The sequence below is a fragment of the Hypanus sabinus genome, chromosome 10, assembly GCF_030144855.1.
Source record: "Hypanus sabinus isolate sHypSab1 chromosome 10, sHypSab1.hap1, whole genome shotgun sequence".
Classification (NCBI taxonomy): Eukaryota; Metazoa; Chordata; class Chondrichthyes; order Myliobatiformes; family Dasyatidae; genus Hypanus; species Hypanus sabinus.
In genome coordinates, this window is record NC_082715.1 from 88,184,997 (window position 1) to 89,173,902 (window position 988,906).

At 40.6% G+C, this 988,906-nt stretch overlaps 1 protein-coding gene across 1 annotated transcript; it reads left to right on the plus strand.

The window, feature by feature from the left end:
* Positions 1 to 145,972: 145,972 nt before the first annotated feature.
* On the plus strand, positions 145,973 to 917,715 carry adgrb3 (adhesion G protein-coupled receptor B3). Its single transcript, XM_059982287.1, has 32 exons — positions 145,973 to 146,154; positions 148,837 to 149,617; positions 464,064 to 464,174; positions 472,149 to 472,310; positions 476,696 to 476,860; positions 487,702 to 487,866; positions 490,773 to 490,937; positions 494,385 to 494,486; positions 494,916 to 495,022; positions 500,070 to 500,264; positions 503,079 to 503,147; positions 512,958 to 513,066; positions 572,781 to 572,927; positions 573,984 to 574,059; positions 629,887 to 629,989; positions 640,492 to 640,535; positions 718,997 to 719,123; positions 741,571 to 741,674; positions 742,447 to 742,549; positions 814,587 to 814,737; positions 814,966 to 815,035; positions 821,027 to 821,093; positions 823,602 to 823,687; positions 823,991 to 824,089; positions 824,450 to 824,621; positions 833,176 to 833,271; positions 843,682 to 843,721; positions 872,166 to 872,779; positions 897,188 to 897,223; positions 897,984 to 898,088; positions 898,211 to 898,264; positions 916,942 to 917,715. Exons 2-32 carry the CDS (start codon positions 148,852 to 148,854, stop codon positions 917,128 to 917,130), a joined length of 4,599 nt encoding a protein of 1,532 aa, XP_059838270.1. The 5' UTR covers positions 145,973 to 146,154; positions 148,837 to 148,851; the 3' UTR covers positions 917,131 to 917,715.
* Positions 917,716 to 988,906: the final 71,191 nt, after the last annotated feature.

Sequence of the window (988,906 nt, forward strand, 5' to 3'; positions counted from 1 at the left end):
CACAGCATTGTCCTTTTTACATTCCTCTCTACCTCCCATTCTAACATGTAGCCCACACCCTGGCTACTGTTCGGATGCTTGTATATAAACCCCCTCAGGGTGTTTTAACCCTTTCAATTTCTTAATTCTACTCACAAGGTTTCAATATCTTCCAATCCTATGTCACCTCTTTCTGAGGATTTGATTTAATTTTTTATAACAGAGCCACTCTAGCCCCTCTTCCTACCTGCCTGTCCTTTCAATACAATGTGTATGCTTAGACATTAATAGACAATAGACAATAGGTGCAGAAGTAGACCATTCGGCCCTTCGAGCCTGCTCTGCCATTTTGAGATCATGGCTGATCAATTACTATCAATACCCGGTTCCTGCCTTGTCCCCATATCCCTTGATTCCCCTATCCATAAGATACCTATCTAGCTCCCATATATCTTTTAACCACAGCTCAGTGATGCCCCCAACATCATTCCTGCCAATCTCTATCTGCACTACATGATCATCTACCTTATTCCTTATACCGTGCATTCAAGTATAACACCTTCATCCTGTATTCATCACCTTTTTTTGATTTAGGCCCCCTGTTACATTTTAACTCATCCCACTGACTGCAATTTTGCCCTATCATCTGCCTGTCCTTCCTGACTGTCTCACTACACATTGCATCCAATTGTATAGCAATTGCCTCATCTTCAGCCCTATCACTTCCAAATGAGTTTAAACCCTTCCCCATACCTCGCACAAACCTGCTGGCAAGGATATTGGTCCCCTTCAGGTTCAGGTTCCGACCTGTATTTTTGCATAGCTTACACCTTCCCCAGAGGCAATTGCAATGATCCAGAAATCTGAAACTCTGCCCCCTGCACTCATCTGCCAAATTATCCTATTCTTAACCTCACTGGCTCCTGTCACAGGCAGCAATCCAGAGATTCCTACCCTGGATGTCCTGTTTTTCGGACTTCTACCTAAATCCCTAGACTTTCTGATCAGGGCCTCTTCCTTTTTTCTACCTATGTCATTGTTGCCAATATGTACCACAGCTTCTGGCTGCTCATCCTCCTCTTTTAGAAGGTTGTGGACCTGGTCCCAGACATCTTTGAACTTGGCACCTGGGAGGCAACATACCATTAAGGTGTCCCTTTCACGTATACAGAATCTGCTTCCTGATCCTTTAATTATGGAATCCACTCTCACTGCTGCATTCCTCTCCCCCCCCCCACTTTTCTTTCTGAGCCACAGAGCCAGACTCAGTGCCTGAGACCTGGTTCCCGTGGCCTCCCCCGGTGGATTGACCCCGCAACAGTATCTAAAGTTGTACATGTTATGGAGGGCAACAGCCATAGGGGTAATCTGAATTGGCTGTCCATTCTTTTTCCCTCTCCTGACAGACAACCAGGCACCTGCCTCCTGCAACATAAGGATAGCTACCTCCCTGTAGCTCCTATCTATCACATCCTCATTTTCCTGTATGAGCCAAAGGTCATCCAGATGCAACTCCAGTTCCTTAACATGGTCTCTAAGGAGATGTAGTTCAATGTACTCCATGGAGATTTCCCAGCGTTCCCATATCTCACACAAACAACATACCACTAACTCTGGTCCCGATGTCAGCACAGTAGCTATGTTCTAACAAAAAAAAACTTACCAGAGACTTACTTACTTAGAGCCTCCAACTGTGTTTGCCCAAGCCTGTTCTTGCCTTAGCCTGGTAAACCAAAGCCAGACCACTCTAACACTGCCCCATTCCAACAATGGTTAACTTCCCTTTGGAACAACAATGGCACTTCGCTTATACCTCTCTTGTTTTTATTGGCCCCAAGCTGACTGCAGCCCACCAAATGAGCCTAAAGCACCGGAGCTCTTTTTAAACCTCACACTGCATCACCAATGATTGCAGCAGGCCGAATTTTGAAGAGGTTATCTCTTTGTCCATGCAGTATAGGCCCAGTCTACTTAATATGTCCTTGAAGGATGGTTTTCATATCCTTTAATAAATTTGGTTTTCTTTTTGTGAGGTTAATAAATGACAGGGAATAACGATGGCTATAAATAAGACAAACAAACTATATGCAGCTTACTCCCATAGATTCTTTGTTGTCAATGTTACTATTGCAAAGTTGGTACATGATATCACTCCCTTATTTAATAAGCATGCCCATATGCTTATATGCAGCATACCGGTGAAATGATATTGAAATTAAAATTGGGAATCAGTCTACTATTATCATATGTACCGAAGTACAATGAAAAGCTTGTCTTGCATAGTGTTCATGCAGATCAGTATTGCATTGATACAATACGTGCTAAAGCAATAACAGAATGCAGAATTGAATGTAACAGCTACAGAGACAGTGCAGTGCAGGTAGACAGAAAGGTGCACCTTCTTAAAAGCAAGTAAATCCTTATTTATCTTTCATTATGATATAGACAGAATCCATTTTGTTACATAGAGCCTTTGTTGGCTAACAGAAAAATTCTGTTCCTCCAACTAATTTTTCCTGTAATCAATTATTTCTATATTCCATCCACTCCCCCAGGGTATAGAGAACAAATCTGATTACATTTCTACAGTTCTCATCAAAGCTTCCTCATTCCTATGTTCTAATATTTTTCATGAAAGCCTTTTCAATCTTATCTTTCTTTTGCTCTCTTTCCATGCTTCTTAGAAGCTAATTTTATATTGACTTTAGCCTCGCTACATTTATTGAAGAAGTATGGAATGGCAAATAAGCCAGCACAGGAATGGGCGTTCGGCCCATGATGCCTGTGCTGGTTCTTTGAAAGAATTATGAATTAAAGCTGCTTTCCTGATCTTTCCTGGCAGACTAGTGGATTTTTCTCTCTGTATTTTGCCATCACCTTTATAAAGTTAACCACTCAATGTATTTACATTATCCTTTCAAATTGGGCAATCCAGAATTACCAAAATTTGTCTTAATAATTACTGACCCTTCTCTAGAAATAGCTTCATATCATTTTTTCCTAGGCAATACTTACTGTGATGTACAGACTGAGAATAATTGTTTTTTTGTATTCAAAGCTACTTGTTATTGCAAAGATACCATATGTATATTAAAAATCATCAACACCACTGTTTTCATTGTTGTGTGGACATGCTTGCTCAAGCCCCTTTGTTCCTGCAATCCCTTTAAAATATCCTCTCCTCTTTCTTGCAACCAAAATAAATAAAATAACTCTCCCTTAGATTAAATTTGCCCTGATATTCATCTGCCAGATTCCTGCTTTCTCTGGTTTCTTAAAGAGTCATGCTATCCCTCTCATTGTTCATTGTCAGAGGTTCTCATTTTCTGCACTGTCTTTGGTAATGCCCAGAAAACATAAATCTAGTTTATTAAATACATCAAAAGAAGCAGTGATTATAATGATGAGAACAGCTGCGTAATTCTCAACTTGCTAAATAGCTGCTCATCAATTTTGTTTCTGCCCATTTAATATCCATGGCTTCAATGTTTCTTACATACGTAAGTGGAATTTATGCAATGCCTTTTGTTATGTCCCCATGCACATCATGTACTGTGCATACTTCATCAGCCCCCTTGTCACTTCATCAAAGTTCTTCTGATGTTTTGTATTCCTTCAATCTCTCTGGTTATTTAGAAACACCTTTGTTTTTCAGCAGATTAAGTCCACCATTGCTCTGCTGCCCTTCCAGTTGCAGCAAGCTGCAGAGACAAAACCATGGTGGAATAGCGGCTACTTTAACACTATTTCATTGCCAGTGATCAGGGTTTAATGCAAAGACAAAACCATGGTGGAATAGCGGTTACTTTAACACTATTTCAATGCCAGTGATCAGGATTTAATGCAAAGACAAAACCATGGTGGAATAGCGGTTACTTTAACACTATTTCATTGCCAGTGATCAGGGTTTAATGCAAAGACAAAACCATGGTGGAATAGCGGTTACTTTAACACTATTTCATTGCCAGTGATTCCACCAGTCACTGTGAGGAATTTGTATCTTCTCGCCAACTGTGTGAGCGTTCCAGTTTCCTCCGACATTCCAAAATATTTTCAGTTTAGGGTTAATAAGTTGTGAGCATGCTATGTTGTCACTGGAAGCATGGCAGCAACTGTGGGCTGCCCCCAGCACATCCTTGGGCTGTGTTAGTCTTTGATACAAATGATGTATTTCACAGTATGATTCAGATGTTTGGATATACACATGACAATGGAAGATTGTCTTTAATCTTGGACAGTCAAAAGTACACATTCAAGTCTAACAAGAACTCAAAACTTTATCTGGGGGAGTACAAATCGTACAAACATCCCCCCCCCCGCTCCTGAAATAATGCTTCAAGTTGATCAGAATCAGGAAAATTTAGAAATAAGTGCAACTTAACATGCAAAGAGAAAAGGGAAATCTCGAAAGAGCAAAACAAAAGATACACGACAAGATGGAAGATAGGAGAAATTAAGTAACAAAGGGTTGTTGAAACATGTTAACAAAAGCCTGGAGGAAGTGAAAATGCATTGTAATAATCTGAAATTACTGAATAATGTAGAAGGAATACTGGAAACCTGAAATAAAACTCCTGGACGCCCTCGTTATCTGAAATTGCTGAAGTTAATGTTGAGCCTAGAGGGCTGTAATATGCCTGTTCAGATGAGATGCTGTTTCCTGGGTTTACATTGAGCTTTATTTGAACAGTGTAAGAGGCCAAGGACAGAAAGGTCAGAGAGTCAAATGAATAATTGAAGTGACAAATAACTTGAAGCTCATGGTCATGCTTGGAGACTGAACAGTTACCATTAAATTGGTACCCAATCTGTGCTCAGTTTCCTTGCTGCAAGGGAGACCACATGTGCAGAACACTAATTTGGAAAGACTTCCAACCAAATGGCTGTATCATATGGAAAGAGTGTTTAGGATAGATGGTGCATGGATGGTGCAGAGGAAAATGGTAAGAGTCAGATGTCATATCCACTGAAGTTGTATGGGAAGGTGCCCTACGAAAAAGACTAGGTATAGATGGAGGTGGAGGAATGAACTACACTGTTACAGTGGGAACAATTCTTTTGAAATGTTGAAAAGGGGAGCAGAGAAGATTGTATATCTGTATTGAGAAGCATAAACTGCTGAAGGTGGAGGGTTGATCTGTGTGGACAAGGGGAATCCATTCTTGGTTCTGTGAGTCAGGAGAAGCAGATGTGCAGGATATGACTCACCCTGATGTACTTGAGGAAAACATACCTTAAAATCATATGGTCAACCTTAGAGGGTAAAACTAGAAATGACTCAATCTTGTTTATGCAAAGGTGGGGAGATCAAAGTGACCTACCCTGATTGTGCGGAGACTTTAGTCACCTATCCTTATGTTTATCGGAATTACAGTATACAGACCCCAGTGGACTATCCATTTAGGAATAAGAACACAGAACCGTAGAAAAGTCAAATTCAGCTGCCACATTCCTTCTTTTCAAGTATATATATTTGCATTCAAATTCTTGCTCTGAAGGAATTATGTCTGTAGTTTTCACTATTGAAAATGACCTCTGCCTTTTGTGTAAACACAATAGATTTTTCGGATGCTGGAAATCCAGAGTAACACACAGAATGCTTAAGGAACTTAGCAGATCTGGCAGTATCTATGGAAAGAAATTAAGAGTTAATGTTTTGGGCCAAGACCCTTCATAAGCATTCTGTGTACTGAGAAATTCTGATGAGGTAGAAGGAAATACTAAGTTGTCTTTGTTAATAGAATTAATCAGAGCACCTTGGCGCATGCCTAAGTGGTTGAGGCATTGGTCTAGTGATCTGAAGGTCAGTAGTTCGAGCCTCAGCTGAAGCAGCGTGTTGTTTCCTCGAGCAAAACATTTAACCACATATTGATCTACAACAATACTGGTGCAAAGCTGTATTGGCCTAGTGCCCTTCCCTTGGATATCATTGGAGACTTGCAGCATGGGCGACTGCCAGTCTTCCAGACAACCTTGCCCAGGCCTCAGTCAACAACAAAATCGATGGACAGTCAAAGAAGAAGAATCAGAGCAAATATTTTGTCATGTCTTTACTCCTTATGATACTGTTGTTGTATTTCCTTTCAGAACAGCACCTCTACAATTAAGATGTCTGTTCCTGAACATTACTTATTATAAAATAGTGACATCTTCCTCTCCTCATCCTATTTCTCCCACGGTACACTTTCCTTTCCTATCAGATTCCTTCTTCTCCAGCCCTTTACCTTTTCCAACTAACACCTTCCAGTTTCTCAATTCACATCCCCTTCCCCACCTCCTGGTCTCACCTATCACCTACCAGCATACTCCTTCCCTTCCCCCCATCTTCTCCCTTCCTTTCCATGCCTTACAAAGGGTTTCAGCCAGAAACGTTGACTGTTTATTCCTCTCCATAGATGCTGCCTGACCCGCTGGGTTCCTCCAGTATTTTGTGTGCGATACTCTTGATTTCCAGCTTCTGCAGAATCTCTTGTGTTCCTATTTATATATATTTTATAATTTTTCAACCTGGAGGCCAGTTGAAGCTAAATGGAGATAAATAGCCTCAGTCAAGAGGTGACAGAAACTCTAAAAGAGCCAAGAAGCAGATTAATGAAGAGCAAACAGTTAATCTTGCAAATAGATCCTCCAGCTACAAAGCAAAAGCAAATTTCTTTCAAAATTAATCATGTTTGATTTTCCCTTTAGTTTCAAATACGCTAAATTGCAGGAATGAATTTTATCTGAGTTAAGGCCAGAGCTAAACACAAATGTCCCCAGCAGTGTTAAGCCACATAGCACCAAAGTGACCCAATTAGAGATCAGTTTCCATTCTAGCCAGGCAGTGGGGTTGATTATCTAGTATATATAATGAAGTGCTTACTGTGTTTGCTGCTTTTTATAATGCTGGGGAGTTAACATTCTTAAATTGAAAATAACAGGTATTTTCATGTTTAGTGGTTAAAACAAATGTTACAGAAATCATGGGATGAAATAACAACTTATTACACAGTCTACATGATGCAATTCAGGTAAACGGCATCACCTTCATCATCAAAAGTGATGGCGTTGGTGACATGAAAATTATTGTGGGATAGAAACTTCAAAGGAGCTAAATTTTCCAGAAGATGTCAAAACTCAGAACAGATAACAACGACACATCAAAGGTTTCATGCAGCATACAAGTCTAGGCGAAGTAACACACACTAATCATTGCTGGCAGAAAAACAGCAATGACACTGAGGATGTGGGAATCACAAGCAGAGCTGTATACCCTGCCCATTCCCATGACCCTTGTGAAGACAGATTCTGAGCCATTCTCTTTGAATAGCTAATGTGAACATACTCCCACATGTATAAGGAAGGGTGTTTAGGATTTTTACCATATTACATAGGAGAGACTATGGCTATTTTGCCCATCAAGTCTGCTCCACCATCTGATCATGGCTGATTTATTTTCCCTCTTAACCCCACTCTCCTGCCTTCTTTCTGTAACCTTTGAAACCCTTACTAATCAAGAACTAATCAACTTGTGCTTTAAATATACCCAGTGAATTGGTCTGTATGGCCATCTGTGGCAATGCTTTCCACAGATTCACCATCCTCTGGCAAAAGAAATTCCACCTCATCTCTGTCCTAAAAGGACATCCTTGCATTAAAAGCTGTGCCTTCTGATGCAACACTGATGAAGGAATAACAAGTTATTTCCAAGACCCTCTGCCATTTGACAGGAATTGAGGTAGTCCCACATGCTTGGTGCCCTTGATTCTTATTAGTGATAGCTTGAGAATTGCATTAAAGAAACCTTGCTGAGTTGTGGCAATGCACCTTGTGGATGGCCAACCTTGTCACTGCTATGCATTGGTGGTTTACAGACTGAATTTTAAATTAGAAGATGGGCTGTTGGTCCAGCAGACTATTTTGTCCCAGAAGGCATTAAGCCCTTTCAGTGTTGTTAATACCATAATCATACAGACATATCAATTAGAAAGATACAACACGAAATACTAGTCAGTAATGATGTCATCAGTTAATAGCATTAAAGTACATCCTCAAAGCACTACAAAGCGCTCTTTGTTATTCTGCTATATTTTCACAGATGGTTAGGTTAGATTAATAACAGATAGTAATACTCCATTTTCATAATGTTCATTTGCCCTTTTGTTTTGTTCTCTGGCAGATGCCAATGCCGGCAAGTCCTCCGAACTACTTTTCACTTTTCTACCTCTTTCCTGTCCTTCTCTGATTGGGCACTTTTCTAACATAGAGGTTGCTGTACTACTGAGCACATTGTTCACGGAGGGCCAGGGCCAAGGAACCAAAATATCCAAACAAACCCTGATTCATTTACATATTGGGTACAATGAGAAATATCTAATGCTGGGATTAAAGAGGGGCTGAAGAAATTCTGGATTTTTTTTTGGTGTGTCCTTCTTTCACTTCAAACTTCACGTGCATTCCAACTTTAACACAGACATCATGGCACTGTAGGAGCCTGCAAAGCTTCTTGGGAAGTTTCAAGGACGTGATGAAGGAGAATCAAATTATCATTTAATGTTATAGCTTGTAGTGTTCATATATTTACATTTATCTGGAAGGAAGGTGATTTGGTTTGCAGACCAGAAGAGTCTAATATATCAAACTAATGCAGTAACTGTGAACAATTTGTCCTTCATGCTGTGACTGGACACTGTCAGCTGAGGTTTATCACCTTTCTCCATTGAGAAATAAGGGAGGATTAGTGAGATGTCAGGCACTTTTTTACTCCTTGTGATATGCCGTGTCAGAAATCAACCTACATTTATTAGAGTATTATTGATTACAGCCAGGGAAATTACACAGAGCAAGATAACCTTTCGAAAAGCAGACAGATCAGCACATGAAAGTCTCCAGGTGGAGATGCAGCGAATTGGAACCTGAAAGCACCCAGAGGCAGTGAGCATGACTCTCCTGAGAATATCGCAGGGAAAAATGCCTACACTGTCATTACCCATGACATCGCTAGTTTCCCTGGATGTTGAAAATATATGAATCTGTCGGTGTACTAGATTTCAAAGTCAAAAATACTGAAAAGACTTCTAAGTTGGGAAGAAAAACGAGGAAGGAAAAAGTGAAAGATTTTAATTGAATTAGTTATATTATTCCATTTCCTAGTTGGTATTATGTATGCTGTCAAAATTCTAATGTGCTTTTTAATATTTACATCAGGCAGATCATTTATAATCACAATAGAGCAGTGTATAATATTATATATCGTGCTATGTACACAAAACACACAGATAAGTGGGGTAGGTTGAAGTGCATTTTTTTGCAACATAGAGTCTTAGGTGAAAACAAATGGCATTGCAACGAAGACCCTATTCATCTGAAGAGGCTATATTTTATTTATTGGTTTCAGTGATATTTATACTTCAACTTTCTCACATCTGTATCAAAGTCTGTTTCATCGAGCTTGTCTGTTTAAAGTGGTGCAAATAGGTTTTTAAATGGGAGTCAGGCAGTAAAATTATTTAATTTACTGATCTATTATGAGACAAAGGGAATGAGGGGATAATGCAGAAGTGAGAACTGGTACAATGGAAACCCAGCAGGGAATCATAACATTCAAAAATAATATTTCTAATCAAATGAGGGTTATTATCATAAGCAATAGATATTCACCCTTGATTTAGTTCAGTGCTCAGTCTATATAATGGAATGGTGACACTAAAAGCAGAGGTTTAGCCTTTTATAGTTTCCGACATTCAATCATTCCAATTAAGCATAATTCCTGGCTCTAAGTGACTAAGGTTTCTGTCTTAACTTGATTATTTGCCAAAGATAAATTAGAGAGATTTTCTAACCCAGTTCTTTGCCACAAAATCAGATTACTTTGGCAAAGATAGGTATGGTACCAATGCAATTCACCATATGGTATGAATAAAACTCTTTTCAGTTCAAGTTCAAGTTTATTATCATATGACTGTACATACATACAATCAAACAAAACAATACTCCTCCAGACCACAGTTCACCCCCAAAATACCGATCACACACAGCACATAAAACAAAATATTACCATAAATAAGTTAATAAAAAAATCATTCAAAATGCATGTACTGTGTGACACGGGTAAACAGGAGGCAATACAGTCCAGCACTTTTCTTATTTCATTTTACTCATCTGTCATTTTCTTCAGTTTTCTCCCACTCTATTTTGCCCATGTCAAAACTGCAGCACAACATTATTGGAAAACAAAAATAGTGTCTTAAAGTAGTTATTAGTCTTGAACATTACTGGCTAGGAAAATGCCCAAAGGATGCCATAGGGAACCTTTTTACTTTAACTAGACAATGCATCCAACTGTTTTTTTTGTGCCAAATGCCATGTCCAATAAATGTTAAAGAGACTACTGTTGTCTGTAATAGAGGATAGAGTGAGGGAATGCTCAGCTCTTTGATGAATGAATAATTCCATACCTGAAGCATATACACCTACATACACTCTTTATTTATTTCAAGTCATTTTTCATTATGCTTCTGCTCCCTATATACTTTTAGAGCACTGATTTAAATAAAATGCAAATAATTGGCTGAGGTTCATGAATGGATTAAAACCCTGAATAGAAGTGAAACAACAAAAAAAGGTGTAATGAGAAATTGGCTATTGTTTGGGCAAAGGAGATGTGATGAGTGAGTGTGATTGAAGTGTGATAGCATTCATGTTCTCAGTTCTCCTGAAGAAGTATTACCTTTTATTTGATTTTACATCTTTGGCTAGTCAGTCATAAATATGTGTATAATAATAATTTTGGATGGTCTTTTGGAAATATATAATGTCAAGCCACAATAGGTATAAATCTGGAGGCTCTTGAAAGAACCATATTTCATGTGAGAAGTCACTGAAGAATCACTTTGTCCTTTCAAATATATTACCACCAAGAATGCATTGTATATAATTTATACCTACCAGCAATAGTGAAGTTCTTCCAATAACATATGTTCCTATTCCTGTGTGAATATGTTTCATTGTTTCATTTGGTTCTGTTCTGTATGTAACTGACACAGAAGTCACTTTCAGTTACCTGGGGTCATTTTCATTCATTGGTATTTTACAGATCTGTCATTCTAAACTACCTAGGGTATGTGTCCAGTCATCTCTACATTACACATAATAGCTTCAATTGTTTTACTCTTGGCCATAGTTCTGGGACGGGAGATGTGAAAGTCTGCAGAGCCTATGAATATAATATTTCATTCCAACCTTGGAAAAGTCGACTGAATACTTTTTTTTTGCTGACAAGAAGTATGTATATAAATAGAGCCTTGATAAAACTTGGCGCAGTTTTTCAAAAATGTGACAATCTTTGAGAGGATTGTAATGCAGTGTGGTTGTGAGAAGCCTGTTCAGATTTCCAGCACCCTGATAATCTTTCTTTTGCAGAATACTTACATAATTTGAACCAAAGATTAACTCTGATATCTGCATCTTACTTTACAAAAGTGTTACTCACCTACCCACCACAAACTTAATGGGTACTCCAGTTTCTTGTCCAGCAAAGCATTTGTTTTTAATATTCTCACCTATGTTTCCAAATCCCTACATGACCTCACCACTCTAATGTTCTCCAGCACTGTCAGTGTCATTACAAGGAAGGGCCAACAACTCCTCTATTGTCTGTGCAGATTTGGCATGTCATCTAAAAATTTGACTAACTTCAAATTTGCAGAGTATCCTGACAGGCTGCATCACAGCTCAGTATGGAAATGCTAATGCCCATGAATGGAAAAGCCTACAAAACGTGATGACATAGCCCAGTACAAGTAAAGCCCTCCCACTACTAGGCACATCTACAAGGATAGCTGCCATAAAAAAACAGCAGACATCAACAAGGACCTCCAACATCCAGGCCATGCTTTCTTCTTGCAGTTACCATCAGTAAGGAAGTATAGGAGCCTTAGGTCCAACACGAGGTTCAGAAACAGATATTAACCTTCAACCATCAGGCTCCTGAACCAATGCAGATAACTTCACTCAACTCAATTATGTACCCACTTTCAAGCATGTTAATAACTTGCTTTTTATAAAAATTTGCACAGTTTGCCTTTTTTTTGCACATTGGTTGTTTGTCAGTCTTTCTGTGACATTTGCTGGAAGTATTGTAGATGAAGAGCCCAAAGCATTGTTGAGGATCTCTACTACCTATCCCATAAAAACTTTGACACCACTACCAACAGGAAGGAGGTACAGGAACATCAGCACTAGGAGAGGCAGACAGGGTAACAACATCTTGCCAGACTGTGAAACTCTACCACCTCTGAGGTCTCATCACTAGGACTTCACTCTCTATTGTTTACTGTTTACCTATGCAGCACACTGTGCATATTTTATTCACTCATTCTTCAGTGGTCTGGGGGAACATTGGTTGTTTGGTTGCATACATGACCGTCAGATCACAATAAACTTGCACTTGAACTGAACTTATGCTGTGAATTCCTGCAGGAAAACAAATATCAAGATAGTATATGATGACAAATACATACTTAAATCTGCTATAATAAATTTACTTTGAACTTTGAACCTTACAGCATTTTGTAACTCACCTGTAAAAGTACAGCGTATCTTATCTCCTCTGTTCAGCTTCACACATATCCTGGATTTTCACTTCTCTGTCAGTGGTATTCTACTGATAACTTTTAAAACCCAAAACTCTAGAATCCTCCAACTAAATTAACACCTATCTCTCTCTAAACCTTCCTGTTTTTTCTCTCTTTCTTAAATCTCCTGGAGCAAACATTTGATCAAACATTTGGTGTTTGCTCTGGGATCAGCTTAACATGGCCTTATACTTTGTGTCAAACTTTATCTCAAAGTGTTCCTTGACACATTTTACCAAAAACAAAAACATCATCAAGGATCCCCTCCATGCCATCTTCTGACACCTGCAACTGGGCAGCAAGTACAGATACATTGAACTCCCACACCCCAAGGCTCATGAACAGCTATTACCTTTCAGCTATTTGGTTCCTGAGCCAACTTGCAAAATCCTAATCACAAGAGAATCTGCAGTTTCTGGAAATCCAGAGTAGCTCACACAAAATGCTGGAGGAACTCAGCAGGTCAGGCAGCATCTACGGAGAGGAATAAAGATTTGTTGTTTTGGGCCAAGACTTTTCATCAGGACTGGTGATAAAACACAGTCTTAATCACAACCTCAATATACAGTATCAACACAATGACCATTTTGACCACTTTGCACTACAATTGACTTCTTCTCATGAAATTATGCTCTTTCTTGTATAACTTTGTATAATTTATGTTTAGTTTAAGTGTACCTTATTAATGTTGAGCCTCTTATGCTATTATTGGTTCCTTTCGGTTGTTATAGCTGGTGGTGGTAGTTGGGGTAAGCTCCCATTACCTAATAAATGCTCCCAAGGATGAGTATCTCAAATAGCCTCTGACAACCAAGTCCAGCACTTGGCTTTCATCTATTGCTTAGCTACAAAGCCCAGTAGAAGCATTTCTACTGACAGGAGAAGGGACAAAGCTGGGTTACTGCCACCTTAAAACCAATTGCTTTGGGCAGATGGGGCTCGTCAACCATGGTTGGCAGCTCACCTAGGAGAAGAAGATTCTGTTCTCAAAACCCTGCTGCCTTGCGGTTATACCCCCTCATGGAGTAAACTCCCAAGGAAGGTTCCAGAGCTGGAGTCTCTACGGCAGTCCTACATTGAGGTTAACTCTGATTGGCAACTCCAGCAATGCCACTGGAGCCAAACTGTATCAGTCTCTGCTGTTCTTTTAGATTCATCAGCTGTTTTCTACATAGGCTTCTTCTGCCGTGGCTTGCATATTGACTTGTGTATTGTGTAGAGAGCTGGGATGCAACATCCTTGGTCTATTCTGACCAACAGAGGGCCTCAAAATGTTATGTTCCTGCGATATACTGCAAGTAAGCTTTTCATTGCACCTAAGCATACATGTATATACTCATATGACAATAAACCTGACTCTATATAATTGAGGCATGGCTAAAACAACAGGCTTGAGCTGATATTATTGTGAAGTATGCCAGCTTTCTTTGGAGTATTTCAGATGAGAATGGGCATTATCTAAATGTTTAAATAATACACAAATAATGTAGAAATACGTAACATATTTATTCTAGATTTTGAGTTGGAGCAGTATTTATACAAACCACAAGAAGCAGCAAGGTAGAGCAGGGTCTGGAATAAGTGGATAAACAACAAAATGCTGCACGTTATTGGATTCAGAAGACGGCCACATCCAATCGTGTTTACTCGGATTCAGATTCATTTATTTATCACATGTACATCAAAACCTACAGAGAAATATGTTGCTTGCATCAACAACTTAAGGATGTGCTTGGGGGAAAGACACAAATGTCGCCATTTGGTACCAACATAGCATGTCCACACTGATCAGCAGGACAACCATGGCCGAAACAAGCCCCTTTCCTCCCTTCCGTCCACTCACAAACACGGTCCTCTGACACCAGCTTCCACTGGACTCACAGATTCACAGACTACAACTACCCCAGTATGCTTGCAGATTTGCAGATGCCAGGTTCTGACCACAGGGCCTCAACCTCCAGACTTGTAATTGATGTTCAGGCATCAGTCTTTAGTGTTGACCTTAGGACTTGAGAATAATGAAACTGTGAACACCAGACCTCAACCACAAATGCCAATTTCCACGTATCTAAAACCATCCAATCCAGCTCTCCTGAACTCATCTGCTTCTGGACTCTGAAATACCCTATCTAATTTTCAACCCATGTTCCCTTGTCCTGGATGCTCCAATCTACAAAAACAGTTCCTTTCTATTGACCCTATCGTTTTCCTTTACATTCTAAAAAAACTAAAGTCTCCTAATCTTCTATATTCCCAGGAAAACAGCCCTCATTTGCGCAAATATACCCTCATAATTTGACTTTTATGAGTTTTGTTATCAGTGCATCTTAACAAGGGTTTAAGGGATTAGAGGGTGATTGAAGTAAATTTTGGTTTTTGCAGATCTCTAATGGTAATGGAATGATTCAAAGTGCTTTGCAAATACATTGTTATAAATCTGACTTCAAACATTTCACAGTCTTCTCCTGGATTCAGAACAGATTGTTTTGTATTTCACCTAAGTATTAGAAAACTGCAGTTTCCCCACATTTCAGGCTTCTCGTTAAAAAGGCGTTGCTATCTTGTATTCATTGTTTAGAGAATTCTTGATAACTCCATCCTGGGGAATATTTTTTCAACAAAAAAGAAATTGCTGCTGCATTCCTTACTGGTCTCAGAATATTTGGCAAGCAATGAAACACTACAGGAGAAGTTGATGATGATCGCGAACACCCAGTGGATGTCTTGGTAATACTATTGCTTCAAAGAGAGACCCAGATCAAGTTTCACTTATAACCTGCCATCTTGTAATCTTTCCCCTCTCCTTCTTATTCTGGCTTCTCTCCCCTTCCTTTCCAGTCCTGATGAAGGGCCTCATGCTGAAATGCTAACTGTTTATTCCTCTCCATGGGTGCTGCCTGACTTGTAGAGTTCCTCCAGCATTTTGTTACTTAACAAAGTACTCAGTGAGTGTTCCTTAACAAGTTCAATCTCTTGATTCAGCAAAATTTGGCGAATATTGTACAATCCTGGTTGTTGTGTTAGGTACAGTGGAAAAGGCAAAACAAAGGTTAGATTTTAGGAAGGTATGATATGGAAACAGGCCCTTTGGCCCATTGAATCAGCACCAATCAGCAAGCACACATTTTTACACTAATCCTACCCTAAACCATTTCATATCTCCTCAAATTCTACCATTCATCTACACATGAGGGACAATTTATAATGCCTTTATCAACCTACTAACCTGCACATTTTTGGAATGTGGGATGAAATTGGAGCACACGGAGGCACAGGAAGAGCATCTAAACTCCGCACTGATTACACAAGAGTTTGGGATTGAACCCAGGTCACATGAGCTATGTGTCACAAATTGTGTCACTAGATTGTATCAATCTTTCCTCATAGTCTAACCCCCATATCTTTGGAATCAACCTGGTGAACCTCCTCAGCACCTCCTCCAAATCCATAATGCTCCACTGTAACAGGCCTTGGAAGGCTTGTAAAAGTAGAGAGTAAAATGAATGCAGCAAAATACAGGGAAATACTGATGCAGTCTGCAAGAGAATTGCAACTTAGGGGAAGATTTGTTTTCCAGCAAGACAATGACCCGAAGCATAAAGCCAAAGCTACACAGGAATGGCTTAAAAACAGTGAAGTTAATGTCATGGAGTAACCCTGTCAGAGTCCAGAACTGAATCCAATTAAGTATTTGTGGCTGAACTTGAAAAGGGCTATTCACTCACAATCCCCATACAATCTGACAGAGCTTCAGCAGTTCTGTAAAGAAGAATGTGGAAAAATTGCAGCGTCCAGATGTGCAAAGCTGATAGAAACCGATCCACACAAATTTAAGGCTGTAGTTGCTGCCAAAGGTGTATCTACTATATACTGACTTAAGGGGGGTGAAAACTTATGCAATCAATTATTTTTAGTTTTATATTTGTAATTAATTTAGATCACTTTGTAGAGATCTGTTTTCACTTCAACATGAAAGGGTCTTCTTCTGTTGATCAGTGTCAAAAAAGACAAATCAAATCCACTGTGATTTAATGTTTTAAAACAATAAAACATGAAAACTTCCAAGGGGGGACTGAATACTTTTTATAGGCACTGTACATGCTGATATTTATGTGCCAACACATCACTGCAAATTTCTAACATATATATATGATGAACAAAGTTGATTCTTGATCCTTGATGAGATTCACCAGATGTTGCCTGGCACTGAGGGCAATAGTTATAAGGAGAGATTGGATTGTTGGATTATTGGTTGGCTTTATTCTCACTGGATTGTAGGAAACTGAGGGTTGACCTTATAGAGGTTTATAAAAATATGAGGAGTACAGATGTCGTAGACAGTCAGTTTCTTTCCCTTAGAGCTGTACTATACAACTCATAGGAATCTAAAACCAGAGGGGAACAATTTAAATTAAGGGAAGAAATTGAAAGCAGATTCAGAGGCAAGTTTTTTTCACACAGAGGATGATAGTTATATGAAATGGGCTGCCATAGGAATGGTGGAGGCAGATACAATTACCACAGTTAAAAGGTATTTGTTTAGAAAAGGAGTAGAGGGATACAGACCTGATGCAGGCAGACAGGGATATCTTAGATAGTAATCAAATTTGCATGGACAATTTAGGCCCGTGTTCATTTCTGTACTATACAACTCTATGAATCAGCAAAGCCTCTACCATAGATTTTAAACTTGCCTCAAGCACCCAACCTGTGTGCAGAGACATCTGTCCTTCAGACTGCAACCTCTGCAATCTGTTTTATTGAAGAACACATGGAAAATCTCCGAGAAATCACCAACAACGTGAGGCCTTACATGACAGTGCAGCTCAGAGAAGCTAGTGCTAAAAAACAATTAGCATTGGAGAGATTAACAAATCGGAAAATGCAGAGCTTACTAACCTGCATCTCAAGATTTTGAATGAGCAAGTGATGGAAATAAAGGTTACACGAATCATCATTTTATGGCTCTGTATTCCATTGATCCTAGAATAATTACCTCATTCTGCAAGGGTAGTGGTTACTAGAAGCTAGGGAAGTCAGCTTGGCGCTATCAAAGATGGAAAATGTCATACACTTCCTTTAACATGCATCGAGCCTGCATTTGGTAGTAGAGGAGACCACGGACAGACATGTCAATGTGGGAGTGGGAAGAAAGGGCAATATTATACAAATTGCTATCTTGCAGTCTATCAACTCCATGACCTCTTTGATCACTTTACACTAAAATGGACTTGGATTTTTTGTTCTAATTGTTATCTCTCTTCTAAAAATTGGGCTTTTTTCTTGTGAATGTTCCTTATATGATGCTATGTGTCTGTGATACTAAGTATTCATTGCACTGGTGCATGCGTATCCTCATTCATATGACAGTAAAATTGAATTTGACTTTGATATAAAAAAATCATATTGATGGAAGGAAGAAAGCATGAATGAAAGAAGGAAAAGACATAGGAGGGAAAAATAAGAGGAGGAAAAGAAGAAAGGAAAGATGCACTGTTTTTCATGATGTAAGGGTGCCCCAAAGTGATTTACCAATTTAGCCAGTGTATTTGAAATGGAGTTAATGGTGTATCATAGTCATTGCAGCATTTTGTTGGTGCAATGGAAGCTTCCACAAACAGCTTTGTGGAAATAGTTAAATGTAGGACATTCAAGCAACAGGACTAATGAAGGGTCTCACCCAAAACATCAACCATACTCTTTTCCATCGATCCTGCCTGGCCTGTTGAGTTCCTCAAGCACTTTGTGTGTGTTGCTTGGATTTTCAGCAGACTTTCTCTTGTTTGTAATTGTTGGACATTGTCTTCTTGTAGGACATTGCTGAAGGGCAAATATTGTCCGACCCAGCAACAAGGGTCCTAGTCAAGAGAATAAAATTTTTATGAGGCTTGGCAAAATGGTAAATACAAGCAAATTAAGGAAGTGAAAGATGGAACAAGTTAGCGTTGAATGGTTTTTCATACTTCTATTAGACTGATGTAATCATATGGCTTGAAGGCACTATTTGTATACTTACAGAGATGTGAACTGAGTATTTGAAATATGCAGTTAAAAATTTAGCAATTTGTATTGAGTTACTGAACTAAAAACTTATAGCATCTCTGTAATTTAACTATGGAACTCTATGCCATAGAGTTAGCCAGGCACATTTAAAATTGCTGCTTTATTATCACTCAAAGAGCACTGAAGAGAGCAGCCTGCAGGCTACTCATCACTGGAGAGACATTAGACACAGCTCACACAATCTAACAAAAATCAGATGGCCTGAAAAGAGACCAGTGAACCTTCCTGTCCCCAATTTTCCACAGATCATGGCTAATCTTTTCTGTCGTGTAGACCACCCCATCAATCTGAGTCCTTGTGGTAGTGTTGTCAGGTTTCTATTCGCAGTCTATCAGCAAGGTGACTTAATGCCTTGTATGTTTTTATTTAGCTGCGTCTTTAAGAAGGAACATAGGCTCAGTAGTAACCAGTTTGCCCATCAAACTTGCTCCGCCAAATCTGAGACATGATTGGAGGTGTTTTCTCTGAAATATGGCTTAGCAGAAGGACAAAGACACCATAAAGTAGCAAAATGAACCACAATGCTTCACAGAAGCATTTACAACCTGGACAATGTTCCAGAACTGTGGGACCACAGGTTTAAAATAAGGAGCAGTTCATTAGGATCAGAAATAAGAAGAATGTCTTTTTTTAAAATGGTGGTAATCCTTTGGAAGTCTTTTCCCTGGAGTACTGTCAACAGTCAGTCATTGACACTATTCAGTGCTCATCATATTCAACATTAGAGGAACTGAGGGATATAGGCTAGGGCAGAAAAACTATCCTGAGTTAAACCAGGCATGAACCTATTATAGGGCACAGAAGTTTCAAAAGTTCAGATAGCTGACCCCTGTCCTATTTCTCATGTTATTATGCTGTTACCTTGTATGTATTTCAACAATTCCTCTCATTTTCAATGTTACTATCCCAGAATATACTGTATATTTTAATTACAAATAAATACTCCTACAATTCTGTGACATCTTTTCCCCACTATTAACTACTTTAATACACTTCCAGAAATGCAGTTTTCTATTGTTTCTTAATTACTAACAAATAAATTTCACAATATCAATCCCTTCTATGCCATAATAGGTTCTTTTGCCAATGTTGTCACATATGGGATTTTGCCCTTTATTAATAGCTAGTAGTCTGAAATATTATCCCAGTCTTCGGCTATATTTTACAATGATGGCAAATGCTGCCAAATCAAGAATCAAACAGGGTAGAATCATGCAGGTTCATTATTTTTGGGACCTTTCTGTGCTTAATTGACTGTGTTAAAGGGCACTACAGCAGAACACATTTCCTGTAGAGAAAGAGATGTATTTGCATAATACCTCTCCCATCTGCAGGATGTCCAATGTTGATTTGTAGTTAATAGAATATTTATTGCACTATTATGGTAAAAAAATATGTGGCAAATGACTGGTCACAAGAAGATACCATAAACAACAGTTTGGCAGTTATTGGATGATTGAATGGTTGAGAAACAAGTGTTAACCAGGATACCAGGGAAAACTGAGCGGTCTTTCTCAAACATTGAAATGCAAAGTTTAACATTGACTCTATAGGGCAGGCCGATGCTTGTGTTGGGATCTCCTGAACTGTTGCCCTGGAGTGTCAGCCTGAAAGATGTGCTCACATAACTGAATGGGTCTTGAGCTTAGAATCTAGTGATGGGGAAGGATATTGTCCCATTTATCATTAATTATTAATCCTGTTCAGCCCTAATATTGATTCTTTGCCTCACAATCTACCTTGTTATGATCCTCACAGTCACAAAGCACAGAAACAGGCTCTTCAGCCCAAATGGTCCATGCCAGCCAAGATGCCCCATCCAAGTTAGTTCCGTTAACCAACTTTTGGTAAATCTTTCCTATCCATGTACCTGAGCTACTTATCTTCTAAATGTTGTTATTGTACCTGCTTCAACCACACTTCCTAGCAGTTCATTCCACATAGGTATCACCCTTTATGAAAAAAGTTGTCCCTTGCATTCCTCTTAAATCTCTTACCTCTCACATTAAACCTTTGCCCACTATTTTTATTTAGGGATGCAGCATGATAAAAGGCCCTTCTGGACCAACAATCCTGTGCCACCCAGAAGACCTGGCACATTATCATTTACATGCACTACACTTTTTCAGTAGTTTTTACACTTTATTCTACATTGTTACTGTTTTCACCTTACTCTAGCTCAATGCCCTGTGTAATGATTTGATCTGTATAAACATTTTCACTGTATCTCAAAATATGTGTCAATAACAAACCAATATCAGCACCAATGTTGATTTTTACAAATTGTTGCTCTGGTTAAAGATGCTGCTGGTGAAGCACAGCAACAACTTGCTGGTAGAAAACTAAACTATTAACTACTTTACTAATCACACTGTTTCTCAAAAACAATCACTGCAACCAATAGTCTATAATTCCCCTTTGGAGATAAACATCCGCATCACCTGGACAAACTGGCATTTCTGCGATGTAAAATGAAGTGTCGAAGCTGCAGGGGAGTTGCAGCGTGGTGTGTACGGAGTGAATTGAGGCAGCAGGGCCTGGGCCTGAGAGTGGCCATTGTGGAGGTGAAGTGGAGGTGATTTGAAGTGGCAGAACCAACACAAGGCAAGCTGAGCCGTGGCAGAGTTGAAGCAGTGGGGTCCAGACCCAAGAACGAAGGACAAGCCAATGTTTTACCAATTTAAGTGCCAGGCCAGATTGGGCCACACCAGGTGTTTGACAGTCTTCTTTTGTTACTGGGTTCTATTGGGTTTCTTTGTTTTGTAACTCTCTATAACAAGGTGAATCTCAAGGCCTGACAGCAAGGAACAAGCCAATATTTTACCAATTTAAGCATCGGGGAAGATTGGAAAGGTTGAATATGGGCCGACTCAAGGCAATGGGTCCCAGGCCTAAGAGCGTATCAAAGCGGAAGGGCCCAGGTTTGAGAGCGAGGAATAACCTGCTGTTTGGCTGATTTAATCACTGGGCTAGATTGAATAGGTCAGGGTGTCAGGGCCGGAGGAAAGGGACAGGCCAGAGTTCAGTTTGCTGATCATAAGGTTCAGTCATCACTGCACTGAATTGAAGCTGTGGCCTGCAACTAACAGTCTCCTGAATCAGCTGTGACTGGCTTCGTGGCTATGGACTCACTTTCATGAACTTCAGTTCTGAATGTTATTTGTTTACTTTTATTGTCTGCACAATTTGTTTTTGTCTGCACATTGGGTAATTAACAGTCTTCTTTTGTTAATAGGTCCGATTGGGTTTCTTTGTTTTGTGCCTGTGTGAAAGCAGAAGAATCTCAAGGTTGTATATTGTATATATACTTTGAACTTTGTGCAGGGGATGACATGCACATTTCACTCCACTATTTCTTTTGGTAAGGGAGCTATTACCTTCATGCTTGGATGTTAAGAATCGGTTGGAACAGTGAACTGACTGGAAAGTCCAGCAGAATCCTACACCTTTTTCAGAATCTATAGGAGTTTACATGAAAACAAAGTGCCACTTTTATGAACTGCATTCAATTCTCAGACTGGCCGTATAAGTAATGGTACAATATTTGATGATTTCTATTGTTTCAATCACAGCTGATGCAGAAACCTACCATATAAACCTCCCAGAATAATACAGGATGAAAAGGGTTAAATGACAAAGTCAAGTTGCAGAGACTAGGTTCTCATTATCTTGCAGACAGATGATTTTGGAGACTTTTAATTGGAATCTAGAAGGTGATTAAAAGATTTGATAGGGTATATAAAGTGAAACACGTTTAATACCAGAACTCAAAGACAAATTCTTCTGCCACTCTTCGTTTTGGTGGAAGTTTTGAGATGTAAAAAGAGAAGTGCCCTAAAATTACAGTTTGGCTACTCACTGGCAACTTCAACATGTGTCACACAAGGGTAGTAGAAACGAGGGACATTCCTGCCACCCAAAACCCATAAAGAGTGGGGGCAATAAATTGAGAATTTCCAAAACAAAGGCTGTTATTTTTTCTTGTTCCAGAACAAACTGGCAGCCAGTATTATATATACAAAATGCTGGAGAAACTGAGCAAGTCAGGCAATATCCATGGAGGAGAATAAACAGTCAACATTTCAGGCCAAGGCCCTTCATCGGGAGTGGGGAAAAAAGGGAATAGAAGCCAGATTTTAAAAAGTGGCGAGGGGTAAGAGTACAAGTTGCTGGATGATAGGTGAGAGGGAGGGTGGAGGAGGGAGGATGATATAAGAAGCGAGGAGATGATAGGCAGAAGAGCTGTAGAAGAAATTTGATAGGAGAGGTCAGTGGACCATAGAAGAAAGGGAGGGAGAGGAACCAAAGCAGGTGAGAAGAGTTGGTTCCAGTCCAGTTTATTATTGGAGAAAGCTTAATGGGTTGACCATCTTGCACCTCTGTTTCTGTTTCAATAGATGATAAGACTGAATATACAATTTCACAATCCTCTTCTAAAGACAGAACATTTCACTTAGAATTCCTGCAAGAAATCTAGTCATCATGCCATTTATAGAGGAGGAATTACACAATTGTCATGGGCTCAAGGATGCTTAGGGAATGATTGTCTTTGGGCTATCTTGTGAAATGGGTTGATATTGATTTCAATGTGGAATAGATTAAAGAGAAGTCCATCATTTGTTTACATTGCACAATTATCCAAAATCAAGACCAGGGCTGTTGCAATGGTGTCAGTGCTCCCTGTGAGCAGTTTCCACATTCTCTCTATAACTCCATTGGTTTCCTTCAGGATCATTGGTTTTCTTTCACAAAAACATTCATATTTTTGGAGAATTTGGAGAAGGAATGTTAGGATGGGAAACAACTTCTTCGCCCAGGCTGTGAGATCTCTGAATCTACCACCCAGGTCTCAATACATATAAAGCACTGGTAGCCTATACTGTATACCTTTTGACTTGTTACATAACTGCAACATATTATTTGTTAATTTATTTAGGTAATATTACCCTTTTGTTGTGTGTGAGTTCTATGTACTCTGTTGTGCACCTAGGTCTGGAAGAGTATTGCTCTGTTTATCAGTATACATTATACAGTTGAATGGAAATAAACTTAAACTTCACATGATTTGATGTAATTGGCCACTCTGAAAGTACCCCTAGTATAGGAGGGCAGGGACAATAATGATTAGTACAGAATTTAGTGTAAAAATGGGTTCATGATGGTCAGTGTGGACCCAATGGGACAAAAGTCTGAGTGCCATGTATGATTATAACTAAGAATCATGGCCATAGAGTACTACTGAATCATGGTCATACACAAGAGCTACACCTGCTCATTCACCTCCTCCCTCACCTCCATTCAGAGCCCCAAACAGTCCTTCCTAGTGAAGCAACACTTCAACTGAAAATCTGTTGGGGTCATCTATTGTGTCCAGTGCTCCCGATGTGGTTTCCTCTACATTGGTGAGACCCGTTGTAAATTGGGAAATCACTTCATCGAGTTCTGCAGATCCATCCACCAAAAGCAGAACTTCCTTGTGGCCAAACATTTTAATACTAATTCCCATTCCTGTTCCGACATATCAGTCCACGGCCTCCTCTTGTGCAAGAAAAGGCCACCCTCAGGGTGGAGGAGTGAGTAGCCTCCAACTTGATGGCCTGAATATCAATTTCTCCTTCCAGTAAAAAAATATTCCCCTTCCCCTCCCCTCTTCTTCTATTTCCCACTCTGGCCTCTTACCACTTATCACCCACCTGTTACTTTCCTTTGGGTCCCTCCTCCTCTTTCTCCCATGGTCTTCTCTCTTCTATCCAATTCCTTCCTCTCCAGCCCTCTACTTTTCCTACCTTCTTGGTTTCACCGTTCACCTGCTGGCTATTGTCCTTCCCCTCCCCCCTCCTTTTTATTCTGACATCTTCCCCCTTCCTTTCCAATCATGAAGAAGAGTATCGGCCCAAAACGTCAACTATTTATTCATTCCATAAAGGCTGCCTGGCCTGCTGAGTTCCTCCAGCATTTTGTGTGTGTTGCTTTGGATTTCCAGCATCTTAAGAATAACTGTGTTTAAGAATCTTATAGCCTGCATGGAGACAATTCTGCCCATCGTGACTTTCTGTACCAGTTCTTCAAGAGAATTCTGAATGAAGTGGATGTTGCCCTCAAAAAATTGTATCTTTAATAAATAATGCCTTTAATATCTAGATTAGCAGCAGTGTTGCAAAAATCAAATGGCACTGATTTTTCAACATAAACTTATCAACAGTCTAAAGATCAGAGCATTTCTCCATCCCCCTTAATCCAATGCAGGATTTGCTGATTTCTTCAATAAAGTATTAATGATGACCAATAGTCTGGAAAGTAGCAACCAGCAAATTCTATTAAGTATAAAATATAATTTTAAAATGATGAGGTTAATTGTACACTAAATTATTCAAGAATACTTGTCATAAAATCATTGGAAGCATTAAGTGAAATATGGCTGAAATTAATCAATGTTAACTGAATGCTTTGAAGAAAAATTCCAGTTCTCATCTCCTTCCTGATTGTTTTCTGCCAGGGACAGCAATGAAGACCGTAAAGGACTTCCGATGGGTGGCCAAATCAATAACAGTCAAATTACACAATCACCCAAAGTTTAAATTATGCCTGGTATTATTTTAATAAAATATAACATCAAGAGAGTTTTCCTGCTGAGTTAGGCAGGTTCTCCAGCATTAAATGGGCTGGCCAGCATGAAGAAATGGGCTGGGACCAGCCTCCTGCATTTTGCTCATTTTGTAGACGTCAAATACACTAGGTGCCATAATTTCCAGGCCATTCAGGAAAGGGGGAGGGTTTCTAAAGATGGAGTGCCCACCTCCCCATTACAGTTATGCTTTACAAAGCAATGCTCTGGGTGGCGCTAAATTCTAAATTCAAATGATGGTATCTAGTGATGGTATTTAGCTCAACAGTTTTTAAAAGTGACAGCAGCAAAGGGGATTGTGAGTGGAATCTAAATGGAGATAGATGGGTTTCTGCCATGGCTTATGCCCAGTGCCCTGCTGATGTGCTACAGATGCTACCTCATGGCTGCTTCCACCCTTGGAAATAGGTGGGGTTGAGAGACTGGGCACCAGTCACAAAGCAATGTGGATGATGCCAAAATTGCCATCATGGAGCTCAGCTCTCTAGCTAAAGCTCTTCCTTAATCTTGCTGAGGAAAACAGGCACTTTGTATTGAGAAAGCAATGTATTTATGCTCAGGGGATTCACATCTCATTAAGCGAGAACATTTTTTAGATTGTCCCATTGATGAAGACAGTACCCAACACACACACAGACCAAGGAGGCCAGCAAGTACCCTCACAAATGGTCTTGAAACCTATGATGTGCATATACTTCTCTAACCAGCTAAACAAGTTCAGAATCAGTGAGGCAAAACAGTTCTATCATTTAAATTTAGCTGGGAAACCACCAAATCAATTGCTAGTGGTTTATTAGTGAAAGTAACAAAGTGAGAACTAGGCAACTGCATCAGTTAACCTTCCAAACAGAGATGCCTTATATAGCAATGACAGCTCTGACCTAATACCACTGTTTCTATGATTAGTAATGCCAAGATACGGAGTTGTCTGTCAGTAAATTCAACCTGAGCCAGGTCTCAAAAAACACAGGTACTGAACGTGAATCCTCATCGATATTTAACTTATCCAGGTCAAAGCACAATCTCTATGGTCATCCTAGTTCTACCCATTCCTGCAGAGACAGAATTGCAAGTTTTCAGTAGCTCTTTGTTTGATGCTTAGTGAGTCTTTCTCAGCTAAGATGGTCAGAATCATAGTCATTCAGCCCACCTGGCCCACGCCAACCAAGACTCGCATCCACTTGTCCACATTTATCCCAAATTCCTCAAACCCTTTCCTATCCTTATAAATATTGGCAATGTTATAGTACCTTATACAATGTTGGTTGTAGTACCTTATAAATGTTGGCAATGTACCTGCTTCAAACAGTTTCTCTGACAGTTCATTCCACATATAAACCTTCTTTGGATGAAAAATAGTATTCATATTAAATTCCTCCCTTTCACTTTTGACCTATGTCTGCTTGTTCACAGAATCCAGTCTCTGCTCCAGAGTTTCTGTCTATACTTCTTGCTGCCTTGGTAAAGCAACCAACATGAACAAATACCCTACCCACCCCAGATCTTCTCCCCAGGTACAATACACAAAAGCCTGAAAGCATGTACCACCTGGGGCAAAGATAGCATCTATCCTGCTGTTATCAGACTTGAATGGACATCATGTTTATTAAAATAGATTCTTTCCCTCACAATTAATTTTCTATGATCTTGCACATAGTTGTTTACTTGTACTGCACTTTCTCTGTATCTTCTGTGCTTTATTTGGTATTATTATTGGTTTACCCTGCACTACCTCAATGCACTGTGTATTGATTTGATCTGCATGAACAATACAAGACAAGTTCTTCACTCTATCGTGATACATATGACAATAATAGACTAATATCAATAGCTAATCCTAATCTAAACACCATTATAAAATCACTCTCTTATTCTCTAGTGCACCAATTTTAAAAAATCCCAAACCATCTCCATAACTCAAATCCTGGCAATGTTCTTGTAAACCTCCTTTGCACTCTTTCCAGCTTAGTGGCATCTTTGCCAGAGCAAGGTGATCAAAACTGAACAGATTTCCCAAATGTGGCCTCATCAATATCTTGTACAACTGCAGCATAACACCCTAACTTCTCTTCTCTTCTCAATTCCCTGAATGCCAAAACCCTTCTTCATCACTCTGTTTGTAGTGATTTCACTTTCACATATGCCTCTGTCCCTCAGCACCCTAGAAGGCCCTGCCATTCATTTTGCAAGTCTGACCTTCATCTATCTTGCCAAAATGCAACACCTCACACTTAAACAAACTAAACTTCATTTGCCATTTCTCAGTCCACTTGCCCATCTGATTAAGATCCCTCTGTCAATCCTGATAACTATCTTCACTGTCTACATCACCACCTATTTTAGCGTTACCTGCAAACTTACCTACCATGCATTGTATATTCTCATCCATGTCATTGATATAACTGACAAATAGCAATGGGCCTAGCTCTGAGCCATGGGGAACACCACTAGTTATAGGCCTCCAAACTGAAAAACAGCCTTCTTCCATCATCCTCTGGTTCCTGTCATCAAGTCAATTATGTAACCAATTAACCAGCTTTCACTGGATCCCTTGTTATCTAATTGTCCATAGTAACTGAACAAGCAGAATTTTATCAAAGGCCTTACCAAACTCTTTTACTTCAAAACCTGCCCTGATTGATCTTCTCGGTTACTTCTTCAAAACACTCAGTCAAATTCATGAAACATAATCTCTCACACATAAAGCCAAGCTGACTATCTCTAATCAATCCTGTTCTTTTCAAATGTTTGTATATCTTATCCCTCAGAATGCTCTACAGTACCTTACCTACTACAAATGTTAGATTTACTGGTCTATAGCTCTCAGGTTTCTTTTGTAGCCCATCTTATATAAACACACAACATTAGCCATCACCCTCAGTCTTCCATCATTTCATGCATGGTTAACAATGAGGCAAGAATTTCAGCCAAGGCTCCCACAATGTCTTCTTTTACCTTCCATGGTGTCCCTGGATTATCTGAACAGACCCTGAAGATTTATCTACTTTCATATGTTTTACAACATCTTATACCTCCTCTGCTGTAATGCAGACTATCCCCAAGACCTCCCCATTAATTATGTCAAGGTGCCATCTTCCATTGTAAAAACAGGAGAAGTACTCACTCAGAACATTGCCTGTCCCCTGAGACTCCACACAATGATGCCCACTTTGGTCTTTGTTGGGCCCTATTCAGTCTCCTTTTTCCCTTATATACTTTGGATTTTCTTTCATTGCCCCGCCAAAGAAAACTCATGCCCATTTTCTGCCACTTCTGATTTTCTCCTTGAATATACTTCTGTAATCCCAATACCCTTCTGGGATTCACTTGAACCCAGCTGTCTGTACTTGACTTGTGTCCTTTTTTTGGACCCTTGTTTCTATGATCAATCCCCTGGACTTGGCCTGGAGTCTCAGCAGATAGCTAAATTGTGGAGAAGTAGGATCATACAGTTGCTTTCATTCTCATCTGATTCACACTAAAACCATTGGTTCAGATTCCAGCAATTTTACAAACTTCTCACTGAAGTGTGTAACATGATGATGAGCCAATCAATCAAGGGCAAGTTTTCCAGATCGACAAATTAATCTGCATCGAGGTGAAACAATTGCCAAGTACAACTCTCAGTGGTGAACGGCATTCTAGAAAATGGCAAGTGCCGCACCCACACCTTAATCCTCCTGCACTTGAAAGTCATCATGTTCAAGAAAGACATGGTTGTTCGCACTTGCTCAAAATCATTCCTACCACTTAAAGAGATTGTCAGCTACATGAAAGCGAATCCTTGACTGAATTCTGTTGGCTGCTCTTACCAGGCTTTCTGCTTATTGGAGTGCATTCAAATTGTTACAGGCATTGGTTGGTGTGCCTGGTGCCAAATGACAATCTGAATTTCAAAACCCAGCACAAACTAATTGCACTTAGACATGGATGCATAAGTTTGCATTGCTCTAGGAACACTTTATGTCTGGGAGAAAGTGCGCAGAGTGGGGCAAACTATTGGAAGGAATGAAAGGAGAAGGAGGAAATGGTTTCAGCAAAGATTTATGACATTTGGAAAGCTCGGGTGTTTCTTTTGGCTACTAAATCCATAGAGACAGCATTACCATCCCATTAGACTACAGGGAATTAACATTCACTCCAGTGTCGCTTTTCAGGTTTAATTCATTCATTAAACCAAATATATCACAGAGGGATGCAAAAGATCCCATGGCACATTTTGTTTTAAAAGCAAATTTGACATATTGTATGCCATCGCATTTTAAATTTCCAATCCATTTATTAGTCAGTGTAAACTTAATTAGTATTATTGGATCCTCAGACAGAAGAAGTCAGTACAGCTGATTGTTATCCATTAACTAACATCAAGGAAACAGATTACCACTTTGTAGTGTATTGGAGCTTGCTGTGCCTCCGAGACTGCAGTGACAACTGCACATCAAATCTGCTTCATCAGCTTCAAAACACTTTTGCAAGTATGTTGCTTATCAATTCTTTTCATTTTAATTCCTCCAGCAGATTCTTTGTAACAGATATTAATTTCACACATATCCTAAAGAAGAACTTTCCAGTTTGGCAATCCCATTGCATGTTAGAGACTTGAGCAGATAATTGCTCATCCTTCTGTGATCTTGGGGGTGGGATTAAATAGGGATGCAAGAAGAAAAATAGGATTAGCAAAGATGGGTGCTTGAAGGTCAGTGCAGACATAGTGAGTGGAGCTGTATGAGTAATAGATGGAACATTATGGGCTGAGATTGTGTGAAAGCCCAGAGAATATCAAACTGGAATATTTTCTATTATATCCCAGCACATTTGATAGGGTGAGGATCAGTGGTGGTAATGGAAAGAGGTAAATTATATAAGATCTGGTAGGTTAAGAAAATTTTTCTTGTCCCACTGTGAACTCTGAACTCTATTTAGACAATGGTTCCTTAACCCCAGGACTAATTTAAATTAACTTGTTTGCTTGAATAGGTACATTGGAAGTTGGATCAAGTGATTCCTTAATTAAGAAAACCAGCTCAATCACAACGGGCCAAAACATATCTCTCTGTTGTAAAGCTCTTTCAGACACCATTTAATCAGATGGATTGGTGGTCATAGCCAGGCAGAAAAACCCACTGATTCTGTAAAGGACAGAGGATCCTCCTCTTCCAGTTTCCTTCTATACAATATCTCAACTGAGTTTGAAGTACCGATTTGAAAAAACACACACATACACTACTTTCCTTTTGGATTATAAATAACCTTACAAAGGTAATTAATCTCTGCCTCACAAAGAGATAAATGCAGTGCAACAAACAAGATGCCAGAGGAACTTAGCTGGTCAGGAAGTAACTATGGAAGGAAATAGACAGTTGTCATTATGGAGCATTCTGCAGTCCTATAGTCTTATATTCCTTGCTGTACATTGTAGATATTTTATGTCACTTTTTGGATTTGCAGGGCTTGAGGAGGTAATACTGTTAAGTTATCAATTATTTTGTCTATTAACTCTATACTGATGTCATGATAGAAGATCACTCTGCCTTTTTCCATTATTCTTAATGTTAATATTATTCCCTTACCAAACCCCAGAAATGCCATTTTACACCCTTTATAGCTAATTACCTTTTCACTTCTGGCATGGAAGTACTTTAGTAGCAGTTCCAAAATGTAGTCAATAATGGCAGGAACGCATGAACCACATTCCACTCTAACCCGCAAAGAAGGATCTTCTTCCAAAACTAACCTCCAGCCAAAACATCCTTCATTTTGAAAGCTTCAAGATTCATGGAAATAGCAGAATGCATTTGTCAGTTCCCATTATTCAGTTTTCCAATATGGGTTCAATTTACAACAGGATCATTTGAGATAGGTGTTGCACAGAATACAAACATACTATTGACATCCGATTTTCTGGGGCTAGTTTATTAACATAATTTGGTGCAGTATGTAGCAGAGCTAATGAGTTTAAAATAGCATGTAGGTGAAATATAAAGGTTACAGATCACTGAAGGGATTGGCTCAGTTGCAACTACCCTTTACAGAAGATTTTTGAAGATAATTTGTTGCAATGACTTTCTTGCTAAAGCCAAAGGGAAAAAAGTAGTCAACAAAAAAAAAATCAAAGAGTAGACACCTGCCTAACTAAGTCATGCCAAAGTTGCATTCTTTCATGCCTCCTCACATCCTAAATCATCTAGCTGCATTGATAGAACTTCCTCTCTATGTTTATCCAGATTATCTTGTTACGCCTGTGCCCCAACTCTGAGGGGCCGAAGGGTACAAAGTAGCCCCCTCCTTTTTGAGAATCGCAAGATCGCTATTAATTCGGGTCAGGAGACCCAGAAAATGAGAGAAAGACATGCAGAATCCACAAGGGGTTTGGAATGTCCTGGCCCCTCAGCGATACAAAGCCACGGGAAACGGCCATTGTCTCTTGGAGATGGAATTGTGTATTGAGCACTGTGCTATTCATCGAAGCCCTCAAGGAATGATCAGAGGGGTTGGTTGAGGGATTGCATCATCCCAACCTGATTGACATCTGACACCCCGTGAGTCAGGATAAAAGAGGGTCTGGGGAACAACCCCTCTAAACGAACCAGGAGAAACGCTAGAAATCCCATGACAGCGTTTAATAGCAACAGCCAGTGGAGGGCCCACGTGTGTCCTTTCCCGTTGCCCGGGATTGAGGCCTTACCACGGAAGATGGCTTAGCTAAAGAAGAGATCACCACCGATGACATTTCGAAGGATCGACATCATAAAAAGGAAAACGGGCAAGTTCTAAAAACATTGTCTCTCTGTCCAACCAAAGGCTGCAGTCTGAATGAACTAAAGTGACTTCTATATTTCCATCGAACAATACATTACCCCTAGACAACAATAGAGCTATTTTTTATTGATTATTATTATACCCGCACTTTTAGACTTAGTATTGACGACGTATATTATCTGTATGTTTGCATTGATATTATTTTTGTGTATTTTTATTAATAAATACTGTTAAAAATAGTACCATCAGACTTCAACGGACCTCTCTATCTTTGCAGGTAAGTGACCCAGTTACGGGGTTCGTAACAATCTTAATAAAGTCAAGGATAGAAAAGGAAACTTGAAATGGGAAAGGTGCATAACAGGTAGATGTTGAGATGTTTTCATCAGTGGAAGAGTCACTAGCAATGGGTTATAGCTACAAAATAAGATCAGTGTTATTTGTCACATGTACATCCATCCATACAGTGAAATGCATTGCCTGTGTCAAATCAAAGAGCAAGGACGGTGCTGTGAAGCTCAGATGTGTCACCATGCTTCCGACACCAACATAGCACAACTTACTAACCCTAAACCTAACTGAGCATCTCTGGAATGTGGGAGGAAACCAGGGCCAATTATATAAAATTGAATAATGTAGAATGTGTTCTTTCAAAGGGTAATGAATCTCAGGAATTCTCTGCTCCTGTGGCCAGATCATTCGGTATATTTAAGGTGGTGATACGTATTTGAAAGAGTAAGTAACTGAGGGTTATGGGGAACATTGCATAGAAGAGTTGAAATCAGCTCTGATCATACTGAATTACTGGGCAGGCCTGCAGGGCACTGCTGCAGTACTCCTACTTCTACCATTTTGTATTCTTTGGACTATATCCACCTTCTGACTTGAATAGCAGAATCAAATTTATGTTATTTTTCAATTACCTTACCTTCAAAGGGTATAGCTTCATCGAGAACAGAAGCCCATAGTCTAATAAAATGTATATCAGTGATCTGAAATATCATCCCATTAATCCTACTGCTATGTACTTTCCACCTAATGATGCCAATTTTCTCTCTTTAAATAATTAATCAATTTCCTTTAAAAGATGCCTTCTGAACGTTCCTCCATCACCTTGTTAGACGTGTTTCAGACTAGTATTAACTATTAGTGCAGAGGCCAGGTTAATAATCTAGAGATCTGAATTCAAATCCAACAGCACAAATGTGGTGTTTATACTCAGCTCATTATCTGGAAATTGTAAAAAGAGGAAAATATCCATTTGTCTTTGTAATGATGACCAGTAGATTGTTGTGAAGTCCCATCTGGTTCACTAATGTCCTTCAGTGGAGAAAGTCTATCATCTTTATTTCTGTGAGTCTGTTCGTGACTTCAGACCTAGCCCATGTGGTCGTCTCATTAATACTCTTAGAAATGACCCAGTATGCCATTTAATTGAATGTCTATTAGGAATGGGCAATATCACTCATCTTGTCAGCAACCACACAATGCAAGAATAATGAATAACATATAGACAAAATAAATCCTTAAACAAGAAATTACCCTCTTTTGACTGCATCTAAAACTGCTTCTTAGTTCACAAAGACAGAATCTGCAGATGCTGGAAATTCAGAGTAACTCACAAAATGCTGGAGGAACTCAACAAGCCTATGAAGAGGAACAAAAAGTCAACACTTCAGGCTGAGATTCTTCATCAGGACTGGAAATTCACACATCACTTCTTAGATCACACTGTCCCAGGCAACCATCACTCTTGAGTTGTGGGCATACACTGGCTCCTCAGGTCAAGTCAAGTCACTTTTTATTGTCATTTCAACCATAACTGCTGGTACAGTACATAGTAAAAATGAGACAATACCCAGGACTGCATAAAGTGCACAAAACAGTGCAGGCATTACAATAAATAATAAACAGGACAATAGGGCAAAGTGTCAGTCCAGGCTCTGGGTATTGAGGGGTCTGATAGCTTGGGGGAAGAAACTGTTACATAGTCTGGTCGTGAGAGCCCGAATGCTTCGGTGCCTTTTCCCAGAAGGCAGGAGGGAGAAGAGTTTGTAGGAGGGGTGCGCGGGGTCCTTCATAATGCTGTTTGCTTTGCCGGTGCAGGTGTAGAGTAAGTGTCCGTAATGGTGGGAAGAGAGATTCCGATGATCTTCTCAGCTGACCTCACTATCCACTGCAGAGTCTTGCAATCTGAGATGGTGCAATTTCGGAACCAGGCAGTGATGCAGCTGCTCAGGATGCTCTCAATACAACCCCTGTAGCATGTGATGAGGATGGGGGGTGGGAGATGGACTCTCCTCAGCCTTCACAGAAAGTAGAGACTGCTGGGCTTTCTTTGCTATGGAGCTGGTGTTGAGGGACCAGGTGAGATTCTCCACCAGGTGAATACCAAGAAATTTTGTGCTCCTAACGATCTCTACAGAGGAGCTGTCAATGTTCAGCGGGGAGTGGTCACTCCGTGCCCTCCTGAAATCAACAACCATCTCTTTTGTTTTGTTTACATTCAGAGACAGGTTGTTGGCTCTGTACCAGTCCGTTAGCCACTGCACCTCCTCTCTGTAAGCTGACTCGTCGTTCTTGCTAATGAAACCCACCACGGTCGTGTCATCGGCGAACTTGATGACGTGGTTTGAGCTGTGTGTTGCAGCACAGTCGTGGGTCAGCAGAGTGAATAGCAGTGGACTGAGCACACAGCCCTGGGGGCCCCGTGTTCACTGTGATGGTGTTGGAGATGCTGCTCTTGATCCAGACTGACTGAGGTCTCCCAGTCAGGAAGCCTAGGATCCAGTTGCAGAGGGAGGTGTTCAGGCCCAATAGGCTCAGCTTTCCAATCAGTTTCTGAGGGATGATTAATCCCTGAATAATCTATGAGGGTTGTGCCCTCCTTAATTCTGTAGATACCCCACAAACTTGCGGCTCTTTAAGTTGCCATCAACTCTCCAGTCCAGGTCTCTTGCGCACCTCTACTTTCTACTGTTCACTTCTGCCCCTGATTACTTCAGTTTCCTGAGTGCCATGTTCTAGAGATCCCTGATTTTCTTTACTCCACAGTTGACAGTTCTGCTTTAAATTCTGGACTTTCAATTCTGAAACTCTGCTGGCACTCTACTTCTCTCTCATCCTTTAAGATTCTCCTTAAAGCCCATAACTTCAAGCAAGGTTTCAATCATCTGCTCTAATAGTTCCTTTCATGGGTGAGTGTCAAATATTGTTTGTGAACAATGCTATGACATGCCTTGGAGAATTTTACTGTATTAACGTTGCTGGATAGATGCAAGTTGTCCTTGTTACATCAACACACAAAGTATTCTTTCTGCCCTTCACTGTTTAACTAACTCGGTCACTATCCCCACCACAGCCTCCAGTACTGTTAGACTCTTGCTTTTTTCTCTTTGAAGCAAAAGGGCTTTAAACAATGAATGGGAAAAATAAAAAGGCTGGAACCATAAAGGCAATGTAGGATGAATTAATTTGCAAAAAGGTAATAAAATAATCCTGCATCATCCTTATTGTGGGAAATATATACAAATATGCAGAGGGGAATCATACAACCAAAGGAAAAAATAATCCCTTCTGCCAGCTTTGAGTAAAAGAATAAATTACAACTGACTTTACATCCATTAGAAAACAAAAATCCACCTCCTAATTCTCCCTTGTTAAGTTGATTTTGGTCCCAGCTATCATTTTTGTAACAAATTGTTTGCTATGGTTTTGAATACAAACGCACAGGATGCAGAAACTAGCCTATGGAGGTAGCACAGCCTTATTATTCAACATGTGCTCTCCTGTCCAACCTCACACAGATGTAGCTACATTGAAAAGGTTAATAATTCAGTTAGTTCTGGCATCATCTTACAGAAGACACTCCTAACTGGGTCTTACACAATGATGCGAATTAGGTTACAATTTATAAGGCTCATTTGATTCAGGAAGACTGATTAAATTTCTTCTTTTCTAAAGGGCTGTAGAAAGAGTTTAAGGGCATGTATTTTCTAACCAGATTCCTTTGAAATATTGCAGTATATATTATAATATTTTATTCTAATATTACAATAGAGAATATTATAGAAGGTTATTTAAATATCAACAATCTAGCTATTTTAAAGCATATCTTAACAATTTTCAAATTAGTTTGAAAATTAGTTCACTCCCTGTGAACCTCATTTGATCATTTTGGTGTGTTTTTCGCACTAAACAATACGGAAAATTGCAGAAATACATTTTATATAAGGGAAAGCATACAGCGTTATAGAAATTGAGAATTAAAGGCTTGAACTGCTAGAATATAATGAATTTTGTTAATTCATATAACACGTGGAGATATTGTGGGTTTAATGAGCAGAATTGATAATGTGTCTATTTGACTCAGGCATTAGTTGTAACGGAAATCTCAGCTATCCTGGCAAGCAATATCTGTGTGAAGTGAGGTTGTGAGAACTTGCATCAATCAAATGGGGACTTGTAGAAACCACTCATAACAGTGTTATGTTAAGTCTATGTTTCCTTTCCTTCTTATCATTAAGTTTATTTCAGTATGTCCCTCTAAAACAAGGTTTCCAAACCTTGGGTCCATGGACCTCTTGCTTAATGATATTGGCCCATGACATAAAAAAGGTTGGGAACCCCTGTTCTAAAAGGAGAGGCTATTGTTTGCTCACAACCAATGTTCTGAGCTATTTCAGTATAAACACTAAACAGTTGGAACATAAGTAGGAGTGGGCTACTCCTAGAGTCATAGATAAATACAGCATTGAAACAGCCCCTTTGGCCCATCCAGTCCATACCAACACCATTTAACCTGCCTACTCTTATCAACCTGCACCAGGAACATAGCCCTGCATACCTCTACCATCCATGTATTTATCCAAACTTCTCTCAAATGTTCAAATCGAGCTGGCATGCACCACTTGTGCTGGCAGCTCATTCCACACTCTCACAACCCTCTGAATAAAAAAATTTCCCCTCATGTTCCCCTTAAATGTCAACATAACATCCCACCTCCTTTTGTCAATACATTGGTTTATGAAGGCCATTATGCCAAAAGCTTTCTTTGTGACCCTATCTACCTGTGAAGCCACTTTCAATGAATTATGGACCTGTATTCCCAGATTCCGTTATTCTACTGCATTCCTCAGTGCCATACCATTCACTGTGTAAGATCCACAGAAAAGCAAAACCTCCCACTTGTCTGCATTAAATTCCATCTGCCATTTTTCCAGCTGATGCAGATCCATCTGCAAGTCCTGACAGCCTTCTTCACTGTCCACTACACCCCCAATCTTGGTGTCATCCACAAATTTGCTGATCCAGTTGAGCCCTTGGATCTTGTCAGTCATTCAGTAAAGTCTTGGTTGTTTCTCTGGCTCAGTGCTACTTCCCTGCATTCCCTGCAGATGCACATGGTTTGTATGTTTGCCCCATGACAGCATAAGTTTCCTCCCACATTCCAAAGACATGCAGGTTAGGGTTACTAAATTGTGAGCATGCTGTCTTAGTGTTTGAAGGATGATCTTCCGATTCCATCTTAGCCTGTGTTGCCTGTTGATGCAAAACTACGTATTCCACTGTAAATTTCCATGTACATGTGACAAATAAATCCTATCTCTATCTGTAATTCCACAATCCCTGATCCACTAAATACTCATTGACCTATTCCTCCTTAAACTTCACTCTGCTTTGTTGAGAGAAAACACCCTTAACAGTTGTACATATTTAAATAATTGAAAAATGAAAACCAAAGTCCTTGTGCCTTGTATCGGGGCAAGACTTTGCTGATACTGTTTTGGCAGAGCAATGCAAGAGGCCATTCACTGCAGTTTCTGGAGCTCTGTAACCAACTCCCTTAAATCCCTTGTGCAGAGAGATACAAAGCTTCACATATTCAAGAGCTGGGCTTGGGAGAGGCAGTCATCAATACTGAATGCAACCGCGTGATATCAAATGGCCGATGTGCCTTGCAACCTCACAGCCACATTCTCTCCCACTACTTCTTTCACTCATGTAACTAATTTAATTCTCTGAAAATGTAAGAAGTTCATGCAATTGAAGTCATATCTGAGGAAATTAAATGGCTGATTAGCTCTGTAACCAGGGCTGTAGGTATCAATGGTGATGGGGTAAAGGCATTAAATGGAGCTGTATAACATACACAAAATGTTGAAGGAACTCAGCAAGTCAGGCAGCTTTTATGGAGTGGAATAAATTGTTGAAATTTTGGGCTGAGACCCTTTATCAGGACTGGAGAGGAAGGGGAAAGAATCCAGAATAAGAAGTTGGGGGAGGAGGGAAGAATTACAAGCTAGAAAAAGATATGTGAAGCCAGGCAAGAGAAAAATTGGATGGGTGGAAAAAGGGGATGAAATGAGAAGTTGGAAGGTGTGAGGCGGAATCCCTCCCTCCTCTCTTTTTCCATTCCCCATTCTGATTACCTTCTTTCCTCTTCTCATCTCCTCATCTGGTGTCCATTCTCTTTCCCTTTCTCCCGTGCTCAACTCTTCTCTCCTATCAGATTCCTTCTTCTCATTTAAGCACCCCCTCCCTAGTGCAGCTACTTTTCCCCTCATCTCGCTTCACCTATCAGCTCCAGCTTGTATTCCTTTCCCACACCCCTACTGCCAGCTTCTTATTTTGACTTCTTCCCCTCTCCTTTCTGGTCCTGATTATTCCCCTCCATAGATGCTGTCAGACCTGCTGAGTTCCACCAGCATTTTGTGTCTGAGGCTCTAGATTCCCACCATCTGCAGAATCAAAGTTCAAAAGTTCAAAGTAAATTACATATATGTCACCATATACAATCCTGAGATTCATTTTTTGTGGGCATTCACAGTAAATACAAAAAACACAATAGGATCAATGAAATACTGCCCCCAACAGGACAGAGAAGCAATCAATGTGCAAAAAACAAACAACTGTGGAAATACATAAAGAAAGCCAAGGCTCCTGTATCTCATTCCTGATGGCAGCAGTGAGAAGAGAGCATGGGCTGAATGGTGGGGGTACTCAAAGATGGATACTTCTTTCCTGTGACAGTGTTTCATGTAGATAAGCTCAGTGGTGGGGATGGCTTTACCCATGATGGACTGGACTGGATCCATTGCTTCTTGTAGGCCTTTCCATTCAAGAGCATTGGTGCTTCCATACCAGTCCATGATACAACCGGTTGATATACTCTCAACTGCGTATCTATAGATATTTGACAAAGCTTTAGATGACATGCTGAATCTTCATAAACGTCTAAAGAAGTAGGTGCTCTGCCTTGCTTTCTTCATAATGATATTTGTGTGCTGGGCCCAGGACAAATCCTCTGAAATGACAACACTGAGAACTTTAAAGTTGCTGGCCCTCTTGACTTCTGATCCTCCAATAAGGACTGGCTCATGGAACACTAGATTCCTTCTCCTAAAGTTAATAATCAACTCTTGGGTCTTGCTGACATTGAATGAAAGATTGTGTGTGGCTCCACGGAGCCAGATTTTCAATCTCCCCCACTTATGCTAATTCATCACCAGCTTTGATTCAACCAACAACTGTGGTGTCATCAACAAACTTAAATTTGCATTGGAGCTGTGTTTAGATCTCATTCCTAAGTATAAAGTAAACATTACATCAAACTTTACAGTGCTTCCCTAGGAGTGTCAGACACCCTGAGCCAATAGGCTGGTCCTGGACTTATTTCCACTGGGCATGATTAACATTATTATTTAATTATTTAGGGTTTTATATTGCTATATTTCTTCACTGTTCTTGGTTGGTGCGGCTGTAACAAAACCCATTTTCCCTCGGGATCAATAAAGTATGTCTGTCTGTAAGCAGAGCAGAAGGCTGAGCACACAGCCCATGGTGCATTTGTGTTGATGGTGATTGCAGAGGAGATGTTTTTACCAATCTGAATCCCTTGGGTAAATGGAGCTGAGGTATAGCTTAGACAGGTATGAACTGAACTGTGAAGTTAGTCAATGATTGAATTGCTCAGTCCTGTTCCCATCTTATATATCTTTTCCTTCAGGCAGAGCCAGCTGTCTTGACCTGAGGACCCACGTTGCATGTAGCTGTTAAAGGTACTTCAGTCAAGCCCAATGTCACCCATTATTCATTTGTGCTCATAAAGTACTCTGCAGATGCTGGGGTCAAAGCAACACGTACAACAAGCTGGAGGAACTCAGCAGGTCGGGCAGCATCCATGGAAACGAGCAGTCAACGTTTTGGGCTGAGACCCTTCATCAGGATCTGCTGAGTTCCTCCAGCTTGTTGTACATTCTCATTTGTGCTCCCTTTCTGAGAAGTAACAGGAGACCAACGTGCACCTGGATGTTGGTTCTTTGCCCCTTTCAATGAAGGCCATTTAGCACTGACACAGTCACAATGGGGTAAAAGCTTCCATTTCTGCTGTTGACCTCCAATGCAGTGTAATGGTGTCATGGAAAGGAAAGGCTTTATAGTACTTGAATCCTAAAGGTTTGCTGGAATGCTTTTCATAGTTTGTCAGTGAGAATCAAAAGTAATTCTTCAACTGCTTAAAACGGAAAATAGGTCAGGTTCCACATCTATCCAGCCCTGATTCCGATTACCAACTGCATTTAGCAGATCACCTGGCACTCAAGCACACAAATGAAGACCAACCACAAACACATGAGAGTAAGCAATTTTTCATCTACTGCCATGATGAATATGCAAACGGACAAAAGCAACAGTTCTTCCAAGTTGTGGTTGAGCTACCTTGTTCAAATTAAACCAAAAGGTTTGAAGCACCACAAGGATAACACCATACACACAAAGAACAATCAGTTATTTAAAGATACAGCACAGTAACAAGCCCTCCCGGCCCAATGATCCCATGCTGCCCAGCTGCACCCACATGACCAATTGACCTACTAACAATCTTCCTAGGCAAACTGCTTTCAATCTGCCTTACATCTTATTGTCTACTTGCACTCTACTTTCTCAATTTATTTTGCACTTTGTTATCATTTTGCCTTGTTCTACATCATTGCCCTGTGTGATGATTTGATCGGTATGAACAGTATGCAAGTCAAGCATTCATTGTATTTGAGTACACATGACATAATAAATCAATTCCAGTTCCAATAATTGGTAATAAATTCTTCTTTTGCTTGCATCAACCTCTTTTTGTGTTTAAGATACTTCCCAAGGCACTTCTCAACATGTTATTAAACAAAAAGATATGTATGTGGAAATAACCAGACACATGACAAAAAAATTTGCTCGAAGAGGGAGAATCTAACAGCCTGTTTATATTTATATCACCTGCTAATTTGTACTGCTCTCTTTCCCCTCACTTTATTATTCTGGCTTTAACCCCCACCCCCTCCATCCTGTACTGATCACAGGTCCCGGCCCAAAATTTCTGCTTATTTCTCTCCATTTGCACTGTCTAACCTGCTGAGTTCCTAAAGCACTCTGTGTGTATTGCTCTGGATTTCCAGCACCTGCTGAATCTCATGTGCTTACAATTTTGTAACATTGCCCATTTAAACTAACCACTTCTTTTACTTGAACAAATACTTTTTTCTTTGTTTAATGAGCATGATAATATTTTGGGATATTTACATTTTCATGAAAGGACTTACATCCCAGCACGAATTAACATTGGCAGCTTTATAGTGCAGATCTGTGAATAAATATTGGCTTTCAATGCAGCATATCACTGAGAATTGTATCTATTTTTATTTATACCATGAAATTGCCCATGCCTTGAGCCTACTTGGAGTTTTGATACGATAACTTGCTGGGTCATTAAAAGCAACATTCATGGCTCTTAATGAACTGTTTCCAATTCTTCCAGAAAGTGAAAAGATGCTCAATATTGAAAAAAAACTAATTTTGTCTGCCATTAGCTAATGAATCTCAAACTCAGACCAAGTATCTCAAGTTCTTCTTAAGTGTGTATCTGGAACTGGATGTTATTCAGTTTAATTTCAGCGAGCTTCCCATTTTAAGTGTGAAAGTCCCTCAGCCTACCATGCAAGTCATCTGCTTTGCATTATTCATACACTAATAGCCTTCAGGCAACATAAGAATTGAAAGGAAAGAAAAGAGCGAGTAAGGTAGATAATTAAGGTAACATCCCCTGAAGCACCGAACACGTCAAGAAATGAGGCTCTCCCTCTCCTTAGTTCACAAATGACCGATTAAGAATCCACATTCTCACAGTAAAATGAATAGTTGACTATTTTTCAGTGTCGCCTTTCCTGCTCTAAGTTGGCCATTTCCTGAATGAGGAAAGATATATTCTCAACATCAATACTTCCAAATGAGGAGCGAGAATATGTTTACTGTAATTGTGGTTAAAAAACAAAGGATGGCCTGCCCGTTGCCAATTGATCGATCGCCTTCTAAGGATTAATATCAATCTCTTACTCAATTTAAAGGAATTAGAGCTGCTGCCATTTCAATTCACTCCTGTGGCAATGGATAATATTAAGTGAGACATAATTACGTCATTTTTTTTAAATAGAGTGTGCTGATGCAGATCCTATACAATTCCTAAGTCTAAATTATTAAAGAAAATCTGTACATACAGATATTGCAGGAACTATGTCTGTACTAATATGTATCCAGTGTCCTTTGTACAGACTGTCATTCTGGTGCATTATTCTCTTACAGGCCAGGTATCATGCTGTAATTGATAATTACACAGAGCCTCTGACACTGCACAATGTCCAACACTGTGTAACATCACATGTTTATTACAGAACCTGCATTACTCACGAGCCTGTCTCTACAGACCCCTATTTAATAAGTACTGGTGTCACTGTGTAACCTGTCCCCTTGCAACTGGATCCTTGATTTCCTGACAAACATCAGTAATTAGTAAGGACAGGCAGTGCAACCTCCGCCATGATTATTCTCAACACAACGCTGCATCCTCACTCCCTACTCTACTCCCTATAAGCTCACAATTGCATGGCTGGATTATGCTCTAACTAGATTTACAAGTTTACAGTTAATACCACTGTAGTGGGCTGTGATGGTGCTAATGATGATTTGGAGTACAGAAGGGAGATAAAGAGCCTTGTGACATGACATCTTGACAACAATCTTTCCTCAAAGTTAACAAAAAAAAAGAGCTGGTCATTGACTTCATGAAGTGGGGTTGGTGTATGTGCTCCTGTCTACATCAACGATGCTGAGGTAGAGAGAGGGTTGAGAGTTTCAGGTTGCTAGGAATGAGTCTTCCCTGGCCACGGCTAAGGAAGCTCACCAGTGTCTCTACTTTCTCAGGAGGCTAAATAAATTTGCCATGTCCCCCTTGACCTCATCAATTTTTATCAACGTACCAGAGAAAGGATCCAACCAGGATGGATCACAGCTCGGTATGGTAACTGCTCTGCCCATGACCGCAATAAACTGCAGAGAACAGCAGCTCCTGACATCACAGACACCAGCCTTCCCTCCATGGGCTCTTGTTTACTCTTCTTGTTGCCTCAGGGAAGCCGTCAGCATAATCAAAGACACCACCCACACCACGCATCTTTCTCCTCCCCGCCTCCTTTTGGGCAATAGATACAAAAGCTTGAAAGTACATACCATCAGGCTCAATGAAGCTTTTATTCCATTGTTATAAGATTATTGAATTGTCCCTAATACAACAATATAGACTTTTCACCTCACAGTCAGTCTCAATGTGTCCTTACACCTTATTGTCTGCCTTGACTGAACTTTCCCTGTAATTGTGACATTTTATTCAGCATTTTGTTACTATTTTACCTTGTACTCCCTGGATGCACTGTTTTAATGAATTGATCTGCTTGAATGATGATACAAGACAAGTTTTTCACATGTGATAAACCAAGTACATGTGATAATTATAAACCAATTTACAAATTTACATTACCTGCACACTGCATAGCCTTATATAATAGACTCTGCTTTATTACAGAATGTAACCTATCATTACAGAATTTGTGTCTCAATAGGACATGTTTGTCTTCTTAACAAAACCTACAGGTGCATGACCTTCACCTGTTCCGGCAGCAGATATAGTGAAGGGCCGCAGATGTGGAGAAACTAGCTTGTTTGCATTCAAGTCACGCACGTTCTTAACTAGTCCTTCATTGTCATGGTTTTAAATCCTGGAAACTCCTCCCCAACCACACTGTAGGAGCACCTGCACCTGAAGTACTGCATCAGTTCCAAAAATAGCTTAAGGGCACCGAGAAGATATCCAAGCTCCATTACTGGGCAGCAATGGCTCTGGATTTTGTTCTCAGCTGGTTTGACATGACTTCACAATGGCATCATTGTTGTCCTCCGCACTGCTCTTATGATAAGATGACATTTTAATCACTGTGCTCCGTTCAATATGCTTATCACAGGCTCTGCTGGTCAGAGGAAGTGTTTTTTGTAGCTTATAGTTTAACATATCAACTGGCCTGATCTGGGAAGGTAGAAATTGGTAAAGCACAGCACCCTACATCTAAAGTGCAGCTCTTCCCTGATTCCACCCACATTAATCAAACACACGAGTTTGATTTCCGTCAGGGATACATTAAAATCAGGACCACTGCATGAGTGCAGTTATTTCTATTTCATATTAAATATGGGTGCTCAGGCAACGAGGAGCAATCACAACAAATGCCTCAATATTTCTTATTTTAGGAAAGGTGTCAGTCTAGGCCCTTGCTAACGTATAGTGGTTTACGTAAGCATTACACCAGGCTGAGACGAACATCATATAGGAAAATTGAATCAGAAAGGAGCAAAATCTGTCTGACTGAAATAACTGCAGCGCTTGATAAAATAGGTGGCCAACATAGCCAAGGACTGACAAGCAGAATGTAATCAGAAAGGAAAGTAAAACAAGAATAAACTAGACTGCAGCAGCAATAGGGTAGCATGCAGAATGATAGACCTCAAAGCAAGTTCTGTCACAGCATATTTGGACGGTAGTTTGTTTCATGACGTGAGTATTTGATACACATTGAACAGTGCAGAACCAATTACAGAATCCTGGTGCATGACATTTTTAATGATGAGAAATCTGTACTTAATTCTTTTGTTAAACCTTTCAGATGCCTCTTCAATGATTTAATCAACTTTCAATGGGAAACTGAGACAAAAGAATCATAATGAACCACATTTTGAATGCACAGGGAATCTTACAATGTGCCCTTTTTAATTACATTTGTACTTGAACAGTTCAGTTCATTCTTTCAGATAGGCTGCAAGATAGTACTGGGGTAAGCACAATTGCTTTACAGCACCAGCGAATACTGATCAGGGTTCGATTCCGGCCACTGTCTGAAAATACTTTGTACGTTCTCCCTGTGATTGCATGGATTTCCTTCAGGGACTCCAGTTTCTTTTCACATTCCAAAGACGCAAGGTTATGGTTAGTGAGTTGTTGGTTTGCTATGTTAACACTGGTAGTGTGACAACATTGTGGGCTACCGCCCCCCCCAGCACAATCCTCGCTCATTTAATTAGATGCAAACAACCCACTTCACTGTATGTTTCCATGTACAGGTGACAAATAAAGCTAGATTTTTTCTCGATTTTAGAGATACAGCACATTAACAGGCCCTTCCAGCCCAATAAGCCCATACCTCCCAATTACACCCATGTGATCAATTAATCTACTAACTCATATGTCTTTGGAATGTGGGAGGTAACCAGAGCACCCGGAGGAAAGCCACACATTCACAGGAAAATGTAACATTTCAAACTGCTTACAGACTGTGATGGGAAATAAACCCATCTGGCACTGGCACTGTCATAACATTGCATTAACTTCTACAGTAGTTTGCCACTAGTCTTTACTTATCTGTACCTTAGTTGAAATTATTTAAGTGTACCTGGTGGTTAAGAGTATGGTACGGGAAACAGAACATCCTTAAACATCAGGAATAAAAACTTATGTCCTTAAACAATGAGATTTGAGAAATTAACTGATCAAAGTTCAACAAGGGTTGATTAGAGTAAGCACATTCAACAGCAAAACAGATACAGAGAGCAAAATAGAGAGCAGGAAAGAAAGATTCGACAATGAGAGAAAAAGAAAGGGAAAAGGGAAACTTCTCTCAATATATAAAGTTATCGGGAATACTCAAAAAGCTGAATTGATATCACGTTTAATTGTTCACTTTCTTGATGGGAGATATATTGTAACAATCATTAATAATTGTTACAATATTAAAATGAATGCACTGTTAGCATTCATTTCCTAAGGACTCAAATATACATACAAGGATGTAATGCTGAGGATTTGTATATATGTTACATTAAATTTTGTAAAATATTGGATGAATGTCTGAACAGTTCAAAATGGCAGTTTAACTCTTTCTAAGCTTGCAGCATGTAGAGTGATTGTACAAGGTAAATATTGTAGGTCTGTTAATGTCTAATGTTTGTTGAGAGCAACTGCATTCTTTCTTAGTATCATGCACCATTAACATGACGATGTCTCCTCCTGGCAAAATGTCTTTTGGTTGATGGAATCTTTCTTAGTGTCCAGTAAATTGGCTTGATGGATTTTGTTTGGATTCAAGCTTATCACTTATATGTGTATTATAAGTGTTACACACTTTTGTGTATCTTTTCTTTTGAAAGTAAAGGAATGGTGTGTCCAAAACATTGGTGGGCTGATGGATAAGGAGTAGGCATTAAAGTGTATAAATAATTTGTTAAGGAATGCAGAACACTGTGTTAATGAACATATGTGTTGCTTCAATGAAAGAAACCAGACTGAGTTAATGGCATGAGAACAACAGATCATACAGTTTGCTATTTCTATGTGCCTTTCTATGATTGTGAAAACTCATATTTATTGGGGTACTATCCCTGGGTGTGTTGGACTTCGTTCAGACCAGAAATTGCGATTGGTGCCTTGCACCTAGGAGTGGTTTCACAAGTGAGTTGGAATTCACAGATCTCCCAACAACTGTGACAATCAAATGGTGACTGAATTGTGAGCCCTGATCGTTTTATGACTAACTATGTAGCATTTTGTATGGTTTATTTGTGCCTTCTATTTTTATGGTATACACTAGGCTTAAGTTAATTTCTTGTACTTGTACCCCTATTATCATACCTCCTGGACTCTCCTCCTGCTTGGGTCCTATCACCTTAGCCCATTACATTTTAGTGCACTGAGCAGGGTCTAGGAAAATGTGGAGGTGGACAAGCAAGTCAAGCAATACTGTACCCAAGATTATCATGTCCTTGGATGAATGGATAACTCTGAGGGTTTTGGATCACATACTAGTGTTCTGAGTAAATAGGGTCCTCCCAGATGTTGGGAGAAGATATTTGATGAGTAGCCTGACATTGAGCTTCTCTCTGTAGTATCACAATGCCATCTTTTGAGGAGGTTTGGGGAAGTAGAGAGACTACAGAAGAACTTGGACAGTTTAGGAGAATGGGCAAAGAAGTGGCAGATGGAATATAGTGTCAGGAAGTATCTAGTCATGCACTTTGCTAGAAAAGAAAAAAGGGTAGACTATTTTTTAAATGGAGAGAGAATTTTAAAATGTGAGGGGCAAAGGGAGTTGGGAGTCCTTCTGCAAGATTCCCTGAAGGTTAACTTGCAGGTTGAGTCTGTGATGAGGAAGGCAAATGTGATGTTAGCATTCATTTCAAGAGGACTAGAATATAAAAGCAAGTGTGTAACGCTGAGGCTTTATAAAGCACCAATAAGGCCTCACCTGGAGTATGTGAGCAGGTTTGGGCCCCTTATCTTAGGAAGGATGTGATAACTCTGGAGAGGGTCCAAAGGAGATTCACAAAAATGATTTCAGGATTGAACGGCTTGTCATATGAGCAGTATTTGATGGCTCTGGGCCTCTACTCACTAGAATTCAGAAGAATGAGGAGTGACCTCTTTGAAACATATTGAATAGTAAAAGGTTTTGATAGAGTGGATGTGGAGATGATGTTTCCTCTGGTGGGAGAGTCTAGGATCAGAGGACAAAATCTCAGAATAGAGGGGTGACCTTTTAGAATGGAGATGAGGAGGTTGAGGATGAAAGAGAATCCCAAGGGCTGCTACAGATATGTTAAGAGCAAAAGGATTGAAAAGGACAAAATTGGTTCTCTGTAAGATCAGAATGGTAACCTACCTATGGAGCCAAAAAGATTGTGGAGTCTTAAATGAATTTCTTGCATTGGTAATTACTCGGGAGACATACAGGGAGTCTATGGAAGTGAGGCAAAGCAGCAGTGAAGTCATGGACCCCATACATGACCTATAGGAGGAGCTGTTTGCTGTCCTGAGGCAAAATAGGGAGGACAAATCCCCAGGGTCTGACAAGGTGTTCCCTCAGACCCTGTGGGAGGCAAGGGCAGAAGCTGCGGAGGCCCTAGCAGAGATAATTAAATATCCTTAGCAACAGGTGAGGTACTGGAGGATTGGAGGATAATTAATGTCGTTCTGCTGTTTAAGAAAGGCTCTAAGAGTAAACCAGGAAATTATAGGCCAATGAGCCTGATATCAGTAGTGCAAAGATATAGGAAGGTGTTTTAAGGGGCCAGATATATGAGTATTTGGATAGACAGTGACTGATTAAGGAGAGACAGCATGGCTTTGTCGAGTCTAACCAATCACATTGACTTTTTTTTTGAGGACGTTACCAGGGAAGTTGATGAAGGCAAGGCAGTGGATGGTGTCTAAATGGATTGCAGTAAAGCATTTGACAAGGTCCCGCATGGGAGGTTGGTCAAGAATGTTCAGTCACTTGGCACTCGAGATGAGATAGTAAATTGGATCAGACATTGGCTTTGCAGAAATAGCCAGAGGCTGGTAGTGTAGATGGTTGCCCGTCTGACTGGACTAGTGGATGGCCGCAGGGATCAATACTGAGTCCATTGCTGTTTGTCATCTACATCAGTGATTTGGATGATAATGTGCTAAACTAGATCAGCAAATTTAAGGATGACACCAAGATTGGGGGTTTAGTGAACAGCAAGGAAGACTACCAAAACCTGAAGCAGGATTTAGACCAGCTGGAAAATGGGCTGAAAAATGGCAGACAGAATTTAATGCAGACAAGTGTGGGGTGTTGCACTTTGGGAGAACCAACAGGCTCGGCCTTACACAGTGAGCAGCAGGGCAAAGGGATCTGGGTATACAGGTACATAATTCACCAAAAGTTGTGTCACAAATAAATAGTCGTAAAGAAAGCTTTTGGCAGATTGGCACATATAGATCAAAGTATTGAACACAGTAGTTGGGATGTTATGCTGAAGTTGTATAAGACTTGGTGAGGACTTATTTGGAGTATTGTGTGCAATTTTCTCACCTACCTATAGGAACGATGTAAGTAAGACTGAAAGAGGACAGAGAAAATAAACAAGGGTGTCGCCAGGACTAGAAGACCTGTGTTATGGTAGTAGACCTCCGTTACTCTCGATAGACAATTGATTTGCACATTGGGAAGTTTCCAGGGCGCAAGCCTGGGCAAGGTTTTCTTTAAGGAAGACCAGCAGTTGCCTAAGCTGCAAGTCTCCCCTCTCCACGCCACCGATGTTGTCCAAGGGAGGGGCATTAGCCCTGTGTTATAGGGAAAGACTGAATAGGTTAGAAAGGCATTCTCTAGAACGTAGAAGATTGAGGGGAGAGTTGATAGAGGTATACAAAATTATGAGTAGAGATAGGGTAAATGTAAGCAGGCTTTTTCCATTGAGGTTGGGTGAGACCATGGATTAAGGGTGAAAAGTGAAACGTTTAAGGGGAACATGAGGGGAAACTTCTTCACTCAGAAGGTGGTGAAAATGTGGATCAAGCTGCCATGACAAGTGGTAGATGTGATTTTGATTTCAATGCTAAGGGGAAGATTGGATTGGTACATAGATTGTCCGGGTGTAAGTCGACATGACTAGGCAGTTTATATGGTTTAGCACAAACCAAGTAGGCTGAAGGACCTGTTTCTATGTTGTAGTTTTCTATGACTCCATGACTCTAACTTCTATGCACCAGTCCAAATATGTTTGAAGCATTCTAATTCTACTTACCTCTACTACTTCCTCGGGCAGCTTGTTCCATATACCCAACCACACTCAAAGTGACAAATACAACCCTCAGGTACCATTTAAACCTTTCAGGTCTCACAAATCGATGCCATATCATATTAGAATACCCACCCCCTCCCCATCCTCCTACAGTGGAGAAATGACTGTAACCATCCATCTTGTCTATGTTCTGCATGATTTTATAAACCTCTATAATGTCACCACACAAGCTCCTTTGCTCCAAGAAAGGCAGTTCAAGCCTTTCAAGTTTCTCCTTATAATTCAAGCACTCCAATCCTGAAAATATTCCTTGATCTTGTGCATTTTCTGCACCTTCTCCAGCTTAATAAAATTCTTCCAATACAGTGGTGACTAGAATTGTACACCACATTCCAAATGAAGGCTCATGAACTTCTTGTACAGCTGTAACATGACATCCCACCTCTTTTACTCAGTACCCCAACTGATGAAGCCAAGTGTGTCAGATGTTCTCTTCATCAACTTGTCTACTTGTGTTGCTACTGTTAATTAACATTGCACTGTATCCCCAGGACACTCTGTTTAACAACACTCTCTAGAAACCTACCATTCAGTATGTATGTACTGATTTAACTTCTCAAGATTTATCACTTCACCATTCTCAGTTAAATTTCATCTGCCATTCCTTAAGTCACTTTCCCAGTTGACCTAGATTTAGTTAATTTATTGATTTATTAAGAGATACAGCATGGAACAGGCCCTTCCAGTCCAATGAGCTGTGCTGCCCAGCAACCCACCCTTTTAAAATTAACCTAATCATGGGACAATTTACAATGACCAAGTGACATGGTAACTGGGACATCTTTGCACTGTGGGAGGAGAAGGGCGCACCAAGAGGAACCCCAAGTGGTCAAGGGGAGAACATACACACTCCTTGCAGACGGCACCAGAATCTCTCAACTCCAATGCCCCAAACACTATGCTACTGTGGCAGCCCAGACGTAAGCTTAAACAAACTTTGCCGTCCACTACAACACTATGATCTACAAACTCACATCATGCCACCAACATTCGCATTAAATCATCAATATATATTATAAACAACAGAAAATGCTGCACTGATCCCTGCAGCACACCACTGGTCACAGGCCTCCAGTTTGAAAAACAACCTTCCACTGCTACCCGTTCCCTCATTCCTGAGCTGAGCCTTCATTTTGGAATCCCAAGTATTCACCCAGTTTCATAGATAAAAGATGGAGTTCCAAGCAGAGTTTCCATTTGTTACTCAGAGCACCTGGGGCAAACAGAAGATGTACTAAGAAGCAGCAAGATGAGGTGAATATCATTAGAAATGGTGTGGGCCAGATAAGTGGCAAAAGTGACAAGTACACTGTGCTTCATCTGCTGCATTAATTTACAAATGGAAATATGTCACATTTTTCGTTGTGACACATTCAGATTGTGCTAGTTTTTAAATCTATGTGGGTTTTACAATATCTCTATCCTCAAAATACCTTCAAGAAAACTTTATGAATCAGGAAAGATTTTTAAATTATTAGCTTTTTCATACAGTATGCACATTGAAATGTTGAAGCCTTCCATTGTTTACTTGGTACTTCTGTGCTCTCCCGATGCACATCCTCATAGTTTCCAATACCATTCCAAATACTCCCACTCCATATTCTTCAAGGAGGCATTGAGCAGATCCTGCATCTTTTTCTCTGTCCCACCTGGAAGTCTTCCGTAACTGTAAAAATCATTCTGTAACTATTATTTCATTTTCCTAAACACTTGTGTACTGACAAATGGCCATTGAATCTTGAATTTTGAACAGAGCTTGGAACTGAGTATCTATTTCAGGAGGCTGGTGTTAGACATGTAAGCAATGCGGCCTGCCCATTGTAGCTGACAGAGAATAATCCTTAGAGCTAGGGATGTTTGCCTGGTAGTGGACATTGATGTTTGACTGCAGGGAAGGATGAATCATCACCATCTTCTAATATTTCGGACAGGCATGCCAGCAGACCCAAAATGAGAAAGATTCTGTTCCAGGTGGAGCCCTAGTTGTGAAATTTGTTGCCTCTGCTGTCACAGCGCCAAGTTACTTTCTCACTCATTTCAGTATACATTCTACTGCAAGGGAAAGAAAGCCAAATGCTGTTGTTAGCAGCATTCTCACTGCAAACTGAGAGGAACATTAACAGGACCAGCAAGTCCAGCACAAGAGTCAGTGTTGTAAAGGCAAACAGTCAATACCTGTAGGGAGCAAACTGCCAAAGCTTGAAAAATACAAGAAAAATCAACAGCACTACAGAAGTTAGTCAGTTTTGAGACACAAATAGTCTGCACTTTGAAAACAGGTGCTGAACTATTTGGCTGCGTTGTGCTGATGGTTTTGGAGCTACAAGTGTTGTATTTGCTCGTGGCTTTGTGAAACGTGAGTGCTCCTTCTTGGCATTACTCACCTAGTTCGGCAAATTGAGTAGTGTGGAGCCCTAAGCTTCACATGCAGACTATAAGTTTGCAAAATAGGCTCTTGATGACATCAGTTCTTACCATTTTAGTTGTCAGCATGAAGGTCAAACCACAATTTTAATAGATATAAAATCTACTCCTGTCATGGATAGCACCATGCCAAGAAGATTTTCCAGTTTATGGACTCAAAATGCAAATCAACATTTCTGTCCAGGAGAAACCCTCAACAAATCAACTGGACTATATTGTACAGGTGAAAACTCAAAAAAGGCCAATCAAAAGAGAGTTGGAAAAAGCTCATCAGGTGAAGTTCCAAAGAGCTATCACAGGTGTCTCTTTGGTTGAGAATCTAGACAAAAGGAATCAGAGGCTGAAGTGTGCAAGGCTCAAGCACAACAAGCAATCGAAGCTGCCAAGGGGGCTAAGAAGGCCAACACTGCAATGAAGGAAGACAGCAGGCATACAGCCAAGGCTGCTCGGAAAACGGCACCAACACAGAAATTTGTCAAGCAATTGACATCTCAGGCTCTGTATCAGTGGAAAATGCTAAACAAAATTCTATAGTTTCATGTTGAAAAATAGAGCCTGAAGAACATCTTAAAAATAAACTGACTTAAGAGCCACCACTATAAAATGGTCAAATAGGCCAATAGCAATCTAGCTAATGAGGTATCAAGCATACTGTAAATGGGACCTTAACAACTAGACATGAAAGATCAGAATCAAAAAAGAAAGAATCAGGTTTATTATCACTGGCATGTAACATGAAATTTGTTAACTTAACAGCAGCAGTTTAATGCAATGCATAATATAGAAGAAAACAAATGAAATAAAATAATAATAATAATAATAATCATCATCATCATATCAATTACTGGATACATATATTGAATAGTTTAAAAATTATGCAAAAACAGAAATACTATATATTAAAAAAGTGAGGTAGTGTCCAAGGGTTTACTGGCCATTTAGGAATTGGATGGCAGAGGGGAAGAAGCTGTTCCTGAATTGCTGAATGTGTGCCTTCAGGCTTCTGTACCTCCTACCTGATGGTAACAGTGAGAATAGGACATTCCCTGGGTGCTGGAGGTCCTTAATAATGAATGCTGCCTTTGTGAGAAATAATGAGCGCTCCCTAAAGATGTCCTGAGTATTTTGTAGGCTAGAACCCAAGATGGAACTGATTAAATTTACATTCCTCTGCAGCTTCTTTCAGTCCTGTGCAGTAGCCTGTCAGAATGCTCTCCACAGTATATCCATAGAAGCTTTTGAGTGTACTTGTTGTCATACCAAATCTCTTCAAACTCCTAATGAAGTATACCCGCTGTCTTGCCTTCTTTATAACTGCATCAATATGTTGGGATCAGGTTAGATCCTTAGAGATCTTGACACCCAGGAACTTGAAACTGCTCACTCTCTCCTCTTCTGATCCCTCTATGAGAATTGGTGTGTATTATTTTGTCTTACCTTTCTGGAAGCCCACAATCAGCTTTTTCGTCTTACTGACGTTGAGTGCCAGGTTGTTGCTACGACACCACTCCACTAGTTGGCTTATCTCACTCCTGTACGCCATCTCATCACCACCCGAGATTCTACCAACAATCGTTTTATCATCAGCAAATTTATAGATGGTATTTGAGCTATGCCTAGCCACACAAACGTGTATATAGAGAGTAGAGCAATGAGCTAAGCACACACCCCTGAGGTGCACCAGTGTTGATTGTCAGCGAGGAGGAGATGTTATCACCAACCTGCACAGACTGTGGTCTTCCAGTTAGGAAGTCATGGATCCAATGCAGAGGGAGTGACGGAGGCCCAGATTAAAGCAGGAAGAGGTGACAGAAGCCTGTTTGGTTTTGCAGACAGCTCCTTTCCATTCAACCAGGAAGCTTGGCATCAATGTGAGTCTGATCTGCATGTGACAAATGCTAAACAACGTTCTGTCATTTTCCTCTGCAAGACAGAGTCCATGATTTCCCCACTGACATTCAGTATTACTACCACCAACACATTGCATATCATCAACAGCTTGGCCAGAAACTTATCAGGGACATATATATTTGAAATTCTTCCCTAAGTGTCATCAGATTCAGAGCTACAGGGTGATCCCACAGAGTCTAACCACTCTGCAGTGCATGATTCAGCACCTACCTCGCTAAAGCCTTTTACCATTGCCACGAGAGCAATGGAATATTTCACATTTGCTTGAATAAGTGCAACTGTAAAATTACTGATAGAACTTGACAAAATTCAGGATGAAACACAGAATATTAACCCTTTCACTGCTGGCACATTGGGCGTGAAGGTATAGTCTATACAAAACACCCAGTAACAACTTGCTGAAGTTTGCTCAAAAGCACCTGAAAGGTCTATAGTGCTACAGGAGAGATTATCACTAGACGATATGGCATTAAATCATATCAAGTTCAAGTTTAATTATCTTTCAACCATACATGAATATAACCAAATGAAACAGCATTCCTCCAGGGCCAAGGTGAAAAGCACATTATGAACAGCATAAAAACACAGTACATAGCACATATGGTAATGATAGCAGAAAGTCATACAGTCACACAAATAAAATAGCCCAAGTCCCTGAGTGGCATGGCCTGTAGAGTGGCAGTGCCTGGGTTGTTATCCTCATCTAGCTTGTTCTTCCAGCGAATGAACACTGGAGGGCAGCACTAGGCAAGCACTGGATGGAAGCAATGATGGGCGGGACCTGTGCCCAACCCAGCACAGACTCAAGCATGCCCACAGAGGCCACTGCTCTTTCCACACAAAACCTCAACACCTCCCCCCCCCCCGGACGGCTGCAACAGTCATCCCTGTGGCTTGAGGGCCTGCTCCACAACACAACTCAGGCAATGCAGCTTCCCTGTCATTGGTCTCACCAGTGAACCAGTGAACTGGACTTGCAGTTTTGTACATTACCAATATCCACCAGGGCCTTGCAATCACAAGAAAAACATTCCAAAGCTACTATTCGCACTGTTTGTTGGACCACACGCCACTAATATGTCCAGGCGACAGCACAACAATATGTCCAGCTTTATCGTCACTAAGCATCTCGCTGATGGGGTAGTCCTGCAGTACCTGATATTCTTGATAACCAGCAACGCCTTGCAGGGTAAACAAAAAACATGAAGGATGAACAATTACATCTTTGGTTGGGCCTAGAGAGGCCACTGCATCCGAGCGCACCGCCATCTTAGCAGATGATTTGACAGTTTACTGTCATTGCTTTCCACTGTTTCTGTGTCGCCATCTGATGCTGTGAACCTGGTTTTATCTTCACCACCATGCTGCAGCACACAGAACGGTAGCTCTTCAGCTTTCTATCAATGATGCCAGAATCAGCGACAAACACTTTATTCCGCAAATTGCTTGAACAAATTTTGTGAATGCAGGCCTAAACCAAGTCCCATACCCACTTATACAATTGCAACAGAACAAAGGCAAACCTTGCCATCTGCATCACGTTCCCCAATTGATTGCAACCAACCTGGATGAAAGCTGTCCACAAAGTGACTGACCTAATGCATAAACATCCAAACATCAGTGACAAACAAATGGGCCAAAGCTACTGATTCCCCACGACGTATCTCTGAAAAACTGTATAACTCTATAACTTTCAGGAATTCTTCAGGGATTTATTGAATTTGAGTCTTATTCACTGTAACATTAACTGTGTGGATACATTCATTATGCTTACCCTGGCATTTTCCCCTTACAAATATGTATAACAGGGATTGCCTTCTCCCCAAATGATGTGAGAGAATGAACTGAAAGGTTATTATAGCTCACTCTCCTAGTCTGGAGGTGATTAAATCTGTTCATATATTGGACCGAGTACATGCATTTGCAATGGCAACCACAAGTTTAGAAGCATTACTTGCTACTGCTTTCTGCTCTTAAATTTGTTTTGATGGTGTATTTCTTCTTATAACCTCGGTAACCATGCTGTGAGAATCAAGAGTCAACTTGCTTTTCAAGACCTTCAACGCTTCTCTACAGCTTCCATTTGCAAGAAATCTTCCTGTCTATAGTCAATTCTGAATTTTATTGCCAGCAAGATACTTCTCAATCATCAACTCTGTCATTTCACCAGTCTTTCACCTGACCTTTCCCCTTTGCTCCTTCATGGTTCCCAGTTTGTTATTATATTCCATTTTGTCATTCCTGGGTCCCATGTCTAATGACCATTACCTCACATTTCCAAAAGTAACTTCTTGTGTTACATTCCTTGTTGTATTTCTGCATTTAACCTGAGCTAATATTCTAATGCAAGAATGAGGGAATAGTAAACATGAGAAATTCTGCAGATGCTGGAAATACAAAGCAAAACACACAAAATGGTGGAGAAACTCAGCAGGTCAGGCAGCATCAAAGGAAATGAATAAACAGTTGACATATCTGACTGAGACCTTCTTCAGGGCTAGAAAGGAATAGAGGAAGATGGAATGCAGCATATTACATTTAACTTTTCTTCAGATGTTAAATCAAAATTCATGCCTAGATACTTTAGCTACAATAGACAATTCTGAAAGAAATTCAAAGAGTTAACTTACCAGCCAGAATGCTTTGCATTCTTCAGCTATGTTTTCTAAGTTGTCGAAACCTTATTTACTGCTGCAGTGAAACTCCCAGGACTACTGAAGTTCTTTTAGAGCTGATTCTCTCTCGACAGAGTACTGCTTCTGTTATTTTGTAATCAGACATTCCCAGTACGCATAGCACCTGAATGGTGCTTCAAGCTCTAACACCTGTTATCACACCATGTTATGTAAAATATTCACACACTCAGCTTCGTTAACAAACTGCTGGACAATGAAAAAAATTAAGTAGTTTATTGGCTGCATGTAAAGCATTAATGGATTATTACAGGTGGACTATGATTGACTAGATGGCTTTAGATCCAACTGATGTACCTCAGAAATCGCAGCTAAAAATTGGATCACATACTGCATATTTAACAGACAAAGGCAATGCATGGAATAAGAATGTGCTGCATTTCTATAACAACTAGCTATTGTAAAGTTTGCAGGATGCTTCTGCTCTGGAGAGTTAACAATCAAGGCTTGCATTTAGGACTTTAAGTTTGTAATTAGTTTTTCAAATATCTTGCATTAAATTTATATAATAATTCCTCCTGTTAAGCACCATGGTGTGATTTATTATGTTTAGGATGCTACAAAAACGGGTAGATTGGATTGTAAAGACAGTTTTTGGCACAGTTTTTTTCATAAATCAAAGTATGGAGAACAGGAGTTGGGATGTTATGTTGAAGTTCTATAAGAAGTTGGTGAGGCCTATTTGGAGTACTATGTGCAGTTTTTTTTTTATCACTTTATTGAGATACAGTGTGGAATAGGCCCTTTCAGCCCTTCAAACCATGCTGCCCAGCAATTCCCCGATTTAATTGCTAGCCTAATCACTACTCAATTTACAGTGACCGATTAACTTACCAATTGGTACATCATGTGGGAAATTGGAGCACCCAGAGAAAACCCACAGCGTCACAGGGAAAACACAAAAACTCCTTACAAGTAGCAGCAGGAATTGAACCTGTGTCATCTGTACTGTAAAGCGTTGTGTTAACCACTGTTAACCACTGTACTACCCCAGTTCTAGTCACCTATCTGCAGTAAATATATCAATAGGATTGAAAGAGTACAGAGAAAATTTATAAGGATGTTGCTGTAACTTGAAGATCTGCTTTATAGGGAATAATTCAATAGGGAATAATTTTATTCACTGGAGCATAGAAGAATGAGGGGAGATTTGATAGAGGGATACAAAATGATGAAGAGTATACATAGCGTAAATGCAAACAGGCATTTTTCACAGAGGTTGAATGAACTCTACCTAGAGGTTATAAGTTAAGGGTGAAAGGTGAAATATTTAAGAAGAACCTGAGGGAAATCTCTTTACTTAGAGGGTGGTGAGAGTGTGGAAAGAGCTGCCAGAAGAAGCGGTGGATGTGGGTTCGATTCCAATATTTAAGAGAAGTTTGGATAAGTATATGGAATGGAGGGGTATGGAGGGCTATGCTCTGTGGGAAGTCGATGGAACTAGGCAGAATCATAGTTTGGCATGGACTGATGGACCAAATACACTTTTTCTGTGCTGCAGGGCTCTTTGTCGCTAAAGATGTTGCATGCCATCTTGGACAGTGACTCCCATCCACTCCATAATGTACTGGTTAGGCACAGGAGTTCATTCAGCAAAAGACTCATTCCACCGAGATGTAACACTGAGCATCATAGGAAGTCATTCCTGCCTGTGGCCATTAAACTTCACAACTTCTCCCAATAGGCTGGTCCTGGACTTATTTCCACTTGGCATGTTTAACTTACCATTATTTAATTATTTATGGTTTTATATTGCTATATTTCTTCACTATTCTTGGTTGGTGTGGCTGTAACAAAACCCAATTTCCCTCAGGATCAATAAAGTATGTCTGTCTGTCTGTACTGTGCAATTCAGTTTTTTGGAAGCTGGGCCAACATCCCTTACCAGAATTGCTCAACAACATTGCAAGGTCATTACAGTTCAATTCATCATCTGTTTTTAAACCTTACTCTAAAATAGTAACTATTTCACATAAGAATGGGGGAAGGCATTCTTGTCAAAAGGTCAGAAGGCAAAATTTCACCTGAAGGATAACTCTGATTTGCCACTGGTGCAGTTGGCGAAACAGGTTATACAAAGGCTTTTTTGTATGATACTCAGATATAAGAACTGGAAACATTCAATAACTGAGAGAATGCACAGTAGGTCAGCACAATTCTTTAACAAATCTGAATACTATTTCAATTTAACAACCATTGATATAAACATTCCTCATAATAAATATTGAAGATATGTCATGGCTAGCATCCAAATGTGATTTTCAGTGATACCTCACTTTCTCAATATGTGAGTTGTGATTAATATTATCAGCGACGGCACTCACAGTATTAATCATGGATTTGTCCCCAAAAGCAGGACAAATCCAATCCCACTAATTACTGTCCCATCAGTCTACTTTCAATCACCAGCAAAATGATAGAATGCAAGAGAAAGTGTCAAGAGGCAGCTATTCATCAGCAAGTTGCTGGCTGGTTCTTAATCTGAGTTTCTTAAAGACCACTTGGCTCCAGGCCTCACAACTAAGCCTCAACACAGAAAAAGGGACTGAATTCTAAAGCTGAATTGAGACTCTCTATCTTTGAAAGACTTGTATCTGTGCCATTCATTTCCATAGGGCTGTGAAGGCCATGTCATTGGGTTGACAGGTTCTTGATCAGTATGTGTGTCAAAGGTTATGGGGAGAAGACAGGAGAATGAGGTTGAGAGGGAAAATAAATCAGCCATGATTGAATGATGATGCAGACTCAATGAGTTGAATGGCCTCATTCTGTTCCTGTGAATTATGGTCTTGATATCAAGGCAGCATTTGGCTAAGTGTGGTATCAAAAAGCCCAAGCAAAGTCAAAGTCAATGTGTATCACTGAGAGAACACTCTGGTGATTAATATCATACCTTAAACAAAGGTACGCAACCAGGTAATTTTGTGGTCTTTTGCTGCTGTTGCCATTCAGTTCAAGGTTCAACATGTTGTGTTCAGAGGTGGTCTTCTACACATCATTTGTTGCAGCACATGATTATTTGAGTTACAGTTGCCTTCCTCCCTGTCAGATGGACCAGCCTGCCCTCTCTCATTAACAAAATATTTTTGCCAACAGAACTGCCGCTCACCGATATTTTTGTTTCTGGCACCATTCTCTGTAAAGTCTAGAGTCTGTTGTGCATTAAAGTCCTAGGAAAACAGCAGTTTCTGAAATAATCAAGTCACCCCATCTGGTACCATTAATTATTCCACAGTCAGTTACTTAGATCGTATTTCTTCCAATTATGATATTTAGTTTGAACAACAACAGAACCTTTTGACCATGTCTGCCTGCTTTTATGCATTGAGTTGCTGCCACATGATTGGTTGATTAGATGTTTGCTTTAACAAACAGGTGTAAAGGTGTACACTATAAAGTAGCCCCTGAGTGTTGAGTTCCTCCAAGAGGACCATGAACCTTTCATAGGGTTTGGAGGCTTGAGTGCCCCAATGATCTATGAGAACCAGAGAACTATGTTGGCTGGAGTCAGGGCCTTGTGCATTGACCCTTGGTAGGGTCACCCATGCCAAATAAATCAAAAGGTAGAGGCCAGACTATAAATAGTCCACCTATCCTCCAGGCTGGAGGTTTCAACTCAGTCTGTAAAACAAAGTTGTTACGGAAACAGCAATGAAGAATTCTTCCTTATCTGTGTGCGGCAGTATTCCATCGGGGCTTGGATGGCTGACAGTAGTGAAAACTGAGAGGAAGCAACTGACAGGATGAAGGAAGCCCTGAACATTGCCAAGACCAAGACCAAAATTGACTTTGATGGCCAAGGACAGACCGAGATGGAAGACCTTCATAGCTGCCTTAAACATCAGCAGCATAAAGGGCAGTAAGGTGAGTGCATATGTAGCATTCAAGCTCCAGGTCAGTGTTGAAGTTCCTTTTTAGCTACTTCATCAATGACCACCCAATTATTCACTGTAATTTAGTGTTAAAGTTCATTTGCAACACTTCTGCTAACAAACAGTCCATGCCTTAGTGCAACAAATCCTGGGAACCATCCAGTCATAGGCTCACAAGCAGCAAATAGCATTCATGCCACATAAGTACCAGGAAATGTTGATGCCAATCAAACAGAATCTAACTAATTCTCCCGATGCTTTGAGGTAGACACTTGACAAGCATTTATTTACCATTAAATCATCACTGCAATGTGTAACATACTTGAGAAATTCACCCAGTCTTCTTTAGCAGCACTGCCCAAACCCATGATCTTTGTGTAATCATCACTGAGTCAAATTTCTGCAAGTTCCTTCCATTTTTTTGTATTTTTTGAAACTTCTGGTTTAAGGTCCCACTGGTGAACCACAGTAACTTCTCGCTGGTGGCCAGTGAAACAAGGAAGACAACTAAATACTTTGTTAATCACTCTTTTTTCTGGCAAACGATCATCACAAGCAATAGCCTGTAATTTCCTTTTATACTTGGAGGCAATTCGATGTGGCAGAACCCAGGTGAGGTGAGGCAGCGGGCCCATCACAAAGAGCAAGGAAGACCCGAGGTTCAATTAATTTAAGTGGGGGACAAATCAGAAAGATCGGGCAGGCGCAGGCTGAATGGAGGAGGCAGGGTCCAGGCCCAGCACATGTTGAAGCAACCGAACACAATGTGTGGAAAATGATTTAATCGCTGGGCCGAATCAGAAAGGTCGGGTCCAAGTCGTATCAAGTCACCGGGGTCAGGACCCAGTGCATATTGAAGTGACTTATCCCAATATTTAGATAACAATTTAGGCACCAGGCAAGATTGAAAATGTCAGGGTGTCAGGGCCTGAGGTGAGCGACGGTTCCACTCTGCGCTGAACTCAGCGTCTGGGGATGAACTCTCTGTGGCCTTCCATTCAGAACACTATTTACTTGCATTTACTGTTTGCATGATTTGTTTTTATTCTCTGTACATAGGCTGTTTGATGATCCTTTTTCATGGGTTCTTTTGGGTTTCTTTGTTTCGTGGCTGTCTGTTGGGAGACAAATCTCAAGGTTATTTAATGTATATGCAATGCCTTGATTAGGATTTTTACTGATAGTGCTGTAGGATATTTCATTTAGTAGTTTTCTGTAAAAACAGTGTGTCCTGCTGGTGGAATGTTTGGATTAAAGATACGAGGCTCTGATGTTCAATTTAGGAATGTAGTGTCAGCCAGTCAGGATGGTGGAATGGGAAGAAGGTTCCAGAGGGAATTAAGTGGAGAGAAATTTGTCGCAGACACTGGTGGGGTTCATGGTCTTTTTGGTGGGAGCTGTGGAGAGGACAGGAGGGAGGATAGCAGGAATACCGTGGGAAGGAGCGTCTCTGGTGCACAGAGTGGTCTGTGCAGGTGAATGGCTCCAAGAAGGAAAGGCCAATAAACCTGAGAGAGAGAGCCCGTTGGTTCGAGCAAGTGTGCTTTCACACAGACTGGATCCAGCATGTGAGTAGAAAGGACAACTTCAAATTGACCTCTAAATTTATGTGCACATTTTGCTGGGTTAACTGAAATGGGCCCTTTTATTTTTTTTTCTATTTTTCTTCTTCCTGCTAACCGTTCCATAAAACTGAAATTAGCAAATATACTTCCTTTATAATTTTTCGTGGTGTACAATCTGTTATTCTGTGCTGACTGATAATTGTGTATGGGCAGTGTTTGCTGGAATCGAGGTTTCTTTAATCGGAACATCACGATGATCCTGTTTGGCTGATCCCCAAATCATACTGATGCTAGATGCTTATTGTTTATGAAAGGTAGCCTTCTCACCACTGAGCCCGTGGCTGTTAGTAGAGCCAGCTAATGAGTCAAATTTGCATACAAGCCCGGTGAGGGGGTTACATATATGTAATTTGATGGTAAATGTACTTAGCTCTTTGAATGTAAACATTACTCAGAAGGTCAGAATTTATTGCCATCCCTGAATTGAAATGAATGGTTTTGAGTAGATCTGGAGTTATATATAGTCCACTCTAGATGAGGATGGCAGATTTCCACTGACAGAAAAGTGTAAGTAAAGCAAATGGACATTTTTGCATTCTAGTAGTTTTGACATCTCAATTACTAATGATGAGTTTTTCTTTAATCTGGATTATTAATCTGAATGTAATTTCCATAGTTGACATAACAATATATTATTTTCTGGATTGTTTGTCAAAGCTCCATATACCTAATCCTATAATATAATCACCGCATCATGATCACAGCTTTCCTTCAAAGCAGCTGTTTAGGAGATTTATCATAAAAACAAGATTCTGCAGATGCTGGAAAATCACACACACACACACAAAATGCTGGGGGAATTCAGCAGGTTAGACAGCATCTATGGAGAGAAATAAACAGTTGCCACTTCATAGAAATAAAGAAAATCTCCAGGCCCTTCAGCCCACATTGCTGTGCCGAGCATTTCCTTACTCTAGAAACTACCTAGCGTTACCCCAGCCCTCTATTTTACTAAGCTCCATGTACCTTTCCAGGAGTCTCTTAAAAGACCCTTTCATATCCACATCCACCATCATTGCTGGCAGCCCATTCCATACACTTACAACTCTCTGCGTAAAAAAACTACCCCGACATCTCCTCTGTACCTACTTCCAAACACCTTAAAACTGTGCCCTCTTGTGATAGCCATTTCAGCCCTGGTATAAAGCCTCTGACTATCCACACAATCAATGCCTCTCATCATCTTTTACACCTCTATCAGATCACCTTTCATCCTCCATTGCTCCAAGGAGAAAAGGCTAAGTTCTCTCAACCTATTCTCACAAGGCATGCTCCCCAATCCAGGCAACATTCTTGTAAGTCTCCTCTGTGCCCTTTCTATGGTTTCCACATCCTTCCTGTAGTGAGGTGACCAGAACTGAGCACAGTACTCGAAGTGGGGTCTGACCAGGGTCCTATATAGCTGCAACATTACCTCTCAGCTCTTAAATTCAATTCTACGGTTGATGAAGGCCATTGCAGCGTATGCCTCTTAATCACAGAATCAATCTGTATAGCAGCTTTGAGTGTCCTATGGACCCGGACCCCAAGATCCCTCTGATCCTCCACACTGCCCAGAGTCTTACCATTAATACTATATCCAGCCATCATATTTGACCTACCAAAATGAACCACCTCACACTTATCTGAGTTGAACTTCATCTGCCACTTCTCAGCCTTGTTTTGCATCCTATCAATGTCCTGCTGTAACTTCTGACAATACTCCACACTATCCACAACACCCCCAATCTTTGTGTCATCAGCAAATTTACTAACTTATCCTTGCACTTCCTCATCTAGGTCATTTATAAAAATCATGAAGACAGGGGGTACCAGAACAAATCCCTGAGGCACACCACTGGTCACCAGCCTCCATGCAAAATATGACCTGTCTACAACCACTCTTTGCCTTCTGTGGGCAAGCCAATTCTGGATCCACAGAGCAAGGACCTCTTGGATCCCATGCCTCCTTACTTTCTAAATAAGCCTTGCATAGGGTACCCTATCAAATGCCTTGCTGGAATCCATATACACTACATCTACTGCTGTACCTTCATCAATGTATTCAGTCACATCCTCAAAAAATTCACTCAGGCTCGTAAGGCACGACCTGACTTTGGAAAACGCCATGCTGATTATTCCAGGCCAAGACCATTCATTAGAACTCAAGTGTGGAGATTCTTCACCACACTTCTCTATAAGATTCACTATCGTCTTCCTGAGAACAAATATGGACTGATAATAAATGCAAATCTAACTGCGATACCCCACAAATTAATTTTGAAAATAAGGTGACCATGGATTGACTGAAGGAACCAGTTGTTGACAGGTGTAAGCAAACAATAGCTGCAACCAGAGACAATAAAGACTACTATATTATCACAAGGAAGTGACCTCCTTGGTAACTAAAAGCTGAGTCCAATTTGGAACTGTTCTGACTTTTGGTCAGAAATTGACAACTTGAAAAGTAAACTTTGCTGCCAGACCAGTAGAGTATCTTAGTTTTTGTTTCAGATTTTCAGCATCTACTGTATTTTATTCCTCACTCAGATTAAGGTTGTTCAATAAGTTGGTTATTGATGACTAAATGGCAATTAAGATATAGCTGATTGTATTTCAATAATTAACATGAATTATAGAGTGTATCGTTGGACAAGTCATCTCAATATTCATATTCAGATTACAGCTATTCATGAACTTTCTGTGTGATTATTAGTAAAGCAGTAAAATGAAAGGTGCTACTTGATCTTTTTCAAAGACCTTGCTCCTTGGTTATGTAAAGGTGAAGCAACTTGTCAACAAAATATGGACACACGTAATGGGAGAAAAACTGTAAGACATTTTTTTTACAAGATTTAATGCACCAGGCTAAAACAGTTCTGCTTTGATCACATTTGTTTGCAAGTTAACAACTTCTATCAATCATTCCTGTCCTCAAATTCAGGTCAATGAAACTAACTTTAAGGAGGGACCAACAGTAGATTGTTCCAACAACAAGAGGATATTGACACTGTTCTGATTGTCACTTTGAATAAGGTGCTTACATTTCTCATCATAAATTGAAAGTTGGTTTACTCATGGAAGATTGCTTTCTTTGTCTACTTTTCTAATGAATAGGACTTCCTTTGGCAAAGATTGAGTTGGGACATTTGCATTCTATGGTTGTAATAAGTATCATCAACAAAATATTTAAATTGTTTGATGAAGACCAACAGGTCTGGAAGCTCCTTCCATTCACAGATTTTGTTCTCAGTCTTCTTGGGTGGTGTATGTTCAGTTCTTTAATGTGGTGATAATAGTTTAAATGGTCGCCAAGATCATAGGAGTAACGAGCACTTTGGAGTAGGGAAGAAGGGTGACCTTTGAGATGGATTAAAACAACCATCAAGGGACAAGGAAAACAGAAAGTGAGGTGAGGGGTGGAGGTGAGTTAGAGATGGCAGCAACGTTTCATCGCAACCTTTGGGAAACAAAAGACAGCAAGAGTGGCCTCAGGGAAAAAACACACACACACAAGAAGAACTGCTAATTGGGCACATTGCACTGTGGCATGGTCTTTAGGGATTTAGCAGCATATTACAAGCCACCATTCTCAAGGACAACTGCAAGACACCATTTGGAGAGAGTGCAGTGTTGCCCTGACAACCACCTCAAAGTGCGTTATTGTTGCTGTAGAATATAAAAGCTATTTAGCATTCAGAGTATGAAATAGTGCAGGAAAAGTTTTGACATATCCATCGATTCATTGCTCAAACAGATTTCTCTCAGCTATTACAGACATTGTCTCGGATTTTGCTTCTGGATTCTTGAATTTTTTGCTTAAGTCATTATTTTCCACCATGGTTCAGCGACTTCCAAATATGCCCATGAAACATAAGCAGTTAAAATTGCTGCACTCCCTTTCGCAGCCAAAAGCCTCGCCAAGTCTGTGCCAAGAGCTTAAAAATTATCACTTTACTCCAGTCTGACACGTGTACAAAAGAAAAGCTTACTCTTCCAAATTTCTAAGCCAGGCATTTTTGAAAACTGTCTGCTGTGAATGCACCTGCTATTTGCCACAATGAAACATCTGCTATACAACTGTGCAGACACTTAGTGTGCGCACATGCGGCGGCACTCACAAGACACTGGCTCATAATTCCAGAGTTCTTATTTCCATGGTAAAATTGTTATTCAGGAGCTGGAAGTTTGAAATTCTAACAGGGAATGCTGGAAATATTCAGCTAGTCAGGTAGTGCTGGTGGAGAGAGAAATAGAATCAAAGCTTCAGATCAATGACTTACATAAAATAAAGCAAAGAGGTAATATTTATGTTAGGATGGAAGGCAGGAAAGATTAAATGAGCACAGGGAAGGTGGAACAAGGCCTAAGTTCAAAGTTTAAAGAAAACTTAATATCAAAGTACATACAGTATATGTCACAATATACTACCCTGAGATTCATTTTCTTGAAGACATTCACAGCAAATACAAAGAAACATAATAGAATCAAAGTTAATTTCAAGTCAAGTCAAGTCACTTTTTATTCTCATTTTGACCATAACTGCTGGTACAGTACATAGTAAAAATGAGACAACGTTTTTCAGGACCATGGTGTTACATGACACAGTACAAAAACTAGACTGAACTATGTAAAAAACAACACAGGAGAAAACTACACTAGACTACAGACCTACCCAGGACTGCATAAAGTGCACAAAAACAGTGCAGGCATTACAGTAAATAATAAACAAGACAATAGGGCAAGGTGTCAGTCTAGGCTCTGGGTATTGAGGAGTCTGATAGCTTCGGGGAAGAAACTGTTACAATGTCTGGTCGTGAGAGCCCGAATACTTTGGTGCCTTTTCCCAGAAGATTTTGTATGAGGGGTGTGTGGGGTCCTTCATAATGCTGTTTGCTTTGCAGATGCAGCGTGTAGAGTAAATGTCCGTAATGGTGGGAAGAGAGACCCCGATGATCTTCTCAGCTGACCTCACTATCCGCTGCAGGGTCTTGCGATCTGAGATGGTGCAATTCCCAAAAATACAACCCCTGTAGAATGTGATGAGGATGGGGAGGGGGATGGGAGATGGACTCTCCTCAGGCTTCACAGAAAGTAAAGACATTGCTGGGCTTTCTTTGCTATGGAGCTGGTGTTGAGGGACCAGGTGAGATTCTCTGCCAAGTGAACACCAAGAAATTTGGTGCTCTTAACAACCTCTACCGAGGAGCCGTCGATGTTCAGTGGGGAATCCGTGCCCTCCTGAAGTCAATCACCATCTCTTTTGTTTTGTTCACATTCAGAGACAGGTTGTTGGCTCTGCACCAGTCCATTAGCTGCTGCACCTCCTCTCTGTATGCTGACTCGTCATTCTTGCTGAAGAGACCCACCACAGTTGTGTCATCAGTAAAATTGATGATATGGTTCGAGCTGTGTGTTGCAGCACAGTCATGGGTCAGCAGAGTGAACAGCAGTGGACTGAGCACACAGCCCTGGGGAGCCCCCATACTCAGTGTGATGGTGTTGGAGATGCTGCTCCCAATCCGGACTGACTGAGGTCTCCCAGTCAGGAAGTCTAGAATCTAGTTGCAGAGGGAGGTGTTCAGGCCCAGTAGGCTCAGCTTTCCAATCAGTTTCTGAGGGATGATTGTGTTGAATGCTGAACTGAAGTCTATGACAGCATTCAAATGTACGTGTCTTTTTTGTCCAGGTGGGTTAGGGCCAGGTGGAGGGTGGTGGCAATGGCATCATCTGTTGAGTGGTTGGGACAGTATGCAAACTGCAGGGGGTCCAGTGAGGGGGGCCGTAGGGTCTTGATGTGCCTCATGAAGAACCTCTCGAAACACTTCATGATGATGGAGTGCCCTTGCTCCTGTTGTGTATTTAATATTTCATTTGAATAATATTGTAAATAATCGTTTGATTATGAATTCTTTGTTGCTTACAAAATGCATTATGAGTTATATGTACTGTACGAAGTACGTGAATGGCATACCTCATTACACTGTCCTCTTATCACTACAGTAAAAACAAAACTAAAGTACACTTTGATCCCAGTCTTCTCTGTTTTTCTTTCATTTAGTTTCATATTTTGGAGTTACAAAATCATAAGAGCAGTGACGAGGCATTTTTAAATGAAACAGACATGCAGTGAGGCACTGGAGTTAAAAACACAGCACGTGTTTCTTCGGGAAAGGACAGAAACAGTTGTTATTCTTCTCTTTGCCGTGTGGCACATTGGGTGGCAACTTTGCCATTTCCTTCGCATATTTTGTCTGTATTTTATGAGGCTGAGTTGCTAGTTCAACACAGCCCAGTACAGATGCCAAGTGTGCAACAGCTGTCCAGATTTGAACCCAAGACCACTCACCACGAAGTCCGATGCTGATGCCTCTGTACCACCAGCCAGCTGCGGAGACAGTCGAGTTTTAAAAAAGGCAGAGAATGCATGAAATTAACAGGTGCATAAACTGAGTGGCAGGTGATAATAAATCATAAGTAAAAAAAGAGCAAAAATGGCAGTGTATATTGGAAAAATAGACATGTTCAATTGCACACAGATAATTGGCTGATATATACTGAGGGAAATAAGCAGTATTTTGAAGCAAATGAAACACTCAATGAGAAAAGAGTGCCAGTTTTGTTGAGTGTAATAGACCATAAGAAACATAAGACATAGGAACAGAAGGAGGCCATTTGGCCCATCAAGCCTGCTCTGCCATTTCATCATGGCTGATCCATTTCCCCGTCAACCCCATTCTCCTCCCCATAACCTTTCACACCATGACTAATTAAGAAGCTATCAACCTCTGCTAATGACCTGGTCTCTACAGCCACATGTGGCAATTGATTCCAGAGGTTCACCACATTCAGGCAAAAATACCACCTCATCCCTCTATTCCAGATGAATGCCCCTGAGTTCTGAAGTTGTACCCTCTGGTCCTAGACTCCCCCACTATAGGAAACATCCTCTCCATATCCACTCTATCAAGGCCTTTCAACACTTGATTGGTTTCAATGAGCTCCTAAAATGTTGACCCGTTCATTCCTGGGATTGTTTTTGTGAACATCCTTTGAACCCTCTCCAATGTCAGGACATCCTTTCTTAGATAAGGCGCCCAAAGATGCTCCCAATACTCCAGTGAGGTCTCACCAGTGCCTTAAAGAATCTCAGCATTACACCATTGTTTTTATATTCTATATTTTATGTTTTATATTGAAATGAATGCTAACATTGCATTTGCCTTTCTAACCACTGACTCAACCTGCAAAGTAACCTTCAGGGAAACCTGCATTAGGACTCCCAAGTCCCTTTGTCCCTAGGATTTTTCAATTGTCTCCCTGTTTAGAAAATAGTCTATGCATATATTCCTTCTACCAAATTCCACGACCATGCAGTTCCAAACACTGTATTCCATTTGCCACATCTTTATCTATTTTCCTAATCTGTTTAAAACTGTCTGCAGCCTCCCTGCTTCCTCAACAGTACCTGCCCCTCCATCCACCTTTGGATCGTCCACAAATTTTGGCCACAAAACCATCAACTCCATCATCCAAATCATTGACATGCAATGTAAAAAGAAGTAGTCCCAAAACCCAACCCCTGCAGGACACCGCTAGTCACCAGCAGCCAATCAAATAAGGCTGCCTTTATTCTCACTCTTCCTACCAATCAGCCAATGCTATATCAATGCTAGTAGTTTTGTGTAATACCATGGGCTCTTTTCTTGCTAAGCAGCCTCATATGTGGCACCTTGTAAAAGGCCTTCTGCAAATCCAAGTACAGAACATCCACCGATCTCCTTTGTCTATCTTGCTTGTCATTTCATCAAAGGATTCAACAGATTTGTTAGGCAAGATTTTCCTTTAAGGAAACCATGCTGACTATGGCCTATTTTATCATGTGCCTCCAAGTACCCCAAAACCTCATCATTAACAATCAACTCCAAAACCTTCCCAACCATTCAGGCTAACTGGCCTATAATTTCCTTTTTTCTGCCTTCTTCCTTTCTTGAAGAGTGGAGTGACATTTGCAATTTTACAATCCTCTGGAACCTTTCCAGAATCTATTAATTCATGAAGGATCAATACTAATGCCTCCATAATCTCTTCAGCCACCCAGATTTCAGAAATCTGGAGTATAATCAACCTGATCCAGGTGACATATCTACCTTCAGACCTTTCTACCTTTAAGCACCTTTCCCGAGTAATAGCAACTGTATTTACTTCTGCCTGTTGATGCTCTTGAATTTCTGGACTATTGCTTGTGTCTTCTACAGTGAAGACTGATGCAAAGTACTTCTTCAGTTTATTCGCCACTTCCTTCTCTCCTATTACTACCTCTCCAGTGCATTTCTCAGTGGTCCAATATCTATTCTCACCTCTCTTTTACTCTTTATATATGTGAAGAAAATTATGATAACCTCTTTAATATGATTGGCCAGCTTACCTCCGTATTCCATCCCTGCCTTCTTTGACTTGCTTAGTTGTCTTCTGTTTGTTTTTTAAATCTTCACAATCATTTTTGCTTTATTATGTGCCCTTGTTTTTGCTTTCATGTTAGATTTAACTTCACTTGTTAGTCAATCTCTGTCATCCTGCCTAGAAAATACTTTCTCTTTGGAATGTATCTATCCTATACTTTCTGAATTTCTTCCAGAAAAAACAGCCACAACTGCTCTGCCATCATCTCTGCTAGTGACCCTTTCCAATCAATTTCAACCAGTTCCCCTCTCATCCCTCTATAATTTCTGTTACTTCACTCTAATACTGATACTTCGACTTCCGCTTCTCCCTCTCAAATTGCAGGGTGAATTCCATTATATTATGACCACTGTCTCCAAATGGTTCCTTTACCTTAAGCTCCCTAATCAAATCTGGTTTATTACACAACACCAAATCCAGAATAGCAGATCTCCTAGTGGACCCAACCACAAGTTGCTTAAAAAGCGATCTTTTAGGCATTCTACAAATTCTCTCTCTTGGGATCCAGCACCAACCTCATTTCCTAATCTAAATGCATATTTAGATCTCCCAAGTCTATCATTGTCCTTTTAACACACTATGTTTCAGTGTAATTTGCAGCCCACTTCTTGGCCACTGTTCAGAGGCCTTATATAACTTCCATCAGAGTATTTTTACACTTGCAGTTCCTTAACTCTACTCACAAGGATTCTATATCTTCACCATTGTCACCACTTTCTAAGGATTTAATTTCATTTTTTTACTAACAGACTCAAACCACTCCCTCTGCCGAACTGCCTGTCCTATTGATACAATGTGTATCCTTTGATGTTAAGCTCCCAACTATAATCTTCTTCAGACATGGCTCAGTGATGTCCATAAATTCATACCTGCCAATTTCTTACTGCGCTACAAAGTGTATCCTGTAACCTTATCCCATGTACTGCATACATTCAAATATAACACCTTCAGTCCCTTTTTGTTTTTTTCCCCCTATCAGAACGCAACTCATCCCACTGACAGTAATTTTGCCCTGTCATCTGCCTGACCTTCCTTACAGTCTCACTGCCCATAGCCTCTGCTTGTATACCAAATGCCCCAGCCTCATCAGCCCTATCATTCAGGTTCCAAGACCCCTACTAAATAAGTTTAAACAATCCCCAACAATATTAGGAAATCTGCCGACAAGGATATTGATCCACCTCGGGTCCAGCTGTAACCTGTCCCTATTGTACAGGTTATATCTTTCCCAGAAGATATCCCAAAGCTCCAGAAATCCAAACACCTATGCACCACACCCTGTAATAGAAGGAAAAGCATACAGTTTGCTCAGAAGTTTAACTGCTCCAACAAAGTCAGCCAAAATGAATTTTTGCTGATAACATCAAACTAATTTAGGAACATTTAGAACCAAAACCATTGTTGATTGCAGAATGCTTTAGATATTATAAATGAAATCAAAAGGAAGGTGAGTCCATTTCATGAGTTGTCATGTGATCATGAGTTGCTGAGACAACTACAAAATAATTGGAGATTAATCCACTGTTTGCACATCACATCACTGCAAAAGTGTCAGCTGAAAGCAAATTATGAAAGGAAATGGATAATACCTTTCATCCAGTGCTAAAAGAAAAGATTACATGGAGTTAGGAAGGGATTGAGAAGCAGGACCTCAAAAGTAGTAATCACATGATTGCTGCCTGTGCCAAGCAACAGCGTGGATAGGAATAGAATGAGGTGGTAGATAAGTGTGTGGCTGAAGAATTGGAGCAGGGTTGAGGGATCCATATTTCCAGATAATTGGGACCTCTTCTGGGGCAGGTGGGACCTGAACAAAAGTGATGGGTAACACTTGAATCCAAGGGGACCAATATTCATGTGGGTAGGTTTACTAGAGCTGTTGAGAGTTTGTTAAACTCATACAGCAGGGGGATGGGAACCAGGATGACAGAGCTGAGGATGAGCCAGAAGGTTTTCAAGTAGAAGATGGATGTAGCATGAATGTAAGGAAGGTGAAGCCAATGACTGGGTACAAATGCAGACAGAACAAAGAGTTAAATTGTACCACAGAGGTAACATTCAAAAAGGCAAAGAATGTAGGACTGAAGGTGCTGTATTTAAATGCGCAGAGCATCTGGAATAAGTTGGACGAACTCATGGACAATAACCAATTCATCATTATGATGTTGTGGGCATCACTTGTGACTGAATGTAGGGCATAGTTGGGAGCATAACATCAAAAGGTATATATACTTTGTATCAAAAGGACAGGCAGGAAGACATAGGTGGTAGCATGGCTCTGTTGGTAAGAGATGGAATTATATCTTCAGAAAGAGGTGACCTAGGGTTGAATCTTTGTGTGTGGAGTGAAGTAAAACATTATGGTAGTCATATATAGGTCTCCAAACAGTAGCCAAGATGTGGGATTAAGATTGAAAAGGGAGTTGGAAAAGGCCTGTAATAAGGGTAATGACACATTTGTAATGGGGGACTTCAATACGCAAAGGGATTGGGAAAATCAGTTTGGTGTCGGATCGCAAGTGAGGGAATTTGTTGAATGCCTATGAGATGGCTTTTTAGAGCAGCTTGTGCTTGAGCTTACTCAACGAAAAGGCTATCTTAGATTGGGTGTTGTGTAATAACCACAGCTCTTTACGATTTATTTCAATGATTTAGATGAGGGCATTGAAAACTATATCAGCAAGTTTGCTGACGATACTAAACTGGGTGGCAGTGTGACATGCGAAGAGGACATTAGGAGAATACAGGGAGACTTGGATAGGCTGAGTGAGTGGGCAGATACTTGGCAGATGTCATTCAATGTGAATAAATCCACTTTGGAAGCAGGAACAAGAGGGCAGAGTATTGTCTAAATGATGTAGAGTTAGGTAAGGAAGAAATGCAAAGAGACCTAGGAGTCCTAGTTCATCAGTCAATGAAGGTGAATGAGCAAGTGCAACAGGCAGTGAAGAGGGCAAATGGAATGTTGGCCTTTATTACAAGGGGAATTGAGTACAAGAGCAAGGATGTCCTTTTGCATTTGTACAGGGCCCTGGTGAGACCACACCTGGAATATTGTGTACAGTTTTGGTCTCCAGGTTTAAGGAAGGACATTCTGGCAATTGAGGAAGTGCAGCGTAGATTCACTAGGTTGATTCCTGGGATGGCAGGGCTGTCTTACACAGAGAGATTGGAGAGATTGGAGAGTTTGGAGAGATTGTACATGCTGGAATTGAGGAGATTGAGAGGGGATCTGATTGAAACGTTTAAGATAATTAAAGGATTTGATAGGATTGAGGCAGGAAATATGTCCCAGATGTTGGGAGAGTCCAGTACCAGAGGGCATGGATTGAGAATAAGAGGTCAGTTATTTAAAACAGAGATGAGGAAGAGCTTCTTCTCCCAAAGAGTTGTGGAGGTGTGGAATGCACTGCCTCGGAAGATGGTGGAGGCCAATTCTCTGGATGCTTTCAAGAAGGAGCTAGATAGATATCTGATGGATAGGGGAATCAAGGGATATGGGGACAAGGCAGGGACTGGGTATTGATAGTGAATGATCAGCCATGATCTCAGAATGGCGGTGCAGACTCGAGGGGCCGAATGGTCTACTTCTGCACCTATTGTCTATTGTCTATTGTCTATAACCCAGATCCTATTAGGGAGCTTAACGTCAAAGAACCCTTAGGAGCCAGTGATCATAATATGATTGTACTCATACTGCAATTTGAGAGGGAGAAGCAAAAGTTATATGTTTCAATATTGCAATGGAATGAAGGGAATTACAGAGACATGAGAGAGGAGCTTGGCCAGGTGGATTGAAGGAGTATACTGGCAAGGATGATGGCAGAGTAGAGAAGGATGAAGTTTCTGGGAATAGTTCACATGGTGCAGGATAGATATGACCCACTGAAGAAGTTTTCTCAAATGGCAGAGGCAGGTAACTGTGGCTGACAAGGCAAGTTAAGGACTGCATAAAAGTCAAGAAAAGGGCATATAAGGTAAGACAAGTGAGTGGGAAGTTGGATGACTGTAAAGCTTGTGATCCAACAAAAGACAACTTTTGAGAGAGAAAAACTGGGAAATTATAGACCAGTTAGCCTGACGTTGGTGGTGGGGAAAATGCTAGAATCTGTTATCAAAGATGTGATAACAGCACATTTGGAAAGCAGTGAAACCATCGGACAAAGTCAGCATGGATTTGTGAAAGGAAAATCATGTCTGACGAATCTTATAGAATTTTTTGAAGATGTAACTAGTAGAGTGGATAGGGAAGAGCCAGTGGATATGGTATATTTGGATTTTCAAAAGGCTTTTGACAAGGTCCCACACAGGAGATTAGTGTGCAAACTTAAAGCACACAGTATTGGGGGTATGGTATTGATGTGGATAGAGAATTGGTTGGCAGACAGGAAGCAAAGAGTGGGAGTAAACAGGACCTTTTCAGAATGACAGGCAGTGACTAGTGGGGTACTGCAAGGTTCAGTGCTGGGACCCCAGCTGTTTACTATATATATTAATAATTTAGACGAGGGAATTAAATGCAGCTTCTCCAAGTTTGCGGATGACACGAAGCTGGGTGGCGGAGTTAGCTGTGAGGAAGATGCTAAGAGGATGCAGTGCGACTTGGATAGGTTAGGTGAGTGGGCAAATTCATGGCCGATGCAATTTAATGTGGATAAATGTGAGGTTATCCACTTTGGTTGCAAGAACAAGAAAACAGATTATTATCTGAACGGTGGCCAATTAGGAAAAGGGGAGGTGCAACGAGACCTAGGTGTCATTGCACACCAGTCATTGAAAGTGGGCATGCCAGTACAGCAGGCGGGGAAAAAGGCAAACGGTATGTTGGCATTCATAGCAAAAGGATTTGAGTATTGGAACAGGAGGTTCTACTGCAATTGTACAAAGACTTGGTGAGACCACACCTAGAGTATTGTGTGCAGTTTTGGTCCCCTAATCTGAGGAAAGACATTCTTGCCATAGAAGGAGTACAAAAGAGGTTCAGATTGATTCCTGGGATGGCAGGACTTTCATATGAAGAAAGACTGGATCGATTAGGCTTATACTCGCTGGAATTTAGAAGATTGAGGGGGATCTTATTGAAACATATACAATTCTAAAGGGATTGGACAGGCTAGATGCAGGAGGATTGTTTCCAATGTTGGGGAAGTCCAGAACGAGGGGTCACAGTTTAAGGATAAAGGGGAAGCCTTTTAGGACCGAGATGAGGAAAAACTTCTTCACAGAGAGAGTGATGAATCTGTGGAATTCTCTGCCACAGGAAACAGTTGAGGCCGGTTCATTGGCTATATTTAAGAGGAAGTTAGATATGGCCCTTGTGGCTAAAGGGATCGGGGGTATGGAGAGAAAGCAGGTACAGGGTTTTGAGTTGGATGATCAGCAATGATCATACTGAATGATGGTGCAGGCTCAAGGGGCTGAATGGCCTACTCCTGCACCTATTTTCTATGTTTCTATGTTAACTAAAAAAAAAACTATAAGAAGGGGAAAGATGAAACATGAGAGCAAACTCACCAATAATATAAAGCAGGATGTTAAAAGCTTTTTTCAGTTACATAAAGAGTAAAAAGGTGATAGTTGATATTGGCCCACTGGAAAATGATGCTGGTGAGGTAGTAACGGGGGACAAAGAAATGACAGATGAACTTAATGGGTACTTTGCATCAGTTTTCACTGCAAAAGACACTAGCAGTGTGACAGAGGTCCATGAATGTCAGGGAGCAGGAGAGAGTGCCATTGTTATTGCAAAGGGAAAAGAGCTGGGCAAATTCAAAGGTCTTAAGTGGATAAGTCACCTGGACCAGATGGACTACATCCCAGAGTCCTGAGAGAGGTTGCTGAAGGGATATCGGATATATTGGTCATGAGCTTTCAAGAATCACTTGATTCTGGCAAGGTGCTGGATGACTGGAAGACTGCAGATGTCATTTCACTCTTTAAGAAGGGAGGAAGGCAAAAGAAAAGAAACTATAGGCCAGTTAGCCTAACCTCAATGGCTGGGAAATTGTTGGTGTCTATTACTGTATTAAGGATGAGGGTTCAGGGTTCTTGGAAACTAATGATAAGTAAGTCTAAGTCAACATGGTTTCTGTCAAGGGAAACCTTGCCTGACAATTCTGTTAGAGTTCTTAGAGGAAGTAACAAGCAGGGTGGACTAAGGAGAGGCAATGGATGCCATAGCCATAGATTAGTGAATCCATGAAATGCTCTGCCACAGACTATGGTGGAGGTCAAGTCCATGGGTATATTTAAGGTGGAAGTTGATACTATCCTGATCGGTAAGGGCATCAAAGGATATGGGAAGAAGGCCAGTGTATGGGGTTGAGTGGGATACAGGATCAGCCATGATGATATAGCATAGCAGATTTGATTGGCTGAATGGCCTAATTGAGCAGCTATGTCTTATGGTATTATGGATACACAATAGTATCAAAGGATGGCATTGGAAAACTGAAATATATCAAGGGTAAAATAGTGTTAAATGAAAATACCACACCCAAGCTTTATAAAGTCCATTTGGTTTCTTATACAATCAGTGACAGGTGTAAGATATTACCCTCAGGAATTTACCCTCATTACTTATCATCAACCTCTAGTGTCCATTTTCATTCCACAGAAGTGTGTTCCACTAAGAAAAGTAGCACGAATGCAAAGATGGGCTCTGTTTCTTGGAAGACGTACATGCAAGATCAAATTCAAGGGGACAACTAATCATGGAAATGCTGATAGAATATTCTATTTACCCTTGGAAAAGGAAATACTGAAAAAAATTACAAGATGGCACTCGTCCTGAGGTATTCTCCCTAATGAAAATAAGAAGTCTCCCTATTACAACAGAGATTATCTAAAGAGAAACTAGAAAAGACACCATATTGTTTCAGGTCTACATGGCCACACAACTTATCCAGAATGTGCAGCATAAACTCCAGTTTTTATTAGTGCTGGGATAACTTGTCCTTGATAGTGGTTGCCTTACGTAGGAATTGAAAATTATTGTACCATCCAAGCTGAGTGCTAAAGTATTGGGGGAGCTACATGTTGATCATCTCAGTATGGTCAAAATGAAAGTGTTGGCTAAAAGCTTTGGCTGGTGCCCTGGATATATCCGTAGATCGAGCAGCTCGCCATGCACTGTTTGGGATGCCAACAAGTCCAGAAGATACCAAGCTCATCGCCTTTCCATTCCTGGGAATGGCCTGCATTGCTCTGGCAGAGGAATCATGTGGATTTTGCCGAACCACTCATTGGCAAAGATTTCTTGGTAGTAGTAGATACGGCCACAAAGTTGCCAGAAATTTATTCAGCAGCCTCCACTATGGCCTTGCATAGTGTTGATGTGTTGATGTGCAGAAGACTTAATCATTGACAACTGACAACAGTTTGCTGTGGAACAGTTTCAGGTATTCCTGAAAATTAACAGAAAAAGACATAATACATCTGCACCATATCACCCATCCAGCTATGAATGGCTTGACGGAAAGGTTTGTCCAGAATCTAAAGAACACACTACACGCAATGTCAGCAGAACACACTACACCAACACTGAATCAGAACTCACCAATTTCCTTCCTGCATATCATCATGCAGTAGACTCCACAACCAATAACTCACCAGCTATGCTGTTCCTCCATCGTCCCTTGTGATCACACTTGGATCTCCTCAATCTCAGAAGGTGTTTGAGGTAAAAAAAATTGAGATAAATTGAAAGGTCCTCAAGCAAGGAGGGTCAACGTTTCATTCCTGGATAAACAATCCTCGCAAGAGACTACAGAGGTGATCAAAAGTGGGTACATGGAATGATTAAGAACAGGACTGGACCACTCTCCGACATCCTAAAGATAACACTTCCATCAGTTGAGAAGAGCAAAATCAATTGTTCAAGAATATGAGGTTGTTTCACAGCCACAAGTCTCACAGTCCTCCCAGGTGAGGTGACACTTCATTTATGAATTTTCTAGGATCATGTATTGTATCTAGTGCTGTCGGTGTGGCCTCCTCTACATTGGTGTGACCAACACAAAAATCCAGGATTTAATTCTTTCTCTGATCATAGCCACGTTGGTACATCTGAGTGACTAGTGGAGCCATTTAAGAGGGTGTATGGAAGTCAATCACACTGGTGGGTCAGGGTCCAATTACAGACCAGCTGAGATAAAAGAGGTATATTTCCTCCTCAAAAGACATCAATAAAGTAGATGAGATTTTCTCAACAATCTAGTGGTTTTCCATTATGAGAATCAGGACTAGATTCATTGTTTTCACAGTTTTTAGAATATTAAATTTACTTAAATTCCATACCTACTATGATAGGATTTGAAGTCAGTCTTTAAATTGTTAATCCAGGCATGCAGATTACTGAACCAGTTGATTATTTGTAACATCATCACAGAAGAAATTGATAATATATTCATATTAGAAAAAGCAGAGTTAGCAGCTAAGCATGACTACAACTAAGAATGTTCCACATATTCATCTGCCCCTAAATCCAACCATCAAAGTCATGAACCTTTCCACTGCTGGCCAAGAATAGGTCCATGCAATGAATGGTGATTGCTTCAAAGGCTGCATCTGAAGTTTAACATCATTTCAAACAGAACCTTGCAATTCTCAGTGGGAGCAAGTTCTGTGCTTCAATGTTATTGAAGGTTCAACACAAAAGCACATCAATGACTATTTAATGTTTTAGGACACCCTGAAGTTATGAAAGTCAATGCAACCTCCAATGTATTTCTTACACCCCACAGAAGTAAATATAAATACTTAGTGTTCATTCAGTAATTAAAGACCATTAGTCAATTCCCTTAATTGTTGCCAAGTTGTCCATTTATGATCTATGGATCACAATATCCTTGGATGGAATCAATAATTTGTTGATCTAATCTGACAGTTGGCCAGATATACAGCTGGTCTTCACTCCCCTAGGTTTGGGAGAATAAAGATGAGGGAGTAATTGCCAAGCACTCTTCCAAGATAGATGATGAATGATGAAAGTGGTTTGGGTTCAGTTGTAGCACAGCCAGTGCAGGGATCTGCCTGAGTGAACAGTTATGCACCTCACACCTATAATAGCTTATTGGATGGCTTATCAGGTGCTAATGAGTGGAACAGTACCACAGTAAAATCTAACAACGTTGAGGAAGTGACAAGAGGATAATAACAAGATAGGAGTGAGGAATTAAATGATTTAAATCCACGGACGCCGTAAGAATGAATCTGATTTACATTCGGTAAATCTGCATCCTTCTGGCAATGTGCAACCATGGGCTCACAAACTGTAACCATGGTATTGCCCTGGTGAATTAGCAAATTAAACAATTCAGAAGAATATCAATTGCAAGTCTATGTACATTAGAATTAGTACTAAAGATTGACTGGAAGGGAGCATTGAGCTATTCCTTGACCCCAAAATCCATGTTAAAAGAAAATGCAAGATGAAGAGGCAGAAAAAAAACTTTAAATTGAGTTGGACAGGTAGAACCAGAAAATGTGCTCAAATTCGTAAAGTAAAAATTTCAACCAATAATGGGAAATTTATATTTATATCAACATGGTGAGTGTATTGATGAAATTATCGGATGAAATAATGAAGCTAACATTTCTAGAATTGTTTTAAAAATATTTAGATTAAATTATCAACAGGAACATTGGACCTATAGGAATGATTTAAGATGGTCCAAATAACTTTTCTCATCTTTAAGTATTATTTTCAACTTATTTTGCTTTGCCTCTTTTCCCTCAAATTTGCATGGTCCTACATGATTAGGTTTGCTCTTTAAGCAATTATTTGCTCTAACTAGGTGGAGAATTACTGTTCCTTCTTACTATCCAGTGCCCCCTGGTGGGAAATGAATGTATGCATGTGGGCAGGTGAGAAGGCAATGTTTTGGTATTGATGCTTCCTTGAATGCATGACTAGTCTGCTTACACAAAGAATAATTTCTTAGCTAATGTACTAAGTTAGAATCCATGGAACTGGACAGCAACAACCAGATAAATGAGCACAAAACAGAAACGAATGCACCAGAACAGAGAGAGCTATTGTTGTGTAATAATTAAATGGACTGTCCAAGTTCAAGTTCAAGTTTATTGTCATTTGACTGTACATATATACAAACAAGCGAAACTACGTTCCTCAGGATGACACTGCACCCATAAAACACATATCACACACAGCAGATAACACAAAATATTAGCATAAATAAATTAATAAAATATAATTCAAAATGCAAGTAGTGTGCGAGAGGTAAAGAGTAAACCTCTCACTGGCCCAGTGGTGAGACATTGGAGGGGATAGGGTTTTCATTAGTCTCACAGCCTGAGGAAAGCAGCTGACACCAGTCTGGCAGTTCTTGTCCAGATGCTTCCGAACCTCCTTCCTGACGGTAGTGGGTCAGAGATTGTGGAATGGGTGGAAGGGATCTTTGACAATAATCATCTACAACGCTCCCAGGAAATGTCACAAATTGGGGGTGGAGGGGAAGGAAATCCTGATGATCTTTTCAGCGGTTTTTACTGTCCTCTGTAGAATCTTGCAGCTTCTGTACCCACAATGATGTAGCCAGATTGAACTCAGTTGATGGTGCTTCTGTAGAATTTAGTAGAATGGGGGCAAGGAGCCTCAATCTCCTCAAAAAGTATAGATGCTGTTGCGCCTTCTTGACTAATGAGGTATTCTGGGTCCAGGTTAGGTAATTCATAATGTGCTCTTCACTCTCCCAATGGAAGATCAATTGATATGCAATGGAGAGTGGTCGACCTGTGCCTTCCTGAAGTCCACAATCATCTCTTTTATATTGTCAATGTTGAGGCTTAAGCAGTTGTTCTCGCAGCATTTGACAACCCTCTCTACCTCCTCTGTATGCTGACTCATCATTGTTGCTGAAAAAGCCAACCACTGTTGTATCCTCAGAGAATTTGATGTTGGGGTTTGAGCTGAATCAGGCAGCACAGTTGTGAGTCAGCAGCATGAACAGCAGCAGGCTGAGCACACAGTCCTGGATGCACTGGTGCTCAGTGCGATGGAGCTTGAGATGTTACTGCCAACTCGGACTGACTGGGGTCTTTCTATCAAAAAGTCCTAGTTACAGAGAGGGGTGTTGAGTCCCAATGAGGACACTTTACCCAACAGATGATAGTGTTAAGCACCAAGCAGAAGTCATTGAACACCATCCTGGCATATGAGGCATCGTTTTTCAGATGGGACAGGATAGAGTGGAGGGCCGAAGCTATGGCATCATTTGTGGACTGGTTTGAGTAGAAGGCAAACTGGAAGGGTCCAATGTAGCTGGAGGATGGCATTTTACAAAATCCATTACCAGCCACTCAAAGCACTTTGTAATTGTTAAAGTCAGTGACACTGGATTGTGATCATTTAGGCAAGTTGCTGTTGCTCTCTTAGACACAGGAATGATGGTGGCTGCCTTGAAGCCTGCAGGGATGGAGGACTGTTTCAAAGAGATATTAAAAATGTCCATTAAGACCTCTGTTAGCTGGGCTACACAATCTCTCATCATCTGCTCAGAAATATTGTCTGGCCCTGCAGCTTTGCATGGGTTTACTTTGCTATGATCCTCTTCACCTAGGCTGCAGCCAGACTGGGTGCCTTTCCTCGATGTCACATCATTCATTGCACCAAAACATGCATAGAAGGCATTCATCCTATCAGGAAGGGAGGCATCACTGATGTTGACACACAGGGTGAACTTGTAATCTGTTATGGTATGAATACCTTGCCACTGGTTTCGCATGTCCTTGATGTCACAAAGATATCTGTGAGTACTCACACTTTGTATTCCTGATGGTATGGGAGAGCACAGCTCTTGCTGCTAAAAGTTGCATTGAAGCAATTCCTTCATTGATCATGCTAATTAACTATTTTGTACTATCTTATTTAAAAATAACTTTATTTTGTTTTCAATAAAAAAATTGCAGCACCTGAAGAGTTAACACATAGTGAGGGATATCTTGGGATCTATGCAAAGTGTTCTTCAAAAGCACTTGATTTTTAGCCTATGTGCTCATTTGCTGTACTCTTATTTATCATTTTGCTTTTAGTATCATCGCCCTTGAAAATGGATCCATAGCAGTGCTATTAATTACCTACAACAATAAATGACTCAGTGCAATTCCGGCACTGAGTGCATTCTTTAAGATTTGGGTAACCTGGAGTCAAACTAATAATGTGGCAAAAAAATCGGACATGGCAGGAAGGAATAAAATGCATTGTAAACAAATTGCTGGATTAGCATTATCTCCAGCTGAAAGTGTTGAAATTGCAGCCCACATCTTTCCCAATATTGCTATCAGTGTGTAGGAGCAAATGCAATTGTTAATGCCTTGGCCCTTTCTGATTGAAGAACCATCCATTCTCCTTGAAGTATTTTTCATAAGAATAAATCAATGAATGACACAAGCAAAATACCGCAGATGTCAGTCATCCAAAATAGAAGTCTAAACTGCTGGAAGTATTGTGCAGTTCAGGCAGAATTGAGAGACATAAAAATAGTTGCTGCTTTCGGTCAATAACCTTATTCAGAACTGGAGGGGATGTAATGGCTCTTCACCAAGTATAGAGCAAGTGAGGAAGAAAGCCATTTTCTGTTTCTTGCTTTGTCTTATTGCCACCTTTTCTGCCGTGTATTGTCATTCCTTTTGTTAATTAACCTCTCCCCTTTTCTCTCTTTCAGACTTCCCATTTCACTCTTTCAACTCCTCAGTTCTTCTATCTATAAGCTTTGTTTAATCATGTCAAGTTTCTAACTTTTTCAAAATCTGGTGAAAAAAATTGCTTTTAAATGTTGATTTAATTTCTATCTTAACATTGAACATTGAAGATAGAACAGAAAAGCACTGGCCAGACCATTCAGCTCAAGATGCTGTACCAATCTTGATGTCTCTTCCTCTCATGTATTGTCTATATCCCTCCATTCTCTTCATATTCATGTGTCTAGCTAACAGCTTCTTAAACTCCACTGAACTGCCTGATTCCACTCAGTATCTGTGAAAGTAAGTACAGTCAACGTTTCAGGCCAAAACCCTTTGGCAGGGCTGCAGAAAAGAAAGCTGATTAGTAGATTTGCAAGTTGGGGGAGGGGAGAGAGAAAAACCAAGTGATAGGTGAAAATTGGAGGGGGAGGGATGAAGCAAAGACCTAGGAAGTTGATTGGTGAAACAGACAGAAGGCTATGGAAGAGAGAAGAAAAGGGGGGAGGGGAAGGAGCACCAGAAGGAGTGGATGGGTGGGCAAGGAGATAACATGAGAGAGGGACAAGGGGATGGGAAATGGTGAAGGGGGGTAGGTGGAGGTATTACTGGAAGTTTGAGAAATCAATGTTCATGCCTTCAGGTTGAAGGCTACACAAATGGAATATAAAGTGCTGTTCCTCACACCTAAGTGTTGCCTTATCCCAGCAGTGGAGGAGACCATGGATGGACGCATCACAACGGGAATGGAAAGTGGAATTAAAAGGGTGGCCACTGGGAGAACCTGCTTGTTCTGGTGGATAGAGCATAGATGCTCGGTGAAGCGGTCTCCCAATCTACATTAGGTCTCGTTGATATCTCCCTCTGGCTATCTATTTCAATTCCACTTCCCATTCGCATTCCAATATGTCCATCCAAATGGATAACACCTTATATTCCATTTGGGTAGTCTCCAATCTGATGGCATGAACATCAATTCTCAAGCTTCCAATAATGCCTCCATCCCAAGCCCCACTTCATTTCCCATCCCTTTATCCCTCTCTCATTTTATCTCCTTGCCCACACATCAACTCCCTATGGTGCCCCCCCCCCCCCACCACTTCTTCTTTCTTCTATGGCCTTCTGTCTCCTTCACTAATTAACTTCCTGGCTGGAAGGAGGAAGGGCCAGTATTCCTGAGAGAACCAGTCCATTCAAGGTGGTCTTTAGGAGAGTTCAGAATGAGGAGGGTGTTTTCACACAGACTGTGGGTCTAGCACATGGCTAAAAAGACACACCCCCAATTACTTCAGTATGAGCTCCAACATTATGTGCATGTTGGACTGGTTTAACTGTATTGGGCCCTTTTCTTTTTCTTTTTCTGCAAGTGTTTGTTAAAGTTGAAAATTTTGTTCATTCTTGCTGTGACTCCATGGGTTTCCTCTGGGTGCTCCAGTGTGGTCTCTGTGGGCCAGGAGGGCCTGTTACCATGCTGTATCACTAACTAAGTAAATAAATAATATGCCACCAGGTCCTGGGGACTTAACCACTTTAAAGATTTTTAAAACACCAAGTATTACCTCCTCATTAATTTCAAAATGCCCTAGTACATTAGCGTGCTCCACATTGACTTTATTATCCTCCAAATACTTCTCTCCAGTTAATACTAGCAGAAAGTACTCATGTAGTACCTCAGCAACTTGCTCTGACTCCAAGCACAAAGTCCCTTTTTATCCTTCAGTGGGCTTAACCTCTCCTTACTTAACCTCTATTTTTCAATTTAAGTATAAAATGCCTAGGGATTCTCGTTGATCCTGCTTGCTAAGTACATTTCATAGGCCCTTTTGCCTTTGTCACAGCCTGCCTGGGCACTTGCTTGCTATCTTTATGTTCTATGAGGATCCAGTTTGATTTCATCTTCCGATGCATGCTTCCTTTTCCTTCCTGATTAAATTTAGGGCATTTTGGATCATCCAATATTCCCTTGTTTTATTATCCTTGTCTCTACTCCTTACATGTCAATCCTGAACTCTGATCAGCTGCTCTTTAAACAACTTCCACATGTCAGCCATCGACTTGTCCAAAGCAGCTGCTCCCAATCAACACCCCTTATTTCCTGTCTTATCCTCTGATAATTTGCCCTCCCCCAAGACTTGATTTAATCCTTACTCTTAAAAACATGATGAGTTATGGTTACTATTCCCAAAATGTTCACTGACTATCAGGATTGACTTCTGTCCTGGCTCATTTCTCAATACCAGGTCCAGTATGTTTTTGCCTCTAGTTGAACTCTCCACATACTGTTTCAAGAACCCCTCTTAGAAGCAGTAAAGAAATACTGTCCAATCTAAGTCTCTGGTATTAAGGAAGTTACTAAAGAACAGATGCTGCCTGATGCACATGCTCAATATTTGTATCATGGATGGGTTTATTAATAGATGCCTTCCATTACATTACAACAGGATCCATATTTCCTTATTTCCTAAGAACAACGAGGTGACCATTTGGCCCACTGATCCTATGCTCTCTCACAGAGCAATCTCAGCACTCCCTCCCCCAATTAATCTCCATTCCCCACATTCTCAACAGCTCCCCCAGATTCTACCACCCACCTATACTAGGGGCAACTTATAGTGGCCATTTACTCTACCCACCCACACGTCTTTGTTAAGTAGGAGGGAACAGGAGCACCTGGAGGAAACACACGTGGTCATGAAAAGATCATACAAATTCCATATAGACAGCATACAAAGTCAGGATTAGATGTGGATTATTGGCAGTGTGAATCAACAGTTCCATTAGCCACAACATGGCCAAATATACAAATAACCCTATGCCAAACAGGTTCCATTTAGCCAGACAGAAACAAGAGAAAATCTGCAGATGCTGGAAATCCAAGCAAGATACACAAAATGCTGGAGGAACTCAGCAGGCCAGGCAGCATCTATGGAAAGGAGTACAGTCGACGTTTTGGGCTGAGACCCTTCAGCAGAACTGCAGAAAAAAAGTTGAGGGGTAGAGTTAAAAGCTGTGGGGAGGGGAGGGAGAAACACAAGGAGCTACATCTGTCACGACACCTCCTCCCTCACTACCATTCAGGGCCCCAAACAGTCCTTCCTGGTAAGGCAACAATTCATCTGCAAGTCTGATGGTGTCATAAAGTGTGGCCAGTGCTCCCAGTGTGGACTCTTGTATATCGGTGAGACCCGATGTAGATTGGGAGTTCGTTTTGCCAAGCACCTGCACTCCATCCACCAGAAAAAGCAGGATCTCCCAGTGGCCATCCATTTTAATTCCACTTCCTATCCTGACATGACTATCCATGGCCTCCTTTACTGTTGTGATGAGGCCACTCTCCGATTGGAGGAACAACACCTTGTATTCCATCTGGCTAGCCTCCAACTTGATGGCATGAACACTGATTTCTCAAACTTCCAATAAATTCCTTCCCCCCCCCACCACCATTCCACATCTCCTTTTCCCTCTTTCACATTAGCTCCTTGCCTGCCCATCGCCTCCCTCTGGTGTTCCTCTCCCCTTTTCTTTCTTCAATGGACTTCTGTCCTCTCCTATTAGACTCTCTGTTCTCCAGCCCTGTATCTCTTTCACCAATCAACCTCCCAGCTCTTCACTTCATCCCTCCCCCTTCTGGTTTCACCTATCACCTTGTGTTTCTCCCTTTCATCCTCCACATTTTAACTCTATGGAACATCTATTTTTCTCCAGTCCTGATGAAGAGTCTCAGCCCGAATTGTCAACTGTACTTGTTTCCATTGATGTTGTCTGGCCTGCTGAGTTCCTCCAGCATTTTGTGTGTGTTGTTTCCATTTAGCTAGAATAGGTATGAGAGGAAAAAAATTCAATGTTTTGGAAGAGAAATATCCAATGGGGTTTGATGTCCCAATATAATGAAATTTTAATGTACAGTAATAGAGCTAAGTCACTTCTATCTTTGTTTGAGATGTTTCATAATAATCACTCAATCCAGTCTCCATAACAATGCCATCATTAGCTAGAACTCCTTATAATAAGTAAATGCAATAGATGAAAAGGTGAGAAAGGAGAACATAATAATATGAATGTAGACACAATTTGTGATCTGGAAACTATCACAGTTCTTTTCATCTTTGTATGACCTATTTTTCAACATGCCTTGTAACCTGGGTATTCTTATCCTGCAAAATTTAAAAATTGTTACGTACCCATGGGTATTTTGTACTTGTCATGTGACAGTGGTGTTGAAGCTATACTGGACTTAAGGTAGTGGTCTTGTGATGGTGGAGTGACATCATTTTCCCACCAGTAGAGGTCAAGTGACAGGTTTTTTTTTTACAGGGTATAAAAGGAGGACCCCTCCCTGTGAGGAGGGGCAGTTCGTGGCTGGATTTGCCATTTTGACTCCATGCCACTGTGTGGTCCAATATTATGATGCAGTTTGGTTGAAAGATGGAGTTTTATTTAATGCCTAAAGTTTAAAAGGTCATTGCCAGCAGTTTCTTTATACTACTGCCAGTTAAAAATCAGTGGAGAGCGAAGATTGGAGTTCGGGAGCTAAAAGATCAAGGAAAGTCAATTTCGACTGTGAAACAGGTTCGACCTTGTTTGATCCTCATTCGGAAGGAATTCGTTTGACTGTGCTCGTGTTAATTCCTGTGAATAGCAGAAAGGATTGGGTACAGTTTTGTAAAGGAAATGTCAGTGCCTTTAAGCCGTTTCATTTTCACCTTTGTAAGTTCTCCAGGGAAAGGTATAGTTCGACTGGGATCCGCAACAACACAACGTGATAGAGAATTTAAATCATCTAAAAAGTCTCTCTTTTAATGGACTGTAAGCATTTTGAACTTTTGCAGTACTACTTTGAAGAACTTTTTTTTTGCAACATCGCTTTAAGAACTATTTTCGCTTTATTCCTTTAAGAACTGCACAGCAGCTGATTTCCGGTTACGTTAGTGATTTGTTTACTTTTGGGGGTTTGTTTTTCAGTGTTTAATAAATGTTTTATTTGTTATAAAAACCCCTGCCTCACTTATATATTTATTGTTGCTGAATCCATAACAAAGTAAAGAATATGAAAGAAAGGAAGTTCAAAGAAATCATGGGCTGAAATGATACCCTAGAGTTGACTTGTGCCAATTGTTTGCAATATCACACAGAAGAAGGTTGAATGCATTGGTCATGCTCAAAAACAAAGCAATGATCACAAGCCTCCAACCTAATGACACCTCATATTCCATCTGTGTAGCCTCCAACTTAATGGCATAACCATTGATTTCTCATCCCTCTTCCCTTATTTCTTCCCCTCTTTTCCCCACCTTATAATTCTGCTTCTGCCCACTTTTTCACCATTCCTGATGAAGGGTCTCAGTCAAAAATACTGACTGTTTATTCTCCAACATAGATGCTGCCTGACTTGTCGTTTCTCCAGCATTTTGTGTGAGATGATCCAGCATCTGCAGCATTTCTTTTGTTTATTATATTCATCTTTTCTTTCACATTAGTGTAAAATATTGGAAGTCCTATCAGAAATAGAACAAGAAACAAAAATAAAATCAAGAAATGCTCAGCAGTATTTTCAGGAATCCTGAAATTTTATGCTGATTGAAGTGCTAACTTCAACTCTTAAAAGAGATTTGGCTGTCTCAACATAATACCATTGGTCTGGGGTGTGGGGCATAATAAACTAAAGGGCCAGAAAAGCAAATAGACACTGTTTCTCACTATGTCCTACAGCGGAGAGTCCCAGGGAAGTGGTGCACAGCACAAAAGGCAACTGGCAGAAAGGAAATGCTGCAGAAGAGTGACCTGAAATAAGAGAGATCCCGTAGAAGAGAGCTTTTGTAAATGGAAAGGAACTCAGCAGGTTAAGTATCATCTATTGTGCCTGGGAGCTATCTCTCCAGCACCTTGTGTGTGTTGCTCAAGATTTCCAGCAGCTGCAGAATCTCTTGTACATTTGAAAGTGGAGAGAAGTTCTGCTCTACACCCATCAAGAAAAGAGTTTCTGCATAGAGAGGTCCGAGTGCAGAGAGAGAGTAGAGGAGTGATGTGTGTGTGTGTGTGTGTGTGTGTGTGTGTATGAGCGACAGAGGGTGGGAAGAGAGAGGGGGGAGAGAGTTGAAGAAAGGTCATTAGAAGATAGTGTTGAAGAAAAGAAAGACTGTAAAAGAGAAATTATACAGAAGAGGGGTCCTATAATCAAGGATCGTTTCAGGTGCTTTGGAAGAGATATCCTAGAGAAGGATGTCTCTTCCACAGTAATGTGCTTCTTTGCAAGAGGGTTTTAGAAACATAGAAAACCTACAGCACAATATAGGCCCTTTGGCCCACAATGCTGTGCCAAACATGTACTTACTTTAGAAATTACCTAGGGTTACCCATAGCCCTCTATTTTTCTAAGCTCCAAATACCTACCCAAGAGTCTCTTAAAAGACCCTATTGTATCCGCCTCCAACAATGTCACTGGCAGCCCATTCCACGCACTTACCACTCTCTATGTAAAAAAACTTACCCCTGACATCTCCTCTGTATCTATTTACAAGAACCTTAAAACTGTGCCCTCTTGTTTTAGTCATTTCAGTCCTGGGAAAAACCGTTTGACTATCCGCACAATCAACGCCTCTCAACATCTTATATACCTCTATCAGGTCACCTCCCACCTTCCATCACTCCAAGAAGAAAAGGCCAGAAAAAATATCACACAAAAAGGTAGATGTCCTGTAGAACATGGGTGCTATTGAAAAGGTGTTATACAGTAAAAATATCCCACACAAAAGATGTTCAATAGGACAGCTGTGAAGAGGCCATACGGAAGGTAGATTGCTTAGAGGACAATCCTGCAGGTCAGTGTATGAAAGGGCGATCATGCAAATAGGAGATTCTGCAGACTAGGGGCACTGGATAAGAGGTCCTGTGGAAGAGAATAACTAAAGAACTGAAGGACAGAAGTCCTCGTAACTTGCGGCTATGTAGAAAAATATTTGGATGAAAGAGAGACCCCATAGTTTCTGCAAAAGGAATATGCTGCAGACGTCCAGAAGAACTGAGGTGCTCCAGAAGAAAGGTACTGCACAAGTGACGTCCAGCAAAAGAATGATCTTGTAGAAGAAAGTTTCCAATGAAGAGAGATCATATAAAAAGGAGATCTGCAGAACGGTTTGTTTATTTAGTGATTCGATCTGGAACAGTCCATTCTGACCCAATGAGCCACACTACCCAACATCACACCTATTTAACACTAGCCTAACCACTGAACAATTGACAATGACCAATTAACCTACTAATCAGTATGTCTTTGCACTTTGGGAGAACACTAGAACACCTGGAGGAAAATGTACGCAGTCACGGTGAGAACATGCTGACTCCTTACAGTCGGTGCCGGAATTGAACTCAGAATTCAGGAATGCCCGGAGCTGTAAAAGTGCCGTGCTAACCACTGCACTACTGTGGCACCCTTACAGAATAGATCCTTAGAAACGGCATTTCAAAGGGATATCATGGCAGTAGAGAGGTTATGTAGATAAAAGGTCTTTTTCGAAAGAGGTCAGATTTCACAGAAAAGTATTCCTATGGAATTAAACCAGTCCTGCTGATGATTGATTCTGACAGGACAGCTCTGAATTAGAATCAGAATCAGTGACATATGTCATGAAATTTGTTGTTTTGTGCTGATAGTGCAATGCAACACAGAAAAAAATACCATAAGTTACAATAATATATATATATTTTTTAAAAACAAATATGTTGTGCAAGAAGAGAGGTAAATAGTGAGGTAGTGTTCATGAGTCTTCTGGCTCCTAAAGCTCCTCGCCAATGAGTTTTGATGAGTCATAACTCTTCATGAAGAATCATCTGTTACTGCAGATGGTATTGCTTTTGGAGAAGTTCAAAACAATCAAGAAGCTAGCACCTACCGATCTATTCCTCACTTTTAGATCCCACTTCTCCCTATCCCACCATTTCTTCTGAGTTAAACAAAGTTTATCTATGCAAGTTATACAAATAACTTAAACCTAAACACACTCAAAATGCTGGAGGAACTGAGCATACCAGGCAGCAGCTTTTGTGGGAAGTAAACAGTTGATGAATCTGAAGTATGTTTGCCCTCAACTCCTTGGATCATGGCTGGACACTTATACCTTTCTTGTGTCAATTCGCCAGAATTCTCAGCTGCCGAGGCACTGACTGATCTGTTTTAAGATTTAGTGGAAGACAGTGTCAGGTCACTCCATCTGGCCATTTCTTTTGTTTTCTGACTCGACCTGTAGCAGCTGCTGACATGACCAACAGCGTGACAGCTACCCAGGCACAAAGATGAACAAGGGACCTGTATTTCTCTTTATTCAAACACCCATGAGTGGATGCTGCTGGGATGTGAGTCTTTAAGCTTTGTCCCAAGTTTCCATTGAGAATGATGGCCTAAAGAATCACAATCTTGGGCAGCACCCACATCTATGGAGGGGAATAAAGAGCTGATGTTACAGGCTAAAACCCTTATCAGGACTGTAATGAAAGTGGGTAGAAGGCAGAATAAGAAGTTGGGGGGAAGGGGAAGGTGTACAGGCTGGCAGGTGATCGGTGAGACCAGGTGAGAGGGAAGGCAGACAGATTTAAAGTAAGAAGGAATAGGTGGAAGAGGTAAAGGGCTAAAGAAGAAGGAATCTAATAGGAGAGGACAATAGACCATGGAAGAAAGGGAAGGAGGAGAGGCACCAGAGGGAGTTGATGGCCAAGTGAGGAGACAAGAAGGGGTGAAGGGGTGGAAATTATCAGAAGTGGGAGAAATCAATTATCTTTGCTCGTGCCAGAGTGGCTGTGAGCACAGTATTCAATCATCTGACACCCTCTCGTGAGGAGTTTAGAGTCCTGGCAAGAGGGACGTACCAACAATGGCTGTAAAACCACCTTCCTAAACTGTAGCAGCACTTGTGGTGAAGGAGATTACAGGGTTATGAGAAAAGCATTAGTCTTATTTTGTGGAAGAGAAACCACAGAAAAACAATGACCCATCCCCATTGTAGAATAGTCTCTGTCTTGGAAGCCAGAATCTGGCAGGAACTTGAAAACCCATGAGATTATTCTTCGTTATAGGCATTTCCATATAATGCCTTTGAAGCCTTGGTGGGTTGCTGACATCTGTTTTGTAAATGATACAGAACACTTAATTGGGTCGATGGCAGGGAACAATAAATCCAACGGCAGCTGGAATGGACAACCATGGGTCGTTCTTCATCTGATTGAATCGAAGTTTCATCAGTGCATTTATAGAGGCAAATATAACCATTATTATGTTGTACCTGTAGCATTCTCTTATCATGATCTCATTTGTGCCTTGAAGAAGGGTAAAAGTCAAGGGTAGGGAAACACTTACTTGTCAGCAAATTTATCAGATCTTGTGCTTGGAAATCCTGTCACTAAATTCATGCATTCTATCACTCCCTAAACCTTTAAGGAGGTGACAAACTGGCACATCCAGATTGGCAGTTACTGTTCTCTATTTAAGGAAATGAAGATGAATCTCCTTTCTTGAGCAGAACATCTCCATGAAGTTGTGAGTGCAGTAATGAGCTGCACATTGTGACAATGGAAATAGATCACTGTCTCCAGAAATAACTGGAGGCTAAGTTCAGGAGAACAACAAACTTCTCCTCTGCAGGAAATGTGGACTAGAAACCAGGCAGAATTGTAATTCTGTGCTTCTACCCGCAGAAGCTGGCAGATCTGTGACCATGAACTTTGAAAAGCATAGCCTTGGATACATGGCCTGGCAGTTAGGCAGTGCTCCTGGAAGATTCTCGGACTCTCCTGGTTCACCATTCCAGAGTTCTTCTCCCTACTCTGCAAGGGAGCTTTGTCTTTGGGAAAGCTGCAACTAAAGCCCCCATTCACTCACAACATAATAAATGTCTGCAGCAGAGTAATTAGCAGCAATCCCCTCAATTCCAAAGTGTAGGCCCATTATCCTCCAAACCCCAAAGACATTGTTGCTTGCACGGCATCTTAGGATCTTCAACCTACAATTCAAACTCAGTTTCCTGAGCAGTTATATGTATGTTTCTCATATATATTCATCCCTCCTTCCTGAAGTTAACCTTATATTTAATGTATATCATGGAAACAAGCAATTTGATTTCACCAGTAGCGCAAAATACAAATCACATGCCGGAGGTCACCTCAAAATACATGTAAACTGATGTGCACAACAGAAGAAACGTGTCTGTCCAAAGAATTTCTACATTTTTGGAATTCTAATTTCAAAGAAGGAAGATTATAAATATTGTCCCTGTATCAATTTTTGAAAGAACTCTGCAATCCTTCTCTTTCCTGCCCTGGCATTTTGCCAATTGTCTTAAGTCAGTGTCCTCTGGTTATCGACCCTACTGCCAGAGGAAACACTTCCTCTATTAATATGCCTCATAATTTTGAATAGCCATAGTAAATCTCCCCTTAACCTTCTTGACTCCAAGGAGAACAATCACAGCATCTCTGTTCTCCCAGTGCAGCTGAATTCCTGCATCCCCCTAACACATTCAACTAAATATTTTCTAAGCTATCCCAATGATGGTTTTGCACCTAGTATCACTAGCTTTTTATTACTAATATTTCTATGTTTTGTGAGGATATTGCATTGTTTCCCTGTTTTTGTTTGGCAATACATCTATATCACTGTGTCAGCATGGATTTAGCACAGAGAGGCCCCTTGATATAAGAAGGCGGGCTTACATGAGAGATGGTCTCAAGAGATACCACTGAAAATGTTGACGAGTCTGAGTTAGTGCAGGTGCATGGGATATGGAGGACAGCACTCAATCCTTCTTAATGGTATTTAAGTTGTTAGGAGTGAAGATAGAGCCGTTATCCATTTTGAGTCTTATTTCCAATTTGTGTTTAACCTTGGCTGTGTGTTGTGATGGTACTGCTTTGCCAGTGACCACAAGAAACTGCAGAGTAGGGGACACAGTTCAGCACTTCCTGGAAAGCAGCCTCCCTCCTGGGACTCTATCCACACATCTTGCTGAGCAGCCAAAATAAATAAAGACCCCCTCCAACCCCAGACCTTCTCTCTTCTCCCCTGTCATTGGGAAAAGGATACAAATCCTGGCTCAAGAACAGCTCCTGTCCCAATGTTATCAGATCGGTCCCCCTATTAAAATTAGTTGGACTCTCGACTTCACCACCCTACTGTGATTTTGTACCTTACTGTCTACCTGCACTGCACTTTCTCCATTGTAACACTATATACTGCACTCTGTTTTGCCTTGTACTACCTCAATGCACACATTTGTGTAATGAATTGACATGTATAGATAGTTTACAAGCCAAATTTTTCATTGTACCTCCGTACATGTGAAAATAATTAACCAATTTACCAATTAAATTTGGGCAATGAATTAATTGTTGCCCACCACTTTCTATTTCTGGTCTCATAAAACTAACATAACTTTTAATTATTATTATTGTCATCATCATCACTATTATTATTAACAATGGCAGCCAGCACCATGAAATAAGCAGCATTTCCTTCTTTCCCCAATGGAAAGGGTTGGACCCAAATTTTATAGAAGGGATAATTACTCTAAACAGTCAATTCTCCCTACTCCGACATGACTTTGGATTTACTGGCACAAAAAGGGTATTTATGGTGTCCAACTATTGGAAGGACTATGGTTTTCGAGTGTTTCTTGCTCTTATAGTTCATTGTGTCAGCCAATCAAGCAGACTATCCTATATGCTTTCTTACCCAGTTTGCCTATCTACCTTGAGACATACTGGATTGGCATTTATCATTGGCATAGTCACAGTCAAGTTGATGGAGGAGCCCTCACACAGGTCCAGAAGATTTTTTAATAAGAGCTTTCATGGGATTTCAGCTTTTTTGACAGTGGAGTCATGAATCATTAACAAGTGCAAACAAAAATAAGGCAGGGACAGGCAGAACCATTGTTGGAGGGGACCAGGGTTAAAGAGGGGAGGCTCCGGCTCACCAGGCTTTTGTGAAGTAAGTATCTGGTGCATCTCTTCTTCTCTATTCTACTTCATTCTTCATCTGTTACTGCATTGTTAGAACAATGACAATGACTCCAGGGGCTGCATTATTTTCTTTGTGTGAGATACGGTAATTCCAGGAGACTTCCAGCCTCTGGATAACCACATCTGCACCAGGTGTAGCTCCTCAGAGAATGTTAAGGAACTGAAGCTGCAGCTCAATGACCTTTGGCTCATAGCCCAGAGCTGTCAATCTCTCCTTATTTAAGAAAGGATGTGCTGACATTGGAGAGGGTTCTGAGGAGGTTCATGAGAATGATTCTGGGAATGAATGGCTTATCATTATGAGGAGAGATTGATGGCTCTGTGTCTGTACTAGTGGGAATTTAGAAGAAGGAGGGGGGACTCTCCTTGGAACCTATTGAATGTTAAAAGGCCCAGATACAGTGGATATGGAGAAGATATTTCTTATGCTTTGCTACAGGTGACTTTGAAGGCCAGGTGATTAGCCAGGTGTATTTAAGGAAGAGATTGATAGGTTCTTGATTATTCAGGGTGTGTAAGGTTATGGGGAGAAGCCAGGAGAACTGGGTTGAGAAGGGAATGGATCAGCCATGATGAAATGGCAGAGCAGACACAATGGGCCAAAAGGCCTAATTCTGCTCCTATGTCATACGTTCTTATGGTCTTCAATGACAGGTGCTCATGCCCTAAAAAATCCCTCTGTTCATCTGTACTGAAGTAAGAACTGAGATGCATCAGCATTTGATTAAGAGCAATGCTAACATATTGTAAGCAATAGAAACATAGAAAACCTACAGCACAATACAGGCCCTTCAGCCCACAAAGCTGTGCCAAACATGTACTTACTTTAGAAATTACCTGGGGTTCTCCATAGCCCTCTATTTTTCTAAGCTCCATGTACCTACCTAAGAACCATTTAAAAGACTCTATTGTAACCACCTCCACTGCCGCCGCTGGCAGCCTATTCCACGCACTCACCACTCTCTATGTAAAACACTTATCTCTGACATCTCCTCTGTACCTATTTCCAAGCACCTTAAAACTGTGCCCTCTCATGTTAGCCATTTCAGCCCTGGGAAAAAGCCTCTGATTATCCACATGATCGATACCTCTCACCATCTTATACACCTCTATCAGGTCACCTCTCATCCTCCATTGCTCCAAGGAGAAAAGGCCAAGTTCACTCAACATAATCTCATAAGGCATGCTCCCCAATCCAGGCAACATCCTTGTAGATCTCCTCTGCACCCCTTCTATAGTTTACACATCCTTCCTGTAGTGAGGTGACCAGAACTGAGCACAGTACTCCAAGTGGGGTCTGACCAGGGTCCTATATAGCTGCAACATTACCTCTTGGCTCTTGAACTCAGTTCCATGGTTGATGAAGACCAATGCACTGTACACCGTCTTAACCACAGCGCCAACCTGCGCAGCTGCTTTGAGTATCCTATTTACTTGGACCTCAAGATCCCTCTGATCCTCCACACTGCCAAGAGTCTTACCATAAATACTATATTCTGCCATCATATTTGACATACCAAAATGAACCACCTCACACTTCTCTGGGTTGAACTCCATCTGCCACTTCTTAGCCCAGTTGTGCATCCTATTGATGTCCCTCTGACAGACCTCCACACTGTCCACAACACCCCCAACCTTTGTGTTGTCAGCAGTTTACTAACCCATCCCTCCATTTCTTCATCCAGGTCATTTATAAAAATCATGAAGAGGTCCCAGAACAGATCGCTGAGGCACATCGACCTCCATACAGAATATCACCTGTCTAACTGTCTACAACCACTCTTTGTCTTCTGTGAGCAAGCCAATCTTCCAATTTTTTTTAAAAAAAGAAAAATCAAAAAATATTTTAAGGTTCTATAATGATAGAGAAACTCCACACTTGTAAAATCTGTGTTTTAGCACCAGAGAGACTCTTTAGCTCTCTTTAATGATAGTAATATCTTATCCAAAGAACATAATATTTTCTGTTCTTTGCAACTGGCATCACACTTTAAAGTTCCAGTTCCATGTCCTATGTTGCATTTATTTCTCCTACAAAGACTGAAACTGCACATTCTGTATTAGAGGGGATACCATTTATTGCAATTTTTCGCTTTTGCATTTAACTGTAAATCTACAAAGGTTACTGCCATTTTTTAAGCACCGATGCCCACAATATAATAGCTGAAACTCAATGATGAAATGAAAGTCATAACAAAGACCAGGAAGGACCCAGTATACTACTACAGTACTAGAAAAATACACTCAGTGCCCACTTTTTTAGGTACATCTGCTTGTTAATGGAAACATCTAAACAGCCAATCATGCGACAGCAACTCAATGCATAAAAGCATAGAGACATAGTCAAGAGGTTCATTTGTTGTTCAGATCAAACATCGGAATGGAGAACCAATGTAATCCAAGTGACTTTGACCATGGAATGATTGCTGGTGTTAGACTGGGTTGTTTAAGTCTCTTGGAAACTGCTGAACTCTTGGGATTTTGATGAACAGCGGTCTTTAGAGTTTACAGAGAATGTTGCGAAAAACAAAAAAAAAAATCCATTGAGTGGCAGTTCTGTGAGTAAAAATCTCCTTATTAATGAGAGAGGTCAGAGGAGAATGACTAGGTTGGTTCAAGCTGATGAGAAGGTGACAATAACTCAAATAACCACATGTTGTAACAGTGGTGAAAAGAAAAGCATCTCTGAACGTACAACATGTCAAACCTTAAAGTGGGTGGGCTACAGCCACAGAAGATCATGAACTATATATAGGGGTACCTAATAAAGTGGCCACTGAGTGTATATTACTTTAGCTATCTAATCAGATATATTCTTGTGCATTTGATTATATCAAGGATATTGTCTCTGCAAGGGGATGTTGAATCAAGAGAGATATCTGCTCACATTTGTGTTCAGTCTTTATAAAGAATTTTTCATTCCTTTCAAAGCGGAGTGAGATAATTTCACCCTGCCATTTAGCTTCTGACAGAAGGTAGATCCTGAGAGAAAGGGACACTGTATTACTGATTCACAACGACAAACCAACAGCCATCCGACTGAACTCATTACAACATTACAGCCCTTTGATTCTGATGTAGGTTCATATACAATAAGGTAATCTATTTTCTTTAATTTTTACAGGATAAGAAACATTTTATTAGGCCAGAAAAGAGTCATCACATGGTGTTGTAAAAAGAATGACTTGTGTCTTCATTAACATGGTGAGAATTTTAAATCCTCCAGCTCCCATTGCTCACTGTGACAGATAATTGGTGTCTCATTCCTCATAACATATGTACTTGAGAGGTATAATAAATATTATAAGGGAACATTTAATATTATTCTGTATATGGCCTTCACATAGTGAATTTCCAATTACTAAAGGATGTTTAATGGAATAAATGCAGCAAGGAAGGGACATCATAAAATTAAACATTTATAATGTTCCTGTACTTCAGAACTACACATTTCTGGCCACCTGACCCATTGTTGCTCCAGCAACTCAGAATTAATCGGGAAAATTCAATTGCATTGCATTTAATACACTCTCACTAATAAGAATCACTCTTTGCACAGACAGCCTTCATCTTTCTCCCTGAAAAGTAGGCACTAACAGTCACAGATGCAAGGGATGTTACAGTGAAACTATTGATTGTTTCTGTTCTGGAGAAGTTACTCCAACTAAAAGATATTTTTCAGGGATGCATGTAAGAATGCCTTGGTTAAACAAGCACAGGTCTAAATATAATGTTTTAATGATCTCTTGCCTGAAAATAATGATATAATGATTTAATGACTGAAAACTTGAGTTTCTCATATCTCTGAAAGTTACGTTAAATTTACCACTTTCAGTATTCACCCTAGCCTGATGTTAAGCCAGGCACTTTACTTCCTTATGTAAATGAGTGTTCCTCTTAATCAAGAAGATCACAGGGTTTCACAGACATCACTTTCTAGATGTAGAACACAACAAATCATCTCCCCAACAAATCACCTGCCAGTTTTCATTTAAGCCTGGTAATTTATAATTTCTGTAATTAAAACAAAACTTTAAAATGTTTCCAAAGGTTGCAGATGGCTGCAAAAAGCATTACTTATCATCAGACTCAACTGCCAACTATTGTTAGCTAATAGTGCTGCCAATTTTTCATTGTCAGACCTGAAATCTCCTTCTAATGAGATGGCTACATCATCATTGCTGGTGCTGATCACATGTTCCCATTCTTATCACTTACATGTGTGTTATTGCCTGAACATTAAAAACTAAACATAGGCACCATGGAAGAAAGCCAATCAAAGTAAAAGTGCAAGGTAACTTCTAAGATCCAACGTGTTATTAAGCAAACAGCTGTGATAATGGGGGCAATGTCCAAGGTTGGAGACATCTATAGTTGGTTTATGTACTGTCATTCTACATTTCTGATGGTTAAATCCAGACCTCTGCTCCTCTGAAGGTCATACTTACTTCTAAAGATCAACCTTACTCCTTTCTCATGGAAATAGAAAGCTTCTCTCACATTAAATAGTCCGTGGCTGTTATCCCCAGTGTACAGGCCATCACTCATCATAAGCTGCTGAACAGCATCTTACCTTGCAACTAGACACATTACAAACTTCAAAGACTCAATAATGAATTCAGCTATTTCAGATATTCTGCGTATCCAGATTGCGGCAGAATTGGCCAGCTCTGTTGAAAGACCATCTACTTATAAGATTTGATGAAAGTTCTATGAACTGGAATATTAACCTCTGTACCCTGACCTCTGTACTTCCAGCTTTTTCTGTTTTTAGTTCAGATTTCCATCATCTGTAGTTATTTGTATATTTTCACTTAGCTAAAAGTTTGTTTTTCTCTATCCATAGCGGCCATCAGACCTGATCCAACTTTTAAAGGTTAGCTTTGCTTATCACATATACTGTATATTGTAACATCAAAATATACAGTGAAATGCATCATTTGCATCAATAACCTCCACAGCTGGGAACATCCTTGTAAATTTTCTCTGTACTCTTCCAACCTTATCTAAGTTTTCCTGTAGTAGGTGACCAATCCTGCACCCAATTCTCCAAATTTGGCCTCACGAAAACTAAAACTTAACATCCGACCTCCTATACTTCATACTTTGATTTATGAAAGCCTATGGGACAAAAGCTTTTTTTTTATGACCCTATCCACCTGTGATGCTACTTTCAATGAATTACGGACCTTTATTCCCAGATCCCTTTGTTCCACCACACTCCTCAGTGCCCTACCATCCACTGTGTAAAACCTACCCTCGTTGGTCCTACAATTTGCAAAATCTCAAACTTGTCTGCATTAAATTCCTTCCTTAATTTTTCAGCTCATTTTTCCAGCAGGTCCAGATCCCACTTCAAGTCATACTAATCTTCCTTGCTGTCCACTACACCCCCAATCTAGGTGTCATCTGCAAACTTGTTGATCCAATTAACCATATTATCATCAAGATTGTTGATACAGATGACAAATAACAATGGAATCAACACCAATCCATGCAGCTTTCCTTTAGTCTCAGGCCTCCAGTCAGAGAGGCAACCATCTACTACCACTGTCTGGATTCTCCCACAAAGCCAATGTCTAATCCAATTTACAACCTCATTTTGAATGCCAAGTGACTGAGACTCCTTGACCAACCTCCCATGTGGAACATTATCAAATGCCTTGCTAAAGTCCATGTAGACTACATTCACTGCCTTGTCTTCATCAATTTTCCAGGTAACTTCCTTGAAAAAATCTTTAAGATTGGTTAGACATGACGTACCATGCACAAAGTCATGCTGACTATCATCCATGTCTATCCAAATACTAATAGATATGGTCTCTTCCAGTAATTTTCCCACTATTAACATCAGGCTTACCAGCTTATAATATCCTGCTTTATTTTTAGAGCCTTTCTTAAACGGTGGTACAACATTAGCTATTCTCCAGTCCTCTGGTATATCTCTTCTAGGGCCACAGCAGTTTCTGCACTTGTCTTCTGCAGGGTCCAACTGAGTACCTTGTCAGGCACTGGGGATTTATCTACCCAAATTTGCTTCAAGACAGCAAACACCTCCTCCTCTTTAATTTGTTTGGGATCCATGAAGTTGATACTGCTTTGCCTCACTTCTATAGACTCTGCATCTGTCTCCTAAGTAAATACAGATGCAAAAAAAAAATTTAGATGACCCCCATCTCATTTGGCTTCATACATGGATTACCATTCTGATCTTCAAGAGGACCATTTTTGACCCATGTATTCTTTTTGCTCTTAACTTATCTGTAGAATCCTTTAGAATTCTCCTTCACCTTGTCTGATAGGGTAACCTAATGTCTCCTGTAAGCCCTCCTTTCTTAAGTGTTCTTTTGCATTTGTTATACTCGATGAGCACGTTATTTGTTCCTACTTGCCTATACCTGCCAATGTTCCCTACAACTGTTACCTTTAAATTTCATTCTGACAGGCACCTACAACCTTTGTACTCTCAAAATTTCGCTTTTGAAGACCGCCCACTTACCAAGTACACATTTGCCAGAATGGAGCATGCCCCAATCCACACTTGCAAGATCCTTTCTGATACCATCAAAATTGGCCTTTCTCCAAATTAGAAGCTTGACCTGCAAGCTAGACCTTTTTTCCGTATTTACTTTGAAATTAATGGCATTGTGGTCACTGGATGCAAGGTGTTCCCTTACATAAACTTCTGTCACCTGCCCTGTCTCATTTCCTAATACCCAATCAAGTATTGCACACTCTCCCATTGGGACATCTAGTCTTTCTACAGTATTGGAGTCCCAGTCAATATGTAGAAAGTTAAAACACCTACTATCGTCAACACTCACACATTCAATGAGTTTAGTTAAGTTTGAAATACTGCTGCTGATATTTTTTATATTTCTTTTCATAACTTATCAACTTAACTAAACAGATTGGCCGTGATTTTATACCCTTTGTCCTTTTAGCCAATAGGAAGAAGAGAAATGGAAGGGAGTTGGTTCTGGAATCAAGGTATGATCTCAAACAATGCAGTTTCATCTTCACATTGTTATGGAAATAAATGAAAAAAAATTGATTTTCATTCTAAGCTCCTTTTGAGGCTTCCATTGAATTCCTGATGTGGAACAGACATATGTCAAGACCAGGAATCGTTACTGCGCTTAAGTATTATATAAACTTAGTATAGAGTCTCTGAAGTTAAAAAAGGAACAAGTATTGAAAATTTGAAATAGATTGGAGCATGCTGGAAAAAGACAGTGAATCAAGTTACATCCATGGAAGGACTAGGGTCACTGACCTGGAATAGTGACTCAGCATTTCAGATTCCAATTCAGTTTATTGTCATTTAGAAACCACAAATGCAATGCAGTTAAAAAATGAGACAACGTTCCTCCAGAATGATATCACAAAAGCATATGACAAAACAGAATACACCAGAAAATCCACATAATGTTTGGCAATCCCCAATCCAGAGTCCGGAGAGGCTGCTGCGTAGTAATATCGCGCTACCGTCTTAGTGCGTTCCCTGGAAAGCAGCTCCAAATCCACCAGACAAACAAGACCAAAATCTAAAGCTACACGACCTGCACAAAACCATATAGTTACAACATATAGTTACAACAGTGCAAACAATAGCATAATTGATAAAAAACAGACTATGGGCACAGTAAAAATAGTCCAAAGATGTTAAAGGACTTTAAGTTCAAAAGAAATCACCACACAGTTTCCACAAGTCCCCAGGGTCCTGACAGACTCGCCATCCCACACCGGCAGCAGAAGGGAATACCCTCACTATGGACTTTGATGGCGCTGCCCGACTCAGCCTCGCAGACTCAGCACACAATGAAAGCTCCGTCGAACCCAGCCTCGCAGACGCAGCACACACCGAAAGCGACCTGACCGCAGCAGACTCCGAGTCCGTCGAACCTCCGAGCTGATGACCATCCCCTCCAGCACAGCTTCTCCAAGCACTATCCTCTGCCAAGTGTAGTAAGTGGCCCCGCCAATGGCCATCAGTAACGCAACCCCGAGGACTGGGGGCCTGTTCTTCCCAGCAGAGTCCCGGACCTCACAGCAGCAGCAGCAACGAAGAAGGTCTTCCTGGAGATTTCCCGATGTTCTTCTATGCTCCCATCTCCGTTTTCAATCAATTATGATTGCGCATGGCACCCCACTTCACAAATAACAGATAATCAGTTCCAGAGTGGCCGCTGCAAGCTACATCGCGCCGCCATCTTGGAAAAAAAACACAGATGCTGCATGACTTGCTGAGTGTTGCTGTCATTTACTGTGATGTTAGGCCCAGTGGAAGCTGATACTTCACAGTTCCAGTACTTGGGGTTTGATGCTGACTTGTGGTTCAAAAGTTCAGATGTTCAAAAGTTCAAAAGTTCATTTATTATCAAGGTATGTATACAATACACAACTCAGAAATTCTTCTTCTCCAGATAGCCATGAAACAAAGAAAACCATGGAAGTAAGTTCAAACCTTGCCCCCCCCCACACAGAAAAAGAATGGCAACACGATCATCCCTGCACAAAAAAAACGAACAAAAGCAACAAGAACTTCAACCCCAAAGCCCCCTGTTCTCGCACATAAGCCCAAGAACATTGACCCCAAATCCCCCTCCCCCACACAAGAAAGCTAACAAAAGTACAAGAACATCAACCCCAAAAACACATCCTCCCCCCCCCCACAAAAAACAACAATGAGAAAGAATGGGCAACAACGCAGAATTTAAAAACCATAAGACTGAAAAAGTGGATGGCCCATAGTCCAAATCCATAAACACAGAGCTTCAGTAACATCATGGAAGCAGAGAGACATGGCTCAAGCACAGAGGCCTGCCCTCCAAGAACAAAAATAGGCCACACAAGCTCCTTCTCAAGCATCAGAGCCAGCAGTGAACCTTCGCTTGCCTTTCACATCCACCTCGATGTTTCAAGCTTCCTCATTGCTTTAATTGGCAAAATGGAGTCAATCATCACCTCATGCCCCATCTCAAAGTTTCTTCACCTCGAGGCCTTGAGGGATCGAGTTCAAGCTCAAACTCACTTCCCAGGATCTTCTCAGCGACAGCAAAGTGCTGGATCACTCAATCAATCTCCGAATGGTAGATTGTCTGTGTGGAGTTTGTGTATTCTCCTCGTGGCCATGTGGTTTTCCCCAGTTGTTCTAATTTCTTCTCACATTGCAAAGACTCAGTGGTCTAATGGCCTGATTCTGTGCTAGGTAACTACATGATTCTATAACTTAACTTTGTGGAATTCATTGCCACAGATGTCTGCAGAAACCAAGTCATTGGGGTCTATTTAAAGCAGAGGCTGATACGTTCTTGATTAGTAAGGATGTCAATGGTTATGGTGAGAAGGCTTGAGAATGGGGTTGAGAACGATAATAAATAAACTATGATGGAATAGCAGAGCAGACTTGATGAGCCATATGGCGTAAACCTCCTTGTCTGATGTTTCTTTCCTGTCTGCAACTGATGGAAAAAGTCTGTGGCACATCATAAGCAGTTCTGTATGTAAAAGAGCACAGAAACAACAGTGAGCATTTCAGCGTCTGGAACCTGTTGTTTTAGTCAATTAAAGCATCACTGATCTGCATCTCAGTTCCAACTCCCTGTCTAGCCTTCAAATCCTTCATGTCTGAAATACTTAATGAACTCCCAGCAACTGCTTTGAAACAGCTCATGTTACAGACTTCTACTATTCTTTAAGGCCTGGGTCTAATTTTGTGGTTATTGTCCCACCTCAACCCCACACTCTGGACCTGACCATTACAGGAAGCAGCTTCCTAACATCTGGAATAGAATTGGGCCAAGCATCTTATATCTAGAAAATTTTATCTGCAGTCTCCATAAAGCTGTTAATTCACCAAACAACACCAAAATCAGATAAAGGAAAAACAATCAAAATCAAATATACAAAGGAGGAGATTTTTCCTTAGATTGGTAGCACTGTATGTATAAAGTGTGTACATATGTGGAATGCAGCAATTAAAAGATGAAAAGTGACCAGTGCAAGATGAGAGTGTCTGTGAGTAGCGGAGTGGGGTATGAGGTGTGGGGGCTGGGGGGGGGGGACAGCAGGGCATTCATACATGTGTGCTGGGTGGCAGCAGGGTGTTAGGAAGCCTAACAGCCCGGGGAAGAAGCTGTCACTGTGCCTGACAGTTTTGGGTCTTATACAGTGGTAACTTCTGCCTGGCAGCAGGAGGTCACTGTCATTGTAGGAAAGATGGGAGGAGGTCTTTGACAATTCTGGAGGCACTGTCTATCTGGTGCTTCTGATACATGACCTGAATGGAGGGGGAAGACCCCAATGCTGTTATTGTTCCTCCTCCAAAGCAGAGGCTAAAATACCATGGCTAGCAGAAATGCTCTGAGGACATATTTCTCGAAAGGCCTATGCTAATCAGTGTTGAGAGTGCAGGGACTCCAACAGCTCAGGCCACACATTTTTGTCTGTATTATTTTATTATAATTTTATAATTGTATTATAGAGATCAGCTTCTGTATAGTATAAAGCAAGTAGTTGATTGCTCATGTTTTTATTACTCTAAGACTAATTGTGTCTCAGTAGACTTCCAATAAATTATGTGAAAAGCAAAACAAAGAAATATTTTAAACATTAATACAATCACAAATGTTTACAAATTAATTGTTTCACAGACTGAAGGGAAAGAGCAGAGGCATGGTAGCATAACAGTCAGCACAATGCTTTATAGGGCCAGCTGTAGGATCGGGGTTCGGCTCCCACCACAGTCTGTGAGGAGCTTTAAGCTTCTGGGTGCTCTGGGTTTCTCCCACGTTCCAAACATGTCTAGTTAACAAGTTGTGGGCATGCTACATTGACACTGGAAGCAGAATGACACTAACACAATCCATGGGGATTTGATTTGACACAATTTACACATTTCACTGTATGTTTCAATGTACATGTGACAAGTAAAGCTAATCTTGAGGAGTGGATTACTTGTATAGATATTTGAAAGGGCAGGCACTTGTGCAGTGGGCTCTGGTATTGCTGCATTCTGTGAATGCTCTATTAAATGCTAGGCCTGGGTAATTCATGAAGAATAACAGTATAACAGTGGTATTACTGATGAGGGGGGGAAGAATGGAAAGAATCAGTGAGACTTAAACCAGTGTCAATGAATATGAACAACACAGAGATTTTACAGTTTTGCTACAGCAACACTCATGTACACTGATAGTTTGAGTGATATAAATAAATACACTGAAATAAAGCATCTGATTAACATGGTAGTACCAATTTACAGAAAAATCCACCAGATTGGGGATTGCCAGCACTTCCATATCCTTTTCAATCAGTGGTTGCATTCAATACAGAACAGCTGTAAAATTGGGCCAATTAATTTTGCTCATGTCCATTGGATCCTACCAGCAGGGAATGAGCAAGTGCAGGGCCAATACTGTGCATAACATCATTTAGGTTCTCAGCTCAGGCCAGTCCCTAAAGTGACATGATTTAAGAGAAACAAGGTTGGTGGTATGATAGATTGGCAGTTAACATCACAATTTACAATGCTAGTGATTGGGGTTCAATTTCCACTGCTTTCTGTAAGGAGTTAGTACATCCTCCTGGTCAATGTGTGTGTTTCCTTTGGGTAGTCCTTCCCAGATGACCCCTGGGAAGCACCTGCCACCCAACAAGCCCAACCTCAATATCTCTATGCAATGACCTGAGTTAGGATCTACTTATCAAATGGATTGAAACATCTTGTCCTATGAGAAACTCCATACAGGTTAGGGTTGGGGTTAGTTAGTGGTGGGCATGCTATGTTGGCACCTGAAGCATGGTGACACTTGTGAGCTGACCCCAGCATGTCTGCAGATGGTGTTGGTCATTGACGTAAATGATGCATTTCACTAATGTTTCAACATTTTGATATGCGTGTGACAAGAAAGACATGTAAGCTTTTTAAATCTTACTTCTGAATAATAGATTCACCTGTATAATGGAATCAGCCATCATATAGACTCTGAACTCATGGATCACTAAGGATTGAGCCTTCATATTTGTTTTCATGGCAATGCCATCTGTTCTTTTAAAATATTAAACTCGTGCGTAATTCACTGAAAGGTTCAAAGTCCAAGGTAATTTTATTATCAAAGCATGCAACTGTCACCATCTACCACCATGGGATTCATTTTCTTACAGGCATTCACAGTAGAACAAAGAAGTACAATAGAATCAATGAAAAACTGCATACAAAGACCAGCAAACAACTAGTGTGAAAAAGAGGGCAAATTATGCAATTTTTTAAAATAAATAAATAAATAAATGGATAAATATTGCTGAGAATATGAGTTGTCAAGTCTTCAAAAGTGTGTCCATAGTTTGTGGAATCAGTTCAGAGTTGAGGGGAGAGAAGTTATTCATGCTGGTTCAGGAGCCTGATGGTTGAAGGGTAATAACTACTCTTGAAGCTGATGGTGTGGGACACGAGGCTTCTATACCTCTTTCCTGATGGTAGCAGTGAGATGAGAAGAGAAGGGTTTAGAGGGTTATAGGCCAAACATGGGTAACACAGGATAGGTACATCCCAAAGAGAAAGAAATATTCTAAAGGCAGGGTAACACACCATGGCTGACAAGAGAAGACAAAGCCAGCATAAAAGCCAAAGAGAGGGCATATAACAGAGCAAAAATTAGTGGGAAATTAGAGAATTGGAAAGCTTTTAAAAAGCAACAGAAAGCAACAAAAAAAGTCAAGAAGTAGGAAAAGATGGAATACAATGGTAAGCTAAGTAGATATATAAAGTGTAAAAGAGAGGCAAGAGCAGATATCATCATAATGGGGGACAAGAAAATGGTGAACAAACTGAATAAGTACTTTGCATTAATCTTCACAGTGAAAGACACAAGCAGTTTGCTGAAAGTTCAAGAGTATTGGGGCAGAAGTGTTGGAAGTTGCTATTACTAGCAAGAAGGTGCTTGTGATATTGTTATGTCTGAAGGGAGGTAAGTCACTTGGACTAGATGGTATATACCCTAGAGTTCTGAAAGAAGTGGCTGAAGAGATTGTAGAGGCATTAGTCATGATCTTTAAAGAATCAGTTGATTCTGCCATGGTTCTGGAGGAATGGAAAATTGCAAATGCCTCTCCACTCTTCAAGAAGGGAGAGAGGTGAAAAAAAGGAAATTATAGGTCAGTTAGTCTGACCTCAGTGGTTGGGAAGATGTTGGAGTAAATTATTAAGAATGTGGTTTCGGGGTACTTGAAGGCACAGGATAAAATAGACCATAGTCAATATGGTTTTCTTAAGAGAAAATCTTGCCTGACAAATCTGCTGGAATTCTTTAAAGAAATAAAAAGAAGGATAGACAAAGGATAATTGGTGGATGGTGTGCACTTGGATTTTGACAAGGTGCCAGATGTGAATCTTAACAAGTTAAGAGCCGATGGTGTTGAAGGGGAATGCTAGCATGGATAGAGCATTAGCTGATTGGCAGGAGCCGAAGGGTGAGAAGAAAGGGAGCATTTTTTTAGTTAGCTGCCAGTGACTAGCAGTGTTCCACAGGAGAATGTGTTGGGACCACTTCTTCTTATTTTGATTATCAATGACTTGGATGATGGAATTGATGGCTTTGTTGCAAAGTCTTGAGGATGATATGAAGATAGGTGAAGGGGCAGGTAGTTTTGAGGAAGCAGAGAGGCTACAGACAGACTTGGACAGATTAGGAAAATAAGCAAAGAAGTGGCAGATGAAATACAGTGTTCGGAAGTTTATGGTCATGCACTTTGGTAGAAGAAATAAAAACATAGACTATTTTCTAAATGCAGAGAAAATTCAAAGTTCGGAGGAGCAAAGTGACTTGAGAGTCCTCGTGCAAGATTCCCTAAGAGTTAATTTGCAGGTTGAGTCTGTGGTGAAGAAGGCAAATGTGATGTTAGCAATTAGTTCGACAGAACTAGAAAAGAAAGCAAGAATGTGATGTTGAGGCTTTATGAAGCACTGGTGAGGCCTCACTTTGAGTATTTTGAGCAATCTTGGGCCCTTTATCTAAGAAAGAATGTGCTGACATTAGGGAGGTTCACAAAAATGATTCCAGGATTGAAAGGCTGTTGTATGAGGAGCATTTGATGGCTCCTGGCCTCTATTCACTGGAATTCAGAAGAATGAGAGGTGACCTCAATGAAATCTATCAAAGGCTGAAAGGATGTGGAGACGATGTTTGCTGTGATGGGGAAGTCTAAGGCAAGAGGACACAGCCTCAGAATAGAGGGAATTTCTTTATTCAGAGAGTGAATTTGCTGCCACAGGCAGCTGCGGAGGCCAAGTCATTGGGTACATTTAAGGCAGAGTTTGGTAGATTATTGATAAATCAGGGCATGAGGGGATACGGGGAGAAGGCAGGAGATAAGTGCTGAGACAAAAAATGGATCAACTATGATGAGATGATGCAGCAGACTCAAAGGGCCAAATGGCCAAATTCTGCTCCTACATCTTATGGCATAAATGTGAGAAAATGGGATAAGATAAAATGAGCATCTTGATTGGCATGGACTAGTGTATGTTTCTGTGCTATTCGACTCCATGACTCAATTAACACAAAGCTGACTGGATGACACAGTGACAGAGATTGTAGAGTTGATATCCTACAGCAACACTGGCCTGGACCTAACATCTAACCTCTGCTGTTATCTGCTTGGACTTTGCATCTTCTCCCAATGACACTGTGATTTTCCCCTGAGTGCTCTAGTTTCCTCCCATGTGTGAAGTTGTGAAGATTCATAGGTTAATGTGCCACTGTCAATTGCCCCTAAGGTATAAATAAGTGGTCAGATCTGCAAGAGTAGATGGAATTGTGAGGGAAATATGCTACAGGAAAGATTAGCTGGAGAATGAGCTGCAACAGAATCCATGGACTGAATGGCATCCTTCTTTGTCATTTGAAAGTAAGGATTAATATTGCAAATCTACAAAATAAACAACTCAACTTAAATGCATATTTCTCTTCAATATCATTGACCTGTCTGCTCAGTATTTTCAGCATTGACTTCAGATTTTCTGCATTCCTTTTTTTTATGACTATAAATGTAAAATCAACCCTGCACAAAATGAAAATCCACACTATAAAATTAAACTCAGTTTTCTGCAGCCAAATTTACTTTCAGTTTTTTCACTGCAGGCCATATTGCCATGAATTCAGACTGATTATCTTAGCTGTAGATGTAGTTCACTGGAACTCCTGTGTTTCATCAGAATCAGAATCAGGTTTAATATCACTGGCATTGTAGCAGAGTGGATTGATCTCACCCAATTATTCGAGCATCCAGAAGATGTGGTAACAAGTGTACAAACACAACAAGTAACTGAAGCCTTATTTATTATCATAAACAGGATAGTACAAAATACTGCACAGCAAGTCACAAGAATTTCCAGTCACCACTCAGTTGTTGTTGGGGGCACTCTGATTCCAATTGTGGAACCACCCCTTGGTCCCAGGTACTGATGATGATTCTATTTCAGGTGAAACTCCATCAAAGACTCGAAAAGCACCTCCATAAATATAAGTTTCACAAGCACCAGGTCATGAAGAGACAAAAAAATCCTCCATGCTTGCTCTGGTACCAGTCTGTTTATTCTTCATTCAAAGAACACATTAAATTGAATTGAGTTTATTTTATTTCTTACATCCTTCACATACACAAGGAGTAAAGATCTTTGTGTAACATCTCCATCTAAATATGCAATGTGCAACCATAGTAATTTATAATAAATAGAACAGTCAATGCAACATAGAAATACACTCAAATTAGTGTGAGTTAATCATTCTGATGGCCTGGTGGAAGAAGCTGTGCTGAAACTGTTGGTCCTGGTTTTTATGCTGCGGTACCGTTTCCTGGATGATAGTAGCTGGAACAGATTGTGGTTGGGGTAGTTCGGGTGACTTGGGTCCCCAATGATCCTACAGGCCCTTTATTCACACCTGTCTTTGTAAATGTCCTGAATTACAGAAGTGCACAACTGCAGATGCGCTGGACTGTCAGCACCACTCTGCAGAGTCCTGCAATCGAGGGAGGTACAATTCCCATACCAGGCAGTGATGCAGCCAGTCAGGGTGCTCTCAATTGTGCCCCTGTAGAAAATTCTTGGGATTTGGGAGCCCATACTAAACTTCCTCAACTGTCTGAGGTGAAAGAGGTGCTGTTGTGCCTTTTTCACCACATAGCTGGTGGGTACAGACCACATGAGGTCCTCGGTGATGTGGATGCCAAGGAACTTAAAGGTGTTGACCCTCTCAACCCCAGATCCACTGATATCGATATGGGTTAGCCTATCTCCGTTCCATCTGTAATCCACAACCAGTACCTTTGTTTTTGCGACATTGAGGGAGAGGTTGTTTTCTTAACTCCACTGTGTTAGAGAGATGATCCCTCCCCTGTAGGCCACCTCATTATTGTTTGAGATTAGGCTAATCAATGCAGTGTCATTGACAAATTTAATTATCAGATTGCACCTGTGGGTGGGGACACAGTCATGGGTATGCAGGAAGTAAAGGAGGGGACTCAGTACACAGCCCTGAGGGGCTCCTGTGTTGAGAGTCAGAAGGGTGAAGGTGAGGGAGCCCACTGTTACCACCTGCCAGTGATCTTACAGGAAGTCCAGGATCCAGCTGCATGAGGTAAAGTCAAGGACGAGGTCTCTGAGCTTCCTGTCGAGCCTGGATGGAATTACAGGATTGAATGCTGAACTGTAGTCCAAGAACAGCATTCTCACATAAGACAATCTCACATGTGTCTATTAACCAGTAATCGGTGTACCCTCATAACTGAATTAGACATTTTCATGACTACTCCTTGTTATCTCATCCAGTAATTGAATACTATCCATAGCACAACGTTCCTCGGGTTTCCACAGTACATTAAAGGTCACATATAAGCAATAAACTCAAATTCAAACAGAATCCAGCTATCAATCCAACCTGACAAGTCATTCATTCAATCAGTTTTTTTACAAATTCCATATTCTATAAGCATTACTTACTGCTAATTATGCAGCTGGCATTTAGGGTCCTCCATCTCTGGCAATGTTCTGGCTTCCTTCATCATGAACTGCTGTTCAGTTTCCACTATTGTCTGTCATGCAAGTGTGGGTCATTGAGGCACGCAAGCCGCCAAAACACGACAAGGTTGTAGTCTTCTTGGAGGATGCTACAAGCATATGTAGCGAAATTTGTTGTTTTTGCAGTTGCAGTACATTGCAATAAAATAGTAGAAAACTATGAATTGCAATTGGAAATATATATTAAAATTAAATTAAACAATTAGTGCAAAAAGAGGGAGAAAAATAATGAGGTAATGTTCATGGATTCATTGCCAATTGAGCAATCTGATAGAGGAGGGAAAGAAGCTGTTCCTGAAACATTGAGTATGTACCTTCAGGCTCCTGTGCATCCTTCTTGAAGCTAGCAATGAAAAGAAGGCATGTTCTGGGAGATTGGACCTGCCATTTTAAGGAATCCCCTTTTGAAGTTTCAAAGTTCAAAGTTCAAAATACCTATATGTCGCCATAGACAACCCTGAGATCCATTTTCCTGTCTTTATACTCAATAAATCTATAGAATATTTATAGATAACAGAATCAAAGTCTACCCAACTAGAGTATACAGAGTGCAGCAAACAACAAACTTTGCAGATGCAGAAAGAAGAACTAATAATAATATATAAATAACCAATAGACATTGAGAACATGAGAGGAAGAGTCCTTGAAAGTGAGTCTATTGGTTGTGCACCATTTCAATGAATGCTGGGAAGGCTAGTGTCCATGATGGAGCTGGCTGAGTTTACTACTCCGTGCAGCTTTTTCTGATCCTATGCCGTGGCCCCTCCATACCAGCTGGTGATGCAATCCATTAGAATGCTATCTATGGAACATACATGTGTAGGGATTTATTTTGAAGTTGCATGATTCCTTAGTAAGGCCTAATTTGGAGTAATGTGTGCAGTTTTCGTCACCTTCCTACAGGAAAGACGTAAATAAGTTTGTAAGAATACAGAGAAAATTTACAAGGATATTGGCGGGATGGAAAGATTAAATAGGTTAGAATTTTATTTGCAAGAAGGTAGAAGATTGAGAGGAGATTTGATAGAGTATACAAAATTATGAGGGGTAAATGCAAGCAGGCTTTTTCCAGGGATGTTAGGTAAGACTACGGCTAGAGGTCATAGGTTAAGTGTGAAAGGTGAGATGTTTAAGGGGAACATGAGGGGAAACACCTTAACTCAAAGGGTGGTGGGAGTGTGAAATGAGCTTGCCTGCACTAGTAGTGGATGTGGTTTTGATTTCAACATCAAAAGTTTGGGTAGGTACATGGATGAGACAAGTACGGAGTGCTATAATCTGGGGGCAGGTCAATGGGTCTATGCAATTTAATTGGTTCAGCATGAACTAGATGGGATGAAGGGCCTGCTTCTATGCTGCAGTTTTCTAAGACTCTATGACTTATGAATTCTCCTAAAAATCCTAATGAAAAATCACCATTGTTATGTCTTCTTTGTAATTGCATCAGTATGCTGGATTTACACCTCATTGTCAGTTTATTCACAAGAATGAAACTGCTCAGTTTAGTTTTCTAATGGAACATAACAGGCTGAGGAGGGGATTTCCTTCCTGAGCTATGTTCTATGACATAGTAAACCATTCCTATATGAATACGGCTTCTCTGTGGTTTCACTTTAAAGAAGGCATTTTGGGGATGAATAAATTAAAGGAGGAAGCTGTTATAGATATCTCACAAAACAATTTCAATACAATTGCACCTTTGACTGTAAATCTTTTTTTTAATTTATAATACATTCTTTTTAGTAGTATGCAATATAATCCTCAGTCAATAATGTGTTTAACAGAATTTAATCCATACTTTTGAACCTAATTTGCTGGTGAGAAAACTCAGGTTCAATACAAAATCTTTGAAAAAGGCAGGAGAATCTAATAATGTACAAGACATCCTAATCTTTATAAATTAAGGCTAAGGAACTTTGCCCAAAAGTGAAAAACAAGTGTTAAGTATATGCATTGCTATTAAAACTAATTTGTTCAACAGCTCAGACCAAGCATGCAATATTGGGACTAATTGATAATTATTACCATGAGGGAGAAATTCATCTTTGGTTGCAATAGCTGGATATCTGGAAGGGTAAAAATTCACTGGACACACTCATGCCCTATTTTCAGTTCTAATGATTTTAATGAACTTTTTACAGGTGACTCACACTGCAGCAACTTGACAGAGATTCTTCAGTCGCACTTCCTAAACCAGCAGCCTCTAACACTGGTAGCAGGTACACAGACAAATGACCTGAGTGTTAATGGCAGTCAAGTTGACAATCAAGTTGGCTGTCTTGCCTCAAAGGCCATTCAACTTTGTAAGGATTGTTGGTGCAAGTGGAAAGGACACCCAGTGGGCATGTTATTAGATACCTTCTGTACCTACTAATGTGCCCACTGAGTGCGTGTTTGTAGTCTTCTGCTGCTGTAGCCCATCCACTTCAGAATTCAATGTGTTGCTCTTCTGCACACCATTGTTGCAACATGAGGTTACAGGAGTTACTGTCACCTTCTTGTCAGCTTGAATCTGTCTGACCATTCTCCTCTGACTTATCTAATTAACAAGGCATTTTTGTCCACTGGATGCTTTTTGTTTTTTTTACACTTTCTGTAAGATCTAGAGACTGCTGTGTGTGACAGTCCCAGAACATCAGAGGTTTCTGAGATATTCAAACCACTTTGGCACCAACAATGATTCATTCCAAGGCAAAGCCACTTTGATCACATTCCTTCACCACTCTGATGTTTGGTCTGAACAACAATTGAACCTCTTGACCATGTCTGCATGTGGTGTTTCTGCCACACAATTGGTTAATTAGATAGTTGGTTCAACGAGTGGGTGTACAGGTGTACCTAATAAAGTGGACACTGCATGTATTTGATCACAGTCTGCACTTCTGCATTGAAGTTGCTTGAAAAGCTTTTTGAGATTTTAGTCATTCTGCAGGTGATCCAGCCCCTTGCAGCCATTGTATTTTTGAGGGTGATCATAATACGGTAAGTACCTAATTAGCAGTGATTATTTCAAGAATGTTGGTGGTGAGTGGCTGAGTAATCGTAATGCCAAAGAGAAACTGTCAGACTGTCTCTTCTTGGGGATGATTATTGCTGAACACTTGTGTGTCATGAACACTGCCTGCCACTAATCTGCCAATGTTGTCAAAAAAGTGTTCCATGTTGGCATTGACTGCCTTATTGCACCATCATCAGTGAACATTGCCACTTCTGACTTGATGAAGAGGAAGATAATTGCTGAAGCATATGAAGGTGATATTGCCCGGAGGGACTCAATGCTGAGTGATTGGCCTCCAGCAATCAGAACCACCTTCCTCTGTGTGGGGTTGTACCTCACACTGCAGCCAGTGGAGAAATCACCTTTCAAAGATAAGCTGAAGACCCATTTTCCTATAAGTATGGATTAAAATAATTTCAGCAGTTTTGCTATAAATTACTTTCAGGACAAGGGTAATGCTGACAAGGCCTGTTTGTTGTTTTAGCTCATTGTCCTAGAGATGCAGGTCAGTCTTCCACTTAAGTTGCTGCAGACCTTCTGGTGATCGTACTCTCACAGAAGAAGAATTCAGCAAGTACATATTCATCAATGGACTATTTCAGAATAAATATTTGACTTATTTTTTCTTTACAGAGGTGATAACTCTCTTCAAAGTTCAATGTAAATTTTATTATTGAAGTACATTATTTTATGTCACCGTATACAACCTATTTTCTTGAAGGTATACTCAACAAATCTATAGAATAGAAACTATAACAAAATTAATGAAAGACCACCCATCTAGGATGTTCAACCAGTGTGCAGAAAACAACAGTGTGCAAATGCAAAAAGAAGAAAAAATAATATTGTAAAGTATGGATCTATTGATTTTAGAGCTATGACACCCCCTCCATAGCACTATGTATTGATCTGTTGTCTGTGCATGTGCTGTTGTCTACACTTGTGTATTGTTCTCTCTCTCTGCAATGTGAATACACCAGTTAAAGCCATCTCCTGTGTCCGTGCTTTTACTTAATTGATATGTGGTTGTGCACAGACACAACAAGTTGGCAACGAATACAGACGTGAATGTCGGAAAATATCATGAACGGCAACGATAGTTACCACATGAAACAGAGTTAAACAGTACAGAGAAGGTCATCATGGACACTAACAAATGCATGAGTAACAGTGAAAGATGCACTGAATTTGAAGTGAAAATAACATGGCAATGCGAAAGTAGATGAATTTGATAGCACTAATGAAGGCTGGGGCTTGTATATCAAGAGAGTTGAACTGTATTGTAACACGAACAAAGTGGAGGAACAAATGAAATCCCCTACACTTCTTAGCTTAATGGGCCCAAGAACATACACTCTCTTACTCAACTTAGTAACCCCTGAAAAGTGAGCAAGCATGAAGTTCAAAGAAATTGTTACAATTTTACAAAATCATTTGAGCCCTAAACTGCTGCTAATAGCTGGAAGATACAGATTTTACAAAAGGAACCAGTCAAAAGATGAAAGCATTTCTGAATACATTGCAGAACTGTGTAAACTTTTCCAGTACTGTGACTTTAGAGATGGACTTTCTGATGGATTCAGGGAGAGGCTTGTATCTGGCATGTATAGTCAAAGCACTCAAATGAGCCTACTGTCTGAAAGAGACCTAACCTTAGAACAGGCATTGACCATTGTAATATCATTAGAGACTGCAGCAAAGGATGCAGCAGAACTACAGAAAAGGAAGTTAAAATGTGAAATGCACAAAATGTCCCTGAATGGTGCAAAAAACCAAAGATGTTATTGATATGGCAAACCCTCCCATGATGCAAATGACTGTTGGTACAAGTAAGAGGTGTTCAGAAAGTGTCACAGACAAGGTCACATCGAAAGGGTGCATGTCAAACAAAAAGCACAACTAAAGAGAAAAACCACACCAAATGAAGTTTCACACACAAAACTAAGCAAATGCATAAAGTGACTGAAAGGTAAAACAGAATCAGGCAATATAGAGTCTGACAACAGTGAACTGTCGTGCCTAGAACTGCACAGTATAACTGAAGCAGATCGCAAAATCATCTGGATCACAATGGACGTGTCCGATGTAAAACTGAAAATGGAGCTGGATTCCTGAGTACAACGGACCGTTTTCTATGATAGCATTAGACAAGACCTTAGTGATTCTGAAGACTTGCACGGGCAATAAAGTGTCTCCCAAAGGCAAACTGAAAGTGAAAATGATGTATGGAGGCCAACCACAACAATTAGAGCTTTACGTATTGAAAAGTAGAGGGCCAGATGTGAATGGTTGAGGAAAATCCAACTAGACTGGCACTCAATCAAAGCTCTCAGTGTGACAGCAACAGACAATGGCAACTCAAATGGTAACACTAACTGGAGACTAGCACAGCTGCTTAATGCTAATGAGGAGGTATTTGAAAAGCGAATAGATAAATAGATTGAAGACTTAGGCAAAAGCTGTTCATGATAACAAGACAAGAAGTAGACACCCGGTAGATAGCTACAAGAACTGGACCACTGATGTACACTGTGGTTGCTGGAGATCAGACATGGTGATGCCTTGTGGACCAGATGACACACCTGAGTCAATTGCAGCCAACAAGATGAACACATTATAATCATTGGACTTGCCTCTCAGTGATGATGTCACTGACAGCAATGTGACTATCCTGAGAGAACATTGTCATAGACAAGACATCTACCAAATCTGATGCCACTCCACAGGCCCAGAGAAACAGAGCACCATCCAAAAGACTGAATCTTCAGAACTGTGAGGTTACTTAAGGATGTCAATGCAAAAGCATGCTTATTTAGAATGTGGATTATGAAAAGGAAATTGAATGTTTTGTATATCTGCATACTTGTGGAGATCTGTGATATATATGATTATATGATATATATGTACAATGTCTGAAATATATCTTATGGAAATGTTTGTTTGATGATGAACTTCAATAGAAAATAAATTACAAAAGAAGAAGAATTCACACCCCATCCCCGGGATGTTTTCATGCTTTATTGTTTTACAACACTGAATCACAGTGGATTTGGTTTGTTTTTCTTTACACTGATCAACAGATAAAGACTTATGTCAAAGTGAAAATAGATTTCTACTCGGTGAACTAAATTAATTACAAATATAAAACCCAAAATAATTGATTGTGTAAGTATTCACCACCCTTAATATGGCACAAACTATCACTGGTTCACCCAATTGATTTTAGAAGTCACATAATTAATTGAATGGAGATCACCTGTGTGCAGTCAAGGCCTTTCAATTGATTGAAGTAAAAATGCACCTGTATCTGGAAGGTCCAACTGCTGGTGAGTCAGTATCCTGGCAAAAACTACACCATGAAGACAAAAGAACTATGCAAGCAACTCACCAAAAAGGTTATTGAAAAGTAGAATTCAGGAGATAGATACAAGAAAATTTCCAAGTCACTGAATATTCCTTGGTGTACAGTTAAGTCAGTCATTAAGAAATGGAAAGAATATGGCACAGCTGTAAATCTGCCTGGAGAAGGCTGCCAAAAAGGGAGGCCAGTGAGGAAGGCCACCTACAGACCTATGAGAACTCTGGAGGAGCTACAAGCTTCAGTGGCCAAGATAGGAGAGACTGCACATGTAACAACTGTTGCTTGGGTGCTTCACCAGTTGCATTTATGGAAGAACAGCAAAGAGAAAGCCACTGTTGAAAAAAACTCACATGAAATCTCAGCTAGAGTTTGCCAGACTCTGAAGTCAGCTGGAAGAAGGTTCTATGATCTGATGAAACCAAAATTGAGCTTTTAGGCCACAGACTAAATGCTATGTTTGAAGTAAGCCAAACACCGCACATCATCAAAAACACACCTTCTCTACCATGAAGCATGGTGGTGGCTGCATCATGCTGTGGGGATGCTTCACTGCAGCAGGCCCTGTTGAAACTTGTGAAGGTGGAGGGTAAAATGAATGCAGCAAAATACAGAGAACTCCTGAAGTAAAAGCTGGTGCAGTCTGCAACAGAACTGTGACTTGGGAGAAGATTGGTTTTCCAGCAAGACAATTACCTCAAGCATAAAGCCAAAGTTACATAGGAATGGCTTAAAAACAACAGGGTTAGTGTCCTGGAGTGGCCAGGTCAGAGTACAGACCTCAATCCAATTGAGAATTTGTAGATGGACTTGAAAGGGGTTTTCCCCTAGTGATCACCATGCAATCTGTCAGAGCTTAAGCAGTTTTGGAAAGAAGAATAGGGAAAAATTGCAGTGTCCAGATGTGCAAAGCTGATAGAGACCTGTCCACACAGACTCAAGGCTGTAATTGCTGCCAAAGGTGCATTACTAAATACTGACTTGAAGGGGTGAATATCTTTAAAACACAAAACAATTGATTACATTTGTTATTAATCTAGATTACTTTGTAGCGATCTCTTTTCACTTTGATATGAAAGTCTTTGTCGATCAGTGTCAAAAAAGCCAAATTAAATCTACTGTGATTCAATGTTGTAAAACAATAAAACATGAAAACTTCCAAGGGGTCTGTATAATTTTTATAGGCAGTGCATTTACAGTGTTATGTTGCATTAATCTAAAGGGGGGGGGGAAGTGTAATGTATGGATCCATTTCTTTTAAAGAACTGATACACCCCACCCTTAACTCTACTTACTGATCTGTTGTCTGCACATGTGCATTGTTCTCTCTCGCTCTTGTTGCAATGTGAATATACCAGTGGAAGTCATCTCCTGCATTTGTGCTTTTATTTAATTGATTAAATAGCTGTACACAGATAAAACAAATATAAATATTGAGAACTTGAGATGAGGACTCTTTGAAAGTGAGTCCATTGGTTGTGGGAAAATTTCAATGATGGGGCAAGTAAAGTTGAGTAATGTTATCCCCTTTGTTCAAGTGACTGATGATTGAGGGGTAATAAGTGTTCCTATTCTTGGTGGTTCGAGTCCTAAGGTTCTTGTACCTCCTTCCTGATTGCAGCAGTGAGAAGAGAGCATGACCTGGGTGCTGAGGGTCCCTGATGATGGATGTTGCTTTTGTGTGACAACATCCATGTAGATATGTTCAGTGGTTGGGGGGTTTTACCCATGATAGACTGGACTGTTCCACTACCTCTTGTAGAATTTTACAATCAAGGGCATTAGTGTTCCCATACTAAGCTGTGATGCAGCCAGTCAGTCAGTATACGGCAGTGCCTCTACTTTCTTAGGAGTTTGGGGAGATGTCATGCCATATCTCTGCAAACTCCTAAAGAAGTAGAGTCACTGCTGAGCTTTCTTCATATTTGTACTTAGATGCTGGGCCCAGGACAGGTCCTTTGAAATAATAACACCTAAAATTTTAAAGTTGCTATTCCACTCCACCTCTGACCCTCCAGCAAGGACTGGTTCATTGACTTCTGGATTCCTTCTCCTTAATTCTATATCAGTTCCTTGGTCTTGCTAACATTGAGTGCAAGGTTGTTGTTATGACGCCACTCAGCCAGCTTTTCTATCTCCCTCCTATAAGCAGATTTTTCACCACCTTTGATTTGGTCCACAACTTGAAAATGGATTGAAGCTGTGCTTAGCCACACAGTCATGAGTATAAAGCAAGTAGAGCAGGGGGCTAAGCACACAGTCTTGTGGTGCACCTATGCTGATGGAGATCGTGGGTAAGACATTATTGCCAATTGAACTGACTGGGGTCTACAAGTCAGGAAAACTGGGATCCAATACCCAAGGAAGTATTGTGGCCAAGGTCTTGGAGCTTATTGATTAGTTTTGAGGAGATAATGATATTGAATTCTGTGCTGTAGTATATAAAGAGAATCCTAATGTATGCAGCTTTGCTATCCAGATGTTGCAGGAATGAGTGAAGAGCCAATGAGAAGGCATTTGCTGAGGTCCTGTTGCTCCAGTTGTCAAATTGCAATAGAAATAAATCACTTCTCGTGCTAGAGTTGATATCTTTCATCACCAACCTCTCAAAACATTTCATAACTGTGGATATAAGTGCTGCTGGCCAATAATCATTGGGGTAGGTCACCACAATGTTCTTGGGAACCGGTATTATTGAAGCCAGCTTGATGCAGGTGGGTACCATACACTGCCAAACCATGAGGTTAAAGATCTTTGCAAACTCACTGGCAAGTTGATCAGCACAGGTCTTTAGAACATGGCCAGGTACCCCATCCGGGGTACAAGGAACAAGGAACATTGCTGGATGTGGGAATTTGTAATGGTTCCTCCATGTTTTGATGATCGAAGCAAGCATGAAAGGCATTGAGCTCATCTGGAAGTAAAGCCCTGCTGTCTCCCATGTCGCTTGATTTAACTTTATAAGAGGTGACAGCGTTCAAGCCCTGCCAGAACTGTTGAGCATTGTTCACTGATTCAAGTTTGGTTCAGAATTTCCACTTCACAGGTAAGATGGCTTTCCAGAGATCAAAAGACCATTACATTCTATTTCTTATGCAGTACCTCGCTCCTTTCCCTGTCATGTACATGTAGGTCCAAACAAGTACATACTGAGGATAGCCTCCCCCACTCTTCTTCATAATATAGCTGAATGATCTTTTCCATCAAACCGAGAGAGTAGTTAAGGCTTCAATTTGTCAGTTCATTTAAAAAAACATCAATGACAGTGCAGCACTCCCTCCCTCCAACACTTCAGTGGACGATCAGCCAAGATCTTTGAATTTCATTCTCTGAAAATCATCTACACTTTTATTAGACTTGACTCATAAATTAGCTTATTTGGGGTGGTACGATAGTGTAGTGTTGTGGTAGTTAATAGTGTTATTCCTGTGCCACTCAGTTAGCCACTGCCACATGGGAGGAGTTCACATACTCTACAAGCAGCATTATCAATAAAGTTCAGTTGAATATCCTTCAAGGGTTGGCATGTTGTTGTCCTCTGCACTATCCCTTTTGTCAATTCTGACACCATGTTGTGGGTACTGTGGACTGCTTGCATGGTGTTTGAACTCATAGTCCCGAGCAAAGACTTTGAATTCTGAGCAGCTGAATCGTAGATTGTTGTCTGATACAAATGTCCCTGGTATTCCATGGTAAGTGAATACGGCTTTCAGGTGCTGTATAACTGCCTCTGAGGACTTAGAGGACAGCTTGGACACCTCAACATTTCATGAGTAGTAATCCACAGTGAGAAGCTATTGTCTCTTTTCAGCTTGAAAATGTCTGTGCTTGCAATTTGCCATGGAAAGTCTGGGAATTCTGAGAGTCAAAGGTTCAGCGTGACTTTTGTGCAGTTTTCATATTGCTTTACATAAACTCCCAACTGTGTGTTGAGACCAGGCCGCCACACAGATTGCTTTCCTCTTGGGCGACAGTTTTCAATGCCTTGATGTTCTTTGTACACATCATCTCTCACAGTCCGCTGGTTTAGAGAGATCAAATGTCCTGGGGAGCTTTATTAGATAAGTAGATGTAGTTACTGCAGGTATTTGCTCCATTTTCCTGTTTGTTAGTTTGTTTGTTTATTTCTTATTTTATTTATTTGGACTACAAAAATCTTCTTTTCTCTTCCTGAGAGTTTGACTGACTTCTCTATTATGCCTGTGTCTCAGTGCACTTCCCTAGGCTAGTGGCCCACATATTATTACACTTTTGATACGATATATCCACTTTTGGGTGTAGCTCTCAAGCATTGCCTGTCAACCCAGATCAGGTCTCAGCTCAGCCTGATGGTACAATTAGCAATTAGCCTAGGCAGTTAAGGTTGAAAAATTTCTGGGTATTTTTCATAGCTATATGTGAACAAGAACAGATTTACTGTAATTTTTTTTTTCTAGTTGGGATTCTCACCTGGTCTGTAGTACCAGTTCATCGATGATCAACCAATTCTGACACCATGTTGCACCAGGCAAATGGAGAAGCAGAACGAGCTGTGCAAACTGTTAAGAGTTTCCTACTGAAGTCAAAAGACCCCTACAATGCATGCTAGCTTATCGCTTCATGCTTCTTGTGAATGGCTACAGTCAATCAGAGCCATCAGTGGGCTGGAGAATGAGAACAAGCTTGCCCATTCTTCCTTTCCTTCTCCATTCTCACTTACTGGACTTAGACAAAATGAGAAATTTTGAGACAACACAGCAAGAGAAAATGAAGAGCATGCATAATCTCAGACACCTTTGTCACTGCTCAGGAGTGGTGAGGCTGTCTGGGTTTCAAACTAATTCACCAAAGGAAAATACTCTGGGAGCATGCACTATGATCATTTGTGATCAGAACATCATGAAGGAAATCAGGCAGAAAAGGCATGTACTCATGTGCCTTCCAAGTCCATGAAAGGTAGATAAGGAAAAAGAGTGGCCTGATCCGTATGATGAGGACCACTTACCTGAGGTGGACACACCTGCTGAGGAATCCGTATCTGCTGCAACACTTCCAGAAATCTAGAACAGATCAGGTTGTTCATCTGTCCCACCACAGAGATATATTCCATAGCCTAATAGCTTAGGGCAAGAGAGTAAAGATTAAAGAATAATCCTCTCACTTTGCCGGGGTCCACAGGTAGCCTACCCTGACCTTCATTAGATTTAGTGTTTTATTAAAAAGTTCTAATGTTGAAAGTATTTCACAAAATGAGACTGTCCTTAACAAAAACGGAATTGGTGAAAAATAAAGCAAAGAGAATGAAAGACTATTAAAATCAAAGAAAAAGACAGTAAAATGTTGGCAATTCTTGTTTATGTTTATGTAAGGTGCTTCAGTTGCATGCTATGGGTAAAATGAACTGAATCACTCAATTTCAGTGACTATAATTTCAATGCAGTTCTACGGACAAGAAGTACATACGTAGTTGTTCTTTTTTTCAATAATGGGAGATGCTGTGGTAGTTACTAGTGTTATTCCTATGCCATTCAGTTAGTCTCTCCCACATGGGAGGAGTTCGCATTCTATACAAGCAACATTATCACTGAAGTTCAGTGGGATATCCTGCAAGGGTTGGCATGCTGGTGTGCTCTGCACTATCTCTCAATATCAAACGCAACATGTAGCAGTTAGCACAATGTTGTAAGACTGGGATTCAAATCCCCCCCATTATCTGTAAGGAGTTTGTATGTTCTCCCTAAGACCGCTTGGATTTCCTTTGGGTGCTCTGGTTTCCGCCCACATTCTAAAGATGTACTGTTAGGGTCAGCAAGCAATGTTAGTGCCAAAGGTGTGGCGACACTTGCAGCTACACAGCACAATCCCCACTGATTTGATTTGACACAAACATTTCACTGTATGTTTTGATGTACATGCGACAAATAAAGCTAATTTCATTAAAGAAATAGATACAATATGTTATTTTATCTTGGAGTTAGTCTGTGCAGTAATTTATTGGACTGTTTGATGCAGAGTATCTAGTTGCTGGCTGCAGCTAAGTTTGTGGTGCTACTGTAAGACAGAAACATTGTTGGACCCTGACAGAGTTCAGTAAGCAGCAAGCCATGCCACATAGAGTATTTAATTCTAAAACTTGGCACTAATAAACAGCCATCCTTCAATGTTAAGGGCTCTTAGGCCCTTAGCATTATTAATAACCCCTCCCATCTGTCCCACAATCTCTTTGACCCCCTACCATCAGCAAGGAGGTACCATAGTATTAGGTCATGGACAGTTAGGAAGGGATATAGTTTCTTCCCTGGACTGTGAGACTACCGAACTCCCTGCTACCATCCAGATCTCATTACGCATGAAGCACAAGTAACATTATACTGTTTATGTTTTAACATGTTATAAATGCACCTTGTTATGTATTAATTTATTAGTGGTAATATCACCTTATGTGTTGTGTGAATTACATGTACTGCATTGTGCTCCTTAGTCCAAGGGAACATCGTTTCATTTGTCAGTGTACATGGGTATGTTTCAATGATAATAAACTTGAACTTATTTTTCCTTTAAAATATTGGTATGTTATTTCCATTATACTTGGAAATAAGGTACCAAGAAACCAAAGAAGAAGGAAATTATTATTTGCACCTATCATTCTGGAGAACACACTTGTAAATATCTGGGTTCTGGTGCCAGGCAAAGGGGTTTTTACTGCATTAATATGATAATAGGTTACAAATGCATCCTTCTGCAACAGATTGGGTTGAAAAGACTGCATAATCAGTGAAAAACAAACATGAATAAAATAGCCAGTGTACTTTCTGGGTTAAATTCCGTAAATAAAATACAAAGAATATAATAGAATAGCCTGCAAAATTCACTGATGCAGCTAGAGTGGTGCAACTTTGAAGAATATACCATACACATTTAAATGTCATATCCATGTAAACATGAATATACATATGGATGCAAAATATCAGTACACATTTTAAATATCTGCATACATCTATCTATAACTATAATCAAGTTGTTCTTTGCAGAGTTTTTAAGGGTCTGTAGTGAAGCAGACCAAATGGACATTTTATGTTATTTACCTTTGTTTTACTAATAATGCAATCTCATAACTTGGGTAGACGTTTCAAAATCTGATCATGCCACCTATTATACGGAGAATTAACATGCCTACGTTCTCCAATGTAGCATGTAGAATAACATGTATAGGTCAGTAAAAAAAACCTGACCCTGTTGTGTTACTGATAGTGCATTTGATCCTCTGATGTTAAACAACTCTGAGTAACACAATGAATGTCCTATTTGTAGAGCTGTTTACTTGCAAAGGTTCTCTATTTAGGTTAAGCAACTAGCCAGTTGAGTATCATGTTAGGTCCATATACATATCTTTCAGCTCAACATGTATTCACAAGTTATATTTCACATTTTAAGTACCTAACATTAAAAAAAAGTTGATTGCACATTTACTTACATCTGTTCAGATTTTAATAATCTCAATTCTGCCTTTAGAATCACTATTCCCTATTATAAGACGCATTAAAGATAAGAAATTGGGATACTTATATTTTCACATTTGGATGGTTATAGAGCTTTTGCAATCATATTTGACTCTTACATTTTATCAACCTGGCTACCCCTTATAGCGGATAGTTCCTTTAAATCCTATGCCAGTTTCATTAGCGTCTGGAAGTTGTTATTGCTGGCTTTATGCCTTATTATTGAAATCATATGGCTTTGATCCATATTTATAAGTATGAACTTGATATCAGTAAAATCAGCATGATGCCAGAAGCACTTAAACATTGACCACACAGATTATGACAGGTACAAAAACACATTCTGTAGCACTACATTAATAATGAGAGTGCCAGGAAAAGAGGAAAGACTGGAAATGTACTACAAATCAGTTGTTGTCTGGTTAATGGATTAACCCAAACCATTCAGTCTGTGGGCACTGTGAATACTTTGTTACATGATTTTTGTATGGTTTATTATCACTTGTATATTTAACTGCGCATAAATGCATGACACAAATGCATACTTTTTTTTGTTGAAGTAGGTCACTTAATTAAACCAAAATAAATCCTGAAGTTTAATGTTGTCCAGGGACAGTTTTCAAAGGGAATTGCATTTCTTTTTGCAAAGAATGCACTTCCTGCCCCCTGCAACTTCGCTAGAGACCCACAGGAAAATCCCAACCATAGGATTGAGAGAAGTAGTAGTTAAGGATACACAGTTTCAACTCGGCAGTTGTTGCAAGCATTGGATTGAAACGATTGGTCAATTGTTTTCATGCAGTGGTATAAAATACATGATTAGAAATTAAAGGGAATGAAATAGTGAGAACTTTAAGACAGGCTGCCATCATACACAACTGCTCATGGGGAATTTACTTAACCAGTTGCTAAAGTGCACAGCATATGTGGCGTGGGAGTTGATGCCTCATAGCTTCAGTGATACAAAATCAATCCTGACCTCCAGAGCTGTCTGTGTGGGGTCTGTACATTCTTCCTGTGACCATGTGGGATTCCCTGGAGTGCTTTGGTTCCATCAAAGGTTTGTGTTATTAAGTTAATTGGTTATTGTAAAGTATCCATTCTGGAACTGGGAGGTAGGGAATCAGGATGGAATTATTGTACATGTGAGAAACAGTAGTTTACAGGGAAGTAAGAGGAGGAATATAATTGAGCCACAAAGAGCTGGCAGAATAAGTTCCTTCCCTCTCATAAGAACATATGAAATAGGTCAGCCAATACCAAGTAGCAGGATAACATGTGTGAACTGCTGGGCCCATAATGTTAAAAAATCATTTCTGGAAAGCATGTGCTTTACTGTGACACCCATTTTAGTCCTGAAAGTGTGTCCTAAGAGAAGGTGCTAGGTGGCACCACTGACTACAAAGCACTGTATTGATTCTTAAGATATGAAAAGGACTGCATGAATGCAAATTGTTTCTTTCCATTATGATAGGCTCCAACTTCTGCTTTTTAAAGCTACATTAAAAAAGGTATAATGTACCCACATTAAAATGATTCAAGGGTCATTCACAATTGTCTAGTTGAATGGGTAGATACAATTCCTGATGGACCACATTGCATAAAGAGAATTTCACGCTGCATGCTTGTTTCAGCTGGGGTGTCATTATTTCCAATAGTACAGCGGACATAATGGAACAATGAGTGCCTATAATTACATATGTGAATATATTAAATATTATTGCTCATATTGATTAGGAGTGAACAAACAGATAATCTTAAAAAAAGTTTTTTTAATTACCACATTTTATTGAAATCATCATTCCTTATACTGAATTAATTCTCTATGAGTAATAAGTAATACTAAAGGAATTACCTCTGATGTAATACATACAAAATGCTGTAGGAACTCAGCTGGTCAGGCAGTATCTATGAAGAACAGTAAAGAGTTGATGTTTTGGATCAAAAACCCTTCTCATTCCCCTCCCTCCACCTTCTTAATTTGGCTTCTGTCCCTTTCCTTTCCAGTCCTGATGAAGAGTCTCAGCCTGAATATACATAAATGATCTGGATGATGGGGTGGTAAATTGGATTAGTAAGTATGTCGATGATACTAAGGTAGGAGGTGTTGTGGATAATGAGGTGGGTTTTCAAAGCTTGCAGGGAGATTTATGCCGGTTAGAAGAATGGGCTGAATGTTGGCAGATGGAGTTTAATGCTGAGAAGTGTGAGGTTTTACATTTTGGCAGGAATAATCCAAATAGAACATACAGGGTAAATGGTAGGGCATTGAGGAATGCAGAGGAACAGAGAGATCTAGGAATAACAGTGCATAGTTCCCTGAAGGTGGAGTCTCATAGGGTGGTGAAGAAGGCTCTTGGAACGCTGGCCTTTATAAATCAAAGCATTGAGTACAGAAGTTGGAATGTAATGTTAAAATTGTACAAGGCATTGGTAAGGCCAAATTTAGAATATTGTGTGCAGTTCTGGTCACCGAATTATAGGAAAGATATCAATAAATTAGAGAGAGTGCAGAGACGATTTACTAGGATATTACCTGGGTTTCAGCACTTAAGTTACAGAGAAAGGTTGAACAAGTTAGGTCTCTATTCATTGGAGCGTAGAAGGTTGAGGGGGAATTTGATTGAGGTATTTAAAATTTTGAGAGGGATAGATAGAGTTGACGTGAATAGGCTGTTTCCATTGAGAGTAGGGGAGATTCAAACGAGAGGACATGATTTGAGAGTTAGGGGGCAGAAGTTTAAGGGAAACACGAGGGGGTATTTCTTTACTCAGAGAGTGATAGCTGTGTGGAATGAGCTTCCTGTAGAAGTAGTAGAGGCCAGTTCAGTTGTGTCATTTAAGGTAAAATTGGATAGGTATATGGACAGGAAAGGAGTGGAGGGTTATGGGCTGAGTGCGGGTAGGTGGGACTAGGTGAGATTAAGGGTTCGGCACGGACTAGGAGGGCAGAGATGGCCTGTTTCCGTGCTGTGATTGTTATATGTTGTTATATGTTATTCATCTCCATAGATGCTGCCTGACCTGCTGAGTTCCTCTAGCATTGTTGATGTGTCACTCTAGATTTCCAGCATCTGCAGAATCTCTTGTGTTTACCTCTGATGTAAAATTGGGGAAAAAATGTCCCTTTTGGAGTATTTTTCACATCTATACAATGACTCTAAGAAAGATCAGTTACACCATCTGACAATGTCATCAGATACAATGAAGCCATTCAGCCCATCATGCAGTGTCCTTGTGACCCTGCACATTAACATTTTACAGATACTTACCTAGTTCACCATTGAGAGCTAATGCTTAACCTACTTTGTTCACACAAGCAAGTAAATAATAATAAAGATCAGTTGTCAAGTCAGCCCCTTGAGCATATTCTACCATTCACTTGGATCATCCCAATCTATAACCTAACTCTTAATGTTTCAGTTCTACAACTCCCAATACCATGACTAACAAAAAGCCGTTGATCTTAGTTTTGAAATGACCCCAGTTTAACAGTTTATAGGGGACAGAATTCCATATTTGCTGTAATATGACAAGGAGTGCTTCCTGTCACTTCCTTAACTCTAACTGTAAGGCGACTCCTCCTTCTCTGAGACTTCATCACCAAATGAAGGAAATTGTATCTACCCTATTAACTCCCTTAATCTTCATATATGCTTTAATCGAGTACTTTCTCTTAAATACAAGAAAATTACAGCATTAATCTTTGCAACCTAGCTTCATATTTTAATCCTTCTGGCCCTAGTATCATCCGAACACCACACCTCCACCAAGATTAAATCTTCTTCTGTCCAAAGTTAATTGCATTTGCCCGTCTTCTTTTACCATCCACTTCAACAATTTAATTTTGGAAATAAACAACATGGTGCAGTTGATGTTAAACACCATTTTACTTACACTATTGATTTAATAGCTTCATCCGAGGTATTGCCTGCTCAAAGATGCATATCAGCTTGACGTGCAGACACGGACAGCGAGAAAATGAGTTCCAGATGACTGAATGTTTACTGCTTCACTACAACTAACAATCATCCATATCTATATGAAAATGTTTACTTGTCTGATAATAATAGCTCTAAATGGCATAGTAAAATAAAAATCGACTTATAATCTCTGTTGTTAAAAAGAATGTTGCTGGTGATGAAAACATGACATTACTGATCAGAGGTTTGCAATTATGTCTGCAGTGTGGAGTATTAATGTTCACAGGATCACATCAGGAAGTCTGCAAGTTTCTCACCTAGCTGATTCTGAGAAAAGGCAGCTATTTTGTTTGTGCTTGTTAGAGTATTTTCCCTTTTGCAATGATTGGAGGCTGTCAGTTTGAATTTTTAGGTATTAGAGTTTACAATCAGTGTGGCATCACAAATGCATACTAATAAATATATGCATATGCTATTTAAAAGGATGATCGAAGGCTGATCTGACAGCCACAGACTGAGTCATGCTCTGATCCCAAATAAGGATATGATCCCTTTAAGAAACTCCTGTTTAAAAGCAATAGCTCCAGAGATAACTGGTAACCATAGCCTTTCTCCAGCAAAGTGTTCACGGGAAAATAGGAGACTGAAAGAGGCTTGATGAATAGAAAAGGTGAAGAGAGGTGTGGAGAAATATCTTGAGATTGGACAGCTTACAGACCTTTGCACAAAAAGGAAAGTAGCTTCAGAATGCCTGTAACTTTGTAACATCAGTTAATATGCACACCTTCATTAATGGACAATTTCCAAAATGGTTCACCTGTTTTTTTTTTTATCCACTATAAATCATTTTGTAACTCAGTAGTTCAAAGTGACATTTCACCTCCACACAAGACATTTGGTCCTGATTAGATCCATTCATTATTTAACAAGCTCTGCTCAGCAGAAACCATGCATTCAATTACTATGGTAGCAACGGAGTTCAGTGAATTGTGTGCAACATTGGGGCAGATTATAATCACAATTTCTTTTGCTGAATGCTTGAAGGTTGGACACAACTTGTAAAATTAGCAAAGATCTATAGTGTTTAGCATTTATCAAATAACTGTACAGATCTGTATTTTACATGGAAGGCTAGTGTGACTTGTTGGAAGCTTCATATGCATTAATTGGCTGTTGTATTTTAACACGCACACACACATGCACACACTGTTGAGATTCTTTGTCAGCCATCTAATTATTCTCATGCCCTTGCTTGTTCTGCTCTTTCCCATTTCAAATACCATACTTCACCTTTCCCTTTAGTAGATTATTGTTAAATCTACTTCCACTAACTTTTCAGACAGTGCATTTCCTATCACAACAACCCTCTATATATAAAATCTCCACATATCCCCTCCATTTCTGCTATCATTTTCTCATTACAACATACCTAGGCTATCTGGTTACCAAGTTCCCTCAGTCCTCTGTCATTCTATTGAAGCACTTCATGAGTTTTGAACACATTTATTAAATCTCTCCTTAACATTTTCTATTCTAATGAAAATAACCCAAATCTTTTGACTTAAATGAAGATTTTCAGTATAGTCCTCTCTATAGATCTCCTCTGCACCCATTCTGAAAACTTAAACCCAAAATATTCTGCAAGTGAGGGCAATCCAAAGCAATGCACACAAAGTGCTGGGGGAACTCAGCAGGTCAGGCAACAACTATGGAGAGGAATAAATAGTCGATGTTTTGGGCTAAAACCTTTCAACAGGACTAAAACCTGTATAGTCTTCCAAATGATGATGCCTATAATCTATCTGACAAATGTTCAAATGGATCTTAAACAGTGTTTCATAAAGATCCAGCTTAATTCAAGGCATTTTCACTCCTTGATAGTCAAGAAACCCATACTTGTTTTTAAGAGCATTTTTCAACTTGTCTTTCAGCTTCAGACACTTATACCAAAATGCACCATAGCCCCTACTGTTCCTCAATCTCCTTTCTCCCTTGAGAAGCCCTTCATTGGCTGAGGTTGATCATGAATATTGCATCCTAGCCATCTACATAGTATACAAGGCAGAGCAATATGATATGGAGAGCTAGCTGTTATCCATCTAGCAGGCTCCCCCTCTACATGCAGCTGATGAATCAAATAAAACGGCAGAGACCAATACAAGTTGGCACCAGCTGCACAGGAGTTGCCAGTCAGCATTGAACTCAATACAAGATTGCCTTGGAGATGAACTCCCGTTCTGGATTTTTCCTCGGAGTTTAATACTGAAGCCTTCCCCATGAATGGGTGTAGCCACAAGGCAGCTGAGGTTTGAGATCAGAGTTTTCTCTCTCCTAGCTGAACTGTCAGCCACAGTTGATTATCCCAATCTGCCTGAAGAAATTGTTTCTAAGGCATCAGTAACCCATCTTTCTCCCTTCTTCTGCCAGTAGAAACAATTCCACTGGGCTGGGTAGCTAATCCACACATGAAGGCCAGGAGGAGGACTTGGTTGTCACAGGCTATTTGAAAAGCATGATTGGGAGCATTTTATATTTAGCATGAGCTTATCCCCACCACCACTCCAGGCTATAACAACCTTAATAAGTTTATCCCTTAGAACAATCCCAAGGTTATTGCAAGGATAATAGTAACAAGATGGTGCCAACGACCAATGATGACATCTTGCAGACATCTCATTAAACTACTTCCACTTCTCTTTCTTTCGAATATGTTTCTTCTCCTGAACTGTAATTAATTGCAGTCAGTAACTTCTATTTTGATGATGTATTTTTGGGCCAACTGTTCAATCTAGCACTTTTACTATCTCCTGGGGAATTTGGTGTGGGAGGTTGACAGTGAAGTGCGTGGCCATCATTTCCTAATGGCAAAATGTGAACCAATGGTCGGCTCCATTACTCCTCACCAATCAAATCGTTGAGCAAGACTAAAATCGATGAGGGTGAGAGTGGAAGACAAGCAGGTTTCAAGTGCCCTCTGCCTGTGTTTGGCCCATTTCCCTTTACCCATTGGCTGAGGAAGGTACTGGTTCAATCACCTCGGCAAGGGTCGAGACTGTAGGGCTCTGCAGATTGGTGCTTAATGTTCTCAGTGCTGAACACATTTTTGGAGGACTCTGTGGTTCATTTATCATGTGTTTCTGGTTGCTCTTTATTTTGCTATTTGAAAGATTTGATCGAGGTGCTTCAGTGTGGCGCTGCCTTTGTGGCTGAAGAATCAGAGTCAGAATCGGGTTTAATATCACCGGCATGTGTCATGAAATTTGTCGACTTTGCGGCAACAAGGACAAAGCATGACCTGGATGATGGACCCTTAAAAATGGATGCTGCTTTTTTGAGGAATTGTTCCTTCAACAGGTCCTGGATACTATGGAGGCTAGTGATCATGATTGAGCTGACTGTGCTTACTTCAATCATCTGCAGTCCCCCTCCCCCCATACTAGACAGTGATGCAGCCAGTTAGAATGGTTTCCATGGTATAACTGTAGAAATTTAAGAGTATTTTAGCTGACATTCCAAACTTTCTCACACTCCTAATGAAATATGCTGCTGTTGTGCCTTCTTTGCTGCTATATCGATATGTTGGGTCCAGGTTATATCCTAAGAGATATTGACACTCAGGATCTTGAAACTGCCCACTCTTTCCACTTCTGATACTTCGATGAGGACTGATGTGTGTTCCTTCATCTTATCCTTTCTGAAGTCCACAATCAGTTCTTAGGTCTTACTGACATTGAGTGCAAAGTTGTTGCTGTGACACCACTAAAATAGCTGATATATGTTGCTCCTGTATGGCCTTTTGTCACCATCTGAAATACTGCCAAAAATGGTAGTATTGTAAGCAAATTTATAGTTGGCATTTGAGCTGTACCTAGCCACACAGTCATGGGCATACAGAAAGTAGAGCACTGGGCTAAGCACACATCTCTGGGTATGATAGTGTTGATTGTCAGTGTGGTGGAGATGTTATTTCCGATTGTCTCAGATTGTGATATTCCGGTTAGGAAGTCGAGGATCCAGTTGCAGAGGAAGGTACAGAGGCCCAGGTTCTAGAGCTTTCCAATCAGAACTGTGGTGTTAAATGCTGGGTTGTATTCAACATACAGCTTCCTGACATAGGTTTTAGTATAGTCAAGGTGGTCCAAGGCTGTTTAAAAAGCCAATATGTCATGGTCCAGTCCGTGAAGTCCGCGTTCTGGTTCATGGTCCGGTCTGTGGACTCCGTACTCTGGGTCTTCTGGCTGTCCCTTGTTTCAGTTGGGCTTAAACATAGGCACCTGATTCTCATCTTAGGCTGGGAATTTAAGTGGTCCTGGGTTTGAGTATGGCTGCTGGTTCATCTTTTTAGTATCCTGTCCTTGCCTCTGTGGGGTAAGTCAGGCCACCTTTGCTGTTACCATGAGGCTGGACTGTCTCCTTCCCCTCCCCTTCTTTCTGTAGCCCTTGCCTGGAGCCTCACCCGCTACCTTTCGCCTGGAGTCTTGCCTGCGTCCTTGCCTATTCTCACTGTCAAGTTCTACCACTGGAACAAGATGGAAGCCTTGCTGTGCCTAGATAAGAAATTGTCTATTGTTATTTTTACTGTCTCTGTGGCCATGCCTTTGCTAGGTAGGTCCAGCAATTTGCTGCTACCTAGTGTTGAGAACTGTCTCACCATGTTCAGCTTTCTGTGAATGAGTCCTGGCCCTATGTCCTGTTCCCAAGGACCAAGGCTCAGTGTTCCGCACTCCTGGTTCCCAAGACCAAGGCTCTGTGTTCCAGTCTCCCAAGTCTGAGTCTGAGCTTCATGTCCTCATCCAGCCCAGGAGTCCCATGTCCTGCCCCCACATCCAGTCCTGTTGCCTTGCATATCTTGTCCTCACATGGATCTGGAGTCTGAGCCCATCAAGACCTAGGTTTTGGATCCCTGTCCAGTCTCTGGCTTGGAGTCCTTGTCCAGGTTGCGAGTCCCTAGTTTTAAGTTCCTAGTTCCTCATCCAGGTCCCGCTTTCCTTGTCTAGTCCTAGCCCAGACTCTGTATCCGAGACTCGTCCAGGACCTGTGTCTTGTCCAGTGATGTGTCTTCCCCTCTTCCCTCACTTTCTTGACACACCTAGTCCTGTCCCTAGTACTTCAGTGTCTGTGCCTTACATTTGGGTCTGCTCTCAACGCCCACCTTATGACAGAACAAACCAGCCATATGTGGACCCAGCAACGCAGACACTGGCGTCTAACTCTCGTCATCCTGTGTTCCCTCCTGATTGAATACTGACCCAGGTTGTCCTTAGTCCTTGAGAGCCTGTTAGGTCGCCCAGAGGCTCCCATGGGGGGATGGGCGGGATGTACTGTCATGGTCTGGTCCATGAAGTCTGCATTCCAGTTTATGGTCCGGTTCATGGACTCTGCACTCCGGGTCTTCCAGCTGTCCCTTGTTTCAGTTGGGCTTAATCATAGGCACCTGATGCTTGTCTTTGGACTGGAAATATAAGTGGCCCTAGGTTTGAGTGTAGGCGCTGGTTCGTCTTCTTAGTATCCTGCCCTCGCCTCTGTGGGGTAAGTCAGGCTGTCTTTGCCATTACCCTGCGATTGGATCTGTCTCTTCCTGTCCTTGGTCCGTTGGGTAAGCCAGGCCATCTTTGCCATTACCCCGAGGCTGGACTGTTCCCTTCCCCTTCTTTTTGTAGCCCTCGCCTGCATCCTCACCTATCCTTGCCATCAAGTTCCACCGCCAGAGCAAGACCGGAGCCTTGCTGTGTCTGGATAAGGAACTGTCTTTTGTTGTTTGGAACTGTCCCTTTGTGTCCTCACCTTCACTAGGTAGGTCCAGCCATTTGCCACTACCTTGGGTTGGAACTGTCTCTGTGTCCACACCTTTGTGAGGTAGGTGTGGCCATTTGCTGCTTTTCCCTTGCTTTCTTGACACACCTAGTCCTGTCCCTAGTACTTCAGTGTCTGTGTCTTGCACTTGGGTCTGCTCTCAATGCCAACCTGATGACACAATGAGGTCGTGTCTGTTGTAGACCAATTGTGCCGATAGGCAAATTGCGGCTGGCCCAGGTCCTTGCTGAGACAGAAGTTAATACTAAACATAACCAACCTCTCAAAGCACCTCATCACATTAGATGTAAGTGCTACTGGACAGTAGTCATAAGGCAGCTCACCCTGCTTGACTTTGGCACTGGTATAATTGTTGCTCTTTTGAAGCTGGTGGGAACTTCTGACTGTAGCAATGAAAATTTTTGAAAATGTCTTTGAACATCCCTGCCAGTTGATTGACACTGGTTTTCAGAGCCCTATCAGGTACTCCATCAGGACCTGTCACTTACGAGGGTTCACCCTCTTGAAAGACAGCCTGATGTCAGATCACAGGATCACCAGGTGCTGTGGGTGTCCTCATAGCTCATGTGGGAGTGAAGCATCTTTGCCATTCATAATGCTAGGCTTCAATTTGTAGGCAGTAATAGCCTGAAAACACTGCCAGAGTTGCCATGCATCTGATTTAGCCTTCAACCTTATTGGGAATTGTTCCTTAGTTCCTGAAATAGCCCTCCACAAGTCATACCTAGTTTTCTTGTACAGACCTGGGTCACCAGGTTTGAATGCCACAAATCTAGTCCTCGGCAGACTATGAACCTCCTGGTTCAGCCATGACTTTTTGATTTGGGTAAGTACTGTAAGTTCTTGTAGGTACAGTAGTTTTAATGAAGTTGGTGACAGCTGTAGCGTACTCATTCAAACTCGAAGATGAATTCCTGAGCACAGTCCAGTTCACCAATTCAAAGTAGTCCTGTAAGCGTTCCTGTGTCTCCCTAGTCCATACCTTCTTAGTCCTCACTGCTGGTGCTACAGTCTTCAGGCTCTGCCTTTACTCAAGAAGTTGAAGTACAACGAGATGATCAGACATTTTGAAATGTGGGCATGGAATAGCATGGGAAACACTCTTGATGGTGGTGTAACAGTGGTCCAATGTGTAGGTTCCTCTGTTAGTACAAGTGATCTGTTGGTAGAGCATTAGACCATAAGCCATAGGAGCAGAATTAGGCCATTCAGCCCTTTGCGTCTGCTCTGCCATTCCATCATGGCTGATCCCGGATCCCACTCAATCCCATACAGTTGCCTTCTTGCCATATCCTTTGCCCTGATCAAAAGGAAACCATCCACTTCCACCTTAACCCACGGATTTGGCCTCCAATGCAGCCTGTAGCAGAGCGTTCCACAGATTTACTACCCTCTGGCTAGAAAATTCCTCCTTACCTCTGCTCTAAAGGGTCATCCCCAATCTTGAGGCTGTGTCTTTCTAGTTCTGGATAGCCCCACCACAGGAAACATCCACTGTATCTAGTCTTTTCAACATTCAGTAGGTTTCAGTGAAATCTCTCCGCATTCTTCTAAATTCCAGTGAGTACAGGCCCAAAGCTGCCAAACACTCCTCATATGTTAACCCCTTCATTCCCAGAACCATTCTTGAGAACCTCCTCTGGACTCTCTCCAATGACAACACATGATTTCTGAGTTACGAGGCCCAAAACTGTTAACAATACTCCAAGTGTGGCCTGACTAGTGTTTTATAAAGGCTCAGCATTATCTCCTTGCTTTTATACTCTATTGCCCTTGAAATAAATGTCAACATTCTTTACCTGCCTTCTTTACCACCGACTCAACCTGTAAATTAACCTTCTGGGAGTCTTGTACCTCCAATGTTTGAAATTGCTCCCCACTTGGGTAATAATCCACACTATTCTTCCTTTCACCAAAATGCATTATCATACATTTCCTAACACAGTATTCCATCTGACACTTTTTTGCCCATTCTTCCAATTTGTCTAAGTCCTGTTGCAATCACATCACATTGCAATCCTCAGTACTACCTACCCCTCCACCTATCTTCATATCATCAGCAATCTTTGCCACTAAGCCATCAATTCCATTATGTAAGTCATTGACAAACAATGTGAAAAGCAGTGGTCCCAATACTGACCCCTGAGGACACCACTAGTCACAGGCAGCCAACCAGAAAAGATCTTATTCTCACTCACTGCCTCATGTCTGTCAGCCATTCCTCTATCCGTGCCATATCTTCCAGTAATGCCATAGGATTTTAACTTGGTAAGCAGGCACATGTGTGTCTCCTTAACAAACAACTTCTGAAAATGCAAGTAAATGGCAACCACTCTCTGTCCTTTATCCACACTGCTTATTACTTCCTCAAAGAACTCTGGCAGATTTTTTTTTAGACAAGATTTCCCTTGACAGAAACCTTACTGTCTTTGAATAATTTTATCACTGGTCTCCAACTACCTCAAAACCTCATCTTTAATAATAGACTCCAACAATCTCCCAGCCACTGAGGTTAGTCTAACTGGCCCGTAATTTCCTTTCTTTTGCCTTCCTCCCTTCTTAAATGGTGGAGTAACAGTTGCAATATTCCAGTCCTCCGGGACCATGCTGGAATCAAGTGTTTCTGGAAAGATCATGGCCAATGCATCTGTTAACTCTTCAGCAACCTCTGAAATGTAGTCCTTCTGGCTCAGTTGACATATCTACCTTAAGACCTTTGAGTTTGCCCAGCACTTTTTCCTTTGTAATAACAATGGCACTCACTCCTGCTCCCTGGCACTCATGGACCTCTGGCACACTGCTAGTGTCTTCCACAGTGAAGACAGATGCAAAGTGCCTATTAAGTTCATCTGCCATTTCTTTGTCCCCCGTTACTATGTCACCAGCATCATTTTTCAGCTGTCCAGTATCAACTCTCACCTTTTATAAAACTGAAAAATACTTTTGGTATCCTGCTTTATATTTGGGGTGATTCTGACTTCATATTTAATCTTTTCCCCTCTTATAGCTTTTTTTAGTTGCCTTTTATTGGATTTTAAAAGCTTCACAATTATCCAACTTTCCACTTTCTTTTGCCACCTTATATGCCCTTTGCTTAGCTTGTATGCAGTCCTTAACTTCCTTTGTCAGCCACTGTTGCCTACCTCTGCCATTTGAGAAATTCTTCCTCTGTGGGACATGTCTATCCGGCACCTTGTGAACTATTCCCAGAAACTTCAGCCATCTCTACCAATCCAGCTGGGCAAGCTCCACTCTCATGCCTCTGTAATTCCCTTTATTCCACTGATACTGATAGATGGGAGTTATTTTTCTCCCTCTCAAATTACAATATGAATTCAATCATACAATGATCACCTTCTCCTCAGGGTTCCTTTATGTCAAGCTCCCTAATAAGATCTGGGTTATTACACAATACCCGATCTAAGATAGCCTTTCCCCAAGTAGGCTCAAACACAAACTGCTCTAAAAAGCCATGTCAGCATTCAACAAATTCCCTCTCTTGTGTTCTGACACCAAACTGATTTTCCCAATCCACTTGCATATTGAAGTTCCCCATTACAATTGTGTCATTACCATTATTACATGCCTTTTTCTAGCTGTCTTTGCAATCTTAATCCCAGATTTTAACTACTATTTGGAATCCTATATATGATTCCCATAATAATTTTCTTTTACATTTGCAATCTCTTAACTCCATCTAAAAAGACTCAAAATTCTCTGAACCTATTCACCTCTTTCCACAAATGTAATTCCATCTCTCACCAACAGAGCCACAACACTGCCTATCCCTTCCTGTCTTTGATACGAAGTATATTCTTTGATGTTAAGCTCCCAACTATGGCCTTCTTTCAGCCATGACTCAGTGAAGTCCACAATATCATATTGACCAGTCTCTAATTGTGCCATGAGTTTGTCCACCTTATTCTGAATGCTGTGCACATGTAAATGGAACACCTTCAGTCCTACATACTTTGCCCTTCTGAATTTTGCCTCTGTGGTACAATTTAACTACTTACTCTGTCTGCATTCGTACCCAATCATTGGTTTGTCCTTCCTTACATTCATATTACACCCATCTGCTACTTGTAAACCTGCTGGCTCGTACTCGGCTCTATCATCCTGGTTACCAGCCCCCCGCCATATTAGTTTAAACCACTCCCAAAAGCTCTAGTAAATCTTCCCACAAGAATATTGGATTTAAATGCAATCTGTTCCTTTTGTGCAGGTCCCACCTGCCCCAGAAGAGGTCCCAATAATCCAGAAATCTAACTCTCTGCCCCCTGTTCCAATTCTTAAGCCATGCATTTATCTGCCTCCTCATTCTATTCCTATCTTCACGGTCACGTGACACAGGCAGTAATCCTGAGATTACTACCCTTGAGGTCCTGCTTCTCAGCTTCTTTCCTAACTCACTAAATTCTCACAACTTCTGGCTGTTTGTGATCCCTTTTCAGGATATTGTGGACATATCCAGAAACATTTTGGACCCTGGCACCTGGAAGGCAAACTACCATCTATGTTTCCTTTTTGCATCCATAGAATCGTGTATCTGTCCCCCTGACTATAAAGTTCCCTATAACTGCTGCCATCCTCTTTAGTTCCCTAGCCTTCTAAGCCACAGGGCCAGACTCAATGCCAGAGGCCTGGCAGCTCATTCCCCTCAACGGTACTCTAAATGGAGTACTTATTGTTAAGGGGACAGCCACAGGGGTGCTCTCCACTATTTGCTAATAAATAGTTAGAGACTTTTCAAACTCTAACTTTTCAAGACTTTTCAAGCTGGCCTGATTAAAATCCCCCAAAATGATGGGATAGGCATCAGGATGTGGTGTTTATTGATAACATTGCTCAGTTTGTCTAGAGCTTGTTTTACACAGCCTGAGGCGGGATGTACACTGCTGCCAAGATCATGGCTGAAATCTCCCACGCAGATAAAATGTACAGCACTTGATTACAAGGTGTTCCAGGTCAAGAGAACAGACTGCGACAGACACAGTGCTAAATATACCGTCTGGATAGTCTCCAGCCCCTTGGTATGAACATTGAATTCTCCAACTTCTGGTAATTCCCTCCCTCTCCCTTCCCCATCCCACTCTCACTCTGCCTCCTCTTCTAGCTGCCTATCACCTCTCTCATGATTCTGCCTTCTTCTACTACCCATAGTGCTTTCCCCTTACATTCCTTCCTCACCTCTCCTGCCTATCCCCTGCCTGCTTCCCCTCCCCCACCCCTTGGTCTTTCCTCTGATCGGTTTTTCACCTGGCACCTTCCACCCTCCCACCTTCTTTATAGGGCCCCTGTCCCCTCCTCCTTCAGTCCTGAAGAAGAGTCTTTGCCCAAAACGTTGACTGTTCATTTCCATGGATGCTGCCCAACCTGCTGAGTTCATCCAGCTTGTTTGTACAGTGCTAAAATAAACTGATTTGGCAGCTGTGGCTCCTGGACCATTTTAGGGCCTCTGCAGTTGTTGGTTTGTTTGTTTGTTTATTGCGATTCAGCATGGAATAGGCCCTTCCAGCCCTTCAAGCCATGCCACCCAGCAATCCCCTGATTTATTCTGAGCCTAATCATGGCACAATTTACAATGATCAATGAACCAACCAACTGGTATGTCTTTGAACTCTGGGAGAAAAGCAGAGTACCTGGAGGAAACAGATGCGGTCACAAGGAGAACTTATAAGCTCATCACAGGCAGTGACGGGAACTGAATCTGGGTCGCCTGTACTGTAAAGCATTGTGCTAAACAATACGCTACTGTGCTTCCCTCTGTGTTATTTGTTTGCTTTTTGCTGTTTGTGTGATTTGTTCTTTTTCTCATGTTGGGTGTTTGATGTTTACTTTAAATGGTTTCCATTCTGTTTCTTTGTTTCATGGCTGCCTATGTATCTCAGGGTTATATACTGAACACATACTTTCATAATAAATGCACTTTGAAACTTGGTAATTGACCTTCAGGCTTGATGTTGCCTATATTGGTTTCAGACCTTGATCCTCCTAGATGACTCTCTATAAATAGTTTCAAGTTGCAACATGTATATCAGTATGGATCTCCACAGAAAGAATATTCTGCTTCACAGATAACAGAAGTGAATGTAATGCACTGCCAATTAAACTTGATTTTTTTAAAATAACTACTTAACAGTTTTGCATAAACACTATTAATGAGCATTGCAGTTTTTGCAACAGAGAAATGGCTTGTCAGCTTCCAGGAAAGTGTTAGATGGTTGTTATCGGGGGCCAGGACTGATGGCTTGCTTTTCTTCTCGCCCCTTTTAACAGCATAATATCGAACAAAGGCCTCACCCCAAATCACCATTCATAAAGAAATTGTGGGCACCTGATACCTTGTTTCAGAATTATAAAAAATGAAATATTAAACACAATTTTTACTAGAATTGAGGCAAATATGATCATAATTGCCTAACAATGATAAATATGATCTCAAAGAGAGGTGAAGAATGAAGCTGGACACTACGGTTGATACTGCAGCATTTATGCCAGTCCCACCACAATATTGACAAAGAACAAAATTTCAAACTCAAAATTTGTTCAGTCGTCATGAATATGATTTGACTGACAGGGACAGGAATTTATTTATCTTTGCTCCAGCATCCTCTGAACATTCAGAAATATAACGATTATAACTTCCATCTCTGATTTTCCTCTGTTGGTGATATTTTAAGTCCTGAGGGATCAAAGCAGGGTGAGACTACAGTGATTCATGGTGATCAACCATGTACCCTGATACCAGCCTGGTGGGAGTAGGCAGTGAATGAATTGTTTACCTCGGGCTTGATAAACTGAATAGAGTTAGAATGACTCCAAAACTTCAGATGAGCCAGAAATGAAGAAGGAACAAATGTAAAGAGTTGAACTGGGCAATCACTCTCCTGAAAGATTAAACACATTGGGGTTAAGGGTGACTGCTAAAGGATCTGAAACTGGGATAGGATGGAGTTAGAGGTAGAAAGTCTAAAGGTTAGGGACAGATAAAGAGATAATGTAATGCAAGAAAAAAATAATTTGCACTTAGAACTAATGGCTGAGATACCTTCATGGGGATAAGACAAAATTCAAATCACATGCAGATGATGGAAATCTGAAATAAAAGCAAAAAAAAAAATGCCAAGAAGATTTAGCAAGTTAGGCAACATTCATGGACATAGAAACAGAACTCAATGTTTCAGGTACCAGATAGTGATAAAGGGTTTTCTGGATAAAACTTTCACATTCTTTCTCTTTCTACAGATGCTCCCTGTCTGCTGAACGTTTCTATAATTTCCGTCTGGATGTGATGAACCTGGACGGTAAGAGTACAACGGGAACATAAATCTGTGAGGTGAATGCTAGACATGTCCTCGCAATATAGGCAGAGCTAATTACTAACTATTAATCCACATAGAGAATTGGAATTATTATTCTACTGACATGTATAAATCCTCTTGCCCACTAAGTCCACGTAAGCGATGACGTTTGAAGCCTCATAAAGTAGGGATATGGATGGTAATATATGCTGAAGAAACTAGGGGGTGGGGAGAGAAGTTTAACGTAAAAACACTCACCATGAGGAGATTTTCGTTAACCGGAGGGTCTGGTGTGTGACACACTGGGTATGAGCATAACCTACGCTACCGTTCTGTGTGTGTGTGTGTGAACGGACTTTGGAGATGCTTTCTCAAAGCGTGTCTTTTCTGAATAATTTTAAGACTTCACAGGTCTGACGCTGCTGATCAGATCAGAATTAAAACAAAACTGACAAGGTGCTGGGGAGGAAGGAGAAAAGCAAGAGACGGCTTGTGTAGTTCTGAACTTGGTTCAGAAGCCAAGGGAAGGTTGGAGACCAGAGTGACTGTGGCTTAACAGTTGACTTTACCAGGATTACTGTCAAGGCTCGTACCCTGTGACGTCTGGGAACTGATTCCAGTCGCTGCTGCTGCCGCTTAATTTGCGAAAAGACTGGAAGCTTTGCCCTGGCGACTAAAAGCGGCAGCTCTCCAGTGGGCAAAGTACTTTACGTGGTCCCCGCGAACAGAACAGACCAGATAAAACAGTCCTTTCCACCTCCTCCCCGACCCCCAGCAACCCCACACCGCTCCGTGACCACGTTCACATTAATCCGATGCCCCGTGAGCCGATCGAAGATTCGCGTCAGTTCCCGAGGCCGCCGACCCGCTGCCGGGCACACACACACACACACACACACACACACACACACACACACACACACACACACACACACACACACACACACACACACACACACACACTTACGTTCGACGGACTTTAACTGTCGACTCCAAAGGAAATACCTGACGTGTCTGAGGACCGTGGACGGGGTATCTTAGCACAAGCAGGGGCAAAGCTGTCCCTCTTCCTTATCTCTGTGTTCTCTGCGCTAATATTTGTGTCACCCTGTCTCTGAGAACAATCCGCGTGCCGGCCGCATTTGGAAGGAACGGAGTGAGTCTCCGGACCCAGCCCTGTTCGGCCGCCTGCCCAACAGCACTGAACACACCGGCACGGTGGCTGGACGCCGGCCGTATCGTTCTGCCACTTTTTCAGAATGGTTGTTGTCGAACCCATCAACGCAGATGGTACGATTATCTGAAGCTCCAACACCCCCCCCCCCCAATATTTATCAACATTTCTCCCGTGACTTCCGCTCCTTTCGTGATCAAAGGGTCCATTCTCGCCCACCCTCTGTGCCACCGCTGAACCTTGCTCAGCCTCGCCGATCCGGCGGGCCCGCTTTCACTGAACACTCTGCCTTTAACCCCGCTCCCCTTGTCGCCCTCGTATCATGTTAGTGACAACAGCCAGGCACGTCTGACCGGCTCCCTGAAAGTTGTGGGCTAGCACTACTCACCATTACGTCCCCGTCCCCCCCCCCCCCCGCCACCTCCGCCACCCCCAGCCCGTCCCCGAGGACCCGGCCACAGAAGATTTGCCGCTGCGCCGACCTACAGGACCTGCAACTGAAAAAAATCTCAACGAATTTCTGGAGGAATTGACACATGGTGGAGGAGAGGGGACATTGATTTTGTGTGTCACCACCCCTACCCCTCCCCGAACCTGCTGGCTCAGGGCCCGCAACTGTCTGCGGGCTCCGAAAGCGGTGCGGAAAGCTCTCAGAGACACGCTCGCACACGTTAATACGGCTCTGATCCGACCGAGTGTGACGTGCGAACGCAGCCGCGTCCCGGGTCCAGCTCTCCTCTCCTCTCTTTCTCTCTCTGTACTGTACCAGCCTCCGCCACTCTTAACATATTTCCACCCGCCACTCCCCCGCCCCCTCCTCTTCACCAGCCAAGGATTTTTTTCCACCATGTCATCTCGGGAGAGTCCGCCAGTGATCTGAATCTATTTCCGCAGCGAGCGAAGATCTCAGCCGCCTCCTCTCGTTTCCTTTTTATTATTATTATTATTATTATTATTATTATTATTATTATTATTTCGCAATCTTGTGTTTCTCCCCCAACATAATCCGCTTCTCAAATCAGAGAGAGAAAAAAAATCCTGCTACTCCATCGGACTGGGCTTTTAACGGTTGTACTTGCGGGAGAGCGAGAGGGAGAAAAAATCCCCGTACAGATGCATTCCGGAGTTTAATGGCTTTGAGAAGAACCGGTTCCAATTGTTGATTGTTCTCTTTTAGGGGTAAAATGGGAAGAGTTAGATTCGAGGAATGGAAATCTTCCCACTCTACACTGGGCATATGTGCTAGCATTGTGAAGAAGTAGGCAGAGTTTTCGGATTGTAAGGTAAGCAGCAAGCCGCTTCTTCTTTCTCGCTCTTCAGATCTCACCACGGGTCCTGTGCGTGCATATGCGTTTATATCGCCGATATCAGCTTCAGTGGGCGACAGCTTTATACCTTGGCCAATTAGCCGGGCTGTCCTCGGTACCTGTCCCTTTCATACATTCTCTTTAGAAGTAAAAGCCCGCAGAGAACTGATCCAGGCAGATTTAAACAATTACGTTGTCCTGAGCGGGATGGCGGGTGGGAAAGGTTGGGATGAGAAACGTGTTTGTGGAGGAAGTTGAGATGGAAGTGAGCCAATGCGAGAGTCTCAGCATCCAGAACAACTTGTGCAGACAGCGGGGCTCTGGCGCCGACTATGTCTTACACGGCTGCTGCTATTAAAATATAAACTTGTGGGAACGGCTTCATTGGGCACTTGAGCTTCTGTTTTCAAATAATAACCCAAATACAGAAATCTCTCTGAGGCTTTAATTGGCTGTACCTAGACAATGTGTGGACGTTCACCGAACGCGTTACAGGACCAAGTTTCCTCTGTGTGTATGGGGTTGTGGGGGGAGGATAAAAGGATTGTTTTTAGTTGGACTGTGACCACTAGGTGAAAATTGCGGATGGTTCCCCGTTTCGCTCCCGCTTGGCACCCTATAGTGAGCTCCGTTGGATAATGCAGAGTGTCGAGGCGGTTGCGAAGCTGCTCTGTTCAGCCCGGCGGTGACTCATGGGGAGGCTGCAGTTCTGCATCACTCTGGTTAGAATTTGGGCGCTAAACCACGAACCCTGCAAAACGGCGTTCAACGAGGTGTCCCATTGCTCGAAGCCAAGGACGCATTACTCGAGGGTTCCTGAGGCAAACCCACAATTTCTTTAAAACAGAAGTGACATTTTAATTAGATGCATTTGAACTTTTGTCAGCTAATGCAGAGCTAAAATTAACAAAGGAGGACAAACCGGAGAGTGAGGATTTGTATCAGTATATTAAGCTCTGTGGAAAAAAAAACAGCAGTATGTTATTGAATTTCTCGCTGTAAGCCTTTAAACTCCAGCACCACTGACCCGTACTGTGTCCCCATAGTCGGTTTTTCTCACCTGCTTTAAGTCAAGACTGCATTCACATCATTGAGATTCAATCGATGCTAACAGGTTTAATACACGAACTGTTAATTTAGACGGATAGGGAGGAATATTGCGATCATCTTGGAGTTTTTAAAGCATTCCTGAATCAGAATGCCATTCCCATTACAAGACAAACGGGTTTTTTTGTTTGTAATGCCCACTTTAACCCCGGAACACGTCTTCAATTCAATCCTCAGTTCAGGTAGGATGCTTTGGGCCTCCCGTCTCATTTCATATTCAGGAAGATGCGCATTGTTTACACATTATGGGTCCCACTGGATGACGTGAATCAGAATATAAAGACTTATCACTGAAAGAATATAAAGTTCATCCTGACGCATTGCAAAGCACCTCACAGAACCGAAAGCCATGTGGTTAACTTTAAAGGAAGAATTGCGTGGGAAATACACGCAGCAAGACGGGCTGTGAAAGATTCAAAACTGCCTGAGAGGGTATCTTAACCACAAGCCTTCGTGCTAAGCGTTACATTTAACATGCTGACTAATTTGTCCAACTTTTAGGTGTCTAACCTGGTTCATACATTGAAAACACGAGCTTTGATACCCATTTTAAAAGTAAGAACCCCGCACAGGTAGCGCAGGAATAGCCAGCACAATGTCTTTATGAGATTGTGGACGTGCAGGGAATAATTTACATAATGGACACGCGGAAAATCGTGAATGTACCGTGTTTTAAAACATTTAAAAAGTATATTACTAGTACTTGAGGAAATGTGACTAAAAATTCAATTATAAAATACATAAAACAAAAAAGGTGCATCTGTTTCAAACCAGCACAACCTTACAGTTGGAGCCATCTTCTTGAGAATTTTTTGGATCCGGGATGCCTTTCTAAAGCAACCCGCGCATCAATGCTTGCATGTTGATTCTTATGCATTGCGTTTTCGGAGTTCAATGCAGTGGGAAAGTCCTGCCACCGGTAACCGACGGCAAAGCCGATCTGTGCAACGCTGAGGAGATTTAATATTCCCTTTAAGTTGCAGAAATGAAAGTTTATATATTTAGTAGGGCTGTCGTATCAATCGTAGTGCCGGGCAGACTAGGTGACAAGGGTTTAATTGCAGAAATATGAAATAATCTCATCTCCAGCCTTAAATGAATGTTCGGCCATTTAATCAACGATGTGTCTTAAATCTAGTCTGTATGATAGGTAAGTGGGAAAGAAACACTTCATTAAATGTGATTATTGATCGGCGAGGGATAATAATAATATTTCAAGCATTATTTTATAATAATATGTGCTTAACATTCTGAGTTGTTATTCTAATTCGCGTCGTTTTGTAAACAACAAACTTGAAGTGTCTCCGGTGCTGTGCAATTCCTGACTTCCACTCAGCACAGACACTAAGATAACATCCGCGTGGCGGCGATGTTTTCACAGCCATCAAACAAAAAACCCTCAGTGTAAAATTTTAGCCATTGTATCAATGATAGCCCAACTCATAATGGTGAAATGATCACGCAGGATCGTTGATCACCCGCCGACGGCAACGAGCCTACGGTGGCTTTCCCGAGCTGTTACTTGCATTCTAATCTTCTTCCCTTCCCCAGGCCAAATGACATAGGATGAGGGCCTTTGGTGACCTGATGACTTATGTGTTTGCAACCCATCTCCTGGTTATGGTTGGATTTAACGCTGCCGAGGACTTGTGCTCCGCCTTCGTGAAAGGAGTAATTTACGGATCGTATTCGCTCAACGAATTATTTCCTCAAAACTCCACCAACTGCACTTGGACTTTGGAAAACCCAGATCCGACCAAATATACCATCTACCTGAAATTTTCTAAGCGGGATCACGGTTGCTCTAGCTTTTCCCTATGGGCCTATCAGTTCGACCACTATTCCCCTGAGAAGATTCGGGACCTATTGAGAAACGCCAAATCAGTTGTTCACCTGTGCCAGGCAAGGAGTATGTTTGTATTTTTGGAGTTTGACAAGAACTTCGTCCAGTTACGCCGCCTGGTCCAGCCTGACGCCTCGGCGGGACACCCCCACGGGAAAGGGCAGACTGACCGGCCAGCTTTCGAGCTTCTGCTCTTGAACAAGGTGAGCCCCAGCGAGTTCGGCTGCCAGGTAATCTGCGGCTGGTTGGAGAGTTGCATAAGAGTCGGGGGCCACAACGGAGGAGGAGGGGACGGCAAGAAGGAGTCGGAGGCGGGCTCATGCGGGGTGATGGACGCCAAGTGCAATTGTCAGCAAGATGTGATGACGGGGGTGGTCGGGCTCGACATGGTACTACCTCTCAATGCAGATACTGAGGGCTGTCTCTCCGCCCGCCTCCACACCTCTCACACATGCAACCTGACCGAGGGCAAGCGTGCGCCTAGAAAAGGTAGGCCTCCTTATTTCACCCTGTTGTATTGGAACTTCCTGCCCACAAACACTGGACGTACCAGCTATTACACCAGTGAAATAATTTGTATTCTAATTGTTATGAATTTTGTGCATAATTATTACTGTTACAAATATTGCTGAAATATTGAAAATTGTGACCTATTTATGCGTTTAGCAGATTTAGAATCTCAAGCAATAAACTTGAGAAAAGGTTAAACATAGTTTTTAGATTTCTGAAATGAAAAAGACAAGTTTTATTTCCTAAATGTAAGTTCTTTTTAAAAGAGAATGCGTTTTATTCCCGGGTATCTTCAAATTCATTTTTTTTCTCTCATGGAGTGTGAAAGCTGATTTATTTTACGTGTCCCGAACGAAACCAGAATTCCCAGCAGTTCCTTGTGGGCTTCTCAGGACGTGTAAGAGAAAACCGGCAAATAACGAAACACGGTGCTCATGTAATTGGTGGCAGGTAGGAGAAGCACAGAGACTGGGGAGATGGTGTATGCTACCAATGGGGTGGTGAGAATTTGAATCTGTGAACGTGTCTGTTAATGAGAGCAGACGACTATCCAAAAAATTCATGTTCTCTCACAACTTGGGGTGCCACGAATACTGTTGTATGTTGTCCTTATGGAGAGAATGGTTGTCATATAAAACCATTTATATATGGACAAATATAAAATTATGACTTTTAAAGATATATTATGAGTAATTGACAATTTAAATACTATTCCCCTCCCTTACTTGTTCTAATGAAATTTCGCTAGATCAGGTGCCAATGTGAAGTCCATTACCCAGAATATCCTAAATTGGGTACAACATTTCTAACCCTCTGCAGCTCAGCACAGACTGCCTTGTCAGTTCAGTGAAGAGGTTGTAACACGACGGGGGGCCAGGTATACACACAACACATTAATTAACTGAAAATATAAAATAACTTCATATGTTTCTTCTTGGATTTGTTAATGCAAAAGTTAGGAATAACCCACTCTTTGCTGTTGGGAAACAGCTACTGCTGAATTAATCATCTGTGTTTTGTCAGGGAGCTTGTTCCCATGTTTGCTGTTAGTTGCTGGTATGCTGTTAGCTCATATATTATCACAGAGGAATCCCGATCAACCCTATTGAAAACTGACCATTTTTTCTTCTAGAGCGATTAATTATAACATAGCCTTGGTAGCTGCGTGGGGAATGAGTCTAAAAAAAACTTATTTTCCGATGTCGTAAAACCGACGGATGAACCTGTGTGAAAGATCAATAAAGGGCAGGGCTGGAGCTTAACCTGTTCGTGATGGTGTTTGTTGTCCACGGGACCATCCTTGAGTCATCATTCTTGGCTTGCTAAATACCATTTTATCCAGCCGCCCTTTCCTACACGAAGTAAAGAGGTGTGGGGCGATGTGGTTAAATGATAAAGTTGCTCTTTCGGCATATGATAGAAAAGAAGGGGAATGCAAAATGATCCCTTGCATTTCTAGAAGTAGGAGTTGAATAGCTGAATGGCTGACACAACTTGTGCTGCAGAGAAGATTGGGGTGCAGCCCACGCGAAGACAGCCCAGAGCCTGCTGATGGTTTCTTGAGTCATGGTGTATAACATTACCGTATTACTGTTAACAAGTCGCGGTAGTGATCGAGAGTGGTGGGCGCTCCTTTGCATCCTGAACGTGAGCGAATCTTTGTAAGATTCGCTGTCCGCCGTGACACAAAAGGCTGCATTCTCCTCACCATCTCGACGGAAATGTGAAGGCTCTTTTCGGATCTTTTATTTTGTTGTTGATCTTTTGCTGTCTTAGTAACGCCACAAGTGGAGCATATGCCACCTGAGATTAAATAAATGAGCTGGCTACCGTGGGTCCCTTACAGGTGATAAACCTCTCTTCAAGGGGAGCAGTACTGTGATAACGAGCAGGGAATCAGGATTTCCCTTTCAGTTCCGTTAGATTCTGACCTCATCAAAGTGTTCGACGAGGCAAGAATGAGGGACATGGCAGAGTAAATAACACGGCCTCCCTCCCGTTTGGAATGTCACCGCCGCTGATTTGTGCAGCTGTGCACGGTTTTAGATGTAGCGTACTTGTGCAGCGAGGGAACCGCCTTTTACTCCCAAAAGGAAGGGGGTTCGAACTACCTGTAAATATTACAGTCGTGGGGAAACGGGGTTATTTGTGATCCTAACTCCTCTCTCAGAAGAGAAAGAGAAATAAGATCCTCAAGTAATTTTCACAAGGAAATGTGATAAATTGTTCTCGAATAGACGCCGAGAGCCTTGGAGAAAGTGCAGAGTGTCACTAATTGGGCAAAGCAGCTCAGCTGCCGGGTGGTGTTCGCCTGTGTCCACAGCAATCAAGCCTCCGTCCCACACACCGCGGAGGGACGCATTCGTGTGACATTTGCGCCCTCTGCAGCACGTCCGCAGAACAAGCCTCCCTCCCTCGGACCCCCGGCCAGAACACGGCGATGCTCCGCACTCGTGCACCCTTTCCCTGACCCGAAACCATTCCTGCAACGGATCTCGATTAGAGCGGAACGCTCCCGTCCCCAAAGCCAGGATCGTCCAGCGTAAAATGGATGAAGTGTGGCGATGGATCGAGCGAAATTAACCCGCCCAGATCGGCTTTGGCATTTTATGTTGCTATTGCATTTACCGATTATATTATAAGCTCTACTGGCAACACTTTACAATCCACACACAGTTGCGCTGAGATATAACAGAAAAAGAGCAATTTTATCCTATGTTCAAGATGTTTATTTTTTGACGTTTCGGCTTAACAGCTCAGTGGAGGTATGTGTGTCGGTAATATAAATAGCGGTGAACATAAGTTACACTTAATACCGCCACACTGTTCCATTTACTCTCGCCTCTAAAGGTAGGAACTGAAACACTTAACCATTCACTTTACAATGTGCCTCACAATGAAAAATAAACTCTGCGCTTACCCCTGCCGATCTTCACTCTCAAGGTCGTGTGCGTGAGTGTACACTGCGTGTACGAGACCAGAGTTCTTCTCCAAGGACTCCCATATGTGTTTGATATGTGCGCTCAGCATAGAACTCTACTCCCAAGGATGTAAACAGTTAATGTATTGATAATCCGCGCCGCAGCACTTGGAAACCGTTTTGAAATTACACTGCTCAATACGTTTAATCTACGGGATGCGATATGGCTGCTATCTGATTTCCAGTGCTTGTAATGGCCAAATTGTGGCATGGCTGACTGTTGGCTCTGCTACACTGATTCGAATCGGAACATAGTTGCCCAAAACCAAAGTACAATGGAACGTAGATACAATTAAGCCAAAGGAAAACATATCCAAATTAATTTGCTAATTATGTAAAAATGGCTAATTGATTTCACCTATACTACATCCAAATACTAATCTTCTATCACTTAGATACTGAGCAGAAAAGGAACATCTCTATTGAGCAGGATAATACATTACACCGCATTGTTTAATCTTGGTACAGCAGGTGAAAGTGACAGCAGTACATCAGGTGTCTCAATGTTCTGCTGCTGTTCCTCATCCTAGCCAGTGATGTCACTTTTGAAAGTACTTGGTGAGTAAGCATTATCTGGTGAGGTTAGCAGCCTGACTGAGTACTATCCCCTCTCCACACACACAAACTACTCAAGGCCAGTCACCTGTAATACTAGAAATGTTTTTTGATTTGTTGCATCGAATAGTGTAATCTGAAGTTTGCAATGCACCAAACACTTCTCTCCACTCCATGACAAATAGACAACCCTGCCCAGAAGGGTTATTTGAGCCAAATGCACCTATTCAACATGGTCAACAATTTCCCACCTCATCACGAGCTATCACGAAGAAAGATGTGAAACCGGCTTCAGGAGGCATTGATTGAAGGAAAAACTAAGAGAATTATATTTCGTTAAATTTGCTCTAATTAGAGACAATCACAAGAACACTAGAAATAGGAGTGTGAGTTGGATGTTTGGACATTCTAGTATGTTGTCCAGTGGACAAAATCATGGCTAATTGATTATGCTACACAATACTTCCCAGATCTCTTGATTCCTCTAACTGTCCTGAAATCCATCCATCTATCTCTGTTTTAAATACACAAGATATCTACACCCTATTTAAGATAGGGAATTCCAAAAATTCACCACCCTCTAAATGAAGAAGATTCTCTTCAAGTCAGCTCCCCATTTCAAGACTGTACTCCTGCTTCTCAACTCCTCAAACGGATGAAACATCCTTCCCTTAGCGACCCTGTCAAGCTCTCTAAAAATGTGGCATGATTCAATGAGAGGGCTCAATTTCATAGTACAAATCGACACTGCCAATTCACCCAAAACTTTTTTTCTGTCCCACCTTAGAGAAATAAGATAGGGTTGTTGAGGTGAAGTGTACTTACCTAACATGGTTGGGAACTTCCCAATTCACAGACAGCTATCATGAAGAAAGAATGGAACTCAACTCTCTCCATTTCTTTCTGGACACCAGACCCGACTAGTTCCCCCTCTACCACCACTCCCATCCATCTGGGAGCACTGGTCCTCGCTCTCAGTAATTTCTTCTTCAGCTCTTCCCATTTATTTCAAACAAAAGGTGTAGCCATAGGTACTCACATGGGTTGCAACTATGCCTGCCTTTTTGTCAACCATGTGGAACAGTCTATGTTCCAAGCCTACACTGGTACCACTCCCCAGCTTTTCCTTTGCTACGTCAATGACTGCATTGGTGCTGCTTCCTTCACCCATGTGGAGTTCTTTGACTTCATCAGCTTTGCCTCCAAGTTCCAACCTGCCCTCAAATTATTAAGATCCATTTCTGACACCTCCCCTTTCTCAATGTCTCTGCCTCTGTCTCTAGATAGTTTATCCACTGCTATCTTTTATTAGCCCACTGATTCTCACTGCTACCAGGATTATACCTCTCCCCACCCTGTTACTTGTAAAAATGCCAGCCCCTTCTCTCAATTCCTCCATCTCTGGCACATCTGCTCTCAAGATGAGGCTTTTTATTCTCCTTTTTCAAAGAAAGGGGCTTCCCTTCCTCCAGAATCAATATTACCCTCAGCTGCATCTCTTCCATTTCATGCACGTTTGCTCTCACTCCATCCTCTCACCACCCTGTCAGTGATAGGGTTCCTCTGCATCCAGCACATCATTCTCTGTAACTTCTGCCATCTCCAATGGGATACTACACCAAGCATATTTCCCTCCCCCACTTTATGCTTTCTGCAGGGATTGCTCCCTCTGCAACTCCCTTGTCCACTGATCTCTCTCTTAGCATTTATGCTTGCAAACTGAACAAGTTCTACATATGCTCCTACACATCCTCCCTCACTATTATTCACGGCCTCAAACAGTCCTTCCAGGCGATGTGAAGGCCTTTGACAAGGTGCCACACATGATGCTGCTTCCCTAGTTAAGAGCCCATGGTATTACTGGGAAGTTACTTGCATGGTTAGAGCACTGGCTGATAGGCAGGAGGCAGCGAGTGGGAATAAAATGATCCTTTTCTGGTTGGCTGCCAGTGACTAGTGGTTCTGCAGGGGTTGGTGTTGGGACCACTTATTTTTATGTTGTAAATCAGTGATTTAGATGATGGAATAGATGGCTTTCTTGCCTATTTTGCAGATGATACAAAGATTGGCGGAGGGGCAGGTAGTGTTGAGAGCACAGGAGGGCTGCAGAAAGACTTAAAGATTAGGAGAATGAACAAGTAAGTGGCAAGTTAAATACAATGTTGAAAAATGCATGGTCATACACTTTGGTCAAAGAAATAAATATGCAGACTATTTTCTAAAAGAGGAGAAAATTCAATAATCTGAGATCTAAAGGGACTTGGGAATCCTTGTGCAGAATCACCCTAAAGGTTAGCTTACAGTTTAAGTCAGTGGTGAGGAAGGCAAATGCAGTGTTCGTATTCATTTCAAGATGTCTAGAATATAATAGCAGGGATGATATGCTGAGGCTTTATAAAGCAGTGGATGAGCCCTTACCTTGAGTATTGTGAACAGTTTTGGGCTCCTTATTTAAGAAAAGATGTGCTGGCATTGAAGAGGGTTCAGAGGAGGCTCACAGGAATCATTCTGGTAATGAAAGAGTTATCATAGAAGGCATGTTTGATGGCTCTGGGCTTGTACTTGCTGGAATTCAGAAGGGTGAGAGGGTATCTCATTGAAACTTTTCAAATGTTGAAAGGCCTGGACAGAGTAGATTTGGAAAGCATGTTTCCCATGATGAAGGAGTCCGGGACAAGAGGGTACAGACTCAGGAGAGAGGGTGTCCTTTTAAAACAGAAATGTGGAGAAATTTCTTTAGCCAGAGGGTAGTGAACTTGTGGAATTTGTAGCCACATACTGCTCTGGAGGCCAGGTCATTGGGTGTATTTAAGGCCCCTCTGTCTTTTTGTCTTATGGAAACTTCACCTGTGAATCTGTATCTGGTCTGACATAGGTTGGAAGATTGCTTCACCAACCAGAAAATGCAGGATCTTTCAGTGGCCACCCATTTTAATTCTTCTTCCCATTCCAATGCTGACATGTCTGTCCATGACCTCCTCTACTGCCATAATAAGGCCACACTCAGGTTGGAGGAACACTTTATTATAGTCTGTCTGGGTAGCCTCCAACCTGATGGCATGAACATCAATTTCTTGAACTTCTGGTAGTGGCCCCTGCCATTTACCATTCCCTCTCTCACCTCACCTCCTTACCTGCCCATCACCTCCCTCTGGTGCTCCTCTCCTTCCCTTTCTTCAATGGCCTTCTGTCTTCTCCTATCAGATTCCCCCTTCTCTAGCTCTTTATCTCTTTCATGAATCAACTTTTCAGCTCTTTACTTCCCCCCTCCCCCCTCCCAGATTCAGCTATCACCTATTACCTGGTATTTCTTCCTCCCCTTCCCCCAGCTTCTTACTCTGACTTCTCATCTTTTTTTTTATTCCTGATCCAGGCTCTCGGCCTGAAACATAGACTGTTTTCTTTTTTCCATAGATGCTGCCTGGCCCGCTGAGTTCCTCCAGCATTTTATGTGTGTTACTTGAATTTCTAGCATCTGCAAATTTTCTTGTTTTTCCAGGAGGTAACTATTTGGGTAAGCCACAACTGAAGTAAGAGAATTATATTTTCCAAGATTATGCTTATTAGAGATGACCCACACAAAAACCCTTGAGACTCTGTCTAATCACTCCTCATATGATTGACCCACCAACTTCAGCATTTATCACATTACTCAAGATATATGAAGATAGTTCTCCGTGCACATTTCAGACACAGTAATTCAAGGCTGGCAATGTAACTGGTCCAATATTGTACACTATATGAGAGCAATATAACAAAGTCCACATTATTTGCTCAAACCCACATGAGCACCATCTCATTACCAAAGTCAAAATGCTCTTTCTGGATCTTTATCCCGAAGTACAGTTAAGACAGAAAAGCTGTTGAAGGAAATAGCTACTAAAAAGCAAAACAATGTTGATGTTATTATACAAATTACTTTACATGTTTGGAATCGCAAAAGACCATTCTGCAAGACAACTTGCCTTTACCTGGCTGATGAGAAGGGAGTTAACATTTCACTTTGAGGAGATATAAAATATTAGAGAAGACTTCTGTCATTATATTACTTGTTAGTTCACAGGCATCAGGCAAGAAATTCAAGCAGGAAATGCTGGAAAGTCTCAGCAGATCAGGCAGCATCTGAGGAAAGAGATTCACAAGGCTCTCAGACCCCAAAACATTAACAGGCTTTCTTTCCAGAGATGTTACCTGATATATTAATATTTTCTAGTATTGTCTGTTTTTATTTCAGTTTTCCAGCATCTGCAGTTTTCTTTCTTATTTTAACAGGGCATTTGAGCCTGCTGGTGCAATGAATCTATACTCCATTCCTTTCCTCATGTGTGTTACAAGTACTTGTCCATTACAAAATCTTGAAAATCTCAATCTACTAAATATTTAACACTAAGTCCTTCACAATGTTTTAGTCTCAATAAGGCATCCTAACATTTGGAGCCTAAATGAGTTCTGATCGTGAGCATGTACAACCAAAGCAACACTTACTCATTTGCATTCTAATCTATGTGAGATAAAAACCAATAAACATGTGCATTAAGCACTCTGATTATCATTTGTGCTTAGACTTTAGTCTTTTTGTGCAGATGGATATTTAAGTCCCTCTGCAGCTGCTGGTCTTCCACCATAGAGAAAGTGATCAATTTATCTTTCTTGGATCCAGGGAGAATAACCTTGCATTTCTCCATGTTAAACAGCACCTGGCATAGTTTTTTTCCACTCAGCCTGCGCCGCTCTGAGACTTCTTGTTTGCACCTCATCAACATATTATACATGTATATATTTCCTCCTAAATATGACTTCAAAATCAAATTCTAGATTATATCACAAAGTTACTTTCAGATCTGTGAGCATATGAAATTTCCAATAATCTCTTGTGCAAATTTAATACACATTTTAGCCTCTATCATGTAAGCTCTATCTATAGTGACTCCCTAAACACTCTTTTTCTTAGTTGATCTCTGTTCTGTCCTTTTCCATGTATTAGACTGGCATCTGTAATAAATCTATTTTTTTTTACTCATACATTGTTGAAGCTGTCTCGTCCTGGAAATTTGCCAGCGCTAACCACTTTTTATAAAATGTTGTAAATCAATGTCTTTTTGACCTTTATGTTTACTTGTGCGTACAGTATTTGGTTCTGTAAGTTTTCCATGTAAATATATAGATACGCAATTTCTCCATAGCCAATTTTTTTTTGTCTGTAGTGGTCTTTAATGGACCTGTATTTCTATCCTTTGTCTTAATTTATATTTAAAAACACTTTGATATTATTTTTGACATAACATGCAAAATTTTGCACATTTTATTTTGCACGATGCATTACTTTAGCTTTCAACTGCTATCCAGTTGTTCGGATTTCCTCACATTTGTCTTTCAGTTCTCTTTTAGTGAATACCATCTCAAATATGGCCTCTTAGGAATAAGTAGCTTGTTTTGGTTCATGTCAAAGAGGTCTCTGAATACTTACCAATGGCTGTCAGCCCACTCTGGTCAATCAATTTTTAACTTTCTTTATCTATTTATTTATGCATTTACTTATTTAGAAATACAACAGGCCCTTCTAGCCCAGCAAGCTATGCTGCCCAACAACACATCTATTTAACACTAGCCAAATCACAGGACAACTTTCAATGACAAATTAACCTACAAATCTACTCTTGCTTCGCCTTACAAATATCAGATCATCCCTCACCATCAGATTGTTAATTAATTCTGGCTCCAAACTCGTTACTAAATCAGGTGTAGTTTGTTCAGTTTGTTCATTTGTTGGTTTATAAAATCTGGAAATTCATCAACTTAGTCAAAGTGAAAATCATAACCTTTCATTACAATTACATTATTTTTATTACACAATGTCCTCAATTCCATATTTATTTCAATGTTTAAATTAAATGTATTATCTGAGTATGCATATGTTACCACATACTACCTTGAGATACATTTTCTTGCAGGCATGTATTGGAAAAACAGAAATATGATAAAATTGTATGAAAACTGTATGTAAAGAAAGGCTGAACGAACTCCAATGTGCAAAAGAAGACAAACTGCAAATAAAATAATACTGAGTCCTGAGTTGTAAAGAGTCCTTGAAAGTACATAAGTCTGGAGGTCATAGAATTTGTTCACAGTCATGGTGAATGAAGTTTTCCATGCTGATTCAGGAGGGTAATAACTGTCCCTGAACCTGATGGTGCGAGACCTCCTGCCCAATAGTAGTAGGTAGTTGGGGGCTTTGATGATAAATGCTGCTTTCCTGTTGCAGTGCTCCATGTATGTGTACTCAGCACTGGTGAGGGCCTATGTCTGTAATGGACTGAGCCGTATCCATCACTTTCTGTAGCCCTTTCTGTTCCTGGGTGTTGGTATTTCCATACCAAGCCATGATGCCAGTTAGGATACTCTTCCATTGTGCATCAATAAAAGCTTGTCAAAGTTTTTGGTGACTTGCTGAATCTACCCAAAATTCCAAGAAAGTAGAGAGGCTGCTGTGCCTCCTTTGTGATGATACATACATGCTGATCAAAGACAGATCCCCTGATATATTGATACCAAGGAATTTAAAGCTATTGACCCTCGCACCTCTGCTTCCCTGATGAGAACTTGAACTTCAGGCTCTTAGTCTCGTAGTCATGAATAACTTGATAATCAGCTATTTGGTTTTTCTGAAGTTGAGAGAGAGCTTTTTGTTGTGGCTTCCCTCGACAAGATTTTCAATTTTATCCCCCATATATGTCAACACTAATAGGAGAATTGTAATCTGTGGAAGCAGACACTTGCATTCTTGACTGTTCTTTTAAGCCATCAGTTCTACTGGAGAAACAAGAGACTACAGATACTGGAAATCTGGAGCATCAAAATGCTGGAGGAAGGGTCTCGACCCAATATATCAGCCTTTTCCTCCATAGATACCACCTGACCTATTGAGTTCATCCAGCATTTTGATTGTGACTCTTAATATTTCCACTGTCAGATCATCTTTTTTGAAATCCCTTCTTTTTACAACTGTAAATGTGTCCTTTCTCAATATTACTACACCTCCGCTTTTTCATTTCTTTGGTCCTTTCTAAAGAGCTGAATGCCTGGAATACTTATTTATTCATTAAACCTGATACCATTAATTTTGTGTCTGTTGGTTTTTTGATATAATGCTTCTTCTGATACAGTGAATGTTTTATGTAGAAAGCATGATTTCAATATAAAGTGGTGCAAAGTCATAACAATTTATCATTTAGTGGTTATATAAATATAAACATTATTGATTTTAGACAAGGTCAATTCCTTTCGTGAGCAGCTAAGTTTTCCATTTAAAAGCTGCTTTAAAGAGTGTGTTATAATCAGAAATCCCTTCAGAAATATAACTTACAAAACATTACGGCCTCAACTAAAATCTATCATGTTCTACTGCCATTTTATGGATTGTGTTTTGAATATTTCTTGTGAACAGCAAGAGCTGAGGATGTTAATGGGGTTACTGCTTAAAAGCATTGCTCAGACAACAAAGGCAAGGCAACTCAATCAGTGTGCTGAATTAACACTGACAATAGACAATAGACAGTAGGTGCAGGAGTAAACCATTCGACCCTTCTAGCCAGCACCGCCATTCACTGTGATCATGGCTGATCATACACAATCAGTACCCCGTTCCTGCCCTCTCCCCATATCCCTTGACCTCGCTATCTATAAGAGCTCTATCTAACTCTCTCTTGAATGCATCCAGAGATTTGGCCTCCACTGCTTTCTGGGGCAGAGCATTCCACATATCCACCACTCTCTGGGTGAAAAAGTTTTTCCACATCTCTGTTCTAAATGGCCTACCCCTTATTCTTAAACTGTGGCCTCTAGTTCTGGACTCACCCATCAGCGGTAACATGCTTCCTGCCTCCAGTGTGTCCAATCCCTTAATAATCTTATATGTTTCAATCAGATCCCCTCTCATCCTTCTAAATTCCAGTGTATACAAGCCCAGTCGCTCCAATCTTTCAACATATGACAGTACCGCCATCCCGGGAATTAACCTTGTGAACCTACACTGCACTCCCTCAATAGCAAGAATGTCCTTCCTTAAATTTGGAGACCAAAACTGCACATAATACTCCAGGTGGGGTTTCACCGGGGCCCTGTACAGCTACAGAAGGACCTCTTTACTCCTATACTCAATTCCTCTTGTTATAAAAGTCAGCATGCCATTAGCTTTCTTCACTGCCTGCTGTACCTGCATGCTTGCTTTCATTGACTGATGTACAAGAACACCTAGATCTCGTTGTACTTCTCCTTTTCCTAACTTGACTCCATTTGGATAGTAATCTGCCTTCCTGTTCTTGCCACCAAAGTAGATAACCTCACATTTATCCACATAAAACTGCATCTGCCATACATTTGTCCACTCACCCAACCTGTCCAAGTCACCCTGCATTCTCATAACATCCTCCTGACATTTCACACTGCCACCCAGCTTTGTGTTACTTTGCTAATGTTACTTTTAATCCCTTCATCTAAATCATTAATGTATATTGTGAACAGCTGCGGTCCCAGAACTGAACCTTGCGGTACCCCACTGGTCACAGCCTGCCATTCCAAAAGGGACCCGTTAATCACTACTCTTTGTTTCCTGTCAGCCAGCCAATTTTCAATCCATGTCAGTACTCTTCCCCGAATACCATGTGCCCTAATTTTGCCCACTAATCTCCTATGTGGGACTTCATCAAAAGCTTTCTGGAAGTCCAGGTACACTACATCCACTGGCTCTCCCTTGTCCATTTTCATAGTTACATCCTCTAAAAACTCCAGAAGGTTTGTCAAGCATGATTTTCCCTTCATAAATCCATGCTGACTCGGACTGATCCTTCTACTGCTATCCAAATGTGTAATAATTTCCTCTTTTATAATTGACTCCAGCATCTTTCCCACCACTGACGTCAGGCTAACTGGTCTATAATTCCCTGTTTTCTCTCTCCCTCCTTTCTTGAAAAGTGGGACAACATTAGCCACCCTCCAATCAGCAGGAACTGTTCCTGAATCTATAGAACATTGGAAAATGATTACCAATGCGTCCACAATTTCTAGAGCCACCTCTTTAAGTACCCTGGGATGCAGACCATCAGGTCCTGGGGACTTACCAGCCTTCAGACTCAACAGTCTATCCTTTACCCTAGTTCCTTTGGCCACTATTACATCTGGGAGATTGTTTGTGTCTTCCCTAGTGAAGACAGATCCAAAGTACCTGTTCAACTCATCTGCCAAGTTAACGAGTTATAACGAGTTAACGATGGTGCATCTACTGGTCCTCATTTATCTTCTGTGAACTTCAGTCATTTGTTGGGCTGCCTCCGTTCTCCACACTAATATAGAAAAGATAGCTGTGGTTCACTTTTCTGATTACTGCCCACAAAGTCTTGCTGATAGGTTGGGAAACAACTTCTTCTCCCAGGCTGCAAGCCTTCTGAACTCTGTGCCACTGTTTGGGTCTCATCACATCGGAAGCATCAGTAGCGTTTACTTTTAACTTGCATCAAAAGTGCACTTTATTATTTGTTAAATTACTAGTGGTGATATTACTTCATGTGTTATGTGTGTGGGTGATATGTAGTGTGTTGTACACCTTGGTCCGGAGGAATGTTGCTTCGTTTGATGGTATACATGTGTATGGTTGAATGACAATAAACAATTTGAACTGGAATGCATCTGTGGCCAATGGTTGAGGCAGACAAGGTAGTCTTGTTAAATACAACAAATAAAGAACTTGGATTATGCAGGTTATTACAATGTTTGAGTTCATTCCAAGGTATTTTGCATAAAATTATGGATATTTTGAAATTTTGGTGATACATGATCATTATATAGGTCATTGTCCAATGTTCTTTTACTAAGGGCCAAAGAATTCATTAATTTCAATTGGGGAAACAGCCAGCATATAGAATGAGCCATTTGGTGTTAACACTCCAAATACAAGACATGTCAGCTAGACTTAAATTCTCTCCTCTGCCTCACCGCTGAACTGAAAGAGCTACCACTTTAAGTTACTACATGGGAAGCATAAATCAGAACCCCTCTTACAATCTCAGTGCACTCCAGCTTGTAAACTACTGACTGAACACTTGCAATGATAATGATGTGATGATCATTGGTAATGTCAGGCAAAATACCTAGTCAAAATTTCCCATAATCTCTTTTTATTTTTAATGTCCATCCAAGGGAACAGACAGGGTTCTGTTTAAGTTTACCATTCAAAGAATAGTTCCCCCATTACTGTGGCATTCATTGGCTTTTGTAGTATGTCTTAAACCCTCAATCTTCTGATATTAGACAGAGATGCAGAGGAATTTCTTTAGCTAGAGGAAGATGAATCTGTAAATTCATTGCCATAGAAAACTATGGAGGCGAAGTTACCAGTCAGACTGGACTTGGAGTATTGTGAGCAGTTCCGTAAAACCATATGACAAAGGAGCCTTTATCCACCCTACTTGTTATTTCCTCAAAGAACTCTAACAGGTTTGTCAGACAAGATTTCCCTTAACAGAAACCATGTTGTCTTTTATCATTAGTCTCCAAGAACCTCAGAACCTCATCTTTAATACTAGACTCCAACAGTAATTCACCTATAAATTACTTTCTTTTGCCTTCCTCCCTTCTTAAAGAGTGGAGTGACATTTGCAATCTTTCAGTCCTCCGGGACCATGCCAAAATCAAGTGACTATTGAAAGATTGTGTCCAATGCATCCTTTATTTCTTCAGCAACCTCTCTCAGGACTCTGGGATGTAATCCATCTGGCCCAGGTGACTTATCCATCTTAAGACCTTTGCGTTTGCCTAGCATTTTTTTCTTTGTAATAACAATGGCACTGACTCCTGCTCCCTGACACTCATGGACCTTTGGCACACTACCAATATCTTCCACAGTGAAGAGAGATGCAAAATACCTATTAAGTTCATCTGCCATCTCTTTGTCCCCCATTACTACCTCACCAGCATCATTTCCCAGTGGCTCAATATCAGCTCTCACCTCCCTTTTACTCTTTATATAACTGAAAAAGTTTTGGTATCCTGCTTTATATTATTGGCCAGTCTGCCCTTATATTTGATCTCTTCTCCTCTTACAGCTTTTTTAGTCAATTTTCGTTGGATTTTAAAAGCTTCCCAATTATCCAACTTCCCACTCACTTTTGCTATATTATATGCCCTTTCCTTGGCTTTTATGCAGTCCTGAACTTTCTTTGACAGCCACTGAGAACTTCTTCAAAAATTAGTGGGATGACGAAAATTAGTAGCAAGACAGAGGATTGAGGTGCTTTTAAAAACCTACAAATAGCAACTAAAAACATCATTAGAAGGGAAAAGATATAATGTGAAAGCAAGCTTGCAAATAATATCAAAGTGGATAGTAAACACGAGGAAGTCTGCAGATGCTGGAAATTCAAGCAACACGCACAAAATGCTGGTGGAACGCAGCAGGCCAAGTAGCATCTATAGGGAGAAGCGCTGTCGACGTTTCAAGCCAAGACCCTTCGTCAGGACTAACTGAAAAGAAAGATAGTAAGAGATTTGAAAGTAGGAGGGGGAGGGGAAAATGCAAAATGGTAGGAGAAGACCGGAGGGGGTGGGGTGAAGCTGAGAGCCAAACAGGTGATTGGCAAAAGGGATGCAGAGCTGGAGAAGGGAAAGCATCATGGGACGGGAGACCTAGGGATAAAGAAAGGGGGAGGGGAGCAGTGTGCCTGATGTTGTGTGTGAAGGAAGAGAAGTGGTTGTAGTTACTGTTACAAAAGAGAAGGTGCTCAAAAAGCTGAAAGACCTGAATGTACATAAGTCACCCCGACCAGAAGAACTGCACCCTAGGGTTCTGAAAGAGGCGGCAATAGAGATTGTGGTGGCATTACAAATGATCTTTCAAAAATCATTGGACTCTGGCATGATGCCAGAGGACTGGAAAATTGCAAAAGTTACTCCACTCTTTAAGAAGGGAGGAAGGCAGCAGAAAGGAAATTATAGACCGGTTAGCCTGACCTCAGTGGTTGAGAAGATGTTGGAGTCAATTGTTAAGGATGAGGTGATGGAGTACTTGGTGACACAGGACACGATAGGACAAAGTCAGCATGGTTTCCTTCAGGGAAATCGTTTCTGATGAACCTGTTGGAATTCTTTGAGGAGATTACATGTAGGATTGATAAAGGAGATGCAGTGGTTGTTGTATATTTGGACTTTCAGAAGACCTTTGACAAGGTGCCACACATGAGGTTGCTTACCAAGTTAAGAGCCCATGGTATTACAGGAAAGTTACTAAAATGTTTTGAGCATTGGCTGATCGGTAGGAAGCAGCAAGTGGGAATAAAAGGATCCTTCTCTGGTTGGCTGCCAATGACTAGTGGCATTCCACAGGGGTCGGTGTTGGGACCACTTCTTTTTATGCTGTATATAAGTGATTTAGATGATGGAATAGATGGCTTTGTTGCCAGGTTTGCAGATGATACAAAGATTGGTGGAGGGGCAGGTAGTGTTGAGGAAACAGGTATAATGCAGAAGACTTAGAGAGATTAGGAGAATGAGCAAGAAAGTGGCAAATGAAATACAATGTTGGAAAATGCAAGGTCATGCATTTTGGAAGTAGAAATAAATGTGTAGACTACTTTCTAAATGGGGAGAAAATCCAGGAATCTGAGATGCAGAGGGACTTGGAGGTCCTTGTTGAGAACACCCTGAAGGTTAACTTGTAGGTTGACTTGTTGGTGAGGAAGGTAAATACCATGTTAGCATTCATTTCAAGAGGTCTAGAATACAAGAGCAAGGATGTGATACTGATGCTTTATCAGGCACTGGTGAGGCCTCACCTTGAGTACTGTGAACATTTTTGGGCCCCTCATCTTAGAAAAGTTGTGCTGGCATTGGAGAGAGTCCAGAGGAGGTTCACAAGGATGATTCCAGGAATGAAAGGGTTATCAGATGAGGAGCATTTGATGGCTGTTTGTCTGTAATTCAGAAGGATGGTTGGGGGGGGGGGGGGATCTCACCAAAACCTTTCGAATGTTGAAAGGTCTAGACAGAGTAGATGTGGAAAGGATGTTTCCCATGGTGGAGTGTCTAGGACAAGAGAGCACAGCCTCAGGATAGAGGGGCACCCTTTTCAAGTCAGAGATGTGGAGAAATTTCTTCAGACAAAGGGTGGTGAATTTGTGGAATTTGTTGCCAAGTGCAGCTGTGGAGGCCAGGTCGTTGGGTGTACTTAAGGCAGAGATTGATAGGTTCTTGATTTGACATTGTATCAAAGGTTACTGGGAGAAAGCTGGGAACTGAGGTTGAGGAGGATCAGCCAAGATTGAATGACAGAGCAGACTCGATGGGCCAGATGGCCTCATTCTGCTCTTATGTCTTATGGTTTTATGGTCTTCTTCCTCTGTGGCACATATCTATCCTGCGCATTGTGAACTATTCCCAGAAACTTCAGCCATCTCTGCTCTGCTGTCATCCCCACCAGTATCCTCCTCCAATCCAGCTGTGCAAGCTCCTTTCTCATGCCTCTGTAATTCTTTTTTCCATTGCAGTACATGTACATGTGAGTTATGTTTCTCACTCTCAAATTGCAGTATGAATTCAATCATATTATGAACATTGCTTCCTAAAGGTTCCTTTACATTAAGCTCCCTAATAGGATCTGGGTTATTACACAACACCCAATCTAAAATAGCCTTTCCCTGAGGAAGTTCAAGCATTAAGCTGCTGTAAAAAGACATCTCATAAGCATTCCAGAAATTCCCTCTCTTGCAATCTGACACCAATCAGATTCTCCCAATCCCCTTGCACATTGAAGTCCCACATTACAATTGGTGTGATTTTCCTTATTACCTGCCTTTTCCAGCTTCCTTTTGCAATCTTAACCCCACATCTTGGCTACTATTTGGAAGCCAATGGTTCTCATAATGGTTTTTTACCCCTTGCAATCTCTTTGACCCTATATCATCTCTTTCTAAACATATAATTCCATTTCTTACTGACAGAGCCACAGCACTGCCTGTGCCTTCCTGCCTGTCCTTTTGCTACAAAGTATATCCTTTGATGTTAAGCTCCCAACTATGCCCTTCTTTCAGCCACGACTCAGTGATGTCCACAATGTCTTACCAACCAATCTCTAATTGTGCCAGAAGTTCATTCACCTTATTTTGAATGCTGCACACACTTAAATACAGCATCTTCAGTCCTGCATTCTTTGCCCTTTTGAATTTTACCTCTGTGGCACAATTTAACTCATTGCACTGTCTGCATTTCTACCCAGCTGTAGTACATCTGCCTGCAAGAATATTGGTCCCCCTCAGATTCAAGTGCAACCCATCCCTTTTTTACAGGTCCCTCCTGCCCCAGAAGAGGTCCCAATTATCCAGAAATCTGAACCCCTGCCTCCTGTTCCAACTCTTCAGCCACACATTTATTTGCCACCTCATTCTATTCTTAGCCTCACTGTCGCATTGCACAGGTGGTAATCACAAGTTTTAAAACATGGAGAGTATTTTACATCCAGAAAAATTAGACTTGGACCCCCAAGCTCCAGAAGCAGCTCTTGCCTTTGAACTCTGGCTTGCATGCTCCCAATCATACTTGGAAGTGATTCCAGTGACTGAGCCTGCCACAATGTACAAAATCCTCCTCTCCAGAGTCAGTCCGAAAGTATTCTCCCTTATCAGAGACCTGCCAACCTACCAAGGGGCACTGGATGCCCTCAAAAGACAGTACCTGTGACCGGTGAATACAGTCTATGCAAGACATCACTTAGCGACGCGGCGACAGCGAACCGGCGAGTTGAGCAGGGAGATTCTCCGAGCCCTACAGACACTCGTGCGGGCCTGCAACTGCAAAGGACTGACGGCGGAACAACATGCGGAGCTGCTGGTACCAGACGCCTTCATTACGGGGATCAGGTCAGTGTACGTGCACCAGCGGCTGCTGGAAAATGTCGATCTTACCTTACGCTCGGCGATCGAGATGGCTGACATGCTGGAGGCTGCTCTGCACAACGCTGATGCTGTCCAGCTGCGCGATCCCCTGCTGGTTCCGTGGATGCTGCAGACCCCGCCACCCGCGAGTGAATCCACCACCGCTGCTGCCAGTCGCGAGTCCATGAACTCCCCGAAACCGACCACAGCTGCTGCCAGTCGCAAGTCCGTGCAGTGTTACTTCTGCGGACTCAAAAAGCACCCCCGAAAATGCTGCCCGGCCCGAGAAGTGACCTGCTCCAGCTGCGGGAAGAAGGGCCATTTCAGCAAGGTCTGTAAGTCTGAACCACAAGCGGGGTCGGGCAGTGCCATGTGTGAGGCATGGGGGCCGCCATCTTTGTCGGCGCCATTTTGCCCCGCCCCTGACCCATGGGTGCTTACTGAGCACCAAGACGGCGGTTCAACTCTGGCCTCCGTAACCCTCGACCAAAGCGCCCCACACCAGCTTGCAAGGTCAATGATGGACATCCTGGTGGAGGGGCACAGGACTAGCTGCCTGTTTGACACGGGCAGCACTGAGAGTTTTATTAACCCGGACACAGTGCAACGCTGCAGACTCGTGACACGGCCGGTAAGCCAGAGGGTCACCATGGCTTCTGGGTCGCATTCCACAGACATCCGGGGGGGTTGTGTAGTGACATTGGTGGTGCAGGGCACAGAATATTGGGACTTTGCGCTACTGGTCATGCCTCAACTGTGTGCGCCTGTGCTATTGGGGCTGGACTTCCAGAGCCACCTCAATACTGTGACTATGGCATATGACAGGCCCCTCTCACCACTCACTGTCAGGAATCCTCAGTTTTGTGGGACTTCGTCACATACCCCACTACAGACCACACACACACACACCGACCTACACATCCCACCCAGCACAATGCCAACAGCTGCACTACTGACACCACTTGCAGCCTCTCCACCCTCAAGATCCCTCCCCCACTGCTGTTCGCCAACCTGACCCCCGACTGTAAACCTGTGGCAACTAAAAGCAGGAGGTACAGTGCAGGGGACAGGGCCTTCATTCAGTCGGAGGTGCAGCGGCTGCTCAGGGAGGGGATCATTGAGCCAAGCACAAGTCCTTGGAGGGCCCAGGTGGTTGTTGTTTGGACTGGGCAGAAAAATAGGATGGACTATAGCCAGACCATCAATAGGTTCACGCAGCTTGACGTGTACCCCCTACCCCGCATCACGGATATGGTCAACCAGATAGCTCAGTACAAGGTGTACTCGACCATAGATCTGAAATCCGCTTATCACCAGCTCCCCATCCTCCCAGAGGACTGCCCCTACACCGCCTTTGAAGCAGGCGGCAGGCTCTATCACTTCCTGCGCGTCCCCTTCGGTGTCACAAATGGTGTCTCGGTCTTCCAGAGGGAAATGGACCGGATGGTGGACCAGTGCCAACTGAAGGCCACATTTCCCTATCTGGATAACATCACCATCTGTGGTCACGACTGGCCGGATCACAACACCAACCTCCAACGATTTTACCAAGTGGCCAAAGCCCTGAACCTTACTTATAACAGGGACAAGTGTGTGTTCGGAACCACCCGACTCGCTATCCTTGGGTATGTCATGGAGAACGGGGTAATTGGCCCTGATCCCGACCGTATGCGCCCCCTGTTAGAACTCCCTGCTTGTTCTTTCTTCCAGCCAATAAAATTGATGCACCATCAATAACTCTCGGAGACGTGAGGAGAGATATAGGCTTTTATTGGCTGGAAGAAAGAACAAGCAGCAATTGACCACCACACTACATCCTGAAGACTGAGGCCGGGGCTGTGTCTCCAATCGCCTTTATACCGGGGTCCGTGGGAGGAGCCACAGGAGCAGTCAGCAGGGGGGCGTGTCCAGACAGGTATATGTAGTTCACCACATACTACCCTTGAGGCACTGCTCCTCAGCTTCCTTTCTAACACCCTATATCCTTTTTCAGGATCTCCTGCCTTTTTCTTCCTATGTCTTTGGTACCAATACTAACCAGAAATTCTGGCGGCTCACTCTCCCTTTTCAGGATATTGTGTTTCGGGGCCCAAATCTAAGAAAAGATGTGGTGGCATTGGAGAAGGTCCAGAGGAGGTTTAAAAAAAATGATTTTGGAACTGAATGGGTTAACGTATGAGGAGTTTGGAAGAATGAGGGGGGGGGATCTCATTGAAACCTATGAATATTGAAAGGCCTAGATAGAGTGGATATGGAGAGGATGTTTCTTACAACAGAGGAGTCTCAGACCAGAGGCCACAGCCTGAGAACAAAGGGATGTCCATTTAGAACATAGGTGGCAAGGAATTTCTTTAGCCAGAGTGATGAAGCTGTGCAATTCATTGTTACAGATAGCTGTGGAGGCCACATCATTAGGTGTATTGAAAGCAGAGATTCCTGATTCATCAGGAGGTCAAAGGTTATGGGGAGAAGGCAGGAGAAAGGTGCTGAAAGGGAAAATAAATTAGCCATGATGGAATGTTGGAGCCCATTTGATAGATAAAATGGCCTAAATCGACTCCTGTGTCCTATCATATTATATTCACATTGATTTCACACTGATTAATTAACTGGACTTGGAAAACAGTCAGCATTTCTTGTGCATTCATCACACCTGTGTGCACACAAACCAGGATCTGGTAGAAGAATGATCATTACCATCTTTATGATAGTTTAATTCTGTTATAGTTTTATTTGAAGAGTTTAAAAGTTCCAATGAATGCTGGTCGGAAGTCAGCTTCAATAAGACTGAGATTGACAATAAGATCACACGATCCATCAACAAAGATTCCAATTAAAATATGCACTTCCATGAGGAAGTAGTGGAAAATGCTTCTGGCATCATTTAATTAGTTAAGTGATTAGGCTCCAAGCCTTCAGCATGCTATGACACATCTGACATAACTTCTGAGCCAGAAGGTCATTAGCCAGCCAGTGCTATAGTGATATCAGCACCAGGCTTCAAGGCAAATGGTCCTAAATTCAAATGGTCCAGCAGCTCCTTGTATGCTTTCCATTTGTGCTAGGCTGAATATTGAGCTGGCAACCCAGCATCGTAAAAAACAGCCAGGTGCGATGGAAATAGCAAAAATGCCGCCTGATGTGTCACAAGTCACAAAAAGGAACAACAGAGGTCATTCAGCAAAATCACCTGTATTCTCTTCTTTATTTGTGCTTTGTCAATTGCTTTTTCCTGCAACTTTCTAACTGGTGAATGTCCCATTGCATGTAATTGCAGGAGCAGCATTGACTAACAAACATTGAAAGATTCTGGGCCAAGTTTAAACATCAGGTTCTGCCATTTCATCCTCATGCATCCAGACAAACCGAAGATATTTTCCAGGACTTGCAGCAGCCATGCATAGAAAAGATAGCTCTAACTTCCAAGTGCTTTAAATCGTTGTGGTCATTCTCTTCGAGAATCATACCCACAGTGGCCAGTTCATTAGGTACCACCTGTACATAATGAAGTGGCCAGAAAGTGTATGTACATGGTGATTTGCCCCATCCACTTCAAGTTTCACAATGTTGTGCTTTCAGAGATGCTCTTCTGCTCAGCACTGGTAATGCATAGTTATTTCTATTATTTGGGTATTTGCCTTCCTGTCAGCTTGAACCAACTGATGATTCTCCTCTGACCTCTCTCATTAATGAGGCCCTTTCACCCATAAAACTACCATACACTGGATGATTTTTGTTGTTTGCACCATTCACTGAAAACCCTAGAGACAGCTTTTGTGTGAAAATCCCAGGAGATCAGCGGTTTTTGAGATACTCAAAGTATTTTACTGTCAAAATCACTTTGATCAATTTCTTCCCCATTCTTATGTTTGGTCTGAACAACAACTGAACCTCTCGACCATGTCTCCATGTATTTATGCACTGAGTTGCTGCTACGTGATTGGCTGACTAGATACTTGCATGAATGAGCAAGTGTACCGCTGTACCTAATAAAGTGGCCACTGAGTCTATATTGCTGTTACAGCTTTCAATTATTGTGAAAGAGCTCACCATTAGTTCCACTTCCATGCACATTCCCTGAAGTCTTCTTTTCTCTACCATCCTTTCAGACAGTGTATCCCCGATACATAATATAAACAAACTCCATGTCACCTTTGGACTTTAGCCCAATTAATTGGTTTATGTCCTCCAGTTACTAATTCTCCTCCCAGCGGAATCAGGGTTTCCCTATCCATTCTATTAAAACATTCTAAAATGCTGCTTTATTTGCCTGATGTGGAGCAATGAATACATATTCATCCTGTAGTGCATGAGTGAATAAATACATATTCATTCATATGTGGAACTGAAGGATTAAAATGATACCACAGTGGTAAATCCTGACTTCATGCTCTCTAAATTTCTCCATGCCCAGAATCCCTATGGTCCTTTTAAAATAAAGCCCAAGATTTACTATTACTTACTTCCCTTTGCTCTCCATGGGATTGAACTTCCTCACATGGAAATGTTAGAAAAGGATATCAAATTTCAAAGTTCAGAGTAAATGTTATTATCAAAGTACATATATGTCACCATAGACAACCCTGTGATTCATTTTCCTGTGGGTATACTCAGCAAATCTATAGAATAGTAAGGATAACAGGATCAATGCAAGATCTACCAGCATGCAGAAGACAACAGACTGTGCAAATACAAATATAAATAAATAGCAATAAGTAATGAGAACATGAGATAATGAGATTAAGAGCCCTTAAAGTGGGATCATTGGTTGTGGCCAAAAGAGGAAAATAATCCAAAAAACTAAATGTTTGAGTGTTTATGGGAATCTCTGTTCTTTGGTTTTGGGAAACAATTTAAATGGAGCTCACGGTCAGAAAGTTGGCAAGCCTTGCTCTGGAATTATACTAACAAAGATGAACAAATGGCATAGCTAGTGCAGCTCTTCCCATACAGCTGCAGCCTGGCCCTCCATTGCTCTAGTGGTGTCTGAGTGTATTTTCTTGAAGATTCCATCAGGTACATCAGCTTTCCCCTATACTCCAAAGTCTTTTGTCACTGTGAACTATCCTTAGTGTGTGTCTAATGGTAGAATCTACCTGGATATGATGGAGATTAGGGAATTAAATGATTTTATTTGTAAATTGGTGTTTAATGGCTGAAGTGGACTCTGTGGACTGCAGGACCCATTTTCAAGCTGCATGACTCCATGAGTCAGAATTATTCTGCAAATTGACAGAGTTGAATAAAATCTGTTACAGTGCAATAATGAGCCAATACATAGATAGAAGTCATGTACTAACACCATTATCATAGCTTTTGTAAAGTTCAGCAGTTTTCTTTGGTACCATCTCATCTTTAAGTTGGAGATGAAACAATGGTTATGTGCTCTTTCATCTCCATCCAAGATGTTCTTGTTCTTTTTTCATTGCCCCTGACTTCCATAAATACTCAACAATGTTATCAATAAAGATATCACTGTCTTAAAATTATGAAAATATTTGAAAACAATATAAGTCAGAAGACCAAAGAATATGATGTATTTCTTTAAAGAGCAACAACAAATTTGGGATTAATAGGAATATGAATAGAGCAGACTGTACAGAGGAGTTCCAATGACAGGTCAGAGATAGAAAATTGTCATGTGAACTTGCTGAATTCTGCGTCATAGCTTCTGCTGCTTTAGAGGTAAATCCAGTTGCCAGTGTGTTCGTGGAAAGTGACAGAAATTGCAGTGAAACAAAGTGCCAGTTAATCATGAAAAAATTTAATAGATCAGCGGTGTTGTTCGCATATACATTGAAATATCAAAACATACCATGAAATATGTCAGTTGTGACAAATCAAATCAGCCAGGATTGTGTTGGACAGCCTACAGGTGTCACCACACTTCCAGCACCAACGTAGTATACCCACAACTCACTAACCCTTTGGAATATGGGAGGAAACCAATGCAGCCAGGGGAAACCCATGAGTCATGGAGAGAACATACAAACTCCTTACAGAAAATTGAACGTAGGTCGCTGGCACAGTAATAGTGCTGTACTAACTGCTGCACTACCATGCTGTCTGGTCAGATAATTGCAATTCCTTTCAGCCTGCTGGATTTTTTTTTGCATCCTAAGGATGAAACCTTGCTTTAACATATAATCTTAAAGGCAACTGACTCAACAGTGCAAGATAGCAAAAAGCAGTAGACATTTGGTGTTCATCTCTCTGAAATGGGATTTAAATTCAAGAAATTTTGCTCCGCAGCTTAGAGCATTAATTTAAGAAAAAATTCCATTCAGTCCTTTCATCAGTCAACATATTCAACTTATTTGAGAAAATTAAAATATAATCCAAATATTATTTAAAATACAAACAGAACAAGAACAATATTAAAACCTTTCACACAGTGAATTTCAATCTTCATTCTAACATTAGAGGGAGGCAATGAGCAAAATTATGCACATCTCCACTCAAGGGGGTTTTACTTCTAATTTCTGTAATATTTTTTGATTTACAGCTTTACAGATTGTGGATATTAGTAGTGTTGTTAACTTCTTTATTTTGCATGGGTTACTTCATAAATAAAACACTCAAAATAAATTGACAATAATTATGTATTATGCACAGAAGTTTAATGGACTGTGCATTATCTTAAATACTTCCCATAATTCAGTAAATACTTTTAAATGAAGTTATGCTTTTCTACCTTTGATATTACTTTAGAATGGCTCTGTGTACTGTGTACAGTACATGAATTAAAATTGAATTGTTTTGTATGCACAGCAGCACCTCAACAATAACAGGCATTTAATGTTGCAAAATTTATAACAGAGTATGTCAGGAGATACTAGAACAGTTGTGATATAGGTCTTAAGGGGAAATGTAGTAAGATAGAGAGCCTCGGAAAATAAAACTGAAGATATGTACACTGAAGCTGCAATGGAAAATAGAGAGTGATTGAATGGATGCAAAATGGAGGAGAGTACAAGTCAAGGAAATGAAGAGGCTATTGGATTAAAGCATTAAAATTGTATTTGTCTGTGGTTTAACTTTGCCGTGCTTGCTTATAATTTTATATAATCATTGATATGTGTGTAATTGTTCAGTGAATTTTCAGTAATTATAATATAACTGTGTTCTAGAATTTTCTCTGCAGCCTGTGTCACATTACTTAAATCTGGATATTTCTCAGGTTACCTTTTACCTACGGAATGTGTTCATCTCTGTAGTGAGCTGGTTTTTAGTGTATGACTACAATGGTTTATTTGCTCTTTGCTGTTTCTTTTGTTCTTTTCTCTCACTTTCTCTTTCTCCCTTGGAATAGAGTGACTTGGTTACTGTTTTTTATATTGCTATGAACACCCAATAAAACATAATTACAAGATATACATCTCATTCTTCACTTCTGAAGGACCTGCACATCAATATCACCAGATCCAACAGGGCCACAAAGGGATTTAGAACCAAATAAAACTTTATTGTTGTAGTGGGTGTCAAGATGGCATGCACAAGGGTGAGACTGGTAGGGAAAGTAGAGTTTAGATATGTATGCACGCCTAATCTCGAGATGCTGAAACAAAGAAGGTGTAACTATTGTGTTAAAAATGAATGCTCTCTTTTGACAGTGAGATGAAATTTATCATATAATGTCTGTACCTGATAACATTCTTTATCAAATGCAGATTTTACAAGATCTTTATGTAAAATCTGAATGTGCAGTCTATTCACTACCTGTAGGTAAAATGATTATAAATTACTGACAAAGATTTTTTAAACTATATATAACTATTTGTTTGGATGATCAAAATTGATAGAAAATTACAGTCTGTTTAAAAGCAATACCTGCATTGGAAAACTCTTTGATGTTCTTTTCCCATAAATGTCCATTAAAATCTTGCTAGTGCTATTAACCAAATGATTCTGGTGACCTTTTAAGAACTGTTTTTAAATCTTTTCCTTTAAAAGGTAATTTTGCAGCATCTAAGAATAATTAAGTGCAATTTGAGAATGTGTTTATCACTAAAGGCTGAATGTAGTCAACTCACTGCTTATAGGTAAAATGACTTTAAATTTCAGAAAATGATTTTTTTAAACTATGGAAAATAATTTGTGGCAGTGTAATAAACAGAAGTATGCCTGTTAATGTTGTTAGCCCAAAAGGAATGCAAACATTTCTGTCCCTTCAGAAGCCTGGAAAATCAGTGGAGATAAATGATGTTCCCAATGATGGTCACTGCATTCTAATTTCTAGCAATTTTTTTAACTGAGCAAAATTAAAGTTACGCTGACTATAATTTTATGCTCAAAATACTGTCCTTTTCTTAATAAGTCATTATACAAATTTCAGGCATACTGTGCCCTAAGAGCAGCTAATTGGTCTACCTGCATGTCTCTTCTGGTGGGAAGACATAGGACCACGGAGTGAAAACCCTTGCAGTCATTGGAGAATGCATAAACTCTACAGATAACTCCGAGGTCAGAACTGAACTGGTTCACTGGTTTGTGAAAGAGCAGCATGAACGGCTTTCCCACTCTGATGTAGGATGGCACATGAACCCAGAAGGTTTTTTATACCACAACAGGGACAAGGTTAAGTGATGGCAGAAATCTGTTTTCTTTATCATATGAATATGATAAGTTGTTTTTTATGTAAGAGTTTAAAATTCAAATGTATAATAACATGACATTGTTTTGCCTGCTGTTGTGATACAACCCATAATCCATTTTAAATAAGTGAAGTTCTCTATCAAAATAATGAACCGAGAATTATAAGCCATTTATGTACATTTACATATAAACAATTATTTAAACAAAGAATGCTTAATCAACAAAATATTTACAATATTAATCAAATATCACTGAAGTATTAAATACACAACAATCCTCCCTGCTTAGCTATAAACTTCAACTCAATATAGAATACATCTCAACTTAAATACAAATACAGATTCTTGGCATGTCAATATTATTACTGTGTAGGAACTAAACTCTTAAATTTACTTTAAATTGATGGTACAAAAGGCATAACTTTTCAGTATTGGGAGCAATTACAGAATTTGTTTTCTTGAATTTATTTCTAATTATAATAATATTTAACTAATTTGCTTGGAATGCTATTAACTTTTCATGCCACATGGAGACAGTCATGTTAAAAAAAAGTTGCAGACGCTGGAAATCTGAAACAAAAATCAAATCAGTGAAGATCGCACTAAGGGCAGCTTGCAAGTATCAACATGCTTCAAGCATCGATGTAGCACTCACACAACTCACTAACCCTAATTGTGCATCTTTGGAATATGGGAGGGAACCAGAGGACCCGGAGGTAGCCCATCCAGTCACAGAGAGAAGAAGGTATAAATTCCTTACAGACACTGTCAAGAATCAAACCCTGACTGGTGATCGTTGGCACGCTAAATGAATGTGCTAAGCACTACGCTACTGTGCCACCCCTAAAAAAGGAAATGGAATAACATAAATGACTGAAATAAGGCTGTTCCTGACTCTGTGGCAATGATGGAATACACTGCAGGAAAACGATTATAAAGAACCAGTCATAAAATAACTCTCTGAGCACATTAAGTATCTAAATTACATAAAATTTGTGGATACTTCACAATAAATCTAAATTGACAAAATATTAAAATGTTGATTACAAGCTTATGTTGGATTGTAAATGAAATGCAGCTGGAACAAGTGCAAGACTGCTGCCAATTGATAAAAGTGACTCTGTGTTACTTTGGGAAGAAACATTGGCATGGTTCAGTGCTTCCCATAATGAAGGCTATCCAATTGCTGCTCTCTAGGGAGAAACCATGAGATCACAGTTACCTATTCAATCCTTTAAACAACTCAAAAATGAATTGTATTATTCTACCAGAAATTAAAATACATTGAGCTTTAAAGATGATGTAAGATAAAAACAAATTGGAATTAATCCAGTAGGACTGTTCCCATAAATTACTTTTCTGACCTGCATTTTCATCATTTCTCTGCACTATTTAAAACTTGACGCCAACATATTTGCCACAAGTGGTTCCCTTCCTGAGCCCTTAAACACTTGTCATCAGCAGTTGGGTGAATAAACTGCACTTCCCTCGATGACACACACAAAATGCTGGTGGAACACAGCAGGCCAGGCAGCATCTATTAGGAGAAGCACTGTTCATCCCACCCCCTGCGGTCTTTTCCTATCATTTCGCATTTCCCCTCCCCCACTACTTTCAAATCTCTTAGTACCTCTCCTTCCAGTTAGTCCTGATGAAGGGTCTCGGCCCGAAACGTCAACAGTGCTTCTCCTAATAGATGCTGCCTGGCCTGCTGTGTTCCACCAGCATTTTGTGTGTGTTGTTTGAATTTCCAGCATCTGCAGATTTCCTCGTGTTTGCTTCCTTCGATGAATCCAGTTCCAGCAACACTCAAGAAGCTCAACATCATTTGGGATGAAGCAGCCTACTTGGCATGCTAAGCACTTAGTCAACAACAGGAACATCGTGACTACTGTGAGTTCTCTCTGTAAGATCTAATGCAGCAACTCGTGAAGCCTTCCTCTTCAGCATCCTTCAAGCTCATAACCTCTGTCATCTTGAAATAGAAGAGCAGAAAATGTAAAAGTTTGCCATTAATTCCAAATCCATCTCCAAGTTACACCCCATGACTTGATCAATTTCATTGCATTTACTTTGTAACCTGGTTAAAATCTTGAACTCCATGGTCAGTAGAAGTGACAAACTCACTTCACCAAATTGATCTTTCATAGGAAGACTCAACTACATAATAAAAGCTAAGCTTGGCCTATCAAGGTCTCTTACATGTTGAAAAATATTTGAAATTAATCAATTTTTTCTCAATTTTACTGAAAGTGGTTTAGCACATGCACCTCCTATCGATCCATCACACCTCAATTCATTTTTATGTTTTGATACTGACAAACTACCCGTGTGGGAGTCCTGATGCTTAGCAGCAGGGACAACAAGTAGCAGTCACTGGAATTGTAGGCAGACCAATGGATAATAATTTTTTTTAAATTTATAGACTATACTCAAATCCTATGACCTAAGAGAATTAGAGGAGCTTCTAAATGTAATGGCTTAGAAAAAGAATAAAAAAATGCCGGAAGCAGAAAAAAGAACAAAAATGGAAAGTACTTCAATATTCCAGCCAGCCTCAATTTTTCTCACAGTTGACAGCAAAGCTTGAGACAGAATTGGAACCCAAAGGCTGGCAAGCATTAGAAGTAGCGAAAACTGAAGCATAAAATTATATTAGAAGGATAACTTAGTAGATTGAGCAAAAGAAAAGAAAACTGTGAGAAATGAATTTCATTATAAGCAAATAAACCCAAAAGGACAGAGCTGAATATTGCTTTAGTTGGTGTGTTAAGGCATATTTTGGAGATGCAATATAGAAAATATTAATTTGACTTCAATAGCAACTAGCCTTCAGGCCTGAATATACATTGTGGATTGAATTCAAAATGCAGCCTGAAACTGTAAATTGCAGACCAGGAACCATCCAATTGACTGATATATGTCTGCATATACATGAATGTAATCAAAGTCCCATTGCATGAATAGGACTCAGAGACCACAATAATAAACATTCATTTTGGGTACGTAGATGGGAAGACCTAGGAATTTCAAAACAACATGTAGCTCAAAAGAAGCATTATCAAGGCATTGTAACTATAGAAATTGTCTTTTTACCTTTGTTCTTTAAAATATAAAAATGTGCTATAATGTTGGATTGGGGGCCTCTCTTTTGAGTGCCTCCAGAGGCTATCAACATAAGACATAGGAGTAGAATTAGGTCATCTGGCCCAACAAGTCTGCTCTGCCATTCAATCACGGCTGGTCCTTTTTTTTTCTCCTCCTTAACCCCAGTTCCTGGCCTTCTCCCTGTAACCTTTGATGCCATGAGTGTGTCCCAAATAAAAGATTATTTTATATCTACCAGCTGCTTCTCTCCAGTGATAGTGTTCATGTTACAACTGGTGAAAATGTAGAAGCTGAGGTAATCCAAAGAGCAAAGCATTTGGATCACATCTGGAATACAAGTGATATTTGGCTAAGGAGGAAGTGCAATTTATATTTACCAGAATTACAACTCTTTACCAAGCATTAAGCTTTGAGGAGAAACTCCACAAGTTAGGATCGTACTTTGGAGGATTTTCTGTTGCATTAATGGCTGGCTGAGAGAACTGCGGGTGGGGAAGGGGGTGTTGAATGGGCATGTGTTAGAGTATAGCATGCAGGGTTGTAAATTGCAAATATTTTAAGAGCCAACACAGACCTGATGGGCTGAATATCTGTTTGCCCTGACATACGAGAACAAACAAACACAAGAATACTACTGATATAGGCAGACTTATGAATTAAGCAATGCCAAAACTGAAGGAATATTGCCATAAACAAATTTTTACTAAAATTTAACAGCCAAATCTGTATATCCATTCCACTTTGGTCCAGAGAAAGGTTATTGAGTTAGAAATGTGCATAAACTGAAAATAAATAATTTGAAGGTGTACAAAGCATATTATGGTTACTATAACATTTTTATATATTCATGCCTTTCCAAATTATCTTTGAGAACTGGGTGTTGAACTATTTCCTTGAACAACTGCTATGTAGTGAACCTAGTCCTATGGTACTATTGGGTAGCAAGTTCCAGAATAACGGACAGCAAAAAAGGAGGAGTAACAGCGTATTTCAAAGTTAGGATAGTGTGTGACTTTACAGATGATGTAGCTTCCATACGTCCACTGTTGCTCTTGTCCTTTTCATTAGCTTTGGAAAAGCTCTTGAAAAATCCCTATTAAGTTGCTACAGTGCAGATTGTAGATGGTTCATGTTCCAACAGTTGTGTACAGCATGGATATTGAGAGTATACTCACCAACTGCATCTCAGTGTGATATGGCAATTGTCTTGTATCGGACCGCAAGGTACTCCAGCGGGTGGCGAAAACTTCCCAGCGGATTATCGGCACCCAATTTCCCAGCATTGAGAACAACTGCCATAAACGCTGCCTGGGCAGGGTGAAAAGCATTATCAAGGATGCATCTCACCCTAACAATGGATTTTTTACTCTCCTCCCATCCGGTAGGCGCTACAGGAGCCTCCGCTCCTGCACCAGCAGGCTCAGGAATTTTATCTCACACTGCAAGGTGAATTCTATCATACTATGATCTCTTGCCTCCTAGGGTTCTTTTACCTTAAGCTCCCCAATCAAAGCTGGATCAATACACAACACCCAATCCAGAATTACCATTCCCTTAGTGGGCTCAACCACAAGCTACCCTAAAAAGCCATCTCGTTAGCATTCTACAAACTCCCTCTTCTGGAATCCAGCACCGAACTGATTTTCCCAATCTATTTGCACATTGAAATCCTCACATTATTGCAACATCACTTTTTTCACACCTTTTCTTTCTACCATTGTAATCTTTAGCCCACATCCTGGCTTCTGTTCAATAGCATTGGATACTGGCTCAGCTATTTCAGTCATTTCACAAAATTAGTTTGAACTGCATTGTAAAGATATTGGACTGAAGCTTGCAGATGTTCAATTACGAATTTATACTGAAGAAAGTATAACTCTTGTGGGAATGACATTTGTAACAGTGAAATAGAACAACCAACAAGCCACAATGGGGTTGTGTGTGCTAAAAACAGGAGGGCCTGCATTGTGTGGCTGTGAGTGGCTGAGACAACTTCAGATCCATTCACTATATGCATGCTACATCTCCTGCAATAGAGTCAACTGAATGTGGGTTGAGAAAGTTACCAGGTGATGCCACAGCAGTGTTCAAGAATGGCATTGGAAAACTCAAACATATCAACGGGAAAATAGTGTTAAATGAAAATATCACTGCCAGGTTTTGCAAAGCCCAACTGGTTCCTTTTGCAATCAATGTTAAAGTAGCCAGTGAGCTATATCGCATGGATGCTGAAGGAATTCTTTCCAAGGCTGAGTGAAGCCCATGGGCAATCCCAGTGGTTCCAGAAGCCAAGTAAAATCAGTCTGTCAGGATCTGTAGTGGTTTAAGGTGTTCAACCCAGTGTTGAAAGTACATCAATGCCCTCTACACTGGATAGAGGATATCTTTGCAAACCTTTCTGGAGGGAAACACTTCAACAATGTGATTTTACCCGAGCCTACCTGCAGATGAAGATGGAAGAAGGGTTCTAAGTGTTTCTCACCATATGCACTCACAAAGGGCTTTATGACTATAATAGGCTTATTTTTGGAGTAGCATCGTGCATCTGCAGTCTGGCAGAAAATCATAGACCAGGCACATCAAGGCTGTCCAGGCTCTCAGTCTTACCTGTAAGGAACATCTCCAAATCTCCATACAGTGTTAAAAACGATTAGAAGATCATAGGCTCAAAGTAGCATGCACTGTGTGAATTATTTAAACCAACCATGATTTACTGTGGCTACGCCATTGAAGCACAAGTACTAGTCAAGTGTGCTGAGAAAATTCAAGCATTGGTGGATGCCCTAAGGCCAAATAATGAATCACTGCTGTAGACCTTTTTAGGATTTGTCAATTATAACAAGTTTCCTGCAAATCATGGCTATTGTGCCCCAGCCCTTGAACTCATTACTACAGATCAGGAAGAAATGGCAATGGACAAAGCAGTGTGAGGTGGCTTTTCAAAAGCTAAAAGAAATAGTGATGTCAGACACTGTACTCATACATATTGAGGCACATCATCCAGTGAATGCTAACACATTCAGAAGAAAGTGTCCAGAGCTGTCAGAAAACTTATTGCAGTCCCAGAGTCAACTGCTACTAACACCACAGTGTAGGCCCCAGAACCTGAGATTGTTCCAGAGCCACAAACCTTTTCTGCCAAGGAGAGTGACCCATCCCCCCACAGTCAGGAATGATGCTATCCCACAAGAATAATCAATCCTCCACAGCAATTAAATCTTTAGGCCTGGATAGGATAATTTAAAACTTATTAATCTGTGGATATAATTTATTGTAGTGGTATTGCATAGTATACAGTATTTTCACAGCTTTTTTTACATAAATTTTGTTTTAGATGTTATTTTTTGTCATAGTGTGTTAGTAGAAAAGAGCAAATTTTAAAATCCCAAACATTAATTTTCTAAAAAATTAAATGTTACAGAGAATATTTGTATTTCATTAAAGAAAGTAATAGACCACTTTTCAAATAAAGACTTAATTACTTTGTAGGTATATAGCCCAGTGCATGATCAATCAAGGATAACAAACAGGTGCTAATGATCAATGACATAATGTTAAATAAATTAACTAAGACAGAAATGGGTGTAGATGGAATCAAACTGGGCAAAGGATAACCAAACTAAAAGGCAAGGATGTGCCAGATGTGATAGTTTAACCTTCAATTCATCAATTATTATGCTATAGCAAGAGAAAGCATAGGAACAACACATAAGGTGGTTATCCTGCATCAGGAAGGTCTCTCCCAAGTAAAAATTTTGAAGCAGGGAAGAGTTTCAAGATGCATTGTCCAAGTTTTTCTGAAGAAGCACAAAGAAATGGGCAAAGCTGGGGAGCAGAACAGCAGTGGTTGGCCATGGAAAACTAATGCAGCAGACAGGAGCTACATCAAACTGATATTCCTTCTAAATTGGAGTAAGTCCAGCATTGCTATCTGCTCTGAACTCACAGAAACCACTGGAATGCAAGTACACTCCAGAGAAGTCTTGTCAGAAGTGGTCTTCATGGAAGAGTTGCTATCAAAATGCCATTGCTCCAAAGTGGAAACATAGCCAAGAGACTCACCTACACACAAAAACACAAGGACTGGGTGCTGTACAATGGCAATGAGTGCTCTAAACTGATGAGTCAAAACTTGACACAATTTTGGCTCAAACAGGAGGTAGTTTTTCCATACAAGAACTGGAGAGTGCTACCTGAATGAGTGTCTGCAACCAACAGTGAAGCACAGCAGAGGTATCCTGGAAGTTTGGGGCTGCATTTCTGCAAATGGAGTTGTAGATCTGGTCAGAATTAATGGAATCCTCAATGCTGAGAGGTAAAAGTAGATTCTCATCCATCATGCAATACCATCTGGGAGGCATCTGATTGGTCCTAATTTCCTTCTGCAGCAGGCAGTGACCCCAAACACATGGCCAAGGTCATAAAGAGCGATCTTCAGCAAAAAAGAACAAGGAATTGTACAACAGATGGTGGTCTCCATAGAGCCCTGAGCTCAACATCATCAAGGCTGTCTAGGATTACCCAAAGAGACAAAAGCAGGCAACACAGCCAATGTCTGCAGACGAACAGTGACAAGTTCTCCAATATACTTAAACAACTTACCAGCTGATTTTCTTATAAAACTGAATGATAGTGTAGCTAAGAGAATTGATGCTGTTTTAAAGGCAAAGGAAGGTCACACCAAATTTTAATTTGATTTAGATTTTACTGTTTACTGCTCTTTATAGTTTTTTTATATTCAGAAACATTTAATTTCTTTATTTTTGAAAGCATCTTAGCTTTACAGATCTTTTCATGTGCCTAAGACTTTAGCACAGTACTGTACCAACTCTGTATAAGACGTTAGGGGATCGTTTCCACATAGTCTGTAATAGTAAAGCCAATTGTGATCAGTTATTTTGTCAAACTGGTGCTGATATAGCTGTCAGCAGAGTTGCTATATCACTGACACATCATTATTATCTTTGTGCTAGAGTGTACTGGTAATGCTTGGTTGAGCTGAGAAGATTAGCATATGAAGAAGTATGATTGGATGTGGTCTATGCTGCTCCTATGAAAAGATCTCGGTTATAAGTGTATGCCGTCTTAAAATTGATCATTCTTGACATAGGTGTCCCAGATCATAACTATTTCTTTTGTATACCAGTTGTCAGCTGGTAGGCATTTGATACCAAAGCTGTCACTGCACAACTGCCTGAAAGTACGTAGGCTCAGTTCTGCTTTCTTATTCCCTGCTGTTTCCTTCTGTCTGAAATTTATGTGACAATCAAAAACCTCCAGATGCCTTCTTGCCCATTGTGGATACTGGTTCACATCCACACACTCTATAACCATATGTCTTTGCATTCCCACAATATTTTACTGACCTTATTTTAAAAAAAAGCCTGAAACCTAAAACAATCAAGGACAGCTTCAATCTCGCAGTTATACATCTATTAAATGTTCTCCTGGAACAATAAGATGACTTTTAACTTCACAGTCTCCCTCACCCTGATCTTGAGCTTTTTTTTAATCAGCCTGAAAGTTCAAGTTTATCATCATTCAACTGCACATTAAACGAAATGTAGGGTGCAAAACACGATACACATCACATACAGCACATAAAATAATATCAACATTAAAAATATTCTGCAGATGTATATTGACATAAAGTTAAATAGACTTGTAGTAAAATATACAATGTAATGCTACTGATGCTGTTATGCACTGCACTTTCTCAGTAATTGTAGCACTTTATGCTGCATTCTCTTATTGCTTTCCCTTGCACTACCTCAAAGCACTGTTGTAATGATGTGATCTGTATGAATGGAATGCAAAACAAAACTTTTCACTGCAGATGTGACAATAACAAACCAATTAAGTATTTTTTTTCAAACAGCAACCAATTCTCCAGCATTATGCTGTGCACCTTGCTCTGTCTTTTGGGTAAAGAGAGCACAGATGCAAAAAATAGATTCACAATTGTCTCATTTAAGTGGAACCAGGTACATTAGAAAGTGTGAAATTGTTGTTAAATTACAAAGAAGTGTGATCATAAGGCATGGTGAGAAGGGGAAAAGATCAGGGGAGCCCAAAGTGTGTTGGAACTGTGGAGATGCTACAGGGCAACTCACTGATATGATAAGGGAAATTTCGGAGGGATGATGATCCCTCCTGTTAAAGGGTCTCAGCCTGAAACATCAACAGTTCATTCCTCTCCATGGCTCCTGCCTGAGCTGATTTCCTCCAGCACTTTGTGCTTGTTCCTCTCAGAGGGATGTTTGTAGTTAAGAGGTCCAAACATTTGGAGGACATGGAAGATTTCAGTGACCATAAAAACATGCTTGTTTGAGGATAGAAAACCCTTTTTATTCTGAGTTAAGTGGAGATCTTGACTTGGTTACAGAAAATCTATGGTATTCCAAATAAGGGTCATAAATTTGATAATACCCAACAGGGTAGAAAGCCAGCATTACCCCATTTAGAGCATGAAATCTCTATTATTATGATTTGGAGGCATTAAGAGCACATTATCCTGAATTAGAGTGGGAAGTCCACATGTATAGTGCTGGAAACGCTCCCAGCAGTCAAGTGAGAATTGTAGAGAAACTTGATAACAGAAGCAAATCGTTTGACCATTGAGATGTTCTCCGTACAAAAGTAAAATTCTGCAGATGCTGAAAATTTGCAGTAAGTGCAGTTAGTGTCTATAGAGAGACACTCAGTGTTTGTGAATGTCTGATTTACCACATTGCGTAAATATCAGGTAAGTAATATTTCATTAGAACTAAATGAAATTTGCTGAGACTATTGTATTTTCAAAATTCAAAGTAATTCAATTGTCAAGGTACATATGCGTCACCATATCCTATGCTGAGGTTTGTTTTCTTGTGGGCATTCACTAAGAAACACAATCGAATCAGTGAAAAACTGAACACAACAAGCATGGACAAACAAACAACCAATGTGCAAAAGGGATGTGCATATTCAAAATGTGAAAAAGGTAATAATAAATAAATAAGCAAGAAGTATTGAAAACATGAATTGTAGAGACCTTAAAAGTGAGTCCATGGTTTGTCCACAGGTTCAGAGTCAGTTCATTGTTGGGGTGAGTATAGTTATCCTCTCTGGTTCCAGAGCCTGATGGTTGAGGAGTAATAACTTCTCTTGAACTTGGTGGTATTGGATCTGAGGCTCCTGTACCTCCTTACTGATAGCAGTAGTGAGAAGACTGTGTGACTTGGATGGTTGGGGCGGGGGAGGTGGGGGCCTCGATGATGCTGCTTTCCCGCAACAGTGTCCCTTGTAAATGTGCGCAATGGTGGGGAGGGCTTTACCTGTGTCCTTTTACTTTTTATCCTGCCCAGGAGCTTCCTTTCAACTTATGTCACTTCGTATCTTAACCACTTTGTGGTCAAGAAGGCGCACGGTGTACTGGCCTTCATCAATCATGGAATTGAATTAAGGAGCTGCGAGGTAATGTTACAGCTTTATAGGACCCTGGTCAGACCCTACTTGGAGTACTGTACTCAGTTCTGGTTGCCTCACTACAGGAAGGATGTGGAAGCCATAGAAAGTGTGCAGAGGAGATTTACAAGGATGTTGCCTGGATTGGGGAGCATGCCTTATGAAAACAGGTTGAGTGAACTCGGCCTTTTCTCCTTGGAGTGACGGAGAATGAGAGGTGACCTGATAGGGGTGTACAAGATGATGAGAGGCATTGATCGTGTGGCTAGTCAGCGGCTTTTTCTCAGGGCTGAAATGGTTGCCACAAGAGGACGCAGGCTTAAGGTGCTGGGAAGTAAGTACAGAGGAGATGTCGGGGGTAAGGTTTTTACTCGCAGAGTGGTGAGTGCGTGGAATGGGCTGCCGGCAACAGTGGTGGAGGTGGATACAATAGGGTCTTTTAAAGAGCTTAGTAAAATAGAGGGCTATAGGTAAGCCTAGTAATTTCTAAGGTAGGGACATGTTCGGCACAACTTTGTGGGCTGAAGGGCCTGTATTGTGCTGTAGGTTTTCTATGCTTCTATGTATCAGTAAGCATATTGCTTTTGGTGGCAAAATTTGTATAATCTTGGTTTACAATGCCCAGCTTGGCCTAATTTAGGGATCAGGGAGCTCATTTTTATAATTTAGGAGGCAGGGGATCCATGTTATTCCTATTTAGGAGTCAAAAAACTTCCACTATCTTTTTTACAGGCCGGTGGGTCCAATTTAGAGGGCAGGAGCCTGTAATTCTTATTTAGAGGCTGAGAGGCCCATGTTATCCAGTTCAGAGGCATACTTTGCATTGTAGAGACCAGAAGCCTTGAGTTACTGAACCTAGGGATCAGGAAGCTTGTTTCATTCTCGTATACAAATCAGAAACCTCATGTTATCCCATAATAGAATGCAGGAAGATTGCTTAATTCTGATATAGGGATTTGAAAGCTTGTGTTATTCTGAAACAAAGGACAAAAATCTCCTTTTATCCTAGTTTAGGGACAGAAAGTCCATATTATTCTGATTTAAGTGCAGTACACCTGTGTTGCTTGAGTAGGCACAAATAACCTGTGGGATTCAGATTAAGGACATGAGGTTTGTATATGCGACAAAGGCAGAAAGCCTTCATGACCTGATATAGAGAATAAAACCTCAATTTTTTTCTGATTTTGAGGCATAAAAGACACAATGTCCTGAATTAGAAGGAGTTGTTTTTTCAAGTTCCTTTTCATTTGCAGAAACAGCAGTTTGTTTTATTTTAAAAATCCATCTTGGTTTAGGGATAAAAAACTTGTGTTGTCCTGAACTAGAGACAGAAAGTATACCTTGAGCAATTCCGAAGAAGTGCTGCAGGAATTCAGCAAGTCAGGCAACATCTACAGAGGGGAATAATCAGTGGACATTGTAGGCCAAACATGTCCTCATCAAAAGTCTCATTGGTCTTTGAAATAGCTATGACAAAATGACATCACTACAGCACCGTGTATTAAAGATAAAAAAAAATATTTTTTCAGGACAATATAAATTTAAATGTTACAATACTGATGCTAACCCTTTCCGTGAATTTCATTGATATTTTTCTCATTCTTTCACTAATTGAACATGGCAGGTGATTGGCAGCGGCTGGATGTGGGGTATGATGTGCAGAGAAAGGTTCGTGGGGCAGAAAGAAAAACATTGTTAAAAAGTTAAGGCACGTTGATCGTGCTTCCCCTTCTCCTTTGAGAGTAAAAAGATTCTCTGTCTTTGAAACCCATTTTGCCAGAACTTGTGGAGGCAGTATTTTTAAATATTCAAAGCTGAGATTCATTTATGAGGAGAGCAACGGAAATGAAGAAAGGTGATTCAGCCACAATCTTTCTAAATGATGGAGCTGTCTTGAACAGCCTGTTTGCTATTCCTCCCCCTCTTTCTTTGGCCTTATATAATAGTGTGCTGAAATAGATTGAATAAATATGAATTCTTTTTAATAACGTCTTCTCAAAACTTCCCTGTATCAAGATCTAGATAAAAGGATAGGTGGAGGGTCAGGAATTAAGAGGAAGCAGTGAGCATGCAGAAGGACTGGGCCAGATTAGTGGCAGATGGAATATAGTGTAGGGATGTGTATGGTAGGCACTTTGGTAGAAGGAATAAGGACATAGATTATTTTCTAATCAAAGAGTGATTTCAGAATTCTGAGCTGCAAAGGGTCTTGGGAGTTCCAGTGCAGAATTCCTTAAAGGTTAACGTGCAGGTTGAGTCTCTACTAAGAACAGCAAATGCAAAGTTAGCATTCATTTCTTGATGACTAGCATATAAAAACAAGAATATATAATGTTCAGACTTTTTAATGCTCAGATCACACTTGGAGTATTGTGAACAGTTTTGAGCTCCACATCTAAGGAAGGACTTGCTGGTAAGGAAGAGGGTCCAGTGTGTGTTCACGAGAATAATCCCAGGAATGAAACAGTTAACATATAAGATGTGTTTGATGGCTCTGAACCTGTACTCACTGGAGTTTAGAAGATGAGGGGGATCTCATTAAAACCTACTGAATATTGAAAGGCCTAGAGTGAACATGGCGAGGATGTTTCCAGTAGTAGAATAGTCTAGGACCTGAAGGCCTAGCTTCAGAGTAGAAGGATGACTCTTTCAAGCAAGAAATGGTGAAGAATTTCTTTAGCCAGATAATTGTGAATCTGTGCAACTAACTGCTACAGATGGCTGTGGAAGCCAAATCTTTGGGTATACAGGTGGCCCCCATTTTTTGAACATTCACTTTACGACAGCTCTCTGTTATGAAAGACCTACATTAGTACCTGTTTTTGCTAACCAAAGCGGATTTTCGCTTTTATGAAAAAAAGACGCCTGCTTTATACATGAGAAAGACTACCATGACTGTGAAACTTTGTGCGGGCAGTTGTGTGCGTATGCGTGTACGTGCATAGGTGTGTGCGTGCGCGTACAGGCTAATTTTTTTCTCCAAATCGATTTTGGCTTGCTGTCTTCCTGATTTTGAAAAGTGAAACTACACCGTACATATAATATTTCTACTTTATTTAGCTGTGTCTTTATCATACCATTCCTGCTTTCACTATATGTTCGAGTTATTTTAGGTTTTATGTGCTATTTGGTATGATTTGGTAGGTTATTTTTTAGGTCTCAGAACACTGAAGAATTTTTCCCATATAAATTAATGGTAATTGCTTCTTCGCTTTACGACATTACGGCTTACAAACGGTTTCATAGTAACGCTCTACCTTCGGATAGTGGGGGGAAACCTGTATTTAAAGTGGAGGTTGATAGATTTTTGATGGTAAGGGCCTTAGGGTTTACAGGGAGAAGGCAGGAGAATAAAGTTGAGAGGGTAAATATAACAGTCATATCTATCATCGATTGATGGAGCAGACTAAATTGACTGAAATTTCTGCTCCGATGCGTTATGGTCTTGTCATATAGCCACATTCTGTAAGTGCAGCACTAAAATCCCTGCCCTATTCAGATCTTGCAAAACATCTTTCAGATAAATCATACCCTTCTGAGAACATGCCTTTGAGCTGATACGTGAACACAGATGTTACCTTACCTTCCAAGTGTTTCCAGCATTTTCAATTTTTGAAACAACTATCATCATCATAGAAAAATGGCTTCTCTGCAGAGCTGCATGAATGTTTGTTGGGCTTAAATTCTCAGTTTTGCTATTACACAACAAGGTATTTACCCCAAAAGTAGATAATTTTACTATCACTAGTGTCTCTACAACTCAGATTTGTTTCTCCATGAGAAGCTTTGGAAGATGCTTTGTTGTTTGCAATACCGACTGCTTCCTCTCTTCCAGGAACAGATCATTTTTCCCTTCTGTTTACCAGCTCCGCCAAAGGTATCTACACTTTTATCAGCAAATTGCATGTTTCAATACAAGTATTCATATACAGTACACTACCTTTTCCAGTCCCATCCCTTGTACTGAAATCATATCAAATCTCTGGATTCATGAGGTTCATATATTTCAGAGAACATCTCCTGTTCAGCTTCTTTGTAGTTTCCTTGTATGTCAGCAGCACATATTGGTTTTGTTGCACTAACTCAAAATCTATGTTTTTTTTTCAGGAGGACATTTCAACTCATTTTATGTAACAACATTACACCAGAAATATTGGCTTATGTTCCCTCCACAAAATTGACCACTTCAGGCTTCAGCAACTGGTATTATGAATCTGACTGTGTCTCTGTCCGTGTATGATCATCTCATTAACTCTGTACTGGCATTATCTACTTGATCATGCAATACCATCAGAAGAGATTTCACACTCCACTTTGATCAAACTGTTTCCCACACACAGTGCATTTGTGTGTAGCCATTGATTTTATCATCCATCATATTAGTGGTCACTAAGTTGTTCTTTCCCTTCACTGTCTTCGGGTTGTCTTCTTTTATTCTGTTGATCAACCAAAGGGTTCCGGCTTAGCTTTGGATGGTTCCACAGCTTTCCACATCTGTGTCCTTCTCAAGAACCAACCCCAGTAAGGCGGCTCTCCTGAATTTTACACACAAGTCTATCTCTGATGGACAGGTCCTTCAAATCTACAAAGCTGTGGTCATCTGATAACAGTTTTGGTTCTATGAATTGTCAGAGAATTTTCCCTGCACTGATTGCTAATAACAGTTAACTATTTTACTTCATGTTAGGATGCAGAGTTCTTGTAATCAATTCAGTCTCCAATGTCTCATTCCAGGGCTTCCTGTTAAGCTACAATTCTCTTCCTTACAACCAATGAGATACAAGGCCATCTTTCATGGTGTATTCTGGTTTATCTGCCATAGTTATCTAAATATACCATAAGAACATAAGAAGCAGGAGCAGGTCTAGAGCACCTGGCCTATTAATGCTATTCATTGAGATCATGGCTGATCTGGCCATGGACTCAGATCCACTTACCTGCCTCTTTCCCCATAACCTTCAATTTCTATGGGGAAAAAAACTTACCTAATAGTGTCTTAAATATATTTAATGAAGCACTGATTCTCTGGGCAAAGAATTCCACAGATTGACTACTCTGGGAAAAGCGAGTTTCTCCTCATCTCCTTCCTAAATCTATTTCTTCGAGGCTATGCCCCTAGTTTAAGACTCTCTTATCAGTGGAAGCAATTCCTGCCTCAATCATCTATTCCTTCATAATTTTATACGTTTCTTTAAGACCCCCCTCATTCTTCAGGGTTCCAGTGAGAATAGTTGCAGATGACAGTCTCTTGTCATAGGCTAACCCCCCCCCCCCCTGCTAATCTCTGTAATCAACCTGGTGAACCTCCCCTGTACCCTCTCCAAAGACAGTATATCTTTCCTCAAGTAAAGATGCTAGAAATGTACACGGTACTTCAGCTGTGGCCTCACTAGTACCCAGTACAGTTTCAGTGTGACCTCCCAGCTTTAGATTCAATCCTTTTAGCAATGAACGTGAACATTCCATTTCCCTTCTTGATAACTTGTTGCACCTGCAAGCTCACCATCTGTGATCACAATCACTCCCAAGTCCCTTTGCACAAAAGCATGCTGCAAATTTTCACTATTTTAAAAAAAAGCTGATCTTTTATTTGTTGTTGCAAAGTGGGTGATCTCACATTTACTAATGCTGTACTCCTTCTGCCAGACCCTTACCCACTCACTTAACATATCTATATCTCTCTGGGGATTCTTTGCATTCTCTGCACAATTTGCTATTCCTCTCAGTTTAATGTCATCAGCAAATTTAGACCCCTCTGCCAAATCATTACTATACACTGTGAACAGTTGCAAGCCCAGCATCGATCCCTGTGGCACTCTGCTCACCACAATCTACCGACCAGAGAAACATCCATGTATCCCAACCCACTGCCATCCATTTGGTTAACCATTCCAGTGTTAATGCTAATACATCAACTCTATTACATCCTTATCTTATAGGTAAGTTTTTTTGTGCAGGGCCTTATGGAATTCCTTCAGGAAATCTAATTATACAACATCCATCTGTTCCCCTCTACCTAATGTGCTCATTATATCCTCAAAGAATTCCTGTAAGTTTGTCAAACAAGAGCTGTCATTCATGAACCCATGCTGTATCTGCCTGATAGAACCACTTCTATCCAGATGTCCCACCATTTCTTTCTTAATGATAGCTTCAAGCATTTTCCCGACAGATGTTAATCAAACTAGCCTAAAGTTAACTGCCTACATCCCTTTTTAAACAATGCAACTGTTTCCTCTAAAAACTCAGCCTTAAGGAATGTTAATATATGAAATTCCAGTACATCAAGTATCCCTATTTGTTCCATTATAAACTACCTAGTAGAATCCCACAGTGCAGGTATTATCCATGAGATATTTCCACTGGAAGAGTTCCTGCCAGATATTTGATGTTCTGACATGGTTTTCAAACGTTTTAATTGCATCAAATTAAGTTAAATTGGTAAAGTAGTTTATTATTGTCACATTTACCAAAGTACAGCAAAAAGCTTGCCTGACATATTGTTCATACAGATCGATTCTTTGAGGTGCTACCAGGTACAATAATGGCAGCGTGCAGAACAAGATGTTATGGTTACAGAAATGCAGTGTACGTAGGGAATGCTGGAAGAATTTGACCAGTCAAGCATGATCAGTGGAAAGAAAAATCCAAAAAAAAAGAAACAAGAACTCTGATGAAAGGGCTTTGCGCTGAAATATTATGTTTTTCTTTTCTTTACACAGATGCTGCTTGACTGGTTGAATTTTTACAACCATTCTGATTTTGTTTTATATTCCAGTAGCTACATTTTTCTCAGCATTTATGACACTCCATCTTGTAGCACAGTTAGAGATTGGGAGGTATGATGTTTGTGGACATCGCTGAGTTGTGGCTCAAAGAAGATCATAGTTGGGGGCTTATCATCCAAGGGTACACATTGTATCAAAAGGACAGGTAGGTAAGCTGAGAGGTGGGGTGGCTCTGTTGGTAAAGCATGTAATCAAGTCCTTAGGAAAGAGTGACATTGAATTGCCAGATGTAGAATCTTTGTGGTAGAGTTAATATACTTTTTATAACTTTAACTATTTAGCTGAAGTGAAACTTCAGCTAATTTGGACAGTTGTTTATTGGGCCAGAGTGTACTGGTCCCAATGTGTCCCAATTAACCAGAATCCACTGTATATAAAGAATAAAGTAGCCAAGAGTGGTTATCAGACTGCTGAAAAATGGTGCTGAAGAGATAGTAATGGGGGACAAAGAAATGGCAGATGAACTTAAAAAGCATTTTGTGACAGTCTTCACTATGGAAGACACAAACAGTATGCTATCAATTCAAGAGTGGTAGGATACAGAGGTGAGTATAGTTGTTATTACTAAGGTAAAGGTGTTAGGGAAGCTGAAAGGTCTGAAGGTACATACATCGCCTGGACCACATAGACTACACCCAGGTTCTGAAAGAGGCAATTGAAGAGAATGTAAAGGCATCTTTCAAGAATCACTAGATTCTGGAATGACTCTGGAGGACTGGACAATTGCTAATGCTACTCTATTCTTCAAGAAGGGAGAAAGGCAGCAGTATGGAAATTGTAGGTGAGTTAGCTTGACTTCAGTGGTTGGCAAGGATCTCGGTTATAGGGAAAGTTTGAGGAGGTATAGGTAGGGTAAGTGTAAGCATGTTTTTTCCACTGAGGTTGGTTGAAACTACAACATGGGGGAGGAACTTCTTCATTCAGAGGGTGGTGAGAGTGTGGAACGAGCTACCAGCACAAGTGGTAGATGTGGGTTTGATTAAAATATTTAAGAAAAGTTTGGATAGGTACATGGATGGAAGGGATATAGAGGGTTATGGTCCAGGTATAAGATGATGGGATTAAACAGATTAATGCTTCAGCACAGGATAGATGGACTGAAGGGGCTGATTCTATGCTGTAGTGTTCTATGACTCTAAAGTGCTGCACATGAGGCTACTTTACAAGATAAGATCCCGTGGTAATGCAGGAAAGACACCAGCATGGATATAAGATTGGCTGACTAGCAGAAGGAAGCCTCTTCTGGTTGGCTGCCGGTCACTAGTGGTGTGTCGCAGGGTTTGGTGTTGGGAGTGCTTCTTTTCACATCACATTTTAATGATTTAGATGATGAAATTGTTGGCTTCTTGGCCAGGTTTGCAGATGATACAAAGATAGTTGGAAGGGTGTGTAGTATTAAAGAAACGGAGTCAGTTGAAGGAGGTTGGGAGAATGGATGAAGAAGTGGCAGGTGGAATATAGTGTAGGAAAATGTATGTTCATGAACTTTGGTAGAAGGAATAAGGGTGTAGACTATTTTCTAAATGGTGAGAAAATTCAAAAATCAGAGAGGCAAAGGAACTTGGAAATCCCTGAGCAAGATTCCCTAAATGCTAACTTGCAGGTTGAGTCGATGTTAAGGAAGGCAAATGCAATGCTAGCAGTCATTTTGAGAGGACTACAATATAAAAGCAAAGATGTAATGCTGAGGCTTTATAAGGCATTGATCACACCATACTTGTGAGCAGTTTTGGGTCCCTTATCTGAGAAAAGATGTTCTGGCTCTGCAGAGAGTCCAGAGGACATTCACAGGAATGATTCTGGGAACGAAAGGGTTAAAGTATGATGAGTGTTTTATAGCTCTAAGCCTGTACTCTCTGGAGTTTAGAAGACTAAGGGAAGACATCTCATTGAAATCTATCAAATATTGAAAGACCTAGATGAGTGGATGTGGAGAGGATGTTTCCTGTAGTAGGGGTTAGTGGGAGCAGAGCCTCAGAATAGAGAGTTGTTCAGAGATGAGAAAGAATTTCTTTAGCTAGAGGGTAGTGAAATTCATTGTCATTGATGGCTGTGGAGACCAAGTCAATGGGTGCATTTTAAGCAGAGGTTGATGGGTTCTTGATTAGTCAGGGCATTAACGTTTACAGGAAGAAGGCAGGAGAATGGGGTTGAGAAGGATAGATCAGCCATGTTGGAATGGTGGAGCAGAATCAGTGGGCCGAATGGCATAATTCTGCTCCTTTGTCTTGTGGTCTTATGGTCTATGCACAGAGGTAGAGAAAGTATTTATGGAATATTCTGTCTGAACCATTGTTGCAGGATTAATGCAGAGAATATTTGATCACATGGTACAATCCTTAAAGTGGTAATACCTAACATTACATAAGTCTCTGACAGTATAGGTATTCACTTAGCAAAGCCTTGTAATAACATATGAATACTTCCTCACTTTGATTATCTAACTCCCTTGTACAAAAAAATTGCCAAATTTGTCTAGAAAATTGCTTTCTTTACCTGCATGTTTAACATCATTTTCATAAGTCAGTATACTATTTTTTCAGTAAGATCTTACCAACCTGATTTGAACCGGTTTGCAACCTTCTGTTATTGTACTGTGATCCAGCTCGTACTGAAAAATAGGATGCTGGTGAGGTGAAAATTAAAAGCAGTGGGAAACTCTTTGACACAGCAGGGCTTACGACCAGAAATGTGTGGACTAGGAAAGAACCGAAACCAGATCCACAAATGACTTTTCTAAAGAGAAGTGGACAGTGAAGAGGAAAAAGGTTGCTGAGCTAAATATATAAATAACTATATATAGATATTTCTTATTGTAATTGATAGGGTTTTTATGCATTGCATTTCATTGTACTGCTGCCACCAGCAACAAATTTCATGACTTATGCCAATGATATTAAACCTGATTGATTCTGAGATACTGTAGATGCTGGAAATCGTGAACAACACACACAAGGTGTTGGAGAAGTTCAGCAAGTCAGGCAGCATCTATTGAGGGGAATAAACAGACCAAGACCATTTTAGGCTGAAACTGCTGATCAGGACTGGAAATGGGGGGGAGGGGGCTGAAGGCAGAATAAGAAAGAGGGGGTTGGGAAGGGGGTATAAGCTGGCAAGTGATAGGTGAGACCAAGTGAGGGGGAAGGTGGGTGGGTAGGGGAGGGGAGTGAATTAAGAAGCTGGGAAGTGATAGATGATGTAAAGAGCTGAACACTTCCCCTTATCCCACCATCTTATTCTTGCTTCTGCCCCTTCCTTTCCATTCCTGATCGATGTTCTCAGCCTAAAATTTTGACTGTTTATTCCCCTCCATCAGATAATAAAACAGGGGAGAGTGAATATGGTGAATATTCTCCTCTTTCTGAGTTCTATACTTAGATGAAAGCCAAGGGCTGTGGTTTAATCGGCTGATATGAAACCAAGTGTCTGGTAGAGGCAGAACCCATCCTTTCTATTTTCCCTTTCAGGCTGCACCAGCCCACACGGTCTTGAGAAACTAAATATGAACCAGTCACACTGCCTTTAGGTGGAATATAGAATTCTGTAATTTAGTCAAAGGATTCAAAGTACCTTTATTATCAAAGAATGTAAGCAGTATACAACCCTGTGATTCATCTTCTCCACAGACCACCATGAAGCCTGTCCAAAGAAAAAAATATCAACCCCCCCTGCATGCACAAAAAAAACCAAATCATACAAACAGCAGCAAGAACATCAACCCCCCCCCCCCATGTGCAGGATACAAATTACAAAAGTGGCACCAAGAACATTTGCGCTCCCCATGTGCAAAAAAATCACACAAACAGCAACAAGAAAGAATGAGTAAAAACATAGAGTATAAAACACAAAATCGAAGAGCCCATATTCAGTTCAACTAAATGCAGGCAGCCCTGATTCAAAGTCACCCAATAACAGCAACGGGAAAAGGATAAACCAGAAAACACATTAAATGTGAACTATAGTCCGATCCGCAAATCGCGTTGATTAAATCTTGCTCCGGCACCATCCGCTGACAGCTTTGAAGAGAAAGAGATCATTTGAACACGAGGGCTTTCCCTTTGGAGCAGTGAGTGAGGGGGCGGGGGGAGAGAGAGAGTGACCATCACATGCGGACACCTTCCTCTGGCCAGAGTGGGAGACTGGTAGAATGGTGCTTGCCTTCTGCACTCGCCTCAATGTTTTCAAAATCCTCAACACTTCAATTGGCAAGTGTGGTGAACTACATATACCTGTCTGGACACGCCACCCCCCCCCCCCCCCCCACTGACTGCTCCTGTGGCTCCTCCCATGGACCCCAGTATAAAGGCGATTGGGGACTCTGCCCCAGCCTCAGTCTCCAGGATGCAGTGTGGTGGTCAATTGTTGCTTGTTCTTTTTTCCAGCCAATAAAAGCCTATATCTCGCCTTATGTCACCAAGAGTTATTGATGGTGCATCAGCAAGCTCTGCCAAAAAATGGAGTCCATCCCATCATGGGCTTCTGTCCTGTCTCTGAGCTTCTTGGCCTCGAGGGCACTCACCTCCCGGAGCCTTCTCGGAGACAGCAAAGCACCTGACCGCTCAGTCGGCCCTGATACACACCATTAGACCACAAGCTCCAACAGTGCCACAAGCACATTTCAAAGAAAAAGGAGTCCATATGGAAACCAAGTTTTTATTCTGTGTTATTGATTTTCTGTTACATCAGTTTTCTCAAATATATTTGGCTTGTCATAACTGGACTGTGCTTGCTACAGTGCAGCTGTTATTTGATTTACTTTTCTTATTGCTATATCCAATAAAGCTATGTTTTAACTCAAAATGATTTACAGTGGAAATATGCCGAACCACTTTGACAGAACACTGTTCAAATACGTTTGCTGTAAAGAAAGATGAAAATCCGGGAATATACCAAAAGGCAAAATTTTGGTATTATTAATTGAAGTGACTAATTTAACCAATACAGGGAAAAGATTTTTACTAGTGGATATTATTGCATAAATTAAAATGAAACAGAGAACAATAATTCAGATTCTCATACTTGCTTCTTTGAATCTAGTTTTGAAGAAACTACCCACTTACACTCTGACCTCTCCTCTGGCTTCCAGCACCATTACAGCATAACCTAATATAGGCTGAAGGAACAATGCCTCATTTTTTATTTGGCAAATTTCAGCCTGTAGGATTCAATTATGGATTTGCCCAGCTTCAGATACCTTGCTCTTTTCTTCTGTTTGTATTAGGAATGGCCATTAGTGTTTACCATTCATCTCCCCTTTTAGATTTCCTTCCATTTGATAGTCTGGCCTGCTCAGCACATCTCAGTAGGCCACACTGTAAAACACCGCCCAGACTTCCCAACATTAGCGCCATATGCCAGAGTCAAAGGGGCATTCACTGGCTATATTATTTCACCATATTATACTTTTCCTTTGTTCCACCCATTGTCCCCTCCATCTTCACTGCTACTTGAAGTAACTTGCTTTCTTTCATTCTCAGTTCTGATGAAGACCCTTCCATCTGAAACATTAAGTATTTATCATCTGAGTATCCTCCAACCTGATGGCATGAACACTGATTTTTCTTGTACTTTCACCCCTTCCCCTTCTCTCTTTTTCAATTCCCCATTCTGGCTCCTCTCTTAACATTTCTCCTCATCTGGCCACTACCTCCCTCTAGTGCCTCTCCTCTTCCCATTCTCCGATGGTGCACTCTCCCTTCAAAGATATTTCTTCATTTTCAGCTCTGTACCTCTTTGGATTACAAAGGTCCTGATTATGAACACCCCTGAGCTCTGAGAATGTTATTAAATTCTAAAGTATGATGTATGTCATTAACACATTCATTCATAAAAGCAGCAGAACTAATTTCCACTCCAAATTTAGTCATTAGGCTTTCTTATCAATCTTAGGTATTTCTTGTGTCATTGATTACAAAACTGAGGAGGTATAGTTACCATTTTGGATGATTTTTTTGGTATTTTCCAACCTATGGACAAAATTGACTTACGGACATCTGTAAAATGAAAATGCATTTGTTACCTGAGGCTGCTTTGCCTAGTACAAATGCACAAGGGGATATTTCCACCCTGGCTCAACAATTGCTTACTTCTTGTGTTACAAGATGCAGGTATCCAGGGAGAACAAGCAGGGGAGCAACATAGGTTTCTATTAATGAGTACAAGGCTAATAATGAAATCATGGCCCCTCAGGCTTAAGACAAGTTATATTGTCCACATTAGGAAGGCTCCATATTCACAGCACCCATGAATATCAGACACCATAATGAAGGCTTTTATTAAAACAAGTTGCATTTCCATTTCTTGCCAGTTAGAGGATGGCTTATTCAGTAATCCACATGCCCTGCCTTACGCTATTCCACCACAGTGCTGCACATGAAGGAGGTCAATTGTTTGATTGGTTAGAGAGATCAGAATGGAAATTCCCAGAATTCTGTGTTGCTGCAGTGCTGCAGGTGCCTATGGAGGCCAAGACATTGGGTGCATTTAAGCCAGAGGTTGATACATTCTTGGTTAGTCAGGGCATGAAGGGATACGGGGGGGGGGGGGGGTTGAAAAGTGTATTAGGGATGAGAAGGAAATGGATCAGCCACAATGAAATGGTGAAGCAGACTCACTGGGTCAAATGTCCTAATTCTCCTCCTATATCTTATCTTATGGTCTATTATTTTAACCCACAACCTGGTGTGAGAACTCTCTTGCTGAATTAGCACTGCCCAGAAGTTGACCCTGTGTGCTTTAAGGAGAGAGAGAGATATCAGCTTTATTTGTCACATGCATATCAAAACAGTGAAATGCGTTGTTTGTATGAACTTCCAGCACAGTTTAAGGATGTGTTTGGGGTAGCTGGCAAGTATCACCATGCTCTAGTGCCAACAAAAGCATGTCCACAACTTGCCAACTTAGTCTTTACACCATAGGAAGGTGGAGAACCCAGAGGAAACCTATGCGGTCACTGAGGGCATGTACAAACTCGTTGCAATCAGCAGTGAGAATTGAACCATAAGATATAGGAGCAGAAGCTGGCCATTTGGCCCATCGAGTCTGCTCCACCGTTCAATGTTGCAAGACAGGGACTGGGGATGAACCCAAGTGCAGGACACAGGCACAGAGACAGGGTCGAGAGATACTAGCCCAGTCACAAACATAGAAAAGAGGAGTTTTGACTCGAAGACAAGGTTTTCGTAGAATCTCTAGAGAATGGAACGGAGCTTAGAACTAACAGTCCTAAGGGATCAGGAAATGAGCTTTACACACACTAGAATCAACCAACAAACTGGCAACCCATGGCTGTGACGCCAGAGTTCTTATCCTATAGTCTCTGATGGGAACCAGGTGTGTTGTAATTAATTGAACTAGCAGCAATTGGGAATCAGACAACGGGAATTAAGGCACAATCAAGGAGATAGGAGCAAGATAGGGAATAGTCAGAGGGGACCATGACATTCAATCATGGCTGATCCAATTCTTCGAGTCATCCCAACTCCCCTGCCTTCTCCCCATACCCTTTAATGCCCTGGCTAACCTATCTATCTCTGTCTTAAATGAGCCTCAATCTTTCACTTGCTAGTACTGTAAAGCATTATGCTAACCACTATTCTATCAGGGCACCTGGAGGCATAGTGGTGAAGGTACACACTGTGCCTGCAGACCACAATGTTTTCTCACAGTCTACCAGTTGTATGCCTCCCTTTGGTTTCTTCCCTCTTAACCAAATATATACACATCACAGATTGTTTACTGATAAAAAAAAAACCTCTTGGTGATGGCTGGGCAGTTCCTGGGCTGGATATACTTAGCTGCATCATAAATGCCCTTTCTTCTGCCATGTGGTAAAAGTGAGGAGTTTTACTGGTGACTACGAGGTTTTCAGTTCCACTCACAATTCCTCAGCAAGTGAAGTAATTCATGCCTGCACAGAGCTAAATTTAGATAACACTCAGACATGACCAAGAAATATTCAAACCACAGAACTGCCAATCATTATCTTCAACCAGAGTGAATTTAAGTATATACCCTTGACATTTAGTGACATTACCATCACCAAGTTCATCACTATTTATCAGAAATTCAACTGAACCACCACATCAATAATACTAACATAACGAAAAAGTAAAATATAGTGGAGGTACAGGAACCTGAAGACCCACGCTCAACATTTTAGAATCAGCTTCTTCCCCTCTGTTACCAGGTTTCCAGATGGTCCATGACGTCTACCTTGCTATTCGTCTTTCGCACTATTTATTTATTTTTTCATTGTAACCTGGAGTGAATAACTCACCACTTCAAGAACTTTCCAGTATCTAACAACCACAAATCAGGAGTATGATGGAATATTCTCCACTTGCCCTAACGAGGACAGCTTCAACATCATCTAGAAAAAAGGAAGCAAACCTGATTGGCAATCCATTTAACACCCCCACCCCCCCGAAGCATGCTGTCCTCCCTACCAACAGGAGATGGTGGCTGAAGCATTCAGCATCTGCAGTTTCACCCAGACTACTCTGTGACATCACTTCCCAAATGCATGACTACTACCATCAAAGCGACGAGGGTAAAAGGGTCATGGGACCACAAGCTATTATGATCTGGGAATATCTTGTTTCATTGTTACTGAGTTAAATGGTGAAATTCCCTGTCATATACAATCATGCACAACTTTGACCTGAAGGGCTACAGTAGTTTAGGAAGTGGCTCAACTCTGCCTTCTCAAGCAGGATTTAGGGAAAGCCTATACAGTAGAGATCATGATTCTGCAGTTCACACAATTGTTGTGGTATTGCATCAGAGAGAAAAAAGAAGAATGTTTGTTAATCATGGTTGATCTGTCTGGAGAAGGGTAAATGGCAGGGGGGGGGGGAGAGAGAGAGAGAGAGAGAGAATCCAAATTGAAAAAAAAAACAACAGACTCAGCAGATAATAAATATAGTATCTGTGGAAAACACTGAGTCAATGTCACAAGTGGATGATTTTACATTGAGCGAAAGAAGAACAGGAAAAGGCCCTTCAGCAAGTCATATCTGCACCAGCTATGATAACCATAAAACCATATAACAATCACAGCACGGAAACAGGCCATCTTGGCCCTCCTAGTCCGTGCCGAACCCTTAATCTCACCTAGTCCCACCTACCCGCACTCAGCCCATAACCCTCCACTCCTTTCCTGTCCATATACCTATCCAATTTTACCTTAAATGACACAACTGAACTGGCCTCTACTACTTCTACAGGAAGCTCATTCCACACAGCTATCACTCTCTGAGTAAAGAAATACCCCCTCGTGTTTCCCTTAAACTTCTGCCCCCTAACTCTCAGATCATGTCCTCTAGTTTGAATCTCCCCTGCTCTCAATGTAGCCTGTTCACGTCAACTCTATCTATCCCTCTCAAAATTTTAAATACCTCGATCAAATCCCCCCTCAACCTTCTACGCTCCAATGAATAGAGACCTAACTTGTTCAACCTTTCTCTGTAACTTAGGTGCTGAAACCCAGGAAACATCCTAGTAAATCGTCTCTGCACTCTTTCTAATTTATTGATATCTTTCCTATAATTCGGTGACCAGAACTGCACACAATATTCCAAATTTGGCCTTACCAATGCCTTGTACAACTTTAGCATTACATCCCAACTTCTGTACTCAATGCTTTGATTTATAAAGGCCAGCGTTCCAAAAGGCCCTCTTCACCACCCTATCTACATGAGACTCCACTTTCAGGGAACTATGCACAGTTATGCCAATATAACTAATCCTATGTCTCTATAAATGGCCTGTATTCCTCTCATACCTACCTGTTGGCAGATCTGTCTAGATACCTCTTCAGTGTTGCTGATGTATCTGTTTCTAACATGTCCCCTGGTGATGCATTCCAGGTATTGAGTATCTCTGTATAAAAAGCCCTCTTGTGTTAGGCCTATGCCTTCTAGCATTTGACATTTCCCCCCCCCCCCATTTAAAAATACTTTGACTGTCTACCCTGTCAATGTGTCGAATAGTTTTACATGCTTCATTCAGGTCACCCTTCATCTTCGAATGCTCCACCAAAAACCAATCCAAGTTGGTCAACTTCTCCTTGCAGCTATACACTCCAATCCAGGCAAAATTATGGTAAACCTCTCTTGCTTCCTCTCCAAAGCCTCCACATCTTTCCTGTAGTCAAGTGTGTTGACAGATCTGACACAAAGAAGAAACTCACCTGAAATTGTTGAATTCAGTACTGGGTCCTATGGGCTGCAACATGACCAGGTCAAAGAGAAAGTGACGCTCTGTGTTTAGATTCTGCTACTCAGACAGGGGATGATGTGAAAAGTGTATTCACTGCATTTGGTAACAGTTCCTATGAAACTGTAATAACACTTCTAGCATTTGGATATTTTGATGAGGCAATATTACAGGTATGGCCTAGTGAATTAATGTGTTTGTTTCTCAGTATAGCAGCAAACCTTTAGACATTCTGAAGGGACATTCCTTCTTTGGCAGATTGCCAGAATAGGAGTAGAATGGAGAATTAAAGTGGCTAGTGATGAGAAGCTTAGGATCAGTTCTTGTAGACTCAACAGAGATGCTCTGCTCTACCTGTTTGGGCTGTTTGAATGTTGGGAAGGGACAAGGTAAAACAAAGGTTATTGCATCTCCCACAACTTCCTGGGAACGTGCAATGGGAAGAGGAATGGTTGATGGAGATGGAAGTGTGAAAATGGAGTTAAAGAAGGAATGTCCCTTCAGAATGTCTAAAGGTTTGCTGCTATACTGAGAAGCAAACAGGTTAATTCACTAGGCCATACCTGTAATATTGCCTCATCAAAATATCCAAATGCTAGATGTGTTATTACAGTTTCATAGGAACTGTTACCAAATGCAGTGAATACGCTTTTCACATCATCCCCTATCTGAATAGCAGAATCTAAAATAATTAAATGCAACAGTCCTGAGTTTGATGTTTCTGTGCCATCATTTCATGCTGGAATAAACTGAAAAATCCAGGTGCACCATTGTTAAAAGTGAGATTTTTGACGAGTCAACATTTTTGCTTGTGGATCTGAAAAGTGATAGTTCAAAATGACAGTTGGTGCTGAAAATGTAGATTAAAACAGGAAAAGGTCAGTTGGTATCTGCAGAGAGAGAAAACAAGTTAATGCTTCAGATTAATGACCCTGGCTGCTGAGAGAATTTCAGACTGAAATATGAACTCTGTCTCTCTCTTCATGATACTGCCTGCCCTGCTTAATATTTCTAGAATTTATTGCTTTTATTTAAATGCAGGCAAATGGAATTAGTGTAAATGGAAATGGAGTTTCAGCTGAAGGGCCTATTTCTGTATAGCAGAACTCTGCAAGCTATAGGGCATGGAAATAGGCCGTGCAGCCCACTACATTCATGCTGACCAGTTGGCACTGAGACATCCTACCTTCTACTATTTCAAGGCAATTTAGGTGATGTTTAGATGTTGTCATTGCTCTAACTTTACTCACATGACCTCATGATTACATGAGGGATCAAATTTCACATGGACATTCAAAGCAAGCAGTTCACAACAGGTCTGAAGCAGTGCTGCATTGTCAAACATGAACTCTTTCAGACAAGAACAAAAAGAAGAAAACTTGCATTTTTAATCATTAAATGTTCTATGGTCAATAAGGAACTTCTAAATGGAGTAACTGTTGAAATGTAGGAAGCTGTGAAGCACACTTCTGCAAATAGTAATGTGAGTGTGACCAATGTTGCAGCCGAGGGAGTGTGCAGCACTCCCTCAGTCCAGGTGTGAACTGTTTGTCTTTAATGTGCATGTGAAATGTGGGTTATGTGTTAATCAAGCCATTGGGAATAATGGCATTGCTTTTCAATGAAGTAGTGTTGTGGCTTGTGCACTTCCACCTGATGGAGCACTTCAGCATCTCACCTGGAAGAAAGCTCCTCCAACTGTGCAACTCACTCTTAGCTGAAGACTGCACCAAGAGCTGAAAGATTTATACTCAAGTCTCTGAAGTAAATTTCGACAGAGATCAGAAGGAAGAGTTCTACTCAGTGAACCACAGCTGATTCTGAAGCTGCACCATAATAACAATCTGTACTGAGAGAATCTTCAATAAATGTCCTAAGGCTCTTTATAGGAACAATATCATACAAAATGTATGGAATTTTACAACAATCTATCTAAAGTCACTTTGAGCAGATGGTCAAATACTTGGTCACAGCGGTATACATTACACAAGGGAGGACTGATGAATCATTTGGACTGGCTAGGACTTTGCCAGCTGAAGGCATGCTTACAATAATAGAGAAATCAAATTCCAGAACAGTGGAATTGTGGCTAAATTTGGAGAAGGCAGGTATTTTCAAGAGTATCAGGGCTTGCAAGACTATTGGCCCGAGGAGGGAAAAGTCATGAAGGGCTTTGAAAGTAAGGATGAGAGTCAAGGTGTTATTTAACTGGGAGACATTAAAGATCAGCAAACATTTGGGTGTTAGTTAAGATTGTAAAATCATAAGACATAGGAGCAGAATTAGGCCATTTAGCCCATCAAGTCTGCTCTGCCATTCCATCATGGCTGCTCCCAACCCCCATAACCTTTGACACCCTTACTAATCAAGAATGTATTACCATCTGCTTTAAATATACCCAATTACTCAGCCTATATAGCGAAAACTGGCAATGAATTCCATTGAATGGAACTTGGTGCTCACTAGAAAAGTGGTAACTACATTTTGGGAAACATCAAGTTTACAAAATCTGGAACAAGACTGAGTTTCCCAAGAAAGCATGGGAACAAGTGTAGAAGTAATGGCCAGAATAAGTGTTTCAGCAGCTGGTATGATGAAGGAGGAGTGTAGTGAGGCAATCTTATGGAAGTGGAAGTTGGCAGTCACAGTAATTCGTTGACATTTATAAAAGTACTTCTCAATATTATGACATTATGAAAGAAGTTGCATAAATTCCAGTTTCTTCAGGACTTGAAAGAAAGGGGACAGAAGACAGAATAAGAATATAGGGGGAGTGGGAGGAGTACAAACTCATAGGAGATAGATGAATGATGTGAGAAGATGAAAGTTGATAGCAAGAAGGAATAAAGGTCTGAAAAAGAAAAGAATAAAGGAGAGGACAATGGAATAAATGGAAAGTGAAGTGGAACTGGAGGGAGATGATGGGCAGGTCATGAGGGTGGAGAAGAAGAGAAGGGATTAGAGGGTCACCAGAATGCAGAAAAAGCAAATAAAGAGTTGGATGGGGAGATTGAAACAGAAGGAGTGGAATGGAAGTTAGAGAATTGGCTGCTTATGCCAACGGGTTGAAGACTGCCCTAACAGAATATGAGATGTTGCTCCTCCAACCTGAGATTGGCCTCATCATGACACTCCAATCCCCTCTGTTCTCTGCCCCACTCTTTTGTATCTTCCCCATTTTGGTGACCTTCTTACCCATTCTCTCCTCCCCTGCTGTCCTCATGACCTTGCCCAACACTTCCCTCCAGTTTCCTACCTCCTTCCATTCATTCCACTATCTTCTCCTATCATATTCCTTCTTCAGCCCTCGTACACCTGTCACTTCCCAACTTCTCAAAACACCCATCTTCATACTCACATGGTCTCACCTATTACCTACCAGCTTGTGCTCCTCACCTTTGCATTCTGGTTTCTAACCCCTTCCTTTCCAGTCCCGATGAAGGGTCTTGACCTGAAATATCAACTGTTTATTTCCCCATGACCTGCTGAGTTCCTCCAGCATTTTGTGTGTTGTTCAAGATTTCCAGCATCAGCAAAATCTCTTGTGTCTCATACTTAAAAGGTGTTTGGGTTAGCAACTCCAACTGATGCTGTTACATAGATACATGCACGATGTATAAATTGTTGAAGAAGTAGCTATGGTTTATCTCTCATGTTGGCACGCTTACTGATCTCTTTCTGTTGGTACCTGGCCAACTTGGTCAGAACTGGTTCTAGCAAGCCTTCTTGCAAGAAGTAAACATAAGAAAAATAGTTTCATTACCTCATTTCACCATATACTGTACCATTTCCTCAGGACTAGGGGAATTGTGGTTGAGCCATTTACACTCAAGTGTAGAGCTCTGAAGGGCAGGGCACACCCAGATATATGATGGATGATTCTGGGAGCAAATGAAAAAAATATATTTAGCGATTAATTTTATTGAATCATGTTTCTATATGACCATATTATTAACTCTTGACCATGACCATGACCATATTATTAACTCTTTATTTGTCCCCAGTTCGTTTGCTTTTTAGTCTGTTCCCCTGTTCCCATAGAAGAACTGATCACACAGTCTTGGTTTCAATCATATCTCCCTGAACCATCAAGTTTTACAAATGCTGCAACTTCACTGGAGTTTATTTGATTTTCTTGGTCCATCACAATTTTACAATGGAAAAAGTGGACTACCCTCCAGAATATTTGAAATAATATAACAAATTTGTAATAATCATAATTAATAACTGTGATTAATAATGGATATCCTTACTTAAAATGTGAATTATTCAAGCATTGCACTGGAGTAAGATAAATGGGTAACTGATTTATTTAAATCAGTAGACAAAGTAAATTCAGTAATATGTGTTAAAGTGCATGGCTGTTGTTGCTGCACTACCTTGCAAATTGCTGTAAGACAGGACAGGAACTGGGGATTCAGGCAGCTAAAAAACTGAAGCTTTATGTTGGACATCATCTACCAGTGAAGTGAACAGACTCAAACATTAACCATTCCTCCACATTCTATTTCAGATCACTCCTTTTTCATACCTGTGGGAGAGAATTCCCTTAGGGTTCTCCTGGTATTCATTGTGATGCTGTTAACAGCTCAATGAAACTATTACCACTATGATATAAATTTTGTGTGTACTGTTTCTCCAGGATATTTTACAATCATATTGCTTGGAAAGAGATCCTTGCCCCATTTTAACCATGATCATTATTACATGATCATTATTAGTACTTAACTATGTTAATTCCATTTCCCAGCAATTGCTGCAGAGCCTCCTCTGCCTTAGTATTTCACACATTCATCAAAATATTCTTAAATGTTTAAGAGAACCTGCTTCTATCTTCCCCTCAGGAAGTGGTTTAATCATTCTTTAGGTGAAAACATTTTTCATCAAATCCTCTCCTGTCCCCTTATCTTGAACCTACACTCAGTGAGCCTCTTTATTAGGAAAGTCTGTACACCTACTCATTAATGCAAATATCTAATCAGCCAATCATGTGGCAACAGACATGGGGAAAGAGGTTCAATTGTTGTTTAGACCAAACACCAGAATGGGAAACAAATGTGAATTAAATGACTTTAACCATGGAACGATTGTTGATGCCAGGCAGCATGGTTTGAGTATCTCAGAAACTGCTGATCACTTAGGATTTTAATGGGGTTTACAGAGAACAGTGTGAAAAAAAGAAAAATATATCTGGTAAGTGACAGTTTTGTGGGTGAAAGTGCCTTGTTAATGAGAGAGGTCAGAGGAGAATGGGCAGACTGGTTCAAGCTGACAGAAAGGTGATAGTAGCTCAAATAAGCCACATATTACAACAGCGGTGTGCAGAAGAGCACCTCTGAATGTATAAACTTCAAACCTTGATGTGGATGGACTACAGCAGGAGAAAATGACAAACATACAAATCAGTGGCCATTTTATTAGGTACAGAAGATACCTATGTGCATGTCCCTTGGTCCAGAAACTCTGTTAAGGAGAAATTTTTTTTCAATATTTCTTGTATCTAAACTCCACATAATTATGAATATCTCAATCAAGTTTTTTTTATCAGTTTTCCCCCTCAAGGAAAACCAATTCAGCATATCCATTCTCTATTCATTACTAAACTCGCAGTAAATCTCTTCTACAGTGCCCTTACATATTTCATATGACATGGGGACTCAGTTGTAATTGTTGCTTAAGCAATGTTTTTATAAAATTGTAGCATAAGATCCCTGCTAATGAAGACAATTTTCCCACATGCCTTCTTCACCAAATGATCTACATTTGTTGCCACCTTAGTGATACTTGCAGTTGTACACTAAGGTTCATCAGTTACTTTAGAACCCTCTGGAGTCCTCAGGCAAACATACAGAATTGGGAAAATGCTGTGGAGATTACAGTCCCTTCATACACCCTGATTTCCATTGCTCCACCATTGATAACTTTGTTTCAGTTGTGCCCTTGTATTCCCTCTGTCTGATTATCCCACTCTCCCCAAAGTAACCCATTCACACTTTATCGATGGATATAATTTGTTACTGTTGGATGCAGCCTTTTGTTCGACTCTATACTTTTCTGCCTCTGTAGTTTTGTTACTATATTCAACTATAATTTCCTTATTAATATAAATTGCTGCTGATATTGGTTCATTGAATGATGAACCAATTGGCTTTTTGCCTATGCTTATAGGTAGAACTGCAGTCTAAAGCAGCTGCAGAATTGTAACTGCATTCCCTAGAGTTAATTTCCACAGCTTTCCATATTCTGTATTTAATGGCCCTGTACAGAATATAGAAACTTCTTCATAATGTGAAATGGACAACCACAGAGAGACCACCTTCTGGCTGCTCCCGTGTGGCATGGAGTCTACTGCAGGGAATATTGACAGAGGCCTGTAACGTCCTCCATCTGTTCATTGCAGAATTGAATATAAGGGATGATAAAGTCCTGAGGCTCCATAGAAAAATAAATCAAATATTAATTGTAAAACTAAAGCAAAACCATATCAACATCAGGTGGCAAAAATAAATTACCTGGCTACCAGTTCGATTTTGATCACAGGGCAGTTGAAATAACTAAGTATAAGACTATCAGAGTCTCTTAAATTCAAGATATCTTCTACTTTATTTGGCATCTTTTGAAACCTTTTGAATATGCCCTGACTCAGTCCCAGTATTCCCAAGCCAAAAGATTCTGAAACATGTGATTGGTAATTTAAAATCAGGCTTCTCACTGAGGCTGGTTGGAAGTGCTTAGGTTTTATGATAATACAGCTGAAATGAATTTAATAAAATTGCACTGTTAACATTTTAAAAGTTTGACCAAGTTTTTTTGGATAAAAAGGTATTTTTAAAAATAATTATTTCTGAAGCAGTAGCATATCGAAGATTTCTCCTTCTGCTGCATGATTATTAATTTGAAAGAAAAGTATTTCTCAAAGCATGCAGAATTTAAGGTGCAGTTTGCTCTGGGACTCCCAATGCAAAAGTATGAGCCAACCTACTTCAGTGACAGGGTGAGTACATACACCTTTCCAAGCAGGTACTACTTGCATTTGTGAAACACCTTTTATAACCTCTGGCACCCTGGCATGTCTTATAAACAAGGAAGTATGATTTTGAAGTGCAGTTATTTTTGTAATGTAGAAACACGGCCATTTCTGCAAGGTGGCACAACAGTGTAGTGATTAGCACATTGCTGTACAGTAATCACAGATAAGGTTTCAATTGCCACCATTGTCGGTAAGGAATTTGTACATTCTCATGGTGTTTCTGTTTTCTCCCTCATTCTGAAGATGTATGGTTAGGGTTGTTGAGCTGTGGGCATGTTACGTTGGCAACAGAAGTGTGGAGACACTTACAGGCTTCTCAGCACAATCCTCATTGATTTGATTTGACACAAATATAAACGGCATTTCACTATATGTTTTGATATACATGTGACATACAAAGCTAATCTTTAGGTTGTTATTCTTTAATATGCACCATGAGCAGTCTGTTTTAGCGACAGAAGCAATGGGATAAGTATTGGCCCATGCTATCGGAGTATTATTAAGCTACAATGGCATGGAAACTGTCTTAGTAAAGAGTTTGTGGTTCTTAAAAGGAGGTTGTTGGAACCCTGAGAATGGGGTGGCTGACAGGCAAAGTGAATGTGAAAGATATTGTGCATGTCATGGTGATGAGTAACTGTGAGAATCAAACAATCCTATGTCCTGAGATAGTGCCAAGATGGAGAGCAACCACTTGAAGTGACTGACTGTTAGTAAATCTGAAATAATCTTATAACATCTTATGAAAGCCCTCACAATTTGCCTAGATTATTTAAAGAAAGAATAGTTCTGCAGACAGTGGTGTCAAAAAGCAGTTTGGTCATGTTATATCACCCTTTCTTGACTCTATGATTTACTGCTGAGACATGTGACAGGGACCATTGAAGGGAAAGAGAATATATGAAGAGGCTTAACAGTGCAGATTTTGGAGGGATCACTGTAAGGGAAAAATGATTTATGGTGAGGCTTGATGGCGCAGATGTTGGTTTCATCGGTGGAATGGGGATGCTGACAGCTATGTATACAGAGAGATGAGTGATTGACTGATCGATCGATGAGAAACATCAGGCTTGGTTTCTGTCCATCATTTGTTCTGTCATTGGTCAATGCACTGGAGGTTAGAACAGATAAAGCCAGTTCAATTGCTGAACATTGAGGCAAATGACTTGTAGGTAAGTGGAAACAATGGAAGGAGATGTTTTCTCTCAATATCGAGTCAGCAATGATCAATAAGGGGAATATAGTAGTGAAGGTGCTGTTGTATCAGTCACTGAGACAGAGAGACACTGTCTCAGGGGCTCCAAAGCTTCTGAGTGTGACAACAGCCTTAAAGGTGAGGGCTTTTCAGGAGCACTCAGGTTCTTGGAGAGATGAATAATTCACTGAGGGACTTGTTCCATAACAACATTGTAAATGGAGTTAAAAACATAGGATTAGAGTAATGTCTGTGAAGAGAACCATGCTTAGACTGGACAAGCTGTGCCACATTCTCATGGGCCTCTCAAGAGCTATAAAAATCCAGAGCAGATGAGTGGGCAGCAAACAGCATTGCACTAGCGAAGGAGGCAACCAGAAATGGAAGGAAGAAGGTTTAGCAGCAGTATATATTGTGGCAAACAGCATGAAAATCGGGGGAACCATGCAGTTTATGGGAAAGAATGTTACAAGTGCTTGTCATCCTAATGCAGCAGAAAGTGGACTAGAAGCAAGGACTCTGGTAAAAGACACTGACCATTTTACTATGTACAGGAGGTATCTAGTCAAGTGGCTGCTGAATGTCGGCAGTGTGCATCATGCAATACCATTCCCAAGACAATGTCAAGGAAGATGCGAGAGAGAGAAGTGTATGTGTGTATTGTATTATTAAGACAATGCAAACCATCATTGAGGAACCTACAGAATGGAAAGTACAAAGCAAATTTATTGAACCTGAGCATAGCAGAGTGTTAATCCTTTGTCACCCAGTAAGTGCAGTTGGTCACAGTACACAGTGAATAGTTATTTATTAACATCTAACACATGCTGTGCTAGCCACGAATGACAAAAGAGGCTCAAGACATTGTATGTGGGGATCTGGAATATCTTTTTGATGATGGAAAATATCAGAGACGAAGAGACAGATGTTAGATTAGAAACATGCTGACGTCTTAAGCTGACAGTCCAGCCGTTTATATTAAGAAGTTAAAATTGCACATGTCTTAATTCATATAAATCTATTGACTTTACTGACAAACTCTGAAACAAATATTAAAAGATGGACGTAAGAGATAGATGACATCTCATTGCATTGTTGTCATTTCCAGGACAGAGTTGCTGGGATTGAGGGCAACTATATACAAAATTGTAAGTAGGTCAGAAATAATCTTGAAATACAGGTCTACATGAACCTACATAATGTGACAAGGATCACATTAGTTAAAGTATGAACAGTTAGTGGGTACATTAAGGCTACCAAATATACACTAATAATAGAACAAAATGAAACACCGAGATTTCTTTACTGGAATTATTGCAATAAATAACTGGTTTACGGTGTTTATTCAAGCAATCACACAAACCTAGCCATAAAGATACAAAAGGTGCAACTGATAATTGTGGCAAAGCCACCTATAGAGAAGCTGTCATAGGTGAAGAGAAATGGTAGTTTAATAATCAGCTGCAACCGAGGTTACAAGCATAGATAACATTGAGTCAGACGGAGCAGTCCCTCAGGTGTCAGAAAGAAGAATTATACGGGGGAGTATGATATAGCACAGAACCATTAACTCTGTTTCTCCCTCCAGAGATGTTGCCTGATCTGCTGAGCATACATGTTCCAATATCCACTATATTTTGGTCTTGTGACAAAGAGATTTGTGTGTGGAAATATCCCAACTGACTGCTTATTGACTGGAAGGCCAGATTGATTCATGTTGTTTAGTGATATCTATAAATCTTACTTTAGACATGCAACACAAGCATTTATCAGCTTAATACACAGACCTAATTGAGTAAATAGGTGTAAATTCTTGTACTGATGCAGAGCTGGCATAAGTTTTCATACTGAGGCACTGTTGGAGTCACATTTGTATATTGCTATGGAAAATATTTGCATTGGACCAGTTGGTATAATTCTCATTGCCATGGCCCTAGTTTTAACATTCAGACTCTAACAGTGTTAGAGTAAGCATCATCTAGATCCAGCTCTGGTCTTTATAATTATGATTTTTTAGGATGCAACTGTTGTTTACATAGCTCATATATATTGCTTATTTATAGTTGTTCTTGAGTTGACAATGAGCAACCAACTTAATCTATTGTGGTCCTTCTTGTAGAGATGTTCCTGCATTTCTGCTGGAGAGGGAATTCCATAATCTAGCTTCAATGACCCTGAAAGGACAGTGATTATACTTCCATGCCAGTATGGTGTGAGACTTGGAGGGGAACTGGTAGTGTTCTATGTGTTTACAACCCTTGTCCTTATTGGTTAGAGAAATCTTGGTTTTTGGGGGTAATGTTCAGGTAGCCTGGTGAGTAGTATTGTGACTGTATCAATATGTCTTTATGCATAACAATATCATGGTAACATAAATATTCCCACAGTGCATGTAAAATATTCATTGATACAGTCAAATGTAAATATTCATTCTATTGTATGGTATAAATATTCACACTGTTGCAGTATTAGTGTAACTATTCACACTGGTACAACCAGTGCACAATGTCACATTCACATTAGCCTCTCATAACATTATTTTCGTGAATTTTGTTTGACTCTCCAGGAAGCTAGTCCAGAGCATTTAATACTTGCTCAAGTTTAACTGCAGAGTATAAATCATCCAAGTGGCATATCTCACACGATTACAAGTGTAACTACATTTCAAAGCTACTTAATTGGCAAAGCTTTTGGGAGGTTTTGAAGTTGAGCCATAAAACTGAATCTTTGTCTCTTCAGATATGCTTTAAAGGAAACAAATTGCAGAGCTATGGGAAACTGCAGGTGAATTGGGACTAATTGGATAGCTCTTTCAATGAGTTGGCACCATTACAATGCTATAGGATTCTAGTTGCTTCCATTAACACTTCCACTGTCACACACGTTTGAGTTGCAGTAAATCCCTTGTTTTTTTTCATTCATGGGTTGTGGCCTTTGCAAACTGAACCAGCAATTAATTGCCCATGCCTAATTGCCTTTGCAAAATGTGTGGTGAGCTGTCTTCTTGACCCCTGCAGTCCTTGAGATGTGGGTAAACCCACAATATCATGAAGGAGAAAGTTGCAGGATTTTATCCCTGTGAAAATGAAGGAATGGTAATATTTCCAAATCAAGATAGCCTGTGGGTTGGAGAGCAACTTCCAGACAGACATGTTCCCGTGTATTTGCTGCCCATGTCCTTCTTGCTGCTAGATGTCATCAGTTTTGAAGCTGCTGTCTAAGGAGTTTTGGTAGATGGTCCAAGCATTTGCCTCAGTGCCTTTGTGTTGGAATGAGTGATTGTGATTGTGGATGGGGTGCCTACTAAGCGGGCTGCAATATCCTGCATGATGTTAAGCTTCTTGAGTGTTGCTCATCCAAATGGAAAGCATTTCATCAGGCTCCTGAATTGAACCTTGTAGGTAGTAGACTGATTAAGAAAGTTATGACATAAGTTACTTGTTTCAGGAGACCTAGCTTCTGATCTACTCTTGTAGCAACATTGTGTTAATGGTTTCTCAAGCTTTTTAAAATTGTGATCAATGGTAACCCCAGGATATTGACAGTGGGGGAATTCAGTGAGAGGAACTGCATTGTATGTGAGGGGATGATAGTTGGATTTTCTCTTGCTGGATATCTTCTTTGCCTGTCACTTCATATTGAGCAGATGTTACTTGGTACATATAAGCTCAGGCCTGGATATTGACCAGCTTTGCTGCATTTGGTTGTGTGCTGCTCCATTCTCTGAGGAGTCGTGACTGGTGTTGAACGTGGTGCAATCCTCATGAAACACTGGAAGAACTCAGGAGGTCAGAGAGTCCCTTCAACAGGACTGATAAAATGCTTCAGCTGTTTTGTTATGGGTGTACAAAAGGAACTTCCGTTCCCACTGGGTAGTCCGGGCAGTTCACCTCAGAACCGAAAGTGACAATGGTAAGCTGGTCACGTGCGGGCCAGTTGAATGGTATTCAGAATAAAAGATGTTCTGGCATTTACCAACGCTGAGTTTGTCTTTACTAAGAGCAAACATAACATGGTGTCAGTAGTCGATGTGAGGTCTAAACCTGGAGGGTACATGGATGTCGTGCACTACTGAGAAAAAAGCAGCGTGAGTACGGAACGTGCTAGCGCCAAGTGAGGTTACCAGCAAGGCAAGATAGCACATTGTTCCAGAAAAACGTGAAGAAGTTCAGGGGAGAGGGTGAGAGCTCCCATCATGGATAACCCAAGTCCCCCTGCACCTCTGCAGTTTACTGGTAATCTAACTGACAACTGGAATCACAGTTAACAGTGATTTGATATATATTTAGTGGCTAGCGGAGCAGGAAGGACTGACAAAAAGTGGAAAGTGTCTGTATTTCTACATGTTAAGAGGAAATCTGCAGATGCTGGAAATCCAAGCAACACACACAAAATGCTGCAGGAACTCAGCAGGCAAGACAGCATCTAAGGAAAAAAAAACAGTCGACTTTTTGGGCCGAATCCCTTTGGCAGGACTGGAACAGAAAAGATGAGGGGTAGATTTAAAAGTTGGGGGGGAGGAGAGTGAAACACAAGGTGTTAAGTGAAATTGGGAGGGGGAAGGATGAAGTAAAGAGCTGGGAAGTTGATTGATGAAAGAGATACAGGGCTGGAGAAGGGGGAGTTTGATAGGAGAGGACAGAAGACAATGGAAGAAAGAAAAGCAGGGAGATGCACTAGAGGGATGGGCAAGCCAGGAGATGAGGTGAGAGTGAAAAAAGGGAATGGAAATGGTGAAGGGGTGGGGGGGTGTTGGAACCATTACTGGAAGTTTGGGAAATCAATGTTCATGCCATCAGGTTGGAGGCTACCCAAACGGAATATAAGGTGTTGTTCCTCCAACTGGAGTGTGGCCTCAATGTGACAGTAGAGGAGTTCGTGGATCGACAAATTGAAATGGGAAGTGGAATTAAAATGGATGGCCACTGGGATATCCTCCTTCTGGCAGACAGAGCGTAGGTGCTAAGCATTTCTACATGTAAGTGTTGAATATGCTTTGGACAACTACAACAGCTTTCAAATTGATGAGACAGTCTTACCATTGGGCACTCTGACAAAATTTGAGGAATATTTTGTCCCAAGAAAAAACATTCTTTCCCTTGTGACCAGAAACAAGGCATTAGCGTTGATTAATACTTAGCTGAGCTTCACAGACTGAATAAGTCCTGTGACTTCGGAGTTTTGAGAGACTCAATAGTTAGAGATAAATAGTTTGTGGAATCCCAGATAATGGGCTCAGAGAAAGACTGGTCTGTGAACAAAATTTAACTCTTTTTAAAAAAAATGGCTGTGGATATGTGTAGGTCAGTGGAGACCACACAAATACAAGCTAAGGAACTGCACAGGGCAGAAACAATAGTGCATACTGTGAAAACAGAGGGGCAGAGCACAAGGTGGTTTTCAAAGCAACAGCAAAGCAAAAAAGGAATACTTAAACAGCAAATACAGCAAATGTATAGGTAGGCACATCCCAAAGACATGTCCTGCTTATTGTAAATTCTGTAATAATTATGGAAAGCAACTGCTGCAAAGTTGTGGCTACCAAGAAAAAAGTGCACATGATTACTGAGGAAATGGAGGAAGTATTTGTAGATTCTCTACAGACTGCTAGTGCTGGTTAAGAAAAGAATGGATGTTTCCAGTGACTGGAAATGAGACAGTAATTCCATTCAAGCTTGACACGAGAGCCTAGGTGAATTTGTTGTCCATGGATGATTACAAAACTCGATGTACTCAGAGAAGTTAATAGTGACAGGCTATACTGGAGAGAACATTCTAGTAAAAGGGAGCTGGACAGTGACCTTCAAGCAAAAGGGGCAGCACCTAAAGGCGCAGTTACTGGTTGTAGGAAAGAGAGTACAGCCTATATTAGGTCTGTGTGCATGTGAAAAGCTCAATCTAGTGAAGAGAGTTTTTGTCAGAATGCCAGTGCTGGACAGACTGATCATGATGAAGAAGTTGCCAGTCTTTCTTCCACATCATGCAGCTTTGGCTGAAAATCTCTCTCTCATCAACTTCCAGCTAAATACTGGAAATCAAAAATATCTCCATGATTCTCTCCAAAGGTTGAGGAGAAAAAATAAAAAAGAAGTTGTGAGACCACACAGTCCCCAAGGTCAAAACACAAACCAGCAGGGGGAGTTGCTGTCTTTGCTACACAGTCAACAGAAGGAGCTCTGAGAATCATTTGGATTTGTGCAAAGACTCACTGATCACATGGAAGCAGCCCAGGATTCCATTATGGGACACATGGAGTGACTTGTAGTCACATATCAAGAACAAAAATAGAGACGAACAGATAGGATCTTGGTAGAAGGATGTGAAAGAAATGAACATATTGAAAAACATATTGTTTGTTGAAAGACACTAATATTAAACCAGCAAATGAAAGTAATATATCTGTGAAAACAAATAGCAGACCAAAAAAGACTATTAAGCCACCTCAGAAATGAATTGAAAGTTGCTGTGTGAATAAGGGACTGTATTTGCCATTACAATTGAAGTTAATGTAGATGTATTTGTTAGAAAGGATTATTGTTCCTTGCTGGTTTATGAGGACATAGTACAATGTTTTTTTTCTGTGAAGGGGGAAGGTGTGTTATTATGTGTGTAGGTAATAAGGAGCTTCATTTCCCAGTGGGAATTGTAGGTGGTTAACCCCAGAACCTGAAATGATGATAGTCATCTGGTCACATATGCGCTGGTTCAATGGTGTTCAGAATAAAATGTACTAGTGTTATCCATGCCATGTTTGTCTTTATTAATAGCAAAAATAATATCAGTTATTCCTGACCAGAGATACTTTCTGACTTGCTGAGTTCCTTCAGCATTTTGTGTGTTCTACTCTGGATGTGGATCGTGGTGCAATCCTCTGCAAGTATCCCCAATTATTATCATGGCGTTGAAGGGAGGTCGTTGATGAAGCAGCTGAACATGATTGGGCCTTGGAGACTACCCTAAGAAACTCCTGCAGACATGACCTTTGGCTTTTAGTCTTTTCTGTATATCACATGGCGTGAGTTAAATTGGCTAAAGGCTGGCATCTATCACACTGGGGACAATTGAAGACAGTGGAATTGAAGACTCAGAACTTCTGGCAGAAGGTTCCTACAAATCCTTCAACTTTCTCCTTTGTACTGGTGTGGTGCACTCCCCTCCTTTGAGAATGTGAGTGTTTATTGAGCCACTTCCTTCAGTCAGTTGTTATTTGCCTGTTACCATTCACAAATAGATGCGGCTGAACTTCAAAGAGATCTGATCCATGGGGTTGCTCAACTCTATCTATTGCATGCTCTTTTGTTGCTTGGCACACAAGGCTTGTAGCTCCACTGGCTTGATTCTTCATTCTAACATCTGCCTAGAAGTGCCCCCAGTGTGTTCTCCTACACTCTTCATTGAACCAGGTTTGATCCCTCGGTTTGGTGGAGATGGTAGAGTGGGCAACACACTGGGCCATGAGATTTCAGGCCGTGAGTGAGCACAGTTTTACTGCTGATGGCTCTTAGTACCCCATGGATACCCAGTCCTGAGTTTCTGCAGCTGTACAGTATATCCTTTGGTTTACAGTGAGGAATAAACAAGAAGACTGCTAGGATCACCATTGTCTATTAACAAGGAGCAATGGTATAATTGGTGCTGTGATAATAATTCAGTTCAAAATGTAGAATTATAAATTGGCAAGAGCTCTCTTCTCTAGAGTCAATTCATGAGTTCTGATGAAGGATCTCAGCCTGAAATGTCAACTCTGTTCTTCTCCATAGATGCTGCCGGACCTGCTGAGTATTTCTATTATTTTGGTTTTGCTCTGGATTTCCATCTTCTGCAGAATCTCATGTTTATGATTAGCTCTGTCATCTAGCAGTGAGTAGGCAATGGAATGAGCTTGTCTTTAAAAAAAAAGAATGTCTCTGTTACTGTAGACCAGGAAGGGTTTCCTTGTGAGAGCGTCAAAGCTATCAACCTTAAGTGGAGATTTCACTCCTAATTCTTCAAAAGTATTCAAGGAAAACTTTTAACTCAGTCTGACAATGAGGAGATTGCTGCCATGAGCAGAAGCGAAGACAACTAGTCAAGATACATTTAAGAGCCAGACAAATACAGAAAGGAGAAGAAAGGAGAAACGTATGTGAGTGGTTGAGAGGAAATGGTGTATAAGAAAGCTCTCAGTGAAGCAGGAACAATTTGCCCGAGTGGGCTGAATGTCCTGTTTCTCTGCTTTAAATTCTATGTTATTCACTAGAAGTGAAGATGCTGATGAAACACCAAAAAAATTCCTGCACTTGAGAGGTCTGCTCATGTATCATTTGCACAATGTAAAATCTGTCATATTTAAGTCTTTCTGGAGTACCACTTCTCATGACATGCATAAGTTACCTTTATTTTTCAGCAGTGAATTTCAGCTAGTGAAAGAAAGAAATATTATGTTTATTTTATACAATGATTGCAGAAAGTATAGAAACAAATGTAAGGTCATAGGTGAGTTGCAGTATTGTGGAAATTGCAGGTTCCACAACATCAGGCCTCTTTTGCAAAAGTTGCATCTGACCTGCTCCCCATTCTAGGTTCTCTGATGTCCCTCTTGCCAATTCCTGAAGCATGCCCTTGATTCTAGATAGTCTTGATGCAAAAGAGTCTACAAGTCAAAGCAATAACTTCTCTAGGTTAGGGAAGTGAGCTGCTGTGCCCCAAGTGATATATATTGAGTAAAACAATTGGACGTGACTTTGTGGCGTGATTAAATGTTCAAAGTCCAACATTCAATGTAAGTTTATTTTCAAAGTACATATATGTCACCTTGAGATTAATTCACAGCAGAACAAAGGAAAACAATAAATCAATAAGAAACTACACATTAAGACTTACAAATAACCAATTTGCAAAATAAAACAAACTGCAAATACAAAAAGAAACAAATAATAAATACATAGATCAATAAATGATTAAATTAAAATACTAAGAACATGAATTATAGAGGCCTTGAGAATGAATCTATATGTTATGGAATCAATTCAGTGTAGTTATTCATGCTGGTTTAGGAGCCTAATGGTAAAAGGTAATAATTGTTTCAGAACCTGGTGTAGGTCCTGCAAGTCCTTCCCATTGAAAGCAATGAGAAGAGATCATGACCTGGATGGGGCTGGCAGGGTGGGGGGTCCTTGATCGATGCTGATTTCATGGGGAACACATAGTAGATGTGCTCAATGGTGGGGAGGGTTTTTCTGTGATGCTTCGTAGAAAGTAAAAATCTGAAAAAGCATTTTTTTTCACCTCAGACTTGAATAATTAAACATTACTTTCTGTTACTGTGTGTGCCTTCTCTCTAATTCAGCCACAATTATTTGAAATTCATCCCACCATTTAGATAGTCCTTTAAGTACCTTGCAATTACATTGTTTTATGTTCACATCAATTCATTATAAATGTACTTTGTAACCACTTGAGTACTCTTGTTGTGTTGCCATTTTGTAATGTAGAAAGCCAAAAAACGGCATTAGAATTGTCAGCTAAATCATCCATTTTAGGTGTTTCTTGCCTGGTCAATAAATATAGATACAAGAACTTTGCTGCTTTTTTTTCAAACACCAAGAGTAATAATCAGCACTCAGAGGAGATTAATGTAAGCTGTGGTTCATTGACTCTAAAGGCTACCATCTTCAGCAAGCATTTTCTTTAAGGCCACATTTGGAGCTCTTGTGGATTACAAAAGTTGTTATAAAAAACATTCAAAATTTTGCCCGAAATTCTCAAAAGTCGAAGTGCAAATGTGTTCAATTTCAACATTTTAAAGAAGTTTGGATAGGTACATGGATGAGAGGGGTGTGGAGGACTATAGTCCTGGTGCAAGTCAATGGTACTAGGCAGATTAATAGTTTGGCATGGACTTGATGGGCCACAGGGCCTTTTCCTGTCTTGAAACTTTATGACTCTATGTCTGTAAAAAAACAAACTCTGCAAATAAAAAGCAGAGAACGTGAGTTGTAAAGTCCTTGAAAGTGAGTTGAGGTTGTGGAATCAGAGTTGAGATAAGTGGAGTTATCCACACCAATTCAGAAGCCTGATTGCTGTAGGGTAATGACTGTTCCTGCTTATGATGTGGGACACCTAATGCTGCTATACCTCCCACCCAGTGGTGATAGCAAGAAGACAGCATAGCCTGGATGGTGGGGTCCTTGTTGATGGATGTTGCTTTCTTGTGGAAGCTGTCCATGTATATGAGCTCCATGGTGGGGAGGTCTTTTCCCGTGATAGACTGGGCTGTTTCCACCACATTCTGTGGACTTTTTCGTTCCTAGACATATGAGGTCATGATGCATTCGGATATACTCCACTGTTAATCTATAGTTTTGCAAAATTATAGGTAACGTGCCAAGTCTACGCAAACCTCAAAGAAAGAATCAAATCCACTCTTGATTATCAAATGTATATTTCAAAAGATTCCTCCAAATCACCTTTAACACGCCCCCTAACTAAAACTATTGGAACTAAGTGAAAAGGAAGCCTTCACATTGTAATAAAAGTGTAGATGTTTCAATCAGATTGCTTAGTGAAGAAATCTTGTCTTATCTTATCTTACAACATGGATGATTCTCAACTGTCATGGAGTCATAGAGGCATAGAAACAGGCCTTTTGACCTAATGAATCACTTGCCCAGACCAACTAGGAAAGCACAGTAAATCTCAGCCTTGCAAATATAGAGCCATACAGCACTACAGCACAGTGCAGGCCCTTCAGCCCATCATGTTGTGGTGACCCATATAATCCTTTTTTAAAAAAGTACTAAACCCACACTACCCTATAACCCTCCATTTTTCTTTCATCCATGTGCCTGTCCAAGAAGCTTTTAAATACCCCTAATGTTTTAGCCTCCACCACCATCCCTGGCAAGTCATTCCAGGCACTCACAACCCTCTGTGTAAAAACAAAAAAACTTACCCCTGATGTCTCCCCTAAACTTCCCTCCTTTAATTTTGTACATATGCCCTCTGGTGTTTGTTATTAGTGCCCTGGGAAACAGGTACTGACTATCCACCCTATCTATGCCTCTCATAATCTTGTAGACCTCTATCGTCCCCTCTCATTCTTCTACACTCCAAAGAGAAAAGTCCCAGCTCTGCTAACCTTGCTTCATATGACTTGTTCGCTAAACCAGGCAACATCCTGGTAAGTCTTCTCTGCACCCTCTCCATAGCTTCCACATCCTTCCTATAATGAGGTGACCAGAATTGAACACAATACTCTAAGTGTGGTCTCACCAGAGATTTGTAGAGTTGCAACATGACCTCTCTACTCTTGAACTCAATCCCCCTGTTAATGAAGCCTAGCATCCCATAGGCCTTCTTAACTACCCTATCAACCTGTGCAGCGACCTTGAGGGATGTATGGATTTGAACCTCAAGGTCCCTTTGTTCATCCACACTCTTAAGTAACTGATCATTAATCCTGTACTCATTCTTCTGGTTTGTCCTTCCAAAATTCATCACGTCACACTTGTCCAGATTGAACTCCATCTGCCATTTTTCTGCCCAACTCTGCAGCCTGTCTATATCCTCTTGTAACCTTCGACCACCTACAGCTCCATCCACAACTCCTCCAACCTTAGTGTCATCCGCAAACGTACTCACCCATCCTTCCGCCTCTACATCCAGGTCATTTATAAAAACCACGAATAGCAGGGGTCCCAGGACAGATCCCTGCGGCACTCCACTAGTCACCGACCTCCGGGCAGAATACTTTCCTTCTACAACTACCCTCTGCTTTCTTCCTTTAAGCCAATTTTTAAATCAAACAGCCAAGGTTCCACTTATCCCATGCCTCATGATTTCCTGGATGAGTCTCTCATGAGGGACCTTGTCAAATGACAATATACATACTTTTCCTTGAGTGATTTGTAAATCACACCCCGGGGTTTTTCCAAACCTCTTCACTGCCTGTGCCTTTCTGCTGCTTTACCATCCCTCATCTGGACTTCCTTCCAGAACCGCAGGCAAGTGGAACCAAAAGGCTTTATTCTCTGCAATCAGCAAAGCAGAGGTGACCCATAAACAATCCTCTTAGTACTTTGAGTCTTGCTGCTCTCAATTAAAGTAAAATAAATTATTTAAAACATAATAAGGAACATAAATTAGTTCATATGCAGTAAACACTGAGAGTTGAGGACTTGGAGTGATTCTTTTTAACTTGGGCATAATTTTCATCAGATAGGTTGAATAGATGAAAAATTGTGGTGGGCCATGGATCAAGCCATGGACCTAATATTACATGCTGCAGAAAAAAACTCTGTGCTCAGAGCTGGAATTCATCTCTGACTATTCACATGCACACATCTATGTGTAATACATATGGTGTAAACTTGTCAAATTCACCTCGGTGAAGTACATGTCCAGAGAGAGACAAAGAGAGATTAGGTTTTGGCCAAATGACCTAACTGAGATAAAGGAAACAAATAGACCCTGTAAGATAATTCTAAAATAATCCTGTACAGAGGTTTAAATGAAAAAGATATTGAAAAGGTTTATCTTCATTTCCCTACCTTGCCATTCTGAGTTGCCCTTCCCTGTTACTAACGAGTCTAGTATCAAAGGTGTCTGTGTTTCATGTATGTATGGAGTGTGAGAGATTGCAGTCCCTGCTGCATTTTTGAAAGTGTTGCTCCTCAAGTTCCGATTGTACTTCAGCCCCACAGTCCTGGGGTGTACTGTGCTGGCATGGTAGCGTGACAGATAGTGTAATGCTATTACTGTGGCAGCTGAAGGTCAGGGCTCAATTCCTAGCATGTCTGGAAGGAATTTGTATGTTCTCCCCATGACTGTGTGGATTTCCTACAGGAGCTCCGGTTTCCTCCCATATTTCAGACGTATGCTTAGGTGAGTTGTGGCCCTGCTAAATTGCTGCTGAATGTGTAGTGACATGGTACAATCCTTGCTGATTTGATTTGATGCAAACAATGCATTTCACTGTATGGTTCAATGTACATCTGACAAAAAAAGCGAATCTTGTTTTGATTCTTGTACACTTGATATAGAGCGATGGGCAAAATGTGTAAGGTGGCCATTCACAGGTTCAGGCACTAGCTGTCAAGTGTTCCACCCAAGCCAGCTGACTGCCCTTCTACCGAGGATATGTTTGTGCCCCGGTGTCCCTGAAGTGAGAACACGTGGTGTTCACTGGCTCCTTGAAGGCTTACAAGGGCTGAGAGCTGCTGCCCGAGCTGCATCCTGCATGAGGATGATCATGTTTTAATTTGATATTTTACATCAATTTTTCAAAGAATGAACTGACAATTATGTAATAAACCTCCACTTGAAAAGAAAACAAAAGGCCTGTGAAGAGAGACCTCATTAATTGCTATGTCAGTTCTAGTTGGTGAGTAGAAGATTTCCTGCTGGTAAAGGATCAATTTGTTTAATTCACAATAAAAAAAAAATGTTAACTACATGTTTAAACACGAGGAACACGCTTCACTATCAAATGGAAAGCAGAAAAAAAGCTGCTGGCTGTTATCTGTAGCCACCATAACCCAGATCTTGCTGGTCCATTCTATGACCTGTGAATCCACTGTTGCTTTTTTTGTTTGCAAAGTTCTCCATTCTGGTATTGTCTTCATTGGCACTGTGCCATTAATGAAGGACTGATATAATGTCAGTGTGAATTCTCAGTGCAACGTGGGCCTTAATTATGGCAATGAACCTAGGCAAGGAAAGATTAAGACACCGGCTAATGTCAGGGAGTTGGCAGTCCAAAATGCTTTGCTTCCTTAAGAAGAAATTAGACATCCACTATCAACAACGTGTTTTTTTTTGTGTGGAGACTCATCTAGGCCTAAGGTGAATGATAGATGTATTTTCATGATCCTCAGCTTACACTGGTACACTGGATCTTGAAGGATCTGGGAGAAGATACTGGAGAAGGACTGCATTAGAGGTTCTTTCAGAGTAGGAGACATTCTTTGGTGAAAATAAATTTTTAAATAAGCTAATTTTGATGTTTGTGGAGAATCACTGAAGAGAATTCACACCATTCCCATTGTCTCACTGCAGTCATTCAACAGGAGGTACGTCCTAATCTGCATATTTCTGGAACTTACCACCCTTTTCAGATGGCCAAATGTATTATGGCATAAGCTTTGTTTGTCACATGTACATCAAAACATACAGTGAAGTGACACAGACAAAATGCTGTTGGAACCCAGCAGGCCAGACGTCATCTATAGGGAGAAGCACTGTCGACGTTTCGGGCCGAGACCCTTCGTCAGGACTAACTGAAAGGAAAGGTGGTAAGAGATTTGAAAGTAGGAGGAGGAGGGGGAAATGTGAAGTGATAGGAGAAGACCGGAGGGGATGGGGTGAAGCTGAGAACCGGAAAGGTGATTGGCAAAAGGGATACAGAGCTGGAGAAGGGAAAGGATCATGGGACGGGAGGCCTAGGGAGAAAGAAAGGGGGAGGGGAGCACCAGAGAGAGATGGAGAACAGGCAGAGTGATGGGCAGAGAGAGAGAAAAAAAAGGGGGGGAAGAAACTAAATATTATCAGGGATAGGGTAAGAAGGGGAGGAGGGGCATTAACGGAAGCTAGAGAAGTCAACGTTCATGCCATCAGGTTGGAGGCTACCCAGCTGGTATATAAAGTGCTGTTCCTCCAACCTGAGTGTGGCTTCATCTTGACAGTAGAGGAGGCCATGGATAGAGATGTCAGAATGGGAATGGGATGCGGAATTAAAATGTGTGGCCACTGGGAGTTCCTGCTTTCTCTGGCAGACAGAGCGTAGGTGTTCAGCAAAACGGTCTCCTAATATATAGTGAAGTACATCGTTTGCATCAGATCAAATCAGTGAGGATTGTGCTAGGCAGCCCACAAGTATCACTGCGCTTCGGGCACCAACATAGCACACCCACAATTCACTAACCATACATTGCTGGAATGTGTGAGGAAATGGTGGAAACTGGCGCAGTAACAGAGAGAATGTGCTTACTCCTTACAGGCGGTGGTGGGATTTGAACCCAAATCAGTGATTGCGAGTGCTGTAAAGTAATGTGCTAAACACTATCCGTAAGATAAAATGTCTATAATTGGAATATATTGATAAAATTAGCAATGGAACTGACTAATTAACTGGCTACAACCATCTTATTGCTCTACAGCTATGTTTTATGCTCACTGAAATGAACAAGACACAGTAATTTATAATCCATATCCACCTTAGCACTCTATATACATTCCACCATGCTATTGTCTAAACATGCCAGGATCCTAGTTGGAAACTCTGTGAATACTTTCTCTTGAGACATAGAATAGGCTCTTTCGTGGATAAACTAAATGATTCAACATGGCACGAACAAACTAAAAGGAAATTAAACACAGCCCAATGGTTCTGCTTGTCAGCCATGCCAGAACATGGACTGGAATTTTAAGTCCCGGAACAGCTGAATGGAGCTGTTTGTTCTACATTGAATTCAGCTCAGATTTGTTATATAAGCTCAGCTGAAAGCTGACGCTGCACCAGTATTCAAATCAGGGTTGGTGAAGGCACAGCAACACACACACACACACACACACACACACGCACACACAGTCTCAGTGCTCCACAGCGTGAATAGAGCCATTAATGCAGAGAAGGAGCAGAGAGTTCCAGACGAGTTCACAAAGGATCTAGGTCTGAATGAAAATCACTGCAGCTCTCAGAGTGATTTATTATTACGATGCATCACTCCTTTGAGCAGGTTTTCTGTTAACAAGCCATTTTAAGTATATCACTGAAAACTCTGTGCTCCTTCCTATTCCCTCTTCAGTGTCCTTTCTGAAGGGACAAACTTCTCCTCCAAGGTCGCCAAATGAGCATTCTTCATATACAGCCACTTTGAGGAGACTCATCATTATTGAAATCACTCACACTGTCACAGCCCTCACCAAACCTCTCTCCCCATCTCAATAGCTTAATAACCAAGCACAACTGGATTACCATTTTCAAGATAGTAGTCACAAAGGCCCCTGCAATTTTTCCTGCAGATATTTGGCAAATCCGCTGTTAATCATAAATTGGCTCTCAGATAAGAGCTTTCCAGATAACAACTCGACACAATGTATCAGAGAAATCATCTTCCTTCTGATGATTTGCCAGTGATTGCAAATGCTTTTCGTCTTGCCAGTGGGAAAAGTTTTCCTTTGTTTACAGTGTTAAAGGAGTTGATTGTTTGAACATTATCATAAAATCAATTTTATTTAGTGATACAGTGTGGAGTAGCCCCTTCTGGCCTTCCAAGTCATGTTGCCCCACGGACCCCACAACCCTGAATAACCCTAACCTGATCATAGGATAATTTACAATGACCAATTAACCTACCTGGTACATCTTTGGACTGTGGGAGGAAATCAGAGCACCCAGTGAGATCCCACATATTCAACAGGGAGGACGTATAGAGACTCCTAACAGAAAGGCCATCAGAATTGATCTCCAAACCCCTGCATGCCCCAATCTGTCACAGCATTGTGCAAACTGCTATGCTAATGTGGTGTCAAAACTTAAAGTGAACAATTCCCATTTCTGCAGTCTGTTCACGTAATTATAATCCCTCACCGCAGGCATCAGCCTGGGAAATCTTCACTGACCTATGAACTACCTAGAACTTAACAGATATGACTTTATTTGAGACCTAAAAAATGATTAAAACAGGTTTTAATAAATCTTTGCTCTCTTTCCCTGTGTTCAATGTTGGACACTTCAGTGAGAACTGAGAATTTGAGTTGTTTAAATCTGAAATCAAATTCAATTATTTGGCTACAAACTAGGTTTGTAAATGAAGAGTAGTGGATACTTGGCAGTGATCCAAGAGACTTGTATAAATTAATCAAGCACAACAGCAAGTCTATCTACAGCACTTCCACTCTCATTACAGATGTGGAGCTACATGAATTTCACAAGCAGAAGGCCTTCTCCAAGGATCATCACCCTGTCGTGGGTGGAGAGGCTTGTGAGTTCCTGAGATCCCAAGAGCGTTGCCGTCTGGAGTTTAGTCATCTGACACTTAACTCCTGGTGGGGTCACCAATGGTGGTAAAGTGAAGAGGGTCGTTCCAGTCAAAGAGCAATCTAACAAAGACTTCAACAGTGGAGCTGGCAGAAGATGATGACATATTACAATGGCAGTGAATGCGGAAAAAGGCTACTGCAGTGAGGGGCCCTCAGTTGTCTTACATTCTATGCCAGTGGACACTGACCCCAATCTGTTAAGGGCCACGTGGTGAATATTCATGCATCAGCCTCCCCATTTTAAACAGTCACACACACGCATGCTCCATAAGCAGAGGCACGATGAGTGTGTGGGGTGGGGCAGAGGTATTTCCACAATTAACTGGGATTTTTAAAGTAAATGAAGGTGTTGCTTTAGCAAGTTTGTGGGTGGTGCTGACAATTATAAATCAGTTAGATCTAAGGTAGAATATTGGAAAGCAGTTTATCTATAAATAAGTGTATGCACAGGTGCAATGAAAAACTTACTTGCAGGAACACCACAGGCTCAGAACTTCAGATGCGCAACAGTCACCAAACAAAACTGTAAATTGTGCTAAATTATATAAAAATAACTAGAACAAAGATGTTCATTGTTGTGCAAAGTGGTACAGCCAACAGAAGGGGAAGCTCAGAGATCATCCCATCTTCAAATACTGCAAACCCAGCACCTGAATGCACAAAAAAAACAAACTAAAGTGTTTGCAGCCATACTCAGCCAAAATGTCATCCTGTCCTGAGGGTCTAATCATCACCGAAGCTAATCAATTTGAATTCTTCCAGGTGATTCTGGCTAGTGGCTGATCATGCCACACAAATCACAGTTTAAAAACCTTATCAGTAACTTAGCCGCATCGTCTCGGACTTGTGCTCAGTTCACACTTAATTGAATTGATTGTAATCCAACTGACCTTTTTCATAGTTCATTGCAGATGATATCAACTTTGTTAAGTCTGCATTTTTGGGATACAAATTATTTTATCAGTGGAAGCAATTTCCTCCTATGTGTATTTACAAAACTTTTTTTTCATATACGATCAGTCTCTGTTTGTTGTGCTGTCTTCCTGCAGGGGCCAGCTAACCAGCCACTTTTCTTTCTGTGAAAAATCCAAATGGATCAATTAAACTGCATTCATTATAACACTCCGGTGCAGACACTACCCAGTAAACAATTCCCCAAACTTAAATGTGCCTTTGACCAGCTGCCAAGGATATTGCATCAGAATAATTGACTCTTGGATTTAACAATAATTGATTGTCTTAATTAGAACAGTCAGAGAGCATACATATTTTACAACTACATAATTTGGAACCTTTTGCAGGCCCATAACTCTTGGAAACCAACAAATTAAACCTTATAAAATTTGGATCTTTCAGTGCTCAATTGTTAGAACCAGCTGTCAAATGTGTTGTAAGTTGTGTGTGTAAAAAGAAGTCCTTGTATTTACCCAACAGTGATCATGCTCTTTGGCTATCCGAAACTGTTGATGTTGGTTGTCTGTCATATCCCATAATGACAGGAGACCTGTGCAGGAGAATTTTTAAAATGGAAAAGCCATTGCACTGGGGCAGTTCCACTCTCTCGACATCAGAATTCCAGTTCCTGTGTTACAAGTAGTCGTCACCAACTGGGACGGACCTTTGCTGCAGTAGATGACCATGACTTCACATGTGCCTTGTTACGTCCTTAGTTCTCCATGAAGTGTGCAAAACAACCTTCCTGGCCAGGGAGTCTCATTGTTGATCCAACCAGTCCACTGGAGCTAGGACAGGCATGACCCTATCTCTCTGTGGTATGAAGCCCACTGGTTACTCTTACCTGGTTTAGCCCACCTGTCGAAGAGGTGTGTCGGGGTGTGGCCGCTGTCGCATGCAAACAGCTACTTGGAGCCACAAGTGAGAACTGAGTGTCTGGTGGGGCCCAAAGGTGAGTGAGCTGCCCCCGAATGGGCACGACAAGCCCCTTCACCAGTTGTGCTACCTGCTCCTTGGGCACCCATACACCCCTTCCTAAACTATTTTTTGGTCAAACCAACATATTTCAACTCTGTAATATAAAAGTTGAGCAGCTAGTTGGTAAACAGCAAGTACTCAGGGAATAAATGATCATGAGCAGATCATTTTCAATCTTTATTTTGCTCAGAATATCAGGAGAACTTTCCTATATATCTGGACCTTATGCTTCTGCTAAGGGACCGAGAATGATTGAGTAATTGGGTGAAACCTGGATAACTGAGTTTATGTTTGTATTGCTTAGAATTTTGAACAATGAGGGTGACCTTGCTCAAACATATAGGATCCTAAGTGTAGCTACTGAGATGTTTTCACTTGTGAGAGAATTACAAACAAGAGGTCATAGTTGCAATATAATGTTATTTCATTTAAAGCTGAGGTGCATAGAAATTTCTTTTTTTCAGAGGTTAGAGAATCATTAGAATTCTCAGTCACCCAAGAGATATGAAGGTCATATCATTAAATACTTTAAACTGCAGATAGATTAAGATTTGAAAGATTGAGGATTGAGGATTTTGCAGAAATGGCACCAAGAAGATGTTGAGGCCAGCAGAGGTCAGTCACGATCATACTGACTGCCAAGGCAGTCCTGAGAGACTTGCTGACCGACTTATTCTCCTAATTTCCTGTGTTCTTGTTCTTCAAGATTTTGGGAGTTTTACGCATATTTGAGAGGGGTGAATGAGATGTCAATTAATATCTCATCTGGGACAGTAGGTCATGCTTAGGGACACTGTTAATTGCTGTTTCAGGTCTTTGAGCTCAAATCTCTGGCAGTGTGTAAACTTTTCACTCATGAGTAAGAATGTTTCCGGCTAAATTGCAGCTGAATTTTGAAAATAATAAGGTCAGCAGTTGTATGGGAGCAACACCTTCACCCTTCAACATCACTTGAAACTGATAACTAGTTCAGGATATGGAGTGACCTAGGCAATGGTACCTAAACTTTGGAGAATGTTTCTACATCAAGACAAGAGGCAGGAAACATGCCCATCACCACGGGCCTTATTTTCTCCATCACAATGAATGGCAAAATTGGACAGATCAGTTCTCCTGAATTGATCTGTCATTCATGTACACCTTTAGAAATGCATCTGATCGTTTTAGAAATTCACTAATTAAACAGTTCTGTAGAGTTTCTGTCTTAATAATAATGCTTCAAGCCAGGTTATAATGGCCCTTTGCTTTCCTGTATTACGGAAGCCATTAACTGATGATGTTTTAACCCGGCAGAATTTTTGCTCATCTTCTACTTCTGACATGTGCTTTCTGTTAGGCTTACAACCACCTCCAAAATGTCCCCTTCTGCACCAGTGCTTAGAGTGACAGAGGTTTTATTTTACTTACTCATTTTATGTGGACTGAGATATCATTGGGATGGGTTAGATTTACCTGCCCAACCCTAACCGCCATTGAGAAGACAGGGTGACGTTGATTGGTGAAAGAGATACAGGACTGGAGAAGAGAGAGTCAGATAGAAGAGAACAGAAGGCAATGGAAGAAAAATAGTCTCTCACAGCTACCTGGACTATACATCTTCCCAGCCTGTTACTTGTAAAAATACCATCCCCTTCTCTTAATTCCTCCTAGTCTGCGCATTTGCTCTCAAAATGAGACTATTCATTCTGGAATGAAGGAGGATGTCCTCCTTTTTCAAAGAAAGGACTTCCCTTCCTCCACCATCAATGCAGCCCTCTCCCCACTTTCTCCTTTCCATAGGGATCGCTCCCTATATGACTTCTTTGTCCATTCGTCCCTCCTGACTGATCTCCCTTCTGGCACTTATCCTTGTAAGCGGAACAAGTGCTACACCTGCCCTACACCTCTGTCCACACTACCATTTGGGGCCCCAAACAGTCCCTCTCAGTGAGGCGACACTTCACCTGTGAGTCTGTTAAGGTCATATACTGTGTTCAGTGCTCCTGTTGTGGCTTCCTGTATATTGGCAAGACCCAACATAGATTGGGAGATTGGTTCATCCAGCACCTATGCTCCATTTGCCAGAAGAAGAGGGATCTCTCAGTAGCCACCCATTTTAATTCCACTTCCCATTCCAATTCCAATATGTCAATCCATGGCCTCCTCTTCTGCCCCCTCAGGTTGGAGGAGCAACACCTTGTATTCCGCTTGGGCAGCCTCCAACCTGATGGCATGAAGATCAATTTCTCGAACTTCCGGTAATGCCCCCCACCCACAGACTTCACTATTCCCCATCGCCTTTTCCCTCTCTCACCTTATCTCCTCACCTGTCCATCACCACTTTCTGATGCTCCTCCCCCTTTTCTTTCTTCCATGGCCTTCTGTTCTCTCTTAACAAACTCCCCCTTCTCCAGCCCTGTATTTATTTCACCAATCAACTTCCCAGCTCTTAGATGCTGCCTGGCCTGCTGAGTTCCCTCAGTATTTTATGTGTATTGCTTGGATTGTCAGCATCTGCAGATTTCCTTTTATTTGTAGTTATGTAGATAGCCATCACTATGGTCAATGTGCATCAGTAAGGAGGAAATTAATGTTCTGAATGATGGATGGGGTGCCAAACAGTAACCTACTTTGTTCAGATTCTTGAAAGGAGTTGATGTGGAGTAAAAGGATTTTAGTAAGGTGTTCAGCAAGACTCCCCATGGTAGCCTCATTCAGGAAGTCAGGAGGCATTGAACCCAGGGAATTACGGCTGTGTGGATTCAGAGGTGGGCTGTCCACCAAAGGCAGAAGGTGGTAGAAGATGGAGAGTATTCTGCCTGGAGGTCAATGACCAGTGGTATTCGATGAAGATCAGTTCTGAGATCCCTGCTCTTTGTGATTTTTATAAATGACTTGGATGAGGAAGTGGAATTGTGGGTTACTAAGTTTGCAGATGACATGAAGGTTGCTAGTGTTGTGGTTAGTGTAGAAGGTTGTTGAAGGTTACAACAGGATACTGATAGGATGCAGAGCTGGGCTGAGAAGTAGCAGATGGAGTTCAATCCAAATAAATGTGAAGTGATCACTTTGGAATGTTGAATTTGAAGGCAGAGTACAGAGTTAATGGCAGGATTGTTGGCTATGTGGAGGAACAGAGGGATCTTGGGGTCAACATCTATAGATCAATCAACTTTTTATGCTACTTGATGGATCTATGGATGTTGACCCCAAGAGGTTTCTCCTGATTTTTCATTTTTCAAGCTCTATACAACTTGATATGGTGGTTAAGAAGGCATATAGTATGTTGGCCTTCATTTGTCCGGGCTGCAGCTCTATAAAACTCTGGTTAGACCACACTTAGAGTACTGTGTTCAGTTCTTGTTGCCTTATTATAGGAAAAATGTGAAAGCTTTAGAGAGAAGAGGAGATTTACCAGGATGATCCCTAGATTAGAGAGCATGCCATATGAGGATAGACTGAGTGAGCTAGCATTAATATCTTTGGAGTAAAGGATGATAAGGAGTGACTCGATAGAGTAGTATAAAGTGATAAGAGGCATTAATAGAGTGGACAACCAGCACCCTTTTTTTTCCAGAGTGGAAATGTCTAATACTGTTCAGAGAGCATAATTTTAAGGTGATTGAAGTGTAGGGTATGCACTTTACTATATATGTATAGAAGTATAGGGGGTATGCAGAGGTATTTTTTTTACGGGAGAGTGGTAGGTGCAAGGTATACACTGCTAGGGGTGGTGGTAGAGACAGATATGTTAAGGACATTTATGTTTCTCATAGATGAGAACATGGATTTAAAAAACATGCCAGGAGAGAAGGGTTTATCTTGGAGTAGGTTAAAAATCAGCACATCGTGTGTCAAAGGGCCTATACTGTGGTGTACTGTGATGGTGCTGCACTCATCCAGTGCCTGTAAAGTTTATTATTATTTCCATTGACATCTTCATAAGGATATAAAGCTACTGAAAAATGTTTGAAGTGCAGTGCTTAAATTGATATCCAGAATGATTGGGAAAAGCCACTTGGATACAGTATGTGTGCTGTGCCTTTTGCACCCTAGGGACATTTAAGCTGTTTCTTTCAAATACTCCATATTCCACATTATCGCCATTTCTTTACATCTTTAAATAGAGGTTTCTCTTGATTTTTCATATTGATTTATCAGTGTCTAGCTCATATGAACACTAGATGCTGTTTTCCCAGAAGTTGAAATGTCCCCCCTGCCCCTATTGTATTGAACCTGTTCATAATTTTACACACCTCTAAGTCACTTATCGAACTTCTTAAATTCCTATTTTCCTCTGAATCATTGATGGAGGAAGATATTCCATCAGCAGAAATATCTCACTTGACAACTAGCTGTGTGTCAGACATTAATTTGTAAGTTAGAGAAGCAGAGCACACCATTTGTCCCTTCAATACTCTGCTGTCTTTAGTGATTGATTAGTATTTCAAAACCAGCTTGCAACAGGATCCCATTTGTGCCCAGACATCTATTAATCTCAGCCCTGAATAAATTAATCTGCTGACCATCCATGGGTGGTGAGGCAGAGATATGTCAATACCAGAGGAAGTGTTGGCACTTTTTCCCTTCACTAGCCTGCAGGTCTCCCTTGGGTAAGGTGTAGCACCTGATTAGCACCCTGCAACGCCGATCAGGGCCATGAAGCCATGGCGGGAGGTGGTGGATGGTCATATGAGCAGCATATCGTAAGTCCTGGTTATATGACCACTGATGCCAGGAAGACAAACTCTGAAAAATATTGATTATGGCTGGGGTCACCTATCTTATAAAGACACTACTCAGAAGAAGACAATGGTAAACAACTTCTGTAAAAAAAAAATATTGTCAAGTCAAGTCACTTTTATTGTCATTTCGACCATAACTGCTGGTACAGTGCATAGTAAAAATAAGACAATATTTTTCAGGACCATGGTGTTACATGACACAGTACAAAAACTAGACTGAACTACATAAAAAAAAACACAGAGAAAGCTACACTAGACTACAGACCAACACAGGACTGCATAAAGTGCACAAAAAAAGTGCAGGCATTTACAATAAATAATAAGCAGGACAGTAGGGCAAGGTGTCAGACCAGGCTTCGGGTATTGAGGAGTCTGATAGCTTGGGGGAAGAAACTGTTACATAGTCTGGTCGTGAGAGCCCGAATGCTTCAGAGCCTTTTCCCAGACGGCAGGAGGGAGAAGAGATTGTATGAGGGGTGCATGGGGTCCTTCATAATGCTGTTTCCTTTGTGGATGCAGCGTGTAGTGTAGATGTCCATGATGGCTGGAAGAGACCACAATGATCTTCTCAGCTGACCTCACTATCCGCTGCAGGGTCTTGCGATCCGAGATGGTGCAATTTCCGAACCAGGCAGTGATGCAGCTGCTCAGGATGCTCTCAATGTAGAATGTGATGAGGATGGGGGGTGGGAGATGGACTTTCCTTAGGCTTCGCAAAAAGTAGAGACGCTGCTGGGCTTTCTTTGTTATGGAGCTGGTGTTAAGGGACCAGGTGAGATTCTCCGTCAGGTGAACACCAAGACAATCGTGGTCATGGAAAGACCATGATTGCTTACATCATATGACATGGCACGTAACTAACAAACTGATCATTCACAATCCTGTGATGTAGAGAATCCCAAAGATTTAGAACTTCTGTGCAAAGAAATTCTCACCTATTGAGAATGGTTCGTCCCTTATCCTAAGACTGTGTGCCCCCAGTCTGGAATCTCCACACACGACACAGGCTTTTGACAGATCTTAATGAGGTGACCTAACTCCAGTGACTAGCATCAGCTCTCCATTTATACTTTTTTGTGATAATCTGTTATATCGAGCAGCTAATGGTTTGGAATATGAATTTACATTTATATTTTAAACAAAACACGTCTTTGAAAATGTTGCCCAGAATCTTGTTTATAGATGAGTCTGCATGATGAATTACAAGGGCATTACCATCAAAGACAATCCTGCTCTGCTGGACAGAAAGCTACTCTTCTTTGATGCTGCCTTCTGGGATAAAGATCCCCCTAACTTAGAGGAACTAGTCATTTTTAACATTTGAGTGCTTCCATATTGACATTGGTTAACACATGCAATTACAGAGATTAAATCTGGTAGTGTGGCACGGGATCTTAACAGCAAACAGAGCCATCCAAGGTCATGTAATAAGAGCAAACGAGAAAATCAGCAGATGCTGGAAATCAAAGTAAAACACACCAAATGTTGGAGGAACTCAGCAGACCAGGCAGCATTATGGAAAAGAATAAACAGCTGATGTTTCAGGCGTGACCCTTCATCAGGACTGGAAAAAAAAGAGATTGGAATTCAGAGGAATCTCTTTTTTCCAGCCCTGATGAAGGGTCTCGGCCCTAAACATCGACTGTTCAATCTTTTTCATAGATGCTGCCTGGCCTGCTGAGTTCCTCCAGCATTTTGTGTGAATTACTTAATGAGACCAATGTTACTTAATGAGACCAATGGTGATTTTGAGCTCTCTTTCCTAGACAAGCCATGTGCATGTTTTTGATGATTAAATCTTACTGATATATACAAATAAAATCCACTCTGTAGTAGTCTTACTTCATTACTTATTACCAAATATCATATCAAATCAAAGCATTACAGTATCCTTACAAGTCTACAACTTTATTCTATTGTATTCTGATGTAAGAAATCATGACATTTAGAATTTGGTTAGATGAATCTTGCTCACAAGTTGACAAAGAGATGATTAATAGTTAAACTCTGTCATCCTGAGCAGCATCATAAGCATTACATCAAAGAAAACACTTTTTCTCTAGACATTTAATGATCTTAATAATTTATGCTCTGCCCGATAACAAGGAAAATAGCTTTTCTGTATCGTGATGAATTTCTCAACTAAGCCAACCAGAAAATTAGCCTTGTTCATCATCCTTGTTAACAGGTAGTGACAAAGTATGGAATAGTAAACCTGTGCCAGTGATTTGGTCATGTTATTTTCTAAATTTCAAAATATATTTATAAAAATCAAATATATGTAATATAATATATTAAAGTTGGTATGTTCATCTCAGGTCAGGTTGTCCATTTGCTTAATATTAGAGAATATTACACTTGAGTAACACGTAATGGAGTTTGAACATGAACTCCAATGTGTGCATGGTGAAAGAACCTTACACTGTAGCTCTTCTTCATAAAGCGTTTGAAGTGGCTCCAACCATCTACAGCTCATCCTGCAGCATGTTTTCTTGCATCTTACAGACATACAATTTTGCAGAACTCAGTCATGGACGGCACTTTGCTTTGGAAGACCAATGACTTTCAGCAGACCAACTTCACTGGACAATTGCTACTAGACCGCTGGTTATTGCTGAATTGATTGCATATTATTAGATGCGATCAGGGAGCAGCAGTTAGTATTGTTTCAATGATGAAGGCAGGCACATCTCATTATCCAACACTCAGAATGCTACACTGAAGTATTAAATTGTGCTCAAGGGTTCCAATTTTGTATTCGGACAATATTACCACTTTAATGATCACCAATTCCATGTACTTTTACTTGTTTTTACCTCCTTAAAGAGGTAACTTTAATGACCTGTCTACCTGCACATCAAAACACTATTGATTTATTCCATTTAAAACCATACTATTTAATGATTATTCCTTTCTGTATGCTTGAACCATTTCACAACCACAACCTTCTAATGTCCCTGTTGATCTACATTAGCTCCCAGACCAGAACTATATCTTATTTAAAGTTCTCATTCTAATGTCCAAGTCCTTTCTTGATCAGACTTCTCCAATTTCTGGTATTTTAATTCCTGGTATTTAATTTCTGGTATTTTAATATATCTTTCTTTTAGTTAGTCCCTTGTAGGTCTCTGATTTTCATTATCATTGAGATTACACTCTGGAACACTCTCTGAATTCTGTGATTTTACTGTCTTCACATAAAAAGTTGAATTCACCAGCTCTAATATCTGTTTTTCTTTAGAAGTACAGCACACAACAGGTCCAATGATTTACACCGCACAGCAACCCCTGTATTTAACACTACTAGTCTTATATGCTGTTGTCATATATTCTTCATAATTGTAAATGTAAAGTTCCTTGTCCCAATAAACATGGGAATTAGTTACAGTTTATTAATTCCAAAACATGTTATTTGAGTTGAATTATTTAGAATCAGAATCAGAATCAATTTATTGCCAGTATGTGAAATGTACCAGCATAGATGGTGGTTTGGTGCCAAGTGTAAAACACAGGACAATACCATAACAGACAATAAAATAGCAACCAACAATTTTTAAGACAATAGTGCAAACAGTCATGAGTAATCAAGAATTAGCAGAATGGTCACATGCATAAAGGTCAATAATCAGATTTAAATAAATATGAAAATATGAACAGACTCAGTAATTAACAACAGATTGGGGAGAGCTGAACAGACCATTTAAACGATGTTGTGCAGGGACAGTTAGGGTATCACACATGAGTGAGTTTTGTTGAAAAGCTGGATAGCTATTGAAAAGAAGCTTCAGAGACGATATATAGTCCTGGTGGTAATGGGCATGTGGTGTCTCCCGGATGGCTATCTGATGAACAGGTGACTGCTGTGGTGGGTGGAGTCGGCAGTAATTTTTTCATCTATTTTCTTCGCTCTAGCAATGAACAGGTCATCTAGTGTAAGTAGCTGACTGCCAGTGATGTTCTCCACTGAATGGACCACTCGCTGCACCCTGGACTTAGAGAGGGAGGATGTGGCAGGAAACCAAGTGGTAATAGAGCTGGTCACAACACCCTCAATGATTACTGAGTCAACATTCGTCAGGGTATTTCTATCATTTTAGTACCTATCATTGTGTATTCATTATTTCTATCATTGTGTACTGGTTTGTGTATCATGTAAACAAGCAGACACAATATTCATGGTCGACCTCGACCAGCGGAGCTCCTCATCTCTATATCTGAGCTTCTTTGTGTTTGAACTACATCTGTGCACTGTACATCCCTAAGCACATCTTCATGCACTCTTTCATTACCCTTATCATGATTTGTCAAATCACCTGCATCAAATCATCGGGAGTTTTATTACCACTCATAAATTCAGAATACCATAAACGTTGGAAATTAGATCAGCTTCAGCAGGGGTCGCAGTGGGAAACTACCTCCTTATACTTCCAGACTAAGGAATTCATCTTTTAATGTTTATCCTTGGCTCTCTGGTCTTTAAACATCTGTCTATCTGCATCCCCACGTTGCCCTCAATTTCATGGGTCATTAACTTTGCCATGAGTTTCATTATACAGCTGTTGATCAATTGCCTTCAGAAAATCTATTCAAAACTTATCCATCTTTTTCTTTGCTCACCTTTTTGCTATACTCAGGAAATCTCACCAAGTTGTTCAAACATTATTGACCTTTTAGTCATCTACATTGGTGGACTTTTATTACTACTCATTCCTCCAGGTATATTTTGCACACCACATTTCTGTATTCTGAGCTCTGCAATGGCAGGATTTGAATAGGAAGGGTGACTGGGAGTTGAGAATGGCTAGGGGGTGTGGAGGAAGCCAACAATCTACTAATCTCTCACTGCATTAGCAATGGAAACTGCACAGCTCGTACGCGGCACTATAATCAGAAGAACCACAGTGATTCTGTCACTACAGTTTATCAGCAATTCAGGAGGGCATATGATCGTCAGCTTCATTGCCAATCAAGAAATAGGAAGAGAGCTGGCCATCTGAAGTTTTCTCATTCCAGCTTACTGCCCATTTCTCCATCCCACAAACAAAAGTTGTTCAAATTCAGCCTCATTGACCAAATTTCAGATCATCTTTCCAAATATCTTGATATGCATCACAGCATCACTTCATTTGATTGTATTCCTGAGAATTATCATTTACTGCAATAAAAGAGTGTTCTTTTCTGGTTCAAATAGATAGGGCACATGGTTGCGGGCTGAAAAATTGACAACTGAAAAACGTGGACACGAGGGTTATCATTGTTGGTTTCGAGGGAGAAATGAAGCAAATTGATGATCAGAGCAACAATTCACAAAGTGGTTAAGAGAATCTAGTTAATGTGAATGCGATGAAAGTTGAAAATGATTGTACAGACTGGAATCACACTAAAGGTGGCAGGTTGGAATTTTTGCCTTGTTTTCTTATTTTCTTTGAACTTAGGAGGAGACCATTGAACCCATCACATCCACACTGGCTCTCAAACTATTTCCATCAGTCTCATTCTTCCCCTTCTTTACCCATAGCCAATTCCCTTCAATCGATATTAACACATTATGAGCAGAAGGTCAGTGAATGCCCAGAGAAAAGGCTCTTGGCTTCTCTGGGTATTAAGTCCATCACCTACTGAAATGCTGATTGGAAATTGGAAGAACTACTGTGCAAGTTCTTTGTTACAAGGCACCATCCTTCCAATGGATGTTCCAATCTAAAGATACAAACGTAAGGTCATACTTATCTCCTAAAAGAAACAGATGTTGATGATGTGTATCTTTTTTTAGGTAGTATAAACAGGAAGCATCTATTCTCCCTATTACTCAGTCCGATTGATGTTCAGATGAATTTTCAGCCAATTAATTATAAGGAATTTTACTCCTTAAAGAGTCTTTTATAATTTATATGTAAGATGGTGTAAGACTCGATAAGCAATTAATATTGCATGAACATTTAATAAACATGAATGATAAATGATAAATGTGCTGCAGTATACATTGTAAAACGCTACCATTGCAATAAAACAGGGTCAGTTGACATAATGTAATGATGTGGTGGGTGTTATGTCATTGAAGAAAACACTTTATATAAAACAAGCCATTTGTAATGGAAGGTCACCTCCTGCTCCTTTTAAATGAGGACAATTATGCAAATGCATAAATGAAATTGATGCATTTGGCAACCATGTTATCATTTACTGATGTTTCTGGTGGTGGGAGAGGTGAGGAATCAAGATCATCCCTTTCCATTTTCTCAAATGTTTTTTTTAATAGATCTCATTGGACTCAGGGCACTCATGGTTAATCATAATTTCTCAATGACCAGGTCTACTGGCAACTCTAATAAGTGAGCAATTAAAATTTTAATCCTCATTACAAAAAGAATAGTAGTCCAACAGAGAATTACCAAACCAATCCAATCATTCCAATGATATGCAATGACTCTATCAGCCTTGAACAGTGCATTTACATTATAAATACGTATGTGCAATTTATGAAGGTAGAATTTACTCCCAATAAATCTGGTGGATAAATTATAAATAAACATTCAGTTTCTAGATCTTTATAATTCTATGCCATTGTAATGCTGTTGTCACCAGCTATCAGTTCCACACACTTCATTTGGAACGAGTCACATTCCCAGGAGGTGGGAAGTTCTCGGAAGGCCAGTCATTTCCCAACCTAAATTAACCCAAAAGAGATAGTGCATTTGACTGGCTTACTGGAACAATTTAGAGGATAAAATAAAAAAAGATCCTCAAAATTTCTTTTATTATATGTAACTTTATTAGTATTGCAAGATAGACTGTAATCAGTTTGAATTAGCGGTGACCAATGGGAAAATCTGCAAAGTGATTCCCACTGACAGGTACGTGAAAGGGAAGGAGTGTTACATCTCTCTTTTTTGCTGGATAATAGAAAGAGTAACTAAAGTTTTATGAAGATGGACTTTTCTGGTGATGTTTTGATGTACAGTATGTTAAGCTACAAGTTTTTAAGGTTATAATTTTGACTCATGGTCAATGTGTGGCAAAGTGATTTACAAAAGAAGCAGGGATACTTTTAATCCCAGAGGCTTAATTAACTTCTAGTTGCCAATCAACTACCCAAGATGGATGGGTGGTCAAATGAAACTGACAGACAATCTGGCAAATTTCTACTTTCATCAGCTGTTGTCTCTTTTTTTATTTATTTTGGAATTTTAAATCCATTTGTATATTTTAAGTTATTCACCTGACATTTTACAAACATTAAAAAGTCATGTGGTTTGGGATAAGTCCTGGGTCATTATATTCAACAAGTTAGATTTAAGTATCTCTCTGGGTAAGCATTACTGTTCTGAACAGTTTCTTTCACCAAATTCTCCTCCTTATGGCTTCTTTCTCACTTATTTAGAAATTTTTCCTTTTTGAACAATGGTCTATCATTCCCTGAAGGTAAAGCCATTCTAATGACTGGCTCAGATAATAATCTGACTACAAGAACCTCCTACCATAATTATAAACATCTACCAATTCTGTATAATCATGACACAACACAAGGTTAAACTGCTAGTTTCAAAACACAAAAAAAATCAACAGATGCTGGTTTTAATCTTTTTCATTGATGCTGCCTGACCTGCTGAGTTCCTCCAGCATTTTGCGTGTATTGCTTTGAGCTGAATGCTGAGATTAAGGCACATATTACAAGTCTTGATTTTGGCTGACAGCTTAACTGGCCCAGTGGTGAAGTAATTGGTATAATAAATAGTCTAACTTACATGTAGTTTGCTTATGTTGTGTCCCTCTCAGATGAAAGTTTATTAATTATTGAATGAACAAATGAAGGTAGGCAATGCACTTATCAAATAGATTTAATTTCCCATGTACATTATTTTTGATGTTGAGATTGCATTTGATTAGCAAAATTAAGGCTTAGGGAAATGGCTTAAGAGTAGACATCAGATTCACAAGAAACTTCTGTTTTCAAATTAGTATAATAGACAATGGGGATCTGTTTGGGTCAGTGCTAAATCCATTTTTTTCCAAAATAAATTCAAAGTAAATTTATTACCAAAGCGCATATATGTTATAATATGGAGATTGAATTTCTTGCAGGCATTTACAGGGAAATTAAAAAAATACAATAGAATTTCTGGAAAAACTATACATAAAAAGATTGACAATCAATCTGCAATAGAAGACAATTTGTGCAAATAAAAATATATATGTAATAATGGGAACTTGAATTGTAGAGTTCTTGAAAGTGCGTCTCTAGGTTGTGGAATGAGTTCAGCATTGTGGTTCATTACATATGTTAATGGCTTGGATATGCTTGTGTCTGATGGGCAATTTTAATTTAAAAATGGCACAAACATTGACAGCATGTTAAAGAATTTACAAACATTAAACCCATATATCAGTCCTGCATGAGGAAAGCCATATTCTCGAATTGTGATCTCTGATTTCAGAATTTCTAGCCAACCCTAGAAAAAATCTGTCTGCTTCAAAAAGACCACTTCTTTGGGCACTGTTGGCCACCTACAGTAGAAAAACTCTTTATTTCGCACATAGCATGCAAGAGATATTGTTTCAAGTTCAGAGTTGGATCCAAAGTGGGAGTGTTGCAGGATTGCATGACCCAGGAGCACTTGATGCAGATGGAGGGAGCGCAGCTGGGTGGCTTATGATGAGAAAGTCTGATGAAGTTTATCCATTGGAGATGAATAGCAATGAAGCCTTTATGCTTGCCCAGTGAATCTTCAAGGTGTGGAGGTTTGGTGAGAATGGGCATTTGACATGGAAGGAAGTAAGTGGCATATTAGTCAATTTGCGTCTTGAAATCCTGATCAAGCATTGTGAGTGGGGGTGCATGTTGCATATCTCAGGTATTCAGTCCTTAGCAGATAGGGAGGTAGGCTCATGTCAGGCAGACACCAGGTGCTTCGGGATTGATGTGAATCAGTATCATCATTGGAGGGTGGGGCAGGAGACAACAAGAAAATAGTTTAAGCAGACTTAACTGAAAGGGTTTCCAGCACTGACTGGAACTTATTCTGGGAAGGCCCTCATGAATTGCACAATCGTAGTGTTAGCCAAGTGTTCTGAAAACCGGGTTGGATTATAACGGCACACTAACAGTGTTAAACTCTCGTGGCAACAGTCTAATGGAACTGGCCACGGAAACAACTCACCTGACTGGAGGTGCGTTGTGAGTTTTCAGGGATGTGGTGATTTGACCTGGAAAATGATATGATCTTATTGTACTTAATGAAATATCAACATTTGTGATCACTGTTCTGAAAAGGCAATGCAATTCTGATTGAAATTTTCAGGTAATTGAAAGTCATAGTTTTTCACATCTAAAGTTAGATTTTCAGCATTTCAAGTCAATTTCTGCAGTAATTGTGTCAGTACATTGGTAAATTTACATATTGAAGAATGCATTAAAATAATGTACTTGTCAATTCAGAACTCTATAGCAGCTGCATAGAGTGTAAAACTACACCCAAAAATAACTACATTCAGGTTTTCTGTGATTAATTAGGCATGAGTAAATGAAACTGAAAGTTGACATCAGTTTAGCAAAGGTACTGACGACAATCATTCAGATAATTCATTGCAGAACATCTTATGGCCATCTTAATAAAATGCAGAAATGCAATCTACCTCTTTAGAATTTTCTTTAAAAGCAAATCTACTTGAATGCAAATGTGAGCAGAAAATTGTACTTTCAGGAAACGTACTTCAGTTGTGTATTCTCTCATTGCACAAGACAAACATTTTCTGTTGGACACATGCTAAATCAGCATACAGTCGGCCCTCCTTATCCACGAGGGATTGGTTCTGGGACCCCTCGCGGAGACCAAAATTCACGGATGCTCAAGTCCCTTATTCAACTTGTCTCAGTGCCGTGGACATTAGGACCCGACGCCAGAGCTCTGAATGCACAGTGTTTCTGTTCATGAAAATAATCACGATCACGATTGAAAATAAAGTGGAAAAAATAAAGCGATTGGAAAGAGGTGAAACGCCATCGGTCATTGGAAAAGCGTTGGGCTAGGTCTGTCAACGATCAGAACAATTTTAAAGGATAAAGTGAAAAAGGCTCTGCCCTGATGAAAGCTACAATTATTACTAAGCAACGCAGTGGTTTAATTATTAGGTTCTGGGGTTTTGTGTTTTTGATCCTCCACATCATCCCGGCACGGTGGAGAGCGCACTAGGGAGTAATCTGTCCCAGATCCAGAGAAATTCCGTTCCTGAGCCCGGCGCTGAAACATACATTCTTAAGTGTTCTATATGCATAGAAAGGTAAAGTATATACTATATACTAAGACAAACGTTTGACTGACGCTAAATAATACCAGATGTACCTGTTCCGACTTGCTTAGTAAGAGAACTTCTGATATTTTTCAATTCCGATGCACAATAACCCATGCACATCTTCCCATATATGTTTAATCATCTCTTATAATACCTAATACAATGTAAATACTTTGTAAAATGGTTGTTATACTGAATTGTTTAAGGAATAATGACAAGAAAAAAAAAGTCCGTACATGCTCGAACAACAACTGCTGGAAGAGCACTTCCGGGTTTTCACGATTCGCGGTTGGTTGAATTCGCGCATGCGGAATCTGCAGATACGGACTGCCGACTGTAGTTACTTTTACTGCAAATATTGGATCTCCCACTTTAGTCAAGTTAAGTCAAGTCACTTTTTATTGTCATTTCGACCATAACTGCTGGTACAGTACACTGTAAAAACGAGACAACGTTTTTCAGGACCGTGGTGCTACATGAAACAGTACAAAAGCTCCACTGAACTATGTGAAAACAGCACAGAAAAAAAACTACACTAAACCACAGACCTACCCAGTACTGCATAAAGTGCACAAAACAGTGCAGGCAGTACAATAAAGACAATAGGCACAGTAGAGGGCAGTAGACTGGTGTCAGTCCAGGCTCTGGGTATTGAGGAGTCTGATAGCTTGGAGGAAGAAATTGTTACACAGTCTGGTCGTGAGAGCCTGAATGCTTTGGTGCCTTTTGCCAGACGGCAGGAGGGAGAAGAGTTTGTAGGAGGGGTACATGGGGTCCTTCATAATGCTGTTTGCTTTGCAGATGCAGTGTGTGGTGTAAATGTCTGTAATGGTGGGAAGAGAGACCCTGATGATCTTCTCAGCTGACCTCACTATCCGCTGCAGGGTCTTGCGATCCGAGATGGTGTAATTTCCGAACCAGGCAGTAATGCAGCTGCTCAGGATGCTCTCAGTACAACCCCTGTAGAATGTGATGAGGATGGGGGGTGGGAGATGGACTCTCCACAGCCTTCGCAGAAAGTAAAGACACTGCTGGGCTTTCTTTGCTATGGAGCTGGTGTTGAGGGACCAGGTGAGATTCTCCACCAAGTGAACACCAAGAAATTTTGTGCTCTTAATGACCTCTACCGAGGAGCCGTCGATGTTCAGCGGGGAGTGGTCGCTCCGTGCCCTCCTGAAGTCAACAAACATCTCCTTTGTTTTGTTCACATTCAGAGACAGGTTGTTGTCTCTGCACCAGTTCGTTAGCTGCTGCACCTCCTCTCTGTAAGTTGACTCGTCATTCTTGCTGATGAGATCCACCACGGTCGTGTCATTGGCAAACTTGATGATGTGGTTCGAGCTGTGTGTTGCAGCACAGTCATGGGTCAGCGGAATGAACAGCAGTGGACTGAGCACACAGCCCAGGGGGACCCCGTGCTCAGTGTGATGGTGTTGGAGATGCTGCCTCCAATCCGGACTGACTGAGGACTCCCAGTCAGGAAGTCTAGGATCCAGTTGCAGAGGGAGGTGTTCAGGCCCAGTAGGCTCAGCTTTCCAATCAGTTTCTGAGGACTGATTGTGTTGAATGCTGAACTGAAGTCTATGAACAGCATTCGAATGTATGTGTCTTGTTTGTCCAGGTGGGTTAGGGCCAGGTGGAGGGTGATGGCAATGGTGTTGACTGTTGAACAGTTGGGACAGTACGTGAACTGCAGGGGGTCCAGTGAGGGGGGCAGCAGGGTCTTGATATGCCTCATGACAAGCCTCTCAAAACAATTCATGATGATGGATGTGAGTTTAATGAAAAATATCAGGTCTGCATTTAAATATTTTATCTGCATACATCTCTGTGAACATGATGAGTATCCTTGCTATGACTATTTGGTGGGTTTTGCCTATGTAGCTTGTGATTTTCTTTGCATTCTCAATCTGCTGTCAGTTTTTTTTTTATTTTCACCTTTTATAGCAGACTACACTGAGATGTGCTCAGAATGAGGAAGCAGCGGACTCATGGAATGAATTGAGAAATTAAATGAAGAAACCTCTGGGGCAAAAAAGAAAAGGGCCCATTCAAACGATGATAACAAATCCTCTGTTACAAAATTAACGTCTCCTGATGCAAAAGTAAATTTCTCTACAGCATCAAGCTTTCCTGGTGGACTTTTTGTACTCATCACCCTCCGGGTTTTACAGCCAATTGTAAACTAGAAAAGATACACTTGCAAAGAATGATATGCCAGTTCAGGTTATCTTTGCTATTCTACAAGAATCCCCAGTTATACAATTAATGTTTTTTTTCTCTTTAAGAACCCAAACAGTTCATTCAGCCGAAGCAGAAGTTCACTTGTACTTCTCTCAGTTCAGCATAGACTGCATTTGGTGTTCTCAGTGTGAGACTAAATACAGGGCATCAAGCTGTATCTCGGTTATTGATGCTGACTTAGAGACACTCATACATACGATCACACTCCCATTATGTTATTAAATTTGAAAGGCTGACATAGGTGTACACTTTTGTTCTTAGGAACGGCAGAGCTTTCTCTCTCTCTTTTGGTAATAGTTCTTTCTTATCAGATTTTTGCACTTTTTGATGGAATTCGTTACAGTGCTGTCATAGAATAATTGCCTTATTGGATGACTTTTGCTAAAGATATTGATGCCAACAAAATAAGAAAAAACATAACACAGCAATACCCTGTACAAAAAATGAACTGCATTGAGAAACAACTGTAATCAGTCTACAAGAGTACTTCAGAGAACTCTTTATATCTCTGATCTCTGTCTGAAGCTTCCTGCACTGTTATAGTAATTCCAAAGTAAGCTTGAAAAATAATGTTTCATCCTCACAGGTCAATTTGTAGGGTTAAAGACTCAACGTATTGAGTTCTCCAATTTCAGTTAACTCAGTTTTATGTCTGCAGCAGAACTGGTCATTTCCATCCATCTACGATAATGCCTCTGTCTTTCTCTCCCCATTTGTACTTCTTGACCTGTTGGGAACCTCACGTAGCCCGGCTTTTCACACATTTCCATGTTTCTTTTTCTATGTTATCACTCTAACTGCTTTCATCTCATCAATTGTACTAAGTATTAGCTCTCCAAAAACTAGCTACTGACTGGGTAACCTCAAAAATATCCGCACAGCAACTCTGACTTCACCCAATTATAGATATTCACGTTGCCATGTCCTTTCTCCCCTCCCCCCCCCCCACAGCTTTGAAACCAACATGTTTTTTCTCTATGCCAGTTCTGACAAAGGGTCTGAAGTATGAATGGTGCAAGCTGAATCATATGCAGCTTGACATCAGTAAGACAAAGGAAATGGTGATGAACTTTAGGAAGATCAAACCTGCCTTGTTCCCTGTTACTCTTGGTGGTGAGGATGTGGATGTGGTGAGGGCCTTTAAGTACCTGGGGGTGCACTTGGACAACAGAATTGAGGGAAGCACCAACACAGAGTCTATGTACAAGAAGAGCCAGAGTTGCCTTTCTTGCCTTTCCAGAGAGTTGCCAGTCTCTCTGAAGAGACTGAGGTCCTTTGGAGTATGCAGGCCTCTCCTTCACATGTTCTACCAGTCTGTTATCACTAGTACAATCTTCTATACACTGGTGGTTGGGGCAATGGCATCAACGAGGGCTCAGTAAACTGATTAGAAAGGCTGGCTCTGTTATAGGAGTTAAAATGGACACACTGGAGGAGAGCAAAGAACCCTACAGAAAATCCTGGCAATTCTGGGCAATGTTTCTCCTCCTCTGCATGCCCCATTGACTGAACAGAGGACCATTTTCAGTAATAGACTAAGACAAATGTGCTGCTCCAAAGAGCACTGTATGAGGTCATTCTCACCCTCAGCCATCAGGCCCTATAGTGAGTCAACCTATAGCTGTGGAAGTGATCTTGTAACCTTTGACTTGTAAATCTTGTACATCTTATTTTAAAGGTAACTTATTTTTATTCTTTCTTTCTTCTCTTCTAATATTTGTATATCTGTGCACTTGTAATGCCACTGTGACACTGTAATTTCCTTTGGGATCGATAAAGCATCTATCTATTGTCACGTGCCCCATGACCAGGTTGAAGAACCAGCAGAAAGGGAAAACACTGGAGTCTGGTATTACTATAAACTAATAGTGTTTTTTAGTAACTAAGCGATACAGTAATATAAATGCAAATATATTGAACGGGTAAATGGGCACAGTCTTACGATGAAGAGAGTTCAGTTCAGTTCGTAGTATTTAGTTGAGTAACATTGGAGAGAGAGAGAGAGAGAGAGAGAGAGAGAGAGAGAGAGAGGTGAGAGGTGATGCTGTCAATCTTCCTTTTGTCTCCTGAAGTCCTGTTGTGGTCACCGACTATGACCATGATACATACGACCGTTCTTCAGTGGTGGAATTATCACCCAGGCGAGGGTGGACACCAAATAATTCCCCACCAGTCACCCCTTTTCACACTGTGAGCCATTGATCGATTTCCCTGAATCGATCCTCCCACCTTCATGTGGGTGCACAAAGCTCGTTTAGTATCTGACACAATGTGTGTCTCGTGGCGTGTCCGTCTGTGGCCCAGCAGATCTGCTTTTTATCTCCACATTTTGGACACCAGCTGTCCATCAACCTGCTCCTCCCATTGCTTTCTGCAGACTCTCCACAAGCAGGCAAATGACCTCGGAGAAAGGTAAACAATCAGCAGAGGAACCATAACATCATTCTCTCTCTCTCTCTCTCTCTCTCTCTCTCTCTCTCTCTCTCTCTGTCTCTGTCTCTGTCTCTGTCTCTGTCTCTGTCTCTGTCTCTGTCTCTCTCTGTCTCTGTCTCTGTCTCTGTCTCTCCTGGACCCCTTTTCCAAACTAGGGTGACTCCGAACACTATTAACTCTGTCGCTCTTCCCACAGATGCTGCATAAACTGCTATGTGTTTCTAACATTTCTTGCTTTGATTTTGAATGTTATAATGTCTCTTTGAAATGCCAATGTCACCACAAGTAAATCAAACAAAATGTTGCCTTGGTTTCCCTGATGCACAAGAGCACAAAGCAATCATATGCAGTGCCTATAAAATGTATTCACCCTCCTCAGAAATTTTCATGTTTTATAACATTGAATGACAGTAGATTTGATTTGGCTTTTTCCTGATTTGGCTTGCTGAGGTGTAGCACCCAGACAGCATGATGCAGCCATCATCATGGTTCACAGTAGGGATGGTGTGTCTTGGATGATGTATGGTATCGGGCTTACACCAAACATAGCATTTAGTCACCTTCCAGGTGAGGCGACACTTCACCTGTGAGTCAGCTGGTGTGGTATACTGCGTCCGGTGCTCCTGGGGTGGCCTTTTATATATTGGTGAGACCCGACGTAGACTGGGAGACCATTTCGCTGAACACCTACGCTCGGTCCGCCAGAGAAAGCAGGATCTCCCAGTGGCCACACATTTTAATTCCACATCCCATTCCCATTCTGATATGTCTATCCATGGCCTCCTCTACTGTCAAAATGAATCCAAACTCAGGTTGGAGGAACAACACATTATATACCGGCTGAGTAGCCTCCAACCTGATGGCATGAACATTGACTTCTCTAATTTCCGTTAATGCCCCTCCTCCCCTTCTTACCCCAGTCCTGACATATTTAGTTGTTGTTTTCTCTCTCTCTCTCTCTCTCTCTCTCTCTCTCTCTCTCTCTCTCTCTCTCTCTCTCTCTCTCTGCCCATCACTCTGCCTGTTCTCCATCTCCCTCTGGTGCTCTCCCCCCTTTCTTTCTCCCAAAGCCTCCCATCCCATGATCCTTTCCCTTCTCCAGCTCTGTATCACTTTCGCCAATCACCTTTCCAGCTCTTAGCTTCATCCCACCCCCTCTGGTCTTCTCCTATCATTTTGCATTTCCCCCTCCCCCACTACTTTCAAATCTCTTAGTATCTCTCCTTCCAGTTAGTCCTGACGAAGGGTCTCGGCCCGAAACGTCTACAGTGCTTCTCCTTATAGATGCTGCCTGGCCTGCTGTGTTCCACTGGCATTTTGTGTGTGTTGATAGCATTTAGTCTGATGGCCAAAAAGCTCAATTTCTTCCAACTGACTTCAGAGTCTCCCACATGCCTTCTGGCAACTTCTAGCTGATATTTCATGTAAGTTTTTTTTTCAACAGTGGCTTTCTCTTTGCTGTGACTGTTGTAGCACCTGGGTAACAGTTGTTGAATGTGCATTCTCTCCCATGTCAGCCAGAGAAGCTTGTGAATCCTCCAGAGCTGTCATAGGTCTCTTAGTGGCCACCCTCACTAGTCCCCTTCTTGCACGGTCACTCAGTTTTTGAGAATGGCTTGTTCTAGGCAGATATACAGCTGTGCCATATTCTTTCCATTTCTTGATGATCAACTTAACCGGACGCCAAGAGGTATTCAGTGGCTTGGAAATATTCTTGTATCCATATCCAGACTCGTGCTTTTCAAAAACCTTTTTGCAGAGTTGCTTGTTCTTTTGTCTTCATGGTGTAGTTTTTGCCAGGATACTGACTCACCAGCAGTCTATTCAACTAATAATGTGACTTCTAAAACCAATTGGCTGAATCAGTGATGATTTGGTGTATCATATTAAGGGGGGGGGGGTGAATGCTTATGCAATCAATTATTTTGTGTTTTATATTTGTAATTAATTAAGATCACTTTGTAGAGATCTGTTTTCACATTGACACAAAGGAGTCTGTTTCGTTTGATCAGTGTCAAGAAAGCCAAATTAAATCTACTGTGATTCAATGTTGTAAAACAATAAAACATGAAAGCTTCTAAGGGGGGTGGGGTGAATACCTTTTATGGGCACTGTATGTCAGTCAGTAATAGAAGCTGCCTCTCAGGAAGATAGAATTTATCACTTCAAATCCAATATTAATATCCACATTTTCAGATTAAAATTATCCTTTCAAACTGCATGTTGTTCTCTGCATTTGGTTTTGGGAATATCACTTTTTCTCATTTTCCTTTTATTCAATTCTGTTGGTAGCCAAGTTCATCTTTTTCCGTTAAACTAAGACAGGGAAATAGCAGTGTTAATGAGTCAAGGACATACAGATTTATGCTAATTCAGGAAGAACAAGGAGGATGTAAGGTATTTTTTTCCTCACATGCATTGTGTTGTTATAAAGTAAGTGGTGAAAACAGAATTCAAAGTGAGCCCAAGGAGTACTCAGTAAGGAAAGATTTGGAGGTTTTAAAGGACAGGCAGTGACTTGAATTAATGGATGGGTGGCATCACAACACATGGCATGGTAACAGGCTGTAAACTACTGTGCTTTCATGCCTTTATGGGATAATGCTTAATACTTCAGTGTGGCATGGGTGGTGGGTGCTACCCTGGCACAGTACTGCCACACTGGTAGAGTGTGTGCAGTGCATTCTACACTGGTGCAGTACTGCCACACTGGCAGAGTGTGTGCAGTGCATTCTACACTGGCACAGTACTGCCACACTGGCAGAGTGTGTGCAGTGCATTCTACAGTGGCGCAGTACTGCCACACTGGCAGAGTGTGTGCAGTGCATTCTACAGTGGTGCAGTACTGCAGGTGCTACACTGACAGTGTGTGTTATATTCGTACAGTATGGGTTGTGGGTTGGCACTGGTACAGTGTGGGATGTGAGTGTGACACTGGTACAGCATGGGCTGTGGGTAGAGCACTGGTACAGCATGGGCTGTGGGTAGAGCACTGGTACAGCATGGGCTGTGGGTATAGCACTGGTACAGTATGGGCAGTAGGTGTAGCACTGGTACAATGTGGGCAGTCCGTACTACACCGCCATAGTGCCAGCAGTGTTGCCATGCTAGGACGGTGAGATGAAAGTGTGACTTAAACTTATTGAGGTGGTCACTGACTTAGTGGAGTTGTCACAGGTTCTAGGATGTTATTTGGAGGTGAACTTGCTCCACAGCTTATCACAGTTTACAGCTCTAACATCAGCAGAAATATGAATTTACCGGCCTAATTGGGAAAAAAGCCAAATAAATCTCAGTAGAGGTATGTGGTGTCTAAGGAGGTTCCTTACTCACTTGTTACTATCCTGAGAGTGAAGGAGAGTGAGATTACTGATAAATACAGTGGTAATGAATTGATCAAGTTGAGATTTCTACCTCTGTAGGCCATTCCAAACCTCCGTGCACGTAATCCCCTCAACCTTGTGTTTTCAATGAAATCTGGTTATTTTAAATGTCTCTATTTCTGCCTTTTCTCCCATATTCATCACAACCAATGAGAGAGTTAAAAGTTTAGAAAAGCACAGTGTCAAACCACAATCGCCTTCACTCCCTTTCATAGCTGGTAGACATAACCCAAAATCTGGAGACTGACCCTGAGTCAGAGAAGGGAAGGCAGCAGAGCCCTTTGGGATCAAACGGAACAGTGATATTGAAACATGAAGGCTGAACGAATCAGCAGTTGGAACAAGATATGCTGAGAATTTTGAAGAGTGAACTGGTAACCTCACAGAAATAGAAGGGTGCTTCTAAAGCTGATGGTGAAAGATTTTGCTCTTAGTGAGATTATCTAAAGCAGGGAACAGGCTTTAAAAATAAAGGGTAACCCACTTAATTCATAGACAATGAACCTTGGAAAAATGAAACAGAAACATGGACTCTTTTGGCACAACCTTGTCCTTGCTGACTGTGATTCTCAGCTGAATTTATCCCATTTATCCTCCTTAAGCCCTTGCCCCTCTATGCCTTTCCTATTCAAGTACCTATCAAAATGTCCTTCAGATGTTGAAATTATCTCTACCCTACCACCTCCCCTGACAGCTCATTCCAAATAACAATAAGAATCAGTTAGGTTTATTGTCACTGGCATTAGTCATAAGATCTGTAGTTTTGTGAGTGCAGTACAGTGCAGGCATAACATTGCTATAAGTTGCTATTAAAATAAATAAGCAGTGTGAACAAGAAATAGTGAAGTACCATTCATAGGTTCATGGACTGTTCCAAAAAAATCTGATGGCAGAGGGGAAGAAGCAGTTCCTGAAATGTTGAGTGTAGGTTCTCAGGCTCCTGTACCTCTTCTCGGACAGCAATGACAAGAAGAGGGCATCCTCCAAGTGGTAAGTATCCTTAATGATAGATACCACCTTTTTGAGGGTTGTGATGTCATCTTTGATGGGGAAGCTTGTGTCTGTGCCTGAGATGGCTAAGTTACAGCCTTCTGAAGCCTCTTATGATCCTGTGCATTGGTGCCTTCATACCAGATGGCAATACAACCATTCAGAATGCTCCCCATGGGACATCTGCACTCCTTAATGACATACCAACTGTCCTCAAAATCCAAATGAAGTATATCCATTGGCATGTCAACGTCATGATTGTATCAATATATTGGGCCTAGGATAGATCCTCTGAGATGTTGATGCCCAGGAATTTGAAACTGCTCAAACTTTCTACCATTGACCCCTTCATTGAGAATGAGGGTGAGTTCTCCTTACAGTCCATTCCTAATGTCTACAATAAATTCCCTGGTCTTGCTGACAATGAGTACAAGCTGTTGCTATGACACTACTCAATCAGCTGATCTATTTTGTTCCCACATGCCTCCTCATCACCATCTGAGACAACAGTGGTGTCATCAGCATATTTATAGGTGGTGTTTGAGTCGCACCTAGCCACACATTCATGGGTGCAGAGAGAGTAGAGGAGTTGGGCTAATCACACATCTTTGAGGTGTGCCAGTGTTGATTGTCAGCGAGATGTTCTATCCGATCCGCACTGACTTTGGTCTCCTGATGAGGGAGTCCAAGATCCAGTTGCAGAAGGAGATGCAGAGGCCCAGCCAGTTGATTAATACTAAAGGGTGATGGTGTTGAATGCCAAACTGTAATCGATAAATAGTAGCCTAACGTAAAAATTGCTGTTGTCCAGGTGGTCCAAAACCTAGTCTAAAGCCACTGAGACTGTGTTGTGGTGGTAGGAAAATTGAAGCAGGTCCAGAACCAGCTAAGTGTTATCTTTAGCCATCACCAACCTCTCAAAGCATTTTCTCACAGTAAGTATGATTGCTACCGGGAGATAGTTGTTCAGGAAGCTCACCCTGCTCTTCATGGGCACTGGTATGATTGATGCCCATTTGAACTACTTACTGTGTGGGGAAAAAATATTACTCTGATCTCTTTTGAATTTCTCTCCCTTGCCCTCTAGTTCCAGACACCTCTGTCCTGAGTAATTCCAACTATTTACCCAATCTATGCTCCTCATAGTTCTAAGAACCTCTATGATGTCATCCCTCAGCCTACAATTATATCAGCAAAAATGAATCCTACTCCCAGCCTATATAATCTCTCATTATAACTATAGCCCTCCATTTCAGGCAACATTTTGGTAAATCGCTTTTGTACTCTTCTTATTGCTATCACAAACTTGCTCTGTGTGCCCACTTGAATCCCAAACCACATTCCCAGTTTTCTCCCCTCCCTTTCCAGCCATTATATAAAAACTGTAAAGAATTTTGATTTTTGATGCACAGTGAAAGAAAACGGGAACTGCAAATTCAAAGCAGTTACAAATAATTGCAAAAAATACTCCGATCTAGTTAGAACTAGAAATAAAATTATTTCTTTATTTAATTAGAGTAAAAACAATTTTCATCAATAATCTCAGAGCATCCGTGAGTAGTCCAGCTATTCACTACTTAATTGCTTTTTCACCTTTCAATGAATGTCACTCAGAGGAGTCTCAAATCTCCACATTCAGTGATTTGCAGACTGTTTGGTCAGCCTCCACCTGTTAACCTATTCCTGTTCCGTCATGTCAGTCCATGGCTTTCTCTTGTGCCATGATGAAGCTGCTCTCGGTGGAGGAGCAACACTTTGTATTCTGTCTGGGTGGCCGCCAACATGATGGCAAGAATTTCGATTTCTCCTTCTGGTAAAAAAAAATATCCTCCCCTTGTCTCTTCTTCTATTCCCCACTCTTCTTCTGTTGGCCAGTCTGTCCTCTTGCCTCTTCTCACCTGTGTATCACCTCCTCCTTCCCTTTCTCCTATTGTCCACTCTCCTCACCTATCAGGTTCCTTCATCTCCAGCCCTTTATCTTTGCTCTGCACCCAGCTTCACCTGTCACCTTATGGCTATCCTCCTTTCCCAACCCCAACCTTTTTATTCTGGTGTCTTCACTCTTCCTTTCCAGACTTGAAGAAGGATCTCAGTCCAAAATGACAACTCTTTATTTATTTCCGTAGATGTTGCCTGACCTACTGAGTTCCTCCAGCATTTTGTGTGTGTTGCAGTTTGTTACGTTGCTTTGAAAGAAGTTGGGTGACTGCACTGAATGTCATATCTCCACTGCATATGATGAAGGAAAGGCAATAAAGAACACCTTGACCTTTTTCCATAGTATAGAATAGCATTCAGAGATTTCGTTCTGCAGCAGAAGTCTTGATATGATTTATTGAACCTTAAGCTCAAAGTAATTTTGTAGTGAGATCAGCTCTTCCTCTATCCTTCCTGCTAATTCCTAATTATAAGTGTTCAGGAATTGATTTATTACCCAATCCGGAATTTGGATCGAGAGAAGATATTGAAATCTCTCTGACGTGTCTTTATGCAGCTCCCCCAGGTGGACACAGTACATTTGAAGATCATCATATGGTATTCTTCCTATATCTTTCAATTCAGAGTGGCTTGGAAAGTGGAACAGGTCACAATGGTCAATGTTGCACTTAGCAGGGTTAACTTGGACAGATATGTGGAGACAATTGATTTGACTTTGATAAGATTCACATAATTTCCTTGAATTGAAGATTGATTTCATTAAATTCTGTGAATAATGCAGACAAATGTCACGGCTAATAGGCAGTTACTTTTTGAGAGCCATCTGACTTTTGTGTACAACAAGTGTTCAAACAGTTCATTGTCTCAATACAAAGTATTCAAAATAATCGAGAAGTCAGAGTATGGTACTTAGTTTTTTTACTGCTGTGATAACAGAATTTAATGACTTGTGCAGCCGATCACCAATGGTTTTTTGCAACAAAATGTTGTCTCTGAATTACACAGTGAATGGTAAATCTGTTAGTGCAGCTTTTTACAAGGAATTGATAACCCCATGGTGGCTTACTGCCATTGCTGGTGTCCCATCTGTTGAACAACCAGGAATGCTGGTGAATGGAATGACCTTCTCTTTGAAAAATTGCTTAACAACCCAAAATATTGACTCCCCCTTTGTATGTTTCTAGTTGCCTTGTGAAAAAAAAAACTCCCAAACCATGTTTTCATCTTTTATGGAACAAACATAACCAAGAAGCAGAGATCAGTTGCCAGGCAAAGTTAACCCATCCAACTACAGATGTTGATCTAAATATGTTGCATAACACGTCTTCCCCATTGTCAGAAATTTCATCTTTTCTTCTTTGAGTTGTCACTGAGCAAAATCACCTTAATTATTTGGTCTGATAACTTATGCAAAACTGTATTCAGAAGCTTCATTACTGTTGGTAGAATAAATCCTTCTCCCATTGTGTGGGGCTTTCCATAAGGCCCTCCATTGTTTGGGATGGATCATGGATGTTGCGTCCTGGTTATCTGCCGTGAAGTTGATACACAAGCCAAGCCAGTAGGTATGGAAAGCAAGTTGTTGCCCAAGCAGCAGGCTCCCCAATTCACACAGTTGATAAATCCTAAAGAACGGCAGAGACCAGTGGAGCTTTGCACCAGCAACATACGTTGCAGGAGTTTAGTCACTATTGAATTCAATGTAAGACTGCTTTAGGGACACCAGCTCCATATATTTCCATGGGGTTTACTCCAGAAGCTTCCCCAACAGTGGGTATAGCTGCAAGGCAGCTGAGGCTAGAGATTAGTTTTCCTTCTCCTAGATGAACTGCTGTTCCATGCGTACATTAACACTCCTAACGTTTTTGCCATTGACTCTACATGTTCCATCAGAATTTGACTTTTCAAAGTGCATTATCTCACACTTGTACATAGAACAAAGAACATTACAGCACAGTATTGGCCATTTGGCCTTTGATGTTGTGTTAACCTTTAAACCTACTCCAAAATCAATCTAAACCTTCCCTACTACACAGCCCAACATCTTTCAATCATCCATGTACTTATCAAACAGTCCCTTAATTATCCCTAATGCATCAGCCTCTACCACTACCCCTAGCAGGGTATTCCACACAACCACCATTGCATAAAAAAATTTACCTCTGACATCGCCCCATACTTTCCAACAAACACCCTTAAAATTATGCCTCTCATATTAACTATTTCTGCCCTGGAAAAAAGTCACTATCTATTTGAACTATGCCTCCTATAATCTTGTACACCCCTGTTAAGTTATCTCGTACTGTGCTTTGCTCCAAAGACCGGCCTTAGCTCACTCAGCCTACTTGTTAAGGTCAAATTCCATCTGCCACTGTTCCGTCTAGTATCACAGCTGATCTATGTCCTGCTGTAAACTGCTTCATTATCTGAACTTCACTAGTTTCCATTCTCAGACCACCATGAACTTTGCATCTTCAATCCCACTGAGCTGTGGAGATGAGACATGGAATATTTTAAGGCCAAGATAGGTTTTAGAATTAGAGGAATGTCAACACCTATTGGTCACAGGCGGTACTATAAATGGATTTGGAAATGATCAGATCAATCATGATCTTATATGGGCTGAGAATTTGTTCATTGGTGATGCAGCATGAAGTTTCAGGAGCTCAGGAGCTTTCAGTTTTCTTTCTGTGGGCTGGAATCAGTGTGAGGCCAACTTAAAGAAAGGAGGTATAAGTGGAGTGGCCATTGTTGGAGCAGGGCAGTATTAGAGTGATCTGGCTTGAGTTCGATAAGCTTAGGTGAGAACAGGTTTGGGTGAGCACAAGCAGAGGTTCTAAGTAAATAATTAAGAAAGTTTCTAATAAGTTTTTTTTATTAGTACATTTAGTATATTAGTTCTATTGAAAACCTGAAGGCAGTCTATGAGTATGTGAAGAGCAAGAGGCTGTGTGAGAATAAGACCAATCAGGTGCAATGGTGTAAACGTGTGCATGGAATCAGAGGAGGTAATGGAGGTACTTGATAAATACTTTGCTTCAGTATTCACCTGGTTAAAAAAAGACCTTGGCAATTGTGGGGGTGACTAACAGAGGACTTGCCTTATGAGCCTAATTGAACTCTTTGAGGATGTAACAAAACACATTGATGAAGGTAGAGCAGTGGATGTAGTGTATATGGATGTCAGTAAGGCATTTGATAAGGTTCCCCTTGCAAGGCACCTTCAGAAGGTAAGGAAGCATGGAATCCAAGGAGATTTTGCTTTGTGGATCCAGAATTGGGTTGCCCACATAAGTCAAAGAGTGGTCATAGATGGTTCGTATTCTGCATATGGAAGTTGGTGACCAGTGGTATTCTGCAGGGGTTTATTCCGGGACCACTCCTCTTTGTGATTTTCATAAATAACCTGGATACAGAAGTAGAAGAGTAGGTTAGTAAGTTTGCTGATGACACAAAGGTTGGGGGTGTTGTGGATAGTCTGGAGGGTTGTCAGGAATTACAGCAGGGCTTTGATAGGATACAGAACTGGGCTGAGAAGTGGCACATGGAATTCAACCCAGATAAATGTGAAGTGGTTCATTTTGGTAGGTCCAATCTGAAGACAGAATATAATATTAATGATAAAACTCTTGGCAATGTGGTGGATCTGAGAGATCTTGGGGTGTGTGTCCATAGGACACTCAAAGCCACTGTGCAGGTTGACAGTGTTGTTAAGAAGGTGTATGATGTGTTGGCATTCATCAACCGTGGGACTAAGTTCAAGCGCCATTAGTTAATGTTACAGCTATATAAGACCTTGGTCAGACCCCACGGAGTACTGTGTTCAATTCTAGTCACCTCTCTACAGGAAGGGTGTGGATACTATGGAGAGAGTGCAGAGGAGACTTACAAGGATGTTGCCTGGGTTGGAGGGTGTACCTTATGAGAATAGGTTGAGTGAACTTGGCCTTTTCTCTTTGGAGCGGTGGAGGATGAGAGATGACCTGATAGAGGTGTATAAGACGGTGAGAGGCATTGGTCATCTGGATAGTCAGAGGCTTTTCCTCAGGGCTGAAATGACTAACATGAGGGGGCATAATTTTAAGGTGCTTGGAAATAGGTACTGAGGGGATATCAGGGGTAAGTTTTTCACACAGAGAGTGGAACGCACTGCTGGTTGTGGTAGTGGAAGTGGATACAATAGGGTCTTCTAAGAGCCTCTTAGATAGATACATGGAACTTAGAAAAACGGAGGGCTCTGCGGTAGGGAAATTCTAGGCAGTTCCTGGAATAGGTTACATAGTCAGCACAACACTGTGGGCCGAAGGGCCTGTAATGTGATGTAGATTTCTATGTTCTTTGTTACATTGTTAGTGTGCTAAGAATGGATCCAGAGCTATAATACTTAAGTGAGATGTTAGGAATTTTAGAGACCTCCAGTCTCCCTGATAACAACATCTGTACAGTCAGACTGCCCAGTCAGGTCGCACTGGAGTATTGTCAACAGTTCTGGGCCCTATTATCTCAGAAACAATGTGTGTCATTGGACAGAGTCCAGAGGAGTTTCATGAGGATTATTCAGGGAATGAAGGGTTAATTCTAAGGAGCATTTTTGGCACCTTTGGGCCTGTACTCACCGGAATTTAGAAGAATGTGGGGGATCTCGTTGAAACCTACCAGCTGTTGAAAGGACTAGGTAAGGTGGAAATGGAGAGGATGTTATAGGATGCCCCTATAGTGGGGGCATCCAGAACCAGAGGGCACAGCCTTAAAATTTAGAACACAGGTAAGGCTGAATTTTTTAGCCAGAGAGTAGTGAATCTGTGAAAAGCTCTGCCACAGACTGTGGTGGAGGCCAGGTCCGTAGGTATATTTAAAGCAGTAGTTGATCATTTCCTGATCAGGCATTAAGGGATGTGATGAGAAGACAGATGTATGGGGTTGAGTGGGATCTGGGATCAACCATGGTGAAATGGCAGAGCAGACTCGATAGGTTGAATGGCCTAGTCCTGCTCCTACGCTTTATGGTCTAAGTTGCTGCTCCTGCAAGATAGTGTTAAGGAACCGGAGCTACAGCTCGATGACATTTGGCTCATACTGGAGAATGTGGAGGTGATAGACAGGAGCTACAGAGAGGTAGGCACCCCTCAGCTTCAGGAGGCAAGTCTCTGGCTGACAGTCAAGAGAGGGAAAAGGAATAGGCAGCGAGCGCAGAGTACCCTTGTGGCCATTCCCTCAGTAATATTTATACTGCTTTGGACACTGTTGGGAGGGAATGAACTACTGGGAAAGCTGCAGTGACCAGGTCTCAGGCACTAAGTCTGACTCAGAAGGGAAGGGGGAGAAAAAATGACTAGAAAATTGCAAGTGTCACCTCACTCTTTAAGAAGGGAAAGAGGCAGAACAAAGGAAATTATAGACCAGTTAGCCTGACTTCAGTGGCTGGAAAAATGTTGGAGTCTATCATTAAGGATGCAGTTTTGGGATACAATAATTCGAGGCACATGATAAAATCAGCAAAACTCAGCATGGGTTTCTAAAGGAAAGATCTTCCCTGACCAATCTACTGGAATCCTTTGAGGAAATAATTGGTAGGATAGAAAGTCAGTGGGTATTGTTTATCTGGATTTTCAGAAGGCCTTTGACAAGGTGCTGCACATAATAATAATAACAATAATACATATGTACTTTATTGATCCCAAGAGGGAAATTCTTTCGTTACAACAACATTTAAAAACACACTTAGCAGTGTGCAGACTTAACTAATAAAGTACAGAATACTAATATACATAGTAATAATCTACCAATGTGCAATAATTTGCAATAATGTGCAAAGGTAATTTACAAAATAATAAAACAGAAAGCATATTTACGACAATGTGTGCTCTCCTGTCACACAGAAATGAACTGTTGTATATGCTTTTTTCAGTTGCTAGGAAAGATTTTCTGTAATGATCCTTGTGATAGCAGAGCTGAATGAGTCTGTTCGAAAGGATACTCTGCCGCTTATTCAGTAGATCAGGGAGAGGATGTGCCAGATTGTCCATAATGGATAACAGTTTCTTTAGTGACTTCCTCTCCACCACTAACTCAAAAGAGTTTGGGTTGTAGCCAAGGACAGATCCAGTCTTTTTGATGGGTTTATTTAGTCTTTTTGCATCACTGGTGCCGTGAGCCTGCTCAATAAGGTAAGAGCCCATGGGATTGCAGGAAAGGCATTGGCTGCTTGACAGGAGGCAAAAACTGGGAAAAAGAGGGGGCCTTTTCTGGTTGGCTGTCTGTGACTAGCGGTGTGCAACTGGGGTCAGTATGGGGACCACTTCTTTTGCACTTGGAGTATTGTGAGCAGTTTGGGGGCCCTTATCTAAGAAAAGATGTGCTGGCATTGGAGAGTGTTCAGAGGAGGTTCATGAGAATGATCCCAGGACTGAAAGGGTTAACATCTGAGGAGCATTTGAAAGCACTGGGCTTTTCCTTTTCTCTCCATCACCCTCTCCCCACATCCCCTCTCTCCTCTCTCCTCTCTCCTCTCTGCTCTCTCCCTCATTTAGAAGGATGAGGGAAGTTCCCATTGCAACCCATCTCATAATGAAAGGTCTGAATAAAGTGGATGTCAGGAAAATATTTCCTATAGTGGGACCAGAGGGCAGAGCCTTAGAACTAAGGGACATCCATTTAGAACAGAGATGAGGAGGAGTTTCTTAGCCAAAGGGTGTTTAATCTGGGGAATTCATTGTCATAGATGATTCTGCAGGCCAAGTCATTTATGGCAGCAGTTCATAGGTTCTTGATTAATCAGGGCATCAGAGGTTATATGGAGAAGGCAGGAGATTGGAGTTGAGAGGGATAATAAATCAGCAATTAGAGAATGGTGGAGCAGACTTGATGGGCTGAGTGGCCTAATTCTATTCCAATATCTTATGGTCTTACTGATTATGGAGAGGGCTCCTGTCTGATGTGTGTTCCGCTTGAATCCATTGTAAGCCAAACTGTTTTTGTTTTGACTGAATGTCAAAAACAGATGTGAATTTGGAACAAACTTTATGAATGGATACTCACCAATGGAACCCATTTGCAACTGGGAACACACCTGGGGAAACGACATGTTTTTACTGCAAAAAAAAACTGCTAGATCTATTTTGTGGAGGGAAATGGATAATTGATGTTTCAGGCTGAGACCATTTCAGATTCCAGCATCTACAGCACCTCCATTTGTCTTTCATTATCCATGTGATTTCTTGCCTACGATCTTGCACTAGGGAGAAGTTCAGTGCAAGAAGCAGATTGTTGTAAAATGTACCCCTCTTATTGGGCAGTGTGTAAGTATGGCAAAGAAAGCAAGGTTTTTTGCAAACATGGAGGTAAGTATAAGGGAGATCTGTTTGTTTACAAAGAGAGTGTCAGGTCCATGGAACATGCTACCAGAGCTGGTGGTATAGGCATATACATTTAGAGTCTCTGGCATGATGTGAATTTGAAAAATCGCCAGGCAGGCTGCGATTTGAAATAATTTTTGAGCTGGCTTGTGTTTGACATTTATGCACCATTCAGACCTGTGATTAAATCCTTGTTGGTCCTTTGCAATGCAATGTATTATTGGAACTGAGGAATCACAGAGAGGCAATGGGAAGTGATCATTAGCTTTCCAGTCTCATTGCCTGACAAAGAATAATGAATGGTTGAAATACATCTCAATCTGATTTAGGTTATCAGAAATTTTAAATGAGTGCAAATAATCAAATTGTAGCAAAGTAGGAGGATGTAAATAAGCTAAATTACAAGATTCTTCAATCATACTACGAAGGAGATTAAATGATTAGATATGTAAATTGCAATCCAGTTACTATTGATTCAGAGGAAACTAAACAAAGGGAACAAAAAAAGGAATGGTAAGCAAGATACAAAAATATTTAATCAGAACCTATTTGATTATACACTTCAAGAGTTGGCTGACAGGAACAATACATACCTGATTCCCTTTTCATCCACTGTGTTATTCCTAGTGACTGAAATGCCAGCTTTTCCGTGGGACACCTTCTCTTGTGGCCCAAAGCCTCACTCTTCTCACTCACACATCACACTCTATTATATTGCTACTTGCCTGACGCCATAAACAGAAAACCCCTCTCCACGATATATTGAAGTCCTTGGCTTTAGTCCTTGCCGTATAGTTTATTTCCAAGGTACCATCTCCATCCTTCTCCCTGGCACATAGCCAAAACTGAACCAGGAAGTTTTGTATCATTCAATTTGAGTGTGATTTCATGTCCAAGTTTTGGACCAAAAATCTGCTATATTGTATGACTGTTCTTGCATTCGATACCATTCCGCTAATATCATAGAACATTACAGTGCAGAAACAGCCCTTTTGGCCCTTCTTGGCTGTGTCGAACCATTTTTGTGCCTAGTCCCACTAACCTGCACATGGACCATATCTCTCCATACACCTCTCATCCATGTACCTGTCCAAGTTTTAATTAAATGTTAAAAGTGAGCCCACATTTACAACTTCATCTGGCAGCTCATTCCAAACTCCCACCACTCTCTGTGTGAAGAAGCCCCCCCCCAATGTTCCCTTTTCCCCCCTTCACCCTTAACCCATGTCCTCTGGTTTTTTTCTCCCCTAGCCGCAGTGGAAAGAGCCTGCTTGCATTCACTTTATCTATCAGGTGCTGCAGTTTCCTACCACTTTCTCAAAGATGTATGGGTTAGTCAGTTAGTTGGTTGTAATTGTTTGGATGGATAGGCCTGTTACCATGCTGTATTACTAAATAAAATAAAATAAAATAAATATAATTAGATGCTTGACATGACTCACATCACAAATGTGGCTGTGCATATTGGATCCCACATTAGAACCAACTTGGCAACCTTAGTCTCCAAAATACATGTACCACAAAACCATATTTAAGGACCTAAGTTTTTCCAAAGGGAATTGTGAGGTTAAAATACAGTTGCTAAACATGTTGAGTGAACTCGGCCTTTTCTCCTTGGTGCAACAGAGGATGAGAGGTGACCTGATAGAGGTGTATAAATGATGAGAGGTATTGATCGTGTGGATAGTCAGAGGCTTTTTGTCAGGGCTGAAATGGTTGCCACAAGAGGACGCAGGTTTAAGGTGCTGGGGAGCAGGTACAGAGGAGATGTCAGGGGTAAGATTTTTATGCAGAAAGTGATGAGTGTGTGGAATGGGCTGCTGGCAATGGTGGCAGAGGCGGATACGATAGGGTCTTTTAAGAGACTTTTGGATAGGTACATGCTTAGAAAAATAGAGGGCTATGGGTAAGTCTAGTAATTACTAAGGTAGGGACATGTTCGGCACAGCTTTGTGGGCCAAAGGGCCTGTATTTTGCTGTGGGTTTTCTATGTTAAACACTGGACTTCACCAGAATATTTCTGGTGGATTGCAGAAAGTTCTTTCAAATGATTCAGTCATCTACACGTTCAAGAGGAAGAGCTACAAGAACAGCTTGTGCTTTGAAACCACTCTGCTCCCAATTCACATTAGCAATTCTCATTTTAAAATGGATTTGCCCAGTGGTCACCATTCACAAAGCAGTTATAACAATAAAACTACTTTTCAATCAATTTAAAGGAAAGCAAGTGTTATATTTATATAGCACTTTTATAACCCCAGGATGTCCCAGTGCTTTTTACCACTAATGACATATTTTGAACTACTGTTGCAATTGTAACATTGGAAAGTAGAAAGCAAATTGTGCATAGCAAGTTCCAAAAAATCAGCACTAGGAGGTGAAGCACCAGAGCTCTACAGATTACTTCAAAATCAACACCATGGAACATGTTAAACAAGGCCTTGGTTTTTCCTTCTTTCAAAAATAGGTGATGCACTATCAATAACTCCAAAAGACTGGAAGTAGAGTAAATACTGAAAGGCTTTTATTAGCAGTAAAATGGAGCACATCCATGCTGGATGACTGTGGGAGGAGCAGAGACACAATCACCTTTATCCAGGGGTCTGTGGGAGGAGGCACAGGAGCAGTCAGCGGAGGGGCGTGTCCAGACAGATACACATGGTTTACCACAATAGGCTTTATTGATAAGACATATATTCAAAAGGAAAAAGTGGTGTAATGTTCTTCAGTGTAATTTGGTCAAAACGTTCAGTGGATTAACACATTTGTTTTATTCAGTAGCACCATTATCATCTGGGTTCAGTATTTTTCCATGCCATTCAAAATACATGGATCTTTGACACATTCTTGGTAGTATCAAGTTAGATCAAATCTCCTACAATAATTTATGGACAAACAATCAATCTAAGTATATAAGCTATTATATGCATTTAGATTTATTATGCTTTTAAAAGTTATTGTGTTCTTTATCTTACTGTGTTTTTTTTTACTGTATTAGATCCAGAATAACAGTTATTCTGTTCTCCTTTACACTTCTGTACAGGAAATAACTTTAAGCAATCTTCTTAAACTTAATGAATTTGAAGAAGAGTACTCAACATTGATATTAAAGCCTTTTAGTATCTCTGGATGTCCCAAGGGCTTCATGTTACTGAAGTATATCTGAAATATCACCAAGTGTAAAATGACGTGAAGCATGCCTGGCAATGTGACCCATTCAAAATGTTTCTCCTTCATGTGATGCAGTCCTATTTAGTACCTTGGGATGTTCATTTTTCTTACAAATGCTGCATAAATGGAAGTGGTTGTTTTTGAGCCAGTTGGTTCTTTTAATAACCATAATAAATCCTGAGTAGCATTTGCAGTTCCTTGATATTTTTTGAATTGCTTTTGCACTTTTCAACATCACAGAATGGCTCAAAGGGCTTCACAATCACTCAAGTACTTTGCCAGTTTTTCCATTACCCAGACTACATCCATTTTGTACTAGATTTTAGCAGTTTCCTCTTTGTTGGCAGTGCTGGTTCAGATGGGATACAAGTTAATTTGTTGAGGCTAATGCTGCCAATAATAAGATAACTAAAATAACTGGGTCCAGACCACATGCATTCTTCTCAGTCAAGCTTAATTTATTTTACTTGCATACAAGGAGAACACCATGGCCCCCATCACTCACATTGTTCTGCAGTTTGAACAGAAAACTGCTCTTTTTACACAGAATTGGCTTATCAGTTATGAATATTGACCATTTGATAAATTGCATAGTCTATGTTTGAACTCCCTACTCACTAGATCAATTGCCATTCACAATAAAGGTGTTAAAAATCAATTAAAAGTTCAAGTTGACAACCGATTAAATTTTTGAAGTTAGCAAAGCAATTATTCCTTAGTTGTTAGGTGTATTTCACATCCTTCCCTTAACACTAGCTTGTCTGTCTCCTGCACCTCTGTTTTAGGATACTATGGTTTAGAAATTGAACATAGAAATGTACAGCACATTACAGGCCCTTTAGCCCACAATGTTGTGCCAACCATGTATCCTACTGTAGAAATTGGATAGAATTTCCCTACTGCATAACCCTCTATTTCCTGAAGTTCCATGTATCTATCTAAGAGTCTCTTAAAAGACCCTATTGTATCTGCCACTACCACAGTTGCTGGCAGTGCATTTACGCACCCACCACTCTCTGTGTGAAAAACGTAATTTCTGACATTCCCCCTGTACCTACTTCTAAGCACCTTAAAACTGAGCCCTCTCACTCTAGCCATTTCAGCCCTGGGAAAAAGCCTCTGACTATCCACATGATCAATGCCTCACATCACCTTATACAGCTCCATCAGGTCCCCGCTCAAACTCCATCACTGCAAGGAGAAAAGGCCAAGTTCACTCAACCTATTCTCTTCAAACATGATCTCCAATCCAGGCAACATCCTTTTAAATCTCCTCTGCACCCTCTCTGTAGTATCCATATCTTTCCTGTTGTGAAGTGGCCAGAACTGAACACAGTACTCCAAGAGGGGTCTAACTAATATCTTGTATAGCTGTAACATTACCTCACAGCTCTTAAACTCAATTCCACAATTGATGAAGGCCAACACACCATATGCCTTCTTAACAAAACTTTCAACCTGTGCAGCAGCTTTGAGGGTCTTATGGACACAGACACCAAGATCTCTCTGATTCTCCACACTGCCAAGTGTCTTACCATTAATACTATGTTCTGTCTTCATCATAGGTAAGTGTGAAGTGGTTCATTTTGATAGGTCAAGTTTGAACTCCAACTGCCACTTCTCAGCCTTATTCTGCATCATATCAATGTCCCACTGTGTCCTCTGACAACCCTCCAGATTATCCACAACTCCCTCAACTTTTGAGTCACCAGAAAACTTACTAACCACCCTTCTGCTCTCTCATCCAGATCACTTATGAAAACCACAAAGAGGAGGGGTCCCAGAACAGATCCCTGCAGAACACACCTGGTCACTGATCCCCATACAGAATACAAACCATCTACAACCACCCTTTGCCATCTGTGGGCAAGCCATTTCTGGATCCAAAAAGCAAGGTGTCCTTGGATTCCATGCCTCTTTACTTTCTGAATGAGCCTTTCATGGGGAACCTTATTAAATGCCTTACTGAAATCAATATACACTACATTCACTGCTCTACCTTCTTCAACGTGTTACATCATCAAAAAATTCAATCAGGCTAGTAAGGCATGACCTGCCCTTGACAAACCCATGCTGACTATCCCTAATCAGATTATGTCTCCAAATGCTCATAAATCCTGCCTTTCAGAATCTTCTCCAACAACTTGCCCACTACTGAAGTAAGACTCACTGGTCTATAATTTCCTGGGTTACTCCCTTTCTTGAACAAGGGAACAATATTTGCAATTCTCCAATCCTCTGGTACTTCTCTCGTCCCTAGTGGTGATGCAAAGATCATCACCAGAGGCTCAGCAGTCTCCTCCCTCACTTCCCATAGTAACTTGGATTATATTTCATCTGTTCCTGGCAACTTACCTAATTTAATGCTTTTCAAAAGCTCCAGCACATCCTCTTTCTTAATGTCTATATGCTCAAGCATTTCACTCTGCATTTCACTAAGTCATCCCCACAATTGCCAAGGCCATTTTCCCTGGTGAATACTGAAACAAAGTATTCATTGAAGTACCTCCGCAACCTCATCTGACTCCATGCACACATTTCTAGTCTTACACTGATTGGTTCTATTCTCAAACTGCTCATCCTCATGCTCTTCACATACTTGTAGAATGACTTGGGGTTTTTCTTAACCCTGCTTATAACCCTTTCTCGCTCTCCTTATTTCATTCTTAAACTCCTTCCTGGCAAGCTTGTAATTTTCTAGAACTCTAACAGTGCTTAGTTTTTTGAACCTATCATAAGCTTTTCTGTTCTACTTAGCTAGAGTTTCTACATCCTTTGTTCACTATGGTTCTTTTACCTTTCTTTCCCTAACTCAATGGAACATAACTATGCAGAATGCCATGCAAATGTTCCTTGAACATTTGCCACATTTCTGTTATGAATTTCCTAGAGAACATCTGCTCTCAATTTATGCTCCCAGGTTTCTGCCTAATATTTCCATCTAACCCAATTAAATGTTTTACCAAATTGTCTGCTCCTATCCCTCTCCTGCACTATGGTGAAAGAGATAGAGTTGTGATCACTAGCTCCAAAATGTTCTCCCACCAAGAGATCTGACACCTGACCAGGTTCATTTCCTAATACCAAATCCAGTACAGCCTCTCCTCTAGTTGGCTTATTTACATAATGTGTAAGGAAACCTTCCTGAACAAACTTAACAATCTCCATCCCATCCAAACCCCTTGCTCTAAGGAGATGCCAATCAATATTAGGGAAGTTTAAAATCACCCATCAAAACAGCCCTATTATTATTGCACCATTCCAGAATCTGCCTCCCTATCTGCTGCTCAATGTTTCTGTTACTATTAGGGGATCTATAAAAACACCTAGTGGAGTTACTGCCCCCTTTCTGTTTCTGACATCTATCCTCACTGACTCATTAGACAATCCCTCCCGAACTTCTTCTTTTTCTGCAGCTGTGACACTATCCTTGATTGGCAATGCCACACCTCCATCTCTTTTGCCTCACTCCCTGTCCTTTTTAAAACATCTAAAGTCTGGCACAATCAGCAGCCATTCCTGCCCCTGAGACATCCAAGTCTCTGTAATGGCCACAACATCATAGTTCCATGTATTGGTCCAAGCTCTAAGTTCATCTGCCTTGTTTATGATACTCCTTGCATTAAAATAGACACATCTCAAACCATCTGATTGAATGCATCTATGCTCCATCATCTGCCTATCCTTCTTTATAAACTCCCTGCAGGCTGTCTTCTACCATCTTTTGCCTTCTCACTTTGGTTCCCATCCCCCCACACCCTAGTTGAAACTCTCACCAATAGCATTGGCAAACCTCCCTCCCAGGATAATGGTGCTCCTCCAGCTCAGGTGCAACTGGTCCCACTTGTACAGGTCACCTCTTCCCCAGAAAATGTTCCAATAATCCAAGAAACCCCGCTCCCTGCACTATCTCCTCAGCCACTCATTCGTCTACGCAATCTTCCTGTTCTGACCTTCCCTAGCTCGTTACACCAGGAGTAATATGAAGACCTTGGTGATCCTGCTCTTCAGCCTCCTTGCTAACTCCCTAAACTTACTGCACAGGACCTTTACCCCTCTTCTGCCTATGTCATCAGTACCAATATGTACCACGACCTCTGGCTGCTCACCCACCCTGTTGAGAATATTCTGCAACCACTCGAAGACATTTTGGACCCCAGCACCCAGGAGGCAGCACACTACCCTGGCATCTCTTTTGCTGCCTCAGAATCTCCTATATGTCCCCCAATTATTGAGTCCCCTATGACGTTTGCTCCACCTGACTCCACCCTACTCTTCTGAGGCTATTGGTCTGGCTGCTGCTGCCTTGCCTAGATAGATCATCCCCTCATCACTGTTCAAAGGGGTATACCTATTGCTGAGGGGAATGGCCACAGGGGGACCCTGCACTGACTTCTTTCTCCCTTTACCTCTCTTGGTTTTCACCCACCTACTTCCTGAATTCTGCACTCTGTGTGTGACCACCTGCTCAAAAGTCTTATCTATCATTTGATTTGCCTCCCAGATGATCCAGCTCTTAATGTGGTCTTCCGGGAGCTGGAGCTGGCTGCACATCTTGCAGGTATGGTCATCAGAGGCAACATCAGTTCCATGAATTTCCACCTATACAAGAGGAGCATTCCACTGCCATCTCGTCCATCCTGCCTGCACCTTACTATGGACAACCAAGACCAAATCAACAGTAATCTCCCCTTCTTACCTGTTTCTTTGGCCTTTGCCTTTTCTCGTTGAAGCTTCTTGAGTCAAAGCCTCTAAGTTCCCATTCTGATCCTAGCCTCCACTCTGACAATGGCCGCTCCACTAGACCCTATCTCTTTTTTATGGTTTAAAAGTAAGGAAAACCCCAAACATTTGGTGGTGCTTCTCCTGCCTTCCACTGCCACCGATGCTTCTGGCACATCCCACACCAAGGCTACGGCTACTGTTTTTAAGGAAATCCCCTACGCAAGGAGAAAGAACTCACCATGTTTGGTGGTGCTCCACTGGCCTTCCACTGCTGCCAAAGACCTTTCTGGAAAAGTCTCACTACAGAGGCCTCATTCTACTGGCTTGAGTGCACACTGCCACAGTCACCCTACGTCTTGTTTGTAGGAATAAGCAGAGGTTTCTTCAGCAGTCTCACTTCAAAGGTTGACTACAACTGCCTCAGGCTATCATTGCCTGTCTTTAACCCTTGCCTTACTGCACCTTCCACAGTAATTATGTTGGATAATGAGGAAGTGGAAGGGTGGGTTATTGAGTTCACAGATAACACGAAGGTTGGTTGTGTAGAAGTTTGTCATAATTTGTAACGTTAGATTGATAGGATGTAGAGCTGGCCTGTGAAAGTAACAGCTGGAGTCCAATGCTGAAATGATTGAAGTGAAATTTACAAGATCAAACGTGAAGGAAGAGTACAAGTTGAGGGAAGTTAACGTGGAGATGGGTCATACAGGCCTCCCTCCCCAGATACAGACTGGTCCTTGGTGGGTGGGGGATGTGATGGGCAAAGTATTGGAAAATGGTAAATGTAACATCCTTGTTCAAAAAGAATGGAAGTATATGCCCACTAACTATATACATATCATTTCACTTTGGTGGTGGAAAAGATTTAGAAATAAATATTAGAAGAAATATTACTAGGCACTTGGAAAAGTTTGAGTTGATGACTGAGAGCCAGAATAGATTTATTAAGTAAATAGACAGGTAACTTTTTGAGGTTACTCCTTAGATGGGTGATCAAAGGAATTCATTACATACCATCAACATTTAAAGGCCATTTGACAGTCCTTCCTCAGAAATAAGATTATCAAATTGTGACATATGTGACTACATGAATTAGAAATTTATTTACCAACAGAAAGAAGAGAATTGCGGTAAATAATAGCACTCACCCTGTGCCAATGTTAAAGCAATAATTTTTGATACATTAATGACTTGTTTTTTTCCAAATGATGACAGAGATCTTACAGATAAATTAATAAATTGGAAAGGATATTAATATATTGCAAGAGAACATCAATAGGTAGAGTAAATTAACAGATAAATGTCAGATGAAATTTAATCTGGATTGGGAAGTGATGTACATATACTCAGTGGCCACTTCATTAGGTACTCTCCTGGCCCTAATAAAATTGCCGCTGAGTGTATGTTCCTGGTTATCTGCTGCTATCACTCATCCACTTCAAGGTTTGACGTGTTATGTATTCAAAAATGTTCTTCTGCACAACACTGCTGTAAAGTGTGGTTATCTGAGTTACTGTCAGATTCTCATCTAACCTCTCTGATTAACAAGGCATTTTTGCCCACAGAACTGCTGCTCACTGGACTTTTCTTTTAGCATTTTGCACTATTCTCTGTAAATTCTAGAAACTGTTATACATGGAAATCCCAGGAAATCAGATTCTGAGATACTCAAATCACCCCATCTGGCACCAACAATTATTCCATGGTCAAAGTCATTCAGATCACATTTCTTCCTCATTCTGATGTTTGGTCTAAATAATAACCAAATCTCTTGACCATGTCTGCATGCTTGTATGCAATGAGATGCTGCCACTTGATTGGCTGACTAGATATTTGTATTAACAAGCAGGTGTACAAGTGTACCTTATAAAGTGGCCACTGAGTATATATTTCAAGAGAAGCCTGCAGAGGGCATGTGGCACATTTTAGACTGAGTGTGGAAACCAAGGGAATCTAGGTGTATACGTTTTCAACTTGAAAGTGGTCATAAAATCCTGGGTTTCATAAATGGAGGCATAGTTCAAAAACAAGACAATATCGAACCAGTAAGAAACAATGACCATATCACAAATGAAATATTACACCAAATTTTGATCATTATATTTTAGGATCTTCACATCTCTCCAAGAGGAATAAAAATGTTAACTGAAGTATCTCCAATGATCTTTGAGTTCAACTAATATCAAATTTGGGAAAATTGCATTGTTTTTCTAGGAAGGTTGAAAGTCAATAAGACAGATATATAATTAGGAAAAAAGGGAAATGTTGTGTGTTCCCTTCAGTTGATGAATCAAGATCCAGGGAACACAGATGTAAATTAAGAGGCAAAAAGTACAGGGAAAACAGGATGTTTTACATATACATTAGTTGTAATTCTGGATTTGCACTCTGTAAGGGTAAGGGAAATAATCAGAGCTTCCCAAAGCAAATTGGTTAGAATATGAGGGCTGTGAGGAAGACATGGGTGAATTTGTACTGGTGGGTGGGACTGCTGCACAAAGAGTCTACATGGATTCAATAGACTGCATATCACACAACCCTTTGACTGATTATCTCTTCCTTCAATTGTCTTTTTGACCTTGTACCTTGAATTTAAAGGTGCCTTACCCCCAGAAGGCAGAAGATGGTATTAGGTGGAGCATATTCTGCTTGGTCATCTGTGACTAGCAGTGTTCTATAGGGTTTGTTCTGGGACCCTGCTCTTTGTCATTTTATAAGTGACTTAGGTGAGAAAATGGAGGGATGAGTTAGTTAATTTGCAGATGACACAACAGTTAGTGGTGTTGTGGGTAGTGTAGAAGGTTGTCATAGGTTGCAGAACTAGGCGGAGAAATGGTGGATGGAATTCAATCAAAAAAGTGTGAAGCAATACACTTTGGAAAATCAAATTTGAAGGCAGAGTACAAAGATCCCTTGAATCCTCCAATTGTGAGAGTGTGGAGAAACAGAGGGATCTTGGGGATCTCAATCCATTGATCCCTCTAAGTTGCCACCCAAGTTGATGCAGTGATTAAGAAGGTCTACTTTGTGTTGGCCTTCTTTAGTTAGGGGACTGAGTTCAAGAGCTGTGAGTTAATGTTGGAGCTCTAAAAAATCTTGGTGAGACCACACGTGGAATATTGTGATTTCTTCTGATTGCCTCATTGTGGGAAGGATATAGAAAGTATAAAAAGGGTGCAGGGGAAATTTACCAAGATGTTGCCTGTATTAGAGAACATACCTTCTGAGGAAATGTTGAGCAAGCTAGGATTTTTCTCTTTGGAGCAAAGAAGGGTGAGAGGCCACTTGATAGAGATATATAGGATTATAAGAGCATAAAAAATAGGAGCAGGAGTAGCCATCTGGCTCGTCGGCCCGCTCCGCCATTCAATAAGATCATGGCTGATATGAGATCCATAGACAGAGTGGACAGACACTGCCTTTTTTCCTGGGACAGCAATGGCTGATATAAGAGAACATACTTTTAAGGTGATTGGAGGAAGTATAATGGTGATATAAGAGGTAGGTTTTCTAACTGAGAGAGCGGTAAGTGCATTGGAACACCCTGCCAGGAGTGGTGGGTAGTAGCAGATACATTAGATACTTTAAGAGACTCTTAGATAGGCATATGGTTGAAAGAAAAAATTGGCTATGTGGGAGGGAAGAATTAGATTGATTTTGGAGTAGGCTGTAATGTCAGCACAACATCGTGGGCTATCCTGTGTTTGAATTCCTCCATCTCTGCTCCTTACGCTGGCTCTCTTCCCCCTATAAAATCAGTCCTGCTGCAGAGCCTTGACCTGTATGTTGACCATCCTTCTAACTCCACAGAGGTGGGCTCACCTGCTGAACTCGTCAAGCAGTTTGTTTTTTCCAGATTATATCAGTTGCCATCTCTTGTGTTTCCTGTTAATTCTATGCTAGGTCTGTAAGAGTGCCCCAGCTCATTTTAAACATGAAGTTTTATTAATCTGTTGGAGGACTTGTGTAAGGAATTTAACTAAAGTTTGCAGGAGGTTGTTTGTAAGTGTGATTCAGTGGATTCTCTATTGTTCTATTCTTCATCTTTTCTTAGCCAAAAGTAAGATGGGAAAATGCCATTGCCAACTTAGAGTTCTGATTTCAGCAAATATTGCAGTAACATTTTTTGGTCCCATCTTCATACTGGCAAAGCATAATAATTTTCCTTAGTATATATGCATTATTAATTAATATAAATAATGTCTCCATACTAAGGAAAATTATACATAATAATGATACTAATAGTAGTATATAATAATACTCTTGCCTCGTACATCTACAAAGAGCACTGCCACGAGACAACAACATCCATCATCATCTGGGCCATGATCCTACCATCACGAAGGAAGTACAGGTGCCTTGGGTCCTGCACCACCAGGTTCAGGAACAATTATTACACTTCAACCATCAGATTCTTGAAGCAGAAGGGATAACTTCATTCAAAATCATTCATCCTTTCTTCAAACTGTTCCAGTGAACTGGACTCACTTTTGAAGACTCTTCATCTCATATTCTTGATATTTATTGCTTATCTATTTGTTATTATTTCTTTTTCTCCCAATTTCTTTTTTCTATTTGCACAAACAAGAGAAGATTTGCAGCTGGAAATCTGAGCAACACACACGAAATGCTGAAGGAACTCAGCAGGCCAGGCAGCACCTATGAAGAAAAGCACAGTCGGCTCTGCAACTCGAGTTCCCAGTATTATTTATTTATTTGTTTGTTTGATTGATTTATTATTTGTTTTCTTCTTTGTATTTGCACAGTTTGCCTTCTTTTGCACATTGGTTGTGGTCGGTCTTTGTGTGTAGTTTTTCATTGCATACTATCTATTTGTTCTACTGTGAATGCCTGCATGAAAGTGAACTTCAGGGTAGTACTTGGTGATATATACCTACTTTGATAATAAATTTACTTTGAACTTTGAAAACTCTGGTACTCAATATTGTTTCCATAGTATGTACACTTTACCACCACATTCACAACATCAAGTAGTGATAGGTAATAATTGCTGGCAGAGTCTGCAATGGGCAAATCACATAAAATAATATATAATAAACCAAAAATATTTTAGAGTAGGTGTTCCAATAAAACCTGGGTTTTTAACTGGTTAAGGACAAGGTGTTCAGAACAGTCATCTTCACAGACATTTTTTATGCACACTAACTGAGGCAGTTTTTGAAGTGTGTAACATAATGACCATCACGATACTATAAGAGGATATAAACATGAAAAGATGAAACCAGAAGTGAAAGGTTATAACAAACAGGAAAGAAACTGCAGAATGCAGCTCATTTCTTCTGAAAGGGAAAGGCTTAGAGGTTACTCAATAGTGGTTTAAGAATCTTTTAAGATTCTAAAATGGTTTTCATGGGATTCTTGTAAAGATAGTAATTCCACAAGGAAATTGGAAGTTACAGTGACCATCACTGATAAACTTAAAAGGAATCTCGGAGACTTGCAGTCCTGATGAAGGGTGTTGACCCAGAATGTCAACTGTTAATTCTCCTCTATAGATGCTGCCTGATATGCTGAGTTGCTCCAGCATTTTGTGTGTGTTGCTCAAGATTGTAAGAGACAGTTTTTTTTTTAACTTAGGGAATAACGAGAAGGTGGAAATTAGCAGCATCTTGAGTGGCTGGGGCAATTAGTATATTCACAAGGTTAAAAGAAGAAATGTGCAAGGAGGTGGCATGAAGGAGAAACACCACCATGGAATGAAAAGACTAAATGTTAAATTCAATTGTCTAAATCATTACTGAGTGATTTCCAGCAACGTAATCACTGATAAAATTTTAACATACTCAGTGCTGTAAGGTCTACAGTGCCAGAGGGTTAAGATGTCAAAGGGTCACACCTGGTTGCCAATACCTTCATGCTCTCCTACCGTTAATGGTCATCCTGAGGTGGCAGAAGCAATTGCAATCATTTTATGCCTTAGGAAAGAATGAAGATGTGCTGAGAAAGGCTGCTCCAGTGTGTAATTTAATCAATAATTTACACCCTTGCTATGTGTGTGTCATTTTAATCAAGGCAGAACTAAGACTTCCTTGGAGTTCACTAAGATTTAAAATCAAGGCTCAGTTCGAATTAGCAAAGAGTGGATTGCCAATCCATGAATGAACACAACACTTAAAATGAAATACTGCTACATCGTAACTGCAGTTAGATTAGGTAAGATTTTTTTAAAAGGCACAATGATTAAAGGACAGAGAAATGGTCATTGATTCTCACTTAACTGGTGAAATAAATTGTTAGAACTGCAAGTCAGGTTAAAATAGGTCAGATGCATGAACACAGACATCAGCAGAATGATTCTCCAAGAAATAACCTATTTTAGCCAAGTTCTACTTAAAGTTCATACAGTTATTATATTTGGCTTATGATCAATCAAGAAGTTAGAAGTACAATTCACTCTCTGCCAAGTTATTCATTGTTCACTAAATGAACTTACTGTTTTGGACTGAGCTAGGATCAAGCACTAAAATTTTAATATAAATATCACTGGTTTCTTTTTGTGTAAGAATATGTTTTGCCCCTGCACCTTCCCATCAAAGTTGCCTGTGGTTCAGTTCAGCATTTTAATCATAAGTTAACAGACACTAAAATGAAAAAGACAAGATGGAAGAATCTGAAATTTTATGACAAGTTTACTCAGAAGCAATTTTGGGAAGTTGCATTTAGCGGATATCTGAAATTCTTTGGCTGCTGAGATCAGAACATTAGAAAATTCGGAAGTGAGATTGATGAAATTTTATTAGGCAAGAATATTGAGGGTGTTGCAGTCATGATCTAGTTAAGTGGAAGAAAAGTCTTGCAAAGTTTAATTAATTCATAGAAACAATATACTGTAGGAAAAAAATGTTTTCTTATTCCAAACATATACTTTTCTTCCCAAAAGCAGCAACACTGAGGCAATTTATATTGCACTTTTGAAAAGCCTCAAGGTATCTCTGGGGAATATTGTCAAACATTTTTTCTTAATTCAAGCCATGCAAGGAGATACCAAAGCCAGAAAAAAGTAGTAGATTTTAAGGTTCAAGTTAAAGGAGATGAGAAAACTGGTGTTCTTTAAGGAGGAAAATCCAGAGCCTATGACACAGACAGTTTCATGAAAAAATTCACAGAATTTTATTTAAATTGAATTAAAACACCAGTAGGTGATCTCAGCACAAAATCTCAATGACATGATTAACAGTAAACCAATTACCTAAACTGGTAATTAAGTTAAAACTAGAGGCTAAAGCTGAACTGGCTTTATAGATCATAAATTATTATCTGCTGCTAAATAAATAATTCATGAGCAATGTGAAATTATACAAAATTAAATGAGACTGTACTACAACACTCACTTGATAACATTAGAGAAGACCTATCAGAGAACAATATCGTACCTCCCTAAAGCATAACTATAAGGAATAATTAGAAAGTTGTATGGAGCCCATACCCTCACTGTGGGTTTGAGGTATTCTACTGATTGTTACTGAATCAGATTGACAGGGCATTTTTGAAGCTCATTTATTTGCCTGTCTTGCCTTGTTTCTGGCTCTGGGTGTGGGTGTGGATCTTACTTTAGTGCCTCTCAGTATCTTTATTTCAACATGTGTGAAATCTTACCAGGTTCTTCATCACTGGGATTTCCATCAATTAGCTTAGTAATTTCCTCTTACTGTGGAAGAGAATGATACTGAACCACAAGTTTAGCAATCCTCATCCTTTGCATTTTGTTGGCCAAACACTGTCCTTATTGCTCCTTTCTAAAGCACATGATGATGAAGCATGTTTCTGCCCCCAAATGCAATTCTTGCAGGTTCCAATGACCCTGCTCCTTCCTCCCAATTCAGTCTCCATGTAAATCACAAAAAATTCTGTTCTTAATTTCCTATCCAAACAATATATTCCACATTTTTTCTCTCTATCTTTGCTGATTCATGGTGACAATTTATTGATGAGAGCATCATAGTTAAGGTCTTCCATTTTGACAATGAACCCCACCTTGTAACTGCCAATCATCACAACAATCACATCCAATTCCGTTTTCCTTCTGAGTTCTGTGTTCTGCTGATTCTACCCTTCTGTGCAGGTCCCACCCTTTTGCAGCAGGTTCTGACTACCTCAAATATTCTCCCTGAAACTTGCTCTTTCATCTTCATGTTTGTAGGAAAGGAACCTGAGTGCAATAGGACAATTTAGCTGTAGAAATTACTCGAGTTGGGAAATAAATTATAATGATTTTGTTTCAATAGGAATTAAACATATATAAAGCAAAGGCACAGTTAGGCATTGCAATTGTGATAATATATAGCAAGGATGGAAAATTCCTTGTGCAGGAAAGTGATGTTGAAGACCACAATTAACTTACTGGAAATAAGCTAAACTGCTTAAGATTGCTAAGTCCCCGGGGTCGGACGTGATATACCCCAGGTTGTTGTGGGAAGTGAGAGAAGAGATTGCTGGAACAGTAGCTATGATCTTTGAATCCTCTTTGGCTGCAGGGGAGGTGCCGGAGGATTGGAGAATGGCAAATGTAGTTCTCTTGTTTTAAAAAGTTAATAGGGAGAATCCTGGGAACTATGGACCGGTAAGTCTTAGGTCAGTGGTCTGCAAACTATTGGAAAGGATTCATAAGGATAGGATCTACAAGTGTTTGGAGAAGTACAGTTTACTCAAGGATGGTCAACATGGCTTTGTGAAGGGAAGGTCATGCCTCACGAGCCTAATTGAGTCTTTTGAAGAGGTAACAAAAGAAATTGATGAGGGTAGGGTGGTAGATGTGGTCTACATGGATTTTAGCAAGGCATTTGATAAGGTCCCCCCACGCAAGACTCATCCAGAAAGTCATGAGGTATGGGATCAGTGGAACCTTGGCTGTTTGGATAAAAAATTGGCTTACAGGGAGAAAGCAGAGGGTAGTAGTGGAAGGAAAGTATTCTGCCTGGAGGTCGGTGACTAGTAGAGTGCGGTGAGGATCTGTCCCGGGACCCTTGCTCTTTGTGATTTTTATAAATGACCTGGATGAAGAGGCGGAAGGATGGGTGAGTAAGTTTGCGGATGACACGAAGATTGGAGGATTTGTGGATGGAGCTGTAGGTTGTCGAAGGTTACAAGAGGATATAGACAGGCTGCAGAGTTGGGCAGAAAAGTGGCAGATGGAGTTCAATCCGGGTAAGTGTGAGGTGATGCATTTTGAAAGGACAAACCAGAAGGCTGAGTACAGGGTTAATGGTCGGTTACTTAAGAGTGTGGATGAACAGAGGGACCTTGGGGTTCAAATCCATACGTCCCTCAAGGTTGCTGCACAGGTTGATAGGATAGTTAAGAAGACCTATGGGATGCTAGGCTTCATTAATAGGGGGATTGAGTTCAAGAGTAGAGAAGTCATGTTGCAACTGTACAAATCTCTGGTGAGACCACACTTAGAGTATTGTGTTCAGTTCTGGTCACCTCACTATAGGAAGGATGTGAAAGCTGTGGAGAGGGTGCAGAGGAGATTTACCAGGATTGGAAAACAGGTCTTATGAGGCAAGATTAGCAGAGCTGGGACTTTTCTCTTTGGAGCGTAGAAGAATGAGAGAGGACTTGATAGAGGTCTAATAGATTAAGAGAGGTATAGCCAGTAACTGTTTCCCAGGGCATGAATAGCAAATACCAGAGGGCATATGTACAAAGTTAAGGGAGGGAAGTTTAGGGGAAACATCAGGGGTAAGTTTTTTACACAGAGGGTTGTGGGTGCCTGGAATGACTTGCCAGGGATGGTGGTGGAGGCTAAAACATTAGGGGTATTTAAGAGCCTCTTGGACAGGCACATGGATGAAAGAAAAATAGAGGGTTAAGGGGTGGTGTGGGTTTAGTACTTTTTTAAGGAATATATGGGTCAGCACAACAACAAAGGCTGAAAGGCTGGTACTGTGCTGTAGTATTCTCTTGTCTAGTGCTACAGAAAGAGTGCAAAATGATACACAAGCCAATAGCAGAAATGGCATGAGAAGAAGTTGTAATTTTATGATATATAATTGGCAAATGGCGTAAAAATGTTGCAGAACAGTGGAGAGAGTAAACCAATAACAAGTGGAATATCAAGCAATATATTGTAATAACCAAATAATAGCAGTAACAGTAACTATTCCTAGTCAGAGAAAAGTGGAGAATAAAATGCAAATATATAACTTGTAAGATGTGTATGAAGCAATAGTCTTCATAAAAGCAACTGTAAATTACAAAATACTTAAGGGTTCTTTGCAGGCTGACAGCAAGTGAATGGGTAATTACCTCACTGTCATCTCCTCACTTGATTCAAGCAAACCTTTTAAGTTCTATGTTGGAATACATCAAATTACCTCAGCCTCAACAGGAATTGATTTGTTTGGGTGTAAATAATTATTAATCACATGGTTTCATTCTTACTTAACTTTCAAAACTTGCAATTTGATTTCACATACTTTTACACATGCTGGAATTAAAGAAACAATCAATTTGCTTGGCATTTAAATGGAGGACCACCAGTGAATTATTTGTGGTGTAGTCAATACCATGATGAAAAAAATGTAACATCCTATTTGCAGAGGAAAATGTAGCAAATGGGAGGGAGATAAATGACCACTTAATTTGTTCTCATGATGTTGGTTGAGAACTTTCACAAAGGAATGCCGTGTGATATTTTATGTTCACAGGAAAGGGCAGGTCAGGTATTAATTTAAATGTTTCATCCAAATGGTTGTTGAACACTCATTCAGCATTGAAGCAATGAGAATGTTTTTACATATCAAACTTCATTCATAATAAAATTATTTGCAAGAACAAACTGCAATGCCTTTTCATTCTTTATATTCATCGTCAATGTTTTCAGTATTGTTCTACGGCATTCCTATACACCAGTAGTATTGCTGCCACTCATATAATTTAGAAGTTTCCATACCAAAACCGGACCCTCTCTCTCAAATAGCAGAAAACCCTGTACTGTGGTCCTTCCCCACCAAGCCCTTGCGGTGGCTGCACCAGGCTTCAGTACACCCCTCAGTGTGTACTTCTGCAGTCTGGAATGTGCCAGTTGGTAGCTTTCCTACATGGACACCTTGATGCGCTTGCAGAAGGCTGTCCTTTACCAAGTTGATGATCTGCCAACAGCACTTGATATTCGTCCCCATATTTGGACCTGAGAACAGACATAGATCAGAGAGTCCTCTTGTCATGCAGCTGCTCAGGATGAACCGCAACACAGTCCCTTGTATCTTTCTCCACACCTCTTCCTGGGACCATGCAACTCATCACAACCCTGCTGGTGTTGACATTTCAGTTGGAACTAGCTGCAACAATCACAGATTACTGATTCAATATGCCTTAAAATTTGTTCACCTCTGCCTCATTTCAAGGATATGGCTGAAGCGCATATAACTTTAGATCCATATACAAGCACATTACTTTGGCTAAGTATATACATGCCAGCAAGTAGGGTAAAGAACCAAACCAATTTCCTTTTATTCACCTAAAGAGGAAGGTAAGTTGGGCAAAAACTTTTAAATGCACAAATTTTAACATGGTCTGTTTCAGGTATTTGTCTGCAATGGTGACCTGAGAAAATGATTCCTCTGCTATCATTGATGAGAAATTTGGCTCCCCAGGTTTGCTCATTTTGTCTGTCTAAATAGAGGAAAGGTAAAGACTTGAGGCTCTCTGAGGCAAGCAGTCAATCCTGTGGTTGATGACACCTACAATTTTGCCAAAGCTTTTCAGAGAAAAGGAGTGAACATTCACAGATTCTTTAACTAAACGTGTTTTACATTCAAAACAACACATCTTCATGTCTTCAAGAAGTTTTTCCAAGGACACTCCATTTTTGAAAGTGTTAAACTAGGCTTTTAGTTATTTATTGTAAAGTGAAGTAACACAAATTTAAAGCTTTGCCACAGATAACTGCAATGCAGTTTGTACAGCAGTGTCATAGAAACAAAATAAGTTAGGGAAATAAAGCCAAATGTACAGAGCACCATTTTATGCTTCACAGAAGGCCCACCTTGTCCTTGCTTATCTCCTCCTATCAACATGTCTTTATGAAAAACATAAATAAATTGCTAAAAATCAGCTGGTTTCACTGATAAACAAAACGGAAAATGCTTTTTGACTTGTACAATTCTATAGTCTTATTTTATTTCTATTTATCATTATAAGTGCATTAGTGAATCAATGCTACATCATTACGTACACTAATTGCTAAATTATGAAAATATTTGCATCTCTAATCTGTTCCCATCTTGCAAAATATGATTTTCAGCACATGTAGCACTGCTGTTAAAAATGAAAGTGTGGTATACAATGTGTGATTATTGAAACTTTGTAACTGTTATACTGTATCTCAGTTGTTCTCACTACATCTTTTAAATTCAAATGAATCACAACTAAAGGTGCAGTATTGGAGCAGCCATATGCTCATTTCTCCTCCAATCTCACTCTGCCATATCCAGTTCAATATCATATAAAACAGACGTGTAACTGACGGAATGGGTAGAGTTATGTGAAAGATGATCTTTGCAGATGATCAGAGTTTTTTCTCTTGTTAAAAGAAAGGCAGACTTAGAAAGTTAAGCTCCACCCTACTTGTTTCCGCACCCCCTCATGCAGTTGGAGACACTGATTCAAACACTGACTCAGTAATCAATAGAAATAATGTTTGCCTTTTAATCAGTATTTCTCAAAATATTCTCATTTTCCTCAGGACTGAGGCCGGTGAACAGAAACTAGAAGGAAGCTCTTTAGATCTTCTTGCAGCTCTTTTCTGATATCTCATTCCCAATATGCTAGCAAGTGCTGGCATCCAGTGTGCTTGCAGAAGTGGATAACTCCTAGATGTCTAACTATTGTTCTTGCCCCTCTGTATCTTCAGTCTCCAACCATGGGCATATTGGAGAAAACCCTCTTACCTTCCCTTTGCAATGCCACCAACACTATTCATTTAGCCTGATGCCCTAGTCATGGTTGGTGTAAAGCTAAGGGCCATGATATACTTCACACCTGGTGCTCAGCTCACCATGACTGAGCCAGAACTCCATGTGTGTATTTCTTCCGTACTTCTCATGATGTAAGGGGTTATTCAGTTCATCAGCTATTCTAGCTCTCAGACAATCTCATCCCATCTACCTCTCTTGCATGTATATTAGCACTCCCTGCATTCTCCATTTCTCCCATCTGCACTAGAGCAATAGCTCATTAACCTACCGGAATCACTCTGGTAAGATGGCAGTAGGTGGAGCATGAGGAAAACCCAGATGGACAACGAGGAGAATGTGCAGGCTTCATGGGTACAGCACTGGATGTCAGGATTGAAGTTGGGTTGTTGGAGCTGAGGCAGCAGTTCTTGTGGCTGCAACATTGTTCTTGTTAGAAGAACAGCAGACTGCATATTTCTGTTTCATGTGACTAAAGACAGGTGTATTCAGGAAAGCATTAACTCACTGAATGCTGTTAGCCATTTCTGTGGAACCCCTGGTTGAAGGGAATGCAATCCAGGCTGCTGACTCAAAATCGTAATTAGAGAGTGGGTCAATGGTGGAGTGCTGGCCTTGCGCAGTTGCAGCACCTCACTGACTCAGGCACACTGCAGAAATTATACATCTGATTTTATTTTTAAATTGAATACGATGTGTAAATCCAACCATTCTGCAAGAACAGGAAAACATGCAAAGTCCTAGCTCCATATTTGCACAGAAGGGAATTTCTGATAATTAACCAATTTTCTTTCCCCTGGCATTGGATTAATTTGCTATTTATTCAATCTTGGTTTTCAAAAAAAAATGCCAGCTGCATTTGCTTGCAATAATTAAAGTTCAAAAATAATTACTTGGCAGTGATGTGTTATGGGACATTATGTAATGCAAATTCTTTCTTTCATCCATTGTTATTAAATTCCTGTGTCGATTTTTATAGGAAGGGTGTCAATCCACATAAAGAAAACTAGTTAACTGAGTTCTTAAAAGGAGAGCAGACTGTGAAATGTCGCACAAGCACAAAGTGTGTGGTTGCTTATGTTTCTGTTAGTAATTTCTAGGCTCCTGTAGAACTAACTGTGGTTTCTTTCATCTTTAAGCTATAAAAAGCTCTACCACACTTTCTATTAATAATTACCTCCAACTTACTGAACAACTTTGAGAACTTGCTGTGTTGTCACATTGGCTGCTGGCTTCCTATACCATTGCCCACCACCACTGCAAAGCGACGACACTTCAAATGCTTGATACTTCTTAAGAATGCAAATCATTTCTTAATGATTAGAGATCTCCAAAATGTTGCCAGCTAAAAACTTAGTCAAGTGCTTTGGGCCATATTATTAAACAGCAAAAAGAAATTGCATATCTTGAAATCAAATAAAAGCAGAACCTGCTGGAAATAGTCTGCAGATCCGGGGGTATAGGTGAAGCAGGCAACAGATGACCTACACTCAGAATCATCTCCTGGCATTAAATTTGTATTTATTCTTATTTTAATGTGCTAGTAATGCCAAAGTTAATGGTATTATCTGAGCAGAATGACATCAGCTGTTTATTGTACAACTTGCTTAATGAACTAAGCATGGAACAAAGAGTATTAACATCAAAATGACACGTGACCATTTGATTTGAGCTACTGACCTAGGAAATACTAACCCTGTAATTTTACCGGAAGATTGTATGCATTACAATTAACATAATGAGAGACCAATCAGATTTAACTTGCAACGATATAGAGTCACATGTTAATCATTATAATTGTCACACAGTTTGTGTAAATAGCACTTTGCTACCCCATCCAGCTGTGACATACACAAGTATGGGACTGTAAAATGCATTACTCTAATGAGGCTCCTCATGTAATTGTAGGAGTAATTAGGCTCAAATCAAAGCCCTTCTTTGATTTGAAGGGTAAACATGAAATACATAGATAAAAAAGAAAACAAAAGTAATTAGCTGTGATTATGTTTGGTTTCATTGACTTCAGTGGAAGTGACTGTGCAGGTGTAAGCACCGATAGTACTGGAAACATTTACACGTGTTTCAGGATAAGTACCAAAGGTGAATCTTTTTCTCCACCATCCTCCATCCAAAGTATATCATCCAAGTGACACTGTACACAAAGGCTCTTACTTTGACAGAGTACGAAGACAAAGTAACAGTGAACATTCCAGATTATACCCCAATTATCAAAACATCACCAACAATTTGTGATGTGCTAAAATGTGTTCATAACTCCCATGTAGAACATTTGGCTTTCCAAGCCATGGTGCATTGGGTTAGAGTGCTTTCAGTGGTGCCACGGTAAAAAATGGTGAAGGTTAAAGAGGTGATGGTGAACCTCTTTACCTTTCTGAGAAAGTAGAAGTGCTTTTGAACTTTCTTGGCTGTGGCATCAACGTGATCGAACCAGGGCAGGCTGTTTGTGATATTCTTGCCTGGGAACTTGAAACTCCCAAACTTGTCAACCTCAGCACCAATTATGTAAACAGCCGCCTCATCTTCCGGAAGTCGATGACCAGCTCTTTTGTTCTGCTGACAATGAAATCACCTTGTTTTGTTATAGATGTATAAGTCAGATGGCAATAAAGATCACACACAAAATACTGGTGGAACACAGCAGGCTAGGCAGCATCGATAAGGAGAAGCGATGTTGACGTCTTGGCCCGAAACATTGACAGTGCTTCTCCCTATAGATGCTGCCTGGCCTGCTGTGTTCTACCACCATTTTGTGTGTGTTGTTTGAATTTCCAGCATCTGCAGATTTCCTCATGTTGGCAATAAAGATGCTCCTTTTTGGAGAAATGAGTTTCAACAATTACGAGTGGTGAAAAGGAATATTAGGATAGGTTAACCAAATAAAACACTTGTACAACACCAAGTTGAAGGCTAACCAGTGGTATCCAAATGCCTATACACCATATGGTACGATCCCATAGACATTATTAACACATAAGTACAATACTGAGGGCCCTTTGGAAGGTCCAGTGGAACCAGGCTCAATGAATGAGGTAAATGAAGAACAGAAGTTTTATATCACAATGCAGATTGCCCTACTGTTATGGCAATTATTTTTTTCTCAATCACAAACTGATCAAATCCTAATAATAGTGGAAATGTATTTTTGAGCCTGATAGCTCAAATATATGTTTTGAACTGCAGTACACTAGCAGAAGCAGACTGATTGGCCATAAATCTGCACATCAGTTTTATAATTGGTTAATAGACAGACCTCTGTCTTTGTATGAGGAATAGAAATCTCTTGACAACATAAAACCAAAGGAGAATCAGCAAGTAAAACTCATTGAAAATAAGAAAAGAAGTCTAGATGCTGGAAGTCTGAAAAAACAGGAAGTAGAATCATGGAACAATACAGCACTGAGGCTGGCCCTGCGCAGTACACCATCCTCCCTGTTAGGCCCAGTCCATAACCATCCAAGATCCTGCCCTCCATGTACCTATCCAAATGCTGTCAAGCCATTTGCTCTAATGGCTCAGTCCATGCACTCTCTGTCATCCGTGTAAAGAAGTTACATCTCAGGTTTCTTTTAAATCTCTCCTCTCTTTTCTTGTATCTGTGCCTTCTGGTTTTGGACTCCTCAGCCCTGGGGAAGAGACTATGATTGTCCACCTTATCCATCCCTTAATGATTTTATAAGCTTTTATGAGCCCCTCCCCCCCATTGTCCTGTGCTCCAGGGAGTAAAGATCCAGTGTGGCCAACCTCTCCCTAAACCTCAGGCCCTCAGATCCTGGCAGGATCCTCATACATCTCCTCTGCAATTCCTCAGATCCTGGCAGGATCCTCATACATCTCCTCTGCAATTCCTCAGATCCTGGCAGGATCCTCATACATCTCCTCTGCAATTCCTCAGATCCTGGCAGGATCCTCATACATCTCCTCTGCAATTCCTCAGATCCTGGCAGGATCCTCATACATCTCCTCTGCAATTCCTCAGATCCTGGCAGGATCCTCATACATCTCCTCTGCAATTCCTCAGATCCTGGCAGGATCCTCATACATCTCCTCTGCAATTCCTCAGATCCTGGCAGGATCCTCATACATCTCCTCTGCAATTCCTCAGATCCTGGCAGGATCCTCATACATCTCCTCTGCAATTCCTCAGATCCTGGCAGGATCCTCATACATCTCCTCTGCAATTCCTCAGATCCTGGCAGGATCCTCATACATCTCCTCTGCAATTCCTCAGATCCTGGCAGGATCCTCATACATCTCCTCTGCAATTCCTCAGATCCTGGCAGGATCCTCATACATCTCCTCTGCAATTCCTCAGATCCTGGCAGGATCCTCATACATCTCCTCTGCAATTCCTCAGATCCTGGCAGGATCCTCATACATCTCCTCTGCAATTCCTCAGATCCTGGCAGGATCCTCATACATCTCCTCTGCAATTCCTCAGATCCTGGCAGGATCCTCATACATCTCTTCTGCAATTCCTCCAGCTTGATAATGTAGATTCTATGAAAGGAGAACCAAAATCTCTACATAGGACTCCAAGTGTGGCCTCACCAATGACCTACATAATGTTCCTAATCCTAAAGCTGATGTCTTGATTGATGAAGGCAGCAGGCTAAGCACCTTCTTCATCACCCTATCTACATGTTTGGCTGCTTTCAGCAAACTGTGCGCTTGAAATCACAGGTCCCTCTGTTTCACAACATTCATCAATGCTTTTCCTTTCACTGTATGAGTCCTGTTCTAGGTTAAATGTTCACAATGTAGCACTTCACACTTATCTAATCCATTTGCCATCCTCAGCTCATCTCCTTAACTGATCAAGCTCTCTTTGCAATTCATTGAATTCTATTGAATTGACTTTATTTCTTACATCCTCTACGTACCTGAGGAGTAAAAGTCTTTAGTTTACATTGCCATCTAAATGCGCAATGTGCAACATAGTAATTTATAATAAATAGAACAGTCAATGTAATATAGAGTACACTCAAATCAGCATGAGTTCATCAGTCTGATGGCCTGGTGGAAGAAGCTGTCTCGGAGCCTGTTGGTCCTGGCTTTTATGCAGCGATATTGCTTTCCGGTTGGTAGCAGCTGGAATAGATAGTGATTGGGATGACTTGGATCCCTAATCAACCTACAGGCCCTTTTTACACACTTGTCCTTGTAAATATCCTGAATCATGAAGGAGGGGACTCAGTACGCAGCCCTGAAGGGCTCCTGTATTGAGAGTCAGAGGGTTGGAGGTGAAGGAGCCCACTCTTACAACCTGCAGGCAATCTGACAGGAAGTTAAGGATCCATCTGCACAAGGCAGGGTCAAGGCCGAGCTCTCTGAGTTTCTTGTCGAGCCTGGATGGAACTATGGCGTTAAGTGCTGAACTGTAGTTCAAGAATAGCATTCTTACATAAGCATCCTTCTTCTCCAGATGTACAAGAATGGTATGTAGAGCAGTGGCTTTTGCATCATCTGTCGATCAGTTGTGTTGGTAGGCAAATTGTAGATTTTCCAGTTTAGGTGGTAGCATGCTGCAGATGTAGTCCTAAACCAGCCTCTCAAAGCATTTGCTTAAAATTGAGGTGCGTGCGACAGGATGCCAGTCGTTCAGGTATGTTACCTTGGTCTTTTTTCATACAGGGACAATGGTGGATAATTTGAAGCAGGAGAGCACTCTACACTGGGAGAGGGAGAGATTAAAAATATCAGTAAACACACCAGCCAGTTGTGCTGTGCACATCCTGAGTGCTCGCCCTGGGATGCTACCTAGTCCCGAAGCTTTATGACTGTCCACTTGCTGGAAACCTCTGCGTACCTCAGCCTCAGAGATGACCAGGTTGCAGGTTTTACCAGTTGATAGTGAAGAAGGTTACAACCTTCTTCACTATCAACGACCCATAATTTAGTGTAGTCAGCAAACTTGCTTATTGTGGCATAAGTATTCCTGTCCAAATCATTTATATAAATATCAGAGGTCCCAATAATGACCCTTAGGGCACCCGATTAGTCATAGGCCTCTAAGTCAGAGACTATCAACCTGTGCTTCCTATCATCAAGTCAATTCTGAATCCATCTCACTGGCTGTCCCTGAGCCCCATGCAATCTAACCTTTCAGATCGGCATGCCAATCTGCATCTTGTCAAAGGCCTTACTAAAGAACATTCCCTCCCAAACTTTCATCTAGCCCCTTAGTGACGGATTCAAAACACTCTAAAAGATTTTGACCACCAATTCACAAAATTATGCTGATTATTCTTAATCAGGCTTGATCAGTGATGGTCGATCTTGTTCCTCAGAATTCACTCCTGTAACTTCCCTACAATTGAAATCAGGCAGGTGCGCGTGTGGTTCCAATGCCAATCCTTCTACCTTTCTTGAACAATTTTAGCCACACTCCAGGTTTCTGGAACTTCACCAGTGGTTAACAACAAAACAAACATCTCTTACAAGGGCTTTCACTAAAAATTGAATCGTGCAAAAGTGAGCAGCTCTAATTGGGGGTGACCAGGTCTAGTGGATTAATTACTCAGTGTGGAGAACTACATATACCTGTCTGGACACGCCCCCCACCCCACCCCTGGCTGACTGCTCCTGTGGCTCCTCCCACAGACCCCTGTATAAAGGCAATTGGAGGCTCTGCTCCTCCCTCAGTCTCCAGGATGTTGTGTGATGGTCTCTTGCTGCTGACAGTGCTTTCTTCCAGCTAATAAAAGCCTATCTCGACTCACGTCTCCGAGAGTTATTGATGGTACATCACTCAGTGATTATGTTTTCTGTGTTGCTGATAGCAGGGCTATAACACATGCACAGTGGGTCAGCTGTATTATTGGACAAAGAAAAATTGAGACGAACATCACAGTTGATTAGCAGTTAGTACTGATTCAGGAAAAAGAAAGTGTAAGTTATCTACAGTTGGAGAATTTGACATTGAGTCCAGAAGGCCCTGATGGAAGTAGAGGTGTTGTTCATTTGTGTTTGTCCTGCAAAGCAGTCACATAACCTGCAAAATAAAAACACAAATTGCTGGCAGAACTCAGCAGGCCAGACAGCATCTATGGGAGGAGATAGTGACGACGTTTCGGCCCGAAATGTCGTCACTACCTCCTCCCATAGATGCTGTCTGGCCTGCTGAGTTTTGCCAGCATTTTGTGTTCTTATTTATTTCCAGCATCTGCAGATTCACTTGTTTGCACATAACCTGCACTTGGTTTTCCTATGCAGAAGAGAGCAAACTGCGAATGCTGAATATGGTAGAATGGAAATAGTGGAAGCATGTCATTACAAACAATATACTTTTGCAACCTAACAAATATCAGAAACTATTAGGAAAGCTAATTATTGCCAAACATGTGAATCGCTGCATCTTGTATTCCAGAAATACATTTTCATTGGATTGTGTATCTCATTGCAAACAGTAGATAATAGATAAAATGGGACATAGAGCCACAGTCATTAAAGAAGATGCAAGTTTTAACTATTTTTTAATTCTCATCAGGTTTTGCATTTTGCAGATGGAGGTGTTGTCCGTGCATCAGTGTGTATTAGTTATTTTAAAAATCAATATTTAAAACATAGCAATTAGTGCAAGAATCAGATTAATTTTCAGATCCTCCAAGAAAGGCTGCAAATGGGATTAAGGAGCATAATTTGTAATATTGATTTTTGAGCATAGTTAGTTTTGGGGTGGAGTGAGATTGCTAAGAAAAAAGGGTTTGTTTTAAGTATGTGAAAAAGGTGGTGAAATTTGGTTTGTACTTGCTGAAGTTTGCCATTGAAACGTTGTGAAGTTGTTGACTGGATGTATTTATGCAAACTGAACCAAGAAAAGCTTGGAAATGTCAGAGCATTAGATGTAGATCTAATCAAATGTAGATTGCAATGTGCTTAACTTTTAGAACAAATATAATATGCAATTTTATAAATTGAGCTTAAATAAAACAAATTTAAAAAGCTTTAAAAGCCTGAAACAGTCATCTTTTGGCTGGATGTCAGTGTCAAGGAAACTCAAGCAACACACACAAAATGCTGGTGGAATGCATCAGGCCAGGCAGCATCTATAGGAAGAAGCACTGTCAACGTTTCAGGCCGAGACCTTTCTCCACCAGCATTTTATGTGTGCTGCTTGAATTTCCAGCATCCGCAGATTTCCTCATGTTTGCGTCTAGGAAATGAGAGTGAGGTTTGGTGGTTGCGTTAGCTGTAAAATAGCAGATGGGGCACCAATGCTCACATCACAAAACTCTACTGTATCTGAATTAGCAAATCACCAAGACTGTTAGATGTTATTCCTACTAATACCCCAACACAATTTAAGTTGCAAGTTTTTTGATGGCACAGAATATTATGATAACTTTCCTTGGGTAATTATAAAGGGAACCTGGGAGAAGAGTATGAGTTATAGGGAGAGGTTGAGCAGGCTAGGACATTAGTTCCTGGAGCATAGGAGGTATATAAAACAATGAGGGTTTTAGATAGGTTGTTCTCCCAGGGAAGGGAGAATAGAGGCCATAGGTTTGGGTGAGAGGTAAAAAAGGGCCTGATGAGCAACTTCTACATGCATGGCTGAGGTGTACATGCAAAGAGCTACCTGACAAAGTAGTTGAGGCAGTACAATAACAGCATTCAAAAGACATTTGGATGAGTACATGAAATTAAGAGATTCTGAGATGCAGAAAATTCAGAGTAATACACTCAAGATGTTTGAGGAACTCAGCAGGCCAGGCACCATCTATGGAAATGAATAAACAGTCAATGTTTTGGGTCGAGACTCTCCTTCAGGACTGGAAAGGAAGGGGTAAGCTGCCAGAATAAAAAAGTTGGGGAAGGGAAGGAAGACAAGATAGAAGATGATAGGTGAAGACAGATGGGTGGGAAATGTAAAAGGCTGGAGAAGGTAAGTGAAGAGAGCGAACCATAGGAGAAAGGGAAGAAGGAGGGGCACCAGGAAGTTGAGGAGAAGAGACAAGAAGCCAAAGTGGGGAACAGAAAAAGAGAGAAGGATGAACAAAAATATTACTGAAATGAGAAATCAATGTTCATGCCATCAGGTTGGATGCTACCCAGACAGAATATGAGGTGTGTTCCTCCACCCTCTGAGTGGCCTCATCCTGGCTAAAGAGGAGGCCATGGACCGGCATACTGGAATGGGAATGGGGATAGGAATTGGCCACTGGGAAAATCTGCTTATGGTGGATGGACTGGAGGTGCTCAACAAGGCAGTCCCCCAGTTTACATGGGGTTTCACCAGTGTCGAGGAGGATACATTAAACGAGCCCAGCGGATTCGTAGGTGATGTGTTTCCTCACTTGCAAGGACTGTTTGGGGTCTTGCATGGAGGTAAGTGGGCAGGTGTAGCAGTTCAGTTAGTTGCAGTGCTGTGTGCCAGGTGGGAGACGAGTGGACAAGAAATCATGGAGGGAGCAATCTCTGAGGAAAGCAGAGGGTGAGGTTACGATGTTTGGTGGTAGGATCCCATTGAAGGTGACAGAAGTTGCAGATAATAATTTGTTGCATGCAGAGGATCATGGGGTGGTAGGTGAGGAATAGAGGAACTTTATCCCTGTTAAGGCAGTGGGAAGATAGGGTGAGCGTGGATGTCTGGGATATGGAGGAGTTATGGGTGAGGGCAGCATCAATGTTGGAGAATGGAAAACTCTGTTCTTTGAAGAAGGAGGATGTCTCTGATGTCCTGGAAAGGAAAGCCTCATCTTGGGGACAGATGCGGTGGGGACAAAGCAACTGACAAAAAAGAGACAGGGTAGACAGCTGTGGCAATAGGTAGGTTTATAAAAGATGTCAGTAGAGAGTTTCTCTCCAGCGATGGAGGCAGAGAGATTGAGAAAGGGGAGAGAGCATGGGTAGGAGGGATTAAAAAGCATATGAGCCAAATGCGGGCAAATCAGAGTCATTGACAGACATGATTGCTGTGAACAAGATGGGCCAAAGGGTTTGATTCTAGCTTTAAGACAAAGAATGTAGTTTGAAATATGAGGCCATTACTATAACATAGAAAACAAAGTGCCAATATTTTCAAAGCAAGGTCCCACAAATGAAAGTGATAAGGTTGGATCCATTAGTGGTAAAATGATAAAAAAAATTATCAGGACACAACTGACTTCCTGACAAGGGACAGGGAGAGGGTAGTCCATCCTCCTGGGGGAGAGGGTTGAAAAACATCTGACTCTCTCCAGAGCAGCAGAGAAGGAATGCCTCTCCTATCCAAGATATTTATGATATCCTATTGAGAGGCTGATGAAGCATTGATTCATTTCCTTTTCTAAAAGACAACATTTCTGACAGAGCAGCATACTTTCAGAATAAAAGAGAACTAGTATTTCAGATTTTATCTCTTGGCATTGATAACCTTGAACTTGCTGATTTGGATGTGAGTACTAACAGTATTATATACTATGTGAAGATGTCCCTGATACCAAAGTAGACTTTCTTATTTATATCATTAATTGGATTCAATGTTGTTGAAGTTAAGGGTAGTTGTTGAATCTAATGAATTTGGCATGGGTTTAAAAATCTGTAAATGCATTGTGCAGTACAGCCCAATATAAAATTCAACTCCGATACACATTATTGCATGCTGCAAGAAAAAATGTGCAGCATACTTAATGCCTGTTGCTGAATTAAATTAAGGATGAAGATTTGGGAGATTTTATGGAGCTTGCCCTTTAATGCACCCCGTCATTTTGGAGCCGTAATCAACATGGTAAATTATATGGTGTGTAGTAAGGTATATTGCTCCACCATGAAATAATGGATTAGACAATCTAAAAGTGGAACAGTGTTCCAAGCAGGCTTAGTCACAAGAGAAACAATCAAGTACTGGAGGTGAGCCAAATAATCAAAACCTTAGTCATTTGATTCATCAGATTGAATTGTATGGAAAATTTTTAAAACGAAAGGTTTTATAAACCACAGAACTGGATTTATGTAATGAGAACAGACTAATTGAAGAGCTAGGGGTTAAGGAGCCTTTTGGGACAGCGAACATAAAGCAATTGAATTTTATGTAAGGATTGAAAGTGATTTAATCTGAAATGAGGGTCTTAAATAGAGTAAAGCTAATTATGAAGTCGTGAGGCATGATGTGCCTAAGGTAGATTGGGCTGCTATTATCAAAATGTATGAGAGTTAACAAGAAATGACATTTAAAGAACTGGTATCAATTCACAAGTCATGTACGCTCAATGGTCACTTTATTAGGTATACCTAATTAATGCAAATATCTAATCTGCCAATCATGAGGCAGCAACTCAATGCATAAAAGCATGCAGACATGGCCAAGAACTTCATTTGCTCAGATCAGACAGCAGCATGGGGAAGAAGTGTGATTCAAGTGACTTTGACTGTGGAATGATTGTTGGTGCCAGAGTGGGTGATTTGAGTATCTCTAAAAACTGCTGATCTTCTGGGAACAAAAAATGCTGGAGGAACTCAGCAGGTTTCACAACATTTATGAAAAAGAGTACAGTCAACATTTTTTGCAGAGGTCTTTTCACATACAGCAGACTCTAGAGATTACAGAGAATCGTGTGAGAAACAAAAAAACATCCAGTGAGCAGCAGTTCTGTGGGCAAAAATGCCTTGTTAATGAGAGAAGCCGGAAGAGAATGGCCAGAATAGTTCAAGCTGACAGGATTGAGACAGTAGCTCAAATAACTATGTATTACAACAGTGGTATGCTGTTGCCCGCACACTTCGAAGCTTGAAGTGGGTGGGCTACAGCAGCAGAAGACCACACTGGGTTCCACTTCTGAACCTAAGTGGCCACTGAGTTAATATTCCTTTAAGGTACAAAAACCCAACAGGAGAAGTGGCTTATCCTTGGCTATCCAGTAAAGATAGTATTAAATCAAATGATACTTGACAATTCAGCAAAAGAGCATCAGGATATTAATCAAAAAAAAGGAAGGTAAAATGACTGTTGTCTATTAATAATAATATAAACAGATTGCAAAAGCTTCTGTAGATATGTAAAATGAAAGAAGATAATCATATTTTATATAGAGTGAGATAAGTTACACCAGGAATGAAGAAGTGGCAGAAAAGTTGAGCAAATATTTTATGCCTGTATTCATGGAGGATACTGAGACTTCCTGGAAGTAAGGGAGAACCACAGATTGTGAGTGAATGTGGAACCTGAAGAAACTTAGCAGAAATAAAATATATTATTGGAGTATTTAGAGAGACTGAAGGAAATGTTAAGAATACCTTCGGAAAATAAAAAGTCTGGGTAGATTCAATATGACTTTATTAAAAGCATACCCTCTTTGGCAATTACTTATTTGAGTTTTAAATAACAGAATAGATCAAGGCAAATCAGGTCATGTATTGTATTTGGACTTCTAGGAGATCTACATTAGGTTGCCACAACACAAATTAGTAGACAAAAATTGTATCAGTATAAAATGGTTCAAAGGATTAGTTCATGTCTAGGAAACCAAGCAAGAACCATTGATTATTTCTGGGTTGGCAGACTGTGACAAGTGGGGTGCATCAAGGATTGGAACTGGAGCCCCCAGCTGTTTTCTATCTACGTCAATGATTTGCTTATGATACAAACCTGGGTGGCAGTTTAGGATGTGAAGAGGGTGCAGATAAACTTAACTGAGATATGAACTGTTTAGCAATTTTGGACAAAACTTTGGACAATCAATGTCAGGGCTAAAATGAGCTTCCTTTTAATCAGGAGGCTGATCGAAACTTGAAAAGCAGAGACTAGTGGCCGTTTTCTCTGAGTTAGACAATTAGCATCAGCGCTGCGTAAAAAGAGCTACCTTTTAATCAGGAGGGCAATCAATCAAGATTGTAAAGTTAGAGTTTTGTGGCGGTTTCTCTGAGTTGAGGAGAGACCAATCAGAAAGAGGGATTCATTAGAAAGGGTCAATAAAAATAACTCGTGCAAACAGAGCAGCCATTCCTTTGAGTGTGCCAGTCTTTAGAGTGGCTTTGGCTATCAGGCTTGGGTGAGGTAAAGTATCTTGTAAGTTACTCTCTCTCTGTTCTTATTTGTTTATTCCTCATCTGGTGTTCAGTGAGAATGGCTCCAGGGACAGTGTTTTGTACTGTGTGTGGGATGTGGTAACTCTGGGAGACCTCCAGTCTCCCAGATAAGCTCATTTGCAACAGATGCACTGAGCTGCAACTCCTAAGAGTATGTCTTAAGGAACTGCATCTGCAACTCATTGACCTTTGGCTCATACAGGAGAATGAGGAGCTGATAGACAAAGATCTACAGAGAGGAAGATTCCCCTAGTTTTCAGGAGACAGATAACTGGGTGACTGTCAGGAGGAAAGGAAATGCACAGCTAGTGCAGAGTACACCTGTGTGCTGTTCCACTCAGTAATAATTATACAACTTTAGATACTATTGAGGGGAAGACCTACCAGGGGTGGAGCTATGGTGACCAGGTCTCTGACACTGAGTCTGGTGCTATGGCTCAGAAGAGCAGAGAAGTTGAGTGTAGTGCCGATGGGAGATTCCATAGTCAGAGGAACAAACGACGTTATGTGGGCACGATAGGGATACCCGGATGGTATGTTGCCTCCCTGATGTCAAGATCAGGGATGTCCTGGATCAGGTCCATGGCATTCTCAAGGGTGAGGGTGAGGGTGAGCAGTCAGAACTCTAGGTACATATTGACATAGCTAGGCAAATTGGGGAGGTCTGGAAGGGAGATTTTAGGGAGCTAGCTAGAAAGTAGAGAAACAGGACCTCCAGGGTAGTCATCTCTAAATTGCTGCCTGTGCTACTTGTCAGTGAAGGTAAGAATAAGATGATTTGGCTCATGAATGCATGACTGAGGAACTGATGCAGGGGACAGGGGTTCAGATTTATGGATCATTGGCATCTCTTCTAGAAGTTAAAACCTGAACTAAAGGGACGGCTTACACCAGAATACAAGGAGTGTCCAATATCCTTGTAGCCAGGTTATCTAGAGTTGTTCAGGTGGGTTTAAATTGGCAAGGGGATAGGAACTGGAGTGATAGTGATGAAGGTGAGGTAGTTGGTTTGTAAACAGAGGCAATGTGCAGTGAGACTCCTCGCAAGGACAGGCTGATGATAGGGCAAAATTGCAGTCAACGGGATAGCTGCAACATACAAGGTGGACAAAATTGAAAAGGATGAATACAGGACTGAAGGTGTTAAATTTGAATGAGCACAGTATACAGAATAAAGCAGATGAACTTGTAGCACAGTAACAGATTGGAATGGATGATGTTGCAGGCATCACTGAATCATAGCTGAAAGAAGATTATAGCTGTGAGCTTAATGTACAGGGATACACATAGTATTGAAAAGACAGGCAGGTAGGAGTTGCTCTGTAGGTAAGAAATGAAATCAAATTATTAGAAAGAGGTGACATAGGGTCAGAAGGTGTTGATTCATTATGTACAGAACTAATGAATTGCAAGGATAAAAAGACAGTGATGGGAGTTATATACAGATCCCTGTACAGTAGTAAGGATGTGGTCTACAAATTACAATGAGAGATAGAAAATGCATGCCAAAAGAGCAATGTTACAATAGTTATGGAGGATTTCAATGTGCAGGTAGATTGGGAAAATTGCCGTAGTGCTGGATTCCAAGAGGGGCTATTTCTAGAATGCTGATGAGATGTCCTTGGGCAGCTTGTGTTTGAACCCACTAGGGGATCTGCTATTCTGGATTGGATTTTATGCAATGAACTGGAATTGATTTGTGAGCTTAAGGGAAAAGAACCTTTAGTGGTAGTGATCATAATATGATTGAATTCATCCTGCAATTTGAGAAGGAGAAGATAAAGTCAGATGTATCAGTATTATAGTGGAGTAAAGGGAATTACACAGGCATGGCAGAGGAGCTGGCCAGAATTGATTGAAAAAAAACTGGCAAGGATTACAGCAGAGCAGCAATGGCTGGAATTTCTAGAAGCAATTCAGAAGGCACAGGATATATACATCCCAAAGAGAAATATTCTAAAGATAAAATGACACAACTGTGGCTAACAAGAGAAGTTAAAGCCCGCATAAAAGCCAAAGAGTGGGTTTCTAACAGAGCAACAATTAATGGAAAGTTAGAGGGTTGGGATGCTTTTAAAAATGAACAAAAGGCCACTAAAATTCATTAAGGTAAAGTGGAATGCAGAAGTAAGCTAGCCAATAATATTAAACATGATACCAAAAGTTTCAAACATGAGGAAATCTGCAGACGCTGGAAATTCAAGCAAAACACACAAAATGCTGGTGGAACACAGCAGGCCAGGCAGCATCTATAGGAAACAGTACAGCCAAAGTTTCGGGCTGGAACGTCAGTTGTACTTCTTCCTAGAGATGCTGCCTGGCTTGCTGCATTTCACCAGCATTTTGTGTATGATACCAGAAGTTTCTTCAGATACATAAAATGTAAAAGTGAGAATAGAGTGGATATTGGACCACAGGAAAATGAGGCTAGAGAGGCAGTAATAGGGGACTAAAAATGGTGGATGAATTGAGTAAGTCTTTTACATCAATCTTCACTGTGGAAGACATGAGCAGTATGGTAGAAGTTCCAGGTGTCAGAGGTCATGAAGTGTGTGAAGTTACCATTATTAGACAGAAGGTTCTTGGAAAACTGAAATGTCTGAAGGTACTTGGATTTCCAGAAACCCGATAACAAGGTGCCATACATGAGACTGTTTAACAAGTTACAAGCCCATGGTATTACAGGAAAGATTCTAGCATGGATAAAGCATTGGCTGATTGGCAGAAGGCAAAGAGTGGGAATAAAGGAAGTCTTTTCTGGTTGGCTGCTGGTGACTAGTAATGTTCCACAGGGTTCTGTGTTGGGACCAATCATTTTTAGGTTATAGGTCAATGATTTGGATGATGGAATTGATGGCTTTGTTACAAAGTTTGCAGATATGTGTAAGTAGGTGGGGGGGGGGGGGACAGGTAGTTATGAGGAAGTAGAAAGGCTACCGAAGGACTTAGGCAGATTAGGAGAATGCGGAAAGATGTGGCAGATGGAAGTGTTGGGAAGTGTATGGTCATGCACTTTGGTAGAAGAAATGGAAGTATAGACTATTTTCTAAATGAGGTGCAAAGGGACTTGGAAGTCCTTGTGCATGATGCCATAAAGTTTAATTTGCAGGTTCAGTCTGTGGGACACAAGGCAAGTGCGTTGTTAGCATTCATTTCAAGAGGACTAGAGTATGTAAGCAAGCATGTAATGTTGAGGCTTGATAAGGCATTGGTGAGGCCTCATTTGGAGTTCTGTGAGCAGTTTTGTGCCCTTCGAAAGGATGTTCTGAAATTGGAGAGGGTTCAAAGAAAGTTCACGAAAATGATGCCCGGATTGAACGGCTTGTCAAATGCAGAGTCTTTGATGGCTGTGGGTCTGTATTCATTAGAATTAGAAGAATGATGGGTGACCTGATTGAAACCTATAAAATGGTGAATGACTTTGAGAGAATGGGTGTGGAGAGGATGTTCCCTATGGCGGGAGAGTCTAAGACCAGAGGACACAGCTCAAAATAGAGGGGTGTACTTTTCAGAATGGAGATGAGGAGGAATTTCATTATCCAGAGAATGGTGAATCTGTGGAATTCTTTGACACAGGCAGCTGTAGAAGCCAAATCTTTATGTACTGTATATTTAAGGCAGAGGTTGATATATTCTTGATTTGTCAGAGCATGAAAGGGTACAAGGGGAGTTGAGAGGGAAAATTATATCAGCCATGATGAAATGGTGGAGCAGATTTGATAGGCCAAATAGCCTGATTCTGCTCCTATACCATATGGTCTTAAGTATACAAGCATGGACATTGGTGGTAAAATTTACTGCATTAAACTGGGTGGTCATTCACCTTACACAGGAATAAAAACATAGCAAGTTGGACTGTTTATTTTTCAAGTTCAAGTTTATTGTCATCTCACTGTGCACATATACAACCATATGAAACAAGTTACTCTGGATCATGGTTCATGCAAAAAACGTATAACACACAGAAGATAAACCAAAATATTACAATAAATAAGTAAATAAAATATATTTCAAAATGCATGTAGTGCACAACATAGGCAAACATTCAACAGTAAACAGCTTGCTGTCCTAATGACAAAACCCTGGAGGTGGCAGGATATTCATTAGACTCACAGCCTGAGAGAAGGAGCTATTACCCAGTTCTGAAGCTCCTGTACCTCCTTCCTGACAGTAGTGGGTCAAAGAGATTGTGCGATGGGTGGGAGGGATCCTCAACAATGCTTTGAGCCCTTCATCTACAACACACCCTGATAAATGTCACAAATAGGGAGGAGGGAGACCCCGATGGTCTTCTCAACAGTTTTTACTATTCATAAGACATAGGAGCAGAATTAGGCCATTTGGCCCATCAAGTCTGCTCTGCCATTCAATCGTGACTGATTCTTTTTACCCCTGCTCAGCCCTGCTCCCCAGTCTTTTCCCCGCAACCTTTGATTCCATGTCCAATCAAGAACCTATCGAGCTCTGCCTTAGATACACCCAATGACCTGGCCTCCACAGATACCTATGGCAACAAATTGCACAGATTCACCACCCTCTGACTCAAGAAATTTCTGTGCATCTTTGTTTTATTTGGACATCCTCTATCCTGAAGCTCTACCCTCTTGTCCTAGACTCCCCCACAATGGGGAACATCCTTTCCACATCTGCTGTAGGATCCTCTGTAGGTTCATACTTTCCGATGCTTTGCAGCTTCCATAGCACATAATGATGCACCTGGACAGGATAATCTCAATGGTGCTCCTACAGAAACTTGTTGGAATAGGGGCAGAAAGCCTTGCATTCCTCAATCTCCTCAAAAAGTGGAGACATTTCTATGACTTCTTCACTAGTGTGGAGGTGTTTATGGGTGCAGTTGATTTCACCTTTTCTGTGCAAATGAAGAAACTTTGTGCTCATTAATCTCTCCACAACAGAGCTATTAATGTGCCTTGGGGAGTGGTCAACACGTGCTTTTCTGAAGTCCACAATCACCTTGTGTGTCCTGTCCATATTGGCCCTCAGGTTGTTGTTCTCACAGCATTTGACAAGCCTCTCTAACTCCTTTCTCTACGCCGACTTATCACTGTTGCTGATGAGGCCAACCACAGAAGTGTTGTCAGGGAACTTGATGATGCAGTTTGAGCTGGAGCCAGCAGTGCAATCATGAGTCAGTAGTGTGAACAGCAGTGAGCTGAGCACACAGCCCTCCGGAGCAGCAGTGCTCAGTGTGATGGAGATAAAGATACTGCTGCCAACAGGGACTGACTGGGTTCTTTCCGTCAATATGTCTAAGATCCAGTTACAGAGAGGGGTGTTGAGTCTCATCGAGGATGACAAATACTTGAAAAGGTCAGATATTCAGTGAACCACCATCTCTCAGGATCTGAAGTGGGAGCAGAACTTCAGCTCCATCCTGAAGAAGGCCCAGCAGCGGATGTACTTCCTGCCGCTCTTGAGGAAATATGGTCTGCCTCGGGAATTGCTGCTGCAGTTCTACACTGCAGTCATTGAGTCTGTCCTGTGCACCTCCATCACTGTGTGGTTTGGAGCCACCACCAAGCAGGATAGAACCAGACTACAGCGCACAGTGAGGACTGCCGAGCACATCATTGGAGCCTCCCTGCCCTCTATTGTGGACCTGTACTCTTCCAGGTTGAAGAAGAGGGTGGGGAACATCATAAAGGACTCCTTCCATCCTGCGCACGGATTGTTTGAACTGCTTCCGTCTGGTAGGTGCTTCAGATCCCTCCAGACTAAGACTAATAGGCACTGGAGAAGTTTTTTCCCTACTGCAGTCACTTTGCTGAACAGTTAACTGCCGGTTAACTGTCGGCTAACTATTACTTGGATTGCACTACTTGTATGTATAATCTATATTTTCATTTATATTTATCATCTGTTATGAGCAGAGAGACAACATCTGCCGGAAGTAAATTCCTTGTATGTGCACAGGTACTTGGTGATTAAAGTCTGATTCTGATTCTGATTCTGAACTGGATCTTCATGGCTAACGAAGGATAAACTCGTGTTAAAGCAAGTACTGGTAAAGGTTCACCAGATTGATCCTGGAATCAGCAAGGAGAGATTAAGTACACTGGGCCCATTTAATTTATGATAATGATAGTTAATCTCATGGAAATGTAACTATTCTCACTGACTTGCCAAGGTAGATACAAAAAATTATGGTTTCCTTGCTTGAGATATTTAGAACTTGGGAACCAAAATCTCAAAATGAGGGGCTGAACATTCAGAACTGAGATGAAATGAAATTTCTTCAGCAAGAGACTTTTAAACTACTTTTCTTTACTCAAATGGGCTTGGAGATTTGGCTACCAGGTATACTTGAAACATAAACAAGGGGATTTTTAGCTATCAAGGGAATTACGAGATAAGTGTTTAGCACAAAAAATGACCATTGAATGGTAGAGCCAAGTTCCCTGGTCCTGTTTCTGTTTCTTATGTTATGTTTAACCTTGAAAAGAAATGTCTCAGAGGGAACTAAATAGGTTTTAAATTATTAAATGCAGCAAAGATAAAACTGAAACATAATTCCACAAGAGTAAAAAGATACTTAGTAATACATTATGTTTACTGCATAGAAGCAAGCCATTTACATGTTAGGTCATCCGGGCATTTTGTGGTACACACGAGCTCCTCCCATCTTCAACGAGCAATGTATTCATGTTCTCTGTCCCATAACTAAGCTATACATCCAGACAATATCCAGGTAAATGTCCTCTCTACACCAACACTTCATCCCATAACATGATAATCAGAACTCTGTGCAATTCTTCAGCTGAAGTCTGATAAAGGTCTTAAAAAGTTGGAGCATAATCTCTCTACATATTTGTATTCAATTCCACAACTAATGAATCCCTTAAGCCTTTCTGGCCATGTTATCCGCTTGTGTTGCTGCCTTTAACAACCTATGGACTTATACACCAGGGTCCCTTTGTTCCTCAATGCTGCCTGTCTGTCCCTACCGTTCAGAGTACAGGTCCTACCCTCATTTCACTTTCAAAATGCACCACCTCTCATTTGCCTGCATTTAACTCCATCTGCTGTTCTTCAACCCATTTCACCCACACATTGATATCTCTCTGCAGCTTAAGACTACCATCTGTGCTATCAAGAACAATGCCAATCTTCACGTCAACACTGAGCATATAGATTTTGCCTCCCACATACAAGACATAGACATATATTACAAACAATGGCATCCCAGCAACAATACTTGTGAATGTTATCATTTATCGGAATCCAATCCTAAAAGCTGTCTTATACTGACAGTCTGTTTTGGCAGAGAAGTTTTCCTTACAGCTGGATGTGCTCTCCACAATCTGTATGGCACTTGAAGCCACCTTCTGCAGCTTCTGAAAAATGAGGCTGGGAGATGCACAACAGTGGAGTTCTCTGAGCACTATTCAGACAAAGAAAACTCATCAGTCACTGTCAGCTATTTCATCCAGCACTGAACAGCAATTGTATGTCATCTCGTCACAGGCACTGCAAATATTTTCACTATTGTTGAATCCATTTTCTGCTTATGAATATTCCATTATGCATCCATCTAAAGACATCAATCCAGGATCTTTTATATTGTTATTATTAGCATGGGCATGATAGTTCACCTGCAAGGTTGTAGTTCATCTATAATGCTTCCATGAATAGGTTCTTCTGACTATCAGAATTCCAGGTGTTTTCTGTGGAAAGTGATGTAAGGCTGAAAGGTGAAAATAAAAGATCCAACCACTTCATCTTCAGCTGAACACCAGCAGGAATAAAGGTCGCCAGCGGCGATGTTGTGAATAACCTGATACAGAGCACAAAGGGTAAAGAGGTTCTGCATATGCTGGAAATCCAGAGCAACATAAGTACAATTATGGATGAGCTCAGCAGGTCAGGCAGCATCTAGGGAGGGGAAAAAACAGTTGACTTTTCAAACCAAGACCCTTCATCAAGACAGTTCTGATGAAAGGTCTCAGCCTGAAACATCGACTGTTTATTCCCCTCCATAGATCTGCTGAGGAGAACTGTTTGCACACCGCTAAAATGAGTGGAGGAGGGAAATGCTACAAACTCTCTTTCATGTCATGAATGCATTTGTTCCATACCAACCAACTAAGGAAGAACTGGAAATCCCAGAACAAAATAAATGGTGCAGTGACCTGATAAAACTAGTCTCCACAGTACTTTTAATCTTTCAGAAGTGAAGTTCATGGTCTTGGAACCATGCCTAGGAGTCAAGAAGATTGGTTTTACAGTCCTGTATGTATTTACAGATGATAACCAGACAATGCTAAAATCAACTGGTTAAACTCTGGTTTGTTGAGCTACCTGGCCTGTATTTCAGTACATTTTGCTTGTCTTTATGAATTTGCGTATTTATTCATGAGATAAATATATATTTTGGGAATCTGATTGGGCACCCAATGCAATTTCAGTTGTGCTATTGATTTCAAGCCATCTCTAAACTATAGTCTTGGCTCGTTACCAGGTAGTATACAGCGTCTGTACATAAGCTGATCAAGCACTACTGTGTTATCTTCATTCATACCCAGTCAATGCATGTTAGTCTCAGTAGAATTACCCAGAATTAGTCAGTACAAGGTTAGTTTCTGACACCTATAGGCTGTCGAAGCAACAATCCCAATGGAAAGAGAAAGTGCTGTATAAATAGCACTCTAACATAACCTTAGAGCACTATATATCTGATTTCAGAGTTCTAAGTAAATTTATTATCCAAGTAGATGCATGTCACCATATACAACCCTAAGATAAATTTTCTTGTTGGCATACTCAATAAGTCCATAGAATAATAACATAACAGAATCAATGAAAGACCGCCCAACTTGGGCATTCAACCAGAGTGCAGAATGCAAATAAATGTGCAAGTACAAAATGAAAGAATTAATAATAATAAAAAAATAAGAAATAAATATCAAGAAGATGAAATGAAGTGTCCTTGAATGTGAGTCCATTAGTTGTGTGGTCATTTCAATGATGGGGCAAGTGAAGTTGGCTAAAGTTGCCCTCTTTGGTTCAAGAGCCCAATGGCTGATGGGTAGTAACTGTTCCTCAACCTGATGGTGTAAGTCCTGAGGCGCCTGGACATGTGGCAGCTAAAAGAAGAAAGCATGTCCTGGATGATGGATGCTACTTTTCTGTGACAGTGTTTCACGTAGATGTCCTTAATGGTGGAGAGGACATTTTCATGATGGACTGAGCTGTATCCACTACTTTTTGTAGGATTTTCCATAAAAGGGCATTGGTGTTTCCATACCAGGCTATGGTGTTGGTAGTTAATATACACTCCATTACACATCTATAGAAGTGTGTCAACATTTTCAATGTCATGCTGAATCTTCACAACTTCACAAGGAAGTAGAGGCACTGCCATGTTTTCTTTATAATTGCACTTATGTGCTGAGTCCAGGACAAGTCCTCCAAAATAATAACATAGAGGAATTTGAAGTTGCTGACCACCTCCGATCTTCCAATGAGAACTGGCTCATGGACTTCTGGTTTTCTTCTCTTGAAGTCAATATTCAACTCATTGGTCTTGCTGACATTGAGAGTAAGAGGTTGTTGTAATGGCACCACTCAGTAATATTTGCAATCTTCCTCCTATATACTAATTTATCACCAAATTTAGGAAATTTTGAACGGTTGTCAGTGCTTTAGTATAGGAAGCACTGCATTTACTTTGCAAAGAGCATTTCTCCCAAAGGCAATGTAACAATGATGATAATTGATATTAACATTGACTGAGGGAAATCATATTCGCCAGGACACTGAGGATAACTGCACTTATCTTCAATATGGTTCTGCAAGATCTTCTATATCCAGCCGAAGGAGCAGAGGAGCACTTCCGTTAGTATCTCATCCAAAAGGTGGAAGGGTGTGACACTTACATGGTGCTCAGGAGCTGCTCTAGGTCTTGGATTTCTTTGATGAGGTTTCTAGAGTGGAATTTAAAGCACCATCTTTGTGATTAGGCTTTGAGGGTCCTGCTATCTAAGCTTCAGCTGACAGAATCAAACTCTAGGAACATTGAGAATGCCTTCATTGGTTCATCCTGATGTCTTCGGTGTTGACGTCCCTTCACAATACTATAGCAAAATACACTCAGTGGCCACTTTATTAGCTCTATCTGTATCCCTGCATGTTAATACAAATATCTAATCAGCCAATCAGGTGACAGCAACTCAATGGATAAGAGCATGCACACATGGTCAAGTGGTTCAATTGTTGTTCAGATCATACATCAGAATTGGGAAGAAATGTGATCTAAGTGACTTTGACCATGGAATGATTGTTTCTGCCAGGCAGGGTGGTTTGAGTATCTTAGAAACTGCTGATCTCCTAGGATTTTATAGAGTATGGTGTGAAAAGCAAAAAAGAATCCAGTGAGTGGCAATTCTGTGGGAGAAGGACAGCTCATTAATGAGAGAGTTCAGAGGAGAATGGCAGACTGGTTCAAGCTGACAGTAACTCAAATAAATATGTATTACATCAGTGGTATGCAGAAGAGCATTGCTGAATGTACAACCTGTCAAATCTTGAAGTGAATGAGCTACAGTAGCAGAAGGCTACAACATACACTCAGTCGCCACTTTATCAGGCACAGGAGGCACCTAACAAACTGGCCACTGAGTGTATATTCATAGCAACAGATTCTTCCAGTGGAAAGGTAGTCCTTTTATGAGCATACCATAATCAAAACCTATCATTGCACCTGAGATTAAAACCAATTACCTTTTTTTAAAACCAATATTTGCTTCAATATTGGAGAAAGGTTTAATTTCATTTATAGAATTTACTTCTTTTTTTATTGAATTGTTTAATGGAACCTTTATGACTGATCAGTTAGGGGCTTTATGGACATTAAAACTTATTGCTGATTTTTTTAAATGATTGGTCACCAGAATCTAATAGTCTTTAGTGCTACACAGATTTATGACCTTATTTAATTCATCAGCTCCTAGGTTTCACTCAGATAAGGACAGCTTGTACATGTTATGTTTTTATGTGTAGTATTTTAATCCACATGCTAGTACCGCAAGTTCAAAGACTGTAATTAAATTGTTTCACTTCTGTGTCTCTTAATTCGTTTTACTCCTTTTCATGTCAACAGAAAATTTGCATAACAAACCATAATTTCCTTTGATCTGAAATCAGTGGCTTTACAACAACTGCAAACACTAGCTATGTACCAAATATTAACCACATTAATCACACAGGAAATATAGACCATAACCATAGCATTCTGGTTTAAAAGTTTATAATAATGAGAATTAAAATGAAATGCTGAAAGATAGCAAAACAATGAACTGTAAAAGTAATTACAGAACACCGATTACCTTGCAAGTTTCAATTTTAAAATTTTATCCATCTGGATGACATATTGAAATGACAGCCAACAGACAAAATCTAGTCATAAGACATTTACAGTGAGAGGGGACAAGTTCAAATGAGATGCATGGGGTAAGGTCTTATCCCCCATGTAGAAAGTAGTAGGTGCCTGGAATGTGAGTGCCAGGGGTAATAGTTGTCACAGATATGACAGAGCCATTTAAGAGGTTCTTAGATAGGCTCATGAACTGTATGATAGGGAAATGAACATTGCTTAGTCAAAGGGATTAGTTTAGATAAAATTTAATTATTTGTGTAAATAGTTCTTGACACTGTGGGCAAAAGTCATTGTTAGCTATAGGAGGGTAGAGAAATGCAGCATGTTCCCATCAACCTTTATCAATTTTTATTGATGCACCATCGGAAAGTATTCTATCCAGATACATCAAAGCTTAGAAAGCTTATCACTGCTCTGCCCGTGATTGCAAGAAACTGCAGTGGTGTACACAGCTGGACACATCATAGAAACCAACCTCCCCTTCTGTCTACACTTCTCAATGCTTCAGTGTAGCAGTCAAAGACTCCACCCACCTTGGCGATTCACTCTTCTGCCCTCTCACTTCAGGCAAAAGTACAAAAGCCTGAAACTACCACCACCAGTTTCAAGTACAGCTTCTACCCCACTGTTACTAGACTAATAAATGGTTCCTTTATACAATAAGACTGACACTTGATCTCACAATCTACCTCGTTATGTTCTTGCACTTTATTGTCTAAATGCACCATACTTTTCTGAAGCTGTTGCACTTCCTTCTGCATTCTGTTATCTCTTTACCTTGCTCAACCTCAATGCACTGTATAGCTTAGCAGTTAGTGTGATGCTTGTACAGCTCGAGGCATCGGAGATCAGAGTACAACCCTGCTAACCTCTGTAAGGAGTATATCCTCCCCGTGTGAGTTTTCCTTGGCTGCTCCAGTCTCCTCCCACAGTCCAAAGATGTACCAGATAGTTTAACTGGTCATTGTAAATTGTCCTGTGTTCAGGTTCAGATTAAATTGGAGTTGTCAGGGCTTGCTGCAGTGGCACTACTCAAAAATATTCTACATTGTACAATTAAGTAAATAAATAAATTGTATGCACAAAGCTTTCAGTGCACCTGGTACATGTGACAATACTAAGCCAATTCCAATTCTACATTCCATAGTGAATCACAGGATTTGGGAATCAACAACACATTGCAATTGGAGGCATGTGTTTACCATATTCTTATTGAATAATGAAACAAAAGTGAAGGTTTCTATGGTTGTTTTCTGCCATTATTTAATAAGTTCTGGTTTATCCATATTATTTCCATCATAAACTGCTGTTAGGCCATTGCTTCAGAACAGAGAGTGCAATACATAGCTTATCTGAGTTGGTATTCCACATTCTGTGCATGTCAAATTGTGTGGCAAAAGACCATAAGAAGTAGGAGCAGAATTAAACCATTTGGTCCATTAAGTCTGCTCCAACATTTTATCATGGCTGATCCATTTTCCCTTTCATCCCCAATCTCCTGCCTTTTTCCCAAATCCCCTCATACCCTGACTAATCAAGAATCTATCAACTTCTGGCTTAAGTATACCCAATGACCTGGCCTCCACAGTTGTCTGTGGCAATAAATTCCACAGATTCACCACTCTCTTCCGAAAGAAATTACTCCTTATCTCCATTCTAAAAAGACACCCCTCTATTCTGAGGCTGTGTCCACTGGTCTTAGGCTCCTCCACCATAGGAAACATCCTCTCTACATCCACTCTGTTGAGGGCTTTCAACATTACAGGCTTCAATGAGGTCACCCCTCATTTTTCTAAATCCCAGTGAGTTGAGCCCCAGAGCCATCAAATGTTCCTCATATGACAAGCCTTTCAATCCCAGAATAATTTTCACAAAGCTCCTTTGAAATCTCGCCAGTGTCAGCAAATGTGGAATGACGTTTGCAGTTTTCCCTTCCTCTGGAACCATGCCAGAATCAATTGATTCCTAAAAGATCATTACTAATGCCTCTGCAATCTCTTCAGCCACCTTTTTCAGAGCCCTGGGGTGCAGACCATCTGTTCCAGGTGACTTAACTATTTTCAGACCTTTCAGTTTCCCAAGAACCTTCACACACTTCTGCCTCCTGATACTCTTGAACTTTCGCCATACTACTGGTGTCTTCCACAGTGAAGACTGATGCAAGATATTTATTCAGTTCATGTGCAGTTTCCTTGTTCCCCCTTTACTATCTTGCCAGCAGCATTTTCCAGTAGCTCAATGTCTACTCTCACCTCTTTTTTACACTTTATATATCTAAAGAAGCTCTTGGTATCCTCCTTAATATTTTTGTCTTTCCAGTGGAAACAGAATAGGGTAGAACTTATGTCTGCTCAGCGTCCCTAGAAGTGCATTCTGCTTATGTGGCTGTGTTTCATTTTGTACAATGGATACATCTTCACAATTTGTAATGCTTCTATGATAACAAATCTGTTTACTTTACTAGAAGTTAAATGCTTGGAGTTACTTTAAGGAACAGGTACAGTAGAGAAGGTGTTCCCAACCTTTTTTATGCCATGGACCAATACCACTAAGCAAGGTGTCATTGGATGCTAGGCTGGAAACCCCTGCATTGGAGAGTTGGAAAGAGAGAGGAACAAAGGATAGTATAATATATCAGCTGGAGAGTGGGCCAATGGCCAATGGTATCTGATCGTCTTGGCAGAAATGAAAGAACTAAAAATGAAATGAAATGAAAAAAGTATACGAGAGGAAGCTCCATACTAGGAAATTCAGGCACTGCCACCTCAACCAACATCAGCGGCAGTACACGGCTTGAAGCTACTTAACGGTCCAAGCAGGTTGGCAATGTTTGAGTCACAATGGGGACTGACTCTCATTTATCAATACTCACCATTCTGGAAAAAAGTGCAAATGAAGAGATTTTTCCATACTCAAGGAGAAGTCCACTCTATCCAGGATCAATAATGGTGATGTTGGGTTGAAAAAGTATAGAAGTTTGTGCAAGCCACTTGAAAGTTTAACAAGGCAGTTCAACCTCTTGAGATATTTGGTCAGGTGATGAGAGAGATAAGCTACTGAAAGAATATTGAAGAATATATGGAGAGTTGGAATGATTCAAAGAAGGAATTCTGTTGCTTAAGGGATATGTATCACACATGTCCCATTCTGTCTAATTGAGTTGCCTTCTCACCACTCCTACAAACCAGATTCAGCCCTCTTTTTACATGCTGTCTGTGTGGAGTTTTTATGGTCTTCTTGTGACTGCATTGGTTTCTTCTGCATGTCCAGTTTCCTCCCTTATCCCAAAGTTGTGCAGGTTGATAGGTTAATAGGATGCTGCAAATTGCTCCTTGTATGTGTAGGCCAGTGGTAGAATCAGGGTGAGTTGATAGGAATGTGGGGAGAATCAACTAGGATTGATATAATTAAGTATTGAGGGTCAGTATGTACGTGTGGGTCAATGACATTTTCGATGCTGCATGACTCTGAAATAATCCTAGCAATGAAAATATATGGCTTTAGCAGAAAAAAAGCAAGGAGCGAAATGTACAATATGACCCAACTTAATTAATTAGGAGGTGGCACAATTGAAAAAGATTGGGTGTGAATAACACTGCAGTCGTACTTTTTGGTCAGTCTCCAGGTTTCTTACTGATCTTTGACCAAAGTGTGTATAGCAATCCTCTGAGAATCCTATTCCTGCAGCTGAGCCGTCAGCTTTCACATCATGTTCTAAAAAGGGCAGCAGAACTAATATGGACTGCCCTTGTAAAGTTTGGTTTATTATTCAGATTCATAGGTTAATACCTATTACTCTTTGATTCAAATTCACATCTTATTCTTGAAATTCACTCACTTAATTACATAAACTCCACTTGTAGTGTTGTATATTGCCGCCCCCTTACTCTAAAATCAATAGCCCATTACCCGGTGACTATTAAGAATGAAAAGAAATGAAGTAACACAAATAAAATACAAGCCATGTAGAGAAAATGACAGCATAAATTGAAGGAACATTTTAAATGAATCGCAATTGTTTTCCCATAAAGCAGTCCTCAAGGTTACACCATACATTTGCACATTAATATTTAATCATATCAAGGGCTCAGAAAGAATAGGTGATGTATGAGAAATATTAATTTCTTTTACAGATTTTTTTTTGCCTACTTTTGGATTAGAATGAACTGGGAGATCAAGAGACAAACTCAAGTGTTGAAAAGAAAATTGATTGCAGAGACCGAACAGGAAAACGCCCCAATGTGGCATTATATCAGATCATGTGGTTGTTAAGAATTCAGGGTTATATGTTACAAGTTAAAAAGATAAAGCCTTATGCCTACCAAGTACCATAGGTACATTAAAATTTTACCTTCTCTTGCAAGATTCAAACTTGTCTTTCAGGCTCTAAAGATATTTAAATATCTATTAAGCAATAGATTTGGTGGAGGTGATTGGTGGAAAATTGAGGTGATTGTAATTTGATAATTTGGTATAAGTGATTAAGCTATGAAAAACAGAAGTCTGGATGACCCTTTTAGCAAAAGTCACTATGCCAACCTCTCATTTCCTGTGTTCACACAAGCACAGGTTTGCGGCCATGCAGTGACTGAAATGCTCCTATGCACGTAGCCCTTGTTGCTGCGCAGCTGTTGTTTTCCTTTATATAATGTTAATATAATTTTGTTAATACAATTGAAGCACAGCAATATACAAAATCGAAAATTAACAAGTTATGGTCACAGTGTCTTAGCAATACCTTTTATTGGAGTAACAAAGTGGAAGATTTGCTTGCATCTCTAAGTTCTGACATCAATACTGTGCCTATTGTTCAATTCATTGAATATGTGTGTAATCACCTGGATAATAGATTTCCTGACAATGAGTTAAGAGAATAGTAGGCTTTTGACCCTGTTGCTTTTGCAATTGCAACTAATTCTGAATTTGGAAGAGGGAATGTTGTACGACAGACAAAAAAATTACTCACTACTAGTACAAACTACAATGAAAATGTCACCTCAAAAATATTGTAGAAATACTGTGATTTCAAATTTATGAGAAAGTTAAGACTGTTTCTATTCAGACTTCCATAGATATGTTGAACTATGTGCTTAGAAATAAAAACAAATTGAAGAACTGACAATTCATGTTGACATTGTTGGAGCTTTTCAAGCTTCTATTGATGACTGAATATGGATTCAGTCTTATGAATTCACTCAAATCTAAATCAAGGAATATACTAGAAGTGGAACATTTGGATGACCTAATGAGGATTAAGACGTATTTTTTTTCTGGATGCAAAATTAATCTGGACAGTCTTTATAGACAATAGATTTGTAATAAAGCCAGACAAGAAAAAATTTACACAACGTGACATACTTATACCCTTCAATTTCATGACCCTACTGTATTTCATTTTAACCTTTAATTAAGTAAAATCAAAACTATGTGATTTTTTTTTCAATTTTTATTCTAAATATTCATAGTATGCATACTACGTAAAAAATTTAGAGTGCTGTGCAGCATTCAGGCTGTGTACCTGTTCAGAGCAATGGTTGGTCCGCTCAACTGTAAAAAAAATTGAGGGAACATTGCAGTTTGCAATGTACAAAGTTCCTTTTGGAAAATGTTGAACACTGTTTTAAAGCATAGTTCTCATATCTTGTACTGTGATGTATTTAGTGACATGTATTATTCAGCACTTTCATCAAAAGTGGAAAGAAGTCAATTATAACGCTAATCATAATCTGGGCCTTTGTCAGCAATATATAATATAGGGCATCCAAAGATTAATAGAGGTTTTTATTATTAATAGGAAGATTCACATAGACATTTAATACACTGATTAAATTAGTGGATTGTCAAAGATTCAATCTGACTACATGATGATGCAGCACTGCTTTTATTATGCAAATTTGAAAATTTGCACTATCACTTGTCCATTCACTAATTAGTTAATGCTTCATAAGGTCTTGCAATATATTTGCTTGAAATATCCCTTGTGTATTGAAGGATTTGTCTTGGTGTTAGTCTTGCAGAAAGATCAACACCTTTGCCTCAGAACTGTGTCTGTATCCCAGAATCAAGCTTGCAGATTAGGAGCATTTACTCTCTTAAATCTACCCTGTCATTTATTAAGATTGTGTATCGTCTGACTGTATCCTCAACTCCACATTCCTATCTACTCCAATAACATTTCTCCCCACCACTACTCTATGTTAATCGAGAATCTGTCTATGTTCTACTTTAAAAATATTGAAAGACTGCTTCCACCACCCTTTGAGGACGAGAGTCCTGAATATTCTCAATCCTTTAGGAGACACTACTGCTCTTTATCTTAGTTTTAAATTAATGACTCATTTTCAGAGTGTTCTCTAGCTCTAGGTTGTCCCGCCAATCAAAATATCCTCTGTACATCTAACCTTAGGATTAAAGCAGATACAATCTGGATCAGAGGATTTAAGTTACAGGGAGACTGGTTTGGAGGGGTTTAATTGCAAGGAAAGATTGGATAGGCTGGATCTGTTTTGCCTGGAATAAAGGAAGGTGTGAGATGACATGATAGAGGAGAATAAAATTATGAGAGTAGATAACCAGAGAATGATTCCTTTGGTATGAGTTTAAAACACAAGTAGTATAAGTGTAAAGTGGGAAGAAAGAAATTTAAAGGGAACTTGAGGAGTAAGTTTGTCATACAAAGAGCTGGTATTTGGAATGAGGTGCCAGAGGATGTGGTAGAGGCATCTGAACAGGTACTTGCATAAACAAGGCAGAGTGGGTTATGAATAAATGCAGGCAGATGGGACTGATCCGGATAGACATAATCATCTGAAAGGCCCATTTCTGTGCTGCATTGCTGTATGACTCTTTAATCCCAAACATGGGATTTAGGCTGAATTGAAACATCAGTCTGGGGAGGCATTGTACCTGATAAAAATACTGTATATCAGGTGCTAATCCGATCGCTTGTTTTCTTTAAAATATAAAGGATTCCATAAAACCATCCTGACACGTGGTTTTGATCCAAAGTGTCAACCATCCTACCCACCCACCTCACCAATGATGCTGCTTGAGACATGTCTCTACAAGCACCCCCCCCCATTCAAGTTCCTCCATCAGATTGTTAGTTGCTGAAGATTCCAGTATCGCCAGTCTCATGTCTCCATAATATTGTCCACTGAATTACAAACAAATAATGTCTGGTTGCTGTCAGTCCCAAAGTACCTTCACCATTAAAAGTCAGTTTATGATAATGAAAATGTTTAATCTCATTAATAAATTGGCAGCCCAGTTCACACTTCAGACTGTTTACAGACTGCTCATATCTTTTACCTCATGTTTACCACTGTGCAGAGCATTGGCAAGACCAGATCTGGAACATCCATAGTTCCAACATGACAGCATGAACATCAATTTCTCGATTTCCTCTATGTTTTCCCTGTCCCCCTTTCTCTTTTTCCATTTCACATTCTGGTTCCTCTCTCACCACTTCTTTTCTCCTCACCTGTCCATCACCTATTTCTGGTGCCCCTCCTCCTTCCCCTTCCTCCATGGTCCATTGTTCTCTCCTATCAGTGTCCTTCTTCTTCAGCCCTTTACCTCTTCTGCCTATCACCAACCAGCTTTTCACTTCATTCCAACCACCACCCCCCACCCTTCCCCTTCACCTGGATGCAGACTCGAGGGGCTGAATGGTCTACTTCTGCACCTATTGTCTATCTGCCACCTTGTACTCCTTCTCCTCCTGCCACCTTCATATTTTGGTTCCTGCCCCCTTCTTTTAAAGTCCAGATGAAGGGTCTCGGCCTGAAACATCAACTGTTTATTCCCCTCCATAGATGCTGCATGATCTGCTGTGTTCCTTCAGCATTTTGTGTGTGTTCACCAAAAATAAGTATCGTTGATTTATTGGGCTTCCAGTCAAGTACAGGTATAGATTTTAACTGATGTTTCGATTGTAAACTCCACTATCTTCATTCATTCCCAGATGGCAGAGTTTGTCATCGAAGCAATGGTTAAAATTGATACCTGAACCCGACTGGAAGCTAAAGAAGAGTTCATTCGTCTTGTATGCTGGGAAAGCACTGGATGCCTTTTAAAAAAAAGTGTTTATTTATTTATTTATTGAGGTACAGTGCAGCCATGCTGCACAGCATTCCCCTGAGTTTGTCTGAGCCTAATCACGGCGCAATTTACAAAGACCAATTAAGCTACCAACTGGTACATCTTTAGACTGTGGGAGAAAACTGGAGGTCCCGGAGGAATTCCATGCAGTAACAGGGAGAATGTACCAACTCCTTACAGGCAGCAGCGGGAATTGAACCTGGGCCACCTGTACTGTAGAGCATTGTGCTAACCACTATGTTACCATGCTGCCCTTCAAGCCTTCAAGGTTCTTGGCTTTGGTGTATGCTTGACACACAGATGATCACAGTCTAACTGTCAGCCTCAGCTGACAGTACTTGGTACCAAGAATGTAAAAATCCTGCCCATGTACAGTATATAAACCCACATACAAATCTGAAAAAAATATAAAGGAAATTTGAAAATACAATTTGCTGCCAAATGGGCAAATGAAGATCATCCGATTGCCTTAAATTAGTCTATTTGTATGTAACATCTTCCTTGGGATTAATAAATGTAGCACAAAACCATTCACATAGAAGATGGATTTGGTTCAATTTATGCTTTTCCATATTCATCAACTGCATAAACTAACATTAAAGGGTAACTGCACCCGTCTGAATAGATACATAATATTAACTGCTATAAAAATGATAGCTGTGCTCTTCTGTGCAAATCAATTAAATGTATTCCAGGGAAAATCCAATGATTTACTCCCATTTATGACTATAAACCTGTCAAGTTCTGTCTTTTTAAATAAACTAAGCCAAGATTTTCTTTAATAGGTTTCACTCAACATGAGAACACAAAATGTAGAGCTCCCTCTGGAAAGAACAGTGACAAAACAAAACACTGCTGGACCGCTAGCTGCAGCTTACCTCAATATTTTGCAGGTTTTAAGCCTCAACTTTTTATATAAAGGAAATTAATTTTAGAGGGAAATACACACTTTTTAGTGCTGTTTATGTCCTTAGAATATCACAACGGACTTTAGACCATTTCAGTGTCAAAATTTGGTGACAGATTTGCACACAGCATGATCTCAAGACAGTGGGACTAGTTTCTTTCTAAGGTGTTGATGATGAGGTAAATAATGATCAAGCCTAGGGATAACTCCTCTGCCATGTGATTTTTTTCCAGCCACCTGGAAGAACAGGCAAAATTTGGGATTAAACTGATAAATTGTGAGGTACAGTGAGAAACTTGTTCTTGCATACAGTTCATACAGATCAATTTATTACAACAGTGCATTAAGGTAGTACAAGGTAAAACAGTTACAGAGTGCAGAATAAAGTCTTCTTGCAGTGCAACTAGGCTCAGGGCGCAAGGTCATAAGGTGAAGACTTATCATAATAGGAAAGTATTCGATAGCCTTATACAGCAGGATAGAAGCTGTCCTTGATCCTGTTGGTAGGTGCTTTCAGGTATCTGTATCTTCTGCCCAATGGGAGAGGAAAAAGAGAGAGTGTCCTGGGTGGGTGGTATCTGATTATTTTGGCAGCTTCACTGAGGCAGCAAGAAGAGTAGACAGAGTGCAAGGATAGAACCTGGCTTCTGGGATGTGTTCAGCTGTGTCCACAAATCTTCATTCTGCTGTCATGTGCAGAGCAGTTGCCATACCAAACTGTGATGGTCCCAAATAGGATGCTTTCTATGGTGCATCAGTAAAAAGTGATAAGGGTGAAAGGGGACATGCCAAATCTAAAATCCAAGAAATGTGAGAGAGCAGCTGTACTGGTTGTATTAAGTGCCCGTAACCTCTGATCTTGTTAATGAATATGCTAGGCATCAAGTTACAAATAATATTCGTAGGGTTCTGCAGTTTTGCTCATCCTGATTTTGAGGTATTTTCAGTTCTTGGTTCTCCCTTTTGCACTACATGAGAAGAGTAATCCAAGGAAGTTCACATTAATTGTGCCCCAATGCTTGTTCGTTTCTAAGAAATGAAAGATAAAAGTTTTGAGAGTTTGCCGTTGTTTAGTCCATAACCATTTTGCTTTCATCTTTAAATCTTTATTCAACTATTCAGGATATTGTATTCCTTTACTTTCGCAGAATGTTATCAAATTGTAAGCTAAGGTACCAGATTGCTGGAGACACAGTTCTCCCTCTGCTAAGCACAGTTAATTTCTCTATTTTTAATGAATCAGTGTAACTTTATAATAACAGGTTCACTCATTATCAGATTGGTCACACTTGGCAGACTGCAGACTCTTTCAAAGTTCAGTTAAAAAGAATCAGTTCAGTGTGGAAGGTCTCCAAAATTATACGCAGTATTCCAGATGAGATCTTCCCAATGCTGTGTATAGCTGAAGCATTATATCCCATTTTTGTATTCAATTACCCTACCAATAAATATTATCATTTCATTGATCTCACAATCACTCACAGTAACTGCTTACAAGCCTTTTACAAACCATGCATCAGTGCACCCAGACACCTGAAATCTCTCAGCATTTAAATGCTTTATTTATATTTATGTCTGTTAAAATGGGCAACTTCACCTTTTTAACCACATTATACTGCATTTATCAGATCCTTGTCCACTCACTTGACCTATCTGCATAGCTCTTCAGCCTGCTTATGTCATCTTCATAGCACCAGCAAATTTAGCTAACCCATCATCAGTATATAAAAGCCATTTATATATACTGTAAAAATGATAAAACCTGGGTCAAATTTTGTGATGTGTATTTTGGTATGTGTGACATTAATACACCAATTCAGATTCCAATTCCACGAAACTTGTCAAGCAGATAAAGACCCTTATATACCTACTTTATTCTACATTCACTGTTAGCTAGCTAATCTTTAATCTATCCCAATTTTTCCCCTCCTATCCGTGAGCTTATATTTTCTACAATAATCTTGACGCAGCACTTTACCATACTCCAATATACATCATAACATCTGGTTTCCCTTTACTCACAGGACATGTTGCTTCTCTAGTGAAGTGGAGCAAATTGGCCAGGCACAATTGCCTTTTCACAAAACATTTTGCCCTGTAATAACATCTTTAATAATAGTTCTTAAAATGGTCCGTGCAGTTTCCTGCTTTGTCGCTTTCTCTCTCTGAATAAAGGAGTTGCTTTTGGGAATTGTGGACTTGGAGCAAAGAATATCCAACAGGAGTTGACAGGCAATGACCATCATTGTTGACATAGCCAGCAAAAAATGGTGGAGTATTTTAGCCCATAACCAAGCAGTGAGCAGTTGTGCCCGTATTCATTTCAATATTCAGGTCACTAACTTTCTCTTCAATTTTTTAAAAACCTTTTTACAATATATCATTTGTGGCATAAATACTGATTAAACTGTGTTTTTCAGATTCCATTGTAAATGAAGCCACTCGTTTGTGATGTTCTATAATCAGTATTCCCTTTCCTTTGTGATCCTACTTGGCTGACATTATTCTCTTTTCCCAACTGGACTCAGGCCTCACACGCGTAGGTTACATGCCCCACTTAGAGATTAAGCAGTTTGCTGCCCTGTGTGATCCAGTGGTGGTGATCTTTAATCACACCGGGAACAACACTCGCAACTGGGACTTAATGTCAGTACTCCCAGTGTTACTGCTATGAGATCATACACTGATTTAGCACTGACATCTTGTAGAGTTCACAACTCTGCAGTTTATCAAAGCCATTTCCATCAATGTGGTTATTTTACAGGCACACTCAAATATTAAGTCTTACAAATTAAATGACTTAAATAAAGCATATGACAGTACAGCACTGAACAGCCCCACATTGTTGTGCCAATTTTTAAATGTCCTCATCTTGTGTATCATCCACAGCCCTCCATTCCCTTCACTTTTTTTTTGTCTTTTTAAAAGACTTTTCAACTGCCTGCTTCCATTGCTGCCCTTGATAACCATTGTAGGCACCCACCACTCTGCCTCAAATGTCGCCTTTCAGCTTCCACCCTGTAACCTTAAAAGCATGTTCTCTAGTGTTTGACATTTCTATCCCACTTTTGCCAAGGTTGGATTTAAATCAAATTCATTTAATCATTACCTTTGGAAATTAATTCATTAAGACCCAGAGATTACAATTTCTTGACAATTTTTTTAACATCATTATTTAATCGTTAAATATATGACCTGCCCTTTGGTTTCTAGAAGCATAGAGTCATGGAACGCTACAGCACAGAAACAGGCCCTCTGGTCCATCTAGTCCATGCTGAACCATTAATCTGCCTAGTCCAATCGACCTGCACGGAACCAACTCTACATGCCCCTCCCATCCACGCACCTATCCAAATTTCTCTTATATGTTGACTTTGGACCCACATCCACCACTTGTGCTGGCAGCTCATTCCACACTCTCACAACCCTCGGAGTGAAAATGTTTCCCCTCATGACCCCTTTAGACAGTTTACCTTTTACCCTTAACCCATGACCTCTCATTCTAGTCCCACCCAACCTCAAAGGAAAAAGCCTGCTTGCCCTTACCCTATCCATTCCCCTCAGAATTTTGTATACCTCGATCAAGTTTCCTGTCAATCTTCTACGTTCTAGGAAATAAAATCCTAACCTATTCAACCTTTCCCTCAGACTCAGGCCGTTACACTTCGTTAACTTTAAAATGTTAAAGCTAATCTAAACAAAAACAGGAAGGTAGGAGATAAAAGTATATACTTGGTTTTTACTTTAAGCACAGTGTTCAGATTTGGCATGCTGGCGTGATCAGATATCCCATACACGTACTTCATACATGTAACCATAATGAAATATTCAAATAAACAAGAATGGTAAATCAAACAATATGTTTACAATAGTACTCAAATATTACCAAAATATTAAACACACACCACTCCTCCTTTCTTAGCTGTAAACTCAATATTGGATGCATCTCAGACTGTTGTCCAGGTAACAAAGAGTGCCTGGACAGCCTTGCAGTGCCAAGTTCATAGCTTTAGGCCAGAGAGGAGGTGTTTGTGAATGCTTTCTTGTAAGATTTCATAAGCTAAGTGATCTTCCAGTGCATCATTAAGCCCATTACCAAACTAACAATGCTCAGATAATCTCTTCAATTCAGCCACATATGCTGAGATGGGCTCCCTTTCTTTTTGATCCTACTTATGAAAGCCAAGGCATTCTGCAATTAACAATGGTTTTTGTTCTAAATGTTTCTGCATTACTTTCACAATATCAACAAACCACATTTTGACTGTTTGGTTGGAGTGGTTAGACTTCGAAGTAAAATATATGCCTTTAAATCTAATGCACTCAGCAAAATTGGCTTCTTATTGCTTATTTAGAACATAGAACATAGAATAGTACAGCACATTACAAGCCCTTTGGCCCACAATGTTGTGCCGACCCTCAAACCCTGCCTCCCATATAACCCCCCACCTTAAATTACTCCATATACCTGTCTAGTAGTCTCTTAAACTTCACTCGTGTATCTGCCTCCACCACTGACTCAGGCAGTGCATTCCAAGCACCAACCACTCTCTGAGTGAAAAACCTTCCTCTAATATCCCCCTTGAACTTCCTTCCCCTTACCTTAAAGCCATGTCCTCTTGTACTGAGCAGTGGTGCCCTGGGGAAGAGGCGCTGGCTGTCCACTCTGTCTATTCCTCTTAGTATCTTCTACACCTCTATCATGTCTCCTCTCATCCTCCTTCTCTCCAAAGAGTAAAGCCCTAGCTCCCTTAATCTCTGATCATAATCCATACTCTCTAAACCAGGCAGCATCCTGGTAAATCTCCTCTGTACCCTTTCCAATGCTTCCACATCCTTCCTATAGTGAGGCGACAAGAACTGGACACAGTACTCCAAGTGTGGCCTAACTAGAGTTTTATAGAGCTGCATCATTACATCCCGTCTCTTAAACTTTATCCCTTGACTTATGAAAGCTAACACCACATAAGCTTTCTTAACTACCCTATCTACCTGTTAGGCAACTTTAAAGGATCTGTGGACATGTACCCCCAGATCCCTCTGCTCCACCACACTGCCAAGTATCCTGCCTTTTACTTTGTACTTTACCTTGGAGTTTGTCCTTCCAAAGTGTACCACCTCACACTTCCCCAGGTTCAACTCCATCTGCCACTTCTCAGCCCACTTCTGCATCCTATCAATGTCTCTCTGCAATCTTTGACAATCCTCTACACTATCTACAACACCACCAACCTCTGTGTCATCTGCAAACTTGCCAACCCACCCTTCTACGCCCACATCCAGGTTGTTAATAAAAATCACAAAAAGTAGAGGTCCCAGAACAGATCCTTGTGGGACACCACTAGTCACAACCCTCCAATCTGAATGTACTCCCTCCACCATGACCCTCTGCTTTCTGCAGGCAAGCCAATTCTGAATCTATCTGGCCAAACTTCCCTGGATCACATGCCTTCTGACTTTCTGAATAAGCCTACCATGTGGAACCTTGTCAAATGCCTAATTTCATTTGTTTCCAGTACCGTACTGCTCAATTCACTCAGTATACACGATCCAGTTATCCATCATGTAATGGAATATGTCTATCTTTCTAAAGTAGCTAGCCATTTCTGCTTTTATTTATTGATATTATTATCACCTGATACTCAATGTTTTTGAACCCATGAATTTATCCGTTTCCTTTTATTAAAAGAGGATGTACCTGCCTTAAACACCTTCTCCACCCGTGAAGGAAGCAAACATTTCATTGCTCTTTCTTTTTAACTGCAGTGTCTCATTGAGCTTCAACATGTAGGTAGTCCCCTTGAGTTTGTTGAAACTTCCTCGTTGCCACTGTTATGTTTTGTAATTCCAAAACATTAAAACAAATTGAAAGGAAAACAAGGAGCCTGGAGATAAGTGTGTGTACTTTGTTTTCAACTTAGCAAGACATATACGTATGATGTGGGGAAGTAGTGACGTATGTCATTCACATACTTCATACAGATAACCATAATGAATTACTTAAATGCAAAAGAATGCTTAATTAAACAATATATTTACAATATTACACAAATATTATTGAAATATTAAATGCATAACACTGACAACAACCTTGTAAATTTTCTCTGCACTGTTTCAACCTTATTTACACCTTTCTTGAAAGTAGGCGAGCAAAACTACACACAATACGCCATATTAAGTTTCATCGTCTTATACAATTTTAACATTACAACTGCTTGTTCAATATATCGATATCCGATATCCAATGTGCCAATAACTTTCTTTGCAACCTTATCTACCTGTGACACCACTTTCAAAGAATTATGGATCTGTATTCTCAGATCCCTCAATTTTATCCCTCTTTTCTGATCCTGAATAAGTCATTATTATTGATCTCTGAAAGTGCTGAATGAAAACAGTTTAAAAATAATCTACCAAAAATGCATAATCTCAGAATGTAACTCAGTGGCTACTTTACTAAATATCCGCTGTACCTAATAAAGTGGCTACTGCGTATACATTCCTGTTCTTCTTCTGCTACAGTCCATCCACTTCAACGTTTGACATGTTGCGTATTCAGAGATTCTCTTCCGCACACCACTATTGTAAGGCGTGGTTACTAGAGTTACTGTCACCCTCCTGTCAGCTTGAACCAGTCTGGTCCACAGATCTGCTCACTAAATGTTTTGGTTTTTCAATCCATCCTTTGTAAACTCTAAAGACTGTTGTGTGTGAAAATCAGCAGTTTCTGAGAAATTCAAATCATCCTAAACCAATAATTAATCCAGTCAATATCACTTCGGTCATGTTTCTTCCCCATCCTGATGTTTGGTCTGAACAACAACTGAACCTCTTAACCATGTCTGCATGCTTTTATACATTGAGTTGCTGCCACGTGATTGGCTGATTAGATATTTGCATTAACGAGCAGGCATACAGATGTGCCCAATAAAGTGTATAAAGCACTCGCTGTGGCAGCATTTATCATCAATCCCTAACAGACTTGAACTGAGACACTTGAGTCGGGGACATCAGAGGGTCTGGAGTTACCTATAAGTCAATGAAGGAAGAGAGTGCAGATTTCTTTCCTCAAACAGATTTATGGAAAAATTTTCTGTTATTTTCATTGTTGAGACCAGCTTCACATTTTTTAAATCATTTCATACAATTTTTGTATTTAAATTCTCCAGCTGCCTTGTTGGAATTGAATTTTTTTCTCTGTTCCAAACCTCCAGCTGGTAAACTGAAAACGCAATTACTGAACCACCGTACCTCATTGCACAAAAAAAAACAATTGGTCTTGCATCTCGAGATCTGCTTAAGTGGTGGACAAATTCAGCCATTTCCATTAGTAAAATTAGTTTATAACACACCGGTAGGTCTTAATTTTTAATCAGATACAATTTCACCCACAATTTCAATGCATGCATTTGTCTTGAAAGATATCTCCACCCATTCCTACACAAGAACAGATGGAATTCTATGCTTTAACATAAACTCCAGAGCTCAGACTGTAGCTGGAATGGGTCTGTATTGCCATCTTGCATTTTTGTTGCTTTAATAATTGCAAAGATTAATTCAATGATCCTGAACACCTGCCTTCAACTCTCTGGTGTACAACTCTGGTCACTTCCAATCTGAGGTTACTGTGACTTACTCAACCATTGTGAATGTGCAGCTGCTCAAAGCATTAACTGCTTGAACAACTTGAAACTGTTGTGTGTTCTTAATGCATCAATGTACAATGTAATAGGCAGAAAATATGGAAATATATGATCTATAGATCATTCCCAGAATCTTCTCAGACTGGGGATATATGCATTACACACACACACATACACACACACGATGAAAATACAAAACATTTACTTGTTGAGTGAAGGAGCAGACAAAAGCCTTATTGAGAAGGGAATCTCTGACAGTATGGTGCTCACTCATTATTTAATAATCACAAAGAAGGTAGACCAACAACTTCATTGGGGGCTTGTGAAGATTTGGTATGCCACCAAGGATTCGTGGAAATTTCTACAGATATGTGGTGGAGAGCATTCTGACAGGATGCGTCACAACCTGGTCTGGGTCTCCAATGCACAGGATCACAAGATGCTGCTGAAGATTGTAGACTCAGACAGCGCCATCATGGCATAACCTTCTCTATCATCAAGCATACAGTCAAGAGGTGGTGCCTCAAAAATCATTAAAGACCCTCACTGTTTGGGATATGTATCTTCATGTTGTTATCATCGGGGAGGAGGTACAGGATCCTGAAGATCCACACTTAATACTTAAAGTACAGCTTCTTCCCCTCTGCTGTCAGATTTTTGGATTGTCTATGAAACCATGAAAACTACCACATTCTTCATCTCCGGCACTATTTATTTATTTCATAACTTAAGAATAATTTTTAGGTCTTGCACTATACTGCTGCTGCACAACAATGAAATCAGTGTTAATAAATCTGACTCTGATTCACTGGATTCTACAACCAGAATACTTACATTTAGATATTCAGTGCAATTCTCATCTCTCAATCTTCTCTTAGAGGCAAAGGTGTGGAACCCTACTTTGGAATTAAATTGCCATTCCTTTGAGGAGTGCACTGGTAGTCTGCTTAATTTAGGACTAAATGTGCTCTCATGCAACTTTGTCAAAAGGTTATTGGTGAGTTGTGATGAAGAGTCAAGGATTGCAGAAAAGAAAATGACCTATGTGAAAAAGAGGAGATAAATTATATAGAAGGATGTGCAAGTTCTACAATTATGCAAATTATGGTTTCAGAAGATAAGAACAACAGAAACCAAGGAAGTCTCTGATTATTTCTAAATCAAAATGAGAGTGCAGACTGAAGCAGGAATTAACTACATCATTTAAAGGATATGTGCATAGGCACTTAGATAGGAAAGGCATAGCGGGATTTGGGCCTATTGCAGGCAAGTAGGATTAATGTTGATTATTGTTGGCATGGATGAGATAGGTGAAGAGTTGTTTCTCTGCTGTATTATTCCATGAGAATGGAAGATGAAGAACCTAATGTATTAACTTCATTTCACTCTCCACAGAGTAGTACCAACCAGCCATTTTTAACTACAGAGTAAAGAGTCTTTTCTAGGAATAAAGCAAATACAGGCTTGTATTGCTATCATTTCTTTGATGACCTCTGAGCATCAAAGGCTACAGAGGCTTTGGAAATGCAATGACTGCCCACTGTTCAAATGTGGGAACAGAGTATCAAACTGAAGTAAAATCAAAACATAAGACAATAAAAATAGAAGAAGTCCAAGCGAGGTAAGCTTAGTAGGTCCTTTGAACCTATTCTGTCAGTCATCAAAATCTTGGTCATCTTTCCTGTCCTCTTATCCTATACAATTGTCTCTTTAATATCTTGAAATCTGTTGTTGTTGGCAATTGAGGTCAATAACCGAGTTGCCACAATTTTCAGGAATTCCAATTATTCAACTTAAAGCTGTAATGTGGTCTTAATGCAGCAGCATGCCAGGTAATAGGTAGGAGACATAGAGAACTGAAATCGGTGTATCCAGTTCATGAGGGATAAAGAACTTCCATCTCATCTTTTTTGCGCAGCTTGTCTTTTCTTTGTTTTCATCTGAGTGTGTGCAAGAAAGTGAGTTTCAAAGTAGTACACAGTACATAGTTTGATAACAAATTTATTTTGAACTTAGAGAATTTAAACTTTGAATTCGAGAATATGACTCCTGACTCTAGTTTTGTCAGTCAGGGGAAACATTATTACTGCATCCAGCCTTTTGTGTTCTGTAAGAATTTTATGACCTTCCTTTGTCAGACTGTACTGAATCTCTTATCATATAGCAAGCTTACCATGCCTGGCACCAGTCTATGTTTATCACACACTCTCCAAGGCATGTATGACATTTCCTTGGTAAGGAGACCAACAGAGTACACAATATCACAATATACCAGATGTAGTCTCACCAAGGCTTTGTATTATTACAGTCAAGAACAACAACTTGGATTTGTACACCACCTTCAGTTGTCTTCACAAACACTCCAAAAAGTGATAGCAGATAAAAACAGTTATATCAGCACATGTAAAAAAAGATAAAACATTGAGATAAAATGTGACATTCACATGCCAGACCTATTTTCAGTGTCCCACACAAGTCTGTATTCTTCTGCCTCCACCGTTTCCTTTAGGAATGGGAGTTACAATTGAAAGCTGGGTCAAGGAAGCATTATTAAGGTTTTTAGTATGGCTATATTTAGGAACAGGTAGCATTCACATGGCTAAGAGCAAAGGTTTGTGCTGATATGGATTAGATGAGACTGAGTGGAATGTAGCCTTCTGATAAGCTGAATGAACTGCACCCATGTAAAGTTATGAGAAATGTTCAATTTAAAAAGAGTTGAAATTGCATCAACAGCAACATTGGGCAGAATTTTGTCCTCTCTTTAATGCACTAAATGAACAATGTAGAGAGCAAATATGCAAAGATCTGGTAAAGGGGGGATTGTTCCAGAAATCCCCAAAAGTAAAGCTATTTCTTGTGCAGTCAAACATGTGGCATTTTGATACATTATCTTCAGCAGCGCAAATATTAATAGGAACCCCAATTTTCTCAGTGAACTCTTTTGCCCGTTATGAGCTAAAACCTATCATAAAATGGTGGAGAAAGTAAATCACACCTGAAATTTATGAAGTTATTTTTCAAAGAGAAAAATATATCCGAATCCAACAAAATATACATCAAATTAATTTTTTTAAAACCCTGAAGATCCTGGAAATCTGAGACAAAAACAGAAAATGCTGGAAATATTCATCAGTTCAAGTAGGACTTGTGGAAAGAAAAACTGAGTTAATATTTCAGACCAAAGAGCCTTTGTCAGAACTGGGAAAGAGCAGAAAGTCTTCAATCTGAAACAGCATATTTCCCTTTGGACTCTTTGTTCCTGGCATTTTCAGCTTTTATTTCAATATTTGTACTAATTTTAATAGATAAATTTTGCAATTGAACCCAAATTTTCATTTTGCAATAAAAAAAGGCATTATTCTATTAAGACGGTATATAACAGACATTTCTGAGGCTTAATGTGTATCAGGTGCAATGATTGGATAAGGTTTATCAACCAACTCTTGAAAGAGCTTGAACAGTCAACACTATTTAGGAATGAGGATCATAGTTCTTGTTTTATACTGAACTTTGGGCATCAATGAAGCAAAAATGTTTTGTGTAAATGTGGAGGAATGTCTGCCTTTATGAAATTTTAAATAGCTAGTGTTTATGAAAAGATTTTGTCTTTATTGAAGAAATAAAATAGAAGGCATAAATTGGGCAGACAATGAGATGGAACTCCTTTCATATGAAGACCAAAGAAACAAAGTTGCTAAGATGGTTAAGGCAGGATGCATAAAGTATGAATGGACCCAGTTTTGATAAATGAATGAGGCCTGGAATGAAAAGCAATAGGATTGAAGAAGAAAACATGCATACAGCTTGATATTAATGATCATCATCCTCTTGTCATAGAAGGTTTGAAGGCTGTGAATCTTTTCTTTCCTGGCTATTCCGAAAACTATAAAGGTTTACTGTATTTCTAAAGACTCCTTTGTGTACTATCCCAGATCTAACTGCTGGTTTTATTGCTAGCTTGGAAGCAATGCATTTGATCAATAGTGTGAAGTTTATGGTGTGGAGATAATAATTTTCTGAAATTCTATTCAACTGTGATCAACTTTGATTTCTAAGGCAAATTCTGTTTTTAAATTTTTCACTTAAGTTATTTATGTTTTCTCCTAATTACAATTTTAAAAGTAATTTAGCACATACAAAGATGTCCAATGGGCATTATTTCCCATTTTCCAGATTGTCCACTCCAGTAAACTTCAGATAGGCTCTAATGATGTCTGTTGCTTACTGTATAATTTCTACTTTGAGAACAAACCCTTGGTTATAAAGATACAGCAAGAAAATAGGATGTGGAAGCTTAAGGATTTAAGAAGGTAGTTACTGTGGTCTTTAACTTTTAGTTGAGAGCCTGCATGCGGCTGCACACATCAACATATTGTTCAAGATAGGGCAAAGGCATAGATGGTATTTTCACCATATGAATACCCAGCAGTTATCATCTCCGACGAAGGAATCAAACCAACAATGACTGAATGCCATGCTATCAATCTGAGCCTGATCACTGACCAGGACCAAAAATGCAGTTAGTATCATTGCTTGAACATGCCAAAGTCAACGGCAAGGGGCTCCTAACTCCCCAAATCCTCAAAGCCTTTCCACCATCTCAAAGGCACAAGTCTAGAGTACAATAGTTAACAGTTTACTGGCCCAGAGCAGAGAGCTCCACCAACAGTCAAGAAATTGAATATTATTAAAAAGCAAGCAGCATAGTAAAATGGTTCCCCATCCATCATTGCAACTTTAATCAAAATGTTATAGAAACATAGAAAATAGGTGCAGGAGTAGGCAATTCTGCCCTTCCAGCCTATACCACCATTCAGTATGATCATGGCTGATCATCCAACTCAGAACCCTGTACCTGCTTTTTCTCCATACCCCCTGATCCCTTTAGCCTCAAGGGCCATATCCAACTTCCTCTTAAGTATAGCCAATGATCCGGCCTCAACTGTTTGCTGTGGCAGAGAATTCCACAGATTCAGCACTCTCTGTATGAAGAAGTTTTTCCTCATCTCGGTCCTAAAAGGCTTCCGCTTTATCCTTAAACTGTGACCCCTCATTCTGGACTTCCCCAACATTGGAAACAATCTTCCTACATCTAGCCTGTCCAATCCCTTTAGAATTTTATACGTTTCAATAAGATCCCTCTTCAGTCTTCTAAATTCCAGTGAGTATAAGCCTAGTCGATCCAGTCTTTCTTCATATGAAGGTCCTGCCATCCCAGGAATCAATCTGGTGAACCTTCTTTGTACTCCCTCTATGGCAAGAATGTCTTTCCTCAGATTAGGGGACCAAAGCTGCACATAATATTCTAGGTGCGGTCTCACCAAGGCCTTGAACTGCAGTAGAACCTCCCTGCTCCTGTACTCAAATACTTTTGCTGTGAATGCCAACATACCATTTGCCTTTTTCACCGCCTGCTGTACCTACATGCCCACCCTCAGTGACTGGTGTACAATGACACCCAGGTCTCGTTACACCTCCCCTTTTCCTAATCGGCCACCGTTCAGATAATAATCTGTTTTCCTGTCCTTGCAACCAAAGTGGATAACCTCACATTTATCCACATTAAATTGCATCTGCCATGAATTTGCCCGCTCACCTAACCTATCCAAGTCACCCTGCATCCTTTTAGCATCCTCCTCACAGCTAACACCGCCACCCAGCTTTGTGTCATCCGCAAACTTGGAGATGCTGCATTGAATTCCCTCGTCTAAATCATTAATATATATTGTAAACAACTGGGGTCCCAGCACTGAGCCTTGCAGTACCCCACTAGTCACTGCCTGCCATTTTGAAAAGGTCCCGTTTACTCCCACTCTTTGCTTCCTGTCTGCCAATCAATTCTCTATCCACATCAATACCATACCCCCAATACCGTGTGCTTTAAGTTTGCACACTAATCTCCTGTGTGGGACCTTGTCAAAAGCCTTTTGAAAATCTAAATATACCACATCCACTGGCTCTCCCCTATCCACTCTACTAGTTACATCTTCAAAAAATTCTATAAGATTCGTCAGACATGATTTTCCTTTCACAAATCCATGCTGACTTTGTCCGATGATTTCACCTCTTTCCAAATGTGCTGTTATCACATCTTTGATAACCAACTCTAGCATTTTCCCCACCACCGATGTCAGACTAACCGGTCTATAATTCCCCGGTTTCTCTCTCCCTCCTTTTTTAAAAAGTGGGGTTACATTAGCCACCCTCCAATCCTCAGGAACTAATCCAGAATCTAAGGAGTTTTGAAAAATTATCACTAATGCATCCACTATTTCTTGGGCTACTTCCTTAAGCACTCTGGGATTCAGACCATCTGGCCCTGGGGATTTATCTGCCTTTAATCCCTTCAATTTACCTAACGCCACTTCCTATTAACATGTATTTCCCTCAGTTCCTCCATCTCATTAGACACTCGGTCCCCTACTATTTGCAGATTATTTATGCCCTCGTTAGTGAAGACAGAACCAAGGTAGTTATTCAATTAGTCTGCATGTCCTTGTTCCCTATGATCAATTCACCTGTTTCTGACTGTAAGGGACCTACATTCGTCTTGACTTGATTTGATTTGATGCAAACAATGCATTTCACTGTATGTTTTGATATACATGTGACATACAAAGCTAATCTTTAGGTCGTTATTCTTTAATATGCACCATGGTAAAAACAGGGTAGTCTGTTTTAGTGACAGAAGCAATAGCATAAGTATTGGCCTATGTTATTGGGGAATTATTAAGCTACAATGGTATGGAAACTGACTTAGTAAAGAGTTTGTGGTTCTTAAAAGGAGGTTGTTGGAACCCTGAGAATGGGGTGGCTGACAGGCAAAGTGAATGTGAAAGATATGGTGATGAGTAACTGTGAGAATCAAACAATCCTATGTCCTGAAGTTCACAATTACAAATGCACTGGGCTGTCCCATACCAGGGACAGGGAAGTACAGATCCTATACCCGGCAGTGATGAAGCCAGTCAGGATGCTCTCAATTTTACCCCTGTAGAAAGTTCTTGGGATTTGGGTGCTCATACCAAACTGCTTCAACCATCTGAGGTGAAAGAGGCACTGCTGTGTCTTTTTCACCACACAGCTGGTGTGTACAGACCACGTGAGGTCCTCGGTGATGTGGATACCGAGGAACTTAAAGCTGTTTAGTCTCTCAACCCCAGATCCATTGATGTCAATAAGGGTTAGCCTGTCTCCATTCATCCTGTAATCCACAACCAGCTCCTTTGTTTTTGCAACATTGAGGGGGAGGTTCTTTTCTTGACACCACTGTGTCAGAGAGATGACTTTTTCCTTGTAGGCCACCTCGTTATTGTTTGAGATAAGACCAACCAATGTAGTGTTGTCAGCAAATTTAATTAGCAGTTTGCAGTGATGGATGGTGATACAGTCATGGGTATACAGGGAGTAAAGGAGGGGACTCAGTACACAACCCTGTGGGGCTCCTTGGAGCCCACTCTTACAACCTGCTGGCAATCTGACAGGAAGTCCAGGATCCAGTTGCACAAGGCAGGGTCAAAGCTGAAGTCTCTGAGCTTCTTATTGAGCCTGGATGGAACTATGGTGTTGAATGCTGAATTATCATCCAAGAACAGCATTCTCACACAAGCACCCTTCTTCTCCAGATGTATAAGCAATGTGTAAAGCAATGGCTATTGTGTCACCTGTCAATTAGTTGTGTCTGTAGGCAAATTGTAGGGGGTCCAGTTTGGATGGTAGAAAGCTGCAGACATAATCCTTGACCAGTCTCTTAAAGCATTTCCTTATTATTGAGCTGAGTGCAACAGGATGCCAGTTGTTCAGACATGTTTCCTTGGTCTTCTTGCAGACTGCCCAGCACAATCCTCTCTGATTTGATTCAACGCAAACATTTGTGACATATACATCAAAACATATAGTGAGTCCATATCTCTGTGTTTTGATATACGTGTCACGTAAAGCTAACCTTTATCATTGGGTGCCCATCTTTTGAACTATTAGTCCTAGGTGGTATTGAGCTTCTAGTTGTTGGAGTGTCACTCATTCGGCAAGTGAAGAACATACCACAAATCCTCTTTGTGCCTAGTAAACAGTGGTTGTAAGATTGTCCTACAGTCCTCATAAGGAGCTTTTGATGGTTAGAATATTTGCTCCTTTAACCACTGGGCTTGCTGCATGGGTATGGTTAGACAATATGCTGACTGTTCGAAGAAGCCAATACATGCTTGTTAACTCTACATTACCAAACCTTGTATCTCAATACCCTGCGCTCCACATGAAATACATTTATCTGACCTGCATCTGAATTGAATGCCTACTGGTGTCATGGATTGTTTCCTTTTGCTCTCGATGCTCAGCAGGTGAAAAACTACCCAGTAAGAATTCTTGACTACTTGACAGGAGAAAAGTGTCGAGATGAGGTGTACAAGATGATAAGAAGCATAGACTGAGTGGACAGCCAAAGACATGTTCCCAGGCTGGAAAGGGCTAATATGAGGAGGCATATTTTTAAGGTGTTTAAAAGAAAGTATAAGGGAGACGTCAGATGCAAGTTTTATTTTTACACGGAGAGAGTGGTGGGTACATGAAATGCAGTGCCAGAGTTGGTAGAAGAGGTAGATACATTAGGGACATTTAAGACATATGGATGATAGAAAAAATGGAGGACTATTTGGAGAGAAGAGTTAGATTAACCTTAGAGCAAGTTAAAAGGTCAAAACATTGTGGGCCAAAGGGCCTGTATTGCTTTGTGATGTTCAATATTCTAAAGGGCAAGGTGATTGTAAGGTTAGCAAGGCACAAATTTTATCAGTTGAGGTTGCAGAAAGAGCCAGAAGTGTGACATGACAAGAGAGAATTTTATTTCCAATAATTTTTAATTTCTTAGGTGCTCAAATTTGCTATCAAATGGCCAAAACAGCACAAGATTCAAGTCTAGGATAACTACAGAGCAAAGAATCCCATTGTTATTGTTCATAATTTAATGCTGAAGCACTCAAATTCACACACCAGCAGGCAAGTTAATCCAAGGTCACATTTCTAAAGTAAGAATAGTTCCCCTACTCTCTTAAATTATATTAAGTACAATTTTAAGCCAGGACAGAAAAATTAGGAGCCATTTCAAACATATTAATCTACATATTAAAATGAAAGCAAGTTGACATTCAAGAAACCTGTGTTGCAAATATGATTCATCTGTATAAATGCTTTATAATGTGTAAAGTAAGGAATGGCAATATTTGTCTCTGATTTATGTATTAGAGTGTTTTCCATTGTAACTGTCACTTTGATTCATTAACGCACTTAGAGTGATCGTATAGGACAATGTGTTCCCCCCTTGTGTTACAATTGACAGGAAAATGACACCCAAGTGCACATTAAATGAAAGGCAATAATTCATGCACATTTAGCATATGTACTGTACCTCTTGTGTGTTGCATTGTTGATACTTAGTAATTATGGTACAATCCCTTTAAGTTATAGATCCAGTTTGATATAGAAGCTAATGTGTTGCTACATCATTCTGTCCTATTGAATTTATAGGATCATAAAATGCAGAGTATTAAATGGTCTCTGACCCATACCCACTTCAATACATTAAAGTATTTAGTTGCCTGCAAAGTTATAGTAAATTTGCTGCAGAAATGGTTGAGGTGCAGTTCGATATAGACGCACAAAATCACTACATGTCTAGATTGGGTAAACATTTCTCACTGGCAAAGATCAATGTGTCAAAAGACACAGATTCATAATGATTGCTAAAGTTGCTTCCTCATACTTAGACCTTCGCCTTTTTGTGTTTGATTGCCCTACTGTGGGAAATAGATTCTGACTAGCTAGCCTCTCAAAATTGTATATACCTCTGTCAAATCATCACATCGTGAGTTCAGTGAGCTGAATGTCCTTTTCCTGTGCAGTAATAATTCAGATTCACTGCAAGTTGTAGAATTTTTGAAGCAGATGGAACTGAGCAACATCAATCTTCTTCTGTCTATATTTTGAAACAGTTATCCACTAAGTCCTGCATCTCTTGCAATTTTTGTTTAATTTTCTGTTAAAAATTACTCTCAAAATTACTTACACCGCATTTTCAATAAAATCCTTTCTACATTATAGCAATATATTGCATAATATCAAACTTTTACTTCTCAATTTTAACAAGCATCTTATATATGGCAAGTCTGGTTGCTGGAACATTAAGTGATACGAAGGAGATGCTGAGGTACTGGCACACTGTGCACTTATTGAATTGGGAATTGGACTCAGCGGTCTAAGGTGGTCTACTCCTGTTTCTATTTCTTTCTTTCTTTCTTTCTAATCTTGTCAGTGACAGCAGGTTCTCCCTGGATATTCTAGAAAAAAACTTTCATAATCTTGAAGTATTTTTTCTTAAACTTCACTGTTCAAAGAAGAGCCCCCATCCCTATTAGAAACCTGACCAGTTGCCTCTACCTGTTTGCTATTCTTCACAGGAAGAGTAACTTCCCTCGAGTGTCTCCCTCGAACTGCTTACCTGAGTACACCTGGCTGTGATATATAACTGAGTAAACACACAAGGTTACACCACACAAATGAGCTGTCTTTCCTCTGAATCAACTGACATAATTCAGCCTCCATCTTGTTCCCCTCATCCTTTAAAATTCCTCTGCTTCAACCAATAACCCAGTTTCTTTTTGTAAGAAATGATGGAGTCTATTTCAATAACTGCAAACTGGGGTTGGAGTTCAGCATATTTTTCCTTCATTGGTTGACAGGTTGACTACCATCAGATCAAAAGTGGTTGGCTGGCAAATAGTATCTATACACCTGACTCCCACAGTCACCTGACAACCACTTTAGTCCCATATTCCTTCAGAGCTGTTCTTCCAGGACCATGAGCAATCTCCACATGACACATTTAACAGACAATAGCTCCTGTCAAAAGATGTTGATATCAACCTTGCAGAGATGGATTATAAATAGGTCAGTTAATCATGACATGTTTCAATTATTTCAGAATTATATCCAATACAAACACTAGCATCAAAAAAAAACTCAAATGCACCTGAAAACAACATAGCTTACAAGGAGCTGTCAGTCTCATTTTCAAACCTTTCTGAGAATTTCCCGATTTGCTTTGGCACAGAAACTGACCTACAGAATGGTCAGGAACCGAAGGACAGAAATTAAGATAATTGGCAAAAGAACCAGAGGGGAGAAACACACACAAAATGCTGGAGGAACTCAGCAGGTCAGGAAGCATCTATGCAAACGAATAGACAGTTGATATTTCAGGCTGAAACCTTCGTCAGGACATCAGAGGGGAGAAAAATCTTTAATACAACATTGATTGATTAATGTAAAGTGTAATAGCAGCCTCAAATAGAAGGAAATTTGATAACCCACTAATGAGCATAAAGAGTTACTGAGCCGAATCAATATGTTAGTTCTTCAAGAGCTACCATAAGCAAAAGAAGCTGAATAGTCTGTAATTGTGCCATGACATTCTATAAAAATATAACTTAGCACACCTCTTTTTCCTCAGTAAAAGCATCTGGAAGCAAAATAGTGAAGTAGGTTCCTAATTTAGTATCACGGATAATACCTACTTCCTTTCCAAAAGAAAATTATTTGAAGACATCTTTTAGTTTTTTCTCTTGAAATAGTTATGACCAAGTATGCCAATGTGCAGCTCTATTTGAACTAGGGGAATCTGATACAATGTCTGACCCCATTTTCTGAGAAACAAGTGTGACACAGGGACACATGAAATAAATTTGTTATCTTGTCACTCTCATTGGCCTGGAAAAAAAGACAGGACAAGTTAAGTGAGATGCGCATGAATGCAACCATTTATTGTAAAATAAAAACCTATTTATTTTAGAAAGGATTATACAGAAATTAAGGCACTAATACAGTATGTCTATGATGGGGATGAAGCTTTATACAAGGTTTCTCCCACTCATCATCTTTTCACTATTACTTATCCCCTTCAAGCCCATCCATGCTATTCAGCTCAGCTGTGTTTTGTGATTTAGGGAGTCCACATTCCCTCCATTTTCTAGATGAAACCAGAGTTTGCTCTTTAATGATCAAGTAATCAAGGGAAAAATATTGCAAGATTATATCAACTTTATTTCAATAAATTAAACTCTATGCACAAAATATAGAAACACCAAAATGATAACTTTAAAATGAATCATGAAAATAAAAATAAGGGGATAAACTCTCGGAATAAAACATAAGATGATAAACTCTTGGCTGCTACTTTATACTATGCTTTTGAACTGTTCAAATGTCAGGGGGTGTTTTACATTACTTACATACTGTATATGATGCATGTCCACAGCAATATTATTGTTGGTAGAATCGCTTATCAGCAAGGCCTTTTTTAAACTAATCAATCATGAAATAAACAGACATAATCTTTGTTCAAATATCTACAATATCATCTAATTTCATCTTAAAGTGCCAAAAATAAAACATTTTCAAAAGCGGTTTCAATCCAGTGTTATTTGAAAAGAATAATTCTGAATGAATTAGTGTAACTACACTGCCTGAACTACTAGACCATGAACGTATATGGAGATAATTACAAGGATGGCAGAATTCCAAATAAAATAGGAATAATAATTTCATTGCTGCTTATATAAAAAATAAAAAAAATTACTAGACTGTAAAATGTGATTAATTGTCAGTCTACCTTGCATATTATATTTTGGTCTATAGATCTGCGATGTATTTGCAATACACTGATAAGAAACTGTGGAAAGCACAATGCATTAATCTGTATTTCCCAGAGACTCCAGATACAATATTGTGCTCCATTTAGTGTAATCAAGGCAACCAATGATCCAGGCTAAACATTTTAATTTGAAGAAAAGAATTGTTTAGTCATTTTGAGATTCATACATTCACATAACAATTGCAGCATTGTATTTGGAAACTTGTTTTCTTTTGTATAGATTCATCCCAAGCAAAGATTTTTTTTTCCATGTTATTGAAAATGCAAGACAGGATGCTCATTTACTGCCACTCTTGTTCTTCTTTTGTACAATTTCTGATCAGGACTTTTGTGCCAAACCTGCTGTGAAAATCACTCTGTTAACATTTCCCTTAGCACTTTGAGATATCGCATGTCACTTAAGAAACACATTTCCTTTATCTTTTCAACAATTCAAAGTCACAATTCATAGATAGATAGATAGATAGATAGATAGATAGATAGATACTTTATTCATCCCCAAGGGGAAATTCAACATTTTTCCAGAGTCCCATACACTTATTGTAGCAAAACTAATTACATACAGTATTTAACTCAGTATAAATATGATATGCATCTAAAATTATCCTCCCAAAAAGCATTAATAAATAGCTTTTAAAAAAAGTTCTTAAATAGATTACTAAAGTGCATTGAGTGGTAACTTAAGCTCAGTCCTAACCCCAGCACTTAACATGTGTTACCCCTGGTGGTTGAATTGTAGAGCCGAATGGCGTTGGGGAGTAATGATCTCTTCATCCTGTCTGAGGAGCATTGCATTGACAGCAACCTGCCACTGAAGCTGCTTCACTGTCTCTGGATGGTGCTGTGCAGAGGATGTTCAGGGTTTACCATGATTGACCGTAGCCTACTCAGCGCCCTCCGCTCTGCCACCGATGTCATACTCTCCAGTTCTGTGCCCACGACAGAGCCCACCTTCCTTATCAGCTTATTAAGACATGAGGCGTCCCTCTTCTTAATGCTGCCTCCCCAGCACAAAGAAGAGGGCGCTCTCCACAACTGACCGATAGAACATCTTCAGCATCTCACTACAAACATATAACTATTTGTCAATGAACTTTTTCTATCAAGCCAATGTTTGTTCTAATATTTTTCATATATGACATTATTTTGCATAGTTACTTTTCTTGCAATAACATCTGACATTCTAAGCAGGTCATTCAGCCAAAATGATTTTGATATTTCCATATGAGTGAATCTGGGGAATTCATTGCCACAGATGGGTTTGTTATATTTAAAGCACATTTTGACAGGTTCTTGTTTAGTAACGGCATCAAAGAATATGGGAAGAGGTCAGGAGAATGGAACAGAGAGGGAAAATAAATCAGCCTAGATTGAATGGTGGAGCAGACTCAATGGCTGAATGGCCTAATTCTGTTCTTATGTCTTCTGGTGTTATGATCACTGCCAGCCTGTTTGCCATACCCTTCCATTTATTGTTTATTGAGCTTCCTCTTAATGTATCACAACCACTTCCTTCAATTACTTCTTTTAGTAATACATTCCCAATCTAATTTAATTTCTGGGGTAAGAAATTACTCCCAAACTCCCCATTAACGTGACAACATTTCATTTACGACTTCAGTGTTTAGGCATCCATATCCTACTCTACATCTGCCCCATAAAGATTTTGTTCAGTTTCAACTGCCTGTTCTACATGGAGGCCAGCCGCGGATAGGAGTCGGCCATGGACGTGGTGTTCTAACTGTCACAGCACTGTTAGTTAATACAAAATTCAGTACACAAGCCAGGGCAGTATGGTATGGAGATGAGGCTATTGACAATGCAGCAGACTCACCCTCTCCACGTAACTGTTCAATACAAAGGAATGATAGAGATTGACTTAGTCTGGCACCAACAGCATCAGTCAGCATTGAACTCAACATAGTTCTGCCTTAGTGAGCTCAGCTCTGGATTTTTCCTTGGTGTTTGCTCCCAGAGCCTTTCCTAAGAGTATATAGCTGCAAGGCAGTGGAGGTTTCAGATCGGAGTTTTCTTTCTCCAAGATGAGCTGCCAACCATTGCTGGTGAGCCCCATCTGCCTGAAACGACTGGATTTAAGGCACAAATACCTCAATTTTGCCACTTCTCCTGTCAGTAGAAAGTGTTCCACTGGGCTTAGTAGCTAAGCCACACATAAAGGCCCGGGGCTGGCCTTGGTTGTCAAAGGTGATTTGAGATCTAAGCCATGGGAAGCATTTAATCGGTAGTGGGAGCTTATCCCCACTACCCCCAGCTGTGACAATCTTAAGGTAAGGAACCCTGTTCTATATGTCAGATCCAAGTTTTGTATAGAGCAGGAAAGTTACAACCAAAGTAGTTCAAAATTATCAACACAGCAATGGTAATTGGGTAATAAATTGTATTAAGAGTTCATTACCATCATACAATAAATCTACCAAACTGCTGTCAGTTTTCTAGAAAGACAACACAAAGTCTTCAGAGATGCCAAGATTAGGGCCATGTTAAAACACTCATAATTTTGACAGAAAAATAGTTAAGCAACCTTTCATTTGGGACTTAATTACCAAAACACCACTAGGAGCTCATTTAATTTGCAGATATAACCATTTATTTTTCTACACATTTAACAAGATTTGTCCCGTTGATGACTGTGTTAGAAGTACAGTAAAATCAGAAGGTTGATTTAGTAATCTGTAACCTATTCCTGGCCTTTCTCCTCAGGCTGTACCAGAAAGTTAATGTATCAGGTCTGGAATACAGAGAATATAAACCCAGCAATTCATCAGCACTTTTAAAATAGCAGCAGCTTTGCCCCACTCAGTTGGCCTAATGAACAGCAGTTGAATGCCAATGCTCCATTAGCCTTTCTGATGAATTGCGTGGCATATGCACTACTTTTACCAGAACAAATCCATTAACCTTCTGGTACAGCCAAGGCACTCATCAACTGCTCAGGGAAGATCTTGGAAGAGTGGTTGCAGGCAAGTGAGAGGTTTATTGATCAGAGGTGGTGGCATACAGGGCCAGTATAAGATACTGATGGCCCAATAAATAAGCTGGGCAGAGATTAGTAATACCTTGTCAGGAGAGGTAGGGAAATAAGTGGAGTGCAAGTCAGTAAATAACTTAAAGGTAGCAATCAAGTTTTCAGCATCAAAAAGGGTCTGCTAAGGCAGCCTTTAACTTTCACAGCTACATTCTTAGCAGTGCTAAAAATATGCTTAAACTACAATGGACCGTAACATGAACATTTTAGATCAATATCAGTTCATTTCAGTTCAGTTCAGTTTCAGTTTATTGTTGTTTAGAAACCATAAACACAACGCAGTTAAAAAATGAGACAACATTCTCCCGGGTGATATCACAAAAGCACACGACAAAACAGACTACACCAGAAAATCCACATAATGTTTGGTAATCCCCAAATCCAGAGTCCAGAGAGGCTGCTACGGATTAATATTGTGCTACCATCTTAGCGCGTTCCGTGGAAAGGAGCTCCAAACTCACCAGACAAAACAAGACTACCAAGACACATCAAGTCAAGAGACCAACTCTACCACCCAACACACCAAAAACGAAAGCTACAAGACATACACAAAACCACATAGTTACATATAGTTATAGTTAATATGGCCCAATTTCTCCAAAACAAGCAATGCAGAACAAATAACTTCATCAAATGAATATCCAGTGAAAAAGAAGGCTCATCTGTACAGAGTAACACACACAAAATGCTGGGGGACCTCAGCATGTAAGGCAGCATCTGTGAAGGGAAATAAACAGTCAGTGTTTCAGGCCAAGACCCTTCAGGACTGATGAAGGATGTCAGCCCAAAACATCAGCTGTTTATTCCTATGCACAGATGCTGCCTGACTTGCTCTCTGTTCCTCGGGCATTGAGGGATATCCAGTATCTGCAGAATCTCTTGTCTTTAATCTGAGCTAAGCAAATGATTCAAAAATGTAATGTTAATAAGCTTTCTACTGATGTTTTACTTTCCTGATTATCACAATCTTGAAAGTGAAGTCTGGTTATGAAATTAAAAAGAGCATAATTCACAATTATACCCATATAATCAGAAATAAGGTCTGTAACAAGACTGTGACAGTAAATTCGAAATAATGTGAGTAAACACAGGTATAAAATTGTAACTTTCTGTATTTTCATTTACTTTAAACCCTGGGGTCTTTGTAAAGCCTGAAGTTTGATTTTCTTCAAAAACCTGTTGCTATACCAGTAGAAGAGCATCATCAATTACACCTGTGACAGCCAGACTCAGCATACTTGATCTGAGCATGTGTAGGATGTGGGGCCTGAGTAGCTGTATACTCTAAACAGTTTCTTTGTGTGGCTCCTCCATTGGCAAGTAATTACAAACAGGATGGATCCCAAATTGTCTTCTTTTTGAACAGCTTCAGAGAGAGTGCAAGAGGTAAGATGAGAGTTTTGAAGACATGCAGATTCATTGTTTGTAATTATAATGTGGAAATCACAATTCAGGGCAAGGAAGTATTTATAATTATCAAAGTTTTAAAATAAATTGAAATGTCACTTTTAGACTCCTTTCCTGACCAAAGCTTCTAATCTACTTGTCCTGCCACTTTCAGGAATTCTCTGATTTGTACATCAGGGTCCTTTTATTTGTTAATGCTACCTCAGGCCTGATCACTAATTGTATCTGTCCTAGCCTTAGCACTGCCAAAATGTAGCACGTACACCTATCAGGATTAAATAGCAACATGTACAACAAGCTAGAGGAACTCAGCAGGTCAGTCAGCATCCATGGAAATGAGCAATCAACGTTTCGGGCCGAGACCCTTTGTCAGGTCTGAAGAGGGAGGGGGCAGGGGTCTTAGAAAGAAGGTGGGGGGAGGGTGGGAAGGAGAAGGCTGGTAGGTGCCAGGTGAAAAACCAAGTAAGAGGAAAGATCAAGGGGTGGGGGAGGGGATAGGCAGGAAAGGTGAAGAAGGAATGTAAGGGGAAAGCACTATGGGTAGTAGAAGGCGGTGGAATCATGAGAGAGGTGATAGGCAGCTGGAGGAGGAGGAAGAGGCAGAGTGAAACTGGGATGGGGGAAGGGAGGGGGAGGAAATTACTGGAAGCTGGAGAATTCAGTGTTCAAAATTGGATTAAATAGCATCTGGCATCACTTTGTTCATCTTACCAATACATCAATATCATCCTCTGACATCAACAATTTTGTGTTATCTGTAAAATAACTAACCATACCTCTTATATTCGTATTCATAGTGTTAATATATAATAAATCATTAGAGTTCCAGTATTGATTGCTGTGGGATACCTTTGATCAGAGGCTTCCAAATATACTCTCTTCCTAAAAGCAAGAGAATTCCACTTGCTGTTTATCCCACGAGCTTTAATCTTTTGGAATAGTCATTTGTGTGGTATCTTGTCAATAGTTTTGCTGAAGTCATGTTTATTATATCAACCACAATGCCTTCAGTGATATACTTTTTGAACTCTTTGAAAAAAATCAGTCAAATTGGTCAGACAGGATCTTCCCACAACAAATCCACGTTGACTATCTTTGATTAATCCTTACCTTTCAGTGTGCAAATTAATAATCTCCCTCCAGTTTTTTCCCCAATAACTCGCCTATCACTGACATTAGTCTTGTATTCTATAATTAGATGGCTTATCTCTTCTGGTCTTCTTGAACAAAGGTATGTCAATCACTATCCTCCAGTCATCTGGTACCTCACCCATGACCAGCAAATACTTGGAAATCTCCACCCAGGACCCATCAATATAATCCCCTCTCATCAGGCCCAAGGAATTTATCCACCTTTAACCCCTTATAACATCTAATACCTCTTCCTTTTTAATGGTAACATGCTCTGGACTTCTACTTTTCTCATTCCTGAGTACTCCAACTGTAGTGTCCTTCTTGGAGAAGAAGTATTCATTGAAGACCTCAGTTACATCCTTCTGCTCCACACACAGATTGCCTGTTGGTCCCTAATGGAGCCCTCCCATCCTTACTTTATATTTTACTCTTAATATACTAATAAATTACTGTGTGATTTCCTTTAATCTTGCTTATGGGTGATCTTTCATGCCCCCTCTTTGGCCTTTTCAATTCCTTTTTAAGTAATTCCTGAGATTTTTAATATTATTGAAAGTCATCCCATTTTCAGTTTCCTGTGTTTCTCATGTGCTTTCTTTTCCTTTATTCAACCCATGATATCCCTTGACATCCAGAATACTTTGGATATGTTATCCTTGCCTTTCACACTTCCAAGATCACATTAGTCCTCACCGCTCATGATCACAGTTTTGAATATCAAGTACTAGAGGACATGCATTTAAGGCAAGATGGGTAAGGTTTAAAGGAATGGTGCGAGGCATGTTTTTTTTTTGCCTGGAGTGATAGGTGCCTGGAATGGATTACTGTGGTTAAGTAGTGGAAACAGATCCAATAGTGGCATTTAGCGACAAATGAATTGAAGGCTATAGATCATGTGCAGGAAGAAGAGATTTAGTGTAATTCAGCATCATGTTCAGTGCAGATATTGTGGGCTGAAAGATGTGTTTCTGTGCTGTACTGTTCTGAGTTTTATGACTGACTCCCATTTATTAGATCTAAACTTCCTGTTGTGCCCTGTGCCCGGTCTACTTGTGCCATGTCCTGTGTTCTGATATTGAAATCAGTCTTCTCCCAATTCAGAACCATAATTTGCAGTCCATCCTTGTCTCTTTCCATAAGTGAATTGAAATTGAGTTGCACTTTTTATCTCCAAAATACTTTTCCACCATTTGATAAGACCATGACTAAGCTCATCCTTGGATCTACTTACCACCTGACTTCCATATCCCTTGGTTGTCTTAGTGTTTAAAAATCACTTAATCTCAATTTTAAGTCTACTCAATAACTGACCATTCACTGCCCTCTGAAGAATCCCAGAGACTTCTTCTGAGAGAAGTAATTTATTCTGAGAAAATTAATTTCTCCTCAACTTAATCTAAAGTGACCACCACCTTGAGTTGTATTTTGAACTCTCCAACACGAAAAGATAGCATCTTGGTGAATATCTTGTCAGTCTGAATCTTGTACAGCCTATTCTTCTGCATCCATGCATATTGGCTGATTTTGCACATATCTGTCTCATTCCGTTAGAAAGCCATCTCTTTGCAGGAAGTCATCTATGCTGCTTTAGTTCTAAAGACGGCATTAGGAATAGAAACTGGAGCAGCAAGCTAAAACTCTGTATAATTTCAGCAAGACTTACTGATTGTCTTCTCCATTCCCCTCACAATGAAGAGAGCATAACATTCATCTTTCCAATTGCTGGTTGTATATGTACATTCACAATCTGTATTTCATGAACCTACAGACCAGATCATTGTTTATATCAACATTTAGTAATTCTTCATTGTTTTTAAATATTTTATTTATTTATTTGATCTTCCCACATATGCACTGCCTTGCATTATTCTCAGCCATGGTGGCTTAGTGGATAGTGTAACGCTATTGCAGCACCAGCTGTAATATCAGGGTTTGATTCCTGCCACTGTCAGTAAGGAGTTGGGACATTCTCCCTGTGACCATGTGGGTTTTCTCTGGGTGCTCTGACTGCTTTCCATGTTCTGAAGTCATACAGTTAGAGTTAGTGAGTTCTGGGCACACTATGTTGGTGCTGGAAGTGTGGTGACAGTTGCAGGCTGCTCTACACATTCCTCTCTGATCTGATTTGATGCAAATGATATATTTCACTATATGCTTCAATGTAAATATGACAAATAAAGCTAGTCTTTATTCCTCTTGCTTTCCAGAACAATAAACAGGCTATTTGTACCACACCATGCTTTCCCCTCCTAACTTGGTATCATCAGCAAACCTGAATCATTTGTATTTGAAAGAGAAAAATATTTGCTTAGACTAACAGTTATGCAATTACACAGTGCCTTTTACAGCCTTAGGATGTCTGAAAAAGCTTTACTGCAGTGAAGAGCTTATGAAATGGATTAATTGTTATAATCCCACAAAAACTGCAAACAATATCCACACAGCAAGGATCTGCAAGCAGCAATGAGATCATCAGATCCTTTATGTGTGTGCGGTGCTAACTGGGATAATAAATATTGTCCAGAAACCCAGCTGGAGCTACCCATTCATGATATAATTTTACATCTACACAGTGTAGACAGCATCTCTGCTTATCATATCCTCTGAAAGACTATACTTTATAGGCATCCGTTTAGTCTCGAGAGACCATGGATTTGTGCCTTGGGAGGTTTCCAGGACGCAGGCCTGGGCAAGGTTGTATGGAAGACTGGCAGTTGCCCATGCTGCAAGTCTCCCCTTTCCATGCCACCGATATTGTCCAATACAGCTTGGCACTGGTGTCGTTGCAGAGCAATTTGTGGTTAAGTGCCTTGCTCAAGGCCACAACACACTGCCTCAGCTGAGGCTCGAACTAGCGACCTTCAGATCACTAACCAATGCCTTGACCACTTGGCCACAACCAACACCATACAGAAAGACCATACAGATGTTTGTACAATGGAGGTATCTTCCTACTGTATGTACAGTATTTGTTCTCAGTGAAATGATCAATAAGCACCCTCTTTAGAGAGCCTTTAATGGCATTATTACAAACACTCATTAATGTGCAGTCACCAATTGGAGCTAAGAAACTCCAGTCTTGCTTTCCTCTTTTATTAAAATAGTCTGGTGTGGTCTACTAATCCAGTTTCATGATACACAATCTCTTTCAAGGTTCTCAGATAATACTTATTGGGTTTCCCTGTTTAACCACAAGCCGTGCCATTTGCAGGGTGTGACATTGTTCAAGTTATTGCAGGATCTCAGCCTGTGATCTTAGGAGTTGGCCTCTTAAGGGGGAAAAAAAAAACACAACACAAGGAGCAGAACACTGGAAAACTCGGGAAATCAAGTAGCATCGGCGGAGACAGTAGGTGTGAATCGAATTAGGAGGACTGGGAGGAACTGCAGTGCAAAGTGGAGTGTGTTGGAGGCTGATAGTGATTGGGTGGGATAGTGAAGGGAGGGAATGATGGGAGGAGGTAACCAAGTGGAAGAGAAGAATGGGATAGGTGAACAAAGGGAGAAGAAAACAAGGTGGACAGATGAGTGTTTTAATTTGTTTTATATATCTTAGAGATACAATCTCTTCGGGCCCAATGAGCTGCACTACCCAGCAACCCATCTATTAACCCTAGCATAATCACAGGACAACTTACAATGACCAATTAACTGACTAACCACCTTGGGACTGTGGGGGGAAACTGGAGCACCCTGAGGAGACCCACATGCTCACAGGAAGGACATGCAAACCTCTCACAGACAGCATCAGAATTGAACTCCAAGCTCTGAGGCCCCGAGCTGTAATAGCATCACCCTAAACATTACACTATCATGTTTGTGGGAAGAGAGCAGCATGGGTGTAGTTAACTGAAAGTGGAAAATTCAGTGCAGTGCTCACACTGTTGGGTCTGCTTGAATAGCTTATAACAATAGTATGAATAGATTCCAGACTCAGACTTCAGCATCTGCAGATGATTTCGTCTTCCCAATACAAACAGTACTCTTCTGCCAGCTGCAGCACAATGATACTTCTGCAATGGTTGTGGCATTGATAGGAGGAGAGTGCTCCAAGGATCTCAGAGTGGAATCTAGACAAGGTTGTGGAGAAGTAACTTAATCTTTTATGCTTATGGGAGCTATATTTATACTATATTATATATTATATTTTATATATTATTATATATACTATATTTATATTTATCCTAGTAGATTCTTCAAAGATATGTTTCTTTTGCCCCACTTAAATGTCAACTGTTTTTACTTTCTTTTGCATTTTGAAGTTATTTTTTGTTTAAGTATGCTAATAACTTCAGCTTGGAAAATAGCCACTTAGTTCCTGGGCCCAGCCACAGTGCCACAGTCAGGAGATTGAATTAATATACAGTAGAATCGATAATGTTCCCAGCCTTACATTAATCACTTTGATTTAAGTCACATTAATTAAACTTTACCAAACTGTTGATCTTAAATGCTCTGCAAAATTAGCTTTCTAAACATTTCACCATTGTGTACAATTTAAAGTAAAATTGCTTTTTTTCACGCAAAAAATACTGTATATATAAACAGATGTTACCCAAATAGCTTTTCATATCAATAATAATTCTGGATAATAGTAATATTGGGGAAAACTGTTGTTTTAAAAATGATCTTGATAGAGTTTTTTCACCAATCATCTTCACGATTAGTATTCACAAATATATGTGAGAATAAAACTATTCATCTGAAATTACCCAGGGAAGGAAACTCATAGGGTCACTGCTCCTTGCTATAAAATTGGCAGGAATGTTCTTTGTAAATCTATCTGCATTTCACCAATCCTATGATCAGTTGATTGGATGGCCATCTTCCAAGGCATTCCCTATACATCAATCTGGAATTTGTTCGGAAAATTGAAGGATTTAATCTATTGCATGGATTTAATTTATTTACATCTACACGGAGCGTTCTTGCAGGAAAGCAGCATCCAGCATCAGAGATCCCCACTACCCAGGTTCATGCTCTCTTCTCACTGCTGCCATCAGGAAGAAGGTACAGGAGCCCTCAAGACTCACTCCAACAAGAGAAAATCTGTAGGTACTGAAATCCAAGCAACACCCATCACCAGCTTCAGGAACAGCTATTACCCCTCAACAATCAGGCTCTTGAACCAAGTTGATTAACTTCACTGACCCCATCACAGAAATGATCTATGGTCTCACTTTCAAGGACTTTTCATCTCATGTTCCTGATATTTATTGTTTATTTATTTCCATATTTGCACAATTTGTTGCCTTTTGCACACTAGTTGAATGCCCAGTGGTGTGGTCTTTCATTGATTCCATTATGAAGTTATTGATTATGCCTGCTAGAAAATGAATCTCAGGGTTTTATATGGTGATATACATATACTTAGGTAATAAATTTACTTTGAACTTTATTTATTAAATTTTCAGGATTTGACCATTAACAGGCTGCAACTGTTGGTGATCACAGATTGCCAACCGCGAAGCCCGACAGTCCTCCTCATGAATGAGGTTTCAGAGCCTGATGGTAGTTTTGTGATCGTTATTACACAAGAATGTAAATTCTACACCTGCGATGGCAGGACCTGAACTTGGGTTTCTGGATTATTGGTGCATTAACATAACCACTACACAACTAAAATGCTAAACGTCGACTGTACCTTTTTCTAAAGATGCTGCCTGGCCTGCTGAGTTCCTCCAAGTAGTTTGTGCATGTTGCTCAGATTTCCAGCATCTGTAGATTTTCTCTTGTTTGTGAGTTGATGACTACACCATGACTTTACTCTAGTCCTTGCTGTTATCAGTGCATAGAAAACTTGGGCAAAGTGGACATCCTTCACAAGTTGCAACACCACAGACTGCAGGAAGCACTGGTCTGCTTCTCTTTTGGTCTTGTGATGCCATCATGTCCCTTTGAGTTGCAAGAAATAGCAACATTTTCAGCAACATTTTCTAATAAAGTATTAGAGCAGCAGAAAGGGCTAATTGGATTGCTTTAAGGAGGAAAGTGGTGTAGTCTGCACCACACAGTTTCTGTGGCCAGAAGTTTGAAAGGCCTAGGTAGAGTCGGTGTGAACAGGATGTTCCCAGTACTGGGAGAACTGTGACCAAAAGGCTCAGAATACAAGGACATCAACTTAGAACAGAAATGGCAAATTTCTTGAGCCATCATCTGTGGAATTCATTGCCCCATACAGCAGTGAAGGCAAAGTCATTGGGTATCTTTAAAGCAGAAGATGATAGCATCTTGGTTAGTAAGGGAGTCAGATATTATGGGGGAAAGGCAGGAGAATGGAGTTGAGGGAGAAAATAAATCAGTTATGATCAAATGGTGGAACAGTCTTGACTGGCTGACTGGTCTTATTCTATTCCTGTGTAACAGTCTTAAGACCTCCGTTTCAAGCAGCAGCTCCTTCAGCATCCCTCAAATGTAAAGTGCCCCCTGAAAAGGGCAGAACAGGTTGGACCTGACCTGACCTTGGCCGACTTATCACTGACAGGGCTCCATGTCAGCTGCACAACTTTGCAAATTTACCAGTAGAACACTAAACAAGGAAATTAAATATAGTTATGAAGGATGAACAGCTCTGATGGGCAGAAGGGTGCAGAGTTGCCCATACCCCCCCCCCCCCGGGAGAATCACAAACCGTTACTTTTGCTATGCTGCTAATGAGAGAGAGAGATGTAAGGGAAAACATGCTGGAATTGGAACATCAGCGACAGATGAGAGAGGGGGAAATTGCTGATTAACCATATTGTGACTCCTTTTTGAATTATTTACTGTTTCACTGTAAGGACAATAGTTTGCTTATAAACATTCCTCAGTGGACTGAAGGAGTGGCCTTATTTGACGGACACAGTCATTCAGGGGTGATGGATAGCTGAGTCCCCATTAGTAGGGATAAAAAGACAGGTCTGGAGAGACACAGTCCAGACATGCCAGTGGACACTGATTGAGTGTTGGAACTCACAAGAAAGGTGGGGGCTTTGAAGACCGAACCAGGAGGTCGGTTCACGCAGGGCTGGTGGGGACTTGTGTGTGTGTCCACTCATGCCAGAGTGACGAGTCCACCACAGAAGAACGGTCTAGCAGAAGGACGGAGAGGTCATAACTGAATGACCACACTGATACAACGGATTAAGAAAGCAAAGGAAGTTTTGCCTGACTGTAGCTGTTATATCTTGTGCGCTTGCTCTCTCTCTCTCTCTCTCTCTCTCTCTCACGATTACAATACAACTATAACTGCATCAGCACTCATGAACTGAACTGAGCTTTATATTCACATATGACAATTCATTATCCCCTAGACATCGATAGAGCTTGTTTATTATTATACCCACATTTTTAGGTTAATTATTACTAATGTGTATTATCTATATATTTGTATTATATATTGATTTGTGTATTTTACTAATAAACACTTCTGGAAATAGTACCACCAGACTCCAACGAATTCTTCTTTCTCTGCTGGTTAGACACCCAGTTATGGGGAATGTAACAATATGTATAACCAGTATGGGCCACATTTTGCTGAAGCAGCTCTGCAACATCATCAGAAAAGTGATAGATGACGAAATCATATCACTGAACAAATTGCCAGAGATCATCTGTCTTTAGACATCAATTGCAGGATAAATACTGGTAAAGGAAATGTTCCCAGTTCTGTTTCAGCAGGATCTTTTACATTCATTTCAGAAAGGAAATAGAGCTATAGTTTAGCATCTCATCCTAGAGACATTGTTTTAGCAATAACAGGGAGTGAGAGACAATAACTTTGTTTATTTTTCCTTAGCTAACTTACTCCCCTGCTTTGTTGAAGAGACATTGCACTCCAAGTTAAAATTCAGGAGGTTCATGTCTTCCATGCTTCAAGCAACCATTATATGTGTGAGCCCCAGCTGCCAGTGTCACTGAATAAAATGGCAGAACGTCATGGGCTGAATAGAAATCCTCCTAATTTCATTGAGATATTATGTGCTTCAATTGAACATTCCACTGATTGGTTAATAAACACTGATATTTAACCCAGTTGTAAATGGTTTGTAGGCTGTTTCAGAACCATTAAACACTCATTACTGGAAACAGTTCTAAGTGCACTGTTAGTTCCTGTTGCTATTAACCACATCACATTCTGAGAAATCACTTTTCTCAATGGCTTACATTTGTATATATTCATTATTGATTCCTTAATCTACCAAAACACAGGCATTCTGTATATATTCACCTAGAAAGATGAGAATTACAGCCCTATAATAATATCTGTAAATTTTACTGAATAGTTGTAATCCTTGCAGCAATGGAAGGATATTTCAATGTCCCCATCTGATACCAATATCTAATGAAAGTGCTGGAGAAATTCAGGAGGTGGGATAGAACCTATGGAAAAAGAAACATTAAGAGCATAGGATCAACTAAATACAAATTTACTACACCCTGTATTCACTCAAGTACAGGCATTGTATTTGTTTTCCTTCACTTTCTCTACTACCTAGACCAACTTGTTTATTCTCTTTCCCATTTCTGACGAAGGGTATCTGACCTAAGTATTAGCTATTTCTCTTGCTATAAATGCCGGGTGTTCAGAATCTGGTTTATTCTCATTGCCTTATATGTTGTGGAATATAGAATATAGATCACAGAACACCACAGCACATTAAGGTCCTTCAGCCAACAATGTTGTTACTTAACCTACTCTTAAGCTCAATCTAACTCATATCTAATAAATCTGTTGATTTGAAATAGCAGTACAGTGCAAAGACATAAGATTGCTATAAACCACGAAATATGTCAAGATGGCTCCAGCCAACAAAGAGACCTATTGTGACATCCTTCATGCAGTTCATGAAGCTACTTCTTTCATTCACATATAATTCTACTACTAAGCTGTGTGGAATTGGAACCTGTGGTTTACATTTTGATGATGTGCTTTTGGGCCAATTGAGTGATTTGGCTTATTGCTGTCTCTGAGGAGGTTTGATGAGGTTTGGAGCAGAGTGTGTGGCCTGGAGGCCGTGATCAACCCCATTTCTCACTGACCTCACTGATTAGAGCATCGAGCAAGATTGAAATCAACAAGGATGATGGTGAAAGGCAAGGGGGTGTCAAACGCCATCTGACTGGTCTCCCTCTCTCTCACTCTGGCTCCTGCTGAGCGAAGATGCCAGAGTCTTGGTTCTTGGACAAGGTTTGATCAACATGGTTTATGAATTGGGCTTGTTTTTTGAGGACTCTGCAGCACACGTTTATATGTGTTCCATATTTCTGATTACTCCGTATTTTTCTGCTTTTTGTGATTTTGAATGGAATGGCTCTGCATCCTGCAGTCACCGAATGACACAGCGCTAAAGTGACCTGCACTAACCTAAACTGAACATTCCTAGACTGTTTCAAGGGCTCTTTAGTTTGAAACTTAATATTCTGTAAATTATTCTCTTGACGTTTGCTGTGTACACAGATGGTTTTTTTGTGCATTGGCTGTTCGATGTTTTATTTGAATGTGTTCCATGGTGTGTCTATGTTTTGTGGTGTCTGCATCTCAGAGTTGTATACTACATTCATACTTTGATAATGAATGTACTTTGAGTATTTGAAAATAAATAATGTGGGAAAGAAAGGTAATAACAAGGTAGTGTTCGTGACCACTGATGACGGAGGGCAAGTAGCTGCTCCTTAGTCATTGATCGTGGGCCGTTGGGCTCTTGTACCGTCTCCTGATGGTAGTAATGAAAAGAGGATAGTCCCAGGTGGTGAGGATTCTTAATGATACATGCCATATCCTCTTGAAAATGTCCTCAAGCTGCGTGTTGCCCACTGAGAAAAGTCTGTCGAGGATTTCCTTCATGAAAACTTGTGAAAAATTCAAGGATGGTAACTCTAACAACAAATTATGCTCAGGAATTTCTGAAAAGGTTTCCTCTGAGAGTATAAACCAGGGCTGGACGTACCCAGTGAACGGTGGGGCTCTGAGGAGCATGGTAAAACAAAGAGACCTGGCAATACAGATCAATAATTTCCTGAAAGTGGCATTGCAGGTAGATAGGGTTGTAAAGAGAGCTTTTGGCACATTGAGCTTCATAAATCAAAGCATTAAATAGAGGAGTTGGGATGTTATGTTGAAGTCGTATAAATCATTGATGAGGCCTAAATTGGAGTACGTATGCAGTTCTGTTCACCTACCTACAGGAAAGAGGTCAATAAGATTGAAAGAATACAGAGAAAATTTACAAGAATGTTGATGGGATTTGAGGATCCTAAGTAATAGGAAAACGTTAAAATAGGTTAGGACTTTATTCCCTGGAGCGTAGGATAATGAAGGAAGATTTGATAGATGTATACAAAACCTTGAGGGATATAGACAGGGCAAATGCAAGCAGACTTTTCCACTGAGGGTGGATGAAACTAGAACTAGAGGTCACAGGTGAAGGGTGAAAGGTGAAATATTTACAAGAAAGCAGAGGGGGAAAATTGGGGTAGGGGGAAAATTGTTCTCAAGGAAATGTGCAGCAGAAATGTGGCAAATATTCAGGGAATATTTCATGGAGTTCTGCATAGGTATGGTCCATTGAGATAGGGAAAGGATGGTAGGGTTAAAGAACCGTGGTGTACAAAGGATGTAGAAAATCTAGTTAAGAAGAAAAGAAAAGCTTATGAAAGGTTCAAGAAACTAGGTACTGTTAGAGCTGAAGAAAATAACAAGGTTGCTAGGAAGGAGCATACGAATGGAAATAGCAGAGCCAGAAGGGTTGTGAGAAGGCTATAGTGAGCAGGATTAAGGAAAACCCCAAGGCATTTAACAAGTATATGAGGAGCAAGAGGATGAGACATGTGAAAATAGGACCAATCAGGTGCGATATTAGAAACGTGTGCATCGAGTCGGAGGAGGTAGTGGAGGTTCTTAATGAATACTTTGCTTCAGTATTCACCAGGGAAAAGGGCCTTGGCAATTGTGGGGATGACTTACAGTGGACTGAAATGCTTGAGCCTCTAGACATTAAGAAAGACAATGTGCTGGAGCTTTTGAAAAGCATTAAGTTAGATAAGTCACTGGGGCTGGGTGAGATATACCCCAGGCTACTGTGGGAAGTGGGAGAGGAGATTGTTGAGCCACTGGTGATGATATTTGCATCTTCAATAGGGACGGGAGAAGTGCCAGAGGACTGGGGGGTTGCAAATGTTGTTCCTTTGTTTAAGAAGGGGAGTAGAGATAACCCAGGAAATTATAGACCTGTGAGAATGACTACAGTGGTGGGCAAGTTGTTGGAGAATATCCTGAGAGGTGGGATTTATGAGCATTGGAAGAGACATAATCTGATTTGGGGATAATCAGCATGGCTTTGTCAAGGGCAGGTTGTGCCTTATGAGCCTGATTGAATTCTTTGAGGATGCAACAAAACACCTTGAAGGTAGAGCAGTGGATGTAGAGTATATGGATTTCAGTAAGGCATTTGATAAGGTTCCCCATGCAAGGCTCCTTCAGAAAGTGAGGAGGCATGGGATCCAAGGAGACCTTGCTTTGTGGATCCAGAACTGGCTTGCCCACAGAAGGAAAAGGGTGGTTGTACATGGTTCATATTCTGCATGGAGGTCGATGACTAGTGGTGTTCTGCAGTGATCTGTTCAGGGACCCCTCCTCTTTGTGATTTTTATAAATGACCTGGATGAAGAAGCAGAAGGGTGGGTTAGTAAGTTTGCTGATCACACAAAGGTTGGGGGTGTTGTGGATAGTCTGGAGGGTTGTCAGAAGTTACAACGGGACATCAATATGATACAGAACTGGATGAGAAGAGGCAGATGGAGTTCAACCCAGATAAGTGTGAAGTAGTTCATTTTGGTAGGTCAAATATGAAGAAAGAATGTAATATTACTGGTAAGACCCTTGGCAGTGTGGAGGATCCAAGAGATCTTGGGGTCCATGTCCATAAGACACTCAAAGCTGCTGCAAAGGTTGACAATATTGATAAGAAGGCATATGGTGTGTTGGCATTCATCAACCATGGGATTGAGTTCAAGAGCTGTGAGGTAATGTTACAGCTATATAGGACCCTGGTCAGACCCCACTTGGAATACTGTGTTCAGTTCTGGTCACCTCACTACAGGAAGGATGTGAATACTATAGATAGAGTGCAGGGGAGATTTACAAGGATGTTGCGTGGATTGGAGACCATCCCTTATGAGAATAAGTTGAGTGAACTTGGCCTTTTCTCCTTGGAATGATAGAGGATCAGAGGTGACCTGGTAGAGGTATATAAGATGATGAGGGGCATTGATCATGTGTATAGCCAGAGGCTTTTTCCCAGGTCTGAAATGGCTAACACAAGGAGGAATCTTTTTTACATAGTAGGGGATTTAAGGGCTATGGGGGAAAAAGCAGGTAGATGGAGCTGAGTTTACGGACAGATCAGCCATGATCTTATTGAATGGTGGGGCAGGCTCGATGGGCCGGATGGCCTACTCCTGCTCCAATTTCTTATGTTCTTGTGTTCATAGTTTTAAGGTGCTTGAAAATAGGTACCAGGAGGATGTCGCAGAGGGTGGTGGATGCGAGTAATGCACTGCTGGCGGCAGCGATGGAAAACAAATGAGTCTTTTAAGAGCCTCTTAGATAGGTACATGGAACTTAGAAAAATAGAGGGCTATGCAGTAGTGCAATTCTAGGCAATTTCTAGAGTAGGTTACATGATCGGCACAACATTGTGGGCCAAAGAGTCTGTAATGTGCTGTAGATTACTTCGTTCTATGGACTTTTTCACTCACAGGGTGGTGCAAGTTTGAAATGAACTGCCATTGGAACTGATTGGTGAATGTGGATTTGATTAAAACATTTAAAAGAATAGTAGGTAGGTAGATGGATGTAAGTTGTATTGAGAGCTGTGAACCTGTTTTGGATAGATGGGACTAGACAGAATAACGAGATGGGCTGCAGGGCCTGCTTCTCTTCTGTAATGCTCTGACTCAATTTGTCATTAATTCATACAATCAGAATTTTACCTTAACTTTCTCATTTCCAGTACTGACTTTTCAACTTATGCTGTCTTTTCCAATCACTTTTCTATGCCATTTTTACCAAACATTTTATATTCTACATTTTCAAGTCTTACCCACTTTTGATTTTACTTTGTTATTTCTCATGTTAGTTGACATAGTTTGTTTCAACATGATGGACGTATAGCATAAATATATTGTTCAACCCTCATAAAGCAATTGATGTGTTTTAAGGGAATTCTTTTCATGTACAAACCAAAGCACTCTTTCTGATCAATCCACTCGTATTGGCACTCTAGCCATCAGGATAGCTACCCAGTCCACGGAACAGGGTGCATGTACTAAACAGGTTCTGATTTCTGGCCTAGCTCCAGCAGGAACTGTCAGACTAATTTCAATGTTGACAGCAATATTCTGTACAAGTGCAAGGAATGCTTAATGATTTGTCTAATGAGTTCCTGAGGGTTGGAATGATGGCAGTAAAACTTGTGTTAAGCATGAATGTGTTGCAGAATGATCGCTGTAGCAAAACTATTGATGGATTTGAAACTGCGATTAAATGAAATGTGTCTGATGCCCTTTCTTGAACAAGTGTCGAACATGACGACTATATGACTCATTCCTGATGTCAGGTACATCCATCAGTCTCACATTTACCCTGTGCATGTTTCACATCCAAATCTCTCCAGATTTACTGGCCTTTTAAATGAACAGCAATGAACTATTAGGGGCTTAAGTTAACTGTATAATGAGAAATTACATCTTTAATTCATGTTGCCCCATTTCTTTATATGTAACTGACCTTCTTATTTTGTGATACTTCATTCAGTGTGTGGATTTGTCTGGAACTAATGAAACCAGAGGTAATAATTGGCTAATCCCAATTATTGATAAAGATGACCTATCCTGAGAATCATAAAAGCCCAACAGATTCTCCTTCCACTGCCTCATTCCATCTGCTTATCAATCCCTCCTCTTCCATCTGGTTCCACCTGCCCTACCACCTGTATTAAAACATAGAATAGTATAATACAGCATAGACCACGCCCTTTGGCCCCCAATGCCTGTACCGAGCATAATGCTAAATTAAATATCTCTTCTGTCTACACATGGTACATATCCCTCCATTCCCCGCATATTCACGTGCCTATCTAAAAGCCCTTTGAACACCACTCTATACCTTACCACAGATGCTGCTTGACCGACAGAGTTTTTCCAGTGTTTTGCTTTTTAGTTACAGATTCCAGCCTCTCTTACTGGGACTAAGTTCTTTTTTCCTTTCATGTCAGTGAGCTAATGAACTGGTTGCACTTGATGTGTACTTTACTGTTAAATGGCCCTTTTCTATAACTTAATTGTGAAGCTAGCATATTTAATGTTTTTAAACCAGTAAAAGATACTGTAAAAAAAATTAATTGAAACATGCTATTTTTATGTAACCCTGAATAAAGTTCTTTCATTCCAATGATTCCATAATACTCCAATCTCAAAACAGGCAAGTTCCTATTAATCCAGGCTCTGACCCAACAATTGCTCGCATTAGCTTCTCAATTAAAACTCCTCATGCAGCTGACTGTCTGTCCATTCAGGTGAAGCATTATTGATGATTGCTTTTGAAGAGTAATCAGTAATGTGCAAGAAAATGCAATATGTTGGAAAAAGTTTCCTTCAACTAGAATTAATTCTTCCAAGGACTTTTGAATGATTTAAATATTGCCATCCTACTTCAAAAGAGGACCAAAACTCAAATCAAAGATTATACGTTTGAGCGTCAGTCCAGAGGCTGAGGAAAAGCTACACTGAGATGGGATGTTAATTGTGGCAGCTCCTGCTCTCCATTTTGGATGTAAAGGAAAGCATGAGGAGTATTCCTTGTTATTTAGTTTGGAAACAGGCCCTTCAGTCCAACTTGTTCATTGACAACCAAGATACTCTACCCACTGCCAAATGGTGTTAGACTTCTCAAGTTGTCACGCTAAATCTAAATCTAATTTAGTTCCTACTACTATTGTGTAAGTTGTGCAACTCAAAAAAGACACATCAAATTTCCAAATTTGGGCCACTCCTGTTCAGTATTGCAGAGCATTGGATTATTGTCTTTTTCTTTCTTTGAAGTCGGTCATCATCAGCAGTCAGGAAGACTAGAAGTGCTCGTCCACCTCCACAGGATTCATGACCATCACCTCCCTTGACTCACTGCCTATCGTTGATGTGGTTGCTGACAAGGTTCTTGGGGAATTTTTCATTCATTAGCAGACCTCTCACATTAGACAGCACTCAAGATAGAAACCTGGTTGGAACAAAATCTTCTCCAGAATCTCTTGACATGGAGACACTTCTGTTTTTGTAGTACACAAAGATTTATTTGGCTGTAATGTCCAAATGATTGAGGTGTTTGGCATTGATGTAATCAGTTTTATTAACAAAACAGAGGTAATGGATGTTTCCATTATCCTTTGTTTGATTTTCTGGCAGACCTTCAGAATTGGGTTTAATAACAGAATCAAGTTTAATATCACTGGCATATATCATGAAATTTGTAGCTATGCATCAGCAGTACTTTGCAATACATGTAATAAAAACAGGAAATTACAGTAAGTACATAGCAACACACACAAAATGCTAGACAAATTCAGCAGGCCAGGCTATGGAAAAGAGTACAGTCGACATTTCAGGCCAAGATCCTTCAGCAGGACATGTATGTTTTAAAAAGTTTAATTAAATAAGTTGTGCAAAAAGAGAAAACAATAGTAGTGAGGTAGTGTTCAGGGGTTCAATATCCATCTGAAAATCTGTTGGCAGAGGGTAAGAAGCTATTCCTGAATCATTGAGTGTGTGCCTTCAGGCTCCTGTACCTCCTCCATGATGATAGCAATGAGAAGAGGGCATATCCTGGGTGATGTGAGTCCTTAATGATGGTTGCTGTAATTTTGAGACATCACTCCATGAAGATGTCCTGGATGCTGGGGAAGCTAGTGCCCATGATGAACTGACTAAGTTTATAACTTCCTGTAGTAAGTTTCAATCTGGTGCAGTGTCCCCTACCCCTTTACCAGTCAGAGGTGCAGCCAGTTAGATTGCTCTCCATGGTATATCTGTAAAAATTTATGAGTGTCTTTGGTGACATACCAAATCTCCTCAGAAGTTACATGGACAAAGTTCATCTTGGGGTCAATAGAATTTTATCTTGTACAGGATTTAGCATGGAGGAGGCAGTCTATTTCCTAAGATGACTATTCCTTTAACTAATCCTGAAACCGTGACAAGATTTATGTGCCATGAGCATCAAAAGCACCAGCTGATGGTGCATGTGTAATATACTGCCATCTACTGTTGTAATACATGCTCTTGTTGGCATGGAGACTTCTTTCTTCAGGGACTTCTGCGTGTAGTTGCTTTATTTGGAGGTAATAAGAAGGAAATATCTGTAGTTATGCTGTGTTTTTTTCACAAATGCAAGATATCACAAAGAGCTTTAAATTCATGAAGAACGTGCACTGTTTTATTTTGAGGGATATTGGAACCGATTTGAACGGAGCAACACCCAGCAAAAAAAACAGTGATATGGGCCAGGTAACACTTTTGCTGATGTTGACTAAGGGATAAATATTGATCAGTGCTGTGGAGAGAAATAATCTCCTGTTAGATACATTAGCCACATTTAAGAGATTCTTAGTTAGGCACATGGATGAAAGAAAAATGGAGGACCATGTGGAAGGGAAGTGCTGGATTGATTTTGGAATGGAGTAAGAAGTGAGCACAACATTGTGGGCTGAAGAGTCTGTACTGTGCCGTACTGTTCTGTGTTCTTTGTATGAGTGCAATTTGCACTAAAGTAAGAGGAAGAACATTGGGGTAAAAGTATGGAGGAGATGGCACATTTGACAGGGCAGCACTCTTTAAGTACCGTCTGGAATACCAGCTGAGATTATGTCCTCAGTTTCTAAATGAGGTGGTGCGCTTCTAAATATTGCTGATAATATTTCTGTTTCAAATATCTGATGGATATGCAGTATGTAACCTCAGTATGATCCAGATCTTATCCTCATATCTAAAGAAACCTTGCTAAGGAAAACAGTGGTGTGCTGTGTTTGTTCACATGATGCAGGAGAAAATGCTGCTGCTGATTTCCTCCTGCATTTTGTGCATGTTGCTTTGGATTTCTGGCATCTGCAAACTTTCTCATGTTCATTATTTATACATATTGTTGGAAGAGAAGGGATTTTAAATTGTCTGATTCCCAGCTGTTATCTAGAACCAATGTTAGAAGATAATTAACATGAGAAAGTCTGCAGGCTCTGGATATCCAAAGCAACAGGCACAAAATGCTGGAGGTATTCATCAGGTCAGATGGCATCTATAGAAATGAATAGATATTCAATGTTTCAGGCCAAAATCCTTCAGGTTTGAGAAGAAAGGGGGAAAATCCCCTCCCTCCACTATTGATGCAGCCCTCCCCTGCATCTCCTCCATTTCTCATATATCTGTGCTCACCCTATCTTCCTGTCACCTGAACAGTGATAGAATTGTCTGTTCAACCCTTCCCACTAATCTCCCTCCTGACAATCATCCCTGCAAGTGGCCAAAGTGCTACACTTGCCCATACACCTCTTCCCTCACCTCCATTCAGGGCCCCAGGCGAGGCAGCAGCACCTGCAAATTGGTTGTCTGGTGCTCCTGATGTAGCCTTCTGTACATTGGTAAGACTCATCACTAATTGGGGGACTGCTTCAGTAGGCACCTCCAGACCATCAAGGTGGACAAGCAGGACTTCCTAGTGTCGATCCGTGGCCTCCTCTTGTGCCAAGACGAAGCCACCCTCAAGGTGGAGGGATTATACCTTATCTTACATCTGTGTAGCTTCCAACTGGGTGGTATGAATATCGATTTCTCCTTCTGGTAAACAATTTCTCCATCACCCCCTCCCCATTCCACACTCTGAACTTTTACCTCTTCTCGTTCCCCTTAGGTCCGTTCCTCCTTCCTTTCTTCTATGGTCCACTCTACGCTCCTATTAGATTCCTTCTTCTCTGGTCTTGACCTTTCCCACACACCTGGCTTCACCTATCACCTTCCAGATAGTCTTGTTCCTCTCCACCCACCTTTTTATTCTGGCATCTTTCTCCCTTCTGTCTCATTTCTGAAAAATGGTTTCAGCCTGAAGTGCCGCCTGTTTACTCTTTTCCATAGATGCTGAGGAACATGCTGAGATCCTCCAGCATTTTGTGTGTGTTGTGTTAGAAGATATACTCACTGTTAGTGACTTTCACTACCATAATACTTCTTGAACAGCAGAAGAAAAATGATCAAATGAGAATTACGTTAACAAACCTTGTTGATCACCAAAAGCAGGCCAGAAAAGATTGGGATTTTCTTATATATTTGGGAGGAGGGATCGAGTGACTGAAAGTGTGAAGAAAGGGGAAATCTGGTGTAAAGCAAAATGGAGAATTATACAGGGAATGAATGTTGAATAACGAAGCCCAACATCTGCTGAAACTAAACAGCAGCTGGGAAGAATTCACTAAATTATCGCAACATTAGCTCACTGTACACAGCAAAGAAACTTTAAAGCAAAGAACGAAGTGGTAACAAATCCTGGGAGAAGCAGCGTTTTTTTTCCTGGGCTGTAAATAGAAATCTCCATAGAAACTCAACAAAACCAATGCCCCATGATCAGAAATGCTAGGTTTTCAGCTGTCGACAACTTTACCTGGACTGCAGCAATAGGAGTGCTGCTTGTTCTACTCTATGGAGATGGGATTTTTTTTGTGTATCTTCATTATCATTCTGTGCCATGTTGTATAACATGGGTGATCATGGTCTATCCATGACCATGATTGTTCTGGCAATTTTTTCTACTTTTCCACTTCTTCTGGGCAGTGACTCTGCAAGACAGGTCACCCCAGCCATTATCAATGCTCTTAAGAGATTATCTGCCTGATGCATAACCAGGACTTGTGATACGCATCCATTACCAATGACCACCCACCATCCGCTCCTATAGCTTCACGTGACCCTGACTGGCAGGGGGGAGCCACTAAGCCGATGCGGCACCTTGCCCAAGGGTGACCTGTTGGCCAGCAGAGGGTAGGAGCACCTTCCACCTCCTTTGGTAGAAACATATTTCCACCCCACCACCCCGTCATAGTTCACAAAATAGGACTGCAAGCAATCCAGGCAGTTTTGCTCTGTTTCTGAGTATCTTTCTAGAAAATAAAATGTCATATTTTTTTCACCAATAAAGTTTTGTGAGGATCATAGCTAAGATCAGGTTAGGACACAAAACAGGATACTGGGGGGTTGTCTTCCAAGGTTATTGTGTGCCATTGTAGGCATTTCAGAGCTGCAAAGTATGCAGTCCCATTTAAATATGAGGAAGAATGGATCCAGAGCTTAAACTAAAAGGAAGCCAAAGCAGATTGTCTCATGTTAGTGAAGGAGAGTCTGTTGACAGGAGTCATGAAGGTGGGGGTATCCCAGCAGCTATGGACTTGGCGTCAACTTTGAATTACAAAGGAAAGTCAGTGAAACTAAAGCAAATGGAAATAGAGATGCTGTATCTCAAACAATCAGAAATGCTGAAAACATTCAGCCAGTCTAGTAGCATCTGTAGAGAAAAAATAAGCCAGTCAACATTCAGATTAGTGGTGCTTTCTCAGCACTTTGTATGTGAGAAGGATGTCTGAGGAAGTGGAGAGTTTAGAGTTTTCAAAGCCGAGTTGCGGTTAGGAGAGAGGTGTTAAAACTCAAGCTATTCAGATACTGGTTTAGACAGATCAAGTAATAAGAAGCATGACTCCTGACCGTTAGTATGACATCTTAAAGAAAGGAGCATAACCATGATATGAGTAAAATCATAACAGAGTTTGTATCCGTAGATTGCAACCTTCTGGAATGAACACTGAATTTTCAAAGAGATAAGATGTTGTTCTTTATACCTTGCGTCTTCTTTGGCAGTGGAGGAGTCTGCAAACTGACAAGTTAGAAAAGAAGTGGGCTCAAGAATTTTAAATAGCCTGCAATAGGAAATTTGGATCACTGCTGTGGGCTGTATTAAAATACTTCACAAAGCATTCGCCAAACTTGCCATTGATTTCTCCAGTGGTACAGAGAGAGCATTCTGAACAGCGAATGTCATACACTACTTAAGAAGAACTGCATGTGAACCGCTGTTTTGCCTGGAATTTTTTTTTTTGGATCCCTCAATGATGGGATGGAAAGAAGTGTCTAGATGGGTGTAACATGTTCTCTGGCTGCATGACAAGGTGGCTTGGATGGTTTATGAATGGGAGGGAGGAGAGGAGCTGTTCTTACTGTTATATTTTTTGTTGCTGCTTGTGTTGTTCTGCTGAGCATTGGGATTATCTTGTATTGGCTGTTAAAGCAAATGACACATTCCACCATATGTTTAAATGTGAATGAATGAATGAATCTGAACCTGGTGAGGTTGGGAAGAGCAGACCAAGGTATTGATTTATTGGAATTGGAATTGGAATTGGTTTATTGGTCAAATATACCAAAGAAAATGGAAGCCTTTTTCCTGTATCTCAGCATATGTAACAACAGTAAAGTAATCTGTATGATTGGGTTCATATAGATCAGATCGTTACACAGTGCATTGGGGTTGAACAACGTAAAATAATAACAATGCAGAATAAAGACTAACAGCTACCAAGAAAGTTGCAGTGCTGGTAACCAATAAGACACAAGATTATAATGAGGTACAGTAGATTTATGACATGAACAGTCCTTATGAAATGCAGATGGTGAGAAGAGGAGGAGATCTGACTGGTAGGATCATGTTCAGGCTGGCAGAAATCAAGAGATAACATTTTTGAGAATCCCTAATGTCATTGTGTCCAGGTGTGAGGCTGCAGTCTGCTGCTGAGACCAACATGAAGACAAGAAATGAAAATGGGTAAGGATGAAGGGTGAAAATAGAGAGAAGTGTTTCACTAAAAAGCTTCTCATGCCCCCAGGAGTTTAAATTTGCCAAGTGAAGGATTGGGCAGGCCTTTCAGAGTTTTCTTTGTGATGGAGGTCATAGTAAATTAAGGTGATTAACTGTGGAGCACTTGGCAGTAGGCACATAGTGTAGGTATCTTGTTCTGTTGATAGAGGGAATAAATATTTATTATGTTGGCAGGGGTACCAGTCAACCAGACAGTTTTGTTCTGGATGATGCTGAGCTTCAGATATTGAAGCCAAATTCTTTAATTTGAGTCTTTGCTCTCCGTAATATCTTTATTAGAATTCAAATCAGGTTTATGAAATTTGTTACTTTGTGGAGTGGAACAGTGCAAGGCATTAAAATTGGTGTAAGTTACAAAAGTTAAATAAATAGTACACAGGAGGAATAGTGTACTTCTGTCCAAGGGCCATTCAGAAATCTGATGGTGGAGGGAAAAAGCTGTTTCTAAAACTTCAGGTGTGTCTTGAAATTCCTGTAAATTTTCCCTGATAGCAGTAATGAGAAGAGAACAAATCCCGTATGGCAAGGATTCTCGATGATGGATGCACCTTCTTGAGGCACCAGCTTTTGAAGCTGTCCTCAATGGTACAGAAGGCTGTGCCTGTGATGGAGCTGGCCGAGTTTACAACTCTCTGCAGCCTCTTGAGATCCTGTGCCTGGGAGCCTCCATACCAGACTATGTTGCATATAGTCAGAATGCACTCCAACATACAACTATAGAAGGTTGCTGGAGACTTCGAGGTATCAAATCTCCTCATACTTGTACATAAGTAAAGCCTTATTTGGTGATTTATTTTATTTCTGGGTTTTCACAATTTTCACCTAAGTTTAATAGTGCAGAATTACGCTGGTCAGAGGCAGCAGCTCCATTGAAGTTTTCTGGTTGCTACACTTGCCCATGATGCAGTGTGGCAATCCATTGGCAGGACTTCATTATATCACATCAGCATCACTGTCTCCAGATCAGATGATGAACTTCAAAAAAGTGGGGAGGTACACAAATTGGAGCAGTTTTGATGGTAATACCACTAACAGTTGTATGGCACATCAGTCTGTCTATCATGTTAAGAGACTTCTGACAATGATATATAATGTGGTGACAGTGATTGGATACTTCATGTAATATCTCTGGACTTATACCATGCTTATTTGTATCAAAGCTAGAGAAGATAAAGATGGTGAGAACAGTAGGGGCAGGCTGATGAGTTCATTTACAATTAGCTCCAAGAGTTAAGTAAGTAAGTGTGTGTGTATGTGTGTGAGTGTGTGTGTGTGTGTGTGTGTGTGTGTGTGTGTGTGTGAGTGTGTGTGTGTGTGTTGGATGGATGTTAGGGAGGTAAGGGGCTTGTTTGGCTGCTGTTGTTCTGTTGCTGTCGTTCTGTTGATGTCATTGCTGCTTCTGTGTTCTGCAAGCATGTTTGGCATGCGATGTTGGCATCAGAATGTGCGGGCTGTCCCCAGCACCTCCTTATTTTGTGTCAGTTGTCGATGCAAATGATACATTTCTCTGTATTTTTTGAGGCATGTGTGATAAATAAATCAAACTGAATCTGGAAAGATGCCCTGTATCTATGGCATATCATGGCTACTGTATGTGGTGTCTACAAGAAAGTATGTTTTCTTGAATAGAAACACAGAAAATAGGTGCAGGTGTAGGCCATTTGGCCCTTCGAGCGTGCACCGCCATTCAGTATGATCATGGCTGATCATCCAACTCAGAACCCTGTACCTGCTTTCTCTCCATACCCCCTGATCCCTTTAGCCACAAGGGCCATATCTAACTTCCTCTTAAATATAGCCAATGAACCGGCCTCAAAAGTTTCCTGTGGCAGAGAATTCTAATTCTAATTCTAATTAATAGCTTCTCTTAATCTCACAACTTTAAAAAGAAGGATGAAAGCAGGTGCCAAGTTGCACATTAATATTTTGTTGTTCCTTCGTCATCCCTGAGACAAAATCTGCATCATTCTTACCTAACAGCGCTGCAGAAATCCCTGCTTGCCACCATACAAAAAAACTTGCTGCAAGGGCACTTCACAAGCTTCATTGTCATCAGTACCGACTTCCCTCGCTTATGCCAAGCTGTCAGAGGCAGCAGAGATCAGTGTTTATAGAATGACACAACATGACATCGTGCTGATTAGCTCCTTCCTGTTGCGGGACAGATTCTCCTGTATAAAACATGCAACTTTTGCCAAGTGTAAGCCAAAGTGCTTGAATGTGCCTGATAATCACATGAGGAAGTGTTAGTGCTTTCGAAGGTACGAGAGACTGGCCTGAGACCATGGGAATAGAAAAAGAAGTGAAGGATTGCACTGGTATCGTACTGGTAAAGCCAACACTAGTGTTATGGAGAGTATTAGCTTGGTGAATGTTGCTGTTGTCAGTATAGATAGTCTATAGTTGAATATGACCGGAGTCATACCATAGAACAAATACTGCAAGCACTGAGTTTCCTCTCACCAAAGCCATCAAAAAAAAAATGCTGTGCCAAAGCTGAATCTGTTCTTCCATAGCATCTCTGCATTTGAATGTGAAATCCTTGGGGCCCTGTCAGACAATTGCTTGCAATCCGTGACTGGAGGGTAAAAGTCATCATTTTTAAATTTGCCGATGACCTGAAGCTTGGCAGTATGGTGGTTTGCCAGAATGCTGATAACTTGCAACAGGATAATAATAGGTTTGCTGGAATGGAGAGCCATGTCAAAGGTGAATTTTAATGCAGAGGAATGTTAAGTGATGCATTTTATAAGGAAGCTTAAGGAGATGCAATATGAAATAATGGGTACTGTTCGTATGTAAGGGCCTGAAGGATTGGGTGCTTGGGTCATTGAAAGTCTCATGGCAGGATGAGAAAATGGTTAACAAGTCATGCATAATTCTCATATTAATAAAGGCATGGAATGTAAAAGCAAACAAGTTATTATAAATCTTCATTAAAAAAAACAGGGGTCCTGGCTCAGCTAGAGATATGCGTTCAGTTCTGAACACCATGTAATAGGAAGGACATTTAGGCATTAAATTCTGGCTTGCCCACAGAAGGCAAAGAGTAGTTGTAGACGGGTCATATTCTGCATGGAGGTTGGTCACCAGTGGGGTGCCTCAGGGATTTGTTCTGGGACACATTCTCTTCATGATTTTTATAAATGACCTGGATGAGGAAGTGGAGGGATGGGTTAGTAAGTTTGCTGATGACACAAAGGTTGGAGGTGTGGGGGTAGTGTGGCGGGCTGTCAAAGCTTACAGCGGGGCATTGATAGGATGCAAAACTGGGCTGAGAAATGGCAGATGGAGTTCAACCCAGATAAGTGTGAAGTGGTTCATTTTGGTAGGTCAAATATGATGGCAGAATTTAGTATTAATGATAAGACTCTTGGCAATGTGGAGGATCAGAGGGATTTTGGGGTCCAGGTCCATAGGAAGCTCAAAGCAGCTGCGCAGGTTGGCTCTGTGGTTAAGAAGGCGTATGGTGTATTGGCCTTCATCAATCGTGGAATTGAACTTAGGAGCCGAGAGGTAATTTTTGCAGCTATATAGGACCCTGGTCAGACCCCACTTGGAGTACTGTGCTGAATTCTGGTCGCCTCACTACAGGAAGGATGTGGAAACCATAGAAAGGGTGCGGAGGAGATTTACAAGGATGTTGCCTGGATTGGGGGACATGCCTTATGAGGATAGGTTGAGTGAACTCAGACTTTTCTCCTTGGAGCGAAGGAGGATGAGAGGTGACCTGATAGAGGTGTACAAGATGATGAGAGGCATTGATTGTGTGGATAGTCAGAGGCTTTTCCCAGGGCTGAAATGGTTGCCACAAGAGGGCACAGGTTTAAGGTGCTGGGGAGTAGGTACAGAGGAGATGTCAGGAGCAAGTTTTTTTTATTCAGAGAGTGGTGAGTGTGTGGAATGGGCTGCCGGCAACAGTGGTGGAAGTGGATACGAGAGGGTATTTTAAGAGGCTTTTAGGTAGGTATATGGAGCTTAGTAAAATAGAGGGCTGTAGGTAAGCCTATTAATATCTGAGGTAGGGACATGTTTGGCAGAACTTTATGGACCGAAAGGCCTGAATTGTGCTGTAGGTTTTCTGTGTTTCTAACATACAGAAAAGAAATTCGAGAATAGTTTTGCAAAGAGGGACTACAGGTTTAAAGCTTGATGAGAATTGCTGGCACTGTTTGCTTTGGAGAAGAAAATATTAAAGGGAGATCTGACAAAATTATACAAAATTGTAGGTGACTGGACAGAGTAGAAATGGAAGGATTTTCCAGTAGATCGTGGAGGGAAGGGCTAAAATCACAGGTACAAAATGAAGCAGAAGAGCGTTAACATGAGATATCCTGTTGATGCTGGAAATCTTAGTAACTGGTGAGACCATGTGAGGGGAAAGTGGGTGTGTGGGAACAGGGAAGAAGGAAGATGGTGATAGGTGGATGAGATGAACAGCTGAAGAAGAAGGAATCTAATAAGAGAGGACAGTGGACCATTGAAGAAAAGGAAGGAAGGGAAAAAGGCTCCCCTCCTTTCACCCCCCCACCACTTTATTCTGACTTCTGACCACTGCCTTTCTAGTTGATAAAGAGTCTCGGCAAGAAGCATGAACTGTTTATTCCTCCATAGATGCTGCCTGACTTGATGAGTACCTCCACCATTTTGTGTGGAACAGTGTTAACATAGCATTGATTGGAATCCAAAATGCACTGCCACATGTGGTGCATTCCATTCCTGGGTTTCAAGAGAGAGTTTGATGAATGTACTGTATGGTGAAGGAAAGAATTGCAAGGTTACAGAGAAAGGGCTGAGGTTTAGGATAGAATTCAGGAGTTTCTCTGGGAAAGATACCAAAGAGCCTCCTCGTGTGCTTTGTCCATTCTGTGACTCAGTGCTGCATCTACTCAGTCATGTTAAATTACTCTGGCTCCTTTAGGGTGTGCAGATTACAACTCTGCAGCTGCCTCAGGATAAGTCATGAGAGAATAGGACTAATCAAATGTGACAGTGGAGAAGTATGTATGGAACCGGAGGAGAAAGCAGAGTTACTAAATGAATACTTTGCTTCAGTATTCACCACGGCAAAGGATCTTGGCGATTGTAGGGATGACTTACAGTGGATTGAAAAGCTTGAGCATATAGACATTAAGAAAGAGGATGTGCTGCAGCTTTTGGAAAGCATCAAGTTGGTTAAGTCTCCTGGACCAGATGAGATGTACCCCAGGCTACTGTGGGAGGCGAGGGAGGAGATTGCTGAGCCTCTGGTGATGATCTTTGCATCATCAATGGGGATGGGAGAGGTTCCAGAGGATTGGAGGGTTGCAGATGTTGTTCCTTTATACAAGAAAGGGAGTAGGGATAGTCCAGGAAATTATAGACCAGTGAGTCTTACTTCAGTGGTTGGTAAGATGATGGAGAAGATCCTGAGAGGCAGGATTAATGAACATTTGGAGAGGCATAATATAATTAGGAGTAGTCAGCATGGCTTTGTCAAAGGCAGGTCGTGCCTTACAAGCCTGATTGAATTTTTTGAGAGTGTGACTAAACACATTGATGAAGGCAGAGCAGTGGGTGTAGTGAATATGGATTTCAGCAAGGCATTTGATAAGGTACCCCATGCAAGGCTTATTGAGAAAGTAAGGAGGCATGGGATCCAAGGGGACATTGCTTTGTGGATCCAGAATTGGCTTGCTCACAGAAGGCAGAGTGGTTATAGATGGGTCATATTCTGCATGGAGGTTGGTGACCAGTAGTGTGCCTCAGGGATTTGTTCTGGGACCCCTTTGTGATTTTTATAAATGACCTGGATGAGGAAGTGGAGGGATGGGTTAGTAAATTTGCTGATGACACAATGTTTGGGGGTGTTGTGCGTAGTGTGGAGGGCTGCAAGAAGTTACAGCAAGACATCGATAGGATGCAAAACTGGGCTGAGAAGTGGCAGATGGAGTTCAACCCAGATAAGTGTGAGGTGGTTCATTTTAAAATATGATGGCAGTATATAGTATTAATGGTCAGACTCTTGGCAGTGTGGAGGATCAGAGGGATCTTGGGGTCCGAATCCATAGGACGCTCAAAGCAGCTGCACTGGTTGATTCTGTGGTTAAGAAGGCATACAGAGCATTGGTCTTCATCAACCATGGGATTGAGTTTAGGAGCCGAGAGGTACTGTTACAGCTATATAGGACCCTGGTCAGACCCCACTTGGAGTACTGTGCTCAGTTCTAGTTGCCTCACTACAGGAAGGATGTGAAAGCCATAGAAAGGATGCAGAGGAGATTTACAAGTATGTTGCCTTGTTAGGGAACATGCCTTATGAGAATAGGTTGAGTGAACTCAGCCTTTTCTCCTTTGAGCGAAGGAGGATGAGTGGTGACCTGATAGAGGTGTATAAGTTGATGAGAGGCATTGATCATGTGGATAGTCAGAGGCTCTTTCACAGGGCTGAAATGGCTAACACATGAGGCACAGTTTTAAGGTGTGGAAGTATATACAGAGGAGATGTCAGGGGTAAGTTTTTTTGACGCAGAGAGCGGTGAATGTGTGGAGTGGGCTGCTGGCAACGGTGATGGATGTGGATACGATAGGGTCTTTTCAGAGACTCCTGGATAGGTACATGGAGCTCAGAAAAATAGAGAGCTATGGATAACCCCAGGTAATTTCTAAAGTAAGTACATGTTCAGCACAGCATTGTGGGCCAAATGACTTGTATTGTGCCGTAGCAGCCAACACAATCAAAGACTCCTCCCAACCCAAATATACTATCTTCTTTCTATCAGACAAAAAATACAGAGGCTTGAAGATACATAACTAACAAGCTGAAGAATAGATTTTATCCTCCATAATGGAGCTCTTGTATGATAAAGACTCTTGATGTCACAATCTACTTTCAGCTGGCCCTGCTGTCAGGGCTGTTCTATAGTGTTCACTCCCTGAAAGTCGGCTACAAGCTGGATTGCTTTTGTCTGTGGTTTACTCAGTAGGAGATGAGAAGCCGCTGCCTGCTTGTTCTTACAGAAGTGTAGCTACAGAACAACATCCCTTTCACCATCAACTTTCAGCCCATGCCAACACAGGGACTTGTGCTATTATTTTATGATTATATATGCTGTATGTACTGTGTTTTGTACCTCGGCCCCAGAGGAAAGCTGTTATATTTCACTGTCAACAACGTGTGGTTGACTGAGCAAATGACAATTAAACTTGAATTTAAGGCGTATCATGGTCCTTGTACCTTACTGTCTCCCCACAATGCATTCACTCTGTAACTGTAACACATGCTAACCTCCCACTGATTTTCCTTCCTTAGCTCCCTCACTTTATTCTGTCTTCCAACTGCTTCTTCTATCTTCATTCCTTTGTATATCTACTTATCACCTCACTGCTTCTGACATTATTCCCACTTTCCTCCTACACACACTTTGATGATCACTCCCATGAACTCACCTGGATCCACCTATCACCCTCCCGATCTTGCTCCAACTCTTCCCACCACCTTTTTTATACCGACTGTCCCTCCTGTACTCTCACTTTCCTTTCAGCTGTAGAGTATTGATCTAAAACATTATCTATTCCTCTTCCCACACCCTCCATGGATGCTGCTTGCCCCTCCAGCAACTCTTGTGGATAGAGGGGAAGTGTTGAGTGAAAGATCTTCCTTGAGGATTAATTTGAAGATTTTTGGGCATTTGGGCAATGATCAAATTGCTGGTTGGGTCAGGAAGTGATTTTCTTAGTGTTCACCTGGCAGAGAATCTCACCTGGTCCCTCAACACCAGCTCCATAGCAAAGAAAGCCCAGCAGCATCTCTACTTTCTGCGAAGGCTGAGGAAAGTCCATCTCCCACCCCCCATCCTCATCACATTTTACAGGGTTTGTACTGAGAGCATCCTGAGCAGCTGCATCACTGCAAGACCCTGAAGTGGATAGTGAGGTTAGCTAAGAAGATCATCGGGGTCTCTCTTCCCACCATTACGGACCTTTACACTACACGCTGCATACGCAAAGTAAACAGCATTATGACGGACCCCATGCACCCCTCATACAAACTCTTCTCCCTCCTGCCTTCTGGGAAAAGGCACCGAAGCACTCTGGCTCTCACGACCAGACTATGTAACAGTTTCTTCCCCCAAGCTATCAGACTCCTCAATACCCAGAGCCTGGATGGACACCTTACTGCCCTATTGTCCTGTTTATTATTTATTGTAGTGCCTGCACTGTTTTGTGCACTTTATGCAGTCCTGGGTAGCTCTGTAGTCTAGTGTAGTTGTTTTTCTGTGTTTTTTTTTACGTTGTTCAGTCTAGTTTTTGTACTGTGTCATGTAATACCATCGCCCTGAAAAAACATCTCATTTTTACTATGTACTGTACCAGCTGTTATGGTCGAAATGACAATAAAAGTGACTTGACTTGAAATATTGCCCGGTCATGACTTGGGCTTTGGTAAAAGGAAGCATTGGAGAGACTTTGGAAGCATGAGCAATTCAAGAGTTGAGGCATTGTAGGGATCATCAGGAATCAAAAGGTCAAGGCCATTGAGGATTGTACCTTGAAGGTTTAAAGGAACAGTCATTTTCCTTCAACCAGCATGCTCCTGAACTAGCATGGACATCCTCATTCACCACAACATTGAACGGATTATTAAACACAATCTCTGGACTCACTTTCAAGGATTCTACAACTCATATTCTCGGTTTTATTTATTTACTTGTTATTACTACTTGTTTATTTTCGTATTTGCACAATTTGTCTGTCACTGTAGTTTTTCATGCATTCTATTGTACTACTGTGTTCTGATAATATATTTCCTTTGAACTTTAAATGCTCAAGAAAGCAGTCAATGTTGCTGAAGAATATATCACAAAACACTAAAAACCAGGTTTTACAATGCTGCTGTAGAAAAATGACAAACCAATAATGACAAATATGTGATCTGTCAAACCTGACCTTTTCTTTACTCCTGATTAGCACAAGCATAGTACTTATCCTCCCTTCATACTGCTTTAAAAATACAAGGGGAGGTACCTTCTTAGCCATGATCATCTGCTGCCTTCTCATTTGCATTCCATGATATATTTATGATTAAAATTCAACATGGATCGATCATCCATCAAAAAGTGGGTTTTAACAGCAATAACGTACAGAACACATTCTCCTTTTAGAAAGGTAATCAACCACTTGTAGAAAGTGTGGAGAATGTGGAGACTTGGGTGCTGATGTGATTGACTTGTTCATTGAGCCAGAGGAAGTGGTGTACCCAGTACTCATAAACAGAAGCAATTCTGCATATACTGGGAATCTTGAGCAGCACCCCCCAAAATACTGGAGAAACTCAGCAGGTCAGGCAGCGTTTATGGAGGGGAACTTAACCATCAATATTTCAAGCATGGCCCTTCAGCAGGACTAGATAGGATGGGGAAAGAATCCAAAGTAAGGTGGGGAGGTAAAAAAGTACAAGCTGACAAGTGATAAGCTGAAACCAATGAGGGGGAAGGTGGGTAGCTGGGGGAAGAGGGAATGAAGTAAGAAGATGAGATAGGTGGAAGTGATAAATGGCTGAAGAAGAATGAATCTGTTCAGTGGACCATCTGAGAATGGGAAGGAAGATAGGCACCAGAGGGAGTGATGGACAAATGAAGAGAGGAGAAGAGAACGGGTAAGAGGGGAGCCAGAATGGGGAATGGGAAATTGATGGACTTCAGGAGGGAAAGTTGAGGGAATACACACCATTCCTTATCAAGGGTTCAGAAGTGGGAAAGGTGAGCAGTTTGAAGTTCCAGGGTGTCAACATCCCTGAAGATCTATCCTTGGCCAACATATTGATGCAATTACGAAGAAAGCAAAACAGTAGCCATATTTCATTCAGAGTTTGAGGAGACTTGGTATGTCACCAAGGACAGTTGCAAGTTTCTACAGATGTACCATGGAGAGCGTTCCAACTGGTTGTTTCAAATGGTTGGAGGGGCCACAGCAGAAGCTGCAGAGATTTGTAAACTCAACCAGACTAGCCTCCCCACTATCAAGGATACCTTGAAAAGGCAATACCTTATCCATTATCCAAAGGCATTATCCATCATTACAGACCCCCATCACCCATCACCCATCACCACTCTTCTCATTGCTACCATCAAGAAGGAGGCACAAGAGCCTGAAAACACACACTCAGTGTTTCAGGAACATCTTCTATCCCTTCCACCATCAGATTTCTGTATGAACAATGAACCTATGAATGCAACCTCACTATTTTGATTCCTTTCTGTTCACTATATTTAGTAATTTTGTAGTTTTTTAAATCTTATGTATTGCAATGTACTGCTGCTGTAAAACAATGAATTTCATGACATACCTAAGCCAGTAATATTAAACCTGATTCTGATTCTAAGAATGGGAAGGGGTGAGAAATTGGCTTCTTCCCCCTTCCTTTCCAGTCCTGATGAAGTGTCTTGGCCTAAAATGTTAACTGTTTATTCCTCTCCATAGGTGCTGCCTGACCTGTTAAGACAGACGTTTGTTATTCTGTCAATGGCCAGATCTTGTCAAATTAACCTTAAGTTTCAAATAGCAAGCTAAAATGGTGAATTATTATCAGGCCTTGGTTATCCATATCTGCATCAGAGCTGAAACTATGCTAGTTTTATGTGATGGTTAGTAGTATAACCCATGCCCGGTGTGTGTCAGAAGAATTTTTCTGGGTTACTCATGATCAAGGAATTACATCAACCAAGGAGTTTAATCAATTAGTTGAACAGCAACATGTGTTGCTGATTGCCAATGCAGCTGTAACACTTCTTCCCTCTCTGAATTGAGGAATGAATACTAGCCTAGGCATCAGAATTATCTTCAAAATAAATGCTAATTACATCCACAAAGAGAACAGATGGTGACCAGTTTAGCCTCCCATCTGAAAGATATCACCTTGCTTCTCCGTCATTGCTAGTCTCCACAACTTTTGAGATGATGAAGGGAGATGGAAGACTTCAGAAAAATATTGATCTGAAGCATATCCTGGTTCTAGAACAAGAGAAAATCTGCAGATGCTGGAAATCCAAGCACCTCACACAAAAAGCTGGAGGAACTCAGCAGGCCAGGCAGCATCTGTGGAAAAAAGTGCAGTTAACGTTTTGAGCTGAGACCCTTTGGCAGAACTGGAGAAAAAAAGATGAGTAGATTTAAAATGTGGGGAAGGGAGAGAGAAACACAAGGTGATGGGTGAAACCCAGAGGGGAAGGGATGAAGTAAAGAGCTGGGAAAGAGAATCAGGGCTGAAGAAAGGAAAGTCCAACAGGAGAGAACAGAAAGCCATGTAAGAAACAAAACGGGGAAGGAGCACCAGAGGGAGGTGATGGGCAAGAAAAGAGATAAAATGAGAGAGGGAAAAGGGGATGGGGAAAAGAAGAGGGTGGGGGCAGGTCATTACCAGAAGTTCAAGAAATTGATGTTCATGCCATCAAGTTGGAGGCTACGCAGATGGAAAAAAAGGTGTTGTTCCTCCAACCTGAGTGTGGACTCATAACGACAGTAGAGGAGGTCATGGGTTGACATAACAGAATGGGAAGTGGTATTAAAATGGGTGGCCACTGGGAGATTCAGCTCTTCTGACAGACAGACCATCCTCGACCAGTGATAAGATACATTCCTTAATCTCCTCAATCACTTTAAGTGGAGACAGCTTGCAGAGAGCATATTAGCAGAAGTGTTCAAAAATCATATGAAGAAAATGTTACATTGCATCAGTGAGCAGCTCATGGGAAATACCTATTGAATTATTGATTAGTTGGTGGACTGTCAGACGAATATAGATATTATAACAAAAGACAAAAAGGTACTTCTTGAAGACCACAGTAACATGGCAGCAAGCAGTGAGAAAAAGCATAAGTGCTACCACATCCAGGACAAAGGTTGGTGCTTCACTGGTTTGTTCTGCAAGGGATTATAACCATAGTTGACATCATCAATTAAGCAAAAGTCTGAGTTGGGCTAGTAGGTGTACCAGAGTTTTTTATCAGCCATGCAGTTTGAAGATTTGTTACTGTGGTAAGCAAAGTATTGGATTTATTAGATTCTTCTATTCCAGATATAAGTGACTTTAAACAACTATGAGTTTGCATTGCATAGCAACACCATTCAAACTAAACTCTATAAGCTCTTGTATCATTGCACAGAAATATCAATCTATGATCTTGGCACATATCCACACAGGATTATGGTTATAAAATAAGAAGCTGGTCATTTAAAACTCGGTTGCGTAGGCATTACTTCTCTTAGAGAATAGTGAATTTCTGGAATTCTGTGTCTCAAAGGTGGTAGAGGCCAGATCATTAGATTTTAAAGCAGGAGATAGAGACAGATTTCAAAGATTAAGGAACTGAGGTATGGATCTGGCACAGTAGAGGAACTGAGGCCAGCAAAGATGATATTGAATAGCAGGACAGGCTTGAAATATCCTGCTTCGACGTTTTGTTTTATGATTAGTGTAGTCAATTTTTATTCTCTGGGATAATGTAGTGTGACAAATCTTAACTTTCTATTATGGTTGTAACATTAATAGATAGTTCTGTAAGGGTTATATTTAACCAGGGGCATTGATTATTCAGGTGGCATTTAGGACTGAACCAGTATAATACATTCTTTTATTAATACATATCACCAGGTATTCCTGTAAATGGCATTCGATTTTTAAACTGCTGTCTGTTATACTCAAAATAGCATAGAATGAGGCCATTTGTCCTATCAGTTTTACGTTTGCTCCCAGGGGAAGAAATCACTTAGTCATATTCCCTTTCATTTCCCGAAAAGTTCAACAATGTCTCAATTTCTTCATTATAACTGGGAAGGGGACAGAATAAGTTAGTTAAACTGCAAGGAGGATACCCCTGGTAAAAGCAAAACTGAGGTGACTTAATTCCTGTTTTCTATCAGATGTTCATTTGTGATACTTAATTTATTGATTTTTTTCACCCTTGTATTTTCTTTTATTCCCTTGGGAGTAGAGGACCTGCCCATCCTGACCTGCTGGGCATGCCTTCCTGCTCTACGTTTTGCAACTCCAACATTCTTATGTCGATGCTCTTATGTCTCCAACTGCTGCCATTCACTCACTGAACAAATAATTCTGTTTTTGCAACTTATCTCCATGGTCTTTCTGGATTCACCCCATCAGAGACTTCCACTGCCCTCTACCAACCCCTGCTGCAGTTTATCAAACTTATTTTGTCTTCTGCTGACAGAGGGGTTTTGACATGAAATAATTGCTCTTCAAAGTTCAAAGTAAATTATATAATATAATGAACCATGATATTCATTGTCTTGCAGGCATTCACAGTAGGACAAAGAAATACAATAGGATCAATATAGAATCAATGAGAAGTTACTCACAGACAAAAACAACCAATGTGGAACTGAAGACAAGCTGTGTAAATTGAAAAAAAAAACACAAATAATGATACTAATACATAAATCATACCAAGAACATGAGTTGTAGAGTCCTTGAAATTGAGTCCATGGATTGTGGAATCAGTTCGGAGATAAGCTGGTTAAAGTTATCCATGCTGGTTGGTAGCCTGATAGTTGGAGTGTAATAACTTGCTTCTCTTCTCGTACATTCTCTTCCAGCATCTTATGCTTTTGTCAATGAATCTGGCCTGTGAAAGCCAATGCTAGACTGCAGTTTAATTAATAGGAGTTTGATTCCTCTAAATGCACAGTAGTGATGTTGTGCCCTGTAATAGCTGTTACTGCTCTAGTGCCACTACTACAACTTTCAGAGTGATGCTGATTTAAACAATCTTGCATTTTCCAATTTCTTGGACTGTTGGCTGCAGGTGCTTAACACAGATGTCAACCATATACTATATATAAAACTGACATACTGTATCACCAGATGGTTAAATATGTTTGACGTCTTATTGTAGCACTAAAGAACAAAGGAAAAATATGAGATCTTTATTTAACAGATGAGTATTGTGTCATCTTGGGGTAGGTATACATAAATAAAACATCACTATTGTAGAGATTATTTATAAAATGTCTGACTGTGATATATTATTTAACAATGACTGGAGGGAACAGTTTTTTGGCTCCCTACAGCGCAATACTAGGTTTCAAAATTGGCTCTGTTGCCATGTATAAGTATCCAGATGTGTGTGTGCCTTCATTAACACTCATGGATTGGTTTCTCTTTTGGGTCATTAACAAAGTTTGATCCATCCAGGAAGATGACTCAAGTACAACAGATACTGGAAATATGAAACTGAAATAGAAAATGCTGTAGATATTCAACCAATTATGCACAAACGGTGGAGAGAAAAAAACAAATACAGGTCATCAATTCAGAATAGGAAATTGCAAGGTAAAGAAGTTTCATGATGTGGGAGTTTTTAAAAGAGGGAAGATCTGTGATAGGGTTTAATGTGTTGATTAAGTTCATTCAAACCACTAGGGTTGTTTCCTCTGCAGCATCAGAAGCTGAGAGGAGAACCTGATCAAAGTTTAGAAAGTTATGAGAAGTCTAGATAGAGGATACAGCCAGTATCAGTCTCCAAGGATTGATATGTCTGTTACTATAGAGCATGCATTTAAGGTGAAAGCGGGAACGTTTAAAAGAGATATGTTGGATAAGTTTTTTTTTCCACACCCAGGTTGGTGGGTGCCTGGAATGTGCTGCCAAGGGTGGTGATGGAGGAAGGTATTAAAGAGGCACATGAATATGAACTATCTGTAGGTGGCAGGGACTAGCTTAATTCGTGTAGCACAACTTGGTGGATCAAAAGTCTTTGTCTTGTGCTGTATTGTTCTATGTTCTGAAGTGACCTTGTCATTTACTCTCTCTTCACTCCTTACTCTGCACCTTAAAGCATATATATTTTTATTTTATTAGCTTTGATACAAGGCCATTGGCTTTGGGTGTGAATGCTGTTTTTCTCTCCCTCTGAGCACATCCAGCATTTTATTCTGGCATCTACCCCCTTCCTTTCCAGTCCTAAAGAAGGGTCTTGGCCCGAAATGTTGACTGTTTGTTCATTTGCTTGACCTACTAAATTCCTCCACCATTGCTTCAGCATTTCTTTTGTTATTATTTTGAACAATGTGTATTGCATATAGCCAAGAATTATATACTGATTAAAGAAAGGTTAATGGAATGCAATTGTCCTTTTTCATGTTATGAAATATATGATCCATTGTGTGAAGACGTTCACCCTTTTTGAAAATATTATAAACAACACTGCACTAAATTCCACAGTGGAGTATTAACCATGACAGGTGTGTGAATATGTTGATCTATTGGATATAATAGTTTATTTATATATGCATTAAAAATTAGTAACAGGAATAGGCCTCATTACAACTCACCATTGGTTTGGATGCTTTCACATCTATTCTGGTGACATTTGTTCCATTTGTTTATCAAAGAAGGGCAGTGTGGTGATGCAGCAGTTTCATCACTGCTCTCTGCCGTTGTCTTTATGAAGTTTGCAATCTCTCCTTGTGATCACATGGATTTCCCTTCAGTGCTATGGTTTCCTTCCACATTCCAGAGGGATTTCAATCAGTAAGATGGCGGCTATGAATTAATTCTTACTGTAAGTCAGTGTAGATGACGATCCAACACTGATAACAATAGAATAGATTCGAGGGATGCAGGGCAGAGGGAAAGGAATGGGGCTGATGGGATTGCAAGTACCTAGTGGGCTTAACAGCTGCCTTTTGTACCAAAATAAATAAATAAATATATCTATCTACCCATCTCTTCCTGAAAAATACAAGTATTCTAAACCTCTAACTTTTGAGGAAAAGAGTTCTAAAGGTAATGATACTCTAGAAATAAAAATGTTGCCTGACAATTGTGTTAATTGGTTGTTTTTTTAAAAAAAAATAATAACCCCTCATTCTAGATTCACCACTAGAGGAAATGTTCTTCACACTCAACCTACCAACCCTGCTCAGGATTGTGTGTGTTTCAATCAAGTCTCCTCCGTCTGTACTGTGCTCCAACAGATATCCTCAGTGGACACTGTATTCAGCACACTTGTACACCTGCTGGCTCTTGCAAATATCTAATCAGCCAGTCATGAGGCAGCAACTCAATGTAAAAAAAAACATGCAGACAAGAAGTTCAGTTATTCACTTGGTCAAGAACTTCAGTTGGTGTTTAAACTAAACATTAGAATGGGGAAGAAAGGTGAGCTAAGTGACTTTGACCATGGAATGATTATTGATGCCAGGAGGGGTAGTTCGATTATCTCAGAAACTACTGATCTCCTGGGATTTTCATGCACAACAGTTTAGAGAATGGTGTGGAAAACAAAACAAAACATCCAGTCAGTGGCAGTTCTCTGGGTGAAAACACCCTGTTAATGAGAGAGGTCAGACTGGTCAAGCTGAGAGGAAGGTGGAAGTAACTCAAATAACAGTGGTGTGCAGAGGAGATCACAACACATTGAGCGTTGAAGTGGATGGGTAACAGCAGCAGAAGAACATGATTATACACTCAGTAGACACTTGTCAGGTACCTAATAAAAGTGGCCACTGAGTGTATAAGCCTAGCCTGTCCAACCTTCCCTCATAATTTAACCTGCCCATTTCAAGTATCATTCCAGTAAACCTTCTCTGGACTGTTTTCCAATGCAGCAATTGTGATGTTTGCCAAGGACTATTAAATGATAATATATTCATTTCTGACAGGAGAGTTGACACAATATTTCACATGCAATCTCATCAAAGCCTTATAGAACTGAAACATCCTTACTTTACCCTAGCAACAAATAATTCCCCTAGTTATAAATGATGCATTCTGTGAGCTTTCCTACCTACCAGCTATACCTGCATAGCAGTCTTTTGTCAGTCATACACACAGACATACAAATCATTCTGCATCTCAGTTCTGCAGGCTCTCACACTTCTACAATGAAGACGTTATGTTTCTTTTTTTGTTTCCACTGTCAAAATGGGCAGATTCATGTTTATACTTGATATATACCATTTGAAAGCTATTTCCTCACTTTTAATTTATCTGTATCTTTTCATAGCCTCCTAATGTTCCCTTCATAACTTAGTTTCCTACCATATCTTTGCATCATCAGCAAATTTAACAATGATGCTTTTGGTACCTTTATTCAAGTCATTTATGTACTGTGAAAACCTTAGGCTCTGCACTGATCCATGTGTCACACCTCTTGTCACATCTTGCCAACCAGACAAAAATCCATTTATACCTGCTCTCTGCACCTGTTAGTGAGGCAGTCTTACATCCACACCAATATGTTACCTTCTGCCTTCAGAACATTTATTTCCATAATAACTCTCAACACTTCTCACCAATGTTTGTGAATGATTTGCACTAAATTATTTGTTTCGTTGTGAGGCTTTCCATAGACTATTAAATGGCAGTCTGCTCATTTCTGATAATTGAGCAAGCTTGTCTAAAAGCAACTTAAGTAGAATGAGTGTTAAGTAAAATAATGCCAAATACATCCAAATATCTTTGTCTTGCCTTACAGTATTATGCACAACATAAAGAAGCCTGGGTTAATTTACTGATTTTTCTCCTAATGTTGTATCAGTCAAGTCAAGCTCCTTTTAAATTATTTTGCTTCCTTCCGTGAAGCATATTTTATTTGCTGGAAATCCTCAGGGGAATACAACATCTGTGGAGAGAAGAGTAGAGTTTATCAGAATGTTTCACTCTGCTTCTTCATAATCTATAGTCCTAAAATGAGATAGCCCTATCTCTCCTTTGCACCTTAGAGTGTCAACACTACATGGTCCTGCCTTGGACGAGTGTCTTTAAGTGTTGTGAATAATCCTTTCATAGTCAAAACTTACCACTACACCTGATAATTTTTATGACAGATCATTGTTATGAAAAATTTATGTCCCATCTGGAACTTAAATTTTAATCATTCCAAAAAGATAGATGGAAGAATAAGATAAAGCAAAGTAGGAATGTTTTGAAGGCTCAAAATAATGAAATGTTCTCTCGTTGGAAAAACAGAGTGGATTCCAGTTAATTTTGGGCAACCGACTATTTAAGACAACTTTTAAAAACAAAAACTAATCAAGAAAATAGCCAGCATTCGCTTCACTTATTTGGGACAGGAGACCGTTGCCGAAGAGTTTCTAACTGGTGTCAGCAGCATGTACTTACGTGGCCATTAGACACTGCACTGTCCTGAGAGTAAGTGATTTTTAAATAGTGTCAGTTATGTCTGTTTCTGTTTTTGTCACTCAGTTGGTTCCAACCGTTCTGGCTTGGAGATGTCAGAAATAGCCGTAAGTGAAAATGAAAATAATTTCACTGCTTCGACAAGCTACGAACTATTAAGAATCTGAAAGTATCGACAGTCATCTTGAATTTTAAATGAAATTGAAGATTTGGAAGATATAATTGTCAAAGGCATTGTCTAAAGGCAGTTCATTATCTGCACTCAGTGCCTGCACTGATTTTGTTAATTTACAGTCGATCAAACGAACACGGCCATGTACACTGGATGAGTTCCTTCATCAATAACTATAAGAAACCAATACACAGTTTTATAGTACCGTATTAGTCTGGCTAGTATTCTAAATTTGTTCTGTATTTCATTTTAAATACATTATTTGTTTTAAGCACTCAGGGGTGTGTGCTTAGCCCACTGCACTTCTCTGGATATGCACATGACTATGTGATTAGGCATAGCTCAAATACCACCTATAAATTTGCTGACGATAGAACTATTATTGGTAGAATCTCAGGTGGTGACAAGAGGGAATAAAGGAGTGAGATATGCCAACTGGTGGAGTGGTGTCATAGCAACAACCTGGCACTCAATGTCAGTAAGACGAAAGAGCTGATTGTGGACTTCAGGGAAGGGTAAGACAAAGGAACACATACCAATCCTCATAGAGGGAACAGAAGTGGAGAGAGTGAGCAGCTTCAAGTTCATGGGTGTCAGGATCTCTGAGGAGCTAACCTAGTCCCAACATAGTGATGCAGTTATAAAGAAGGCAAGACAGTTGCTATACTTCGTTAGAAGTTTGAAAATATTTGGTATGTCAACAAATACACTCAAAAACCTATAGATATACCATGGAGAGCATTCTGACAGGTTGCATCACTGTCTAGTATAGGGAGGCTACTGCACAGGACTGAAAGAAGCTGCAGAGGGTTGCAAATTTAGTCAGCTCCATCTTGGGTTCTAGCCTACAAAGTACTCAGTACATCTTCAAGGAGTGGTGTGTCAGAAAGGCAGCTTCCATTATTAAGGACCTCCAGCACCCAGGGCCTGCCCTTTTCTCACTGTTACCATCAGGTAGGAGGTACAGAAGCCTGAAAGCACACACTCAGCGATTCAGCAACAGCTTCTTCCCCTCTGCCATCCGATTCCTAAATGGATATTGAACCCTTGAACATTACCTCACTTTTTAAAATATATAGTATTTCTGTTTTTGCATGATTTTTAATCTATTCAATGTATATATAGTGAAATCGACCTACTTATTTATTATTATTTTCTTCTATATTATGTATTGCATTGAACTGCTTCTGCTAAGTTAACAAATTTCACATCACATGCCAGTGATAATAAACCTGATTCTGATTCTGTTACTCAGTTAAAGAGTAGTTTGTCTTTTTCACTATTTCTATGAAACTTCAGCTAATTGTGTAACCACTTAGACCAAATAAGGCCAAAATATACTGCTCATGATGTGTGCAAATTAATGAGAATCCACTGCATTGCTTTTTTATCAAATTTGTTCATGGGATGTGGGGACCATGCCTAGGTCATCAATTGTCAGGAGTTAAGCAGAGATTTTGATCATTTGGACAAGTGGCTATGATTGAACAAACTAGAACATTTCAAAATCAAAACTTTATCTTTATTTAGAGATACAACATGATAACAGACACTTCCATCCTAATTACAAGCCTGTGCCACCCAATTACACCCATGTATTCCAATTAATCTACTAACTCACACATCTTTGGAATGTTGGAGGAAACCAAGGAAAGCCCACTCCACTTGGTCACAGAGAGCATACAAACTCCTTACAGGCAGTGGCGAGAATTGACCTGGGTCACTGGTGAGGTGCTAGAGTTAATATAACCATGTATGCCATCCTAAGCATAATATACCACTTGGATGTGGTGTTCTGATGTGCCTGTGCTCTTGTCCATTGTGCTTTTAAGAGGTCACAGGTTTGGGGGAAAAAGTGATCTTGGTGAATTGCAATAGTGTATCTTGTAGTAAGTTCACAATGGAGCTATAGTAGCTAGAGGTAAAAGTAACTGAGTTTCTTTGATTAATAGTTTAAGGGCTGTATTTGAATATCAGCATTTGCCTTGAAGTTATGAGAGAGTGCAGCATTGTTAGTGGCAGGAATACCACTAACTGAAATAACATTTAATTAAAAATGTTCTCCTGGAAAAAATATCTTGTTTTCTTGCCACAGAATAAACAATAGTTTGCATTTGCACAAATCCTCAAAGAAAGCTAAAAGTGGATACCTGATCAATAAACAAGGAGTTAAGTTTTAAGGAGATTGTTGAATGAGGCAGCAGAGATGTAAGTTCTGAGGGGGCAAGAGAGTGGAGTGGACTGTGTGATGTGTTGGGGGAATGGTCTGTGGAACTAATGGGAAATATTAAAGATTTCCTTCAATGTCAATGACTAAGGAGGATTTCTATGCTGTACAGATACTTGCCACAACCTAAAAGTATGACATGAATACGTGTTTTAATTTGAAGGTTTGTAGAATTTTGCTTGTATTATTGACATTGAAATCGGTGGAATGAATAACTGCCCTTTGCAGGACTGACAGTTCAAGCTGCTGCCCTTGGAGGGGCCACTGATTTGTACCGCTGCCCTCGGAGGGGCTGCCGGTTCATGCCGTTGGGTCCTAATACTCTCAGAGATTTTATTGAAATTCTGAGATTTATGGATTGGACTGTAGTTCATATTAGCATCTTCCAGTTCTGTTTTTTTTTTCGTGTTCTCACCCACTCTTTCTTGTTGCCCGGTGAGCTGGAAGTTTAAGTGATCTGTTAATTTTTGTGCGAAAGAGGGATGGGAGTTAGCGTTTGAGAGTTTTTGTTTCATTTTCCTTTTGTGCAGGGGTGGCTGATGTCTTTCAACTGCTTTTATGGTTTTCTGTATTTTTTTGGCTATCTGGAGAAGACAAATCTCAGAGCTGTATTCTGCATACATAGTTTGATAATAAAATGAACCTTTGAACCTTTGAAAACCTAGTGACAAAGAACATAAGAAGCAGAACAGAAGACAATCTGGTCCCTCAAGCCTATACCCTTTTCCATAAGATCATGGTTGATCAATTTTACCTAGCCCTATATTCCCATACTAAACCCATACACTTTGATTCCATCAATATTAAAAATGGATAGATGTTTGTATGTGGACATTAACTGAGCCTCCATGGCTATATTGGGTAGAAATTTCTTAAAGAACAACTATCCTGTGGGTTAACAAATTTATTCTTATCTCAGTCCTAAATAACCAAGCCCATATGTTGTGACTGTAATCTGCATTTTTTGATGAGAAACATCTCCCTTGAATGTATTCTCTCTAGCCCTTGAAGGTCACTTTGCATTCTTCTAAAGTCTAGGCCCACTCTGCATAATCTCCTACTGTAGGACAACTGTGTTCTGCCAGGAATCAACATGTTAAATTTATGTTTTACTTCCTTCAATGCTTGAGTTGTTGTTGATCAATCAGATGTGAATTCATTCAGTTTTCTATCATTGGATCATGCTTCTAAGATTTGAGAGAAGAGAATTAATATGTACAGTTGAAAATTATTGGGGTTTAAGTGACACATTGGTGCAGGTAGTACAGCCACTGCCCCTCAGTGCAGGCACAGTATAACCATGATCTTGTGTGCCTCTTCTGTGGAGCTTACAGGCTCTTGCCAAGACTATGTGGGTTTCCTCTGGGTGTCTCATGCACATGTAGGTTCATTAGATGCTGTGATTTGTCTCTTGTGTTTTGGTGACTAATAGAATCTGGGAGAAAATTAAGAGAATCATAATCAGCTCAGGTTTATGTGCTTAGAATTTAAAACATTGTGATTAATGTAGGATTGGTATAAAAGGGTGGTTAGTGATTGGCATGGATGATGGATTGGAGGGTCTGTCTATGCTGAATCTCTCTATAACTCTAACATTAAAAATTTTTTTCAACCAAACATGACATTGTATTCTGATGAATAACTGCCCACACTAAAGAAAGGAAATTAGCACCTTGTCTTATTTTATTTAATTTTTGTTCTGTTTTATTAAGCCATTTATTTAATGTTTTGATGCAAAATTTCCTCTTCCATTTTTTCAGAGAACACAGTAATCGATTTTGAAATGATAGAAATTTACTGTTCATTTCTGTTCTATATATACCAAATTTATTTTTACTCATGCATTTCAGATAAATTGCTAAAGTTATAGGGATAAAATAAATAATATTCAGACTTGAACTACAGCATGTACAATGTAGAGCAGAAGTAATTTAAGATGTGATCAATAAAATATTAAAATCTCACTACAGGATGCTGGGTGGTAGACATCTTAAACAGATGAATCCTTGCAAAACATAATCCTTCTGCAGAACAATCCTATTTTTCCTTTAGAGAAGATTACATTTATTTTTATGATACCCCTTTTAGATGAGTTTATTACTTTGCTGCAACTAGGTTCATGATTTTATTTTGACATTTTAATTGTCTTGCCTCTGGTGCAATTATGTTGGAATTAATTGTATGTGTATAATTAAAAGCACTCAGGATCTGAAGAGAAGGTAAAGTGCTTCAAACCAGGTCAGTCCCTGGGAGAATGAGACTTTGCAATGAAGTGCATGAGACATTCTAAAGGTTGAAGCCAGCTTCACAAGAGTCCAATCCTCAAGGCTGTGATAGGAACTAGGTGTAGAGGCTGTAGTTTAACAAAGCTTCTTTGGAGCACAAATTCCCCACAGAAGGAAATAAAAATTTGTTGTAGTCTTAACCTTCCACTGTACTTGCTGTTTACTCTCAATCAACATCTTTGGATGCAAATTGATTCTGGATTGCAGAAGATTGATCACCTTAGAGAAAGGAAAAATAAAGTCATAGGGGATTTGTTGTGTCTTTCTTTTATCATTGTGATGTTCTGATTATGTGGAAATTTAGAATTGCCGAAAGGAAGGGGTTATCAGAAATGGATAATTTGCCCTGTACAGAGCAAAAGAACGTGAATATAGGAGTAGCAGGCCTGAAGAAATTTTGGAAACTGGCGGCAATTTTTTCCCACCCTCTGCACATCGGTGGATTAATGCAGATACAGCAGTTTATTCAGTGCTAATTGAGATGGCGTACTGAAGACCTTGTATTACAACGTTGGTTACTGGGGGAAGGGGAGCACCTAGAAAGCTACCATTTCTCCTTTATCATTAGATAAGTGACACACGTGAATTTAACTGCATAGAATAGTCACAGGTTAAAAACCTCAGCAAGTGTGGCACCAAATCAGAGATTCACTAGCAATAGGGGCAGTGACAAGAAGCTGCAGTTGAGTCATAGATGAGGTGAGGAGATTATTCTATTAAATGAGTTGTTATGAACTGCAATGTTTTGCTTGGAAGTAGACTCAATGTGAATATTGGAAGTGCAAAAAGGAAAAAAAGAAAATTTTGAACATTTTCAGGGCAGTGAGAAAATGGAATTCCTTCAAAAGCTGGCATAGGGCAGCTGATTAAATCACCTCAGTTGCTGGTATAAAATTATAAATTGTATGTATAGGGACTTTGTTATTCTTCTTCACTACTGTTTCATCACCAATTTCTTTCTTACCTTCTTGACACCAGTTGCCACTGTTATTGCAAAGGCAGAACACGTTGGTGGTAAAGCTGCCCACAAAATGGCAGTTGAAGCAACACACACAAAACGCTGCTGGAACACAACAGGCCAGGCAGCATCTATAGGAAGAAGCACAGTCGATGTTTTGGGCTGAGACCCTTCGGTAGCACTAACTGAGAGAAAAGATAGTATGAGATTAGAAAGTAGAAGGGGGAGAGGGATCTCCGAAATGATAGGAGAAGACAGGAGGGGGAGGGATGAAGCTAAGAGCTGGAAAGGTGATTGTCAAAAGGGATACAGAGCTGGAGAAGGGAAAGGATCATGGGATGGATGGCCTAGAGAGAAAGAAAGGGAAATGGAGAACAGAACAAGAGTGATTGTGAGAGGGGCACAGAGAGAGGGGAAAAAAGGAGGGGGGAATAAATAAATAAAGGATGGGGTAAGAAGGGGAGGAGGAGCATTAAAGGAAGTCAGAGAAATCAATGTTCATGCTGTCAGGTTGGAGGCTATCCAGACGGAATATAAGGTGTTGTTTCTCCAACCTGACTGTGGCTTCATCTTGACAGTGAAGGTAACTACATGATGTAGTATAGTTGGTCTACTTCCTCCATCTCAATGCTACATTAATCTGTCTTTGCAAGAGAGGTCAGTTGGTGAGTGGGTCCTATCAAGAGAGACCGTGCTTAATTGCTTCCTAACTCAATGATCATTGAATGAACTGCAGCAATTCACAAGGATAATCAACTTATTTTCATGCGTGCTGCAATATTGAGGAGATTGTGCTCTTGGCAGCTCTAATTGTATTCCTTTTTCTAGATGTATAATTATCCATCCATTGTGGTGAAGAACTTGGCAATGCAAGGCTATTCCTCTGTAAATTAGTAGATACTTCTTCTGACCTATCACTTTGCCTCTGGATAGACTATTGTGTCAGTGGGCATTCTGCAGTTCTTCTGAATCAATGGGCATCCTTCAATGTCCTGAGTCACTGGGCATTCTGCAGTTGTCCTGAGTCACTGGGCATCCTTCAGTGTCCTGAGTCACTGGGCATCCTTCAGTGTCCTGAGTCACTGGTCATCCTTCAGTGTCCTGAGTCACTGGGCATCCTGCAGTTGTCCTGAGTCACTGGGCATCCTGCAGTTGTCCTGAGTCACTGGGCATCCTGCAGTTGTCCTGAGTCACTGGGCATCCTTCAGTGTTCTGAGTCACTGGGCATCCTGCAGTTGTCCTGAGTCACTGGGCATCCTGCAGTTGTCCTGAGTCACTGGGCATTCTGCAGTTTTCCTGAGTCACTGGGCATCCTTCAGTGTCCTGAGTCAGTGGGCATCCTGCAGTTGTCCTGAGTTAGTGGGCATCCTTCAGTGTCCTGAGTCAGTGGGCACCCTTCAGTGTCCTGAGTCAGTGGGCATCCTTCAGTCTCCTGAGTCACTGGGCATCCTTCAGTCTCCTGAGTCACTGGGCATTCTGCAGTTGTCCTGAGTCAGTGGGCATCCTTCAGTGTCCTGAGTCGGTGGGCATCCTTCAGTGTCCTGAGTCAGTGGGCATTCTGCAGTTGTTCTGAGTCAGTGGGCATTCTTCAGTATCCTGAGTCAGTGGGCATCCTTCAGTGTCCTGAGTCAGTGGGCATCCTTCAGTGTCCTGAGTCACTGGGCATCCTTCAGTCTCCTGAGTCAGTGGGCATCCTTCAGTGTCCTGAGTCAGTGGGCATCCTTCAGTGTCCTGAGTCGGTGGGCATCCTTCAGTGTCCTGAGTCAGTGGGCATTCTGCAGTTGTTCTGAGTCAGTGGGCATTCTTCAGTATCCTGAGTCAGTGGGCATCCTTCAGTGTCCTGAGTCAGTGGGCATCCTTCAGTGTCCTGAGTCACTGGGCATCCTTCAGTGTCCTGAGTCAGTGGGCATTCTGCAGTTGTCCTGAGTCAGTGCGCATTCTTCAGTGTCCTGAGTCACGGGGCATCCTTCAGTACCCTGAGTCAATGGGCATCCTTCAGTGTCCTGAGTCAGTGGGCATTCTGCAGTTGTCCTGAGTCAGTGCGCATTCTTCAGTGTCCTGAGTCACGGGGCATCCTTCAGTACCCTGAGTCAATGGGCATCCTTCAGTGTCCTGAGTCAGTGGGCATTCTGCAGTTGTTCTGAGTCAGTGGGCATCCTTCAGTATCCTGAGTCACTGGGCATCCTTCAGTATCCGGAGTCACTGGGCATCCTTCAGTGTCCTGAGTCACTGGGCTTCCTTCAGTGTCCTGAGTCACTGGGCATTCTGCAGTTGTCCCAAGTCAGTGGGCATCCTTCAGTGTCCTGAGTCACTGGGCTTCCTTCAGTGTCCTGAGTCACTGGGCATTCTGCAGTTGTCCCGAGTCAGTGGGCATCCTTCAGTATCCTGAGTCAATGGGCATCCTTCAGTATCCTGAGTGAGTGGGCATCCTGTAGTGTCCTGAGTCAATGGGCATTCTTCAGTGACTTGAGTCAAGCAGATGGAGACAGCTGACATCTCGTGCCAAAGCTATATGCCAGCTGCTGCTGACACATCCAGCACATCCTTAGTCATTGGAATGCAGGCATCAGCCTCCTCTAATATCAATAAACTGAAGGGGGTTGTTTTGTTTCAATTTTATTTTAGTAATTTTAAGTTCAACGTGAAGTTAATATATTTTAAGTTCTTTAGTTAAAACTTTGTTGAGTATTTGTTAAATGTTGCTCAATGCCTCTGATCATCAGTAGGATTCAGAAATAATGCAGAGATGTTCACCAGCCTATCAGAGCATTGTTATGAACAGTGGACTGAATGGTGTATTCAGGAGCTGAGCAGCCATGCACTACAATGCAGAATTACGGAATGTGGGAATAACCCTCCATAAATAAGAAGACCTGCATCTATCTGACCACTGCTTTTTCAGTCCAAAATTTAAAATGATGGACCTGCAAAATGTGTCTGACCATATTCATGTCACCCAAATCAGAATCAGAATCAAGTTTATTGTCTCTGTCGAGTGTTGTGAAACGTGTTGGTTAGTGACAGCACTGTAGTGCAAAGTATAAAAGTTACTGTAAGATAAAAATATATAAATTATCCAAAAGTGAAATGGCGAGAAAGCGCAAGCAATGTCTAAAGCATTAGACTACATATACCGTTGTGGCTTTGGGCAATGTCGTACCAGTATTAACTCAAGTGAATCACATTACTTTTTATTGGCTCCTGAAGTATAGAACTCACTAGTTTACATACAAGTGGAAGACCATAAAATATAGGAGCTAAGTTAGAACATTTGTCCCATGAAGTCTACTTCAATCTTCAATCATAGCTGATTTTTAAATTTTTCTTTTAACTGCCTTCTTCCTGAAACATTTAACCCCTTTCGAAATAAAAATAAAAAGCAATAAGAAATTTAAATGGAAGCTGAAGAGAGCATGAGAGATGGCAGCAACAAGATGCACAAGGAAGGCAAGCAAAGGAACATAAACAGGAATAGTTTTTAAGAGTCTCTTGAGCCTGTTCCATCATTAATAAATTATGGCTGGTCTGGTCATTGCCTCAGTTCCACCATCCGCAGAGTTCTCATAATCCTTGACTTTCCTGGCATCCAAAAATTTGTCTGTTCTCAGCTTGAATACTTTCAATAATTCGGTCTTCTCAGCTCTCCTTAGTGGAGAATTTGAAAGATATGTGACACTTCTGAGAGAACAAATCCTCTTCCTTTCTACCTCCTTATTCTGAAATTTCACCCCCAAGTTGTGGTTTCCCAGAACATCCTAATACCCTCAATAGAGTAGACAGTCTTTTTCCCAGGGTGAAAAAATGTAATGCTAAAGGCATGCATTCAAGATGAGAGGAGGCAAGTTCAATAATTATCAAGGGCAAATCATGCTTGACTAATCTATTGGAGTTTTTCGAGGATGTAACCAGGAAGTTAGACAAGGGAGATCCAGTGGATGTAGTGTACATCAATTTTCAGAAGGCATTTGATAAGGTCCCACATAGGAGATTGGTGGGTAAAATCAGAGCTCATGGCATTGGGGGGAAGATATTGACATGGATAGAAAACTGGTTGGCAGATAGAAAGCAAAGGGTAACGGTGAATGGGTGTTTCTCGGAATGGCAGGTGATGACTAGTGGGGTGCCACAGGGCTCGGTATTGGGACCACAGCGGTTTACGATTTACGTCAACGATTTAGATGAAGGCATTGAGAATAACATCAGCAAGTTTGCTGATGATACTAAGCTGGGTGGCAGTGTGACATGTGATGAGGATGTTAGGAGAATTCAGGGTGACTTGGATAGGCTGAGTGAGTGGGCAGATACTTGGCAGATGACATTTAATGTGAATAAGTGTGAGGTTATCCACTTTGGGAATAAGATCAGGAAGGCAGATTGTTATCTGAATGGTGTAGAGTTAGGTAAGGTTTGAAATACAAAGAGATCTAGGAGTCCTTGTTCATCAGTCACTGAAGGTGAATGAGCAAGTGCAGCAGGCAGTGAAGAAGGCTAATGGAATGTTGGCCTTTATTACAAAGGGAATTGAGTACAAGAGCAAGGAAATCCTTTTGCATTTGTACAGGGCCCTGATGAGACCACACCTGGAGTATTGTGTACAGTTTTGGTCTCCAGGGTTAAAGAAGGACATCCTGGCTGTAGGGGAAGTGCAGCATAGATTCACAAGGTTAATTCCTGGAATGTCCAGACTGTCTAATGCATAGAGGTTAGGGAGACTGGGCTTGTATACACTGGAATTAAGGAGATTGAGAGGGGATCTGGTTGCAATATATAAGATTATTAAGGGATTGGACAAGATAGAGGCAGGAAATATGTTCCAGATGCTGGGAGAGTCAAGTACCAGAGGACATGGTTTAAGAATAAGGGGTAGGTCATTTAGGACAGAGTTAAGGAAAAACTTCTTCGCCCACAGAGTTGTGGGGGTCTGGAATGCACTGCCTCGGAAGGCAGTGGAGGCCAATTCTCTGGATGCTTTCAAGAAGGAGCTAGATAGGTATCTTATGGATAGGGGAATCAAGGGATATGGGAACAAGGCAGGAACCGGGTATTGATAGTAGATGATCAGCCATGATCTCAGAAAGGCGGTGCAGGCTCGAAGGACCGAATGGTCATCTTCTGCACCTATTGTCTATTGTCAATAAAGATGTGAGGAATATAAGGATCCTTGTCTGGTTGGCTGCTAGTGACTAGTGGTGTTCCACAGGAGTTTGTGTTGTGATCACTTTTTATGCTGTATATAAATGATGCAGATGATGGAATATATGGCTTTCTTACCATGTTTGCAGATGATATGAAGATTGGTGGAGGGGCAGGTAGTGTTGAGGAAACAGGTATGATGCAGAAGTACTTAGACAGATTAGGAGAATTGGCAAGAAAGTGGCAAATGAAATGCAATGTTGGAAAATGCTGGTCATGCACTTTGGTAGTAGAAATAAATGTGCAGACTATTTTCTAAATGGGGAGAAAATCCAGGAATCTGAATGCAAAGGGATTTGGGAATCCTTGTACAGAATACCCTGAAGGTTAACTTGCAGGTTGAGTCAGCGGTGAGGAAGGCAAATGCCATGTTAGCATTCATTTAAAGAGGTCTAGTATGCAAGAGCCAGGATGTGATGCTGAGGTTTTATAAGGCATTGCTGAGGCCTCACTTTGAGTATTGTGAACAGTTTTGGGCCCCTCATCTTAGAAAAGATGTGCTGGCATTCGAAAGGGTCCAGTGGAGGTTTACAAGGATGATTCCAGGAATGAAAGGGTTGACATACAGGGAATGTTTGATGACTCTGGGTCTGCATTCACTGGAATTCAGAAGGATGAGGGGAGGATGTCATGGAAACCTTTAGAATGTTGAAAGACCTAGACAGAGTAGATGTGAAAAGGATGTTTCCCATGGTGGGAGAGTCTAGGACAAGAGGGCACAGCCTCAGGATAGGGGTGCGCCCTTTCAAAACAGATGCGGAGAAATTTCCTTAGCCAAAGTGTGGTGAATTTGTGGAACTTGTTGCCAAATACAACTGTGGAGACCAGGTCATATTTAAGGCTGAGATTGATAGGTTCTTGATTGGACATGGCATCAAATGTTATGGAGAGAAGGCTGGAACTGGGGTTGAGTAGGAGAAAAAAAAAAGGATCAGCTATGATTGAGTGGTGGAGTAGACTCGATGGGCCAGTTGGCCTAATTCTGCTCCTCTGTCTTATGGGCTTATGGCCCAAGTTATTACGATTACACAGTGGTGGGTACCTGGAGTGGTGTTAGAGGCTTTTAAGGCCTTTAAGAGATGTTTATATAGACATATGAACATGAGGCAAATGGAAGGATATCACCATTATGTAAGCAGGAGAGATTAGTTGGCCATTTGCTTTCTAATTGAATTGGTTCAGCACAACATTGCCTTGTTCAGACAAGGCAATATGAGTGAATCTGCAGATGCTGGAAATAAATAAAAACACAAAATGCTGGCAGAACTCAGCAGGCCAGGTAGCATCTATGGGAGGAAGTAGCCCTTCATCTGAAATCTTCACTCCAGATGAAGGGTTTCAGCCCGAAGCGTCATCATTACCTCCTCCCATAGATGTGGTCTGGCCTGCTGAGTTCTGCCAGCATTTTGTGTTTTTATTGTAAGACAAGGACCTGTTCCTGTGCTATACCGTTCCATCTACCTTGTAAAACCCCTTTAACATTTATATATTTCAGTAATTTCCTCTCTCATTCTTTAAAATTCTAATGAGTTTAAAGTCACACTAATCTGCCAAATATTTTCTTATAATCCAGTCTTTTCAAGACAGGACATTTAACCCTCGTTCAACTTTTCTGAATTGCCCTTATCCCTCCTGCAGCAATGACAAGGATATCGTACACAAAGCTTCAAGAATGATGCAAATTTACGAAACGTTGATTAGATCATATCTGGAGTAGTATGTGCGGGTCTGGCTGCCATGTAATAAGAAAGGTTTGATTGCACTGCAGAGATGCAAAAATTTACTGATGTTGCCAGGGACTGAATGTTTGTGCTATGAGGAGAAACTGGATAGGCTAGGTTTGCTTTCCTGGGAGGGGGGAAAGCTGAGGGGGCAACCTGATAGAGGTGTACAAAACTATAAGGAGCTCATGGATGCAAGAGAAATGGAGAGCTATTTGAGAGGAGAAGGGTTGGATTGATTTTACAGCTTGGCACAAGATGGTGCACCAAAGGGCCTAAACTATTCTATGTTTCAGAATAGATAATAGGAAACTTCCCCATAATAGGCATGTCTCAATCTAAGGAGTATAGTTTTAGGTGTAGAAAGGATGTAGGGAGGAAAATTTTCTCACGGAGGATGTAATGGAACTTTACAGAAAAGGAGAAGACCCCCTCAGCTCAATTTAACCATGTTGAGCATGATGCCTAATTAAGGAATGCCACTTTCCTGCATTTGGCCTGTATCATTCTGCTGTGTTCTGAAGTTTCTGTCCAAATGCCTTGTAAACATTAGGTAGTTGGACTTGGAATGCATACTCGCTATAGCTCCCTGACAGTATTAACGGCTTCACTTACCTTTTTAAATTTACATTAAACGTAAAGGAGTTTGGAAGTAGCAGCTGTAGCATTTGCTGGCCCATCATGTCAATATCCCCACTGATACTCCAGCAGCAGGTTGTGCCTGGGTGTTCCAACAGCTTACTTTGTCATAACAGTTTCTTATGCAAGCAGGGAAACTATTCCAAACATCAAGTCAGTGACAAGTAATCAGAATGAAATATATTTCTCCCAGAGGAATTAGCTTTCATTTATTTCACCTGAACAGGTGCAGTCTGAGTGTCGAGCAATGTGTAACACTCCTGCTCTGCTTTAGAATGTTGTTGATTCAGGTGCCACGTTGAAGACTTATGTTCATAATACATGCAAGTACTGTAAAATTATAATATAGAGTATACCATTTCACTATCTCAAAAGCTGTTCTTCAGATGGGCAATAAAAGTAAGGGTTCATTTGCTCTGGGTGGGTTTCAGTGCAAGGGTGTTCTGGAATCCTGAACAATTTTTTTTTTTGTTTCTGTTGTGCAATAATGTGCAATTAACCAAGAGGAAGTTTTAGAATTTATTCAGTACATTATGAAGCAATAGCCCTGAAGTGAATGGTGGCTCCAAATTAGTGCTAACAATTGACACAAGAATGAGAGACGTAATGAATAAAAGCACTGTCACCTGAGAAGGTACAGTAAATCCCAGCACCAGATGGTTTCCAGCCCAGCATTATAAAGCAATTAAGTGAAAATATTCTGGTTGACCAAATTTTAATCCTTCTAAGTTCTGTTACTTTGGGAATGATTCAGGTAGACTATAACTCCACTATTTTATAACCGGTAAGAAAGAGAGTGAAATAACTTAACAACTGGCTAGTCTGACATCAGTTGTCTGACAGTCATTGGAGTTGACGATAACACATGGAGTGCTGGAAAAACCATGGAATTTCTCTCTTCACCAGAGAAAGCCCACTTTGATTCATAAAGGGTAATTGACAAGAATTTTTTGAATAATGACTAAAGTGGAGATGAAGGTTGTGAATGAACTTTGTTTAGGTGGACTTCCAGTATGAATTTGGTAAAATCACTAATACAAGACTATTAGCTAGAATTGTAATTAATTGAAATTAAGGTATATTGACTTTGCCAAAATATTCAGGTCCTTGCTGAGGCAGGAAGTCATTCTGGCCATGACCAACCTCTCAAAGCAATTCATCACCATTGATGGTCATATTGTTGATGTTACAAATAGCAGTCCTCATTCATCAGAATCAGGTTTATTATCACCAGCATTTGTCATGAATTTTTTTGAACTTAGTAGCAGCAGTACAATGCAATTCACAATACTATAGAAAGAAAATAAATAAATAAATAGATTACAGCAAGTATCTATATGTATATTGATTAGATTAGAAATAGTACAAAAACAGAAATAATATATATTACTGAAGTGAGGTAGTGTTCCTGGGTCCATTTAGGAATCAGATGACAGACGGGAAGAAGCTGTTCTTGAGTTGCCAAGTGTGCACCTTTAGGCTTCTGTACCTCCTTCCTGACAGTAATAATGAACAGAGGGCATACCCTGGGTGATGTCACTTTTCTCAGTACTGCTCCTTGAAGATGCCTCCATAGTCTTTACCCAAGACTAGTAACCTAGATGGAGCTGACTAATTTTACAACTTTCTGTAGCTTCTTTTGGTCCTGTGCAGTAGCAGCCACAGCCCCACTCCATACCAGACAGACAGTGATGCAGCCTGTCAGAATGGCCTCCATGGTACATCTATAGAAGTTTTCAAGTGTTTTAAGGTGATAAACCAGGACTCTTCAAACACCTAATGAAACATAGCCACTGTCTTGCCTTTTCTTTTATAGCTGCATTGATATGCTGGGACCAGGTTAAGTCCTCAGAGATCTTAACACCCAGGAACTTGAAACTGCTCATCTCTCCACTTCCAATCCCTCTATGAGGATTTGTGCATGTTCCCTTGGCTTAACCTTCCTGAAGGCCACAATCAGCTCTTTTGTCTTTCTGACAATGAGTGCAAGACTGTTGTGACACCTCTCAACCAGCTGGTATATTTGCTCCTGTATATGCTCTCATCTCCATCTGAGATTCTACCAACAATGGTTGTATCATCAGCAAATTTCAGAGATGGTATCTGAGCTATGCCTAGCCACACAGTCATGGGTATAGAGGGAGTAGAGCAGTGGGCTAAGCATACATCCCTAAGGTGCACCAGTGTTGACCGTCAGCGAGGAGGAGATATCATCAATCAGCACAAATTGTCAACTTCCGGATAGGAAGTCAAAGATCCAATTGCAGAGGGAGGTACAGACACCCAAGTTCTGTAACTTCTCAATCAGGATTGTGGAAATAATGATGTTAAACGCTGAGCTAGAGTCAACGAACAGTATCTTGACATAGGTGATTGTATTGTCCATGTGATCTAAGGCCGTGTGAAGAGACATGGAGTTTGTGTCTGCCGTAGACCTATTGTGGCAACAGGCAAATTGCTATGGGTTCAGGTCCTTGCTGAGGCAGGAATTCATTCCAGCCATGATCAACCTCTCAAAGCAATTCATCACCATTGATGTGAGTGATGCTGGCGATAGTCATCAAGTCAGCTCACACTGCTCTTCTTAGGCACTTCTCAGGAGGCCACCACTGCACAGATCAGCATTGCGGCCACGTGTAAACATCATCCTTAAGAACATCCGAGATGATGAGATGGAAACCCATTTATTCATGATTGCAAATAATAAAAAACAAAGGCAGCTTTGTAAGCAGCTTAAATAGATGTATTAAATTATAAAAAGGGATTAAAGGATTGCCCTTGTGGACAAAATAGTAGAAAATAATATAGTCAAATAAATGATCCCAAAAGGTTCTAAAGATAAAAGAACAGAGTCCTTTCTGAATATGTGATGGTATTAGGTTTTCCGTCTGTGAAGTTCTGAATTCAAATAAAAAATCTTAAGCCCTATCCAATATTGGTTACTACAAGTGCCCTCACTAAAGGGAGGTTATACTGTGGCTACCTACTCTTGTAAGGATAGATCACTTCCCTGTTTATCCTCCATGAAAATACCCACAATTTGAGTGGGGGGTTCTCCCTCCCTAGCAAGTAGGAAATACTTTCAGCTAGCAAAGTAGTTTAAACGCAATTCATTTATTTTTTGTGATACACATTTAAATGTAGAGGAAATTTTAAAACATATAAAACTCAAGGTTATCTATCTTAGATATTTTATGAAATATTTCCAAATTACAAATGCATTCTAAAATATAAAGGATTTCCAAAACATAGGTATAATACTTATAAGCTAATTACATACCAATTATTTTCAGATGACTGAGTTATCTGTTGTAGAAATCAAAGGCAGAGGAATGGGTTCTAGTCACCTAATCTTTCTGTCATTCTTCTTATCATTCCTAACAAGCTTGACGGCTATCTTGCATTTACGTTGGCTTTTTTTTGCTACTTGCCCAAATGTGATCTTGTTTTTCATTTATGGCACCTTTGCTGGGAAATTCACACAAATAGTCAAAACGCTTCTGGGAATAGAGGTACCAGACACTCAAAATTAATGTCCTCTGTGTATGAAATTCTCCCAACTATTGATCGAACAGCTATTTGATGTGTTAAGTGATAGTCTGGTCTACAAGCTTTCTTGATCTAAATAACTTAGCCAGAATTGTCTGGTTTGATGCAGGCTCAATTAACATAACCATTGTCTTGTGCTGCATCTTTTGAGCAGCAAACCACATCCTATAGTCCAACAGCCTGTGCTCTATCAATAGTGTAGTTTGTTTACAAAGCTGTCCTTTAAACCTCAGACTGATGTTTTGCTTTGAAATTTACATTAAGAACTGAAGACTAACTCTTGTTTTTGCCAAGAAGCTGAGCAAAGAATATTGGTTGGGAGTTTAACAAAAACAACATTTTGACCCCGGAAGAGTCAGCTGCTGTGTTAGAAAGCTGTGCTTGGCAAAAAAAAGCCCCTGGGCCCTGGACAGTAAATATTTATCACAAATGGTGAAACATTTGTAAACAGTCAAGATTTCTGAGGTCAATAATAATATTGATTATTACTTTATGGACAGGAACAAACAAAGGCCCATTGAATACCAACCATTCCATCTTGACTGGAGTATCAGAGGACAGAAGATAGGCTTCAAATATAAAGCTGAAGCTCAGCTAGTTTACTTTGCAACTCTGGGGATGCCACCTCCAGAAGCAACACAATATGGACTTGGCAGAATGATGCCTGAACCCCAGGAGTTGAGATATGGTGATAGGAGGAATGGGGGAGAAAGCAGAGAACATAGAGTTTCATTACACACAACAGAACGCAGGAGAGATTAAGTGAAAAATGACTGGTTACTCAGGTTTGAAGGAGATGGTACATTAGTTTATTAGTATCACATGTACCAAGGTACAATGAAAAGCTTTGTTTGCATGCCCATCTGTAGAGATAATTTCATCACAGTACTGAAAGTGAAAGCAATAACAGTATGCAGAATGAAATGTTGCTGTTAAAAAGAAACTGCAGTGCAGGCAGACAATAAGATGCAAAGTCACGATGAGGTGGATGATGAGATTGATTGTAAGGTTATCGTACAAGAGATTTGTATGGTAGTCTTAAAATAGCAAAATGGAAATTGTCCTTCACCCTGGTGGTACATGCTATCAGCCTTTTTGCATGTTCTGTCCAATGTTGGCTTTGATTATGTTGGTTGACTTTCTGAGATAGCAGGAAGTGTAGACTGAGTTGATTGGGGTGGGGGGTGGGGTTGGTTTCCTTGATGCGGTGAGTTATCCACAATTCTCTGGTTTATTGTGGTCTCAAACAGAGCACTTGCCAAGCTGTCATGCATTTGGATAGGATGATTTCTGTGGTACATCAATACTAATTAGTGAGAGTTGATAGAGACATGCCTGAGGAAGTAGGGTTGCAGATATGCTTTCTAAGCAATGGCATTTATTGGTTGGGATCAGACGAGGCTACTGCTGATATTTGCTCCCAGGAGCATGAAGCTCTCAGCCCTCTCAACCTCAGCATTGTGATGCAAACAGAAATGTGCGCAGTGCACCATCTGCACCCCACCCCCCCCCCCCCCGAAGTTAATGACTAGCTGTTTTATTTTGCTGACATTGAGGGAAAGGTTGTTGTCATGACACCATTTCACTAGGCTCCCCACCTCCTTCCTGTACTACGACTCACTATTTGAAGTTCAGTCCATTGCAGTGGTGTCATCGGCAAACTTGTAGATGGATTTAAAACTTTATTTGGCCACACAGTCAGTGAGTAAAGTAGTCAGCTAAGGGCACAGGCTAGCCTTAAGGTCCAACAGTGCTGAGGATATTTGTTGCAGTTGCCTACCCTTACTGATTGCGTTGTGTTGATCGGGAAGTGAAGGTTGCAGTTGCAAAGGAGAGTGCTGAGTCCCAATCAAGGAGATTGGATATGAGTTTGTTTTGAGTTATGGTATTGAAGCTGGAGCTCTGGTCACTGAAAAGTGGTCTGATGTAGGTGTCATTATTGTCCATATGCTTCAGAGATATCTGTGGGGCCAGAAAGATGGCATCAGATGTGGATCTGTTTCAGCTGTAGATGAATTACAGTGCATTGAGGTTGTCCAGGAAACTGGAATTTACGTATGCCATGATCAGCCCCTTGAAGATTTTCATAATGGTGGATGTAAACAATTAGAACCTGGAGAAGAAGTATAATTATCTGCAATTACCAGAGGAATGTGAATGACTGCTTCAAATCTAAAATAAAATTTCTGTAAATCCAGATTAACACATTATTGAGATTTGAAGGACTGGTGGAAGATGAGATGCTTTCCCTCAAGCTTTATGGAACAGTTTGCCAGCACAGTTGTTGATCTGTTGAGAAAAAGATTATTTTAGGATCATGATCTCTGATTTGGCACAAAACCAACAGTTAATCCATCCTCTTAATGCTTCTGAGTCAAGGATAACTAAAGTCGGCATCTCAAGGTACTGAATAGTATCATCAATACTGCCTCCACAATTCCACTAGGAGGATCAGCAAACTATATTTAATGTCTTCTCCCAGGCTTACATCCCCAGAATTTGAATCCTTATTTACAGTCATTTGAGTTAATTGAGCTGGTTACATTCTTCTCATGCGCATCACAAGACGCCTGAAGTAGTTTACCTATTCCAAGTTCTGTCATGGACATTCAAAAAGAGGAGAAGGTTCAAAGATATGCTCAAAGGCTCTTTGGAGAAATGCAACATGCAGTATACATTAGCTCAAACTGGGGAAATGGAATTTGAGGTGCTATTGAGAACCAGTTCCAAGGATTCAGAGGACACAGAGGTTGTGCATGAGCAGCATGCACTGCCTCACAAGCTATTAACCCCCTTGTTCCATCAGGCAGCTGTTAACCCTTTGGTAGAAGGTTGTGTGATTTCTATGTTAGCTTTATTAGCTATCACAGAACCCACAAAACTAATGGAAGCATGTTTCCCTTGATCTCATAGGACAGATCAGAATGACAAGATACAGGAATACTGGGCAGAGAAACCATGATGGAATGAGACAAAGTTGAAGGTGTGGTTGACTAGAAGCTCACAATTATGCTTACAGATTGAAGAAAGCACTCTGCAAAGTGGTCATCCAATCTGCCTTAGGTTTTAGTGTCCATGGGAAGAACACTTTTTGAGCTGAAATGGCACAAATCAGGTGCTCCAGTTTCCTCTCACAATCCAAAGACATACCAATTAGAATAACTGGTCATTGTAATCTGTCCCATGATTAGGTCAGGATTAAAATGGGGGTTGTCAGGCGTTGCTGGGGCAGCAGAGCTCAAAGGTCCTCCTGCGTGCTGCATGGCTAAAATTAAATCAGTAATTAAATAAAATTTGTCATTTATTTACTGCAGTGAAACATTCAACCTGGTATCTATGAAAAATAAGTACTAAACTAAACCACCCTAAGTTACAAAAGATACAACACTAGACATTCAGCAACACTTTTAGCTCAACAAATACTTAGCTAAGTGAGCGTGCAGGCCCTCCTATCTGCAGCACACTTTCCCAATGGATCTTCAGCACTGTTTGTGACCTCAGTCTGAAGTGAGCCCCTATCAAGAGACAGAATCTTTTATATGTGCTATTCTTATACTCCTGAGATGTCCAGAACTGGAAGCCAGTGCTGTGGTGTGATATCTAGCCAATGAGAAAGAGCTGTGGCATCCTTTGAACAGGCCAATCAATGACTGGCACGGCAGAAGCAGCTTTTGCCTGACAAGTAATTGACCATTCACACTAAATCAACCTCTTGCAAGAAGCAATACTGTTTCAATTCAGCCTTCAGGCTAGTATAACCCCTGTGAATACCCCATTAAACTACATATAAAAAACAAAAGTACCATACCCCATACAATAAACCCAATAGTCACTACCTGATGTACTACAGTAATCTATGAACCTCCTGGCACCCCAAAAAGCCACCACAAGCTTACTCCCACCCCCAGAGCGTAATAGCTATGGAACTGGCCCCCCACTTCCTCAGTTTTATCTGTCCGCCTTTGGATGTGGTCAGCCAGCTGAGTAATGTTGCCCAACTCATAAGGAAAGCAAGTGCAGCATTCCTGACTGATAACAACACAAGTGCCACCTTTCTCCGCAAATATCATTTCAGCAGATACTCAAGTCAGTGCATCCTGTTGAGAGCCATAACTGTCTCGTTAGCCAGCGTCTCCATCCAAAACCTTTCTGCCTCTATAATAGCCTTCATACTACTCTGACCATCATGAGCAGGGTGCTCATCCAGGGCACTGAGGCAGTGTACCTATGTATCCATAAGTGTCATTCAATGTCCAGGAAATGTCCACATTCACAGCACCTTCTGGTGCGAACACTCGCTCTGTCTGCTGACCTGTTGGACCTGTGTCTATCATATTGTCTGCATCAACACTCCTTCCCCTTCCCCGATGTAGGAAAGTACCAAGTCTTAAAACACCTCAGCAGACGTTACCAGGACTCAAGTTCTTTAAGGTCATTCCCACACAATGGGGTGAGGTTGGCTGGTATGGACTATTCCCTCCCAACTTCCCCAAAACAGACCACCAAAACCCATGAAGCTGAACAAGTTCCCACGATAGTCATTCTCCTTGTCATCAAAGGGGATCAATATTAATGGTATCCCTTCTATGAGTCTGTGTACAAATCTGGTTATCTGACATGTTGGCCCAGTTTCCATATTCATACGCCATCCAGAGGATGCTTTATAGCATCTCCCACCACAGGTCAGCATCATCACCACTGTTATCAGCATCCACCACTTTGCCATTCTGTACAGGAAGACACAAACTCATTTACTCCTGGTTAATCATTAGGTATTTTGACATAAAACAGTCTTGTTAGATAAAAAGAACCACTTTTATGATTGCACCTCAAATCATGAATATAAATTCCAAATTTCCATCATAATTATCCACCAATGAGCTATTTCCCCCAAATGACCATTACCCTCTGAAGTGTGGGCATCTTGTATCCAGAATAAAAATGCACAAATTTCCATCTCCTTAACGTAGACACCACATGGACGGTGTGGAATCCAGGTCTCTCTCTAAAACAGATAAAGCTACAAACTAAAGGACAAGGCAAGCAAAAATCCATGCTCCTTCTTTTCTTTCTTCAGAAACTTTACAAGAAACTGCAAAATTTAAAACAAACAAATAATGAAAATTATAACACATTTTCCAAAGAATAAAGGGAAAGAGAAGGCTGTTGGGTGGGGGCTGCTGACGTATTAACACATTCATCCAGTCACTTAAAGGCAAAGTTCATTTACAAAATAAGAACTCCTGCAAATTCACTTCACCGAGTAGTGAAATACTTCAATAGGTCATCTTTTTCGCTGAAGCGCAGGATTAATTCAAGCTTCCAAAGTCGATTGAGCAAGCACAAAATAGCCTTTGTCCTCACTTCCTCATGCACACGCACACCACAAACACCAGGCAACACTTGAAGCCTACAAACCATTTCTACTTTTAAACCTTGCTGGTTTCCTTGGCTGCATAAGTCTAGAGAAGACACACCCACGAGATTGAGATGGCTCTCCCATCCCAAACCCTGGTTTGTGTGGATGCTGTGTCATTTGCTGCCTTGTTACAACTCAGTGCCAAGAAATATTAGACAGCACATTGCATATGACTGAAGGAATTATATTAATGAAACTTACTTACCTAAAATGTTAGTAAAGAAAAAAAACAAGGGCCCATTATAATTAAAACAGTCAAATGTGCACCAGTTGGAACTCACCTTGAACTTCTCTGTCACTCTCACGCTGGGCCCTTGTTCTGCGTGGAAGCACACACCATCTTCCAAACATCGCTCGCAATCTATCTCGAACAAACGGGTCGCCCACCGGGTTGTATTTTACTACCGGTTCGCCCCAGAGTCTTCTCTCTTCATCTCCCACCTGACAAAAGCCCCAAGACCAGCCTTAGTGTCCCTCACTGAAAAAACCTCCCCCTAGCTCCACCATCCCATTTGGATGATACACGTTCCTCATCATCCCTCATCTTCAACAATAACCTAACCAGGCTGAAAGCCGAACAGATTGCTCTTACAGAACTGCTAAATGAAATATCTACATTGTAACAGTAAAGGTGTGAACCAGGGCATTATACTTTCAACTGGAAAATCTATTGCTCCAACATATTAAATGACCATCAGACAAAACTGAGGAAATATTTTACTTTAAGATTTTAAAACAATGAACTGCTGGGCAGCCTCCAACCTGATGGCATGAACATTGATTTCTTTAACTTCCGGCAATGCCCCCACTTAACCATTCCCCTCACCTTTTCCCTCTCTCACCTTACCTCCTTGCCTGCCCATTACCTCCCTCTGGTGCTCCTCTCCCTTTTCTTTCTTCGATGGCCTTCTGTCCTCTCCTATCAGACTCACACTTCTCTTGCCCTGTATCTCTTTCACCAATCAACTTCCCAGCTCTTTTCTTCATCCCTCCCCCCTCAGCTTTCACCTATCACCTTGTGTTTCTCTCTTCCCTCTCCCCACCTTTTCAGTCTACTCCTCAGCTTTTTTCTCCAGTCCTGCCTGAAACGCCAACTGTACTTTTTTTCCATAGATGCTTCCTGGCCTGCTGAGTTCCTCCAGTATTTTGTGTGTGTTGCTCAGATTTCCAGCATCTGCAGATTTTCTCTTATTTGTGAAATGCTAGAAGTTATTCATCATGCACAAGTAAACAACATTCATCAAGGTTAAAGCATGACATCCCCATATTAACAAAAGTTCCTACATATTCTGATGTCTCTGTAAATCCAATCTCTGATCTATGTTAGGATTCCTATGAAATGAACTGTTTGCTGTACAGTTCCTGACATAATGACCCACATTACCACAGCTTCTGTATACTGACTGAGGTAGTGCATAAATAAATTCTTCTCTGGCTTCCAATCCAGGTGTAGATATCGATTTTAATTAATGGTACATTGACAAACTCTGCCATGTTTATCACGAATGATGCCTGGGCATGTCTAGTCTGGCGGTACTTATACTCCCGTTGTCTGTCCCTCTGATTGGTTAGTCCTCATCCAATCAGGTTTTACTGTTCCACCTTATTTACAATCAAATTCCAGTTTTTACTTAGAGTGAGACCATCACCAATGCTAAAATTCTTTTCCTCTAGTCTTATTCAATGGCTCCCTTTACCAGGTGGTCCCAAAAGCTATTGGCATGGCACAGTAGTTTTATGCCCTTGAAGACAATCTTATGGCCATTGCAAAAGCAATGTTCTGCTACCGCAGATTTCTCCAGTTAACCCAAACAGATACACCTCCTGTGCTCCTTGATGTGAGTTTCCTCCGAGTGATCCACCTGGCTGATGTGAACTGCTCAGCATTCACAGGGCATCCTGTAAGCGGGGAGGTGCATATTATATTCTGGTTTTGATTTCCTGCCTCGGCTCCTACCTCTCTGTGCAGCAAGTTGGCCCTGCAGCTTTTATATCTGCTTTAAACACTTTGTATAATGTCCGGTGTGCATGTCTTCTCACGTACTGATATCTGTCGTCTTTTCTGCTAAATCACTCCAGCACCTCCCAAATCCCATATACTCCATAGCCATGTGGCCAGAATATCACCGAATTTCTGCCTGTACCGATCCCAAAAGCCTGCCATTTCCTTAAAGGCAAACTCCCTGATCTCTGTTGTTTCAACGGGGTCCATTGTACTACTGTTCACACATTCCTGGCCCTCCTCCTCCTCCTCTCCTGTGAGGGGCCACGGGCCAAAGATCCCTATCATGCCGGGTATGGGACTACATGGTCACCAATCTGGCCTGCACTTTCTCGGGTACATAAGGGGATCATTTCAAGTGAGAAACATAGGACTCTGCTCTTCTCTCTCTTTCCCACACTCACCATCCAGCCAGTTATTCCTGTCCCCTATCCACATGTTGGGATCATCACCCCACAGCATCAAGGCTCATTCCTTAACTGAGTCTGGATGCCAGTTAGGCCTTCAATTGCTGACAGGCTATCATGATGCCCTTGTCCTCTAGTCCTTTTGCCTGGGTCTGTGCTGACTGGGCAATTCCCCTATGGTGATACAGCACTGATTGAATGCTTCTATCTTATTTCTAAAGCTTTCTATTTCCTGGTGTTTCAGTGAAATCACTTCACACTGTTGCTTTACAATGGCCCCCAACAACAATAAAGCTTTCCTCCAGATCCCTTTCCTAACTGGGAAACCTATTCCGTTCAGTACAGACACAGTATAGCGTCCCACTTTCACTCCAGCCTGTCTGTTCGAGATGCCAAATGTTACAGGGAAACAGATTTGTGGATTTGGTACACAACGCTCCCTCTAATTTTTTTTTACATCTGTGTGGTCCAAACAATGTTCTGAGCAGGAAATTTTTACACAGCCTAAAAACTGCACGACACTTTAAATGTTTAAATGTTAGAAAAAACTCCAGCTGTGCAGCAACAAAGACTATGTGCACAAGAGCATTTTGGTTATAGCGTGGCCATGCACCTGTGCAATTAGAGGGAACAGTGTCAGTTAGTGGGACACAAAACTCTAATTACAGGTAAGTAATTTATTTACAAACAAACAATGAAACACTCAACCAGGCATTATTTAAGCTAAACAGTAATCTTTTAAACCACCCTAAGTTACAAAAATTATGACATTAAACATTCAGTAACACCTTAAACTCAACAGGTACTTCATTAAGTTTTCTCAAGTTTTACAACTGCAAAACTAAATGTTCAGCAAACTAGAGAGAGAGAGAGAGAGAGAGAGTGTGTGTGTGTGTGTGTGTGTGTGTGTGTGTGTGTGTGTGTGGCCTCTCCTGTCTGCAGCACACTTTCCCAATGGTTTTTCAGCATTGGTCGTGACCTCAGTTTGAAGTGAAAGAGACAGTTTTTCGCGTATATGATACCTCTGAGGTGCCCGGAAGCAGAAGCCAGTGCTGAGGTGCGAAAGCCAGCCATTGGGAAAGAGTTGCTGCATCCTTTGAATGGGCCCATCAATATCTGGGACATTAGAAGCTGCTTTCAAATGGCAAGTAAGTTATCCCTTCATATTACAGTCTGGAAAGATATTAATGACAATATGCAAAGCATTAGGGACCAGAAATGTTATCTGTAGCTTTATGGATGCTTGCAGAATCTTTTCTGTGTCCCTCGAAATGTTTTCAGTGCTGTATGGGTTTTAATTGTTCTGAAAGGATATACAAGTATATATTTTCTCTTTTTTCCTTTCATTTGCATTCCCATCTAACTAATTCATTGAATGATATACACTCAGCTTGGTTGTTTTTAAAGAAACTGGATCATTTTGAAAGCTAGATTAGTACAGTTGAAAGAGGATGTTAGTTGAGAAAGAAGTGAATTGATTGATGAAGACTGTACTCCCCACAATTTCCGGCCCCCACCTGGCCTATCCTGTCACTGAATCTATTTAGTGTCATCTATCTTTTGTGTGGAGATTTGACAGGAATACTCACCAGATTTTACTACATTTTCACTATTCAGTCAGAGCTGGTTGATTTCACAAACAATGTTTGCTCAACGAAGTCGGTTTAGGAATGATCACTGTCAACAGAATATCTGATTGTTTTCCTTACTATTTTGGCTTAGTCATATGTGAAGTTTTAATAAGCAATAAAATGGGCTTTTTATTCATCCTATGTGTATACCACATTCATTCCAAAATGATTGAATGGTGTCCATTAAGTCATGGTGTCTTTTGAGTGCTGTCAACATGCAGGGTATGTTATAATCAGGCAATCTCATCTCTGTACTGCCTGGTCTTGTCTCACTCACATGATAAAGGACCTGGTAAACTGACTGCTAAGCTTGTCACTATTGGCAACCATGTCAGAATTAACACATTGAAACATGCACAATGAAACAAAAGAAGCGGAATAGAACTCATCTGGTTTTCAAATTTCCGAGCTCGAGGAGTAGAAACTCAGGTGTAAAAATCCTGTGACACATTTGACATAAAATTACATTCTAACTGTGACAATCTAGCATCTCATTGTTCAGAAATCCTGGTGTCCCATATCTGGCTCACTCATTAGTAAATGTGAAGTGGAGGAGGTGGGTGTGGAGAACAAGCAGGGTTTACAAGCAAGAGCTGGAGGTCTGGAATGTGGCCAGGGCAGATCCATCGCCTGTTTTCAGCAGAATCAAGAAAACCTCTCCCTTTAAATTAATTGTGTTTACTAGAGAATTTAATATACTGCTGTGTAAAATGTAAGAGAAGCGTGTAGTGAGTTTGAGTACTAACAGGAATAACATTCAGAAGCCAGAAAATATGCTAGACTGGCATCAGCAAAGTCCCAAAGCTGGTGGATTATCAAAATGTTACTGTGCCCTGCTAAACCTCTAAAACTTGAGATTGTGAAATGTAAAATTGGAATACGTTTGGTCTTTCTCAACTTTCCCTCTGTTTGGTAGGTTCACATAAAATTGCCCTCAAGCTGGCATCAACCTCATCAGTTTATTAAACATTGGCTTCACGGGAGAAGTCGGGGAGTCTAGTAGATGGCTGTCTCTTTAACTGGAGGCTTGTGACTAATGCAGCGATCGGTGCTTAGTCCACTGTTGTTTGTCATCTTTACACTGATGTGGATGAGAATGTGATAAACTAGATCAGCAAAGTTGCAGATAATGCCAAGATTAGGAGTGCAGTGGACAGTGAGGAAGACTATCAAAGCTTGCAGCAGGTTCTGGACCAGCTGGAAAAGTAGGCTGAAAAATGGCAGAAAGAATTTAATGCAGACAGTTGTGAGGTGTTGCACTTTGGGAGGACCAACCAGGGGAGTATGAAAGAAGGAGGGATCAGGGAATACAGGTCTATAAATCCTTGAAAGTGACATCACATGTAAATAGGGTCATAAGGAAAGCTTTTGGCACATTTTCCTTCATAAATCAATATATTCAATACAGGAATTGGGATGTTATGTAGAAATCGCATAAGACATTGATGAGGCCTAATTTGGAGTATTGTGCGCAGTTTTGGTCATCTTCGTACAGGAAAGATGTTAATTTTCTCTTTACTCTTTGAATCTTATTTATGTTGCTAGGTAGAGAAAGGTCGAATATTTAGGAGTTTATCCTCTAGAATGTATAAAAGTGAGAGGAGACTTGATAGAGGTATACAAAATTATGAGAGGTATAGATAAGGTAAATGCAAGCAGGCTTTTTCCACTGATGTTGTGTGAAACTGCATCTAAAGGTCATGGGTTAAGGATGAAAGGTGGATATTAAAGGGGAACACGTGGAAACTCCTTCAATCAGAGGGTGGTGTGATTGTAAAATGAGCTGCCAGCTCATGAGGTGGACGTGGATTCGATTTCAACATTTAAGGGAAATTTGAATAGGTACATGGATGGGAGGGCTATGGTGGGCTATGGTCCAGGTGCAGGTTGATGTGATTAATAGTTTTGCACAGACTAGATGGGCTGAAGGGCCTGTTTCAGTTTTCATAGTGTTTTATGTCTCTATTACTTTATGATGTCACTGAAAATAAAGTTATATCCCATTGAATTATTTGAGCTGATTTGAGAAAGCCTTAACCACACTCACACCTCCACCCCACAAAAGTTATACTGGTTCTCCTCTTCCCTCAGCCCTACATTACTTGAAACCAGACATACCAGATAGCTACAGGACAAAAAACGCCCAATCTAGTATGATGATTATCACCTCATTTACCACTAACTTATACTAAATTAAATTACATATTTCATTTACTATGAAATAAGCCAAGCTTTATGCAAAATATGTTAAGTATCTTTTTTTCTTTTTAAGATTTCAACATGGGCTTGAGTACCCCGATAGTTTTGTAGCCTTAAACATTAGAGAGTGTGAGGAAAACAGAAAATGGTGGGAACATTCAGCAAGTCAGGCAGCATATATAGGAAGAGATGCGGTTAATATTTCAGGTCCGGGTCCCTTCATTAGAACTGGAACATAGAAAAACAAGTTTGTACAAGGAGCAGGGAAGTTGTGGATTTTACAAGGGTAAAATCTGTGTTAGGATTGGACAAGATGATCTGATGTGGCAGATACAGGGCAACTGAGATCCAGATTAAGCTTCATTTAGTGTGCAAAGCATTGCTAATGGTACAGTTGTTGGACATGCCCACCAGGCCAAACAATACTAAAGAAATTAGAAAGCTGAACCAAAGTGATGGCAGACAAATAGATGAAACCTTATGGAGAGGAAAAAGAGCAAATTATCTGAAGCTAGAGAATACAGTATCAGGTTGAAGACTCCTGGACGTGAAACACATCAGTTGTTCCTCTTTCCACATATGCCGGCTGACATGCTGAGAGTTTCTAGCACTTTCTGGTTTGATTTTAGATTTTTGGCATCTGCAGATTTTGTTTGATTTTGCAGAAAGTGGAAGTGTTTTGTTACATTTGTTGAAGTTCCTCTTTGTTTATCAATGCCTAAGCTTTAACATTCTCAGTCTGGATATGGCATCCCTCCACAATGTAATTTTGTCTTCCAATCTCTCAAAGTGCACTCTACTAATTCAGGTACCTCGAACATCACCAATGAATGTTCTACTTTTGAAAGCTGTGCCTTTAGCTATCACCATCTTGCCCATTGAATTGACAATGCTCTCATGAAACTCTGAGCATCGTTACAAAATACTTTATAAATAGAAATAATTGTTACTGCTGAGAACATATCTCAAGGAATTTTATTTCACTTATTTTATGGGAGGGTTAGCACAGTTAAGAGCAGTATTATTACCCTTTCCTACATGGTTATTATCATCTGTACATATCGTTTTTCCCCAAATAAGATTCTCTGAATGAACAATTACATAGTTAAACATAGTTAAGCCTCAGCCATGCCTGCTGTATACTTTCTATTGGCTTTCTATTAGATTATGATGTTATTTTACACATAAACTGCATTTCATATTATTTTTGCACTTTTATTTTCTGGCATTTCCTTATGTGCCTGTTAAAATCCAATTCCCTTCATTAGTAATGGGAAGCATAATCGGACATCTCTTAAACTCAATAGATCTTTTATGAAGAGACTATTGGAAAACCGCACCAGTTCCTGTCACATAAGTGCATATTAACACCTAATTAAATAACAATCCTAATTGGATAACAGTCCATAGCTTTGATTCATCTTCCATCGTTTTAGTCAGAAGCAAAGCAACAGGAAGAGACTTGTCAGCCCCAGGAGCCCATTCTGTCTTTCAATTAGAAATGGCTAATTTAAAAATTCTGCCCAATTGGTTTGATGTCCCTTAATTCTTTTGCATAATGAAAAGCTATCAAATGTACTTTGAACTGCTAATTGACCCATTTTTGGGGGTGAGAGAGAATTCTAGATTTTTGCTATTCATTGCGTGAAAATGGTTTTTCACTTCAAGTAGGTGGTGGTTGTCCTTCATATCCGATGATAACAGGAACCTGTGAGGGAGAATTTTTAATGGGATAGCCTCACCTGGTTTAGCTGTCCTGTCAAAGCAGTGGACTGCAGTGTGGCCACAGTTGCACACTACTTGGGATCACAGATGAGAGCTGAGTGGCCAGTGGGTGCAAAAATGAGGACATTGCCCCAAACTGGACATGACAAACCCCTTCATCAGAGGTGCTACCCCTCTGTGGACACCCAGTACACCCCAAGTGAACAAGTGAACTCCAATTTTATGGTAATGTCTTTTTTGTTCAGGACACCTCCACTAGTGGAATTACTTTATCTGTAGTAGTAAACCCTCCATCTCACACATTATGGTTAGATCATACCTCCATTTTATCTATTGTATTGACACCAGGCCCATTCTGTTTTAACAATCCTGATTTTTTTTTTTGTCAAATTAGCCTAAATATTGTGCATGCAACTAAAATCTATTTAAACAATTGTATATGCAAATAAAACCTATTAAAATGAACAACAATGGAGTCATAAAATACACAAATACAAATGCCTTTTCATTCCTTGTTAAGTACATTTCAATCTCTGTCCATATTTCTTCCACCAAGGTCTGTGCATGTTTGCTCGTGGCAGACATTGGTAATTTAAATGAGGTGACAAAAGCAGAAGAATATACCAAAAATTTGTAATTTACTATAATCCTAGTCCACATTTCTTAACAAGCCACCTATCTCTTTCAAAGTTAGGGCACATGTAGATTGTCACATTTAAAAGGAAGTGAAAATATTTCTTTCTTTTTCAATCTTTTTATTAAATTTCATATATAAAAAAAAACAGCACATAATAATGAATAGATTACAGATTCAATAAACTTGAGATTACATTAGTAATAGGATAATAATATCCTATTAAAACATCCATCAACAAAAGGTACATAAATCAATCAAGTCTATATAAATATGTATGAAAAAAAAACAAAAATAATCGTCGAAAAAAGAAGAAAAAAAAAATTGAAATTATATATGTGAAAAAATATATATTGAAAAAAAATACTAAACTAAAACTAACATGGGCAATAATAGCATTTTATAAATATATAAAGGTGTCAAGAAAAGAACTCCGGAACTCCATACCTGAACAAGTATAAGTAGAGAAAAGGATCTGAAATAGGCCAAATTAATTCATATGAAAGTGTCGAATAAATGGTCCCCAGGTTTCTTCAAATTTAATTGAAGAATCAAAGATAGTGCTTCTGATTTTTTCCAAACTCAAATAAGAAATAGTTTGGGAGAACCACTGAAATGTAGTAGGAGGATTTACTTCTTTCCAGTTTTGTAATATAGACCTTCTGGCAATTAATGTTACAAAGGCAATCATTCGTCTGATTGAAGGGGAAAGCTGATTGCCATCTTCATTTGGTATACCGAAAATTGCAGTAATAAAATGGGGTTGTAAATCGATATTCCATACTGAGGAAATGACATCAAAAATGTCCTTCCAATAGTTATGTAAAGTGGGACATGTCCAAAACATGTGAGTCAATGAAGCCACTTCTAAGTGACATCTGTCACATTGAGGATTAATATGCGAATAAAATCGGGCAAGCTTATCTTTAGACATATAAGCTCTATGTACAATTTTAAATTGTATTAAAGCATGTTTAGCACAAATAGAGGAGGAATTAACCATTTGTAAAATTTTTTCCCATTTATCTATTGATATATTACATCGAAGTTCTTTTTCCCATTCTTGTCTAATTCTATCCGATATTTCTGGCTGTATCTTCATAATCATGTTATAAATAAAAGCTACTAATCCCTTCTGACAAGGATTAAAAGTAAAAATCAAATCTGAAAAATCCGATGGAGTTGAGTTAGGAAAAGATGGAAGAATTTTATGTAAGAAATTTCTAATTTGTAAGTATCTAAAAAAATTAGATTTAGGTAATTCAAATTTGTTGGATAGTTGATCAAAAGACATCAAAGTACCTTCAAAAAAAAGATCACGAAAACATTTTATACTTTTCCTTTTCCATATACTAAAAGCTTGATCTGTCAATGAAGGTTTAAAAAAAAAATTACATAAAATAGGGCTGTCCAGAGCAAAGTTTTTCAGATTAAAGAATTTGCGAAATTGAAACCAAATTCGTAGTGTATGTTTAACAACAGGGTTAGATATCTGTTTATTGAATTTGGCTAAATCAATAGGAAGAAAAGAACCAAGAACGGAAAATATAGAATATCCCTTAACCTCACTACATTCTAAATTTACCCACTGTGGGCACACAGGTGAATCCAAATCTAGTTTCCAGTACATTAGGTTACGAATATTATTCGCCCAATAATAAAATCTAAAGTTAGGTAAAGCTAGACCACCATCTTTTTTAGACTTTTGTAATTGCCTTTTGCTTAACCTAGGATTTTTATTTTGCCACACAAATGAGGAAATTTTTGAATCAATATTATCAAAAAAAGATTTAGGAATAAAAATTGGTAAAGCTTGGAATAAATATAAAAATTTCGGTAAAATCATCATTTTAATAGCATTAATCCGACCAACTAATGATAAAAATAAGGGAGACCATCTAGTAGTAAGTTGCTGAATTTGATGAAGCATAGGTAAAAAATTCAGTCCAAATAAATCTTTATATTTCTTGGTGATTTTTATACCTAAATAGATAAAGTTATCAGTAACAACTTTAAATGGCATCCTATCACTCAATAAAGTTTGCGCGTTTAAAGGGAATAACTCACTCTTATCTAAGTTTAACTTATAACCAGAAAAGCTACCAAATTGAGCCAACAAGGATAAAATAGCAGGAATAGACCTACTAGGATTAGAAATATATAACAACAAATCATCAGCATAAAGCGATAATTTGTATAACTTCTCATTACGGGTAATACCAAAAATATTAGGAGACTCACGAATAGCAATAGCTAAAGGTTCTAATGCAATATTAAATAATAAAGGACTTAAAGGACAACCTTGTCTCGTACCACGAGATAATTGAAAAAAAGAGGATCTATAATTATTTGTAAGAACAGAAGCAACAGGTTTATAATATATTAATTTAATCCATGATATAAAATTAGGACTAAAATTAAAGTTTCTCAATGCATTAAATAAATATGTCCATTCAACTCTATCAAAGGCTTTTTCAGCATCTAATGAGATAACACATTCTGGGGTTGTAGGTGATGAAGTATAAATTATGTTAATCAATTTTCTAATATTAAAAAAGGAATATCGATTCCTAATAAAACCAGTTTGATCTTCTGAAATAATCTGTGGTAATACCTTTTCTAATCTAATGGCTAAAATTTTTGTAAGAATCTTAGAGTCTACATTTAATAATGATATAGGGCGATAAGATGCACATAAAGTAGGATCTTTATCTTTTTTAAGAATTAAAGAGATAGTAGCTTCATAAAACGATTGAGGTAGTCTCTTCTTAACAAACGCATCATTAAAGATTTCACATAGCCAAGGAGAAAGCAATAAAGAAAAAGTTTTAAAAAATTCTACAATAAAACCATCAGGACCAGGAGCTTTCCCTGAATTCATTGATGAGATAGCCTCTCTTATTTCATCCATAGAAATAGGAGCATCAAGCAAGCTACAATCTTCATCTATCAGTTTAGGAATATTCAAATTATTAAAAAAATTATCCATCGTAAACCGGTCACCGTCAAATTCTGATTGATATAAAGATTTATAAAAATCTTGAAAAGTGTTATTGATTTCTTTATAATCAGTAGTTAAATTACCGTCTTGTTTACGAATTTTAATAATTTGTCGCTTAGTCGAAATAGCTTTTAATTGATTAGCTAACAATTTACCAGTTCGATCACTATGAATATAAAATTGAGCCCTAGTCTTAATTAATTGATTCTCAATTGAAGAAGATAATAATAAACTATGTTCCATTTGAAGCTCTACTCTCTTCTTATAAAGTTCTTTGGTAGGAGTAACGGAATAAATCTTAGCAATTTCTTTAATTTTATCCACCAATAAAGCTATATCTGAATATCTTTGTTTTCTTTTACCAGCGGAATATGAAATAATTTGTCCACGAATAAAAGCCTTGAAAGAGTCCCAAAGTATTCCTTTATCAATCTCTTCATTATAGTTTGTTGAAAAAAATAAGTCAATTTGTTGCTTAATGAAGGTAATAAATTCTGGATCTTGAAGTAAAGTAGCATTAAGTCTCCAGGATCTAGTATTGATAGAAGAGTCCGAAATCTTGATAGATAACTTCAAAGGCGCATGATCCGAAATAGCAATAGAATCGTATTTACAATCAATAACATCTGTTAATAAACGATGATCAATAAGAAAGTAATCAATTCTAGAATAACTATGATATACATGTGAAAAAAATGAAAATTCTTTATCTTTAGGGTTCAAAAACCGCCATATTTCAGTAATTCCAGAATCAACCATAAAAGAATTAATAAGTAAAGCTGATCTATTCGGAAGAGTTCGAATAGGTTTAGATCTATCCATCGAAGGATTCAAACAACAATTAAAGTCTCCACCCATAATCAACATATATTCATTCAAATTAGGAAGAGAAGTAAATAAATGTTTAAAAAATTCAGGACAATCAAAGTTTGGAGCATAAATATTAACTAAAACAACTTTCCGATTAAAAAGTGAACCAGTTATCAACAAAAATCTACCCTGTGGATCAGAAATAATTTCATAATGTGTAAACGAAATTGAGGCGTCTATAAAAATAGACACACCCCTAATTTTAGCGGTACAATTTGAGTGAAATTGTTGACCTTTCCAGAACCTAAAAACACGTTGATTATCCTCCCTCCTAATATGGGTCTCCTGTGCAAAAATAATATTAGCGTTCAATCTATGGAATACTTTAAATATTTTTTTACGTTTAATCGGATGATTTAAACCATTAGTATTCCATGAGATAAAGTTAATAGATTTATCCATCATACCAATATTAATTGTGTGTATCATAAAAGGTTAAAAAGACACATAACCCACAATTTAGGAAGAAGGAAAATTGATTCAGGAGCAACCGGAGATCCTGACACCTCAACAATATTAACAATTTAAAGTCAGCCCATAAACTAAAAGCAAAAAAATAAAAAGCAAAAGCATGAAAAAAGATCCCTCCCCCCTCCCCCCACCCTTTGAAAGAAAGCCAAGCGGCAGGCGCATAAACTAATACTAAAATTACCCCCATTTCAAGATGGCAGCTCCATAAGAAAATTTTTTAAGAAAAAACTATATAACACCCTAATTAAAATATAGAGTTGCAAAAAAAAAAATATATATATATATATATACCTACATATATATATATATATACACATACACATACACACACATATCAGACAAATCAAAAAAAAACTAAAATAGTAAAACCAGAAAAATCATTAATAAAAAAAATGAACATTAAAGTTTAAAAATGTAATACATCTTTAAAAAAGAAATTCCATATTCAGATACAAAGATGGCGTTTCACAAGCCAAGACTTATGGGAAGAAGAAACGACATTTTGAGAAAGCCATATTACAAAATATGAATATAAATTCAGCAATCTAATAAGAAAATTTAGTAAAAAAGTTATCAAAATAGAATTTTTTAAAAGAAAAAGATTTAATAGACACTACAACATATATAAAAAAAAACTAAAAAAAAAGAATTCAAAACCTTTGTTCCATTTCTAAATACAGGCAAGCAAATAAACGCTTATAAAAAGTAAAGACTTATGGGAAGAAGAAACGACATTTTGAAAAAATAATTCATTATTACAAAATACAAACGTGTATAAAAAAGGATATTATAAAAATTAAAACAGCATCTATAAGCAATAATAATAGTAGTAAAAAAAAAGACCCAGACCCATAGTTCAAAATAAAAAGTTATAACCCAACTTCCAGGGTTAAAACTTAAAATGAAATGACATCCTCTCTCCAAAAAAAAAATCTTCAATGTAACTCATAGTTCAAGTTGCACTAGAGGATCGATATTCTTCAACAAATTTCTTCGCTTCTTCAGGAGTGTTAAAAAAGTGTAGACTGTTGTCGGGCAGCACCATTCTAAGCTTCGCTGGATACATTAAAGCTTGTTTAAATCCAATCGAATGAATCTCTGCCATCACTGGTTTAAAAGCGATCCTGGCTTTCATTACTTCATACGAATAGTCCTCAACTATTCGAAATGAGTAATTTCTGTAGGAGATCATACCTTTTTTACGAGCTAATCGAATTAGAAGCTCTTTCTCACGAGGATAATGAAGGCGAACAATCACCGCTCGTGGTTTATCAGGCACAGACGAAAGCCTCGCAACTCTATGAGCGCGGTCAATAACAGGTTCATTTTTCAAACCTTCACCACCGAAAATTTCCCACAGTAATTTAGAGAAAAATTCAGTTAAATCACCGGACTCAACTTTTTCGGGAATTCCGATGATGCGCAAATTCTGTCTGCGAGAACGATTTTCAAGATCAGTAATTTTAAACTTGTACTGATCTAAAGTTTTAGCAGTCGACTCTATCTTCTTCTCTAACACTTCAATTGTACGTGCTTTTTCACAAATTGATTGTTCAAGAGTCGTGATCTTATTTCCATGCTGTTGAACCTCTAACGCCTGCGACTGAAACTTAGTTTCAAGCGATTTAACAACTCCTTCAAGATCGGATATTTTCGAAGTAATCCTCCTTTCCAAACTTAACAGTTTACTGTCCAATTTACCTTCTAGTCTGCCTTCCAGACCCGCAAATTTAGCATCCAGTTTATTGTCCAATTTACCTTCCATACCCGCAAATTTAACATCCAGTTTAATGTCCAAAAGACCAGAAATTGCGTCGATGGATACAGGATCCTTAGCCGATTTCTTACTTGTAGCCATTTTAAGTTTGACAAGATTAGATCAACTATTATTTTAGGAAAAAAGGGTCAATCAAAGGTAGCAACTCATATGATTAAGTTCGAAAAGATCTAATTAAAGGGTGATTATAGTTAAAAAAATAAAGAGCGCCTAAAAGGCAGATGCTTACGTCGCCATCTTGAAACTCCACCCCCCCGGAAGTGAAAATATTTATCTGCATTTTCTTTATTTTATCAAAATAGTAAATCATATAATTTTTTTAAAAATTGAGAAACAGATTGTTTTAACTCTATCTTTTCTAATTCTAACACTTCTTTGAATAGTAAAATAATAATGAAGATTCTTGCCAGGTTTAAAATAGACATAACTTGCAGCAACTATGCACAGTAGTGTAGCAGTTAGAGTAACACTATTGCAGAGCCAGCAACCCTGATTCAGTTCGGCCACTGTCTGTACGGAGTTCCTACATTCTCTTCGTGAGTACGTGAAATTCCTCCGGGTGCTCGGATTCCCCCCCACATTATAAAGGCCTGCAGATTAGTAGCCGCAAGATTGTAATAGGGCAACACAAGCTCACTGAGTGATGCACCATCAATAACTCACACTGAGACGTAAGGCGAGATATCGGCTTTTATTGACTGGAAGAAGGAACCAGGAGTGAGTGTCTATCATACAATGTCCTGGAGACTGAGGCCGAGCGTCAGGCCTCAGATCGCCTTTATACAGGGGCCTGTGGGAGGAGCCACAGGAGCAGTCAGCAGGGGGCGTGTCCCGACAGGCACATAGTTCACCACACTGGGCCAGAAAGGCCTGTTACCTATTCTAGTTGATGGATTGACATCTTGTATGTTTGTGTGATTGGGAATCTGCTTTACAGACAATGTGAAACATGGCAAATGAAGGGATATGGCTGTGCCTTTAAAAACAGGTTTGGAAACCAGAAAGAGTAGGATGTATCTTTCTGGCCGCGTGTAGCGTCAGAAACAGAATTTCCAATTACTATTCAGAGCTCTTGGGCCCTGGAGTAGAAAAAGTACCTGCTTGTCCCCAAATCCTCCCTGTACACCTAGTAGCCATTCTATCATTCAGAATATCCTTCTTTTAAATATAAAAGATTTTCAATGTGGAGTTAAAACTCTGCAGCTGAAGGGGAAATCCAAAGGTCCACAGCTGGCCTTCATATCCCACCAATGTTGCTGTTCAGACCTGTATTTTTATAGCTGTTCCAGTATCGTTGTCAGCTTAAGGGATTTGATACAGAGCTTGTAGAATCGGATAAGTGGTGGTTTACATCTGGTGTACACTAAGCTGGTCTTTGCTGGTTTTGTTGTGCAGATGGGTGTAGGGGCTAAGATAATAGAGGACTTCAAAGAAACAAGAACATACGCTTTGGTATCTTTGCTCCTTGTTTCTGAACTTGGCCAATGAGCCTGCCACTGAAGTTGCGGTGAGAAGTGGAGGGACGTCTTCAGCTGAGATGCACCTTGTGAATTAGCTGGCCTTTTGCAGCTACTTCTTAACATGGACACACTGATGTTAGAACACAAAGCAGCCCAGATGGAGATGAGGCACAGGTCAACGGAAAACAGGGACTGAAACCCAGAAACATAGAAACATAGAAAACGTACAGCACAATACAGGCTCCTCGGCCTACAAGCTGTGCTGAACATGTCCTTACCTTAGAAATTACCTGGGGTTATCCATAGCTCTCTATTTTTTTAAGCACCATAATCAACAGAACCAACAGATGTTGAAAATCTGACATAAAAAGTGAAAATGACAGAAACACTTAAAGATTGGGCAGACCTGCAAGGAAAAAAATGGAGCCTATGTTCAGGCCTCAGATCCCGAAGAGGTGGTTTCCTCTGCACTGGACAAATCAAATGCAGAAGGTTGATTACTTTGTGAAACACAAGCATTCAATGCAGAGTGGTGACCCTGAGCTTCTTGTTCCCTGCCGTTTTAATCCTTTCTTCCGCTCACACCCTAATCGATGTACCTGTGGCTTCCTTTTTGCTTTGTTACAACAAGCCGTACTGCAAAATTGAGGAAAAGTATCTCGCCTTCCAGCTGGGCAGATATATATATTAAAAAAAACTAGGGCATGTCCTATCACCCTACTGTTAACAATACATAACACAGACGAAAAAGAAATAAACTGCTTCTAACCGCCTAATCAACCCATGCGGTCTCATACTGTCAGAGATATTACCATTTTTCTATCTATACCTCCTACTCCTTCTCTACATCTAAGAAATAACTTGCTTTCACAGTTCCCTAATTGTGACAAAGGGTTTGGACCAGAAACATGAATTCAGTTTTTCTTTGGGCAGATGCTGCCTGGTGTGCTGCTGAGTGTTTTCACCATTTATTGTACTTGGACAGCATGGTTGTGTAACGGCTAGCACAATGCTTTACAGCACAGGCCACCCAGATACAATTCCCGCTGCTGCCTATGAGGCGTTTGTATGTTCTCCCCGTGACTGTGTGGGTTTCTTCGGGTGCTCCAGTTTCGTCCCAGAGTCCAAAGACATACCAGTTGGTAGGTTAATTGGTCTTTGTAAATTGTTCCATGATTAGGCTAGGATTAAATCGGGGAATTTCTGGGCAGCATGGTTCAAAGGGCTGGAATTGCCTATTCCACGCTGTATCTCAATAACTGAATAGACTCATGGGCTGAGGGGCCTCCTTCTCTTCTTACCTATCAGTCACTTGAATGAGATGGTTTTTGCTGTTGCAGTTCCACTAACCCTGCATGAGTTCCCCAACTTCAGGAGAGGAGTGAAAACCAAAAACATCTGTCCTTCCACTTTTGTTCTATTATCAGTCACCTGTGAACTCTACTACCAACTAGAGAGCAAAATATAGACCCAGGGCTCAGCTGGCACACAAGTGGAACTTGACTGCAATGTTTGTATTAAGTTCTGCATTTAATACTCAATATGTATGTGCTCACATAAACTTATTTTCTCAGCCCCTCTGCTCAGGAAGCAGCAGCAGTCAACAACGGTGTCAAGCAGACATCAAAATGAGATAATGAAAGCACTCCTAACAGAAGCATTGAATTCAGTGAACTGGCATTAATCATGAAAGTACAAATCACAATACTTGATAGATTCCAATCTGTGCACCTGTTTTATTTGAGAGCGTCTGTATTAAATGATTCATTCTGGGACTGATTCAGTCTGCTTGTTTATGGCAGAGCAATCTCCAAATAATAAACATTAGCAGTTGATATTTGGCAAGCAGTTGATATTGGGTTTGGCAAGATGACACTGGGAAACCACGGTAACCTTCCAAATATACAAACTCTTCTGAATTACTCTGGCCGCAATCTGCAGTCTGTAATTTCCCTTTAGGTAATGCACTTTTGAACCGGCTTAATAAGCTAGCAATTTCACAATATTCTGAAGTGCTCAGCAGACTTAAATCTCAAGTGTGCAGGTACGGTACTTTTAAGCTTTCAAACGTAAATCATCAAGGCCAGAAATTTGAGCTTTGATATATCCACAATTTGCCACTTGTGAGTGTGGTTAGATTCATGAGAAATTGCTATGAGTGCAATTGTCACTAATTCACATCTCTCACTCTAGTCCTTGGTAACTTGGGTCTGTGGCCATTGGCGGCAGATACCTCCTGAATCCGCATGCTGATACTTCACAATATTCCTTTGCAATGTTTTCATTCTGAAAAAAATGGATATTGTGACACAGGTATAAATCTGACAAGGCATATGTAACCTGAAGTAAATCAGAACCAGACTGCATCTGCGGAAAGAGGATTGGTTAATGTTTCAGGTCAGGGAGTTGAACCTAGAAAGAGAGGAAGTGTTAGAGATGGAGGAGGGGGATTGCCCAAGCCACACAGAATATCCTCCAACAGGATGAGGTCTGAGCTGTTGTTGGATAAACTGATAATGATGCACTCCATTGAAAGATAAATTTGGGAAGTTAGAGGAAGAAAACAATGAAATATGAAATGTAGATCAGCACTGCAGGAAATGCAGTTTCCTGTATATATGAAAGTGTTAATACAGTCAAAAATTTGAAGTTATGTTGCAGATAGATGGTTGACAGCAGGAAGGTTAATTCTGAGACAAACAGAAGAAGACTAAAGTTGATAATTATGATATTGAATTGTGGGGTTGCTGAATTTAGAAAGAGGATTTCTGCATACCACATGTTGGTATTAAATACAAAACTATCACAGATAGTTTATTCATTCTTTGTTTATTCATGTATTTATTGAGAGATGCAGCAAATTAACAGGTTCTTCCTGTCCAAAAAGCCCATGCCACCCAAATACACCCAAATGACCAATTAATCTACCAATCCACATGTCTTTGGAATGTGGGGGAAGCTGGAGCACCTGGAGGAAACCCACACAGTCACAGGGAGAACGTATAAACTCCTAACAGACAGCAGCAGGTTTGTAGTAGACTGGTTTACACTGTAGTAATGTTAACGCTAACTGCTACCCTCCTGTGTTGCCCCATATTGCATTAGTATTCTGCAGTACAATACAAGGAATACATAAGGACTCCAAACCATTTCAAGTTTAAGGAATTTTGTGACACGAGTTTAGTTTCTCCCCCTGCTGCTGAGGCGATGAGTAGCATGATTAGTAAATCTAATGTCTCACAGCTCCAGTGCTCCAGATTCAATTTTGACGTCAATCTGTCTGTGTGGAATTTGAACCTCTCTGTAACTGCATGAGTTTCACCTGGAAGCTGCATCTTCCTTCCACATCCCAAAGATGTGTGGTTTGTAAACTTAATTGGCCACTGTAAATTGCCCTACTGTGTAGGTAGTTGGTGAAACCATAGTTATAGAGTATTGGCCTGCTGAATACTTCCACTATTTTTCTGCTTTTAGTTCTGGTTTCTAGCACTGCCATATTTTGCTTTAAATATATACACTGACGGATGTCAAAGCAAGACCTAATTACAGATTCTTGCAACTACATGTGTTATTTTGCCAGCTGATAGTATATTGTCATTTTTTTGTTGCTGAATAACGTAACTAAGGCTCTGTTTCAGCTTACTGAAGAGGTACTGCACTGCATTGAATACTGGACAAGAAACAAAGTGCTACCTGATGCCCAAAATTTATAACTAAAATGCCACAGGCAGTGTTCAGCAGGTCAGATAATATTTGCAGAGAAAGGAATAAAAATTATATTTTAGGACCCCCCCCCCTTCAAAAATGCAAGTGATACATTGCAACTGTTCTTAAAATGCCTTGCCCCATAGTAACGGGAGCCTTCAAGATTGATTAATAGATTTTTATTACTAGTGATATTAAGGGTATGAACCAAGTAAATGGATATGGAGTTCAGGTGCACACTACCCGAATGCTAATTGAATGTAAAAGAGTTTATATGGGAGCAGCAAGGGCTTCTCCTGTCGCTTTTGCTCATAGTAGAGAGCTTGCCCAGATGTGAAAAAGAAGTACTTTTGTTAATATTCCTGCTGTTAGCCTTCTGAACTGGAGTAAAAGTCTCCTCATGGACATGAAATTCATGTCTAGCAGTAACCAAGACATTCTTTACTGCTGTTGAGACGATCTGAGAACCGAAGTGGATTAGATCCAGATGCCACCTGTGACTGGCAGATGGCATTGCAACCTGTATTGTAATCATGGAGCTCAGATTTTAGTTCATCGCTGGTCTGCAGGTACTCTGAAGATTTTGCATATTGTCCTAACTTTGAAATTTTGTGTTGTAACTAACTGGGGTGGTGCTTCCATCTAATTTTGGAACATAACAACTGTTTATGTACTAATTTGTCAAGTAAAAAATTGATCAAAGCACTCCCATGTTGTTGTGTTTACTGTTGTTATAAGCTGATGTTTGCTGTGTACTCCTTTAATTCTGCAGTGTTTTCATATATTTTCACAGTAAAATCTATCTACTAAAGGGAGATCAGAATAATGAATGCACTTGAGTGGATCTATGGACTAAGGGTCTTAGTCCAAAGTGCTGTTTACTCCTCTCCATAGATGCTGCTGAGTTTCTTCAACATTGTGTTTGTGTTGCTCTGGATTTCCAGCATCTGCAGAATCTCTTGTACTTTTTGAATGGATCAATGTTGACAAATCCAATTTTCAAAGTTTCCATTTCCCTCATCTCATCCCTTTTCCTCTATGACTTCCATATCCCGTAATGAACATTCTTCCTTCCATTTCTTCCCAGAACACTGTCCATCAGTGCTCAACTTCACTGAATAGTCAGTAATATACCAGTGAGTGTGAATGAACACTGGAATGCCAAGCCAGTTTTCTTTGTCTGAATATCATTTGCCTAGATGTTCCATTTGAACCCCAAATAAGAAAGTATTCACACCACAGAAGGAGATTAGTTGACCTAATTAATCCATGGTAGTGTTTACACTCCATACTAGCTTTCCCCCATTCTATGCCATCTCACTTCTTTTTATTCCTTCTCCCGTCTTCCACTTACTTGGTTTTCCTGTGAATATGTTTAAGCTTCCAGTACAAATGGACAAACATGTTTGCTTCAATCATTTAATAATTCTGTAGAACTCTTCTTTCTTAAAAAGAAACCCCAGAATTTATTCCAAAGTTCAAAGTAAAATTATTATCAAAGTACATATACCTGTATGTCACCATTTACTTCTTTGAGATTCATTTTCTTGTAGGCATTCACAGTAGAACAGAAAAATATAATAGGATCAATGAAATACTACACACAAAGAATGATAAGTCACCAAAGTGCAAAAGAAGACAAACTGTACAAATAAAAAATATTTAAGTAAATAAACAACACCAAGAATGAGTTGTAGAATCCTTGAAAGTGAGCCCATAGGGTTGTGGAATCAGTTCAGATCTGAGGTGAGTGAAGATACCCTCTATAAAAGGCATAACCTCTTTTATAGCATCATTGTAGTCATTCTTTTCATTTTCACATTTGTTTAAGCTCCCTTCCATAATCAGAGACCAGAAGCAATAACACCTCTCCAAGTACCTTCCAATGCCATGGACAGTGATGGAGTTACGAGAATGTTGAGCTGCTGGTCTGTATAGGAGTAGAATTAGAGAAAGGTGCGCAAGATGAAGAGTCAGGAGTGGACTTGACCAGTGTGTGTACATTGTAATTATGCTGTCATTCATAAAGTGAATGAAATGTCTGCATGCTTTTTTCCGCCATTTTATTGTTACTGCCCAGCAAGTAAGCATTTGTGCAAAATTGCTCAATGTGTGCTTGTGACCTGTCCTTTCAGGTTGCAGTGGTATGCAGCTTCCATCTAAATCATAGAATGTAGAGGTTGTAAGGAGAATGGAAGAGTGGCAAGATTGCACCATACAATGGCAGTGATAGGATAGATGAACAGATGGCAAATGATGGCAAAGGAGGCTATGGACCAAATGTTGGCAAGTAGGATTAGTATATTCATGGCGGATATGGAAGACCAAAGGATGTATTTTTGTGCAATATGACCACAAATAGACGAAAAGACTATAAATTATGATCTGTGCCATAGACACATTGTTCAACATGACCCCAGTTATCAAGTTAATGTTTACGAAATAAACATCACCAATATCCTGTTCCAACCAGATTGGTCTGGCAACAGCTGGGCCTGTGACCACCAGAAACTGCAGATAGCTCGGGACACAGCTCAGTCTGTCACTGGAACCAACTTCCCTTCAGTGGACATTGTGTATGCTTCTCACTGCCTCAGTAAAGCAACCAGCATAATCTGAGACTGCACCCTCCCCAGACATTCTCTTTTCTCCCATTGAGCTAATCACAGATCCTCCCAATCAATGGCCTGATATTGCTGCTAATCAATATGGCTGAATTACCCATATCCATCTGGGGTTAACCCACTCCTATCAGATTTCACTGGAGTGTTAAAATCACTTTAACAATGAATGTCATTGTTGCTGCCTGAACATTGGTAGGATGTGTGACATGCACAGGTCAGGTCATAATATTCTAAAGTGAATAAATAATAATAACATTTAATTTAAGCAAGGATTTCCCTGATCCTTGATTTAATGTGAGCATTATCCTCGGATAGGATATAGCAAACCAAAAGAGAGTAAATTCAAAATAATTATTATATTCATGGTGGATATGGAAGGGTAGCGTAGCTCTTAGCATGATGCTGTTACAGCTTAGGCCATCAGAGTTTCAATTCTTTTTCCATCTGTAAGGAGTTTGTACGGTCCTTCCCATGAGTTTCCTTTGGGTGTTCTGGTTTCCTCCTTCAGTTCAAAGACATCCCGGTTAGTAGGTTAATTGGTCATTGTAAATTGTCCTGTCATAAGGCTAGGATTAAGTAGTTGGATTGCTGGATGGTATGGCTCGTTGGGCCAGCAGGACCTATATCTCTAAATGAAGTAAGTACATTTTCAGTCAAGAATCATTTGCAGTGGATATTCATGAGGAGAACTTCTTCACTGAGAGAATAGTGAATCTTTGGAATTCTCTATTTTGTAGGAGTGTGGACACTCAGCCATTGATTGCATTCAAAGATTGATGGATTTCTGGGTATTACAGGAATCAAATGAAATGGGGGATGGGGCAAGAAAATGGCACTGAGGTGGAAGATCAATCAGGAATTTGTGGAAAGGTGCTGAAAATTCAAGGGGCAGACAGAAAAGCCCATGCCTTCTCTTGCTTCTTAACTTCATTTCTCCTTTATTTCACCATGTACAGTAGATCACAGCAGTTTAAGAATGTGGCTCCCCACCAGGGACCTTTTGGGCAATAATTTTTAGCCAGTGATGTTCATATTAAATTAAACAAGCAACAATTGATGCAGCAACCTATGATTTTATTTCAGGCTAGAGACACACTGGAACTAACCATCATAGTTAAGCATTGGTTTCCTCATCCAGCATTTGCACTTCTCCTGCATAGTTTTGAGAAGTGCATAAAATTGCATGTATGAAGAATTTCTGCCTGTTTATTGAGAGGATTTTACTCTTCAGCATCTACATGTAAGAGAAATCTTCTTTCAATATCTACATCAAGAAAATGCAGACCAACAGGCTGTTACAATTGCATTTGCTTCCAGGAGAACAGATGGGATAGGGAATATTCCGAAGCTCCTCATAACATTGATTGAAGTTTTTAACCTTGCCCACCAAATGGGAAAATGACAGGATTGAGCGGAATTTTTTTTTAATATACTGCCCCAATTGTAAACTATTGAGCTCAGTATTGGACAAGGCACAGAGTTGTCTGACCAAGTGGACTTGCCACGCAGCGAAAGAGAAACTGAGGAACTCAGTGTCAAGTAGGTCAGGCAGCTTCAATGAACAAAAGTGTGGTTGACATTTTGGGTCAGGCCCCTGAATTAGAGTTCTCTCGGCAGTCTTTGTTACATCCACTGTTTCTTGTTTTTCTACCCAGCAAGTTAAAATGACCCTCATTTGTTTGACTGTTTGCCAGTAAGATGTTTATTCTGGAATTCAATGAGATAAATTAGATTTGATTAGTGGCTTTGTTACTCGGAGATGCTCAATTTTGTGCCGGGTTCAACAAGGTGATACAGCAACACCTTGTAAAAATAAGCCAAACACTTTACACCTGAGAGGTGCTCTGGTTCCAAGGCCTTGCAGCCATCCTATAATGGGCTCAGATACCAATTACCTTTGTATACTCATACAGCAACAATCTAATAGAGCAAACACTTTACTTACCATAGCCTGTTGTAAATGGTGTGTGCTGTCAGACAGTAATCCATTTTCATTGACTAACCCCAAACTTTAACAGGCTTAATTTAAGGGTTTCTTTAGCATTGGAGAAAGTTGCTTACTTTTTCTCGTGCTGTGCATGATACATTAAAAAACATTAACTGCACACAAAGGCATCTTCTTCCATGACAATGATGATTCCAACATACTAGAAATAATTGCATGACCTTGTATCCAAATGAGACGCCTACCCATATGGGCTTAACACCAGGATTTTTATACTTAATTTTTAAATGTAATTTTGAAATCTCCGTATTGCATTTGAATGCAGTCAAGTTATCTGTACAACCAGAAAGCACAATGAAAATATGAATGAAAGCAAAGTTAGAATGAAAGTAAAGTGAAATTATAATCGCTAGTGAAACAGAAATTATCCACATGGAAATAAACCTTTCTCTGGGACAAAGAAGCTGGCAAAGTGTTCCAACAGAGCTATCTAAAGCTTTTGTGAAATAAAATGTATAAATTTAAAGTAATTTCCAAAGCAACAATAGTGCATTTTAAGAGAGATTTTCCTCTGCAGGAATTTAGTGAAAAGTGTCCAACCAAATACTGTGGATGTTAAACCCATTATAGCTTTTAGAATGGAAATGGATAAATGCTGAAAGGAGATTAAAAGGGTTTAGAACCCCTAAGTATAAGCTGCAAAACGTCCTCCTCCATAGGAGTAAAGTTATGTTTTAAAGTTGGAGGCATAGGATTTTGAGAGTTTAAGTGGGAATTCAACGGAAGTTTAGAATAATATTTACATTGCACATGCAGATGTTTCAGAATTAGAAAGTAGATATCAGACTATCTTAATAAGGATACTGTTTTGGATACTATTGAGGGGGACGACGTACTGGGTAGGCTACAGTGACTGGGTATCTGACACTGAGTCTGGCGCTGTGGTTCAGAAGAGAAAAAAAGGTAAAGAGCACTGCAGTACCAATAGAAGATTCCGTTGATAAAGGAATAGAGACGAGATTCTGTGGATGCAATAGACACCCAGATGGCACACTGCCTTCCAGGTGCCAGGCTCAGGAAAATTTCCTGTCAGTTCCATGGCATTCTAAAGGGGTAGAGAGATCAGTCAGAAGTCTTGGTATTAGCACCAATGGCATAGGTAGGAAAGGTGAGGAAGTCCTGAAAGGAGGTTTCAGGAAGCTAGGTAGAAAGATGAAAAGCAGGACAGCCAGGGTAGTAATATTTGGGTCACTTCCTGTGCCATGCAACACTGAGGGAAAGAATAGGAACATTTGGCAAATAAATGGGTGGCTAGAACAGGTCCAGTGTTAAAGGGGGGGTGGGCAAAATCAAAAAGGGTGATGAATACAGAAAAGGTAGCGTTACATTTGAATGCACACAGTAAATGGAATAAAGTAGATGAACTTGTAGCACAGTTACAGATTGCCAGGCATGATGTTGTGGGCGTCACTGAGTTGTGGCTGAGCAAAGATTATAGCTGGGAGATTAACATCCAAGGATACACGTTGTATCGAAAGGATGGGCAGGTACACGGGGCGGGGGGGGGGGGGGGTGAGGTGGATCCATTGGTTTTAAAAAAAAAAATCAAATCCTTATCAAGAGGTAACATAGGCTTAGAAGGTGTAGAATTCTTGTAGGTAGAGTTAGGAAATTGCAAGGGTAAAAAGACCCTCATGGGAAATAAACATATATAGGCCTCTGAACAGTAGCATAGATGTGGGCTACAAGTTATAACAGCAGATAGAAAAGACATGTCAAAAGGGAAGTGTTACAATAGTCTAAGGGGATTTCAACATGCAGACAGATTGGGAAAATCAGGATTGCTGCTGGATCCCAAGAGGGGGATTTTATGGAATGCCTGCAAGATAGCTTGTGATAGCAGCTTGTGGTTGAGCACACTGGTGGATTATCTATTCCAGATTTTCTGTTTTGCAATGGACTGGAATTGATTAGAGAGCTCAAGGGAAAGGAACCCTTTGGAAGCAGTGATCATTATATGATAGGATGCATCCTGCAATTTGAAAGGGAGAAACTAAGATCATTTGTATCAGTATTACAGTGGAGCAAAAGGAATTACAGAGGCTGGCAAAAGTTGATTCAAAGGGGACATGAGCAGAGATAATGGCAAAGCAAGGCTGGCATTTCTGGGAACAATTTGGAAGATGTCGGATAGATACATCCCAGAGAAGAAGTATTCTAAAGGCAGGATGGCACAACCATGGCAGACAAAGGAAGTCAAAGCCAACATAAAAGCCAAAAAGAGGGCATATAATTTACCAACAATTAGTGGGGAGCTGAAGAATTGTGAAGCATTTAAAAACCAACAGAACGCAACAAAAAATCATAAAGAGGGAAAGGATAGATTATGAAGATAAGCTAGCCAGCCAATATTGTTAAAAAGGATACCAAAGGTTTTTTCAGATATATGAAGCGTAAATGAGAGTAAATTGTCAGAGGCTACAAGTGAATAAAGTTTTCATTGCCAGGGAGAAGCTGATTAGGAAACTGAAAGGTTTGAAGGTACTCTAGATAAATCGCCTGGACTAGATTATCTATACAGCACACACAAAATGCTGGTGGAACACAGCAGGCCAGGCAGCATCTATAGGAAGAAGCGCTGTCGACGTTTCAGGCCGAGACCCTTCGTCGACAGTGCTTCTCCCTTTAGATGCTGTCTGGCCTGCTGCGTTCCACCAGCATTTTGAGTGTGCTGCTTGAATTTCCAGCATCTGCAGATTTCCTCATGTTTACCTTGCAGATTATCTATATGCCAGGGTTCTGAAAGAGCTGGCTGAAGAGATTGTGGAGGCAATAATAATTATCTTTAAAGAATCACTCGATTCTGGTTCTGGAGGACTGGAAATTTGCAGATGTCACTGTACTCCTCAAAAAGAGAGACAGGCAGAAGAAAGGAAATTACAGGCCAGTTAGTTTGAACTCAGTGGTTGGGAAGGTGTTGGAGTTTATTGTTAAGGATGTGTTTTCAGGGTACTTGGAGGCACATGATACAATAGATCGAAGTCAGCATGGTTTCTTTAAGGAAAAATCTTGCCTGACAAACCTGTGGGACCTCTTTGAAGAAGTAAAAGTAGAATAGACAAAGGAGAATCAGTGTACGTTGTGTACTTGTATTTTCAGAAGGCCTTTTTACAAGGTGCTGTAAATAATGCCGCTTAACAAGTTAAAAGCCCATGGTATTACAGGAAAGATACTAGCATTGACAGAGCATTAGCTAATTGGCAGCAGGCAAAGAGTGGGAGTAAAAGAAGCCTTTTCTGATTGGCTGTGGTGACTCATGATGTTCCACAAAGGTCTGTGTTGGGACAGTTTCTTTTATATTATTGCTAGTGATTTTGATGACTGAATTGATGGATTTGTGGCCAAGTTTGCAAATGATAGGTAGAGGGACAGGTAGTGTTGAGGAAGCAAAGAGGCTGCAAAAGGACTTAGACAGTTTACAAGAAGTGGCAAGTCAAATACAATGATGGGAAGTGTATGGTCATGCACTTTGGTAGAAGAAATAAAAGTGTAGATTATTTTCTAAATGGAGAGAAACTTCATTGTGAGCAGTATTGGACATTTTACCTAAGAAAGGATGTGTTGATATTGGAGAGTGTTCAAAGGAGGTTCATGAAAATGATCCCAGGATTAAAAGGGTTACCATATGAAGGCCAATTGATAGCTCTGGACCTGTACTCACTGGAATTTGGAAGAAAGAGGGAGTATCTCATTGAAACCTATCGATGTTGAAAGGCCTTGATAGAGTGTATGCACTGAGGATTTTTTGCTATGGTTGTGGAGTTTAGGACCAAAGGGCAGAACTTCAGAATAGAGAGACATCCATTTGGAACAGAGATTAGGAGGGATTTCTCTAGCCAGAGAGTGGTGAATTGGTGGAATTTATTGCCACAAGCAGCTGTGGAGGCCAAGTTATTGAATGTATTTAAGGCAGAAGATGATAGGTTCTTGATTAGTCATGGTATGAAAGGTTACAGGGAGAAACCAGGAGATTGGGGCTATGAGGGAAATGGATTAGCAGTGATAAAATGGTCGAGCAAACTCGAATTTTCCAAATGGTCTAATTCTGCTCCTATATTGTATGATCTTATGGTCTTAAATTTGGAGTGAAGTTGCTATAGACTGTAAGTTTTTAAATAGAAATTAAGCTGACTAAGTTAGGGAAGGGACATATAGGGATCAGGCATTTTCCAAAGCTTTAAGTAATTTGTCCTAAAAAATACTTCAATGTGAGCAACAGCAATTTGAGATTGATTGAAGTCAGGAACTTGGTTCTGAACAGATTGACATTTTAACTGACCTTTCAAACTAAGGCCATAGAGATGCTAACTAAGTGGTGAGAAATAGTTTGGCAGGGCAAGTTATGAAAGTGAAGAATTTTCATTAACTCGATATTTCATGAAGTCAGTCTAACAAAATATTGGAGGCATAATTAAGTAGTGAAAAAGGGCAAATCCCAGTGTTCATGGAAGGGATAAGTATAAGGGCAGCAAAGTATTGTAAAATTTAATGAACAAGGTGAGCAAGGTACAAGGCAGAGAGAAAGAGATGTAAATTTGCGGAAAATTTTAATGAATATGGGGAAAGAATGGCGTTGAGTAAAGGTAAAAAATAAAAAAAAGAAATAAAAAGTAATAGAGTGCGAAGCTGATACACAACTGTGCAAAGTGTTAGCAATGAAATGGGAATCTGAAGGTATTATTAGCAATGGAGAGCTGTGATGCTGCTTTGAAGGCGATGACCTAAAAATTGTAATGCTTTGTGCACTCAGTTTTATCTAAACGTAGATTTGGCTTAAGAAGCTTGAACCTTCTGTGGCACTCACTCCCACCTCCAAAATGTTCAAAGCCTGTTTTATCATTCAGCAATCCTCCTATCATTCACAGTATAATTCCACAGCCTGGAGGTCTCCCTTTCCCTTTAAACCAAAACAGGCTTTCGCTGTGCTGTCACTTTCACGTACCATTTCAGGCTTGATTCACTTTGTAGCCCAACTTGCCTGCAGTCATGGAGAGACTTGGAATGGTATTTCTGTTTATGAAGGTTGCAGAGAAACTGTGAAGGGGTGAGAATATGCAGACTGTGATTAATATGCATACAATTAAAGCAATAACAAAGTAAATTTATTATTGATGACGCTGTTCAGATAAACCTGCTGGGCTGAACTAAAAATTGATAATAGGATTCTTAACATATTCTAGCTGCCCAATACTGTGAAAAAAATGAATACTGATATATCTGCTCCAATTCTGATGGGACTGTGCCAAGAGTATCACAGACTTTTTAAAAATAATGTAATTGCAGTAAGAGTTAGTATAGTAATATTACAGAGTTCAATTTCAGATTTACAGTGTTCACCTCTTTATAATTATCCCTGCAACTGACAGTGGACTTTATACCCACAATTTGCCCAGGAATAAGTAAGCTATCTACATTGTTATGGGCACACTCTATGTGGCAGTCTGCTATATAAGATACTTTATTAGCTAAGGAATATCTGCAGTGAGCTGCCTGTACATGAGTACAGACGGTACTTCTGTACAAATCTTGCCAGATTTGCAGATATCAGTGTCAAGAATGCAGAATTACTGCCTAAGTCAAGAATGAAATGTACAACATTAATATTGATTACCGTGCAAAGCATTAGCTGTTATTCTTCCTCTCCTTGTGAGCAATCTTTGAATCAATTCCAATCAAACTTAATTTATTCCATTTGGTTTCTGCCTTATTTAAGCAGTGAGGATGTAGAACCACATTGCGCTAACATTGATGTGATCTTTGGTTTCCATGCAGATGCCCTGGGAACTGTGCATCTATTTCTTGTGATTCATATGGCAGTGTTGTCATCAATTTTATATTACATTTCTTTTGGTCCTCTGTCCCAACAACTGCAGCCCTTTTACTCGCCTGTCTTACCTTTAATTCACGGACTACATTCAAACAGAATCTTATTGAATTCAGTAATTGAGTTGCAGGCAGCTTTCTGAACTTCTGCCCTATGGCTCAATATAAATTCAAGAATTTATGTTTTGTGTGGAAATATACCATCTCAATTGCAGTAAACTCAGACCAACCTCAATTTTCTACAATGGGTGCAAACTTCAGAATAATTCCTACGGTGCCCCAAGTAAGGTAAATTCATAGCTGTAGCTCCACTTTTAAAGTCTGCATCAGTAGTTTTTAAGACAGCAGAGGCAAATTTTGTTTCCATACTTCAACTAGTATTAAGCTACAACATAAATAGTACACATGGTAACATTAAATACAGCAATGAGTGCAAAACAACAGGGAATGGTACAAAGATTGTCATGCAGTCTGAAGCTGTGCAAAAAGAAATGCTGAAGTGAGGAAGAAGCTGCTCTTAAGTCTGATGTATGGGCTTTCAAACTCCTGAAGCTTTGCCAGAAGAGAGTAAAGGGAATGGCCAGGGCGATAGGTGCAGCAAAGCCATTATGCAAAGCGAAGGAGTTGCTTACAGTGGAAACACAAGTTATTCTTGAAAGCAACTTAACTTCGGGCAGATAGCTTGAACATTTACTTCCAATTAAGGTTGCATTTGTTGGGGAATTCCTACTCCAACATTGTTTTCCAACTCTTCATGATATGCCATCAAGCTCTGCTGGCCATACATCCCCCCTGAATTCACTCAGCTAGCTCCTCTGGAACAGTAGATTCAGTGGGAATGCTGCCTTCTCAGCTTTATGCTTTTCCTTGATTCCGTGGCAGAATCTGATAGAGATAGTCTGTGGCAACTGTAGAAATAGGACCAATACAGTCTGACGATCGTCCTTATACTCAGAGATACACACAGTAGATACAAATATGATGGTGGATCTCTGCAGATTCCAAGAGGAACTGTTCATGTGTAGAGCTTTTCAAAATATTCCAGTTCTGTGAGTTTCTGTGGAAACGTTAATCTATTAGCCCTGCAAAACTGATAGTTTAACATTCCCAAAAAATGGCAAAAACAAAATTCATGGTTAGTGTGTGCAAATCGGGACACAACAGCAAAGCAATGATGTCAAGGCCTTGGGGAAGGTGAAAAGGAAATTTACCAACATGGCAATGACATCAAGCTATTTTACTGATTTCAACCTTAGATTGTTCTTTTCAGAGCAGATATAATGAAAGGAATATTTAATAGTGTCTAAAATTTCAAAGCTTCTGAAAGAGAAAGTAATAACTTGTTTCAAATGGCAGAAAGCCACCAAATTAAGGACACAATTTTATGTGAAGGTAAGGAAATAACGAGAATTTTCTTCTAATGTGGAAAGAATGGATTGGAAGAGTAGTGAAAGGGCATTCAACAGAAACTTGCTAAAGGTTGTTGGAAAGAAGACTTTTGGACATAGTAACAGTCTAAGATTTTTTGGATCAGAGAGTCAGATGGAGTGGAATTCTCCAGGGTTCAGTACTGGGTCTATTGTTTTTTCTAAAAAAAAGTGCAAATTGCAGCAGACATCAGATCAGTCTTCCAGAGTGAACATGCAAGAAGCATCTGGCCAGATCAAATCCTCTGCCACATTTTTAGACACTCTGCAGATCATCTGGCAGGGGTATTATCTCACTTCAATTTGAGATTCCCATTTCTCTTCAAAAAACCACTATCATCCCAGTACCAAAGAAAGATAAGTTAATGTGCCTTAATGACTGTGGTCTGGTGGCTTTGACATCCACCATCATGAAGCACTTTAAGCACCTGGTCATGGCACACATTGGCTCTAGCCTCCCAGACAACCTCAACTCATTGCAATGCCCCTACTGCCAAAATAAGTGGATGCCATCTCCCTTCTCAACAGTCATCTGGAGTATCTGGTTAGTAAAGACACCTACATCAGATTACTACTTATTGACTGCAGCTCTGCCTTCAAAATTATAACTTCAAGCAAACCCATTGCCAAACACCTAGACCTGACACTCATCACCTCTTTTGCAACTGGATATTTAAGCTGCTGAACAACAGACAACAATCAGTGAAGACAGCAACACCTTTGCCACAATTATCCTCAACATTGGTGGCCTTCAAGTCTGTGTCCTCATCCCTCCATTTTACCCCCTATACACTTATGACTGTGTGGCCAGATAACGCTTTAACTCCATCTGCAAGTTTGTATTTGACACTACCATAGGGGGCTAAACCTCAAATATAGGAAATAAATAAGAAGCTGAATGGTATGGGTTTAATATTGTATAAAAATGCAACTTTGGGCTATAAGAATGTTTTCAAGTTCAGCTCATTCATAGAATGAAATTTGGGAACAGAAACAGAAAAGCTAATTTATATGTGAAAGGAGTGTAGAAAAGTGGTATCTTCTTTGAATCAATGACACAAAATAAAATATTTCTGAGTAATGAATTGCATATGTTTTCCAGTGCAGTAATGAGCCAGTTGGACCAAATGTATTACACTCAAGCTTAAGCTCCTCTTCGCACACAATTCAACTTATTACTAGTTCCATCTATTTAATGCACTCTCCTGCAGACTTAAAATGTCTCTGAACTATATATAAAATTAAAGAATAGAAGCAGGGTAGGTCCTATCATCCCCTTGTGCCTGCTACATCCTTCTTTGCTGATATTTTTCCTTGGGACCACTTTGCCACTCCAGGGAATGCCATTTAGTTTATTAGCTATTATTGAAAATAACCAAACAGAAATTAGCTAATCATTCAGGAAAACTAAATATCAAACCTAGACAACATTGTTTTATGAATGGCTTGACAAATTTGCTCAGATTCTTTGAGGATGTAACAGGTTGAGTTGATAGAGAGGAACCTGTAGATGTGGGGTGTTTAGATTTCTGAAGGATATTTAATAACATGCCACATGGTAAGAGTAAAAGGGCTGCTAGGGAGAGAGTGTAGGCCACCCTACCAGTCTGCAGAGCTGCCTGTGTCTCAAGCCACAGGGGAATGGTGGGATTTTGTAACAAATATTTCTTCCCAGTGTTTACTGAGTAGAAAATCATGGTTCTTCAAAGATATGGAAAACAAGTGGAGATGTTTTGGAGAGCATTCTCATTATCAGGAAGGAAGTGTTTGCAGTCTTACAGAACATTAAGGTGGATGAGCCCCCAGTGTCTGAATCAGTGCAACCTTCTATTTTGTGGGAGACTAGGGAAGCCGTTCATGAGACCCTTGCAAAGTTATTAGCTCCATCATTAATCACTGGTGAAGTTCCCAAAGACTGGAAGATAGCAAGGTACAAGCCAGGAACTACAGGCTGGTCAGTCTGACATCAGTGATAGGGAAGTTTCTAGAAGGAATTCTGAGGGACGGAGTCTGATTGTAAGGAGTCAGCATTGCTTTGTGTGTGGAAAGTCATGCATGATGAATCCTTTAGAGTTTTTTGAAGCAGCAATAGGGTTGATGAGGGTAGAACAGTTGGTTTTGGCTATTTGAACTTCAGCAAGGCCTTCAGAAAGCACTTGCATGATAGTTTGGTCAAGAAAAATTATGAAAGACATAGACAAAGACATGCTTCCAATGTCAGGGTTAATAGTCTATCGTGGAAGAAAATTTTAAAAAGTACAGATGCTACAAATCTGAAATGAAAACAGAAGATGTTGGAAAAGCTCAGTAGTGGAGAGACAAAGTTAATGTTTCAGGTCTAGGACATTTTATCAGGACTAGTTTTCGGTGTTCTTCCTTTTTCTGGTTACATTTGTTTCAGTCTAATTTGTTGGAAGCATTCTACAATTGGACAACCATCTAACATCTTCATGGACTTTTTCAAACTCATGCGTGCAGGTCATTAGGACTTAAGGATTTAGCAGTTTCTGAAACCTTCAAATTTCTTCAGTGCTAGTTTTTATTTGACAAATGCCATTTTAAAGCTCTAAATCACAAAGCATGTTTTTTTCTAAAAAAAACTATTGGCATTTTTACATAATTCAGGGGGCAGTCCATCACTCAAGTCAATTTAATGTCTACACTGACCATCAATCATCCACTTACAGTAATCACTTTCAATTTTCCCTTCGTTCCCATCACCTCTACTCCCCGGACTTTAGCATTCACCAAAGCACGAAGATAAGTTTACAATGTCCAATTGACCAACCAGTCTGTGTGGCTTTGAGATGTGCAGTGAAAATGGAGCACCTGGAGAAATTCTGTGTGGTTATAGTAAAATGTACAGTACCACACAAAAGGGCTATGCACCTTAGATTTTGTATATCGTTTCAAACTGTATGGCCTCTACAGAGCCTTGATCTCAATATCTTCAAGGCTGTCTGGGATTATCTGGAGAGTCAGAAGCAAGCAAGACAGCCAAAGTATGCAGAAGAACTGTGGCAAGTTCACAATGATTCTGAGAACAGCCTATCAGCCAATTTTCTTACAAAACTGCAAAACAGTGTAGCTAAGTGAATTGGTGCATTTTTAAAGGCAAAGGGTGGTCACACCAAATATTGATTTGAATTAGTTTTTGTTTACTGCTCTCGAGTAATTTTTTTGATATTCAGAAACTTTTCATAATTTTTGAAATCATCTTCGCTTTACAGAAACTTTTTACATGTCCCTAAGAATTTTGTAGATGCCATTTTGACACACCTGGGGTTAAAATTAAACCTGGGTCTCTGGAACTGTGGATCAGTAACACCACTGAATTTTTTTTAAAGCTCCTTTCTAACCCAAGACTTTTAGTCTTTTATTATTTTCAAGAGAAAAGATCTGCCATTTACTATTCCTCAGCATTATTTCTTCTGTCTCAGATCTAAGGAAACTGGATTAACTTATGCTTGTTCTTTCCTGTGGGAGCTCTTATCTATAGACACCCTGATAATCTGTCTTGAATGTTTCTGCTGGACCAATGTTGTCTTTACTCCTTATCAATGTCTTGGTGTTCTTTGGGCAAATTCTGAATTTGTCAGGCTTACTCCTTAGTTCAGAGCCTCAGACTGACTTATTTGTGATGGCACTATCAGCCTTTCCATTCCTCTAACACTGTCTTCAACTTCTATTGATCTCCTCAGCTGTGGCACTGAATGCCACTATCTAAGCACTTTCTTGGTAAATAGATTTTTGTATTCATTTCTTGTATTCATTTGTAGTTGTCTTATCTTTATGACTTCTAGCCTTTGGAAGAATGAACAATACAAGTCAGAAATTATAAAATATAATACAAGGAGAAATGGAGTGATGACTGTAAGGCATCCAAGATTCAACCATTCAGTTAAAAGCAGAGTATGTTCACTATATATATTCATCACCTGGTTGATGGTCCATTGGTGCAGTTCACTTGCCTAATACACCGTATCAATGACCTAGATGTAGGTCAAATTTTCATTTCAAGGAAAGAAGATGTTAGACCTGATTTTGGAGAGAGTGCACTTGCTTTGGAAGTTGGTGGTTTCACTACTCTTTATTACAGAGTATATTGTACTGCTATATTATTTAGCAATAAATAATACAGCATTACTATCAAAGGGTTACTTGATAACACTCAGTGATAGTGTTACTATCAAAGTGAAGCGTTATAGAGGAGACATTGAATCCCATGTTTCTTCTCAGATGTATGTAAAAGAGGCTATTTAAGAAGTAACAGTGAAGTCCTATATCAAAAGGTGTAGTAAGTTGGAAGAGGATAGGAAGCAAAGGGACCAAGGTCAAAGACACAGGGGAGTTCATTTGGATTTTAGATTGGATGATCTAAGGGTGGAAACTTAATCGGTTTCCACCTCTCAATGAAAGAAAAGTGAACATTTATTTCCACAAAAGTGTTCAATGTCTGGGGAGAAGTAAAAGGTCTTGAAGATGGATCAAAAGTGTGAAGGGTAGGCTTCTGAGGGGTGTGATGACACCAGATTTGAAGGGATGGGGGCCAGTAACTGAGAAGGAAACACCAACAGCATTGACTACAATAGAGAACAAAAACGCAAGTGAGACCCTCAATAATTTCTTCAAGGAACTGAGTGATGGATCTTGTGGGCAAGTGGTCTCAGTGAGGGATAAAGAAATGAGAAGAATTAAAGCATAAGGTAGTTTCAGTCTGGTGGTGGGATTCTTAGCTTAGTCGGAAAGGGAACACATACAATTTTTTTTGTCTTCATGAAGATTATGAACACCCTTAAGTAAGATTCCACTGTTGATGAAGTTGGTGGAGGAGGGGGTATGTTTAAAAAGATACTCATAGATAGAGAATATTTGCTACAGGTGATCCTTGCCCAATATAGACAATGTCAGCAATAAATTGTTTTGTCAGAGAAGAGCACAACTTTGATGGACAGATCTACTGATAGAAGCTGGATCATTTGGGCAATGTCTGTACTTAGGATCAAATTTATTTTCTAATTTAAATGAAATTTTGGTCAATGTTAGACCTCTTCAGCAGCAGTCAATGAAAAGGCAAGGAATGGTGGTGGTGGTTTGCATTTTCATGGACAAGACTAAACTATATCCAATTAATAGATTCCCTACTGAATCCAGCAGGAGGTGTAAAGGTAGTAGAAGGGAATTTGGCAACTATCAAATATAGAAACAAATGATTCAAGGCACAGAGTAAAGAAGGGGTTGAGGAATAGTCTGGGAAAGGTTGGTTTATGCTGAGGCATAAAACACCAACAATATTGACTACACTGGAGAACAGAAAAGGAAGATAGATCCTCTACAGTTTGGTAGGAATTGCTTCAAAGAAGCACATAGGATGTACAACCAATAAAATAGGAATAGATGAATTGATATTTCATATGATTCACAATGTGACTTAATGCACTATATAAGAAAATACATTGGGGTGGGTAGTCAATTGTTATAATGCTGGTGAATACTGGGAGAAAGTAAATCAAGATCTCTTACAGATGCATATGTCAGGTCATCTATCTTAAAATACAAATTATAAATGAGATTTATTAAGAAGTATAACCAGCAGAAATTGTGGGATAAATCATTGTGTCCTCTGTTTAATTTTCATAATCTTTTACAAACTGTGACAATGTTTGTCTCAAGCTAGCTCAGTTTGGCTTGACAACCGTGATATTCAGTTTGAATATTCAAAGTGTTGCATTAGTTTCTAGCACATTTAGTCTGGTTCTTGTATTGACTTAGCCTTTTCTCTATAAATTTTCTCAAATTTATGTCTCTCACTTCCACCTGATTATCATAAATTGCATGCTCAGAAAATCAACAAACCTCAACAGAAGAAGTAGCACAACTTTATTTAGATTGAGAATAAAGAGAATGAAGAAGACTAACTTCCATTGCAATGTGAGTAGGCTATTCAATTCCTCAGGCCTATTTTGGCCATTTTGTAATTTTATATTTTCCAAATATAAGATGGGGGAATAGTAATAAATATGGAAAATAAACAAGAAGGATTAGGGAATAGTTGACAAGAGTGCAAAACAAGTGATAGAAACAAGAAATATTGTTGACTATTAAGCCTGAGAAATAAAGCATAAATTTCAAGGAGCAAATCTTATAATTTACTGATTTCTGGATTTGCCCCTACTAGGCTATTAGTTAAGATCAAAGGAGACATATAATGATTCAAAAACCTGAGTCAGTATTTTGACCCAAAATGTCAACAATTCCTTTCTCCCCTCAGATACTGAGGAACGGTTGGGTTCCTCCAGCAGATTATTTGTTTCTCCAGTTAAGATTAACATTGTGTACAAATTTTGTCCATATATTGGAATGGGTTCAGCAATAAGTAACGTAACTTCAGCTGAGATTATGAAACAAAAATTTGACCACAAGCTGAGAAGGTTTACTCTGTAGATGGCAGGGGTCATTAAACATGTAATATAATAAGCATTTCTTTATTTGTTTATCGGTCTTTATAATATCATTGCCGAAAACCACCCGGGTCATGGTCTTTTCCTGCTGTTGACATCAGGAAGAAGACACAGGAGCCTCATTACTCCCACCACCAGGTTCAACAATAATTATTACCCCTTAATCATCAGGCTCTTGAACCAAAGGGGATAACTTTACTCAACTTCACTTGTCCCATCACTGAATTGTTCCCACATTCTATGGATTCACTTCCACTCTTCATCGTATGTTCTGGATGTTTATTGTTTATTTATTACTATTATTTTTCTTTTATATTTGCACAGCTTGACTTTTGCACACTGGTTCACTGCTCTTTTGGGTGAGGTCTTTCATTGATTCTATCATGGTTATTGGATTTACAGAGTATGCCTGTAAGAAAATAAATCTCAATGTTCCATATAGTGATGTACAGGTACTTACTGTGAACTTTGACTAACTGATTTCTAAAAACTTGCATTTGTTCCTCAATCACACTTCATTTATTGTGCACATAGAGAACAATTTGACCTCTGTCACCAAATTGTTCTGAGACTTGAACAAAGAAAGTACATTTATATACAGAAATTGACAAATTGGATGCAGATATTGACCAACTGGTAACCTTGTGGATGTTCAAATTTCTTATTTGCATTATCAATCACCAATCATAATACAATAATGCAGGTGTAAATAGCAAATAGAATCCACATGTTAAAGGCCAATAATACTTAATTAGTAATAAAATAAGTGTCCAAGAGTAAATGTCATCTAAAAACTTTCATTTGTATCCTTATCTTCTCTTTGTATGCCAAATGGCCCGGGTCTCATGCTGGGCAAAGGGGAGCAATGCCCTCAAGGACTCTCTCATCTCAGTTGACTACACACTATCTGTAAACTGTTCTTGATGGATCATTATCTTAACCCTTGCCTTACCATGGTTTCCACAATAACAGAGCATCAACAAACAGAGAAGATTAGGGATGACCCAATTGGAGTATAATTTATTCTCCATTCATGCTGAAGGACTTGCAGATAGCTGTCATATCTGCAACATGATATTATACTTGTACCACAACAGATTGTTTTGCTCGTCATTTATTTCTAGGGCTCTACCATTTATAGCATTTGTCCTTACATTATTAGATCTGCCCCTTCAAAATACATCACCTCACATTTATCTACAAAATGATTGCAAGTACTTGCCTTGGCTACTCCACCAGCACACAAACCTGTGATCTCTACCAACAAAGAGGAACAGAACCTCAGGAAATCCATCACTTCCAGACTCTCCTCCAAATCACATGCCATTCTGACTTGGGAAAACATCACCATTCCTGTTGCTGGGTGTAAATTCTGGATCTTCCTACCCAACAACAATACTGCAAATACAATTTTACCACAGGACAGCAGTGGTTTAAAAAAGCAGCTTACCACCACCACCTCAAGGAAAAATAAGGAATGGTCATTAAAAACTGGCCATGGCATTGATTCCCAAATCCCAAAAATAAGTGAAAAGGGTGATGACATGGCATCATGAATACTTACACTTCTGTATCTTGGCCAACTCCATTTCAGTCTCTGCTCCTTTGCAGAAACTTCATTAGGCCTTCACCAGATCTCTCCAAGCTTTGATTGTTTCTTTGCATATGCAGCTGGCTTCCACATCACACCTTCAATAATTTTGCTCCCTGTGCCTGAATTCAACCAAGGCCAATTAATTTATCACCCTGTACTTACACAGCTTCAGTCGTAAAAACTCTTAATTCCCTTGGCCCCAATTCTCTCTGCATCCACTAACCATATGATAGCACATAGAACATAGAAATCTACAGCACTTTGTGCCGGCCATGTAATCTACTTTAGAAACCACCTAGAATTTCTCTACCGCTTAGTCCTCTACTTTTCTAGGCTCCATGTACCTATCCAAGAGTCTCTTAAAAGCTGCTTGGGATAGGATGCTTGTATCCCTTGATTTAATATCTTGTTGTTGGTAACCAAGTAACAAGTGTCCCTTAATGCCTCTGCCCTTTCACCCCTGTCCCTTTCTTAATGGCATTCCTTAAAATGACTGATCTATTATGTCCTTCTGTAAGTCAGTATCAAGTCTTGCTTGGCATTACTTTACTGCATTAAAGGTGTTACAGGAATGAATATTACTATTGTACATTCTTCAAGGCTTTGTCATTCTAGTAAGGCATGGATGGTGAATTATCCGTGGGTTCCACATGCGCGGATTCAACCAACTGCGGATCGGGAAAACCCAGAAGTTCTCTCTCCAGCACACGTTGTTTGAGCGTGTACAGACTATTTTTTCTTGTCATTATTCCCTAAACAATGCAGTATAACAATTATTTACATAGTATTTACATTGTATTAGGTATTATAAATAATCTAGAGATGATTTTAAAGTACAAGCAGTCCCCAGGTTATGAATGAGTACCGTTCCTGAGTCCACCTTTAAGTCGGATTTGAAGTCAGAACAGGTACATCCGGTATTATTTAGCGTCAGTTAGTCAAATGTTTGTCTTAGTATATAGTATATATTTTACCTTTCTATGCATATAAAACACTTAAGGAACGGATGTATTTGCTTAGTAATAATTGTAGCTTTCATCGGTGCAGGGCCTTTCACATGCTCCATTAAAATTGTTCCGATCGTTGACTGAATGTAGCCTAACGCTTTTCCAATGACCAATGGCGTTTCACCTCTTTCTGATTGCTTTATTACTTCCACTTTATTTTCAATCGTGATGGTCATTATTTTCATGAACATAAACACTGCAGATTCAGAGCTGCACCGCCAGGTCCTAATGCCCACTGCATTGAGACAGGTTAAATAAGGTCCGGGGTTCCACTGGGTCCTAAAGACCACCGCATTGATACAGGTTAAATAAGGGACTTGAGCATCCATGTTTTTTGGTATCCATAGGGGGGTCCCAGAACCAATCCCCCGCGGATAAGGAGGACTGACTGTATACAAAATCCCGTGCCATAAAATAGGAGAAAACAGCAAAGTCTGACCAAGGTGCAACCTCATTCAGGATGGAGTCTTAGTACTTTAAAGAATCAGGCATACTGTGGGAATAACCGTGGACATTTTCAACAATACCACCGCCAGCAGCAACCTAAAGGAAGGCTAATAGCTTTGTATATGTCAGGCCTGAGAATTCCCTGTAGATTGGAAGAGGTGCTCACTTGACATGCAAGGTAACCAGGGTTATAGGGTAGGCTAAACGGTTAACTTCCTTAAAGGAACCTTGTCAGTGCCTGTGGAGAATAGAGTGCTGGCTTCTCAGCAAACAGCTCTGGCTGCTGATCTAACTCTAGAACCTTTGAATGGCTGAGGAGTTAAGCCACAGTAAGGGAGCTCATATTTTCAGATAATTTTTCTATTTATAGAAACCATGTAAAGTTCTGCACATGCCATTAAGATCAAGCTAAGAATCCTTTCTACCACTCAGTGAGGCTAAGCCATTGATATACTGCTGTTGTAAATTAGGCCTGTAAATGAGAAAAAGGGAAACCGAGGAGCTAGATTTAAAATGGATAATGAGCTTAAATGGGCAGTAATTAATAGCCGAATTAGTTAATATTAAATATTATGATTATATATTTAAAATGAAGATACTTATTTAATTTAATTTTGAAATGTACTTTATCATGTATTAAAAACTCTCAACAGGCTCCATTGTTTCAGTTTAAATTGTGTTGGAGTCCTTTGCTATTTCCTGGGAAAAATTATGTAAGGTATCAACATTCAATAATAAAGCCTTTTTCACTTTCAGGGTGATAGGGTTTTTCATGTGATATTATTTAAGAAATAACAGCAGAGAATTTGCCATTGAAATTTTGGCACATTTCTAATGAAGTGATTATTTAGCAAAATTCAAGCATCCAGCATTAAGGGTGATATAATACTCAGCTGGGCTATTGATAATAGTGTATAGTTAATGAACAGAAAGCTGAGAGTGGACATCAAGAAAAAAGATTATTTGAAGAACATGAAGGTATGTACTGTTAGTCTTGAAGGCCTGCTGGGATCTTTCCCAGGTAATTGAGAGGCAAGAAAGGAGAGTGTTGTGGCATTGACAGGAATCTTTGCATCTTCTTTAGCCACAAGGGTGATCCCAGAAAAATGAAGGATACCCAACATTTTCCTTTTGTTAAAAGGATATGGTGAGAAGGTATGTGTATGGGGTCGAGTGGGTTATGGGATCAGGTATAATGAAATGGTAGAGCAGAGTCGATGGGCTGAATGGCCTAATTCTGTTGCTACATCATTTGGTCTTATGGTTAAGAAGGCAAAAGGAATAAACCAAGAAATTATAAGTATTACATGAGTGGCAGGGAAATTATTGGAGATGATCCTTAGGGATGGGATTTGTACATATCTGGAAAAGCATGGAGTTATTAAGGATAAGTCACCTTTCTGCAGGGAAACACTTCAGCAAAGTAGAGTTAGCTGAGGGCTATCTACAGATGGAGATGGAGGAGAAGTCCAAAACATTTCTCACCATAAACACTCACAAAGGGCTTTATTGCTCAAATTGGTTTATTTTTAGTGTAGCATCTGCACCAGCACTCTTGGCAGAAAGCTGTGGACCAAGTGCTGAAAGGCTGCCCAGGCACTCAGTGTTACCTGGATGACATCATTGTTACCAGTAAAACTGACAAGGAACATTTACCAAACCTCAAGACATTGTTAAAAAGAACTCATTACTACAGAGCAAGATGAATTGGCAATGAGCAAAACAGTGTGAGGTGATTTTCAAGAGGGTAACAAAATGGTGACATCAGATTCTGTACTAACACATTCTGATCCACTTTGTCCAGTGAAGCTTGCCTGTGATGCCTTGCCTAATGATATATGTGCAGTCATGTCACATGTTATGGGAGATATAAGAGAATACCCCATAACCTTTGCATCATGTTCCCTTACCGCTGCAGAGAAAAATTATGCACAGATTGAGAGAGGCCTCTAGTTTGGGGTGTAAAACATTTTAACCAGTACTTCTGTCAGAGAGAGTTTACGCTTGTTACTGATCATCGACTACAAGTGTTTCACTGACAATGGCAGCATGAAGCAGAGGTGGACTCATTTTCTTGGAGGACACGATGACAAGATTGAATTAAAGAGGATGACTAATTATGGAAATTATGATGGATTGTCCCATTTACCATTGCAAAATAAATTACTGGAAAAATTTACGAAACGAAAGACACTCATCCTGATGCATTCTCCCTAATGCAAATCAAAAGTCTCCCAATCATGGCAGAGATGATCAAAGGGAAACCAGATAAGACCTCATATTGTCTCAGGTATATCCAAAATGGCTGAAAGGTGCAGCAGAAATTTCAGTTCCCCCATTTTTACCTCTGCTGAGATGAACTTGCCCTTGATGGAGGTTGCCATATGTGGGGATTGAGAGTGGTTGTACCATCCAAGCTGAGAGCTAAACAGTTGGATGAGCTACATGCTCCTGGGCATGGTTAAAATGAGAATGTTGGGTCATCTGGTCCTCATGACTACTTAATAACTCGCCACCCTTCCTATCAACACACACCCTAACCCCAGCACAAACAGTGACATTGTCACCCTCACGCCCTGTTCCTCAGGTGCTACATAGGCTAATTTATCTGGGAGTTTCCTAACCCTCCGAGACCTCCACACCCCCTCACCTAAACCCTTCAGGCTCAGACACAACCAGGGATACCTTGGGTCTGCTTGCCAACTCCTCTCTCAATCTCTCACTTATGCCCCCCTTGCAACAACTCCCCAAATCCCCGCCAACAATAGTTTACAGACCCAGAAGAGAGAACAACATTTATCCCAACTGGTTAACAAATAAATACAATTCTCACTATCAGTAATTTTAACCCAAACAAAACTGAGAGAGAAAGCACTTATCATAACAAAGAAGCATTCCTACTTTTAAATAAAACAAATAAGCCATTTTGATTAAAATACGCAGTGACACACAAAAAGAAAGAAAAACCCCCTCACAAAGAAAAAGAAAGAAAACCCATTTACACATACATCCTGGAAAAGTGCCAGTGTTGATTGTTATCCAGCAGGTGATGTTATTTCCAATCTGCATTGTCTGTCTTCTCCCAGTGAGGAAGTCAAGGATCCATTTGCAGAGGGAGGTACAAAAACCCTGGTTTTGGAGTTTGTTGATCAGAAGTGAAGGTATGATTATGTTGAACAATGTACTGTAGTCAATAAAGAGCAACCTGGTATAGGTAATCTATGCTGGTTATCTGTCCTATTAGACCATGGGCTCTTATCTTGCTAAGCAGCCTCATTTGTGGCACCTTGTGAAAGGCCTTCTGAAAATCCAAGTAAACAACATCCATCGACTCTCCTTTGTCTATGCCGTTTTCTCAAAGAATTCCAACAGATTTGTCAGGAAACAATGCTTATTTTATCATGCACCTCCAGGTACCCCAAACCTTCATCCTTAATGATGGAATCCAACATCTTCACAACCAGTAAAGTCCGGCTAACTGGCCTATAATTTCCTTTCTTCTGCCTCCCTCCCTTCTTAAAGATTGGAGTGACATTTGCAATTTTCCAGTTGTCTGGAACCATTCCAGAATCTAGAAATTTTTAAAAGATCATTACTGTATGCCACCACAATCTCTTCAGCTACTTCTTTCAGAACCTGGGCTGTAGTCCACCTGGCCTAGGTGACTTATCTACCTTCAGACCTTTCAGCTTCCCAAGCACCTTCTTCTTAGTAATAGCAACTTCACTCAATTCTGCCCCGATACTCTTGAATTTCTGGTATACTGCTAGTGTCTTCCATAGTGAAGGCTGATACATAACACTTATTAACTTTGCCTGCCATTTCTTTGTCTCCCATTACTGCCTCTCCAATGTCATTCTCCTGTGGTGTGATATCCACTCTCAGCTTTCTTTTACTCTTTACAAAGTTATCATGTGATGCCATGATTACTGCATATCTTACAACCTTGATTTTGAGGAAGTGATGAACACAATTGATGAGGCTAAGACAGTGGATGCTGTATACGTGGTCTTTAGCAAAGTATTTGGCAAGTTCCTTGTAGTATGTTTTTCCAGATTATTAAGGCACATTGGATTCACTGGGACTTGGTAGGTTGGATTGGCCTTAGAAGACAAGAGGGTAGTGGTAGAAAAATGAAGTACAACTCTGTGACTCTTTGACAATTGCAGTAGATTTACTTATCCAGTCTACTCCTCCAGCACCACCTAAGCTACGACCCCTCCCACAATGGGGACACCACTATCTGCAAGTTTCCCTTCGGGTTGCACACCATGAAGTATCTCACCAGTTCTTCATCCCTTCTAGGTCTAAATAATGGAACTGTCTCCCTAGCAGTACTTGGGAAGTAACTTTACCAGGAGGAATGCAGCAGTTTAAGCTGGCAGCTCTTCACTGTCTTCTCAAAGCCAATTAGAAATAGGAAACATACGCAACCACTTAGACCTTCTGCAGTCAGCTGCTAGCCATCCTAGTCCCTGCATTGGGATTCACCTTGGGATCATGCTCACTTCACCTGAAAGCATGTACTCATCTCCTCTATCCTTCTTTGAGAACTTCTGCTCATTTGGATAGCTTTTCTGTCTCAGTTAATTCCATTTAATCACCTGTTTTGAGAGTTATCTTGGGTCCACCTCGGTGAGCTGGGGAGCTCTCCTGACCCAGAACCAATTGATCCCTGCATTTGAAGGAGAGCAAATTTGATCTGAGCCCCTCTTCCTTCCACACTGCTCATTTCATACCAGTTAACCTCCAGTTCCCCTCATCTCAATACTGCAGTCTTACTTCCCCAATACATTCTTCCACTACTCCCCAACACTCTGCTCATTTCTCATCCAAATATATTTATTGACACATTCAGTGAAATGTGTTGTTTACATTAACAAATAGCACAGCCTAATGCTGAGGGCACATCATTTCTGATCTCTCTTCCTGTCGACAGGCTTGCCACAATTTTTCCATATCTCTTATCTTTCTAATCCCTTTTCCTCTTCATTTATATCCCTGTCCCTTTCTCCATTCCATCCATTATTTTTCTCTTAAGCCTTTCGTCTTTCACTCTCCCTGTTCCCTTTCCATTTTAACCTTCTCCATCTACTCTCCATTTCTTACCACTCCATTTACACCTGCTTGAAAGCTAATTGTCCCACTGATTGTCCTGAATGCTGCAGTTAGTTCTCAGGACAATCAGAGTGAGAAATTTGAGGGAGAATTCATTTTTAAGCAGGAGGAAATTAATATTTTCCTGTCCTTTAGGCCAGTGTTGGTGGTAGAGGCATACACATTAGGGACATTGAGGAGACTCTTAGGAGCCCATGGATGATATAAAGTAAAAATGGAGGGCTTTATGGGAGGGAAGGGTTAGGTTGATCTTAGTGTAGGTAAAAGGTTAGCACAACATTGTGGGCTGAAGAGCCTGTACTGTTCTGTGTTCTATGGGCATGAAAGCCAACATGGATAGTAACATGTTAAAATGGGTGCAATTTAATTTCATGTCAAAAAATTATCAGACATCAAACTGATTATTATTTCTGAATAAGTCATGAATTATATGCAGGCCTACAGAACATTTTTAGATTACAGGAAAAACCATCAATTGATCTGTCTGCCCGTTTATTTTTGGATTTAATATCACTGATCTGAAGTTTACAGGAATGACAGCAGTGGCATTTTCTTTGATTGGAAAACCGAGCTAAAACAGTTCAAGGTTCATTGTGTGGGAGGGCCACTCATGTAGCACATTAGGAATGAGTAGAAAGGAAGATGTATTAAATTTCTCTCTGCAGTTTAATAAGAGAAAGAGAGAAAAGTTCATAAAAATAATTGGCAAAGGAATGCAGGGGAGTAATAAGTTGGTTTTATAATGCTGCAGTTTCATTAATTTGCACTGCACTATGTAAAAGGATGCTGGAATGGATTCAGTAGTACCATTTAAGGTGATGTTGGATGTGGGATTGGAAGACAGAAGTTTCTGGGCTTTAAGGCAAAATAAGCAGACAAAATCAGTCAGTACATACACAATGGACCAAATGATCTTTTTCTACACGCACCATCTTTAGTAGAAAAAGTAAGATAGCACCAAGAAGGATGGGAATGGAATAGCTTTTTGAGACATCATTTGCTTATTTTATGCAGTTCCACTACTCATTGGGGGGTAGGGGGAAGAAAGATTGATTATCTAGATTACTCTCATACAGTAAAAGATTTTGTAATGATGTCTCTAGGGAAAGCCACAGCTGATTCACACACAGCCAGGTCCCAGAAACTTTGATGAAATAATTGACAGCTAATTTGTTATTGGCAGAGATAAGTGTTAGATTATAGAATTGCTTATATCCACTTGACAGAACATAATTATTTTTCTGATTGTGATTTTTCTGCAATAATGGTGCTATTAAAGTTGTTAATGATATTGTCTCTAAAAGGCAGTACCTCTAATAGTGTGATATTAAATCAGTACATTTTTTTAATTGTATCTCCAAGATGGATGAAAAGGTTTTGGGAATCACAGTGCTTTTGAGACACTGCTAAAAGCAACAGACTGACTTGTTTTTTTTTTAATTTTCCCCCATGTTCCAATATTCATACCCCAATATAGACAAAAGGATGGTCAATCTGTCAGGTCGAGACTCTGTATCAAGGTCCTCACTCGGAACTTCAGCCAATCTGTTGAATCCACAGGTGCTTTCCGACCTGCTGAGTTCCTCCAGCAGTTTATTTTCTGCTCCAGATTATAGCATCTGCAGTCTCTTGTGTGTTCATCTTCTAATGATTTAGAAACACAGAAAACCTACTGCACAATACAGGCCATTCGGCCCACAATGCTGTGTTGAACATGTACTTACTTTAGAAGAAACCCAGGGTTACCCATAGCTCTCTATTTTTCTAAGCTCCATGTACCTCCATTTCTTAACTCAGATCAGTTCCACAAAATCAACCCACAATTGTCTGATTTAGGATCACTATGTCTGCCACTGAGCCATGAATGAGGTTTACAAGAATTTGATTCACCATGCTGCTGTTAAGATTTAAGGGAAGAGTTTGCCAAGGATATAACAGGATCCAAGGTTCCCAATAGCAGCTTTAACAATGTGGAAAACCTGAGGAAATAGTGAAGCGAGTAATGCCACAAATTGGATTTGAGTAGGGATTTTCATGTATTAAGAGATTCTAAGTTGCTTACAAGGCAGAATGATAGGGTAGGCATAAGAAGGGTATTCCAAAGTTTAGGGTCCAAAGAGCTGAAGACAATTTTACCAGAGATAGAAAAGGAGAGACATTGAAGGAGTAAGGATGTGAGGAGAGGCAGTTGTTTGGTTCACTTACATTCTGGAAACTGCATTTGAAAAAGAGGTATCAACATTTTCATTGTCACGCTGAAGGACATGGAGGAGTTCTGGATATAGTAACTTAGCTATTCAATTGTGATTGAAGTAGAAGTTGTCTGCACTGAAGCATGTAATCTGAAGGAAGATGATGAATGTTGGCCTGGAAATGGCTGTATCTGCACTATTTAAGAGCTAACAGTGCATGACCTGAAGCTTTTCAAGAAAAGTTTCACTTGGTTATTAACCCTGAACATCAGTTTCTTTTCCTGTGCATGCATTACTCCTGTAAGGTCAGACTGACTATTAACCAAAGTAGACCCTTCAGATTCTCAAGTCAATTCTGTGTTTTAATTAAATGCCAGTTGATATGGATCTAAGCTCCATCTAAGTTCTGTAGTACCTAATATTGCTGCCTATAAATGGCCACCTGTATGGCCATTTTAAATTTTCAACACCATCAAACTTTTCTCCTATTTCCTTATTACAGGTAGAAAATAGCCAGCGTGACCACTCATCCTGCTGTATACCATGATAATTAGGGCAACATCATGACCACCCCTGTCTCAACCATGACCCTTCCTCCTACCACCACCTCCCATTCCCTCCCCAGTCCCAATCTTCCCACTTGGCAGATCAAAACCAAAAGAACAAATCCAAACTAATGTGAGAAAACTAGCCTGTTTAGCGTCCTCAAGCACAAAAATCAGGACAAGGCAATAAAGATAAAGAGATTTGCTTTATTTGTCACATGTGCATTGAAACATACAGTGAAATGTGTCATTTGCATCTAATCAAATCAGTGAGGATTATGTTGGGGCAGCCTGCAAGAGTTGCCATGCTTCCGGTGCCTACAACTCACTAATCTTAACCCTTACATCTTTGCAATGTGGGGAGAAACCAAAGCACCAGGAGGGAAGCCACACAGTCAAGGAAAACGTATACAAACTCCTTACAGACAGAATTTGCGTCAGGAATTGAACCCCAATCTGGTGTTGTAAACTGCCGCCCCATGAAATCATTTGGATCATCTAAACACTCATCATCATTGTGATAGAACTTCTGCCCTAGTTAGGATCCCAAAGGACAGCAATACAGAGAGTCAGATGCACTACACCATAGGCACAGCTTGAAGCAGAATAACTAGCTGACACCCTGTATATTTTTATGCTTACAGAGTTTACATATGTCAATCTGCAATTCTGCATTCAATACTAAAGAGTAAAAAACCTAACCAATAAAGAAAACAGAGTGATGACTCACACTTTGAAGAATTCCATAAAGGAATTCATTGAATGAGGCAATTTTACAGTCAAATGAGAGATGAAAGCTGAGTGCCTTAGATGGTCATGTTCCAATTCTCTTCATTTAGTGACACTTGCATATGTGTATGCTGAAGTGTTGCACACTGACTTTTCCAATACAAATATGAATTGGCAGAGATCTTGAAAGTGTCCTTCTTCTGCAGATTGAATGGAATCCGGTTTGGTGAAACAGACCATTCACACTTGGCAGCACTGACTCCAGCTGCTCTGGAACATCCATATCCCAGAAGACTGTGAAGAATGTGTAGATAGCAGAGGGCATCACAGATTTTAGATATAGAGGAGTGATGCCAGGGTGGAGGCAGACCACCTGCCCTTTCCCTGCATTTGCTTCACCTAGTACTTGGACCTCTCTGGGCATTCATGTAAATGAAGACAGCTTTCTGAGTAGCAGGAATCCTTGCAAAATCTTTTGCTATTCCTAATTAATAGATTGGAAATGCAGCCAATTAAATTCAGCATCTGATAAAACACACTGGACAATTATTTTGTCTAACAGTTAAATTTTGTTATTAATCAAATAACTCAATGATTTATTGCACAGTTTCAGGCAATTACAATTATCCATCAATTGCACAAGTCTTCAGTCTACTTCCACAGCTTCCAAAACACAGTACTGGTATTTACATACCACCTGCTCTGAATCTCCCCACTTGGAGTGAATGTAGCAACTTCTTCTTTGAATCTCAGGGTCTTTTTCTGCAAATGTTTGTCTCTGAATTTATTTCTCCCAATGTCTTCAACAATCCTACATGACTTTTGTTCCACTCTCCTAAAGGCCTTCTTTGTTCTTCATCGCCAGTCCCATTGTTCTTCACTTCTCCTTCCTTCACATCTGTTCTCTTCTTGTAACATTTAAATGCTCAAATTCCAATAAATCCTGAAGGTTCATTATCTACAGTACTCCCTTATCCCTAAATGCTCCTACAAATTCCTACTGGCACCAATCCACAATTACATCAACTATTGGTTCCTTAAGTGTCTGTTTGTGCTTCTTTAATTTATTGGATTGTTCATTCCACAAACTGTTACTTTCTAAATCTTCCCATTTGCAGCTTTTGTCCTCTGGATAGCCCACTGTGGGTCAGTTCACAGGCTGTAAAGCCTTCTGAACTGTATTCACACATTGATGTGACCAGGTGTCAATAATGAGATCTTCCTGCAGACTGTTTCATTGTTGTGTAGTTCCAACATTTTGCTCAAGCTAGCAATGTCCTTCCAGAGCCTGATAGGACACTTGACATCTCTCACTGGCTCCTACAGAGGCAACAACATTATTTCCCTGAACTGCTCCTGAAAGAGGTGAATGACGCATTCTAAATGGTCAAATATGGGATCCAGCATAAGAAAGTGAACTTATGGTGGACAGCCAGCACATAAAACCATTCACAGAGAAACAAAAACACCAGCTCCAACGGATTACAGGCAATGGTGGAGCACTACCCAGGTTGAGATAAATAGTTTGCAATGTCACTTGAGCTATTGTAATTTTTAAACAGATAATATTATTTAATAGCACAGTGATCAATTTCTGCTGTTCTGGGTTTCAGTGGAAAGAAGGAATGGGCTGCAGGAAATGGGTTGAGTTGCTAGATACTTACGTAAATTAGGAGTTTTTAAAGAAGTGATTTGAACTGCCTTGCTCTGCTGTAAATGCAATGCACACAAAATGCTGAAGGAGATAAGCAAGTCAGGCTGGAGGGGGAACAGTGCATGTTTTGAGTCAAGACTCTCCATCCGGATTGGAAAGGAAGGATTGTGACTACAGCTTGCTTGAGCCCAATTCCAGGCTAGCAGCTGATTCACCATTGGTTTAAATATGTTTCATCTCTCAAATGTGCTAATACCAACAACCCTTCCACCTCCCCATCCTCTCAAACTTGCATATATTATCAGGTTTCCTCTACAGAACTTAAAGACACACAAATTCCTCAGTGCCTGCAAATACACTGCACTATTTCTGCTGGTTGTTGTGACTGATATAAGTCACCAGAGAGACACTGAAGCAGATGCTGATTTGATTTGATGCAAATGACACATTTCCCTGTATGTTTCAACGCACATGTGACAAATAAAGCAAATCTCTTGCCTTGGCTCTGTGTGTATATTCACTGGAGTTAAGATGAATGAGGTGGGATCTCACTGAAACCTACTGAATATTCAAGACCAAGATAGAGTGAATGTGGAAATGATGTTTCCAATAGCGTAGAGTCTAGGACCTGAGGTCACATCCTCAGAATACAAGAGCATCTCTTTAGAACAGCGATAATGTGGGTATTCTTCAACTAGAGGGTGGTGAATCTGTGGATTTCATTGCCATAGATGGCTGTGGAGGCCAAATCATTGGGAGGTTGATGGGTTCTTGATTAGTAAGGGTGCTAAAGTTTACAGGGAGAAGGCAAGAGAATGGGGTTGATGGAATAATAAATCAGTCATGATTGAATGGTGGAGCAGACTGGATGGGTTGAATAATCTAATTTTGCTTCTTTGTGTTATGGCTTTATGGTCTATCTAAGAGTTTCTTAAATGCCCCAAGTGTATCTGCCTTTACCAATCCCCAGCAATGTATTCTATTCATGTGGCACCCTTTTAACAAGCATACCTCAGACATCTTCCCTATACTCTCCTCCATTCACATTGAAAGTACATCATTTTGTATTCATCAGTGCTGCCCTAATTGACAAAAAGTTGTGAGCTCATTGAAACACCACAAATAATTGAATAATGAGGGAAGTTGACAGGTTAGACTTGAGCAGACTTATATCAATTAAATCCTGGAAAAACACTGGTTGGAAATACATTGTAAGATAGCCATTAAATGGGTTGAAATTACTTTGATTCACCTGGCAATAACATTGTGTTAGACTCCAACCTTTGTATTTGCTTACATTAAATGATAGTGGCTGAACTGAATTGTGTGTCTAAAGATCTGCTTGTGTCAGATGGGTAGGGTCACAACTGTTTGGTCTGAGTCAGGTGTCCTGCAGCTCTCCCTCTGTAAAGTGTTAATGTAGCCAAGGCTCAAAATCACTACCTCTTCTCTCGAAGAGGAATGGCATTGAGCCAATTGACACTCTCTGCCAGCTGTCCAGTCAAGATCAAAGTTCACCTCAAAGAGAGAGTCTTGTAATCATCACTTTGGCACAGAACCAATTCAGGTCATTTGCAAGGTACAGAAGGAGGGACTCCCATTGGACTGTACTTCAAATCAATAGTGATGTCAAGAGACGTGATGTACCATAAAAAAGACAGTTCAGGTACCATTTCACATGATCATCCCCCATGCTACTTCTGTCACCATCGTCCTGCTTTATCTGCATAACCTTTTATTCCTTCCCCTATTCAATGGACTCTCCTGATATCTCTTACTTTGGAAAGCCACATTCTAATGTTCAACAATATAAACTGCAACTGTTGGAGATAAAAAGCAGAACAGAAAAGGGTATTTAGCTCAAATCCTTTAGTAAAAATGGATAAGACAGGAAGTTAGTACCTGAAATGTTCAGCTGTCATGTCTCTCTTCAGATGCCAAACCTGCTCTTTGTCTTCAACATTTTCCATTTTCACATTTCCAAGTTCAGTCAGTATCTTTTAGTTAAGACCTTCTGTTATCTCCATAGTTCTGGTAATCCTGCACTTTTCTTAGAATGTCAGCACATTTAATGTCATGGAATCCTTTTTCTTGCTGACAAAAAAAAAAGATAGAGGCTTAGAAATTCAGTCACCCAGCAATGTTTATTTTGAGCTGTCTGGTGGATAGTGAGTGTAAAATCGATTGCGAAATGCAATTGCGAATTTAGAACTCTCAAAGGCCTGTGATCAGCCACCTCCGTGTCTGTGATGTGGCCATGCTCAGAATATGCAAGTGTGTTGTTGCTCTACAAGAAACATCCAAATAACACCTCCTGAAGCTGAATTGCAGGCATAGAGTTAACAATCGGAGTAGACCACACACTGAAAAGCAGCTTTTTAAACCTAGTGGGGAGCCCTGCTAAAGGGATTATCAATCTGTAGCATCTTTACTGGGGTGTCAAAGGGATGAAGGTTACCATGGCAATATGGAGTTGAGGCCACTGATCAAATAAAATCATAACAGCTCACCGTCCCTATCTTTGGTTATCCCTTTTGCATGCATGAGGCCCATTTCCCTCTACTCCTTTCCTTTGAAAATCCATCAAATGCCTTTTAAATCATTGGAATTCTGTATGCCTTTACTGCCTTCTCAGGCAGCACATTCCAGATAAACTCATACCATTTCAATCTCCTTTAAGCTTCTCTTACTCACCTAAGATCTGTGTCTTCTGGTTCTAAGCTTGCCTGCCCTGGAAAAGATACAGCTGTCAGAATTTTACTAACCTCAATAAAATCACCTTTCAGCCTCCATGAGAATAAGAGAATGAGAATAAATCCAGCCTATCTAATCTTTCCTTTTACTGCATCCCTCCATTCCTGGTAATGTCTTACTGAATCTCCTATGAGCTTTCTGTTTTGCCATCACATCCTTCTTTGTAGTGTAGCAACTGGAACGGAATAATACTCCAACTCCAGTCTAACCAATGTTTAGCACAACTGCAACATGACATCAATTCAAAGTCTGTATGGAAGGAGATCCTGATGAATTCCATTTATTTGTCTCTATGAGTAAAGTCCCAAATACATTCTTCACTGCTCTACCTTGTTCAGCATGCCTATCCCATGACTCATTCTGATTCATGGGGTTGGCAGTGTAGTGGCTGTTTAATGTTAAACTCTACACGCCTTGCATCCTGCAATACTGCAAGATGTATAGTGGTTATCAATTTCTATTTGAATGACAGCAACTTGGAAAAGCTTCCTGCATAACACAAAGACCTTCACTACCAATAAAGGCAAGAGAAAATGGTGCTTGCATTGCTTAGGACGAGGCAGACTCTGAGTCAAAGTCGAAGTAAATTTATTATCAATGTAGATATATGTCATCATATACTACCATGAGATACTTTTCCTTAAGGCATTTACAAGTTAATAAAGAAATACAATAGAATTTATGAAAAAACTATACACAAGTAAAGACTGATGAATAGCCAATGTGCAAAAGAAGACAAATTGTGCAAATAAATAGAAAAAATACCAAGAATATGAGTGAAACACAGACTCACTCATTATGTTGGAACTGCCCTTAACAACAGAAAGTCGAGTTCCCTCACTTGATTGTTGCAGTAGCAGCTAAAGAGCACAGAAGGCTGCCTTTGGCCCATTGCTCTCTTCATGTTACTGTCATCGGAGAAGAGGTACAGGAGCCTGAAGACACACATTTAATGTGTCAGTAGCAGTTTCTCCCCCTCCACCACCAGATTCCTAACCCACCCATGAATGCCACCTCACTATTTTTATTCTTGCTCTCTTTTTGCACTACTGATATAAATGTAATTTTATACTATTCTAATAATGTAAAATTATATAATCTTATTATATACAACTAACAGTTTTTTATGTATTGCACTGTATGGCTGCCACAAATTTCATGACATTCTGCATTTCAGTGATTTTAGACCTGATTCTGACTCTGAATCTGGTGCTTGTCAACCCCCACCAGAAGAATCCCCTCTCTTCCATTCCTTTGCTTCCTACTCCCTGCAACTCATCTTCTCCCCGATACCCATCAGTTCCTTTTTGATGATGTTACCTATTCCAGGAGCAGTTAACCATAGTTAATTAATATACCAGCACACTTTTGAGACATGGGAGGAAAATAGAGCAGCCAGCAAAAACCCATGAGACCACAGGGAGAACATGCAGACTCCACACAGCCTCAACCCGAGGTAAAGAGTGGACTTAGTGCCAGAAGGATGAACAACACATGCTGAACACCTCGTATAAGTATTCACAAATAAAGAGGAGCTCAGCTTGTCAGGTGGCATGGTTTCCATGTTGCCACTTAAGGGCCACCTGCACAATCAAACAAACAAAAATTCCATATGTTTTAACCATATAATCATATAACAATTACAGCACAGAAATAGGCCATCTTGGCCCTTCTAGTCCCACTGGCCCGCACTCAGCCTATAACCCTCCATTCTTTTCCTATCCATATACCTATCCAATTTTACTTTAAATGACAATACCAAACCTGCCTCTACCACTTCTACTGGAAGCTTGTTCCACATAGCTACCACTCTCTAAATAAAGAAATTCCCCCTCGTGTTGCCCTTAAACTTTTGCCCCCGACTCTCAACTCATGTCCTCTTGTTTGAATCTCCCCTACTCTCAATGGAAAAAGCCTATCCACGTCAACTCTATCTATCCCCCTCATAGTTTTGAATACCTCTATTAAGTCCCTCCTCAACCTTCTACGCTCCAAAGAATAAAGACCTAAAAAGACCTTTTGTCCATCAATCAACAGTAAAGCCATACAACTCTTGATCAATTACACTTGTGTAAGCTCAAACTTTTAGGTATGACTGATTCTGCACTGATAACTCCACGTGCATGCCTCTTCACCTCCACTTGCTGATGTTCCGGAGCAGTTCTGTGAATTTTCTAACACTGATCTGATATATGAAGGTTATCCTTTGGGGAGTGGGCACACTGGGTCTTCTTTGTCCTTCTAGCCAAACGGTAATGTGTGCTTGGTGGTTCACCACAGGCTAGATATCTCAACGCTGCTCTTTGCTTGAGCTGGTGTAAAAGTGCGAGCTTTGGAATGTGTGATCGATTGTTGGGCAACAGATCACTCATTCCACAGCTCACACTCTTACATCTGCTGACACTTATCAAGTGGTCTTCTGTGTGCACCTGGAGTAAAGAGCTGAGGGGGAGTCACAATTTATGGATACAGTAAGAGTAGATTGCCTGTAGATAAAATACCATCAGAAGTGGGATCTGAGCAACTAGATTGAATTTTGGCTTAATATTGTACCCTGAACGATTCTCAACTCACACGGCTTGCCATTGATTCCTTGCCCCCTTAGACCATTGGTGTACGAAGCCAGGTACATAGCTCCTGAGAAGGACAACAGAAATTGATAAGGTGCTAAAGAAGGCATAATACAGCCTTACCTTCATTGGTCAAGGCTTTTAAGGGGAAGCTAGATTCGTGTATGTGGGGAAAGGAACAATCATAAAGAAATCCTATGAACAATCCAGTGGAACCATTTTTCCAAAGAGTGATAAGTACATTGACCTCGCAGCACAAAGCAAAGCTGCTGGAAATGGTAGAGGTTCCTTAACGTGAGAACAGGAATGAGAGAGCAATTGAAAGTTATGGGATTAGAATGAAATGAACAGTGGTAGCAGGAGGCCTGTGAAGTGTATAAACACTGGCATAGAATAGTAAAGTAAGCAGTTTCAGTGCTGTATGTTCTATATAAGAGGCCCGTTACATTTAGTTTTACAGAAATGGGTCTTTTTGAGGTGTGCCCATGTTATGTACTGCTCAGTTGACAGCTTTACAACCTGCTGTGATAATTTGTCACCTTCCTGATCAGAAGTATTTGATTAACATGTTCAGTTTTAGTTTTATTAAAAACAGGTGCAGGTCAGGCAGCACCTGTGAGGAGAGAGACTGAAGGAAAGTGTCAGGATAATCAAGTGTTAGTTTTCGTTGAGTTGTTTCTTTCAAGGACAATGCTTGAAGAGCGGAAAGGCCTGTGCCTTTCTTTTCAGCATTCCTCAGACACAGATTTTCTGGAGAAATTTGACTTCTGAAGTACAAGGAGGAAGACCCCAATCTCATCTAAGTCAATGATAAAATTATAGCAAACACATGTAATTCAAAGATGTGTAACTTGTTTTAATACACAGATTGGAATAAAAGTACACCACTCTGTACCTGTTTTGTTCATGCCTTGTCATTAATTTCAGTAAAAATGCATAAGATACAAATGTGAATGTGTGATTTGTGCAACCATGGAGCTTTCATAAACCTCTATTCTGTCCTTAGAATTTGGATTGATGGCAGAGCATACAATAAAAAGTCAGCGACCTCGATCAGTTCATGAGAGAAAGGTCCCTCAGGAACAAGCTGATGCTGGTAAAATTATGCCACATACTGGTAATTAATTCAATAGTCTATACCTGTCTTTATTTGATCAACTTAACAAACCCACTGCATGTCTCCATAAATCTTTTTTTTCTTTTAATTGTGCAGCTGATGTTTCTTGTATATTAATTGTTTTCTTTATGCTCAGTCACTTCAAGGTGTCCAGAGATACCTTCAAGTCAGTAGCTATGTAATAATTGGCAGCATAGATTTAGAACTAAGATAACTCAAAGTCATTGCATGGAAACATTGAATTATTATTTACATGTTTTTCCACTAGTTTTGGACATACAGTACCCCAAAATGATGCATGAACTGAGTATGTTGAAATTTGAAATTAATGTTTGTGTGAGAGTTTATCATGGCTTGGAGACACTGTTTGGGAGCTCTTTTTCTTGGTTCTAGCATCTAGGGAAACCCTTGCTTCTCACAGTGTGGGGAAATGTTAACCTAGCCTGCATGATGAGAAATACACAGGATCAGGTGTAACACTGGTTTTACATATGCCTGATTTTATTTACATCATGAAGTCAACTTAATCCATGGTTCTACTGCACAGGATTAGGTTAATATTAACCCCAATATCTCTGCAGCCTTTCGTGTTGTCACTTTGTGTTTACTGTTAATAATGTGCATGCCACTAGAGCTTCTATAGGATTTGTGCTGTAGAAGAGTGTTTACATTCAGATTTCAGGACAACATTAATACTGGCTTTAATTCGGCAACTGTAATTAACATAGCTATTGTTCATCATTTTAAAAACTTTATGAACTCTCATATTTTCCACCTCGATGAAAATGCAAGTCTGTTCAAAGAGCTAACATTTCACCCAACTCCTCTTATTAAGCATGGTTTGGAGGGTAACTGGTGGAAACAGACAGCTTCCCAAACTTTCACATGTGGCAGGCTAGGAAAAAGACTTATATTCTTACATTGTACAAAAGGTTTTTCTTCATCTTACTTCCTCACGGTTTAGAATTTTTTGTTCAATATTATTTTTCAAAAGAGAACATTCAAAAAAACGAATATGCCTGAACTGTGGAGATGTTTAAGTGCTTAAAGATCAGTGTTTAGTGGATTAATGCCCACCTTACCCATTACATTCAAGATTCATGACAAACCTATTGCTTGAGACCCATTTTTAATTTAGAAGATGTGCTTCTGAAAAAGATTTCCAGGTTACAGGGTTCACATTTGAGAGGAAGGATTGGATTAGAAGAGAAAGAATGGAAGAGGGGACTGATAAAGTTAGCTGACTAGAATGAAGGTGCTCCCTTCCTGCCAATCAGTCAAGGAGTGACATAGACAATTATGCTGAAGAAGCCTTCAGTTCAGTTCGGCCATCACCTTATCTGTTGAAAGTCAGACCATGGTAAGTAGCTGCTCCAAAGTACTGAGTATTAGGATACTCAACCACATTTATCAGGGTATTCAAACAGGATTGAGTATTTTCATTTATCTTTACTTTTGCATGCTTTCTGAATTTTAATTCTCATTTCATCATGTTTGTGCTTCTAAATTTGTTGGCGTAGGCTCAGAATAAGTGGACAGTTTCACTGCAAAGGGTCATTGTATGAGTTCAGCATTGGTGTGTAACTACAGTTGGTGTTCATTGTAAATTTTGATTTTTGTCCAACAAATCTGATCAACACCGTCCATATGTACATAAAGTATATCAAAATTGCTGCTACACTCTCTCTAATCTGTCTCAACATTAAACTATAACTTTAAAAAATGCAGATGCTGGAAATCCGAAATAAAACAGAAAATATGAGAGATGCTCAATAGGTCAAGCAGCAACTGTTAGAGAGAAAAAGGGTTAATATTTCAAGCTGATAGCTTCACATTACAAGTGTTGACTTCAAATAGTATGCCTGAGTTTTTTTCTCCACAAATGTGGCATGACCTGAGTTTCTCCAAGATTTTCTGACTTTTTTTTGTTTTATAATTTTAAAAAGTAGTCTTTTGGCTTTGATTATATAATGCAAACTCACTTTTGCAAACATTAAAAAATGTTTTAGGTTTGCAATTAAGGCATGAGGGAACATTTTAACTTGAGTTGGATGATATACTCTGTCATTTCTGTTTGTATTAATGTGTGTTATCTTTTGTTGTTTATTATACAAATAAACATTTAGAAAATAAGTTATTGACTGGTTAGGTAGAAGAAAATACTCTATTGAAGTGTAATTCAGACTGCAGTTTACTTAAAAGAGATCTCAATGCGACAATATTTGAATAAAATTCAAACCCTCAGTCAAACCATACACAGAGATGCAATTAGTGGGATTGGCAATCTGGTAGACAACATATTAAACAAAAATGTCATCATCTTTGTTCCTCGTAGCATTACTGGTTACCTGTGTGTTGACTTCACTTAAGCACAAGCACAAAATAAATGGTTCAGTGTGTCCTTTCTTCTAATAATTTCTCCCTTTCAGCGGTTTGCCATTTTGATGAAACTGCTGCAAACACAGATATGGGCAAGAAGCTTTAATTCAGCTGGGTTAATAAAACAGCAGCACCAGAGTTTATGAAGACAATGAAAGACCAAAGAGCCTTTTAAGAGGATCTGTATTAAAGCATTTAGAGAGAGTGAGGCCACAGGACACATTTAGATTGCTGATGGTAGTTTGGAGCTATCATTTCTGTTTACATTACTTAAAAAATGACTCCAATTTGTTCAACTCCTTTCTGTTTGGTAGCACAACAGCAGAATTTTGAAGATAAGCTATTCCCCTTTCTCCCCCTCAATTGCCCACTCCAACTAAATTATACATTAGGAACAGCCTTGTTTGTTTGTTTCCATTTTTATTAAAGAAAGAATTACCTTTGCTGCCCTTGAATAATTTGTTTTCCAAAAATGAAGGGTTTTTTCTTCTGCTCATTAAATTAATAAAAACTTATGTAAACATAAGAAAACCAGAAAAGAACTGGGCCTCTTGGCCCCTCAAGCTTGACCTTCTCCAGTCAATGTGATTATGACTTATCTCTTCTTCTGTTCTAGTTCCATAGAGACCTCAGTTCCTTGATATTTCCAAAACAAAAACATCAACCTCCCATTTAAATGCCTCCAATGATCTTGACTTCAAAAGAGAATTCCTGAGTGGCACCAACCAGTGCAAGAAATTACAACCACAGTTTTTAATAATTACCCTTTAATATTGTCTTGTTCAATGTACGTCAAAACCACTTGTCAAAATGTATCATCTATGGCATTATGCTCCCTCAGAATCTGATATGTTTCCATAAGGTTACCCCTGATGTTTCTAAATTCTGAAAAATGTACATTGAATTCCTTATTTGCTGATGACAGTACAGCCTTTTCACTCAAAGAATCTGCTGAGTGAACCTTTGTTTGACTCTCTTCAATGACTTTCTCAAATGCATTTCATGAAGCATGTCAGTGATAATGAACCTGATTCAGATTTTGATGAGAGGACTGAAGTACAGTAATCCTGTATCTGCACAAATGTAACAATACTTCCCTATTTCTAAACTCCAAGCCTCTTTCAATAAAGGCCAATGTACCATTTCATTTTCTAACTGCTTATGGCAGCTGCCTGCTAATATTTTAGCAAATTGGGCATAACACACCAAAACCTCACTGTATTCACTCATCTAGTCTCTCTCCACTTAGATAATAATCTGCCTTTAGATTCCTCTTACGCTAATGAATGACTCACACTTGTCTTTAATCAAGCTTTCACCCACTCATTCAATCTATCTATAACCTGCTACAACGTTGAAATATCCTCCCCCCTTTTTCATGTTGTTGACAACCTTGCACCTAGTCCCTTCATCCGTCTTTAATATAAGTTGTAAATAACTGAGGGTCAAAAATTGATCCTAGCCCATTCCACTGTTACATCCTGCCAGCCTGATAAAAAGAACCTTTTGTTCCTACTTCTGTGCAATGACTAAGAATACTTAGTTATAGTCAGGAATATTTTGTGAGGATCTAATAAATTGAAACAAAAACCTTCAAAACAAAACAAAAATGCAAAGTGCTGGTTATACCAGCGGATCTGTCAGCCACTGAGAAGAGAGAAGACTACTCCACTGTAAGTTTCGTAGTAATAGCATCATTTTCCATTTGGATGCAAAGAATTTGGGGATTTTTGTAGATATATCTGCAAAGCCCTAGTTCACTCAGCCTTTTGTCTAATCCAGGCAGCATCCTGCTAAAACTCACCTACACCCTCATTAAAGCCCGCAACCTTTCTATAATGAGGTGACCAAAACTGAACACAATACTCCAAGTGTAGTCTAAGCAGGGTTTTAAAAAGCTACAACATTACCTTATGGCTTTTGAAATTAATTCCCTGACTAATGAAGGCCAACATAACATATGCCTTCTTAATCACCTTATTAACTTGGGCTGCAGCTTTGAGTGATCTATGGACATAAATGCAAGATCTCTCTGTTCCTCCACACTGTTAGGAATACTGCCATTAAACCTGTATCCTTCCTCCAAAGTGAATATCTTTTTTCTTCCTAAGCTCACCAGCTTGCCTGCTGGGAATTAGCTCTCAGGTCCAGCAATAGATTAAACCAAATATGGGATGCAGACATCCCAATGTATTTCAATGAGGATTGTAGGGATGTGGAAAATTATTCATGCTAAATTATTCTATAAAATGTTATAGTTGATTTTATTTATTTTAAATGTGACAGACATTCAGAAGCATTTATAATAAACCTAACAGTTTTAACAGGCTGCAAGGCTTGAAGGCTGTCAAAGTTATTTGGGGCAGATCTTCCCCAGTGCACTGTTAGAAGACCAGAGACTATTTAGGCCTGATCGCTAGAATCCAGCATGCTTCAGGCAAGCGTGGTAGTCTCACCATATTTGAAGCACCAAGTGTTGCAGACGATGATCATGGGTGGCAAATCTCTCTTTCAGATGCTGACTGACCTGCTGTGCAAATCCAGTATTTCAATCATCGAACATGATGTCGGTCAATTAAACTCTTGAACTGATTGGCAACTAACTCTGGTTACCTGTATTTTCTTAACATTTCCTTAACATAGTTAATATATAAATTCCATATCGGAAATCAGCAGTTAATCCAGCATCAATTGACATTTGCAGAAGAGAGTCTTAAATTAACACAGAAGTGTTTCTTAACTTTATTTTTGATCTGCTTGCACATAAATTTTAGACCCTCACCCTAATAGTGACATAATGAGTGTATCTCTATTAACCATTATTCTCCTATTATATAGGTTAAAAAAAAACAAACCACATCATTTTTGAAACCTGTAAATATCATAGCATACTTCTGTAAACTATTCTTTCAATTTAACCCTTGGATTCTAGATAACTAGTTAGTCTACACTACAATCCCACTAAGACCAATAAATTTTTCCAAATCTGTGTGTATAGAACAACTTTCTGGGTGTGAGGCACTGATTTAGCTCAAGCCCTAGCTCCACTATTGTGTAGTTTGGGCTTTGAAACTGTGCAGAGGTTGGTGCTAACTGTTCATTTGTGTGCACAGACCATTCATACAAGAATTACACTTCCCTGTTAGAATAATACAAAAAAGAGTGAAAGGGGTTGAATATTAGAAACAGAATCCTTGGAAATACACTTATTGGCCATTTTATTAGCTATAGGAGTAGAACCCGGTGTGGTCTTCTGCTTCTGTAACCCGTCACTTCAAGGTTTGACATGTTGTGCATTCAGAGATGCTCTTCTGCACAGCACTGTTGTAACGTGTGGTTATTTGAGTTACTGTCTCCTTCTTGTCAGTTTAAACCAGTCTGATCATTCTCCACTGGCCTCTCTATTAGCTCCAGAGACTGTTGTTTGTGAAAATCCCAAGAGATCAGCAGTTCCTGAAATACTCAAACTACTGCATCTCGTATGAAGAATTATTCCACAGTCAGTCACTTGGATCACATTTCTTCCCCATCCTGATGTTTGGTTTGAAAAATAACTGAACTTCATGACCATGTCTGCATGCTTTTAGGCATTGAGTTGCTGTCACATGATTGGCTGATTGGAAATTTGCAATAAAGCTCAGGTGTATCTAATAAAGTGGCCACTGATTGTATATTATGTCAACTTCATTAAAACACATGCTTTCTTTTTCTGGAGATCCTAGGCTTGAAGTGATCTTACTGATTGAAGTGGCAGTCATCTAGCCATTCTATAATTATTATTATGTCTCTCAGGTTTTGTTTCATCATTTTCAAAGATAACCACAGAGCCAAGTGTAAGACAGTTTATAACCTTGTAATTAATGTGTCAGTGCATTTGAAAACAATTTAGATTATTATGATTCATAACATACTCAGTGGGTACATAATAACTAACAACACTGATACAACTTTCATTAAATGTTAATGAGACTCACCCATTGTTCCTTGGAGGTATAATTTTTGCTTGTTTCCTGACCTCTATTAATTTTGTCACAGCATTATTTCTCAAATGTAAATGGGGTTCCCAATTTAAAAGACCAAAAATTCTGGACCAGGCATGGTCTATAGTACTTTTACACTGAGAGGTTGTATCTTACAAGGAAAAGGTGAAGGCGGAAGTCTAAAGTCAGGATTCTATCTGTTTCAGAAATACAATGTTGAGAGATCCCTTCAAATTCTCCCTCTGTTCTTCATCAAGCTGCCCTCCATACGGGCTTGTCACAGTACGGACATCAATTCCCAGCACAGATAATATTAGTTCAATAAAGCAATTAGCCAGTCCACTGGGGTTCCAAGGGCAGGTTTAAGACTACTAGAAATGTTTGTTTCCATCTCGGAAATGTGGCTGACTTCCAGTCAAGCTCCCAAGACATTTCAAATTTATCTACAGCAGCTAAAAACAATCTTTCCAGGAGGGCACCATTGATCAGGAGCCACTTATTACAGAACTCGCAGCACAATGAAGGCTAAACTTTCCACATAATTATCATTCCAAATCAGTTTTTGAGGTTGATAAGAAATCTTGACATCTGATACATTCTATTTCCTCTTGATTATAGTTTCCATTTAGACCATAAGACATTGGAGCAGAAATAGACTATTCAGCCCATCGAGTCTTCTCCACCATTCCATCATGGCTGATTTATTATCCTCTCAACCTTATTGTTCTGCCTTCTTCCCATAAATATTGACACCCTTGACTAATCAAGAATCTATCAACCTCTGCTTTGGATAAATTTTATTTTATTTAGCCATACATCATGGAGTAGGCCCTTCCAGCCCTTTAAACTGTGCCATGCAACTCCCGACAAACCCAATTAACCTTAACTTAATCATAGGACAATTTACAATGACCAATTAACCAACCCAGTACATCTTTGGACTATGGGAGGGAACTGGAGCACCTGGAGATAACCCATGCATTCCACGGTGAGGACGTACAGAAACTCCTTACAGAACATGCCGGAATTGAACTCCGAAATCCGGAACGCCCCAAGCTGTAGTAGTGTCACATTAACTGCTACATTACCATGATGCCCTATGACTTGTCCTCCACACCCAACTATGGCAATGAATGCCACAGATTCACCACCATCTGGCTAAAAGAATTCCCCTTCATTTCTGTTCTAAAGGTACGCTCTTGTATTCTGAGGCTCTACACTCTTGGAAGCATCCTCTCCACATCCACTGTAAATCCAATAAGTTTCAATGAGATTTCCCCCTGCCCACCCTCCTCAGTTCTTCTAAACTCCCATGAGTATAGGGTCAAAGCCATCAAAAGCTTTTAGACAATAACCCTTTCACCCTGGAGATCATTCTTGTGAACCTCCTCTGGACCCTCTCCAATGCCAGCACATCCTTTCTTAGAAAGAGCACCCCCCCCCCCGCCAAAACTGTCCACGATACTCCAAGTGTGGTCTGACCCTGTCTAATAAATCCTCAGCTCAAGAATAAATTATTTGTGACACATTATTGTAAAACATCTTTATCTTGTTTATTTTGAAATGTATTATTTTAATGCTGTTTGATAATTGGTGTGTCATTTTTTGTGTACAGGAGACCCTGTTACAGAAGAATGGACCCAGTGGAGTATGTGTTCAGTAACATGTGGTCAAGGGTCGCAGGTGCGAACCAGAGCTTGTGTATCATCTTACGGGATACTGTGCAGCGTGCCTTTAAGAGAATCAAGGGTTTGCAATAACACTGTCCTCTGTCCAGGTAGTGTTAGCAATGGATGAGTAAAAGTATGGATGTTTAATTCTATGACTAGCTATAGACAAGAAGACAAAAAATCATTCACACATTCTTGCATTTTGCTCCTGCTATCATTTGTTTTTACTCAGTATAATTAAATGTTTGGACATTTTACCTGTATAAGCTTAAAGCAGTGTGGAAATCAAAAACCTTTTAAATTGATATCACAACAACTTGCTTTTGATTGACTTGCTGTGGTAAAACGCATGCTCTGCGTGCGGCTAGGTCATAACAATTCTTTCAATTAGACCTGTAAGCAGATCACACTGTTTAGGCTAAAGCGTCAGGTAAATTGGAGTATGTCTTGCCATTATGCTGCCATCAGTTTGTACAGATGCCTGTTCAGCGGTATTTATCTATTTCTTTGTTTATGCACCTTTCTGTAAAATTTGAACTGTTTACATTCTGATTTTTTGAAAACTAGCTGGCATGCAAATAGGGCATTGTTGTTTGATAGAGATTGTTTGAATATTTTAAAATGACTTGTTGTTTTGATCAAGATCATCTGTAATTAACCCGACAACTTTGCAGTGGAATTAGCAGTGTAGAGGCAAATGAGAATGAAAAATATGCATTGCAAGAATAATATATATTTAATAGAAATGAATCCTGAAAACTGCCAGAGCATGTTAGCATTTGATTAGGATTCTTAGCAGTAGAATAGAATAAATCAAATGTAATTTGCATTCCTACCAAATGCAGGAAAGGTCTGTTATATAACCACCAACAAATTCAATTCTCCTCCTCACACTCTGGCACTGTGATGTCCTAGTCAAATAGCTGACAAATGTTGATTGACTTCAGGGTTGGGTTACAAAATGCACAATATTATAATGCAAGGGTGAGGACTGGCACCTGTTTTTGGCAAATTTGGCCAGATAAATAATAACTCCCATCCCAATGTCCTCACAGATACAACGGCATCGCAGAAATGTTGCGTAGTTGGATGTGTTCTGGTAGAGGGGCGTTTGCTGCTGAAGCATATAGTTCATCAGCTTCCTACCCTGAGGAAATGGCCAAACTCTCATTCTCATGGTGTTCTTTGTTTCTGTTTGAGTTTCAATTAAACCCCTTTAGAGGAAGGCTCAGAGCAGAACACTGAGCATCTCGCTTTTACTGCTGCACACAGTACTGAGGAGTACATGGCAGTAGTGTTGATAGAGTCTGTGGCCACGATTAACAACTAATTCTCCAGCACTTGTCACTGTCCTTGCTTTAGATCACAGTTTATTTAAGCAATAAAAGGGCTGACTCTGATTCCAGGGTATGGACTGGGCTGAGCTGGATTGAACGATTTGACTGTCAGGTTAAGTCCTTCAAACTTAACTGCTGTGATTCAGTTCCCGCTACAAGGCACAGGGATGTTCTTTATTGCTAGCACATTACTACTTACCTGATAAATAAAGCTGAATGCTAACATCCAAATCGAACTTTCTTCTCCAACAGCACAGTTCTGCTGACTGTGCTTGACTTGCCAGAGGCACACAGTGTAACATGGATGGCAAACTTACCCATGGGCTCAGCTGGGCCAAAGCCTCTTCCTCGGCCTATCTAAAGAAGGACAATGGGAATGCCACAGTAGTCACTCTCTAGGCTTGAAGAGTAATGCAATGGGAAATTATCCAGTTTTTTGGCTGCTTTCAATGACCCCCTTCTTGAAAAATGTATGAAAACCGGGTCAGACTCAGCTGTTATGCCACCATTGTTGAACAACCTAGAAGCTGTCAGCTTCCAGGGATGCGCCCTTTGAATAAGATACACTCATGGTACAAAGGCACCTTAAACACAGGAAAAGCAGGTGATCCAAATAACTGCAAATCTTATTTAGACGCCTATAAAGTTTTTGTTTGGTCCAGCTGGTGGTGTAGTGGCATCAGCACTGAGCTTTGAGGTGGAGGGTCCTGAGTTCGAATCCAGCCAAATCCCAAACTGGGCCACAGCAGTTTAGTATCCGTGTGGAAGAAAGCCCTGGCAATCTACTTCCATATCTTTACAGGAACACTATCCATAGGGTCACCATGAGTCGACGGCACTCAACAACGATGTTTTATTATTTTTAATATTTGTGGCTTAATACCAGAAATCCCCCAATGATTTTACCACTGCCATGGTCCCCTCAGGCAATAATAATGTTTATTTATTTCCAATCTCCTGACAGCACAAGATTGGCTGGCACCCTATGATGGCCTCATCTAATGACACAACCATGTCGCCCGATCCTGGCACAACACTTTCCAGCAAATGTGAAAAAAATAATGCATTTAGGATTATGCCATTCAGCTGTCACATATCAAGCAGTGATTAATGTTGTTTTGGTGGATCAGTGATACCATCAGGGGCAGGGGCAAGGAGCTTAAGTGCAGAGCCAGACTTTATTTTCCATCTCAGTCGCTTCAGTCTGACACAGCTGCTGCAGATTAAGATGCAGTCAGCTCTCTCCAGGCTGTGAGTTATTAACACACGAATTAGTTCTCTCTTCATGCAGTTTCTCTCAAAAACCTCCAAGCAATACATCACTAATTTGGAATCCCCTTCAGAGATCTATCTTTTCTGATGACATAGAAATGTGCAGGATTCACAGCATCATCAGTATCCTGCCCTAATGGTGCTTGGTGCTGGCAGTCGTGCAGTATGAAATTTATGAATCCACATGTTTATATAAAATATTACATTTTTTAATCTATTATTGTTCTTCGGGAAGGTGTGAAATATGCAAAACTCCATCTGCACCTCCATTTTTGCTAGCATTTTCATATTAAGGAAATTCCTTCTTATAATAATTATGTCCATTCCTGTCCTGTCAGGAAATAAAAATTAATTTAAATTCATTTTTAATAAATAGCAAGTCACTCAGAGCTCACTCACCCAGATAGAATAAGCACGAGTGGGAGTTCAAATCCCAGCACATAGCTGAGAATTCAAATAATCCTGTTATCAAAACAGAAAAGAAATGATGGCCTAGTTTGTGGTAACCATGAAATGACCAAATTGCTATTTATAAAAAAAAATCCCATTTGGTTCACTGATATCCTTCAGGAAATCTGGCATCCTCCTTTACTGCCAGCGTGCACCCCAGACTCACCAATGTAGCTGCCCCTTAACTCACAAATTCAAGTTCAAGATTAATTGTCATTCAACCATACACATTTCTACAGCTAAACAAAACTGCATTCCTTCGGGGCTAAGGTGCAAAACGTAGCACATACAGTTAAGATAGCACACATGGTCATAAAAAATAATATTAGCACAAGTCTCTGAGCGGCATGGCCTGAAGATTGATGATGCATGGAATGCTGTTCTGGAATGTTCTCAAGCAATAAAGGATGGGCAATAAATATTGATGTTGTCAGCAACGTCCCTGTGGGAAAAATAAATAAAATTTTAAAAGTTGTCAATGTATCATACTCATTAAATTGTAATCATGAATTTAATTTTTATTGAGATTCTACCTTGGTTCTTCCTCTTTATCTCCTCAACTAATACACAGTTATTGTCTTTCTCCTTGGGCTCCCCAAAACTGTTCCCCAACCAGGGAGATAAAATGAGGACCTGTTTTCAAGATTCAAGATTCAAATATATTTATTGTCATTCATCAGTACTCCAGTGTAAAGGAGAATAAAATGATTGTTACTCCAGATCCAATGCAGCTTTAAAAAAACACAATAAGCATAAAGCAATAAATATAGATACATAAGATTAGCTTATATACATGGATCTATGTGGATCTGAATCAATTCTTCACAGGGAAAGAGTGAAGAGCATTACCAATATGTTCTTCCCACTTTCCCTGTGAAGAATTGATTCATATCCATATAGATCCATAGAAGATCACCCAGTTGGAGAGTAACTGTCAAAGCCAGTGTTGTGAGACTGTTGTCATTCTCTAAATAATGTTAAAGCACGTGCACACTCGTTCCACACTTACTGCTGATGTCGCCACTTACAATACCATGTTACAAATTAAGAAAATTACTCTCACTTATTTGACAAAATGATGATGTTATCATCTTCTGCAAAGCATCAACCATTGTATAAGTGAATGACTATAAACTATTTTATATTCATTCCTTGGGTTTTTTGGATTGACAGTAAAAATTACAGATTTTCATGATAAAATTACCCTCGTCCCTCCCACCCCCCCATAACTGGGAGATTGCATTTTCGTTTCATTTCACGTTTGTCAAAGAGCCATTATCAGTGGTATGTGCCATGAGGGAACAACATTCCCCACACACAGTGCCTGTAGATGCCACACATGTAAGCATAAGATACTCATCTCATCTTTTCAAGTATATTATTGTTGTTGTGTCTAACCTCTGCTTTTACAAACTGCCTTTACTCTTTTGTAGTGCATGGCATCTGGGAAGACTGGTCACCCTGGAGCTTATGCTCATTTACGTGTGGCAGAGGCCAGAGGACAAGGTCTAGGTCGTGCATTTCTCCTCAATATGGTGGGCGTGCATGTGATGGGCCAGAGTCACAAACAAAGATGTGCAACATTGCTTTGTGCCCAGGTTAGTACAACACACAGTCATAAAATAGGCTGTAAATGCTCTGCAATACCATAGGCACCATCCATTCATCCCTTAAGTCCATGCAACCATTCAGTCAGGTCACAGTTCATCCATATCTTCACTCCATGCAAGTGCTTTGATCCATTACCTGTGCCCAGCTAAAATTGATCAAGTGTGAAATGAAAACCAAAGCATTAACTGCTTTTTCAGTGAGAGGATTTCTGATTCACGAGTAGCTCCACTCCAATTTAAAGCTAATTCTTCCTTGCCTCCTGTAACAATAATTTCCCTTAGGTTATGGAAGAAATTTGCTATTAAAGACATAGTTAATGATCCATAATTTATTGCCCTACAACGTTAGTGAGGGAAAGCATTTGCCTCACTCCTCAGGGATGGAGTGGAGCTGGTGATAGATGGTGGAAACTGGCTGATGTATGAAAGCTGGCAATAAGTCAAGCTGCTATGAAACTAAGTGTTCCACAGATGTCTAAAAGGACAATACTGAAAGTCACCTTCAGTAACAACGCAGTTTGCCATTTTATTCAATAGCACTTCCTTCATTGGCCAATACATTGTGCACAAAGGTTGTGAAGTCATGTTGCAGCTGCTAGGACCGCAATGAGATATTGTGAAAGTTCTGTTTGCCGCACCATAGGAAGGATGTGGTAGTAATAGGGAGGGTGCAGAAGAGATTCACCAGGATGTTGTCAGGCACGGAGAACAGTAATATAAGGAGATACTGGATCGGCTGAATTCATTCTCACTGGAATATAGGAAGTTGAGAGGTGACATTATCGATCTTTATAAAATTATGAGGGGCATAGGCAGAGTTTTTTTGGGAGTCTGAACTAGAGCATACAGGATTAAGGTGGAATGGGTGAAATTGAACAGAGATCTGAGGGATAAGTTTTCCCAAACAGAGGGCAAGGGTTAAATGGAACGAGCTGCCAGAGATGGTGGAGGAAGATACAATTACAATGTTTAAAAGGAATTTAGAGGGTACTTCGAGAGGAAGAACATAGTGGGATTATGGATCTAATGCAGGCAACTAGGATTGCATAGACAAAGATTACAGTAGGCATAGACAAAATGGACAAAAAGGGCCTGTTTCAGTGATTCTGAAAATCAATCTTGATTTTACACAGTTAGACTTGCATACACTACTCACAGTTGTCAAGAGCAGGAGGATGTCAAACTATTGGTAAACATTAAGTGCAGTTCATTGGCTTGCTAGTTCATTTCATAGGGCAATTGAAAAGAAAATGGATATTTACGTAGTACTGTACATGGACTTTGAGTGTCTAAAAGCACTTTACTATAAACAAACTACACTTGAATTATTTCCAGCCTTATAATGGAAGGGATGCAGCAGCCAATTTGCAGACAGAAGGTTACCTAAAACAACAATGTGGACAAAGACTAGATAATTGGGTTTCACTATAATGTTGACTGAGAGATTAGCACTGGAATAGTTTGAAAGCATTACAAATAGTTTTTTCACTTCCTGTGTAGTGGCATCCGCACCAGACTCTGAGGCAAATGGTCCCAGGTTCGAATCTGGCCAGCTCCTTGCACACTTTCCATCCATGCTGTGTTGAGCATCAGCCTCATTAAAAAAAAACACAAATGCAATGTTGCCGCCCAGTGCACTACAAGTCATGGAGAGGAGCAGCTACTTGCTGTGAAGTAGAACCATAACATCTGATGCATCCAACTAAGCAAGTGTTAAACAAGAACACTTACTGACACTGAACTTTTACAGACTATAAAACACTCGCATGATTCCACCTCTAGTACCAGTATTGAGCCATAACAGTGTACAGCTTTGTAGTCACCTTCACAGATGTTAGCTGTTATAATTCCTGTTTTTTTTTTTTTTTTTTAAATAATTTTTTATTGCATTTTTAAATGATTACAAAGTATGAAAAAAACAATGTATATAACCCATACCCCCTCCCCTTAACCCCTCCCCCCTAACTGCCCCTTAGAAAAAAAAGAAAGAAAGAAAGAAAGAAAGAAAGAAAGAATGCCTGGTGGTTGGAAGATCTCCACATGCTCCATGGAGTTCGTAATAATTTTAATATGTATATTTATTTCTTCCCCCTAATAACCAATTGTTTCATCTTAAAAGCATCTATATATTTAATCCTATCTTTTGTAAATAAGGGCTCCAAATTTTCAAAAATGTTTCATATTTATCTCTTAAATTATAAGTAATTTTTTCTAATGGAATACAACCATAGATTTCTTTCTTCCAAGAATCTATACTTAAATGTGAATCCGATTTCCAAGTAACTGCAATAGCTTTTTTGGTTGCTGGATGGCACTACCAATAACATTAGTAGGTAGAGTAAATACTATAAAAATGAATATATTCCCTAGAGTACAATATTTATTTCAATCATTACCAATACAATTACCCCAGAAGTTTTTTCAAGAGTTAAATAAATATTTGAGGAAATTCCTCTGGAAAGGTAAGATGTCCAGAATATCATTGGAAAAATTGACATGGAAATTTGATCTAGGAGGATTACAACTTCCAAATTTTAAGAATTATTATAAAGCAAATCAACTTAGATTTATAATTCCTGTTTTTAAAAATTAATATGTTTTAAAATGCAATTAATATTATTTTTTAAATGGGAACTTTCCAGCTCTAGATTCGCCTATAAAAGGAAATGTCTCCTCCATATAACACCATAAGTCCTTACGACATAAGAACAGAATTGGGCCATTTGATCTATCAGTTTTGCTCCACCATTTGATCATGGTTGATTAATTATTCCTCTCAACCCCACTCACCTGCCTTACCTCCATGATCTTTGACACCCTTACTAACCAAGGACCTTTCAACCTTCATTACTTACTTTCTTACTTTGTTAATAATTGCAGAAGTTTAATTAATTTTGTATCCTTCAGCAGTTATTGTTTAATAAATCACGCTCTATTGGAATATATCAAGTTATTATCCTTTCTGTCCTTCAATTGATTTGTTTTGATTTAGAGAAGCAGCATAGCAAACGGCTTTTCTAGCCTGTGCCACCCAGCTGCACCTATGCGACCAATTAAGCTTCTAGCCTGTAGATCTTTGGAATGTGGGAGGAAACTGGAAGAAACCCAGGTAGTCATGGGTAGAATGTACAGATTAGTTAAGAGACAGCGGCAGAATTGAACTCAGGTCACTGGCCCTGTAAGAGCCACCCACAAATTTGGAAAGGATATTCCACTACCATCCAACATCAACATCAAAATTGCTGGAAGTGCTTGGGAAGTCAGCCAGCCAGATGGATACCTAGCATTATTTTTATTTTTCCTGACTGCTACTCACTGGCCTTCTGTCCATTTTGTGCTGATTTTCCATGATTCTCAGTTCCATTTTTAATATCTGAGGCCGGTGCTAATTGACTTTGCTCATCTGTACCATATGATGGCAACTTGTGGCTTTAAATGATAAAACACAAGCTCAAGGAGCTTGAGCGAGATTAGGAAGGTACATACACCCAGTGGCCACATTATTAAATCCATCTGTACACCTGCTCATTAATGCAAATATCTAAGCCAATCCTGTAACAGCATCTCAATGCATAAAAGCATACAGATATGGTCAAGGGGTTCAGCTGTTGTTCAGACCAAACATCAGAATTGGGAGGAATTATGATCGAGCTGATTTGACTGTGGAATGATTGCTGTTGTCAGCCAGGGCGGTTTGAGTATTTGAGAGACTGTTGATTTCTGGGATTTTCACACACAACAGTTTCTAAAAGCTTTCAGAGAATGATATGTAAAACAAACAAGTAACATCTGGTGAGCAGCAGTTCTGTGAGGAAAAACAGCATGTTAATGAGAGAAGTGAAAGGAAAATGACCAGACTGGCTTAAGCAGATAGGAAGGCAACAGTAATTCAAAAACCATGCATTACAACAGAAGTGTGCAGAAAAGCATCTCTGTAAGCACAAGGTGTCGAATGTTGAAGTGGATGGGCTGCAGCAGAAGATTGTGAAAAGGAGATTCCTAATAAAGTGGCGATTAAGTGCAATAGGTCCAATGATCTACCTTTAAAGTAGGTTTTAATGAGGAGTGAAGTGGCAGCAAGATTTCGGAATGTTTAGGAATTTCAGAGATTCATACCAACAGTGCTGGAATAACGAAAACTGGATGGAAATGGAAACTGGCAATGACCTTTGAGGATAATGGGACCAGTGGAGATGGGTCAAACTTGACCACAGATGAATTTGAAAGCAGAGATGTTATTTGTTAAAAAAGATATTTTGCTGGTGAACAAGGAAATGCAGGGGTGAGTTACAATGTAGGCCGCAGAGTTTTGGATAAGCTCATGTTTACAGAAGGTTAAGTCACAGATCGAATCATACGCAAAATGCCGTCTCTCTAACTGATGTTTCAGAATCAACATTAGGAAGCATAATATTAAGAATGCTTAAGTCGGCAGCCAATATTCAGCTCAAAGAGTATTTGATACACTTTAGAAATGGCTGTGCTGCTACTGTTTCTGAAGTGAACTGGCAGCATCAAGTGGTGGAAGAGGGTTCTGCACCAAGTGTACTGAATCTGCACAGAAGTATTACAGAATCATATGGCGTTAAAGAAGGCTACTCGGGCCACTGTGCCTGGACCAGCTGCCTGACAGAGCTCTTAAAATCAAGTATATTTCCCCAACAGGCCTGCAACTTCTTACTTTTAAAGTATTGATTCAGTTCTTCTGTAAATTATTGTTCGATCTGTTCCCACCATCTTTTGGGTAGAGCATCAAAATCATTTTGTTATTTATCCTCCTGGATTTCTAATTGTCTGTTAACTATTTTAAATCTATGCCATTCAGTTACCAATTTCCAGCCCTCAGAAATGCTTTCACGCTGTCTATCATCCAAGTCCCATACAATTTTGAACAACTCAATTGAGGCCGGGTTATTAATCTAAGTTAAATATAGGGTGTAGGGCTCTCTGAACAGACACCTCCAATGGAACTAAAGAAACATAGAGTAGACAGACAGCACCTTTACCCAAGAGCAGCAATAGCTGATAGCAGAGGGCATAATTTTATGGTGATTGGAGGAAAGTATGGGGAGAATGTCAGAGATAGTGTTTTTTTTACAGAGTGGGAAGAGCATGGTAGAGACAGATACATTAGGGACATTTAAGAGATTTTTAGATAGGCAAATGGATGCCTACGTGGGAGTTTTTAGGCTAGATAGAGTGTGTTAAAAGATTGGCACAATATTGTGGGCCAAAGGGCCTGTACTGTGCTGTAATGTTGTATGTTCTGGCGGATGGAGCTGTGCAACAGAGCTCATTTAAGTGGAAGGATGGTTTCTTTTTCGACTGTTTATATGGCAACAGATCAAAACTGTTTTAATAGTGGTATTGATGAGAGGATGAATCAATTTGCTGACAGATTTTGCTGATTCTGTTTGCATAAGAATAGATTTAACATCAGCAATGGTGATCGTTAACTGGATATGTTAATGCAGTTGAATCATTTTAGGATTTAGAAAAGATCCTGATAAAGTTCAAAGCTGTAGGATTTCAGTAGTGAGTTAAAGGAGGCAACTCTAAAGCTTTTGGCCACAGCAGCAAATAAAGACAGAATGAAAAATGGGCTTCCAGCAATGACCGGAACTGACTTTGTAACAAACAATTTGTATATTAAAAAATCGTGGCAAATTGCAGCCTGATTATGAAATAAATGTATTATGTTACAAAAGATGTAATTGGAGGATCACTAGTTATTTCAAAATTGGCTGATCAAGTTTAAAAGCTTTCCCCCTTCTCTTCCTGCAATTAGTATTTTTGTTCAGTGTTCAGATTTTCACATCTCTGAAATTATCTGAATGCAGAAATATGTAGCAAAGGAGAATCAGGAGGCAGGTCACTGCTCCCAATTTGTTATGCTCCTAGTTTCCTGGTCATTAAAGTTAATCACTCTTTGATGTGATTTAACACCAGATAATTAGTGACAGTGTGTGGCAGTCTCCTAGGAGATGGGCTGTCACAGATTAACTCTTTAATCACTATAGCACAAAGGGCAATATAAAAACAGGTCAGGCTGTTATTTCTCTGTAGTTTTTTTATTGTTTGCTCAAACTGTAGGAAACACAGCATCATTGCAAAGTCCCTGGAGTGGGATTTTTTTTCAAAAGTTTTCAATTTCAATCCACATAGATTGACCATTCCTGATGAAGAGTCTCGGCCCGAAACGTTGGCTACTCTTTTCCCACAGATGCTGCCTGACCTGTTGAGTTCTTCCAGCATCGTGTTACGTATAGATTGAGCCTATATGTTTGAAATAACATCCTAATTATAACACAGCACTGTTATTTTCAATATTGAAACAGAAAGTAAAATAGTTTCACAAGAGGGCTCTTTAAGTCTAACAGCAGTGTTTTCAATGAAAGTTTCTCTGTCTGCAACACTCTACTTTTCTTGAAGTGCCTCTGCTTGTGAGCTGCATTCAGCTCCCAATTAGCTTAACATGGTCTCCCAAAGCTGGAGTTTTACACCAATCACAACACTAAAGAGAGGATGTAGGGACATCCTCTCCATGGCATGGCCAATGGAATCTGAACCCATCATGGGACAAAGTTCATGCAACAAAGATTATTAAATAATAACAACAGGGAAAAGGACATTTGGCTCTTCCTAAATGGGCTTTCCCATAATTCCTCTCTCTTCTCCTTCCTCATTGCCCTGCAAATCTCACCTGTACAACTACTTATCCAATTCCTCCTGCATGTTCTAATTGAACCTCCCTCCTTTTCTCTTTCTCACACTACACTACACATCGCAGCAACTGAGTGAACTATTTTGCAGACCAAATGCATGGAGGACGGTTCCTGTGGCAGTGTTATCTGTAAATGGGTTTATATACCCAAGATAAGGGATCCCCCATTCAGGAGAAGAAATTTCTCTCACCGAGAGGGAGATGAACCAGGAGAACTAGGTACCTCAGTGTCTCTGCAGGTATATATCATACAGACAGCCATTGTTAAAGTTTTAGATGTTAAGGGAATGAGAAATGTGACATCAGAATGGGGAAATTGGTGCTGAGCCAAGAGATCAACCAGACGTGAGAAGCAGGAAAAGCTAGTATCTGTGTATTATAGATAAGGAGAAATTTCTTTAGCCCGATGGTGGTGAATCCATGGAATTTGCAAGATATAGTCACAAACTATCTGGCCAACCATTTTAACGCCTCTCTCTAACATCCTTGGAGAAAAAGGTGAGGATCCACCTTCTGGAACAACAGTAGTTTTATCATGAAGAATATTTTTGTCCTGGTAGCTAGGACCTGAACCTACGTTTAGTGAAGGAATGGTGATATATTTCCAAATGAATGTGGTGATTTTCTTGGAATGAACATGACTGATACAGCTCCCATGCACCTACATGTGGTTGAGTCGGTAGCATCAGCAATCACTAAATAAGTTGCTGTAGTTTGATTTGTATGTCACCACAAGCTAGGGGATGGAAAAGTTAAGGTTTAGGCAATTTAGAAGTTCAGAAGAATGAGGGGTGATCTCATTTAAACCTGTTGAATATTGAAAGTCTGAGATAGAGTGGATGTTTCCAATAGTGGGAGAGTCTAGGACCAAAGGGCACAGTCACAGGCTACAGAGATGTGCCTTTAGAACAGAGACGAGGATGAATTTCTTTAGCCAGTGCACAGTGAATCTGTGGAATTCCTTGCCACAGGTGGCTGTGAAGGCCAAATCAGTGGATGTGTTTAAAGGAGAGGTTGACAGATTCTTGATTAGTAAGAGTATCTAAGGTTACAGGAAGAAGGCAGAAGATAGGGTTGAGAAGGAAACTAAATCGGCCATGTTGAATGGTGGATCAGACTTGATGGGCCAATTGGCCTAATTGTGTTCCTATGTCTTAAGGTCCTACTTCTGCTTCTCATGGTCTTAGGTTCTGGAGAACACTGAGTAGGGTCCCTGACTGCCTCGATTTTTTTGTTCACCTTCCGCAGGATGCACCAGTATATTAGTCAGAGCTCTTCTGAATTTCAGAATCTGTTACTGATGTGGCTATTGCTTGAAATGTTTTGGCCTTTATCTCTGTTATGGACATCACTGAGCTTGCTGCCAAATATATTGGAGGACTTTCAGTGTCCTAAAAATGGGCGATGCACACCTGACTATCTAGTTCAAAATTTCTCAGTCCTGCTTTGCTCAAGATTCTTACCTACCCATATACCAATCTCAGTTTCTGTATGATCATCTTTGTATAAGTTCAAGTTTATTGTCATTAAACTGTATACATGTATATTGCCAAATGAAACAATGTTCCTCCAGGCTAAGTTGTAAAACAGTACATATAACTCACACACACACACACACACACACACACACACACACACACACACACACACACACACACACACACACACACACACACACACACACACACACACACACACACGCAATGTAATGTTACCACAAATAATTCAACAAATAATAAAATTTATTCCAGGAGATTGAAGTTTAGCATAAGATGCATTCCTGATGTAAGTTAAAAAGTAAACCGTATAACGCTACTGGCGCTTCATACATGTTGAGACCTGGGTGGTGGCAGGGAGTTCAGTAGTCTCATAGTCGAGAGGAAGTATCCTAAAAGCTCTTGTTTTAATGCTACAGTACCTTCTACATGCTGGTAGGGGCCAAAGAGATTATGGGACAGATGGGAGGGATCATTGACAATGCTAAGACACCCTGTGTACTCAGAACTCCTGATAAATATCTCAGATGGATGGAAGAGTGACCCCGATAATCCTGTCAGCAATCCCCATAATATTTTGTTAGGGTCTTACAGTCAGATGCCATGCAATTTCCATACCAGACAGTGGTGCAGCTGGTCAGGACTCTGTCAAAGGTGCTGCTGTAAAAATTGGTTGGAATGTGAATGGAGTGGAGAGGTTGCTGGGCTTTTTTGACTAGAGAAGTGGTGTTGAGATAAGATAATCCATTATGTGCACTCCCAGACTCTCCCTCCGGAGGAGCCTTTTATGTGCAGTGAGGAGTGGTCAGCCTGGACTTTCTTCAAGTCCACAATCATCACTTTAGTCTTGTCCACATTGATACTCAAGTTGTAGTCACACCAGTCCACCTGTTGCTCTACCTTCTGTCTGTACACATTTGTTGATGGGGCTGCCCTCTGCTGTGTCATCAGTGAATTTGATTTAAACTGGATCTAGCAGTGCAGTGAGATGAGCATGCAGCCCTGTGCGGTGCTGGTGTTCAGTGTGATGGAGCTAAGAGATGTTGCTGCCAATCAGGGCTGACTGTGGTCTTCCTCTCAAGAAGTCTAAGGTACAGTTACAGAGAGAGGTGTTGAGACCCAATGAGGACAGATTACCCACCAGCTTCTGAGGGATGATTGTATTAAATGCTGAGCTGAAGTTGATAAATAGCTTCCTGGCATAAGCCAGGTGATATATTCCCCACTCTTGACTCAGAGGGTCCTTGGTTCTCATTCTGAAGCCAAGTTCAAAAATCTCGGCTGGTACAGCAGTGTAATCCTGATGGGACACTGCTTTGTCAGAAATGGGAGGGCTAGAAACTACAACGCACCTCAAGTGGCATGTCAAAGCATCACTGCGGGGAATGGGGCATGCCTCCTTCCTCTACTGTGTGACAGTGGTTCTCACAATGCTATTTTGAGAGGTAGGACAGAAATGCATGTATCTTCTCTAAGTGCTGCATTTGCTTTCATAATTGCCTTGAGTTTCTCTTTGTCAACATAGTTGTCTTAATTAGCTTGATTTTTCCCCCATGTATTATCTTTGACATTATGATAGCTTAATTGGGAATATTTGCCTTGCAAATTTTACATTGAACTAGTCACTAATGTCCTCCGTTTTGGAACACGCTTCCAATTTTCAACAGATTGCTGCCATTCTAGAAAATCCTCTAGATAGCTTTGATGTCTAATTTTCAGGTTTCTTTAACATGTACCATGACACTGCTGAATGACTGAGGAAGAGAGTGATATCTTTTTCTTTAACAAAGGAGGTATAATTAAAGCTGCTAATGAGCTTTTTAGGTCAATTATATCATGCCACAAACTAATAGAGCACAACATCAATCTACAGACTTTCAAATGAATTCTCAGTTATGATAAATCATGGAAATATATGTTGACTCCTAGGTAAGGGAATATGCAGTATATGTGACGCAAGTGCTGGAGCATCTATTCCTGTGTCTCCAGGATCTGTAGTTCATAATGCTCCACTGTGATCATGAAACAAACTGGAAATATCACTTCTGTTTCTTTAGCAGCTGATCATTTTTATTCTGTGTCCACTCTAGAAATGGAAATAATTTCTCTTTATTTACTCAATGCTCCTTACCTTTAAAGATCTCTACCAAAATCTTCAGCAACACTCTTCACACCAAAGAGTACCATCCCAGATTGTCCAGTTTATCCACATAATTGGAGCCCTTTGCCACAATTAAATGCTTCAGTGCTCTTCAGAAAACTGTTAGCAAATAAAAGTTGATATCTCAATGAAGTCTCCTCTTAACCTTTCCTATCCTGAAGAAAAAAAATTGTAGCCGCTTTAATCTTTTTGCTAAACATCTATCATTTCTAGTTAAAGTGGGTCCAACAGAGAAAAAAATAATCAAATTCAATTTTCTTTTTATAAATATGGTATGAAAAACAAAACACTGCATATACAATGGCAGAGGGAGGCTATGCTAGAGGAAGAGATGACATAGCATGTAACAGATTAAACAAAAAAAATGAGGTTAATTTACTGTTTCTGGTAGGATTAATTGGCAGTAATTTGGTTGGAAATTACTTTTTTTGTAACTGTGTTTTTACAGTGGATGGGCAGTGGAAAGAATGGAGTCCTTGGACAGACTGCTCGGTGACCTGCTCCAACGGAACACAGCAGCGAACCCGGCAATGCACTGCTGCTGCTCACGGTGGTTCTGAGTGCAGGGGCCACTGGGCTGAGAGCAGAGAATGCTTTAACTCTGAATGCACAGGTAGGTGTGTTTGTCCCCAACAGTAACAGATTTCCTGCCAACTGTGAGAATAAAATCAGATGGTTATTGGTTATTGTGCATACAAGAGGAACAAAGCAAAACATGATTTTATGGCAAGCCTCCTGTATATCATTTCTGAAATGAAAGAGAGTATTTGGGATGTGATCTGCAGTGAGACAATTATTCCACCAATGGTGCTGACTATCCTGTGTAATTACAAACATTTCCAGCAGAGGGAGAGCTTCAGCAATGTGCTTTTCTGAGAAAGGAAACCAATGACAATCCACAGGATGAGAGGACAAGGAAAGGCATCCTGTAAAACTCGGGTCAAGTAGAGTCGTAAAACACAGAATTTATTGTATCCAGAATGGATCTTGTAACAAGAAGGATTTGTCTATCATCTTGATTTAACTCATATCCCCTATACACTGTCAATCTATAATTAACTGTAAGAATCACAATCAGTTTTAATATCATTGACGTGTCATGAAATTTGTTGCTTTGTGGCAGCAGTACATTGCAATACACAAAAATACAATATATATATTTTAATTAAATAAGTAGCGCAAAAGAGAGCAAAAATTGTGAGGTAGTATTCATGGGTTGGTTCATTGCTTGTTCAGAAATCTGATGGCAGAGGGGAAGAAATTGTTCCTGAAGCTTTGAGTGTGCATCTTCAAGTTCCTGTACCTCCTCCCTGATGGTAGTAGTAAGAAGAGGGTTTGTCCTGGGTGAAAGGGGTCCTTAATGACGGATACCGCTTTCTTAAGGCATCGCCTTTTGTAGATGTCCTTGATGCTGGGAAGCTGAGTTTACAATGCTCTGCAGCTTTCTCCAATCCTGTGCAGTGGCCCTCTCCATAAAACAATGATAAAATAAACAACTTTTGGGACTGAACAGACTAGAATTGAATTTGAGATCACCAAATGTTTACTTGTAAATCCCAGCAGGAATCAGATGCAGCAATTCCTGATGACATCACTTGTCACCATATATTAATACTACACAGACTAATGATGTGATACGCACTTGGGTGACAAGAACATATCACCCAACAGCTCAATACTGCTGAGAGACATAATCACATCAAAAGTCACCATACACTGTCTTTCACCTTTACACCGTAGCACCGCTGTTTCAGGTTTTGACATTCAATGCTGCTCTTATGAATAAAATATATTTTTTATATATTTTATTTTATGTACAGGTACAGGATAAAAAGATTTTAAAAAGCATTAATTTCCATATGTACATTGAAACATATGGTGAAATATATCATTTTGCATCAAATCAAATCATGAGGATTGTGCTGGGAGCCCACAGTTATCGGCACACTTGCAGCATCCCGATAGCTTGCTAACTTTAACTGGCACGTCTGGGGGGAAACTGGAGCACCTGGAGAAATCCAGGAATCCCATGTGGTCACAGACAGAACGTCCTGACAGACAGTGCTAGGAATTGAATTTCAGTCTTACAGCTGGTGCAATAGTATGTTGTACTCACTGCTACACTCAGCGTGGCACCCTGTTACAGCATGGTTACAGGCCACTCCAGCCCCAGCCCACATGGGTGCTCAATTACACCCATGTGACCAATTAACCTATGTCTTTGCAATGTGGAGGAAACTGCGGCACCCAAATGAAAATCCATGCAGTCATATAGTAAATGTACAAACTCCTCACAGACTGCCGTGGAATTGAACCCAGGTCACTGGTGCTGTAATAGCATTACACTAACTGCTGTTCTACCATACCGGCTCTAATTTTCAGAATGGACTGAAGTTTATACACTTCGTCATTGCAAGGATTTGTTGCAAGTGATTTACATGCTCTCTGTGGCGAAGCTGTCACCCCAGTGCCAAATGGAAGCTTATCACCATGGTCAAAACCATCACTGAGCTGAAGATGGCCACATTGCCATTTGAAGTGTATTCACACTTAAAGCCAGTAGAAGCAAGACTTCAAACCCAGAAATCTTGAGGTAGAGCAATTCAGTTACTGCAGCGATGAAGCCAATCAGAAGTGAAATGGCTTGGCCCTCTAATGGCTTTCCTCTCTGTGCTGACAGCTACTTACACAAACAGCTGAGTTGTCTTTTCACTTGCAAAAGAAAAGGAACAAGGGCATAGAGTCCAATGAATAATAAAAGCACAGAGATTTTACTCTTATAATGACACAGACAGAAAATTACATGATGTATGTTGCTCATCATCTGAACATTAGCCCTGTTGCATTGCAGCCTCCTCGCCTTCAGCGGTTTTTCAGTCCATTTCTGCAGATTTTAAGTCACTCAAATTTCTAGATCAATGACAAAAGTCAGAATAGAGTTTTTTTTGTCATCGGCACAGGTACATTTGTGCACAGGTGCAATGAGAAACTTACTTTCAGCAATATTGCACAAGAAAAATATAAATTAAACATTATACATATGTTTTACAAGAAAGAAAACATCTGAGCAAACCATTGTTCATTGTATCGCAAAGTGGTCAAAATAGTCACAGGCACGAGATTCAGCCGATGCTGGAAATCTTGAGCAACATTCATGAAATGCTGGAGGAACTCAGCAAGTCAGGCAGCATCTGTGGAGGAGAATAAACAGTCATTGCTCTGGGCCAAGGCTCTTCATTAGCACTGGTTGTAGTGTAGCTATATTGAGGTATTGATTGGGGTTATGCCAGATGGTTCAAGAATCGAATGGTTGAAGGGAAGTAACAGTTCTTGCAGCTAGTGTGTGTGACTTCACACCTCTATATCTCCTGCCTGATGGTAGCTGAGAGAAAATGGCATGGCCTGGATGGTGGAACAATCACTGTACAAGTTCCTTAAAAGCCTATATTAGATAGATATTTTTAATTTTTAGGTTTTAATTCAGCTTCATTTTCCTCTTTTTTTTCTTTCAACTTAAAGAGAATGGGAAGTGGAATCCATGGGGTCACTGGAGTGCATGTTCAAAGTCATGTGATGGTGGCTGGCAGAGAAGAATGCGGGTGTGCCAGGGACTGGTCATCACGGGACAGCCTTGTGAAGGACTGGGCGAAGAGATTCAGAAGTGCAGTGAGCAAAGGTGTCCAGGTAAATCTAAAGGTTTCTATGCAATCAGTCACACCTGTGGTGGATTTCAAGTTGATTGTAGCTCAGCAGTTGTTTTCTTGCATCTGTTTTCCAAAGCCTGTTGGTTAAAGTCCTGTTCCAGCAAATGTACAGAAAAGTTAAGCAGACTCCAGGTTTAAAGGAGCATTAGGATGGCAACGATGCCAAGCCAAGGCTCCTTCTGCCGCAACTGGTGCATGTAAAAGAAATCGCGTTGAGATATTCAAAGAAGAGTGGAGGAAACAGACATGGTGCCCAATCCCATATTTATCACCCAAGGAGCATCAGTAAAAGCATATGATCCAGTAACCTACACATGAGCATTTGTAAGAGGAATTGCTTTTAATAGGTCCTTTGTGGTTCTGCATCTCTCATTACCATCAGAGGCAACAAGTCTGCAACACAAAAGCAAACGATGTTGGCCAGTTGGGCTTTGCCATCCTTTGCGTCCCCACCCTGCACCATCAGCCCAGTTAATATGGTTTTTCTCTTTCTTCTCACTCATGCTTATCATTATCCTCATCTCCTTCACAGATTCAATACTCTGCCTCAACAACTCCACTTGATACTGTGTTCTTTTACTCACAACTTTCTCAGTGAAGTGTTTTCTCCAAAAAATTTTCCATCAAGATTAGTGGCAACTGCTGGCCTGCCCCTCATATGAAAACTCTTCCCTCTTCATCTCTTGAGCTCAAATCTCACTGTGGGAGTTTGAGACTGAGCTAAATTTTCAGACAGTAGTGAATCAGTAATGAATAGGAAACCTAATAGATTACTTCTATATTCAGTCGGGATGAAACCTATCAATCTTAGGCAATATGGTCCACACGTGACTGGAGTCCTCTAGCAATTCCAATTACATTGTTGCAGGCCTCCACTTTGCCTGGAGGCAGCTGTAAATGCTGGTCTCCCAGTAGTCTATGATTCCTAAGAGCAAATCATACAAAAAAAACAGCAATTAGTGTCAGATAATATACACCGGGGTTTGCAATGTATGCTGGAGTGTTATAACATCAGTGTCCATAAGGGGATAAAAAAAAGTTACCAATTATTCTAGTATGCCATGCATGGCAATAATCATCTCAAGAACATAGGACTCTGGGCATGCAAGTGCTGGAAATCTTGAGAAACACACACTAAATGCTGCAGGAACTCAGCAGGTCAAGCAGCATCTATGGAGAGAAATATGATGGAGGATCTCTGCCCAAAATGTCAACTGTTTATTCCCCTTCATAGATGCTATCTGACCTGTTGAATTCCTTCAATATTTTGAGTGTGTTAAACATCTCAGGAAAGATGAACTAGAGTGCATTGAAAGTTGATCAGAACAATACTGGGTCCATCAGCAGGATAAGTAACATCAATCATGCTTTTGTTCTCTTTAGTTCCCAAACTGTTTTAATCTAATCTAGGAATTTCAATTGATGTATGGATTTCTTAAGGTAGGTACTCTCTGATTGAAAGTACTGAAACCTAGGGGACCTAACAAACTGGGAAGAAGCTGATTTGGGGTAATGTCAAGAAGAAATTTGTCACACAGATGTTTGTATAAATTTGGAACAATTTTTTTTCAAAGTGGCAATGAGCACTTGACAGTAGGAGGAAGTTTAGTGGATGTCAAAACTAGAGTCCTTATGTAGGGTTGACTCTAGTCCTTTCTATAGATGCTGCCTGGCCTCCTGAGTTCCTGGTATGGATTCTTACTGGTTAAGAATATTCAGTGGCATGGAACCAAATACAGAGCAGCCACTGGTGTTCATTTTTCTATGACGATATATCAGTATTGCTCTTTTGGAAGAGCTGAAGGATGGCCTTGTCTGCCTTTGTGCCCTGGTAAACTTTTTCTTCCCTGTGTATGAAATCATTTGAAATACATCGGTGATTTTTCTTTTAATCATCAGCAAGCATTCAACTGCCACTGTAGAACTGATTGGTGCAGTGAGTTGATGAAATATATGCTGTGTTGGTGCTGCACTGTGTATCAGAGAGATGAGATGTTGAGTAGCAATGGCCATCTGTCCACAATTACTGCCTTGCCCAGTCATTTCCAATTGACATTGAACAATGACTAACCCTGCTTTTTCCTTTATTGATTTAACAGTGTTCTTGTACTATCTTTGAAGTTGACAATTATAGGATGTCTGTTCTCTGATTTAACCTTTTGGTTGCTGATGATGTGACTCTGTGACACACTACAATTGGAGATTCTTTGCAATGAACAGGTCTGCAGAATCAGAGAGTGGTTCGGTTATTCAATAAAGTTAATCAACATTTCATCTGATTATATTACACATCATGCTTCATTTTTCTGTCAAGTTTTAATATGCCTCATGCACAGCCCTGAAGGGTGTTGGAAGTTGAATTGGTTGTAATTTTTATAAGAAAATTAGATCAATGCTTATTGGACAGGAAGATACTTATTGGACAGAGAGACAGTAGAAAAGAAACGAATGGATCACACTAATCTTATAACCCTTTCAAAGAACTCACAACCTTGATGGGGCAAATGGCATCTTGTACCATATGATTCAAGTGTTTACCTTTAACAAAATCTCATATTAGTAGATGAATTATATATTGTTGTTTTGAGGATGTCAAATAATATTATTTATATTCATTTATTTAATATGTAAATATATTGACAGGAAGTACATTTACTTCTTGGGGCTGAAGAGAGGAAATTTCAGATTGACTTCCCTCTTCAACTACCTGTTTTCTGAATTGTCAGGGTAAACTATTTACCTTTCCCATACTCACCAAACAATTTTTTAGTCAATCCAAATGAGAAGCAAAGATCGCCTGCAAGGCTGCCATTTCTTCTCCCAAAGGGGAAGTATGCTACTGTCGGGTGAATGATTAATCCATGTCAGTGAGCAAATCGTGGCCCCTATTCCTTTCCTCATCTGATCTGAATGCATCACCTGTTGCTGTTGGGCATCCTGTTTACCAAATCAGAGCTTTGGAAAACACATGTTTGTCACTGACCACCTCTTTCTACCATCATTCTGTATATTTATACTTGGGAGAATTTCTTTTGACCCCACTCAAAAGGGGTCAAGAAGGCCCTCCCTCGGCCAGTTTGCTCAAGGTGCTGAATAGTAGCTTTCTCAGAGCTGTCCCTTTATCTGAGCAAGACAAATCTGACAAACCAGGGAAGCCTGAAAGCAGCCATAAATTAACACTGGAGAGCTTTGGTTCTCCCTGCAGTTCATGATATGACTAAGATGGCTGAAAGCATATTGACAATGCTCAAGAAGGAATTAAATAAGCAATTGAACGGGGAGAATGTTTCAGGGAGCAAAGTCAGAAAAGTCAAAAGTGTAGTTGGATTGATCTTTCAGAAAAGCCATGATCTTTCATTTCTGTTGGATGCTCTGAATGGCAATGGGTTGATGCTAACTGTTGATAATAAATTATCTTTGATTTCAGCACCTTATGAGATTTGTCCTGAAGACTATCTGATGGCAATGGTGTGGAGGAGGACAGCAGCTGGGGACTTTGCTTTCAATCGGTGCCCTCAAAATGCAACAGGTAAAGTGAAATACCCTGTTTAGTTAAATGAGAAATGCTGTCAGATGTCCAAAACTCTCCTTTAGAAAGTAAGGTGAAGTATTCTTTTATTTGTCTAATGTTAGTATCTTTGAGGAAAGGATTTCATTGACCACATGATTTATCCATAATAAGTAAGTAATAAATAATAGATCTGACACAGTGTCTGCCAGAATCAGGTTTATTATCACTGGCGTTTGTCAGTGAAATTTATAGTTTTGTGGCAGCAGTGCATTGAAATATAGTATAACTTACTATTACTGTATAATAAGTAGTGCAAAAGAAAGCAAACACTAACAAGTTTGATTGAATTCTTTGATTTATTATCCATTCAGAAATCTGATGGTGGTTGTGTTCAACTGACATCATATCACCTCCTCTCCATTTAACGATTTATTTTGTGGCTTACAGGCACCACCAGTAGACGCTGCTCCCTTGATCGTACTGGAGTTGCTTACTGGGAGACGCCCAGCTTTGCAAGATGCATCTCCAACGAGTACAAACACTTACAGCATACAGTAGGTGCAAAGTCAGCAGCTGTGTTTCTTGTTTATTGAAAGTGACAAAAAATGGAGCAGTTCTTCTGTATCTTTGACTGATGCTAGATGTCTATGGAACATCTTCACAAAATGTGGCAGTTTAGCAGCTCTGAACAAGCACATAGAAAGGTAGATTAGGCAAGTTTCAAAAAGGGATATTTAATACAACAATTTCCATTTAGTGTTGTTAAATCCTTGAATGAAAACAATACAAATCTACCAAATGATAAGATACTGACTTCAGTTAGACAACCAAAATACGGGTAATGCTGAAAATACTCAGCAAGTCGAGAGGCATCTGTGAGGTTTCTTTACAGCTGAAAAAAGTGACTCATCCTCTGAAGTTCAGTTTCCTTGGCTTCCATGTGGACAGCTACCAATCTACAACGTATTTACAATGCCAGTCAGGGATGAACTTCTTGGCTACCTGCTTTAAGGTGCAGGGGAAGGCGAGGAGGAGGAGGAAATGAAGCAGAATGTCACCAATGTGGTGGCTGCAGTATAAGTGACAGAATACGATGGGGATAGATAGTAATTGTGGGACAAATAATGAATTAAAATATGCTTAAAGGGCAAGCCAAAATTACTATCTGACGTTATGCTTCAGTGCTATGTATAGATGCCAAATAGATAATGAAAACCTGTTCCTTAACCTTTCTTGTACAGAAGACTCAGACAAAATTAACATGAAAAACAATTGGATGATCAGGGTCATAAATACAACAGATTTGGCAGATGCTGAATATCCAGAGTAACACACACAAAAAATGCTGGATAACTCAGCAGATCAAGCAGCATCTATAGAGGTATAAAGAGTAGGCATTTCAGGCTGAGACCCTAAGTCGGGACTTAGGATGATCAGAATTGCAGAGTGAATGAGGATGCTCCTCTAAAACAGCAACCTGCTTTGTTTCTGGTCTCCCCGATGCAAAGGTGAAGCATCATTGACAATAAGTACACAATGCTGAACTTAAAGAGGTTCTGATAAACAACTGCTTCCCTAGAGGAGTGTTTGAGGCCTGTGAGATAGATAAGGAATGGATAAAATGTTAAGCATTGCACCTCCTGTCTCAAGGGAATCAGATGCAGGTTTACGATCACTGACATATGTCATGAAATTTGTTGCTTTGCAGTAGCAACATTTTTAACGTAAAAAATTAATTTTATTTAGCGATACAGTGCGGAGTAGGCCCTTCACGTCCTTCAAGCCATGCACCCCCAGCAACCCCCGCCAAAGCTGATTAACCCTAACCTAGTCACAGGACAATTTACAACGACCATGGTATGTCTAGAGAATAGTGCCAGAATCGAACTCCAAACTCCAGGATGTTCTGAACTAGAATAACATCATGATAGCTACTGGCATCCAAATTACTATATGTTACTATAAGAACATAGTGCAGAAAGAGTGCAAAATAATCATGGATTGCTAGACTTCATAAATATGCCAGTGGAGGAAAGTAGTTGTTTGTAAAACATCGAGTGTGCCTCTTCAGGCTCCTGTATCTCCTCCCTGATGGCTAGAATGTGAAGAGGGCATATCCTGAATGGGGTGAGTCCTTCATGACGGATGCTGCCTTCTGGAGACACTGCCTTTTGAAGGTGTCCTCACTGATGGGGAGAATCGTGCCCATGATGTGACTGGCTGAGTCTACAAGCTTCGGCCGCTTTTTCCCATACCTTGGCTACCAGCCAGCCTCACTGACTCAGCTCTGCATGGCTTGACCCTGCTCTTGACTGTTGTTGTGCTTAAGGGGAGAGGATGTTGTGGGGAACACAGAAATGCTTTGTTCCCATCTGGCAGAAGGTGCCTGTAGGCCTACAGCAGCCTGCAAATTCCCCCGGCCTCCCAAACCCTTGATCACAGCATGTCCATTAGTTGGGCATTCTTACCTGGGGAGGGCCGCAGCAAGAAGGCTGTGCATTTGAAGACATTTAAGTACAAGCACAGGTTACATAGACTAACTTTGTACTCTTGTGAGTACTGTATAGAAGACTAATAGCAGATCTGAATGAAGTGTTTAGAATAGTCAGAGTGAGAAATGAAAGGAAAGTGATCCCTGATTGCCTCACTCAACAAAATTACAAGACGTTTTATTGCTCAGTATTACATTGCTGTTTGTGAGACAAATTAATTGCCACATTTCTAAGAGCATAAGACATAGAAGCAAAATTAGGCCATTCAACCCATCGAGTCTGCTCTGCCATTCTATCATGGCTGATTTATTATCCCTTTCAACCCTATTCTCCTGCCTTCACTCCATAACCTTTGATGTCCTGACTAATCAAGAACCTATCAGCCTTCATTTTAAATATACCCAATGACTTAGCTTCCACAGCCATCTATGGCAATGATTTCCACAGATTCACCATCATCTGTTTAAAGAAATTCCTCTTCATCCTTGTTTTAAAGGGACGTCTGGTAGTTTGTGGCTGTTGCCTTTGGTTCCAGATTCTCCCACTATTAGAATCATCCTCTCCACTAGGCCTTTCACTGTTCAATAGGTTTCAATGGGATCTTCCCCTCATTCTTCTAAATTCCATTAAGTAGAGGCTTAGAGCCATCAATGCTCCTTATATGTTAACCCCTTAATTATCAGGATCATTCTCATGAATCTCCTCTGGACCGATTTCAATGCCAGCACATCCTTTCTAAGATAAGGGACAAAGACCAAATTTCAGACACGCTCCACTGCCTGTAACATGCTTTTGTACATTGTGAAAGTGGGATGGTTGGTAGAAGTTAGGAGTTAAAGTGGGTCATGTAAACCCTTGTGATGTCCTACCAATGAATAATATCCTATCTGTTCTTTTACCACAAGCACTACTTTCCAGCACTAATCCAATATCCCTTGATTCTTTTAATATCTGAAATCTATTAATCTATGTCCTGAATACACTCAGTAACTCAACCTCTACAGCTCTTTATATGAACAAGGGAAGTTCTTCTCATCTCCGTCCTGATCAACCAATCATTTGTTTTAGGATTAAACCCAGATTCCAGAGAAAATGCAACAAAATTGCAAGTTTTCCTTCTGCGTACTAGGGTTTTATGACTTGTTTCAGAAGGCCAGGGTGCTCTCTCTGAGGCCACCAACCATGATTCAGTTGTCTGCTGACCTGTACTCCCTCCCCCTCACCCCCCCCCCACCCCACCGTGCAACCAGCAAAAGACATCTTGGAGAGAGAGAGCATGATAATTTAGATGGAGAATTCTGGAGCTTAGAGCCAGGAAGCTGAAGACAAATCATCAAATTGTAGGAGTACAGTACAATTTAATTAAGTATAGGACTATAGGAACAAAAGTAGGTCATTGCAGCCTTCTAGATTGTTCTGTGCTATTCAATTAGATTTTAACTGATGTGTATCTTTAAATATGATCGCTTGAGGTCCTAATTGCTGCATGGTAAACTTACAGCCAACTTGTAATAATGCTCATTTTTAAGTGAAAACTACCACTCTGAGCTTTAAATTATAAAATGACACTTCATGAACATTTCCTTTTCACTTAATCTGGTATATGAAAATACTAAAAGCTCTCTGAATGACTGGGCAAAGTTCAAAATAAATTTATTATCAAAGTGCATACTGTATATGCCGCTATATGCAATGCTGAGATCTGTTTTCTTCCAGGCATTTGGAGGAAATACAGTGGAATCAATGAGAAACTAAACATAGCAACCAATGTCCAAAAGACAATAAATTGTGCAAATACACAAAGAAAAAGAAACTAAATAATAACAATAAATGAAAAGTAATAAATATTGAGAACTTGGGATTAAGTCTTTAAAAGTGGGTCTACAGGTTGTGAAATCAGTTCAGTGTTGGGCTGAGTGAAGTTGTCTACTGTGGTTCAAGGGCCTGATGGTTGAGGTGTAATAACTGTTTCTGAACCTGGCAGCGTGGATACCTCCTGTAGCTCCTGTACCACCTCCCTGATGGCAACAGCAAGAACAGACTGGGTGGTGGGAGAGACTGATGATGATGCTGCTTGTAAATGTGCTCACTGGTGTGGAGGGCTCTACCTGTGCTGGACTGGGTTGTATCCTCTACTTTTTATAGGATTTCCCATTCAAGAGCATTGTTGTTTCCATACCAGGCTATGATAAAATCAGTCAGTATGCTCCCTACCACACACCTATAAAAGTTCATCAAAGTTTTAGATGACATGCTAAATCTTCACAAACTTCTAAGAAAGTAGAGGTGCTACCATGCCTTCTTTGTAATGACAGTTACATGCTGGGCCCAGAGAAGTTTCTCTGAATGATAATGCCAAATAATTTAAAGTTGCTGATCCTTTCAACCACTGATCTGCTAATGAAAGCTGGCTCATAGTTTCCTCCTTTTATAGGGAATAATCTTTGGTTTTGATGACATTGAGTGAGTGTTTGATGTTGTGTTAAAGCTTATTCTTTGATATACTTGCTGAGTGAAGAAGTTCCCCCTCATGTTCCCCTTAAAAATTTCACCTTTCACCCTTAACCCACCTGTAGTTCTAGTCTTATCCAACCTCACTGGATAAAGCCTGCTTGCATTTGCCCTTTGTATACCTAAAAGATCTGGATTTACTTCCACCTGCTGATACTTGGAGAACCAGAGCACAGCAGCTTTTATTAGATTTATTAGAGGGAAGAACATGTGCTAATGATTGAGATCAACCATGATCTCATTGAATTTCAGCATTCACTCAATGGTTTGAATGGTCAACTCTTGGTCTTAAGCTTCCTGTCTGTTGTTAGCCTCAGTTTTAGAATGGAATTAATTGTACAAGCTTTCAGTTCCCAATTGTTAACAATTGCTCTGTGTGGGTTAGGAAATGAGATGAGGGTGGGTTCAAGTTATCACAGGTGTTAATAAGCTAAGTAATTTAAACATAAAAGGTGATTAGTTACCAGTGCTGAAATGTAACGAGCTTATACAGAACCACTTTTTACAAGCAATTTCCTCTTTGGGAGAGGAAGAAAGGGGCAAGAATGGTCCCAGACAATTTTTATCCTAACTCATTGTACATGTGTGCTTCCTTTAGGTTAAGGAACATCTTGCAAAGGGACAGAGGACACTGGCAGGTGAAGGGATGTCTCAGGTAACCAAAACCCTCTTGGACTTAACCCAAAGAAGGAACTTCTATGGTGGGGATCTCCTGGCCTGTGTTGAAATTCTTCGAAACGTCACTGACACATTTAAAAGAGCAAGTTACATACCTTCATCTGATGATGTACAGGTAAATACCTTTGTCTACATTGGTATAGAAAAGTAGACAGAGACTTTGCCGAAGCAGATTCTGGAGGTGGCTTTTCTCTTTACTAATAGAAAGTAATTGGGTTGGACAGACTCAATTGGGTTAGCTCAGGATGCAGCTTGTAAAGCTGCATCAATAATTCCAGTCCTAACTTCTGATGCAACCTGTATGGATTTTGTAGGTTTTCTCTGTGACCATGTAGAACGCCCCAGATATTTTGGTTAATTGGCTATAGTAACTTGGTATATAAGTGAGTGGGAGAATGTGGGAATGGTTGGGGGCTGGAGATTAAAAATAACAACTGTGAATGAGTCAGCATGGAGTTTGTAGGCCTTGGGGGATGTTTTTGTGTTATATGATTTATGACACTATGAGATCATCCTCCAAGGGAATTTAAAACAAATTCCAGAATGCTGTTACCTGGAAAAAGGGTGCAATTCAGGGTTGAACAATTCAGTGTTTCTTTAACTGTTTCACTTGTAACATATAGAAATAGAGAAAGAAGAAGCTTGCCTGTTGGGAAAAAATATAATTGGCTAACAGGTGGTGTTGTGAGGCAGATGTCCTGAGGAGGTTCACAACGTGTGTGTGGAGAAAGGTGGGGTAAAGGTTAAAAGATTAGCTTTATTTGTCGTGTATACATTAAAAAATAGAGTGAAATTCATTGTTTGTGTCAATGACCAACACAGTACAAGGATGTGCTAAGGGCAGCCTACAAGTACCACCATGCTTCCATCTCCAACATAGCATGCGGACAACTTTCCAACCCTAATCCATACATCTTTGGAAAGTGGGAGAAAGCCTACATGATCCCAGGGGAGCGTACAAACTCCTTATGGCCGTCAGCGGGAATTAAACACTGATCGCTGGTGCTGTAAAGTATTATGCTAATCACTTTGCTACCTCGCCATCCTAAGTTAAGGAAGAAGGTCAACTGATCTTCTATCTGGGTGAACAATACAGAGGGAATGCCTTCCTTGTCCCATGCATTTCTAAGATTCAGAAATGTCATGAAACTACCAGTGATCTGTTCTTCCGTAGCTCAACAATCCACCCCTTTTACAAGGGAAGATTTAAAAAAAAACTCCCCCAAATGGTGTACAGTGTAAACCTCACCAATCAGTGTGAGTCATTAGGAGAGAAGAGGAAAGCACAGCTGAAGATGAAGGAAGTGGTCAAAGGGCATCTGAGAGGGAAAGAATAAAAATACAAGGTCCATACCAAAACCCTGATCTGACCTTTTCCCACCCAACACTTTTCCCATAAGACTGCACCTAACAAAATACAGCTCCATATGCCAGCCATTTCCAGGGACTTTATTGGAGATGTATTTCCATCTGCCAGAAATGTGGCGGTAGTTCCTCAGACTAGTGGGAGCTAACAAGATACCTGTTTTTCTCTTTTTCTGCAGCTGAACCCCTTCCCCCACAACCTAATGGAAGCAGTCTGCCAATTTCAAAACCAATTACATCATTTAGATATGCAAAACACCACAGACACCCAAGCCCCATTTACTCTATCAACAACTCATCATTCAGTTATTCCAAAATATATCACTTGTGGTAAAGTGGAATGGTTGATTCTTAGGGTCTAAATGTGTTTATTAGACAAGAGAGTGGAAAATGCAAGTTGAGCCTTGCAGCAAGAAACCATAATTAGTACCCAAGCCTTGATTCAATTCGCTTGCACCTCAGTAATAGGTACAGAATATTGAGTGTATTTGAGATAGTTTCTGAAGTCACTCCTCGAGGTGACCAAGTACAGGCTGTGGCTCCATTTTGGTTTTCCTGAGTGAAATAAGGACTCCTGTTGTGCCACTGGTGCTGTGAACCATCATCACCAGAATTGATCCTATTCTCAAGACCGGGAGAGGGATGGGTGTGATAAAAGTTCCAAGTAAATTTATTGTCAAAGCACATATGTGTCATTTTCTTGTAAGTATTCACAGTAAATGCAAAGAAACAATAGAATAATTGAAAAAATATACACAAAGATGGACAACCAATATGCTAAAAACCAACAAATTGTGCAAATACAAAAAGAAAACATAGTAATAATAATAAATAAGTTATAAATAATATTGAGAACATGATTTGCTGAGTCTTTGAAGGGAAGTTCATAGGTTGTGAAATCATGTCAGTGTTAGGATGAATGAAGTTATCCAATCTGGTTCAGGAGCCTGATGGCTGAGGGGTAATAACTGTTCCTGAACCTGGTGGTGTGGGAGCTAATTCTCCTGTACCTTCTTCCTGATGGCCGCAGTGAGATGAAAACACGGTGGGGTGAGGTCCTTGATGATGGATACTGCTTTCCTGTGATGGTGCTCATTGCAGCTGTGCTCAATGATGGGATTGGAATTTTAAGTTCCAATAAGTGTTCTATAAATTTTCATTGGTTTTCAATCCCAAAGCTGCAATGAATTTCCAGGTTCTGAATCATTGGTGCAATTGACTAATTCCATGTTAAAGCCTAAATTGAAATATTTCTGAATGTTTTAATAATAAATTTTGCAACTGCCTGAAGCATGTAGATTATAATGTAGCTTACAAATTTGGATTTACTGAATGACTTGCTTTGACCGTCATGACACTGAAATGTCTGGCTAATAATATTTAATGCAATGAGATGTTAGAAGGTGAATTATAAAATATGAATCCACTTCAACCTCAGCTGGTGATAAAGACTATGCTTAATATCTAAAGTTATCACAAATTTGAGATCTGAATTTGCATATTAATTGTGTGAACTCTAATGTGTTTCAACAGCTATTTTGTAAATCTTACCATTTCTCCACAGAATTTTTTTCAAATCATCAGTAACCTTCTTGAAGAGGAAAACAGAGAGAAGTGGGAAGATGCACAACAGGTAGAATATAATTTTATGTGATAACTTGAACATTTAATCTTTCTGAAAATGTGGAACAGTTTCAAAATGACCATGGTAGACATGGAAGAGGATTCTGAAGATGAGTGATTGAGGGTTCATAGAGAGAACTTCAATGTTTTGGCCAAGTTTTGTTGCTGAAGATGAGATGGAGAGAAACAGAACCATATGTATATCTGTGCAAGGGTTTGACTTCCTACTATGTGCTTTTAAATTGCCTTTACACCAAAACAACATATCATTAAGAACAAAGGGCCTAAGGACAGAGTTTAAACTTGCATGCTAGTTTTCTGTGATCACATGAAATATATCTGCTAACAATGGTCAGAATCAGAGTCAGATTTATTATCAGTGACATATGATGTAAGTACTGTTTTGAGGCAGCAAAGACATAATCATCTATATACAGTGGATTCCGGTTAATAGGGCCACATTGGGACCTGTACGTTTTGGCCCAACTAAGTGCTGCCCCAGTTAGCTGATGTTTCATGGAAATGGTTTAAAGGATATAAGAAAGCCAAACTACCATTTAACTGAGTAAAAAATTATGTATGTAAATGAAATGCAGAGCAACTTACAACGCTGCCAATACTACTACAGTACGATAAAACTTTAAAGTTTAAAGTACATTTATTATTGATGTATACATTATACAACCTTGAGATTCATCTCCATATAGGCAGTTACAAAACAAAGAATCACAAACAAACCTATAAAGAAAGAACACCCAATGTGCAGAGAGAAAGAAAAACTGTATTAGTTCCTAATAGTTTCCTCCAGTGTATGCTGACATGTTCTTTTTATTTACTGCAAATGAACAAAATCAGTGCAGAAAATGGACTGCCTTCTTTGCCTTCCTGCATGAAGTAGTGTCATAATCCAACAATAAATTTCCTGGCATCCTGTGTAGTCACTATCTCAAATTCACATGTGTCATCCTCATCACTTTCCTTGTCTTCATATCTCCTGCCTTGGTGTTTTGATAGAATTCTTTTGATGATTGCATCACCTAAATCTTTTTTGTTGTAACATTCAAGATGATAGTTGATACCTTCAAATTCCTTGTAGTTCCTAACTTATTGAAGTAACAAAATCATTTCATTTTCACTCCTAACCATCTCTGGTATCTCCAAGCCTGAATGCTTGAAACTGCAGTGAGCAAAAGAGTTCTGAGTTGTCATACTGCCTGTTTCCCATCAACGAACCGAAACAGAATCAGGTTTAATATGACCAGCATATGTCATGAAATTTATTAATGTTGTGGCAGAGTACAATACAATACATAATAATAGAGAAAAAACTGTATTACAGTACAAATATATATATATATTAAATAGTTAAATTAGGTAAATACTGCAAAAAATAGAAATAAAAAAGTAGTGAGATAGTGCAGATGGGTTCAATATCCATTCAGAAATCAGATGACAGAGGGGAAAAGCTGTTCCTGAATCTTTCAGTGTGTGCCTTCAGCTACCTTCTTCCTGATGGTAGCAATGAGAAGAGGGCATGTCCTGGGTGACGGGAGTCCTTAATAATGCTGCCTTTTTGAGTCGCTGCTCCTTGAAGATGTCTTGGATACCACAAAGGCTAATGCCCATGATGGAGCTGACAAATTTTACAACTCTGTACAGCTTACTTTGATCCTGTGCTGCAGCCCCAACCCCATCCCCATACCAGACGGTGATGCAGCCTGTTAGAATGCTCTCCACAGTATATTTAGAAATTTTGAGAGTATTTTTGGTGACATACTAAATCTCATCAAATGTCTAATTAAATGCAGCTGTTTTCTTGCCTTCTTTCTAGCTGTGTGGATATGTTGAGTCCAGGTTAGGTACTAAGAGATGTAGACACCCAGGAATTGAAAGTTGATCACTCTTTCCACTTCTGATCCCTCGTTGAGGACTAGTGTGCTTTTCCTAGTCTTACCCTTTCTGAAGTCCACAACCAGTTCTTTGGTCTTACTAATGTTTAGTGCAAGGTTGTTACTGTGACACCACTCAACTAACTGGTATACCTCACTCCTGTATGCTCTCTCATTCACTACCTACCAACAATGGTTGTATCATCAACAAATTTATTGATGGCATTTAAGCTGTACCTAGCCATACAGCATGGGTGTAGAAAGAGCAGAGCACTGGGCTAAGCAAACATCCATGAGGTGTTGTTCATCAGTAAGGTAGAGGTGTCACTTTCAATCCACACAGACTGTGGTCTTCCATTTAGGAAGTTGAGGATCCAGTTGCAGAGCAAGTGACTGAGGCCCAGGTTCTGGAACTTCTTAATCAGAACTGGAGGAATGATTGTGTTAAATGCTGACAAACTGTACTGACTGTAAAAGGTTAATCCTTGTACTCACTCTTTGTTCAATCAGGAGTTAATTGTAACCATAACCAACCTCTTGAAGCCCTGCATCATGGTAGATGTGAGTGCAATTGAGGTAATTCACCTTGATTTTCACTCTGGGATTCATCTTATTCAGATAGCCATGAACCAAGAAATAAACCATGGTAGCCGTTCAAAGAAAAACATCAAAACCCAACAATGCACAAAAAAAATCACACAAATGGCAACAAGAACATCAAACCGTCCTCACACACACACAAAAAAAACAAATCATGTAAGTGGTAACAAGAAAGGACAGACAAAAACATAGAATACAGAAACATAAAACTGAAAGAGACCCAAGTAAACTACAGTCCAATCATTTATCAAACTAGATTTATCAAATCTTTTAAGCAAAAGGGAATCATTTGTACCAAATGCCAGTTTTACACTGATCTGAGGAACTATTTCAAAGAAGAGATGGAGCTTTAGATGTTTGATCTTAAATGCTGCTTTGACTGTCCAAGACAAAGAAGCCAGCTATTGGTTTTGAGGAGATCTACGGGTTTCATGGTGATATTTCTCTTCCACTTATCCTTCATCAGGATCCTCTTGAACTCTTTATTTCCCTGTATAGATATTGCCTGTCTTGCTGATTTCCTCTGGCATTTTATGTGTGTCAAAGTTTTTCATATAATTTGATTCAGTTAGCTCTGGAAATAAATATATAGATATTGTAGTATTGATAAGAACAATACCAAAAAATGTCGCAGGTCTGCAATTCTGCAGGATGGTATGAAATGAAATTGCCTAGATGACCATATCAGTTCCAAAATCATTAACCAAAGTGATGCCCCAAGGAAAGCAATATCTGAGTGGATAGGGTTAAAGGACAATCCTAACATGAATGTAACAGACAGTTTCAGCAAGGTAAGGGGGCAGAGATGGAGATTGTATAGCACTTCTCATGGACTTGCTGCCAGTGGGGCAAGATGCACATGATGATGTTTGGAGGAAGGCTGTGAAAAGTAAAGATAAAGATTGTTAACCTTGTCTCATGTACACCGAGATATAAAGTAAAATACATCATTTTGTCAACGTGAACACAGTCCAAGGATGTGCTGGGGACAGCCCACAAATATTGCCATGCTTCTGGAACCAACATAGCATGCTCACAACTTATTAACCCTATATGGAAAGAGACCAGAGCACTCAGTGGATATGTGTCGCACCTTGTCCAAGGCCTTCTGAAAATCCAAGTACAGAACATCCACTAATTCTTCTTAGTCTATTCTACCTGCTACTTCTTCAGTGAATTCCAACATACTTGTCAGACAACATGTTCCTGAAGGAAACCATGCTCACTTTGACCATGCGCCCCCAAGCACTCTTAAACCTCATCTTTAATAATGGACTGCAACATCTTCCAAAGCATTAAGTTTAGGCTAACTGTCCAATAATTTCCTTTCTTCCTCCCACCCTTCTTTAAGAATGGAGTGATATTTGCAATTTACTAGTCCTCCAGAACCATTCTTTGCAGGCAGGCTTGCCAGAGCTGTTAAGGAGGGTTTAAACTAATTTGGCAGGGGTACAGGAACTGGAACGATAGGTATGTTGGTTTACAAGCAGGGGTATTGTGTTCTGAAACTGTCAGAAAGGACAAACAGATGATAGGGAAAATTGCAGTCAGTGGGATGAGGTGCAGTAAAAGGGGATCAAAGTTGAAAAAGTAGATGATCTTGTGGCACAGTAAGAGATTGGGTAATATGATGTTGTGGGCATCATTGAGTTGTGGCTGAAAGAAGATTATAGTTGGGAGCTTAAGGTTAATTTTATGCATTGTATCAAAAGGATAGGCAGGGATGCAGAGTGGCTGGTGTGACTCTTTATTGGTTAAAAAAAAATAAAATCAATTCCTTTGATAGGAATCCTTTCAAATTCCTTCAAAGGGACATTGAATCAGAAGATGTATACTCTTAATGGGTAGAGTTAAGAAACTGTAACAGTAAAAAGACCCTGATGGGAGTTAAATACAGGCCTCTGAACCAGCATGTGTGCTACAAATTTCAATGGGAAATAGAAAGGATATGCCAATAGAGCAATGTTACAAAAGTCTTGGGGGATTTCAATAAGCACTTGGTTTGGGAAAATCAGGTCTGTGAAGGATCCCAAGAGATAGAATTTGTAGAATGCCTACAAGGTGGCTTTTTAGAGCAACTTGTGGTTGAGCCCACTGGAGGATCAGCTGTTCTGGATTGGGTGTTGAGCAATGAATCAGATTTGATTAAGGAGGTTAAGGTAAAGGAACCTTTAGGAGAGAGTGATCAGAATATGATAGAATTCATCCAGCAATTTCAGAGGATGAAGCTAAACTCAGGTGCATCAGTATTACTATGGAGTGAAGGAAATTACAGAGGTCTGAGAGAGGAGCTGGCTAAAATTAATTGGAAGGGGACACCAGCAGAGATGACAGCAGAACAGCAATGGCTGGAGTTTCTGAATTTCTGCAATTCTGAAGGTGCTGGACAAATACATCCAAAAGAAGTAGTATTCTAAATGCAAGATGATGCAATCATATCTGACCAGGGAATGCAGAGCAAACAAAAAGTAAAAAAGGGCATATAATAGAGCAAATTAATGGGAAGCTAGGGAATTAGGAAACTGTTAAAAGCCAAGAGAAAGGAACAAAAAAGTCATAAGAGGGTAAAAAATGAAATATGAAGATCAGTTAATCAACAATATCAAAGAGGAGGCCAAACGTTTTTTCAGATACGTAAAGAGTAAGAGTAGATATTGCACCACTAGAAAATAATCCTGGAGATGAACTAGTATGGGAAAAGATGGCAGACAAACTGATGAATATTTTGCATCAGCCTTCACTGTTGAAGACACTAGCAGTATGCTGGAAGTTCAAGAGTGTCGGGGGCAGAAATTAGTGCAGTTGCTAGTACTAGGGAGAAGGTGCTTGGGAAACTGAAAGGTCTGAAGGAAGAGAGGGCACCTAGACTAGATGGGATACACCTTAGATTTCTGAAAGAGCAAGCTAAAGAGACTGTGGAAGAATTAAAAATGATCTTCCAAGAATCAATAGATTTTGGCATAGTTATAGACGATTAGAAAATTACAAATGTCACTCCACTCTTCAAGAAGGGAGGGAAGCAGAATAAAGAAATTAAATGCCAGTTAGCCTGGCTTCAGTAGTTGGGAAGATGTTGAAGTCGATTGTTAAGGATGTGGTTTGCAGTGGTTGGAGGCAAATGATAAAATCGACCATAGTCAACATGGTTTCCTTATCTTGCCTGGCAAATCTGTTGGAAATCATTGAGGAAATAGCAAGCAGGATAGACAAAGGAGAATCAGTGCAACTGACAAGTGAATGTCATAGTTAGAACAAGATGGAGAGTAAACCTATGATGGAATTTTCTCTTCTAAAGAGTGGTGGGTATATTAATTTCTCTGCCTCAAATGTGATTATGAAAGATATTTGTTACGTATGTCTATCAAGGATTACAACACAAATGTATGTAAATTGAGTTGTGGTCTTTATTGCTCGTGATCTAACTCAATAATAAAACAATCTCTGGGCCTGATTGACGGCTTCTATTCCCATTTTTGTAACTAAATACATCAAGTAAAAAAACAAAAGGACCTAACAAATAATAAAAACAAATTACATCCTGCATCGTCAGCAATAATAGAATTAAGTTTGTATTTTGGAGCGGTATCTTTAAATTCTCTGAACAGATAACAAAATCAAAGTAAGTGCTCAAATCCAGCCAGAAAATACCTTTCTCCACTGTTAGCACACAAGCAGACCCTTCAAATCAGGTAGTCTTTTGTTCCAATTGCTTGATGGTAACTAAATTAATTAATGACTTAAGAGTTTGTGTATGTAAACTTAAGTTTCCCGAATTTCGGGTCTGGTGCTTGAATATATCCTAGTTGGCAAGTTTGCAGTTTGTTTGCCTAAGGAATGACAGATCACCCGTGGCATTTGACATCGTGAAAAATCTATTGACACCATAACATGAGCCAATGAGTTGGCAATGGGACAGTACTCATGGTATTCTATGTAGACTTCATTAAGGCCTTTCGCAAGATGTCACAAGGGAAGGTAGTCCAAAATATTAGAACAAATGGGATTCCAGGCAAGTTGGCAAATTGGATCCATAATTAGCTTGGTGATAAGAAATGGAGGAAGATGGTGAAAGATTGTTTCTGTGATTGAAGGCTGTGCCCAATAATGTATTACAGGGATCTGTGCTGAGACCCTGGTTGCTTGTTGTATAACTTAACAATTCAGAAAGCAATGTTGGAGGTCTGATTAGTATGTGTGAAATGACACAAAAATTGTTGGTTGGGTTGATAATGAGAAGGGCAGTCTTATGCTGTAGGATGATATTACTTGATTGGTAAAAACAAAGGAAGATGAAGTATAATCTTGGTAAGTGTGAGATTTTGTACTTTGGGAGGGCTGACAAGGGTAGGACATACATAATTAGTACAGTTGGAATAGTGTATACACATGGACTGTAGTGGTTATGGAAGAGATTCACTGGGATGTTTTCTGGGATAAAATACTACATTTCTGAGGAGAGAGTTTCCTTGGAGCTGAGGAGTGACCTGTAAAAGGACTATACAGTTAATTAGTGAGGGGACTAGATAGACTAGTAGGAAACATTATCTTACAGCAGAAGTGTCTAAAACTAGCAGGCATAAGTTTATATCTGTTTACAATTCTTGCTGCCTCAGTAAAGCAGACAACACAATCAATGAGCCTATCCAACCTAGACATTCTCTCTTCTTACCCTTCCCATCAGGCAGAAGAACAAGAGAGCCTGGAAACAGGTACCACCAGGCTCATGAACAGCTGATATCCCACTGATATTAGACTATTGATTGTTTCCCTTGTACAAGGTGGACTCTTGGCTGACAGTCCGCCTCGTTATGACCTTGCACCTTATCGTCTACCTGCACTGTACTTTCTCTGTAACCGGAACAGTTTATTTTGCACTCTGTTATTGCTTCACCTTATACTAGCTCAAAGCACTGTTCTGATGAATTGTCCTGTATGAACAGAATGCAAGACAAGTCTTTCACTGTACCTCAATACAGGTAACATTAATAAACCAATTTAAAAGATTTAGATGGGAGGTGAGGAAGAATTTTTTTCACCCAATGTAATCCAGAATGCATTGCCTGAGAGGGTGGTGGAGGCAGGTACACTTACACCATTTAAGAAGTATCTAAAAGAACATTTGAATCCCATGGCATAGAAGGTAACATACGAAGTGCAGGAAAACACAATTACCATCCTCCTGGCTAATGTACTGTCTCTGGAAAATAAACTTGAGAACCTTAGAGCAAGACTGCAGTACCAGAGGTACATCAAAGACTGTTTGAGTACTTTGCTTCATGGAGCCATGCCTCACCTCCAGCACTCCAGCCTGTGGGCTTTACCTTCTACCACACAGACTAGAGAACAACATCAAGTAAAGGCAGACGTGACAGTGTACGCTTTATAAGTAAAATTGTGGTGCACAGGCATGGTGATTTTGTCTCAGTCCTGCTGCCCCAGCCTGGAACTTCTGGCGGTTAAATGTCCATTCTGTCTGCTGAGGGTGTTCATCCACCATCATCCTGGTTACAGTGTACATTCCACCCTGGCCAGTGTCAAGTTTGCACTGGAGGTGCTGAGCCCATGATCTGCAGACATGAGGGAGTGCATCTTGATGTCTTCCTGATCATCATGGGGAACATTAACCAGGCTACTTTGAAGAACTCTCTGACAAACTGCCACCAACATGTGACATTCAGAACCAGAGGAGCTACCACGCTCTATCATCATCACATCTCTATCAAGAATGCTGATCACACCAACACATACCCACACTTTGGCAAGAGCCATCATCTGGTTGTACTTCAACTCCTGGCAGATAGGCAGAGACTGAGTACCGGAGCACCACAAAGGTACAGTCAAGAGAGATGGATGAGTGTTTATAGGACAGCTTTGCATCAGTGGACTGCACCATATTCAGGGATTCAGAGGAGAAGCTTTACAGCATAATTAGTAGTGATGCTTCACTTCCCAAAGAGCTCAACGCCTCTTCTGCACATTTTGAAAGGGAGAATAACATTATGTCTATGCAAATACACACAACACCTGGCACCTTTGTGACCTCTGTCTTGGTGGCTGATGTCATAACTTCCTTCGAAAGAGTGAAACCTCACGGTGTCAGGCTCCAGTGGTATACCTGACCTGGCACTGAAAGCATGGTTAGCCAACTGGCTGGAGTGTTCAAGCACATCTTCAACCTCAGCTGCAGTTGGAGGTTCCCACCAGCTTCAAAAGACAGCTATTATATTTGTGTGCAATGTGAGCACCTGCTAGTACCCACATCTACTGCAATGGCTTTGAGGTTAGTATTGTCCAGAATTCTGCCTATAACTCCTGCTGAAGCAAGGACCTGGACCTCCTGCTGTTTGTTTGCCACCGCAATAGATCTACAGCTGATGCAATCTCACTGGCTCTCCTCTTTGGAATCCTTAGACAACAGCAAAATATGCGTCAGGTTTTTGCTTGTCGTGCAGTTCATCCCCTTAGTACTTACCAAAACTGAGCATGTTCCTCAGCAACCGGATCCTCAGCTTCCTTACCAGGAGACTATAGTCAGTGTAGACCAGTAACATAATCATGTTTTGCAGCTCCAAAACATAAAAACTAATTGTGGGACCCAGGAGAATGTGTTTTCATTTCATTTTTTACTTTAAGTGACACGCTCACAAATGATATGGTGGCATATTGTCATTTATCATTCAGGTACTTTTACATATGACCCGTGATGAAGTATTTAAATAAATAAGAATACTTAATCAATCAATATATTTACAATATTGCTCAAATATTGCTTAAATATTAAATGCACATAACATCTCATCCTCCGTAATAAACCTGATTCTGATTACACGAAAGCTGCAGAAAAGTCAAAAATTGGATGAACCTATAATAGAAGAGAGCAGGAATCCTGCAGTTTGAGGTATATCCCATCAAATTTACCTCAGGTACTGTAACTGAGATTGATTATGTTAACCAAATTAATCCTAGATCACAAACAAGAGAAAATCTGCTGATGCTGGAAATCCAAGCAACACCCACCAAATGTTGGAGGAACTCAGCAGGCCAAGTAGCATCTATAGAAAAGAGTACAGTTGACATTTCAAGCCAAGACCATTCAACTTTGCTAAAGGGTCTCAGCTCGAAACATCCACTGTACCCTTTTCCATAGATACTGCCTGACCTACTGAGCTAATCCTAGATCATCTTGTATTCTTTCTCTCAATGATTGGCTCAGCTCAAAAAACTGTTTACAATAATTGCAAAATCACATCTACTTCTTTTGAATAACACATCACTGATTGACAATTCAAGATGCCAATCTCAAAAATTGTACTTTTTCTTTTTTTGCACAGGTCTATCCCGGTTCAGTGGAGTTAATGCAAGTAATTGAAGACTTCATCCATGTAGTAGGCATGGGGATGATGGATTTCCACAATTCCTATTTAATGACCGGAAACTTAGGTGGGTAAAGTAACAAAAGCTTTCTTATTGGTTGGTGAATAACTCTTCTCCAACACAAAGCACTTGCATTGCAACCATTTATGTATGTTTATAATTACTCCATTCAAACATTTTGGGTGATTTATTTGAGAGTTTCAAACATTATTAGTTCTGTGAGACTTCTCTTTGCTGCTCTGATCTTTTTTACTTTCTTAGTATTCCTTTGGCTAATGTAAACACAAAAGATCCTTCAGATGCTGACAATCTTGATCAAAATGCTGGAGGAACTCAGCAATACTGGCAGCATCTATGGAAAGGAGTAAACAGTTGCCTTTTCATGCTGAGACTTGATGAAGTGTCTCAGATTGAAACATTCAATGTTTTCTCCTCCCATGGATGCTCCCTTTTTCTGATTTGTCATTTTCAGGCTTTTCTCCAGAGCAGTTAGGAAATTAAATCATGTGTACGGATCATGAAAAGATAATATCTTGTGATAGAGAGGCTGAAAGAGGAGTGTTCCCTCTCAATCAGAGAAGGTTAACATGTGTGTTTAAAAATATAAGAGGTACTGATGCAACAAGAATGGAGAAATTGGCTCTGCTGAATGGTGGACAAACAGAAGTCCTCAATTTAAGATGCTCAACCTGGGGAGCAAAGAGAAGATATCAGTGTTTTGTGCAGTGAATTACAATAAACTGCAAGGCAAAGATGCAGTTCCAATTGCAAGATTCACTGGGTACTCAAAATACTGCATAATTTAAAGGAAGCAATCACAGCCAATGAGAAAGGCACAATTTTGATTCCAGTGCCTTGAGTGTCTACTGTAATTAGAAAGGCACAGTTTTGATTCCAGTGCTTTGAGTGTCCACTGTAATGAATGTACCGGAGAAGAATGCTTTCATGGGCCAGCTGACCATTCATTCACTTGAAACCATTCTACGTACCTTTCTGTCAGTCGATGTCGATCTCTCTCTCTCTCACTCTCACTCACACACTTTTCCCATTGGTTTGAGATTATTCTAAGCTTATTGTTAAGAATGTAAGTTTTCTGATATCCTATTCCAGATGCTAAACTTCACAAATTTGGATGATGGTGCAGAAATTAAAGGCATCCAATAGATTTTCCATCTAATGTATTAGATCTGAGAGTTGGGAATTCTCCCTAGGTCGTATGACCTTCACATCCACATTCCTAACCCACAAGCTGTGACACAATGTACCAAGAGCAAAAGTCAAGACACTCATGAACTTGCTTCACTTCAATCTCTAATTCAAGCAAATAAAATGCTGGCCATCCCATTGTGGAGCCTTTGATGAATGTCAGAGGCATTTCTCTGATCACAGTAAGACTTTAAGATCATTAATCTGGAAACACAAATTTATATTCTATCATGGCAGATGGGGCATTTGATTAATGAAATAAATCTGGATTTTACAAAGAGCGAGTCTGATTAATAGTAATGAAAATAAGGGATTGTCATAAAAACCTATCTAGTTCACTTTGGGACAAGAAATCTGCCGTCTCTTTGTGAATTAGTTTTTCACTATATCTCAGTGTATGTGACAATAATAAACCAATTCCAGTTCCATCTGTGCAAGCCTAGTCAAGAATATTCATTTTGTGGTCAATGCACTCATCTCCCAGCATGGTAAAGATGTTGAAGAAAGGGGAACAATATTGTGTAGACAGAATAAATTATGGACCATATGCAGGTTCAGAAACTGCAGAAATCAAAGAACAAGACTTCAGAGGTGGAATTCTGAGAACTGCTGCCAGTGTCACATATTAGTGAATGCTAACAAGGCAGGTCAGTGTGTGGTTTTGACTGGCCTTCACATTTGAGGAACATTGGGACCAGTTCTTGGGTAGGATAATCTTAACATGATAGCGTACACTATAACTAATGACTTAACATTAAGGTTAATGAGTGTTGTGTGGAATGGCTTAAACTTAATTTAGAAAAGTATCAATATATGTATTAAGATGCAGGGAAGATTATGAGAAAAAGTGAAGAAAAATGCAATACAGACCAATGTGATTAGAGAGTAAAAGTGCAGAGATATACTGAGAAAACTGAATGATAATAAGTGCAGACGTAACTATCTACATAACGTGTAGGTAATGAAGTTACACATCACATAAGAAGTGCAAGGACTTTGGCATGTAATATTCTCCTCGCTGATGCACTCAAATAAATCAACAGGTGCAAAACTATCCTTGACAGAATCGTTGACAAGCAACTTGGAAATGAGCAGCTCAGCAGACCACACACTACTTTACCATTTCACATCTCTGAGGTTTTGTGCGTTTTCTGTACACCTGCCCCATCGGCTTTCTTTCTATAGGAGGATGCTAGATCAGTTCCGTGATTATACTATAAATTCAAGTATTGTAACTAATTGCTTTGTGGATTACGTTCTGAAGGGATCATGACTCAATGCATTCAAAATAGATGTGTTGGTGGCCTGGCAGTAAATGTATCATGTTATCTCAACACACCTCACTAAATCCCTTTATGCTGCACATTCCAAAGTGAAGCCGGCATTATTAATTTCTCTAGTTTCACTTGCTGGATGTGGATAATTGTTACCATGCCAGTAAATATCATATAAAAAATCCAGTTAGATCCGAATTGTGTTTTGTATATTCACAGAAAAAAAATGCATCACATTTCATAACCACTTGCACTGATGCAGTGTCTTTGGTAAAATGCTGCAAGGTGACTCACAAGTTTGGTTATCAAACAGAATTTGATACCTTGTCTTAGAAGAAATTGCTAACTTAGGTGGTTAAAACTTGGTCAGAGAAATACATTTTGCATGATCTTCTCAAAGAATAGAGTGATAGAAAAGCGGATGAGTTTAGGCAGGGAGTGTCACTCAAGGCTCAGCAATTGAAGACATAATTGCAATGATAGAACACTGAAAGTGGAATGCATTAGCAGCATGGAATAGAGGAGCTCAAAGAGCACCCGGGTCTCCTAGAGGAGAAAACAGAGATAGAATCTGGACTCAGGGTACAGCTGCTGGCAATCTCTTTTGCATATCAGAAGACATTGAAATCTATGTGTATCTGAAAAGCAGCTACAAAGATCGGTGTTGTGTGACCCTGGCAAATAGCTAACTAACACAGTTATGACTCTCATACATGCCCTGAAGAAATTTTCAGCTCATTTGCAAGCCCCAGCAAAACTACGACTAAGAACCTCCTGGAATCAAGGGGAACTACCTACTTCTTAGCCAGTGTCCAGAATTTTGTTTGGAATACTCAGGAGAGATTGCCTGCTATACTTTAAACTCGTATTAACTACCTGAGCAGATGCAAATAGTTCAACAACATCTGTGTTAGGCTGTTGTTTGTGACTACAGCTCCACCTAAAATACTATAATTCCAAGCAAACTCATCTTGAAACCCGAAGACCCGGGACTCAACAGTCCCTTTGCAAATGGATCCTTGACTCCTTGACCCATAGGCACAATCAGTAAGGATAGGCAGCAATACCTCTGACATTCTGGTCTTAAAACTAGTGACCCACCAAAATGCATTCTCAGCCAAATCCTACTCTCTATACACTCAACGGCTGTGTGGCTGGGTTCTGCTCTGAGTTTGTAGGTGACATCACTGTACTGGACACAGCTCAAATAACAATGAGTCTTTGTTCAGGAAAGAGATAGAGAGCCTATTAACATGGTGTCATGACAACAGCATGTCAGCAAATCAAAAGTGCTGCTCATTGACTTCAGGAAGAGGTTTGGTGCGTACACTTTTGTATACATCAATTGTGCTGAGGTCAAGGTGGTTCAGACCTTCAAGCTCCTGGGAGTGAACATCACCTATAGCTTGTCCAGGTTCAACCACGTAGAAACCATACCCAAGCTTTCCTACGCCTCTACTTCCTCGTGTGATTAAAGAAATTCAGCATGTCTACTTTCGCCCCATTGCCACTCAGTGGGTTTTCTCTAAATACATTTGGAAAGCATCCAATACAGAAGAGTTGCAGCTTGTTATGTCATCTGCTCTGCCCATGACGGCAAGAAACTGCAGAGAATTGTGGACACATCTTAGCACATCACAAAAACCATCCCACCCCCTCCATGGACTCTGTCTATATTTTTCATTGCTTCGGTAAGGCAGCCAACATAATCAAAGACCCTGCCCACCCTAGACATACTGTCATCTCCTCCTCCCATTGACCAGAAGCCTGAAAGCATGTACCACAAGGTTTGAGGACAGCTACTATCCTACTGATATAACAGATCCCTATTACAGTAAGATGGACCTTTTATCTCAAATACTACTTTGATCTGATCTTGCACCTTATTGTCTACCTGTCCCTGTAACTGCAATACTTCACTCTGCATTCTGTTATTGTTTTATCTTGTTCTGCCAATGCATTATTGTAATTAATTGGTCTATATAAATGATATGCAAACCAAGTTTTTCAGTGCTTCTCAGGACATGTGACAATAGTAAACCAATTTACCGGTTTACATTACAATGACTGGACATGGATGTAATTATCTCTCAACATTATTATTATCAGTTAGTTCTCTAATCAGAACAAGTTTCCACGCTCAAGTGCCTCGAGTTGAATTTGAACTTGAGTGCTACCAATGGAGCCACATGTGGTAAGTGAATACTGAGTTTTCATAATTTTTTTTTACCTAGGACTCTTATGCTAAAGTTTGACTGTAGTGTGCAGGGCAGGTGAGGCCATTTATAAATAATGCTGACGTAGAAAAACCCAACCTCACAGAGACCTCAGTGCTGTTTACAGAAGAGTTATTCATCTCTGGCTTACCTATTCAATCTTTCTAGTTTGTTTAATGTCTATTGATCATGTGTCCAGGAATCAGTGATTGGAAAGGTGTCTCGTACAGCAGATTGATGAGTAGTTTAGGACTTTGGGAGTGGAGGATGCATTAAATCACACAATTGCTCTTCAGAAGCCTTACAGAATAGTGAGCCACTACAAGTTTATATTTTAGTGAAATCAGAATGTTTTATTCTTTGTGCAAGTGTGCTGAGTGGAGAGTTTCTGATCCAGATTTTCTAACAGATATTCCTACATTGGTCCCTACAAAGAACACTGAATTTAATCTGAAGGCCCAGCTTTAAGTCTGCATTCTGAAACAATGTCATTAAGTTAAACAAGGTGATGCAACAGAATATTTTAACCTGCAAGAGAGTGCTTACGTTTTTCACCCTCATCCAGAGACTGACCGTAAAAGTCACCGAAATGTGAACAGACGGCAGGTGTTGCTGTGCCGAGTGAAGTGGAAAATGTCCATTTGGAGCTTTGCTGCTTCATTAGAGTGGCATAAGTGCTGAGATGCCGTATGTTCAGCGATATCGTTCTGGGCGAGTCTTTAAACTGAGCTCTCTCTGATGGCTGCAGAAGATCCTATGGTAGTATTTTGAACCAGAATGTTGGAGTTATCTGCGTTTTTACCAATATTTATCCCTGGGATAGCATCATCAATATACTCGGTCATTTATCACAGAATATTTGTGCCAGCTTGCTGTGCAAAAACGAGCTCCAGTTTCCTTCATTTTACGAACAACTACAGTTTACAAAGAAGTATTTCCATTGGTTGTAGAAGATATGAATGTTCTTTCTTTCCTTTCTTCCTTTCCTTGTACTGTGATCCCTTGGACCCAACCTCCACCTCTATGCATTTGCAATTGAAACTAAACTTTAGCATTGTAAGTAAAATTGAACTTCAGATTACACTCAGTGGCCACAATACCTGTACTCTTATTTCTTCATGCAAATATATAAACAACCAATTATATGGCAGCAACACAATGCATAAAAGAATGCAAACATGAACAAGAGATTCAGTTGTTATTTAGACCAAATATCAGAATGATGAAGAAATGTGATCTAAGTTTCTTTGTCAGTTGGTGCCAGACGGCGTGGTTTGAAAAACTGCTGATCTCCTAGGTTTTTCACACGTGACAGTTTCTAGAGTTTACAGAGAATGACATGAGAAACAAAAACATACAGTGAGCAGCAAACATGCCATGTTAATCAGAGAGGTCAGAGGAGAATGGCTAGACTGGTTCAACCTGACAAGGGGGCAACAGTAACTCAAATAACCATGCATTACAACAGTGGTGTGCAGAAAGGCATGGTTTCTTTAAAGGGAAATCCTGCCTGACAAATCTGTTAGTTCTTTGAGGATGTAACAAGCAGGGTGGACAAAGGAGAGGCAGTGGATGTCATTTACTTGGATTTTCAGAGGCATTCGATAAGGTGCCACACATGAGGCTGCTAAACAAGATAAAATCCTTTGGCATTACAGGAAGGATACTGGCATGGATAACAGAATGGCTGACAGGAGGCAGTGAGTGGAAGTAAAAAGGGCCTTTTCTGATTGACTAATAGTGACTAAGTGGTGTTCCTCAGGGGCCCTTATTGGGACCGCTAGTTTTCACATTGTTTGTCAATGATTTAGATAATGGAATTGATAGACTTCTGGCAAAGTCTGCAGTTGGAGGGGTAGCTAATTATGCAATTGCAGCAGGAATTAGACAAATTGGAAGAACGGGCAAAAAAGTGGCAGATGGTATAAAGCGTTCGGAAATGTATAATTATGCATTTTGACAAAAGGAACAATCGTGTGGGCTATTATCTAAATGTGGAGAAGGTTCAAACATCAGAGGTACAGAGGGACTTGGGAGTGTTTGTGCAAGACTCCCAGAAATTTAATTTACAGGTTGAGTCTGTGGTAAAGAGTGCAAATGCAATGTTTCAAGGGGATTAGAATACTAAAGCAAGGAGATAATGCTGAGCCTTTATAAGACTAGTCAGGCCGCATTTGGAGTATTGTCAACAGTTTTGGGCCACATATCTCAGAAAGGATAGGTTGTCATTGGAGAGTCAAGAGGAGATTCATGAGGATGATACTGGGAATGAAGAGGTTAACATATGAGGAGCTTTTGGCAGCTTTGGGCCTGTACTCACTGGAATTTAGAAGAATACGGTGGTGAGGGGGGATTTCATTGAAACCCACCGAATGTTGAAAGGACTAGATGGGGTGGACGTGGGGCGAATGTTTCATGTGATGGGGTATTCAGAACAAGCAGACAAGCAATCGAGGGGAATCCCTTAAGAACAGAGGTAAGGAGGAATTTGTGGAATGCTCTGTCATAGATTGTGATAGAGGCCAAGTCCATGTATATATTTAAGAAGGAAGTTGATTGCTTCCTGATCAGTTAAGGCATCAAAGGATATGACGAGAAGGTCGGTGTATGGGTTCAGTGGGATCTGGGACCAGCCATGGTGGAGCAGATTTGATGGGCTGAATGGCCTAATTCTGCTTCTATGTCTTATGAATGCACAAGACATCAAGACTTGAAGTGGGTGGGCTACAACAGCAGAATGCCATGAGCATGTACTCAGTGGCCAGTGAGTGTATTTTATGTGCTATTTTGTTATTTTCATCATGAACTGCCTATGCTACAAGTACGTGTCTTGGCAACTCTGATTAATATTTGTCTCTGCAAGGAACAATGCCAAGCTTGAATCAATCACCTGATTTAATTGGTGCCAGAATGTTTCAATCCCCAGGAATCTGTCTAAATAGTAGGAATGCCAAATGTTGATGGAGTGGAGTGGTTCAAAATAGGCAGCATCCCAGAATAATCCAGGAATCAAATCTTACCCAATATCGGGGTTTTTCTTAAAACTGAGAGTTCCTATGACGGGAGAAGCAGAAAGTTTTTGTAATTAGTTGTTGCCATCTGTCAGTGTAACAAACAGTTCACATTGCTGATGCTGGTGTACAGTCAGTTCACCACAGCACTGACTTTATGTCATGGGTCTAATTATCACATTTACCATTGACATCATTTATCTTCATTGACATCATTTCCAAACTGAGCTTATTTTGTCTAGTGTGCTGAATTGTCTGTTTTAGCCTAGTGAGCACTGCAGTGTTTGGAGCTCCCTTGATTAGAAGCCAGCTCAAAAGAGAACAGCTTGCAGTGCTGGTAGCCAGCTGGAGACATACACATTAACTACCGATGCACAACCACATATTGAACAGGGGCTGGTGCGAAGCCTATAAAAATATCAACAAACAGCATTTCTTTAGCATCTATAATTCCGCAAAATGTCATAAGGCACTTGGTGATTGTAATCGAACAAAAATGTGAGAGCAAATACCATAAATCTGTATAGTAACTAAAATATTTTTTTTAAAGGATCATTTTAAAGGAAGATGGAAACGGGGCAGAGAGGGAAGGATTCCCATTGTTTAGAACCTGGGCAGCTGAAGGTGTAGTGAGTAATGATGGAGCAATTGGACTGGGGGAAAGATAAGAGGCCAGAATTAGAAGATAAAGGGTGTACAAATGTAGCAAGAATAGAAATGTGGATAATTTAACCTTTTGAGACTGCCCTGCCACTGAATTGTACTAGATATAATCCTCAACTCTATTTTAAGTATAAATTCAAATGTAGCATGTAATATACCACCCAAAAAGGTGTCCTGGTTTTTGTCAGGACTGACTAATGAATCTCCCTTGCAATAAAAAACAACTAAAATTTTGAAGAGAATGAAGAGTAATAGAGGGTGCCATGGCAGAGTTCTGGAGTGCAGTATTCCATTCTAGTGCCCTCTGTAAGGAGGTTGCAGGGATGTTCTCCCTGTGAACTACTTGTGTTTCGCCAGGTACTCTGATTTCCTCTCACAGTCCAAAGACATACCAGTTAATGGGTTAATTGGGCATTGTAAATTGCACAATGATTAGGCTAGTGTTAAATCAATAGGTTGCTGGGCACTGTGACTCTTTGGGCCAGAAAAGCCTGTTCCATGCTACAGCTCTAAATCAATAAATAAATAGAATGCCCCCTTTGTAACTTCTGTTAGACTGAAGTTTTTCTCTTCCTGTGCTCCTGGCCAGCTCCTCCTTCACAAAGTCTAAAACTTATCCTCATCCAAAACATGGTTAACTGCAGTTTAATGTGTCCTGTGTGCATATCAGTCCTGACCCATGGGAGCACTGGACCCTCTTGAGAATCCTGTGCTGGGATGCAGTGTCTGTGAATGGTGATTGTAAGAATAAAGGAAGTTGTATCTCTTGATTATTTAGTTTTGTATTGGTATTCAAAAAGGTTTTGTACTTCTGGTGATTTTTTTATATTTTAAATATATTTTATTATAAAGTGTTTATTTTTATTCAGATGTTTCTGAAAAGCAGGGAAATTCAAAAGCATTGAGAACTCTTGGCAGCTTTGTCCCTGAGCAAAGCTGGGCTTGTTTTTCACATTTCCCAAAGCTTTCCAGATGACTTTGTGCAGAGCTTCTCCTAGCTATCCATGTCATCAGATTCCATCATTGAGCCTCTTCGAAAGTTCAGAACCAGCACAACCATCAAAGCCAGGAAACATGCAGTACATGTCAGGAACAGATAGATTCATTGTAAATGGGAACAGAAGGGGTTTAGAGAGAGAACTGGTTGCAGTGAATAAACAACATTTTGGCATATATGTACCCATATGGATTAGTACCAAATCTCAATTGATCATTTCTCTTGCGAACACCTTCAGGTGTTTGATGTTGTGATGTTATTGTTCACTTTGCAGAGCATAAAGGTTTGATTGGTGATGCATTACTAATTGTCACATTGCTAAAGGATTAATTGTAATTTTACTTACAAGTTCAACCTGAAGTAGTGAGAGAGAGAGACTCATTGGAAGGCGGGAGTGATTTTTAAAGAACAAGTGCGAATCTCATATGCAAAGTGTCAATTCAGACCAAACTTGAATCACTGAAGGATGCTCAACAACTGAGGCAAGGTTTGAATGCTATTACATCTTACAAAATGAAACCAAGCAACATCATTCATAGCAAGGCATTGCTGCCAGAAGAGCACCATGCATTCTCTGCTTGCTTTGACCATTGAACCATGGAAGAAACTTCACAAACTCCCACAGCCCCTGATAATCCTGTGCTTTCAGTCTCTGGGTCCAATGTGAGAGCTTCCTTCAGGAGCGTGACCCAATGGAAAGCATCTGGCCCAGATAGGGCACCTGGTTGAGTACCAAAGACCTGTGCTGATCAAATGGCTGGAATATTCACCATTACCTTTTACCTTTCACTTTGGCAGTCTGAGTACCCCCTCGCTTCAAGTACTTTTCAATTATGCTGGTGCCTAAGAAAAATGTGATAACCTGTCTCAATGACTATCATCCAGTAGCAGTTGCACACACTGTGATGAAGAGCTTTGAGAGGATGATAATGAAACACATCAACTCCTGCCTGAGGAGTGACTTGGATCCGCTCCAATTTGTCTCCCATCACAAACGATCCACAGCAGATGCCATTTCATTGGTCTTCACCCAACTCTGGAAGATTTGGACAACAAAGATGCATACATCAGAATGCTGTTCATTGATGACAGCTCACCATTCAATACTACCATCCCCTCAAAACTAATCAATAAGTTTTGAGACCTTTGCCTTAATAACTCATTGAGCAGTTGGATCTTCAATTTTCTCATTTGCAGACCGCAGTCAGTTCGAATTGGCAAGAACATTTCCTTCACAATCTCCTTCAGCACAAGGCTGCATGTTTAAACCTGCACTCTCCTCACATTATACTAATGTTTGTGATGCTAAGCATAGCTCCAATGCTGTATTTAATTTTGCTGATGGTGCCACTGTCACTGGCCAAGTCAAAGGTGGTGACAAATCAGCATATATGAGGGGGATTGAAAATCTGTCTGAGTGGTGCTGCAGTAACACCCTCTCACTCAATATCAGCAAGAACAAGCTTATTATTGGTTTCAGGAGGAAGAAAGGGGAGGTCTTCATTAGGGGAATCAGAGGTGGAGAGAGTCAGTAACTGTGGAGGAGTAACATTAGTGATAGGGAATTCCATAGTTGGAGGAGCAGACAGGAGATTCTGTGGATGTGAAAAGACATCTGGATGGTATTTGCCTCCCAGGTGACAGGGTCCGTAATGTCTCTGATCGAATTTACAGCATACTACAGAGCAGCCAGGAGTTGTGATATATATCGAAACCAAAGACATGGGTAGAAAATGAGAGGAGTCCTGAAGAGAGAATACAGCGTTAGGTGAAAAGCTGAAAAGTAGGACCTCCAGTGTAATAATCTCTGGATTGCTGCCTGTGCCACATGCCGTTAAGGATCAAAATAGGACAATTTGGCAGATAAATGCATAGTTAAGGCATTGGTGCAGGGGGCAATGTTACAGTTTTCTGAATCATTGGGATCTCTCCTGGAGGAAGGTATATTCTGTACTGAAAGGATGGGTTACACCTGAACCAGAAGGGGACCAATATTCTTGTGGGCAGGTTTGCTAGAGCTGTTGGGGAGGGTTAAAACTAATTTGGTAAGGGGGTTGGGGACTGAAATGGTAAGGCTGAGGATGGAGCAAAATTGAAGAAGATGAGTTGAGTTGAAATGTAAGTTGGGGACAAAATCAAAACGAATGATCTTGTAGCACAGTCAGAGATAGGCAGATATATTGTTGGGAACTTAAAATCCAAAAATACAAATTGCGTTGATAGGACAGATAGGTAGGCAGATGGGGAGGAATTGAGAACAAATGAAATCAAATCTTTAGAATGATGTGGCATTGGATCAGAAGATGCAGAATCCTTGTGTGTAAATTGAAGAAACTGCAAAGGTAAAAAGACCCTGATGGGAGATATGTTATATACAGGCCCATGAATAGAAGCCAGGATGTGGGCTATAAATTTCAAGCTTGCAAACAATACGAAGATAGACATAGGGCAGGTAACGTTGATGAAGCAGGAAGTCTGCAGAAGAACTTAGATAGATTGGGAACATGGGCAAAGAAGTGGCAGATAGAATATAGTTTAGGGAAGTAAATGGTCAGGCACTTTGGTAAAAAGGTTAAAGAGGAGAAAGTTCAAAAGTTGGAGGTGCAATTGGATTTGGGAGCCCTGCAAGGTTCTGCAAGGTTGAGTTGGTGGTAAGGAATGCAATGTTAGCATTCACTTTGAGAGGACTGGAGTATAAGAGCAGGGATTAATGCTGAGGCTTTATACAGCATTGGCCAGACTGCGTTTGGAGTATTATTAGCAGTGTTAGTCCACTTATTTAAGAAATGACCTGCTGGTATTGAAGAGGGTCACTTAATTTAGGGAAGTAAATGGTCAGGCACTTTGGCACTTTATACAGCATTGGCCAGACTGCGTTTGGAGTATTATTAGCAGTGTTAGTCCACTTATTTAAGAAATGACCTGCTGGTATTGAAGAGGGTCACTTAATTTAGGGAAGTAAATGGTCAGGCACTTTGGTAAAAAGGTTAAAGAGGAGAAAGTTCAAAAGTTGGAGGTGCAATTGGATTTGGGAGCCCTGCAAGGTTCTGCAAGGTTGAGTTGGTGGTAAGGAATGCAATGTTAGCATTCACTTTGAGAGGACTGGAGTATAAGAGCAGGGATTAATGCTGAGGCTTTATACAGCATTGGCCAGACTGCGTTTGGAGTATTATTAGCAGTGTTAGTCCACTTATTTAAGAAATGACCTGCTGGTATTGAAGAGGGTCACTTAATGATTCTGGGTGTGAAATGTTCAAGTTATGAGGTGCATTTGATGGCTCTGGACCTGTACTTGCCTGAGTTTAGAAGAATGCTGGGAGACCTAATTGACACCTATCGATTATTGAAGGACCGAGATACAGTGGATGTGAAAAGGATGTTTCCTATGTCGGGTGAGTCTGCCATCAGAGGGCACAGGCCCAGAATAGAGGGACATTCATTTAGAACACTGATGAGAAAGAATTTCTTTAGCCAGTATGTAGTAAATCTGTGGAATTCATTGCTACAGACAGCAATGAATGAGACAGCAATGAGGCCAAGTCATTAAGTATATTTAAAGCAGAGGTTGTTATGTTCCTGATTAATCAGGGTGCCAAAGCTTATGAGGAGAATTGGTTTGAGAGAGATATTAAATCAGCCATGATGGAATAGCAGTGCAGACTTGATGGGCTGAATAACCCTAATTATGCTTCTATGTCTTATGGTCTTATGGTCCTTATTTCATGCAGTAAGTAATGGGTAACTAATGTACCAAAATGGTAAGTTCACAAAAGTAACAAAGAATCTTCCTGATAGATTAATTTATCAATCAGTTTTGGAGCTCAGAAATTACATATAATTTCCCTGAATATGATGGCTACTTTGCACATGAATAATTTAATGCTTCATTGATTTTCCTACCAATTCAGTATTAGGTAACTAAGTGTTTGTGGTCCTATGAATTTGTCATTATGCAAGCAAATAAATTTTGGAAGAATCCATGTGCATCATTTCTCAATGTGCAAGTTAATGTGCATTCCTTGGGAATCTGTGCTGGAAATGTGCCATTCTGAAAAAAGACCTTGTTTTAAAATTCAAGATTGTTTGTTTAATGTCATTTCCTGTACACAAATGTGAAGGAGGACAAAATAATTGTTACTCTGAACCTGATGCAGCACAAAAAATGAGGTAAAGAATACAATAATTTTAAAAAACATAATAAGTATAAATATTCCATTTAAGATAACTTATGCATGTAGATTCAATGTATGTCCACAAAGTGATGCTAGGTACAGGAATATCTGTACATAAAGTGACTGACAGGAAATATTAAAGTAGTGGTGGTTAGGAGTGTGAAGAGTGGGTTAGTGGGTGGAGGTACTGATCAATCTTACTGCTTGGGGAAAGTAACTGTTAATCTAACTGATCAGGTTTTTGTGAATTCCCTCATATTTGTTACACTGACATATTCTACAAAGATGGAAAGAAGATCAGCAACTTGTGATAAGGTTAAACAAGCTATGAAGTAGTATTTTGTAAACCTTTGTTTTTGTGTTAATTATCTTACTGGTTGAGTTGCTTTGAGTGTGAACAACAATCTTAGCAAACAATCTCAACCAGCATTTATTCATCTTGATAATGACAACAAAATATTCTGTGTTTTAATTGACTTTTATTGTGACCATGTTGTCATGCAAACATTTTGTATGCAATTCAAATGAAAACAAAGTACGACTTTGAAATTCATCTTTAAGGAGGCAACAGTGCTTCAGAGCAAATTATTTCTGCAGTATCAAATTTGTTTATTAGCTCAAAAGGAACAACTGCTAATTAAATGCAGCAATTGAGAAATCCTATTTTTATTTTGAAATGATAATGAATCTTTTAAAACAAGGAAAATGTAAATCTTGTTTTCCAGACTATAACCTACTTACAGCCAATATTTTTATTATTTTAAATGTGTTTTCTGGCACATGTCTCAGTTGGAAGCTGCCTCACCTCTGGGTCAGAAAGTCATGGGATCACATCCCATTCCTGAGAAGTGCACAGGATGCAACTTGACACCTCTTTACTGAGGAAGTGGATGTAAGCAGAGTCATAGCTTGATGAAAAGCAGGAGAGTTTTTTTCTGCTGACCTGTCTAATGGTTATCTCTCAGCCAAGAGCACTAAAACAGTTATGTGGTTCTTTAGCACAGTGTTAAACCGTACACAGGTTCTTTTCTGATGGTGTGGGCATGCAAAGGCTAGCATAATGCTATTGCAGGTATACCAACCTGAGTTTCATTCCCTTCACGTTCTGTAAGGAGTTTGTAAATTCTTCCCCATAACCAAATGAATTTCATCCTGGCTGCCTGGTTTCCTCACACACTCCAAAGACATAGTGGGTTAATAGGTCTCATGGGTGTAACTGAGTGTCGCTGTCTCATGGGGCAGAAGTACCCCATATCTCTAATATGGGCCCATATAGCTCTAAATAAATAAATAAATCAGCGGATAAACAAATAAATAATTTGTTTCTTCAGATGTGGCTCTGAGCATTCCTTCATTGCCCCTCAGAAAGATGAAAGGAAGTTCTGGGATGTAGACTCTGTGACAATGAAGGATCAATAATATTGTTCCGTCAGGATGGTATAAGACTTGCAGAGGAGCCTGCACCAGCTGCCCTTTTGGCAGAAACGATGGGTGTGGAAGGAGCTGCAGGAATGGCCTAGATGAGTCATCGCAGTGTACTTCTCAGCACAATGTAACTGCTGTACACTTGGCAGTGAAGACAGTAAATGTTTAGGGTATTGATGTCATGTGATTTGCTTTATCTTAGATGATTCTGAAAGTTGCTGGAGCTGCATTCATCCAGGCAAATAGAGAGTATTCCATCATGAACTAAAGAACAGTCTGCTAGAGGAACTCAGTAGGTCAAGCGTTATCTGTAAAAGCAAAGGGATATTAAATATTTTGGATCTCGACTCAACACCAACTATCCTTTTGCTTCCGTAGATGCTGCCTGACCCATTGAGTTCATCCAGCACTTTTTTTATTACTCCAGGTTTCGATATAAGCTGTATTTCATCCTGTTCCTGATGTGTGCCTTGTAGATGGCAAAAAGGCCTTTAGGTATCAAGAGATGAGTCATTTGCCACAGAAATCGCAATATCTGATCTCCTATTGTCTTTAGTGCTTCAGCTGACATTTCTGGCCCCATTACCTCTGCTGTAACAAATGCTCTCAGGCATTCTTTGCTATTATGCAGGGAGAATCAAGTTAGCTGAGGACTTGCTTCTGTAATGTTGGGTTGTCAATAAGAAGCTGAGATGGGTTTTCTGTTTGACATTTCTGAACATGGTTGCAATTGTTTCAGCCTGGTTTTTAGCAGTCACATGCTGAGATCTGCCGTCATTGAGAAAAGAGATGCTCTTGGACTTGCAAACTTCTGTATAATTGTCCGTTACCATTCACAAGTAGATGTGGTAGGATTGCAAAGCTTTTTGACCTCACCCATTGGTTGTATGATTACTTAGCTGTTATCTGCTCCATGTTGTATTTTCAGTTAAACACAAATGTAGTCCTGTGTTGGAATTTCATCAGGCTTCATCCCTTTATGATGCTGTTATTATATCATCCTTCTGCAATCTGCATTGAACCCTGGTTGATCCCCTGAATGTACCTGCATTACAAAAGTGATTCCATTAGTTTGAATGTACTTTGATGTAGTGATTGAACTGAAAACATATTCCTTCCTCATACAGGAAGCAATTTCAAAAAATTGTATTAAAAGGCAAATGTTTGATGCTAATGTCAGGGGAAGGCTGCATCGTTCTTGCATTCTACACACTTCTGAAGGATGAACCTATCTTCTCCTTTATGGTCCATATGATTTTCATAATACTATGACACTTTGGCCCATCGAGTCTTTGTCAATTCTCAGAGCATTCCCATCAACCTCGTTTTCCTAGTTGCTTCCCCATAAGCCATTCCCTCATGCATGTCCATTTTAACTCCTCCCTGATTCTCTTACCATCCACCAACAGCTGGGAGGCAACTTACAGTGGCAAATTCATCTGAAAACCAGCACACCTGGAGCAAAACACTGGAGAAATCCATGCAGTCATAGGGAGAATCCATGTTACTGGAGCTGTGAGGGAGCAACACCATCTGCTGTACCCTGGTGATATCCATATACTGACCAAAGCAAACGAATGAGCTGATCCATATCAATGCAATTAATCAATGGTTGTTTCCATCTACTGCTTTCCAAATCAGCTACTGAAACTTTTCATTCATATGGATCAACTAAATTCAGTATGCAAGACGGGAGAAAGATCCTTATCCAGAAACCTGTAGGGATGTGGAACTCTTCCCACCACCTTATAACTCTGACTCCTCATCTTTTTTCTCCAGTCCTGATAAAGGGTTTCAGCCCAAAACGTCGACTATATTCTTTTCCATAGATGCTGCCTGCCCTGCTGAGTTCCTCATAGCTTGTCATACCGGACAGCCAGCCACTCTATTGTTGTTTGGTTGATGTTGAGCAGGTCAGTGTCAGCTAAATCAGATGAGAGTGGGCAGTTGTGCAGAACATGTTCAATGCTCTGCACCCTTTTGCCTCATTCACAGGATTCGCTGGTCTTTAAACCCCATTTCACCATATTGTCTCCAGTCCTACAAACTCCCGCTCTCGCTCTGTTGAGAGTGCACCACTTCTGTCTGTCAAGCAGTGCCCTGTCTGACAATATTTCTGCGGGGTCTTGCACTGTTTGGTGGGGTTCTGGCTTCTGTTTGTAGCCAGAGGTCAATCCTGTATGTCTGGGGGGATGTTCCGTGCAGTAGTTCCTCCACTGTAGCAAAGCTTTTCCTGAATTTTAGGCAGTTGGAAACTGGCACATGATAATGTAGTGGGTGCCGTGGATCTGAGTTCTGTTTACCTTTTTCAATTTTTGTTGTAGTGTGTCTTTGGATCTCTGGGGGAGCAAAGCTGCAAGTCTGTAAATGACGTTGGTGGTGTGGGGCGCAGTGTGCCCATGATTATTTGGCAAACTTCATTAAGCAATGGGTCTATTTTCTTCGCATGGGCTGATCTGCCCCACACAGGTGCACAGTAATCTGCAGGTGCATAGCAGAGTGCCAGGGCAGCTGATGTAAGTGTGTGAGCATTAGCTCCCCATTTTGTGCCTGCTAATTTTTTCAAGAGAGAATTGTGAAGGCCAACTTTCCTTTGGAGTTTTTAGATGTGGGTGGCAAATGAGAGCGTCTTATCCAGTGTCACACCCAGGTAAATTGAAGTCTGGGACTTATACAGGTGCAGTATAAATTGTTTATATTAGCACCACAGTTCATGAAATCAATTGATAACCAAAGCTGGATAACAAAAATTATATATTCTTAAATGGGTCCAATGTTTATAAGGTGAGAGAATTTCCACAGTTTCAGGTTTAACTATGAATGTTATTCATCAAAGCATATGCACACACACAAACACTCTTCACTCGACTTCAACCTTGCGGAAGACAGGCAAGTGTTCAGCACTATCTGCACTCTGAGCAGTCTTCTCCCTCTCGCTTGCTGCTGCCAGAGGAAAGTACAGACGTCTTGGGATCCACGTTGCAAGGATTGATCAGAGAAGCTGTGGACTTGTTTTGGGGGACTTTAAGGTTCATATTGCATGTGTTCCTGGCATTTTGGTTACTGTTTTTTGCTGTTTCCGGTGGTCTGAATGGGGCAATCGATGAGGTCTGGGGTCCTTCAATGAAGAATGCTTTGCTCTGGGCCCTGCAGTGGACTAGCAGCACCACACTGAACTGAACTAAACTGAATGCTACTGGACTTCCGGTTTGAAGTTTGATATTCTGTGTTCACTTGCTTTTTGTCATTTGCAGCAATTTGCAGATTTTTCACACGTCGGGTGTTAGGTGCGTTCTTGAACTGATTTCAGAGTTTCCTGGCTGCCTGCGGGAAGCTCAAATCTCAGAGATATATTCTGTATACATGTTCTGATGGAAAATGTACTTTGTATCTTTAAGTATATCAATTGTACCAAAACATTGACTGTTATAACCAATCCCCCATTATTCTATTGCAAAAATGACATAAAAACAATACTTTGATCTTCCAGCAGTAATTTCCCCTTCCCCACTATGTTAGCTACTTTAACCATTGGAGCTATTATTAGATGCAGCTACATTACACTAAAGAAATCTGTAAAGATATGACTTCTTTGATATTTAATAATGTAAGGACTTCCTTATCCTTCTACATCATGGCAGGTATTTCAGCCCTCTTTAAATGGTGCTCCATATGGGCGAACTATGGCCTTAAGTTTGCCATAGTTGTCCCATGCAGCATTCATTCCCATATTGCCAACTTTGACACAAAAGTGGTTTATGATATTTTAAAATTTATTTTAATAATTATTAATATTTGAAATTAATTTATACCAGTTAAATGCATGTAAACACTTTTCATTTTAAGACATCATTTCTATTTAATTGTGTTGAAATCTCTGAGCTAAATGTTTCAGAAACATTTAGATTGAGTGAGAAAGGCACTCAGTTCACATACCACTGCACTTTGCAGCCACGCTAATGGTGTAGCTCAATTGGACCCACAGGATATCCAAAGGCTAAAAGGTCATGCAGATGATTGGGCAAAGCATGATCTGGCTGGGCGTGCATAATACATCACTAGAAAATGTTTTCAATGCAAAGGTCAACAGTATATAGCTGAACTAGCTACAGTGTCATGTCTCATTATACAGATGCCAGTAGTAGCATCAATTTGCATGTCAGTGAACTCCATTACTCATATATCTATCTATACAGTATATACAGCCCTTGATGTTGTGCTAGAGTATTACACAATCAAGTTCCTTATAGGACAGAAAACGATAAGGTCCTCCCTTCTTCGTTCATTTCATATTGCCTCTGAACTAATTTTTTTTGCTTGCCTTAGCCTTCAATCTACAGGTTGTTGAAAAACTACCTTTTTTTGGCAACTAGAAACAACTGGCAAGATTATGGTGAGGCAACACCAGAAACTGGGTGAAATGGTTCCAAAGGTAGTCCTCAAACTCAGTGTTGATGATACCAGCTGAGGCAGATGTTCCTCTGACCCTTTTAATAGCATCTGGAGCTCTCAGTGGAGCCTCTGTACCTCCCTTTGCAATTGGATCTTCAACTTCCTAACTGGAAGACCACAATCTGTGAGGATTGGTGATAACATATCCTCCTCGCTGACGATCAACACTGGCATACCTTGGGTGTGTGCTTAGCCCACTACTCTACTCTCAGTATACACATGACTGTGTGACTAGGCATAGCTCAAAAACCATCTATAAATTTGCTGACAATACAACCGATGTTGGTAGAATCTCAGGTGGTGATGAGAAGGCATACAGGAGTGAGATATGCCAACTAGTGGAATGCTGTTGCAGCAACCACCTGGCACTTAACGTCAGTAAGACGAAAGAGCTGATTGTGGACTTCAGGAAGGGTAAGATGAAGGAACACATACCAATCCTCATAGAGGGAACAGAAGTGGAGAGAGTGAGCAGTTTCAAGTTCCTGGGTGTCAAGATCTCTGAGGACCTAACCTGATCCCAATATATTGATGTAGTCATTAAGAAGGCAAAACAGTGGCTATACTTTATTAGGATTTTGAAGCGATTTGGCATGTCAACAAATACACTCAAAAACTTCTATAGTTGTACCGTGGAGAGCATTCTGACAAGCTGCATCACTGGTATGTAGGGACGACTGCACAGGACCAAAAGAAGCTGCAGAAGGTTGTAAATCTAGTCAGCTCCATCTTGGGTATTAGCCTACGAAGTACCCACAACATCTTTAGGGAGGGGTGTCTCAGAAAGGCAGCATCATTATTAAGGGCCTCCAGCACCCAGGGCATGCCCTTTTCTCACTGATACCATCAGGTAGGAGGTACAGAAGCCTGAAAGCACACACTCAGTGATTCAGGAACAGCTTCTTTCCCCCGCCATCCAATTCCTAAATGGACATTGAATCTTTGGACACTATCTCACTTCTTTTAAAAAACATAACAGTATTTCTGTTTTTGCATGTTTTTAAAATCTATTCAATATATGTAATTGATTTACTTGTTTATTTATTATTATTATTATTTTTATTTTATTTATTTTGTTTTCTCAGCTAGATTATGTATTGCTTTGTACTGCTGCTGCCAAGTTGACAAATTTCACAACACATGCCGGTGATAATAAACCTGATTCTGATTTTGATCCGCTTCTGCATCAGTGTGACCAGGTGCAGAGTAGGTAGCCACCTTGCTGAGCACCTGGGCTACATCATGACCTTCTGGAGATCCTGTCTACTGGATATTTTAATCCCACTTCCAATTCCCACATGTATCCTGCACTGCCAAGATCAGGCTCAAAGCCAACAATAGGAACCATACCTTGTATTCTGCCTGAGTAGACTACAACCAAACGAATAACTATAGAATTCTCCACTTTCAGGTGAACTGCTCCCCCACTTTCTCTCTCCTCCTGATCTACCCCATTCTTCTTGTGCTCACCCAACCCTAGCCCCCATCATCTTGTTTGTTTCCCTATTTCATACCCTCCACCTGCTTCATCTACCAGTCACCCATGTGTTCTTTGCCATTGTTCCCATCTATCAACCCCACCTTCCTTATTTGATATTGTCTTCTGACTTACTTTCCTTTCTTCCATCTGCAGCACCTTGTTGTCTCTGGGTCACCTCCTGGCCTCTGTCACTATGTTCACTCTTCCATCCTCCAGCTGCCGAGCACAGCAGTTCACCTGGATCCACATATTGCGAGCTGGCTCTTGCTCCACGCTTTCCCTTTTATCAATCCAGATGAAGGGTCTTAATCCAAAACATTTCCCTCCACATATGCTGCTTAACCCACTGTGATCCTCTTGCTTATTCTTTCATTAATTATAAAGCCAGTTACTGTTCTTTAGCACATATTCTTTCTCACTACTTGCCCACAGATGTTATATATAAGAAATTTCCAATACGAAACCCTTGTGATCTTTAATAATATTGCATTAATTTATACAGTTCACATTAATGGTTAGTCACTGTTCTGATTTTTCTTGATTTATTAACTTCAGTGCAAACCTTTTTAATCCATTGATAATCCATAAATGTGTAACATGTTTCATCCACGCAATATATTTTATTGTTTTTTAATACTCTATCTCTATGTTATGATTGTAAAACTTGCTCTTTATAAATATGGGTCATTGATTTTAACACCTGAAGCTATTGCTTTTATTAGATTTTGCTGCTGCTCACCTCTTCTGACCCTTAATATCCTGTTAATTTTGATTCAATGCTAAACATTTGAAGGAGGCATCTTCACTGCTACCTTCCCGAGAGTGGTGCAGAAGAAACATTGTCCCTCTGTGAATTTAAAAAAATGCTCCTCTTCCTACCTACTTTAATTTATGATGAGAAAGGTGTATGTTAATCAAAGCATTTGTAATTAGCTCCTTCAAAGCAATGGCTGTCTCAGCACTTTCCCATTATATTCTATTGCATTTCATTATCAGTTCCAAATAAATGGGCTCTGACATCCTTTAGTCGGCAGAAATATGTGTCAACCTTTTCTTACAACATTGACTTTTGCTTTTACATTGATTCTTCCAACAGCATTGGCACTTCTTTTAACACTGTCCTCTATACAATATTAAACCATTCTTAACCATTGATTCTTCCTATCACCTTCAGGATTGCAACAGCATTAATCTTTTTGTAACATTGACACTTCCTAAAATATTTACCCTTCCCAAAATTAAGGTATATAGTAACATAATGGTTAAATTAATGGATTAGTAGTCGGAGCTCAGAACTGTCAAGTTGTAGACATTGTTGCAAAGGTGAGGTTTAAATTCATATTTAAGTAAAATGGGATAAAGAGATGGTATCTTTGAGGGTGACTGTAAGACAACTTGTTTGATTTAATGCCCTTCAGGAAATGTAATTTGTCATTCCACACACATAGGATTACAGTTGACTTTGATTAACCGCTGTAGTGGGCATTCTAAGTCAGCAATGTTCTAACCTGTGAACAAATGCTCAGTAGTTATTTTATTAGATACACCTGTACACCTACTTGTTAATGCAAATATCTAATTAGCCAATCATGTGGCAGCAACTCAATGCATAAAAGCATGCCAACATGGTCAGGAGGTTTAGTTGTTGTTCAGACCAAACATCAGAATGGGGAAGAAATGTAATAATGTGATCCAAGTGATTTTGGCCGTGGAATAATTGCTGGTGTCACTCAAGGAGGTCTGAATATCTCAGAAACTGCTGATATCCTGGAATTTTCACACAGAACAGTCTCTAGAGTTTACAGAGAATGGTGCAAAAAAACAACGAAACATCCAGTGAGTGTCAGTTAATATTACTGTCTTGTTAATGAGAGAGGTCAAAGGAGAATGGTTAGACTGGTTCAAGTTGACAGGAAGGCAATGGTAACTCACCACACGTTACAACAGTGGTGTGCAGAAGAGCATCTCAAAATGCACAACAGATCAAACCTTGGAAGTGGATGGGTTACAGTAGCAGTAGACCATAAACATACATACAGTGGCCACTTTATTAGGCACAGGGGATATATAATAAAATGGCCACTGAGTGTATAATTTTAAAAGTTCACTCATTCCAATGACTCATCCTACAGCTTTGAACAATGATCCAGATTTAGCTTTGACTTGTGCAGTTTCTGTGACCAGTATTCTGAAAGTCATGTTTACTTCAACGTTGTAATACTGTCTTTATTCCAGATGATTCTATACCATTTTTGATTTTGTCTTTTTTTTTAAATCTTGTGTTCATTCACGGTGCAATAGTATTGTGATTGGAAACAGTTCACTGAGCCATTGCTTTCATCTTTCCCCAAAGCTACTCCTTAAGCAATTCCAAGGTTCCCACATCATTAATATGTTCACTCTATTCCACATTTCCCAACTCTGAACTGTTTCCACAACTTTCAAGTACTCTACAACCCATGATCTCAGTTTGTTTGTTTGTTTGGTGGGGTGTGGGAGGTGGTGTTTGTATTTTCAGTTTGTCTTCGTTTGCACATCAATTGTTTGTCAGTCCTTATGTGTAGTTTTTCATTCCTTTGTTCCACTGTGAACACCTGGAAGAAAATGAATCCCAGGGTAATATATGGTGACAATAAGTTCACTTGGAACTTCAAAAATATTGATCAATCTTTTCACTGAAATTTTCCATATGTTGAAGTTCCAAATGGATTTTCACCAGTTCAAGTCTTCCCTTCTATCCTAAAGAATTTTTCCTAATGCTTTCATTTTGAACTTTGCCCCTTTTAACCTGCTGGATTACAGTCAAGACTGCAAAGGCAAACTTTTACGGACTTTTCACTTGACTTTGCCCTGGTGAGAGTGGTACAACTGGCAATGCAAGTGGTGGTGATGATTGTCAGAGACAGGGGTGGGGAGCACGGTGTGAGCCTATAAGGGTGGGTGTAGACATTTTGTTGGCTGCTCGCTCCCTCCTACAAAGAAAAAAGCCATCAGCATCACCACAGGGGCTGCTGCGCAGGTCTCCAGACGGCTATGGATTGAGAGGTGTGACCTGTGGATCAGTATTACTGGGACATAAGCCAGGGCCTGAGCAACCCTGGCTCAGTCACCTGAGCTAGAGTGTCTGACGTTGAAAGACCCAAAACATCCAATTACTCCAGGATAACGTGTCCCAACACATCCGAGGATGCACTCAGCATCATGACAGACAAGAATATGTACTATACTTTGCATCACCTCAAGGAATTCCAAGATGCTTCTGAAGATTTATTTATACTTGATATTTTACACATGTGGGTGTTCTATTTGTTTGACAGACTTGTAGATAAGATTCCTCCATGTATTCCATCCGATAATGTATGTCACTGTAAAATGTATAATAATTTATGATTTGTGCCTGTTTCCTCAATCTTAAAAATCTGTTCTTTATGTCCACCCTCTCATTACTGGGTTTGAATGAAGTTGCCTCAGTCAAGTGAGTTGCAATTAATTAGGATGCTTCAAAATCAGTTGATTGTATGTATAGTGACACTCAAAAATCCTGGAGGAATTCAGCAGGTCAGACCACAAGTATGGAGAGGAATAAACAGTCGACATTCCTCTCCATAGATGTGACCTGACTTACTGAGTTTCTCCAGCATTTTTTGTATGTTCCTCTGAATTTCCAATATCTGCAGAATCTATTGTGTTTATTAATCGCATTTATTCTGTAGATGCTGGAAATCTTAAGTGGACAAATAGAAAATGATTCACAGATTAGGAAGCATATTAATAGATTTCAATAGGTACATTGAATGTCAGAGAAATGTTTACAATATACATCCTGAAATTCTTTCTCTTCACAAACATACTGTGAACATACTAAATGGGAGACAGGGTTAACCATTCTGCTCTTCCTGCCTGCTTTGCCATTCATCAAGATCCTAGTTGTTTTACTTCAATGTTATTTTCCTGCCCAAGCATCATATATTGATTCTCTTCATATTCAGAAATGCATCAATCACTTTTTTTGAATGCATTTAATAACTGACCCTGTTGGGCAGAGAATTTTAAATATTCATCATGCTTTAAGAGGAAGAGGAAAATAATTAAGTATTCTGGTCAATGAACTTTAATCAGACTGGTGAAGGTTATTAAACTCAGAGTTATACAGGATGAAAACACATCCTTTGGCCTAACTGGTCCATGCCCACCTAGATTTCATTTAAACTCAATCTGTTTGTTCATATTTTGTTTATATCCCTAAACTTTTCCTACCTTTGTTCCTGTTTAAGTGCCTTCTAATGTTGATAATGTACCTGCTTAACTGCTTTCTTTGGCAGCCCTTTCCATTTCATTGCATTCCATTAAATTATTTCTTTATTGATTGATTAAGATACGGTATGGTATAGGTTCTTCTGGCCCTTCGAGTCGTGCTGCCTGGCAATACCCAATTTAATCCCAGTCTAATCACAGGACAATTTGCAATGATCGATTAACCTCCCAATCAGTATTGTTCCATGGTAAAAATAGAAGAGAAATACTCATTGAGAACCACACCTGTCTTCTATGGCTCCACATAAAGATGTCAACTTTGCTCTTTGAGAGGTTGTATTATCACCTTAATAAACTTATAAAATTGCTTTGGATTCTTGTTAATCTCTACAAAGCTATCTCATGCCCCTTTTTATCTTGTGATTTTCCTTGTTGAGTATACACCTGCAACACTTACACTCTTCCCATGACGCCGAGATCTGAACTGTGCCTTCTCCTTTTTCCTGACTAGAGTCTCAATAACCCTCATCTTCCAAGGGTTCCCTACTCCTGCCAGCCTTGCCCTTCACGCCAACAATCATGTATATCTTGAACTCGCAATTCTTATATAAAATAAACACTTGCCAGACATCCCTTTGCTTGTAAACAACCCACTCCAAAGTATGTTCTTGTGTAATACTGTCACAGAAAGTTGTTAGAATGTGGGTGAGGAGCCTTGCATGCCTCAGTCTCCTCAGAAAGTATAGACCTGCTGAGGCTTCTTGACTAATGAGGTGTTGTGGGTCCAGATTACATCATTCTTTATGTACACTCCAAGAACTTAATGTTCTTCACTCCCTCCACAGCAGAGCCATTGATGTGTAATGGAGAGTGGTCAAGCTGCACCTTCCTGAAGTCCACAATCATCTCTTTGTCTTGTCCACATTGAGACTCGGGTTGTTATTCCCACACCAATTGACAACCTCTGTACCTCCTCTCTGTATGCCAACTCATCATTGTTGTTGATGAGGCCAACCACTGTAGTACCATCAGTGAATTTGATGATGTGGTCTGATCTGAATCTGGCAGTACAGTTGTGAGTCAGCAGCGAGCTGAGCACACAGTCCTGGGCAGCACCAGTGCTCAGTGTGATGGAGTTTGAGACGTTGCTGCCAACTCGGACTTTCCATCAAGCAGTCCAAGATCTAGTTACAAAGAGGGGTGTTGAGTCCCAGTGATGACAGTTTACCTGTCAGTCTCTGAGGGATGGCCATGTTAAGTGCTGAACTGAAGTCATTCATTAACATTCCGGTATATGAGGCATCATTTTCTAGGTGTGTCAGGACTGAATGGGGAACTGAGGCTATGACATCGTCAGTGGGTTGGATTGTGCAGTAGGTGAACTGGATAAGGACCAAAGTAACTGGAAGGTGGGATTTTACACGATCCATTACCAGCTACTTCATGATTGTTGAAGTCAGTGTCACTGGCCAGTTATCATCACTCTCCTGAGCATCAGAATAATGGTGGCTGCCTTGAAGCCTACAGGAACAGTCGACTGTTTCAAAGAGACATTAATGACGTCCCTTAAGACCTCTGTTATCTAGGCTGCATAATCCCTCAGCACCTGACTTGGTATAGTGACCAGCCCTGCAGCTTTGCCTGGGTTTACCATGGCTAGGGTTTTCCTCACCTTGTTTGCGACTAGACAGGTGCCTGTTCCTCGGGGAGAGAGGGGACTTCCCTCGATTTCATACCATTCATTGTGCCAAATCATGCATAGAAAACATTCAGCCTATCAGCAAGGGAAATGTTGCTGTCATTAATGCGCAGGATAGGTTTGAAATCTGTTAATGTTTGTGAAGCCTCACTGGGCAATCTCACAGTTATTTTATCTTGGACTACTGCCATAATGTTCTCCTCAATCACAAATGCCCCTCCTCTATTTTCTCCATTCCTATCCCCCTACAGCAGCTGGAACATTCAACTGCCAGTCCATTTCCTTCCTTAGCCAGGTTCAGGGTTCTCATTTCTGCCACTGCGCTACAGTGCTAAGTTGTCTTTGGACTCCCGCATTTCCCCTGCCCTTCAGAGGACCAATGACGATAGAGTTGGCCTTTCTTCTCATCACGTGCCCAATCCATCTCCTACATTGCCTCATGATGATTTTGGCCATGTCCGCTTGATGACACTGAAGGAGTAGGGCATGATTGGAGATGTTTCTTGGCCAGAAAATCTGGAGGATCTTGCAGATGCTCATGGTGCAGAATGACAACAGCTTGGCAAGGTTGGTCTCTGTAATGTGCCAGCATTCTGACCTGTACAATGAGGACAGTACAGAACTCTGGCACAGCTTCACCCTGGTGTGGACGCTGTACTTGGTTGATCTCCATATGTTGCTCATTGGTCTGAATACGTTTCTAGCTTTGCTGAGTCTGTACTGGATGTCATCCTTGATCTCACCATCCTGCAAGTGATGCTGCCCGGGTAGGTGAATCTGCTGGTGCTGGGTAAGTCAGTGCTCTATGTCCTGATGGGAGGATGGGACTCTACATTGAGAGTCATGGTCTATCTTTCTCTGGCTGACTCTGAGTCCAACCTATCCACCAAAGGCACACGGGTGCTGAGTTGTCTCTTGCACATGCTGATGTGCATGTGATAGTAATGTGAGGTCATCCATAAAGTCAAGCTGGTCTTTCACTGTTTGCCTCTTAACCCAGTCAATCACCAGGTTAAACAATATCACCAACATCACACAGCCTTGACTGACTGCAGTCTTGACTTCAAAGTTCAAATTATTGTCCCCAACCATACAGCTAAAAGTAACGTAGAAATTCTGGATAAGCCATATAATTTTGGAAGGGATCTTGTATGATCTGAGAATTCACTAGAGGCTCTCCCTGTGGATGCCTTTTGAAAGTCCACGAAATTCACATAGATTTGTCTCTGCCACTCTATGCACTGTTCTATGATGTTATGCAAGGTGAAGATCTGCTCAGTGCAGCCTTTGTTCTTCCTAAAGCCAGCATGCTCTTTCCTTAAGCACACATCGAGTACATCTGTAATCCATTGGACAATGACTTTGGCGAGAGCCTTGCTGGGTACTGACAAAGGTGTGATGCCACACCAGTTATTGCAATCACTATTTTTTAAGAATCCTAGCAATAATTATCTTTATTCAGTCCTTAGGTACTCATCCCCATTTCCAGATTATAGTAAACAGTGGTTGCAAGATGACTGATGCAACTTTTGGTTCAGCTTTCTTTGCTGTTCTTTTATGATTTAATCACAGCTACAATCTCTCCTTTCTTGGGCAGATCTGTGTTGTTGTCAAGGTCCTCTGCTACCTCTTGTGTGTCAGGTTCTTCATCTGGAGGTGGTCTATTCAATAATTCTCTGAAATACTCTGTCCATCATGTTTCTTGCTCTTTCTCATTTGTCAAAAGCAGACCATTCTTATCTCTCAGATGACTACTGGATCTGACCAGGAACTTTCCGCATACTGATTTTGAAATCTTGGATATATTTCCCTGATCATCTGGCTGCTGCTTTGACTTCAGTCTTCCATGTCAACTTTCTTATCTCGCTTTACAAGTCTTTTCACTTTCTTGTTAACTTCACTGTATGCTAGTTGAAGTTTTACCCCAATTCATGTTGAATTTACATCTAACACTTTATTCTTAAATTTCCTTTTTTCTTCTATGGCTGTCCCATGTTTCCTGCTGTATCCATTCTTTGTATCCATTACTATAGATAAGGTTTAATCCAGGTCTTTTTTCATTCCCAGTCTTGTCCAAAGATCTTATGTCCTTGAATTCTGTTCTAACTTCCAGCCTCCAATCTGCTTGCGAACCGACTACCCTGCCAATCTAGTTAAAACCCTCCCTAATAGCAAATCTGCCCATTCGGATATTGAGTCAGTTCCTGTGCAATTTGTCTCTCTTGCACAGGTCACCTCTATCCCAGAAGAGAAGTCCTCACACTAACCCTTCAGCCACACATCCATTTGCCCTTTCCTCCTGTTTTTGCCCTTAATTGTTTGTGACCTAGTGAGTAATTCAGAGATTACTGTCCTAAAGTCTTACTTTTTAACCGCTTTCCTAACTCCCTGTGTGAATTCTGCAGCAATTCATTCTTCTTTCTGGGTCATTTCTGCCAACTTGCATAACGTCTTTTGCTGCTCACCTTCCCATTTGAGAGTGTTCTGCAGTCATCTAGGGACATCCTTATCTGTGACACCAGTGAGACAACAAACCATCCTAAAATTCCTTTCATGGCGACATGATTTTCCTGTCTATCACTATAATTGTCTCTGCCTTCACCATTACCTGTCGAGCCTTTGATCCAGACTGGTTGCCATACACCTGCCTGCTGCTGCTGCTTTCTCCTGAGCCATCACCAACAGTATCCAAAATGGTGTACTTGTTTTCAGAGGAAATGGCCATAAGGCAATTCTGCACCATGTATCTTTCCTGGTGATCACCCATTTGATTTGAAACATTAGCTCTGTGCAAATGCTGTCTGACCTGCTGAGTATTTCCAGCATTTGCTGGTTTTGTTTCATCAAGGTCTCAGTAATAACACTTCCTAGTGCCACTCTTGAGATATATGAGGAGTGAGCCAAGGATGCGACTGTGGTGGTTAAATAGTCAAGGGCAGGTGCACAAAATGGGTGATGACATGTTGAAGTCTGGTTCGCATCCCATCTGCTTTCCACTTGCATCAGTGCCCCAGAGCAATGTAAATTCCTAAGGGACCGGATATATAAGCATTTGGATTGACAGGGCATGATAATCAATTTGCCTTTGTGCATGGTAGGTTACATCAAACCAATCTTATAAAGTTTTTTGTCCATTGTTTACGTAGACTTTAACAAGGCCTTTGACAAAGACCTGCATGGGAGGCTGGTAAAGAACATTCAATCACTTGGCAATCAGGATTAGATAGCAAGTTGGATTCAACATTGGCTTAGCAGGAGAAGCCAAAGAGTATTAGTAGAGGGTTGCCTTTGTGACTGGAAGCATCTGAGTAATGGGGTGCCACAGGGATCAGTGGTAAGTCCATTGATGTTTGTCATCTTTATCAATGATCTTTTTTGAAACTTCTTCAATCTTGTGCTCTCTCTAGAGAATGTTCTTCCTGTTCTTTTCCAGGACGTCTTCCTGACCAAAATGTTAACAAGACAAATCCTATTGGCTAATTACAACAAGCCTAACTTATTAATCAACTAACATTTAATTTTAAACAGCAAAAATTAAATACTGGGTTGTATAATGTAATTAAAGGAACACGTTTTAAATATAGATTTGCATTTGGAGGAGATCTGCGTAAAATAAAGTACCCAGCAGCATAACTGAATTAATAAAATGCAGTATGGTCTTAAGCCAGGGTTATTACACTCCAATTTAGAATCTCAACCTGCAGACTAGACCTACCGTTTTCCATATTTACTTTTAAATTAATAACATTATGATCACTAAATGCAAAGTGTTCCCTGGCACAAACTTCTGTCACCTTCCCAGTTTCATTCCCTTATAGTAGATCAAGTATTGCACACACTCTTGTTGGGACTTCTATGTACTGATTAAGGAAACTTCCCTGAACACATCTGATAAACTCTATCCCATCTAGACCTTTTACAGAATGGGAGTCCCAGTCAATATGTGGAAAGTTATTATCGCCTACTATAACAATCTTATTTTTCTTGCAATAGTTTGTAATCTCTCTACAAATTTGTTCATCTAAATCCTGCAGACTGTTTCTGCTAAGTATGCAGTTCAGAAACCCTGTCTTTCTTCTGAATCGCACCCCTTGACAAATTTGTTAAATTTTTTTCCTCTTTGCAAAATATTACTAAACATTTGATGTTGAAAGATTGGAGATTCTATGATTCCTGGACTGAACTGTTCCATTATCTAGTTTGTTGCCATACAGGCTAGTTTCTTTGTTTGAACAATAATCTTAAATCTGTTCGCCCTTCATTATTGGAATTACATTTCTGCCAAAGGCTGACTTTTAAGTCTCAGGAACAGCTGTCAGCTTCCTTTATCCAATGCTTCCTGCCACCCAGAACATGCCCACTTCTTATTGTTCCTGTCAGGAAGGAGGAAGAGAAGCTTGAAGGGACAGTCAGTGATTCCGGAACAGCTTCTTTCCCTCTGCCATCCAATTTCTGAATAGACACAGAACCCATGAACTCTACCTCACTACCTTTTTTTTGGTTTACTTTGCACTACTTATTTTAAATTAACTATTTAATAGATATATATATATATTTAATGTAACTCAGTTTTTTATCTGTTTATCTATCATGTATTTCTTTGTACCACTGCCATAAAGTTAACAAATTTCACGACTTACGCTGGTGATATTAAACCCGATTCTAATGCTGATTCTGAAATTTTTTTGTTGAACAAGTGATCCTTTGGGAAGTGTGATTTACAGCAGCAGGGAATACAGTGAATACAAAGCATGCAATACATGGATCAATTATACCACAATTTACTCCCCTAGTACCACAGGCAAACCAACTTCTCTAGTCCATATCATGCCCCAGTGTTCTTGTCAGTCAATCTCGTCCATGTTTACTGCTTTGTACCATGACTTGAATTAATGTGGTTGTTCACTGAGTTAGGAAAGGAATCAGGAAGCAAGGCAGTGTAATTCAGTTAATTAGGAAACCTGCCTCAGAAGTCTCTTTCACGTCAACTCATTAAGGTGCAATAATAATGTCCAGAAAAGATCACTTAACTCATGATCCACACAGTGATGGCCAGGTCTTTATCTTTATACTCTGGCATTCTCCCTGCCTTCAGAGCCAGGTAAACTCCAGGTTGAGTCGGTTGTGAAAAAGGCGAATGCAATGCTGGCATTCATTTCTAGAGGTAATGAATATAAGAGCAGGGATGTGATGTTGAGGCTCTATAAGGCACTCGTGAGACCTCACCTGGAGTATTGTGTGCAGTTTTGGGCTCCTTATTTTAGAAAGGATATACTGACATTGGAGAGTGTTCAGAGAAGATTCACGAGAATGATTCCAGGAATGAAAGGGTTACTGTATGAGAACTGTCAGGCAGCTCTTGGGCTGTATTCCCTGGAGTTCAGGAGAATGAGGAGGGATCTCATAGTAAAATTCCGCATGTTAAGAAGCCTGAAAAGATTAGATATGGCCAGGTTATTTCCTATGGTAGGGGTTTCTAAGACAAGAGGGCATGACTTCACGATTGAAGGACGTCCATTTAGAACTGAGATGTGGAGAAATTACTTTAGTCAGAGGGTGGTAAATCTGTGGAATTTGTTGCCATGAGTAGCTGTGGAGGTCAAGTTATTGGGTGTATTTACGGGAGAGATAGATTGGTTCTTGATTAGCCAGGGCGTCAAAGGGAATGGGGTGAAAGCAAGGGAGTGGGGATAACTGGAAGAATTGGATCAGCCCATGATTGAATGGGACAGCAGACTCAATGAGCCGAATGGCCTACTTCTGCTCCTATATCTTACGGTCTTATGTAATCCCTCGGGAAAGCAGAAGGAAAGCTAAAAGCAAAGCCTAAGTTCAGTAAAAGAAAACACACTGATGAATTCTTCCAAATTTCTTCAAATGTAGACTGAATAACCTTACATTGAACATAAGCTTCTTTTCTTTAAGATGATGGTGTCTTCAAAACTAATAGTTTCTTTTCCAATGGGAGAACCATTAGATTAGATTAGATTCAACTATTTTGTCATTGTGCCGAGCACAGATACAAAGCCAATGAAATGCAATTAGCATCTAACCAGAAATGCAAAGAATAGTGTTATTTACAAAATAACTGTGAATAAAAAGTAAGTGCTACAGCACACAAATATAAAAGTACTGAGACAGTACAATATGGGTGCAATACTGCTTAGCACTGTGATGTGAGGTTCAGCAGGGTCACAGCCTCAGGGAAGAAGCTCTTCCTGTGCCTGCTGGTGTGGGAGCGGATGCTCCTGTAATGCCTACCGAATGGGAGGAGAGTCAAAAGTCCATGGTTAAGGTGAGATGCACCCTGCCCAGGCAGCATTTAGAACCATAAAACATTTCAGCACAGAAACAGGCCTTTTGGCCCTTCTCGGCTATGCCGAACCATTTTTCTGCCTCGTCCCACTGACCTGCACCTGGACCATATCCCTCCAAACCCCTCATCCATGTACCTGTCCAAGTTTTTCTTAAATGTTAGAAGTGAGCCCGCATTTACCATTTCATCTGGCAGCTCATTCCACACTCCCACCACTCTCTGTGTGAAGAAGCCCCCCCCCCCCAGTGTTCCCTTTAAACTTTTCCCCCTTCACCCTGGTTTCTTCCTCTGGTTTTTTCTTCCCCAACCTCAGTGGAAAAAGCCTGCTTGCATTCACTCTATCTATACCCAGCATAATTTTATATACTGCTATCAAATCTCCCCTCATTCTTCTACACTCCAGGGAATAAAGTCCTAACCTATTCAGCCTTTCTCTGTAACTCAGTTTCTCAAGTCCCGGCATCATCCTTGTAAACCTTCTCTGCACTCTTTCAACCTTATTAATATCCTTCCTGTAATTCGGTGACCAAAACTGCTCACAATACTCCAAATTCGGCTTCACCAATGTCTTACACAACCTCAACATAACATTCCAACTTCTGTACTCAATACTTCAATTTATAAAGGCCAATGTATCAAAAGCTCTCTTTACGACCCTATCTGCCTGTAATGCCACTTCTAGGGAATTTTGTATCTGTATTCCCAGATCCCTCTGTTCTACTGCACTCCTCAGTGCCCTACCATTTACCTTGTATGTTCCACCTTGGTTTGTCCTTCCAAAGTGCAATACCTCACAATTGTCTGTATTAAGCTCCATCTGCCATCTTTCAGCCCATTTTTCCAGCTGGTCCAAATCCCTCTGCAAGCTTTGAAAACTTTCTTCACTGTCCACCACACTTCCAATCTTTGTATCATCAACAAATTTGCTAATCCAATTTCCCACATTATCATCCAGATCATTGATATAGATGACAAATAACAACAGACCCAGCACTGATCCCTGTGGCACACCATGGTTTATGGTAGGTGTTCTCAGTGGTGGACAATTGGGTGCTGATAATCCGCTGGGCAGTTTTCACCACACACTGGAGTGCTTTGTGGTCCGATACGGTAAAATTGCCATACCACACTGAGATGCAGTGGGTGAGTATGCTCTCAATGGTACAGTGGTAAAAGTTCATCAGTATCCTGGGACAGAGGTGAGCTTTCTTGATGCTCCACAGGAAATAAAGGTGCCATTGCACCTTTTTGATCAGGTTGGAGGAGTTCAGGGACCAGGTGAGATCCTCGGAAATGTGGACACCAAGGAATATGAAGCCTGATACACGTTCCACTCCAGTTCTATTGATGTAGATGGGGACGTGAGTGTGGCTCCTAGCATGCCTGAAGTCCACAATGATCTCCTTGGTCTTCTGGTTGTTGTTGGCACACCACACGGCCAGGTGCTGGACCTTGTCCCTGTAGGCCGACTCATCATCCCCTCTGATCAGGCAAACCACCCTTGTGTCGTCTGCGAACTTGATTATGGAGTTAGAACCATATACAGGAACACAGTCATAGGTGAAAAGGGAGTACAGAAGAGGGCTCAGCACACATCCTTGAGGCACGCCTGTGTTCAGGGTGAGAGTGGAGGAGGAGAGGTTGTCTAGCTTAACAGATTGAGGTCTGTTAGTCAGAAAGTCCAAGGTCCAATTGCAGAGGGACGAGCTGATACCAAGCTGGTGAAGTTTGGCGATCAGCTTGGAGGGGATCCCAGTATTGAATGCTGAACTGAAGTCAATGAACAGCATTCTGACATAAGAATTGGGGTTGTCCAGGTGGGTCAGGGCAGAGTGAAGTGCCGTGGAGATGACATCCTCTGTTGACCTGTTGGTGCGATAGGCAAATTGATGGGGGTCCAGGGTAGTGGGCAGACAGGATTTCAGATGTGATAGAACCATGTACAACAGTTCAAAAACAGGTGACCTGTTTATTTTTGGGCTTTTTGAATTTGCCTCTGTTTCACCAAGTGCATGAATAGATGAAGGAAAAATGGAGGAAGAATGGTTAGATTGATCTTGGAATAGTTTAAAAGGTCAGCACAATACAATGGGCCGAAGGGTCAGTACTGTGCTGTGCTGTTCTTTGTTCTATGCACATCCCAGGCAGAGAGCTTGAAAACTTAAGGGTATCTACATTTCCTAGTGAACGTCCTTAAGGAGTCCTTCAGTGTGGAGTGGGTGGTGAAGAGGTAGGTTGGGCTTCAGTCTGCCCAGTTAAAAACTAAGAGATACATGCCTGTCAACTTTTCTGCAGAAGGTTTAGAACCAGTTATGACCAGTGTCCTAAAGCTTGGCAAACAAAATTGATTTTAATAAGCATCTGAAAGGAGAAACAGGACATAGATTTATTGCCGTTGATCTATTATTGTCACATGTACCAAAACACATTTAGAATCGTTTGCTTTGCATGCTGTTCAGACAGATCGTGCCATATATGATTACACCAAGGTAGTAAAAAGAAAACAATACAGAAAACAATAAAGTTTTAAGTCAATTCATTATCATCAAAGTACAAATATGCCTCCATAGACAACCCTGAGCTTCATTTTCTTGCAGGCATTTATGGTAAGTACAAAGAAACAAAATAAAATCAATAAAAACCACACACCACAAGATTGGCAAACAAACAATATGCAAAAGACAACAAAATAGGCAAATAGAAAAAGAAAAAAATGGTAATAATGATAGATAAATAAATAAACAATAACTATTGAGAACGTGTGCTGGCGCGTGGCCTAGTGGATAAAGCATTGGTCTAGAGATCTGAAGGTCACTGGTTTGAGCCTCAGCTGAGGCAGTGTGTTTGTGTCCTTAAGCAAGGCACTTAACAGCACATTGCTCTGCGATGACACTGGTGCCAAGCTGCATGGGTCCTAGTGCCCTTCCCTTGGACAACATCGGTGGTGTGGAGAGGGGAAGGCTTGTAGCTTGAGCAATTGCCAGTCTCCCATACAACCCTGTCCAAGCCTGCACCCTGGAAACCTTCCAAAGTGCAAATCCATGGTCTCATGAGACTAACGGATGCCTATAAATTGAGAACGTGAGATAGAGTCCTTTAAAGTGGGTCCATAGGATATGAGAACAGTTCCATGTTGGGGTGAGTAAAGTTATTCTCTCTGGTTCAAGAAGGGAGCATGGTTTGGACGTTGGGTGTCCTGGATGATGGATGTCGTTTTCCTCTGACAGCGCTCCTTGCAGATGTGCTCAACGGTGGGGAAGGCTTTACACATGATGGACTGGGCTGCATGCACTACTTTTTGTAGGCTTTTCTGTTAAAGGCATTGGAATTTCTATACCAGGCCATGATGCAACCAGTCATTATACTCTCCACCTGACATCTACAGAAGTTTGTCAGAGTTTTAGATGACATGCTGAAACTTTGCAAACTTTGAAGAAAGTAAAGGTGCTGTCAGCTTTCTTTGTAATGGCACCTGGCTATATGCTGATTCAGCCAATGACAGTGGTGTCATCATCAAACTTAAATATGGCATTGGACCTGTGCTTAGCTTTATCATCATAACTATAAAATGAGCAGACGGAGCTAAGCACGAAGTCTTATGGTTAACTTGTGCTGATAGTGATTGTGGAGGAGATGGTACAATCTGAATTGACTGAGGTCTGTAAGTGAGGAAATCAAGGATCCAGTTGCACAAGGAGGTGTTGAGGCCTAGGTCCTGGAGCTTAATGATTAGTTTTGAGGGGATGGTAATATTGAATGTCAAGTTGAAGTCGATGAAAAGCATCCTGATGACCAGATTTTCTGGAGTTTAGTGAAGAGCCAATGAAATGGCATCTGATGTGGACCTGTTGTAATGGTAGGCAAATTGAAGTGGATCCAGGTCACTTGTCAGGCAGGAGCTGGTATGTTGCATCACCAATCTTTCAAAGCATTTCATCACATTGGATGTAAGAGCTGGAGACAATAGTCATCGAGGCAGGGTACCACATTCATAGGCTTCACTATAATTGAAGCCTGCTTGAAGCAAGTGCGTATCTCCTGCTTCAACCAAGCTTCAAGTGTTATGTAAAAAAATGCAATACAGATCAATTAAAAGAAGTGCAAGGGCCATGAAGAGGTAGATTGAGATATCAAGAGTTCATCTGTTAGCATATCTGAGATTCAATCAAGAATCTGATAACAATGGGACTAAAGTTGGCCTTGTGTCTAGTGGTTCATGCTCTCATGCTTTTGTATATTCTGCTCAATGAGAGAAAGAACAAGAATGATCTTTCAAGATCACTAGATTCTGGAATTGTTCTGGAGGACTGGAAGATATCAAATGAAACTTTAAAAATCAGTCAAAAGATAGGAAATTATAGGCCAGTTGGCCTGACTTTAATGCTTGGCAAGACCACTTTAGTAGTGGGTGGCATGGTACCTTAGTAGTTAGTGTAACACTTTATAGTGTCAGCAATCAGGGTTCAATTCCTGCTGCGATCTGTAAGGATGCTCTCCACATGATCGAGGGGTTTCTTCCAGGTTCTTGCAGGAGGTTGCTCCCACATTTCAATTACATATGGATTCAGGCTAGTAAACTGTTGGTATGCAATGTTGTTGCAGGAAGCAAAGATGCTCCCAGTACATCCTCAGATTATGTATGCTATTGACTCAAAACGCTGCTTTTCACTGTATGTTTAGATGTTTCAGTGTACATCTGACAGATAAAGCTAATCTGATCTGAAGGTATTCGAGTCTGTTATTAGAAAATATGTTTTGGTGTACATGGGGACACTCAAAAGTCAGCATGGTTTCCTGAGGTGAAATCTGGCCTGATAAATCTGTTGGGATTCTTTGAGGAAATAACAGGCAAGATAGATGAAGCAGTGTCAGTGAATGTCAGTTACTTGGATTTTCATAAGGCTTTTGACAAGGTGCTGCACATGAGGCTACTAAGCAAGAAAAGAGACCATGGTATTATGGGAAATACACTTGCATGGATAGAAAATTGTCTGACTGATAGAAGGCAAAGAGCAGGAATAAAGGGGGCATTTTCTGGTTGGCTGCCAGTAACTAATGGTGTTGCACAGGGGTTAGTGCTGGGTCCGCTAGTTTTCACATTATATGTTAATGACGGAATGATGGCTTTGTGGCCAAGGTTGCAGATGATAAAAGGTAGGTGAAGGGCATGTAGTGTTGATGAAGCAGTGAGTCTGCAGAAGGTTTTAGACAGATTAAGAAAATGGGCAAAGAAGTGGCAGATGAAGTACAAAACAGGAAAATGTATGGTCCTTTGTTGAAGAAATAAACATGTAGACTATTTTCTGAATTGTCAGAATATTCAGAAATCAGAGATGCAAATAGACTTATGAGTCCTAGTGCAGGATTCCCTTAAGGTTGAGTAGGTAGTAAGGAAGGCAAATGCAATGTTATCATTCATTTTGAAATAACTAGAACATAAAAGCAAGGATGTATTGCTGAGATTTTATAAGGCTTTAGTCAGACTGCATTTGGAGTATTGTGAGCAGTGGTGGGCTCCTTATCTAATAAAAGATGTGCTCGCATTGGAGAGTGTCCAGAGGAGATTCACGAGAAGGATCCCAGTAATGAGTCCAGAAGAATGAGTGGTGATCTCTTTGAAACCTATGAAATATTGCAAGACCTAGATAGAGTGGATATGGAGAGGATGTTTCCAATAGTAGGAGAGTCTAGGACCAGAGGGCACAGCCTCAGAATACAAGGGTGTACCTTTACTACAAAGGTGAGGAGGATTTATTTAGCCAGAGGGTGGTGAATCTGTAGAATTTGTTGCCATAGACAGCTGTATAGGCCAGTTTATTGAGTATATTTAAAGTGGAGATTGATTGGTTGTTAATTAGTAAGGGCATCAAAGGTTACAGGGAGAAGGCAGAAGAGCTGAGTTTGAGAAATAAATCAGCCATGATTGAATTGCAGAGTGGACTCAATTGGCCAAATAGTCAAATTCTGCTTATATGTCTCATGATCTTGAGAGAATGGAAGAGGTCCGTGAATATGTTAGCTGTTTTGTATGATGGACTGGATTGTGTTACTACTCTTTGTGTTTTCTTGTGGTCTTGGGCAGAGTAGTTGCCATATCAAACTGTGATGAACCTGGATTAGCTGTTTAAATGCAGGTTCTGTCAAAAATGTAAGTCTTCACGGGTATGCCAAATCTCTTTACCCTTGTGAGGAAGTAGACACATTGGTGCATGTTTTGGCTGCAGTATCCACAAAGCTGAACCAAATCAAACTGTTGTTGATAATTTCACTTTGGAACATGAAGCTCTTAACCATTTCCACCTGAGCACCACATAGAATTTATCATTGTTCTGCCTGACAGTGGTTTGGAACCAAATTTGGAGGTCCCAAGGTAAGCCCTCCCCCTCCCCTCCCCCCCCCCCCCCCCACCAATTGCTTGATTTTTTTTTGGAGGTGAACAAAGTCTCTGAGCCAAGTAGGCCCCAGGAAACTTGTGGAGGATGCCAGATGCTGAAAAAATTTCAGCTATGATCTGACTGGAGTTATCAGGGAAATGTGCCAGGAGGGTTTACCTTGTGTGTAATCAGCATGGTACATCAATCATGCCATCTGCTTATATTTTTGTTAGGTTCCACATTGTCTAAATAACAAGGAAGCCTGGAATAGGCAGTAAAGATGAAGATTTTGGAAAGGGGTCCTAATTTATGAGAGTCCACGGTAACGAACCTTTCAGATTTGAAAGGAATTAAGAGTAAAGTTCCACCATGAATCATCCTAGTCTTTTCCTTAAATTCTATACAGTAGCAAATAAGACATTATTAGTCCAAGACTGAACAATTCTTACTTGAAGGGACAATTTTATAAGACCTGATGTATTGATTTATGGCTAGTGTGTTTCATTTTTGTGCTTTATTGAGGTCAATTGGAGATTAATAGATCTTAAGCACGTCTTGAGGTTAATTAGAGATTTTAAAAAATGTCTACTATGCTGGCATCAAATGTCACACTTTACATTAACTGATGTGATGCAGAAGTTTTAATGTCTGATATCTGAGATAGATAGATAACTTATTGATCCCAAAGGAAATTACAGTGTCACAGTAGCATTGCGAATGCACAGTTATAAATATTACAAAGAGAAGTAGAAAGAATAAAGAAAATAAGTTACCTCAAACAGTCTAACAGGAGAGGGTCATCACTTCCCCAGCTATAGGCTGACTAATTATGGAGCCTAATGGCCGAGGGTAAGAATGACCTCATATGACACTCTTTGGAGCAGTGGCATTGTCTTAGTCTGTTACTAAAAGTGCTCCCCTGTTCACCCATGATAGCATGCAGAGGGTGAGAAATACTGTCCAGAATTACCAGGATTTCCGTAGGGTTCTTTGTTCTGTCACAGCCTCCAGTGTTTCCAGAGTGACTCCTAAAACAGGGCAGCATTTCTAATCAGTTTATTGAGTCTGTTGGCATCACCATGCGGATGCCTTTGCCTCAGCACACCACCGCACAGAAGATTGTAGTGGCGACAACAGACAGTAGGGCATGTGAAATAGAGGCCTGTATACTCCAAAGGACCTAAAGTCCAATGTAGACAGGGTAAACAGGAAGGGAGCCAATACAATCAATGTGACATTTGTGCTGGAATATCTGTATACATAATAATTTAAAATAAAACCAACTCCATAGTTTTTAACAAAATAAGGTTATATCAGCAGGGATGTAAAAAATGGATAAGGATTTAGACTTCTGGGCACTTGAACCATTAACTGGTAATTGTATTTTAGTGTTATCAAAATTCAGATTTATTCATTTACCATATATATAGGAAAAACACAAAGAAATGTGTTGTTTGCGTTAACAGCCAACATGACTTAAGGATATGCTGGTGGCAGTCCGCAAGTGTTACCACACATTCCGGTGCCTGTACAATATGCCTACGATGTTCAGCAGACAACACTAGCAACAACCACATTAACAAAACAATAGCTAAGAAACCCCTTTTCTTTCCTGTCCAGCCACTCACACCTACAGGCAGGCCTCCAACCCCAGGACAGGTTGCCTTCATGCCTCCAACCTCCAGTCCCTGGCGAGTTTCAAAGACTCACAAACAAGTATAAAACAGTTCTTGGCAGCAGCTGGTCATTTATTAAATGCAATGTTGCATACAGACTGACTTGGAAGTTGGGGGTAATAATGGGTAAATCTCTGAAACCATATGTCATAGAGTCATGGAGCACTACAGCACCAAAACAGGCCCTTCAGCCCATCTATCCATGCCTAGTCCCATCAATTAAGAGACTGCTAGACAGGTATATGGAGGAATTTAAGGTGGGGGGGTTTATGGGAGGCAGGGTTTAAGGGTCAGCACAACATTGTGGGCCAAAGGGCCTGTACTGTGCTGTACTGTTTTATGTTCTATGTTCTATCAACCTGCACCCAGACCATAGCCCTCCATACCCTTTGCATCTATGTACCTATTCATTTCACCCTAAACATTTCACTTTTCACCTTGAACCCATGACTTCTAGGTCTAGTCTCACCCAACCTCAGTGAAAAAATCCTGCTTGCCATTGGCCTGCCTATACCCATCACAATTTTGTATACCTCTATCAAATCTTATCTCATTCATCTATTCTCAAATATTCTAACTTATTCAACCTTTCCAAATAACTCAGCTCTTCAAGTCCTGGCAAAATCTTTGTAAATTTTCTCTGTGCACTTTCAATATTATTTACATTTTTTTCTGCAAATAGGTGGCCAAAACTGTATGCTATAGTCCAAATTAGGCCTCATCAATGTCTTATACAACTTCAACATAACATCTCAACTCCTGTACTCAGTGCTTTCATTTATGAAGGCCAATGTGCCAAAAGTTTTCTTTATAATCCTATCTACCTCTGACGCTTCTTTTAATGAATTATAGACATATATTCCTAGATCCCTCTGTTCTACCACATTCATTAGTACCTTGCTGCTCATCATGTAAGCCCTACCCTGCATGTGTAAACACCCGGTTATACCAACCATTATTTTTGGTCTCTTCACTGTGAAGAAATGTTCATCACTGCCTACTTCATCACAAAATAGTTTGAACATATTGAGCAAATTAATCCTTAATTTCCTAAATTCAGGGGAATAAATTATACTTACAGGATTTAGCCCTAAGGATGTATGTACAATTCTAAATGACCCTACACTGGACTCCCTCAAAGATGTCCTCTGTCATCACCAATTATCTAGACTGAAAGCTTGTACTCATTACTCAATTACACAGTATTTACACATGCACAAGGAGAACAGCATGACCCTGGTACCAAACTGTTCTAAATTTTTAACGAAGAAATTGTATTTTTATATAGAAATTGTATAGAAGTTTTTATATGGTGGGTCACAGATATTGACAAGTCCATAACTTTTTGGAGATTTGTATTCCTCATATGCATTGTCAATCACCAATCACACTACGATAATACAGGTATTAATAACCAAGAGAACCTACATATTAAAGGCCAATAATACTTCAGTATTAGTAAAATAATTGACAAATAGTTAGTGTCATCCTAGAGTGATTTAATTTCATCCATATTTTGTCTTCGTATGCCAAGTGGCTCCAGACCCATGTCGTGCAAAGGGGATCTAGGAATTTTTTCCACCTGGGTTGCTTGCGCAACCCCGGCTGGCATATCATCTTATTATACTTATCATACTACCCCGGCCGGCATATCATCTTATTATACTTATCATACTACCCCGGCCGGCATATCATCTTATTATACTTATCATACTACCCCGGCCGGCATATCATCTTATTATACTTATCATACTACCCCGGCCGGCATATCATCTTATTATACTTATCATACTACCCTGGCCGGCATATCATCTTATTATACTTATCATACTACCCCGGCCGGCATATCATCTTATTATACTTATCATACTACCCCGGCCGGCATATCATCTTATTATACTTATCATACTACCCCGGCCGGCATATCATCTTATTATACTTATCATACTACCCCGGCCGGCATATCATCTTATTATACTTATCATACTACCCCGGCCGGCATATCATCTTATTATACTTATCATACTACCCCGGCCGGCATATCATCTTATTATACTTATCATACTACCCCGGCCGGCATATCATCTTATCCTTTGTCTTCCTGTAACTTCTACACTTCCATCAAAATATTGCTGTACCACTAATTACTGCCCTCTTGTGCTCCAAATATCCTCCAGGGAAAGACATCCACTATCTATAGCAACCTGACCTATATCTGATGACAACCACACCAATAAAACTCTTTGCAATGGTGGAGTAAGCCTCTTAATGTAGAGTTAATTAGAGTTGGGCAGCAAATGCTGTATTTGCTCACATATCAGCAAATAAAAGTAAGACTTGTAGGTATAAAGGCAAGGTTTAATTAATTAGCTTGTTTCATTATTTTTGTGAACAATAAGTGAATTTCTACAGTTACAACTTTCTAAATTGAAATGATCCTTTTTGTCTGTTTTGAAGGGAGCATTGATTTAAGGTGATTGGAGGAACATACAGGGAGATGTCAGAGGTAAACTTTTAAGACAGGGAGTGGTAATTCCATGGAATGCCCTGCTGGGGTGGTATTATGTTTGTGATATTTAAGAGACTCTAAGATAGAGATATGAATGATAGAACAATGGATGGCTATGTGGGAGAATAGGGTTAGACTGATCTGAAAGTAGTTTAAGGTTGACACAACTTCATGGGCCGAAGGGCCTGTGCTGTTCTGGAATGATCTATGTTTTATGAGATCTGTTTTCCACAGTAGTAGCCTTACCCAATCTATTGCTATCTCCTTGTGAAGTTCTGCTTCAATCTGCCCTGTACGTTGTGCCATTTATCTTTGTGTTATTGGGCATCTTGGTATGTGCTCTGTGTCACTACTTCAGTCATTAATAACTACAGTCCAAGCACAAATGCCTGTGGGACACAAATTGCACACTCAAGTACCTTCCCATTATCTCCACTACTTCCTGCTGCTCAGACAATTTCAGATAATTTGTCTTTAATTCAGTGAGTTTTGGTTTTAGTTAATTGGTCTTTAGGAGGGAGCGCATATGCTAGCACTGCATCATGGCAATTTCAGTTTTTAATGTCTCCTATTGATCTGTTGTTTTAGTCATCAACAAGAACTGGGAAAAATCTTGAAACTGTATCAGATTCGGTGTTTATCTCTTTCAAATGTAAAGTAAGCCTTCTTCATAGTATGATTGCTATTCGATCAACATTCATTCAATGCAGGCAGTGCCTCAAGAAAGCAGCGTCCATTAAGGACCCTCATATCCAGGACATGTCCTCTACTCATTACTGCCACCAGGGAGGAGGTACAGAAAACGGAGGACACACACTCAGCATTTGAAGAGCAGCTTCTTCCTCTCTGCCGTCAGATTTCCGAATGGTCCAGGAACCCATGAGCACTCCCTCACGTCTCTGCCTTTGCACTATTTATTTTTTATTTCATTTTGGGATACAGCACGGGAATGGGCCTTTCCAGCCCTACAAGCCCATGATGCCCAATTACACCAATGTGACCAATTAACCGATTGAACCAGACACCTTTGGAATGTGCGAGGCACCCAGAGGAAATCTAGGCAGCCGCAGGGAGAACTTCGTACATATAGCCACGGCACCAACCCAGGTTGCTGGTGCAACAGATAGCCTTATCCTAACTGATGTGCCTCTATGACATCCATTTAGTTATTGTAACTTAGTGTCATTCTTAATGTTTTGCACTGTTACCTCTGCCACATAGCAATGTATTTCAGAACAAATGTCAGTGATAATAAATCTGTTGCTCATTCTGAGCTTGAGCAAAGGATGTTATTAGTATCAAGAGAATTTGGAGTGAGGCAGCTAAGATGATTCCAAGTATTGAGTTTAAATTGCAGAGAAATTGGACACATTTATGTGTCCGGATACAATTACACAACCCCTGTGGGAAACCACACCTCGAGTAGTGTATACAGTTTTGGTCTCTTTATCTGATAGAGAATATATAATTTGATTTTCTCAGAAATAATTTTATCATAAGCAGATGATGCTTTTTCCCCATTCTAGTCCCCCTCTCACCCCCTCTCTTCCCCTGCCAATCATATGACTTCAGTGACCCTCCTCCTTCACTACCACGATCCTCTCCTATCAGCGTCCTTCTTAGAAGCCTTTTAGCTCTTCCACTATCTTTCCATTTCATACTTTATCCTCCCTTCCCCCTCATCTGGTTTCACCTATCACCTGCCTGCTTATACTCATTTCCTTCCCAACCATATTATTCCGGCTTCATTCCCTTTATTTTCCAGTCCTGATGAATCTTTGGCCTGAAATGTCAACTGTTTATTCCTCCCTGTAGACATTGCCTGGCTTCCTGAGATTCTCCAGCATTTTGTATGTGTTGAGTAAGTTCCTAGCCTACCCAAACTCCCTACAATACAGGCCCTTGAATCCTGGCAGCACCTTATGACCTGCCCCTTAGAAATTTGATTCATTCCCTATTATCAACAATACTCTTCTTCAGAGAACTCCATAAAATCAGTCAAACTTGAGGACAGATTGAGAGGGTTGGGTCTCAGATCTCTGTAGTTTAGAATACTGAGACATAATCTCTTTGAAATGTGCAGAAGGTTCAAAAGATAATCACAGAGGTTTTCCAACCTAAGATGTCTAAAGCTAGGAATTATATTCTCTACATAGACTACTTAGGACTAAAAGGGGGAGATTTTCTTTGTTGAGTGAGTGGTAAATCTTTGGAATTCTCTGTCCTGGGATGCAGGTACTGTGAAGGTTCATTCATTGAGTTCACTGAAACAATGGTCAACAAACTTGTAGATATTTAAGAAATTGGGGATATATAGAAAGATTAAGCAAACAGTGTACAAGGTATAATCTTCTGGAATGGAAGAACTAGCCAAATGGACCAAATTGCCTACTCCTTTTTCTATTTATTTTGGGTTTTTTTTTCTTACTATTGTTGGAGAAGAGGAAACATGGAGGTGATATTATTAACATTTTAAACTTTTGGGGAAAATTAAATTGATGGAGGAAAATAAATTCTGGTGGATGCATATGAGAAGTGTTTTGAGTGGAATAATTGAGCAAATCCTTCTCTTTTCAATCTAGCACATCATGCTCCATTTACTACTTTTAGTGGCAGGCAACCAAACTCAGCACTTAATGGGAGCCTTTCCATGAAAAGCTACTAGACTTGAGTATACTAAGGGACGCTTCATTTAATCGCAGTCTTCCCACATGCCCTTCATCAAACCATTGCAGATCCATCAATCAGACACAAAGCCTGAAGTTTCAGTCTCACCTAGTAATGGATCTGAGAGCTCTGTCTTTTGTGTGAGTGCACAGAAGCCTCCGTTTTCTCATCAAAAATTGGTCAAGTAGGCAAATTACATTATCTAATGTTTGCTGGAATATAAAAACAAGGATGTAATCCTAAGGCTTTATATGGCATTGGTCAGAGTGCCCAAAATATTATGAAAAGTTTTGGGCCACGAATCTAAGAAAGGATGTGCTGGTCTTGGGGAGGGTCCAGAGGAGGTTTGTGAGAATGATCCCTGGAATGAAAGGGTTAATGCATGAGTCACATCTGATGGCTCTCGGTCTGTACTTGCTGGAGTTTAGAAGAATGAGGGTATCTCATTTAAACCTATTGAATACTGAAGAGCATATAAAACACTGGTTCAGCCACATCTGAATACACTATAATGCGAAAGCTATGGAGAGGGTGTAGAAGAAGTTCACCAGGATACTGCCTGGTTTAGAAGGCATTTGCTATCACAAGAGGCTGGATAAACTTGGGTTGTTTTCTCTGAAGTGTCAGAGGCTGAGGGACGATCTGATAGAGGTTTACAAGATTATGAGAGGCACAGTTAAAGTTGACAGAGAGCATCTGCTTCCCAGGGTTAAAATGACTAATACCAGAGGTGAGAGGGGGTAGGTTCGGGGGGGGGGGGTGGCGGTCCTGGAATGGTGGTAGAGGCAAATGCATTAGAGGCTTTTAACAGATGTTTGGATAGACACGTGGATGTAAGGAAGGTGGAGAGATTAGTGTTCGGGTGTTTTTGATTTGTTTTTTAGCTGGTTTGGCACAATGTTGTGGGCCAAAAGGCCTGTTCCTGTGCTGTACTTTTCTATGTTCTAGATTGGATAGAGTAGATGAGGCGAAGATGATTCCTATAATGGGGAAGTGTATAATCCATAATTTATAATGTGAAAAATCCAAGGGCACAATTTCAGATTACAAGCACATCCCTTTAAAACAAAAATGAGTAATTTCTTTACCCTGAAGCTGGTGAATCTGTGGAATTCATTGCCACAGGCAGCTGTGGAGGCCAAGTCAATGTGTATATTTAAAGTAAAGTTTGATGTATACTTGATTGGTAAGGGTGTCAAAGGTTACAGGGTAAAGGCAGGAGAATGGGATTGAGAGGGATATTAAATCAGCCATGATAAAATGGAGGAACAGTCTCAATATGTCAAATAGCCGAACTCTACTCTTGTCTTATGGAAGATAGCTCTAACATCTTTGATCCAGGCTTGTCCACAGATTTTTGCAATCTCTTCATTCCTCCCCATCATAATCTGTTCCTTCTCTATATCTGTCACCTCAAAAGTCATCAGCCACTTCAGACAGATTCATTTCACTGGCACCATTATAAAATTGTTCTGCCTTTGACCTACAGTATACTAGAAATTGAGTTCAACACAATTGTCTGCATTTCTCTTTGCATGCAATGCAAATTAGGAACAACAGGAGGCCATTTGGCCCATCAAATCTGCTCAGCCATTCAGTAAAATTTTCACTGATCTGATGTTTGGTCTTTATTCCACTGTTCTATCTGGTTCTCACAGCCAATTGACTTTAGTTCCAAATATCTGCCCCTAGGTCAATCAAGCTAACCAATCGTTAGCAGCCCAGAGAGAATGGCTGCCTTTTAGTAGTGGATGGCTTAGCATCTCAGATGTCCGAGTGTGTGTAATACGACATATGATGAAGGAGAAGAATTAGACCATTTAGTCGATCGAGTCTACCTCCAGTCCATCGGTAACCCTGCCAGCCTCACAACCCCCACAAGTGAGAGACAGATGTCTGAGCTGAGCTGGAAATGAGTTCCTATCAAGCTGTCTTTTCTGCTCTGTCACTGGACTTTGCACTGCTCAGTGATGGGATACTAATGTGCTGGAGGGAGTCTGGATATAATCCATATCCTTCTGTCAGCCTCACACCAGAGAGTTGAGTGTCTAAACACTGCCCCTGGGCTCTTTAATCGTTTTTAATTACCCTGTCAGAAATATGTGGTTTTCTTTTGCTATCTTTACATCACTTAAATAAATTTTAACTGTCTCTGACTATAGGAATCATTCTAAACTGTTAAATGCCTTTGGCAGACAGTTGAGGATGGGGCCTTGGGATAGGCTTCCTGAGCCTTCTCCTCAGCCTGCCTGGTCAGGTGAAGAGCTAATTTACTCAACCCCCTCGACCAAGCTGAGGTGAGTTTGAAAGTGGGCTGAGCCCAAAATAATGTGGCCCTTCCTACTTCAATGGGTTTGCTGCTTCTCAGTCCTGATTTTAAGTCAAAGCTGAAGTCATTTGTGGATTTGTGGAGGAAACCATTCTAGTTCAGTGTTTTGAAACTCAGGAAGTTTTCATCCCAGAGCCTCATCTGGAATGGAAATTGTCACCTGTACAGAGATGCAGTGAAAAATTGGTCTTGCATACTGTTCAGACAGATCAGAAGATTAGGACATTATCCCCTAGAAATTGGTCAGGGTCTATCCAAACCAGAAACCCTGGATCAACAGTTCCATGCACACTGGATTCATCACACGAGACAGAGCTTTTGCTGCTGGTAACCAACAGGAACTCAAGAAATGAAGCTATGATCCACACAAGGTTATCACGGCAGCGAAACAACAATACAGAGACAAGATCCAGACACAACTCTCCACCAACAACACACAGAGCTTACAGCAAGGTCTGCACATCATGGCAGACTTCAAAGCTAAACGCACTGGTGCTACCAACATCACTGACTCTCTCCTAGGTGAGCTAAATCATTTTTACGCTTGGCTTTATGTCACCAACACTGAGCCCCCGAGGAAAGCTGTCAATGCGACCTGCACCTCGGTCATCTCTGAGGCTGAAGTACGGAGGTGTTTCCAACGAGTGGACAGCCGCAAGGCTGCGGGACTGGATGGCAGCCCAGGGTGGGTACTCAAGAGTTTGCGTGACACAACTGGCTGGTGTGTTTGCAGATAATTTTAATCTCTCACCCTACCAGTGTAGAGTGCCCTCCTGCTTCAAACCATCCATCATTGTCCATGTACCTAAAAAGACCAAGATAACATGTCTGAATGACTGGCATCCTATCACACTCACCTCAATAATAAGCAAATGCTTTGAGAGGCTGGTCGGGGACTACATCTGCAGCTTGTTACCACCCACACTGGACCCCCTACAATTCACCTACCGACACAACCAGTCAACAGACAATGCAATAGCCACAGCTCTACACACCATCCTTACACACCTGGACAGGAGGGATGCTTATGTGAGAATGCTGTTCTTGGACTACAGTTCAGCATTCAACACCATAATTCCCTTCAGGTTTGTCAAGAAGCTCAGAGACCTCGGCCTTCACCCTGCCTTGTGCAGCTGGATCCTGGACTCTGTCAGGTTGCTGTTAGGTGTGAAGAGTGGGCTCCCTCAACACAGAAGCCCCCCAGGGCTGTATCCTGAGACCCCTCCTTTACTCTCTGTACACCCATGACTATGTTGCCACACACAGCTCTAATCTAATTTCCAGATGTTGCTATATTGATTGACCTTTCTCAAGTGACAAGTCTGGATATGGGCAGGTGTCACCAGGTTGGGAGATCCGTGCAAGTCCAAAGTCGAGGTCAATGTGAGTCTGGAAGTAGTAGAATAAAGGTCAAACTCAGCAAAGTCTGGAAGGCAAAGTGGAAGACGGAATCCTGCAGGAGAATGAAGACTGAAGGTGGAGGCCCAAAGGAGTCATGAGGATCTGAAGGAATCACAAGACCCAGGATCAGAGGTCCTTGAAAATCCAGAAGTCGAGGCTTGAAGATCAAATCCATGATTGGCCTCCTGGGGTGAAGTCTGAAGGTGGAGGCCTGATGTCTGTGAGTCTTAGAATTGGGGACCAAGGACTGGAGCCTTGAAACAGTCTTTTCTGGGGCTGGATGGACTGTCTTGAGTGTATGAGTAGGTGGGAGGGAGGGGAAAGGTGCTTGATTTACTGCTGTTGTCATTGCCTTTGATCTTCTACGGAACACTATGGACATGCTCTGTGTTGCTGGATTGTGTGATGGTACTTCTGGGCTGCCCCCTACACATCCTTGGGTGCATTTGTTAACAAAACAGCACTTTTCACTGTATGGTTTGAAGTACATCTGAATCTTACTGAATATGTTGTAGGGATAGAGAAATAAGGAGTAAGGATATGGGACAGCTGGGAGCTAGCATGAACCATATGGATCTCCTTGTCATAATACAGACAGTAAGCGTAGAACATTTGTGGGTCACTGAAGAGGAAAGGAACAATGTAAAAGAAAACAGAAGCCATAAAAATTCAGCCCAAATCCTACTGAAGAGGGGAGATACCAACAACAACACAGATATAAAGAGTGAATATGAAAAGAAACGTGTAAGATAAATATTTTAACCACCTCAGGAAAAACATCACTTAAGGGCAATACAGACTCTTTAAGGTTGCAGTTATGATGTGTAAAATTCTAATATTGGGGTGGAATGGTAGTGCTGCAGTTAGCGTAAAGCATTATAGTGCCATCTGATATATCGGGGTTTAAATCCGACTGCTGTCCATAAGAAGTTTGCACCTTCTCCCTCTGACTGCATGGGTTTCCTCTTGGTGCTCTGGTTTCTTCCAACGTTCAAAAGATGTATGAATCAGGATTAGTGGTGGGCATGCTACGTTGACACCAGAAGCATGGCAACACTTGTGGGCCCCCAGTGCATGTGCAAACAATACATTTCACTGTATATTTTTATATGCTGTACAAGTGATTAAAATATTAGTCTTTAATCATTAATATTTTTAATCTTAATTTAAAATACATTAAGAGCAGGCTTTTAGAATTGTTATTTTGTACAGTATTTACATTTGCAGAAGAGAGCTGTATTCAAGATCCCCCAAGGAAATTAATATATCATGGATAAAGAGTAATTAAGAAGGTAATAGCGCCAAAGGAGGAAAAAATCCATTGGGCCAAACCATTTCCATTCTAGGGATTTAGGAAAGAGGGATGAATATATTATAGATACCCTACCAAAAACTTGGAGTTTTATTGGATGCACAAATTACCCTTGGATTGGAATATTGCCCATGCTACATAAAAATTTAAAAGAACTGATATCAACTGTCACTTGGGTTTTTCAGCAGATTGGAAATTTACTTTTGTTCAAAGAGAAACTGTTTGGATCTATAAAAGACAGGTCACATCAAATAAATATGGTTGAAACTTGGAGGAGATAATTGAAGAAACTCACAAGAGATTATTAGTTTGTAGCGTTCTCCTTTGGGTGTAACTGATAACGCCGAATTAAACGCCGAGATAAAACACAGTCAATGAGAACCAGGTCGCAGTAAGATTAACCATTTACTGTTCACTCTTCATATTAACATACCATGAAAACTGTTGATAAAACAATACAAGATTGATACAGTATTTGTTCCTTTCTTAATATCACATTTCCATTGTAAATACTTGTAAAAGAGACTATAACTACATTACATTAAGGTGCAGTATACAGGCAGAGTTTACCTACGCCATTGACTACTTTAAATACACTTCAATGCAAACTATCCGCAACTCTTTAACTAACGAAAACATAAACGTTATCGACCGTCGTTACTTTTAACACGATCGGCGTTAACATCTTAGTTCAATATATCGATTATCTATTAACTTACAGCGTTGCTCTCACTGTGATTTCTAATGCTTGCAAAACAATTTCTGCTCGGTCTGCCTCGTGGTGAGCCCCCACCCTCACATCGATCTCAAACCGGTATTTTCCCACAAGACGCGGCGAAACCGGATGTGACGTCATCGCATGCCGATATTTTTTACAGGCAATGAATATACTTTAAACACTTCTAATTTTAACTAGAAAATTCTAACAAATGAATTACTAAGCAAAAATATTATAAACTAAATAACCGTCATAAAGACAACACACTCCCCGCCTGACCTTCGTAAGGTCACAATGAACAGGGTGCAAAACTTAGTCTCTTAATCAGTCATTAGGTAGAAGTAGAATAACTTCTGTAACTGGCCTTTGGTAAATTTTCACATCGCCTTGGTCGGTAGTCTTCAACTCGATCTTCCTGACATGTCCATCCCCACTAGGGTATGTAGCAGTGATTCTGGCCATTGGCCAGCTGTTGCGGGCAATTTGCTTGTCCCTGAGCAGTCTCCAGTGAGACCAGAATCAATTTGCCAGAGCGTGGACTTCTCTCCATTGCCTTGTGTACAAATCCTTGTCTGAGAAGTCTCCTGGTGGAGGGGGAGCTCCTGCCTTCTGCGTAAGGAGCATTGATGGTGAAAGTATGAAGGGGTTTTCTGAGTCAGAAAACACAGGTAGGAGTGGACGTGCGTTTATAATGGCTGTGACCTCTGCCATTAGGGTGCACAGTACCTCGTGGGTCAATCAGGTGCGTTGCTGCATCTCAGGTTTCCTTTTCAGGGTTTTTTGTAAGGACGTGAACTGCTTAACTGCCTGCTCTTTGTTATTTGGTGAGCACTGGCGTGGTTCTCTGAAAGGCAATGGGGCGATCCCATTCTTTGCTTCATCTCTGAAGACCTTGGTGTCCTTTGTTTTTAAGGAAATGGCATCTTGAGCTGATTGAGCAAGTTTATTACCATGCTCAGTTTGAGTGAAAACTGACTGACCCAGCATCTCGTCAGTTACTGTACGCTTGTTAACGTCTTGTTGTGCTTCCTTAATGCACGGGACACTTGTGCAGGGTTGAAAAATTGAATGGCGGCTACTCTCTAGCACACTGGTCTTGAGTTTGTTAACCGTCGGTTTGCGTACATTGCCAGGGCACACCCCTCCTATCACCACCCAGCCTAGATCCAGGCGTTGCACAAAGGGGGCGACGTGTGGTCCATTGACCTGCTGCCTAACCTTGTGCACCCAGAGAACATCTCTCCCTAATAGCAGCATTCATGAAAATGATTGACCTAGACAAGGCATAGGGATAATTAAAAGTACTGAAATTGGCAGGATATCACACAATCATTTCACACAAAGACCTAGATTGGGGCCATGCCCTTTCATGGAGTCTGTAAATGACACAGGTGATAGGAATTTACAAAAAGAGAGAGATGATAAAAGAGAAAACAACAAAGACAAGATGGTAAATAGTACAGATGGAGGTTGTAAATTGTAATAGTATTCATTTATTTTGCAAATAACAGAAACTGGCATACAAATTTCAATGCAGGAAAATGTGGAAACATGCATTTTTGTGTAAAAAGACAGAGATCATTGCTGGATTGTAAAATACCAGAGAAAGTGAAGGCCCAAATTTTCTTGGATACACAGAGGGATGAATCAGAATATAGTCAAACTCAACAGATGGTTGTTAACAGACAAAGTAGCTTTTTTTAGCAAGTGGGGAGGAGGAGGGAGTAAAAGTTAAGATGATAGTTAAACAAAGACGAGATGAGGTTCTAGAGCATAAATGCCTGCATGGACTGAGTGTGCTTTGAAAACTTAATTTGCTTTCAGTGTCATTATATTTCACTGATCATTAATTCTTCATATGGTGGTTTGAAGCTGGATGTGGTTTGGTTGCAGACATTTTGGGCTCATGTATGAGATTTCCAAAAGGACATTTTTCTTAGCACTAAATTCAGAAATGGCAAAGCTATTCCCAGCCCAGTAACCCACACAAACATCTGGATGGATGTATAAATCGGAAAAGCAATCCCAGTGAAGAGTAAAACTACAGCCTGACATAGTCACACTCTCAAAATCAGACCTCATTTGGCAAACTCATTCCTCACAGTCTCTGATATGTTCTGCCTCACAAGCTGGACAGACCCACCAGAGGGGGTAGCACTGTAGTATGTAGACAGAAAGGAGCAAATCTGAGAGTCCAAATCAACCACATGGCATCAGGACAAATATGGACAAGGATTGATTGGAGTTGTGATTGGCACCACTGTATTACCTTCATGCTCCTTTTTGTTGAACAAGTCTTGGAACAGACACTGAAAATAGCAAAGCCACAGAAAATACTCCAGATGGGAAATTTCGAAGTCCACTGCCAAAGATGTCTGAAGAACAGCTGCCAGACTGGGGCTGCAGCAAGCTCTACATAGACACACTGCATCAACAATTCAGGAAACATCTGGTAACATGCTAACGTTATTAAAATGGTGCCAATGAATGTTATATCAGTTATACCTACTGCCTCTACTGCTGGAATCAATCTGCTTTATCCAAAAAGACTCTCTTGTGACTCAACTAATTCTCCTTCAGAGTCAGAGGGCTGGAAGCTGCTTGATTTGATGCATTTATAACAGCCATAGAACAAGCACTAAACTGTCCAATGAACCATGCACTCGAGTAGGCTGCAGAAAGAACAACCTGTGAAATGTTAAAAGAGAAGTAAGTAGGGCCCTGATCCCAGGCTTGAATTAAGTCTGCGAGCCAGCTAAATTATGGAAGTGCCAATCCCTTGCAGCTGACACCACTCTGGAAGCTACACCAGATAATGAGTAATGTACACGAAATGCTGAGGGAACTCAACAGGCCAGGCAGCATCTATCGAAAGGAATAAATAGTCGACATTTAAGGCTGAGATCCTTCATCAGGACAAGAAAGGAAGGGGGAAGAAGCTAGAATAAGAAGGAGGGGTAGGGAAAGTAGTACAAGGTAGATGATATGTGAGGCCTGGTGAAGGAGTAGGTAGGAATTGGAGGATGTGGGATGATGTCAGAAGCCAGGAAATGATAGGTGGGAAAGGTAAAGGACTGAAGAAGTAGGGAATTTGATAGGAGAGGACAGTGGATGATGAGAGTAAGGGAAGAAGAAGGGACACCAGGGGTAAGAGATAGACAGGTAAGGAGAAAAGGTAAGAAGAGAATGGATGAAGAGAGAGGGAGGAAGTGGAAAATTTCCAGAAGTCAGAGAAAACTGAATTATTATTGTTCAAACTTTAATTACAAATTATCTTTTACATTCCATTTCTTCCAAATTCATAATAGGATTTTATATTTTATAACCTTCCCCAATCTCCTCCTATCAGCCCACTATTTCCTACCCACCTCCCAGTTCTCTTTCCTGCTTCCAGGACCTATATGAATAAATCTTAAAGCAAATGCAATTTTACTGCAAGGTACCAGTCTGGACTCACAACATGCCACTCCCATTCAAATGAGCTTCAGGTGTTAATATTAGGACTGTTTGAGGCCTATATGTTCCAGGACAGTGATCATGCAGTGTGCCTCCTTGTCTCACCAACAAACACAAGCCCACTCCTGGGCAATTGGCTTCATCTACTTTCAAAGTGGGTCTTTGTTTTATATGCGTTTCACTTAATCAACCTAGTCACGAGGTGTCATACTCATCCTGAGTTACAAAGGCAACCCCTACTGTATTACTCAGGATCAGAATCAGGTTTATTCTCACTGACAAATGTAGTAAAATTTGTTGTTCCGTGGCAGCGGTACAGTGCAAGATATAACAATTACTATTCCTTACAATTAAAAGAGTGTAAAAGAGGAGTGGTGAGGTTGTGTTCATGAGCTCATGAACCATTCAGAAATCTGTTGGCAGAGAAGAAGGAGCTGTCACTGAAATGTTGCATTTCAGGATCCTGTACCTCCTTCCTGGTGGTAGTAATGAAAAGAGAGCATGTCTGAGATGGTGAGGGCCCTTAATGACGGATGCCACCTTTTTGAGGAAACGCCTTTTGATGGTGGTGAGGCCTGTGCCTCTGATGAGTCTACCATCCTCTTTCAATATTACACCTTGGAGCCTCCATACCAGGCCGTGATAAAACCTGTCAAAATCCTCTCCTCTGTATATGTGTAGAAATTTGCTAGTGTTTGGTCAAATGCCAAATCTCATCAAACCAATGAGGTATAGCCACAGGTGTACCTTCTTCATGATTGCACCAGTATATTGGTTTCAGGATAGATCTTTTGAGATGTTAATGCCCAGGAACTTGAAGCTCCTGACTATTTGCTGAAAGCTCGATAGGGATTGGTGTGTGTTCTCCTGACTTCCTTTTCATGAAGGCCGCAATCAATACTTTGGTCTCGGTGAAGTTGAGTACAAGGTTGTTGTTGCAACGCCACTCACCCAACATTCTTTTGGGACCCCTCACCCACCTCCCCTCTCACCTGGTCTTACCTCTCATCCTCCAGCTGGTATTCCTATCCCTCCACCTACCATCTTATTCTGGCTTCCGCCTCTTGCCCTTCCAAGGTTTCAACCCAAAACATCAACTGTTTATTCCACTCCACAGATGTTGCCTGACTTGTTGAGTTTCTCCAGCTTTTTGTGTGCATTGCTCAAAATTGCCAGCAACTGCAGAATCTTTTGTGTTTATGATCAGCATCAGACAAGCCCCTTTGTAGATTCCTCATGAAACATGATGCTGTCATTGGGAAGGAGGTACAGGAGCCTTACATCCCATACCACCAGGTTCAGAAACAACTATTACCCTTCCATCATCAGGCTTCTGAACCGGTGTTGATAACTTCATTTGCCTCAACTCCAAACTGATTCCACAACCTGTGGACTCACTTTTAAGGACTCTACAACTCATTTTCTCAGTATTGTTATTAATTAATTTATTTATTACTATTATCTTTTTATTGTAGTTTGCACATTTTGTATTCTTTTGCACATTTTTTTAATAATTTTTTTAATTGAATTTTCAAATAGGTTACAGAAAGAAAAAAAATTGTCAACCCTTTCCCCCTCCCCTTAACTCCTCCCCCCTAACATATCCCTATAGAAAAAAATGAGAAGAAAAAAGAAAGAAAGAAAGAAAGAATGCCTGGATATCGGAAGATCCCCACATGCTCCATGAAGTTCATAATAGCTTTAATATGTGTATTTATTTCTTTCCCCAGATAACCAATAATTTTATCTTTGGAGCACCTATATATTTAATCCTATCTTTTGTAAATAAGGGCACCAAATTTTCAGAAATATTTCATATTTATCTCTTAAATTATAAGTAATTTTTTCAAGTGGAATGCAGCTGAAAATTTCATTCTTCCAACGATCTTTACTTAAGTATGAATCCGATTTCCAAGTAACTGCAATAGCCTTTTTGGCTACTGCCAATGCAATTTTTATGAATTCTTTCTGATATTTATTCAATTTGGATTTCGATTTTATCCCTTCAATATCACCTAGTAAAAATAATGTTGGATTATGTGGACGTTGTATTCCAATAATTTGTTCCAGTAAAACTCTTAAATTTGTCCAAAAAAGGTTGAATTTTAAAACAAGACCAAGTAGAGTGTAAAAAAGTACCAATTTCTTGATTACATCGGAAGCATTGATCAGATAAATTTGGGTTTAATTTATTTATTTTTTGTGGTGTAATATATAATTGATGTAAAAAATTATATTGCACTAGGCTTAGCTGGACATTTGTTGTATTTGTCATACTGTCAAGACATAGTCTTGACCAATTTTTTTCTTCAATTTTAATATTCAAATCAGTTTGACTTATGAATTCCTTGTTTAATTGCCTGCTTTTGAATCAAACTATACATACAAGAAATATTTTTTTTTAATTTTTCATTTTTGAATTAAAATTTCTATTTCATTAGGCTTCGGCAATAACATTGTTTGACCCAATTTATCTCTTAAATAAGCCCTTAATTGGAAATAACAAAAAAGAGTGTTGTTTGATATTTTATATTTATTCTTCAATTGATCAAATGACATTAATATACCTCATTCAAAACAATCTCCTATGTATCTAATCCCTTTTTGAAACCAGTTATATAAAAGTTGGTTATCCATAGTAAAAGGAATAAGTTTATTTTGAATTAAAGGTCTCTTTGCTAATAAAGATTTCTTTATCTCATCAACATTTATCTTATTCCATAAATCAATCAAATGTTTTAATATAGGAGATTCTTTCTTTTCCCATATCCATTTAGATTCCCACTTATATATAAAATCTTCTGGTATATTTTCTCCTATTTTATCTAGTTCTATTCTAATCCATGCCGGTTTATCTTCATCAAAAAAAGATGCAATAAATCTAAGTTGATTTGCTTTATAATAATTTTTAAAGTTTGGAAGTTGTAACCCTCCTAGGTCAAATTTCCATGTCAATTTTTCCAATGATATTCTTGACATCTTACCTTTCCAAAGGAACTTCCTCACACATTTATTAACCAATAACATTAGTAGGCAGATTAAATGCTGTAAAAATGAATGTATTCCCTAGATTACAATACTTATTCCAAACACTACCAATACAATTCTTTTGCACATTGATTATTTGTCAGCCTTTGTAGTTTTTGATTGATTCCATTGTGTTTCTTGGTTCTACTGTGAATGCCTGCAAGAAAATGAAGACTAATTATGCTCCTATGTCTCATGGTCTTATAGTATATGGTGACATATATGCACTTTGATAAAAAGTTTATTTTGAACTTTCAATATAGCACCAAGTGTTATATTTGGCAAAATAAAAGTGGTTCACAAGAAGATATAAAGGATCAAAAGCTTGCTCTAGGAGATAGGTTTTACATAACACATTAAAAAACAGCAAGAAGAACTTGTGGAGACTATTTCAAACTCAAGCGACAGAATCAGATTCTAAGGGTCAGTATCTCAGGGTAAGGAATCAGCCATTTCATGGAGACATTTCTTTTGAAGTCTTTTTCTCAGAAGCCTGTGCATGTTCAGTTCTTGGACTTGGATGATTTTTGGATACCAATGAGATCAAGGCAGCTGAGAATAAAGCTGAGAATAAGATTTGAACACCAAAGGAGGTTCAGTGCCTGGTGACCTTCTCCTCCTGTTCTTCTTCTCCTTCCTTATTTCATGATCCCCTCTCAGATTCCATCTTCTTCAGCCCTTTGCGTCTTATACCTATCATCATCCAGCTTCTCACAGTATGCCCATTTTCTCCCTCCTCCATCTACCTAACTTCCCGCTCTCACCTGGATTCACGTACCATCTATGGGCTTGTGCACCTCTTGCTTCCCTCCCACTCTTTTACTCTAGTTTCTGTCCTTTTTCTTTCCTATCCGGAGGAAGTGTCTCAGCCCAAAATAATGACTGTTCATTTACCTCCATAGGTGTTGCCTGACTTGCTGAATTCCTGCGACATTTTGTGTGTGTTACCCCTAAAGATACAAGTAATTTATCCTTGCAGATTCAATCCTTTACCTGTGCCTAATCAAGTCACTGCATTTGAGTGGTTATTGAATAACAAGCACATGGATATTCAAACAAAAAATTTTTTTAAACTACGCTCAGTTTTGAGGTTGCAAGTTTAATGAACAACTTTCTCCAAATCAATTACTTGTGATTCTCTTTCAGTGGCCAGCATTCACAAGCTGCCTGCAGCATCTGTCCTGACTGATATCAACTTCCCAATGAAAGGAAGGAAGGGAATGGTCGACTGGGCAAGGAACTCCGAAGACAAAATTATAATTCCAAAAAACATATTTGTACCCTCATCACCAGGTGAAGTTGTCATTTCTGGAATTGTTCTCTGCACATATAATTTAGCAATGCACCCAATAAGTCGAGGTGATATATTAAAGAGGGGGAATGGATTTTCCACTGTTCTTAATGTCATTGTCTCCACAGTATGCACCCTTGTTCCATGATTTTTGTAACTCTTAAGAAAGGCATCCCTCAGCACAAAGTCAATCTCCTGTTAATGTTCAAAGTGATATTTAACAAACCTGAGAAATTGGAGCCTAGAACGTAAGGGCATGGTTTAGGTCCTTTGTGCCATGATGCTGCGCCAAAGTTTTAACCAACTCCAAGATTAATCTAAAGTTTCCTACCGGCATAGTTTTCCAATTCTCTTATATCTATTTAACAGTCTCCTTAATATCTCTAGTGTCAATGCCTCTCCACCACCACTGGCAGTCCTTTCAATGCACCCACCACTCCCTCGTGTAAAGACATACCTCTGATGCCTCCCTATCCTTTACTCCAATCACTTTAAAATTACACCCTTGCATTAGTCATTTCCACTCTGAGAAAAGGGAGCTGGCTGACCACTCTATCAATGCCTCTTATCTTGTACACCTCTTATCATCTCACTTCCCATCTTCCTTCACTCCAACAAGAAACCTATCCTCATAAAACAAACTCTAATTAAGGCAGCATTCTGGTAAATTTCCTCTACACCCTCTCTAAAGCTTCCACATCCTTTCTATAATAAGGCGACTCAGACTGAACACAATACTCCAAGTGTGTTCTAACCAGAGATTTATAGAGCTACATTACTTTGCGGTTCTTGAACTTAATTACCCAATAATGAAGGCCTTCTTAGCTACCCTATCAACTTACATCGCAACTTTGAGAGAGATCTACTGATGTCAATCCTGATTCTGATCCAGATTCTGATCCAATTTCTGAAAATATATTCTAAAAGAAGTTAGATGGACATATCCAAGACAAAATTCATAAGGGCAATTGGAGATGTGGCAGGAGAGTGGGATCTTTTGGATAAGTAATTGAAAGAGCATAATAATCTGAATGTGAATGATTTTTTTTATTTTTCAGATTTGGATGAATCTTCTGTTTTTGTTCTTGGCACAATATTTTACAAAAATTTGGGACTTATTTTGCCCTCCCCAAGGTAAGGCACAGACTTTTCTTATTTGCCAGTCTTGTTGGCATTGTTTACACAAGTTCTGCTTGGTTTTCCCCGTTTGTGTTGACTTGCTCGGAGAATCAGAGAATCAACAAAAGAAGGTGTCTGAAATTTTACTTGCGTTTTCTCTTTCACTGTAAATCTTAGGCCACTAACCACTAAATCATTGACCGCTAATTCAAATAATCTGTTTGTGCAATTATTTTCCACAGATGTTATGAAGTTCAATATAATTACAAGTCTATTCTTTTGCACTGTGACTTATTTAATTTATGGTGGCCTTTTAATGACATTCCTTTATCTTTTGTTGTAATGTTTTCTTCATGATTTATCTCATGTTGAAGGTTCGCATCAACGCTTCTTTGAAGGACTTAACAAAATATTCCTTTAACAAGCAGCTGGACAAGTAGAACATTGCTCTAAAATACCAAATGCAGAAACAGGCAATGCTGACATTGCTACATACATAAAAAAGATGAAGGTGGAACAGGGCGTATAATTCACTTCAGTCTACTGTTCAGCAAACAAAATAAACTTAAGCTCAGAAGTGGTGCTTCTTTAAACAACAATGGAAACAGAAATTTGACCAATAAAAGCAGATTTTATAGACCATAAATGAGCAATGAGTGTAGGATGGCTGCATCTGAATTTCAGGTGCATTATATCAGTTTCAATCATTAACAGCAGTGCAGTCACAAAATTTGATAGGCAGGGAAATTATTTTGCTATCTCCAATTTGCCTAGCCATAGAATGTTCTTGTAAGGTCATATAGAAATGAGATACAAATTGTTCTTACTAGCTGTGGATTAAAGATTAAATTATAGATTAAAACTGTGGTTAAAAAATCAGAGTCATGATTGCATTGAATATGATGCAGAGGAGATTTGCAAAGATGTTGACGTGATGCTGTGATCTGCAACAACTCAGGCATCATCTGTGAAGGGAAAAACAGACTTAACATTTCAGTTTCAAGGTCCTTCATCAGAGATCTTGGGGTTCAAGTCCATGGCTCCCTGAAAGTGGAGCTGCAACTCTGCCATTTATGTTATGTATACATATGCAATCAGTGGCCACTTTATTAGTAGCTCAGACAATTAATAAAGTGCACATTGAGTGTATGTTCATGACATTCTACTGCTGTAGCCCATCCACTTCAAAGTTCAACATATTGCTCATTCAATGATGCTTCTTGACTCACCACTGTTGTAATGCATGGATATTTTAGTTACTGTCACTTTCCTGTCAGCTTGAATCAGTCTGACCGTCCTTCTCTGGCCTGTCTCATTAACAAGGGACTCATTGGATTTTTTTTTTGTTTTTCACACCATTCTTTGTAAATTCTAAGAGACTTGACCATGAAAATCCCAGGAGATCAGCAATTTCTGAAATACTGAAACCAACACATCTACCACCAACAAACATTCCATAGTCAAAGTCACTTAGGTCACATTTCTTCGATGTTGATCTGAACAATAACTGAACCTTTTGACCACATTTGCATTGAGTTGCTGACACATGATTGGCTGATTAGATGCATCTATTAACAAACAGATGCACCTAATACAGTTGCTACTAATTGTATATGACTTGGTTAAAAAAGTGGATGGGTTAGTCAGCAATTTTGCTGGCCATTAGTTCCTACAAAGCAAAACTAGTATCAGGAATGGCTGAGATGCCTCACTCTCAGATGAGCTCAATGCCTTTTTTTGCATGCTTTGAAAGGGTGAATAAAACTATATCTGTGTGAATCCCTGTAGCATCCAGTGATCCTGTGATCTCTGTCTCAGAGGCCAACATTTTTCAAGGGGGTGAACCCTTGCAAGACATCGGGTCTTGAAGCTGTACCTGATTTGGCTCTGACGACCTGTGCCAACCAACTGGCAGGAGTTTAAGGACATTTTCAATCTCTCACTGCTGCAGTTGGAGAATCCCACCTGCTTCAAAAGGGTAACAGCCATACTAATGCCCACGAAAAGTAGGGTGAGCTGCCTCAATGACCATCATCCAGACTAGCACATATATGTACTGTGATGAAGTTCTTCGAGAGGTTAGTCATGGCTAGAGTTAACTCCTGCATAAGCCACAGTAGGACTACAGCGGATGCAATCTCACTGGCACTCCAATCTGTCTTGGATCACCTGGACAATAGTAATAAAAACAGCAAGCTACTGTTTATTGACTACAACTCATGGTTCAACATAATCATACACTCAGTTCTAATCAACAAGCTGCAATACTTGGGCCTCTATCTTCTTCTGCAATTGTCATAGACGAGTACGTTCCTACAAAATCATTAATAGTCTTCCCTAACGAGAAGCCCTGGATGAACCATGAAATTCACAATCTCTTGAGGGCCATATCAGTGCATTCAGTTCTGACAACCAAGTTAAATGCAAGAGGTCCAGGTACAATTTCCGGAAAGCCATCTGACATGTGAAGAGGCAATTCTGCACAAAACTTGAATCACTAAAGGATGCTTGATAGGGTTTGATTGCTATCACTTCCAACAACATGAAACCAATGTGACATAGATGACAATAAGGCTTTAATGGGATGAGTTCAATGCATTTATGCTCACTTTGACCATCAAAACATGGCAGCACCTTCATGATCTCCCAAGTGGCTGGAGTGTTTACCAATGTCTTTAACCTTTCGCTTTGGCAGTAAAGGTTTCAATTATACTGGCAGCTAAGAAGAATGGGTTAACCTGCCTCAATGACTATCATCTAGTAGTAATTATATCCACTGTGATGAAGTGCTTTGAGAGGTTGGATGATGAAACATATCAAATTCTTAACTGAGAAGCAACTTGGGTTCACTCCAATTTGCCTATCATCACAAAAGGTAAATAGCAGATTCCACTTCACTGGCTCTTCACTCAATCCTGGGACATCTACACACTGACCATGTATACATGTCATTGACTACAGCTTGGCATACAATACTACTATCCTCGCAAAACTAATCAATAAGCTTCATCCTGGGCCTCAATACCTCCTTCTGCAAGTAGATCCTCAATTTCCTCATTTGCAGACTCCAGTCAGTTTACATTGGCAACATCTCCTCCACAATTTCCATCAGCCCAGGTGCTTTAAAAGGCTGTGTGCTTGGTCCCTGCTCTACTCACTTTATACTTATGACCATGAAGCTAAGCGCAGCTCCAATGCCATAATGAAGTTTGCCAAACTCAGCACTGTCTTTGGCCAAATCAAGAATTTTGACACATCAGCAGAAAGGAGGGAGATTGAAAATTTGGGTGAGTGGTGCCACAGCACCAACTTCTCACTTAGTATTAACAAGCTCAAGGAGATGATTATTGATTTCAAGAGAAAACAAGTGGTCCATGAGCCATTCCTCATTGGGGGACCAGAGGTGGAGAGGGTCAGCAACTATAAATTTGTCAGTGTTAGCATTTCGGAGAACCTGGTCTGGGTCCAGCACATAAGTGCTATTACCAAGAAAGCTTGGCAGCTCCTCTTCTTTCTTCGATGTTTATGTAGATTTGGCATGTCACCTAAAAGTTTGACAAGCTTCTATAGATGTGTGGTGCACAGTATATTGATTAATTGTATCGTGGTCTGGTATGGATACACCAATGCTCTTGTATGGAAAAGTATAAAAAAAAGTAGTGGATACAATTCAGTTCATCACAGCTGAAGCCCACCCCTCCATTGAGCACATCAACATGAAGCGCTGTTGCACAAAAGCAACATCCATCATCCAGGCCATGGTGTCTTCTTGCTTTTGCGTTCAGGAAGAAGGTACAGGAGCCTCAGGAAACACACAAGGGGATTACTATTTCCGTTTGGGCTGCAATGTTGTTCTATTGCGTTCATGAAAACAATGAAATTCCGTGCTGCTACCACCATCTGTTCCGGCACATCATGACAGCGTTTTTAGATTTCTCCGGTTACCCCATCCACACTGCTGTGCTCAAGCAGCATTTTCAAAATTGCACACTCTGGAGAGCGTTTCTGAAAATCTCTGTTTTTGGGGGTCGAAAACGCCATTTTAGTGTGGACGGAGGGTAAAAACAAAGAGAAAAAGCTTTGGTTATAGATTTATCTAGTGTAGTGTGGGCGTAGTCTGTGTCTATAGGTTGTGGGAACAGTTTTATGATGGGATGAGTGAATTTATCCCCTCTGTTCAAGAGCCTGATGGATGAGGGGTTATCGCTGTCCCTGAACCTTTCTTCTGGTTTAAGATAGTGCTTGTGAAACTTAGCAAATGCTTGCTGATTGCAAATAAAGTGTACAACAAAATACTCCATTAATTATACTTTTTTCAGTAAATGATCACTGCAAGCAATAGACTGTAAGCGTAGTGTCAGAGTTAAGATTTTGAGTCGCCAAAATGACCTGTGATTTTTGTGATGGGAACTGAAATTTAGAAGGTGCAGGACAGTTGCAGCATGGTGTGTTCAGGCTGAATCACGGTGGCAGGATCCAGGCCAGGGAGCAGGGAATGAGTCACCGTTTGGCTGGTGCAGACTTGGAGGCAATTCAATTCAGCAGAACCAAGATGAGGAGAGTGGAGGCAATGCAGAGTCATGGCAGCTGGGCCCAGACCCCGGCCTAAGAGTGAAGACAGATTCGAAGTTTGATTGACTTAAGCGCCAAGCCGAATAGGAAAATTTGGGTACAGTCCGAATTGTGGTGGTGGGGGAGTCGATCCAAGAGTGTATCAAAGTGGCAGGGCCTGGGTCCAAAAGCAAGGGGTGACCTGAGGTTTGAACAATTTACGTGCTATGCCAGATTGAAAAGGTCCGGGTGTCGGGGCCAGTTCAACAGCTGCTCAGCAAGGTGTACTCATCTTTGCACTGAACTGTGGCTGTGGCCTGCAACTATCACAGAGTAGACTCACTTTTGTAAACTTCAGATCTGAATCCTATTTGCTTACTTTTATTGTTTGCACATCTTTTTTCTCGGCACATTGGGTGTTTGATGGTCTTCTTTTGTTTTAATGGGTTCTATTGGGTTTCGTCGTTCTGTAACTGCCTATAAGAAGATAAATCTCAAGGCTGTATAAAGTATGCCTACTTTGATAATAAATGTCCTTTGAACTTTGAATCTGGTGGTGTGGGTCCTGAGGTTCCTGTACCATTTTTCTGTTACCCTTCAATTGTGGGCAAAATTCAGTGATGGAGCAAGTGAAGTTGGGTGAAGATTCAAGAGACTGTTGGCTGAGGGGTAACAGGAAGAAGGTTCAACATTGAGAAGAGAGCATGGCCTGGATGGTAGGGGTCCTTGATGATGGATGCTGCTTTTCTATGATAATACTCTGAGCAGATGAGTTCAGTGGTGGGGAGAGCTTTAGCTGTGATGGACTGAGCCATATCCACTATTTTTTGTATGCATTTCCATACAAGGACATTGGTGTTTCCATACCAAGCCCTGATGCAACACATCAATAAACTCTCCACCACACATCTATGATAGTATTGGATACAAAGCTGTAGTTGATGCAGAACACTCGGATGTATGCATCTTCACTGTTCAGCTGTTCCAGAGTTGAGTGAAAAGCCAATGAAATGGCATCTGCTGTGGATCCTTTGTGATGGTCGGCAAATTGGAGTGGATCCAAGTCAAGCAGGAGCTGATATGTTTCATCAACCACCTCTCAAAGCACTTCATCACAGTGGATGTAAGTGCTACTGGACAATAGTCATTGAGACAGATTACCATACTCTGCTTAGGCATCAGTACAATTGAAGCCTGCTTGAAGCAGGTGGGTACCTCAGACGGCTGAAGTGAGAGGTTAAAAATATTGGTGAACACTCTAGGCAGTTGATCATATAGGTTTTTGGTATTCGGCCAGGTACCCCATCTGGGCCGAATGCTTTCTCTGGGTTCACCTTCCTGAAGGATGCTCTCACGTTGACATCAGAGACTGAAATCAGAGAGTCATCGGGGCTGTGAGAGTTCATGGACTTTTCTCCATATTTTGATGGTTAAAATAATCATAGAAGGCATTGAGCTCTTCAAGGAGTGAAGCATTGTTGTCACCTACATCACATTGTAGGAGGTGATAGCATTCAAGCCCTGCCACAGCTGTCAAGCATCCTTCAGTGATTCAACTTTGGGCTGGAATTGTCACTTTGCCTGTGAGATGGCTTAATGCAGATTGTATCTGAACCTTTTGTACTTGACTTGTTCTGAATGTCATTGATCTGGCCCCCGCCAAATTGCAAATTTCATGCTTCTTCCAGTTCTTCAGGTTGAGAAAGATTCTGTATGATCTTGTGGGGGCACACTCATCTATGAATGTTTCTATAAAGTCTGTGACAGCCATGGTGCATTCATTCAGGTCCTCTGATAAGTTCTGGAACATGGCCCAGTCCACCAACTCAAAGCAATCCTGTAGCCGCTCCTCAGCCTCCCATGACCACCTCTCTGTTCTACTTCTCTCTGGAGCCTTGCTGTTTAATCTCTGCCTGTATGCATCTAAGAGAAGGACAACCAAGTGCTCAGATTTCCTGAAATGCGGTCTAGGTATGGAATGGTGGCATTCTGATTAGTGGCATAACAGTGATCAAATGTGTTGGGACTACTGGTGCTGGAGGTTATATGCTGAGGATAATTAGGTGGAGATTTCTTCAAACATGCCTGATTTTACTCGTCAAATATAATTTGAAATCATTGAAGTAGCTGTTTCTTCTTGGTCACATCAGCATTCAATATCAACTGCCTGATTAATGTCAGTGTAACGTGAACTGCAGTCAGGTCAGGATCACAGATGAGAACTCTTGGTAGGTAGACAGTCAGTACTTAATCGTCAGATATTCCAGGCCGGGGAGGCGAGAGTGTGACAAGACAATTACCTCTGAGCACCATGAATGGGTTGTCATGAAAAACAAATCCAACACTCCCCTCCCCCCCCCCAACATTTTGCCTTCTCAGAATCAACAGTCCAGTCCAGTCTATCATGTGTACCGAGAGGCCCCTTTGGGAGAAATTAACGTAATAAGAGTTCCTGCTAAGTATTACAAATGATGGTTGAGACAGAGATTTTGCACAAATGGGAAACCAAGGAATATGGGGAACAACAGGAAAGTGGAACTGAGAGCATGATTAGATTGGTGGGTGTGGGTTCGACTGTAACATTTAAGAGATGTTTGGATAAGTACATGGATGTGAGGAGTATGGAGGGCTATGGTCCAGCTGCGAGTCAATGGGATTAGGCAGAATAAATTTATCTAGATGGGCTGAAAGGCCTGTTTCTGTTGTAGTGCCCTGATCTTTCTGAATGGGGACGAGAGCTAGGGGAGACTGAGTGGTCTACTCCTAGTCCCATGTCTTCTGCTTCTCTCTATGCCATTTTTGCCTTGTGTTTGTTGGTGAAAGTACTTTTTACTTTAATTTAATGTTAAATCATCTCTTCTATTTAATATTTTAATATCACTTCTGTTTGAATCATATCTGCACATTTGCTAAAAGTACACTATTAAAGAAATGATTCCTACAATCATAAACCAGTTAAGATTACGTGCCACAGTTTTGACAGATGTAAGGGTTGCTATTTAGTTCACGATGTGGATTTTCCTCTCTGGACACTTGGAACTGGAACCTTCTTCAAGTGGATCACAGCTAGAGAAGTGGGGAGAGATCCAGTTTCTGTGGACTCTGCATTGTGTCAGCACAGGGTGTCTAGTTAGGCCTACATTCCACTTTGCTGAAGTGAAAATATCTGAATCAGGATCATGTGTCATATCTCTTGAAACTGAAAGGCTTCTTTTAAAGAATTTATTTCACACAAAGCATACTGATGCTCTATCAAAGCTCAGCAAACGATGGAAACAGAATTCTAGAAGCTCTCAATAGCAGCATTTTGATAGTGCCTTCACAACATATCTGCAATGATTCTTGAAGTTGGGTCGTCATCAACATCACTGGAACAACGCTGGATGGACAATAAATGCTGCTCCTGCACATGCTTTCCGATCTGGGAATGAGTTTTAAAGCTTTGAGTAGTGTCGAAACAATACCCTTGCACCCAGCATCAGTGAGACCAAGGATCTGATTGTGGATTTCAAGAAGGGTAAGTCGAGGGATCACACACCAGTCCTCATCAAGGGAATGGCAGTGGAAAGCGTGAGTGGTTACAAGTTGCTGGGTGTCAACATCTCTGAAGGTCAATCCTGGGCCCAACATACTGATGCAATTACAACAAAGGCACAACAGCAGCTATATTTCATGAGGAATTTCAGGAGACTTAGTATGTCACCAACAACTCCTGCAAAGTTCCTCAGTTGTACAATGGAGAGCATTTATGCTGGTTGCATCTTAAAAGCTGCTGAAAGTTGCAAACTCAGTCAGCTCCATCATGGCACTAGCCTCCCCACCATTAAGGACAACTTCAAAAGATGATATTAAAGCTGAGTCTGATGCAGATGATACAAAGATTAATGGTAGTGTGGACGGTGTAGAAGATTGCCAAAGAATACAGCAGGATATAGGTCAGTTGCAAACATGGCCAGAGAAATTACAGATAGAGTTAATCCAGCAAGTGTGAGCCGATGCACTTTGGGAGATCAAATGTAAAAGGACAGTACATAGCTAATGGCTGGTTTCTCAACAGTTTTGATATTCAGAGGGATCTTGGGCTCCAAGAAAATAGCTTGCTGAAAGTGGTGAAGATATATTCCTCATGGAAAGTGGATGATAAGGTAGTAAGAAGGTTTGTAGACGGCATGCTTATCTTTATGAGTCATGGTGTTGAGCTCAAGTGTCGGGAAGTTACGTTGCAGCTTTTTAAATCTCTGGTTAGGTTACATTCAAGTCTGGTATGTAAAGGCTTTGAAGATGTTTCAGAAGAGGCACCAAGACGCTGCCTGGATTAGAAGAAGAGTTTCGACAGATTTGTCTTGTTTTCTCTGGTTGGGGGCTGAGGAGAGATCTGATATATGATTGTAACATTATGAGAGGCATAGATAGAGTAGACAGCCATATCTTTTTACAAGGGTTAAAATGTCTGAGGCTAGAGGACAAGTACTTATTGTCAGAGGGAAAAAGGTCAAAGGAGGTGTGTGAATTTTTTATATACTTTATATAGTGATGGGTGCCTAGATTGCATTAGCAGGGGTAGTAGTGGAGGCAAACATGATAGAGGCATTTAAGCGGCTCTTAGACAATTATAAATGTGGAGAATATTTTCACCCAGGTTGTAGGTGGTAATATGAAAGACGACGAAAGGGTGACAGAAGCCATCTGCACACTTAAGCTGAACTTCAAAGTGGATTTAGAGACCTATGAACTGAAGGCCCATGAACCCAATACTTGAAGGTAGGATTAGGTTAGGTGACTCTTTCCATATTGGCACAGATATAATGGACTGAATGGCGTCCATTTGTGTTGTAAATAGCATTAAGAGAATCAACATAATCAGCAAATTTCCAGTTCAGGTTGATTCTCTGTCTATTAATTTTGTTAACTGAGTCTTTAGTCAGTCTCTATTGTTAATGTGGTTACTGTAACTATACAATTTTGTTTAGACAGATGCTCATTACTCAGTTTATTTTTTCTCAATATCCTCTTGGTATGGAAGCCCCTTTAATTACTCTGTTGTTTAGCTAGCTTTCTAAATTAATATGTAATGTCTAGCTGGATATGTTCATAATCTTTTAAGTTTGCACTCCAATTACTCATTTGTCTTTATATGGTCACTTAGTTACCTCAAATATTGTGCAGATTTTTTCAGTTAGCTACTCAATTCTCTTCCAATATTTGGGTAGATCTTCCATTGCCCCCAAAATCCCCATACCAAGCTATGGTTTCCAGTGTGGATTTGGGTACAGTCTTCCCTGAGAGCCCACCATCCAAACTAAGCTTTCCAGTGTGACCTTGGGTTGGAAGATTTATCTCATTCACTTAGCATAGTCACTGAACACACTTTGACATCTAAGCAAAATCTTTGCTGCACAAAGTGCTGATATTCTGTAATGCATAGCCCATAGTGTTTGGTGAAAACAGTCAATCAAGATTCTCAACAGAAAACTGGATAGGCATTTGAAAGGGAGTAAAATGGAGGAGTAAATGGAGACCAAATTGCATGGAAACGCCAATGCCCCTGAACTGAACTGCACAAAGTGGCCCAGACTATCACAGGAAAAGCCCTCCCCCACCATTGAGCACATCCACAAGGAGTGTTCTCACAGGAAAGCAACATCCTTCATCAAGAACTCCCACCGTCCAGGCCATGCTCTCTTCTGGCTACTGTCATTAGTAGAAGGAGGTTGAAGAGTCTTAGGTCCCACACCACCAGGTTCAGTAATGGCCAATACCCCAGAACTACCAGGCTGCTGAACCAGAGTGGATAACTTAATTCAACTCAACAAAAAAATATATATATATTTAATTATTTATTGCTGTTATTGTTAGTATTTTTCTTTTTGTATTTGCACAATTTGTTGTCTTTTATACATTGGTTGTCCATCTTTGTGTGTAGTTTTTCATTGATTCTAATGTATTTCTTTGAATCTACTGTGAATGCCCAGAAGGAAATTAATCTCAGGGTTGTATATGGTGACCTAAATGTACTTTGATCTTTTGGTTTGGAAAGGCAAAAGAATAGGACTGAGGAAGGAGATCTTCTAGGAGCCAGTGTAAACTTGATGCTGTAAGATTTAGGAGATTACAATGTATTTCTTTGAAAGCATTTTTGCATAAACAAGGAGTCCTAGTCACTCAGGCAGAGCTCTAGAGGATGTCTTCTCAGTAAGAGCACTGCCTACTCACCCAGCTAGATAGTGGTTCAAGATATTCTGATTACTTGTATTCTTATCAGAGCCTTTACGCACATTTATTGATGGACTCAACTGCTGATCATGCTAGCAATTTTATGATGTGCATGGTCCATTTAATTAGAGGAAATAGCAGCAGTTTGGGGCTATTTGTATTAAAGTAAATTGATAAACAAACTAATCTTTAAGTGATGAATATAATTGAATTTTAAGTGATGATCATTAAGCACTGTTTCTACTACAATTAGATGAAGTTTAACTCTTTTTGTGCAACAATGCCTCTTTCCGTAATTATTGACCGTCGTTCAATAATACTGTACTCAGAAGACATCATCAGCAATAAATGTATTGATCTACTCGTGCAAATCCTTTCATGTTTTTAATGAAATGGTGGAGGCATGAATTTCTTAGGATTAAACAAATGTTTTTAAAAATTTGGTTGTACTGTATAATTCTGACTTTGTGCTTTTCTAAGTCCCAGTCAAATATTTTAGAAGGTATGTGGCCCCTCCCTCCAAACTCTTCATGATTTTGCTTCACTAAATCGTTGACTCTCTAGGGGTTTGAACACAGCTGGGCTGATCCATTAGAAACTGAACAAACTGGAAATAAGCTATTTTGATTCTGGATTGATAAGCTGATATTAGGTTGCAGGCATTTCTACCGGGAAGGTATGAATTATTCCTGCAAGCCTTACGAGGAAGGCTTGGTCTAATGTAAGGCACTTATAATCAAACATTTTTGAAAAAATCTTTTGAATATTCAACAATGATTTAATACTCATCACCTGTGTTAGTTAATGTTCTGCATTATCACCTGGACACAGATGGCTTTGCATGCACTAAAACCAAGACGTTAACCTTTAAGTTTCAAACTCGGGGTGGAGTTTCAAGATGGCGATGTAAGCATCTGCCTTTTAGGCGCTCTTCATTTTTTCAACTATAATCACCCTTTAATCAAATCTTTTCGAACCTAATCATATGAGTTGATACTTTTGATTAACTTTTTTTTTCCTAAAACAATATTTGATTTAATCTTGTCAAACTTAAAATGGCTACAAGCAAGAAATTGTCTAAGGATTCTTTATCCATCGACGCAATTTCTCATCTTCTGGACGCTAAACTTGCAACTTTGGAAAGCAGGCTAGAAAGTAAATTGGAAAGTAAACTGGCAAGTTTGGAAAATAAGCTTACCACGAAAATGTCTGAACTCGAAGGAGTTGTTAGATTGCTTGATACTAAGCTTCAATCACAGGCATCAGATATTCAGCGGCATAAAGATAAGATTACGACTCTTGAAAAATTAATTTGTGAAAAAGTACGTACAATTGAAGCGCTGGAGAAGAAGGTACATTCGACTGCTAAAACAATAGATCAGTATAAGTTTAAAATTACTGATCTCGAAAACCGATCTCGCAGACAGAATTTGCGAATTATCGGGTTCCCCGAGAAAGTTGAGTCCGGTGATTTAACTGAATTTTTCTCTAAATTATTGTGGGAAATTTTCGGTGGTGAAGGTTTGCATACTAAACCTGTTATCGACCGCGCTCACAGAGTTGCGAGGTTTTCGGCTGTGAGTGGCAAACCATGAGCTGTGATTGTTCACCTTCATTATCCTCGGGAGAAAGAGCTTTTAATTCGATTAGCTCGTAAAAAAGGTATGATTTCTCACAATAGCAACACATTTCGAATTGTTGAAGATTATTCATTCGAAGTAATGAGAGCGAGAATCGCTTTTAAACCAGTGATGGCAGAGATTCATTTGATTGGACTTAAACAAGCTTTAAGATATCCAGTGAATCTTAGAATTATGTTGAACGACAACAGTCAGCAATTTTTTAATACTCTGGAAGAAGCGAAGAAATTCGTTGAAGATTATCGATCTTCTAGTGCAAGTTGAACTATGTGTTATGCTGAAGATTTTTTGGAGAGAAGATGCCATTTCATTTTAAGTTTTAACCTATGAAGGTGGGTTATAACTTCTTATCCTGATCTACGGGTCTGGTTTCTTTTTTTTACTATCATCGTCGTTTATAGATGCTCTTTTAATTTTTTATAATATCTCTTTTTTTTATTATTCTTTTTTCTGTTTCGGATATACACGTTTATATTTTGTAATAAGGATTTACTTTTTTTAAGGTGTCGTTTCTTCTTCCCATAAGACTTTGCTTTCTGTAAACATTTATTTGTTTGCCTGCACTTGGAAATGGGACGAATGTTTTGGATTTTTTGGTCTTTTTTAATATATATTGTAGTGTCTATTAAATCTTTTTTTAATCCTATTTTGATAACTTTTTTTAATTAATTTTTTTAATACATTGCTGAACTTACATTTATATTTTGTAATATGGCTTTTTCAAAATGTTGTTTCTTCTTCCCATAAGTCTTTGCTTTTGAAACAACATTTTTCTTGTATTTGAACATGGAATTTTTTTTAAAGGTATATTACACTTTCAAATTTTAATGTTTATACTTTTTTTATTAATGATCGTTTGTTTTATTATATTATTTTTTTCATTCTGATTGATATATATTCTCTCTTTGCAACCCTATATTTAAATCTGGGTGTTATATAGTTTTTTTATCTTTTTATGGAGCTGCCATCTTGAAATAGGGGTAATATTAGTGTTAGTTTATGCACCTGCCGCTTGGCTTTCTTTCGAGGGGTGGGGGGAGGGGTTAGGGATCTTTTTTCACGCTTTTGCTTTTTATTTTTTTGCTTTTAGTTCATGGGCCGACTTCAAATTATTAATATTGGTGAGGTGTCATGTTCTCCAGTTGCTCCTGTACCATTTTTCCTTCTTCCTGAATTATGGGTTATGTGTTTTTTTTCAACCTTTCATGATATATACAATTAATATTAGCATGATGGATAAGTCTATTAATTTTATTTCTTGGAATACTAATGGTTTAAATCATCCGATTAAACATAAAAAAATATTTAAAGTATTCCATAGACTAAATGCTAATATTATCTTTGTACAGGAGACCCATATTAGGAGGGAGGATAATCAACGTTAGGTTCTGGAAGGGTCAACAATTTCATTCGAATTGTACTGCTAAAATTAGGGGTGTGTCTATTTTTATAGACCCCTCAATTTCGTTTATACATCATAAAATTATATCTGATCCACAGGGCAGATTTTTGTTGATTACTGGTTCACTTTTTAACCGAAAAGTGGCTTTAGTTAATATTTACGCTCCAAATTTTGACTGCCCTGATTTTTTTAAATGTTTATTTACTGCCCTTCCTAATCTAAATAAATATATGTTGATAATGGGTGGAGATTTCAATTGTTGTTTGAATCCTTTGATGGATAGATCTAAACCTATTCGAACTCTTCCGAATAGATCAGCTTTACTTATTAACTCTTTTATGGTTGATTTGGGAATTACTGAAATATGGTGGTTTTTGAACCCTAAAGATAAAGAATTTTCCATTTTTTCACATGTATATCATAGTTATTCTAGAATTGATTATTTTCTTATTGATCATCGTTTATTAGCAGATGTTATTGTAAATATGATTCTATTGCTATTTTGGATCATGCACCTTTGAAGTTATCTATCAAGATTTCGGACTCTTTCATTAATACTAGATCTTGGAGACTCAACGCTACTTTGCTTCAAGATCCAGAATTTATTAACTTCATAAAACAGCAAATTGACTTATTTTTTTCAACAAGCTATACTGAAGAGATTGACAGAGGAATACTTTGGGACTCTTTTAAGGCTTTTATTCGTGGACAAATTATCTCATATTCTGCTGGTAAAAGAAAACAAATATATTTAGATATAGCTTTATTGGTGGATAAAATTAAAGAAATTGATAAGATTTATTCTGTTACTCCTACCAAGGAACTTTATAAGAAGAGAGTTGAACTGCAAATGGAACATAGCTTACTGTTATCTTCTTCAATTGAGAATCAATTAATTAGGACCAGGGCTCAATTTTATATCCATAGTGATCGAACTGGTAAATTGTTAGCTAATCAATTAAAAGCTATTTCGACTAAGCGACAAATTATTAAAATTCATAAACAAGACGGTAATCTGACTACTGATCATAAAGAAATTAATAATACTTTCCAAGATTTTTATAAATCTTTATATCAATCAGAATTTGATGATGATCTGTCTATGATGGATAATTTTTTTTAACAATTTGAATATTCCCAAACTGACAGATGAAGATCAAAGTTTATTTGATGCTCCTATTTCTATGGCTGAGGTAGGAGAGGCTATTTCATCAATGAATTCAGGGAAAGTTCCTGGCCCTGATGGTTATTTTATAGAATTTTTTAAAACTTTTTCTTCTTTGCTTTCCCCTTGGTTATGTGAAATCTTTAATGATGCATTTATCAAGAAGAGACTACCCCAGTCCTTTTATGAAGCTACTATCTCTTTAATTCTTAAAAAAGATAAAGACCCTACTTTATGTGCATCCTATCGCCCTATATCGTTACTAAATGTGGACTCTAAGATTCTTACAAAAATTTTAGCTATTAGGTTAGAAAAGGTACTATCACAGATTATTTCAGGAGATCAAACTGGTTTCATTAGGAACAGTTACTCCTTTTTTAATGTTAGAAAATTGATTAATATAATTTACACTTCCTCACCCACAACCCCAGAATGTGTTATTTCATTAGATGCTGAAAAAGCTTTTGATAGAGTTGAATGGACATACTTATTTAATGCCTTGAAGAATTTTAATTTTAGTTCTAATTTTATATCATGGATTAAATTAATAATATACCTGTTGCTTCTGTTCTTACAAATAATTATAGATCCTCTTTTTTTCAATTATCTCGTGGTACAAGACAAGGTTGTCCCTTAAGTCCTTTATTATTTAATATTGCATTAGAACCTTTAGCCATTGCTATTCGTGAATCCCCTAATATTTTTGGTATTACCCATAATGAGAAATTATACAAGTTATCGCTCTATGCTGATGACTTGTTGTTATATATTTCTGATCCTGATAATTCTATTCCCGCTATTCTATCCTTGTTGGTTCAATTTGGTAGTTTTTCTGGTTACAAATTAAATTTGGATAAGAGTGAACTCTTCCCTTTAAATGCACGAACTTTACTGAATGACGGGATACCATTTAAAATTGTTACTGATAATTTTATTTATTTAGGTATAAAAATTACCAGGAAATATAAAGATTTATTCAGATTGAATTTTTTACCTATGCTTCATCAAATTCAACAACTTACTACTAGATGGTCTCCTTTATCCTTATCATTGGTTGGTCGGATCAATGCTGTTAAAATGATGATTTTACCGAAATTTTTATATTTATTTCAAGCCTTACCAATTTTTATTCCTAGGTCTTTTTTTGATAGCACTGATTCAAAAATTTCCTCATTTGTGTGGCAAAATAAAAACCCCAGATTAAGTAAAAGACAGTTACAGAAATCTAAAAAAGATGGTGGTTTAGCTTTACCCAATTTTAGATTTTACTATTGGGCGAATAATATTCGGAATTTATTATACTGGAAATTAGATTTAGATTTACCATTGTGCCCACAGTGGGTAAATTTAGAACGTAATGGTACACAAGGATATTCTTTATTTTCTGTACTTGGCTCTTCTCTCCCTGTTGATTTAGTTAAACTTAATAAACAGATATCTAACCCTATTGTCAAACATACATTACGAATTTGGTTTCAATTTCGTAAATTTTTTACTCTAAAAAACTTCGTTCTTGATAGCCCGATCTTACTTAATTTTTTCTTTAAACCCTCTTTAACAGATCAAGCTTTTAGTATATGGAAAAGGAAAGGTATAATATGTTTTCGCGATCTTTTTTCTGAAGGCAGTTTGATGTCTTTTGATCAACTTTCTAACAAATTTAAATTACCTAAATCTAATTTTTTTAGATATTTAAAAATTAGAAACTTTTTGTATAAAGTTTTACCATGCTTTCCTAATTCAACTTTGATAGATTTTTCAGATATGATTTTTACTTTAAATCCCAGTCAGAAGAGATTAGTGGCTCTTATTTATAATATGATTATGAAGATACAACCAGAGATATCAGGTAGAATTAAACAGGAATGGGAAAAAGAACTTCAATACAATATTTCAACGGAAAAATGGGAAAAAATTTTACAAATGGTTAATTCTTCTTCTATATGTGCTAAACATGCTTTAATACAATTTAAGGTTGTACATAGAGCTCATATGTCTAAAGATAAGCTTGCTCGGTTTTATTCTCATGTTAATCCTCAATGTGACAGATGTCATTTAGATGTGGCTTCATTGACCCACATGTTTTGGTCATGTCCTACCTTACATAATTACTGGAAGGACATATTTGCTACCATTTCCTCAATTTGGAATATTGATTTGCAACCTCATTTTATCACTGCAATTTTTGGTATACCAAATGAAGATGATAGTCGATTCTCCCCTCCAATTAGACGAATGATTGCCTTTGTAACATTAATGGCCAGGAGATCTATATTACAAAATTGGAAAGAAGTAAATCCTCCTACCACATTTCAGTGGTTCTCTCAAACTATTTCTTGTTTAAGTCTAGAAAAAATTAGAAGTACTATTTTTGATTCATCAATTAAATTTGAAGAAACTTGGGGACCATTCATTCGACACTTTCATATGAATTAATTTCACTTCTTCCAGACCTTTACTCTTATTATCCTTGTTCTGGTATGGAGTTCCGGAGTTTTTGACACTATCATATACTTATAAACTATTATTATTGCCCATGTTAGTTTAGGTTTATTATTTTTTTATTATTTCCTTAAATATACATTTTTTCTTATATTTTACACTTTTTTTTTCTTTTGATGATTATTTTTAATCTTTTCATGTATAATCAATATAGATTAGATTGATATAGTATGATCCTTTTTCGCTGATAGTTTAATAAGATATTGTTATCTTGTTACTAATTTAATTTCAAATCTATTGTATTCATAACCTATTTAACATAATATTATGTTATGTTCTTTTTTAAAAAAAACTAATAAAAAGATTGAAAAAGAAAGTAAGTTTCAAACTCTGGCACAGAAGGTAAAAATGTTGAGCCACAACAAAGGACGTGCAGCCAGTGCCTGAAAGAAGTGGTCCAGAAGTAATAATCTTAGCAACAAAGGCAGGTGTAGGTTATTCTGACCTTCATGTCTGCTGCACCATTCAATAAGATCTTACTGTGCTTTTATGTCAGTGGCACCATCCTGCACCAGCCAAGATTCCTGATTCCCTTAATAATCTTTAGTGTGGTAGGAGTCACCCTCAGGTCCCAAACTTTGCAAGAGAGTGCTTTTATATTAAGGGCTTTCCAATGGAAAACTCTGAGCCATCCCAATCTCTTATTACAGCCAATTCTCCCAAAGTGCGTTAGGACAGGAGAGAACAACTTGTTAGATTACTGATTAGTTAGACCTTAATAGGAAGATTATTGAGTCAGTGGAATGAGATCCTTTGTGATATTGGTGAATGCCTCTGGATCAATGCACTAAAGACTAGATAGAGGAACTCAGTAAGTCAGTCAGCATCAATGGAGGGAAATGCACAGTCAATGTTTTGGGTTGGGGGCCTTCAAATGGATTCTGAATTATTCTGCCTGATATATAGACCCATTTTAATGCATCTGTTGTAGCTACTTGCTCTGTATTTTCAAGATTTGTTCTGCTCTTATTTTGAATAAACAAGGCACCCTAATCAGACAGCCATGGAAAGACATGCATGATCTATTCTACTTCATTTGACTATATTGTACATGGTGCAATGTCATATTGACGTCACACAATTAACCCCATCGTGAATCTCAGAATGAAACAAACTAGCTGGCCAAATTATGATCTATTCAAAAACTGGAGATCTGAAATAAAAACAAAAAAATTTGCAAATGCTCAGCCATTCAGGCAATTGGTCTACAGGATCTAGGAGCATTTTCTGTCCTCTTGCCAAACAAGGCAAGAGTCTTCTTCATTACTTATTCCTTTGGGATCAAACAGGACTTGCTCCAAACCCAGTTATGTAATAGTACACAGTCACTAGATGGATTGGCCTATGCAGAAGCATGACAGATGGTAGAATATTGAGGTACCTATTCAGATAGTGTAGGGCAGGGTTAAATTAACATCCAGAAGCTTTGATGAAAACAGCTGTAGAAGGAGGAGAAGCTAGCTTCTGAGAGACAACAAATGTCATTGAAGTGGAGAAGTTTCACTTAAGACATGAAGAAATAAGGACTAGATCAAGAATTTTCAAAGAGGAAAAAAAACACCAAAGTAATTTCTTTGGTTGATGGAAACTGCACTATTAAAAATCTGAAGGGAATAGCCTTTTTTTTAACCAGAACAAAGTCATGGTGGACATTGAACTGTAATAATTTAAACAATACTTCAAAGAAAATGAAAGACATAACGACTGAGAAAATGTACTGAAGAAACAGAGTGTTAAATGCAATCAGTAGGAAATTGGACAGCATTGGAGGCCATGTGGAGAAAAACCCAAGTGGTAGGAGAAAGGATTCTGGGAACACCCTGGATTAATGGAATGGAGCCAGTGGATGCAATACCAACCATGGCAGGCCCATATCTATTGGTTTTCCTCTCTTTAGTAATGTGATTGCAGTGTTTTTCTTAGAATCTACATGATGCATTAGTCAACCTATCGGTTGCTTATGTTCATCTGTTAGATGGACTAACCCTGATCAACATCAGTGATAATTTTCTTTTTTTTTGCCATTATACAAATGAATCATATACACATTATTGAACCTGGTGTGCTAGAAGCAATCTTCTTTCTAAACTCAAAATTTGTCTTTAATCATTAATGCTAAACATTCTCTGGCAACCAAGGTTCAACCTGACCCTGACTTCCAGTGCTGCCTGTGTAGTATTTGCACACTATCCCAGTGATCACGTGGATTTCCTTCAATGCTTTGGTTTCCTCCCATGTCCCAAAGATATATGTGTTGGGAGAGTTAGTTGCCCATTGTAATTGTGCTTAGTGAGTGGTGGGGAGGCTCTGGGGAGAGTTCATGGGAAAATGGAAGTAGTCGGTGTAGGATTAGTATAAACGGGTGATTGATAATCAGCACGCACTCAGTGTGCTATGTGCTAGGCCCTGTTTCTCTGCTGTACAACTCTATAGCTCTGGTACTGAACCCCATTAGCAATTGCCAGTGCACATTCAGTTCCCCTGAAATACAGAGCCAATTGTGTACAGGTGTCTATAACTCACCCATAGCATTTCTGCACATATTTAGTCCCAGTAACCCATGATAAACTTCTTCTGCACTGCTTCTGCCTCTCTGTCATTCTTTAGATTGTTAATTGAAGCTTAACCCTTTGATCCATGTTTTGATTATCTGGTCTTCTGAAATGCACTGCTCCCAGATCATACGTGGTGGTCGTGTGAGCCTCGCCTATATGAAATCTTTGCGGCTATACAACTCTAACCCCTCTATTGGTGGCACTGTCAGCTGGTTATCACTATCTGTAGGCACATTAGGGTACAAGTGATAACCAGATCACAGGCACTCAGAACTCAGGCCCCACATTCAGATCACCCAAACTAAAGATATTTACTAACAGTTTGGAAAAAAAAGTAAGATATTGAAAAGGTATAATTTTTGGAAAATGACACATTAATTTATAAAATAAATGAATCTGTTCTTAGCTAAACAAAAATCTTCCCCATGCATGCGTTTCACCAGAGGAGCAGTGATCTCATTCAAGCAACCAAGGTGGCTCTGCACAGTCACATAGTCATCAGCGTAGCGCTATTATAGCGCCAGCGCCCCAAGTTTAATTCCACTGCATTCTCTGAGGAACTTGTACGTTCTCCCCGTGACTACATGGGCTTCCTCAAGGTGGTCCCATTTCCTCACACATTCCAAAGATGTACGGGTTAGGAGGTTAACTGGGTGTAACAGTTTCACTGGGCCAGAAGGGCCTGTTACCTGGTACATTGCAAAATAAAGAACATATGTGCCAGCTGTGGCTGATGTAATGGTGAGCGACTGGGCTCGATGGTGAGACCAGCTGCACAGTCAGACATCAGTTGTGCACTCATTTAACCTCTAGCACATCCCGACTGCTCACTTCACTGCTGTGCTCAGTCATGGAAGTCTGGGGCATTCTGCATCACAGACTGCAACTCATCAGATCTCCAGTCACCAGACAGCTGCCAGCATAGACAGGACCAACATCACCTGACACAGCTCAGTGATAGATCTGTCTTTTTACATTCCTGTGAAGCAGTTTCAAGTGATTTATACTGTTGCAGGTGTTTTTTCTTACTGGTAACCTGTTCAAAAATAGATTGAGGTTAGGTTTATATTATCTGACCAGTGTTTTGATCAGTAGTGTCACACGGTATTCAAGGTTGTACTAAAGAGTAGCACAAGACAAATCCTACACACTTATGGAGAGCTGACGGGCATTCAGCCTTTGCTCTGACTGTCACGTTACTCGGTCTTGTTCTCAGCTCTGTTAAATCAGGAGGAAGCATTAGAGAGACAGACAATACTTGAAGCAGATTCAAGCTGCTCAGTCTGATTTCCTTCAGCATATTATTCCCAAAATTCATTGTATTTTGATAGCCAGTAAAGATCTCTGTGATTCCGTTCACGTTGTTGATCTTATTCACATTAATGTTGCTTCACTTCCATCGTTTGACCTTTCCGCTGTTTTCCCTTGTCACTGCTAAACCTGAAATGTTTTGGTTTCCAACAGTGCAGCACCATTGTAAAAGAGCAAATTATTTCCCATAGCATTTAATAATTGAATCCGTGAACAGTAAATAATACAGCTGAAAATGTCTGGTTGCTCCAGGAATTTACTGCAGGAACAATGCAGAAATAGTAGAAATGCAGTAATACACATTGTCACTCGGCTATTTTGGAAGTCTGCACTTAAAAGCAGAGCCTCCTGGTAGCCAAGTTCTTTTTCAGTTGTGACATATGATGACCCTTTTGTTAAATCCTGCTGCGGAAACTCAGAATAACTGAATCAATTGTTCTGCCAGTCTGCTTAGCACACTTTTTTTTACCACACCATCCCTTAAGTCACTAACTACTGACCTACACATGGCTTGAAACCCCATGATTGCAGGGGTTTATGCTGTTTTTACCCCCTTCAATCGACAAAACTTTTGGCATGTTGAGTTAGTTGTATATTATTTGGAAGCAGCTGTTATCTCTTCCTCTGACCTTTTAATTACATCTCCTTCGTGAAAAGCCATGTTCCCACTGGTGCTTGTGTCAGTCAAATTCATACAGATCCTCACATGTTCCTCCTTGCTCCAGTAAATAAGGGTGACAAAGGTTACAGGGAGAATGCAGAAGAATGGGATTGAGAGGGATAATAAATTAGCCGTGATCAGAATCAGGTTTATTATCACTGGCATGTGATGTGAGATTTGTTTATTTAGCAGCAGCAGTTCAATGCAATACATAACCTAGAAGAGAGAGAAAAAATAACAATAATAATGCATAAAATAAAACATAATAATAAATAAACAAGTAAATCAATTACATATATTGCATAGATTTTTTAAAATGTGCATAAACAGAAATACTGTGTATTTAAAAAATGAGGTAGTGTCCAAAGCATCAAAGTCCATTCAGTAATAAGATGGCAGAGGGGAAGGAGCTGTTCTTGAATCACTGAGTGTGTGCCTTCAGGCTTCTGTACCTTCTACCTGATGGTATCAGTGAGAAAAGGGCATGCCCTGGGTGCTGGAGGTCCTTAATAATGGATGCTGCCTTTCTGAGACACCGGTCCCTAAAGATATCCTGGGTACTTTGTAGGCTACTGCCCAAGATGGAGCTGACTAGATTTACAACTATGTAAATGGTAGAGCAGATTCAATGGGCTGAATGACCTAAATGGCTGAATGTGCTTCTATGTCTTACAGTCTTATTGCTGTATCTATTGCTTTTATAGCATTGACCATTTTCCCAAGAGGCAGGGATAATAAATGTTGGATTTATCATGTAACTACTGTTCTTCCATTTTTGTGACAAAGAGCATTGGAAATAAATCAGGATAAGAAGTGAAATGATACAATAGTAATTTACAAGTTTTGACCAAACAGCTGCACAGTTAGGTGGAGTAGTAAACAAGAAATAAAATATAATAATGATATGCACCACCCAAGGGAGATGAGCAGTAATCTTTCTGTAGATTGCATGTATCAAATTGGCAAAGCAGTTCGCAGAACAAATTGATCATTCCAAACAATTTCCTGGAGCAATTCATCTTGGGACAAACCAAGCAAAAAGGTCTTCTTATTTTTATCTAATGACACAAGGTTAATTGTTAATTTTTGGGAGGCGATTTTGGGAAAAGTATATGAAAAATTTTATCTTAAGTACTGAAAGGAAATGCAGAAGGTTGAATCTAAATCCTTTTTTAAAATAAAACCAGGAAGGAATAATTATAAAATTATTTATAAAACAGGAACAGTCACTTTAGTACACAATGTGCCAAACTAATTAAACAAGTGTTTAATCATCAAACTTAACTAGTCTCTTCTCGACACAAGTCCATACCCCTCCATCCACTGTAAGTTCATGTGCCCATCTAAGAGCTTCTTAAATGCCCTTGCTATATCTGCCCATACCAACCTGCCTGGCAGCAAATGCCAGACATCCACCAGTATCTGTGTTAAAAAACTTGCTCCACATATCTCCTTTGAACCTTAAATACATGCCCTCTAGTGTAAGAGAGTTCAAATCTGGGACAAAGATACCAGCTGCTTATTCTATCTATGACTCTCAGAAACATATAACCTTCTATCAGGTCTTCCCTCAGCCTCCTCCACTCTAGAGAAAACCACCCAAGTTTGTTCAACCTCTCCTTATTGTACTTATGGGATGGGAATTTCTTTAGCCAGAGGTGGTGAATCCTTGGAAATCTTTGCCACAGACAGCTGTGGCGGCTGAGTCATTAAGTAAATTTAAAGCGCAAAGAGTTCATGATTTCTAAGGGTGTTTTTGAGAGAAGGCAGGAGAATGGGGTTGTGTAGGAATATGTATCAGCCATTATCAAATGGCAGAGTAGACTGAATGGGCTGAATAGCCTAATTCTTCTTCTTTGTCTTATAGTCACATGCCCTCTAATCCAGTCAGCATCCTGAGAAAATTCTTCTGAACCCTCAATGATGTGGGTTCATTAGACTGATAAGAATAAAAGATCTTCGTAGGACAGCTTGGACAAGATAGTCCTTGACTCACTGGAGAAATGAGGCTACCTTGCCAAAACACCCAGGAGGGGGAAATGGCAGAATGGCTGCAGAGTGAATCATTACTTATCTTGTTGAGAATGGATCTTGGTTGTTGTCAGGAATTTTGGCTTAGCAAGAATAACATTTTCTTTACTTGGAGATGTAAATATTTAATAATTTACTTTCTGAGATGCTTTAATGAAGTTAAGTTGTTAAGAAAGTTCAAACTTGAAAGCAACATATTTTAGGAATTGATGAAATCATGGGGATTGGATGGCAGTACTGAGGATCACTTAGTGGTAGAACAGGATTCAGCGATTCATCAGCTTGAGGCCCAAAATCTGGTGGTTGTCCTAGAGCCGATATGAGATCAGGCATAGAGTGTGACAGTGTACATGAGACGCAGAATCTCAGCATCAGGAATACAGTGGAGGAGCAGGCACAGGCTGGCAGAGCAGGTTCAAGAACCAAGCTCTTGAAGCCCAGCCATCAGGCTTAGAAGACTGCACAGACATAAGCCCATTCACACCGAGCCCAAGATTTTGGTGACCCATAAGACCTGTAGTGGGGTAGCAGCTGAAGGACTGTATAATCTACAACAGTTCCTTCTCTCTTTCCAGGAATTATAGCCAGCAGGAAGGATGCCAGAGAGGAGAGGGAACCAGAGTTGGTTCTATTGTTAGTTCTATAGTTCTATTCAGAGTTGTAATGTTAAAATTGTACAAGGCATTGGTAAGGCCAAATTTGGAATATTGTGTACAGTTCTGGTCACCGAATTATAGGAAAGATATCAATAAATTAGAGAGAGTGCAGAGACGATTTACTAGGATGTTACCTGGGTTTCAGCACTTAAGTTACAGAGAAAGGTTGAACAAGTTAGGTCTCTATTCATTGGAGCGTAGAAGGTTGAGGGGGGATTTGATCAAGGTATTTAAAATTTTGAGAGGGATAGATAGAGTTGACATGAATAGGCTGTTTCCATTGAGAGTAGGGGAGATTCAAACGAGAGGACATGATTTGAGAGTTTGGGGGCAAAAGTTTAAGGGAAACACGAGGGGGTATTTCTTTACTCAGAGAGTGATAGCTGTGTGGAATCAGCTTCCTGTATAAGTAGTAGAGGCTGGTTCAGTTGTGTCATTTAAGGTAAAATTGGATAGGTATATGGACAGGAAAGGAGTGGAGGGTTATGGGCTGAGTGCGGATAGGTGGGACTAGGTGAGATTAAGAGTTCGGCACGGACCAGGAGGGCCAAGATGGCCTGTTTCCATGCTGTGATTGTTATATGGTTATAATAATAGTACTATAATCAAAACCATATGGTTTAGTTCTGATGAAGGACCCTGAGATATTTGCCTCTCCGGAAAGCTGCCTGATCTGCGGAACACCACCAGCTTTTGTTGTTATATTTTTATTTCAGATTTCTAACATCTGCTTTCTAAGCAAACCAATACTGCTTTGTGCTGACCTTGAAGAAAGATGCCCTTACTCTCGTAATCCCTATGGCATGGCAACTCCTTCTGCAATGCCTGTCATTGTCATGTATCAGGCTGCTCAGAAATTATTCTCGACAGAGCATCCAGCAGAAAGATATATAATTTTTAAAACATTACAGGAGCACTACATAAAGATTAAAGCACGCAGAAGCAATTTTAGAACTGTTAAATAATTAAATCAGTTAATTTTTAAAAAATTATTATGACATAATGGTATTGTAAGAAATAAAATGTACTAATGCTTTTGACTGCTCCTATTTAAATTTTGATTGACCACTAGAAAAGGCTTTGCCTTTTTAACCTCTGGTGATGTCAGTTGATATTATCATTGTAGTGTTTAAATCCCTCAGTGGACTCCCCCATCCATGACCTCCTCCGGGCTTCCAACACTCAGTTTCTATGTGGAGAAGTTGATGGGCAAATGCAGTCAGGTGGAGGAGGGATCCACCCTTTCCTTCCCCTCCCAACTCTATCTGTGCATCAATCCCCCTCAGCTGGTCCATGTTTCACTTGCCAGCTCCTGCCACAGATCTTCCCCATCACATCTTTATACAGGCAACCACCCCTCGAATTTCTTCAGGCCAGGTGAAAGGTCTCAAGCCCAAATGTCAACTGTCCATTTCCCTCTGAAAATGCTGCCTTACCCACTGAATTCCTCCAGCAACTTGTTCTTATTTTTTTGTTTCTCACTCATTTGCAGTCACTTGTGTCTCTCAGGTTTCCGTGCTCGTTTCAGTCAGGCAACACTGCAGAAAGAGCCGGCAGACAGGCCTGGTGAGAGCTGAACGAAGACATGGGAAAATTAAGCTGGTACCAGCCAAGGAAGAATTGCATCTGAAGCAAAGTCTTCATCCCTGTGCACCATTTTAAGGCACATGAGCAGAATTGGGCCATTCAGCCCATCATGTTTTCCCTGCCATTTGATCATGAATGACATTTTTTCCCTCTTAACCCCGTTCTCCAGCCTTTTCCCCATAACCTTTGACACCTTCACTAATTAACAAACTATCAACCTCCACTTTAAATATAACCAGTACCCTGGCCTCCACAGCTGTTTGTGGCAAGCACTTCCACAGGTTCACCACCCTCTGGGTAAAGTAATTTCTCTTCATCCCTGTCTGAAAGGGATGTCCTACTATTCTGAGGCTGCATCTTCTCAATGTTCAAAGTTCAAAGTAAATTTATTATCCAAGTATATATTTGTCACGATATACAACCCTGAGTTTAATTTTCTGGCAGGCATTCATAGAAAGTACAAAGAAACACAAAATAGTCAGTGAAAAACCACAGACAACAAGACAGACAAGCCACTGATGTGTAAAAGACAACCAAATGTGCAAACACAAAAGAAAAACAAAATAATATTAGTAAATATATAGGCAATAAATGAACATGAGATGAAGAGCCATTGAAATTGAGTCCATAAGTTGTAATAATTCCATTTTGAGTTGAATGAAGTTATCCCCTCTGATGGTGGAGGGGTAATCTCTGTTCCTGAGCCTGTTGGTGTGAGTCCTGAGGCTCCTGCACCTCCTTCCTGATGACAGCAGTGAGAAGAGAGTATGGCCTGGATGAGGGGGGAAGTTGATCATAGATCATGCTTTCCTGTGATACCGTAATGGTGGGGAGGGATTTAACTGTGAGGGACTGGGCTGTATCCACTACTTTTTGAAGGCTTTTCTGTTCAAAGGCATTAGTGTTTCCATAACCGACTGTGAAACAACCAGTCAGTATAATCTCCACTACACACCTATAAAAGTTTGTCAAAGATTTGGATAACATACAGAATCTTCACAAGCTTCTAAGTAAGTAGAGGCACTGCTGTGCTTTCTTTGTGATGGCACTTACATGCTAGGTAGATTCTCTGGAATTATAATACTGAGGAATGTAAAGTCATTGGCTCTCTCCACCTCTGATCCCCTGATGAGGATTTGCTCATGGATCACCTGCTTCCTCATGAAATCAATAATAAACTCCTTGATCTTGCTGACATTGATTAAGAGGATAATGTTGTGGCACCACTCAGCCAGATTTTCAATCTCCTTCCTAAATGCTATTCATCACCACCTTTAATTTGGGCAATGACAGTGGTGTCACCATTTAACTTAAATATGGCATTGGAGGTGCGCTTAGCCACATATTCATAAGTGCAAAGCAAGTAGAGCAGGGATCTAAGTGAACACCTAAGTATGGTGCACCTGAGCTGATGGTGATTGTGGAGGAGGTTGTTTTGCCATTCTGAAATGCCTGAGGTCTGCCAGTGAGGAAATCAAGGATCCAGTTGCACAAGGAGTTCTTGAGGATTACGCCTTGGAACTTATTGATTAGTTTTGATGGGATGATAGTATTGAATGCAGAGTTGTAATCAATGAAGAGCATCCTGATGTATGCATATTCACTAACCAGATGTTCCAGAGTTCAGTGAAGAGCCAATGAAATGGCATCTCCTGTTGACCCGTTGTGACAGTAGGCAAATTGGAGTGGATCCAAGTCACCTCTCAGGCAGGAGTTGATATCCTCATCACCAATCACACAAAGCACTTCATAACAGTGGATGTAAGTGCTACTGGACAATTGTCATTGAGGCAAATTACCATGTTCTTCTTGGGCACCAGTATAATTGAAGCTTGCTTGAAGCAGCTGGGTACCTCAGATTAGCAAAACGATCAATGAACATTCCAGCCAGCTGATCAGCACAGGACTTTAGTGCTCAGGCAGGTTCCCACCCAGGTCAGATGCTTTCCATGGGTTCACCCTCTTGAACGATGCTCTCATATCAGCCTCCAAGACTGTTATTAGGGCTGTGGGAGTTTTTGAAGGTGCATCGATGTTTTAACGGTCAAAGCAAGCATAAAAGACATTGAGCTAATCTGACAGTGAAACCTTGTTATCACATTTGCTGCTTGGTTTTATTTTGTAGGATGTGATTGTATTCAAGCCCTGCCACTGTCAAACGTCCTTTTGTAATTTAAGTTTGGTCCAGAATTGCCACTTTGCATGTGAGATGGCTTTCCAAAGGTCGTACCTGGATCTCTTGAACTTTACTTGGTCGCCAGACCAGAATGCCACTGATCTGGCCCTCAGCAGATTGTCAATCTCTTGGTTCACGCAGGGATTCTGGTTAGAGAAGACTCTAAATAATTTTGTGGAGACACACTTCTCCATGACAGCCTTAGTGTATTCATTCAGATCCTCTGATGAATCCTTGAACATGGCCCAACCCACTGGTTTGAAGTAGTCCTATAGCTGCTCTGCTGACTCCCATGACTGCCTCTTCATTGCCCTTACCTCTGGAACCTTCCTCTTTAGCTTCTACCTGTATGCAGGTATGGTCTGTATGGTCTGATTTCCTGACGTTTGTCTAGGGATTGAATGGTAGGCATTCCATATGGTAGTATAACAGTAGTGTTCATGTTGGGACCCCTGGTGATAAGTTGATGATAAATGGGCATAGATTTCTTCAAACCTGATTGAAGTCACCAGAATTAATTTGCAAAGCATCAGGATAGGCTGTTTCTTGTTTGCAATCAATACCTCAAGTCTATGTTTAACATTCACCTTTGGCTGTATGTAAACCGTTGTCAGGATCATGGAGAACTCTCTTGGTAAGTAGAATGGTCAGTGCCTAATCAGTAGATGTTCCAGATCAGGGTAACAGGTGAACAAGAGCACAACAAGAGTGCTACATCGGGACAAAGAGTTTATCATGAAGCAAAGAACCCCAGCTTTTATCCTCTTTGAATCAGCAGTCCGGTTCATCCAGTGGATCAAGAAACCAGTGGATCTTACCAACCTATCTGGTTTATCCAGGGAGGGCCGTGTATCCATGAAACACAGAACATAGCAATCAATCATTTCACTCTGAATTATCAGTCTTACCCTAAAGTCCTCAATCTTGTTCTCCAGAGAGTGTACAGTGCATTTGGTAACAATATACGTGGTAGAGGAAGTTTTAACATGAATAGTTACATTCCAGTTGCATCTTATGTGTTTGTAAGAAGTTTCAACAGCATTTTCTCTCAGCTCATAGCCTGTTTTTGAAATTCATCTCAAATCATTCTGTTTCTCATGGCAGCTGACATAGAAATTTGGTTAAATTGTGTTCTGTGTAGTTTTACCGTGAGTCGTAAGTGCATGTGCTTAAAATTGACTATAATACCATCAACTAATTCTCCAAGTATTTCTATCTTAGAATCTTTATGTTTGCAAATATCTGAATGAGGAAAATATAATATTTATCAATAATAGTTTTTTAGCCAGATATTTTGAAGTGTATAATAATGAATCTGAAAACACACAAACACTTTCCATGACAAAGCATAATGTTTTCAGGATGTTTTACAATGGAACTATTCATAAATATCTGAAAATCATATCGGTCCAATGTTACATTTTGTAACTCCAAAACATCAAACCAAATAAAAGAAAAACATGGAGCTGTGGGATGCTTATCTCAGTTTCATTTTTACTTTATGCAAAAAGTGCATATATGACAGGGTGACATGATGATGTGTGCCATTCATGTACTTTTACATATAACCTGTAATGAATTATTTAAATAGCCAAGAATGTTTAATCAGTGTATTTACAATGTTACTTAAATATTACTGGAATATTAAATACACAACAGTCCTCCCTGCCTCGTTATCACTCCAATTCAATATAGAATGCATCTCAAAATATATACAGTAAACCATATAACTACTATATAGACATCCACAGCATAGTAAATTTTAAATGGTTCCATTCAGACCTGAAGATTTCATTGCTGTGGAGGATTTCTTAATCTTGTGGGATAATGCCTTTCCTGACAAGTGGGGTGGAGGGGTTGGTGGTGTGGGTCATTCTGTTTGGCAGGAGAAACTTGTGGCTGTGAAACAGTCTCAAGTTCTGGGGCCTCCTCTGTGGTGGTTGTTGGAGTTGACTCTGGGATTGAGAGGAATTAGTTCCGACAGGCCTTCATACCTTCCTTCTGGATGAGTTGACATCCCGAACAGTGCATGGCAAGCTTCACTGTACGATGTGGATCGTAATTTGTGAATAGATTGTCTAATATCACCATTTCCATTGCCTTTTGGAAAGCCACTTCACACTGCTCTGTCCATTGCCATTTCTTCCTGATCTGCAGTAATGAGTTCAAGGGGTGGAATACCATAGTCAGATTTGGCAGTAACCTCTTATAGTAATTTTTTTTTTTTCCAATCTTTTTATTAAATTTCATATATAAGAAAAAAAATCAACACATAATAATGAATAGATTACAAATTCAATAAACTTGAGATTACATTAGTAATAGGATACTAATATCCTATTAAACATCAATCAACAAAAGGTACATAAATCAATCAAGTCTATATAAATATATATGAAAAAAAAACAAAAATACCCTCTTATAGTAATTGGCAGATCCTAAAAAGGAACTCAACTGCAACATGTCCTTTGGTCTTAGGGCATCTACCACTGCTTGAATTTTTTCAGCTCACTTGTGTAATTCTTGTGTGTCAGTGGTGTGACCACAATGTGTTGCTTGGTTTAGAGAATTCACACTTGTTGCAACATGCTCTGAGCCCATAATCTATTAATCTTATTAGCACTGTCTTGAGATTTTGGAGATGTTCCTTGTCATTCTTAACAGTGATAATGATGTCATCTAGATCCTGGGCATCTTTGTAGCACCTGGTCCATAGCTTTCTGCTGGAGTGAAGGTGTGGATGTTACTACAAAAATAAGCCTATTATAATGATAAAGCCCTTTGTGAGTGTTTATGGTGAGAAATACTTTAGACTCTTCTTCCTTCTCCATTCATAGTTAGGCCTCACCTACCTTGCTGAAGTGTTTCCCTCCTGAAAGGTTTGCAAAGGCATCCTCTATACTGGGACAGAGGGTATCAATCTACTTTCAGTACTGTGTTGATGGTGACCTTAATATCACCTCAGATCCTGACAGACCTACTGTTCTTGACCAGTGGAACCACTGGTGATGCTCATGGGCTCCACTCAGCTTTGGACAGAATTTCTTCAGCCTTCTTGCAATCTAGCTCACTGGCTACTTTATCATGGATGGTATAAGGAACCAGGTGGGCTTTGTAAAACTTGAGTGTGGCATTTTCATTTAACTCAATTTTGCCCTTGGTAAGTTTGAGTTTTCCAATGCCATCCCTAAATACTTCTGTGACATCATCCTGTACCTTTCTTAGTTTGCTTTCAGTTAACTCTGTTTACAGAGGATATGACATACAAGTGGTGGATGGATCTCCAATCAAGCTGTAGTTACCTCAACCACTCACATCCCCACAATGCTGGGGCATCTGTTTTACCACAATGTGGCTTATTGGTTGTTGTATTACACTGTTCCGAATATTGTTCCCACAGGAGTTATCTTTTCTCCTGTGTATGTTTTTAGTTGGACATCTGAGGCTTCAGTTCAGTATCTTTGAAATGTCATTCAAACTCATTTTGTTGAATGACTGAAACAGCCGAGCCAATGTCCAATTCCATTTTAATTAATTTGCTGTTCACTTCTGATGTAAGCCATATTGCTTGTCTATTCTTAATTTGCATATTATAAATTTCAATGCTACCCATTTGTGTGTCTTTCTCATCATTATCAAATTTTCCATCAGCAGCATGCAGATTAGTGCTCTTTTTGAAATTGCAACTTTACTTTTTATCTTTTTCTCTTCCCCCTGCAGTCATTTTTTTGTCTGCCTAACATGTTTTTTGTATGGGTCCAACTTTGTTACATTTTCTACATGTTTCACCTTTAAATCTGCATTGTTCTGGTGTATGTGAGCCCATGCCACAAAGGTAACACAATTTGTTCAGCCAGACAGGTTTCTGTTTAGACATTGCAATTTTGTTCACAATCACTTTCTTTCCTGACTACGACTCAATTGTGCCTCTGTCTGCCATTTCCATGGATATAGCTACTTAAACTGCTCTTCTTAATGTAAGTTTGCTTCAGTTAGGTACCATTTTTGAATGCCTTCTAATTTAATTCCACAAATTAAATTATCTCTAAGCGTATTATTAAGCCCATCACTAAACTGACAATGCACAGATGACTTTTTACTTCAGTCATCTGAGGTGAACTTTACTCCCCTTCCTTTTGGTTCCACTAAAGTATCTTACAATCAACAATGGTTTGGTTCTAAATGTTTCTGCATTACTTTTATGATATCAACAAAGATCATTTCAGCTGGTTTGGTTGGAGCTATTAAACTTCTAATCCAACTGTAGGCCTTTAAACCCAATGCACTGAGCAGAATTGGCACTCACCTCTCATTAGCCTTTCCATTTGCTTCAATATACTCCTCAATATGTTCCACATTTAGCAGCAGGCAGTTATCTTTTGTGCAGTCGAATTCCTCCATCTTTCCAATGCAGCAAGCTATCTCTGCTTTTTAAAAAAAATATTATTATCACCCAGTACTCACTATTTATTAACCCATGAATTTTTCAATTTTCTGCCTTTTTTAACTCATGTCTCTTTTTCTGATGAAGCACATGCTGTGCTGTATTTTATACTCAACAATTTCTTGCTGTGTTTTTTTAAACTCGAATGTCTCACTGCTCTTCAACCGGTAGCTGGTCATTTATGAGTTCCTTTAAAACTTACTCATCACCACAGTTATGTTTTGTAACTCCAAAACATTAAATTCATTAATAGAATAACATAGAGCTGTGTTCATTTTTACTTTAAATGAGACATGTACATATGACATGGTGGCATGATAGTGTATGCAATTCACATACTATTACATATAACCTGTAATGAATTACTTAAACAAAGAATGTTTAATCAAACAATATACAGAATTTACAATATTCTTCAACTATTATTGAAATATTAAATACACAACATCCAAGTAGTAATTCTTTAATTCTAGATTCAAAATTGATTAATGTCATTTCCAGTACACAAATGTAAAGGATGAGATAATAAACACAATAAGATAGAGAACACAATAATAAAAAACACAATAAATAAAATGCATAATATCTATACATAGGCTGTTTCTATGACCATAAAGTGATGCTAAGCACAGGAGTGTCTGTACATAAGGTGACTTTGACAGGAAATGATGAAGTAGTGATGGTGAGGGTGCAGAGGGGTGGGTTAATGGGTGGAAGTGTTGATCAGCCTTACTGCAGAGAAGGGTAGACAGTTGTAGATGAAGGCTGAACCACTGGCAGCAATGTCAGGATTTCTACAATGAACACTGGCTACATTAATATCTCAGAGCTAAGACTGATGGGGTACATTCAAAATGCTGGAGGAACTCAGCAGGTCAGACAGCATCTATGGAGATGAATAAACAATCGATGTTTCAGACCTGAAATGCCAACTGTTTATTAACTTCCATAAGTGCTGCCTGACCTGCTGAGTTCCTCCAGCATTTTGTGTGTGTTCCTCTGGATTTCCAGCACCTGTAGAATCTCCTGTGTTTAGGGTGTATTCTCAACACTGTCACTGTTGCAAAGTTTGGCATATTTGACAGTAGCAAGAAAAAGCTTATACAGTTATATTGAAAGGTTTTTATGCTTTTAAGGATTACCCAAAAGACATTAGCAATAATTAATCATTTTTAAAGTGTTTACTGTTACATGGAAATGAAGTAAATAGTAGCATCAATGGATAATTTGTCCCTTCAAGTTTGTCTGTCATCCAATATAATTGTGGCTGATTCCCTATTTCACTGCCATATTCTACTCCCTCTCCATGCCCTTTGATTGTTTTTATATGCCTAGAAAGTATTTGGAATTTATTACCATATTATCAGTGACAGGGCCTCATCACAGTACTAAGTCTCTTAAGTACGCCCTACTCTGTACTGTGTAGCCTCTAAACTGATGGCATTAATATCAACTTTTCTAACTTCAGGTAATTTTTCACTCACCACCTTCCCTTTTTTCCCATTCCTTACTGTGGCTTATCTCTTATCTCTTTTCTTCACCTGCCTATCACCTCCTGCTGGTGCCCCTCTTCCTTCCCTTTCTCCCATAATTTACATTCCTCTCAAATTTCTTCTTCTCTGCCCTTTACCTATTCCACTTGTCACCTCCTACCTTCTCATTTCATCCCCCCCCCCCACCTAGCTTCACCTAACACTTTCTTGTAGTGCTGTCTCAGGAAAGAAATGTCGATAATCACCTTTTAGGCCACATTCTCTTCTCACTGCTGGCATCAGGAAGGAGATACAGGTGTCTCAAGTCCCACACCACCAGGTTCAGGAATAATTATTACTCCTAAACCATCAAGCTTTTGAACCAGAGAGAATAACTTTACTCAACCAAGAATGATCTGATTCTGCAATCTATGGACTCACTTTTGAGAACTCGTTTTCTCGATATTTATTGCGTATTTATTATTAATGTTATTATATTTTGTCTTTTTTGTACTTCCACAGATTGTTGGCTTTTGCAAATAAAGAATAGTACAAAAGGGAAATAGCGAGGTAGTGTTCATGAATTCATGGACTGTTCAGAAGTTAGATGGCAGATAGTTCCTAAAACATTGCATCTTTAGGCTTCTTTACCTCTACCCTGTTGGTAATAATGGGAAGAGGGCACATCCTAGATGAGGTGCTCCTTCATGATAGATGCTGCCTTCTTGAGGCAACTTTCTTCTGAAGATGTTGGGGAGGCTTGTGCCTGTGATGGAACTGGTTAAGGTTACAACCCTCTTTCACTCCTGTGCATTGGCACCTCCAGACTAGATGGTGATGTAACCAGTGAGAAAATTCTCCATGATATCTCTGCAGAAATGTGCTATAGTTTTTGGTGACATACAAAATCTCCTCAAACCCCCAATGAAGTATAGTTACTGATGTACCACCTTTGTAATTGCATCAATATGTTGGGCTCAGGATAGATCCACTGAGATATAGAGACCATGATCTTGTAACTGCTCATCTTTTCCACTGCTGAGCCCTCAGTGCAGAGTGGGTGTTATTGCAACAGTATTTGACCACCTGATCTATTTTGCTCTTGTATTCCTCCTCATCACCATCTGAGATTCACCACAGAAACATAGTGGTTATTCTGGCTTCCAGGTCTGAGTAATTCACCCTCATCCGGTCGTGGGCAGCCTCCACTTCTTCCTTCCATGGGATAGTTAACTCAATGAGGACTGGCTTGGCAGCCATGAATGCAATACTCTGCCTAGGTGGAGAGACGTGTTGGTAATTTCCATGGAGAACTGTAGGTGTCTGCCGAGATTCTGCTCCTTTCCTGTGGAGAGGAGTCCTGAAGGATTTCTTGGGTGGGTGCATTCAGTGTTCATACCAGCCTTAACAAATGGGATGAGTTATGGTCCCTCTGGAGAAAGGCTGCTTCTGCAGGTCTCTAAGGTCTCTGCCAGCTTCTTTAGGACCTAGTTGTGCCAGTGTCTGCAGTGCCCTTATTATTACTTATTAACTGAGAACACAGCAGTTCCAAATCTCTGTCCACATTTAATTTATCTTTTTTTTTTGTTTGGCCCCTGGGCACAGTATCACAACTTTGGATGCCTGTTGAGTGCAAGTCACATGATTTAACCAGAAGGAACACAGGCTTGTTTTCATTAATGGCAGCAAGGAACACAGAATTAAAGAATACACACAGTATTTCCAACATGGCAATTACTTACGCTAGTTAATAACAAAAAAGTTTATTTGCCCAGAATCTAGGATATGTCTAGCCATTCCAAACATGTTCATTTGAGTGAGAATCAAGCATATTTCCAGTTTTTTTCATTGTCATAGTTTCTTCTATTGTTTGATTAGGTTCAAATCATTGCATATATGTAAGCTTTGTAAAGAAAACTTGCCAATTTGTAAAGCAGGTGAATAATGGGTTTTAGATGGCCAATATGTCTGTTTAGAGCATCATGATACTGATGTTTTGACCATTTTTTTATTATCAGTAATAATATAACTGCATTACCCATTGTTAAAGTCAATGTTTGAAGCCATAAGTCGCTGCAAATGTATAATTGAATCATTGATTCCATTTGAAACAACGTAGGAGGCTATCTCATGTCTTACTCTCCTGTTCATTCCCCATGGCTTTGCAAACAATTCCCTTCAAGCAATTCTTCAGTTTCCCCTTAAAAATAGCGATTAGAATTGCTTGCAACACCCCCTCCAGCAGATCATTACACTCTGCTACACATAAACTAATCTCCTCAACTCCCTTCTTGTTTTTTTGTACATTAGCTTAAGTCTTCTTCCTCTGTCTATAGGTCCTCCGGAATGCTCATGATCAGTATGTCTGTGATATTGCTTTGGCCATCATTTCACTGTTTTAACTGACTACAACTTTATCAGAATCATGGTCAAAATGTGCAAGTACATTGCCAGTAATTACTGTCCTCAGAGTTTGCTGCACCCTGATTTTTCTACAAATGCAAAAAAAATGTTGTTCTTCTAATTTCTGTGACTGAAGAGTTAAACATTGTCCAAGGTCCCACAGATGCAAGATATTGCTGAAGTATTTATGCGTGTTCTGGGACTGCAAAGTTTAGAGCTCTTACTGGAAAAGCTCCCTAATATTGCCCCCCTTTCTCAGTAGAGTATCACGTGTAGTCTGGAAGACCATGGATAGAAACATAACTGGGAATGTTTCACATAATAGGCTCTATAAATACAAAGCACTTATTGACTCCCTCATTTGACAATTCATCTTAAGAGAAGAATTAGAATGCTCTATGATGTTCCATAAAGGCTCCACTGACATTAATTTCTAGGCCACCTTTATGTAGTGTTTAGTTTGGAGGCACAAGGTCATGGAAAATGCTTAAAGTGTCAGCTTTGATCAGTTTTGCACTCTTGGTTAGAAGCATTTGGCTTCAAATCCTATCAAAAACGAGAGAAAAACCTTCAGCAACATTCAGAATAAATATACTCTGATGGGATTTGCCCTGTGAATGCAAGCTATCTGCCTATTCAGTTAGTAATAAAAGATCCAGCAGGTTAATGGAGGAAGAAAAGGCATCTGCAGCAATATAGCCAATGTCAGCAAAAATAGTGGATGGGGATTTGACTGCAACATTTAAGAGACTCTTGGATTGGAGAGCTATGGTGTCAGTATGAGCTGATGAGACTAGGCAAAATAATAGTTTGACACACACTAGATCGACTGAAGGCCCTGTTTCTTTGCAGTAGTGCTTTATGACTTGAAAGCAAATTATCAACTAAATTGTTTAATGTTTGTCTTTGGAATGAGTATTTTACACCACTTTGCTTTTATAAAAGACCTACATTAGCAACCTGTTTTCGATTTACAAAGAGGATTTTCGCTTTTACAAAAATTCTTCCAATATAAATTAATGTTTCTTTGCTTTAATACGCCATTTCGGCTTAAGGTTTCATTGGAACGCTCTACCTTTGTTGTTGTTGTTGTTGTTGTTGTTCGTCCTTCGGAGTCGAAGACGACCACGACTTCTGTCAGGTGGAGGGTTTGTGACTGTGTGTCTGGAGGTGACTGGTGAGGCCAATCCAGGCCCTGAAAGCTCACCCACATGTGGGACACATGAGGGTAGGTGCTGCAGTGGAAGTGGGGGTAGCTCGAGCCTTGCGCACGGTGCGTTTCCTCTGAGCCTCTGCGGTGCGTCGGATTTCTGCTGCATACGCTCCTTTAGTGGTCCTGCTCCACCAGGTTGGGCGGTCCAGAGCAACAATTCCCAGCTACTGGGATTGATGTTGAGGTCTTTGAGGGACACTTTGAGGCAGTCTTTGAAATGTTTCTTCTGCCCTCCAACTGAGCGCTTGCCCTGGCTCAGCTCTCCACACAGCAGCTGTTTTGGTAGTCGACTGTCAGACATCCTGACGACATGGCCAGCCCATCTGGCTTGGGCTTTCTGTAGGAGGGTGTAGAGGCTGTGGGTGTGTGTTCCAGGACCTCCGTGTCTGGGACTATGTCCTGCCATCGTACATGGAGAAGTCTGCGGAGGCAGCTCAAGTGGAAGGAATTGAGCTGTTTAGTGTGTCTGCCAGTGTTACGAATGTGCCACAACTCTGAGGGGCCAAAGGGTACAAAGTCACCCCCTCCTTTTTGAGAATCACAAGATAGCTATTAATTCGGGTCTGAGACCCAGGAAATGAGAAAGAATCCACAAGGTTTGGAATGTGTCCTGGCCTCAGCGAAACAAAAACCCCTGATAATGGCTGTTGAAGGGGTGGGCAAACTTTTTGACTTGTGGGCCACAAAGGGTTCTAAAATTTGACAGGGGGGCCGGAAAAGGAGCAGGTGGACGGAGTGTTTTAGTAATACACCACATAAGAGAAAATAAAATATCATGGGATATGTAGAAAACATGTGCTTTAATTTCAATTGAAAATGAACAAATGCATTACAACAAAATATCTGTCTTTGAAGTCCCATGGTATTCAGCTATTTATTGAAATGACTTTTAAAACACTGAAAATTAAATGAATAAAATGCAGCTTTTTTAATAGTAACAGTTATTATTTTAAAGCACTGAAAATTCTGTTATCCTTCAAGATATTATCATCATCACTCTCCTCCTGCCTGTCTTTATTTCAAAAACGGTAGGAGATGCAGATCTACTTGTCCTGCTCCTTCTTATTCAATTGCCCCCTGTGCCAAAACTCAACACTGACCAGCACAAGGACAGAACAGTGACAGCGCGCCAGTATGAGGAGCGCGTTATTTGATCTGGAGCGCATTTTTTATTTTGAGAACGTACGTGCACCTGCGCACTACTCATGTCCATCACTTAACAGAAATGACATGTAACATGTAAGGCTTATTGAAAAAAAAATTTCAAATGCATTTTTTACATAACACAACGAAGAAACTTATTTTTAATTTCAGTGGCAACAGTGTTGCTGGTCTCCCTTTTTAGCCAGCGCATCAAAGTCTGGATTTAGTTTTGTTGTGGCGATTCTCACGATGGATCTGAGGTGTTGGTCAGTTAACTTGGATCTGTGACTGGCTTTGTTGATGTTCATGACGCTGAACGCCTGTTCACACAAATAGGTCGAGCCGAACAAAGAGTAAAGCGCAAATGTGGAGTAATACGCTGCACCTCAACAAAGGTCAATGTGTAGCGGTGTGCTACATGCAACGCTAAAATTACAACACGGAGTCTGTAACTGCAGTTGAAGAAAAAAACTTTATTCGAAATCCCCAGCTTCACTTTTAAGCCTCCCTCAACCTGCCCCCCGTGGCGCAGAGGCTCCAAAGCTCTGTGCTCGCAAATCCCCGCAGGCTATCTCCCTTAGCCAGAATGCTGGCTAATTGTGAGCCGGTTCGGATGTGCCAGGAATTGGGTCGCCACAAATGTATATAGAGTGCGTCATCTATTGGGAAAATGCCAGAATTGCGGGGAGAAAACATTAACAAGGTTTATTAATATAATTTCATCAAGTTCTGTGGGCCGGATTAAAAAGCTTAACGGGCTGCATATGGCCCCCGGGCCGTAGTTTGCCCATGCCTGGGCTATTGTCTCTTGGAGACGGAATTGTGTATTGAGTACTGTACTATTCATTGAAGCCCCTCAGGGGATGACCAGAGTTGGCTGGTTGAGGGATTGCATCATCCCAACCTGATTGACATCTGAGACCCCATGAGTAAGGATAAAAGAGGGTCTGGGGAACAACCCCTTTAGACGCACCAGGAGAAATGCTAGAAATCCCGTGACAGCGTTTTATAGAGAACGCCGGTGAGGGCCCGTGTGCGTCCTCCCTTGCCAGGGTAGCGGGCTCATCACGGAAGAATGACTTAGCTAAAGGAGAGGCCACAAGTGAACGGCCACACTAACGAGACTCTGACAGATCGAAATCATAAAAAGGAAAGCCGGCAAGTTTCTAAAAATCTCTCTCCCTCCAACAAAGGCTGCAGCCTGAATGAACTGAGTGACTTTTATATTTCCATCGGACAATACATTATCCCCTAGACAACGATAGAGCTATTTCTTATTGATTATTATTATACCCGCACTTTTAGATTTAGTATTGATGATGCATATTATCTGTATGTTTGCATTGATATTATTTTTGTGTATTTTTACTAATAAATACTGTTAAAAATAGTACCATCAGACTTCAACGGACCTCTCTATCTTTGCTGGTAAGTGACCCAGTTATGGGGTTCGTAACACCAGTCCAGGTCTCGCTGGCATACAGGAGGGTGGTGAGAACCACTGCTCGGTAGACCTTCAGCTTGGTGGTAAGGCTGAGTCCTCTCCGCTCCCATACATTCTCACGGAGTCTCCCAAAGGCGGCACTGGCTTTGACAATTCTGTTGCTGATCTCTGCATCTATGTTCACCGCTCGTGATAGAGTACTGCCCAGATAAGTAAAGCTGTCAACTGCCAGTAGCTTCTGCCCCTTTACTATGATGTGGGCTTTCTGGGTGTGGGCTGGTACATAACTTCGGTCTTTTTGGTGCTGACTGTAAGTCCAAAGTTGTCACAGTCTCATGAGAAGCAGTCCATTTCTCGCTGCATCTTCTGCTCTGTTCTGGCATTGAGGGCGCAATCATCAGCGAATAAGAGTTCTCTGATGATGGTCTCCCTTACTTTTGTAACAGTCTGTAGACGCCAGAGGTTGAATAGACCACTGCCAGTCCTGTATCTGACATGTATACCATCCTGACAATCGCGAAAGGCATCATTCAGCATAGCAGAGTGTGGGGGCTAAAGAGTGTGGGGGCGAGAACGCATCCTTGCTTCACACCATTCGTCACTGGGAAGGCTTCTGACTCGTCACCATCATCCAAAACTTTCACCATCATGCCATCGTGGAACTGTCAAACAATCATGATGAACCTGCTAGGGCAGCCAAACTTCTCCATTATCTTCCATAAGCCATCTCTGCTGACCATATCGAATGCGTTGGTCAGATCGACGAAGGTCATAAAGAGGTCGCTGTGCTGCTCTTGACATTTTTTGTGGAGTTGGTGTGCAGCAAATATCATGTTGACAGTTCCACGCTCTGCATGGAAGCCACACTGGCTTTCTGGGAGGAGACCTTGCTCAAAGTGTTGGAGAAGGCGATTAAGCAAGACGCGAGCCAAGATCTTCCCAGCTATGGACAGGAGATCCAGGGCTATGCAGACAGTCACAACACCAAGCGTTTCTACGATGCTTTGAAGGCTATATATGGACCTCAGTCCTCCGGTTCCTCCCCCCTCCTCAGTGCAGATGGGACTCGGCTGCTGACAGAGAAAAAGCAAATTTTAGAGAAATGGACTGAACACTTCAACCAGGTCCTCAACCGCCCTGCCAAAATCAATGATGAGGCCATTGCTCGCCTACCTCAGGTGGAGATCAACCTGGACCTTGACAACCTCCCCAGAGAAGAAGTCAGAAAAGCCATCAGGCAACTTTCTTGTGGCAAAGCACCAGGATCAGATGCAACCCCTGCTGAAGTCTACAAAGCAGGAGGCCCATTCACGATGCAGAAGCTGACGGAACTCTTCCGGTCTATGTGGAACAAAGGAAAGGTCGCACAACAGTTGAAAGATGAGAGCATAGTCCACATCTGCAAGAGGAAAGGCAACCGCCAGTCTTGTGACAATCACCGAGGCATCTCCTACCTTTGTGGGGGGGGGGGGGACACCTGTATCAGATTACCTGTGTGGTTTTATCCAACTTCCTTGTGAAATGGAAAATACAACTGCAGCTTCTCATATTCTTATTTTAAAAATGCCTGTGTTTGGATGGCTGAAAATCAAACTGAAATCCAAAAGCAAAATGCTGCAGGTGCTTGATTGCCTACCGAGCATTCCCATAAATTCCTATTTCATTTTATTGGAGAGATATTCACAAGGTGAGGATTTAAGATGAGAAGCCCCCAATCTGAGCTGCAGGTGGGAAGTACGGTCTGCCAACCACACTGCCACAGAAGTAAGGATGATTTTATTTTTTTTAAATAATTGGTCAAAGGACTCCCCCATTAGTGAGCACATTTCACAAAGGCAGAATATGCAAGGCTTATAGCAAGAGTGGTTGCCTTTCTCCATCCAAGAAAAGATATATACGGTATATCTATATATTGCTTTGCAGATCTGCATTTCTATCTGTGCTGTGGGGAAGCTTGACATTTAATTTCTGAAAACCCTGCCCATTTCCATAAATTAAATCAGTGATGGGAAAGTGTGAAGAAGGTAACTTGGCATCAAGCTCATTAAGATTTTCACACCCTTTCTGACAACTGATAATTTATTTCAAGCTAAATTGACTTACATTGCGGTAGCTGCCAATCCTTAGCCAAGTGTTTCCTCTGGACCACATAATGATTTTGAGCAGCATGAATAATGAGAGTGATTGAACAGAAAATAACACAGCAACACATGGCTGGTGGCTATAAATACTTCCCTTACCGCATTTATCATTGTGCAACTGATGTGCACAACTGTTGCTGAAGAATGCATACCACCTTTGGAACAAAATCTCTGAGCATAAATGCAGAACTCCTGGCTTGTGATTCAAATTCTAAATTTGGTTGACTCATTTCTTTCACTATTTAAGTTCACAGCCAAAAAAAAAATAATGTTGCATGTTTTCCTTCTGCTTATTAAAAATTGAGCTAGTATATGTAAATCAGGTACATATAAAGTAAATGATTGAAATTCAACCAATAACAGTAACTTATATTTATCGAAGACTTTCAATATAGTAAAGAATCTCCAAGCCTACTGAGTCATATAAAGTGATGTTAGTGGAGAGGGCTAAAGTTGCTTAGAGAGTTTAAAGAAAATTGAATTCCTGAGATTACAGCTTTGGCAGCTGAGACCAGTATTGCAGGATGAGGGAGTTCACAGAGATGGAAAGGAGTGAGCCAATACAAGGATTTGAAAACTTTCAAATCTCTTACTATCTCTTTTTTCCATTAGTCCTGACAAAGGGTCTCGACCCGAAACGTCAACTGTACTTCTTCCTATAGATGCTGCCTGGCCTGCTGCGTTCCACCAGCATTTTGTGTGTGTTGCTAGGAATAATTAATAGTTAGTTTCTTAGCTTCAATCAACATAGACCAAGGAACAGAAGTGTGATAAAAATTAAGATACTGTTGTGTATGTGGCCTGGTTACACAACAATGCTATTAATAAAAATGCTGGAGACGGGAGCTAAGGTTCATGGTTCTTTACTGGCAGAAACTGAACTCAGCACACATGTACAGATCAATACATGCCTAATAACGCATGCAACGATGTGTCCCTGCAATATAAAGTTGTCCCTTATTATACTGTAGGCCATACAGTACAGATACAGATTATAAAGCTACAGATGTTAAGTCAACAAAGAATGATGGGTGGGAGGACACCAGAAGTGCATGGTCAATGTCAAGCAAATGACTAACAAAAGAATGGGTGAGAGTGAGTAGCAACTGAGCTCCAGACAAAGCCAGGCAATAACTTTTATTGGGAGTTATGTACGAAGAGGGATATGAGGGACATTTAATGGAAGTGACCAATATTTTCTTGTTATTCTGTTGAAGTCATTATGGCCTTGTTTCCAGTCGGAAGAGTGTCAACAACTTGAAGACACTGAGTTACAAGGGAGAAGCAAGAACATATTTCATGTAATTGCCATTGCATGAACTTTTGGTGGGGCACTGAAAGAGAAAATAGGAATGACTATGTTGATAGAAAATGAGAATGGGAAGAAATATATTTAAGGCCTAAAACTACAGCACCAGATCAGTCAGATCATTTTAGAAAGTTGTTTGGCAAGTAATGAGCTCCAAGTCAATGAAATCCCCTACAATTTCATCATCTGTCCTTAAATTAGCATCAAGGCCTCTGGAAATGCTATACTTTGTTAGCAATATAAAGAAACACTTCTGTATAACAACTCTTGAAGAAGAAAGATGGGTGTTAGAAATTTAGGTTACCAGTTTAATTTCTTAATGTGTCAGGAGATCCTTCATCTGAAGTTACATTGTAATTTATTAGAGACAAAGTGCATTATGATAACTCAGAATCAGATTTAATCTTATGGGCATATGTTATGAAATATGTTGTTTTGCGCAGGAATACATCACATTATGTAATAAAAGATGAAGAAATGTATATGTAGTGTCAATGAAAAGTATTTACCCTCCCTTGGAAGTTTTCATGTTTTCTGCTTTACAGCATTGAATCACAGTGGAATTAATTTGGCTTTTTTTTGACACTGATCAACAGAAAAAGACTCTTTTGTGTCAAACTGAAAACAGATCTCTACAAATGTGTATAAATTAATTACAAATATAAAACACATAATAATTGCTTAAGTATTCACCCCTCCCCCTTAATTTGACACTCCAAATCATCACTAGTATGACAATTGGTTTTAGAAGTCACATAAATGGTTAAATGAAAATCTGTTTTTGGTGACCTGTGTGCAGTCAAGGGGTTTCAATTGATTGTAGCAAAAATACACCTGAATCTGGAAGATCCAACTGCTGGTGAATCAATATCCTGACAAAAATGACATCATGAAGACAAAAGAACACTCCAACCAACTCTGTGAAAAGGTTATTGAAAAATATGTTAGGAGATGGATACAAGAAAATTTCCAAATCGCTGAATATCCCTTGGAGTACAGTTAAGTCAATCATTGAAAAATGGAAAGAATATGGCACAGCTGTAAATCTGCCTTGAGATGGCCATCCTCAAAAACTGAGTGACCGTGCAAGAAGGGGACTAGTGAGGGAGGTCACCAGGGGACCTATGACAACTGTGGAGGAGTTACAAGCTTCAGTGGCTGAGATGGGACAGACTGCGCATACAACTGTTTCCCAGGTGCTTCACCGGTTGCAGCTTTAAGGGAGAGTAACAAAGAGAAAGGCTCTGTTGAAAAAATACTCACATTAAATCTTGGCTAAAGCTTGCCAGAAAGCATGTGGGAGACTTGGAAGTCAACTAGAAGAAGGTTCTATGATCTGATGAAACCAAAATCGAGCTTATTGGTCACCAGAATAAATACTATGTTTGGCATAAACCAAACACCACACGTCATCAAAAACTCATCCTTACTGTGAAGCATGGTGGTCGCTGCATTAAACTGTGGAGATGCTTCATTGCAGCAGGTCCTGGAAGGCTTGTGAAGATAGAGGATAAAATGAATGTAGCAAACTACAGGGAAATCCTGGAGGAAAACCTGATGTAATCTGCAAAAGAATTGCAACTTAGAAGAAGATTTGTTTTCCAGCAAGACAATAACCCCAAGCATAAAACCAAAGCTACATAGGAATAACCTACACAGTATTAGTTCCTTCCTGTTTACCCTGTATCCGTCGGACTTTAGATACTACACTGAGTCATGTTATCTGCAGAAATTATCTGATGACTCAGCAATAGTTGGGTGTATAAAGGGAGGATGAATACAGGGCCCTGGTGCAGGACTTTGGCAAGTGATGCAAGCTGAATCATCCACAGCTCAACATCAGTCAGACAAAGGAGATGATGATGGACTTTAGGAAGATTAAGCCTGCACTGCTCCGTTTTACTATTGATGGTGAGGATGTGGATGTGGTGAGGAAGTAAAAGTACCTGTGGGTGCATCTGGATGACAGACTTGAGAGGAGCACCAACACAGAGGCTGTGTACAAGAAGGGACAGAGTCGTCTCTACTTCCTGAGGGACCTGTGGACTTTTGATGTATGTAGACCCCTCCTTCATATTTTCTACCAGTTTGTTGTCACCAGTACCATCTTTTATGCAGTGGTGTGCTGGGGCAATGGCATCAACAGGCACAATAAACTAATTAGAAACACTAGCCCTGTTATAGGAGTCAAAGTGGAGATGCTGGAGGTTGTGGTAGAACAAAGGAGCCTCCGGAACATCCTGGCAGCTCTGGACAATGTTTCTCACCCTCTGTATGCCACTTTGGCTGAACAAAAGACACCTTTCAGTAATAGACTAAGAGAATTGCACAGCTACAAAGAGCTCTACAGCTGGGGAAGTGGTGCCCCCCTCCTGTTAATGTGAGGGAACTTATTTTTTATTCTTTCTTTCTTCTCTTCTAATATTTATGTAATTGTATATCTGTGCACTCATAATGCTACTGTGACATTGTAATGTCCTTTGGGATCAATAATGTATCTATCTAGCTATCTATCTAAAAACAACAAAGTTAATGTCCTGAAGTGGCCAAATCAGAGTCCAGACCTCAATCCAATTGAGAATTTGTGGCTGAACTTGAAAAGCACTGTACACTCATGATCACCATGCAATCTGACAGAGTTTGAGCAGTTTTGTAAAGAAGAATGGGGAAAAATTACAGTGTCCAGATGTGTCAAGCTGATAGCGACCCATTCACACAGACTCAAGGCTGTAATTGCTGCCAAAGATATATCTACTAAATACAACTCGAAGGGGGGTGAGTAATTATGCAGTCAATTATTTTGTGTTCAATAATTGAAATAAACTTAGACCAATTTGTAGAAATTTGTTTTCACTTTGACACAAACAAGTCTTTTCTGTTGATCAGTTTTAAAAAAGCCAAATTAATTCCACTGTGTTACAATGTTGTAAAACAATAAAACATGAAAACTTAAGGGGGAGCTTGAATACTTTCTAATAGGTACTTTATATTAAGTTAAAAATATAAAAAGAGAGCAAAAAAAGAAAAAAAATCATGAGGTAGTGTAAATCAAATCACAAACAAGTAAAACTCTGCCGATGCTGGAAATCTGAACAAACACAAGCAAAATGCTGGAGGAAAATAGCATGAGGTAGTGTTCATTGTCCATTCAGAAACTGATGGCAGTGGGGAAAATGCTGTTTCTAAAATGTTGATTATGCTTCTTCAGGTTCCTGTACCTTTTCCTTGATGGTAGTAATGAGAAGAACATGTCAAGTGAACTCTACCATTAACAAGATCACACCTCTGATCTCCTCGATACCCAGAAATATGCTGGACTCAGTTTTGAATGAGAAGAGTGCATGTCCTGGATGATGAAGCTCCTTAATGATAGATGCCTCCTTTTTGAGACATCATCTTTTGAAGATGTCCTCAATGGAAGTAGTGCCTATAGTGTAGCTGATAAGTTTGCAACTTTCTGCAGCTTTTTCCAATCCTGTGCAATGGCCCCTCCATAGCAGATGGTGATGCAACTGGTTAGGATGCTCTCCATTGTGTATCTGTAGAACTTTGCAAGTTCTTTGGTGACATGCTAAGTCTCCTTAAACTTCTAATGAAGTATAGTCACTCTTGTACCTTCTTTGTAACTGGGCCCAGCATAGATCTTCAGAGATGTTGACACCCAGCAACTTGAAACTGCCCACCCTTCCCACTGTCATTCTCTTGATGAGGACTGGTGTGTGTTCCCTCGACTTCTCCTTCCTGAAGTCCACAATCAGTTCTGTGTTTTCACTGACGCTGGGTGCAAAGTTGTTGTTTTGACACCACTCAAAGCTTTCAAACTCATTCCCTGATGGGACAGAATGTGCAAGAGCAGCATATTTTGTCTATCCAGCATTATTCCAGAGATGTTAATGATGACCCAACTTCAAGAATCATTGCAGATATGTTGTGAAGGCACTGACAAAATGCTGCTATTGAGAGTTTCTAGAATCTTGACCGGTGACTATTGAGGAAGGTTGACATATTCCAGGTCAACAGGATATGACTTTGAGGTGATTCTATTCCCATCACTTGCTGAATATGCTTTGTGTGAAATATTCTTTAAAAAAAAGCCTTTCATTTTCAAGAGATATGACAGATGATCCTGATTCAGATATTTTCACTTCAGCAAAGTGGAATGTAGGCCTAACTAGACACCCTGTGCTGACGCAATGCAGAGTCCACAGAAACTGGATCTCTCCCCACTTCTCTAGCTGTGATCCACTTGAAGAAGGTTCCAGTTCCAAGTGTCCAGAGGGGAAAATCCACATCGTGAACTAAATAGCAACCCTTACATCTGTCAAAACTGTGGCACATGTGAACTTAACTGGTTTATGATCGTAGGAATCGTTTCTTTAATAATGTACTTTTAGCAAATGTGCAGATATGATTCAAACATAGAAGTGATATTAAAATATTAAATAGAAGAGATGATTTAACATTAAATTAAAGTAAAAAGTACTTTCACCAACAAACACAAGGCAAAAATGGCATAGAGAGAAGCAGAAGACATGGGACTAGGAGTAGACCACTCAGTCTCCCCTAGCTCTTGTCCCCATTCAGAAAGATCAGGGCACTACAACAGAAACAGGCCTTTCAGCCCATCTAGATAAATTTATTCTGCCTAATCCCATTGACTCGCAGCTGGACCATAGCCCTCCATACTGCTCACATCCATGTACTTATCCAAACATCTCTTAAATGTTACAGTCGAACCCACATCCACCAATCTAATCATGGTCTCAGTTCCACTTTCCTGTTGTTCCCCATTTCCCTTGGTTCCTGTTTATGGTAAACCTCTCAGTCTCAACCTTCATCTATGATGGCATAGAGGGCCCAATGAAGGGCCCCATGACTCTGTGCTGGTTCTTGATTGATAAATACAATCACCCCTATTCCCCTACTTCTCCCTGCAGTGCAGCAAGTTAATTACACTTATGCCCATCCAGTTTCCTCTTAAAGACAAAATTGACTGCTTCCATTCTCCTTGCAGACAATGAGTTCTCTGCTTGTGCCAGTTTCAGAAAGAGATTTAGACTGTTTGTAGTATACCATCAGTTAAATATGAGGCAAACAGCATCATTACCTTAGTGGAACATTTATTTGAATCAGTCCTGATTTCCTTGTGCATGCTCTGCCAAATGTTTTTCAATTGGTGCTCACCAGACCCACAATTTACACTTAACTCATTAACCATGTAGTAAGTGCATTTTCCACCAGATACTGCAGCCCAAGTTTTTGAAAATACCAGTTTGTATTTTTCCGATTATTACTTTATGTATTGACACGGGTGAAAAATGCAGACAAGAGCTAAAAAGGAATGTTCATGCAAAAATTGAATTAATAATATCTATATGGATTAAGAAACTGAAAGCTTATTTTGATCATAACAGCAATGAAACTTCCGTTATTCTTCCTGCTTCTGCTCATGTAATCAGCTTCATTCCTTTTTTTAAAATAAATTTAATTTCCCTTTTAATTCAGTCTGTTTTACCATTGCACTTATTAACCAAATTAAAATTAAACTATGAAATACATTTAAGGTGTGAGAGAGAGGGAAAGTTCAAAGGAGATGTGAAACACAGGCTTTTTTCTTACACAGAGTAGGTAGCTGCCTGGAATGCACTGCCAGAGTGGGTGTTGGAAACAATAGAGGCATTTAAGAGGTTCATAAATAGGTACATAAATATGCAGAGAATGGAGGGATATGACCCATGTGCAGACAGAAGAGATTCGGTTAAATAGGTTTGTCACAGCATTATGGACCAAAACACTGTTCTATGCTCTATGAAAGGTGTGCCTAATTTTATGCTTAATTAGAAACAATAATTCCACCATGCTTTTTTTTAAGTTCCAGAATGATGCATGTTTAAAATAGAAGAAACCATTTGCATTGCACCACTTCAAGCAAAGCTGGGACTGAAAGCAACTCAGCAACCACATAAAAAGTACATCTTCATCCCAAGAATTGTTATTAAACAAAGGTCACAGTTGTAATAGGAAGGTGGTTTGAGAACATAAGGAGAAATATGAGGAAAGATATATTTAAAGGATGAATCTGTTCCAGATGTAATAACATTGGATTTTAAAATCAAATTAAGGCACATACAGAGAATTGCAGGTAACTGGAATCAAAAAGAAAAAGAACATGTTGGAACTACTCAACAGGGATTGACCACAGATTAAACAAGTTGATATTTCAGGTCAATGGCATTTAAGGGTCTGACTGATAAAAGACAGCAACAAAAGCTGCAGTAGCAGAAGTGAGGTTACATCGGCAATAACAATGTAATGCTCATTTCTCTGGAGAGCATCTTCAATGCACCCTTGTCTTCCTTTAACTATCAACAATACACATTGTAATAGTGCCTTTAATATGCATACAGTATTTATACAAAAATGTGACAGAACACTTTACGGAGTTGCAAAATGAGAACATTAGGCGCAGGGATTTGCTGACCAACTGAATCTAACTGCCTGCTTTGGTTATATTTAATGACTTAACAGAAACATGAGTTTCAAGACAAGTGAATTTAATGCTGCACAACTGCTAGATAATGGCCATTTCCATAAGACCATAAGGTGTAGAGCAGAATTAGGCCATTCAGCTTATTGAGTCTATTCTACCATTCTGTCATGGCTAATTTATTATATCCCTTTCTATCCCATTCTCCTGCCTTCTCCCCATAAGAATTGACAACCTGACGAATCAGGAATATAACAACCTCCACTTTAAATGTGCCTCATGACTTAACCTAGACAGCAGTCTGTGGTAATGAACTCCACAGATTTACCACCCTCTGGGAACGAAAATTCCTCTTCATCTCTGTTCTAAAGGGATGTCCTTGTATTCTGAGCCTGTGCCCTCTGATGCTGGATTCCCCCGCTATAGAGAACATGCTCTCCACTCTACCTAGACCGTTCAATATTCGATAGGTTTCAATGATATCCCCCCTCATTCTTCTGAATTCCAACATCATCAAACACTCTTCATACTTTAACACTCATTTTCCCAAGATCATTCTTGTGAACCTCTTCTGGACCCTCTCCAATACCAGCACATCTTTTCTTAGATATGGTGCCAAAAACTGCTCACAATGCTCCAAGTAAAAGTAAATTTCCTGTAAAAAGAATCTAATCACCCACAATAGTATTCAATGGCATTACCATCATCCTTTCAGTGTCTGAGCTGTCACCATAAACTAGACACTTAACTGCACTCATATACGTAAATACTGTGACTACAGAAACAGATCAAAGGATGAGTATCCTGTGAATCACCTCCTGATACCCAGAAACATTTCATTCATCCAAAATGTAAAGGTTAGGACATTATGTGCAACTTTATAGAACATTGCTTAGGTCACACATTGAGTATAGTATGCTTTTCTGGTCACAACACATGGGGAGAGAGTGCAGAAGAGAATCATCAGGAGTTGTCCAGATTGGAAGACATTAATTGTGGAAAGGGACTGGATGGGATGAGTATGCTTACTCTGAGGTGAAGGACAGTGAATGGTGACCAGACAGAGGTGTATAGATTGTAAGAGAGATGGAAAGAGTAAATAGTCAGAATTTTCTTCCCGTGATAGGGATAACAAAGACAAGTGGGTTTAGTTTAAGGTGGGGTGGAGTTTTAAAGTGAATTTTATGGGCAGATAAAGTCAGATAAAATCACTGCTTTTAAAAGACATTTAGACTGGCAGGCAAATAAGTGGGCAAAAAGGTTGGCAAGGACATGGTAGGTCAAATGGCCCACTTCTGTGAGGTATAACTATACAACTTTATCCACAAGGCATACATCAAGAGTGAGATGGAGTTCCTACATGAGCACCTCTCCAACTTCTCATAAGAAGCTCTCTACCAATAAGGTCAAAGCACTCTCTTCATTCGCCACCATCTACACAAAACATTCACCAACACACCGTATGTAACCAATAGTCATAGAGATACAATAGCATAGGAACTGGCTCTTAAGTCCAATTTATCCATGCTGGCTAAAGGTGTCTTCCTGAGTGAGTCCCATCTGCTGCATTTAGTCCCAGCTCCCAAACATTTCCTATCCATGAGCCTGTCCAAATGTCTTCCAAATATTCTAATTGCATCTACTCCTACCACTTCCTCTGACAGCTTGTTCCATATACCTATCACCATCTCTGTGAAAAGCTTAACTCTCAGGTGCCTTTTAAACTTGAAATATATGCCCACTAATTTAAAAAAAAAGAAAAAAAAATCCTTGTGAATGTTTCCTGCATCCTCTCTTGCTTAATTGCATCCTTCCTGCAGGATGACAACTGAAACTGAACATTCCAGATGCAGCCGCCACAACATCTTGCCATACGACATTCCAACTCAGGTACTCAGAATCCCATCTGATGAAGACAAGCATGCTATCTGCCTTTTTCACCACCTTATCCACTTGTGTCACTACTTCCAGTGAGCTGTGTAATTGTATCCCTTGGTTTCTCAGTTCCAGAACACTCCCTACACCATATCATTTACTATGTTAATCCTGCCATGGCTTAAATTCCCAAACTACACTGCTTTGTATTTGTCTGAGTTCCATTCCACCTGCTATACCTTTGTGCTGTTTCCAAGATTATCTAGAATCTATTGTAACCTTCATACTTGGTATGATTCCAACTGGTAGAGGGTTTTCCCGCTAATCACCACTGATTTCAGTTTAGCCATCGCTCCTTGATGCCCTATTTAATCAAATGCTACCTTGATGTCAAGGATAGTTACTCTTGCTTCAGCCCTGGATTTCAGTTCTTTTCAACCAAGACTATAATGAGGTCAGGAAATAACTGACTTTGACGAAACCTAAATGAGCTTCTTTGAGTAGTTGGTTGGTGAGCAAGTTCCCCTTTATGGCACTATCAAATATCCCTACTATCCCATTGCTGATGGCATAGATTAGACAAATGGGGCAATATTTGTTGTATTTTCCCTGCTTCTTGCATAGAAAACAAATCTGTGCAGTTTTCCACAAGTTATGTGGATGCCAATGTCTTTGCTGTTCTGAGACAGCTCAGCCAAGGACACAGTAAGTTCTGGATCACAAGTCTTCAGTGCCATATTGAGCACCTTTAGCCATTTCTTGATATCATGTGGAGCAAATTAAATTGGCTGAAAACCATGCTTGGGACCATTTGAGGAGGCTGCTCTTAGGAGAAGAACCCACACAGTGAATGGATATGGTAAGGAATAGAAGGATCTTCACATACAAGTCCAAGGACCCTGAGAGTGGCAGCATGGTCACAAGAAGGTGGTGAAGGAGGCATTTAAAACTCTAGCATGATCTACATTGATGGCACACCAACAAAAGTTTTTCACTATATCTCAGTACATGTGACAATAATAAAGCATTAGTAATCATAACAAGAAAAATAATATTTGCATTCCTCAGCTAGGGCAAAAATATAAGAGCAACGATGTTAGTGTCCAGCTTTATAAAACAGTTGGAATACTGTGTTTAGTTCTGGCTACCACACTGTAGGAAGAACATAAATGCATCAGAGAAGGAACAGAGAAGTTTCACCAGTAAGTTGCCTGGGATGGAATGTTTTGGAGGCTAGTACCCATGATAGAGCTGACTAATTTTACAAGTTTTCTGCAACTTACTTTGATCTTGTGCAGTAGCAAACCCCCACCCCCCATACAAGATGGTGATGCAGCCAGTCAGAATGCTCTCCGCGGTACACTTGTTGAAGTTTTTAACCGTTTTAGTTGACAAACCAAATCTCCTCAAACTCTGAATGAAATATAGCCACGGTCTTGTCTTCTTTGTAGCTGCATTAATATGTTATGTGCAAGCTGGGCCCTCAGAGATCTTGACACCCAAGCACATGAAATTGCTCACTCTCTTCATTTCTGTTTCCTCTGTGAGGATTGGTTTGTGTTCCCTCGTCTTACACTGCCTGAAACATTTCATAATAAGATAGGCATCAAAGAACGGTTTAATATGCGGGTAAGTGTTTTACTGTGGAAGATTATTTTCACCTGGATGATGGTTGGAACTTGCCTGAATAGGTTGTGAAAGCAGGTAGTGTAAGGGGGTTATTGATGGCCATCGTAGTTGTGGTGGGTCGAAGAGCCTGTTTTGTGCCAATGACTCCATGACCCAATGTTTGGTGGTTCTACTCCAAGTTGCACACCATTGTGAGTTGGAAGTGCATCATTTATCCTTTATCATCACTTTGTCTAAATCCTGGAAGTATCTCTCCCATGCTACATTGGAAAACTGCAGCAGTTCAAAATGGTGATTCACAACCGTCCTAGCAACTAAGAATGGGCAGTAAATCTTGCCCTTGCCAATTATGCCGAGATCCAGAAAAATGAATTTATAAAGTTCCTTCAGCACTTCAACAGCCTTTAACCAATTCAACATCCCCACCGAGATTAGCTTGGTTTAGTTCATTTTCTTGAACATTAGCAGTTACTTTAAAACCTAAAGTCAAGTAAATTGCTCAGCCCTTTCAAAGAAAAATGGAACTTAGGATACTAAGTTTAAACTGTATAATCCAGTTATGAATTGATGAGGCATCGGTGACTCATTAATTATTGTGTCAAAAGTGTTGCAATTGCTGAAAAGTATTTTATGAATTGCAAATCAATCTCAGTCTACATTGCTCACTGGGGTAAAAGTGATTTCCCACTTTAGCTGTTCTTCCCATTTTTGCATAAAAATTAAACATTTTATTGTTACCCGCCTGCTTGAGGCAGAAATCTTGGCCACTAACTCCATATTTCTCACAATAGTCAGCCATGGATCAGGCAAATTTTCTTGTCCCAGCTCCAGCTGTTTCTACTAAGATTCAGGCAGAAACAGAGCAGTTGCTAACGGACTGTTGCTAACCAGTCTGTCCATGATTTCCACTACCAAAGCCAAACACAGTTTGGAGGAGCAATACCTCATACACTGTTTGGGTAGTCTCCAACCTGATGGCACAAACATCAATTTTTTTCTCATTTGCAGTAACCACTCCCCCCTGTTTCCCCCTTCCCACAATTTTATTTTTTTCCTTAATTTTAATGGTCATCTCATCCCTCTTCTTCTGCTCACCTCCCTCAGTTCCACACCTCTTTCAGGACTTTACCTCTTCTACCTAACACTTCCTAGCTTCTCACGTCATCCCCCTCACCTACCACTCTCCTTCTTTGTCACCTGGTCTCACCCATTATCTGCCAGCTTTTGCTCCTTCCTGTCCATCACCTTCTGGCTTCTACCCTCTTCCTTTCCAGTCGTGATGAAGGATCCCAGACCAAAACATCACTGTTTATTTCCATCCATCAGTGCTGCCTGACCTGCTGAGTTCCTGTAGCATTTGGTGTGTGTCACTCAAGATTTCCCGATCTGTAGAAAATCTTGTGTTTCTGACTGTGTGCCAACTAACCTTCACACTCTTCGTGAATACATTGCCTTTCCCACTGTAATGCATCTCAAGCATTTCACTGAAATACCATAGAACAAAATGTAACACTACTACATGAGAATGTATCAGGTCAAATGGACAAAAACATGTCTTAAGGGGGAGTTTTTAAGGCAGATCTTCAAAGATTAACGACAGCCGGAGAAGAGATGAAGTTCATGTTAAGAATTTGAAACTAATGACCAACAGGAGTAAATGGTGGAGAGTAAAATTAGGGCTGGGAAAGCTATAGGATTAGAAGTAGCTATGAAAGATATTAGATGGTTTCATAAAAAATAAATTTTAAAATCAAGACACTGCCAGTCTGTGATCCAGAATTTCCTTGAATTGTTTTGTTTGAATAGTTTCTCTTTCTGTGCTTTCCTTCCAGAAATTACACCATTGTGAATTCAAAAGTAATCGCAGTGACAGTTAGACCAGAACCAATGATCACTGAATCTGTGCTGGAGATCGAACTGGCTCACTTAGCAAATGTAAGTATTCCCAAATTCATGGCAAGTTACTCCAAGAGGATTAACATCAAAGTTTTCTGGGACGACTTTGCATTCCAAGAGAGCGTGTTTTGTATGGTTTGGTGCACAGAGCAAAATACTGTGATGCTGTAGGGACTGCTTCTCTGCCTCAAAATATTTATCCTGGTAACTTTTCTGCTCATTCTCCATTCTCATTTATTTACACCATGGTTTGAAACATGCCTGCATGTCTCACAGAAAAAATGCTACACATCATGTACCAGTAATGCTGAGGTGAAGATTGCTGAGACCTTCAAGTTCCCAGGTGTATGTATCACCAATAGCTTGCCCTGGCCCAACCATGTTGATGCTATGGCCAAGAAGGCACACCAGCCATTTTTCTTCCTTAGAATGGCCCCCAATGACCCTCACCAATTTTTACAGATGTGCTATAGTGATCATTCTGGCCGGATGAATCAAAGCTTGGTATGCCAACTGCTCTGCTGAAAACTGCAAGAAATTTCAGTGAAATGTGAACTCAGCCCAATCTATTATGAAAACCACTTCCCCTCCATTGATTCACTCCATGCTTCATGCTACCTCGGAAAAGCAGCCATCATAACCAAAGATCACTTCCACACCATTCATTCTCTTTTCTGCCCCTTTCCAGCAAAGGCAAGATACAAAAGCTTGAGAACCTGCAACACCAGGGTCAAAGACAGCTTCTATCTCACTGTCATAAAACTCTTGAATGACCTCTTGATTTTGAGGTCTGTCTCATTATGGCCCTTGCATCATATTTGTCTATCTGCACTGTAGCTTCTCTGTAACTGTAAAATTATATTCTGCATTCTGCTATTACTTTTCCCTTTGTAACTCTAAAATTATATCCTGCATTCTGCTATTACTTTTCCCTTTGTGCTGCCACAATGTACCTATGTTTGGAATGATGTGTTTGGATAGCATGTGAAACAAAACGTTTCATGATTTATTGGGACATGTGAAAATAATAACCAATTACAATACTGTTGACAGGCTAGATGTATGGTACAGCTCATCAACGCAAGAAAATCTCAGTAGTCTACTCTCACCACTTTATTCAAACTCTAGAATCATTTAATCTTTGGTGGGTGTTCTGTAGCCGAGCCTCTATAAAGCAACTTTTGCTCATATTGCCCCCTCCCCACTGATCCACAAGCTTCCGCTCTTCTCTGTTAGTCATCTGGCTTCATTCCTGTCTATAAAAAACCTGAAAGATAGAATGTCATTCAGCCTTTGGTGTCCCCTCCACCAGGATGTTTTGTCCCTAAACTCCTCTTCCCTGCCACAAAACTTGTCCTACTACAGAACTCCTCCTCTTACTACCTTTGTGCTGGTTCCTGAAATTCCAACTGGATGTCCACTGCTACCCGAGTAAAACATCAACGATCAGTTGCACAATCTCTAAATTAGAATTATTTTATAACCCAGGGTCAAAAATAGAATGCCTTTGCAGTTGGCAAATTTCTTGGAATGAAGAAATTTTCATGCCTCAGTGCAGTTCACTAATTATAGGTTTAACGACATTCACAAGAAAATTGCAGGAAATCAGTTATTTTAATAACATGGGAATGATTATTTATAAAAGGACAGCGAGATTGCTCAGGGTCTTCAGTGGGTTAACTCATCATCTGAGAGTCCTCTATAAGTCAACATTTGCATTTTTTGCGTTATCTTAGCTGTAGTAAGATACTAGTCTTTTTCCACTGTTATGAAATTAACATTATTTCCAGACAAATGATTGCGATTGCGATTGTTTCCAAGTCATTTCATATTTAACTAGGCACTTCTGGCACGAGACATACTTGTGTCACTGATGTTATTTTCACACCAGGGACACACAAATGACATCATCATTGGTCCTGTTCTACATTTGGAGCGTGCTGGAGTGCTTGAATAAGCACTGTTACAACACAGAAGAGGGACTTCAGCTACGTTGTGCCAAACTAATTCAGATGATGACACCTAATTCCTTCTGCCTGCACACAGTCCATATCCCTCCATTCTTTGCATATTCATGTGCCAGTCTAAGAGCCTCTTAAATGTCTGTTTTGTATCTCCCTCCACTACCTCTTCTGACAGTACATTCCAGGCACCTACCACTCTGTGTGTAAAAAAAAACACTTTCCTTGGAACTTACCTCCCTCTCACTTTAAATCTGTGTCCTGTTCTCCCAGCTAAGTGCAAGGAGGATGAGGTTCACTTTAGGTGAGACCCCCTCCTTACCTTGGAAATTCCTAGCAATCTGCATCTTCCATATTTCTAGCCCATTCACTAGCCAGCCAATCTCCTGAACTGCAGAGGCATCAAACGGGTGCTGTGAATTTACCCTTTCCCCTTAAGATGCCACCACAGTAATTCCAGGCATTGTTCTTGGGTGGTGTTCCTCAGCAGTGGCAGTAAACCTGGAATAGTATGACAATCCATGGCTGCGACCATAGGCATTGATTTTCCATAGTGATTTTCTGCATGATCCAGATCTGCAGTCTTCTGTAATAATCTGCATAGCAATCCTGCACCTCCTTCCATGATACTTGGCCAACCTCTTCACAATCCCTCTCTAAAAGTGTAAGCTCCATTCACCCTCTCCACTTCACTAAAGCAGAACAGATTAAAATTCTTCTTCCTGAACCCATAGCATAGACTTCAGTCTCTTCCCTCAACCCAAGTCACAGGCTGCAATCACTGTCTCATCCATCTCTAACTGAAGTTACAGATTGCAATCCTTCCCACACTCCTCCCTGAAAGCACAAATTTTGATTACTACCCCACCCCTTTCTGACCCATCACACAAGCTGGATTGATTCATGGCTAATATTCATGCCAACCATTTGATTCACACCCACTGACCAAATCAACAGAGAAAATCTGGTTCCACCCATTTTGGTTTAGGCGCAATTGAGGCCTTGAGTTTGTAGTTGGGGCTATATAATGAGAGGATCAGGTGGCCATTGAATTCACTCTGCTGGAAACTTTACAGTTTCCAGATCATTGTGTCCAACTTCGTTATTTGCTGGTTCCCATAAGAAATGATTGCCATAAGGCCTTTTGAGAAATTCTAGACTTTAAAGGATGAATAACTAACTATCTTAACGACCTAAAATGTCAACTGTTCATCTTCCATCATTGATGCCGCCTAACCACTGAGTTCCACCAATTTCTTTTACGGCACTGTGTAAAGCCTTAGGCACATATATATAGCAAGGGTGCCGCAGACTTTTGCACAGTCAATGTGGAGCAGAGAGCGAGTTTGTAAATCTGGCTGGAGCAAAGGATGTTGACAATGATGAGGTGAAGCACCCACAGGAGGAGTGTGGGATAGGTGGGAGAGAAAGAATGCCAGGAGCAGGGGTAGCATGGGTGCAGACATACCCTGCCCTAAGATGCCAAGCAAGGTCATTTAACTCTAAACAATTGGTTTATTGATCATTACAGGATGTCTTTCTGGTGCTTCTTGCTCCCTCCCCTCTCCCTTCCCCTTTTGTCAACCATGATTCCCCTTACACGGTCCCCTTTCCACTCTCAGTCCACAATCGAAACCTATATCAGAATCAGGTTAATCATCACTCACATATGTCTTGATTTTTTTTGTGGCAGCAGTACAGTGCAATACATAAAATTTGCTGGAGTACTGTGCAAAGACCTTAGGCACCCTAGCTATATGTACAATATGTGCCTAAGACTTTTGCACAATACTGTACATTCACAGCCATGTTTCTGTCTAGGCTGGAATTCAATAATCCAGCTTTGACCTGCCTGAAAAGACATAGGATTACAAACCCAAAAAACCCACTCGCTAAGCAGATTTAGGACACATTGATGCCGTAAAAGTAATGAATGGAGAAGAATCATAGGTTGCAGTGCAAAATGGACATAATTGTGTTGGCCATTTTCTATACCACCGCTCTCATTGTCTTCTGAATTGAATATCAAATGGTGAAACAAGGAGGTCATATGCAACATTGTCACTGCTACTCTGCAGTTTTGAATTAAGAGGTCACCGGTTATTTCACAAATACATACTGTATATAAAACAGTCAAAACAAGTCAAACCAAATCTAATAATTGTGGTAGATAGAAAATTATTGAATCATATAGAGAGAAGCATGCTCTTCTGCCCACCAAGTCCATCAGATACCCATCTATAACATAAGACAATAAGACATAGGAGTAGAATTAGGCCATTCAGTTCATCAAGTCTGCTCCGCAATTCATCATGAATGATTTATTATCCCTCTCAATCCTATTCTTCTGCCTTCTCTCTGTAACTTTTGTTACCCATACTCATCAAGAACCTATCAACCTCCACTTCAAATATACCTATTGACTTCGCCTCCACAGCCATCTGTAGCAAGGAATTCCACAGACTCACCATCCTCTAGCTAAAAAAAATTCCTCTTCATCTCTGTTCTAAAGGGACATCCTTGTAATCTGGGATTGTATCCTCTGGCCCTAGATTCCCCCACTATAGGAAACATCCTCTCCACGTCCACTTTATCTATAACTTTTAATATTCAATAGGTTTCAATGGGATCTCACTCATTCTTCTAAACTCCTGCGAGTACAGGCCCAGGGGAATCAAATGGTCCTCATACATTAACCCTTCAATTCCCAGGATCATTCTCTGAACAACTGTTAGCAGACTACTGTTTAATTCACCGACCTCTGGGTGATGGGACCAGCATAATTCCGCTGCACCACGCTACTGACGACAATATACCAATTACATTTACTAGTACTTGGTCCATATCCTTCTCTGCTTGGTATTTCAAGCCTTTATCCAGGGCTGTTGTTAAATACTGTGAGAATAAATACCTCCACCATCTTCCAGACTGCAAACGTAGTCTGTGCGAAAAGAAGTTGTTTCCTTAGCTCCCCTGTAATGATCTTCCTCCTCACTTTAAACTTATGCAGATTCCTGTTTTCCAACTGATCTACATCTACAGAATTTTGAAATATTCTTTGGGTTCCCCCTCATCTTCTCTGATGCAATAAAACAATCCTATCCTATCCAGTCACTCCTCTCAACTGAAATGTTCCATATCAGGCAACAATATGGTGAACCTAAGGATGCAATGGTGAGGCTTTGTAAGGCATTGGTCAGACCGCACTTGGAGTATTGTAAGCGATTTTGGGCCCCTTATTTAAGAAAGGAAATGCTGGCCTTGGAGAGGGTCCAGAGTAGCTTCACGAGAAAAATTGCAGGAAATTAAGGGTTAACGTATGCTTGAGGTGCTTTTGATGGCTCTGGGCCTTTACTAGCTGGAGTTTGGACAAACCAGAGTGGATCTAATTGAAACCTATTGAATATTGAAAGGTCCAGATTGAGTGGAAATGGAGAGGATGTTTCCTAGAGTGGAGGAATCTCAGACCAGAGGGCATATGCTCAGAATATAAAGATAAGACCATAAGACCAGAAGATATAGGAGCAGAAGTAGGCCATTTGGCCCGTCGAGTCTGCTCTACCATTCAATCATGCGTTGATCCAATTCTTCCAGTCATCCCCACTCCCCTGCTTTTTCCCCATACTCTTTGATGCACTAGCTAATCAAAATCAAAAACTTGGCCTCCACAGCCACTCGTGGCAACAAATTCCACAGATTTACCACCCTCTGACTGTAGTTTCTTCACATCTCAGTTCTAAATGCAGTCCTGAAGTTGTACCCCCTTGTCGAAGATTCCCCTACCTTGGGAAATAACTTTGCTATGTCTAATCTGTTCAGGCCTTTTAACATTCAGAATGTTTCAATGAGATCCCCCCCGCCCTCATTCTCCTGAACTTCAGGGAATACAGCCCAAGAGTTTCCAGACTTTCCTCATATGGTAACCTTTTCATTCCCTGAATCATTCTTGTGAATCTTCTCTGAACACTCTCGAATGTCAGTATATCCTTTCTAAAATAAGGAGCTCAAAACTGCACACAATACTCCAAGTGTGGTCTCACGAGTGCCTTATAGAACCTCAACATCACATCCCTACTCTTATATATTCTATAGCTTGAGAAATTAATGCCAACATTGCATTTGCCTTCTTCACCAATGACTCAACCTGGAGGTTAACCTTAAGGGTATCCTGCACAAGGACTCCTAAGTTGCTTTGCATTTCGGCATTTTGAATTCTCTCCCCATCTAAATAATAGTCCCCCCTTTTACTTCTTCCACTAAAGTGAATGACCATACACTTTCCAACATTGCATTTCATTTGCCATTTCTTTGCCTATTTCCCTAAACCATCTAAGTCTCTCTGCAGGCTCTCTGTTTCCTCAACACTACCCGCTCCTCCACCTGTTCAGGAAGGTTTCTGACACAATATATACATACGCCTACAAGAAGAGAGGTTGTACTTGATCTGGTATTGGGAAATCATCCTGGTCAGGTATCAGGTTTCTCAGTGGGAGAGCATTTTAGAGATAGTGATCACAATTTTATCTCCTTTACCTTAGCATTGGAGAGGGATAGGAGCAGACAAGTCAGGAAAAAGTTTAATTGGAGTAAGGGGAAATATGAAGCTATCAGGCAGGACCTTGGAAGCATAAATTGGGAGCAGGTTTTCTCAGGGAAATGTACAACAAGAATGTGGCAAATATTCAGGGGATGTTTGCATGGCATTCTGCATAGGTACATTCAAGTGAGACAGAGAAAGGATGGTAGGTACAGGAACTATGATGTACAAAAACTGTAGAAAATCTAGTCAAGAAGAAAAGAAAAGCTTATGAAAGATTCAAAAAGCTAGGTAATGACAGAGGTCTAGAAAATTATAAAGCTGGCTGGAAGGAGCTTAAGAATGAAATTAGGAGAGCCAGAAGGGGCAATGAGAAGGCCTTGGTGAGCAGGATTAAGGAAAACCCCAAAACATTCTACAAGTATGTAAAGAGCAAGAAGATAAGACATGAGAGAATAGGACCAAATACTCATAAATCCTGCCTCTCAGTGGAAAAGTGTCTGTGGAACTGGAGGAGGTAGCGGAGCTACTTAATGAATACTTTGCTTCAGTATTCACTACAGAAAAGGACCTTGGCGATTGCAGGGATGACTTACAATGGACTGAAAAGCTTGAGCATATAGACATTAAGAAAGAGGATGTGCTGAAGCTTTTAGAAAGCATCAAGTTGGATAAGTCACTGGGACCAGATGAGATATACCCTAGCCTACTGTGGGAGACGAGGGTGGAGATTGCTGAGCTTCTGGCAATGATCTTTGCATCATCAATGGGGATGGGAGAAGTTCCGGAGGATTGGAGTGTTGCAGATGTTGTTCCCTTATTCAAGATAGGGAGTAGAGATAGAACAATGAGAGAAATATAGAACAATGAGTCTTACTTCAGTGGTTGGTAAGTTGATGGAAAAGATCCTGAGAGGCAGGATTTATGAACATTTGGAGAGGCATGATATGATTAGGAATAATCAGAATGGCTTTGTTAAAGGCAGGTCATGCCTTACGAGCCTGAATTAAATTTTGTGGATATGACTAAACACATTGATGAAGGTAGAGCAGTAGATGTAGCGTATATGGATATCAGCAAGGCATTTGATAAGATATCCCATGCAAGGCTTATTGAGAAAGTAAGGAGGTATGAGATCCATGGGGACTTTGCTTTGTGGAACAGGCTTGCCCACAGAAGGCAAAGAGTGGTTGTAGATGAGTCATATTCTGCATGGAGGTTGGTGACCAGTGGAGTGCCTCAGGGATCTGTTCTAGGACCCCTTCTCTTTGTGATGTTTATGAATGACCTGGATGAGGAAGTGGAGGGATGATAAATTTTCTGATGACACTAAGGTTGGGGGTGTTGTGGATAGTGTGGAGGGCTGTCAGAGGTTACTGCAGGACATCGATAGAATGGTAGATCAAATATGATGGCAGAATATAAGACCCTTGGCAGTGTGGAGGATCAGAGGGATTTGGGGTCCAAGTCCATAGGACACTCAAAGCTGCTGCGCAGGATGACTGTGTGGTTAAGAAGGCATATGGTGCATTGGCCTTCATCGACCATGGGATTGATCTCAAGAGCCAAGAGGTAACGTTACAGCTATATAGGACCCTGATCAGACCCCACGGAGTACTGTGCTCAGTTCAGGTCACCTCTCTACAGGAAGGATGTGGAAACAATAGAAAGGGAGCAGAGGAGATTTACAAGGATGTTGCCTGGATTGGGAAGCATGCCTTAATTGAATAGGTTGAGTGAACTTGGCCTTTTCTCCTTGGAGCGACGGAGGATGAAAGGTGACTTGATAGATATTGATTGTGTGGATAGTCAGAGGCTTTTTCCCAAGGTCAAAATGGCTAACATGAGAGGGCACAGTTTTAAGGTGCTTGGAAGTAGCTACAGAGGAGATGTCAAGGGTAAGTTTTTTACGCAGAGAGTAGTGAGTGCATGAAATGGGCTGCCAGCAATGGTGTTGAGAGCGGATACAATTGGGTCTTTTAAGAGACTCTTGTATAGGTAAATGGAGCTTAGAAGAATAGAGGCGATGGGTAACTCTAGGTAATTTCTACAATACGTACATGTTCGATACAGTACTGTGGGCCAAAGAGCCTGTATTGTGCTGTAAGTTTTCTATGTTTCTACATTTTTATCTTTGTATCATTGGCAAATTTGGCCACAAATCCGTTAATCCCATAGGCAAAATCATTGACATACATGGTAAAAACCAGAGGTCCCAACACTGACCCTTGTGGAACTGCACTGGTAACTGGCAGCCAGCCAGAACAGGATCTCTTTATTCCCACTCTCTGTTTTTTGCCAATCAACCATTGCTCCACCCATGAACTTCCCTGTAATTACATGGGCTCTTATCTTGCTAAGCAGCCTCATGTGTGGTACCTTGTCAAAGATCTTCTGAAAATCCAAGTACTCCATATCTACTACATCTCTTTTGTCTACCCTGCTTGTAATTTCCTAAAAAAATTGCAGTAAGTTAGTCAAGCAGGGTTTTCCTTTCAGGAAATCATGCTGGCTTTGCCCTATCTTGTTATTTGCCTCCAGGTATTCTGTAATTCCACCCTTCTTAAATAGCAGACTAACCTTTGCAATTTTCCAGTCATCCAGTACAATGCCAGAATCTAACGACTCTTGAATGATCATTGTTGTTGCCTCCACAATCTCTCCAGCTACTTCCTTCAGAACCTGAGGATGCATTCCTTCAGGTCGAGAAGATTTATCCACAGTCAGACCATTAAGCTTCCTGAGCACCTTCTCAGTCGTAATTTTCACTGCACATAATTCATTTCCCTGACGCTCTTGAATGTCCGGTATACTGCAGATGCCTTCTACTGTGAAGACTGATGCAAAATATGCATTCAGTTCCACTGCCATCTCTGTGCCTCTCATTACAACATCTCCAGCATCATTTTCTATTGGTCCTATATCTACCCTCAACTCTCTTTTACCCTTTATATACTTAAAAAAGCTTTAAGTATCTTCTTTGATATTACTCGCCAGCTTCCTTTCATAATTCATCTTTTCCTTCCTAATGACCTTCTTAGTCTCCTTCCGCAAGTTTTTAAAAGCTTCCCAATCTTCTATCTCCCACTAGCTTTGGCTTCCTTGTATGCCCTCTCATTTGCATTTACTTCGGCTCTGACTTCACTTGTCAGCCACGGTTATGTCCTTCTTCCATTTGAAAACTTCTTATTTGGAATATATCTGTCTTACACTTTCCTCATTTTTCGCAGAAACTCCAGCCATTGCTGCTCTGCTGTCCTTCCTGCTAATGTCCCTTTCCAGTCTACTTTGGCCAGTTTCCCTCTTATGCCATTGTACTTTCCTTTATATACTGACACACTGGAATTTAGTTTCTCCTTCTTGAAAGATGTCACTTTAGAAAAGGGATAAGGAGGAATTTATTTTGCTAGAAGGTTGTGAATCTGCGGAATCCATTGCCACAGATGGCTGTGAAGTTCAAGTTATTGAGCATATTTAAAATAGAAGCTGGTAGGTTTTTAATGAGTAAGGGTGTCAAAGCTTACAGGGGAAAAGACAGGAAAATGGGGTTGAGAAGGATAGTAAATCAGTCATGATCAAATATCAGAGCAGACTTGATGGGCCAAATGTTCTAATTCTCCTCCTATGTCCTAAATGAAACCTTCTCTGCATCCTCTACTACTCAATCCTTCCTATAGTGTGGTAAACACAAATACACACAATACTCTAAGAAGATTTTTTATGAAATTATATTCAGTGCCATGCATAATGAAGGCCATCATCTCATTTGCCTTACTCACCACCTATCTACTCATGTTGTCACCTTCAGTGATTTATGGGCTTACTCTCTGATTCCCTGTAGTCCTGGGAGTTTTACTATTCATGGTGTATGTCCTTATCATTGAGTTTTTGTATCTGCCATGTGGGCATTGGCATTAATTGCATTATTTTATTCCATCACACAGAGAATTTATAATGAAGGCAGACCATTTTTACGGCTTATCTCATCAGCCAAAAAGAGTGTGCATTGAGGAGGTTAACTCACAACTGTTATCTTTTTTTAGGGAACTTATAATCCATACTGTGCCCTGTGGGATTACGGCAAAACGTAAGTCACAATACCACTCATAATTCTTTTGTTCTTAGTTACATCATTTTATTGGAATAGTTTTTTCTTGTCTTCATTCAACTTACTTTCCTCTTTCAAGAAATCACATGACTTTCAGGTGGTTTGTGGAGTGTGCTTGTGGAGATGTAACAGGACATGAGCGTTTTGTGTGACAGGCTAGACTAGCCAGAGATCTATTCTCATCTGTTACTGTACCTTCGTTCTTGTAAACTCAAATTTGTGATTAAACAACTGTGTTTATAATACTGTATATAGAAGAGTCACATAGCAATAAATACTTCAACATATCATGTGAGGTAGAGTTCATAAAATAGTGTTCAAGTATGTTTCTTGGATGCTGAGCCGATATTAAGAATTGTGGATGGAAAATTATGCAAGTTATCCTGATTCTTGAGAGCATTTGCATGTTTTTATATCTGCTCTTAAATGTGGAGACTGTGTTTTGTGCTCTAATTGGATGATGCTTTAGTAGTGACATTCATTCTTTAAGTCGCCAAGGTACTTTGAAACAAGGCACTAAGTTGACCTAGATTGATGATATGGCACTGTTGTGCAGTTCTTGCTGTAAATTAGATAACTGGACTAGTGGGTTATGTTTAACTATGGACTGTAGCATAAAACTGTTTCTCCTGCCATGATCCCTTCATGTGACCTGGCTAACTTCAACACCTCGCCAACCCCCCCCCCCCCCCCCACCGCATCACTGGAATGCAAAGAAGAAAGAGGAAATATTTGCGTTGACTGTTGATTAAACATCATCATTTTACACTGTTGATAATTAATCTTAGAACAGTAAATAAGGCAGTTTAGCTTCATTTTTCTGCAACAGACAACTCTTAAGTTCACTTTATGCCACTGTCGAGCATTGAATACCAAGTGCATGTCAAAATAATAATTACCTAAGCTGGCAAAACAGCAACATAAAATTACCAGTTAATGAGAATAAAGTAACTATTATGTGATAATCCATTTATTTAATATTTAAGCTTTACCTAAAAATAAAACTTTACAAGTATGATGATTATTTTGATCTTGGCATGTTTTTTTATTTATGCAAATCTTTCAACACATGGAATTATGATGTTGTAGCCATAGTGAGATCTGGTTGCAGGAGGAGCAGGACTGGAACTTCAAAATTCTGAAATTCTGTTGCTTTAGATACAACAGAACAGAAGGGATTAACGGAGGAGAGGCAGCATTGCTAGTCAGGGAAAATATTACAATGCTCAATCAGGATAGAATGGATAAGTCGTCTAGTGAGGTTTTTTGTGTGAAACTGAGGAACAAGAAAGATATGGCCACATTAATGGGGCTATAATGGGACCACCAACAGTCCAAAAAATTTAGAGGAATAAATTTGTAGAGAGATTGCAGGTTTTTGAAAGAAACATGAGGTTGTTGTAGTAGGTGATTTTAACTTTCCACATGTTGACTAGGACTTCCATAGCGTAAAAGGACTAGATGGGATAGAGTTTGTTGAATGTGTTCAGGAAAGTTTCCCTAATCAGTACAGAGAAGCCCCAACAGGACAGCATGTGATACTTGATCTGCTATTAGAGAATGAGACAAGGCAAATGAAATGACAAAAGTTCATGTGGGGGAACATTTTGCACCTAATGATGATAATGCCATTAGTTTCAGAGTAACTAAGGGAAAAGATAGGTCTGCTCTGTGGGTTGAGATTCTATATTAGAGAAAAGCCAATATTGATGGAATCAGAAAGTGTGGATTGAGGCAGGCTGTTTTCTACCAAAGGTGTACATGGTAAGTGTAAGGCCTTCAAAAGTGAAATTTTGAGAGCACAAGGTTTGTATATGTTGCTGTCAGAATAAATGGTAAATATAACAGGTTTAGGAATCTGTGATTTTCAAGAGACATTATGCTCTGGTTAAGAAAAAAAAAGGTGCATAGCCAGGTATAGGCAGGTAGGAACAAATGATGTACTTATGGAAAAGAAAGAAACAGACAGACAGACATACTTTATTGATTCCGAGGGAAATTGGGTTTTGTTGCAGCCGCACCAACCAAGTATAGTGAAGAAATATAGCAATATTAAAAAAATAAATAATTAAACAATAATGTTTATCATGCCAAGTGGAAATAAGTCCATGACCAGCCTATTGGCTCAGGGTGTCTGACACTCTGAGGGCAGAGTTGTAAAGTTTGAAGGCCACAGGCAGGAATGACTTCCTATGACGCTTAGTGTTACATCTTGGTGGAATGAGTCTCTGGCTGAATGTACTCCTGTGCCTAACCAATAAATTATGGAGTGCATGGGAGTCATTGTCCAAGATGGCATGCAACTTGGACAGCATCCTCTTTTCAGACACCACCGTCAGAGTGTCCAGTTCCACCCCCACAACATAACTGGCCTTACGAATGAGTTTGTTGATTCTGTTGGTGTCTGCTACCCTCAGCCTACTACCCCAGCACACAACAGCAAACATGATAGCATTGGCCACCACAGCCTCGTAGAACATCCTCAGCGTCGTCTGGCAGATGTTAAAGGACCTTAGTCTCCTCAGGAAATAGAGACAGCTCTGATCCTTCTTGTAGACAGCCTCAGTGTTCTTTTACCAGTCCAATTTATTGTCCAATCATATCTCCAGGTATTTGTAATCCTCCTCAGTGTCCACACTGACCCCTTGGATGGAATCAGGGGTCAATATTACCTTAGCCCTCCTCAGGTCCACCACCAGCTCCTTAGTCTAAATCAGGAGGGCTAAAAGAATGCAAGAGGGTGCCCTAGGTAGAGGGGAATCCTAAAAAATATGTTAAGAGCAAAAGGATTGCGTGGGACAAAATTGGTCCTCTGGAAAATTAAATAATAATCTATGTTTTTTTCCAAGAGTTGGGAGAGATCTTGACTGCATTTTTTGCATCTGTATTTACTTGGGAGATGGACACAGAGTCTATAGAAATGAGGCAAAACAGCAGTGAGGTTATGGACCCTATACAGATTACAGAGGTTAAAAATTCCCAGGGCTTGACAAGGTGTTCCCATGGGCTCTGTAGAAGGCAAATGCAGAAATTACAGGGGCCCTAGCCAAGATTTTATAACCATATAACAATTACAGCACGGAAACAGACCATCTCGGCCCTTTCAGTCCATGCCGAACGCTTACTCTCACCTAGTACCACTGACCCGCACTCGGTCCATAACCCTTTCCTGTCCATACACCTATCCAATTTTAATTTAAATGACAATTCCGAACCTGCCTCTACCACTTCTACTGGAAGCTCGTTCCACACAGCTACCACTCTCTGAGTAAAGAAATTCCCCCTCATGTTACCCCTAAACATTGCCCCCTAACTCTCAACTCATGTCCTCTTGTTTGAATCTCCCCTACTCTCAATGGAAAAAGCCTATCCACGCTTTAAGTCATTCTTAGCAACAGGTGAGGTACCAGATGATTGGAGGATAGTTAGTATTGTTTCGCTGTTTAAAAGTGCTCTAAAAATAAACTAGGAGATGATAGGCCTCTGAGCTTGACAGTAGTAGTGGGAAAGTTATTTAGAGGGTATTCTAAAGGGTTGGATATACATCTATTTGGATAGATGTGGGCTGATTAAGGATAGTCAGCATGACCTTGTGCATGGTAGGTCATGTCTAACCAGTCTTGTAGAGTTTTTCGAGGAGGTCGCCATGAAAGTTGATGAAGGCAAGGCAGTAGATGTTGTCTATGTGGAATTCAGCAATGCATTTGACAAGTTCCCACATGGGAGGTTGGTCAGGAAAGTTCAGTTGCTAAGCATTCAAGATGAGATAGGAAATTGGATTATATGGCGACTTTGTGGGAGAAGCCAGAGAGTGTTAGTTGATGGTTCACACTCTGACTAGAGGCCTGAGACTACTGGAGAGCCACAGGGATTAGTGCCAGTTGTGTTGGTGTTTGTCATCTATATCAATAATCTGGATGATAAAGTAGTTCACTGGATCAGCAAATTTTCAGACGACACCAAGACTGGGGGTGTAGAGGACAGCGAGGAAGACGATCAGAGCTTGCAGTGGTTTCTGGACCAGCTGGAAAACTGGCAGATTGGATTTAATGCAGACAAGTGCAGTTCAGTAGGACCAACCAGGACAGGTCTTACACAGTGAATGTTGGGGCACTGAGGAGTGCAGAGAACAAACAGATCTGGGAATACAGATCCATAATTCATTAAAAATGCCAGCACAGATAAATAGGGTCATAAAGAAAGCTTTTGGCACTATGGCCTTCATAAATCAATATATTGAATACAGGAGATGGAATGTTATGTTGAAGTAGTATAAGACATTGGTGAGTATTGGAGAATCTGGAGTATTGTGTGCAGTTTTTGTCACCTACCTACAGGTAAGAAGTAAGCAAGGTTTAAAGAGTACTGAGAAAATTTACAAGGATGTTGCCAAGACTAGAGGAGATGAGTTATAAGTAAAGATTGAATAGCTTAGGAAGTTATTCCTAGGAATGTAGAAGGTTGAAGGGAGATTTAATAGATGTATACAAAACTCTGAGGGGTATGGATTGGGGAAATGTAACAGGCTTTTCCACTGAGCTTGAGTGGGATTACGACTTGAGTTCATGGGTTAAGGGCAGCAGGAGGGAAAACGTCTTCACTCAGGAGGCCGTAAGAGTGTGGAACAAGCTGCCAGCACAAGTGGGGCATGCGAGGCCGATAATGTTTAGCTGAAGTTTGGATAGGTACATAGATAGTACCAGTATGGTTGGTTATACTCCAGGTGCAGATCAATGGGACTAGGCAGTTTAAATGGTTTGGCATGGACTAGGTGAGCTGAAGGGCCTGTTTGGAGATGGTGCCTACTTGAGCTGTTACAATCCTGGTGAAACTGTCCCTGTACTTAAGTTCCCCGATATTAATCCAGCAACAATCAATGAAGTATGACATTTTTAAGTCAAGGAGGGAAATCTGCATCTTCTGATATTTTCCTAAATTTAATGGCTTTGGAAGTGGTCACAGGTCTGGAACTGTTGATGAGAAGATGCCAAGGCATCTGTACACGTCAGCGAGGAAGAAGCTGCACAAGTTTGTGATATTGATGGTAATGGATTCAGTGGTAATCATGGTTTGCTTTATCCTGACAATGTTGAGTTTCTTGAGTATTCAGCTGGTACTCTTTGAGACAAATGAGAAATGTTCAACTGTGTCTTAAACATGGTGAACTCTACTTAAGTACTAAAATTTATAAAGTGGTACTTAAACCTGTTACCTTTTGTTTGAGATTCAACTCTCCTACCAAATGAACATTGGCTGTGAAAGTTAAGCAACTGCAAAAGATGTATAGAGTCATACAGTTATAGAGCAATATCACATGCTTATAGTCCCTTCAGCTCAATTGTCCATGCTAATCCATTTAGTCCTAATTTCCTGCATTTGACCTGTATCACTCAAAACTTGTCTTCTCCATGTACCTATTTAAATGTTCCTTAAATGATACTGTGGTACCTGAACCTCAAAGCACCCTTCCTCCTTCCACACACAAGCAGCAGCAAAGCATTAACCTTCTCCCATCTTAATGCAAAACGCTTCAGCTTCCCCATCACCCACTATGCAAGCAATAGCAAAGCCCCCAAAGACACCAAGAGCAGTCCATTGAAAACCACTGTTTACCCAACAGTCTGACATGCCACAAGCTCTGTCTCTTACTAACAAGGGAGAGAAGAGAGGTGTCAGCCCTTCCACAGAGAGACGAGAGACTAAAAGCTTGCTATTTCAATGTTACAGTCTGCAGAGCCACTTTTATTCAGAGTTTCACTAATTCAAGAATTAGCAGCAAACTCTCCCCCCCACCCAACAAGAGAGAGTGATTACCTGAGCACAGAGACCTCCGACAGCCACACCCGCTGTCTCGATGTTCCGATCTCCTGTGATGCTTCAGTCAATGGCACCGGCGAGGAATCATTTGCCCACAAGGGCCGTGCGAGACTGCACCCTGAAAGTGCACGTCTTCTCGGCTGCTCCAGGAGATATTGGGAAAATGCCCCGTCGGCGAGCTCCAAGAGTGGGAACCCACCTCTGTGAAGTTCCGCAGTTTGAGTGCAGCTGAAGATCACAGTCTCCAACAGAAACCCAACAACTTTGAAAAAGAAAGAAGAGACATTAAGGAGAGGAATTCTAGCTGTTTAGAAGAAGGACTAGAAGCAGTCGCCCTTTGGTGCCATCTTAGCTCTTCCCCTCCTACCATACGATGATCACTGTCTCCCAAGGGTTCCTTTACATTAAGCTCCCTAATAAAATCTGCTTCATTACACAACACACAATTCAGAATTAACCTTCCCCTAGTGGGCTCAACCACAAGCTGCTCTAAAAAGCCATCTCTTTGGCATTCTTCTCTTAGGATCCAGCACCAACCTGATTTTCACAATCTACCTGTATATTGAAATCCCCCGTGACTATTGTTACGAACCCCGTAACTGGGTCACTTACCAGCAAAGATAGAGAGGTCCGTTGAAGCCTGATGATACAATTTTTAACAGTATTTATTAGTAAAAATACACAAAAATAATATCAATGCTAACATACAGATAATATATGTCGTCAATACTAAGTCTAAAAGTGTGGGTATAATAATAATCAATAAGAATTAAGCTCTATCGTTGTCTAGGGGATAATGTATTGTCCGATGGAAATATAAAGCTCACTCAGTTCATGCAGGCTGCAGTCTTTGGGGACCACTGGGTTTGCAATGGTTGGAGAGAGAGTTTTGGGAGAAAAACTTGCCGGCTTTCCTTTTATGATTTTGATCCGTTGGGAGTCCCATTAGTGTAGCCGTTCACTCGTGGCCTCTCCTTTAGCTAAAGCCGTTCTTCCGTGGTGAGCCCATCAATCTCAGGCAAGGGAAGGACGCACATGAGCCCCCCACTGGCTGTCGCTATTAAGCGTTGTCACGGGATTTCTAGCGTCTCTCCTGGTGCATCTGAAGGGGTTGTTCCCCAGACCCTCTGTTATCCTTACCCACGGGGTCTCAGATGTCAATCAGGTTGGGATGATGCAATCCCTCAACCAGCCCACTCTGGTCGTCCCCTGAGGAGCTTCAATGAATAGTACAGTACTCAATACACAATTCCGTCTCCAAGAGACAATAGCCGTTATCAATGGTTTTGTTTTGCTGAGGCCAGGACACATTCCAAACCTTGTGGATCCTCTGTCCTTTCCTGGGTCCCAGACCTGAATTAATAGCGATCTTGTGATTCCCAAAAAGGAGGGAGCGACTTTGTACCCTTCGGCCCCTCAGAGTTGTGGCACATTTGTAACACCCCCTTCCTTCTAAGATTTTTACCACCGATAAAAATGAATTAATACTGAGTCTTACAGGATTTTAGAATCTAACGCAATACAAAAGTTCTTTTTTCACTACAGAGTAATACAGTTATACATTCAATTCAGCATCTAAACAGTTAGCGATTACATTGTCACTTCCTTTAATATCTTAATATCTTGTACCTTAATAAATTCTTGTAGCATCAGACTCCAATTTGATAACCACCTTTTTTTTATTCCTTTCCTTCAGCAAACAAAAACTAAAGAGTTGTGATCTTAGCTTACATGTATACTACAAAAGTTCGTGCAAATACTAATCTTTATTTTACTTTCAAACTTAACAGTCAATCTTCCATGGGGTTGTCTTTATTATTTACATGCTTTGTCGAAATTCCTTAAAACCGGATCCTGTTATTTAAAGTGGCATCCCGTCAACCCTCGCCCCTTTTCCAGTTAACTTCCCCGTGGTTAACTTGTATACTAGTGTGGAATAGGCTTTCGCATGCTCCTTTCATAGGAGTTATTTTATCAACAATGTGTTCCAAACTTAGACCATTTTCTGAATTTCCACACAATTCTTTAATTTTAAGCAAGTTGTTAGTTTTATCTTCAGGACCCTTCTGCCTCTTTCCAGCACTCTCTTGAATAACAATAGCGTGTGGGGCACCTTTACATTCCAACTCAACCTGTAATTGATTCACAGGCATCGCGTTACCAAGCCATTGTCTCTGTAGCCTGGTTGCTGCTTCTGACATCAATCCAGACTTTAAATTTTCTTCATTCAATTTAGGAACTACACTTTTCCCTTTCCCTTCAATAATAATATTCACCTCACCACATTTTATCTCCTCCCTAACTTTTAACACACCTTCGAACACAAACAACTGGGAATTCTCACTTCCCACGATTACCAAGGTTAACCTTTTCTTCACTGAACCAAGTCCATCTGACCCACAAGGACTGCATTCCTTTTCAACTGAATCAAATACCTCAGACTTTTTCTGAGCTCCATTACTAGGTTCAGTACCATGTGCATCCACATCTTGAACACACTCAAACGGGACATCTGCCTCTTCCAGGCTCTCAATACCTGTACCCTTTTCAAATTCTAAGTTCCCCTGATTCTCCCAGTTACTCTCTGGGCAACTCCCTTCCGGAGTAAACTCAACCCCATTGGCTGAAACAACCTCATTTGCCAACCCAGCAGACTTCTTCAAGGTAATGGCACCCCTTTCATCTAGGATTGCCCTCATTTCATTATTGGGAACTCATTTAAAAATTTCAACTTCTTCAAACAGTTCTGCCAAACCAGACAGATCATCCATATCTTTTAACATCTTTTAACTGGAACTTTTAACAGCCTTATCTGTTTCTCATCTTTACTCCGTGCCTCTATAAATTTCCTCCTGGCTAAGGGCAGGACTACATCCTCTGCCTTACTCTCTTTCACTTTCCTATTCTCTGTTTTACCACCCTCTAACTCCTATTGGTACAGGGTCAGTAAAAACGTCTCAGCCAAATCGATACTGGCCGGATTTAAACTGGTCTCGTTCTCAGCTGCCTTTCTCGACATGCTGCAAGTGATCGCACATGTGGGATAGATCTTGGAATCTAGGGGCGGGTCCTCAACACTTACAGGCTGGCTCGTCAGCTTCATGGCCGACCAAACGTCAGCACCAACTAAATCGTTACCCAAAAGGATGTCTACGTTAGTTCTTGGAAATTCTGATTGCACCCCTATTTCAACTGGTCCAGATACCAGCTCACAATTCATAATGATCCTATGCAAGGGCACCACTTCTGTCCCTTTTCCTATACCTCTCAAAGCCACCTCTCCAGTCTTGCGACCAAAATCTAGTACCTTACTGCTAATCAATGACAGCTCAGCTCCCATGTCTCTCCAGATCCGTACTGGAACTGGTGTGTCTCCCTCTTTCACAGACACGGTTCCTTCTGAACAAAATTTCTCACGCCCCTCTTGTACTCTATCTACCTGGGGCTCTCTTGTCGATTTTCTGATCACCACAACACATCCTGTAGGGACTGCTGCTTTCCATTTTCCTGCCTCCTTCCTTGGAGCAAGGCACTTAGATGCAATATGACCCACATTTCCACAATTAAAACAGGTCAAGCCAGGACCTCTCCTGCCATCTTGCCTTTCCTCCTCCTTAATTTTACCAGTAGCTCCCGGTGGTATCTCTGCCTCAACCAGCGGGCTTTCTCTACCGTTCCCACGGTCTCTCTGGTAACTTTTATTCGAGGAAAACTTTGTCTTGTGGGTTAGGGCATATTCATCTGCGGACCTAGCAAATTCGGAGATGGACTTATTTGGCTTCTCATTCAAATACATCCAGATATCATCCGAAACACAACCTTTAAATTCCTCAATCAGAATTAGCTCCCTGAGACGCCAAAAATCTCCTTCCACTATTTCTGCTGCACACCAGTAATCCAAGAGCACACCCTTCTCATAGGCAAACTCTGCATATGTCTGATTCCACCCTTTCTTTAAATTTCTGAACTTTTGTCTATATGCTTCAGGTACCAATTTGTAGGTCTGAAGAATGGCCTCCTTTACTTTCTCATAATTCTCAGACTCCTCCTCCTCCATGGACAATGCCACATATGCATGTTGTGCCTTCCCTTTTAACACACTTTGTAACAACATCACCCACTGATCTTTGGGCCACTTCTGACTCACTGCCACCTTTTCAAAATGCAAGAAATAACTATCAACATCCGTCTCCTCAAACAGAGGTACTAACCTAAACTCCCGACTAACATTAAACCTCTCCTCTCAGTCTGACCCTTGAGCGCTTCGCTCTTGCCTTAACTTCTCCATGTCCAAGTCATTTTGCCTCTGTTTCTCTTTCTCCTCATACTCCCTCTCCTTCTCGGCTCTCTCCTTCTTTTTTTCAGCTGCTTCTAGCTGTTTTAACTGAATTTCATGCTCCCTTTCAGCTCTTTCCTGCTCCCTCTTCACCTGTAATTCCTTTAGCTGGAGCGCATGCTCCCTTTGCTTGTCGGCTCTTTCTTTTTCCTTTTCAGCTGCTTCAACTTAATTTCATGTTCCAACCTTAATTTCTCCAACTCTAACTGAGCCGTCCCACTAGCTGGTGCTTTTTCAGGGATATTTTCCAATACCTCAGCCGAAAACACATTCTTCACAATATAATACTGAGTTATGGCCCTCTGCACCTCCCGCTTTTTCATTAACAACCTCACCTCTGTGAGGTTTAGTCCTTTCGCAACATTTATCAAGTCCGACTTTGTGGCCGCCTCTAGCGCCTCCAGAGTCGGGTTTTCTATAAATTCGTTAATGTCCATCTTTGCTGGTTTCCCCCCTGGTTACCCACACAACCAGACCCACGTTTGGACTTAAAAACCTGATTCACTGGCCCTCCAATTTGGTATGAAATGCAGGACGAGCCCCCACTTTGTTACAAACCCCGTAACTGGGTGACTTACCAGCAAAGATAGAGAGGTCTGTTGAAGCCTGATGATATGATTTTTAACAGTATTTATCAGTAAAAATACACAAAAATAATATAAATGCAAACATGCAGATAATATATGTCGTCAATACTAAATCCAAAAGTGCAGATATAATAATAATCAATAAGAAATAAGCTCTATCGTTGTCTAGGGGATAATGTATTGTCCGATGGAAATATAAAAGTCACTCAGTTCATGCAGGCTGCAGCCTTTGGGGACCACTGGGTTTTCAATGGTTGTAGAGAGAGTTTTGGGAGAAAAACTTGCCAGCTTTCCTTTTATGATTTCGATCTGTTGGGAGTCCCGTTGGTGTGGCAGTTCACTCATGGCCTCTCCTTTAGCTAATGCCGTTCTTCCATGGCGAGCCTGCCAATCCCAGGCAAGGGAAGGACGCACATGAGCCCCCCACTGGCTGACACTATTAAACGCTGTCACGGGATTTCTAGCATTTCTCCTGGTGCGTCTGAAGGGGTTGTTCCCCAGACCCTCTTTTATCCTTACTCATGGGGTCTCAGATGTCAATCAGGTTGGGATGATGCAATCCCTCAACCAGCCCACTCTGGTCGTCCCCTGAGGGGCTTCAATGAACAGTACAGTACTCAATACTCAATTCTGTCTCCAAGAGACAATAGACAGTATCAATGGTTTTGCTTCGCTGAGGCCAGGACACATTCCAAACCTTGTGGATTCTCTCTCATTTCCTGGTCCCAGACCCGAATTAATAGCGATCTTGCGATTCCCAGAAAGGAGGGGGCGACTTTGTACCCTTCGGCCCCTCAGAGTTGTGGCACATTCATAACACTATCATAACACTAACCTTGTTACATCCTTTTAATCTCTTGTTGTAATTGTATTCCATATCCTGGCTACTATATGGAAGCCTGTATTTAACTCTCATCGGGGTCTTTTTGCCCTTTCAGTTTCTTAACTCTACTAACAACGATTCTACATCTTATAATTGTATGTCACCTCTTTCCAAGGATCTAATTTCATTATTTACCAACAGAGCCACCCTATCCCTTGTACCTACCTGCCTGGCCTTTCAATACAATGTGTATCCTTGGATTTATGCTCCCAACTATGATCTTTTAGCTACGTCTCAGTGATGCTCGCAACATCCTATCTGCTAATCTCTAATTGTTCTCCAAGATCATCTGCCTTATTCCATGTGCTGCGTGCATTCAAATATAACACCTTCAGTCCTGTATTCATTACCCTTTTCAATTTTGCCCTCATGTTACACTTCAACTCATCCCACTGACTGCAATTTTGCCCTTTCGTCTGCCTGTCCTTCCTCATATTCTCACAACATGCTGCATCTATGTATATATTAACTGTATATATATTCAGCCCCATTATTCTGGTTCCCATCACCATCAGCTCTAACAAACCTGACCACAGGGGTTTTGGTCCCTCTCTAGTTCAGGTGTCACCTTTACTCAGGTCGTACCATCCCCAGAAGAGATCCCAGTGATTCAGAAATCTGAAACACTGCCCACTGCACCAACTCCTCATCCATGCATTCTTCTGCCAAATCATCTGACTGTTACTCTCACTGGCATGTGCCATAGACAGCAAACCAGAGATTACTACCTTGGTGGTCCCCCTTTTCAGCCTTCTGCCTAACTCCCTGTGTTCTCTCTTCAAGACCTCCTTCCAGTCTTCTTTTCAATGTTACAATTGGACCTGTCTCTAACACTTCCCACTTGTAGCTTGTTCCACACTCGCACCACCCTTCATGTTCCCCTTAAATATTTCACCTTTCACCCTAACCCTATGAATTCCAGTTCTAGTCTCATCCAACCTGAGAGGGAAAAGCCTGTGGGTGTTCACTTCTTTCTATATCCATCATAATTTTCTATAAATCCATTGTATCTTACCACAATATTTTATTTTATGTCTTTATGTATAGCCTGCATTTTTCTAAAGTGAAAATTACATTGGGCTGAAGGATAATTTTACCTTTATTCACTTAAAATCTTGGCCATGACTGTTGCTACCTATTATTTAATCTATATTGTTCCCCGTGATAAAAGCATTGTATGTGGTCGCTTTCAAATTGTCATTTGTCATTATACTGGTGTGAAATAGGATATTAGTCTGCAAAAACTAATTCATTCCTGCTACAAACTTCAAAATTAAGTCAAGTAGACAAATAACTTGGAGGTTTTATTGAAGAATGTTGGCAAACAAAGATGGACAGAAATGTATATCTGCCCTATGCTTGCCATCAGTGATGGGAAGATGATTTCTGGCAGTGTTTTTCCTTCTGTGAATTGTCACATGATGCCATATTTCCTGCTGCCCTTCACTTTTGACCTTTACAAAGCATTCTCCCTGTAAGCAATGCAGTATCCTTCACAATTTATGGTGGCTGACAATGAAGAGCTAATTCTGGCATGCCAACAAACAATCTGGCAAATACTATACCTCTGTCCTCAATGGTTCATAATATCAAATGTGACAGTCATAGATATTGGGAAGGACCCCTTTTCAAAACTAGGAGTGACAGTCAAACAGGGAAGGTCAATTGGAGAAGAGTGTGTGAGTCTATCTTTGATGAGGAAAAGGAAAACCAGCCTGATTTGTTGGCCCTGCTTGCTTTTTGTTGGCACAAAGAGAGAACATATTCTTTAAGTTATTTTGCCCTCTGGGTGGTAATCAAGAGGAGAGAATCATCTGCTTGTTGTAGGACATGCCTGATATGCAGTTCCCTAAAATTAATGACACGAAAAGCAAGCAGATTCTACAGTGAGCCGGCTATCCTTTCCTACAGAGAACCACAGATGGTAAAGTGGAGAATGTATTCCATCCTGTGTCATCTGCTCTGACATGCACTCTTAACTAACCCAGCCACAGAAGAAAACCAGTGCAGGGTTTGCACTTTTCAGGACTTGAGTATTAATTCACTATTTGGTGTTCTGAATTACCTACCCTCATTCACACAATGCAGTCTACCTCCCTGTAGTTTAGTAACAATCACAATCTATGGGCAGCCTCTCAAGACACTGTATTCCTCATCTCTCTACCCTCTTCCTGAATTTCCATTCACCTCTCAAATGACACTCACGCCCGTCCCATTTGGAAAGGAGCACGGACACAAACAGAAGCATGCAGATGGCCAGACAGCCGAGGCTCATCAGGAGTCCTCCCAACCTGTCACTTTACTGAGCAGAAGATTTGTTTGCAGTCGCAGGAGGTTCAGTGGTAATCCTTGCCTGTTTCTATATTTTTAATTGGGATTCTGGGAGGGATGCACAGTTGCAAGTTTCATATAGATAGTATGCCACTGTCCAGCCACATGTCTTTTTGTTGGCACTGGGAGGTAATTTTCTTTTTCCCTTCCTTACCTTAATGATTCACTAATCAGACGGACTCTGAAAAGAACTTGAAAAGCAATAATTGCATTAATGGAGTAAATGAACTGGATGAATAATTGGGCATGTTCAGAGACAGCAGCTAATTTGTTAATGACTTATTTACAAATAGAAGTAGCTGCATGGGAGAATGTTGATTCAATTCCACTCTCCCATTGCAGGTAAGCAGCTTAGCTAAGCGGTGAAAAAAATGTTTCCACAATGCAGGGTTTTGAAACAAAATGGCTAAAGTCCAGTTCCTCTTAACAGATGCTGTTCAGCGCACGGTGTTCCTTCAACAGATTGTTAGTTGCTACGGCTTCCAGCTATTGTCTTGTGTCTCTTAGCTAAGGGGTGATAACACACAGTGGATTGACCCTGACTGGTTGCATCACAGTCTAATATGGAAGCAAAAATGGCCAAGGAACCATACAGCCCAGTCCATCACAGGAAAAGCCCTCAACATTATCTACAAAGGGCATTGCCACAAGGAAGCAGCATCCTTCATCAAAGACCCCTCACTATCCAGGTTATACTCTCTTCTCACTGCTACCATCAGGAAGGAGTCACAGGAACCTCAGGAACAATTATTACCCTTCATCTATCTGGCTTCTGAACCGGCGTGGATAACGTCACTCACCACAGCAGTGAACAGAACCCATGGACTCATTTTCAAGGGTTCTACAACTCATGTTGTCAGTATTATATATTTATTTATTACTATTACTATTTTGAATTGTCTTTTCTGTATTTGTACAATTTGGCTTTTTACATTGGTTGCTTATCAGTTTTGTAGTAGTTTTTCATTGATTCTCTTTTATTTCTTTGTTCTACTGTGAGTATGCACAAGAAAATGAATCTCAGGATAGTATATAGTGACATACGTACTTTGCTAATAAATTTACCTTGCACTTTGAAATTTGAACCAATCCTTATGTCTACTATTTAGATCCCAATCCCTCCAAACCAACCCCAACCCAGTACATCCCTGTTCCTACTCACCTTTCCCCTGACAACCCCTCCCTCTAATTCACCCTATTCTTTACTTTAACTCACCCATCCATGTCCCACCCTTTCACAAAATCAATTCCACCCCTTTGATTTTACCCACACCCCACTCACTCTCCCAACATACTTATCCCCCCACAACCCTTCGCCCAACCTCATCTCCTCTTCATTCATTTCTTTTCCAGACTCATATCCCTCCAATTCACCATCCCAAAACTCACAAAAATCACCACCTAATCCATTCCTTTGCCTGACACTGCTCCCTTTATACAGTTTAGATAAGACAAGGTCTCTGGCACTGAGCCTGGTTCCGTGGTGCAGAAAGGGGTGAAGGTATGTGGTAGCCATAGGGGATTCCATAGTGAGGGGATCAGACAGGAGGTTCTGTCAAACTGATAGAGATACCCACATGGGGTATTGCCTCCCAGGTGCCAGGGTACAGGATATCTCAGATCTGGTGCAGAGTATTCTGAAGGGAGAGGGTGAACAGCCAGAAGTCTTTGTACACATTGGTACCAATGACATTGGTAGAAAAAGGGAGGAGGTCCTGAAGAGAGCATTCAGGGAGTTGGGTAGGAAGCTGAAAAGCAGGACCTCCAAGGTAGTAATCTGACGATTGCTGTCTGTGTCACATGCTAACAAGCACAAGAATAGCATGATCAGGCATATTAATGTGTGGCTGGGAGACTGGTGTAGAGGCAGGGTTTCAGGTTCCTGGATCACTGGGGCCTCTTCTGGGGGAGGTATGACCTGTACAAAAAGGACAGGTTTCACCTGAACCCAAAGGGCTCCAATATCCAAGCAGGAGGTTTAATGGAGCTGATTGGGAGGGTTTAAGCTAATTTGGCAGGGGGATGGGAACCAGGGTGATAGGGCTGCGGAAGAGGGAAGCAGAAATAAATCAAAGATAGCGTGCAACGGATATGATAAAAAGAATAGGCAAGAGATGAGGCATAATCACAGCCAGTGGGATGAGTTACGGAGCAATAAAGGAGTGGCACAGTTAAAACAGAAAGCAGCAAATACTGGACTGGAAGTGTTATATTTGAATGCACACAGTACAAGAAATAAAATGAACAATCTTGAAATTCAGCTACAAGTTGGCAAGTATGATGTTGTGGCCATCTCTGGAAATTGGCTAAATGATGGCTGCCATTGTGAGCTGAACATCCAAGGATATATGGTGTATCAGAAAGATAGGTTAGGTGGCACAAGAGGTAGTGTGGTTTTGTGTATAAGAAGTAATACTAAATCATTAGAAAGGGATGACAGGATCCGAAGGTGTAGATTCTCAATGGATTGAGTTAAGAAATGGCAAGGGAAAAAGGACCCTAATGGTAGTTGTATACAGGCCTCCAAACAGCAGCCAGGATGTGGATTGCAAATTACAGCAGGAGATAGAAAAGGCATATCAGAAGGGCAATGTCATGATAATCTTTGGGGATTTTAACATGAAAGTGGATTGGGAAAATCAAGCCAGTACTGGACCTCAAGGGAGAGAATTTGTAGAATGTCTGAGGGATGGCTTTTTAGAACAGCTTATTGTTGAGCCCACTAGGAGATCAGCTGTGCTGGATTGAATGTTGTGCAATGATATGGAAATGATAAGAGAGCTTAAGGTTAAGGACCCCTTAGGAAACAGTGATCACAAATCTGAGAAGGAGAAACTAAATTCCAATGTGTCGGTATTTCAGTGGAATAACAGAAATTACAGTGGTATGAGTGGGGAACTGGCCAAAGTCGACTGAAAAGGGACACTAGCAGGAAGGACAGCAGAGCTACAATGGCTGGAGTTTCTGCAAAAAATGAAGGAAGTGCAAGACAGATATATTCCAAATAAGAAGAAATTTTTGAATGGAAGAAGAACACTACCGTGGCTGACAAGTGAAGACAGAGCCAAAGTAAAAGCAAATGAGAGAGCATACAAGAAAGCCAAAGCTAGTGAGAAGATAAAGGATTTGGGAAGCTTTTAAAAACTTGCAGAAGGAAATTAAGAAGGTCATTAAGAAGGAAAAGATGAAATATGAAAGGAAGCTGGCGACTAATATCAAAGAAGATACTAAAAGCTTTTTAAAGTATATAAGGGGTAAAAGAGAGTTGAGAGTAGATATAGGACCAATAGAAAATTACACTGGAGATATTGGAATGAGAGACACAGCAGAGGAACTATATGCATATTTTGCATCAGTCTTTACAGTGGAAGACGTCTGCAGTATACCAGATGTTGCAGAGTGTCAGGGAAGTGAAGTTTGTGCAGTGAAAATTATGACGGAGAAGGTGCTCAGGAAGCTTAATAGTCTGAGGTTGGATAAATCTCCTGGACCTGATGGAATGCACCCTTCGGTTCTGAATGAAGTAGCTGGAGAGATTGCGGAGTCATTAATGATGATCTTTCAAGAATCAATAGATTCTGGCATCGTACCGGATGTCTGGAAAATTGGAAATGTTACTCTGCTATTTATGAAGGGTGGGAGACAGCTCAGCCCCCAAAATGCCCTTCTCCAGGCTCACCCCTTCCCCAATTCACCCCCACCCTGCCATTCTAAACTACCCCACTCCTTTACCCCCATTCTAAACATCATCACCCCTCTCCACTCTCAGTGCCCTGCACCGTGATCTGTCTAGATTCATACCACATTCCTGGTTTCCTCTGTATGCACAGGAAAGGCCTTACACAATTTAAGTCCAAGTTAGCAGTTCTTGATGCCCCACAACATTGAACTTTTAGGATTGTGTGGTCCAAGTAAACATATTTCACAAATCGACATGGAGTGGGGAGAAGGAACAAACTAAATGTACAGCAGAAATCGGTTTGGAGAACGTGGCATGTCAGTCATCACTGAGACTTGGTTGGGGGCCATGAGGAGGAAGTAGACAGTGTTTCAAATTAAACCAATTTGGGAATGATAGGGGAAGAAGAAGGTGAGTTGGAGCAACTGTTGTCATTCGAATGAGCATTTTAAAGGAAGGTTACCAGATATGTCTGGAGAGGTAAAGTAAACGCAAAAGCCAAATAATGAGGTAGTCTTCATAGGTTCATGGACTGTTCAGAAACCTAACGGTGGAGGGGAAGAATCTGTTATTAAATCATTGAGTTTGGGTCTTCAGGCTCCTGCCTCTCCTCCCTGATGGTAATACTGTAAAGAGGCCATGTCCCAGATGCTGAGGGTCTTTAATACTGGATGCTACTTTCTTGAAGATGTTTTCAATGGTGGAGAGGGTTGTGCCTCTTATGGAGTTGGATGAGACTAGAACTTTTGACAGCTTCTTGCAATTCTGTACATTGGAATCTCCACACCAGCTTGTGATGGAACCAGTCAAAATGCTCTGCACTGTACATCTATAGAAATTTACAAGAATCTTTGATGACATACCAAATCTCCTCAACTGCTAATGAAGCAGAGCTGCTGCCATGCCTTCTTCATGATTGTGTCAATGTGTTGTGTACAGGATATACCCTCAGAGATGTTGACCCCCATGAACTTGAAGCTGCTCACCCTTTTCACCACTGACTCCTCAATGTGGACCAGTGTGTGACCTCCCAGCTTCCTCTTATTGAGGTCCACAATCAATTCCTTGGTTTTGCTAATATTAAGTGTATTGATCCATCTCAATCCTGTATGCCTCCTCATCACTACCTGAGGTTCTGCCGACAATAGTGATGGCATCGGCCAATTTATAGATGATGTTTGAGCTGTGCTGATTTATGAGCTTACGGAGCATAGAGCATCTTGACATGCCAAACACGCATCCTTGATGTGCACCTGTGCTGATATAATACTGAACTGCACTGAATGTGAAAGTCAAGGGCTCATTTGCAGACGGAGGTACAAGTGCCCAAGTTTGGAAGTATGTAGATTAATACTGAGGGAATGATGATGTTGAACACTGAGCTGTAATTAATAAACAACACCTTAATGTATGCGTTGCTGTTGTCTTGGTGTTCCAAAGCCAAGTGGAGAGCCTCTGTGATTGCATCCACTGTAGACATGTTATGGTGTTGGGAAAATTGCAGCATATCCAGGGACTTGCTCAGGAAAGAGTCTATTCTATCCATGACCAACCTTTCAATACATTTCATCACAGTACATATGAGTGCTGCTGGGCGATAGTCATTGGGGCAGCTCACCCTGCCCTTGGGCTTCAGTATGATTGTGCCCTTTTAAGAATGGATCTTGAATGGTTGCTGTACTTCAAGGGTCAAATTAGAAAAAAAGTACAGAATTTAGCTTGTATTCTTTGGAATTTGGAAAAATGAAGTGATTTGATCTAAATTAGGAAGATTTGATAGGATAAGTAGGGAAAAACATTTCTGCTAAATTCTGGGATGTATACATAATTTAAAAACTAGGGGCACCTCTTTCGGGAGTGAAGTTATGATGGGGGTTGGGGGGAAAGTTTACAATCTTTGTGTGACAGACACTCAGGGTCCACATTATGAGGTACAGGAATGAAACCTGGTTTCGTCTTCTACTGCTGTCGCCCATTCACTTCAAGGTTCAATGTGTTGAGCATGAGGTGATGTTCTTCTGCACACTACTGTTGTAACGCATGGTTGTTTGAGTTACTGCTGCTTTCCTGTCAGCTTGAACCAGCCTGGTCAATCTCCTCTGATCTCTCTCATTAGCAAAGCATTTTTGCCCATGGAACTGCTACTCCCCGGATGATTTTTTTTTTCTCTTTCGTATTTTGTTTTTTGCACTGATCTCTTTAAGCTCTAAAGACTGTTCTGCATGAAAATCCCAGGAGATCAGCAGTTTCTGAGATACTCAAACCACTCCAACTGACACCAACAGTCATTTATTCCACTGTCAAAGGCACTTAGATCACATTTCCTCTCCATTGTGATGTTCTGTCTGAATAACAACTGAACCTCTTGACCATGTCAGCATGATTTTATGCATTGAATTGCTGCAAATATTTGATTGACTGATTAGATGTTTGCATTAACAAGCACTTGTACAGGTGTAGCTAGTAAAGTAGCTGCTGAGTGTATGTTACAGAATAGCAAGGTGGGCAAGGAAAAACTTCAATATTAACCTGGCAGAATGCTGGAATAGGCTAGCATATTATCCTTTGCAGGGTCTGGAGAAAGAATAAAAATCCTTTTGCAAATTTCTGTCCATTGAAACCAGATTTATAAGATAATAAAGGGAATACATCTTGTTTCAGTTGGCAATTTATTCCAATTAAATAGATTAGGCAAGACACATGATCACATTTTATGCGATACAATGTCATTTATCTAGGTTAGATGTCAGAAGGTGGTTCCTCTCCTGGAGGATAGTGGACCTTTGGGAACAGCTGCTGATACTTACAGCGGAAGGCAATTCAGTCAGCAGTAGATACAAAATGTTGAAGCAACTCAACAGGTTAGGCAGCATTAATGGAAAGGAATAAACAGTCGACGTTTCGGGCCAAGACCCTTCTTCAAGGCTGAAAAGGAAAGGGGAAGAAGCCAGAATAAAACAGAGTATATTACTCTGGATTTCCAGCATCTGTAAAATCTCTTCTATTTATCTTTGATGGCATTTATTTCAGCTCATGCATTTGGGTGGATGCTGCAAAGAAATAACAGGATTATTAGGCCGAAGAAGGTGTTTAATCGGTTTCCCAGAAATCATATGGCTTTAGGTGGGGTGAGGAACCAAATCTAGTGATATTATCAAACTTATATTGGACAGGCTGAATGGAGCAGTGGCTCCTTGCTCATCTACATTTGCCTTTACGAAGTGGCATGCATGGTAGCAAAGTAAGTAGCAGTAGTGCAGTGTAGATTCATGTCTCCAGCTAAGTACATTCTCCCTGTGGCCATGTGTGTTTCCTCCAGGTGCTCCGGTTTCTGCCCATGTTCCAAAGAATTACGGGTTATTAGGATAATTGGTCACATGGGTGTAATTATGCTGTGCAGGCTCATTGGATGGAAGGGCCTGTTTCTGTGCTGTATGTCTAAGTTTAAAAAAAAATTACAGACCCATAAATTAAAATACTTCATGAATATAAGATTATCGTCAGAGTAAACTGGGAAATTATTTTAGCTCACCAGCAATACATGAAAAGAGAGTGAAGATCTCAGCAAACCTAAGAACACCAAAAAGAAAACCAGCCTAGTTTTAGACATTTCAAGGATTATAACAAGGATATTTTGATAAATAAGTTTTCATGCTACCATTAAGGGCAGGAAATATTTTAGAGTACGAGTCATTGAGCTATACAAGTGTATAGCCCAGAAATAGACTTACATTCCAACTCATCCATATTAACCAAGGTATCTATCTGAGTTAATCCCAAATGCCTGTGTTTGACCCATATCACTGTAAACCTTGTGTATCAATGTACCTGGCCAAATGGCTTTTTAAACATTGTAATTGTACCCATCTCTCCAGTCACCTCTAATAGTTTCTTCCCTATTCCTACGAGCATCTTATGAAAAATTTTGTCTCAGAGGTCCTTTTTAAAGTTTTTCACTCTCAAGTTAAATCTACATCCTCTAGTTTTAGATTCCTCTACCCTGGAAAAAGACTGTGAACATTCACCTCTTCTGTTTTTATATACTGCTGTGAGGTCATACCACAGCCACAGTATACCGCAGTGTAGGTCATTCCTTATACGGCAAAGAAAAATGGCCAAGTTTGCCTCCTTATAATTCAAGCCCCGAATCCTGATGATATTCTTCTGAATTGTTTCTGCACCCTTTACTGCTTAATCCCCTAGGCTAGGTGACCAGAACAGCATTGAATATACTTAAGTGTGGTCTCACCTACACCTTGTGTGTTGGCAACATCACATCCCAACTCCTGTATACAGAGCCCTGATCAATGAAGGCAAGCATGCCAAACACCTTCTTCACCGTCCTGTCTACATGGGTCACCACATCAAGGGACTATGTTCCTGTACCCCGAGATCAGTCTTTTCTACTGTGGACTCTGGGGTCCTACCATTTACTTTGTAAATCTTGCTCTGGTTTACCTTGCCAAACCACCTTTTATTTTCACCATTAACTGCTCTGTGGTTCCCCACAGCAGAGAACCCCTTTAACTAACAACTCACTTTTGTCGAATTTTTTTAAGCTCTCGGGATTATAGGATGCAAACTTAATGAAACCAAAGGGAATTGGCAATGATATTGCAAAAAGGGAAATTCGCAGGGCTATTAGGTGAAAAAATCAGGTGCTTTAGAATTAATGAACTATTTTGTCAGTAGTCTGCACAATACCCTGGATGCTAAATTGCTACCTTTATTGCTGTATGATTCTGTGATGTAAGCAATCCTATATGAAGCACGAAATACTACAAATGACTTAGATAAAGGTTTCTAACAATGAAACTTTAGCTACTTTTCTCTTCCCAGGAACGTGGTCTGACCTACTGAGTACTTGAGACATTTTCTGATTTTATTGCAGTTTTCCACCATCTGTATTTTTGTTTTGATTTTCACTATTTGATTCACTCTTGAGTAAAGTGCCTGGGGTCTAACCTCAAAAATAATAATAAAAACTTAAAAAGTTTGCAGTTTAAAATAAACTAAGACAACTGAGCTGCTCCAAAGAGTGCTATATGAGGTCATTCTTATCCTCGGCCACTAGGCTCTATAGTGAATCACCCTGTAGCCGGGGAAATGATAACCCATTCCTGTTAGACTGCTTGAGGTAACTTAGTTTTTTATTCTTTTTTACTTCTCTTCTAATATTTGTATGTCTGTGCACTTGTAATGCTACTGTGACACTGTCATTTCCTTTGGGCTCAATAAAGTGTCTGTCCGTCTATCTAAAAGTCTGACAGGAGACATGTCAACTTTATAGTCCTGTTCAAGGTAAAGGAGATCAGTGCTGGAGTGAAACATGGTTTCTGCATTCTTATGATTGTTAGCATCAATCACACTCATTATCAGATACTCAGACTCCCAGGAAATGGGGTATGCATTTCATTTGTCAAAAGTGCAGACTACAATGACTGACTAACAAACCAAACTCCTCTAGGTATGTATGACCTCCCAGGTCTGGCCATCCATCCCTCCAAGGGCAAACAATGCCCATTTGCCCTGACATTTCTTATGAATTGATTTGTCCCATTTGAATCAGCTAGGTCTAGAGGTTTGAAAGGAGCTATTCTTAGCATCTCATTGCATTAATTCTAATTCAGAAAACGTGATCAATTAGTATTAATGCAAAATGTTCATATTAATTGCAACAAGGTTAAGCATTCCAGATAGTATCAACGCTCACACTATGCATTAGGGTTACCAACTTGCCAGAATTACCTTTATCCTCTGGTAATTGAAGTTAATGTAAAAATCATCAATGTAATCAAATACTCCACACAGTTTTTTGCTTATTATTTATGTTTGTCATGTTCCCAAATTCAATTGTTGGGCAAAAATAAGCGATCAGGTAATGAAAAGGCTTTTAAATTGGCGGAGGGAAGGTAATTTGTTATGAATAGATACACAGGTCAACCAACAAAAGAAAGGTAATAGTTGTGGCACTGGCGAGAACAAGTCATACAGTGACATGAATATACAACAAAGCTAACAGCCTTTTGTCAACTGCTATGCAGTGCACAAAGAAGAACATATATGGTTCTTTTTAAATTGTGGCATATTCTGCTACATGTATCTATTGCTAAATATGTCAGAAGAATTGATATATTTAACTTAAGGAGCAACTGGAGTTATGTTAATGTATTAAATTCTGTTTAAAAAAAACTTCATGGCCTTTGAATTTTCTTTTTTGAAAATAATTGAATTTTTAAAGTGTCACTAATTTAATCGCCTATATTCAGCAAGCAGACTGCATTACTAGAGCTGCTGTGGACTCTCTATGGTTACCTTAACATGATTGCAGTTATAGTTTTAATACAGAAAAAACATTCAGAAGCAGAATCTTCAGCAGAGTTGATTATTACTTGGTAGAACCTGTTAATATACTCTTGGGTGGAACCTGTACATAATCTTTATATACTTCCAGTGGCCACTTGCTTAGGTATCTCCTGTACCTGATAAAGTGGCCACTGAGTGCATGTTCATGATCTTCTGCTGCTGTAGCCCATTCACTTGAAGTATTGACATGTTGTGTGTTCGGAGATGCTCTTCTGCACACCAGTGTTGTAATGTGTGGTTATTATGTCGCCTTCCTGGCAGTTTGAGCCAATCTCTGATTCTTCCATTAACAGGATGTTTCCACCCAGAGCAATGCCACTCACTCAGTTTTTTTTAAGTTTTTCACACCATTCTCTTGAGCTGCTGCCCCATGATTGGCTCGTTGGCATTATCTACATTACAAGCAGGTGTACCTAATAGAGTGACTACTAAGTGTACCCTTTCCCATGAAGTTAATCCAGTACTCTTCATTTGTTTTGTTATTCAAGGAAGAGTTATAAATTTCCAGTGACCTTGAACATGGTGAATGAGGCTCATTGTGGCACTAATATCCAAATGCCAATAAATGCCTGAGTCCAAGCTGATTTATTGTTTCTCAGGTCTCAATTTGAGAGTCTGGTTGCAAAATGTTGCTTGCTTTATTGATATCTTCTACCCTTTGCTATCGGAAGCACATGACATCACACTCATTTATGCATCACTACCATTTATGCAGGCCACACTCAGTTAAACTTCAAATCTCGGAACGAGTCACACGCAGCAGTCATTCAACACTTTTGGTGCCTGCGTGTGGCCTTCAATAAAACTATCCAATTAGTAGTCCTTCCTTGCTCGTTTTCACAGTCCTGCAGTTTTCTTATTCATTTTCAGTATTTATCCCTTTTAGAAGTTACTATTGAATCTGATTCACCATACTTTCAGACAGTACATTCCACTTCACCATTACTCCCAGTGTAAAAATAATTCTCACTTCCAAGCTGTGTCTTTGCCAACTACCTTACCTCTATGTCCCCTGACTATGTCCACCTGCCTCTGGAAATTGCTTTTCCCAACTTACTATTTTAAAAACTATCATAAATTAGAACTCCTGCTTTAAACTTTTCCTTAACCTCTACTACTGTGCTTAATTTTGGCATCTGCTGTATCTCCACGTCATATTAATTTGCAGAAATGAATATCAGCATGTGAAGGAGCCAACCAAGTTGCTATTGGTTTCTTCAATTCAGCACACAAAGTCAAAATGACCCCCTTTGTTCCTTTCACCATGGCTCCCCTTGGTCCCCTCCCCCCACATCATGAATGTCAGAAATAAAAATAACACTTTCAGAAATGTCAGTGATTAAGTGATTTGCATCAGGTGTCTCAAGCTATCCATGTTAGTAACTATTAATTAGCTTCAAAATGTATGATTTTGAATTGAACTAATGTAAAGCAAAACAAATTCTCATGGGGTGAAATTCATACCTAGTGGCATACATTGTGTTGGCTATGCATTGTGAGCAGCATCTCTCAATATTATTGACCTATCTCCACAACTGGTGACCTTTCTGATGCAAGATCACTGACCTGAAACATTTCCCTTTCCATGGATGCTGCCGAAGCTGTCAAGTATTTGCAGCATTTTTCTGTTTTTCCTTGTAAACTGTTGTTATAATTGGATAGTTCAGAGATCTAAAGGTCTCCCCAGTGGAGAGCCACAAAGAGAGAGGCTGATAGGTAGGTGGGTGCAATTCCCAATTGTTAAATCTCTCCCATCAAGACCCTGCCTGCTGTACAGTCAAGCCCCCCACCTACTCCCCAACCTCTGTATACCAAACCTGACCCTGGCAATATCAAAACTCGCCTCAGAAGGTGGTGTGAGTGTTGGAATGATCTGCCAGCAGAAGTGGTGGAGGCATGTTTGTTTGCAATTTTTAAGTTTGGATAAGTACATGGATGGGAGGGGTATGGAAAAAAAGAAGGTCCACATGTGAATGGATGGGACTAGGTAGAATAACAGTATGGCACAAACTAGATGGGCTGAAGGGCCTGTTTCTCTCCTGTTGCGTTCAATGAGTCTAAGACTCTATATCTGATGTCTGATCTATTGAATTTTTCTGTTATTTCAAATTTCCAATATCTACCATGCTTTAACTCCGGAGAATACAGATTAATTTTCCAAAAATGAAAATTAATTTCACAAAAACATAATTCTCAATCAAGCCACTTTTTCCCAAATCTTACTCTATAGTTTCTGGACTACCTGCCCAAGTGTGTCACTTGGTTCGTGGATAGGTTCCATATACAGCTAACCCACAAGTGCCATGTCCTGGATCAAGGAATAGCATGTGTATGTGTTTCACCTGATCAAGCTGCACGCTCAATACAAGAATGGCACAGAAAGCTCATTCCATTTCCATTTCACTAACCCAAGAAGTAACACAGAGGCTGAAGTGACCCAGTGTGTAATGTGAGTGTGATAGGAAAGCCAGAAGTTGGGCCTGGGTCCAGCTAGTCCATGTCCCTGTCTTCCTTGGGTATCCCTGGAGGTTCTGGTAAAGCATGTGGACTCTCCATCTTACCTCCATTCTGTATTCTTAGTCAGTGATTCTAGTATAGGATGGGGTATGAGCAGGTAAGATACTTTGCACATCCAATTGGTACAGGAGCTTTGGGTCCCATACTACCAGGTTCAGGAATAATTACCCTCCAGCCATCAGGCTCCAGAACTAGCATGGATTACTTCACTCACCACATCAAACTGATCACTAAACACAACTCATAAGCTTACTTTCAAGGACTCCACAACTCACCTTCTCAGTATTATATATATTTTTTAACTTACTTATTTGTTATTATCATTATTAGTTTTTGTTGTATTTGCACGGCTTTTGAACATTGCTTGCTTGTCAGTCTTTATGTGTAGCTCTGTCGCCAGCAGCCCATTTCCCACACTCACCGCTCTCTACATAAAAATCTTGCCCCTAACATCTCCTCTGTACCGATTTCCAAGCATCTTAAAACTGTGCCCTCTCATGTTAGCTCTGACTATCCACACGATCATCAGTTTATACACCTCATCAGGTCACCAGTTTATACACCTCTATCAGGTCACCACTCATCCACATCCTTCCTGTTGTGAGGTGACCAGAATGGAGCACAGTACTCCAAATGGGTCTGACCAGGGTCCTATATAGCTGTAACATTACCTCTCGGCTCTTGAACTCAAATACAGTTATTTGTTTTATTATTGTCACGTGTACCAAGACACAGTGAAGAGCTTGTCTTGTGTACCATTTATACGGATCAAATCATCACATGGTATATACTGAGCCTGAATAAGATAAAAGCAATAATGATGCAGAATAAAACGTAAAAACTACCAACACAGTATAGTACAAGTAAACAGTAAAGTGCAAGATCATAATGAGGTAGATTGTGAGGCGAAGAGTCTAACTTATCACAGAAGAATCTGAAAACGGTGAGATGGAAGCTATCCTTGAGCCTGGTGGTATGTGCTATTGGGCTTCTGTGACTTGGGAGAGAGGAGAAGAGATAATGTCCTCATCTGCTAGATGGGAAGATCTATTAAATATTACAGTAATTGGATATGCATTGATTGTAAAATTATACCCTCCACGTTTACTAGGAACTTCTTAATGATGTCCGGTTCAGTGATAGAATCTGTATTCACAGTGCCTTCCTGTTGAGTCACTCACTAATGCCTGTGCCTTTCTATATAAAAAAATAACTGTGTGACGCAGATTGTGCTACAATGATGGGTGAATATATGTACATAATTGAAAATGCTTCACAGAAATGAATTGATAGTTGCCTTAAAAAAATCAATGCACTGAAACTGGATTTACACTCAACAGACCCAGGCATAAGCACCAGGCTTACAAGTCTTGAGTGTAATAGAAAACAAAATCCAACAAAGCGATTTATAGAACTGATGGAGTATTTTAGGCTAGTATAAGAACCTAAAGACACTTGTAAATGCCTGCAAGAAAATTAATCTCAAGGTAGTTTCTGGTAATGCATGCATACTTGCCCATATGCAGGGAGGAGGACAGCTGCAAAAGCCATGATGGAATGGCAGAGCAGAATTAGGCCGTTTGGCCTGTCGAGTATGCTCCGCCATTCCATCATGGCTGTTCCTTTTTATTCCCCTCCTCAGCCCCATTCCCCAGCCTTCTCCCCATAACCTTTGATGTTGTGGCCAATCAATCAATCTATCAAGCTCTGCCTTATATCCACCCAATGACTTGGCCTCCACAGCTGCCTGTGGTAATAAATTCTACAAATTCACCACCCTCTGGCTAGCAAAATTTTTTCCTCATCCCCTATTTTAACTGGATGCCCCTCTTATCCTGAGGCTGTGCCCTTTAGTCTTAGACTCCCCACCATGGGAAACATCCTTTCCATATCTACCATGTCTAGGCTTTCCAACATTTGAAAGGTTTCAATGAGATCCCCCCCAAATCCTTTTAAATTCCAGTGAGTACAGACCCAGAGCTATCAAACGTTCCTCATATGATAACTCTTTCATGCCCAGAATCATCCTTGTGAACCTCCTCTGAAACCCTTTTCTATGTCAGCACATCTTTTCTTGGATGAGGAGCCCAAAACTATTTGCAATACCTAAGGTGAAGGCTTACCAGTGTGTTATAAAGTCTCAGCATCACAACCCTGTTCTTACATTCTAGACCTCTTGAAATGAATGCAAACATTACATTTGCCTTCCTCATCATTGACTATACCTGCAAGTTAACCTTTAGGTTGTTCTGCACAGGGACTCCCAATTCCCTTTGCATCTCAGATTTTTGGATTTTCTCCCCATTCAGAAAATAGTCTGCACATTTATTTTCACTACCAAAGTGCTGGACCATGTATTTTTGAACACCGTATTTAATTTACCACTTTCTTTCCCATTCTCCAAATTTGACTAAGTCCTTCTGCAGCCTACCTGTTTCGTCAACGCTACCTGCCTCTCCACTAATCTTCATATTATCTGCAAACTTGGCAACAAAGCCATCTATTTCATCATCTAAATCATAGATATACAGCATAAAAAGAAGCAGTCCTAACACCGACCCCTGCAGAACACCACTAGTCACCGGCAAACAACCAAAAAAGAATCCTTTTATTCCCACTCGCTGCCTCCTACCAATCAGCCAATGCTCTAACTATGCCAGTAACTTTCCTGTAATACCATGGGTTCTAAACTTGGTAAGCAGCCTCATGTGTGGCACTTTGTCAAAGGCCTTCTGGACGTCCAAATATAAAAAATCCAGTGCATCCCCTTTATCTATCCTACTTGTAATCTCCTCAAAGAATTCCAGCAGGTTCATCAGGCAAGATTTTCCCTTAAGGAAACCATGATGACTTTGTCAAAACCTGTCCTGAGTCACCAAGCGCTCCATAACCTTATCCTTAACAATGGACTCCAACATCTTCCCAACCACTGAGGTCAGGCTAACTGGTCTATAATTTCTGTTCTGCTGACTTCCTTCTTTCTGAAAGAGTGGAGTTCCATTTGCAATTTTCCAGTCCTCTAGAACCATGCCAACGCCAACAAGGATCATTACCAATGCCTCCACAATCTCTACTGCTACCACTTTCAGAATCCAAGGGTGCATTTCATCTGGCCCGGGTGACTTACGTACCCTTTTACTTACATCTTTCTGGTCTTTGACCACCTTCTCCCTTGTAATAATAACTGCACTCACTTCTCTTCCCTCACACCAATTAACATCTGGCACATTGCTAGAGTCTTCCACAGTGAAAGCTGCTGTGCAGTGCAATGACTGAACTGTCCTGCCGATCACACAAGTACTAATGAAATGATGGCCGAATGAGTTAGAATGCTGAGTTTCGAATGATATATGTTGGAAAAGCCTCTAGGGAAAACTCCTGTTGTCTTCTCAGTCCAATCTACCTGAGAGAATGCAGTGTCAGCTTGAGCTATGTGCTCCTGTCTTGAAACTGATTGGAACACAAACGCTTTTCACCTGGTTATAGTTCCAATCAATACACTGAAGCTATTGATCCTCTTCAGTCAGTTTTGACTACCAATGGGTTTGAGCAACAAGGTGGTTAGCTGGTGGATTTTATTTTAATTTTCCCAAAATCATGGTCTTTTTTGCACAATTTTTAATTTTAAAAGCCTCCTCTGGATTCGGAAGAGTATCTCCAATATAACCACACACTCTTAAAAAGAAGGCTTATTTATGACTCAGACTATCCTTGTTATGAATCATCTTCCTCTAGCATTTGGTATTACTTCAATATTTCAGTTGCCATACATTAAGGATTAGATACAAATCACACACAAATCATAGTCCATTTTTAATATGCCATGGCTGTAATAAACATCCTGAACACTCTGGCCTGTCATGCCTCTTTCCCTAAGCCCCGCACCCCATCACTAGCAACACTCGCTTCAACACGTCTCCTCTTTCTCTCCTATTCATTCTCCAAGGCATTTCTAAAACCATAAATCAAACTGATAGCCACCAACCCTAGCATCCATTTCTTCAACACAACACTCTATGACTTATTACTTTATGGGACATTTCTCTAATCTAAAGACACTACCTCAACATATTGCTCTCAACCTGTCTTGTTTAAATCAGTGTGGCTATCCATTGTCTTTGAAGAATAAATGCCTGGCAGATAGATTCTGTAACCAGTAGAAAGTGCTATCTAAGAATACTTTGAATCTCATCGTTTAGCAGTGTTGTTGTGAAATATTAATTGGTTTCTCCTACTTGGTGAGTTGGATACGTCTAACAATAATAATAGTTTTATATATTGAATTATAGCTGCTATATCCTCATCCTTTTATTGTTTTTAATAATTTATTTCTGTTGTCAAAATTTACTGTGATTTTATTCTGCCAACTCCTACAAATGAGGGGGAGGATGATCATACAGAAGCATGTGGTGAATCTAATAACTGATCTAAAATAAAAGCTCTCTCATCTGGTTATGCTACAACATTTACACAAACTAATGAAAATACTTTTGGGATAAAAGAGACCATCAAAATGACTCTTACTTACTTCAGCCCAATGCCCCTGTGGGGGTTTAAGCTGCCTTCAGCAGCTCTCCAGGGTCCTCTATTTTGGGCCAGATAGTTCTCCACTGGTGAAGCCCACCTTCGAAGGTTCATCCTCTCCCAGGGATGAGTTCTTTGGAGCTTCTGTTGACGATTTTGTAGCACTGGGTTTTTACAGGATGGAGTTGCTCGCACCATACCCAACCCTCCTTTCACAGCCGGGCTTGAGACCATCACAGTGGCTCTCTTCCCCAAACATGAATAATGTAAAATTGAGTCTGAAATTTTTGTCAAGGAAGGTATGAAGTGATCTGGAACAAAGGCAAGCAAAGCAGTTGAGATAGGGGAGAATGACTTTTTCTCCTCAAACAGTTTCTGTCGGAGAGAATAATTTCTGCAGGGGAGAATAACAACGAGGGAGTTAACAGTCTATTCCTTCTTCTGTGTCTATCTGTAGACTAAGCCTGTAAAGAGTATGCCAAATCTCTTGGGTGGTACAGTGGTGTAACAGTTAGCATAACACTATTACAGTACCAGCAACCTGGGTTCAATTCTCGTTGCAGTCTTTAAGGGCATTTTATGTTCTCCCCATGACTGTGTGTGTTTCCTCTGGGTGCTCTGGCTTCATCCCTTATTCCAAAAAAGTACAGTTTTGCTGATTAGTAAGTCACATGGTTGTAATTGGGCAGAGCAGGCTTATGGGCATGCACCAATAATATAAAATAAGTTTAAAAAAGTGAAGGTGCACCAAAAGTGGATTTGAATTATGGTGGAAACTTCTCTGATGAATTGTTCTTAGGAAAAGAAAGAAGCCATATGATCAGAGGCTTGTGTGTCAACTGCATATTGAAGCAGGTATGCGTACCTTTGACCACTGTAATTAATTCCAGTGGCGCTGCTTTTGCTGAATTCCTAACACAAGAAATTGCATATCTATGCTACCATCTGCCTTAACACACCCCAATCTCCTTCTGTAGCTTAGGAAACAACCACTCCAGTGCTTTTATCTTCAGCTTGTGACCTATTTATCACAGTGCCTCTCACCACTAAGAAATCAATCAATGCCACGTCATTAGTTCAGTGATAGAGAGGCCAGGATATTTCTGTGCACTGGGAGATTCTCTTACATGTTTCAGACTATCTTGATCCAGTCAGTGCTCCACAGAGAGTTTGCTCAACTTTTGTACAAACTGTAACTTTCTTTGTTTAGAAGTTGGATTCCATTTGTCTTTGGAAAACTTTGAACTATAAGAACACATTGGCCAGGTAAACAATATGTTTTTAATCTTTCCCAAGGGTAAAAAAAATGCACCCTGAAATATCACTCAAAAATCAATCCATTGATAAGAATATAAGAAGTTGGAGCAGAAAGAGGCTCCACATCCTCTCAAGCCTGCTTGAAATTTAAAATTGGCACAGTTCTTCTAACTGATCCCCAGTTCCAATGACTGATTTTGCAATTTGTGAATATAAGTTCTGCCTTGATTGTAGTCATACATTAATAAAAACTGAAGATGATGAAAACAGTAGGGTGACATGAAAACTGACATCACAGTGCTAATATTTCAGCAGAACCTCAGGACATCAATGATTCAGGTAAGTTACAGGCAGCTTCAGAGTCAGTGAAGGAGGGAGGAGAGGAAAGACCTTGGGTCAATTTCTCTGGAGCATCAAAAGCCGAGGAGAGACATTGTAGTACGAAAGAGGCAATAGATAGGGTAGGTAGTCAGAATCTTTCTCAAGGTAGAATTCTCAAATTTTTAATGACATACATTTAGGGTGATTGGGGAAAAGTTTAAAGGAGATGTGTTGGGACAAGTTTATTTTTAAACAAAGAATGGTAGGTGCCTAGAACAAGAGTAGTGGTGAAAACAGGTACAAAGGTGTATTTAAGAGGCTTTTAGGCAGACACATGAAGATGCAGGGAATGGAGGGGTATGGATCAGGTGCCAGCAGGGAGATTGAGTTTAATTTGGCATCTTGTCCAGTGCAGACGTCATAGGCTCAGGGGTATGTTTCAGTTCTGGTCTGTGTTCTGTAACTGATACCACAATATAAAAGCACATGGTAATGGTATAATTAATGAAACAGAAGATGGGTCTTGGAGGTGAAGATTACAAAAGCAGAATCATTTCTAACAACTGCAGCCCAGAAAAATGGAAGCAGTGACCTTGACCGAAAATTGTTGAACTCAATGTGAAGTTGTTGAAGAGCATCTAATTTCAAAGTGAGGTTGCCTTTAAGCTTCTTCAGTACAGTGAAGTTCGAGGGCGGAAAAATCAGATTTTCTGAAGCTTAAGGTCAGGCGCAGTGAATGAGCAAAACAGACTACTTAGTCTCCTCTGAAGGAGAGGCCATAGCGTGAGCTACAAACTGCAGTATACTAAACTGGATGCAGTAAATCACAATTTCACCTGATAAAAATGAATATCCATATCCCTCTCGGAATTTCAGAATCTGGCAACTCTCTGTGTGAATGCATTTCTGTTCTTTTCAATCCGAAACAACTCATTTCTTTTGCCAAACGCCCAGCTTCCCAGTATCTACCTTCCAAAAAACTTTGCACGCCTCATTGAGATAATAGTTTTATTAATACCCTGAGGGGCACTGAGAACATCACAGACATATTGGTGGATGGGTGACCTGCTTCCTGTAGACCAAGGTCAATCTAAAAAGGTAAAGCCCAAAATAGAACTGCCTGCCTGTGTATTAGCTGTCTGCTCTCCTAGGAAGAACATCAATATAGCTCAGGGCTCTAATTATCATGGCATATTTTAGTAGCAAGGGGATATAATCTGGAATCAAATAGAGCACAATGCCAGCTGATGAAGCACCACAGTTGGTGGGGGTATTGGAATGGTTATAAACTCTACAGGTATTTATGTTTGTGGTATAATGATGGGAATTTAGCAAGCAGCGAAGTTAAACCTAGTTGGTTAGCAGGTTCTGGAGAAATTCTAAGATTGACAATTATAAACTGTATTTCAGCCAGAGCTGGAGAGAGAGTACATTGAACAAGGTAGATATCTAGACAACCAGGTGTACTTGCTGTGAGCCGTGTTTAAAACTAAACAACAACTACAACGCAACATAGCATGTTGTAGATCAGTGACAGACTTTCCTTAGTCAGTAAATTAACTCAGCACATTGATGGGATATTATTGAGTGCATTCAGCAAATAGATTAAATAGATACAGAAAAGGAGCTGCTGAGAAACAGGTTGCATTTCAGTCTGGATTATTAGTTAATTATCAACCTATGCAGTGCAATCTGAGATGCAAATAGAAACATGGAAACAGATAACTATATTTGAGTCAAAGGGATACATGATATCCAATCCTTTTCAATCCAAAACTCTTTTGTTCACATCCTTCAACCGACCTGTGCTGCTGTATTTTCACTTTAGCTGTATATTCTATCTTTTACAAAAAAAACTTTTCAAAAGCCAACCAATTGAAAGTTGATGCAGTATACTTCATATCCACAACAATAATTGATTAAGCATATTTAATGTCATTTTGTTGCAGTATGGCAAGATGCTCCTGATAAATAAACTTTCCCGTTCCAGGTATAATTTTGGTGAACTTGCCTGTACACAATTCATATTCATTCTATGGTATGGGGTGACCGGAACTATACACTGTAAGCTAATAATGTCCTAACCAATATGTTGTACATTGTCATTGTCACCCTTTTACCTGTCAGTCCTCTATTAACCTATAACTCTAGTGGCCTGTAAATTTCTTGAGCTTACAGGGCAGCTGTCCATTGGTGAAAGGAGTGACTGATTCATTGAAAATCAGTGCTGGCCTTTTGGCTCTTCGAGGTCCAATCAATTCAATTTTCAAACAGTCAGTAAACAGAAGCCAGCATTTCTCCCAGAAATATTTTGGAGCCTCTTTGAATATTTCATTAATATTCAATTGATATTGAAGGATCTATTTAGTGAACTTACATAATCAAGAATCAAGTATGTATATGCCACCAGATGCTACCATTAGATGAAGAGTACTTGAAAGTGAGTCCATAGATTGTGGGAGCAATTCAATGATGGGGCAAATGAGTTTTCCCCTCTGGTTCAAGAGCATGATGGCTGAGGGGTAATAACTGTTCTGAACCTGGTGTTGTGGGTCCTGAGCATCTTGTAGATGGCAGCAGCAAGAAGAGAGCATGGCATGGGTCTTGATGATAGATGCTGCTTTGCTGCGACAGTGCCCCATGCAGAGTTGCTCAGTGGTAGGGAGGACTTTACCCATGATGGACTGGGCCATATGCATTACATTTTGTAGAATTTTCCCTTGCCAACCTGTGATACAACCAGTCAATAAACTCTCTGTCACGTATCTAAAGAAATCTGTGGAAACTCTAGAAGTCTTGCTGAATATTGGCAAACTTCTAAGGAAGTACTGGCACTGTCATGCTTTCTTCTTAATTGCACTTATGTGCTGGGCCCAGGACAGATCCTCTGAAATGACAACACAGAGGAATTTAAAGTTGCTGATCCTCTCCTTCTCTGATCCCCTGATGAGGACTGGCTCATGGACCTCTGGTTTCCTCTTCCTGGTCAATCATCAGCTCCTTGATCTTGCTGACATTGAGTGAGAGGTTGTTGTTATGGCACCACTCAGCCAGATTTACAATCTTCCTCCTATATGCTGATTTGTCACCACCTTTGATTCGTCCAGAGCAGTGGTGTCATCAGCAAATTTAAATATAGCACTGGAAATGTGCTTAACCTCACAGTTTTGATTATACAGTGAGTAGAGCAGGGGGCTAAATGCATAATCCTTCTGTACATCTGTGTTGATGGAGATTGTGGAGGAGATATTATTGCCCACTGATATTACTGTCCATTGAAGAACTGACTTGGATCTGCAGCTGAGGAAATTGAGGATTTATTTGCATAAGGATGTATTGAGGCCAAGGTCTTCAAGCCTATTGATGAGTTTTGAGGGGATGATAAGTAGTGAATGACAAACTGCAGTCATTAAAGATCATTCTGATGTAGTATCTTCTCTGTCCCGATGATCCAGGGTTGAGTGAAGAGCCAGTTGAATGAGATCTGCTGTGGAACTGTTGTGCCAGTCGGCAAATTGGAGCAGATCCAAGTCAGGCAGGAGAACTGACCTCTCAGAACACTTCATCACAGTGGATGTAAGTGTGTCTAGATGATAGTCAATGAGGCAGGTTACCATGTTCTTCTTAGGCACTGGTATAACTGAAGCCTGCTTGAAGCAGGTGGGTACCTCAGACTGCTGAAGCAAGAGATTAACAATATTGGTGAACACTCCAGCCAGTTGATCAGCACAGGCTGTTTGTACTCGGCCAAGTATCCCATCTGGACTGGCTGCTGTCCATGGGTCCACCCTCCTGAAGGATGCCATCATGTCATCCTCAGAGACTGAAATTGCAGGATCATTAGAGACAGTGAGAGTTTGTGGAATTCTTCCATGTTTTAATGGCCAAAGTGAGCACAGAAGATATTAAGCTGATCTGGGAGTGTGGCTTTGTTGTCACCTATGTGGTTTGGTTTTGCTGTGTAATAGATAATAGCACAACTGTCAAGTATCCCCAAATGACTCAAGTTTGGTCCAGAATTGCCACTTGGCACATGAGATGGCTTTCCAAATTTCATACCTGGACCTCTTGTATCTTGCCTGACATGAATGGCCCTCAGCAGATTGTGGATCTCATGGTTCATCCAGAGCTTCAGGTTGGGGAAGCCTCTGAATGATTTTGTGGGCTCATTCATCCACAACTGTTTGAATAAAGTCTGTGACAAATCCTCTGATGAGTTCTTGAATGTGGCCCAGTCCACAGACTGAAAGCAATTACAAACCACTCCTCTGCCTCTCGCAACCACTTCTTGTTCTCCTTATCTCTGAAACCTTTCTCTTTAGTCTCTGCATGTAGGAGAAAACCAGCCAAGTGATCAGATTTCTTGAAATCCAGTCTGAGCATGGAAGGGTAGGCATTCCTTATCATAGTATAGCAGTGGTCTAGTGTGTAGAGTCTCATGCCTCTGCAAATTATATGCTGATGATAAGTGGGCAGAGGTTTCTTCAAACAAGCTTGAGTGAAGTCCCCAACAATAATTTGTAATGTATTGGGGTTTGGATTTTCTTCTTTGATGGCAGCATTCAATATCTCGAGTGCCTGGTTAACGTCAACTTTTGGTGGTATATAAACTGCAGTCAAGAGCACAGAGAAGAACTCTCTTGGTACATTGAATGGTTGGCACTTAATCATTGGATATTCTAAGTAGGAGGACCAAAAGTGCGACAAGACCAAGACTGATGCATCTGAGCACCGCTGAGAGTTTATCATGACCCCCACCCTTTGCCTTTTCCGAATCAGCAGTGCCATCCATCCTATGTATCAGGAAGCCCTTGGGTCTGATCGCCGAATCCAGCATATTCAGAATGAGCCAAGTCTCCATGAAACCCAGAACATAGCAATACCTCTGCAACCCAGCAATCTTGCCCTAGGGTCCTCAAGCTTGTTTTCCAGCAACTGTACATTTGTAAACAAGATGCTGGGTGGAGGAGGTCTTGTTGCTTGTCATTGTTTTAAGACCATAAAACATAGGAGCAGAAGTAGGCCATTCAGTCCATTGAGTCTGCTTCTCTATTCAATCATGGGCTGATCCAATTCTTTCAGCCATCCCCACTCCCTTGCCTTCACCCCATACCCTTTGATGCCTGGCTAAACAAGAACCTATCTATCTCTGCCTTAAATACACCCAATAACTTGGCCTCCACAGCTACTCGTTGCAACAAATTCCACAGATTTACCACCCTCTGACTAATGTAATTTCTCTGCATCTCTGTTCTAAATGGACGTCCTTCAATCCTGAAGTCATGCCCTCTTGTCCTAGAATTCCCTACCATGAGAAATAACTTCGACATATCTGATCTGTTCAGGCCGTTTAACATTTGAAATGTTTCTATGAGATTCCCCCTCATTCTCCTGAACTCCAGGAAATACAGCCCAAGAGCTGTCATATGTTCCTCATACAGTAACCCTTTCATTCTTGGAATCATTCGTCTGAATGTTCTCTGAATACTCTCCAATGTCAGTATATCCTTTCTAAAATAAGGAGCCCCAAACTGCACACAATACTCCAAGTGTGGTTTCACGAGTGCCTTATAGAGCCTCAACATCACATCCCTGCTCTTATATTCTATACCTCTAAAAATGAATGCCAGCATTGCATTTGCCTTCTTCACCACCTACTCAAACTGGAGGATAACCTTTAAGGTATCTTGCACAAGGACTCCCAAGTCCCTTTGCATCTCTGCATTTTGAATTCTCTTCCCATCTAAATAATAGTGTACCTGTTTCTTTCTTCCACCAAAGTGCACAACCATACAATTTCCAACATTATATTTCATGTGCCACTTCTTTGCCCTTTCCACTAAACTATTTAATTCTCTCTGCAGGCTCTCTTTTTCCTCAACGTTACCCACTCCTCCCCCTATCTTTGTATCAGCGGCAAATTCAGCCATAAATCCATTAATACTGCAGTCCAAATCATTGACATACATCGTAAAAAGCTGCTGTCCCAACACCGACCCCTCTGGAACTCCACTGGTAACCAGCAGCCAGCCAGAATAGGATCCCTTTATTCCCACTCTTTGTTTTCTGCTGACCAGCCAATGCTCCACCCATGCTAGTAATTTCCCTGTAATTCCATGGGCTGTTATCTTGCTGAGCAGCCTCTTGTGTGGTACCCTGTAAAAGGCCTTCTGAAGTATACCATGTCCACTGCATCTCCTTTGTCTATCCTGCTTGTAATTTCCTCAAAAATTGCAGTAGGTTAGTCAGGCAGGAATTTGCTTTCATAGAACCATGCTGGTTTTGACCTATCTTATCATGTGCCTGCAGGTACTCCGTAATCTCATCACTAGCAATCAATTCCAACAACTTCCTAACCACTGATGTCAGGCCAACAGGTCTATAGTTTCCTTTCTGCTGCCTCCCAACCTTCTTAAATAGTAGAGTAACATTTCCAATTTTCCAGTCATCCAGTACAATGCCAGAATCTATTGATTCTTGAAAGATCATCGTTAATGCCTCCACAATCTCTCCAGCTACTTCCTTCAGAACCTGAGGGTGCATTCCATTGGTCCAGGAGATTTATCCAACCTCAGCACCTTCTCAGTTGTAATTTTCACTGCACAAACTTCTCTTCCCTGACACTCTTGAATGTCCGGTATTCTGCAGAAGATGTAGTATAGATGGAGATGTACAAAAGTTCCTCTGCCATCTCTGCGACTTTCATTACAATATCTCCAGCATCATTTTGTATTGATCCTATATCTACCCTCAACGCTCTCTTACCCTTTATATACTTAAAAAAGCTTTTAGTATCTTCTTTGATAATAGTCACCAGCTTCCTTTCATAATTCATCTTCTCCTTCCTAATGACCTTCTTAGTTTCCTTCTGGAAGTTTTTAAAAGCTTTCTAATCCTCTATCTTCCCACTAGCTCTGGCTTCCTTGTATGCCCTCTCTTTTGCTTTTACTTTTACTTTCACTCTGACTTCACTTGTCAACTACAGTAGTGTCCTTCTTCCAATTGAAAATTTCTTCTTATTTGGAATATATATATATATATATATATGTCTTTGCCTCCTCCTTCTCTTCTGGCAATAATAATGTACCTTTAGCTGCTTAAAGTTGCCATGCCTGCATGCTCAAGAGTTAAGTCCTTCAGATGATTGTGAAATCGCTAGTTAATTAAGATGGTCCAAAAGTATGTTGCTTAAAAGGAAATTATAGGCTGTAGATTGAAGTGAGTGTAATTTAGAAAAAGCATATTTAGAAGTTCTGTAAGCAGCTGGCAATATGTCACCATGGTTCACCAGCACCATCTTGGACTCAATCAACCATTGAGAACTTACTGGGAGCAAATTGATAGCAACCTATTTTACATTAAAACAATAATTACATTCCAAAAGGCACATTTGTTTACAAGGTTTTCAGTCTTTCATTTTTATTTTCCTCCAATAAATATTACTTTGCTAATTCAACTCCCTCTGTCATCCAAATTTTCTGTGGATAATTTTGTGTTATTTCAAAATATGAATCAGGTTTATGATCCCTGACATATGTTGTTAAATGTGGTAATTTGCCTGCAGCAGTACAGTGCATTACATAATAAATTACTATATGTTGTAATAAGGATTATAAAAAATAATTAAATAGTGCAAAAAAAAAAGAGCAAGAAGTAATCATGGGTTCATGGTTCATTCAGAAGTCTGATGGCAGAAGGGCAGAATTTGTTCCTAAAGGATTGAGCAACACACACAAAATGCTGGAGGATCTCAGCAGGCCAGGAAGCATTTAGGAAAAGAGTACAGTCATTGTTTTAGCTCGAAATGTCAACTGTACTCACTTCCTAGATGTTGCCTGGCCTGCTTACTTCCTACAGCATTTTGTGTGTATTGCTCGGATTTCCAACATCTGCAGATTTTCTCTTCTAGAACATTCAGTGTGTGTGTTTCAGGCTTTTGTACCTTCTCCTTGATGATATCAACAAGAAGACAGCATGTCTTAATATGATGAGGATGCTACATTCTTGAGGCATCACTTATTGAAGGTGTCTTTTCTGTCCCTTTTCTTTTGTTCTGCTCTGTTTTCTATACTGTTCATCTGTAATATCTTTCAGTGGGACAGAGAGATGTGGTTGGGACAGGGCAGAGGAACTTCTGCTCGTAACTCACGGTTGGTGAAAGGTACATAACACTGAAATGTGGCGAGCAGAAAATAGGGAAATTTTGTATTAGTCCAACAATATCATTTTTCATTTTAATGTGCACAAAATAAAGTGTTGAGAAAACATACTAGTGGTAAATAAACTGTTGCTGTAATTTATCCCACCGTATGGCAGACAGTCTCTGGTTTTGGCAGCTATTAGCTGAAAAAAATCACTCATTTTTCATATTTCTGTGACAACTTGTAACTCAGAACTGATTCACCCATTATTAACAGTGATAGCATTATAATGTGGCTGCATTTACCATATGATTGACTTAAGACTTTCTTTCTACGCTATTTGTCCATGAATCACATCTGCTTTCTTTATATATCAACTCAAGATAGTGATTAAAAATAAACGCTCATGCACTTGAAAGAAAGGGGAAAAAATGATAATTATAACATCACTGAGCCAAATTGATGTGACACTTGTATAGTGACTAGGCTATTCACTCCAATTATAGCTTTAATTGTGTATTAACACTCTTGACTTTTACCCTATATTACCTTTCTAGGTATATATAGTTTGGTTCTGCAGCTTGCAGTAGGGTTTCACAGTTTACACAGGCAAATAGATACAATATTGGGGCGGCACAGTAGCTTTGTAGTTAGTGTAATGCTTTATAGCTCAATTCCCTCCAGGTTTAATTCCCACCACTGTCTGTAAGAACGTAAGGAGTTTGTAAATTCTCCCTGTGATCACATGGTTTTCCTCCAGATGCAACCAATTTCTTCGCATGTTCCAAAGAAGTATGGATTAATAGGTTAATTGGTCTTAAGGGAGTGATTGGGTGACATGGGCTCTTTGGGCTGAAGAGGCCTGTTATTGTGTTGTATTACAAAACGTAAATAAAATTAAAACAATACAGATACAATAATTGAATGTTTATATATAAACTCCCAAAGACAATAATGCCATAAAGGAATATGACAACAATATGGAAGTCCATGTGATTAAAGAGGCAGCGGATCCAAAACTAGCAAGGGAACAGAAAGCAGACAGTAGCGGTGAAGACTGGTGAGAGAGCGGTACAGCTGCATTCCCCAGGATCAATATTTAGACCACTGCTCTTTTTTGTTATCTTGACTGGGACGTTTCATTCAACACATTTTTCAGAACTCAAATGTAATAATAAGGAGGGTAATAACTCATGGCTTGAGGACACACCAAGAGAAATGCAAAGTGTGAAGTTTTTCATTTTGGAAGGAAGAGCGATGAGAAATAATACAAATGATTTTAAATGGGGCGCGACAACAGGAAGCCCTGAGGCTGTGCAAAAAGCAGCCTTCACAAAGAAGGTTCATAAGTTTGTTAATTTGAAATAGCACCTGAGGTTCTTGCTTTATTAGTAAGTAAATAGAGCATAAAATCAAATACATTAGCATTGTATCTGGACTTAGAGTGTTGTGGCGGTACAGTAGAGTAGCAGTTAGCGCATTGCTTTCAGTGCCTGCAATCACTGATTGGGACTCAATTCCCACTGCTGCTTGTTAGGGTGTTTGTATGTTCTCACTATGATGCGTGGGTTTCTCCAGGTGATCTGGATTCCTCCCATATTCCAAAGACATACAGATTAGTGATAGCGAGTTGAGGCCATGCTCTGTTGATAGCAGAAGTGTGGTAACACTTGCAGACAGCCCAACACTATGATCACTCATTTCCATAGAACATAGAACCATAGAACACTACAGCACAGTACAGGCCCTTCAGCCCTCCATGTTGTGCCGACCCGTATAATCCTTAAAAAAAAGTACTAACCCACACTACCCCATAACCCTCCATTTTTCTTTCATCCATGTGCCTGTCCAAGAGGCTCTTAAATACCCCTAATGTTTTAGCCTCCACCACCATCTCTGGCAAGTCATTCCAGGCACTCACAACTCTCTGTATAAAAAAACTTACCCCGGATGTCTCCCCTAAACTTCCCTCCCTTAATTTTGTACATATGCCCTCTGGTGTTTGCTAATGGTGCCCAGGGAAACAGGTACTGACTATCCACTCTATCTATGCCTCTCATAATCTTGTAGACCTCGATCAAGTCCCCTCTTGTTCTTCTACACTCCAAAGAGAAAAGTCCCAGCTCTGCTAACCTTGCTTCATATGACTTGTTCTCCAATCCAGGCAACCTCCTGGTAAATCCCCTCTGCGCCCTCTCCATAGCTTCCACATTCTTCCTGTAATGAGGTGACCAGAATTGAACACAATACTCTAAGTGTGGTCTCACCAGAGATTTGTAGAGTTGCAACATGACCTCTGTACTCTTGAACTCAATCCCCCGTTAATGAAGCCTAGCATCCCATAGTCCTTCTGAACTACCCTATCAACCTGTGCAGCGACTTTGAGGGACATACGGATTTGAACCCCAAGGGCCCTTTGTTCATCCACACTCTTAAGTAATTGCCCATTAATCCTGTACTCAGTCTTCTGATATGTCCTTCCAAAATGCATCACCTCTCACTTGTCTGGATTGAACTCCATCTGCCATTTTTTCTGCCCAACTCTGCAGCCTGTCTGTATCCTCTTGTAACCTTTCACCACCTACAGCTCCATCCACAACTCCTCCAATCTTCGTGTCATCCGCAAACTTACTCACCCATCCTTCTGCCTCTACATCCAGGTCATTTATAAAAATCAAAAATAGCAGGGGTCAATTGACAAAATTGACAAAATTATGCATTTCACTATTTGCTTCAATGTACATTTGACAAATCACCTCTGTGTTCAGCTTTGGGCACCTAAGTTTAGAAAAGACGCCAAGGCCTTAAAGAAACTGTAAGAGATAATGATTAGGATGGTACCAAAAAGATCAAAGAAATCAGAGAAATTTTCCTTGCAGCAGAGGAACAAGTGATTTGATAGACGTTTTCAGATCATGATGGGTTTCAAGTAGAATAAATTATGTTTTCTACTACAAAATGTGAAGTTACATATTTATAGATGGAAGATTCGCATGCTTCTTATTCTCTGATATTTGAATTGAATTGATTTTATTACGTACATCCTTCAAATACATGAGTAAAATTATTTACGTTATGTCTCCACTTAAATGTGCAGTGGGCAATCATAGTAATTTATAGCAAATATTATGTACAACAGGATAGTCAGTATAACTTAGAAATACAGTAGCGTCAGCATGAATTTAATCAGTCTGATGGCCTGGTGGAAGGAGCTGTCCCAGAGCCTATTGGTCCAGGCTTTTATGCTGCGGTACCATTTCCTGGATTGTAGCAGCTGGATCAGTTTGTGGTTGGGGTGACTCAGGTCTCCAATGATCCTTTGAGCCCTTCTTACACACCTGTCTTTGTAAATGTCTTAAATAGTGGGAAATTCACACCTACAGATGTGCTGGGCTGTCCACACCACACCCTGCAGAGTCCTGTGAATGAGGGAAGTACAGTTTCCATACCAGGCAGTGATGCAGCCAGACAGGATGCTCTCAACTGAAATATTGATATTTTGTGGGCCAACTGAATCCCCTGGCCCTCCTGTAAAGAACTCCAATGTTCCATTCTCATTCTAGCCTACAAACTGATTCTAAACACCAGAACTGAATGAGAAGCACAATGGGGTATCATCTCTTTATTAAATATTGCCAGTTTCATCACAAGTGAACAGCACAGATAAGTTCTTAAAACTTCAGTTAATGTGCCAATTTTCTAAATCCGTACTAACAGATGGGAAGAGTCCCTCACCTCGATTTCCTCTCAGGACACTGCTGGTCAGTGTCTCTGAGATTTGGCTAGATTCGGTGCCAATTCTTATCTCTTTTTTCAAAACATGCAACTGAATTAAGAAAATAAACAAGACTTGAAAATATCCCAAAATGTACTTCAGTCAATGAAATTATCTTTTTGGAATATACTCAGTCTGGCAATGCAGGCCAATTGTGCACAAAGAGCAAACTAACCATGACCAGCTAACCTGATTTAACTACAGTGACTGAAAAATAAATATTAGCCAGGACAACTGTTCAGCTTCCACTTCAGAAGGTAGATGGGATACTGGCTGAACGTCAAATTCAATAAACAAGTACATGGGTGTGACAGAACACCCCTAAATCAACCTATGAACATACCTTTGTGCCTTTTAAAATCTGGGACCAGATGTGATGTTACATAATCTACTTCAGGCACTGTTAGAATGGCATTCATGATGGGTTCGCTGATAGAATGGCAGGGAGATGTCTATCCACAATGTTATTTGTAAATCTTGAGATTTTCATTTTTGTGAAGATAATATTTATAATTATTTATTACTTTAATATAGTATTGGTATTGTTATTGGTTTATTATTAACACATGTATCAAGATACAATGAAATGCTTATCTTGCATACTGTTCATACAAATCAAATCATTTCATAGTGAATTGAGCAAGAATAAGGTAAAACAATTACAATGCTAACTAGAGTGTAAAAGCTACTGACAGGGTCCATTCCAAGTGTCTGGTAATAATGGAATAGAAGTGGTCTTTGAGCTTGGTGTAAAAGCTTTCAGGCTTTTGTGCTTTCTACCTGATGGGAAGTGGAGAAGAGGGTATGTATAGGGTGGGTGGACTTTGATTATGCTGGCTCCTTTACTGAGGTAGCAGGAGGTATAGGCAGAGTCTACAGAGGGAAATCTGGATTGTGTGAAGTGCTGAGCTGTGTCCACAACTCTCTGCAGTTTCTTGTGGTCATGTACGGAGCAGTTGCCATACCAAGCTGTTAAGCATCCAGACCGAATCTATTTCATGGTGCATTGATAAAAAGTGGTAAGAAGCAATGGGGATGTGCCAAATTTCTCTAAACTTCTGAGAAAGTTTGGCAAAGCTTTACATGCAATGCCAAATCTTCGCAGTGCCCAAAACAGGTCCTCCAAAATTATAACAACGAATTTAAAGTTGCTGATCTCTCCACCTCTGATCTTCTGATGAGGACTGCCTCATGGACATCTGGTCTTCTCCTCCTGAAGTTAATAATCAGTTCCTTGGTCTTGCTAACATTGAGTAAGAGGTGGTTGTTGTAGCTCCACCTCAGCCAGAACCCAGGCACTTGAGTCCAGGCAATATTCCAGCTTAATAACATTCTTCCTATAACAGGGTGATCAAAACTTCACACAATACTCCAAGTGTGGATTCATCAATGTTTTCTACAACTGCAACATGATGTCTCAACCCTTATACTCACTGCCCTGACCAATGAAGATCAACATATCAAACACCTTCTTCACCATTCTGTCTTCCTGTGACACCACTTCCAACAAACCATCTATTTATACTCTTGGACCTTCTGTTTTCTAAGCACTTCTCAGGGTGCTACCATACACTGTATAAGTCCAATATTGGTTTGACTTCCCAAAATACAACACGTCAAACTTACCTAGATTCAATGTTCTTTGTTAGTCCTAACTGATCAAGATCCCCCTATAATTTTTGATAACCTTCTTCACTGTCTCCAATACCACCTGTTTTAGTATTATCCTCAAACTTACTTACAAATCATTTCTTGTACTTCCCCATGCAAAGATGAACAACAAAGATCTTAGCATCAAACTCTGTGGCCCATTCTTAGCCACAGACTTCTGGTCCAAAAAACAGTATTCTACTATCACCCTCTGCTTCCTACTATCACCAACTACTAATTCAGTTAGCTAGATTTCCCTGGATCTTCTGCAATTTAACCTTACAAAATTAATTTGCACTATGCTCTCTGTTGTCCCTCTCCCTCCTCAAATGAGGCTTGAGTCTCTTTTGGCTTTTTATGATTATTCGGCCCTTACCCCATTTCCTATACTAATCATTTTCTTGCCGATTTATGGTTATCAACCTGCCCCATTTATGGAATGGCACACCATCTCGCAGCAGATAGATGAAGACTGCTGAATCAATAACTTTTACTCATGCACTTTCTGTAATATGTTAGTGAAATACCAAATACTATTGCAGTCAATAACTATGATTTAGGGAATTATGTTTCTAAGTAAGTTGTCCTGTTGATCAGATTACTGTCAGTAAGGACAACTACTAAGGCCACCCAATAACTGATATGTATACCATAAATTTTCACTGAACTATTCAACTATTCCAAATTAATGAGGATGCTATTTTATCCCAAACCAATGATAAGAACCAATCATGTTTCACAGAATAGATATACAAGAGACTGTAGTTGCTGGAATCTGGAGCAACAAGTAAACTCAGTGGGTCAGGCTTTATCTGTGGAAGGAAGTGGACAGTTGTGAAGGGTCTTGACTTAAAACATCAACTGTCCATTTCTCTTCACAAATACTGCTTGAGCAGCTGAATTCTTCCAGGTTTAGTGGAATATCAGTTTGACAAATTCTCAGTAAACCAAAGTACGAAGATAGCCAGTCCCTTGATATTTGCTAAGGGGAAACTTATATTAAAATCAAAGCCACAATATAATTATTTAAGTTAGTTGAAAACAAAAATGGGTGACTATTGATAAATTTGGCATTTGATGTTTAATGAGTGGAAATAAGAAGTTATGCATAAAGTGAGCAGGAAGTAGATAAGTTCACAAAGAGAGTTTTTGGCTATTGGCCTTCATAAATTATAGCACTGAATACAGGAGTTGGGATGTTATGTGTAAGTTGTGTCAGACATTAGTGAGGACAAATTTGGAATTTTGTATGCTGTTCTAGTCAGCTACATGCAGAAAAGATATTAATAAGCTTGAAAGAGTGTAAAGAAAATTTATGTGGATGCTTCCAGAATTGAGATCAGGACTTAATTTCCTGGAGTATAGGAGAATGAGGGGAGATCTTATAGAATTATACAAATTTATGAGGGGTATAAATAGGATGAATGCATTCATGCTTTTCCCCCCTCAGGTTGAGTGAGACTAGCACTAGAAGTCAAATGTTGAGGGCCCGTAAAAGGTGGAATATTTTCGAGGAATCTGAAGAGGAGCTTCTTCACTCAGTGTGGTATGAGTATGGAAGAAGCTGCCAGAGGAAATGATAGATTTCAGTTAAATTGTAACATATTAGAGTACTTTGAATAGATACGTTGCTGGGAAAGGCATGGAGGGCTATGTTCTCCAGCTGCAGATAGATGGGACTAGACAGAAGACCAAGCTGGCATTGACTAGATGGGCCCTTGTTTCTGTGCTGTAGTACTCCATGACTTCATAAGAGTGTTTAACTGGATCAACATTAAAGAAGGTTATAACATAGGTACGTCAATTAATTCAGAAGGCAAATTAAATAGTAAGCCTTCGTTGCAAAGTAGATGCAGAAAAACAAAGCAGGGAAGTCTTGCTGCAACTTTACAGTAGAGACCACGTCTGTACTTTTTGCTTATTTATGACTGGACTTACGTCCAAAGGGGAAAGTTCTGCTAGTTGATTCCAGAGATAAAATGGTGGACATAGAAACAAAGGCTGAGTAAGCCAGGCTCATACTCAATGTAACTTGGAAAAATAAGAGGCAAACCATAGAAGACTCTAAGGATTTATATGGTGTGTGCTGAGAAGACTTTTTGCTTCGCAGAGGAATCTAAAATCACTGGATATAGTTTAAGAATAAGGAGTCACCCATTTAACACAGATGATCAGGAATTTAGGTTGTCAGGAGGTTGAGAATCTTTGGAGTTCTCAAAGTAAAGTGGTGTTAGAATATGCATATATCACCATATGCTAATTTGAGATTCACTTTCCTGCAAGCATTTACCATGACCATAAGCCATAGGAGCAGATTTAGGCCAACTGGCCCATCCATTCTGCACCACAGTTTCATCATGGTTGATCCGTTTCCCTCTCAACCTCATTTTCCTGCCATAACATTTCACGCCCTGACTAATCAAGAACCTATCAACCTCTGCCTTAAATACACACAATGACTTGGCCTCCATAGCTGCCTGTGAAAATAAATTCCACAGATTCACCACCCTCTGGCTAAAGAAATTCCACCTCATCTCTGTTCTAAATGATGTCTCTCGATTCTGAGCTGTGCCCTCAGGTCCTAGACTCCTCGATAGGAAACATCCTCTCCACATCCACTTTATCTAGACCTTTCAACATTCAAAATATTTCAATGAGCTCCCCCCTCATTCTTCTAAATTCTAGCGAGTACAGGACCCAAGCCATTAAACATTGCTCATGCAATAACCCTTTCATTCTCAGGATCACTCTCATGAACCTCCTCTGAGCATCTCCAATGGCAGAACATCCTTGCTTAGATAAAGGGCACAAAATGGCTCACAATAGTCCAAGTTAGGCCTCGTCAGTGCCTTATAAAGCCTCAGCATTTTATCCTTGCTCTTATATTCTAGTCCTCTTCAAATGAATCCTAATATTGAATTTTCCTTCCTCACTACAGACACAACATACAAATTAACCTTAAGGGAATTTTGCACGAGAACTCCCAAATCCCTTTGCACTTCAGTGTTGAAATTCCTCCCCATTTGGAAAATCGTCCACTTTTATTCCTTCTATCAATGTGCATGACCATACACTTCCTGACACTGTGTTCCATCGTCCTCTTCTTTGTCCATTCTTCTAGTCTAAGTCCTTATGCAGCCTCTCTGCTTTCTCAACACTGGCTGCCCCTCCACCTATCTTGGTGTTGTCCATAATTTGGCCACAAAGCCATCAATTCCATCATCCAAATCATTGACATCCAAAGAAGTAATCCCAACTCAAACCTTGAATTTAACCATTAGGGGATCATGTACAAGGACTCCCAAATTCCTTTGCACCTCAAACTTTTGCATTTTCTCCCCATTTAGAAAATAGTCAAGCCTTTCATTTATTCGATCAAAGTGCATGACCATATACTTCCTGACACTGCATTCCATCTGCCACTTCTTTGCCAATTCTCCTAATCTGTCTAAGTCCTTCTATAGCCTCTCTACATTCTCAAAATTACCTGCCCCTCCTCCTACCTTCATAATGTCAGCAAACTTTACAACAAAGCCATCAATTCATCATCCAAATCATTGACATATAATGTAAAAAGAATTGGTCCCAACACATACCCCTAGTGGAACACCACTAGTCCCTGACAGCCAACCAGAAAAGACTCCATTTATTCCCAGTCTTTGCCTCCTGCCAATCAGCCACTGCCTTATCTAGGCCAATATCTTCCTTGTAATACCATGAGCTCTTAATTTGTTAAGCAGCCTCATGTGTAGCACCTTGTCAAAGGCCTTCTGAAAATCCAGGTACACAACATCAACCGACTAACTCTCCCTTGTCTATCCTGATTGTTATTTCTGCAAAAAGAATTCCAACAGATTGGTCAGACAAGATTAGAACCATAGAACCATAGAACATTACAGCACAGTACAGGCCCTTCAGCCCTCCATGTTGTGCTGACCCATATAATCCTTTAAAAAATACAAAACCCACACTACCCCATAACCCTCTATTTTTCTTTCATCCATGTGCCTGTCCAAGAGGCTCTTAAATACCCCTAATGTTTTAGCCTCCACCACCACTCCTGGCAAGTCATTCCAGGCACTCACAACTCCTGTGTAAACAACTTACCCCTGATGTCTCCCCTGAACTTCCCTCTGTTAATTTTGTACATATGCCCTCTGGTGCTTCCTATTGGTGCCCTGGGGAACAGGTACTGACTATCCACCCTATCTATGCCTCTCATAATCTTGTAGACCTCTGTCAAGTCCCCTCTCATTCTTCTATGTTCCAAAGAGAAAAATCCCAGCTCTGCTAACCTTGCTTCATATGACTTGTTCTCCAATCCAGGCAACATCCTGGTAAACCTCCTTTGCACCCTCTCCATAGTTTCCACATTCTTCCTGTAATGAGGTGACCAGAATTGAACACAATACTCTAAGTGCGGTCTCACCAGAGATTTGTAGAGTTGCAACATGACCTCTGTACTCTTGAACTCAATCCCCCGTTAATGAAGCCTAGCATCCCATAGTCCTTCTGAACTACTCTATCAACCTGTGCAGCGATCTTGAGGGATTTATGGATTTGAACCCTAAGGACCCTTTGTTCATCCACACACATAAGTAACTGACCATTAATCCTGTACTCTGTCTTCTGGTTTGTCTTCCAAAATGCATCACCTCACATTTATCTGGATTGAACTCCATCTGCCATTTTTCTGCCCAACCCTGCAGCCTGTCTATATCCTCTTGTAACCTTCGACAACCTACAGCTCCATCCACAACTCCTCCAATCTTCGTGTCATCTGCAAACTTACTCACCCATCCTTCCGCCTCTACATCCAGGTCATTTATAAAAATCACAAATAGCAGAGGCCTCAGGCCAGATCTCTGTGGCACTCCACTAGTCACCGACCACCAGGCAGAATACTTCCCTTCCACAATTACCCTCTGCTTTCTTGCTTTAAGCCAGTTTTTTATCCAAATAGCCAAGGTTCCACTTATCCCATGCCTCATGACTTTCTGGATGAGTCTCCTGTGAGGGACCTTGTCAAATGCTTTGCTAAAGTCCATGTAGACCACATCCACTGTCCTACCCTCATCAATTTCTTTTGTTACCTCTTCAAAAAACTCAATCAGGCTTGTGAGGCAAGATCTTCCCTTCACAAAGCCATGTTGACCATCCATGATTAGACTGTATTACTCCAAATGCTCGTAGATCTGATCCTTAAGAATCCTTTCCAGTAGTTTGCAGACCACTGAGATAAGACTCACCGATCTATAGTTCCCAGGTTTCTCTCTATTACCTTTTTTAAAGAAGGGATCTACATTTGCCATTCTCCAGTCCTCCAGCACTTGCCCTGTAGCCAAAGAGGATTCAAGATTGTCCCTTGAGGAAACCATACCTACGGTGGCTTATTTTATCATGTCGCTTCAAGTATCCCAAATCCACATCCTTGACAATCAACTCCAACATCTTCCCAACCACTGAGGTCAGACTAACTGGACAATAATTTCCTTTCTTCTGCCTCTCTTCCTTCTTGAAGAGTGGAGTGCCATTTGCAATTTTCCAGTCTTCTGGAATCATTCCAGAGTTGTGTGATTCTTGAAAGATCATTGCTAATACCTCCACAATCTCTTCAGCCACTTGACACCTGGAACTTCCACCATATTACCAATGTCTTTCACAGTGAAAGCTGATGCAAAATACTTACTCAGTTCATCCACCATTTCCTTGTCCTCCATTACTACCTGTTCGGCATTATCTTCTAGCAGTCCAATATCCACTCTCACTTCTCTTTTACACTTTATGTATCTGAAGAAAGTTTTGGTATCCTCTTTAATATTATTGGTTAGCTTACTTTCATTTTCCATCATTACCTTTTTTATGACTATTTTCTTGCCTTCTGTTGGTATTTAAAAGCTTCTCAATCCCCTAACTTCCCACTAGTTTCTTTCTTTATTATATACCCTCTTTGGCTTTTATCTTGGCATTGACTTCCCTTGTTGGCCATGGTCGTTTCATCTTGCCTTTAGAATACGTATTCCTCTTTGGAATTTATCTCTCCAGTGCCTTCCGAATTGCTTCCAGAAATTCCAGCCATTGTTGCTCTGCTGTCATCACTGCCAGTGTTCTTCTCCAAACAATTCTGGCCAACTCCTCTCTCATGCCTCTGTAATTCCCTTTACTCCAGTGTAATACTGATACATCTGACTTTAGCTTCTCCCTCTCAAATTTCAGGGTGAATTTGATCATATTATGATCACTCCCCTGAGGGTTCTTTTACCTTAAGCTCTCTAATCAATTGCATGATACCCAATCCAGAAACTCTGCCTCCAAAATCTTATCACAACCAAGATAAAATCTGAAGATACTGGATAACCAAGCAAGTTCCTTCAAAATCTTGATCCCCACCCTGATTAAAAAGTAGCCCTTGTCACACACCCCTGATGTGGATTGTGGCGGCATCCGAAGGGTTCATTGTCCTTAAGTTCCCTAATCATATCCAGTTCATGACACAACACCCAATCCAGAACAACTGATCCCCTTATGAGTTCAACCACAAGTAGCTCTAAAAAGCCATCTTGTAGACATACTACAAATTCTCACTCTTGGTGTCCAGCACCAACCTGATTTTCTCAATTTACCTGCATATCAATATTCGCCATGACTATTTTATTTTCATGGCAATAAAAGAGTACAATGGAATCAATGAAAATATACATAAATAAAGACAAACATCTAATATGTAAAAGAAAACAAATTGTGCAAATAAACAAATAAATATTACTGAGAACATGAGTTGTAATGTCCTTGAAAGTGAGTCCATAGGTTGTAACAGTCCAGAGTCGAGATGAGTGAAGTTATCCACACCAGTTTAGAAGTCTGATGATTGTAGGGTAATAAATGCTCCTGAACCCAGTGGTGTGGGACCTAAGGTTCCTTCCTGTACTGTACCTTCTACCTGATGGTAGTGCAAAGAAGAGAGCATGCCCTGGATGGTAGTGGTCCTTAATGATGGATGCTGCTTTCTTGTAGCACTGTTCCTCATAAATTTTCTCAATGGTGGGGAAATCTTTGCCTGTAATAGATAGGGATGTATCCATCTGAAGAATTTTCTATTCCTGGATATTGGTGTTTCAATATAAGGCCATTGTTGCAACCAGTTAAGATATTCTCCATGGTACACCAGGCAGCTGGGGATGATGAATTATTGCATGTATTCTAGCCTGAGATAGAAATTTGAACTCTAATGTGGAGTCAAGGATTAGATGGAACAATTAAGAAAAAGGAGTGAAAGCCAAGATCTGATCAACCACGATGTTACTGAATGGTGCCACAGACTCGAGGGTTATGTAATAGACACTTTCTGATGTTGCTTATGCTAAACAATAAATTTGTTTTATGGTCACATTGCTGGGAACTTACTTGGAGCTGCCACCTTACTTTACCAGAATTGTGAACATGCTCATAACCTGCCAATTATTAATTCTCTGCAAGAATTAATAACTTAAAGCAGTGTATAAGTCTGACATTTCTTTCAATTTTACAACAAGTTTATTAAATCAGATGCATTAATTTTTACAGGCTGTCTTATCACATCTGATGGAATGTCTATAAAACTAATAAAAATAAGTAACTAGTGGTAAGAAGCAGAACAGATTTCAATTGGGTCTGGGACTGGAAATATTAGATTGTGTAATCAAATTTTAAAATAAGGCAAATTGCTTTTTGACTTCAACCGGAAGATATCAATGTGAAGCTCTTCAGAAGCAAGACAGAAGACAAAATAAAGGTAATTATTTGTATTTCAGTTGTGCCTGTCAGAACCTCAGACTGTCTCACTGTGCTTCACAGCTAACAATTTACTTCTGAAGCTTTGTTTATTGCAGTATAGGAAATGCCATTTTGTGAACAGCAATCAAATAAATAGCCATAAGAAAAAAACAGAGAAAGCTGGGCATATTCCAAAGTTCATGCAGCAGCTGCAGAGTGCAAAATAGAGCTGATATTTCAGTGTTTGATGGCTTTTTATCAGCTAATCTGATCAAGGAATAAATGTTAACCAATGCTGACTTGCTCTCTTTGTAACATTGCTAAGGGATTACTTACATCCTCCCGAGGGAGAAAGCAGGAGCCTAGTTCAATACAAAGTCACCAGTAGTCCATGTATTTATAGGTAAATGTAGCCATCTCATACGCACTGGTCCTATTTTCCTCATGGATGCTGCTATTTTCCACATGGAGTCAGCAGAAACCATAACTAATTCGCCAAAGTAAATTGGAAGTTACCAAGTGAGAAACTCCAAAGAAGAGATGTATTATCTTGGTGACAAGCCCATCCATGATAAGCCACACTCACGGCAAACCTTTGGCATGACAAGTCAAACCACCATGCCCCACCAGTGATAGACATTGCCCATAACACATCCCATCCAATGTAAGGCATACCCAAAGCAAGCTTCATCCATTGCAAAATGTCCATCTGATAAAATGCCATCAGTTAGAAACATTAACCCTGTTCCTCTCTGCACATATGCTGCTTGATCTTTGGAAGATCTCATTTAGATTTCTTATTGCTGCCATTATTTGATTCTTAGGAAGGAACGATGCATGTAAATTGATACGCTGTCAAAGAATACCAAAACAAAAACCCCAAAAAGTCTCACATCAAATATTACAGAGTACATCTAGTCAGAAGACAGTACATACAGGTTCTCAGAAGTAACTAGGAAGCAGAAAGACAGCCAAGTGTTTGATGGAATTTTTAATAGCCTTAATAGAGAGAAATCCTTTGCCAGTAGTAAAGGAGAAAAACATATTACTGTAAACATCAACTGCTCGCTGAAAGTCAACACGAAGCTGTTTTCACCAGGACTAATCAAGTGATGGAGTGCATCTCGGGGCATTTAATTATAACTTGCTGAAGATTCATTTTGAAAACAACCCACCATCTCAAGCGTTCCTCTTCAAGGTTCAAGATTGCTTATTGTCATTGTACAGTGCACAAGTGTAAAAGAGAACAAAATTATTGTTACTCTGCATGTTCTTGTTCTGGATGATCTAGGTGTTCTTGTACATCAGTCAATGAAAGCAAGCATGCAGGTACAGCAGGCAGTGAAGAAAGCTGATGACATGCTGGCCTTTATAACAAGAGGAATTGAGTATAGGAGTAAAGAGGTCCTTCTGCAGCTGTACAGGGCCCTGGTGAGACCCCACCTGGAGTATTGTGTGCGGATTTGGTCTCCAAATTTGAGGAAGGACACTCTTGCTATTGAGGGAGTGCAGCGTAGGTTCACAAGGTTAATTCCCAGAATGGCGGGACTTTCATATGTTGAAAGATTGGAGCGACTGGGCTTGTACACATTGGAATTTAGAAGGATGAGAGGGGATCTGATTGAAACATATAAGATTATTAAAAGATTGGACACGCTGGAGGCAGGAAGCATGTTCCCGCTGATGGCCACAGTTTAAGAATAAGGGGTAGGCCATTTAGAACAGAGATGTGGAAAAAATTTTTCACCCAGAGAGTGGTGGATATGTGGAATGCTCTGCCCCAGAAGGCAGTGGAGGCCAAGTCTCTGGATGCATTCAAGAGAGAGTTAGATAGAGCTCTTATAGATAGCGGGGTCAAGGGATATGGGGAAAGGGCAGGAACGGGGTACTGATTGTGTATGAGCAGCCATGATCACAGTGAATGGCGGTGCTGGCTAGAAGAGCCGAATGGTCTATTACTGCACCTACTGTCTATTGTCTATTGGATCCAATGAAGCATAATAAAGCACAATAAATATAAAAGCAATCTTATAAAACATAGTGTACAATTAACTGTTGAGGGAGGCTGTATATACATAAGACTAGCAAAGAAACATAGACTATTTGTATGTGCATAAAGTTATGCTAGGTGCCAGGAGTATCTGTACATAAGGTGACTCTTACAGGAAACATTCGGGTGGCAAAGTGACTCTTGGCAAGTGGAAATACTCTAGGTATTAGCAGGGCTTATGAAACCTGGAGTGGTGGGATGGGTTAATAAGTGGAAGTCAAGTGGCTCTGATGCATTTTGGTCACTTCAAACCAGAGTGACAAGGAGAAATTTGAGACGAAAAGCTGCAGTATCTGAATTAGAAATTCATGTAACTATACTTGTTTTAACTTGTGCAGGGAAGGTTTATAGAGGCTGCTATAACTCTAAGCCTGTTGTGGATATAAATTTCTAATCAGTATTGAGACACATTACAGTTAGCAATCTGAGTGTCCTATGTTCCCTTTGCTCTTACAACAGGAGGTTCTCAATCTTTTTTATGCTGAGTGGTCCAGGGACCCCAAGTTGGGAGCCCCTGACTAACCTGGAAAAACAGAAGCTCCCCTTGGAATCTCCTGAATTTTCAGGTTTTCCTTCATTGTACTTCATCATTCCCAGGTTGAACAGGCAGCTATTAAGATTAAACTTCTTGAAAGTTGATCAACAACACTAATTTTGCAAGTATGTCACTCCTTTCATACAGCAGGAGCTACCTGAGGCTCAGTTAATGGCACTCAGGTCTGTGAAGATTACGGATGAGCACATGCACTCAGTGGCCATTTATTATGTATAAGAATAGAATCCAGTGTAGTCTTTTGCTGCTGTAACCCATCCACTTAAAGGTTCAGTATGTTGTGTGTTAGGAGATGCTCTTCTGCACACCACTGTTATAATGCATGGCCATTTGAGTTGCTGCTATTTTCCTGTCAGTTTGAGCCAGTATGGCCATTCACCCCGACCTCTCTGATTTACAAGGCATTTTCACCCATAGACTTGCTGCTCACTGGATGTCATTTTGATTCTCACACCATTATCTGTAAACTCTTGAGATGGTTGCACATGAAAATCCTGTGAGGTCAGCAGTTTCTGACGCACTCAAACCACTCCATCTGGCCCAACAATCATTCCACAGTCAAAACTGCATAGATAATATTTCTTTCCCATTCTGAAGTTTAGCCTGAACAATAACTGAACCTCTTGACCATGTCTGGATGCTTTTATACATTGAGTTGCTGCCACAACGTTGACTGATGACATATTTGCATTAACGTACAGATGTACTTGATATAGTGGCCATTGAGTGTATATCATGGCTGATACAGAGTGCTGTACAGAAGGAATTCTGCACTGTCAGAGATTTCCAGCTGGGATGTAATACTAAGTGTCTATCTGTTAACTGAAAGATTCAAAGCCACATTTTGAAGAGCATGGAAAGTTATCTCCTCTGTCCTCATCAAAGATTACATACTTGTCAATCAATGTCACAGAAATCATCACCCTGCTGTTTGTGTACATTTGTACGAAGTGCTTCCCATGCTCCTGCATTCTAACAGTTGCCATACTGCTGGGACTGGGACCGGTTGCAAAAGGTGCAATATAAATCTTCCTTTTAAAGTTCTCTTTTATTTTTCAATCTATTGAATATGGAAAGTGATGGTACTAATTTGGACTTCCTCTAGTCCAAACAGTTCAATTTATATTTGTCTGCTTATCCAAAATTAGAATAGTGTCATGTTTTCCATTTCAATGCACTATCTTAATTCCTTAAAAGATTATTCTTATGTTCCACTAATTCTGTTACATGACTGTGTGTTTTATCTTGTTGTTCACAGCTAGAAAGCCAATCAAGAATTCTCCTTCATACAGTGTGTGAACCGTTTCACAATTACTTGGTCTGTCAAACAAATTAGATATTGGTAGTCAAGAAGCAAGCATTAACAAAAAGTTTTTAGCTTATTATTTAGTTATTTTAAAACTTTTTAACAGTTTATTATATTATGCTGTAATTTTTTAAAAGCAGCCATTAAAGGAAAGATTTTATTTAAATTATTCAGATGAAGATTTGCATTGAAGAAGTTCAAACTGTAAGCTGAGTCATGATCCGGAGTGAAATATATGTAGTGAATTATACATTTACTGTGTGTGTAAGCAGATAACCAACTAAATCTACTGCTAATTTGAAGGATGTCAGCCCAAAATCAATTACTTCAAATAAAAGTGGAGGTCAGAGGAAAGTTTATTTCCACCATAGCGATAGACCTATTTAATTAAAGCCCAATCCCAATCAAAAAGACTGAGCAAAGCATTAATTTTAAAAAGAGTTGTAAAGCCTGATACTTCATTGTTTTATAGAACAGTTGCTTTGATAATTCTTGCTCAGATTTGCAGCCAATAAATGATGAAGAAGGTCAACTGCTCCTCTTCTTAAGTATCACTGATGATCAAAGGTAACTTGCCTCCACTCTGGTTTGATTGGTTCTGAAATTGCCAATGGAAGATCTGCAGACATGCAAAATGGACATGAAATGCCTTCCAGGGCCAGCAGGTTGAGATTTGGGAGATTGTGCCTCCCTTAAGATCTCATACCTTATATTTTAGGGCTCTGAAGAAAGTGGCTATAAAGATAGTAGACATGCTTGTTGTTATTTTCCAAGAGTTAATTAATTCTGTGATAGCCTTCACAGATTAAAAGATAGCAAGTGCAATTCCAAAGGTACAACAGAACCAAGAAAAGGAAAAGAGGAGATCTATGAACCATTTAGTCTGACATCCAATAGCAGGTAAATGCTGAAATCTGTTATTAGGAATAACAGGGCACTTAGGAAAGAACAATAATATTTAGCAGAATGAAATTGGATGTATAACGGGAAATCAGGTATGACAAATATGGTGATTTTTTTAAAGATGCAACTCAAATTTGTAGATGCAACATTGATGTGTCAAAAAAAGGGCTTGAATTAAAATTAAAGTGCATGGTAATACACTTGCTTAAAGGAGAAAAACAGACAATAGGACTTGCTTACATTCTGAAGAGCATGGGTGCACTAAAGACACTGTTAAAGACATTCTGTTAGTTGTCCACCACATTTTTTTTCCTGTAGTATAATACCCTTAGACGCTGCTCTTCAAAGGTGGTCAAATTGCAAGTTAGTGAGCATGGCTGATGCATTCTGATGCATCAGAAGCAGGTTAGGCTTTTTATCCATATGACCATTTCATTAATGTTGCCAAGTTAACCCTTGGTTTTGAATGCATCTGCCATTTACCTATTGCTATCACAATTGTCCATACTCTGGTTAGTTGTGAAAATCAAAGAAAAAATTGCAGATGCTGGAAATCCAAAATAAAAACAGAAAACATTCAACGGGTCAAAAAGAAAAATGGAGTCAATGTTTCAGGTTGAAGGGTGGAATTTGAACTAGAATCTACACAGGGGGAGTTGGAGCCAGGCAGCATTTACTAAAAGTCTTCAACTCTTTCCACAGATGCTCCTTGACAAACCAAATGTTTCCAGTAGTTTCTCTTTTTGTTTTAGTGTTACTTACCAGAAAACACTGAGGAAATCCAACTAACAGCAACAAAGATTGGCTGACTTAAATGGTATTGTTGCATTTAAAGAACACCCTTTAATGAGAGAGGAAGTGAAGGATGTTCCAGGATTATCAGTTGTTTTCAACAATCAGCCAGTTGTAGACACTTGTAAATTTGAGCACTGTTTACAAATTGGAAGTCTGCTATGTATTCTTTGGCAAATCCTCAATTTAAGCCAGGAGATTGGATGCATCAATAACAATCTCCTCATGGAGATCAACATCTTCAGTTTTGAGGCCCGTATTATTTAGAACAACTGAGGTGTTAATATGCACCTCACCTACCAACAGAGGAACTAAATGGGGAGGTCAAAAGGAATACTTCCAGGATACCCCCCAGAAGAACGTAAAAAGAAATGACATCCATATCACACTGGGATACAGAAGAGCAAGACTATCCAGTGATCTGGACCAGAACTATCCCAGAAAAGGGCTCTTTTGCAGCCTACCCCAAAATTAGCCCAGAACAAGGCTATCTGGTGACCAAGCCTGGAACCAGCTCTGAACGAAGCAACATGGTGAATACTTGTCAGAGGAGGAGCATTCACATTTGAGAAAATTTATTCTGCTCTGGTCAGAGATAGGTGACTGAAAGTAAAAATTTAAAAATCAGGCCTCACAGCAGTCTTGGCTTAACCCTACGTTTTATTGCCCTTATAATTTCCTCCAATGCGTCTGCTACTCTAGGGGTGGCATAACACCCCATAAGAAAACCTGTGAAAATAATCCTCCCAGACCACAAGAGGTTGCTTCTGGAAAGGATATGCTGGTGGCATGTGATGGTGGGTGGAGCCTAGTAGACCTGCTGTATCAGTGTCAGTCATCATCAGAGCTCTGGGTAGCTGCTGAGGGTGACTCCGCCTCCGTCCCCCCGCCCACCCCAGTATTACTTTCCTCTGTTGCTTCCTTTGTGACATCATTTAACCCATACTATAAGTATCTCCCCAAGGCCTAACTGAGATTATGAAGCAGAGTAAAACAGTAGCAGATTGTATTTTTTAATGAAGCTTTATTAGTTTAGTAATTTGACCACCTGCTCTCTCTGTGTGTACTTTGTTTAATAGCAAATCCAACTATCTCAGCAACTGTACCTTAGGGTATCATAAAATCCTTGGGTACATAGAGAGGCCATTCAGGCCATAAAATATATTTAACCTCCCTGGGGAACAGTTCAATCTGTCCCATTTCCTCACTCTTTCCATGTAGCTCTCCAAATCACTTCCCCTTAACTGTGTTTGTAATTCTCCTTTGAAAAAATCTGATTGATTTTGTTTCCAGAAGCAGTGATGCTCCGATTTTAACTGCTCTCTGCATAAAATAATATAGCCCTCTGAACAACCTTTAACATTTTGCCCATTTCATTTAGAGTGTTCTGGAACATACATTAATGGCAACAGCTTCTCTGTATTTCCCTGTCACAATGATCTTCCTCTCTCAGATCTCCTCTCTACGATTTTTATTCCATGGAGAATCACAGTTCTTCCAGCATAACCTTAGAGCAGAAATTCTTGTGTAATCATTGTGGAAAATTTAGGACTTTTTAAACAGCATTAGTTATATTTTAGCACAATCCTTCATAAACAGGGACATCATTGTTTTGTTGATTTCATATTTTTCATATTTAAAGAATTGAGAATGCATTATTAGTTAAATACATCTACCTGGTAAGTATAACATTAATTGACAAAAATTGGATTTCACCTGTTTTGGTCTGATGAATCATTATATGTATGTAGCAATAACGCCAAATTGTAATACAGGAAGAGTGAGAATAAAGTGTCAGTGTGGTCATACCTGGAAGGACCGGTTCCTGTGCAGGTACAACAGAAGCAGTATCATTGTAATGCAGTTTCTGCTATTAACTCAGAAAAGTAGTCAGTTCATGAGGGCAATGTCCCTAATGTAGTCAGACACCAAAGCACCTGCCATGGGCTGCAGGAGAGAGGGCATTTCTGTGCCTCATCCCCTCAATGTCAACTACATTCTTAGAGTCACCTGCTCACCCAGCCTCAGCCTCAATGCTGGCCAAACATAACATTATCTTTTTCATTATTTGGTCATAATGAGATTATTTGATCTCTCCAAAAAGGCACTTTGCAAGTCTGAGTCCACTCTATGCAATTTGGGAATATGTATGAGATGTGTGCAGTAAGTTTGGGAGCTGCCCTGCAGAGAGCCATAATGTCAGAGTGTTCCTTAAAGGGCACCTAGATGAAGAAAGCAGCATGCTGTGTTCCTCGTTTCTTTGTAACTATTCCGATGGCAGTCATTTTCTGGATGGGAGCTACAACTTATGTTGTTAGGAGTTGACACGTTACATGATGATTAACACTGGACACACTGACATGGATCAGAGTTGTCTGGTCCATTTCTGCAATTGACATGTGATTTCATGTGGAAATGAGTGGTAATATGATTTGCTCCAGTTCCAGTCAATTTGGGATTGCTTAGCAATGAAAACAAAATATGCAACTATTGCTCAGGTAACTATCCCAACAGAGCAAATAGAGAAAAGTGTGCTGTCTTGTTTTACAATGAAGTTATGTCTGTTACATGAAGAAAATACTTGTATTAATACAGTACCTTTACAATTTCAGGATATCCCAAAACACTTCACAGTCAATAATACTAAAGTGATGTCAGACTCTGTAGTGAGGTCAGAAACATGGCAGCCAATTTGCACGGCGTTTCCACCAACAGCCATGTAACAGTGTTTTAGTAATATTGATTGAAGAACAAATATTGGTCAAGCCACTGGGGTTAGCTCCTCTGTTCTCCAAAATTGTGATGAGCTATTTTCGGTCCACCTGATACCTCTGAGCTTGCAGCAGTCCCTAAGAATGGAAATGGGATGTCATGCTTGATGTATGGCTTGTTAATAACAGCTGATTCCTACTGTTCTTTTTTTCCTGAAATAAGAGTATCCGTTGACAATGCTGCATCAGCCAAAGAGCTGGAGGAGGGGCTGGATGTAGTCAGTAGTACAGCAAATAATGTTAATTTATACAAAACAAATATCTATTTAAAGAGCAGAGGAGAAAAAAGCCGAAACCACTACAAATTCTCTCATTAAGCATCCATGATTTCTTCAGAGAATTTCAGTGATAGGGGTCACTAGCTTGAGTGGCACATGTTATAGATCACTACAGCACATAAAACAGACCCTTTAATCCATCTAATGCATGCTAAACTTTTATTCTGGCTAGTTTCATTCTACATTGGGACCGTACCCCTCTATCCCCATCCCATCCATGTACTTCTCTAAAATGTTGATATTGAATCTGCATCCACCATTCGACACTCTCACCACCCTCTGAATGAAGTTCCCCCTCATGATCTCCTCAAATATTACACCTTTCTACATTAACTTGTGACATCTAGCTCTAATCTCACCCAACCTCAGTGTGAAATGTCTGCTTGCATTTACTCTATCTAAATCCTTCATAATTTTGTATACCCCTATCAAATCTCCCCTCAATCTCCTATGCTCCATAGAATAAAGTCTTAACCTATTCTACCTTTCATTATAACTCAGGTCCTCAAGTCTTTGCAACATCCTTGTAAATGTGTACTGTCTTCTGGAATGTAGTCATCATGACACACATCTTTTCCAATATTAAATTATACCTGGGTGGGTGATCCAACCCATTAATTCACCACCCAAGTAATAAAGCTGACTATTTTACCTAATTTTATTCTGCTATTCAGAAGCATTCCCAAGCTGTGGTTGTTTGACTATCTTTGTATGTTTATATATACTGTGTTGTTTTTCATAAATTCTATTGTATTTCTTTTTTTCCATGCCAGCAGAAATTAAGTCTCAGGATGGTATATGGAAATGTACCCTCATGAGCCACTTCATTAGGTACACCTGTACACCTGCTCATTAATGCAAATATATAATCAGCCAATCATGTGACAGCAACTCAATGCATAAAAGCATGCACACATAGTTGCTGTTCAGACCAAACGTTACAATGGGGGAGAAATACGTTCTAAGTGACTTTGACTGTGGAATGATTGATGATGCCAGACGTGATTTTGAGTAGCTCAAAAACTGCTGATCTCCTGGGATTTTCACACACGACAATCTCTAGAGTTTACAGAGAATTATACAAAAACAAAAAGAAACATCCAGTGAGCAGCAGTTCTGTGAGTGAAATGTCTTGTTAATTAGAGAGGTCAGAGGACAATGGTCAGACTGATTCAAGCTGACAGAAAGGTGATAATAATTCAAATATGCATTACAACAGTGGTATGCAGAAAAGCATCTCTGAACGTACAACACATTGGAGTGGATAGCCTACAACAGCAGACGATCACAAACATATAGAAATACACTCAGTGGCCATTTTATTAGGCCACTGCATATGTATGTATACTTTGATAATAAACTTACTTTGAATTTTGAACCCTGAAATAGTTTATGATAAATCAGAAATAAAGATACATGAATTATTTATTCATGTTATAACCTAATTTACAGTTCAGAGAATTGTTTAATTTTGTAGGTGGATGCATAATCCATTTATACACAATTCCATTTTCTGACTTCAGTCCGCAACTCTGACCCTCACTTCCCAGTGTCCCTCTAACTTCTTATCACCAGCCTCTTTAATCTCATTTCACTCTACCCTCACTCTCCTTCCGAATTTACTACAAGTTCTCACATTTGAAGAACCAAGGATCAAAGATCACCATGTACTGTATATTTGCATGTGTTAGGAATTTGCTGTGGTGTGTTGGTCAGGATACAAAATGCAACAATAACAACAATTTATTTAACAATTATGAAGAATAAAGATCCCTAAATAATCCTTAGTTAACCATTCTTCTCTCCTCATGTGCCCCAAATCTCTGGCCCCAACCCTCCTTACCCTATCCAGCTCTCCACCCCTTTCTTTCCTGACATTCTTGGTTAATTCCAATCTCCCCTTCAGGGCTTAGGGAATGGGAATAGGGAAGGTAATAACACACAAGCTGTGATGATGAAGGTTGCGCGATGAGTTGAAGGGGAGGTCAGGTCATTAATATAGAGGCTTATCTAGGATGCAGTCAGTAACAGCAGAATGGACAATAAATTCTGGCTGTGCCCGCATCTTATAAGTAAATTTTTAAAAAAATGTATGTTCTCTGAATTGGGAAGAAATGTACAATGTGACATTCTCCAAGACTGCTGGAAACAATGCATGGTGTGTTTATGTCCTTGGACATTTCAAGGAGCAGTAATTAACAATGAAATGCCTCGCTCCACCTCTGTGCTATCAGATCATCTATCTATGATGAAGTCTTGTTAATGGCCATGCTGCTAAACATAAACATTGTGATGATCTATCTATTAAGTATCTAAATAATTTTGAATCAGACTACTGGAATTTCCAAAGGAGATTCATGAGAATTATCCTAGGAATGGAAGAGTTAACATATGAGAATTGTTTGGCTCTGGCCCTGTATTCACTGGAGTTCAGAGGAATATGAGGAGTGGGGGGGGTGGGGGGATGGTGTTATCACATTGAAGCGTATCAAATATTGAAAGGTCCAGATAGAATGGGATGGAGAGGATCTTTACAATAGTTGCACAGTCTCAGAATACAAGTATGTTCATTTAGAACAGAGGTGAGGAAAATTTTCTTTAGCCAGAGGTGCTGAATCTTTGGAATTCATTGCCACAGACAGATATGGAGGCCAAGTGATTGGGTATATTTGAAGCAGAGGTTGATAGGTTCTTGAATAGTAAAGTTGTCAAGGGTTAGAGGGAGAAGGCAGGAAAATGGGTTGAGAGAAAACACAAATTATCCGTGATTGAATAGTGGAAGGGCCGAAATGGTCTGTTGTGTTCCTATGTCTTACAGGATTATGGCCATAAGGTCTACTGTTGAGAATAGTTTCAACACTGGCATCCATCCAATAAAGTGAAATAAAGTCATATTTTAAGCTGTCCACCAAAAAGCAGGACAAATGCAAACGGACAGCTACTGTCCTATCAGTGTTCTCTCAATCATCAGCAAAAGTGTTGTTGACAGAGCCATCAAGGACACTTAATCAGCAATTACCTGTTCACCAGTTTCCAGCTTGTGTTTTTTTGGAACTGCTTAACTCCCAGCCTCATCCAAAATTTGATCCAAATAGGGACCAAAAGAGGTGAAAGTGAGAATTACTCTCTCTGGCATCAAGAAAGCAATTGACAGAGTGTGACATCAGGTTCCCTGGTAAAACTTGAATCAACAAACTTTGAAAGGGAAAAGACTTCACAGGTTGAGGTCATACCTTGCTTTAAGGAAAAATGTTCTGATTGCTGGTTGTTAATCATCCCAGCTCAAGGACATTATGACATGAGTTCCGAATTATCCCAGCTGTCTTCAGTTACTTAATCTGCTTTTTCCTATCATGAAATTAGAGGGATTGTTCAATTCCATTTGAAACTTCTCAGAAAGTGAAATTCCTATTCGTATGCAGAAAGACAAGAACAATATTCAGGCATTGACAAGTGACATCTGTGCCACACAAGTGTCAGAAAATGACCACCTCCTAACAGAATGAGTCTAATCTCTGCTCTTCATTACCTACCATGTCCTTGACACCACTCCCATTAGTAGACAAAAACCTCTGGCCCAGCAGGTTGATATCATAGCAACAAGAACAGAGTCTGAATATCCTGCAGCAAGTGACTCCCTAAGGGTCATAGAAACATTATGAGTTACAGCATGCAAACAGTCGCTTCAGCCTACTGAGTTCATGTTGAACTTCAACTCCCCATTTACACTATTCTTACATTAATATCATTTTTTAACTTCTGATATTCTTCCCTTCCACCATCTACAAGGGGTATGATGGAATACTGCCCAGTTCTTGGGTGAGTCCACATGCAACTCTCAGGAAAATTGACGCCATCCTTCTCAATGCAGCCTACTTATTGTCACCCAATCCTCCATGATAAACATTCACTCCTTCCACCACTGAGAACTCTCTTTTACTGCTCTATAATTTTCATAAAGCAAACATTTAAATGAAATGTTTATTAAAGGATTGGTAGGATAAATCGTTCTTGAAAGGCAGCAGAAACTGCAGTTTGTAATGATTTTTGCTGCCTTTCTGGATTAGGAAAACTATGAGCATGTATGACAGATGTTAATGATATTAAAATCATAGACTGTACTAAAGTCACAAAAATGAGATGCAAACATTATCAATGAGGAAATACAAGAACCAAAACGGTGATTCAGGACAATGATCTATTGAAAAGATACAGTAATTCAGAGGTGCACTCAATATATAGAATGAATGATGACATCTCAAGATGATATCCATTGATTGAATAGAATGTAATTATGTTTCATTAGCAAATCATATTCAGGAACAAAATATACTGGTGTTTCACAGTTAGAAAGTGTCATTCGTATTAAAAATTCAAAAATTCTCACCTGTTTCAATGTTCCCTCTGGCCATACTCTGTAATCTCCTCCAGTTTCTCAATCCTCTAAGATTTAGCATTCTTACAATTCTGCCTCCAAATAATTTTAATCTCTCAGCTCTGTGCTCTGGAATTCCCTCCATAAGCCTCTCTGCCAGTCTGGTGCTCTTATTTCTCTGAGTTTTAAAGCTAAGATGAAAATAATTGTCCTTGACACCAAAGACATCACCTTGGCCATTTCATTGTCTCTTCACTCAGCTCTGGAACACTTTGACACTGATGATGTATGTGACAGAATGCTTGTCATCGACTATAGCTCAACATTCAACTCATCACTAAGCTTCAAGACCTGGTCCATACTTCCCTAATCAACTGCATCTTCGATTTCCTCACGGGCAGACCCTAGTTGGTACAGATTGGCAATAACTTTTCCACACTCATCATCAGCATAGGTGCACCACAGTCCTGTGTGCTTAGCCCCTGCTCTACTCACTTTATACTCATGAATATCTGGCTGACAATCCACCAAGTGCTCCAGTTTCCTTCCAATTCCAAAGACATATAGTACAGGTTAGTAGCTTGATTGATCACATGTGGGTAATTAGGCAACTCTAATTCTCAGGCCAGAAGAGCCAGATACTGTGTCGGGTCTCGAAATAAATTAGCAGGGCTTAGAAACAGTTTCCTTTCAGGTTATGGGCCATTCTAACTTGGAAATGTGTTCCAAGTCCCTCATAATTGCCGAGTGTACATCATGGAACTCCCCAAAGAACAGCACACAGGGAACTCCTTCACCTGAAGAAATACAGCAATTCAAGATGGCTGCTCATCACCACTCTCTCAAACAAATGCTGTGTGGACAATAAACGCAGACTTCACCAGTAATGCCCAGATTCTAAAATGGAATATGAAAAAACTGTTCCTTCTCTATATTGTCTCTTAAAGCCTACTCCAAATACTTTTCATTACCTTACATCCTCTTTGGGATTCATTAGTGTATTAAATGTGCCATATAACTATTGCTGTTAATGGATATCTTTACAGCATTTTCTCTGACCTGAAGGAGTATTTAATGTAAACTTTTAACCCTCCACTTGTAATAGTAAATCAACTTTTACTATTCAACCAATAGTATCTGGTCTCCAACCTTTATGTTGGGCACTTAAACTGGAGAGCTTCAGGTTTACCATAAGAGGCACAATTAATTCAGAGTTTCTCCTGATCCTAGCCCTGCAGTTCCCCAACACATCTTGCACTTCCCACCATGTATTTTGAACATTTCAGTTCTGCATCTGAGCTGCTTCTTTTCAATCCCTGCTTACACACTGTTCTCCACTCATTGACATGACTGTGGACACAAAGGCCCGTGCCTACCCATTGATGTTATTCTCCACCCTTCTACTTTATGTTCTCCAAATTTAAAATACTCAACAGTACATGTTATATCATCAACAGGCAAAAAGAAGCAAACAATACTCACTTCACCGTGAGACTGAGGTAGAGCCATATGCTGGTTATAAATAGCATGCTTGTTAATGGGTATATCCAATGGCGCTCAGCGTACAGAAAATCTTATACTGTCTTAAAATGTTTATGGAAAAAATTGAGGGACTTAAGATATGTAATAAAATATTTATACCTCTGAATGTACTGTAGGCAGATTGAATGTTTTAGCATATCTTTCTTTAATCTTGAGTAAATCATATTCAACTGTTAGTTGGTGTCTCCATTTGCCATCACCAGATTTCTATTCCCCTCTCTTATTGCTGTGCAGTGAGTCAGTGGAATTCTGTGCCATTTTGATTCTCAGTCTGCCCTGTGTTAGTTTTACACAATTAGGATTTCAGTTGATCTCAGTGAGTTTGACTAAAGGAGGAGATGTGGAGGAGGAGGTATGCAAAGAGGTTATGGATATATTTCAGTGTTACAGTTTCTATTGGTTTTCACTGATTCCTCTTGGAGAATGTGACTAGCAGGAGAATTGCACAAGCAAAATGCTCATCTGGAGGCCACATCAAAGGGGCCATTGAATTATTGGAATCAATGGCCATTATTTTCAAGTTGAAGATTTCGATATGGGGAAAACACTATTTAAAATAAATATTTTGCTGTCTTTTAGCATTTACAAAATTCCTGTAAATATTGCATGATCTGGTTGTGCTAGGGACTCAGTAGATTGGCAAAGTTTTGCATTTTTAGTGTAGGTTTCATAACATTATTGATAACATTATCCATATGACATGGGTATCTTTCACTTTTGCCTTTTTATTACATGTGTCATATGCATATATATTCATTGTTGATCACTGAATAATTTAACAAATATGTATACAAACAAATAGATATGACTATTGTTATTGCACCTCAAAGTTCAGAGTTCAAAGTTAATTTCTTATCAAAGTAAATGTATGTGTCAGGGTAGAGATACATCTCTACCAGAGGAGCTATAAGGCGCTCCTTCCTTCCACTAGCCTGCAGGTCACCCTTGGGCAAGTTGTAGCACCTGGGTAGCCCTGTGGTCAGGGTCACATGAAGCCATGGGAGCAGATGGTGGATGATCTTATGTGTAACTGATGCATATCACAAGTCCTGGTTATGCAACCATTGATGCTAGGCAGATAACCTCTGCAGAGTATTGATAATTGCTGGGGTCACCCACTTTGTAAAGACACTGCCCAGAAGATTGCAAAGGCAAACCACTTCTGTAAGTTTGCCAAGACAATCATGGTCATGGAATGTTGAAATATATGGCACCAGATTCTACCTTGAGATTTTTTTTTCCTACAGGCATTCACAGTAGAACGAGTATATACAATCAATGAAAAACTGACACACAAAGACTGGCAAACAACCAGTGTGCAAAAGAAGACAAACTGTGTAAAATAAGTAAATAATGCTGAGAACATGAGTTGTAATGTCCTTGAAAGTGAATCTATAAGTAGTAGGATCAGTTCAATGTTGAGGTGAGTAAAGTTATCCATGCTGGAAGTTGAACTGTTCCTGAACTTGATGATGTGGGACCTAAGGCACCTCAACACCCTTCCCATGGCAGTAGTGAGAAGAGTGTGGGGATGGTGGGGATCCTTGATGTTGGATGCTGATTTTTGTAGCAATGCCCCTTGTAGATGTGCTCAGTGGTGGGGAGAACATTTACTGTTTTCACTCCTTCTTTCCCTGATACTCCAAAATGACACAAGGTATGAAAATCCAGTCATCTAATTGGATAGTTTAAAATGATTCAGTAATGAATATGGAGATTGGTTGCCATATTTTAAAAGTTTTCCCTGTTTAAGAACAAAGTTCAATAATCTTATGTAAACATTAAACTATCTATAAATTTTGCAATGACTATTCATTCAATGTCAAAAACCCCTATCCCTAAATCTTTTTTTGATTCCTTAGACTCTATTATTTTGTCATATCTGTGGCAGAATAAGCGCTCTAGAATTAATAAAATCCATCTCCAAAAATCTAAAAAAGAGGGTGGCATGGCTTTACCTAACTTTCGTTTATATTATTGGGCAGCTAATATACGTTGTGCTACCTTCTGGTCTTTCTTCCATGGCCAACCCGAGTGCCCTAACTGGGTGGCGATGGAGCTGAGCTCCACCAAAGAATTACCTATCTCTGCACTTCTTGGCTCTGCACTCCCTAGTAGTCTGCCCAGATCAATAGCTAATCCTCTTGTTAGACACACTTTGCATATATGGGCTCAGATCAGGAAATGCTATGGTTTCCAGGGGTTTTCCGTTTCCAGTCCTATTGCTCATAATCACCTTTTTTTACCTACTACATACGATTCAGCATTCCAGGTTTGGTATAGGAAGGGCATTAGACATTTTGAAGATCTTTTCATTGATAATTGCTTCGCTTCTTTTCAGCAGCTCTCTGTTAAGTTCAATCTGCCCAATGCTCACTTTTTCAGATATCTCCAAATCCGACACTTTATTGCTCCTTTAATTCCTAACTTCCCTGAAATGCCTGCGAAAAATGCTATGGACCTATTTCTTTCCATGAATCCACTAGGTAAAGGCTTAATATCAATCATCCGAGATAAACTAGCGGCCTTACGACAGGCCCCCATGGATAAAATCAAAATGGCCTGGGAGCAGGATTTAAATATCTCCTTATCTGAGGAGAGCTGGGATTCAGTTCTCAAATCAGTTAATTCAACCTCTCTTTGTGCTCGCCACTGCCTTTTACAGTTTAAGATTGTTCATAGAGCCCATATGTCTAAATCTAAACTATCTTGATTCTACCCTAGCATTAGTCCGCTCTGTGATAAATGCAAGAGGGGCGTGGCCTCTCTCATCCATATGTACTGGTTCTGTCCTAGCTTGGAGAAATTCTGGAAAGATGTCTTCACTATGTTATCGTGTATTCTGAATCAGCACCTAGAACCAAACCCCTTAATTGCTCTGTTCGGTTTTTGGGGCGAGACAGATTTATGTCTGGGTCCGACCAAATGCCGAATATTATCCTTTGCCTCTCTTCTGGCTAGACGCTTGATCCTCCTCAGATGGAGAGATGCTGCCCCGCCCACTCATGCTCAATGGCTTAACGACATCATGGCCTGTTTGCACCTCGAAAAAATTCATTATTCAGTTCTCAATTCGGATCTAAAGTTCCATAAGGTCTGGGGACCTTTTATCGAGTACTTTCATAACCTTCCTCTTGACTAGGGTTTTTTTTTCTTTTCGGTCCCTTGCTTTCAGCTCCTTTTTTTTCTGGTAGAAGACATTATTACCCTCTGTTGCTGAGTGTATTCACAGTCTGGAAGCTTGGCTGTCCTGACTTATACTCTCTATATTGTGTTGTGGTTGGACTGGAGTTGCTGTTGTTTTTTCTTGTGTTGTGGGGCTTGGGGAGGACACTAAGCTTACTTGTCTTTAATTTAGGTGCTTTTTTTTGCTAAATTCTCTTCCTTTGTAGCATATTGTTTTTGTATACTTAATTTTGCACTGTTTTAATGTTCCTCATTGGGATTTGGGGTTTTTAATTTGTAAAATGTTTTGAAAAACTAATTAAAAATTTTTTTAAAAAAAAACCCTATCCTTCTATGTTTGGAATCCAAAGACTCCATGGGTTGTGCATTGACTCGGCAGATTGGCCAAGTTTGGTGTTTTTAGTATAGATTTCATGAGATTATCAATAATCGCGTTAATTCTTAGAGCACCTTTTTATGATCCTGGCAGTGTATTGCTTGATTCTAGACTTGCAGTTAAGGTTCAGTTGTGCAAGAAGGTCTTGAATTTGTATGGTACCTTTCAAGTTCCATTCAGAATATCTTAATCAAGTACTACTCCAGAAGATCTAGAAGTGTCATTGGCAAAACAAGTGGCAGAATGATAGGTTTCTTGTCCACGATACTGCCAGACCGATTTGCAAAATTAACCCTGTGTAATATTTAAGAGGAATTACAGTTTTCTTCCCTCCTCATTTAGGGTTTCCAGGCCATTACTTCCAACAAGGTGACAATAACATGATGAAAGGCTTCTCAAGATCTGCATAGCCAGCCTCTTCAGTTCTGTTGAGAGATGTTTCCTTCACCACTGCAGAATCTCATTGATCCTGCAGTCTAAGCTCAGAGAGAGAAAAAAAACATTAATTTCCATCTAGGGAGTCTGATCAGTCAGTTGTCTGTGCACTGAGCTTCATAACTTTTGAAACAATAACATTCTAATCAATATGCTGCCCAAATTGGAATTCAGTCCAGAAAAACATAATTTTAATGAGAAATTGTATAATCACTGTGAACAGAGCATGTGTTTAACAATGAATTTTAGTCAGAAAATATTCTACTAAGTTCCAACATCTTGTTCAAAGCTTTTTAGATAAACTTTCAAAATTGCATTGTTATCTAACCATGTCATATTCATACTGGATTTGAAGTGAGAAGACTATCAGGGTTCATTGATCCATCATTAGTGGATGTAGTATAGTGGTAATTATACAGTAATATTATACATTAATTCTTCATAGTGAGCTGTGTCTAAAATTGGGTAATTCATTGATAATGTGACATTACCCTCCCTAATGGTGAAACCTGCTGCATTCCCACAGCTCCTTAGATCCCTGCATTCTTATATCCTGGTCTCTAGTTAATCATTGTGTTACCAGTGGCCATGCACTCAGCTGCCTAAGTCCTAAACTCTCAAATTTTCTCATTAATCTTTTTTTTGACCAAACAATCCTTTAATATGTTTTTAAATCATAACCATTTAATTGTATAACATAGTCTGTCAATGCATTAAAACTATTTTGCACCTTGGAATGTTTTAATGCATTAGAAGTGCTATATAAACTCAGTGGCCACTTCTTTAGGTACACCTGTATACCTGCTCTTTAATGCAAATATCTAATCAACCAATCATGTGGCAGCAACTCAATGCATTAAAGCATACAGACATGGTCAAGAGGTTTGTTTGTAGTTCAGATGAAACATCAGAATGAAGCAGAAATATGATATGTGTCTTTTATTGTGGAGTAACTGTTCATGTCAGACTCAGTATCTCACAAGCTGGTCATCTCCTGAGGTTTTCATGCACAACGGTTTCTAGAGTTTACAGGAATGTTGCAAAAAAAAACCAGTGTATGACTGCTCTGTGAGCGAAATCACCTTGTTAATGAAGCAGATCAGAGGAGAATGGTCAGACTGGTTCAAGCTGACAGGAAGGTGACAGTAACTCAAATAACCATGTGTTACCACAGAGCATCTTTGAATGCACAACATGTCAAACCTTGAAGTGAATGGTGTCCAGCAGCAGAAAACCATGAACATACAGTGCACTCTTGGCCATTTTATTTGGTACAGGAGGTATTTAACGAAGTGGCCACTGTGTGTAAGTTAGAGATGTCATTGTCATTAAACATTTGCTTAGTTCTGCCTCATTGATCGGAAGAACCAAAGTTACATTATGCTTATATTGTCCCCAATGGAGTCTTTTACAGCTTGAGATGGCTTGTTTTCCTGCAGAAATCTGTATCAAAGGTATTCACCACCTAGCATAAATCTAATTACTCACTTTTTAAACATTAATTTGACTGTTTTTCCCAAAATAATTGACTGGTTCTGATCCAATGTTTAATTTGATTAAGTGCAGCCTGTCCATATGTTTTAATTATATTCTTGAAACAAAACCTGTTGTTGATTACGGTCACCACGGATAAAAGTGAATTTCCTTATCTCTCACTCATGCTCTTGGAGGCATGCAGGGAGTAAACATTTCTCTCAGTAGAACAGTCTAGATGACAGAATGCTACATCAAATGGATATTAATAGGAAAACTGTTAGTCAAACACACATGGGATGAGGAATAGGAAAAAGCACTATGATTTTATGCTGCACAAAAATATCTTAAGATCTGGGTAAACCACATATTTTTTGTGTGTGTCAAATATTGGATACAATGCTAAAATTTCAGCTCCCTCAAAAGGATGGCATTCTAAGAAAAGCCAGGGCTAGCGCTTGACCTCAATCAGCTACCACAAAGATGTTTATCCCAATATTGTTTGTAGGCCCATAATGACTAAAAAGTTGGATGTCACATTTGTCAATATTGTAATAGAGATGAAAATTCAGAAGTACTTCAATGTTCAAAGTATGTTTATTATCAACTTAAGTATACGACATCATATAGCACCTTGAGATTCATTTTCTTGCAGGTGTTCATAGTAGAACAAAGAAATACAATAGAGATAATGAAAAGCCACACACAAAGACTGACAAACAACCAATGTGCAAAAGAGGACAATCTGTGCAAATACAAAAACAAGCAAATAAATAAATCTGAGAGCATGAGTTGCAGAGAACTTGAAAGTCAGTCCATAACTTGTGGTTATTGACTGTGAAATATCTTCAGTTGAACTTACAATGTAAAATTATAGTTCATATTCTTAAATAGACTCAGATTCTTCCATTTATTTGCCCAATCCAGAATAAGCTTCATCCCACAAAGAAGTAACTCAAAAAAAATTGCTTTATGATGCTCAGGCAAGAGATTTTAATGACAAAAGGAACAAGCACAAGTAACTCTGAACCCATAACAGAAGAAAAATAAACAAAGGGGTTTGCTACAGATTGTTTGGTGATTTTTCTTAAATGAACTGATACCAGTGTTAGTTTTCCTCTAGTAAGTGTGTTCCTCAGTTGCAGGGATGTAGGATTGAGTTTAACTGAATGAAGCTCAGCTCATCATTGGCAGAACCAATCAAATGGAACCCGTTGTCTTGCCCTGAGACTTCCATTTATACACTTGGATTTCAGAGTGCCTGGTGATCCTCTTGCCAAGCCTTTGGACATTGCAGCACATGTTGTTTATTCAAATGTTTGGCCCTAAAATAACCTGTGCATTCTTCAACTGATAGCAATATTTCTATTAATACACTTTACAGTAACAGCCAGCAGGAGGGTGCAAGACCAACCACGTGTTTCCTCATAGACACGAACTCCTGTTAGAATTTACAGCTTAGGTAAATGCCAGCAAATTCAACAAGTCGACACTGGTGTTCATGCTCCACAGGAATCTCTCCACACTGGATTCATCAAATCTTAACAGCATAGTGTTCTACTCTGCTCAATTTTATTTATTTATCTACCCCTAAATGACTGTATTGTGTTCACTCAAAGTATTCCTGCAGAATAAATTCCATTCTCATTCTCTAAGTAAAGTATGTTAATAATAGAACTCTGTTTTAAACAAATTAGAAACCTTAAAATGAAATGTTTTGCCTCCATCAATTGATGCCATTTTAGAGAAGAGACTTATCATCAGATGTTTAGAAAACAATAATGTGTCTGAGTACAGACAGCAAGAATTTATAAAAAGAAAGTCATGATTGACTAATCGATTAGGATTCTTTAAGATTGTGTCTAGTAGAATAGATGAAGAAGAACTGACATGGTGTATCTGGATTATCAGAAGGCTTTTGCTGTGATCCCCCACTGGAGATAGATGAACAACCTGTTAGATGCAATATATACTGTATCTAAGAGATCTGTATCTTAAGAATAAGAAATTTGGAAATGCTGATGTTCAAAGAGACCTGAGTAAGTTTGTACACAAGTCACTGAAAGCAACCATACAGGTAAACAAACAATTAGTTTGGTAGATAGCATACTGGTTTCTATTATAAGAAGAGATGAGTAAAGATGTCTTCCTACATCTATATATAGGTTCTCGGTAAGAGCACACATGGAGTCTTGCATACAACACTAGTTTCCTTACTTAAAAGCAGACTTTGAGAGAGTGTAGCAAAGCTTCATTGGACTTGTTACTGGCATAGTGAGACTATTATAAGAGGAGAATAGGTTAGGACTCCATTCTCTAGAAGAATAAGAACTGACTTTTCTCACAGGGCTCAAATAGTTTGTTGCGGGGAGGATGTTACCCATGACTGAGGAATCCAGGACCAGGGGCCACAGTTTGAGAATAAGAACTTGATTGTTTAGGACTGAGATGATGAGAAATATTTTTATTTAAATGGTGGTGAACCTTTGGAATTCTCTACCCTGGGAGCGAGGGCATTTTGGAGGCTCATTCATTGAGTTAATTCAAAACTGCAATCAGTATATTTCTGGACATTGAGGAAATCGGAGGTGTGATTTTGTTGGATGACAGAGCCTACTTCAGAGGCTCTTCTCATTGCCACCATCAAGGTGGTGGTACAGGAGCTTGAAGACACACATTCAACATTTAAGGACAGCATCTTCCCCTCTGCCATCAAATTTCTGAATGGACAATGAACCCATGTACACTACTTCACTACTCTGTTTCTTTTTGCACTACTTATTTAATATATATATTTCTTATGGTGATTTATATTTTTTATTATGTATTGCAATGTCCTGCTGCTGCAAAACAAAAAAATCATGACCTATGCCAGGGATATTAAACATGATTCTGATTCTGAATGAACTACTCCTAATCCTAGTTACAATACAGTCTTAAAGTCATACAGCACAAAAATAGTCCTTCAGCCCAACATCAGGTACCCGTCTCTCCCAAACCCATTTACAAGCACCTGATCTATAGACTTCAATGCCTTGCCATTTCGTGATTATCCAGAGAGTACCCACCTCCTCCAGCCCCTCACCACTGCAAGTACCATATGTTCTTATGCACCAATAAGCCTGCTAGTGCTGACTTGATACAAGACCCATTATAAGAAACAAAAGGTTTAGTTGACACAGTGATTCGTGGCTCCTGAGAAAATTAGTGTAGCTATCCACTTTTCATATCATCAGAATATTTAGATTTTTAAATAATTTTATAAGCTGGCATGTTTTGTGAAAATAGCTGAAAAATTATTACAGTATAGATAAGTGGATGTTAGGGTTGAGCTGGACGAACAAGAGGATGTAAGTCCAAATCAAACCTAACACTACGTTTTGTCAGTTAAATTTCTAGAATTATCTTCCTGCTATAACATTGGAGAAATTACCAGATTCATCCATATTGGTGTGATGTGGATAATTCGCAAGCCTGAACACACTCCTGACTGCAATGCACTCTGTTGGTGACTATAAATTGAACGCAGATAAAGGACCTTTTCTTTCATTCTTTTGCCCTGATCACTTTCACTTTGGGAACTGATACAATCTGTTCCCGCAAAGAGAGCCAAGGAGATTTATTAATTGGATAACTTTGCAATCCCGTATAATGTAAGGATTATATATATAGCAAAAATATAATCTGAAGTTTCCCCCACCCAATCTGCTTTCAGTTGCTTTCTCGCCAATGCATTTTGAATATAAAACATTTTATAAATAAACAGATTGTTCCCGTCACCCTGATTAATATAATTTCTTTCCAATACGCTGGCTGCTTTAGTGTGTGGTTTGTACCATTGGCGAGCGGGGTCGGGGGAGGCGTGAGGGGATAAGAGTCACGGAGGCTTGTGCGGGTTGTGGCCGCCCCTCCGGCCCGGCCAGTGTTTCGGAACAAGCTCTCGTGTCGACCACTTTGAACTCAACATCCACCCCCCACCCTCTCCACCGCCCAGAGCGGTACTGGAGACTCGGAACTCCCTCCCCTTCGCGCTCACTCTATGAACGGCGAGGCATCTCGTCGGCGTGTGTTTAGCAAAACAAAATCCTAAATCCCTCCCTCTCCCTCCTCCTCGCCCCGAAAGTAGTCATGCAGTAAAGACCACCCTCCCCACCCCCCCCCCCCCCCCAGCTGGTGGCGAGCGGATGCTGTCCGTCTCCACCATGCAAAACTCCCTTAGGGAAGCGGGCGAGCTCCTAATGAGCGTCCACCAGCTAACACACCATCAGCACCACTCCAAATCGAACAGCACCCGGGTACAGTCTTTTTTAAAAAAACAATTGTAATAATGTTTCGTTTTATTTAAGTCTCTGCTGGGGATGCGAGCGGCGCTCCTGCGAGCCGAGGTGAAGTGGTAGCGAGCGCCCGCGCCCTGCTCACACCCGTCACCAACTGTCCGTCACATCTAATGTATTCCTTTTGCAGGAACGAGTCTACCGGTGCCTGGTCCACTCTGGGATGTAAAACTGTGCTTACCGATGCATCCCACACCAAATGCCTGTGTGATCGCCTCTCGACATTCGCCATTTTAGCTCATCAACCCCGAGAAATAGTAAGTAATCAACCAGAATAAGAATTAATAAATTCTGTTTCTTTTTAAAAGAGCTGCCAGATGTAATTTTTCGCCCCCGCTCCCTCCCCTCCTCTCCTTTCCTATCGTTTACTAAAGCAGCTGTAAGGATGGGCCCCGCTGCTTATCAACCCTCTTGTCATGTGGGGTTAAGTAAATAATTGATTACTGTGTTACACCGGGCAAAAATAATCATCTGGAGGGTGGGCGGGGGGAGAGAGTGAACCTATAGTGTGAATAAGAAAATGATTTGAATCCAATGAGCCGGGTGTTTTTTAACTGTCTTGATTATTAGTGTTTTTTTTAAAGAATAAGTGATTTTATTGTTCCTGTATAATTTGTCCGCCCCATCCCCAAAATTATGCTATTTAAAAATGCCTTTGAAAAGTAATCGTAAGATTCCGACACATTACTGCGAAGAGCTTGTGCTTCGAGGTGTCTGTGTGTTGGGGTACCGTGCGTTCATAAGGTTATCTTTGCCTTTGACCAGCCCCCACGTTTTCACGGTGATTCTTAACCATTGCTTGAAATGAAAGATGATCCAGGAACACCTTGCGCCTGATTAATCGCCCATCCAAAAGCCAAGAGTATCAGCTCTCAAAGCTGTGTTGAGTCGGTGGTGTAATGTGGTGTGGTGTGGTGTGGTGTGGGGGGGGGGGGAGGATGTTGGGCAAGATTACTTGTACTGTATCTGCCCCATCAGCCTTGTTTGCTGGGTTCTGTTCTGCCAGGGCCCAATGTCTGCAGCTGTTGTGACTTGAGTAAAAGGTACTGATGAATGTTCCCCTTGTAAAGGACTGTCCCAAAGGTGTGCGGGTCACCTTGTGAACTTGGTCTTTGCAGTGATATTGTTTTGTGTTACCACAGCGTTTTAAACGTGCCACAAAATGTTGTTGGTTTTGTGCTGATGCGAATTTTGCCGTTAAGTGAAATCACTGAGTAACAGTAAAAGGCCAGAGACATGCCAAATGGTGAAGTATTGAAGTAAACTTTTAGAAATAATCTCTGCTATCTGATATCTGTTTTCCAAAGACTCAGATCATAATTCACTGGCCCTGATTTACTTTGACAGCCCAGGTTATGTTTTAAATGGCCAACCATCAGGCCACACTTGAGGCTGCTGATTAGAACTGTTCCAGCTCATGTTCTCTGTCCTCCCGCTTGCAACTTTCTCTGCTGTAGGTATCACCAGGTGAAATCAGATTTAAGGACAGGTTTTGTTCGACTGACTTCAGAATTTTGAAATATGTTTGAAAATTTTACAGCAATCATGCCATTGGCGTTGGGTGAGAGTATGCATCTAGTTAATGACTGGATATTGGTCCACATATACCCACATTCAGTGAAGGGCTTATCTTACATACTGTTCATACCGAACAAATAATTACACAGTGCTCCGAACTAGAATGAGTTACAGCAATAACAGTGCAGAATCAAGTGTAAAAGCTAGCGCAGTGCAGGTAAACAATAAAGTGCAAGATCATAACGAGGTAGATTATAAGATCAAGTGTCCCCATCTTATTGAACAAGAAGTCCGTTCACGATTCAGCAGGATAGAAGCTGTCCTTTAGCCTAGTGCTTTTGTACGTGCTTTTGTACCTTCTGCCTGATGGGAGAGCAGAGAAGAACAAATGTATAGCGTAGCTGGAGTTTTTGGTTATTTTGGCTGCATTACTGAGGGAATTAGAAATATGGATGGCATCCATAGAAGGGAGGCTGGTTTCTATGATGTGCTGAGCTGTGTCCACAACTCTGCAGTATTTTGTAGTCACGTGTAGAGCCGTTGCCATACCAAGTGTCCAAATAGAATGTTTTCTGTGGTGCATCAGTACAAATTTGTAAGGTTTGCAGCCTATCCTTCCTGATTGTGGTCTTTTGCTCATGAAGTCAAGGATCCAATTGGAGAGGGGAAGGAGGAGATGTATTATAAATAACCACAAGTCACTTGTCCTGTTTTGCCTCAGTCATTAAAATCTGTGAGGAATTAACAAGACTGTCATCGTTAGGTTGCATCTGGAATTTCCAGTTGGCGGATGATTTCCCTCCATGCCATATTGGGAAATCATGTACTCGGCAGTGGTTTGCCATTGTGATGCACCATCAATAACTCTCGGAGACTGGAAGTGAACAATAGGCTTTTATTAGCTGCAAAAAGGGAGCACGACATCTCAAAGACTGAGGGAGGAGCAGTGCCTCAATCACCTTTATACAGGGGTCTGTGGGAGGAGCCACAGGAGCAGTCAGCAGAGGGGCATGTCCAGACAGGTGTACATAGTTTACCACACATTGCCTTCTGCCAGGTGTGTTTAAAGAGATCACCACCGCTTGCAGTGGATGACCAGGACGTCTAAGTGCCTTGTCATGCTCTTAGTACTCCACCAGTACCTCCTGGCCTGCTTTCTTGACCATTGGATCATTAATCGGTCTCCTCCATTCAAACTGCCAGGGCCAGACTTCACACCCTGGGGTAGGCAGATCCCCTACCTCACCGAGGGTCGAAGGCCTGTCAGCTACCCTCACCTGGTTTGGCTGGTCTGCCGAGATAGTTTACCAGGGTGTGACTGCTGTGCGTGCTACAGCTACTTGGAGCCAAAGATGAGAGCTGAGCACCAGATGGGGACCAAAGGTGGACGAGCTGTCCTGAAAAAAGGCACACAGGACCCAAACCAGAGGTGTTACCCCTCCCTAGACACCCTATACACCCCAACAAGACTGTAGTGAGAATAAAATAGGATTAGTGTAAATGAAAGATAAATGTTTGGTGTGAACCAAAGAGCCTGTGTCCATATAACCGTATCACAGGCATAAATATGTGGACTTTAAAGTTTTCTGTGTGATCTTGTGGATATCGTCCAGGTGCTCTGGTTTCTTCCAACTTCTCAAAGAAATGCTGATGCTAGATTGATTGGCCACTGTCAGTTACCCCTGATGTGTAAGTGAGTGGTTGAATAATCAATGGGAGTTGTGTGGGAGAAAATGTGGAGGGTGATAATGGGGAGGAGTAGGATTGTTGTGAGTGCCAGCATAGAGTCTGTGGGCTGAGTGGCTTCCTTCATTATGAAGGTTATAAATAAAAGCCAAAAACAAAATTCTGCAGATGTTAGGAACCTCACAAAAGCAAAATGATGAGAATAATCAACAGAACATTTTCTGTGAAGAGACAAATAGTTAAAGGTTTAAAAAGGTCTGGAAAATCACAGAGGTAAACCAGTTTTATGTTGCAGAGAAGAGGGGCAGTAGAAAAGAAGGACAATGAAAGAGGGGAATGCAGGAGAGATTAAATAACAGAAATAGTTGTACAGAAGATGCTTGGGGAAGGGAGAGGCTCTTGCCAGTGATCAAGACGTTCACTATTGTTAGGCAATAGATGATCCTTCTGAATGCCAAGAGAGGAAGATGTGCTTGAGGAGACATCATGCTCAAGGTGTGGGAGCTGGTGACTGAAATGATAGCAAGGGAAAGATGAACCCTGCCATGTTTCTACAAGGGAGGGCAGAAGTGTGGGAAATAGGTCAGACATAGCCAAGGGCCCTGCAAGGGAACTGTCAGCAGAGAGCAGCAGCACAGATGTAGAAGATAGCATTTCAGGGATTGCAGTGATGCAGTCAGGTTAACTGTAAGAATGGAATGGCAGGAAACAGGGTGGGAGGTAGCCAAGGTAGTTGTGGGGGTCTGTGAACTTGCACTAGGTTACTAGTTACTAAGCTACTCCCAACCTGTCCTGAGGGAAGGGGAAGTAAAAATAGTTAGCAAAGTTGATGTTTCTAGTTCAAGGTGAGAGCAGGAAGCAACACTGATATAGTTGTCAGTGTGCCAGGAAAAAGAAATGAGAAAGAAGAGTCGGATTAAAACAAAGAACATTCTATGTACACCAAGAGGAGGTTGATATCTAAAACCTGCAGTTTTCAGGGGAAATGGGTTGATTCAAAAGAGGCCAGACAGCATCTATGTGTTGAGCAAAAGAGTTGATGTTTCAAGTTGATAATGAAGGACTGTCAGCCTGGAACATTAATTCTGTTTTGCTCTCCACAGGTGCTGCCTGAGCTGCCAAGTATTTCTGTGTTATTTCAACATTAGAGTAAGTTCAACCACATGGAAGTTGTTGCAGGGGGACTGGTTGAAACTACCAACTTGAAATAAACCAGAAGGCCTTTAACCATCCTGTTTGTCAGTTGGAAGGTCTGCTGAAACTGCTTAAACATTGCTATCAAAAATGCTGTAGGAGGAGTTTAGATTTGTTTTTCATAAAATGGAAGTCAAAGTAATTTGACTGGAATTTGAGCAGATTGTCATTGTGTTAAATCAGCTTTGTTTTGTGGTCCATCATTAAACTTCACTGCCACATTGAGGCTCTAATGTAGGCCATAGAACAAATAAATTAGTTTCACACACAGAATTCTGGAGGAACTCAGCAGGCCAGGCAGCACCTATAGAAAAAGAGTACAGGCGATGTTTCGGGTCGAGAACCTTCAACAAGATAAAGATCCTGCTGAAGGGTCTCAGCCTGAAATGTCACCTGTACTCTTTTTCCATAGGTGCTGCTTGGCCTGCTGAGTTCCTCCAGCATTTTTCATGTGTTGCTTGGATTTCCAGTATCTGCAGATTTTCTCTTCAAGTAAATTAGTTTAGTAGAATAGGAAATTTCTCATCTCAGTTATTTTACCAGCTAATTACTTTTCTTGAATTCTGTTAAAACTGTCCAGATTTTGTTTATTAGAGAGATGCAGCAGGGATAAAGGCCCTTCAGCCCATCTGGTTTGTGCCTACCTTCAAGCATCCATTCTTTTCCCTAACCCTTTTTACTCTCCTCACACTTTTATCAACTCCACCAAAGCTGTCACTTGTCCACACACAGAGTTATGGTGACTAATGAACTTACCAACCAGCAGATTTTAGGATGTGAAACCCAAGAGGTTACAGGGAGAACGTGCAAACTCTACACTAACAGCACCAGAAGCCAGGTCCGAACCTGGATTGCTGAAGCTGTGAGGTATCAGGTTTATCAGCTGCACCATTGTGTGATCCATTTGTGTTTTTGATCATGCAGGAATGTAGAACTGCTCTAGTTCTTTAATTTGTTCCTCACAGTTAATGGGAATTCTACCTTCTGGAGCTGACTGCTCAGAACTTTGAAGTAAATAATATTTGTTTTGATTATTGCCCACAGACTCTTGTATAACTCTGAGCTTTACACTCAGTGGTCACTTTATTAGGTACAAGAGTGTAATGTTCATGATCTATTGTTGCTCTTGTCTATCCACTTCAAAGTTTGACAAGTTGTTCATTCAGAGATGCTCTTCTGCACATCACTGTTGTAACACATGGTTATTTGAGTTACTGTCACTTTCCTGTCAGTGTGAACCAGTTTGGCCTTTCTCCTCAGAACTCCCTCATTAACAAGGCATTTTCACCCACTGAACTGCCGCTCACTGAATTTTTTTGTTTGGTTTTGTTTCTCGCACCATTTTTTGTTAACTCTAGAGACTGTTGTGCGTGAAAATCCCAGGAAAGGAGCAGTTTCTGAGATAATCAAACCACCCTGCCTGGCACCAACAATCATTCCACGATCAAAGTCACTTAGATCACACTTCTCCCCCATTCTGATGTCTGATCTGAACAATAGCCAAACCTCTTGACATATCTGCATGCTTTTATGCACTAAGTTGCTGTGACATGATTTGCTGATTAGATATTTGCATTAATGGGCAGGTGTACTATTAAAGTGGCCACAGATTGTATTACTTATGTCACATTATCAGTCCATTCTGAACTGCCACACTGAACTTTCTTTTGGCTCTGTTGCTTCACTGTTCATAAGGAGTTGGTAAATTTAAAGCTTAGAATTTTGAATCCAGTATTATTAGCCCCTAAGTCTCTCTCCCCTGGCTCATAAGGAGGTGATGATATACTGGAATCTATCATTGAAGAGTGATCCTCTCCTCAGCATTACTTCCATCAAGTTCAAGTTTATCATCATGGACATCCATACTCAGAGTACAAGTACCATGACAATTAGCTTTTTACAGCAGCAGCACAGATCATAACAAACATAAATTACATATACTTAAAATTAATGTAAATTGTATGTTTATTATTATAAATCATATTATTATACACAGTAACTGCTTATCATTGTGATGCATTGATAGGAAAAAATGCTGGAGATTTCAATATTCCATGTCAGGTGCTTATAACTATAATGTAGAGCACTACATGATCAGTATGAAATGAGTAGAGGCAGATGCAGGTGGAATTAAGCTCCATTGGAGGAAGGGGATGTCACATTTTCCCAAATCTTTTGATGACATGATGGGAATGATCATCTTGAGGGATTGTAAACTCAGCCTACTCTGCCAATGGAGGTTATAGTTTTATAGCATTTAGGCCTCACCTGAATTTTGGCCTTGAGTTCAGACCAGTGAGTGGCCAGAGGCTTTGAAGTCCCTGAATTCTGGTTGACCAGCGCAACTCAGTTTTATTTACCTCAAGGTTTTTGCTGGTTTCCAAAAATGTGTTTGTTAGTTTCAGTGTTGCAAATTGGAACTCTAAGATCAGTTGCCACTTGCAGCTTGAGTGTTCTGCTGATTACAGCTACTTATGTGCAACTAGAAGGTGTCAGTGAAAAATTGTGATTACTGAAAGCAAAAGTTTGGATAACTGATGTGAGAATGATCGATCCAGTGTAGCATTGCGTAGTTGTAGATGTTGTTGTTCTTCATGGATAATGACAATAGCTTACATTTTTACTGTTTGAATAATCATTCCAAGGCATTGATTATCAAACAAAATTTGTCTCTATCACGTAAGGAAAAATTAGGGTAGATATCGCAGAGTTTGAAGGCAAGTAGTTAAGAGGGGGACCAATTAAATATGAGGGTGGTCAGCCCAAAGTTGCAGGAATACATTAGATGGTGCATGAAGTTGCAGAGAAAGGGATCAATGTGTTTGTAAGGAAATTAAACTGTGGTTCTACCTGTTACTGTTGATTGATAGTTTAAAATTGCAGGATATTACTTAGTAAAAGCACAGTGAGTTGTAATGATTTAAGAGTTTGGCATGATGGCAATAAGTTGTTGTATAAATACAAGTCTTCATCGAACACCCCTGTATTAAATATTTAAATTGGGAAGGAACCTTCACTGTGTACTTGTTTGTCCTTGTACAAAACATCCCATACCCATCAATTCCAAAATTGGAATTAAAATGACAGTTTAAAATTGGATTGACTTTGGAATCTTAAAAAAGGTGTTAGGATTTGTTGCTGTGTCCTGTAAAAGAATGAGGCCATTTTCTTTTGGCTCGCTAACATATCAGGCATAATATGCCTCATATAAAAGGCTGGAAACAAACAGCATCTGTGGCAAGAGAAGCAAAGTTAATCTTTTGAATATGAGATCTTCGTGAATCAGACTTTTAAGGAATGCAGTATTTTTTGTTATTTTCATTGATATGTCTCATGCCAACTTAGTGGCGTGCTGTACTTCCATCATCCTATCCAATCTTACTCCAGCTCTTTTGTATATATATATTAGTAATCCATTTTGAGATAAAATTGACGAGCTGGGTTGGTGGAGTTGTTGTTTCTGAGTCAGAGAGCATGTTCAGTCTTGGCTTGAGCAGCTAGTTTGGATAGACAATTGAATGCTGGCCTGATGGAATGCTTCACTGTTGCATGTGCCACTCTTATAGACCCGATGTATCTGAAGAGATGCCACTGTCCGAAGAGGAGAATGATGTTCATGAAGACCCCTATTACCTCAAATCTGTAGAACTTTGCTGTGTGCACACTGCTGTTATGATATATATTGGTGACAATACTTTCAGAATAATTTGGTCATAGCTTCCTCTGAGTCACACACAGCCACACTGTAAAATAACAGGAAATGGACAGAGTCTACCTGTTCTGACATTTAATGCTCAGCTATGATATTCACAAAGTTAAACGAGATAACCTACAGCTTATGTAATGTTCTGTTTCTGGCACACATGGTTCAGCATCATTACTTGCTGGTTACATCTCCCAAGCTCTCAAGCTTACCCCTTTGCACCTGAGGGCTGACCCCAGTGGAGCCAAGTGGTGGCAGTGACTTAAGCAACACAACAAGCTGACGTTGGCTTTTCCATTTGACAAAATCATTCAAAGACATTTAAGAAGTGAGATCAGTAAAACCATCTCTAAATCCATTTGAAGACACTGAAGTAGTAACATATATTGGAAAAACAGTTATAAATACATGCTAAAGGATGGACTCTTGATCTTTCCGGCTACCACCTCATGACCCTTGCACTTTATTTATCTACCTGCAGCACACTCTCTCAGTTACTGTAACATTTTATTCTGCATTCTGTTTTCTTTTTTCGTACCCTGATGTAATTGGTGTATGGAATCTGGATGGCACACAAACAAAAAACTTTTCATTGTTTTTCAGTATGTGACAATTAAAAACCAGCGCTTTTTTATTCTTCCACTGACTCTTGGAATTTCTAGTCAAATGAATAGGCACTTGGGTCCCAATCTGGAACTAAACTGACCGTTCAACCCATACGATTCTCCCATACAGTCAATAAAAAGGCAGTGGCTACAGCCAGTAAACTCAGGGCACCTGTTCTTGTACAGGAATCCTGAAATCCAGCAGAGTAAATGGTAAAAAAAAGATGATTATATGAGAACTGCAGTCAAACCCCAGCAAAATCTGGGCCAAGATATCACCAGGGGTTTTCTGAATGCATGAGTGGAGGAAGTGTATGAATGAATATATAGATTTGTGTAATGTGTCTTTTGCTGTTGAAGCATAATTACCTCAAGGTATTTTTATCTTGGAAAATTAAAGTATCAAGACCTGGAAATGTTCGAGTAATCTTTATGCACTGACGTTTGAACTCCCTGCATTTGAGGGAGGCCAAAGCAGTTTACAATATCCTAAGGACTCTTAGCCATTATTTAATTAGCTGTGTACATTCTACCATCTATCCCAGTGTAGATTAGTGTTAACTAAGATAAATGTCCTCAAAACTGCCTTTATAATTGTAAGTGTTTCCAGCTCCATTTACCAGTACATTTTTTTTTTCTGAGATATTTCTTGGAGTCAGCATTAGGTTCATTTTGTATAATATCCCAGAGCCTACTCTCCAGCAAAAGATGGATTACTGGCTTTGTATGTTTCAACTTTTAACAGTGAGCACTTCAGCTTTGAGTGGATTAGTTCTTGTGTGAGAAGGTGAACTCTTCCCTCTAGATTTTCAGCGCATGCCTTTTCTGGACAGAAACTACCAGTGAAATTCCAGTTAACTGAAATTTAAAACAATTATTTCCAGCTAGTTTCTTTCTTTTGAAAGCCTGCCCCCTTCTTCAACTTTCATGCTAGATACAGGATACAGAAAATGGCAAATCATGAGTACTTGGAATCTAAGAGAGCCTCTGCTTACCTGTATAAATTCATTTACATAAAATTAGTTATCATCAGTCATCAGTGTTGGGAAATTCAGAATCAGTAATTTTGCGCTAAAAATTCTACATCATACCTTTCACCACAATCACTGTGTGGTAGGAAACACTAGCTAATTTTCTCCCTCCAGCTCTGAGTGGTGTCCCACAGGTCAATGCATGACTACAACGATTTTCCAGAGCAAGATTTCTTGCTGAGAGCAACTACAAATTTGTCACTAAGACTTGGCACTCAGCTTCTGGATGTAAGTACACTAGTGTGATAGAGTAGATCAGGTTTTAACCACAAGATTATATTCCAAATACTGTGAAAGTTGGCAAAGCCATAACCTTGCTGCCATTGGCTAAGAATGTCACTTGACATTGCAAAATTGCATAAAATAAAACTAAAGAAATTATTATAAGTGGAAGTGGGTTAAGTAGTTATAAACACAATGTCATTTTTTAAATTTGGGTAATCCCAGTTTTAATAAAGAATTACATTGGTTAAAACTTGCCTCTCTCCCTCACACCTATTGAAATGAAAGTAGATAATTTTCATGCATTAACTTTCTCTACCTGTTTTGCACAGAAAATAAAACAATGTGTTAATTCCTTTCAGATTTATGTGTGTCTGCATATTCCCATAACTCAGCCAATCCTAAATAAGGTCTCTGACAAATTCAAAATTTGCAATGTGCAGCAATAAGTTGGTAATATCTTGAAAAGTGAGTATTTCTCTTCAATCAGTATAAGACTGAGGGAAACACACAAAATGCTGGAGGAACTCAGTAGGTCAGACGGCATCGATGGAAATGAATAAACATCCAACATTTCGGGCCAAGACCCCTTCATCAGGACTGCAAAGGAAGACAAAAGATGCCAGAATAAGAAAGGGGTGGGGAAGAAGTATAAGCTAGAAGTGATAAGTGAGCCAGTTGGGTTGGGGAGGAGGGGAATATGAAGTAAGAAGCTGGGAGGTGATAGGCTGAAGAAGAAGGATTCTGATAGGAGAAGAGAGAGGAACATGGGAGAGAGGAGAGGCACCAGGAGAGATGATAGGCAGGTGAGGAGAAGAGGTAAAGGGAGAGGCAGAGTGGGTAATTGAAGAACAGGGCAGGGGGAGGGGAAAAATACCAGAAGCTGGAGAAATCGATATTCGTACCATCAGCTTAGAGGCGATCAAGACAGAATATGAGGTAGTGTTTCTCCAACCTGAGAGTGGCTTCATTGTGGCAGAAGAAGAGACCATGGACCAACACGCTGGAATGAGGATTGGATTTGAATTAGTAGGCCACTGGGAAATCCTGCTTTATGTGGATGGAGCAAAGGTGCTCGACAAAGCAGACCCTAACCCACGTTGGGTCTCACCATTGTAGAGGAGGATGGTTTGAGACACCAGATACAGTAAAAAACCCCAACAGATTCACTGGTGAAGTGTTGCCTCACCTGGAAGGACTGTTTAGGACCCTTAATTGAGGGGAATGGGCAGGTGCAGCACGGCTGCCACTTGCAGGGATAAGTGCTAGGAGGGAAATTTGTGGGGAGGAATGAATGGACAAGGGAATCATGGGGGGATCAATATTACTACGGAAAATGGAGAGTGGGGGGTGGTGAGGTAAAGATGTGTTCGGTGGTTAGGGTCCTGTTGAAGAAATGTGAGTTGCGGAGAATGATGTGATGGACGCGGAAGCTCATGCTGGTAAAGAAGGATAAGAGGAACTGCATCTCTGTTAAGGCAGGTGGAAGATGGGGTGCCCGGGAAATGCAGGAGATGTGGGTGAGGGCAGCATCAGAGGTGGATGAAGGTAAACTCTGTTCTTTGAAGAAGGAGGATATCTCTGATGTCCTGGAAAGGAAAGCCCCATCCTGGGAACTGAAGCACCAGAGACAAAGAAACTGAGAGAAGGGAATGGCATTTTTACAGGAGACAGGGTGGGAAAGGTAGCCATAGAGGTCAGTAGGTTTATAAAAGATATCAGTAGCCAGCTTGTCTCCAGAGATAGAAACAGAGAGATCGGTGGGGGGGGGGGGGGGGGGGCGTCAAAAATGGACCAGGTGATTTTAAGGGCAGGGTGGAAATTAGAGTCAAAGTTGATGAAATTGTCGGGCTCAGCTCATGTGCATGAAGTAGCACCAATGCAGAAAGATTTGGGGACATTACCAGGGAAAGCTCAGAATATGGACTGTTCTATCTAGCCAACAGAAAGACGGGCAGAGCTGGGGCCCATGAGGTACACAATGCTACACTTTGAGCTTGGAGAAAGTGGGAGGTACTGAAAGAGAAATTGTTGAAGATGAGGACTGGTTCCACAATACAGAGGAGGGTGGTGATGAAGGAGAACTGAGAAGGGGTTGGGTCTATTGTCAAGAAAGTAGTCGAGAGCTTTCAAGCCTTCTGTATGGGGTATAGAAGTGTATAGAGACAGGGTATAGAAGTGTATAGAGATGGGGTATAGAAGTGTATAGAGATGGGGTATAGAAGTTTATAGAGACGGGTTATAGAAGTGTATAGAGACTGGGCATCCATGCTGAAAATGGGGTGATCAGGGCCAGGGAATTGTAAGTTGTTGAGATCAAGAGCATGTGAAGCATCACAGTTGTAGGTGGGAAGAGACTGAACTAAGGGGGATAAAATGGAATCGAGGTGTGCAGGTATGTTCAGTAGGGCAGGAGCAGGCAAAAACAATCGGCCTACCCAGACAGTCAGGTTTATGGATCTCTGGTAGGAGGTAGAAAGAAGCAGTGCAGGGTAAGGGAACCATGAGGTTGGTTGTAGTAAATGGGAGATCTCCAGATTAATGAGGTTGAGAGTGATGCAATCCTGGAGGCAGTCTTTCAAGTGAGAGTTTAAATGGGGAACAATATACTCTCTCAGATTGTTTCAAAAGACTCTGATAATCCAACTTCAGCATTGTAGAATTGTTGGATGCTAGAGCCCTGCCCTAACCTCTGTGAGAAGCCTGTCACTGATATCTAGTTGTCAAAGTTTCTAACAGCCACTGAGTCAAGATGGTCAGAACTGAAATCAGAAAATGTTGAAAACATTCAGCATGTTAGACAGCATATTTGGATCAAAGCAGCACAACTGTTCAAACCTGAAGAATTAACTCCATTTCCATTTCCAGAGATGCTGTCTGACTTATTGAATGTTTCCAGCACTTTCATGTTTTTATTTCAGATTTCCAACATCTACAGATTATTGAATTTCCAGAACTTTTGGAACTTCCACTTTCCTTTTATGGTTGTTTCAAACTTCTTGGTGCTAATTAGGAAATTGCTAGCTGTTCCATGCAAATTAGCTGGCATTTCACAGGAAAGTCCCAGCCAATATTATAAATGACCAGATAATGCTGTGTTGATTGAAGGATTAATAGTGGTCATGACATCCGTTCTAACCCTTAACAGCTGAAAATCTGCCATCGAAACTTTCTAAACAATCTGTGAGAACAGATTGTTCCCCAGATTTTTTTTAATGATTTTATGAATAGATTTAATTCAAAACTTGTGTTAAAATGTAAGGAAATGATTTAAAAGGTTGTCAATAGCAGTGCATGTTATTAACTCTATCGACCATTTTATTGGAATGTAAACACTTACAATTCATATATTTTAATTGTACCATCCATTGGAAAAATGTAATAAGCAGAGAATCTGGACTTATCACAGAACTTGTAAACTGAACACCACTCATCACAATATCTATGGAAAGGCATTAATGGCATGCAAAGCCTTGTCCATATGCAATTAGGACAGAGTAACCAACCAAATTGCATCTCTGGCAATTTTTGTTTTATATTTCCATTGCTTTCAGTGGAGGCAAATATCTGAAGCAATGCAAAGCAGACCGGCTTGCTATCACTTGCTTTACACTAAAGTGAAAATCTGTTTCAGTGACAAGTGGTGCCGGATCTCAGGGGCTTTGCTGATAATGAGATTGCTTCAGCTGTCTTTCTGTGTTTAAACTGTATTACCTGAATTTCTTGAAGGGAAGGGACCTTATCTGCTTACACTTCTGAAAATTCTGTATAGAATAATGGACAACAGGGAGTAGATTTCAGTGCCATAACCTAATTAAGAGGTTCAAATGGTATCATAAACCATGAATATCAAGCTTTTATGAACACTACAGTTAGATAGTAGTAATAATATCTTTCCCCTTTGTCCACTATTTTATGCTATATACCTGACATCTTTTTGTTGGAAATTTCATTATTAAGGTTTGCTACATTTAGTTGAGCTATGGAAATTTTTTCTCCTACTCCAAGTTCATAAAATGACGTAGTATTTGGCAGAAAAATACAGTAGTATTGACCAGAGTGAATAAACCTGTTATGATGCCTGACAAACATCCAAAACCATCTTGTTTTTCTCTACCTGTCTGAAATTCTGGCAAGTGTGACTATATGGTATTCCAACGGTGACCAGCTACTGCTAGCCAGCTTGGTGAGACTGCACTCAAAATTTTGTTCTGGTACATCAAGGCCTAGACATGCAATTCCATGCAACGGCTTCTCTTCCTCCACTATTATTTATGCTAGCCATTGAAATCTTTACTGGGCCTCTGCTATTTACTCGCCTGCATGCCCCTTCTTAATGTTACCTAAAAATACAACTGGTTCCAAATGTATGTTGTTCAACCTCACTATCATCTGATTTAACATCTGTGTTACTTCCAAGTGATTAAACCACCTCTCCAACTTCCAGCACTGCATGAACAGAGAATTGTTCCATCTGTAAATTGGAAATAATGAAGCATTGCCTTTGGTCCCTGCCATGAACTCTGTCCCTTAGCCCTCAGCTCCATCCCTGTTGTTCATATCTGTCTGGAGCTGAGCCAGGTCTGGAAGTGGTACCCAGAGGGGGTACCAGTTCACCCTCTGACTGCATGGTTGCAGTATAGTCATGGCTGTCAGCTTCCCTCTGTGAAGAGGCTGTATAATGCCCTTACTATAGCTAATCTGTCAGGGAAATAGCGATGTCCTGCAGACAATTCACAAAACTAATTCTTCTTCTTTTAAGTGTGCTTCTGTTACTAAGCTGCGTGCGATTGGGTCCTGTAATTTACGTTTTGATTGTGTGTTTTTGGGCTGACTCAGCTATCCGGTGCTTTTATTCTCTGTTGGGAGAAGTCAGCGAGCTTGAGAGTGGTGTGTGCTGTCTAAAGGCACAGCACAAATCCATGATCAGGTCCATTACTTGTTTTGCTATTTTTGCGCAACTTGCTCAGGGCAGATAGCGGTACTTTGGTGTGGACTCGGCGTCTTTGGCACAGGCTGACTCTTCAGCCCAGAGTCAATGAATAACACAGCGTTAAACTGAACATGTCTAGATTGTTTTGAGGACTTTGCAATTTGATGTTTAGCATTGTGTGCTATTCCCTCACGTTTTTTTACCCTTTGCATAATTTGTTCTTTTTCTCACCTGTTGGGTGTTCGATGTTTTCTTTGAATGGGTTCCATGATGTTTCTTTGTTTCGTGGTTGCCTGTGGGAGAGTGAATCTCAGGGTTGTATTCTGTATACAGACTTTGATAATAAATATACTTTGAATCTTTGCCTAATCAGTTGAGCACTCTCCTGATGGGAAATCCAGGTAATCTTCAGGTCATTGGCAATCTTGCTTCTGTGTTCTAGCTCCCACCAATTCCTGGTTATTATTACCCATTGTTAGATAACTGTAAGTTGTTTGTTTATTTATTTATTTTTCTTCTGTGTCATGTATTGCACTGAACTGCTGCTGCTAAGTTAACAAATTTTACAACACGTACTGGTGATAATAAACCTGGTTCTGATTCTGATAACTTACATTAGCTCCTGGTATGCAATTCTGTATTAACATTTGCTTGCTTATATCCAATCCCTCTGTAGTTCTCTGATCTATTCCAGTCCTAAAACTCTTGTGATGGCTACTTAAGATTTTACTCAGAGAGTGGTGAGTGCGTGGAATGGGCTGCCGGCAACGGTGGTGGAGGCGGATACGATAGGGTCTTTTAAGAGACTTTTGGATAGGTACATGGAGCTTAGAAAAATAGAGGGCTATGGGTAAGCCTAGTAATTTCTAAGGTAGGGGCATGTTCGGCACAACATTGTGGACTGAAGGGCCTGTATTGTGCTGTAGGTTTTCTATGTTTCTATGTCTTATGATCCTGCCTCTTTTAATCTTCCCTCCTCCGTGCTGGATGTTTTAAGCTGCTGAGGCCTCAAGCTCTGCATTTTCTCACTAAACCTCTCCTGTGAGATGCCACTTGAAACAACCCCACCAATTTTAACTGTCTTTCCTAATAACTTCTCCTGTGGTTTGGTGTACTATTTTGTTTGATAATGTTCTTGTGAAGTGCCCTAAGGCGAATTGTTACAGAAAAAGGAGATATTTGTTATTTTTGTAGATCTGACTGTAAAAGGTACTACCCTAGCTTCTGTATTGGCTTGTGCATATATAGACAGCTAAAACGCAATGTCCATGGTTGACTCTGAGCAGTGGAGGTGTCATGGTTTCTGAACGTTTATTTATGGCTTTTAATTGACTATTGGTATTACTGACGATAAGTTCGGATGTTTACTTTTTAAAACTGCGATTGTTGGCGTTTATAGTCATAGTAATCAAATTCTGGAAATACAGGCCTGAATTATGAATGTGCAAGGTGTCCTCAGAGGGTGGATATAAAGTTCTGAGAGTCAGTTATGTGGAACAGACTTCTATTCTTTGCTCCCATTTTACTAATGTCAGATTGTACCCATGTACCTTCCATATCTTTGGTTCATCATGGGGATAAATCAGCACAAGCAATGGAGAAAAAGCAGAACAGTTCCTACTGAATTAAAAATCATTCAGCTGTAACCGATGTAAGAACCAGCAATGAAAGAATCTTATTTTTGCAAGGTCCTGAAAATGCAACACAGAGAACACAGGCCCAAATGGGAGACTCAAAATCATCACATTGTGTTAAAAGAACAAAAAAAGGCTTTCTTTCCAGTTGCCTGTGATGCCCTAATCTGTGTTAAACCATCCCCATCGTCACCTTCCCCCAGAAAAAATGCAACTAAACGACGTTTGCATTGAATCTAAGTTTTGGCTAAGTACACAATTGAAGACTCTTAGACTGAGAGTTTTATAGATGGACAGACCATAAAACATGGGAGCAGCTGTCAGCCATTCAGCCCTTCGAGTCTCCTCCACCATTCCATCTCGGCCGATTTAATATCTCTCTCAACCCCACTTTCCTGCCTTCTCCCCATAACCTTTGACACTCTTAGAAAGAAGGATAGAAAGGATATAGAAGGTACATTGCACAGACCACTTACTTCTGCCACAGTGCTGTTGATCTCTAAAGGCAAGAAATAACTTTGAGCCTCAATTATGTGAGTTTCTTGTGCAACTGTCAAAAAAAGAAGATGGAATATCAGAACTGTAGCTCTTGACATCCATGGTGTGGCAATTATATCTGTCTGGAGCAGAGCATCGTGCTTCGTGGCCAGCATTGTAGTTAATTTCTAAATTAGTGAAATATAAATTTGGAAATGTCTCATGGGAATGTGCAGTAGAGTAATACTTGATAAATTCCATTTCCTATCTGGAAATAATTTCTGAACATGTTTCCGTGATTTTTTTTTCAAATTTTTCAAACACTGGAAAAAAAAGTTGCTGGAGGAGAGAGATGGGGGGAGAGAGAGAGAGAATATGAGAATGATGTTGAGTGAGGGAGTACGGAAAGGGCTGGCTAATTATCACTCATCTGTCCGGTGAAGATATACTGAAAAGGGAAAATAATCATTGAATTCTCAACCCACTCTCTCTCTCTGACCTGCTGCGTTTGCCCTTTTCCCTGTTTCAACAAAACCCACCATTAGCTCCAGTTACATCATCAGCATTTTCTGACCAGCGAGTTCCAATGAGGGATCATCAGCCTGTATGTGTTTCTGTAACTCCGCACTTGCTGCCTGACTAGTCCACAGTTTCTAGTATTCTTTTTTGTTTCAATCTTCCAGCAGCTGCATTGCTTGTGTCTCACTGTTCCAGTACTGTTTAGTTTTCTTTCTCCTCTGGATTTACATCACCAGTCATACAAGTTATGGCTAACTCGCCTTCAACACCCTCTCTCAGTTGGCACGACTTCCAATATCCCTTGGTCTTCACCCACACACAGGCATTCCCTTTCTTCTCTCTATCCACCACCTCCCTTCTCTACAATTTGTATGTTTTCTAACCTTTCCTGGTTCTGATGAGGGTCTTTAAGCTAAAATATTAGCTTAACACTCAGTCTAAGTGTTTCTAGCATTCCCAGTTTTGAGTTATTATTCCTATGCTGACTGTCAGTCTAACTATTTCAGGAGTAAGATCTGCTTCTTGACTTCAACTTTGTTCCATAATCTGGAACTATTTGCTTTCGCTTTAAACAGCAGACCAGGCTCACTTTGATCTGCATATTATGTGGTGATTGACAGAGCCTTATATTTTCCCTCAATTATTTTTATCTCTTTTTCCATTGTGCTCCCTCAATCTGATTTCTTTTTATTTCCTATTCATTTATATTGTCAAATATAATAGGAAATAAAAAAGGATAAAGAATTATTAATAAATAAGTCTTGTGTGTGTAAAATGTGTGCTCACCCAAGGAAGGATATCTTGAATTGACAAAAATAATGATCAGATTGTTCCATTTCATCCTTCTAGACATTGAAGAATGTACATCATTGATACAGATAGCAACATATACACTGCATGCACAGAAAGACTCAATTTAAAAGTGAGTTGTAAATACCAACTGTAAAAACAGATGAAAACAATAATTGAATATATCAATCAGGAATCCTGCCATTTGACACAGCCTGTGGAATAAGTCCTAGAACACTACAGCCCATAATCTCTGTGCTGACCAGGAAACCAAATTAAGCCAATCCTATCTGCCCGCAGATAGTCTACAGCCCACCAGTCCTGCCTATTCATGTTTCTGTCTAAATGCCCCTTAAAAATAATTATCATAGCTGCTTCCCCAGCATTGCAATCCAAACACCTACCACTGTGTAAGGAAAAATATAGCATGCCTTACAAATCTCCTTGAAACCTCCCTTCCTGTCAGATTAAATCAGTGCATTTCAGTATGGGACTTTTCTATCCTGGGAAATAGACTCTGTCTACGCTATCAATGCCTCTCATAATTTCGATCAGGTCTTCCCTCTCCATGGAAAACAATCCAAGTTTGTGCAACTTGGAGAACTAGGCAACATGCTGGTAAACCTCCTCTTCACCCTCTCCAGAGCTCCCACATCCTTCCTGGAATGGGACGAGCAGAACAAGACACAAGTGACCTAGCCAAAATTTTATGCAGCTGCAACATGACTTGCGAATTTTTATGCTCAATAAAGGCAAGCATATCCTAAGCATTCTTTCCTATCCTATCTACTTTCAGGGAGCCATGGGTTAGTAGAATACATATTGTGTATATCCTGTCTTTTACTGTAAGCAAAAAAAAATTGGAGAATGAATTGGCTTGTTGTACATCCAATAACTTGCATCAGAAATTCAGATTAATTTATCAGATATACATACATCAGAACATGCAATGATGTGTCTCTGCTTTTACAAGGCACTGTTAACAACCAACACAACTTACGGATGTGCTGGGGCAGCCTGCAAGTGTCACCATGCTTCCCAGTGCCAGTGTAGCGTGCCCACAGTGTCCAGCAGAACAACGCAATCAACAACAAAACAAGCCCCTTTCCTCCCTTGCTCCTACCCACAAAGAGAAACCCTGGTATCACTCAGTTAAACTGAGAAGGCATCTCTGAAAATCATTAGACAAATACATCCTGCCTTGCTATTTGCTATTATTTAGGTTGTTTTAAAGTTATGTCACACCATCAGGTTAAGGAAAAGCTTTTTTTGTCACAGTAGAATTTGACATGTGAAACTTGCAGAGAAATTTGCTGTTAGATTTAAGTGTTTTAGATACTAACAGCTAGCTTTGGGAAGTTACATTTGTAACAGATTGCAAGATAGTAATGATCTATTTCAGATCACATCACGTAACAGTTATTCTGCTGACCTTTCTATCTCCATCTGCTTTTGAATGGCTCCTCACTCAGTACATAATATCTGAGCAGATACAGTGCCTTGTAAAAGTATTCAGCTCCCTGCCCTTTGTTCACATCACTGAGTATGATTTAACTGAGAATTTTTATTTGTGAAACACATGTTCCTACCACCCCCCACCACCACTGTACAGCTCAAAAAACAAGAAAAATTGTAAAGCAAGAAAAAACTAAATATTCAAAAAATGAAATGTCAACACTTTAAAAGTATTCATCTCCCCCTCCCCGCCTCTTTGCTCAGTACTAAGTTGAACCTCCTGTCACAACTATTACAGCCAATAGTCTTTTGGAATTAGTCTCTGTTAGTTTTGCACAATGCGATGGATCAAGATTTGTCCATTTCTTCTTGTAAAATTGCTTAAACTGTGCCAGGTTAGTTGGGGAGCCGTGGTGGACAGCTATCTGGAGGTCTTGCCATAGATGTTCAATCAGGTTAAGCTCCTACATCCTTCCTGGAATGGGACGAGCAGAACTAGACACTAGAACTCTGACTGGGCCACTCAAGGACATCAGTTTTCTTCATTTGAAGCCACTCCATGGTTGCTGTGGCATTGTGCTTTGGGTTATTGTACTGCTGAAAGATTATGTCTCTCCCCAATTTAAGATTTCTGACAGAGGCCTGCAAGTTTTTATCCAGGATTTCTCTGTATTTAGCAGCATTCATCTTCCCACCAATCTTGACCAGATTTCTTGTTTCTGCTGTTGAAAAGCATCTCCATAGCACAATGCTACCTCTACCATACTTAACAGTAGGGATGGTGTTACCTGGCTGATGTGCAGTATTAGATTTACACCACACATAATGTTCTACTTTAGTTGCATCTGACCAGAAGATCTTCTTCCACATATTTAGATAGATAGATACTTTATTCCTCCCCAAGGGGAAATTCAACATTTTTCCAGTGTCCCATACACTTTTTGTAGCAAAACTAATTACATACAGTATTTAAAATATGATATGCATCTAAAATCACCCTCCCAAAAAGCATTAATAAATAGCTTTTAAAAAGTTCTTAAATAGTTTACTAAAGTGCATTGAGTGGTAACTTAAGCTCAGTCCTAACCCCGGCACTTAACATGTCTTGCCCCTGGTGGTTGAATTGTAGAGCCGAATGGCGTTGGGGAGTAATGATCTCTTCATCCTGTCCGAGGAGCATTGCATTGACAGCAACCTGCCGCTGAAGCTGCTTCACTGTCTCTGGATGGTGCTGTGCAGAGGATGTTCAGGGTTTTCCATGATTGACCGTAGCCTACTCAGCGCCCTCCGCTCTGCCACAGTCTCAGCAACACTTTACAAAGTTTTTATGGGCAAGGATATGTTTTTATTTTAACCAGGGCTTCTTTCTTGCCGCTCCTCCATAAATACCCCTGTTTGTGCAAGGCCTTAGAGATTGTGACAATATGAACTTCATTGGAACCACTGACTTATGCAGCTCATTTACAGTGACTGTTGGCATCACAATAGCCTCTCTTATAAGTGCCATTCTTCTCAGGCGACTAGGGTTAGAGGGGCGGCCTGACCTAGCCAGTGTGGCTGTGGTCTCATATTTTTTCCCACTTTTCCACAATGGACTATACTAAGTTCCAAAGTACGATGGGTGCCTTTGAGATGGTCTCCACCCTCCCCCAGATTTGTGCTTATTCATTATTATTTCCCTGATTTGTCTTGAATGCACTGTTGGAACTTAAAGAGAGCTTAATGAATTCTTATGAATTCATTGAAAATAAGTGATCTTTCAATTTTCTACGTCAGCAATTTGGGTGAGTTGATAAGGTGATTGCACCTGAGGAAAGTTGGTGTAGTAATTACAAAGGAAATATATACTTTTTCAGCCTCACACTTTTGGTTTTTAATTTTTAGTAAATTGTTGACAGGTTTTGGAATTTTTCTTTTGATTTGACAGGATGCACAGTGTTTTGTAAATTAGCTCAAAAAATCCTATTTCAATATATTTTAAATTTAGAAAATGAGACAGTTAAATGTGAAAATAGTTGTGGAGGCCAAATACTTTTTTAAGGAACTGTATTTCCTAATTCTTCTTGTTAATGCTACAGTGAAGTGTCTTGCGACTTTTACTGTGGTAAAGGCACTATACAGTATATATTGTACATAAGTAAACAGACATTTCTGAAAATTATCCATCTCGTATTGCATTTCAATGCTAACTGTGGACTGACAGAACAGAGCAATAATATTCACTGATTAGTTTTGTTTATAAGCAATGGTATGGTTTTCACTTTCTTGTCTACAAACTCACATGAATAGATCACGGTAATGGCCTTTTAACCACAGGTTCTAGATCCGGATATTCAACAACATTGGCATGTTATTTTGAAAATTCATCTCAATTGATTGCTGGTGATGTGTATGTAGAATTAGAATGAAGCTAAATATTTCAGCTTGCAATGATGTTTTATCTTATCATGGCATTGAAATTGAATTTCCATTTCCAAACAGAATTAAACAAAAAAATCAATAAAAATAAAAATAAGTTACTGGCTTAAAAATCTACTGGAATTAAATTTGAAGCATGGTAGAGAAATTTGATTTATTCTCTATGAAGAAGATGCAGGATGACTTCGGGATATAAATCATCTTGTGAGCTACAACTTTAGCTTGCTCAATACTCTGTTTATTTTCTTTATCTTTTTCACAGCATAGCCAATATCTCCCAATTATATTGGTTATAAAACACAGCAAAATGAGTAATATACTGAAACACTTTGTGTGATCTTTTCTGAAGAAGCTGAAAATAGTTTAATCTCCCTACTTTTCATGCTAACTTTATCACTTATAAAATGGCATGGATTGTATCCTTATTTTCAATCATATTCAAGAAATCATGATGTATAATAATATAAGTTATTGAGAGAGGTGCAAGTTTTGTTGAATTATTTCTGGTTGTTTTCCACAGAATATGGAGAATGCTGATATGCCTTCAGTCACGCTAATTGTAGGCTGTGGTCTTTCCTGTCTGGCCCTCATCACTCTGGCAGTGGTCTATGCTGTGTTGTGGAGGTACGTACTGAACGCTAAGGCACTATTGCCTCAATAAGTGCTGTAACTGTAATTTCAGCTGCAAGCCATTACAGACTTTATTGCAAATTTACTATTGTAGCCTTAATTATTACATGTTTCAAAGAGGAAGGTCTGGAAAGGTTTGACAGAAATTGAACTGAAGTATTTTTAGGAGACTAATAGTTATTCTCATCATCGCTGATATCCAGGGGCTGACAGAATTAGGATTTTATCTCGCTGAGGTCTGAATTCTCTCACTGACGACAATATGAAGTTTCTGTACTCTCAAGCAAAATTTGTACTAAACCTTTCTTCCCAGTGTCGAGGCTAGCTTGAAAGCTGCTCTGCAATTGGTTGAACAATTGTGTGTGCAAATTATGTAATAATGGAGTTCTTTGTTTAGGATAATTAAGCAGAAACCCGAGTGAAGTCAATTAGATAAGTAAAACATGGTTTGCCAGATGGAGTTATAATGCATCACTTACTGTTAAATAGTTTATTGTTGTGTACTCCAATTAGCTTTATGTACGAAAAAGTATGACGAATAAATGCTATCACTTCAGGCTGTTCCTTCAAAATTGCATTCACTTGCATCTCTTTTGGTGTACAGTATGCTTATTTATACAAACTGTGTTTGAATATAAAATTGTGCTCTTCATAAATAGAGCCATGATCAGTTTTACTCTTAAGATGATTAACTTTCAAGATCTGTATTTAATGTTTTCCCTGCATCATCCCAACTAAAAAGTAGATCTGTGTTGTGTTTTCTCAGGTACATCCAATCAGAAAGGTCGATTATTCTGATAAACTTCTGTCTCTCCATCATCTCGTCTAATATCTTGATTGTGGTTGGACAAACACAGACTCATAATAAGGTGCCAAATTTTACACAATGCACTCGCCTCTTATTTTGTAGCTGGAAAATGCCAGATGGAAAGGAAAAAAATGGTGTGAAGAGTTAGGCTGACTCTTCCATTGCAGTGATCTGTGGATGAAGCTGCTGCATCAGGGGCCACTGTGGAGAATAGCCCAGCTTGTTCGATTAACTTGGAAAAATAGCATCAGGGTGTCCTGTTGTGGACCTACATTTATCTGGAATTATGCATGACTTATTGTTAAGATTGGCTTAAGATATCCAATGTATTTGTATTGCCAGTAGCATGGGGATTGTGTTTATTGTTGATCGATGGTTGAAGTTTCAAAATTTCCTTGGAAAGATATACGGATATAGTTTGTGATCTCGATTCCCAGTGTTAGTGGTTTGAGATTTGAGTAAAGATCAGAGACACTTTGCCTTTCCATCTTGGATAGAAGGTCTTTCAGTATCAACATGTTTTTGATGCAAGGAGTGACCAACATACAGAGTAATCTTGTTCATCAAGAGTAGTGGAAGCACAGACTGGGGAATGGTTTTAATAAATTGCATTTTACTGTGGAACAAGTATTGGTACTTGATTTGGCAAATGAAACAGAATACGCCACTACATCTATGTGTACTTGTCATGATCTTTTTGAATTTATCAATATTTGTACTCTTGGAGCCATTCTATATGGCAAGAGCTTGTATGTGGATTTGTGAGGCTACGTAACAGGAACACCAGAGAAGCTCTTTAATTGCAACAGCACCTACCTTCCAAGCCTGCCGTTGTTTTCACCTATGATGTTTTGGTTGTTGTGCAGACAGAAGAAATAGAGATTTAAAGCAATTCTGGGAGTATCTGAGAATAGAGGTCTCATGCAACTTTTTGATAAAGTGTTCGTGTCCAAATGTTTAACCTGTCTTTTCTCTCCAGCAAGCTTCCAAAACTATCTTTTCACTTTTCTTCTGGTATTTTCAGCTAAAATGCTGTTAAGTTTTTTTTCTGACCTTAACCTTAAAAAAAAGAATAGAAACACCCAGAATGAAAATTCCAGACAAACTTCTATCCCTGAAGTTTTATAAGGATGATTTTTTTGTTGTATGAAACAAGGATGTGAAGTAACTTACTGCTTGAGTTTTCTTATTTTGAATTTTCAGTTAGAAGTATAGTTGTAGACTTTATCACTGAACATGAGAACATCAGGCTTTTTTTGAAAACTAGATATTTACATGCAGGTCACCACTGTCTCACTTGTTTTACCATTACTGTCTCAGAAGGAACATGGGAGGATCAGAGTAGTCAACTGTTACAGAGCTTTGTTTATTTCATCCATCACTGTCAATAGGGCCAGAATAGGGTTGTTCTATTACAGGTGGGAATCCTGTCCGTCCCTTGTACACACTGTGCTGTATGCTTTTTTTTATATTATATATGTTTTAAAATTGTGGAAAAGCAGAAATAATATATATTGAAAAAGTCAGGTGGTGTTCACGGGTTCAATGACCATTTAAGAATCAGATGGCTGAGGGGAAGAAGCTGTCCCTGAATCGCTGAGTGTGTGCCTTCAGGCTTCTTTACCTCCTACCTGATGGTAAGGATGAGAAAAGGGCATGCCCTGGGTGCTGGGGGTCCTTGATAACGGATGCTACCTTTCTGAGATACCGCTCCTTGAAGATGTCCTGAGTACTTTGTAGACTAGTACCCAAGATGGGTGGAGCAGACTAAGTTTACGACCCTCTGAAGCTTCTTTTGGTCCTGTGCATTGCCCCCCTCCCCATACCAGGCAGTGATGCAGCCTGTCAGAATGCTCTCCACGGTACATCTATGGAAGTTTTTGAGTATATATGTTGACATAACAAATATCTTCAAACTCCTAATGAAGTACAGTCATTGTCTTGCTTTCTTTATAGCTGCATTGATATATTGGGACCAGGTTAGGTCCGCAGGAACTTGAAACTGCTCACTCTCTCCACTTCAGATTCCTGTAGAGTTCATGAACTCTGTAGAATTTTCTCTATTTCTACATAAGTATGATCAAAAATATTGTCAATTCTTCATGTAAGTCCAAACACTAGATAAAGAGAAACCAATTAATAAATAACATGAAAAGTATTATACTTGTTAGTTTATTTATTGAGGAAAAATCATCCAATATTACATGTATTTGTTGGAAAAAGTATGTGAAGCTTTGTTTTCAGTAACTGGTGTGACCCCTCCCTCCCCCCACCCCCGTACAGCAACAACTTCAACCAAACGTTTCCTAACTGTTGATCAGTCCTGCACATCGGCTTGGAGGAATTTTAGGCCATTCTCCCTTACAAAACTGCTTCAGCTTGAGGATGCTTGTGTGCATCCTTACATAAACTGCTTGTTTCAGGTTCTTCTAGAATATTTCTGTAGGATTAAGGTCAGGACTTTGATTCAGCCATTCCAAAACCCAAATTTTCTTCTTTTTAAACTATTCTGTTGTTGATTTACTCTTGTCTTACTGATCATTGTCTTGTTGCATTATCCAACTTCTATTAAACCGATGGTGATGGACTGCTACACTGACATTCTCCTGTAAAATGTCTTGGTACAATTTTGAATTCACTATTCTCTCAAAGATTGGAAGCTATCCAGGCCCTGAGGCAGCAAAGCAACCCCAAACCATGATGCTCCTTCCACCATGCTTCACAGTTGGGATGAGGTTTTGGTGTTGCCTTGCCTTTTTTCCTCCAAACATAGCAATGTACGATTCTGTCAAAAACTTCAACTTTTGTCTCATTTCTCCTCAGAACATTATGCCAGAAGTGTTGTAGAACATCTAGATGGTCTTTTGCAAACTTGAGACATGCAGCAATGTTTTTTTTTGGAGAGCAGTCCTCTCTGGTGTCCTTCCATGAACATCATTCTTGGTCAATGTTTTTGTTACAGTAGACACATGAACATAGACTTGAGCAAATTCCGGAGATTTCTGCAGGTCTTTTGCTGTTACCTTTGGGTTATTTTTCACTTCCTTCAGCATTGCATGTTGTACTGGTGTGATCTTTGCAGGATGTTCAATTCTAGGGAGAGCAGCAACAGTACTCTATCCTCCATTTGTAGACAATTTCACTTACTGTGGACTGATGAACACTCAGGTCTTTAGAGTCTTTAGAATTGCTTTGCAGCCTTTTTCAATTTCATGCATCTCTACAATTCTTCTAAGGTGTTCTGGAAGTTGTTTTGATCGAGGCGTGGTGCAGATAAACAGCTCTTCCTTGAGAAGAGCAGGGTCTGACTTTGTGTGTCTTTTTTTTTATAGGGCAGGGCACCTCTACACCCTGTACCTCCAATCTCGTTGATCGGAACACCTGCTCCAAATAGCTTTTGTAGAAGACATTACCCTAGGGTTCACATACTTTTTCCAACAAATACATGTAATATTAGGTCCTTTTTCTCAATAAGTAAATGAATAAGTATTATAAGGAGAAGCATTGTTGACGTCTTTGGCCGAGACCCTTCGATAAAAGGTCTTGGCCTGAAACTTCAACAGTGCTTCACCTTGTAGATGCTGCCTGGCCTACTGTGTTCCACCAGCATTTTGTGTGTGTTGAATTTCCAGCATCTGCAGATTTCCTTGTGTTTGAACAAGTATTATGTTTTTTGTGTTTAATTATTTAATTAAATATTTAATTGGATTCTCTTTGTCTTGTTTTAGGACGCATGAAGTTCTGTTCACATTTTAAGTCATATTTATGCAGAAATAGAGAAAATTCTATAGGGTTTACAAGCTTTCTAGTGCCACTATATAACTGCTGGTGTAATTAGTTCCAGTAATATTCACAGGGGAAATGTTACCACACTTGGAACTTATCCTTGTAAGCAGAACAAGTGCTACACCTGCCCCTACACTTCTTCCCTCACTACCATTCAGGACCCCAAACAGTCCTTCCAGGTAAGATGACACTTCACCTGTGAGACTGATGGGGTCATTTACTGTATCTGGTGCTCTCAGTGTGGCCTCCTGTATATTGGTGAGACCCGATGCAGATTGGTAGACCGCTTTGCCAAACTCCTATGCTCCTTCCACCAGAAAAAGCGGGATCTGCCCATGACCACTCATTTTAATTCCACTTACCATTCCCATTCCTATTCCAACATGTCTACTGTCATGATGAGGCTACATTCAGGTTGGAGGAATAACACCTTAAATTTTGTTTGGGGGGTAGCCTCCAACCTGATGGCATGAACATTGATTTCTCAAACTTCTGGTAATGCCTCTTTCCCCCACCCCCTCCCTTCACCTTTCCCCATTGCCATTTTTCTCTCAGACCTTATCTCCTTACCTCTCTCTGGTGCTCCTTTTCTTTCTACCATGGCCTTCTGTCCTCTCCTATCCCCCTTCTCCAACCCTGTATCTCTTTCACCAATCAACTTCCCAGCTCTTTATTTCATCCTTTACCCCCTCCTCCCAGTTTCACCTATCACCATATGGTTCTTTCTCCCCTCTGCCACTTTCTTACTCTGATTCCTCATCTTTTTTACTAGTCCTGATGAAGGGTCTTGGCCCGAAACATCGACTGTACTTTTTTTCCATAGATGCTGCCTAGCCTTCCGAGTTCCTCCAGAATTCTGGGTGTGTTGCTTTCATAATTGTAGGAATTCTGCACTGTGAAGATACACTTTGTTTCACAGAAAGCCAAGAAGTGAAGTTGCCGAACAGCTGGACAATACAGAAACTCGGCACTGGTTTTAAGGAATGGTGTTTACTGCTTTGCATTGACGTTGTGTGGTCTGATCCACAGCAGGGGTTGGGGATGGGTGTGGGCTGGTGTGTTGTGGTGGGCTGGTGCCTCTTTTAGTTTGCTTCTCTTGGAAAATATCCATGAACTGAAGACTGTACAAGCAAGGGAGAGTCTCGTACTACAGGGTACAGCCTCAGAATAGAAGCATATCCTTTTGGAACAGAGATGAGGAGAAATCTTTTTAGCTGGAAAGTGGAGAATCTGTGGAATTCATTGCTACAGGTGGCTGTGGAGGCCATGTCATGGAGTATATTTAAAGTGGATGTTAATAGATTCTTGATTAGTAAGGGCGTTAGAGGTTGCAGGGAGAGGGCAGGAGAATGGGATTGAGAGGGGAAAATAAATCAGCCATGTTCACTTTGCAGAGCAGATTCAATGGGCTGAATGGTCTAATTCTGCTCCTAATGGTCTTTCAAATCCTGTGGATGTGACTGGCATCAGGCTGAATTCACTGCCAGCAGTCACTTGGATATCTGTGCTTATCTATACGATTGGTGGGACGCATCTTGGGAATGACTGAGAACATAATTCAGAAAAGGTATGTTATTTTTGTGCAATAATGTTGTTTACAACATTTTACACTCTTGACAAGCATCAGTCTCTGAGTTATTTTTTATGAAAATTCATTACTCAAAGGTCTAGATGCAACTCAAACATATCTGAGTTAGTTATTGCTAGCAGATTCTGGCAATTTACAAATGAAAGTTATGGATGTCAAGCTGGCAGGGAGATATGACAAATGCATCCAGCAGTGAGAATGACCAGGTAATTCACAAGTAGAGATATTCTTCATATCAGCTCTGGCTTTGACATATTCTCTTTTCGAATACTTGTATGGTCTCAGTTGAACAAAATGAATTTCTTAATAGCTTTTTTTCTCCCCCTTAAAATTCAAAACAAACTGCTTTACAAAATCACATTATCATTGTGTTTACATGCCTTTGAAAGGGAAAATATTTTCTTTGTACATTTGGCAATGCTTTGTAAGCTCTTTATCGGCACTGATTTCTTAATTAAATCTCCACATGAAATGCATGGTGTCAGGCGGAGACCGGGTCACCTGTTTCCACAGCTTGATGGTTCTGCTCCAGATTGGGTCACAGGAGCTGCCAGAGATGAACCTGATTATGAGCAGAATGCTCCCTGGTTGCCCTCCAGTGTCAGTTTGGCTTCACCTAGCTTGCTGTAGTCATCTGTTGCACTGTGGTGGTGCTCATTGGCATCAGTGAAGCGTGCTGACACCACGTTCATTCCTGACTTACTTCTGCACTGCATTCATTTCACGCTGGAGTAGCTAAATGTTTGTGTGCTAGTCTTTCAATCTCCGTCTAAAATTCAAACATCCTTGAGCTTGCTAAGCACCTTTCTTTCCACACAGAATAATCTTCTCACCAAGCTTCAAAAAAGAAATCATGTTTGCCATGAATGATGGCAATGTGCTTTTAAAGATGAACAACCTGAAAGAATAAAGTGTTAAGTTTCTTCCCAAGACAGGAATTGGAAGGTATTTTTTTTCCATATTGGCTCTCCATGGATCATGGAAACTTTACAGCGCAGAAGCAGGCTAGTCGCCATATCAACCTCAGGCAGCTGTCTATCCAGTGACCTATATCCACCAGGAAAAGCGGGATCTCCCAGTGACCACCCATCTTAATTCCACTTCCCATTCCCGTTCCGATATGTCCATCCACAGCCTCTTCTATTGTCACAATGAGGCCACACTCAGGTCGGAGGGACAACCCCTTATATTCATTCTGGGTAGCCTCCAACCTGATGGCATCAACATCGATTTCTCAAACTTCCGGTAATGCCTCTCTCCCTTCACCATTTAACATCCCCATTTCTCTCTCTCACCTTATCTCCTTACCCGCCCAAAACCACCCCCCTCTGTTGTTCCTTCCCCCCCCCCTTTTCTTTCATCCATGGCCTTCTGTCCTCTCCTATTAGGTTCCCCCCTCTCCAGCCTTATATCTCTTTCACCAATCAACTTACTAGCTCATTACTTCAGCTCTCCCCCTCCCAGTTTCACCTATCACTTTGTGTTTCTCCCTCCCCTCCCCTTACCTTTTAATTCTACTCAGCTTTTTTTCTCCAGTCCTGCTGAAGGGTCTCAGCTCAAAACATCAACTGAACTCTTTTCCATAGCTGCTGCTTGGCCTGCTGAGTTCCTCCATTTTGTGTGAGTTGCTTAGATTTCCAGCAGCTGCAGATATTCCTGTTTGTGATCTATTTACTTCCATTCTCCTGCTCTTTCCCAGTAGATCTTTAAATAATTTCACCTCATACTTGTTTAAATCCCTTCCCAAAATGTTGTTTTCCAGCACTGTCAAAGAAACAGTATCTACATTCAAAATTAATTTGCCTTATCCACCCTATATCTTTTGTATCATCTTGAATCCATGTCCTTGAGTGGAGAACATAGAATATTATCCATTGGCGCACTATGTCCGTACTGATCATCTGCCTACACACGGTCCATATCCCTTGGTTCCCTACCTGTTTATTTATCTCCTTAACTGCCTTTTAATTATTACTATCTTATTTGCTTCTACCACCATCCCTGAGAGTGTGCTTAAGACACCTACCACTCTCTGTGTAAAACAAAACTTGCTTTGCATATTCTTAAGTTTAGCTAGTTATTAACTGTTCATTTTCTAATAGACAATAGACAATAGGTGCAAAAGTAGACCATTCGGTCCTTCGAGCCTGCACCGCCATTTTGAGATCATGGCTGATCATCTACTATCAATACCCGGTTCCTGCCTTGTCCCCATATCCCTTGATTCCCCTATCCATAAGATATCTATCTAGCTCCTTCTTGAAAGCATCCAGAGAATTGGCCTCCACTGCCTTCTGAGGCAGTGCATTCCAGACTCCCACAACTCTCTGGGAGAAGTTTTTCCTTAACTCTGTCCTAAATGACCTACCCCTTATTCTCAAACCATGCCCTCTGGTACTCCCAGCATCTGGAACATATTTCCTGCCTCTATCTGTCCAATCCCTTAATAATCTTATATCTTGCAATCAGATCCCCTCTCAGTCTCCTTAATTACAGCATGTACAAGCCCAGTCTCTCTAACCTCTCTGCGTAAGACAGTCCAGACATCCCAGGAATTAACCTTGTGAATCTACGCTGCACTTCCTCTATAGCCAGGATGTCCTTCCTTAACCCTGGAGACCAAAACTGTACACAATACTCCAGGTGTGGTCTCACCAGGCCCCTGTACAAATGCAAGAGGATTTCCTTGCTCTTGTACTCAATTCCCTTTTTAATAAAGGCCAACATTCCATTAGCCTTCTTCACTGCCTGCTGCACTTGCTCATTCACCTTCAGTGACTGATGAACAAGGACTCCTAGATCTCTTTGTATTTCTCCCTTACCTAACTCTACACCGTTCAGATAATAATCTGCCTTCCTGTTCTTACTCCCAAAGTGGATAACCTCACACTTATTCACATTAAATGTCACCTGCCAAGTATCTGCCCACTCACCCAGCCTATCCAAGTCACCCTGAATTCTCCTAACATCCTCATCACATGTCACACTGCCACCCAGCTTAGTATCATCAGCAAATTTGCTGATGTTATTCTCAATGCCTTCATCTAAATCGTTGACGTAAATCGTAAACAGCTGTGGTCCCAATACCGAGCCCTGAAGCACCCCACTAGTCACCACCTGCCATTCCAAGAAACACCCATTCACCGTTACCCTTTGCTTTCTATCTGCCAACCAGTTTTCTATCCATTTTATCCACCAATCTCCTATGTGGGACCTTATCAAATGCCTTCCAAAAATCGAGGTACACTACATCCACTGGATCTCCCTTGTCTAACTTCCTGGTTACATCCTCGAAAAACTCCAATAGATTAGTCAAGCATGATTTACCCTTGGTAAATCCATGCTGGCTCGGCCCAATCCTATCACTGCTATCTAGATATGCCACTATTCCATCTTTATTAATGGACTCTAGCATCTTCCCCACTACTGATGCTAGGCTGACAGGTCGATAGTTCTCTGTTTTCTCCCTCCCTCCTTTCTTAAAAAGTGGGATAACATTAGCCATTCTCCAATCCTCAGGAATTGATCTTGAATCTAAGGAACATTGGAAAATGATTACCAATGCATCCGCAATTTCCAGAGCCACCTCCTTTAGTACCCTAGGATGCAGACCATCTGGACCTGGGGATTTGTCAGCCTTCAGTCCCATCAGTCTACTCATCACCATTTCCTTCCTAATGTCAATCTGTTTCATTTCCTCTGTTACCCTTTGTCCTTGGCCCATCCATACATCTAGGAAATTGTTTGTGTCTTCCTTAGTGAAGACAGATCTAAAGTACTTATTAAATTCTTCTGCCATTTCTCTGTTTCCCATAACAATTTCACCCCATTCATTCTTCAAGGGCCCAACATTGTTCTTAACTATCTTTTTTCTCTTCACAACCTAAAAAAGCTTTTGCTATCCTCCTTTATATTTCTGGCTAGCTTGCGTTCGTGCCTCATTTTTTCTCCCCGTATTGCCTTTTTAGTTAAATTCTGTTGTTCCTTAAAAATTTCCCAATCATCTGTCCTCCCACTCACCTTAGCTCTGTCATACTTCCTTTTTTTTAATGCTATGCAATCTCTGACTTCCTTTGTCAACCACTGTGGCCCCTTTCCCCCCTTTGAATCCTTCCTTCTCCAGGGGATGATCTGATTTTGCACCTTGTGCATTATTCCCAAGAATACCTGCCATTGCTGTTCCACTGTCTTTTCTGCTAGGATATCCGTCAAGTTAACTTTGGCCAGCTCCTCCCTCATGGCTCCATAGTCTCCTTTGTTCAACTGCAACACTGACACCTCCGAGCTGCCCTTATCCTTCTCAAATTGCAGATAAAAACTTATCATATTATGATCACTACCTCCTAATGGCTTCTTTACTTCAAGATCGCTTATCAAATCCTGTTCATTACATAACACTAAATCCAGAATAGCCTTGTCCCTGGTCGGCTCGTGTACAAGCTGTTCCAAGAATGCATCCTGTAGGCACTCTACAAACTTCCTATCCTGTGGTCCAGCACCAACCTGATTCTCCCAGTTCACCTGCATGTTGAAATCCCCCATAACTACTGCGACATTACCTTTGCCACATGCCAATGTTAACTCCCTATTCAACTTGCACCCAATATCCATGCTACTGATTGGTGGCCTGTAGACAACACCCATTAGGGTCCTTTTGCCCTTACTGTTCCTCAGTTCTATCCACAGAGACTCTACTTCTCTTGATCCTATGTCCCCCCACCTTGCAAAGGACTGAATCTCATTCCTCACCAACAGGGCCACCCCATCCCTTCTGCCCACATTTCTGTCCCTACGATAGCACGTATACCCTTGTACATTCATTTCCCAGGTCTGATCTCCCTGCAGCCATGTCTCCGTTATCCCAACAACATCATAGTTAACCATTCGCACCTGAGCTTCAAGCTCATCCGCCTTATTTCTGACACTTCGTGTATTCAGATGTAGAATTCTTAGCCCATTTCTCCTCTCTCTGTTTGAATCGCTGCCTATTGTACTTAACCCAGGTCCCCGAACTCCCATTGGGCAGTACGCCCCTTGAATTTTACTGTATGTTTCAATGTACACATGATAAATAAATAAATCCAAATCTCCTTTAAAATCACCCCCCACCTTAAACATATACTATTGAGTTGTAGACCATTACACCATAGATACAGGCCCTTCAGCCCATCTAGTCCATACTAAACCATTTTCTGCCTAGTCATATCAACTTGCACCCGGACCATAGCCCTCCATACCTTTCCCATCCATGTACTTATCCAAACCTCTCTTAAATGTTGCTACTGAACCCATATCCACCACCTCAGCTGGCAGATCGTTCCACATTCTCACCACCCTCTGCCTGAAGAAGACCCCCCCCTCATGTTCCCCCTTAAAACATCTGACCTTTCATCCTTCACCCATGACCTTCAGTTCTCGTGTCACCCAACCTCAGTGGAACATGTCCTCTAGTATTTGATAATTCCACCTTGGGGAAAAGGCTTCTACCCTATCTTTGACTCTCCTAATTTTATATACTTCTAAAAGGTTGCCTCTCAGCCTCTGATGCGCAAGAGAATCAAGTTATATTTGTCCAACCTCTTCTTATAGGTATACATTCAAATCCAAGCAAATTCCTGGTAAACCTCTTCTACATCATCTCCAAATCCTCTGCATTCGTTCCTTTAATTAATTGATTTATTTTTTTTATTTATTGAGATACAGCATGGAATAGGCCCTTCCAGCCCTTTGAGCCATGCCACCCAGCAACCATCAATTTAACCCTTTCCTAATCACATGATAATTTACAATGCAGCAATCAAAATTGCACACTGTACTCGTAAGTATGGCCTAATCAAAACCTTATGCTGCATGACTTCCCTATTTTTATACTCAATTCCCCAATCAATGAAGACAAGTATCCACCTTTAATTCCCTATCCACTTATGTTGCCACTATCACAGACTTTAGACCCTTAAGATCCTTCTGTATATCAAAGCTTAAAAAGGCTCCTGCTATTTACTGTGTGCTTTCCCCGGCGTTTGACCTCAAAATGCATTACTTAGCATCCATTTGGATTAGACTCTGTCTGCCGTTTCACCCCAAGCTTTTGAACTAATCTATAGCCATTGTTCCCTTTGAGAACTTTAGACAACTCCACTATTTTGCATGCTCTATCCAACCTACAAATCAGACCACCTACATTTTCATCCAAATTATTTCCAGCTCTGATCCTTGCAGAACATCACTTGTCACAAATCTCCATTGAGTAAAACAGCCCCTCCACTACTATCTCCTCTCTTACTCTGTATTCAACTTGCTAATTCACCATAGTTTCCATTTGACTTAATCTTTGAACCAACCTACCATAGAATTTTGTCAAATGGTTTAATAATGTTTGTGTGAATAACATCCACTGTTCCACAGTCATGAATCATCCTCATCATAAATTTTTGAGACAGAACCTCCCCCACACAAAGATTGCTAGGACAGGTTTTGTTTTTCAAAATGCAAACCCATTCCAGGGATCTTCTCCAGTAAATTCCCAACCACCAGCCTATAATTCCTGGATTATCCCTGTTGTCCTCCTTAAACAAAGGATTAGTTTTTTTTCTCTCTAATCTTCTGGAATCATGCCTGTTTTAAAGAGGATGCAAAGATCTCTGAAAAAGCCCTTTCTCCCTTGCCTCTCTGAATATCTTGGGAGAGATTCCATCTGGCCCTGAGGACTTGCAGCCCTCAACATCTAACATCTCCTCCTTCTTAATATTGACTTTCCCTATAGAATTAATGTACCCCTCCCCGGTCTAGAAACTTAAGTGTGAGAGCATCTACCTCTCCCATACACTCAGGCAACGTGTTACAGATTCTGAACTGTGCTCAAGATCCTTTTTAAACATCTTAGTCCTTGTCTATATTTTCTAGTTTGGGCTGCCCCTTTATGAGGAAAGGTTTCCTGCTATTTACCCTATCTGTATACCAGCTGTAATTTTCCATAACTGTCTGATCCTGCCTCCACCTAGCATTCCCTGCTTCAGTGAAACAAACCGAGCCTATCCAGTCTCTCTGCATAAGTGGAATGCTCCATCTAGGCAATAGCCTGGTGAGTCCTGACGTAAGGTTTCAACATGAGGCGTCAACAATTACTACTCTCTTCCAACCCCCCCCCCCCCCGCTAACCCGTCAGTCACTGCTTAACATGCTGAGTTTCTCCAGCAGATTACCTGTTGCACCAGATTCCAGTGTCTGCAGTCTCTTGTGTCTCCCGGTGAATCTCCTTTGCACCTTCTCCACTGTAATCGCATCCTTCCTTTGGTATAGTGAACAAAAATGTGCAGCAGTGGCTATAGCAATGTTTTATAAAACTGCCATTAACATGAAACCAAGCATTTCTTATGTGTTCTTCACACATAATGCTTAGGTCTGCTTAGACTTTCAGGCAATCATTCATTGTTTATGTCTTACTCTTAATAGAGCTCTGACAGTGCATCGCCTCACGGACATCAGGATTGAATTCTGTCTGCCATGGCTCTGACTATTTTACCAATTGATCAATGTCAACCTGTAGCCTAAGACTGCACTCTTCATTATCAACAATGATACCAATTTTCATGTAATCTGCAACTATTGAAGCATAACTCCCATCTTTGTATCCAAATTATTATTGTATATAACAAAACTCAACAGCCCTAGCACTGAACATTATTGGCCACAGGCTTCCAATCACAAAAACTCCCCTCTGACTTTGTCCTCTGCCTCTGATTACTGAGCCAATTTTGGATTCAATGTGGCTTTAATCCCATGGCTGTATCTTTTGGACAAGTCTCCCATGTAAGGCCTTATTAAAATCAATAGCTCTGCCCTGATCAACAAACTTGTCACCTCTTCAGAAAATACAAATTGGTTAGACAGGATCCCTCCCCTAACAAAGCCATGTTGACTTTCTTTAATTATTCCCTACCTTTCCAAGTATAGATTAAGAAGGTCTCTTCTTTTCTGTCACATTTCACTTTTCCAGAGGAGAATCACTTTCTCTTTAAAATGAGTCATGGAAGCTTTGTGGAGAGTCAAGGTCAAGTGGAATGGTTGCTAAGGAATAATAGCCTGCCAATACATTGATACAGTCACAAGCTCACTGTAGCTGTGTTATCTGAATGTTTCTCACCCATGCTGGATGTCTTATCATATATGTGAAAATAACAGTTTTATGCCAATATTTTGGAATTCATGAAAATTACCTGTATTGAGCAATCTTGTTTAAAGCTGTTACTATCACAAGTCTTTGTACACTTCCTTCTTCGAGAAGAGTCCTTAAGAAATGTGAACAGGAAACAGGACTTCAAAGGTTCACAATACGGAGTGAATCATTTCTGTTCCAGAGGCCATAAGAAATGGGAACAGGAATAAGTCATTCAGCCCCTTGAGCTTGTTCTTCTATTCAATGGAATTATTACTTACTTAAGCTAAACACCCCTACTGGGCATAGGCTGCTAACAGCAGCTTGCAGAGTCCTCTGACCTGGGCCAGTTTTTCAAGTTGTCCCCAGATATAGTCAATTTTCTTGTAAGCAAGGATCCTGTCTCTCCCAGGGAAGAGGTCTTTGGAGGTTCTGTTCACACTCTTGTAGCTGTGGGATTTTACAAGTGGAGTTGCTAGCCCCATGCCCAACCCTCCTGTCACAGCTGGGCTTGGGACCGTTTGTTAGAATTATGATGGATCTATTTTCCTCAAGTTCTTTACCCACAATCTTTGGTTCCCTGACTAATTAGAACATCTCGGCCATAAATTAGCCTGACTTCTGGCTCAAAAGCTCTCTTTAACAAGGTATTCCAAGACTCACAACCCTCTGGAGGAAGAAATTCCTCCTCAGTTCATTCTTAAATGAATGCCCCTTATTTTCAAACTATACACTCCAGCCTTCTGCTCTTTACAATGACAGAAATTCCCTATCTGCCACATAACAGTAAAATTTCATCTTTTTCTTCCAAATTCCATTGAGCAGAACCCAGTCTGTTTTTTACCTCTTTTGGACAGTCCACCTGTACCTGTGATAATTCAGATGAACCTTTTCTAAACCACCTGCAGTGGCCCGAAACTCTTTATCGTACTCCAGTTTCACTGGTGTTGCTACAGTAAAAATTTGCTCCTTTTATCTTTCAATCGTACTAAATGTAGGACCAACCTTCTGTTAACTTCCACGTTGCTGGTTGCATGTGTATGCTAGCTTTTGGTTCTTGACACACAATGTCCCCAAAAATGGTGACCTCCTTTATTCTCATCTCTCAGAGCTGGGGAAATAAATACTTGCCAATCATTATTCATTGGCCAGAAGGTTAATTTGACTGAGCTCATAATTGTTCTGATAAGAGCAACTCAGTGGTTGTATATTCTATGATAAATATTTCACTTGCCGTTCAAAGCTGTTTCATTCTCTATAAGGTATTTCAAAGTGAACAGAAGACTCACCAGTGTTCTGGAGGGGTGATGCTCCAAAAGTAGTTTACAATATCTGGATAAAGTGATCTACCCAGACAGTCACACTTATACTTGTGCCCATCATTTCCCTTTTGGTCCTATCAATACTCAGCTGCAGGCGAGGAGCAATTTACAGCAGTGGTCAACCTACTAACCTTTAGATTTCTGAGATGTAGGAAGAAAATGAATCAGCCTTAAGACCCCCACAAAGTCACAGGGAGAACATGCAAACCTCACAGATGAACTTCCAGTTGCAAGGCAGAAAGATGTTTCCGCACATGTAAGCTGTTAGCATGATACACACCGGACCCCCCCAAACCCATTATTCTGTAATGTTTAAGACAGTGATGGAAAAGGAAAGGAAAAATCCATAGGTTAGGGTCCAAAACTGGAGCAGGGCTAATTTTGGGTGAATTAGTCCAGATCTAACAGAGGTCAATTAGGTGGATCTGTTTGAAGGGAAAAGAAGGAAAAGAACAAATGGGTGACTTTTAAGAATGTGATATCAAGAATCCAGGGGCAATGTCTTCCCATAAGGGTGAAGGATAAACTTGGCAAGTTTCAGGAACCTTGACTAATGAACAATATTGAGGCATTGGTCAAGAAACAAAAGAATATGTGTTGGACTTGAGAGGCCAGGGATGAATGAATCCCTTGATGACTATGAAAAGATTAAAAATTACAGAGGAGGCCAGAAAGAGGATATGAGATGGATTTGGCAAGTAAACTTAAGGAAAATCACAAGAGGTTCCATAGCTACTGTATATAAATAGTAAAAGCGTGGTTATGTCTCGAGCAAGAGATGGGAGGGAATTTTAACAATTATTTATCCTTGGTGTTTTCTGAAGAGAAAATCATTGTTATGCCAGATAAGAGAAACAAGTTGAGATGTTTTGGAGGACATTCACCTTACACTACATTAAGGTGAGTAAGTTTTCAGGGCCTGACTGAATGTATCCTCAGAATTTGTGACAGGTTAGGGAAGAAGTTGCCAAGGCCCTTGTGGAGATGCTGTATTTGTTTAATCATGAGTCATTGGTGACCTTTCCAAAGACTGGAAGGTAGTTAATGTTACATTTTTAAGATGGGTACCAAGGACAAGCCCGGGAACTACAAGTCAGTCAGCCTGATATTAGTAATGGAGGAGCTACTGGAGGAATTCTGAGGGGCAGAATATACCACCCTTTGAATCAACAGTCTGATTTAGAGGAGTCAGCATGGTTTCATGCATGGAAAATCATGCTTGCTGAATCTTTTAGAGTCTTTCAGAGATATAACCATAAGGGTAGATGAGGATAGTTCATTGGATGTTATCTGTCTGGACTTAAGCAAGGCCTTTAACAAGATCCCACACGGGAGGCTGGTCTGGAAGGTTAGGTCTCAAGGGATCAGGGGATGTTTAAAATTTTGAGAGGCATTGATAAAAGTGGACAGTATATTCTTTTCTCCAGAATAGGGGGAGTCCAAACTAGGGGACCTAAATTTAAGGTGAGAGGGGGTAGACTTCAAAGAGACCTCAAGAACAAATTCTTCATACAGGGGATGGCAAGTATATGGGACAAGCTGCCATAGGAAGTGGTTGAGACAGGTGCAACAGTTTCATTGGAGAAGCACTTGGATAAGTACATGCAGAGGCAGTGCTTAGAGGGATGTGGACCAGGCACAAGAAATTGGGCTGATCTGCAATGGCACTATGGGTCAGCATGGACTCGTTAGGCTGAAGGGCCTGGATCCATGCTGTATTGCTCTGTGACTTGATGACTATAAACCCTGACTGACTCTGAAAGAACAAGTTTCCTTCTATGACATTATCCTGCCTTGGAAATAAGTTACTCTTTCAGTACTTCCGTTCCTTTGTCTGTGGTATGCCTAAACTACGGACAGCGCCGTGATAATACCTTCCTCAGAACTGCAGCTGTTCAGCAAGGACCCTTATTTCCAATCATTTAAGAGGCAGTTTGGACTTTGCATGAGAATCTGTCTTAAGTAGCTGTGATCTCATTGTGAGAATGAATAATGGAGACATTTTCAGGAAGGAACGCAATATATTTAATATTTCTCTCTCCTTCTGATTGACCCAGTTCCTCCTTCACATTTCCTACTTCCCCATCATGCTGTTTGTTTTTCTTCCTCAATCCACTCCATCTGCCTACTATCACACACTTCTTCCACTGAAACTCAGCTCACCCTCTATTCCCATCTGTCCACCCCACCTCCCTTAATTGGTTCCATGCTCACCACCCTTTCTTATCAGATTCAATCATTGCAGCCCTTTGATGCCTCCACTCACCACCGAGCCTCCACCGCTCTTCCCTTCTCTACCTCCATCTGCTCCTCACCTGGAGCTGAAGAGGGGAGGTGGATTCTTACTCCACCCCTCCCCTTCAACTCTTCATGCTGGCTAACTCCACTCTATCTTTCAAGCCAGATGGGGGTTTTAATCCAAAATGCTGACTGTCCATGGATTTTGCCTGATTTTGATTTCCTTCAGCATTCTAGATTCCAACATCTGCAGTCTCTTGTGTCATTATTTAACACGTTTACCTTTAAATTATAAATCTTTAACTGAATCTGAGACAAATTAGTTTTAATCTATCCATTCCTAGACTGACCTTGAAGAAGAGACCTTTTCCATGTTAATTACATTCTTTCCACCAGCTTTTTTGCCCCTGAGCACTATAAGTAAGGGCTCAGTAATCAGAATCAGTTCTCCGTACTGTTCACCTTGCCTCGTGGATATCCATTCCCGTGTGCGTGTGTTTCAGTGTAGATAACCAGACAGCTATTTCTATCCAAATCTGACTAACTTGCCTTAACTCATTTTTGTAACGGCCCATTTCTGCTGCTATTAGATGTTTTCTTATTTAAGCAGGAGTGAAAATTATGGTGAATATATGTTCCTCCTCAATTTCAGGATTTCCAAAAGGCATGACATAAGGAGGTTACTGCACAAGATAAGAGGGTATGATGTTGGGGATAGTGCATTGGCATGATTAGGGGACTGGCTAAGAGTAAATAAAATTTGATTTAATGGCTCATTTTCAGGTTAGTATTCAGTGTCTAGTAAAGTGTTACAGGGTGAGTACTGCCCAGCTTGACTATTTGATAGAAATTGATATAAATTCGAACTACAAGTGAGTTAGAAAACATAGAAAACCTACAGCACAATACAGGCCCTTCGGCCCACAGAGCTGTGCCAAACATGTACTTACTTTAGAAATTACCTAAGGTTACCCATAGCCCTCTATTTTTCTAAGCTCCATGTACCTATCCAAGAGGCTCTTAAAAGACCCAATCGTATCTGCCTCCACCACCGTCACCAGCAGCTCATTCCATGCACTCACCACTCTGGGCATAAAAAAACTCACCCCTAACTCTCCTCTGTACCTACTTCCAAGCACCTAAAACTCTCATGCTAGCCATTTCAGCCCTGGGAAAAAGCCTCTGAATATCCACACGATCAATGCCTCTTACCATCTTATATACCTCTATCAGGTCATCTCTCATCCTCCAACACTCCAAGGAAAAAAGGCCGAGTTCACTCAACCTATCCAGGCAACATCCTTGTAAATCCCCTCTGTACCCTTTCTATAGTTTCCACATTCTTCCTGTAGTGAGGCAACCAGAACTGAGCACAGTACTCCAAGTGGGGTCTGACCAGGGTCCTACATAACTGTACCATTACCTTTCCGCTCTTAAACTCAATGCCACGGTTGATGAAGGCAGGTGCACCATATGCCTTTTTAACCACAGAATCAACCTGCGCAGCAGCTTTGAGTGTCCTATGGACTCGGCCCCAAGATCCCTCTGATCTTCCACACTGCCAAGAGTCTTGCCATTAATGCTATATTCTGCCATCATATTTGACCTAGCAAAATGAGCCACTTCACATTTATCTAGATTGAATTCCATCTGTCACTTCTCAGCCCAGTTTTGCATCCTATCGATGTCCCGCTATAACCTCTGCCCTCCACACTATCCACAACACCCCTAACCTTTGTGTCATCAGCAAATTTACTAACCCATCCTTCTTCATCCAGGACATTTATAAAAATCACGAAGAGAATGGGTCCCAGATCAGATCCCTGAGGCACACCACTGGTCACCGACCTCCGTGCACAATATGACCCGTCTGCAACCACTCCTTGCCTTCTGTGGGCAAGCCAATTCTAGATCCCCAAAGCAAAGTTCCCTTAGATCCCATGCCTCCTTACTTTCTCAATAAGCCTTGCATGAGGTACTTTTTAAAAAAAAAGCCTTGCTGAAATCCATATACATTACAGCTACCGCTCTGCCTTCATCAATGTGTTTCGTCACATCCTCACGGCCTGCCTTTGACAAAGCCATGCTGACTATTCCTAACCATATTATGCCTCCCAAATGTTCATAAATGCTGCCTCTCAGGGTCTTTTCCATCAACTTACCAACCCCTGAAGTAAGATTCACTGGTCTATAATTTCCTGGGCTATCCTTTCTTGAATAAGGCAATAATATTTGCAATCCGAGTTGAGGGAGAACAACATTTATAAGACACTTGGACAGATTTGAGGGATATGGGATTCTTTGGGATGGGCATCAGATGGCATTAACAAATGTAGAATACAGAACAGTACTCCACAGTACAGACTCTTCACAGAACTGGTTTTTCAGCCTGTAATGTTTCGCTGACCCTTTCAACCTGCTCTAAGATGAATGTAACCCTTCCCTCCCATAGAGCCCTCCATTTTTCTTTCATCCATGTGCCTATCTGAAAGTTTCTTGATGCCTCTAATGTATCTGCCTACACCACCACCCCCTGGCATCACATTCCGCACATCTACCACTCTCTGTATGTAAAAAAAACACAACAAGAGCTACTTCTGACATCCCCCTGTATTTTACTCCCAGCATCTTAAAGTTATGGCCCCTTGTATTAGCAATTTTCACCCTTGGAAAAATTCTCTGGCTATCCATTTGATCTGTGCCCATTATCATTTTGCAACCCTCTATCAAATCACCCCTCATCCTCCTTCTCTCCAAAGAGAAAAGCCTTAGCTCGCTCAACATATTCTCATTAATAAGTTGGGCCAAAGGGCCTACTTCAGTTCAGTATTATTCTGACTGACCTAATCATAGTAGCTGAAGTTATTGTAGCATCGTTATAAGAAATAAGACCATTAAGAGTAATCACAAGCTTTAGAATGGGTCGCATTTCAGATTGATGCCTCTAGTACATATAACACTCTTAAAGGTTGTGAGCTTCATCAAATCCCACTATATAATACTTTGGTACACCTTTTGACCTAATTATGAGACTCTCTGCCATCATCAACACATCCAGAACTTTGGTATTTCTTCTCTTAAAATTTACAAATGTCATCTATGTGCCACATTTGACACTTGTATTTTATCACTAAATACTTCTCTCCTTCTCACATGGGAGTTTATTAACCTTTAAGCTTTCTAAAGCTGTAACAATTCGATCTGCTTGAATTTGAAAGCCCCGCTGTGGAATGCCTAACTGCTTGTTGGCGCAAACTTGTAATGACATGAATGCTGAGCAATTTTTACACCCCATCAAACTTTTACATCAATATTCCCACAACGTCAGTGATGCTGTGTTACCACACTCTGTACCAGAAATGGATTCCAAATTAGTGCCCGCAAGCACTGTGAGCAGTGTGTCGTGCTATCATATTCTGGGCAACTGTTTGATGCAGTCCTCCTATTCAACACATAACTTAGCCTAAAGCAGCAATCTCAGTTATAAATTGATAATTACAGCCTGTCTGTGAATAGTGTAAAATTGCAGCTGTGCAGTAATTTATTTTTGGGACATGTTTTTAACAATATGAGAAAATCTGCTCCTGTGCTCATTGGAAGTAGGAGTCGGCCAAGTTCTTGACTTTCTTCAGCAGAATCTTCGCTTTCTTCCCAATCCCTATATTCCTTAATGTTTCTTGTAGCAAGAAACGAATGGTTTTGATTCTTCTCTGAGGACTGTCACCTTGTTGTGTTGGACCGACTTGTGAGTCTATGAGATTCCGAAAGTGGTGCTGACTGTAGTTTAGCTTCTGGTTAGGTCATCCATGGCAGTAAGGTCAAGGGGGACGTTCCAGACAAAGAGCGATCCAACCAAGACCTCAACAATGGAGCTGGTGGAAGATGATGATACAGCACATTGGCACTGAGGGCTCCCCAATCATCTAGCATTCCATGCCACTAAACCCTGACCCCAATCTGTCAACGGATGTGTGGAGGCTAGCTGTGCTTCAGCCTCCCCATGTTAAACAAAGTCATCCATAGGCATCCTCTATTAAGGTAATCCACCCTAACATCCAAAAGAAAACCAAACTATCCAACCAGTAACCATAGCCACTTGCTCTTTCCAACACTGCACCAGAATACGTGGATCCCGGATCAGCCTCTACAGCCACTTGTGGACCCACCAATTAGCAACCCCTTTGGAGAACATCGTACTCGAGTGAAGGCAAAGATAGAGGTTTTGGTCCTGAATCATGGGCTTGGTGTTGGCAGCAACTAGTGCTGTCTTACAACTCCAGTAGCCCAGGCTTGCATGTTCTCCCTGTGACCGTGTGCATTTCTTGTGGTTGCTGCAGAATGGCATGTCAACTGACTCACAGCTGAATGGAAGGACAGGGCAGGCTCCTGTCCAGAGGAATATTCCTTTGCTCCTAACTATAAAAAGTGTTAACTTACCTGACACACGCAGCAAGTCCAATGTTGCGTGTTTGCAGAGAAGGTACCAGCCCATCCTTGATCCTGAAATCACATAATTGCCATAGTATATCTCTTTTTCTTTAAAGTTGATTTTTCTGACCTCCATTCAGGCTGGAAAAGAGATGGTCCATGCAACCCATAGATACTGATTGTGTAGCTAGTACGAAGAGGGATAATTTGAAGGTGATTGGAGGAAGGTATAGGGGGGATGTCAGAGATTTGTTAGTTAACGCAGAGACTGGTGGGTGTGTGTAATGCAATGCGAAGTGTGGTGGTAGAGGGAGATATAATTAGGAGCACTTATGAAACACTTAGGCACATGGCTGATGAGGAAAAAATGGAAATTATGTAGCAGAGAAGGGTTAGATTGATCTTAGTGTATGTTAAAAGCTCAGCAAACCGTGAGCTGAAAGGTCTTTACTGTTCTGTGTTCTATAATGTGTTGAAATTGGACATGATTCTGATGTTCTGGACTTGGATGATCTTCCTTTACTCCTTGCAAAGAGGTACCTAAAAGCCTGAAAATTGAGATGCAGTTATTTGTTAAGTTCAGAAAGCACCTGTTGCTCCACAATAGTCGCACAGCAGCTCATCTACACTGCCCCAAAATCCTCACCTGATCTGAGACCCCCGTAGCACTTTAGTCAGTCCAAAATTCATCTTTTGGGGGCAATAGTAACTGCCAGGACAAGGTAATATTGGAAGGGGGCTCTTGGACTCCAGGTTGGGGCATGTGTTGTCTGAGTAGCACCAATCTGGGACCTTGCAATGACTGAGAGTGCACTGCAACGTAGTGAGAACATGTTGATGCAATTATCGTGGCACCTTTATACCACACACATCAAACTAAGCATACACAACATGCAAGCAGGGTATGATGTCATATCAGATAGATGGCTGGAGACTACGGCCCTGTGCTGGACCTTTCAGTTTTACTGACTTTAAAACCTAGATCTGCATTCAGAAAGTCCTCCACCACTCCGCAGAGAGGTTGAAGTATTCACCTCCTTTAAAGACATACATATGCAGCTCTGAAGTGTCTATGGTTCTTTTTTAATTACCGAGCCACAGACTAGTTATTGTGTTGAAATTCATACATTACAGTGCTTCCCGTGTTAGTGAATCCTTTACTTGCATTCGGCTCACGCTGTAAAACTTCTTGACACTCTTCTTGTAAAGAGAATGACTTAGGAATATTCTCACTCTGTTCATGATCCTGAGCATTTTTATTTTCAGCAACCATTTCCATATTTGGCCCAACTTCTTGACTGTCATCAATCCTCTTCCATCTGGTTTCTGGTGGATTTATTTATTCTCTCTACCGTGCATAATTACCTTATGGCAGGACAGAAAATTTACATTTTTACGCCTTACTTATCTCTTATGAATAACAGAGCTGTTTCTTTCCTGATGCTAAAATATTTTTCAAACAACATCCTGTTAAAATTCTACACCTTCGTGTCTTTATTTTGAAAGCAAACTTGACTTTCATCCATTATTCCTTTGATTTTATTTTAACACGATTTAATGGCATTAATTTAGCTAAATAATTTAGCTGTATGATTCAATCATTCTGTAGTTGGATAATCGCAGATACTAACCAAATTTTATATTTGCATTGAAACTAATTCCCATTTACCAAATACCCTGCAATCAGCAAAACAATAAAAAAGTTTTTGTAACTGGTATCTCCCTAAAAATACAGAGTAGCAGAGTCACAGTCCATGAGAAATTCCACAGATTATGATTCTCCTGCATATGAGTTGTAGAACTACGGGGAGGATACTGGTTTGCACTTATCTTTCGTAGTGAACCTGTGCTTATTTGGTTTATTTAAAACGGATTAGCCAAATTATTCCTTTGGTCCAGAGAAGTTAGAAGGTTCATGTAAAAATTGAAAGAAAAGATATAAATTGTGAGTGTATCTGGAACAAGCAGCTACTGATGGTCTAAAGATTCTTATAGTACTCTTGAAAATAACTGTTTTTGAAGTTTACATACTTGGTTTTGGGAGAAAGATTTAACCAGCAAGCTTGAATGGAGCAGAAGGAAAGAAGTAAAGCAGGAAATAATTACCAAGTGATGCTGCATTCAGATTAAAGAGTTTTAAGGCATCAGATGAAGAGAGTGGGCTGAACTAAGGATTATGACGATTTGGGATTGTGAGAAAGAGTGGGTTAGAACACAGTGATTCATTGTGTAAAGGTCAGAACAGACACTTCTAAATAACACTTATTTTCAGTAAGAACACAAATTGTACAATAGCTGTTCTAGTGCTTGTATAGATCTCTAAACTCTTACATAGTTCAACAAAGTTTTGATTTCTATTTAAAGCATGGACAGTAAGTTAGACTTCTGAACACAAGATAACATCTTTTAATTATGAGCATATTTGTAGTCATAAAACAGCAAAATTACTGACTTAACTGAGGATTATTGAAACATGCTGATGACAACAGTAACAGAGGGATATAAGCTTATTAGTGCATACAGCCTAGCCGACAGAATAGTGGAACCTTATGTTTCAATGCATATATCATTTTATATCAGTTGCTTGACACCCATATACACTGGAATGAGGAGTCACTGAGAGAACTTGATAGCAAGCAACAAGGTTAGCATTTTCACATCCAACTTGCAGCCAAAGTTCAAAGTACATTTGTTATGAAAGTATGTATAAATTATACAACCTTGAGATTCATTGGCTTACAGGCAGCTGTAAAGTAAGAAACCTGAAAGAACCCAATTTAAAAAGACCAACTCACAATGCACAGAGAAAGAGGGGAAAAACACAGATCATGCAAACAATAAAAGCATGCAATAACATTCTGAGCCAAATTGACTCCATAGATTCGAATCCCAGAGTAGGCAGTGTCAGTTCACAGCCTTGGTCTCATTTCATCATATAGCTGGGTGAATTGCTGTCAAGTTGACAGACATGAAGCGCATAGCTTGCAGAGCAGTCTTACAGCCTCAGCACCAAGCAGAACAGTGTAAAATCTTGCGGTACAGATCCAGCTCGACCCTCACCTCTGGTCCCAACACCCTGCCTTTCCAGTCTATCTGGACCAGCATTTAAATAGTCCAACAACAGGTTCATCCCCCGCACTCGGACTCAGGCCTCATCACAGTGATATGCTCTGGGCCATTTTACAAGTTAGCTGTGCAAATCAGACCTGGCATAAGTATGGATCATACTCAATGCAAAAGCAGCTGCAGTTTTCTCAGGCAGGACTTCTACCTAACACATCAGTGAAGCATTCTATCCTTCACTGAACTCCAGTGGCATTGCTAAAGCATTGACGTAGAAGTTGTGTCTAAGTGTGATGCATGAAGCACAACAGCTACAGTGTGATAAGAGAACATGTGAGCCCTGTAGCGATATATGCTGGGCTTTTAGGACATTGTTGGTTACGTATTATTTAAAATAGTTATCTTCTACTCCAATGTGACAAGTAAGCATTTTGACAATTTTAAGTTTCCTTATATTTCCAAATGTTGCCACTTCGCTTTTTGTTGCATGCATGGTGACACAAAAGCAGAGTGGTAAAATCCAATGTAATCCTCATTCATTTCAGTAAGGGTTCTTGCAATCAAGTACTGTAAAATATGTTGCCATGGCAACTCCATAGATCCCAGCGACATTACCCTTGGACACAAGAGGAGCAATTAAAAGCAGTTGCTTTTCTTTGTATATGTCAAGTTTGAATGTGTTGATTTTGCCAAGTGCCTGGGTTCAATAAATACAACCTGAGGGAATAAACAAAAGGTGAATTATTTTTTCTAATGTACTAGCTGGATGTAGACATTGCTGACAAGGCCAGCAGTTATTCTTCGTCTTGAGTTTTATTGTGAGGAAGTTATGAAGAGCACGTTGTCCAACTGCTGCAGATCTTGTATGCAATTTGCTAGCACAAGCAGGAAGTTACAGCATTTAGATCTGGCACAATGAAGGACCAGCAAAGTACACACACAGTGGCCACTTTATTACCTGTGCATCTGTATACTTGTTCATTTATGCAAATATCTAATCAGTCAATCATGTGGCCGCAATTCAATACATGAAAGCATGCAGAGATTCAGTCAAGAGGTTCCATTGTTGTTCTGACTGAACATCACAATGTGATCTAAAGTGACTTTGACCATGGAATGATTGTTGGCGTCAGACAGGGTGAGGCCTGATGAAGGGTCTCGACCCAAGACGTCAACTATTTACTCTTTTCCATAGATGCTGCCTGACCTGCTGAATTCCTCCAACATTTTGTGTGTGTTGCTTGGATTATCAGCATCTGCAGATTCTATCTGGTTTGAGTATGCTGGTGCCCTGGGATTTTCACACACAAAAGTCTCTAGAGATTACAGAGACTGTTGAAACACAAAAACCATCCATTCAGTAGTAGTTCTGTGGTCAAAAATACCTTGATAATAAGGGAAGTCAGAGGGGAAAGGCCAGGCTAGTTCAAGCTGACTGGAAGGATTCAGTAAATCAAATAACCCTGCATTATAACAGTAGTGTGCAGAACATCATCTTGGAATACACCACACATTGAACTTTGCAGTGGATGGGCTACAGCAGCAGAAAACCACAAGCATACGCTCAACAGCCACTTTATTAGCTGCAGAAGGAACTTAATAAAATGGCTACTGATTATAAGTGTGGTGGTTCTAGGCCTGTACTGTATTTGCTGGAGTTTAGAAGAAACAGAGGGGAGAGTGTTGGAAAGGCTAGATTCAATGGACATGCAGAGGATGTTTCCATTAGTGGAAGAGTCTAGGACCAGAGGACATAGTGTCAGGTGAGAAGGATAGCCCTTTAGAACAGAGATGAGGTGTTTCTTTACCCAGGGGTGGCAAATCTGTGAAATGCATTGCCACAGGCAGCTGTGGGAGCCAAGTCATTGGGAATATTTAAAGCAGAGATTGATATGTACTTAATTAGTAAGATCATCAAAGATTATGGGAAGAAGCCAGGAGAATAAAGTTGAGTGGGAAAATAAATCAGAATGACAGAGCAGACTTGATCGGCCGAATGGCTGAACTGTGCTTCTATGTCTCACATTCAATCAAGATCTGCAGATGGTAGTGCTCACCCCCCTTTTTGCCTACATCATCCTTGGTAGTAGAGGTTGCATGTTGGCAAGGTGCTTTTGGAATAGCCCAGGAAAGAAACTGTTTGCACGCTTTGCATAAGAAACACTGCAGTTACAGTTGTCGAGGGAATGAATGGGAATGAGGGCTATGGAGCAGGTTACTTTTCTTGAGAGTTGTGCTGGTTACTGTATCGTTAGCACATGAGCAGTTCTTTAGACCTACCATATCCACTCCAGCAGTTAATTAGCCATGTACAGGCACAACCTGCTCCCATTTACTAATGCTAAATTTGTAGCCTCCTATACTTTGGCAATTAAAGTGTACATGCAGAAGCTACCTCTCTCCACCACTCGAAGGATGGCAGATCCCAACCATCCTGAACATGAACAAGGTCCTTCCTCAGAACCATCTCTAAGCCTCTTACTGACTTAAACAGAGGAATTAATTCCTCTCTTAGGAAAGCTATGATTAACTGAAGTCCCAAACCTTACAAACACAAAAGATTCTGCAGTTGCTGGATGTCCAGAGTAACACACACAAAATGTTGGAGGAACTCAGCAGATCAGGCAGCATCTATGGAAAGGGTTAAACAGACAAATTTTCTGAAACATCAGTTTTTAGTTCCTTTTTATAGGTGCTACCTGATCTGATGAGTTTTTCCAGCATTTTGTGTGTTACTCCTGAAACTGTCAGGTTAAGATTTTACTGCTATGCGGTAGGCATTTCATTTTAGCAGGTCTGTAAGAGCAGTCTGCTCTGCTTTCAGCTTGTTTGGGCTTGAGCTGAGATTCGGGGTTTTGTTATTCAACTTAGGAATGTCATGTCAGCCAATCAGGATGGTGGAATTGGGAGAATGTTCTAGAGAATGCTGGGTGGAGAGGTTTCTGCGATAAATACTGCTGTAGGTCAAAGTCTTTTAGCGGGAGCTGGGAGAAGACAAGAGTGACAATGACTGAGGACTGTTGTGCAAGGTACTTTGGGAAGATGACTGGCTTCAAGGAGGAAGGACCAATACTCCAGTGGGAGAGCCCGTTTGTTTGAGATGGATTTTGAGTGACGTTCAGAAGGTGGTGTGTGCTGTTACGCAGACTGAGGGTCCAGCACATGAGTTACAGACGACTTCAAGATGAGCTCCAACTTATCTGTACATTTGACTGTTTAATGATGGGCCCTTTTGTTTTTTTTTCCTTAATAACTGGTTAAGTTAACATTCTTAAATGTACTTTCTTTATAATTGGAGCAGTGTACAATCTGTAATTTCTTCCCGATGGGCGATTGCACGGGGGCAGTAAGTTACACAGCATTCACACAAATTGGTGTTCGAGTGGGCGAGAGATCCTAATCTCACAGGTTTGGCGGGAACCAGGTCATATCTACTGTAGGCATGTGAAGTCTGAGAAAGCTGTGAGAAAACCACCTGAGTCCCGGTTGCTGTTAGCGAGGAGCTATTGAGCTACGTCTCTAGAGATGCCCAGTAAAAAAAAAGGGGTTTCACTTCCAAACTTTATTTTGAGAAATAAAGCAGTAAAGGAACATAGAAATATCCACCTGCTAGTGTTCACCAGTCATCTTCACTCACCTGGGCCTGTACCCTGAGTCTGTTGATTGTTAAGCAAGTAATTGGAGCTGTACTTATCCAGACAAGTGAGAATGTTCCATCAGACACCAGACGAGCCCAGGAGATGTTGAAAAGGTGATGAGTCACCTACCAGTCTCTAATTAGCCTCTAACCTGTTCTGTTAACCATGGTACTTTTCTCTATAAATAATAGTGACTCTGAAGAAATGATTGGAGGGAGACTGGGCAAATCCATCAAATGCCAGGGGTAGGCAGTTATATTCTGCCTTGTTGAAGTCATAGAGCACTACAGCACAGAAATAGGCCCTTTGGCCATGCAGTGCAACCCCCCCCCCCCCCACCCCCGGTCTTCTACCTAGTCCCAATGATCTACATTTCAAAGTTCAAAAGTTAAAAGAAAATTTGTTATCAAAGTACATATATATCATCATATCAACCCCGAGATTAATTTTCCTGTGGGGATACTCAATAAATCCAGTAACCATGATAGAATCAATAAAAGACCACAACAACAAAGAAGACACGTACGTTCGAATGCTGTTCACAGACTTCAATTCAGCATTCAATACAATCATTCCTCAGCACCTGATTGGAAAGCTGAAACTGCTGGGCCTGAACACCTCCCTCTGCAACTGGATCCTAGACTTCCTGACTGGGAGACAGATCAGTACAGATCAGGAGCAGCATCTCCAACACCATCACACTGAGCATAGGGGACCCCAGGGCTGTGTGCTCAGTCCACTGCTGTTCACTTTGCTGACCAACGACTGTACTGCAACACACAGCTCAAACCCCATCATCAAGTTCGCCGATGACACGACCGTGGTGGGTCTCATCAGCAAGAATGACAAGTCAGCTTACAGAGAGGAGGAGCAGTGGCTAATGGACTGGTGCAGAGCCAACAACCTGTCTCTGAATGTGAACAAAACCAAAGAGATGCTTGTTGACTTCAGGAGAGCACGGAGTGACCTCTCTCTGCTGAACATTGATGGCTCTTCCATTGAGATCGTTAAGAGCACCAAATTTCTGGTGTTCACCTGGCGGAGAATCTCACCTGGTCCCTCAACACCAGCTCCATAGCAAAGAAAGCCCAGCACCATCTCTACTTTCTGCAAAGGCTGAGAAAGGTCCATCTCCCACCCCCTATCCTCACCACTTCTACAGAGGTTGTACTGAGAGCATCCTGAGCAGCTGCATCACTGCCTGGTTCGGGAATTGCACTGTCTCAGATCGCAAGACTCTGCAGCGGATTGTGAGGTCAGCTGAGAAGATCATCGGGGTCTCTTTTCCTGCCATTACAGACATTTACACCACACACTGTACTCGCAAAGCTAGCGGCATTGTGAAGGACCCCACACACCCCTTATGCAAACTCTTTTCCCCCCAGCCATCTGGTAAAAGGTACCGAAGCACTCTGGCTCTCACAACTAGACCGTGCAAGTTTCTTCCCCCAAGCCATCAGACTCCTCAATATCCAGAGTCTAGACTGACATGTACACATCATTTTTTATTATTATTATTGTTATTATATTGGAATTTGTCCTCTACTGTGCCTGTTGTCTTGTTTATTAACTATCACACTGCCCTGCACTGTTTTGTGCACTTTATGTACTCCTGTTCAGGTCTGTAGTCTAGTGCAGTTTTTATGTTGTTTTACATAGTCTAGTGTAGACTTGAGCTGTCTCACATAGTCTAGTGAGGTTTTGTATTGTTTCATGTAGCACCAGGGTCCTGGAGGAATGTTGTTTTGTTTTTACTGTGTACTGTACCAGCAGTTTATGGTCAAAATGACAATAAAAAGCAACTTGTCTTGACTTGAACAGGGTGGACAACCAGTGTGCAAAAGACAACAAACTGTGCAAATAAAAAAAAGTAATAATAAATAAATAAGCAATAAATATCAAGAACATGAGATGAAGAAACTTTGAAAGTGAGTCCATAGGTTGTGGGAGCAGCTTCAGTGATGGGGTGAGTGAAGATGAGTGAAGTTATTCTCTCTGGTTCAGGAGCCTGATGGTTGAAGGGTAATAACTGTTCTCGAACCTGGTGGTGTGAGCCCTGAGGCTGCTGTACCTTCTTCCTGATGACAGCATTCAGAAGAGAGCATGACCTGCGTGATGGGGTCCCTGATCATGGATGCTGCTTTCATGCAATAACGTACCATGTAGATGTGCTCAATGGTGGGGAGGGCTTTACCCGTGATGGACTGGGCCGTATCCTCTACTTTGTTTTTTGCAGGATTTTCCATTTATGGACATTGGTATTGCCATACCTGGCTATGTTGCAGCTAGTCCATATACTCTCCACTATATGTATAGAAGTTCATCAAAGTTATAGATATCATGCCTAATCTTTGCAAACTAATGAACTAGATGCACTGCCATGCTCTCTTTGTAATTGCACCTATGTGCTGGGACCATAGCCTTTCATACCTCTCATTGATGTACCTATCCGGACCTCTCTTAAGTGTTACAATTGAACCTCTATCTATCACTTCTGGCAGCTCATTGCACATTCACCCTCTCCTCTGAATGGAACAGCTCCCTCTCAGATTCCCCCTAAACAGTTCACCATTCAACCTAAACCTCTGACCCCACCCATAGGTTTACGATGAAAGCCTTACCCAACCTGAGGGGAAAAACCTATCTGAACGCCTCATAATTTTGTATACCTTTAGAAGATTTCCTGTCATTCCCCTGCACTCAAGGGAATAAAGTCCTAACCTATAGAAAAAGTCCAGTAATCTGGCACCCTCTGGAATTTGGTGCTGCTAGATTTTCCAGACTATCAAACATCACTCGCATCAATATCTCTATAAACTTTCAATTCACTGTTGTTTGAAAGATATTGTACAGTATTTTGTTAAATTTTCCAGTGCACAAGGTGAATTTAAGGGAGGTACATTTAGAGAGAGCATGGGAAGTGGGGCCTTGGTGAGCTCACAAATGGCTAAGGAAGTGAGTGCAAAAAGCTGGAGCTCTGTAAGTTTACTGAAAGCACAGATAAAAGAGCCTCAGTGAGTTTAAAGGCAGCACAGAGAATGGGGCCCTGCTGAGCTTAGAGTGAGTATGTAAAGCAGATTCCTTAGAGACGTACTGAACCGCTGGGATTTCCAATCCATCAGATAGCTGATTATTTGATTTAGTCATTACCTGGGTCTGGTGTTTGACAAATTCTCCTTTCCTGTTAACAGCATAATGCCTGAAGTAAACACAAAGTACACTGCAAATGCTGTGGTCAAATCAACATGTACAAACAAGCTGGATAAACTCAGCAGCATCCATGGAAATCAGCAGTCAACGTTTCAGGCTTCGTCAGGACTGAAGAAGGAGGGGGCAGGGGCCCTATAGAGAAGGTGGGAGGGTGGAAGGTGCCAGGTGAAAAACCGATCAGAGGAAAGATCAAGGGGTGGGGGAGGGGAAGCAGGAAGGGGATAGGCAGGAGAGGTGAGGAAGGAATGTAAGGGGAAAGCACTATGAGTAGTAGAAGAAGGCAGAATCATGAGAGAGGTAATAGGCAGCTAGAACAGGAGGCAGAGTGAAGGTGGGATGGGGGAAGGAAGAGGGAGGGAATTACCAGAAGTTGGAGAATTTGATGTTCATACCAAGGGGCTGGAGACTACCCAGACAGTATATGAGGTGTTGTTCCTCCAAACTAGTTTGGCCTCATCATGGCAGTTGAGGAGGCCATGTATTCCCTATTCCCAGTTCCTCCGTCTCTGCCGCATCTGCACCTAGGACGAGGCTTTCCGTTCCAGGACATCTCAACAGTCCTCTTTCTTTAAGAATCGTGGTTTCCCTTCTGCCGTCATTAATGATGCCCTCACCTGCAACTTCTCCATTTCCCACACTTCAGCCTCACCCCATCCTCCCGTCACCACAACAGGGACCGTGTTCCCCTTGTCCTCACCTACCACCCTACCAGCCTCTGGATCCAACATATTATCCTCCACAATTTCTGCCACCTTCAACAGGACCCCACCACTAAGGACATCTTTCCCTCTCTGGCCCTCCCTGCTTTTCGCAGGGATTGTTCCCTCTGCGACTGCCTGGTCCACACGTCCCTCCCCACAGATCTCCCACCTGGTACTTATCCCTGCAAGCGTAAGTGCTACAGCTGTCCCTACACATTCTCTCTTACCACCATTCAGGGCCCCAAACAGTCCTTCCAGGTGAGGCAACACTTCACTTGTGATTCTGTTGGGGTCATCTATTGCATCCTGTGTTCCCGATGCAGCCTCCTCTCCATTGGCAAGACACGACGCAGATTGGGGGATCACTTTGTCGAGCACCTACGCTCCATTTGCCACAACAGACAGAATCTCCTGGTTGCCACCCACTTCAACTCTGCTTCACATTCCCATTCAGATATGTCCATACATGGCCTCCTCTACTGCCATGATGAGGCCAAACTCAGGTTGGAGGAGTAACACCTCATATACCGTCTGGGTAGTCTCCAGCCCCTTGGTATGAACATTGAATTCTCCAACTTACAGTAATTCCCTCCCTCTCCCTTCCCCCATCCCACCTTCACTCTGCCTCCTCTTCTAGCTGCCTATCACCTCTCTCATGATTCTGCCTTCTTCTATTACCTATAGTGCTTTCCCCTTACATTCCTTCTTCACCTCTCCTGCCTATCTCCTTTCTGCTTCCCCTCCCCCACCCCTTGATCTTTCCCCGATTGGTTTTTCACCTGGCACCTTCCATCCTCCCCCCACCTTCTTTATAGGGCCCCTGCCCCCTCCTCCTTCAGTCCTGACGAAGGGTCTCGGCCCGAAACATTGACTGCTCATTTCCACAGATGCTGCCAGACCTGCTGAGTTCATCCAGCTTGTTTGTACGTGTTGATAATGCCTGAAGGCTGCCCAAGTTCTCCTATATGCAGGTTTTCTCTACTTAATCTTTACTCAGGAGATGCAAATGGAATTGACCATTATGCTGACATCAGTAAAAAGGGTGCAGAGGAGGTTCACAAGATTGATTCTAGGAATGAAAGGGTTAATGTGTGACGCGCGTTAGAAAATTCAGATGCTGCCTTTACTGCGATGGCAATCATTCTCACCTCACCGGTGGAATTTAGATCTTGGGTCCACATTTAGCAGAGGTAGTGATGAGGATTGAAGCAGAGTGGTCTTGGCTAAGTCAAAATTGGGCATCAGTAAGCCGCTTTTTGTGAGTAAGTTCCATTTGATAGCTATTGGTGACTAGTTGCTTTTGATAGCATTGTCAGCTATACTTTCTGTCACTTTGCTGTTCATTGAGAGGAGACTGATTGAATGGATCTAGTTGGAGTAGATTTGTCCTGCTTTTTGTTATCAGGTGAACCTGGGCAACTTTCCATGTAAACAGAATACTTTGATCTTCTGGCTCCATCTCAAGAGTGTTTTCCCTGTTTGTGATGGCCGACATTTATCTTACGACCAACATTACTGAAACAGGTTACCTGGTCATAAATGGCATTGTTTCTATGGGATCTTGCTGTAGGATCGTACAATGGTGGCTGATGTGCTGTAGTATATCGTGGGCTGGAATGCACGTTGGGAAATCCTGATAAGTGATGAGAGTTTGTTGTTTCTTTATTATCAATATATTAGTGCATGTTTTTATAATTATCCTTCCTAGATTTACAGCACAGATTATTAGTCCCTTGTGGCTCTCAGTTGTATGCGTCAGTTTTGTTCTGTTTTAATTCTGTTGAATGTACATCATGGGACCTAAATGGTCACAATGCTATTGCAGCGCAGTCATTATTACTCTCATATCTATGGGCCACTGTGAGCTTTCTGGCTGTGGTCACCATGGAGAGAATGAGCGAAATGAAATTAGAATGATGCAAGGCTGCATCCTGATGCTGGTTCCCATCTCATGAACACTCAGCAAGGCTCCATCATGACATGTTTTATTCTCTTAAATAAAGCAAAACAATTGTCTTTGTCCTTGAAGCAGAGGTAGAATAACTGACATCACAGAATGGACTATTTATATAGATCTAAATGGCACAATGAATGTCGTTGAATTTAACATCAAAAATCATTTATATAACGCTCAAATAAAAAAGAAACTAGTCTTTACTCTTCCCAAAGCAAGATGAATCCTGTCTGGACTGACTGTTTTGGAGCAGCCCTCCATGTAGTTAGCCTTCCCTTTTTATGAATTTATTACAGCACCACAGAGACTGGCCTTGAGATCTTCAAATAACTGTAAGAGTGGAATGGATCGTAGTGCTGGAGAATGTCGAGTTATCAATTCACCATTATATTTTCTTTAAAATAGCCATTATTTTTAGGTCAAACTGAAGCATGCCTCTTCATAAATATTCAAGGTTCTGATAAAATGAAAAATGACAAGATATCAGTCTTCAAAATATTGTATATAGAATTCTTCTCATAGATATAACCTGAGCCACTGAGTACTAATTTAGATTTCCAGCACCTGATTTTATTTTTCACTGTATAGAATTAAATGCAGTAAGATTTATTTACATTTATTGGCAATAGTTTTTAAAAGTCCACATTTTGTTTCCTGTGGTTGTAAATATCAGTTTGGTGATGGTGTCTCCGATTAAATTTTGCTATCTTGAAACGTTAAAGAGGAATCCATGAATATTCTTCCAGTCAGTCATTCATTCGATTGTATAGTAATCAGGTCTCAGTTCCTGCGAGTATTGGATTGGGTTATTGTCATGTGTACTGGAATACAGTGAAGACTTGGTTTGCAGATCTTGCCATACATAAGTACATTGAGTTAGTAAAAAAAAGGCAATGCAGACTACGGTGCTGCATTTACAGTGAAAGTGCAGTGCCAGTAAACAAAGTGTGAGGTCTGTAATGAGACAGATTGGGAGATCAAGGTGTACAAGAGATCAAGGTGTCTGTTCAAGTGTCCAGATTTTGGGATTGTGTCCTTGTGGCAGGTCATCTATGATAAGGTGATTATGGTGTCATTAATTCAGCAAGGATAATAGACCAGATATTTCAACATACAGTTCTTTACAATTCAACATGAACACGTTTGTGACTGTATTGTGTCATTTTAGATGTCAGATGACTATAAGAGATAGATGTGACTGTAGGCCAGTGAGTCCTCCTCCTACATTTCTCCTCCACTCAATAAGAAATTGCGTAATCCTTTCCCTCAGCACCACTCTCCTGCACTACCCCACATCTCGTTATTCCCTTGAGATTTAAAATCTGTCCATCTCTTTGGCGAACACACTCAGCATCTGAGCTTCCTCACCCTCGGGTAGAGAATTCCAAAGATTTGTTGCCTTCTGGATGAAGGAGTTTAACCTCAGCCCTTTGAGACTCTAACCCCCGAGTTTTAGATATTCAGAGTGTCAAGGTATATGGGATTAGTGCAGGATGCTGGTGTCAAATAAAAATCAGCCATGATCTTGTTGAATGATGGAACAAGCACTAAGAGGCAAAGGACTACTCCTATTTTTTACATTCTTTAAACATCTAGATTACGAGCACCTAATTCAGAACTGGGTCCATTCTGTTAATTTTGTATAGTTCAATCAGATCAGCTCTTAATCTTCTAAATTTCAAAGAGTTCTGCCTCAGCTTAATCATTTAGCATTGTCTAGTCCTTCCATCCTGGGAATCAACCCAGTGAACATAAGCTGTGTTTCCCCTTCAATCAGATATATCTTTCCTTAGTTAGAGGAACCAGACCTGTACATAATAAACAAAAGAAAATCTGCAGATGCTGGAAATCCAAGCAACACACACAGAATGCTGGAGGAACATCCTTGGAAAAGAGTACAATTGACGTTACTCTGTACATAATAGCCCAGGTGCAATCTTCACCAGGGATCTACATCGTTGCAGTAAGACATCTTCACTCTTGTATTCAAATACCTGGGCACTGAAGGCCAAAGCACATCTGCCCTATACATTAGCTTCCATTGATTCCTTATCAAGACTCCTAGTTCCCTCTAGGTACAAGCAGATTTTAATCTCAGTATATCAATGATATTGTGCACATCTGTGTTCTTTTTTCTATCAAAGCCATTCACGCCTTTTTCCATAGAATGTTTCATTTGCCAAGTCCTCGTCCATTCATTTTACCTGTCTCCCAGAAGCCTCTGGACTTCATCTTTACAGCTAATTTGTTTCATCCGAAAACTTGGTCATATTGCAATTGACCCCTTCATCCAAGTCATTGAAATACTGAAGATTGTGATTAACCTTGAACCTGCCTCACCCCACTATTGATTGACTCCCAACCTAAGTATAATCTATTTGTACTACTTCCTTTTTTGTTTGTGAACTAATCCTCAATCTACACTAATCAGCTCACTGGGATTTTTGAAGAATGAGAAGGGATCTCATTAAAGCCCATTGAATGTTGAATGGTCTTGATCAGGGGTTCCCAATTTTTTTCATGACATAGACCAATAAAACAAGGGCTCCATGGACTCAAAGTTGGGAACCTCTGGCCAAGATGGAATGGATGTGCAGAGGATGTTTAAAACAGTAGGAGAGTGTAGGACCAGAGGGCACAGCCTCAAAATAGAAGGGTGTCCTTTTAAAACAGGGAAAAAGACAAATTTCTTTAGCCAGTGGGTGGTAATTCTGTTGGGTTCATTGCCACAGACAGGTGTGGAGGCCAAGTCATTATGTATATTTTAAGGGAAGTCAATGTGTACTTAATTAGTTAGGGTATCAAAGGTTATGGTGAGAAAGCAGGAAAATTGGGTTGTAAAAGAAAGTAAATCAGCCACGATCGAAATGCAAAGCGGACTCAATGGGCCAAATAGCCTTATCCTCCTCCTATGCTTTATGGTCTAAATATGCAGTCTAGATTTGTTCAGTAATCCTTTCTGTGATTCATTCTCATTAGTCCAGATGCAGCCTCACTAGGACTCCATATAACTGCAGAGAGGCACCATTACCTTTGCATTCAAATGCTTTTCACGGCAGAAGATGCAGAGATACATCAAAAATTAGGGTTTATTGAGCTGAATAACTCTGCTGCAGTGCTTAATTGTTGGAGTAAATTGTCTGTAAGTTATTCATTTAAGTAGTTTTATGAACTTTTAGACTGAGCAAGCAGCAAACCAGTGTCAGATTCTGAATACTCTTGGGTCAGATACCCCATGGGTTGGAATGTAGGTTAATGTTCAGCAGTTTGTGTTAGTCTAACTGTGTAATTAACCCTAATCTTCAAAGGGCATCACAATGGCAGTAGAAGAGTCAGCATGTTGTCACCTTTGATTGAGTTAATTGATTTATATTTGAATTTTGACCACTGATAACTGGATTTTTTTAACATAATCCCTGAAATTCTTTTCCTGAATTGCTCTGATCTCTACTTTCCCAACTTCCACAAGGACCTGACATAAAATATTTTTACCTGAGCATATGTGGTTCCGATTTTGGCAATTTTTATATTATAGTGACCCTGATCAATCAGCTAGAGACATTTGCATCATTAGAGGTGCCACTCCAATTAAGGTTGTTACTGTTTTCAACAGTGACTTTGTGTGAATTGCGAAAAAGTCAGAATGTAAATAAGATTTTTTTTATTTCTTGCAGCCAGAGGTTGTGATTAAGACCATGATGATATAAGGGCAGAGGAACTGATTGATAACTTTCAAATGGGAATAGATTAATTATTGGACAAATGGAAAAACTGGAGACACAGGGGCTAAATGTGGGCAGATGATAGTAGCTTAAGGGGGTGTCCTGGTTGGCATCAACAAGTTAGACTGAAGGTCCTGTTTCCATGCTCTATTCCTCTGTAACTTTATGACTCTGTTTATGGAAGCACTTTCTGTGGGAAGGAAAATTAACAAGAGATAAAGGTTAGCTTTATTTGTCACATACATTGAAACATATAATGAAAGATGTCATTTATATCAAATTAAATCAATAAGGAATGAGCTGAGCAGCCCCCGGACATACCACGCTCTGGTACCAGCATAGCATGTCCGCAACTCATTAACCCAAGCAGGTATGCTTTTGGATCACCTAGAGGACTTACAAACTCCTTATGGACAGCGGTGGGAATTGAACCCCTATCGCTGATCATTAGCACAATAAAGCAATGCTCTAACTACTACACTGCCGTTCCACCCCAGGAGGGGTGTGACCAGGACTAGTTGGTAAAGCCAACGTTGGGCACCTGGGACTAAATGTTGACCTGAAAGGTGAGATTTTGCTGTCAGACTGAATGGGATAAAAGAGAGCCAATGATAATGAGAGTTAACATGCATTGCCTGGAGAAGAGCCTTGTTTGTGCTGTATTGCAGGGTGATATATGAAAGCCAGCAGAGATTTTATGAAGGATTATTATCTTGTAGAAGAGAAATCACCTTTTATGGACCAGCTGTAGAATCCTAAATGCTGCAGAGGACAGATAAGTCTATTTACTGATATTTTTCAGTCATTCCTTGCTACACATTTAATGCGTTAAAGCTGCAATGTTAAGTGAGACAATGAAAACAGACATTTTGTATAAAGCTCCTGACACAGTGAAGTGGTGAAGCCTTGTTCCATCAATCTGAATGAAGAACACATCCCACAAGCCACAGCTCCCTTCTCTGATGCCAAGTTTTACAGGGAAACAACTATTTTTCTAGAGCATTAGTTTCTTTCTTACATTTCAAGTTCACTGTCATTTGACCATACACAATTGCAGCTAAATGAAACATCGTTCCTCTGAGGCCGAGGTACGAAACTGAATATACTGTATATGGTCACACACAAAACATACAGTTTGATCATAGAGACTTGGATGTCTCAACGGCAGGAATGGCTGCTGATTGTGCCAGGCTTTAGATGTTTCAAAAAGGACAGGGAGAGAGGCAAAAGAGGTGGGGCTGTATGTGGTGAACTACGTGTGCCTGTCTGGACACACCCCCTGATGACTGCTCCTGTGGCTCCTCCCACAGACCCCTGTATAAAGGCGATCAAGGCCTGAGCCCGGCCTCTCAGTCTCCAGGATGCAGTATGGTGGTCACTCACTGCATGTTCCTTCTTCCAGTCAATAAAAGCCGATATCTTGCCTTACGTCTCAGAGTGAGTATCCCCCCCCCCCCCATGACTGTAAACCTGTGGCAACCAAAAGCAGGAGGTACAGCGCGGGGGACAGGGCCTTCATTCAGTCAGAGGTGCAGCGGCTGCTCAGGGAGGGGATCATTGAGCCAAGCACGAGTCCTTGGAGGGCCCAGGTGGTTGTTGTTCGGACTGGGCAGAAAGATAGGATGGTCGTGGACTATAGTCAAACCATCAATAGGTTCACGCAGCTTGACGCGTACCCCCTACCCCGCATCACGGATATGGTCAACCAGATAGCTCAGTACAAGGTGTACTCGACAATAGATATGAAATCCGCTTATCACCAGCTCCCCATCTGCCCAGAGGACCGCCCCTACACCGCCTTTGAGGCGGGCGGCAGGCTCTATCACTTCCTGCGCGTCCCCTTTGGTGTCACGAATGGTGTCTCTGTCTTCCAGAGGGAAGTGGACTGGATAGTGGACCAGTACCAACTGAAGGCCACATTTCCCTATCTGGATAACATCACCATCTGTGGTCGCGACTGGCCGGATCACAATGCCAACCTCCAACAATTTCCAAGTGGCCAAAGCTCTGAACCTTACTTATAACAGGGACAAGTGAGTGTTCAGAACCACCCGCCTCACTATCCTTGGGTATGTCGTGGAAAACGGGGTCATTGGCCCTGATCCCGACCGTATGCGCCCCCTGTTAGAACTCCCTTTTCCCACCACATTCACCCCCCCCCCCTTTGTTTTAAAAGAGTCCCCATGTGGCGAAGTTTCTTACAGGTTAAGTCTATCAGGTGGTCGAATCTGTCGCTGCGATCTACGTAGCACCGGCTGTGATTGCACAATCTCGCCGGCATCTGATTCGACCACCTGATAGACTTAACCTGTAAGAAACTTCGCCACATGGGGACTCTTTTAAAACAAAGGGGGGGTGAATGTGGTGAACTACGTGTGCCTGTCTGGACATGCCCCCTACTGACTGCTCCTGTGGCTCCTCCCACAGACCCCTGTATAAAGGCGATCAAGGCCTGAGCCCGGCCTCTCTGTCTCCAGGATGTAGTATGGTGGTCACTCACTGCTTGTTCCTTCTTCCAGTCAATAAAAGCCGATATCTCGCCTTACATCTCAGAGTGAGGTATTGATGGTGCATCAGTGTGGCAGTGCTAATAAGGGGTCGTATCACAGTTGCAGAAAAGGAGGAAGTCATGGAGGGGATTGTCTTCTGAGTCATTATGGGTGGAACTCAGAAACAAGAATGGGTAATAACTTTACTGGGTGTTTTTATAGACCCCCCCCAATAGTAACAGAGACATTGAGGAGCAGATAGGGAGGCAGGTTCTGGAACAATGCAATAACAGTAGGGTTGATGTAATGGGTGATTTAAACTTCCCTAATATTGACTGGCATCTCCTTAGATCAAGGAGCTTAGATGTGGTGGAATTTTTTACGTGTGTTCAGGAAGATTTCCTGATGCAATATGCAGTAAGCCAGCTAGAGGAGAGACTGAACTTGATGTGGTATTGGGAAATGAACCTGGTCAGGTGTCATAGCATTTTTGAGGTAGTGATCACAACTCTATCTTTTTTACTATAGTGCTGAAGAGAGAGAGGAGCAAACAATTTGGAAAAACATTTAATTGGGGTAGAAGGAACACAATATGGGAGCAGATGTTCTCAGGGAAATGCATGGCAGAAATATGGCAAACGTTCAGGGAATATTTGCATGGCATTCTGCATAGGTATGTTCCACTGAGGCACAGAAAAGATGGTAGGGTAAAAGAACCATGATGTACAAAGGATGTAGAAAATCTAGTTAAGAAGAAAATAAAAGCTTACGGAAGGTCCAAGAAATTAGATACTGCTAGAGCTCTAGAAAAATTACAAGGGTGCCAAGAAGGAGCTCAAGAATGAAATTAGGAGAACTAAAAGGCCAGGAGAAGGCCTTGGTGAGCAGGATTAAGGAAAATGTCAAGGCATTCTACATGTATGTGAAGAGTAAGAGGATAAGCCGTGTGAGAATAGGACCAATCAGGAGCGAGAGTGGAAACGTCAGGATGCCGGAGGAGGTAGCTGAGGTATATAATGAATACTTTGCTTCTGTATTCGCCAGTGAAAAGGACCTTAGCAATTGTGAGGATGACTTACACTGGACTGAAATGCTTGCGTGTATAAACATTAAGAAAGAGGATGTTCTGGAGCTTTTGAAAAGTATTTGATAAGTTGCCGGGACCGGATGAGATATACTCCAGGCTACTATGCAAAGTGAGGGAGGAGACTGCTGAGCATCTGGTGATGATCTTTGCATTATCGATAGGGATGGGAGAAGTACCAGAGGATTGGAAGGTTGCAAGTGTTGTTCACTTGTTCAAGAAAAGGAGTAGAGATAACCCAGGAAATTATAGATGAATGAGTCTTACTTAAGTAGTGGGCAAGTTGTTGGAGATGATCCTGAGAGAAAGGATCTATGAGAATTTGGAGAGATATAATCTGTTTACGGATGGTCAGCATGGCTTTGTCAAAGGCAGGTCATGTCTCATGAACCTGATTGAATTCTTTGAGGATGTAACAAAACACATTGATGAAGGCAGTGTAGTGGATGTAGTGCATATGGATTTCAGTAAGGCGTTTGATAAGGTTCCCCATGCAAGGTTCATTCAGAAAGTAATGAAGCATGGGATCCAAGGAGTCCTTGCTTTGTGGATCCAGAATTGGCTTGCCCACAGAAGGCAAAGTGTGGTTGTGGATGGTTCGTATTCTGCATAGGGGTCAGTGACCAGTGGTGTTCCACAGGGATCTGTTCTGAAACCCCTCTTCTTTGTGATTTTTTTAAATCTATAAATGACCTGGATGAGGAGGTAGAAGGGTGGGTTAGCAAATTTGCTGATGACACAGAAATTGGAGGTGTTGTGGATAGTCTGCAGAGTTGTCAGAGGCTACAGCATGACATTGATAGAGTGTAGAACTGGGCTGAGAAGTGGCATATGGAGTTCAACCCAGTATGAAGAGGTTCATTTTGGTCAATCAAATTTGAAGACTGAATATAATAATGGGAAAACTCTTGGCAGCGTGGAGGATCAGCAAGATCTTGGGGTCCATATCCACAGGACATTCAAAGCTGCTCCGCAGGTTGACAGTGTTATTAAGAAGGCAAATGGTGTGCTGGCATTCATCAGCTGTAGGATTGAGTTCCAGAGCCATGAGATAATGTTAGAGTTGTTTCAAACCTTAGTTAGACCCCATCTGGAGCACTGAGTTCAGTTCTGGTCACCTCACTACAGGAAGGATGTGGATACTATAGAGGGAGTGCAGAGGAGATCTACAAGGATGTTGTCTGGATCAGAGAGCATGCCATATGATAATAGGTTGAGTGAATTTGGCCTTTTCTCCTTGGAGTGACCGAGGATGAGAAGTGACCTGATAGAGATGTTTAGATGATGACAGGCATTGATTGTGTGGCTAGCCAGAGGCTTTTTCCCAGGAATGAAATGGCTAACCTAAGGGGTTATAGTTTAAAGGTGCTTGGAAGTAGGTACCAGGGGGATGTCAGAAGTAAGTTTTTCACACAGTGAGTAGTGGGTGTACAGAATGCACTGCCAGTGAAGGTGGTGGAAGCAGATAAAATAGGGTCTTTTAAAAGACTCTTAGATAGGCACATGGAATTTGGAAAAATAGAGGGCTATGCGGTAGGGAAATTCTAGGCAGTTTCTGGAGTAGGTTACATGGTCAGCACAACTCTGTGGGCCGAAGGGCCTGTAATGTGATGTAGATATCTTTGTTCTATCCAGCACATATAAGGTGCTTAAAACAAGGTGAATTATCGTGATGATGGTTAGAGAGCTTGTTCATGCTGTAAACTTTAGCGTACATCAACCATTAAAATAGGGGTATTGGTGATAATTAGTAGGATCATCTCTGCACAATTCAAGATTCTATTCAATTCCATTCTTCCCCCCAGCTCTGCCAGTCCTGATTCATTTATCTGGCCCAATCTTCTACTCTTCCATTATTTCCCAATCTCCAAACTCTTGTTCAGAATGTACAGTATCTTTCACTCTCTTACAATCACCACAAAAGTGCTAATACCATTCCTCCTGCACTAGTCACATGCACAAAGCAATGACACTTTCTCCCTTTACTCCATCTAGGGTTGGGCGCAGGGCCCCACCGCTAGCCACTGATTGCATCGATGCTGGTCTCCTACCTCTCGTTTTGGGGTAGGAGGAAAATAGAACAGGTTAGCACAGGAGCAGGGCCTTTCAACATGACGCAGAATTATACCAATTCTTTACATAATTCCAATCGCCATTCCCATTCCAGTATGTCAGCCCAAGGCCTCCTATAGCGCCATGATGAATCCACTCTCAGGTGGAGACACCTTATATTTCATCTGGGTAGCCTTCAACCTGATGGCATGAATATCTATTCTCCAACTTTCAGTAATTTTTCACCCTCTCCTTTCCTTCTTATCTCTTCTTCTCACCTACCTATCTACACCCCCTGGTTCCCCTCCTCTTTCTCTTTCTACCCCGGTATCTTCTCCTCTCCTATCAGGTTCCCTTTTTCTCCAGTGCTTTACTCTTCTCACATATCACCTCCCAGCTTTTTTTTATCATCTTCATCCCCCACGCACATTGCTTCACCAATCACCTTCTAATTTGTACTCATTCTGCCTCCTCCCCACCTTCTTATTCTGGCTTCTTCCCCCTTCCTTTTCAGTCCTGTTACAGGGTTTCAGCATGAAACATCAACTGTTTATTAGTTTCCATCTATTCTGCTTGACCAGCTGAGTTCATACAGCATTTATTGATTGTATTGCTCCAGTATTATACAACCTGTACATGATCTGTTCCCCTCTATTCCCCGCATATTTATGTGTCTGTTTTATAGCCTCTTAAAAACCAGTATCCTGGAGAGGGACAAATTTTTATGTACAAGAACATGTGCTGTTGCAACCAAGGTCTTGGTTGTGTATGATCCGACCACGATCACAAACCACAATCAGAAGTCAAAAATGAGGTGTAAATTTTGTAATTATGGCCATTTTATTAGGTGTTCATAACAATAAAAATTAATGGTAACTAACTCACTACTGTAAGGGAGAGAGAAAAAGTGAAAGAGGAGAATAAGGTAAAAATGAATTTATGGTTATCTTACACTAAAAACAAGCTCATTCCACTGATAAAAGGTACCCTATGAAATAGGTTCAATAGTGTGACACAGGCTGCAGAGAAACTTCCAGAAAAGTACAGAATCAACTACACTACTAGAAAATGCACTTTAAATTACATATATAAGTGATGATATAAAAATACAAACAAGCAAGGGGGACAGTTAAATTACAAGAAAAATAGCAATTTTATACTCTCATTTAACAGCAGTCGCAGCTGCTGTTGGATGCAGTGGGCCACTGATGACTCAGCATATTATTTCTGTTCAGGTACACTCTGTGATTTCTAGGATTGTACAGTGAAATTCCAATCCTCACATTCCACTTCCACTCAATTTCTGATTTCCGCTACCCCAACAACAAGACTGAGGTTTTTGCTTTGCCCTGACTCTAACTTCATGCACAACTCAATATTTACGGTTCCTTCTTCGGCAGCTGTGCCTCCAACCGCCTGGGCCCAAAACTCTAGCATTAACTCCCCAAATTCTTCCTTTCTACTCTTTCTGCATAAAGATGCACCTGAAAACCCACCTCCTTGTCCACACTTCTCTTCTGGTATTTGCCGTCTCAGCAGCAAAGGACACGTACAGATGGTGCTTCAGGGAATGACAAGGTGCTCAACCCTGGAGTTTCCATTCAACAACGACTGAGTTACTTGTGATTTTTGAAGATACATTCAATCATTATTAGGATTAGATAGGAAGGAAAGACCATTTAGCCCTTCCAGCCTGTTCAATCATGGTCCATGCGCAGGTCAATAGGACAAGGCAGAATGACAGTTCGGCATGAATTGAATGAGCCAAGGGGCATTTCTGTTCCGTAGTGCTCCGTAACTCTAATCTGTACCGTGTCTCCATCTATAAACAAGCTGTTAGGGAAACTCAGCAGATCATATAATATCTATGGAGGCAAAGGGACAAGATGCTTTTGCCTCCACAGATGCTGCATGATGTGCTGAGTTTCCCTAATAGCTTGTTCACTGACAGCTTGCCCTCCATTCTATCCTGTCCTAGCTGGAAAATGGGCTCTCATATGCCAGACTGCTGTTTATAGATTTCAGTTCGACATTCAACACCATCGTACCCAAGAAACTGGTGGGGAAACTGCCCTCGCTGGGTCTCAACACCTCCCTCTGCAACTGCGTACTTGTCTTCTTAACAGCAGGCCTCAGTCAGTCCGTGTGGCAGCAACGTCTCTAGTCCCATTACGCTGTTCACACTGCTGACACTGACTCTATCTCCGAATCCAGTTCAGACTGTGTCTTCAAGTTTGCAGGTGACACAGCAGTGGTTGGCCTTATCAAGAAGGTGCTGAAACAGTGTATAGAGAGGAAGTGGAGTGGCTAGTGGGTTGGTGTGAGAAGAACAACCTAAGCCTGAATGTGGAGAAGACAAAGGAAATCATTGTGGACTTCAGGGAGGTGCAGTCGACCCATCCCTCTGTGAATACATGGCTCCTCCGTAGAGACAGTTAAGCTCACCAAGTTCCTGGGAGTTCACATCATGGATGACCTCACCTGGTCCCATAATATCACCTCCCTGAACAAGAAGGCACAGCAGGGCCTCCACTTCCTAAGAAGATTGAGGCAAGCAAGACTCCCACCATCCATCTTAACTACATTTTACATGAGCAACATTGAGAGCTTCCTGACAAGTTGAATCTCTATCATGTGTAGGAGCAGTTGAACATCAGGCCATAAGTCCTGACAAAGCACTGTGAGAACAGCTGCGAAGATCATAGGGGCCTCCCTACCATCCATTCATCAGGAGTGCAGCATATACAGGGCCCTTAGTATTAATAAGGATCCCACCCATTCATCCAGCATCTTCTTTGATTTTCTACCATCAGGAAGGAGACTACGATGCATAAAAACAAGAACGGTCAGGATGAGAAAAAGTTTCTTCCCCCAGGCCATTAGGTTTCTGAACTCCCGGCTGCATCGTTTTTGAAGAGTCACTGGTTAATCTGTTCTGCACCTTATAATATTTAATATAAATGTGCTTTAGTTTGTTATTTATGTGTGATTCATCTGTAGATTTTTATCCTTCATAAGTTATTGTGTGTTATGTGTACTACTGTGCTTTACACCCTGGTTTGAAGAAACATTTCTGGCTCAAGAAATTCCTCCTTGTATTGGTTCTAAATGAACATCTGTCTATTCTGAGGCTGTATCTTCTGGTCCTAGGCTCCCCCACTATTGGAAACATCCTCTCCAGGTCCACTCTATCAATATTCAATAGGTTTCAGTGAGATTTCTCCCCCACCCCCAGTCCTTCTAAACTCCATCAAGTACAGGCCCAGAACCATCAAACACCCCTCATACGTTAACCCTTTTGTGTCCAGGATCATTCACGTGAACCTCCACTGGATTCTCTCCAATACTGGTGCCCAAAACTGCTCATGTATTACATGTCTATTTTTCCCACATATGAAGTTATTCTCTTTTGGGCACTGGATCAAGCGAAAGCCTTGGGCGGTACTCCATGCAGATTCAGTGGAATGATAATGGTAAATTGAGTCATGATGAAAACAGGCAAACTTGGCCTTTGTTTCATTGAGTAGAGAAGATCAAAGAATGAATCATTTGTGGTATTTAAAATGTAGCTATAGGGAAGTATTTTCCTCTGTTTGGAAGACCCAAAATAAAAGAATGTAATTTTGCAATTGGCAACAGGCCATTTATGAATCTAATCATGCAGTATTTTTCACAAAAAAGTGAATATTGAGTTCCCTCCTGTAAAAGGCTTATGGGTACTAGACCAATTGAATTTTGGATGACTGATTTTGCTATGGTTTTGTTGAGTTAGATTGTCAGTGGATTTGGAGCAAAGGTATGATTGAATGGTGGAATAAACTTGATGCTGATAGTCTGATTCTGTTTCAGAGAGTTATTGCTATTGTTGCAGTTTCTTATACCAAAGAATTTAATATCACCAAAATGGCTTTGTTTTACTTATAGCTTTTTTGCAAATGTGCGTGCTGCCTGAGTCTGATGGGAAAGAAAAATTCTCAGATGTATGATTCAGTTGATAGCTAACATAAGGAGAGCATCAGTCAGTGGAAATTTTTCAGGTTCATGCAGATTCACTTCTGAGGATTAGCCACAGTCATTCCTTCACACCGTCTACAGAAGATTCCTTGAAGAAAATATCACAGTTGCCATACCTGGTGTAAAATATTTGTCATTATTCCCTTAACCTTTTGAGATACTCAAAAATGAGGTAAATCAGCACCTAAAACTTTTCCAAGTAACATCCTAGAACGTAGAACACTACAGCACTGAACAGGGCCTTTGGCCCCTAACCTTTAAACCTAACTCTAAAATCAAGCTAAACCTTCTCTCCAACATAGCTTTCCATTTTTCTATCATTCATTTGCCTATCTAGGAGTTAATTAACTGCCCTTAATGTATCTGGTTCTACCACTACACCTGGAAGGGTATCCATGCACTCATTACTCTCTGTGTAGGGAAAAAACCTCTAACATCCCTCCATACTTTCCTCTAATCATTTTAAGATTGTGCCCCTTGGTATGAGCCATCGACCAACTCTTGCATCATCAGGAGCCATATTGTTACTGTTCTATTTGATCAATGGTATTATAATGTGACAATGAGAAAAGTGAATGGAACAAAATCTTTCAGATAAAGACAGTTACAGTGAGCATACAGAGAAAGGGACATGAAAATATGTGAAGAGCAGAGATGTAGAACATGCACTAAGAGAGAAGCTGAAGTCAAATGGATGATTTAAAGCAGAAATTAGGAGAATAGAACAGAACAGCCCAGAAACAGCCCCTTTGGCTCACATTGTCTTTGCTAGCAATGAACGGTGAGTTCTGAAGCACGGGGATGAAGTGGGAATGGTCAGATTTGGAGCAGAATGCAATGGCACTCTGACCTTTCTGACTGTGTCCATCTGCACGAATAAGTCTCAATGTAAGCTTGAGGAACAGCACCTCATCTTCACTCAGGGCGTATTGCAGCCTTCCAGACTTGACATCAAATTGTACAGCTACAGACTGTTCTCTTCACCAGAACTGGCAAGTTTTGCCATGTATCAGCCTTAAGTGATATTGGCTCAGCTTTCTCCCTCCATAGTGATTGCATCATGCAGTGCAGGCAGCTTTAAGTATTCTTAGCAACCAGGTTCAGGAACAGTTATTACCCTACAACCATCAGACTTGTGGACAACTTTGAACACAAGAAAATCTACAGATGCTGGATAATCCAAGGCAACACACACAAAATGCTGGATGAACTCAGCAAGTCAAGCAGCATCTGTGAAAAAGAGTAAATTGTCGATGTTTTGGGCTGACACCCTTTATCAGCACCCCTACTGAAGGGTCTTAGCCCAAAACATCAACTGTTTACTCTTTCCCATAGATGCTGCCTGGCCTGCTGAGTTCCTGCAGCATTTGTGTGTGCTGTGTGAATAACCTCACTCACCTCAACACTGAACTGATTCCACAGATTGTAGACGTACTTTCAAAGACTCCACAACTCATGGTCTCATTTTTTTTCTTGTCACTTGCACATTTTGTCTTCTTTTGCACATAGGTTATTTGTCAGTCTTTGTTTATGTATTGTTTTTCATAAATTATTTTATATTTCATTATTTTCCTGTAAATGCTTCCAAGGATGTGAATCTCAAGGTAGTATATGGTAACATATACTTTGATCATAAATTTTACAGTGACTTTGACTTTGATTTTGACAAAGTTGGTTCTCTGTTGGGGAATCAGCTACTGAGATGGCTGGTGATGACTGTTTGTTGCGGTTGGTATAAGTAGTATGTATCTCAGGCTTTCCACTGGTTGAGAGTTATTTTGTGCAATCTAATTTCCAGATTTCATCTTTCAGGGGTATCAGATTTAGCCCCCAAGATATTTTATATTTGTAGTAAATGTCAATACATGGATTAAAAAAAACTACAAACTTTAAAAGTTAAAATGCAAGTAGTAAAAGCACAAAACTAAGACCCAGTCAGTCAGCAGCTGAAAGAAAAATGAAGAAAATATATCATCTAGATTTTTTTCAGAGAATAGATGCATACCAAATCATGTCTGCTCAGCTTGGAGTATAAAATAAGCCCAAATGACAGAGTTTTATGGTGACAAAGCTGCTAGATTTTTGATTAGATGTTGAATTGAGGTCTGATACAAATGTTTGCATAGCAAATATCCCACAGATTGACTTGATGAAGATTGGGATTGGGATTCTCACCTTCCTGGTCATTAAATCCCTTTTAACCAAGTCTGGTCATTCATCTCATTTGCTGATTTGGACCTTGTTGCTTTCTAGCATTTGACATGTTAATCAGATGAACAAACTCACTACATTTCATCATAAAAGAGGGATTTGCAATAATTACTGTGGTACAGTAGCATTGCGGTACAGTGTCTCTTTACCGTGCCAGTGATCATCAATTGGGGTTCGATTCCTCCTGCTACCTGAAAAGAGTTCGTATGTTCTCCTTGTGGCCATATGGGTTTCCTTAAGATGTTCGGGTTTCTTCCCACATGCTAAAGACGTCTGGTTAGGGTCGGTGAGTTGTGGGTCTGGTTAAGGTCGGTGAGTTGTGGGTCTGGTTAAGGTCGGTGAGTTGTGGGTTGGTTAGGGTCGGTGAGTTGCGGGTCTGGTTAGGGTTAGTGAGTTGTGGGTATTCTATGTTGGTACCAGAAGCATGGCAACACTTGTACAATCCTCACTGATTTGACACAAATGACATATTTCTCTGTATGTTTCAATATACATGTGACAAGTAGAGCTAATCCTTAAATCTTTGTGTGGGACCTTCTACGGGATGTTCCAAACTGGGATAGAATCAATGATGTTGTGAAATCACTGTGATAATACAGGAAAGGTGCCAGTCAATTTGCATATAGCAAGTTCCCATAAATTATCATGTGATGGTGTGTGAAGGAGAAATATTGGCCAAGACTACTCTTCAATATAATGTAGGAACGTTTTTTTTACATCCACCGGAGAGAGCTGGTTGAACATCACACAGTCCCTTTGCATTGCACTAAAGTTCCATCCTGGTGCCGACTCATGTCTCCGGAGAAATGAAAACATACAAAGAAACATAGAACACTACAGCAATAGATAGACCAGTCAGCCCAGAATGTTGCATCAATCTTAAAGCCAATTAGCCTAGAATGTTGTAATGCTCTTAAAGCCAGTTTATATTAATTAATAACTTACTTACAGAGCACGTTTCATACAGACAATGTAATTCAAAGTGCTTTACAGTGGGATAAAGTGCAAACATAGAAATAAAAAAAATAAACATGATAATAAAGGACAAACGTCCCTCTCCTGTGATTCATCCATACTCCTCCACCCACTTCATTTTCATGTTCTTTGTAAAAGCCTCTTAAAGTCCATCAAACTCCCTTTTTCTACCAGAACCCCTTTTAACCCATTCCATGCACCTGCCACTCTCTACATTGAAAAACTGCCCTTGATACCACTTTATATTCCTCCTCCTGTCCAACCTTAACAAACATATTCAAAAATTCAATTTAATGTCAGAGAAATGTATGCAATAAACATCCTAAAGTGCTTTTTCTAAAATGTCCTTTGATGTTTGACACTTCTACAGTGGGGTAAAGTTTAGAATGTCTCACATAATTTTATAAGAACTCTATAAGACATTGTCTCATTTTTTAACTGCATTGCATTTGTGGTTTCCAAATGACAATAAACTGAATCAGGTCTCCCCTCAGCCTCCAATGTTCTAGGGAGAACAACTTAAGTTGTCCAGCCTTTCCTTATAGCTCATAGCCTCTAATCCAGGCAATGTCTTGGTAAACCTCTTCTGCACACTGTCCACAGTATCCACATTCTTCCTATAACGGGGCAAATAAAACTGCACACCAAGTTCCAAGTGTGGTCTGCCTGAAGTTTTATATAGCTGCAGCATAATTTCCTTTCTGTTATACTCAACGTCTCTGCCAATTTAAGTCTGTATTCCATACATGTACTTTAGCACCTTATCAGTGAAAGATTTTAAGTTCATCCTCCTTACCATAATACTAAGTCCTGAAATAAACACATTAGACCCCACAGTGTTTATTAGCCTATCCTGTCCTGTCCTTCCTTTCAGTCGATTGTATCATCGCTTTTGCCCTCGACCTTACATCTTTGCTCTGCAGCCGTGGTCCCCAACCTTTTGGCATTCAAAATTCCCTGAGTAACACCAACAAACCTCCCAGCAATGATAATTGTTCTCTTCCAGTTCGGCTGCAAATAGTCTTGTTTGTACAAGTCCCACCTGCACAGGCACAGGTAGGATCCAGAGAAAACACTAAGTACAGTTTTTTAACTTTCTACTTGGCTCCTCCACTTTACAGAACCTCATCCCTGCTCCTGAAAGTGGCATTAGTATCTACATGGGCCACAACATCTGGAGCTAACCCTTTCCTTTCAAAATATTCTTGTGAATCCTTGACCCTAGCATCAAAGAGGCACACATCATCCTGGAATCTCAATTTTGGCTGCAGAAATGTCTATCAGTGTCCCTTACAACCAAGTCCACGATCACGATCACGATCACTCTGCCTGACTTTACCCTTCCTTTCTCAGAGCTGGGCATGGTGCCGCTGACCCAGTTACTGGTGCCGGCCTCTAAAAGATAATTCCCTCAACTGTATCCAAGGGGGTATATCTGCTAGTGAGGGGAATGGCTACAGGGGAGCCCTGTACACACCCTTATTTCTGGTGGTCACTGTAGCCTACACTTGAGGCATGACCACCTCACTAAAACTCTCATCCATGCTATCCTCAGAATCCCAATGTTTCTGGGTACTTGAAAGTACCCAGTTACTGAGAATTTGCATTTGTAGCTTTCTGATTCATAGGTGAAAAGGAAGCTGACTGAGGCACAGCTGACACTGTAATTGAGCAAGGAAGATTTTAAGAATGTCTTCATCTTGAAATATCATGAGGTTCCCTATGAATACAAACACTGATTTTTTTTCTTTCAGAGGTGGGTTAACACTTTCATTGAAATGATGCATCTTTACTTCTGACACAAGAGTGAAATCTCTGCCACTCTACTTCTGTGAGAAGCTAATTGGCCTGTTGCACATTGACATTTTACTTTGATAAGATGAGTTTTTTTACTCTTAGACGAAATGCTGCTGGTTCTCCTAATGAGGAACCGATTTTCATTAAAAGCCTATTGTAAATTTGATACAATAATTGCGAGTTTCTCAGTCTTGAAGAACTGGGCATAACATGCATTTTATCAGTTAGTTGTGTATATGGCTGGAGATGTCGGTGAGAGTAAGATGTTATTGAAAGCAACCAAGCTGCTAATATTTTTGTAGATCTGGGTAAGTTTCTAACTTGATTTAAAAGAAATGCCAGATGTGGATCTTTGCACTGAAAATGAAAATTGCTTGAAATACTTAACAAGTAAGGCTGTATCTTTGAAGAAAGAATGAATATTCACCTGAAACATTGACTCTGTTTCTCACACCACTCTGATGATTATTTCTAACAGGTTTTGTTTTTTATTGCAAGAAACTGTTAATCACTTTCAATAGCTGCCATTGCAGTGCTATTCTTATTAGCAATTAAAGTTAATCTTGTTCACAAATAATTTGACCTGATGGGAAAAGTCCCTTGTATCAGATTTGTTGAGAACGAATTTATCCTCTGTTGCCTTCTGTGGACAAGAGGAGGACTTCCATTCCTCTTTTGTGCTCTTGGGTTTCAAGACATCTTGGTTAGGATACTTAGGGTAATATGGAGGTATTTGTTTCCTAAAGCACTTGTGCTGTCATGCCACAGTATAAATGAAACCTGAGCAATGCCCAATTTGCTCAGTATGAGCATATCTCAGCACTTCCCAGATATGACCCATAGATTCTTAGCAGCTGGGGTTCTGCGGATTTTGTGTTGAGGGATGGGCCATTCCCAGTCAGAATCTCTCTTGCATCCTGATGATGCGAACCCAAGCGTAAATTTCTTCCACAGTATCCAGTAGAATATCCAGGATTAGTAAACTTACACATAACATCAAAATCGGTCGTATTGTGGATAGTGGAAAAAGGTAGGAAAAGGTTACAACAGGAGATCACCTGTGCATGTTGAGGAAGGGAAAGGCAGATGGAATTTTACTTGGACAAGCGGTGAGCAATGGATTTTGGGATGTTGAGACAAGATAGGAAATAAACTATTATAAACAGCAGACACTGGGTTTGTTGTTGAACAGAGAGTTTTGTGAAAATTAGGACATGGATAGACATGTTGGTGAAGATAGTGTATGGCAAGCTTGCCTTCAACATTGGATCAAGGCTGGAGATGTCATGTTAGAGCTGTATAAAACGTTAGTTAGAACCACTGGGAACATTATGTGGAATTCTGGTGACTATGCTCCTGGACAGAAGTTAAAGAGAGTTCAGAAAAGATTCACAAAACTTTTGAGTAAGGTATAATATACTGGAGGAACTCAGTGGGTTGTGCAGTATCTGTGGGGTAAAAGAAAAAGTTTTTGATATTTTGGGTCAAACCCCTGCATCAGGACGAGTGTGGGGAGGCAAAATGGCCAGTATAAAGAGGAAGAGAAGAGGTATGGTGAGAAAGGATTTATCTGGTTGGACTGTCTCCCTCCTGTAGCTGTTTTCTATCTTCACACTTCCCTTCTCTTTATGCCATCTCGCGTCTCCATTCTCAGTCCTGATGCAGGGTTTTAACAGAAAACATCAACAGTTTCTTTCCGCCCATTGATGCTCCATGAACCATTGAGTTCTTCCAAGACATTTCTTATTATTCCAGATTCCAGCATCTATAGACTTTTGTGTCATCACAAGAGTGTTGCCTTGAGTTACAAGGAGAGGCAGGATAGACTGACTCTCTTTTTCCTGGAGTGAAGGAAACGATAAGTGGTGACCTTATCATCATCGTGTGCCATGTTGTATGACATCCAAGGCAGTCACAGTCATGACCATGGTTGTTCTTGGCAAATTTTCTGACAGAAGTGATTTGCCATTGCCTTCTTCTAGACAGTATCTCGACAAGACAGGTAACCCCAGCCATCAACAATACTCTGCAGGGATAATCAGCCTTGTGTCAGTGCTTCCATAACCAGGACTTGAGATATGCACCACCTGCTCCCATGGCTTCATGTGGCAATGATCAGGGGCTCAGCAGGTGTTACACCAATGGCCAAAGGCGACCTGCAGGATAGCAGATGGAAGGAGCCCCTTACACCTCCTTCAGTAGAGACTTATCTGCATCCCACCACCCATAGTGACCTTATAAACTTTTATAAAATCATGAGGGTCATATATAAGGTAGATAATCAAACTCTTTTACATGTGTTGGGAAGTTTAAAACTAGAGGTTATCAGTTTAAAATGAGAAGGAGGAAGGTTAAGGAGGATCCAAGGGGTTAAATTAGTTGTTATCTGGAATGAGCTACCAGAGGAGATGACGGAGGCAGAAACAGGAACATTTGAGGGGCATCTTGACAGGTACCTGAATGAGCAGGGGAAAAAGGGATCTGGAATTCATGCAGGCAAGTGCGATTAAACATGATGGTGAGCATAACTGTGATGGGCCGAAGGACCTCCTGTAAGCTGTACCACACTGACTCTATGTAATGGATAGCACTTGGTCTGAGAGTGAGCACTTGCTGATTCCCACATTTTTATACATTCTGTAATAATGATCTTCAGAGTGACCTCCTGAAGGCTATCCAAAGGCTTGATGTTATCCATGATCTCTGTTTCCCACAGCGAGATGACATCTTTTCCTGCCAGCAACCAAGCAGTGCTTAGATGATGTATGTGTCAGAAGCACGTTCAGGCATCTATCCTGCAACCCATTGTGTGTGTGTGAGCACACGCACTTGGATCATTCGAATGATTAAGCTTCATTGGGTGAAAATTGTTTTTTTTCTTTGAACAGAGGAAGTTAAGGAGAGAGCTGTTCAAAATACGGAAGAGTTTTGATGAATGACATACAGGGAAATGGCTTCCACTGTGGCAAGTGATTGGAAAAAGAGGGCATTTGGGGAAAGAATCACAGGGGCATGGTTTTAATTTTGGTAATGTTGTTCTTTTATAATGTGGCTTGTGCTGCCTGCAGCAGTGATAGAAACTGTGGTGAACTACATATACCTGTCTGGACACGCCCCCTGCTGACTGCTCCTGTGGCTCCTCCCACAGACCCCTGTATAAAGGCGATTGAGGCCTAAGCCCTCTCAGTCTCCAGGATGTAGTATGGTGGTCACTCACTGCTTGTTCCTTCTTCCAGTCAATAAAAGCCGATATCTTGCCTTTACGTCTCAGAGTGAGTTATTGATGGTGCATCAATTTTATTGACTGGAAGTTTTAAAACATGGAAACGGTTTTACATCCGGAAAGATTGGATTTGGGCCCCAAGACCCTGAAGCAGCTTTTGCCTTTGAACTCTGGCTTGCATGCTTCCAATCATACTTGGAGGAGGTTAGTGTAATTGAACCCGCTGTTATGCACAGAATTCTCCTCTCGAGAGTCACCCCAAAAAGTTTATTCATTTATCAGAGACCTGCCGGCCTATGAAGGGGCACTGGACGCCCTCAAAAGACAGTACCTGTGGCCAGTGAACACAGTCTATGCAAGACATCGTTTAGCTACGCGCCGACAGCGGCCTGCAGAGTCACGCGCCCAATTTCTCCGAGCTCTACAGACGCTCGTCCGAGCTTGTGACTGCAAGACGCTCACGGCGGAACAGCATACGGAGCTGCTAGTACGAGACGCCTTAGTGACAGGAATTCGGTCAGTGTACGTGCGCCAGCGGCTGCTGGAAAATGCCGATCTTACCTTACGCTTGGCGATCAAGACGGCTGACACGCTGGAGGCTGCTCTGCACAACACTGACGCTGTCCAGCCACGCGATTCCCTGCCGGTTCCGTGGACACCTCAGACCCCGCCGCCACCGGTTCCCGCGAGCGATTTTGCCAACACTGCTGCCAGTCGTGATTCCACGAACTCCCTGAACCCAACTATGGCGGCAGCCAGGCGAAAGCCCGAGCTGTGTTATTTCTGCAGACTCGAAAAGCACCCGCGAAAATGCTGCCCGGCCCGAGAAGCGACCTGCTCCAGCTGCGGGAAGAAGGGCCATTTCGCCAAGGTCTGTAAGTCTAAACCACGAGCGGGGTCAAGCAGCACTGCGTTTGAGACGTGGGGGCCGCCATCTTGCATGCCCGGATGTTGGCGGCCATCTTTGTCGGCGTCACCATGCCCCGCCCCCTACCCGTGTGAGACGTGGGGGCCGCCATCTTGCATGCCCGGATGTGGGCGGCCATCTTTGTCAGCGTCACCATGCCCCGTCCCCTACCCATGTGAGACGTGGGGGCTGCCATCTTGCATGCCCGGATGTGGGCGGCCATCTTTGTCGGCGTCAACATGCCCTGCCCCCGACCCACTAATGCTTACCGGGTACCAAGACGGCTCAACTCTGGCCACCGTAACCCTCGACCAAAGCGCCCCACACCAGCTTGCAAGGTCAATGATGGACATCCTGGTGGAGGGGCACAGGACTAGCTGCCTGTTTGACATGGGCAGCACTGAGAGTTTTATTGACCCGGACACAGTGGACTCGTGACACATCCGGTAAGCCAGAGGGTCACCTTGGCTTCTGGGTCACATTCCACAGACATCCAAGTGGGTTGTGTAGCGACATCGGTGGTGCAGGTCACAGAATATCGGAACTTTGCGCTACTGGTCATGCCTCAACTGTGCGCACCTGTGCTATTGGGGCTGGACTTCCAGAGCCACCTCGAACGTGTGACTATGGCATATGACGGGCTCCTCCCACCACTCACTGTCAGGAATCCTCAGTTTGGTGGGACTTCGCAATATACTCCGTTACCGCACACACATACACACACCGACCCACACGTCCCAGCCAGCGCCATGCCGACAGCTGCGCTGCCGACACCACTTGCAGCCTCTCCACCCTCAAGATCCCTCCCCCATTGCTGTTCGCCAACCTGACCCCCGACTGTAAACCGGTGGCAACTAAAAGCAGGAGGTACAGCGCGGGGGACAGGGCCTTCATTCAGTCAGAGGTGCAGCGGCTGCTCAGGGAGGGGATCATTGAGCCAAGCTCAAGCCCTTGGTGGGCCCAGGTGGTTGTTGTTCGGACTGGGCAGAAAGATAGGATAGTCATGGACTATAGTCAAACCATCAATAGGTTCATGCAGCTTGATGCGTACCCCCTACCCCGCATCACGGATATGGTCAACCAGATAGCTCAGTACAAGGTGTACTCGACAATAGATCTGAAATCCGCTTATCACCAGCTCCCCATCCGCCCAGAGGACCGCCCCTACACTGCCTTCGAGGCGGGCGGCAGGCTCTATCACTTCCTGCGCGTCCCCTTCGGTGTCACGAATGGTGTCTCTGTCTTGTCTTCCAGAGGGAAATAGACCGGATGGTGGACCAGTACCGACTGAAGGCCACATTTCCCTATCTGGATAACATCACCATCTGTGGTCACGACTGGTCAGATCACGACGCCAACCTCCAATGATTTTTCCAAGTGGCCGAAGCTCTGAACCTTACTTATAACAGGGACAAGTGTGTGTTCGGAACCACCCGACTCACTATCCTTGGGTATGTCGTGGAAAACGGGGTCATTGGCCCTGATCCCGACTGTATGTGCCCCCTGTTAGAACTTCCTCTTCCCACCAAAGCCCTCAGACGGTGCCTGGGCTTCTTTTCGTATTACGTCCAATGGGTCCCCCATTACGTCGACAAGGCCCGCCCCCTGATCAAGTCTACCACTTTTCCCCTCTCTGCTGAGGCCTGCGCAGCCTTCAGCTGCATTAAAGGGGACATTGCCAAAGCAACGATGCATGCGGTGGACGAGACCATTCCCTTCCAAGTAGAGAGTGACGCCTCCGATTCCGCGCTGGCTGCTACCCTCAATCAGGAAGGCAGGCCAGTAGCATTCTTTTCTCGTACCCTTCAAGGCTCTGAAATTCGGCACTCCGCGGTGGAGAAAGAAGCCCAGGCCATAGTGGAAGCTATTAGGCACTGGAGGCACTATCTCACCGGCAAAAGGTTCACCTTGCTGACCGACCAGCGCTCGGTTGTGTTCATGTTCAGCAACCAACAGCGGGGCAAAATCAAAAATGATAAAATTTTGCGGTGGAGAATAGAACTCTCCACCTACAACTATGATATCCTGTACCGGCCTGGCAGACTCAATGAGCCCCCTGATGCCCTATCCCAGGGAGCGTGTCCTAGCACACTGCTCGACCAGCTATACGCCCTTCATGCGCATCTTTGCCATCCGGGGGTCACCCGATTTTACCATTTTGTGAAAGCCCGGAACCTGCCGTGCTCCCTTGAGGTCATCAGGACGATGACCAGGGACTGCCAAGTCTGCGCTGAGTGCAAACCGCACTTCTACCGTCCTGAAAAGGCGCAACTTATCAAGGCCACCCGCCCCTTTGAGCGACTCAGTGTTGACTTTAAGGGCCCCCTTCCCTCCACCGACTGCAATGTCTATTTTCTCAATATTATCGACGAGTACTCGCAGTTCCCCTTTGCCATTCCCTGCCCCAACACCACTACCGCGTCCGTCATAAAAGCCCTGCGCCAGCTCTTCACTCTGTTCGGATACCCCCGCTATATCCACAGTGATAGAGGGTCCTCCTTTATGAGTGACGAGCTGTGCTGGTACCTGCTAGCTAGGGGCATTGCTACTAGTCGGACCACGAGTTATAATCCCCAGGGAAATGGACAGGCGGAGAGGTAGAATGCCACAGTGTGGAAGGCCACACTTTTAGCCCTTAAGTCAAAACGGTTGCCGGTCTCTCGATGGCAGGAGGTCCTCCCCAAGGCACTCCACTCTATCTGCTCCCTGTTATGTACATCCACCAATGCCACCCCTCACGAATGCCTATTCTCTTTTCCCAGGAAGTCTGTCACTGGGACCACTCTACCAGTTTGGCTGACGTCCCCAGGGCCAGTGCTGCTCCGGAAACATATGAGGAGTAATAAATACTCCCCGCTGGTCGAGAGGGTTCACCTTCTACATGCGAATCCCCAATATGCCTACGTGGTCTTACCTGATGGGCGGGAGGACACGGTCTCTGTCTGCGACCTGGCGCCCGCAGGAGCAGCAGACCACTACCTCGAACACTCCCCGGTAACTATGAACCCTGTACCCGAGGTGACACCGCGCACACCAGGCCCTACACAGACTCCTCGCGACACTCATATACCGGGCGTTTCGTACGCGTATGTACCAGGCGCCTCGCACATGCGTGAGGGATCACTGACGCCTAGTGGGCTGACACCTCCAGTTAGGCCGGAACCAGCACAACCTCCGTCTCCGGTGCAATCATCACCAGCACCTGTGCAATCACAGCCGGAGCTACGTAGATCGCAGCGACAGAATCGACCACCTGATAGACTTAACCTGTAAGAAACTTCGCTACATGGGGACTCTTTTTAAAACAAAGGGGGGGGGTGAATGTGGTGAACCACATATACCTGTCTGGACACGCCCCCTGCTGACTGCTCCTGTGGCTCCTCCCACAGACCCCTGTATAAAGGCGATTGAGGCCTGAGCCTGGCCTCTCAGTCTCCAGGATGTAGTATGGTGGTCACTCACTGCTTGTTCCTTCTTCCAGTCAATAAAAGCCGATATCTCACCTTTACGTCTCAGAGTGAGTTATTGATGGTGCATCAGAATAAAGCCCTTCAAAAAAAATTCGGAAAACTACTTGAAAGGGAAATGCTTGTAAGGACTCTGGAAAGCAAATGGAGTGGATTATTGTTAACATTGATATTCAGGCACAGATGATGAGGATTAGTGTGAATGGGTGGCTGATGGTCAGTGGGCTGTATGGCCTGTTCCTATGCCACATCTCTCTATGACCATATAATTCTTAAGACTGAAGTATTTATAGATGTGTTCAGCCAGAAGAGCCAAACAGATGACTCACTTCAGCTTCCTTTTGAGATGTCAATTGAAACCAGACTTCAGCCAATTCAAATTACTCTGTGTGATGTGGAGAATAGCTGAGAGTATTGAATACAGCAAAGGCTGTGGGACCAGGCAACCTTCAGGTCATAGTACTGAAGATCTATGTTCCAAAGCAAGCTGTGCCTCTGACCATGACCAATGCTGCTACAAAACCAGCAGCTGTCCAATAATGAAGAAAATTGCCTATTGTCACAAATGCAAGACTATCTAATTTGGCTCGTTAAGGGCCTTTCTAGAGCACTATCCGTCATTAGCAGAGGATTAAAAGCTGTCATTGACAGCGTTATCAGACATCAGTTACCAATAAAACAACTCATGGGTGTCCATCTTGTGTTTTTCCCTGAAGAAGATGGCAGAGTTTGTCATCAAAATGCTGCTTATAATCAATGCCTGTACCTGGCTGGAAGCCTGAGAAGAGTTTATTTGTTGTATATGCTGGGAAAGCACTTGATCCTTTTTTTAAACAGTAGACGTTTCAGATCAAGGCTCTTCATCAGAACATTGACTGTTTTCAATAGATGCTACCTGCTGAGTTCCTCCAGCATTTTGTAAGTGTTGCTTGGATTTCCAACATCTGCAGATTTTCCCTTGTTTGTCAGTGTGCTTAAGATCCCTACACATCTTAAAACCTGGCACAAAGAACAGTTGTCCCAGAGGTGACACAAGTCTGAATTTCTTTACATCAAGCAACACACACAAAATGCTGATGGAACGCAGCAGACCCGGCAGCATCTATAGGAAGAAGCACAGTTGATGTTTCAGGCCAAGACCCTTCGTCAGGACCCTATACTTCAAGGTGCAGTTGTCCCCCAGTGTGGTTTCAAGGAACACCAGCAAAGCTGAAATTAGTGGGCATCAAAGAGAAACCACACTAGTGACTCTCACAGAAAGAATGGTGGTTGTCATAGTTGGGGATTCCGTCAATTTAGCCTTGGCAGAACACTACAGGAGTTCAGAATCAGATTTATTGTCATTGACATATGTCGTGAAATGTGCTGTTTTGTAGCAGCAGAACAGTGTAATACATTAATAATTACTGAAAAGAGAGTAAAACAATGAGGACCAGTTTGTGATTATCAGGCCAGGGTTTGTGCTCAACTATCTGCTCCAACAGTGACCTTCATTCCATCATGAGGTCAGAAGTGGGGATGTTTATCAATGATTGCACAATTAATCCATCATTAAGGACCTCCACTATCCAGGCATGCCCTCTTTTCATTCCTACTATCAGGGAGGAGATACGGGAGCCTAAAGACACACAGTCAACATTTTGGACAGCTTCTTTGCTCCCACCATCCTATTTCCAAACAGTCCATGAACTTAGGAACATACCTCAATTCCCTCGTTTACAATATTTTTCATTGTATAGTAATTTTTCATGGTTTGCACTATACTGCTGCCAGAAAACAACAAATTTCACATGTCAGTTGTCATAAACCTGATTCTGATTCTGACAATATTCAATTCTATCCACAACCTACACTTGAATGCAGCAAGTCCTAGAACACATTTTGGCATAGGCATTTTGGCACAGTTAGCATACAGCATTTACTTCAGTAAAGTGTCTGACAATGACCATCTCCAAGGGAAAGCCTTAACAATCTAAAGTGGGATAGTATTAATGCAGTCCAGTCTCCACTATTACTATCCTGACTGGATCAGCCATATAAATGCCACAATTAAAAGAGCAAGTCAGATGCTGGGCATTCTGCACTAGTGACATTTCCGAGGTCTGTCCGCCATGTTGCAGGCTCAATTGCATCATTGAAGAAAAGTTTGGATAAGTATGTGGATGGAAGGGTATGGAGGGCTGTAGTCCACGTGTGGGTCCATACTAGTATCTTTCCAGTTATACCATGAACTCATTAAGCAGCCGCATGTGCAGCACCTTGTCAAAGGATTTCTGAAAATCCAAATAATCAACATCTGCTGACTCCTATGTCTCTCCTGCCTATTATTTCATCAAAGAATTGCAACAGAATTGTCAAGCAAGATTTCTTTTATCATCAAACTTTAAGTACCCCAAAACCTCATCTTTAATAATAGACTCAAATATCTTTCCAACCATTGAAGTCGGGCTAAGTAAAACACAGAATCAAGCTTACAGCAATTCAGGATTATGAGCCGCGTTGGTAATCCACCTTCCAAATACTATATCAGCCCTTCAAGCACACCCAGCAACCTGACCAGTTAAGTACGCCTTGCATATTCATAACCAAGGCAAGGAAAAGTGCTTATTGTGGGACACTTCTGCATTTCGGTAGAAGATAGATGACCACAACATAATCTCAGTGCTTAAGCTTGAACTTTATCCAGGGGCTTTAAGACTGCTGACGAGGCTGATCCATAAACAAGACATCCGAAATCAAAGTCAGATCTGATTGAAGCAATATACATTTGTGATCTCCAACTCCATAAGACCTAGCAGAATAAGGCCTGCACTCTGTAACTGCACTTACCTCTCTTCCCTCACACCCTTCAGCATCTCGCACACTGCTAGTGTCTTCCTCATTGAAGACTGATGTAAAATACCTATTCCGTCCATCTGCCATCTCCTTGGCATCTGTTATTGTTTCTCCAGCTGCATTTTCTAGCAGTCCTATATCCACTCTCATCTCTTATTTTTTACATACTTGAAAAAGGTTTTACTATCCACTTTCATATTGTTTGATAGCTTGCTTTCATATTTCATCATTTCCTTCCTAATGATTCTTTTAATTGCTCTCTGTACACTTTTAAAAGTTTCCCAATCCCCTCTCTTCCCACAAATTTTTGCTTTGTTGTATACCTCTTTTTTGCTTTTACATTAGATTTGATTTCCCTTGTCAGCCACGGTTGTACAACTTTGCCATTTGAGTTTTTTTTAATTGTTTTTGAAATACATCTATCCTGTACCTGCCTCATTTTTCCTAGAAACTCACACCATTGCTACTCTGCTGTCATTCTTGCCAGCATCTCATTCCAATTTAAACACAAAGTACACTGCAGATGCTGGGGTCAAAACAACACAAATAACACGCTGGAGCAACTCAGCAGGTCGGGCAGTATCCATGGAAACGAACAGTCAACATTTCGGGCCGAGACCCTTCGTCAGGACAGGGGCCCTACAAAGAAGGCAGAGGGAGGGTGGGAAGGAGAAGGCAGGTAGGTGCCAGGTGAAAATTTCACCTGGGACCTCCCACCCTGGCATCTACTCACCCTGCTGGTTGCAATTATGTCCTGTCATCAATCTTTACTTTTTTACCATCCATCCTATCCTGAGTCCCTTCACTCTGATTCCCACCCCTCGCCAAATTAGTTTACACCCTCTCCAACAGCTGTAACAAACCTGCCCATGAGAATATTGGTTCCCCTCGGTTCAGGTGCAACCCATCACTTTTGAACAGGTCATAACTCCCCCAGAAGAGATCCCAATGATCCAAGAACCTGAAGCCCTGGCCCCTGCACCAGCCTCTCAGCATTAATTTGCCAACTCGTCCTGTTTCTACCTTCACTGGCACCTGGCACAGGCAGCAATCTGGAAATTACCACCCAGGAGGTTCTGCTTCTCAGCTTTCTACCTAGCTCTCTAAATTCTCTTTTCAGGACCTCTTTGCTTTTCCTTCCTGTGTCAATAGCACCATTATGTACAAAATGTTGTGGACACAATTCAAGAATCCCTGACCCTGGCACCTGGAAGGGAACATACCATCCAGGTGTCCCGTTCACGTTCACAGAGTCTCCTGTCTGTTCCCCAGACTATTGAGTCCCATACCACTACCACTCCCCTCTTCTCCCTCTTTCCCTTCTGCACCATAGACCTACACTCACACCCCAATCACTCTCAACTAAACACCTAAACACAAACTGCTTTTTCATACTTCTCTGGAAGTTTATTCACATGCAGTTATGATGTTAACCTTGTGTACATTCACCTATTAGAAACTTAAATACTGACTCTTGTTTAAGCAATTCATTAAATAACTTGAGATCAATTGTGGGTGTAATGATCCTTTTAGAAAAACAAGTAACTTGAGTCTTTGCATCAGAAAATTCAAACTCCCACCAACATCCCCATTCCTCTGAATTCCTCTTTTTTTAAAACAACTCACTCATTGAATTGTGCTTTGTGTGAGTTTCACCCTGGTCCACAGCAACACCTCATGAGGGCTCCAATCCGGATCACAGTGACACTTCGTGTGGGCTCCAATCCAGACCACGGCGACACCTCGTGTGGGCTCCGATCCGGACCACGGCGACACCTCGTGTGGGCTCCGATCCGGACCACGGCGACACCTCGTGTGGGCTCCGATCCGGACCACGGCGACACCCCGTGTGGGCTCCGATCCGGACCACGGCGACACCCCGAGTGGGCTCCGATCCGGACCACGGCGACACCTCGTGTGGGCTCCGATCCGGACCACGGCGGCACCTCGTGTGGGCTCCGATCCGGACCACGGCGACATCCCGTGTGGGCTCCGATCCGGACCACGGCGACACCTCGTGTGGGCTCCGATCCGGACCACGGCGACACCTCGTGTGGGCTCCGATCCGGACCACGGCGACACCCCGTGTGGGCTCCGATCCGGACCACGGCGACACCCCGTGTGGGCTCCGATCCGGACCACGGCGACACCCCGTGTGGGCTCCGATCCGGACCACGGCGACACCCCGTGTGGGCTCCGATCCGGACCACGGCGACACCCCGTGTGGGCTCCGATCCGGACCACGGCGACACCCCGTGTGGGCTCCGATCCGGACCACGGCGACACCCCGTGTGGGCTCCGATCCGGACCACGGCGACACCCCGTGTGGGCTCCGATCCGGACCACGGCGACACCCCGTGTGGGCTCCGATCCGGACCACGGCGACACCCCGTGTGGGCTCCGATCCGGACCACGGCGACACCCCGTGTGGGCTCCGATCCGGACCACGGCGACACCCCGTGTGGGCTCCGATCCGGACCACGGCGACACCCCGAGTGGGCTCCGATCCGGACCACGGCGACACCCCGAGTGGGCTCCGATCCGGACCACGGCGACACCCCGAGTGGGCTCCGATCCGGACCACGGCGACACCCCGAGTGGGCTCCGATCCGGACCATGGCAACCTTATCTTTCTTTTTAATGCTGAAGCTTTCATATGTTAGTGACAAAGGAGGCGTACCTTGACTACTCCACACAGGAAGAAATTTGTGTTCAGGCAGCAGACACAGTCCCTTGCTGAAATCTGAGCAGCCTTTGATTTAGGACTGATTGGCAACTGGAGCTAAATTTCTTTCTCCCATAAAATGAAGCCAAGTGCTATCCATCTTGGTGGAACCTCCAAGTAACTGTTGTCACCAATAATAAAATTAATAAAATAACTGGGCCCAGAACGTAGCATTCTTTTACTTCACTTGTGTACAAGGTAGATAGCATAGGCCCCTGTCACCCACACTGTTCTGGTCTGAACAGAAAACTGTGATTTTTATACAGAACTGGCTGAGCAGTTACAGATATTGATTATTGTAAATTGGATATGTTAACATTCCTTATGCTTGCAAGATCAATCACTAGTCGCAATAAAGGTGTTAACGTCAATCAAATCTTTGAGAGGGCAGGTGATGTTATTTTGAAGTTGGTAAAGCCAATAGAGCTTTAGTTTCTGGGTATGTTTCATATTTTTCTGTTATCTCATCTGTCTCTGGTAACCCCTATTGTGCAAAGCAACAATACGTTTTAGGAAGCCCTTTCTAGAAAATCTGACGATAGAGGCCTCACTCATCTGGCTTGAGTACACATTGGCACAATCAACCCTGCCTATCTTGTCTGTAGTAGGTGGAGGTGTCTCCAGCAGTCTCGCTTGACTATAACTACCCCAGGCTATCTGTGCCTTACTGTGATTTGACAATTCTGCATCCAAATAAAACAGCTATCTTGTTGGAAGCATGGAGCCTTTCCCTCAAGCAACAACATTGAAGTTGATCATCCGTTCATTCATTCATTCATTTGTTTGCTGTTTACCAATTATTGGCCCCTAGCCTGTAGTTTTCAGCTTGCAAATGTCGAGCACAAGCTATGTAGAAATAAATATTTCTTTCTGATTGAGCTATTTCCATTGCATGATCTTGTTGAGAGATCACACCTTTTGCAGATGTCCCAGTATGGCACTTCATCATGTAGTGGGTCTTCCTTGTCTCCCTTTGGAAGTTCATTAGCTTCTTCTTTTGGTTCATGTGTACTGATTTCAAAATACGTGTATGAACTGTGCCCAATTTTAATCACCTCAAAACTGGAATCAATGATTTCTGTGTTCATTGATGAAACACCAGTTTTTAACATTTTTCTCCAAATGATGTCCTTTATAGGTTTTATTACTGGCATAACATGTTTTGATTACTTTGTTACCTATATTTTGGAAATAATTCTGACATTTTTTCCAAATACTTGCCCCAGTTTTCCTCCAGTGGTGACTGTGAATCTGAGAGTCATGAGTCAAGCCTTGCTCCTAAGGGAGCTCAAAGTAGATTTCTATGATCAAAGTACCTCTAAGTCACTATATACAACCCAGAGATTCCTTTTCTTGCAGGCATTCTCAATGAATCCATAATAAAATAATAACCACAATAGGTCAATGAAAGGCCACAACAATTAGGGCGTTCAACCAGTCTGCAAAAGAAAACTGTGCAAGTACAAAAAGAAATAAATGAACAGTAAGTATTGCAAACATGAGATGACGAGTCATTGAAAGTGAGCCTGTAGGTTGTGGGAACCTTTCCGTAATGGGGTGAGAGAAGGTATCCCCTTTGATCCAAGAGCCTGATGACTGAGGGGAAATAACTGTTCCTGAATCTGGGATTGTGAATCCTGAGGTTCCTGTATCTTCTTTGTGATGGCAGCAGCAAGAAGAGAGCATGTCCTGGGTAGTGGGGGCCTCTGATGATGGATGCTGCTTTTCTGCAATAACACCATGTAGGTGTGCTAAATGGCAGGGGACAGCTATACCTGTGATAGACTGGGGTGTAGCCACTACTTTTTGTAGAATTTTCCATTCAAGCGCATTGGTGTTTGCACACCAGGCTATGATGCAGCCAGTAAAAATACTGTCCACTAAACATCAATAAAAGTTTGTTAAAGTTGTAGATGTCATGTTGAGTCTTCACAAACTCCTAACCATGTTGAGGTGCTGACATGCTTCCTTCGTAATTGGACTTTCATGCTGGGCTCGGGGCAGATCGTCCAAAATAATAACACCGAGGAATTTAAAGTTGTTGATCCTCTCTACCTCTGATCCTCTGATGAGAACTGGCTCATGGACCTCTGATCTTCTCCTCCTCTACTCAATAATCAGCTCCTTTGTCTTGAGTAAGACGTTGTTGTTATAGCACTACTCAGCCAAATTTTCATCCTCACTCCTGTATGCTGATTGTCACCACCTTGGATTTAGCCTACAGCAGTGGTGTCATCAGCAAGCCTGAATATAGCATTGGAGCAGTACTTATCTACACTGTCATATGTGTAAAGCAAGTAGAGATGAGGGCTAAGTACCTGCGCTGATGGAGATTGTGGAAGAGATGTTGTTGCCAATCCGAACTAACTGGAGTCTGCAAGTGAGTAAGTCGAGGATCCTATTACACAAGGAGGTATTGAGTCCAAGGTCTTGAAGTTTATTGATTAGTCTTGAGGAGATGACGGTATTGAATGCCAAGTTGAAATCAATAATGAGCATTCTGATGTATACTGATCAGATGTTCCAGGGTTGAGTGAAGAACCAATGGGATGGCTTCTGCTGTGGACCTGTTGCTCCAGTAAGGCAAATTGGAGCAGATTCACGTTGCTTGTCTGCCAGGAGTTGATATTTTTCATCACCAACTTTTCAAAACACTTCCTCACAGTGTATGTAAGTGCTATTGGATGATGGTCATTGGGGCAGGTTACCATGTTCTTCTTAGGCATTGGTATAATTGAAGCCTGTTTGAAGCAGATGGGTACCTCAGACTGCTGAAGTGAGAGGTTAAGGATCTCAGCTCCTGTTCATTGATCAGCACAGGTCTTTACCACTTGGTTAGGTAATCCATCCAGCCTAGATGTTTTGGTTTCTTCATCCTCCTAAAGGCTGCTTACACATTGGCATCAAAGACTGAAATTACAGGATCATCAGGCAATGTGGGAGCTTGTGATGGTTCCTCCATGTTTTGATGATCCAAGTGAGCATAGAAGGAATTGAGTTCATCTGGAAGCAAAACTCCATTGTCACCTATGTCATTTGATTTAATTTTACAGTACGAGGTTATTGTATTCAAGCCCTGTCGAGCATCTTTCATTGATTCAAGTTTTGTCAAGTGTATTGGGACCTCTTGTGCTACAGGTTATATGCTGATGGTAATTGGACAGGATATTATTCAAACGAGCCATGTTAAAGTCCCCAAATATGATTTGAAATGTGTTGGGATGGACTGTTCCGAGAATGCAGATGGCATCATGCAGTATCTCAAACACTGGACTCCTACTGGAGGAGTCAAAGTTTCTGGCCAAAGCCCGTCAGCCTGAAATATCTACTGTTTATTCATCTCCATGGTTGCTGCCTGATGTATTGAGTTTAACCGATAACCTGATTTCCTTTTTGTAAATACAACTTTGTATTGACAAAGTTGAATACAGGAGAACTGTATTGGTCAGGAGAACTTAAATCTATCTTAATTTATGTATTTGTGATTAATTAATGGAATTTGAAGGAAGTGCCCCATTCTTGAAGTTAAATTCACAAGGCTTGCCTGAAGCTTCAAGACTAGACTGAATCTACTGCTCCACCATAAATCTCAACTGTTTCACTGTTTCTTGGAATGTTAACTTCTCTGAAATACCCTAGGGGGCAGGTAGAAATGGAGAATAAGTGACATTCTTGTCCATAACATCCACATCTCTAGAATGTTAATATGACTGCTTATGATCAGAGCACCTACTATTAAAGTAATTGCACTTGAAACACTTTGGGACATTCTGGGTACATAAAAAGATGTTATAATAAATAGTCTCCTTTCGTACTCCTGACTTAACACGGCATCTTAAGGTATGTTACAGAGTATATTTGTCTTTTGCACAGGAGTTAGAACACTGGTTAGGGGGCTATGACCAAAGACGAGCTAAAGTTAGGCTCTGAGAGGGCTTTTGGAAGAAGGAGAAAATGCGGCAAGCTGCATGAAGAAGCAGATTGCAGAGGTCTAGGTGCATCTACTTAAGCTTATGTCAGTCAGTTTTGGGATTAGAATGTAAGGTTTATACATCATTGAACTCTGAATTATTGTTCTGAGATAGCAATAAAAGTACAGCAGCCTTAAGTACAGCAATCAAGTGATTAAGCTAAGGAACAAATAGTACAATGTAAGCAACAATCTAATTTGCTCTGATCCATGACTTGCCTTTTTGTGTACTGTTAAACAGCTTAACTCATTATTTCGGCACCTGAACTGGAAAAATACAATCACTTTGCATAGCATCTGCTCTAAAGGCCATTTGTGCAGATTAAATAGACTACATTTTCAAATGTGTGTGTATTTTTCTTTCTTCTTCTGCAAATGCCTAAATTTTTGATTGATAATGCAGAAAGTAACCAATGTCATCAAAGCTAGCAATTGAATGCAGAGTTTAAAGACTCAGAACGGTTTCAGAATACAGATATTTCTGAAGTTATGAAAATGTTGTATGGTGTGATAATATTAGAGAATGCACAATATTTCATGACTTCACAACATTCAGCACTGCAGCTGCTTCCATTAGCCTGTTTCATCAAATTGATCCATGATACACAGGAAAAGTTAGGATCTTTTAAATTTATACATTAATTCATTTTGAATAAAGAAGAAACAAAGTTTTTTATCCTTATTTGCCATCTAGCAATAATATAATTAGCTGCTATCATACATTATTCCTATAATAACATCAGTTGTCTGCTGCGTAGCCTTACAGATGACTGGGACCATTTCTGGGAAAGGTGGGATCTGTGCAATTTGGATGGGTTACACCTGGATCTGACTGAGTGCAACATTCTTGCAGGGGTGGAGAGCTCTTGCTGGGGGGAGCTAAATTATTTTGGTACTGGAATGGGACATAGAATATATTGCAGTCAGGCTGGAGGTAGTCTCAAATATTGAACAAGAGTGAAGCCAGTCCAGTAGGCCTTGCAGATATGGATGTGATAAGACACAAGGCTAAAATACATCTATAATTAATATGAGGAGTCTACTGCATAAATTCCACACACTTGGAGTTTTGGTCATGCTGGAATAGCGGACTTTGTAGATGAGGAAATATCTCAGTGCACTTTATCTCACTTTACATGGAGTCATAAGGGCGAACAGCACAGAAACAGGTCCTTCAGCCTAATTGGTCCATGCCGATCAAGATACACATCCAAGCTATATAGATGTTAAGCCATTAACCTTCTAAACCTTTCTAACTGTCTTTTATAATTTGTTATTGTACCTGCCTTAACCACTTCATCTGGCAGCTCATTCCACATACGTAACTCTGTTGGTGTAAAAAAAAATCACCTCTCGCCTTAACCCATGCCCTCCCAGTTCTTAGTTCCTGAACCCTGGGAAAAAGACTAAGTGTATTAACCCTATCTATGAGGTTCTGTTACAATTTTATAAACTTCTTTTTACCACAGTTGGAGTGCTTTGTGCAGTTCTAGTTACCTAACTGTATGAAGGATGAGTTTTCATTGGAGCAGATGTAGAAGAGATTTACCAGAAAGTCTCACGGGAAGCATTTCTGTTATGAGAAGAGTCTGATTTTATTTGGAGCAGAGGTAGGATGGAAGCCAGAATCATGAGAAAGTCTGCAGAGCTGGAAACCCAAAGCAATACACATGAAAATGCTGGAGGAACTCAGCAGGCCAGGCAGCATCCATGTAATTGGACAGTCAACATTTCAGGCTGAGTCTGTTCTTCAGAACTAAGAAGGAAGATGGAAGATGCCAGGATGAAAAGGTGGAGGGAAGGGAAGGAGGCTAGCTGGAAAGTGATAGGTGAAGCTAGGTGGGTGGGAAGATGGAATCTGATAGGCGAGGGGAATTGATCATTGGAAAAAGGATTTAATTTTCCATAGAGAAGTGCTTCCGCAAGAGGTTTATGGTAAGGAGGTAAGAGATACAGTGGAGATCTGAGGAGGATTTTTTTTATCTAGAGGGATGTTGCATCAGGAACATTCAGAGGGAATGGATGGTGGTGGCAGAATTTCTTGCAACATGTACTGGAAGGAATACTTGAATCACAGGACATGGAGACCAGGGACCAAGTGTTGATAAATGGGTTGGGTATCAAGGATAGTTGATGAACAGCTTTAGCCTGATGAGCCAAAGCATCCATCTCTTTTACTGTATGACTCTATGGCTTTAAGTAAATAGGCAGTTTCATGCCTCTTTTTGAACTGAAGAAAAGAATCACACTGTTTATTTTGGATGAAATGATACAGAAGTGATTATTGCACAGGTTTAAAGTATATTGTATCAGGAGACTTGACAGCTTAGTGTACAGTATTATTTTCCACTCCCTGGTTCTCGGCTCCCAGAGGTGGAAATTTGATTTGAATAAAGCTCTGCAAAGTCAGTAGTCCTGCTTCATGTCATTTGTTTTACAGGTGTGACCCAGACAGTAAATAGTGATGGGCAGATTAGACCGGGGTCTCTGATGGATGCAAGTCATTCAAGCTAAAACAATTATTTTGTTGTTTTGTGTGTGCAGGGTGTTTGCACAATGACTACTGCCTTTCTGCATTTCTTCTTCCTGGCTTCGTTCTGCTGGGTTTTAACTGAAGCTTGGCAATCTTACATGGCTGTCACAGGGAAGATTAGAACAAGGCTCATTCGTAAACGTTTTCTATGCCTTGGCTGGGGTAAGAAATAATAGCTGTATAAATATTTCATTGTGATGAATTATATTTTTGTATTCTTTATGAAATATATTTTCCTTTAAAATTGCTTTCTCTGAAAGGTATCACAGATAAAAGTACTGTGAGAGATCATTGATTCATTTTTGATTTCACAGCAGTATACATTATACTTGTATTCCTTCTTATGTGCAGTGATACAGATTTCTTATAAAATTTAATTTATTTCTTTAGGATTGCCTGCATTGGTGGTGGCAATATCTATGGGATTTACAAAGGCTAAAGGATATGGTACATCAAATTAGTAAGTTGCTTCAAAGCTCTTTGGCTTCTTCCACAGCTGCTATTATCGACATCTGCTGTCTTCATCAAATTAGAGGGCCAAACGATAAGGTTTTTGGTGTCCAAACAGTGTGTATGCCCACCTCAAGAAACTTCAAGGTGATACTTCAAAAATGATTTTTTTACTAAATTCCTTCGATATTTGGTACACAGGGGGCACTACACTATTGATTGCAATCGAACAAAGAACAGTACAGCACAGGAACAAGCCCTTCAGCCCACAATGTTGTGCGGAATAAATAAATCGGTAATCAAATGCCCACCTGAACTAATCCCTTCTGCATATACCCCATCCATATCGTTCCATTTCCTGCACATTCACAGGCCTCTCTAAACGCCTCTTCAACACCTCTATTATATTTGCCTCCACCACCACTCCAGGCAGCCACAATTCTCTTCTAAAAACTTCTGCACATCTCCTTTGAACTTTGGTCTCCCCTCACTTTAAATGCATGTCTTCTGTATTAGACATTTTAACCTTGGGTAAAAGCCAAAAAATTTAGCTCTTGGTGATTGAAGTACTGAGCTTAACTAGGATTCTATTGCACTTGCTATGTCTTTAACTTCAAAATTACTTTGTTTATAATATTTTTCACTTACTTGCATTGATGTTCTGATTTGAGTGGCTATTTTAAGTAATTAGATTTCGTCTTTTGTGAAAAGTTATTACAATTTACAGAGCATACTGTAACTAGCGATGTTTGCTAGCATGTATGTACATGAAGGTAGTGGAAATCCCAGGTACTTATTTAATCTCCTGCTGAGAGCCTCACTGCCCCTCCAGCTTCTAGCTGTCTTGGGCTGAGCTCCAATCAGTCAATGAACAGATGAAGAATCAGTAGCAGTCTATGTGAGATCTCATTCTAGGTGCCACTAAACAATGACTATACATCTCCCACTTACACAGCCAAATTTAAAATCTTACTCTTTTTTGACCACCTCTGCCATATACCAAGTTTCCACTGTCAGAGTGACACTTGGTAAAACTCGACCTTATTACTTTATAGCAGGATGTGGATTTGCATTTTATGTTCATTGAAAGCACTTTAATATCTATCAAGTTCCATTTAATTGAGGTTGGTGAACCAATGCAGTCAAATACCTTTTTTGCTGAGTAACCATGTTGGTTGATACTTTTAAATATGAGCAAGTCTGTAGATGCTGGAAATCCAAAGCAAAACACTCAAAATGCTGGAGGAACTCAGCAGGTCAGCATCTGTGGAATTGAATAACCATTGATATTTGGAGCCGAGGCCTTTCTTCAGGACCTTTGGTTGATACTTTTGTTAATTGTTACACCTTGCATTCTATCTAAGATCACATATCTCCAGACCTTATCATGACAGCCAAGCAGAATCCCACAGTGAGGTGCGAGGTCCTTTTCCAATTCGAACCTCAACTCGGGGACCAGACCTATCCTTATCCATAATTAACTTGAAACTAATGACATTATGGTCACTGGACCCAAAATATTCACCTACCCATAATTTTGTCACCTGACCTGCCTGGTTCCCTAATAGGAGGTAAAGTATTACATTCATCTCTCGTAGGTACCTCTATATATTGATTTAGAAAACTTTCCTGAACACATTTGACAAACTCCAAGCCATCTAGCCCTTTCAGTGTGGGAGTCTCAGTCAATATGTGGAAAGTTAAAATCCCCTACTATTATAACTTTCTGTTTCTTACATCTGTCTGCTATCTCTCTACAGATTTGCTTCTCCAATTCTCTCTGACTATTGGGCAGTCTATAATACAACCCTATTAGTGTGGTCACACTTTTCCCGTTCCTCAGCTCATCCATATGGCATCTGTAGGCAAGCCCTCTGGGCTGTCCTGTCTCAGCACAGCTGTGATATTTTCCCTGTAATGCCACTCCTCCCCCTTTCATCCTCCCCCTCTATCACATCCGAAACAACAGAACCCTGGAACATTAAGCTGCCAATCCAGCCCCTCCTGCAACCAAGTCACACTAATAGCAAAGCAATAATGCTGTAATCCCACGAGCCAATCCATGCCCTAAGCTCATCTGCCTTACCTACAATACTCCTTACATTGAAATAAATGCACCTGAGAACACTTCTATCATGTACAAACTTTTGATTTCTATCTATACATGCAGTCCTCACATGACCTTTATCCTCCTCCAACTTACTATGTGCTCTAACACTCTGGTTACATAAAGGTAACAAAGCAGTAAAATGAAATTACAATGCAGAATGTAGTGTAACAATGCAGAGGAGGTGCAGTGCAGGTAAACACATAAAATGTAAAGTAAGTTGGGAGAACAAAAATTCATCTTTGAAGTTTGAAGTCAATTATCCCAGGACATCATGGCAGAAGTTCCATAAGGCAGCATCCTAGGCCCAACCATTTTCAGCTGCTTCATCAATGACCCTCCTTCCATCAGAAGGTCAGAATTGATGATATTCATTGACGATTGCGCAATATATATTTCTATTCAGTTGCTCAGCAAGTGAAACAGCCCATACCTGAGTACGACAGAACCCAAAGTCATGTGGGTTGGTAAGTGACTAGCGACATTCATGTCACACAAGTTCTAATCAATGATCATCTCCAACAAGTGAGTAAAATCACTTGTTCCTGACATTTAATATGATTACTTTTGTCAGGTCCCCACAGTGAATATTCTGAGAGTTGTCACTGGTTAGAAACTCAGCAGTGGACAAGCCACAGAGTTACTGTCACCGCAAGAGCAATTCAAAGGCTAGGTATTCTACGACGAGTCATTAATTTCCTGATACACAAAAAAAAATTCAATAATCTACACAGAGTGTGATGGAATACTTCCCACTTGCCTGATGGGTTTTGACATTTGACATCTCACACCCCACCCCCTCTCCATCTCCCTCATCCCTCTGACATTTCTCAAGAAGTTCAGCATTATCCAGGACAGTGGACAAAGTAGCCCACTTGACTTGTCACCCCATTTACCACCTTAAGAATTCATACCAGTGGCTACTATAGGTGCCAACAACAAAATGTACTGCAGCAGCTCATCAAAAGTGCTTCATTAGCATTTATTTCCCCAATATGCAGTTTCAGTCACCCAGGATGAAGTGCATGGAATTTTATTGTACACGAGTTATCCAGTGAGTCACACAATCCTGACTTGGTAAAATATTGCTGTTTGTAAATCCTGGCACTTCTTCCCCAACAATGATGAGAGTTTCTTAAGTATGCAAAGTGAAACTGTTCTATTAAACTTTTCCCAATAACCATACAAAGGCTTTTTTAGATGGGCCCTAAGTGCCAGCCTTGCCAGCAATGGCCATGCCCTGTCAAGGAATAAAGTCCTGTTCATTTTGAAGGGAATCTGCTGATTACCAACAAAATGGAGATACATTCTACAATTCTTCCAGTGGACTATTGGTCCAGAGAGGAAACACAGGTAGCTCTCAACATGTCCAGATTTTTTTTGTAAGCTAGGTTTTTGCAATTCAAACTGGAAGGAGCAGGAATGGCCAAAGGTAAGATTTCCATTGCACTCTCCCTGTGGAATGTTTGATGCAGCATGGATCTCCATGCAAGGTTAGCAGGCATCACTGAGGAGTCTGAGAGTGGCTTAGAGATCCGTAGCCAAACTCCCAACACTTTCTTTTAAGCTAACCCCCACCCCCTGCCTCCCTCACCCATTTTTACAAAATACTGTAAGTATGGCTAATGTGTGAAAACTGATCCATGATAATTAACTTGGACGACACCTCCATGGCCACGTAAACTTCACTCAAGCTCAGAAGCAAACAGCACCCCATAGATATCAAAGTTCAAAATAAATTTATTATCAAAGTAGATATACCACCCTGAGATGCATTTTCTTACAACTCAAATGTTTTATACTTTACAATGAGAATCAGGTTTATTTACAAGTGCATTTACATATGAGAGGATTTAGCCAAAATTAGTGAATCATTAAAGCATTTATTTGTGTGGATCAATAATCAGATTTCCTTGAGTAAACTACAGCCCTATTCAGTGCTATGAATTAGCTTTAAGCAATTTTAAGTCTAAACTTAAAGAGCCATCTGCATGTCAACAGAAAGTCGACATCTCAGGCATTGGGATCAAGCGTGACTTACTTCCACCCAGTAAAGTTGAAATTAATGGTAACTGGTGAGGCTATTGTGGGGCTCATTTTCTCTCATAGATGAGGCAGATGGTGCCCAGAGGGGTAGGAAAGGGGTAGATGGGTAAATTGTGAGATGGAGCACTAGTTTCACTGCTTTCATAGGGATTCTGTGCGATGCCAATGCATGGACTCAGTGTTCCCAGTGTCATCCCAAATGCACTTTCTCCTCTTGAGTAGTGATAGGCCAGAGATTCCCGTATGTCAGTGGGGATCTTTCAAGGAGGTTTAGATCCTATAATTGAATCCTTTACTCTTTCCATCTGGTATTCTTCCCATCATCAAGCTCAGAAGAGTGTGACTGTCTCATCAAAAGGTACTGGTGAGCAAACGAGATATTTTCTCCTCCCTGTCAGGATTGCTGGATTGTAGAACTTCCCCAAAGTAACATGAACTAATTTGTCTTTTCCCTGCTAAAACCTGACTTTTTACTGCCATTTTCTGCCTATGGGTTGGCTCAGTAGCTCATTGCTGTGTCTTTTTCACATTCATCAAAGATTGTTTCTTGACACTTCACCTAGAAAAGCTCTTCTTTCATACAATCAAGCTCTGTGGTAACATTGGCTGTGTTTCAGAATTATTTGGTAAGCAAGAGTGGAATACGTACAGTATTAATATCACCATTAGGAGATGCTACATTGGATTGCACATAATCCCAATGGAGAAATACCTATATTGAAAACTACAGATCCATAGCTTGTAGTTGAGTAATTGGTTGATTTTAAAAAAAGAGACAGAAGAGTGACTGCAGAAGCTGGAAATCAGGATCAGCATACACGAAATACTAGAGGAAATCAATGGGTCAGGCAGCATCTATTGGGTAGTTAGAGATTTAAAGGTCCTGAGTGGGCAGAAATTATAAAAAGATGGATAAATAGGACTTTTTTTCTTGCATATCAAATAAAAATTGTCAATATGATAACACAAGAGTGGACAGACAAGTGATATTTATGATTAGTGGAAAAAAATGATTAAATTACTCATGAAGAACTACAGCAGTTCAAGAGTGTAGCTGTTACCACCATTTTCTTTTGCGCATTTAGGGATGGGCAATGAATGCTGGCATGAAAATCAATATTAAAAACAGAGCGATTGTCCTTCAGGCTGCTCTCAGTCAGCAGGTTAAAACCATGGTAAATATTCCTGTGCGCACAGCAAGGCATCATCAGGCCTTTGGTCTATGACTTATCGGTGAAAACATCCATTACGCCAGAGCTCCATGTTGAGCAGCAGGGAAGCGAAAGGAAGCTAATTCACCTTTTACTGGTTATATTTTGTTTTGTTGTGGGATGAAACTTGGTTTGGTCCTGGAAGAACTCAGATATTCTCATGTTTTAATTTCTGGCGTGAGATTTATCCAGAGCATAGAACATTACAACACAATGCAAGCCCTACAGCCCACAATGTTTTAACCTACTTTGAAATCAATCTAACCTTTCCCTCTTCTATAACCTGCCATTTTTCCTACCATGTGCCTATCTAAGAGCTTCTTAAAAGCCCCTAATGTAGCTGCCTCTACACCATACCCAGAAGGGTTTTCTGCACACCATTACTCTGTGTAACGAACTTAACTCTGACGTCATCCCTATACTTTCCACCAGTTGCCTTAAACTTATGCCTCCCTCATGTTAGGACATTCTTGAGCCTGTTTTTAATAACACTGCCCATAGATGTTGAATGCTGGAATTTCATTGGCATTAAATTCTCACTGCTTGAGATTCTGTCTGGTCTTAAATTTGCCTACTGATGATTAATTTAATGTATACTTCTAACTTTAATGTGTGGTTATTATTTTTATGTTCACAGCTGCTGGCTGTCACTGGAGGGAGGCCTTTTGTATGCATTTGTTGGACCTGCAGCAGCTGTTGTTCTGGTAAAACAAATATGCATGTGCTCCTATCATTAAATCTTGCACATCCCACTTAAAGCCCCATTGAAGCAATCTGATCATTGCATGAGTTGGTATTTCATAAAGTGATTAATTTGACAGTACAATGTGTTTTGTTTCTGTTTATGTGATTAATATCTTGTTTTTCTTTAGCTCTTTCAAACCAAAAGAATCCATCCTAAAATGTCTGCCTAAGTTTAATAGGTCTCCATTCTAGGTGGGGAGACACCTTCTGTGCTCACACTACCATCACAGCCAGCCCCATATAGCAGAGACATCCATGGTGCTTACAGAAAAACATTACAGATGATAAAAATCTGCAATAAAATCAAAGAATTGCCTGAAAAACTCCCAACAGGTTAAGCAGCATCTATGGATAGGAAACGAGAGTCAATGTTTAAGATCGAAATCCTGGAACATTAACTCTTTTTCTCTTTCTCCATGTATTATTGGCATTATATGTTTGCATTACAGAATCAGGGTGCCTCCCAGCAGAGAGCACAACATGGAGGGAATCCACAGGGTATTTACTAGGTCTATCCATATCCGCAATGACCTACCATGTAAAGTCAAAGAAACAGACTTGCAACTGGCATTTATTTTTAAATATCACTGGCTATGGCTACTTAAGGTCGTCAGCGGAGCTTTGACAGAGTTGTGAGGAAGACAGTGTTTCCCTGGCAGCAGCCATCTTGGAAGATTGGAATCCCTCCAGATCACGGCAAATACCCTGTATTTGACATGCACTTCTGTGGATGTCAGGTGGGAACAGCTGCTGTCATCATCTAACGGACTGTTGGTACTTAAACCAATGCTTGCTGTTTCAACCTACGCAAGGAGCACTTTGCAATGTTTGCATGAATGGAATGTCTTTCTGAGCACTCAACGAAGTGAAGCAGGAAACATGTCCACCTTGCTCATGAGTGCCCAAGGAAACCAAAGCTGTGGTTGGAAAATGATGTGATTCTGTATTTAAGCATCTTATGATACCTCCCAAGTATTCAGAGATCATTTCTTGTCTTATGGAGACAGCATAACTGGAAGGGACACATTATCACATCCCTAATTATACTGAGGAAAATTGCGCAAATGAATCATATTAAACTACAATGGTAATGATTTTATCATTCACTTACAAAGGTATCAACTCTTCCTTGGGGTCTGGTTTTACCATTGATCCCTTCAAGCACACACGTGTTGGATTATTTAATATAACTATGGAATGCTGGTTTTATTCAGGTGGTTACCAGCTCCAATCTCAAATGAAGCACGCACAAGTAGTTAGTTTGACTTTCACAATGAAATTTTAACTGTGTTAATGGTCTAAGGGTCCAAAATTATTCCAGGTGATGTACTGCAGTGATTGCGCTGGGAATAGCATTAGCTAGAGAAGGGTCTAGCTGTACTTTATAGTCAACTCCCAGCTAGGTTAAAGGCCCTATCCCAATATAAACCATGTGTTAGACACTGACTCAAGGGCAACATCTAGACCACTGTGCATACGGATTATACAGTAGAAAGAATGATCCCCATCTCCAGAGGAAACAATGTCAAAGCAGACTTGGGATTAACTACAATGGAGGATGGCTAATGTCACTTTTAAAAATGTACCTCTGCAATGTGCTAACAAAACATCTTTTCTACTCACAGTACTAGATTAATTGTCAGCTATTTAATATAAAATCTGCTGTCCAGTTGTTACTACTAAGTGTATTTTGTTGTCATAGTCAACCTGATCTTGCCTGATCAGTGGAACATTAGAATCATACTGGAAACACAGTACAGATCTTGCCTTAGTAATTTTGTACTACCATTTAGCATGTAAGTCGAAGGATAAGATTTGACCCCTGAAGTAAAATGTATAGCCAGCTATTATGGATAAAGCTCACTTATGATTTGACTGAGTTCACAGTGGTATATCAGTGCTATTAGATGAGTAATTTCATGAAGGTCAATGGAGCAGTATCTAATGTTTCCAAAGGTGTGTGCCTTGAAAGGATAGTTCAAATTAGTCATGTTATCCCCCATAGAACTGAGCTAGAATTCTTCACTGTGGGAATTTCAAGGGCCAGTGAGGAGTACCCAAGTAAATCTGAAGAGTTGTAGAATACCAATACTGCAGGCACATTGTTATGGGGAGAGAGGAGCCTAAATGTTGAGGATAAGAACAGGGGTCCAATTCAAGCAAGAAGATCTGTAAGCCAATGGTCCACTCTCTTCTCAGAGTTTCCTACCAATGCTCCCAAATGTTGCAAATCAAACAAGAAGTAACTGGTGCCTGTGGAGGTGCAGTGTGATGAAAGAGGGAAAAGGAAAACAAAACTTTGAAACTGGAACTGAATGGTCATTCATTGCTTTGCTGCGAGTTTGGTGGAAAAAAAAAGCAGCTGTAATGGTCTAAGAGGTTAAAGATCATAGATCTGTGAGGAAACAGTGATGAGTGTTATGGTCCACTCAGCATAAAGATGACAAAAAGCATTTCTTCTTTCATAGGTCAACATGGTGATCGGCATTTTAGTTTTTAATAAACTCGTGTCAAGAGATGGAATCCTAGATAAAAAGCTAAAACATAGAGGAGGGTAGGTGGTGACTGCTGAAACATTCATTGTATTTTAAAAGCTCATGTCAAGTGCTTGCTTGTGATACTGTAAAAAATATGTACCTTGCATCATAGTATTTCACCTCTTAATTTAAATGTGTTTGACATTGATCCAGATTCTGCATGGCTTTCTTACTAGTGTGGTGTAATGTAATTATCATATTTACCATGGAGAATTCTTACTCTTATATTATTTTCTTTTAATACCCGAGGGTGCTGGATGCTTTTATTTTAAAGCTGCAATCTTTCTCTTTTTTTTGTTGAATGTTTTATTTGGTTCCAGTCAGATGAGTGAGCCCCATAGCGGCCTGACCCTCAAATGTTCCAAGTGCGGAGTTGTTTCAACGACAGCCTTGTCAGCCACCACTGCCAGTAATGCCATGTTAGTCTCAAGCATTTTAAATCTGTATCTATCTATATATATAATATATATGTATGCGTGCATATTAAAGACTTAAAGCATTATAAATATATACAGCCCAGAAAGTTAAACTCAGTTACTATGGTAATCATAGATTTTTTTATGGAAATACATAAATGTTTAATTTTGAGTCACTGTTGAAAAGGTGATAGATATAAAAGAAGGTGTGTGTAGAGAAGGATTGAATATAAATATCTGTAAAGTACAGAATGAAATCTTGGGAAAATTGCTAATTTTTATCTCTAACTCTGTAACTTAAAACACAAGCATCTGTCCAAATTCCATACTGCCTGTTCTCATGAGCTTTCTGTTTGTATGCAGGGCATCTTTGTGGAGTTCCTGTGTGGTGTTGCCCCTCCTCGCGCTGACCTGGATGTCAGCAGTTCTCGCAATGACCGACAAACGATCCATCTTGTTTCAGATCCTGTTTGCCGTGTTTGACTCACTGCAAGGATTTGTTATCGTCATGGTGCACTGCATCCTGAGGAGAGAGGTGAGCAGGCAGCTAGAGCTGACCTCCCTACAATTGAACTGTGGTGTTAACTAACAAGGAGTGATAAAGTGTGTATGTATGCGTGGACCATGAACTACAACAGAATAATATAATAAACATTTTAATGAGTCATTTAGAAACATTACACCTGGCAAACTTACAGTGCAAGAGCATAGGAGGATCAATCGATTCACCATGCTACTAAATGGTTGCGTGCCACACTCTCGTAATGATTCTTGCATGGTACATGATAAATGTAGGGAAATAGTCAGTGGAGAAAGAACAGTAAGAATGTGAGGCCTACCTCATTGTGCTTGTACCATTATAGCTAAAACCCAGTCTCTACAATTTGCCCCACCTGCCCTTCACCCTGCCAGCTGCAAGCAGAAAGCTGGTCTTGCCCGGTGTTTGACATTCATATCCCCTGAGGGGTCTGACGCAGTGTCAGTGAGTAAGTTAGAAATGAAATCCATCTGAGAACAAAGAAAATCAAATAAAACAAGTGCCAGAAGGGAAACCACTGAGGTAAACAATTCACCATGATCTGATGGAATGGTGGAATAGGCATTTGTTTGATCCAATCACTCGGACTGTAAGGGTTGCTTTTTTATTTTATTTATTTAGAGATACACCACATTAACTCTTCACCTCCTTTACCATAGCGCTGGAGAGGGATAGGAGCAGACAATTTGGGAGAACATATATTGGGGTGGGGAATATGATGCTATCAGGCAGGAACTTGGGAATGTAAATTGGGAGCAGATGTTCTCAGGGAGATGCATGGCAGAAATGTGCAAACGTTCAGGAAACATTTGCATGGCATTCTGCATAGGTATGTTACATTGAGGCAGGGAAAGGATGGTAGGGTTAAAGAACTATGGTGTACCAAGGATGTGGAAAGTCTAGTTAAGAAGAAAATAAAAGGTTACAGAAGGTTCGAGAAATTAGATACTGCTAGAGCTCTAGAAAATTACAAGGGTGCCTGGAAGGAGCTCAAGAATGAAATTAGGAGAGCTAGAAGGCCAGGAGAAGGCCTTGGTGAGCAGGATTAAGGAAAATGTTAAGGCATTTTACAAGTATGTGAAGAGCAAGAGGATGAGCTGTGTGACAATAGGACCAATTGGGAGCGAGAGTGGAAACGTGCATGGAGTCGGAGGGGGTAACGGAGGTATTTAATGAATGGTTTGCGTCAGCATTCACCAGTGAAAAGGACCTTGGCAATTATGGGTATGACTTACAGCGGACTGAAATGCTTGCTTGTATAGACATTAAGAAAGAGGATGTGCTGGAGCTTATGAAAGGTATTAACTTAGATAAGTCACCGGGACCGGTCAAGATATACCCCAGGCTACTGTGCAAAATGGGGGAGGAGATTGTTGAGCCTCTGGTGATGATCTTCGCATCATCATTAGGGATGGGAGAAGTACCAGTGGATTGGAAGGTTGTGCATGTTGTTCCCTTGTTCAAGAAAGGGAGTAAAGTTACCCCAGGAAGTTATAGATAAGTGAGTCTTACTTCAGTAGTGAGCAAATTGTTGGAGAACATCCTGAGAGGCAGGTTTATGAGTGTTTGGAGAGACAATCTGATTAAGGATAGTCAGCATGGCTTTTTCAAGGGCAGGTCGAGCCTGATTGAATTCACTGAGGATGTAACAAAACTCATTGGTGAAGGTAGAGCAGTGGATGTAGTGTACATGGATTTCAGTAAGGCATTTGCTTTTATATGGATTTTGCAAGGTTCCCCACGCGAGGCTCATTCAGGAAGTAATGAAACATGGAATCTAAGGAGACCTTGCTTGGTGGATTCATAATTGGATTGCCCACAGAAGACAGGGTGGTTGGAGATAGTTCGTATTCCGCATTGGAGGCAGTGATCAGAACTGGGCTGTGAAGTGGCAGATGGAGTTCAACCCAAATAAGTGTGAAGTGGTTCATTTTGGTAGGTCACATTTGAAGACAGAATATATTATTAATGGTAAGACTCTTGGTAGTGTGGAGGATCAGCAAGATCTTGGGATCCATGTCCAAAAGACACTCAAAGCTGCTGCATAGGTTAAGAGTGTTGTTGAGATGTGGTGTGTTGACCTTCATCAACCATGGGATTCAGTTCAAGAGCCGTGAGGTAATGTTACAGCTATATAAGACCTTAGTTAGACCCCACTTGGAGTACTGTGCTCAGTTCTGGTCACCTCACTACAGGAAGGATGTGTATACTATAGAGAGTGCAGGGGAGATTTACAAGGATGTTGCCTTGATTGGAGAGCATGCCTTATGAGAATAGTTTGAGTGAACTTGGCCTTTTTTACCATGGTGCGACAGAGGATGAGAGGTGACCTGATAGAATTGTATAAGATGATGAGAGGCATTGATCATGTGAATAGTCAGAGGCTTCTTCCCAGGGCTGAAATGGCTGAAAAAAAATGAGGGGGCATAGTTTTAAGGTACTTGGAAGTAGGTACTGAGGAGATGTCAGGTAATTTTATCACAGAGACTGGTGGGTGCATGGAATGCATTGTCACCGATGGTGGTAGAAGCAGATACAACAGGACCTTCTACGAGACTCTTAGATAGGTACATTGTCAGCTGGTGGCGTAGTGGCATCAGTGCCGGACTTTGGAGCGAGGGCTCCCAAGTTCGAATCCAGTCGGCTTTCTTGCACGCTTTCCATCCGTGCTGGGTTGAGCATTCAGCTAGCAACTCAACCTCAAAAATAAGAAACCCTGCTAAAAACTGCCATTATGACAGCGTCCCGATGATTCCACTCGGAGTTAATTCAATGTAGTCATGGAGGAGAAAGTACAAACTCTGTACAGACAGCGGTGGGAATTGAACCCTGGCTAGCTACTGTGCTGCCCCATTGTGTTGGTGATACCTGCAGTACATTCACTCCTTCTATTTGCCGTTGCTGGGATGTTGAAATACACAGGGAAGCAATTCCATCTCCTGTATCTATGCTGTGTTGGGGCTGCTGCTTCTCCCCACGAGGACAGTGAAAGTAAATTAAATTGCCATCCACCTCATCTACTGGCCAGGCAAAGCAGGGAATTGGAATGAAAACATTAGCAGTGGATAAACAGTGGTACAAGTATTGGTTTGTTATTGTTGCTTTCCGCACGATACAGTGAAAAGCTTGTCTTGCATGCTGTTCATCAAGATCAAAGTCATTACGCATTGCATTGAGGTGGAACAGGTTAAAACAATAACAATTCAGGATAAAGTGGAAAAGCCACGGAAAAATTGCAGTGGAGGTAATTGATAAAGTTCAAGATGATAATTGTAGATTGTCAGTTCACACAGAGTGATACAGTTATGATCCATCACATACAGTCACAAAATAATATTAGCACAGGTCCCTGAAGGGCATGGCCTGAAGATTGACAGGTTGACATAAAGTGCGAGGTGCATGTTAATGTAAACTGTATAATGTTACTGGCACTATTATAGTGAAACAAGCAGCCGTATACATGTGTGAAACAGCAGCAATAAAAGATAAAAAGTGACCAGTGAGTGTGTGAGTTGGGGAGTGGAGTGAGGGGGAAGCAGGGCATTCAGACAGGGTTTACATGTGAGTTGGGGAGTGGAGTGAGGGGGAAGCAGGGCATTCAGACAGGGTTTACATGTGAGTTGGGGAGTGGAGTGAGGGGGAAGCAGGGCATTCAGACAGGTTTTACATGTGAGTTGGGGAGTGGAGTGAGGGGGAAGCAGGGCATTCAGACAGGGTTTACGTGTGAGTTGGGGAGTGGAGAGAGGGGGAAGCAGGGCATTCAGACAGGGTTTACATGTGAGTTGGGGTGTGGAGAGAGGGGGAAGCAGGGCATTCAGACAGGGTTAACGTGTGAGTTGGGGAGTGGAGAGAGGGGGAGGCAGGGCATTCAGACAGGGTTAACGTGTGAGTTGGGGAGTGGAGAGAGGGGGAGGCAGGGCATTCAGACAGGGTTTACATGTGAGTTGGGGTGTGGAGAGAGGGGGAAGCAGGGCATTCAGACAGGGTTAACGTGTGAGTTGGGGAGTGGAGAGAGGGGGAAGCAGGGCATTCAGACAGGGTTTACATGTGAGTTGGGGAGTGGAGAGACGGGGAAACAGGGCATTCAGACATGGTTTACATATGTGTTCGGCGTTAAGAAGTCTAACAGTCTCAGGAAAGAAGCTGTTATCTTGCCTTGCAGTTCTGGTTCTTATGCTGCAGTGACTTCTGCCTGACAAAGAGATCGTGGAAAGGATGGTGTCCTGCCGAAAGATTTTGGCCTGAAACGTCGACTGTACTTTTTTCCATAGATGCTGCCTGGCATGCTGATTTCTTCCAGCATTTTATGTGTGTTGCTTGGAAAGGATGGGAGGGAGCTTTAACAAAGCTCGAGGCACTACATATGCAGCACTTCTGATAGATGGCTTTTGTACTTCCTACCCAGTGGACGTCTGGGGTGGGTGGGATCTTGATTATGCTGCTTACTTTACTGAGGCTGTGAGGTACATACAGCATCATGGAAGGAAAGCTGAATTCTGAGATGTGCTGAGCTGCATCCACAACTCTCTGCAGTTTCTTGTGATCACATGCAGAGCAGTTGCCATACCAAGCTGTTATACATCTGTTGTGATGGAAAATAACTAGTTCTTTGAGTCTCAACAGTGGAGGCCTGGACACACACAGTTTTAATAATAAGGAATTTATTTACAAGGGGAAGTCAGGTCAACACAAACAACTACAATACACAGAAAGTGGTGTGGGAACAGGGTACAGTTACACATACAAAAAACAAGGGGAAAGCACTACGACAGCTATCCCCCTTGACCTTGGATAGCTGCAGCTCCCTTACCAGGACAAATGATAGACCTTCCCAAACATAAATCAAGGCACTTACCTTCAATGGGGTGGTCTGTAAGATCGACCAAGCCAGGTATGTCTCACATTTTATAGCATGGGGCTGGGTGAGATAATCCAATTAAGGTGACCAATAATTTAGGTGTGCATTGATTAGTTGGGAGGGACCAAATGTTGATTGGCATGTGGTGTGTCCTCTGACCAGTCAGGTTGCAGTGCGTCTGTCACGTGGTCGGTATCTCTGGATACAACATCCAGATGGAGTGCTTTCTGTGGTGTAATAATATGGCTAACCAGGATCTGAAATACAAAACACAACTCTCAAACTATCAGAAACACAGTTATGTCCTCCTTGGACAGACCAAAGGAACTCACAATCCAGTAATGTATACTTACTGTTGTTACCTAGAAAACACATCATCAAATTGTTTGTAACAAGGGCACATTATCCACATGGATTTATCAAGCAACAATCTCTATCTGGTCTTGTTAGTTAGGACATCACCTTGACAGTTTTGAAATAACCCCATGGGATCTTTCAGCTGTAACTCTGTTTAATATTTCATTGGAAATTCACTGATCTAGAGATCAGATTGCAAGGAATGTATATAAACATACAAATCTGAAACAAGAGTAGGATATTCGACCCTTCAAGTCTGCTCCAGCATGAAACAAGCTCATAGCTAATAACTTCAACTCTGCATTCTTACCTATCCTGGTAACATCTTGTCATCTTGTTTATCAAAGATCTATCTATCCCTGCCTTAAAGTTTTCAAAAGCTCTGCTTCCCCCACCTCTTCAGAATCCATTGTTCATAGGTTATTCAGAGAAGGAAAAATATCCCCAACTCTTTTTTTTAAATGGGTGACTATTCATAAACTGTAATCACCGCAACCCCTCCACCCAACATAGCACAAGATTCTAGACTCCTCTACGGAGGAGATATTACTTTCTTCAGTTCCCCTCCAACTCATTTACTCCTCACCTTAAACCTATGCCTTCTGCAATATTGCATATGAAAAACAGTAAGGGTCCCAGTACCCTGGTCAGAGACATTCAATCACAAAACTAACCTTCCACCATCACTCTTGTGTTCTCTTTACAAGCCAATCCAACTTTCCAACTTGTCACAAGCTTCAACCTTTTGGACTTGCTTTCTATGTGGGACATTGTTAAAGACTTCACTGAAGTCCATAGGAACTACATCAAGTATAGTTTCATCATATAATATAATTTGTTACTTTTTCAAAAGCTCATTCATGCTGATCACTTGATCTCCCCTTAGTAAAGCCACATGAACTATGTTTGCCTTTCCGTGTGTAAATTAATTCTGTCCTTTAAACTGTTTTGCAATAACTTCCCTCCCACTGTCATTAGCACTCCAGATGTCGTCTCACCAATGTGCTGTGTAAGTGGAGCTTAACCTGCCTGTTTCTACATTCAGTAACAACAGCAATAAACATTCTGTTTGCTGTCCTAATTACCTACCCTGTCTGAATCATGTAGTAGGATATAAACACAGAGAGACTGCTGATGCTGGAAATCCAAGGCAACACGCACAAAATACTGGATGAATTTAGCAGGTCAAGCAGGATCTATGGAGAGGAATAAACAGGCAATATTTCAAGCCAGGGCCCTTTGGGATGGTCCCAGTGAAGGATTTTGGCCCAAAATGTCGATGGTTCGTTCCTCTTCATAATCCCTTTACACCTCAATCTCTCACCATTTAGATAATATCCGTCTTTTTTGATTAATATATTTATGGACCCATCACAATGCAAAATCTGTGCTGTACAGTCATGAAAAGTTGACTAAACCACCATACGGTCATCTATTTGTGAGAGAAATTCAGTTCTCTTTTAGGCTAGTCCAAAGCAAGGTAAAATAACCATATAACAATTACAGCATGGAAACAGGCCATCTCGGCCCTTCTAATCCATGCCGAACGCTTACTCTCACCTAGTCCCACTGACCTGCACTCAGCACATAACCCTCCATTCCTGTCCATATACCTATCCAATTTATTTTTAAATGACAAAGTCGAACCTGCCTCTACCACTTCTACCGGAAGCTTGTTCCACACAGCTACCACTCTGAGTAAAGAAGATCCCCCTCATGTCACCCCTAAACTTTTGCCCCTTAATTCTCAACTCATGTCCTCTTGTTTGTATCTCCCCTATTCTCAATGGAAAAAACCTATCCACATCAACTCTATCTATCCCCCTCATAATTTTAAATACCTCTATCAAGTCCCCGCTCAATCTTCTACGCTCCAAAGAATAAAGACCTAACTTGTTCAATCGTTCCCTGTAACTTAGGTGCTGAAACCCAGGTAACATTCTAGTAAATCTTCTCTGTACTCTCTCTAATTTGTTGACATCTTTCCTATAATTCGGTGACCAGAACTGGACACAATACACCAAATTTGGCCTCACCAATGCCTTGTACAATTTTAACATTACATCCCAACTCCTATACTCAGTGCTCTGATTTATAAAGGCCAGCATACCAAAAGCTTATGACCTTATAATATGAGCCAAATCTTTTGGTTTTAATGTTGGGAAGCTCCTGCACACACAGTAGTACAGAAAATATAGTGTACACACCTGCAAAACCTCCTGATCTTGAGTTCCAATTGAAAATTCCAAAATGAAGAGTGTTCAGATTTTTTTAGGCTTAAGGTTTAAGGGCTTCAGAACAGGTAGATCAGACCTGGTCTGGGGATGGTTGATCAGATCTGGTCCAGGGAAGGTAGTTCAGATCTGGTCCAGGGAAGGTAGATCAGATCTGGTCCAGGGAAGGTAGATCAGACCTGGTCTGGGGATGGTAGATCAGATCTGGTCCAGGGAAGGTAGATCAGATCTGGTCTGGGGATGGTAGATCAGATCTGGTCCGGGGACAGTAGATCAGATCTGGTCCGGGGAAGGTATATCAAATCTGTTTTGAAGTGATTTCCTTTAAACTGTGGAAATACACTCAGTGGACAATTTATTAGGTATACCTGTATACCTTCTCATTACTGCAAATACCTAATCAGAAAATCATGTGACAGCAACTCAGAGCAGCAACTAAAGCATGCAGACATGGTCAAGAGGTTCTGTTGTTTAGACCACACACCAGGATGGGGAAGAAATGTGATCCAAGTAACTTTGACCATAGAATAATTGTTGGTTCCAGGTAGGGTAGTTTGAGCATCTCAGAAACAACTGATCTCCTGGGATTTTCAAGTACAACAGTCTCAGCTGTTCAGGTTCAACAACAGTTTCAAGTACAATTGTTCAGCAGTAGCCAAAATGCCTTGTTAATGAGAGAGTTCAGGTGAGAATGGCCTCACAGGTTCAAGCGGACAGGAAGATGACAGTAACTCAAATAACCCTGCATTACAACAGTGGTGTGTAGAAGAGCATCTCTGAATGCACATGTCAAATGTTGAAGTTGATGGGCTACAGCAGCAGAAGATCACGATGATACACTCAGTGGCAACTTTATTAGGTACAGGGGGTACCTAATAAAGTGGCCACTGAGTATATATGAATGATACAAGCTATGCTTTTTTCCCCGTTTCTTGCACTGTCAGTAAAATGACATTGGTGCAACGTTTAACTTAAACATTATTATGTCTGTTAGATTGAATGTAAATCAATTATAGTACAGAATAACTTTACTGAACCTGCAGCACTCTCAGTGTTCATTACTGGTTACTCATCAATTTACAGCTGCTTTTTTGCTGAACAGGTTCAAGATGCCGTTAGGTGTCGTCTGAGGAACTGCCAAGATCCGATAGCTGGGGATACGGCTGGCACTTTCCCAAATGGTCATGCTCGGATTATGGTTAGTACCAGTTTCTTCCTTTATTCTAGGCCAGAGGTTCCCAACCTTTTTTATGCCATGGACCCCTACCATTAACCGAGGCGTCCAGGTTGTGGACACCTGTTCTAGACCAGGTTGGCAAGAATTTTAACCTGTCTCACAGGTTAATTCAGGTAGCATTGCCTCTTTATCGTGAAGCAATTTTATGCTCTGTTGTATTCAGTGTAGCAGAAGATGGACCTTCAAAGTAAAACTACCTCCTTTTTCTATGTGTGGAATGGGGTAAGATTATGAGCCATGGTGGCGTAGTGGTTAGCGTGATGCTGTTACAGCTCAGGGTGGAGTTTGGAGTTCAATTTCAGCATCATCTGTATGTCCTCCCCATGGAATGTGTGGGTTTTCCCTGGTGCTCCAGTTTTCTCCCATAACATGCTGGGCAAGTTAATTGGTCATTGAAAATTGTCCCATGCCTAGGTGAAGGTTAAATCAAGGTTGTTGGAGGTTGTGCAGCAGTGTACCTCGAAGGGCCAGAGGGGCCTACTCTGTACTGTATCTCTAAGTAGATAAGAAATAAAGTTGGTTAACAGGTGACATGAGGTTACACGAAATTTCCACAGCAAGCAAGATTAATGCAAGGGAGTTGTAGGTGTAAAGGTTGCCTCAAGCAAGATATATTTCTTACGTGATTTTGCATTTTCTTTCCTTTCAGGCATAGAGAAATTACTGATCCAAAACACAATGGAAACACCAACTCACGGGAGAACTCTCAGTTATTTTGTTTCCAGCACTTGTATAAAAATTTCTGTTTGCCTTAGGTGTTGCTGGAGTAGAGTATCAAATAATGTCTACCAATATGCTAGACATGTCCCTCAAACTGTGCTGTTGAGAAAGTGTGTTGATGATGGTGCAGTGAAGAACTCAGTATCTGGGCCAAGTCCTGGCCCTTGTGAGCAAGAAGTTCAATAACAAATTGGTGTTGAGAAATTACTAGTGCAAAAATTGTGGAGTAACTGAATTTTATTTCAGGAAGAGAGGAAAAGAATGATTAGAATCTGATTAGAATCCCAATTAAAAATAAGAAAAGATAAAATTTTAAATCTGCTATTTTTAAAATCTCCCTGAAAATACAAAGCCTAAAGAATTAAAACTATGTGATTGTAATAATTTCCAATGCCAGAAAGGTTGATTGGCAGTAATTGCTACCTACGCATTTCTTAAAGGCTAACGAATCTGTGAGACCTAAATATCTGTTCTGGCTTTGGTTCATATCTACTGCTAATGGGCTCTGAGCCAGACACTGAAACATGACTAATTACAAAGCTAAACATTGCTCAGCCATTTTGACTTCAAGCTGAAGAAATAATAATGAGCGTCAAAACCTTGGCCCAGTATATAAAGCTGTTGTTTTCATATTTACAATACCACTTTGATTAACTTTCATGGAGCCCCATAATCTAGCAGTTTCACCATTGAATATGTACAAGCATCAACACTAATATACAGTGTTTCAAAAATTGATAAGCTGTGAATATCTTTCTCCTGAATACTAATTATTTTGAGCCTTTTAATGTTAAAGTGCCTCAGTTAGGTCTTTTGACAACCTCAGTTAGGAGCTTGGTTGTATGGATTCAAAAGAATACAAGCAAGATGAAGCAATCACTCCTTAGTTTTACACTCTGGTGTCATTAATCATCGAGGAATGCAGGACAGAAGCTCATCCTTCTGTCCATTGAGCCCACACTACCAGCACGACACCCATTTACACCAGCCATGCACCAGTCCCATTTTCTTCTCCCCACCTTCTCCGTCATCTTCCCCAAAATCTCCTGCCCCTCTCCCCCACACACCACACTCCACAATTTGCAGTGTCCAAATCTGGTGACTTTGGACTGTGTTTGTTCTAGGGTTGATATAGTTTTTGAGCTGTAATGTCTGGACTGTATTTTGAATACAGGATAAATGTTAAATATGTTAAAAATGTTGAACAGCAAAGTTAATTAATAAACCAGTAACTGTAGTCCTTCTCATTCCCAAGTACTCCTTTGAAAAGCATCTTTGGAGCAGGAGTAAAGAAGGTGCTCTGTTTCATTTCATTGGAAGAGGAGAGAAATGTAAGAGGCCAGTTTATGATAAATAAGGATCAGTGCTGAGAAGTAACCAGGTTCAAGCCATGATCGTGCCAAGTAATTCAGTACACAGCACTATTTTGTACAGTGTACTGACTGCTTTGTGACATGGTGCAGATTATATTCAGATAACAGTTGGGGCATGAAATATTTCCAGAGTAGAATACAGAAGAACTCCTTTTCCAGGATTTGGGGACATTTCAAAGCACTTTACTACCATGGAATCATGTATGGTCACTGGTGTGAAATTATCTTTTGACTAATTTGAGCCGACACAGTAATGAGGTAAGCATCAGAATAATCTGCTTTAGGTACTGGTCAAGTGATTTGTATTGGCCAAGACAATCTCCAAACACTGTGGAGAACACTGGTTACTTATTAACTCATAGCAGTTAATGATTGCAACTGCAATATCATTAAACTTGTTATATGCTGTGCCAGGTTCTTAATGTGAAGTAAAGTTTGAATATTTGCAGTAAAATGACTGTCCAAAAGGAATTGCTGGAACATGCATTTCATGCCACTTTGGAGTTGACAAAGAATTCATTCAGAAAATATACATGCTCATTACTGTCTATTATTGACTTACAGACCTATGATGGGCCATAGAGTATACTGTAGACTTGGTTCAGGAGAGCTATACAGCTTATTAAATAAGTGGAACTGTAGTCTAATCCTAGATGTCTCACTCCTAGATGTTGGCTCTGTGCTTGCACTAGCAACAAACCACAAGACATAGGAGAAAAATTAGGCCATTTGGCCCATCAAGTTGCTCCGCCATTCCAATAGACAATAGGTGCAGAAGTAGACCATTCGGCCCCTCGAGTCTGCACCGCCATTCTGAGATCATGGCTGATCATTCACTATCAATACCCAGTCCCTGCCTTGTCCCCATATCCCTTGATTCCCCTATCCATCAGCTCCTTCTTGAAAGCATCCAGAGAATTGGCCTCCACCGTCTTCCGAGGCAGTGCATTCCACACCTCCACAACTCTCTGGGAGAAGAAGCTCTTCCTCAACTCTGGTTTAAATAACTGACCTCTTATTCTCAATCCATGCCCTCTGGTACTGGACTCTCCCAACATCTGGAACATATTTCCTGCCTCAATCCTATCAAATCCTTTAATTATCTTAAACGTTTCAATCAGATCCCCTCTCAATCTCCTCAATTCCAGCATGTACAATCTCTCCAATCTCTCCAATCTCTCTGCGTAAGACAGCCCTGCCATCCCAGGAATCAACCTAGTGAATCTACGCTGCACTTCCTCAATTGCCAGAATGTCCTTCCTTAAACCTGGAGACCAAAACTGTACACAATATTCCAGGTGTGGTCTCACCAGGGCCCTGTACAAATGCAAAAGGACATCCTTGCTCTTTTACTCAATTCCCCTTGTAACAAAGCCCAACATTCCATTTGCCCTCTTCACTGCCTGTTGCACTTGCTCATTCACCTTCATTGACTGGTGAACTAGGACTCCTAGGTCTCTTTGCATTTCTCCCTTACCTAACTCTACACCATTCAGACAATACTCTGCCCTCTTGTTCCTGCTTCCAAAGTGGATAACTTCACATTTATTCACATTGAATGACATCTGCCAAGTATCTGCCCACTCACTCAGCCTATCCAAGTCTCCCTGTATTCTCCTAACGTCCTCTTCGCATGTCACACTGCCACCCAGTTTAGTATCATCAGCAAACTTGCTGATATAGTTTTCAATGCCCTCATCTAAATCGTTGACATAAATCGTAAAGAGCTGTGGTCCCAATACAGAGCCCTGTGGTACCCCACTAGTCACCTCCAGCCAGTCCAAGAAACACCCATTCACTGCTAACCTTTGCTTTCTATCTGCCAACCAGTTTTCTATCCATGTTGAAACCCTGCCCCCAATGCCATGAGCTCTGATTTTACTCACCAATCTCCTATGTGGCACCTTATCGAATGCCTTCTGAAAATCTAGGTACACAACATCCACTGGCTTACTCTCATCTAACATCCTTGTTACACCCTCAAAAAACTCCAACAGATTAGTCAAGCATGATTTGCCCTTGGTAAATCCATGCTGGCTCGGCCTAATCCTATTTCTGCCATCAAGATGTGCCACGATTTTGTCCTTAATAATGGACTCAAGCATCTTCCCCACGACTGACGTTAGGCTAACAGGGCGATAGTTCTCCGTTTTCTCCTTCCCTCCCTTCTTGAAAAGTGGGATAACATTAGCCACTCTCCAATCTTCAGGAACTGATCCTGAATCTAAGGAACATTGGAAAATGATTACTAATGCATCCGCAATTTCCTGAGCCACCTCTTTTAGAACCCTCGGATGCAGACCATCTGGACCCGGGGATTTATTAGCCTTCAGTCCTACCAGTCTACTCATCACAGTTTCTTTCCTAATGTCAATCTGTCTCAATTCCTCTAATATCTTATGACCCTGGCCCATCCATACATCTGGGAGATTGCTTGTGTCCTCCCTGGTGAAGACAGATCTAAAGTATGCATTAAATTCTGTTGCCATTTCCCTGTTTCCCATAACAATTTCTCCCAATTCATTCTTCAAGGGGCCAACATTGTTCTTAACTATCTTCTTTCTCTTCACATAGCTAAAAAAGCTTTTGCTATCCCCTTTTATATTCCTGGCTAGACTGAGCTCATACCTGATTTTTTCTCTCCGTATTGCTTTTTTAGTTAAGATCTGCTGTTCCTTAAAACTTTCCCAATCATCTGTATTCCCATTCATAAATCCAACATGGCTGATTTATTACACCTCTTAACCCCATTCTCCTGCCTTCTTCCCATAACCTTTGCCACCCTGACTGATCAAGAACCTATCAAAATATACCCAGTGATTTGGTGTCTATTACCACATGTGGCAACGAATTCCATAGATTCACTATCTTCTGTCTGAAGAAGTTCCTCCTCATCTCTCTATGCTGAGGCTGTGCCCTCTGGTCCTAGACTCACCCATCATAGGAAACATCTGCTTCACATCCACTCTGTCGAGGCCATTCAATATTTTATAGGTTTCAATGACATCACCATGCTTTGTTGTAAACTCCAGGGAGTACAGGCACAGGGCCATCAAGCATTCCTCAAACATTAAGCCTTTCATTCCTGGGTTCATTCTTGTGAACCTTTTCATTTGCCAGCACATCTTTTCTTAGATAAGGGGCTCAAACCTACTCTCAATACTCCAAGTGTAGTCTGACCAATGCCTTATAAAATCTTAGCATTACATCCATGTTTTTATATTCTCATCCTCTTGAACATGATGCAATTCACCCTCACAGAGTAGTAATATGGAAATCAGAAAATAAAATATTGCAGGTGCTGAAAACTGGAAGTCTGGTCACAAATGCTGAAAACACTTATCTGGTCAGGCGGTGTCGAAGGGGAGAGAAGCAGATTCATTGTTTCAGGATGAGTGGTGAGAATTCATCAACCTAAGCCATCTATGTCAATTCTCTTTTCACAGATGCTCCTTGACCTGGTATATATTTCTAGGGTTTTCTGTTCTTAATATACAAGTTGAAGTATCCTAATCCAGGCCAAGAAAATAGAAAATGTGCAGTATTTAAAAGAGAGAGAGATAAAATCAGTGCCTCACTGGAGACAAATTCCCTTGCAGTTTAATGACATTCTATAGTAATAATATCTGTACTCTTCCTCTTTCAAATTCTGATTAATGTTCAAGATTGCAAACAGTTAACCTGAGCAGTTAGAGCTCTTCTTAGAGCAGGGAGTTTTAAGAGGATTCAAAATTATGAAGTACTTGTACAATGTAAGTGCAGTAAGATTGTTTGGGAATATTGTTGGCACAGCAAGTTATTATATTTGTGAATGCACTGTCTCAGAGGATGGGAAAAGGAGATTCAATAGTAACTAACAAAAATAAATTAGATAAAAATCCAAAAGGGAAATCTTTGAGCCTTTCGATATAAAGAAAGAGAGCCAGGTAAATTGAATACCTAAAGCAACACACACAAAATTCAGGAGGAACTCAGAAGGTACCTGAGGCATATAGTTGCAGGTTCAGTAGAACAAATGGCCAGTATCTGCATTCAGTCTCTCTCTCTCATCCTATTTCTGTTCTCAAACATGAATGTATTATCATATTCCTACACACTCTGTATTAATGTACGTCATCTCATGCCCACTGTTTATCTAAAATTCTTTTTGTTACTTTTCTCCTGCTAGGCACCTCTGCTTTCTTCCTGGAACATTCACTCATCCCAGCTCAGAGGTTGGGGAAGTAATCTGTTCCCACAGGGTTTTTCAATGCCAAATGAAATACACAGCATAAGCTGAGATTGTCTGTCTCTGTGAGAGAAGAGAGCACTGATAGTAGGTCAAAGACAGATGGAGATACACATCAGGCGTATCTACAAGCTCCAGAAATCTCCTCTGTTCATTCGTGTTATGTTTTGGTTTTCTTTATAAATCATTGATTTACTGCCATTCCCAAGTGTCCTGTTGCCAATGCGGATGTCTGAACTATGCACAATCAGCTGGCATGCTTTTATTTGCTGCAAAAAGCTCAACCCTGTCATTGCTTGATTTTGAAAGAAGGCAAGATGTCTAGTGTCTATTACTTTAATGTTAACTACCATCGCTCTAAAAGAATTAAAATACAACATTTAGAGACTGGGTTCAGCTTCAATGTTTACGTTCAGTGATTGCAAGGGTTGTGCTCATCCCCTGATAGTAATAGACCTGCACGATAAAGTGAATGCCCACCATATTATCGGTGGCGTGTATTTTGAAAACTAATGTAGTCTCTGTTCAGGGATTCAAGTAAAGCAAGGAAGTATATTAATTTTAGCATGGCTTTTGCTTCCCTGGAATATTCCTAAGTGTTTTCAATTGTCAGTGCAGTTGCTATTGGTTTACAGATAGATTCAAAGTAGGTTGATTATCAAAGATCATATGTGGTATACAACCCAGAGATTTGACTTCCCCACAGACAGGCACAAAACAAAGGTGCCCATAAACTATGGAACCCGTACAAAGAAATACATCAACTAACCCCCCCCCCCCCCACACACACACACACACACACACACACTCACACTCAAATTGCACAAGAGGCAACAAGAAAAAATAGTGAAAACACGCAACACAAAACACAAAATTGAAAGAGCCATTTATGTTCAGTTCAGCTCAGTGTTCATTATCTGCAGGCATAGAACATAGAATATTATAGCACAGTACTGGTCCTTCAGGGTTTTGGCCCGAAACGTCAACTGTACTTTTTTTCCATGGATGCTGCCTGACCTGCTGAGTTCCTCCAGCATTTTGTGTGTGTGTTGCTCGGATTTCCAGCATCTACAGATTTTGCATCTACAGATTTTCTCTTGTCTGTGATTTGTTTACAATATTCTAAATGTTTGTGTTAGCATGCGCACACACACATAGGTATCACAAATAGTTAACTGATCTTTTACAGTTATGATTACTGACAGTTAAGTATTTGAACATTAGATTTAGGGCAGCAAGGTAAAGTAGTGGTTAGCGTAGTGCTATTACAGTGCAAATAACCCAGGTTCAATTCCCACTGCTGCCTGTCAGGAGTGTGTACGTTCTCCGCCTGATGCATGCGTTTCAACCAGGTGATATGGTCTCTTCCCAAATTCCATAGGCTTGCGGGTGAGCGGGTTAATTGGTCACAAGGGTGTAATTGGGCTCGTTGGCCCCGAAGGGCCTGAACCGTGCAGTACCTATAAATAAAAATCTGATGCCATTTTTGAATAGTACCATGGAATTTTCATAAATCTGGCTGAAACTTACGATTTTACCCAATAGCACAGCACTCCCTTGATATTAATTGAAATGTCACCGAATGAACTGTTCAATACAATTGGTGCTTTGATATTGTGTGTACTTACCACACAGTATCACTCCTTCCCAAGATCTGGCAGATGTAAAGCCCCTCATCCATCTCACATTCCCTTTTGGGAACATCAGCAGGCATTTAAATCTCTAAGCTAATTACTGGATGTAAAGCAGAAGGATGCTGGCAATGCAGCAGGCCTGACAGCATCTAAAGAGAGGGAAACAGAATTAACATCGTCGATGATACATCAAAGTCAAGGTAAAATTTGTTATCAAACTACATATAGGTTACCATACACTACTTTGAAATTTGTTTCCTTGCAGGCATTTACAGGAAAATAAAGATATACGATACAATTTACAAAGAACAAAACTAAACGTAGACCAAAACTGACAAACAAGCAATGTGCAAAAGAAAACAACTTGTGCAATGATGAAAAATGAGTTGTGAAGAGCCCTTGACAGTGAGTCTATAGGTTGTGGAGTCAGTTTAGAGTTGTGGTGAGTGAAGTTATCCATGCCGCTTCAGGAGCCTGATGGTTGTAGGGTAATAGCTGGTCATATCAGTTTGCATCTTTTTTCAGCCATATTAGTCATAAACCTGAAGTATTCAGCAGTGAAAAACATTGAGAAGTATCTTTCTATTAATGGCTGCCTGTACCAGAACAAGTTGAGAAGAATTATCTGCAGATGTTGAACGTAAAACTTAGATCTTGACAACATTGTTGAGAGTGGATCATTCTATCAGCTGGACTGCTATTTGCCATCCCATGAAATAGAGTCATGGAGTCATAGGGCATTACATCACAGAAACAGGTCCTTCAGCCCTTCTGTTCTGTGTTGAATTATCAATCTGCTGAGTCCCATCAACCTGCACCTGGACCCTAGCCCTCTTTACATTTCTATTCATGTACCAAATGTCTCTTGAATGGTGAAATCTCTCTTCTTGATCATTGCAAGTGCAGTCAACTTGCCATTATAGCCTGTGATTCTGAATGAGTCTTCTGTAAGTTCGCTTTTGAGCACTTGATCTCAGCTGAGGGGGCAGTAATTAGAAACCAACCTCTTCTCCCATAGGAGAGTGGTAGAATGGGAGACAGCCTCAAGGGCTTTCACATGCCACGAAGGGACCTCCTAATGCAGGTGTAAGTAGCTACATTACCTGATCTCCTGCCCTTAGACAAATTTGTGCTTTTCTCAATCAGAAAATTCTACTCCAAGAGGACAAATAATTGCCATTTGAACCCAGTTATACTGTCTACAGTATACTACTTCTTCTGACCTTTTGCCATCACTGTTCTGGGTAACTACCCAATATAATCTTAAATGCTGCCTGGCCATTTTGGGGTATGGACTCTTGATGTGGAATGTTTTACTTTTTACCTCCTTCTGAATTGCAAATAAAAAACATCAGGGAATTCAGTGTCATAAAAATAAGTATTATTCCATTTGACAGGAATATGATAACTAGCTGCAGTGCAGTGTACACACAGTGGCCACTTTAATAGGTACCTCCTGTACCTAATAAAGTGGCCACTGAGTGTAAATTAACCAGAAAATTTGTTTTCAGAAATTGCATTTGTTTTTCTTCTGAATTAAAGGAAAACAATTAAAATAATATCCAAATGAAGACTAACCTTAACAAAGTGAGGCAATGGGACCATTGAATAAGACCCATTTTGCAGCAGAAAATCTATCCAAATATTAGCAAAAGCCAGGCTTGGAGCTCTAATATTGGTTCAATCCTTGACCCAAGTTCATAACAATGACCCACAAAAGTACTTTTAAAATATCATAATGGAAATACAAGTAATTTGCAAAAGACATTCCTTTAAGACAAATGTTGAAATTTCAGCTATTTTCCAATCTATTGAATTTAATTTCTTTCATTTGTACAAGGATCTATTGTTCGAAGAAGCTTATGTTGATCTGTTTAATTGGTGCTTTCATTTAAACAGCTCAATCTCATTTATCCTTTGGATTGTTTTAGTTGTGAACTTGCCATGCATTTGACCTATGGAATTATCTAATTGAATAGTTCTCTTCATTTGATTAAAAAATGATCCTGTTCTTGTTCTTTATCCATTATTAGTTCCAGGTGTGTTATATCGTCTTTCAGATTGCAAGCTGAATTAACTTGCTAGTTATATTTGTCTGTGCCATATGACAATGGTTGTAATAGGAAGAACCATGTCATTTGGAGCAGAACAATGAGCTATCATCTGAAGTTAGCCATTATCCTCCATATTGCCATTTTACTTGCCTTTGCTTTCAATCCCATTAATAACCTACTGAAAATACAATGTATTACATGCTTAAAAGGTTGTAAATAGTGTGAAACTATAAAAATTTAGTTTCATTGTGAGTTAAGATGAATTAAACTATTTATCTTTTTATAGAAATCTATGCATGTTCTTTATATTTAATCATTGTCATTGGTGTTTAATAGATTTTTTTCTGCTTTATTCTAAACAGACAGACTTTGAAAAGGATGTGGACATAGCATGTCGGTCAGGTAAGAATTGACAGGTTAATTATCTCTGTTTAATAAACCTTGATAGGGAACATCCATTTCAGTTGTCAGTGTAAAGCTTGACAGTGTCTGCTCAGCTTACATCTAGCCAAATTTGTCTCAGCCATTTCCTTCCTGTTTGATCTCAGTGGAAAAGTTAAGTGTGCTGTAGAATATGAGGCAAACTTAACAACTAAGCCAATATAGGAGCTTTGGATGAGATACCACAGTTAGTTCAAAGCCTGGGCACAGGCCAGAATTCCAGCTTTGACACCTGCCATCACCCTTGACCCATACTTAACATAACAGGGTCGAAAGTTGCCCTGTGTGTAGTATACATTCCATTACAGTTTTCACAACATTGCAATGTTACAACATCTTACAAACATTTTAATTAGTTGTTAAACTCTGCCTTTTCAAGGAATTTTCAAGCAAGTGATGTTGACAGGGAGTTACAATGGTGGGTATATCACAATGGGGTCAGCTGTTGAGACTTGGCAACAGGTGAGATGTGTTGATGTTCATCCAATGGCTTGATCATGCTTTAGGAACCCAAAGAAGTACAGAAGGGTTAGGGCCAGTTGAGTGGAAATTTCTGTTTATGTTCTGCAGGAATTATTTGCTGAGACAAAACCAATGGTGGGGAACCTGTGCTTGCTGCCTGGTCTTATGAGCACATATAGTGCTTGGGGAGGAAAGACAATCATGGCATTCCCACTAGTTCCCATTACAACATCTGACACCTGCAGCATAAACCCAGAAGAAGGGGCATTAGGGGCATAGTAGTGGATAGCACCACTCCATGAGACTATAACAAGGTAATGGCATCAATATCCACATTGTCATTTATGTCCTAATGCTCCTGACTTCTGAAGTCTTGTTCAGAGAAACAAGTTGGAGCTTTAAAACTTTTTTTTTGTTTCCGGAGTCAAACCTCTTTATTGTGAAGTGGGGTTTAAATGAAGCGTATCTCAAAGAAGTTAGATCTTAATGTGTCTTCTGAGGAAAAATCCCATTGCAAGTTCGATGACACCCCCCCCCCCCCACCAACCAAAAATAACTAAGAAATTTAAATGTCAGTACAAAGGCTCTGCTCATTGTGCTGTGAATACTTATGTCAGAAAGTGCCCACATTTTACCTGAGGGAATTTGCTCAATTTGGGGGGGGCGGGGAATGGATGTGATGGGTAAATGGATGTGGACATCGAGCTTGCAACTACCTTTATTCAGTCATGACCTAGTCCTATCAATCTCTTGCCCTATGGATTCTCCAGTGCCAATGGCCTTACTCAGATCTTATGCTATTGCTCATCAATCCTCCTCTCTCAGATTCCCGACCTGGTACTCCACCTTTCCACCACCATAGTCTCTCATTCCATGCCTGTGCCTAGCAATGGTGGGAGCAAAAGAGTCAGAGTTCACACTATCCACCAGGTAGCAATGATGATGGGTAATCTTACCAATGCATCATAAAGTGATGCAGCATGGGAACAGGCCCTTCAGCCCATCTAGTTCATGCTGACTGTGATGGTCACCCAGCTAGTCCTAGTTTTCTGCATAGTTGCAGCTTTCCATGAGCCTATTTACTTAACCATTGTACCTGCTTCAACCATCTTCTTTGACTGCTCACTCCATTCACCCACCAGCCTCTGAGTGAAAACTCTGTCCCTCATCTCCCCTTTTAATTTTTTTCCCCTAATCATTCTTAGGCCAAAATTTGAGTGGTGCCTTAAATGAGGGAGCAGTAATGACATCCTATTTATGCATTGAAGCTGAATATGGCTAGTTTCTTAACAGTCTGATTGAGCAGTCTGTTCAGATCTAGGAGATGTGTTGGACTTCCACTGAATGGATCTGTTGTTTGGGTCATGCAGAGTGTCACATTGTTGAGGATGTAATAGTATCCCTCCTGGAGGAGAAAAAGGATTCTTATCCCTCAAGTAATAGTGGGTGATCACCTTAGTCGCTTTTCTTGTGATCACAAGACCCTGTTGGACGTTGATGGTATGGAATGTTGCAAGTCCAATTCAATAGTTTATTGGCAAACAGCAGGGACAGATGGTGGAGGGGCTGCATGGTCTCAAGCCACGGTGTTGCCTGTTTACAGACACCAGGGGAGGCATAGAAGTCTGTTGCTCCACTAGAGTGGCAGAAGCAGTGTGGCGTAGTTGATGCTGGTGCTTCTCCCCTCCACCCCTGAGCTCACTTGGCAGAAGACAAGCTGTATTATGTTCGATCACAGACTGCTGCAGCATCCTTGGATTCAGGGACTTGGACTGTATTTTATTGATATCTTATATGAGCCTTGTGCTGTGTGTGACTGTTGGTACAAGGTTTTACATCTTGGCCCCAGAGTAGCATTGTTTCGTTTGGCTGTATTCATGAATGGTTGAATGGCAATTAAACTAATTAAACTTGAATAATGTAGTGTGTGACCATAGGCAGCAAGTCAGTGTCCAGAGTCCCAGCATGGTAATAATTCCTTCACTCACAGGCGTCCATTCTGTCAGCGCCACTGAAACCACCACTGTTGCAGATAGTGGTGGCAGTGTCTGCAGATTCCTTGACTGTGAGACAGGCAGATACCAGTCAGGTCAATAACACTGAACTCCTCACAGCTAACTGCCCCACCTCACAATGGCTTTGCAGCGTGTGTCTGCAGGGTCTCTTGACACCTGCTGGAAAAAGGACTCATCTGTGCTCTTCTCTATCTTCACCATTTCCTCCAAAGTGTCAACCAACAGGGGGCCAACTCTTCCACATTGTGCCATTGCCCAACAAGAGAATAAGTTCAGGAACTTCTGTTAGCACTTGCTGCAGTCATAAAGCACCTCTACCAGCTCTGAATTCCAGTGTTCACTGATGCTAAACACTGAACACACCAATTCAGTGCTCAGCCAGTGGTTGGCATTATCAGCGTTAGGTTCACAGTGGTCAGTCAACAGCCTGTGTGAGGAGGGTGTCAATTCCTACACAGAGTATGATCACACACAGCAACGGCATGTGAAGGTAAGTGCACATTGCAATCCTCTTGCCTGTTAAGGGGCTTATCCAAATAACACTTCACATTCTGAGAGATTAGGCAGGGTTGACACCGAGTAACAGTTTTCTTAAGTGGAGATCTAGAGGTAGAGAGAACATTAGAGATCAGAGACTTGGGACTGAGATGAGTCAGGCTGTGGATGTCTGCAATTCACTGGACCCCACCTGAGACCATAAGGCATAGGAGCAATATTATGCAGTTTGTCCATCGAGTCTACTCCACCATTTCATCGTGGCTGATTTATTATCCCTTGCCCTCATTTTCCTGCCTTTGCCCTGTAACATTTGATGCCCTCACTGATCAAGACTCTATCAACCACCACCTTAAATAAATCCAGCGGCTTGGCCTGCACAGCCATCTGTTGCAATGAATTTCATAGATTCACCACCATCTGGCTAAAAAACCTTTTCCTCATCTCTATTCTAAATGGACATCCCTCAGTTCTGAGGCTGTGACCTCTGGTCCTAGATTCAACACTATAGGAAACAATCTCTGCACATCCACTCTATCTATGCCTTTCAATATTCAATAGGTTTCAATGAGATTTCCCCCTCTGGGCCCAGAGCCATTAATCATGCTTCATACATTAACCCTTTCATTCCTGTAAACATCTTCATAAACCTCCAGACCAACTCCAATGCCTTTCTTAGATAAGGGACCCAAACTGTCCACAATTTTCCAAGTGCAGTCTGATCATTACTTTATAAAGCCTTAGCATTACATCCCTGCTTTTGCATTCTAGTCCTCTCAAAATTAATGCTAACATTGCATTTGCCTTCCTTGTCACTGAATCAGCTTGCATGTTAAGCTTTAGAGAATGCTGCATGAGGACTCTGAATTCCTTTTGCATCGTTGATTTTTTGATTTTCTCCCTGTTCAGAAACTATGCCTTTACTCTTTCTTCCAAAGTCCATGATTGTACACTTCCCTACACTATTTCATTTCTCTAAGTCCTTCCGCACACTCCCTGCTTCCTCAACACTGCATGTCCCTCCACCTATCTTCATTTTACCCACAAACTTGGCCACAAAGCCATCAATTCATTGACATATTGATGCACCATCAATAACTCACGGAGACTGGAAGTGAACGATAGGCTTTTATTAGCAGCAAAAAGGGAGCACGACATCTCGGAGACAGAGGGGGGAGCAGTGCCTCCAATCGCCTTTCTACAGGGGTCTGTGGGAGGAGCCACAGGAGCAGTCAGCAGAGGGGCATGTCCAGACAGATATACACATAGTTTACCACACATATAATGTGAAGAGAAGAGGTTGCAACACTGACCACTGTAGAACACCACTGGTCACTGGGATTAGAAAAGGCCCATTTTATTCACACTCTTTGCCTTCTGCTCATCAGCCAATGTTCTATCTGTGCTCTTAGTGTGTGTGGCGCCTTGTCAAAAGCCTTCTGAGTGTCCAAGTAAACAACTTTGTGATTATTGCAGCCTCTGATCAATGCAGGCCAGGCTTTAAGGTAAGCAAGAGGAACTGGCACAGAGCAGGAAAGTGGACATTGTAAAATTTAGTCACTATCATATTAGGGGCAGGCTCGAGGAGCTGAAAAATCTACTTTTTGTTACTTTTTCTTAAGATCTTACCAGAGACGAAATGAAAATGAGTCATGTAGAGCAGGAAGATTAAAGGGTTCATCAGCCTAGTGAAGCAAAAAGCAACTAAATTACCATTAAAATGGCAGGAAAAGAAGTAGAGATCTGATGATCATTATAATTGTAGTCATAGATCATACCTTTCCTGTCTCTGTAGCTTGCCTGCTTTCCTGCTTTGTTACACCATTAGCACAGCATAAGCAGGCCTTGGTATCCATATTAATACATGCATGAGCAGTATCTGCTGTTGAGCCTGAAAGACTGTGACCTTTTAATGGCTTCCCACTTTAAGGCATAATCATTTACAAGACAGGACTTCCAAGGGGCAGAGATTGAATATTATGTAATATATCTTTACTGAAGTGATGATGGATTGGACATTCTGCATACATTGTACATTGGGCTGTGTGGCTGATTTCTGTAAAAAGAATACAGTGTTTGTTGAAGTGGGCAGATTTGGGTGCACAGCAAACTCTGCTGGTTTCCTTCTTGGTTGTAAGTATACTGTATATCTAAGGTGGGATGCAGTAGTCTGGAAGGAACATACCTACACACCATTTACTTGGATTTTCATTTACATGGAAACATACATATTCCCCCCCAGCCCCACTAAGCCTCCTAACCACCCCACCCAACTGCTGATCCACCCCCGAGCTCTACCACAGCAGCAGGTCACTACCCTGAGCCTGTGATCACCCACCTTCCTCAGCCCAAGCTCATTTAGTGACCTTGGGCTTGACTCTTGGTCCAATCGAGCAATTGCAATTCCTCCAGCTGCAAGGGCAGCTCATTCACACAGCAGGTACAGATCCTGGTACACAGCTCCAGTAATCCGCCTTCAATCCCTACCTCCCATGCTGTCTGTGTGGAACGTGAAACACGGAACATTATAGCACAAGACAGGGTCTTCAACTGAAAATTTTGTGTTGAACTTTTAACAAACTCTAAGATCTACCTAACCCTTTCCTCTTACATAGCCCTTTAGTTTTCTATCCATCTGCCTATCTAAGAGCTTCTTAAATGCCCCTAATGTATCTGCCTCTACCACCACCACTGACGGGGCATTCCAAGCACCCGCCATTCTCTGTGTAAAGTACTTACCTCTGATATCCCCCTTGTACTTTCCTCCCGTCACCTTACAATTATGCCATTTCACAGCAGCTGTTTTTGCCCTGGGGGAAAAAAAAGTCTTTAGCTATGCCTTTTATCATTTTGTACACTTCTATCAAGTCACCTCTGATTCTCCTTCACTCCAAGTTTACACATTCTGCCTGTGACCAGGTGGGGTTCCTGGGTTATCCAGATTCCCCCCACGTTCCAGAGATGTGCAGTTTGGAAAGTTGATTGTCTGCTGTAAATTATCCCGAGTCCAGGTGTCTGTTGGGAGAATTGCTGGGGAATTGGCAGACATGAGAGTGAGAATGGTTCAGAAGAAAAATGGGGGATTAAGATAGATCAGGTTACTCTGGGATCCATCCTAGGCTTGATGGGCTGAATGGTCTTCTTTAATCCCATAATTACCCCTGAACTGGTTATACCAAAACCTGACCATACATCCACCAACTCTCACTTGTTTCACAACTAAGCCCCAGCTGCAAATGCCTTCTTTATCTTCTCGTGGTAGAAACGCCATTTAGCACATACTGTGTACAGGACTCAGCCAGAGTTCATGGCACCTTGAGCCTCATGCCTAGCAGAGACTTAAAGTGCGGGGTAGATTAGCAAGCCTTTCCAGAATCACTGGAATTGCAAGTAGAGTTTATTGTTGTATTCACATGTATGGTGAGGTACCATTATCAGCAGCAACACTGGCCTACAGAGTCGGGCAATTCACACATTATACAATAAGTATATGAGAGAGTGAAGGAAAAGATTGACCATAACAAGACAAAAATGCTAACACTACAGTTACAAGAAGTGATCTGTAGTGTTATATTGCTAGAATAGAGTTGTGTTAGTCGGTGCAAGAACTGATGGTTCTTGCTGTTACCAAACCGAGTAATATGGGACTTTGGACTTCTGTCCCCCTGACTGACCATAGCAGTGAATAGAGGGTTTAGCTCAGATGATTTGAATCTTTGAGGTAGATGCCCAAACCATGGTACTGGAAGATAATATTAAAGAAAACATGTCCTTCCTCAGATCTGTTGAAAACCAATCCAAACCTTCTATGGAATATGGGATAGTACTGACAGAGACACCATGGGCTGAAATGTTTCTCGCAGTACATACTCTAAGTGTTAGAATCCAGACCAAATGTTGATTTGCAGAATGTTTCCTTTTTGGCTCTGCTCCCCACCCCCAATGCAACTGAAGTCACAGAATGTTTGTGGTAATGAAGCATTCCTCTTCAGGAACTTTAGTATCATTCCCTGCCAAGATGGTTCATTGTCCACATCAGAACCACAAGCTTCTCTTGTCCCCGGTAGGTGATCAGTGGTAAGTCACTCTTCTCTAGTGGAGGTTTGACCTTCCCACTGTTACCACCTCTTCCAGGCCCAACCACGGACAGAACAAGCAGGTGTGTAGGCACTGTCACCAGTGGGAATGTTTGGCAGAATGGAAGATTACCCTCTACCCCATGCCGTCCAGTATTTAGCGATCAGATCTCTACAAGTCCTTCCAGATCTCCTACATTATTTTGATACAAAGCCAGAAAACTTTTATGTGTAGGACCCCTGTAGAAATTACAGCTGAGCTGGGCCAAGGCAACCCAGGAGAATGGGCATAAGTGATCAGACCCTGAGTGACTGTAGTGCCCTTGATATGAAGCAGAATCCTGAAAAATTCTAGATAGAAAATTTGAAAATAGAAGCTAGCTATTAGAGGTAATTAGACTGTATATTATTGTCTGAAGTGCCAGCCAAATTGAATTTGTTTGTTTTAAATTTGCCCCTAAATAAAGGGCTAGGATGCAATATCTTTTAACAATTGTTTTTTAATGGGAATACATCAGGAGACGGCTGCATTAGCCACATTAAATCAGAATTCATGATATAAATTCTCATATTAAGATTTACAAATGAAAGGTAACCTCAGAGGTGCACTTCTAAGTAATGTGTAAATGTCATGGCAAGAATCCAAAATGCAACACTGCGGCCTTTTGCAGAAGCTTAACAACATTAGGACAGCTCAGAGCATAGCAAAGGTCAGGTACTACTTCGGTATGCACTCTGTGCAGTCTGAGCTGATTATTATATGGATGGTGGAGAATGTAGATGGGGTTGATTTTTCCAGCACAATGTTTATTCATTTTCAGTACTTGATTGGAGTCAGACCTCTTCCACTTTCACAGAATATTTTTAGCTGTTCTCCTTTCTGTTGTGCTCCTTCTGCTCATTCCCCCTTCTTATTCTGGTTTCATCCCTCTTCCTTTCCGGTCGCGATGAAGGGTCTTGGTCTGAAATGTTGACTGTTTATTCCTCTCCGTAGATGCTGCACAACCTTCTGAAGTCCCTCAGCACCTTTTGCTCAAGATTTCCAGCAGCAGCTGAATCTCTTGAGGTTGAGGTTTGCTATTATTTCAGCAGGAATGCAAGTACTCAGTTTTTCATGGCACAGAGGAAACCATTCAGTCCATGCCTGTTCGTGGGGGAGCAAACCTTCACTCACATTCCCCTTCGTATTTCTGTGTAACCCTTTAACTTACACCCCCTCTCACAGGTGCTTTCAATTCCCCTTTGATTACCTTGCCATTAACCTGCTTTGGGTGTGATTTACCTAGAACTCACAGTTAACCAATTAGCACATCTTGTAGTGTGGGAGGAAGCCAGACCTACTGGAGGAAGCCATGGTCACAGGTAGAAGGTGCAGACTCTGCACTGACAGCACATGAGGTTCAGGATTGAACCAGGGAGCTGGAGCTGGAGCTGTGAGACAGCCCATTTGTGAGTGTCTGTGGGTGCTTTACATTTGATATTTGTGTTCTTCCTGAGGAGGTAAGCTGATTCATCCAAGGGAAAGATCTGTCAGAATCAAAGCTCATATCTTCCCTTTCAGGTGCACTGTCAGTAGGGTTTCCTCCGTTCCAATGTGCCTCAGCTCCCCCCTCAGAAGAACAAACTCTAAAGCCCAGAATACATTTTTAATTCTCAAATCAGGTCCAGCTCTACCATACAGGGCTGCTTATTTCCTTTTAGTCTTTGTTTTGAAATTGTTGACATTATCCAAATGTGATTCAGAGAATACGGAATCCTAAGGAGTTAGCTTTGAGAAAAGGTATGAATAAATGAATTGCATTGTGCCTTTGCCAAGCTCTATTTGAATACATTTATCTGAATGATTAAACCAGAAATCTACAGATGTTGAAAGCTCCAGCTGCAGAACTTATAATCACAACGTCCTCTCAGTCCTGAACCTGGTTCAAACATGCATTTGCATCTCTTATGCTGTTAATTCACATCAGTGACCTCAACTAACAGCTGCTGAGAGTTCACGAGCACTTTCCTTAACAAAGTTGTTCATGCCAGCTTAAGAAGGTTTTGAAACATAGAAACATAGAAAATAAGTGCAGGACTAGGCCATTCAGCCCTTCGAGCCTGCATCACCATTAAATATGATCATGGCTGATCAACCAACTCAAAACCCTGTACCTGCTTTCTCTCCATACCCCCTGATCCCTTTAGCTACAAGGGCCATATCTAACTTCCTCTTAAATATAGCCAATGAACTGGCCTCAACTGTTTTCTATGGCAGAGAATCCCACAGATTCAACACTCTCTGTGTGAAGAAGTTTTTCCTCAACTCGGTCCTAAAAGGCTTCCCCTTTATCCTTAAACTGTGACCCCTCATTCTGGACTTCCCCAACATTGGACACAATCTTCCTGCATCTAGCCTGTCCAATCCCTTTAGAATTTTATACGTTTCAATAAGATTCCCCCTCAATCTTCTAAATTCCAGTGAGTATAAGCCTAGTCGATCCAGCCTTTCTTCATATGAAAGTCCTGCCATCCCAGGAATCAATCTGGTGAACCTTCTTTGTACTCCCTCTATGGCAAGAATGTCTTTCCTCAGATTAGGGGACCAAAACTGCACACAATACTCTAGGTGCGGTCTCACCAAGGCCTTGTACAACTGCAGTAGAACCTCCCTGCTCCTGTACTCAAATCCTTTTGCTATGAATGCCAACATGCCATTTGCCTTTTTCACCGTCTGCTGTACCTGCATGCCCACCTTCAATGACTGGTGTACAATGACACCCAGGTTTTGTTGCATCTCCCCTTTTCCTAATCGGCCACCGTTCAGATAATAATCTGTTTTCCTGTTCTTGCAACCAAAGTGGATAACCTCATGTTTATCCACATTAAATTGCATCTGCCATGAATTTGCCCACACACCTAACCTATCCAAGTCACCCTGCATCCTTTTAGCATCCTCCTCACAACTAACACCGCTGTCCAGCTGACAGATTTAATCTATCTCTTTCCACTTTCTCAAGAATTTGGACTCCTTTTAAATGGCTGTTTTTATTATTGGAGGGTAGGAGGGTTGCTTGGATGAAATCATTTGGTATTGATGACAGTATTATTTCTTTTATTTTGGATATGTCAAACCAAAGATCATCTTGAACAGCATCATCGACCATCCCAGATCAAGAGCTTATGTAGAACTGGCCATACTAAAATGATGCCTAAGTATCCAAACACAGGTGATCTTGAGTTCTGTTTGGTTTGTGGATTTAGTGCTCTTTTTTGTTTCCTGTCTTCTTGTTGTCTCGTTACTGTCAATAGGAACTTTCAGAAGGGGTTTGGAATATTAGATGGAAAATTAGCAGAGATGTTGAAAAAGAACAGGGAAACAGGATTAATGGTTATCCCCAATTAGCAGAAGCAGGCACAATGAACTGAAGAGGTATTTTCCTGTATATTGTTCCATGATTTTCTCTGCTTTGGAACTCTCCTCTCTGCTATTTTAACTGAAAACAATAAACGCAAAAATAGTGAGGTAACGTTCATAGGTTGATTAAATGTCCCTTCAAAAATCTGATGGAGGGGAAGAAACTGTTCCTAAAATGTTGAGTGTGTGCCTCACCTTTTCTCTGATGGTAGCAATGAGAAGAGCTCATGTTCTGGCTGATGGGGGTTCCTCAATAATGAGGCATCTTTGAAGCATCACCTTTTGAAGAAGTCCTTGATGCTAATGCCCATGATGGAGATGGCTGAGTTCGCAACCCTCTGCAGCTTTTTCCAATCCTGTGCAGTCGCTCTTCCTTACTATCTGATATGGAAGGGATTTAGTACTGTCTTGATGGAAGGCATGGAAGGGAATTTAGTACAGGCCATTATTATTTGGAAGTTTGTAAGCATAGTATTTTCATGAATTTAGTAAAACAATTTGCAGCATTTAAAATACCAAAAATTCATCAACTAAAAGAGTCAAGAAACAAAAAATATTAATGTGTTTATTTTGCAGAAACCACAGTAAACAGGGTAACATAGGTCTGATGTGGCAGGAAGTGGAAGGGAAAGATGGTTGCTGAGTACCCTTGAGATAAATACTATTCTCAATCTTTCTCAAGCTTATACTCGGACTGTCGGCAATTTAATTCATTCTTGAGAAGACTGAGGGTCTAGTTGAGTAAATGTCATTAGGAATTTTATAATAAACCAAAGCAATCTTATTTTGAGAATAAGGAAAAAATTGTGTTTACATAAAACTATTTGTTAATTTTATGGAGTTAACATTATATTTGAAATGTGGATTTTGGAAAATTGTAGTAAAAATTGATATTTAAATTCAAGAGATTTTGCAGATGCTGGAAATCTTGAGCAATACACAATATCTTGAGCAATATAGAGTGGACTGAACAGTCAATGAAGGGTTTTGGCCTGAAACGTTAAATATTTATTCCCCTCCATAGATGCTGCCTGACTTACTGAGATCTCCAGCAATTTGTGTATGTTGCTGATATTTAAATTGTTTATTTGTGCTAAATGTCTTAAAAGTGCAAAACCAGCTTTGGATTAATGCGTGAAGGTTTGATGTTCCTGAAAGAAAATATACTTCATTCTGTGCTGTAGATGTGGACCATTCAGTGCAAGTGGCACAGCTTTGCTATGCAGTAAAATAAGCCTCACCCAGACTGTGATAATCAAGACAGTTGCCCCAAAAGATAAAATTACAAAGCTATGTCTTGAAATTAATCCCTGCCAAGTAGCACTAATTTCATTACTTCTAGCATCTGCATGTGGTCTGCCTCTGAAATTCAGTTACATTGAATGTAAGATAATAAATTTTAGAGGCAGTGTATGATATAATACAATGGATTAGGTTTGGGGTAACTACGAGGGATGAGTTTCTAAAGATGAATTTGTTATCTGTATCTCTAATGGGCCACCATTGCATAGTATATTTGGAAAGAAATTGATTTTGATCTAAAATAGGTATTGAATTATATTATTATTGATAAAAATGTGCAGTATATATATCAATCTGTATATATCTCAGTTTTGAGGTGAAGGTCATTATATCAATTTAGAAGTGATAAGTTTTATTTAAGTAATCTTCTGTGGTTGTTTTTACATATATTGGATTTGCAGCAGTGGGGTTAATTAACACTGAATGATTTTGTGAGAGAAAATAGAAATAAATTAGTGATTCGTTTTGGAACAACCTACGCACAGTGCAGTTCAAGGTATACAGAAAGTAAAAGTACCCTGGAGTGTAACTGTTTTTGCTGGAAGCATAATTTATCTTCCATTTTTCAATCCACGTGGGTGTTTACATGGATTTTTCATATTTTAATTCTTGCACATACTTTTTCAAATTATGTAATTTTTAAATGTGTTTTTTATATATACTATTCCTTCCAGCTCAGCTGCACAAGCAGGAAGGAGCCAAGAATCAAGTGTATGAGTAGCAGGGGACTAGATAGTGAACTGAAGAGAGAGGTGCTCTGCTGTCATAGGTGTAAATCTAGGATGAGGTGTTGGCTTTCTGGTGTCAGGGTGAACAAAGTCACAGAAAAAGTGCAGGAGATTCCAAACCAGGAGAGTATATAGTCAGAGTTCGTGGCCCACACTAGAGGAAATGTTTTGGATCAAAGGAAGGATGAGATCTCACAGAAGATCAAATCATTGCACAGTGCATTGAATTGTATTATCAGACTCTTATGAGATCTCTTGCATGATAAGATGGACTTTTGGCCTCACAACCTACCTCGCTATGACCTTACACTTTACTGTTACCTGCACTTTTGGTAGATTTAAGAATAATTGGATCAGCCCATGATTGAATGCTGGGGCAGACTCGATGGGCCAAATGGCCTACTTCTGTTCCTATATCTTATGGTCTTATGGTCTTTTATGCTTTATTCTGCATTGTTACTGTTTCACCTTATTCCAGCTCAGTGGACTGTATCATGATTTGATCTGTATAAACAATATGTCTATAATCAGCAGGCAAGACAAGTTTTGCACTGCATCTTGGTACATCTGGCAATAATAAACCAAAATGCTTAAGCCAAATGGCAGATGAAAGAGCAGGACCTCTGAGGTTGTAATCTCTGGATTACTTGCAAAGTAATGTGTTCCTTTCTCGACCCACTATCCTCCCATTCAAAAGAGTGTAAGAATAGGAGGATAGTCAGTATCGAAATATAGGTCAGATAAATGGGTGACTTTATGGAATAGAATGGTGAACTCTAGATTTTAGGTTGTGGGGCCATTTTTGGTGAAGGTGGACCATAGATTAAACAGGTTGCACGTGAATTAATAAAAGTCCAACAGTTCTACTCGTAGGTTTACCAGTATTGCTAAGAAAGACCTAAAGTAATTTGGCAGTCGAACAGGACACAGATCAGGTGTAAAGTGGAGTGAAAGGTGCAGTTAAGTGTAGAAGAAAACAAACAAATCAGCCAAGTAGACAGTGGACAGGTGGGAGCCATTCAAAACCGAAATAATGTGAGTTCCCACAACATGTTCCCACAAGAGTGAAAGATACAGACAGCAAGTCCAAGTATCCTGCACGTTTCAGGATATCAAAGGCTGAATAAAGACAAAAAGATCTGCGCAGCTGATAAAGAGCTAAAAACTAAGAAGGCCCTTCAGAAATAGTAAGGGAAGGGCTTTAAAAAAATTAAAAGTGGGCATGAAGTATCACCAGAGGCCAAGATTAGGGAAATCACAAAGCATCTTTCAGGATTTTAACAAAAGAGAATAACAAGTGAAAAGGGAGGGTCCATTATGGACCAAAATGACGAACACTGTGCAGAACTGGAGGACTTGGGTTTAGTTTCACATGAATCTTTCTCTTCTGCATTCACTAAAAAGGACATTGTACTTGGAGAAGGGATGGTGAAATTATCATTAAAAAAGAAGCAAAGTTAAATGAATTAGAGGACAGAAAAGGGCAAATAAATTGCCAGGGCTGATGGGATATATTCAACTGCCAAGGGATACAAACGAGGAGATTACTGAGTCCTTTTATAAAACCTTTGCTGGTCACATTGTGAGGTAACTGATGGCTGGAGGACAGAGTCATACAACAGAAAAATGAGCCACCTAACCCACCACTTATGTGCCAGCCTTTTTGCCCATCTACACTTTTTCCATTTGCCCACATTATGACTATTCTTCAATAGTATTTGTGTCTGATTCCACCTCCTATGTTGGCAGTAGATTCCAGATTATCAACCACCCCAAAAACAATACTGTGAAGATGGGGGAAAAGATTTTGGCTATTATGCCCCCTCTACCTCTCATAATCTTACAAGCATATATGAGGTCACCCCTCAGCTTCCTTCACTCCAGTGAAAACAAGTCCAACTTATCCATCCTCTCCATATGACAAAAATCCTCCAATCCTGGCAACATCCTGCTGAATCTTCCCTGAACCCTCCATCATGCAATTATACCTTTCCTATAATGTGGCATCCAGAAATGTGGTTCCTATCTTCAAGCAAGGCAGCAGGAATGAACTCCATAGCTACAAGCCTGTGAATCTCACATCAGTCAAGTTATCAGATAAATTTATGAGCAGTAATATTAATCTAGACTTGATAAGGCAGGCATTAATCAAAGATAACAGGATTTTATTAGGGGTTGATCCTGAATTTTTTGAAGAAATAACAAAATGTGTTGAGATGAATATAGTTAATAGTGTGTTCATGGACTTCATTAAGGCTTTCCACAGGGTCTAACGGGAGATTGATTCAAACAGTTAGAGACCACAGAATCTAAGGCAAGCTGGTAAATTGGTCTGTTTAAAGGAGATTGGGGGTGAAGGGTTGTGTTCTCTGTTGGAAGCTTGTGACCAATGGTTCACCACAGTGATTGTTGCAGGGTTCCTTACTATTTGATATATAGTTACAATGTGGATGTGAATGTCAAAGATACAATTAACAAGTTCAGAGGTACATGGAAAGTGCAGTCTTAGCCAACATGAGAATATTAATCAGTTGGTAAGAGGAGCAGAGCAGTGGCAGATGGAATTTAATCCTGGCAATTCTGAGGTGTTGCTCTTTTGGAGGTCTATTAGGGGTAATACACCATGAATAGGAGGGTCCAAGGGAGTGTTGAATAGAGTGCAAATCCAAGGATTTCTGAAAGTGGCAGCACATGTAAGGTTGTGAAGAACGCATATAGGTTGCTTGCTTTCACTAGCCAAAACATAAAGCATAGAAGCAAGAAGTTTGGCCACAGCTGGAGTACTGTGTACAGTTTTGATCACCACACTTGTGGAAGGAGAGGCATAAGGAGGATAAATAGAAAGAAACATTTCCCTACAGCAGAGATTCCAAAACTGGAAGACTCACGCTTTGGTTAAGGGACAGGAAGTTTAGTGTTGATGGGAATCCAGAAGGCACAACCTGAGAAGGACAAGCACTTGAATCCGCAAGGCATAGAAAGCTAGGGACCAAGTGCTGTGAAATTAATACAGATAGTCAACATTGGTCAAAAGCCATCAGATTTCTGAATGGTCCATGAACCCATAAAGCTCTTCTTTTGCTCTAGTTATTTAATTTTTTTATTTCTTATAGTAACTTAGTAGTTCTTTTTAATGAATTGGACTATAATGCTACCACAAAGCAACAAGTTTCTCAACATATGTTAGTGATAATAAACCTGATTCTAGCATGGACACAATGGGCAGAAAGGCCTATTTCTGTGCTGAATGACTGAACAGTGTTTTTTTTTCCCTAGTGATACAGATTGCTAACCCGTTGCTCATTACTATTTACAAGAATGAGATGTGTTGTTGCACTCTGGGATTCTCCGCGCAGGATATTGGAACCACTGCAGCAACCTGATCCCTTTAGTTCCCCTTTTTTGTCCATTCAGTCATCTACAAGGAGGAGGTGCCTACTCACGCTACTGAGCTTGAGCACTCCAGGGTGCTGAACCTTATTTCAATGAAACAGCTGTACCATTACTTAACTCTGAAGGGCGAAGCTCCTGTAACAGTATTAATTTGAACAAATGTTCCATAGCCCATTATACACCTCCCACAGAACGAGGAATCATTTCAGGCTTGAGGGGATACATGCAAGCATGTCAGGATAAATGTGCTGCATGTGACCACCACCTCCCTGCCCCCCACTGTCAGGCCCCCTGTTATTAGTTTCCTTTTTTTCTATACCAAAACTTTAGATAATGTATCCAGCTTTTCCATTCTTCTTCAGTGGCCAGTCAGAGCTGAGAGATGGGTTGAGCTGTGTGGTTTTCAGGACTTTGGAACATTCATTTTGTTATTAGTTTGGATCTTTGTTCCCAGAGTTTGGATTATTGGTATCAGTCTGATAGAACTTCAGAAAATATATTCTTCACCTTGAAAGAAAAGAGGACAGCTTAGCTCTTCAGATAAACTGTTGACGTTGATACCTCATCCTTTCATCTTAGAGGGACCATACAAGGGAGGGCTACAAACTAGGCTTTTGTGGGCAAGAACTTAAGTCCAGGTTGAAACCCACCTGCATCAAAAACAATAGCAATTCCCACTCCATTGGAGAAAACACATTGGCACTGGCTGTTGCCAGGGAAACACTAATTCCAAACAAGACTCATTGAGTTATAGAGACATATGTCATAAAAAAATGGCTCTTCAGCCCATCAAGTCTGTGCTGACCATCAATCATCCATTTCAAGTAATCCAATTTTTTATTCTCAGTTTTTAAAATGTTCTCTTACATATAAACCATATAACAATTATAGCATGGAAACAGGCCATCTTGGCCCTTCTAGTCCATGTCGAAAGCTTACTTTCACCTAGTCCTACTGGCCCGCACTCAGCCCATAACCCTCCATTCCTTTCCTGTCCATATACCTATCCAATTTTACTTTAAATGACAATATTGAACCTACCTATACCACTTCTACTGGAAGCTCGTTCCACACAGCTACTACTCTCTGAGTAAAGAAATTCCCCCTCATGTTACCCTTAAACTTTTTCCCCCTAACTCTCAACAGATGTCCTCTTGTTTGAATCTCCCCTACTCTCAATGGAAAAAGCCTATCCACTTCAACTCTATCTATCCCCCTCATAATTTTAAATACCTCTATCAAGTCCCCCCTCAACCTTCTGTGCTCCAAAGAATAAAGACCTAACTTGTTCAACCTTTCCCTGTAACTTAGGTGCTGAAACCCAGGTAACATTCTAGTAAATCTTCTCTGTACTCTCTCTATTTTGTTGACATCTTTCTGATAATTCGGTGACCAGAACTGTACACAAAACTCCAAATTTGGCCTTACCAATGTCTTGTACAATTTTAACATTACATCTCAACTCCTATACTCAATGCTCTGATTTATAAAGGCCAGCAGACTATCCACATGAGATTCCGCCTTCAGGGAACTATGCACCATTATTCCTAGATCACTTTCATAATGTTCATTTTCGTAATCCCCCTTCCCCCAAATTCTAGTGTTCCTGCACTAGGGGCTAGTTAACATACTGATCTTCACATCTTTGCAATGTGCATGGAAGCAGGGCGCCTGTGCATGTTCTGGTTGGAGGCAATTGAGAGCAGTTTTAGGAGCTGAGCTTACCAGTCCTCCTTTAACCTCAGAGGGAACAATTACAATTCTTCACCTTGCATCAGTCACAGTGATCAGACTTTTAAAGGAAATCTTGTCGTCTGCACTGCAGCTGTGGCATTTGGTTTATGAGGGTGAGTAGGGTGTGATCAGAAGCACAGCATTTACATTCTGTTCTTGTTCTTTCTGGCTCTGTCCATAAATCTACTTGCTTGTTTATTTACCTTTATTAAGGTCCGCTACTTAAACTTGATATATAAACAGAACACATCTTGTTGACAATCAGGGATGCTTTAAAATTTGAATGTGGCTCTGTTAATGTTCAAGGATGCTGATTAGCTGTACCATGAGGCTTTCATCCTGCCATCGATGTGTGCACTGAGACTTGATCACAAAGCTCACACTAACACACAAGTGTATATTGTAGTGTTAGGTGTGCATCTTTCAACTGAGATCCCACCTCTTCCTTCAAGTGTTTGTGAAGATCCCTTAGTTCAAGTTTGAAAAAGATTCTTTATTCTTCATGTACAATGGTATCTACCCACCTGCCACCCATCCCTCAGATGACACGGCCTGTGACTTAGTTTGCATAGTATTGGATTAACTGATGCTGGCTAATTAGTCCTCTTCTGTCATTTACAGTGTGTAGAGTAGGAGAGAACATGCAGTGCTCTCTATCCACAGAGACTGTTAACAATTTATGTTTTTCCCAGCATGCTACTTACCCAGAAATATTAAAATTAGATTATAAAATGCTGGAATGCACCTGGTGACTATCTCCTGGAACAATCTTAATGTCCTTTAAAATTTTTAATACTTGGCAATGCTAACTGATGAAGTTATCAACAGAGGCTTCACCCCTTGGAATCTGGTGCAATGTTCCATTCTGTAGGCTTGTATTACTTCAACTTTGCAAAGAGCACTCCCTCCGGTGTGCAATTTGCCACATTAATGGGACATTAGAAACAGTCTATTTGCAGAATTGCAATCAACCTGTTTAAGATGCTTTCTGTAAATTAAAGCAAAGAGAATTCATGATTTAAAATAAAGCAGACTCTTCAAATTACAAGTAGAATTATGTCACCAAAAACTTTTAACAATTGTCTATAGATGCACAGTGGAGAGTATTCTAACTAGTTGCATCACCACCCAGTAATGGAAGACTACAGCGAGTGGTGGATACAGCCCAGTCCATCACAGGCAAAGCCCTCCCCATCACTGAGTGCATTTACAAGGAGCACTGTCACAAGAAAGCAGCATCTATCATCAAATACCTCCCCCATCCAGGCCTTTTTCTCCTTTTGCGGCTACCATCAGGCAGGACGTACTGAATCCTTAAGTCCCCTGCTACCAGGTTCAGGAGCAGTTATTATCTGACAACCATCTCACACCTGAATCGGTGTTAATAACATCACTCACCACAACTCCGAACTGATTCTGCAACCAACAGACTCATTTTCAGGGACTTTTTCTTTTGGACATGATTGTATGTCAGTCTTTGTCTATGTGGGGGTTTTCATAGATTCTATGTATTTCTATGTAAATGAATATCAAGGTAGCACAAGACATAGGAGCAAAATTAGGCCTGTTGGCCTATTGAGTCATCCTCTGCAGTTCCATCATGGCTGATTTATTATCCCTCTCAACCACATTCTCCTGCCTTCTCCCTAAGTCTTTGATACCCTTAGTAATTAAGAACCTATCAAACTCTGCTTTAAATACACTCAATGCCTTGGTTTCCACTGCTGTCTGTGGCAATGAATTCCACAAATTCGCTGCCCTCTGGCTAATGAAATTCCCCTTCATCTCTGTACCAAAGGGATGTTATTTTATTCGGAAGCTGTGCCCTCTGGTCTCAGACTCCTCCACTATAGGAAACATTCTATCCATATCCATTCTATCTAGGCCTATAAGTATTCAATAGGTTTCAGTGAGATCTCCCTCGTTCTTCCAAACTCCAGCAAGTGCACACCCAGAGCCATCAAACATGCCACATACATTAACCCTTTCATTCCCAGGATAATTCTTCTGAACCTCCTCAGGATTTGCTCAAATGCCAGCACATCCATTCTCAGATAAGGGGCCCAAATCTGCTCACAATACTCCAAGTGCAGTCTCACCAATACCTTATAAAGGCTCAGCATTACATCCTAATGAATTAACCTTGACCTTTTTGAAATGCGTTAGAGATGGGCAGTGAACAGATGTCGTGCCACTGATGCCCATGTTTGGATCTCAGTTTAAAAAGAAGTGAAAATACTGTTATAGAATACAACTTCAGAGAACTGCAGTGAGTGGATGCAATGGTATGTAAAAACATTCACAGTCTTCAGGTACAGAGGATTCAATATTGCCAAATTATCTCCATTCTGGCCATGAATAGTTATATTATAGTAAGCAGTCTCTTATTTTCTTCAACATGTTGGAATATCACATATGAATAATTTATGTCATTTTGACCCTTCATTATGACATACCTATAATAGTAATTGTTTCCTACTACCTGGAGTGGATAAGGTAGTAGACAGAGATCATCAGTGTTCCAAGCATTATAATTCATGTTTCATGCTTGTATCCTTCAAGCTTCTAAGCAATCCCCAAGCTTTCACATTTATTAAGATAGCTGGCAGGTTCAACATCTTTAGAATCGCAGATGCTTACAGTACAGGAAGAGGTAATACTGTCCAAAATGCTCCTGCTAGATGCTGGGATCATACCTTTAGCTTTTGTCTGCTTATCTGTGATCATGTAAAACAAAATCTATAGAATCAGCTTGCCATTCCTTTGTTGAAGCACCCCAATCCAGAAAACTTCCTGAATGAGAACATATTCTTCTGCTGTGCTCTCTATCATTTTTGTCAGTGCTTTAATGATCCTTTGCTTCTGGCCCAAGCAGTGTCATGCACTCCCAACAGAGCTTATCATCTTTAAAATCTTACTAAGGTTTACTGAAAAGAACCATTCCAAATCCCAACTCAATACTGAGGTCCTTCATCCTGGACAACATCAAGAAAGCTTCCAGGCTGTTTTTGCAGCGGAATCTGATCGTGCAGACATACAGGCCACCCATAAAAAGAGTCAGAATCGGGTTCAATATCACTGACATACGTCATGAAATTTGCTTTGTGGTGGCAAAACAGCGCAAAATTTTGGTAAATATAATGCAGTGCCCATTTGTAATATTTTAGTAGAGTTTGAAGCATAGTTGTCTTGACAGCAGTAGCTCTTTTTAAAATCTAGAGGTACAGCGCAATAACCGACCTTTCCAGCCCAACGAGTCTGCACCACCCAATTACACATGACCAATTAACCTGCTAATCTGAGCATCTTTAAATGTGGATGGAAAACAGAACACCCAGAGGAAACCCAGCTGGTCACAGGGAAAAGGTATAAACTCCTTGCAGAAGGTGTCAGGAAAGTACCTCGGTCACAGGCATTGTAGCAACGTTACTCCAACCATTATGTTACCACTTTTGGACCATAGTTTACTGGCACACAGTACTGACCATCAAGAACCTATTTACACAAATTCTATACACAATGTCTATGAAGAGTATTCACACCCCCCCCCCTTGGATATTTTCCTGTTTTATGGTTTTACAACATTGAATCACAGGGGGTTTCACTTGCCCTATTTTGACACTGATCAACAGAAAAGACTCTCGCATCAAAGTGAAAACAAATTTCTATAAATTGGTCTAAATTTATTACAGTTATTAAAGACAAAATAATTGATTGCATAATTGCTCACCTCCTTCAGGTCAGTATTTAGTAGATGCACCTTTGGCAGCAATTACGGTCTTGAGTCTGTGTGGATAGGTCTCTATCAGCTTTGCACATCTGGATTCTGCAATTTTTCCCTATTCTTCTTCTGTATAAAACTGCTCAAGCTCTGTCAAAGATTGTATGGGGATCATGAGTGAACAGTCCTTTAAGTCCAGGTACAAATCCTCAACTGGACTGAAGTCTGGACTCTGACTTAGCCACTCCAGGACATTAACTTTGTTGTTTTTAAGCCATTCCTGTGTAGCTTTGGCTTTTGGCCATTGTCTTGCTGGAAAACAAATCTTCTCCCTAGTCACAGTTCTCTTGCAGGTTTTCCTCCAGGATGTTCTTGTATTTTGTAGAGAAGGTGCCTTTTTGATGATGTGCAATGTTTGGCTTATGGCAAACATAGCATTTAGTGTGGCCAAAAAGCTCAATTTTGGTTTCTTCAGAACATAGAGCCTTCTTCCAATTGTCTTCAGAGTCTCCAACATGCCTTCTGGCAAACTCTAGCCAATATTTCATGTGAGTTTTTTTAACAGTGGATTTCTCTTTGCCATTCTCCCATAAAGCTGCAAATGGTGAAGCACTTGGGCAACAGCTGTATGCGCAGTCTCTCCCATCTCAGCCACTGAAGCTTGTAACACCTCCAGAGTTGTCAAAGGTCTCTTGATGGCCACCCTCACTAGTCCTTTTCTTGCACAGTCACTCAGTTTTTGAGGATAGCCTGCTTTCAACAGATTTTCAGCTGTGCCATATTCTTAACTGGGATATTCCAAGGAATATTCAGTGACTTGGAAATGTTCTTGTATCCATTTCCTGACTTGTGCTTTTCAATAACCTTTTCACAGAGTTGTTTGGAATGTTCTTTTGTCTTCATGGTGTTTTTGCCAGGATACTAACTCACCAGCAGTTGGACCTTCCAGATACAGGTGTATTTTTACTGCATGAAACACCTTGACTGCACAAAGATGATCTCCATTTAACTAATTCTGTGACTTCTAAAACGAATCGGCTGCACCAGTGATGATTTGGTGTGTCTTATTAAATGAGGTAAATACTTACGCAATCAATTATTTTGTGCTTTATATTTGTAATTAATTTAATCACTTTGTAGAGATCTGTTATCACTTTGACACAAAAGAGTCTTTTTCTGTTGATTAGTGCCAAAAAAGCCAAATTAAATCCACTGTGATTCAATGTGGTAAAACAATAAAACTTGAAAACTTCCAGGGACAGTGGTGAATATTTTTTCTCGACACCATAAATCCTGTTTTAAACTCCCTACATTCCCATCATTTCCCCAAATTTTACCGCTCTCCTAAGGGTTTACCCTTAGTGTCTGGTTTACCTTCCAACCTGCAAAAGTGGACACAAGCTGCCATAGGCTTTTGCACTGTTTGAATAGGGAAATGTTGGAAACATTCAGTACAATGGAGAAAAAAGGCTGTGTTTACCACCCTGACTGCACCAGTAACAATATAATTTACTTTCATCCATGGATGCTAATCCTTTTAATGTTGAATAGAGTAACTAGAGGGTTGTACATTTTTGTCATATATGGAAATAAGTTATCGTGATGCTGTAAGTTGTAAGGTCATCAAACATTATTTATATCCAGCCAGAGTTCTGCGCACATAAATAGAAGATGCCCTCGAAAAATCAGACTCCGTTACAACCACGTAGAATGGTTGCTTGTATTTGAGTTTTTAATGTATATTTAAAGTCACCTTTCATTTGTTGTTATCTATATCAGGGGTTCCCATGAACCAATACCATTAAGAAAGAGGTCAGCGGACCTGACATTGGGGAACCCCTGATCTATTTTTCCTGCTCCTAATTTCTTAGCATATTTTCAAATAATGGAATGGAATGTTTGGTGGTGAGTCGAAGAACAAGCTGTCAAAGGTCAAACTCAAAGCAATGTTATTGGCATTGATGGTTTGACACAGACAAGCACAAGTTGTGAGTGCATGCTGAAGGTAAACACAAGAAAGGTGAGTCAAAAATTCTTTCATTTTGATTCTGCTCTCCTAACTCCCTATCCTTGCTGAAAGCACTTCTCATCTTCTCCCTTGGGAATTAGTGACTTTCAAGCATATTGAGAGTACTTGTAGCACACTTGTAGATAGGTCAGAACTGTCATTTATCAGGTTTTTGAGTAACATGCTATTTAAAAGGTGATTGTTATAACTTATGATATACAGTAATAATTCATACCTTTCATACACTTAAAATTTATTGTACATATAGCACACACTTTTGTTTTGGGAAGAATAATAGAGATGTCACGTGTTCCTGTGAAGTTGAAGTAGTGTGGTTCTTGCCAGGTATGAGGTTAGGCTGATGCCTTGCCTCATGCAATGGCAGGTCACCTTCTCAGAAGTTCAGCAAGATTAGAGTTTCCACTGGAAACCTTGGACACTTGAGAAAAACACGTCTCAGCTTGCCAGCAATTAAAGCTGTCAATATTTTCAAATAGCTAAAACTTAAATTTTAAAAATCATTAGAAGATTTTGGTTAATAAAATTACTATTTTTAAAAAAATCAATTAAACCATTAAATTAAAAGATGTTTCATACCATATTTTTCTTTTCCTTCATTGCAATCATGTGATTGCTATTCACTTGGCATAGAGCTGATCACCACCCGGCAAGTGCCAGCAGAGTTTGGCTATGAAGTTCGGGATTTCCACATCTACACAGGGATCCCAAAGCTTACTGGTACTACACTGAGCAATGCCCATAGTTTCTTGTGGAACTGCCAACAAAAGCTGTGCCAACATCCACAGTGAGTTTTGCGCTAACCAATGTATCAGAGCCAACATCCTATTTCAGGAGGGACCTTATAATTCAATATGCGAAATAGCCTGAACTCATGGTGGTAATGGGATAATAAAATATAACAATTAATCAGTTCCTCTTTAAAACAATCCAGTTATATATGTGGTCAAGCACAAATTGCATTTATTAAATTAGCCAAAATATTCAGTTCTGATTTTTATGCCTCCTAAGGACTAAGAAGCCCTTAAGTGTTAACTTTATTAATATTTTTATATGAATTATTTCCCATTGACAAAATATTTATTCATTCCCCATGACTCTACTGAAATAAATTCAAGTCTGTTTCCATTGATTCTCAGACAATACTTCCTTTTAATATTAACAATAAGCTATCTCAATTATCTGCTTTCCTATTGTCCAATATTGGTCTTGCCCAATGCCTTTTAACTTGCATTGGTATGCAGGTCTTCATGCATCAGATTCTGTCTGCTTGGAATGGAACCCTAGAGCTCTATTTCAGAGAACTGCAGAAGCCAGGTGTTCAAGTGAAGTTAGTTTTTTGGTCCAGACCATTGTTATAGGACTTTACTTGTAGAGGCAAGGCAGGAGTGCAAAGCTGAGGGCAAGATTAGGTCAGCCATTATGTATCAAATGGCAAAGCAGACACAAGGACTTGTGTGACCTACTTATGCTGTAAGTGAGATAGCGGAATCGACATTTGCTTTTTGGTTATGGTCGTGCACAGGAGAACAAGTGAGCACAAGCTTTTCATCACTGCAGGAGATATTAAATATCACACGTTCTGATTGCTGCATGCAGGATAAATTAATTATCAAAAGTAATTCACAGCTAGGGTACACTTGAACAATGCCTTCTGGTCACATGAAACAAAATTAACCCAAGCACATAGATTTCATAGTGATGTGGGCTCATCAGTTTGTTGAGTATTTTTTTCAGTGTCACATGTTGAGATGAGAGCCATTTTAGACAACATATGAACAGAATATTTGCTTTAAGTGATTGAATTCACTTTTCGTATTTGATGGTGTTTCTCACTCCCCCTAATGGTTTAGCCATTCAGGAAGAAACTCGTATTTTGGAATACACATCTTGGAAAGTTTATGAATAAATTGCCCTTCATCCTTCGAAGGATGAGTTAATGTCCACACTGAATATTTTCCTTATCTTGAGATCAAATGAACAGCTGAATGCAGAGCTAGGCTCTCAAGACAGTTTTGAAGTTCAAAGAGGACATAAAGCCTGCATCTTCTAATATTTGCTTCACTGTTAACTACAGCTGTTTCAAAAACACATCTTGTACAGTCAGATATGGCCATGGTGATATATGCCAGAAGTATCACAGATGCTCATATTCTTTATTATTATTTGATCTGACAGGACCAATAATTTTTGCCCATCTTTAATTGTCCTTGAGACAGAAGCAGTGAACCATCCTCCTAACTGTGTAGTCAAGTGCAGTGAAAGTATTTGCATAGCTCTGAGCTCCAGGATGTAGGTCCAGTGACAAAGAAGGAACTGGGATAGACACTCTGTGGCCACTTATATTACATACAGGAGTGGATCCCCGGTGTGGTCTTCTGCTGCTTTGGCCTGTGCAATTCAAGGTTTGATGTTTTGTGCGTTCAGAGGTGCTGTTCTGCACACCACTGCTGTAACGCATGGTTACCTTCCTGTCAGCTTAAACCAACCTGGTCATTATCCTCTGACATCTCTTATTAACACAGCATTTTTGCCCACAGAACTGCTACACCATTCTCTGTAAACCCCAGAGAATGTTGTGCGTGTTAATCCCAGGAGATCAGCAGTTTTTGAGATACTGAGAGGACCCCGTCTGGCACCTACAATCACTCACGATCAAAGTCACTTAAATCATATTTCTTCCCCATTCTGAGTTTGTTGTGAACAACAACTGACCCTCTTGACCTTGTCTGCATGCTTTTATGCACTGAGTTGCTGCCATATGATTGGCTGATTAGATATATGCATTAACGAGCTGGTGTACAGGTGTGTCTAATAAAATAACTGCTGAGTGTACTTCCAAGTGTAAAAGGAGAGAATTTGCTGATTTTAGCTTTCCACCACTCTTGCTGATGTTCTTTCAGGAAGCAGAGGTTGCAAGCTTAACATCTTCTCTCTGCAGTGCCTTGGAGAGTTGCTGCAGTGCATTTTGAAGTTGGCACATACTGCAGCCATTCTGTTGATGCTAGAAGAGCTGAATATTTAGTTAGTGGATGAGTGACCCATCAAGAGCACAGTTTTGTCCAGGCTTCTTCATTTACTAAAGCATGTAGGAATGTGGAGACTGGTGCACTGTGTTCCTTTATTGTGCCTGTTAGGTGTTGGAAAGAAATAGTAGAGATGTGAGTCGCTCTGCAGGATGATGAGCCTCCAAATTTCCTGTCCAGTAATGGCATTTATGTGGCTTTCCCGGCTGAGTTTCTGGTCAATGGAGATGTTCAGAAACATGGTGTGGAACTCAGAGGCGGTAACACCACTAAATGCCAAGATTAGAAGGTTCAACTCTCTACTGTTAGAGGTAATCATGGGGTACAAATGTGACTTGCCACTTAACTGCCTGTAAATTGGGCTTGTTGCATGCAGGAGTGGGTAGAATTGCTTTCTGAAGACTGGAAACTGGAACAGAAAACTTTGGATTATTCAGTGATCATTCACATTTCTGGAGGAGAGAGAATAATTAGGACTGACTGTGGGACTCCTGCAGTGTTGCTCCTGGGCTGTGACAACTGACTTTAGATAACGATAGCTGCCTTAGGGTACGGCCAAAGAGGGAATGGATGACCACTGGAACAATGAAGAGGGTCAGGCAAGTGGTCCATCAAACTTCCTAAATGATGTGATTACTGGTGAGGACACTTACTCCATTTTCAAGTATATACACTTAAAGCTAGCTGTATAGAGCAGAGGAAAAGGGTCCAGAAAACAACAATGTTGAGATATTTCATAGTTGGGGGAGGGCACACAGGAGATTTTGTGAACTCCAGTAGACTTCTGTATCTTCAGTGTCAGGCTCACTGTCATCCTTTGAAATATCATGGAGTTTGGAGTCAATGTTATGGAATCAATCCTGATCAGATAATCCCATCTCACTATTTCCACTTTGTAACACCAATCTATCTATTATAATGTGCCCAAAGAGATGGAATTAGAAGCAAAAAAAAAAATAAGCTGCTGGCAAGTCAAACAGCATCTGGATAAGATGAATGGATATTCAACCTTTCAGGTTAAAACACCACATCAGGACTAAGAGGGTAAAGAGGAGAAAGCCAATGTAAAGAGATAAAGGGAAGGGGTAAGGCAATAGCAAGTAAACAGGAGGTGTTTCTGGGTGAAGAAGGGTTGATAGGTAGATGGAGCCAAGTAGAAGATGGAAGAATGGCGATAACAGCAGGATCTGGAGGTAGAGGCAACAAAGACCATAGGTTATGGAATCTAATAAGAAAAGAAGGCCGTAAGTGGAACTAGAGAAGGGAGGAATAGTAGGCAAATGGGAACAGTGAGAAAGGGGACAAAGGACCAAGAGGGTTGAATATGTGGGTGATAGGCTGATGGAACCAGGTAGTATATGGAAAGAGAGTATGTGAGAGTGGGTTTGGGAGTAGTTTTGCAAAGAAAGGTGTGTATGGGAGGACCTGGATGGATTAGATGGAGAGCAAAAGAAACAGAGGGCGTGCAGGTAATTCAATGCTGAATCAAAATTGTATAATAAATCTTGTAGAAGTATTTTACAGAGATGCAAGTCTACAAACTTCACTTGCCTTGTACATTCAGCCTACAACACCCGTTCAGTTTCTTGTTTTGTCAATCTGTTCTGTGTTACTTGTTTTCTTAACTACTGACTGTTGAAGGATTATTGCTGGAGAGTGGTACAATACTTTGAATAAATATGGTCCATCTTAATTTACCTCATATTATTATCAAACATCATCGATTAATGTGACCACCAGGTGGGTCTGATTTTTTTCCCAGCTATCAATCCCCATTTTCCAATGTTATAATTGCAAAAACAAGTCACATAAATGGCACAGTTACATTCTAATTATGAGATTGCAAGAAAGTATTAACAATCATTATGTTGACACATTGCTTTCAATGAAGAAAAATACCAAATTGACTTGGTGAGAGAAAATGAAACACAGTGTGATAGAATGTTTATTTGACCAAAGCACAAGGTCAATTAGAATAATTTATCAGCTGTTGAATTTTCAATTCTAACTGATGATTCTTTGACCCACAGTCCTTCACAAGGATATAGGGAGCTGCCGAGCTGCAACTATTACAGGAACACTATCAAGGATCTCTCTGAATGACGATGAAGAAGAAAAAGGAATCAACCCCAAAAGCATGAATTTTTCAACCCTCCCAGGAAATATGATTTCCAAAGTTTTGATACAGCAGCCGCCGACGATGCATGTGCCAATTGGAATGAACGAATTGACTGAGCAGTGTATAAAGAAGGAAAACAGCGAACTGCGGCGGACAGTTTATTTATGCACTGATGACAATGCTGAGTTGGCTCAGGCCCAAGAGAGGATGATGGAGAGTGACTACATTGTAATGCCAAGAGGCTCAGCAAATGTCCAACCTATTGCTAAAGATGAAAGCAAATTAAACATCAGCATGGAAGGCATGCCACATGATAGGTTAATGCATTTTAATACAAGTGCGCCTGTGATGGATCACATTAGTTTCAATTTAGATCAACATCTCACCACACAAGAACACAAACAGAGTTTACCATATGAATCGCGGTCAGCTGTAAAGAACTTCATTGTTTCGGAACTTGATGAAAGTAATACTGCATTATCAAGGAGTGAAACAGGTTCAACAGTGTCCATGAGTTCTTTAGAGGTTAGTAGGTCTGCATTGGAACAACACAGAAAAATGTATTTTGGTTATGTCCGCGTATTGCACTTCCGTCGCGTTGGTTTGATTGACTTATTTGTTTGTAGCAGATATGTTGTCTCATATCATGGAAGTTAAATTTCAATGCAATGCAAGTTCTGTCCAATTTGGTAGAGGACTCAGAAGGAAAGAAGAAACCAAGTAAATTGTAAACCCTTTGTTAACTTTCAGATAACATTTCCCATTTCAGAAAGTTATCTATACTTACCCCCATTAATTGTAATAGTATCACTCCTAAAATGGAGGGAAGGAATGTGATATGAATTCATTAACTATTACCAACTTACTTGCCAGTAGAAGTCCGCTGGTTCTTTGAAAACAGGTAGTGAGTTAGACAGGGTTGCAAGTGCAGGTTTCTTGCTGGTGTAGTTTATCACAGATTACATGAATAAAGTTGAAATGATAAAAAGGACACATTAAAGATGACTGAACACACCAGGGGCTGATAACTCTTTTCAAGCACAACCCTGTCTTAGCTCAAGGAAAACACGAAGTTCAGTAATTCAGGTCTGGCTTATACTTGGTGGCTTCTTGTGAGTCGAACAATGAGTCTTAAACTGTGTACTCAGCCCATTTCAAATAGGAAGACCAGGACAGTACAGAAAGGTATGACTCCAAGCCCAGGCAGTTCCCATTTTATTTTATGACCATATCCTATGTTGGTCCTTAACTCTAGGCCTTGAATGGGTCTGATCCCACATTGTTCACTCCCATCTCCAGAGGATAAGGTTCAGGATTAAGGCTGCCTCCTTGTAGGTTACTGGCCACCACACATTTGAGCAGGCTTTTTCCCAGACAAGAGATTACATGATGGGAAAGGTTATAATTGAAAGTGTTACCAATTGTAGTGAATGGTTTATGTTAACTTTTTTTCACAAGACATGTAGATGCAATAATGTGTTCTTTGGTAATTTGAACATGAAGAGCATTCCTTTGTATTACTTGTCTATGGATTATGGGGAGTGGTCTGCAGACATACTTGCAGTTCCTTGCTTGACTGGTGCTGTTTATGTCTATGAGTCTGTGGAAGTTTGGGATTCATGCACAATGGTTTAGCTCTGGAACATCTACACAGCCATTTGCTGGGGTTTCCTGATGGTACTCCAGCATTGTCTCCTCATGTAGTCCAGTGGTGGGGGGGGGGGTACATTTCCATAGGTTCCCAGTAACTGGATAAGGAATTGTGATCCCCTCCCCAAGTGAAGGGCAGACAGGACAGTGAAGAGGGTAAGTATATGGTAATGTACCTTCTTAAAATGTTAATTGAATTGATTGAAATGAATTTCATTACTGATGTGTTATTCCTTATTCATGTTTGTTCACGTTTAAAGATTTTGATGGTATGTATTTTTTAATTACTTGTGAACGTGAATGTCAATCTCTTTGACAGTTGGATGGCTTGTAACTCTGGGCATTGACATGTGGGTTGAGCAGTTTATCATCAGGGAGTCCCCCGTGGAGTATGTGGTCCTGTCCTGGGTTGGGCTGTCCTGAGCCCGGTACAGAGATGGACGACGCTACATTGCACCCTTGACCAGGCTGTGAGAGGCATAAAATGCAGTGAGCTGGGTGGAGCTGTACTGCGCCAAACCCTGGCCCAGGCCTTGTGCTGTGCTTGGAGTTCTGTGTTCCATTCCAGTTACCTCAGATTAGGAAGGATGTGGAAGCTTTAGAGAGGATGCCGAGGAGATTTACCAGGATGCTCCTTTGATTAGAGAGCAAGGCTTATGAGGAAAAGTTGAGTGAGCAAGAGCTATTCTCTTTAGAGTACAGTGGGATGAGAGGTGACTTGATAGAGGTGTATAAGATGATATGAGCATAGATGTGGTGGACAGCCAGGGACATTTACCCAAGGCAGAAATGGCTAATATGGGGAGACATAATTTTAAGATTATTGAGGAAAAGTACTGGTATGTCAGAGATAAGTTGCTTTACATGGAGAGTGGTGGATGCATGGGACACGCTCCCATGATTGTAGAGGAAGATGCATTAGAGACATTTAAGAGACTCTTAGTTTGGTCCACGAATGAAAGAAAAATGGAAGCCTGTGTAGAAGAGAAGTGTTAGACAGATCTTGGAGGAAGAATAGGTTAAAAGATCAGCAGACCCTTGTGGGCCAAAGGGCCTGTACTATTCTATGTTCTAAGAACATAACAACATAAGAAATAGGAGCAGGAGCAGCCTGTTCTGCCAGTCAATAAGATCATGGCTGATCTGGCCATGGACTCATCTCTACCTACCTGCCTTTTCCTCATAACCCTTAATTCCCCTACTATGTAAAAATCTATCCAACCTTGTCTTAACTATATTTACTGGGGTAGCCTCCACTGCTTCATTGGCCAGAGAATTCCACAGATTCACCACTCTCTGGGAAACAAACAGTTCCTCCTTATCTCCGTCCTAAATCTACTCCCCCAAATCTTGAGGCTACATCCCCTAGTTCTAATCTCACCTACCAGTGGAAACAACTTTCCTGCCTCTATTTTATCTATCCCTTTTCATGATTTTATATGTTTCTATAAGATCTCCTCTCATTCTTCTGAATTCCAGCGAGTACAGTCCCAGGTGACTCAATCTCTCCTCATAGAATAACCCACTCATCCCTGGAATCAACTTGGTGAATCTCCTCTGCACCACCTCCAAAGCCAGTATATTCTCCTTCAAGTAAGGAGACCAATTCAATCCCTCTAGCAATAAAGGCCAACATTCCATTTGCCTTCTTGATAGCCTGCTGCACCTGCAAACTAACCTTTTGTGATTTATGCACAAGCACTCCCAAGCCCTCTGCACAGCAGCATTCTGCAATTTTTTACCATTTAAATAATAATCTGCTCCTTCATTTTTCCTTTGAAAGTTCATGACCTTATATTTACCAACATGGTATTCCATCTGCCAGACCCTTGCCCACTCACTTAAAAATATCTATATCTCTCTGCAGAATCTCCATAGCATCTGCAAAATTTGCTTTTGAACTCAATATAGTATCGCCAGCAAACTTAGATGTACTACACTCGGTACCTTCTTCCAGGTCGTTAATATATATCATGAACAGTTGTGGGCCCATATGGCACACCACTCACCACTGATCACCAACCAGAGAAACATCCATGATTCCCAACTCTCTGCTTTCTATTAACTAACCAATCCTCTATCCATGCTAATACATCACTCTCAACTCTATGCATCCTTATCTTATGGACAAGTCTTTTTTGTGGCACCTTTTTGAATGACTTTGGGAAATCCAAGTAAATAATGTCCATCTGTTCCTCTCCATCCACTATGCTTGTTATATCCTCAAAGAATTCCAGTAGGTTTGTCAACCAGGACATGCCTTTACTGAATCCATGCTGCATCTGCCAGATGGATCAATTTCTATAGTGAGCCGAGTTCTGTTTAGAATTGTACTGGGACTCACCTACCAGGGTACCCTCTCAGTTAACAGCAGGATTAGTGGTAGGCAATCAGCAAGCATGGGAGGGCAGTAGACATATGCTGTGCTTACATTTTATTAAATCCTGTACGTTTTTATAGTACTTTGTGCTTACAGTGCACAAAATGTATTTGAATACTTAATTGGATCTGTGCAAGGATTGCTCATTTTCCACAGTTATAGATTACAGAAATCACTACAATACTTTCACAGTTTGTGAAATCTAGGTATACTTTGCAATCTGCACAAAATATTGTAATGTTTATGGAAGAAATTACAGTTAATGATTTAAATAAAAATTGAGTTTTTTCTCCACCCTTGTAATCCACAGGAACACCCAGTTGTATTTCCTGTAAACTCAAGTGGCTGCATGAGTTTTGGAGGCAGTGAGGTTAATATTGAACGAGCTATGTAGCCATCTGTAGGTTTCTTCATGATGAGTGAAGGTGTTTGAGGAACAAGACTTAACCAGATATTTGTGTTCATCATCGGTCACAAATATCGCTATAAGAACACAGCAGAATGTAATGACAAACCATCAGAGATGTAATTGTTTGATTATTGTCACATAAACCAAGATGTGACAATATTCAACCAACATAGTGAGATAGTGAAGGATAGGCAACGTCCACTAGTTAAGGTACTAAACTGGAGCAGCTAACTTGGGAGGAATTGGGCAGGATCTAGCAGAGGCTGATTGTGTGAACCTGTTTGCAAGTGAAAGGTTTTTAAAAGTGATATCAAGAGTCCAAATACAGCATGTTCCTGGTTGGATGAAGGGGGGAACCTGGCCCTAAGAGAGATATTGAGGTTCTGATCAAGAAAAACAAGTAAATAAAGATTGGGTTACGAGGTCACTGACAAGTGAATCATAGAAACGAAGAAACATAAAAAAACCTATGGTACAATACAGGCCCTTCGGCCCACAATGCTGTGCTGAACATGTACTTAATTTAGAAATTAACTTGGGTTACCCATGGTCCTCTAGCTTTCTAAGCTCCATGTACCTGTCCAGGAGTCTCTTAAAATACCCTATTTTATCCGCTTCCACCACAGCAGCCCATTCCACATATTCACCACTCTCTGCATAAAAAGGCCTACCCCGCCTGACATGCCCTCTTTACCTGCTTCCAAGCACCTTAAAACTGTGCATTCTTATTTTAGCCATTTTAGCCCTGGAAAAAAGCCTCTGACAATCCACATGATCAATGCCTCTCATCGTCTTATACACCTATATTAGGTCACCTCTCATCCTCCGTCACTCCAAGGAGAAAAGGCCAAGTTCACTCAACCTATTCATATAAGGCATGCTCCTCAAATCAGGCAACATCCTTGTAAGTCACCTCTGCACCCTTTCTATAGTTTCCACATCCTTCCTGTAGTGAGGTGACCAGAACTGAGCACAGTACTCCAAGTGGGTTCCGACCAGGGTCCAATAAAGCTGTAACATTACCACTCGCTCTTGAAATCAGTCCCAAGGTTGATGAAGGCCAATGCACTGTAATGCCTTTGAAACCACACAGTCAACCTGCGCAGCAGCTTTGAATGTCCTATGGACTCAGACCCCAATATCCCTCTGATCCTCTGCACTGCCAAGAGTCTTACCATTAATACTATATTCTGCCATCATATGTGACCACCTCACACTTATCTGGGTTGAACTCCACCTGTCACTTCTCAGCCCAGTTTTGTATCCTATGACAGCCCTCCACACTATCCACAACACTCATTTGTGTCATCAGCAAACCTACTAATCAATCTCTCCACTTCCTCATCTAGGTCATTTATAAACATCACAAAGAGAAGGGGTACCAGAACAAATCCCTGAGGCACACCACTGGTCACTAGCCTCCATGCAAAATATGACCCATCTACATCCACTCTTTGCCTTCTGTGGGCAAGCCAATTCTGGATTCAAAAAGCAAGGTCCCCTTGGATCCCATGCCTCCTTACTTTCTCAATAAGCCTTGCATGAGGTACCTTATCAAATGCCTTGCTGAAATCCATATACACTACATCTACTGTCCTACCTTCATCAACGTGTTTAGTCACATCCTCAAAAATTCAATCAGGCTCGTAAGGCGCAACCTGCCTTTGACAAAGCCAGTAGTGATACTTTGGTATCTTTTGGTGATTATAAAAAGATTAAGTACATCCTTATGAGGGAAATCAGGAGAGTAAAGAGAGGATATGAGATGCATCTGGCAGGTAATGTTAAAGAAAGTTCAAAGAGGTTCTAAAGCTATATTAAGAGTAAAAGGTTGGCTAGAGAGAGAGCAAGTCCCCTGAGAGATCAGTAGGTCTGCCTGTGTCTCTAGCCACATCAGGTGGTAGGGATTTTTAATAAATATTTCTGTTCAGCTTTTATATTCCCAGGAAGAACATAGAACATAGAAATCCACAGCACCTTATAGACCCTTCCGCCCACAACATTGTGCCGACAATGTAGCCTTCGCTCGAAACTGTCTTGAATTTTCCCACCACATAGCCCCCTAATTTTCTAAGCTCATGTACCAATCTAAGAATCTCTTAAAAGACCCTATTATATCGGCCTCTACCACTATCACTGGTGATACATTCCAAGTACCCACCACTCTGTGTGTGAAGAACTTGCCTCTGACAGACCCCTTGAACCTACTTCCAAGCACCTTAAAACTATGACCACTCGTGTTAACCATTTCAGCCCTAGGAAAAAGCCTCTGGCTATCCATATGTTCAGCCACTTTGAGTGTCCAATGGACCCAGACCCCGAGATTTTGCTGCTCCTTCAAGGAGAAAATTACAGTTGATAAATTCCCAGGACATGACCATACATCCTTGGATTTTGTGGGAAACTAGAGAAGAAATTGTGGAGGCCCTTAAGGATATATTTGTTTCATTGTTAACTACTGCTGAATTTCCTGAAGACAGGAAGATAGATAATATTGTGCCATTATTTAGGAAACAAGGGCAAGCCAGGGAACTACAAGACAGTCAGCCTGACATCAGTAGTGCAGACACAGCTAAGGGGCAGTATCTACCAGCATTTGGATAGAATGAGTCTAATTAAGAGGAATCAGCATGGTCTAGATTATGGGAAGTCATGCTTGACAAACCTTTTAGATTCTTTTGATGAGGTAGATGAGGGTAAAGAACATAGAATAGTACAGCACATTACAGGCCCTTCGGCCCACAATGTTGTACCGACCTTCAAACCCTACCTCCCATATAACCCCCCACCTTAAATTACTCCATATACCTGTCTAGTAGTCTCTTAAACTTTACTAGTGTATCTGCCTCCACCACTGACTCAGGCAGTGCATTCCACGCACCAACCACTCTCTGAGTGAAAAACTTTCCTCTAATATCCCCCTTGAACTTCCCTCCCCTTACCTTAAAGCCATGTCCTCTTGTACTGAGCAGTGGTGCCCTGGGGAAGAGGCGCTGGCTGTCCACTCTGTCTATTCCTCTTAATATCTTGTGTACCTCTATCATGTCTCCTCTCATCCTCCTTCTCTCCAAAGAGTAAAGCCCTTGCTCCCTTAATCTCTGATCATAATCCATATTCTCTAAACTAGGCAGCATCCTGGTAAATCTCCTCTGTACCCTCTCCAATGCTTCTACATCCTTCCTTGAGTGAGGTGACCAGAACTGGACACAGTACTCCAAGTGTAGCCTAACTAGAGTTTTATAGAACTGTATCATTACATCGCGTCTCTTAAACTCTATCCCTTGACTTATGAAAGCTAACAACCCATAAGCTTTCTTATCTACCCTATCTACCTGTGAGGCAACTTTCAGGGATCTGTAGACATGTACCCCCAGATCCCAAAAATACAACTGCAGATGCTGTGGATCAAAGAATATGTACACAACGCTGGAAGAACTCAGCAAGTCAGGCAGCATCCGTGAGAAAAGAGTAGCCAACGTTTCAGGCCGAGACCCTTCATCAGGAATCCCTCTGCTCCTTCACACTATCAAGTATCCTGCCATTTACTTTGTACTCTGCCTTGGAGTTTGTCCTTCCAAAGTGTTCAACCTCACACTTCTCTGGGTTGAACTCCATCTGCCACTGCTCAGCCCACTTCTGCATCCTATCAATGTCTCTCTGCAATCTTCGACAATCCTCTACACTATCTACAACACCACCAACCTTTGTGTCATCTACAAACTTGCCAACCCACCCTTCTACTCCCACATCCAGGTCGTTAATAAAAATCATGAAAAGTAGAGGTCCCAGAACAGATCCTTGTGGGACACCACTAGACACAACCTTCTGATCTGAATGTACTCCCTCCACCCCGACCCTCTGCCTTCTGCAGGCAAGCAAATTCTGAATCCACCTGGCTAAACTTCCCCGGATCCCATGCCTTCTGACTTTCTGAACAAGCCTACTGTGTGGAACCTTGTCAAATGCCTTACTAAAATCCACGTAGATCACATCCACTACACTACACTCGTCTATGTGCCTGGTCGCCTCCTCAAAGAACTCTATCAGGCTTGTAAGGCAGTGGATGTTCTTTATTTGGACTTCAGCAAAACTTTCAACAAGTTCCCATGTGTTGGCTGGTCTGGAAGGTGGAATCCAGTGAAAACAAGTTAGATGGATTCAAAATTGACGAGGAAGCAGAGCTTCTTCGGAAGCAGAGGGTGGTGGTTAGGGGTTGTTTCTTTGAACGGAGACCTGTGATTAGTGGTATGCCACGGGAGTTGGTGTAGAGACCCTTGTTGTTTGTTATTGATACAAAACCAGGAGGTAGGTTGATAATAAAAAAAACGGTTATTATAGATTACAGGGGCATCTGGATCAGTTAGGGAAGTTCGCAGAGGAGTGACAAATGGATTTCAATACAGTTCAGTGTGAGGAGATGCATTTTGGACAGTCAAACCAGTGCAGGACTTGTGAATGGTGGGACAGTTGGGAACAGAGGGACCTGGGAGTAGTTTGTCAAAAGTGACATCACAGGTAGATGTGCTGGTGAAGAAGCTGTTTAGCATGTTGGCCTTTATCAATTAAGGTATATCGGAGTTGGAACGTTGTTGCCAATAGATAAAACATTGGTGAGCTGCACTTGGAGTACTCTGTACAGTCTGGTTCACCGTGTTATATGAAAGGAGTGGTTAAACTGGAAAGAATGTAAAAACAATAATAGATACTGCCAGGACAAGAGGGCTTGAGTTATATGGAGAGATTGGCCATGCTAGGTCTTTATTTCTCAGGTCATTGGAGAACAAGTGGGACCTTAAAGAAATGCTTAATAATGTGAGAGGCATAGACCAAGTGGATGGTAACAGTCTTTTCCCTAGAGTAGGGCAGGCAAAAACTAAGGGTTTTAGATTTAGGCTGAGGGTTACGTTTTTAAAGGGATCTGTGTGGCTACTTTTTCTTGCAGCAAGTGCATTTCTGGAATAAGCTGCATTTGAAGCAGGGACAATTGTATCATTTAAGAAGCACTTGGATAGGCACATGCAAGGGTAGAGCTTGCTGAACACAGGAAATTGGGACTTGATGGGTCGGTATGGACTCATTGGGCTGAAGGCCTGTATCTGTGCTGTTTTGCTCTATGACTCTAAAATACAGTGAAACAGTTTGTTTTGCATGCCATCTATGCAGATAATTCCAAAAGATAGATACATCAGGGTCATTCAAAGTGAAAGGCAATAACAGAATGCAGAATATAGTATCACAGTTACAGCGAAGTTCTTGGATCTGTTGGTACGTGTTTGCAAGCTTTTGTATATTCTGCCTTTTGGAAGTGGAAGAAGAGAGGATGATCAGGATGGGATGGATCTTTAATTTTGTTGGCTGCTTTTCTGATGCAGTGGGAATTGTAGTCAGGTGTCAAACAAAGCATTCACTGGAATGCTGGGAGAATATCTAGAAGAGTACGCTGGTATTGAAGAACCATGTTGAAAATATAGGGAGAATGAAGCTGGGGAGATAAGGCCTGTGGTGATGACACAATTGGACTGTGGTGCTACTGGCACTCAAAATTAATGTCGGGTGTTGGAAAAATTTGTTTGACAACATCACCCTACCTTGTCAAAAATCATTCAACAACCTACTGTATCTAGCATAAAGTAAACATAAAAATGTTAGTTCAGACCAAAGGAAGAAGAACTTAGCAAAATGCAGTACAGAGCAATTTAAGACCCTTGTACTCTATTCTGACTATTACAGTGCAATCTATTATCTCTCATTCTACCACACTTTATACAGATAAAGAACTTCATACTGCAGTAGGCTATCCACCTACAAAGCCATTGAAACTGCCACAGCAATCATTTGTCATTTATTGATTTCATCACATTTATCTTCCATCAATAGAATCATAGACTCTCTACAGCAAACAGGAACCTTTTAGCCCTGACAATTAATGCAGAGAGAACTGTCGATGGTCCTCTTCATCTCCTTTTTCTTCTCACCCTGAAAATTATTTTCCCACAAGTATCTGACCCATTTCACTTTCGAAGCCTCATTAGCACTACCAACAGTGAGTTTCAGATCACAATTGTGTGCTGTATTTTAAAATAAGTTCCTCGCAGCCACTGTTTAAGTTTGTGTCCCCAGGTTCTGTAATGATCCAATAGGAAGAACATGTCTCCTCTTTGAACTGGTCATGTTACAGAGCAATACAGCATGGAAGCAGGCTGTTCAGCCTAACTGGGGAAAGAGAGAGACACTTATCAAAGTGGAGCACTTCACTGCTGCTGGGCAGTCAATTCAAGGCCCAGCACTATGATAACAGTCTTTTTTATTTGTTTATTTATTTAAGATTCTGTAAGTCGAGCAAAAAGTGAGAAAATTAACAGTGAAGTAGCGTTCATGGATTCATTGTCCATTCAGAAATCTGTCGAAGGAGGGGAAGAAGCTGTTTCTGAAATGTTGAGTGTGTGTCTTCAGGCTTTTATGCCTCCTTCTTGATGGTAACAGAGGGTGATGAGGGTCCTTAATAATGGATGTCACCTTTTTGAGGCATTGTAGCAGTGTGCTACACGCAGCGCTAAAATTACGACACGGAGTCGGTAACTGCAGTCGAAGAAAAACTTTATTCGAAATACCCAGCCTTGCTTTTAAGCCTCCCTCAACCTGCCCCCCGTGGCGCAGAGGCTCCAAAGCTCTGTGCTCGCAAACCCCCGTAGGCTATTTCCCTTAGCTGGAACGCTGGCTAATTGTGAGCCAGTTCGGATGTGCCAGGAAATGGGTCGCCACAGCATCAGCTTTTGAAGGTGTCCTCGATGCTGGGAAGGCTAGTGTTCATGATGGAGCTGGCTGAGCTTAAATTTTCTGCCAATGTTAACAATCCTGTGCATTGACCCATCCATACCAGATGGTGAAACAACCAGTTAGAACGCTCTCCACGGTACATCTGCAGAAATTTGTGAGTGTCTTTGGTGACATACCGAATCTCCTCAAACTCTTAATGAAATATAGTTGCTGTTGTACCTTCTTTGTACTTGCATCAATATATTGGATCCAGGATCGATATTCAGAGATGTTGACACTTAGGAACTTCAAAATGCTCATCTTTTCCACTGCTGACCCCTCGATGAGGACTGGTGTGTGTTCCCTCAACTTCCCCTTCATGAAGCCACAATCAATTCCATTCAGTAGTTCCATATACAATATACAACATGAAATTCTTGTTCTTCACGGACATCCACAAAAACAGAAGGGTGTCCCAAAGAATGAACAGACATTAAAACCCCAAAGCCCCCCTACTCTGCACTTCCAAGCACAAGCAACAGCAAAGCATCAACCCTCCCCACCTCCACTTACTTCAGCAAAAATAAACCATCAGCACCCTCCACTCGCCAAGCAATAGCAAAGCTCGCAAAAAGACCATGAACTGCACAACAACAAAAACCAATCGTTCATCCAACAATTCGACATAGATCAGGCTCTCTCTTTCCCTAATATAAGGGCAGAGAGGTGTCACACAGCAAGAGGGGAGATGTGATGAGGCCACACTCAAGGTGGAGGAGCAACACCTTATATTCCGTCTGAGAAGCCTACAACCTGATGGCAAGAGCATTGATTTATTGAACTTCGGTAATGCTCCCCCCCCACCCTACCATTCCCTATTCCTATTTCCCTCTCACATCTTTTCCCCCTTACCTGCCGATCATCTCACTCCTCCACCCTTCACTTTCTTACATGGACTTCTATCCTCTCTAGTAGATTCCCCCTTCTTCAGCCCTGTATCTTTTACATGAATAAACTTCCCAGCTCTTTACTTCACTCCTCCCCCTCCCAGTGTTACCCATCACCTTGTGTTTCTTCCTCCCCTGCCCCCACATTCTAACTGACTCCTCATCTTTTTTTCTCGACTCAGCCTGAAGCGTCGACTGTACTCTTTTCCATAGATACTGCCTGGCCTGCTGAGCTCATCCAGCATTTTGTGTGTATTACTCATAAAGAAACACTCACTGATTTAGTGTTAAAGTCAACAACATTGCTTTTTTTCCCTGACTCGAGAACCAGCAACTCTCCCCCACCAATGAGAGAAAGAGGAAGATATGGCAATTCACCCAAGTTCCAAGGTATCTGACAAGTGATCTGCTGCTCCTGATATTCTGTTTTCTTCCACGACACTTCAGTTGGTGGCACCAACATAGAATTGGCTCATCCACAGGGCTGTGAAGTCTCAGAACCCAAAGGCACGCTCGCCTTCTGGGCTGTGTCCTTGGGATATTGAGAAACATCTGGACGATGAGCCCTGAGAGCAGGAACCAACATCATAAAAACTGAAGTTTGAGTGCAGCTCTAGGTCAGAGTCTTGGATAGAACCCAATCCATCTTGAAAAGAAAAGAAAGAGACATTAAAGGTAGAAATTAAGCTGTTTCTGCAATTGAGCGTGAAGAAGTCACTGTCTGGTGACATCATAGCTCCGCCCTCTGCTTTGATCTTACTGACATTGAGTGCAAGGTGGTTATTATGACACCACTCAACCAGCAGATCTACCTTGCTTCTGTACACAGTCTGAAATTCTGCCAACAATAGCTGTGCTGTTGTCAAATGTATAGAATCATTTGAGCTGTGTCTACCACACAGTCATGGGTGTAGATAGGCAGTACAGGTGGTATATTGATAGTAATTGTTCAGAGACTTCTTCATGTTGGCCTGGTTGAAATTATAGCGAAGCATCCATGTACACTGTTTTGTGACAACTCATCACGGTGCTCAGCTCTTCCACTGCCTGCCTGACCTGAGGTGAAATGTAACCACTACCCAGATGATGGCAGAAAATTCTCTTGACAGATGCAATGCACAAGTTTTGACCACTATATGTTTCAGATAGGGTAAGCAGGACTGTGAAAAATCTGTCATACCTGTACAGCACAATGAATTAATCATAAAGTGTACACCACGGCTTCTATCTTTAAAAGACTGCTGTCCTGTCTTTGCGGAGAAGTGATGAAGCCATCCAGCTGCAGAGCTGCATCCAAGATGGCAGACGTGAGCCGCGTTTCTGTGCAGGAAAGTACATAGCAGTTCCTGATGTTCCTCTGGTACTACAATCTTGCTCTGAGCTCTTCAATATTATTTTATAGAGATTATACATTCACCAGCACAATAGTCGGGAGTGTGGGTCTAAAGCCTCAGCATTTCAATCGTACCTGCAGACTGGCTCTGCTACCGCATTTCTGTTTTTTTAAAGGGAAACTGCACTTGCAACCCAAGTGTGCAATCTGGGGTCTGCCGATATCACTAGATTTAGGTGTTCAGCGATGATGTCGCTTTCTGAAGTACCTATAGCTGAGACTGTAGTAGTCCTAAATGGAAATACTTGATGATTCCCATCAGAGCTGCACGCAGAGTTGACACTTAGCAGTGCCATCATTATGGTATGGATTGCGGCTGATTGTAAGGTATTATCTTCCTTTAGAGGCAAGGTAACATAATCACAGCAGCAGTGGGTACATCTCAGATCCTAGCCTACCACTCCAGAGGAGTAGCAGAATAGGAATGATGTCCAGCCTTCTGGTTTTGGAGTCATACCCATCCAAGCAAGAGTGGTGGCACCATAGTGTAGTGGCTTGTGTGGCGCTGTTACAGCACCAACGATCGGCAATCGGCATACACTTTCTGCTGCTTTCCACTGAAGTTTGTATGTTCTTCCCGTGACCACGTGGGTTTCCTCCTGGTGCTCTGGCTTTCTCCCACATTCCAAAGGCATATAGATAAGGTTAGGAAGTTGTGGGCACACAATGGCCAGTAGCTTAGCAACACTTGTGGGTTATCCTCCAACACCTATTCAACTCTATTGGTTCTTGACACAAGTGACACATTTCACTGTATGTTTCAATACTTCAATGTAAATGTGACAAATAAAGGTAATCTTTATCTTTGGAAAGTAAACACTTTGCACTTTAATGCGACTTTTTGTTGAAAATTATTTAAGCTGTATTATTGAGGTTACTTATATTTTCAAGATTGCTAAAATATAAGGGCAGCTTTTAATGGATAGAATCTGCGAGATTATCAGTGTATGTCTGGTGACATTCCTCTATATTGAAGTAACTACCCTGTGTACAGGGAAGGTTCTTGTTAAATTGTATAAGTGTTCATATTGTACATACTGGTGTCATCCACTATCTCTGCTGAAAATGTTCCATCACATGTAAAGTCTTATCTCTAGCTCCTTTTGTGTTTGAGGTGGTAGCAATTGCTCTCTCTGCCAACTTAACACTGAGAGCTTTCAAGATTATTCCTCCAGCCTGCTTTCAATGATTATAGTAAATCCCCTATTAGACCTTTAATCCAGGATTTCTTAAATTATCAAGGGCATTTTCTGAGTTTCTAAACTATAAAGACTTATTAATTCCCTTATGATAGAGTGCTGTGTTGGTGAATATTTATGTCATGTAATAGTAGTGCCAAGTTCCCCATTCGACAGATAGTTAAGTTCAAGCAAAAAATGGTGATGACTGCATTACTAATAGAAACAAAGGGCAGAATAAGCATGGCAGAAGTTTGAGGCTGATTGAACCTTCGAATTTGATGATTATACACGTATTGGTGGAATTGAGATCTAATTGAAAACTACCGGGTATTTTATTTTCAGAATGAATAGCAGCGTTTATCCACATTATCATTTTAGTATAAGAAATTGTTCATGATGTTCTGCAACAGGCAAGAAGGTTCTTGTGCTTTGAGTCATTGTGCTAAAATGGAAATGGGGAAATAGAGAGATGCACTCAGACCGAGAAACAAAGCCTTTCAAAAGCATTGAACAAGAACCATGGTGATACTACTATGCCTATTAACTTATTCTTTGGAGGGAAGGAAGAGCCAGTGACCTGTCCTTTAGCAATGGTGACCAAAAGCAACTTCTTGCCTCAATATTAACTGAAGAAGCCAGTTGTATTCTGTTGAACCATATTTGAAATTGCAGTCTATATAATGAGATTTCATATTTCCTTATTTATGGCCTTTTGACTTTGCCCAAAGGTGTATGTTGTGAGTATAAAGATGGGCATTTCAATGGCAAATTCTGTCCTTTCAGATAAAGTGAATAAAATAAAGGGTGCACAGCAGGTTAAGTTCTTCGTGCTAGAAAATTGAAACAAGGCATTTAATCACTAGGGAGCCATCAATAACAGCAGCTAATCTCCAGTGCACAAAGATGTCACCCCTCTGCCTCTATAAAGGGTCACCGGACATGGGGAAAAAAGAAATAGTTTACTACATCTCAATCAAACAATCTTAAGAATGAAGGGGTTGCTCAACCCCAACTGCCCTGCTAAGTCCACCTTGTTTTCATGTCAGTGTGCCTTTGAGACCTTGAGCCCAGTAAACCCAGGCAACTCCTCCATGAAGCATTACTTTGCAACATTAATAAACAAGAGAAAATCTGCAGATGCTGGAAGTCCAAGCAACACACATAAAATGCTGCAGGAACTCAGGAGGCCAGGCAGCATCTATGGAAAGGAATAAAGAGTACACATTTCAGTTTGAGACACTCATTCCCCTCACCTGGTGTCATCTATCATTGTCTAGCTTGAACTTCTTCCCCCTTCCTTTCTAGTCCTGATGAAACATCTTGGTCCGAAACATCGACTCTTTATTCCTTAATGTAGATGCTGCCCGACCTGCTGAGTTCCTTCAGCATTTTGTGTGTGTTGCTTTGGATTTCCAGCATCTGCGGAATCCCTTGTGTTTACATCAAGTCTTTTCTGGGATGTTTATTTTTAACAGATGCATGAGACAACAGGTGATGGAGTATGGAGCAACGAACAATGTGCTAGAGGAACTCAGTCGGTCAGGGAGGATATGTAGGAGGAAAAGGATTGGCACCATTTCAGGTCCAGAGTTCTTTCCTTTTCAGTTCTTTCTCCAGTTTTGATGCAGCATTTCAGACTGAAACAGTGGCAATGCTGTTCCTCCCACCGATGTTGCACGAAAGCTGAGTTCCTCCAGTATGTTATGTCTCTGGTTATTTTGAACTCTTTGCAAATCCCCTTGCACTGTTCTTTTTCTCTACATTGTTCATGTAAAGTAGGCTTCCTTTTCCATCATGCTCTCTGCTACAGAACTATTGAGCAATCACTAATGCATTGCTCAACCATGCAAAGAGCTCCATTACTTTTCTCATAGATTACCATGGAGAATGACAGAGTGATGTGCGCTTGTTTCCCACAGTAGACTCCATCCACATCCAGGTAACTTCCCGAGACAGTTTGATGATTGTTATTATTGCCTTTTAGCATTGTTCAAACATTGCACCTGAAGTGATTTTAAGGCCCGATGTGTATGCAACCAGGAAACTGAAGGGTATTTCACTGGCTATTTGGGCAATTAATCCCCATGCTGAAGAGTAGTTTAAGTTAAAGGGTCAGTGACAAAGAGGTTACTAGTTGGAAGCTGCTGATATTGCTGACTGTAGTTTAATCTTAGACCCAGGGAGCCAAGATTTTTGATCAGAACAATCTCATTAGGGTCAACTATTTAGATTATCCCGAACACAGGTGCCATAGATAAAATTGTTCTGGAGATTATAACAGCTCTGATTTGCATTCTGCAAGTGGCACTTTATCTTGGTCAGGCTGCCTCTCTTGCCCACCCTGAGGACTCTACTTAAAATGGGGGCAATTAGCATGATTTTATAAATATGTTGATATAAATAAAGTGTTGGTCATGAATACAGCTGTAGAAAGTTAAAATCAACATGTCTTCATCTTTAACTAATCCAATACTCCAAGATTTTTTTACCCCAAGATAATATAACAAGGAAGTTGATCAACTTCACTTCTCACTGACAATACCATGACTATAATCACAAGCACCTGCTGATCCTAAACAATGCACAGCCACCATTCCCACATTTTACAAACGTGGACAAAGCAATCAACATTTGTCTACACATCCTCCTCCCAGCTTTCACAGTTTGTTGTACATTAACGGAGGCACCTGGGGAAAAAAGAACTCCTCCCTTAGCCCAAAGCTGAACTGAAAGACCTCTGTGCCATTACTGTGAATTACCAGGGTTGTATAACAGTCTTTCACTGATCCGATCTTCACTTGTGTCCAACTAATTCATGGACAGCACATAGGAGAGGCTAACAGGGGCATGTCACTAAGTCAGCAAGGAGTCAGTAACCAGTTGAAAGGGTTGAAGGGAGATTTATGCAAATGTGATCAGAGGTTTGTCTGCTTTGGTCATGTTGCAGTTAACCTACAGCAGCAATTTTAAGACTTGAGTCTTCTGACATACAGTGCTCCATCACAGCTGCCCTGGATTTGACCTGTCAGACTGTCATTCTAGTGTGTACTTACTGGCAGATGCGTATACATGGCTGCTAGAGTCTTCAGAAAAGCAATGAGGGAAACCCATACAAACATTGCTGTTTGGAACTCATCTTCCTTTAGGTAAAGTCATTGAGATAAGCTTCAGTTAATTTACCCTGGCTTCACCTCTCGCCTACTAGCCTGTACTTTTTCCTTCCCCCCCCCCCATATTTTTATTCTGCCTTCTTCCCCACTCCTTTCCAGTCATGATGAAGCGGCTGTGCCAGAAACATTAACTCTTCATTCCTTTCCACAGATTTTGCCTGATCTGCTGAGTTCCTTCAGCATTTTGTGTGAATTAACTCACCCCTTAATTTTTTTAATTCTGGGGATGCCCTGTGTGCAACCTCACCCTTCTAAACCTTGGAGTCCAGACATTGTTGTTGTAAATCAGTGCTCTTCTTTATGAAGTGATGCGTGTACTCTAAGTATAGTCTATCCAAGGTTCTGTTTGCTTTGATGAACACACTTAGAGTCCTTCCTCTGGCTTTCAGTACACTTTATGATGACCTTTTTGCATTTACATATGGCATTTTCATTATCTTTGGATCTCTACAGCTGTAGCTTTTCACCATCAAAAAGTATTGTGCTCTTGTCTTATTAAGTCTTAAGTGTTGGCCTCACATTTTCCTACATTGAAATCCTTTTGCAATGCTTTGTTAGTTTGAATAATCTACTAATGTTACTGTACAATATAATCCAGCCACCTTCATTGTTTACAAAAACATCTGTTTTGGATAAACAATTTCTAACAATTTAAGTTGCATGTACAGTCCCAAGTGTATTTCTTTTGCTTGTGCTTGCAGTCAGTTTCAGAGGCACTGAGTACATGATGCACTTCAGACCCTCCTGACATACCCACTTCACAAGTATCCATCTTGGGTAAATTATGTTTATTTCTTGTGCCATCACGTAACAGATGAATGTACTGTATTTCAGACATAATGCTAAAAGTAACCTGTAAAAGCAGCTATCTCTGTGCTCAATCTGTTTCAGGACAACTACAACATCAGAGTTGACTGAAAAATCGCTCTGGTTACCTCCTGCACATAAAAGTAACAAACCCAGAGTGGCTCATTAACACTCTATTGGTCGACTCTGAATCTTCTGAAAAATAGCAGAAAGTGGCATCAGCTTTTTTTCACTGAGAAACCATCGACTGGTGCTAGGTTTGTGTTCTATCACGGTCTTGGTCCAAGCACAGACAAAGGGCTAAATTTCATCATGAATTAAAAGTAACGGAATTTGACAGAGACCAGCACTAAATAACCTGAGTAAAAATAGACCATAAGACATAGGAGCAGAACAAAGCCATTCAGTCATCAAATCTGTTCCATCATGGTTGCTTCATTATCCCTCTCAACCCCTTTACCTGCCTTCTGTCCACGATCTTTGACACTCTTAGTAATTAAGAACCTATCAGCCTCCAGTTTAAATATACCCAATGACTTGGCCTCTACAGCTGTCTGTGGCAGTGAATTCCACAGATCACTATTGTCTGGCTAAAGGAATTCCTCCTCGTCTCTCTTTTAAAGGGACATCCTTCTGTTCTGAGGCTGTGCTCTCTGGTACTCGACTCCCCTGCTATAGAAAACAAAATGATGCAATTGGGAAATCATGACATGATTCCCCAGCTGTAGTCTATCTAATACAAAGGCAGATCAATTATCTCAACTGCCGGACTTTAGAAGCTTGTTTTAGGTCCAGTCATCTTCAGTGACAATTGTAACCTTCCCTTCATTGAAAGGTTGGAATGGGGACTATTTGCTGATTATAGCCTTCAGTTACATTTGAAGTGCCTCAGGTACAATGTTAAGTCTTTGACTGGTAAGCAATAATTTTGACTTTCTTACCACACTATATCATCTAAAGTCTGCACTGCAGCACATCACTAGGCTTTTTAAACAGAGTTTGAGCTCGTAGGACTAGATGTTTCAATCCCTTTAATAAGCAGATCCCAACACGGGTCATAGAGATCTTGAAGTGGGGCTTAGTGTGTGACCGTTGCTTCCTGGGGATCATCAGGTGGGCACCCTCCTTCTTGGGTGTTACGTCAATTTAAGCCCACCCACCTCCAGAGGGCTCAACATTGTGACTTGGCATCCCAGGTGCACCCCCCTTTCACAGCTGGCCCCCTGTGGGTCATTTTAGGGCTCAGTTGCCATCACTCCTCTTCATCCATAACCAGTGGCTGCCTCCGACAGTTCTTTTGTGGCTTGGTGCTGGTCCTGGCCTCGGACTCCCAATCCTTTCAGCAATTGGACCAGGGAAGTAGCCACAAATCCTCCATAGCCAACCCCTACTGGGAAAATCTGCACCTTCCATCCATGCTGCTTAGCACCCATGGCCAGCTCAGCGTATCATATGTTTCTGCTCATACACCTTGCAGTCCACATCTTCTCAAGGCACTGTGAGCTCTGAGATTACTCCAGCCTTCAGACTGCTGGACCACAAGACCGAGTCTGGTCAGAGGCTGGTAGTGGCTATTTCAGGGGAAAATATTTGTCTTTTGTCAAGGTTGACAGCCATATTCCAGTCACAAGTGGGCTCCAGTATGCCTAACACCAACCGTGTCACTGAGGGTGGCACTGTCTTTCCTTGCTGGACAAAGGGGTTGGTGGTTCTTCAGGTCATATGGGGCTTAGAATTGTTATTCAGCCTTTGCTTCTCCACAATGGATGCCAAATGTTTGAGGACTTGGTTGTGCTTCCATGTACATCTTCCTTGAGAGAGGCTTTCTTTGCAAGATGAAACAATGTGCTATTTGCTATTCTTCCAGAGAGTGGACAAGTTGGCGCCTCACCGAGCCACTGGTTCAGATGTTTGGGAGTTGGGAGACACCATAAACAGCTCTTATAAGGAAGCTAATCTTTCTTCCTTCCTTTTCCTACAAGTCATTCCGGATAATTTTTCTTTTCTGAATGTTCTCCCCCCTTGTCCATGGTCCTTGTTTTGTCTGAGACACTGCTCTGGCATACCTCATCTGCTCCTCCTGTTGCTATACTTCCTCCACCACCATAGCTCGCCTTTTGTGGTGTCGCCTTTACCCAAATGGGGCTATTTGAGCCTGTGCCAAGTTCCCCCCACTTCCAGATTGCACCTGGCCCACCATGTATGCAAACCTCAATGCTGCATTTGCCTGCTTTACTGACTCTACTGGGTACCATTTTCTGCCTGCTAAAGTCCTTGGTGCAACATCCTGGACAACGCTATCACGAGATTCAGAGAAAGTCATTTCAAGTCTCACCTTGCCACACTTGAACGTTGAACTCTTCAGTCATCTCTGTGACTGGCAGCTCCAGAGTTCCTTTGCCATACAGGTAGATGTCAACCTGAAAGGGATCTTTTATTCCCATTCACTGTCTTCTACCAATCAGCCAGTGCTCTAACCATGCCAGTAACTTTCCTGTAATACCATGGGCTCTTAACTTGGTAAGCAGCCTCATGTGTGGCACCTCGTTAAAGGCCTTCTGAAAATCCAAATATACAACTTCCACTGCACCCTCCATGTAATCTCCTCTGAGAATTCCAACTGGTTTGTCAGGGAAGATTTTCCCTTAAGGAAGCCTTGCTGACTTTGTCCTATATTCTCCTGTGTCATCAAATATTCCATAACCTCATCCTTAGCAACTGACTCCAATATCATCCCAACCACTGAGGTCAGGCTAACTGGTCTATAATTTCCTTTCTACTGCTTTCTTCCTTTCTTAAAAAGTGACATTTGTAAATTTCCAGTCCTCTGGCACCATGCCAGAGTCCAATGATTTTTGAAAGATCATGACTAATGCCTCCACAATCTCTATTGCTGCCTCTTATAGAACCTTCTCCCTTGCAATGGTAACTGCAGTCACTTCTCTTCTCACCCACAATAACATCAGGCATACAGTTCGTCTCTTCCACAGTGAAGACGGATGTAAAATCCTCATTTAGTTAATCTGCCATCACTTGTTATTATTTCTCTGACTTCATTTTCTGGTAGTCCTATATCCACTCTCATATCTCTTTTATTTTTTTTTTACATACTTGAAAAAGCTTTTACTATCCACTTTGATATTGTTTGCTGGATTGTTTGCTTATTTGATCTCTTCCCAAATAATGATTCTTTTAGTTGCTCTCTGTAGGGTTTTAAAAGCTTCCTAATCCTGTCTTCACACTGATTTTAGCTTTGTTGTATGCTCTTTCTTTTGCTTTTACATTAGCTTTGACTTCCCTTGTCAGCTACAGTTGCCATTTGTCAGCTATTTTGCCATTTGAGTATTTCTTCATTTTTGGAATACATCTACCCTGCACGTTTCTATTTTTTTCCAGAAACTTATGCCATTGCTGCTCTGCTGAACCACCTTATTTCTTATACTCCGTGCATTGAGATATAACACCTTGAGTACTGCATTTGCTATTCTTTTTGATTCTGCATCCCTAATGCACTGATACTCACCCTGTTGGCTGCAAATATATCCAATCATCTACCTGCCCTTCCTGACAGTCTGACTACACGCTATCTTTGTTTTTTTTACCATCCATTGTATCCTGAGTCCCTTCACTCCAGTTCCCACCCTCCCGCCAAAGTAAACACTCCCCAACAGCTGTGACAAACCTGCCCACTTTTGAACAGGTCCTACCTCCCCCAGAAGAGATCCCAATAAAACAAGAAGCTGAAGCTCTGTCCCCTGCACCAGCTTCTCAGCCATATATTACATTTATTAGGGATTTGCTGTGGTGCGTTGGTGCGATATGCACCAAAATAATTGAACATTCAACAATTGTAAGAATAAAGAATAATATAAAAATAAACTTGGAGGTTAAAATTCAAGTATTCTGTATGTGTATAAATACATAAATAACAGTATGTATGTTCAATGTAAGTAGCATTATAAAAAGGTGGTTTAAAGTGTTTACAGTGATTGAAGTAATAAAGCAGGTAGGTAGGGCTAACTAGAATGGTTGATCAGATTAAATGCCTGGGGGAAGAAGCTTCTTTCATGGCAAGGTTTTTGTTTTAATTGCTTTATAGCACTTTCTATGAGTGAGCCTTTGGAAACGGCAGTTTGCAGGGTGGGAAGAGTATGCAGTGGTTTTTTCTCTTGCCCACTTCTTTGTTCTGGACACATACAAGCAAGTCACAGGTAGCCTTGTTGTTGGGCTACGCTACTGAGAAGGCCAAGAAAGTAGATCCAATTGTATGATTTCAATAAAGCAGCATAGCCACAATAGACAATGAGTTACTCCTGTGCAGTTTGGTCTATGAATTTAGGGCCTTTATATTGGGCTGGTGAGACTACAATGTTTGAACAAATTAAGATGTTGTATTTAATATTTCCATATTGGAGCCATGCCATATTATTTTGCCAAGGCACCCACCAGCACAGACCTTGAAATTATGAAAGGATTATTTTCCTGTGTCCTCAATCAAATCTCAGGATCATGGTATCTTTTTTACTGTTTGTTGTTTGAATTGTGAATTTGTTTCTGTGTCAGTTGAAACTCCCCTGGAGAGATGGTTTGCAACCACAAAGATTGAATGATGCATTATTTTCATGTTGGTACTATACAAATGCAGGTGCAAAACTGTGCCAGTTTATAACTTTGTCTGTGAACCTGTACTATGTTAGTAATACAGGTAAGGCATAGGGCAATTGCACCTGAATCAGAATTTGGATTAATTTATCCCTCCCAGAGATCATTGTTTTTGTCATACATTGTACACTATGCATTATAGGGGGCATTTTTCTCCAGATGAACGCTCCACAGTGTAAAAAGCTGGAGGAACTCAGTGGGACAGACTTCACCGAGGGAGGGAAATAGTCAGTTGAGGTTTTGAGTGTCAACCTGAAACATTGATTGGCCATTTCCATCCACAGATACTACCTGGCTGTCAAGTTCCTCCTGCTTTTTCTGAGTTGCATCTTGTGTGTCTGCAATGAAAATTCATTTCAAACACAATCTTAAGGACTGTGAGAAAGAAAGAACATTTAAAATCCATATGGGAGTGCGTGCTGAAGAAAACAAATAGGTTGAGAAAATGCTGCAGAAATTCAATGTGTTGCTTCAGTTGATAGTGTATCATGAAATTGTTAATCCTATTACAAAGGTCAATGATCAACAAGTATATTTTACCCCTCTGCATTCAGCATAAATTAAGGTTACATAACTGTTCAGGAGAGGACTTGGATGTTATAACCAGTAACTCTAAAACTGAGATTATTATTTTTTTGGCTGTTTATAAGCAGTTTATTTTATTTCTTCAATTCATTTTTGTTCCCCCACCTTCACCATTCCCCATTCCCCTCTCTTACCTTACCTGTCCATCACCTCCCTCTGGTGCTCCTCCCCCTTCTCTTTCTTCCACGGCCTTTTGTCCTCTCCTATCGGATTCCCCCTTTTCCAGCCCTATATCTCTTTCACCAAGTGACTTCCCAGCTCTTTACTTTGTCCCTCCCTCCCTCCCTCCCAGTCTCACCTACTTATACTTCTTCCTTCCTTCCCCACACCTTCTTATTCTGACTACTCATCTTTTTTCTCCAGTCCTGATGAAGGGTCTCAGCCAGAAATGTCAACTGTTTACTCTTTTCCATAGATGCTGCCTGACATACTGAGTTCCACCAGCATTTTGCACGTGTTGCTTGGATTTTATCTTTGTTGCTTGGGGCATTTTAAGTGGTGTCAGTTGTTTGGTTATACCAGCTGAGTTCAGTGCATTACGTATTGACAGAAACATAGAAAATCTACAGCACAATACAGGCCCTTCAGCCCACGATGCTGTTCCGTACATGTACTTACTTTAGAAATTACCAAAGGTTAGCCATAGCCTTCTGTTTTGCTAAGCTCCATGTACCAATCTAGAATACTCATTCCTTGTGCACAAGTGGGTATTTGTGTTTGTGTTGTCGCTCCAGATTTGGACTTTCATTCAAAAGGGTGTCTGATCTATAACAGAGGCAGATGGCCTGGCAACAGGAACTTTGTCCAGTTCTCTGATCTGCTTCAACTCCATAACTTAAATATGGCCAATTTTTTAAAAACTGTTTTAACAATTCACAAATGAAATGTAGCTCAAACATGTTTGAACAATTAAGGAGAGCATTAGAAGGCCAAGATGTTTATCAGAATCATGCCTAGCCAAACCCATCTAATGAATCCTTTGATGTTTTGCAGAGAAGAAAGTCACGTTATTCAGACCTGGATTTTGAAGTAAGTTTCGGGGTATAACAAATAAAATTAACCACTGATGCTTGACACTTTAATTTTTCTACATGTAATTATCCCGACAACTACAATTTTCGTCAATTTGAGAATCCAGCAATATTTGTCAATGTGGAGATAGAAAGCAGCTTTGTCCCCAGCTCCGAGTCCCTCCATAACAATTATTCTTTGAATGTGCACAACTCCACAGCAGCTCCTTCTCAGCGAATTTTCAACTGGTCTTTGATTGGCAGGAACATTTTTGTTGCTTATTTTTCAGTTCCTATGGACAATATTTTCCCCCACAAAGTGTGATCTCGAGGGCTAGGAATTGGTCCACCATTACTTGTAGTAAACACACAATATTGTAGTGGCTGAGCATCATACTCTAAAATCCAGTTCCACTGAAATCAATCTTCTTTCAGAGGCAAATTGCAAAGCAGACCTTAACTATCCTGCACATTCAATGCAGGGAAACAAATATGCAGTCTTATTGATAGATAACACAGAGCAATGCCTAAAATAATTCATTTACAAAGTTTGTGAACTTGCAGTTTGCTTACAAAAATCATTGTACAAGTTCAGGTTTTTTAATGTTCCTGTTACTAACTTAACTCAGATTATTGTTTTGCTCGTTCTCTGAAAAATGAGCTAATTTCCTGGATTTATTTCCCAAGTAAATCTCATCATTGCAGGTTATTGATATGTACAATTTTTTATAAGTTATTAGGTGAATGGTGGTTTACCATGTAATCTATTTGGTTTACAGAAAGTCATGCATACAAGAAAGCGGCACATGGAACTATTTCAAGAACTGAATCAAAAATTCCAGACTTTAGATAGGTTCCGTGAGCCCCCAGGTACAGGCAGTGTGGTAAGTACAGATTCAAGTGCAAGTCAAATGAAAGAAGCTTTTGCAGTACGTGCATAGCTGGAATTATGTTACAACCCATAACCTACAGATGTATTTACCAATTGTTTTGTTTGTTTCTATAGAATGAGAAAACATGGGCCGTCTCTGCAGCTGGGTATGAAAGGGGTAGTGGAAGTGTAAGTACCACAACTGAATTTGATATGTCTGTATTGATTGTATCACAACTACAGCTGCAAAGTTTAATTTATTATCGAAGTATGTATGTATTATGATGTACTACCTTGAGACTCATTTTCATGCAACTCATTTGGTGAGGCCTAATTTGGAGTATTGTGTGCAGTTTTGGTCATCTACCTACAGGAAACATTGATAGATACTTTATTGATCCCAAAGGAAATTACAGTGTCTCAGTAGTATTACAGGTGCACAGAAATACAAATATACATGTATTAAAAAAGTAGTAAATAAGTTTGAATGGGCATAGAAAATTTACAAGAATGTTGCCAGGACTGGATGGCATAAGTTATATGTAAAGATTGAAAAGGTTAGGACTTGATTCCTTGTAATATAGATTGAGGGGAGATTTGATAGAGGTATACAAAATTATGAAGGCTATAGATAAGGTAAATGCAAGCAGGCTTCTTCCACTGATGTTGGGTGAGACTACAATTAGAGGTTATGGGTTAAAGGTGAAAGGTGATTGTTTAAGTGGAACACAAAGGAAAACTTCTTCACTCAGATGGTGGTGAGAATGTTGAATGAGTTGCCAGTACCAATAGTGGATGCGATTTCAATTTCAAAGTTGAAGGGAAGTTTGAATAGGTACATAGATGGGAGGGGTATAAGGGGTAGTCATCCAGGTGCAGGTCACTGGGACTAGGCAGAGTTCAACATGGACTAGATGGGCCAAAGAGGTTGCTTCTGTGCTGTAGTTTTCTATGGTTTTAAGTAAAACTGGAACTTAATTTCTAAAAAAAATTGCACTGAGCCAGATTAAGTTGATCTTCAGAGCTTTGTCAAAAAGATTTCTTTAATAGGGCATCCCAAAGGAGGGGGTGCATTGGAGAGGCAGAATGCTTCCTTCTAAACACTTGACCTGAAGTGTTTGCAACAGGTTCCTCAAAGCATGGGAGAAACACCACCAGAATCTTTGAAGTCGATTGTAAAGATAATCAAACCAATGTTAGAGTCTTCTCTTTAGCCAACATTCACAATACTGAGAGCCTGATAGATACCAGATACTATCATGAGTTTGTACATTTCGCCTGTGACTGTGAGTTTCCACTTTCCTCACACATTCTAAAGACATATGAGTTAAGGTTAGTAAATAGTCTGCCTGATAAGATTAGCTTTATTTGTCACACGTACATCAAAACATTAAAGCCAATAGTAACTTAGCAAGGGCCAATAAAAAGAAGTGAGATTTAAGCAGAGTGGTATTTGTTGATGCAGTCAGACTTGGGCGAAAACGTGCAGGCTAAAATTTGTTTTTGAGAAGTTAGACATATATCAAGTGTAGTGTAGACAGTAAAATGCTCCTTGTGAGAGATAAGATTTCAGGGTACTGAAAGCAGAAAGTAGCCAGTGAGGCTTTGGCGAGAAGAGGCAGAGGACGAGCTTGCTCTCAGTTAGGCTTTACAATTCCTCCTGAGACGGTGATGTGCCTCTCATGTGAGATGTGGCAGTCTTGAGGGAACTGCCCTCTTCCATAGAGTCACAACTGCCAGAAGTCCATTCAGCTGGGCGATATGGAAGACCATGTGAGGAATATGGAGCAGCAGCTGGATGACCCTCGACTCATAAGGGGGAATGAGGCAGTCATAGATGAGAGCTACAGGGAGGTAGTCACACCTAGGCCGCCGGAAGCAGGTCATTGGGTGACAGTCGGGGGGGGAAACGAAGGTGAGTAGACAGGTAGTGCAGAGCACCCCTGTAGCCATTTTTCTGAGTAATGGAAATCTCATTCCCCTGAGTAATTCCCCTGGATACTGTTGGTGGGGATGACCGACCAGGGGTGAGCCACAGTAGCAGGCCCTCCAGCACTGAGTCTGACCCTGTGGTGCAGAAGGGTGGGACGGAGAAGAGGAGAGCTGTTGTCATTGTGGACTCTATAGTCAGGGGAGCAGACAGGGGATTTTGAAGACATGAGAAGGACACCTGCCTAGTTTGTTGCCTCCCAGGTGCCAGGGTCCGGGATGTCTCTGACCAGGTGCGAGAGGGAAAGCAACCAGAAGTAGTGATACATGCTGGTACCAACAACATAGGCAGGAAGAGGGATGAGGTTCTGAAGTGTAACTTTCGGGAACTAGGCAGAAGCCTAAAGAACAGGACCTCAAGGGTGACGTTCTCAGGATTGCTACCAGTGCTACGTGGTAGTGATGGTAAGAAATGGAGGAGATGGCAGTTGAATGCATAGCTGAGGAGTTACTGCAGAGGGCAGGGTTTTAGATTTTTGGATCATTGGGCTCTCTTCTGGCGAAGGTGGGACCTGTACAGATTGGATGGGTTTCACCTGAACTCGAGGGAGAGCAATATCCTTGCAGGTTAGGTTTACTAGCATGGTTCGGGAGGGTTTAAACTAATTTGCAAGGGGGTGGGACCCGGAGCGACAGAGCAGTGAAAAAAGTGAATGGAGTAAAGGCAGATCTAACATATTGAGAGGCTTTGAGGAAAGAGAAGCAGAATAAAGGGTGTAAAGGTGGTAAGGTAGAAGGGCTAAAGTGTGTGTACTTCAATACATCAGGAACAAAGGTGATGAACTGAGAGCTTGGATACATACATGGAATTATGATGTAGTGGCCATTACAGAGACTTGGCTGGCACCAGGGCAAGAATGGATTCCCAATATTCCTGGATTTCAGTGCTTTAAAAGGGACAGGGAGGGGGGGGAAAAAGGGGAGAAGAGGTGGCATTACTGGTCAGGGAAACTATTACAGCTACAGAAAGGGTGGGTAATGTAGCAAGATCCTCTTTTGAGTCAGTATGGGTGGAAGTCAGTAACAGGAAGGGAGCAGTAATTCTACTGGGGCTATTCTATATGCCCCCTGGTAGCAGCAAAGATACCAAGGAGCAGATTGGGAGGCAGATTTTGGAAAGGTACAAAAATAACAGGGTTGTTATCATGGGTGACTTTAACTTCCCTGATATTGATTGGCACCTGATTAGTTGCAGTGGTTTAGACAGGGCAGAATTTGTTAAATGTGTCCAGGATGGATTCCTGTCACAGTATGTTGACAGGCCAACAAGGGGGAATGCCATACTAGATCTAGTATTAGGCAGTGAACTGGGTCAGGTCACAGATCTGTCAGTGGGTGAGCATCTGGGGGACAGTGATCACCGCTCCCTGGCCTTTAGCATTATCATGGAAAAGGATAGAATCAGAGAGGACAGGAAAATATTTAATTGGGGAAGGGCAAATTATGAGGCTATAAAGCTAGAACTTGCGGGTGTGAATTGGGATGATGTTTTTGCAGGGAAGTGTACTATGGACATGTGGTTGATGTTTAAGGATCTCTTGCAGGATGTTAGGGATAAATCTGTCCCTGTGAGGAAGATAAAGAATGGTAAGGTGAAGGAACCATGGGTGACAAATGAGTTGGAAAATCTAGGCAGGTGGAAGACATCAGCTTACATGAGGTTTAGGAAGCAAGGATCAGATGGGTCTATTGAGGAATATAGCGGAGCAAGAAAGGAGCTAATGAAGGGGCTGAGGAGAGCAAGAAGGGGGCATGAGAAGGCCTTGGCAAGAGGGTGAAGGAAAACCCCAAGGCATTCTTAAATTATGTGAAGAACAAAAGGATGACAGGAGTGAAGGTAGGACCGATTAGAGATAAAAGTGGGAAGATGTGCCTGGAGGCTGTGGAAGTGAGCGAGGTCCTCAATGAATACTTCTCTTCTGTATTCACCACTGAGAGGGAACTTGATGGCGGTGAGGACAATATGAGTGAGGTTGATGTTCTGGAGCATGTTAATATTAAGGGAGAGGAGGTGTTGGAGTTGTAAAGTACATTAGGAAGGATAAGTCCCCGGGGCCCGATGGAATATTCCCCAGGCTGCTTCACGAGGCAAGGGAAGTGATTGCTGAGCCTCTGGCTAGGATCTTTATGTCTTCATTGTCCACAGGAATGGTACTGGAGGATAGGAGGGAAGCGATTGTTGTCCCTTGTTCAAAAAGGGTAGTAGAGATAGACTGCATAATTATAGACCAGTGAGCCCAAACGTCTGTGGTGGGAAAGCTGTTGGAAATCAAAGCAAGAGGCTGAGAGTAAAGGAATCTCGGAGAAAAGTCTCTTTTTTTTACACTGCTCAGGGAAAAGAGGCTAGACTGCGCAGGAACGTAATGTAGAGCACCAAAAAAAAGAGTACCATATACAATGGGCAGCAGAGTGAGAGGGAGCAGAGTGGGATGGCTTTGGCGAGAACAGGCAAAGGCGAGGGTAGGTTCCAGTAAGTTTTGTTTGTTTAGAGTCGAAAGAATGCCAGGCAGGATGGGGGAAGTCAGGAAGACCTCCAGTGTCCCTGACAACGATACCTGCAAGAAGTGCATCCAGCTGCAGCTCCTAACAAATCGCGCTAGGGTACTGGAGCAGGAGCTGGATGACCTCTGGATCATTTGGGCAAATGAGGAGTTTATAGATAGTAGTTTCATGGAGGTAGCTACGCCAAAGGAGGTAATTGGGTTACCCTCAGGCGAGGGAAGTGGAAAGGGCAGGCAGAGCAGGTTTCCCCTGTGGTCATTCCCCTCAACAACAAGTATACCGATTTGGATACTGTTGGGGGCGATGACTTACCTGGGATAAGCTGTGGCAGCTGGATCTCTGGCACTGAGTCTGGTTCTACAGCACAGAAGGGAGGGTGGAAGAAGAGGAGAGTGGTAGTGATAGGGGATTCGATTTTTAGAGGTACAGACTGGAGGATCATGGTCGTGACAGAGACTCCCAGATGGTTTGCTGCCTCCGGGTGCAAGGGTCAGGGATGTTTCTGATCGTGTGCACAGCATTCTGAAGTGGGAGGGTGAGCAGCCAGATGTCATGGTACACATCGGTACCAATGACAGAGGAAGAAAGAGTGAGGAGGTCCTGAAGAGTGACTATAGAGAGCTTAGTAGGAAGTTAAAAAGCAGGAACTCGAGGGTGGTAATCTCAGGATTGCTACCTGTGCCACGTGCCAGTGAGGGTAAGAATAGGATATTCTGGCAGATGAACACATGGCTGAGGAACTGGTGTAGGGGGCAGGGTTTCAGATTTCAAGGTCATTGGGACCTGTACAAGAGAGACGGGTTACACCCGAACTACAGGGGGACCAATATCCTTGCAGCGAGGTATGCTGGTGTTGTTGGTAGGGTTTAAACTAGATTTGCAGGGGGATAGGAACCAGAGTACCAGAGCAGGGGTGAAAATAAATGATGTTAAAAGTTCCTGCAAAGTGAGGGTTGTGTGTGATGGTGGTAATCTTCTGAGGTGTGTCTATTTCAATGCGAGGAGTATTGTGGAGAAGGCAGACGAGCTGAGGGCATGGATTAACACACTAGGGTAGACAAAGGGGCCGCAAAAGAGTAGGGGATTGCTCTGCGCTACCTTCTGGGCAACACACACAAAATGCTGGAGGAACTCAGCAAGTCAGGCAGCATCTATGGAAGGATTATAAACAGTCAGTGTTTCAGGCCGAGAACCTTCATCAGGACTGAGTGAAGGTGCCAGCTGCTGTCGTTCATCCTGACAAGTGGAGGGTTTTTGTTACAGTCATACCGACAGTGTGGTTCAGTTCTCGTGTGCTTTCTTCTGCTGTGGGGTGCAGCACTTCTCCAGCCCCCTCAAGCCGTGTCCTTTTCATTGCACCAATATGTATCAGGTGAGGGGAATACTTGTTCTACCTTTTCTGGGTCAGAGGTTGCTGCTGAGTTTGTCTGCTGCCGATGCTCCCTGTAGGGTGGGGGTGGTGGTGAGGATTGTAATTTTAACCTGATAACTGGGTAGATTCCTGTGGGATTGGGGGCATCGACTGGTTCCCCATCCCGTTTAATTTCAGGAGATAGGTCCAGTTCCCAAAGAGTTGGGGGAAATGCTTGCAGTTGGGACACCAAACCGTCCCAGCTCTCCTGAAAACTGACCCAGATGGGAGAAAGTGCCGTGGAGGAACCATGCAAGCATTCAGTATCCCATCCAGCCCTGCCCCATGTCCTGAATATGTTTAGTGAAACTTGGCTACAGGAGAGGCAGGACTGGTAGCTTAATGTTCCAGGGTTCTCATGTTTCAGACATGATGGAGGCAGAGGAACGAAGGGTGGGGCGGTGGCATTGTTAGTCAGGGAAAATGTTACAGCAGTGCTCAGGCAGGACAGATTTGAGGGCTTGTCTACCGAGGCCATATGGGTGGAGCTGAGAAACAGGAAAGGTATGACCACATTAATGGGGTTATATTATAGACCACCCAATAGTCAGCGAGAATTGGAGGAACAAATCTGCAGAGAGATACCAGACAACTGCAGGAAACAAAGTTGTGACAGTAGGGGATTTTAATTTTCCACATATTGATTGGGACTCCCATACTGTTAAAGGTCTAGATGAGATAGAATTTGTAAAATGTGTTCAGGAAAGTTTTCTAAATCAATATTTAGAGGTACCGACTAGAGAGAATGCAACATTAGATCTCCTATTCGGAAACGAGTTAGGACAAGTGACAGAAATCTGTGTAAGGGAACACTTTGGGTCTAGTGATCATAATTCCAATTAGTTTCAGTTTGGTCATGGATAAAGATAGATCTGGTCCTCGTGTTGAGGTACTAAACTGGAAAAAGGCCAAGTTTGAAGAAATGAGAAAGGATCTAAAAAGCATGGATTGGGACAGGTTGTTCTCTGGCAGGGATGTGATTGGTAAGTGGGAGGCCTTCAAAGGAGAAATATTGAGAGTGCAGAGTTTGTATGTTCCTGTCAGGATTAAAGACAAAGTGAACAAGAATAAGGAACCTTGGTTCTTTTTTTTTTAAATTGATTTTTTAATGCATTTCTACAAACCAACTACAAACAAAAAAAACCAACAACAAAGTGAAGATTAATAGTGCCTACTACCAAAACTATAATGTAATTTCCATCAAAAAGAAACCATAAAACTTACAGAGAAAAAAAAAAGCTGAAAGTAAGGGATTAAACAGAATAAATTTAATCTAAAGGGGTGGGAACCTTGGTTCTCTAGGGACGTTGGAACTCTGATAAGAAGAGAGAGATGTATGATATGGATAGGCAACAGGGAACAAATAAGGTGCTTGAGGAGTGTAAAAAGTTCAAAAAATACTTAAGAAAGAAATCAGGAGGGCTAAAAGAAGACATGGCAGTCAAGGTGAAGGATAATCCTAAGAGTTTCTACAGGTATATTAAGAGCAACATGATAGTAAGGAATAAAATTGGTCCTCTTGAAGATCAGAGTGGTCGGCTATGTATGGAACCAAAAGAAATGGGAGAGATATTAAATGGGTTTTTTGCATCTGTATTTACTATTTACTAAGGAAACTGGAATAGAGTCTATGGAAACAAGGCAAACAAATAGTGAGGTCATGGAATTTATACAGATTAAAGAGGAGGAGGTGCTTGCTGTTTTGAGGCAAATCAGAGTAGATAAATCCCCAGGACCTGACAGAGTATTCCCTTGGACCTTGAAGGAGACTAATGTTGAAATTGCAGGAGCCCTGGCAGATATATTTAAAAGGTCAATATCCATGGGTGAGGTGCTGGAAGATTGGAGGATAGCTCATGTTGATCAAAAATGGCTCTATGGGGTATGGGGTATGGAGGGATATGGGCCAGGTGCAGGTCAATGGGACTAGGCAGAAAAATGGTTCGGCAAAGCCAAGAAGGGCCAAAAGGCCTGTTGCTGTGCTGTAATGTTCTATGGTTTTATGGAAAAGATTCTTAGAGATAGGATCTATGGGCAGTTAGAGAATTCTGGTCTGATCAGGGACAGTCAGAATGGCTTTGTGAAGGGCAGATTGTGTGTAACAAGCCTGACAGGGTTCTTTGAGGAGGTGACCAGGCAAAAAAAAATATATCAGATAGGTATATGGAGAGGACAGGAATGGAGGATTACGGACTGAGTGCAGGTTGATGGGACTAGGTATGAGTAAGCGTTCGGCATGGACTAGAAGGGCCAAGATGGCCTGTTTCCATGCTGTAATTGTTAGATGGTTATATAGATGAGTGTAGTGCAGTGGATGTGACCTACATGGATTTTAGTAAGGCATTTGACAAGGTTCCACAAGGTAGGCTTATTCATTAAGTCAGAAGGCATGGGTTCCAGGGAAGTTTGGCCAGGTGGATTCAGAATTGGCTTGCCTGCAGAAAGCAGAGGGTTGTGGTGGAGGGAGTACATTCAGATTGGAGGGTTGTGACTAGTGGTGTCCCATAAGGATCTGTTCTGGGACCTCTACTTTTTGTGATTTTTATTAACGACCTGGATGTTGGGGGTAGAAGAGTGGGTTGGCAAGTTTGCAGACGACACAAAGGTTGGTGGTGTTGTAGATAGTGTAGAGGATTGTCGAAGATTTCAGAAACATTGATAGAATGCAGAACTGGGCTGAGAAGTGGCAGATGGAGTTCAACCTAGAGAAGTGTGAGGTGGTACACTTCGGAAGGACAAACTCCAAGGCAGAGTACAAAGTAAATGGCAGGATACTTGGAAGTGTGGGAGAGCAGAGGGATCTGGGGGTACATGTCCACAGATCCTTGAAAGTTGCCTCACAAGTAGATAGGGTAGTTAAGAATGCTTATGGAGTGTTAGCTTTCATAAGTTGAGGAATAGAGTTTAAGAGGCACGATGTAATGATGCAGCTCTATAAAACTCTAGTTAGGCCACACTTGGAGTACTGTGTCCAGTTCTGGTTGCCTCACTATAGGAAGGATGTGGAAGCATTGGAAAGGGTACAGAGGAGATTATGATCAGAGATTAAGGGAGCAAGGGCTTTACTCTTTGGAGAGGAGGATGAGAAGAGACATGATAGAGCTATACAAGATATTAAGAGGAATAAAGTGCACAGCCAATGCCTTTTCTCCAGGGCACCACTGCACAATACAAGAGGACTTGGCTTTAAGGTAAGGGGTGGAAAGTTCAAGGGGGATATTAAGGAAGGTTTTTTTTTTACTCAGAGTGGTTGGTGCATGGAATACACTGCCTGAGTCAGTAGTGGAGGCAAATAATATAGTGAAATTTAAAAGACTACTGGACAGGAATATGGAGGAATTTAAGGTCGGGGTTTATATGGGAGTCAGGGTTTAAGGATTGGCACAACATTGTGGGCCGAAGGGCCTGTACTGTACTATGTTCTAAACAGACTCCCTGATATCCACATCTGCAGGAAGTGCACCCAGTGGCAGCTCCTGACTGACATGGTCAAGGAACTAAAGCTGGAGCTGGATGCACTCAGGACCGGAAAACTTCATAGATAAGTCTTTTACGGAGTTGGACAGACACACAACCACTGCAGGCTTCAGATAGTAGATGGGTGACCAGCAGGAGAAGTAAGGGGAGTACAGAGCTTACCTGTGGCCATTCCCCTCAGAAACAAGTATACTCCTTTGGATACTGCTAGGGGAGTGACCTATGAGGGCACAGCAGTGGCAGCCAGACCTGTGGCATTGTGCACAGCCCTGATGCTCAGCAGGAAGCGCAAGGTCAGGCAGAGCGATGGTGATAGGAGACTCAATACTTAGGGAGATGGAGAGCAGATTCTGTGGCCACAAAAGAGAAGCAAGAATGGTACATTACCTCCCAGGTGTGAGGTTCTAAGGCACAAAGTGGTTGCAGAAGATTCTCAAGAGAGAAAGTGGACAGCAGAGGGCCTGGTGCACATTGGTACCAATGATATAGGTAGAAAGGGGGAAGAAGTCCTGTGCCGTGAGCATAGGGAGGTAAGGAAGAGGCTGAGGAGCAGGACCTGCAAGGTAGTAATCTTTGGATTACTTCCAGTACCATTCAGGGTAGGAATAGGATGAACTATGTGCCTGTCTGGACACGCCCCCTGCTGACTGCTCCTGTGGCTCCTCCCACAGGCCCCTGTATAAAGGAGGTCTGAGGCCTGACGCTCGGCCTCAGTCTCCAGGACATAGTATGATAGACACTCACTCCTGGTTCCTTCTTCCAGTCAATAAAAGCCGATATCTCGCCTTACGTCTCAGTGTGAGTTATTGATGGTGCATCAGGTACAGATGAATGAGCGGCTGAGGAACTGGTGCAGGGAGCAGGGTTTCATATTTCTGAATCATTAGAATCTCTTCCGGGGCAGGTATGACCTGTACAAAACAAGCAGTTTACACCTGAATCCGAGGGAGATCAATATCCTTGTAGGCATGTTTGCGAGAGCACTTGGGGAGGGTTTAAACTAAGTTGGCTGGGGGATGGGAACCTGAGTGATAGGGCCGAGGATGGGGAAGTTGGTACTCAAGTCCATGCGGTGTGTAGTGAGGAAGGACTGGCAGATGAGAGGGCAAAATTGCAGTCAGTGGAGTGGGATGAAGTGAAGTTTAATGTGAAGGCAAAAATAAAAAGGGTGATAAAACTGGACTGAAGGCGTTATATTTGAAAGCACAACATACGGAATAAAGCAAGTGATCTTGTAGCATAAGTAGAGATTGGCAGGTGTGACACTGTAGGCATGACTGAGTTGACGCTGAAAGAAGATCATAGTTGGGATCTTAACATCCAAGGATATGCCTTGTAACAAAAGGACAGGTATGAAGGCAGAATGGAACCAAATCCTTAGAAGAGGTGACATAGGATCAAAAGATGTAGAATCCCTATGGGTAGAGTTAAGAAACTGCAAGGGTAAAAAGACCCTGATGTGTGTTAAATAAATGCCCCCAAAAAGTAGCAAGGATATGGCATATGAATTTCAGCGAGAAATAATAAAGTCCTGTAATGTGGACAATATTATGGGGGATTTCAACATGCAGGTTGATTGGGAAAATCGGGTTGTTGCTAAATCCCAATAGAGAATTTGTAGAATGCCTACAAAATGGCTTTTTAAAGCATCTTGTGGTTGAGCCCACTAGGGGAAAGGCAATTCAGGACTAGGTGTTGTGTAATGAACCAGAATTGACTTGGGAGCTTAAGATAAAGAAACCATTAGGAGGCTGTGATCATAATATGATAGAATTCACCCTGCAGTTTGGAAATGGAAAAGATAAAGTCAGGTATACAAGTTTTACAGTGGAGTAAAGGAAATTACAGAGGCATGAAAGAGGGGCTGGCCAAAGTTGATTGGAAAGGGTTACTAGCAGGGATGACAGCAGAACCGCAATAGCTGCAGCTTCTGAGGACAATTCGAATGGTGCAGAATGGATACATCCCAAAGATGAATAAGTATTCTAAAGGGGCAAGGAGGAAAAGGGGGGAAATGAATCAACCATGGAGGACAAGGGAAATCCAGAGGGCATATAGCAGAACAAACATTAAAGGGAAGTTAAAGGATTGGGAAGCTTTTCAAATTAATAAAAGGTAACTAAAAAACATAAGGAAGTTGAAATATGAGGTAAAGTGGCCAATAATATCAAGAAGGATACCAAAAATGTTTTCAGATATACTGTATAAAGAGTAAAAGAGTAGTGAGAGTGGATATTAGACCACTGCGAAATGTAATGCAAAGGTCGTAATGGGGAACAAAGAAATGGCAGATGAACGTAATGTATTTTACATCAGTCTTCACTGTGAAAGACATTAGCTGTGTGCCAGAAATTTGAGATTGTCAAGGAGAAAGAGATGAGTGTAGTTGATAATACTAAGTAGAAAGTGCTTGGGAAGCTGAAAAGTCTCAAGATAGATAAGTCACCTGGACCAGATGGACTACATCTCAGGGTTCTGAAAGAGGTAGCCGAAAAGAGAGTGGATGCATTTTTAATGATCTTTCAAGAATCACTAGATTCTGTAATGGTTCTGCAGGACAGGAAAATTGCAAATGTCGCTACATTCTTTAAGAAGGGAGAGAGGCAGAAGAATGGAAATTATAGGCCATTTAGCCTGACTTAAGTGGTTGGGAAGACATTGGAGTCGACTACTAAGGATAAGATTTTGGGGTACTTGGAGGTGCCTGATAAAATAGGCCAAAGTCAGCATGGTTTCCTTAAGGAGAAATGATGCCTAAAAAAATAAGTTGGCATTCTTTGAAGAAATAACAATTAGGATAGACAAAGGGGAGTCAGTGGATGTTGTTTATTTGGATTTTCAGAAGATCTTTGACAAGCCACACATGAGACTGCTTAACATGATAAGAGTCCATGGTATTACAGGAAAGATACTAGCATGGATCTGATTGTATGGCTGCCAGTAACTAGTGGTATTCCACAGCAGTCAGTACTGAGACTGCTTCTTTTCACATTATACCTCAGCAAATTGGATGATACAATTGATGGTTTTGTGGCCAGGTTTGTGGACCATACAAAGATAGGTGGAGGGGCAGGTAGTGTTGAGGAAGCAGAGAGTCTGTAGTAGGACTTGAAAAGGTTGCGTGAATGGGCAAAGAAGTTGCAGATCAAATGTAGTGTAGGGAAGTGCATGGTCATGCACTTTGGTAGTAGGAATAAAAGCATAGACAATTTTCCAAACAAGGAGAAAATTCAAAAGTCAGAGTGTAACAGGACTTGAGACTCCTGGTGCAGGAATCCCTAAAGGTTAACTTGCAGGTTGATTCTATTTTAAGGAATGCAAATGCTATGTTAGCAATAATTTTTGAGAGGACTAGAATATAAGAACAGGATGTGATGCTGAGGATTTATAAGGCACTGGTCAGACTGCATTTGGAGTATTGTAAACAGCTTGGGGCCCCTTATCTAAGATGTGTTGGCATTGAAGAGGGCCCGGAGGAGGATCACAAGAGTTATTGTGGGAATTAAAGGGTTAATGTTTGAAAAGCATGTGATGGCTCTGGGCCTGTAATCACTTGATTTTAGAAGAACAAGGAGAGATCTCATTAAAACCTATCAGATGTTGAAAGGCTTTGATAAAGTGGATTTGCAGAGACTGTTTCCTATAGTGGGTGAGTCAAGGACCAGAGGCTACAGCTTCAGAATAGTTTGATAGATTCTTGATTAGTCAGGGCATCAAAGTTACAGGTCAAAGGCATGAGATTGGGGTTGAGAGGGATAATAAACCAGTCATGATGGAATGGTGGAGCAGATTCAATGGGCCAAGTGGTCTGGTCTACTCTTACTAGGTAGACATAGGAAGATACAAGTGTTGAAAGTTTCCTTTGATAAAGTGCAACATCTACACTGACTCTTATGAATCACTTGTTCCTGACTTCCCAAAGTGGAAAGCATTCAGGGTGACACTGAGGCCCTCAAGTCATTGGGAATGCAGGAACCCAGCAAAGGACAGCACCACCTCACAAACATCAGGATTCTCCTGGCCCACCTGCAGAAAAGTTAGCAATTCCTGTAATGGCCTCATCGGTCACCATCGAGCCCAAGGACGAGACTGGAAGCAATCATCCTTATTCCCTGTGAACTGTGAGAAAAAAGACAATGCTTTAGAGATGATATTCTAGGCTTTTCAGAGCTAATGGGGAAATACAAGAAACTGTAGTTGAGAAACAAGATGTTAAACCACTGTGGGGTTGGAGAGAGTTAGAAGAATGGGAAGGGTAAGGCTATGAAGGGAATTTGAAAACTCATAACAAATCTATAAATGAAAATTTCAAGACGCTAGAACATTCTGGTAGAATATCTGCTGAATATTTAACAGGTTTAAAAGTAAACTAGTATATTTGATTTACTACATGCTTTGCATAATTGAAAATAAGACATTATCATAATAGAACCATAGAACATTACAGCACAGAAACAGGCCCTTCTTGGCTGTGCTGAACCATTTTTCTGCCTAATCCCACTGTCCTGCACCTGGACCATATCCCTCCATACCCCTCTCATCCATGTACCTGCCCGAGTTTTTCTTCAATGTTAAAAGTGAGCCCGCATTCACCACTTCATTTGGCAGCTCATTCCACACTCCCACCACTCTCTGTGGTGAAGAAGCCCCACTAATGTTCCCTTTAAACTTTTCCTCCTTCACCCTTAACCCATGTCCTCTGTTTTTTTTCTCCCTTAGCTCAGTGGAAAAAGCCTGCTTGCAATCACTCTATCTATACCCATCATAATTATATATACCTATCAAATCTCCCCTCATTCTTCTACACTCCAGGGAATAAAGTCCTAGCCTATTCAACCTTTCTCTGTAACTCAGTTTCTCAAGTCCTGGCAACATCCTTGTAAACCTTCTCTGCACTCTTTCAACCTTATTAATATCCTTCCTGTAAATAGGCGACCAAAATTTCACACAATACTCCAAATTCAACCTCACCATAACATTCCAACTCCTATACTCAATATTTAGATTTATAAAGGCCAATATAACAAAAGCTCTCTTTACAATCCTATCTATCTGTGACGCCACTTCCAGGGAATTTTGTATCTGTATTCCCAGATCCCTCTGTTCTACTGCACTCCTCAGTGCCTTTCCATTTACCTTGTATGTTCTACCTTGGTTTGTCCTTCCAAAGTGCAATACCTCACATTTGTCTGCATTGAACTCTGTCTGCCATTTGTCAGCCCATTTTTCCAGCTGGTCCAAGTCCCTCTGCAAGCTTCAAAAGCCTTCCTCACTGTCCACTGTACCTCCAACCTTTGTATCTTCAGCAAATTTGCTAATCCAGTTTCCCACATTATCATCCAGATCATTGACATAGATGACAAATAACAATGGACCCAGCACAGATCCCTGTAGCACATCACTAGTCACAGGCTTACACTCAGAGAAGCAATCCTCCACTACCACTCTCTGGCTTCTCCCATTGAGCCAATGTCTAATCCAATTTACTACCTCACCATGTATACCTAGCGACTGAATCTTCCTAACTAACCTCCCCTGCAGGACCTTGTCAAAGGCCTTACTGAAGTCCATGTAGACAACATCCACTGCCTTCCCTTCATCCACTTTCCTTGTAACTTCCTCAAAAAACTCTAATAGATTGGTTAAACATGACCTACCATGCACAAAGCCATGTTGACTCTCCCTACTAAGTCCCTGTCTATCCAAATACTTGTAGATCCGATCTCTTAGTACTCCTTCTAATAATTTACCTACTACTGACATCAAACTTACCGGTCTATAATTTCCTATATTACTTTTAGAGCCTTTTTTAAACAACAGAACAAAATGAGCTATCCTTCAATCCTCCAGCACCTCACCCGTCGATACCGACATTTTAAATATATCTGCCAGGGCCTCTGCAACTCTAACACTAGTCTTCAAGGTTCGAGGGAATACCCTGTCAGGTCCTGGGGATTTATCTACTCTGATTTGCCTCAAGATAGCAAGCACCTCATCCTCTTTATTTCTTTCTTTACGTATTTGCACACTTGTTGAATGCCCAAGTTGATAGGATCTTTCAATGATTCTGTAATAGTTGAATCTGCATATGGTGGCATAGAAACATTGAAAACAGACAGCACAATACAGGCCCTTCGGCCCACAAAGTAGTGCTGAACATACCCCTACCTTAGAAATTACTAGGCTTACCTACAGCCTTCTATTTTTCTAAGCTCCACGTACCTATCCGAAAGTCTCTTTAAAGACCCTTTCGTATCTGCCTCCACCACCAGTGCCAACAGCCCATACCATGCACTCACCCCTCTGAGTAAAAAACTTAGCCCTGACATCTCCTCTGTACCTGCTTCCCAGCACCTTAAACCGGTGTCCTCTTGTGGCAACCGTTTCAGCCCTGGGAAAAAGCTTCTGACTATCCACACGACCAATGCCTCTCATCATTTTGTCCACCTCTAACAGGTCATCTCTGTCATTCCAAGGAGAAAAGGCTGAGTTCACTCAACCTATTCTCATAAGGCATGCTCCCCAATACAGGCCACATCCTTGTAAATCTCCTTTGCACCCTTTCTAAGGTTTCCACATCCTTCCTGTAGTGAGGCAACCAGAACTGAGCACAGTATTCCAAGTGGGGTCTGACCAGGGTCCTACATAACTGTACCATTACCTCTAAGCTCTTATATTCAATTCCACGATTGATGAAGGCCAATGCACCATATGCGTTCTTAACCACAGAATCAACCTGTGCAGCTGCTTTGAACATCCTGTGGACTCAGACCCCATGATCCCTCTGATCCTCCACACTGCCAAGAGTCTTACCATTAATACTATATCCTGCCATTATATTTGACATACCAGAATGAACCACTTCACACTTACCTGCATTGAACTCCATCTGCCAGTTCTCAGCCCAGTTTTGCATCCTATCGATGTCCCGCTGTAACCTCTGACAGCCCTCCACACTATCCACAACACCTCCAACTTTTGAGTCATATTATGTATGTACTTTGATAATAAATTTACCTTGAACTTTTTGGAGACTGTTGTAAGTGAATGAGAACAGTTTCCCTCTAGTGTAGGATTGTAAGATTGTGACTGGAATTCTTGTAAGGTTAGAGTTATTAAAGGTTTACACAGGTGAATTGGAATTGGGTCATAATCAATGTTGACAACAGCACAAGCACAAAGACTGGAGCAGTCACTGTGTTACCCCACATACCGTTCAGAAAAGAAGAATTGTGCCTTGTCGTGCTGGGCTATGAGCAAATGATAATATCCCTCGTGGTTAACTTCAGAGAAAATGAACCTTTATCATTTGACATTTAGAGGCCACTTCATACTTTTAAAGTGGATAATACAATATCAAGGACACCTTCAAAACACAATGCCTCATAAAAAAAAAGACTGCTTCCATCATTAAGAACCCCTGCCACCCAAAACATGCTCTCCTCTCATTACTCCCATCAGAGAGGAAGTACAGAGTCTAAAGACTCAATGTCTTATGAACATCTTTTCCCTCCTCCTTCATCAGATTTCTGAACAGTGAACCCATGAACACTACCTCACTATTTTCTCTTTTCTGCTACTTATTTTACATTCTATACTGTCTATATTTCTTAATACACTGTACTGCTGCTACAATTTCACAGCATACGTCAGTGATAATGATTCTGATGTTCAGGCCTTTTCATTCTATTATAGGGGTTGATTAAGAGTCAGTGCTCACTTAGCATCCCTGTCATTACAGACTACAAACCAAGCCAGAATCCTTGGTATTGCGATGGACTGATTGAAATGTTAACTATCACATTAAGATAATTGCAAAGTCAGCCTACAACCACCTTAAAAATATAGCAAGAATTAAAGGGCTTATGTCTCATCAAGATCTATAAAAACTTCTTCATGCATGTATTTTTAGTAGACTTGACTTCTGTAATGGCATTTTCACAGGACTCTAAAAAAAAATCCCACAGACAGCTGCAGCACGTTCAGAATGCTGCTGCTAGAGTCCTCACTAAGACCAAGAAAGTAGAACTTCAGTTCTCAGATCGCTATACTGGCTTCCTGTTCAGAGGATTGACTTTAAAATATTACCACTGGTTTAGAAAGCACTGACTGTGTAGGGCCAAAATACATCTCTAATATCTTACTGCATTATGAACCTTCTCGAGCTCTCAAGTCACCTGGGCCAGGTCTGCTTACCAACCCAGGGTCAAAACTAAACATGGTGAAGGAGCTTTTAATTACTATGGCCCATATATCTGGAATAACCTTCCAGAGGATCAGAAGTCTGCTCCATCTTTAAGCTCTTTTAAATTGAAACTTAAACTTTTCGCTGTAGCTTTTAGTTAGTCTCCTGCACTATAACTTCTATTTATCAAATCTATTTTTGTGTGATTTTTCTTTTCTTATATATTGTCTGAAATTTGATTTTTGTATCTGGTTCTATGTAAAGCACTTTGAACTGCCTTGTGTTTGAAAAGTGCTATACAAATAAACTTGCTTGCTCTTCCATTCTGTATAGATCTTTATAAATCCATGGAGATTTTACATTAAGATCTGGATTCTGTTCTTTATGGCTGAGGTGTGAAATTGGCCAACATCTGACTCAAAACTTGCAGAAATAAGCGTCTCTCAATTCAGCAGTAGATTTACTTAATATTTATTTTCTCAGTTCTCCGAGGCTGTAAGTGTAACTGATGGAATAAACACATCTCTACACGTAACCACACTGCTATAAAATAAAAAAGTGTATTATTACCTGTTGAGGACTTGATGGGAAAACAACTGCAGACAGTCTTCCAAATCATCACCTTCAATGACAAGAATAGCAAGATAGTATTTAATTGTATAGGCAGTTTATTTGAATGGGAATGAAGAGAGCATAGGGAAGTATTGTTGAAACCATAACTGAATTAATGTCTATCTAATCAAAATGAGAGCAACCTTGGGATAGTTTGGTCTGCTTTTAATATATTTGTTCTACAATAGCTGTGATGTACATACCAAGATGTTCCACTGGAACATCATGAACTAATTGAAAAGATGCTGAGCCACAGAACCTTGTCATCACATTCTCAATTTTATATACACATGTTTGAGATATACAAAAGGCCACATGCTAGTTCTGCATGCTTTCTTTTGGGTCATTGATGTGTTGTTTTTTTTAGGAAGGCATTTAAAGTATGAAGAGAGAGGATGAGGGATTTGCGGATAAAATGCAAGAGTTCAAGGTCCTTTTAGCTAAAGGTGCAGCTGCTATTAATCGAAGAGTTAGACAAGGTGCAGAGATTATGGAGGACTGGAGTGGGTCATGGGGGGGGGGGGGAAGGAGGACTGAGGCCACGGAGAAAAGAGACAAAATGAATATTTGTATAGCAAATGAAATAGTATCTCTTTGATGATAGAGGCTACTGAATAAAGTTTCAGAAGTGTGCATGGGTTCAGATTGAAAGGAAGAACTGCTAATACTATGTTAATGTATTTTTCACAGGACAACCCAACACCGAGCAAGCATGAATGGGATACTTACAAGAACCCTAGTGACTACCAACACTATTCACCAATGAATGTATTGGATACAGACACAAAAGAAGCATTAGAATTGAGACAAGCAGAGTGGGAAAAGTGTCTCTCTATACCCTTGGACGTGCAGGAAGGGGATTTTCAAACTGAAGTTTAAATTCAAGTCAATTATAAATAAAATCTCTTGCACTTGCACTTCAGAAATTTTTACAAAAACCTGGTCTGTATGTCTGGACTCTCTTAGAGTAATTTAGGGACTTTATGCACCAGGAATAAGATGTCCATGTCTTTAACATTTCTCACTACCTTACTTAGTGAGAATACAAGATGTACAATTATTACCATCATGTGTTGTACGTTCATGTGGAATGAATTTGTAAGGTAATCTTTATAGATAAACCTCAAGCAAAGATACATGTTGTAATAGCTTCATTTGGTTTAGTTTTACAAAGAAAACTTCACCATGAAGCACAATGTATATATTTATGCAGTTTTTAAGATTTATAACAGTCTGTTTGGCCATTACTACACTTTTTACTTTATAATATAAAAGCAAACAATTTTCTGTCATTTAAATGAATGGTTGTTGAGCTGCGTTCTTCATTGCTTTCAATGCAATAAAGTAATACTCTCACTTTTATATGAATAATATATTTCACATCTTTATTATTGCAGATCTCACACGAAAGCACAGAAATAGCTTTCTTGGCTGCAAACGTGTATAAAATATTTAAAATGTTGTATGGTGTAAATAAATTTTTGTCTACATATTAGTTTCATCTACTTCCTACATTTTATAGATTAGTCGTCACTTGGTGCAGTTCCTCAGTTGTATTGTCTGCCCCAGAAACCAGATGTCGCACACCAATTTCATTAAACTCCTAATGAAGGGTCTCAGCCCGAAATATCGACTGTTTATACCCCTTCATAGATGCTGCCTGACCTACTGAGTTCCTCCAGAATTTTGTCTGTGTTGTAGCCCAAGGTTATTTAGCTCAAGGTGCTGTTGAGTTAGTAGTTTCATGATGGTGACCAGTGAGGTAAAAACATGCTGACGTGGTGAGATGCAGAACACAGCAAATGCTGGAAATTTGAAACAAAAGAATCCATTTCCTGTACAACTGTATTTCCCTCAAATCTGCACTCACCTCAGTCTCAGAAAGGGAGTTTTCCCTTTATGGCTCTTTCAAATAATGTTCTAAAGCAGTCACAGGCTCTAAAATACTTCCAAAGTGCCGGCACCAATAATTGGAAACATTCATCCCCTTTCTTTGCAACAAAGCTCCACAGTCAAAGATCTATGTGGAGGTAATCTGTTCTTGTGATATTGACACAAAAAAAAACTTGGCTAAGGTATCCGGGAGAATTCCCTACCATTCTCTGAATGGATGGCGTTAGTCATAAAAAGAGGGATTCTATATGATGCAATGACTATTTGTGATCTGGAGTGCACTGCTGTGGTAGGTAATGTAAGGTGATCAATGATCTAAAGGGAGATCAATAGGCATCCAAGCATTAGTGCACAAGGATATAGATCAGGTGTTATTCATTTGAACAGAAGACGATCATAGCATATCAATGAGAAAATGGATGATTTAATCACACAAGTTGATGGGTTCAAGGTTCAACCATCTGAAAGGAATGAATAAGTCCCTTCAGTCATTCATGTGGATGCTCCTTGCACTGTTCACTGGTTGGCACTTTCCAAGCCAAAGCTACCTTGTTCCTGACTGAAGGATCTGCTGCAGGCTGAGATCTAGGATGCCTATCAGACAGCAGAGCAACAGTCGTAAATCCTTTGCCTAGCAGTGGAAACAGATAACATAGGGGTGGTGTGAACTTGAGTTTCGCTAACAATAGACATTTTGAATGAAGAGAAATTATTGACCTAAACTTCAATTTTGTTTCACTCCTCTACTGCTGCATGACTTGTTGAGTATTTCTGGCAGTTTTATTTCAGTTTAACAGTATCCACAGTATTTGACCTGTTATGGTGAACATGTATTTCAGCTGATTTTAAGCACCCAATCCAATTCTGCTAACAAATGAATATTACTGTACTTCAGCTCTATACATTGGTGTTCCAAGTAGTTCAAGCTATGCCGAGAATTAAGTTTTTCCACAACACAAATTCCTCAGTCAAAGACCTACATCAAGTGCGCTCAGAATGGTTCTAACTGTGCTTGATTGGTGTTAACACTATAGCTTCCAGGTCACTACACTTTATATTAGAATATAGAGCAATACAAGCCCCTCGGCCCATAATGTTTAACCGACTCTAAGATTAGGCTAACCCTTCACTCCCACATAGCCCTCCACTTGTCTTTTTCAGGAAAATATTGCAAATGTTTTGAATCCAAATGAAAAGCAATGCTGGATACACTGAGATGTGAATGGATGAATTATACAGCTGTTATTAAGGTCTAATTGAGTTCGCCTCTGCAATTTCACTATGTAAGTTCTCAAAAGCAGTAATTAGATCTGTTAGGATGAACAATGACTCATATTAAACACAAAGTACACTGCAGATGCTGTGGTCAAATCAACACATACAAACAAGCTGGATGAACTCAAAAGGTCAGGCAGCATCTGTGGAAACGAGCAGTCAACGTTTCGGGCCAAGACCCTTTGTCAGGACTTTCATATTGTTCCCTCTAGCTTGTACTCCTTCTCCCCCTTCCCATCTTATTCTGGCTTCTTTTCCCTTCCTTTTCAATCCTGAAGAATCTCATCCTGAAACATCAACTCTTTATTATTTCCACAGATGCTGCCTGACCTGCTGAGTTCCTGCAGCATTCTGAGTGTGGTACTCTGACTATATACCCTGTATTTATTTTATATCATTCAAATGGGTCACCCCTCATTCCTCCATAGAAATAATCCAAGTTCGTCTAATACACACAGAACTCCATATGGGTCCTATTTCTCTCATGCCAACTTTACAACCAATTTTCTGATCTATTGATTCTGTGCTAATTTGAAAATGAGGCCATTAGGTCATTATGAGCAGCCCTGCCACAAGAGCTTAGTGCAGCTCGGGAGTTGCACCATATAAAGGAGAGTGGGTTGACTCGCATATAATACAACGTTTTAGATCAACAACCTTTTGCCATCAATTCCATGGCAGGTCATCAGCTTCAGACATTATATCTTTTCCTTCACCACCCGCAATAGTAGTGCAGTTGAAGATCCTTACCAAGCTGGTATAATCATTTAGATTTACGATGTACCGTCTGAGAAGCAGATATAATTCAATACTTTGCCTCAGATTAATGACCTCATCCATCTGCTGTAGTGAGCAGTGTGATAAGCATCAGATCTAGAATAACAAACATCACACAGCCAGATGTGATTCAGTTACATAGATTGTTGCAGGTTGACACTGATTTTGACTCAAGTTCAAGTTTATTGTCATGGGTATACGTACCCAAGGGGTAAATGGCATGGAAATTAGCTTTTGCAGCAGCAGCTCAGTACATTGCAACCATGACATACACAAGTTGTTGCAAGTTAACTTAGGTGTAGTTATGATTGAGAAAGAAAGGGAAGACATTAAACCCAGATTGTTTTTGGACAATCCTTGTTGGAATCTTCTGGAGTTATCTTCCCCTCAGGCTTGCCCAAAAACCCAGTAAGAATGGCCACAAATATATACAATTATGCAGCCAAAAGAGAAAACATGCCAAATTCCTTCAAGCAAGGGAGGGAGGGCAGAAAGCTGGGGAAGAGATATTGCCGTGTGGGCACCAATTGCTTTACTGTGCAAGGGGTGTTTAATTTCACACAATCACCTGAAATATGTCATCTTGCATCTATCATCTTCATAGAAAACAAAGATAAAAATGAACCACTTGATCTAACAAGGTTATGTGAATTTAGCTTTTCTGCATCATATCAGATCGATTTACATAAATCTTACAGCCATGCCTGCAGAATTTTAAATAGAGAGTGCCAATAGATCATCGGGTTTTGCACACTTGGAGAGTTTAGTTATATGAAGAAATAGATGTTTTCATATGCATAAATTTTAAGTATAGAGTTATATTTAGGAAATTGGAAATTCCCTCCCTTAATGAATTGTTGAAGCTGGGGAGGGGCTTGTCAATTTAAAAATTTACAGCAGAGATCAATAGGTTTTTGTTTGTTAAAGTTTAAGGAGACATGGAAAATGGGAACAGGATGACCATTTTATTGGGCCTACTTCACAATTCAGTATCATAATCATATTTCCCCATCATAACTTTGGTATAAAAGAAACACACAAGACCCAGGAGCAGAATCAGGCCATTTGGCCTATTGAGTCTGCTCCACCAGTTCATCACAGCTGATTTGTTAACCCTCTCAACCCCATTCTCCTGCCTTTTCTTCACAACCTTTGATGTCCTGATTAATCAAGAACTTATTAACCTCTGCCTTAAATATACCCAAAGGCTAGCCTGCAGAGTCATCTGTGCCAAAGAATTCCACAACCTCTGGATAAAGAAGTTTTTCCTCAGCTCTAAATAGTCATCCATCAATTCTCAACTGTGCCTTCTCGTCCTAGACTCTCACACTAAAGGAAACATCTTCTCCACATTTACTCTATCCAGACCTTTGAATATTCAATAGGTTTCATTGAGATTCCCCCCCCCCCACCCCCATTCTTCTAAACTCCATTGAGTGCAGGCCCAGGACCATCAAACCCTTGTGATATGTTAACCCTTTCATTTCTGGGATCATTCAGTATTGCTGTTGTCTGCGGTTTTTCACAGATTCTATTGTGTTTCTATTTCTATACTCTGAATGCCCGCAAGAAAATGAATCTCAGGATAGTGTATGGTGGCATAGATGCATTTTGATAATAAAGTTACTTTGAAGGTTACATAAACAGGCAGGAAATAAAGGTATGAGAATCATGTGCAGGTGAGATTAGTTTAAATTGACATCATGGTTGGCTTAGACATAGTGGCCTGCAAGGCCTGTTCCTATGCTGTGTCGTTCTGTGTTCTATGTTTATTAGTCAATTCCAGCATCCTAGCTATCATCACAAAACAGTCGGGGATGGGGGTGGGGTGGGGGGTAAGATGGACTCAATGTGCAGATGGTCTGTTACATTTTAATGGGAAAAGGCTTGTGAGGCTGAACAGTCACCAGTTTTTCCTCCTGTTCAGAAAGAACTGATTTTACAAAATTTTTGAAAATAACCTCTTACATTCTATTTTGCCATCCATCCACTGACTAGGGGGTAAAATATGGATATACTAATTGATATCACAGAATGATACAGCAAGGACAGACTGTTGTCCCCACACCCTGTTGTCATATTCACCTGGATCTTCCTGAGAAATGCCACCTCTTCATTATGCTTTGGTGCTTCCCTTTGTGAAAACAGGTTTGGATTCAGTGTCTGTGTGCATAAGTGTGGCTGCTCTTTTATCTGCTCATAGCTAATCATTTACATTTTACTGAATACATCTTGTCACTGATCCTCAAGTACATTGGAATAGCAGCACCTGGATATGTGGGGAAGAACAGCTAGAGGGACCAAGGTAGGTATAGGATTAGGTCATTTATATCCCCTTAAATTAATAAAGTTAAATAAATTTAATTATTTTGAAGTGGCTTTATGTATAAAGGCCTTTGACAAAATGCCACAGGAGGCATCTTAACATGTTAAGAACGTGGATAAAGCAGTGGCTGATTGGCAGGAGGCAAAGAATGGGAATAATGGGAGTTTTTTCTCTTTAGATGCTGGTGATTAAGTGGTGTTCCACAGGATTCTGTGTTGGGAATGCTTCTTTTTACGTATGTGCCAATGACTTGAATGACAGAACTGATGGCCTTGTGGCACAGTTTGCAGAGGACATGAAAATAGGTGGAGGGGCAGGTAGTTTTGAGGAAGCAGAGGCTACAGAAGGAGAATGGACAAAAGTGCTAGATGGAATACAATGTTAGAAAGTGTATGGTCATGCACTTTGGTAGAAGAAATAAGAGGGCAAACTATTTTCTAAATGGAGAGAACATTCAAAAATCTGAGGTGCAAAGAAGCATTGGAGTCCTCGTGTAGGATCCCCTAAAGGTCAATTTGCAAGTTGAGTCAGTGGTGTGGAAAGCAAATGCAATGCTAGCATTCATTTCAAGAGGACTAGTATATAAAAGCAAGGTTGTAATGTTGAGGCCTCACTTGGATTACTTCGAGCACCTCATCTAAGAAAGGATACACTGACATTGGAGAGAATTCAGAGGAGGTTCATGGGAATAATTCTGGGTTGAAAGGCTTGCCGTATGAAGAGCAATTGATAGTTCTGGGATTCTCACTGGAATTCAGAAGAATGAGGGGTGACCTCATTGAATCCTATTGAATGTTGAAAGGCCTCGATAGAATGGATGTGAAGAGGATGTTTCCTATGGTGGGGGAGTTGAGATCAGAGGACACAGCCTCAGAATAGAGGGTGTCTTTTTAAATTGTGGCTAAGACAGAAAATGGATCAGCCATGATGAAATTGCAGAGTAGACTCAATGGGCCAAATGGTCTAATTCTGCTCCTCTATCTTATGGTCATATATTGATTTCTTTGTTTTTATTTTGAATGGTATTTTCATTTAAATAGTTTGTCACATTTGAATATGTTGAGTGTTTCATTCAGATTAACACGCCAGATTAGCCTGTTGGGTTACACAGCTGCCTGTCAATGTATTAGTTTTCCTGACAGACATTTCATCTCCAAAATAATCATTTATGGCATCAAGGGGCTCTGCAGTGAAGCTTTAGATCAAGCAAGCATGTTTCAGCTGGCTGATGAGGTCCTCCAAAAATAGTTGAGAGGGGAGATTCTCAGTGGGTTCTGAGGAAGTGACTGGCTGCAGCACCATGCTAACCTGAAAAGTACAGGGTATGGGAATGTACTCATTGAATAGTTGATATTTATATTAGTCTTTTTCCAAGGAAAATCTTTCCTGGTTTTGCCACTGAAGGTGCACCACAACATTTGTATCAATTGTTTTCAGAACAATCCATTTCAGTTCTGACTGAAGTCCAGATGCCATTCTTTGGCTGATTAGTGGTATCTTCATTTCCCTTGTGGGGTCAACTCCTGCTCCAGAGGCAGAGCACACAGTATCTAAACTGATATCCCAAGGCAATGCTAAGGAAATGCTGCACTGTTAGGTTGTTTTCAGGCAAGCTACAGAAGATGTCTTCTCAATGATTTAAAAAAGTTCTCCATGAATCCTGTGGCTGGAGAGGGCAGCTCTGAAGGCAGGTCTCCTGGAGACCACTCCACCTGCTCCACAACCATGTAGAGCAGCAAAGGCATGGGGAAGGGAGCAGGACATGAGGCAGAGAGATACGAGAGTGATACAAACATGAAAATAAAATGTGCAGGAAAGAGGGAGCTGAGTGGGATGAGGGAACGGGGTGCGTAGAAGAGAGAAACATGGGAGTGTGAAAGAGAGTGGCATATGGGATTACGGGAGAAAAGAAGGGAGTAGGATGTGAGGGAAGCAGAGTGACAGGCTGTGAGGGAGAAGTGTAGGGACACAATACAATGCATTCTTTGCTACAGGAATACCAGAAAAAAAGTGATGATCTCTTGTGCTCTGAAACTATTGGAGAATGGCAGATAGAGGGAAGTCCATTATCAAGCATTTGGCATTGTAATCTGAGCATCCCCATGATCCAGAAATGGCTGAGGACTGGGAGTAGGGATCCTGGCAAACGAAGCCCTTACATTTCTTTTCCAGTTACCTGATCTGTCTAAGCCTTACCGCTTCAACTGGGCTATTAATGCAGACCATTCCAAGTCTGACACTTACAACTACTGTTGATTGAGGACAAAACAGCTGGAGCTTTTTATTTTAGTGGATTAGCAGGGCATGCAAAGAAAGTCTTTCAATTGCATCTTTCACAACCTTGGGATGTCTGAAACTGTTTTGCAGCCAATATATGAAAAACAAATTAAGTTTCACCATCCTTAATCCTCTACAATTTACTGTCGAGTTCTAGGGTTGAGTGAAACTGAAAGTTGCAAATGTTTGTGGTCAAGAAGGAATTATGAAGTAAAATACTGGATGTTTGTGTTGGAAGCTGCAGTGATGCTGCTGACAGCTTTAAATTCCAGAAACCATCTCAAAAATCAAATTACATTGACAGTCCCAAGTCCAAGAGTTGTTTTATCTTAGCCACATTTATACATATTGAATATTTGAGGTTTACATCCAATCCAAGAGGAATCAATTTTGTTCCCAATCTTACAGTAGTAATAGTAAATGTGGACATTGATCAGCACCAGGCCAGAGCTGTGATATAGACCTTTGTGTGTTCAGTGAGGATGAAGACACCAAACTAGTTGCATAAATTACTTGAAACATAATGTCCTCTTCATCTGGCAGCATTCAAAAGAGCAACAATGCTCATAAGGGCTCTTCCTAAACAAAGCATGGAGTAAGTACCTTGATATAGCATGGAATTAGGAAATCAAAAATGTGTTGGGTTTGGAATACAAGAATAAAAGTCTTAGAAAATCTTGAGACAAGCAGTGGTGTGCAGATTTCCTGGACCAGAATAAATACGATTTCATTGCCAAGGTTCTTTGCACCAAATGTTTATGCCATTCTGACCTTATGATGGTTCTAGAAAAAAGGTTCTTGTTTAGAATTTGCCTATGCACTATATAAATTGTACTTTTAACTCTCCAGCACTAATCACACTCAAGCTCTCTTCTTTATCAAGTTATTGTCAGACTTTAATATTCATCCTAACGAAGGGTCTCAGCCTGAAACACGACTCTTTATTCTTCTCCATAGATATTGCCTGACCTGCTGAGTTCCTCCAGCATTTTGTGCATTTGTGCTCAGATTTCCCACTCCCTATCACGGCATTTCTGGACTCAAGACTTCTGTCCAATTTTATCTGTCTGCACCTCTTTCTGGATGGTATTGCAAGCAGCTGAGGGGGCAATGCGAAGAGCCACAGGAAGGCTCATTACCCAACTCCAGGATTAACAGGCTTGTCACAGGCACAGCTAGACTCCTCTGAGAAGCAATGTCCACACAGCCAATCTATGTCAGGACAATCCACCCTGTGATTTTCTGCAACACTTCATACATGTGCCTGGAGGGTTTTGGTAGTGGAGATCAAGGTTACAGTCACTCAAAGTTCAAAGCAAATTTATTATCAATGTACATATATGTTACCATATTCTACCCTGAGATTCATTTTCTTGCAGGCATTTACAGTAGAACAAAGAAATACAATAGAATCAATGAAAAACTACACACAAAAACAGACAAACAACCCATGTGCAAAAAATACAGCCCAATCCATCACCGGAGAAGCTTTCCTCAAGTAATGCCTTTGTTCACATCTTTACTGTTATGCTGTAGGTATTTCATTTAGCAGCTCTGTAAGAGCTGGCTTTCTGCTTTCAGCCTGTTTGAGTTATTGTTGAAGATACTTAAAGGGTTGATGGTGGATATGCAACGGCAAGCATTTAAAGATCGCGTGGATGAACTACAACAATTGTTCATCCCAGTTTGGCAAAAGAATAAACCAGGGAAGGTAGTGCATCCGTGGCTGTCAAGGGAAATTAGGGATAGTATCAAGTACAAAGAAGAAACATATAAATTAGCAAAAAAAGCAGCACACCTGAGGACTGGGAGAAATTCAGAGACCAGCAGAGGAGGACAAAGGGCTTAATTAGGAAAGGGAATAAAGATTTTAAGAGAAAGCTGGCAGGGAACATAAAAACTGACTGTAAAAGCTTTTATAGATACATGAAAAGAAAAGGATTGGTCAAGACAAATGTAGGTCTTTTACAGTCAGAGACAGGTGAATTGATCACAGGGAACAAAGGCATGGCAGACCAATTGAATAACTACTTTGGTTCTGTCTTCACTAAGGAGGACATAAATAATCTTCCGGAAATAGTAAGGGACCGATGGTCTAGTGAGATGGAGGAAATGAGGGAAATACAAGTTAATAGGGAAGTGGTGTTAGGTAAATTGAAGGTATTAAAGGCAGATGAATCCCCTGGGCCAGATGGTCTGCATCCCAGAGTGCTTAAGGAAGTAGCACAAGAAATAGTGGATGCATTCGTGATAATTTTTCAAAACTCCTTGGATCCTGGATTAGTTCCTGAGGATTGGAGGGTGGCTAATGTAACCCCACTTTTTAAAAAAGGAGGGAGAGAGAAACTGGGGAATTATAGACCAGTTAGTCTGACATCGGTGGTGGGGAAAATGCTAGAATCGGTTATCAAAGATGTGATAACAGCACATTTGGAAAGAGGTGAAATCATCGGACAAAGTCAGCATGGATTTGTGAAAGGAAAATCATGTCTGACGAATCTTATAGAATTTTTTGAAAATGTAACTAGTAGAGTGAACAGGGGAGAGCCAGTGGATGTGGTATATTTAGATTTTCAAAAGGCTTTTGACAAGGTCCCACACAGGAGATTAGTGTGCAAACTTAAAGCACACGGTATTGGGGGTATGGTATTGATGTGGATAGAGAATTGGTTGGCAGACAGGAAGCAAAGAGTGGGAGTAAACAGGACCTTTTCAGAATGGCAGGCAGTGACTAGTGGGGTTCCGCAAAGCTCAGTGCTGGGACCCCAGTTGTTTACAATATATATTAATGATTTAGACGAGGGAATTAAATACAGCATCTCCAAGTTTGCGGATGACATGAAGCCGGGCGGCTGTTAGCTGTGAGGAGGATGCTAAGAGGATGCAGGGTGACTTGGATAGGTTAGGTGAGTGGGCAAATTCATGGCAGATGTAATTTAATGTGGATAAATGTGAGGTTATCCACTTTGGTTGCAAGAACAGGAAAACAGATTATTATCTGAACGGTGGCCGATTAGGAAAAGGGGAGATGCAACAAAACCTGGGTGTCATTGTACACCAGTCATTGAAGGTGGGCATGCAGGTATAGCAGGCGGTGAAAAAGGCAAATGGTATGTTGGCATTCATAGCAAAAGGATTTGAGTACAGGAGCAGGGAGGTTCTACTGCAGTTGTACAAGGCCTTGGTGAGTCCGCACCTAGAGTATTGTGTGCAGTTTTGGTCCCCTAATCTGAGGAAAGACATTCTTGCCATAGAGGGAGTACAGAGAAGGTTCACCAGATTGATTCCTGGGATGGCAGGACTTTCATATGACGAAAGACTGGATCGACTAAGCTTATACTCACTGGAATTTAGAAGATTGAGGGGGGATCTTATTGAAACATATAAAATTCTAAAAGGATTGGACAGTCTAGATGCAAGAAGATTGTTTCCAATGTTGAGGAAGTCCAGAACAAGGGGTCACAGTTTAAGGATAAAGGGGAAACCTTTTAGGACCGAGATGAGGAAAAACTTCTTCACACAGAGTGGTGAATCTGTGGGATTCTCTGCCATAGGAAACAGTTGAGGCCAGTTCATCGGCTATATTTAAGAGGAAGCTAGATATGGCCCTTGTGGCTAAAGGGATTGGGGGTATGGAGAGAAAGCAGGTACAGGGTTCTGAGTTGGATGATCAGCCATGATCATACTGAATGGTGGTGCAGGCTCAAGGGGCTGAATGGCCTACTCCTGCACCTAATTTCTATGTTTCTATAAGGGATGATGTGGAACACGTGCTATCCAATTGGCAGGAGGTTTTCTTAGTGAAGGACAATAAGGTTGGGCTTGAAGTTTATTTTTTGTTCGAGAGGAGATGAAGAGAGAAGACGCTGGGAGAACTGGTCATAGCATACGATTGGTGGGGGAGCCATGTTGCTCGAGATGGATTGTGAGCGACGTTCGGAAGGTGGTATGTGTTTTCACGTTGACCAAGGGCCCAGCATATGAGTGACAGAGAAGTTCAAGATGAGCTCCAACTTGTGCACATTTGACTGTTTAATTAGAATGGGCCCTTTTCTTTCTGTTATTCTTTACTAACCCTTTAGTTAAGATTCATAAATATAATTCCTTTAATCTTACGCAGTGTACGGTCTTATTTTATGGCATTAATTTGTAACAGGGTAGTAAATGACACACCATCCACCCAAACTGAGGTTTGGGGTGGGGTCGAGCATGCCTCAGTCTCACGAGTTTGGCAGGGCCGGAGGTTGTCCTCCCTAGGCTTACGCAGCCAAGGATACTGGCGTGTTTCACTCACTACTGAGCACATCCACGAGAAGCACTGCCACAAGAAAGCAGCATACATCATCAAGGAACCCACCATCCTGTCAATGCTCTCTTCTCACAGCTGCCTTCGGGAAGGAGGTACAGGAGCCTTACATCCCACACCACCATGTTCAAGAACAGTTATTACCCTGCAACCATCAGGCTTCTGAACCAAAGTAGGTAACTTCACTCACTTCAACATTGAACTGGGTCCACAGCCTACGGACTCACTTTCAAAGACTCTGCAACTCACGTTCTCAATAATATTTATTTATTATTAATTTGGGAGATTTTTTTGAACTCTTGGTTTTCTAGCCTTAGCACCAGTCCAGCCCACTGCTGCTGATCTCTGCCACAGCTCACATTTTGTTGCCAACGGCTGCACATTCAACAAGAGGAGCCCCTGTCTGCTTTTCCTTTAGGACATGGGAGCTTCAGTGCTTGTTCCCTGGAACTAGCAGTCTTTCCATTAGGTAAGCTCAGAAAAACGTATCTCCAAATTAGTTATATTATAAAGTTCACATTCACAATTACTGGTGTGTGTGCGCGTGTGTGTAGCATAGAGGTTAGCATGATGGTTTACAGTACAGGTGACCCAAGTTCAATTCCTGCCATTGCCTGTAAGGAGCTTATACGTTCTCACAGTGGCTGTGTGAGCTTCCTTTGGGTGCTCTGGTTTTTTCAACAGCTCAAAGACAATACCGTTGGTAGATTTGTTGGTCATTGCAATTTATCTTGTGATTAGACGAAGATTAAATTGGGGGATTGATGTGTGGTTCAGCTCAAAGGGCCAGAAGGGCCTACACCACACTGTATCTCAATAAGTAAATAAATAACAGATACGGTGTATTGTTTTTGAAACTGAATGCTAATGCAACTTAGGAACCTCAAAACTATGGTCAAGGACAAGGAACACTTATAAATCTGGCTCCTGTATCCAATAATTAGCTAAGGAAGCTACAGAGAACAGGAGAATTAACATTTCAAAACAAGGAAAAGATAGAACATGAACATGTCCTGTGTTGCAGAGAAGCAGGAGGAGAGATTGACCATCCCACATTGAAACAAATGAATGTTGTCAGCTGAGACAGAGTGGTGAAGGCTTATTAATCTGCTTGGTCTGGAGGAGATGTAAACAAACAAAAACAAGAGAGAAGGAAAGTAACATCAGGCATCTTGTCTTGCAAGGATCATTTGTCAGTAACCCTGGGATATCTGCAGGGCCACTTTGCAAGCAGCACATCTCTCTGATGGCTCATTAAATTCCGCCAGTTCCACTGGGCCTCTTTCACTGAATCTTAGAGCATCCTCTCCTCTGCCCTTGTACCATCATACCTATTCCTCACAGAGCATCACTGTGGGCCTCTTGCACAGTGACGATGTTCCCTTTTGGTAACACTCCTGAGGTAGCTAAGTTGCTTAATATAGAAACTCATTGGTTTAAATCAAGATTAACTGAACTGGTAATGACATGCTATTACAACAGGGAATCAACCAAGGCCACATTTGACAATCACAATCCCAAGAATATTTTTCAAACAGTTTCAATGTGCTATGAAATGATGCTTCAGAGTATCTGGTGTAAAAATGGAGTGTTTTGACCAGAAAATCTTGCTGCAATTGTACGCATGTTTAATAAGATTACAGACATAATGTTAGACAATTTTCTTCTCTGTGTAGGAGGAAAGGTTAGATTGATCTTACAATAGGTTAAAATGTCAGAACAACATCATGGACTGAAGTACCTGCGTGGTGCTGTAGCGATCTATATTCTACACAAGACCATGAGACATAGGAGCAGAATTAGGCCATACAGCCCAAGTTTGTTTCAACATCCCATCATAGCTGATCTATTAACCCTCTCAAACCCATTCTGATTTATCCCTGTAACCATTGTCCTAACTAATCAACAATCTATCGACATCTGCTTTAAATATACTCAAAGACTTGGCCTCTACAGCTGTTTGTGGCAATGAATTCCACAGATTCATCATCTGGCTAAAGAAGTTCCCTCTCATCTCTGTACCAAATGGACACCCCTCTATTCAGAGACTGTGTTCATTAGTGGCAGACTCACCCACTAAAGGAAACAACCATTCAACATCTGGTCTATCTGGGCTTTTCAATATTCGATAGGTTTCACTGTGATCTCCCCATCATTCATCTGAACTCCAGTGAGTACAGGCCCAGAGCTATTTAAACAGTCCTCATATGTTAACCGATTCTTCTGAACCTCCTCTGGACCCTCTCCAACGCCAGCACATCTTGTCTTCAGATAGGAGACCAAAACTGCTCATTATATTTTAATGCATTCTGACCAACGCCTTGTAAAGCCTCAGCTTGAAATCCTCACTGTTATATTCTCGTCTTCTCGAAATCATTGCTAACATTGCGTTTTCCTTCCTAAACACTGACTCAACCTGCAAGTTACATTTAGGGAATCCTGCAGAAGGATTCCCAAATCCCTTTGCACCTTTGATTTTTGAATTTTCTCCCCATTTAGAGAATAGTCTCTGCCTTTATTTCTTCTATCCATGTGCATGACCATACACTTCCCTACACAATATTCCATCAGGTACTTCTTTGCTCATTCTCCCAACCTGTCCAAGACTTTTTGCAGACTCCGTTTTCTCAACACAACCTGTCCCTCCGCCTACCTTTGTATCATTTGCAAACCTGGCCACAAAGCCATCAATTCTGTCATCAAAATCATTGACGTCAAACATGAAAGGAAGTGGTCTCAATACCAACTGCTGTGGAACACCACCTGTAACTGGCAGCCAACCAGAATAGGCCCCCTTTATTTTGATTGTCTTGCCTCCTACCAATCAATCAGATACTATCTATGCTATAATCTTTTCTATATCATTGGCTCTTATCTTGTTAAACAGCCTCATGTGCAGCACCTTATCAAAGGCCTTCTGAAAATCCATGTAAACAACATTCACTGACTCTCCTTTGTGTATCCTGCCTATTATTTCCTCAAAAAAATTTAACAGATTTGACAGTGTGGTGAACAGTCAATAAAAGCCGATATCTCGCCTTTACGTCTCAGAGTGAGTTATTGATGGTGCATCAGACAGGCAAGACTTCCCCTTGAGAAAAATATGCTGACTTTGGCTTACTTTATCATGTGCCTCCAAGTACCCTGAAACCTTATCCTTAATAATGACTCCAACATCTTCTCAAACTGATGTCAGTCTATAATATCCTTTCTTCTGTCTCCCTCTCTTCTTAAAGAGAGGAGTTTCATTTTCAATTTTCCAGTCCTCCGAAAGCATTCCAGAATCCAGTGATTTTTGCTAATGCCTCAACAATCTCTCAGCTACCTCTTTCAGAACCCTGAGGTGTATTCCATCTGGCCCAGTGACTTATCTACCTTCATATCTTTCACTTCCCAAGCATTTTCTCTTTAGTAATAGCAACTACATTCACTTCAGTCCCTTGACACTTGAATTTCTGGCATACTGCTAGTGCCATGCTGCTAGTCATATTGGATGCTGATGCAAAATATTATTAACTTCATCTGCCAGTTCTCGGTCCCCCACTGCTATCTCTCCAGAGTCGTGTTCCAGTGGTCCAATATCCACTCTCGTCTCTCTTCTCTTTATATATCTGAAAATACTTTTTGATATTTTGGATAGTTTACCTTTATATTTCATCTTTTTTCTCCTTGTTTTTTCTTCAGTTGCCCTCTGTTGGTTCTTAAAAAGGTTCCCAATCCTCCAACTTCCCACTAATTTTGCTATATAATATGTTTGCTCTTTTGTTTTTATGCTTTGACTTCTCCTGTCAGCCTTGGTTGCCTCATCCTCTCGTTGGTATACTTCTTCATCTCTGAGGTATATCTATGCTATGTCTTCCAGAGTTTCTGGGGACAATTCAGTATTATGGTTCTTTGCTAGTGACTGCATCCCATCAACTGCCGCCAGCTCCTCTCTCATGACTCCAATTCCCTTTCATCCACTGTAATGCTGATTCATCGGACCTTGTCTTCTCCCTCTCAAACTGCAGGGTGAATTCTATCATATAATGATCTGCTCCCCAGAGGTTCCTTTACCTTAAGATCCCTATTCAAATCTAGTTCATTACACAACACCTAATTTCTCTCATGGGTCAATCATAAACAGCTCTAGAAAGCCATCACATAGGTATTCGACAAATTCCCTCACTTGGGATCCAGCACCCGATATGAAATTCCCTGTGACATTGCCCTTATTACAGGACTTTACTATTTCCCATTGAAATTTATATCCCACATCCTGGCTACTGTGTAACTCCTATCAGGGTCTTTTTACCCTTGTAGTTTCTACACACAAGGAGTCTATATCTTTTGTTCCTATGTCACCTCTTTTTAAGTATTCGATTTCATTTTTACCACCCCAGCCCCTCTGCCTACCTGCCTGTCCTTTCGGTGCAAGGTGTATCCTTTGATGTCAAGATCCTAACTATGATATTCTTTCAGCCATGACTCAATGACGCCCACAAAGTCATACCTGCCAATCTCTAACCGCGCTACAAGATCACTTACTTTATTCCATATATTGTGCATTCAAATGTAACATTTTCAGTCCCGTATTCATCACCCTTTTTGATTTTGTCTTCATGCTACACTTAACCTCATCCCACTGACTGCAATTTTGCCTTCTCATCTGCCTGTCCTTCCTCACTGTCTCACTACACACTGCATAGACTTGAGTACCAACTTCCCCATCCTCCGCCCGATTGCTCAGGTTCCCATTCTCCTGCGTACTTGGTTTAAACCCTCCCCAAGTGCTCTCGCAAACCTACCTACAAGGATATTGGTCTCCCTCAGATTCAGGTGTAAACTGCTTGTTTTGTACAGGTCATACCTTCCCCGGAAGAGATTCTAATGATTCAGAAATATGAAACCCTGCTCCCTGCACCAGTTCCTCAGCCGCTCATTCATCTACCATCATCCTATTCCTACCCTGAATGGTACTGGAAGTAATCCAAAGATTACTACCTTGCAGGTCCTGCTCCTCAGCCACTTCCTTACCTCCCTATGCTCACGGCACAGGACTTCTTCCCCCTTTCTACCTATATCATTGGTACCAATGTGCACCAGAACCTCTGCTGTTCATCTTCCTTCTTGAGAATCTTCTGAAGCCGTTTTGAGACATCCTAGAAACTCGCACCTGGGTGGTAACACACTGTTCTTGCTTCTTCGTAGCCACAGAATCTGCGGACTGTCCCCCTAACTATCAAGTCTCCTATCACTATCACTCTACCTGACTTTATGCTTCCCTGTTGAGCCTCAGCTGTGCACAGTGCCACAGGTCTGCTGCCTCTGCTGTGCCCTGACAGGTCATTCCCCCAGTAGTACCCAAAGAGGTATGATGTTGCTGAGGGGAATGGCCACAGGGGAACCCTGTACTCCCCTTACATTGCAAACACCAGGAAATCTGCAGATGCTGGACATTCAAGCAACACACACAAAATGCTGGTCAGGACGAAGGGCCTTGGCCCAAAACGTCGACTGTACTTCTTCCTATTGATGCTGCCTGGCCTGCTGTGTTCCACCAGCATTTTGTGTGTGTTGCTCCCCTTACTTCTCCTGGTCACCCATCTACTATCTGAAGCCTGCACTCTGGGTGCGACCACCTCAGTAAAAGGTTTTATGAAGTTTTCAGTCTCCTGCATGGTCCTGAGTGCATCCAGATCCACTTCCTTGACCTTATCAGTCAGAAACTGAAGCTGGCCGAACTTCCTGCAGATGTAGTTGTCTGCATGAATCTAGACGTTGATCTAGGATAAAGCTGTATCACAGGCAAAGCAGCGTAGACCACCGGGGCTTACGGTGAAGCAGAAAGCCTGTTGGTCATTTGTACTTCTGCTGATTCTGGAAAAATGCCAACCAGTTTATGCCTCAGGCTTTCTCCCACACACAACTGCTTTTAAAATGTGTCTCGAGAATTCAGCACTTTTACCTCAATGACTTAAGGATTGCAAAGAGGGAGAGTCAGGGTGTAGACAAGGCCATCGTTCGACAGAATTGATGGCTTTATGGCCAAGTTTGTGAATGATATTAAGTTAGGTGGAGGGATAGTTAGTGTTGAGGAAGCAGGGTGTCTGGTTACACAGATTGGGAGGATTGGCGGAGATGTGAATGCCCATCCACTTGGGTAGAAGGAATAAAGGCATTGACTATTTTTGAAACAGGAATTCAGAAATCAGAGGTGCAAAGGGCACTCTCCTACAGGATTCCCTTAAGGTCAACTTGTTAGGTTGATGGTAAGGAAGACAAGTGCAATGTTAGTATTCATTTCGAGAGTATTGGAAAATAAAAGCAAGGACATTTTCCTGACTGGGAGACCATCTCGCTGGTTCTTGATTAGTAAGGGCGTTAAGTGTTATGTGGAGAAGACAGAACAAGGAATGATAAATCAGACATGATGGAATTGTGAAGCAGACTGAGGCTCTGAATGGCTTCATTCTGCTCTTATGCCTTCTAGCGCTAAGGTCTTGTGACAGGCACATCACAATAAGACTGAGAAGTTGCATTGAAATGAGTTGACACCAGAAATTCCTGGCTTTTGAAGTGGACAGAGTGAGGTGCTCGACAAAATGGTTCTCCCTATCTGAGTCAGGCCACACGAAGAGTGTGGTACAAGAGATGACCCTGACAGGTTAACTATCACCTTACCTCGAAGGACCATTTGGGACCCTGAATGGTGGTGAGGGAAGAGGCATAGGGGCGCTTGTAGAACTTGTTGTACTTGCAGGAATAAGTTTCAGGACGCAGAGCACCGAATATGGATCTCACTGATGTAGTGGGGGGGGTACAGTCGATGATAGACTCATAGGTGAAGTGTCACCTTGCCGAGAAGGACTATGTGGGGCCTTGCATGGTGAGGGAGGAGGTATTTTGCAATCATCAATCGATACATATATTGCTCATTTTCAAACAAGTTCTTTTGAAGATTGTTTTAAATGTACAGAATATTGACATCACTGAACTGACCAATGATTCAGAGATGGGACAGAGTGGATAATTCACAGCACCAGTTACTCTGGTTGACTACGTTACTGTCACTAGTGAGGCTTACACTTCTTTATTAGAGATATAATGCAGAACAGGCCCTTCTGGCCCACAGAGCCACACCACCCAGCAAATAGCCTAATCACAGGACAATTTACAATTACCAATTCACCTAATAATTTATACTGTAGGAGGAAACTGGAACACCTAGAGGAAACCCATGCATTCCTTGGAAAACCAACTTCTTACCAATTTTTTATTGAGAGCTCTGGAATTGAACTCTGATCTCCAAACTCCAATGCCCTGTGCTGTAATAGTGGCGTGCTAACTGCTATGCTATTGTGGTGCCCCACAGCACACTGGTTATCAAGCTTCTCATATGTGAAAAGAGCTTTGATAGAATCGCCTCTAATGCACAGTGACATAGCTAATCTTACTTTCCTTTCTCCTATGGTCCACTCTACTTTTCGATCAGATTCCTTTCTCTCCAGCTCTTTACCTTTCCTACCCACTTGGCTTCACATATCACCTTCCAGCTACCTCCCCTTCCCCCTTTCTTCCCAGTCTTGAAGAAGGGTCGCAGCCCGAAGTTTCGACTGTTTATTCACTTCCATAGCTGCTGTCTGACCTGGTGATTTCCTCCAGCATTGTGTGTGTTGCTTTGGATTTCCAGCAAATCCAGAATTTTTCATGTATACAATCAATTAGCTGTCTCACAACACTAGAGACTTGAGTTTTATCCTGGCCTTTAGTTTGAAATCTACACAGTTTCTCAGGTTTTTTTTGCACTTTTGCAGTTTGGCTGTTTGTCATTCCTTATATATGTTTGTTTTTATAAATTCGATTGTATGTCTTCATTTTCCTATAAATGCCTACAAAAAATGAAACTACATACTTTAATAATGAATATACTGTATGTACTTTGACTCCCTGTTATCACATTGGTCGCTCCCTGTGTGCTCCAGCTTCCTCACACATTCTAAATTCATGCAGGTTTGAATGTTAATTGGTCACTGTAAATTGCTCCTCTTATGTAAGTGAATGGTAAAATCAGGGGAGAGTTGATGGGAATGTGGGGAGAACAGAGTGAGTTGGGCTAATATTGGATTGTTGTAAATATTTGTCTGACAGGCAGCATAGTATTGGTGGGCTGAAGGACCCGTTTCTGTGCCTTCTCTTTCTACAACTCTATAAAGGCCATTATTATAGTAGTAGTATTACGATCACTCAAGTTGAGTATGATGTTTTCCTATGGTGGGTCCTCGGGTGGCTGTGAAGGCCGATCTAGGATGTTAGGGTGGATTTTCGTAATGGAGTTTGCCTGTGTTTAACGTGAGGAGGATGATATACAAGCAGCTTGGAGTCGGGGTCTAATGGCACAGAACGCAAGATGATTAGGAACCTTTCACCGCTGAGCCTTCATCCACCTTCACTGCCATTGTGATATTTCGTCATATTCTGCCAGCTCCACCATTGCAGCTTTGCCTGGAACCTCTCCCTCATCATGCGTGACCCTACCAGAAGCCAAGCGACAGACAGCCAAACCCCAGACAACATTGATCTCATAATCGCAGGAAGTCACAAGCCTCTCCAACATGACAAAGTGATGATCCACGAAGACAGTAGGTGCATACATGATCATTATTACATTGTACGTTGTCATGACTTCATTTCTTCAATCTTTAACAAATAAATTTAACTAAAAATATTATGTTGTTTGCAAGAAATGATCCAAATGGGGGATGTCACGTGATGACGTAGGATCGAGACGTGGAAATCCAGCTCTCCCGTAAAAAAACAGTTAAATAACGTTTAAGTGAAGAAAAGTTAGTAAATACTTTTTAAAAACTACTTATAAACTATTCAGGATTGTCTTAAGATATGCCTCCTAAACAGAAGCAGAAGAAAACTACTATTTTGAAGACAATACAAGCTGGAAAAAAATCAAGGCCGGTCGCTCTGAAAGAGCCTCGGGCAACAGCATTTTACCTCTGGCGATACAGAACAGGAAACTGCGGCAACATCAACCGTTTCCAAAAAAAAGAGCAACAGGAATTGCGCATGCGTGAAGGAAAGGGCATGCGCAAACACGAGCAACCCAAACTACAAATCCCAGCTATGATCAGAACTGAAAGTGAAAGTGAAGATGAGGTGGAATCAGATTCTCTGGATAAATCAGATGAAGATGAAGAGACAAACAAAGAAGAGCAACGGGAAGAGGTTGGAGGTGATGGAGACATAAGAAAAACTTTGATGCAAATAATGCATGAATTAAAAGTAATAAAAGAGATAATAAAAATATGAAGATTATGTTTGATAAAATGATGAAAAGACAGGACAAAATGGACAAGAAAATTAAAAACTTGGAAGAAATAATGGGGGACACCATTGATAGAGTGAATAAACTGGAAGATAATATTTCTGTCTGGACATCAGAAAGAAAACAGTTGTTGGAAAAAGTGGATGTGCTTGAAAATTTTAGCAGACGAAACAATATTAAGATTGTTGGACTTAAAGAAGGTATAAAGGGGGAGGATCCTATAAATTCTTTTCAAAAATGGACCCCAGAAATTTTGGAAATGGAAGGAACCCAGTTAATTGAAATTGAAAGGGCTCACAGAGCCTGAAGACCAAGACCTCAAATTGATCAAAACCCACAATCAATCTTGATAAAATGCTTAAGATATCAAGATAAAGAAAAGATCCTGAAGGTGACTGCCCAATGTGCCAGAAAGAGAAATGAACCATTGATGATAGAAGGGAAAACAATTCTTTTCTATCCTGATACAAGTTATGACCTTTTGAAGAGAAAGAAAGAATTTAACCCAGCGAAAAAGGTTTTATGGAAAAAAGGCGATAGATTTATATTTCGCCACCCGGCGACCCTGATAATTTTTTTGGATGACGGAAAAAGATTTCTTTTTTACTGATTATCGGGATGCAGAAGAATTCACAAAAGAACTCCCAAATATTTGCCAATTACAGTCAAAGACTTAAAAGTGAAATGGATTAAAGATGAAGATAGGGACAGTGAATGGAACTGATGGATGTTTAAAGACAGAAGAATATTTAAATATATTCTTGATTATATGATACAGGGGGAGAAAAGTTAAAATTTGAGAAATATTAATCGAGAGTAGTGATATTATTTTTTTCTTCTCTTATATATACTTCTTTATGTTATGGGGAGCTGGGGGAACTTCAGATCGATTGCTATGGGATTCACATGTGTAATCATGGCAATTGCCATGACCCACACAATGGAGGGGGGTAATGTTCTGTTTTTTTTTCCCCATTTGCAACATTAGTGGGGGGAGGGGGAGACACATAGCAACATGAAGAATTTTAAAAAGATTCCCCAAGGTACTATGAAAGTTGAAAGATTAGGTATTATTATAGATTGGAGTAACCCTGTTAAAAATAATGACTAATTTACTGAATTTTTAAAGGTTTAAATGTTAATGGACTTAATGGACCAGTGAAAAGAAAAATAATTTTAACATATATTAAGAAAATGAAAATAGATATAGCTTTTTTTTTACAACAAACACACTTAACAGAGATAGAACATCAGAAATTAAAGAGAGATTGGGTCGGAAATGTTATCGCAGCTTCATTTAACTCAAAGGCGAGGGGAGTTGCAATTTTGGTTAATAAAACTTTATCAATTAAAGTACAAAATTTATTAATTGATTCTGCAGGGAGATATGTAATTATACATTGTCAAATTTTTTCAGAACTATGGACTCATGAATATTTATGCACCAAATGAAAATGATGTAAAATTTATATAAGACCTTTTTGAATTTGGCTGATGCATATGACAAAATATTAATAGGTGGAGATTTTAATTTTTGTTTAGACCCAGTTTTAGATAGATCAACAAAGGTTGTTACAAAATCAAAAGTAGCAAAATTAACTTTATCATTGATGAAAGATGTAAATTTGATTGATATATGGAGAAGAATTAATCCAAAAGAAAGAGATTATTCATTTCATTCAAATAGACATAAAACTTATTTCAAGGATAGATTTTTTTCTATTATCAACGAATATTCAAGACAGAGTGAAAAATATGAAATATAAAGCAAGAATATTGTCAGATCATTCCACCTTGATAATGGCAATGATAATGATGGATAAAGAGGAATCGATTTACAGATGGAGATTTAATTCAATATTATTAAAACATCAAGATTTTTGTGATTTCATGAAAAAGCAGATTCAGTTTTTTTTAAAGATACAAATTTACATTCAGTTGATAATAAATTTATAGTATGGGAAGCAATGAAGGCATATTTGAGAGGTCAGATAATAAGTTATACTTCTAAAATTAAGAAGGAATATATGGTAGAAACAGATGAATTGGAGATTACAAAATTAGAAAAAGAATCTCAAAGATATATGACAGACGAAAAAAGACGACTTGTTGACAAGAAGTTACAATATAATACACTTCAGACATACCGAACAGAAAAAGCAATTCTGAGAACTAAGCAGAGATATTACGAACTAGGTGAAAGATCACACAAGATTCTTGCTTGGCAGTTAAAAACAGACCAGACTTCTAAAACGATAAATGCAATTAGAACAAGTGTAAATAAAATTACTTATAAACCTTTAGAAACTAATGAAATTTTTAATTTTTATTCTGAACAGTATCAATCAGAATCACAAAATAATAATGTTGAGATAGAAAGGTTTTTATCACAAATAACCCTGCCAAAATTGAATTCCGAAGAACAGAAGGGATTAGATATGCCTTTTAGATTAAAAGAGGTCGAAGAAGCTCTAGGATCACTTCAGAGTAATAAATCCCAAGGAGAAGATGGTTTTCCGCCTGAATTTTACAAAAAGTTTAAAGATTTACTAATTCCTCCTTTTATGGAGTTAATACACCAAGCGGAAAGAACGAATAAACAGCCAGAATCTTTTTCAACAGCTATTTTAAAAGTATTGCCAAAAAAAGATAGAGATCTTTTAAAGCCAACATCATATAGACCTATTTCTTTGTTGAACACTGACTAATAGCAAAAATTTTATCTAATAGATCATCTAAATACTTAACAAAATTAATACATATGGATCAAACAGGATTTATCAAAAATAGACAATTGGCAGATAATGTAACTCGGTTACTTAGTATAATTCGTCTGATACAAAAGAGGGAAGAAATGAGTGTGGCAGTTGCTTTAGATGCAGAAAAAGCATTTGATAGACTGGAATGGGATTTTTTATTTAAGGTATTGGAAAAGTATGGGTTAGGAAAATCTTTTATAAAATGGATTAAAACCTTAAATACTAATCCCAAAGGTAAAGTAATGACAAATGGTCAAATTTCAACATCATTTTAGTTAACAAGGTCAACTAGGCAAGGTTGTCCATTATCACCTGCTTTATTTGTGTTGGCAATAGAACCATTAGCTGAATTAATTAGAACAGACCCAGATATTATGGGTTTCGGAGTTAACCAGGAGGAATATAAGATTAATTTATTTGCTGACAATGTTTTGCTTTATTTAACAAACCCATTCTATTCGCTGCGTGAATTATCTTCTAGATTGGAAGAATATGGGAAAATATCAGGCTGCAAAATAAATTTGGATAAAAGTGAAATTCTACCCCTTACTAAAGGAGATTATAGTCAATGTCAATTAGTAACTCAATTTAGATGGCCGATAAATGGTATAAAATATTTAGGTATAAGAGTTGATAATGATATAAAGAATTTATATAAATTAAATTATTTACCATTATTGAAAAAAATTCAAGACCTTGATAAATGGATGATGTTACCAATAACATTAGTAGGCAGAGTAAATGCTGTAAAAATGAATGTATTCCCTAGATTACAATATTTATTCCAAACACTACCAGTACAATTACCGCAGAAGTTTTTTCAAGAGTTAAATAAATGTGTGAGGAAGTTCCTTCAGAAAGGTAAGATGTCAAGAATATCACTGGAAAAGTTGACATGGAAATTTGACCTAGGAGGGTTACAACTTGCAAACTTTGAAAATTATTATAAAGCAAATCAACTTAGATTTATTGCATCTTTTTTTAATGAAGATAAACCGGCATGGATTAGAATAGAACTAGATAAAATAGGAGAAAATATACCAGAAGATTTTATTTATAAGTGGGAATCTAAATGGATATGGGAAAAGAAAGAATCTCCTATATTAAAACATATGATTGATTTATGGAATAAGATAAATGTTGATGATGAGATAAAGAAATCTTTATTAGCAAAGAGACCTTTAATTCAAAATAAACTTATTCCTTTTACAATGGATAACCAACTTTTACACAATTGGTTTCAAAAAGGGATTAGATATATAGGAGATTATTTTGAAGGAGGTATATTAATGGCATTTGATCAAAGAATAAATATAAAATATCAAACAACACTCTTTTTTGTTATTTCCAATTAAGGGCTTATTTAAGAGATAAATTGGGTCAAACAATGTTATTGCCAAAACCTAATGAAATAGAAATTTTAATTCAAAAAGGAAAAATTAAAAAAATATTTCTTGTATGTATAGTTTGATTCAAAAGGCAATTGAACAAGGAATTCATAAGTCAAGACAAAAATGGGAAACTGACTTAAATATTAAAATTGAAGAAACAAATTGGTCAAGACTATGTCTTGACAGTATGACAAATACAACAAATGTCCAGCTAAGACTAGAGCAATGTAATTTTTTTTACATCTGTTATATATTACGCCACAAAAAATAAATAAATTAAACCCAAATTTATCTGATCAATGCTTCCGATGCAATCAAGAAATTGGTGCTTTTTTACACTCTACTTGGTCTTGTTTTAAAATTCAACCTTTTTGGACAAATTTAAGAGTTTTACTGGAACAAATTATTGGAATACAACCCACATGATCCAACATTATTTTTACTAGGCGATATTGAAGGGATAAAATCGAAATCCAAATTGAATAAATATCAGAAAGAATTAATAAAACTTGCATTGGCAGTAGCCAAAAAGACTATTGCAGTTACTTGGAAATCGGATTCATACTTAAGTATAGATTGTTGGAAGAATTAAATTTTTAGCTGCATTCCACTTGAAAAAATTACTTACAATTTAACAGATAAATATGAAATATTTCTGAAAATTTGGCACCCTTATTTACAAAAGATAGGATTAAATATATAGGTGCTCAGAAGATAAAATAATTGGTTATTTGGGGAAAGAAATAAATATACATGTTAAAGCTATTATGTACTCCATGGAGCATGTGGGGATCTTCCGATATCCAGGCGTTCTTTCTTTTTTCTTCTCTTTTTTTCTATAGGGATGTGTTAGGGGGGAGGGGTGAAGGGTTGATAATTTTTTTCTTTCTGTAAACTATTTGAAAATTCAATAAAAAAATTTATTTAAAAAAATTAACCAAATACTTGGGGAATGAGCCAGTCCAGGTGACAGACTTGATAGTGGGTGAACATTTTGGGAATAGTGACCACAATTCAATATTTTAAGAGATATGAGTAAGGATAAAATTGGATCCTGCAGTCAGGTTCTAAAAGTTGGAGTAGAGCAAATTATGACAGGATAAGACAAGGGGTGTTGATTGGAAGCAACTGCTTTGCAACAATTTAACATCAGACATGTGGGAATTGTTTAGAAAAACCTTGCTGATCAGAGTTCGGGACTGGCATGTTCCAGTAAGGAATAAGGACAGGAATGGCAAGGTCAGAGCTTAAGGAGGAGAGGATTTGCGGGCTTTTTCAGCTTTTTAAAATGGCTAACCAATTGGGAGCGGAGGAGCTGAAGACAGCGGGTCAGGTAGCGCACTATAAAAGAAGTTTCATCTAGCAAAGCGGCCATCATTGGAGTGGACTGTGTCAAAGTGGGACGGCTTTGGCGTGAACAGGCAGAGGCAAGGGTAAGTTCCGGTAACTTGTTGTTGTTTATTTTCTCATTCAATTTCTTTTTTTAACTAGTAAGTTTAGAGAATGCCAGGCAGAATGTTGGAATGCTCCTCTTGCAGGATGTGGGGTATCAGGGAGACCTCCCTAACAACGATACCTGCAAGAAGTGCATCCAGCTGCAGCTCCTAACAAACTGCGTTAGGGAGCTGGAGCAGGAGCTGGATGACCTCCAGATCATTTGGAAGAATGAGGAGTTTATAAATAGTAGTTTCAGGGAGGCAGTTACACCAAAGGAGCAGAGAACAGGTAACTGGGTTACTGTCAGGCGAGGGAAGGGGAAAGGGCAGGCAGAGCAGGGCTCCCCTGTGGCCATTCCCCTCAACAACAAGTATACCAATTTGGATACTGTAGGGGGGGGTGACTTACCTGGGACAAGCCAGATCTGGCACTGTCTGGTTCTGCAGTGCAGAAGAGAGAGTGGAAGAAGAGGAGAGCGGTAGCGATAGGGGACTCGATAGTCAGAGGTACAGACAGGAGGTTCTGTGGTCGTGTCAGAGACACCCGGACGGTTAGTTGCCTCCTGGTGCCAGGGTCAAGGATGTCTCTGATCGCGTGCACAATATTCTGAAGTGGGAGGGTGATGCACCATCAATAACTCTCTGAGACGTGAGGCGAGATATCGGCTTTTATTGACCGGAAGAAAGAACAAGCAGTAATTGACCACCATGCTACATCCTGGAGACTGAGAGGGAGGGCTCAGGCCTCAATCGCCTTTATACTGGGGTCTGTGGGAGGAGCCACAGGAGCAGTCAGCAGGGGGGCGTGTCCAGACAGGTATATGTAGTTCACCACAGAGGGTGAGCAGCCAGATGTCATGGTACACATCAGTACCAATGACGTAGGAAGAAAGAGTGAGGAGGTCCTGAAGAGTGAGTATAGAGAACTTAGTAGGAAGTTAAAAAGCAGGACCTCAAGGGTAGTGATCTCCAGATTGCTACCTGTGCCACGTGCCAGTAAGGTTAAGTGTAGGATGCTCTGGAGGATTAACACGTGCCTGAGGAGCTGGTGTAGGGGGCAGGGTTTCAGATTTTTGGATCATTGGGACCTCTTCTGGGGCAGGTGGGACCTGTACAAGAGACAGGTTACACCTGAACTACAGGGGGACCAATATCCATGCAGTGAGGTATGCTAGTGCTGTTGGGTAGGGTTTAAACTAGATTTGCAGGGGGATAGGAACCAGAGTACCAGAGCAGATAGTGGAGCAGGGGTGAAAATAAATGATGTTAAAAGTTCTTGCAAAGTCAGAGATAGAAGAGTTGTGTGTGATGGTGGTAATCTTCTGAGGTGTGTCTATTTCAATGCGAGCAGTATTGTGGGGAAGGCAGACGAGCTGAGGGCGTGGTTTGACACATGGAATTATGACATTATAGCCATTAGTGAAACTTGGCTACAGGAGGGGCAGGACTGGCAGCTTAATGTTCCAGGGTTCTGATGTTTCAGAAATGATAGAGGCAGAGGAACGAAGGGTGGGGCGGTGACATTGTTAGTCAGGGAAAATGTTATAGCAGTGCTCAGGCAGGACAGATTTGAGAGCTTATCTACCGAGGCCATATGGGTGGAGCTGAGAAACAGGAAAGGTATGATCACATTAATGGGGTTATATTATAGACCACCCAATAGTCAACGAGAATTGGAGGAACAAATCTGCAGAGATAGCAGACAACTGCAGGAAACATAAAGTTGTGACAGTAGGGGATTTTAATTTTCCACATATTGATTGGGACTCCCATACTGTTAAAGTCTAGATGAGATAGAATTTGTAAAATGTGTTTAGGAAAGTTTTCTAAAACCAATATTTAGAGGTACCGACTAGAGAGGATGCAATATTAGATCTCCTATTCGGAAATGAGTTAGGACAAGTGACAGAAATCTGTGTAAGGGAACACTTTGGGTCTAGTGATCATAATTCCAATTAGTTTCAATTTGGTCATGGATAAAGATAGATCTGGTCCTCGTGTTGAGGTACTAAACTGGAAAAAGGCCAAGTTTGAAGAAATGAGAAAGGATCTAAAAAGCATGGATTGGGACAGGTTGTTCTCTGGCAAGGATGTGATTGGTAAGTGGGAGGCCTTCAAAGGAAAAAATTTTGAGAGAGCAGAGACTGTATGTTCCTGTCAGGATTAAAGGCAAAGCGAATAAGAATAAAGAACCTTGGTTTGAGGGATATTGGAAATCTGATAAAGAAGGAGAGAGAGATGTATGACAGGTATAGGCAACAAGGAGCAAATAAGTTGCTTGTGGAGTATAAAAAAGAGCAAGAAAATACTTAAGAAAGAACTCAGGAGGGCTAATAGAAGACATGAGGTTTCTTTGGCAGTCAGGGTGAAGGAGAGCTTCTACAGGTATATTAAGAGCAAAAGGATAGTAAGGGATAAAATTGGTCCTCTTGAAGATCAGAGTGGTCAGCTATGTATGGAACTAAAAGAAATGAGGAAGATCTTAAATGGTTTTTTTGCATCTGTATTTACTAAGGAAACTGGCAAGGAGTCTATGGAAATAAGGCAAACAAATAGTGAGGTCATGGAATCTACACAGATTAAAGAGGAGGAGGTGCTTGCTGTCTTGAGGCAAATCAGAGTAGATAAATCCCCAGGACCTGACAGAGTATTCCTTTGGACCTTGAAGGAGACAAGTGTTGAAATTGTAGGCGCCCTGGCAGATATATTTAAAATGTCGATATCCACAGATGAGGTGCTAGACGATTGGAGGATAGCTCATGTTGTTCCGTTGTTTAAAAATGGCTCTAAAAGTAATCCCGAAAATTATAGGATAGCAAGCTTGACATCAGCAGTAGGTAAATTATTGGAAGGAGTACTAAGAGATAGGACCTACAAGCATTTGGATAGACAGGGACTTATTAGGGAGAGTCAACATGGCTTTGTGCGTGGTAGGTCATGTTTATTTAACAAATCTATTAGAGTTTTTCCAATGAGGTTACCAGCAAAGTGGATGAAGGGAAGGCAGTGGATGGTGTCTGTGTGGTCTTCAGTAAGGCCTTTGACAAGGTCCTGCATGGGAGGTTAGTTAAGAAGATTCACTCGCCAGGTATACATGGTGAGGTAGTAAATTGGATTAGACATTGGCTCAATGGGAGAAGCCAGAGAGTGGTAGTGGAGGATTGCTTCTGAGTGTAAGCCTGTGACTAGTGGTGTGCCACAGGGATCTGTGCTGGGTCTGTTGTTATTTGTCATCTATATCAATGATCTGGATGATAATGTGTTAAATTGGATCAGCAAATTTGCTGATGATATAAAGATTGGAAGTGTAGTGGACAGTGAGGAAGGTTTTCAAAGCTTGCAGAGGGATTTGGAACAGCTGGAAAAATGGGCTGACAAATGGCAGACGGAGCTTAATGGAGACAAACGTGAGGTATTGCACTTTGGAAGATAGAACATACAAGGTAAATGGTAGGGCACTGAGGACTGCAGTAGAACAGAGGGATCTGGGAATACAGATACAAAATTCCCTAGAAGTGGCATCACAGGTAGATAGGGTCGTAAAGAGAGCTTTGGTACATTGACTTTTATAAATCAAAGTATTGAGAATGAGTTGGAATGTTATGGTGAGGTTGTACAAGACATTGGTGAGGCTGAATTTGGAGTATTGTGTGAAGTTTTGGTCACCTAATTACAGGAAGGATATTAATAAGGTTGAAAGAGTGCAGAGAAGATTTACAAGGATGTTGCCGGGACTTGAGAAACTGAGTTACAGAGAAAGGTTAAATAGGTTAGGAATTTATTCCCCAGAGTGAAAAAGAATAAGGGGCGATTTGACAGAGATGTCCAAAATTATGATGGGTATAGATAGAGTGAATAGATATATATGATGGGTATAGATAGAGTGAATGCAAGCAGACTTTTTCCACTGAGGCTAGGGGACATTGGTTAACCAGAGGACATTGGTTAAGGGCAAAAAGGAAAAAGTTTAAAGGGAATGTTAGGGGGAGCTGCTTCACACACAGAGAAGTGGGAGTGTGGAATGAGCTGTCCTTTGAAGTGGTGAATGCAGCCTCACTTTCAACATTTAAGATAGACTTGGACAGGTACATGGATGAGAGGGGTATGGAGGGATATGGTCCAGGTGCAGGTCAGTGGGACGAGGCAGAAAAATGGTTCAGCACAGCCAATAAGGGCCAAAAGGCCTGTTTCTGTGCTGTAATTTTCTATGGTTCTATGGTATGGGAACCTTGTGTGATGCAAGACATCCTAAATTTAGTCAGGAAGGAAAAGGAAGCTTATGTAAAATTTAGGAAGCTAAAAATCAAACTGGACCCTCGTGGAATATAAAGACAGTAGAAAAATACTCAAGCAGGTTATTAGAAAGGCCAAAAGGGGCCATGCGATGTTCTTGGTGAACAGGGTCAAGATAAATCCCAAGCCATTTTATGCTATTTAGACAAAGAGGATAATTGAGAGAGGATAGATCCACTCAGGGATCACAGATTGAATTTGTGCTTGGAAGCAGAGCCAGTAGCTAAGATACTAAATAAATACTTTTCATCAGTACTTACAAAGGAAGAGGACTTGGAGGAGAGCAATAACAATTACATCCCTAACCTTTTTTGAAAAGAAGATCAATTTATTCAACCACTGGACTATTACCTACTGTACAGTAAGCCTACCTCTTCCCTCGGCTTACTGGGATTTATATCCATCACAAGATTTTATTTGTCTAATACTCTCTTAATGCTCCTCTTAAGGCATCCACTGTGTAGAAATGTCACAGATGAATCACTTGACTGCTGTTATGCTACCATCAAGAACACACACTAAGGCATCCCATGTCCACACTTTTGGAAATGCTGATTATCTGGCTGTACTTCTACTCATGCTGTACAGACAGAGACTAAAGACCACAGCACCAGTGGTGAGGACTAAGGTGGCATGTTCACAGGAGGTGAACAAGCACTTGCAGGACTGCTTTGAATTGGTTCACTGGATAATATTCAGGGATTTATCTTCATATCTGTCACTGACTTCATCAAGATCTATATATTATTCAACATTTTCATACGAGTTGAATTGTCTTTTCCTAAACCTTACTTATATTATCCTTAATTATTTGGATGGAGGTTCGGAGTTATTGGCACTACTGTATATGTACGTAATATTTTTCAATGGCCCATGTTGGTTAGTGTTTTTTTTTTCTCTTTTTTTGGGGTCTTTCTTTTTTTTTTCTTTTTGCTTCTTTGTTCGTTAATGTTCTGAGTTTGGGAGGTTATATATTTTTATTATTATATATCTGAATGTCTATTTAAACTATTAATTATGTACTCTCAAACACCTTGTTTAAAAAAAAAGATCTATATAGATGTGTGTGCCTTTGAGAATATACCGGACATACCCAATCTAAAAGCGATGGATATTCATGACCAGTGATCGAGAATTATACAATTCCAGATATGACCTACGGAAAGCTAATTTAAGAGCCAAGGCTAATTTGGAGATGGAATCAGATGCACATCAGCTCTAGAAGGGTTGCAGAATAAAACTACACCTCTGTAAATTCTTGCAGTATCTGGTGACCATGTGACCTCTATCTCGGAGACCGACATCAGAACATTATACAAGACAATGAACCCTCATAATGAGTCAGGCCATGATGGTGTACCTGGTAGGTCACTGAAAACCTGTGCCAACCAAATGGCGAGTGTGTTCAAGGACATCTTCAATCTCCCACTGCTTCAGCTGGAGGATTCCCCCTGCTTCAAAAGGACGACAATCATACTGCTGCCCAAGAAGAGCAGGGTGAGCTGCCTCAATGACCATTACCCGTGGCCCTCACAACTACCATGATGAAATGTTTTGAAAGGTCATAGACAGAATCAACTCCTGCCTAACCAAGGATCTGGACAAGCTGCAATTTGCCTATTGCCACAATATGGTGATGAACTGTGTTCTATATTGCATTGTTGTCATAAATTGCTATTTGACTATTTGCTATTGTTCTTCATTACTCTAGTCTGAAGGACAATCTCTCCTCCCTCAGTCTTTGAAAAAAAAACTAGTTTTTATTTCCCCATTGTCCCTTTCAATTATATATGGATGATGGCAAGACATACATCAAACTCAAGGAAATCTGCAGATGCTGGAAATTCAAGCAACACACACAAAATGCTGGTGGAATGCAGCCGGCCAGGCAGCAACTTTTGGAAGAAGCACAGCCGTTTTGGGCCAAGACCCTTGGTCCTGACGTCGAAACATCGACTGTGCTTTTTACTATAGATGCTACCTGGCCTGCTGCATTTCACCAGCATTTTGTGTGTGTTGCATACATCAAACTGCTGTTTATTGATTACAGCTCAGCATTCAACACAATTGAATGTTCCATATTAACCAACAAGCTCCAAAACTTGGGTCTCTGTATCTCCCTCTACAACTGGATCTTTGACTTCCTCATCGGAAAACCACAGTCAGTACAGATAGCAAATAACATCTTCCCAGATACAGAAGCCTTAAGATACCGCCTCAGCGATTCAGGGACAGCTTCTTCCCCTCTGCCATCCAATTTCTAAATGGGTATCGAACCGATGAGCACCACCTCACTACTTGTTGTATTTCTGTTATTTTATTCTTATTTTAGCTTACCTATTTAATATATAAACACACTTAATATAAATCAGTGTTTTCAACTATATTTATCATGTACTACAGCTGTAAAGTCAACAAATTTCATGACATATGCCAGTGATATTGAATCTGATTCCAATTCTTCACTGGCAATTAACCCTGAGGCACTTCATGGACATTTGCTTAGTACAACTCCTCTACTCTCTTTACACCCACGACTGTGTGGTTCAGTACAGTTCAAACAACATTGATAAATTTACTGATGACAGAACTTCAGATGATGATAAGGCATACAGGAGTGAGATAGATCAACTGGCTGAGTGGTACAGCAACAACAACATTTTACTCAACACCAGTAAGACCAAGGAATTGATTGTGGACTTCAGGAAGGAGAAGTCGAGGGATCAGCAGTGGAAAGGGTGAGCCGTTTTGGAGTTTCTGGGTGTCAACATCTCTGAAAATCTATCCTGGGTGCAACCTATTGATGAAATTACAAAGAAGGTACAACAGCAGCTAATTTTTGTTTGGAGTTTGAGGAGACTTGGTGCGTCACAAGTCTTGTAAATCTCTACTGATGTACGATGGAGAGCATTCTAACAGCTTGCATCACCATCTGGTATTGTAGAGCCACAGAACAGGATTGGTAAAAGCTACAAAAAGTTGAAAACACAGCCAGTTCCACCATGGGCATGACAACTTCTTCAAAAGCCAATGACTCAAAAAAGCAGCATTTATTATTAAGGGTGCCAATCACCCAGGATATACCCTCTTCTCATTGCTAATGAGAAGGTGGTACAGGAGCCTGAAGACTCACACACAGCACTTTAGGAACAGCTTCGTCTCCTCCACCCATCCATGACCAATGAACATGATCTCACAAATGTTTTCCTTTTTTTTAATAAAAAACCTACTTATTTAAAAAATTTACACTCATATTTCTTATTGTAAGTTATGGAATGTTTTATTATGGTTACATATTGCCATGTACTGTACCACAAAACAACAAGTTTCACAACATATGGCAGTATATTAAATGAGAATCTGATTCTGATTTATGGAAACAGGCTATTTAGCTTAACAAGTTTGCTTCAACCTTCAAGCACCCATTTAGTACAAAACTTCAGGAATCCCATTTGATTCTCCTCACATTCCCAATAATAACCACCAGATTTTACTATTCAACTACACAGCAAAGATAACTTACCATTAAATTTCTCAACCTAAGCGTCTTTTGAATACAGGAGGAACTGGAGCACCAAGGGAAGATACTGTCAGGCCTGTACAGGGAGGCACCACCCAGTAGCCATCCAGCTAATAGGAATCACCTGCAACTCATTTCCAACTCACCAGGTGTCACCTATTTAAACCCTGCTCTCATTCATTGTCCATTGTTCATCCATTGAACTAGCCAGTCGCTCCTAGCCTTCAGTTAACTTGTTGCCTTATTGTGTTAATTATCTATTCTCTCCTTTTTGTAGGCCCTTGTGGCTTGTTATTTTGTAGTTTATTATTAAAGTGATTACTCACTTCTAAGTTGTCTCTGGTGCTCTGCATTTGGTTCAAACTTCCTCTATATTTCCTGAGATATATACATGGTCAAAGGATAACATGCAAAATCCATTGAGACACCACTGAACCTGGTTTGCTGAGACTGTGTGGCAGCATCTCCTCTGGATGTGTCGTTCTGCTCCCTATAGATTCCAATGCACGTGATTTTGCTTCTAACCTTACCAAAGACCTGTCATGTTTTCTTCTCCAGAGTCGAGGTTGCAAGCTTTGTCCTTAACTTTTCCTTCATTCATTTCCATTATCTCCTCTCCTGTTGCCACAGCTGGCTGTTCCATTTCCTTACTTGTTCAGGGATTGTCTTTTCTTGCCAGCTGTCATAAAGAAACGAAGACACCTCTCCCTTGCCTCCTCCCTAGTCTGTTTCCAAAAGCTCATAAATATCTTTCCCTTCAATGTTATTTTGCAGTTCAATGGCTTATTCCCAGAATTCCATTACATTTCTGCAGAGGGCTCTCAACAACCATGATGTTGTTCCAGCATTAAAATATTTAGGGAGTATTTCTGAAGTTGTAAAGTAATTTTACTACTAGTAACTTACTACTGGTAAGTTTTTTTTACTACTGCAAGTGGTTCATTTTCCACATGAAGAAAATATTTTTCCTCTTGGAAGGTAAATTGAGAAAAGAGGTTGCATGTTGCACAGTGTGAAATATCAAATTATGGTAATATTGTTGGTGAATGTTTAGTTTGTATCATATCTGTCATTTGTTATGACTAATTTCGAATGCCAATTAGAGCAAGGAAGTAAGACTACAGAGCAGAAAGTAAAATAGTCACTATAGGAATTCTTCTGGTTGGTAAAGGCTGGGAACTTCAGCAAAGTTTCCATAACTTGTTCACTGTCTGCTTGTATGATATAGTTTCACAACTTAGAAATACAATTTCTAAACCTAATGTAAAGGCAAATGCTAAAAGCCTTTAATGGGTTGTATAATTTTCAAAGTGTGATATTTTGGCAAGAACATATAATCCATTCCAACACTCAAAAATATCAAGGCTGAATTCTAATCAGCCTCCATTCTCCCTCAGCCTCTGTGAATACTTAACTTGTGTTGTATTTGTTGTAAAGTGGGTTATTGTACAATGATTTTGCTTTTAGTACAAATGTATTCATGTTAAAAGTTAATGCGTCAAATTATTCAACTTGCACCAATAGGTTTAGCAGCAGAATGGATATGCTACTAAACTGGGAACCAGAGTACTGGACCAGTAAACCAATATTCCGAGTTATTACCAGAACATGGTAACTGGGAAATTTAAATTCAAGCAATTAATTAATCTGGAATTAAAATTAGCCTCAGTAATTTATAATAGAAAATTAATTTACCTATCCACACATCAAGATATGAGAGGAAATTGGAACACGAATAAAACCTTTCATAGATCCCATGTATATTAATCTTCTAGGTAACCTACCACAATGGATCTCTGCAAACTCGTTACTGAAGTCTATGTAGGCAACATCCACTACCTCTGTTTAACTGATCAGGATTTTGATTCCCACCTCAGTCTATAAGGAGTTTGTACATTCACCTCATGACTGTGTGAGTTTCCTCTGGGTGCTCTGCCCACATTCCAAAGACGTATTGTTAGAGCATGCTATGTTGGCACCAGATGTATGGTAACACTTGCCTGCTGCCCCAGCACATTGCAAACGATGACATAAATGACGGATTCATTTCAATGCACAGTATATGTGTCAGATAAATACTAATTTTTAATCCTTAACCCTGTTTTTACATCCTTCTATGGTTTGCCTGCAAAGGCATTTCTCTGGCCTTTGCTAGCTATTAGGAAGTCTTTACTATAGCCCCATCATTGTAGTTTCTTAATCCTGAACTCTAACGATCTGGCCTTGTAGGAGGAGTCCTTTAAGATGACCTTCATAAATGCACCCATAATATTCTCCCTAATTAGTAATGCATTTCTTCTATTTCTTTTACATCCTTTTCTATCATGTCTAAAATATCCATACATTGAAATATTGAGCTGTAAGTCCTGACTTTCTCTCAACTAGTTATTAGAAAAAAAATTCAAAGAGCCAATATTTATGTTCACTTGAAAAGACAGGGACTGATTAAGAGAAATCAGCATGGTTTTGAACAGGGAAGGTCCCACCTCACTAATTTTATTGAGTTTTATTGAGGAAATAAGGCTAGGTGTTACTCAAAGTACTGTATACCTGGAATTTTGATGAGGTTCTGCAGTGCAGGCTGATCCAGAAGTTTAAAGATCATAGAATCCAAGTTGCCAGCAACTAACAGTGATGTCCTGCAGACATTTCACAAACCCATTCTTCTTCTTTAAAATATACTTTTACCACTAATCTGTGTGCAATTGGAGCTTGCAATTTATACTTTGATAATGTGTTTTTGGGCCGACTGGGCTACCTGGCACTCTGAGGGAATTCAGTGTGGTTGAAAGCAAGGTTGAGAACAGAGTATGTGACCTAACGGCAGAGTGCAAATCCATGATCAGCTCTATTTCTCACTGATCTCACTAATTAACGCGTAGAGCAAGATTGAAAGCAACGAGAATGAGTGCAGAAAACCAGCTGGTTCAGCAGCATCTGCCTGCATTTGACGAGTCTATCTCTCCCTCTTGCTCACTCTGCTGGAGGAAGGTGCAAAAGTCTTGGTTTGATCAACACAATTTGTGTATTGGACTCATTTTCAGAGAACTCTCAGTTCACGTTATATGTGTTTCTGGTTACTCATTATTCTTATTACTATTTTGTGTGATTTTGATCAGGATTGTCTGGCTTGCAGTCAGCGAACGATACAGCACTAAATTGAACTGAAGATTCCTAGACTATTTCAAGGACTCTACAGTTCATGTTTAATATTCTCAGAGTTATTGCTTGTTTTTGGCCATTCACACTTTTTTTAGTATGTTGGGTTTTTGATGTTTTTGTTGAACAGATTCCAAGGTGTTTCTTTGTTTCATAGCTGTCTATAGGAACATGAATCTCAAGGTTGTATATTGCATACATACTTTGATAATAAATGTCCTTTGACTTTGGTGATATTTGGTTCTAATGGAAGGTTGTTAAAACACCAAATCTCTTTCCCTCTCCTTAGGAGCTGCTCAACCTGCTAGGCATTCCCCGTTTCACTTTCAGATTTCTAGCATCTGCACTAGTTTATTTTTTAAAGTGATGCTTCATTTGAACACAGATCTGATTTTACTACATCTAGATACAGAGTTTTCAGTTTTGGATCTCAGGATAAATTTTCCTCTATAGTATAACAGTGCAAATTCAATGGAATACTACTGGGGACATAAATTTCAAGTATATGTTCATTACATGTACAATAAATGAATTGTGCTGAATTTCAGAGAGTGGGTGGTGACATGATTAAAGGGATTTATGGGAGATATGCAGAGAAAACTACTTCCTCTCTGTAGAGAAAAAAACAGAATGGGAGAATCTAATAAATTTCAAGCTAGTTCATTCAGCAGCAACATCAACTGTTCATAAAAAGAATAATAAAAATGAAGAACTGTTTCTGCCCTAAAAGGACTGTGAACTGAGAATGCTGGAGACAGTGAATCTTACTAAACTGAGGTGAAATCAGTATTGGTTACATAAAGAGTAGTGGGTTGGAGATGCATCTCTACCAAAGGAGGTGTAAGGTGCTCCTTCCCTCTGCTAGCCTACAGCTCATCTTTGTGCTTAGCTAAACTTAGCTGGATGAGAATTTAACCTTAGTTCTAATTAACAACGAGAGCTATGAAAATATACTTGCAGAACAGCAGACATACAAACACAAGAACCACAGGTTAGCACTGCTTAGCTCCCTGATCAGGGTCACGTGGAGTCATGGGAGCAGGTGCTGGTTAGTCATAAGAGTAGTTGGTGCATATCATAAGTCCGGGTTACGTGATTACTGATGCCAGGCAGACAATATCTGCAGAGTATTGAAAATGGATGGGGTCACCTGCCTTGTAAAGACACTACTCAGAAGAAGGCATTGGTGAACCATTTCTGTTGAAAAAGTTGCCAAGAACATAATGTTCATGCTCATGGATAGTGAAAAGAATAAACTCAGTTCAGATTAAAGACAGATGGAAGACCATGGTCGCTCATGTTTTACAACATTGCACATAATGATGATGAAGGGTGTTGAGGGCTATGATGGGTAAGACGTGCAGATCAGCTACTATTTAACTAAAGGATAATCGGTAATTGCTTTATTATTACATATACTGGGATGTAGTGACAAGCATTTTTTTGCATGGCATCCCGGTAGTTCATTCCATTCATACTGTACCTACACTGAAGCAGGGCAAAAAGAAAAAAAATGAAGAATATAGAGCTGGATTTGCAAAGAAAGTGCAGTGCAGGCAGACAATAAGGCACAAGACTGAGAGATCAAAAGTTCATCTTTAATATATAAGAGTCTTCTAAGCATGAGATACAAGCTGTAATTGAGGAGAGCTCCTGAACACCAGTTCTGAACTAGGGAACATGTTGAGCACAGTAAAATAAAGCAAACAAGTTGCCTTGGGTGAGCTTCAGTACCCGTGGGTGTTTACAACTTGGTCAGGGAGATGAAAACCTGCTCCTTAAAGAGATGATGTAAAGTTAGCTAAATGATAATTTAACCATTAATTCTAATTAACAACTAGAGCAATGAAAATGTATTTGTGAAGCAGCAAACTTACAAACACAAGGACCCAGGGTGAAGTGACATTAAAATTGGAATTCCAGGTTATTGAAATGATCTTGATGGAATGATTTAGTGGCTAAATACAGCACATAAAAAGTCAGGGCTTTACTGAAAAGTATTTGAGTTGAAATCTAAATGGCAACATTAATCATTGGAGAACTTTATTTTAAGCATTCCATCCATCTAGGTTTGGCATTACCTCTTGGATGTTTTCCTGAAAGCACACCGCAACATAACCTTCCTGCCTCCATGAGACCATAAGACACGGGAGCAGAATCAGCCTAGTCAGCCCATTGTGTCTGCTCTATCATTTCAACATGACTGATTTATTATTTCTCTCAATCCCATCCTCCTGCTTTCTCCCTGTAATCTTTCATGCTCTTACTAATCAAAAACCTATCCATCTCCACTTTAAATATACCCAGCGACTTGGCCTTCACTTCTGTCTGTGGCAATAAATTTCACAGATTCACACCCTTTGGCTAAAGAAATTTCTCCTTATCTCTATTCTAAGGGGAGTCCTTGCCTTCTGAGTCTGTGCACTCTGGTCCTAGACTCATCCACTGTAGGAAAAATCTCCTACATGTCCACTCTAAAAAGGCCTTACAGTATTTGAAAGATTTCACTAAGACCTTCCGTTATTTTTCTAAACTCTAGCAAGTTCAGGCTCAGAGCCATCAAACGGTTCTCATACATTAATCCTTTCATTCCTGGGGTCATTCTTGTGAACCTCCTCTGGACTCTCTCCAATGCCAGCACATCCTTTCTTAGATAAGGGGCCCAAAACTGCTCACAATACTCCAAGTCTGGTCTGACCAATGCTTTGTAAAGCAGTGCCCCAACCTCCACATCACTGGTCACCTAGCTGAACTCCACATCCCTATATCTCAGTAAATCCCCATCAACTCTAACACCCCACATAGACGAAAAAAAAAATCTACCTTTCATCTACATAATAAGGGAAATTTAGTTTGGCCTAGTTTCTCACTGAGCTACATGTTTCTGTGATCTTGAAGGAAAGTGGAGCACCTAGAGGAAACCCCTTTGCAAAGTTCACACAGACGGCACTGAAGAATCAGGATCAAACTTGGCTCACTGGAGCTCTGAAGCACCAGCTCTCCAACATTTGTACCACTATTGCTTTATTGTGGAAGCTTGGGAGTCACTTGTGTCTGGCAGAAATATATTGAGTCAGGAACTGGTAAATTGAATCCTGATGAGGAGTTTTGGCCTGAAACGTCAACTATAGATGCTGTTTGACTGACTGAGTTTCTCCAGGAAGGGGGGGGGGGGAGATTTTGAGCATCTGCAGAATCTCAGGGAACTGGTGGTGTCTGCTCTCAACACTAAAGTTGATTTTGCCTTTCTAAACTGTGACAAGATAATCCTACCAATACCGGCTGTTAACTACTCAAATCTAGTGTGTAGGACCTCTTTCTTTTACTCCAAATGTGCTCCTTAAAGGCACCCTCAAAGGCTTTTTTTTGGAAGTAGCTTGTGTCAGAGTTCTTTGAAAAGCATTTCAGTGCTCATTTGAGGGAGGAAATTACAACTGCTGAACTTGATAACCATTGCTGTGGACTCTCACTTCATCTTTTGGTTTCCTGCATGCCCACTGGAGAGTGGAGGAAGAGAAGATACACAATCTTGTCATAAGGGAGGAGCAAGAAGACAGGATGGAGAACTCAGGTGACTCACCTCACACAAGTGCTTAACCAAGGAGCAATGATTGGGGAGTCATTCCTTCAGGAAAGATCTGCCAGTACACAGACATAATTGGAGCCTGAGGCTGTGTCTGGATTATGTTAGCTGTGACTGTGCTGGTTACTTGTGGCCCAAGCCTCTTCATCTGGGGTTGTTAAAGACTACCATTGGCAACATCAACAATGGTTTCTATTACTGCATTCTCTATTTACAGGAAAATAAAGCTTTGTATTGGAGTTTATTTATAGTTTTTCATAAATTTTATTGTTTACTTTATTTTCCTGTAAATGCCTGCAAGAAAATGAATCTCAAGATAGTATATGATAAAATATACTTTGGTAATAAATTTGGGAGAGTACAGAAAACTCTAGATGTGGGACTCAACACCTCCCTTTATAAGTGACTTCCTGACCAACAGACCACAATCAGTAAGGAAAAGCAGCAACATCTTCACCACTATTACCTTCAACACCAGTGGCCCACAAGACTATGCCCTCAGTCCGTTACTCTACTTGCTATTTACTCTACAAATTTGCACAGGACACCACTGTAATGGGCTGTAACTCAGATAGGAATGAATCTGAGTACAGGAGAAGATAGAGAACCTAGTAACATGGTGACATAACAAAAACCTTTCCCTCAATGTCAGCAAAGCAAAAAAATTGGTCAGTGACTTCAGAAAGAGGTGCTTAGCTTGCCAGGCTCAACCACATTGATGCCACAACCAAGACAGTTTGCCACTGCTTCTACTTCCTCAAAAGGATAAAGAAGTGTGGCACATCCCTCTTGACCATCATGTTTTTATCAATGCAACAGAGAAAGAATCGACCTCAGGGGTCGGCAACCTTTACTATTGAAAGAGCCATTTGGACCCGTTTCCCACAGAAAAGAAAACACTGGGAGCCACAAAACCCGTTTGACATTTAAAATGAAATAACACTGCATACAACGGTTTTTTTTTGCCTTTATGCTATGTATAAACAAACTATAATGTGTTGCATTTATGAAATCGATGAACCCCTGCAGAGAAAACAAAATTACATTTCTGCATGCAACAAAAACATTTTGAACTCCGAAGAAAAGACGTTGGGTTGAAGGTTACTTTTAAGTAAAATACTCAATGTCTATTTGAGTCCTTCTTGTATTTATGAAAAACGCCGAACTTAAATTGTCCGCCAGCAGCAAACCAAAAATAATGTCAGCCAGATGTCAACCTGAAAAATAAAAGGATGATTTCACTGAACAATGAAAAAATATGAATATATATAAAATAATAGGCAATTAAAATATTTATCATACTTGGTTAATGGGATTTCTGCTCCTGGACCTCAGCGCACAGCGTCTGCACATCAGGGCTGTATGACGTCACCTTCATCTTTACACAGGATCGCAAGCTGTCACCTGTGAGGCGTGCGCGATGTTTGTTTTTAATAAAGTTCATGTTGGAGAACACCTGCTCACATACATATGTGGATCCAAAGATCAACAGGACTCCAAGCGCATACTTTTTAATGTTTACATAAATGTTGGGGATAGCATTCCATGTTTCGAACACAAGTTTGTCCGGTTAGAGGAGGTTTTCAATATCACTCCATTTGTGATTCTGAGCAAGAACGGCCTTCTGACGGGCAACATCTTCAAGGTCTGCTGTCAAGTGTCTAAACTTGGACACCCATATGTCTTTGTCGGCTAGGTCGGCCAGTTCCATCTCATGATCAGGTTGACTCACACCTGCCAATGCAGTCGTATTCAGTAGGGATGGATCGATGCTTCGGGGAGTGACCGGGAAGGATAATGTGATTTTTTTCCTCACAGAAGCGTTTCCCAAACGATGTTTGCATTGCGATGATTGCAGAATGTAAATACTCCGAATTTATCATGTCGTGAGCTTGTTTGAACTCTCTCAAATTGGGGAAGTGAGACAATGTGCCTTTCTGTAAATCTCTGGCAAGCACTGTCAACTTGCACTCGAATGCCAAAGCATCCTCCAACATGTGCAGGGCTGTGCATCCTTTCCCCTGAAGAGCTGTGTTCAGGTGCGCTGTCATGTCTACCATGAAGTGTAGCTTTTCCAGCCACTCTGGCTGTTCCAGCTCAGGAAAGGTGAGCCCTTTGCTGCCCAGGAAAGTTTTCACTTCTTCCAGACACGCGACAAAGCGTTTCAGCACCTCCCCTCTGGACAGCCACTGGACTTTGTTGTGCAGCAGGAGATCAGAATATGCGCTTTCCAGCTCATCCAGTAACAAACGGAATTGACGGTGACTTAAACGTTTTGCCATTATTTTATTGACAATCTGAATGACAACATCCATTACTTCTGTGCATTCTGGAGGAAATGTTTGAGCGCAAGATGCATTGAAAAGTCAGCAGCTTTCTGTCCAGCGACTTCTGCAGTAAAGCCACAAATCCCTTGTGCGCTCCTGTCATACTTGGTGCCCCATCAGTAGCAACTGACACCAGATGGGTGGTCTTCATTCCTTTGGCTCTTAAACAATTCAAGACAGCCTCACAGATGTCCTCCCCCAGTGTTTGGCCTTTTAGAGGTATCAACTCAGTCATTTCTTCCTGTGGCCCGGCAGAGTTTACGTACCGGCAGAACAGCGCTATTTGTTCAATATCACCTTTGTCTTTAGACTCGTCACAGGCAATCGAGTAGGCCACAGCTGAATTGATGTCTTTAATTTGCTGTCTTGTGATGCATTCTGCCATTTTTATGGTTCTGTCTTTGACAGTCTTTGCAGAGAGGGGCATATCCCTGATTTTCTGCACAATTTCACTCTTGTTTTTAAAGTCCGTGAATAGATGTTATGAAATCTTAATGAAAGATTCTTTTATATATTCACCATCTGTAAACTGCTTCCTGTGCCTGACTATTTCCTGAGTGGCAAAAAAACTAGCATACGTAGTTGATTTTCCAGACTTCGTCCACTTCTTGAAATGATTTTTGTTCAGATCAACCTTCCGCATCAGTTCCGAAATGACTTTTTTTCTCTCATCTCCATCCGGATATTTTTGAGCTAAGGCTGCGTGTTTATTCTGGAAATGTCTTGTGACTTTTGACTTTTTGTTGTTTGCTAGTTTCTCATTGCATATTAAGCATACCGGTAAACCAGTCTCGTCAGCAGTGAAAGCAAATGAATCTGCCCAAGTATCATTAAACGTTCTGCTTTCTTCAATCAGTTTTCTTTTTTTAGAATTCTCCATAGTTGGCCTACCTTGGATCAAAAAATTAAAGAAATCGCGCACTGGCAGGTGTCAGGCATTGGCAGTGGTGACGTATATTAATAGCGACAAAAAACTCATTTTATTTAGATTGTACAAGATCACCATAATCTTCAAATTTAGAATTACATTTCAAAAACTAACAAACTAACATAAAATACATTTTAAGTAAATACTCATCATTCATTTTCCAAAGCCACAGGGAGCCGCAGCACAGAGATGAAAGAGCAGTTGCGGCTCCGGAGCCGCGGGTTGCCAACCCCTGATCTACCTGAACACTCTATGGCATGGCAGCTGCTCTGCCCGTCACCTCAGAGAACTGCACACAGTTGGGGACACAGCTCAGCACATGACAGAAACCAGCATCTCCTCCCTGCACAGACTTCATCTACACTTCTCACTGCGTCAGTAAAGCAGCTAACAGAATCAATGACCCACCCATCCTAGGCACTCCCTCTTCTTCCTTTAGGCAAAAGATACACAAGCCTGAAAGCAACAATCAAAGACAGCTTCTATCCACTATTATAAGACTACTTAACATTTCTAACACAATTAGATTGACTATTAACCTCACAATCTACACTGTTATAACCTTGCACCTTATCGTCAACCTTTACTGCACTTTTTCTGTAACTGTAACACTTCATTCTGTTCTCTGTTATTGTTTTACCTTGTACTACCTCAATGCACTGCTGTAATGAAATGATCTGAATGATCAGTATGCATGTTTTTCCACTGTACTTTGGTCCATGAGACAATAAAAAAGGAATTTACCAATTTTACACCGTAATCAAGAAGTAGCATTTCCCCCTCCTCTCAGTGTTGCGATCAGAGAATAATGGTGATTCATCAACAATATGGGCTTCTTATGTATCACTTTGCCTTAAGGAATCCAACCAAAATTGGGAACTTCTATGCTACTTCAAATAGGTTTTGCTCCTTCAGTGTTCAGTCAGTCTAATGAGACTTGCAGGTCACTTTAGGAGGATACGGACAGCTAAGTAAATGGGTGAGGAATTTTGTTAAAATGCAGTAGTATAAATGGTGCAAGAAATATAGTTGTTGCTGTGGAGGTAGGCACAAGGCACTCTTGCAATTGCATAGACATGCTTAAAATAACTAGTCATCTGTGAAAATGTTAATTAGCCCAGGCATGCCCCACTTGACCCTTACCTCTTTTTATCAATGTACCATAGAAAACATCCTAATTAGATGGTCAAAGCTTGCAAAGTCAACTGCTCTGCATGTGACCACAAAAAACTGCAGGAAGTTGTGGACACAACTCAGTACATCACAGAAACCAGCTTTCCCTCTATGGACTTGTCTATACTTCTCACTGTCTCCATAAGGCAGCCAGCATAATCCGAGTCCTTACCCATCTGAATATTTTCTCTTCTCCCTTCTTCCATTGGGCAGAAGATAAAAAGGCCTGAAAGCATGTACTACTGGGTCCGAGGTCAGCTCCTGTTCCACTATTATAAGACTATTGAATGGTACCCTAGTAAGCTAAGGTCTCACAATCTACCTTGTTAATGTTTACCTGCAATGTACTACTTCTATAGTTGTTATTACCAACGGCTGAAGCAGGGATCCAATCGCAGACCCAGTACTGTGCACACAGTGATAGTAATTGAGTAACAAATTCTGAGGTGCAAACAAAGTCGGCGTCAAAGTTCAGGCAGAGATCAAAATATCCAGAGAAATCCAAAATCATCCAGAATCAGGAAACAGGCAGAGTCAATATTCAGACAGACAGAGTACAGATGCAAATACTCAATAGGCTGAGGAAAAATCACTGGCCCAGTCTGACAACAAACAGGTGAAAACACAGGACTGAAATACACTGAGCAATAAACAGAGAGGCAGATGATAGGTGGAGCATAATGAGACACAGGTGGCGGCAATACAGGTAATAATGAGAAACAGATGTGAGACAGAGTACTCAGTGACACAGGGGCTGGAGTAGAGCAGGAGCGGGGACCGAAGCACATGGCAATTACAAAACCACAGACTGACAGCAAGAGGGAAAACACACAAAAAGACAGAGTTCAGCTGGTTCAGCTGGAGGTACCGACAGTTATACTTCATCCTGCATCTGTTGCTTTACCTTGTATTACTTCAATGCACTGTGTAATGAAATGATCTGTATAAACAAATAAGGCAAACTTTTCACTATACCTCGATATATGTGGCACTCATAATCTGATCCAATCTATCGAAGATTTGAGGAAACATCATGATCTCTTCAAAGGCATGGCAAGAACACTGCCAATATTTCTAGTGGATTGCATAAAATAGTTAAAACCACTGGGGAAATATATAATAGCCCAGAGTTATCAGTGATCCAAAGTTTTGCATAGCCCTATGGGCTGCAGAAATCCTGGGCACAATACAAGTATCTCTCCACTGATCCATTACTAGGCACAGAGCCCATATTTGCATTGAACTCAGAACCAAGTCCGTACCTCCTTTGCCATGACCGGTTCCATGTATCTTTAATCTGCAAGTGGAGGAAGAATTGGGTAAGTTAAATAGAATGGGTGTTGAGGGAGGTCCAGGACAGTGAATGGTACCTAAATGGGATGGCACAATAGCGTAGTGGCTAGCACAATGCTTTACAGTATAGATGACCCAGGTTCAATCCCCACTGCTGCCTGTAAGAAATTTGTACGTTCTCCCTGTGACCATGAGGGTTTCCTCCAGGTGCTCCGGTTTCCTGCACAGTCCAAAGATGTACCATTTGGTAGGTTAATTGGTTGTTATAAATTGTCCTGTGATTAGGTTAGGATTACATTGGGAGGTTGCTGGGTGGGGCAGCTTAAAGGGCCAGAAGGGCCTAATTCATGCTATCTCAATAAATCCAAAAAAAAAAACTGGTGTTGATCCCCAACAGATAGAACTTTTTGCAAGATTTATTTGTGTTTTCAATAGCTCAGGAGCCTGACTCTTGTTCATGCAGATGAAAAGTTTATCAACACCTGTTGACCCATATTGAGACATACATGATATAATATGTAGAAGTATGCACACACAACAGATCAACATTAAAGTCAGCCCCAAAGATCATTCAGTCTGGGCTGAAAGAGAGGAGATAGCCAGTCAGGACATGAAGGGATACAGGAAGAAGGCAGGAGACTGGGGCTGAGAGGGAAAATGGATTAGCCATGATGAAATGGTGGAACAGACTCGCTGGACCAGATGGCCTAATTCTGATTCTACATCTTATGGTTTTATGATCTTATAGTATAAAAAGATGGGAAACAGTGACAAGAGCCAGTGGGTGAAAGGCAGTAATGGGCAGATGAAGGAGAGAACGATGTCAGACGTTGGGAGGTGATAGATAGAAGCGACAAAGGGCTGAAGATAATAGACTCTGATTGGAGAGGAAGGTAAAGCATGGAGTAAAGGAAAGGAGATGGGGAGGGGAACCTAGCTTTACACTAGCTCTCTTTCCTTTTTCAGTCCAGATGAAAGCTACCTGCCCATTTCCCTCCATAGTTGCTGCCTGACATGCTGAGTTCCTTCAGCATTGTGTGTTGCTGCAGATTCCAGCATCTGCAGTCTCTTGTGTCACCAATTAACCAGGATGTCTAGACCCGAATGGTGTTTAGCTTCTCATGCACAGTGACTGCAGCACACATCCAGTCAAGCAGAGGCCACTTGTGGCCTGTGTTTTGTTAAAAGGCACACCCAGACACCCAGTTTAGGATCTTCTTTCATCAGCACAGTCCAGTGCAATCATGACCTTAACATAGTAATACTAAAGGACTCAGTGAACGTAAAGCCTTGAATTTTGTGTGGATCTGGTTAGACTCCATCTCGTTGAGACAGTCATTGCTTGGCATTTGTGTGGTACAGATACAGTATTTCAGCACCTCGGTGTAGAATTTGACTGAAAATGTTCTACTGCATAATACTTTGAACTTAATTAAGAGTGAAATACATGATTAAGTTAGCTGTAATAAGCAATTTCAGGAGGATGTTAGTTTTAAGCACTCTGGAAATTAAGCTTTAGCAGTCCATGTTAAGACATTCTCTTTACCTGCTCTGTTTCTTGACAGAGTTCTTTCATCTCAAGTTCAAAGCTGCTTTTGGCTTTCTTTCAAAAACACGCTAGACATAATTAATCTACGGATCCAATTTTCTGCAGAAATTGGGTCAATTTTCCTCCAGCTCTCCCCGACAACGAATCTCTATTCTGCTACCCTCCCAGTCCTTTTAGTTGTAAAATAACTCTAACATGTATTTTTACAATTCTACTTAGAATATTTCAGTCATACATTTCAAGTTCCCTTGAGTACATCTGTCCCCAGCTAATGATATCATGCAGCAATAATTGTTGCAGCCAGACTTTTATCTTCCATTCCATATCAACTTGGAATCACGCAAAACTCTTCTGCTCACACCTTGAATCATGCCAAGTACTGATCAGCAATCAACCCTGTGCTCACTGCCCTGCATCTGCTGAGGCTCCAGGAACACCGAGGATTTAAAGTTCTCAATTTTGTTTTAAACCTCTTCCATTTCCTTTCCAACTGTGTCACTAAATAAGTCCAGGTGATGACTTCTTGCATGTTCTCAGTTTTGTTTGATATTAATGAATGTCTCTGTTGGGTGAGTTCAACACTGTCTGGCAACTCCGAAGCTGCTGGTGCCAAACTGTATCAATCTCTGCTCTTCCTTTGGATTCATCAGCTGCATGGAGGGGGCTGTTCGCTACATGGGCAGCAGCTTGTTCTGCATATCATACTGCCCTGGCTTGCATACAGGCTTGCGTATCACATAGACAGCTGGGATGCTACATCCATGGTCAGCACCAACCCATGGAGAGGCGTCCACTGGGCATAGCTTGGTGCTCCATGTCTTCACACCTGTTAAACTTCCCTTGAAGGACCTTGAGAGTCATTTTGCTGCATTAAAGGTTTCATATAAATTTCGCTTGTTACTGTTAAATCTGGAAAATACTCGTAATTTACTTAGAAAGCTGAATGTCTGGGAGTTTATGTGTAGATGGCATTATTTTCACCAAATTGAGATAAGGAGCCATAGTTAGTGATTCGTTGGGAACTGGATAAGGGAAAGGGTCTTACTGAGTTGTGAAGCAGGATTGAGGATAAATATTTATAGAGTAATCCCGCCCAGAAACAGGTCCATGGACCCAACAAATCCATAACACCCATTTACAGTGTTCCTATTTTGTCCTCTGCAAATTCCGCTCAACACTACACCCAGAGTTAACTCCCACTGTTCACTAAGAAAGAGGGTTCAAGTACTTGCAATTCTGAGAGAAAAACTTTCACCATATCTTAAATAGATAACAGGTTACCAGAGAACAGTTACAGTTTTTCCAACAAGTGAAAACACAAGAGATTCTGCAGATGTTGAAGGAACTCAGCAGGTGTATGGAGGGGAATAAACTGTGGACCCTTCATCAAGATTGGAAAGGAAAGGGGGAAGAATCCAGAATAAGAAGGTGGGCAGGATGGGAAGGAGCACAAGCTGACAGGTGATAGTGAGACCAAGTGAGAGGAAGCTGGGTGGGTGGCTGAGGTGTGATGAAGTGAGAAGCTGGGAGCTGATAGGTGAAACAGGTGAAGTGATGAAGTAAAAGGAATCTGATAGGACAAAAGAGTTGACCACACATCAGGGAAATAGGCCCTTTGGCCTACTCTTAGAGCCAGCCATTAAGCATCCATTTACACTAATCTCCCCACATTCCCATCAACCCTTCTCAGATCCTATCACTCATCTACACAATTTACAGCAATTTACACTGGCCAATTCATCACAATCAGGTTTAATGTCACTGGCATATGTCATGAAATTTGTTGTTTTGTGGCAGCCATGTATAATAAAAATTTTACATTAACTACAATATGGAATAATAATATCAAAATTAAATTACATAAGTAGCACAAAAAGAGAGGAAAAAATAGTGAGGCAGCGTTCATGGGTTCACTGTCCATTCAGAAATCTGATGACAGAGGAAAGAAGCTGTTCCTGAAATGTTGAGTATGTGTCTTCAGGCGTTGTACCACTTCCTTGAAGCTAGCAATGAGAAGAGGGCATGCCATGGGTGATGGGAGTCCTTAAGGATAGATGCCGCCTTCATGAGGTATCGCCTTTTGAGGAAGGTAGTCCCATGACAGAGCTGGCAGAGTTTACAACTTTCTGCAATAGTGCAGTGGCCCCTCCATACCAATGGTCATACAACCAGTTCAAATGCTCACCACTTTACATCTGTAGAAATTTGTGAGTATCATTGCTGACAGAGCAAGTCTCCTCAAACTCCTATTGAAATACAGCTGCTGTCATGCCGTCTTTGTAATTACATCATAATATTGGGCCCAGGATAGATATCCAGAGTTGTTAACAGACAAAAACTTGAAACTACTCTTTCTTTCCACTGCTGATCCCTTATTGAAGACAAGTGTGTGTTCCCTCGACTCCCCTTTCCTGAAGTCCACAATCAGTTCCCTAGTCTTATTGACATTGAATGTATGTTGTTGTTGTGACACCATTCAACCAGCTGATCAATCTCACTCATATACGCCTCCTCGTCACCATCTAAAATTCTATCAACAACAGTTGCGTCATCAGCAAATTTATAAATGGCATTTGAGCTTTGCCCAGCCACACAATTATTGGTGCAGAGACAGCAGAGTAGTGGGCTAACCATGCACATTTGAGCTGCACCAGAGTTGATTGTCAGTGAAGAGGAGCTGTTATTTCCAATCTGCACAGATTGTAGTCTCCCAGTGAGGAAGTCCAGGACCCATTTGCAGAGGGAGGTACAGATACCCAGGATTTGGAGCTTGTTGATTAGAGCTAAGGGTATAATGCTGTTGAACAGTAAGCTGTAATCAATAAACAGCAGCCAACAACAGTATTATTGTTGTTCAGGTGACCCAAGGCTGAGTAAAGAGCAAATGAGATTGCATCCACTGTAGACCTGCTGTGGTAATAGAAAAATTGTAGCGGGCCAACTCCCTGCTGAGGCAGGAGTTGATTCTAGCCATGAGTGACCCCTCAAAACACCTCATCACAGTACATATGAGAGCCACTGGGTGATAGTCACTGAGGGAGCTCATTCTGCTTTTCTTGGACACTGGTAGGATTGCTGTCAGTTTGAAGCAGGTGGAACCTCCAACAGAAGCAGAGAGAGACTGAAGATGTTCTTGAACACTCTCACCAATTGGTTGGCACAGGTTTGCAGTGCCCTTGCATTTACACCATTAGGGGCTGACGCCTTGCGAGGATTCACCCCCTTGAAAGATGTTCTAACGTTGGGTTCTGAGAGGGAGATCACAGGATCATCAGATGCAGCAGGCATTTGTACAGGTGTACTTTTATTCTTACTTTCGAAGAAAGCATAAAAAGTGTTAAGTTCATCTGTGAGTGAGGCATCTCAGCCTTGTAGGAAGTAATTGCTTACAAACTTTGACAGAGCTGACATAATCTAATTCTGTCTCTAACCTCAATTCAAATTATTTTTTTTGCTGTTAAAATATCCTTTTGTAGGTCATACCTGGTCTTTTAGTATAGATCTGGAACAGCAGTCTTGAATGCAACAGATCTAGTTCTCAGCAGATTTTAAATCTCCTGGCTTAGTTAATCTACCAACCAGCATATTTTTGGGATGAGAGAGGAAGCTAGAGCACCCAATGTAGGCAGTGCAGTCCCACAGAAAGTATGCAGTCTCTGAACAGACACTCATCCAGATCAGTACTGAACCCAGGTCAATGAAGCTATGAAGAAGCATTTCTACGAGTTCTGCCACTTTCCAAATCCATCCTCCCTGTTTCCCTTATGTTTCAATCAAATCCTCTCCTGCTCTTCTAAAATGCCAGATGATAAAAAGCAAAAACTAATGTAAAAAATGATGCTGGAAACTGGAAATAAATGCAGAAGTTGCTGGAAAAACTCAACAGTATCTGTGGAATGAGAGTCAACATTTCACATCAATGGCTTTTCACGAAAACTGGGGAAATAGGAATGCAATTTCTATATCAATATCCAGACATATATTTTTGCTGTTTAGTTATTTTTTTTGCCAGTTTGATTAGCATTGTAACAATTTCTCTTTGGATGATCTTCATCACTTGGATGAGAGGTTTGAGTTAAGTGAACCAATATGACTGGAGTCTGGAAAAATGAGGTTATATATTGTGATTGTGGCAACAGCTGAAAGAAATAATGAATTCTAGATGACTTTCAGACCTTGGGTAATGGGATGGATAGTAGCAGGCTACAGAGGCATTGATGGAGAAGTACAAAGGGGGAAAAATGTTCTGTCTAAGTGAAGCAAGACGGCTGTGGAGGAGTTAGAGAGCTGTGGCAGTCAATGGAAGAAGCCAAGTTTCAGGAATCTGTAGCACATTGCACCACCAAGCTCCACTGGTATAAAAGTTCAATAGCCTTATGTGCAATAGTTTATGTCCATCGATCACCTCCAGCAGCCATCTCTGACCAAAAGCATCAGCAGCCTCAAAAGCTGCTCAGTGCATCACACCCCTGCCATCCACCAAAAGATCGCTATCAATTAGGAATCAAAGCAAATGTCCATAAGCTCTGTTGCACCTCACACAGCCCTGCAGCCCCCCTCACAGCTTGTACACAGTTCAAACATAACAGGTACTGTACATGTCAGGGTACATCAATCCCTTCTTACTTATGGGAACAGTTCACACATCATCACAGGCAAGGACAAGGCTGAAACACAGAATGGCTTCAGCAAAGAAAGAGTCCGTTCAGTTGTCACTCCAAACTGGCTGTATATATCAGCAATCCATTGAGTCACACATCCTGTCCTTTGAAATTCCATCCACATCAGTAAAGCCCTTCACCTCCAGGACCATTTTGTCAATGACTTCTATACCTTCTCACCTTTTTCCTCATGTATAGCCGTTAGAGGTAAGCATAATACTTCTGTTGTGGCAAACCATTCTTTATAAAAGTTTGTCATAACTTCTTTGTTCTTGTATTCTGTACTTCTATTTATAATGTCCAGGATCTTGCATGCTTTTTAAACATTTTCTCAATGTGCCCTCTCACTTCAAATGAACCATGCACAAATGCCCCATGCATCTCTGTTCTTGTACCACTTTTAAGCTATGTCCCCTATATGACCCAATTCCTTCAACCAAATGCAACACTTCCCACTGCTGAGTATTAAGTTTCACCGGCCACCTCTCTGTCCATTCCACCAGCCTGTCCTTCCCAGCTTGACTAGCCCCCTCACAAAAACAGAAATCTTAGTACATTAGGCAGTATTTGTGGGGAAAGAAAATGAGTCAACTTTTACAGGGAGGGTTTTGTGCTTTTCCTTTGGATTGTCACCGTCAACTGTTTTTGTTCCGATTGCTATCTCCTCAGAGTCAATTACATTTAAAGCTTGGTTTCATTTGCAGATAAGGAACACACAAGTCCAAAATATTAATTTTCATTTATGAAAGTACTGATCCTTGGGGAACCCCACAGGATATTTCCCTTCTTCCACTACTATTTTGCTTCCAGGTACTTGGCTAATCTTCTATCCATGGTGCTACAGCCCTGTTTATGACCCTCGGACTTAACAACAAACCCATCATAGGCAACACACACAAAATGCCAGAGGAACTCAGCAAATCAGACAGCATCTATGGAGGGGAATAAACAGTCAACCTTTTGGGCTGAGACCCTTTATCAGGACTGGAAAGGAAGTTGGCAGAAGCCAGAGTAAGAAGATGGGAAAGGGGCAGGAGTACAAGCTGGCAGGTGATAGGTGAGACTAGGTGAGGGGTAAAGTGGGTAGGTGCAGAAGAAAAGATGAAGTAAAAAGCTGGGAGGCAATTGATGGAAGAAGTAAAGAGTTGAAGAAAAGGGAATCTAATGAGAAAGGACAGTGGACCATGGAATAAAGGAAAGGAAATGGGGAACCAGACGCAGCTGATGGGCAGGTGAGGAGAAGAGAAGAGGTGGGAAAGGGGGAGGGGGAAGGGTGGAGCAATTACCAGAAGTTATAGAAATTGATGTTCATGGCATCAGGTTGGAGGAATTTGAGATGTTGCTCCTCCAGCTTCAGTTTGGCCTCATTGTGCAGCCACTATGGAGCAATTTATCTGATATCATTGGAAGTTTGTGTGTACCATATCAACTTCTCATCCATTTCTCTACTAAATTAAATACAGTTTGTCTTAAATAAATCCATGCTGCCTTTCTCTAATGTCAATGAATGGATAATTAAATTGAGCATTGTGTTATCACCATTGAATGTCCCATTCTGATCTTACGATGGAAGGAAGGTCATTTTTGGGACAACTAAAGATGGCTGATCTTGGGACACGGTTTTAAGCAATCCATGTAGTGATATCCTGGTGCTAGATTGATCTCTGACAATGAGATTCCAGACATTCTTTCTTTTCCCCTCTCCCATTAGGCAGAAGGTACAAAACCCTGAAAGCACATACAAACAAGATGAAGGAGAGCTTCTATCCCACTGTTACCAGGCTCATTAATGGACCCTTTGTACGATAAGATGGACCCTTGGCCAGACAATTTACCTTGTTATTGTTGTGTTCGATATTGAGGGAGAGTGCAGAGCTCGCCAGGAGGTCAGCCTGCAGGATATTCCACTGAACTTCATTGATACTCTACTTGTATAGTATGTGAACTCCTCCCATGTGGGAGTGGCTAACTGAGTAGCATTGGACTAACACTAGTAACTAGCACAACATCTCCCCTCCTTGAAAAAAATATAGAGAAACTAGGTATGCACTTATCATCTATAGAACTACACTGAAATTGAGTGATTCAGTTCACTTCACACACAGCACTAAATCTAATGGAGGTCAAATTAGGCTACCTGAACACTCCGGCAAAGTGAGATGATTATTCTGCCTCTTTAGTCACTTGCACTAAGCTATTAGGCTGTGGAGTACATCTCTGTGGTGGGACAAATAAATAACCATTTCTGGTACAGGTTCCTGGCAGTGTTGGAGTAGATGGAGATTCTTGAACAGGTGAGTGGTCCTTGTCATCAGGATTGGGACACTATCTCTTCCTCTCCCATTCATAGAATTTGAAGGCACATGAGGGCACACCTTTTTCTTTTGATTTCCCCTTGTGATGTTCTGACCTCAAACAATTGTGGTGCATACTGCCAGACTATTCTTCCTTTGCTGGATTGGTCTGAAACCCAAATGGCTTCACCACTCCTGAGCAGTGGCAAAGGATTTGCTCTATGTCTGTACCACACATGCTCTCCATTTTCTCATGCTGTGTTATCTCAAAATGTCTCACTTTATCAAGTCCAGTCAGCGAGGTTGGAGATGGAAAAGAACAGACTCTGGCCCATTGACACCTCCGATAGACTGTAGCCAGTCACAAGATAAGCTGGCAGTGCTTTGTAGACGTCTTTTGCCTTCAGTAGGAGACTCACCAGTTTGCACTGTGCTTTTGGCTTCTCCATTTGACTGTAAGTACCATGGACTGCTGTCTGCTGTTTGAACTCATAGACCTTAGCAAAGGCTTTGAATTCTGAGCAGCTGAGTTGTGAACCGTCATCTGACACAAGTGTTTGGTATTCCATGATAAGCGAATAGAGCTTTCTGGTGCTATATAACTGCTGCTGAGGATCAAGAGGACAGTTTGGACACCTCAACAGAAAGGTTCAGGATGGTTCTAATTCAGTTTTCTGCATGCTTCACATTGCTTAACATAATCTCCCAGCTGTGTGCTCAGACCAGGTCACCACCTGGATTGCCTTGCTCTTAGGCAAAATTTTTTGATGCCTTCATGATGACCTTGGTGGATTTGACTAATGATTTTGGTGTGCATAGAAACAGGAATGATGTGTCTGAAGCCCTTTAGCAGCAAACTATCAAGAATAGTGAGTGTGTCTCTTTCCAACCAATAAGGAATTTTGGAACAGCTGGCCATTCATGCTCAGTATTGCAAGACCTTGCTGCAAGATTTGTCCTATTTCGACTCAGTGCGAATTTCATCTGGTTTACTCTGTGATGCAGAAAAGGTTTCATGTAATTGAGCGAAGATGTATCTTCCATGAGGGCAGAGTCAGCCTCCATCCATTCATTCTTGTAAGTCATCCTTGACAGAATGTCAAGTATTGTGAAAGGTATGCTGGGGACATTTTCAATGTTATAACACTATTGCATAAGCCCATTCTGAATCTTTGCAGACATGGAGGTAAATCATTCAAGTGTTTCGAGCCGAGGAGGTTGACAAGTGGCTTGCGGTCTGTTTCAAGTAGCAGCTGAAGCCTTCACAAACCCTCATGAGAGCCAGTGTCTCTATTTCAATTTGAGCATGTTCAGTGGGAGTCAGCTCTCTTGACACGTGCACCACTGCAGTTTACTTGCCCTAGGCTAAAGGAAGAGACATCTGCTGAGGCCTTAGTTGTCTTGTTCAGAGCAAAGAACATTAATGTTGGTGAAGAGATGAGCTCTGAGAGATGAGAATGACTTTTCCTGCAGTGTGTCCCAGGGTCCAAAAGTTTACCTGAGAGAGGTCAGATAGTGGCTTCGTTTTCTCTGCCAAATCTGGAATGAACATTCCCAGCTGGTTTATCATGCTCTAATACATTTGTAGGTTGTTCCATGTTCCAAACTCCTGCCAATTTGTCTAAATCTGGTTGCACTCGCTCCGAGGACAGTTGGTGGCCTAAGAACTTCACCTCCAACTTTGCAAGTTCACATGACTTTTCATTCAGGATGATTCCAGCCTGTTTCAGTTTCTCCAAGCTGCTTCCACTTTTTTGTCATGCTCCTCACTTGAGCTTCCGAAGATGACGAAGATCCATAGAGCAGACCACACCTTCCATTCCCTTCAAAATTTCATTCATCCTCATCTGAAAGAGTTCAGGGGCTTAGGAGAAGGCAAAGCATCCTTATGGTGTGACAAAGGCTGTGTGCTTCTGTGACTCAGAAGCTAAACAGATCTGCCAGAACCCTGAGTTTGGTGAAAAACTTTGTTCCACCAGGCATACCTAATGTGTGCTCAACAGAGGGTAGAATAAACTTCTCCTGCCTCACTGCATTACTTAATTTTGTTAGATCAACACAGCTCTTCACTGTGCTATCTGGTTTGGGAACAGGAACACACCAGTCGGTAGATCCATTTACTCTAGTTATGATGTCAGGTGCCTCTATTCTCTCAAGTTCAGCTTTGACTTTGTTCATCAATGGGACTGCTATACACTTCGCTGTGCTCACTCCTGCCCTCAGTTGAATAAGGTACTCTTCTTTCAGTACCCCTGATGCACCATCAATAACTCACTCTGAGACGTAAAGGCGAGATATCAGCTTTTATTGACTGGAAGAAGGAACAAGCAGTGAGTGACCACCATACTACTTCCTGGGCTGGGCTCAGGCCTTGATCACCTTTATACCGGGGTCTGTGGGAGGAGCCACAGGAGCAGTCAGCAGGGGGCGTGTCCAGACAGGTATATGTAATTCACCACAATCCCAGGCTGCAAACAGCTCTGGGTACTTCTCCTGCCATTGAACATTACTTAGTGAATTCAACCTTACAATGAGGTTCAGCCTCTCAATGGCTTGTTGTCCCAGAAGTGGAGCGAAGAGATTCTGAACAACATAGACATCATCTTTTAACTGCTTCTCATTTTTACGGATGGAAGTCATACGCATTCCTTTCACACTGAGCTTATGCTTCCCTGACCCCATGAGCATTTTCTTTGTTGGGTTTAGCGTAATGTCGGTTTTCTTCACCAGTTTTGTGAACAGACATTTGGGGATGGCTGTGACATCTGCCCCAGTGTCTATTTTGAATGTCACTATCTCATATTGCAACTGAACTGTGGTACATCAGCCTTGTCTATTTGAATTTAAGGCCCCAAGGAAAGCTCTCTCAACATCTGAATCATGGTACTCCTTGACCCCCTGAATAACTGCTTTTGAGTTGACAGAGGCTTTTATAATGGCTAACTCCATTGCTCTGGTGGCATTTCACTTCTTTTGCTGGACAGAGCACTTTGGCGTGGAATGGAGACTTGTCGCATCTTATACAGTTGGACATTTTTCCTGCTGTTTTTCTTGACTGTTTTGTTTGAGCTTGAGCTGAACTGTCACCTCTCTCTGCGGTCCATCTGACTGCACTGTTTCAGTAGTTTTTACACTTTATTCTGCATTGTCATTGTTTTACCTTATTTTTGCTCAATGCACTGTCTGAACAGTATGGAAGGTAAGCTTTTCACTGTCTCCTCATACATGTGACAGTAACGAACCAATACCAAAGCAACAATCTGCAGATTCAGATTTATTTATCGCACATGCCTGGAAGCGTACACTGAAAGTTGTCATTTGTGGTTACAATCAACATACATTTCAGTACCAACATGGCATGCCTACAACCTTTGATTTAATTCCTGCTCGAGTTCCTTGATGCCACGCCTAGTCAAAAGTTGCTTTGCAAAGCAGTCACTCTGGGATTTAGCCCTTTAAACAATGTTTAAGTCAAAGCCATGATGAGATCCGAAGTACAGTAATGCAAGAGAAACCTAAACCAAGCATTGGTGTGTGGGGTTATTGAGGAACAAGTTCCACTCCATACTGGGGTGGAGTATGGGGGGCCTTTGCTCAGAAATATTAACTTTGTGTTTCTTTCCAAAGATGCTGCCTGACTTGCATTTAGATCAGCTGTATTTGTCACATGTACAATTCATCAAAACATCAAAGCATACAGTGAAAATGCTGTTTGTATCAGAGATGTTCTGGGGGGCAGCCCACATATATCGCCATGCTTCCATCGCCAGCATAGTGTTAACAAGTTGGTGGCATACTAACTCGCACGTCTTTGGAATGTGGCAGGAAACTGTAGCACCTGGAGAAAACCCAGAGGAAAGGAGTTTTCTGCTTTTATTTCTTTATCCAGAAGATATCATTAGAGTGGGGCTCTTACTGCAAAAAAATAGTCAAAGTGAATTTAGAAAACATACAAACACAAAACCTACAGCACAATACAGGCCCTTTGGCCCACAATGCTGTGCTGAACATGTACTTACTTTAGAAATTACCTAAGCTTACCCATAGCCCTCTATTTTTCTAAGCTCCAAGTACCTGTCCAGGAGTCTCTTAAAAGACCCTATCATATCCCCCTCCACCACCGTCGCCAGCAGCCCATTTCATGCACTCACCATCCTCTGCGTAAAAAAATTACCCCTGACATCTCCTCTGTACCTACTTCCAAGCATCTTAAAACTGTGCCCTCTCATGCTAGCCATTTTCTGCCCTGGTTTTGTTACATCCCAGTTAAGAGAGGAATAGCATAATTTGAAATAAATAAATAAACTGATATAGGAGGTTGCTCAAGAGGGACATAGACCCAAATGCAGAGCAGTTGAGTTTGTTCTATGTTCTGAGTCTATCTTTTCACTCACTGACCACTTTACTTGGTACACCTGCTCATTGAATCAAATAACTAATCAGCTAATCACGTGGCAGCACCCCCAATGCATAAAAGCAAGCAGACATGGTCAAGAAGTTCGGTTGTTGCTCAGTCCAAACATCAGAATGGGGAAGAAATCTAAATGCCTTTGACTAAGGAATGATTGCTGGTGCCATATAGACTAGTTTGAAGTTGCTGATCTCCTGGAATTTTCATGCACAACGGTCTCTAGAATTTTCAGAGAACAGTAAAAAAACATTCAGTAAGCAGCAGTTCGGTAGATAAAAAGGCATTTTTAATGAAAGAAGTTAAAGAAGATTGGCCAGACAGCTGCCAGCTAACAGAAAGGTGACAGTAACTCAAATAACCACGCATTACAATAGTGGTGAGCAAAAAGGTATCTCTGGATGCACAACATGTTGAATCTTGAAGTGGATGAGTTACAGCGGCAGAAGACCACATAAGGTTCCCTCCTCTATCTAATCAAGTGGCCACTCTGTGTAGATTTCTAAAGTTTCTTCCTACCTCATTGATTAGGAAGAATGCCTTCAACCCAAGGGCTATGTTCTGAGTTATTAAGGAAAGCTACTGAAGCAAAAAGGACACAATTATACAGGTGACAATTAGATATGCTTCTGGAAGGAAACTGACTTAAAATGAGATCATGACGAGATTGAAATGATTCTTCCAAAGCTTGCAGATCTTAATTTGGCCTTTTAAAGTTATCAGAAATTTCTACTTTTTAAATTACAATTACTCGCTGCACAATTCTCTCTTGTGGATTATAGATAATTTTACAAACATTTTTTGAAATCAAATTCCTGCAGTCCCTAACTCATTTTGTACCACAATACTCAATTAACAGCACCACGGTTGAGGCTGCTAATTAAGCAAACAGCTTGCACAAATATTTATTAACAAAAATCAGCTGATTTAATCCAAAATGGTTATAAAGCAACCACAAAAGAATGCAAATTCCTGTCCTTCACTTTACCCTTCAAGGTCCCCATCAATTTTGTTTAATTTCAATAAAATTTGCTGTTTCAGCATTTAGCAATTCTCAAATGCACTTAGATCATTAGATGTCAAATTTGATATGATTTCAATGAAATTAACAATAACAATCTTACAGCAACAGAGGACATGCTTTTGTGCCCCATCAGTCCATGTTATCTGCCTAGGGTGCAATGCTATTAGTATCCTTTTCCCTTATTCCTTATTTCTTTCTAGCCATATAACTCATCTACTTTTACACAAGTCCATCAATAACCCTCAGAATTAGGTTTCGTATACTGACATGTGTCTTGAAATGTGTTGCTTTGCAGCAGCAGTACACTGCAGGACATAAAAATTACTGTAAATTACAAAATATATAAGCAGTGCAAAAGACAAATAATGGGAATAGCGTTCACAGCTTTATGGACTGTTCAGAAATCTGATGGCAGAAGTGAAAAAGTCTGTTTTTAAAACACTGAATGTGAGTCTTCAGGTTACTGTACCTCTTCCTGATGGTAGAAACGTGAAGAGGGCAGGTTTCAGATGGGAGGATCTTTAATAATGGATGCCGACTTTGTGGAGCAGATCAGCACAACATAATGGGCCAAATGGCTTGAACTGTGTTGTTCAGTTCCATGTTCTATGTACTACAAGAGAAAAGATAAAATGATCAACAACAAAAAACTGCACTGCAGGAAAATGCACTGCGGAGGACTAACTCCCTGATCACTGTTTTCAAATTCCATCCAAAGTATAATGGTTCTTCCCATTTGGAGAATTGTTTAGAAATTGAAATGTTACTTTTCTGATCCTTTTCAATTGAATCTGCATTCACAAGCGGTTACAAAATACACTTGCACATGACATCCCAGAGATTAATTGGTGGTTGACAAAGAATCTTGTTAGAAAGCCCAGGTTGGTTTTAATGTGGGAAGTAACACCTGACCAACCAGAATGCTACATTTATTTGCAAATGCTAATCATTTTGACTCACTGCAGTGAATGCATTTGTCCTGTTTAACTTTAATGAGATGAAGACAATTACTTAGAGCAAAAATAATTAGCTGTCACCCATAGAAAATGCAGCCCTCTTGCAAGTGCACATAAAACAAAATTTAATATTCGTAAAACTGGTCGAGTGCCAATAATTTCTTTTAGAATATACAGAGGTGAAGAACAACTACAAACAGGAGATTTTGCAGATGCTGCAAATCTTAAGCAATGCACACAAAATGCTGGAGGAACTCTGTAAGTCAGGTGAGGACAAAAGGAGTGAGAGAGGAACCAGAATGGGGAATGAAAAAAGAGAGAATGAGGAGTAATTATTGGAAGATAGAAAAATTGCTGTTCATCCCATCTGGTTGGAATCCATATGAGGTGTTGGCAGCTGGGGAGGCCATGGCTAGACATACCAGAATGAAATGGGAAGTTGAATTGAAATGGGTGATCACCAGGGACCCTACCTTTTGTGACAGACAGAGCAAAGATGCTTAACAAAGTGATCCCATAACTGCATCAGGTCTCACTGATGTGTAGGAAGCCACAGCAGAGGCATTGGATACCATAGATAAACCCTGCAAACTCACGGGTGGTGTGCTTCCTTACCTGGAATGAGTGTTTGGGGCCCTGAACGGTGATGAAGGAGGAGGTGCAGGTGCACGTGGAACATTTATCACACTTGCAAGGATATGTGCCAGAAGAGTGATCAGTAAGAATGGACAAGTGGACAAGGGAATCATATTGAGAGTGTGATTCTCTCTGGAAAGGTTGCATTATACAGTGGCTCAGTCTTACAATAATGTGACTTTACAATAAAGTCTCATCACTGTACAATCATGCCCTTACAATAATGCTGCCATTATTGTCAAGCCAGACTCTAGACAGGTTACTGAAATATTGGCATCACTGATGAGCTCGTTGGATTTATTGCCTTTCCCATCCGTCCTTAGGGCATTTAGGCTTCTCTTGAGAACATCTGATGATTGGGGTCAACTATGGATGCTGTGTCTCAGCTGTCTACATGATACACAAGCCAGAGACGCATGCCACCCAAGAGCAAGCTGATGCACTTATAGGAGCCCCCACCACCACGCAGCTGATGAATCCAAAGGAACAACAGAGACCGATACAGCTTGGCACCAGCAGCCAGTCAGCATTGAACTAAATGTAAGATTGCCTTAGGAACTCCAGCTCCAGATATTTCCTCAGGGTTTACTCCCAAAACCTTCACATGAGTGTGTATAGATATTGAGATCAGAGTTTTCCTTTTCCTAGTTGAGCTGCCAACTATGACTGACAAGCCCCATCTGCCTGAAACGATTGGTTTTAAGGTGCCAGTAACCCACCTTTGCCCCTTCTCCTGTCAGTAGAAATGGTTCATGTGTAGCTGAGCCATGTATGAATGCCAAGATCTTGACTTGGTTGTCAGAGGGTGTCTTGGCACGTGGCCTAGTGGATAAGGCATCGGACTAGTAATCTGAAAGTCACTGGATCAAGCCTCAGCTGAGGCAGCGTGTTCGTGCCTTGAGCAGGGCACTTAATACATTGCTCTGCAATGACACCGGTGCCAAGCTGCTTGGGTCCTATTGCCCTTCCCTTGGACAACATCGGTGGTGTGGAGAGGGTAAGGCTTGCAGCTTGGCCAACTGCCAGTCTCCTGTACAACCCCGTCCAGGCCTGCACCCTGGAAACCTTACAAGGCGCAAATCCATGGTCTCAAGAGACTAATGGATGCCTATTGTCAGAGGGTATTGGAAATGCTCATCGTTGTGATCATTTAATAGGTAGTGGGAATGTATCCCCCCTATAACAACCTTAAGAAGTTTCTCATATAATGACTAGCTGAAGTTACAGTACAGTACATCTTCGTTAAAGGAATATCCAAGTATTCAGTGTTGGAGATTATTCTGTTGACTGAGTTCAAAGACATTAGGGTACTATGGTAAAATAACATCCAGCAAGAGTGAAAGGCACTATTTAAGAGATCCTGGATAACAAAGGATTTGAGTAGTTGATAAGGATTAAAATGAATGCACATCATGGCAACAGAAAACAGCAGAACACTGAGAATTTAGAATACTCAAGTAGTAAATTAGCAGTGCAAAAGGGCCTTTAAGTATCACTGGCAGACGTTAATGTGAATCCCAAGGCATTCAATTAGAAAGAGAAAGAGAGTAACAAGGGAAAGAGTAGGCATTAATAGATCATGTGGCAATCTGTGCATGAATCTAAGGGGGAGGGTGTGGGTGAGGTTCTCAATGAATGCTCATTTATATTCACCAGGGAGAAGAATATTGTAGGAAAGTTCAAGGCGAGGGCTGTGTTACACTGGAGCATGGTAGCACTGAGAAATAAATGTCTTGATGGATAAATCCAGAGCTCGAAAGAGATGATTCCCAACACTATTATTGGAGATGGTGGACGAGATTGCTGGGGCTCCAACAGACATTCTTGTGTCTTGGTTAGCCGTGGGTGAAGTACTGGATAACTGAAGGAACACAAAGGTTGTTCACTTGTTCAAGAAGGGAAACGCAGATGAGCCAGATAACTGTAGGCCAGTGAGTTTTCCATCAGTGGCAAGGAAATTACTTATGTCCCTTAGAATTGTTTCCAAATAATCTATACTTGAAAATGTAGGGTTTGATTGGGGGCAGTCACCATAACTTTGTTCAAAGTTAGATTCTGCTTTGTAATTTGAATTTCTCCTGAGATAACTAAGGATATTGATGAAGGGAGCATTGTTGAAATTATCTACATAGACTTTAGTAATGTTTTTGACAAGGTCCTAATATGGTTGACTGGTCCAGATGGTTAGACCCCAGGGAATTCAGGACAAGCGGCAAATCAGATCCAAAATTGGTGTGGCAATACAAGGCAGAGGTTGTGGCGGTGAAAGGTTGTCTAATTGGAAGTCTGTAACCATTGGTGTCCCACAGTTATCAGTGATGGGAATCTTGATTTTTGTAATACCCATGGGAAACTTTGATGTGAATGTACAGCCTATGATAAATAATGAGATTATTCATTATAGTGAAGTAATTAAGTGATGAGGTTTGTCTATGACTGCAATGTAATGTAGATCAGCTGGAAAACTGTGAAGAGCAATGACAAATGAATTTAACAATGAAAAGAAGCAAGGCAATGTCTTTGATAAGAAAACAATAATAGGATGTACACAGTAAATGGTACGGCCCATGGGAGTATAATAAACAGAGGAAAACTTGGATCCAAGTCCATAGATCCTAAAAGTGGTAATATTTGGTGGATAAGGTGGAGAAGGTGGCTAAGGGGATCCTGTAGAATAGAGTATCATATTACAGCTTTATAAATCACTGGTTAAACCACACCTGGAGTATTGGGTGCAGTTCTGGCCACCATGGTACGGGAAGGATTTAATTGCTTTGGAGAAGCTGCAAAGGAAATTCACCAAGATGTTGCCTAGTTAAGAGCATTACAGTTATAATGCAAGAATGGACAGACTGGCAACACACACAAAATGCTGGAGGAACTCAGCAGGCCAGGCAGCCTCTATGGAAAAGAGTACCATTGACATTTCAGGCCAAGACCCTTCAGCAGGACCTTAATGCTGCCTGGCCTGCTGAGTTCCTCCAGCATTGTGTGTGTGGATTTCCAGCATCTGCAGATTTTCTCTTGTTTGTGAATGGATAGACTGGATTTGTTTTCTTCTCAATGGAGTGGAGAAGGCTGTTGACTGACCTGAAAGAAGAATGTAAAATTATGAAAGGAAATGAGATAGAAAGGCACTTCTCGTTTCCCTAGTAGAGTTGTCTGAAGTAAGTGGGTATAGGTGTAAGGTGAAAGGTAGGAGGTGTCAAGGGTGTCTGAGGGGAAGTTTTTTCCAAAACAGTGGGCATTTTGAATCTGGAATGTGATGCTTAAGACGTGGTGGAGGCAGATAATGTGACAACATTTAAGTAGCACCTTCCCAAATAACTGAATCACCAAGTCATAGAAGGGTATGGGCCTAACGTTGGTAAATGGGATTAGTGATGATATGTACAACACTGGCATTGACAAGATGGGCAAAGCCACTGTTCTGACTAGGAATAGAAATGGTGTCTAAAAATGTAATGGAAAGTGATTTCATGAATAATTGTAAAAGGTTGTAAACAGTCTTACCTTCCTGTTTATATAATTCTATGAACATGTTTATAAATGTGAGCTGTGCATGAAGAGAATGCTACAATAGAAGTCAGATGAACTCAGCTGGTCAAACAACATCTGAAGGAGGAGTGTATCTTCTGGGTCAATAGCCTTCTTCAGAACTGGGGAAAAGATGGAAGGTTTTCATAGTGGAGCAAGGCATGGAGGACATAGAAGTTGAGGATTGTGGGAGATGCCCCTCAGCTCTTGTTAGCCTGTCATAATTTTCCCTCCACCAATTTAGGACTTTCCCTCAAGATCCAGTTTTACCATTATTTATAACCATCTTAAAACGTGATGAGATGTGATAACCGTTCTCAAAATGTTCAGCCACAATTTGGGTCTGTAACTTGGCTTGGCTCACTTCACAAAACTAGGTCCAGTTTGTTTTCTCATCTAGTTGGACTCTCCACATAAAGTTTCAAGTTAGTCAATACTGGGGAAGTTAGTCCCTCACTGTCAATCTTGTTACATATCTGCTCCTTCAACTGGCAGTGGCTAATGGGAGGCTTGTGTTACAATACTATCAGCACATTTGTCCCTATTTCTGAGCTCCACCCAAATTACTGGAAGTGAGCTCTCCAGTGTGTCCTCTTTTGAATACCATTGTGACATCCTTCTTTACAGGTGTACAAGCCTTCCACCTTTCTCTGCCCCCCCCCACCCCCGCCACGCTACCATGTCTAAAACAAAACTCAGGAACACTGAGTAGCCAATCTCAGTGTCTGTAATGGCAACATTGTAATGCCATGTGCTGATTCATGCTCTAAGTTCATCTCCTTACCCATAGTATTCCTAGCATTGAAACAAACATTTTAGCCTACTTCTATGAGATCTTTCCTCACTCTTCTAAATTCCATGATCAGGGACATAACTGACCCAGTCTCTGCTTATACACCCCAGGTATTGGTTTGGTAAATGTATTAACATTACAATATAGCTTTGGATAGCAACACACATCCATCAACTACTGTCAAATTCTCCCAGTGAGATGACAGAATTCATTAATAGAGAATTTTTTTTTTGAGGGAAGCATTCTTCCTAAAAGGTGTGAGTGTTAATTTCCTTTGAATTCATTTCATTTAGTTATAACTTGTTTATGACAATGGAGACATCAAATCAGCAACGTTTGATTCCACTGTGAGGGATTAATGGCAAGTTGTTAGAGGGCCTCCAAAGGGCACAAATGACAGAGTGCCTGTTAACTGTCGGCTAACTATTACTTGGATTGCACTACTTGTATGTATAATCTATATTTTCATTTATATTTATCATTATTATTGTTATGAGCAGAGAGATAACATCTGCCGGAAGTAAATTCCTTGTATGTGTACAGGTACTTGTCGATTAAAGTCTGATTCTGATTCTGAGTGACTATTCAAGGCAGCAGATGGAGCTGTGATTAATAGAAGGCTTTGTTCTGGATAGTGTCAACTATGTTAAGTTGTTCTGATATGTCAGTCCATTGTCTCCATATGAAGAGCAACTCTTCATATTTCATCAAGGTAGCCTAAAACCAAATGGCACGAACATCAATTTCTCCTAATTTTTCCCCTCTCTCTTCTTCTATTTCCCATCTAGCCTCTTACCTTTTCTGCTCATTTTCCTATCACCTCCCCCTGGTGCCCAACCTTCTTCCCTTTCTCTCATGGTCTGCTCTGCCCTCTTATCAAAGACCTTTTCCAGCCATTACACTTTTCCCACCCAACCTGGTTTCACCTATTACCTTCTAGCTAATCCTCCTTACCTTTTTATACTGACATCTTCCCTCTTCCTTTCCAGTCCTGAAGAAGGGTCTTGACCTGAAATGCAGACTGTTTATTCATTTCCATAGATGCTGCCTAACCTGTTGAGTTCTGCCAGCAATTTGTGTAATTATGTTAAGTGTTACCAGAGAAGAACTTACCTAGGTAAGGAGTGAGCCATCCCACTCCTGACTTCAAAGTTCAAAGTAAACTTATTATCAAAGTGCATATATGTCATCAGACATTAACTTCCAACAATCACACCATCTTCTTTTGAACAAGGTAAGATTCCAGTTATGAAGAGTTCACACCCAAATGGTCTCTCGAGTTCAGGTTTACCTGATTTGTTTTGAAGCCAAGTAGTCCTAGCAAAACAGACTGGCTATTTGTGAGTTTGTAGGACTTCAAAGCACTATCAATCACTGATGCAGTCCCTTTGCTGATGGTTGGGAGAAAGCTAAGGAGTAGCGAAGGATTAGATTAGAATTCTTCTGTTTATATCGAGCAGTGTATTTTCAGTAACATTCCACTGGGCAGATTGTAGTGTCATAGCTATATGGGAGAGGCAGAGTGAGAAGTGGGAACCTTGTCACAACTGAAACTTTTGATCACATCTACCTGCTGAAGATGGTTGAAAATACTTCAGTCTCAACTTATGTGTTCACCTTGTTGGGCTCCATCAGTGCAGAGCAGGGTTTTTTTCCGGTACTCCTTCCCTCCCTGTTAGCTTTTCAATGATTCACTACTGTTCACAGCTGGATGTAGCTGGACTGCAGAACTTTAATGAGATCCATGACTTGTGGGAGCGCTTATCTCCATTAAAACATGTCATTTCTGTGTTTAGTTGAAATTATGTGAAGGCATGTTGCACTGATTGAACTAAAAGAACCTGCTCATATCAACAGACTATGTTAAAACAGCTTAATATTTCATACTTGGCTTAGTCCTTTTGACACTGACCTGGATTTGGCAGTAATGATGCAAAGCTCCCAGCTATGCCATCAATACTCCAAAGAACTGAGAGAAATATTCATAAGGATGTAAGAAAATGAATAGGCTAATTGGTCCCTTACATTTGCTCCATTACTGAGTAACCTAATGGCCGACCTGATCTTGATCTCAACATCAGCTTTCCTGATCTCCCCTTATGCCTCCCAGCTTCTTTACAGTTCTAATATCTTTCTTTGTATCATCAGCAAATTTCCTAAAGTACATTTGGTTCCGTCATCTAGGTCATGAATATAGATAGCATATATTTGAGAACCCAGCACTAATACCTATAGCACCCCAAGTGACTGATTTCCAAACCGAAAAAGACCTACAAGTATTCATACCTGTTCTTCACTTCCTATATGTTGTGACAATGGAATCCAGGAGTTTCTGTCAACAATTCACCATGAATCTCCATGTTGTCGATCATCACTGAAACCACAGTATTTTCATGAGCAATTGGGACTTTGTGCCACTCGTTCACCAATAGAAGAAATAACCCAGAAACTGTGCCTATTTTGAGGAAAGCAGAAGTTCCACAACAGCATAGTTAAAATAGTAGTGGTGAGGAGCTGCCAGCAAGTTCAGGTGATCTGTGATCATACAGACTAACTGCTAAACTAGAAAATACCAGCCTTTTCACATAGAACTGCCAGGAATTTCAGTTGCAGTGTAAAGCAGTGTCAGTCCTAGTAAATCTATGGTTTGAAAGTTTTTTAAAGATGGTGCCAGTGAACAACACTACAAAGGGCAACATCCTCAAGATGGGTCATGGAGCAATTCCTTTCACTTCTTTTATGTCTTTTTATTTCAGATGTGGTTCTACTACTGTAAAAGCCTGTTATCTAATCTCTAGAAGTGTGTTTTTGGGTCAATCAGGCGCTTTGTCTCCAAGAGTGTACCACAAGACTGTGAGCTAAGTGTGTGGCATAGAGGCCAGAAAGCCTGGATACGGGGCATAGGTGCATAATGAACTCCATCTCTCGCCGACCTAAGCACCAAAGAAGATTGAAATCATCGAGGCACGTGTGGAGGACGAGTGTTCAGCACTGTCTGCCAGCCTCTCACTTGCTGCTGCCAGAGGAAGGTATCTGCATGTGATGGTCTCTCTTCTCCGTTTCTCCACCAATGCTGTCAATGCTGGGGCAAGGTTTAATCAATGCAGTTTGTGGATTATGGACTCTGATTCACATTTTATGATGTGTTCTTGTTTTCAGGTTGCTTTTTTGAGCAATTTTGAATCCAGTCAGCCTGCAGATAATAATCACTGAGTGGAACTGAAATATGCCTTTTGATTGTGTTTTTACATCATGCTTTATTTTTATTTATTGCTATTCGCCCAATTGTTTCTTTTTGGGTGGGGGTGATGGTTTTTTTATTTTGTTTAAACAGGTTCTTCTTTGTTTTGTGACTGTCTGTGAGGAAGAAGAATCTCAGAGTTGTCTACAGCATAAATTCTTTGAGAATAAATGTACTTTGATTCCTTCAATGTTTGACTTCACCCCTTGTGGCATTTTTATTTCTGGTAGGCAGAATTATATTTGAATAACCAATATCAGTTCAGAACTACTCAGTTCCAGAAGGCTTGGCCATACACTCATATCCCGACCTTATAAGTAGTGGGGGAAACTATGATTCAAGGTGGTTGAGGTTCTGCCGGAGTCCATGATCGCAGTTCAAACTGCAGTTCTTTGCAAGTGGTGGGTATTTGGACTGGCTGTGAAGCCTGGTGCTTCACTATTTCCAAAAATGGCCTGGAAGACGTATGGCTTCAAGGAGTGGCCCCGTAGACAACCTCACTCTTCATCAATTTTGCTGACTTAAACATTATGGGAGACTGAACTATCAGGACAGCAGGCAGCATGCGCTGCTATTGGAAGGCCTCTGTACTTGAGCAACCCCTGTCTTGATGGAGAATGAGAGCCTGTTGGTCCCCAAGACCGGGGGGGGGGGGGGTGGGGGGAGGTACTTGGAGAAGTGACAGGGAAGATTGTAACATCAGAACTGTGAGTTGCTGATCTCCGCTCCTGTTGTTGCAAGAGTGATCGCTGATCACTCCCTCCCGCACTGGTAATAGAGAGCCTGTCTGAGATATCAAAATGCCTGTTTATGGACTGTAATTCTGATGAACTTTAGATCAAGATCTATTTTGGAGGGGGGCATATGCTATTGCTTGGTTGTGGGTGAGTGGGGGGGGGTGCTTCTGCTGGCGTAGAAGGGGGACAGGGAGGATTGATACTTATGCTTTGTGTGGGGGAAGGAGATCTTTGGGGTTCTGATATTTATATCATTCTATATGGTTTCTTGTCTGTGAAGAGTAAAAATTTCAGGCTGTGTACTGTATAAATTCTCTGATATTAAAATGAACCATTTGATTTGAACCATTATGAAGATGGTCTCTAACTGCAGACTCAGTGGACAGAGCTAGATCCCAGTTGAATAAGTTTCTTAAGTTTGCACAACCAGCATGCACAAAATCTAGTGGCATTTTGGGTTCTGCTATGTAACATCACCATCTTTTCATACTTAATTAGCAATGGAGCACAGTAGTTAAAATATAAAATTTCATTATCTCTACATCTGCCTTCATTAAGATTTGTTTCAGTGACACGAGTTGCTTGCGTCAACGACCAACACAGTCCAGGGATGTGCCAGGTCAGCAAGTGTTACCACACTTCTAGTGCCAACATAGCACGTCCACAACTTACTGACCCTAATCTGTACATCCTCTAGGAATGTGGGAGGAAACTAGAGCAGCCAGAAGAAAACCATACAGTCATGGGGAAAATGTACAGACTCCTTAGAGACAGGAGTGGGAAT

Excerpts from the sequence above, each read along its gene's own strand:
- adgrb3 (XM_059982287.1), top strand. The coding sequence starts at position 148,852 with ATGAGGGCCTTTGGTGACCTGATGACTTATGTGTTTGCAACCCATCTC. Across the intron at positions 464,175-472,148 it reads TAAAATTATGCCACATACTG|GAGACCCTGTTACAGAAGAA; the intron begins GTAATTAATTCA and ends TTTTGTGTACAG. Across the intron at positions 503,148-512,957 it reads AGTGGGAAGATGCACAACAG|GTCTATCCCGGTTCAGTGGA; the intron begins GTAGAATATAAT and ends TTTTTTGCACAG.